This window comes from Leucoraja erinacea, chromosome 6 (genome assembly GCF_028641065.1).
Source record: "Leucoraja erinacea ecotype New England chromosome 6, Leri_hhj_1, whole genome shotgun sequence".
Classification (NCBI taxonomy): Eukaryota; Metazoa; Chordata; class Chondrichthyes; order Rajiformes; family Rajidae; genus Leucoraja; species Leucoraja erinaceus.
Genome location: NC_073382.1, coordinates 18,837,482 through 19,990,914, shown reverse-complemented (window position 1 = coordinate 19,990,914; position 1,153,433 = coordinate 18,837,482). Strand labels below are relative to the sequence as shown.

The 1,153,433-nt window shown below is 42.2% G+C and overlaps 1 protein-coding gene, 1 long non-coding RNA gene and 1 pseudogene across 4 annotated transcripts; 1 reads left to right on the top strand and 2 right to left on the bottom strand.

The window, feature by feature from the left end:
- Positions 1-218,104: 218,104 nt before the first annotated feature.
- Positions 218,105-218,218, bottom strand: LOC129698478 (U2 spliceosomal RNA; annotated as a pseudogene).
- A 156,021-nt stretch (positions 218,219-374,239) lies between these two features.
- LOC129697795 (uncharacterized) lies at positions 374,240-377,218 on the bottom strand. Its single transcript, XR_008723576.1, has 3 exons — positions 377,121-377,218; positions 375,585-375,752; positions 374,240-374,774 (listed from the first exon to the last, which is right to left on the bottom strand). It is a non-coding gene; the product is annotated as an uncharacterized LOC129697795 (long non-coding RNA).
- An 8,009-nt stretch (positions 377,219-385,227) lies between these two features.
- On the top strand, positions 385,228-1,141,945 carry LOC129697948 (protocadherin-9). Of its 3 annotated transcripts, XM_055636691.1 has the most exons (5): positions 385,228-389,681; positions 840,423-840,624; positions 846,887-846,931; positions 885,897-886,307; positions 886,542-887,708. In XM_055636691.1, the coding sequence occupies exons 1-5, from the start codon at positions 386,655-386,657 to the stop codon at positions 887,294-887,296; spliced, it is 4,440 nt and encodes a 1,479-aa protein (XP_055492666.1). In that variant the 5' UTR covers positions 385,228-386,654; the 3' UTR covers positions 887,297-887,708. The 3 variants fall into 3 exon arrangements, with proteins under 3 accessions (XP_055492666.1, XP_055492667.1, XP_055492669.1); XM_055636692.1 differs by lacking the exons at positions 846,887-846,931; positions 885,897-886,307; positions 886,542-887,708 and adding an exon at positions 1,137,636-1,141,945 and having other exon boundaries at positions 385,271-389,681; XM_055636694.1 differs by lacking the exons at positions 840,423-840,624; positions 846,887-846,931; positions 885,897-886,307; positions 886,542-887,708 and adding an exon at positions 393,447-394,671 and having other exon boundaries at positions 385,280-389,681.
- Positions 1,141,946-1,153,433: the final 11,488 nt, after the last annotated feature.

The following is a 1,153,433-nucleotide window of genomic DNA, read 5'->3' as shown; positions in this document are numbered from 1 at the left end:
TCACAGAAATCTAATTCAGTTCCTCCTCTGCACTGAAACAGCTCATTTCTGAATATGCAATAATTAAAACTATAGCCGATGATTCTGGTGGGTCTGAATCAGGGATAAGCATGAGGCAACGTTGCTTTAATTAGGCACATAAAACTGGAGTAACTCGGCAGCATCTCTCGAGAGAAGGAATGGGTGACGTTTCGGGTCGAGACCCTTCTTCAGCCTAGTTAGGGAAAAGGGAAATGAGAGTTCGGCAATGATGTCAAGAGATAAAGAGCAATGAAACAATTTATCTCTCTACATCATCGTCTATATTTCTCATTTCCCTTTCCCTAACTAATCTGAAGAAGGGTCTAGACCAGAAAGGCCACACATTCCTTCTCTCCTAGAAATGCTCCCTGCCCCGCTGAGTTACACCATCTTTTTGTGTCGATCTTCAGTTTTATACCGGTATCTGCAGTTATTTCCTACACGTTGCTTTAATTAGGTTTAGGCTTATTTTTATCGTGTACGGTAAAAAGCTTTGTTTTATCCCATCATAATGCTAAAATCAAGTCAAATATTAGGCCAAGTAAAGGGAAAAATACAAAGTGCAGAATACACTTTTCAGTATTGCAGTACACCAGTTCCAGAGACAAAGTCCAATGTCTGCAATGGGTTAGAGGTAAATCAGACTGTACCATAGCTTATGACAAACAAAAATGCTGGAGAAACTCAGCGGGTGAGGCAGCATCTATGGAGCGAAGGAAATAGGCAACGTTTTGGGTCGAAACTCTTCTTCAGTCTGAAGAAGGGTTTCAACCCAAAATGTTCCCTGTTTCCTTTTTGTCTACCTTCGATTTTCCAACATCTGCAGTTCCTTCTTAAACACTGTACCATAGCTTATAGAAGGACTGTTCAGAAGCCTAATCATGGAAGGGAAAATAACTATTTCTGAGTCTGGTGCTGTGTGCGTTCAAACTTTTGTATCTTCTGTCTGATGGGTACAAGGAGAAGAGGTATGGTTTTGGTGAAAAAAGTATTTAATGGTTGCTTTCCTGAGGCAGCATGAAGTGTAGATGCAGGCAGTGCCGGGGAGTCTGGGTTGTTTTTCAGATGATTGGACAAAGGCCAGAGATGAAAAGACAAAAAGCATGAGATGAGGAGATACAGATAGAAGGTGTGTGAAATGCAAAGACAGAGGTAGCACAAGATTAACAAGTTTCAGAAGTAGCACAGTGGTGGTCATGTTATAAGTGATAAGAGCAGATTTAGGCCATTTGGCCTATCAGGTCTACTCTGTCATTCAATCATGGCTGATCTATCTCTCCCATCTAACCTAATTTTCCTGCCTTCTCCCCGTAACCCCTGACTCCAGTACTAATCAAGAATCTATCTATCTCTGCCTTAAAAATATCCATTGACTTGGCCACCACAGCCTTCATGTGGTAAATAATTCCACAGTTTCACCACCCTCTGACTAATGGTGCTGCCACCTCAGAGCTCCAGTGACCCAAGGCTGATGCTGAAGTTGGTTGCAGTCTGTCTGGAATTTACATTTCTCTCTCTCGCTCACACACTCTATCTATCTATCTATCTATCTACCTGTCTGTCTGTCTGTCTATCTATCTATCTATCTATCTATCTATCTATCTATCTATCTATCTATCTATCTATCTATCTATCTATCTATCTATCTATCTATCTATCTATCTCTATCTATCTATCTATCTATCTATCTATCTATCTATCTATCTATCTATCTATCTATCTATCTATCTATCTATCTATCTATCTATCTATCTATCTATCTATCTATCTATCTATCTATCTATCTATCTATCTATCTATCTATCTATCTATCTATCTATCTATCTATCTATCTATCCCCCTTCCCAGTCCTTGGCCTTAGTATGGATACATTTCCAGCATGCTCTTTTTCATTCAAAAACCTAATTCTACTCAGGTATTTTTTTCTCAATATGCTGTAATGCATTCAAAGATCCCTACACCATTTGCACTTTAAGCTGTGTAACTATGTTTCATCTTTGTGTTTGATTTTGGGTGAAATGCTGAATGGATGATTAGACTGGAGTCCCACTACGACAATGTTTCCATTGGTTATATTTGCTCTAAGCTTAGAGAAAGCCTGACTAAGCATAATCATGAGTAAAGACAATGTCAATTTCAAAGTCATAATGTGACAGAAATCATCTGTGCCAAACAATAGATCTTACTCACTTTGTTGAGAAACACATTTAGTGTAAAAGTTAAAAAAAAATAATTAGATTAGAAATATACTCCTGATAGAGATCGAGATTATGTAAATGTCATTGTGCTTTCACTGTTTAATGTCCGCGTACACCAACATTTTATGATACAAACACCTATTCGTCACTGAAACCGGACAGTCTGACTGCAGACAGAAAAAAACATCAAAAGCACTCCCCTTTTCTGATGGCACTTGTCTGCATGTAGTATATATAATATACAAATTGGAGTATGATTTTTTCACCTTCAAATACCTTCTGAACCTCTTCAATGAATGACTCATCAAATGTTACTATATCATGCTATGTAAAAACATTTGCTTGAATGAACACCTATCCACTGATAAAGTTTTCAACCAAATCTGTTTTCCCATTGTTTTTGTTGTATTACAACATACACTGACAATTAAGGGTTCTGAGTGGGTTGGTCCATTTTTGTTTCAAATTCTTTGGGATTCAAATCAACACATTTGTCGTTACTAAGGCAGAATTCCAATCACATTGCATGGGCTTTATATTGCAAATTGAACTTCCGTTTAAAAATTCAGCTCCAGGGAAGTGCAGAACTGAATGTCAGAAATGGTGTTGAATGCGCATAACTATTTTTTAGGTTTGGAATCGATTGAAGCCAGGCAGATTCATTAGAATAGAACACAAGAACAGCCCACAATGTCCCAGCCAAACATGATGCCAAATTAAGAGAGTTCAAGAGTTCAAGAGAGTTTTATTGTCATGTGTCCCTGATAAGACAATGAAATTCTTGCTTTGCAAGAAGTTTTTAAAGTAGTCTCCTCTGCTTGAACGCGATCCATATCCCTCCATTCCCCACATATTAGCGTGCCTACCTAAACGCCTCTTCCTACTTCCTCCATATCTGTTTTCCACCTTCATTCCTGGCAGCAGATTCCAGGCAGCCACTGTGGAAAAATCTTGCTCTGCACATCTCCTTTAAACGTTCCCCCCCCCCCATTGTTGGCTGTGGAAGAGATGAAAATAAAGGGATATGAACACCGAAACTAGCATGGCAAATAAGGTGGGGGAGGGAAGGAGAAAGAGGGAATGCTAGATTAGGATCCAGGCAGCATGCTGGTAAACATGCTGCATCATCTCCAATTCTTCCACATCCTTTCTGTTTTGAACCAAAATCAAATGCACGAAATACTCAAAATGCAGTCTAGCTAGTTTTATAAAGCTGTAACATGACATAAGTTCATGTTCGTAAGTGATAGGAGAAGAATTGGGACATTCGGCCCATCAAGTCTACTCTACTATTCAATCATGGCTGAACCATCTCTCCCTCCTACCCCATTCTCCTGCCTTCTCCCCATAACCTCTGATACCCGTACTAATTAAGAATCCATCTATCTCTATCTTAAAAATATCCATTGACTTGGCCTTCACAGTGTTCTGTGGCAAAGAATTCCACAGATTTACCACCCTGTGACTAAAGTAAGGGTTCCCAACCTGGGGTAAATTTACCCCCGTGGGATAAATTTCCTCTCCCCATGGGGTAAATTTGTTGATTCTGGATTTGTACATATTTTTCTTCATTGTCTGACTGTGTTTGGTTCTGATATACCGGTATTTGTTCATCATTAGTTGAATAATAAGTGATAAATAAGTGAAATAACATTGTATGTGCTATTAAAGTTGCCTGGGGTAAATGGGATGCAAAAGGTTGAGAACATCTGGACTAAAGGGTCCTCCTAACTCCTAATTCTTGTACTCAATGCCCAATCAATGAAATCATAATGCTTCTTTAGTACTCTCCTTGTGTTACCTGTGCTTGTGCATTGTGGTTTCACTATGTCGTACACTATGTTCATAGTACATGGCCAATTGTGGTCATATCTGTTATGTCCATGTCCAATTGTGGCCATGGTATGATGTGTCCATGGGCCATTGCAGGTCATGTTTCTGTCATAGTGAAGTTCAGCAGTGACATGCTCTCCAGTGCAAATGAATGAAATTTATAATTCACCATGCGGAGCAGAGAAAGGAGATTGTCAGGATAGAGATCTAGTCATGGGAGTTGGATGTTTGCTGATTTCTGCCAGTGCAGTGAAATGTTTCCTGCATCAGACATGTGCACATCAGAACAAGGAAACTTAGTTTTCTGGACAACATTCCAAAACAGTTATGGGAATGGGAAGCACCCCCTCTAAGTATAACTATACGTGTTTGAATTTACAATGTGGCACCATTCAGTCAGAGAATTGGTGCAATCCACATCCCACCCAAAATGGCCAGTTTTCTTATCCTGTACGATTATAGCACAGATGGAGACCATTCAACACATCATATCGGCATAGCACTCTTCCAGAGCAACTCATTGGTTCTATCACCTCCCCACCCCAACCCTTTCTGTGTAATCTCGCACAATTTTTCTTTCCCAGATATTTTTAAATTCCCTTTGAATACCACAAACCTGACAAAAGAGTTGGCAACCTTGAAGTGTGTTTAGGCCTATGCTGCAGTTTAACTAAATAATGTATGGAGTTTGTACGCTCTCCCTATGACCTCGTGGGGTTTCTCCGGGTGCTTCAGTTTCCTCCCACATTCCAAAGACATGCAGGTTTTAGGTTAATTGGCTCCTGTAAATTGCTCCTAGTGTGCAGGATGTGAAAGTGTGATTCCATAGAACTAGTGTACGAATGATTGTTGGTCGGCGTAGACACAGTAGGCCAAAGGGCCTGTTTCCACATTGTATCTCTATTATCATAAATTATCACAATAGAATGTCCAGTTTGAATTTGTATCCAAGATTTTAAATCTTATGCTACCAGCTGCTCACGGCATAAAGCATTTAATAACCAAAGCTACTCGCAATCAAGGGATCTATTCAATCTAATAATGATGCCATTTTGTTTATTGGCAAATCTTACTTGCTCTCCCCTATCAGACAGTAATGGAAAGTATAATCTGTTTGTGTTGTGTCTGCATTAACCTTACTAACAAATATACCTGCAGTGAAGTCTGTTTGCTGATGTGATGCAGGAAGCATTAGCTGTAAGGTATATGCACCAAAGTCCCAAAAGCAGCAATCAGACAAGATAAGCTGATTCAGTGATATAGATTGAAAAGTAGACATTAGTCATGGAAACAGGGAAACCAAACTGGGGCCTACCTCAAAGTATTGCCATGGGAGTTCTCATATGATTGCTGGACAGGGACTCAATGTCTTACTTAGATGACAAGATTGTTCCAAACTGTCTGCCCTGATTTTGTGCTCATTTGCCAGTCTATTAAAATCACCAACAGCTCAGCTAACGCTAATAGTTTCATTACTACTCTCTCCATGCTAAAAAAACTTTTATTTCATATTCTGCCAGTCGACATATATATAAAATCAGTCAGTTGGAACATCAGGCATTTTAACAGATGGTGGGCAAAACATTTTCACCAATCCTGGAACACATCTCCAATTTTTTCCCTCAATTATCACATTGGTTCCTGAGCTCCCATTGAGACTTAGGAGCTGTGAGGTGATTAGAGGGAGCTGTGACATCTGTGCAACTGGTCTTAATTTTGGATGTAAAATAACAGAACTGCAAGAGGGCAAGGAAAATGATCTCACCTCAATGAGGGAGGCAGTGGTTTGTGCATCAACACTTGTACTGCCTTTGTTTGTAGATGGTTTGCTCAGCTTAATCTGCTCTAAGAGAAAGTCACCAGAGTTGTTGCAAATTGTTGCAAATAATATATTACCTCAAATTTCAATGTTTCCAACCTTATACAATCTCTGACACAAAATGTTAGCAACATGTATCTCTGACTGACTGTGTCACTTTTTTTTTTAATTTGGACAAGGGTGTTTGCAACCAAGGCAATTATAGCATTGAAATTTACAACACAGAAAAAGGTCATTTGGCTCATTTTGCCTGTGTCCGCCAATAATGGATGATCTGGGTTCATTCCAGCTCTGGGGCTTCAGCTCTCTATTTCACGAGGATTCACATGCCACTTCAGATGTTCAAATATGTTGAAGGTTTCTGCCTCCAACATCCTTTCAGTTCCAAAGCACAATCACACTCAGAGCAAAAATCCTTTCTTCAGTGATTCTCTATTCCTATCAATTAACAAACCCATGCCTCTTTTTTTACGGAAAAGGATTTATTTTGGTTTACCCCCGAACAACTTTTCTATAATTATATGTGCCTCAGTTAGATCCCTCCCCAGTCTTGTGCCTAAGTCAATCTTAGCCAATCTTTTCTTTTGGCATCCGTCTTGCGGCCCTGACAATGTACGCACTAGGTTGTCTTATGAGGAAAGGTAAAACATTCTGGGCTTATATCTACAGGTGATTCGAAGAGCGAGAGATATTTTCATAAAAACATATAAGATCTCCAGAGATCTGGAGACAGGGCAGCACAGTGGCACAGGGGTTTATAGAACCAGAGACCTGCTTTATAGAACTAGAGACCTGAGTTTGATCGTGACCACAGGTGCTGTCTGTGTGGAGTTTGCATGTTCTCCCTGTGAATGCATAAGTTTTCTCCAGGTTCTCCAAATTCAAAATTCGAAAGAGAACAGGTTAATTAGCTTCTGCAAATTAACCTTTGTGTGTAGTGTAGAAGTAGTGAACAGCTGATCACTGATCGGTGCAAATTTGGTGGGCCGAAGGGCCTGTTTCCACGCTGTATCTCTAAACTAAGCAAAATTAAACTATCTTGGCAGGGTGATGTGGAGAGGTTGTTTTCTCTTGTGGGAAAATCTAGCATTTTTTTTCTCTCAGAAGGGTACCCAAACTCTTCCTAAAAGGTTAATGGAAACAGTGACCAGAGTCTTTCAATATTTTTAAGATTATTGTTGGATGAAATGGGCAATGAAAAATGTGGAGTTGGTTATGGACAGATCAGCCAGGATCTTGTTGAATGGTGAAGCAGGTTTGGGGGGTTTGATCCAAATGCCTTTGTTTGTATACTTGTGCAAATCACTCCTCACTCTCGAGTGCTGTCACATCCTTCCTCTGGTGCGGTGATCAAAACTGTAAGAGGACTCCAATTGCTGCCTGGCTTTTTTTAAACTTTATTTTAGCAGTTATTAACATGACCTTCCTGTCCTTGCTGGCTTCAAAGCTAGTCACCAATTGATTGGTGGAGCAGGTACAAATTGACTTCCTTCTATTCCACTGCTCATATGATCCATTGCCATGGATTGATTTCAGAGAAGTAAATGTTGCCTATTAGTTGCCTTTGGCTCTCATATTATGTGGTTCATCATTATTTTATGGATAACTGCACACACCAGGTATACTGCATTTAAACTATACTAGACCAAGGGGGACCTGTTGGGTGGGGGAGGGGAGGGAGGGGGGGTAGAGTGGGAGGGGATGGGAGGGGGGAGAGAGAGAGTAGAGGGAATAGAGGAGGGGAGAGAGGAGGGGGAGAGAGAGAGAAGGGGGAGAGGGGGAGTGGGAGAGGGAGGGGAGGGTAGGGGGTTGGAGGAGGGGGAAGGTGTTGGAGGGGGGGCAGAGGGGGAGAGGGGGTAGGGGAGAGAGAAAGAGGAGGGGGGAGAGAGGGGGGCTAGTGGGGAAGGGGAAGGGAGGGGGAGAGAGAGTAGAGGGAGAGAGAGGTGGAGAGAGGAAGTGGATAGATAGGAAGGGGAGAGAGGGGGAGGGAGGAGAGGTGAAGGGGGGGAGAGGTGGAAGGGGGTAGAGGAGGAGGGGAGCCGGGCGAGTGAGGGGCTGCAAAAAGCGGAGGGAGCCCGGGGAGAGAGAGAGCGAGACCTAGTACAGGGACGACTCTCGGCATCTCTCGGGTTCTCTCGGGAAACCCGAGTTGAGGCAGATAGCAATGGAGGTGAGTGGGAGCGGGAAGGGGAGGAGGGGTGGAGGGGAAGCAGTTAGCAGCAGGGAGGAGCGGGTTGCAGCGGGCAAGAGCGGTTAGTAGCGGGGGGAGCGGGTATCAGCGGGGAGGAGCGGGTAGCAGTGGGATGGAGTGGGTGACTTTACTTGCTGCGCGTGGAACATAGCGCAGCAGGTCGTGAGGAGAAAGTCCTTGATTAGCAAGCTGGGAAGCTCGTGAGTGAGTGCTCGTGAGTGCCCGTGACCTCGGGTGACCTTGGAAGCACTCTGAAGCTCTCGGAAGCAGGGGGAGGGTGGTGACGTCATTCTTGGAAAACAGTGCCCAGCAGGCATCGCGTTGAAAACTGCGCAGCAGGCCACAAGGAGCAGAGCCATTGTGACGTCATCAGCTCGTTAACTTCAAAAAATATCTCAGATTGGTGAACAATTTTAGTAAAAAACTCGGGAAATAATGAATCAAATTTTCAGATGTGGCAATTTTTGAGATCACGAGGTAAATTTCTACCGGAATATGTGAAAATGTTACCGTTAGCGTGTCCGGTTATCGAGGAGTTGTGAATCACATATGAACACACACATACACACACACAAATAAATACATCTACACCCAAGATCAGAGTTTTATGTTATAATAGATGACATTGAGACTACAAAACATTGTTTGGTTTATAAAGATGTTAGTTTATAACTTTCATATCCTTACTAAGCTGGTGTATGTATAGAAACTGTTGTACACCTGAATCCAACTGCATTATTTAACTCTGTAATGTGATATCTTCTGTCACTGAAGGTTTCCATCACTTGAATTTTACACTTTGCCAGTGGCCATTTCATTAATCACATTCAAAACTCTGAAGATCATTTATTGAAGGTTCCATGTTTTTTTTTGCGTGCGAATATGAACAGAACTTAAGTAACACAACTCCCAACAGTCTGGGTGTCAAATCATTTACAGTGAAAACCTCACGAGATCCAGACAATGCCTATTTAAATATTTCTTTATTCTCCAGTTGATGAAGTATTCTAATAACGAGACTTGAAACTCCCTACAGAACACAGCATGTCAGACCTTAATTGAACTTATGCCTCATTAAGCATTGAATTTACCATTAAAATATCAAAATGATTACATGTTTTTTTTTTGTTTATCTCTCATAGTTCAGAAATGCAATATCTCTTATACGTAAGCAGATATAAATGCTTACACATTCTATTCCCCTTTTCAGTTTCGATAATCTTTTTAATGTCTGCTAATACCTAGTGACAAAGCTACGGAAGGAAGTGGCTTAGCTTCACGGGTCCTGCAAAATGAACAGGGAAATAACCAGCCCATGAATTCAAACACATCGCAGTTTGTGACTAAATGCTTGGGGACAAATGCTTAGCTATGTTTAAATGAACAAGAGGTAGGACTGAATGATAGGAAGCACTTGATAATATATTAATTAAATGGTGAACTTGCAGTTGACAATGTCAGTGACAAGAATATTGGCGTTTTTCTTCAAAGTCTACATCATTATTCAACAGATGATTGAAAAGCTGCTATTCCCATATACAGATGCCAATTTGTGCTCCGGGATATTTGTACTCCTGTCACCCGAGAAATCTATTTTTTCTCTTTTAAACTTAACTTTATATTCTATACACTGGCAGATATTATTCATAAATGGCACTAATGAGGTCTGAGCCACAATGGAGGGGCTGTAGAAATTAGACCATTAATAAATGGTGTAATATATGCCTTGGCAGTGACATGCCATTTTATGACAGCAATGGATTAGTTACCCCAGCCCATGCCTGGCATCCATGTAGATAGCCCGAAAGTATAATGAATAGCAGCAATTTAGCACAGGTTTTTTCAGCAATGGGACCACCTGCCTCGCACTGGCTCACACCTTGTTCTTCTAAAAGGGATACTGCATAATTTTTCAAAGCTTAAGTTAATGTGACGATCTTAGGCAGAAAGATTAGTGCTTGGTATTCTCTTTATCCAGCTCATGTGCAATTCCTGAGATGTGACCGTTCAGTTTGGAGCCAAAGCTTTACACCTTGCACAATTCAGATTTAAATGAGTAAAAAGGTAATTATTCAGAAAACAAACCAGTGGAGAGAAAAAAAATATTGAAATGTGTTGAACCATTATTCTTTCTTTCTTTCTTTCTCCCTTTCTCCCTTTCTCCCTTTCTCCCTTTCTCTCTTTCTCCCTTTCTCCCTTTCTCCCTTTCTCCCTTTTCTCCCTTTCTCCCTTTCTCTCTTTCTCTCTTTCTCTCTTTCTCTTTTTGGATTTTCTGTTTTTATCTCTTGTGCATTAATGGTAAATTTATGTTGCCTTCCTTATTATTATGGACCATATGGTGTTGTCTTTCTGTTAATTTTTTGCAAGTCCTGTTTTAATACTTAATAAAACTCTTGGTAGTTACTAAATTCTGATTTATTGCTACCACTGTAAACCTGGTATAACACTACTGCCACTGAGACCTCAATAATAAACATTCAATACTCAATAATATAAACATTCACTTGTTCCTTAAATTCATTGCCCTGTCTTTGTTCTAGATTGTGGAGTTACATGATTTACTCCTGGGAATTTACAACATTTAAAACTGTTGTCGGTGTTTGGCAAGAATCACTAATTGGTTCAAGTAAATCTAGATAAGTTATTTCTCTCTCACCACCCTCCCCTATCTCCTTAACCCTTCAGCCACACTGTCCTCTGCATTCCTTGAATTCTGATCTATAGCATATCCCTTCTTTTTAGCTCATCATTGACAGGCTAGGCTGTGAGATGTAGAATACCCCCTTATCCCTTTCTTTCCTGCAGTTTTCAAATGAACTTTTTGCCTTTGTCCAACCATTTAATCGCTTGCCCTAATCACATTTTATGCTGCTTGCTGTCCAACGGTGTTGTATTTATGTCCCTGAAAACTGCCTTAGGATGTTTTCTTTACATCAATGGTGCTGAGTAAAAGCCTGGTGTTGTTTTGAATCTCTTGCAAGAATCATTAGAGCTTAAAACAATATATGAACGCACACCGTAGACACCACTGCCTATAAATAACATTGACGGGTTTGAACATTCTGGCTTTTTATTTTCAATTTCCTCACCTTAAGGGAGGCACGGTGGTGCTGCGGTATTGCTGCCTAACAGTGCCAGAGACCCAAGTTTGATCCTGTCTATGGGTGTTGTCTGTACAGATGCTGTCTGCACATACGTTCTCCCCGTGACTGCATGGGTTTTCTCTGGGGGTTCCGGTTTCCTCCCTCACACAAAGACATATAGGCTTGTTGGTTAATTGGTTTGTTATAATTGTAAATTGTCCCTAGTCTGTGTAGGATAGCGTTCGTGTGCGGGGATCACATGTCGGTGTGGACTCGGCCAGCCAAAGGGCCCTTTTTCTGCACTGTATCTCAAAACTAAACTAAATCTGCTGTACTATTAAATTTGCTATTATGCTGGTTTCTGTTCCTTTTCCCAGGTGGATATTCTTGTTATGAAAGCCATTTCTAAGTTGTTACAGTGATATGGTCTTCATGGACAAGATCGACATTCATTGTCCATCCTCATTATTTTAGAGAAGATAGTGGTAAACTACATTTTTCCAGAATACAACACACTACATGCAATCACAATGCTCCTACTATGAATTGTAGGATACTAGCCCAGTAACTTTGAAGGAACCCCTGATATATTTCCAAGTAAGCGTGGCATGGAGCCCTAAGCAACTCAAGGGTGCTGGGTGACATGTTTCTTTGCACCCCTTGGTCTTCTATAAGGTGGAATTTAGGGGTTTGAGCGGGTGCTACTGGAGCACTGACAAGTGCCTCCAGTGGATACTGCTAACAGAAATCATGATGAATTGTGTTGGAAAGAATGGATATTTAGAATGGTGGGTCAGTTGCTGTCAGCTGACGATGTTGGGCATAATGCAGAGTTTATTGAATGTGATAGAGTGAGCGATGATGAATGTCAACAGGAAAGTCAGCCAGTGGAAGTTCCCCTTGTGGGACAGTCTAGGGCAGAATCTCAGAATATGTTTGCACCCATTTAAGTCTGAGTTAAGGAAGAAAGAGTTGTGAGTCTTTAGAGTTCCTTGCCTTAGAAAGCTGAAGCTTTGACTATACAAAGTTGAGATCGTTTTCAATCAGTAAGGGAATTAAGTTATGGGAAGAAGGTGGTGGAATAGCTTTAAAGAAAGTTAGATCAGCCATAATCTCTCTTGAATGGTGGAGAAAGCTTGAGCGGCCAAATGGCTGACCTGCTTCTATTTCTTAAGATCTTATTAACTCTAGACTGCCTATGTCGGCCCGAGCCTTGAATATAGTCAATTACTCAATTTCCAAACCTCTTAGATGTAGAGAATTCCAAAGATTCACGACCTTTTGAAAAAAAAAAATCCTCCTCATCATCTTAATAAGAAAACCCTGGTCATGAAAGTGTGCTCTAGATCTGGACAACTCTCAACCTCTACCCTGTTAACTTTCATCAAAATTCTTACATGTTTCAATAAGTTACAAAGGATACAAAGGACATTTATTACAAAGGACATTTATTATCACATACACCAATTGGTGTAGTAAAATTTGACTTGCCATGCAGCACACAGATAAAGATAAGACACAACATTAAAGATGTTAACAATAAACATAAAAACATCCCCCCACAATGGGAACCATTGTGGGGGGATGGCACAAAGGGAAGGCACAAAGTCCAGTCCCCATCCCCATGTCCACCCATAGTCGGGCCTATTGAGACCTCTGCAGTCGCCGCTACGGGGGCCGATGTTACAGGCCCTTCTTCGCCGGGTGATGGTGCTCCGGCATCGGGAGAACCCTCTCAGCGGCTTGGGATGCCTGGAACGGCTGCTTCCTTACCGGAGACCGCGGCTTCCGAAGCCAACAGGCCGCGCTGGACGGAGCTCCACCACTGGCGATCTCGGCGAGAGATCCCAGGCTCCCGATGTTAAGTTCAGCTGGCCGCTCCACAGACCCTCAGCAAAGTTCATCACATCTTCCAAACTCCACTGTCTATAGATCCAACCTTTTCTCACAAAGTAGTTCATCACAGCTCCTTTCTGTGACTCTTTCACATTATTTTGCCATTGCTAACTACAGTGTCCTTCAGAGTTGGAAGGCACAGGCTAGTTTGAAACTTTGCTTTAAAACCACTGCATTTTGAACCAACTCTTTGCTTTGATTTTTTTTCTGGAAGGCAAGGCTTGCATTCATGTTACATGCTTTGTCCATTGACCAAATCTAGTTGTGAATAATTTACATAATCGCATAATAATTGTTTGGGACATGTGGCTAATCAATCAACCACACTTGCGCCTGACAAACCGTTGGTCTTTTTATCCCGCTGAATCTTGCTTTGCTAAGCACAACTGAGCATTATCTGATCTTGATGAATTAAATTGGTAGCAAGCTTGGTGAATTTGTCCAAAAGCAATTGATTGACATTGATGGACAGCTGCAGGGAGAGAGATGAAAAGGAGTGCCCGGGCAGATTGTACGTGGAGATAGAGGGTTGATTTCCATCATTTTCTCCATCATGCTGTTGATGACATTTTGTCCACATTTGTACAGGACAGAGGCAGGCCTGATTTGAGCTGGGTGTATAAGGGAGCCAGGAATGACTGTGATTGAAATGTTCTCTCTGGAGAATCTGGTGTGTAAAAAGATAGGTCAGAGCAAACAAATGAGGGTGTCCATGACCTTAATGCATGGTCCCATCAGTCAATCTCTCCCTGTTGAAATCAATGCTACAACTGAGAATGACATATGGGCTGATGACTTTGCCCGATAGGAAAAGGTAATGTCTGCTTTTCTGCTTAAATTTGTTCAATACATTTAATAGTTTTTTTTTAAAGGCTTAAGCAAAAGTTAGCACATTGCTAGCAAAGTTGAAAATGATATTCAATTTGTTGCAATTACCCTTAATTGAATAGTGGTTCTGTTACATATATTGCAGCACTACTAATTACATTTAAGACACATCCGTTTACATGCTGAGGGACCTATGGTCTATTTTATTATTTTTAAATAGGAATGGATGGAGGCCATTCAACCCATCTAAAAATATGGGCCCGATTCTAAGATTGAGCTTTCACTGTTCACTGAAATTACTTGGAGAATCTTTAGGATTACTTATTTATATCCATATGGTTTTGTCAAGAGAGAGAGAAAATATGGTCATTGATATCTCCTTTCCTTTGGGATCACTATGCTTGAAAATTCAGTTGCACGTTGCTATTATTTAGACATAATGCAATTGAATTTCCACGAGGGAAGCACATCTGCATTCACCTTTCATTTTTCACGTACATTAAAAGTACAACTGATCATTCTCAGGTCGGGCTCTTGCAACAGCAGCACGATTTCTACATTCCCTATGGAAAGGTGGTTTTGGAATATTGCAAATAAATGTGGGGCATGTTGTCTTGTTGATGATGGTCACAAGGTATTCCTGGAGAAATGCAGTGTAGCCAACACAAGCCCAGATTGGGTAGCCGATAGTTACAGAAATGCATCCATAAACCACCGGCGAGCGGGCTGAATAGCCCACTCTTATTTTAAGATAATAAAATAGGTCTGAAGAAAGATCTCGACCCAAATGTCACATATAGATTTCTCCGTAGATGCTGCCTGACCCGCTGAGTTACTCTAGCATCTTGTGTCTATCTTCGATGTAAACCAGCATCTGCAGTTCCTTCCTACACATTTTGTCTGTCACTGTGAAATATTCTCAAGGTATGCCTACTTTGAAGAAGGCTGGAATAACTCAGCGGGTCATGCATAATTTTACTTGCAGCAAGGATGCCAACTAGTGTAGGAAGGAACTGCAGATGCTGGTTTCAAACCGAAGATAGTCACAAAAAGCTGGAGTAACTCAACGGGACAGGCAGCATCTATGGAGAAAAGGAATGGATGACTTTTCGGGTCGAGAAGGGTCTGAAGAAGGGTCTCGACCCGAAACGTCACCCATTCCATCTCTCCGGAGATGCTGCCTGTCCCGTTGAATTACTCCAGTGAATAAGATGCTTTTATGATAGAATGTTAAGAGGATTTGATGCAATGCTAATAGAGGTTAGGTGATTTTGTCATTTTGCGACTGTCTTTTTTGTGTTTCTTTGTTTTGGCTGTATGTGTATTTTGTTATGTCAATAAATGTTGAGTTAAAAAACGCCTCAAATGTTGAGTTAAAAAAAAAAGAATTACTCCAGCGTTTTGTGTCTATTTCCAACTCAAATTGTGACAGTTTCCTGAACATGGAAATATTCACTGTGACTACTGAGAACTCCTCAGCCTTGGGTTTGGATGAGACCTTTGTATAATTAATGTTACTCACAACCACTTTTTAAGCCATTTCATTCTGTAAGTTATAACTAACTGCACAACCTCATAAAACATTCCAGAATTAAAATACATTTATCTCTGTTCACTGTCCTTGTCCTTGAAGCCACCCATATATTTCCCAGTAAATCCTTCCCCAGTTAAGCCTTGTATGTCCCAATACCACTACAATGTAACTTCATATTTTGTACTATACCACTCTGCTAGAAGTATTTGAATTTGATACTTTCATGCAATGCAATTCGCAGCCAACATTGTCATTTGGAGAGAGAACTGATATCCAAAATAATCTTTATTTAAATGCTATTTCACTCCTGGATTTCAGAAAACAGATCACTGAATGGACAATCCCCTGGGGTTGCAAAATAATTACTCAGCATTTCATTACCCTGGCATATTATTTCTTATTACTTATCCCATCGATTAAAATATTCAGTACTAATGAAAGTAACCCAACTGGGTAGAGCTGACATAATTATCCTGTTAAGATATATGGACAAGTGATAGTTCTTATGTAAAGCATGTCTAATCTCTCTACCATTAGCTTAAATATTTTTTTAACAATGAATCCTACGTATTGTGACTGCAGGTATTGTTTTGCCATTAGCACAGTCAATTCTTAGCAGAAAAAGGTTTGCCAAGGTGAACTAATTGCACTCAGTAAGATCATACAGAATAATAAGCAAGCCATTTGGAGTAAGGAAGACATATAGGAAACACTGTTAATAATTAAAGGTAGACACAAAATGCTGGAGTAATGCAAAATGCTGAAGAAGGGTCTCGACCCGAAACGTCACCCGTTCCTTCTCTCCAGAAATGCTGCCTGTTCCGCTGAGTTACTCCAGCATTTTTGTGTCTACCTTCGATTTAAACCAGCATCTGCAGTTCCTTCCTGTGATCAAGGAAAGAGCGTTCACATTGCGGCCCTGTTACCACCAATCTTTTCGCCACTGGGCACAAGAAGTGCAAGAAGCACAAAAAGCACAAGACGCCATTGTATGCAGAGTCCGAGAACAATTTCTAATCTTGTGATGGGGACTCGATAAGAACTTATTTCCTACACTGTTAATAATTAAGCAGAAAGGAAGCCAAGTGATGGGTTTTGAAAAAAATGTTGACACTACTGGAGGGTCTAACCGCCCACTTAAATGGTGAAATTAAAGGATCTTGTTTCAAGTGTTCAGCTGTTCAAGGTCAAATACGTCATGGACCTGTGTGCACTGACTGTAGGCCTGGAACTTCCAGATTCATGGTGGGATGGGGATAGGGAATGGGAGGTGATTGGGAAAATGGAGGCGAGATCAAATGTGTTGGTTTAGTTCAAAGCTGCATTGGACTCAGCCATCCTGGGATTCCCTCTTAAAGCGGTAGGAACACCTGTAGGATCCTGTTTCATTGATCCTGCAACAGTGGCACAGCAGTAGAGTTGCTGCCTTATAGCGCCAGAGACCCGGGTTCAATCCTGACTATGGGTGCTTGTCTGTTCAGAGTTTGTATGTTTTCCCCTGCATAGGTTTTCGCCAGAATCTTCGGTTTCCTCCCACACTTCTAAGACGTACAGCTTTGTAGGCTATTTGGCTTGATATAATTGTAATTATAAAATTGTCCCTAGTGTGCATAGGAAAGTGCTCATGTGCGAGGATTATTGGTCACCTTGGACAGTGGGCCGAAGGGCCTGTTTCCACACAGTGTCTCTAAATTAAACTCAAACTAAACATTTGGTCTGATGCAAAGTCAAAAATGACAATGATTTCAATGGAGACGTTTGCCCACGGATTTAGAAGGCAAAAACGTAAGATACTTCATCATAATTATCTTGTTTTCATTTAATATTCATATATAATGCCCTTTTTTTATACATTTTGATTTACTTTTTTAACAAGTTTATTTTATTTACTTCAATGCGGGTGCATTTTAAATGTCCACGACTGCCAGGCACATGGAAAACTATTAGAAACTGACGTCAGTTTTGCTGAAGATATAAAGCCATCCCCAGTTTTGAATTCTATCAAACATATTTCAGGGATGTTTTGATGCCAGGTCTCACTGTACATAATCCTGTTGCTGTCTGGACCTCACCGTTGACCTTTATGTTGTAGAACTTTGTGTCGGTGTCTGTGAGAAGGTAAACATGGGAACAAGCAGTGATTCCCAGCAGGGTTCGAGATCTGAAATAAAGACAGGAGATGGTGGAAGCACTCTGCATGTCAGGCAGATCATCTGTGGAAAGAGATACAATCAACATCTCAGGTCCTGGCCCTTTTGCTCCTGTAGATCCCTTAGACGGCAGGACCGCTTGGTACGCGGACGTTGGAGTAAAGTGGCCAGTCCACATGCTTCCTGAGGAAGAATTTTCTGACATCAGTCTCAGTGGCTGAGAATACAGTTGCACCTGATGCTGTGTGGACCTGAGAAAGTACATCAATGTTCTCCATTTTGAAGCAAGCATAGAAAGCTTTAAGCACATCTGAACATGATGCATTGCTGTCACTTGATTTGCTACTTAGTTTCAATAGCAAGAAGTAATGGTGTGCAAGCTCCCTCTTAACTGCCAAACATCCATCTGATCCTCCAATTTAGACCAAAAGGGTCTCTTTCCTGTTTGCTTTTTGGGGGATTTGCCTTGACTTTCTATCTGACCTTGTATTGCCAACCTTGAATGTCCGAGATTTGGTAGATTGAGGATCTCCAAGTTCATTCAAGGCTTCTGGTTAAGGAATACCCAGATGATCAATTGGTTGCTACAACATGCAAACGATCTTGGTGGGAACACACTCACCCACACATTTCCTTATGACGTTGGTAACAACCATGATACTAAACTAAACATGGAATGGAATTAAACTAAAACTAAACATTTAGCCTGACGCAAAGTCAGAAATCATTCAGGTCGTGTTGCCGAATTCTTGAACATCACCAAGTCTTTACTCCCGGAGCTGTGTTGTTTAGTCACAACCTATATGCAAGTAAGAGGACATCCAGATGGAGCAATAGTCTTTGATGGTGGTGTAGCAGTGTTGGGATGTATTTGATCCTTTGGTGTCGCAGGACATGTTGGTGGTAGTTTGGGAATGATTTCTTCAAACTCGCCATGTTGAGCTTAGTTTAGTTTGGAGATACAGCATGGAAACAGGCCCTTCAGCTCACCGAGTCCCCGCACATTAACATTATCCTACGAGGCACACGAGGGACAATTTACAATTTTACCAAGCCGATTAACGTACAAACCTGTACGCCTTTGGATTGTGGAAGGAAGCAAAGCTCCAGGGGAAAATCCACGCAGGTCATGGGGAGAATGTACAAACTCCGTACAGACAAGCGCCCAAAGTCAGGATCGAACTTGGGTCACAGACGCTGTAAGGCAGCAACTCTACCGCTGCGCCACCTGGCTATAAAGTGGAATGCATTTCCAATGAGCACTTGACTTTTAAAAGTTAGGAGATATATTTTTGGAACAGCCATTGATAATATTACCGCACTGTCAATTCTGTGGTTTGGAAACCTATTGAGTTTCTTTTTCTATTTTTTATCGCAGTTAGGGGTCAATGCTTTCAGAGGGCGATACCACAGGCAGCCACTGGAGAATGCCAAGGAAAGTAATTGTCTCTAAAGCTCATTGCAAATAATACATCTAACAAATAAAAGGCTGACGGCTCACGTATCTTCCTGTGAAAGAGAAAGATTACACTCATGCCGCATGTTTTTAAAATATAAAGTAAATGGCAATTTTAAGCCATTAGAATGAAGTCACTGTTGCCATTCAAATATTAGTAATGTTTTACTGAGGTATATTCAATACACATGCATTGCCCACTAATTCCTCTATCTTTAATTTGCCAATGTTTCAGTACTAGTCATGACAAATCAATTCGTAAATGTTGTTCACCTCCAGGCAGATCTTATCATATCTCCTAAATGCTTTCAGTTTAGCAATGAATTTCAACACAGAATTACTCCATCAGAGAAAAAAATATGCTCAAAGGCAAAACATAGAACAAGTCAATGCAGTTTCTGGTCTATTGTGGAAGTGAAAGTAACTGCACTAGAGACAGCCGTCTTTACAGAATTCATTAATTCATTGCTGGGAGCCATCTTTATAAGACATTTTTTCTTACCACTTGCAATCATGCAGATGATAAGGCACAAGGCTAAGATCAGAGCTCATCTAAAACTGCTGTCATTGGAATAATAGATCCCCTCTGAAAACCTGGATACAAGCTGTAAACCAACTGTTCCAAAGCCTGAAAGTCCTTCAAGGAGTCTCATGCCCTTTCTAGATGATTAGGCCAATACTTAGTGGAAATTTGCAACTGTTTGCTGAATGTTTAGAAACTTGCAACCAGTTGAATAAGTGTAGGTCAAGGACGAAATAAGCATCAAATTTATTTCAATAATTGTCCAAGAGATGGAAATTCAAAAGCAGACATCACAAGGGTACTTGCTGAAGTTAAATTATTCATTTTATCCATTAGTCGGCTTTCAAATTATGCACAAAGCATGCATTGTTTCAATTGATGTGAATAACAATGAAGGAAAATGCAGATAAAGCAGTCAACTGGATGCACTTTTTGCATATGTCATGTTTTAGAAAAAGGAATGCTTTGAAAAATATTGTCCTTCATCCAATGCCTATAAACTTAAAAACAAGAATCAGAATAAGAAGCCGGCAGTAAAAAAAACTTAATGTGCAAAGATGAATGTAATAGAGGAACTCCAGGAAAACAGCCACATAGCTACAAAAGAGTTGCTAAAATAGAGGGGAAAATCTTTCCAAGTGAGAGTTAGTGGGGTAGTAAAAGTTTGCATGTTGTGTGGGCCTTGGGGTTCTTTTGAAAAGTTGAGCATTAGATATGGTCCTGTGCCTCTTTTGCAAGACTGGGGAATTAAATAGTCCAGAACGGCTGAAAGTCAGGCATAGGGTGGTGTTAAAGTCTCTTATTAAACATTTAGACATTGAAAGGGGTCAGATTCTGTGTGGAAATTTGGGGTGGTAGATGGTGTTCAGGCTCTAGGGTCTCAGGGGAACTGGATGGAATTTAGTTATAGCCAAAAGAAGATGAGTAAATGTGTAGAATTTTGTTCTAATTGACTTAAAAAAATCTAATTCTACATTAAAAACGGACTATCTGTTCTGAAACTTAAAATTATGCCTAATTTCTAACACATAATATCTTTGTACCCCCATAAAAACACACTACTGATTTTATGTCCTCAGTATTTGAATTTCATTGTTCAGCCGTTCATGACTTCATGGGAATCTGAGTGAGAGGTCAATGGCTCCTAAAGCATTTTCTGTCCATTAAAATTAATGATGGAAATTCCACTGAGGCTCATGAATATCTGTACCCATATGCATTCAAGGGAACAGAAATTTGTAAAATCTCCTCTAATATGCTGTCTCAAGATGCTGTGTGCAATTGAGCTGACTTTCTTTATTAAATTTTGCCCATGTTGAAGTTTCCATGCTTATACTCTGAGTGACACATTCAAATCTGGTGTGTGGCACAGTCAAACCTTGTCACCAGAGTTCTGTCACACGCCATTTAATTATTCAGTGGACATTTAACAGATGAACAGAAACTTTCATCTGTAATTAATAACTTGCCTTGCAATTTTTATATATTTTTTTTCCTGCAAGTTTCATATGCATGAAAGTGATGGATGTCATTGATGATGAATAAACCTCTTCTGTGATATGAATATCAAGTGCACCCAAGCCAGGTGCAGAGGCATATGTAAGAGATCAAGTTTGATCTTTGGAACAAGTACAGACATTGAATCTGAGACATTGAAGACAATGAGACATTGAATTTAATTTGTATGTAATAACTTGTATTTGTATAGCCCCTTAGTAAAATGTCCCATGGCATTTCCCATGTCCCATGGAGTTTTAAACAGCAAGAATATAGTAATTATCCTATTAGGATAAATTACAGTTTGGTATAGCAAACTCTTCTGCCCAAGACCACAAGAAATTGCAACATTATGGACTCAGCTTTATGCATTACACAAACTAACCTCCCCTCCATCGACTCCAATGTATACTTCTCATTGCCTTAGGAAAGCAGCCAACATGATCACGGACCACTCACACCCTGATTATTCTCTATTTTCCCTTTTCCATCAGGCAGAGAGTTCAAAATCTTAAAAGCACCACCTCTCATAAGTCAAGTATGTATTTCAGATGACCCGTTCTCCTGTGCAGTATAAATTACCTAGAAAGCATTCAAAACAAATGTTTTCACTATATTTCTGTACACATTATAATAATAAACCAATACCAAACCAAGATTTGACATTAGGACACATTTGACACATATTTTCTAGCCACAGAGAAGGAAGATATTCAGTCCATTGAGTCATTATCAGTACTCAAGAGTAGCCCCATCTGTCTCATCCCCCAATTTATTTATCTGTAACCTATTTGCTCTCACATGCCCATTAATGTCCCCAGATTCTCTCACCCACCTACACGAGGGGCAATTTTTCACAACAAACTAAGCTGCTAACATATCTGTGGAGTGTATGAGGAAATTGGATATTCTTGGGGAAACCCTTGCGACCTCTGGTTTCACTGGTTAAATTTCACTGGTTCGATAACTCGAATGCCCAAGAACGAAGGAGGCTGCAGAAATTGGTGGATATTCCTCAGTCCATCACAGATACTGACCTCCCCACTATTGAAGGGATCTGTAGGGAGTGCTGCTTTCAAACAGCAGTGAATACAATCAAATACCGACACCACCCTGGCATGCTTTGGTTTTGCTACTGCCATTGGTAAGAATGTACAGATGCCTGAGTATCATGACCTCCAGGTTCATACGATACGATACGATATGATACAATAGAATTTTATTTGTCCCAGGAGGGAAATTAATCTGCCAACAGTCATAAAACACACAAAATCAATGAAATATGAAATTAAAGTGCCGAGTGGAAAGGCTTTGGGGATGTGCAAAGATAAGAGGGGAGGGGGGTGGGGAGGTGGGGGGGAGGAGGGGTGGGGAAGGGCAGTCAGTCTTAAGGGCCTGTCCCACGAACATGTAACTGCATGCGGCAAGGGCGACCAAACCGGAAGTGGGGGCCACGCGGGGGGACGCGTGGAGGTCGAGTGATCCCCGTACAGGGCCGGTCCCACCAGCATGCAACTGCATGCGGCAAGCACGACCAAACCAGAAGCGGGGGCCGCACGGAGGTCGAGTGAGTGATGTGAAGTTCGAGTGAAGTCCGCGGGAAGTCCGCGTGTGATGTACACCACCAAGACGCTGCGCTCACAGTTTAAGGATAAGGGAGAAATCTTTTAGGACCGAGATGAGGAAAACGTTTTTCACACAGAGAGTGGTGAATCTCTGGAATTCTCTGCCGCAGAAGGTAGTTGAGGCCAGTTCATTTGTTATATTTAAGAGGGAGTTAGATGTGGCCCTTGTGGCTAAAGAGATCAGGGGGTATGGAGAGAAGGCAGGTACAGGATACTGAGTTGGATAATCAGCCATGATCATATTGAATGGCGGTGCAGGCTCGAAGGGCCGAATGGCCTACTCCTGCACCTATTTTCTATGTTTCTATGTTTCTATGTACGGAGTCAAGATGCTGTGTATGCTCGTCGAGGCGGTGCGTAAGGCCTCAATGCGTATGCGGGCCGGCAGGCCATTGCCGCACAAAAGTTTTGAACACTGTCAGTTCTCCGGAGCCCCGCGCAGTGTCCGGACCAGCTCCGCACAACTCCATACGGCTCCGGCGATTGAAGTGGGATCGGCCCCGTGAGGCTGTACGGCTCAAGCAACCACATTAGGTCACGCTTGTGGGACAGTCCCTTTAGTCTACCCATGACAGAAGGGGCAGAAGTTGTAAAGTTTGATAGCCACTGGGAAGAAGGATCTCCTGAGGCGTTCTGTCCTTCATGAATAGCTTTTTCCACTCACCAATCAGGCTCTTGAACCACACCACACACCACTAACCACAACCCTACCTCAGCAATCATCTACAATGATTTGGTTGCTCTGCGCACTTTGGTTTGCACTATTATGGAGGTTAATTAGTATTCGTGATCATTTGTTATATTATTGATTATTGTATATTTACTTCTTGTGTGTTGTGTTAATGTGCCTGTAAAGCTGGAATGGAATACTCTATTGTAACATGTGACAAGGCACAATTAAATTCTTTGCTTGCATATCCAGGGAATACAAATAGCTTCATCGACAGTGCTGATGCAGCAAGTAAAAATTTAATTATTCTATTCCCAGTGCATAGGACAATTAAACATTCTTTACTCTTGCGAAGCTTGAAAATTCCTCACAGACATCCCACATATTTCATCCTGGTGTTTTAAATTCTTGGAAAATCTGGATAGGGCTCTTTGCAGCAACTCCCCCAAATCCAATTCCATGCATTTGCCCAAAAAGAGTCAATTTCATGGAAGTCTGTAAAATATATATATATCTGTTGAGTACAACACTAATTTGCTAGCTGATCCTATCACAATTTTGTTAAATATATATTTCCATTCCTTGATATATATTTTCATTCATTGACATTGTAAATCATTTATATTATAACAATATTATTTATAAAATGTGGGTATTACTGTTACTATGATAGCAACACTTTTTTTCCTATTTGATAGTGAAAAAATAAAGCAAGAATTCTACATTCAGGAAAATTAAACATTTCCTAACCCACTGGGAGATAAACATTAATACACTCAAATTTATCCAGGTCCCATTTCATTAATTTTGTTGAAGTATATTCTCCTCAGATGTCCAATCCTATCAATCATTTTGCAATATTTTTCATTAGCCAGCTGTCTCAGCCATTCCTTCATCAAAGTGCAAGGTTTCACGTCAGTGCATGTATTAATACCTTTATCAAGTCAAAGGAATGTTGTTTATCTCCTGAGGCGCAATATACAGTATGTAATATTGGTTGTGAATAATAATTTCTACTTTAGGGCTGTGTGATAATTGCCCATTTAAGAGAAGGAAATAAAAAGGAAGAGGAGGAGCCCAAGGGCAGAGGGAGAGCTGAGAAGGGAAGGAGACAGCAAGGGCTACTGGAAATTGGAGAATTCAATGTTTATGCCGCTAGGGTGCAGACTGCCCAAGCGGAATATGAATATGTTTTGTCTTTCCTCCCCTTTTCCTGCTTTCTTCTCTCCCCCCCGCTTGTAATCAGTCTGAAGAAATTTCTCAACCTGAAATATCACATATCCATGTCTCCAGAGATGCTGCCTGACCTGCTAAGTTACTCTAGCAATTTGTTTCCTTCTGTGTATTAACCAGCATCTGTAGTTCTTTGTTTCCTCTCCTTGTGTTACCAGTGTACAAGTCAGTACGCCCTGGATTGGCTTTAACAAACATTAACAATTCACTGAATACAGATATTTTGCAAGGTTTTTCTACCCACCTTTGTAGATAATTATTTGAACTTAGTATTTATGAAACTCTACTCTCTGAAAACTGCAATAACAAATTATTTCAAACACGATCTAATCCCCTATCTTCTCAAACAGGTCAGGTTTTGGTTTTGCCAAAAGAGAATGAATGAAAATATAATGTAATTCCATGGCAGATCTCTCCACAAAGCATATCCAATTTAAGAAGCAATAGAAGCAAAATGGTAACATTCCCTCATTTTGTTTGAAATTCCATTAAAAGTATTGATGATCTTGTACCTCACATCAGCTCTCCTGACCAATTCTCATATTTCCTTACTGTACACGAATCCATTGATCTTGATCCTGAATAAATGTAACCACAAATACTATCTGCCTCTGAGCAACAAAATATTATTCATTGCAGTCCCAGTCAACCTCAACATGAAACCATGTTTAAGAAGGAACTGCAGATGCTGGAGAATCGAAGGTACACAAAAAAGCTGGAGAAACTCAGCGGGTGCAGCAGCATCTATGGAGCGAAGGAAATAGGCAACGTTTCGGGCCGAAACCCTTCTTCAGACCATGAAACCATGTTGTTCTGGGTTCCATCAGCAGGAGAAACATCCTCCCTACATTTATCATGGCAAGTCCATCTCAGAATCAGTCAGGCTTTGGAAAGTTCACCTCTCATTCATCCAAACTTCAATGAGTATGTACCCATTATGCCCAATTTTTCTTCATCAGACAAACCCTAATCAATCTTACTCACCTCTGCAATGCCTCGTGTCAGCTCAAGATATATGCTGGTGAAGCACCTCAACGAATGGATATGTGCACTGAGGAACTGTAAATGTGCAACTTGCTAACTTTCCTCCATTCAAATAAAAAACAGAAATTAATTATAGATTCTCTACAGTGGCAGAAGGCACAATTTGAGAAATAATCCAGGGCAATTCTATCCCAACGCATATGCACATTAGGCATTATATTTTAATCAGCTCATGTTTCAAAGAAGTCACCAAATTAACTTGCAGGAATCACGACATTCCATACTAACTTTTTTTTGCCAAGTTCAATGAACAATACAGATAGTGCAGGGAGCTAGGACAGTGTTATATGCAGCCCCTGACTTTGGAAAAAAACAGTCTTAATCCTTAATTACACCATGAGGTGTCCTGTTGATTTTATTTGGTTCTGCAATCACAATTCCAGTAAAATAACCATTAGTTGAAACTACTGGATGACAGATTGGTTTTAAAATACCAAGGAGCCTGTGGTAAGAAAGTTCAAATAGCAGATGTGCATACATATGCTGCTTAGAATAAAGAGAATTGGCATATAAGACTGCATTCTGAGCATTGTATGTAAGAATTGTTGCGATTCTGACGTGTGTACTGTGCATTATTAAGTATGCATGAATCATTTTGTAATAGCTAGTTAGAGTTTCTTTTTTAATTCTCTGGTCTTTATGCTAATGGGTGTAATTAAACTATTTCACCTCAGTGAATGACTGAGAGTAATGAGCCAGACAGCTGTAAAGTCTAACGTTCTTGAAGGTAGAAGTGGGTGAGTGAAATCATGGGTTTTACTTCGGAGTCACGTGAGTGACTACGTGAAGAACCCCGTACAGCCGCACTTGTGTCATTACGTCAGATGCATTGGTGCAGGTGACCGGTTGGAGCAGCAGGGCTTCTCCAGCGGTAAGTTTAAACTTCAGGTAAGTTTGTATTTCTTACCTGCTTTGTTTCCTTGCAGGAACCTCTTGTTCCCGAGGCTTCCTGCCGGATGTTTCGTGAGGACCGACGAGGGAATCAGCTATGGGCTGAGGGGAAACCCCGGTTCTCGCCGCATGGACTGGGGAATGTCGGGTTTCGCGAGGTCGGTCGCTGACGGGGTGGTCAGTGACTTTCAGGCGCACCGGGTGCCGGGAGGGTTTCCCTCCAATAGGCATGTATACGCTGGGGTTCCCGGGGAAGGGACCTCCAGTAGACCGGGAGCCAGGATGGTTTCCCTCCAATATAAATATAGATGCTGGGGTTCCCGGGTAGGGGAAATCCAGCAGTAATGCGGCTCTCAGACCACAGGGGTCCCCAGAATAGGGGTTAAATGGACCGCAACATTCAGCCCTGGTGCCGGAAGGGTTTTTTTCCCTCTGGTAATACATATGGATGCTGGGATTCCTGGGGAGGGGAAATCCAGCACCAATGCCGTGCCCAGACCGTAGAGGTCCCCAAGATATGGGGTAAACTGACCAAAATGGTCATCCCTGGTGCCGGGAGGGTTCCCTTCCGGTAATGAGAAAAATTTGGAGGTTGGCCAAGATGGAGCCCCTAATGGAGAGGAGGCTCCATCTAGATACACTCCTACAGCATGAGTTGTGTCAGCGCGGGACTATGAGAGAGGCCGCGCCAGCAACGCCTTGTAATAGGGCTGCTTAATGTATGGTGGCAGCACCTATAGAAGGGCTGCATAATGTCTCCATCATGGAGGAGGTGAGCTTACCGTGGCAATTTTGTTCTGACCCTGAAGTTGGAGGTATTGCAGAACAGCATACCCCAAGGCATGGAAGCTGATGCCGATCCCATGCCAGCTTTGGCCTGTTGGAGAGGCCATGCCAGCAGCGCTTTGTAGCAGGGCTGCTTAATGTCTCCCTCATGGAGGAGGAGAGCATGCTGGGTCAGTGTAAATCTGACACCGAGATTGAGGGCATAGCCATGGAGCATACCCCAAGGGATGTAGGGCAGGTGTCAGAGGTACCAATGCTGGCAGCAAGGTTGCCATCCCAACTCAATGCAGGGGATATTAGAGCCCGCAGAATCTTCTATTCAGGAAAGACCTATTCCACAGGCAAAACCTGGAGGACGAATCATAAGCTGTTGGACCAATTAGTCTTTCAAGGCAGGGTCAGAATTGTGGGAAGAGTTGGCTTGGGACATGTGAGAATTATCGGTAACTGGGCCAGAGTTGCCGTTCAGGGCAGACACGAAATGATGGCAGGCGTGGCCTGTTCATTATGAAAGAAGGGTGATCAAGCTGATTTCATAAGGTGTTTCCATTTACAGTGATTATCAGAGATGTTTGGAGGCATTGCTCTGATGAGGCAATTTAACAGTATGATGACAATAAATCATTCAAAGGACTAGAGTTCTAAAACACTTGTTATGTATTGTCTGGGTGATATTTTGATGCTGTATTTGGCTAAAATCCACTGTTTCCGTTTCAAGCTACGAGAAATTGTTCTCCTCTATCCAGTTAAAATTAAGTTGTTATCAAATGGATAGTTGGCCTGTGACTTCGCCCTAGGCAACAGATTGGAGTCAATAGAAACCTGGAACAGCCTTGTTGTTTTAAAGCAGCTTTCTATTCATTAGACTAATTGGCAATGTAATAGATGTGATGCAGCTGTGCAAGTGGGAGAAATGACAGCATGCTAAATGGCAATCTCTAAAGTGCAATGAAGGTCAATAATAACACACCTTTGCTATTACTAGCTAAAGCTACTAAAGTCACTATGATGGACAAACAGTATTCAGCATTGCTCCAGTATTTGATCAATAAATATGTAATTATATGCAGGAGTAGATACTGATTCCAGATCTCACTCCACCACGGCTGCTATAACAGCAGCAGCAAGGGTTAATTACGTTCCACTGGACCACATCCTAACGGCTGCAGCATGGTGAAACAAACAAATTTCCAAATATTTTATAATAACCCATTGCCAGACCAGGGGTATTTCTCAACTTTATTTTGCGTTCTGTTATAGGTTCCATCCGGATGAGAGATGTGACTATTATTATTATTTTATTTAACAGCATCAGCATTTTTAAATCTATATCATGACTGTATGCATTATGAATATTTTCCCTCATTTGTCAATGGAGCAGTTGTGGTTGTGTAGACTTGTTTCTCATGGCATGAGATCACAGAGCTTTGAAATCTTCACGTAGTCGCTCACGTGACTCCGAAGTAAAATAGTAAGATTAAACGAGAACTTGCCAGTTTGAAGTTTGATCTTATTTTATGAGGAGTTACGTGCCCTCCGCTCCCAACCCTCATAAAGGTCATCTGGTAGTTCTAGTCTTCTCTCATCTTACTATTATACTTCAGTCACTATTAACTGTGATTTCACACCGCTGCTTTGAAGATTGACGCACGTGCATCTGTACGGGGTTCTTCATGTAGTCCCTCATCGTAACTCCTCATAAAATAAAGATCAAACTTCAAACTGGTAAGCTCGTTTAATCTTACTATTTTAGCCCAGATATCCACCCATGGAATCCTATAAATCAGTGGGGATTGAAGATTGAATGAATCGTCATCCATAATGAGGGGTAATATTGCAATATGGAACACCCAGAGAGACAGTTCCTGTTGGTGAAGACGTGAGAGTCGCAAACAACAACGGTCACGTTAACGTCAAGACAGTTACCTCTATGGAAGATTCTTCTTCTGGTTTTACTGCGCTCTATCCTGCGTTCTAAAAGGACTGAAATACTTTTTTTTTGAAAATGATCTTCATATCATTTTCAGTCACCTAAAGCCCCTGTCCCACTTAGGAAACCTGAACGGAAACCTCTGGAGACCTTGCGCCCCACCCAAGGTTTATATGAGTCGCCAGAGGTTTCGGTCACTCGCCTGGAATGCCTCGACTGAAGCGTGAGCTGCATCTACTGACCAAAGATCCTGCAGGATCTTTGCTGCCGACGCGCGCACACACACACACACACACACACACACACACACACACACACACACACACACACACACACACACACACACACACACACACACACACACACACACACACACACACACACACACACACATCGCGAAGGTGGGGGCCAGGGACAGCGGAGGAGCGCTGTCTGCGCGATGAAGAGAAAGGTAAACAACCGCCACAGAGCACGGTAAGTCCTTTAGAGAGCGCGCGGGGGGAGAAGGGGAATGAAGGGAAGAGAAGGACAGAGAAGGACAGAGAAGGGGAGTGAGAAGGGGAATAGAAGGGGAGAGACGGGGAGAGAGAAGGGGGAGAGAAGGGGAGAGAAGGGGGGGGGGAAGAAGGAGTGGAGACATTTTTAAGAAGTTTAATAAAGTTAGCGGGCATTTTACCTTCCGGCGGATCTTCTAGGTCCTGAAAACCAAAGATCCTCTAGGATCTTTGCTGAAAACTCCAATGAGCTAATCAAAATGGCTGGTCAGTGAAGGAGATTGCCTTCGACTGCCTGCAAGTATTAGCAACCCCACTCCACTGGCTTCGACCAAAAGGCAACCTATTTTTAGTCGAGGCCGGTTTTGAATTTGTTGAAATAATCGCAGGAGCATAGAAGAAGCCTCGACTACGCATAAAGCACTTTCGACTATTAGGGAGAGTGACCAGAACCTCTGGGAACCTCATGGAAACCTTGGGTGGGGCGCAAGATCTCCTGAGGTTTCCATTCCAGGTGGGACAGGGGCATTAGTTTTATTTTAATGGAGCCGTTTGTCGAACAATTTAAACACAATAAACTCCAACATGTGGCAATTTAAGAATGAGCAGATGGTCTGCTCTGGAATAATTCAGATTCAGGAATATTTATTGGCCTCGACATTAGCGATGACTCACACAAACATAAGAAATGAGTGGACTGTTTGACCCCACAATCCAGCTGCACAGTTCAATGATACTGTCTAATCTTGGTCACATCTGCAACTGCACTTTAACCATTGACTCTATTAGGTTTCAGAAATCTAACAGAAATCTATCTGAAAACAGTCAATGATTTATCCTCTACCACTCTTTTGGGTAGAGAATCTCAAACATATGAGTGTACAGTTTCCTAACTGGTTGTATCATAATTGTTATGGCAATTCCAATGCTAAACATAGAAACATAGAAAATAGGTGCAGGAGTAGGCCATTCGGCCCTTCGAGCCTGCACCGCCATTCGATATGATCATGGCTGATCATCCAACTCAGTATCCCGTCCATGCCTTCTCTCCATACCCCCTGATCCCTTTAGCCACAAGGGCCACATCTAACTCCCTCTTAAATATAGCTAATGGACTGGCCTCAACTTCCTTCTGTGGCAGAGAATTCCACAGATTCACCACTCTTTGTGTAAAAAATGATTTTCTCATCTCGGTCCTAAAAGACTTCCCTCTTATCCTTAAACTGTGACCCCTAGTTCTGGACATCCCCAACATCGGGAATAATCTTCCTGCATCTAGCCTGTCCAACCCCTTAAGATTGATGAAGCCACAGAAAATAGAAACATAGCATTAGGTAGGAGTAGGCCATTCGGCCCTTAAGATTGATGATCAGCCTGATCATCCAACTCAGTATGGCGGCCTTTCTCCATACCCCCTGATCCCCTTCAAAAGGGTAACTCCCTCTTAAATATAGCCAAACGCGCTACCCTCTGTGGAAGGCAGCATCAGAGATTCACCACTCTGGTGTGGAAAGTGGCGGACTTTCCACACCATCAAAAGTGTATACATAACGCGCTGCCTCAGGAAGGCAGCATCTATTATGGAACCACCAGGAGCGCCGTATGATTGGCAGCCTCGACAACAGTCTGTCTGTTTTTCGTCTTTTTTTGGTTATTTTTAGTGTGTTTTAAAAGTTTGTGTAAATGTTCTCTGGTTTGTTTTATGTGAGGGGAAGGGGAGAGGTTGGGGGAAACTTTTTTACCAATCTCTTACCTTACCGGAGATGCGATTAGTTTTCGGGTCGTCTCTCCGGTCGCTCTGCAGCCTAACATCATGGAGCAGGAGGCCTCCTCGGGACTGACTTTGAGCCCCACCACAGGGTGTGGACTTACCATCGGGGCCAATCCCTTGCCTGGGATCGCTCCAACTGCAGCCTGCGGATTTTACCATCAAGGGCTCGCAGTCTCAGGAGAGACCGAGTCGGGAAGCTCCAACGATGCAGAGGTTTGACCAGCCCCAACCCGGGATCCAATTGCCGGTGTGGGGGAGCTAAGATTCCCCCTCGATGCAGGAGCTGATCGCCCAGTTGCAAAGGGCTCGACCGCCTACTATGGGAATAAGATCGTCCCATCAATGGAAGGCTCGAGGCCCCCGACCGCGGGAGAACAAAGAAGGGAAGAGATTGAACTTTCTTTCACCTTCCATCAATGTGAGGAATGTGGAGGTGTCACTGTGGTGGGTGTTAAATGTTAAAATATATTTTGTGTGTTCTGTGGCTTTTTATTAGTATGACTGACTTGGCAAATATAATTCCTCATATATTGCAAAATATACTTGGCTAATAAAGTATTATTGTATTGTATTGCATTGTATCTATTATAAAGGTTCCCCACATTCAGGCCATGTCCTCTTCTCACTGCTACTATGAGCAGTAGGTATAGAAGCCTGAAGTAGCACATTATCAGATTCAGCAACAGCAACAACTACCATTAACCATCGGGTTCTTTGGAAGAGGAGGGTCAAAGATCCACGACCCTCTCTTCATTGATGGGATGGTGGTGGAGAGAGTAAAACAACCACAGACTCCTGGGCGTGTATATCTCTGAAGAACTGTCCTGAGAGTTGACCCTAGCATATTGATGCAATCTTAGAGAAAACCCAGCAAAGTCTCTATTTCCTTAGAAGATTGAGGACATTTAGGATATCAATGAATAATCTGTTGAACTTCTACAGGTGTACTGTAGAGAACATATGGAATGGTTGCATCATAGTTTGATTAGGCAGCTCGAATGCCCAGGAATGAAGGAGATTGCAAAAAGTGATGAACATCACGGGTACTGACCTCTCAACAATCAAAGGGATAAACTGGAGTCGCTGACTCAAAAAGGCGGCCAGTATCATCAGAGACCCATACCACCGTTGCCATGCTCTCATTTCACTGCTGGCATCGGGAGGAAGCTTGAAAACTGTGACTTCCAGGTTCAGGAGCAGCTTCTTTCCTTCACCCATTAGGCTATTAAACACTGCAACCTCCAAATAAGCTCCAGACCACATTGACTTGGAGCGTTGTTTTTGTCGTTACATTATTATTATTAGTATTATTATTATTATTAGTATTATTATTATTATTATTATTAAACTATTATTATTATTAAACTTTATTTCGGACTCAAGGTCCAGACAAGGGACGACATTATATAAAATTAATTGCATATAAAAACACCATAAAATACATATAAAATCTTATTATATCACTTATAAAAGTATTATAAACTATATACAAAAAAAACACCACACAATTTAAAATCCAGAATAAAAAAAAAGAGAAGTCAAGTCAAGTCAAGTCAAGTTTATTTGTCACATACACATACGAGATGTGCAGTGAAATGAAAGTGGCAATGCTCGCGGACTTTTGAGCAAAAGGCAAACAACAAAATAACCAAACAAATTATAAACACAATCATAACACACATATTCTTTTACATAATAAATAATGGAAGGAAAAACGTCAGTAGAGTTAGTCCCTGGTGAGATAGGCATTTACAATCCGAATTGCCTCTGGGAAGAAACTCCTTCTCAGCCTCTCCGTTCTCACCGCATGGCAACGGAGGCGTTTGCCTGATCGTAGCAGCTGGAACAGTCCGTTGCAGGGGTGGAAGGGGTCTCCCATGATTTTATTTGCTCTGGAGTTGCACCTCCTGTTGTATAGTTCCTGCAGGGGGGCGAGTGAAGTTCCCATATTGCGTTCGGCCGAACGCACTAATCTCTGCAGAGCCTTCTTGTCCTTGGCAGAGCAATTCCCAAACCAGATGGTAATGTTCCCGTACAAGATGCTTTCCACCGCCGCTGCATAGAAGCACTGGAGGATCCTCGGAGACACTCTGAATTTCCTCAATTGCCTGAGGTGGTAAAGGCGCTGCCTTGTCTTACTCACGAGTGCTGAGGCGTGTGATGCACATGTCATATCCTCGGAGATGTGGACTCCCAGATATTTAAAACAATTCACCCTATCCACAGGATCCCCATTTATCCTCAATGGAGTGTACGTCCTCGGATGATGTGCCCTCCTAAAGTCCATGATCAGCTCCTTCGTTTTTTTGATGTTCAAGAGGAGGCTGTTATCCTGGCACCAGAGTGCTAGATCAGCCACCTCCTCCCGGTAGGCCTTCTCATCGTTGTCTGAGATCAGGCCCACCACCACAGTGTCATCAGCAAACTTAATTATTGAATTGGAGCTGAACCTAGCCACCTAGTCATGTGTGTACAGGGAGTACAATAGGGGGCTGAGGACGCAACCCTGGGGCGATCCTGTGCTCAGGGTGAGGGACTTCGATGTATTCCCTCCCATCTTGACTACCTGGGGCCTGGCGGTGAGAAAGTCCAGGACCCAGGCACACAGGGAGGTGTTGAGCCCCAATTCCATTAGCTTCCCGGCCAGTCTGGTGGGGACTATCGTGTTGAAGGCTGAACTGTAGTCTATGAACAGCATCCTCACGTAGCCCCCCTTCTGGCTGTCGAGATGGGAGAGAGCGGTGTGCAAGACCTGGGAGACCGCATCGTCCGTGGACCTGTTCGGACCATATGCGAACTGCAACGGGTCCATGTTCCGAGGGAGGAAGGTGCAGATGTGATTCTTCACCAGCCTCTCAAAGCATTTCATGACTACCGAGGTAAGGGCCACCGGACGGTAGTCATTCAGACAGGCTGGGGAGGCATTTTTTGGTACCGGTACAATGATGGATTTTTTGAAGCAGGCAGGGACCACGGACTTGTCCAGGGAGAGGTTGAATAATGTAGTGAGCACTGGAGCTAGCTGCGTAGCACAGGACTTGAGTACTCGCCCCGAGATGCCATCGGGGCCTGCAGCTTTTCTCGTGTTCACCCGTGTCAGAGCCCTCCTCACGTCGTGCTCGGACAGCGAGAATGTGTGCACATTCCTCCCTTCAGCTTCGGTAGCCAGCCCGCTGGCGGTATTGTCGATAGTCGGCAGATCTGGAGTGGTGTTGCCCCTCTCGAAACGAGCGTAAAAGGAGTTCAGGTCGTCAGCTAGGGAGGTGCCGGCACATGCGGATGAGGAAGGGGTGCTCCGGTAGTTGGTTACAATCCGTAACCCCTGCCACAGGCTTCTGGTGTCCTGCTGCTCCATCTGTAACTCCATCTTGTCCCTGTACCTTCTCTTTGCGTCCTTCACCGCCCTTTGCAATCGGTAGGACTCTGCCTTGTAGACGTCCATGTTTCCTGATGCCAGGCCCGAGTTGTAGGCAGCGGTGCGAGCATTCAGGGCCCTCTGACTGGTCGGACCAACGCTTTACGTCTCTCATCTCTACCGCTTCCCGAACTATCCCGATAGATCAGTGTCCTACAACGAGACAGCGATACCAGTGTCTCCACAACTGGGATTCGTAGCGTGTAGTGCAGAACCTTATGTCTGACAAGGCCATGATAATTACATTTTTCGAGTCATTTATCCTGCAAATGAATTTATACATATGATTTCTTAGGATAGCTTCTAAAGTACCGACTCCTGCAGCCACAAACGTGCTGCTCAGACGTAAATACTCAGGGTAGGCAGTCAGTCGGCTTTTTTTAAAAATCTTGCGCAGATTGTTCTCCCCTCCGTAAAAATAAAAAATAAAAATAAGTACCAATTCAATTTGCCCAAGGCTTCCAAATCTCCTTCATTTTGAATTACTGAATGGGTGGGGGGTGGGGGGTGACGGCAGGTGGCGAGATGGTGGGAAAAACGGGAGCACACCGGGGCAGGTGAATCAGTTGTCATCTTATTGAATGACAATACTTGTTCAAGGGTCTAATTGGGGGGAATTGAACAGTGTTGTCTAAAACCAGAGAGTCTGACTGTAAGGTGAGGATTTAAAGTTTTAGAGAGAATTTAAGGAAGAATACTTTTCATCCAGGGGATGATTGCAATGTGGAACACAATGCCTGAGATGGGCATGGAGACAGATACTCTCATAACATTTAAGAAGCTTCTGTTCAAGCACTTGAATCACCAATGCATAGGTTGTTATGAAACCAAGTTCTGGTTAATGGGGCTAGTGTGGATAGGATGATGCTCAGCATTAGCATGGTGGGCCGAATAACTTGTTTCTGTGCTGCATGACTCCATAACATTTAAGGATAAGGGGGAAATCTTTTAGGTCTGTGATGAGAAAAACATTTTTCACACAGAGAGTGGGGAATCTCTGGAATTCTCTGCCACAGAAGGTAGTTGCGGCCAGTTCATTGGCTATATTTAAGAAAGATGTGGCCTTTGTGGCTAAAGGGATCAGGGGGTATGGAGAGAAGGCAGGTACAGAATACTGAGTTGGATGATCAGCCATGATCATATTGAATGGCGGTGCAGGCTTGAAGGGCCGAATGGCCTACTCCTGCACCTATTTTCTATGTTTCTATGTTTCTAACATGAAATGTCAAATGATATAATTCCGATTGTCAAGCAGTCTCTATGTGTTTGAGATTAATATGGAGTAAAAATACAAAAAATGCCCCTTCCAGTAAACAAAACTATAATCAGACCTTTTCAAAATTTCTATGGCTCAATGTGGAAGAGCATTTCAATTTCTGCCCACAGCACAAATATAGGCTACACTTAAACACTTCAAAATCAACCCAATCAGATCGATATGCGAGATAGACAGCATGTCAAAAGGTGGGTCCGTTTTGGGATAGAAAATCAATCCATTGAGAACACTAAAATCCAGAAAGAGCTTTTTATAAATGTATGTCATAATCCATCTTGTCACAGTAGGATACCAAGTGCAGTACATTACAGCTTTGAACATAGTACGCGGAGACATAGGCACATTGCTTGGCTAATTCCCCAATACAAAACCATTATTTTAAGTGAGTTGCATCTTACCATGACAGGTGAAATGTTCCCTTGACTGACGGAGTTGTCACCCCCAAAACTGGTGTGATGCTTGAAGTCTGACATTATTAGTTTCGGAATCCAGAAACTAAAATATTGGAAGTGGAAGTTCTTTACCTGAATCTTAAATCAAACACCATTCATGAATGAAGACATTTGCAAACCCAATATTTTGTCAACTGTGGCATTGTATATTAGGAACAGCAGTGTTAATCAAGAGTTGAAAATTAGACGTTAACACAGGGAAATTGCTCCTCACTTAAATATTCTCAAATTACACATCCCAAAGAACATTAAAGTTTAGAAATGACTGCCGATGACATTAGCAGGACATTTAATGTGGCTTTACTAAGTGCTGTTTGTGTTTGCCTGGCTTCTCTAAGTCCTGTCTAATAGAGGATGTGTTAATCAGTTTATTTTATGTAGGTTAATACCTTGGTTAAAAAGCAGATATTGGGAATGCATTATGCTTTGGCATTAATATTAATAGCCTTAATGGGTCATTTAAAATGTTTTAATAAAAAACAAGCTATGCCAAGAAAACCGACCTGTATTAGAAATATCAAACTCCACCTCCCTCCACTAGAGTTCTACCCATAAAATAAACTTGCTCTTTTCTGCACTCCTTTCTACTCAATTATACTCTCTATTGGTCTCATTTCCACAAAGAACCTCATTCAAATCTTTCCACTATCCACTAGTTGTCAAAATCTGGTGATCAGAAGCTTCCTTCATGAATTTGAGGGGAGTGCACGAGATGGAGGCCTGTGTGTTGAGGGTCATTGTATATGCTAGTTGGCTAAGTGATGAGTTCTGGCTCCCACAGATGAAGCCATTGGTGAATGTTATCAAATAGAGCATCACGAGATGCAGGAGTACATGCTGAGGAACATTTTGAGGCTCAGCGCAGCCACTGCAAAAGCCTTGTGTGGAAGGTCCACAGTCTAGGGTCCTTTCACCACTGGACACTGAGAGGCTGTGCTCATTTAATTGGTGTATTGTCTAAGGAGTAAGCATGAGTGCTGTTGACGTATTGTGAGAGAATATATTTATTTAATGGCACAATGTATGTAGAGAGAGACATATTCCATAAGTAGAGCCAGGATGTTTAGGAACAAAAAATCTCTGAAATAGGCAGGCAAAAAGGCAAAATAAATTTACAAAAAAGGCACGAAAAAGGCATGTATTTCCACCACCAAAATATGGTTACAAATTAAAATTATAAAGGTATATTACATTATTGCCTGGTTGCACATAACTACTAGCATTTTTTTTTCAAATTATCTGGTGTTAAACTATGCCGTCTGTCAGACAAATATGCTTCAGTTGTGAAAAACCTATTTCTACCCTAGCTGAGGTCACTGGTGCATTCCTGAAACAAGCTACAAACTCTACATTCATGTTGATATCTTGTGCATTACAACTACCTTTGAGAAATTTAGCTATGTTTTGTACTTCTTCAAGATCTTTGTTAGCTAAAATCCCTCCCTCACATTTTCCTTGTATGTCTACATCACCAGGAACTTTAAGTACAAATTACAGCAAGTGAAGATGTAAACAACTGAGCAATAGTTGTGCTTTTTGGCTTCTCCAATGCTTCCGATGTCAAGAAATACTCCTTTGATGGTTGACCTGCCTCCAGTTTACCGATGACCATATTGGCAACATATATCCCCACAGCATAGGTTGTCTCATCTATTGAGATCCATATTTTGATGCATGCAACTTCATCTCTAATTTTCTGCACAACAATGTTGAAGTTGCTGTCAACATAATTTTTTTGTAATGATGACTCGCTCAGTATAGGTTCCTTTGTGTATTTCCCTAAAAAACCTCTGAGAGATTTGTTTTCCAATTTCCACAGTGGAATTCCAGCATCAATGAATGCTTCGCACAGATCACTGGAAAACTCAGATTTGCAATTGGAGACAGCAGTAAATGTTGTGAGGAGACAAGCTTGCATATTTCCTACCTTCAGTTTCTCTGCCGTCGACTTGTGTTTAGCTGTCTGTACAAGCAGGGCGACAAAATATTTCTTCTCATGATTCACTGCTTTCTCACATACTTTGCAAAATTGCACACAGTTGTCTGTAGAGAATATATCACTCCCGTACAGTCTCACCAAATCGTTCAGATTTTTACAAGGCGTTGACTTGACTTTAGGCATTTGACGATTGCCAGTGTAGATCCTACAGGAGCGGATGCAGGCCTCTACAGGCAGGCCAAGTACAAGCTGAGAAGAGGAATCAGAGCCACCAAGGAAAGGTACTCTGAGAAGTTGAGGAGTAAGTTCTCAGCAAATGACACGTCTTCAGTGTGGAAGGGCTTGTAAGAAATCACAAGCTACAAGAGGAAAACCCCCCGCTCCTTGGGCAATCGTCAGCTGACCAATGACCCGAATGAGTTCCACTGCAGGTTCTACAAACAGAAATTTAACCCTGGTACCCCACACCCCATCTCCAACCAACACTTCACACCTACTCACAGCTTGCCTCCAGTTTGAAAAGACTAGATCCTTCCCCACATACTCCGTCCCAATCACCACTTCACATCTACTTAAAGCATGACTCCAGCCTGCAAAGAATGGACCCTTTCCCACGCACCCCTCTCCAATCACCACTAAACACCCACTTACAGCTGGGTCTCGCCCTGGTGCCGTAAATTTTCTTGTAACGTTAAAATTGCAAAAAAAAGGCTGATTTAGGCACTCAATCGTGAAAAAGGCAATATCTTCCTGAAATCAGCAAAGGCATGAAAAGGCACATGGCATTTATGGCAAAATCCTGGCTCTAACAATAAGTATTCTTATGACTAAATATAGGCACAAAAAGCTGGTCAAAATCAGCATCTCTGGAGAGGAATGGCTGACATTTCGGGTCGACACCCATCTTCAGACATTTTGTGTTTTACGTCAGTTTAAACCAACATCTGCAGTTCCTTCCGACATATTTCTTATGATTAAAGTAGGTTTTGGAATGAAAACAAGAGGATGAATCCAACTACATTGGCTGGGGAATTCCACACTGAGATCCATCAAGTGATCTTCAGACCATCTACAGGTCATCTGCTGACATGAGCCAAAGGACTTCTTCAGGCTTTTTTGGGACAGGTCCGAGGTTTTGGTGTAGGCAACAGCATTCAGTAGTGTGGCTCCTCGGACAGGCACTGGGGCTGGTGGTTGGTGAGGGTGGTCAGTAATCAGGAAGTCCTTCTTGCAGAGAACAAGGAATCTGGCACCTGGAGGAAGGTTGTTGTGGAATTTGTGAAATTCTCTGCCTCAGAAGGCAGTGGTGGCCAATTCACTAGAGTTAGATAGAGCTCTTAGCACAAGAATGCTTAGCATTCAAAATAGAGTTAGATAGAGCTCTTAGGGCTAGTGCAATCAAGGGATATGGGCAGAAGGCAGGAACGGGGTACTGATTGTGGATGATCAGCCATGATCACATTGAATGGTGGTACTGGCTCGAAGGGCTAAATGGCCTACTCCTGTACCTATTTTCTATGTATCTTACTGTTAATATGATAGTATACTCAACTTGATTCAGATCTGTAATTCTGTTCTGATTTCTTCAGTTCCTGCATCAATGACAAATTTTCTGAAGGAGCTCTTTGCTTCATCTTTAATTTAAAGAGATGATTTCTAGTAAGAAGGCCATATAGATCGCAACACTGGAATTTATTTATCTGTTATTGCATTAATGGCTCTATGGCCTAGTCCTGCACCTCTATGTATCTATGTATCTATGGAGTAGGTTGGAATGAGAGTCATGAAGTCATACTGTCAAAGCTATACAGCATGTAAACATGCCTTTTGGCCGACTCTGTCCAAGCTGACCAAGTTGGGAACCTGTGCTTATCCTATTTTCCTGCATTTGGTTAATATACCCCTAAACCATTCCTATCTATCAATATGCCAAAGGCACGTTGAAAGTCATAATTGTAACTTCTTCTGCAGCTTCCTCTGGCAGCTCATTCCAGATATGGATTGAGTGAATATATTGTTCCTGAGTTCTCTCTTATATCTCTCCTTTCTCACCTTGAGTCAATGTCCTTCAGAATTAAGCCCCTGTCCCACTTAGGAAACCTGAACGGAAACCTATGGAGACTTTGCGCCCCACCCAAGGTTTCCGTGCGGTTCCCGGAGGTTCCCAGAGGTTTTTGTCAGTCCCCTACCTGCTTCCACTGCCTGCAACCTCCGGCAACCACCTGCAATCTCCGGGAACCGCACGGAAACCTTGGGTGGGGGGCAAAGTCTCCAGAGGTTTCCGTTCAGGTTTCCTAAGTGGGACAGGGGCATTAGAATCCTCTACCCTGGAAAAAATTAGTAAGCGTTCACTTTATTCCATGTCTTTCATCATTTTGTATACCTCAATAACGTCACCCCTCAGTCTCCGACTTTTCAAAGAAAATATATCCCAGCCTATTCAGCCTTTCCTTATAACTCAAGCTCATAAGTCCAGGTAACATGCTGGTGAATTTCTTCTGCACCATTTGTCACATTGATATCCTTCTTGTAGTTGAATGATCAAAACTGCACATAGTCCTCCAAGTGTGGTTTCATCAATAACATTTACAGTTACTAGGCTGTGGGCTCAAATTTAACTTTTGCGACCCATGTCTTGAAACTACATAAAATTTTGCACAGATTTGGTTAAAATATAATTGAGAAGGAAGTCGTAACTCGTCAGTGCCAAAGTTGCACATTAATTAATTAAATTAATTAGAAAATGAGATCGAAAAAGAACGCGCCATCTAGGGTCCAATGCCCATATTACACCATGGGGAGCCTAATTCAGTGCTGCGGTCAATTTAAACCATATATTATTATACCATATATATATCTATATTACTAAAAGTAAGATCTTGACCACTTCCTGTTTTTCTGTTTCATGATTTTTGAAAAAACGCTGCCACTAACGGCTGTGGTTTTTGGCCAGCTTACTCAGAGCTGCTGTGCAAGACAAGAGGATGTTTACATGGTAAATGGTAGGGAATTGAAGAATGTAGGAGAACAGAGGGATCTGGGAATAACTGTGCACAGTTCCCTGAACGTGGAATCTCATGTAGATAGGGTGGTAAAGAAAGCTTTTGGTGTGCTGGCCTTTATAAATCAGAGCATTGAGTATAGAAGTTGGGATGTAATGTTAAAATTGTACAAGGCATTGGTGAGGCCAATTCTGGAGTATGGTGTAGAATTTTGGTCGCCTAATTATAGGAAGGATGTCAACAAAATAGAGAGAGTGCAGAGGAGATTTACTAGAATGTTGTCTGGGTTTCAGCAACTAAGTTACAGAGAAAGGTTGAACAAGTTAGGGCTTTATTCTTTGGAATGCAGAAGGTTAAGGGGGGACTTGATAGAGGTTTTTAAAATGATGAGAGGGTTAGACAGAGTTGACGTGGAAAAGCTTTTCCCACTGAGAGTAGGGAAGATTCAAACAAGGGGACATGACATGAGAATTAAGGGACTGAAGTTTAGGGGTAACATGAGGGGGAACTTCTTTACTCAGAGAGTGGTGGCTGTGTGGAATGAGCTTCCAGTGAAGGTGGTGGAGGCAGGTTCGTTTTTATCATTTAAAAATAAATTTGGATAGTTATATGGATGGGAAGGGAATGGAGGGTTATGGTCTGAGCGCAGGTATATGGGACTAGGGGAGATTATGTGTTCGGCACGGACTAGAAGGGTCGAGATGGCCTGTTTCCGTGCTGTAATTGTTATATGGTTATATATGTTATATGTTTTCCCATCAATGAAACATAAAAGAGTTATTATTGTTTTAAAACTGTTGACATTCTCTCTGCTGCCCCTGCTGGTGGAAGGGGAGAGGGACAATAAAACCCGGAAGTGTTGTGCCTCAGTCAATCTCTGCCAGATGGAGGAAGTGAGAGGGTCACGTCTCTCAGTCTGAGCTGTGAATAACACTAAACACATGTCTACTAAACTGTGAGTGTGGTTTTACTGACCTTGAGTCCCCTTAATGTGGTTTGAAAATGAAAATGTGGTTGGTTAGCATTGTAAATTGTCGGCCGGGTGTAGGGTTGAAGTAAAAGCACTGCAAAAGGTTGTTTAGGGTTTTGGGTTGAAGTAAAACACTGCAAATGGTTGGTTGGAGCTTTGGGTTGAAGTAAAGCACTGCAAATGGTTGGGTGGGGTTTTGGGTTGAAGTAAAATCACTGCTAATGGTTGGTTGGGGTTTTGGGTTGAAGTAAAAGCACTGAAAATGGATGGTGGGGGTTTTGGGGTGAAGTAAAAGCACTGCAAATGGTTGGTGGTCTAAACGTGACAACTTCCTGTTTGCACTGTATATTGATTTTAGAGATAACGCTACCACTTACGGTTGTGATTTTTGGCCATCTTACTCGGTCCCCCTCCGCTCATCAGGTGCAGAGGATTCTTCCCATCAATGAAAAATACGTGTTATAAGTGATTTAAAAATGTTTAAAATCTCTCTCCTGTCAATCATGCCAGGAAGACCACACCTTTTCCAGGGGGAGCGATAAGGGTTTATAAAACCCGGAAGTGTGGATGTGGCTCAGTCTCAGTCCGTGGAGAGGTCACGACTCTCTCTGAGCTGTGAATCAAATGAACACACTGAATGTCTACTGAACTGTGAGTGTGGTGTTTGTGTGGTTTTATGGTGGTTTTATGGTGGTTTCACCCTGCTTGACATTGTATGAAACTGCACTTGAATTTGGTGGCCTTGCATCCTGCTTGAAATGGTAGGAAAATGGATTTGAATTTGGTGGCCTTGCACTCTGCTTGAAATGGAATTTCAAGGAATAGCCATGAGTCAACTGCCAGCCCACCAGCCGTGAGTGAGCTGCCAGCACATCTGTCTTGAGGGACTGAGCTGCCACCCCAAGAATCCATTTGGCCCACAATGTCCATACTAGCCCTCCGGAGACCATTCTCTTCAGCCCACAACACCCATACTGGCACTCCAGAAAGCCCCCGCCCCCCACACTGGCCACCAAAATTGTAGAGGTGGAATATCGCGTTGGGGGACCAGCCCAATGGGTCCCACTTAGTTGCCTTTCCTTATAACTCAAGCTCGTGTCCAGGTAACATGCTGGTGAATTTCTTCTGCACCATTTATAACTTAGTGACATTCTTCTTGTAGTTGACCGACGTGAATATGATTGTAATCGTATATAATTATGTATAATAATATTATATAAATATAATATAATTAATATAATTGTGAGTGTGTATTTTGAATGAGATTGCCGCAGAGGTCCAGCTCCTGAACCAACCTAATTAATGGGTGAGGGCAGTTCCTGTGGGTTCCCCCATTTACTGAACCCCACTGACTGCCAGTGTGCAGAGTGGGGGTCACGGCCATAGTGGGGCTGGGGCAGTGCGAGGCTGGGGGAAGGCTAAGGCATCTTCCACTGACAGGAAAATGTCTAACCCTAACCCTAACTCGCCCCCCTTCCAGAGCTGCCCATGGCTGAAGATGGAGCCGCTTTGGGACCAGCTGCGGGCTCCGTACATGTGACCCCAAAGCGCGTCCACCTCGGTCAGCATGCCCTTCTGGATCATCGCGGGGAGCAGCACTGCCCTGCACGCCGCCTGGGCCGCCTTCAGCACCCCCATAGCACCTGCTCCGCCAGTTCAACCGCCTGCTCACTGCAACACCGGCCTACCTCCACTCACAGCACCCACTGGCCGTCCGACCACTCCCAGCACCCACCGGCCGTCCGACCACTCTCAGCACCCACCCGCGGCCTGGCCCGATTGACCACTACTCTCAGCACTGGTTTCCTATCAAGGTCCATCTGGGAATTGAGAGGGTAGGGAAGAAAAAAAAGGGGGGGAATGAAGAGAGAAGAGTTGGAGTGGGAGAGAGATTGAAGAAGCCAGTTCAGGGAAGGAGCAATAAAGACAGGGGTAAAAAGGAAGGAATGGAATCATGGTGAGAGTAGTTGAAAAGCAGTGGGGCCAAGAGAAAGGAATGGGAAAGAGCATTTTTCTTACATCCATGTGGTGAAATGTGCCTTTGTGTGCTTGGACTCTCTGTGGCCATGTATGTGGGTGTGCTTAGCATGTGCATCCAAACCTGCTTATTTATTTGTCTTTGAACCTCTCAACTCTTGAACAAAGATTTCAATCTGTCAAGCTCATGTGATAGCTGATGTGGAATGGGCACATATGTTTAAAATAATTAGCTGTGCCCTACTCCTTGTATCGGGAGTGGAACCAGGTCAAACTCAATCTCAAGTGTCTGTCTTGAAAGAGAAGATAAATCCTCTTCACTTGCCTGGGTGAATGCAACAATACTCAAGAAGATCGACACCTAGAATGCTGAGTGGTGCAGCTAGTAGACTATCTGCCTCACAGTGCAGGAAACTGGGTTAAATCCTATCCTGTAAAATTTGTGCACTTTACCTGTGACTGCATGGGTTTCCCCAGGGTGCTCTGGTTACAACCAACGGCCCAATGATGTGCATGTTGCAGGTAAATTGTCTGCTGTAAGTTGGCCCTAATGTATAAGTAAATGTTAGCATCTTGGGGAAGATTGTGGGAATGTGGGGGAATAATAAAGAAATTAGTGAAGGGTTAGTGTATATGGCTATTCGATGGTTCATTATGACCAGGGGCTTGCTTCCATGCTATATAATTCCATGACTCTAGATCCACAAGGCTAAATCAGTCTTTCACCTTATATATTTAGTTTCTCAATCATTAGCTGACCAAGGTTGCAGTTTATATTAAATGCATAAAATGCATTACAGCAACTCACCAATGCTTTGTCATCGGCACCGTCCAAACACATGATCATACCCCATGGAAGGACAAGGGCAGAAGATGCATGGAAGCATCTCTGCATCTCTGCTGTTTCTTTATCATCACTAAGTCTAAATCCTGAAGATCATCCCTAACACCATGAAATACAGCAGCAATTCAAGATGACAACTCACCTCCACCTTCTCAAGGGCAATTATGAATTTCACAAACAGTATCGGCCTGGCTAGCAATGGTAATGTAAATGATTAAAGGGCATATACATGCAAGCGCATGCACACATGCACAAACACAGAAACATATTTGAAAATCAATTTAAAATGTTCCCCTTTTGTTTTCAATTTGTCCCTCAGGTCTATGAACCACAAATTCTGCCTGATATAAATTGTTGCTGCAATTGTTAGTGTCACTCAATTACAAATGTCCAACAATGCTTAAAACAAAGGTGCAAATGGGGACTTTTAAAAACAAATGTTCAAGTATCTGCCCTCTTTGAAAGGCTTACTGCAAAGGGATGCAATCACAGCCTGGCTCTTCCAAAGTATATTCAGCTTCAGCTAGCTTTCCTCGATAATACACATGAGAGCCACTCATCAGCTAGAGAAGGTTAACAACATGATATAGGGTTCCTCCTTTGAAATTGTTTATTTCACCATATGCAATCCTCAGTAAAGCTTTGTGATGTTTTATGGTTTATCACTATGTTTTCTTTCTTGATTGCTTTCTTGCCATAGTAATTAAGGGGTGTAATTATGCAGTATATGGTGTGTTTACTACAGAGCTCTTATTAAAATATCTCAGTGCCCTTATATTATTTTATTTGGCCTCAAGATTTTTTTAACCAGGCATATATGATGTCCTTAGGACCCAAGGTAGACGCAAAATGATGGTTAACTCAGCGGGACATGCAGCATCTCTGGAGAGAAGGAATGGGTGACATTTCAGGTCGAAACCCTTCTTCAGACAGATGTCAGAGGAATGGGCGGAACAGAGATAGAATGCAGTCGGAGATAGTAAGACTGGTGAGAGAACTGGGATGGCGGAGGGGATGGAGCGAGAGGGAAAGCAAGGGCTATTTGAAGTTAGAGAAGTCAATGTTCATACTGCTGGGGTGTAAGCTAGCCAAGCAAAATATGAAGTGCTGTTCCTCCAATTTGCACTGGGCCTTAGACAATAGAGGAGGCCCAGAACAGAAAGGTCAAATTGGGAATGGGAGGGGGAGTTAAAGTGCTGAGCAACCGGGAGATCAGGTAGGTTTAGGCGGACTCAGCGGAGGTGTTCAGCAAAACGATCGCCGAGCCTGCGCTTGGTCTCGCCGATGTACAGAAGTTGACACCTGGAACAGCGGATACAGTAGATGAGGTTGGAGAAGGTGCAAGTGAACCTCTGCCTCACCTGAAAAGATTGTTGGGGTCCGTGGATGGTGTCAAGAAGGAGGTAAAGGGACTTTATGTAAGTGGGTCATTAGGACCCATCGTAATTTGTTCATTGTTTCAACCAGAACACAATAGTTTTTCCTTCAGTGTGCTGTTCCTTCAGCCACCAAAGAAGGATGGAAATGCTAGTTACATCTTTCAGATTCTTCCTTTGTTCACCTAGAACAGTGCAATTCATCCAGCAACACCAGATTTTAGGGAACAACTGGTTAGAGGTCACAGAGTGACACAGTGGTGGAGCTGGTAAAACCACTGTTTCATAGCTCCAAAAGCCTGGGTTTGACCATGAGCCCGGCACTGGTTATGGGATTTGTACATTCTCCCTGTGACTGCATAGGTTTCCTCTGGATGCGCTGGTTTACTCCCACATGCCAAAGACGGTAGGTAGGTTAATTAGTCGCTGTAAATTGCCCCTGATGTGTAGGTGAGTGGTAGAATGTGGAGTGTTGGTGGGAATTTGGTGAGAGTAAGATGGATTGGTGTGGGATTAGTTAATAGACAATAGACAATAGGTGTAGAAGTAGGCCATTTGGCCCTTTGAGCTAGCACCGCCATTCACTATGATCATGGCTAATCATCCATATTCAGTACCCCGTTCCTGCCTTCTCACCATATCCCCTGACTCCGCTATCTTTAAGAGCTATCTTTAATTGAAGGGCAGTGTGGGTACAATGGGCTGAAAGGCCTGTTTCCAAACAGTATGCCTCTATGACTAATTGATAGAAACATAGAAACATAGAAAATAGGTGCAGGAGTAGGCCATTCGGCCCTTCAAGCCTGCACCGCCATTCAATATGATCATGGCTGATCATCCAACTCAGTATCCTGTACCTGCCTTCTCCCCATACCCCCTGATCCCTTTAGCCACAAGGGCCACATCTAACTCCCTCTTAAATATAGCCAATGATAGGTCACTTTTCTGATTGATCTAGACCTTGGGAATCTAATTTTCTCTTGTATATCTTGGGAAACAATCAAGTATGTCTGGCAAAGAGATATCTGCCCCTCTCATATATTGTAAGTTGATTAAGAAGGTTTTATAAACTTGTTTGGTAGTTTAGGGATTGTTTTATGTAGAAAGAGTGATACTCAGTGGAGTTTAGAAACATGAAACATAACATTCTGTAGAGTGTTGTGGAGTAGAAGCTAAGAGGGAGTCTACAACTAGATAGCCTGGTCTCAGAATGAGATATCATCCACTTAATATGGAGAAGAGAAGAAGTTATTTTCTCTCAGATCAGGCAGCAGTGTGGTGAGAGAAAAAGTCAAAGTTTCAGCTTTGTAAAATCACATTAGAACTCATTGTTTTAACTTTTGCTTCATAACCCTTTATATTATTTCCTTGATCTGATCTTTTCTTTCATGTCGCTGTCTGTACTGATTTTTCAATGTTTCTCATCAAGTGTACAAAAGAGATAAAGACCTCTCAATGGAATCATCTTACAACCTTGTGGTATGTCATATTGCTAATGACACTTCCATCACACGATAGGGGTGTGAAAGAAAACCAGAGAACTCGGGGGAAACCTGCAAGGTACATAGATGCCATTGAAGGACAGGATTGAACACATGTCTCTGGTGTTGTAAGGCAGCACAATGTTGTGAAGATCCCTTGTGAGAGACCAGCACTAATTGCTGAACAACTGTGCCATCATCTGTTATAAGGGCTATCTCAGAATTTAAAAGTAATTAAGAGTTCAATCTGAATGTCCAGCAATCTGAGAATGGTTAGAGAAATTGCATGTGTGTGGAACTTGTCCCTTTTACTATTCCTGGTGCACGGTTGCATCTGGTTGATGTTACACCATTCTGCATTTATCAGCAACAATTCAGTTCAGTTTAGTTTATTGTCACGTGTACCAAGCTACAGTATAAAGCTTCTGTTGCATGCTAACCAGTCAGCAACATTGCATTTCCTTTGCAAATTCAGGCTGTTTTTGTCGGACATTGCTCAGCAATGTATCCCACTTCTGACTGACCTGAAACATTAACTGTTCCTCTTTCCACTGATCCTGCCGAACCTGCTGAGTGTTTTCTGTATTTTCTGTTTTAGGCCATCATTGATTTATTGCCAAGCCAGTTTGAATTAGTGGGAATTACACAGGATCCTTTCACTATGCAGTACGTGTAAAGCTATGACCACTTTCTACTGAAGTTAAACCTTCAGTCAATATATGCCCTCCAAATCATTTTCTGTGAATTATTTTATTTTGCGTGATTCTTTTGGATATTTGGATATTTATCCTGAAAGACAATTTGCAAACTAATCCCCAAGATCTGTGACTTGGTCTGGAGCAGAAATGAAAGGAAAGAACAAATGTCCATTACACCTCTTCCCTTACAAATCAAAGATTTTCACTGTATCTTAGTACACATAACAATAATAAACCTAAACCTAAGCTAATTCACACGCATCTAAATCTCCCAAGCAAAACTGTGGTAATGTTAAGACATTTTTTTATCAAGTAATTGTCTGCACACTCAGAGAGTTTGTAACCTCTAATGAAGTTCACAACATGGTGTACAGACTGACAATCAAGGGATGATCGTTACAAATAAAATGTATGTCATTTTTTTTTCAGAGGTTTTTCATATTCTGAATATATCCATCGAAATATATGTTGTCCCCAAGTTATGGCAGGTTTTCTGCGACCTCTTTGGAGCCCAAATAGTTTACAAGTCGGAAATGCAGTCACAAACTGACTTCCCGTACAGCAGTAGGTGCCTGCAGCCTCACAGAAACCTGCATACCCAAACAGCCAGTCCCCCGAAAGCTCGATCATATGCATGGACTGCACATGTCAGCTGTATGTGCATTGCTGCAAATATAATTTAGGAGATTGTGCCAATATTGGGGATATTTCCACTTAATCCCCTTTGAGATAATAAAATCATAGTCATAGCGCTGTATAGCATGAAACCGGCCCTTTTGTCACCTGTCCATGCCAACCAGGTTGGCATATTGGGCTAATCCCACTTACCTGCATTTGGCCCGTAGCCCTATAAGCACTTCCAGTCTATAGCTTTGCAAATATTGTGTTTAAGTCATCTCCATAGCATTTTGTTTCAATATTTTGTATTCCATTGTGGAATGAATCTGAGATAAAGCAATTGCCCATGTTTGCTTTCTTGATATGGCCTAAATAACAGCCAGATATTTTATTCAAAAAAGAATAAGGTTAAAGTAGAGTGTCACGACCACATTGTTCATACTGAGACAAACTTCAGATCAAGTTCCACATCAAAACGTTACAAAAGCAACATTTGGTCAGATGATACAAATCTTAAAGTAGTCGTGACTAATAATAATCATGTCACATCTTGTGCATTCAGTCAAAAGGGACTAGGGGAATTGAAATCTCTCCCTTTGACATAATTGCTACAAGAGAAAAAATGTTTTCTTGTACACAAAATGGGATTGTGCCACTTTTCTTGACGTGTAAATTTTAATGGAAGGCAAATCGTCCACAGTAAAATGGGACTTTAATCACAGTGGTTATGCACTGGCATCGATCAACCTCATTGTTGGGAGAAACTGTGCAATTCTCACGGCCATTGTTATTCAACTCATCGGAAATAACAAGGACCATGAGGACTACTGGCAGTGACTACGTTTTTTCTTTGAAAATATATTAAATACAGAAATTCATACAGAAGTGGGTCATTCAGCCTCTCAAAGACAAATGATGTGACCACCCAGCAGGTCAGGCAGCACCTGTGTATAGTGAAGCAGTTTACATTTCCGTACAATATTCTTCATCAGAACTATGAAAGATGGAAAAGAAAATGCTGTCCTAGTTCTGCCAAAGATCCTAAGTTCTGAAACATATCACTTCCCACATGCGCTGCCTGACCAATGGGTGCTTGCACAATGTTCTCTTCTGATATTAGACTTCTGCACTTCTGCAGTTGTTCACTTTGCATTGGCTTCCCAGGCCCATTCTATAATTTCATGAAATTGTAGTGTGAGCCTCACCTATTTGCCCAAACACACCTCTTTCCCCTGATTGACTTAGTAATCCACAAAATTATCTCAGCTATGAATATACTGAACAACTCGACCATTTGTGGTGTCTGGGTAAAGAATTCTGAAGATCTACAACATTAGGGCATAAAGAAATGTCTCCTCCTCTTAGTCTTAACTGGTTAAACCCTTATTCGGAGACCACGTTCCCTCGGTCTTTACCCTCTGGCTAGAGAAAGCAGCTTCTCAGTACTTCCTGCCAATCCACTTCTGCATCTTAAATATCTCACTGAGATATCTTGCCAGTCTTCTAAGAACTGTTCATATCGACAGAATTCACACAATCCTTCTTCGTAACATGATCCCTTCCTCCCAGGAATCAATCTGGTTAATTACCACTGCAGTAACTACATGATGAATATGTTCTTCTTCAGTGTTCCTGGCCTCATAAATGTGAAATGGTAGAAAGTTCACTGTTTGAGTTGATTTGCAACTTTGCTATTTCTCATCAAGATTGAAAGTTAGGTTTTAAGTTTAGTTAACAGTTAGGAGGAGACTACAGTTTTTCTTTCTAACATCAATTTAATGCAAATAAAACATGGTTCAGGTATGGACTAACATATTGTAATTCAACTCACATTGTTGTTAACCATATCCTCAGATAACAAGCTTTTTTCTAACAGGGCAACATTCCCATTTTGACTTTGGGTAGCCTTGCGATGTACCTTAACTGAGGTTACAATGTGGTATCAATTAGTAATAAGACGGTACATATTAACAAAGTTCAGTGGGACCAGGGTCAGGTATTTCACATGGGACTCTTAAAGTTGAGTGAAAGACAAAACTCGCTTCATCTGTTCTAGTCTCCAACCACAGTCTGCCCATGCAATATACTAAAAAGTAATACCATTGTAATCTCTCCATCACTGCCAATTTTAATCCTCCTCACCCAAGTCACATACTTCTCTGGGTGTGACGCTACACCGGCTGTCTGCAGTCTCAACTGAATTAAATATCCCTAGGTGCAATTTATTTTTTTAAGTCAAGGAGCTCTCACCTGCATTCTGCATGGTATTTACTCTTCAATAGGCAAATAAAAGCAGACATTGATATTAATTAGATATTAGTTAACAACGGATGCAGAAAATTATTTGCTGAATTTCCTACAGTGTGAAGGTGCTGACATTTCAAAAGCTTTTTAGCTCACAGGCTCTGAAATCTTCCTGAACCGATCTCCTGTCTCCCTCACTTCCTCACCAACATCCCTCAACACCTTGCCCTTTGATTAACTTTCTGATCAGTGCCCTAATGATGTGCTTTGCTATCATCTCTTGTTTGATACACCCTCTTGTGAAATGCTTTGGGACTTTTTACCATTTTAAATGCACCATATAAATGCAAATTCTTGTGGATGCACATATATAATTTAGCAACACTACTCTGTCGTCAAGTAAATATAGACTTTGCTTTTAGTTAGACTGCATAAATGCCCGGCTTTTCAAACCTGAACACCGTGGTCCATTTTCCAAAGGAAGTATCCACTTGCGTAAATTCAAACCCCAGTCAATTTGATGGGCATACAGTACGTGCAGAGAGGTACATGTTGACTTTATTCTAATACACGTGAGTTTTAAATGCAGTTGTCATATGGCAAAGCATTTCCCTGATCATTGTTGCTTTGATTTGATATCCACTGGTGATTCGACTGCCTCTATTAATTTGTACGCATTTAGCTGTAGCCTACATTAATTCAGTATCAGCAAAGTGTTACACAGCCTTCGACTGGTTCCATCATGTTCCATTGTTTCTAATCTCATTTGTAAGCTGTACATCATCTGTTGTCTACTATGATACAGAAACACAGCCCAATATGATGGCTGGGCTTTGAAGTTAATCAGCACATTATAATCTGTGCGCTGTTACCTCATATATTCTGGAGGTGTCATCTTTCATTGAATTCTGCAGCAGGTCAATATTCAGCTATGTTGAAAGTAAATAATTAGAAAACCTTGCTTTTGTGGCCTGGTTTTGATAGGATAGTAGACTAAGTGGGACCAGTTGGGCCCCTTTCCCACAACACATTAATCCATCACTCACCCGATCCCCCATCGCAACCCGTTTCCACCACTCACCCGTTGCCCCAACGTAACCCGTCCCCCAATGCAATATTGCACCACTCACCCATAGCCCCCAACTGCACAGAGGCTGCTCAATTTGCCTTATTCACACTCCCTAATTTTATACGTAGAAAAACATTCAGTGTACCATAACTTTAAGAAAAATCCATTTGCACCTTCTAGAGCTAGGAGGGCTACAATCCCATTGTGATATCATGGGCAACATATGTAAATGAGATCCCATTGTGATTGGGCGACTGTGAGGTGCCATTGTGTCGTCATCATTGGGAGCTGGTAGAAAAATCTCAAACCAGAGTTACAGTTATTCGTCTCAAAGGTGTTTTTTAAAAACTTTAATCAGCAATAATTTGTGAAATATAGCATCAAATCTGTAGGAAACCTGATTATGGCATGGACGGGAAAAATGTGAGTAAAAATGTGGAAATTTTCAGCTCTACCGCGTGCCGTACTGACGTAGATACAAAAACAGACATACACAGGCACACACATACACACATACATACAAGATGAGACATTTATAATTATATAGATTCTCAGGCGCTTTACTGCATTTGAAATACATTCCAAAGTTGTCGCCATTGTGAAACACGGCCCAGTTTACAGACTGCAAGATCCCATTCACAGCAAAGCTGACCAGTCACTCAGATGAGGCACCTATATTGCCCAGGTCATCTGGACAATCTTTTACACATGTTTACAATGAGATGTTTTGGATCTATCGGAGAACTTGATCAAATGGGACATCAAGGACATAAGAATTTGGAAGAGGAGACAATCTTCTTGGCCCCACAAACCTTCGCCAGCATTTATCAAGATCATGGCTGATCTACCTCAGCATTTTCCTGCAGTATTCACAAATTCAAAATTCTTAATGGATTTGACAAGTTAGATGCAGGAAAAATTTCCCCAGTGTTGGTGGAATCCAGAACCTGGGGTTCCAGTGTAAGAATAAGGGGTAGGCCATTTAGGACTGAGACGAGGAAAAACTTTTTTCCCCAGAGAGTTGTGAATCTGTGGGATGTTCTGCCACAGAAGGCAGTGGAGGCCAATTCAGTGGATGTTTTCAAGAGAGAGTTAGATATAGTTCTCAAGACTAAAGGAATCAAAGGATATAGGGATAAAGCAGGAATGAGGTACTGATTTTGGATGATCAGCCATGATCATATCGAATGGCAGTGCTGTCTCGAAGGGCCGAATGGCTTACTCCTGCACTTATTTTTCTGTTTCTATGGTTCTAAATCCCCTCATGACCGCTATACCAAAAAACAACAATCCCAGTTTCTAAACTCTATCCACATAGCTAAAGTCTCTCATCCCTGGATCAATTTTGGCTAATATTGTTTGCAAAGCTTTCCAAAGCTTTCCTAAAGGAACAAGCTCTGGCCAAATCAGATTTTCATAAACTTTCATCATGATTTCTTTATTCATAACTGTGCATCTGCTGATAAATCCCAGGATGCCAGATGATTTATCACCATTTTCTCAACCTACCTCTCCACTTTCAACAAACAATAAACACATGCCTTCAGATCTCCCTGTTGTGCAGTCCTTTTAGAATTGTGCACCCAATTTCTGCTCTTTTCCCATTTTTACCAAATAAATGTAGCATTCATATTTCTCAGCATTATATTTCACCTGCCACCTATCCTCCAATTCTAGCAGCCTGTCTATATCTGCTTGAAGTAAATTGCATTCTATCTCACATCTCCAGATTTTGAGACATCAAGAGGCACATTTCATTTTGTGTGCGAGATGGATTTCTCCAGGTAGTTATGACTTGCCTTCACAACAGAGTGGCCCAAAATACTATTAATGGGACAATTAGATATGAAGCATGTTGTTATGGGTTTGTGGAGTCACATATGATCCAGCCCAGGTAAAACTCACAGATTTTCTCTTCTCTCCAACGAACGGCACAGATATGATTTTAGACTTAAAATAGTAGAGATACAGCATGGAAACAGGCCTTTTGGCCTAACAAGTCCATGCCTGTCAGTGATCACCCCGTACACGTACTATCCTGCACATTAGGGACAATTTACATTTTACAGAAGCCAATTAACCTACAAACCTGTAGGTCTTTGGAGTGTGGGAGGAAATCAGAGTACCTGGATAAAACTCATGCAGTCACATGGAGAACATGTTGACTCCAAACAGACAGCATTCGTAGTCAGGATCGAACCCGAGCCTCTGGTGCTGTAAGACAGCAACTCCACGGCTGCGCCACTGTGCCGCGCAAATCACATCAACCCAGTGGTTTTGCAATCACTTCTGGTGGCTTAATTTTTAAGTTCCAATTTATTTTACGGTCATAAGGCCATTAGGGCCTTATGGTGGGTAATCAAATTTCCAGGCTATGTGGTGAGGTATAAATATTTTGCTCGCAGTATTACCAAGGTCCAGCAGCTAAGATTTTGTATTCAAACTTGAACTCATAACCTCTTAACCCAAAAGCAAATGTGATACTTGATGAAGCACAGCTGATATATTTTAAAGTAGTAGGTTCTGAATAAATAGAGGCGGAAAATTCTGATAAAGCGCAAGTGCAAAATCTTTATATAATCTCTGCTCAAAAAGATGTTTGAGGGAGCTGAATTCTGAGTGTAGATGTGAGAGGTACAGGGAGGGGGAAATTGATCAGACATAAATTAAAAGAGAAGAGGGAAATCAACAGGAGGAAGGTGGTTAGAATGAAAGACTGAGAGAAATAGGTTTACATGAAAAGGAGATGATGAGGGGGTGGGGTTGCTGAGTGAGACATTGTGAGCAAGGGTTTGTGTTTATGTTCATGTCTGTGTGTGTGTGACATCTGAGTGTGTTTGAAAGCAGCTACATTTTGAATAGATGTATGTGTTTATGTTTGCTTGCATATTCACAGCTTTTGGCCATTTGTGGAATCATGTGTTTGAAGATCAGACTCTAAACCCAGCATAACATCTATGATATACCAAGTAAGCGATTATGTTTTCCTGCATGGTTCTGAAAATTGTACTATTTACAGGAGGTACTGTACCTCAAAGCATTGAAAAGATATCACATATGTAATGTCATAGAGTCATACAGTATAAAAACAAGATGCCCTTTGTCTCAACATGACCATGCTAACCAAGTGCCCATGTAAGCTGGCTCTATCTGCCCATATTTAACCCATATCTATCTAAACCTTTCCCATCAAAGTACCTGTCCAAATGTCCTTTAAGTATCGTTATTGTCCCTGCTTCAACCACTTTGTCTAGCAGTTGTTCTATGTATTTACCACCCTCTGGTCCAAACATGTTCACTTTGAAACATTTCCACATCCATTAGAAAGATAAAAGAACCAACATCAGCGACCTCTCCTGGGTTAAAATCCCAAGCATCCATTGTTTGATTACACTCAGCTGAACTCCATTGACTGGATCATGTCATGTGTGTGCATAGCACCAGACTCCTGAAATCAACAGTGTACTCTGAGCTCCATCACAAAAAAAGATGACCAGAAGGAATATGGAAATAATCCAAAGATTCACTCAAACTCTACTGAAAGCTTCCCAGTAAAAGTCCCTGCTGAGAATCCTTGGCCCATGGTCGCTCAAATGAAGAAGGAGCATTTAGAATGGCTCCAAGCACATGGAGTGCAAGCATGGGGTGCACACAGAAGCCCAGCATAAACAGAGCAAGGAGTGAGCCACCTCTCCTACCCAACCAGCCACTCTGTCAGGCAGCTCCTGCCTCACTTGCATTCGCACATTGGTCTGTTTGGTCCCCACAGCCCCACATCGCTGAATGGACGAGAGTCACCCTGGACCCTGATACAAGGAGGAAGATAGGGATATATTGCAGCAAATTCTGGTGTCCAATCTTATTGGACCTCCTTACCATTAAACTATTAACCTTGCACTGTCATGACTAGTCAATAACTGATGCTCAACAGCAATGCCATTTTAAAAGACATGCTGCACAAATATCTTTCACATCTCATCCCCAGTGGAAGCATGTTAGTCTTGACTCCAAGGGACTGTCTGACAAATAGATGTTGCACACATATATAATTGAACATCAGTCAAGGACACATACATTTGCGTAGACTGTGGCTTTGATTTATTACATGGACATATCTCCTCCATGTAGTGCAGGATTTACTATTAAAACCGATTGGATCTTATTGTAATGTCATTAACTTAATGTGACCCTTATGACCCTATAATTTTATTTTTGCATAATGCTTATCTATATCAAGTAATTTCAAAGGGAATTGTCTATGGGAAGAGAAATCAAAACTTATGTAAAACATGACATAAAATCCAATCATTTTCTTTACAAGTGAGATGTCACTTTGCAGAAAATATACTGTCAACCTAAAATATTTTTCTGCTTCATTAAGCACTCACTAAACCTTTTCCTTTAGAATGAATGACACTGACAAAATGTTTGGGTGAGTGCTTTGACTCTCATGAGATTTTAATTATCGGCTTTTAAGAGGGAAGGTGAAATGAGGTGAGGATTTAGAATGAAGGGCCTGTCCCACTTGGGCGACATTTTTGGCAACAGCCTGAAAAGAGGTTGTTGCGTTGTGGTCAGGTCGTGACGCGTGGTGACGCATGTAGTGACGTACGATGACGCGCGATGTCTCCCTGTCGCCCCTGGATTTTGGAATGTTCAAAATCTAGGGGCGACATCTGGGTGTCTCATCATGTTGTGCGCCCTGTCACACACTGAAGTATGCTGTCCTGCGGGTGACGCCCGGTTAAGGTTAGGGTTAGGGACCACAGATGGGCAGTAAAATATTCTTCCTTCAATGCATGGATTGTAAACATGCCAGCTTGATCACCAAACTCAGCGGACTTGGCATCTCCACCTCCCTCTGCAACTAGACACTGGATTTCCTCACCAACAGACCACAGTCTGTTAGGGTCAACAACTTCACCTCCTCCACTATAACACTGAACACAGGAGTGCCACAGGGCTGTGTGCTCAGCCCTCTCCTCTACTCCCTCGTCACCCATGACTGCATCCCTAAGAATGGCTCCAACGCCATCATTAAGTTTGCCGACGACACCACGGTGGTAGGACTGATCAGTGACAACGATGAGTCAGCCTACAGGGAGAAGGTCCAGCACCTGACAACCTGGTGTGCCAACAATAACCTCGTCCTCAACTCCAAGAAGACGAAGGAAATTATTGTCGACTTCAGGAAGATCAGAGGGGGCAGACATACCCCCATCCATATAAACGGGACTGAGGTGGAGCGCGTCTCCAACTACAAATTCCTCAGGGTACACATCTCGGAGGATCTGTCCTGGTCCCTCAACACCTCCAAGCTGATCAAAAAGGCGCTGCAGCGCCTTTACTTCCTGAGGAGGCTCAAGAAAGCTCACCTGCCCCCCCAGATCCTGACCAACTTTTACCGCTGTACCATGGAGAGTATCCTGACCACCTGCTTCATGGTATGGTACAGCAGTTGCACTGTAGCGGACAGGAAGGCACTACAACGGGTGGTGAAAACCGCGCAGTACATCATCGGTGCCCCGCTCCCTGCCATGGATGCCCTCCACCGAAAACGGTGTCTGAGACGGGCCGGGAAGATCATTAAAGACCCCTCCCACCCCAACCATGGACTGTTTGCCCTCCTCCCATCAGGGAGGCAGTACAGGAGCCTCAGGTCTCGTACTAGTAGGATGAGGAACAGCTTCTACAATAATACCATCACATTGCTGAACTCGGAGTCCCGCCGATAGATTTCTCCAGTCCCTCCATCCACATTGTTTGATTATTCTGTATTTTTATTTCTAGATTGCACTATTACTACGGACTGACGCTAAACTGCATTTCGTTGTACCCATACTTGTATTTGTGCAATGACATTAAAGTTGAATTGAATTGAATATATTAAAATTAATACAATAAAATTAATTGTGCAAATGAAAAGATGTCTGAGTCATTCCGTTTTATTTACAGATGTATTGGTCCGCTTCTGGATCCAATCACCGTCTCTAACTTTTCACAGGGATGGATTCAGTGAATGGAGGCTGGGGGGGAAAGGGGGGTGGGGGGGTTGGAGGATGGGAGAAGGGTGGAAGAGGGGGGAAGGGAGGTGAGGGGGGGGGGTGGGGGGGGGAGTGGGAAAGGGGGAGAAGAGTGGAGTGGGAGAAGGGGGAAAGAGGGGGGAAGGGAAGAAAGGAGGGAGTGGGGAGGGGGGAAGGGTGAGGAGGAGGATGGGGCAGGAGGGGGGAGGGGGTGGAAGAAGGAGGGATGGGGGCAGGAGAGGGGACGAGGGGGTGGAGGGAGTGGGGAGTTGAGTCAACACTCACTGAATCCATCCCTGTGAAAAGTTAGAGACGGTGATTGGATCTGGAAGTGGACCAATACATCTGTAAATAAAACTAAACTCAGACATCTTTTCATTTGCACAATTGATTTCATTGTATTAATTTTAATATATTAATGTTTAAAATCCATGCATTGAAGGAAGAACATTTCACAGCCCATCTGTGGTCGCTAACCCAAACTCTAACCCTAACCCTAACCCTAACCCTAACCCTAACCCTAACCCTAACCCTAACCCTAACCCTAACCCTAACCCTAACCATGACCCTAACCCTAACCGGGTGTCACCCGCAGGACAGCATACGTCAGCGTGTATGTTGTACAACTTGACGGTTTTATAGGCGTCAGTCACTGATGCTCGCAGTCGCCGAAAATGTTGCAAAGTGGGACAGGGCCTTGAATGGGGCAAATGCTACAGTTGCTTGCAATCAAAAATAAATTGCTGGAAACTCTCAGCTTCTGTGGAGAGGGTAATAAACTTGGATCTCAAATGGGCAGAATTGTTCTGGCAAAGATCAGATTGATTTAGTGACATGACTGTATATTAACGTATGATCAATTTAAACAGCAAGTCCTGCACTTTCACAAGGAAATATGTCCATGTAATAGATCCAAGCAACACCTCTCCTCCATCTTCTCTGCAATTTAAAATGTACCTGTTTTCTTTCTTTCTCAGTTCTTATTTAGGCCTTTGATCCAAAATGTTCACTGGCTCTCATTCCACAGATGCTTTCAGACCTGCAAATTCTAGTATTTATTTCTGTTTTCCAGCATATGTATTTTGTTTTGGCTTTTCATTTTACTCATCTGAACTTATCCATATAATGAAAGTGGGGAGCCTTTTGAATGAGCCTGCTCTACAGCAGGGCTACATGTGGTGTGAAGTTGAAAGCCCAGATGAAAACGGTACTTCAGCTTAGATCAGTCACGAATTCCATAAGATTCAGATGCACCAGTGTCTGGCATTTTTCAGGGCTGCAATGCAAAATGCCCCAATAAACAGCCATTGTTACTCAGTGCTTGTCAGTGGCTCTGTACAAATCAATGTGATCTAGCCCAATGTTTTCCAGTTCTGATGAATTGTTACTTATTGACTACTTTGTGGGCTAGGTGGTGAGGCTGTAGACAAGACTTGCATCTTTGAGCAAAGCAGACTATGCGAGAAGACGCAGAGGTTTTCATTTCACTCTCAAATATCCCTTTTAACCAGTCTTCCATCTCACTGCCAGTCAGAACATTAGCCAGATTGGAAAACAAGAGCGTGAAAAATGGCAGCCAGGGATCCATTGAGACCAAAAAAAGACAAAGTCCTGGAGTAGTCAGGCAGCATCTATGAAGAACATGGATAGGTGACCTTCTTCAGACTGAAGAAGGGTCCCGACCTGAAACATCACCTGTGCATGTTATCCAGGGATGCTGCCTGACTCACTGAGTTAACCCAGCACTTTGTGTCTTTTTTTGTAAACCAGCATCTGCTGTTCCTTGTTTTCATCTATTGAGAGCAATTCACACCAGCTGGGTGAAAGCTAAAATAAAGGTGAAAACTTATGTCTCTCACATGCTTATTGACAGCATGGAGATGGAAGGTGAATGTTGGCAGAATGAGGGAATTAAATTATGAGATCTGGGAATGTATTTTTTCCCTGTGAGTTGGCACGTTCAGAAAAATCAGAAGATAAATAGGATCCCCAGGGCAGACAAGCACTAGAATCCAGTTATCACATTGGTGATGAGCTTTATATTCCTGTTCAGCCTGAAGTAAGTGCATCAGTGAAGGATGAAGGAAAGCTACTTTGACCACAGAAACTCATCCAACCAATACATTAACATCCTCATTATGCCATATAATCGTATTTTGAATAACTCAAGAGCTTTTGCTTCTATTTTACATTCAATAGTTTATTCTAAACCTTTGACACTGTCTAAGTGAAGATATTTTCCCTGGTTTCCTTTTAGCTGTTTCTTTCTGATTTGCAGGTCTCACTGGCCTGCATCTCATGTTGCCCTTGAGAAGTTGATGGCCTTTTGTTGAACTGCTCAATAATTATTATTTAATATTCCTTTCTTTTGGGCCATTTTAGAAGGGAGTTCAGAGTCAACTACATTATTTGTTGTGAAGTTACCCGGAGACCAGATGGGATCAGGGAAACAGACCTCTTCCCCTGTAGAACATTAGGGAATAAGACAGTGTTTATTAAATAATAATCTCAATTCAGTTCATTTATTGTCATGTGTACCGAGGTACAATGAAAAGCTTTTGTTGCGAGCTAACCAGTCAGCAGAAAGACAATATATGATTACAATTGACCCATGACAGTGTATAGATACATGATAAGGGAATAACATTTAGTGTCTGTTGTTTTCTCTGTTCTGTTTCACTAATCTGTTATTTCACTGTCACTATTTTATAAATTCATTTTTTGAGGATGTGGGAGAGACCAGCAAGAAGAGCATTTATTACATATCATTAATTGTCACAGAGCGAAATGGAGATACAACACAGAAACAGATCCTTCTGCCCATCGGGTTCATGCTCACCATTTACGCTAATTTTAATCCCACTTCTTGTTCCCCTCATGTTCATACCAACTTCCCCCAGCTTTTACAATTCACTGAAAGGAACAATTTAGAGCAGCAAATTAACTTCCCAACTCACACACTTCCTTGGGAAATGGGAGGAAATTGGAGCTAAAACATTCACCATGCTATTTTAGAGGTCATTTAAAGTCAAGCACATTGCTAAAGGTATGGGGGCATATATAAAATAGATCCTATGAGGACAGCAGATTAGATTAGATTGGTTTATTGTCATATACACTTGATTGTGATGACATTCCCTGTTTGCATGAAGCTCATACAGTAAACAGTACACATGGTAAAGATCAATACTACAATAATGAATGCAAACTAGCAAAATGGTGCAAAATTGTAATGCAATCTGAACTTGTGCAAAACCATAAACTAAAGTGCAGTAATGAATGAGATATATGAATGCAATAACTGAATGAGATAGAGTTAAGAGTGAGAGTACATGGTGACACCTTTGGAAAGGGAATGTGAAAAAGGTGAATGGTTCTCATGCCTGATAGCAGTGGGAAAGAAGTTATTCTTAATTCTGGATGTCTGGGCCTTCAAGCTTCTGTACCTTCTCCCAGAAGTTAGAAGAGCGAAAATGGAATGACCAGGGTGTCAGGCATTCCTGATGATATTTGCAGTATCCCTGATGCAACATGCGGTGAAGTTGAGCTGGATAAACAAAAGCAATGAACCTGCAATAGAGCAGTTGCCATACCAGGCTGAGATGCATCCCTTCAGAATGCTTTCAATAGGGCATCTGTATAAGCTTAGAGAATCCTCATGGTCATGCCAAATCTTCTCAGGCACTAAAGTAATTTTGATTAGTACGGGCATAAGGGGATATGGGGAGAAGGCAGGAGAATGGAGTTGAGAGTGAACGATAGATCAGCCATGATTGAATGGCAGACTAGACTTGAAGGATCGAATGGCCTAATTCTGCTCCGAGAACTTATGAATTTATGAACATTAAATAAATACGCTGATGTGCTTTCATGATCACTGTGTGAGTGTGAAGTGACCAGGTAAGACAGCAGTTTACATGGATGTCAAGGAACTTGAAGATAACAACCATCTCCACAGCAACACATTTGATGAGGATAGCATTTGGGTCAAGATAAATCAAGTTTATTATCATATTCATAAGTACGGTAAGGTACAAAGTATAACGAAAGTCGTACTTGCAGTAGCAACACAAGCACAGAGACAATAATCATAAATTATACTTTAAGTACACAAGACAATTAAAAGAAAAAGACTATGAAAAAGAATACATTAGTGCAAAATGCAATTAGAAACAATTCCAAGGTAGGCTTGAGATAGTCCGTAGAGTTCCATTTGGAGGTTGGATTAAGGTTTTACAGGTCAGTTCAAGAACCTGATGGTAGCTGTTCTTAAACCTGGTGGTGTGGGACTTCAAGCGTGTGTACCTCCTGCCTGATGTTAGCCGTGAGAAGATAGTATGGGCCAAACGGTGGGAATTCTTGATGTTAGACGCTGCCTTCTTGAGGCAGTGCCTCATGTAGATGCTCTTGATATTGGGGAGGGCTGTGTCCATGATGGACTATGCTGTCCATCATTCTCTGCAGTCTCTTGCATTCCTGCACGGTAGAATTGCTGTACCAGGCCATGATACAACCAGTTAGGATACTTTCTAAAGTGCATCTGGAGAGGTTTGTGAGAGTATTTGGTGTCAAGCCGAATCTCTTTTAACCTATTCCAAAGTAAAGGCATTGGTGCGCCTTCTTATAAGGAATAGTAGAATGCGGCCATTCAGCCCATCAAGTCTACTACGCCATTCAACATGGCTGATCTATCTCTCCCTCCGAACGCCATTCTCCTTCCATACTCCCTATTCTTCTTCACAATTCCATCCATTTGCTGAAGCCAGGGCAAATTATTCAAGAGGCTAATGCGCAGGAATTTGAGTCTGCTTATTCTCTTAGATTAGATTAGATTAGATTAGATTAGATTAGATCCTTTATTTGTCATTCAGACCTTTCGGTCTGAACGAAATGTCGTTTGCCTGCAGCCATATATGTAGTAATAAACAACAAAACACACAATAAACACAAATTAACATCCACCACAATGAGTTCACCAGGCACCTCCTCACTGTGATGGAGGCAAAAATCTGAGGGTTACTGTCTCTTCCCTCCTCTTCTCCCTCTGCGCTGAGGCGATACCCCACCGGGCAATGGTAAGTCAGTCCCACGGCTCACCAAGCTCCGCGATCGGGCCAGTTCAAATTCCGCGGCCCGGGGTGGTCAAAGCTGCCGCCCTCCAGTCCAGCGGACGCAGCTGTTGCTGCGGGAGCTCCGGACAACAGGCACCAGCCTGTGACCTGCGAGCTCCCAATGATGTCGCCTGCTGGCCCGCAGCCGTGCCCCGGATTCAGGTCGCTGCCGCCAGAACGCCGCCTCAGCCACCGGAGCGCCGTTCCAGTCCCGAGCCGGGCCGCCCTCATGGGAGCACTGTTCCAGCCCCGAGCGCCCTCACAGGAGCGCCGAGTAGTGCCGCTGCCCGAACGCCGCCACAGCTCGAAGATGGCCAGCCTCACATTCGTGAGTACTGGCTGGCTCTGCCTCCGGAGCCTCGAGGTCGGTCGTAGGTTGGAGGCCGCCAGCTCCGCCATTAGGCCTCAGCGCAGATGGAGGTAGAGAAGGGGAATATGACAAGAAAGTCGCATTCCCCCGAAGGGAGAGACAGAAAGCCCTGTTTCAGCCCCCCACCCCCACACACGTAACATAACCTAATGATCAAAAATTTAACTAAACAAGACAAAAAAAACACCACAAAAAAGTAAAAACAGACGGACTGCAGGCGAGCCGCAGCCATTCAACAGTGCCGCCACTTCCGTGTTCTTCACCACCAACTCACCAATGACAACTGTCAAGTGGTCTCCTGACTTCCCCACTCTGAAGTCAATGATTTGTTCCTTAATTTTGTTGATAATGAGCGAGAGATTGTTTTTTTTAGTGCCTCTTCACCAGGTCATCTATCTCTCTCTGTATGTCCCCTCAACACCAGCACCCGTGATTTTAACAACAACAGGCTGTGTATACCTCCCCCCACCACTGTTTTTTTAGGTCAACAGCCAACTCTTTCATCTTGTTCATGTTAATAGCTAGGTTGGTGTACTGACACCATGATGCAAGTCAGCCTTTCCTATATCATATCTATTCATTGATGTTGATCCCGCTTGCAAGAGAGGTTATGACAGCAATTTCTTCCCCCTCTGGATTACTAAAGGGCCTATCCCATGAGCATGCAAGTCCATGCAGCAAGCGCGACCTAACATGGTCGCTTGAGCCATACGGCCTCGCGGGGCCGGTCCCACTTCGATTGCCGGAGCCGTATGGGGTTGGGCGGAGCTGGTCTTGACATCGGGCGGGGCTCCGAAAAACTGACCGTGTTGAAAAATTCCGCGCAGCAACGGCCTGCCGGCCCGCAGCCGCCTCGATGTCGTATGCACTGCCTCGACGGGCATGCGCAGCATCTTGACGCCGTACGCAGCATCATGATGCCGTACGCAGCGTCTTGATGCTGTACGTCACGCACGAACTTCCCGCGGACGTCGCTCGAACTTCACGTCACTCACTCGACCTCCGCACGGCCCCTGCTTCCGGTATGGTCATGCTCGCTGCATGCAGGCGCATGCTGGTGGGACCGGCCCTGTACGGGGATCACTCGACCTCCGCGCGGCCCCGGTTCCAGGTTGGACGCGCTTGCCGCATGCAGGTCACATGCTCGTGGGACAGGCCCTTAACCCGCTAATTTATTCACTCTGACAACACTACATGCCGTGACGCTAATATGTTTTATTTGAGATCGTATCTTACAAAACAAATGTAAATTCCACTGTTGCTGTCTTGGGAATTGAATTCCTGTCTTCACAATCAATCACTGAACATTGGGAAGCTGGACACATGCATTCTTTACTCCAAATATGAATAGGTGAGAATTAAACCAAGGTCAATTAAATCCAGCAGTGTTTCCAGTTGAGGACCACTGCAGTACTGATGGCATAATTTTGCCTTGCACATTTCAGAAATCACAATTCCAATCACATTGGCATAACAACCAAGAAAACACACCAATGCCTCTACTCTAGTTTAGTTTTGATATACAGCACGGAAATAGGCCCTTTGGCTCACCGAGTATGTGCCGACCAGGGTTTTCCGCACACTAACACTATCCTACACACACGAGGGACAAATTACAATTTTACCGAAGCAAATTAATCTACAAGCCTACACATCTTTGGAGTATGGGAGGAAACCTGAGCAACCAGAGAAAACCCATGCAGGTCAGGGAGAGAACATACAAACTCCATACAGACAGCACCTGTAGTCAGGACTGAACCCGAGTCTCTGACATTGTAAGGCAGCAACTCGACCGCTGTGCCACATTGGTGCCAGAAGACTAAAGGAATAGTAAGATTAAACGAGTACTTACCAGTACGAAGTTTGATCAGTATTTTATGAGGAGTTACGGTGAGGGATTAAGTGAAGACCCCAGCTCCAGTGCGCATGCGGCATACTTCGAAGCAGCGGTGTGAAATCACAGAATAGACACAATATTTGAAGTAAGATAGTAAAGATCACGAGACATCAGTTTACTAGTTTGATCTGTATAATGAGGGTGGGAGCGGCGGGCACTTAATCCCTCACCGTAACTCCTCATAAAATACTGATCAAACTTCGTACTGGTAAGTACTCGTTTAATCTTACTATTTTACTTCGGAGTCACGTGAGTGATTCCGTGAAGACTTCAAAGGTCTGTGATTTCAAACCGTGTAACAGTTTTTATTTCACTCACTGCCGAAGTTTATGAGGGAGGAAGTGTTATCGTAATCACCAGTTGATCTGCTTTCAAAAGAAACAGAAAGGTATTTGTTAACAATAACAACATAAAAGAGCTCCTCTGAGCTTAAATTAATATTGCAGTTTGTAATATTCTCCTGTAAAATTAAATCAGGTTTATCAACGGTTTATAATAAAAAATGTTCTGAACGCCGTTTCCTTGACCATTCTGTTGTATAGAAAATGTGGTCAACTGGAACGTCCATTCGTTCAGCCGCTGATACCAATGCTGCCCTAGTGGAATGGGATTAAATGTATTATTATCTATTCCGGCAGCTTTCAGTACCTGTTTGAGCCACCTGGAGTGGTTTGGCTCGTACCCCGTCTTGGGTTACTGTGGTTGATCCATAGGCTTTCATCTCCCTCTAAGATTGTGGGTTGTGTCTATATATAGTAGTAGATGGGTCACCACACTCAACCTGGACTCTGGTGGGTAGGCCCGGAATCCCACCAGTGAATAGGGCGTTCCTGGTCCATATAGCCATATAACGACTACAGCACGGAAAACACAGGCGATCTCGACCCTACTAGTTCGTGCCGAACCCATAATCTCGCGTAGTCCCATATACCTGCGAGTTAGATTTTACCAGACCTAAATATGAACGTGATGCGTCTGGGGTAATCACCATGTTATCCAGTCTAGTTTATGGAGTGACCGGAATCTAGAGCGTGTACGAGAGCCATAAGCATGAGCGTTTTTTAAAACATAGATTAAGCAAGCTGAGGGATCTGGCTGGTGCCATTCTCTGAGATATGTCAATATCACACCAATATCCCATACATGGGTATATACCTGGGTGTTTGGGGCTTATATCATAGTTGCCCTTCATAAGTTTACCTTCAGTGGATGGGATCCCATGCTCTGTTGACATGCTGTTTTAGATAAGCAGATAAGGCGCTCCATGCTGTATTTACGGCACTGTAACTTACTTTTTAGTCATGGTGTAGATGTTCCAGGAACTTCAATACGTCAGTGGTTGAATAGTTCGGGATGTTGTCCCTGCGTCGTGGCAGTATTTTACCCATGTTAACTTTTAGTGACTGTTCGCAGGGATGCCGACATGGTGGTAATGGTTCCTTTGGATAATCCCAGTCCCTGGTAAGGTCTATTCAAAACCTGCACCCAGGAGTTTGATGTTCCCCTGGCATGGGTGGCTTGTGCCTGATACTGGGTTGAGTCAGCAACCATGGTCCACTAGGGAAATCCATAGGTGACTCGCCCACCGTGTCGTAATGAACTGGGAACCATGGCTGTGTAGGCCGGTCGGGCACGATCAATATCTCGGAGACAGATCCCATCTGTATTGTAAAGTGCCCGTCTGATGAGGCAGAAGGGAGGAAGGCAAAGCAAAATTCCCCCTTCCAGCGTGTAGGCATCTATCGCTGCTGCCTCTAACCTGGTTCCTCAGTCACATACATAGGTTACTGGTGATTCCGTCTTGTGCAACCAATTGATATCTGGCTTTCAAATTGCTTAATAACTTTAGCAGATATTTTGGGTTTGACATCTATTCAATGTAATCATAAATTTTACCCCGTGACATGGTGTCTCCCACTGTGTTCTAGCTTCCTAGGACATAGGCAGCTGATAGTTAAAATGTCTTTTGACACACCATTGCCAGATTTGTTTGACCAATTTGTTGCACAATAATGATTATTATGTTCCCCATATGGTTGATATAAGCCACCACCATAGTATTATCAATCCGTAACCACATATGTACGTGCTGCATTTGAAATGGATATGCTTTTTAGCCCAATAGGCGATCACCAATCCCAAGAAGTTGATGCCCGGTATGTGTAGTAACGATGTTTGTGACTTGGTCCATCTGTTACCTGTGCTGGATATGGAGTTTAGTTGCTCCCCAGCCTAAAGTACTGGCATTGGTTTTTAAAATAACCAAGTTGGGATTGGTGATGATAATAGGGCTGAAGACTATGCCAAATATATGTCTGCCCACCACCTTAATTGTGATATAGCTTCAGTGGGTACATTCATGATTTGATTATAGTGACCCAAGTATCTTGGCGAAGTAACAGTCATATGGACGGAATTATTATTGAAGCCCAGATAATCCTTGGTAGTAACGCTTCAATTCTGGTTTATCTGGGCGTGGGATGAACCTCAGCTTAGGGAGCTGTTTCGTAGCTAGAACTGCTCCACAGCTAATTCCTTTGTTTCCCCTAATATGAGGATATCATCCAATATGTGCCATGATTATGCTTGTTTTCTTAATATTTTCATGGCCATTTATAATAGTTTAGGGCTGAGGTTTAGACCATATGAAATGCTATATGCTCCCATGGTTGCCCTAACCGGGATATCCATGATCCAGGTAAATATTTTTAGGTATCTATAATGATCCTAGTGTATGGGTATAAGATAGTTAGCATCTTCCATATCAATGCTCCTCATAGGTATCCTTGGGAGATCAGATGTCTGGCATTGACAAAACCCCGTCTCCATCTTAAAGTGGATATACTCAACAGATTTATTTAGTGATATTAGATCAATGATGATGCTACATTCACCATCTTTTATAGTTTTGGTGAATATATTCGATACAAATTCCAATGGTTCATTTTTACTCCCATGATCCGTTTAGTAATGAGCCTTTTTAGTTCAGCTTGCCTTCTCTCTTCTCTTTTCTTAGAGGGAGAAAATGCCCTTTGGGCGCATTGCTGAACTGGCGGTAATATGCCCAATTTGAATTCGTTTTTATCCTCTAATACTGTTGAGTATATTTTAGTTATTTGTGACAGCATCCCATGCTTTATCCACAAGTGTAAATGCCCCCCCCCCCATGCAGTTAGTAGAACACCCTTGTTTTAGTGTAAACTGGGAGGAACCAGACTACCTACCTCCATGCTTGTTGTTTTTCATGAAGGCGTAGTTTGCTGGTATGCTGGTGCTGTCGGTGGGGCGGCGCATCTTCCCACGGCTCGGCTCTGGGCCCCGTCTAAAAAGAACTATGGGGGATGTGAAGCGGTCACCAGGCTTTCACCAGTCCTTGTTTGATATCGCTGGTGGATGCCGAGGGGTGCTGCCAGCTGGGTGTTGGATGCGATGTCCTGCTCGTCCCATAGCCTGCCTTCATGAGGCGCACAGGTTTAGCTGCCTCTCTTCCCGCAGCAGCGGTTTGCATAGCCCCATATATTCGGGGTTGCGGGCAGGTCTATATGCACCATTGTTCAGTCGAGTGTCCCAAATATGGGAACATCTTAGGCGTCAGCACCCTGGTAGTGCAAAGGGATAGTCCTTATCCTGGGAGAATATAATCCGTGGAAAAGGCGAGCAAAGGTGGTAACATCTTGACCTTCTGTAGAATTCGCTGCTTGTCTGCGAGTCTACTAGACCCAGCTGCCTGCGGATTTGCCTCTGGAAAGGCCTGCTCCTGCAGGGCTTTTGTTGGGAAGATGGTCGCGTGGAGGAGCCATGTAGTGGCCCACGACACCCAGTAGCTCTTCCTGATCCTGCTCCCCTGGCATACTGCTGTTCTCGTCCGCCTGCCCAGCGCTTAAGCCAGCCCAGCCCTGGCCTCCTTAGCTAGCCTCTAAAAAGGGAGCAAAAGGGTGCGCTAAATTGGAGGAGGCATAGCTCAAACTCCGCTGTTGCATCAATCCCTCGACAAGGGAGATGGCTAGTGCAATAGCACTGGGGTAGGAGTCAGCTCCCTTGGCATTCAGCCAATGCCCCTTTTCTCCTGGAGGTAAATTTTCTTGCTGTCTTCAACCTGTGCCAGTTTTGGAGGAAGTTGGCTCCTGTGGAACCTGTAAATTGGTAAGATTTTCCCCTTACCTGCATGTAGAGGCTGCCTGCCGTTTTCCAGGCGGCATTGTGGCGGTTCCCGGGCGGCGATTCTCCTAGTCAGGAGTCTGCAGGGCTGCCGGTCGGGTTTTTAAATTTCCCGCCGGTCCGCTGCTGTTACCAAACAGCTGTTCAGCGGACCGGCATTAGCGCAGCTCCTTGCAGCGGTCCGCAGCGTTTGCGGTCCGGGTAGCGCCTTTTCCCCGTCCACTGTCGGCTCCACGCTGGAGTCGAAACGGGGCCGCTCACCATGCCTCACTTTGCTCCCCCTGGAGCAAAAAACACAAGGCCCGATTAAGGTAAGTACTTACCTTTCGTCCCTGGATGCGGGAGCTAGCCCGACTCCCGCTGGCCGCGTTCTGCACGCTGTGCGATTATGCCGCATGCGCACTGGAGCTGGGGTCTTCACGGAATCACTCACGTGACTCCGAAGTAAAATTCAGCACGTCTCCACAACTCTTACAACTTCCATAGATGCACCGTAGAGAGCATCCTATCAGAATGCAGCACAGCTTATTTTGGCAACAGTTTCCTCCAAGACCGCAAGAAATTGCAGAGTGTTGTAGATACAGCCCCGTCAATCATGCAAACCAGACTATCCCCCATCAACTCCATCTCCACTTCACACTGCCTTGGGAAAGCAGCCAACATAATGAAAGACCATTCACACCCTGGTCATTCACTCTTATCCCTTCTCCCATCAAGCTGTAAGCACAGTGGGTGGCACAGTGCTACAGTGGTAGAGTTGCTGCCTTAGAACACCAGAGACCCAGGTTCGATCACAACTATGGGTGCTGTGTATACAGGGTCTGAACATTCTCCCTGTGACCATGTAGGTTTTCTCTGTGTGCTCCGGTTTCCTCCCAAACACCAAAGACATGCAGGCTTGTAGATTAATTGGCTTCTATAAAATTGTAATTTGTCCCTCGTGTGTGTAGGATAGTGTTAGTGTGAGTCTAGTGTGAGCAGGATGGAACGAGTGCAGACCCAGTGGGCTGAAGGACCCGTTTCCATGCTGAATCTCGAAACTAAATAAAACTAAACTAAGCAAAAGAAACAAAAGCTTGAAAGCACAAACAGCTCTTCCCTGCTCTCATCAGACTTCTGAATAAACCTCTCATCGGCTGTCTATTTCGGATCTTAAATTTACAATGCTGCAGCCCATGCCTTTTTTTATCTGCAGTTTATATGCAGCTGTAATATTGTATTCTGTACTTCGTTTATTTTCCTTTTCTGCACTACCTGTTATACTTTGTATGGTTTGATTGTACTTATCTATAGTATGAGTTGCCTGGATAGCATGCAAACAAAGTACACATGTCAGTAAGTACACATGACAATAATAGGGCAATACTGATACCAATACCAGTACTGCACAGTATTTTTTAGTCAGAGGGTGGTAAATCTATGGATTTTACTTCGGAGTCGCGTGAGTGACTACGTGAAGAACCCGTCCAGCATGCATGTGCGTTCACGCACTGCAACAGCGACGAACGGGAGTACGGGCACTCCCGCTACAAGCTTGAAAGAACAGACCGTTAGGTAAGTACTTACCCACAGGTTCGAATTGACAACTGTTCTTCTTTGTGCACCAGATTGAAAGCTGGAAAGAGCAAAGCAGCACAGGGAAAAACCACCCCCATTCGACTCCGGGGAAGGAGCGTTCCGTCAGTGGGGGGGGGGGGGGGGGGGGGCGAGAGGCGGCACCTGGATACCGAGCCGAGCCCAGTCTGCTAGCGCTGCCTGACCAACAGCAGCGGACTGGAGGCAAATCAAGACTCGGACCGGCTGGTAATCCCTGCATACTCCGACAAGGAGACTCGCCACCCGAGAACGGTAGAGGCAGTTGCCTGAGCAAAGTTGGCGACCAATCACAGCGGGCTAGAGACAGACACACGGAAGACGGACAGGCCGGCTCATTCAGCAGAGCGGGCACTGCAAATTATCGCCCGAGAGCGAGAAAATGTCTGTTTTCAAGCCTTAGCGAAGGGTCATGGAGTAAAAACTCCAGCGAGACTTGCCTTGGGAGCTGGGGCAAGCTCGCCAAGGGAGCTCAAACACTCCTGCTCCAGTGCACTAACAGCACTGGCCATCGCATCTTCCTCATCAGAGGGGATTGTTGGCGACCAGGGCTGGGCTGGTCAAGAAGAGGGGTCACTGGCTGAACAACATCGGGAGTAGGCTTGAGGTACAGGACCAGGAAGAGCTGCTGGGTGTGAGATACCGCTACGTGGCTACCCCACGAGCGAGATGGCCGTTACAGCCTAATCTGGTGGCCACCTTACTACCTGTCCTTTAAAACCTCTCCAAGACAGGTTGTCATGAGGCGTTAGATTTTATCACGCCTCCCCAAAATTGCATTTGCTCAAAGTGCCTACCATTACGGGGGGTACATTGAGCAAGGCATTTAAAACATTGCAATATTGATACCCCTATCGTTGGCTATCCCTTTGCATGCTCATTCCAGAGGGGCAGGGTAGACTTGGCAAAACACCCTGACCCTACTGTACAATACAGTATGTCATCCACAACCTCTGGAAGGAAGTCATAAAACCTGCCCTCAACCTAAAAAATTCACAGGACTGTGAGAACGCCGACCTCAGAACCACAGATCCTGCTATCTGGCAAAGTTACCAAATCAAGCCTAAGAAATGCACGAAGTATCCAAAATATTCGGTCTCATGAGGGCAAGACCTGGAATGAGCAAACCACACAAAACCAGACAGCAGTGCCTCCATGCATCCACCAGTAGGCGTCTACTTCACTTACTGGTGAAAGCTTGGGGCCTGCATGCCATCCCCGCTAGTCTTTCAGGACAGGGCCCAGAGCGGGCCCCATGGAAAATGCACCACCCCCCAACAACACCACCCCGACAGACAAGGAACCAGAAACCAAAGGATGAACACCACCAAAACAACAGTGGAGGTAGGTGAGTCTGGTTTCCACCATCACACCAGTAATGAAACTATCACACTTGGTAGTTATATACCAAAATGTATTCAAGGATAAGTTGAATTTAAGGAAACTTGCCACCAATTCAGCATGCACCTCAAAGGAGGTTCACCCTCTCACTAAAAAGAGAACATGAGGGACAAGCTGAACTGGAGAAGTTACATACAAAGGGATCATAACGAAGTCTAAATATGAACCTTTGGAATTTGTGTTAAATTGACTAAAACCAAATAAAATGCTGAATGTCGCACCATCATTGACTTAACCACATTGAATACTTTCGTCAGGTATACACACGTTAATGGGAAACATTTGCAACTGCCAAACAATGGATTCCTAGGATACTTTATGGTAGGCATCGAATAATAGATGCATACTGTTCAATGCCCATCCATAAGGTCATCGAAGATACCTAAAAGTTACCTGGATGAGGTAACAATGGTAGCACAAATTATAGATTAATGGACTAATATGAGCCAAAATCGTTTCTAAGAAATTTAAATCAAACCTGACACTTAAGGAACATGTTGTCATGGCATATCTCGATGATATTAACAAATAGACAAAACCATGGAGTTAGCGAATTCAGTAGCATTAGCTACTAAAAACAAACTAAATGGTAACAACCAACTGACCATTCAACTAAGTGGCAAGATTAATTGGGAACAGTAACAGCATTATCAACTGCTTGGACCTCTGCATTAGAGCAAAGCTGCTAGCGGTTAATCAACATATCAATCATCACTTTGACTGACCCATGAAATTGCCTTTTTTCAGACCTATAATGATGGAAAGAGAACATCGGCGTATTACCAGTTCCATCATTTGTCAATAACCCATATCCAGAACAGGTGGACTAATCTAGTCATCACTACCACAGACACTGCACATAAAATCTAGTTGGAAATGTTGGGTGTGTTCTATGGGTTAAAAAGCATATTGTTCAAAAATGCACCATTTTGCATGTTCGTTTACAATTTGACATATCACAATGGTGGCCTATATTAACCACATGGGCGGAATAAAATCGATATCTTATGACAATTTGATCAATACAATCTGGTAATGGCGTGTCGACAAACATATTTTGCTATCAGCAACTTACCTACTAGGTAAGCTAAATACTGTAGCAGACTTGTTAAACCCCAAAGTATTTGCTGAAATTACAAAGCAATATGGAACACTAGATATCGATTTATTTGCATTCCGACTGAATCACCACGTACCGATATATGTCGCTTGGGAGCCAGACCTTGAGGCAGCAGCAATAGATACATTTCCACTGAGGGGGGGGGGGGGGGGGGGGGGGGGGGGGGGGGGGGGGGGGGGGGGCGGGGGGGGGGGGGGGGGGGGGGGAGGGGGGGGAGGGGGGGGGGGGGGAGGGAGGGGGGGAACTAATTTACTATTTTTTTTCCCCTTTTCTGCCTCATCAGTTAAGTACTACGCAAAATACAGATGAATTTTACTTCTAATGTTGGTAGTACCAACTGGTCTACACACCCATGGTTCACCAGTGGTCCTTGACAGGGTCATTGAAACCCATGACCATTTCCAGTGGACCAGTTTTCACTGATCCACCCTGTATCAGAAGGAAGTCACCTATGCCATGACATAATAAGCACTGGGTTGCAAATTCTAAAAAGACCTTCTGATGAACCTGGGACTGTCAAATAGGACTATGGGATGACGACAGCATCTCACCGACTTCCATATCTCTCCAGTATAAGAAAGTGGGAACATACTGCTCAAGAACAGAAACCTACTATCAACCACCATATCTATGTATCGGAGTTCCTGGCCAACCTTCACCACAATGAAGGTCTGAACTATAGCACTATCCAATGCACTACAAATGCACTGTCAGTCTATCTAAGACAGACACCAAGGGGAACAGGCCATAGGACCTCATCCACTGGTGGCCAAATTAAGAGAGGTACCTTCTTTTCAAAACCCTAGACCTAGTTATATCAAGATCTGGGATGTCAACATTGTGCTGACTTATCTAGGGATGGCCACCAGCCAGATCCTTACTCTGAAGACAGCTACCCTGTATACGGCCATGCTGATGGCTTAGACTCAGCGTAGGGTCCAGGCCTTATCCACTCAGACCGGACAACATGGTCATAACATCAGACCAAATAACATTCATCATTCATGAGCTGGTAAAACAGAGTAGACCAGGAACTTCTGGACGTATTATGGAATTCCGGGCGTACCCACCTGACCATCGTTATGTGTCATGACTCACCTTCTACAATATCAACACAATCTAAAATTCCCGAGGGAGACGACAAGCACAATGGGTCAGCCACTAGTAAGCCACTGGGTCAGGGTACCGAGCCAAACCGTCTCTAGATGGCTCAAACAGGTAGTGGGAGCTGCTGGAGTGGATACCGATATTACACATCTCACCCCACAAGAGCAGCATCCATGTCGGCGGCTAAACAGTATGGATGTGCCATTGGACCTACCCTGATAACAGCAGGATGGTCCATGGAAATAATTTTTTACATTCTACAACTAGCCATTATAAAACCTGTTTCAATTGCAGAGAGAATTTTAGACGCTGCAAAAAATATATAATTTAAGCCCGGGGGAGCGTTAATTTCTTTGTTATTATTGTCAAATAATACCATTGTTGTTTTGCAAACTGATTCATGTTTGATTACGATAACATACTTCCTCCCTTGGATGACTTCGGCAGCGAGTGAAGTATGGACTGTTACATGGTTTGAAATCACAGAGCTTTAGAATCTTCACGTAGTCACTCACGTGACTCCGAAGTAAAATAGTAAGATTAAACGAGAACTTACCAGTTCGAAATTTGATCTGTATTTTATGAGGAGTTACGATGAGGGGTTACGTGCCCGCCACTCCCACCCTCAATTATAGAGATCAACTGGTAACTTAGTTCACCTTATCTTTACTATGTTTATTTCAATTACTGTGTTGTTTTCTGTGACTCCACACAGCTGCTTTGAAGTATGTCGCACATGCATGCTGGGCGGGTTCTTCACGTAATCCCTCATCGTAACTCCTCATAAAATACAAATCAAACTTCGAACTGGTAAGTTCTCGTTTAATCTTACTAATTCATTGTCACAGAAGGCTGTGGAAGCCAAGTCAATGGATATTTTTAAGGTGGAGATTGACAGATACTTGATTAGTAAGAGTGTCAGGGGTTATGGGGAGAAGGCAGGAGAATGGGGTTGAGAGGAAAAGATAGATCAGCCATGATTGAATGGTGGAGTAGACTTCATGGGCCGAATAACATCATTCTGCTCCTATCACTTACGAACATGAACTATTATAGAGATCCACAGATTCAGTCACTAAAATAGAAGAGCTTACAATATGTGTAATGGTCCATTTGTGAAGATATATGATTGGGCCTATCCATTCTGATTGTGGGCAGAGAAAAGGTAGGTGAACAAATATATCATTACAATTCATTTTTTTAGCCAATTATTTCACTTTACAAACAAAAGGAGAATATGCTGTCCTAAAGTTTTAGCTGAAAATGCTTATGTGCATTAGGAGCTGGACTAGACCATCAATTATATTCCAGTTTGCACCTCCAACCATATCCCAGCACAATTTGTCTGCTCTTTGATAAGAAATGTTATCTGTTCCTCTTTCCACAGGTATGGCCTGACCTTCATTGTACCTGTACTTCACAGTACATGCTCATCTGATAATAAACTCAACTTGACCTGCATTTTCTGTTTATATATATTTTTTTAATTCTAGCATCTAACCATATAACCATATAACAATTACAGCACGGAAACAGGCCATCTCGGCCCTACAAGTCCGTGCCGAACAACGTTTTTTTCCCCCTTAGTCCCACCTGCCTGCACTCATACCATAACCCTCCATTCCCTTCTCATCCATATGCCTATCCAATTTATTTTTAAATGATACCAATGAACCTGCCGACACCACTTCCACTGGAAGCTCATTCCACACCGCTACCACACTCTGAGTAAAGAAATTCCCCCTCATAATACCCCTAAACTTCTGTCCCTTAATTCTGAAGTCATGTCCTCTTGTTTGAATCTTCCCTATTCTCAAAGGGAAAAGCTTGTCCACATCAACTCTGTCTATCCCTCTCATCATTTTAAAGACCTCTATCAAGTCCCCCCTTAACCTTCTGCGCTCCAGAGAATAAAGACCTAACTTATTCAACCTATCTCTGTAACTTAGTTGTTGAAACCTAGGCAACATTCTAGTAAATCTCCTCTGTACTCTCTCTATTTTGTTGACATCCTTCCTATAATTGGGCGACCAAAATTGTACACCATACTCCAGATTTGGTCTCACCAATGCCTTGTACAATTTTAACATTACATCCCAGCTTCTATACTCAATGCTCTGATTTATAAGGGCTAGCATACCAAAAGCTTTCTTTACCACCCACATCTATATGAGATTCCACCTTCAAGGAACAATGCACGGTTATACCCAGATCCCTCTGTTCAACTGTATTCTTCAATTCCCTACCATTCACCATGTACGTCCTATTTTGATTTGTCCTGCCAAGGTGTAGCACCTCACATTTATCAGCATTAAACTCCATCTGCCATCTTTCAGCCCATTTTTCCAAATGGCCTAAATCTGTAGACTTTGGAAATCCTCTTCATTATCCACAACACCCCATCATCTGCAGCTTCTTTTTTTTACATTTTCTATCCTATGTGTTTCCTTGATTCCTTTCATTACTCTTCTCTTTCAAACATGCTCACGGATTGAGCTTACTGGTTAAGACTTCCAATGCTTTACCCGCTATGGATGGCAAAACTTCTCCTTATCTCAGTCACATTAAAAACACCATTGCCTCATAGTGCCAGAGATTTGGGTTCAATCCTGACCTGTGTAGAGTTTGCACACAGTCTCCCTGTTTCTCCCTCTTCCTGTGCTCTGGTTCCCTTCCATATCCCAAAGATTTGAGTGTTGGTCAGTTAATTGGGTACTGTAAATTGCCTCTTGTAAGCAAATGAGTGGCTGAGTGGAAGCATATTATTAATATAAATGGCTGTGCCAATTCAATGGGCCAATGGGCCTGTTCCCATAACTGTACAACTTTATGAATGTGTGCAAGGACGGTCTTAACTCTCAGCAAGGTTCTTATTGCTCTTAATTGTGAGTGGAAGATCAGTAATGCTCATTTCCAGCAGTTGCAATATGTTTGTAAAGTATCCTATGCCTTCTGCATGGTTTCACTTGAGAACTTTATGGTATTATTTAATTCTCCACCCTTTGGAGAATTAAATAATAATAAAAACGAGCAGATGCTGGAAAGCTGAATTAAGGACAGAAAATGCTGGAAACACTTAGCATCACGACGAATCTGTGGAAATAGAAAATGTTGATGTTTTGCATTAGCAAACTATTCATCTGACAAGGGGTCTTTGTTCTGAAATGTAACTGTTTCTCCTTCAACCGATGCTATTGACTAACTGAATGGTTCCAGTATTCTCTGTTTACATTCCACTAGTAGCCGATTGATATGATGCAGAACAGAAAACTGCAACTTCAAACCCATCTATTTGAGAATCATTCCTCACTATACCAACAGCACATGTAATCTTTCATTCACTATTCATTTTCCTTTTGGGGAATAATCACTGAAAAGTATTGGATGAGAGACACAAAGAAACGAGTAAATAACTGTAATCCAATACAAAAGCTATCTCGGACTTAATATTTGCGATCGAGGAGCTTGAGCATTGGCTGTATTTGTAGTCTGAAATGAATGTTAACCACTGTCTTCAAGTCAATGCAATCACGAGGAGAACTTTTACAAGTCATAACTGAGAAAGACTTTGACTATTTTCCCTAAAAATGGAGACAACTTTTGAAGCCCAGTCACAAGGTGGAGTATTTTGTGACGTTATGGCGCTACCAGAAAGTCAGTTACTGTCTTTCCCTGGGGACTGGCTACATTCATGTGGAGTCTGCTGTTGCTTTTTTCTCTCTCTTTTGTTTCTGTGGTCCATTCAAGAGCACTGTTCAACCTTTCTCACAATATCCATTCCCAATCAATTCAGGATTGTCCATTTGGGAAGTTGCAACAAAGTCATACGTATATTCTTTAATTTGTTGACAAATTCATACTTTTTTGACATAGGTTACAACTGGAATATAGCCAAATATTTCCTCTGTTCTTCAAAGAACACCAAACATAATGTCATGAAATTTGCATTACATTTGATTCACATATACAAGATCTGGAATAGACAGAAATAATGGTATGTTAATCTCTGTTTGAACTAAATGGATGCGAAAAAAGGAGCAGTACTTCCTCTGAGCAGAGGTCTTTGGCCTGATGAATTCTCCACAGATGTCGCCTGATGAATTGAGTTCTTCCAACAAATGGTGGTGGTTTTTTGGTTTTCAGCTTTCCCATTTTCCACCTAGTTGGTGAGTGTCTTGGAGAAGGTAATGTTGAGCTGCTACGGTCTTTCTGGAACCATTCAGTACACAACTTCCTGATATAAATCCAGTTACATTGAAGGAATAATAATTTATTTCCAAGTCAGGATGATCTGTGGCAGTGATTTTGTTGGCAGAGTGACTGTTTTAGCAAGAGTCCAAAATGGCGGCGCACACAGTTGCAGCGGCTCGATGTCCTCCCGGTCAGTGCTTCGTGTTGTTTTGTGTTTTGTGTACTTACTGTTGGGTGAACGGCGCCTACGACCGGCAGGACCTTCTTAGGATCGGGGCCGGTAGCGAACGGGAGATTACCGCCGAGTTTGTCCGCTCATATGAGATCCCGGCGGACATAGCAAGGAGCCCCGACTCTCCGTGGATCACCATCCCCGCGGGGAGGAGGCGAAGACGGCGCAGAGACAGAAGGCAAAAGCGAGGCTGCAGGGCCGGCGCGCTAGCGAGGCTATGGAGGCAGCCAATGAAACCACCGCTCCCCAGCCTGTTCCTAACGAACGCCAGATCCCTCGCTAACAAGATGGATGAGCTGAGGCTACAGACTGCAGCAAACAACGTCGTGAAGGACAGCTGTATCCTGTTGATCACGGAGACCTGGCTTCATTCTTTCATTCCAGACTCTGCTATCGAGCTAGCAGGCTACACAGCACAGCATCATGATAGGACAAGAGACTCTGGTAAGAGCAGAGGTGAAGGGCTCTGTGTGTACGTGAATAACACCTGGTGTACAAACACAGTGATTGTGGATAGTCACTGCTCCCCAAACCTGGAGTATGTGACTGTTAAATGCAGGCCCATTTACCTCCCTAGAGAGTTTACTGTTGTCATGATAACTGCTGTGTACATACCACTGGATGCTAATGCTAACTTGGCTATTGGTCATTTGTATGGTAGCATTAGCAGCCAACAGAGCATATATCCTGACGGTGTTCACATCATAGCAGGGGACTTTAACCACGCGGACTTGAAGAAAATGCTGCCCAAATTCTACCAGCATGTTAAATGTGCTACAAGAGGAGCTAACACCCTGGACAAGGTCTACTCCAACATCAAGCTGGGCTACAGGGCTAGACCACTACTACACCTGGGCCAGTCTGACCATATGTCCCTGCTCTTAATTCCTGCATATGCCCCCCTCAGGAAAACCGCTCCTACTATTACAAAGACCATCAAAACCTGGCCTGATGGTGCTTCTCAGCAGCTGCAGGACTGTTTCGATAGGAGCAACTGGGAGGTGTTTGAACACCGGGACCTGGAGGTGTTCACAGACAGTGTACTGTGTTACATTAAAAACTGCATGGACACGGTCACAGTGGACAAACGCATCCGGGTCTACCCCAACCAGAAGCCCTGGATGACCCGGGAGGTCCAGCAGCTGCTGAAAGAGAGGAACACCGCTTTTAGGTCTGGCGACAGGGCTTTATACAGCACGGCCCGAGCTAACCTGAAGAGAGGCATCAGAGAGGCCAAATCAAATTACAGGAGGAAGATAGAGGACCACCTGGACAGTAACAACAGCAGGCAGGTGTGGCAGGGGGTCCAGTATCTCACCAACTATAAGACCAACCTTGGAGCTGTTGAAGGTGACGCCTCGCTGGCAGAGGAGCTGAACCACTTCTTTGCTCGCTTTGAAGTGGAGCCATCCGAGACAGCCACATCACAGCACATGGTCCACAGCAGCCTAACCCTCAAGATAGAGGAGCATGATGTGAGGCGCACTCTGCGGGCCATCAATCGAAGGAAGGCTACTGGACCTGACGGCGTCTCTGGACGCGTGTTGAAGGACTGCGCAGACCAGCTGGCTGGAGTCTTTACAAGGATTTTTAACCAGTCTCTGGCCCAGTCCACTGTCCCACCCTGTCTGAAGTCCTCCACCATAGTCCCCTTGCCCCAAAAAAACAACATCTCCAGCCTCAACGACTACCGGCCAGTCGCACTCACACCAGTGGTGATGAAGTGTTTTGAAAAACTGGTCCGGGGTCATATCACATCACTTCTGCCCCGAAGCTTTGACCCCCACCAGTTTGCGTACAGAGCAAATAGATCTACAGAGGACGCTGTAGCCACAGCTCTCCATGCTGCATTGTCTCACCTGGAGCAGCGGGGGAGCTATGTGCGGATGCTCTTTGTGGACTACAGCTCTGCTTTTAATACGATCCTTCCCCACAAACTGGTGGACAAACTGGGGGACCTGGGACTTCCACACTCCACCTGTACGTGGATAAATAGCTTCCTGTCGGGTCGCAGCCAGAGAGTCAGAGTGGGCCATCATACATCCACGGCCCTCAGCCTCAGTACCGGCTCTCCACAGGGCTGCGTACTGAGCCCCCTGCTCTACACCATCTACATGCATGACTGCACCCCCGCCCACCACAGCAACACCATTGTCAAATTTGCGGATGACACTACGGTGGTGGGACTCATCTCCGGGGGGGGACGAGTACGCCTACCGGGATGAGGTGGAGCAGCTGACAGTGTGGTGTGAAGAAAATAACCTGCTCTTCAACACCTTAAAGACAAAGGAATTAATAATAGACTTTAGGAAGAATAAAACGGACATGGTACCATTGACTATCAGAGGGGACTGTGTAGAGAGGGTGGCGGATTTCCGCTTCCTGGGAATCCATATTGAGGAGGACCTGACGTGGAGCGTGAACACCACTACGCTGCTGAAAAAGGTCCAGCAGAGACTGCACTTCCTGAGGGTGCTCAGGAAGAATAACATCTCTCAGAGACTGCTGCTGTCCTTTTATCGGTGCTCCATTGAGAGCATACTAACATACTGTGTATGCGTGTGGTACACCAGCTGCACAGCGGCTCAGAAGAAAGCGCTCCAGAGGGCCATTGACAATGCCCAGAGGATTGTCGGCTGCTCTCTCCTTACCTTGGAGGACTTACACAGTTCCCGCTGCACCAAAAAAACCAAGAATATCATAAAGGACATTTCCCACCCCGGACACTCCCTTTTTGAACTGTTGCCGTCAGGCAGACGGTACAGATCTACAAGGACAAGGACAAATAAACTAAAAAAACAGCTTTTACCCCACTGCTATAAAAGCACTAAATGTAGCCGCCAAGGAACACAGGGGCGATACAGACTAATGGACTGTGGTAACTGTGGAATCGACAGAAGGATGGAGGGTTGGGTGTGTATGCGTGCTTTGTTCGTGATATTTATTTAGTTGTTTATCTTTAATATTTTAAATTGTATGTATCGTTAGCTTTTAGAAATGTTTGAATGGTGCACTGACTGGCTGACATTTTAAATTTTGTTGTACATGGTTCATGTTACAATGACAATAAAGAAACAATATACTATATACTATATATACTATAGTTCTCAAATTGAATAAATGCAGTGCATGTTATAGAAGGCACAGTGTGGTGGAGGGAATTGATGTTTCAATCGATGAATGGGCTGCTTAATTATAAATGGTGTCAAGCTTCTTCAATGTTACCTTAGGTGGCCCTGTTTCAGACAAATTGAGAATAGTCTCTCAGGCTTCTGACTTGTGATTTGTAGAGGAAAAGCTTTGAGATGGCAGAAAGAATCTGTGCAGAACATCTTGCATCTAGCCTGCTCTTGTAGCAATAGTTTGTGGTTGTTCCATTTGAATCCTAATGCCCCTGTCCCCCTTAGGCGATGTTTTAAGGCGACTGCAGGCGACTAGGCTGTCGCCACATGGTCACCGGGGTGTCGCCGGTATGGCCGTGAGTAGCCTCCTCAAGTCGCCCAAAGAATCGTAGCGTTTTTCTGATCTCCGCTGGATTTTGAAATGTTTAAAACATTTCGGCGGCAGTCAGCAACATTAAGCTTGACGTCAATGAACATAGCTTAACTGCTCCTGACATAGGTGCTGTCGTAGGTTGTCGCCAGGATGACGTAGGTTGTCGCAGGTGCTGACTTCGGTGAATTTCATTGGCGACTACCTACTTCACCCTACGTCAACCGGCGACAGGTACCGGCGACTGAATTGTCTTACCTTATCATAGCTTGTCGCGGATGGACATAGGTTGTCGTAGACTGTGTGGTCGTAGGTGGTTGTCCTAATGGGTCGCCGGTTGTTGGTAGCTGACGTCGACTAGGTGGTAGGTTGGTGTAGACATTGTTGTAGACATTGTCGCAGGGGGGGTCCAGTCGACCTGCTACGACTGTGGCAATCGCCGGCAGTCACCAAAAAAATCGCCTAAGTGGGACAGGCTCATTAGTCATCAGTGGCATATGACACAAGGATGTGTGAACCTAAATGATGGTAATTCAAGTGAACAACTCCATAAACTCTTTAAAAAGAAAGCAAGGTTGCAGGTAAACAGAAACACCTTGTAGAGTTTACAATCAGATCAGCCATGACATTATATTTATAATATGTATGTTCACGTGAATGTTAGGAATAGGTGGTTAGATTCTGCCATTTTAGTTTTTTAATTGTTACATTAGTTTTATTCTGTTCTGCCAATTGCTCATTTGCTCTCCACCTGCCACCCGCAGAGGTAGGTCTAGTTGGACCTAAATTTAGGCTGTCACCCAAATATCCAGAGGCCAAACATTTATTAAACATTGAGTATAATGACACAGGAATATTGTGACAAATTCTGTTCAGTACAATGCAAGAATTAAGTCATATCCTGGAGAAGATTTTTATTTGAATGGTTCCAGGTTTAAGGAACTTCAATGATGTGGACCAACACAAAAAGAGATAATCATCTTCCTCAGAGCAAAGAAGATTAAAGGGAACCAGCAGAGATTTTCTAAACCCTGCTTTGAGTAAATAAGGTGAAAATGTTTCCATTGGTAAAAATAGTTAGTAGCAAGAGGTTATAGAACCAAAGTAATTAGCAAAAGTAACACTGGGGAGAGGAAAAATTGTCCAGTGCAATCTGCAGTGCACTGCCAGAAAAGCTGGACTGGGAGATCATGATAGTAAATCTTACTATAGAAATAAATATGAAGGGATAAATTTTGCAAGGCCATGGGTAGAGGATAGTTTCAAATGGATAGCTTCTTCAAAGTGAAACCAAGCACATGATGGACCACATGCCTTCCTGCTGCCCATCAGGATTCTACGAGACTGAGAGAATCCCAAAATGTCTGGAGCATTGCAATTGAACGTCTCGGAGTAATTCACATTTTCTTTGAAGCACAATTCCTGAAGGCAATAAATAAAATGAAAGCCCAATAGATTTATTGCCATCATTCAGCAGTTTGACACTTTTCTGGTTCTGGAGCTCACACAGTTTCAACCAATATATTTTGGTTGTGTCAAGTTCTGCCTGATAACCGTAATTTTTAATGGACTCTGTAAACCCTGTGGACTGGTTATGTGATAAATCTATTTCTTTAATTATGCCCCATAACAACAACAAAAAAAACAACTTGCAACTATAGAGCACCTTGAATGTTATGCAATATCCCCAGGAGCACTGGGAGGGAAGAAAACAGAAAGCTGAAAATGACAAGCCGGTTAGTTTTTAGTCTGTCATTAGGAAAAATGGTATATGTAAGTCAATAAAGCAGGTTATTTAGAAAAACATCAGGATAATCAGACAGTCAGCACAACTTTGTGAAAGTGGTTGCAGAGTCTTTGGATAGTTGTAATCTTTATATCTTGATAAGTAAATGGGTGAAAGGTTACCAGATGGTCAGAGATGCATAGTTTAAATACAGTCAGTGCAGCCTGAATCTTACTGAAGGGCAGAGCAGGCTGATGGGTCAAGTGGCTGATTCATGTTCAATTTCATTTATTTATTGTTCCGGTTACCAGGCAGAACTTGACACAAGTAAAAACAGAAGGTGCTGGAAACACTGTGGAAAAATCATCAAAGTTAATGTTTCAGGTAAACCAGTATATTCTATTTTTATTTGAGATTTCGAATATCTGCAGATTTTTTTCAAAATTTAACACAAGCAGTACAAGCATAAAGAATTGGTTGGAGGAATCCAGAGGGCAAGGCAACAATTGTGGAGGTCAATGGACAGGCAATATTTCAGTTCAGGATTGTTCTGCGAATATTAAGATTATGCTTAATGGGCAAAATAATTCAATATTAAGATTAGTGAGCAAAGGCAGGGTGGGTTTTAGGGACAGTCTTACAGGATGACAGAACAGTGATGATGTTTAGGGAAGAAATTCCAGAACCTAGGATGAAGAAAGTTGAAGACAAGGCACCAATAGTTAGTGAACTGGAATTATGGATGAACATGACTCCAGTACTGAGGAAGGGTTGACATCTGAGGAGCTTGCAGGTTATTGAAGATGGGAGTGAAAAACCCTCAGAGGGATATGGTAAATTCAACTTCAAAGTACTTTTATACCAAGAGGGCAATGGGAGATTGAGTTACTGGAAGTCAAAAGTTAATAATAATAATAATCTTATTTATATAGTACATTTTTAGTCAACTTGCATTGACCCCAAAGTGCTTGACATAATTACATTACATTTACACACAGGCAAAGGTAGGTGAAGTGTCTTGCCCCAAGGACACAACGACAGTATGCACTCCAAGCGGGATTCGAACTGGCTACCTTCCGGTCGCCAGCCGAACACTTAGCCCATTGCGCCATCTGTCGTCCCACATGGCTTGACGTCAACTAATGCAGAGTTGAAGTTGGGCATTCATTCAGGGGACTATTGGAAGAGTTGTAAATGAAGGTAAAAATGGAATGTAAGAGGTTGCATTATTGATTAACAAAGGGAGTTGTCCATCTGGTAATGGGTGTCAGACAATCAATATGACAAATGATGGGGCTGAGGGAGATCATTTTGAGGTACAGTGGTGTGGCTGGACCCAATATGTGGAAATTGATGTGTTTTGAGAAGACATTAATGTCTTCTCAAAAGGGAATATCTGAGAAATGGAAATTGTGGATAGACTGACGAAAATTTTCAGCGGTAACAGTACAGGAAAGGAAGGAGAAACAATTGTAAGAGACAGAGCAAAAACAACTGCTGGAAGAACTCATGGGTTCAGGGAGTATCTGTGGAGGGAAAAGGACAGACAATGTTTTCAGTCAGGACCCTTCTTCATACTGAAGAGGGGAGAATGTTGGTGAAGGGAGATGAGGGAACGGTGGTGGGGGCACAAGAGCTGGCACGTCATCGGTGAATCCAGGTTAGGAGAGGTTTGATTGCAGTCTCCTGAGTCTCTATTGTAGGAGATAGTCTGCTCATAATTGTTCAGATGAGAGTGAAACTGTTTTTACAAAGAATCCACGGTACGAAATGTTAACTCTATTACTCTTTCCACATGTACTATCTGACCTGCTGAGTGCAGCCAGTGATTTGTATTTAAGAATGGAACCAGACAAGTGCAATGCAGTTGAACATGTTAAGTGAAGAGCAATGTTGAAATATGAAGGCTTAAAACCAATGTTTTACTAAGAAACTAAAGTAATTTGCCTCAAGCTATATGTTTTGCTAATTATTTCACCAAATAAAATGATGAACAGAGTTATGAAGATTAAAATAATGGCAATAGAAAATTCAGCACCTGTGGGCAGGAAACAGGTTTATCCATCGGATCAATGTCCAAATTCAACAGTTCAATGGTAGAATGGTATTTTATTGCCACATGTACCTTGGTACAATAAAATTCCCTTTTTGCATTTAGTTACCATAAGTAAATATCCAACTATACATAACCATAATAATACTTAAGAATAAGAGTACAGGAATAATAGATGACACTGAGACAGTGCACAAGAGTCACCATGTTTCTGGTGCCACCTTGTATCCTTCAGGTTCAGAGTTGTTAAAAGCATAGTCTTATCTTGGCAATAAAGATCCATCATCCTGGCGGTGGCACAGGTTTGGAGTTGCTGGGTTAGTCTGGCCAGTCAATGTTGTTGATGTCTTCCACCACTGCTCTGCTGCAGTAATGCCGCTGCAGGCCACATCCAATCCATGTGTTCAGGCTCTTGGGAGCAGCAACTGATTCAATTGAGACCCAGGCTGCTTCAGGTTCTCCAGTGGCCCACTCCGCCCACACCTCAAATCAGACACATCAACCCACATCGCCTCATGCAGCCACCGTTCGGCCTCCACGCCCCAGGCTCATCCCATCGCTGACCTTGGAATAGCCAGAGCACCTCCTAGCGCAAGGAGTCTCCAGCCCACTCACCAGCACCGTTTCTTTCAGGAATTGCATATTTAACAGATTTTAACCAAGAACAGGAGCTGAGGGTGAATCTTCAATAATGTTGTAATAGTTAACCTGGAAAGTTCACAAAAAGCTTTTAAATTAAGATAAATATACCTGGCATACCAGTACTCAGTTCTGTAGATAATCCCAGGGAATGCAAGCCAGTATCTGTGGTTCTTTGTTTCTGAGTAAAACATTTTACTTGATTTAATTGCACCTAAATGCATTTAATTGTTTTCAAATGTGCATGAATGCTTTTCAATGCTTTATTTCTTATTTTATTGATAATCTTAATTTGAATATAATGCTTAGTTTTTATTTATTGCTTTTCTTCTGAATTCTTGCAAATATCAAAGGGACTCAACTAGATTGATGGATTTGACAGGACTCAGCATGGAGCCAAGTCTTCCACCAGCACACTCGGCTTCACGCCCCTTGTACTGGACTGCACAGTTAAACTCCCAGTGGATTATCATAGCTTCAAGCACTGGGGAAAAAAATAGATGGTTCAATTACAGGAGTGTATCCATCTTGTGCAATTGGAAGATCTGTCCTATGATTCTAAGGTTACAACCCGCTTGTAAACAATTTTCTTTACCTCTTTGATCACATAGGTTTTTCATTACTTTGATATATCTTGGATCAGATTTCATCAGATATTTCAGTGTAAATACAATTGTCTTACATTCTGCCTTTTTTCTTTGTTGTCTTCATGTTGTTTGACTTTATTAGTAGCAACATTTTTTATTAGTAGCAAAAATGTGGCAAAAAAATCATTATTTTTGGAATATATCTTGTAAGTTCCATTTCATTTCTCAAATGGTGATATGTAATTATTATCCTCGTCCAAATTCCAAAACATATTATTGCTCTTAGCAGCCTGAAATATATTTAAAACTTCCCTGAATTTTTCTTAAATCTCTCCACCCTGCATTCTCATAGCATCCTTCTCACAGTTCACAGTGCCACCCAGCTTTGTGTCATCATATTCTGTATCTTCTCTCTTTCTATTTTTTTCTTGTTTTCTCTCTTTATGTACAACTACTACGGACTGACGCAAAACTGCATTTCGTTGTACTGATGCTTGTATTTGTGCGATGACATTAAAGTTGAATTGAATTGAATTGAATTGAATCTGCAAATTTGCTAATGTTACTTGTAATCCCTTCATCTAAATCATTAATATATATTGTAAATAGCTGTGGTTCCAGCACCAAGTCTTGCGGTACCCCAATAGTCACTGCCTGCAATTCTGAAAGGGACCCGTTAATCCCTACTCTTTGATTCCTGTCTGCCAACCAGTTTTCTATCCAGGTCAGCACTCTACCCCCAATACCATGTGCCCTAATTTTGCCCACTATTCTCCTATGTGGGACCTTATCAAATGCTTTCTGAAAGTCTAGGTACACTACATCCAATGGCTCTCCCTTGTCCATTTTCCTAATTACATCCTCAAAAAAATCCAGAAGATTAGTCAAGCATGATTTCCCCTTCGTAAATCAATATCGACTCAGACCAATCCTGTTACTGCAATCCAAATGTGCAGCTATTTCATATTTTATGATTGACTCCAGCATCTTCCCCACCACCAATTTCTGGCTAACTGGTCTATAATTCCTTGGTTTCTCTCCCCCGTCTTTCTTAAAAAGTGGGATAACATTAGCTAACCCCCAATCCACAGGAACTGGTCCTGAATCTATAGAACATTGGAAAATGATCACCAATGCATCCATGATTTCTAGAGCCACTTCCTTGCGCACCCTGGGATGCAGACCATCAGGCACTGGGGATTTATCAGCCTTCAATCCCATCAGTCTACACAACACCATTTCCTGCCTAATGTCGATTTCCTTCAGTTCCTCTGTCACCCCAGATCCTCTGGCCACTAGTACATCGGGAAGGTTGTTTGTGTCCTGCTTAGTGAAGATGGACCCAAAGTACCTGTTCAACTCATCTGCCATTTCCTTGTTCCCCATAATAAATTCACCCATTTCAGTCTTCAAGGGTCAAACTTTGGTCTTAAAATGCTTTTTTCCTCTTCACATACCTAACCTACATACTGCCCCTTTATATTCTTGGCTAGCTTACCTTCGGACCTCATCTTTTCTCCCGCATTGTCTTTTTAGTTAAATTCTGTTGCTCTTTAAACGTTACTCAATCCTCTGGCTTCCCAATCATTTTTGTTATGTTGTACATCTTCTTATTTTTTTTTATACTGTCCCTGACTCCCCTTGGAATCATTCTTCCTCTTTGGAATGAACTGATCCTGCACCTTCTGTATTATTCCCAGAAATACCTGCCATTTTTGTCCCAGTCATTCCTGCTAGGGTTTCTTTCCAGTCAACTTTGACCAGCTCCTCCCTCATGGCTCCATAGTCCCCTTTGTTCAACTGCAATACTGCACCTCCCACTTTTCAAGAAAGGAGCTAGAAGAAAACGGGGAATTACAGAGCAGTTAGCCTGACTTCGGTGGTGGGAAAGATGTTGGAGTCAATTATTAAAGAGGTAATAATGGGGCATTTGGAAAGCAGTAAAAGGATTAGTCCAAGTCAACATGGATTTACGAAAAGGAAATCATGCTTGACTAATCTTCCGGAATTTTTTGAGGATGTGACAAGTAAAATGGATGATGGGGTGCCAGTGGATGTAGTGTATCTAGACTTTCAGAAAGCCTTTGATAAGGTCCCGCACGGGAGACTGGTGACTAAAATTAGAGCACATGGTATTGGGGGTAGGGTGTTGACATGGATAGAAAATTGGTTGACAGACCGGAAGCAAAGAGTAGGAGTGAACGGGTCATTTTCAGAATGGCAGGCAGTGGCTAGTGGAGTGCCGCAAGGCTCAGTGTTGGGGCCGCAACTGTTTACCATATATATTAATGATTTGGAAGAGGAAATTAGGAGCAACACTAGCAAGTTTGCGGATGACACAAAGCTGGGTGGCAGTGTGAACTGTGAAGAGGGTGTTAGGGGGTTGCAGGGTGACCTGGACAGGTTGAGTGAGTGGACAGATGCGTGGCAGATGCAGTATGATATAGATAAATGTGAGGTTATCCACTTTGGTGGCAAAAACAAGGGGGCAGATTATTATCTCAATGGGGTTAGGTTAGGTAAAGGTGAGGTGCAGCGAGACCTGGGCATCCTTGTACACCGGTCACTGAAAGTTGGCTTACAGGTACAGCAGGCAGTGAAGAAAGCTGGAAAGCTGATGGAATGTTGGCCTTCATAACAAGAGGATTTCAGTAAAGGAGTAAAGAGGTTCTTCTGCAGTTGTATAGGGCTCTGGTGAGACCACATCTGCAGTATTGTGTACAGTTTTGGTCTCCTAATTTGAGGAAGGACATCCTTGTGATTGAGGCAGTGCAGCGTAGGTTCACGAGATTAATGCCTGGGATGGCGGGACTGTCATATGAGGAAAGATTGAAAAGACTAGGCTTGTATTCACTGGAGTTTAGAAGGATGAGGGGGGATCTTATAGAAACATATAACATTATAAAAGGACTGGACAAGCTAGATGCAGGAAAAATGTTCCCAATGTTGGGCAAGTCCAGAACCAGGGGCCACAGTCTTAGAATAAAGGGGAGGTCATTTAAGATTGAGGTGAGAAAAAACGTTTTCACCCAGAGAATTGTGAATTTATGGAATTCCTTGCCACAGAGGGCAGTAGAGTCCAAGTCACTGGATGGATTTAAGAGAGAGTTAGATAGAGCTCTAGGGGCTAGTGGAGTCAAGGGATATGGGGAGAAGGCAGGCACAGGTTATTGATAGAGGATGATCAGCCATGATCACAATGAATGGCGGTGCTGGCCCGAAGGGCTGAATGGGCTCCTCCTGCACCTATTTTCTATTTTCTATGTTTCTATGTTAACCTGATTTTCCCAGTCTACCTGCATGTTGAAATCTCCCATAACAACCGTAGCATTACCTTTATGACATGCCAATAACTCTTGATTCAACTTGCACCCTATATCCAGGCTACTGTTTGGGGACCAGTAGATAAATCCCATTACCCTTACATTTCCATAGTTCTATACATACTGACTCCACATCTCCTGTTTCAATGTCACCCCTTGCAAGGGACTGAATTTAATTCCTCACCAACTGAGTTACCCCACCCCCATGCCCACCTGTCTGTCTTTTCGATAGGATGTATACCCTTGAATATTCAGTTCCCAGCCCTGGCCCTCTAGCAGCCATGTCTCTGTAATTCCCACTACATCAAACTTGCCAATTATTAACTGAGTATCAAGCTCGTCCACTTTATTTCTTATACTTCGCGCATTCATATTCAACACTTTGACCGGTATTCACCTTCCCTCTCACTCCCCCTTACTCTCTTACCCCTTCTTGAACTTTCCTTCCCATTAATTCGAGAATCTTTTGTAACTTTTCCTGTACTCACTTCCCCTTTAACTCCATCTTTATACTCCCAATTTGTCAATCCCCCCCCATTATTTAGTTTAAACCCATGCATGTATCCCTAGCAAACCTGCCTGCCAGTACGTTGGTCCCCCTCCAGATAAGGTCCCTTTTGTACTGGTCACCCCTACCACAGAAGAGATCCCAGTGGTCTATAAATCTAAATCCTTGCTCCCTGCACCAACCCCCCAACCACACATTCAGATCCCCTATCTCCCTGTTCATGTCCTCACTAGCACGAGGCACTGGAAGCAGTCCAGAGATAACCACCCTAGAAGTTCTGCTTTTCAGTCATCTTCCCAACTCTCTGAACTCATGTTAGAGAACCTCCTTCTTCTTCTTCCCAATGTCGTTTGTGCCCACGTGCACAACTACTGCCGTTTATTCACCTTCCCTCTCAGTGATGTTCTGCAGTCAGTCTGTGATATCTTTACTCGAGTTTCGGCTACCGCGATAGAATCTCCAGTCCATACCTCGGACAATGGAGTCACCCACCACTATAGCTCTGCCTGATTTCGGTCTCGCCGGTCGAGTCTCATCGCTTGGGTTGGAGCCACTGAGCTGTCCACCTGTCGGACTGGAAGTGTCATCTGCCCCGACAACTCCCAAAAGGGTGTACCTGTTTTCATTAGGTACAGCCACTGCGATCTCTTGCACTCCACGCTTAGACCTCGTTCTCACAGTTGCCCACCTTCGCTCTTCCTGTAGCCTTGGCGTGCCAACCTCACTGTAGCTCTTATCCACAAAACTCTCATTATTCCGGATGGCCCTGAGGTCATCCAGCAGCATCCAAGTGCTACAACACAATCCTTCAGGAGCTGAACCTGGACACACTTACCACAGTTGTAGCAGCCAGAGGCACCATCAGTGTCTCTGGCCTCCCACAACCTGCAAGCCTCACACTGAATCAGCTTACCTGTCATGTCTTCACCGCGTCCCGTCCTCTCCAACTTTTGGCGTAGTCTCCTCTCATCAACTTCCTTGCCAAAGACTCTCGAGCCAAAGTCTCGCACTTTTCCCACATGGCACTTCTGGCTGCTACTGCTCTCCCACCTTCACGGTAAAGGGGCTGTCCCACTGTACGAGCTAATTCTAGAGCTCTCCCGAGTTTAAAAAAAAAATCAACCTCGTGGTAAGAACATAGAATGTATGTAGCGGGTACGTCAGAGTTCGGGACGTCTCTTAGCGGCTCATAACGCTAACGGCAGGTACTCGGGAAACGCGGTACGCTCGTGAAGACTCGTGAAGATTTTTCAACATGTTGAAAAATGTCCACGAGAGCCCCGAGTACCTACGAGCAGCTATTACCATAATTCTTCGAGTTCGAATCAGGGGAAACTCGGGAAAACTCTTGAATTAGCTCGTACAGTGGGACAGCCCCTTAATGCTTGAATCTGACTTTTGGCGCGCTTTTTAAATTTACTTTCCCTCTGACTCACCGACTTCCAGCCAATCCTTTGTCTGGCTGCAGCTAAAATTACCGGTTGCATTACTGTGTATATCTACCATTTTAAAGTTGGTAACTGCTGTATTTTCATGTATCTGCTCATCATTCTTATTTCTAGACAAGATTTCTTGTCAAGATTCATTCCTTCATCAAGGTTATCACTTGGAGCATAAGTTAAGATCAGAGAGCCAAATAAAGTTGGCTATTTGTCCACTGAACATTCGGATTTTCTCTACAAATAAATGTGTCCACAAGTTCAGTGGACAAATCGCCAACTTTATTTGGCTCTCTGATCTTAACTTATGCTCCAAGTCTAAAAGTAAACTATCCTTGTTCTTCAATGTTAAGTATTGGCCACAAGTTATGGCAATGACGTGTGCATCAGGGTCGAGCACGAACCTTCCAATCAAGGTCCCAATCCAATTATCACTCTGTTCTTCTTTCATCTGGGCATGATGCAGCCCTCAGGACTCTGTTGAGTTCAATAATTCCAATTTCACATCAATTTGTTTCTTTTCTCTTGTGCCTCTCACCACCCGTATTTAAAGCCATATTTACCTTGACAACCTTGGTCCCCATCCTATTGCAGACAGTCCCTCTGTTCTCCCCACCTTTCCTTCTTCTGCAAATTAAAACACACTTGTTTTCTCACCTTACCTGTTCAAATGAATGATAATTGATCCGAAACACCAGCATCTTTGCAGATGCTGACAGATCTGCAGAGGGCTTTCTACATTTTCCATGGATTTGAGAACAAAACAAAATTGGAGAGTTCATGGCTGGCCATAAACATGGGATGTTTCGAGCAAAACTCAGAATACATTTGCATCTTGCATAGATGTGCCCATTATCTACATTCTGCACTATCTTTCCTATCTCTTTCACACTACCTACCGTATCGATGTATGATTGTACTTGTGTTTGATATGACATCGGGATAGCACACAAAATAAAGTTTTTCGCTGTATTCCAGTACACATGATAAACTGATGAGAGACACAAAAAGCTGAAGTAGCTTAGCAGCATTCCTGGAGAAAAGGAATAGATGACATTTTGGGTCGAGACCCTTCTTCAGACTGCGAGTCAGGGGAAAGAGAGAGAGATAGACAGTGATACAGAGAGATATAGAACAAATGAAAGATATGCAAGAACAACGATGATCAAAGAAAGGTGGAGCCCACAATGTTCAATTGTTGGCTGTGGGGTAGGTGAAAATTAGTTATGCAGACTGAAACTCAATGGGACGACAGTGAAACTGAGTCTGTTTGGCCTCACTGATAATGGAGGAGGCTCAGGACAGAAAGCTCAGTATGGGAATGGAAAGCGGAGTTAAAATGTTTGGCAACCGGGAGATCATGTTGGCCAAGGCAGATTGAGCGAAGATATTCAGCGAAACGATCGCCCAGTCTGCACTTGGTCTGACTGATATAAAGGAGTCCACACCTGAAACAAAGGATCCTGTAGATGAGGTTGGAAAAGATATGTGAACCTCTGCCTCACCTTAAAGGACTGTCGGGGTCCCTAGAAAAAGTCGAGGGAGGAGGTATATGGACAGGTGTTGCATCTCCTGTGGCTGATCCCAGAATACCAACATCATATAGTGTGTACATGACTGCACATGTGAATGAACCCATGATCCACATTTGCAATAAACATAACCATATCACCAAATGAAAGGTATTCAGGCAAATTTCAATCTCAGTCCCTGATCAGAATTAAATCCAATGATTGTGGTAGCAGAGAACTCTATTTCAACAGTAATCCAACTTCTATTTTCCACTGGGAAGGGGGTACTCAGCAGCCTAATGAGGGAGTTAAACATGATAGGCTCTGGTCCCGAAGGCTTTTGAATGTGGTTTGGACTCCTGACAGATTTTGAGTGGCAGTTCTGTCTAAATCCTGCTCTCCACACCTGGAACATCTGGCAGTGAAGAGCCGCCACTTGTACCCCCGGGGGAATTCACCTCCATCATCCTGACTGCGGTCTACATCCCACACAAGGCAGACGTCTGTCTAGCATTGGAGGAGCTGCATGCCGTGGTTAACAAACAACAGTCAGCATACCCCAAAGCCGTTACCACCATAGCTGGGAACATCAACAAAATCAACCTGAAAAAATCACTCCAAAACTACCACCAACATGTCGCCTACAGCACCAGAGGATTAAACACCCTTGACCACTGTTATACGACCATCAAGGATGCCTATCGCTCTATCGCTCGCCCTCACTTCGGGAAATCCAACCTTTCAGCGGTGCTGCTTTTTCCTGCATACAGGCAGCAACTGAAGAGTGCACCCCCAGAGATGAGAACTGCACAGAGCTGGTCTGGGGAAGCAGTGGAACAACTACGGGACTGCTTGGAATCAGGAGACCGGCCAATGTTCAAGGACTCTACAACAGACCTGAATGAATTTGCCACAGTCGTTACAGACTTCATAAGGAAATATATGGAGGACTGTGTTCCTATAAAAACCATCCGAGTGTTTCCTAACCAGAACGTCTGCATTCTTCAGATCCCGGCATTCAGGTCTGGTGACGCAGAGGTCTATAAGTCCAGATATACGACCTTGACAAGGCCATCAAAAAGACCAAAAGGGACTTCCGCTCAAAGCTGGAGGATGGGGTGATGTTCGGCAACTGTGGCAGGGCTTGAATGTCATCACTTCCTACGAGGCAAAATCAGGAGGCAGCTCAAGCGACTCCGAAGCATCATTCCCAGATGAGCTCAATCTGTTCTACACATGCTTTGATAGGGAGAACACTGAGCCCCCATACGCCCTGATGTTATTACAGTCACAATCACAGAGGGCGACGTCAGAAGATACTTCAGGGGGGTGAACCCTCGGAAAGAGTCTGTATCTGGTGATATACCCGGTCAAGGTCACATAACGTGTGCAGACCAATTCGGTGGAGCATTTGCGGACATTTTCAACCTCCCGTTATTGAGGTCTGGGGTTCCCACCTGCTTTAAGAGGGTATCAATAGGCTGCTTTTTTGGGGGGGGGGGGGAGGAGGACAGAGCTGGACTTCAGGCAGGGGCTGAATCAGGAGGGGGCCGGTGAATGGGGGGAGCATGTGTTGCAAAACCATCCGAGTGTTTCCTAACCAAGAAGCCGGGGGGGGGGGGGGGGGGGGTCCAGATATACGACCTTGACAAGGCCATCAAAAGACCAAAAGGGGGGGGGGTGGGGGGGGTGGGGACTGGGGGGTCATCCCCGGCCTCAGCTCAGCGATTCCAGCGGTCACCCCTCCCTCAATCCCCCACTCACCTTCCTCACTTCCCCTGGATCTCAAGGTTGCCGTAGTCGGTCTCGCAGTAAGAATTTTGTTGTTGTATCTGGGACACATGACAATAAAGCACTCTTAAGTCTCTTGACTGTTGGATGGATTTCGCAAATTTTAACTGCCAGGCTGTGTTAATAACCAACTGGCTTTCTCCACCCCTGCAGAGTAAAAATAAAACAAAGTAAAAAACAACACAAAGTTGCAGAGGTAACTTTGGAGAGGTTTTGTGATCTGATTGAAGCTTTACTATTGACTCAGAACAAATTCCCTAAATTTTCCCCAATATGGTGGCACAGTTGAGGCATGGTGGTCGGCGCGGTGGTGCAGAATTAGAGTTACTGCCTGACAGTGCCAGAGAATGAATGAATCAATCAATTAATTAATTAATTAACACATACAAGGAATTTGCCTTGGTGCTCCGCTCGCAAGAGTCGCGGGTTAAATCCTGAATCAGGTGCTATCAGTACTAGAGTTTGTATATTCTGCCTGTGACCACGTGCATTTTCTTTGAGAGCTCAGATTTCCTCCCACATTCCAAAGACGTACAGGTTTGTAGGTTAAATGGCTTTGGTAAGAATCGTAAATTGTTCCTAGTGTGTAGGATAGTGCTGGTGTATGGAGATTGCTGGTCGGCATGGCTTAGTGGGCCAAGGGGCCTGTTTCCACGCCGTATTTCTAAACTAAACTAAATTAAATCTAAACTAATACAGTGGCAATAGTACCTGTCATTCTCATCTCAGTGTATAGATGGGGCATATGTTTAACATTTTCTTCCAGAAGATAGCACCTCTGACAATGCATCACTCGCTTGGTACAACATTCGAATTATCAGCCTAGATTTACGCTCTCTCAAGTGGGATTTGAACCCTTAAATGTTCTCATTCAGAGCCAGCAAGTTGGGCTTGATTTAGTAGCAATAAAATTGATTTCAAACACTATAGTTGAACCAAAAATTGTCTCTTGTTCTCTCTCTGTAGTTAATGTGTCACCTGATAGAGATCACATTAACAAAAGAACCTTTTGTTAGATTGTGGATCATCATAACCTTTTATTTTTATCTAACACATATTGATGCATTTTTAAGCATGCGCACCAGAAAAGGAGATACAGATAGGAGAAGATAACATTTTGTTGATAGAAATGGAAACAACGCTGTTATAATTTTTGAACGTTTTCAGCAGAACTGCTTTTAGTTTAGCATTAGTTCTTGGCCGAAGGCAAAGTCTCCTTTATTCATGTTGTTTTACGGCAACCTGACTCTTTTAATTAGAACAACGCACCACAGAAACAGGCCCTTTTCCCCATTGAGTCCATCCTTTAATGTTGACCACTGTGTTTTCTGGTACATTCCCCACTTACAACCGAAATCTAAGATGACTGGCAGTCCCCAGATTAGTTTAGAGTAGTTTAGTTCATTGTCACATGTACCGAGATACAGTGAAAAGCTTTTGTTGCATGCTAACCAGTCAGCGGCAATACTATTCATGGCAATCGAGCCATCCACAGTTTACATCCACGTGATAAAGGAAATGACATTTAGTGGAAAATAAAGTGTAGTGAAGCCCAATTAATGATAGTCCAATGGTCTCCAATGAGGTAGATAGTAGCGCAGGACTGCTCTAGTTATTGATAGGATGGTTCAGTTGCCTGATAACAGCTGTAATGAAACTGTCCCTGAATCTGTAGGAGTGCATTTTCACACGTCTGGACCTCTTGCCTGCTGGAAGAGGAGAGAAGAGGATGTGACCGGGTGAGACTTGGCCTTGGTTATGCCGGTGGCCTTGCTGAAGAACCTCAAAGTATACATTGAGTAAATGGAAGGGAAGTTTGTTTGGCTGGGTTTGTATGGTCTGCGCTGTGAACACAATTCTTTATAATTTCTTGCAGTTTTGGCTGAGCTGTTCTCAAAGCAGTCCCATTCCGGAGGAACCCATTCGTACTCAGAACCTAAACAGCTGCGATGGGAGAGCAAGAAGGGGTGTCACATGGTTGCCGGATTCCCAAGTATGTATGTACTCTCCATAAATTGGAAGTTTATAACCTGGGGCAGACCTGAAGGCACAATGGGTCAGCTGGTAGAGCTGCTGTCACACAACCCTAGAGATTTAGGTTCAGTCCTGACCTCTGGTGCTGTCTGTATGGAATTTGCATGTTCTCCCTGTGACCCTGTGGGTTTCTTTCACATGCTCCATTTCTCTCAAACACCCCAAAGAGATATAGGACGCTGAGTAAATTGAACACTTGTGCCAAGGTGTGTAGGTGAGTGGTAGAAACTGGGAAAGGTTTAGTTTGGGTTTAGTTTAGAGATACAGTGCGGAAACAGGCCCCTCAGCACACCGTCCACACTGACCAGTGATCCCTGCACACTGACACTATCCTACACACATGCTAGGGACAATTTACAATTTTACCAAGCCAATCAACCCACAAACCTGCACATCTTTGGAGTGTGAGAGGAGACTGGAGGATCAAGAGAAAACCCATGAGGTCACAGGGAGAACGTACAAACTCCATACAGACAGCACCCGTAATCAGGATCGAACCCGGGTCCCTGGCGCTGTAAAGCAGAAACTCAACCGCTGCGCTAACGCGCAGGCCCAGGTCACGAGAACATGGGGAGAATAAAAAATGGATTTGGTGAAAGATCACCATCAATGGAATGGTTGGTGGTCAGCATTGATTCGTTGGGCTGAAGGACATGTTTCCATGCAGTGTGGCTTCATGACACTACAATGCCTATATGCACTGGAAGGACATCGGAGGTTAATTGAAAAATAGAGTTGGACAGGGAAACATTCAAGAGGAGAGACCTGAGGAGTGGGATGAAAATGAATAGTTTGTTCAAAGAAATAGGCAAGATAGGCTGCAAGCCCTCCTTCTGTTCTCTAGTACAGTGCAGCAGAAAACCTCTCGGCAAGTAAGCATAGAAGGCATTTCTGTCCAGCTTTGAAACTAACTTTGCAGAGACACTTAAGAATATAACCTAATATACATAATTCAACTGCACAAAATAATTGAGTTTGATCAATTATAGATGGCAGCTGGGAACTTATATATATTTACCATTCCTTCAGCGCGATTCTGCGACAAATCAATTATTAAAATAGATTGTATATATACAAACAAAGGAAAGAGCATTTGGTACCCGACTACTTACATTGAATATTAATTATTTAAAATGTATTCAACAGCTATCCCAAAGTCAGTGGGGTAAAAATTTGGCATGTGTCTTTGATAAAGACAGTAATGCAGATTACAGGTTGATTTATTGTCATGTACATCAGGGTGCAATGAAATTCCTTATTTACATTAAACTCATACAGCAAATAATACAGGTAAAATAATGATAAATGCAATCATAAATATAATAATAAGGGCAAAACAGCAAAATAGTGCAAGGATTGTATTGCAAATGGCGTGTAAAAGAATGTTAAAATTCTAAAAGCCCTGATGTGCTTTCTGGCTCACCACGTCATTTTGAAGGGACCAGGTTAGGTGCTGGTGATATGGATGCCGAGGAACTTGAAGCAGTTGGCCATCCCTGCAGCAGCTCTATTGATGAGGACAATGTTGTGTTCAAGCCCTCACCTACTTATGTCAACAACCAGCCAAATGCAGGTAAATTTGGCCACTGGGTTGGAACCATCTTATCCGCCACAGTATCCAAAAAATATGGGGCCACATTGTGTGACTTAACATCAGCACCATTGTACTCTTTAAAGAAAAGAGAGCTCATTTGCACTGTAAATATGCACAGTGATGTTTTTTTCCACTCAAATGCCTTTTGTGATTCATGTGTCTTGATAAACACACATTTACTTGTTTGCTATCGTATGCAAGCAAAGTCACATTCCATGCCCAAAAGCACAAGGGAGTTAGGTAGACAAATTGCTGAAAATATATAGTGTGACTCGAAATGCATATTAATTCTGGCCAGGCATAGCAATCTCAATGGTGATGAACATAGAATAAAGCAGCTTTTTGATACTCTGTAACTCACTGAATACGTATGATATGTTTTCACTACATACATAGTCTGTAAACAATTGCTGTTGCTACATAATAGAATTTCAGTTTGTGCTGTCTAAAATTGGATTTTACTTCATTGAAATGATGTCCACAGAAATTAATTTTGACAGTGGTTGCAAAGCTGAATGAAAAATGAATCATTTCTGCATAGTGCTTTTTTTAAAATGTATTCTGCATTTGAGAAGTTGGTGGTGAAGTGACTTTTTGAACCCATTGCAGTCTCATGAAGAATGAACCCACACAGAGTTGTGCATACGGCAGCAAAATTATGCAGATCCTTGGAATCTGAAAAACTAATTATTTCAGAAATACTTAGTATATCTGGCAGGGACTGTAGAGAGAATAATAGAGTTCATGTTTCTGGATATACTTTTTCCAAAAGGACACAAAGTGCTGGAGTAACTTAATGGGTCAGGCAGTGTTACTGGTGAACATGAATAGGTGACGTTTCAGGTCGGTACCCGAGACTTTCTCCAGTTCTGCTGAAGTGTCACTGACCTGAAACATGAACCTGTGTTATTTCCCTCTTTCTTCAGATGCAGCCAGAACTCAAAAGTATTAGGGGCAAGATGGTGACACAGCAATATTGCTGCCTTACAGCGCCCGAGACCCAGGTTCAATCCTGACTATGGGTGCTGTCTGTACAGAGTTTGTACACTCTCCCCGTGACCACAAGGGTTTTCTCCGGGTGCTCCGATTTACTCCCACACTCCAAAGACATACATGTTTGTAGGCTAATTGGCTTGGTATAATTGTAAATTGTCCCTGGTGTGTGTGGAATAGTGTTCATGTACGGGGATCGCTGGTCAGTGCGGACTCGGGGGGCCGAAGGGCCTGTTTCTTCGTTGTATCTTTAAACCAAACTAAACTACTTCAAAGCACATCCTGTTTTATCTGTTCTAGGATGTTTTTATCCATTAACAGTGAAGGGACAATTGTATCTCTGGTGTTTTCTAGATGCCACTTGACTTGGAGGCAAAGTTGGAGATATCTATGCTCCCATTCAGTACCGGCTCTCCGCAGGGCTGCGTACTGAGCCCCCTGCTCTACACCATCTACACGCATGACTGCACCCCCGCCCACCACAGCAACACCATTGTCAAATTTGCGGATGACACTACAGTGGTGGGACTCATCTCCGCGGGGGACGAGTACGCCTACCGGGATGAGGTGGAGCAGCTGACAGTGTGGTGCGAAGGAAATAACCTGCTCCTCAACACCTCAAAGACGAAGGAGGTAATAATAGACTTCAGGAAAAACAAAACGGACATGGTACCACTGACCATCAGAGGGGACTGTGTAGAGAGGGTGGCGGATTTCCGCTTCCTGGGAATCCACATTGAGGAGGACCTGACGTGGAGCGTGAACACCACTGCGCTGCTGAAAAAGGTCCAGCAGAGACTGCACTTCCTGAGGGTGCTCAGGAAGAACAACATCACTCAGAGGCTGCTGCTGTCCTTCTATCGGTGCTCCATTGAGAGCATACTAACATACTGTGTATGCGTGTGGTACACCAGCTGCACAGCGGCTCAGAGGAAAGCGCTCCAGAGGGCCATTGACAACGCCCAGAGGATTGTCGGCTGCCCTCTCCTTACCTTGGAGGACCTACACAGTTCCCGCTGCACCAAAAAAACCCAGAATATAATAAAGGACATCTCCCACCCCGGACACTCCCTGTTTGAACTGTTGCCGTCAGGCAGACGGTACAGATCCACAAGGACAAGGACAAATAGACTACAAAACAGTTTTTACCCCACTGCTATAAAAGCACTAAATGTGGCCGCCAAGGAACGCAGGGGCGATACAGACTAAGGGACTGTGGTAACGGTGAAATCGACAGAAGGATGGAGGGTTGGGTGTGTATGCGTGCTTTGTCTGTGATTTTTATTTATTTGCTTATCTTTATTATTTTACCGTGGATGTTTCGTTAGCTTTAGAAATGTTTGAATGCTGCACTGACTGGCTGACATTTTAAATTTTGTTGTACATGGCCCATGTTACAATGACAATAAAGAAACTATTCTATTCTATTCACCTGCAATGCCTCTCTGTCCAAGTGTCAGAGGTTGTGAATTGGAAGGTGCTATTATGACTCACCACAACAGATTCTTTATTCTTTTCAATGCATGTTCCAAGAGGAGCTATTGCATTCAAAAGTGTCATTGCAACAAATTATCTATATGAAATTTAATAGTGTCATCGAAAGGCAAGGGTAGAAAACAAGACTTTCTTACCATTGTTTATGTGACACCCATTATCACAACTCATCCCACTTAATCCAGTTGATTCACCCTCTATTCACATCAGTTTTATCCAGATTCTATCAATCCTCTACACATAAGGGACAATTTGCAATAACAAATTGACTAACCAATCCACACATCCTCGTTATTCAGTTAATGATTTGATTGCAAGGGTAATGGCAGGCAAGTTGGTACAAAGTGTCTCTTGCAGGATGTGGGAAGTCAGGGACACTGCTGGAGGGTGGCAAATGTTGGAGGGTGGCAAATGTTGTGTCTATATTCAAAAAGGGCTGCAGGGAAAATGTTGGGAACGATAGGCCAGCGAGTTTAACAACTGTAGTTGGAAAGTTACTAGAGAGTATTCTGAGACATAGGATATACAGGCATTTAGACAGACAAGGGTTAATTAGGGATAGTCAGCATGGTTTTGTACACCGGAGGTCGTGACTCACTAATCTGATTGAGTTTTTTGAAGACATGTCCAAAAACGTCAATGAGGGCAGAGCTGTAGATGTTGTATATATAGAATGCAGCAGAGCATTTGACAGTTCAGCATAATAGGCTGCACTGGAAGGTTAGATTGCATGGGAACCAAGGAGAGATGGCTGAATGGATAGAAAATTGGCTTCATGGAAGGAAGCAGAAGGTTATGGTGGAAGGTTGTGACTAGTGGTGTGTCTCAGGGTACGTTACTGGGCCCGTTAGTGATTGTAACTATGGAGAGGGACAGAACTGGACCTAGGGTTGAGATTTTTGATTGGAGAAAGGCTAACTTTGAGGAGATGCGAAAGGATTTAAAAGGAGTAAATTGGGACAGTTTGTTTTATGGGAAAGATGTGGAAGAGAAATGGAGTACATTTAGAGGTGAAATTTTAAGAGTACAGAATCTTTATGTCCCTGTTCGGTTGAAAGGAAATCGTAAAAATTGTAAAGAGCCATGGTTTTCAAGGGAAATTGAACACTTGGTTCGGAAAAAGAGGGAGATCTACAATAATTATAGGCAGAATGGAGTAAATGAGGTGTTTGAGGAGTATAAAGAATGTAAAAAGAATCTTAAGAAAGAAATTAGAAAAGTTAAAAGAAGATATGAGGTTGCTTTGGCAAGTAAGGTAAATGTAAATCCGAAGGGTTTCTACCGCTATATTAATAGCAAAAGGATAATGAGGGATAAAATTGGTCCATTAGAGAGTCAGAGTGGACAACTATCTGCAGAGCCAAAAGAGATGGGGGAGATATTGAACAGTTTATTTTCTTCGGTATTCACCAAGGAGAAGGATATTGAATTATGTGAGGTAAAGGAAACAAGTAGAGTAGCTATGGAAACTATGAGATTCAAAGAAGAGGAAGTACTGACACTTTTGAGAAATATAAAAGTGGATAAGTCTCCAGGTCCGGACAGGATATTCCCTAGGACATTGAGGGAAGTTAGTGTAGAAATAGCAGGGGCTATGGCAGAAATATTTCAAGTGTCATTAGAAACGGGAATAGTGCCGGGGGATTGGCGTACTGCGCATGTTGTTTCATTGTTTAAAAAGGGGTCTAAGAGTAAACCTAGCAATTATTGACCTGTTAGTTTGACGTCAGTGGTGGGCAAATTAATGGAAAAAATACTTAGAGATAATATAAATAAGCATCTGGATAAACAGGGTCTGATTAGGAACAGTCAACATGGATTTGTGCCTGGAAGGTCATGTTTGACTAATCTTCTTGAATTATTTGAAGATGTTACTCGGGAAATTGCTGAGGGTAAAGCAGTGGATGTTGTGTATATGGACTTCAGTAAGGCCTTAGACAAGTTTCCTCATGGAAGGTTGGTTAAGAATGTTCAATGGTTGGGTATTAATGGTGGAGTAGCAAGATGGATTCAACAGTGGCTGAATGGGAGATGCCAGAGAGTAATGGTGGATGGTTGTTTGTCAGGTTGGAGGCCAGTGACGAGTGGTGTGCCACAGAGATCTGTGTTGGGTCCACTGTTGTTTGTAATGTACATCAATGATCTGGATGATGGTGTGGTAAATTGGATTAGTAAGTATGCAGATGATACTAAGATAGGTGGGGTTGCGGGTAATGAAGTAGCGTTTCAAAGTCTACAGAGAGATTTATGCCAGTTGGAAGAGTGGGCTGAAAGATGGCAGATGCAGTTTAATGCTGATAAGTGTGAGGTGCTACATCTTGGCAGGACTAATCAAAATAGGACGTACATGGTAAATGGTAGGGAATTTATTATTGTAGGTGAACAGAGGGATCTGGGAATAACTGTGCACAGTTCCCTGAAAGTGGAATCTCATGTAGATAGGGTGGTAAAGAAAGCTTTTGGTGTGCTGGCCTTTATAAATCAGAGCATTGAGTATAGAAGTTGGGATGTAATGTTAAAATTGTACAAGGCATTGGTGAGGCCAATTCTGGAGTATGGTGTACAATTTTGGTTGCCTAATTATAGGAAGGATGTCAACAAAATAGAGAGAGTACAGAGGAGATTTACTAGAATGTTGCCTGGGTTTCAGCAACTAAGTTACAGGGAAAGGTTGAACAAGTTAGGGCTTTATTCTTTGGAGCGCAGAAGGTTAAGGGGGGACTTGATAGAGGTTTTTAAAATGATGAGAGGGATAGACAGAGTTGACGTGGAAAAGCTTTTCCTACTGAGAATAGGGAAGATTCAAACAAGGGGACATGACTTGAGAATTAAGGGACTGAAGTTTAGGGGTAACATGAGGGGGAACTTCTTTACTCAGAGAGTGGTAGCTGTGTGGAATGAGCTTCCAGTGAACGTGGTGGAGGCAGGTTTGTTTTTTATCATTTAAAAATAAATTGGATAGTTATATGGACGGGAAGGGAATGGAAGCTTATGGTCTGAGCGCAGCTATATGGGACTAGGGGAGAATACGTGTTCGGCACGGACTAGAAGGGTCGAGATGGCCTGTTTCCGTGCTGTAATTGTTATATGGTTATATGGTTATATGGTAATCTATATCACTGATTTGGATGAGAGTATACAGGGCAAGATTAGCAAGTTTGCAGATGATACAAAAGCGGGTGGTTTTGCACATAGTGAAGATGGTTCTGAAAAATTGCAGCAGGGTCTTGATCGATTGGCCAGGGGGTCTGAGGAATAGCTGATGGAATAGAATACAGAGACATGTGAGGTGTTGCGTTTTGGGAAGTCTAACATGGGCAGGACCTACACATTGAATGGTAGGGCTCTGAGAAGTGTTGTAGAACAGAGGGATCTACAGTGTAGGAGTGCATGTGCATGGTTCCTCAAAGGTGGAGGATAGGGTGGTCAAAAAGCACATTGGCCTTCATCAGAGTATTAAGTATAGAGGTTGAGAGGTCATGTTGTTGTTGTATAAATCATTGATGAGTCCGCATTTAGAATATTTTGTTAAGTTCTGGGCAGCATGTTATTGGAAAGATGTAGTCAAGCTGGAAAAGGGACAGAGAAAATTCATGAGGACGGTGCCAAGACTCGAGGGCCTGAGCTATAGGGAGATGTTGAGAAGACTAGGACTCTATTCCGTGGAGCGCAGGAGGATGAGGGGTCATCTTATAGAGGTGTATTAATTCATGAGAGGAATAAATCGGGTAGATTCACATAATCATTTGCCCAGAGTACGTGAATTGAAGTCAAGAGGACATAGGTTTAAGGTGAAGGGTAAAAGATTTAATAGGAATCTAAGGAGTAACCTTTTCACACAAAGGGTGGATGTATGGAACAAGCTGCCATGGGTGGTTGTTGAGGCTGGGCTATCCCAATATTTAAAAAACTGCTAGACAGGTACATGTTTGTAGGGATATGGACCGAGCTGTGAGGCAGCTGCTCAAATTGCTGCCCCACTGTGCTTCCCTTCATTTTTCTAAAAAACAATTGTTTTATAAAATATAAAAACTGAGTCTAAATGTTCCAATGCATTTTGCATCATTCATGCATTTACTCTGGCGTCTTAAATAAAGGATGGGCTCTTTAGCTCATTATACATTCACCAAGGGCTGCTTTTGCAGTCACAGTCCTGGGTGGCTCCATCAGGATGTGCCACTTTCCAGAGTTGTAATATCAATCACTGATTACCTGCTAATTGATATCTTTCCTGCACACTCATTGCCTGCAGACATGTCACAGAGTAGGAATAGAGGTCAATTTCACATTGTATGTTAAAAGAGCATTAAAGCACCGTTTGTTTTACCCTTCCATTCCCCTGCTTAAAGGTTAAAAGCAAGCGTGCTCTATGATCACATTTCTAAGCCATTATCTTAATTGTTGGCAGTTAAATGCTGTGTGGATTGATATTGCATCTCTCAGCCAAAATAGGAGCTTCAATGCCCAGTGGATTTGCAGTACATTCCGCTGAAATAAATAGCGTCAAGTCTGTTTTCCTTTGGCTGCCTTGTGGAGCAGCACACAGAGTTAATGTCACAGAGAATGTTTTCACTCTCATGCATGACTCCAGAAATTAGGAGACATGAAGCATAGATAGAAAATAAAAGCAGATGATCACATTTGGATGAAAAATCAGAAAGCAACATAGCAAATAGAGTGTTTATCAGATAAGGAGCTACAACATTGTATGTGCCCATAGGCCAGGTTGTTTTTCTAATGATAAAGTTCTAATCCAGCATGCAATCTATTGGTCCAGTGACCAAAGTGAATGATAGTGTTGGTAGCAAAAAATAAAAACAAATGTTGTAAAAAATGAACTGCTGAAGGAACTTAGTGTATCGAGGAGCATCTGTAGGGGGTAGGAAATTGTTGACATTTCGGGTCAGGATCATGCCACTGCTTCCCATGCTGACACAAATCACTGTCATCAGAAGATCTCCCTTTCACAGCCTCCTGGCTGATGGTGCCGCAACATAGCACTTTATGCTTCTTCCTTTGCAGATGCTGTTCGACCTGCTGAGTTCCTTCAGTCATCTGTTTTTGCTCCAGATTCCATCATCTGCAGTCTCTTGTGTCTCAAAAACAAATATTCTATCTGTCATCATGGACAAAGATGCAAAATTCCTCTTGGAAATAGAGGACAAAAGGCCCAGTGTGTATGAGGAGCCTAAATAAATGGACATTAATATTAATCAATACTATAAATTGAATGGAAATAAAAGCTGATAATTCCCAACAAACCTGATAAACTGAATCCATGAATTTTGAAAGAAAGTGGATAATGAGACAGTGAATGCATTGGTTATCATTTTCCAAAATTCCACTGATTGCACAATGGATTTAGAAATAAATGTTATTTCATAAATTAACAAAAGAGAAAATTATGAATTATATCCCAATTAGCCTGACATAATTAGCCTGACATAATTATCAAGGAAAATGTTGGAAAGTATTATTAAGGAAACAGCATTAGGTTTTTAGAAAATAATATTTTGGTGCAAGGATTAAGTGTAATATTTTTGAAAAATATAAAAGTGGATAAGTCTCCAGGTCCTGACAGGATATTCCCTAGGACATTGAGGGAAATTAGTGTAGAAATAGCTGGGGCTATGACAGAAATATTTCAAATGTCATTAGAAACGGGAATAGTCCCTGAGGATTGGCGTACTGCGCATGTTGTTCCATTGTTTAAAAAGTGTTCTAAGAATAAACCTAGCAATTATAGACCTGTTAGTTTGACTTCAGTGGTGGGAAAATTAATGGAAAGGATACTTAGAGATAATATATATAAGCATCTGGATGAACAGGGTCTGATTAGGAACAGTCAACATGGATTTGTGCCTGGAAGGTCATGTTTGACTAATCTTCTCGAATTTTTTGAAGAGGTTACTAGGGTAATTGACGAGGGTAAAGCAGTGGATGTTGTCTATATGGACTTTAGTAAGGCCTTTAACAAGGTTCCTCATGGAAGGTTGGTTAAAAAGGTTAAACTGTTGGGTATAAATGCCGGAATAGCAAGATGGATTCAACAGTGGCTGAAGGGAGAAGCCAGAGGGTAATGGTGGATGGTTGTTTGTCGGGTTGGAGGCAGGTGACTAGTGGGGTGCCTCAGGGATCTATGTTGGGTCCTTTGTTGTGTGTCATGTACATCAATGATCTGGATGAAGGTGTGGTAAATTGGATTAGCAAGTATGCAGATGATACCAAGATAGGGGGTGTTGTGGATAATGAAGAGGATTTCCAAAGTCTACAGAGTGATTTAGGCCATTTGGAAAAATGGGCTGAAAGATGGCAGATGGAGTTTAATGCTGATAAATGTGAGGTGCTACACCTTGGCAGGACAAATCAAAATAGGACGTACATGGTAAATGGTAGGGAATTGAAGAATACAGTTGAACAGAGGGATCTGGGAATAACCGTGCATAGTTCCTTGAAGGTGGAATCTCATATAGATAGGGTGGTAAAGAAAGCTTTTGGTATGCTAGCCTTTATAAATCAGAGCATTGAGTATAGAAGCTGGGATGTAATGTTAAAATTGTGCAAGTCATTGGTGAGACCAAATCTGGAGTATGGTGTACAATTTTGGTCGCCCAATTATAGGAAGGATGTCAACAAAATAGAGAGAGTACAGAGGAGATTTACTAGAATCTTGCCTGGGTTTCAACAACTAAGTTACAGAGAAAGGTTGAATAAGTTAGGTCTTTATTCTCTGGAGCGCAGAAGGTTAAGGGGGGACTTGATAGAGGTCTTTAAAATGATGAGAGGGATAGACAGAGTTGATGTGGACAAGCTTTTCCCCTTGAGAATAGGGAAGATTCAAACAAGAGGACATGACTTTAGAATTAAGGGACAGAAGTTTAGGGGTAACATGAGGGGGAACTTCTTTACTCAGAGGGTGGTAGCGGTGTGGAATGAGCTTCCAGTGGAAGTGGTGTCGGCAGGTTTATTGGTATCATTTAAAAATAAATTGGATAGGCATATGGATGAGAAGGGAATGGAGGGTTATGGTATGAGTGCAGGCAGGCAGGTGGGACTAAGGAAAAAAAAGTTGTTCGGCACGGACTTGTAGGGCCGAGATGGCCTGTTTCCGTGCTGTAATTGTTATATGGTTATATGGTTATATGGTTACAAGATTAAATATATCAATCCAATTATAAAAATCTAAAATGTTTGAGGAGTGATTATGCAGAATCAAATGGAGATGAAACATAATAATAAGGGTTTTGATGTTACCTTGACACGACTCCCTAATGGAATAACAGGTTATATTCTCAAAATAAGAGGCTGGCCTTTCAGAACATAGAGGAGAAAGAGCTGGATCACCCACAGGGTTGTATGTCTTTGTAATCTTCTGTCCAAGAGGCTTGCAGAGACCAAGTCTCTCAATCTGTATAAGATAGGAATGAATTGGTATTGAAGAAACCATTGGAAACGGAGCAGGAAAATGGCACTGTGGAAAAATCAACCATGGTCTTATTGAATGGCAAAGCAGGCATGAGAGGCAATGGCCTACTCCTATTTCTATTTCTCATGTAAACCTGCACAATACCTTTAGATAAAGTACAGGGATTTGCACTAGTGTTCTGGCCAATATTTATAACTCATTACATCACAGTTACAATTGAAAGTATTTTATTGACTGACCTACGTTGGGGATTAGCTCTCTGAAGGATCTAGTACGTTGTAAAAGGGACTATATAAGTTTAATTATGTTTCTTTTTCCCTTTTATTCATATGGATTCAATATCACAGCTAATTCCTGCAAGTGGGCTCTTGTGTAATATAATCTGGAGTGCAATTCTAACTACATCATATCTAGCAATAGGAGAGCATCACCTAAGAATGATAATGGAGGCCATTTATGCTCTGTGGAATGCTTGCAGTTTTAAATATACCATCATGTGTGTTCTTGCTTCAAGGAATGTGAATTGGGAAACAATTTATTGAGATGAGGCACAGCTTCAAATCAATAAACTGGATTATGTGACAAAATAAGAATAGTTTTCTTAGTGAAAATGGACAAATTCCAATTTCACTTATTTCCCCAGGCAAAAGCTTACTTTCATGTTAAGCTATTCCAAAGCTGGCTGCTCCAGAACCTGTGTTGCTAGCTGCTTAGGCAATCTCATCTACTCTGTTTGAGAGACAGCATTCTTTAAGCCTTGGAGGTCAAATGCTCAAGCTGTCAGCCTGTCAATCACCATGAGCCTTAGACTGAGCTAACTGCTGGAATTTGGACAAACAGCACAACTCACTGTTTAAATAACCTGAATGGCTGTCTACCGGCATTCAATGAAATCACTCCTTCTCGATCATCAAAGGTGCTTGTCAACAACCCAAAGAGTTCAGCTGATGGTGTTCCAACATGTATTTCCATTTTTCTAACCTACTATAATTTTCATACATTGCAATATTCAACTTAAAAACAAGTTCCATATTACAACATTATTCAACAAAACAAGTTGTAGTTGTGTATTTGGCTAGCTAATTCAAAATCAATGTTGGTATTTCTATAACTTTAAAATTTAGAAATCAGTCATGAGTACATTATATTAGGAATTATTTCCTTTCGAGTTCCATAAGATCAAAGGCTCATAGGAATGTGGTTTAATCTCACACAAAGATATCTCATGAAAAACTGGCACAGGCTTTGTGCAATTCTTTTGCAGACTCCATTATTCACAAAATGGTGAATTTAATATTGCATAGGCATTTAAAAACAGATTAGAAGTCTGTTCAGGCAAGGGACAAAGATTGTATTGTTTCAGTGATACAGTACCACACACTCCTGCTGAGATTTACTAGGTGAATGGATTGTTTAATATGGACCTACCATGATACCAAGTTATCTCCTTAAAACTATGAGTATTTCATAACATCAGATTTTAAAGTGATGACTTGCTGATGCTGTGGCATTTCAAATTATATTATAAATGGAGACAAAATACCTTGCAGTGTTCGGGGAATTCGCCAAAGATGGTGCAGCCTATTAATGTTTATCATTTTTCAAACTCTTGAAGCAATTCTATTAGTTATGCCTCTGTTTTTACATCACATTGCTACAACCCACTGTGTGTAATACATTACCTCCCTGATGGTTTGCTACATGTGGATTCTGTTTTGTATTCATGAAAGTCAGGGTAATATTTTAGGATTCACTGACTTGTGTATACTGTACATAGCGATGTATAACAGAATATGTGTGATTCTCTTACACATCGGTCAAATTCATTTTTTGTTTGTCATGATTTTGATAGGTAAAGATGATTTTTATTTTTAGCTTTTATTTCAATATTTATCAATTTGAATTTTGAAGTTAGCATGGCTGTCGGACAAACAATGAAAGCATTAATAGAATCACATATCAAAATATAAATAGCAAATATCCATAATTTAAATATATAAATGTTGCATGCTTTAAATAATGTTGGTTATTTGCAGTTAAGTTCCATCTGTAAGAATTTAAAAAAATCAAAAATATCAATAGTCAGCCTATTTCATTTTAGGAGGCTTGTTTTTACATTAATTAATTTTGATTATCAACAATGGAAATTGTTTTTTTGTTGATCCATCATTGTGAGGTGAAAGGGAAATTTATCAAAGGTTACCATTAAAATTCGTACTCGATGCCTAGTTATGCATCTAACCCGCCTTGTTTAGACAAAATAAAAATGACCCTTGCAATTTGCCAGATGGTTCTAAATATATAATTTAATTAATGTAACACATCAAAATAATTTACTAGTAGTCCTCAAAGCATGATCTATTTACTTAAATGTATTGTGGTTATTTAAGTATCCCTTAATGAAGAAAACTTTTCTCTTAGTTAATGCAGTTATGCCAGAATGTTCTGTAATTGAGAATAAGCAGAAAACATTGCGCAGAAACTCAACTTTGGTTGCAGTTCTAAATGAATGTGAGAGTATTCTCCTTTTATATTTTGTTCCCGTGCCTTCAGTAGAACCAAATGTCAGGAGACAATAATTAATATTTAATAATCCAGAAATGATATAATGTTCAAAGAGAGCATAAGAAAGTTTTGAGTTAATCACTTGCATTAATCTTCAGTTGCTCTGACACACATACCTGCCTTATCCTGCTTAACTCAGTAATATTTTGTTGTAATGATTTGTCAACATGCCACCCTGTCATACTGCTTGTGAAGTCCCTTGCTGTGACTGGGAATAGTTGGCTTCTTGCATCTTGTAATGTCCTGAGCCTCAACTATAATATAATATAATAAAATTTGATAATCATCTGCATCGGACTAATTCTGGTAAACTTAAGATATTATATTTTTGTGAAAACTATTATGTAATAAGTTATGATTAAGACACAAGGAACTGCAGATGCTGGAATCTTGAACTAAACACAAGGTGCTGTAGTAACACAGCGGGTCAGGCAGCATCCATGGAGGAAATGGATCGACAACGTTTCGAGTCAGGGCCCTTCTTCAGATTGACTGGAGTAGCGGGGCGAATGCTGGAAAATAGAGGTGGGGGCAGGACAAAGAGAATGCTTTGTGTGAAGTAGCAGTCAGTTCAATAGTAACTTTCAAAAAGGAATTGAATTGGCTCATAAATGAAAGTAAATTTGCTGTGCCATCAGAAAGGGCAAGGTTAATGGCATTAATTATGAGATCTCTCAAAAAGCTGTCATCGGCTCAATGGGTTGAATAGTCTCCTTCTGTGCAACTGGCTGCTGCTATTCTATGAAATGTCCCAATAATCTCTTTCAGCATATTATTTTGGTTTATTTTATTGCACATGTATTTTTGTGGACAACTATTAATGTAAGATGTGGAATATTGCAAAATGAATCAAAGTATTGAAGAAGGGTCCCGACCCAGAAGGTCACCTATCCATATTCTCCTAAGAAGATGCCTGATACGTGGAGATTTTCCAGCAGCTTGGGTCATGTTTGTAAACCAGCATCTGCTGTTCCTTGTGCCTGCTCTAGGAATTTTATTGATCATTAATTTCTTTGAATTTACAGAGAGAAGGAAAATTATTGTGTACAAGTTAATAGTTAAGTGATATAAAAGAAAATCAGTCTGAGGAAGGGTCTCGACCCGAAACGTCCATCAGTCTGAAGAAGGGTCTCGACCCGAAACATCATCCATTCCTTCTCTCCAGAGATGCTGCCTGTCCCGCTCAGTTACTCCAGCATTTTGTGTCTATCTTTGGTTTAAACCAGCATCAGCAGTTCCTTCCTACATAAAAGAAAATATGATTATTTTCTTTCAATACTGGGCTTGTTACACTTGGGGGGAAATAAGTGGGAATGCCTGCCAATCTTATTCACCTTTGAGTTGGTTGCAAGGATGAATAACGTGTTGGATGGAGTCTATGCTTCCCCTCGGAACTGCTGGCATTCAGCTGATTAAACTTCAGTAAGGCTTGGACTTTCGTGCAACTACTGGCAAATATGGAAGCTCAGTACTTACTGAGCAACAGATGGTGCTACATCTGTCACTCCCTCTGTTACTGGACTGCACATGGGCTTCAACAGTGGAGCATGAGCTAGCTAGGACATTTCAGCATGATGCTGGGGAAATCGTCACTGTGCCTCATCAGACATGACATTGAACATAATATCTCATTAGGTTTAGTGGGAATTCAAATTATCTTGAGTTGAAAGCAATGGGAAAGGTAAGGTTTTACTTTGTTGAATATTTTCAATATTCATAGTCATAGAGCCATACAGCACATAACCAGGCCGTTCAGCTCAATTCTTCCATGCTAATCATCATGCCCCACCCAAGCTAGTCCTATTGCCCACATTTGGTTGATATCCCACTGAACATTTCCAGTCGATGTATCTATTCAACTGTCTTCTAAATGTTGTTATTGCACCTGTCTCAACAACTTCATAGAGTCATAAAGTCATAGAGTGATACAATGTGGAAATAGGCCCTTTGCCCAAATTGCCCACACCGGCCAACATGTCCCAGCTACACTAGTCCCACCTGAATGATTGAAATGAATGAATGAATGAATGAATGAATGAATGAATGAATGAATGCATGATTGAATGCATGATTGAATGCATGAATGAATGAATGAATGTATGAATGAATGTATGTATGAGTGAATGTATGAATGAATGTATGAATGAATACTTTATTGTCACAGTGAAATTCTTTGCTTGCATACCCAAGGTATACAAAAGTCACCACATAAGGGCACTGACAAAGTTACAAAGTATTCACAGTAACCGTGCCAGGTCCCCCTTTGCTCTCCCCCTCCACATCCTCATCTGTTGGTCAGCACCCTCATTGACCACTGCACCGACCTCTTCACTAACGCTGCCGGGTCCTCTCTGTGGATGCCTCTGTGGCACCAACACAGGCTCCGCCGACCTAGGCTCCATCAGCCATGGTGGCTCTGGCTCCGCCAACTCCGCCGGCCGTGCACTCCGCAGCCCACCGGGAGGTGATTGCCACAGCGGCCCGCCCGTAGTCCATAGCCCTCCAAACCTGTCCTATGCATGTACCTGTCTAACTGTTTCATAAATTTTGGGATAGTCCCTTCCTCAACTACCTCCTCTGGCAGCTTGTTCCATACACCCACCACCCTGTGTATGTAAAAGTGCCCCTCAGATTCCTATTAATCTGACAGCCCATTCATTATTGTCATCACCATTTGTGTGAAAGCATTTCTCCTCGGCATCCTATTAAAACCTTCCCTTCTTACCTTAAACCTATGTCCTCTAATTCGTGATTACGCTACCCTGGGATTAAAAAAAAAATTGTGCATTCAATCTATCTATTCTCCCCATGATTTTATATGTAACTATAAGATCACTCTCAGCCACCTGACTTCAAGAAATGAAGTCCTAGCCTGCCCAACTTCTGCCTACAGCGCATGCCCTTGAGAGTTTGCAAAATCCTCATAAATATTTATATGTTTACTATAATTTGATTGCTTTCAAATGTCCCACAATGCCAGTGATACTTACAAGCTTCACAGATTTGCTAGGAGACAAAGCTTTGCGCAACATTTACTCACAAGCTGCTTTCTGAGTTCAGGCTCTCAGACTATGCCATCAATAGCCTGAGGGTGGTGGGTGTGAAGATTCAGTGCATTTGGCCTACATTAGTCCCAAGCAAGTTGGGGACCATGGGCAATATACAAGATCCATTGTCGATACTTCAAACTTCATACTATTCTGTTCTTCAGCTGGAACGGATGCAAAGACGATTGACAAGGATGTTGCCAGGACTCGAGGCCTACAGGGAGAAGTTGACCAGGTTAGGACATTATTTCTTGGACTGCAGGAGGATCCTATAGAGGTGTATAAGATCATAAGAGGCATAGATAGGGTAAATGCACGGAGTCTTTTACCCAGGTTATGATAATCAAGAACCATAGGACACAGGTTTAAGGTAAGGGGAGAATGATTTAATGGGGCAACTTGTTTACACAAAGGGTGGTAGGTATATGGAACATACTTCCAGAGGAGGTAGTTGAGCCAGGTACTATCAAAACATTAAAAAAATATTTGGATAGGTACATGGATGGGATAGATTTTGAAGGATATGGGCCCAACACAGGCAGGTGGGTCTAGTGCAGATGGGGCATGTTGGGCAGTGTGGGCAAGTTGAACCAAAGGGTCTGTTTATATGCTGTATAACTCAATGCCTCTAACTGTAAAACTCTGGTATATTCAGAGGTCATAAACTGGAAAATAGAACACAAGCATTTCCTAAGAGAAATTATGCCCTCTATTAATAAATTCACAGAGAGATACAATGTGGAAATAGGCCCTTTGTCCCAACAAATCTATGCTGACCATCAACCACCCATTTGACACTAATTTTGACCACACAAACCCATTTTATTATCCTACATTTCCATTTTCCCTAAACTCTTCCCAGATTCAACACATGTACGCGCTAGGGACAATTAACCTGCCAATACACACATATTTGGGATCTGGGCTGAAACTGAAGAACTTGGAAACTCATATGGTCACAAGAAGAACATGCAGACTGTGCCGCAAGTGCTGCTAATACGCTCACTGTGATAATAAAATAACAATTAACACTGCTTATTTCCAACCATTTAACCTTGTATTTTTGAATGGGAGTGGCTTGAACCAGTTAAGTTTAACCTGGCTAAATAAACAAATAACACAAATATTTAATAATTTGAAAGTTGCCAGTGTTTTGTTCTCTTTATACGCCAGAGTTAGCTAAACTACAACACAAGATTCAAAATTAATAGTTCTGTGTATCCAATTTGAAACTCAAATAAACTGCTAGTCTTTCAAGTGTAAAATCGAAATATGCTTCCTTCTTAGCATTTCAATTACTTGTGATACAGCAATCAGTCAAACAAGGTACGATATCAATAAATAAAGCCTCCTAAAACAATCATAGCATTCAGTAAAGGTTTATTGAAACACTCCAAGTGAATCATATTCTTAGCTGTGCTCATATCTGCATAATTGGAGGAAATAACTGTTAATGCTATTAAATCAGATTATTTAGAAGAGCCTTTAAGATGGAACTTTAATTTTTCATATTGCATTTAAAAATGCACTGTACTTAAAGTACTAAACTGCACAATGTTTTGTATAATTTAGTAACTTTGCTTTTGAACAAAAATGTTTCTGCATCATTTATGTTTGGCTACGCTCTAAGAGCCATTGCAACTCTGATGATGAATAATGCAAAATGTTTACAGGAATGGGCTTTTTACATTCCAGCCATGTGCTGCATTTTCTTCGGAATGTTTTATTTTGCTGCATAAAGCTCATGAGAAAATGTAGTATCCAGCAAAGAAAAAAACATCTTAAATCTCTGACTTCGCTAATAATTCAGGTTTCAGGTTATCTGTTGATGAGGTATTACTGGTGTCTATGCCAAAAAAAAAAGGAAGGACCCTTTCAGGGTTTTCAGTATAGCAGCCACTCCAAATTAATAAAGAACCAACGTTTTTTTCTCGGGTCTACTTTATGTATACTGAACATTAGCCCGATTTCCACTGTCAGCAGAAAAGGGCAATTATGCCTTGGCAATGCATTTCACAACCTTGCTATTTCTATCTTTTCAAACTGGTAGAAGTTTTTGACTGGCAAAGCTTGTTTTACCATCAGTGCATTTTGAAAAAAATCATTATCATTTAACCCACTGACCATCAGAGTAATATTTTAGGAACTGTTTTTATTTTTATTTCTAAAAAAGGAAATATTAAAATCGGGAATGCTGGTGTTCATTGCTCATCTTTAATGAACTCTTCACTAAGAAGATAGTCTAGAGTCAATTACATTGGTGAGTGCAGTCCCGAGAAACCAGATTGAGTAAGTATGGCAAATTTGTCAGTGAACCAGATCTTGGTTTATTATAACAATCTTGTACTTTCATGGTTGCCAGTACTGAGACTAACTTTTGATTTAAATTCTTCATTTAATTAATTAGTTGAATTTAAATTCCGCAACTGCCATTGTGGGATTTGAAGTCAGGTCCTGAATCAATGATCCAGAACTTTAGCTGCTGGTCCAGTAACTTAACCACTACCCTATGGCAGTATAGCATCTGCAACGTTGGATTAATAGACTGGAGACGTGGCCTGGTGATTTGAAAGCATATTTTAAATGTCATCAAGGATGTTAATTTATTTAATTAATGAGGACTAAAAAGTTGCTACTGATAGTCCCTTGTTCTGGACTTCCCCAACATTGGGAATAATCTTCCTGCATCTAGCCTGTCCAACCCCTTAAGAATTTTGTACGTTTCTATAAGATCCCTCCTCAATCTTCTAAATTCTAGCGAGTATAAGCCGAGTCTCTCCAGTCTTTCTTCATATGAAAGTCCTGCTATCCCAGGAATCAATCTGGTGAACCTTCTCTGTACTCCCTCTATGGCAAGAATACCTACCAACTCCCCAACCCTTCCTAATTCATCGACACAAGGAACAATTTAGAGCAGCTTTTTAAGCTAGCAAACTGCATCTCTGTGGCAAGAAAACAAAAAAAAAAACACAAAGGAAGTCTATATGATCACTGGGAGATTGCATAAACTCCAGAGATAGACAATAGGTGCAGGAGTAGGCCATTCTGCCCTTCGAGCCAGCACCGCCATTCAATGTGATCATGGCTGATCATCCCCAATCAGTACCCCGTTCCTGCCTTCTCCCCATATCCCGACTCCGCTATTTTTAAGAGCCCTATCTTGAAAGTATCCAGAGAACCTGCCTCCACTGCCCTCTGAGGCAGAGAATTCCAGACTCACCACTCTCTGTGAGGAAAAAGTGTTTCCTCATCTCCATTCTAAATGGCTTACCCCCTTATTCTTGTAGTTGGAGTTGTAGTTGCAGTCGGAGACTCCATTCTATCTCCTCCCCCCCCCACCCCCCCCCCCCCCAACCCCCCCATCCATCCCACCCCATCCCTCTACCCCGCTATCTCCCCCGCCAACGCCCCCCCCCCCCTCATCCCTCCCCCTTATCCCTCCTCCACCTCCCCCAATATCCCTCCTCCAACACCCCCCCAATCCCTCCAAACCCCCCCAATATCCCCCTCCTCCACCTCCCCCAATATCCCTCCTCCAACTCCCCCCAATATCCCTCCTCCACCTCCCCTATCCCTCCACCTTCCCCATCGCCCCCAACAACAACCATCAGACGCTTGACCACTAAACAACAACCTCCACTGAGGCCTAGCAGCTCCACATGCTCCGCCAGCCGCTGCATCCTCCCCTCCGCCAGCGGCATCCTCCCCTCCGCCAGCTCCACCTGCCCCGCCAACACGGCGGTTGTCCAGTGTCCAATGTAAGATTCAAAACTGAATTAATTGAGCTGTGAGGCAGCAGTTATACCTGCTGTACTATCTTTGATTGATCATTTCATTATTTTGTGGTGAAGCAGGTTCAACCTTCCTACAGTTTCGCTTGACACTGCATTTTAAACACCAAGGTGGCTCACAAAAGGAAGTCTGCCATCATTATTTGACCTGCCCTTTATGTGACTCCAGACACACAACAATGCAGTTGACTTTTAATAGCCCAACAAGACACAATCAATGGGAATAAATGTTGGCATTATTTTGAGCTTAAATGCATTGTCATGGTTTGTGGAGTTTGCATGCACTCTCTGTAGTGCGTTTCCCCTGGTTGATCCAATTTCCTCCCCCATCCCAAAGATGGGTAGGTCGATGGGATAATGGACTACTGCATATTATCCAAATTTAGGGGAGTGGTGGATATTTGGGGAAGAATAAGTTGTCGTGAAATAATTGGGAACATTGGACTGATGAGATTGCATCAAGACCAGCATAGAATCATGCTGTAAAAGGCTTCCTTCTTTGCAGTAAGGAAAGATGGCAGAGCAGACTTGATGGGTCAAATGGCCTAATTCTGCTCCTACATATTATACACATAAACCTATGAAAGACTTACATAGATGGTGGAAATAATACTGTTCAGTAGCTCTCTTCTGCTGATAACATTTCAATGTCCTTGCATTTTCAAAAAATCGCATCTTCTACAATTTAACTCATCTAGCTGAATTGGTGCACAGAAGATAATTCTTCAAAACAGCAGACAAAAACAGTAATAAAACAGCTAATGATAAATTAAAATTATTGTATATTAGGCAACTGTTTTTTATTTTGGTTTTAATACATCCATGGAATAATAACACTGCTGGTCAGGTCAACATTGATTGATTGATGAAGTTAAAGGCTTTGTTGAGGTCAAATATAAGGGCAAATTTAATGTGTAGGAAGAAACTGCAGATGCTGGTATAAACCGAAGATAGACACAAAAAGCTGAAGTAACTCACCAGGACAGGCAGCATCTCTGGAGAGAAGGAATGTGTGACGTTTCGGGTCGAGACCCTTCTTCAGACTGATTATTAGTCTGAAGAAGGGTCTTGACCCGAAACATCACCCATTCCTTCTCTCCAGTGATGCTGCCTATCCCAGTGAGTTACTCCAGCTTTTTTTGTATATCATCAGACCATATTTAATGGTTGGTGATGTTGCATGCATTTTTCTTGAAGTTGTCATGCACTGAGGACGTTGTAATTGGGTGTCTAGATAGATAGAAACCACTCTGAGATTACTATAGATAGAAATTCACCCCAGGTGGTATTTGTGATCTGAAATCTATTGCCTGAGATGGTGGGGACAAGTATGTTCAGAATATTTTGGAAGTATTTGAAGAAACATTTTAGGTACAAAAGGTTGTAGTCCAAGTGTTGTTAAATGACATTAGAATAGATGGGTACTTGATTGTTGGCATAAACATGATGAGCAGAGAGATAGCTGTTTCTGTGTTATCTGTTTTTATGACTGTATCATGACACTCAGAGAAAAAGATCCTTGATGAGGCGATCCTTGATGAGGTGATATATTTAAAGATCCTTGATGAGGCGATTCTGGGAGGCGATTCAGGTCTCTGAAGGCTCGCACCGGTAGACTAAAAAATAGTTTCTACCCATGTGCGATAAAAGAGCTTAATTCCAACAGAGAACACTGGGGAAGCAAAATGTAATTCCAAGAAATGCCGACAAATTATTTTTAATTCTTTTTAAATACTTATTTATTATTTTACTAATAAGTGTACATATGTGTCAATGGTTGTCGTGTTTGTATTTTTTTAACGGGAGGAGATGTAATGGAATTTCGTTGCACAGTATTGTGCAATGACAATAAACGTATTCATTCATCCATTCATTCATTCATGAGGTGCAAAATACTCATAGCGCCACGGAGTCATATAACATAGACATTTTCCTATCGGCCAGCCACATCCTCGCTAACCTTTTTGGCTAACTACATTCATACCACAGAGCGTTTGGGTTGGTAGTGAGAGCACAATGACCCATCTGTGAAATAATCTGTGTTCCCTCAATGACTTGATCAGTCACTTGACCAGAACCTACAGAGCTGGAGCAGCAAGTAGTCCTAGATCCCAAGAGACTGGCAAAGAAGAGGAAATCATTTTTGACCATCCCAATTGTCTTGAACTGAGTGGCCTGCTGAGTCATTACAGGGTGGGCCTAACATCACATATAGACCATGTACTGCAAGGAGACCAGACTTCCTTCATTAAAAGACAATGTTGTTAAGACAATTGTTTCATTGTCCCACTTTTTAACACCACTTTTAATCTAGATATAGCTGCTTAAATACATTTAAAGTCTCCAACAACTTTGTTGGGATTTTAACATGTTTTGGATCATTTCCCAGATCTTTAAATTACAATCCCAGTTGCAAACCACTAATCATAATGGTTTATAGTTTCCACTGAGAAGATTTAAGCTGCATGTGGGACGGTGAGCATTAGCTCTTCAACTGCGCATGGTCACAATTATCATACAAGCCAATGGCCATGGATTTCCCACTGTGCTCTAATGTAGGGCTCCTCAAATATACAATGTCCCAATGCTAATCGAGGAGAAATTGCTTGTTGAACTAAGTTAAACCTGCAGGTTCAACGACTTTGTTCATTTGTATAGAGTAGCAACAGTTACAAATAAGACCTCCAGTTATGACAATAAGATGCAAGTTGCAGGTATTTTAAGATTCAAGAGTGTTTTATTGTCATATGTCCCAGATAGAACAATTCAATACTTGCAGCAGCACAACAGAGTATGTAAACATAGTACACTGTAAGCACTATAATAAACAAGAGAGAAAAACACGTTCAGTGTGTGTACATATACACATACTCACGGATACGCGCACACACACACACACACACACCCACACACACACACACACACACACACGCACACACATATATACATAGATACATATATATACACACTCACAGGCACGCATATGTACATATAAAGTAATTTAGTTAATCTAAATGATTTTAATTAATATCGTTGTTTGCTGGCATATTAAATGTTTTTGTTTAATTTTTAATGTATTTTCTTACATTTTTTAAAGTATGTTTAATTTTATATCTTTTCAGAATGTCTGATGGTTTACAAATAGAGAAATTCACAAATGTTCATGCTTTTGGACTGCATAGAGAGCAGTCAAGTGTGAAGATATATTAATTTTCATTAATTGGTGATGATGGTGAGATTCTCTTTATAAATTTCCAGCTAAAGTTAGCTTCTTTAAATTATCCTCCTCTATCTTAAACATAGAAACAGAAAAATCCTTCAAGAAGAGAATTGCACACAGTGTTGTCTTATGAAATTTTATTTTTCTGGTAAATCTAGCCAATAGTTATGACAACACATTATTTTCTTTCTCACCACCATTAGATTTAAAGTCATTGGGCAAGGAAATGCCCTTCAGCTGAACTGGTCCAAGCTGGCCAAAATCCCAGCAAAGCAAGTCCCAATTTGTCAACATTTGACCCATAACCCTCTAAACATTTTCTATCAATGTACCTATCCAAATGTCTTTTAAATGGTGTTAAGAGTTGGCGGCGCGACTCACCCGTTGCTGCGGCCCCTACAGCCTGTCTGTCTTTTTTTTATTTTGTGTCTAGTTAAATGTAGTGTTGGTGTTTTTTAATACTGGTTTTAAATGCGTATATGTGGGGGGCGGAGGGGGGGTGAAGGGGGAAACTGTTTAAAATCTCTTCCCTGTCCGGGAGACCCGACCTTTTCCCTGTCGGGTCACCGTTGTTGTTGGGGCCTAGCACCATGGAGCGGCCTCCAACCTGAACGACCCGGGGGCTCGGGAGACTGCGGAGCTGCGGACTACTCACCATCGTGGGGCTGGCCAGCCTCGGAGTGTGGGGAGCGGTGGTGACTTGCTGCTGCGACTCGACTCCTGGGGCTCGGAGGCTCCAGCAATGCAGCCGCAGGTCCGGTGGACTGGGACATCGGGAGCTCGCGGGTCCGGGGGGAGAGACCGCCTCCCGGAGCTCCCGCAAGGCGACTTCTCCAGCCCGTGTCGCGGGGTTGGAACGACCCGGAGCGGGGACGTACATCGTCCGGCGCGGCTTCATGGCCGTGGGACATTACAGTGCCCGCCGGGGGCACCAACATTGTGACTTTTAGACCGGGAGCGGGGCCGTAAATCGCCCGGCACGGCCTAAAATGGCCGTGGGACTTATCATCGCCCGCCTGGGGCTTGGACATCGGGAGAGACATGGAGAACAGGGGAGAGAAAAGACTTTGCCTTCCATCACAGTGGGTTCACTGTGATGGATGTTTGTGTGAATTAAATTGTGGGTATGTCTGTAGGAAATTGTCTTTGTATGGCTGTGGAAACAGAATTTCATTTGAGCCTCACTGAGGCTCAAATGACAATAAATATTGTACAGGTGCACAACCTTTTATCCGAAAGCCTTGGGACCAGACACTTGTCGGATTTCGGACATTTTCGGATTTCAGAATGGAAGATTTTTAGCGTAGATTAGGTAGGTAGCGCGGGCGGCTTGAAAAGTCTGGAGCAGCTGCCTCCTCCCCGGAGACCGGGGAATCATTGCATAAATGTTAGTTTAGTTTGGAGGGATTGTAAATGGTGTGGTGTTTTGGGGAAACTTTTTCTGAGTCCCCAACTCTGGTCGGCGACTCCCAACCTCGCGGAGCTGGGGGCTCCGTGCGGCCGCGGGCGGCGCCGGTTATCTATCTAATCGGCAACTAAACCCCTGAGCTGCGCGGCTTCCAATCCAGCGACGCTCCGTTTTTTTGTGTTCGGCGGCCACAGCACGCGGATTTTTTCGCCAGCACCGGTAAGGCATTGCCCAGTTCTGGCTCCCAGCGCTGCGATGCCGCCGACTCCGGACATTCGCGGAGCTGGGGCGTCCCAATCGGGCCGCGCTGGATAAAAGCGTTCGCGCCAGGGGTAGAGTTAAAAATCTGAGCTACAACCCGCAGCCCCACCGGATCGCGCTGCGGAGCTACTGCACGGCGACCCGGTAAGGCATTGACCGCTTCCCGCCTCTCACGACCAGGTAGGGGACTAAGAATTCCTACCCCTTCACCCCCCTTTCACGTAAAAGCCCTCCAAACTAACTGACTAACATTTAAGCAATGATTTACAGATGTTTAAGCGTCTCCCGGTCTCCAGGGAGGAGGCAGCCGCTACAGTAGTACAGACCTGGGTTGACCGTGGGTCGTTTTGGGTCAAGTTTGGCGCTAAACGCGAGCTTTGGTGCGCAGACGACATCTGGAAAAAATGGCCGGTTTTCGGAGCTTTTCGGTTTCTGGAACACCGGATAAAAGGTTGTGCACCTGTATTGTATTGTTATTGTACCTGCCTCAACCACTTTCACTGGCAGCTCATGCCACATATGTGCCATGTTCCATGTGAAAAAATTGCACCTCAGGTTCCTTTAATTTTTTCCCCTCTCACTGTAAATCTGTACTCTTTTGCTGCTCTTTTGCTGATTCCCCAACTCTTGGAGAAAGGCTGTGTGCATTCATTCATGATTGTATATCTATCTATACACAACTAAAACTCTGAGCGTGCTCTTCCAATTTGCGCGTTTTTTCTATTTGCCGAGGATCCGCGCCGATAGTCCCGATACACCTCTGGGGCACGCAACAAGGAGCGGCAATATCGAGATACTGGGAAGGGAGAGTGGGGGAGGAGGAGATCGAGGGAGAAGAGAGCAAGGAGGGGAGAGTAGTTGAGGAAGGAGGGAGGGAGTGACTGAGGGTAGGAGAAAGGAGAGGTGATGGAGGGATTGTGGGAGGAGGGAAAATAGGGGGAGAGTAGGGGAGGGGGGTTAATGGGGGGGGGAGGCAGTGGGTAATAGAGGGAGAGGTGGGCAGTGGGGAGGTGAGGAGGGATAGTGGGTGGGGGATAGATGGAGGTGAGGAATGGGGGAGGTGGGGGATAGAGGGATAGTAGTGCGGGTAAGGAGGGGAGAGGAGTTATGGAGGGAAGGAGGGAGTGACTGAGTGTGGGGGGAAAGGAGAGGGAGAGAGAGGTGAGGGAGGGATTGGGGGAGGGGAGGAGAAGAAGGGAAAGAAGAGGGTGGGTGAAGAGGAGGGGGAGATAGTGCTAGGGATGAGGGTAAATGAGCTGCACCTGTGCAATCGGGGGCTATGGGTGAGTGGTGGAATATTGCATTGGGGGACCAAGCCTCCTGTGTGACAGGGACCCAACAGGTCCCACTTTGTCTTGTACTTACATAAGATCACCCCTCAGCCTCTTGTGTTCCAAACAATAAAGTCCTAGCTGCCCATCTTCTCCCTGTAGCTGATGCCTTTGAGTCCTGAACCAAGTGTGCTCACACCCATGTCTTGAACAACTGTAACATAACATCCCCACTTCTAAACTTGATTCCCTGATTCCCAGCCAGTGTGCAAAAGCCTTCTTCATCACCCTATCTATTTGCAATGCCACTTTACGGGGATAATGTGTCTGTACTCCTTCATCCCTCTGCTGTTCAATGCTCCTTAAAGGCCTTGTTTTCAATTTTTTCAGTGACTTGTCGGCACCTGTCATAGTCGCACAGGTCACTGAAAAATTTTTAAATGTTGAAAATCCAGCGGCGACCGGAAAAAGGTACAACTCTTTTGGCGACTACTCACGACCATACAGGCATCACCCCACGGCATGTCTGGTGCTTCCAGGCCGATCTGAGGCCTGGCTCGGAGGCCGCTGACGGTTGATGCTATTCCGGGGCATGCAAGAAGGGAGAGAAGCGGCAACCTCGAGATCCTGGGGAGTGAGAGTGGAGGAGGAGACGTGACAGAGAGAGAGGAGGGGAGTAGGGAGGGGAGAGGAATTATGGAAGGAAGGAGGGAGTGACTGCGGGTAGGGGAAAGGAGAGGTAATGGAGAGATTGTGGAGGGTAGGAGGAGAGGGAAAAGAAGAGGGATGTGGTGAGGAGGGAGAGTGGGGGGAGGAGGTTGAATAGAGGGAGAGGAGGGGGAGTAGAAGAGGAGGGAGTGGGGGAGGTGATGAGGGATAGTTGGGGGATAGGGGAAGATGAGGGGTGGGGGATAAAGGGATAGGAGGGGTAGGGAGGAGAGAGGTCATGGAGGGTGAAGGTAGTGGAAAGGAGAGGGAGAGAGAGGTGAGGGAGGAATTGGGGAAGGGGAGGAGGAGGAGGAGAGGTGAAAGGAGAGGGAGGGTGAAGTGGAGGGGGAGAGAGGGCTAGGGATGAGGGGAATAAGCTGCACCTGTGCAGTTGGGGGCTATGGGTGAGTGGTGGAATATTGCGTTGCGGGACCAAGCCTCCTGTGTGACAGGCACTCAATGGGTCCCACTTAGTCTAGTATATTACTAAAACTTTCATCTTGTTTGTATCTATCTATCTATCTATCTATCTATCTATCTATCTATCTATCTATCTATCTATCTATCTATCTATCTATCTATCTATCTATCTATCTATCTCTCTATCTATCTCTCTATCTCTCTATCTATCTATTACATGTGATCCCAGACCTATGCCAAAATGGTGCAATTTTCGTTCAGATTGATGTTATATTTCACAAGTTATTTCACATTTTTTAATTTTTTTAATCAATTTCCGTCTGTAGCTATGACTTCACAATGGGATTGTAACTCTACCAGCTACAAAGTTTCAATCACGGGACACTCAGCCCTGCAATGTTGCAATCCTCTTTTTAATATTCCTGGCAGCAAGTATATTCCTGGCAGCATGGAGGGAGGATGCATTTTTTTTTGAATATTTTAAAGTCACAGTATACTGAATTGTTTTTAAAGTTTAAAATGAGGGAGGGTGAATAAGGCGAAATGAGCAGCCCCAGCGCAGTTGGGGGCTATGAGTGAGTGGTGGAATATTGTGTTGGGGGAACAGGTTGCGTTGGGGGATCAGGCCACCCTTGGAGGGATATGGGTGAGTGGTGGAATATTGCATTGGGGGAATGGGTTGCGTTGGGTGACCAGGCCTCCCGTGTGACAGGGACCCAACGGATCATGATCTCCACCATATTTCCTATCATCTGCATTGCTGGATGAAAGGACTCGGGTCTTGGTACTTATTAACATGCTGAGTTACAGTTTCACTAATTCAAATATCATAACTCAGCATTTTAAAGGGATACCGGGACTTTAAGAGTGGTTTGTATGAACAAGTTCAAAGCTTTGCCATGTAAAGCCTGAAGTTAAACTTGAAGCTGAAAAAAAACCCACAAGCCACATATTGATCAGGCTACTTGTGAGCCATCTCTTTCAGATGCTGCAGGAAAACCCCAAGATTTCTTCTACACACAGTTCCAGACTGGTGTAGTATTCTGCCAGAGGCTGTGGAATCTCTGGTCTACAAAATAAATCCTGACACGTTTGCATGTTCAGTGATCAGAGGACATTTCAAGAGGTAAGGAATTACTTCCCCACTGGAGATTTTTTTGTGGAGCACAGCTATTAAAAATCACTTTAAAGAAGAAAAATAACGTACACCCACACGCACACATACATACACATATGCACACATACATATGCACATGCTCACTTATGCATACCACACACAAGCGCATACACACACACGCATACATACAAACACACACACGCACACAATTTATAACATATCTCTCTGGCGGCATTTGCTAATAACGTCTTAAAACTTATTATTCCAGGTTCTTTGTCATGCTAATGATTTTGCAGATTTCTTCCAGAAATGTCCATAGCAGAAAGATTAAAAATGTTGATTGTACTTGTATTAAGATTCCTCAGAAAAGTTAAGAAAATCACAAAGGAAGAGGTCAGATGTCAGATGGAGCAGGGAGACAAGAAAACCTATGACTGGACAATGAAGATAAACAACTTGTTTTTTATATTTCATCTCTCTCGTTTGCAATTTTGTTTTTCTTTCTTCAGTTGAAAACTTCTGTTAATTCCCTCTTTGTAGTTCTACTGTATTGCCCCAGTAAAGTCCCAAATGTGCTCTGTGACTTGTCATCTCCACTTTGTCAAGATGACTGTTTAAACCAATATTACCCAAATGTACTTTTTCCTCAGATTACAAATTGTCAAACTCCTGAGGATGGAATATATAGCCATTGACAAACATTTGGTGCCAGCTATTCATTTCAGGCACAGATGGCCATAGATTTTTTTTAAAGCTGTTTTTCCCCTAGAACTGATCAGTTCCCATTTTATTGCACCAGAGAATGCACATCTATGTCCTGGACCCAGCACATAGATGTATTCATGATCATGTACTCTTCGAAGTTCAGAGATTTGGCACGTCACCATATACTCTAACAAACTTCTCCAGATGCACTGCAGAAGTATCCTGTCTGGACATGCAGTGCCAGAGTTTAACATGTAAAAGACATTTGAACAAGAATAATAAAGTGTAGGAAGGAACTGCAGATGCTGCTTTACACTGAAGAAAGACACAAAATGCTGGAGTAAAGGGCCTGTCCCACTGTATGAGCTAATTCAAGAGTTCTCCCGAGTTTCCCCTGATTCAAACTCGGAAAATTATGGTAATAGCCACTCGTGGGTACTCGGGGCTCTCGTGGACATTTTTCGACGTTGAAAAATCTTCACGAGTCTTCATGAGCTTACCACGTTTCCCGAGTACTTGCCGTTAGCGTTACGAGCCGCTAAGAGATGCCCGAGCTCCGGCGTACCCGCTACGTACATTCTACATGCTTACCATGAGTTTGATTTTTTTTTTTTAACTCGGGAGAGCTCTTGAATTACCTCGTACAGTGGGACAGGCCCTTTACTCAGCGGGACAGGCAGTATCCCTGGATAGACGGAACGGGTGACGTTTCAGGTCGAGACCCTTCTTCAGACTGAGAGCCCGGGAAGAAGAATCACAGAGTTAAGGAAGGGTAAGGTGTAAGCTGCCCTAGTGGAAAATGGTGCTATTCCTCCAATTTATGCTGGGCCTCACTCTGACAGTGGAGGAAGCACAGGACAGAAATGTTGCCCAAGGTCTGTTAAGCGCAGACCTTACGCGACCTTTACAGGTGACTGCTGGCACCCGTGATAGGTCGCCAAAATTTTCAATATGTTGAAAATTCAGCAGCAACCAGAAAGACACAACTCTTTGGTGACCTCTCACGACCATAGGAGACCTCTCACGACCATACAGGCTGTAGAGGATCTCCTTCAACCTCCTTCGACTATGTTGAAGACGAGCTTCGATAGCTTCGGGAAAATTGGACACCGAACAGTGGAGAGTGAAGACAACCTCCTTCGATCTCCTTCGCCCTCCCTTCGACTATGTTGAAGACTATCTACGACTACCTTTGACTACCTTCGACTACCCTCGATTACTAGAATAGAATAGAATAGAATAGAATAGTTTCTTTATTGTCATTGTAACATGAACCATGTACAACAAAATTTAAAATGTCAGCCAGTCAGTGCAGCATTCAAACATTTCTAAAAGCTAACGATACATACAAGGTAAAATATTAAAGATAAACAACTAAATAAATATCACGAACAAAGCACGCATACACACCCAACCCTCCATCCTTCTGTCGATTTCACAGTTACCACAGTCCCTTAGTCTGTATCGCCCCTGCGTTCCTTGGCGGCTACATTTAGTGCTTTTATAGCAGTGGGGTAAAAACTGTTTTTTAGTCTATTTGTCCTTGTCCTTGTAGATCTGTACCGTCTGCCTGACGGCAACAGTTCAAACAGGGAGTGTCCGGGGTGGGAAATGTCCTTTATGATATTCTGGGTTTTTTTTGGTGCAGCGGGAACTGTGTAAGTCCTCCAAGGTAAGGAGAGGGCAGCCGACAATCCTCTGGGCGTTGTCAATGGCCCTCTGGAGCGCTTTCCTCTGAGCCGCTGTGCAGCTGGTGTACCACACGCATACACAGTATGTTAGTATGCTCTCAATGGAGCACCGATAAAAGGACAGCAGCAGTCTCTGAGTGATGTTATTCTTCCTGAGCACCCTCAGGAAGTGCAGTCTCTGCTGGACCTTTTTCAGCAGCGCAGTGGTGTTCACGCTCCACGTCAGGTCCTCCTCAATATGGATTCCCAGGAAGCGGAAATCCGCCACCCTCTCTACACAGTCCCCTCTGATAGTCAATGGTACCATGTCCGTTTTGTTCTTCCTAAAGTCTATTATTACTTCCTTTGTCTTTAAGGTGTTGAGGAGCAGGTTATTTTCTTCACACAACACTGTCAGCTGCTCCACCACATCCCGGTAGGCGTACTCGTCCCCCCCGGAGATGAGTCCCACCACCGTAGTGTCATCCGCAAATTTGACAATGGTGTTGCTGTGGTGGGCGGGGGTGCAGTCATGTGTGTAGATGGTGTAGAGCAGGGGGCTCAGTACGCAGCCCTGTGGAGAGCCGGTACTGAGGCTGAGGGCCGTGGATGTATGATGGCCCACTCTGACTCTCTGGCTGCGACCCGACAGGAAGCTATTTATCCACGTACAGGTGGAGTGTGGAAGTCCCAAGTCCCCCAGTTTGTCCACCAGTTTGTGGGGAAGGATGGTATTAAAAGCAGAGCTGTAGTCCACAAAGAGCATCCGCACGTAGCTCCCCCGCTGCTCCAGGTGAGACAGTGCAGCATGGAGAGCTGTGGCTACAGCGTCCTCTGTAGATCTATTTGCTCTGTACGCAAACTGGTGGGGGTCAAAGCTTCGGGGCAGAAGTGATGTGATATGACCCCGGACCAGTTTTTCAAAACACTTCATCACCACTGGTGTGAGTGCGACTGGCCGGTAGTCGTTGAGGCTGGAGATGTTGGTTTTTTTGGGCAAGGGGACTATGGTGGAGGACTTCAGACAGGGTGGGACAGTGGACTGGGCCAGAGACTGGTTAAAAATCCTTGTAAAGACTCCAGCCAGCTGGTCTGCGCAGTCCTTCAACACGCGTCCAGAGACGCCGTCAGGTCCAGTAGCCTTCCTTGGATTGATGGCCCGCAGAGTGCGCCTCACCTCATGCTCCTCTATCTTGAGGGTTAGGCTGCTGTGGACCATGTGCTGTGATGTGGCTGTCTCGGGTGGCTCCACTTCAAAGCGAGCAAAGAAGTGGTTCAGCTCCTCTGCCAGCGAGGAGTCACCTTCAACAGCTCCAAGGTTGGTCTTATAGTTGGTGAGATACTGGACCCCCTGCCACACCTGCCTGCTGTTATTACTGTCCAGGTGGTCCTCTATCTTCCTCCTGTAGTTTGATTTGGCCTCTCTGATGCCTCTCTTCAGGTTAGCTCGGGCCGTGCTGTATAAAGCCCTGTCGCCAGACCTAAAAGCGGTGTTCCTCTCTTTCAACAGCCGCTGGACCTCCCGGGTCATCCAGGGCTTCTGGTTGGGGTAGACCCGGATGCGTTTGTCCACTGTGACCGTGTCCATGCAGTTTTTAATGTAACACAGGTACTACGACCTACTTTGACTAAACCTACGAGTAAAACATTTTTTTTTTTACCATGGCGACCTTTTTTTACTCACGGGCATTTTTCAGCATGTTCAAAAATGCGGCATGACCTAGATGAGGCCTCGAGTACTCGGGGACTACTCTCGAGCATGAAGGAGAGTTACAAAGACCTCCTTGGACCATGCTGCAAGTATGAGTCGAGGGCAAACTCTTCTAAACTCACCAATTAGGTTGCCGCAGTGGAACAGCCCCTTAAATGGGACAGGCCCTTTAAAGTGTTCAGGACAGAAAGATCTCTGCATATTTCATTGTCAACTTCTCCCAGGTAACAATGATCTAATTTAAATGTTTACATCAGCATCTCCTTTGATCTCTTGCACTTCCTTCTCTGAGACTTCCTCTCCCTGACTCTCAGTCTCAAGAAGAGTATCGACACAAAACGTCACCCATTCCATCTATCCAGAGATGCTGCCTGTCCCGCTGATTTACACCAGCATTTTGTGTCTATCTTCAGTGTAAACCAGCACACTGCAGTTTCTTCCTAGAGAACCCTAATCTCACCTTGGCATGAGAATACTATGGATAACCTCTTGCACTACCATGGACTTGTTTACAAATTGTGGGTATTTTTCCAATAATATTTCATTTACGGGGTTTTTTTTTTTCAATGTCCTGTTGAATTTAAATTAGATAACATGCAAATTATGTACAATTCATGTATAATTTATACCATTGTCTGAATCTATTTGCCTGTGATGTTGCTGCAAGCAAGAAATTTCATTATCTATGTGCCTCACCATACTTGTGCATATAACAATAAACTGGACTTGACTAACGGGCAGAGGGCAAGAATGTTTGTATTAAGGGAAGGATAAAAAGGACAAGAAGGAAATTAAGTTAAGTGTTTACATTTGGTTACTTTTTAAAACCCCCAAAGGAAAAAATTCTGACACAAGGATGGTCGAAACATGCAAATGTTAATTGTTAGAGTCAACAAGGGTGTAACACGCCAATACATAAAAACTAATAAAAAACTAACACAGCTGGCCTGGGCAAACTGTGAAGAGTCGGACTAGGGTTTGTGCAACAGTATCGTGCTAAGCGTGATATGGAATGCACCATCTGGGGGAGTGAAGATCAATTTAATTGTGGCATTCAAAATAAAGTTGGATACATATCTGAAAAATAAATTGTAACGGGGGAGATAAAGTAGAAATGTAAACACATTAGACTGCAGTAAAAAAAGAAAAAATACCCAATGACAGCCTCCAAACTTGGCTGTGGCAATGAATTTCAGATTCACCATCCTCTGACTAATGAAATTCCTCCTTATCTCCTTTCTAAAGGTGCGTCCTTTTATTCTGAGGATCTGCCCTCTGGTTCTAGATTCTGCCACTAGTGGAAACATCCTCTCCGCTTCCAGTCTCTCCAGGCCTTTCACTATTTTCCACTCTATCCAGGCCTCTCACTATTTTAATCTTTCCCCTCTTATCTTATACCTATGCACAAGATTCTCTACCCTGGGGAAACAACTGTGACAATTCACTGCACTTCGATATTTTTCTCGTTGCAATACGAGTTGTACCTGTGTATGGCTTGATTGTGCTCAATATAGTAGGATTCGACTGGATAGTATGCAAACAAAGCTTGGAAGCACATGAAAGAAGTTTAGAAACACCACTCGGTGTGTGAAAAACAAACCTCTGAGGTTCTCATTCCCTTCACAACTCAAGCCAATGTCTTTTAGTTTTGGACTCCCCTACCCTGGAAAAAAGACTGCTGGGATGCATTGAGCAAATGTTGAGAAAAGTGAACGGTGAGCAGGCCCTCATCAGTTATTTTCCGAGGTAGACATAAATGCTGGAGAAACTCAGCGGGTGAGGCAGCATCTATGGAGCGAAGGAATAGGTGATGTTTCGGGTCGAGATCCTTCGTCTGAAAAAGGGTTTCGACCTGAAATGTCACCTATTCCTACGCTCAATAGATGCTGCCTCACCCGCTGAGTTTCTACATTTGATTTTTCAAGCATCTGCAGTTTTCTTAAGCAAGTTATTTTCCAGGATCGACTAAATGCACAGAGCAAATGGTTTAGTTATATTTTGGAAAGTTTAACAGACATTCATCATGCAAATGGAAGGAACATAAAATTAAGGACATCATTAAACCGGAAAGGGTGCAAAACAAAATGTATATGGATGCTACCATGTAATTGAGTTATAAGGATAGGCTGGATATGTTGGGTATTTATTCCCTGAGGCAGAGGAGGTGAGACTGACCTTAAAGACATTTAGAAAAAGACCACTTTCATCCCAGTGAAAGAAAAATGTTTTGTTAGTTTAGTTTATTGTCACGTGTACCGAGATACAGTGAAAAACTTTTGTTGCATGCTAACCAATCAGCATTAATGCAGAATGCCTGAATGACTACCATCCAGTGGTTCTTACTTCCACCATCATGAAGTACTTCGAGAGGCTGGTGATGGCACACATTAACTCCAGTCCTCCGGCCAGCCGAGATCCACAGCAGTTTGCTTACTGTTGCAAAAAACACCATTATTCTGGCACTGAACTCATCTCTGGGATGCCTGGATAACATGAACCTCAATTAAACTCCAATGTATCCACTATAGCTCTGCCTTCAAAGACACAGTCCCATTCAAACCCCATCCCATCTCCAAACTCCTTGACCTAGGAATCAGCATCTCTCTTTGAACCACTGAATGCTTGCTTTTCTAACTCACATACCACAATCAATGAAGATAGGTGACAACACCTCTTCCACAATAATTCACAACATCGGTGTCCCACAAGAATGCATTCTCAATCCCCTACCATACTCCCTACAATCTCACGGCTGTACTGCCAAATTTGGCTATAACTCCATCTACGAATTTGCAGATGACACCACTGTGGTGGGCCAAATCACGAACAATGTCAAGGCAGAGTACGGGAAAGAGATAGAGAACCTAGTTACATGGTGTCAGGACAATAACTTATCTTTCAATGATGAAGGAGTGAGTTATTAACTTTAGGAAGCATGCCCGAATCAGCAGTGCTTGGTACTGAGTGGAAATAGTAGAGAGCTTCAAGTTCCTTGGCGTTAATATAACACCTATTTTCTGTGTTTCTACGTTTCTAAATGATTTGTCATTTACCAACACATTGACGTGACAGCCATGAAAACAGTACTTCCTGATGAGACTGTGTCATTTTGGCATGTCTCCAACGACTCCTACAAACATCCACAGATGTATCATAAAAAGCATACGATCAGGTTGCATGACTGCTTGGTTTGGGAACAGCTCAGTCCAAGACTGAAGGAAATTGCAGACAGTAATGTAGAGGTAGCCCATTCCATCACATAAACCAGATCCCACCATTGACTATCTATACTGCACGCTGTCTTGGAAAAGCAACCACATAATCAAAGACATGACCTACCCCAGTCATTTTTCTTCTCCCTGCTCCTATCCGGCAGAAGGTACATAAGCTTGAAAGTGCGCACCTCCAAACTCAGGAACATTTTCTTCCCCTCTATTACCAGCCTTCTGAACCATCCTTCCATAGACTAGGGTACTGTCTGATTCAGCTCAACCCCATTGTAGGCATTAGACTTTGTCTGTGGAACTGAGTTGCCATGATGTTGAGAACTATAATCTGTACTCTGTATCTTCTACTTTGCCCTTCTTGAGTCTGACGATGTTCTTTATATATGGTATATTTGTTCTGTTTGGATAGTATGCAAAACAAAGCCTTTTATTGTACTTCAATCCACAAGATAATAATAATAATCCTAAACCTAAATCTAGAATAGTCACAGTCCTTTCCCTAGGGTAGGAGAGTTTTAAACCAGAGGGCATAGGCTTAAGATCAAAGGTAAAAGATTTAAACGGGTCCTGAGGGGCAAATTATTTTCATTCAGAGGGTGATGCATACAGTATATGGAAGAGACAGGTCGAAATATGGCTTTTAAAGATCACTGGTACGTCCACATGAATAAGAAACATTTGACAGGATATGGGCCGGATATAGGCAAGTGGGACTAGTTTAGTTTGACAATTCATTCAGTATAAATCTGTTGGGCCGAAGGGCCTGTTTCTGTGCTGCACAACTCCGAGACTCTAATTCCACAGATTACAATCTCAAATCTATAGGTGAGATGTTTTGTTTTATTTACTCATATTTTAAGTTCTGGCCATCATCGACAAGATCAACATTCATTTCCCATCCTAAATTGCCCGTGAGAAGATGAGAAACCATCTTCTTGAGCTGGTGCAGATCTTCTTGACAAGTTGCTCCTCTGGGGCTGTCAGACAGGATCATTCAGCATTTAGACCCAGTGATGATAAACGGCCAGCAATATATTTTCAACCCAGGAGGTGAAACCTGGAGGGGAACCTACAAGTGGGTGGTGTTCCAATGCATCTGCAATCCTTACTGACAGATATCACAAATAAGAGAGAATAAATTGGAGTGTTCTGGTTAAGCAACTGCTATGCATTTTGTAAATTGTTCACACTGCATTCACCGCTTACTGGTGCTGAAAGGAATGAGTGTTTAGATGGTAGACAAGGTATTAATCAAATGAGTTGTTTTGGCTTGGATGGTGTTGAGTTGCTGACATGTTACTGAAATTCTAACTGTGTTAGATGCAATAGAAATAGCAAAATAAAATGTTATTTATTTTATCTATTGATCCCAGATATATTTTGTCACATTTTCAAACTGCTCCAATTTTTCTTCTCCATCCGAGTTCTTAAGGTTTTTCCAGCTCCACTTGTTTTGCTGATCAGATCTTCCAACAGTTTCTCACAGCACTGTAATATACTTACTCTTTTTTTGCTCTCTCTGCATCATATTTCACAGATTGCCATTTTATCACCAATCAACTAACCCCAGAAATGTTCTGCTTTATCTACAATAGTCAAATAATGCAGATGCTGGACATCTGAAATAAAAGCAGAAACTGCTGGGAGGGATGTACCAGTCTAGCGAAGATATATTATCAAGTTATGAAGGTGGTTTTATGGAGGTGACCCTGCAGTTGCCAGTATTCCCATGCGTTTGCTACTCTTGCTCTTCTTGGTGGAAATAGTTGCAGTTTGGGAAGGTGTTATTGTAAATAGCTCGTTCTAAGCATCCCCCCAGTCAAGTTTCAGTCAATAAAATACTGTCAAGCACTTGCGCATCTAAATTTTATTTTGGAAAAACACAATAACAGTTCCCCACTACTATGCCTAACCACCGCGGGTTTGATCCTTATATCTGCTTGGCCAAGCCATTCTAGCCTCGTGCAAGCAGAGACACTCCAAACGGTCACACAGTCCCAAGCGTTCTCCCAGAAGATCGACACAGGACCTCGTGAGAGCTCCCTTTTATAGGTCCCCAAACCTTGAGGGGCCAAACCATATGGGGGTGGTCTCTTTACAGTCCAATAACAGATATCGAATAACACAGTACATGACTGACATTTTTCTAACCCAATAATACAGTAACTAATACAATGTATTCAAATGGAGCTTCTGGAAGGCAGCAAACATAGCAACATTTGCCCCGATATTCAAGAAATCCAGACAAGGCTCAACACTTAACCCAAACAACATCTAGCAAAGTAAAGCTTTGTAACAATATTTACACTGTGTATGTCTGGTTTGCATTCATCCAATCCATTTCATGTAATTTACACCTAATTGTAAGGATCTACAGATGTTCAATTCTTTCCCTACAACTCTTATCTCGGCTCCAGACAAGCTGGCACCATTCTGCAGCTTGTCCCATTTCTGCAGAAGGAACATTAAAATTGACCAAATGGCCTAACAGCACAGAACCCTTTACTCAGTTTTAGTGTCCTGGCATCTCCAATTTCGCCAGAATTAACATTCCTTCCTTTTATCATACATGATAAACCATCATTTATGATAACCAAACAATCAGATAATCATATAACCAGATATACATATGTGTGACTATTACATTCTCCATCTATTAACAACAACAAGATGATGATGTTTCTTGTCAGAATCTTATCAAGCTTCCCGAGTTTTCATGGGCATAGCTTCACACTTTCCATCTGATGAGTCTTCACCTCCCGAGTTTTCGTGGATGCAAATTCCCTCCATCCGTGTTGTTGCGCATTCTTCCATCCCTTTCCATAGTTGAACCTATAACTTATCATTCCTGAAAAACTTGGGACAAAGCAAGTTACCATTCATGAACATTCCACTGTAATTCAGTCTGTCAATACTATCCCGTTTCCATTTCACTATAACTACCTCTATTATATTCTGCTCTATAATATACTCTTTACTAACCTAGGATCAACACTAATCAGCCCTCTCCGTATTCACATAATGTTATATGTATATCTGATGATGGTTTCCCATAAATTTCAGCTGGGTTCAGTCCAGATTTCCCTGCAGGCGTGACTCTTATTTAAAGCAAACTATGAAAAATGTTTCAATTTAACCAAATTCAGTCTCAGCCTTCAATTTAATATTTTAAGTTTCAGGGTCCATCTCACCCTTCTCATTCCACAACTTTGTGGTTGATAATACAATTCCATTCCAATTCCTGTGGAAATCTCACAGCTGTTCAAATTTAATCAATCAATTTCCACATGTTGTCAATTTTATCAAAAGCCAATTAAGAATGCTGAATCTAGGGACAATTTATTTCCACCTTGATAATAGAAGCCGCTTTACTATTAACGGTTAAACAATTTAGATCCACCAGTCAAATACATCAACTCTGACATCTCAACACCCATTTCCTCATTTCTCCTTCTAATTCAATAGACGCCTCCTCCAGTATTTTGTCCTTAGTATGTTGGCTCGTCTCTCTGTCAATAGGGTTTTTTTTCTCATAACTAATTTCCTTTTACCACTAAGTAACTCTTTAGCATGCTAACTGGGGCTCTTAAATGGAAGTCTTGCTGTTCACAGTTCCTCTTTTTACTATCTCCAATCCCACTCTCATGTTCCCTGAATAATTCTTCTATGTTACCAGATCATCCCAAGTTCCATCCTTTCCTGATGTTCTCTGAATAATCCTTCCCATCTTTGGCTGCCTGTCTGGGGATGAGACAATAACAATACCCAATTAATAATCAAACTTTAAGTACTCCTAAGCCAAATTCTCACAAGTCAGTTCTAATTCTCAAACTTTCAGGTCCCACCAATTCATCACCATACAATTTAGAGACCAAATTCAAAATGTTATCAATTTATTTTGAATAACTATAATTTAGGCACAAAGTATGTGTGTTGCCCCAAATCACAGAAGAGTGTCTATTTGCAAATTCAAATTCAATTCAAATTAGAACTTGCCCCAATGGTCATCATTGGTTGTCTATATCTTTTAGCACAGGTTGGATGGTGTTACTTTCTCTGTCCTTCACTGGTGTCAAAAGCTAGATGATGTTAAAGTTGGGCACTAGGGTAGGTATCTTGTTCTTCTTCCTTGATGTTAGTTTCAAAGGAGTAGGGATACTGAGGAGCAGCCTTCTCTGTCTGTTGGCCTTCCCAGATGTGTCTTAAAGGGACAGGACAGTATCATTTCTTCATTGTTGTCAGTCTTTGTTTCTAGGGAGTTACTTTACCTGAGCTGTGTCTTCTGCCCATTCTCAAGGGTTCACATACACTTTACCGCACTCCCCAGATTGTAGGATGCTGTAGATTATACTATCCTGTAGGCACAACAACTTAGTAACATGTTAGTACAATAGCTCCTTTCCCGTACTTCCCGCACAATAAGTTTGTTTCTTCTCTCCCTAATGCCAGTTCAGTTTTCTATAGATCTTATTCTTCTGACACCAGCTACACTATGTTTCCCTTTTCATAATCCTACCTTGTAGTGAGGTTTCTCAATCCCAATTATATTCTTTGTGACTCTCTTCCTGGGATTCGGAAGCGGTGGTGTTTTTTTCTTTTTCTTATAATTTATTATTATTCTTGGGCCATGTGAGGATGCCCTCAGATTTCATACTTTGTATTAGCTGTCAGATCAGGGCTACTGGAATGGATTTGGCAGCCGGAATGTCCCTGCTTCCTGATCTTCTGGCCAGTGTCCTCTTCCTCTACCTTCGGGGTCCCAAGTGTCCCTGTAACCTTTAGGGATCCACTGACTTCTTAAACCCCGTGGCACTCTTCTTTGCCCCCTTCCTTCTAGATATTCCCTCACAGGGCAAGATCAGCCCCAATGTCCTGATTCCCCACAGTTGCAACATTGGCCAGGTCTAACAACTCTATACCTTCTCCAACCAAACTGAGGGAAAGTCGGCTCCCGGAATGGCATGTCTATCCACGCTTTAAATTCCTCCTCCTCCTTATCTTTCTTCGAAGTTACTTCCCGTTTCTGGATTTTTAGTACGAGTCTCTGGAAGGATTTAGCTGACATCGAACCAGATTGCATTGAAATGTAAACGTCTGTGGCCCGGGTATACTTTGCACCTACTGCGGGATCTAATTCTAAAGGCGGAGTAGGCAGCTTCCTACTACGGATGTTCCTTCAATCTTTCCCAACCATTATTCAATCATTTCAATTCAATTCAATTCAATTCAATTCAACTTTAATGTCATTGTACAAATACGAGTATGGGTACAACAAAATGCAGTTTAGCATCAGTCCATAGTATAGTGCAATATAGAAATAAAAATAAAAATACAGAATAATCAAACAATAATCGAACAATGTGGACGGAGAGACTGGAGAAGTCTATCGGCAGGACTCCGAGTTCAGCCATGTGATGGTATTATTGTAGAAGCTGTTCCTCATCCTACTGGTACGAGACCCGAGGCTCCTGTACCACCTCCCTGATGGGAGGAGGGCAAACAGTCCATGGTTGGGGTGGGAGGGGTCTTTAATGATCTTCCCGGCCCATCTCAGACACCGTTTTCGGTGGAGGACATCCATGGCAGGGAGTGCGGCACTGATGATGCACTGCGCGGTTTTCACCACCCGTTGTAGTGCCTTCCTGTCCGCTACGATGCAACTGCTGTACTATACCGTGAAGCAGGTGGTCAGGATGCTTTCGATGGTACAGCGGTAAAAGTTGGTCAGGATCTGGGGGGACAGGTAAGCTTTCTTGAGCCTCCTCAGGAAGTAAAGGCGCTGCTGCACCTTCTTGATCAGCTTGGAGGTGTTGAGGGACCAGGACAGATCGACTCAATCGCTCAATCGCTCTATTCAATTGTGCTCTCAACGTTCTAATCAGCTTGATAACAATCACTTCATTCAACTCTCAGCCTCTAAACAAAGAATTTGGTGGAGAGCTGCTAATAATGGATGGGGTGTGGTTTGAGCGGTGTTGAGGGCAAATGGAGTGAATGCAGGATGATTCCCTTCACCCCCACCTCTACCGGCCCCCAACAGTCGATCCCCTCCCCCGAATGCAGGACGCTCCTCCCCACTGGACCCTGCATGAAGCTGTCCCCCTCTGCCAGCTGCAGGACGCTCCTCCCCACTCCCACCGGTCACCGACTGCCCCCCTCCCCCCACTGATCTGATCCCCATTACCCCACTTGAAGCCGTTAATTTCCCCAGGCTGCAGGCTTCCCCCCCCCCCCCCCCCCCCCCCCCCCTCCGGCTGCCTATAGCCCCCTCCTGAATCCGCCCCCCTCTCCCGCTGCAGGATGCTCCATCCACCGACCCATCCCTGAAGTTGTCCCCATCCCCTGCTGCAGGATGCTCCCCGCTGGTCCCCGCATTAAACCAGTAGACAGTGGCAGTGGTAAGCCACGACAGCGATAGGCAGCAGCAGTGGCAGGCCATGGCTGCGCTCCAACCCCTCCCCACCGGCCCCCGACAGGCCCCGCCTGAAGCGTCCCCCCCCCCCCCCCCCCCCAGCTGCAGGACGCTCCCCCCTCCCCCACCAGCCCCCAACCCTGCCTGAAGCCGCGCCCCCTCCCCAAGCTGGAGGATGCTCCCCCCCCCCCACCGGCCTCCGACGGCCCCCCGCCTGAAGCCATCACCCTCCACCAGTTGCATAATGCAACAAGAGATGCAACAAGAGAAAATGGACTGAATATATGTCCTCTTTAACATTTAAATTGTTATATTTTAAGTTATTCACATTTTAAGCTTTAATAAATCCCTTTGCCACTTGACGTCGGGTGCACCTGCGTGTTCTACATCACAATGGGAACCCAACGGGTGGGAATGGCTGCACTGCCGGAGAGTTGCTAAGAAGGGATGGGGATGGGGGGGAGGGGTTGGGGGAAAAGGGCAATGGGCGTAGTGGGGGGGGGGGGGGGGGGGGGGAGGAAGGAGGATCAGGGGCGTCACAACGGGAACCCGTCAACCGCGCCTGCACAGTTGGGGGCTATGCGGGACGGGTGGAATATTGCGTTGGGGGACCAGGTCTCCCATGTGAGAATGGGACCCAACGGTTCCCACTTAGTCTAGTAGGGAATAAAGACATAGCGGACAAATCAAATATGTTTTTGCATCAGTCTTCATAATGGAAGACACCAGTAAAGTGCCTGAAATTCACGCGAGTGGGGGCAGATGTTAATGGAGTTGGTCTAAGTAAGGATAAGGTCCTTAGGAACCTGAAAGATCAGAAGTTGGATGTCATCTGGACCAGATGGACTACACCCCAGGGTTCTGAAAGAGGTAGCTTTTGATTGTGAAGGCATTAATTGTGTTCGATCAAGAATTATTAGATTCCGGAGAGGTCCCAGTGAACTGGAAAATTGTGCTAAAATGGAAAAACTATAGGCTGGCTAGCCTCATTTCAGAGGTTGGTAAGATTAAGATTAAGGAGTCCATTATTAAGGTTGAGATTTCTGAGTACTTCACATGATAAAATTTGCTGGACAACATAGTTTTGTGAAGGGGACATCTTGCCTGACAAATCTGCTGGAATTCTTTGAGGAAGTAAATAGCAGGATAGACAAAGGGGAATGTTCTTTTCTTGGATTTTCAGGCCTTAGATAAAGTGCTACTCATGAGGCTGCAAAACAGGATTGGAGCCCATGGTATTAGAAGGAAGATACTAACATGGATAGATGATTTTCTAAATGGCAGGGCAAAGAATGGGAATAAAAGAGGATTTTTCTGATTGACTGCTGGTGACAATTGGGGTTCTGCAGGGGTCAATGTTGGGTTCACCACTTTTCACTTTGTGTATTAATGATTTGGACAATGGAATTGATGGCTTGGTGGTTAAGTTTGTTGATGATACAAAGATAGGTGGAGAGGCATGTAGTGTAGAGGAAGCAGCAAGTTTACACAAGGAATTTGACAGATTGAGCGAATGGGCAAATAAGTGGCAGATGGAATACAGTGTAGTAAAGAGTGCAGTCGTGTACTTTGGTAGTGGGAATAAAGACGTTGACTATTTTCTAAATAATCTAAGAGAGGATTCAAAAATCAGATGTGGAAAGAGACTTGGTAGTGCAGTTGCAGTATTCCATGAAGGTTAATTTGCAGGTTGAATCAGTGGTAATGAAGGTGAATGTAATTTTAGAATTCATTTTGAGAGGACTAGAATATAGAAACATAGAAAATAGGTGCAGGAGTAGGCCATTCGGCCCTTCGAGCCTGCACCGCCATTCAATATGATCATGGCTGATCATCCAACTCAGTATCCTGTACCTGCCTTCTCTCCATACCCCCTGACCCCTTTAGCCACAAGGGCCACATCTAACTCCCTCTTAAATATAGCTATTAAATATAAAAACAGGAATGTAATGCTGAGGCTTTATAAGGCACAGGTCAGACCACATTTGAAGTATTGTGGGCAGGTTTGGTTCCTATATCTGAGGAGTGATGTGCTGGCATTGGAGAGGGACCAGAGGAGGTTTACAAGATAATTGGATTAACGTATGATGAGCATTTGATGGCACTAGGACTGTACTCAATGGAGTTTAGAAGGATGTGAGGATCTCCGAAATTTACCGTATAATGAAAGGCCTGGATGCTGTGGATGTGGAGAGGATGTTTTCACTATTGGAATATTCTAGGACTAGAGGGCACAACCTCAGAATAAAAGGAGATAAGGAGGAATTTATTTAGCCAGAGAGAGGCAAATCTGTGGAATCCATTGCCTCACACGGGTGCGGAGGACAAGCAGGTATTTTCCAAAGTGGAGATTGACAGGTACTTGATTAGTAAAGGTGTCAAAGGTTTTGGGGAAAGGCAAGAAAATGGGCTTGAGAGAGAAAGACAGTTCAGCCATGATTGAATGGCAGAGTAGACACAATGGGCTGAATGCCCTAATTCTGCTCCTATGACTTATGAATTTAGAACTTATGAACTCAATTTCAGAATTGTCCAGCGAAACCCCACTATGCTTAAGCTGGGAGAGATATCCGGTGTAAGATTTTGTGCATACAAGTTGGGAAATATGCTTCTATTGTCTATTGTCTATTGTCTTCTCTATTCCCGCACAAGCATTTTATTGCATATCATCTAACCTGGAAAATAACCCACAACAATTTATTTTAAACTGGCTTGCATCAATATCAAGAATATGATGCTAATTATAACTAATTTACGAATTGCTGTTCAAACTAAATTATTTGTGCACTCCTTTGGTTTCACCACAGGAGAACATGCAATTGCATAGTACATCTTTTCCCATCTTTCACAGATGCTATACACCGCAGACGTAAATATGTTAAAGATGCTTTAGAGCTGTTAATTAACTCAGACATAAGGAACATTATGTGGAAAGTAGTACTGGAGATGTTAACAGCTCAATATTTTGTTGTGTTTCAACAAAGGTTGTGGTCTATTCACTTAAAAATGATTAATGCATTAAAACAGCAGATGCCTGCATAAATACATTAAATAAACTGCAAATAAACTACCCATAGAGTTAAATAGTTGAAATGAATAACTTTCCAAGACTATCATTAATCCCAAAGACTCTTGGTTTTTAAAAATGGGGGAGGAGTTGATGGGAAAGAAAGAAGGAAAAGTGCATATGGCCTACAAAGACACAATGGGACAGAGGGCCTGTTTCCATGTTGTATGACTGAGTGACACAGGAGGAGGTCATTTGGCCCATCAGGTTTGTGCCCATGCCATGGAACAATCCCATTATTCCCATTCCCACCCCTCCATTAACTTCTCTGCACCCTTCAGCTTATTCATTCTCATACTATAGATGTCCATCACCTTTCCTTTCATTCTTTCTACTTTTACAAAGAAGGTGTTTATATCTTGGCATGCTGCAGGAGACTAAACAATTCTGGGGGAAACTGAAATGGTGATTCATAGCATGTGAAAAGTCTGCACAGCCAACACCCAAAGTCAGCATAGAACCTAGCTCCTAGATCTATGAAACAACAGCAATAACTCCTGTGCCACTGTATCATGAGAAAACCACTCTATCTATAATTAATTTATCTATTTGGCAATCTGAACGTTGATTAACCTGCAAAACTAACACCAAGGCATAATTACTGGAGACGCTTGCTCCAGTGACTGGGGTTTGATCCTGATCTCTGGTGCTCTCTGTGTGGAGTTTGCACATAGAGTCATAGGGTCATAGAGTGATACAGTGTGGAAACAGGCCCTTCGACCCCACTTGCTCACACCAGCCAACATGTCCCAGCCAACATGTCTGCGCTTGGTCCATATCCCTTCAAACTTGTCCTATCCATGTACCTATCTAACTGTTTCTTAATACATCCTGCCGCTATGTTGGTTTTGTCTGAGTACTCTGGTTGCCTTCTACAACCCGGCAGCATGAATGTTGATTTCTCTCATTTCAAATAACCCCAATATTCCTTCTCTCCACCCTCCCCCACCCCGGTTGTCCTACTAGTTCCACTGTTTGCAATCCCGTATCCCTTCATTATAATCTCTTCCCCAGCCAACAATGGGTCATTATGGGCTCCATCCTTCCTTGGTCATCATGTGACTGACCCTTATTTGTTCTGGCCTTTTCCTACCTCTAGCCCCCCCCCCCCCCCCCCCCCCCCCCCCCCCCCCCCCCCCCCCCCCCCCCCCCCCCCCCCCCCCCCCCCCCCCCCCCCCCCCCCCCCCACCCCCACCCCCCCCCCCCACGCTCTACTTCCCCCCAACCCCCCCGCCAATATAATTTCAGAGCTAAGGTTAGGATCATTTAACACCCACCAGTACCACAGGACCAGGCTTTTTGCTCCACCCCCCCCCCATCTCATCTGACTGAACATAATCCATATCCTTCCAGTCTTGTAGAAAGGTGCCCAAAAACCATTTAAATGCCACAATCAGCATCTCCATTTTATAACCTTTCCCTCTCACCTTTTGTAGCTATGCATTGGAATTTTGCCTTTTCTGCTTGTAAATATTGTGTAATTCCAATTGTTTCCATGTGAATTTGCTATCATGTCTCTAGTCTTTACTTGTTCGTAATAAATAAAAAAATAAATTTCGATTGTCTACTCATATTGCCTCCACCACACCCCTCATGTGTTGTATATACATCTCCCATCTCCATTAAAAACCTTTCCCCTCTCACCCCCTCAGTGTGTCACCTCCGACACTCTGGGAAAAAAACTACAATCCAAGTTTATCCCAAGTCTCCCCTCACCTGTAGCTGAAAACATCTAATCCAGGCATCATTGTGGTAAATCTGCACACACCTTTTCTAAAGCCTCCACATCCTTCCATTGGTTTCAGGTGAGGAGGGAAAGATACAATAGGAACCTGAGGGGTACCTTTATTTCAAAAAGGGTGGTGTGTGTATGGAATGAGCTGACAGCGGAGGTAGTTGAGGCAGGTACTACAGCAACGTTTGAGAAACATTTAGACAGGTACATAGATAGGATAGGTTTTGAGGGATATCGGCCGAATGTAGGCAAGTGGGATAAGAGTAGATGGGGCATGTTGGTCGGTGTAAGCAGGTGGCCTGAAGGATCTGTCTCCACACTGCATGACTCAACGACTCTTTGACTCGATGATGATAATGGGGTGACCAATACTCTCATGCAAACTGAACCCAATACTCCAAATAAATAATGCAGAATGTTTGTGTAACAAACAATTGGGCCCCAGCTCCAACTATCGGTGTATTTCAAAGGGAAATAACTGTTAGTCTCACTTTACTCTCAGTCTTTTATCATGTAGTCACAATTTATCATGACTGAGGTGTTCATTGCAAGAAGGTTGACTCTTTAATGTAATCGTTTGCCCATGAGCCTAAAGGATTAGTTTTACAGTTCATTGCAGTGAAGGATCACACTCATGCACTGGAGTATTATTCCTTACTCCATGTGACTGCTATTGCAGTCACTTATTCTGTGCCTGCATAACTCAACATAACACTACATTGAAGTGGCCCAGATGTGAGATTTTTGCAACTAGATTATGTCCAGCCATAAGTCCAAGCCCCATTGTGAGATGATGCTGTGACCGTCATAATGGAGTGGCCTACTTCTGCTCCATTTTCAGTGTCTAATAAAACCCCCAAAAGTGTCATCTCACTTGACGCCGAGAAGGCATTTGATACAGTAGTATGGGAATATTTATTCAATACACTTGAAAAATTTAAGATTGGTCCAAAATTCATTTCTTAGGTCAAACTGATATATCTTATTCCTTAGGCTTCTGTACTTACCAATAATCAGAGATCTTCTTTTTTCAGACTCTTTCGAGGTACGAGACAGGGCTGTCCCTTAAGTCCTTTACTCTTTAATATTGCTTTGGAACCTTTAGCCACCGCTATTAGGGAATCCCCTAATATTTTTGGTATTGTCCGTGGGAATAAGACACATAAGCTATCTCTTTATGCAGATGATCTGTTATTATTTATTTCTAACCCTGAGAAATCTATTCCGGCAATAGTAGCACTACTTAACCAATTTAGTAGTTTTTCTGGTTATAAACTAAATCTTAGTAAGAGTGAGCTTTTTCCAATAAATAATTTTGTTTCGAGTTATGGACAGTTTCCATTTAGATTGACTACTGAAAGTTTTACTTATTTAGGTATTAAGATCACCAAGAAACACAAGGATTTATTTAAAGCTAATTTTATGCCTTTAATTGACCATATTAAACATCAGTTTACTAAATGGTCACCAATGTCCTTATCCTTAATTGGCCGAATCAATGCTATTAAAATGTTCATTTTACCTAAATTTCTGTATTTATTTCAGACGATACCAATTTTTATTGCCAAATCTTTCTTTGATATTATAGACTCTAAAATCTCTTCATATATATGGCAGAACAAAAATCCCAGACTAGGTAAAGGATACCTACAGAAATCAAAAAAAGTTGGTGGCCTGGCATTGCCGAATCTTAGACTTTACTATTGGGCAATCAATGTTCGTTATTTAACATTTTGACAAAAGACTTAGAAGATACCCAATGCCCTGGATGGATGAACCTAAAACGTGATTCCTTACAAGGGCTGTCATTGGCATCTATTCTAGGGGCCTCGTTACCTTTTACAATTACGAGATTGAATAAATATACGCCAAACCCAATAATAAGACATACGTTCCGAATATGGTTTCAATTTCGTAAGTTTTTTGGACTAAATGATTTTATCTTATCGAGTCCTATCTTATCTAATTTTTTTATTCCAACCATCTAGTACTGATCAAGTTTTTTTATTATGGAAGAGGAAGGGATTAGTAGCCTTTCGTGATGTGTTTTTGGAAGATTGTTTTATGTCTTTCGAACAACTCTCCAATAAATATAACTTACCTGATTCACACTTTTTTAGATACTTACAAATTAGACATTTTTTGAAGGCTACCCCTTTTTCCGCTACCACATCAATCCGAAATTTTGGAAACAATTTTACATTTGAAGCCTTATCAGAAAGGATTAATAACAACTATTTATGAGTTGATTTTGAAATTACAAATAGATACATTTGATAACATCAAAAATGACTGGGAAAGAGAACTCCAAATTTCTTTATCTATAGAGAAATGGGAAAGGATTCTTCAACTAATTAATACATCTTCAATGTGTGCAAGACACACTTTGATACAATTCAAGGTGGCTCACAGAGCTCATATGTCAAAAGATAAATGAGCTTGTTTCTATGGTCATACAAATCCTACCTGTGATAGATGTAACTCTGAAGTGGCATCACTGACTCATATGTTTTGGTCCTGCCCTCTTTTTGGAAAAATATTGGAAAGACATTTTTTATACAATTTCTGTAGTCTTAGGTATAGATTTACAACCTCATCCTATTACTGCAATTTTTGGGCCACCAATGTTGGACACTATTCATTTGTCCCGATCCGCCCATCGTTTGATTGCTTTTACCACACTAATTGCCAGAAGATTTATTTTATTTAAATGGGAAGATTCCAATCCTCCGACCACACTACAGTGGTATTCTGAAACAATATCAAGTTTAAATTTAGAAAAAATCAGAAGCGATATTGTTGAACCCTTGGTTGACTTTGATAAGACCTGGGGAAAATTTATTGAACATTTTCATACAACATAAATTGCTCCCTTTTTAACCGTATATAAAAATGATTTTACTTCATGGAACGGACTTGATGACAAACAAACTTAAATTGTTGAATTTTTCTCAGTTCAGATTCGGTTTTTGCTCTTTCTTTATTTTTATTATTATTATTTTTTTAATTTAGTTTATTTTGTTTTTACATTCATATGTTTCCTTTTAAAGATTTAACTATATTTACATAGAGTCCGGGAGGTCTATATTCATTGTGTATTTTGATAGTCTTATATTAGGTTATACCTGTTATTAATATAATCCTGATCCCTATGTATTAATACCATTGTTATGTTTTTCACTATTCTTTTTGCTCTGTCTTTTTTTCTGTTTCATTTTGTTTTTGTTTTTTTGTTTTTTTAAGTCCAGCCATAAGTCCAAGCCCCATCGTGAGATGATGCTGTTACAATATTCACCAAGTTTCTCTTATCTTTAACATCTCCATTGTTTAAAGCCTAAGATCCAGTTTGCTCCTATTGATTTCCCCAGCTTCTGTGAGATATGTCTGTCTACATCCACATTATTGATTGTTATCATTCATTATAACGTTCTTTATCTTCTTTACTCAAGAGGAACTTGAGTTGCGTTTCATGGTTCAATATTATTATTTTTTCAAAAAATGTAATCACAATGGGATTGCAAATTATCTCCGCACTTGCAGGGATTGCTAAGCAGTCGGCAGGGTGCTTCGATAGTCAGCCCACCACCTGCAAACTTAATAGCAACTGAAGCCAATGCCGAGCTCACCAAACATGAGAGAAGACTGCATGTTTCCACTGGTAGGGAAATCTCAATAGGTGGACATGGTTACAAGAAGAAGAGGTAGTCATTTAACAATAAGTGGTGCAGGAACTTCTCACAAAGGGTGGAACATATCTCTGGAATTCTCTCTTCTAGAGGGTAGATCACTGAGGATAGTCAAAGAGTAAAAGTGGAAGCAGATGCATTTTTAAAAGATCGAGGAATGGAGGGCACAGAAAAGGAAGTAAGGCCTAGTCAAATCAGTGACCGTCATAATGGAGTGGCCTACCACTGCTCCATTTTCATATGTTCTTATATGGAGACTGCGTAAATGAATTTACTTGTGTCTGGGACCTGATTGGGTTTAGTTTAGTTTTGTTTAGTTTTTTAGTTTTGTTTAGTTTTGTTTAGTTTTGTTTAGTTTGTTCAGTTCTGTTTAGTTTAGTATTATCACATGTACCAAGGGACTGTGAAAAGATTTTTTGTTGCATGCTATCCAGTCAGGGTAGGAATCTGAAGGAATGGGGCTTGGTTCAGCTAGCAGTATTTGGTGGTCATACGAGGAAGCCTGTGTTTCTTTGCTGAGGCTGAGGACTACTGATCATTGTTTAGAGTTTGGAGTCTATAAATACAGCATGGAAGCAGGGCCCTCGTCCCCCTCGAGACCATGACGATCACCTGTTCACATTAGATCTATGTTATCACACATTTGCATCCAATTACCATACTTACCAGGGGCAATTTTACAAAGGCCAATTAATTTAAAAACCTGCACACCATTGGGATATGGGAGGAAACCCAAGCACCTGGAGGAAATCCACAAGGTCACAGGGAGAATATGCAAACACCACACAGACAGTCAGGATTGATCCTCAGTCTTTGGTGCTGTGAGGTGGGTGAGATGGTGGACTGGACTGGACAATTGGTAGATCGAGATGGTCAAGTCCACCAAGGGCTATAGGCTTTTTAGGTGAATGGCGGTCACATTACAGAGCCCTCAAAGAATAACTTAAAGGAAACGTGCAAGAAACAATTCCCAGTTAGGGCATTGGATTTATTCAAGGAGATTGTATGATTTGGTTCTAATGTACAAATGGTTGCCACATTTTGTACATTATACCGTTGTCATGTATGCCACTGACCTGTAGCACTCTTTGTGCTGCTCTGAAAGAGGGGGACAAAGTGCTGTACAAATGAAATTCTCCCTTGATTTTTGCCAACATAATCTTTCTGTCAATTTTACGGTCCATTATCATTTTCTCCCATTCTTTTTTATGAATCAGATTCAGAATCAGAATCAGAATCACACTTTATTCGCCAAGTATGTTTTGCAACATACGAGGAATTTCATTGGCCAGGTCAGTCATACAATTAAAAGTAACATATCACTCAAAACACATTTTAAAATGAAACATCCACCACAGTGACTCCTACACATTCCTCACTGTGATGGAAGGCAAAATAAAGTCCTTCCCTTAGCTCTTCCTCAGTCGTGGGCCTCGAGCCCCTGTTGACGGGACGACCTTGACTCCCGTAGCCAGCGGCGTTCGGGCCCTCCGCGTCTAGGCGATCAGCTCCCGCATCGGGGGGATGTCAGCTCCCCCATGCTGGACAATTGAACCATGTGTCAGGGCTGGTCGAACCTTCTGCGATGTTGGAGCTCCCGACTCGGCCTCACCCGAAGACTGTGAGCCCTTGATGGAAAGTCCACGATGGCCGTGGTGGGAGCGATCCCAGGCAAGGGATCAGCTCCGATGTGAAGTCCACGCCCCCCGGTGGGGTTCACGACAGTCCGAGGAGGCCTCCAGCTCCATCGATGGTAGGCCACAGAGCCCAGAGAATGTGCTCCGAAAATTGATCACATCTCCGGGGAGGTAAGAACCTGAAAAAATTTTCCCCCGATCCCCTTCCCCCTCCCCCACCTAAATCAAACCGAAGAACATTAAAACAAAAACTTTTAACAAACTAAAAAAATAAAAAAAAAGAGTTAAAAGACGAACAGACTGTTTTGGTCCTGGTTTCCATTTTTGAGCATTAGGATCAGTTTTGTTTTAAAGAAACCATAAAATGTCGGAAATACTCAGCAGGTCAAATGATGCTTAAAGAAAGGTAAACAGTTAAAGTATCAGGTGGAAGACCTAATCTTTTAACTTCAAAAAATTATATTTCTGTTTCTACACAAGCTGCCTGACCAGCTGAGTGTTTCTATCATTTCTATTGTTTATGTCAGATTTCCAATATCTGTATTTTGTTTTCTATTTTAATTTCTAGTGCTATTTCTCAATACCGAACACAATTGGTGCTCATTCATCCAGTTGATAATATTATGACATTCTCTGTAATTTATCTTTCCCCAGTGTCCCTTGTTGCTTGCCACCTAGAAAATGTGAATACCATCAAGATATTCATAAACATTGTTAATAATAGCAGCCTGAGCACAAGCCTGCATGCTTATGCTGATAAGTAACAGTAACATTTTGGAGAGATAAGGTGCTTGAATCAGGCTAGAAGCTTTAGGCTCTGTTTCAGTTTGCTTGTATTTTCAAAGGTTCAAAGGTTCAAAGGTCAGTTTATTGTCTCATGTACCAATTAATGTACAGTGAAATTTGTTATAAAGAGTGTGTTATGGATTTATTATACTCACAGACAACACGTACAGCATTGATGTGAAGGCTCACATTTCAATGTTGTGCTGTGTTATAGACAATAGAAAATAGACAATAGGTGCAGGAGTAGGCCATTCGGCCCTTCGAGCGAGCACCACCATTCAATGTGATCATGGCTGATCATCACCAATCAGAAACCCGTTCCTGCCTTCTCCACATATCACCACTATCTTCAGGAGCCTTATCTAGCTCTCATCTTGAAAGTATCCAGAGAAACGGCCTCCACAGGCAGGGAATTCCACAGACTAACAAATTTCTATGTGAAAAATTGTTTCCTCATCTCCGTTCTAAATGGCATATCCCTTATTCTTAAACTGTGGCCTCTGGCTCTGGACTCCCCCAACATCAGGAACATGTTTCCTGCCTCTAGCATGTCTAAACCCTTAATAATCTTATATGTTTCAATAAGATCTCCCTCTCATCCTTCTAAATTCCAGAGTATACAAGCCCAGCCACTCCATTCTCTCAGCATACGACAGTCCTTGTGAACATACGCTGCACTCCCTCAATACCAAAAATGTTCCTCCTCAAATTTGGAGACCAAAACTGCACACAATACTCCAGGTGTGGTCTCACTAGGGCCCTGTAAAACTGCAGATGGACCTCTTTGCTCCTATACTCAACTTCTCTTGTTATGAAGGCCAACGCCATTCGCTTTCTTCAATGCTTGCTGTACCTGCATGCTTTCTTTCATTGACTCGTGAACAAGGACCCCCAGATCCTGTTGTACTTCCCCTTTTCCGAACTTGACACCACTTAGATAATAATCTTCCTTCCTGTTTTTGCTACCAAAGTGGATAACCTCATATTCATCAACATTAAACTGTATCTGCCATGCATCTGCCCACTCACACAATCTGTCCAAGTCACCCTGCATTCTCATAGCATCCTCCTCTCAGTTCACACTGCCATCCAGCTTTGTGCCATCAGCAAATTTGCAAAAATCTATCCCCCTCATCTTAAACCTTTGTTCTCTGGTGAAAAAAATCCCTGTGCATTTACCCTATGTATTCCTCTCATTATTTTATACACCTCTATAAGATCACTCCTCATCCTCCTGTGCTACAAGGAATATAGTCGAAGCCTGCTCAATCTCTCCAGGTGATAAAAATAATCACCTCAATTCCTCGGCAGTCGTAATACAGAAAGGGACCATTTGACCATCTGTGTCAGTCAAAGAAATGCTACTTGTAACATTGTTACAAAACCTACCATCAGCGGCGCTACATATCTGCCACTGCCTGTGCGGGCGATTCCGGAGGCTTTGGTGGGGTGGGGGGTGGGGGGGGGGGATTAAAATGCAGGTTTGTATTGGCTGTCGGAGAGGGATTTCCTCAGGCTGCTAGCTGATGAAGAAAAATCGTTCGGGCTTCCGTTCCCGTTTTTTTATTTTAATTGCTGGACGATTTAATCGCTGTATTGAAGTAAAATACGACTTCTAATGCTTTCAATGCCTTCAATGCCTTCAACATCACGGATCGCAATATCAGGACAAAACAAAAGGCATGTCATTTATTTATCATATTATCTTGCTTATAGGTGTGGCTTTATTCTAAGCTTATGATGCGAAAATGTTATTTAGGCCCCATACGAATCGGCCGTGTCTTCCCTGCCGATAATGGGCTTAAAATTTATTGCAATGGCAACATTCCAATCAATCACATTCCAGAAACATCCACTCTCAAGATAATCAAATTCATTATTTTTTTGCTCAATCATGTCATAACAACATCTAAATCATCTATATTTTGTGTTATTGTCTATCCATGATCAATATTTTCATACTAAATATCCACAGTTTTAGTCAGAAGTATTGTGCAAAAAATAATGATGTTGATTATCTTAAGAGTGGATGTTTCTGGATTAATTTATGGGAATTAAACATTAAATTCCTTCCATTTGGCATATAAATTCATGACAAAGTGAGATTTAAAAATCATGTTATATTGTGAATTTTTGTGTGAATGGGATCAGTTTGTTATTTGTTATTTGGATACTTAGGCTATTTAAAATGTTTTGCCTTTTCTAAAGAAATGGATAGATGTTTAGATCTAGTAATTGAATTTAGATGAATTGATTTAACGAAACTGATGAATATAAAATTTTTGTTGGGTATTTACTATTTGCTTTAGTGTTTAACTTTATAAATTCTACCTTTTTTTCTAAAACTGCAAATAATAACTTGTTTCTGTTTATGCTGTTCAGTAATTCTTTTTTCTTTACATTTCAAACAGATGTCTCCGAAGAAGAAATGCAAAATTGTCAAACCAAATGCCCAGCAAAAGAGACTGATGTATACAGCATTCACTGAGATTATCCAAATTTGGACTACTCCAAATGTGATGATCTACAGGACATTCTTAATGGGAAAGTAGAAAGGCATGTCATGCGTGGTTTGAAGAGCAAAAACTTGTAGTTTACAATGCCAAAATTGAAAAGTTGAGGAAAAACAAGGTGTACAGAGTTGCTTATTGGTTACAATCTGAGAGGTATGATGATGCTACTGATTATGATATGCCAATGTACCAGCTAGCAACCGATCTTCTCCATAAAGACTTGGTCTTTTGCTAGAAATTGTAATTTATTTACCTATCTGTTACGGACTTACAGCATATTATACAATAATAATAAAGTTCTGATCTTGAGAATATCACATTTTTGAATTTTCAAGGCAGTCTGGGTGTTTATTACTATTTCCGTCACAACGGTCAACTTTGTAATTAGCTACAATTAGGCAACTAACTAATTATATGCTTTAATTTCAGGTCGCCCAAGTAAGATGTTTCATATTTGTTTCAGAATGCTTCAATCTATAATAACTAAAAATTACATTCAGTTCTCTTAATTTTTAAGAAAGTTATGGGCGTTTGACTGTTCTCGATCACAGCTTTTGTGTTAAGACAATGGAAAAGCAATAGGGAAGATGCTAATTTCCCAGTATGAAAATGACCATAACTTTTTAAATACTGAAGATATGAAAATGAATTGGGTTTCAAATTAAAGTTATTTTTATGCTTTATCTGATGGGATAAATTACTTGATTTTTAAACTTTCAAAATTTTGTAACATTCCTACTACTTGGTTTAATCTCACCTTCCTGGTGATAGCGCACATGCTCTTCAAGTACACTTCAAAATCCCTTGTCAGGGTTTCTGCCTGGTCCATTTTTTCAAGCAGTGAGTTCTAAATACTGATGTTTGTTCTGTCATCTTTCCACTATGTACCAATTATTTTCAATCTATGTCCCTCTGCTTTCTCTGACCTACTTGTAACGGAAAATAAGTTATTTATGTTTTCTTTTTCTGAACTGTACGTAATTTCTTCCACCTTCATGAGGTTTCCACGCAGCTCTCCAATCTTGAGCTAAAAAAATCAATATCTAGCAAAATCAATATAAATCTCAAGAGTCAATTCCAGTCAAGAATGTTTTGTCATTTGACCCTAAATGGAACAACAAAATTCTTAATTGCTGTAGCACATCATATATAAATCAGAGCATTGAGTATAGAAGTTGGGATGTAATGTTAAAATTGTACAAGACATTGGTGAGGCCAATTCTGGAATATGGTGTACAATTCTGGTTGCCAAATATAGGAAAGTTGTCAACAAAATAGAGAGAGTACAGAGGAGATTTATTAGAATGTTGCCTGGGTTTCAGCACCTAAGTTACAGAGAAAGGTTGAACAAAATAGGTCTTTATTCTTTGGAGCGCAGAAGGTTAAGGGGGGACGATAGAGGTCTTTAAAATTATGAGAGGGATAGACAGAGTTGACATGGATAAGCTTTTTCCATTGAGAGTAGGGAAGATTCAAACAAGAGAACATGATTTGAGAATAAAGGGTCAAAAGTTTCGGGACAACATGAGGGGGAACTTCTTTACTCAGAGAGCGGTAGCTGTTTGGAATGAACTTCCAGTAGAAGTGGTGGAGGCAGGTTCGGTTTTATCATTTAAAAATACATTGGATAGGTATATGGAAGGGATTAGGTGAGAGTAAGTGTTTGGCATGGACTAGAAGGGCCGAAATGGCCTGTTTCTGTGCTGTAATTGTTATATGGTTATATAATTATATATGTAAACATAGTAGTCTGTAAACTCCATAACAACAAAAAATAAGTTGTTAAAAAAAAGCAAAACAATGATACCACAAAGCCAAAGAGTAATTTAAAAGTGCCCCCCAAGTCTATGTAATTTGGAGCTCAGTTGGAGGTTGTAGTGTTTTGTAGCCTCTTGTTTGTTGGTCTCCTCTGAGGTGATCTCCCCCGCATCTTCATATCTATCCCAAAACATGATGACTAAATTTCTGTGTCGTACTCAAGCTGTACATACATTTCTTAAGGGATTCGCCAGGCTAGGTGCCGGGAAAATGTTCCTGATGTTGGGGGAGTCCAGAACCAGGGTTCACAGTTTAACAATAAGGGGTTGTCCATTTAGGACTGAGATGAGGAAAAACATTTTCACCCAGAGAGTTGTGAATCTACGGAATTAACTGGATATTTTTAAAAGAGAATTAGATTTAGATCTTGGGACTAACGGAATCAATGGATATGGGGAAAAAGCATAAACGGGGTACTGGTTTTTTTTTTTGTTTTTTTTTTGAAAATATTTTTTTATTGGAGATAGGTACATAACCTATTACATCATTACTGTCTTACATTTTTAAATTGATAATATTGTCAGTTATTATTACATTGTCTCCAATACTTTTTGCCTTTTTCTTCATTTTTTTAAAAAAACTAGATAGAACTAAAGAGATAGATGAAGTAAAGGAAGAAAAGAGAAAAAAAAAACAAAAACAAAACAAAAAAAAACAAAAAAAAAAAAAAAAAAAAGGGGAAAGGGATAGTTAAAGAAGAATGGAAAAATTTATTAAAATAAAAAACATCGTTCGAGATATGTTCGTACATTTCAGAGTGTAACATTTCATCCAATCTTTAGCCCGAGTGCTAGTCAGGTTCCTGTGCTGAACTATTCTGACCCTTTAAGTAATCAATAAAAGGAGACCATGTTCCAACGAATAATTCCTGTTTGTCCAACAGGGAAAATCTGATTCTTTCCACGTTTAAGGTCTCCGTCATTTCTATAATCTATAATCCACATTTTGCCTTTCCAAAATTTTAGAATTAATTTTTTCCTGTTATTAAACTATAATCAATAAAGTTTCTTTGTGTTATTCTAAATGTTTGATTTAAATGTTCCTGATGTTGGGGGAGTCCAGAACCAGGGTTCACAGTTTAACAATAAGGGGTTGGCCATTTAGGACTGAGATGAGGAAAAACATTTTCACCCAGAGAGTTGTGAATCTACGGAATTCTCTGCCACAGAAGGCAGTGGGGGCCAATTCACTGGATATTTTTAAAAGAGAATTAGATTTTGATCTTAGGACTAACGGAATCAATGGATATGGGGAAAAAGCATAAACGGGGTACTGGTTTTGGATGATCAGTCATGATCATATTGAATGATGGTGCTGGCTCGAAGGGCCAAATGGCCTACTCCTGCACCTAATTTCTATGTTTCTATGGTTCTATGTTTCTATGCAATCGGGATAGCTTTGCATAGAATTCGTATGACCTCCTTGTTCTCATATCATCAGGCTCAGCTAATAAACAGAGGCATTTTGTGTAAGAAGGAACTGCAGATGCTGGTTTATACCAAAGATAGACACAAAATGCTGGTGTAACTCAGCGGGTCAAACAGCATCCCTGGACAAAAAGTATGGATGACGTTTCGGGTCAAGAATGGGGTACTGATTTTGGATGAGGCATTCTCCCGAAAGGCATTCTGTCTGAAGGTAGTTGAGGCCAGTTCATTGGCTATATTTAAGAGGGAGTTAAATGTGGCCCTTGTGGCTAAGGGGATCAGGGGGTATGGAGAGAAGGCAGGTACAGGATACTGAGTTGGATGATCAGCCATGATCATATTGAATGGCGGTGCAGGCTTGAAAGGCCGAATGGTCTTTCCTGCACCTATTTTCTATGTTTCTATGTTTCCCTTCTTCTTATTCTTGCGTATGGCGTGCACAGCCTAAAGTAGTAGGACAACTTGTTCTATTTGATTTTATTTGATTGTGCACACCAGGTTGATTGCATTCGTCGAAACAGGGCAGACCACGTGAAGGTTGCAATCTCCCACCCCTGTGTTTCCCTTTATCCACTTGAACTACTGAACATGCTACTTTGAAATCACTGTGGGCATGCACTCTGAGAACTCTGTATCACCATTTAGTATCCTGCTATTTATCGATTTTTCCCTGGCCCTGTTGGCAACTGCAGTACCTCTCACTTCTCTGGATTAAATTCATTTTGTCACTTACCTGCCCAAATGACCAAACTGTTCAAATCCTCCTGAGGATGATACCTTTCCTCTCTCAGTCAGCCTCAGGGCCCATATTGACATGACCTGAAAATGTCTTTATCATCCCCCTACTTTGCAAGAGACTGAGTGCTGCGCTCTGCAGAATTTTGGTGAAATAACCTCTCAGTTACAAATCACCCATTTTACTTCGGAGTCACGTGAGTGACTACGTGAAGAACCCGTCCAGCACGCATGCGCGACATGAGCGTTCACGCAGTGCAACAGCGGCGAGCGGGAGTACGGGCACTCCAGCTACAAGCCTGAAGAAATGGACCGTTAGGTAAGTACTTACCCACAGGTTCGAGTTTACAAACTTTGCTCCACTTTGTTGCTCCAGGGGAACTGGAGACAGCAAAGCAGCACAGAGGGAAGCGGCCCCCGTTCGACTCCAGGGAAGGAGCGTTCCGTCAGTGGAGGGGGGAGAGGCGGCACCGGGACCGCACACGCTGCGGTCCACAGGCAGTGTACTGAGCCGATGCCCAGTCCGCTAACAGCTGCCTGACCAACCGCAGCGGACTGGAGGGAACTAAAAAACTGGCCGGTAACCCCTGCAGACTCGCCGCCCGAGAACCGCAGAAATGCCGCCCCAAAACGGCAGGCAGCCTCTAGCAGCAAAGCCAGCAACCAAACCTCGGGCTGGAGACAGACACGGAAGATGGAATCGGCACTTCAAACGAGAGCAAGTAAGTGTCTGTTCTCCAAGCCTAGAGTAAGGTCATGGAGCCAAAAACTCCAGCGAGACTTGCCTCAGGAGCAGGGGCAAGCTCGCCAAGAGAGCATAACACTCCCACTCCAGTGCACTACAGCACTGGCCATCTCCCTTATCGAGGGATCGATGGCGACCAGGGCTGTGCTGGTCAAGAAGAGGGGTCACTGGCTGAACAACATCAGGAGTATGCTTGAGGTACAGGATTAGGAAGAGCTGCTGGGTGTGGCCGCTATGTGGCTCCACCACTAGCGAGACGGCTTTTCAGTCTCAACTGACGGCCAGCTTACTACCTGGTCTTTTCCAAAAACCTCTCCAAGACAGGTAGTCATGAGGTGTTGGATTTCATCACGCCTCCCCTAAATTGCATTTACTCAAAGTGCCCACTATTATTGGGGAGTATATTGAGCATAGCTTTTTAAAACCCAAATATCTTAAATTGCATTTGATACCCCTGATGTCGGCTATCATTTTTGCATGCTCATTCCAGAGGGGCAGGGTAGTATGGCAAAACACCTGACCCTACTGCTCACAGTATGCTCTGCAACTTCTCGAAGGAAGTTATAAAACTTGCCCTCAACCTAAAAAATTCACAGGACTGTGAGAACGCCGACATCACAACCACAGATCCTGCTATCTGGCTAAGTTACCAAACCAAGCCTAAGAACGAAGTATCCAAAATATTCGGCATCAAGAGGGCAGGGCCTGGAATGAGCACCACACAAAACCAGACAGCAGTACCTCCACGCGTCCACCAGTAGGCGTCTACTTAATAGTACTGGTGAAAGCTCGGGGCCTGCATGCCAACCCCCATAAGCCCTTTCAGGCCAGGGTCCAGAGCAGGCCCCATGGAAAATGCGCCACCCCCCAACAACACCATCAACTTAAAAGATGCACACTATTCAGTACCCATTCATAAAATTTCGGAAATACCAATTTACCTGGATGGGGTAACTATGGCAGTATAAATTATTGACAATGGCTAATATGAGCCAAAACTGTTCCCAGATATTAAAACCAGCCCTGACACTATTAAGGAACAAAGGTACATAAAAATGCTGGAGAAACTCAGCGGGTGCAGCAGCATCTAAGGAGTGTAGGAAATAGGCGACGTTTCGGGCTGGAACCCTTCTTCAGACTGATGGGGGGTGGGGGGGAGAAGGAAGGAAAAAGGGAGGAGGAGGAGCCGGAGCGCGGGGGGATGAGAGCTCGAGGGTTAAGGAAGGGGAAGAGACAGCAAGGGCTAGCAAAATTGGGAGAATTCAACGTTCATGCCATCCGGACGCAAGCAACCCAGGCGGAATATGAGGTGCTGTTCCTCCAATATCCGTTGTTGCTCACTCTGGCAATGGAGGAGACCCAGGACAGAGAGGTCGGATTGGGAATGGGAGGGGGAGTTGAAGTGCTGAGCCACCGGGAGTTCAGGTAGGTTATTGCGGACTGAGCGGAGGTGTTCTGCGAAACGATCGCCCAACCTCCGCATAGTCTCCCCGATGTAAATCAGCTGACATCTAGAGCAGCGGATGCAGTAGATGAGGTTGGAGGAGATACAGGTGAACTTTTGTCGCACCTGGAACGTCTGCTTGGGTCCTTGAATGGAGTCGAGGGGGGAGGTGAAGGGACAGGTGTTGCATTTCTTGTGGTTGCAACGGAAAGTGCCCGGGGAGGGAGTGGTACGGGACGGAAGGGAAGAATTGACAAGGGAGTTGCGGAGGGAGCAGTCTTTGCGGAAGGCAGACATGGGGGGAGATGGGAAGATGTGGCGAGTGGTGGGGTCACGTTGGAGGTGGCGGAATTGGCGGAGGATTATGTGTTGTATTTGCCGGCTGGTGGGGTGAAAGGTGAGGACTAGGGGGACTCTGCCCTTGTTGCGAGTGCGGGGATGGGGAGAGAGAGCAGTGTTGCGCGGTATGGATGAGACCCTGGTGCAAGCCTCATCTATGGTGGTGGAGGGGAATCCCCATTCCCTGAAGAACGAGGACATTTCCGATGCCCTGGTGTGGAACGTCTCATCCTGGGAACAGATGCAGCGTAGGCAGAGGGATTGGGAGTAGGGGATGGAGTCTTTACAGGGGGCAGGGTGGGAAGACGTGTAGTCCAGATAGCCATGTGAGTCAGTTGGTTTGTAGTGTATGTCGGTCAGAAGTCTGTCCCCTGCGATGGAGATGGTGAGGTCAAGGAATGGTAGGGAAGTGTCGGAAATGGTCCAGGTGTATTGGAGTGCCGGATGGAAGTTGGTGGTGAAGTGGATGAAGTCAGTCAGTTGTGTGTGGGCATGTCTCTATGATATTAACGACAGACAAATCCATGGGAATAGCAAATCAACAGCATTAGCTACTATAACTTATTTAACCTGAGCCTGTCATACAATCCAGATAGATCTACATTGACACCATCCACAACTATTGACTATCTGCTATTTAATTAACTCTACCCACTCATCTATAACATTGCCATAAGGAGAGTCAGGATATGACACAACCTGTAACAATTAATGGTATCAATCAACCAACCATTCAACAGTGGCTAGAGTAATTGGGAGTTAGTAGCAGCATTACCAGCTACTTAACTTGAACCTTTCCATTAGAGCTAAGGTGCTAATGTTTAAACTAAATACCCATACCCAGAACATGGTGGCAAATGGACTAATCTTGAGTCATCATCACTATAGACACTGGGCGTAAAACCTAGTTGGAAATATTGAGTACGTTCTATTGGTAAAAGCATATTATTCAGTAGTGTACCATTTTGCATGTTCGTTTATAAATTAACGACATCACAGTGGTGGCATACACCAACCACTTGGGCAGAATAAATCAATATCATGTGACAATTTATTTAACAATTGGTAACCGTATGTCGTCAAACATATTCGACTATCAGCAAATTTACCTACTAGGTGATCTAAATACTGTAAACAGACATATTATACCAAAGTATTTTCTGAAATTACAAAGCAATATGGAACACCCGATATCGATTTCCCTGTATTTCAATTGAATCACGACGTACCGATGTATGTCGCATGAAACCAAACTTTGAGGCAGTGGCAATGGATACATTCCCGCTGAACTGGGGGGGGGGGGGAATCTAATCTCTATGTTCTCACCCCTTTTTTTCCTACCTCATCAGTCAGGTACTATGGCCTCATCAGTCGGGTACGCAAACCCACAGTCATGGTTCCCAGTGGTCCTCGACATGGTCATCAAAACCCTAATGATTTCCCAATAGCCCAGACCTATCAACTCACCCAGTTTCAGGCATAAGCCATCCATGCCACGATAAATTAAACTACTGGGTTGCAGATTTGAAAAGACCATTACTGGGCCTGGGTTGCAGAATTGGGAAGACCACTGCTGGGCCTGGATTGTCAAAATAGCACTATCGACACGATGATAGCATCCCATCGCCTATCCACTAGGGAACATACTTGGCGAACATCAAGAAGTGGGAAGATACTATTCAAATACAGGATTCAAACAGGTATCTAAACTCTCCTTTTCTTTACTATATTTATTTCAATTACTGTGTCTTTCTGTGATTCCACACCGCTGCTTTGAAGTATGTCGCGCACGCGTGCTGGACGGGTTTTTCATGTAATCCCTCATCACAACTCCTCATAAAATACAGATCAAACTTCAAACTGGTAAGTTCTCGTTTAATCTTACTATTATTCATTACCTAATTTACCACTCTGCCTAGGATTGCACACACTTTTACTCATTTGACCATTGATTTTAAATCTGGTTCCCCCTGTTATTGAGCATCTGCTGAGAGAAACTGGATAGAGAGACAGACTGAGGCCTGAATAGAATGGATGTGGAGAAAATGATTCCACTAGTGGGAGAGTCTAGTACCAGAGGTCACAGCCTCAGAATAAAAGTATGAGTAGGAATTTATTTAGTCAGAGGGTGGTGAATCTGTGGAATTCATTGCCAAGTCAATGGATATTTTTAAGGCAGAGTTAAATAGATTCTGGATTAGGTAGACATAAAATGCTGGAGTAACTCAGTGGGCCAGTCAGCATTTCTGGAGAGAAGGAATGGTTGATGTTTCGGGTCGAGACCCTTCTTCAGACTCAATCTGAAGAAGGGTCTCGACCCGAATCGCCACACATTCCTTCTTTCCACAGATGCTGCATGTCCCGCTGAGTTACTCCAGCTTATTGTGTCTATTTTCAGTTTAAACCAGCATCTGCAGTTCCTTCCTGCACATTAAATTTGGCCTTATCTTTGACCTCACCAAAGCCTTTAACTTCATTAATTGAGCAATAAATGGTGACCTGACCAGCAGTGTTCTTGATTAGTATGGGTGTCTTCCATGACTTTGACACTAGGTTATATTAATTACCAATGACTTATCAATTGAAAGAGCTGTTTTCTGAAAGAAAGAATTGCATTGTTGTAGTGACTTTCATACCTCCCTTTCAGGACATCCCGATGTACTTTTCCATTAAAGTGAAGTTCACTCCTTGTAAGAGAGAAAATATATCAACAATTTTCAAACAACAGGCTCCGATAAATAGCAATGTGATAAAGATCAAATGATCTGTTATTTAATGTTGAGTGAAGGGATTGAAATTGACCTGGACAGAACGCTCGTCTAAAACACTTCTTTATATTCACCCGAGCCTTCCTGTTCAACACCTCAAAACGTGTAATGCTCCCTCAGCACTGTAGTGCAATGTCAGTCTATGTCACACCAGTGAGTGAAACATTTTGGAAGAGAAGTTCAGCCTGACTGCACTTAAATTTCAGACTGAAGAAGGGTCTCGACTCGAAACATCACCTACTCCTTTTCTCCATAGATGCTGCCTCACCCGCTGAGTTTCTCCAGCATTATTTGTCTACTTTAGATTTTAGATGGTTGTTTAGTCGAGATGTACTTGCTAGCTGCACGTTCAAAATGGCTGTAATGTCTGCACCAAGTACAAAACATGCTGGAGATCAGATACAAGTCCATCTGACCTCTCACTCTCATCATGTTCACACCACTGAATTTGGTGGGATGGTGGAGGGAGTGGATGGACTGAGGGATGCTGTGTCATCATGATTTGCAATGTTCCAGAGCGTTCAGGAGCTGTGCACCCGCAACTTGTAAACACAACCCTGAGCATCCTGTTAGGGGTGAGGATGAGGTAGGACTGTGCTTGGCATTACCCAGCCCAGGGTAAATTGTGTAACATCTTCACATCCATTGAAAAGATTTACATAATGCAAGTCAGAACTTCAAAACCTTTATCTATCTTTCTGGTTACATCCTGCATGACCTCCAAAATTTGTCAAGCACGATGTCTCTTTCACTGAAGCATGTTGGCTCTGCATAATTGCATTACTATTTTCGATGTCATCTGGTACAATTTCTTTAATAATTGATTCCAGCATTGACTCGGTGACTAATGCCAGACTAACTGTTTTTTCAGCTCTCTGGAGTTTTTCTCCCCTTTTCTTGAATAGTGGTATTACATTTGTTGTCCAGCCCATTTGGACTTTACAAAAAACTTGCGAGTTTTGAAAGATCACAACCAATGCTTTCACTTCTCACAAAATCTTCAGATAAATTAGCTGAGAAGCACTGATAGTCTTTCATTTTGAATCACTTAATGCTTAATGCAATAACAATTTCAAACAAAGAATTACCCAATTATCCCTCACCTTCCATGGAGTAAAGCCCCCATCATATTGGCATATTTATGACCAGAAGCTAACTAGACTAAGCCCTTAATGATCACCCCTCCAGGTCACTAAGTACTTCATAGGAAGAATATATATTGCCAATTCCTCTTTCAATCTGGTTCAAGAGTGGAGCCTGCCCTTCCATACCCCATTTTAGGAGCATGCTCAGCCCAACTGCTTCAGAAGCTGAAATTGAATTTTCAAACTGCAACATCAGATCCATTCAGGATTGTGTATAAAATGAAACCTCTTTGGACTTTCAGAAAACTTCCAACTGTTACAAAATTCTAGAAAAGTTGCCCAACATCTAAAAACCAGTGAACAACTCAGAACAACAGTGGCGCAGGGGTAGATTTTCTTTCCTTACAGCACCAGAAACCCAGGTTCGATCCTGACTATGGATGATGTCTCTATGGAATTTGTATATTCTCCCTGTGGCCACATAGATCTTTCTGGGTGCTCCAATTTCCTGCCACACTCCAAAGACATGGAGCTTTGATAAATTGTCCCTATTGTGTAGGAGAGGGCTAGTGTTAGGAGTGATTGCTGATCGGCATGGTCTGGTAGGCTGAAAGACCTGTTCTTATGCTGTATCTCAAACATAGCAACTACCTCCTGCATCACAATGCATCTTGTCCTGTTTTTCTCTCCATCCTGGTGCATGGAAGAGACTTAATTGATCAAATGATCCTTTCTACCTCTGAATTTCATTTGCTTGCTAATTTTTATGAATTGTTTTACAGGTGATGAAGTAAGAGCACAATATTTTTATTATTGCCATTGAGGTAATCTGCAAAAATGTGCTGTAAGATTCATTTTAATTGTACCCACACCGCTGTGCCTTGCAATAGGACATTATCAATGTGCAATGGTGCTCTAGTGATGCAAATAAGTCACACTGCAACACTGGAGACATTCTATTAAATATTTTACCATTAATCTATTTTGCATAGTTGGTTCCACTCCAGGAAGTATAATTTGCTCATTCTAAGCTTCCCCCCAGTCTAGTTCCAGTCAATAATCACCGAGTCAAGCACTTGCACATCTAAACATTATTTTGACAAAACACAATTACAGTTCCCACTACTGTACCTAACCACCGCGGGTTCGATCCTCGTATCTGCCTGTTCAAGCCCTCTAGGCCTCGCTCAAACAGAGACACTCCAGAAGGTCACGCAGTCCTAAGCGCTCTCCAAGAAGATCGACACAGGACTTCGTGGCAGTGGACTTTTATAGGTCCCCGGACCTCAAGGGGCCGAACCACATGGGGGTGGTCCCTTTACAATCCAATTACAGATATCGATTAACCCCATACATGACAGACATTTCCCTAACCCAATAATACAGTGGCTAATACATTGTATTCAAACAGTGTTTCTCAAATGAAACGAGTATCGCAACATTTGCCCTGATATGCAAGAAAACCAGACAAGGCTCAATACTTAATCCAATCAACATTCAGCAAAGTAAAGTTTTGCAACATTATTTACAATGTGTATGTCTGGTTTGCATTCATCCAATCCATTCTATGCATTTTGCACCTAATTGTCAGGGTCTGCAGATGATCCCATTCTCTTCCTGCAGCTCTGATCTAGGCTCTAGACAAACTGGCACCACTGTCCAGCGTGTCCCATTTTTACAGAAAGCACTTTTAAATTGACCAAATGGCCTAGCAGCCCAGAAGTCAATTTTAGGGTCCTGGCCTCCTCAATTTGACCAGGATTAACATAAGTAGCATACAATATTATCCATGCACAGCCTAAAAACCCAATTCTTTAGCACAGTTTACAATGCCATTACCACCGTGCCATGCAATGACTAATACCCCTCAGGACACACAAGGAATGTACATTTTGATTAGTCTAATCTTGATACCATCTTTGGAGACTCAAGAAGCAGATGCTTTGAGGAATTAAATAGGGATTTGAAGAACCGTTAATTTACTAATTATTCTCAACCATAGAATTCCCTGAATGGAATAAATGCTGTAAGATGAGCTGCCAAATAATATTCAGCCTTACTTCTCATCTCGGTCTGGGCTGATGTGGTTCAGTATCTTACTCGGGGATCCTACTGCTTTACCTTCTGATATCAAAGCAGCAGCAAGAAAGAAAATATGAAAGCACATTTTCCCAGAAATTAAATTGTCGGCATATGCAATCTAAAATTGTTTTTCTCCCGAGTCAGACAGGATAACGTACACTTACATTTGGCTTCATATCACTTGTCAGAGACACCTAGAATGAGGTAATTGACTGTACAAAGCTGCTCCAGCTGCACTGCCGGGAACCTGGACAACATTATCATTATTTTATCTCCTCCTTCTATTCTTTAATTCCTCAAAGTATTTGCTCGTTAACTTCAAAACCATAGCGGTTGCCAGGACGAAGCAAGAAAGCGAAGTCAAAATCAAATGAACCATTATATAACTGAACGGCGGTGCAGGCTCAATAAACTGTTTGGCTTAATCCTGTTCTTATTCTTTATGTTTTATGTCCCTATTATCTTTCGACTTCTACCACTGTCTGTGGAGGTACTCCCAGAATCACAGTGTGGCTTTCGCCAATCCAGAGGTACAGCAAACATGATATTCAGAGCATACCAATTCCAGGAAAAATGCCATGAACAAAGGCAGTCTTTGTACATAGCCTTCATAGACCTGACAAATACTTTTGATTCGGTAGACCGCCAGGCTCTTTGGAGCACACCATCAAGGTACAGTTGTCATGACAAATACATCAGAATATTGTGTCTTCCTGATGGCATGTGCTCTGCGGCTCTGAGTCCGAGCCCTTCACTGTGGAAACGGGGGTCAAACAGGGATGCATCATCGCACTCACCCTGTTTGTCGTCTTCATTGCTGCCATACTTCACCTCATTGGTGAAGAGCTGCCACAGGGGATCACAAACCTCCACAGACGGTGGGCTCTTCAACATTAATAGGTTGAAGGCCAAGAGCAAAGTCAGTAACACCGCCATCATAGAGATTCTTTACGTGGACGACTGCACCATTGCAGCACACTCTGCCTCAAGACCTCCAGGGCATCCTGAATGCATTTCCCAAGGCATACAGAGGCATGGGTCTAGCCTTAAATATCAAGAAGACCCAGGTCCCACATCAACCTCCACCCAACCAGCAGTCTACCCAGCCCACTATAAAAGTGGACGACACCACTCTTGAAAACGTTGACCACTTCCCCAACCTTGACAGCATTCTTTCCTCAAAACCTGACATCGACTCTGAGGTCAACCATCGCCTGAGTTGTGCCAGACTCAGGAAAAGAGTCTTTGAAGACCGAGACCTAAAGGCTCAAACAAAACTGCTGGTCTACAGAGCCGTCATCCTCTCCACCTGGTTGTATGGAGCTGAGTCATGGACCACCTACAGCAGGCACCGGAGAGCCATGCAACAATACCATCAAAGATCCTTATGAATGATTCTGAGGATCAGCTGGGAGGACAAATGCACCAAACATCAGCATTTTGGAGGAAGTCAACATGAGAAGCATCACATCACCATCACAATAATGCAGCACCAACTTCGATGGACTGGCCATGTTATCCGCATGTCCTACACACATCTCCCTAACAAATCCTGTACTCCCAATTGAAGGAAGGTCGACGAGCCCCCAGTGGGCCGAAGAAAAGTTTCAAGGACAACATCAAGAACAGTCTGAAGAAATTCCACATCATATCTAGCAACTGGGAGAACATTGCACTGGACAGGCGCTCCTGGAGGAAATCCATGCAGGAAGGAGCTGCACATCATGAAATGGAACTACGCCGTGTCGCAGAGACAAAGCAACAGCACCGTAGGTGAGAGAGAAAGGGGATTGATGACTACCAACCAACGCCAGTCTCCACTTCCCACATTGCACCAAGATGTGTGGATTGCGGATTGGTCTCCACAGATATCTGCAGACCAACAAGTAGACGACCTTATGGGGAGGAGAGGACAGTCATACTCGTTTTGAATGACCGCCGATGATGATCTTCCTGCTCCCTCTAACACTCTCTGAACAAACTTATATGTTCTTATATGTCCTCACAGTCCCAACAAAAAATATCAACACCATCTCATCAATTATTTCAATCCAGTCCATCAGATAGGCTGTGAGTATTGTTGAAGATGTCTGCCACCATTCACTTTCCTCTCTTCTACCTCCTGTGAGATGGTACAGGATCTTGAAAGCTTGGACATCCAAAGTTAAGAACACCTTCCGAACTGCTATTTGACTCCTGAACCAATCACCTCTTTCACAAATCATATCTGGAGGTGCTACTATATATTCTTAAATTTACCTCATTTAGTTATTTCATTATTATCATTTTAAAATTGGGCAGCACAGTTACGCAGCGGCAGTCCTGGATTCAATCCTGAGTAAGAGTGTAGTCTGTATGGAGTTTGTAACTTTTCCCCATGACCTGTGTGGGTTTTCTCTGGGAGCTCGGGTTTCCACCCAGATTCCAAAGACATACAGGTTTGTCGGCTAATTGGCTTGGTAAAATTGCAAATTTTCCCTAGTGCTAGTGTGCAGGGATTGTTGGTCAGCGCGGACTCAGTGGGCTGAAGGGCCTGTTACCACGCAATATCTAAACTTAATATATTTTAGCGCTACAACTTGCACCGTTCTGCTGTTTTGCATGTGCTAGTGTAGTCATTGTTGTATTGGTCTTTACTGCTTATACTCTAGGTTTGATATGAACAAGGAATTTCATTGAAGCGTGGCGTCTAAGTCAGTAAACTAATGTGAACCTGAATCTGTTACAGCTGTTTCGTTCTGTGTGGATGCTGCCTGACTGTGTAGTGTTCCCAGCACTTTTGATATTTACGGGCATATACATTTTGAACCGTTATCCAATAGTTATTGTAAATTGTAACATATATTTGTTGGAGAAATCCATACTCGTGGGGAGCAACGCATTTATTAACCCACACAAATAATCCTTGTGATGCTAATGAGAGGCAGCCCTCTTGATTCACTCCAGCATTTCTAGTGAAGATTCTAGCACAACCTGGTGCATAGCGAGTTCAAGGATTTAGAGTGATTGAAGAAGATGGGGTGGCAATGTATTTTTTAGTCAAATTGTGGATAATATGGAGGGGAATCTGCCAGTAGTGGTGTTCTGTGGATCTGTTGCCACTGGTCCTTGGCAGTAGAGGTCACTAACTGGGGTGTAGCTGTCAATGTAGTCTTGGCAAGTAACTGCAATATGTTTTTAAAATGATTCAAATGCCATATGTGTCCATAGCAGGAGGGAGGGATCGTTTGGGTGGAAGACAGGATGCCAATCAATTGAGCTGGTTTATCCTGGACAGAGTTGATCTCCTTAAGTGATATTGAAATTCTACTTATTTTGGATGCAATGGATGCAACTCAAGAGAACACGTTATTTATTTTGCATACAAAATTCATTTTTATTTTGATACACTTCCCACCTGCATCTGTTTCTCATTTTTGACTGAGCTCTTTGGTTTTCGCCCTCAGATTCTACAGCTCTGATTACTTGGACTATCAGACAAACATTTTTTTCCCCACAGCACCTCAACATTCTTTTTTAAATTTTGCTCTCTCAACATCAGACTACCATTTCTTCACACATAAATACTGCAGGTCTAGGATATCTGAAATAAAGCTGGGCTGTAAGGCCACTTCCACTGCTGTATAACTCTCCGACTAGAGTTCACTTTTCAGTTCATCTATTTCTCAAATCCTTGAATTGAAAGGTGAACGGTTTCACTTTTCACAGATTCTACCTTCTGAACCTTCTGAATTTTGTAGTCGGCAGGGCAGTAATCTGCATATCGCCAACTTGGACAATTTAACATTTTTATCAAGCCAATTAACCTACAAACCTGTACGTCTTTGGAGTGTGGGAGGAAACGGAAGTTCTCGGAGAAAACCCACGCAGATCATGGGGAGAACGTAAATGTACAAACTCCATACAGACAGCACCCATAGTCGGGATCGAACCCGGGTCTCTGGCGCTGCATTTTGCTGTAAGGCAGTAACTCTACCGCTGTGCCACCGTGACTGCCCTTACTTCTTCAGTGTTTCCAGCATTTTCTACTATTGCTCCAACCTATCCATCCTTCTCTCTGTTCTACACCAGGTAACAAAAAAAATCCAATTGAAAGGCCGTGTCCACAACTCTATGGGAGAGCAAGGGGGTTCATCTTTGAATGTTTTTAACATAGGGTATGGCCAGACATTAATTTTACTGTCATATACCACCAAGCCAGAAACGTTATAAATCTGATTTCAGATATATTTTATTAAACCATCAATGTGCATTTGAAATTGTGACTGGTTCTCTCATCTAAAGCTGACCATTTTTCATTTGATTAGAGCATTTAATTATTTTAATATTTAAAATGTGTCAGGCATTGCAAGAACATTGATGAACAGCCAAGCTTGTCACTGCAGATTATTAATAACCACCAATTTTATTTCTGATATGCTAATGGCATAATTCAACAGTACATTTGTTTAAGTAACCCTCTGGGAATTGTAGAATAAAAATGTTGATTAAAGATACTGAGGAAAGCTAGATTGATATGTATTTGGATTTTTTTCCACAATATCAATTAATTGGTTCAGTTCTCATAACAAAATAAATGCAAGTGTAAGAATGAATTCTTGTGGACTTGAGCCATATTAGATTCTTGTGGACTGTTTATCCATTATAGAATGATATAGCACAGAAAAAGTAAATCATGAGATTCTCAGCTTTTCTCTTGGTTAATCTCCTCTCTGGATTCTATTGCAGAAACAGTGGCCATGGATTCAAAGCCAATTATATCACCACCCTTCAGGGATGTTTTTGACCTCATGGTTCTTTCAAGCATAGAAGAATGATATGTGCTACATTGGCGTGATGTTGGTTCTTTGAAATTCCAGATCTTCATCGCCCTGAAGATTACATATTTTGAAATATTTACCCATTTTCTTTTTTTTAATTATTATTCAATAAGTTTCAGACTGTAAAAAAGTCTGTTCCTCCCCCACACCTCGAATTATTGAGAATGTTTTTGAGCTGAGTTCTATTCTTAAGAATTGAACTCATTAATGAACAATTTAATTATTGGTAGTTCAAATTATTGGTAATTTAGGTGGTAATTTTTTAATGTTTACAGACGTTATCTGCACATTAAAATAAATATGTTTTCCCCTAGCACAGAGACAAATAGGAATCTTATTAATAAAGATGCGTAATTGAATACTTCAAAAAGTAGCAATCAGATTAAATAAAACCAGTTGCTTTCATGATGTAACATCATCTTGATGGGAGTAATATTAATCGGGCCGATTCACCATATAACATATGTAACTTTGGTTGCATACTTCAAGAATTATAACCCAAACCAACTATTTTCCACACCAATGAGACAAATGTTTCAGTGCAGAAGTGGACAGAACGAGATTGCTTGCTTGAGCCAAGCCACAACTATGCTGCAGGCCCTCGCTGGGTTTGTATTTTTGTTTAATTTGATTTACTAACTATTTTTCTCTATGTTAAGGAGAGATACCAAGACAAGCTTTAAAAATCTACTTAAGGATATATATATATAGCAGGTATATACTGGGCAGAGAAAGAAATCCAGTACCGCTGTGCCTATTATTTGTACCGGAGCTGCGGGTAACATTAAAATGATCAAGACTAAGCTGGTGAGTGTTTTTGCCTCCAGGTTTTCACCGGACCTAGACGACAAAACTTTATCTGTGTATCTTAAAGAAAAACTTGGCTGTGAGGTCACCTGTCAAAAGATTGACACTGTATACAGTAGATACTGTTCATTTAAAGTAACTGCGGAATGTAATGAGGTTGGCGAAATGTACAATCCGGAGCTCTGGCCAGAAGAGGCATTTGTCCGGCGCTGGTAAAGTAGGCAGCCTGAATAATTACAGGCCCATAGCTTTAGCCAGCATATTGTCAAAAGTTTTAGAAAGAGTTCTGCTGGATAGAATAAATGAGTTGGTTAACTCCACAGATAACCAGTTTGGTTTTAAAGCTAAACACGGCACTGACTTATGCATATATGCCCTAAAGGAAATTGTAAACAAATATAGGGGCAAAAACTCTTCAATCCTTATGTGCTTTATTGATGCTTCCAAAGCCTTTGATCGTGTTAATCACAGAAAGCTGGTTGTTAAAGAGGGGTGCTTTATGAGTCAAAGAGGGGTGCCTAAATACATTGTGAGAATGCTGGCCTACTGGTATGCCCATCAGACTATGCAAATAAAATGGGGCAATAGGGTCTCAGCCCCATTTGGGGTTAGCAATGGTGTTAGACAAGGGGGAATTTTGTCCCCATTCCTTTTTAATCTTTATATTGATGATCTGTCCAAGCAATTGAAAGACTGTAATACCGGGTCCATGATTGGTAATATTTTAGTGAACCATATTATGTATGCCGATGATCTTGTGGTCTTTAGTCCATCTAGTGCTGGTCTACAGCAGCTCCTTACTATATGTTCTGTGTGTGGTGTGGAACATGATATTACGTATAATGCTTGTAAGAGTGCTGTTAAGATCTGTAGAACCAAAGAGGATAAATGTCTAAAATGTCCTGACTTTAAATTGTCTAACAATAATCTTAATGTCTGTAATAAGGTAAAATATCTAGGGCATTTAATTACAAAACAAATGACAGATGATGAAGATATTTATAGGCAATGACGCATGCTGTATGTACAGGCGAATATTCTCCTGCGTAAGTTTGGTGCGTGCGCAGATGTGGTGAAGTTGGGTCCCATGTTCACACGGGAGGGTTGGTCCCCGATGCAATATTCCACCTCTTCACCAATTCCAATATTGGTGGCCAGGGGGGGGGGGGGGGGGGGGGGGGGGGGCTTTCTGGAGTGCTGATATGGGTTCTTGGGGTGGCAGCTCAGTCCCTCAAGCCTGATCTGCTGGCAGCTCACTCACGGCTGGTGGGCTGGCAGTTGACTCATGACTATTCCTTGAAATTCCATTTCAAGCAGGGTGCAAGTCCACCAAATTCAAATCCATGTTCCTACCATTTCAAGCAGGGTGCAAGTCCACCAAATTCAAATCCATGTTCCTACCATTTCAAGCAGGGTTCAAGGCCACCAAATTCATGTGCAGTTTCTTACCACTATGAGCAGGGTGCAAGGCCACCAAATTCAAGTGCAGTTTCATACCACTTCAAGCTGGATCCAAGGCCACCAAATACAAGTGCAGTTTCATACCATTTCATGCAGGGTGAAACCACCAAAAAACCACACAAAACACCAAACTCACAGTTCAGTAGACATTCAGTGTGTTCAGTTGATTTACAGCTCAGATAGAGTCATGATCTCTCCCTCCCCCTTCATGCAGAGACTGAGCCACACCCACACTTCCGGGTTTTATAACCCCTCCCCCTCCCACCGGAAAAGGCGTGGCTTTCAGGGCGTGATTGACAGGAGAGAGATTCTGAACATATTTTTTAAGCACTAATAACACTTTTATTTTTCATTGATGAGAAGAAGTCTCTGCACCTGCTCAGCGGAGGGGGGACTGAGTAAGATGGCCAAAAATCAGAGCCATAAGTGTAGCGTTTTATCTAAAATCAATATACAGTGCAAACAGGAAGTAAGTGCATTTGCAGTAGTGCCTTTCAACCTCAAGCCAAAGCACCCAAGCCACCATTTGCAGTAAGTAGTGCCTTTCAACTTCAAGCCAAAGCACCCAAGCCAGTAAAGCACCCAAGCCACCATTTGCAGTAAGTAATGCCTTTCAACTTCAAGCCAAAGCTCCCAAACAACCATTTGCAGGCAGTACCTTTTTACTTTAAACAAACCATATTTTCATTTTCAAATCACATTAAGGGTACTCACAGTTGTGTAGACATTTGTTCAGTGCCATTCAGAGCTCAGAGAGACGTGACCCTTGGCTTCATCCATCTTGCAGAGAGTGAGTGAGGCACACCACTTCCTTGTTTTATAGTCCCTCCCCCTCCCTCCAGCAGGTGCAGCAGAGAGAATGGTGATTTTTTTTAAACTTCAAGCCAAAGCTCCCAAGCCACCATTTGCAGTAAGTATTGCCTTTTGAACTTTAAATCAAATCTCCCAAGCCACCATTTGCTGTAAATAGTGCATTTCAACTTCAAGCCAAAGCACCCAAGCCACCATTTGCAGTAAGTAGTGCCTTTCAACCTCATGCCACCATTTGCAGTAAGTATTGCCTTTTGGACTTTAAATCAAAGCTCCCAAGCCACCATTTGCAGTAAGAAGTGCCTTTCAACCAAGCCAAATCACCCAATCCATCATTTGCAGTAAGTAGTGCCTTTCAACTTCAAGCCAAAGCACCCAAGCCACCATTTGCAGTAAGTAGTGCTTTTCAACTTCAAGCAAAGCACCCGAGCCAACATTTGCAGTAAGTAGTGTCTTTCAACCTCAATCCAAAGCACCCAAGCCACCATTTGCAGTAAGTAGTACCTTTCAACTTCAAGCAAAGCGCCCAAGTCACCATTTGCAGTAAGTAGTGCCTTTCAACATCAAGCCAAAGCACCCACCACCATTTGCAGTAAGTAGTGCCTTTCAACTTCATGCCACCATTTGCAGTAAGTAGTGCCTTTCAACCTCAAGCCAAAGCACCCAAACCACCATTTGCAGTAAGAAGTGCCTTTCAAATTCAAGCCAAATCACCCAATATCATTTGCAGTAAGTAGTGCCTTTCAACTTCAAGCCAAAGCACCCAAGCCACCATTTGCAGTAAGTAGTGCCTTTCAACTTCAAGCCAATGCACCCAAGCCACCATTTGCAGCCTTTGAACGTCAAGCCAAAGCACCCGCCACCATGTGCAGTAAGTAGTGCCTTTCAACTTCAAGCAAAACACCCAAAACAGCCATTTGCAGGCAGTGCCCTTTTACTTAAAAAAAAAACATATTTTCATTTTCAAACCACATTAAGGGTACTCACAGTTGTGTAGGCATTTGTTTAGTGTCATTCAGAGAGACGTGACCCTTGGCTCCATCCATCTTGCAGAGAGTGAGTGAGGCACACCACTTCCTGGTTTTATAGTCCCTCCACCTCCCTCCAGCAGGTGCAGCAGAGAGAATGGTGATTATTTTAAACTTCAAGCCAAAGCTCCCAAGCCACCATTTGCAGTATGTAGTGCATTTTGAACTTTCAACCAAAGCTCCCAAGCCACCATTTGCAATAAATAGTGCATTTCATCATCAAGCCATAGCACCCAAGCCACCATTTGCAGTGCCTTTCAACTTCATGCCACCATTTGCAGTAAGTAGTGCCTTTCAACTTCAAGCCAAAGGATCCAAACAACCATTTGCAAGCAGTGCCTTTTGAGTTCAAACAAACCATATTTTCATTTTCAAACTACATTAAGGGTACTCACAGTTGTGTAGACATTTGTTAAGTGTCATTCTGAGCTCAGAGAGACGTGACCCTTGGCTTCATCCATCTTGCAGAGAGTGAGTGTGGCACACCACTTCCTGGTTTTATAGTCCCTCCCCCTCCCTCCAGCAGAGGCAGCAGAGAGAATGGTGATTTAAAAAAAAACATTAATATCTCTCTGATTTGTCATCGATGGGAAAGATCCTCCGCACCCATAAGGAGGAGTGGGGCTCTGGGCGAGGTGGCCAAAAAGGACGGCCGTAGGTGGCAGCGTTCTGTCGGAAATCGCAGCACAGTATGCCAAATGCGGTCAAGATCAGAGATTTAGTAATATAGATTGCACACCACTTTAGACTCTGCACCTGTGGTCGAACTATGGAAAGACAAGTTTGCAGAGACTAAAGGTGTCATATAATGATGCCAGGAGAACACTGCTAAGGAAACCTAGATGGTGTAGTGCTAGTAACATGTTTGTGGTGCAGGAGTCAGTACTTTAGAAGCTATCCTAAGAAATCATATGTATAAATTTATTTGCAGGATAAATGACTCTAAAAATGTAATTATTGTGGCCTTGTCAAACATAAGGTTTAGCACTACACGCTACGAATCCCAGTTGTGAAGGCACTGGTATCGTTGTCTCGTTGTAGGACATTGATCATATGTTTATTCTGGATTTTAATTCATGTATTGTGGTTTTTTTTAATATATAATTTATGAAGCTTTTATAAGTGATATATTAAGATTATACATGTACTTTATGATATTTCTTAATAAGCAATGCCCTGATCATATTGAATGGTGGTGCAGGTTCGAAGGGCCAAATGGCCTACTCCTGCACCTATTTTCGATGTTTTTATGTTTCTATGCAATGCATTTTTATGTAATGTTGTCCCTTGCCTGGACCTTGAGTCCTAAATAAAGTTTATTATTATTATCATTATTATTATAATAACATGGACATAGACATGAAATGCTGGAGTAACTCGGTGGGCGCTGTTATTCCAGCAGTTTGTGTCCATCTTCGGTGTAAACCAGCATATGCAGTTCCTTCCTACAAATAACATGGGAATAGATTATCTTGCTTTATATATATTGGATAGTGAGACAATGGAGCAGGTATAATGCTAAACTCAGAGGTTATGTTTATCAAGATAGATCAAAAGGTTGGAGTTTGGTTCTCCAAAACTAATTGATCACTTACCATATAACCATATAACAATTACAGCACGGAAACAGGCCATCTCGGCCCTACAAGTCCGTGCTGAACAAATTTTTTTTTCCCCTTAGTCCCACCTGTCTGCACTCATACCATAACCCTCCATTCCCTTCTCATCCATATGCCTATCCAATTTATTTTTAAATGGTACCAATGAACCTGCCTCCACCACTTCCACTGGAAGCTCATTCCACACCGCTACCACTCTCTGAGTAAAGAAGTTCCCCCTCATATTACCCCTAAACTTCTGTCCCTTAATTCTGAAGTCATGTCCTCTTGTTTGAATCCTCCCTATTCTCAAAGGGAAAAGCTTGTCCACATCAACTCTGTCTATCCCTCTCATCATTTTAAAGACCTCTATCAAGTTCCCCCTCAACCTTCTGCGCTCCAGAGAATAAAGACCTAACTTATTCAACCTATCTCTGTAACTTAGTTGTTGAAACCCAGGCAACATCCTCTGTACTCTCTCTATTTTGTTGACATCCTTCCTATAATTGGGCGACCAAAATTGTACACCATACTCCAGATTTGGTCTCACCAATGCCTTGTACAATTTTAACATTACATCCCAGCTTCTATACCCAATGCTCTGATTTATAAAGGCTAGCATATCAAAAGCTTTCTTTACCACCATATCTATATGAGATTCCGCCTTCAAGGAACTATGCACGGTTATACCCAGATCCCTCTGTTCAACTGTATTCTTCAATTCACTACCATTTACCATGTACGTCCTATTTTGATTTGTCCTGCCAAGGTGTAGCACCTCACATTTATCAGAATTAAACTCCATCTGCCATCTTTCAGCCCATTTTTCCAAATGGCCTAAATCACTCTGTAGACTTTGGAAATCCTCTTCATTATCCACAACACCCCCTATCTTGGTATCATCTGCATACTTACTAATCCAATTTACCACACCTTCATCCAGATCATTGATGTACATGACAAACAACAAAAGACCCAACACAGATCCCTGAGGCACCCCACTAGTCACCTGCCTCCAACCCGATAAACAGCCATCCACCATTACCCTCTGGCTTCTCCCATTCAGCCACTGTTGAATCCATCTTGCTATTCCTGCATTTATACCCAACAGTTGAACCTTCTTAACCAACCTTCCATGAGGAACCTTGTCAAAGGCCTTACTGAAGTCCATATAGACAACATCCACTGCCTTACCCTCGTCAATTTCCCTAGTAACCTCTTCAAAAATTCAAGAAGATTAGTCAAACATGACCTTCCAGGCACAAATCCATATTGACTGTTCCTAATCAGACCCTGTTTATCTAGATGCTTATATATATTATCTCTAAGTATCTTTTCCATTAATTTGCCCACCACTGAAGTCAAACTAACAGGTCTATAATTGCTAGGTTTACTCTTAGAACCCTTTTTAAACAATGGAACAACATGCGCAGTACGCCAATCCTCGGGGACTATTCCCGTTTCTAATGACATTTGAAATGTTTCTGTCATAGCCACGGCTATTTCTACACTAACTTCCCTCAATGTCCTAGGGAATATCCTGTCAGGACCTGGAGACTTATCCACTTTTATATTTTTCAAAAGTGTCAGTACTTCTTTTACTTTGAACCTCATAGTATCCATAGCTACTCTACTAGTTTCCCTTACCTCACATAATTCAATATCCTTCTCCATGGTGAATACCGAAGAAAAAAAAATTATTTAATATCTCCCCCATCTCTTTTGGCTCTGCAGATAACTGTCCACTCTGTCTCTCCAATGGACCAATTTTATCCCTCGTTATCCTTTTGCTATTAATATAACTGTAGAAACCCTTTGGATTGACTTTCACCTTACTTGCCAAAGCAACCTCATATCTTCTTTTAGCTTTTCTAATTTCTTTCTTAAGATTCTTTTTACATTCCTTATACTCCTCAAGCACCTCATTTACTTCATGCTGCCTATAATTATTGTAGATCTCCCTCTTTTTCCGAACAAGATGTCCAATGGACTTTGAAATAGCTGGTCATGCAAATATAAAGAAGTTTTTATTTCATTTATGGAATATCATGGGAGTAAAATAATATTTCAATGGAATAAATTCAAGAGCAACTTCAATTCCCGGCAAATGATTGGAATGAAAAACAAGCCACTGGGAGATCTCAGCAGATCAGGCACCATGTGTGGAGGGAAATCAAAGAAGGGTCCCAATCTGAAAGGATGTCTGTTCTTTTTCCACCACAGGTGCTGCCTGATAGGTCAAAACTTATAATAGGTCAAAACTTCAGCATCTGGAGTCTCTTATGTGTAGAAGTGGTTGGATTGTTGATCTCTCTTCCACACAAATTAGAAGGGGAAGATGAATAAACAAGATGTATGATCAAATGGGATGGAAGCAGGCTGCTGCAAAATGTCAGCATTGACAGGTTGGGCTGAATGTGCTGATGTTATATTAGTTTAGTTTATTTTTGAGATACAGCGCGGAAACAGACCCTTTGGCCCACCGAGTCCACACCGATCAGCGATCCCCGTTCATTAACACTATTCTACTCACACACTAGGGACAATTTACAATTTACACTTATACCAGCCAATTAATCTACAAATCTGTACATCTTTAGAGTGAAGGTGGAAACTGAAAATCTCGGAGAAAACCCATGCAGTCACGGAGAGAACATACAAACTCCATACAGACAGCACCCGTAACAGCACCCAGAATCAAACCTAGGTCTCCGGCACTGCAAACGCTGTAAGGCAGCATCTCTACTGCTGTGCCATCGTGCCAGTCTGTATTGTATATTACATGCTCTGCATCCATATTATCCTCAGTAATGGGGTGGGAGATTGCAACCTTCACGTGGTCCGCCCTGTTTCGATGAATGCAATCAACCTGGCGTGCACAATCAAGTAAGATCAAATAGAACAAGTTGTCCTACAACTTTAGGCTGTGCGCGTCATACGCAAGAAGAAGAAGATCCTCTGTAATGTATCCCCAGATTCAAACTTAACCAATCGACTTTAAAGATAAAAGCAGAAAATAGCGGTAACACCCATTATGTCAGGCAATGCATTTGGAGAGAGACATTTCCCATTAAAAACCTTTGATCAGAATTGGATTTTCACTGGATTTCCACAATTACTTTAGGTTGTTAATGATTAACTGTCCAATATTTGCACGTCATTGCATTGATCAGAATCTATCATTTAGCGTCAAAAAAATCTCCGTCTTTCTCATTCTTACAATCTGTGTCTCTCCAACTGAAAGGTCTTAGGTAGAGCTGTATTTTTAGCTGGCCAAATAGTGACAACTGAGAGAAAAACTAAATTAGCCTTTCAAGAATATAATTTTTCATTACTCTTCTAAGCAGACCCAAAGAACATTGTATATTTTCATTGAAGAATTTTGTGGGGTTTATTTGGATATTCTCAGCAGAAACTGAATGCATGAAATGTACCAGTGAATATGTATCTGTCGGATTATATACTGTTGGATTGCGGCTGGAAATTATTAGACTCATTACGATAGCTGCCGTTGAACAGAAATTTTATTTTCCCTGGACCCTTCCTTCCATCTGCTGAGCTGCACAATATGTAGCAAATACAATTTACAATAAGCCACTGTTGCTTGTTCCTTTGTTGAGGGTCAGCAACAAAAGTAATGCATTCCTGCAGTGTGATTTGCAACAGCCTCTCACTTTGCCAACTTGGAAACTATAGACACATGTAAGATTAATCATTTGTCGTTCTCAATTCTTCCCATAGGCTCTGTGTTGGAATTTAATCCTTATAAATTGTTGTTTTGTGCACTAAATATGTATATACCTTCCAGAACTGGTGTAATTCTTGATACTTCATTGTACTCAGACACTGTGGCATGGTTGAGAGTTATTTCCATCAATAAACGGTGATCCGGTTATAGATTTATCACTGATTTATATTTGTATCTGCAGGCAATAATGCAAAGAAGGAATGCAAAGGAATGCAATGCAAAGCTTGGATGTCTAAGTTTTAGACGTTTAAAAAGCTGAATGCATAGGTTCAATCTATCCTCTCTTTTGCTTATGCATTGATTATGATAGGCTCACAAATGTTTTAACCACACATAATTTGGTCTTTGTGCCATGCCCGCTCACAAAAGTAAGAGTAACTCACAAGAGATGATTACTCTCCCAACCGAGTAGTGAGATACCATTACTGCTGTCAGTGGACAAGGGTATGCTCAGCGTGAACCGTTCACTGTTCTTTCTGAGGTAAAAATAATTTTGCATACCAGAAGTGAGTAGTCTCTCCACAGTGGTGCAGCTATAGAGTTGCTGCCTTACAGCATCAGAGACCCGTGTTCAATCCTGACTACGGAGGCTGTCCTTACGGAGTTTGTACGTTCTCCCTGTGACCGCGTGGGTTTACTCCAGGTGCTCTGGTTTCCTCACATATTCCAAAGATGTGCAGGTTTGTAGGTCAATTGGCTGTAAATTGTCCCTAGTCTGTAGGATGGGTGATTGCTGGTTGGTGTGGGCTCGGTGGATCAAAGGGTCTGATTCCATGATAGATCTCTAAAATACACTAAACACTAAAATACTGTCTGGCTGCAGGCAGCATTCCTGAATGAGCAGATCATGCATCCACAAGCATTAACAGACCCCATTCCTATAGCAACTAAGAATTGTCTCCTTCCTGCAGGTGCAGAGACAATTCCCATCACTCATACATCTCTTCAGATGACATGGTGGTGCAGTGGTAGAGTTGCTGCCTTATGCCCCTGTCCCACTTAGGAAACCTGAACAGAAACCTCTGGTGACCTTGCACCCCACCCAAGGTTTCCATGAGTCACCAGAGGTTTTGGTCACTCGCCTGAAATGCCTCGACTGAAGCGTGAGCTGCATCTACCGACCAAAGATATTACAGGATATTTGCTACCGACCACACACACACACACACACACACACACACACACACACACACACACACACACACACACACACACACACACACACACACACACACACACACACACACACACACACACACACACACACACACACACACACACACACACACACACACAAATACATCACAAAGGTGGGGGCCAGGGACAGTGCAGGAGCGCTGTCTGCTTGATGAAGAGGAAGGTAAACGGCTGCCACAGAGCACGGTAAGTCATTTAGAGAGCGCAGGAGGTAGGGAGAGAAGGGAAAAGAAGGGGAGAGAAGGACAGAGAAGGGGAGAAAGAAAGGGAAGAGAAGGGGAGAGATTGGGGGGGAGAAGGGAAGAGAGAAGGGGGAGAGAGAAAGGGGAAGAGAAGGGGGGAGAAGGGGGGAGAGAAGGGGAGAGAGGGGGAGAGGGGGGGGGAGAAGGGGGGAGAAAGAGAAGGAGGGGGGGAGAAGGAGTGGAGAGATTTTTAAGAAGTTTAATAAAGTTAGCGGGCATTTTACCTTCCGGCGGATCTTCTAGGTCCTGAAAACCAAAGATCCTCTAGGATATTTTCTGAAAACTCCAATGACCCAATCAAAATGTTCGGTCAGCGAAGGAGATTGCCTTCGACTGCCTGTAAGTAAATAGCAACCCCACTCCACTGGCTTCGACCAAACACAACCTATTTTTAGTCGAGGCCGGTTTTGAATTTGTTGAAATAATTGCAGGAACATAGAAGAACCCTCGACTATGCGGAAACCACTTTTGACTATTATAGAGAGTGACCAAAACCTCCGGGAACCTCACGGAATCCTTGGGTGGGGCGCAAGGTCTCCAGAGGTTTCCGTTCAGGTTTCCTAAGTGGGGCAGGGGCATTACAGCGTTTGCTGCACCGGAGACCTGGGTTAGATCCCGACTACGGTTGCTGTCAGTACGGAGTATGTACGTTCTCCCCGTGACAGCATGTCCAAGTTCTTCAGTTTCTTCCCACACTCCAAAGACCACACTCCAAAGACATAGGTAAATTGTAGGTTTGTACGTAAATTGACTTGGTATAAATGTAAATGGTCCGTTGTTTGTGTAGGATTGTGTTAATGTGCGGAGATCACTGGTCGGCGCGGACTCGGTGGGCCAAATGGTCTGGTTCTGCGCTGTATCTCTGAACCAATACTAAACTAAACTAAACTAAACTACGTGAGCAGAGTCCAGCTCTGAGACTCCAATGAGACTGAGACTCCAAGGAGAAGAGCAAACATAACAATGCCCAGACACTAGCTCAGCTCCACGTCCAGAGGTTGTGCAATCGGTCAGCCAGCAGATCATTGCACCATTGATCACCTGGAATGCAGGGTCGAGACATGCATATTAACCCCCCCCCCCCCCACACACACACAAAGAAGAACCAAACCACCTGCCATTACATCCACTCAAGCCCCATGTTTTTTCTGTACTTCACCTCAAGCTATCCTACACCTCACCTTAAATTAGCCCTTATTCAAAACAAAGTAAGAGCTCCTTGTGGATGATGGACATCAGTGCAGGCACCATGAAACAGAGTAACAGACTGTGAATAGAGAGAGAACATTGCATCCAGACCTAGGTACCCGGTCATGAAAAGGTTCATTCTACTGAAATATATTGTGATTTCTGTGATGTTATGTTTTAATTTTCCATAGTTATAACGTATTCCAAAGGCAATAGCACTGTTGCAAAACATTCTCATTTACTGCCAATGACATGCTTAATAGAGCAGAGATAAATGATACTGGTGTGGCATCTGGTGAAAACATTTTATCCTCTCCCATATCTTACCAAGGAACTGTTGTAAATGTGCCAAGACTAAATCTCACTTGCATCTACCCCTTGAGTGATACTTTCCTTTTAAATATTTTAGCAAATCACTAAACTGTGAAGTATTGAAAACTTGTCACAACTGCTCTATTGTGCTCGCAATTATTGCATCTGATTTTCAATGAGAAGCTGATGCTTCTGAATAATAATAATAATAATAATAATGTTGCGATCATTATTTATTTTTTACTTAGCCACCTCGGGTGGAAGGGCATCTATGCAACATTGAGAGAGGTGCGTGAGGGAGTTTCTTTCTGGATCACTGAACCTGCTCCATTTTCCTCCATTTACAGTGAATCACCCCTTATACAGGAAGATTGAAAGGGGGCATGATTGCCTGGGAGAACAATAGTGATCTGTGCAGGAGACTACATTGATCATATCCAATTGTGTGTTAACAGAAAACAGTCACACCACTATAAATACTTCAACAGTTGCACTTCATTGTGCACGTTGAAACTATTGGTTCAATCGCTTGAAATGACAAGGAGTCCCTAATGATTTATTATTACTGAGTCACTGTGCACTCACAGAATTGAAATGTTACCTTCACTCTGCATCACCAATCTGATCAATATATTATTGGGTATACTACTTGTAGTCACTGTAAGGCTAACTAAACACTGACAATGTAGGGTACAGAGAGTTGGAGAAATTCATCAGGTCAGGGAGTATCCATGGAAAGCATGGATAGATGACGTTTTGGGTCGGGACCCTTCCTCAGGCCAATAATATAGAACAATGCAAAGTTAGACAGATTTATGGAGATGTCACAGTCGTTAAAGCAAAGTGTTGTTCACCAGAACATTTGCCTCAAGCCACACATTCCCCGATCTTTAAAGTAATTCACTGAAGTGTTATAGTTGAATGTAAGGGATTATTTTGTGTCATCTAAACTCATGGCATATCATTAGTAAACAATATTGGTATTATGGATTGGAGAGTAGATTTGTCACTATCCACGATAATCTTAGGCCGGTTCAGTCAATGTTTTCCTTCTCCATTCTGCTTTGAGACAAGGCTGGTAATGTTCTGCTGGGACCTCTTTCAGTGACCTTTCTCAACCTCGTTCTCTATTAACTTGGTGCTGCTTTTCAGCCTTTGTAAATTACCCACAAGGTTCTAGATGTCCTTGCTAGTCTTTGTCTGGCACCAACTCAATCTCAAGCTGCCAAGGTGTACAGCAGACAACACACCATGATAAAGACTCTGCATCCACTAAATATCTTGCATGAAGATGACTTCAAAGTGGTGCAGGTACCCAAATTTCACATTCAATGGTTCTTGTACTTCGTTGGCTCACATTATAATGTTGCTCTGGAATTGTGATGAATCTGTGATTAGCTATAGGAAATTATGAAGGGCATAGATAGAGTAGATTAAGATTTTTTTTTCTCTGGCGCAGGTGTCTAACATGGGTTAGTTTAAAGTAAGGGGCAGGAGGTTTAGAAGGAGGTGGAAGAATTATTTTACCCGGAGGTTGGTTGGAATCTGGAATGCACTGCCAGAGGTGATAAGGAAGCAGGTGCTTTTACAACATTTTAAAAGTATTTGGACACGCACATGAATCACCAAGGCACAGAAAGTAAAGTATTCCCAGTTTATCTAATCCTTCCTCATAATTAAAAATGTCCAGTCCTTGCAGCATTATTGCAAATATTCAATACAGCCACTCCAGTGGAAGCACATTTATCTTGTAATGTGGTGACAAAATCTGCACTCGGTACTCAAATTGTGGTCTAACTAGAATTGTATATAGTTTTACCTTAACAAACATGTTCTTCTATTCAATGCCTCGCAGCTGTTTGGATGAACATGTTTTACTTTAATTCCTCACCAATCCTTTAGTAACTAATTACATTTATTTCCCCTAGCTATTGAACTTGCACATGTCAAAATCACTTGTCCAGAACCCTTATAATTGTACTCACCTTGTTTAAATCACCCTCATTCTTCCTTGTAAAAAAATAAATTATCCCAGTTAAGGTAGACATTTCACAAATCTTCTGCCCTGGCAAATATCCATTTAAATCTCCATTCACTCACTATCACTTCCTTCCTGTTGAATTGTACAAATTACTTTACGGCCAAACTAACCTTTAATAAAGGGAGGACATAAGTTTCCCACTCTTGTGCGCCTTTTCCTTACTAATGGCAACAAATATACCAGATTCCATTTAATCATAGAATAACATTTTCATGTGCTCTGATTAACTCAGGAACATCCTGAGGTGATATTTTTGGCACTTAAATATAAGGTATTTATTTTCTTAGTCAGCTGCTTGCTTCAATGAACACTTTCCACTATAGTTACTGAAAGTGTGAGCTATGATTTATTTCACATTGTATATTTTTTGACAGTACTGTAAATTAATGTCGTACAGAACATTTCTCAAAAGTATGTTTTTGATGTAAAATATGCCTAAATCTATGTTAATTAAACAGGAAAACTTGCTTTCAAGGCATTGGGATAAATAACAGTGCTCAGAATGCTCTCACCTCCGAGTCAAAAACTTGACAATCCTTTCAGACTCAATGCTGTTTGTAAAATGAAAATTTCAAGCACTTTTTTGCCCAATTGGCTGGAAAATGTAATCAATATAGCTCCATAAAATGATTCCTACCATAGAAAATGTGAAGAATAGAAGTATTGCATTTATTACTGCTAATCATAACAGTAGATTAACACTTAATGAGCTTTAATACTTCCATTAAAATGATGGTCAGAAAAAAATATACTGCAAACTAATTATTTGCGTTGTACCACTAGATGTTGCAAGACATTGTTATTCCTAACGCAAAAGAATTGCAGATTTTAAATGCAAAAAAATGTGGGATTTTTCAGTTAGAATTATTCAAAGATATAGGTACAGTCTGAAAAGTCACCTGACAGATACGTCCAAGACCCTTAAACGGCCCATCAATTAAATTAATGAGCAGGCCACTTGATTTAAAATGCGAACATGTCTCCAAGGGTGCAACAGTAGAGCAACTGACATAGCTGCACCCTCATAGCACGGGAGACCCTGGTTCAATCCTGACCATGGGTGTTTGCACATTCTCCTCGTGACCCTGTGGGTTTCCTCTAGGTGCTCCAGTTTCCTCCCACATCCCAAAGATGAGCAGGCTTGTGGGTTAATTGGACTCTGCAAATTACCCGTTATGTGTAGGGAGTGAATGAGAAAGTGGGATAACATAGAATTAACGTGAATGGATGATAATGGCCGGCATGAATTCCATGGACCGCAGGGCCTGCTTTCATGTGGTGTATTTTACAAAAAAGGGCAGAGCTGTTGCCATTTAATTCTACCTTTGAATATCACCACATGAGCAAAGTTATGCACATTACTTGAGCTGAGAATAGCCACTCATTTTGTTTGGTATTCAGAGACTGCTGCATCATTATTCAACAGGTGGTTTATTTCAGACTTGCCATGGTATAACTAGCAAGAGAGCAAACTCTGGAGCAATACTGTTGTCTAAATCTCAGGCATTCACCCACATTGAGTACATTCTCAGATATAGACTTTTAAGGAGCTTTGCCTGATATACAGACTTGGCTCGGCATTATAAAGAATCAGTTTATGCTAATATATTTTATATTGGGATTTGTTTCTCCCACATTTTGACAAATCTCAGCAATTTAATGTTTCCAGATCAATGAAGTAAAATGTTTGCGATTTAAGAGCATTTTCACGGTAACAGAGCACTCAAGGGAGCTATAATTAGTGCCTCTGTAGACACTCAAACAGGTATTTAATGGTTACATGACATCTTATGTGAACGCTGGTTGGCCATGATAGACAATACAGTATAGAAGCTGCTTTTTAAGAAGATTTTACCATTGAATAAGAGTTTCTCAAAGACTTACATCTATGCATCCTTCAATAAGTTTTTCCTTTGTTCTAACATGTTATTCCTGTTCAAAGTTAAACTGCAGTCTCCAATGATAGACATACAGTAAGTCCTATTGTAATCTTTGAAACTCAAATCATTGCTAAGGGAGCTTTAAAATACACATCTGTTTGATTTGTGCACTGAATTATTATTTTTTGTTTGTTGAGATACGCCATAATTTAGTTTTCTTTTTGACAACTATTGATATTGCAATGACAGGTAAGAGACTGAAAGTTCTCTGAGGGACTAAGATTGCCAGCTAGCCTGAAATGTGTGGTCAGCGACAAATTTCTCGTCAGATCATTGATTCATGTGGAGTTTGCTGGAGGATTCCAAAAATAATACTCCCTGTGGAGGAGTATGGAATCACAAACAGCAGTTGCTGGATACACATGCTTGACTCCTCAATTGTTTTCACCAGAAGTCCCTGGTCAATTCCACCGTTACAATGCAAAAATCCTGGCTAACACATCAACACAAGAGGTGTGTTTGTGTTTTGCATCATAAAGCCAAAGGATTTAGCTATTCAAGTACAAACAAAAAGAGTTCATATTGAATACAAAATTGATTTGAACTTTATTCACTTGCATGCTTTTATGACAATAGACTAATAAACTTTGATGAGAAATAAAGCACAAGCTGTTTGTAAATGTTAGAATGCTCGGAAATATACAGAACAATTGCTAATTGGACTGAATCCATTAATGTGCACAGAGAAGATGTTGTTATACTGCAAATACTGTCTTCTGAAATACCGCTAAATTAGTCCCAAGGACCATAGTGATCACAGTGTCATTGCTTTGTTAGAAGCTGCACATCCATCACAAGCTGAAGGAAACATCATAATTGCCATGTCCTTGGTGGACCATGCCCAACTATGTTGTTGGAGCTAAAATTAGTTCAGCAAAGCGTGGGAGCGGTGATCTTCAGTGTACATGAGCACCCCAACTCAATCCTTGGCTTTGCTGGAGCCACATGCCAAGAATGGACAGATTCCACTGCAAAATTCAGGATGATCAATGAGGAAAGGATCCTAACAATGTGTACCAGAATGCTGAAAAATCAAAGAAAGAAAGGACTGGATGGAAAATATTGATGATTGGTATAGATATCCAACAGATATTGTGATCAAAATCAACATCAAAATGCAACTCTGTAATATGTGTATCAGTGAGGACATCAGCAAATGCCAGGTGACGTCACTGCAAAATTTAATTATGATGCAGGGTTCTGACCTAAACATCACCTATCCATGAGCATGCAGAGATGCTAACTGACCTGTTGAGTTGCTCCAAAACTGTATGACTTTTTTGAAAAACGAAATCTGCTGTTCCTTGTGTCTATGTGGGACATTAGCGAATGTGTGCTTCATGTTTTCTTCCTTTGGCTGTTATATGATGGTCCTTCGCACAGTTGGTCCAATTCAGATGGAATAAAAACAAGGTATAATGCAAACTGTGTGATGTCATTTCATGGAGATCAGACATGGTGTGCAGTTCAGGCAACCTACTGGAAATGTCAGGTCCAATTTTGCAACTGATGAGCTTTCACCCAGGATTGATCTCTCATAGAACCTATTCTGGATAAGATTGATTATTGCACAATTAGTATTTAAAATAATGGCCTGATTGATCCAATTTCTAGATAAATGTATCTCATCATAAGTTACCATTTGACTGATGCCATAAGAGATCTATTGGTTCCTATTATAAAGTATATTAAAATTAATTTCAATTAACTGAACATGTAATTGCAGCATTCCAATGATGTTCTGACAGTTTGAAGTTAATGATTCAAAATGTCATTCCTCTAACTAACTTCCTTTAAAATATAACCTGCTTTTTCAGGAAAATCATCTTTCCAAAAATAATTTTGCTCTTCAATGTTTATTTTTGTTTTATTGTTACCAAGGTACCACTGGGCCTGGGTGTCCATCTGTTATTTATATTTCTCATCATATCATTCAACACACATCATGGTCATTCAATCTACTGAGTCTACACCAACTGTCAGAGCACTTCCCATCAATCCCATTATTATTTTCCAGTCATCTCTTTGCTTTCTCATACGCCCATCGTTCACTCTGATTCTACCCGACCCCTGACACTGAGCGTAATTGACAATTTTAAACTAGCATATCTTTGAGATGCGGGAAGGAAACCCACGTAGTCATAGGAAGCGCATGCAAACTCCACCTAAGCAGCACCCAAGTGCAGGATCAATATCTGAATCATTGGATCTGTGAAGCATCAGCTGTACCTGCAGTACTGCTTTGCCACGAGAAACCCTGCCTTGCAATGAGAATGATAACATTATTTAAACTAAAACACATTCAAACTTACATCTCATTGGTTCCTCCAACAGCTTAAGCTACAGTAATATACCACATGAAAAGGCTGCACAATAAACTGATAAAACCTGCTTCATCAAGTGCAAGTTCAAGTTCAAGTTCAAGTGAGTTTATTGTCATGTGTCCCTGATAGGACAATGACATTCTTGCTTTGCTTCAGCACAACAGAACATTACTGTGGTGCAGCTGGTAGCATTTGTCAGCAAAGAATCTCTCTTTAGCTTTCCATTTCTCTTTGGCCAAGAAACAGAATTAAATACTTAGGTCTAGAGTTTCATGTATAATGCTTAAATTAGCTTTCATTGGGCAGAATCAATCTGAATATTGATTAGCTGCAACTCACAGAAGAAGGATGCACATCAACACTACGTTAATTGCAACTAAAAAGGGGTTTTAGATTGAAGGGTTCTAGTGGGAGGAGAAATGGTATTGGTATTGTTATTGGTATTGGTGTATTATTGTCCCATATTCGAAGATGCAGTGAAAACTTTTGCTTGCCTTCCAGGCAAATCAGACAATTCTTGAGTAGTGTGAAAGAGAAAGGACACAATTTGGGGTCAAAAGGGATTTTGGCACATTAGCTTCATCAGTCAGAGTATTGAGTATAGAAGTTGGGATGTCATGTTGCAGTTATATAAGATGTTGATGAGGCCGCACTCAAGGTATAGTGCTCTGGGCACCATGTTATAAGGAAGATGTTGTTGAGTTGGAAAGGGTGTAGAGAAGATTCATGAGGACGGTGCCAAGACTCGAGGGCCTGGGATTTAGGGAGATGTTGAGAAGACTAGGACTCTATCCTTGGAGTGCAGGAGGATGATAGGTAATCTTATAGAGGTGTGCAAAATCATGAGAGGATTAGATCGGATAAACGCACAGTCTCTTGGCCAGAGCAGGGGAGTTGAGAACCAGAGGGCACAGTTTTAATGTGAGGCATGAAAGATTTAATAGGAACCTGATTGGTAACCTTTTCAAACAAAGGGTGGTGGGTATATGGAGCTGCCAGTGGAGCTAGTTAAGCAGGTACTATTATAATGTTTAATGAACATTTGGACAGGTATATGGATAGAACAGGTTCAGAGGGATATGGGCCAAATGCAGGCAGGTGGGACGCGTGTGTGGAACATGTTGGTCGGTGTGGACAAGTTGGGCCGATGTTTCCATACTGTATCACTCTATGACAATGCAAAACTTAGTGTTGGAGCTACAGAGAATAAAGGTAGAAAAAAGTGCAAGGGTCACCAAAAGTTAGTTTGGGAGATTGTGAATTCATCCTTAGCAGATGAGAGGTCCATTCAGTAGTTTAATAACAGCAGGGAAAATACCTCACCTGAATCTGATGTTACATGCTTTCAAACTTTTGTATCTTTTGCACGATGGGAAAGGGGAAAAGCGAGAATGAATGTGAATCAGACTCGATTTTATTGGTTGCTTTATCTAGGGATCATGAAGCGTAGATGTCGTTGATGGGGAGGAAGCTTGTTTGTGTGATGGACTCGGCTGAATTCACAACACTCTACAGTTTCTTGCAATCTTGAGCAGAGCAGTTAACAAACAAGCTGCAAAACATCCAGATATGGTACTTTCTATAGTGCATCTGTAGAAAGTTGTAAGAATCGTCTAACACATGCTAAATGTCCTTCGTCATATAACCATATAACCATATAACAATTACAGCACGGAAACAGGCCATCTCGGCCCTACATTCCATGCCGAACAAATTTTTTTCCCCTTAGTCCCACCTGCCTGCACTCGTACCATAACCCTCCATTCCCTTCTCATCCATATGCCTATCCAATTTATTTTTAAATGATACCAATGAACCTGCCTCCACCACTTCCACTGGGAGCTCATTCCACACCGCCACCACTCTCTGCGTAAAGAAGTTCCCCCTCATATTACCCCTAAACTTCTGTCCCTTAATTCTGAAGTCATGTCCTCTTGTTTGAATCTTCCCTATTCTCAAAGGGAAAAGCTTGTCCACATCAACTCTGTCTATCCCTCTCATCATTTTAAAGACCTCTATCAGGTCCCCCCTTAACCTTCTGCGCTCCAGAGAATAAAGACCTAACTTATTCAACCTATCTCTGTAACTTAGTTGTTGAAACCCAGGCAACATTCTAGTAAATCTCCTCTGTACTCTCTCTAATTTGTCGACATCCTTCCTATAATTTGGCGACCAAAATTGTACACCATACTCCAGATTTGGTCTCACCAATGCCTTGTACAATTTTAACATTACATTCCAGCTTCTATACTCAATGCTCTGATTTATAAAGGCTAGCATACCAAAAGCTTTCTTTACCACCCTATCTATATGAGATTCCACCTTCAAGGAACTATGCACGGTTATTCCCAGATCCCTCTGTTCAACTGTATTCTTCAATTCCCTACCATTTACCATGTACGTCCTATTTTGATTTGTCCTGCCAAGGTGTAGCACCTCACATTTATCAGCATTAAACTCCATCTGCCATCTTTCAGCCCATTTTTCCAAATGGCCTAAATCACTCTGTAGACTTTGGAAATCCTCTTCATTATCCACAACACCCCCTATCTTGGTATCATCTGCATACTTATTAATCCAATTTACCACACCTTCATCCAGATCATTGATGTACATGACAAACAACAAAGGACCCAACACAGATCCCTGAGGCACCCCACTAGTCACCTGCCTCCAACCCGATAAACAGCCATCCACCATTACCCTCTGGCTTCTCCCTTTCAGCCACTGTTGAATCCATCTTGCTATTCCTGCATTTATACCCAACAGTTGAACCTTCTTAACCAACCTTCCATGAGGAACCTTGTCAAAGGCCTTACTAAAGTCCATATAGACAACATCCACTGCTTTACCCTCGTCAATTTCCCTAGTAACCTCTTCAAAAAATTCAAGAAGATTAGTCAAACGTGACCTTCTAGGCACAAATCCATGTTGACTGTTCCTAATCAGACCCTGTTTATCTAGATGCTTATATATATTGTCTCTAAGTATCTTTTCCATTAATTTGCCCACCACGGAAGTCAAACTAACAGGTCTATAATTGCTAGGTTTACTCTTAGAACCCTTTTTAAACAATGGAACAACATGCGCAGTACGCCAATCCTCGGGGACTATTCCCGTTTCTAATGACATTTGAAATATATATATAGTCTTCTGAGAAGATAGAGACATTGATGTTCTTTCTTTGCCTTGGTGTCAATGTGGTTGAATCAGGCCAAATTGTTGGTGATATTTACAGCTAGGAATTTGATGTCCTCGGCCATTTCATACTTCAGCACAGACTGTGGCACGTACACCAGCCAGCTTCCTGACTAGCTCTTACATTTTGCTGACATTGAGGAAGATAACCTCGTTATCTTGACACCATACTAGTAAATTCTTTATCTCTTTCCTGTAATCCATCTCGTCGTTGTTTGAGATGGAGTGTCTTCGACAAATCTGCTAATGAAGTTGGAACAGAATTTGTCTGTACAGTTGTGCATAAAGAATATAGTAAGGGGCTGAGAATGCACCTTCATAAGTGAATTGGTCACCTCCATTCTATTCACGTGGTTGTTCTGGGCTTTGCATTGTCATACATTGAGACAAATGTTTCATGTTCCTCATTCATTAGCTGGAGTCCTGAACTATAAATGCACCACCATCCCTGGGCTACCTGAGACTGAAGGAAGCCACACACAAGTATCACTTGCAGTATTTTTGCATATTTTCCAAATTATCTACTTGAGATTCAGCGTGGGTTATTAAAAGGGAAACTGATATATTTCAACATCACAACTATCTCAATCAACAAAAACGTGTAATTAAATTAGTTATCAGTTTTGCACCTTCACATCAATATTTTACTTAATTACACAAAATGTTATGTCCAGATTCACATAATTATTTCGGAGATTGTAAATTTGCCATATGTACTGCAAATTTATAAGTGAAACCCCTCTCACCAGTTGGATTTGGATGTTCTGTTTGTTGTTCCAGTATTTCAGTTTTGCTACTTGCTGGGAAATTCCTGAATGAATACATCAGCAGTAGTTCAAATGCCTAGATAATTGTTCCCACTATATGTGTGTTATGGTGCCTTCTAGACCACATCAGCGTAATAACCTTTATCAAGTCAAGTTAAGTCTAGTTTATTGTCATATGTACAAGTATGGTGAGGTACAGATTCAATGAAAATCTTGCTAGAATCTGTTCATCGCGGTATCACCTTGGCTTTTCACCGTGTAAATTTCACTCAGACAGCGATCCCCCCACTTGTCCTGTCCCCCATCTGCAAAACGGGCTGGTGAAAGAAGCGATGTGTGTGTGTGTGTTCCACTTTGACAGTCGCCATTCTAGTTGCCAGTTTTTCAGGTGACTGCTGGCAACTTGACAATTGCCGGCAGTCGCCTAAGTATGACAGGCCCAGTAGGATTCGGTGCTGGGCCCATTGCTGTTTGTGATTTATATTCATGTTTTACACGAGAATGCGCAAGACATAATTAGTAAATTTGCAGATGACACAAAAGTAGATGGTATCATAGGCAGTGAGGGTTATAAAAAATTACAATAGGATCTTGATCAGCTAGGCAAATGGGCTGAAGAATGGCTAATAGGGTTAAATGCAGATAGGTGTGAGGTGTTGCATTTTGGGAGTCCAGAGCAGGACCTTCACAGTGAATGGAAGGGCCCTCAAGACTGTTGGTGAGACCGCATTGGGAGTATTGTGTTTGTTTTGGTCACCCTGCAACAGGAAGGATGTCATTCAGCAAGAAAGAGTGTTTGAAGAAGGGCTCTGACTCGAAACATGACCTATTCCATTTTTTCCAGAGATGCTGCCTGTATTTTGTGTCTATCAAGAGTTCTATACTCCAGTATTTTGTGTCTATCAAGAGTTCAGAGATGATTTACAAGGATGTTGCCAGGGCTCGAGGGTCTGAGCTACAAGTGGAAATCGGGAAAACTTACTTTATTATTTTGAGCGCAGGAGGATGAGGGGTGATCTTATTGAGGCGTATAAAATCATGAGGGGAATTAATAGTGAATGCACAAAGTCTTTTATCAGGGTAGGGGAATCAAGACCGAAAGGATATAGGTTTAAGGTGAGAGGAGAATGATCTTATCGGAACCTGAGAGGAAACATTATCACTCAGTGTGTTGTGGGCAAATGGAATGAGCTCCCAGCAGAGGTAGTTGAGGCAGGCACTGTAAAAACATTTAAAATATATTTTGACAGGTACATAGATAGGAAAGGTTTAGAGGGAAATGGGCCATATACATGCGAGGCACTAGTGTAGTATAGGCAATTTGGTTTGCATGGGGCAAGTTGAGCCAAAGGTGCTATTTATGGATGACTAAATTACTCTATGATTCTAAATGCCACTATCAATACTTCCCCAACCACCACCCCCAGCAGGGCGTTCCAGGCACTTACCATTCTCTGTGTAACAAAACTTGTCCCCCATGTAAATAAGGGGAAACCTTTTCACTCAGTGTGGTGGGCATATGGAACGATCTGCCAGAGAAGGTAGTTGAGGCAGGCATAATAACATATTTAAAAATATATTTGGACAGGTACATGGATAGAAAAGGTTTAGAGGGATATGGACCATGCATGGACAAAAGGAACTAGCTTAGATAGTGTACTTTGGTCAACATGGACAATATGGGCTGAGGAATCTGTTTATTGGCTGTATGACTATGACCATGACTTTAAAGCATTGCTCATGTTGTGTCAGGTTTCATGACCAGAATATTAAACTAATATGGAATCAACTGCAACAGCAATTCAGAACTAGCTCAGAATTCACCTGTTAATTCTTCAGTGAAAACTTCATCTTTCTTCATATACATAAGCATGTTTCCACCACTCCCAGGCATATTTTTTTTAAATTCTTCCTGCCTTTTACACTTCCATCACAGCACTGACCTATCCTTGTGGATGCTGATACTCATAATTAACTCAGGCGATGCGGAGAATTCTTCAAGAAGTTCAAACCTTTATTTGCAAATGAAGGCTGGAACACTCAAAGAGCAAATCACTTGAGAGTTCACCACAGACAAAGAGCTGTTTCGTTTTATGGCATGTTTAACTCTGTTTGTCCCACCCCCTGGTGCATTTCCATACCCAATCACTTGCAGACATTCCCTTATCGATAACCAATCACTTGCAAACATTCCCTTAGCAATAACCATATGAAAATGTTGAATAAATCTTCCCCAAGTCCTATCAAATTTAACCAATGTCACTCCTAATTTTTTTCTAAATTTAAACATGATATCGTTTCAGAGTACCAATAGAGTGCCGTCGGAGGATTAGGGTATTTTCCATTTAAATAAAATAGATCTTCTGGCATTTAATGTGGTAAAAGCAATCAGGTGATGGGCGGAGTGGGACAGATGAATAGAATCTAACATTGGTAGCCCAAAAATTGCAGTAATAGGATGAGGTTGTAAATCAATACCTAAAACTACAGAAATAGTATCAAAAATGTCTTTCCAATATTTTTCCAAAAGTGGGCAGGACCAAAACATATGGGTCAATGAGGACACTTCAGTGTTACATCTGTCACAGGTAGGATTTACATGACCATAAAAACAAGCTAACTTATCTTTTGACATACGAGCTCTGAACCACCTTGAATTGTATCAAAGCATGTCTTGCACACATTGAGAAAGTATTAACTAATTGAAGAATCCTCTCCCTTTTCTCTGTAGATAGAGAAATTTTGAGTTTTCTTTCCCAGTCATTCTTAATATTATCAAATGTATATATTTTTAAAATTTCAAAATCAACTCATAAATAGTCGTTATAAGCCCTTCTGATAAGAGTTCAAATGTAAATTTTTTCCAAGATTTCAATTTGATGTGGTAATGGAAAAAGGGGTATGTCTCAAACTAATAGCCCTCAAAAAATGTCTAATTTGTAAATATCTAAAGGTATGTGGGTTAGATAGATTATATGTATTGGAGAGCTGTTCAAAAGACATAAAACAACCATCCAAAAACAAATCACGAAAAGCTACTAATACCTTCCTCTTCCATAACAGAAAGGCTTGATCAGTAATAGAAATTTGGAAGAAAAAATTAGATATGATAGGACTCAATAAGATAAAATCATTCAATCCAAAAAACCTATGAAATTGAAAACATTTTCGGAGTGTATGTCTTATTATTGGGTTAGTCGTATATTTATTCAATCTCGTAATTGTAAAAGGTAACGAGGCCCCTAGAATAGAAGCCAATGATAGCCCTTGCATAGAACCAAGTTCAAAATTTATCCATCCTGGGCATTGGGTATCTTCTAAATCTTTTGTCCGAAACGTTAGATAGCGAGGATTAACTGCCCAGTAGTAGAGTTTAAGGTTTGGCAATGCCAAACCACCACCTTTTTTTGATTTCTGTAAGTATTTTTTACTTAGTCGGGAATTTTTATTCTGCCATATATATGAAGACATTTTTGAGTCATTAATATCAAAGAAAAAATTAGCAATAAAAATTGCCATTGTATGAAATAAATACAAAAATTTATGTAAGATAAACATTTTAATAGCGTTGATTCGGCCTATTAAAGATAAGGACATTGGTGACCATTTAGTGAACTGTTGTTTGATATGGTGATTTAGAGGCATAAAATTGGCTTTAAATAAATCCTTGTGTTTCTTGGGAATCTTAATGCGTAAATAAGTAAAACATGCGGTAGTCAATCTAAAAGGAAACTGTCCATAATTCGAAACTAGATTGTTTAATGGAAAAAGCTCACTCTTACTAAGATTTAGTTTATAACCTGAAAAACTACTAAATTGATTAAGTAGTGCTACTATTGCCGGAATAGATTTCTCAGGGTTAGAGATGAATAATAACAGATCATCTGCATAAAGAGATAGCTTATGTGTCTTATTCCCACGGACAATACCAAAAATATTAGGGGATTCCCTAATAGCAGTGGCCAAAGGTTCCAAAGCGATATTAAAGAGTAAAGGACTTAAAGGACAGCCCTGTCTAGTACCTCGAAAGAGCCTGAAAAAAAGGGATCTCTGATTATTGGTAAGTACAGAAGCCTGAGGTATATGATAAATTTTGGACCAATCTTAAATTTTTCAAGTGTATTGAGTAAGTTTTCCCAATCAACTGTATCAAATGCCTTCTCAGCATCAAGTGAAATGACACATTCTGAAGTTTTATTTGACACTGTATGGCGATGGCGATTGTCCCGCGGCCATTAAAGCCACGCCGGGTGGTGCGAGGTCGCACACCGGGTCTTGGTGTTAGAGCCCCCGGCGTGCGCTTGCAGAGTCCCGCGGCCATTCCAAGCCGCGCGGGGCGGTGATGTCAGGCCCCGCTCCAGGAGCTCTTCAACCCCGCAACTCGGGCAGGAGAAGTCGCCGTTGCGAGAGCCCTGAAAAGCGGTCTCCCTCCAGGGACCCGCGGGCTCCCGTTGCCGCCGTCCGCCAGACCCGCAGTTGCAGCCTCCGAATCTCCGGAGGTCGGGCCGCAGCAGCAGCAGCGCTCCAGCACCGCTCCACCCGCTCTGGACTTGGCCAGCTCCGCGACGGTGATGGTGAGTCGTCGGCACCAGAGTCCCCGGTCTTCTCCTATTGGAGGCCGCTCCTCGTTGCAGCCCCAACGACAATGGAGACCCCGACAAGAAAAAGTCGGGTCTCCCGTGCAGGGAGAGATTTAAAAGTTACCCCCTCCCTCCCACCCCACCCCCACCCCCCCACACACACACCCTAACAAAAAATAACAAAAACTACATAGAAACATAGACAAAAAATTATAAAAACGCGGACGGGCTGCAGAGGCCGCTGCTGACGAGAGTCGCGCCGCCTACCACTATGATATACATGAGGGAAAAAATACGATTCTTTGTCATTTGGGCGTAGGAATCTCCAGACTTCTAACATTCCAGAGTCAAGTAAAAAAGAATTGATAAAACTAGCTGATTTATTTGGAAGCACATGATCAGATGTAGATCTGTCCATCGAGGGGTTAACACAGCAGTTAAAATCTCCATCCATTATCAAAAGGTGTTCATTTAAATTAGGAAAGGATGCGATTAACTGTTTAAAAAACTCAGGGTGATCAATATTAGGTGCATAAACATTCACCTTAACAACTTTTTGGTTATGAAGAATACCTGTAATCATCAAAAATCTACCATATGGATCAGAAATTATTTCATAATGAACAAACAAAAATGAGGAGTCAATAAAAATAGAGACTCCTTTCACTTTAGCCTGTGAATTTGAATGCTGTCCTCTCCAAAACTTAAAAAAATGTTGATTGCCGTCTTTCCTCACATCAGTTTCCTGAACAAAGATAATCTGAGCATTTAGTCTACGAAGAACATCAACAAAATGTTTCCTCTTAATGGGATGGTTCAAACCATTCACATTCCATGAAAAAAGTTAATAATTTTATCCATATTGTTTGTAAAAATCATGTACAATGTAAATGGTTAATTTCTTAAAGCATAACAGTTCATGATACTGGAAGGAGAAGAATCTAAGGCGGAGCCAGAAGTGACAACATTTCAGACATTTTTGTAGTTCAAATTCTGCCCAGATAGAAATGGTTTAGCCTGCAGTCATAACATAGAATAAATAACAAACACTCAACAGAGTTTAAGTCCCAAAGTCATTGTCTCTTCCCTCCTTGATCTCCCTCTGCGCTGAGGCAATCTAAGCCTCCGATGTTGTGACCCCGCCGGGTGATGGTAGGTAAGTCCCGCGGCTGAATCCGTGCTCCGCCAACAGGCCGGTTCAAATTCTGCGGCCCGGGGCGGTCGAAGCTGCCGAAGCTGCCGTCCTCCAATCCAGCGGACGCAGCTGTAGTTGCGGGAGCTCCGGAAAACAGAACTCGAGCTCCCAATGATGTCGTCCACTTGCCCGTGGCCAAGCCCCCGAGGCTCCAAAGTCGGGTCGGAAGTTGGGTCGCACCCCAACCACAGCCCCGAAGTCGGCCAGCCTCGCGTTGGTAAGTCCTGGCTCTGTCTCCAGAGCCTCGAGGTCGGTCCCAGTTGGAGGCCGCCAGCTCCGCGATAGGCCTCAGCACAGACGGACATGGAGACGGGGGATACGGCAAGAAAGGTCGCATCCCCCCCCGAAGGAAGAGTCAAAAAACATGTTACACCCAGCTCCCCACACATACACAACTAAATAAACCGAAATAAACTGTAAAAATAGGACAGAAGAAAACAAAAAACAGAAAAGACAAACGGACTGCAGGCGAGCCGCAGCTGCAAGGCAGCGCCACCGCTAAAGCAAAGCAAGAATTTCATTGTCCTATCAGGGACACATGACAATGTGCACCCATTTCTACCACCATCTCATCTTCCTTTTCCCTTCCCCTCCTCCTGTCCCCTTTCACGTACATCCCTTCCTCTGGCCTCATAATTCACATTTCTTCTCTCCTTATCTCACAGCCTTTCATCTCTGGTTCTGTCCACCCATCTGACAATCAACCCTCCCTGATCTGTAACCACCTGTTCCTTGCCTTGCTTTGTCCTACCCCCAAGAGACCTTCTTCTATGTCATCCTAAAAATTGGTTGGCGCGTCGTGACGCGAACATGGCGTGTGGTTAGGCGTGGTTGCGTATGCAGTGATGCGCGGTAATGCGCGGCGCCCCAGGATTTTGGAATGCTCATAAACCTCGCGCACCACCTGCATGACGTATTCCTTGCGCACGCTGACGTACAGATGGTGCACGCTGACGTACAGATGGTGTACACTGACGTACTGACGGCGTATATATAACGTGTGGTGATGCATGGTTACGCACATAATGCACGAACATTGCCTATGCTAATTTATTATGCGGCACCGTGCATCAGCGTCCGTAACCATGCGTCGCTGCTCGCCGCCCATACGCCATTTGTGCGTCATTTGAGCCCCGCACCACGTGACCAACCAGATATAAAGCGCGTGTAGTTTTGAAATTTTTTCACTGGAAAAATCCTTGCCACAGAGATCGGACTAAGTACAAACAACATCGCAAATGGCTCCCAAACGAAGCAGGGCCCTCACGAGCACTTGACGCATGACTGTCATACTGCAAGACGATTTTCGCACAACAGTCTCGCGTCAGTCACTACTGGCCTGTCGCGTAAATGATGCGCAAATGACACACAAGTGGGACAGGCCCTTTAGTGTTCACATGGGAATACGTCAGAAAAGCCTACCATACAAGTTTGGTTCTTTTGCTCCTAACAGAAAATTCCAGACCTGGAATAAGCACTAGATCTGTTCATTGTAAAGTTCTGAAGAGTGTAGGCTTTGACTTTGAGAGAGATAATAATTATTGTTTTGAAAAGAGTACATGAAAATTTGTTTAAAATAAATATCTATGGTCAATTTAAAATTGCTGCCAAAATAAATTTCAACTTAATTACCTTACAGGAAAAGGTTAGAGGTCGTAGAATCTAGTGATATTGAAGATAGATTATTTAAAAATTCAAAGATTGGAGTCTTCGACCTTTCCACTCAAATAAAGCAGGAAAACTGCATGTAACTTGAGGGCAATCACCAAACCAAATCTACCTTATTAAAAAAAAGGTTTTTGATCCTCTCAGTATTCGGCGCCTGTGCCTTAAAAGTCAACTCTCATCTCTTTCTGTTGGACTGGTCTGTCAATTTATGGCTTATAGCTGTAACTTTAGGGTCTTCAGGAACCAAATTCAGCCCATGCCACTCAGCAGAGTGGAAATGCACAGTGAAAAGTATTTGATAAGCTGTTGGCTATTTTGCAATGCTTTTCGCACAAGATGTCCAGTTACGAGAATTTTCAGTTTTCTGTACATTTCCATTTCAGAATACTGATAAGAACAAGGTATTTTCAGCAGTATCATGATGAAAGTATTTAAGAAATCATAATTGTTTCAAAATTGGATACTGGAATAGTTATCATGTTATGCATTCCTAACAACCTATAGACAAAAGAATAAACTCAGCAGTCCTCAACAAATCTCCCCTAATGACAATTTATATTGATATAGCACATTTAAGAGACTAGGTTTCTCTGGATTGTTACCAAACAAACAAAACACAATGCTATATGTGAATATACTTAGGCTGGTGACAAGGGTTAGATAATAAGAAGTGATTTGAAGGAGGAGAGAGACGTAAAGAGGGAGAGAGATATTGTGAGGGAATTGCAGAGCAAGTGGTGGAAGTTGCCAGAGTAGAGCTTTTCAGGGCTGTCTATGAGAGGAAAATTGGAGGAAAATAAAGACGTCAAAGGGTTGGAGGTGGTTGCGGAGAGGAGGAGGAATGGGACTGCAGAAGGATTTGAAAATATTGTTGTGATTTTTGCAATCAAGGCATTGCTTCACCAGGAACAAATGGTTTAATGTGATTTGGTTCAAATTACCGAATCCATCAGCCTTGAGCTATTGCTAAAATTATGGCATGACCGCTCTGTGACCATATAAGTTTGCTCCGCTGTCCTCCTATATCCTAAAGACGTACAGATTTGTACGTTAATTGACCGCAGTAAATTGCCTGTATTGGCTTGGGAATGGATAAGAAAGTGGGATTCTTGGTTTCTTGGTTTCTAGGTCCTCCAAAATATTCCAAATGGAATTTAAACTGGAGGTGGTGAAGGGAGGGCTTAAGCCAGAAAGGGTTATTGGGATAAGGGATAAGGGATAACAGAACTAGTGTGAATTGGTTGGCATGGACTTGGTGGGCTGAAGGGCCTGTTTCCGTGCTGCATTTCTTAAATAAGCATGTTAGCCTTTCACTACCATGTTGCTGTCAACTGGTATCCCCATCACTGTTTGCCTCATCTCCAAGTTTGGCATTGATTACAAACATTGATACGTTAACTCTTTTTGGATATCTCTACAGTATATTCCTAATTTAAGATATGAAGATATAAAATAATCACCTTTTGTTTAGAATGGAATATTTCTGATCAAAGAGATTCATCATGACTCAGGCAGTTGTACACATTCCTAATTTAAGATATAAAGTTATAAAATACCCATTTTTTTAGAATGGAAGGTATTTTTATTCAAATAAATTCATTCAGACTCATCGGCATTTGTACATTCTGTTTTTTTTATGCAACACAAGATCGAGTGAAAAATATCATGATGCATTTTATAATCTGCATAATTTATTCATTGTTTCATTTTTAGTGTTCTATTGCACACAACAAGATCTTGTGTAAACCAAATGTTTAATCAGGAAATCTTAGAAATAGAAATCATTCAATTTACATGAAGAGTTTTATAAGTCACTGCTTGAAACTCCCTCTTGGGAGTCAGTAGGATGGGTTTTCTCCTGGAATAAGCTATTCATGAAACATTTTGTCACAATAGTGACATTAGGTAAATAGCTGTTTACTCAAGCATGTCGGACTTGGCACTTAGTCAATTGCAGGTAATGCCTCAGCTGACTGAAACAGTCTGTTTGAGTTTCAAAGTATAAGGAGACATTAACCAACTGTAACCAAAGACTACCAAGTCGAGGACCTTTCACAGAGAGGGTAATACCCAAGACTGTACAAATGAAGGTCCCAATCTATACCATGTATCCATGCAATAACTGGTCATTGATCTTTAACCTTTGACCTGATTAGACTTTTGTCATTGCCAGGGCTGCAAAGTGGAGGTCAACTTGTGCTAACCCAACTTTACATCAAGGACATAGATCCTTTGTAATATGCATAATTTGGATAATACCTCTGTGAAGAAATTTGACCATTGTCACTTCTGGTAAGTAAACATTATAGAATCATTTGCACATGAGAGCAAGAGGGGCATTCAGCAAGATAGCAGGTCCTTCAGCCCACTGAGATCACACCGACCATCATGCACCCCCATTTCCATCAATCCCATTTCTTCACATATCTCAGCAGTTCCGCCCAGATTATCCTCCAAGTACACACCAATGGCAATTTATACTGGCCAAATAATCCTACTGCCCCCCACGTACTTTCGACCTGGGATGAAAACGAACACATGGATATATATTATATTTATAAAAGTCTCATCTTGTCCTCTTCCGGTTTGCTTTTTTTAAATTTTGCGCAACAATGGTACCCACTAGCGCTACGATTTTTTACCAACTTAATCGCCATTCGCCTGCGCTGCAACTGCAATAAGTTTTGTTCCGATCGGTGGAATAGTACAAAAGTGATGAAGGTATAAAAATTGTAAAAAAACATGCTGTCAATCACCAGCGGCAAGGAGAATAAAGCTGAAGGGGCGGAGTGAGCAGAGTGTGTTGAGCAGTGTGCAGGGAATGAGCAGCATGCGGGGAGTGAGCGGCATGCGGGGAGTGATCAAAGAGTGGGGAGTGAGCAGCGTGCGGGGAGAGAGCACCGTGTGGGAAGTGAGCGGCATGTGGGCTGCTACTGAGGCGACATTCACAACGAACCGGGAGGTCCTGAGTGGAACCGGGAAACGTTGAGTGAAGACGGAGCCGGACCAGGAGCCACTGAGTGAGGCCAAAGGCTGAAGGTGCGAGGTGAGCAGAGTGCAAGGTGAGCAGAGTGTGCAAACTGCTTCTGCGGCGACCATCCCTCTGCACATCCCCCACACCCCCACCCACACACCCCCCCTTCCCCCCCACCCTCCTTCCCCCACACACACCCACACACCCCCCCCCACACCCCACACAACCCACCCCACCCCCCCAACGACCCCCGCCCCCACCCTCCCCACCCACCCCCCCCCCCCCCCCCCCCTCACCCCCCACCCCTCCCCCCCCCCCCCCCCCCTCCCCCCACACCCCACCCACCACCTGGGTGAGTGGTAGAATATTGCATTGGGGGAGCAGACCCAACAGTCTGCACTTAGTCTAGTAAGAAATAAAGACAAGAGGAGGCCATTTGCCCTTCCTGCCTGCTCTGCTAGTTATTACTGTCTTAACAGAAGGAGATAAGATCCACTTTTAAACAATGGATGTGACCATCCTTTGCCACCATTTTAATTGAGTGTTGATGTTGTTAGTGTGTATGTACTGAAGAATTGCAAAACATTTACAGTGCAGAAATAGGCCATTTGGTCCAACTGCTCCTTCACCATGGCCCACCTCCCCCCCATCAAATCCCAAATACAACCTCTGTTAATTTGGAGAGTCAGCATCGAGAGATAACTTTTATTCACATTGCGAAGAAAATTATGTAAAGCTAACTCATTCACTATTTATATACAATGGTCATACATCATCATTATGATGTGTTTTGATCAATTAAATAATGAGCAACTGTGTGTATTGGCAGAAGAGTCAGTATTGCTGCCTTAGCAGGGCAAAGAAGATCACCAAAGACAGCTCCCATCCTGCGTTTGGACTGTTCGACCTGCTGCCCTCTGGAAGGCGCTATAGGTGCATCAAATCCAGGACAAACAGACTCAGGAATAGCTGCTTCCCGAGAATTATATCTACCATAAATTCAAATCCACACATGCACTGACTACACCGCCCAACACGGACTTCCATCTGTATATATGTATATATGTATGTAGCGCCGTAGAATTTGTGCACCTATTCCCCCCCCCCCCCATCTCCCTTCTGTTTTTTTTTTCTGTTTCTTGTTTTTTGTGTAAAATTGTATGTATGCACTGAGTACGAGCAGCTTTCAGTTTCACTGTACATGTATAGTGACAATAAATGGCATATCTATATCTATATCTATTGAGCAAGCACATATTCATGCAAATTGACAGAAGATCTGCAGGGGTAGTTGAACACATTTTTGTTAAACTCAGAACATTGCTAAGATCAAGAATTAACTAACTTCAAAAGTGGTGGTGGCATTTTCAGTAGTATTATTTTGAAAATGCATTAGGTACTTGGACATATAACAGGTCTTTCAGCTAAGATAGACAACTAAATGCTGGAGTAACTCAGCGGGAGAGGCAGCTTCCCTGGAAAGAAGGAATGGGCGATGTTTTGGGTCGAGATCCTTCTTCAGACTGAGAGACAGGGGAAAGGGAAACGAGAGATATATATAGATGGTGATATCGAGAGGTATAGAGATGTAGAACAAAGAAAAGAAAGATATGCAAAAAAGTAATGATGATCAAGTAGCAGTGCATTGTTAGCTGTGGGCTAGGTGAAAATGAGTTACAGACAATGAAACTCACCAGGACGCCAGTGAAACTACTACAACGACTATGGTGGGCGAGGGACAGAGAGGGAGGCGATGCAATTACAGGAAGAAAAAAGTTTCTGGATATGTGACGAGTCGGTTGAAAGATCAGGCATGATCACACTGGGCTGAATAGCTCTTCGTATTGTGTACTTGGCACATTTGTACACTTAGACATTAATGTCAAACAGGCTAAAAACAGGCCCTTCGGCCCACCTATTCTGCACTGGCTATCAAACATCTATTTAAACATTCAACCTCTCACTAATCCTGTTTTATTTTCCCCTTTGTTCCCTAAATCCCCTCTCAGATTGTACCACTCACTTACACATTAAAGGGAATTTACAGCCGCCAATTAATTTACAACACACACATCTTTGGGAAGTGGAGGAAACCAGGCAATCCAGGGGGAAACTTGGAAAATGTGCAAACTCCACACAGGCAGCACCAGAATCAAATCCAGATTTCCAGACCTGTAAACCAGCAGATCACCTAACTGTGCCACTGTGCTACCTAGTCCTACATGACGGATGGCATGACAGAGGAACTTGGTGCACTAACTCAATACCCCTCAGATATTTTCATTGCTCTTACATCTGAGTCTGAAGGTTCCAAGTTGTCTCTGAGAATTAGTGCTCCATCATCCTCCATCATCCATCCAAAAATTGAAGTTTTAATTGCAATTCCCAAGCTGAAAAGGTACTGCAGTAGCATGAAGATACAATGATGGCTTTTAAGAGGCTCTTAGATGGGCACATGAATATGCAGGGAATGGAAGGATATGGATCAGATACAGGCAGATGAGATTAGTTTATCTTGGTTTCATGGTTGTGTTTCCCGATTCTTTGTTGACCTGTTCTATGTTCTATGTTCTATGCACTAATATTATTGGGCTTTCTTTATTACATTTTTTAAGATACTATTGAAAATGCCATTTTGGGTCAGTAGGTGATTTGCACCATCGTTGCATCTTTGCTATCTTGGCTCAAGAAAAAATATGTTACCTAACGATTTTCAGTTTGCTTTTCATAAGAATTTCCTCTGCACCGTTTTGCTGAAATGGTCCTACAATACGTGTGTGTACCTTATTGGCTGCAAAGCACTTTAGAAAGTTGTGATAGGGAAATGAGACATATGGTTATGCAAATAATTTCTTCCCCACCACCTCATCATATTATTCAATAACTGCCTGGTCAAAACAAAACACTAAGTGGAAACGTTGGTATATTTTGTGCAGCAAAGGATAAAGTTAAGAACACAAGGATGCAAAAACCGGCTATTTCATCCCTCATATATGCTCTGCCTATTTAATAGTGTCATGGCCGATTTTTTACCTCACATTCTTGCCTAACATCCCTTGATTCCATTATCATCCCAAATCTATTATTAATCATTTTTTGGATATTGTATTGTCCAGTTTATTGTGCTCTAGTGACATTTCTCAGAAACATTGCCTTCAATCAGCACCTAACTTTTGAAGTTTTAACCTTCGTGAAATCATGAACTGCCATTCTAGTCTAAATTGTATTGCTCCAGCTATATTCTGTCAATATTATTTCACATAAATCTGGATAAGATTACTAGTTAAAGAATAAGATGGAAAATGAGACATATGGTTATGCAAATAATTTCTTCCCCACCACCTCATCATATTATTCAATAACTGCCTGGTCAAAACAAAACACTAAGTGGAAACGTTGGTATATTTTGTGCAGCAAAGGATAAAGTTAAGAACACAAGGATGCAAAAACCGGCTATTTCATCCCTCATATATGCTCTGCCTATTTAATAGTGTCATGGCCGATTTTTTACCTCACATTCTTGCCTAACATCTCTTGATTCCATTATCATCCCAAAATCTATTATTAATCAGTGTTTTGGATATTGCATTCACAGATTGTCCAGTTTTCTGTGAAAACTCTAGTGACATTTCTCAGAAACATCCTTCAATCAGCACCTAACTTTTGAAGTTTTAACCTTCCTAAAATCATGAACTGCCAGAATAGTCTAAGTTGTATTGCAAATATCCAGCTATATTCTGTCAATATTATTTTCACATAAATCTGACAAGATTATAGTTGGTGTCAACATCAAGTCCATTGATTTCAAGATTTCAAATATTGATTCTGTTTCCTTGACGTTTCTCCTTAGTTTGATGTTACAATTTGTTATAATGCTATTTTTAAATCTAATCAGAATCTTTATCCAACATAATGCTCTGTCCCCATTTTATGTCTATCTGGCAAATTTTCTGTATAAGGCATTGAACATGATGCCTTTGACCCACGATGCCTGTACTGACCACAATGCCACTTTAAACTCCACTAGGTCTATATTCCTCAATTCTCATCCTGTGAAAAATTATATAAGAAGGATGATGAGGCTTTTGAAAGAGTGCAAAGAGAGAAAAATGAGTAGATGCCTGGAAAATACTCCCAGTGGAGGCAGATACAAAAGTTAAGATAACATCTTAATATCCTATTTCGGCAACAGAACTCCACAGACCTTGTCTTGCAATGCCATAGACTTGTTTTTTTAATTATGCTTTGCACCATTGTCTTGATTTTGTAGCCATTTTTTTAGTGTCTTGCAGAATTAATATATAAATTATGTATAATTTATATTTTGTATTTTGTCTGAATCTATGTGTCTGTGACGCTGCGGCAATCAAGATTTTCCTTGCACCTGTTCCTCAACATTATTGCGTCTCTGCAATAAATTCAACATGACTTAACTTCACTGGACTTTAAGGTGTTTCCAATCAGTGCTAAACTTAAACCAGTCTGCATAAAAGCAAAATGCCTTCTGGCCAGAGGTCAGGGATCCGCAGCAAACTTCATAGCTAGTAGTTTGAATCACTATGGAAAGAATCTAAGCAGATAGAAATTCACTTGAAAATTCTCACTGGCAAGTTAATTCTTGAAAAGCTTTGATAGGGCATTTACATACCTTTGTTAATATATAAATATACCTCTCTCCAGAGATGCCACCTGTCCCGTTGAGTTGCTCCAGCATTTTGTGTCTATCTTCGGCATAAACCAGTATCTGAAGTTCCTTCCTACACATTTCATCTGCCCTTCTCTCCAGAGATGCTGCCTGTCCTGCAGATTTCCTCATTTTGTATCTATCTTTGGCGTAAGCCAGTATTTACAGCTCCTTTCTGCACATTTATATACATTTTCTTGTTTCAGAAATGTAGACTATGCATAGAATCAGAAACTTAAAAGAGTATAAGTGCTAAGACCAAAGTAAACCCTTAATTATGTTACATGGCACGGTGGCGCAGCGGTGGAGTTGCTGCCTTACAGCACCCGAGCCCCGAGTTTGATCCTGACTGGCGCTGTCTCTATGGAGTTTGTACGTTTTTCCCTTGATCGCATATATTTTACTCGGCATCTCCGATTTCCTCCCACATTCCAAAGACATACAAGTTTGTAAACAGAAACTTGCCACAGAGGGTAGTTGAGGCCAGTTCATTGGCTATAGTTAAGAGGGAGTTAGATGTGGCCCTTGTGGATGAAGGGATCAGAGGGTATGGAGTGAAGGCAGGTACAGGATACTGAGTTGGATGATCAGTCAAGATCATATTGAATGGCGGTGCAGGCTCGAAGGGCCGAATAGCCTACTCCTGCACCTATTTTCTATGTTTCTATGTTTCTATGTAAAGGGTCTGTCCCACGAGCATGCGACTCCATACAGCAAGCGCGACCTAACGTGGTCGCTTGAGCCATACGGCCTCGTGGGGCAGGTCCCACTTCGATCGCCGGAGCCGTATGGAGTTGTATGGAGCTGGTCCTAACATCGCACGGGGCTCCAAAAAACTGACCATGTTCAAACATTCCGCGCGGCAACGGCCTGCCGGCCCGCACCCGCCTTGATGCCGTACGCACCGCCTCAACGGGCGTGCTCAGTGTCTCGATGCCATACGCAGCGTCTCGATGCCGTACGCAGCGTCTTGACGGCTAAAATCACGCGCGGACATCACTCAAACTTCACGCCCCCACTTCCGGTTTGGCCGCGCTTGCCGCATGCAGGTCGCATGCTTGTTGGACAGGTGCTTTAGTTAATTGGTTTTGGTAAAATTGTAAGTTGTCCTTAGTGTGTTGGATAGTGTTAATGTAAAGGGGTGACTGGTTGGAGCAGACTTGGTGGACTGAGGGGCATGTTTCCGCACTGTATCTCTCAAAAAGAAAGCATTAATAACTTGGTTCTCTTTGAAATAAATTATTTTGTTTTAACAATACTAATCCATCACCTTTCAATAACGCTGAAATACATGTACCCATTAATAAGAACAAATTTACAATTATAGAACTCATTTAAAAAAATTTCAGAAATCCCTGAGGATAAACCAGCTGATGAAATTATTTCAAAAATGTAGCCACATATAATATAATGAAACAAGATTGTCACTTTTTTACTCAGCAAGACATATTACGCCAGCACTGAAGTAATGATCAGTTTTAGTGATTATTTGAAAAATAAATCTTGGTCTGAACAATGGGGAGAACTTCTCTTCACCAGCATGAGTCATATGACAAGATCTTTTAATTAATGCGGTTTAATTACACAGCATTAATTTATCTTTTTCAACTGTGTTGTACTTCCTCAGAGTTGCACCAATGCTCAAGCAATGAGCAATGTCAATCTGGTTCAAATGTAAGAATGTTACCACACTATTCAGCATCCAATTCATTCCATAAAATTGATGAGGTAAAGAACATTGCATGCAGCACTTAGTTAAAACTACAACATTTTAGGGTGGTGAATCTGTGGAATTCTGCCACAAAAGGCTGTGGAGGCCGTCAGTGGATATTTTTAAGGCAGAGATAGATAGATTGTTGATTAGTACAGATATCAGAAGTTATGGGGAGAAGGCAGGGGAATTGGGTTAGGATGGAGAGATAGATCAGCCATGATTGAATGGTGGAGTAGACTTGATGGGCCAAATGGCCTAATTCTACTCCTATTCCTTATGACCTTATTAACTCAACACTGTAATCATATGAAGATATTTAGGCAGCTATGGAATAAGGGACCAGTCATTTATAACTGAAGTGCGTTAAACTTTCTTCTCTCAGAGGGTGATGACTCTTTGGAATTCTCTTCCATGGAGGCTGGTGGAGGCCAGATCCTCAGTTATATTTAAGATGGATAAATGTTTAAAAGATTGAGCAATAGAAGGTAATGGTAAAGTTGCATAGAAAAGGCTAGCATAAATCAGCCATTACCACATTGAATTGTGGGACAGGCTTAAGGGGCCGAGTGGCCTACTTCTGCTGCTATTCTCCTGTGTTCTCCTTGTGATTTTGTGAATACCTTAGATTTGGCAAAGCAAGTTCATCACATTAATATATAGTCATTAAAAGCAGAATTGTTACAAATATATTTATGCAGTTCTACTGAAAGAATTACCTTTTTTTAATTAATATAAATGTGGGATGCACAGGCACACTGGTTTATTCACAATATTATCAGCTGGATCTAGCATTTTGCATGCAGCCATGTTGGTGTTTGCTCCTGATGTCACCAGAAGTGTGACAGATCTGACAAAACTGCCCTGTTCATTTATCTCTGTGAGCAATAACACTTCTTGATATTTCGTCAGGCAACCTTAGGTTTTAGATGTTCAGAGCCATGAATTATGATATTTCCATAGCTGGGTCTCAATCTCCACTGTAAAAACACAGTGACGCTTTGACTATTACTTTATTCTTCAGGTGATCAAAAATAATATTTTTTGTCATAGTTCGCTGAAGTTAGTTAGTTACCTAATTGTAGATAATTACAAAGTTGACCGTTGTGACGGAAATAGTAATAAACACCCAGAGTGCCCTGAAAATTCAAAAATGTGATATTCTCAGGATCAGAACTTTAATATTATTGTAACGTTAAAACAAATAGTAAATACCCAACAGAAAATTCATATTCATCAATCATCAAATCACTTAAATTAATCTAAATTCAATTATTAGATCTACACATCTATCCCATTGTTAAAAGGCTTAAAATATAGCCAATTTAAAAAAAATAGACAATAACACAAAATATAGATGAATTAGATGTTCTTATGACATGATTGTGCAAAAATATAATGAATTTGGTTCTTTTGTGAGTAGATTGTGATAAATCGGAATGTGGCCGCTGCCATGATAAGCCCTGCAATATCGGCAGGTAAAGCAGGGCCAATTTCGGGGTCAAATAACATATTTTGAATTATCAGATTAAAATGAAACCACAACAAAATGCAAGGTAAGTTGGTAAATAGACTATATAACTTTAGTTTTGTCCTGATGTGGAAGTACTTGATGTTGATTTTGATCCGTGATGTTGAAGGCGTTAGAAGTCGCGTTTAACTGCAATCGTCCAGCAATTTAAAAAAACCTGGAACGGAAGCGCAAAACGAATTTTCTTTATCAACTTGTAAGTCCGAGCAAATACCTCTCTGACAACCAATACAAACCTGAATTTTAATCCTTCTCCCCTCCCCCACCCCTCTCCATACCCCCGGATCCCTTTAGCCACAAGGGCCACATCTAACTCCTTCTTAAATATAGCCAATTAACTGGCCTCAACTACCTTCTGTGGCAGAGAATTCCAGAGATTCACCACTCTCTGTGTGAAAAATATTTTCCTCATCCTGGTAAAAGATTTCCCCCTGATCCTCAAACTATGACCCCTTGTTCTGAGATATAACATATGACCTGTCCTGATCATTCAAGAAATAAGGGCCTTCAATAGTTTGAATTTCTAAACTCCGATTTGCCAGAATCAAAGTAGATGTTGTAGTGTTTATCAGCAATCAGTCCACGGATTAGTACAGTCTTCATTGAGTGCAATTAAATGAAAAGCAAGTTATTAAGATTAAAAAAAAAAATATGTCAAGCTCTCAGTTCTCTGATCAGAATCGAATCACACTAACACCTGATTGAAAGTTTATGTTCCAATTCATTGTAGATCCACCACTGATTTTCCATTTAAAATTCCCTTCATATCACATTTTCAACTAAAATTAGGAGTAAAAACCAGCAGGTAAAACGATGATTTTAATTTCCCCGCACAAGCATGCCTAAGTAGATACAGTTGGATCATTTCTTTGGAACTCATAACATTTCAGGGAAGCAAAACAAAAATCTGAAGTGTGTTGAGCACTTACCTGTGTAAATGTTCTCCAGTTTATTTATATGGGGGGAGGCGGTGGGGGTCGGGGGAAACTTTTTTTTCAGTTTCTTACCTTGCCGGAGATGCAATTATTTTCTGGAACGCATCTCCGGCACAGAGCCTCGATGGAGCTGGAGGCCTCTTCGGACTGACCTTGAGCCCCACCGCAGTCGTACACTAAACATCGGAATCGATCTGGGATTGCTCCAACCGTGGCCTGCGGACTTTACTCTCGCAAGCTCGCAGTCTCGGGAGAGACCGTGGATGTCGGGAGCTCCAATGATGCAGGATGTTCAACCAGCCCCGACGCAGGGTCCGATTGCCGGCGCAGGGGACCTGACATCCTCCCGATGCAGGAGCTGATCACCCCGATGCAGAGGGCAAAAACGCCGCCAGCTACGGGAGTCAAGAATGTCCCGTCAACAGAGGGCTCAATGCCCCCGACTGCGGGAGAGCTAAGGGAAGAGATTTGAACTTTTTTTCGCCTTCCATTACAGTGAGGAATGTGGAGGAGTTACAGTCATGGATGTTTATGTTAAAATGTGTTTTGTGTGTTTCGTTGCTTTTTATTTGTATGACTGACTTGGCAAATTAAATTCCTCGTATGTTGCAAAACATATTTAGCTAATAAAGTATTACTGGGATTGGGATTGATTGAGCACTTCTTTATAAGTGAATAAAATAGTAAGATTAAACGAGAACTTACCAGTTCGAAGTTTGATCTGTATTTTATGAGGAGTAACGTTGAGGGAATACATGAAGAGCCCGCTAGTACGCTTGCGTGTCATTCTTCAAAGCAGCGGAGTGAATCACAGATACCTGTAATGACTTAAGCATAGTAAGATTAGAGAAAAGATACCAGTCGTGTTTATGATCAAGGGTGGGAGCGGAGGGCATGTATTCCCTCAACGTTACTCCTCATAAAATACAGATCAAACTTCGAACTGGTAAGTTCTCGTTTAATCTTACTATTTTACTTCGGAGTCACGTGAGGGACTCCATGAAGATTTCAAAGCTCTGTGATTCATCGTCACGTCTGCCTTGGTTTTGGGGAGAATAGTGATAACATATTAAACATCAATATGATAAATATAAATAACCATAAAGTTAATAATAATTGATAGCCCCTGTTTTTTGGGGTAAATTATGGTATAGAAACTTAACAATGTTTCTGAAAAAATTCCAGTTTCCATTACTGGTTTGTTATAATCTTTAGAATGTTCTTTCCGATGGCCATCCTGCGGTCCTGAGGATTTTATCCATAGGAACCTCCAATTTAAATGCTGCCGACGTTGCTGCAGCCTGTTGGAGTGAGATTTTAACCCAGTTAGTGTTTACACCAAATTTGGTCAATACTATGTTAGCCATTTAGCTGGCCTGGCCTGTTATTCTTTAATGAGGCTGTCTGTAGTTGATGAAAAGTTCCTCTTCTGTGCCACTGATGGTCTTGGTTTGTTCCATGTATATTTGTAGATGTCTCACAACAGTCAATCATCTGTAGGGTAGGCTCTAAAAATGTTATGTTAAGGCCCGCTGACCCCTGTCTGTTTTGTTCCCTAATTCCTGAATATAGAAGTGTAAGTTGCGAGGTGAACTGGTCTAGTTATCCAGCCTTAATTAGGTAGGGACTGAATCCTTAGTGCCGTGACCTAAGCCATCAGCATGATAGTTTTGAAAAAATGTCAAAACCTGTAATGACAGCGCTGTGGCTGGAGCCCAGTTCTTTAACAACGTTAAGACGATGCTGATGTCCCATATTTGGGAATACTCGGTCTTTGGGGAATTCCCATAAAATTGTCCTCCATAAGCTGTTGTTCCGTTCTCTTGCCATAGGTAAGTAGATGGACCACTTCTGGCACAGTTGATGTCACTAATACTAAGCCCCCGTCGGTTAACAAAGCTGCCAAACAGGCTGGATGATGTATTATGGTTGCAACACATCTCCCATTAGTTTATGTATTTTAGACATTGTCTTTAGGTTGATTGTCTGTGGCCCGCTGTGATCATGTCCATTGCTCTGGCCGTCTGTCCCAGATGTAATAGCGGCGCTTTCAGACTCTACGATTTAAGCGATTTATATGTTCATGGCACGGGTGGTTTTCCCCATTCTTCATCGTCTGTTTAGGATGGTGCTGCATGGTTCTAATCTCATTCCCAGTACCGCCGAGAATCATGGTTGGGTAGGTCAGTGGGGTACTATTAAAAACACCCCTACTGATGAGGTTCCAAATTGTGTTGGCCAGATTGTTACATGATGTAGATTCCCTTTCACCCATGTGCTACCACAGTTGATATGTGCTACCACAGTAGTATTGTTAATTTATAATCTAATAACCTGTTTAACATATTCCAGAGCAACATGACTTTAGGCCATGAAAAACACCCAACATTTCCAGGTAGTTATGCCCAGTGTTAGTAATAATGATGCTTCCCGTGTATTCCATCTTCCTCCACAGCTGGAGATGGAATTGGTAACACACCATCCTAGTGCATAGCATGCATATGTAGGACCATAGACTGGTTGCTGACAATGATAGGATTGGAGCAATGCCCAATGTTATCTTTCCACCATTTAGTTCCAATATGGCTTCTGTATGGCTTCATCATTCTATCAAAATGATCACCATTAATTTTAAGAGCTCATATTTTGGCCCTCTGTTAATCTTTATAATGTAAGGGTTTGAATTATGTGGCTGGAAACCCATATTCCCAGTACCACCTGTTGCCAAAATTCTTGCTACCAGTCTGATGGATGGTTTATCCTCATGTCAATGATTTTGCTGTATGCCTTTATTAAGGTTGTAACCTCTGTTGGCAAAGTCACTGACATGAGGAACTGAGTTATTGGTGAACCCCAAATAATCCCTTTAGTTTGAAGGCTTTAATTTTGATTTAATTGGATGGATAATGAATCCTAGTTTCCAATAATTGTTAAGTGGCTGTTACCGTTTGTTCAGCCCGTCCTAAGTTCCCGCACAATTAGTATGTCATCCAAAGAAGCCATTACCATTGTGTGGCTGGTTGTTATATTTTGTAAATAACCTAGTGGCTAATGTAAACACATTAGGTAGTGCTCTATACTGCTAGAGCTGAGCCATCCAATTAGATAAAATAACGTCCGTGGTCACCTGTTATGGGTACTGAAAATAGTAAACATCCTTTGAATCAATGCTTGCCATTTTCGTTCTTAAAACGAATATACTTAACAATAGAAAAGGTTTCCGTTCTTAACGAATATATCGTATTATTCATTCTATTTCTCTATTTATTTATTTATTTATCTATCTATTTATCTATTTATTTATTTATTTATTTTTAATATATGGTCCCTAGATAAGGGACATATCAGATATTTAAACTGATAAAAACCCCAGATATTATGCTTGATCTTGGCCAAAAAGCCGAGATCTGATCTATGTTTGATGCGTCAAGCACCATATCCTATTTTGTTAGGAAGGGAATGCGTAGATAATAATTCTTCCCTTACAATGCAGCTAAAACCCCTCCGTTGCTGATGTCCAGTGTCTGTATCCCATATGACATATTTGGTAATTGGTGATTATGTCTGGATACGAGTAGATCGGCATCTGGTGTAGAAACATCAGCAAATACTATAGCCCAATATCCATTTGGTGTTCTCCTCCAAATTCCTCTCTCGATATATCAGCTGGACTAGAAAATTATGTGTTGTAAAATTCTATTGTGTATCCCTGGATACTGTTTAAGATACGAGTGTCAAAAATTATTTATTCGATGTCTTCTCGCACCAAACTCCTTGCTTCCTTCTGGTTTTACTGTTTTCATCTGGATCCCCGAGGCCGTGTGTTGTGGGTGTACACATCTTCAGAGACGTGAATTGGCCAAGATTGACTGGCAAGTAATTCTAAAAGGGTTGACGGTGGATATGCAATGGAAGGCATTTAAAGACTGCATGGATGAACTACAAAAAATGTTCATCCCAGTTTGGCAAAAGAATAAATCAGGGAAGGTAGTGCATCCATGGATAACAAGGGAAATCAGGGATAGTATCAAAGCAAAGGATGATGCGTACAAACTAGCCAGAAAAAGCAGCATACCGGAGGACTGGGAGAAATTCAGAGACAAGCAGAGGAGGACGAAGGGCTTAATTAGAAAAGGAAAAATGGATTATGAAAGAAAACTGGCAGTGAACATAAAATCTGACTGCAAAAGTTTTTATAGATATGTGAAAAGAAAGAGATTAGTTAAAACAAATGTAGGTCCCTTGCAGTCAGAAACAGGTGAGTTGATCATGGGGAACCAGGATATGGCGGACCAATTGAATAACTACTTTGGTTCCGTCTTCACTAAGGAAGACATAAATGATCTGCCGGAAATAGCAGGGGCCCGCGGGTCAAAGGAGGTGGAGGAATTGAGTGAAATCCAGGTTAGTCGGGAAGTGGTGTTGGGTAAATTGAATGGATTAAAGGCCGATAAATCCCCAGGGCCAGATAGGCTGCATCCCAGAGTACTTAAGGAAGTAGCTCCAGAAATAGTGGATGCATTAGTAATAATCTTTCAAAACTCCTTAGATTCTGGAGTAGTTCCAGAGGATTGGCGGGTAGCAAACGTAACCCCACTTTTTAAGAAGGGAGGGAGGGAGAGAGAAAACGGGGAATTACAGACCAGTTAGCCTAACATCGGTAGTGGGGAAACTGCTAGAGTCAGTTATTAAAGATGGGATAGCAGCACATTTAGAAAGTGGTGAAATCATTGGACAAAGTCAGCATGGATTTACGAAAGGTAAATCATGTCTGACGAGTCTTATAGAATTTTTCGAGGATGTAACTAGTAGCGTGGATAGGGGAGAACCAGTGGATGTGGTGTATCTGGACTTCCAGAAGGCTTTCGACAAGGTCCCACATAAGAGAATAGTATACAAACTTAAAGCACATGGCATTGAGGGTTCAGTATTGATGTGGATAGAGAACTGGCTGGCAAACAGGAAGCAAAGAGTAGGAGTAAACGGGTCCTTTTCACAATGGCAGGCAGTGACTAGTGGGGTACCGCAAGGCTCAGTACTGGGACCCCAGCTATTTACAATATATATTAATGATCTGGATGAGGGAATTGAAGGCAATATCTCCAAGTTTGCGGATGACACTAAGCTGGGGGGGGGCAGTGTTAGGTGAGTGAGGAGGATGCTAGGAGACTGCAAGGTGACTTGGATAGGCTGGGTGAGTGGGCAAATGTTTGGCAGATGCAGTTTAATGTGGATAAATGTGAGGTTATCCATTTTGGTGGCAAAAACAGGAAAGCAGATTATTATCTAAACGGTGGCCGATTGGGAAAGGGGGAGATGCAGCGAGACCTGGGTGTCATGGTACACCAGTCATTGAAGGTAGGCATGCAGGTGCAGCAGGTAGTAAAGAAAGCGAATGGTATGTTGGCTTTCATAGCAAGAGGATTTGAGTATAGGAGCAGGGAGGTTCTACTGCAGTTGTATAGGGTCTTGGTGAGACCACACCTGGAGTATTGCGTGCAGTTTTGGTCTCCAAATCTGAGGAAGGACATTATTGCCATAGAGGGAGTGCAGAGAAGGTTCACCAGACTGATTCCTGGGATGTCAGGACTGTCTTATGAAGAAAGACTGGATAGACTTGGTTTATACTCTCTAGAGTTTAGGAGATTGAGAGGGGATCTTATAGAAACTTACAAAATTCTTAAGGGGTTGGACAGGCTAGATGCAGGAAGATTGTTTCCGATGTTGGGGAAGTCCAGGACAAGGGGTCACAGCTTAAGGATAAGGGGGAAATCCTTTAAAACCGAGATGAGGAGAACTTTTTTCACACAGAGAGTGGTGAATCTCTGGAACTCTCTGCCACAGAGGGTAGTTGAGGCCAGTTCAATGGCTATATTTAAGAGGGAGTTAGATGTGGCCCTTGTGGCCAAGGGGATCAGAGGGTATGGAGAAAAGGCAGGTACGGGATACTGAGTTGGATGATCAGCCATGATCATATTAAATGGCGGTGCAGGCTCGAAGGGCCGAATGGCCTACTCCTGCACCTAATTTCTATGTTTCTATGTTTCTATAGGGGCGATACCTTTGAGGATGATGTTTGGACGTTTAGATGAGCTCCAATTTGGCTTCATTGTCCAACTCCTTGACCTTCTAGAACGGTCATCTCCAAATAAAGATATTGCTAGGAGGTTTCGGGTTTACACAGGCCCATGTCAATCCCGGTTGGATGTAACCAGATGCATAAATTGATTAGTTTAGTACTTTCAGGGATTTACAATCCCCAGTGGCAAGTGACCGCTATGGTGTCAGCTAATGTTTGCCCCTGCAGTAGAGAGAGAACATATGGTCTATGCTGGTTTCTAACCTGGTTTGTAGATCTTTCCCAGTTAGCTTTACTCACAGCTGTACTGTTGTTCCCCCTGAAACATAGACAGACATCCCATGTGACTTCCCAGATGGGAATGGAATTTGTCAGTAAATTTTTTGGACTGCTAAATCCTTCAGTCACAACATAAGTATTCCTGTATTTCTATCAGGAAAAGACCAATAATGCACTCTATGTACTTTGTGACTTAGAAAAAGCATCACCTCATTATTATAGCTCTTACATCTGTTTACCTGTCCAGGGTTTGCCCTAGACTTGACCCCAGCACTCTTCTGACAAAAGAGTCTACTGGAGGGAGAGAAGCATGATTATAGCCCTAAGAAAAGGTGCTGCTTCCTTCTCCCTAAGTCTGTCTTTTCCTCCAGCACTTCCCTATAATAGTGGAAGTGAGATACAGCCCTGTATAAGGTGCTGCTATGGGACTTACCCACTCGAGGATTTGCTCTTCTCTTTTTTGGACCTGCATCGCTGCAAACGCGGTATGTTCTCGCAGGTGCAGGTCCCGCAGTGTCTACGCGTCGCAGTGCTCACGGGCACTGAGTTCCCTGTAGTGCCGTTGGCCTGCGGTGCTCCAAAGCGCGGTGCAGTGCTCACGGCACTGAGCCGCCCGTCTACCGTTAGCCTGCGGTGCTCCAACGTGGTTCAGTCCTCTCGGGGAGCTGGCCGCTCGCAACCGCAGGTAAGGTGGTCTTAACGCGGTGCAGTGCTCCCCACTGTGCCGCTCCTTCCTTAATTGGGCCTGCAGTGCTCCAACGCGGTGCAAGTCCTCTCGGGGAACTGGCCGCTCGCGACGCAGGCGCAGCAGCTCCAACGCGTACCCGGTGCTCACGGGCACCGACCGCTCGCCGCTACCTCCAGTCTCTCAGCCCCACGGACCCATGCAGCGCTCCTTACCCTGTAGGTCCCTGGGCTGTTTTCCCGAGTCGTCAGACCGACGGCTCCGGAGTGCTCCACCGGCTGTCGGCGACCCGTACACCTGCTGGAGCTGAAGTCGCACCCGCTCCCGCCAAGGGAGACCGTCGTGCCACCGGCCGTTGCTGGCTGCCTGCTCCTACATAGCAGCTCTCCCCCGCCAGCTTTCCACAGCCTTCCTGGAAACAAAGGTAAGCAAAAAAGAAACAAAGCTTTCTTACCTACTGTTGCAGGTTTCCAAAACCTGCCGTTTGGGAGGAACGTCCTTCCTCCCCCAATGACTCGTTGCAATGCGTGTAGCGATAATGACACGCAAGCGTACTAGCGGGCTCTTCATGTAGTCACTCACGTGACTCCGAAGTAAAATAGGAGAATAAAAGTTGGGAAAGATGAGGAAGCATTTGTATTTCAACAAAACGGCTGGCGAGCACATAGACTCTTGCATATGGACTCCGTGGGATGTTCTGTACATACTGTACTTACTGGGGGATTGTGCTTATGTACAGGGATCACAAGGTTAATTCCCGGGATGGCGGGACTGTCATATGTTGATAGAATGGAGTGACTGGGTTTGTATGCACTGGAATTTAGGATGAGAGGGAATCTTATTGAAACATATGATTATTAAGGGATTGGACATGGCAGATACTGGAAACATGTTCCCAATGTTGGGGGAGTCTAGAACCAGGGTCCACAGTTTAAAAATAAGGGGTAGGCCCCTTTAGAACAGAGATGAGGAAAAACTTCTCTGCCTCAGACGGCAATGGAGGCCAATTATCTGGATGCTTTCAAGAGAGAGTTAGATAGAGCTCTTAGAGATAGCGGAGTCAAGTATATGGGGAGAACGTAGGAATGAGGTGCTGATTATGGATGATCAGCCATGATCACAGTGAATGGTGGTGCTGGCTCGAAGGGCTTAATGGTCTAGTCCTGCACCTATTGTCTATTGTCTATTGTCTTGCTGAGCTTTATGCAAAAAAAGTATTTCACTTTACCTGGTACACGTGACAATAAAGAAACCATTGAGAGAATGGTGAAGATAGAGAAGACATCTAAATGAGCACTTGAATTGTCAAGGCAAATAAGGCTGTGGGCCAATTGATTAATCCAATTGCAGGATAGTATATACGGGTACTTGACTGGCAGCATGGACATGGTGGGCTGAAGAAACTGTTCTGCACTGTATGACTCAAACATATAAATTCTATTTACTCCAACCTGGAGAAGAGGAATGCGCCAAGCAACATTGTGGTTTGTGTGACATGATTCTGAGCAGCGATGTTATGAAAGCTTCGAAAGGATTCTTCACTTTTAGATCAAACATCCTGACCTAAAAGAAAAGCTAGAGGTGTTTTTCAGTGAATGTGGAATGGTAGCATCGCAACAAAATCTACTAGCTACTGCAATAATGACAACTGACAGTGTGTTGAAATCATCATATCTCCTTTTCCACATTTACAGGAGGTGAAGAGTTAATAATGTCTTCAATAATGTCATTCAGTTTTGGTTGATACAGCTGCCAAGAAAATTAGTGGTGTTCCTTTGTCAAATGGCACTGACACACAAAGAATTACTGATATTACAAATAACATTGAATTCCAATTGATTGTGAAAGTGAAAATGTCAGACTGGTTTGCAATACAGTTAGATGGGTTTGACATTTGCTACACTGTGCTTCATGTTGTTTACAATTGTTATGCCCAGAACGGGCTCTTTAATGTCAGATGGGGCTTATCTTTTAAGATGAAATGACCATGCTCACTTTATGCTCACTCCTTACAAAGTATTCTTTGGTTTGTTTTATGTGGGGGGGGAGGGGGGGAGGGGATCGGGGGAAACTTTTTTTTCAGGTTCTTACCTTCCCGGAGATTAGATCAATTTTCGGATTATATTCTCTGGGTTCTACGGCCCACCATCGATGGAGCTGGAAGTTTTGCATGATTTCTAGGCAAATTATACCATACTCAGTAGGTAGTGCAAAAGAGAAAATAATAGTGCAGAAACTAAAGTTAAAGAGAAAACCCACATTTTAAAAATGCAAGAACAACCACAAAGTAGATTGGAAGATCAGGAATTCATGCTTGACTTATGAGAGGCCCATTCAAGAGTCACATAATAGTGGAAAATAAGCTATTCTTGATTTTTTGATACGTGCTTTCAATCTTTTGTATCTTCTGTCAACAGAAGAGATAATGACCAGGGTAAGAATGGTCCGTGATATGTTTTCAGCTCTCTTTCCACAGATGCTGCCTGACATGTTGACTTTTTCCAGTATTCTTTTTTTTTTTAATTCAGATTCCTAGCTTTTTTATTTTTATTAAGAATGGAGCAAGTAATTCCCTGGCATCAGTAATGTTGTGAAACACTATTGTAGAGTATGAGTATTTACTATAAATGGTTCCGACTTGAAATTCCATGTTTTTTTTTAGATGTCGTATTTGTAAACCCCTGAGCAATCAGATAACCAGGTAATAATGATGATTTAAATTATGTTGGACACCTTTTTGATTTGATGTAGAAGGATATGCAGCATGTCTTTTACAGAGATAAGCAAAACAGTATAACTTTAACTGAAAATTCAGAGGTTAACCAAGTATACAGTACCTCTATTATACAATCTCATCTCCAGAATATTGGCAAGCAGACAGCACTAGAGCCTGAAAACTGTCAAATAACTATAGATGGGTGTGAACTGGGATTTTCAGCACTATTCTCGCTGAGAAAAGAAGTTAATGTATTTTTAAATTACTTCTATTTGGGATTTAAGATTCAAATTATCTAGATGTTTAATGTCAACACACAGACTCGGAGAGAAAAGGAAGCCAAAGATGGAATAAGTCAGCTGTCAGATCAAGCATGATTGAAAGAGTGACAATGCATGTTACGTAATGAGGTCAGTACATCTGTTTTTACCAAAAAATAACATTCCTAACTATGCAATGAAATCTGAAACAAATGTCATTTCTGATCCAAAGTTTTGTATCAGATATTTTTACCTCACACACATTCCGATCTAATTACAATTTGTGCCATTCCTCTTTTTACAATAAAATAATTTATTAAATTATTAAAAATAATATTTAAATAAAACAAATCAGAACCCACCGCTATAATACAAGACAAACATATATACAAAATAATCTACTATACAACTATGTTACAATCCTTGTCAAGGATGCATTCAACCCCCCGTGGTGCCCAGAGGTCCCGAAAATCCCCCAGGGTGCCCGTGGACAGGGTGTAGTTCCTCTCTAACACCACCCGGGCGCGGACATGACCCCGGAAAAAGGGCAGGCAGGTGGCTCGGGCAGGGCCCTCTTCCGCCTGGCGCCGTGACTCACGGATGGACAGCTTGGCCAGGTCCAGGAGCAACCCAACCAGGACACCAGCTCTACCCTCTCCCCTATGCACAGGGTGTCCAAAGATGAGGATGGTGGGTGAGAAATGCAGCCAGAATGCGAGTAGCCACTTTAGATAATTGAACAGGAGCTGCAGCCTTACACACTCCATATACACATGTCACAGACTCTTCCAGCCCGCAAAAGTGGCAGGCAGCTGACAAGTCTGTGAACCGGAAGATAAACAGGTTGCAGAGGACTCCTCAGTGCAGTACCCTCTACCCCAGGTCCCCGATATAGAGGGGGAGAATCCCTGTGTAGAGAGACCCCCACCAGGGGCTCCCCTCGTGACTGGAAGGCAACACCGACCGCCATTTAGTGTCCGGATGGTGGACCAGAGGAAGTGCAGGGTATGGAAGAGAAGCCCGTAAGGACACGCCTCCATGCGTCTTGGAAGGAGGTGAGGGGTGTCGAGGAAAGGCGGCTCAAGTTGTTTGGGACCGGCTCCCTGGAAGGATTACGGCACGGGGGTTCGTTCAGCCGCAAGTACTCCACATGTTTGAGCCCCCCGGACACCCGGTGCGGCAGGCCAAGGGCCGGCTGCTCACACGCCCAGACCCTCGCTCTTCGCCAGTGGAGGGGGGGCCCGGTCGATGGCAACCAGTTTCCAGAATCTCAACAAGAAGCCGGGCATTCCTCGCAGGACGGCACGGCTGACGCCCACCATCGAGATCCACGGAACACCTTGAAGGCAGAGGCCCCATTTTGTGCCATTCCTTGGCATGAATGTAAAGGATTCCTTGCTTGGAGGTGGGAAAGGAAAATAATTTAGTCACAATCTCCTGACTTCAATATAATAAATAGGCCTGTATTCACCAGGGTTTCAAAAGCAACGATATGTGATCTCATTGAAAGAAAAATATTCTGACAAGGTGTCACAGGTTTGATGGAGTGAGGATGTTTTTGTGCATCTAAGTGCAGACAGTATGCATTACAGTCATCTTCGTCATTATTGCTCACATTATTACAGGATGATTTTAGTTATTAACCTTTCTTCAGTAGGAATGATGATAACTTGAAAAATTCAGAGAATATCTATATACCAGATTAAATGTAACTAGTCTGCTGTCCATTTTCTCCAAGATTCCTAACTAGTCTCTTCCAGTATGTGGTATCTACCAGCATCTACCTAGTAAAATCCCTTAAGGCGACCGGATCCACATGTTCTGGCATGTTTGCCCTCGACTCATACTCGCAGCATGGTCGACACGAGGTCATAGGAAGTCTGCGTAACTCTCCTTCATGCTCGAGAGTGGTCTCCGCGTACTTGAGGACTCAGCTAGGTCGCGGCATTTTTTCAATATGTTAAAAAATGCCCGCGAGTAAAAAAAGGTTGCCATGGAAAAAATCTATACTTTTTTTACTCGTAGGTTTAGTCATAGTAGGTTATGTTAGTCGTAGGTAATCGAGGGCAGTCTAAGGTAGTCAAAGGTAGTCATAGTTAGTCTTCATCATAGTCGAAGGGAGGTCGAAAGGAAGTCGAAGGGAAGTCAAAGGAGATCGAAGGAGGTCGTCTTCACTCTCCACTATTCGGTGTCCAATTTTCCCCAAGTTAGTCATAGCTCGTCGTAGCTCGTCAAAGCTGGTCTTCAACGTAGTCGAAGGAGGTCTTCTACATAGTTTTCAATATGTCATTTTTTTCAACTCTTCTAAACTAACCAAATAGCTCGCCCAAGTGGGACAGCCCCTTTAATCTGCTGACCAAGTCCCTCCCTAAATCAGCTAACTTGTGTCACCTAGTCTGCAACTCAGTCTCTCTCAGTCTGCTGACCAGACGCCCACAACTTATCAGCCTGCAGAAGGGTCTCCACATGACTTTGATAAGTCACCACAATTCTGTTTTGAATCTCCTCTGACCTGCTGCCTAGCCTCTTCCATGCTCCCGAGAATAAAATGGAATACTATTGCTGACACTACAAATCTGAAATAAAACAAGTGCTGAAAACATTTAACACATTAGACAGCCTCCGTTCTACCTGAAACAGCACAGTGGTGCCACTAGAGAGCCACTGCCCCACAGCATCAGAGAGTCATATTCAATCCTGACCCCTGAGTTACATGCTCCATATTTGCATACTCCTTTTATTCCTCTCGCATTTTCTGTCCTTTCCTAAAATCAGTAGATCATTATCTTTCACAATATATGATCATTTCCCCTGAATTAACTCTCAAGAAGCCCAACGCCATCTGTGACAAAGCAGCTGCATTCACCAGTAACTTATTCACACCCTGAGCATTAATTCACTCCACTCAGCCCACCCTCACTGTGTTGTGTACCGTTAGCAGCTCCTATGACAAAATGCTTTCCACAACACAAAAGACCCAGTATTTTCTGTTTATACTAGTATGTGATATCTCCTCAGGTCTACTAACTAACTTCAATTAGTGTGCTGACCAATCTTCTCCCCAAATCTGCTAATTTGTATGCCCTAGTCTGCAAGCCAATCTCCCCCAGTCTGCTGACCGAAATCAATATACTACAGATGTTGAAATAAAACGGAATGAAAACAGTTTGATGGTAATATTTGGCTGTTCAGGCAACAGCTATGAAGAGAGAAGCAGAATTAATGTTTCAACGGTTACTGAGAACATCCTAAAATGTTAACTGTGCTTTTATCTTCACAGATGCAACTTGACATGCTGAGTATTTTTACTGTTTTCTGATAGAAACATAGAAACATAGAAAATAGGTGCAGGAGTAGGCCCTTCGGCCCTTCGAGCCTGCACAGCCATTCAAATGATCATGGCTGATCATCCAACTCAGTATCCTGTACCTGCCAGTATCCTGTACCTACCTCTCAATACCCCCTGATCTCTTTAGCCACAAGGGCCACATCTATCTTCCTCTTAAATATATACAATGAACTGGCCTCAACTAACTTCTGTGGCAGAGAATTCCACAGATTCACCACTCTCTGTGTAAAAATGATTTTCTCATCTCGGTCCTAAATGACTTCCCCCTTATCCTTAAAATGTGACCCCTTGTTTTGGACTTTCCCAACATCGGGAATAATCTTCCTGCATCTAGCCTGTCCAACCCCTTAAGAATTTTGTAAGTTTCTATAAGATCCCCCCTCAATCTTCTAAATTCTAGCGAGTACAAGCCGAGTCTATCCAGTCTTTCTTCATATGAAAGTCCTGCTATCCCAGGAATCAGTCTGGTGAACCTTCTCTGTACTCCCTCTATGGCAAGAATGTCTTTCCTCAGATTAGGAGACCAAAACTGTACGCAATGCTCCAGGTGTGGTCTCACCAAGACCCTGTACAACTGCAGTAGAACCTCCCTGCTCTTATACTCAAATCAAATGATGTTATACCAAACCTGTAGTCTCTACCACCTAGCCATTTTAGCTAGGTATTATTCCTTGTTTCTACTTATAGCTGGATCAAGTAGCTGGAGCCTTTTTATTAACAGCACTGTGGAAGCATTTTCACCAGAAAAATGTCAGTGGTTTTCAAAAATGGCACACCACCACTTTCTTTAGGGAAATTGGAAATCTCTGGAGAAATTGGAGAGGCATGGTGGTGCAGTGGTTGAGTTAATGACTTACAGCGCTTGCAGCACAGGAGACATGCGTTTGATCCTAGCTGTGGGTGCTATCTGTACGGAGTTTTTATGTTCTCCCAGTGACCTGTGTGGGTTTTCTTTGAGATCTTCGTTTTCTTCCCACACTCCAAAGACGTATAGGTTTGTAGGTTAATTGGCTTGGTAGAGTGTAAATTGTCCCTAGTGTGTGCAGGATAGTGTAGGTGTGCGGGAGCCGCTTGTCATTGCGGACTCGGTGGGCCGAAGGGCCTGTTTCCGTGCTGTATGTCTAAACTAAAAAAAACTAAAAATCAGCAATCAATTCTGGCCTGACAACGTATGCTCACATCCCACAGAAGTATAGCATAATGGATCGCAGTTTGATAGAAAATTACTTGACTCTTAGTCATGATTAATTATTTGTTAAGTCGCTCTCTGAGATATATTCCACAAGTAATTTCGCTGGCACAGGATAGTTTAAGATTTTGTATGGAAAGCATTCAGACAACAAATCCGTCATCTGCTGCAGTGGAACCAACAGCAGCTCATGTGGATTCACAACATGCAGAGCCAGCTGCTTCAAATGAACCACAAGAAATCCAAATCAACCGATAAAATTGGTTAATTACTGATCATCCCAAAGTGCAAACATCAAGTAGTACGTGGTAGCCTTGCTTAATCCACTAGCTCAAAACTCTGCTAGAAGTGAATCATTTCCATCAAGCTTTCTTTCCATCACCATGAAGTTTGCATTATTTTCATATATATCACAATCAATTTTCTTCCCTGAAACCCCATCACTAAATTGAATATCATTTGCAAGTGGTGGCATGGAAGGAAATCATTCAGACATTGCTTCCTGTCAGTCAAGAAGGAGCTATTCAGTTTTATCCTTTCTTCCAACATTTTCCTGTCACAGATCTTCAAAGACTATTCCAAGGGGGTGGCAAGGTGGTACAGCAGTAGAGTTGCTGTCTTACAGTGCCAGAGACCCAGGTTCGACCCTGAGCCTAGAGTGCTGTCTGTACAGAGTTTGTACGGCCTCCCTGTGACCTGCGTCAGTTTTCTCCGGGTATTCCAGTTTCCTCCCACACTCCAAAGCCGCACAGGTTTGTAGGTTAATTGGCTTTGGAAAAATTGTAAATTAACCTTAGTGTGTGCGTAGGATAGTGTTAGTGTGTGGGGATTGCTGGCCGGCGTGGACTCGGTGGGCCAAAGGGCCTGTTTTCACGCTGTATTTTTTTTTAAAGTTACTTGGGGAATTTTATGATTTCCGAACAATGCGTGCAAGACTTAGAAACAACATATCTCAACGGCCAGAAAGGGCGTGAGCGGTTTTTAATGGCTCAATCTGATGTTAATAAAAAATGTCGTCATATTGAGCAAGTACTATGGATTCCAGTAGTGAAGATTTCTCCAGGATGACTTGCTCTTCTTTCTGCTAAGTTTCTGTTAGTATCTGCAATGATCACTTCTCATCCCATTCTTCGGTCTCCACATATTGATTCCACTCCATTCTGCTACTCTACAAAGCTCTTGAAATCACTCCCTGCCACTCTTCTACCTCCCTTTACACCTTCTATCATTTTTGCACACCACTTTCCAGTCAGCAGTCTTTTTTCTTACATTCCGATCTCCTCACATCAACCCCTCCAAACTCCAGATCATCACCACATCCTTCCATCCCCCTTCCCCCTGCAATCAACTCCCCCATCACCCATTTACTTTCCCCCCCACCACTTGCCATTATCTCCCTTAGACTCCAATCTTCCCACAGTCCATCCCATTATTTTCTTCTGATCATCTTCCCCATTAAACCTCCATCAGATAGCCCGTTGGAAATAAAGGCTAGGTGATGGAAATGGAAACCTTTTGATAAGTGTATTGTTCTGAGAACTTTTTAATAGGGTGAAGGCATTCTTAATATTCTGGTGGTAAAACAGCTCTTATTGTAGGTGATTACTTTTATGCCTGACACTGTTCAAGCAATGCTATTTTTTAAATCATGGTTTGCTCTGGGATACCAAATCCCTTAGAGATCCAGGCAGTAACTGAGGGGCAAGTAATGGAAATTGAATTTGTAATAAATACTCTGCACACAGACAGGGAGGCATTGAAATCTTTCAACTTAACATCTTTTAAAGGATTGGAATCAATTCAGTAAAACAGGTCTATTACTTGAATCAAAATTTGGGCCCTCCTTTGGCAAAATGGATTAATAAGAAAGCACTGGGGAAAGCAATAAATATTAATTTTGTTGTCACCTGTCATAATCTTCAGACGTTCCCAAACATTTTGAAGCAAATTAAATTTTTTTATGCATGAAGTAAAGTAAGAAATGCACCAAATAATTTACACACCGCACAATATGAAAGGTCGAATAAATAAGAATAAATAAGAATTGCATTGTGTTGCACCTTTCAGAACTTCATGATAACCAGCCATTTTGAGGCAATGATGAAGTCGCAATAAAATATAATTGAACTGTAAGCGACCATAAAAATCAATAGTCCAAAAAGATGATGACAGAAAAACAATTAAGCTAAATTTTGTTTTATAAATCAAATTCTTACTGATTGTCAAAAAAACTCTGTAACCTGTAAAGTCACCAAATACCTGTAGTCAGAGATCACTATCTTGTGATTAACCTGCAAATATTCCAACATTTTGCTGCTATTGCCGAATGTGTTGACAACCTGCCAGATAAATTCAGTCTTTAGGGAGACTCAGACACAGTGTGCAAGTTCTGCTTCAGAGATGTGCCTAAGCAACAAGCTGGGTCAAACCAACAAAGAAGATTGGTTTGTACTGGATTAACTGTTGTACTGGATTTTAGTTCAATCTATCTAAAGTGTGATGTGCTTCATGTATCTGTTCTTCATGTGTGCATCTTTATTCCATTGCCTGTGCATTTGCGTTTGCGGTTTCCTGTGTATTTCCTTCTCTGTGTGTCTATTTGTGTACATTTATGTTTGTGTCATTGCATGTGAGCAACATCTGCATGTGTATGTGTGTATGTTTGAATCTGGGCTTCTATTTATATATGTGTGTCACTTTCACTGATGGACTTACACCTCTGTTCTTGAATGCTCCTTGGTTTGAATCTTACATGCCAACATTTTTCTGGCTTTGTTGTGTTTCTGTGTGCATGTTCATGAGTACATGCCTGGAGGTTTTGATCATGCATGTCTGTGCGTGTGCAAGTGAAATTGGTGTTTACACAGAAAAGACTGCAAAATCTTTCAAAAATAGGACCTGGGTGGCAGTAATAAGAAAATGTAAATACTGCAGTTGCTAGTATTTTGAAATGAAAGTGGGTAACTCTGAAAAGACCTAAGCAGTATTTGTGGAAAGAGAAACAATGCCATTGAAAGATCCTGTATCTGTAATAATTATTTCTCTTTCCATAGATACTGCTTGGCCTGCTGACTGGTTAACCTTTGTTAATGTTTTTGTAGCACTGTCAAAATACTGAAGTGTCTTTTCGACCTCATTGAGTTACCTGCACTCATACTAAAGTGCAAATTGACATTCATTTTGTACAAACTACTGGATAGCAAAGGACAGTTCTGAATAAAGAAAATTTACTGTATGGTATCAAGCTGCCTTTCCAGATTCAAAGACAATTAACCAAGATTCTAAAGTTCTGCACCGTGTTGCAAAGGTAGTAATTCCTGTCATAATTGAAACACTTATTTTCCAGGTTTGGACCTGGCTAAACGATGAGCAGGAGCCTAAGAAATGTAAACGGGTACTTGCCTTTGTGTGAAGTGAATTATGACAGACTAATAACAAATGTTTCACAGGCAAAATGTTAAACATCTTGAATGGTGAGCCACATCTTTATCTTAGTATATCATTTCATTTTTTGTTTCTCTGTGCAAACTCATCCTTACTCAATGGACCTCAATATGACCTCATATTGTTGCAATTAAAAATAATCTCCTTGATTGAAAATGTGCCACTTGCCATTTGAATCCATGTTCTATCATCATTGTCATTGTGCTTTATCCAGATCTTGGAGTCAACAAAATTACCCATCGGATATCCCAAGGACAAATTGATGTAAAATCCGGTTTCACTATCAACAATTAAGCCTTGACCAAATGGCAGGAATTTCAAGATGTGAACCATGTCGCAAAACCGCTGAAAAAGCGTGGACAGGTGGTTAACGATTATCAGGTTCCATAGCCTGCAACATTTTGTTGTCTCCACTTATTGCCTGCCAGCCTCTATCATTATCTCCATTCTTCCACTGCACAGTCCCTCATCGGCTCTGACCTCCCCACCATCTTTCGCAGGAATCTTTCGCAGCCGCTGCCTCAAAAAGGCAGCTAACATCATCAAGGATCCACACCATCCTGGCCACGCACTCATCTCTCTGCTAGCATCGGGCAGAAGGTACAGGAGCCTGAAATCTGTTACATCCAGGTTCAGGAACAGCTACTTCCCCACAGCCATCAGGCTATTAAACTCGCCAACAAACAGACTCTGAACTGTAACAGCCTATTGCACTTTATCTGCTTATTTATTGTATGTGTATATTGAACTGAACTGTTCGGTATTTTTGCTTACAATATTCTGTTGTGCTGCAGCAAGCAAGAATTTCATTGTCCTATCTGGGACACATGACAATAAACTCTCTTGACTTGACTTGACTCTTCCCTTCCCCACCTGACTCCATCTGCCCCCGAACATCCACTACTTGCCAACTCCTGCCTCACCCTCCCCACATTTCCTCTTTATATACTGGCTATTTCCGCTCTACACTTTCAGTATTGAAGCAGGGTTGCCCAGAAATGTCGAGCCTCCCTCTGCCTCTGCCGATGGTGCCTGACCTGCTGAATTCCTCCAGCAGTTTAAACAGGTGGACACACCTGTTTTGATAGGGACTCAGAAACATGAATGAAAAATATTAAAATACATTTACCAGCAAAATAATGTTAAAGATGTTTAACCCATAACGTTAAAGCAACTAAAGCAATAAAATGCTGAACTGAACTAAAATATTGAGAAATTGTACATTAAATGAAATGCCTCTCGAGTCCATTGAGCTCTTAAACTGGCAGGGGTTATTCAAGCAGAAGCAGTGGGTTGGTGGGAATATTCTGCAAAGTTCTGTTCCTCTGCTGCCAGACTCCAGAGCAGTCAGGTTTAAGTCCCATGCACAAGTATGGTGAGGTACAGGAACAATGAAAATCTTGCTTATGGCAGCTTCATGGGCAACACCTGAAAACATAAATTATACATTGAAAAAATCTATAAAAGAGAGAATAAAAAGGCTGCAAAAAAAATAGACATTGGAGCAAAAGTCGACATCCATGTTCGTGCAAGAAGTGGGCTTTAGCATTCCATTATTAGTGTAGAGTTAGAGTTGTGCAGGCCAGTTATTGTAGGAAAGTAACTGTTCCTGATCTTGATGGTGTGGGACTTCAGGCTTCTGTACCTCCTGTCCGGCAACAGCAGCAAGAAGAGGTTTGTAGGTTAATTGATTTTGGTAAAATTGTAAATTGACCATAATGCGTAGGATAGTGCTAGTGTACGAGTTGATTGCTGCCCGGCAAAGATCCAGTGGGCCAACGGGCAGCGATCACCACTGTATCTCCAAACTAAACTAAAAGAGGACATGGTCCAGATTGTTGTCATGTTGAAGGTCGGGATTCAACCTGCTAAAGAACTGCCTTGGATTTCCATTAAGTTAGGGATCACGAGAAGGGGCAGCATTTCTGCACAGAACTCGTAGCAATTTACTGCAAATTCTGGGCCATTAAAACTCTTCCTTTTGTAGAACATAATCCTGTGTAGCAATTCCTTATTCCTACTCCTTTGGTTCTGACCCTTTTTATATGGCTGCAATATTGACGTGCTTTAAGTTGGTGACATTCTCAGCTTTGATATGTAGGTTCAGTGATAAATGCTCCAGTGATTTCAGCACATGTATTTGATTGATGGTGCAGTTCACTGCTGAGGGAGTGGTGACCTTTGGAAGGAGTTATTTTCCATTAGGAAGTCAAGCCAAGGGTACAGAAGAACCTGAGGTACTCTTTGCGGGAGAATAACGAGATATCTTCCTTTCAACTTGTCACATGTTATTCTCTCAATTCCTGTCACTGAATCACTTAAATAAATACGTAGCATTGCAGAATGGCATTGTGGTAGAGTTGCCGCCTCACAACACCATTGACCTGGTTTCAGTCCTGACTATGGGTCTGTCTGTGTACATTCTTCCTGTGATCGCATGGATTTTCTCTCAGTGCTCCAGTTTCTTCCAATATTTCAAAGATGTGCAGGCTGTAAGTTAATTGGCATCTGTAAATTGCCCTTAGTGTGTAGAATGCAAAAGTAGGGTAACATAGAACCAGTGCATGGATGATTGATATTGGTGGACACTCGGTGGGCCGAAGGGCCTGTTTCCTCGCCGTATCTCTAAACTAAACTAAACTAAACTAAACTTATTTGATAAGCCTAAGGCCAGTGCAGTTTGCACGCTAGGCATGCAGGGATTGTTAATGTGAATGGACAAACCTACTATCATGACCCCAACCCCGTTTAGTTTTCCCAAGAAATAATACGATAGTACAATTGTCCATGCTTCAGAACTTCCCAAGGATGTTACATAAATGCAAGATATTTCTGCAATCTGCTAGAGGAGCTAAGCAGATCACACATCATCTGTTGAGGGAAATGGACAGCCCTTCCATCTGGACTTATGAGTTTTAATGGAGGGTCTCGACCCAAAACATTCAATGTCCATTTCCCTCCACAATGTCCATTCCCCTCCATCGCTCTAACCACAGCCTGTGGACTTACCATCAAGGGCTCGCAGTCTCTGGAGAGACTAGTCGGGAGCCCCTAGGATGCAGAGGCTCGTCCAGCCCCGACGCGGGGTCCAATTGCCGGCGCGGGGAGAGTTAACATCCTCTGGATGCAGGAGCTGATTGTCCCGATGCGGAGGGCCCAACCGACGGCTACAGCAGTCAAGATCGGCCCGTCTACAGAAGGCTCAAGGCCCCAGACCAGGGAAGAGCATAGAAGGGAAGGGATTTGAACATTATTTCGCCTTCCATCACTGTGAGGAATGTGGAGGAGTCACTGTAGTGGATGTTTATGTTAAAATGTATTTTGTGTGTTAAAGTTAAAGTACCCTTTATTGTCATTCAGACTTTTTGTGCCTTGCAGCCATAACATAGAATAAAATAACACAACACACAATAAGCACAGATTTAACATCCACCACAGTGAGTCAACCAGGTCCTCCTCACTGTGATGGAAGGCAAAAGTCTTAAAGTCCTTATCTCTTCCCTCCTTGTTCTCCCTCTGCGTTGAGGCGATCCAGGCTTCTGATGTTATGACCCCACCGGGTGATGGAAAGTCCCGTGGCTGAATCCGAGCTCCGCGAATGGGCTGGTTCAAACTCCGCATCCCAGGGCGGACGAAGCTGCCGCCCTCCAATCCAGCGGCCGAAGATGTTGTTGCGGGAGCTCCGAAAAACAGGTCACCAACCTGGGACCTGTGAGCTCCTGATGATGTCGTCCACTGGGCCCGCAGCCGAGTCCATTGGTCCCGCGGATGAGCCTCCGTGGCTCCGAAGTAGTGTCGGAAGTTGGGTCGCCGCTGCCGCAACGCCACCACAGCCCCAAAGTCGGCCAGCCTCGCATTGGTAAGTCCTCGCTCTGCCTCCGGAGCCTCGAGGTCAGTCCCAGTTGGAGGCCGCCAGCTCCGCCATTAGGCCTCAGCGCAGACGGAAACAGGGGATACGAAGGAAGAGACTAAAACATGTTTCTCCCACCCACCCCCCACACATACCCAACTAAAATCAATTAAAATAAACTGAAACAGGACAAAAAGAAAACAGAAAAAAAGAAAAGGCAAACGGACTACAGGCGAGCCGCAGCTGCAGGGCAGCGCTGCCACTTCCAGATCCGTTGCTCTTCATTTGTGTGACTGACTTGGCAAATGAAATTCCTCGTATGTTGCAAAACATACTTGGCTAATAAAGTATTATTGTGATTGTGATTGCAATTTTGCTTGTTTTATGGGGGGTGTGGAGGGGAGGAGGATGGGAGAAACATTTTTTAATCTTTTACCTCGACGGAGGTGCGACTTTTTCCGTATCGCATCTCCGTCTGCACCTAACATCGTGACGTTGGCGGCCTCTTGCTGGGTCCGACATCTGGAGCTCCAACCGCGGGAGCCTGCGCACTTACATCGTGGAGATGGCGGTCCCTGTCGGGGATCGACCTCGGAACCTCCAACCGTGGGAGCCTGAGGACTTTAACATCATGGAGTGCGCCGTTCCTGGTTAGGGACCGACTTCAGGAGCTCCGAGCCGCAGGTGCATCGATCGCCCCCACTGCTGATGGTTCGACTCCCCCGACCACAGGAGAATAAAGAGGGAAGAAGATTAGACTTTATTGCCTTTCTTCACAGTGTGGAATGTGGGGAATCTGCTGTGGTGGATGTTTATGTTAACTTTTATGTAGTTGCGTGTCTTGTTGCTTTTTTTAGTATGGCTGTATGGTAATTTTCACTGTACCTTCACATGTGACAATAAACAGACCTTTGAAACCTTTGACCTTTGAAAATGGTTCCTGCCTAAATCTTTGGTTGCTGTCTAGTGCTGTGATTATATTTCCACATGGGTGTAAGATATAAAGTAAGAGGGAATTTCATATTGAGATGGACGAACATGTCAAACCTTCTCATAAAATGTTTAAAACAGGGGGGGGCTTTGATCTGACGGCATCTTATGTAAAGTGGTGCCCCCATATAATAGCACCACTTAGCATGTGTTCATGTTTCTGGGAGGTTCAAGCTTCACATAAGCAATTAGGTATCCATGGAATATATCCTTTATGCATGCACTGAGAAGCAAGTGATCCAGGTCAGTTCAGCGTTATCAGCTGACATGTGCAATTGCATTTTTCAAAGATAGTGAGTTGCCAATCTCAGCAGGTTTGCCAGCAGAGGATGAATTTCATCAGCACATATCACCAACAGGGAACTTCACAACAGGAGGACAGGTCAGTGAGGCAGGCAAGCTGACCTCCAAGCCCAATGTTCTCGCCTCGGCTTTGCTGAGTGTGATTCCTTTCTGGGAGCAGAGTCCATATGATGTGCCCTGAGGGCTGACAGGCTGTCAGGCGAGAGGTGATCAAGTATGCAACTTCCTGACGTTGCACTTCCAGGTCAAGCACTGTTTTTTTTCAAGTGTCAGGAATTCAGCATTTAACGTGGACCCCATGAAATTTCGGGAAGAAAGTCAAAGCACAGCATTTTATGAGCTTTGACATGCTGATCTTGGTACAGTTTAATTTTTAAGTTCTAATTTGACTGTGGATTTCTAATTACCAAGGATTAATGTTGGAGAAAGAATATTCCAGAGAGTATTCATCCGATGTGGAGGAGGAAGATGACATTGCACGGCAGGCTAGTTTGTGTTAAAGATGAATTATAATGGAAGGGAGAAGATTTTTGCCTTTGTTTAGAATATGCTCTTTCTTGGCATGCACCCATGGATGCAGTCTTCAGCTACGTATCAGACCAACCAAAAAGGACAAAACTTAGAGGGTTGGAGATGGATCAAAGAGGGCGAGTAACTTTCAGAAACAGGCCATTTGGCCCACTCAGTCGATTGTAGTGTCCTTGCTCCACTCAAGCCTCCATCTGCTTTCCTCATCTTGAATTTCCCATGGAACCATTTAGTAGTACTCAGAACCATGCAAATCTCTGCCTGATCTTAGAGCAATTCATTAAATCCACTCACCCACTCATTTCCCTGCAGCCTATTCTTTCTCACATGCCCATCAACTCTCACCTCTGATTCTCCAACCACCCACCTGCTATTTTCAGTGGGTAATTTTACTTCGGAGTCACGTGAGTGACTACGTGAAGAACCCACCAGGATGCATGCATGTCATATCGCTTCACGCACTGCGAAACGACAGGCGGGGTGGAGCGTTCCCCCACAGCGGTAAGTTTAAAACCGAGACCAGCAGGTAAGTGAATTACTCTGCGGTCGTTGTTTGTTTCCCGTACTGTTTCACAGGAAGGGGAAACTATGGACAAACCAAAGAAGTCTCCAAGGGCTGCATCTAAGCTGGCTGGGGACGACCGCGGAGTTGCGGGCAGCCAGCAGCGGCTGACGGCACCAGAATCACCGCTAGTGGGATCAGCTGTGCCCAACTTGGCCCCCGCGCCGGCCAGATCAACACCACGGCCGAGCGGGAAGGCAAAACGGACGACTATCAGAGCCGTTGACTCAGGCGAGTCCGACTTTGAGGAAATTCCGCGGGCGGCCAGCGACCGTGATCGCTGGAGCCGAATGGAGAGGCTTATGGAGCAGATGCTCCACCGTGACAGACTCCGGGAGATGGAGGCTAGTCACCATGGGACATATAAAACACCCATGGCAGCACCTTATCCAGGGCTGCACAGTGCATCTCCCTCAACAGAGGGAAGTACTGAGAGCCAATTCTGGGCTGGCCCTGAAGGGGGGTTTGCTGAACAGACAACCAGTGTGCAGGGGTGCAAGACGATGAAAATCTCCTGGAAATGGTGTCCAAGTTTGTACAGCCAGACCAGACTGGACAACAATTAGAACTAAAACTATCATTGACTTCCTATCATTCAAACAACTACAGGAACAGGCTGTAATGGACACCACTGCCAAATATCTGGCACCAGCAAATTGTGTATCCCTCAATGTTCCCGTGGTGAACAGTTGTATCTGGAAACACATTGGAGCGGGAGTCAGAAGCCAGGATGTAAAGCTTCAGAAAATCCTAAAATTGGTGACAGCGGGGATCACAGCATTTGCTCGCACAGTGGATGGGAAAGAGATGTCAGAACAATAGCAAGACGCACTGGCATTATTCGGCAATATGCAGTGTGAGATCAATAGTCTCAGGAAGAACGCCATCCGCCCAGCCTTAAACCGAAAGATTGCAGGGCTGTGCAAACCTGGAGATACTAAGCCACCAATATTACTATTTGGGGGCAACCTGTCAAAACAGGTAAAAGAACTCGATGAGGAGGCTAAAACCCTGGGGCTCATAAAGGCGGCAACAGGAAGGACCTCCTACACACAAAGACAGCACCCTTACTCACCCACCAGCAGAGCTAGACATACAGAAGCTGGTGAAAGCTCAAAGGCCAGGCACACAGGACAGCGGTCTTTTTTAGGCCATGGCCCAGACCGGCCTTCGTGGAAGATGCGCAAACCCCAAACCCAAACCCAGACTCCGGCGCATCAACCTCTACGGCGAATGGCAACCATGGAGGTAGGTGGGCCTGGTTCCTTCCAAAAAACAGAAAGTGTAAATAATACACAAATTGGTGGTAGATTACATTTTTTTTGGGAGGCATGGAGTGTAATAACTACTGACACTTATATCCTAAATAGTATTCAGGGATATATAATTGAATTTGTGCACAAAAACTATCCCCCAGTTCAGCATGTACCGAACCAAACGTTTGTGCTTTCACGACAAGAAAAACTGGAAGCGCATGCTGAACTGGTGAGACTTATACTAAGGGGGTTATTGAAAAAACCCAACACGATTCTCTGAAATTCATGTCAAACATCTTTACAAAAACCAAAAAAGATGGTGGTTGCCGCATCATCATAGATTTGACCAAATTGAATGCATTTGTGCAGTATATTCATTTCAAAATGGAAACCTTTGTTACTGCCAAACAATTGATTTCCAAAGGCTACTTCATGGCTTGCATCGATTTAAAATATGCTTACTATTCGGTGCCAATACGAACGGATCACAGACGTTATTTAAAAATTAACTGGATGGGGCAGTGCTGGCAGTATAGAGCTCTACCCAATGAATTAACATCCGCCCCCAGAATATTTACCAAAATCTTGAAACCAGCCCTAGCGTTTCTTCGGAAACAAAAACATATGGTCATGGCTTACCTAGATGACATATTAATTGTGGGGAATACTTTGGAATTAGCCAAACTAGCTGTATCAGCCACCAAACAATTGTTTGAGAAACTGGGGTTTATCATCTTTCCAGTTAAATCTAAGCTAACGCCTTCCACCACTATGGATTACTTGGGGTTCACAATTGAATCAGTTCACATGTTGGTGACTTTACCAAAGGACAAGGCTACAGTCTTAACGGAGGCCTGCAACAACCTCATTGACATCAGTGAACCATCTATTAGATTGGTAGCACGGGAAATTGGCAAAATTGTGGCTGCTTTTCCAGCAACACAGTTTGGACCTTTGTATTACCAAAATTTACAAAGGGCAAAGGTACAAGCACTCAAAATCAATACTGGTCATTTTGATAGGCCAATAAAGCTACCAATCAAAGCAATTACGGAATTACAATGGTGGAGGGATAACATTCGGCATTGTTCCAGCCCTATCATTGTCAGCAACTCTTCAGTGGTGCTACAAACTGATGCCAGTTCTCATGGTTGGGGTGCTACTAATTCCATCTCCAGCTGTGGAGATAGATGGAATGCACAGGAGGCATCATTACTTCAAACACTTGGCATAAACTACTTGGAAATGTTGGGTGCATTCTATGGTCTAAAATCATACTGTTCAGGAATGCATCACCAGCATGTTAGACTACAGATTGATAACACCACCGTGGTGGCACATATTAACTATATGGGTGGAATCAAATCGGTATCATGTGATAATCTGGCTAACACAATTTGGCAATGGTGTATTCAGAAAAATATTTGGATATCAGCTAGTTACCTACCAGGTAACCTCAATTCAGTGGCAGACACCAGGTCATGCAAATTCAATGACAACATCGAATGGATGTTGCACCACAAAGTGTTTGCTGATATTGTAGCATGGTACGGAACACCAGATATCGATCTATTTGCATCTCGGCTTAATCACCAGTTGCCAAACTATGTTTCTTGGGAACCAGACCCTGGGGCATCAGCGATGGATGCCTTTTCGCTGCATTGGGGGAAATTGTTTTTCTATGCATTCCCTCCTTTCTGCCTCATCAGTTGGGTATTACGCAAAATACAACAAGATTTGGCGTCTGGTATTTTGGTAGTGCCCGATTGACCTACTCAACCATGGTTCCCCGTGATTCACAATATGGTTTTAGAACCATGTATCACCGTTCTGAAACGACCAGACTTGTAGGTTCATCCCGTAATGGGGGAAAGCCATCCATGCCATAATAGGACAAATTTATTGATGTGTAGAATCTAAAGAAACCACTTCTGGACATGGGACTGATGGACCGAATGTTGAACATAATCTCAGCGGCTCACAGGCAGTCCACCAAGAAACAATATCTGGTCTACATCAGGAAGTGGGAAATATATTGTTTTAGAAACAACATCACTTACAGTACGACAAACATAACTTCTGTTCTGGAATTCCTGGCTAGCCTCCATTATGATGAGGGGCTCAGTTATATTGCCATTAACTGCGCCAGAAATGCCCTTACAGTAGGTATGTTACAAAACCTACCTGAATCGTGGCTGAGCATCTGCCCTACCCCGTGTGCGCGATTTTGGCGCTGTTTAGAGGGGGCGGGTTTAAAACGCGATTTTTACTAGGCTGTTCCAATCGAAAATGTTCAGCCTAGTAAATCATTAACGGAAAATCGCTGAAAGACCCCGTCGTAAAAGGTATTATTAGTTTTTATGGCCTTGTATAATATTTATAGTAGTTTAAAAATCACTCTCTCACTCCGCAACCTCTCGCAGCCCCAGGGTTTTATAAAGCAAACAATTAAAGGTATGTACCTTATTTTTACATTAAATGGGGCTTGTATATAACCCTGTATATAAAGTTTTCTATAGCGAGTAGTTCATTTTGGGCTCTTTATATCCCACAGTATTTTTCTGGGCACTTGAGGGCACAAATCCAGCGCAATGTGAACGTTCTAAACCAGCGCGTTCACAGGAACCCACTAGAAAGCCGATTTAAATTGACTTTAATTTACAGCAAATGAACACTAAATTCCTTCCATTTGGCCTATAAATTGATGTAAATGAGATTTAAAAATCATGTTTTATTGTGAATTATTTGTGAATATTATTTGGACACTTGGGCTATTTAAAAATGTTAATCATTTATTAAGAAATGGATAGATGTTTAGATCTAGTGATTGAAGTTTGAAATTAGCTACAATTGGGTAACTAACTAATTATATGCGTTAATTTCAGGTCATCCAAGTAAGATTATTTTATATTTGTTTCAGAATGCTTCAATCTATGATAACTGAAAATTTCATTCAGTTCTCTTAATTTTTAAGAAGGTTATGGGCCTTTGACTGTCCACGATCACAGCTTTTTTGTTATGTCCATAGAAAATCAATAGGGAACAAGATGCTAATTTCTGAGTATGAAAATGGCCATAACTTTTTTATTACTTGAGATATGAAAGTGAATTAGGTGTCAAATTAAACTTATTGTAATGCTTTATCTGATGGGATAAATTGCAGACTTGATTTTTTAAAATTCAAAATTTTGTAACATTGCTACTTACAGCGTATCTGTTGCAAGGATTAGAGGATCATTCTGTCGGGACTCACCCCCTGGTAACTAAACATATGAGGGGAATTTTTAATATTAATCCCCCAAGGACAAGGTACTCCCATATATGCGATGTGAGTGTTGTCCTCATGTTACTGAGGAATTGGTCTCCAGCAACAGCTCTGTCCCTGCAAAGACTAACACACAAAATAGTCATGCTGATGGCTTTGGTCTCAGCACAAAGAGTTCAGTCATTACATAAATTAAGGCTGGATAATATGATTTCTTCAATGAGAAATATAACTTTTTACATCCACGATTTAGTCAAACAGAACAGACCGGGATCGTCAGGCCTCAAAATAGAATTTAGAGCATACCCAATAGATGATCGTCTATGCATTATGAGACATTTATTATTATACATAGAGAACACCAAACAGCTCAGAGGCAATGAGATGGCATTACTAATCAACCACAAACAGTCCCATAATAGGGTATCGGTTCAAACAATTTTCAGAAGTCTGAAACAGGTTTTAACAACCGCTGGGGCGGATACTAACATATTCAAATCTCATTCCACCAGGGCTGCAGCTACATTGGCAGCAATGGAATTGAACGTACCTATGGACCAAATCCTGGGGACAGCAGTTTTGGCCCGAAACTTTGCCTATTTCCTTCGCTCCATAGATGCTGCTGCACCCGCTGAGTTTCTCCAGCTTTTTTGTGTACCTGGGGACAGCAGGATGGTCAAAGGAAAAAACGTTTCAACAATACTACAATAAACCAGTGGTTAAACCTGTGACATTTGCAGAATCAATTTTAAATTCTGTATCATGATTTACCCCATAAGACAGGGGCTATAATTTTGTTGTTAATAAATTCATCATGGTTTTTCAATGTCAGATTCATGTTTGAATATGTTAACACAATTTCCTCCCTTAGTCAATTAAGGCAGATGTGAGGCATGGACTCGTTTCCACGGCATGAAATCACAGAGTTTTGAAATCTTCACGTAGTCACTCACGTGACTCCGAAGTAAAATAGTAAGATTAAACGAGAACTTACCAGTTTGCAGTTTGATCTTTATTTTATGAGGAGTAACGTTGAGGGATAACGTGCCCTCCGCTCCCACCCCCGATCATAAAGTTCAACTGGTATCCTGTTCTCTAATCTTACTATGTTCAGTTCATTACTGTTATCTGTGATTTCACTCCGCTGCTTTAAAGAATGACACGCATGCGTCCTGGCGGGTTCTTCACGTAATCCTTCAACGTTACTCCTCATAAAATAAAGAATAAACTTCAAACTGGTAAATTCTCATTTAATCTTATTATTTATTGATAAACTCAAATTTCTTCAGGTTGTGAGAGGAAAACAGGGAACCCAGGAGAAACTCAAGCAGTCACAGGGAGAGCATGCAAACTCTATCCTGGCAGCATTGGTGGTCAGTATTGAACACAGATCAGTGGTACTGGCACTATCTGCTGTGCCATAATGTCTCTCCCCTCCCCATCCTCACCCTGACCTGTTCACCCTCTTGTTCAACGTACCTAGTCATAGGAGAGGAGGAAGTCAGTGGATATTTTTAAGGCAGAGAGAGAGAAATTCTTGATTAGAACAGGTGGCAAGGGTTATGGGGAGAAAGCAGGAAAATGGGATTAGGAGGCAGAGATCATAGAAACATAGAAACATAGAAATTAGGTGCAGGAGAAGGCCATTCAGCCCTTCGAGCCTGCACCGCCATTCAATATGATCATGGCTGATCTGCCATGATTGAATGGTGGAGACGACTTGAAGGGTCAAATGCCCTAATTCTACTCGTGAACTTATGAACTTGTGAACCTACAAATACACATATACAATTTTCCTCAACCATTCCACGGTCTTGCTACTCTTTGGTTTCATCTGAAGTTATTGTTGGCTTTCTTGATGATCAGCTTACGTTGATGGCCTTTCATTCTATATTTCCTCACATGTCAACACATTCTTCCTGCACTATCCCACCAGATACTTTCAAAGAAAAAGGACTTGTTTTCTAATTGCATTTATTTGCATGAATATCTTTGTTACACGTATTTTTGCATGAATGTCATTTTTCGTTCATTGGCTTGCAGATTTTATGTATAATTTATGGTTTTGTGTGTGGTCTGTATATATCCATTGCCACTTGTATCGACATACAGTGTAAAGCATCGATCCAATCAGATTATATAATATAATACGGAAATACATTCAAGTAAAACTCAAGTACAATAGGTAGAGCAAAGGGGGAAGATACAGAGTGGAAGGATATAGCTCTAAGCATTGTAATGGATCAGTTCCATAGACAAAGCTCAATGTCCGCAATTGGGTAGAGGTGAATTGGACAATACGCTTGTGACTTTAGAAGCATCAAATCTTGAACATCCTAAGGAATTCATGATTCTCAGGCAGCCATATACGTTAGGGGCAGAACTGAGAGGAGGAATGCAAGGATACTTCCTGAGAGGCAAGACTATCCCCTGCAGGCTTGATCAATAAAACATTCAAGCATTCTCAAGCACGTTCTATGAATTTTGAATCAGAACTTCAAATGCTTGTTCGAGGCAATACCTTATAATATTCCAATATCACTGCATGGCCCGGAGCTTTGCCCACAAGCATAAGCCTGGAGGGGTTCATCCAGGCATGGCCTGGGGCTAAATAAGTAGAAGATGGGTGGGGCTCCTTCTATACTACCTTTGCAGAAAGCAGGACCAAAATTACAGGCTCTGCCTAATCAACCCTCTGCCTACATTTCATATTTGCCCAGTGTAGTAATAGAGTTCAGTGTTTGTTGAAAGCATGAAGCATGTTCATAGAAGAAACCAAAAGACTGTCATCCCTGACACAATCTTCCACCCTTCAGATACACACTGGACCTGAAGACGCCATGCTGTTGTTAACTATCTTGGAACAGTTGGACTGTTTGGGTTGAGTGTGTGCTCTTGGAGATCTTCCTTTGCAGATGCTGTGCTCAAGCTTATCTTGCTGATGTGGCGGCTCCTAAGGGTCGTGCCATTATACTGCCGAACCCCTCGGCACAGGAGTGGTGCAGTCCAGAGGCGGTCCTTAGCCGGAGGGTTTAAAAGGCAGGGTTTGGGTGCCATCTTTTCCTGGTTTCATCTTCCCCTGAACCGGGAGGAATTAAAGTAAAGTGCTTCTCAAACTTCGGACTACTTGCCTCATTTTGAGACCCACGCACTACACTGTCCACATTACAATGATTGCTGAGTGGCTCAGCGGCATCACTGCCTCAAAGCTCCAGAGGTCTGGGTTCAATCCTGACCTTGGGTGCTGACTGTGTGGAATATACATGTTCTCTCAGTGACTGTGTGTATTTCCTCAGAGTGCTCAGATCTCTGCCTCTGTCCCATGGGTTGGTAAGTGAATTAGTCACTGTGAATTGTTCTGAGTGTGTAAGTCATAAGTAGACTTTAGGGCTAGGTGACGAGAATGTAGGGAAAATAAAAAAAACTGGGATTAATGTAGGAGTAATGTAAACAAGTGCTTCATGGTCGGCATAAACTCAAGGGGCTGATTAGTTTGTTTCCTGCTCTATCTCTCTGCGACTCACTGCACTAAATTGAATCAAATGGTCTGTGGTTATTAAATATTTGTCTGTCCAGCTTTCAGACGCAGCACTCTCGGAAGCTATGAATTTTCAGTGCATATTACAAGGAATTGTCCTTTGTTTAGTACTAGTCATGAAAGACAAATTATTTTCTCCACACTTAATCTCTGCTGGTTCTGATGAAGGGTCTTTGACGTGAATCATTAAATACGTTTCTTTTCCCACAGATGCTGCCTGACCCACTGTGTGTCTCTAGCATTTTCTGTTTTAAATTGTATGACATAGCAACTTCAACCAGACTGTCAATGTCAATGTATTTTCTCTCACCATTCACATACTTGGTCTTTTAGTGCATCCCAAAGAATAATAGCCGACCCCAACCCCCCAACAGAATGGCTGTGACATGCTAATTGAGATTCATACAGGCAAACAAATTGTAATAGACAATAGACAATAGACAATAGGTGCAGGAGTTGGCCATTTGGCCCTTCGAGCCAGCAAGGCCAATCAATGTGACCATGGCTGATCATCCCCAATCAGTACCCCGTTCCTGCTTTCTTCCCATATCCCCTAACTCTGTATATCTTTAAAAGCCTTATTTAGCTCTCTCTTGAAAATATCCAGAGAACCGGCCTTCACCGCCCTCTGAAGCAGAGAATTCCACAGACTCACAACTCTCTGTGTGAAAAAGTGTTTCCTCATCTCTGTCCTAAATGGCTTACCCCTTATTCTTAAACTGTGGCCCCTGGTTCTGGACTCCCCCAACATTGGGAACATGTTTCCTGCCTCTAGCGTATCCAAACCCTTAATAATCTTATATGTTTCAATACGATCCCCTCTCATCCCTCTAAACTCCATAGTATACAAGCCCAGCCACTCCATTCTCTCAGCATAAGACAGTCCCGCCATTCCGGGAATTAACCTTGTAAACCACTCCCTCAATAGCAAGTATGTCCTTCCTCAAATTAGGGGGCCAAAACTGCACACAGTACTCCAGGTGTAGTCTCACTAGGACCCTGTACAACTGCAAAAGGAGCTCTTTGCTCCTGTACTCAACTAACATAGAGGCCATGACAAAGCAAAGTTATTAGCGTTTTATTGCCTGTATGAATTATAACTGGCTATTTAAATGTATCCAAATACTCACTGTGAAAAGATAATCAAAGTATTCCAATATCGCATTGTAATTTTCACTATTTTTTGTTGCACGGGGCAGTGTTCTAGTGAGCTACAATAGAAAGGGATTTATTTTTCTTCTGGTGTTTCATGATATTTATAGCAGACTCTACCTCAGTCAATGGGATGGGCAAGCGGGCAATGGTATGTGACTGAGAGTGAACAAAATATTCAACTTACTAAGTTAGGTAAAGCAGTATAGATAGTGGACTAATGGCTAAAATTCTGGTCTATAAATTCCACCACAGAAACAATGGAATTTAAATGCAAATATATAAATAAATAAACACAAGTATTCAGAAATCCCAATGGTTCAGCAATTGTTTCAACCTTTGTTGATTTCTGTGCTCTCTTTCACACACCATGGATTTGGTTCCAACATTTCTTTAAACTAATTGATTCCGCAGTTTTATACTCTCTATGAAAAAATCAAGGCCCTGGATAACCACACTCCATTTACACTCACCTGGTTGCTTCTCCTTCTCCATTGAAACAAATCAGAGCCTACTTTCTCACGCTTCCTTTACTGGGTTCATTACTCTAAAGTGGAACATCTAAAAAAAATGATAAAAATGTGTCTGAATATCAATAGCACAACATGCAATAATCTAAAAAATCTACCAATCCATCATAGACAAAGTCATGACAGTATCTGATCATTGGTGTTTTCAAAAGAACAATTGGACAACTCTCTTTAAACTTACTGGATTCACTAGAAAATTGATTGCTCTACAGTGTAACTAAAGCAAAAAAATATTTGGTCAGAATCGCCAAAGGATAACATCCAATAATTTGGAAAATCTGCAAAACCTGTACCTCTTAAGTCGCAAGTGTTCCATTTTAATAGAGTTTGACTGTCTCTGTCATAATAATTTATAACTGTCATAACTCTGTCATAGATTGCCACAGAAACTAATCCAATCCATTAATCCCTTTCACAGAGGAAAATCTACCATCCTCACCCAGGTTTGTCCCTATGTGACTTTAGAACAATCACTCTGGTTGCCTCTTAATTGCCTCTTCAGCTCAGGAGCAAGAAGAGATGGGCAACAAATACATTTCCAATGAAATCTATGTCCAGTGCAAGGAAACATTGGAATAAAAACAATTTTCTCAGACCCAGCATCAATCCTAACCTCTAGTGGTGTCTATGTGATTCTTGTATATTCTCTCAATGACCATGTTGGTGTTCGCTTACATCCCAAAGAAGTACTGGTAAATTACTTGGCAATTGTTAGTTACTCCTAGTGTAGGTGGGTGACGGGAGAATCGCTGGGCATCGATTGGCGTATTCGAGGGAATAGATTATTGAGATATAAAGGGGACGATGGGGCTGAGGATAATTCTCCGTGAGTTGCTAGTAGAGCTGCTGCCTCACAGCAACAGAGATCCGGGTTCAATCCTGACCTCAAGTGCTGTCTGTGTGGAATTTGCACCTTCTCCTTGTGGCGGCATGGGTTTCCTCTGGATGCTCCTGTTTCCTACCACATCCCAAAGATATGCTAGTTTGGAGGTTAATTGGGATCTGTAAAAATACCCCAAATGTCCAGGTAGTGGTTGTGAAAGTGTGATAACAATGTGAATTGTGATCAATTGTCAGTGTGGACTCTGTAGGTTGAATGGCATGTTTCCATGCTATATCTCTAAACTAATCTAAACTAAACTAAAAGTTGGTATAGCCAATAAACCAAATGGCTTCCTTTACTTTAGAGATACAGCAGGAAAAAGGCCCTTCGGACCAGCAAGTCCACGCCAACCAGTGATCACACTAGCACTATCCTACACACATGGGACAATATACAATTTTTACCAAAGACAATTAACCTCTAAATCTGCACATATTTGGTACGTGGGAGGAAGCTGGAGCACCCGGAGATAACGCATGCAGTCACAGGGAGACCGTACAAACTCGGTAAATTGTAAAATATATGTCACCTGAGACATTTTTCCAGGAAAAATACAGTGAGGGTAGTTACATGCGAAGCTAATGCACAAAATCAGTCTCTGCTACTATAAATTGTAGTCAAAGGATGCCTTCCTTCAATGAGAAAATTCCAAGATCAACAGATAGAACAAGTTGGAAAATAAATTTGCCCACTTCTTCCATTTTGTCTAAATGCTTCATCAATGAACCTTAATGACTGACAACACATAAATTATAAGCTTCATCCTCTTTCTGTATTATGGATTTCAATTATCTTGCACATCGAGCATCTCCTTTGTATGTGTGGCTCTGTGGGTAGCCATCTTGACTCTGAATCAGTCAGCCCTGCTTTCTGGTAATGCGCATCCAGAATGACACTCCAAAGCAACATCAGGGGAGTGCTGCACTGTAGGAGGTGCTGAATTTCAAGTGACTCATTAAACTAAGACTCTGTCTGCTCCTTGGTGTGACTGTTTCAATATGCTGTGGCACTGCTTCAAGAAAGGGCAGAGGAGCTATCCTTAGCATCCTGGTCAATATTTTTCAGTGTCCTTGAAACACATTATCTGGTCGTTGTTGTATTTGCCGTGTGCAATTTGTTTGCTATGTGACCTAGAGTGCAATACTGCCTTGAAATAACTTTGGTACATCCTGAAAAACAAACTCAACTTTTTTTCAGCACAGTATGTACGTTCTAGAAAAGCAGGATTTTTTGATAGAAGGGGGAGGGTTGTCACAAGAGTTGGGCAGCATGGTAGCACAGCGGTAGAGTTGCTGCCTTACAGCGCCAGAGTCCCGGGTTCTCCCTGTGACCACGTGGGTTTTTCTAGGAGCTCCAGACTCTCCCCACACTCCAAAGACGTACACGTTTGAAGGATATTTGGCTAAGTATAATTGTAAATTGTCCATAGTGCGTGTAGGATCTCTGGACGGCACAAGACTCGGTTGGGTAGGAGGGTCTGTTTCCACACTGTATCTTTAAAACTAGAACTAAAACTAAAAGAACCAAAATAATGCTCTTAAAGCTGAAATGTCTAGAAACCAGAACATGCACCAAAAATGAATGAGGAAAAAGTGACATAAAACATAGAACAATACATCACAGGAACAGGCCCTTCAACCTACATTGTTGATGATAAACATGATGATATGGATCACATGCAAGCAGAGGAAATTAGTGTAACTTCACTAATTTCCTCTGCTTGCATGTGTTCCATATGCCTCCATCGTTGCATATTCAATTGCTTCCTGAAAAGTCTCTTGAACTCTATTATTGTATATGCTTCCACCACCATTCCTGACAGCAAGCTCCAGGCTCCCACCACATCTTACCTAAACATTCCCCTCCTGATCTTACAGCTAAGCCCTCTAGTATTTTGTTTTTCCACCGCAGGAAAAATGTTCTGCCTGCTTACTGACTTAAACTCTCTGAAAGCGAATGGTATGTTAGCATTCATAGCAAAAGGATATGAGTATAAGAGCAGGGAGGTTCTACTGCAGTTGTACAGGGTCTTGGTGAGACCACACCTGGAGTATTGCGTACAGTTTTGGTCTCCTAATCTGAGGAAAGACATTCTTGCCATAGAGGGAGTACAGAGAAGGTTCACCAGACTGATTCCTGGGATGGCAGGACTTTCATATGAAGAAAGACTGGATAGACTCGGCATGTACTCGCTAGAATTTAGAAGATTGAGGGGGGATCTTATAGAAACTTACAAAATTCTTAAGGGGTTAGACAGGCTAGATGCAGGAAGATTATTCCCGATGTTGGGGAAGTCCAGAACAAGGGGTCACAGTTTAAGGATAAGAGGGAGGTGTTTTAGGACCGAGATGAGAAAATCATTTTTTACACAGAGAGTGGTGAATCTGTGGAATTCTCTGCCACAGAGGCCAGTTCATTGGCTATATTTAAGAGGGAGTTAGATGTGGCCCTTGTGGCTAAAGGGATCAGGGGATATGGGGAGAAGGCAGGTATGGGATACTGAGTTGGATGATCAGCCATGATCATTTTGAATGGCAGTGCAGGCTCGAAGGGCCGAATGGCCTACTCCTGCACCTATTTTCTATGTTTCTATGTTTCTATGTTACCCTATCCATACCTCTCACAATTTTATGAACTTCTCTCAGAATTTCTTGAGACCGTGATATGAGTGTTATTCAAACTCGTATCAGGCAGCGAAATAAAAACAAAGCAGGACAACTGGCCATGCACCATGCAGATGGAAATTTTAAAGGGTATGAGTGACAATGGGTTGGTTAGTAAGTTTGCAGTTAACACCAAGGTTGCTGGGGTCATGGACTGTGAGCAAGGCTCTCAAGGTATGCAGTGGGGAACAGATCAGCTACAGACATAGGCAGAGTAATGGCACATGGAGTTTAATCTGAGCCAGTGTGGTGTTGCATTTTGGGAGATCAAATGTAAGGGAAAAATATACAATTAATGGCATGACCCTCAAGAGCATTGATATACAGAGGGATCTTGGGGACCAAGTCCATAGCTCCGTGAAAGTCACAAGACAAGATAGCGTGGTAAAGAAGGCACATTGTATGCTTGTCTTAATAGGCCTAGGTATTGAGTATAAGCGTCAGGATGTAATGATGCATTTTTATAGGACTTTGGTTAGGCCACAATTGGAATATTGTATGCAGTTCTAGTCACCCCATTACAGGTAGGAGGTAGAGGCTGAAGAGTTGAAGAAGAGGTTTACCACAATGTTGCATGGATTAGGGGTATTAGCTGCAGGGAGAGGTTAGACAGGCTTTGGTTGTTTTCAATTCAATTCAGTTCAATTCAATTCAATTGCTCTTTATTGTCATTCAAACATGCAAGTTTTCAACGAGATTTTGTTGCTGCAGTCATACCAGCAAAAAAAAGACCAAAACACACAATTAACACAATTCCACATAAACATCCATCACAGTGAATCTTCAAACACCTCCTCACTGTGATGGAAAGCAAGTCTTATCTCTTCCCTGTCCTTCGTTCTTCTCCCGCGGTCAGGCAGCCAAACCGCAACATCGAGGCGACCGGGGCTCCCAATGTTAAAGCCCCTTGCGGGCGATGGTAAATCCCACGACCGTTTAAGCAGCGCCGGGCGATGTAAGGCCCTGCTCCGGGCTGATTCAAACCCTCGATTCGGGCGGGAGGTTGCCGTTGCGGGAGCTCCGAAAATCGGTCTCAAACCAGGGACCTGCGAGCTCACAACTCCACCGTCCACAGGGCCCCTTTCTCTGGAACTTGGGAGGTTGCAGGGAAACCTGATATATAAAATTATGAGAGGCAAAGGATAGACAGAAACATTTTCCCAGCATGTAAAAATCAACTACTAGAGGGCATAAGTTTAAGGTGAGGGAAGCAGATGTGCAGGGCAAGCTTTTTACACAGAGGGTGGTGAATGCCTGTAGTGCACTGCCAGGGTTGGTGGTTAAGGTGTTTGGAGGGCTTTTGGATAGGCATGTAGATAAGTAGGGAATGGGGGGATATGAGTTATGTACAGGTAGATAAGAGATGGTCTTGGCATCATATTCACCACAGACATTGTGGGCCGAAGAGCCTATTCTTCTGCTGTATGTTCTGTGTTGAATGTTTTACAATTGCCTTATTCTCCCTCAAATTAGGACATTTAATGATCTCACAAGGACACCACAAGTAAGTGTATTGGGTATAAACTTCCATTACAATATATTTTGCACAATTTGAATAATAAACTGTAATTTTGCTTCATATTTACTTTCCTAATTTCCCTATGAGAGAGTAGGAGGCTATTTAGCCCGCGCTTGGTCCAATCCTTGAGTAATCCCATTCACCCACTTATTTTCACTGAAACTTACTCTCCACATATTGCCATCAATTCCTTCAGCCACCTGCATTAGATGGAATTTATAGTAGCCTTTAACCTCCCAGCTTGCACATTTTTAGAATGGGAAGGAAATTAAGCAAATGGAAGAAAACACATGTCATCACAAGTTCAACCTGCTGCACCACAGTGCTCCCAAAAGTGAACAGCAACCAGTGACTCAGAATAACAGCATCATGTGATATATTTTGATTACCTGAATTATGTGGATCCTTGAACAAGGAATGGCAACATTGTGAGATTATCAAAAGAACAATTATGGGGGTTTCAAGGACTTTCTGGATTCAACAGTGCATGCCTGATGACAATAATAAAAAAGCATTTTGTTGCCATGTGGGAAATGATTACAGGGAATTCACAAAGATGGAGTTACGGAAAAGAGGCATCAAAAGAGCAGGAGTTCAAAGCAAATCCTGAGAAGTCCGTCAGCTATTATGGTATGACATCTCTTGCTGCTGCAGAGAGTTTTCTGTTGACTAAAGAAACGGAAGATCAGAGATCAAACCTAAATTTTAGGTTCATTCTCTGAGGGGATTCTTACACAGGACTAATGGGATGATCAAAACTATACAGCAGCTTGTTCACTGTAACTTTAATTGTTCTTAGCCCTATTGTAGCCAGGTGTTACAGGGAGGTCAAGTGAGACAGTGAAGTTGACATAGATTAATTCAATATACAGCGGGAAGCCAGAAGGAGGATATTAGAATTGGAACAGGGTCTACTTGGGATAGCTTCTATAAAATATAAATAACGGCCCAGGGAAATATTAATTCATGGTGGATAATGCCAATGAATAATGGAACTGCAAGATTTTCCAAAAGAACTCAACACATTCCCATACACATTAACGCAAAATTAACAGTCTATTTCCAGGTAGAAAGCAACATTTCCACGATAATTATTTCCCAACACTCCATGGGATGCTTCAACTGGTTCTGCAACTGGTATTGCTTTCAGGTGCATATGAAGTTTTTCTATTTTGACACAGAATTCAATGGCAGCTTAACACATAGCTCAGAGTGTCATAGAGTTATACATCACAGAAACAGGCCCTTCAGCCTACTGAGTCCGAGCTAGCCATTAAACATAGATTTCCATTAACCGTACATCAATCCTTCACTCTCTCTACATTCCCATCAATTTCTCTGCAGATTCTACCACTCATGTACACATCATGTCCCACTTAGGAAACCTGAATGGAAACCTCTGGAGACTTTGCACCCCACCCAATGTTTCCGTGCAGTCCTCGGAGGTTGCAGATGGTTGCCGGAGGTTGCAAGTAGTGGAAGCAGGTAGGGAGACTGACAAAAACCTCCGGGAACCTCCAGGAACCGCACAAAAACCTTGGGTGGGGCCAAAGTCTCCAGAGGTTTCCGTTCAGGTTTCCTAAGTGGGACAGGGGCATAAGGGACAATTGATAGTGGCCAATTAACTCACCGATCCACATGTTTTGGAGATCTGGTAGGAAATCAAGGCACCTGGTGGAAACACACATAGTCACAGAGAGAATGCGCAAACTCCACATGGCCAAGGTTAGGATTGGTCGTGTTGGTCAAGGTCAAGGCAAGGTTAGGTCGCTGGTGCTGTGAGTCAGCAGCTTTATTAGCTATGCCAGCCTGACAACTCCGAGTGTGCAGAAAATGACAGGATTACTTTCTGGGGCTTCGTATCAGTCCAGATATGTGGAGGAGAGTTTGTGGTGATTCACTACAGGCCATGTATCCCAACTTCCTCTAATTTTCTTCCCCCTGCTTAATGTATTCCAGACACCTGTTCCCCAAACAAAAAGTTGCTTCCACAAAGGAGCTGTAAATCTGCATACCAAAGTGTTTGTTAAAGCTTAACTGAATATAATGAACACATAACAGCATGAAAAGTCATTGTGAAGCATCTCTCTGTTCTCAACGTCAATTTTTCTTAATCATTATTCTCAGTCACTCCTGTTACATGGTAACCCAGGTACAACAATCAGAATTGAAGACAGGTAAATAGGGGGCTCCGGAGGAGGGAGATGGCAGCCTTGCCAGCAGTCTGTTCGTTTTTTTCATCCTTTTTGTTATTTTCAGCGTTTGTTTAAAGTTTGTTTTAATGTTCTTCTGTTTGTTTTATGTGAGGGGAGGTGGGGGCGTCGGGGGAAACTTTTTTTTCTCAGGTTCTTACCTTCCCGGAGAGTTGATCAAGTTTCGGATCACATTCTCCGGGTTCTGCGGCCTACCATCACTGGAGCGGGAAGCCGCCTCAGACTGTTGTGAGCCCCACCGCTGGGTGCGGACTAACCATCGGAGTGGATCCCTTGCCTGGGATCGCTCCCACCGCGGCCTGCGGACTTACCATCAAGGACTCAGAGTCTCGGGAGATGCTACTCAGGAGCTCCAACACCGCAGAAGGTTCGTCCAGCTCCGACGCGAGGTTCGATCGCCCGGCGCGGGGGAGCTGACATCCCCGATGCGGGAGCTGAACACCTCGATGTGGAGGGCCCATACGCCGACGGCTATGGGACTCAAGACCGTCTCGTCAATGGGGGGCTCGAGGCCCCCGCCCAAGGAAGAACAAAAGGGAAGGACTTGAACTTTATTTTCGCCTTCCATTACAGTGAGGAATGTGTAGGAGTCACTGTGATGAATGTTTATGTTAAAATGTGTTTTTGAGTCTGTTGCTTTTTTTAAAATTGTATGACTGACCTGGCCAGTAAATTTAATTCACTACACCAATTGGTGCATGTGACAATAATTGATCCTTATAAACTGTATGTAAATTCACCTTGATCTTACTTTTGCATTAGCTAATCCTGACCCTGCAATCATTTTCTTATCCTGAAGAAGGTGCAAATCTACAATTTTGTCCCAAAAACTGACTCTTTCACCTCACTGATCCCTGCCATCTCATTTCATCATTCAGTTTTCACATTGACACTATGCCCAAGTAAGCATGTCACAGCCTCTACTTCCTCAGAAAACTAAGGAAGTTCAGCATTGTCCCCAATGACACTTTCTGTAGATATGCCATAGAAAGTAGCCTATCAGGATAAATCATAGCTTGGTGTGACAACTTACACTGCCTAAGACCCCAAGGAATTGCAGAGCATTGTGGATGCAGCTGAGTACATTACATAAACCAACCTCCCTTACCCCTCCTCCCTGAAATTGACTCTGTCTACACTTAATGCTGCCTCAGGAAAGAAGCCAACATAATCAAGGAGCGCTTACATACTACTCTCACTTCTCCAGTCGGGCAGAAGGTTGAAGTTATATATCACCACAATAGCTTCTTCTCCGCTGATATCAGCCTTGAACAGACTTCTTAGGATAAGGGTATTTGCCCAATCCCCCAATTCCATTAGTTGCAACCATTGTACTTTTTCTTTTAGTTTCACTTGTTGTTGTAGTGTAATATTAGATTCTGCATGGTTTGATTGTATTCATATATGAATAGTTTACCTGGATAGCAGGCAATACCAAATAAACATTACAAAGAGTACTGAATCTAATTCCGAAAAGGGTTATTTGCCTTAGAGAAGCCATGATCCCAAGTGTACATACTTCCCACACATGAGCTGGGATGACACTATGAACAGCATACAGTGAACCCAGACTGACTCTTGTTAGAAGACATTGTAGTCTGGCAGCTATCATGTCTTGATCACTCTGGCACCGCCTTCACACAGAGAGTGGTGAATCTCTGGAACTCTCTGCCACAGAGGGTAGTTGAGGCCAGTTCATTGGCTATATTTAAGAGGGAGTTAGATGTGGCCCTTGTGGCTAAGGGGATCAGGGGGTATGGAGAGAAGGCAGGTACGGGATACTGAGTTGGATGATCAGCCATGATCATATTGAATGGCGGTGCAGGCTCGAAGGGCCGAATGGCCTACTCCTGCACCTAATTTCTATGTTTCTATGTTTCAAGAACAGAGAGAAGCACGATATTGTTGCCTAATTCAGAATACCTGTCAGACATAGAGGGAGAGAGTTATAGAGATATACAGCCTGGAAACAGGCCATTCAACACATTTCGTCCACGTCAACCAGGTTGGCATACTGGGCTAGTCCCATTTGTCCACATTTGACTCATGCCCCTCTAAACCCTTCCTATCCAGATGTCTGCAGTTTGTAATTGTATCGGCTTCTAAAGCTTCTTCTGGCAGTTCATTCCAGATATGGCCTTCCCTCTGAGTGAAAAACTTGCCAGAGATTGTGTTTATGAAAGCGATCACCAAATATATGTTTGTTTTCATTAATGTGATTGACTGTTAACTGCTTCTTCAGTTCAGGACAGACGAGTGATAATAAATGTGTGCCACAGAAACATCCACACGCCAAGAAAAACATGAAAGAAGTAATTAGTTAGATTCAAATTCAAATTCCAAGTCAAGGATATGTCTGTTTCTCGATCATTAATTAAACCTAAACAATACCACGCAACCTCTTTTGAATCCTTGTTACAGATATAAACCCAGAAGAGATATATTCACTTTTTTTCCCCCAACATCTTCACGATTCCTACCAAATCTTTATCTTCAAATAGTTAACAACCAGAGGTAGAAACTTACATGCCCCTTCGCAGATTGATAATTCCACTTGTTAAAACAGACTCTCATTAAATTGAAGAAATGTTATCTTCCTTTCATTGTTGCCATTTTCTTGCAATTCTAATTCTACGGTCCCAATGCATTGTGAGGACTTGGTTATCTTTGAGACATACACTGAGATTACCACACCATGCAAACATGACAATATCATGTCAAAAACACAATGCATGGTTCTAAATACATCTGTTAATTAATTGTTTTGTTCCTTTGTGCCTAACTGGGTAACATTGCATAATTCTGGGTGTTTTATCCTTTGTAACTCTGCCGAACACATTCCCACAACATTTTAGCTCATAAAATATATAGGAGACAGGAACATGTAATTTCAGACCTCTTCCGTCACCTCTCTGCTGTATAATTCATAAACTGCTTTTAGGAAAGCTATAACACACAGGACAAGACAATGATGTCATTGCTCGAGACGATATTGCGGGAAGGATGGATAAGTGCTTACCTAATGACAATGGCAATGTGGACTTTCCAAAGTCAATTTCACTCATTAGAAACACAAGAGACTGGAAATGCTGGAACCTACATTGAAAAAACTGCTGAAGGAACTCACTGAACCAGGCAGCATCCACGGAGGAGAATGGACAGCTGGCATTTTGGGCAGCCAGGTGAACTATCTTGACCCGAAAAATCAACTGTCCATTTTCTACCGCAGATGCTGCCTGATCCACTGAGTTCCTCCAGCAACTTGTTTTTTTGCATCGATTTCACTCAAAGTTAGTACCTGTACAATAGTGCAGAGCAGAGTCAAACATAATCTGTGTTTGTGAGGTGGCACAGAGGCAGGATGGCAGTGTTGCTGCATCACAATCCTAACTGGATGCTGACTGTATAGAGTTTGCATATTCTTCTGGTGACCGCAAGGGTTTCTGGTTTCCTCCCACGTCCCAAAGACGTGCAGATTGGTATGTTAATTGTCCACTGAAAATGTTCCTTATTGCTTAAGCAAGTGGTAAAATCTGGGGGGAGTTGATTGCAATGCATAGAATGATTGAGTCATTGACCTATGCAGTATGGAAGCTACCCTTCACAGGGGGCACGGAATATTTTTGAAAGTGGGGGGGCTGAGCGATCACTGATCACCGGCCTCAGGGATACCTGGTGAGGGTATGGGATGGTGGCACAATTATTACTTGTTGTTGTTTCACGACCTCCAAAAACTGGGGGATAATACAGGCCATCCCCCAACTCAAAAAATGGAGGGGTATATCCCCCATCCCCCCTCCCCCGTGATCGATGCCAGTGCCTTCCACGGTATAGAAAATTTGACACAACATTTTTAATCTCTCTCTCTCCCTCTCTCTCTCTCCCTCTCTCTCTCTGTCTCTCTCTCTCTCTCTCTCTCTCTCTCTCTCTCTCTCTCTCTCTCTCTCTCTCTCTCACTCTCTCTCTCTCTCTCTCTCTCTCTCTCTCTCTCTCTCTCTCTCTCTCTCTCTCTCTCTCTGTCCCTCGGGGTCATCTCTCTCTCTCTCAAGGATCTCTCTCTCTCGGGGCTGACACTTTATCTCTCTCTCTCTCTCTCTCTGGGCCGACTCCCTCCCTCCCGCTCGGCGGCTAATCACAGCGCTTCGTTCACTGCCCTATATCTCGACTGTGAACCTGTTCTGTGATTGGCCGTTGAGCAGAGAGGAGGGAGGGTTTTGTGGGGGCAGTCAGTTTCCGCCACGGCTGGTCATGGTTTTGCCGTGCTTACTGTGCGCTTGTTCTGAGATTCTGGATGACGGAGGTCCTCAGAAGAAAAGAAAAATACGCCTGCGGGCCGGATAATTTTGGGTTATGAAGCATGTCTCACCAAAAATGTGGAGGCCCCCCCCCCTCGGTACCGCTGCCCATACTTCAGCCCATCTTGTCCATGTTGACCTAGTTGGCATTCTGGGCCAGTCCCATTTGTATGCAATTGGCCTAACCTTCGCTATTCATATATCTGTGCAAATGTATTTTCAATGTCATAATTGTATCCACCTATAGCTTCTACATTCTAAATGTGGGCTACCCGCTGAGTTAAAAAGGTAGCTCCTCTCTCCTTTCACCTTAAACCTCAGCTCTTTAAGGATGAAGGCTTAAAACATTTTTTTAAATAAACTTTATTTGAAATATAAAATAATACAAAACAAAATGCTGCAAAAAAATCTTTGCACTTTCTTAGTTAAAATGTAGGATTGATCATTGAATAGACTTATGGGCCTGTCCCACTTAGATGACTTTTAAGCGAGTGCAGGAGATTCTGCGCTCGCCACATGGTCGCCGCACGTTTGCTGACGGTCTCTGGTGAGTCTCCTACCTATATCGTCGCAAGGAGTTCCCACATTTTGGGAACTAGTCGGGGCTTCAGTATGGTCGCCTCAAATTTTTCAACATGGAGAAAATCGATAATCCTTTAGACGTAGTGGGACGCCATGTAGTTATGGCTAGTCAATGTAGTCGTAGGTAGTTTTAGTTTATCGCCTTTGCTGCCCGGTCATATTCATTCGCTCATTGGGGGAAACAAATGTAAGCAAGGATTTTCAGAACCAAGGACATCCGACCGGTAATGTTAAATGTCATCCGAACTTCACAGCTGTGTATCTCTGGATTGTTAAAAGTTGTCCCCACTCCTTCTCCCCCCTCTCCCTTCCCCTCTCCCCTTTCTCCCCCCCTCTCCCCCTTCCCCTCTCCCCTTCTCCCCTCCCCTTTCCCCTTCCCCTCCCTCCCCTTTCCCCTTCTCCCTCCCCTCTTTTAAAGGACTTACCGTACACTGTGCTAGCCGTCTTAAATACAGCGCCAACCTTCCTGTTCATCACGGTGTGCTTGTCTGTATCACCTTGTCTTTGTACCGTGTGAATTTCAGACAGTGCTCCCCCACTTGCCCTGGCCCCCGCCTTTATGATGTGTGTGTGTGAGTGTGTGTGTTCCACTCTGACAGTCGCTGTTCCAGTTACCGGTTTTTCAGGCGGTTGCCGGCAACTTGACAATCGCCGGCAATCCAGTGAAAAATCGCCGGTGAGACAGGCCCATTACCTGTTTTGGTGTCATATGACTCTAACATGGTTAATAGTCTCTTGCAGTTAGGCAATGATGTCATTTAAATACATCACAATAAGATTACATTAATTTTTTTCTATTAAATATTTCTTATGTAAAGCTATCAGAACCATTGTTTGATTGTATTGACTATTCTTTAAGGTTTATGCTAATTTTTAATTTTTTTAATTTCCTAAAAAGTTTTTTCATAGGATGTGGGTGTAACTGATTCATCACTGCCCTGATGTAGAGCAAACTTCTTGAAATGTTGCCATGCCTCAGGAAGATCTGGAATTTTATCTTAACTTTAATAAGGTAACGCCAATGGATTTCCACATCAGAATGTAATGCGTGACTTGGAGAGGAATTGAGAGGTGGCATGTGCCATTCTGTGATAGAGGTCAAAAGTTTGGAAAGTATAGATTTTAGACTTTAAGACGTTAGAGATACAGCGTGAAAACAGGTCCTTTCCACCCACCAAGTTCCTGCTGACCTGCGATAACCCCCATACACTAACACTATCCTACACATTAGGGACAATTTTCAATTGGATCAACGAGCATCTGAAGGAAACCCACACGGTCACAGGGAAATGTACAAACTCCGTACAGACAGAACCTGTAGTTATGATCAAAATCATGTTGTAAGGCAGCAACTCAACTGCTGTGCCACTGTGCCACCTCTGTATAGTTGAAGAAACCAAGACAAGTGGCTGCACTGTTTTTGGAGCAGAATTGCTTGTCTGCTTGTTTGTTGGCGTGACACATGTTCCAGTATTGCACCTGTAAGCCTAAGAAAAACTGGCCAGCAATTTAATATCATTCTATGTAGGCAGGTACTTTATCAAAGCAAACCACAGCCAAAACTGAACAATAGATCTAAAGTAACCAGATACAGCACCCTCTGTGATTTCATCTATCATAATATAAAGATCAATGACAACATTGCTTGGTGCTTCCATATGACCTAATCGTTTCCCTGGGTCCCATGAGGGTATGGTGCCTGTTTGCTGTGGAAAACGGTTCAGAGCTTTTCCCACCTCTCAACCACTACCGGTCGGTAACTGCTTCCACATTTCTCAAGCTGTGAAATTGGTTGGATTTTATTCTCAATTTCAGTCGGAATACTCAATTTCACCCTCTGACGCTACTTAACAAATGTCAGTTATGAACTGGAGTGATTGGGACAATCAATGGATTGGAAGGCTTCAGTCCTGTGTATTAGTCACCCATCCCCTGATGCTAAGACAATGAGTCATGTTCTGCTGTTTGCTGAGGATACATGTTTGAGCTTAGAAACACAAGGGCAAGAAGATAGTAACTGGAGCTGAGCTGCAAAGGTGAAAGTGTTTCCATCAGGTTTTTGAACAAGTTGAAACATGTACAGAGTTTTACGTTCTCCATGTGACCCTGTGGGTTTCTTCCAGGTGCTCCGGATTCCTCCTACTCTCTATACAGAGTTGTAAGTTAATTGGCTTCTGTGAAACAATATCATAAATTGTCCCTAATGTGTAGGATAGTGCAAGTGTATGTGATTGATCACTGGTCGGCGCGGACTCAATGGGCTGAGGGACCCGTTTCCACTCTGTATCTCAAAAGTCTAAAATTTGGGAGCGAGGTGAGGCAGGACAAAGCATGGCAGGTAATAGGTGGACACAGTTGAGAAAGATTTATGTTAGTCAGATGGTTGGAACAAAGGCCAGAGATTAAAGCAGAAGGTATGTGCCAGACTGATGAGTTACAAATTGTGAAGCCAGAGGAAGGAATGAGGGAGGAGGGGGGTGATGGAGCGGAGAAATAGTTGTGAGTGCAGGTGAGGCACAGGTGTGAGGAGGGAGGCAGGAGAATAAAAGGGGGGGGGGGGGGGGGGGATAAAGGGAATGGAGAGGGGAGGGGATTTTTAAAGGTTACCTAAAATTGGAGCATTCAATATTGAGACTGTTGGGTTGTAAGCTCCTTTTATTCATAAGTTCTTAAACAAAGATGCAAAACACTCAACCTACCTCAACAATAACACACAACAGTAGCATGGACTTATTTACCAATTGTTTTCAGTTTTAGTTATAGTTTTAGAGATATAGCGTGGAAACAAGTCCACGCGACCAATGAACACCCCATACACTAATTCTAACTAGGGACAATTCTACAGAAGTTAATTAACCTACATACCTGCATGTCTTTGGAATGTGGGAGGAAACTGGAGCACCTGGAGAAACTCCACACAGTCACAGGAAGAACAAACTCTGCACAGACAGCATTCATAGTCAGGTTAAACCTGGGTCTCTGGCGTTCTAAGGCAACAACTCTAGTACTGTCCCACTGTGCCACTCTCTGTTTTGTACTACTGCCTTGATTTTTATGGAAATTATGTGTCATTATGTATAATTTTACAATTGTGTATGCTATCTGAGAGTAATCATGCTTGACTAATCGTCTGGATTTTTTTGAGGATGTGACAAGTAAAATGGATGAAGGGGAGCCAGTGGATGTAGTGTATCTAGACTTTCTCTTGATAAGGTCCCGCACGGGACACTGGTGACTAAAATTAGAGCACATGGTATTGGGGGCAGGGTGTTAACATGCATAGAAAATTAGTTGGTAGACAGGAAGCTAAGAGTAGGAGTGAACAGGTCCTTTTCAGAATGGCAAGCAGTGGCGAGTGGAGTGCCACAAGGCTCGGTGTTGCAGCCACAACTGTTTACCATATATATTAATGATTTGGAAGAGGGAATTAGGAGCAACACTAGCAAGTTTGCGGATGACACAAAGCTGGGTGGCACTGTGAACTGTGAAGAGGATGTTAGGAGGTTGCAGGGTGACCTGGACAGGTTGAGTGAGTGGGCAGATGCGTGGCAGATGCAGTATAATATAGATAAATGTGAGGTTATCCACTTTGGCGGTCAAAATAAGGGGGCAGATTATTATCTCAATGGGGTTAGGTTAGGTATGGAGGAGGTGCAACTGGACCTGGGTGTCCTTGTACACCAGTCACTAAAAGTTGGTGTGCAGGTACAGCAGGCAGTGAAGAAAGCTAATGGAATGTTGGCCTTCATAATAAGAGGATTTCAGTAGAGGAGTAAAGAGGTTCTTCTGCAGTTGTATAGGGCTCTGGTAAAGATCACATCTGTAGTATTGTGTACAGTTTTGGTCTCCTAATTTGAGGAAGGACAACCTTGTGATTGAGGCAGTACAGCGTAGGTTCATGAGATTGATCCCTGGGATGGCGGGACTGTCATATGAGGAAAGATTGAAAAGACTAGGCTTGTATTCACTGGAGTTTAGAAGGATGAGGGGGTATCTTATAGAAACGTACAAAATTATAAAAGGACTGGACAAGCTAGATGCAGGAAAAATGTTCCCAATGTTGGGCAAGTCCAGAACCAGGGGCCACAGTCTTAGAATAAAGGGGATGCCATTTAAGACTGAGGTGAGAAAAAACGTTTTCATCCAGAGAGTTGTAAATTTGTGGAATTTACAGAGGGCAAATCACTGGATGGATTTAAGAGACAGTTTGATCGAGCTCTTGCGGCTAGTGGAAACAAGGGATATGGGGAGAAGGCAGGCACGGGTTATTGCTTGGGAATGATCAGCCATGATCACAATGAATGGCGGTGCTGGCCCAAAGGGCCAAATGGCCTCCTCCAGCACCTATTTTCTATGTTTCTATGTTTATGCCTGTGCTGCAACTGCAAGCAAGAATTTCATTCTATCTGTTCCTCAACGTACTTTTACATACGACAACCAGCTCAATTTGATCTAACATCTTCTTTACTCAGAATTCCAAAGCCAGCTTACACAAAGCTGACTTAAGGCTGTATACAGCAAGAAGTAGGGAAAGCAGTAGTACCATAGCCAAAGGCGACATTCCAAGAGCAGTTGGTTATGCCATGAATATTCAAAAGCCAAACAATTTAAGTTAATTCAAATAAATCTTTTGTGGTTTGATACACGTGCATGCAAGGCCATATCAGAGGGAACTTAACTTCATGACCACAATCACACCCTCTGCTAGACCAGGTAATGATAGCAGATTTCCTGCACTGAAGGACGTATGTTGCTTATTACCTGGAACATCATTATCAAAGATTTAAAATTCCATAGACACAGTGCAATTGTATCTTAGCTCTCTGAATGTTGTTCCATATTTTTGGTAACTAAATTGGTACCTCCCATTGTTCCTGAGTAAAACTGCCCCTCAGCACTCTGCAAGTAGCTTCACCAGTGGAGTTATTGTTATACAGTAACACTATATTCTGCATTCTGTTTATTTTGCCTTTTTCTCTACCTTATAAGGTTTGGAGGATTCTCAATTTCACTGTTCTCCGGTTGAGATTTTTCCTCATCCATGCCCTCATTAATTTTGATTCGGTTACCCCCACCTCACTTCCCCCTCCTGGTTCTTCACACCCTAATGAGAGGAAACCGCATTCATCCAATTACAGTTGGTGCAATTGACAATAGCTAATTAAACTATCATAGTGTCTAAATCCTCCAAAGGTCACTTCCTGAACCATAAAGCTGAATGTTGTAGCAAATTGTCCAGAGTTATAAGTGTATAAAAACACCTTCTAAAGATTAAATGTTGACCCATAAACTCAAGACCTTCAGAAGCAAGATATTCACTGCAATTTTACAAATCTCTCCTCTGATGCAGCAGTTGAAATGATTAGGATATAGAATTATGTGGCAGTGCATTATTATTCAATACCAATACTATGTCAATATTTAATAAGGTTAGAAAGTTGATATTGATATTGGTTTATTAATGTCACAGCGATACATGCTTTGCATGCTATCCAAGAGCATCAAATTATGAGTCTATCAGATAGAGCAAAAGAGAAAGCCAAGAGAATGTAGAATATGGTATTACAGTTGCACAGAAATTGCAAAAAAAAAGTTCAGTGTCTGCCACAATGTAGATTGGTGGATTGTGAATTCATCCTTAACATCTGAGTGTTCTGTTCAAGATGTTGCTACAAGCGGGTAAGAAGCTATACTTAAATCTGACAGTATGCACTTTCAAGGTTTAGGTATCTTCTGCCGAATGGGAGGGAGGAGAAGAGAAAATGCCGGTCCTTAAATGTTGGTTTGCCAAGGCAGCATAAAGTTTAGGAGGCGAGGAAGGGGGGGGGGGGGGGGGGGGGGGGGGGGTATTTTGTATGATGGACTGGGTTGTGTCCACGATTCTCTGCAATTTCCTCCGGTCTTGGGCAGATCAGTTGCCATACCATGGTAGGCACAAAATGCTGGAGTAACTCAGTGGGCAGGGAGCATCTCTGGCGAGCAGGAATGGATGACGTTTCGGATCAAAACCCTTCTTCAGACTGACTTTCCTTTCCTACACAGTTCTTTCCTACACATTTGCCATACCATTGTAGGTAAAGGATTTGGCACAAGCAGTGAAATGATATTGATCAGAATGATGCGGAGCTCAAATTTTAGGTGGGATGGAAACAAATGCTCATTCAGATGTACAATACCGTAATTGCAGCATATTGAAACTTCTGAAATTTAGTTTGTGTGACTTCAGTATCGCAGATTTATTGTAGGTTATTGAGGACAAGCTTTTAAAAATCAGGAGGCATAAACAGAAAAGTGATGTAGAATTTGCAATGGGTTTAGAATAAAGCATCAAGAAATTAACCAATCAATTACCAATTTAATGCATTTTTAGACATAACTTTTTCTTTCCCATTCCTTTTCTACATTTTGTCTAATTTCTTCACAGTTCTATTAGAAAACAAGCAAAGTTGTTTCAGTTAAGGACAGTAAATGTGAATTAAAATATGCAAGCAAATTGTTTAGGTTCTTTCAGTTGTTCTTGGTCATCAGAGGAAACACAAAGGTATTTATTTGTCCTTGGCAACTTGTATTAAATCCATAATACATTAGCAGTTATATTTTGGAAGAAGGATGGTGATATCATTCTATGAAAACAATTATAAAATTGTGCCAATGTCTGAGGATGTATTTCTACATCCATTGAGATTCTAAGAGTCAATGAGAATTCAAAAATTAGAAGTGCAATGTTTACATGCGCTCCCTGGGTTACGAACATTCAACTTATGAACACCCAGTTGATGCTGGCAAGCATTTGGGAGACCCGTGGGATGATTGCGGGGGGACTGGCTGCTGCAGAGTTGCAGGTATCTTCTGCCAAGTGGGCAGGGGGGTCACTTTCATGTACTTTCCCTCCTCAACCTCCAACCCAAGCCACATCACTCAAGGCCTAGGCCATGCTGAGCAGGCTCACCCACTCATCCACTGTCACTGAGGTCAGCTGGTAGCCACGCTACCCATGCCTGCGTACTCTCCCATCACAGCTATTTCTGTGATCCTCTTCCACACACTGTTCATGGTATTTCCAACAGAGGAACAGTTCAGGTTATGAACAATCCTCAGGAACGGAACCCAGTCATAATCTAGGGGCTGTCCATATTATGCCCCTGTCCCACTTAGGAAACCTGAACGGAAACCACTGGAAACTTTGCACCCCACCCAAGGTTTCCGTGCGGTTCCCGGAGGTTTTTGTCAGTCTCCCTACCTGCTTCCACTATCTGCAACCTCCAGCAACCACCTGCAACATCCAGGAACCGCACGGAAACCTTAGGTGGGGTGCAAAGTCTCCAGAGGTTTCCGTTCAGGTTTCCTAAATGGGACAGGGGCATAAATTTCCTGGAATTTAGAGGGTTGAAGTTCACAAGTATCAGGAGTAGAATTAGGCCATTCGGCCCATCGAGACCACTCCGTCTTTCAATCGTGGCTGATCTCTGCCTCCTAATCCCATTTTCCTGCCTCCTCGCCATAATCCTTGACACCTGTTCTAATAAAGAATTTGTCTACCTCTGCCTTAAATCTATCCACTGACATGGCCTCCACAGCCCTCTATGGCAATGAGTTCCACAGATTAACTACACTCTGACTAAAGAAGTTCCTCCTCACCTCCTTTCTAAAAGAGCTCTTTTTAATTCTGAGGCAATGACCTCTGGTCCCAGACTCTACCACCAGTGGAAACATCCTTTTCACATCCACTCTATCTATGTCTTTCATTATTCTGTAAGTTTCAATGAGCACCCCCTCAACCTTCTAAACTCCAGCGAGTAGAGGCCCAGTGCTGTCAAATGCTCATCATATGCTAACCCACACATTCCTGGAATCATTCATGTAAACCTCCTCTTGACCCTCTCCAGAGCTAGCGCATCCTTCCTTAGGTATGGGGCCCACATTTGCTCACAGCGTGCCAAATGCTGCCTGGCCAGCACATTATAGAGCCTGAGCATTACATCTCTGATTGTATTTGATGTACATTTTTACTAATAACTTGGAAACTTTCATCTAACCACCCCTTCACCTTCTAAAGTCCAGGGAGTATAGCCATATTTAAAACTACTTCCACTAGTAAGGAGAATCGTCCATGATTTTGAGGGGCAGTGGATTATCTAAACGTCAGAGTCGGACACTCAGGAATGAAAATTGTAAAAACTTCCACATATAAAATGTAGTCGAAATTTAGTATGAAATCAGAAATACCGGTAACACAACAGGCAGGAAAGAAAACAAAAGTTACGATCGAGACTACTCTTCACCAAATGGCAAGCGGCAATGGTTTAGTTGTTAATTTTAAAATTGGACTCTTTTTCTGTAACCACAAGTATCATAGGTAATAGGAAATCTAATGGGAAATTTTAAAGATATAGAGATAAGAAAATGAAGGTAGCCATTGTACCTTGAAATTTCAATTCTGGCACAAGTGGCTGAACAACCTATGCCTTCTTCATTGTGGTTTAATGTACTTTATTTGAAGTGAGAGAGCTAATTGTTTTAGAAACTCTCATTATCCTAATTGGGAATTTCTAGCGTAATTACATTACATTTGGGTAATAGAATAAAAAGACAATATTAAGTATTTCTTTTTGTCATTGTTGAATTTGGATCAATGCAATAATTAGTAACTAAAAATAACACATTAATAGGTTTTGTTCTAATGATGGGCTGTCATCATTGAACACTGTATTTTTCTTTATGCTCATGATTAGAATAGAGGATTTATAGGAACATTTTAATCACATGTACTTTAAATGACAGCCGCTGTTTATTTGCTCAGTTTGTTTCTGCAACTACCCAAGTGTAGACATTATTATTCTATAAAGTGGATATGCAATATTTTAATAGGTGGGATTAAATAGGTTTCAGATATAGAAATAGGCTATTTGGCCCTGCTAATTTGGTCCACTGTTCAGTGAGATCACAAGCTGTGTATTCCTCTACTCAAGTTACTTATTTTAGCTCCAGGTACCTTAATGCACCTGTTCAACAAAATATTCAGCCTTGGTAGTTCCAATTGGCCCCGTGATGAACGTCTTTTGAGGGATAGGATTCCTGATTGTTTATCTATATCGTTCACAAGTTCACAAGTTATAGGAGTAGAATTAGGCCATTCGGCCCATCAAGTCCACACATGTGATTCAATCATGCTTGATCTCTGCCTCCCAATCCCATTTTCCTGCCATCTCTCCATAACCCTTGACATATGTTCTAATCAATAATTTGTCTCTCTCTCTGCCTTAAAAATATCAACTGAGCATTCAAAATGAGTGCTTCGTAATTTTGTTTTGTATATGCTCCAGGGGTAATTTTAAGATTAAAAAAAAGGCATAGAACAGAGAACATAGAACAGAGAACATAGAACAGTACAGCCCTTCAGACCACGATGTCTGTGCCGAATATGATATCAAATTAAATTAATCCCTTCTGCCTGCACACAATCCTTATCCCTCCATTCCGTGCATATTCAAAGCCTCTGAAACACCACCAGAGGAAGGAGATTCACTGTATGTCACTATACAGTGGCTTGCAAAAGTTTTCATACCCCTTGAACTTTTCCACATTTTGTCACGTTACAACCACAAACATAAATGTATTTTATTGGGATTTTATGTGATAGACCAACACAAAGTGGTGCATAATTGTGAAGTGGAAGGAAAATGATACATGGTTTTCAAATTTTTTTACAAATAAAAAACTGAAAAGTGTGGCGCGCAAAAGTATTCAGCCCTCCTGAGTCAATACTTTGTAGAACCACCTTTCGCTGCAATTACAGCTGCAAGTCTTTGGGGGTATGTCTCTACCAGCTTTGCACATCTAGAGACTGAAATTTTTGCCCATTCTTCTTTGCAAAATAGCTCAAGCTCAGTCAGATTGGATGGAGAGCGTCTGTGAACATCAATTTTCAAGTCATGCCAGAGATTCTCAATTGGATTTAGGTCTGGTCTTTGACTGGGCCATTCTAACACATTAATATGCTTTGATCTAAACCATTCCATTGTAGCTCTGGCTGTATGTTTAGGGTCGTTGTCCTGCTGGAAGGTGAACCTCCGCTCCAGTCTCAAGTCTTTTGCAGACTCTAACAGGTTTTCTTCCAAGATTGCCCTGTATTTGGCTCCATCCATCTTCCCATCTACTTTGACCAGCTTCCCTGTCCCTGCTGAAGAAAATCATCCCCACAGCATGATGCTGCCACCACCATGTTTCACAGTGGGGATGGTGTGTTCAGGGTGATGTGCAGTGTTAGTTTTCCGCCACACATAGCGTTTTGCATTTAGGCCTAAAACTTCAATTTTGGTCTCATCTGACCAGAGCACCGTCCTCCACATGTTTGCTGTGTCCCCCACATGGCTTGTGGCAAACTACAAACAGGATTTCTTATGGCTTTTTTCAACAATGGCTTTCTTCTTGCCACTCTTCCATAAAGGCCTGATTTGTGGAGTGCACGACTAATAGTTGTCCTGTGGTCAGATTCTCCCACCTGAGCTGTGGATCTCTGCAGCTCCTCCAGAGTTACCATGGGCCTCTTGGCTGCTTCTCTGATCCATACTCTCCTTGCCCGGCCTGTCAGTTTAGGTGGACGGCCATGTCTTGGTAGGTTTGCAGTTGTGCCATACTCTTTCCATTTTCGGATGATGGATTGAACAGTGCTCCGTGAAATATTCAAAGCTTGGGATATTTTTTTATAACCTAACCCTGCTTTAAACTTCTCCACAACTTTATCCCTGACCTGTCTGGTGTGTTCCTTGGGCTTCATGATGCTGTTTGTTCGCTAATGTTCTCTAACAAACCTCTGAGGCCTTCACAGAACAGCTGTATTTATACTGAGATTAGATTATACACAAGTGGACTCTATTTACTAACTAGGTGACTTCTGAAGGCAATTGGTTGCACTGGATTTTATTTAGGGGTATCAGAGTAAAGGGGGCTGAATACCTTTGCACGCCACTTTTCAGTTTTTTATTTGTAAAAAAATTTGAAAACCATGTATCATTTTCCTTCCACTTCACAATTATGCGCCACTTTGTGTTGGTCTATCACATAAAATCCCAATAAAATACTTTTACGTTTGTGGTTGTAACGTGACAAAATGTGGAAACTTTCAAGGGATATGAATACTTTTGCAAGCCACTATATGTTCATTTAGATTTGCTGGTGATCTGATCATCTCAACCTAAAATGTATTTTGCCATCCAAAATTAAATTCCCAAAGACGCAGGATGTGATTTGAACTGTGGACTCTGGACTGTATCCTACAGACTAGGGACAATTTACAGGTCAATTAACGTACAAAACTGCACATTTTGGAATGTGGGAGGAAACCAGAGCCCCCAAGATAACCCACACAGTCACAGGGAGTATGAACAAGCTTCGTACAGACAACACCTGTGATCAGGATCTAACCTGGACCATAAGGCAGCAACTCTACCACTGTACCACTGTGCCTCCCTATTATTACCATCTAAGCATTGATAGTATAATGGTTAATCAACTGTGAATCAGTGCCAATTTCAAAAGCAGAACATTGCAGAATTCAGCTGCAAATCTGAAGAGAATACAAAAAAAGTCTCAGGTCAGGCAGTATCTGTAGAGGAAGTTAGAGTATTTATGCTTTGGGAAAAATGCCTATATATCAATCAAACATTAGGGGTATTTCAATATATAGAAGGGATCTGACATAAGGTATTGGTATATTATTGTCATGTGAACCAAGATACAGTGAAAAGATTAGTTCACAAGGTTTCCAGTCAAATCATACTATACATAAGTATGAGCATAGTATGGCATCAAGCCATGTATAGGTACGACAGAGAGCACAATAAGAAAAATACCAGAGTACAGATTATAGTATTACAGCATTATAGCAATACAGTTAGAGAAAAAGTACGGATAAAAAAAACGCACGGTCTGCAGTGAGGTAAGTTGGAAGATCGCGACGACTCTTCATGCAACTTATGGGAGGACCATTCAGTAGTCAGATAACAGCAAGGAAGTAGCTATTCCTGAGTCTGGTGTGCATACTTCAAGCTTGTGTATCTACTGCCTGATGAGAGAGGGGAAAAGAAGGAATGACCGCAGTGAAAATGGTACTTGATTATGTTGGCCCTCTTTCTTGAAGAGTAGATGGAGTCAATGAGTGGGAGGTTGGTGTAATGAACTTGGCTACATCCACAACTCTATGGAATTTCTAAGGTACACAAAATTGCTGGAGAAACTCAGCGGGTGCAGCAGCATCTATGGAGCGAAGGAAATAGGCGACGTTTCGGGCCAAAACCCTTCTTCAGACTGATGGAGGGTGAGGGGGAGAAGGAAGGATAAAGGGAGGAGGAGGAGCCCGAGGGCGGGGGATGTGAGGAGACAGCTCGAGGGTTAAGGAAGGGGAGGAGACAGCAAGGGCTAGCAAAATTGGGAGAATTCAACGTTCATGCCATCAGGACGCAAGCTACCCAGGCGGAATATGAGGTGCTGTTCTTCCAATTTCCGGTGTTGCTCACTCTGGCAATGGAGGAGACCCAGGACAGAGAGGTCGGATTGGGAACGGGAGGGGGAGTTGAAGTGCTGAGCCACCGGGAGTTCAGGTAGGTTATTGCGGACTGAGCGGAGGTTTTCGGCGAAACGATCGCCCAACCTCCGCATAGTCTCCCCGATGTAAATCAGCTGACATCTAGAGCAGCGGATGCAGTAGATGAGGTTGGAGGAGATACAGATGAACCTTTGTCGCACCTGGAACGACTGCTTGGGTCCTTGAATGGAGTCGAGGGGGGAGGTGAAGGGACAGGTGTTGCATTTCTTGCGGCTGCAACGGAAAGTGCCCGGGGAGGGGGTGGTACGGGAGGGAAGGGAAGAATTGACGAGGGAGTTGCGGAGGAGCAGTCTTTGTGGAAGGCAGACATGGGGGGAGATGGGAAGATGTGGCGAGTGGTGGGGTTATGTTGGAGGTGGCGGAAATGGCGGAGGATGATGTGTTGTATTTGCCGGCTGGTGGGGTGAAAGGTGAGGACCAGGGGGACTCTGCCCTTGTTGTGAGTGCGGGGATGGGGAGAGAGAGCAGTGTTGCGTGGTATGGATGAGACCCTGGTGTGAGCCTCATCTATGGTGGCGGAGGGGAATCCCCGTTCCCTGAAGAACGCGGACATTTCTGATGCCCTGGTGTGGAACGTCTCATCCTGGGAACAGATGCGGCGTAGGCGGAGGAATTGGGAGTAGGGGATGGAGTCTTTACAGGGGGCAGGGTGGGAAGACGTGTAGTCCAGATAGCCATGTGAGTCAGTTGGTTTGTAGTGTATGTCGGTCAGAAGTCTGTTCCCTGCGATGGAGATGGTGAGGTCAAGGAATGGTAGGGAAGTGTCGGAAATGGTCCAGGTGTATTGGAGTGCCGGATGGAAGTTGGTGGTGAAGTGGGTGAAGTCAGTCAGTTGTGTGTAGGTGCAGGAGGTGGCCCCAAAGCAGTCATCAATGTAACGGAGGTAGTGGTCGGGGATGGGGCCCTGGTACGTATTGAACAAGGATTGTTCAACGTACCCGACAAAGAGGCAGGCGTAGCTGGGGCCCATGCATGTGCCCATAGCTACGCCTTGTGTTTGGAAGAAATGGGAGGAGTCAAACGTAAAGTTGTTGAGGGTGAGGACCAACTACGCTAGGCGGAGGAGAGTGTCAGTGGTTGGGTATAGGTTGCTCCTCTTGTCGAGGAAGAACCGGAGGGCTTTGAGGCCATCCTGGTGGGGGATGGAGGTGTAGAGTGACTGGACATCCATGGTGAAGATGAGGGGGTGAGGGCCTAGAGAGTGGAATGCGTGGAGGCGGCGAAGAGTGGCTGAGGTGTCTAGAACATAGGTGGGAAGGGATTTGACCAAGGGCGATAGTATGGAGTCAAGGTATGTGGAGATGAGTTCGGTGGGGCAAGAACAATGAGACAAGAGACAATGGGTCTGCCGGGAGAGCCAGGGTTGTGGATTTTGGGGAGAAAGTAAAAACGGGCCGTGCGGGGCTGGGGAACGATGAGGTTGGAAGCTTGGTCAGGCAGGGCGTGGGAATTGATGAAGTCGGTGATGGTGCTAGATATGGTGGCCTGGTGCTCATCAGTGGGGTCATGGTCCAAGGGTAAGTAGGAAGAGGTGGCCTCTATGGAATTTCATGCAGTCTTCGGCAGAGATGTTGCCAAACCAACTTGTGATGCATTCTTCTAGGATATTTTCTGTGGTACATCTGAAGAAGTTGGTAAGAGCCATTGGAAACATGGGGAATTTGTTTAGTCTTTTGAACAAGTAGAGACCATAGCTTCAATGTGATTGGTTCAGGACAAATTGTTCAAGTTCCAGTTACATTTATTGTCACATGCACCAATTGGTACAGTGAGATTTTTAATTTATCTATTAATATTTTTATTAGAAGCAAACATGTTATGGTAAAGTATAGTTACATATTATAGTAAAAAACTTTTCATGAACATCAATCATACATTATTAAAATGATCAATTGTGGATTGATTCTGCTTCTAGTTTTTTTTTTATATATAGATAGAAAGAGAGAAAGAAAAAAAAATTACAAATGTCAAAAAAGAAAAAAAAGTGAAAGGAATTACTAATAATACGTAATTGGAGATAGGTTCGTAGATTATAAAGTATAACTTTTCATTTAATCCTGAGTTCAAGCTTCAGTTGGGTTTCCGTGCCGGGCCAATCTATCCCTTCAAATAGTTAATGAATGGGGACCATATTTTAACAACACAGTACAGTGAGATTTGAGTTACCATACAGCCATACGAATAAAAAAGAATACAATACACGAAAGAGCTTAACATATCCCCACACAGCGGAATCAACGTTTCCCACTGTGAGGGAAGGCAATGAAGTTCAGTCATCCTCCTCGTTAATGATATTTACACCAATAAGCTTGAAGCTCTCAGCCATCTCCAATTCAGCACTATTGATGCTGACTAAAGCATACACACAAAATCAATAACTAGCTCCTTCATCTTGCTGACATTAACGTAGGGGTTATTGTAGCCTCGCCAACAGTCTGTCTTTTTGTATTTTTTGTTATTTTTTGTGTGTTTTAAAAGTATATGTTAATGTCCTCTGGTTTGTTTCATGTGGGGGGTGGGGGAGTGGGTCGGAGGAAACTTTTTTCAATTTCTTACCTTGCCGGAGATGCGATTGTTTTTCAGATCGTATCTCGGGTCACATTCACATGGAGCTGGTGGCCTTGCTCAAGACTGACTTTGAGCCCCACCACAGGGCTGTGGATATACCATCGGAGCCTGTGATGACTTGCTCTGGGATCAACGTTCCAACTGCAGCCTGCAGATTTCAACTCGAGGAGCTCGCAGTCTCGGGTAGAGACTGATGTCGGGAAGCTCCAAAGTCGCAAGAGGTTCAATCAGCCCCGATGGTCCAATCGCCCAGCACGGAGGAGCTGAGATGCGGGAGCTTGACCGCCGGCTGCGGGAGCCAAGATCGCCCCGACAACAGAAGGTTTAAGTGCCCCGACCACGGGAGAACAAAGAAGGGAAGAAGATTGAACTCTTTTTCCCTTCCATCACAGTGGGGGAGTCGCTGTGTTGGATGTTCATGTTAAACATTTATTTGGGTGTCTTGTTGCTCTTTATTGGTATGACTGTATGGAAAATCAAATTCCTCGTATGTTGCAAAACATACTTGGCTAATAAATTACTATTATGATTAGGATTATGATCTTGTCATTGTTTGAAATCTGGCCCACTATGGTGGCATCATCTGCAAACTTGTAAATGGAGTTAGAGCAGACCATTGTGAGTGTAATAAGGGGCAGATCACAGATGTTGAGAATTTTTATGGAGGATGTTTTGTTTCCTCTTCTTACTGATTGTGTTGTGTGGGTCAGGAAGTTAAAGATCCAGTTGCAGAGGTGGGTACTGATCTCAAGGTTCTGGAGTTTCCATTCGAGTTTGTTGGGATGAAAATGTTGAAGGGGAGCAAGAGTCAATAAATAGGAATGGGTAGTTTTATTGGTAATGATATATTATTGTCACATGTACTGAGAGGGAGTGAACATTTTGTTTTCTTAAGTTCATAAGTTCTAGGAGCAGAATTAAGCCATTTGGTCCATCAAGTCTACTCTGCCATTCAATCATGGCTGATCTATCTTTCTACTCAACCCATTCTCCTGCCTTCTTCCCATAACCCCTGACACCCTTACAAATCAAAAATCTGTCAATCTCCATCTTATAAATATCCATTGATGGCCTTCACAGCCATCTGTGACAATGAATTCCACAGATTCACCACCCTCTGTTTAAATAAATCCCTCCACATCTCCTTTCGAAAGGTGCATGGCCTCTGGTCTTAGTGGAAACATCCATCTACATGTTCACTCACTCCAGGCATTGTACTATTCAATTTCATTGAGGTTCCCTCTCATCCATCTAAACTCCAGCGGATACAGGCCCAGGGCCTCCAAACGCTAATCATATGTTAACCCAATCATTCCTGGGATCTTTCTCATAAACCTCCCCTGGATCCTCTCCAACGCCAGCACATCCTTCCTCAGATAGGCGACCTAAAACTGCTCACAATACTCCAAATGCAGTCTGACCAGTGCCTCAGCATCACATCCCTGTTTTTGTATACTAGCTTTACACTGTTTTTGCACAAAGGTATGATCCTTCAGGTTATAGCATAACATCTAAAACAGGAAATTCAAGCATTTTCTAAATAACGCTCCATCATTCATAATGACAGATGGCCTATGACTCAGCTTTGATTTTAAATGGTCCTCTGTACTGCTGGTAAATAGTTAAACCAACCTTGATCAAATGTCTTTGCTGAAGTGATGGATGCATTCTTTCAATGCAACGCACTCCCAGAGCAGTGAGATTGAGACAGAGTTGGGTGCGATGACAGGCAAGGCATTAGTGTCAATTAAAGCACAATGGTGATAATTATGAGATGAGAGTTTAACTGGACATCGATTGATTTAACAAGTGGATAATAGCTATTATGAAGAGGATGGACCACTATTAAATAACTTGGATAATTATAAATCAATTCAATTTTTTAAAGGGATGATTTATTATTCCTCAAATATGAAGGTTTAATATGAAGAGAAACATTTTCAGCTCTTTAAAACTTGAATTCAACGATTATTAAATTAAAACAAAATATCACATTAGTAACTATACATATACACTGCCTTCAAAATAGTGAAAGACCATGTGGCCTGCAACTAAAATCACATTTTAAAAAAGGGAGGGAGAGGGAGAGGGAGAGGGAGAGGGAGGGAGTGGGAAAGAGAGCAAGGGGGAGAGGGTGGGTGTGAGAGAGAGCCAGAGAGGTGGAATGTGTGTGTGAGAGAGATCGAGGGAGTGTGTGTGAGAGAGGGAGAGGGAGTGTGTGTGAGAGAGGGAGAGGGAGAGGGAGAGGGAGAGGGAGAGGGAGAGGGAGAGGGAAAACGCTGGCCGTCGAACTATAATGTTTGCTTGATGTAATGTAACCTTTTGATATGCTGTATCATGCATTTTGCTGAATATAGTCCTTGGAAAATAAAATAAAAGAGGGAGAGATGGACAGACAGACAGAAGTGGACAGAGAGGGAGGGGGAGAAGGGGAAGGGGAGAGAGGAGGGAGGAGGGGAGAGAGAGAGAGAGAAGGGCAGAGAGATTTAAGGAAGGTATTTCAGATCTCAGACCCTTGACTGGCACTAGTGGACCAATTAGAGTGAACAGTAGAAGTCTAGTACTGTGTGTGCGCGCATATATCCATGAGAGGGTGGGAGGGCTAGAGGAGCTCACAGAAATTTAAAATTCAAAAATCTTTCCTTTCACTACAGAAAAGCCAGAAATCTCTTTCTCGAACAACTGGACAATTTTCAAAGAAATTCAGTGTCTTCATTTCTCTGGAACTCTGCCACAGAAGGTAGTTGAGGCCAGTTCATTGGCTATATTTAAGAGGGAGTTAGATGTGGCCCTTGTGGATAAAGGGATCAGGGGGTATGGAGAGAAGGCAGGTACAGGATACCGAGTTGGATGATCAGCCATGATCATATTGAATGGTGGTGCAGGCTCAAAGGGCCGAATGGCCTACTCCTGCACCTATTTTTTATGTTTCTATGTTAACAAGCATAGGTTAAGAATCTAAACTATGATCACAAATCTACTTTTAGATTTATTATTAAGGAAAGCCAACATAGATAATATTAAAAACAAATATGTCCACACATTAACTGGGCAGGATCAATCTTACAGTAAGAGTGGTAGTGTTACGAGGTAGAGAAAATTGTTCTGGCATAGTCCTTTCACCTCAACCAATCCCTCAGGTGGAATGTTTTTTATTCAATTCCAGGCTCTGCAGTAAAAGAAATGATGAATTACTCAGTTGCGATATAAAACATTGTCTAACAAATTTCTCGGCTGCTATTATGTGCCTGAGTGACACAGAGTAATCTCATAATCTAGTCTGGTTGTTACCTCAATCGATCCCTTATGACAATTGGGAATAGATTCAGAAATGGATCTACTCAATTTCATTTTGGAAACTGGAGCACTTGAAAGAAACCCACGAGGTAACAGTGAGAGCACACAAACTCCACACAGACAACATCAAAGGTCAGGTTTGAACTCAAGTTGCTGAAGCTGTGATTCAGGAACTCTATTAGCTATTCCTCTGTGATGCCTCCATGAAAGACACTTCATGAATTAATTTAATGTTAAGTAGTGCGTTCTTCACCTTCAAAGGAATAATTGGCAAACATTCAAGAATTGTATCCAATGTCTGAAATCTATATTTGTTTTTTATTTGGTTGTGGAGTGCTAACTTATCAGCACAGTGGCACAGTAGTATAGTCAATGTCTTACAATGCCAGAGACCAGGATTTGCTCCTAACTACAGGTGCTGTCTGTACATAATTTGTATGTTCTCCCTGTGACTGCAAGGGTTTTCTTCGGGTGCTCTGGTTTCCACCTACACTCCAAAGATGTACAGGTTTGTAGCTAAATGGCTTCTGTAAATTGTAAATTGTCCCTAGTGTGTAGGACAGTATAGTTTGATTCCTGGTCGGTGAGAGGGGTGAGCCAATGGACCCGTTTCAACGCTGTATCTCTAAAGCCTGAAGACGAAAAAAAAACCTTGATGTACCTAACCAACCATTGCAATAATTCCTTTCCCATTCAAATTCTTAATTCACAATATACAACTAAAAGGTTTAGCAGAACAGCAGAGTACCTGTGGCGATTTTGTTTAATAACCTCTTTCAGTGTGGCAAGTTGTAGAATCAGCAATTATGCACATTTGCTCATTAGGACATAATGATGCAGGAACAGCTGTACCTAATGAAGCAGTGTACCCAATAATTGCCATTTTGCTTGCACATAATTAATTGGGGCTCTCGCAGCTCAGCTGGTTGATAGGAGAGTTAGTCCTGGTAGGGAAGGCGTTTAACTTACTAAGGCAACCAGAAGGAACTGAACCTAGAAATTGGATCACATTGCACTTGCTTTTTGACTGCTATTTAGTCCAATTAAACCAGGATCATGCAGGAATAGCAGTGAATGTAAAATTATACAGGGTTGGTTCAGATTTTTTCCCAATATCACATACATGAAGAACGATGATAGTGTTTGCTTCACACTCATTTCCTCCTTTCCTTTACCAACAATAAAATGGAACAGAAAGCCACATTGAACAAACTCTGTGGAACAGTTACACCACGAGCACAAAGTTAATTTTAGTTAAATTTGGAGATACAATGTGGAAATAGGCCCTTCGGCCACCGAATCCACACCAACCAGTGATCCCTGCACAATAACAATAACCTACGCACACTAGGGACAATTTTACCAAACCAATTAACCTACAAACCTGTACATCTTTGGATTGTGGGAGGAAACCAGAGCACCCGGAAGAAAGCCCATGCAGGTCACGGGGAGAACATACAAACTCAATACAAAGAGCACCCATATTCAAGATGGAACCTGGGTCAATGCTCTGTAAGGCAGCAACGTGACCGCTGCACCAACATGCCACCCCAATAGGATTTTGGTACCTTTGCACTTCTTAAAAGATCACTATTCTCATGCTTGAGATCTGACTAGATATTTTCAAAAATCACCACAGGCAACTAAAAAACTGTTCAAAGAGTACAGAGTCAACAGCTAAAAGGGAGGCTCCATCTCCAGCATTAGGTTGCTGAGATATTCATGAATACCTCCACACCATCACCAGTGGCAGCACTGCATTTCTAACAATGTTGTTAAGGCAATGACAGACCGCTGAGTGTATAAGAGACTTTGCTACACAAGGCAAGGACATGCCTATCAGTGAAGACACTACTCTCATAGTCTTCAAAGTGTCCACATCCTAACTAAACCTCTCTGATGAACATTTCTTGATTAGCAAGGGCATCAAACATTACGGGGAAAAGGCAGGAGAATGAAATTGATCGAATGGCACAGCCGAATTAATGGGCCAAATGGCCTTATTCTGCTCCTATGACTTATGCTCGAATGTATTCATAGGTGTAGGTTATCTAAGACTGTCATTGCTGAGACACAGCATGACATTATTCATCACTGGTTCTCGAGTAAGGCATTGATAGTGTTGAGATGGATTGGGATTTGGCTGATTTCATACGTGACAGAGGTATGGGGATGTTATCTATATTACTAAAAGCCTGCTCTTGACCGGTTTTGGCCATCTGTGCTGCGATTTCTGAGAGAACACAGCCACCTACGGCCATCATTTGTGGCCACCTTGCTCAGAGCCCCCCTCCGCTGCATGTGTGCTGACGATTTTTTTTCCCGTTGATAAAAAATGACAGAGATATTAATGTTTTTACAAAATTCCCCATTCTCTCTGCTGCCCCCGCTGGCGGCAGGGGGGAGGGACTATAAAACCAGGAAGTGGTGTGCCTCACTCACTCTTCAAGATGGAGGAAGGCAGAGGGTAACGTTTCTCTGAGCTGTGAATAACACTGAACACATGTCTACTCAAATGTAAGTGCCATTAGTGGTCCTAAAATGCTTGCAGAATGTGTCTATTGGTTCTAAAGTTTGCAAAAAAAGGTGTCTATTGGTTCTAAAGCTTGCAAAAAATGTCTATTGGTTCTAAAGCTTGCAAAAAAGTGTGTCTATTGGTTCTTGCAAAAAAATGCTTGCTAAAGCTTGCAAAAAATGTCCATTGGTTCTAAAGCTTGCAAAAAAAAATGTCTATTGGTTCTAAATCTTGCAAAAAAATGGTTCTAAAGTTCTAAAGCTTGCAAAACATGTCTCTATTGTTTCTAAAGCTTGCAAAAAGTGTCTCTATTGGTTCTAAAGCTTGCAAAAAAAGTGTCTCCATTGGTTCTAAAGCTTGCAAAAAATGTCCATTGGTTCTAAAGCTTGCAAAAAAAATGTCCATTGGTTCCAATGCATCCAAAAAAATGGCCAATGGTTCTAAAACTTTGGAAAAAGTGGCTCTATTGGTTCTAAAGCTTGCAAAAAAAAATTCTATTGGTTCTAAAATGGTTCATACTAGCGCTCCAGAAAGCGCTCTCTCTCTCTCTCTGAGTCTTTCCTTTGAACATCACAGAGGACACTATCAATTGTTAATTTCTGTTTAGTCATAGATGACCTATTCTGAAAATTAGCAATATTTGATCCAATTGTCTCTCCAAATGGTGGCATGAAGTTGAAATGCACTACTTACTGCAAATGGTGGCTTGGGTGTGGCTTGGGCGTGGCTTGAAGTTGAAAGACACCACTTACAGCAAATGATGGCTTGGGTGTGATTTGAAGTTGAAATCTCTCTCTCTCTCTCCCCCCCCCCCCCCCCCGGTTGGTTGGCTTGGCTTAGGTGTGTCTTGAAATTGAAAAGCACTACTTACTGCAAATGGTGGCATGAAGTTGCAAGGCACCACTTCCTGCAAATGGTGGCTTGGTTGCTTTGGCTTGAAGTTGAAAGGCACTACTTACTGCAAATTATGGCTTGGGTGTGGCGAAGTTGAAAGACACCACTTACCGCAAATGGTGGCTTGGGTGTGGCTTGAAGTTGAAATATACCACTTACTGCAAATGGTGGCTTGGGTGTATTGAAGTTGAAAGGCACTACTTACTGCAAATGTGGCTTGGGTGTGGCTTGAAGTTGAAAGACACCACTTACCACAAATGGTGGCATGAAGTTGAAATGCACTACTTACTGCAAATGGTGGCTTGGGTGTGGCTTGGGCGTGGCTTGAAGTTGAAAGACACCACTTACAGCAAATGATGGCTTGGGTGTGATTTGAAGTTGAAAAGCACTACTTACTGCAAATGGTGGCTTGGGTGCTTTGGCTTGAAGTTAAAAGGCACTACTGTAAATGCACTTACTTCCTGTTTGCACTGTATATTGATTTTTGATAAAATGCTACTACTTACAGCTGTGATTTTTGGCCATCTTACTCGGTCCCCCTCCGCTGAGCAGGTGCAGTGAATTCTTCCCATCAATGAAAAATAAAAGTGTTACCAGTTTTTAAAAAAATGTTGAGAATCTCTCTCCTGTGGCTTTGGTGGCCTTATACCCTGCTTGAAATAGAATTTCAAGGATTAGCCGCGAGTCAACTACCAGCCCACCAGCCGTGAGTGAGTGAGTTGCCAGCACAACATGCTTGATTGACTGAGACGCCAGCCCAAGATTCAATTTGGCGCACAATTTGCATACTACCCTCTGGAAACCAGTCCCTTCAGCCCATAACACCCATACTAGCGCTACAGAAAGCCCCCCCCCCCCCAACTGGCCACCAATATTAGAATTGGTTGCGAGGTGGAATATTGCGTTGGATGACCAGCCCTCCTGTGTGATGCTGGGACCCAATGGGTCCCACTTAGTCTAGTTGAATCAGTGGTTCTTGATTTACAAGATTCCCTTGTCTTCTTTCTTACTTCTATTTTAACTTCCTCATGTAGGCTGGCTCCACCTTTAATGCAGGAATGCCAGGCAGGATGATCCAATGCCTATAGTTACCGTTGTGTGAAGGAATGTTGAAAAGCTTCAGGGATGTTTTAGGAGAGTCTGTAAAACTATTTTTCTGTCCACCACAAGATCGTTTGCCCTCAATCAGCATTCCATACAGTAGCTGCTTTGGCATTCTGTCACAGGCACACAAAATGTTGTGGGAAAATGCTCTGACTGTTCGGTCAATGGAGGTCAAGGCCATTTTGACCTTCAGCTCTGTGCCATTGGATCTGTGTAAAATGATTTGTCTTTGACATGCTCTCTAAATTTACTGTTGGTCACTGCAATAGAGAGGACTATATTCACAAATGAATATTCAGTTGATAATGAAATGCATAGATAGAGTGGATGTGGATGCAAGTTCATCGTTCAGGTAACTGGTCAAGCCAGTGGATGTTGTTAAGGCAGAGATAGACAAATTCTTGATTGGAATAGGTGTCAAGGATTATGGGGAGAAGGCAGGAAAATGGGATTATGAGACAGAGATCGGACCCGATTAAATGGCGAAGTAGACTCGATAGGCTGAATGGCCCAATTCTACTCCTATAACTTGTGAACTTGTGACTCCACATTGACTTTAATGAGGACCAGGTAGAATCTCAGCTGCCACCACTCTGCTGCCCATTAAGTTTCAATTAATAATCTCAACCTGTTTATGAACTGCAAGGTGTTCCACTCCTCAAGGTGCAGAACATTACAGTTCACTAGTAATTCCTCACAGGGAATGCCAAGGTAGCAGGATCCTTCATATTCTAGTTTGCAGCCAGCTGTCACTGCTGAAGGGGTGAGTCCCGAGAGACAAAGGCTACGTTTGAATTTAATAAAAAGAAAATACTGGAAAACACTCAGCTGGTCAGGCAGCACCTAGAGCAAGAGAAACAGTTTTTTGTTTTAAGTGTGCAACCCTTCATCTAGACTTTGAAAGAGAGAGGTGTAAGTTAGTCTGTAGTTAGACGGGACATCAGAGAGAGAAGTATCAAACAATGGGGATGTCTCAGAAAGAGTAATTCAAAATGTCTGAATGGGCCAGTTACCAGAACATTGAGCGTCTTTGTTCATGTCATATGTAGTCAATAGCAAGCTTGTTCGATCTGCTCGCCAGGCTGACATATACGAGTAGGATTGGGAAAACTGTGACAGTGTGATGTACAAAATGGAAAGTGGAAAATGCTGGGAAAATTCAATAGCTCGGGCAGCATTTGTAGAAAGGGAAACAGTTAACATTTCAGATGAGAGACCCTGTATCAGACCCGAGAGTCATACATCAGCCTGAAGAAGGGTCTCGACCCAAAACATTACCCATTCCTTCTCTCCAAAGATGCTGCCTGCCCCGCTCCAGCCTTTAGTGTCTATCTTTGTTTTAAACCAGCATCTGCTATTCCTTCCTAGTCATACAAGTTGATCTAGATAGTAGTAGTAAACGACGGGGGGGGGGGGGGGGGACAAGGGGGGGAACAAAGGTATTTCTAGGGCTATGGCAGGTGGGATCCAATTAAGCTACTATGAATGTGTAATTTATTTCTGGTTTGGGCATGGCAGGCTGGGACATGCTCAGCAGGCTAACTATACACAGAGGAAAAGTAAAATATAAGATAAGGAAAAGTAAAAACTGAAAAAAAATAAGGGTGGCACAGTGGTGCAGCGGCAGTGTTGCTGCCTTACAGCGCCAGAGACCCGGATTTAATCCAAACTGTGGTTGCTGATTGTACAGAATTTAGACGTTCTCCCTGTGAGTTTTCTCCAATGCTCCAGTTTCCTCACACATTGCGGAGATGCGTAGGTTAATTAGCTTCTGTAAATTGTCCCTAGTGTATAGGATAGAACTAGTGTACAGGTGATCACTGGTCGGCATGGACTCGATGGGCCGAAGGGCCTGTTTCCATGCTGTATCTGCAAACTAAATTAAAAAGATGGCAGGCAGAAATGTTTCTTATACAGACAGGGAGGGTTATTTCCAGTCAGAGAATTTAATATTGAGCCCAAAAGATTGCACCCTACCCAATTGGAAGATAAAGTGTGGTTCCTTTTGGTGGCAAAAGGCTGCATACAGAGAGCAGTATAGGATGCTGAATTAAAGTAACCGCATACTGACCATAGAGGTCAGTATGACCATAAACCATAGAAGTCAGAGGCATTCTTGCCATAGAGGGAGTACAGAGAAGGTTCACCAGACTGATTCCTGGGATGTCAGGACTTTCATATGAAGAAAGGCTAAATAGACTCGGCTTGAACTCGCTAGAATTTAGAAGATTGAGGGGGGATCTTATAGAAACTTACACAATTCTTAAGGGGTTGGACAGGCTAGATGCAGGAAGATTGTTCCCGATGTTGGGGAAGTCCAGAACAAGGGGTCACAGTTTAAGGATAAGGGGGAAATCTTTTAGGACCGAGATGAGGAAAACATTTTTCACACAGAGAGTGGTGAATCTCTGGAATCCTCTGCCACAGAAGGTAGTTGAGGCCAGTTCATTGGCTATATTTAAGAGGGAGTTAGATGTGGCCCTAGTGGCCAAAGGGATCAGGGGGTATGGAGAGAAGGCAGGTACAGGATACCGAGTTGGATGATCAGCCATGATCCTATTGAATGGTGCTGCAGGCTCGAAGGGCCGAATGGCCTACTCCTGCACCTATGACAGCTCAGGCCATTCCTGCAAAATTGCTCCAGCAAGCAATTGCCCAATCTGCATTTAGTTTCTGCAAAACACACAAGGCCTCACAGTGAACATTGAATGCAGTGCTATCTTTTCTTTCCTCAATATTCACATCCTTAATCTCCAATTGTAACAACTGAACTCAGATACAGAAACATGCTAGCACCTGGATTGAAGTAGGACAAGAAACACACTAATACCTGGACTAAAGTAAAACATGTCACTATATCCTGGACATGAGGTTCTGTCGCCCCTTTCAGTTCTGAAGAAACTAGCAATATGCATTTGGGGGTTCTGTTTTCATCTACTGCATGGTGAACAACCTTGCCAATCAAACACTGGTGGCCAAGGCTGGAGGAGGGTGTCTGGAGCCTGAGGGTCATAAGATGGAGCCTGTAGAGCAGCAGGTGTATTGGGAGGTAGGGAGATAGGAGCGGCAGGGAGGAGGAGAAAAATGAAGACCACTGAGGAGATGTCTCATCTCCACATCCACAACCTCACCTGCCATTGAGTCGAAGAAGTAACCATTGATATCACCTCCACCCCATAAAGGCACCTTTTTCATAATGCAGCTCGATAATATAATTCCCCAATGCATAGCACATCATAAACTACACACTGTAAGATACTACATATATAATAAGCCCGATGTGCCCAGATTATGCATAAAATAATTTCACATCCCAGGGTTCAGGGAAGCTGGAATGAAGGAAGGAACTGAGGAAAGAGTTAACAGTACTCTGAGGGGCAACCTTCTCACACAGAGTGGAGTGGGTATATGTAATGAGCTGCTAGAGGAGGTGGTTGAGGCAGATACCATGATGACATGTAAAATACATTAGGACAGGTACATGAACAGGAAAGGTTTAGAAAGATATAGGTGAAATGTGGGCAGTTGGGACTAGTGTAGATGGCGCACCTTGGTCGGCGTGGGGCAAGGTGGGCCGAATGAGCCATTTCAATGCTGTATGAATCTATGACTAAATTGGAATAATTTGGTGCAGGTCCTGGCTGCAAAGCCACATTCTGGGCATAGTTTGTAGGTAGAGAGCCCTCTCCTTTCACTTCCTGCATACTTTATTCATTGCAGTTGTCACAGCAAAGACATCAGCTCAGCTCCACAGTTCAAAAACTAGAAGTGTGATGTACCTATGGCCTTTTAACGTCTACATTTCATTTTAACAGCAGATTTTCCCAATGGTATATCTGCTCCAAGCCCAAACCATCATCATCCCTTGTCAACAACTATTAAAGGGTGAGAGGTAAAAAAAAAAGTTATAATATTCCCTGTGCTAAAAGGAGTGAAAACTAAAAGCAGGGAACTTGGGAAAGCAGAGACCTTGTCAGTATTCTCTACTCTTCCCAGATTCCAATGGCATAATAATTGTTGATTGTTGACATGTTTACATCTCAATTTCATGTCCATCTTTCTCCAAAACTCACAGCATTGCTCCAATTGTATGAATATGTAGCACCAGGAGGAATATCTGTTTCCTCTTTCAATGCTTTAGGAAGTGCAGAGTACTCAGTCAGAATCAAGTACTCCTTTATGAAAGACAGTATTCCATCAGCTGCATCGTTATAATAAATATTGGCATCCAAGGTCAAGGTCAACATTCATCAAATTGATGTTTCACAGTCATATTCTGACCTCTGAAATTTGCTGTTAGGCTGGGAATCTCACTTCAAAACAGATTGCCACTGTTCTATGTCCATTGCTGACCACATTTTAACCTTTTGTTTGGCAGTCCCTTGAGTGTCATACAGTGACCTCAGAGAGTCATAAAGATTTACAGCATGGAAACACCCCTTCAGCCCATCAACCATGCACCAACCATCTCTTATACTAACTTATAAAATTATAAAAGGAGTGGACAAGCTAGATGCAGGAGAAATGTTCCCAATGATGGGGAGAGTCCAGAACCAGGGGCCACAGTCCCAGAATAAAGGGGAGGCCATTTAAAACTGAGATGAGAAAAAAATGTTTTCACTCAGAGAGTTGTGAATTTGTGGAATTCTCTGCCACAGAAGGCAGTAGAGGATGATTCACTGGATGAATGCAAAAGAGAGTTAGATGGAGTTCTAGGGGCTCGTGGAATCAAGGGATATGGGGAGAAGGCAGGCACGGATTACTGATTGTGGATGATCAGCCATGATCACAATGAATGGCGGTGCTGGCTCAAAAGGCCAAATGGCCTCCTCCTGCACCTATTTACTATGTTTCTATGTTTCATCATCCACTCATTTATCCACTAAAGCAATTAACCTGATAACACACATATTTTGGATGTGGGAAGAAATAAGGGCTTGACGAGGAAACTCATGCAGCCACAGGGAGAACATACAGATTTCACCGACTGCATTGGATGTCAAGATTAAGCCCATGTCTCTGGCACGGTGAGGCAGCAGCTCTTCCAAATACACAGTGCGTCACCAGTATAATTACCCACCCATGTTGTAGCCATATGATGGTGACAGATCCATGTCCACCCAGTTTGGTATTTCTGGATCTTATGCTGTATGTAGACCTATATTTGCACTCGATGACAGAGGATGACAGAGGATGACAGAGGATGACAGAGGATGACAGAGGATGACAGAGGATGACAGAGGATGACAGAGGATGACAGAGGATGACAGAGGATGACAGAGGATGACCCTGCTAACTGTCTTCCCCCGTCACAGATTTGCGGAAAACCAAGCCACTGGGACAAACCCAAGACCACTAATGCCCCCCCCGTGTGGTCAACTATGGGCTGCCTGGAAGAAACCCTTGACAGCCAGCGTCTCTACTGAGGCTAAGACTAAGTGGCCAGGGCAAATCTGAGATGTCAGTGCTTTTTCCTGCCCGCGCTCAATGAGGGACTGTGTCCTCACACAAAGGTAAAAATTGAGCTGCCAAGATAAGCCTGATTCCTGCAGCACTGCCTACTCAAGCCCAAAGCCGAGCCACCAGGATAAACCCAAGACCACCAGCGCCTTCTCTCGAGGCAAGAGTTAACTACAGGGAGAAGATCACCATACCTTCTCTTTTGCGACCAGGACTGAGCTGCCGGGAGCAGCCCACAATTGCCCGTGCCACTTCACATGTTCCCTGAAGACAAGGACAGCAAACTCACTACAGATTTATTTAAATCTATGCCCATGTTCACTGTTCTCTCTTGTAGAGGGAGAAGGTTATTGCTGTTCACTCTGATTCAGCTCTCAAAATTTTATTCACCTTAATTAAATCTCTCCATCTCCACAATTCCAAGGCAAGCAATCCAGACAATACCTCCTCATGACTGTTATTCTCCAATTTTGACACAATATACATGATTAAAGCTTTAAAAATCCCAACTTTCACAAGATGTTTACATATTCTGATTCACATTCTTCCCCTTGAGGCAGAGATCACTTCCACTGAACATTTTGTACTTTATTTCTCAACTATTTACCGATTAATTACCTTGAATTCGACCTGGGCCGAATGGATTATCGGGCAGGCGGCTCAGTCACTCAAGTCTGGTGTGCTGGCAGCTCCTTCACTCATACAATACAATACAATATGGTTTATTTGTCACATTGCACATAAAGTGCAAGTGAAATGAATATGTCAGCAGCGGTACAATTATAAAGAACACACACAAAACACAATAAAAATTGAACATAAACATTCACCGCAGCCAGAAGCACCGCAGACCACAGGGCCGGCGGTCGAAGCTCCACTCCAGGGGTGATGGTAAGTCCCCACCGCGCCCACGGTAGAAGTTGGCCGCGGGCCGGCAGTGATGGCCTCTTCTTCCCCCGGGTCCCCCACAAGGGATCCTGGGCTGTGGACGCCGCGCCAGCTGGAACTGTGCAGACCACGCACGGCTTCAGGCTGCCCCGGACCAGCGAAACAGAGCGTTGCCCTCTGGCGAGCCCCAGCAAGGGCTCGCCCGCTTCACGCCGAGAGTCCACATTGCGCCCGCCACTGAAGCCCCGGACGCATCTCCGGGAAAGGCCACGCTGATCCTTGCTGTTAGGCCACGGGAGAGGCGACCTGGAAAAATTCGCCTCTCCATGGAGGAGGCGGCCAAAATAATTTCCCCCTCACCCCCCCACACAAAATACACAAAGAAACATTAAAAACATACTTTAAAACACACTAAAATTAAAAAGTTGAACTGGTGGGCCGGCAGTTGACTCACAGCTATTCCTTGAAATTCCATTTCAAGCAGGGTGTTAGGCCACCAAATTCAAGTGCAGTTTCCTACCACTTCAAGCAGGGTGCAAGGCCAACAAATTCAGGTGCAGTTTCCTACCACTTCAAGCAAGGTGCAAGGCCACCAAATTCAAGTGCAGATTCATGCCACTTCATGCATGGTGCAAGGCCACCAAATTCAAGTACAGTTTCATGCCAATTTATGCAGGGTGCAAGACCATCAAATTAAAGTGCAGTTTCATACCATTTCAAACAGGGTTCAAGGCCACCAAATTCAAGTGCAGTTTCATACCATTTCAAGCAGGGTGCAAGACCATCAAATTCAAATGCAATTTTGTGCCATTTCACGCAGGGTGCAAGCCCACAAAATTCAAGTGCGTTTTCATACCATTTCAAGCAAGGTGCAAGGCCACCAAATTCATATGCGGTTTCCTACAATTTCATACAGGCTGCATTGCCACCAAACTCAAGTGCAGTTTCCTACCATTTCAAGCAGGGTGCAAGGCCACCAAACTCATGCGGTTTCCTACCATTTCAAGCAGGGTGCAAGGCCACCAAAGACAGAGTGTTATGACTTCTTCTTTCCCCATCTGCCAGAGACTGAGCCACGCCCACACTTCTGGGTTTTATAGTCCCTCCCCCTCTCACCAGAAGGGGCGTGGTCTTCATGGCATGATTGACAGGAGAGAGAATCTGAACAGTTTTTAAACACTAATATCTCTTTTATTTTTCATCGATGGGAAAAATCCTCAGCACCTGGGAATCTGAGTAAGATACCCAAAAATCACAGCCATGCATGGTAGCCTTTTGTTGAAAATCAATATAGAGCGCAAACAGGAAGTGGTCAAGATTAGACTTTTAATTATATAGATAGAAGGCAACACCCTTTTCCAATAAGGTGAAGGCAACACCATTTTCCAATAAGGCAAAGGCAACCCCTTTTCAACAAGGCAAAGGCAATGCCACTTTTTAATAAGGCAAAGGCAACACCCTTTTTCAATAAAGCAAAGGCAATGTCCCTTTTTCAATAAGGCAAAGGCAATGCCCCCTTTTCAATAAGTCAAAGGCAACACCCCTTTCAATAAGAAAAGGGCAACACCCATTTTTAATGTCAACACCCCTTTTCAATAAAGCAACACCCCTTTTCAATAAGGCAACACCCCTTTTCAATAAGGCAACACCCCTTTTCAATGAGGCAAAGGCAACACACCCTTCCAATAAGGCAAAGTCAAAGGCAACACCACTTTCCAATGAGGCAAAGGCAACGCCCCTTTCCAATGAGGCAAAGGCAACACCCCTTCTTCTTCTTCTATATAGTGTTTTTTGGCGGTTGGCAAACAACTTTTTTGGTGCATTATCGCCACCAACTGGCATGGAGTGTGGATCAAACAACACCATAACATATTCTAATAACCTATATCCTTCCGAACAAATTGGTTCCCCTAAGAAAAAGCATCAGGATTTGATAGCACTTATTTGAACTCCCTTGCAAAATATCTACCAAATCAAATTGTACTCCTTCTTTTCTGAACTGCTCACTCATCCATTCTCTCTCCTCCTCATACCTCTCACAATGTACAATGACATGCTCTATCGTTTCCTCTTGCCCACAGTATTCACATCTGCCTGTATTATGCTTGCCCATTACAAAAAGTGTACTGTTCAGACCAGTGTGTCCAAATCTAATTCTTGAAATCACTGTCTCCTCTTCTCTGTTCTTTCCTGCACATCTCATCTCTCCCACGTTCCTCTGGACTCTGTAGAACCACCGTCCTTTCCGCTCTTCCTCCCATTGCTTTTGCCATCTTTCCTTCAGTCTTTGCTTAATAATGTCTTTGATTTCAGTTTTACCTATGTTAGTACTTGAATCAATCTTACTTCTTTTTGTTACCTCTTTTGCTACCTTATCTGCCATTTTGTTTCCTCTAATGCCAATGTATGCTGGTACCCATAAAAATATGACTGTAAGCCCCATCATTTGAATTCTGAATAGTGTTTGTTGTATTTCTATCAAAATGTCTCGTCTATTGTCTGAATGACTGTGCTGTAAAGTCTTTATTGCTAAACTTGAATCTGAACAGATAACTGTCCTTAAAGGCCTAGTATCCTCGACCCACTGTACTGCTAACAATATTGCAATCATTTCACCTGTGTATACGGAGACCTCATTATTGATCCTCTTCCCTACTTTGATGTGAAATTCTGGTACAATAAATGCTACTCCTACTTTATCTACTGAATATTTTGATGCATCTGTATAAATTTGGACAAAACTGTAGTATCTGTCAATGTATTCCTGTATGATGACTGAATTATACATATGCTGTTTATCCTTGTTTTTCTGTTCTAATATTGTAAAGTCTACTATTACATCTGGAAGTATCCAAGGTGGAATTGAAGGTAATGGAACCGTTGGAACCACATTTAATTGGGCTATGCTAATTTGTATTGCTCTCTGGGTCACTGTCCATCCAAAACTTTTTGTTTCCCTTCTCTCCTTTTCCCAGCATGGTTTGACAGTAACTTGTACTGGGTGTTCTTGACTGTGGCCCTGTAGGTTAATCCAGTAATTCAATGAAAGCTGTATCCTTCTCATCTCTAGAGGTATCTCCCCCATTTCAACCTGTAATGCTGCTGTTGGAGTTGTTTTTATTGCACCTGTACATATTCTCAATGCCCGGTATCGAATGTTGTCTATTTTCTTAAGAGAAGTACTTGATGCGGACCCATACACCACACAACCATAATCTAACACAGATCTAATTAACCCAGTGTATATAGCCTTCAAAGCTGTTCTATCTGCCCCCCAATCACATCCAACTAAACATCTCATTACATTAAGTATCTTCTTACATTTGTCCACTACTTTCTGAATATGAACCATCCATGTAATCCTCTCATCAAACCATAAACCTAAAAATGTTTAGCATTTTACTCTCTCCAATTCCTGATTATATAATTTTAGTTTTACCTCACTATCAATTTTCTTGCTAGTACAAAACATTATCTTTGTCTTTTCCACAGAAAATTTGAATCCCCATTTATATGACCACTCTTGTACCTTTATTATAGAAACATAGAAATTAGGTGCAGGAGTAGGCCATTCGGCCCTTCGAGCCTGCACCGCCATTCAATATGATCATGGCTGATCATCCAACTCAGTATCCCGTACCTGCCTTCTCTCCATACCCCATGATCCCCTTAGCCACAAGGGCCACATCTAACTCCCTCTTAAATATAGCCAATGAACTGGCCTCAACTACCCTCTGTGGCAGAGTGTTCCAGAGATCCACCACTCATTATAGCCCTCTGTAGTTTCTGCACAATAAACTTCACATTTCTCCCCCTTTTCCAGATTGCCCCATCATCCGCAAACAGTGAAACTCCCATTTCATTTACAATTTCTTCATATACATCATTTATCATTACTAAAAATAGTAAAGGACTTATTATGCTCCCTTGAAGTGTTCCATTTTCAATATGTAATATTCCTGAGTATTGATTTCCAACTCGTACTTGTATTGACCTCCCAAATAAAAAATCCTTAATCCATTTAAATATACGACCTTTAATCCCCAATTTACCTAGTTTCACTAATAACCCTTCTCCCCACATCATATCATATGCTTTCTCAATATCAAAAAATACAGCTACTACACTTTCTCTGTTAATTTGTGCTCTCCTAATTTCATGTTCTAAACATATAGCTGGATCCATGGTGTTTCTCCCCTTCCTGAAACCACTGGTAATTGGATAAATATCCTTTATTTTCTACATAATATGTTAACCTTTCATTTACCATTTTTTCCATTACTTTACATATGTTGGATGTTAACGCAATAGGCCTATAATTCCCTGGGTTTGTCAGATCTTTACCTGGTTTTCTTATTGGGATTACTACTGCCTCCTTCCAGCTTTGCAGTAATTTCCCACTCTCCCACACTTTATTATAAAATTCTAACAAAATATCCTTGGATGTTTCACTGAGATGGTTTAACATGGTGTAACAAATCTGATCTTTACCTGGTGCTGACATCTTGGTTTTTCTAAGAGCTCGATTGAATTCTGTCTTTGTGAATGGTTTGTTAAGAACATCGTTAGTGTCTTCCTCATATCGTATTAACTGTATATTCTCTGAAATAGTATTTTATTTTATTTTTCTTCCTTCTTCACTAACATTGTCTGAACTGTGAATTTTAGCAAAAGATTTTGCCAACATCTCTGCTTTCTCTTCATCTTTCACTGCTGTAATTTCACCGTCAGTTAGGATTGGATATTTGTATTCTCTTTTAATTCCTTTCATTCTCCTTATCATTCCCCAAACTTGACCTACTTTTGTCTCCCTTCCCACTGAGTTACAAAATGCCCTCCAAAATTCCCTCTTTGCATTTTTTATTAGTCTTCTTACACTTACTTGCAACCTTTTGTATTCAATAAGATTCTGAAAATTGTGATTTCTTTTCAAAATTTTAAAAGCTTTATTTCGACACTTAATTGCTTTGTCACACTCCTTAGTCCACCATGGTACACTCTTCTTGTTGGGCTTACCTCCTTTCTTTTTAATGGACTTCGTGGCAACACCCCTTTCCAATGAGGCAAAGGCAACACCCCTTTCCAATGAGGCAAAGGCAACACCCCTTTCCAATGAGGCAAAGGCAACACCACTTTTGCATTTTCAAACAAACACCACTTTTGCATTTTCAAACCAACATCACTTTTGCATTTTCAAACCAACACCACTTTTGCATTTTCAAACTACATTTTCAAACCACATTAAGGGCACTCACAGGTCCGTAAAACCACATGTTTAGTAGACATGTGTTCAGTGTTATTCACAGCTCAGACTGAGAATCGTGACCTCATTTTGCAGAGACTGAGGCATGCCTATACTTCTAGGTTTTATAGTCCCTCCCCCTCCCACTAGAAGGGGCATGGCCTTCATGGCATAATTGACAGGAGAGAAAATCTCAACATTTTTTAAATATTAATGTCTTTTATTTTTAATCGATGGGAAAAATCATCTTGTCCTGCGCAGCGGAGGGAGGCTCTCAGTAAGATTGCCAAAAATCACAGCCGTAAGTGGTAGCATTTTTTCTAAAATCAATATGCAGTGCAAACAGGAAGTGTTAAGATTTGAGTTTTAATTATATAAATATGATAGTTTAAGATGAGTGGGGAAACGTTTTCACACACTGGCTGGTAGGGGAATTGGTTAGGGCAGGTCAAATAAAATATTTAAAAGACATTTATGCAGGTACCTTGTTAAGAAAAGTTGAAAGGGATATTGTTCAAACAAAGCCAAAGCCATCAAAGCCAAAGGCATCTATACAAAATACACCGCGGGGCTTGTTTTCACAGAGGCCCAGGGAACCGTTGGTGAGAGGGGAGGAGTACCTGCACTGTAAGTATAAAATACACCGCGGGGCTTGTTTTCACAGAGGCCCAGGGAGCCGTTGGTGCGAGGGGAGGAGTACCTGCGATGTAACCAAATCGCCAATGTTCCAGAGAAGGAGTCTGGGGGAAGCCTCTGATTGGTTTACATTTTTACATTTCTGCCTTTAGGTTAAGGATTCTGGGAGTTAATGATTCTGGGAGTTAAGATTCAGATTCAGATTCAGATTCAATTTAATTGTCATTGTCAGTGTACAGTACAGAGACAACGAAATGCATTTAGCATCTCCCTTGAAGAGCGACATAGCAAACGATTTGAATTAAAAAAAATAATAAGTGTCCGGGGGGGGGGTGTTGATTGGCAGTCACCGAGGTACGTTGTTGAGTACAGTATTTATTAGTAAAGTTTAAAGAATAAAATTTTTGTGTTTTTTAATATTTAAGATAGTTAATTTTGAAGTAAGATATGTCAGTGGAGATTGGCCCCGTGGTTTGCTCAGCCTGCAACATGTGGGAGATCAGGGATATGGTCGGTGTCCCTGGTGACTACGTTTGCAGGAAGTGTGTACAGCTGCAGCTCCTGGCAGACCGCATTGAACGATTGGAACTGCGGCTGAATTCATACTGGAGCATCCACGATGCGGAGAAAGTCGTGGATAACACGTACAGCAAGTTGGTCACACCGCAGGTAAAAGGTAAGAGGACAGAAAGGGAATGGGTGGCCAATAGCCAACACAGCAGTAGGCAGGTAGTGCAGGAGTCCCCTGCGGTCATCTCTCTCCTAAACAGGTATACCATTTTGGATACTGTTGAGGGAGATTGCTCATCAGGGGAATGCAGCCAAGTTCATGGCACCATGGGTCGCTCTGCAGCACATGAGGGGGGGGGGGGGGGGGGGGGGGGGGGGGGGGGGGGGGAAAGAGTGGAAGGGCAATAGTAATAGGGGATTCAATTGTCAGGGGAATAGATAGGCATTTCTGCGGCCACAAACGAGACTCCAGGATGGTATGTTGCCTCCCTGGTGCAAGGGTCAGGGATGTCACTGAACGGCTGCAGAACATTCTGGAGGGGGAGGGTGAACAGCCAGTTGTCATGGTGCATATTGGCACAACGGTATAGGTAAAAAAAGGGATGAGGTCCTACAGGATGAATTTAGGGAGCTAGGAGATAAACTTAAAAGTAGGACCTCAAAGGTAATAATCTCTGGATTACTACCAGTACCACGGGCCAGTCAGAGCAGAAATAGGAGGATATTGCAGATAAATACGTGGCTTGAAAAATGGTGCAAGGGGGAGGGATTCAATGTTTTAGGGCATTGGAACCAGTTCTGGGGGAGGTGGGACCAGTACAAACAGGACGGTCTGCACCTGGGCTGGAATGGAACCAATGTCCTTCGGGGAGTGTTTGCTAGTGCTGTCGGGGAGGATTTAAACTAATGTGGCAGGGGGATGGGTATAAGAGAAGAGCGGCAGGGGGGGTGTAAAATGAGGGTAGAAGCAATAGGTAGCAAGGTGAAAAGTAAAAGTGGCAGGCAGACAAAACCAGGGCAAAAATCAAAAACGGCCACCTCAACATAATTGTATAAGGGGTAAGAGAGTTGTAAAAACAAGCCTGAAGCTTTGTGTCTCAATGCAAGGAGTATTCGTAATAAGGTGGATGAGTTGAATGTGCAGATAGCCATTAATGATTATGATATAATTGGGATCACGGAGACATGGCTCCAGGGTGACCAAAGCTGGGAGCTGAACATCCAGGGATATTCAATATTCAGGAGGGATAGAGAGAAAGGAAAAGGAGGTGGGGTAGCGTTGCTGGTTAGAGAGGAGATTAATACAATGGAATGGAAGGACATTAGTTTAGAGGATGTGGAATCGGTATGGGTAGAGCTGCGAAACACTAAGGGGCAGAAACGCTGGTGGGTGTTGTGTACAGGCCACCTAACAGTAGTAATGAAGTTGGAGATGGCATCAAACAGGAAATTAGAAATGCGTGCGACAAAGGCAAAACAGTTATAATGGGTGACTTCAATCTACATATAGATTGGGTGAATCAAATTGGCAGGGGTGCTGAGGAAGAGGATTTCTTGGAATGTATGCGGGATAGTTATCTAAATCAACATGTAGGGGAACCAACGAGAGAGCAGGCTATTTTAGACTGGGTATTGAGTAATGAGGAAGGGTTAGTTAGCAGTCTTGTTGTACGTGCCTCCTTGGGCAAGAGTGACCATAATATGGTTAAGTTCCTCATTACGATGGAGAGTGAAATTGTTAATTCATAAACAATGGTTCTGAGCTTTAAGAAAGGTAACTTTGAGGGTATGAGACGTGAATTGGCCAAGATTGACTGGCAATTAATTCTAAAAGGGTTGACGGTGGATATGCAATGGAAGACATTTAAAGACTGCATGGATGAATTACAAAAATTGTTCATCCCAGTTTGGCAAAAGAATAAATCAGGGAAGGTAGTGCATCCGTGGATAACAAGGGAAATCAGGGATAGTATCAAAGCGAAGGATGATGCGTACAAATTAGCCTGAAAAAGCAGCATACCAGAGGACTGGGAGAAATTCAGAGACCAGCAGAGGAGGACAAAGGGCTTAATTAGGAAAGGAAAAATGGATTATGAAAGAAAACTGGCAGGGAACATAAAAACTGACAGCAAACGTTTTTATAGATATGTGAAAAGAAAGAGATTAGTTAAAACAAATGTAGGTCCCTTGCAGTCAGAAACAGGTGAGTTGATCATGGGGAACAAGGATATGGCGGACCAATTGAATAACTACTTTGGTTCCGTCTTCACAAAGGAAGACATAAATAATCTGCCGGAAATAGCAGGGGACCGCGGGTCAAAGGAGTTGGAGGAATTGAGTGAAATCCAGGTTAGTCGGTAAGTGGTGTTGGGTAAATTGAATGGATTAAAGGCCGATAAATCCCCAGGGCCAGATAGGCTGCATCCCAGAGTACTTAAGGAAGTAGCTCCAGAAATAGTGGATGCATTAGTAATAATCTTTCAAAACTCGTTAGATTCTGGAGTAGTTCCAGAGAATTGGTGGGTAGCAAACGTAACCCCACTTTTAAAGAAGGGAGGGAGAGAGAAAACAGGGAATTACAGACCAGTTAGTCTAAAATTGGTAGTGGGGAAACTGCTAGAGTCAGTTATTAAAGATGGGATAGCAGAACATTTGGAAAGTGGTGAAATCATTGGATAAAGCCAGCATGGATTTACGAAAGGTAAATCATGTCTGACGAATCTTATAGAATTTTTTGAGAATGTAACTAGTAGCGTGGATAGGGGAGAACCAGTGGATGTGGTGTATCTGGACTTCCAGAAGGCTTTCGACAAGGTCCCACGTAAGAGATTAGTATACAAACTTAAAGCACACGGCATTGGGGGTTCAGTATTGATGTGGATAGAGAACTGGCTGGCAAACAGGAAGCAAAGAGTAGGAATAAAATGGTCCGTTTCACAATGGCAGGCAGTGACTAGTGGGGTACCGCAAGGCTCAGTGCTGGGACCCCAGCTATTTACAATATATATTAATGATCTGGATGAGGGAATTGAAGGCAATATCTCCAAGTTTGTGGATGACACTAAGCTGGGGGGCAGTGTTAGCTGTGAGGAGGACGCTAGGAGACTGTAAAGTGACTTGGATAGGCTGGGTGAGTGGGCAAATGTTTGGCAGATGCAGTATAATGTGGATAAATGTGAGGTTATCCATTTTGGTGGCAAAAACGGGAAAGCAGACTATTATATAAATGGTGGCCGATTGGGAAAGGGGGGGGATGCAGCGAGACCTGGGTGTCATGGTACACCAGTCATTGAAGGTAGGCATGCAGGTGCAGCAGGCAGTAAAGAAAGCGAATGGTATGTTGGCTTTCATAGCAAAAGGATTTGAGTATAGGAGCAGGGAGGTTCTACTGCAGTTGTACAGGGTCTTGGTGAGGCCACACCTGGAGTATTGCGTACAGTTTTGGTCTCCAAATCTGAGGAATGACATTATTGCCATAGAGGGGGTGCAGAGAAGGTTCACCAGACTGATTCCTGGGATGTCAGGACTGTCTTATGAAGAAAGACTGGATAGACTTGGTTTATACTCTCTAGAATTTAGAAGATTGAGAGGGGATCTTATAGAAACTTACAAAATTCTTAAGGGGTTGGACAGGCTAGATGCAGGAAGATTGTTCCCGATGTTGGGGAAGTCCAGGACAAGGGGTCACAGCTTAAGGATAAAGGGGGAAATCCTTTAAAACCGAGATGAGAACTTTTTTCACACAGAGAGTGGTGAATCTCTGGAACTCTTTGCCACAGAGGGTAGTTGAGGCCAGTTCATTGGCTATATTTAAGAGGGAGTTAGATGTGGCCCTTGTGGCTAAGGGGATCAGAGGGTATGGAGAGAAGGCAGGTACGGGATACTGAGTTGGATGATCAGCCATGATCATATTGAAGGGCCGAATGGCCTACTCCTGCACCTAATTTCTATGTTTCTATGTTTCTAGCTTTAATGAGCATATTAACTGGCATAAATGAGCTGAAGGGCCTGTTTCTGTGCTGTATGACTATGACTCTGTGACACTATGACCTGAACTGTTAACTCTGTGCAAATGCTAACTGGCCTGCGCAGTGTTTCAAGCACTTTCTTACTTTCCTTTCTCTTTGGTAATGTTAAATAAATACACAATATGGCTAATAAATATATCACATTGCACATATACATAATAATTATGCATGCCTACTGTCCTACAATTGTTTTATTTTTAAATAACTTCATAAAACAACAAGGATGTAGCAATGCGTTTGGCTTTAGATCAATGATTTAATTAGCACTAGAACAATGATAAATACTGATAGGGAAAAGTACAAAATTATACTGTTCTGATGAAGGGTCTTGAATGGGAAACATTATCTGTTTCTCTTTGCACAAATCAGTATTTCCAGCTACCTTTTATTATAAATGTAAGTACCAATTTGTTTGTACTTCATGATTCTGTCATGAGCTTCTGGATTAAAAAAAAAACATGTAGCCTGAGTGTTGAAGAATGCTGGAAGATAATCTCTTCACCCAGGGGAGGTAACAAAATGCCTTTCATGGCTTTTGAACATGCTAAGCAAAGTGTGCTCAAGCGTTATCAGTCCATTCCCAGTGGATGACAATACTGCAAAAATCCTGCCTGAAATTACATGCCTTATATTAATTCAACAGTTTTCCATAAAGAGTCACGAAGGATAAATCACAGTATTAGTATGTAGGAAAACCGCTGAGCAACTATCAAAGGTCACTGGAGCTAAAGAGAATATGATTTCAATTCATACTCGTGTTAACTAAACCTTGGATGTCATAATATTGCGTGTATCATCTGGTGCTGAAATTGATTTTAAAGTTAATCTTGAGATGGCAATCACACCAGGATGTATGATATTTATGATATGTTTAAATTTTCTCAGGAGGTTGATTTGTTCCACTCTCGAGCTGTCATTCTCAGTATCATCGATAAAACTCTGCACATTGTAACAATGAAGTGTTCTTGCCTCATAGTCTGATGTTGGTAGCTTTAGTCTGTGTAAATTAGACTTAGTTTTAATAGAGATTGTTGGATAAAAGTTGCCTTATGGAAGTGTATACGATCATGTGAGAAATAGATAGGGTAAATGCCCAGAGTCTTTTACCCAGAGCAGGAGAATCAAGAACCAGGTTTAAGATGAGGGGGGAGAGACCGAGGGCAACTTTTTTTAGACAAAGGTTGATAGTTATATGAAACAAGTTGCCAGAGTCGACAGTTAAAGGTAGGTCCTATCAAAATATTTAGAAAGCATTTGGACAGGTACGTGGATAGGAAAGGATCAGAAGGATATGGGCCAAGTGCAGGCAGGTGGGGTGAAGGACCTGCTTCCACACTGTATGACTAGGACACAGATGGATCCAGCTTTTAGGGAAACAAACTTTTTGTGCTTGATAAGATGGAAGTAGTAACCAAAGGTCCAGTCCCAAAACATCATCTTGCCATTTCCCTCCAACGATGCTGCTTGACCCCTTGAGTTCCTCCAGCAATCTTTTTTTAATCCTTTGGAACATAGCTGATGCTAGGAAAATGTCAGATGTACTAAGCCAAAATGCAAATGAAATTTCACAGGTCAATTTCTCAATGGAGTCATTTTATTGGAGATGATCAAACCATTTGAAAATCATTTAGGCCCATTTGTGCCTAAAAATAAACATTGAGGAATCCGCAATTTGGTTTCACTTTCCTCTCCCAATACATCCAACCCAAGCAAGTGTCCCTTCTGTAGTGCTTCCCTCCATTATTTTCAAAGTTTCTCTTATATTTTATACACATTTCACATCCACATGTTGAAGCCAGAAACGAATGGTGAAGAGCACACTAAGCTATCCTGGTGTAGAGACAGGTGTGAAGTTTTGTGCAGTGATTCTGATGAGGTACCTGGGCTTTGAGAGGTATAAATCATTGAGAGTGGTTGTCAGAGTTGTTTGCACAGAGGGACAATTAGGGGAGGCTTTCCCTTTGCATTCAATCCAGCCACAGGGAAGGTGGAGTAACGCATTGTCAAAAGACCTGACAGCTGTGTTAAAGGGGAGCACCTCAATGCACAAGCTGAGAGAGCTGATCATTCCAATCATCCTATGGCTTAATTAATTCTGATTTGTTTAATAAAAATCCTGTTGTTTTATTCTCCCATCCTGTTGTCTGTCATCTCCCTGAGTCTGGACATGCAATGTGGAAATAAACTTTGAAAAAATTTATTTGACCACATCTTTTCGTAAAAATTCTGACATATATGTCAGGTCTAATATGACCAAAGGTGCAAAAAATGTCTTCAGTTAACTTCCATTTAAATTTGGATTCAACAATAACAGACCTTTATCAATTATGATGATAGTTTCAACCCGACAAGTTTTAATAAATGTAACCACGGTTTGCTTCAGCTATTTTTAATTTATCTACATGCTTTAATAAAGAGTTTGATGCAGCTTCAAAATAATGATCCTGCCAATAGTTCCCAAGCAACAGGAAATAAAACTGTCACAGGGATCAAATTCAGAGAATTGCACATACACAAAAAAAACTGTCCTTCGATCATCCAAGTGGCCATTTATTTTATGACCTATTCCAGCGATAACAGAGCTGACCCTGAATCAAACCCTGGTTAACATGTGCACTGGGAATCTAGGTCATAGATTTTCAAAGTAATGGATCTGGCCTTCATTGCAAGAAGGATGAGGAACACAAGTAGAGAAATCTTGCTGCAAAAAGGAGTATCGAGTGCACCATCAGTATTTGTGTTTAAGGAGACAGAACACGAGATTGATTTTTATAAAGAGGAGGTCATCTTATGAAAGATGTTTGTGAGGTTTTGGCATGAACTAGTGGAGTTGAGAAGAATGGGGGACCATCTTATTGAAATGTATGACATTCTGAGAGGGTAATAAGGTTGATACGTCCTCTGGTGGGAGATCCAACAACTGAAAAACAAAGGATTCAAGGAAAACTCACTTAAATTGGATATGAAAAATACTTTGAATTATTATAATGCTTTATTTCAAAGAACAAAGTGGGCTGTGTTATTGAATTTGGGGAATTCAAGGATACTGAAATCAGATAAGAAAGTGGAATTTAAGCCGTCAATCAAATTTATTGTGATTAAAGATAATTTAATCTGTTATTTCTCCTCTTATTTCGAATGCTCTTATGTTCTGCAAATGATTCGTAAAACATTCATGAAGTTTGGATAGAACATTAACAGTGAATCTGGAGCCATGGGGAGTGTTATGGAGAAGAGGGATCTAGGATTATAGGCACATAGTCCCTTGTAAGTGGCATCACAAGTAGATAGGGTGGTCTTCTTCTTGCGTATTCTTGCGTATGGCATGCACAGACAAAAGTTGTATGTCATGGGTAGACATCCAGGCCAGGACACCATCAGTTACTGGGTGGATGGCTTTGATGCCACCAGGGAAAAGCCTCAGTGAGCAGTCATTGGGTGGGATGGTATGATCTGGATGTCCGCAGTCGCAAGCTGGGCTGTCAGTCATCCCCCACTTAAGCAGGTGATGGGCTGTTCTTGCATGGAGGGTGCGGATTCTGTTGAGGGTTAGCCATTGTTTGCGATGGAGATCAAATTGTTGGTGTTGGCATCTTTCCAGGCTCTGCGCCACACAGTCTTGGAGTCAAAGTCTTCCAGGAATTTGACTGAAGACCAGAAGGGTTTGTGGGACTTCAGGCGCATGTTGGGCAGATTGTTCAAGTCAGTATGGATGGGAAGGTCAGGGTTAGCCTCGATGGTGTATCAATCTTTCAACATCCTCTCCCTTCTGTGTATGCTGGGAGGGGGACTATGAGAGAGGACAGGGATCCACTGCAAAGGTGTTGACTTCATCGGCCCTATGATGAACCGCATTGCAGAGTTAAGGACAGTGTCAACTCGTTTGATGTGGCACCTATTCTCATCTCTCTCATCTTGACAGCCAGGGGGGGGGGGGGGGGGGGGGGGGGGGGCAGGGGGGCTATGTGAGGATGTTCATAGACTTCAGTTCAGCTTTCAACACGGTAGTCCCCACCAGACTGGCCGGGAAGCTGCTGGAATTGGGGCTCAAAACCCCCTGTGTGCCTGGGTCCTGGACTTTCTCACCACCAGGCCCCAGGTAGTCAAGATGGGAGGAAATACATCAAAGTCCCTCACCCTGAGCACAGGATCGCCCCAGGGTTGCGTTCTTAGCCCCCTACAGTACTCCCCATACACACATGACTGTGTGGCTAGGTTCAGCTCCAACTGAATAATCAAGTTTGCTGATGACACTGTGGTGGTGGGCCTGATCTCCGATAACAATGAGAAGGCCTACCGGGAGGAGGTGGCTGATCTAGCACTCTGGTGTCAGGACAACAGCTCCTCTTGAATATCAAAAAAACGAAGGAGCTGATCGTGGACTTTAGGAGGGCACATCATCCAAGGACGTACACACCATTGAAGATAAATGGGGAAACTGTGGATAGGGTGAGCTGCTTTAAATACCTGGAAGTCCACATCTCAGAGGATCTGACATGGATGTCACACACTGCAGCACTCGTGAGTAAGGCAAGGCAGCGCCTTTACCACCTCAGGCAATTGAGGAAATTCAGAGTGTCTCTGAGGATCCTCCAGTGCTTCTACTCAGTGGCTGTGGAAAGCATCTTGTCTGGAAATATCATGATTTGGTTTGTGAACTGCCCTGCCAAAGGAAAGAAGGCTCTGCAGAGAGTAGTACATTCAGCCGAACGCACTATGGGAACTACACTCGCTCCCCTGCAGGAACTATACATCAGAAGGTGCAACACCAGAGCCAACAAGATCATGGGAGACCCCTTCCACCCCAGCAATGGACTGTTCCAGCTGCTATGGTCAGGCAAACGCCTCCATTGCCATGCTGTGAAAACGGAGAGGATGAGAAGGAGTTTCTTCCCAGAGGCCATTAGGACTGTAAACTCCTATCTCACCAGGGACTAACTTTACTGTACCAATTTACTGTTGTGTGGTGTCTTTTTAAAATTGCTGTTTTTTTTCTTTTTTTCCTCCCACAAATATGTAATATGTGAATATGTGATTCCGTTCCATTCTGTTTTGTCATTATTTTTTTGCACAATCCGCAAGCATTGCCACTTTTCATTTCACTGCACATCTCGTATGTGTATTTGACGAATAAACTTGACTTGACTATTAGTCCAAGCTGTTGAGCAAAACACTGCTGTTAAGTAGACGAGGGCTAAGCGTGCGGTACAGAGGGTGTGTGCATTAGATCCCCAGCTGTCACGTGCAAGTTTCCTGATGATGTTGACCCTTGCTTTCAGTTTATTAGCCACCCACTTCAGGTGCTCACGAAAGGTGAGGGTGCGATCCAGGGTAACTCCGAGGTACTTGGGGAATTCTTCATTCTTCACCGGCTTACCAAAAAAAGAGCACTCGGAGCTTTGCATTGGTGAGTCGAATGCTGAGGTGAAAGTCATTGACTGTTGTCTTAGATGAGTTGGGGCAACGTCGCCAGAAGTTGAAGTACTCCTCCATCCCCTTCAAGTCTTGGGTTAGCACTCTGCTTATATCCTTAAGGGCAGCTCCCTGGTAGGGAAGGGCAAGGTCATCTGCATATGCAAATTACCTGGATGATGTAGTTGGCATGTCACTCACATAAATGTTGAACAGTAGGACAGAGCCCTGTGGGAGACCATCATTTAGGGTTGTGACAGAGCTGGTCTGGTTCCCAAGCAATACCCTAACTCTACGGTTGCTGAGGATGGAAGAGAGGACAAGCATGGTGGTATGGCACCTCAAGATTCTGGAAGCTTTCAGCAACAGACAATGTCTCCACACAGCGTCATAAGCTGATGGTCAAGAAGACTTTCAGTATATTGTCCTTCATCAGACAGAGTATTGAGTAGAGAAGTTACTATGTTATGTTACAGTTGTACAAGATGTTGGTGAGGCCACAGTTGGAGTATTGTGTTCAGTTTTTGTCAGCCTGCTATAGGAAATACTAGACTAAGTGAGACTATTGGGTCCCATGTTCACATGGGAGGGCTGGTCCCCCAACGCAATATTCCACCTCTCCACCTATTCCAATGTTGTGGCCAGTGGGTGGGGGGGCTTTCTGGAGAGCTAATATGGGTGTTGTGGACTGAAGGGACTGGTTTCCAGAGGGCTAGTATGGACACTGTGGGCCAAATGGATTCTTGGGCTGGCAGCTCAGTCACTCAGGCCTGGTGGGCTGGCAGCTCAGTCATGCAGACCTGGTGAGCTGACAGCTCAGTCACTCAGGCCTGGTGGGCTGGCAGCTCAGAAACTGCCAGAAATTCTGCCCAAAACAGGTGAAAGACTGTGTGAGAGAGAAAGGGGAGAGGGTGGAGAATCAATTTTAGAAATGTTTCATCTTTTTTTGCAGATCACAGCAATGAAGGTGAAAATTCTATCCTGGCGTGGATCTCACAGGGAGCAAATGAAGGGAGGGAGAAAAATACTCGGGTGAGGTTTAATATTTGCAGCGGGAATACTCACTGATGGGCTGAAGGGACCCCTGGGCTAGTACAGGGCTGATGGGCCGAAGGGGTTCTTTAAAAATTAATTTGAGTGAAATCTCCATGAAAGGACTTTTTGTGGACTTTTACTGGTCTGGCATGGGCCTTCTGGGCTAAAATGCTCCTCCTGGGCTTATACGGGCATTTTGGGCAATAGGGACTGGTTTCTCAGCTAATAGGAGCCTTGTGGGCTGAAATTAGTAATTTTAGGCAGGCCAAACAACTCATTTCACTTCATTTCCATTGCGATTGCACTTTCAAGCACGGGGTAGGCTCAATCCAAACATCTGATTGCATTTTTACTTCATTTCCATTGACATTGCACTTTCAAGCACAGGGCAGGCTCAAGTCAAACAGCTGATTGCATTTTCACTTCATTTCCATTGCCATTGCTGTATCAAGCACAGGGCAAGTTAAACAACTCATTTCATTTTCATTAAGTGCTAACAAATAATTTATTCAAGTACATTGCATACTCACTGTGTTCTGTAGCTTCCCAGCTCAGGCAGAGAGTCGTGACCTCTCCCTCGCCATCTTGCAGACAGACTGAGCCACACCCACACTTCTGGGTTTTATAGTCCCTCCCCCCTTCCACCAGAAGGGGCGTGGCCTTCATGGTAGTGATTGACAGGAGAGAGAATCTCAAATTTTTTAAACACTAATAAACCTTTTATTTTTCATCGATGGGAACAATCCTCGGGGCCTGCGCAGCTGAGGAGGACTCCGAGTAAGATGGCCAAAAAATCACAGCCATATGTGGCAGTGCTTTTTTCTAAAATCAAAGCACAGTGCAAACAGGTTAAGGTGGAACGATTACAAGGAAGATTTACGCGGATGAGCCAGGACTTGAGACCCTGAAATAGAGGGAGGTTCGGCAGGCTTAGACTTTATTCCTGGAAGTGCAGGAGAATGACGGATGGTCTTATTGAGGTCTGTGAGATCATGGTGGTCACAGAGTCATTCAGCATGGAAATAGGCCTTTCAATCCTACTCCACCCTGGTGACTACTTGAGTTTATCCCATCTGCTTGTGTCTGCCCAATATCCCTTTAAACCTTTCATATTCATGCATCTGTCCAAATTGTTTTTAAACATTGTAATTATTCGTGCCTTTACCACTTTCTCTGCAAAGTCATTCTACACATCCATTATGTGGTAAAACCTGCCCTTTCTGCCCATTTAAATCTTTCACCTCTCACCTTAAGCATATGGTCTCTAGTTTTAGATGCCCCTATCTTAGGAAAATGACTGTTGCCTTCCATCTTATCTGTGCCTCTCACGATTTTATAAACCTCTGTAAGGTCACACCTCTGCCTCCATCACTCCAGCCTATACCCCCAGTCTCTCCTTTTAATTCAAACTGTTCAATTCCAGCAGCATCCGTATGCTTAATCAATTTACTATCGATAGATATTTTATTTAGATTTCTCAATTAGTTTTAATATCAACTCTACTTAAACAATGAAAACAAAATATCTTGTCACAATGCCCCTTTCATATTGCAATCCCAAAGCATTGTAAAGTTAAATTTGACTTTAAACTCATATGACACCTCAAATTCAAAGATATTCAAACAAGCACCTCAAGAGAAATCTTATAGAGATGCACAAGATCATGAACTCTCACAGTCTTTTTCCAAGGGTAGAGGAATCTAAAACATAGGCTTAAAGTGAGGGGGGGGAGAGATTTAAGAGGAACTTCGGGGGGAAACTTTTTCACTCAGGAGATTGTCTGTATCTGAAATGAACTACCTGATTAAGCTATAGAAATTGATACGACTGCTAAGAGACATTTAAATGGATATATTGATAGGATATGTTTAGAGGGTTATGGGCCAAATGCAGGCAAATGGGCTAGCACAGTATGCCAACTAGGTCTGCATGGACAAGGGGCCTGTTTCTGTGCTCTATGACTTTCTGACTATGACTAGTGCAGTAATGTCCAACTGACTGGGACAATAGAGTCAAACCCAACCTTTAAAACTGAGGGTAGGTGGAACCTTAACATACAGTGGCACTTGGTTCCAAGCACAGAACACAAGATGGCCACCGGGATAAGGGCGATGTTGGCTCCACTTTTTCTCCACTTTTGCCCAGGGACTTGTGAATCGTTACTCGTTGGATACATCCATCCTGGTTCCCCAGATGAATCAGATGGTGGCTCAGGTTGTTAATATTGACCAAATGAAAGACACCTTAAAATGGGGGATCCCTGCATTTGTCAGAATTGCTTAACCTTTTAGACTAGAAATTTACAGGCTGTAGATGGCGACGACCAGTCTGAGCCTCAGATTGATATGCAGGATGGTAAAAGATCCAGGTGTTCTCCTCATTTCCCCTTAATTGATAATATGTATTCAAACTCTGTAAATAAACTTAAATGCATTGATATGATTGGGTTGCTGCAAAGGAACCGTAAATGATGTAAATAATGTTGCAAGACAGTTACCTTGCAAAGTTTTAAGTCTGGGCAGGATTGTTTTGAGTTCCAGGGTAAATGTTGCATTATTCATTTAGTTAGCTTCCTTCCAGAAGCATCTGCCAGAAACATTGTATGGAAGGCTTGGTAATTGGTTTGGGGAACTGTCAATAATGTATTGATGTAATTCATATGTTTCATTGGACTGCAACGGGACCACCCCTATGTAGTTTGGCCCCTCAAGGTTCGTGGACATATAAAAGGTAGCCACATTTTAGATCAACGTCGATCTTCTGGAGGAGTGCTTGGGACTGCATAACCTTTTGTAGTGTGTCTGCTTGCACGAGGCTGAAGGGCTTGGCCAGGCAGAGACAAGGATCGAACCCGCAGTGGTTTAGGTATCGTATAGGGGAGTTTACTGTTCAATCTAAAAATAAAGTTTAGTTGGTCCAGTGCTTTAGTCAGTATCTTTTACTGAACTAGTCTATGGGGGTTAAGCTTTAGAAGAGCGTATTTACAAGGTGACTATCAGGATGGAAGAACGGGAGAGGGGCCACACTTCTGCCAAGTACAAGAGCACGAAGAACTCCTCAGTCTGAAGGAGGGTCGCAACCCGAAACATCACCCATTTTTCCAGTGATGCTGCCTGTCCCACTGAGTCACCCCAGCTTTTTTTGTCCATCTTCGGTTTAAACCAGCATCTGCAGTTCCTTCCTACACACTAAGAACTCCTCACACCTGATGACCATATTTTTGCCAGTCATTGAGAGGGAGGAACCCTATAATGTATCTGTACACTGTGGACAGTCCATTGTATTAATTTTAAACTTTAGACTTTAGAGATACAGAGCGGCAACAGGCTCTTCTGCCAGCGATTACCCAGTACACTAACACTATCCTACACACTAGGGACAACTTACAGTTTTACTGAGCCAATTAACCTTCAAACCTGTAAGTCTTTGAGTTGTGGGCGGAAGCCAAAGAACCCGGAAGAAAACCACATGGTCAAAGGTAGAAAGTACAAACTCCATTCAGACAGCACCCATCGTCAGGATCAAACATGGGTCTCTGGTGGTGCAAGACAGCAGCTCTACCGCTACACCACTATGCCGCCCTTATATATGTATATCCAAAATATGTATAGTCTTTCCGCTGACTGGTTAGCACGCAACACAAAGTTTTTCACTGTAGTTTAGTATACGTAACAATAATCTAAACTAAACTAATCTAATTTTTTGTTTAATCTGACAGTACCTGTTCACTGCAGCCAATCTTTGTAACCAGAACAAAATACCACCACTGATAGCAAAAATTACCTGTTTTTGGGCCTTTCAATATGAGGAATGCTTCACTTCTTCACCACGCTCTCAATGATGGTGAGTCGTCACAGAAGAAAAGGGGGCAATTATTCACAGAACTGTGGCTCAGGCTGTCCACTCTAGGGAGGGTTCCCACACTGATCATGTCTCATGCAATCGCGCTGGAGTGAGGTAATGTTTTTGTTTTAGTAGTACTGTTTTCCAACTATGCTGCAGGTGATACGAGGGAGCGCATTTTCAAAGAAGAAAATTGGCTCCTATCAATTGCTTTTTGCTCATGCTAAATATTTTAAAATGAGCCCTGTGAATATTGGCGATGCAGTCAGTAAGGAACATTGTATTTTAAACTGATTACATCTGTAACAAGTGAATGATAGAACTTATCTTTTTTTTTAAACAAATGACTTTGGATTATTTGATTTTTAAATATTTAAATTCGATTAACTGTGAAAGATCAGGAACGTCAGCCTTGAGTGTTAAATTGCTGTTGAGCTCAATCTCAGGACTTAAATCATGTTGTCCTCCTTATTCGGTTTTATGTTTCCCTGGAGAATTTCATCTGTCCAGCCCGAATTGAATGGCAACTCATTCACCTGGAGCTGAGAGAAAAGCCCAGAGCAGATCACACAACTTATTAAACATTTAATAAGCAATGAGGAGTTATCAACCACTCAACTCACTTCAATATGAGGCTGCTGTTACAAAATCAGGAATCTGCACAACATTGAGCAAGCTGTGCAAGGGAAAGGCTAAAGGGGAATGGAGGTTTTATCAGTGATGACCTTAGGGGGAGCATTTGCACAAGCAACATTTAGCTGCATTTGTCACCAACAGATGAGAGAGTTGCAGAAAGTTCAACCAAACACCTGCTGCTTTCTGAGCTGCTCCCATAGAGAATATGACTTACCTTTAGCAGAGACTTGTATTCTAGTTGACTCCTTGCATTTCCAGCCCTTCAAATTGTTTTCAGACTTTAAAATTTAATCAAGGGATCACTTAATGGAAGCAGAGGAAGAACAACATCAGAAATGCATTTGACAAAGGGTAACAGATTTATATTTAATTATTTATAATTGCCCTCTATAGCTGCTTACAGACAGTGCGGTAGTCAGTCTTCTGAGTATCAAAACCACCAGTCAGGGAGGAACAAGGACATTTATTTGTCCTAGTGTAGTGTAAATGGCTTTCAAAATTACGTCTTGTTGATCTTGATGAAATTATCAGGGGAGGATCTGATGCCTGATGCTGCTAATTTATGATTGTGGGTCACCGTGGAGACTAATACTCCCACTCCCTGCTTTCAGACAGCACTTTATTTAAGCCATCTCCTAACCCTTAAAATGTTTATCAAACTGCTTGATGGCATGGAGTTTTGCTTTTAGGAGTACAGTTAACGACAGCTTCATTCTTTCAGTTAGGATGAGCAAACTAAAATAAAAATAGGCAGACAAATGTGTCTATCCAACATTTCAAAATCATTTATTAGAAAGCAAACCATTTAAAAAATATCCTCACGCTGTGTTTGTTTCTATTGCACAATTTCTCATAAAAATATTCTGCCCTTGACTTCATATTTTTAGAAGTTCAAGAAGGAACTTTAAACATTTTTTTCAAGGATGTAATTCCTTTGAGAAGAAAAATGAATGGGAATACAATCTCCAGCAGACAAATAAGAATACAATTAGTGCTGCAGTTAATTTCTTTTGAAGGCATAAGTTGGTTGCCTGAATATGAAATTGTTGCATCTTCTGTGGTCACTTAACACATTAAAATGAAATATGCTGTGCAATTTGGACTATTTAAATGTTTTAGGAGAAGGCCAATTCTCTATCCAGACGTCCCAAAATAATGAAGCACACAGTATAGCAATGTTACAAAATTTTCAGATTAAAAAATCAAGTCTGCAATTTATCCCATCAGATAAAGCATAAAAAGCACCTAATTCACTTTCATATGTTCAATATTAAAAAAGTTATGGCCATTTTCATACTCGGAAATTAACATCTTGTTCCCTATTGCTTTTCCATTGACTTAACTCAAAAGCTGCGATCGAGGACAGTCAAAAGCCCATAACTTCCTTAAAACATACTTTAACGAAGGGGGAGAAGCTGTTGCAAGGTTTGTCTGGGTTCAGGGAAAGGTAATTGGGGGGAAACTGTAATGCCCCTGTCCCACTTAGGCAATTATTTAGGCAACTACAGGCGACTAGGCTGTCACCACATGTGGTGTTGCCTGTATAGTCGAGAGTAGTCTCCTCAGTTGCCCAAAGAATTGTAGTGTTTTTCTGGTCGCCACTGGATTTTGAAATGTTCAAAACATTTCGGCGACAGTCGGCGACAGTTGGCTTGATGCCAATGAGCGTAGCTTGACTTCTCCTGACGTAGGTGCTGTCATAGGTTGTCGTCAGGATGACACAGGTTGTCGCCGGTGCTCACCGATGAACTCCTTTGCCGACTACCTACGTCACCAGGCGACAGGTACTGGTGACTGAATTTTCATACTTTATCATAGCTTGCCGCAGGTGGACGTAGGTTGTCATAGGTGTGGTCGTAGCTGGACGTCCTAATGGGTCGCCGGTTGGTGGAGGCCTGCCGTAGCTCGACGTCAGTCGCCGAAAAAATCGCCTAAGTGGGACAGGCCCATAAGGGAGCAGTTTTTGGGGGAGAAAGAAGAAGGGGAAGGCAGAAGTTGTAGAAGTTACCTAAACTATGAGAATTTATTTAGTAGTCGTAGTAACTTATACAAGCACCTCTCTTCCCCCTCCTACTCCCCTCCCTCAACAATCCTACCCTTCACTTCCTCCCCCATCACCCCCTTCCCCTTCACTTGGCTGACCTTGCACAGTGTGGCCCTCCAACAGCCAACAAAGGCGAATTTTTCCAGCATCCTGACCAATACTCCTCTCTTAATCAGTACCATGTAAACTATTGATCTGATCATTGTTTATAACCATATAACCATATAACGATTACAGCATGAAAACAGGCCATCTCGGCCCTTCAAGTCCATGCCGGCACTTATTTTCCCCTAGTCCCATCTACCTATAATGTGAGATTCCTGTGCACAAATTAGTTACATTACAACAGTGGCTTCACTTCCACATGTTAAGCATATTTCCAGTAACTGTGGTGAAGAAATTCAATGATTAAATGATTCATTTGATACTCTATTGTCACATGTACCTAGGTACAGCGAAATGCACAGGAATCTCACATAAACAGTAGTGGATTAAAGATTAGACCAATAGTTTACATGGCACTGATTGAGACGTGAGTACTGGCCAGGATGCTAGAGATTTGCCATTTTCTGCAGGGTGTGATGCTTGCAGGAAAAACAAAATCACTATTGGAGGGACATTCACAAAATATTCAACAGCTTCCCATATTTTGCATAGAACCCGGTAAAATCGTACAGAAGACTGTACTCCAAAGACGTACAGGTATGTATGTAAAAATTGTCCCTAGTGGGTGTAGGATAGTGTTAATATGCGGGGAATGCTGGTCAGCGCAGACCCGGTGGACTGAAGGGCCTGTTTCCGTGCTGTATCTCCAAACTAAACAGACCTCCCATAGGCATCAGACAAGAGTCGCCAGTCTGGCCCTATGAAGGTCAACTTACCCAATGCCTTTATCACAACACTATCACCAGTGTTTCCACTTTCAAGGAGTTATGCACTGTTACCCCAAGATCACTCTGCACATCAGTGTCCCTAAGGTCCCTCTCCAGTTGTTATATATGTCCTACCATAATTTAATTTCCCAAAGTGCATTACCTCACACTTATCTGCTTTCAATGTAATCTGCCACTGATCCACCTAACTTTCCATCTGATCTATGCCCAGCTGTATCCTTGGAGAACCTTTATTTTATTCCTCTAGGAACACATTGATACACTGAACACTGATACACTGGCTGTGTCATTTCAGAAGGCAGTTGTGAATCAACCACATTGTTTTGAGTCTGGAGTCATCCATATATCCTATTGGCATTCTGGCCAGACCACACCCTCCCCCACCGTTCCTTTTACAGAAGATGTATAGCACGCAATAAATGTTTTTCACTGCACCTTGGTACAAGTGACAATACACTCAACTGAACTGATATTTGTTCCAACTGAGACAATTTGAACAGATTATACTCCTAAGGGATGTGAAAGGTCCCAAGCACTTATTTCAAGACCATGTTATATTATATAATGTTTACTATTGCCTAGATGTTTCCTAATTTGATTTACCTTATCAGCTCCAGTTCCTTTCCCATTACTAGATCCAACAACAAATCCCCCACAATGAACACTTTATAAAATGGGTTAGAAAATAAATCACAGAAACTGTTAGAAAGGCAAAGAAGAAACATAGAAACATAGAAACATAGAAATTAGGTGCAGGAGTAGGCCATTCGGCCCTTCGAGCCTGCACCGCCATTTAATATGATCATGGCTGATCATCCAACTCAGTATCCCGTACCTGCCTTCTCTCCATACCCTCTGATCCCCTTGGCCACAAGGGCCACATCTAACTCCCTCTTAAATATAGCCAACGAACTGGCCTCAACTACCCTCTGTGGCAGAGAGTTCCAGAGATTCACCACTCTCTGTGTGTGAAAAAAGTTCTCCTCATCTCCTCAAACATGAAATTAGATGATCAGGAAACAGAAATCAAAACAGCAGTTTATAGATCAGACCATTAAATAGGACCATGAAATATCAGATGTGAAAGTACCACAGATGATGAATGGGAGGGGTTAAATCATTATTTTGCCTCAGTATTTACTTGGGAAGTAGAGGAGGTGGCATTATCATTGGATGATAAGTGAGTTATGAAATTAAAGCAAAGGGAGGGAGAGGAATCAACACTCTGGTCCACATGAAATGCAACATTTTAAAAAATCCAAGGAAAAGGTGGTAGATCTATCATGGCACGTATTTAATAATTCATTAAAAAAAAGGTGTAATGCCCGAGATGAACGGATAGTTAAAGTTATGCTAAAATATCAGAAGGGAGATAGAAAGTGTCAAGGGAATTGTAAACCTTATAAAGCATTTTATCCTTGGTGGTAAGAAAAATAATGGAATTTTAACTCAAGGACATATATAAAGAGGAAAAAAATAACAATGAATGATCAACGTTGATTTTAAAAAGTCAAATCTCACTTCATCGATTTGATTAAACTTTTTGCGGAGGCAACCGAAAGAATGGGCGATGGCAATGGAGGAGTAATTTATTTGTATTTTCACAAGGCCGTTGATAGAATTCTTCATAATAGTCCATTTAATATGGTTAGAGAATAAGACCAGGAAACCAGAAGCAGAATGGTACTCAGGTAGCTTCATGACATAAAACAGAAACTAGGAGTTTAGCTAATTGTACTGGGAAGAAATGGATAGTGCTAATCCTCTGAAGCTTAGAGTTTACATTAATGATTTCGACCCTGGAACTCAAAAATACAATTTTTAAATTTGTGAATGATATTAAATGAGGGAATCAGGTCAGTACTGAGAATCTCTTCAAATTATTGCAACAGAATATTAACACAGAAATGGCAAAAGGTTGGCAAATGAAGTTCATAACAGATCAATGTGACGTGGTAAATATTGTTAAGAAGAATAATAGTCTCACTTACTCTTTGCAGATATATACTCAAGATTTATTTCTGAAAGGAAAGAATTAAAGATGAGCAAATTTATGCTCAACCTGTGCCAGTTTTAGAACAGCTTCATATTATGAATTGAACAACAGGAAACAGTGCAGAGATGATTTACTATGTGATATCACAAATTGTGAAGACATGCATAGCAGGAATAGAGGAACACACACTTTCTTTTGAGCAGAGACGGCTGACAGGTGACCTAAGAGAGCTCTTTAACACAATGTAGTGCCGGAGTGGACGCTAGGAAAATGTTTCAACTTTAGTTGAAGAGCATCACTAAAGGCCATAAAACAGGCACCAAGAAATCTATTAGGGAATTCAGAAAAATCTTTACTACCCACCGAGTGGTATAAATATTGAACTGGTTCACACGGGGAGATTTAGATGAGAAGAGACCGGGACCTTGGCAACATGGACTTTTAGTATCAGTTTTAGTTTTAGTTTTAGAGGTACAGCGCGGATACAGGCCCTTCGGCACACTGAGTCTGCAACGCCCACCAATCCCCGCACATTAACACTATCCTACACACACTAGGGACAATTTTTTTTTAAAACGTTTAAACCAAGCCAATTAACTTCCTAGCCTGTTTGTCTTCAGAGTGTGGGATGAAACCAAAGATCTCGGAGAAAACCCATGTGGTCACGGGTAGAAAGTACAAACTCCGTACAGACTGCACCCATAGTCGGGATTGAACCAAAGTCGCTGGCGCTGTAAGACAGCAACTCTACCGCTGCGCCAGTGGGCTATTACTTGCAGTGAATGGCATGTCTCTATGCTCTAGAATCAATGTAACCTTAGATGTAACACAACAGATAGCACCCCAAACGTCCACCTCTCCATCAGTACTGTATTGAGTTATTCCGCTGACATTTTGGGCTCAGATTTCTGGAGAGGGTTTTGAACCTGCAAACTTCTGTTGAAGGACAAAATTGCTACCTAGTCATCCTCACTGTGGTTGTCTGGCCTCAACCTTGCTGAGGCTTGTCGACCGTTCTTATACCAAGATGCAGGGAAAAACGTTGTTTTGCATGCAATCCAATCAGATCAAATAATACTGTACATATATACAATTTGGTCAAACTCAAGTACAATAGATAGAGCAAAGGAGAAAATACAGTGCGGAATATACTGTAGATCTCAGCATTGTGGAACATCAGTTTAAGAGACAAATTCTAATGTCCACAATGAGGTAGAGCTGAATTTGGCAGTGCCTTAACTTATGGATGAACCATTCAGAAGTCTGATCACAGAGAGGATGAAACTTCCTGCTCATTGGGAGCAGGGAGAAGAAGGAATGACAAGGGTGGGACAAATCTTTGTTTATGTTGGCTGCTTTTCTGAGGCAGCGTGAAGATTAGATGGAGTTAACGGTGGAAAGTCAAGTCTGTGTGATGGACTGGACTACATGAGTTTGGAGATGAGTTTGGATGGGATTATGGTGTTGAAAGCAGAGCTATTGTTGATAAATAGGAGAACATAGAAGTCCTTGTTTTTTAGGTATTCCAGAAATGAGTTTAGGGCCAGGTAGATGGCGTCTGTTGAGGACCTGTTGCAATGGTTAGCAAACTGCGATGGACCAAGGCGAGCTGAGAGGCTGGAGTTAATGTGCGCCATTACCAGTCTCTCGAACAACTTCACGGTGTTGGCTGTCAAGGCCACTGGATGATAGTCATTTAGGCACACTACCTTACTTTTCTTTGGCAAAGGGATGATAGTGGTCTTCTTGAATTAGGTGGGGACCTCGTAATGCTGTAGTGAGAAGTTAAAGATGTCTGTGAATACCTTTGCCAGCTGATCTGCACAGGTCCTGAGGATACGGTCAGGGACTACATCCAGACCAAGGTCAGAATAGGGTACAGCAATTGTATTGGATGAGTGTTGATCTGGAAGAGCACACACCAAGTCGCCATGTGCCGGCATCATCCATCACAGACACTTCTCGTGATCTCCCCTCCACAGTCGCCAACTTGCACTGACCTCTTGCACTCTCTCCTGCCTTAAATCCACAAGCTAGATAAACCCATTGTTTCTGTCTGCTCCTGCTTCATCAACCCCTTGACTCTATCTTGTACCAGTCCCTTCCCACTGACTGGGGCACCTCACTCCATTTCAACAACTCTAATTCCTTGCCCCACACTGCTTCATCTTTACCATTGATATCCTGTCCCTTTACATCTCCGTTTCCCAGCATGATGCCTCAGGGCCCTTTCTGATTCTTCCCAGTACAAAGACCAAAACAGTTTCCCTCAACTAACACTCTCCTCCACCTGTTGGAATTTGCCCTCACCCTCAACAACCTTTCTTTGATTCCTTTCCAGTTCTTCAAGTGAAAGGTGTGGTTATTGGCATTCAAATGGGCCCTGGCTATGAAATTTTGTTAACCCTTGCTGTCTCCTCCCCTTCCTCAGCCCTCGGGCTGTCTCCTCCCATCCCTCAGCCCTCGGGCTCCTCCTCCTCCTTTTTCCTTCCTTCTCCCCGCCACCCCCATCAGTCTGAAGAAGGGTTTTGGCACGAAACTTTGCCTACTTCTTTCGCTCCATAGATGCTGCTGCACCCGCTGAGTTTCTCCAGCATTTTTGTGTACCTTTGATTTTCCAGCATCTGCAGTTCCTTCTTGAACACCTAGCTATGCCTGATCTTTAAGTGGCTATATTAAACGCTCTTTGTTCCAAGTACCCTGGCATCATCTCCCAACTCCATGCATGCATGAGGGCTGCCTCCTCCATTTGTGCAGAACTCATCAATTTGATCAACTTAAGAGTCTAGAGCACAGAAACAGGCCCATTAGTGCAACTCATCTATGCTGACCAAGATGCCCCATGTAAGCAACTCCCATTCACCTGTGATTAGACCATATCCATCCAAACTTTTCTATCTGTATACCATCAACTTCACTACCAACATCAACCCTTCCTGCAAATTCACAGATCATATCTGACAGCTCTCTCCCCTTTCTTGATCTTTCTGTCTCCATTTCAGGAGACAGATTATCCACTGATATTTACTACAAACCCACCGACACCTGCAGCTACCACGCCAACACCTCCTTTCACCCTATCTCATGCAAGAACAACATACCTTTCCCGCAGTTTCGATTCTTCTGCCACATCTGTTTTCAGGATAAGGATTTCCACCGCATGATATCTGAGACACCCTCTTCAGCTACCTCCTCCACTGCCAATGAGTCCACATGCAATCCAAAGAACAACATTTCATATTGCAGTTGTATAGCCTACAATGCAACCTTTTGAACACAGAATTCTCCAATTTCAGCAGAACAACCTCCCCATCCACCCTCATCTACCCAGCTTCTGCCTCCATGCACATTTCCTCCAATCCCCTGTCCCCATCATCAAGATCCATCTGATCATCACCCACCCATCCTACACTGGGACCCTTATATTTCCCTTATACACATCCCACATTCCTTTCTTAACAGATTCCAACATCTGCAGCCTTCTAGTTGAGTTTTAGACATACAGCATGGAAACAGATCATTCAGTATAGTGAGTACACACTGACCATTGATCACCCATTCACACTAGTTCCACTTTCATATCCACTCCCTACACATGAGAGGCAATTTACAGAGACCAAACCTTTTGTCTTCTGTACTTTTCATCTTCAACTTTGGTTAAGATCTCCACCCTTTGCTCCCCCGTCCGAATAACCTACCAATCAACCCCTCCTTATCAGGATCCACCTATCACTTGCTGGCTCTTGTCCCATCTCTAACCTGCACCTCTTTCAACCAGCTTTCTCCCCTTCACTTCCAGTTTGAAGAAGGATCCAAACCTAAAACATCATCTTCCCATTTCCTTCCACAGATGCTGCCTGACCCACAAGCAGTTGTTTTCTGCTCTGAATCAGCAAAGCCTGATGTGATAAATGGTGTTGTTTACTATGAGAACAGAAGTTAGCCATTCAACTATGTTGTGCCTGGTCTACCATTTTATTGAATGATGGCTGATATGTAGCTATATTCCTTTATCCACATGCATCCTTAACCAAAAAAATCAATCAAAATGGATGCAATGTACACAGAAATCATACACATAGGTAAGACTATTTTACAAATGATGGATAGGTTCCATCTGAAATGTATATCGTTGGCAAATTGGCAGCAAATTGTTTAGTTCTGGTTACTGTTAGATAAGCTTTATATCTTTTTCACAGAAGGGAGAGCTGCTGACATGACATTCCAAACAGATTAGTTTTTTGAAGATTTTCCAGCAAGTGCGTGTGCGTATTTCAGTATAGCTGTACAGCTCTAGCAATTCCAAAATGCCAGCTTGCTGATTGGTTACACATAGGGGCAGTGGGTGAAAAGTTGACGGTGTAAAGATTAAAAAGCTGCATTTCATGTTTTCGATCACTGCTGCTAAATAACTCCAGAACCAATCATGTTAGGAAATATTATTTCTTCCACCCTGTAGCTAATCTCTTCTCTTCCTGATTGAACACCATTGTGCCATTCTGCAGATTTAAGTCCGAGAAGGACATGACATTGTGACACAATTAATTTGTTCTATAAAATTCTGCACTGGCATTTTACTGAATATTTCAGTCATTTCATCGATGTGCAGGAAGAACAATTATTCTGTTTTGTATTGATGGAGCCTTGGCTATATAACATTGAACGGAGAGAATCATGCCTGCTGGCTGGGATAACAAGCAACTAATCGAACAGAGGGCTTCAAATTATGTTACAGAAAGCATGTAGAGAGCTCAAATACCTGGATCCTGAGATTAGATTTCTGCCTGTAATTCACTGATGGATGTTTTTTTAAATGAGTTGTTGCATTTTTCAAATTCTTTTGACAGCAGTCATTTTTATCAAAACTGTAGGTTAATGGCAAATGACACGTCACCTCCCAGAATAATGCACCATATGTAAGGTCTGAAAGATACCGGGGGGAAATGCATCTTGAAACATCACAGGCTGTTTTACAGACCAGGAAACCTGGGGTATCATGGAGTCATGGAGTGATATTGTGTGGAAACAGGCCCTTCAGTCCAAACTGCCCACACCAGCCAACAATGTCCCAGCTAAACTAGTCCCACTTGTCTGCGCTTGGTCCATATCCCTCCAAACCTGTTCTATCCATGTACCTGTCTAGCTGTTTCTTAAACGATGGGATATTCCCAGCTTCAACAAATACCTCTGGCAGCTTGTTCCATACACCCACCACACTTTGTGTGAAAAAATTACCCCTCGGATTCCTATTAAATCTTTTCCCCTTCATCTTGAACCTGTGTCCTCTGGTCCTCGATTCCCCTACTGGACAAGAGATTATGTATCTACCTGATCTATTCCTCTCATGATTTTGTACACCTCCATAAGATCCCTCCTCAACCTCCTGCTCTCCATGGAATAGAGACCCAGCCGACTCAACCTCTCCCAATAGCAACATCCTCATAAATCTTTTCTGTACTCTTTCAAGCTTGACAATATATTTCCTATAACATGGTGCCCAGAACTGATCCCACCAACATCTTATACAACTGCAACATGGCCTCCCAACTTCTATACTCAATACTCTGACTTATGAATGCCAAAGTGCCAAAAGCCTTTTTGACCACCTTATCTACTTATAACCATATAACCATTTACAGCACGGAAACAGGCCATCTCGACCCTTCTAGTCCGTGCCAAACATGTATTCTCCCCTAGTCCCATATACCTGCGTTCAGACCATAACCCTCCATTCCTTTCCCGTCCATATAACTATCCAATTTATTTTTAAATGATAAAAATGAACCTGCCTCCACCAACTTCACTGGAAGCTCATTCCACACAGCCACCACTCTCTGAGTAAAGAAGTTCCCCCTCATGTTACCCCTAAACTTCTGTCCCTTAATTCTCAAGTCATGTCCCCTTGTTTGAATCTTCCCTACTCTCAGTGGGAAAAGCTTATCCACATCAACTCTGTCTATCCCTCTCATCATTTTAAAGACCTCTATCAAGTCCCCCCTTAACCTTCTGCGCTCCAAAGAATAAAGCCCTAACTTGTTCAACCTTTCTCTGTAACTTAGTTGCTGAAACCCAGGCAACATTCTAGTAAATCTCCTCAGTACTCTCTCTATTTTGTTGACATCCTTCCTATAATTAGGTGACCAAAATTGTACACCCTACTCCAGAATTGATCTCACCAATGCCTTGTACAATTTTAACATTACATCCCAACTTCTATACTCAATGCTCTGTTTTATAAAGGCCAGCACACCAAAAGCTTTCTTTACCACCCTATCTACATGAGATTCCACTTTCAGGGAACTGTGCACAGTTATACCCAGATCCCTCTGTTCACCTGCATTCTTCAATTCCCTACCATTTACCATGTAAGTCCTATTTTGATTTGTCCTGCCAAGATGTAGCAACTCACACTTATCAGCATTAAACTCCATCTGCCATCTATCAGCCCACTCTTCCAACTGGCATAAATCTCTCTGTAGACTTTGAAAATCTACTTCATTATCCACAACCCCACCTATCTTAGTATCATTTGCATACTTACTAATCCAATTTACCACACCATCATCCAGATCATTGATGTACATGACAAACAACAGTGGACCCAACACAGATCCCTGTGGAACCCCACTAGTCACTGGCCTCCAACCTGACAAACAACCATCCACCATTACTCTCTGGAATCTCCCATTCAACCACTGTTGAATCCATCTTGCTACTCCACCATTAATACCCAACAATTGAACCTTCTTAACCAACCTTCCATGAGGAACCTTGTCAAAGGCCTTACTGAAGTCCATATATACAACATCCACTGCTTTACCCTCATCAATTTCCCGAGTAACCGCCTCAAAAAATTCAAGAAGATTAGTCAAACATGACCTTCCAGGCACAAATCCATGTTGACTGTTCCTAATCAGACCCTGTTTATCCAGATGCTAATATATATTATCTCTAAGTATCCTTTCCATTAATTTGCCCACCACTGACGTCAAACTAACAGGTCTATAATTGCTAGGTTTACTCTTAGACCCCTTTTTAAACAATGGAACAACATGTGCAGTACACCAATCCTCAGGCACTATTCCCGTTTATAATGACATTTGAAATATTGCGACTCAACTTGCGACTCAACCATCAAGGAACCATGCACCAATACTCCATTACACCTCCACAACACTACTTAGAGGACTGTCATTCAGCGTGTAGGTCCTGCCCTTATTCGACGTCACAAAATGCAACACCTCACATTTCTCTGTATTAAATTCCATCAACCATTCCTCCGCCCACCTGGCCAATCGATCCAGATCTTGCTGCAACTTTCACAATCATCTTCACTATCTGCAAAACCACTCACTTTTGTATCATCAGCAAACTTGCTAATCTTGTCCTATATGTTTTCGTACAAATCATTGATGTATATGACAAACCATAAAGGGCCTGTCCCACTTTGCTGTAATTTGCGCGCCATTTACGCGACCTACTAGCCTGTGGGTAGCGTGTGGGTAGCGTGTGGGTAGCGTGTGGGTAGCGTGTGGGTAGCACGTGGGTAGCGCGGGACGGATGCATGGATTGGTGTGGAGGAGTGCGGAGTGGCGTGGAGGAGTGTGGACTTCGTCCTGAACTAAATATTCGTGCGCTGCCGGCCTGTCGCGTAACTGACGGCCAAAGTGGCACAGGCCCACTCTCTGGTAACTTTTCAACTACAGATGTTAAGGCCACAGGCCTATAGTTCCCAGCATTTTCCATCAGCCCTTCTTGAAAAGAGGCACAACTTTTGCCACCCTCCAGTCTTCCGGCACCTCTCCTGTATTTAAGGACGTAAATTCAACCAGGGCTCCCACAATTTCATCTCTAGTTTCCTACAATGTCCGGAGATATCCGATCTGAACCTGGAGATGTGTCTACCTTCATACACAACAGTAACTCCAGTACTTCTCCAACGGTAACACTGACTGATCTCAAGACACTTCTGCCCCAAGTTCCTCCATCCTATTATCTTTCTCCTTGGTAAATACAGAAAAGAAATACTCATTGAGGACCTTGCCATCTCCTGTGGCTCCACACAAGGGTGACAGCTATGATTCCTGATTGGTCCCACTCTCTCACCCTTTTCCCCCTTATGTATTGATAAAATCTTTTAGTATTGGCCTTAATGCTACCCACCAGAGCTATCTCCTGGCCCCTTTTTTGCCCTTCTGATCTCCTTTTTCAGTTTACTCCTTAGATCCCGAAACACCTCCAGGGATGCACTTGATCTGTCCTATACATGTCCCATGCAGCCTTCTTGTTTTTGACCAATGCCTCAATTTCCATCGTCAGCCAAGCTTCCTTATATTTGCCTACTTTGCCCTTCACTCTAACGGTGACGTACATATCCTGAGCTTTCGTCAGAACACTTTTAAAAAGATCCCACTTGGCCGATGTTCCTCTCCCCTCAAATAACCTGCTCCAGTCAACTTGACCTGTGGTCACTGGTCCCAAAAGGCTCCTCTGCAAATACTTCATTATCGTGCCCTTCCCGTTTTCCCAATAGAAGATCCAGCATTTCCCTCTCATGTGTTGGGGCCTCTACACACTGCTTAAGGAAACTCTCCTGAACACTTTTGAGGAATTGCACCCCATTTAAACACTTCACACTATGATTTACCCGGTCTGTATTGGGAAAGTTAAAATCCATTACTACAATAAACCTATTTGATCTGCTGCTGTCTGCAATCTCCTGTCATATTTGTTCTTCTAATGTGTGATGCAGGGTGTGACTTCTAGGGTGTGATGCAGGAATGGACCTGGTATTGTGATCAACCATCATGGAACCATCACAATTCTAAATACAGACGGAGGTATATTATGCTTCATTATGCCATGTGCAATCCTAAACCGAAGGTCATGGCTACATGGAAAGAGCTGCCAGAGGAGATGGGAATTCATTTCACTGTGCCATCTGGCACACGTGACAATTAAATCTATCTTGTATCTTGTATCTTGTAGTAGAGCCGGGTACATTTACAGCATTTAAAATACATTTGGGCACTGGATGGATAGAAAAGGTTCAGAAGGATGTGGGCCAAACTCAGGCACATGTGTCTAACTCAGGAAGACACCTTGATCAGCAGAACCAGATGGGGGAAATGGCCATACGGAGGGAGAGAGGGATCTATCTCTCCCTCCTAACTTTATTCTCGTGCCTTCTCCCCAAACCTCTGACACCTGTACTAATCAAGAATATATCTATTTCTGCCTTAAAATATATCCACTGACTTGACCTCCACAGTCTTCTGTGGCAAAAAAATTCACAGATTCACCACCCTATGACTAAAGACATTTCTCCTCATCTCCTTCCTAAAAGAACGTCCTTTAATTCTGAGGCTATGACCTCTAGTCCTAGACTCTCCCACAAGTGGAAATATCATCTCCACAGCCACTTTATCCAAGCCTTTCGCTATTCTGTATGTTTCAATGAGGTCCCCCTTCATTCTTCTAAATTGCAGCGAGTACAGACCCAGTGCCGACAAACACTCATTATAGGTTAACCTACTCATTCCTGGGATCATTCTGGTAAACATCATCTGGCCCCTCTCCAGAGCCAGCACATCCTTCCTCATATATGGTGCCCAGAATTGCTCGCAATATTCCAAATGCGGACTTACCAGCGCCTTATAGAGCCTCAATAGGTGATATTTGGGGTCATGACTCTTCTTCAAATGGACCCTTCTGCGGTTCTTTGTTTCTATGTAGTTATTTAGAAACCTGGCTCCTTTGTGGAGGTAGCCAATTCTTTCACTGAATGGAAGTGTGAATCTGTCAAACCTATCACTATGTGCGTAAGAGTATATGGTCATCCTGCACAGAAAGTGATCCTTCGGTCCACCGCATTCAGTCTAACCATCAAGAACCTATCTATCTATACTAATGCTATTGATCCATTTTTCATAGTCTTCTATGTTTTGGCACAAAGCAGCTTAACTATCCAATGAACATTTCAGTCATTATCCCTTTCTGAGGTTTCTGAACTAATTTATTTTTATTCACTTCACAGCCTCTTAGACACAACAGGTTAAGTGTGGCATTTATGATCCACACAAGTATTACGTTGTGGAGTCATACTGCATGGAAACTGGTTATTGTACCTATCACATCTATGCCAACTAGTGAGGGACAAATCCAGTACTTAGCCTCTAGCCCTCTATGCCTAGGTAACCTAAGTGCCTGTCTAGACACTTCTTAAATGATGTCGGCAACAGAGCTTCTACCGGCCCCTGCTTCTTCCGGTTCCTTTCTTCCCCATATATTTCCAATTTGCTAAAGTAGCTGAACAAAAGTATTTCCGCTGGTGGAGGGATTTTTGAATATGGAATACATGATGATGTCAATAGGATTTTATTTGCAAAGCATATCTGGAATCCACAACTCTCTCTCTCCCTCTGCAAAGCTATCAAGGCTTGGAGTAGTCAATTAAAAGTATCAAAGTTGAACTGATTCTGACCAGAAGCACTAAAGGTGGGCAGATAGAGTTACAATGCCAATCCATCAAGAATGAATCAAAATGGGAAAGTGGATCAAAGGGCTTGTCTGACCTTAAAGGCAGTATAAAAACTGCATGAAAAAGTAGTAAACTGGAAATGATCCAGCTTATTTTCTGATTGCTTAGATAGCTGAATACTTTTGGCTACCTCAGCATTAATGCCTGACTTTACAGAGTGTCTTAGCGATTTGGAAGCAAGGTCCTGCTTTTCTTCCATTTTAATTTTACGTTTTTATTGCTTAATAATCAAATTGTTAGGAGGTTTCGAAGTGCCTACTTACTAACCAGCCACAAGGAGTAAGATGAACACAGGGCCTGAATTTCCTTTCCACATCACAATCTCACTGATTGTCCATTGAGCCCAGCATACTAACTAGCTCAAGGAACAGCACCTCATCTTCTGTATGGGCACGTTCAGCCATTGGGAATCAATATCAAGTTCAACAACTTCAGGTTGCCACTTTATTTCCCCATCCCATTCCCATTCTGAGCTGTCAATCTGTGGCAACATGCACTGTTGTAATGAGCCTCAGTATAGCTTGAGGAACAGCACGTTATCTTCTATCTGGGCATGCTGTAGCCTTCGAATTCAACAACTCCATGTCGCTCACTTTCTCTCTGTGGATTTGATCTAGCCAGTTCTAATGTAAATCATCCATCTGTGATATTGACTCAGTTTCCCTGTCTCCACAAGTTCAGCCTGACCCGCTGAGCGTTTCCTGCAGCATTGCATTTCACAGATTTTTCATGTAGATTTGCTCATGATCTTTTCCATTAAACTGTGCTTATCAAGCTATTCCTCTCCCATCTCCCCGCAAATTAACCCCAACTTATTTTCTCTCCTTCCAAATACTGATCAAGCATCCTCAAGCTGAAGCATTAACTGTTTCTCATTCCACAGATGCTGCCTGACAGGCTGTGTGTTTCAAGAGTCAAGAGTGTTTTATTGTCATATGACCAAAAAAACAATTATATTCTTACTTGCAGCAGCACAACAGAAATGTAAGCATAAAACTCAGTGGAAACTATAATAAGCAACAAAAATAAGTTCGATAAAAAAAACATTATCCGGTTTTATTTAAATTTCCAGCATTTTTTTTTGATTTTCACACATACCCACTTTCATGGTGTACTGGCAGAAGGGGTGTTATGTTCATGTACATTCCCAATCTGACGCTCCATCCATATAAGCCCATATAATGACCATCTGTTAACACATTTCCAATTACTCCCTTTTGCTGGCTAAGTGCAGGGTGGTTCATGCCTGAGCTTCAATCAAAGACTCAAACCATCTGCCTCTAACCTCCATATCCGGCACTGTAACAGGAGGTCAGATGCACCTGTACATGACCTCCAACATATTCCGTCCTTCCATGTTGCAGTGTCCAGGTGCAAGTGTCTCCCAAATACTGACTCACATTACATTACCAGCCTGCAGGCCCTTTAGAATCACCAGTTGATTGAGAACACAATCGAGCTCATGTGTCAATTTCTCTTCATTTTCGAGCCAAAGAATCAGATAATGACAGCATCTCGGTTTATGAAGTACATCAGTAGTTCCTAATTGAATGATATACATTAATTGCAGAAGAGATAAAAGTCATTTAGTAATGTACACTTGGAACAAGTAACACACATTAATATAAAGATTTATACACCATAATCACTAACTGCATTAAAATGATCGGTTCCTCAGTATGACATGCTGGATCATAAAGCTAAATGTTAGATGGGTGTGCAGCTAACCAAACCAAGAGATAATAAATACTGATAAGTAATGTAAAAATGTCAGTTTGGAGCAGGAATTGGCCCCTCGCACCCTCAAGCCTATTCTGCCATTCAATAAGATCATGGTTGAAATCTGTGGCCTTGAAAATATTCGAAGCTTCTGCGTCCAGTCTTTTGAGGAAGAGTGTTCCAAAGAATCCTGAATCTGATTAAGAAGACCACTATTCTTCTGAAGGGAGCCCTCATTTTAGATGTTCCTCCAAGATGAAGCATCCACATCGCATCATTCTTGTCAATACCCTTCTGGAATTTTTATCATGATCGAGAAATATAATGCACAACTGCTTCATCACCAAACTAGTATTGACTTTCCACTACTATGGTATCGTATAATTATTTATCGTGTAATTGTTTGTGCTAGTAATGCTGCACGTAAGAATTCCATTGTTCTGGCCCTGGTGCATATGACAATTAAACACTCTTGCCTCTTGACTCTCTTGATTTATCATGTAAGCATGCAGGTACAGCAGGCAATGAAGAAAGCGAATGGCATGTTGGCCTTTATAGCAAGAGGAGTTGAGTATAGGAACAAAGAGGTCCTTCTGCAGTTGTACAGGGCCCTAGTGAAACCACACCTGTGTGCAGTTTTGGTCTCCAAATTTGAGGAAGGATATTCTTGCTATTGAGGGAGGGCGGGATTGTCATATGCTGAGAGAATGGAGCGGCTGGACTTGTATACTCTGGAGTTTAGAAGGATGAGAGGCGACCTTATTGAAACATGTAAGGTTATTATGGGTTTGGACACGCTAGAGGCAGGAAACATGTTCCCGATGTTGGGGGAGTCCAGAACTAAGGACCACAGTTTAAGAATAAGGGGTAAGCCGTTTAGAACGGAGATGAGGAAACACTTCTTCACACAGAGAGTTGTGAGTCTGTGGAATTTTCTGCCTCAGAGGTTGATGGAGGCCGGTTCTCTGGAAACTTTCAAGAGAGAGCTAGATAGGGCTCTTGAAGATAGCGGAGTCAGGGGATATGGGAAGAAGGCAGCAACGGGGTACTGAATGTAGAAGATCAGCCATGATCACATTGAGGGGTGGTGCTGGCTTGAAGGGCCGTATGGCCTACACGTGCACCTATTGTCTATTGTCTATTAAGTAAGTAAGTTTATTGGCCAATTATTCCCATACAAGGAATTTGCCTTGGTGCTCCGCCCACAAGTAACAACATGGCATACAGTGACAGTTACGAATGACTCAGAAAACACTAAACATTAATAATAATAAAACATTAATGATAAAACACCATTGATCAAGCATGTGAACCAACAAAATACCAGATCAAAGGGAGGCTACAGATTTGTGGCTGTTGAGTAGAGCAACTACTCGTGGATAAAAACTGTTTTTATGTCTGGCTGTGGCAGCTTTGACAGTCCGGAGTTGCCTTCCAGAGGGAAGTGATTCAAAGAGTTTGTGGCCAGGGTGAGAGGGATCAGAGATGATCTTGCCCGCTCGCTACCTGGCCCTTGCAGTTCATCAATGGAGGTAAGGTTGCAGCCAATAATCTTCTCTGCTGATCGGACGATTCGCTGCAGCCTCCAGGTGTCGTGCTTGGTGGCTGAGCCAAACCAGACCATGATGGAGAAGGTGAGAACAAACTCTACGATGGCCGTGTAGACATCATTGCCTGTATCAGATTGTGCTTCATCAGCTGCTGTAGGAAGTACATCCTCTGTTGTGCTTTTTTTTTACTGAGGAGTCGATGGTCGCCCCCCACTTAAGGTCCTTGGAGATGATGGATGGTGAATGGGGTGAGGGGAGGGGGAGCTCTCCTAAAGTCTACAATCAATTCCACTGTCTTAAGAGCATTGAGCTCTAGGTTGTTGCTACGGCACCAGGACGCCAGCAGTGACACTTCTGTCTCTAGGCAGATTCCTCCTCATCCTGGATCAGTTCAATCAGGGTTGTGTCATCCGCAAACTTGAGAAGCTTGACAGAGGTGTCTGTGGAGGTGCAGTCGTTGGTGCAGAGAGAGTAGAGGAGAGGAGAGAGTACGCAGCCTTGCGGTGCTCCTATGCTGAGCGTTTGAGGGTTCGAGATGTGCTTTCCCAGCCTCACATGTCTGTCAGGAAGCTGGTGATCCACCGACAGAGGGGTTCAGGCACAGTCAACTCAGAAAGTTTGGAGTGTAGTAGCTCTGGCACAATGGTGTTGAATGCAGAGCTAAAATCAACAAACAGGATCCTCGCATAGGTCCCCTGGCGGTCTAGGTGCTGTAGGATGAAGTGCAGGCCCAGGTTGACTGCATCATCCACAGATCTATTGGCCCGATTTGCAAATTGAAGTTGGTCCAGCAGGGTGTTTGTGATATTTACTATCAACTAAATCTTGAAAAAGAACATGTCAAGGTGAACCAGGCAGAAATACCTCACATTCAGTGAGAAGGCTGTAGGATCAATGCCTACCTCACACAATGATTTGGTGCCCTCACTGTCATATTAAGTTGGTGCTGCACTGTTACAGATGCCATTTTCAGATGAGATATCATTGTGAGGCCGTAAATATCCTATAAAATCGGTGTAAAATACCCGATAGCATTACTTTCAATAAATGCAAGGGAATTATCCTCAGCATATTGGCCAATATTAATCTTTTAATCAAAGCAATTTGGGACATCTTTAGGAAAAAAGTTAAAATAGAATTACAAGACTTTCGCACTTTGTATCTGCACTTTCTCATTCTAGCTATATTTACAAGAAATTAACTATTTATAATTAGAAACACCTTACTGAGAGAGCATATCAACACATTATGGATTTCTATGCTTGATGCAGGCAGAATACTAAATTCACTGGAGGTGACAGTATAATGGTATTTTCTGAACTGACCTAGCTAATAGCTGGGTACACTTCCTTTATGTCCCCTAAGATTTATGCTATCCATAACTGGGCCCATTTGATTGAATAAGGTCGCCAACTTTCATTGAATAAATTTGTAAGTGCAAGCAGTTGTTTTCTCTCTACTCTATTCTAATTAATGTTAATGCCTTTAATTAACCTATATAAGTTGAATGGGGTTTTAAAATGAGAATTTAAAAAAAAGAATGTCATTAATATTTTTAATTTTTATATTAAAAAATATATTTATTTCAACTGTGTCTAAATGTCTCTGGCCATTTGTATATAGAAATTTGTAACTGTTTGGAAACAGTGCTAAAAGGCTATGATAACACAAGATGCCAGAAGATCATAGGCATGCCTAGGAATTGAGCCTTTTCCAACACCTGACCATTTTTGTGTTAGAAGTTACTGCAAATGCTGGTTTAAACCAAAGATAGACACAAAAAGCTGGAGTAACTCAGCGGGACAGGCAGCATCTCTGGAGAGAAGGAATGGGTGACAGTTTGGATCGTGACCCTTCCTCTGACTATTTGAAGCTCATGAATCCTCTTCCTTGAGGTGTGGCTACAGTGCTGATGCTAACAAGATTTTAGGATATTCCTGCCTTCCCAAAAGTGGAGGTGTTCACGACAAATTGGACAAGTGGACAAATTCAATTTAATTTAATTACAGAATTATGGAAATTTACTCAGACCAGATCGGCAAAGTGATGGAGTTTGGAAAGATAACCATGTCAGGACATACACAGTGAATGGCAGCCCCCTGAGAACTGTTAGTGAACAGAGAGATCTTGGGTACAAATAAATAACTCCCTGGAAGTGGCGACATAGGTGGGCAGAGTGACAAATAACACATGGTTTGCTTGCATTAAATAAAGGAGTTGGGACATTGTTACAAATCATTGGGCTTGACCTATAAGGAGTGACATGAATAGGCTGGAATGGTCTTTACTAAAATGAAGGAGACCGAGGATGATCATAATATTATTAGGGCAATCAACCAACCACCACCCCCCCCCCCCCCCCCCCCCCCCCCTCCCCCCCCCCCCCACGTCACCTGTATCCAACTATTGCTCGCTAGCTCTTGCCTACCCCTCCCCTTGCTACAGCTACTTTCCCTGGGCACTTCTGGCTGCTTGCCTTGTTTTGGCCACTGTGTGCATTTCTGTTTGCCACACAACAAGAAGGAAGTGATTGTACTAGAAAGAGTGCAGACAATATTCACCAGGATGATGCAGCCAAGTGCAAACAACATCCCCTAGGCCAAACATACTTGGCTTTTACATGTGTTTAAGAAGGAACTGCAGATGCTGGAAAAAGGGTCTGAAGAAGGGTTTCGGATTGAAACTTTGCCTATTTCCTTCGCTCCATAGATGCTGCTGCACCCGCTGAGTATCTGCAGCATTTTTGTGTACCTTGGCTTTTACATTCTCTCCTTATAACTGAACTGTTCCAATCCAGGCAACATTCACTGGGATGTTTTCCTTTGAGTGGAGGAGACTGAGGTGAGATCTACAAAATTATGAGGAGGATCTTCTTCTTTTCGAGTCCACATCACAAGATTAGAAATTGTTCAGCCATAGCTGAACGCACTTCTCGGCATCTGCATACAATGGCGTCTTGCGGTTCTTGTGCTTCTTGTGCATTGTGGTGGAAAGATTGGTGGAAACAGGGCAGCGACGGGAACACTCTTTCCTTGACCCCCATGAGGAGGATAAATAAGGTAGATATAAGAATCATTTTCCTCATGAGGAGGTGTGTCTAAGACAAGAGGACATAAGTTTGTGAGAGGTAGGAGATTAAGATGATGATATGAAGCAACTTATTTCATACAGGGACTAGTTGGAGTGCAGTATGTCGTTGCCTGGGGAGGTGTTGAAGGCAGGTACTCACAACACTTGAAAAGCATTTTAAGCACTTAGAAAACTATGGATCTAATGTGGGTACATTTTGTTGGTTAATATGATTACAATGGTTGGTATGGATGGGATGAAGAGACTATTACTACGTGCGCAACCTATAGTTCAAAACTGTATTTTGGGCACTCATTTGTTTTTGATTTTTTTACACAAACAAAATCTCAAAAACTTTATCTACTTTTAAAATATCTCACATCAACACACAGGAGCAGGCTGGCGATGAGATATACAGGTTTCAGGACCTGGCACATATTATAAATAACTATTCTTGTTATCAGTCAGATAAAGCAACTTTTGTATCATGCTGGGTCAAACACATGCTGAGAAATAGTTCAGCTTCAAGTAGTTCAAGAAAAGCACCAGGATGATAATGAGCTTGTATTACAGAACACCAGTGCAGGGACAGAATAATAAAGACATGGTACAGTGCAATCACATCAGTTGTAACTTTTCATATTCTTCATGTTTTCTTAAAACTTTGTAGACCAATCAGTCAGTTGTGTCAATGCTGTAGCAATGTTACAAAATGTTGAGATTTAAAAAATCAAGTCTTTAATTTATCCCATCAGATAAAGCATAAAAAGAAGTTTAATTTGACACCTAATTCACTTTCATATCTTCAGTATTAAAAAAGCTATGGCCATTTTCATACGCGGAAATTGGCATCTTGTTCCCTATTGCTTTTTCATTGACTTAACACAAAAGCTGTGATCAAGAACATTTAAAAGCCGATAACTTTCTTAAAATTTAAGAGAACTGAAAGACATTTTCAGTTAATGTAGATTGAAGCATTCTGAAACAAATATGAAACAATCTTACTTAGATGACTTGAAATTAAAGCATATAATAGTAAGATTAAACGAGAACTTACCAGTTTGAAGTTTGATCTGTATTTTATGAGGAGTTACGATGAGAGATTACGTGAAGAACCCGTTCAGCACGCATGCGCGGCATACTTCAAAGCAGGGGTGTGGAGTCACAGATAGACACAGTTATTGAAGTAAACATAGTAAAGATAAGGAGACATCAGTTTATGAATTTGACCCATATTATTGAGGGTGGAAGCGGAGGGCACGTAATCCCTCATCGTAACTCCTCATAAAATACAGATCAAACTTCAAACTGGTAAGCTCTCGTTTAATCTTACTATTTTACTTCGGAGTCACATGAGTGATTCCGTGAAGATTTCAAAGCTCTGTAATTTCAAACCGTGTAACAGTTATTACTACATCACTGCCGAAGTCTTTGAGGGAGGAAGTGTGTTATCGTAATCAACCAATGAATCTGTTTGTAGAAAAACACAATGGTATTTTTTAATAATAACAACAAAGAAACTCAATTGCTCCCCTGGGCTTAAATTAAATATTTGCAGTCTGTAAAATCTTTCCTGCAACTAAAACAGGTTTTGCCAACAGCTTATTATAAAATTTTCTGAACGGTCTTTCCTCCCACCATCCTGCTGCAGCCAGGATGTGGTCTATAGGCACATCCATTCTTATAGCCGTAGACGTGGATGCTGCCCTGGTGGAATGAAATTTGTACATGTTAGTTTTTATCCCAGTAGCTTTTAGCACCTGCTTGAGCCATCTCGAAATGGTTTGGCTCGTCACCCGACCATAAGGTTTTTTATGACTGACTCACAAGGCTTTTCATCTCCCTCGAATATTTTGGTTGTGTCTATGTAGGATAGTAGGGTCATGGCACATAACCGTGTTGCTGGCGGGCAAGCCCGGAATTCCACGACTGGATTAGGTGATCCTGGTCTGCTCTGTTTGATCATTCCCTGGATAATGACAGAGATCTGGACCGATTTTATGCCGTTCATATGGTTAATGTAGGCCACCACCATAGTATTTATCTATTTGTAACCGTACATGCAAGTGATGCATATTTGTGCATATGCTTTAAACCATAAAAGTCACCCATCTCTAGATAATTAATGCCCAGTGTAAGTGGTAATAATGACTCCGGGTTAGTCACACAGAGAGTGTGACTACCGGTTTTTTCACACAGAGAGTGGTGAGTCTCTGGAACTCTCTGCCGCAGAGGGTAGTCGAGGCCAGTTCATTGGCTATATTTAAGAGGGAGTTAGATGTGGCCCTTGTGGCTAAGGGGATCAGAGGGTATGGAGAGAAGGCAGGTACGGGATACTGAGTTGGATGATCAGCCATGATCATATTGAATGGCGGTGCAGGCTCAAAGGGCCGAATGGCCTACTCCTGCACCTAATTTCTATGTTTCTATGTTTCTATGTTTAGTCCATTTATTACCTGTGCTAGATATAGAGTTAGTTGCTCCCCAGCCTTGAGCACTGGCATCTGTTTGGATAACTAACATGGGGTTAGTGATGACAATAGGGCTGTAAACTATGCCAAACGTTTTTTGCCCACCACTATCGTTCTGATATTGCTTCAGTGGGTAACTTCATGACATGATCATAATGACATGTATGTTGTTTTTGGTGCAAAGGTCCGAATTATGTAGCCGGAAAATGCTGCTACCATTCTTCCAATTACTCTGTTACTTGTTGAGTAGTTGGTAGTTTGTTGACCATTAAATTGTTGCATGATTGTGCCAATTCAACTATTTTGCCTCTTGGCAATGTTACAGTCACGTAGACTGAATTAATTGTGAAGCCCAAGTAGTTCATGATTGTGGATGCTTAAACTTAGATTTATCTGGATGTAAGACAATCCCAGGGTTTCGAATAACTGTTTTGTAGCTGACACAGCTAACATAGTCAATTCCATGGTCTTGCCTACCATTTAAGACATCGCTTTAAACTGCTATAGCTGCCCCATCCAGGTAAATTTCAGGTATCTGCGATGATCCTTGTGAATGGTACTAAATAGTAAACATCTTTAAGATCAATGCTTGCCATGAAGTATCCTTTGGAATGTAGTTGTTTGGCAGTAACAACTGTTTCCATTATGAAATGTATATACTTATCAAACATATTTAGTGAAGTTAAGTCAATGATGATGCGACATCCACCATCTTGTTTGGGTTTAGTGAATATATTGCAAGGGTTCAGGTTTTCCCATGATACCCTTTGTAATTAGTCTCACCAGTTCAGCTTGTCCCTCTTGTTTCTTTAACGGAGAGGGGAAAATACCCTCTGGGGTGAATGTTGACCTGGTGGCATTTTTTCTAGTATGAATTGTACTTGTATCCACTAATGCCATTGAGTATATACTGATCACTCGTGATAGACTCCCATGTGTTAGTATTACTCTATATACTGGTTGGAACCAGACCCACCTACCTCCATGGTTATGGGTATTCTTCTGTTTCTTGCCGGTCCAACTAGTGTTGCACGTCGTCTGACGTGGCAGTGACGTTGGGGGGTGGCACATTTTCCATGGGGTCTGCTCTGGGCACTGGTCTAAAGAAGACTTTCAGTGATAGAATGCGGACCCTGAGCTTTCATCAGTCCCATATGTAGACGTCGACTGATGGACGCGATGGGGTGCTGCTGCTTATTGTTTTTGGTTTTGCTCGTCCTGGGGCCTGCCCTCATGAGACCGAAAGCTTGTTAAGGCCTCTCCATGTCCTTCATATGCTTTGTGAGGTTTTTGCCAGAGAGCAGTGGGTCTGGCTCAGTGGCTGGGGTTTTGCACAACCCTGCAAATTTAGGATTTTATGGCAGGTCTTATGATTTGTTTACGAAGGTTGTGGTCATCTCCATATTGGTCCACGGAACGAGCAGACAATGTGATGGCGGATGTCAGGAGCCTGAGGACCGCTGCAGTTTTAGCTCCTGGTTCCGAATGTTTGCCCCAACGTGCCCCCACTTTTGGCTGTTTACAGCCGGCACTTTAAGGGACTCACAGTTCTCTGGAGCTGTATACCTCATTGACCACCTCTCCTGTAGAGCCTTGAACGGCCTCCTGCACGTGGGGTTGCCACGTAGCGGTCCACCACACCTAGCAGCTCTTCCTGTTCCTGCACCCCTTGCATACTCCCGAGACCTTCAGCCATCGTCCCCTCTTCTTGACCAGCCCAGTCCTGGTCACCAAAGCTACCCTCGGGTAAGGAGGAAGCAATGGACAGTGCAGAAGGCACTGTGGAGGGAGTGCCTGAACTCCTCCCTGCGAGAGCACCCCACACGGAGTGCGTCTCGCTGGAGCTCCTGCTCCAGGAGCTGCTCCAGCGGCTCAGGCGGCTGTTTCTCCCCCGGGCGGGTGGAGAGACGTCCCCGTCCGACAAGTCAGAAGCCACCGGCCGGACGCCTCTTCCGTGGCTTTACTTCCAGCCCGCTGCTCAGGCGCTAGCGGGCTGGGCTCGGACGCGGTGTCGGGGAATAGCGGAGGCCGGGTAAGTGGTCCTACCGCCTTGTTGCTGCCCCCCCCCCCCCCCACTCTTCCGTGGCTTGGGGAACAGGTTTGTTCTAGAGCCTTTCTTCTCTGCCTGAAAGCAGAAGGCTCCTCCTGTGAAAGAAAAACCCAACCTCAGAGCTTACCTGACGGTCCGTTTCTTTCACCCCGTAGCAGGAGCGCCTGACTCCCCCGGAGTCCAAGGGGGGCCGCTTGTGTCTGGACTGGCACCGGCGCAGCAACCTGTCTGTGGACCGCAGCGTGTGCAGTCCTGGTGGCGTCTCTCCCCCTTCCGTGAACGGAACGCTCCTTGCCCGGAGTCCAACGGGGGCCGCTTGCGTCTGCTGCTTTGCTCCACCTGGAGCAACAAACAGACGCGAGTCACTGGTTAAACTGAAGGTAAGAACTTACCTAAAGCTTCCTCTTTCAGGTTTGTAGTGGAAGCGCCTGACTCCCGCCTGCCACTGTTGCCTGCTGAAACGTAATGCCGCGCATGCGTGCTGAGTGGGTTCTTCACGGAATCACTCACGTAACTCCGAAGTAAAATCTTTATTTTAGCAAATTGTATACCCTTGCTATGCCATTCTTAATATTATAAACTTCTACCTGGTCTCTCTGTAACCTTTGACAATCCAATAAAAAGAATCCCAGTCTAACCAATCTGTAGCTAATACCTCTAATCCAGGCATAATTTTGGTAAACCTCCTCTGCACCTTTTCCAAAGCCTCCATATCCTTCCTATAATGGGGCAACCCGAACTGTGTGTAATACTCCAGATGCAGCCAAAGTCTTATATAGCTGCATCATGACTTGCTGACTCTTATACCCAATGCCTCAACCTCTGAACGCAAGCAAACCAAATGCCTTCTTTACCATTCTATCTACTTGTGTTGCCAATTTCAGGGAGTAGTGAACTTCAATCTCAAAATCCTTTTGTACATCAATGCTGTTAAGGACCACTATTCATTATATATATTCCCCTTACGTTTGACCTCCCAAAGTGCAACTCCTCGCACTTGCTTGGAGTGGCAAGCTTTGGGAATTTTCTGCGAAATAGTGTGTTACTTTTGCAGGTGATGGGCATAGTGCCAGGGGTTCAGGGTACTGGTGTAATGGGCTATGGGGAGAATGCCGGAGAATGGGGTTAGGAGGGAGAGATAGATCAGCCACGATTGAATGGTGGAGTTGACTTGATGGGAAAATGGCACAATTCTGCTCCTATTACTTATGACCTTATGAGAAGAAAAAAATAAAGGATTAAGCTCAGATATTTCTTAAGACAATCTAAAGCTCCCACAAATTCCTGGGAATTTTCTGGCCCGTGACTTTTCAAAGTGAAGAATATGCATTCAGATGGTCTCAAGTTCCTCATGAGAAAGCAGTGGGGAGCACACAGAAACTCGTCTGTAAACAACAGAGCAGTGCACCACCTCAGAGATTGCACATCAACCCCATCAGTCAGCTCCTGCCCTATCCGTGGAAGAGCCTGTGGCTCTCACACCCGGTATCATCTGCCATCTCCGAATCCATGAAAAAAAAATAAATGTGAGTCAACCTTGGTCTTGAGGGAAGGAAGACAAAGAAGAAGAAGTAAGAGGAGAATGGGAAATAGAAGGAAAAGTAGAAAAGAAGAGAAGGAGAAGTGGAAAGAAAAGAAGGAAGGAAAAACATATGAGACAGGGAAGGAAAATAAAGGATGTGAAGAAGGAAGGGAGAGGTGGTGAAATAGAAGGAAAAAAAAACCAACATGACCTAAGTAAGTGCTTTGGAACATGATAACATATTTTAAGACTGAACAGTTACAAATCAAACTATGTATCTGACACAGAATCTACTTTACAGCAATTTTGTTGAAACTAAGAAGCTTTCCTAAATAAATAAAATATAGCGTAGGCTTCCACATGATATACATCTGCAAGAACAATTTCATGAAGCACTATATGATGCATTATAAAATCCAGCTTTATGGAACTGAGCATCTTCTCATAAAACAGACAGACATCTACAGTAAATGGGATTTCTAATCCACAAAACAGCAAGCGGAAAGCAAAAAAGGTCCTCCTTTACAGAAATGTTAGATTTTACACCTTAAATAAAAAAGGATTTGAAAAAGTGGATAAATCAGAATTGCCAAGCTTGCTTTATTTACAAAATGGTCCTGTTCAAGGTCATGGTCAGCTGACAGTTCATGTGGAGAATCAGATAACTGAAGTGAAAGCATCTGATTGTTGTAGATGTCCATGTCTTTACGCATCAAGAGAAATACATTTCTCCACAAACTATTCCACCAGCAACTATATGGATAAACATTGGTGTGGGTTTACTTAAATGTTACATCACATATAGAGGCCACTCGGTCTATCATTGCCTCTGCTAGATATCAATGTGAACTAGGAGTAAGCCAGATGCCCCTTCCCACACGCCCGACCATTCAATAAGATATGGATGATTGGTCACCTCCAACCACTTTCCAAAAATCTATTAATCTCTGTCCTGGATATACTCAACAAATATTGGATATACTCAACAAATGATGATTGGTGCTGTAGTTATTGAGATTGGGGCAAATGACCTGCACTTTTTTGAATAATTTTGTGTGTCCTTTTGTATTCATCCAAGGAGGCATAATGTGGCTTGGGTTAAGACTTCACCTGAAAGTGTTCATCCTGGTAATGCAGCACACTTGGCTTGGTTACTTCAATCAAATCTCCCATAAATTTCCAACAGAATCAAATGTGCTACCAAGTCAGCCTGTAGCTGCAACTTGGAGAGCACTTCTGTAAAAGGCTTTGCAGGCTTTTGTTGTAAATAGAATTGTAGACATAGAGATATACAGCACAGAAATGGCCCTTCGGTCCACTGAATCTGTGCCATTCATATACCATCCACTTACCCTAATTCCACATTAATTATGTCTTATTCTCCCCACATTCCCACAACTTTCCCCAGATTCAACCATTCACCAAAGCACTAGGGGCAATTTGATCAGTCTGAAGAAGGGTCCCAACCCGAAATGTAAGCTATCTATGTTCTCCAGAGATGCTGCCTAACCCGCTGAAATACTGCAGCACTTTGTGTCTTTTTTGTAAACTGGCATCTGCAGTTCCTGATTTCTACTCGGGGCAATTTATAGTGTTCAATTAAACTAACGACTTGCATGTTTTTTGGGATGTGGGAGGAAACTGGAGTGCCAGTGGAAACCCATTGACTCCACTCAGACAGAGGTTGGGGTTAAACATGGTTATTTTGTGCTGTGAGGTTAAATATGGTTATTTTGTGCTGTGAGGCAGTGGAGCTACAAGATTTGTCACTAAGCCACCCATCCATTATTGAATACAGATCATAATTGCCTCAAGTAACAATGACTTTGCATGTTAAATAACAATAAATGCATTAATATCTCACTTCAGAACCAGATAAAATAATATATATATATTTTTTTAATATTTTTATTTAAGTTACAGTAAGTTACAGTAGTAGTACAAGCCATTTGTATCTTATTACATTTATTGTACCCGTTCATTTTTTAAGCTTTAAAGAAAGATAGAAATAAAGAAAGTAAAGAAAGAGAGATAGTCATGTTAGTGTAAAAGAGTGATCAAAAAGAAAAAAAACCATTAAACAAAGAATTAGAGAAGAAAGTTAAGAAATAGGCCATAGATAAAATAACATCTTAAGTAACCAATGAGGATGCTAAAAAGAGGAAGAAATGAAACTGTGTTGTATTGATGACAGTGACAAAAACATGGGGCCCAGTGCACGCAGCTGGTAGATCTGCTGCCTCACAGTGGCGGAGACCCAGGTTCATTCCTGATCTCGGGTGCTATCTGTGTGGAGTTTGCATGTTCTCCCTGTAACGACATGGGTTTCCTTCGGGTGCTCCGGTTTTCTCCCACATCCCAGAGATATGTAGGTCGATTAGCTTCTGTAAATTGCCCCCTAGTGATTAAGGAATGGATGAGAAAGTGGGATAACAGCACTAGTGTCAACGAGTGATCAATGGTCAGCGTGGGCTCGGTGGGCCGAAGGGTATACTTCTGCGTTGTATCTTTAAAATAAATATACAAAATATTGAGCACTTTATTTTCTGTATTTTGACTTAGTTTTAATGGGCTTGTTTCCAGTTTTTCAGGAATATGATCGACCGCACTGGTTTTATGAGAAGTGTCTTTCGCATTTCAGGAAATCATCTTTGGGATGTGAGAGGAAACTGGAGCGGTCACAGGGAAAAGAGCAAACTCCACACGGACAGGTGAGGATTGAATACCTATCTCTGGCTCTTAAAGGCAGTGGGTCTACTAGCTACCCATCTGTTATTGAACATTGGTCTTGATTCCCTCATAAACATCTCAACCACACAATACAATCAATGTACTGTAGAAGCTTGCAGCATTAGGAGTTATTAATCTAATTTATAAACTTTCTGAGAACGCTAGTGAATTTCACTACCTGACATCCACGAGCAAATAAAATCTGCAGATATCTGCATCAATAACATGCTTTCTAAGGTGTGTCCACAGCAGTTCTCTCTTTAAGGATTGCATGTAATAAATGTTCTTGTGTGTACTGCACTCTTTGCTTTCATTAACACAAGCTTGGATTAATATTCCAGAGTTGTATTGTGAAACTGAAATTAAACTTGCATCAATTCACTACAAACTATGACTATCGGTGTAATGTATTTAAGGAGAGCTTATTTATTTTGAACATGTAAAAAACAGACCATAACAAACACTGACACATGATGGGCTGTCAAAATGTGGCCCTTGTTAACAAGGATAATAGCACTTGTTATGTACTTGCAAATACCACAGTAATTTCATTCAAGGGACAGATGTGTAATTAAATACGTAACTTCTGAAGCTCCAATCTGAGTTGTAATGCCCTGCTATTAGCAATTAGCTTTAGGAAAAGTATTTGCCACGGCATTGAAATGCATTGAATGGTAGAAAGTTATTGGGCTGAATCTCACTGGTCAAATATAATGCTTTAACTTGCTGTTGGTTGCAAGAACCCAATTTACATCAACACAAAGATAGGCGAAGTCTTGCTGCAGCTGCATGGGGCTTGGATGAGTCCATTCTGGGAGCCATCTTTTTATGGAGGTAAATACTTGCTTGGAGGTAGCTCAGTAGGTTGTCGTTTGATGTAGGCTTTTCGTAATGAGAAACAAATGAGCAGGTTGGCTCCATATTCAATGGAGTTTAGAAGGATGGTAGATGACCTTTGTGTAACATGTAAGATTCTGACAGGTACTTATTGAGAAGATGCTTTCCTTAATGAAGGAAGCTAGTGCAAAGGGTTTTGATTCAGAATGAGGGGTCACTCATTTAAGATGGAGATGAGGAAGAAATCTTATCTCAGAGGGTTGGAAGTATTTATCCCTGGCAGCTGTGAAGGCTGAATCATTGAACATAATCAATGCTGAGAGAGACTAATTTTAACCTACAGGGAAATAAAGGGTTATGGGGATCAGGTAGGTAACTGGAGTTGAGACTAAGATCAGAGCATGGCCATATTGAATGACAGAGCAGGCTTGATAGATCGATTTCTTCTGTTCTTACAGAATGGAAGAGTGCAGATCAGGAAGCAAAGGGGAAAATAAGTTTGCTTTTTAAAGTTATTTTACTTTAGTTTAAAGTTTTTATGTATGTTTTGGGAAGTTTTGTTAATGTTTTTAATATAAGACTTAATGTCAAGATTTTAATTTATTTTAATAATATACTGCAATTTCTTCCCCCTCTTTTTTGTCTTCTCTCTCCCTTTCTCTTGTTTTCCCCCTCTTCCTTTGTCTCTTTTTCCACTCGCACCCTCTCTCTCTTTCCGTCTCCTTTTTTTCTCTCATAGAAACATAGAAACATAGAAAATAGGTGCAGGAGTAGGCCATTCGGCTCTTCGAGCCTGCACCGCCATTCAATATAATCATGGCTGATCATCCAACTCAGTATCCCGTACCTGCCTTCTCTCCATACCCCCTGATCCCTTTAACCACAAGGGTCACATCTAACTCCCTCTTAAATATAACCAATGAACTGGCCTCAACTACCTTCTGTGGCAGAGAATTCCAGAGATTCACCACTCTCTGTGTGAAAAATGTTTTTCTCATCTCGATCCTAAAGTTGTTGGAGGAACTTCTCCAGAGTGGCAGGCTCCAGGATATGGACGATAGCCACAGTGGCATAGGTGTAAGTCCCTCAGCAGATTACCATAAAGGGCTGCTTGACGTTTCATCCTCCTCGGAAGAGGGTATTGAAGGGCTGCCTGTGTTAGATTCTGAACCAGAGATGGAGCCACATTCCCATATGGAGGACGAGGAAACCAAGTTGCTGGACATGGTGGGGCAATACTTTCAGCAAAGACAGACTGGCAAAGATCTAGAGGCTAGGATGGCTGCCAGCATTAAGTACATGTCTACACATCACCTGCAAGCCAATACCTTTGCTGAGGTGTTGGCAAGACATTTACCTCCGGGAACATAACAGGACAAGGTATTGAACCAAAAGAAAGTTCTAAAGTCCTATCAGTGGGATATTATCGGCCGCACTATTAGAAATAGACATGACACTAGTTCCCCAGGATGCACTGGCCTTATATGCAAACCTGGAACCTCCCTAACCACTGATATAGCATGTGGAGGTATTCATTACTTGCTCCTTAGTTCAGCATGTACTGAACTGAACGTCATTCAGACAAGGGAGCAACAAATTGAAGCATGATTAAACTACATACACACATTATAGATGTTATGGAGACATCCAATAAGAATCACAGAAACTCGTGTACTAAATATCCTTATCATAATCAGAGGTGGTGGCCACTTCATTTGGTCGTACTTATATTCTTTCAGATGGGAACTTTGTGTCAGCTTCTGTATTGATCCTAGGGTACTATCTGGCGAGCATCGTACCAAGATGGCTGGCTAGATTACCAATTAGATGTACCCACATATGTGTTAACTACAGGTCATCTGCGGTTCACTGCTAACACAGTTCACATGGCACTGACTTTGCTGGTAAATATGGTACAGCCTTAATGGAAACTGGCAGGGAACAAACTATCCATCAGACTGCTAGTAGATTGGCATAGGAACTGTGTGCCAGCCATATAATATCAGGCATTTTCCAATTACTGAACGCAGTCACGCGTCATTCAAACTTACTGGTTCTTTCTAGCAACATGGAGAGTTACCCATGTTACTATCTATATTAACCTATTCATTGTAGAATTGAAAGCACCTCTTCTACACCTAGGACTGACGGACCATAGGCGGAATTTTTTCAGCGGGTCACAGACAGTCCACTCATTCAACAGTATCCTCTAGAAATAGGAAGTACGTTCATAACTATTATCATCACCCACAGATATATGAACAGCCATCTGTTCTGGAATTCCTGGCAAGCCTCCATTACGATGAGAGGCTTTGTCATAGTACCACAATTGCGCCAGGAGTGCTCTGTCTACATACCTGTCGAACGTACAGAGCGGCATTCTGTGGGGACACACACACTGGTAACAAAACTCATTAGGGGCATGCTAAAATTAATCCCCAAGAACTAGGTACATTCATATATGGGATGCGAGTTTTGTACTGACCAAGTTAAGAAACTGGTCTCCAGCTACAGCTCTATCATTACAGAAACTGACTATGTAAACAGTCATGCTGATGGCCTTGGTCACGGCACAAAGAGTCCAGTCACTACAGAAACTAAGGCTGGACAACATGATGATTTCATCAGGGAATCAAACCTGTCACATTTATCATAGGGTCAAACGGAACAGACTGGGGTCAGCAGGCCTAAAAACAAAGTACAGAGCCTATGCGACAGATGGTCGTTGCTGTATTATATCTCATTTACTATCATACATGAAGTATGCTAGATCATCAGAGGAAGAAATGTCACGTTTATCAGCTACTAATAGCCACTCAAAACAGTGACAGTCCAGATCATCTCTAAATGGTTAAGCAAGTCCTAACAAAGGCTGGAGTGGACACTAAGGGAAACATTTAAATCTTACTCCATTAGGGCTGCAACTACATTGGCAGCTATAAAGTTGGACGTACCAATGTACAAAACCCTCAAGACAGTAGAATGGTCAACAGAGGAAACTATCCAATGACTTTATAACAAACCAGTTATTAAACCTGGAAGAATTGCAGAAACAATTTTAAGTCTGCATATAGAATTCACTGCACTATAGGGGCAATAATTGGATTTAATATTTTATAGTTGGGTTTCAATATCGTATTATGTTTAATGATGTTAACATCATTTCTTCCCACAACCAAGGCAGTTGTGAAGCATGGACTCTTTCCACGGCATGAGGTCACAGAGCTTTGAAATCTTCACGTAGTCACTCACATGACTCCGAAGTAAAATAGTAAGATTAAACGAGAACTTACCAGTTTGAAGTTTGATCTGTATTTTATGAGGAGGAACGTTGAGGGAATACGTGCCCTCCGCTCCCACCCTCTTATGATCATATCAAAAACTGGTATCTCTTTCATAATCTTACTATGTTAGGTCAATATTGGATATCTGTGACCTCACACCGCTGCTTTGAAGGATGACATGCATGCGTCGTAAGTGGGGTTCTTCACGTATTCCCTCAACGTTCCTCCTCATAAAATACAGATCAAACTTCAAACTGGTAAGTTCTCGTTTAATCTTACTATTTTCATTCCCAGAAGGGAGATGGTTTTGGGAGCTAGTTCAGCAGGATATGGCTTGCTTAGTTGCACGGTAAGCCTTTCACAGAAAAGTAAGCTTCTCCGCCTTTTAACAACACAGTAAGATAGATACTGCTGATCTCTAGAAATAAAAATAATAGTCATAAATAATAGTCATAATAAAAGTTCTATCCTTTGCATTTTGATTGTTGTTACAGACCTATGGAGGAAGTGAATTTCTTGGAGATGTTCTTTCTAAATCAAATCTATCTGGCATCTTACTTCCTTGCACAACTGATTCAATACAGTTGATCCACCTCCTCATATTGAAACTTCCTTCTCAATTCTTGTGCAGTGAATATATCACAGTCCTTTCATTTGGGTCAGGTCGGGGGGAGTTCCCCCCATCCACGGGTACCACATAATCCCATGCTACCTGCTCCATGGTAGGATAGTCGGCTACTAAACTGTATCTCCCACCTGGTTTGCTAGGAGAAGTGGGGGATGTGGACCTCCAGCAGGACCAAAAACAAGACCTATCAAAGGGTGGATGAGCTTCTGGCGAGCCAACAGCCATCAACACTTCAGTGGAAGTTGCAATAACTGTCGTATATAGCATTGTAAGGAATGATGATAAAGCACACACACCAAAATCTATACTTCCAGTGGTGGAAGTCCGCAGGAACTGGTAGGTCGGAGAACTGTGGTGTGTCCGTCACCGTTCCTGTTGAAAACCAGCACCACTGCATCGCTAATGTTTTCAACGATGATGATGGTGATTTCATTTGATAGGTGGAGGAGATGCCCCATTGATTTTTCTGTCCACTCAGGTCTCTTATGACCTATTTCACACACTTGCCACTACCCATGAATCTAGTCAAAGAAAGAGTCACCGAGAGAGATGGACAGCACAGAACACCAAGCCCACACTGACCATCAAATCTTTACACAAATCACATTTACATTCATGTTATATATACATATATATTCATGTGAATTATGCATTTTATTTTATAGTTCTGGGTATATATGATATAGATCAGTATATTAATGCTCATCTTGAAAGGTTATTCTCACCACATTCCCCCTAGATTCTACCACTCTTTTACCAGGGAGAACGATACACAATAGTCAACTTGGCTACAGACCACCATGCCTTAGTGATGTAGGAGGATAATGGAGCTCCTTTTGGGAAAGCCATGGAGTCATAGGGAGAATGTGCAAACTTTATATGACACCACTTGAGATTAGGATTGAATCCAAGTATCAGGCACAGCGAAGTAGTGGCACAACTTGTTGCGCGTTTGTGCTGTCCAACCGCCTGGTTTAATACTGAACCATTCTAGTGCAATTGGGATATCAAATGTAGACAGAGGTGAGGCAGGAAATGATCGAAACAGCTATAATCATATCGAAAGATGATTATATGGTTGAAAATTATGATTATATTTGCATAGATGATTATGAGAGCAGTCCTGGCTCTTGCTCTTCTTAACAATTGATGCAGCTCACTGTTTGTTATCCAGACTTGATCCCCTTTAAGTATTTTGTAAATTACATTTAAACTTATGTTATGATTGTATTTTTAAAAAAACACATCTCTGGCTATCACTTTAGTTAAACAAGAATATATATTGTTTTTGTGTAAATGCTTCACAGAGAAAAATATGGGTACAAGTGTTACATCTTAACCATTTCAGCATCAGCCACCTGATAGAATGCTGGTATCCTCTGATTATTTCTTGCCTTGTTTTCCTTAGGCAAGATACTGGAAATCAGACTTAAATTGGAGCTGGCACTGATGTCACAGTGGGTGAGAAAGAGAGGGAGAGAAGAGAATGAGACTACACAAGGCATTCATAGCATGATTGTATGTTAGAATTTGCAATCTATAGGAATAGGAGATGAGGTGGCATCCATCTCATATTGAACAGGAATTTAGAGAAGTTAGATTTTAATACGATATATAAACATAATATATTAATATGCATTATGCAATTTATTCTATAGTTCTGTGCACAGATGATATAGATCAATATATTAATAGTGATTTTGAAAGCTTGTCCCTGTGCCTTACAATTTTACTTTCATCATCACATAGCTTCCCATTCTCTGATTTTTAAATATATTTTTACTTGCTTACGTGCAGTTAAGTAATTGTAAGTAGGTAATAAAGTAAAATGCAGAAACTTGGCTCCTTTCCGAAATACTTACTTGATCGGTGCCATTTGTGCAGCGTCATGTGAAATGAACACTAAGCAAAATATGAATTGGGGACCTATATGCATTGTTAAAGAGAATGTGTTCAGTCAAATCAATCATGTTTGCTACATGTAATTGGGCTGTTGTAATTGCTGATGTTGTCTTGTCCATTGGTTGCATTTTATTATGTAACTAATGCAACATAGCATAAAGTTAGAAAATATGCTAAATCATATTATAGTAAACATACCATGACTGCCTTTGATGCAGTGATGACAATGGACGGAACTTACAATTGTAATGTGGTAATGTAACAAAGTGGTACTGGTCCAAAATGTCCAATTAAAGGGTCTGATGACAATGGTTTGGTTTGACAACCATGTTAAAATACATCGTGACAGCATTCTTAAACAATACTTCTGCCTTGTTCATTATTATATAATGCATTTCTGTTTGGTTATATTTTGTGTGATTGAGTTTCTGTCTGTGCAAAGCACTTTCTATCGTACTAATGTTAGCCAATAATAAAATTATGCCTCGCTTTATGTCAAAGCCAATCTTTCTCTATTGAAATCTTTGAAGAGTCGGTCCCTGGTGGCAGGCTGACACGGCACCTACACATGAAAACTTCATACACAAAAGCAATTTTGGTGAAGAAAAGTACTTACATACACATTTTGCTTCAGTGCTGTGAATTGGATCTTAATGCAATCTGTGTTAACGCTTTGCTTTCCTTTTCGTAGCTAGACCCGGAGAGAATGGAAGCGAGTAAAAGCTTCTATGCTTTCTGTAGTATTAGGAATTCCTGTACTTTATACAACCTCAAGCAAAGTATACCTGAAATTACAACAGCTTTATTTTTGAACATATTCACATATAAGGTTATCAATCCAACATTAACTGAATAATTATATCAAAAGGAGCTTTATGTAGATCAAGTTAAACCATGTTGGCTGTAACTGATGGTGTTGAGCTGTTTTCATTCAAGTAAATCTGGAATTTGTGTGAGAAAAAAGACACAAAGTGCTGGGGGAACGTAGTGGGCCAGGCAGCATCTCTGGAGAAGAAGAACATGGCTAAATGATGTTTTGGATTGGGACTCTTCTTCAGGCTGATTGTGGGTGGGGGAAAGCTGGAAGAGAGGTGGTGGCAGGACAAAACCTGGCATGTCATTAATGGAGCAGAGGTGAGGGGGGGGGAGATGGGGGGGGGGGGGGGGGGGGGGGGGGGGAGGTTGACCCATCATGAAAGGCCAGAGATCAAAAGACAAAAAGTGTGAGATAAAGGACAAATGAAATATGAATTGTGAAGCCAGAGGAAGGAGTATAGGTGAAAGGAGATGGGGGAAAAGGGGAAAAGGGGAGAAACGGGTGCAAATCTGGGCAGGGTACAGGGAAGAGAGGAGAGTAAAAAGGGCAGAGAGAAGGCTGAAGGGGGTTTGTAAGTTAGTGTCCTAAAACTGGAGAATTCAATGTTCGTACCATTAGGTTGTAGGCTACCCAGGCATTGGCTTTGTGTGTTCCTGTTGTAATTTTGCTTGCACTGGTAGAGAGATATCAAAGTAGCTGCTGTTCGACTCTAACATTAGGCTCTGCACTGTTCCATCCATCAGTCCTTCCTCCATTGGTAATCATGACGTCATTCGCCACAGCCTGAAATCTTGACTGCATTAAAATGTATGTCTTTGATCACCCTGATATCTAGGCATCACTAGCAAGACCTGCATTGATGACTATTCTTCATTTTCTTTCCCAAAAAATAACTTTATTTCTAATATACACAGTAAATACAAATGGGACACATCTTCCTCTATATACATTACACTGGAAGTTCAATACATTCTCTTACAAGGTGTGAAAGTCATTCATATTTCCCCCTTAAACAAAAGACCCATGATGTGTTTGAGAGCTTGTTACACAACACCCAGTTCCTCAAAGTGCAGTGATGGTAGGACTCTAGTGAGTAGTCCTTCAACACAAAAATTTTACAATGCTTCAGTGCATCCCTCACTATGTACTCCGGCACCTTGGAATATCCCAGTTGGCAGCATACACTTGCAGACAAGTTGAATTTATTGTTACAAGCACAAATACAATGATTTCTAAAAGGAAGTAGTTTTAAAAAAAATGTCCCTGGTTGTGCAAGGGGTGGACCATATTTTCCTATTGTCGAGGTAGGATTAGGATTGAAAAAGAACAAAGTGCTTGAGGAACTCGATGGATCAGGCAGCATTTGTGGGAATGTTCAGACTGAAGAAGGGTCCTAACCTGAAACGTCATCTGTCCATTCTCTCCAAAGATGTCGCCTGACCTGATGAGTTCTTCCAGCAATTTATATTTTGCTCAAGATTCCAGCATCTGCAATGTATGTAGAATTAAGATTGTGCAGGTTAGTTCACGAGCCAGGTAGTTTATCAGAAATAAGCTGTTCCTGAACCTAGTGGTGTGTGGGATTTCAGTCTACTCTACTTCCTGCCTAATGGTAACAGTGAGATGAGACTATGTCCCAATGGTGGGGATCCTTGATGATTTCTTAACACTGAAGACCAAGAGGTCTTTAAAGGTTTAGGATTGGTTAAAAAAAAAAGCAACAAAAGCCACAAAGGCAGTTAGAGTTTTTAAATTACAAGCAATATTAACGTTCATAAAATTATGAGGGGCATAGATAAAATAGATAATCACAGACTTTTTTCCCAGGGTAGTGGAGTCTAAAATTAGAAGGCAAAGTGAGAAGAAAAAAACTTAAAGGGGACCTGAAGGGCATGTTTATTTTTCCCCACAGAGGGTGTTGGGTACTTGAAGCAAGCTGCCAGAGGAAGTGGTAGAAGTGGATGCAATTACAACATTTCAGATCTGGTTGAAAAAATCTGCCCTCAGATCTCTTTCGAATTTCTCCTCAGCACCTTAAACCTATTAGACTGCCCTACCCGTGAAATAGACTCTTACTAAATTACTTGACCTTTACAGGCAACTGCCGGGCATAGGTAAAATACGTTGAAAATTCATCACAGACTCTTTGGAGACCTTCCCATAGGGTAGTGGAGATCTCCAAAGAGTCGTAAATTCACCAGAAGGCAAAGTGAGAAGAATTTCGGCATCCTATCATGGGTGCCGACAGTCGCCTGTAAAGGTCGCAAAAGTGGAAGAGGCCCTTAAGTACACAATGAGAACAAACCCCGCCTATACTGTCCAAGACATTTGGACAGTTATATAAACAGAAAATGTGTATATTTTGTGTAAATATCCTGTGGCATATGGGCCAAATGCAGGCAAATTGAATTAGCTTAGAGAAGGACCCTGTTCGGCATGGACAAGTTGGGCCAAAAGGCCTACTTCCATATTGTATAACTATGATTATAAATTTTTAGCAGATCTCTAATTTACATTGAACAGAGTAGCTTGCTAGAATATTTCAGACGGTAATTAATTGTTACCCACTCTGCCTTAGGTTAGGATTAATATATAAGCCAACTGAGTTCAAACAGTATATTTCCTCCTTTGGAAGAACTGGTGTACCAGAAGGGTTTTACAACAATTCATTGTCATCGTTACCGATACAGACTTCCTTTTCTTCCATTGACTTAGTTAATTGAATTTAAATTATCCACCTGCCTTGCTGGCAATGGGATTCTCGTAAAGACAAGCCCAGTTTCAGATCCGGTGACCTTGACAATAACCCCAACACTACACAATCCCTTCATTTCTTTGGACGGCCTGACAACACTGCCTGTCCAGTAATAATCCTGTGCAGCATCTTGGATTGTTTGTTGCATTGCAAAATGTAAATTGAAATGACTATTGTTGACGGGGGCTTCATCTCTGATGTGTTATTTACCTTGGGGTGTATCAGGCTTAGTCGTCTGATATCAGTTGGCAAAGGTTAATTGAACCAAGTCATACAAACAAAATTCAAACACCTAATTTAAAATTGCATATTCCTATCCCATTTTTATATTTCCTTTTTAAACCTTCCCTTCAAAATGTTAGTGACGTAAGCAAGCATTTGTGCCAATGCCTCGCTGTGGTGTAACAATGTTTCCACTAATAGGAAGGTACATTTGCCATGTTTACATTAGTAATTTTCATTGCATTATCCTGGAGTTCAGCATCCCTCAATGTGAGCCTTTTGTCAGACTTGCAGTCTGCTGCTGGCCGGAATGATGAAGAATAACAGTATAGGGAGCATAACAGGGACATCAAATAGACCTCAGTGAAAAGCAGGAGCACTGGATGCTCAGAATGTCAAACTTGCCAATTCACTTTCCCATTGGTTTCCAGAGGCAGAACTTTGTCTTATGGGCCTGTCCCACTTAGGCGATTTTCAGGCGACTGCCAGCAACTGGAACAGCGACTGTCAGAGTGGAACACACACACACATCGCTTCCTTCGCCAGCCTGTTATGCAGGCGGGGGACAGGGCAAGTGGGGGGAGCACTGTCTGAGTGAAATTCACACGGTGCAAAGCCAATGTGATACAGATACACACCGCGATGAACAGGAAGGTTGGCGCTGTAATTAAGACGGCTAAAGCACAGTGTACGGTAAGTCCTTTAAAGGGGGGGGGGGGGGGAGTGGGGGGAGAAAGGGGGAGAAGAAATGGAGACGACTTTTAAGAAGCCAGAGATACATGACTGTGAAGCTCGGCAGACATTAACATTTCCAGTCGGTTATCCTTGGTTCTGAAAACTACTGCTTACATTTTTTTTCCCCAATAAATGAGCCAATGAAATTCACCGGTCAGCACCTACAACCTACAAGAACCTTCGAACTCCTGGCAACCCAACTATGACACGAGAATTCTCCCTACTCTCCATGGCGGCTTCATTCTGGTCGCCGCAGCTTTTTCAACATGTTGAAAAATTCACGGCGACCATAATGAGGCCGCGACTAGTTCCCAGATTATGGGAACTCCTCATGATCATGAAGGCGACTCCCGGCAACCTCCCGCGAACTTGTGGCGACCACGTGGTGACTGCATAGTCTCCTGCAGTCGCCTAAAAAGTCGCCTAAGTGGGACAGGCCTATTACGGAGGAAATTCCTCATCACTTTGCCTGGAGAATTGCCTCTTAGATTTATAACAAGCAGATTATCTACGATCCCATTTACTGCAAGGAGGATTGCAGAAGTGTGAGCAAAGGGGAAAATATAATTTCATGTCTACTTAATTAAACAAAAAACATTTGTGATAAATTTTAGCTGGATGTAACTTATATTATAAAATTTTAAATAATATTCTTTATCTTCATTTACATTGTCAACTTCATTTTTAAAAGTGTTTAAACATCTCTGTGTGTCTGAAACAATGCAATTTCATTAAAACAAAGGGCACTGATCTTACAGCCAGCAGAGCAGTGACCGACAGAGACTGACAGGCATGGGGTCTCCTCAGTGCATCCTCAGAGGCTATGGTGCCTCTGAGTCCGTGCTGAAACTCTGGGAGCCAGACAGTCTGCCCTTTACGTCCACTACAGCTCTGTAGAGGGACTGTGGATATCAATTCCAGGCTGAGAGTGAGCCAGCAAACTCTGACCCGTTATTTCTCTTGGGATCCATCTTATTTTAAATCTGGAGAGAGCAATTCATGATGTAGAATGAAAATGGAATGTGCCTTAACAAATCACTAGATTGTTATCCTTGGTGCCACCTGCTGGGTTATGAATTTGAGGGCATAAGAATTAGATCAGAGATAGGCTTCAGTTGCGCTCTGCCAATCACCAAGGTCATATGTCATTTTTTAATCTCATCTTCATTTTTCTGTACCATTCTCACATTCCTTGTTTCCTTTGATATCTAGAAATCTACAGATTTCTATTTTGAATGGATTCCATGATGGGGAGTCCACAGGCCTCCAGCATAGAAATTCCAAAGATTCACCACCTTCTGAATGAAGGAAACTCTCGTCATCCCAATCGTAAATGACCTACCCTTTATTCTGGGACTGTGTCGCTGGTTCTTGACTCCTTTGCAAGGAGAACATCCTTCAGGATCCCCCTTGTCAAACTTGGTAGATATTTTGTATGTTTCAAAATATAAACACATAAAATTGTGATCAAAAGCTGGCTATTCGTCCACTCAAGCCTGTCCTGTCAATTTCAATTTGAACATGAATGGTCAGGCCAGGTCTCATCTCTTCTTTTGTGCCCTGCCTTCAATTTCTTAAACTTTACAAATGTAAATAACCCCTACTATCCTTCCTCCACAACCTGGCTTAGAGCCATTCAGAGATTCACCACCCTGTATGAGAAGAAATCCTACACTAAAATCCAACTAATTTGCAACAAAGCCAACATCCCATTGCATTCCTTACTTCCTGCTGCACCAGCCTGCTGACCTTTTTCAATTTATACACAAGAACGCCAAAATCTCTCTGTGCCTCAATCAGCTGAAATCGGTCTCCATGGACTTAATAGTCTACCTTTGGGCTTATTTGACCAAGGTTCATGACAGCACACGTTTCCACTCTGAACCCATTTGTCAGATTTTCACCTACTCATTCAACCAATCTACATCCTGTTGCACAATCCATCTTTCTGCTAATTTAATGAACATCTACTTATTTTCATTTCATCAGCAAATCTGAATATCTTATGCACTTATTCTCCAGGTTATTAAAATAAATTGTAAATAAGTGAGTGCCAGGCACTGATGCTTGGGACACTCCATAGGTACACTCTTTCAGCCTGAAAAAAATATATTTCTTCCAATTCTCTGTCTTCTATGTGATAATCAATCTTCAATTCATACATACACACTTCCCTCAATTGGAGTTCTTGTCTTGTGCATTGTCCTTATATGAGGCATCCTATCAAATGCACTCTGTCAATCCAAATACACTTCATCTACTGGTTCCCCTCTACCAACATTGCTTGCTTTATACTCAAATAACTTGAGAAAATAAAATTGCTTGTTCGTCTAAACTCTAGAAACAAATGTCCTAAACTATTCAAACTCTCCTCATACACCAATCCCTGTTTAAAAAAATGAGTTTCCTGAATCTTTGTGGGATCTTATTGCTTTTACTTGTTCTTCTTTTCTGCTATCAATTGATCTCAGTCTTATCCTCACTTTCATGAATTATTTTTCTGTTTTCCTTCTGGCCTTCTTCATCACTCCTGGTTTTCGGGCTACTTGTGTGTCACTAGAAATAGAACCGTGGCTAGTTCCAGGCAATGCTTAAAATGAACTGGCATGAAAAATATAATTGGACCAAAACCATGCTCAACCCTCACCTCCCTCTGCCTGCATATACTTCACATACCCAACCATCCAACCATTGATGCTTAGGTTCAGTCACTCCAGACATGCCTATCCAATGCAGGGCTGGGATGATGTTGGGGGAAGAGGCAACGCCAAGTAGCAAAGCCATAGCTGACTTACCATTGAGGGAATGCTCTGGAGTGCCCTGACTGCCTTTGACAAGTGTCATGTCCTTTGGGTACAGCCTACCATCCTGTCAAAGGCTATGAGGTTTTCCAATCTTTTTGTTGTATGTCTATTGCATTCAAACTCAATTAAAATTGTTGAAATCCATTAAAATATTTTAAATTAAAATGATTTATAACTAATAGAAAATAAATAACATTTATCAGAACAGTAAAAAATAATTTTAAATGTTTAAACAAAATAATTTAAAAAAGCGAATAATTGGATTTGCCATTATCTTCTTAATCTCTACATCACAAAATCATAATACAGAAAACAGGCCTTTGATTCAAAAAGTCCACATTTAACTCCAGCACACATCTATATAAAGCCCATTTCATTTCTTCTTCCTTCTTTCCAATCATTTTCCTCCCTATTCCAATGCGTATCTACACACTCAGGCAATTCACAGTAGTTAATTGACCCACCAAATCACACGCCATTGGGATATAGGAAGAAACTGCAGCACCCAATGAAAATTCTGTGATCACATTTAAAACATGCCTACCTCATGGAAGTAGCAACTGAGGTTAGGATCAAACTTCCTATTTGATGCACTTAAATAATAATGCCTCTCGGGATTTAGGATTACTGTCAAAATTAATAAAACAACATTTTCCACCAATGCCAAATGTTTCAACAAGTAATTCAATTGTGTATCCCATAATAACATAATCCTGACAGATTTTGAATTTATTCAATTTTGTTTGCAAACATTAACATTTAAGCATTACTAAATTGTCTCTTTTTAATTGATACTGGGGGAAGTATTAACTCTGCTTATGATTCCAAACAAACTCATCGGCTTTGGATCATACATTTACATTATACAGTGTGAAAAACCTGTATTCTCCATCTTTACTTTCGATTAGAAACACTGCACTTAATAAGTTTACCATCCTGGAGAAGCCCAATAGAGTATACGGTATTTTTGTTCCTGTAAAGAGCCACTGACAATCAGATTATATACCTAACAAATAGCTATGGTTCTGATGCAGGGAACACCATATCAAGTTGCCAAGATATTTCATGACTGCTGGTCACAGCCAGCAATAATCATACTGTTCACTGGCTCCGGATTTCAGAAGGGAGTTGATATTATTACTGGCCAGCATGACTTTAATCCATCCTGCTTTGTTTATAGAGAAGGTGCATTAGCGCTGCAGGGTTGCACTGACCAATATGTTCTGGATTCAGTCTGATCAAGGAAGTTTTGAATGCTAGGAGAGCTTCAAGGTTTTCCAAGGCTGAACAAAACACAACAAAAGGATTGTAGGAAGGAATACAGCACCGAAACAGGCCTTTTGGCCCACCAGGTTCCTGCCACCCATCAAGCACCTCTTTTCCCTGTCCCATTGAGTCAATGAGGTATACTGTGTGCACTTTTGCAATGGCCAATTAACCTACCAATTTGCACATCTTTGAGATGTGGAGGAAACTGGAGCAACTGAGAGGATCCTTCCTCCCCGTACCCTCCCAACTATATCCCTACCTCTGGCTTCACCTTTCAAGCATCTTCTCTTCTTATTTTACATTTTTTTGTCTCTTTTTATCTCTTGCCTTTGTCCATCCGTCTGCTAAATAAAACCCCTCTCACTTGTATCCACTTATCAGTTTCCAGGCTTTATCCTGCCCCCACCTCTTCATCTTTCTCCCCCCTAACGCAATCAATCTGAAGAAGGGTCCCGACCCTAAACGTCACCTATCCATGTTCAGCAGAGATGCTGCCTGACCTGTTGAGTTACTCCAGTATTTCATGTTCAACCCATATGATAACATGCAGAACCGGCTAATTCACACTATTTACACTCGAGGTCAAGACTTAATCTGTCTCTGGTAGAGTTATGCCCCTTTCCCACTTAGGAAACCTGAACAGAAACCTCTGGAGACTTTGCGCCCCACCCAAAGTTTCTGTGCAGTTCCCAGAGGTTGCAGGTGATTGTCGGGGGTTGCAGGTAATGGAAGCAGGTAGGGAGACTGACAAAAACCTCCGGGAACCGCACGGAAACCTTGGGTGGGGTGCAAAGTCTCCAGAGATGTCCGTTCAGGTTTCCTAAGTGGGACAGGGGCATAAAGAACCAGCTTTACTCAGTGCACTACCATGCTGCCACACCGTGCTTCCAACATATTAGATGGAGTGGAAATATTCAAGATATCAGCAGGAGCTGACATGGTATGGAAGCAGGAGCATCATCAGATAAACTTAGCAAAACCACAGTGGTCGAGAGCAATAGCAATTAATCCACTCCCTCTGAACCACAAAGACAACATTGGAGGTCAGGGCTGAATCTGGGCTGCTGGACCTGTTAAATTGCAGCTCTACTAGTGTAAATAGGTTCAATAATCTCCAGCGGTACAACGATGTTTGATCTGTGGAACATCCTGAGGTACAATCTTGTGTTGGCTCTGTGTCAGGTTGACAATATATGCTTCCATTGATTTATAAGGAAGTAGTGGCAGATTATTATATCATTCAAGGAATTTTTTCCTCCAACCACTATGATTGAAGACAGGGGTAAGGAGATAGTTTATTTACACATCCACGAGCTCTCCATGAGACATTCAATGCCGTCGAAAGATAAATTTTCAAAACACAGTTTATTGATGAATAACTCATTTAGCAGTGGATATTTGAATTACAGCAGCAGCAGTAATAGGTTCCAATGCCTTCAAAGCAGTAGTTCCAATAAGTAGGTTAATACTAGAATTTATTTTAGGAATCTTGACATCCTTCAAGTAAGGCCATTGTCTGAAGTCCTCATGTCTGGGTATATTTTGATGACAAACAGGCATGGTCTCATGTGTAAACACTTCAGATATTGTTATAAAATTGTCTTCATCCAGACTAGACATCTCCATACTTGTAATGTAATGACTAACGCACTCCTTCTCTTCATTCATGGTACGCAATAGAATCTTAACCTCTTCTCCTGTGATGTCCAGCCTTCTCATCAAGCTTTCTGTAGCCAAACTTCCGTGTTCCAAAAATGCATATGTTTGCAACACTGTTCTCATCTTGCTATTCCTTACCTGTACTGGTAAAATAGAGAAGATACAGGTTTTTACCCTGGCCCCAATATGAGCAGTTATCCGAGGTGAGGTGACAGCATCATTAGTAGCTGGCTTCTCCTTCTGTTCTATTTGCTCTGGCTTCTTCTTTACAGTGCAAAGTGCTTCAGGATGATCTTACTTGCACTTATCACAAGTTATAGGACTCTCACAGTCTTTAACCAGGTGTCCTTTTTACAAACATCCAAAACAGATTCCCTTCTCCTTTAAGAAATCCATCTTTTCTTTCTATTCCTTCTTCTTGAATCTTCGACTCCACCTTATGGTGTGATCAACTTCATCACAACAAACAAAATCCTCTTTGCTTGATAGTAGATACATCTCCTTTCATTCCACCTGTCGTATCCACAGGTATTATAGCGGTAGCAAAACTGCCTCCCTTAGGTCCTGATCTTCCTTTAGTTGTAGTAAAGGTAGAATCTTTGACAGTTGCAATTGGTTTATGTTCTTGAATACTTCTGTGGTGTGGATCTAACATGAACCGTACTTCCCTTTCCAAGAAATCCACCAGGTCTGGTAACATGGCTACTCGATTCTTAATTTCCATTATCTGGCCTGCTTTATCTCTCCACTTAAGTCTGAAGGGCTTAGAATGATGGCTCTAGTACTACTAACAAGATTCATCTCCTCCATGTGTTCGAGATTTTTAATCGAGTTGCAACAACCTCCAAGAAATATCGCAAACTCACTTAATGCCTCCACATCTTCTGACTTGATATCTTTCCAAGCAGAGGCCTTTTTCATATATGTGTTAGCAATCTTCTGTTCATTACTATAACGTTCTTGAAGTAACCTTCTTGCCTCTCGATAGCCTTGGCTTTCAGGCCTATTTTGACAACTTTCGACAAGTATCTTAGCAATTCCACTTCTGTAATACGCCAGAAATCGTAAGCGCTCTTTTTCATCAGTAATTTTAATTTCTAGTACTTCGTGAAACGTCATTATACAATAATACAATACAATACAATATTTATTGTCATTTGAACCTTAGTGAGGCTCAAACGAAACTCTGTTACTACAGCCATACAAACAAAAACGATTCCTACTAGACACATAACCAATTCACACAAACATCCATCACAGTGAACCTCCTCCTCATTGTGATGGAAGGCAAAGTCTTTTCTCTCCCTTGCTCTCCATTTTTCTCCTGATGTTGAAGCCTCATATGAAAGCTTCATACCGCAAAGAATCACCATCATATCTAGGAATTTCTATGGGTGGTAGGGTGGAAGAGAGATTTTGTTGAGCTATGAACTTATTGAATTCAGCTTGATTCTTCGCTAATTCAAAGAATTCACCTTGAGATCCTTGGCTTGGCGCAGACAGATGATAAACAGGTCTCTGATAATCATACTGGCTTGCTCGAGCCTATGTATCAGGCCTCAGAAAAGGGTACTGAGTTGATGGTTTGTTCCGAGACTCGACAGAAGCCCCATAAGTATTTGTTTCGGTCTAGCACCCAGTTGCCGAGATGAAGTTTTATCCGCACGCCACTGTTCCGATGGGTTCGTCACTGTTCCATCAAAGCCATGAAATCTGGTGGTCCTCGGTTGTAGAATTAATCCAACTGCTGTCTCACTTTGAGCAGTTCTTTTTCTTAAATAAGAGTTCTTCCCTTCAGATACTTTAGAGCCACCTCTTGAAGCTTGGCCCTCCAGTATCTCAATCTTCGTCCTGGCTTCTTCCAACTTCATATCCAGTTCCAACTGTTCCTTTTCTCTCTTTAACTGCCTTCTTCGTTCCTCAACCTCTCTGTTTGTCTGTTCTGCATGTGCCTCGACCTCTCTTCTGTTCTGTTTCGCACATGCCTCAACCTCTCCTCAACTTTTCCAACTGTTCTTCCCATAATTCAATCGCATGCTTTCTCGCCAAGGCGGCTGATCGTAGCATAAGAGCAGCCACAGTTGCTTCAGCTTCCATACTTTCAGAAAACATCCAAATATTTTCGAAGTATTGAAGTGACTTTGGTTCAGAAAGAATGTGTCTTAACTCAACTTCAAAACAAACCAAGGCCAGCACCTGGATCTCCAGTCACTTACTCGCCCTTGGCTGCCTTCCAAAAACTTAGCAGAACTTGCTTCTCCAGCCTCTTTTACCAGAGCCTGTAATTTAAAAAAAACACGACCTTTGTCGAACTTTCACAGCATCTCATTAAGAAGCTGTTGTACATTAAAGCATTCCAGCTTTCAAATTTACAGCATAATACAATAGCTGTTCTACTCACGATTTTGTGGTGAAGTTTTCAATCTTCAGATAAGTCATGTGGCTGGCCATTAACCTACCGGTCAGGTAGGCTCTAAATCTCTAAGTCAATCTCTGGCTGAGATCTATTTTCTTCAGTTCCTCTTCCTCGGAACCAGTCTTCAGCTTCTCTTCTGGAACTTATTCTTCTGGCAGTAATCTCTCTCCAGAGATCCAGCCCAATCTTCTGTCCCTCTTCTATGGGACCAATTCTTCTACCTCCTGTCTGTAAGGTAGCTTTCGACTGGATGTAGTGGCCGATTATTATATTGTTCAAGGGATATTTTTCTCTAGCCACTATGATTGAAGACAGGGGTAAGGAGATAGTTTCTTTACACATCCACGAGCTCTCCATGAGACATTCAATGCCGCCGAAAGATAAATCTTCAAAAAACAGTTTCTTGATTAATAGTTTCTTTATTGTCGTAGTAAAAACAGTGAGATATTCATCCAAACTTCTTCTTGTTTAAGTACATTTTGATCTTACTCATAGTCAAACTCATGCATGGCTGAAAGCTGTCACCTTCCCCATGTTCTTCAGAACTAAACTAAAACTACTCGCTCGTCGGCGTGAAAATCCCAGCCGTAAACACGCCACCAACTATGTAATAAATCCCAATTACAGGCAGACAAAATTTAAAGGTAACTGGTTATAGTTTATAACATACTGAGTTAAGCTAAATGGCTACTAGAGGAGGCAGAGAATGCATCATTACAAGCTACCCTTCACGTACATTTAAGAGTTAAGTCAACAGTCAAGAGTGTTTTATTGTCATGCTCAGATAGAACAATGAAATTCTTACTTGCTGCAGCACAACAGAATATGTAAACATAGTACTCTGTACACTATAATGAGAAAATAGTTCAGTCTATATACTGTATATATATCATAAGATCATGTGATAGGAGTAGAATTAGGCCACTCGACCCATCAAGTCCGCCATTCAACCATGACTGATCTATCTCTCCCTCCTAACCCAATTCTCCCCATAACCTCTGACACACGTACTAATCAAGATTCCATCTATTAATGCCTTAAATGTATCCACTGACTTTGCCTCCACAGCCTTCTGTGGCAAAGAATTCCACAGATTCACCACCCTCTGACTAAAGATATTCCTCCTCATCTCCCTCTTAAAAGAATCTATATACTTTTAAAATTCTGTGTGTGTGTGTGTGGGTGTACGGCAATTTGCATTTGAAACGTTTCTCCTTGAAAACAAGACGCAAAAGCAAGGAGATTTTTTAAATTTCGTTAGGGATTTAACTTAGGAATTCAGATATCCACTCATTAAATTTTGTCATTTATCTCTACACATTTTCAATAAAATTCTTCACAAAACTTACTGTTTTGTTTAAATCAGAGCGTTGCCCAGCTGCGGCAGCTGCGGACGTCACAATGCCCTTGTTCAGGTCCTATCTGGTGGCACAGCACCCCCCCCCCCCCCTGTCACAGGGTTCGACCTCTTGACATACCCCGATTCTGGGGCCCCTGCCCCCACTCTCGATTCAAGCAGATGCTGGCATCGCACCCTTTTCCCCCCCCCACTCAGTCCTGGACTAATTGTTCAACAATATTTTTAACATTTCACATGCAAATTGCCGTACACCCACACACTAAAGTCTAAAGTCCCGGCCCAAGTACACTCGCGCCACGCCTGCCCGCAGCTGGATTACTGTAACGCGCTCCCCGTTCTTCACCCGTCTCCAGTTGGTTCAGAATGCTGCTGCGCGCGCCCACGAAAGAGGGAGCCATATCGCCAATTCCCCCCCCCCCCCATTCTCAAAATGCTCTGCAGATCGGGAGGTCACCGGAGGTCACAGCAGCGGGTCACAGCCGTTGATCGTCTGCTGCCAGTGGCGCCTCTCGCAAGTCCTTTGATGCACAAAACCTTGCCAACCCACCCCCCTCTCTCTCTCTCTCAGATCCCACCTCACAGCTCACTCTCTCTCTGCCAGTCGCTCTCTCTCTCTCTCCCACCTCTCTCTCTCTCTCTCTCTCTCTCCCTCTCCTCTCCCTCTCTCTCTCCCCCCTGCCTTTCCCCCCCACCCTGTCCCCCCCCCCCCCCCCCCCCCCCCCTGCCTACGCCTTTATTCCTACTACCAAATGCATGATTCCACACTTTGCTACACTGTATTCCATCTGCCATTTCTCTGCCCACTCTCCCAACCTATCCAAGTCCTTCTGCAGAGCCCATGCTTTCTCTACACTACCTGCCCAACACTACCTGCTCCTCCACCTATTTATGTATCATCCGCAAACTTGGCCACAAAGCCTTCAATCCCCAATCCAAATCATTAATATACAATGTGAAGAGAAGCAGCCCCAACACCGAGCCCTGCGGAACTCCGCTAATCACTGGCAGCCAACCAGAAATAGCCCCCTTTATTGCCAGTCTCTGCCTTCTGCCATCTAGCCAACATGATATCCAGGCTAGTATCTGCACTTTGATACCATGGGCGCTCATCTTCCTTAGCAGCCTCCCATGTGGCACCTTATCAAAGGTGTGTGTATATATATATATATATATATATATACACACACACACAGGACACAGGCCTGAAACTGAGGAGAAAGAAACATGAGAATCCTATGAATATCTATCCTGCTGCTGGAGTGCGGTCTTAACACATAGGTTTTTCAACAGATAAAGAACAAGCATGGTATTCACTGAAGATTAGAACTCACACACAAGTGATAGCCTTTCCTAGATAAGGATTTAGCAGGCACGAATTTCTGACTTTATTTTGTGCACTTTCTCTCCTTCCGTTATGAGCTTGTGGTTCTAAGGTTGCTGATAAGTGGTACCTCAATTTGGCTGCAGCTCTTCATCTGTGAACCTAGATATTAAATGATTGCAAGCTATTCCGTCGCTGGGCAACAGAGAGTGCCATTTCTATGCTTACTTGACATATAATCATGGACATTTTCCAAATGAGTTTAGTTCTGGTTAGAAACTAGGAACAAAATCCTTGATTTTGCCTGCTGATTTCACAGACAGTGATGCCAATTACAGTGCAATGCTGTCATTTGGCTGCAATCGGATTGCTCAGCACAGTTGGATATGGTCACCTCATTGCTCACAGTATATGCCTTTTGCAAAGTAGCAAACTGTGCATTACCCCCAGAGCTATTTAACAATTAATTTTTAACAGCACTGCTTCGCCATATTTGAGGAATTTGATCTGAGAGCAATATGGCAATTGTTGCTACAGTTAACAAAATTCACCATGTGCATTATATTGATGCCAACACCATTTTAATGATGGTAACTTGTCAAAGAAGCCAGAACATATTTACACTTACTGAATTCCCCTGACACCGTCATTACATTCACTTGCATTATTGATCTCCCTGATGTTTCTTTAAACAAACGATTCCAGTTGCTTCAATTATTACAATAAATACAGTTTTTAATGATAACACAGTATTAGCCAGTGTGCTGGATGCATAGCTTAGAAAATACTTGATGGTATGGCAGGAATATATTCATAATAAACAATCTATTTAAATAGCAAAGTATAAACTATGGGAATTGCTCCTTATGAAAGTTGGGTAGTTGTTACGGTAGATTTGTACAGGTGTCAGCGGTTATGGGGAGAATGCAGGAGAATGGGGTTAGGAGGGAGAGATACATCAGCCATGATTGAATGGTGGAGTAGACTTGATGGGCCGAATGGCCTAATTCTACTCCTATCACTTATGGCCTTATGACCTTATGATCTTAAGAATGCAGTGAGTGCAGGAGAGGTACACACACATTACATGTGTAACATTGATCATTTTCAGCAGTGTGTTCGTCAGGGGAAACATCTCTTTGGCTGGGAAATACATTGTCACAAGAGCAGTATGATGATACATCAAAACATCACCAGCTTCCTTTGTATAAAAAACGTGCTGGAGAAACTCAGCAGGTCGGTCAGCATCTGCGAAGGAATGACAGGCAACATTTGGGTCGGGATTTTCAGATTGATTGTAGAAGGAAAGCTGGACGAAAGGTGGGTGGGGCAAAGCCTGGTATTCACTGAAATTTAGAAGGATGAGAGGGCATCTTAGAGAAACATGTAAAATTCTTAAAGGATTGGACAGGTGAGATGCAGGAGAAATGTTCCCGATGTTGGGGAAGTCCAGAACCGGGGGTCACAGTTTAAGAATAAGGGGTAGACCATTTAGGACTGAGATGAGAAAAAACTTTTTTCACCCAGAGAGTTGTGAATCTGTAGAATTCTCTTCCAGATGAAGTTCATTGTGTCACCAGAAACCTTTAAACATTTTTACTGTCCCCACTCTACCTATCTCTCGCAAGTTTAGTTTGTATTTTGTATTGTATTTTTCTTTATAGACAAGTAATCTTAAGGGGAGACACAAAATGCCGGAGTAACTCAGTGGGACAGGCAGCATCTCTGGAGAAGGAACGGGTAACGGGTAACCCTTCTTCAGACTGGTAATTTTAAGGGACTTGATTAATAATCTACAAAATGCCATATTCAATGTTGCCAGGAATTTGAAAACCAGCAACAGCAAAAGGTCTCATCAAAGCTAATACATTGTTCATGCATTTTAACTTTCTCACCAATATATTTTGAAGAAAAAAAGTCTGTCGTACAATTGGAAGAGGCATCAGTCGATTATGTGCTGCTACAGCCAAGCATGGTTATATGGCACATTTAAGTGCCAGGAATCCTCCTGAAATCACTACCCGAGGACCCACCTAGCTTTCTTCCTCCATGTGTTACCCCCCCACCCCCTTCCCACAATCAGAAGGGTCCCAACCTGAAATGTTACCTATCCATGGTCTCCAGAAATGTTGTCTGTAAGTATGTTGCAAAGCCTACCTGAAGATCGCTGAAAATCTGTCCCAGTCCGTGTGCGCAATTTTGGCGCCGCTTAGAGGGGGGTGGGTTTAAAACGCGATTTTCCCTAGGCTGTTCAAATCGAGGTTTTTCAGCCTAGTTAATTATTAACGAAAAATCGCTGGAAGATTCCGTAGCTGGAGCTATTTTTACTTTTAAGGGTTTTCTTTACTTGTTATAGTAGGTTAAAAATTAACCTCTAAACCCCCGACCGCCGACAACGGGCCGGATCTCATACAGGGGAAAACGGAAGGTAGGCTGTTTATTTTTACGTTAAAAAGGGCTTCTTAAGATCCCTTTATACAAAGTTTAATGTTGCGAGTAGCTAATTTGGGCTCCATTATATCCCGCAGTATTTTTCTGGGCATTTGAGAGCACAAATCTACCGCAATGTGAATGTTCTAAACCAGCGCGTTCATAGGATCCCACTAGAAAGCTGATTTAAATGGACTTTAATTTACAGCAATTGAACACTAAATTCCGTCCATTTGGCCTATAAATTAATGTCAATGAGATTTAAAAATCATGTTTTATTGTGAATTATTTGTGAATATTATTTGGACACTTGGGCTATTTAAAAATGTTAATCTTTTATTAAGAAATGGATAGATGTTTAGATCTAGTAATTGAAGTTTGAAATTAGCTACAATTGGGTAACTAACTAATTATATGCTTTAATTTCAGATCATCCAAGTAAGATTATTTTATGTGTGTTTAAGAGGGAACTGCAGATGCTGGAGAATCGAAGGTTACACAGAAAAGCTGGAGAAACTCAGCGGGTGCAGCAGCATCTATGGAGCGAAGGAAATAGGCAACGTTTCGGGCCGAAACCCTTCTTCAGACTGATCGGGGGTGGGGGTGGGTGGGGACAAGAAAGGGAAAAGGAGGAGTAGCCAGAAGGCTGGAGGGTGGGAGGAGACAGCAAGGGAGCTGAGGAAGTGGAGGAGACAGCAAGGACTAACAGAATTGGGAGAATTCGATGTTCATGCCCCCGGGATTATTTTATATTTGTTTCAGAATGCTTCAATCTACGATAACTGAACATTTCATTCAGTTCTCATAATTTTTAAGAAAGTTATGTGCTTTTGACTGTCCACGATCACAGCTTTTTTGTTATGTCCATAGAAAATCAATAGGGAACACAATGCTAATTTCCGAGTATGAAAATGGCCATAATTGTTTTAATACTTGAGATATGAAAGTGAATTAGGTGTCAAATTAAACTTCTTTTTATGCTTTATCTGATGGGATAAATTGCAGACTTGATTTTTTAAATCTCAAAATTTTGTAACATTGTTACTTGTTGACCCACTGAGTTATTCCAGCACTTTGTGAACCATGGACTCAATGTCTTTTCTCATCCTACCCTGTCCTTCCAGGTTATCAAAATTACGAGGTCAATATAAAGGATTTTAAGTAGCTGTGAGGTAAATTGAACATAAATAAAGAAATAAGAAATTGTTAAAGTTATTTACTTTTTCAAAGAATAAAACAGATAAGAGCAACAATACAAATAGTAAATTATCAAAAATAGCCTATTTCACTCCCCCCCCCCCCCTCCTGTTACTTTCCAGCTTCCTACTTCCCCCTACAATCAGTCTGAGGAAGCCTCTCAACCTGTTCTCCATAGATGCTGTCTGACATGCTGAGTTACTCCAGCATTTTTGTGTCCTTTTGCGTATTAACCAGCATCTGTAGTTCCTCGTTTTTGCATTCCAACAAAAACGTTGCTGTGATTTTGAAATCAATGGGTCATTGGATCTTGCACCATGCTTGATCCGAGCAAGACAGGGCTCCACCATTGAGCTCATGTGGAGACCCAGAGTTCTGAATATATTGGTGCATCTGGGACTTCTGCACTTCATGGGCATCCATAAAGGAACCAGGTTAAACCTTGGGAGTCACTGGCATTACAGAGCAAGACCTGGCCAAAGGTAAAATTAGCATCTCTGCAGCTCCAACCATGACTCCATAAAGTTTGGTTCCATTTTAACTACCCTGGGATGCCCTCATATCATTATACTGTTTTCTCAGGGCATCTGGGCATAATTATCGGTCTTGCTAAGAATGCCCAAAATTTAAAAAAGTTTTTTTTAAATATCAATAACAACTTTTTTAAATTTAAATATTAATGACAACTTCCGTGGTCAGACCTCAAGCTTCATTATAACAAACTAAGTTGATAAAACTGGAAAAAATCCACATTTAATTTTCTTCCTGAGCTGATATAACTCATTAATCTATAATAATAATAGTAAAATACTCAGCAAGATATCGTCAGAATTACGCTGAAAAATGTCCATTTAGTTAAGATCATACAGTGCTGCCACTCTGGAGCTGTTGCCTCACAGCTTCAGTGAGATTAATTCAATTGACCTTGGTTGCTATCTGAGTGTAATTTGTACATTCTCCCTGTGGTCACGGGGTTTTCCTCTGGGTCCTGCAGTTTTCTTCCACATCCCAGAGACATGCGAGTTGGTAGATTTAAATTGTCAGCTGTAAATTGGCCCTAGTGTATAAATGGGCAGTAAAATATGGGGGGAATTGATGTGCAAATGGGAGAATAAATTGAAATAATTGTAGGATTAGTGTAAAACGGGTGCTTAATGACTGGCAAGGACTCAGTAGGCCAAAGGGCTTGTTTCTGTGTTGTTTGACTTTATGACTCTATCACTCAATGACTCTCTTTCCTTCTGAGACAATGCAACTCTGCACATTCAAACTATGTAATGATTTTTGTCCAAGTGTGATGCTATCACTCTTGGAGTATGTTACCATTGTTGTTATGTTACTGACCTAGTTATCCGAAAGCCTGGATTTGGGACTGGGAGATGTGAGTTTGAAATCTTATTACGCTGTTTATGTAATTACAATCAAAATTAATTAAGATGTAATTTTAAGAAAAATTAACATTGCCCTATAAATAACCTTGAAACTGCCTGATTATGGTCCAAATCCCACCTAGTTCAAAAATCTAATTTGTAAATCCTGAACCACAAATCAGGCCAGATCATGATGGACTTGGTTTGCTCTGCTGATCACATCCACATTTTGCAGAGGTGCAATACTGAATAATTTGTGGCCTTGATCTCATGATCATCCAGTAAAGGGGAGCAGTGATCAATAGACAATAGTGCTTTATTTGTCACATATACAACTGCACAGTGATGTTCATTCTGCATATATTACACTTGCGGGCGCTGCCATCTTTGGCACCATTATTCAAAGTCCAAAGTCCGGTCGGCCCATCTGGCCATCATTGTGTTTCATGGACTTTGAAGGTGCTGGAAGCACTATCCGGGTTCATCCCCTGACAGGCCCCTGTTCCTCACATCCAATGTCTCCAGCTCCTACCCGGTTACACCGTCCAACAAGCCTTTGGGCACATTACCGGTCCTGCTGGCCGACAAGCCTTCGGACAGGCCCCAATCATGAAGCCCTGATGCCCTTGTTCTTCCAGCTGGTAGACGTTGTAGACTTGAAAAGTGCCTTGGTGAGTTGCTGCATTGCATCAAGTAGAGGTGCACAAACCACTGCTGATCCTATGCTGAATGATTGTGGATGAAATGTCTGACAAGGCTCTTTTTCAATCTGAAGAAGGGTCTGTAGATTAGCCCTTATTAATTCATGCCATTTATAACCTTCACCACACATACATGCGTGCCACCCTTTACATGGTATTATGGTACTACACAAAGACTCTCTCTCTCTCTCACTCGGGCACACTAGTTAGTAAGCCAGACGCAAGCAGCTGGCCGTTGAAATGTTCCAGTGTATTTGATGGAATAAAGTTGGATTTCACCATGAGTGTGATTTTATTATTGGGCCGCCGATAAACTTGGTGTCAGAAGTGGGATGAATTTTCCAAGGTAGTTTACCATGCCTAAGAATCGTTGAGAGCAGTCACGTCCATAGGTGCTGACATTTCGTTGATGGCAATGGTCTTAAACGGGTCTGGCTTAAGTCCGTTCTTGGTGAACACATGGCGCACATAAGTCACTTTGGTAGCGTCAGAGGGACGTTGTGAATGTGGTTAACATGGAGGATGCTTGGTCTAGTGGCATTTGCCAAAATTAGTTCTTAGCATCTAGGACAGAAAAAACTATGGCTTTACCCAGGTTGGCGGCGACTTCTTCCACTGACCCATTGGGTGGTGTGGCCATTGATGGCAGTATTTAAATCCTTAGGGTTGATGCAGATCCTTATTTCACATTTGTTCTTCTTGACTGCTGCAACCATGGTGGAGACCCAAGAGGAGAGGTCGTTGACAGGTGCTATTACACCCAGAGATTCCATTCAGTCTAATTCAGCTTTAACGCGGTCCTTCATTGCATGCGGGATTTTGTGCGGAGAATGGACGACAGGTATAACTTCCTTGTCGGTTACAATGCTGTATTCTGTGGGAAGCTTGCCCAGCTGATTGTCAAAAAGGTCTTTGTATTGTTCGAGTAGTTGTTGGGTAGGACTTTCAGAGGTCGACAGCTGATACACAGTTTTGCCGAAGAAAACTTATGGCATGCATCATTGCCCTTTTATGATACAGATGGCTTTGTGGTGTAACTGTACTCACTGGTTGCAATTCCCCCCCGAAATGCTGCAATCACTGGCCACTATCATCCACCGCGATTGGCCGGAGAAACAGCACCACCTGCCACAAGCTGTCCGCCAATTTTTCCCTGTCCGTGACGAACTGATTATTCAGGACGGCGTGATAATGAAAGGCCACAAGGCAGTCATCCCAAAGTCTCTTCACAGCAAGTAATTCGGCATTGTCCATGGGGGCCATCCCACTGCAGAAATAACCCTTCAACATACGAAAGGAATGATGTTCTGGCCAGACGTGGCTAACTACATTCTAGAGAAGGTTGCTGCCTGCCCGATCTGCAATAGCTTGACCCCGCACCAACAGAAACAACCACTCCTCCTGTACCCCATGCCGGACTTATCTTGGTCCACAGTAGCAGCCAACATTTTCGAGTGGCACGGCCAACAATACCTGTTTTTTGTTGATTCCTACTCAGGATGGTTTGAAATCGACCTGCTCAGTAGCCTGACCTCAGCCATTCAGAAACTAACTTGACACATCTCTATCCACGGAACCCCCCTAAAGTTACTCTCAGACAATGGACCTCAGTTCTCCAGTCAGCTCTTCGGGAATTTCGCAAAAATCTGGGACTTTCACCACATTACCAGTAGCCCCGAGTATTCGCAGTCCAATGGCCTGGCCGAGCGCATGGTAAAAAATGCAAAATAACTAATGGAACGCTCACGCAGGGCCGGCTCTGATGTTTATCTTGACTTACTCAACCTTCGGAACATCATCCGCGACCCTCTCCTGGGATCTGCAGCCAAACGGTTCATGACGCAGCGAACCCGTTCCACTCTGCCTATGGCCAAACAACTACTACAACCACAAGTTTGTGCGCCTCAGTTATCCAATCCCACCTCCGCCACCGCAACATACAAATAAAATACTACGATAAAACCAGCTCTCTGCTTCAACCACTCAACAAGGGATAGGTTGTCTGTTTGCAGTCACTCCGAGGTTACAACCGCCTCGGAATCATTCTGGGTTCCACCGCAGAACCACGCTCGTACTTGGTCAGTATTGACAACGGCATTTATCGGCGAACCTGCCAACAACTCCTTCCGGTTAATGAACCAGAACCAGCACCTCCACGTCCTTACCCGGACCAGCTTCCCTCACGCTCTGCAAATGCTGCTCCAGCGATTCCTCTGCCAGTGCCGGTGCCATCCCTGCCTTCCCCGGTGCCCAAACTTCACCGTCTTCTCCACGTTCACCCGATAAGGGACTTGCTTCCCCAGCGAAGGATGAGGTGTCTGCTGGAGGTTATTATCATACACGTGCAGGTCGTGTCAGTGGAATTCTCTGCCTCAGAGGGCGGTGGAGGCAGGTTCTCTGGATGCTTTCAAGAGAGGGCTCTTAAAAATAGCGGAGTCAGGGGATATGGGGAGAAGGCAGGAACGGGGTACTGATTGGGGATGATCAGCCATGATCACATTGAATGGTGTGGTGCTGGCTCGAAGGGCTGAATGGCCTACTCCTGCACCTATTGTCTATTGTCCATTGCAAGCCAAACCCGCTAATTGGAAAATTTACTGGCTATACCTGAACTGTGCATAACCTGTATAGTTTTATGTGCTCTCAAATGCAGTAAAATAATAAATGCCGCACCTTATACTGGTGTTTTCTATTTGCTCCACTAACACTATATATGCTTTACTTCTTTAAGAGGAGGGATGTCGATTAACCCTTATTAATTCATGCCATTTATAACCTTCAGCACACATATATGCGTGCCACCCTTTACATGGTATTACGGTACTACACAAAGACTCTCTCTCTCTCTCTCTCTCGGGCACACTAGGGCCACAAGCAGCTGGCTTAATGAAAGTTCCAGTGTGTTTGACGCAAGCATTTCTGGCATGTGGTGAAATTGTTCCTGATAAACAGTGTCTTGACCCATAACGTACTGATTCCATCTTCAGAGATGCTTCCTACCTGCTGATATGTGCATTATGGTCTACTTCGAGTGTACTAGCATCTTCAGTTCCTTCCTACATATGTGTATATGGTTACTCAAGTTCAATTTCTAGTTGTAGTTGGAATACAGCTGAGGGCAGGTAAAGTATAGACGTTGGGAGGTCATGTTGCAGTTGTACAAGACATTGGTGAGGCCACATTTGGAGTATAGTGTTCAGTTATGTTATAGGCTGGGATGAGAGATGCAGCACATTGCATTCCTGATTTTTGGTTAGCAATGCATAGGCCTGCAGTCAGGAACATATTAAACTTGTGCTCTTCAGCCAACCAATACTTATCCCCTGAAACTTCGACTAGCCATTCCCAAGAGCCCGCCCAATGCAGTGGACTCTTACCTATCCATTGATCTGAGTAATTAGAGATGGGGAAGAAATCTTGGTACAAAATGTTAACATTATTCCGAATATCTGGATCTGCTCAATTTAACAGGGTCTCTTTTGGGTAGTAAATAAATTATGATAAAGTACATGCTTCTTGCAAACTATTTAAAAACAAATCATTTTGTTTACTGCTGGCTTCTGTCTGGTTTATTTAATTCATTTTTGCAGTTTCACAGTGATCTGGTAGAAGCAAATTTCTTCTCCAATTTTGTTTTTTAGTGTTTGTATTTTGGCGAAGCGGTTTCATATTTGTTGATGCAGCATTTATGAAAACTTGCTCTGATTCACTGAACCTAATGATCTACTTGGAAAAACTGATGTAGTAAGCATTCCATCCTTTATATTGTGCGCACTGCAACCATTTCACTGAAAGGTCTATCAAAGGAGGCATAAACTCTCATGACAGCTTGTTTGGAAATTATCAGAATGTAGGATGAGTAGTGTCTTGACTACCGCTCATGATGGGTACTCATCCTATTTTTTTTAGATATTCCTAGTGAGTATGGATAAGGAAAACAGCCTTTGCCCTCAGACAACCGGAACTGTGGCAGCTGGAAATTGGCATCCATGCTGAGAAGTTGCTCTTCTAGCCACAGGCTCATTCTCCAAAGCTACCTGCATCCTTGCCCACACTCTCAAGGTTGTCAGCCAAAATATAGGCTACAAAGATTGCATTATATAACAGCACAAGGACAGAGAAAGGCAGATAGTAAAGAGATGTATAAGGGTGATTATTTGGTTTATATGCGCCCTATACGTATTTCCATTAATAAATTTGAAATGGAAAATTTACTAACAGATTATTTCAATTATTATCAATTATTTTTTTCCTGTGTGGACACTGTCTTGTTAACTAACGTCATATTTAAATGTATCACATGTAACTATGAGTCAGAAAGGTCAGAGGACACATGTTGCTGGGATGCAAAGGAATGGCGGACGAATAAAACAAAGCATTTATGTTCAGTGTCCTTGAAGCGTGTTTATTCCATTCAGATCCAGGCAAGGATATGACAGATACACGAATGCCGTGCTTGTCAATGAGATAGGAACAACAAGGTTTGGGACTTGTGCTCCATGAAGAAGTGGAGATGCATGAGGATGATGCATGATGAGGGCTATCTATGAAGTTGCCTCTTCCTTCCCGTCACATCCACCTCTTCACTCCTCTTCACTCCTCTGCCTCCTCTTCATTCCTCTGGTCCTCAGCTGCTCGCTAAGTGGAAAGTTGCAGTGAGTATTGCCTCACAACCACTGCAACAGACTGTCCCAAATGTCTGTAAGGCTCTTCCAGAGCACATTTTTTTTATTTGGCCAGTCGATATCCTCACTCTGCACAAGCAGAAGAGGGCAAATATTTACTCTGAATTGTCTCTGGAATCTAAACTTGCTTTCAATCCAATCTGAAGGATTGTTAGCAAATTGCATTGCTGGAGAAGATGGGTGATGTGTGCTGGAAGGAAAAAAGCCGACATGGGAAAGCTTTTAAGTGTAATACTTAATTGTACTCATAATGTTATTATTTTACGTTTGTAATTTATTAATAACTCTTACATAATTTATAAATTGCTTACAACGGTAATAAGTGATACAGACAATTCCACTTGTGTGAATACCCACAAACTAAATTGAAAACAAATATCCTGTCCTGAATACTATTTGTGCTCACTGCTGAGGGAGTATTAAAACAAGTTCATTTTATGATATCACAAAAAGAATTCATCCTCTGGCACTGATGTTCAACTTCATCGAGTCTGTGCAGTGTACTCCTTAGCTGAAAATCGGTTCCATTTAAGTAATTGACATGAATTTGAGAACCAGAGTAGAAATCAGAGTTTTGACTATTGGTGTTATTAGTCAAATGACATATCGGGCAAGGGAACCCACCAGCCAGGATTACCTTATATGCAATGTTCCCACATACCTTGGCTAATTTCATTGTAGATAGCCAAAGTTGCATGTTTCTGGCTATTACCTATATTAATTGCAACTCTAGTGAGTTAGGAGAGGGGGGGGGAGAGGGGGGGGGGGGAGGGGGGGGGGGGGAGGAGGAGGGGGGGGGGGGAGGGGGGAGAGGAGAGGGGAGGGGAGAGGGGGGGGGGAGGGGGAGAGGAGAGGAGGGAGGAGAGGAATTGGGGGGGGGGGAGAGAGAGAGTGAGAGAGTGCCTTTTTACTTCAACCCAAACCCAAACAACCATTTGCAGGCAGTGTTTTTTTACCTCTAACCATATTTTCATTTTCAAACCAAATTAAGGGTACTCACAATGCTGTAGACATTTGTCAGTGTCGTTCAAAGCTCTGATTGAGGCACACCACGTGCAGAGACTTATTGAGGCACACCACTTGCAGAGACTGATTGAGGCACACCATTTCCTGGTTTTATAGTCCCTTCCCCTGCCTCCAGCGGGGGCAGCAGAGGGAATGGGGAATTCTGTAAAAACATTAATATCTCTGTTATATTTCATCGACGGGAAAAATCCTCGGCACACATATGGCGGAGGGGGGCTCTGAGCGAGGTGGCCAAAAATGATGGCCGTAGGTTGCGGCGTTCTCTCAGAAATCGCAGCACAGAAAGCCAAAACCGGTCAAGAACAGAGTTTTAGTAATATATAGATATAACGATTAGCAAAATTCCCTGCTGTTATAACTGCAGAAATTTGAGATAACTGAGTGTATACTTGCCAAACATACATTCCTGCAATTTTCTGAAGAAACTGATTTTATACTGTGATGCATTTGCATAGGCAACATCAATCCCTCACCATGTTCAATGGTTGAGCATTTGTGGAACTGGAAGGGCATTCATTGTTGCCAGGCCCGTTAAGACATATAGGTCACAGGGAACATGGGAGAAGTGAGAGGGGTATGTTTGGGAGGTGTTTGTAGGTAGTTCACCAAACCTCCCCTTCCCCCAGCCCTCTCTTCCCTATGCCCCACCTGGATGCATACCAATTTCTCCCCTTCCCCTTCCCCCTCCCAATCCACGTATATTCGTTCCCCTGGCACCCCAATTCATACCTCTTCTATACTTATCCCTTAGCTTTTGTTTATTCATCTCTGGCTTTTCTCCAACAATGTGCCTATCAAAACAAGCCCTTACCTGTATCCACATATCACTCGCCAAGCTTTATCCTGCCCCTCCTTTCTTTTATCTCTCTCCCCCCCCCCCCGCAATCAGTCTGAATGTCACTTCTTCACATTCTCAAGAGATGATGCCTGATCTGCTAAAGTTGTTGATGTGTGATTGCATCGATATGCTGGACCCAGGACAGATCTTCAGAGATATGCATGCCCAGGAACTTGAAGCGTTGACTCTCTCACCGCCATCCTGTTGACAAAGATAGTTTTGTGGATCCTTGGCTTTACTCTCTTGAAGTTAACAATCAGCTCCTTGGCATTGCTGATGTTGAGAGCAAGATTGACTCATCAATGCCCATTATGACCCTCATATGGTCCTAATATCTTTCCCTCTGCAACCCTCCTCCACCACTACCAACCAGCAGTTTGCTGTAGTTTTGAGGGTTGGCTTATAGTTGACTTCTAAATGACGTCCTCAGCAGAAGCCCAATTTTTCTGTTCTGCTCAAATCAAAAGAGCCCGTCAGCAGTTTGAAAGAAAACAAGCTGGAGCCCCTGCTGGTGTTTTGACCACAGTTAACCACTCAGCAAATTGTCTGGTAACTCATCTCATGGCTTGAGGTGGGATTGCTGGACACAAATTAACTGCACCATTTTCTCACAAAGCAAAAATAACTTTTCAAAATGATTCCATTGAGGGGAGGTAGCAGTTCTTTTTTAACCTGGTTTACTTTCGGAGTACGAGATGAACATCTGGCTCCTGAACCTTCTGGCTCCTGTTCCAACATTGTTGCTGCTCTGTAACTCTCTTCCACCTGCCTAACAAAAAGAAAAGCTTGTATATTTAAGAAAGACAAATCTGTAGCATGTAAAGACAGAACTTCGGAGAAGACGCTTTGTAGGCAGAAACACTTGCTGTGAGTGCAGATATATGAACTTAGAATTGTCTGTTTGTTTTTGTCAGCCTGGTAATGCATTATTCTCTCCAGAAAATTTCCGTCTGATCATAACCTGAAAAAGGTGTAAATCTTGATAGTGCTACAGTTATGAAGTCAAAAATGTCAAAATCATATTTTTGCTTTTGATGCTCTCAAGCTTGTAGCTCAGATTGCTGACGGAACAATCCCATATCTTTAAAGTTGTTTACGGTGTACATAGCATCAGTCAGCAATTTCCTATCTCTTTTCTGTCTTACATCTTATTTCTGCAAGTTTGTGCAGAGTGATGGAACGGAATATAAATGCGTCTGTTAATTCTTCTCAATTGTTCACAGACCATTTCCTGATTATGACAATGTTTAGAATATTGTAGAATAAGCATCATAGACAAATGTGCAAATCTCTTCAGAAAATAATTATTACTGGTAAAACTTCACCAGCCCTCTGCCTTTTTTCTGTGGAGAGACAATGTCAGCAATTGCATATCCCGATTTATTAATGAGTTATTTATTTTTGGATTGAGACATTGCGTGGTCTGTCAGCATTTATTACCTATCCCTTATTAACCCATAAGTAACCAGATAGTTATATGTAGCCCAAGTTAGGTCACAGAACTTTGTATACATACACACTCACAAGCACACTAGGGGTGATTCACTATGGCCAGTTAATCCACCAACCCACATAGTCTATGGAATGTAGAGGGAAACAGAAGAACATGAAAGAAACCCACAAGATCACTAAGATAATGTACAAACTCCAAACGGACAGCTCCCGAGGTCAAGATTGAACTCGGGTCCCTGAAGTTCAATCTTGTAGCTGTATCACCCATTGGTGAATATGGAGTCATACATCAATCAGATAGGATAACACTAGCAGATTCCTTCTATGAAGGATATTGGTTTACTGGATGGGTTTTATAACAATCTGCTATTTATACAGTCACTGTTGCAGGGGAATAAATAGTGAGGGCTAATAACTACTAAATAGGGATGTGGATTACATAGAAACATAGAAAATAGGTGCAGGAGTAGGCCATTCGGCCCTTCGAGCCTGCACCGCCATTCAATATGATCATGGCTGATCATCCAACTCAGTATCCCGTACCTCTCCATACCCCCTGATCCCTCTAGCCACAAGGGCCATATCTAACCCCCTCTTAAATATAGCCAATGAACTGGCCTCAACTACATTCTATGGCAGAGAATTCCAGAATTCACCACTTTCTGTGTGAAAAATGTTTTTCTCATCTCAGTCCTAAAAGATTTCCCCTTTACCCTTAAACTGTGACCCCCTTGTTCTGGACTTCCCCAACATCAGGAATAATCTTCCTGCATCTAGCCTGTCCAACCAACCCCTTAAGAATTTTGTAGTTGGACAGGCTAGATGCAGGAAGATTATTCCCGATTGTGCTATTGTGGTGATGGGGAACCACAGAGAAAGCATAAAAGCAGAGACATTGAATGCAGCAGTGACGACACCCAAGTTTCAGGAACTTCATTATGTTATATTTAGTAATCAAGATCTAGTTTTACTGTTAATCCGGATTATGTGAAATCTTGTCAACTGGGAATATAAAAGTTGTACCAAAGTTGCACACAGGAGATCAGCTTTCACTGGTCTCCTGGTGAGCAACAGATTAAATAAATAGCCCGTTACCTCGAACACCACCTCCATGTTGCCTTTCCATTTGCACCTACAGTTACCATTATGGATTTATTCAATGACTTGAATTTTACATCTCTTGTCGCATGGCAACCAGAATCACTCCAGCTGGGAACTTGGACCTTCAGGGTGGCCACTGAGGTACACATGTTCCAAATACTAGTCTTAAATAGGGACCTAATAGCTACTGTGATGCATCAACCGTGCATCTCTATTGTGATGTCTGACACAGATATGTACCACTGCTTATTTTAATGTGGATAGATGCCAACAAACTGCCACTGTTCACAGCTGGCATCATATTTTTGGTAGTTATTTCAAGAGAGCTTAAGAGTTAGGCCTGTTTAATTTTGATAAAGTGCTATTCAACATTCTACTATAATCCAGGTGCTTCAGAAGTGCAAATCATATGTTGCAATGAGGTAAGTGAGAGAGCGACCTAGATTGTTTGGGAAAAGGAGATGAAAATGGCTTAATAAACTAGATTTCTACTCATCAAACAATTATGTTCATCATTCACATTCTCCCACATTCTCGAGACGTCACCCACCCTGGTCCTGCAAACAGTTACAACCCTACTATCCTCTGGGATATCCGTGCTTCTCATAAACACACGATGATCTTGTCTTAGGAATTCACTCTCCGCGTGATCGCTTGACACCAGTTCTTTAAGTTGCTCTTTAAAATATACGTCTTTGACCAAACTGTGTGAGTTGACTCTAAAGTTTATTTGGATATGTGAAGCTTGTAACAAAATGGTTGTTATAAATGATTCAAGAAATGGGGAAGATCACATCACAAACAACAAGGGCTCTATTGAAGTAATTGAGGAAGAACTTCAGAAGCTTTAATATACTGTGGGCCATGAACATATTATGCAGTTAGTTCATGTGACTAAGAATAATTTTTACCACAATGTGTTTATCAACATTGACATTTAACATTAGTTACCAGCAGACATTATATTGTATTTTTCACCTCCATAAAAGAATATACTGTATGTTAACACTGAAATACAACTAATGCAAATAATGCAACTTCTTGCTCAGAAGTTCCTTATCCGCTACTTTGAAAATTCTGTGCTCCTTCAGTTCTCGTCTTTATCTGTGCCTGATTTTACTAAGCCTAAGGTATTGCCTTTAGCTGTTTGAATCCCAAGCCTTGGAATTCCTTCCCCAAATATCTCTATATTTCCACTCCTCTCTCCTTTGAGCTCTTTCATAAAGCTTTTGGTAGTGTGTTTGAACATCTCTTTAAGCAGTACAATAAGATTTTATTTGATGATGTTTGTTTATTTTGCAGGAATTTATTAGCTTTTATTGTCCATCTCTTATTGCCATTGTTTGTTTGATGAATCTAAAACCACTGCAGTCCTCGTAATTGTGTCCCACAGTGCAGGTGGAGAGGGAGTTCCAAGATTTAGATCCAGTACTGATGAAGGAATAGCAATGATTTGTAGAAAGTCTAAACAACTGCAGATGCTGGTTAATACACAGATGGTCACAAAATCCGGGAGCAACTCATCTGGTCAATCAGCATCTCTGGAGAACAAGGATAGGTGAGGTTTTAGGTCGAGACCCTTCTTCGGACTTTGAAGTCCAATTGATTTCCAAGGTTCATTTTGGAGGGGGATGTGTTGGTCTGGTGTTCCCTACTCCGGTCCTCCTTGGCAACAATCACTGGCTTAGTAGTTGCTGTCAGTGGTTAATTAGTAATGGAACGATGGTACACTCAGTTCCCAGTGGCAGAGGGAATGAAAATTAAGGGTAGTGGAAAAGCGGTCAATCAAGCAGGCTGGTTTTTTTTTCTGGATTGTGTAGAACTTTATTACAGCTACACCCATCCACAATGCTTGCAGTTTATTACCTATATTAAAATCACAATGTAAATAACAGATGTTGCAATTTTAAATTAAGTGGAAAATTTGCATTTATATCTACAAAAAGTTAAAATGCAAAGAGTGCACCATCTGAGCAAGGTTTTGCTTTAGTACTACAGGTATAACATTAAAGCAGCAGAAACACTCGGCAGGTCAAGCAGCACCCTGGAAAGCGAAACATAGCTAATATTTCAAATCAAAGAACTTATGGCATTACTTATTTGGTGTGCCCGTTTTACTCCTTGAAGAAGTTTTGCTCTTCAAGCGGATTTTATTTGGCTGATTTATGTAATAACTTTCTGGTTCCTACTGCAAAATCTTCTGATGAAAGAAGTAACTTCAAAGGTCCATGTTTCACTACAGTCTATCCACATTTATTGCTTCATTTTGCATTGATAGCTTCCTTTGCAGTTATTACAGGAATACATCTACTGTACAAGCTTTAATAAAATGCTGTTAAATATCTAATGTTTATAGAAAACAACCTTGTGTGACTTAAAGTAAAGTTAACAAAGAAATGAGATTGACGGTTACATTCTACTGCATATATATTAAAAAGTACAGAAAATCACCCACAACTTGACGATTGAACGATATTGCAATGGGATTGTATTTTCACCCTTTTATATGCGAGACAGACAATCTACTGCAGATGCTGTGATCTTGATCATAAACAAAATGCTGAAGAGACCTTGCGGATCAGGCATCTGTGGAGGGAAAGGGACTGACAACGTTTTGGGTTGGGACACTTCTTCAGACTGATGAAGTTGATGGCAGAAAGTCGCTAAAGAGAGGCAACGATAGGGTGAAGCCTGGTAATCTTTATGAACTCAGAGTACTCCATTTCCTTTTTATCTCCTCCCTTTCCCTTCCTTCTCTTTCCTTATCTGACATTCTTTTGTCTCCATTTTTCCCTCAGCCTTTGTCACTGACTCCCCCCATCTACCAATCACCATCTGAACTATACGGTATATCACTTGCTAGGTTCTGCCCCACCATTACATCTGTTTTCCACTTTCATTCCTTTATTTCATCAGTCTGAAGAAGTGGCCTGACCTGAAATGCAGTCTGTCCATTCTGCTCAACAGATGCTGCCTGACCCACTGAGTTCCTCCAACACTTCTTTGCTGAATCTACTCCAAGCTCCGTCACAGTAAGGGATTGCCAGGTGGAGGGATAGAAAGATTTAAGGACTTTCTCAAAACCTCCTTGAAGATATGCAGCATTCATGGGAATCCCATACCCATGAATATTCAAAATGGAGAAGGAGCATTTGGGATAGTGTTGAGAACATTAGTTCATTTGGATGGACTATACAGAAGTCCAGCGTAAACAAGCACCAGCCACCCTTCTCACCAAGTATGTCCTGTGATACAATCTGTAGATCCCACATTAGCCTCATCATTGTCCTCAGAGCTCATGGTAGCAAGTCATCAAAAGAAGAAGAAGGTAGCCACAAAATTAACCTCATTTATTAGCTTCACAGCCAAAGCATACAGACTGTGGGTTCAAGTCTTTAGCAGTAATTTGAGCACAAGAATCTAACTTAAGATCAATTGCAGCTCTGAGTGAGAAATCTTGTCAGTGGTGCAGAATTCCAAATATGATACTGAAATATATTACTTCCAACTCTTTCAAATTCCTTGACATTATCTCAAAAACCAAAGCAAGAAGTTACTCTCACTATCCTGACCAATATTACTACTCAATTGTTGTCCCTAAAACCGATTACTCAATAATGATTCATTGCTATTTCTGTAAGATGAATGTGTAAAAATAGACTGCTGCATGGCTAACATTTGGAATTGTTGCATTGGCTGCATAGAGCTTTAGCATGTTGTGGAAAGACCCCAATTTTAGTCCAGTCAAGTTGAGTTTATTGCCATAATTGTTTATTAAAGTAATGAGAATATTAGAAATAGAAGCAGCAGTATGCCTCTTTGCCCCTCATACCTAAGCTGTCCTCAATAATCACATTGAATCTGTTCATTGACCTCATCTCCACTTTCCTACCTAGTCTCCATAACCATTGACTCACCTTTGTTTAGCTCAGGCATGAATACATCCTGGGTAGACACAAAATGCTGGAGTAACTCAGTGGGTGAGGCAGTCTCTGGAGAGAAGGAATTGGCAACGTTTCAGGTCGAGACCCTTCTTCAGACCGAAACGTCGCCCATTGATCAGTCTGAAGAAGGATCTCGACGAGAAACATCGCCCATCTTCAGTCTGAAGAAGGGTCTCGACTCGAAATATTGCCCATTCCTTTTCTCCAGAGATACTGCCTCACCCTCTGAGTTACTCCAGCATTTTGTGTCTACCTTCGATTTAAACCAGCATCTCCAGTTCTTTCTTACACATGAATATATCCAGTATCTCTGCTACATAGTTCTCTGGGTTTAGAGAATATCAAAGATTTAAAACCCTCTGTGAGAACAAATTCCTCCTCATCCCCAATTTAAATCAGTGACATATTATTTTAAAACAGTGTTTCCTTCATCATTCATGATTCCCTCAAAGGAGAGCTATTCCACACTTTTATCTTCCCTAGCCGTGGCTAGCCCCGTAGAGTAGGAGAAAGGCTCACCTAATGCCAACACAAAGATTTAGGGGACTCCTTCGAACGAAAGAATCCACATCCTTCAGGTGAAGAGGGCAGTGTACACTTTGAGTGCAACTGGACAGATGGAAAGGAAAGCGTACCTTGGATAAGTTGTTATTGATGAAAAGCCCCTCTAGATGGCAGTATTGACTAATGTAGAACCACGAGATTTTCTTACTTGAGAAGATCTCTGGAGAATTTTGTACTTGCCATATCTCAGTTTTAAAAAAAGTGATCAGAACGCATTAAAGTTTTGTTTTGCGCATTCTAAAGGGCGTCCTCGAAGCAATCCTGATTTCGATTGCATTTTCACGTTACTTGCCGAAGGGTTCGACTATAAGACTTCAGCGCTCTACCCCTGTGCGGCTAGAAATTGATGACCACATACTGTGTTTCTGCTTATTTCTATTAATGAGGTTATTTAGCATTGCCCTTATGGCCCGAAAACCGGTGATCGCAAAATAAGCCTCAACATTATTCAGAATTAACCTAAAACAGAATTCAACAAAGGTTCCAACTTTGTGTGTTTCAAATTCCGGGATTAAGATTTGTTGGGCGTGCAATTGGAAAGGCACTGTGTGTGGGGGATAATAGCGTTGAAGTTCAACTACCAATTCCGCACTAGTTGCTACGCCCCTAACCTTTGCTGCTCCATATCATGCGCCAGGAAGATTGAACAAGATGACAAGTGTTTTTCGGCAATTTGTCATTGTCTAGGCAAGTCGTGGAACCAGTCATTTCAGGTAAGCATGGCTTGATTCACCCTTCCCCTTCACTCTACGTCTACAATTGCGGTTAATGAGCGAAACATGCCGCACACCCAAAAGACGAGAGATACGGAAATAATTCTTACAACTACACCACTAACGCGTTAGTCCCATACAGAATGAAGCCAATTCCTGCAAAATTATCTCCGGTTGATTTTTAAATCTCCTGGGAATAATAAATTTACTATAAAAAAAGCTAGCAACAAATCTCCCCAATTACAGAACTTTTAATGTTTCAGTTTTTGCTGTGTAGTGCATTGATTGGTATCGCGCTTGTGCTTAAATCAAAACGCTGAAATGTGCGCTAAAGTAATGTTAACCGCTCGAACTGTGATTCCCCGATGTTTGAGTCATGACACTGTGCATTAGGAGCTACTCTAGTGTCTTTGATTAGGAGCGTGTAACACGTGGCCATATACCACTGGCACTGACGGTAAAGACGCAAGATATTTGTTTTGCCTATTCCCATCCCCATATTTGCCCCTCCTCCATAAAATGCAAACAAGTTAATGGCCTGTGTTTTAACACACGTCGACTTCCATCTCAGGTGGAGTGTATCATACTCAGCATTTGATCGCGTCTAAAGCGGAATTATTGTTTACATTTCCTTGTACATTTAATATCTCCGTATGGACACCTTGGTATCTGAAAGAACTGTACTGCGGATATTTTTGCCTCCTTAAACAAATTATTAAATACAACTTTTTTTTTTTTAAATGTCACCCGTTATGGAATAAATCCTAAACGTGGATAGAGGGCAGGGTTTATGAACCATGCGGTACTGGGTCCACTTGGGTCATGTTTGTGCGCATGTTTAAATAAAGGTTAACTCATGGTCACCCGAATGCACTTGATGGCAATCGCTCGGTTACGTGAATGTGCCTTTTCTACCAATACTCAATCGCAACTCTCTGATTCATGTGGTAATTGTATTCATGATGTTCCTTTTGCACTAACTGCATTTAAGTCAACCGACACATTTGCAGTTTGGTTAATTTAAAACTTAAAAGAAAAAAATCTAGATTTATTGAATAAAATGCCTATTTTAATCAATGATCACTTGTGTGGGTGTACGCGAATGGAGATGTCAGTTTGAAAGTCGGATATTATGTTTTTGATTCGGGAACATTCAATTAATGAAGCCAATGCAATACCTCAGATATTAAATTTAATTGGTGGCACATAAACGAGCCGTAAAGGGTGTCCCTTTCCCACAATCTATTAGCAGATCCTTTCAAGCGTTTGCTGAGTTTTCTCTTGGACATGTCGGTGTTATTTACTTTAAAACATCCCATTTCGTGAATGAGTTATCCATATGATATTCTCCATACTCAGGATAGATTATCCAGGGAAGGTAGAATGGATTTCTTTAAGACTGTTATTTGCTATCACCTGCTTGCTTGGTGTGCGTTCTGTAAGTATGCAATAAAAGCCTCTTTGGGGCTGGTGTTAGCTTGGCGCAGGTTGCTGCTTGGGACTGCTACATGACATCAGCTTTTTGGCTTATTAGGAATTCTGCTCGACTTTCAAGGCTGCGCTGTTGATCGACGGACGGTGGATCCAATGCCTGGGCTTCGCCGTCTTCCAGCTGACGGGAGGAGAGAAACCAATGGACATCGGGCCCAGAGGCGGGATCAAGAGAGCTTATACTCACTTCGGCTCATTGAGAGTTAGGGAGAAGATTTAGTGGAGAGACGTGTATGTGGGAGAGAGAGAGACAGAGATAGGGATCGGAGGCGACTCAGACAGACAGAAGGAGAAGATGCAAACTCCTGCCTCCTGCAACTTGCTCCATCCGTAGTTAATGTGCGTTGGCCTTTTAAGAGAACAGTCTGGAATTAAGCTGCAGAAGGTGAACAGCATTTAAGAAAACTGGGATTTAAAACGGAGAGGGTCAAGAAACGAATCTTCTGCATCTGGGTGTAGTGTTCGCAACTTCTGATGCAATGCAAACTGTCGCAACAGTGGGATAACTGCAAATATTTCAAGACTACGCCAGCGGTTTCGTGTCTTTTTTTAAAACAAGAATAAAGCCAAATGCTTATCCTCATGCGGCCGAGTCACACTAAGAAGATTCTGCAGGCTGCTTCTGCTGCTTGGCAGTTGCGTGCAACCTCCGACAGTTTTGTGCACTGTGCATTCTGAATACCGCACCGAGGAGAATATAGTGGTTAACCCTCTCTGCAGCAGTCTTCGCTAGCCGGTAAATAAATACGGTGAGGTGCGGGGGGGGAGGTGGTTAAAATAAACTTGTTTGCAAAAACCAATGGGGGAATCTCCTCGGAGGATAGATAGCACCCCTCCCAACATTGTGCATAATTGTGTAGGTCGGAAAAGGGTGGGTGGGAAAGGAGTCCGGGGGTTGTAAAAAGAAGCGGTGTGATCTGCCTTTGCATATTCGCGGGATTATGGACATGCGGGATTTTTACCTGTTTCTGGCGCTGGTTGCTCTCCTGACGGTGGACTCCGCTCTGGCTCAGGAGCTCGTCTACACCATTCAAGAGGAGCTGCCCGAGAATATCTTGCTGGGCAACATCCCCAGAGATCTCAACATCTCACGGCTAAATGCGGCCACGGGGTCGAGTGCCAATCTTATCTACAGGCTGGTGTCCAAGGCAGGCGAGGTCCCCCTGTTGCGGGTGTCCAGCAGCACCGGGGAGATCTTCACCACGGCCAACAGGGTGGACCGCGAGAAACTATGCGCCGGCACCTACACCGACACCGACTGCTTCTTCGAGGTGGAGGTGGTCATCTTGCCCAACGACCACTTCAGGCTGGTCAAGATCAAGGTGGTCGTGCGCGATGTCAACGACAACGCGCCCATGTTCCCGTCTCCTGTGATCAACATCTCCATCCCGGAGAACACTCTGGTCAACAGCCGCTTCCCGGTGCCTTCGGCCACCGACCCGGACACGGGTAGCAACGGGGTGCAGAGGTACCAGCTCTTGAACGGCCAGGGGGCTTACGGCTTGGACGTGGTGGAGAGCCCCGAGGGCGAGAAGTGGCCGCAGCTGATAGTCCAGCGCAGCCTGGACCGGGAGCAGAAAGACACCTACGTGATGAAGATCAAGGTTGAGGACGGGGGGAGCCCGCAGAAGTCTAGCACCGCTATCCTGCAAGTGACGGTGAGCGATGTGAACGACAACCGGCCGGTGTTTAAAGAGAGCCAGCTGGAGGTGCGCTTGCCCGAGAATGCGCCGCTGGGCACCTCTGTCATCCAGCTGCACGCCACCGACGCCGATGTGGGCTCCAACGCCCAGGTCCGCTATCTCTTCAGCCCGCAGGTCTCCGCCGCCGTCCGCAGGCACTTCGCCCTCAACAGCACGGCGGGTCTCATCACGGTGCAGCGAGCCTTGGACCGGGAAGAGACCTCCCTGCACAAGATGACCGTGCTGGCCACCGACGGCAGCTCCAGCCCGGCCAGGGCCACCGTCACCGTCAACGTTACCGATGTCAACGACAACCCCCCAACCATCGACATCCGCTATATCATCAGCCCCATCAACGGCACCGTCTACCTGTCCGAGAAAGATCCCGTCAACACCAAGATCGCCCTGATCACCGTGTCGGACAAGGACACCGACGTGAACGGGAGAGTGGTCTGCTACATTGAGAAAGAGGTGCCTTTCCATCTGAAGGCGGTATATGACAACCAGTACCTCCTGGAGACCTCTGCCTTATTGGACTATGAGAGCACAAGAGATTACAGCTTCAGGATTGTGGCATCGGACTCTGGTAAGCCCAGCCTGAATCAAAGTGCCCTGGTCAGAGTGCGCCTGGAAGATGAGAATGACAACCCTCCTGTATTCAACCAGCCTGTCATCGAGCTGTCTGTGGCCGAAAACAACCACCGTGGCCTCTACCTCACCACCATCAGTGCCACGGATGAGGATAGTGGCAAGAACGCCGAGATTGTCTATCAGCTGGGTCCCAATGCCTCCTCCTTTGACCTGGACCGCAAGACCGGGGTCCTGACCGCATCCAGGGTCTTCGACCGGGAGGAGCAGGAGCGCTACATTTTCACGGTGACCGCCAGAGACAGTGGCAACCCTCCCCTCCAAAGCCAAGCAGCCGTGATTGTCACCATCCTGGACGAGAACGACAACAATCCCAAATTCACGCACAACCACTTCCAGTTCTTTGTGTCCGAAAATTTGCCAAAGTACAGCACCGTAGGTGTAATCACGGTGACGGACGCAGATGCCGGGGAGAATGCAGAGGTGATGGCCTCTGTTGTTGGTGACAATGACAATTTTATCTTGCACCCAGTGAACGGAGTTATAAGATCCAACGTCTCCTTTGACAGGGAGCTGCAAAGCTCGTACACGTTCGAAGTCAAGGCAATAGATCGAGGTAGACCGGTCCGTACCTCCATTGCCAAAGTCACCATCAATGTCATAGATGTCAATGATAACAGTCCCGTTGTAATCTATCCACCTTCAAACACCTCATTCAAACTGGTCCCCCTCTCTGCCATCCCTGGTTCAGTGGTGGCAGAGGTATTTGCAGTAGATGTTGACACAGGAATGAACGCCGAACTCAAGTACAGCATCGTCAGTGGAAATACCAAGGGCTTGTTCAGAATTGATCCAGTGACTGGCAATATTACCCTGGAGGAGAAACCCGCTGTTGCAGACCAAGGTTTGCATCGATTGGTGGTAAACATTAGTGATTTAGGGTACCCTAAACCCTTGCACACCCTGGTCCTTGTCTACTTGTATGTGAATGACACCATAAGTAATGCTAGTTACATCAACGAACTCATAAGAAGAACGATGGAGACACCATTAGATAAGAACATCGGGGACAGTACCCAACCTTGGCAAAATGAAGATTATCTTACCATCATGATCGCCATAGTAGCGGGGGCAATGGTGGTGATTGTGGTCATATTTGTCACCGTGTTGGTGCGTTGCCGGCAGTCGAGGTTCAAAGCCACTCAAAGAAACAAACAGGGTGCAGAATGGATGTCCCCAAACCAAGAGAGTAAGCAAAACAAAAAGAAGAAAAGAAAGAAAAGAAAGTCTCCAAAGAATTCTCTTCTAAACTTTGTTACCATTGAAGAGTCCAAACCCGATGACCCTGCCCACGAACCCATCAATGGGACCATTACTCTTCCAGCTGAGCTGGAGGAGCAGACTATAGGAAGGTTTGACTGGAACACAACACCACCAACAACCTTTAAGCCGAGCAGCCCAGACCTTGCAAGGCATTACAAGTCAGGCTCACCACAGCCCTCTTTTCATCTAAAGCCGGACACTCCAGTTTCTGCAAAAAAGCATCATGTGATTCAGGAGCTCCCTTTGGACAACACCTTTGTTGGGGGGTGCGATACCTTGTCCAAGCGCTCTTCTACGAGCTCAGACCACTTCAGCGCGTCGGAGTGTAGTTCCCAAGGTGGCTTCAAGACAAAAGGCCCATTGCACACCAGACAGGTAACTGAAAGCTTTTATTGGTCTTTCAGCACTTGCATGATTCAATATCACAATTCCCTGGCACCATCCAGAGCAAAACTAAACTAGTAACTGCTCACTTGCAAGAGATGATTTCCCCACAAGTCTTTCTATTGAAGTAAGTTATCATTTGTGTCCAAGCAGCGGAAACAAAACAGTTATTTCCTTTTCATCCAAACTTTTTTTTTTTTTTGCCTGGGCTCATTTCTTATCCACTATTAAAGATATCCAAGGTGTTTTGGGGTTGCAGATAAACAAATTGGAGAGCAATGTGGATGGCCTGTAGATGGCACTGGAGCACTTTCTGCTAATCAGTGGCAAATTGCCAACTACAATCTCTGCAGTGGGGGAAGGTGAGGAGGAAGAGGTTGTTGCTTGCTGATTATTATACTGGAAAGGACCAGATAGTTGCAGTTTGATTGTTATGTTAAAATGCCCAGTATTCCACCCGTAATGTTGCTTTGTGGTGAACTGTAGTATGCAATTGATTTGTTAGGCGTAATGTGTGACATAGACAAGACACTATAGATAAATGCTGCTCGCCTGAAAACCCTATATAATTATCATGCAGAGTTCCAAATGGAAGGCTGATATTATTTGCTGAAGTCTGATGTCAAAAAAACCTTGCGAATATTTATGTTTCTATTTTCCAACTGTTTGATTATGAATGCAACAGTTGAGAGTCCACCAACCCTATATTCAGAGATGTATACATATACTATTGCTTTTTCTCTTCATGTTATTTTGCCTTTGGATTTGTGAATTGAATTATTTCAGAATTTGGGGAGAGGGGTACAAGAAACTTTTTTTTCAAAATTAGTACAATTATTTTTAATATAATAAAACTTGGATCGGGGGCCCAAATAAAATGGCAACACAATAAACAATTGCTGAGTACCTTTTAAGCATTGGCTATTGATAAGATTTACCAGAGTCTCTTTGAACACACAGACAAAGCATGCATTTTGAATCTTTGGTTTGAATTATACTGTGCATAGGATGTACAGCAGGCATGATATTTGAGTGAGAAGGAAGATAATGTACATGGGGTGAGTGTTGTATTTGTGGGTAGCATGTGCGAATATCACTACAGTCCAGAGCTTGGTACTTTCGCAGGCACCAATCCACTGAATTGTTTTCCAATGTTGACGAGTTTTATTTATCCATTCAGTTGAAGCAAATTCAGATTCTGCTGCTGCAAAACTCAGGATACTGCAGGGATTTTTCAGTTGTGCAATTAATGTCGGGCATTCTAAATATCAGAACTTCCTATTCTAGATTTCTGCCTATTTAATTCAGAACTCTGGGGGGAGAGGGGGGGTTCATACAAGTGGCTGTAGTTTTGAAGTTGATCAACAATACAAAAATCCAGTTTGCAACAGTATCAGGCTTTGAAAACATTCTGGTGCTCATTGGAGGTTAGTCACTATGTCACCACTAATAGTCTCCAAGGATATTGCAATGCTACCTGGCCTCTGGCCAGTAGTGAGATGGTAGGGGCTGCTAATTCCAAACTAGAGATGTGCTGATTTCCTGTTTCAGTATGCTATTATGAGAATTTTTTTTTTTAAGTATCTGATGTTTTTGGGAAGCTGGGTTGAAACCATTCACCAGGTACAACTTGGTCATCGCATTGCTGGTTATTGAATAGATTTTACACTAGTATCATAAAGAACACAGCTCACTTAAGATCACCTCATTGGTCCACTTTTTGTACAATCTTTGAAGAATGTTCTACAGATATAGGGTGATTTTTTACGAAAGGCCACTGGATCATTGATCCTCACCCACGTGACCGCAAAATCCAACTGGGGTACAAACGTCACTTCCAGTACATGTTATTGATGCTGAAGACGCGTACTTTCAAACCTCTTAAAAACCGCGAAAAGAGCTAGTTTTTGAGCTGTAAATAACTGTGCCAGTCGGGGTGACCACGAGGCACAGCTATCTTACTTTAGAGTCCAGAAGATAAAGAAAAACGAAGGTAAACACAAGAGCACTGAAGGGAAAATAACAGCAGAAGTTGTTGGCCGTGCAGATATAAAGATAGAAAATATCGGGATTTTATTGCGTTTGCTCACTGCATTTCATCAAAACATCAATAATGCCAGTTTTGATGAAATACAGTGAGCAAACGCGATAATTCCCGATATTTTCGATCTTTATATCTGCACGGCCACCAACTTCCGCTGTTATTTCCCTTTCAGCGCTCTCTTGCCTTTATCTTCGTTTTTCTTTATCTTCTGGGCTCTAAAGTAAGATAGCTGTGCCTCGCGGTCACCCCGACTGGCACAGTTATTTACAGCTCAAAAACTAGCCGTTTTCAGCATCAATAACATGTACTGGAAGTGACGTTTTGTACCCCAGTTAAATTTTGCAGTCACGTGGGTGAGGATCTATGATCCAGTGACCTTTTGTGAAATCACCCTATAGATGGTGCAATTTAATTCTCACATTTTCTTGCCATCCTAAAAATATTTATTGAATTCTGAAAAAGGTAATACCTAATTGAATGATTGCTTTAAATTAGTGATGAATACTACCATTTCTATTTGGGTGAGGGGGAAATATTTACAAAAATTGTGATGAAATAATACCTCGGGGTACTGACACAATAAGATGGTTTTAGCAGCACAGTGCAAATATTACACTTCCTGTTCGTTCATTAAAATAATATATTGGATTATATCGCAGTTTCTGGTTTAATTCCTAATTTAGAAGGATTATTTTTGATTACATTTTGCACCTACATCAAGTTCTTGGACAACTTGAATGTGGTAGCAGTACATTGTAAAATCACAGCAAGAATTTTTAATTAAATAATGTGCGTGTTGGACTCTGGGAACTAATTGGCCCTAATTTTCTTATCTCGCAGAAATATTCAGGTGAGTGCTAATTTGACAGGCTGCATGACGTTTTTTTTGTGTTGATGCATTTGAACGTGAAGTTCTAACATGTTAGCTATTTACAATGATGTTGTATAAATTTAGAATAGCAGACTTGGCCGCTTAATTGCTTTACACAGTCACAAACCTTGTTAGGATTATCTGTGCAGTTATGTGTGCCTAACAGATCCATAGAGCTGAGCCAGTGGACTCAGTTGGGAGTTAACTGGAGTCCTTCATTTCAAATGCAAAACTTCCATCAGTTTTAAGCCCGCTTAAATCTGACATTTTGTTCTGCTTCAACGAAAAATAATGTGTGTATTGTTTTCATAGAATTTTTGCTTCACAGAATCTATTACTTCATGTTTAATTCTGTCATCTACTTAACATTTTTGCTTAGACATTTAAACTTCCTGTAAACAAGTAAAAGAGAGTGAGGCACTGATAGTTGTGATGCATGGTGACACAACAAGGATAATGTTTTGCTTGCCAGCCAAATGTTCTACTGGTACATATTTAAAGGACATTAAGTAACCACTAATAACATTGCCAACACTTTTGGTGCAAATCTGTGTTAAAGTACCATTCCTTGGACTCTGATTAGTTTTACGAGGCAAGGTAACAGGAATCCAGTTTGTGCATTTCCAAAGGGTTCTCGGAGCAAACCTTGTAAATTTACTCACACTTTGGTTAAATCAGAGCATGCAACAGACAATGGATTGAGACTTTGGAATATCTGCTTCTTTTCATTTATTTATTTATTCATTATTATTTTTTTTTAAATTAGGTGAGCTTTGTTTTTATTGTTGAATGAGAAGTTAATTCTATAAATAGAGTAATATTGGGCTCTATTCTTTTCCAGAATCCTGCACAGTATTCCCAAAAGTATGAGATGGAAACATGTTATGGTTAAACCCTGAGCAAAGTCAGTTCTCAAAAGGGTTAAGATGCTTCTCATCCGACGCTTGCACATCCCGACATTCACCAAGTGCACACTTAAATTGTCGGAGAAATTTCTGGCCAATATGTTGGAGTGATTTATACATAAGCATAGTGCTCATGGTTATGCCTTGGCTGAAATTTGAACATTGCCTCCTTTAAGCAGGGATTTATACAGCAGAGGAAATAAAGTGAACAGTCTCTTGCATTTTAAACCGTGGAACATCTTTTGTAGCGGAAGTCCTTGAGACGATAACTTGATGCCTGATCCGTTTAAATTGTTACCAATGGGCTGTTGTCAAAGAGAGAATATGAGAATTTCGGTTTTCTGCCAAAATGTTTCTTTAAATTGCTGCATTTCGAGTGCAGGGTCAGAACAGAATCTATATTGCCATGACCTTAGCAAATGCAGTAAAATGTTCAGCATGGATTCACTTACAAAGTTGGCTGCGTTCCCACGTATGTTGAGACTAAAATCACCTGATAAGATTTCATTATCAGTCACAAAAATATTATGGTGCTAAATATTATGGGTGTCTTGTGACATACCAAGAAAATTTAGGCTACTAAAAATCTGCCCCTTGTTGAGGGAATTCATGTTATTCTGAGATTCCATCCCAATCGGACTCATGGAATTTGGAGATGAGATGAAAGAGTTAATGAAATTTATTGGAAGCATATCCATAGAGAAACTGAGCGATGAGGAAAGGCTTCTCCTGTTAAAGTAGCAGACTGCCGAAACTGCCCTCCAATCCTTGCCCTTGGGTATTTTGAGCTGGTCTTTTCCTTTAAGCCGGATCACTGAATGGCTGGAAAATACTTTGTGGAAAGCTTTATCAGTAACCAGACACCACACATTTTACTGCATCTGAAAGGACTGGTCTTCTGGGACTTGCTGAAAAGGGTCAGATAGTCATGTCAGTGCTGGAAGGGTGAATTTATAAATATTATAATACAGTATTCGCAGAGACAATGGTTTGAATCGCTATGTACACTTAAATATTTCCAGTTATTATACACTATTTATTTTGCTGTTTTTACCATTGTATTTAAAAAACTATATGCTGATATTGTGGTTGAAGATTATTGTACTAAATAAAGTAGAGCCTGATTATTAAATTTATTTTGTACCATTGTGTAATTTATAATTTTGTGTATGGTGATTTTTGTTTTGTCCCTGTTTATTCATTTATTTCTGTTGTCTCTTCCTGTAAGAGTTTTTTTCTGATTTCACCTAGATTAACAACCTAATATTTTTGTTTTTCACCCCAGTAAATGTACTCTATTTCAGTCTACATAGTTGCTCAGATTCCAAAAGTGAGTATAAAGTTTGTGCCCTGGTAATTCTTCAGTGCCTAGTTTAACACCTTTATATTTGTTATCCTTATTTAATTGCCCTTGCATCGTGACCTGAACTGGTTGTTTCAGTAAATTGACAACATTTTGGATTTTCTCAGGCTAGAAAAGAAGACATTTGTAGCACCTTTCGTTTCTCTCTTACAATGTCAGAAAGCATTTTTTTTAAATTACAAATTAATCACTTCTGAATTGTGGTCATTGTTATAGTGTCAGAAAGACGCTCTTGGTTTTAACATTGTGCTCTCAAGCATTGCAATCTAATCATGACATAATAATCCATTTAACAGCATACTAGAGGATTAAATGTTCATAATGATGTTTGGCTTGCCTCTGCTGGTGGCCTTCAGATTAATGCTGTACGATCTCTTGCCTACCCAAGAGAGAAGACTGCTTTTGTTTTGCAGCTCATCTAACAGACTGCATCTCCGATAGTGCATGGCTACACTGGGGTGTCAGCCCAACGGTTTGGGAGCATGCAACTTGAATTCAAACCTTCTGACTTGGAGGCAAGATCACTGACCCACAACATAAACCTAGCCAGGAAATAACACTTACAGGACTGAGCAGACCGTATGAGAGATCTGGACGGTCAGGCATTGGGGTTAACTACCATCCAAAGTCTTGTATAAATGCAATGAGATTCAAACATATTGCGATCTGATTTTACGTAGCTACATTAGAGACAAGTGTGTTTAATTGTCATATGGAACAATGACATTCTCACTTGCCAAAGATTTACAAGCCCATTAATGCAATAGCACAGCAAAGTAAAATATATTAATTGATAATGAAATAAATAAAGTTATACTGGGTAATCAAACCATAATAGTGCAAATTCAAATATGTTGTGCAACCAAATCAAAGTCCATAGCAGATCGTTGCTGAGGTAAGATTGTGGTTAGGGATGTGCCGTGTGGTTCATGAATTGCGATGGTTGCTTGCAAGAAGCTATTCTTGAAGGTGGAGGCCACGGTTTTCAGGCTCCTATAGCTGCCTGATGGTAACAGTACGATGATAGTGTGGTCAGGGTAGTGTGGGTCTTTAATTTAGCTGCCTTTTCGAGGCAGCACCTCCTGTAGATCCCATTGATGGTGGGGAGATCAATATCAGTGATGAATCACATATAGGCTGTATATTTTTTCAGCCATCTCTGTTTCTGGGCATTTTAGACACCAAACCAGGCTGTGATGCAACAAATTGGCATGTTTTCTACTGTACACATAGAAACTGGATAGAGTATTCAGTGACATAGTGAATTGCCTCAATCTTCCAGTAAAGCAGACACATTCGTGGTGAGAGAGAACTGCAGAAACATTGTAATGAACATTTAGGGAGGGGAACTAATGGAGAATGGTAAGGTGACTTGCAATACATTGACATGATTTTATGTCTTTATTGGTTATAAAATCAGCACATCCAAAATTGTTGTAGCCTCCCCATGTATAGCAGTTCTCTCTACAATACGTAGACTAAAACGTGCTAAATCACTTAAGCCCCTGTCCCACTTACGTGTCCTTGGCATGCTAATTACGCGACCTTGCGGTCGCCTTGAGGCACGACAGTCCCGCGAAGGTCGCGCGCGACTTCACGTGTCTGCACAACCGTCTGGTGCACGTGACGTCATTTGAAGATGGACACAAAATGCAGGAGTAACTCAGCGCGACCGGCAGCATCTCTGGGTGATGTTTCTGGTCGAGACGCTTCTTCAGTCTGAAAGAAGGGTCTTGACCCGAAACATCATCCATTCCATCTCTCCAGAGATGCTGCCGGTCCCGCTGAGTTACTCCTGCATTTTGTGCCAATCTTCAATTTTCTTGGCCCCGCTATGGGAGTAGAAGTGGGGGTGGATCTGTTGCTGTTGGAGGTGAGACGTTGCGTCACACCAGGGTCTTGGGCCTGTTCCACTTTGGCCGTCAGATACGCGACAGGCCGGTGGCGCGCGTAAATTTTGTTTGCGACAAAATTTCGGAGCACCGCGCGATATCGCACACAACTCCATACCCCTCCATGCTCCTCAGTGGGACCGGCCTCGCGCGGCCACACGACTCCACGATGCATAATTTGCGTGCCAGGGACACGTAAGTGAGACAGGGCCTTAATTGATCACGTTTAATGCAATGGATGCGTGCATCTTACAGGGTGAGAGCATTCAAGCCTTCCAATTCATATTCCCTTCTGCACAAACATATAGTACCCAGTTATGTTATATTCAAGAGCCCCCCAAGGGAGAAAATTGCTTAAAGTGTGAGATTTTGGACAAGGAACTCTCCTTGCTAACATTTGAATTTTAGAAATCCAAGTTGATTTGACTAAATTATATGCTGATAACTATTTTGCCTGTCATTCAAAGACAAAATCAGAAAGCGACATCTCTGGAGAACATGGAAAGGCGATGTTTCAGGTGTGACCGTCAGTCTGAAGAACGGTCCCGACCCCGAAACATGGCCTTATCCATATTCTCCAGAGATGCTGCCTGACCTGCTGAGTAACTCCGGCATGTTGCATCTTTTTTTGCAAACCATCATGTGCAGTTCCTTGTGCCAACTAAATGCATATTGGCTATTTTTGGTTTGCAAGGATAATCCAGATTCCAACATAATATTGCCAAACATCCATTTTTAGGATTTAACTGCACACCAGCTAAAATTGGGCATTGGATCATTATCATTGCTGCAGCCAAATAGAGATATTACATTTATGAAATTCCTAAATGTTTCACTGAAATTTAAATATGGGACATTTTTGCTATAATTGCTCTGAACAAATTACTCCTGGGTGTTGTCAGTAAATTTGCTGAAAACACTTGTACGAGGCAATTTGCAAGCAAATCTACTGGCAAGGCACAGCTGTAATAAAAGAGAGGGAGCACAAGCAAGTGGGATAGGGGTGTTTGCAGCTAACTGCAGCCAGGGTTGGGGGTTGTGAAACCACTGTTGCTGCTTTTGATCCTTTTTGTTATTTACGTGCCAAATTCACCTGTACTCAATCACTCAATCTTTAAACTGGCTCCAGATCCACCGTTAACATAATCTGAACAAGCCTGAGCTCTGATTTAAGGGAAGATATTTTTGACCCCAAGCAGGCATAGGTTCAATAGGCTATTCATTTGTAATTTATCTGTGTTTGCGGTTTAAAGACAGAATCGCATGTGTCTCCTTCTGAGGACTATTACAAATGCAACTAAGATATACATTTCTCTGGGAAAAAAACATAAACTGAAATAGATACAGTCTAAGCTGTTCCATCACAAGTCCAAGGACTGCATTTGGTATTCTTGGTTAAAAATAGATCGGTATCTCATTACATTGTGAGCTCCCATTGTCTTGGCTGCTATTTGAATCAAACCAGAGTTTTTTGTTTCAATTAATGAGAAGGAAGAGAATGTATTTATTTTGTTAACTTGAGACAGATCGGAAACCTAGTGTTATTTATCAGCAGGGGTGAGATGTCTCTCATCTGGTAATTTTTGTTAGTACTGTAGCATAGAAGCCACCACAGATGAATGAATCAGCTTCAGGCTCAGTGATGCACATTTGGGAACAACACACTTGTTGTTTACAGAACATTTGCCTGGGCATCTTGAGAGGTTGAAGAAATAGGGGTAAGGGTTATAATAAGATCTTTTTTTCCTGGTATCCAGGAAAGATTCAGTGGCAAAAACTGTACCGATTAAGTTGTTGGGAGATTGACATTGATGGGTTAGGTCAGGAATTGATTACTGGTTTATTGATAGAACTTCACTATATACACTGTTCGGTGAGTGCTCTGCCCCACTCATTCAGCAAAAAGGTCAACATTTAACTCTTGATGTGAAAGATTTTCAGCAAGATCTAATACTTGTAGATGGACGTCCAATATAGTTGTATCTTTGAACTATGGTTTATTGGACACTTGTTTCACACCATTGGGTATTGAGAGCCCAAATTCTAACTGGCAGGACATCCCTGACAGAAGATAGACACAAAATGCTCAAGTAACTCAGTGGGTCAGGCAGCATCTCTGGAGAAAGGAATAGTTGACATTTCAGGCCGAGACCCTTCTTCAGGCGGAGAAGTCCTTGATGGAAGCCAGGATGGGAATCTAGGTCAATAATAATATTGTGTTCCCAAAGTACAGAAGAATTCTTTCTCGATGTAGGAGTGGCCACTTTGTGCTGAAATGCAACACATTGCCATCAGAGCAGCCGGGATGTTGTTGTCAATGCTTTGTGATGTCTAATGCCCCTGTCCCACTTAGGAAACCTGAACGGAAACCTCTGGAGACTTTGCGCCCCACCCAAGGTGTTCGTGCAGTTCCCGAAGGTTTTTGTCAGTCTCCCTACCTGCTTCTACTCCCTGCAACCTCCGGCAACCACCTGCAACTTCCGGGAACCGCATGGAAACCTTGTTGGGGCGCAAAGTCTCCAGAGGTTTCCGTTCAGGTTTCCTAAGTGGGACAGGAGCATTAGGTATGAACCAGTGAGGATTGCAGCAGGGTGCAGGAGATGGCAGGGGTCTGTCATCTTATTGCATGATGATGACTGACTTTGTCCCTTGAAGAGCATAAGAATTACCTTTTCTAATATCCTGCTAGCTCCTCTGCATAATGTGCAGAGGAGAGAGTACAGATAAAGACCAAGCCTGTGTACCAGTGGGTAGGTGATGAGAGCTTTTCATCATGCAGGCAACAGCAGCTTAATTCATCCCTTGTCCAGACACCTCTTCATTCATTACCTTGCGTCTCAGCTGAGAGTCGCACAGTGGTCAGCTTTCAGTATCCATTTTAGTTACCTGCCAGCACAAGCAATATGTCACACTCTTCCCTCTCGCAAGTCCAGGAACTCATTAGGATGCCTCAGTTCACTTCACTAGTTCCAGACGTAAGTGCAGTCTTGTCGGAATGAGCATTTGGGGTCCCGACAGCCCGTTTGCATGACATCTGCTGGTTCAGTTTACTGCCAGGCTCTCAACTGTTCCGCGTCGAAAGACTGTGCAAAACCGTGTGCACTGAATTGAATACATGGTGTAAACTGTGTGTGGTGAATTAAAATGCCTGCTGTAAATGGTGCAGCTGTAATTAAAATGTGCGGCCCAAACCGTGTCCATAATTAACATGCGTGGTGCAACCACATGTAGTGAATTAAAATACATGATGTAAGTGGTGTGTAATGAATTAAAATTTATCATGTAAACAGCATGTAGTGAATTGTGTTGTGTTAATAGAACACGTTAGAAACATAGAAACATAGAAATTAGGTGCAGGAGTAGGCCATTCGGCCCTTCGAGCCTGCACCGCCATTCAATATGATCATGGCTGATCATCCAACTCGGATTATGGATTAAATGGACAGTGTAAATCGTGTGTGGTGATTGTGAGTGAATAACAACCATTTATGTTCTGCCGTTCAGTGCACTAAACATCATATTTTAATTCTCATGAGTGTTACAGTGTGAGTGACACACATTCACGTACAGACTGAGAGATTTATGGATGAATTTCAGAGTTTAAGGCCAAGAAAACAGCATATAACTGCAAGGGGAGTGATAAATGAAACTGGGAATGCACAAGAGGCCAGAATGGACCGTAGAGCTGGGGAAGGGAGCATCATGGAACATAATACATTTTAAACTGACATGGAGTCAGTGTGAGTCTGAAAGCTCTTGGGTGATGGGTGAACAGGACTCACGGTGAATTAGATATGGCACCAAGTTGCACATGGTTGAGTTCATGGAACATAAGAAATGGGAGGCCATGCATGGAACCATTAGATAATTCAATGAATTGCAGTAAACCATGTACACCCTTGTGAATTAAAATATGTAATGTAAATCATCTGCAGTGAATTAAAAGAACAGCATGTCATTAATCTGGAATTGATCAATGGGTGTGAGATTTTGTATCAATTTAAACCATGGTTTGATATGTCCTTTTCAACACTACTCAACATGTTTCTCTCCAGCAGGAATGCACTCTCTCAACACTACTCTGCCTATCAGACTGGTTGCACAGTGCAAATTCCAGAGTACAAATTGAACCCAGATGTAGAGATGATGATACACGCTGATCAATCCCTGTTGTTAGAGTAATAATAAACACATATTGAAAAGTTTAAAGATTGAAAAGGGACTGGAGCACTGGGAAGCCACATGGATTTTAAAGCCCTGAACAAAAAAATTAGACTTGAAGAAAAAAATAATTTGATTTAAGAAAGGGACAAAAGCACAAAGACAAAAGTTGATGCTTGTGTTGCTTGACAGGAATGTGAGAGGAATGTTTTGGTAATAACCTAACCAGGTTTTTAATTGATAGAATACGGATGGTAGTATAATGGTCTTAAATTTGAAAGGTGGAGATCAAAGGAGATCTTTTATACTTGCGAGACCATTTGATTTATTACGTTATGTGAGCAGTGGTGCATTTCACGTACAACATTTGCTACCATGAAAATGTTTCCACATCACAGTTCTAAAACAAACACATTCCCACATGGATTTCTTGTTTAGATTAGAGATACAGCACAGAAACAGGCCCTTCGGTATACGCTTACTGACTTCGCTCTGACCAGCGATCGCCTTATACTAGCACTATCCTACACACTAGGGACAATTTACAATTTTTACGGAAGCAAAATTAACCTACTCTTTGGAGTGTGGGAGGAAACCAGAGCACCCAGGGAAATCCCACACGATCACAGGGAGAATGTACAAACTCCATACAGCAGCACCCGTAGTCAGCATTGAACACGGGTCTCTGACGATGTAAGGTAACAGCTCTACTACTGCACCACCGTGCCGTCCTCGGTCTCAAAGGAAATGGCAATTTAATCTGAGTTAAACCTGATTGATTTTCCTTGGGATGATGAGAATTTATCTCCTGCACCTACATGTCAAAATCTTCTTTTGCAAAGTTAATCTTTCAGCTGCACCGTACTGAATATCATCAACAGTTCCTTAGTCACAAAGCAACCAATTTTTACTCACCTTATTCCCCCAATCTGTGCTGCTTTAAGAGTCAACACTCAAGCAGTATTGATTATCTTCAACAAGATTTCCGAAGACCGCACTAATGGAAAATCAATAATATTGCTATTCTTACTGAATTAGCAAAGTAGCACCTCTTTGCCTTTCATTATTTTGATCAGCTTGAAATTGCTGATCTATCATTCTTGGTATTCTGCACTCTGAATTCTTTGAGAATTCCAGGTGACATAACTTTTTGTTTTCAATAACAGATGCAACCTCACAGAGACTGTCATCTTCATAATAATTTTTTTTCATTTGTTCTTGAGCTAACAGGCTAGGTTCATCTGCAAATGTTAAGTTGGTGTTTCAACTTCTCATTTTGATTCCAATTCAGCCAATCTCATTGTGTGCATATCGCACAGTGTGGGGTAGCTTTGCTTCTCTTCCATGCATTGCTCTGTGTAATTTTTATTGGGCATTGAAATCAGTGATGTGAAAGTCTCATAAAAAGCAAGAATTTCCATTTCCAGCATTAACACGCACCAGCACTCGCATTTCACTGTGTAATTCTGTGCTGAAATTATGTTGTCGTCTCGGTCAAATATTTTGTATTCTGATGTTGTCACATTCAGAGGATTTTTCAATGTAAAACATGTGGGATCCTTGCAGGCAGTTCTACAGGGGACCCAGTGCAGTACAAGAATATGCTTCTAGCTTCTGGGAAGCGTTGGCCTTGAATGCAGTAACGGTGGTGAAGAATTTGGGTGAGGCTGTTCGCACAGAGCAGCAGTCGTAGACAGGAACATTCCCGTGAGGAATATTATTTTAGGGAGGACTCGGATCACTGGAGAGGGACTACAGTTTCGGGATTCCAGCCAGATTCGGTTGAAAATATATGTGGTCAGATTAGTAAATTTGCAGATGTCACACAAGTTGGTAGATTTCTGGATCATGAGGAAATATTTTGAAAGATGCAGAAGGATGTGGATAAGTTGGAAATTTGGACAGAGAAATAAAATGGATAAGTGTGATGTGATGCATTTTTGTGAAATTAAATATATACGAGGAAAACATTCAATAAATGGAATGACCTTGCTCATTGGGAAAGCTTTCAATGCAGGTAAGTCCCGTAATAGTTCTCCCTCCAGCTGTGGAATGAAAGTAAAGTAGCTGACATCTCCTCTTCTGGAGAATAGAGTTTGGGCGACCTCCCTTGTGAGCAGTGAGCACCTGAAATGTGGCTGGACAAAAGTTGCATCTGCAAAGCACGGTGCTATGGTGAGAAAGCTGAGAGTATACCTGCCTCTGCCCTCCATAGGCAATGCATCCTTGACACGTGTGAGGTTCCTATTGAGGTGTTAGGTGATCGTAGATCTCAGTGATGATAAATATTGCTGCACAATGTTGATATTTGAAGTAGCAACATTTCACGGCAATGAGAGCAAAAGCCGTTATTTGTGAATAAATAATAGGTGATCTTCGGACCAGCGAAGTTAAAGATCTTACCGCAGAGGAATTTGTGCAACTTACTACAATTTACAATGTTCAATGGAGCTGCACACTAGTGACAAACTATTTGAATAAAAAGCCATTCAGAAGGGAAAAGTGTGTGCAAAATTGCTTTACCCCGTTAACCCAATTTTCATCGGTGGTCACATGAATATTTCTGGTAGATACATGTTCCAGAAGTAATAGACCATGTAATTCTTCTAAGGAGTGCCAAATCTGAACAAAGGGAATGGTAACGGCAGAGTGTAGAAATATGTATGAATGTATTGGAGGTATAAGTATTCAAGCATCAAGAGAGTTTCATAGAAATAGAAACTTAGAAAATAGGTGCAGGAGGAGGCCATTCGGCCCTTCGAGCCAGCACCGCCATTCATTGTGATCATGGCTGATCGTCCCCAATCAATAACCCGTGCCTGTCTTCTCCCCATATCCCTTGATTCCACTAGCCCCTAGAGTTCTATCTAGCTCTCTCTTAAATCCATCCAGTGATTTGTCCTCCACTGCCCTCTGTGGCAGGGAATTCCACAAATTCACAACTCTCTGGGTGAAAAAGTTTTTTTCTCACCTCAGTCTTAAATGGCCTATCATTATTGTATATCCCAGAGAGAACAATGACAAGCTTACTGTGGTGGAAGGAACTGCAGATGCTGGTTTAAACCAAAGACAGATTAAAAAAAGCTGGAGTAACTCAGCGGGACAGGCAGCACCTCTGGAGAGAAGGAATGGGTGACGTTTCAGGTCGAGACCCTTCTTCTTACTTGCAGTAGCAGAACAGAGTATGTGAACATAACATACTTTAAACAATATAATAAACAAAAACAAATTCAGTGTGCGGGTAAAGGAGCATAGACAGAATAGAATAGAATAGAATAGTTTCTTTATTGTCATTGTAACATGAACCATGTACAACGAAATTGAAAAATGTCAGCCAGTCAGTGCACCATTCAAACATTTCTAAAAGCTAACGATACATACAAGATAAAATACTAAAAGATAAACAACTAAAATAAATATCACAAAAATAGCACGCATAAACACCCAACCCTCCATCCTTCTGTCGATTTCACAGTGTACCACAGTCCCTTAGTATGTCTCGCCCCTGCGTTCCTTGGCGGCTACATTTAGTGCTTTTATAGCAGTGGGGTAAAAACTGACAGGAGACAATTATTCTGAATTGTATTTGGATGGAAGGGAAGTGATTTCTAAACAAGCCCATTGAACCACTTTTGCGGTATCCTGAAACCAAATATGGTGAAGTCTTGATGATTATGCTCTCTCCTAATTCTTGGGTTAGCCTATAATCCCGTAACATACTGCATGGAATGAAAACAAGTAGATAAATGATAAATAGCGTTTAACAGGTTTTTTGGGGGGTTCAATGATAGTAGGTTTATTCCTGAATGCTAAGATTCTTTGAATCCAGCAGAGTTTCTCAGTCATGCAGAAAAAGCCAGCACTCTTTGCATCTGTCAAGTCCTTTCTCCTGCAATCCATCAATGTACATCAATCAATCATGTTCTGTTAATGACCTGATAGCAAAGGTTCTAGCCTTTGGAATGTGGTTCTCTGTCTTTCTAAAGTTTGGCAGAGAGTGGTTCTCAAGGGAGTGTATTCAGTTGCTCCTTGTTTGAAGCAGTGTACCTTAAAACAAGGGTCAAAGTAGTTAGTCTGAATTCCAGCCGTTAACATAAACAACAAGAGACATCACTCTGATGGATGGCAGGGTAGAACCTTTCAAATATACTGATGCAGGCATTCCACAGTAGGACCTATGTTTGTGAACAAGTACATAGGAAAACACGGGTCCCGGTTGGGAAATACCTATAAACCAGACCAACATGATTGACTCATGAATTGCTTTTAACAGACCAAATAGAAAAAAACACGTTCATACCACATTTGTAGTTGTAGGTGATCTTTATGGTAGGAAGGGATGCCATTGAAAAACTGGAAGAAAAGAGCTGTCCATTGAGTTTCAAATACTCACTTTTAGTGGATCTTTGTATTTAATTTGTATTTAATCCTTTATATTTAATTTAACCAAGGTCATGTTGTCCTGATCCAAATAATCGATTAATTGAGGAAGAAGGCAGTTCTACTTTTTAATCCATCAGTCTGAAGAAGAGTCTCAACCCGAAACATTATGTGTCCATTTCCTTCCACAGATGCTGCCTGACCTACTGAGCTTTTCCAGTGGTTTGGTTATTGCTCAGAATTCCAGCAGCTGCAGTCTCTTGTGCCCCTACTTCCTTTTTTCATTCTTCAACTTAAAATCATAGTCATACTGCACAGAAACTGTTCATTCGACCCTGCCTGCCCATGTCAACCAAGATGCTCCAAGATGTCCCACCTCTCTGCATTTGGCCCATATCTCTCTAAAACATTCCTGTCCATGTACCTGTCCAAATGTCTTTTAAATATTGTTATAGTATTTGGCCCAACTACCTCCTCTGGCAACTCGTTCCATTTACCCACTGTGTGAAATAAATTGTTCCGCAGGTTCCTGTTAAATATTTCCCCTGTCCCTTAAACCTATGCCCTCTGGTTCTTGAACTAACTTGAACGTGCTTAATCATTCCACGCTAGTCCTTTTGCTTTGATCTCACCCGTCTCCATCCTCCTCCAGCCAGCCCCAAGCCTGGGAACTGCAATCTTCTAATGCCTGCCTCTTATCCTCTTACCCTTTTGCCACACTTGGTCAGAACCATTTCCATAGGCAAGCTGTAAGAATTGCTACTTCTTTCTTCACAACTCTTACCACTTCTTCTCCTTTGGATACTAAAGCATTATTTCCTGATGTCTGATATGTACCAGTTAGGTACGTATGTGACAATTCCTGGGTACGTTTTGCAACAATATTTTAATGATTTTCTGTTTTATCTATTCAATTTACTGGACTTTTTTGTTCATAGGTTTAAAACTTAGAATCGAGCAGCAAAGGAAAAGGCCTTTCTGCCCACAATGTTGTGCCAAACATGATACTAACTTAAACCAATCGCATCAACCTGTATGTGATGTAAATCCATCTGTTTGCAGCATATGCATGTGCCTACAGTACCTAAAAGTATTTTAAATGTGAATATCATATCTGTTTCTACTGCACCTCTGGTAGCAAGTCCTAGGGACCCACCACACACAGTGTAAAAAAAATGACTTGCACATCACCTTTAAAATGTCCCCCTTTGACTATAATGCTATGCTCTCGAGTACTTGACATTTCCACCCTTATTGGAATTTAACACAATTCCTGGAGACATAGAAGAAGGTCATTTGACCCCTTGAGCATTTATCAGCTCTCAGAATAATTCCATCAGTCCCCTGTCTCCACTTCTTTGCTTGTAATTCATTCTCTCTCAGTTTCTATCAACTCTCCTAATTCTTTTGCCATATCATTTACAGTAGCTAATTAACCTACCAATCATCTCATTTAAAATTCTGCATTTTTACTAAAGGAAACAAAAATTAAGCAGGGACATGTTCATTCATCTTTCTAGGAAATCCTTAGTCTGATATCGGTAATTACATGAATTAATAATTAGCGATTATCTTTGTATTTTATTTGGTTAGTAGTGGAAGTAGGAAAGAGCAAAACATGTGTTTCTATCCAATATTTTTGTTGCGGGCTAATAATGCTCCCCTGTCAATTTTTGTGCCTGTGCGTTTGAGTATGTGCGTACATGAAAATAATTGTGAGTTTCAAGCTCAAATAACTTTAATCATTCGAGGAAAGTCAAAACAGAGCCACCATTGGTTTATACTTTTTAAAAAAAGCCTTTGCATTAACTTCTCCCAAATGTTATGACCCTGATCAACAGTGCAGAGATAAGGGACAATGATATTGCATCTTTACATAATTTAAAATATCATTGAATATGCAACTTAATTAGATTTTAAGATAAGAAGCACATGTCTAACATGAAGGAAGTTCGTAAGATCATAAGTGATGGGAGCAGAATTTGGCCATTTGGCCCATCAAGTCTACTCCGCCATTCAATCATGGCTGATCTATCTCTCCGTCCTAACCCCATTCTCTTGCCTTCTCCCCATAACCTCAGACACCTGTACTAATCAAGAATATATCTATCTCTGCCTTAAATATATCCACTGGCTTGGCCTCCACAGCCTTCTGTGGCAAAGGATTCCACAGATTCACCATCCTCTGACTAAAGAAATGTTCCAACCTACACAGGTCCTGTGTTTCTCTTTATCTCTGTAACCTCCTCCAGCCCTCCAAGATTTCAGCGCTCCACCATCACCAATGGATTTTTGGCATTGAACCACTGGCCGTGGGTGCCTTCTAAGGTGCTTCAACCTTAGTTACCGCATTTCACTCCTTCCGCCTCTCTTTCGGTCATGCTTAAAGCCTTCCTGATATCTCTTTCACATCTCTCAAAGTCAAATGTTTGATCAATAATACTCTTTGAAATGCCTTGAGGCATTTGCTGCCTTAAAGATACCCTTTAGGTATATTGTTGTTTGGACTGCGATGGAATCATTGCAACAATACGGTGTGTAGCTCTTGTTCAGAAGACATCATTTCAGATCACAATCTGAGCTTTTAATATAACACAAATACTATTACTGGATAAGATTTGAAAGCATTCCTCTGGGCTGTTCGGTTGATAACTTTAAATGATACATTCCAACTCATTTTAAGAAATACCGCTGAAGCTTCCTTTCCACAATATTGAAGCCATATCAATAATTCTCCCTTCTACACCTCATGCCATGTGTTGACCTAGTGGGAGAGTTGCTGAGGGGATAAGAGAAGATACAATTTTGAATGCAGTAATTTCTTCAATTTTCTTTTGCAGCAACATTGAATTTTGGAGTTCTTCACACCAGGCAGTCTTCAGCTAAATAGCATGATCACACTCCTGAAATAAATCGGGTTGCAGGGGTCTTGTTCTATGGACGGTTTCACCAGCCAGGGTTTTGTGATCTGATTGCTGTATTTTCTTGCAATTTTGTTTTCAAGATTTGGTCAAAGCTAGTTTGCTATGGGGTCCACATTAAAAGTTACAAATATTGATTCCAAAAAGAGAAAAGGACTCAAAGTGCCGGAGTAACTCAGCAGCTCAGGCAACATTTCTGGAGAACATGAAATAGGTGACGTTTCAGGTCGAGACCCTTCTTCAGTGATTGGGGGGGGGGGGGGGGGGGGGGGGGGGGGGGGGGGGGGGGATGAAAGGAGAGAGATAGGAGAAGCAGGACAAAGCATGGCAGGTAATAGGTGGGTGCATACGAGAGGGTTTATTGATAGGCAGGTGGTTGAAGCAAAGACCCAAGGTAAAAGTGGAAGGTGTGAGATAGGGTTCAAGAGTTGGGTATTGCGAAGCTAGAGAGAGGACAGTAGCACGAGGGGAAGGGGAGAAATTGGTGGGAATGTAGGTTGCGCACAGGGGAAGAGAGGAGAAGTTTGAAACAAAAAGTGGCAGTGTGGGGTAAAAAGGGGGAAAGGGCTGTGGAGGGGGGGAGCGGGGTTAGTAGTAGGTTAACTCAAATTAGAGAAATCAATGGGTTGTAAGCTACCCAAGCATAACATGAGGTGTTATTCCTCCAGTTTGCATGCAGTCCCACACTGGCAATTGTTTTTTCAAGAGAATTCTTCCTGTCCCTAATATGCCAAGTGTTATGGCAACAGTTCTGTGGTTCCTCTGCTATTGTTGCTGGACCGAAGGGTTATTGCTATACCCAGCAACTTGACCACTAAGTTGGACAGGAATATTTTATGCAATGAATTTTTATGGTCATTGGATAGGGAGGGAGATTTTGATCTCTCGCTTGTTTACAGGGTTAAATTCTTGATAATGGGGAAAATTTCCAGAATAATTTTAAAATTATACAATAGCATTTATGACTGATATAATTTTTAATTTAGTTCATCACGCAGAAAAGATTCACCAGGATGTTGCCTAGATTAGTGGACATTAGTACAAATTAGTACAGATGTCAGGGGTTATGGGGAGAAGGCAGGAGAATGGGGTTAAGAGGGAAAGTTAGATCAGCCATGATTGAATGGCGGAGGAGACATGATGGGTCAATTGGCCTAATTCTGATCCTCTCACATTAACTCATCAACGTTAGTTTTCGGGAGAGATTGGATAGACTGTATTTGTTTCCCCTCCAACGAAAGAGACCGAGAGGTGAGCTGATACATAATTATGCATAATTGTCTGAAGAAGGGTCCCGACCCGAAACATCACCCATCCTTTTTCCCCAGAGATGTTGTCTGACTCACTATATTATTCCAGCACTTTGTGTCTATAGACGGCTACAGACCTAATGTGGGCAAATAGATTAATGTAGATGGGCACAATGATTAGTGATGAGCTGAAGGACCTGTATCTGTGCTATATGACTCTTAAGACTGTATGAACACCAGCAGTTGAAACACCTCTGGGAATCTGATCCATTGCTAGATTTTCCATTGGAAATAAGCAATAGACAATAGTTGCAGGAGTCCCTTCTAACCAACACCGCCATTCAATGTGATCATGGCTGATCATCCACAATCAGTACCACGTTCCTGCCTTCTCCCCATATCCCCTGACACCCCTATCTTCAAGAGCCCTATCTAACTCCCTCTTGAAAGTTTCCAGAGAACCGGCTCTCTGAGGCAGAGAATTCCACAGACTCCCAACTCTCTGTGTCTGTCTAAATGATGCTGAAATAGATAGCGTTCATCATGAAACTGGCGATAACTTCTTCAAATCGCAGATTAAAGCACAAATCATAGTTTCTGTCACTTATTCCCTGATCACCCATTGAGTGTGCTGTTTTGCAGCTGCTTTCAGTGTAATCTTCTGAAGTTAATGAACTGATGGGAACCAGGCTATTTGCAAACTCTGCTTGCTGTTAGACGTAGAAAACATACCGCACCACTGCATGCAAAGCTCTCTCTGTTTGAAATAGGAACTTTTATGTACACTTGAGGGGATTGACAGAACTGTTGTTAATGTCTGTCTAAATGGATCCTTGCACTGAAAGGAAAGATGCACTGAGTACTCTACTGATGCTTTGTTGTCACATGTACAGAGATTGCCCAGAGTAGGTGAATCGAAGACCAGAGGACATAGATTTAAGGTGAAGGGGAAAAGATTTAATAGGAATCTGAGGGGTAACTTTTTTTGCACAAAGGGTGGTGGGTGTATGAAATAAGCTGCCAGAGGAGGTAATTGAGGCAGGGACTATCCCAATGTTTAAGAAACAGTTAGACAGGTACATGGATAGGCCAGGGTTTGGAGGAATATGGGCTATACACAGGCAAGTAGGACTTGTGTAGCTGGTACATGTTGGCCGGTATGGACAAGTTGTGCTGAAGGGCCTGTTTTCACGCTGTACTCTATGTACCTAGGTACAGTAAAGTACTTTGTTTTGCATACAACCCAGTAAAATCGCAGCCCTCACCACAACTGTCGTCATATTTTGGCGTCGACAAAGTTACAAAAGTTCACTGAAGAGTCCTATCTACAGTTTTCCCCTCACCCCTCCCGCACCTCAATAGGCCCCCCCATTTTTGGCACCCCATCCCTCCCTGCTGGGTCCCCCCTTTGTTCTTGGCAGCCCTCTTCACTTTCTGCCTTTCTTTGCTCTCCGATGGCTCTCTGATGGCCCTACTCGCTCTTCGACGGCCTACCGAACTCTCTGACGGTTCCCTCGCTCTCGATGGCCTGCCACGCTTTCTGGCCCACTTTGCTCCCGGTGGTTACTCGCGGGTCCCTTCTTGCTCTCGTAGTGCAGGCCCTATTGGCGCTGGTGGCACGGGGCTGGGTTCAGAGTCCACGGTGAGCGAGCGGGCCTACCAGGCTGTGTTCTTGGTGAGATATGGTGTGGGAGGAGCGAGGAGAGGACTGCTGCTACGAGCAGCGAAAGACAGTAAGTAGAATTGTTTGGCGAACTTTTGTAACTCTATCGCAGCCAAAACGTGGTGACAGTTGTGTACTGCCGAGGTGAGGTCTGTAATTTTACTGGTTTGTATGCAAACCAAAGCATTTTACTGTACCTAGCTACATAGTGTCATAGAGGAGTCTTACAGTGTGAAAACAGGCCCTTCGGCCCAACTTGTCTACACCGGCCAACATGTCCCAGCTACACTTGGCCCATCTGCCTGTGTTTGACCCATCTCCCTCCAAACCTGTACTATCCATGTACCAGTCTAAATGTTTCTTAGCCTGCCGGAGGGCTTGGCCCCGCTCACCAGGAACTGTTCAAAGAATGTGCAAAGCACAAATTGTGCTAAAGTCGTGCCTTAATTCTGAATAAAATCTAATTCCGAGGACTTGCGTATTTCCACTTACCAATTATTAGTAGAAAGGACCAATTTAGAAGTTGCTTGCCTGCATTAGTTTCTTTTTGTTAGCATGGCCTGTTCAAAAGAAAATCTGTAATGCATGTGGTTGAAGTGCAGGAAAGAAGCAGGAGCCTGATAATGACATAAGTAGAAAAAAGGGATATTTAAAACTTTTTCAAAGAGAAGATATTTTTTATGTTAAGATTAAAGCAGATTTAAAAATCACATCCTATTGTTAAAGTCAAATAAGCTTTGGCAGATGAAAATTTGAGTCAGGGTGATTCACTTTTGATTGACCAAATGACTGCTTTAATAAGAGGAAATTGAACATGAAATGTAGGGCAGTGCAGCGCTGATATACAGGAATAGTAGACAATGAACCATCTGATTCATAGAATGCTGTATTGTATGCTCATCTAGTGTGAAGGTGTTACATGCTGATCAAGTTGCAGATGAAGTACATTTACTTCTGATATGTAGAGAAATCCAATTTGTGAAGAGCTTAGAAAACAGTTTGAGAGGAATGAGAGTTGCATGTAAAGCAACAGCAAAATGTTTGTCTGAAACACCAACCCGGTAGATGGGGAAAATATCCATGTCATTCCAGAGACCAGACCCTTAGCTTTCATCTAGTTGCCCTAAACATATCAGGGCTGTCAATTTGGCAGAGGTTTTACCCATTTTCCTTCAAAAATAAACTTTATTCATACACATCTTTACATTCATAGTGTCGCCAAGTTGATACACTTGTTGTGTCATCGAAGCAACATATTCTATTTACAAAGCTCTCCTGTGGCCCTGTTTTCTTCAATGTTTTGTGGCTTATAGGAGATAAACATGAAAGATAAGGTAATGTTAAATGTCCGCTAAACTTTATTAAAAGTTGGCTGGCTTCTTAAAAGTGTCTCCGCTTCTTCTGCTCTCCTTCTATCCCCTTCTCTCCCCTTCTCAGTGCCCTCACCAATGAAGGCCAGCATACCGTATGCCGTCTTTACCACTCTATCTATGTGTGTTGCCACTTTCAGTGAATGATGGACTTGGACCACAAGATCCCTCTGCATATCAATGCTGTTAAGTGCCAATGTTTCAATAAGTTGGGAGCGTCAGAGATTTGAACCCACATCCTTATGACTGAGGGGCAACACAGCTGACAGATGGTCAAACTAGGATTTTCCTCATAAACCAATAGAAAACGTTGCAATTCAGCTAACATTGCTGAGTGGACTAATTTCCTCACTGCAATAAATGATTTTGATTGGAACAAATCTCACAGCTGATTAGCAAGTTGAAATGGCTCCAATGTCTATATGCAGAGATCCTAACTGATCTATAAGCACAACATTGTTGATACACCGAATATAGACACAAAGTGCTGGAGTAACTCAGCAGGCCAGGCAGCATCTATGGAGAAAGGAATGGGTGACATTTCATGTCTCGTCTCGACCCGATGCTGCCTGTCCTGTTGAGTTACTCCAGCATTTTGTGTCTATATTCGGTTTAAACCAAAATCTGCAGTTCCTTCCTAAACATTGGTTGTTCCTTTCCGAACAGCACTGAAAATAATTATTGAGTTAAATACTTTTTCATGGTACACAGATTTTAGGCTGTTAATGCAATAGCAAAAGCAAGAGATGATTAAAATATGAGTTTTCTACGATTGCTGAAATCTTGTAAAATTTGTGAATTTTTATTTTGCTGATAAACAGTTTATAAGGTCAGGACAAGCTGGTTTCAGCAGGCTACAGATTCTGTTTTTTTAAATTGAAATGTTCCTATCGTTTCAAGGAAGACTCTTCACATCAGTCATTTGCCTTACAAAATGGAGGCTATTCTATACACAAGCAGGCCAGACTTTCCTTGCTCTTGCTGCTGGATAAATACTACAGTGGCCATCCCCACACAATGTCTCTGGATATGTATGTATTGCTCAGCCTTCCACAGATTAAATGGCTTGCACAGTCTCTGGCTTGTACACAGGTACTCTGACAGCAACTCATGTTGATTCCTTCTCTTGAGGGTTTTTTTCCACAAAAAGGTCTGCACCAACCAGCGATCCCAGCACATTATCACTACCCTACACCCCACTAGGAACAATTTTTACATTTACCAAGTCAATTCACCTACAAACCTGTACGTCTTTGAAGTGTACATCAGGGAGAACGTACATGCTGAGTGTTTCCAGCGTGTTTTTAATGTTTTCTTTAAATTTACAGCATTCTGATTTCCTTTAAGATAAGTTATGGCATATATATAAACAGAGATTTGGTTTTCAGATATTGAACCCCATTTGTTTCAGCATTGTTCTGTCTGATCTTCTTTAACTGTTTACACAGTTAGAAGTCGTTGACACTTATTGTAAAGCCAATTGGAGGCTTTCAGCTGAAGCTTTGAGATAGTTTTTTTTTTTATTTTAACAAAAGTTATTTTTTTTAATTTTCTCTAATATGGCTTCCTGATTTATGGTCAAATCCATTGAAAGGCGTATGGTGATCTCTCTTCCCTCAAAGATAGACACAAAATGCTAGAGTAACTCAGCGGGACAGGCAGCATCTATAGATAAAAGGAATGGGTGATGTTTTGGGTCGAGACCCTTTTTCTGACTGAGCTTTTCCCATCCTTGTTCTTTTAGTGGTGAATGATATGGTTGGGCATAGAAGATAGAGAGACTAACCGCATTAAATGCAGATCGGCCTGGGGCTAATTGAATTATGGAGTAGGCCAAAGAGCCTGTTTCCATTCCAATGTTCTTGTAAGTATAGAGTGTTTATGTTGGAAGTAACTAGTCAGAATTCAAGACAGTCTTGACATTTTTGATAGAATTAAACAGCCTCTTGCGAACAAGAGATGCATTTTGTACAGTTTATACAAAGGATGAGTTAGGCTTTCAGTTTGCCTGACATTTTATTGGGACAATGCTTTAATTGTGATCTTTATAGAGTCATAGAATCATACAGCATGGAAACAAGCCCTTCGGCTCAATTTGCCCACACCGACCAACATGTCTATTCTACACCAGTCCCACCTGCCTGCGTTTGGCCTATATCCCTCTAAACCTGTCCTATCCTTGTATCTGTCTAAATGCTTCTCAAACATTGCAATAGTACCTGCCTCAACTACCTACCCTGGCATCATGTTCCATATACCCACCATTCTTTGGGTGAAAAAGCTACTCCTCAGGTTCCTATTAATTTTTTCTGCCCTCGCCTTAAACCCACGTCCTCTGGTTATAGGTTTCCCTGCTCTGGGCAAGAGACTCTGTGTCTACCTGATCTATTCCTCTCATGATTTTGTACACATCTATAAGATCACCACTTCTTCCTCCTGTACTCTAGGGAGAAGAGCCCTAGCCTGCTCAACCTGTCTGAAAAAGAATATTGGTGAGATTCCCTCAGAGTGTATCAACAGTTCTGTGGGGAAAGGAAGAAAGGCTAGCGATTATTTATTTTCTTACCTGTCTCTTTCAGAACATGCTGAGCTGCCTGACTGTCGATTAAGTGCTTTGAAGTAGAATTGCTGTTATAATGTAGCAAGGTCACAGTAATGTAATAATGTTGGTCCAGGAAGCACAGAAGCTTGCAGATGCTGGAATCATGAGCGAAAAAAAAAAAACTGCTGGAGGAATTCAGAAGATCAGGCTGCATTTGTGAAGGGAAACAGGCAGATGACAGGAGGGTCCTGACCCGAAACGTCATCTGTCCATTTCCTTCTACAGATTTGGTTTGTTGTTGGTCCAAGGATAGCTCATTGTGTCTGCTCTGCTCAGAGACGAGAACTTGGCCTCAACCTTTAAGCACTAGATCAATGACCCTGAAGATAATAGTGTTTAAAGTACTGTTCACATGAAATGAAACATTGTGACTTACAGTACTTTTCCATGCACCGTGGTTTAGACCCCAACATCTCCTTGGAGTGAAAAAAAACATTTCCTTGTCTGCTGATACCCTACCACCTCATGAGTAGATATCAGCTGGGGTACTTAGTCTATGTCAACTACCTGAGGGAATTATTTGTGATCTGTAGAGAGTAAAAGAATCCACAACCCATTGGAATGCTTTAGATGTTGATGAAACATCTTCTGTGGCGAATACAGTATTTTTAGTAATGCTAGGTAGACCTTGCTATTGAAAATTAAATAATTTGTTGATTTGCAGCTATGAGCTTGCTCCACGAACATCTGAAAATGGGAATATAACATTGATACATTACCAATTCAAGATCACTCTCTCAAAGAGCAAAAAATAAACTATTGAAGGGACTCAGCGGGTCAAGCAGTGTCGGTGGAAGGAAATGGGCAGACAACGATTTGGGTTGGGGACCCTTCTTCAGACTCTCTCATTGCTAGAATTCTCAATAACCAGCCAGATTTGGAGCTGTTTGTTTCAATGCTCATCATTGTATTCAGCATATTGTATTCAAGTGCTTACATCCAGCATTCGTTGGAAGCAAATTCATTACAAAGCAACTTTCGGAATGATGTTTATTTTCATAATTATAGGTTGCCATGGTGCCACACCAGAAAAGGAGAATGGTTCAAATTCTAAAATGAATCATACAAATAAATCCAATATGAATTATAATGAAGGCCACCATCTTAAAGTGCTGAATCCTCTTCTTGGTTAACTTAACAGAGCTGTTGAACATTATTGTAACAGTAATTGCATACACAAACAATTAATAATTTGGTTCAACGCCACTTTTTGTGTTACCAAACAAGGATTAACGGATAAACATGTTAATGACAAAACCACAGAAGACTCTAAGTTGTGCAGGATGGAAATGTTAGTTCAGTTTTCCTATTACAATGGGCTCAATCCTATTGCCTGTGATTTGTTTTTTTTCTGGCTACATTAAACAAATGTGATTGAAGACAGGCTGTTTCTAGCAATTTGGTGCATTTCCTTCTTATTCCTTTGTGTGATGGAATTGTGAACCCTATTTGTTTTTGTTTTTCATTTCAGAGTAAACAATTCCCTTTTCTGATTTGTATCCAAAAAATGTAATGAAGAGTGAATCATATAGTCCCCAATGTATTCCTTTATTTTGCCTGTACATGGGTGAGTTCCATCTCAACTCTACCTATTTGCCAGCATTGGAGGGCCTTAGTTCTAAGGACAGATTGGATAGACAGGAGTAACTCAGTGGGACAGGCAACATCTCTGGAGAGATGCCTCACTAAATTCCTTCTCTCCCGAGATGCTGTCTGTCCCGCTGAGTTACACCAGCATTTTATATCTATTTATTGGGTAGACTGGGCCTGTTCTTCTTGAAGCAAAGGAGGCTGAGTGGTGACCTGATGGTACATAACCTTTTTAAAGGCATCAGTAGGAAAGATTGAATCTTTTCTCAATGTTAAAAACAAAAGATCATATGTTTAAGGTGAGAGGGAGGAGGTTTAGTGGGGATTTGAGGGGATTGTACAGCCAACTGCATCTTTTTTGAGGTATAGTCACTTCCTAAAGTGCTTTGAAAGTGAAATGCAGAAAATCCACCAATTAATTTCCATGGAAAGTTTCAAAAACAACAACATTGTAAGATTCAAATTCGTTTCTGGTGATGTTAATTGGTCAGGAAGCAGACATTTTCTTTGGTTTCTGCACCCAAATTCGTATTTGGTCTTTTTAGATGCAAGCTAATTGACCTTATATTTTATTACATTGATCCCCAACTGCCCTCGTTTTATCCATTCACTTAATATCTTCAGATCTGCAAGACATATTGTGTTTTCGATGAGTGCAATATAATGTCACCATTTTGAACTGTTGTTGTGTTGGAAAATGACAGCCAATTTGAGGACATCAAGCTCTCAAAAAAAAACAAGTGATAATCACCAGGTAGTTTGTTTTGAAGAGGTCACTAGAGGGATATGAATTGTCTAGATTTCTAAAAATAATTCCTTTTGTCAAAGTAGATGTTGAGTTGTTTTCTCGCATGAGAAGTTTCAATGAGGAGGCATAATAACAAGATCGGGGGTGCTCATTTAAAACAGAGGTGTGTAAGAATTTATTTTCTCAGTCTGCTGAATTGTTGGAATTCTGAAGAAAAAAAACTCAGAGCATTGTGGAGGTATTTAAAAAGGAGGTAGATTTTTTTTTTTGAATGATCAGGGAACTGAAGATTACAAGGTACAAGTACATGAGGAGTTTATGCCCCTGCCCCACTTAGGAAACCTGAACGTAAACCTCTGGAGACTTTGCGCCCCACCCAAGGTTTCCTTGTGGTTCCCGGAGCTTTTTGTCAGTCTCCCTAGTGGTCGAAAGTGGTTTACGCTTCTTCTATGTTCGGGCGATTATTTCAAAAAATTCAAAACCAGCCGCCACTAAAAATAGGTTGCCGTTTTAAAAATCGGTAATTTTTTAGTCAAAGGCGGTTGCGATGCTAGTTGAAGGTGGTTGCCGGAGGTTGCAGGTAGTGGAAGGTAAGACCATTAGGTGGAGACACACAAATCTGTAGATAACTCCTGCTGAAGGTTCTTGGCCCATAACATCAATGATTCCTTTCCTTCCACAGTTGCAGCTCAGTAGCTTGCCCCAGCAGCTTGTTACTTCAGATTCAGATTCAGATTCAGATTCAATTTTAATTGTCATTGTCAGTGTACAGTACAGAGACAATGAAATGCATTTAGCATCTCCCTTGAAGAGCGACATAGCAAACGATTTGAATAAAAATCGGGGGTGGTGATTGGCAGTCACCGAGGTATCACCGAGTCACGGATGGTAGGAGGGTAAACAGTCCATGGTTGGGGTGAGAGCAGTCCTTGGTGATGCTGAGCGCCCTCCGCAGACAGCGCTTGCTTTGGACAGACTCAATGGAGGGGAGCGTGGAACCGGTGATGCGTTGGGCAATTTTCACCACTCTCTGCAATGCCTTCCGGTCGGAAACAGAGCAGTTGCCATACCATACTGTGATGCAGTTGGTAAGGATGCTCTCGATGGTGCAGCGGTAGAAGTTCACCAGGATCTGAGGAGACAGATGGACCTTCTTCAGTCTCCTCAGGAAGAAAAGACGCTGATGAGCCTTCTTGATCATAGTAGAGGTATTGTGGGTCCAAAGAGAGGTCATCGGAGATGTTGACTCCCAGGAACCTGAAGCTAGAAACACGTTCCACCTCCGTCCCGTTAATGTGGATGGGGGTGTGCGTGCCGCCTCTGGACTTCCTGAAGTCTACAATGAGCTCCTTGGTCTTCTTGGAGTTAAGGGCCAGGTTGTTGTCAGCGCACCATGCTGCTAAGTGCTGGACCTCCTCCCTGTAGGCCAGCTCATCGTTGTTGCTGATGAGGCCAATCACCGTTGTATCATCTGCATACTTGATGATGGTGTTAGTACCATGTACAGGTGTGCAGTCATAGGTGAAGAGGGAGTAGAGGAGGGGGCTCAGCACACAGCCCTGAGGAACGCCGGTGTTCAGGGTGAGGGTTGAAGAGGTGTGCTTGTCTAACCTCACAGACTGGGGTCTGTTGGTTAGAAAGTCCAGTATCCAGTTGCAGAGGGAGGGGTCGATGCCCAGGTTACCGAGTTTGGTGATCAGTTTTGATGGAATAATGGTGTTGAATGCTGAGCTGTAATCGATGAACAGCATTCTTACATAAGTGTCTCTGTTGTCAAGGTGGGAGAGGGCGGAGTGAAGTGCCGTTGAGATGGCATCCTCCGTACTCCTGTTCTTGCGGTAGGCAAACTGATAGGGATCCAGTGTGGGGGGTAGGCAGCTTTTGAGGTGTGCCAGGACCAGCCTCTCGAAGCACTTGGTGATGATGGGGTACTTAAGAGGAGGAGGCCGGGACAAGATCAAACGTGATTAAATTGAATCACCTGGCTGGGCAGGTTAAAGTGGTGGCTTACTCCTCTTTTATTTTCTTGCGTTTTTATGCAATAAGTACCAATGTTTCCACTAGTGGGAGAGTCTAGGACTAGAGGTCATAGCCTCAGAATTAAAGGACATTCCTTTAGGAAGATGAGAAGGAATTTATTTAGTCAGAGGGTGATGAATCTGTGAAATTCTTTGCCACAGAAGACTGTGGAGGCCAACAATGGATATTTTTAAGGCAGAGTTAGATAGATTCTTGATTAGTACGGGTGTCAGGGGTTATGAGGAAAAGGCAGGAGAATGGGGTCAGGAGGGAGAGATAGCTCAGCCATGATTGAATGGTGGAGTATGGGCCAAATGGCCTAATTTTGCTCCTATCACCTATGACCTTATGACCAATGGATCACTCAGAAGGCAGTGGCCAAATTATGTCACTTTTGGGAGTGCATTACTTCCTCCGCCCATATTCCCAAGTGGTTGACATTGCAGAACAAAGTTCCCACTCATATGAGTATGTATCTGTGTCAATGCATATAGTACAAATCACAAAGTGCTGGACTAACTCTGTGGGTCAGGCAGCATCTGTGGAGGAAGTAGGTGAGGCTCGGTCTAACGTTCCATCCAAAGGACATCAGCTTGGACAGTGCATCACCACAGCGCCAATCCAGATCTCATGCACAAGGCTGACGAGAAGGTCGTGGAGGAAATAGATCAACAACATTTTGGGTCATCAAGCAAAGGCTGCAGGTGAATCATAGCAACATAGAGCATAGAAACATGCCCTCCACCCACTGAGTTTGCACATACCACTAATACCCATTTACACAAATCCTGCATTCATCACTTTTTTTGTATTCTTCCCACATTTTACTCCCTGGTCACTTGCATACACTACATAACTCGTTTGTCTGGTCTCTCCTGTTATCAAAACAAAGCTATCAGTTACAAATGTAATGGAAGATGAAGCATAACATTTGCAGAACATTTGTAAAACATTTCTGCCGCTTTTTGTTTGCTCACCAGCAAGTGAGAATGGTAATTCCTACACCTTTGACATCCACATATGGAAGCGTTACAACCAAGTAATAAATGTACTTCAAGATGGCAGCATTTCAACAGAAACAGATTTGCCTCAGTACTGTCACAGTTTTAATCTAGATAATTGGTTAACAGATTGTACATAATGAGGTCATTTCTCTAGTGCTGCGTTCAGCTGGTACAGTGTGTGTGTGTTTCCATTTTCTGTAAAAACCGTTAACATATTAGCCTCCTGCCTCTGAATCAGAAGATTGTGATTGCATGACCTTCTCGTCAGCCTTGTGCATGAGATCTGGATTGGCGCTGTGGTGATGCACTATTCAAGCTGATGTCCTTTGTTAGACCGAGCCTCACCTACTCCTTCCACAGAGAGTTAGTTGGAGGGGAGGAGGGGGTGGGGGGTAGGGTTTTTGTTTATCCCTTCTGTCCTGGCCAGCGTTCACCCCTAAAGTGCCATCAGTAAACAAATTATGCTGTTTGCAGGTGGTACAAATTGTCTTTTTTCCAGCTGAGACTATGTTTCAGAAACACTTGCGTTAAGTGCAAAGCATTTTTCGGATCCCGTGAGACCCCAAAAGTTTCCATTCACATGGCATCTTTTAGTTTGGTTCTAAGTGGCTTGCAATTGTTTTTGGATGATTTTCCATGGATTCTCTGCTCAGGTTGCAGGAGCAGAGCAGAGGCCTTGGAGGGAATTGTCTCTCAGTGTATTCATCCTCTACATGAGCCTCGCTTGTGCCCACAGGGGCGGCATCAGCTGTTTCCATCAGAAGTGAGTGGTCATTAATTTCACCTGTATGCAAAAGAGACGGTTCCACCAATGTGGCTGTTCATGCTGTTCACACGGACCCACCCTGTCTCACCCTGAGCACCTACCTCTCTATCCCTCTCTTTCTTTGCGCTTCATCTTTGAGGGGTGGCACGGTGGTGCAGTGATAGAATTGCTGCCTTGCAGCACCAGAGACCAGGGTTCGCTGCTGACCACAGCTGATGTCTGTATGGAGTTTGTACGTTCTCTCCGTGACCTGCGTGGCTTTTCTCCGGTTGTTCCGGTTTCCTCCCACACTCCAAAGGCGTACAGGTTGTAGGCTAATTGGCTTTGGCAAAGTAGTAAATTGTCCTTTGTGTGTAGTGTAGTGTTCATGTGTGGGGATCACTGGTTGGCATGGACTCAGTGGGCTGAAGGGCCTGTTTCCGTGCTTTATCGCTAAACTAAACTAAATCTCAACCACTACCTGTGATAACAAGTGCCACATTCTCACCAATCTGTGTTAAGATTCACCTCAATTCTTTATGGATTTATTGGGTATTCCCTTTTGGGTGCCGCAGAATTGAAAACATCTCTCTCCAAACCTCAGCTTCATATTTTTGACAGAAGAATGGCTCAGTTGGTTAACTGTCTCTTGACATTTTCTAAGCTCTCAGGTCTTGTCTCATCATTGGCATCTGCTCTGATGTTGCTATCTGCTTGCAATGTACAGATGAGAACTGGAGCCACCTGCTACTTATTACATGTAAGATGAGGTAATGGAGTAAAATGGCAAACTGTGTCCTCAATAGCAATTTCTGTTTAGTTTATGAGCTAATTACTAGGTAAAAATGTCGGTGCGAAAAACCAGCTAGACTCAGAAATCAAGGTATTAGGAAGCATCAATGTCCACTTCCTTTGAATAACGGAGCGGGATTCAATAAAATAAAATGTAATTATATGATTTTGATTTTGAGATACAGTGTGGAAACAGGCTCTTCGGCCCACTGGACACTAGTTCTATGTTATCCTACTTTTACGTCGTACACACTAGGAACAGTTTACAGAAGCCAATTAGCCTGCAAACCTGCACGGCTTTGGAGTGTGGGAGGAAACTGGAGCACCCGGAGAAACCCCACACAGTTACAGGGTGAACGTACAAATTCTGTACAGGCAGCAGCCGTTGTCAGCTGGTGCTGTAAGGCAGCAACTCTACTACTGTGCCACAGTGCTATCCCAGACCAAGGAGCATTTAATCTAAAGGGATACCAGACAAGCAATCAAACAAATAATCCTGGTGTCTGATCTTGGTCCAGATGATCACACATTCCTGTGGCCTGCTGATTGGAGGGGAAGTGTAAGAAACAGTCTACAGCCATGTACAAGCTGCCGTCATAAGGTGAAATCTTTCACTGTTCCCTCACAAGGAGGAATCTTGGGTTGTGGGGGAAACAAGCCAAAACCAAGACTCTGCCCTTACTGTATTACTGTGACAAATCCTTTATATAATCAAGGGAGTGGAGAGTAGGAACTTTAAGTATCCTCTACGTAAAGAATGTGGTCGTTCATCTGTGTTGAAGTCTGTTTCTGATACTCAATTCCATTGAAGCAAAAGTAACTGAATTTCAGGTGGACTTCATTAAGTCTACATTACTGTAATTACGTTTTTAGCGAATGCAATCGAGAATGGATTTATAATGTTAGAAAGGCACAACATAGCTTCCAGTGTCACCGACCACAACAACTAGAACATTTTAATTCTGTTACAAAATGTTGGAAACACTCAGCAGGACTGTGCCCGATGAAGGGTCTTCAACCTGAAATGTTAGCTCTGTTTCTCTTCCCAAAGGTGCCGCCTAACCTGCTGAGTGTTTCCAGCATTTTCTGTTTTAATTTCAGACTTCCAGCATCCACAGTTTTTTTGTTTTTTTTCGATTGTCTTATTTTTGCAACAGGCTTACCCTGTGGTATGTGTCATATAATTTCTTCATGACATGTTGATACCAATCTTTTTGCTCAGGAAATCTTGCAACCATCTGTCTTTTATTCTCCTCTACATTTGACGTTGACCCAGGCATTTGTCTGCTGAGTGCTTGCTCATTCAGTTCTAGCGATAGAAGCGTCTTTGCTGCAGAAAGAATTGCTAAACCTCCCATAGTCCTGCAGTAAAGCAGCATGTGTACCACACCAGCCCAAATGCAGGCCAAATGTAAACATTGTGAAATTAATTGCTTTATTAAATTTTATTTAATATATAGTGCCTTCCATAATGTTTGGGACAAAGACCCATCATTTATTTATTTGCCGCTGTACTATACAATTTGAGATTTGTAATAGAAAAAAATCACATGTGGGTACAGTGCACATTGTCAGATTTTAATAAAGGCCATTTTTATATATTTTGGTTTCATCATGTAGAAATTACAGCAGTGTTTATGCATAGTCCCCTCATTTCAGGGCACCATAATGTTTGGGACACATCAATGTCGTGTAAATTAAAGTAGTCATGTTTAGTATTTTGGTGCATAACCTTTGCGTGCAATGATTGCCTGAAGTCTGCGATTCATGGACTTCACCAGTTGTTGGGTGTCTTCTCTGGTGATGCTCTGCCAGGCCTGTATTGCAGCCATCTTTTAATTATGCTTTTTTGGGGGCTAGTCCCCTTCAGTTTTCTCTTCAGCATATAAAAGGCATGCTCAATTGGGTTCAGATCGGGTGATTGACTTGGCCACTCAAGAATTGACCATTTTTTTGTTTTGAAAAACTCCTTTAGCAGTATGTTTCGGATCATTGTCTTGCTGTAGAATGAACCGCCGGCCAATGAGTTTCGAGACATTTGTTTGAACAAGCAGATAGAATGTGTCTATACACTTCAGAATTCATTTTGTTACTACCATCAGCAGTTGTATCATCAATGAAGATAAGTGAGCCAGTTCCATCAGTATCCATACATGCCCAGGCCATAACACCCCACCACCGTGTTTCACAGATGAGGTGGTACGCTTTGGATCTTGGGCAGTTCCTTCTCTCCTCCATACTTTGCTCTTGCCATCACTCTGATATAGGTTACTCTTTGTCTCATCTGTCCTCAAGACCTTTTTCCAGAACTGTAGTTGCTCTTTTAAGTACCTCTTGGTAAACTTGGTAAACCTGGCCATCCTATTTTTGCGGCTAACCAGTGGTTTGCATCTTGCAGTGTAGCCTCTGTATTTCTGTTCATGAAGCCTTCTGCGGACAGTGGTCATTGACAAATCCACACCCGACTCCTGAAGAGTGTTTCTGATGTGTTGGACAGGTGTTTGGGGAATATTCTTTATTATAGAGAGAATTCTTCTGTCATCAACTGCGGAGGTCTTGGCCTGCCAGTCCCTTTGCTATTAGTAAGCTCACCAGTGCTCCCTTTCTTCTTAATGATGATCCAAACCAGTGACGGAAATCGCTATCAAAATATGAAGGAGACCGGGGGGACACAATTTCTTGGCGGCCGCGCGCGAGGCTTTGAAGGCTTCTGCCGTGGGCTCTGTGAACGGTAATTACAGCTCAATCCAGCACTAAATGCAGCACAACTCTGCCTGTCTCACTGGGTTAACCTACAGCCCTTCCTGGACTGACGGGACACCAGTCCGGAGCAGTGGAACTAGCGCTGCTTCTCTGCGCTGGCTGTAAGCCTGGACCATATTTCCCTTAACTCCAGGCAGGGCTGTAGGTTAACCTGGCGGGACAGGCAGAGTTGAGCTGGGTTTAGCGCTGGCTGTGGGCCTGGGGGCTCCGCGCCCGTCTGACTCCCGACGTCTCTGGCCACCCCCGGGCGTGGGGGGACGGGCACTCGGGTGGGGACGAGGCGGTTCGGCAGCGATTGCAGCGCCGGAGAGCTGGCCGGGATCGATCCTGGCTGCGTATGAGGTGCAGGTCTGTGTCCAGGGCTGCTGTTGTGACCCTATGACCTAGGCACATCTCCTTCTTCCAATCACCGCGCTCTATCCTCAGACCCACCCCCCTACTTCCGCCTCTGACCGACACCTCCCTCCTCCAATCACGCTTAATCATCATGTCCCGCCCCCATTGCCTGCTGACTGACGTCTCTCTTGTCTAATCGGCGCCCTCGATAATCCGTCCCACCCCCACTGTCTTGCGGAAAGCGGAGATTTCACCACTTTTCATCCAGATTTTAAAATCCGGATCATAAAAAATGGGGGGGGATCGTCCCCCACCTCTCAAAACAGAGGGAAGACCTGGCCCCCCCTAGCCTCCCCTGGGATTTCCGCCACTGATCCAAACAGTTGATTTTGATAAGCCTAAGGTTTGGCTAATGTCTCTAACAGTTTTATTCTTGTTTCTCAGTCTCATAATGGCTTCTTTGACTTTCATTGGCACAACTTTGGTCCTCATGTTGATAAACAGCAATAAAAGTTTCCAAAGGTGAGGGAAAGACTGGAGGAAAGACTAGGTGCTGAGAGCTCTCTTATACCTGCATTAAGGAGGCATTTAAACAAACCTGTGCAATTACAAACACCTGTGAAGCTATGTGTCCCAAACATTATGGTGCCCTGAAATGGGGGGACTATGTATAAACACAGCTGTAATTTCTACATGGTGAAACCAAAATGTATAAAAATACCCTTTAATAAAATCTGACAATGTGCGCTTTGACCACATGTGATTTTTTAAATATTACAAATCTCAAATTGTGGAGTACAGAAACAAATAAATAAATGATGGGTCTTTGTCCCAAACATTATGGAGGGCACTGTACATCCTGTAAGAGTTTTTCTTCATTTTATTTGATATTAGGGCTTTTACGCTATCGATTTTAAGTATGTGACAGGGTTATTCCACCCACTATTGGACAGCCAGACAACAGAATGTTCTAAGCCTGCAGTGCCTTGTGTTTGTTTAAGCAGAAGAGCTTTAGGCATAAACCAGAGAGCCATCTGCTGAATTATTTATCCCGGCTCGTAGGCCGGTGCTGTTGTATCATTATTTAGGAAAGAATATTATATTGTTATTGATTGTAGCACTTGCTGTTACATTTCATTTGCCAGGCAGTGTGTGCATAGCATTTTGATGACTGCTGTAGCTCAGCGCTGTGATCAGAGATAAACTGAGGAGGAAGAAATGCGAACCTCCTGTATTTGAACATATGTCCGAAAACCTGTGAATCCATCGTCTCACAGAACTGGATAAAATACACAATTTTAAAAGCTAGTGGGCAAATCGGCAGACTGAAACAAGAACAAGGCAAAGCTACATAGATAGATACAATATCCTAAATTACCTACATGTGTTTTGTAACCTTCATCAACAAAACATTGTAGTTATAAACCACTTTGAACCAAGCTATCATGTCCTTTGCCAATAATTCTTATAATGGCAGGGCTGCTTAAATTAACAACTAATTACATTTAATTGGTGACATTTTAACATTAGAATTGTGGAGAGGCACTTTATGGACAAAGAATAAGAGGAAAAAAATGGACATCAAATCACAAGCTTTTAGGTCGGATGATCAAAAAGTTGGTTTAAAGGTCAGGATTTAAAGGGCATTTTAAAGGTAGAAAAGTAAAGAGGACAAAAACATAAGGGATGAAAATTGATTGTAATATATACACACATATATATATTTATATATACATATATATATATATAGTAAATGATCTGGATGAAAATGTAGATGGTGTAAGTTTGCAGATGACTCAAAGATTAGTGGAGTTGTGAATAGTGAAATAATTTGTCTTACAGCAGAATATAGATCAGTTGGAAATCACTAAAGATAGACACAATATTCTGTAGTATTCAATATTCAGTAGGGACAGGCAGCATCTCTGGATAAAAGGAATAGGTGATGTTTTTTAGATTAGATTAGATTAGATTTGTTTATTGTCATTCAGACCTTACAGTCTGAACAAAATTTTGTTTCCCTGCAGTCATACATATAATTAAAAAAATGACAAAAACACACAATCAACACAAATTTAACATCCACCACAGTGAGTTCACCAAACACCTCCTCACTGTGGTGGAAGGCAAAATCTTAAAGTCTCTGTCTCTTCCCTCTTTGTTCTCCCTCTGCGCCGAGGCGACGGCTCAAACTCTGCGGGTGGTCGCTGCCTCCGCCACAGCTCCAGGACCGGGTCGGGTCTCCGCTGCCACTGCTGCTGCTGCCGCCGCTACAGCTTCGGGGCCGAGTCGGGTCTCCGCTACCGCTGCTGCTGCCGCTGCCGCCGCCACAGCTCCAGGGCCGAGTCGGGTCTCCGCTGCCACTGCTGCTGCTGCCGCCGCTACAGCTTCGGGGCCGAGTCGGGTCTCCGCCGCTGCTGCTGCCGCCGCCACAGCTCCAGGACCGAGTCGGGTCTCCGCTGCCACTGCTGCTGCTGCCGCCGCTACAGCTTCGGGGCCGAGTCGGGTCTCCGCTGCTGCCGCCACAGCTCCAGGGCCGAGACTGCTGCTACTGCTGCTGCCGCCGCCACAGCTCCAGGGCCGAGTCAGGTCTCCGCTGCCACTGCTGCTGCTGCCGCCGCTACAGCTTCGGGGCCGAGTCGGGTCTCCGCTACCGCTGCTGCTACCGCTGCCGCCGCCACAGCTCCAGGGCCGAGTCGGGTCTCCGCTGCCACTGCTGCTGCTGCCGCCGCTACAGATTCGGGGCCGAGTCGGGTCTCCGCTACCGCTGCTGCTACCGCTGCCGCCGCCACAGCTCCAGGGCCGAGTCGGGTCTCCGCTGCCACTGCTGCTGCTGCCGCCGCTACAGCTTCGGGGCCAAGTCGGGTCTCCACCGCTGCTGCTGCCGCCGCCACAGCTCCAGGACCGAGTCGGGTCTCCGCCGCTGCTGCTGCTGCCGCCACGACAGCTTCGGGGCCGAGTCGGACCCCGAAGGGCTTACGGGCCGAGACCCTTCTTCCGGTTGAAAATCACGGTGGAGAAATGGCAGATGGAGTTTAATCTAGATAAATGCATTTTGTAATATCCAATATTGGAGGAAAATATATGGGAGGGTCCTTTTTAACATTGATGTGCAGAGGATTTGCGGGTACAAATTGATAGCTCTTTAAAAGTGGCAACAACAAATAGATAATGTGGTAAATCACTGACATCGGAAGGAGAATGGGGAGTGCAGGGGAGAGATAAGTCTTTGCCTTCCATCACAGCGAGGAGATGAGGAGATGCGCTGTGATGGATGTTTGTGTAAATTGTGTTGTGTCTTGGGGCTTTCTTGTGTGTATGACTGCAGAAACAACATTTCGTTTGAACCTCAATGGGGTTCAAATGACAAATAAATGGTATTGTATTGTATTGTAAAGAAAGTGTATGGCATGCTTGACTTCATAGGTCAAGACACTGAGTATACAAATCAGCAAGTCATTTTGCAGTCATACTGGGCCACACTTGGCATATTGTCTACAGTTCTGGTTGCCACATTATAGGAAGGATTTGGAGACTTTGAAGAGGGTGCAGAAGAGATTCACCAGGAACATTACCTGGATTTGAAGGTATAAACCATAAGAAGAGGTTGGAGAAATTTACATTGCTTTCTCAAGAGGATCAGAGCTTTGAGGGGTGACCTGATAAACGTGTATTAAAATATGTGAGGCATTGCTACCGTAGATAGTTAAATTTTTCCCCGGAGAGTGGAAAGGTAAATACATGCAGGCACAGGTGAGAGGGGGAAACTTTAAAAGAGATGAGCGAGGCTAGTTTTTTTTTATGCAGAGAGTGAAAAGTACCTGGAACGCACGGTGCAGGAAATTGGTAGATGCAGATACGATAGCAACATTTAAGAGGCATTTAAACAGTTAAATGAATAAGCATTAAATAGAGAGATATAGACTAAGTAGAGACAAATGGAATTAATGAGATTGGTGTGATAGTCAGCAGACATATTGGGCCAAGTAGCCTGTTCCTGCACTCTATGTTTTACGCTCCAGAAATTGGCAATTGAAAGCATGAACTCCAATTGTGGACTAGTGAACACTTTGATTTCATTGATCAACGCTTCATTGGCAAGGTCAGCATTTATTGCTCATGCAATTTACTGGGCCATTTTAGACCATTCTACATTGTTGTGCTTGAAGTCGCATTTAAACCAGTGTGGGTAAGATTGACAGACGTATCCTTACTGAAGGAAATTAGATGCATTTTATGACACTTACATGGCTCCATATTGTAAATGTACTTGGATTTATATTTCTCAGATTTGGAGAATTGCCATGAACGAAAGTTTAGATTATAGAAATTGAATGGGATGATGTTGCAGAGAGGTTTAAGTTTAGTTTTATTATCGTCATAATGTACTGAGGAACAGTGAAAGGCTTTGTTTTGCATGTTATCCAAAGAGATCAGATATACTATATATAAATGCAATCATCAAACTCAAGTACAATAGGATCGCTGGTCGGAGGAGGACTCAGTGGGCCGAAGGACCTGTTTCCATGCTGTATCTCTAAACTAAACTAAACCAAACAGGAGCCCCCTGGGGTCAGCTCATATCCAGGTGATGGACAAAGGAGACTTAATGCAAGTTATAACCTGAGTGGGGGAAAACATTCAGATCAATTCCAAATACTCAGAAGCAAGAACTGGTACATTTCCATTACTTTATAAAATGTTATACCAAGGGAGCAACAGAATATACAGAATTAACAAATCAAGGAGGCTCATTTCTGCACATTCATTGGCATTGCTGACTTCCTGCAAATTCAGTTGGATACAATCTAGTTGGATCGGACTTGCTTGGAGAAACTTAATTGGCTTAGGCTGCATTTAAAAATGGAACAAAGTGTGAGTGAAGGGCACATGGGAAAAACTGCCTTGTTTGTGTCTTCCTCCAAGATGATAGATTCCTTTGATAATCTGCACTCGCTGTGAAGCATTAAACAGAAGAGGAATCTAACAGTATGAAAGGAAAAGGGAGAGTAATTTGGGTTATTATAGGCTAGTACTGAGCAGAAATAAAAAACACTTTTTTGATAGGCATGCAACTGGGTTTTCTAAAGTAGACATTGGAAGATTGCAGAGGAAATCTCCAAATTGAGGTGCTGCTTATGCTTAACTCTACCTCATTCGATTATTCCGTCATTGCACGAGTATTTTTTTTTTTTGCATTACTCCAGATTGCATTACACCATTCAGCTCTTTTGTGTTTGTTGTCATATTTATTGCTGTACCTGTCATATCATGTATTTTGTGTACTCTGTGCGCTTCATGCAGACAAGGAATCTCCTTGCACCCAGTTTATATCACAGTAAATTAATCTGAATATTAATCTGAATGACTGCTGCACTTTTTAGAGAGGCATTACAAACATTTTATGCTCTAATAATTCTGCCACTTTTGATGTTGCCACTTGAATGCTTCCATTTCCTGGTCTTTTTTTTTTAACCAATTTAACTGTTTCCAGAAAGCTAGATAGTGTCTCACAGTAAATGAGGGAGAAGCACATAAAAATAATGTCTTTTAGGAAAGGAAGTAGCTGATCAAGTGACCCAGTATTCTTTATGGTAACTTGATATCATATATTTTGTCTTAATTTACTGGATGTAGGTTTTGTAGGTAATAATGTTCCTATTACCCTTGTGTGCATGTGTGGTGATCTGTTTGAACATCAGGGTTAGAAACATAGAAACATAGAAATTAGGTGCAGGAGTTGGCCATTCGGCCCTTCGAGCCTGCACCGCCATTCAATATGATCATGGCTGATCATCCAACTCAGTATCCCGTACCTGCCTTCTCTCCATACCCTCTGATTCCCTTAGCCACAAGGGCCACATCTAACTCCCTCTTAAATATAGCCAATGAACTGGCCTCGACTACCCTCTGCGGCAGAGAGTTCCAGAGACTCACCACTCTCTGTGTGAAAAAAGGTTGATCTAGGTTCTAGGTTCACCAGTCAGGGCATTGAGTATAGGACTTGGGACATTAGTTGCAGTTATACAAGACATTGGCAAGTCTGCGCATCAACTATTATGTACAGCTTTGGTTTCATCCTATAGAAAATACTTTATTAAGCTGCAAGGTAGACAAAAGTGCTGGAGAAACACAGCGGGTGCGGCAGCATCTATGGAGTGAAGGAAATAGGCAAAGTTTTGGCCCAAAACCCTTCTTTAGACGCTGCAATAAGTTCAAAGAAGATTGATGCGAATTTTGCCGGGACTCGATGGCCTGAGATGGAGGGAGAGGTTTGGTCGGCTAGGACAACATTTCTGGGAGCGTAGGAGACTGAGGAATGACCTTATGGAGGTGTATACATTCATGATGGCCACAGATAAGATGTATGTACACAATTTTTTTAGGAGAATATTGTGTTCAGTTTTGGTCACCGTGGTGCAGAAAGGAAGTCATTAAGCTGGAAAGAGTGCAGTGAAGATTTATGACAATATTGCCAGAACTCAAGGGCCTGAGCTATAGGGAAAGATTGGACAAGCTAGGACAAGCTAGGACTTTATTCCCTGGAACAGAGAAGCCCAAGGGTGTTCTAGCAGAGATGTATAAAATCATGAGAGGAATTGATTGAGTGAATTTACACGATCTTTTACCAGGTTTGGGGAAACAAGAACTAGGGGACATAGACTTAATGTAAGAAGGGAGCCCCCTTCTCGAGCCCCCATTTGCTGTGATAGTTCTTCAGTCACAGTCACAGAGCCCGGCGTCACAAAATCCTTCAGAGGGGTGAACCCTCGAAAAGCGCCTGGACGTGATGGTATACCCGGTCGTGTTCTAAAAACGTGTGTGCACCAACTGGCTGGAGTTTTTACGGACATTTTCAACCTCTCACTTCTGAGGTCTGAGGTTCCCACCTGCTTTAAAAGGGCATCAATAATACCGATGCCCAAGAAGAGCAAGGTGATGTGCCTCAATAACTATCGACCAGTGGCACTCCGCTCTGGACCACTTGGACAACAAAAACTCATATGTCAGGCTGTTATTCATTGATTACAGCTCGGCATTTAATACAATCATCCCCTCCAAGCTGGTTACCAAACTCGCAGAACTGGGTCTCTGCGCATCTCTCTGCAATTGGATCCTCGACTTCCTCATTTATAGACCACAGACTGTTCGATTTGGTGGAAAGGTGTCAGCCTCGATAACAATCAGCACAGGAGCACCTCAAGGCTGCGTGTTCAGCCCCCTGCTGTACTCACTCTATACTCATGACTGCCTAGCTGGTCATAGTGCAAACTCCATCATCAAGTTCGCTGATGACACCACTGTTGTGGGACGTATCACTGATGGGTTTAAGAAGGAACTGCAGATGCTGTAAAATCGAAGGTACACTAAAATGCTGGAGAAACTCAGCGGGTGCAGCAGCATCCATGGAGCGAAGGAAATAGGCAATGTTTCGGGGCACCCTTCTTTGGACTGATGGGGGGTGGGGGGAGGCGGGGAGAAGAAAGGAAAAAGGAGGAAGAGTAGTCCGAGGGCTGAGGGAGAACAAGAAAGGGGAGGACTGAATTGGGAGAATTCAATGTTCATGCCACCAGGATGCAGACTCCCCAAGCGGAATATGAGGTGCTGTTCCTCCAATTTCCGGTGTTGCTCACCCTGGCCGTGGAGGAGGCCCAGGACAGAGAGGTCGGATACGGAATGGGAGAGGGAGTTGAAGTGCTGAGGCACAGGGAGATCAGGTTGGTTAATGCGGACCGAGCGGAGGTGTTCGGCAAAACGATCGCCAAACCTGCGCTTGGTCTCACCAATGTATATCAGCTGACATCTAGAGCAGTGGATGCAATATATTAGGTTGGAGGAGATGCAGGTGAACCTCTGTCGCACCTGGAACGACTGCTTGGGTCCTTGAAAGGAGTCGAGGGGGGAGGTAAAGCGACAAGTGTAGCATCTCTTGCGGTTGCAAGGGAAAGTGCCCGGGGAAGGGGTGGTGCGGGAGGGAAGGGAAGAATTGACAAGGGAGTTTCGGAGGGAGCGGTCTTTGCGGAAGGCAGACAGGGGCGGGAATGGGAAGATGTGGCGAGTGGTGAGGTCACGTTGGAGGTGACGAAACTGATGGAGGACTATTTGTTGTCAACACCAGCAAAACCAAGGAACTGATTGTGGACTTTGGAAGAGGTAGAATGGGGACCCATTATCAATGGGTTGATGTTGGAAAGGGTCAAGAGCTTCAAATTCCTGGGCGTGCACATCTCTGAAGACCTCTCCTGGTCCGAGAACACTGATGCAATCAAAAAGAAAGCACATCAGCGCCTCTACTTCCTGAAAAGATTCCGGAGAGTCGGTGTGTCAAGGAGGACTCTCTCTAACTTCTACAGGTGCACAGTAGAGAGCATGCTGACCGGTTGCATCGTGGCTTGGTTCGGCAACCTGAGCGCCCAGGAGAAGAAAAGAATACAAAAAGTAGTAAACACTGCCCAGTCCATGATCGGCTCTGACCTCCCTACCATCGAGGGGATCTATCACAGTCGCTGCCTCAAAAAGGCTGGCAGCATCATCAAGGACCAACACCATCCTGGCCACACACTCATCTCCCCACTACCTTCAGGTAGAAGGTACAGGAACCCGAAGACTGCAAAATTCAGTATCAGAAACAGCTTCTTCCCCACAGCCATCAGGCTATTGAACTCAACTCAAACAAAGCTCTGAACATTAATAGCCCACTATCTGTGTATTTGCACTTCATCTGTTTTATTTATTCATGTGTGTATATATTTATACAATGGTATATGGACACACTGATCTGTTCCATATTCATGCCTTCTATAATTCTGTTGTGCTGAAGCAAAGCAAGAATTTCATTGTCCTATCTGGGACACATGACAATAAACTCTCTTGAATCTTGAAAGATTTAAAAGGGATTTGAGTGGAAACCTTTTCACTCAGAGAGTGGAGGGTATATAGAATGAGCTGCTAGAGCAGGTAGTGGAGGCAGGTGGAGTAACAACATTTAAAATACACTTGGACAGGTATATGAATATGAAAGGTTTAGAGAGATTTGTGCCAAATATTGACAAATGGGGCATTTTGGTCAGAATGGAGTTGGGTTGAAGAGCCTGTTTACATGCTGTATGACTATGAGTCTTAAAAATGTATTTTTGACCATTATTAACTAACTTTGGTATAGCGAAACACCAATGATGCATTGGCAACCAAGTAACATGATTTCCAACAATGATGGGACAGCAATTGACTTTTCCAACTTGAATAATGGACATTAACGACTTCCATTTACAGTGCCAGGATAACGATTAGCACATAGGAGTGTATGAAACCAGATTTGACAATGGGCCATGCGGAAAGTATTAGGATGGGTGAATGGAGAAGGAGATCAATGATAAAGGTATTGGAGACATCTCAACAAGAAAGATACATATAGGTTTGTGGTGGGAATCCACAAATTGAGGATCGAAGCATTTGAATATAAGGCTGCCCATAGTAAATGTGGAAAACTTTCTTTCAGGCTTTTTGGTGAGTTTACAGATATAGCATTGGAAACAGGCCCTTCGGCCCACCGAGTCCATGCCAACCATCGATCACCTGTATATTAGTTCTATGTTAATAATAATAATAAATGTTATTTGTGGTCGCCTTTCAAAAGTCTCAAGGACACCTTACAGAATTTAACAAGAGTAAAAAACATATAATCGGAGTAAAATAAATAATAATGGCATCACCAATACACAAATTAAAAACAGAATTCGATCCAAAAACAATAAAATCAAAACACAATGTGAAGATGTTATCCCAGTTTTGTATCCTAAACACTAGGGGCGAATGAAAGAAGCCAATCAACCTACAAACCTGCACGCCTTTGGAATGTGAGAGGAAACCGGATTTGATGCAGATGTTGGGATGCCCCTTTTCAACACAAATTTAGAACATAGAATATAATACACAGAAAAATACAGCACTGTACCAGGCCCTCCAACCCACAATGTCCGTGCCAAACAGGATGCCAAAATAAACTAATCTAATCTCGCTGCACATGATCCATAACCCTCTATTTCCCGCATATTTCCCACATACGGGGTTGGACAGGCTAGATGCAGGAAGATTGTTCCCGATATTGGGGAAGTCCAGGACAAGGGGTCACAGCTTAAGGATAAGGGGTAAATCCTTTAAAACCGAGATGAGAAGACCTTTTTTCACACAGAGAGTGGTGAATCTCTGGAACTCTCTGCCACAGAGGGTAGTTGAGGCCCGTTCATTGGCTATATTTAAGAGGGAGTTAGATGTGGCCCTTGTGGCTAAGGGGATCAGGGGGTATGGAGAGAAGGCAGGTACGGGGTACTGAGTTGGATGATCAGCGGTGCAGGCTCGAAGGGCCGAATGGCCTACTCCTGCACCTAATTTCTATGTTTCTATGTTTCTATATGCATGTGCTTATCTGAAAGTCTCTTAAATGCTACTATCATATCTGCCTCCATCACTTCTGCTGGTACCTCTTGCAGAGAGTAAATCATCTAACAGCTGTTAGATGATGTACATTTTCTGTGGAAATGTTCATTACTATTTGATTGACGTTTAATATATAAGACATTAAAAAAATTAAGACCCGCAAAGAAATAAGCCATATCAGAGCATATCATCATATTCGATGAAGTGACATTTTGAAAGGTTAGATCAGATTGGGCTTTCTAAATTGCAGCATAGTTGGTAGAAATAAGCAGCTAATATTTAGCCAACCTTCTTTTAATCAACCTTCTAAATTATATTACAGCCATTTCACTTAATCCTTCTGAGTGGTTAAAAACCAGAGGCAGCCTTTTAACTGGTTATGTTCATCATTTGCAACAGGGACTTTCCTTAAAGTACAACAATATTATGTTGCATTTATACAGTCCCTCTTCTGCACTAAAACAGAGGATTAACAAAAAGGAAGTTAACAACATTAGGAGAGTGATAAGGATAGAAGAAGTATAGAATAGATATCAGGATTCTCAGGAGCAATGAAGTACAGAAAGGACTTAGGGTGCCAGCCCATTGCTCCTTAAAAGTGACCACACAGGTAGTTAGAGTTGTAAAGAATGTGTATGAGTTGTAGCATTGCATACAAAAGTCGAAAAGTCATGGTGCAGCTGTGTAAAACCTTGGTTGGCCCACATTTGGAGTATGGTGGTCCATTTGTCACACTGTAGGAAGACTGGAAGCTATGGAGAGGGTGCAACAAAGGTTCACCAGGATGTTGCTTAGATTAGATAACTTGGATTGTTTACTCTGGACCATTGGAGGCTGCGGGGAGACTTGGTATACAACATTATGTGAGGCAGAGATAAGATAGACAGTCAGAGATTTAAAGCATAGCTTTAAATCGAGAGGGAACATTTTAAAGGAGATGTATGATAAAGGAGTTTTACACAGAGCGCCTGGAACCCGCTACCTATGGAAGTGGTAGAAGCAGACGTGATAGCTGTGTTTAAGAGGCATTTCGACAGGCATGCATACAGCCACTGTTCAGAGGTATATAGACCATGAATAGGGAGGTGGGATTAATCTAGATTGGCATCATCGTTGACATAGACATGGTGGGCAAAGGACTTGTTCTTGCACTGTACTGTTCTATATTGTATGAATGGAAGTTTGCTTGAAGATGTGGACTTTCGATGGGTATGTGCAGATGTGAACAAAATGAAAAGACATGACCATAGCATTCACTTTGTGCAAATCGCTCTGATGGATCGCAAGTTTGATCCACCACACTAAAGTTGCCAGGATTGTATTGTGCAGATGAGGATTATTCTCTAAGTTCTTACTGCAATAAGCACAAGAATAATCAGGAATAAGCACAAGGACATTTTGAAAACCAAAATTATCTTTTGATCCCATTGTTCAATTGAAAAATAAAGTATGATATTGGGAGGTGAGGCTGTTTGACTGAATTAAAATTTGGTCAGCCAGCCGGATGAAGAAAAAACTGGTGCATTTCCAGGAGAAGGTGGGTAACCATGTGGAATAGATCTACTCCCCAATCAATGCGCACTGGAGAATGGGGATCATGCGATGCCATCTCCAGGAGTATGTCTACTAAGATTTTCCGGGTATGCCTGACTCAAACTCAGCACATGACCTACTGAAATCCATTTGCAAATTAGCTTCTAACTGACGCTTGACAAAAATGCTCTTTGACAAAGGTTGGAACCCCCTGTTTTCCTCCCTCTTCCCATTATGTGGTGGTTAGTGGGTTAATTGGCTGCTGTAAATTGCTCCTGTGGTGTTGGTGAGTGGTGGAATCTGTGGAGAGTTGATGGGAATATGTTAAGAATGAAATGGCATTTGTGTGAGATTGGTGTGAATGGGTCACCACAGACTCGATGTGCCGAAGACTCTTTAGCTCAAAGTGTCTTATTGTGCTGTCTTATCTACATGACGTAAGGCACATTTCATGGTTGAACTATTTTCCCCTTTTTTCTATTTAACTCATTGCCAGAAACAATTTGCTCCTGCTATTTTCATGCAGAGGTTTGAGTGAATTCCTCACTTCGGAATGTTTAATTCCAATAATAGTTTACAGAAGAATCCAAATAGACAAACAGCATGAAGCCTTGATCTGATGTGCTGCGAGCTGCACTAGTTTCACAAGAGCTATCACTCAAACTTGTGTGCTCCTTATGCCCTGTGGTGTTCTTGTCAATGTAATCCCATTGGTTTACACCCTGTTCGACAACAGAATTGTGCCTGTTACCAGCTTGTATTTTACATTGATTGCAGACTGTTCTGGAAACTGTGAAACATTGGTTGCTCCCTTCCAAACCAATTGTGCCACGTTAGTGATCTGTTTCGATGATTAGAAAAGGAAACTGTGGCAGATTACGGGAAACCTTTAGCCACCATCAGCTGCTCTGTGTGCATTCTTGCTTAAATTCTCCAATTTTCTTCCAAGTAAATTTCCAATCTTGTTTACTGACTTTGCTTGAGAGATTCTACAGATGTGCTTTACATTTAGAAAGGATCTGATATTTGCTCTGTGGAGGATATCTGCCCTGCAAAATTAGGCTTTTTTTGTTTCAGAATCTTACACCCAAGTACAGTCAGATGCTCCAACTCTATCTGCCCTTAAATTCACAGCAATGATATGGGCCAATCGATATGATCAGCTTATTTATATTTATTTATATCTGCACTATTATTTTTGAGCTTTGAGTATCATTGATTTGCTCACCTACAAGTCATAATCCAGAACTAAGCATAGAATCCAATATGGTGGATCATTATTGGAGGTGGTATCTTCTGATGCAACTTCAGAGTGAGAACCAGTTTACTCACTCACCTTGACTTAACAAACACTGTACTCTCATGCATCACTTATCACAGAGCTGTTTGTGAGGTCCTGCTGTGTACAAATCGGCTGCCATATATTTGTAGGCTGTTTAGGAGACTAGAAAATAGACACACAATGATGTAGTAACTCAACGAGACAGGCAGCATCTCTGGAGAGAAGGAATGGGTGACGTTTCGGGTCAAGACCCTTCTTCAGACACTTCTTCTGAAGAAGGGTCTTGACCGAAACGTCATCCATTCCTTCTCTCCAGAGATGCTGCCTGTCCTGCAGAGTTACTCTGGCATTTTTTGTCTATCTTCAGATTAAACCAGCATCTGCAGTTACTTGCAACACAAGGATGCTAGAAGGACAGGCTGTGACATGTGCAATAGAAATACAAACTTGCTGTTCAGAACGCTGAGACATACAAGGTACTTTGCAACTAGAGCCGTACAGCGCAGAAATGGGCCATTGGGCTCACCACATCATTCTGACCGTTTTTGACCATCCCCACTAATCCTATTTGCCTGCATTAGAATTGCATCCATCTATGCCTCTTAAACATCTTAACGTATCTGATTGTATCACCTTCTCTGGCAGTGCATTCACCAGATACCAAATATTATTTGTATTTTTAAAAATCCCTAAAAACCCTCTTTAAATCTCCCACTCCTCCCCTTCAAACTGTAGTCTTTTGATTTTTATACCACAGCCATGTTTTACATTTTATTTTTCTTATGGGCTCATGATTAGTTCCATCCCAATGCTCCAACATCAATAGCACAGGCCACTTTGTCAAATACCCAAGCATAATCTTTTCTTCAATATTCTTTGCTCCTTCTTTAGGTCATAAACACTGACCTCTGTTCTCCTCCCCTGCACAATTAATGATGTTCTACGTCCATTATACGGGCACTGCCATTCTGTGTTTTGCAATATGTGATACTGTATATCTTCATCGGCATTTCACAGCTCACATCCTTGTCTTTATTACAACAACACAAAAGGAGGACACGGCCCGTTCAGTCCAGATCGGCATCTTGCAGAACAAAGCCATCAGTCCTATTGTGCCTTTTTCTTCTTTTTCCATGGCCTTGCACATATTTTATCTCACACCTGCCTGTTAAGTCCCTTGAGATTCCTTCAACATTTTCCTACTGTATGGTTTGATTTACAGCAGCCAATTAACCTTTGGGATGTGGGAGGTAACAGGACCACCCAGGGGATACTCAAATTGTCACTGGGAGAACATGCAAACTCCACAAAGACAGCACCCAAGGTTAAGATTGAACCCAAGTCCCTGAAGTTGTGAAGTAGCAGCACTACGTACAGCACCACTGTGTCACCCCCTTAAATAGATAAGTGCAAGGTGTTGGATTTTTGGAAGTCAAATCAGGGCAGGGCTTTCACAGTGAACTGCAGGTGCCCTGGGGAGTGTTGTCGAGCAGCGAGATCTAAGAGTACGTACATAGCTCCATGAAAGTGGCGTAAAGATAGAAAGGGTGATGAAGAAACTATTGGCATTCTGGGCATCATCTATGGGTCTATGACTCTTAACAGCTGCAGATAATGAACCAGCTGGCGAACAATATTTTATTTTTCTGGTTGGTGGAACTACTTGCAAAATAATCACTCTGGAGCCATGTTTATTAAATATTTCCACTTAGTTAGGCCAGGTTAATCAGACTGTTCCTGTAAGAGTGAAGTACAAGGTTGGCAGCATTAGGGAACCCTGGTTGATAAGACATATTGAGGCTCTGGTCAGATAAGAGCAACTGGGTACAGGAAGCAAATCCACTGAGTATAAGGGATGTAGAAGTACATTTCTGCCATTCTGTATGAGATTCTTTCAATATGTATGGTGCAAGGGAACAGAGGATGAGACAGATGTTCGGCAGCTGTGGCGGGGCCTTAATGCACTCACCTCCTACAAGGCAAAACCAGGAGGCAGCTCGAATGTCGGTGAAACGTCACTCCCTGACGAGCTCAATGCGTTTTACGCACGCTTTGATAGGGAGAATACTGATGTGCCTTCCCAAGCCCCCATTCGCTGTGATGGTATTTCAGTCTCAGTCACAGAGGCCGACGTCAGGAAATCCTTCAGAGGGGTGAACCCTCGAAAAGTATACCCGGTCGTGTTCTAAAAACCTGTGCGGATCAACTGGCTGGAGTTTTTACGGACATTTTCAACTTCTCACTTCTGAGGTCTGAGGTTCCCACCTGCTTTAAAAGGGCATCAATTATACCAGTGCACAAGAATAGTAAGGTGACGTGCCTCAATGACTATCGACCAGTGGCACTAACACCTGTGGTGACGAAGTGCTTTGAGAGGTTGATCATGGCGCAAATCAACTCCTACCTCAACAAGAACCTGGACCCACTGCAGTTCGTTTAAGGCCACAACAGATCAACGGTGGATGCAATCTCGCTGGCCCTCCACTCCGCTCTGGACCACTTGGACAACAAAAACTCATTTGTCAGACTGTTATTCATTGATTACAGCTCGGCATTTAATACAATCATCCCCTCCAAGCTGGTTACCAAACTCGCAGAACTGGTTCTCTGCGCATCCCTCTGCAATTGGATCCTCGACTTCCTCATTCACAGACTGTTCGTATTGGTGGAAATGTGTCAGCTTCGATAACAAGCAGCACGGGAGCACCTCAAGGCTGCGTGCTCAGCCCCCCTGCTGTACTCATGACTGCATAGCCGGTCATAGTGCAAACTCCATCATCAAGTTCGCTGATGACACCACTGTTGTGGGACGTATCACTGATGGGGATGAGTCAGAGTATAGAAGAGAGATCGACCAACTGACCAAATGGTGCCAGCGCAATAACCTGGCCCTCAACACCAGCAAAACCAAGGAACTGATTGTGGACTTTGGAAGGAGTAGGATGGGGACCCACAGTCCTGTTTATATCAACGGGTCGAAGGTTGAAAGGGTCAACAGCTTCAAATTCCTGGGCGTGCACACATCTATCGCCTCAGCGCAGAGGGAGAAGAGGAGGGAAGAGACAGTAACTCTAAGACCTTTGCCTCCATCACAGTGAGGAGGTGCTTGTTGAACTCACTGTGGTGGATGTTAATTTGTGTTTATTGTGTGTTGTTATTATTACATGTATGGCTGCAGGCAACAACATTTCGTTCAGACCGAAAGGTCTGAATGACAAATAAAGGATTCAATTCAATTCAATTCAATTCAATTCAATCTGAAGATCTTTCCTAGTCCGAGAAAACTGATGCAATTATTAAGAAAGCACATCAGTGCCTCTACTTCCTGAGAAGATTACGGAGAGTCGGTTTATCAAGGAGGACTCTCTCTAACTTCTCCAAGTGCACAGTAGAGAGCATGCTGACCAGTTGCATCATGGCTTGGTTCGGCAACTTGAGTGCCCTGGAGAAGAAAAGACTACAAAAGTAGTAAACACTGCCCAGTCCATCATCGGCTCTGACCTCCCTTCCATCGAGTGGATCTATCGCAGCCACTGCCTCAAAAAGGCTGGCAGTATCATCAAGGACCCACACCATCATGGCCACACACTCATCTCCCTGCTACCTTCAGGTAGAAGGTACACGAGCCTGAAGACTGCAATGACTAGGTTCAGGAATAGCTACTTCCCCACAGCCATCAGGCTATTAAACTTGGCTCGGCCAAAACAGGACATTAATAGCCCATTATCTGTTATTTTATTAATTGGAGGAAAGGCTGGCATGACAAGCACTTTAGAACATGGATGTGCACTCTGGGAAGTTGGTGTGAAACAACACATCCCCGATGGACATCCAAAAAGTGTTTAACTAAGCTTGAATAGCATCCAAACACATATGCACGTGAAAAAAATAACATGGCATTTTTAAATTCTTGCATACTGCCATGGTTTAGAGGGAAGGAACGAGAGTTCTAAGGAACTAATTTGTGGTAAGACTTTGGTTCCTTTGGTGGTGTGGGGGGTTGGCGTAGAGAATGGAAAATGCATCCATGGTTTGGACAGATGCTCTGAATTATTTAATTCAGTTATGTTTACTCTGGTATGTGCATTGAAGCAATGTTGATTGACAGGGAAAGGAATGCAAAGGATTAGGAATGCTATTGTGTGGAGAGGTTTGAGGAAAGACATCCTTGCTATTGAGGCAGTGTAGCATAGGTTCACGAGGTTAATCCCCGGGTTGGCGGGACTGTCATGATGAAAGATTGGAAAGACTGGGCTTGTATTCATTGGAATTTAGAAGGATGAGAGGTTATCTTATAGAAACATATAAAATTATATAAGGACTGGACAAGCTAAATGCAGGAAAAATGGTCCCAATGGGGGAGTCCAGAACCAGGGGCCACAGTCTAAGAATAAAGGGGAGGCCATTTAAAACTGAGATGAGAAAAAACTTTTTCACCTAGAGAGTTGTGAATTTGTGGAATTCTCTGCCACAGAAGGCAGTGGAGGCCAATTCACTGGATGAATTTAAAAGAGAGTGAGAGAGAGCTCCAGGGGCTAGCTCAAGGGATATGAGGAGAAGGCAGGCTTGGGTTACTGATTGTGGATGATCAGCCATGATTACAATGAATGACTGTGCTGGCTCGAAGGAGCAAATGGCCTCCTCTTGCACCTATTTTCTATGTTTCTATGTTTCAAATATGTTTTTCGTTGCATAGAAATCATTCTTGCAAATGAAGATCACGCTGTTGTTGTTTCATTGTCAATGCAATGACAACAAAACAGTTCCAGCATGTGACACATAAATAAATATGCTGTCTATTGGAATTGCAGTGCGTTCTGGCTCAAAGTCCTTGAAATATATAACAATGAATTCTGAATAGAGTCTTAGAGTGATACAGCATGAAAACAGGCTCTTCAGCCCAACTTGCCCATACCGGCCAACATGTCCCAGCTACACTAGTCCACCTGCCCACTAGTCCCATTATTCAGAAGATGACAATAACATATTTTATTATTTTGGGGACTTTGTAAGCAAAGTATTTTTGTTTGTGTCCATGAAAAGACACCTAATAGGAAATATTTAAAAGACGTGCCACTCATATCCAGATTTTCTAATGAATTACCTTTGAAACATTATCCTGTATCTACAGTGGACAGCTTTATAAAAGGTTGGTTTGACCACAATCAAAGAACTGTGCAGATTCTGGGTACCACACTTTGGGAGAGATGTGAAGACTTTGGAGAGGCTACAAAACAGATTCACTAAATGGGCTAAAGTATTTAAATTATGCAGAAAGTCTGGGGAAGCTAAGATTCTTCTCCTTGGAACAGAAACATTATTGAGGATTTCTGAGAGAGATACTTAAGATCATGAAGAATTTAAGTAGAGTAGATTAAGAGAAATGGCTTCTTTTGGGGGCAGTGTCAAAGGGATGACATAAAGGTAAATAGCAGAACAACTGCATGTAACATGAGCAAAACATTTACACATCAGTCAGTCAGTATCTGGTGTCGGTGAAGCCAAATTCAGTTGCAGTGCTCAAAAGAGAACTAAATATGTATCTGAAAGGAAATAATTTGTAGGCTGTGGGGACGATACACTGATGTAAGATTAGCTGGATTGCTTTTACATAGAGCCAGTATGGATTCAATGGGCTGAATAGCCTCCTTCCTCCCACAACCATTCTGTCAGTCTGTAACGCAAAAAGATAGGCAAATTACCCCAAATTTGCATTTGGTTACTTGTGCAACACCGTCAAAATATATCATGGCAACTAACTACTTATTTTTCCTTTGATCAGCTAATTTGAATAATGTAACGATAAGTAAATCACTCGTTATTAAAACAATATATTTCTTCCTGCCTATTTACAGGACTTGTAGCTATGCATCTCCAGGACTTGTAGCAATGCATTTACAGGACTTGTAGCAATGTCTGTCAATCCTAGCTAACAATACATTGATTTTGTCTAAACAAGTTGGATTGCAATTCACCTCACGGAACATGCAAAGGCCAAGGGGGGAAATGAGGCCAGTTTTCCCTAACAAACCAGCTTCCCCGTAAGTTTATGCTACAAGTTTATGTGGTGCAAAATTAATAGGAAAACAATTAACTTTATAAATAGCAGTGCTGTTGCTTTCAGATATAAGTAACCAGTCATAAATAATTTGCTGTTTCTTGGACCATTAAAAGGAAATTAACTGTGAGCAGAACAGGGACAGTGGTTGAAGATTTAACAACTGAGTGTTCTGTCTTCATTCATACTGCATTGTGCCAAGCGGGTATAATTAAAGGATCACAGCTGGAAAGATATTGCAGTGATATTGGGCTAAGAAAATCACTATTTTAAACAGAAGAATGCCCTTGCCTTTAAGGTTCAAATGTTAATAACCCAGGCAATATGTGGAACAACAGAATGAATTTTTATGAGGGCAAAGTGATTTTTGAAAATTACCATCTGCTATGGAAACTAACAAACAACCACTTCCAATAGTCAGTAAACAATTGTGTGTGTGTGTGTGTGTGCATGCATGTGTGGGTGTATGTGTGTGTGTGCATGTGTGGGTGTATGTGTGCGTGCGTGTGTGTGAAGATTAACTACCGGGCATTCAGGAACGGGTTTCTGGCCTTGCCATATTTATGCAACCTGATGCTGGAATAAATGTTCCCATTTCTTCCAGAACCAATTAAAGGGGAATTACATGCTCAAATGGAGAATTTTTCATATTATTCTTTTAGCTCCTGGGGAGAGCCACTAATGAACCATCACTGTGTTGATGGCTCTGTCAGGTCTGAACTGCCAGAAGCTGTGTATCTGTTGCAGGATGATAGAGTTTTGATTATTACAGATAATGTAAAAAATAACTGTGTTTACCAGACACAGGTAGCACAATGTGTGTGTCTTTGTGGCTTCTTGAATTTCTAAATGGATTTAAGCATCTTTTGCAGGAGAAGATAGTGCTGGTAGAAACAAGATAGTTACAGTTCCATCAAGATCACCTTGGTGCTGTTTGTAAATGTTTGCTAAACAGTGGGGCATGTGAACATAGATGAATTTGTAACCTGTAAACATGCAGTGCTTATGATTTTGGTCTTTATCACGTCTACCTAAGATCCAATCTGCTTTAAATGGCATGCAGAGAAATATAATGGAAACCAACAAAGCGTGTGGGATACAAAAAAATCAAAATTCAGTCAATAGGATAACTGCTTTCAGCTTCTGTGTAACTATCACGACTTTTGAATCGAATAAGTTTGTAACTATGGAGGTTTTAAAAACCAAAAATCTTAGATTAACAAACACACTTTAAATAGGTTGACATTCATTCGTTTACCAAATTGAGTATAGAATCATAGTTAAACAGCATGGTAACGGGACCTTTGGCCCAGCTCATCCATGCCAACCAAGATGTCCCAAGTACCCGCCTGCATCTGACACACGTCCCTCTATTATTTTTCCTATCCATGTACCTGTCCAATGCTTTTAAATCTATACCTATCTATCTTCTATATTATATATATGTTATATATTGTATATATATTTATATATATATATATATTATATATTACTTAACTAAAACTCTCATCTTGTCCTCTTGCGTTTTTTTACATTTGCGAAAAAACGGTACCCGATAGCACTGCCTTACTCACCGTTCTCCTGTGCTGCAAGTGCACCAAGTATTGTTCCGATCGGTGAAATGGTACAAAAGTTATGAAGGTTTAAAAATCGTACAGACCGCTCCTTCCGGCACCTGCTGTCATTCACCGGCGGAGAGGAGAATAAAGCTGAAGGAGCGGAGTGAGCAGAAGTGCGGGGAGAGCGGAGAAAACGAGTGCGAAGTGAGTGCGGAGTGAGCAGTGCGGAGAGAGCAGAAATGCGGAGTGAGCAGAGTGAAGCCGAAAGCTGAAGGAGCAGAGTGCGGAGTGCAGAAGTGCGGAGAGAGCAAGCTGCTTCTGCAGAAACCATCACAATGAGCCGGGAGCCGCTGCGTGAGGCTGAAGGTGCGGAGTGAGCAGAGTGTGAGCTGCGTTTGCAGTGACCACACCCCCCTCCCTCCCTGCCACCACCTCCCCTTTGGAATACTTGACTCCAGAAAACTGTGGAGGTAGAGTTGTAGAGCTATACAGCACGGTAACAGGCCCTTCCGCCCAACTCGTCCATTTTGACCAAATTGCGTTCCTGAGCTGGTCATTCAATATATAGTTAACATGTTAAATTTAACATTTAATAGATTTACGGTAAAGACTGACAGTTATTTTAACAACAGGGAAGTGGGCAAGAGGGGGAAAGCCACTCCATCTGCCAAACATTTATTTCACAACCGGAACGTTTACCAGCTTTTACCCCACCCCTTCCCGCTCACCTCTTTAGGCTGGCTATCTCCGCTCTATTCTTTAAGTCTAAATGAAAGATCTTGACCCAAAACACCAACTGTCGATTTCCCACCTGAGCTGCCTCCCTGGCCCACTGATTCCCTCCAGCAACTTGCTTTTTGTCCTGGATCATGTACTCTTCACCTCATTGTGTAATGATGTTCTATGTGTCTTCACCCTCTCAGCGATAATAACTTTGTCCTTATCTATCCGTTCTACCCTCTTCTCTGCAACTTAAAATAATTGTTTTTTTTCCCTCTTTCTCCCGGTTCTGATGAATGGCCTCGGGTCAGAGACATTGACTCCATTCCTCTTTCCACAGATACTCCCTGAATTTGCTGAGGGTTTCTGACAATTTGGTTTTTAGTTTAGCTTCTTCTGTGCCAATTTAATCTGCCGCTGATGTTAAAAACACACCTCTATTATATTAAGAGCACCTTGACTCTAATTGAAGCTCAAGTGCAATATTATGTGAGTACATAGTGTAGAGCAAACAGCTGTCTTTCAGATGCCCTGTGCTCCTTCATTGTGACATTTTTGCTCTCACCGTTTGGGTACGGATTAAGTGTACTGCTCATTGTGAATATATATATATATATATATGTGTCCTTCAAGTGTCTATGGCTCTTTGCTGAGAAAATAATATAATTATACCATTCACCAGCTAAAGAATAATTATAAATGATGATCCCGTTTGCACCAAACAATTACAAATGGTCATGGTAAAATGCATATGCAGATTAGATTTAAGATCATAAGTTTAATACGATTAGAGTGACTATTTTGACTCAATCATTTGTCAATTCTTCTCTGCATCCACTTGAATAATTCCAAAGCTGTCAACCTCCCAGACATTGCTTGTATTGGTCACCCTTTGCCTGACAGCATAATCAGCAGTCAACCATACATTTTCCTTCACTGGTGTGAACCTGCAGCCAACAAGGCTGTTGTCAAGAACAGGTTTGAAGTACTGCTGCTAAAATCTTAACCAGTACAGGACTGCATCCAGCAAGCATCCCACACAATCTTGCCTTCTGGTTCAGCAAGCCTTTAATGTTCAAATTTTAACATTGTCTTCAAAATCCTCCATGTTTCTCTGTCCCTGCCTGCCTGCCTGCCTGCCTGTCTGTCTGTCTGTCTGTCTGTCTGTCTGTCTGTCTGTCTGTCTGTCTGTCTGTCTGTCTGTCTGTCTGTCTGTCTGTCTGTCTGTCTCTGTCTGTCTCTCTTCTCTGTCTGTCTCTGTCTCTCCCTCTCTCTCTTTCTCTCACTGTCTCTCGAAACAATACTCCATTATATATGTTGCTCCAGATCCGGCTTCATAAGTTCATAAATCATGGGAGCAGAATTAGGCCATTCGGCTCATTTGGTGTACTCCGCCATTCAATCATGGCTGATTGATCTTTCCCTCTGAAGCCCATTCTCGTACCTTCTCCCCATAACCCTCGACACCCTTGCTATTCAAGAATTTATCAATCTCCGCCGTGAGAATACCCATTGACTTGGCCACCGCAATCCTCTGACAAAATAAAATACTCCTTATCTCCTTTCTAAAGGTACGCACTTTTATTCTGAGGCTGTGCCCTCTGGTTCTAGACTCTCCCACTTGGGAAACATCCTCTCCACATCCACTCTACGCAGACCTTTCACTACTCGGTAAGTTCCAATGACGTCTCAGCTCATCTTTCTAAACTCCAGCGAGTACAGGTCCAGTGCCGTCAAAAGCTCCTCGTACATTAATCCAATCATTCCCGGGATCATTCTCGTCAACCTCCTCTGGACCCTCTCCAATGTCAACACATCCTTCTGCGGATATGGGGCCCAAAACTACTCGCAATACTCAAACTAGTTATATATACATAACTAAAGCTCCGATCTTGTTATCTTCCGGTTGTGTGGTTATTCTATCTGCACAAAAACGTTATGCGATAACGCTACGATTTTTTGCCAGCTTACTCACCGTTCTCCTGGGATTGCACCAAGTTTTGTTCCAATCGGTGGTCTAAAGTAAACTTTAGCAAAGTTTAAAAATCTTAAAAACTGCGAGTGTGCAGACCGATCTCCTCTCCTGCCGTTCAGTGCCGCGTGGATTGGTCTTTTCTCCTGTCACTCGGTCCGCCCCTTCCTGCGCCATCGCGTCTTTACTAGAGCGGTGGATGGCTGGCGGAGGTTTCCAACCGGACACAATATTCGGAGGGATTGGAAACGGCCTGGCCCGGCACGGGAAATGTCGCCAAACAGAAAGCGTAGAATCTGATCTTGGCTGAGGAGAACGACCAGCGGCCAGCGGTCCAGCGACCGCTGTGAGTCCGCTCCAGCCCCTTCCCGTCTTGTCCCCCTCCCTGGCTCCTGCCCCCATCCCCCCCCTTCCCCCGTGATACCCCCCACAACCCCCGTATTTTCTCCAAGCTCCCTCCCCCTCCCCCCCCGCCCCAAGAACTCCCCCCCACACGCACACACGACCTCCCCCCCACCCCCCCCCTCACAATCCGCCTCCACCCCACACCCTCCTTCCCCACCCCACCCCCCCTCCCCAACACCCCCTCCCCCACACACACAACCCCCCCTTTCCCACACCCCCGCCCACACAACCCCTCCCACACACACCCCCTCCCCCACACTTCCCCCCTCCCCTACATACCCCCCCATCCCCCACACCTGTCAGCTGCGCCTGCACAGTAATACCTGCGTGTTCTACGTCACAATGAGAACCCAATGGGCAGGAATGGCTGCACCACCAGAGAGCCGCTAAGTGGATGGAGTGAGTGCGTGGGGATGGAAGGGCAAGAGGTGTAGTTGGGGGGCGAAGGGAGGAGGGGGGATCAGTGGTGTCACAACGGGAACCTGTCAGCTGTGCCTGTGCAGTAGGGGCTATGGAATAATACATTGGGGGAACGGGTTGTATTGGGGGAAAAAGGTGAGTGGTGGAATATTGCGTTGGGGAATGGGTTGCGTTGGGGGACCAGGCCTCCCATGTGACTGGGACCCAACAGGTCCCACTTAGTCTATTTTCTTATAAATCTGTGATTTTAGTTGATCCAGTATTGGTAACTGATGCTTTCAGTTGCTGAGGCTTTTGTCCTGAAGTCCCTCCCTCCATCTCTCCACCCCTCTAACTTAACAAAGAACAGCACAGCACCAGAACAAGCCCTTCAACCCACAATATCTGTGCCAAACATGATGCCAAAACCTTCTTTTGTCTACCTGCACATAATCTGTATGCCTTCTCTATGCCTCTACCCAGCATATACATATGTCTATCCGCATGGAGTCACATAAACGTCTTTAAGATCTTTATTAAATCTTGCCTTACCCGCCCTGATGACCAAACCTTCTGCTTGGTCCTATAACATCTAGATAAACAGGGTCTGATTAGGAACAGTCAACATGGATTTGTGCCGGGAAGGTCATGTTTGACTAATCTTCTTGAATTTTTTGAAGAGGTTACTAGGGAAATTGATGAGGGTAAAGCAGTGGATGTTGTCTATATGGACTTTAGTAAGGCCTTTGACAAGGTTCTTCATGGAAGGTTGGTTAAGAAGGTTCAACTGTTGGGTATAAATGCCAGAATAGCAAGATGGATTCAAGAGTGGCTGAATGGGAGAAGCCAGAGGGTAATGGTGGATGGCTGTTTGTCGGGTTGGAGGCAGGTGACTAGTGGGGTGCCTCAGGGATCTGTGTTGGGTCCTTTGTTGTTTGTCATGTACATCAATGGTCTGGATGAAGGGGTGGTAAATTGGATTAGTAAGTATGCAGATGATACCAAGATAGGGGGTGTTGTGGATATGAAGAGGATTTCCAAATTCTACAGAGTGATTTAGGCCATTTTGAAAAATGGGTTCAAAGATGGCAGATGGAGTTTAATGCTGATAAATGTGAGGTGCTACACCTTGGCAGGACAAATCAAAATAGGACGTACATGGTAAATGGTAGGGAATTGAAGAATACAGTTGAACAGAGGGATCTGGGTATAACCGTGCATAGTTCCTTGAAGGTGGAATCTCATATAGATAGGGTGGTAAAGAAAGTTTTTGGTATGCTAGCCTTTATAAATCAGAGCATTGAGTATAGAAGCTGGGATGTAATGTTAAAATTGTACAAGGTATTGGTGAGACCAAATCTGGAGTACGGTGTACAATTTTGGTTGCCTAATTATAGGAAGGATGTCAACAAAATAGAGAGAGTACAGAGGAGATTTACTAGAATGTTGCCTGGGTTTCAACAACTAAGTTACAGAGATAGGTTGAATAAGTTAGGTCTTTATTCTCTGGAGCGCAGAAGGTTAAGGGGAGACTTGATAGAGGTCTTTAAAATGATGAGAGGGATAGACAGAGTTGATGTGGACAAGCTTTTCCCTTTGAGAATAGGGAAGATTCAAACAAGAGGACAGGACTTCAGAATTAAGGGACAGAAGTTTAGGGGTAACATGAGGGGGAACTTCTTTACTCAGAGAGTGGTAACGGTGTGGAATGAGCTTTCCGTGGAAGTGGTGGTGGCAGGTTCGTTGGTATCATTTAAAAATAAATTGGATAGGCATATGGATGAGAAGGGAATGGAGGGTTATGGTATGAGTGCAGGCAGGTGGGACTAAGGGAAAAAAGTTGTTAGGCACGGACTTGTAGGGCCGAGATGGCCTGTTTCCGTGCTGTAATTGTTATATGGTTATATGGTTATAACATCTGCCATTCGATATGCTATACCTTGACTACCCCAATGTAATAATCTTCTGCTCAGCAGTGTTAGCCACAAGACACTTGTACTCCTCCATTAGAATCCAAAAGTTATCCTGTTGGTGCAGTAGGGAATTATCAGCTTTAGCAATCTGGTGCCGAAGATAGAATCCCTCTATGGCAGCTATGGAATTTAAATTAAGTTAATAATGTAGAAATTAAAAAAAAATAAAGTAGTTATTGTTGCACCTCACCACAAATTTCCTGAGTTTCACAAAAAAACCCATTTGCATTAATCTTTGAGAATTTTTTTCAAAATTGATGGTATTATATAAATTCAACCTTATTTTTTAATAGGGTTCTGAGTTTTATGGTGTCATCCAGCAATGAAACTGATCCTTCGGCCAACCATGTTAACAATCAGGAACCCATATGCATCATTTAAATGTCCCCATTTTCCTATCACTTCCCCCCCCAGATTCTTCCACTCGGAGCAAATTACAGCAGCCAATTAACCTACCAGCCCACACATCTGTAGAATATGGGACACGGGCCACTGATGCTGTGAGCAGTAACTCTCTGCTCACTGCTCACTGCAACAATGTGCTGCTTTATCTTTTACTTACCCTTTGCTGTCTCATAAATGTTCCTCACGCCGCATTCCAGCCTCGCTTCCTTTAAAGAATGAACTGATAAAATTGTTCCAGTCACTGCCAATCAATCAATCTTTTCACTGCAGGGATTATAGCTCCACTTCAGCGCTGCCCCTGGACTTCCCCTGTTTTACTTGCACATTGACAACTGACACCCAGTGAGATGTCTAACAAGTACACCCTGTTTTCAACATAGCGCCTCATCCTGTAATTTTACTGATTTAGTAAAATTAACCCTGCATTCTATTTGCTTACCGCTGGCCTGGAAGGTCTTAACTTTGTCATGTGCTGGATCTGTCTGAGTTGAAAGAACCTCTAATTCAAAGTAATCCGCAGCATAATTTTCCTTTTTTTTTCTGGACAATGTCAGAATCTTGCATCTGTTCATACTGATTTATTACTGACTACCTCAGCAATTTTCTTTTTGTTTCAGGGCAAGTGTTCGATGTCTAGAGAGAATGATGAGAAACAGTATAGATTAAATGGCACCGTCCTGCAGGGTGTGCAGAAACAAAGGGACCTGCATGTTTACGTGCATTAATCTTTGAAGAGGCAGGACCTGTTGGTAAAATGTGCAGGAAAGAACTGCAGATGCTGGTTTAAGTCGAAGATCGACACAAAATGCTGGAGTAACTCCGAGGGACAGGCAGCATCAGACATGACTCTGAAGAAGGGTCTCGACCCGAAATGTCACCCATTCCTTCTCTCCCGCTGAGTTACTCCAGCATTTTGCGTCTAGCTGTTGGTAAAAAATATGGGATCCTGGATTCATAAGCAGGAGCATAATGGCAGAGATCATGCTTAATACAGGTGCACAACCTTTTATCCGAAATTCCGGAAACCGAAAAGCTCCGAAAACCGGACATTTTTTCCAGGATGTCGTCTGCACACCAAAGCTCGCGTTTGGCGCCAAATAAACGACCCATGGTCAACCCAGGTCTGTACTACTGTAGCGGCTGTCTCCTCCCCGGAGACACTTAAACATCTGTAAATCATTGCTTAAATGTTAGTCAGTTAGTTTGGAGGGATTTTATGTGTGGGGGGGGGGGGGGGGGGGGGGGAGTTGGGAGTCGGCGGCCACAGCGCGCTCCGGAGCTTACTGCACGGCGACCCGGTAAGGCATCGCCCGCACCCCGCCTCTCCGACCAGGTAGGGGACTAAGAATTAAAGTTTTCCCCCTTCCCCCCCCCCCCCCCCCCCCCCCCCACCACATAAAATCCCTCCAAACTAACTGACTAACATTTAAGCAATGATTCCCCGGTCTCCGGGGAGGAGGCAGCTGCTCCAGACTTTTCAAGCCGCCTAATCTATGCTAAAAATCTTCCATTCCGAAATCCGAAAAATTCCGAAATCCGAGAAGTGTCTGGTCCCAAGGCTTTCGGATAAAAGGTTGTGTACCTGTATCTATAAAACTCTGGTCAGCTATAGCTAGGATATTGGATCCAATTCTGCCTGAGGAAGGGGGTTGAAGTCCTAGTGGGGGGGTGAGGAGAAGATTAATCACCATGGTTTCAGGGATGAGGGGTTTCATGTTCAATCTTAGGTTGTAGAAGCTGTAATTTGAGGCAAATGAGATTGAGAGGGATTTCATAGAGGGGCGGTGGAAATAGAGAGGGTAGGTAAGGAGAAGTTATCATTTGCAGGTAGTTCAAAATATGTCAACTGAGTCAAGATGATGGGCAAAAGACACAAGGGAGATGTGAGGAAGAACTTATTTATGTATAGAATTGTTATCATCAGTAATCTGCCACCTGTTAAGGTGCTGGGATACAAAAATAATTCATTAGGGCACAGTTGGTGCCTGACATTGCCAGAGACCCAAGTTCGATCCTGATTATGCATGCTGTTTTGTACGGAGTTTGTACGTTCTCTCCGTGACCTGCGCGCGTTTTCTCTGGGATCTCCAGTTTCCTCCCGCACTCCAAAGACATGCAGGTTAATTGGTTTGGTAAAGTTGTAAATTGTCCCCAGTGTGTGTAGGATAGTGTTCATGTTAGGAGTGAGGAACACTGTTACTGTACTGTATCTCTAAACGAAACGAAACTAAACACTGGAGGGAAAATGGCCATGGGATAAGAGTGGAGGAATAGGGCTAACTAGATCATTGTACCGTGAACCAGCAAGGATTTGATGGACAAAATGGCTTCCTGTGTTGTAATAATTCTGTGATTCAACCAAACCAGACCCCAGCAACGATCCTGCTCAGCTCAGTCTATACTGCAAATAGAAATAATTTACATAGAGATCTCTAGACAATTTAAACACTTAAAGGCCTTGATGCCCTGACCAGGACTTGCACTGTCTGCTGATCCCTACAATAATTGCATATCAAGATAGGCAATTAAGACAGGTATCTGTTTCAACAATTTTTTTTTTAAATTTAGAACAGTAAGGATGGGGTTTTCTCCTCCCCTCTTGCTGCTTTTAGCGTATGAGATTCTTAAAGACATGGTTTGTGAATCAATTCCAGATGGACTACTTGCTGCTCAAGATAGTACATCAAATAATATGCAGTTTTCCATCCTCTGACATATTGAAATGTTTCAAATGTGCTCATCACAATTAATTGCTTCTGCACTGTTGACATGCAGACATATTGAGGAGCTGAATGATGTAGCAATCTCATTATAAGTGGGAGGCTCACTCATTAATGCTCTGGTTGTCCTTATGACTTGTGACAATCAGTGATATTTGTGTCTTGGTGTGAAACCTTGTTTGTTTAGAAGAGCAGGAACCTGCGTTTTTACAGCACCCATCATGGGCTAACGGCGTCCCGGAATGCTTGACAGGCAACAAAATACTTTTGAACTCGTCTTCCCATTCCCACACTGGCCAGTTTGTCCTCGGCCTTCTCCACTGCCATGGCGAGACTAAATAAAAATGAGAAGAACAGCATCTCATATTCCATTTGGGTAGCTTACAGCCCAATGGCATGAATTTCCCAATTTTGATGTTGCACTCTCCCAATGCTCCCTTACCATTCCCACCAGTCCACCAGTCTCACTCCCTTTGTTTGCCATTTCCATCCCCTCCCATCATTAACTAGGCTCATGAGGGGAAAACCTTCACCCAGAGAGTTGTGAATCTGTGGAATTCTCAGCCACAGAAGGCAGTGGAGGCCAATTCACTGGATGTTTTCAAGAGAGAGTTAGATATAGCTCTTAGGGCTAATGAAATTAAGGGATATGGGGAGAAAGTAGGAACGGGGTACTGATTTTTTGATGATCAGCCATAATAACATTGAATATCATGGCTGGCTCAAGGGCCAAATGGTCTACTCCTGCACCTATTTTCTATATCTATGTTTCTACGTTTTATTACCCTCACTCAACTGGCTTTAGTTGGCCATCACCCACATAGATATCCACTTGAATCTTTTTTCTCATGGTTCATCTTTTGATGTGCCTGACATCCCTCTCTTATCTTGTTCCATTGATCATCCAACAACTTCTGACTCAACAACCACTATCTGATCCCCCTCCTCTCTTGGTTTGACTTGGTCTGTGGTCCAACAGCCTCTGTCTCACCCCCTCCCTCGCACAACCTAGGCCTACCTTGTCTCTATACTTTTAGTCCTGATGCAGGAAATGTTGACCAGCTCTGTCCCTTCACAGACGCTGCTCGACCTTCTGAGTTCCAGCAATTTATTTTATCCTCCAGAAACTATCTTCCACAGTTGCTTGTCTCCAATGTACTTTTGATCTGTTGATTTTTTGCAATGCAAAATCCAAATTGCATGCAGCAAACTACCATAAATGACAACATACTGAGCTAATACGAGGAAAGAAATTTAATCTAAAATTCAATCTCTGGAGAAAATTGATTCTACCTTGTGTGGGCTTTGAAAATTTGGGCTCTCTGTCTAGGACATCCATGAAAGCTGATGGACCTGTACATTAAAGTGGGAGCTGACACCGTGGCAGAACAAGTAGTGGTGCTGCCTCACAGCTCCAGAGTCCCTGACCTCCAGTGCTGTCTGTGTGGAGTTTGCATGTTCCCCCAGGGGCTGTGTCTGGTTAGGTTATTTCGCCTTTGTATATTGCCCTAACTGGAGGTGAGTTGCAGAGGAAAAGGGGACAGCGAGGAGCAAGTGGAAGAGATAGAACTTGGATATGTAAGCGAGGGGATGGGACTATTAGTAGTTCTCTGAGGGCCTGCATAGACAATGGGCTGCATAGTCTACTTTTTTTTCAGAAGGAAATCTGTAAATTTATCATCCAGCATGCAATGGATATTCTTACATCACTTACAGAAAATGAATTTGTATGTCATAGGCATGTGATTGTTAGAGGAAGTACCTTGTAGACTTTTTCCCATTGAAGGCCTGTTGGTTTGAGCATGACGCTTAGGGCCATGTATGCACCTGTAGATTGCTGCAAGTTCAGCATGCTGAGGTGCTGAGGAATTTCAAGGTCTTTCCTCTGCTGAGATACGCTGGCCTGCACACAGCGCCAAGTATCCTTACCCTTCTCTAGAATAGAATTCTCATTATTTTTTCTATATCACAAGTTGCTGATATCTGATCCATGGACATCTCCTATGGCCTTACCTCTTAGGTGGATGCAATGGTATCAATGCAGGAAGTAAGTAATAAGGTGGGTAATGTTCTCCATCCCGTCGGTGTGGTCATGACCAAACTAGAGTCATAGAGTTGTACACTCCATGAAAAAAAACGGATCGGAACTAAGTTTACTTTAGAGATACAGTGTGGAAACAGGCCTTTAGGCCCACCAAATCCAGGCCGACCAGTGATCCCTGCATACTAACACTATCCTACGCCACTAGGGTCAATTCACAATTACACCAAGCCAATTAACATACAGACCGGTCGGTACGTCTTTGAAGTGTGGGAGGAAACTGGAGATCCCGGAGAAAATCCACGCAGTCTCACGGGTAGAATGTACAAACTCCGTATAAACAAGTACCCTCAGTCAGGATCAAACCCGTGTCTCTGACGCTGCAATGGGCCTGTCCCACTTGCAGATATTTTAGGCAGCTGCCGGCGACTGTCATAGTCGTAGCAGGTCGCCGAAAAACCAGCGACAACATGCGTCATCCTGGCGACAACCTATGACAGCACCTACGTCAGGAGAATTCAAGCTATGCTCATTGGCGTCATACCCACTGTTGCCGAAAAATTTTCAACATGTTCAAAATTGAGCAGCGACCAGAAAGACGCAACGACCTTTTGCGCGACTGAGGAGACTACTCCCGGCGACCACCGGCGAACATTTGGCGACAAACTAGTCGGCTGTAGTTGCCTTAAAAAATCGCCTAAGTAGGACAGGCCCATTAGACAGCAATTCTCCCACTGCGGCATCGTGCCTCCCTGGAATTTTACAATTCCTTACAGGAATTCTATTTTGGGTGAAATGAAACTGCTCTAGCCACCAGGACACATGTGAATTCACAAACTATTGTGAATGCTAAGACTGCCATTGAATTAAAAAAAAAACTGCAGATGCTGGAAATCTGAATTAAAAACAAAAAAATGCTGGAAACACTCAACAGGCCAAGCTGCATTTCTGAAGCATAAAACAATTGCTCCCGATGTTGGGGAAGTCCAGGACAAGGGGTCACAGCTTAAGGATAAGGGGGAAATCCTTTAAAACCGAGATGAGAATAACTTTTTTCACACAGAGAGTGGTGAATCTCTGGAACTCTCTGCCACAGAGGGTAGTCGAGGCCAGTTCATTGGCTATATTTAAGAGGGAGTTAGATGTGGCCCTTGTGGCTAAGAGGATCATAGGGTATGGAGAGAAGGCAGGTATGGGATACTGAGTTGGATGATCAGCCATGATCATATTGAATGGCGGTGCAGGCTCGAAGGGCCGAATGGCCTACTCCTGCACCTAATTTCTGTGTTTCTATGTTTCTATTAATGTTAATGGTCTGGGACCTTTCATCTGACTTTGATTTAAAAACATAGAAACATGGAAAATAGGTGCAGGAGTAGGCCATTCGGCCCTTCCAACCAGCACTGCCATTCAATATGATCATGGTTGATTATCTTCAGTACTCCGTTCCTGCTTTCTCCCCATATCCCTTGATTCCGCTGGCCCTAAGAGCCATATCTAGCTCTCTTGAGAACATTTATTTTCTAACAACTAAAGTAACATGCAACATGCTTGAGTGCAACCACTCTCAGTATTCTTGTTAAATGTACTAAACACTACTGTATTTGGTTTCTTAAAATAATAATCTTCCAAAAAAAACAGACACTTAGTTGTAATTCGATATGTAATCACCACAGATTGGTGGTATTTTATGGAAATTCACTCAGCTTTGTACAAGTATTTGCATATTGTTACTGATTTTATCAGCTGCGAACTGCATTGCAGATATGAAACTTGGTTATTCAGCATTTCCTCCTTGATATTCTTATGTCTTTGAAGTTTCCACAGCCCTGTACCTTCACTGCTGAGGCCGTTTTTGCAGCTCATTAACTGTCTAAGATTCAGAAGCTGGCATAATTACAGGTACATCAAGAAGGGTTAGCTTTTGACCATGGAAGTGAAAATGTAGCTGACATATTTTATAACACGGCGAGTGAGGAATAAAGCTTTCTCCCTCATGATCCAAATTTGCCTGTCAACATATTTTACATCTCTGCAAAGAAAGTTTTGTACCTGTGAAAGAATCATTATTTCACAGACAAGGCCTGTTTTCCTTTGAGCATAAAAGATTAAGAGGTAGTCTAATTAAGTATTTAAGGCGATTAAAGGATTGCAAAGATAGACAGGAATTGTTTTCTCCAATGGACAGATCCAGAGCAAAGGTCATAACCTCAGAATTAGTGGCATTTTGGGGATGACATCAAAGGACAACTCTTTATTCAAAGGCTCTTTATATAAATCTGACCCTTAGTCAAATGCAAATTTTGACTGATGTATTTTGAAAACAAAATCATCAACATGTTAACATGTTCCCGATGTTGGGGGAGTCCAGTAACAGGGGCCACTGTTTACAAATAAGGGTTAAGCCATTTAGAACGGAGATGAGGAAACACTTTTTCACACAGAGTTGTGAGTCTGTGGAATTATCTGCCTCAGAAGGCGGTGGAGTCAGGTTCTCTGGATACTTTCAAGAGAGAGCTAGGTAGGGCTCTTAAAGATAGTGGAGTCAGGGGATATGGGGAGAAGGTAGGAACGGGGTACTGATTGTGGATGATCAGCCATGATCACATTGAATGGCGGTGCAGGCTCAAAGGGCCGAATGGCCTACTCTTGCACCAATTGCCTATTGTCCATTGTCTAAAATGCCTGAAATACTATGCAGACTTTGTGGAGAGAGAAAAGTGGGTCAAGATTTCATGCTGATGACCCATCATCTGAACTGGAAAACATAACATTCTTTTTGTGCAGGAAGGAACTGCAGATGCTGATTTAAACCAAACATAGACACAAAAAGCTGGAGTAACTCAGAGGGACAGGCAGCATCTCTGGAGAGAAGGAATGGGTGACGTTTTGGCTGTAATTGTTATATGGTTATATAATGGAGGGTTATGGTATGAGTGCAGGCAGGTGGGACTAAAGGAAATAATTGTTCGGCACGGACTTGTATGGCCGAGATGGCCTGTTTCCGTGCTGTAATTGTTATATGGTTAACCCTTCTTCAGACTTTCTTTTTCCCACCTACACAGTTCATGTGTGATCATACGTTCAAGTTCAAGTTGAATTTACTGCTGTATGCACAAGTACAGGAGGACACAGAAGAAATGAACATTTTGCTTGAGGCATCATCACAGGCACGGACTCAGACAAAACACAAATGCATAAATTATACATAAATTACACATAGAATTTCTAAATGAAGGACTGTAGAAAAACAAAATACTTTAGTACAAAAAACATATTTCCAGCATTCCCTTTTGTTTATTTTTTCAGCAACTACTGTGCCCTGTATCAAACAGATCCATTGTGTTATTTTATCGTTTTCTCTTGGCCTTAATTGCCGACACCACAACTAATTGATTCCTGGACAACTATGTTACATGCACTGCCCCACTCTTACCCCTCTCAGTAACCTTAAACGCAGTTTGTTTCTTGCTCTGATGAATTTGGCATATCTAGCTCTGATGAAGGTTTGTCGTCTTAAAATGTCAACTCGGTTTTTCTCCCCACAGATGCTTTCTGACATACTGCAAATTTACCACATTGTCTGTTTGTTTATATTTCAGATTTGAACATCTACATTTTTGTTTTGGTTTAGCTGGGAGAATTTGATTGGGAAATGTATTAATTTTTACAGAAGTTGAGATGGTGGTTCATAAGTTCTTTACATTTTCTGCAGGTTTCCCACATTGGGCCCCCATTATCGAAATGAAAGCAGCAAATATTTATATATATCAGATAATCCTATTGTTTGTGGCAGTTTGCTGTGTACAAATTGTCATCTATGTTTCTTAGATTATGCAGTAATCGGGGTCAGGAAGTACTGCCGTGGTCCATCTTGAAGGACAAATGTGCTGGAATAGCAATCTTACTTCAATGCCTCAGTTGCCTGAAAACGATTACATACCTGTTACTATGCTCTGAGCAGTTGTGGACTAAATATTGGAAGACAGACTTAATATGGATGGGTCTAATGGGCCAAATGGCCTGTTTCCATGTTGTATGACTCTATGGGTCTCTGTGACTAAAGCGGCAGACCAGTTGCTGGTAACTGAGATAAATAGAGATAGATAGATAGATAGAATCTTTATTTGCCACACGACCAGGGTTGGTGGTATTTGGGTTTGGTACATGATGGTACACTGCTTTAGTCACATTAACACTAATAACAACACAGATCACAGTAATAAAGTGCATCCATACCACATCACAAATCTCACCAACAATACATAGTGCTAAAGAACAGACAAAGACCGTAGACAAGACACTGTATACATCAAAAGTCCTTAATATTGACTGTTATTGGAGGGAATTGAGTGTTCTTATTGCTGAGGGGAAGAAACTGTTTTTAAAGCGGGTGGATTTTGTAGCAAGTGACCTGAGGCGCCTCCCTGAAGGGAGAGACTGGAAAAGGTGGTTTGCTGGATGGGAGGGGTCCGAGATGATCTTTATTGCCCGTTTTGAGGTACGTTGGAGGTAAATGGAATGGATTGAGGGGAGGGGGGAGTTGATGATCCTGGAGGCCTTGGAGACAATGCGCTGTAATCTGTGTAGTGAGTGACTGTCAGTGTTTCCGTACCAGACTGTGATTGAGGAGGTGATGATGCTTTCAATGATGGATTGATAAAAACGGACCAGGAGGTGTTTGTGGACTCTGAACTTTTTGAGCTGTCTGAGGAAGTATAGGCGTTGTTGTCCTTTCTTGATGATGTGGTCTGCGTTGATGTGCCATTTTAGATTATTGCAGATATAGGTGCCCAGAAACTTAAATGAGTTTGTGGAGGTTATGGGATATGGGAGTTGACATGGACCGGGGATTTGGGCTTTTGTTTGCGTCTGAAATCTATGATGATTACTAAGGTTTTTGAAGTATTAAGCTGGGGGTTGTTGTCTGTGCACCATTTGACGCTGTCCACTGTTTGATGGTATTGTGATTCGTTGTTGTCTGAGATGAGGCCAATTATTGTTGTGTCGTCTGCATATTTAAAAATGGTCAGGATGAGCGAGGTGGGCCAAAGGGTCCCCCTCTGTGCTGTATAACTAATTTCACACGATTGGGCAGGCATGCTGGAGAGAATGGAACAGAGGTAATATGTTGGGTCAGTCATCATTCATTGGAACCATGATTCAGATCAATGACCTTTAATTGGTCAATGAAACGTCGTAATCTGAAGCATTAATACTTTATTTCTCTTCAGAAGTGTTTATTGAGTATGCCCACGTATTTCTAATCTCCATTATCCATTGCAATTTGGATTTTTGTGTCTCCATTGCTGTGTGCAAATGTTCCCCTCCTTCATTGGCAAGACCATGTGTGATATTTTTATTTTTTGATGAAATTGTGGAACATTTTAGATTGATACACCATGTGAAAGACAACTTTTTTTACTCCTACTCCATAGCCAAACCAGTAAACTGCCAGTCTGGATGTATGAGACAATATCAGGTGCTAAAGAGCAATTTTACCAGCAGCAAGTAATGATGTGATTTTATAACAAGAACCTGTTCTCATTTTATTAATTATCTACTGTAAAACTTGATCCCTAAATCACGCTGCGTGGCTTGTTTGATATACCAGCATTTCTTTAATTTTCCTTTATATCTGTACACGGTTATATATGTTTAGAAATTGCAAGTTACTACTGAACAGTGAGGTTACAATTTGGTTGAATGGAATTTTACGCTGCAGATCATTCATATCTGTTGTGAATCTAAAAAGTTTGGAAGATAGCTTGTTTTTTGCTTTTCACAAGGTGCTAGAAAATAGAATGTAGATGAACTGACAGTTTCACAGGATGTATGGTGCAGAAATGGATGATTTAGCCCAACCAGTCCGTGTCACTACCTGTCTTCCATTTCCTCAGAAGTTTAAGGAGGTTCAGCATGTTGACGGGTACTCTATTGAGCTTTACACATGCACGGTGAAGAACATACTGACTGGTTGCATCACGGCCTGGTTCGGTAATTCGAATGCCTAAAAACAAGGGAGGCTGTAGAAACTGGTGGACACTGTCTGGTCCATCACGGATGGTGACCTCCCCAAGGGGCGCCAAACGATGGCTGTCTCGCCAATGGTCTTTCTCGTCTTTTTCCTTCTTTGTATTTTTCATCTGTTGTATGTTTTAGTTTATCTTTAGTTTTGTGTTATATAGGAGAGGGGGTTAGGAGGGAGTGATAGATTAGCCATGATTCAATGGCGGAGTAGACTTGATTGGCCGAATGGCCTAATTCTACTCCTACACTCATGGCCTTTTTTACAATTACTCCCCTTGCTGAGCTCATCAGTGGTCATGGGGCAGAAATGGAGACAGCATTATACTTCCAACACCCTCTCCCCATAATCCTAAAGTGCTGTGGCAGTTTGTGTTAACAAAACTCTTGTTTCCACATTTCTTTACAACATAGGAAGAAGTGTTTATGGCCAGTCTGTGCTAGCTCACAGAGTAATCTCATTCCCCACTCATTTTTCTTGTAACCTATTCTCTCCACATTTCCTTTGATTCTTCCTAAATTCTACTATTCACCTACACATGCAAGATAATATATACCAGTCAATTAACCTTCTAACTTGCACGTGGGCCGTGGGACGGAATCTGAATAAACTCCACGCGGACAGCACCAGAGGTCAGAATTGAGCATGGGTCAGTCAGCCACACAGGGAACACAGAGATAAGGCCAGGATTGCCCTGAAGTCCTTCCGATTTAATACAGACCCCGTGGTTTTATACCCAAAAAATCCTTCAGATTTATCACTGCGACCTTATTCCTAAAGGAATTAGGGAGATCTACACACTGCAGTTCTGAATGCATCTCAGGAGATTATAGCCTTTGAGAAACAAGAAATATAAAACTTGTGATTTGTAAACTATTGACAGTTCAATTTCACACTTTTTAAGCAAATATACATGCACTTTGAAACTGCTGAAAATAAACATCAATGCGGTTTTGTGTTAAAAGTGCATTGATTTTTGCCGGTGCACAGTGGATTCTTCAATGTGTCAGCTCCAAAAGATGGTTTGTGAACATAGAAATTAATTTCATCGCTACAAAACTTGGTGAGAGTAAGCCGCAGGGAGATAATCAAATCACCTCAGCTGAGCTTGTGCAGGAGCAGATTATAGATAGTGTGCGTAGAGAGAGGGAGAAGTTGTACAGTGTGTTTGTGGAATAAAGGAGAAGGTTGTAGATTATGTGTGTGGAGTGAGGGAGAAATTGTACAGGGTGTTTGTGGATTAAAGGTGTCCAGGGTGTGAGTGGATTGAAGCAGAGGGTGTGTGTACAGTGAGGAAGAGGTTGTCCAGGGTGTGTGCATGGTGTGACAGAAAGGTTGCAGAGGGTCTGTGTGGTGTGTGGGAAAGGTTGTATAGTGAATGGCTGAGGGAGGGAGTAAAGAGCATTGCTATAAGTCGAAAGATAAATCAGATGCAAGCTCTCAACTTTCTTCCGAAATAAATGCTCCAGAATCTCCTGCTTCTACCCGATAGAGCAGATGGTTCAATACTTGAACACTTCTCTGAAAGAGAGAACTGCTGAATAGGTTAGCACTCCCACAGGACTGCCTGGGTGAGTCAGTGAGGTTTCCCGCCTAAGCTGAATTGCTAAGTGAGGACTGCCTATCAGTTACATTGTGTAGGAAGGAACCGCAGATGCTGGTTTACACTGAAGATAGACACAGTGGGGCAGGCAGCATTTATGGATAGAAATAGAAGGAATGGGTGATGTTTCGGGTCAAGACGTACAAGTGATTGGAAGTACCCGTCCTTGTGCATTTCATCAGTTTGCTCTGGGTGTATTCAGACTGGGCAGAATTTTAATTTGCAGGGAAGCTTGGGAGGATCGATCTGGCAAAATTGCCAGCACAGCAGGAGTCTATCTCCAACACTTTATCTGTTGCTCGTTAGACCGCAGGCAAGAAAATTCTCTTGGATAAAGCAGATTGACAATTTGAATTGAATTGAATTGAATTGAATACATTTTAATAGCCAAGTGTGTACACATACAAGGAATTTGCCTTGGTGCTTTGCTTGCATGTAACAACATGATATACAGTAGACAATTACAAATAAAACATTATAATTTAAACATGTGAAGAATGAATTAAAATACAAGAGCACAAGGAGGCTACAGACTTTTGGCTGTTAAGTCGAGCTACTGCTCATGGAAAAAAAGCTGTTTTTATGACTGGCTGTGGCAGCTTTGACAGTCCGGAGTCACCTTCCAGATGCAAGTGCTTCAGAGTTTGTGGCCAGGGTGAGAGGGGTCAGAGATGATCTTACCCGCTCCCTTCCTGGCCCTTGCAGTTCGGCGATGGGGGGGGGAAGGTTGCAGCCAACAACCTTCTCAGCTGATCGAATGATGCACTGTAGTCTCAGGATGTCATGCTTTGTGGCTGAGCCAAACCAGACCATGATGGAGAAGGTGAGGACAGACTCTATGATGGCAGTATGAAACTGGACCATCATTGCCTGTGGCAGATTGTGTTTTCTCAGCTGCCGTAGGAAGTACATCCTCTGTTGGGCCTTTTTGACTGTGGAGTTGATAGTGGTCTCCCATTTAAGGTCCCTAAAGATGATGGTTCCAATGAACTTAAATTACTCCACAGATATGACTGTGGTGTTGTTGATGGTGAATGGGGTGAGGGGAGGGGGGGCTCTCCTAAAGTCTACAATCAATTGCACCGTCATAAGAGTTTTGAGCTCCAGGTTATTGCGATGACGCCAGTTGTGTCACTTCCTGTCTGTAGGCAGATTCCTCCCCATCCCGGACCAGTTCAGTCAGGGTGGTCTTGTCCGCAAACTTGAGAAGCTTGACAGAGGAGTCAGTGGAGGTGTAATCATTGGTGTAGAGAGAGTAAAGGAAAGGGGAGAGTACTCAGCCTCGCGGTGCTCCTATGCTGAGGGTTTCCTGGTCCGAGATGTTCTTTCCCAGTCTCACATGTTGCTTCCTGTCTGTCAGGAAGCTGGTGATCCACTGACAGAGGGGTTCAGGCACAGTCAACTCGGAAAGTTTGGAGTGTAGTAGCTCTGGCACAATGATGTTGAATGTAGAGCTAAAATCCACACACAAAATCCTTGCATAGGTCCCCTGGCAGTCTAGGTGCTGGAGGATGAAGTGCAGGCCTAGTTTGACTGCTTCATCCACTGATTTATTTAACCATATAACCATATAACAATTACAGCACGGAAACAGGCCATCTCGGCCCTACAAGTCCGTGCCGAACAAATTTTTTTTCCCCTTAGTCCCACCTGCCTGCACTCATACCATAACCCTCCATTCCCTTCTCATGCATATGCCTATCCAATTTATTTATAAATGATACCAATGAACCTGCCTCCACCACTTACACTGGAAGCTCATTCCACACCGCTACCACTCTCTGAGTAAAGAAGTTCCCCCTCATATTACCCCTAAACTTCTGTCCCTTAATTCTGAAGTCATGTCCTTTGTTTGAATCTTCCCTATTCTCAAAGGGAAAAGCTTGTCCACATCAACTCTGTCTATCCCTCTCATCATTTTAAATACCTCTATCAAGTCCCCCCTTAACCTTCTGCGCTCCAGAGAATAAAGACCTAACTTATTCAACCTATCTCTGTAACTTAGTTGTCGAAACCCAGGCAACATTCTAGTAAATCTCCTTTGTACTCTTTCTATTTTGTTGACATCCTTCCTATAATTGGGCGACCAAAATTGTACACCATACTCCAGATTTGGTCTCACCAATGCCTTGTACAATTTTAACATTACATCACAGCTTCTATACTCAATGCTCTGATTCATAAAGGCTAGTAATTTGCCTGGTATGCAAACTGCATGGGGTCCAGCAGGGGGTTTGTGATATTTTTCAGGTGGGCCAGCACAAGTCTCTTGAAAGAGTCTTCATGATTACAGAGGTCAGTGCGACAGGCTAGTAGTCATTAAGATCAGTAATCTTTGGCTTTTTGGGTACGGGAACAATAGTGGATACTTTGAAGCAGGCAGGGACTGTGCAGGTTTGCAGGGACCGATTGGAAAATGTCTGTGTGGACTGGTGCCTGTTGTTCAGCACAGAGCTTGAGGATAGAGGGGGAAACATTGTCGGTCATGGAGATTTCCGGCCTTTCTGTCTCCTGAATAGCTTTTCCACTTCCTATATTGCTATTGTTGGTGATGGAGAAGTGGCCAGATTGATGTTGGGCAGCAAGGAGGGGGTGGGAAGTGGGCGAGGGTCCAGTCTTTGCAGACTGGAGTCAGGCAGCAAGAGGGTGTGAAGTGGTGATTGAGGAGGAATGGGTGGGGATGGGTCCAATCTTTGCAGACTGGAGTCAGGCTGTAAGTAGGTGTGAAGTGGTGATTGGGGAGGAGTGAGTGGGGGGCTCGGATTCCTCTTCTCAGCTTGTACCTGGCCTGCCTGTAGAGGTCTTCATCCCCGGCCCAGTAGGCCTCATCTTTAGACTGGCGGAGCTGTCTGAGTTCTGCTGTAAACCAGGGCTTGTCATTGCTGAACCTTATCCGGATCCTAGTGGGAATGCAACTGTCCTCCCAAAAGCTGACATATGACGACACAGTGCCTGTACATTAATCGAGGCATGTGGTTGCTTCCCTGAACACATTCCAATCCGTGCAGTCAAAGCAGGACTGTAGGTTTTCATTGCCCTCGTTTGTCCACTTTTTCATTGTTCTGACCACAGGTTTAGCAGATTTTAGTTTCTGTCTGTAGGGCGGAATAAGTTGAAGAAAACAATGATCAGAGTCCAAGAGTCACACGGGGAACAGAGCGATATACATTCCTGATTGTAGTATAACAATGATCAAGTGTTCTCTCCCCCTGGTGGGGCAGGTAACATGATGTCTGTATTTTGGAAACTCTCCAAAAGGCTGAAGTTGGCCTGTTAAAATCCCCCATAACAATGACCATGTAGTCTGGGAAGTCACTCTCTACCCTAATTACCTGATCAGCGAGCTGCGTTTGCATCTCACGTTTGCAGGCTTGGGGGGGGGGGGGGGGGGGAATGTAAACTTCAGGGAGAATGAAAGAGGTAAATTCCCTCGGTGAATAAAAGGGTTTGCAATTTATTAAAAACTATTTCAAATTAGGAGAACAGTAGTTAGACAGTACTGTGATGTCGCTGCACCAGCCCTGGTTGGTAAAGAAGCATATTCCACCGCCTCTTGAGTTTCCCGCTGCCTCCACTTCGCAGTCCGCACTGTGTAGTTGAAGCTAGTTGTAGCACATTGTCCGGGGTTGACTCACACAGCCAGGTCTTGGTGAAACACAGGGCAGAGGCTCGAGAGAAGTTCTTGTTTGTTTGGCACAGGAGTTGCAGTTCGTCCACCTAGTTGTTGAGAGAACATAGATTTGTAAGGAATATACTCGGGAACGGTGTGTGTAATCCTCATCGCCGGAGTTGGGTGAGTGCTCCAGAGCGCTTCCCACGGGTCCTCGATGACCTTGAACACAGCCATAGCCCCGCCGACGAGTACGTCCAAATAATCCAGTGAGCCAGAGAAATCCAGAACAATGTTTGGAGGTACCGACTATCTGATGTAAATGAGTACCTCTGTCATGAAATTGATCTTTGTGGGATTTTCACAAAAGGAACAAACACAAACAAAACAGCAAGGAGCAGTACACCGTGACAGCCATCGTCGGCGCCACCTTTACAAGAGTCTCTTATTAATAGGTTTCCTCTGGACAATTTCCTCTTATTAATAGGTTAGTTACTGCAGTTTAATTGCTTGCATGATGGTATTTGAGGTCGTTCAAAGTCCTAGTGATTGGATCTTTTATTTTCTTGAATGATTTTTGGTGGAAATCAATTTTCATGTTATCCAAGGCTATTTTAGAAGGTGGGCTACCACACCAGTCAGATATTATTCTGCCCCAATACTGCCTTCCTTTCTTGTCAGAACTATTGGTTTGTCCCTCAGTGTCATGCTACCTCAAACACTTGCAGTCAGTTTGAAGACATTGGTTGTTGTATATAGTGCAGTGTACATTGTGAAAACCACTTCAGAGAAACATTAAGGTGGTTGCATATGTGGTATCAATATAAGACTCTCACCACTCCCTGATCTAAGGTCATAAGGTCATTAGGAATAGGAGAATTAGGCCATTCGACCCATCAAGTCTACTCCGGAATTCAATCATGGCTGATCTATCTCTTCCTCATAATCCCATTCTCCCTCCTTCTCCCCATAACCTCTGACGTACTAATCAAGAATCTATCTATCTCTGTCTTATAAATATCCACTAACTTTGTCTCCACAGCCTTCTGTGGCAAAGATTTCCACAGATTCACCATCCTCTGACTAAATAAATTTCTCCTCATCTCCTTCCCAAAAGAATGTCCTTTAATTCTGAGACCATGACCTCCAGTTCTAGACTCTCCCACTCTCCTTCACATATACTTATCAGAGGTCTAAAGGGCAAGATACAGAATCTTTGGGGAAACTTGTGTGATACATACTGTAGAATTCAAGGTAAGAAATTTAGATTCCATCCACAGTGGTTTTCCCAAGATTCAAAAGCCAACACAGAAAGCCATAGCATTAACGTACCACAGTAATATCTGTAGATACCATTGTCACAGAACTGTGCAGCTTTGAGGATTGCCCCTCTCTAGATTCTGAGCTTTTGTTGTAGAGAATTGAAGAGAAATGTGCCCATTCTTCTCCCCCGCAGAACCATGCAGGTCACCCTGGATACGTCAATCACCATCTTTTATAATCCCTGCCCACCGCAGCCCAGCAAGCACTCCTCACAAAAACAGCTCAGACTTGTATATTGTCGAACCAACAAATCAATAAGCATTAGGAGAGCATGTAGTCACTGAACACTGTTATGCGCACATGAATAATAGGACGATAATTAAAAGATATTCATCGAGAAATGAGTGGAGTTTCATTAGATTGACAATGGAAATAAATCAGTGCTCCTACTCTACCAGTTATTTGCATCGAAACATTCTCTCTCATTATTGAGGCAACTGGTGAGTCGAGCCAGGATTGATTTAGGTGAAGTGCTGAACACTGCCAGCAGTGGGAAGGGACTGACTGTCCTACTCCTGTTTCATAAGCAGCTGTCAGAGTAGTGTTATCCACTAGCAAATCAAATGGGGCATGAAATCTGCCATTTCCTTGCTTAGAAAGTGAGCAATATATTGGGGTTGGATGCACACTATTTTAGAAATGGCAGCGCCCTTTTGAAGTTAAATCTTTATGTATGGAGAGACTATAATGTGAATATGCAGCAATCTCGTGCATGATTTAAAAAAAATAACCTGACATCTTAAATTATCTCAAAAAAAGACATAATGTACTTGAGGAAATAAGCGGGTCAGGCAGCATCTCTGGAGAACATGGATATGTAATGTTTTGGGTTGGAACCCTTATTCAGATTGATTGAAGAAAGGTCCCGACCTGAAAAGTGGCCATATTCCATGTTCTCCAGAAATGTTGCATGACCTGCTGAGTTACTCTAGCACTTGGTGTTTTTGTTAGTAAAGCAGCATCTGCAGTTTCTCGCATCTTAATTTATCTCCCTTTCAAATTCCAGGTAGTTTGCTGTGGGTTATGATGTATGTGTTCTCCCAAATATATTTCTATGGATGTAGTGTGCTTCCTATTACCAGGTAATCCCAAAGCACTTGACACCTATATAGCAACAGTCACTGTTGTACTGCAGGAAATGCAGAAACAGGAATCTCCTACAGACAACAATGTTATAGCACAAAGGTACACAAAAATGCTGGAGAAACTCAGCGGGTGCAGCAGCATCTATGGAGCGAAGGAAATAGGTGACGTTTCGGGCCAAAACCCTTCTTCAGACCCGTTATAGCATAGATTGGTGGTGATATCAGCTACGGGAGAGAGGAATGGGGAAAACTTAGACCTAACATCAGAACCCAATATTTTGGGCTTGCCTTAACCCATCATCAGACAATAGAATGGGTATAGACACAAAAAGCTGGAGTAACTCAGCGGGACAGGCAGCATCTCTGGAGAGAAGGAAAGGGAGATGTTTTGGGTCAAGGCCTTTCTTCAGAACGTCACCCATTCCTTAGACTTAGACTTAGACTTAGACTTAGATCCTTTATTTGTCATTCAGACCTTTTGGTCTGAACGAAATGTCGTTGCCTGCAGCCATACATGTAATAATAAACAACAAAACACACAATAAACACAAATTAACATCCACCAGGCACCTCCTCACTGTGATGGAGGCAAAAATCTTAGGGTTACTGTCTCATCCCTCCTCTTCTCCCTCTGCGCTGAGGCGATACCCCATCGGGCGATGGTAAGTCAGTCCCGCGGCTCACCGAGCTCCGCAAACGGGCCGGTTCAAGGTCCGCGGCCCGGGGTGGTCGAAGCTGCCGCCCTCCAGTCCAGCGGACGCACCTGTACCGCTGGAGCTCCGGAAAACAGGCACCAGCCTGTGACCTGCGAGCTCCCGACGATACTGTCTACTGGCCCGCGGCCGAGCCCCGGATTCAGGTCACCGCCGCCAGAACGCCGCCTCAGCTACCAGAGCACCATCTCAGAGATGCTGCCTGTCCTACTGAGTTACTCCAGCTTTTTGTGTCGATCTTCGGTTTAAACCAGCATCTGCAGTTACTTCTTACACAATAGAATGGAGATGATGAGACGGAAGGAACTTGGTCCATCTGGGCAAGTTTGGCCAAAGGACCTGTTTCCACGCTGTATGACTCTGTCTCTGATATTCTTGAATAATACCTTCCATGCATTTTGTCAGACCTGCTCCTTAATTAACAAAGTGCAGAGAATCACATTGCGGTTCACTGCCACATCCAAGTTACACCATACTCCCTCAGTGCTGTACTGGAACATTGTGCTTAAGCCTCCGGAGTGGAGCTTGAACCTCTGAATTAGAGGTGAGATGCTCCCAGCTGGGTCACAGTGGCACCTGAATAAAAATCTACATTACTGGTTGTAGAATAGAACTTGAAACCACAACCTTCTAACTTCAAGCCAAAGTTGTTGGTGACAATGATAATTAGAGCTTGCCCCAAGGAAGCTGTGATTATTGTCAGCTTAGATATTGTAGCAGTAAAGCAAACTGCCTTAAAGGTTATACAGAACAAGACTGACTCACATTTTACGATTGTCAATTTAGCCATTTTTTCTTGATTTATTTGTTCCTTAAACAAAAACATCCACGTGAAAATATTACAAGACAACCTTTCTTTAACCTTTTCTCTTAAGACAAAACAATCCTTCATTTCCAAGTAGAAATATTTCTGCAAAACAGCATCTTCAGATGATTATTAGATTGCATTTCATTTCAGCACATTGAATGCTGCAGTTGACAAAAGGATACACAATTGTGATATATGTTTCTCTTCTGTAAACCTTGTTTTCGTGCACATTGTAATTGCTATATTTGTGTCGTCAACTAAGCAGTGAAGGTCATATCCCTCAGCTTTTTCTTTGCTCTAACTGCTCTGGCAATTTAGAAGCTGTGCTTCATAAATCCTGTTGCTTACCAATCTGTTTGAAGGGCCTTTCAAGCCTGCCTCTCCATTTTGTAATGTGAGAGATTGAGGGATGTGTGGAGCAATAAGGTTCAACATTTCTCCAGCAAGGGAAAGGGTTATGTCAACATACTATTTGGTGGCACCATGAAGGAGCAAAGGTGTCCATAAAACAGATCCGGATCAAGCACTGCCAGTTCAAAATTAAAGAAGACGGACACAAAATGCTGGAGCAACACAGTGGTTCAGGCAGCATCTCTGGAGAAAATAGATAGGTTCCGTTTCGGGTTGGGACCCTTGAAGCATTTTGGGTCTCTCTTTGGTATAAACCAACATTTGAGGTTCCTTTTTTAATTAAATTTAAGGAATTTGGAAAATCCGAATAAAGGGTCTGAACTGAAACATCGTCGATCCATGTCTTCCAGAGAGGCTGCTTGACCCGCAGAGTTACTCCAATACATTGTGTTTTATTTTGTAAACCAACATCTACAGTTTTATGTACTGTATCTATGCCAGAACAACGTTCTCTGAACCTGGACGTGGCTTCGAAGGATGAGTAGCCGAAGGGAAGCCAAATTACTGAACGGAAACAACGCCGATAAACCAAATAACCGAAAGGGCACAATGCCGAAAAGCCAACTAACCGAATGGATGCAACGCCTAAAAGCCAAATAACCGAAAGAGCGGGATGCCTAAAAGCCAACTCACCGAACAGACGCAAAGCCGAAAAGCCAAATAACCGACATGATGTCGCGGGGGGGGAGGGGGGCGGGACTTGTCAGCGATTGGTCCAGACCCCCGCGTCCATCACATCACTGGCCAGGGGAGACGGGAGGGTGGGGGTCATTTTCACACACAAGACCACCCGGGGCTGGAGGGTGACTGGGTGCTCTGAACCCGAGTACCAAGGCGTAAGCAGCCGAAGGAGCGCATCCCTCGGGACAGCCCCCACTCTCCCCCCCACGTACAGCGCTGTCCGGTCACGGCTGCCCTCCGCCTCATCCCCCCTGTGCGGCCGCACTGTGACGGGCTGTGGGTCGGCAGCACACGCCCACACGGGGCTGGGTGGAGCTGAGTTGGGAACAGTCTGGTCCCTCCGCCCACCCAGAGTCACTGACCGCGATGCATCACCACTGGACCACGACCCCCACACCAGGGTGATTCACCCCCCTTACCCCCGGAACCTGACCCACACACCGAGTGATTCACCACCCCCCCCCCCGGCCACAGGGGGTGAAGTGTAGTCACCATTGCGAAGGCGATCAATTTTCAAACAGCAAGCCTCTTAAGAACATTGTGATTATGACCAGATAATGAATTAATTCTTGGAACTTGGTGTATTAAACAGTTGAGGACCAATTAACATTCTGTTTGTGGAACCACTGTGTATCTGTCAGGAGCACAGATAGGAAATGTGTTCAGTCTATGGCAGAATAAATGGAATGGGGTGGAGAGCTAGATAATTGAGAGCAAGGTTGTTGTTCTAGCGCCATTCAATCAGACGATCTATCTTCCTCCTATGCTGTGACTCATCATTACTTGTAATGTGTCCATTGACAGTGGTGTTGTTGGCAAATTTAACGATGGAATTGGAACTGTGTCCTGCTAAACTGTCATGGGTATAGAGTGAGTAGAGCAGGGACTGAGTACACATCCTTGTGGTGCCCCTGTGCTGATGGTTATTGAGGTGGAAGTGTTGTTGCCAATTTATACTGATTGTGTTCTGTTGATGAAGAAGTTGAGGATCCAGTTGCAAAGGGATGCACTAAACTCCCTGAGCTTTGGAACAAGTTTGCAGGGGATGATGGTGTTGAATGCTGAGGTATAGTTTCTGAACAAAAGCCTGACTTATATGTTTATATCGTCCAAGTAGTCCAGTGTAGTGTGGAGAGCCAGCGAGATTGCATCCTTCATTAATTTATTGTGACGATTGGCAAATTGAAGTGGTTCCAGGTTCTTGCTAAGATAGGAGTTGATATGAGCCATTACCAACCTCTTGAAGTTATTGTGTAGGAAGGAACTGCAGATGCTGATTTATACCCAAGTTAGATGCAAAATGCTGGAGTGTCACCTTACTCTTCTTGGGCACTTGGGTATTATTGATGCCATTTTAACAAAGGTGGGAACCTCAGACCTCGGTAATGAGAGGCTGAAGATGTCTTAAAAAACTACAGTCAGTTGGTCCGCCCAGGTTTTGAGAACATTACTAGATATGCCAATAGGTCCAGATGTTTTACAACGGTTCGCCCTCCTGAAGTATCTTCTGACGTCAACCTTGATGACTGAGATTGAAATACCATTCGGGGCTATAGGGATCCGATGATATCAGCAGTGTTGCATCAATGTGCGTGTGGAAGCTGTAGCAAGTTAAAGACATCACAGTTCCTGTTCATGTCTGGTGCATATAACAAACAATCTCTCTTGAAAAGAGACTCAAAGATACTAATAGTCGTTAGGATGCGAGATTTAACCATTTCACCAGTGCACATAACGTTCGAGTCATTGATCACCAGAGCAGCTCGCATTCTATTTTCTACTGCTCTGCTCAAGCAGAATTCAGGAGAATTAAATACAATGTCTCTGAGGATTGTATTTTTTAAAAGAAACGAATCAATTCTTTATGAGAAGAGATTAACAGTGTTTTTAAAACACAATGAGGAATGGAAGTACTTGAAGACTGACTATTGCTCTGGGGTTTGTGGTTGCAGACGCCCGGGGGAACTAGATGGGATTGTCACATTGTGCTGATCAAGCTTCTGCCTGCTGACACATAGTAGTTTTCCACTCTGATGGACGTGGCCAGAACTCCCATGACAGCCTGGGGGTAATAATCATGGATTCAATTCTTCCAGCTTTACACACTGGAGAAATGTAGCCATTATATGAACTATTAATTTCATCCGCATGGCATTACCCAGCTGTTTTCGCTCTCATTCTCCCTCCCCTCCTCAACCGCCAAATTTTCCAGTGGTAATGTTAACAGGCTGAGTAACAGATTATGTAGCTGAAGCATGGTTTAAGCAATCATCTGATTAAGGACAATTTGTGAGCAGTGATGTTGGAAGGTTACAAAACTGAAGAGCAACTTTTATTTGTTCTGCCCCTATCTTTATTTCAGAAGAAAACTTTATTCAGGAAAAAATATATAAATATATAAAATATAAATATGTATTTTTAACTTTATATTGTAAAACAGCCATGTGTCATTACATTCATATTAGGTACACAAAAATGCTGGAGAAACTTCTTCAGACTGAAGAAGGGTTTCGGCCCGAAACGTTGCCTATTTCCTTCGCTCCATAGATGCTGCTGAACCCGCTGAGTTTCTCCAGCATTTAGTGTACCTTCGATTTTCCAGCATCTGCAGTTCCTTCTTAAACATTACATCCATAGAGTTGTGCAGTCAATACATTGATAATGTTATCAGAACGATAGTTTAGTTTAGTTTAGTTTAGTTTAGAGATACAGCGCGGAAACAGGCCCTTCAGCCCACTGAGTCCGCACCGCCCTATGATCCCCGCACATTAACACTATCCTACACACACTAGGGACAATTTACGCATACACCAAGCCAATTAACCTATATACCTCTACATCTTTGGAGTGTGGGAGGGAACTGAAGATCTCGGAGAAAACTCACGCAGTCACGGGGAAAACTTATAAACTCTGTACAGACAGCACCCATAGTCGGGATCAAATCTGGTTCTCCGGCACTGCAAGCGCTGTAAGGCAGCAACTCTACCGCTGCGCCACCATGGCCACCCATTTTTATACATTTGTAGTGTTGGTCCATTCTATTTACAAGGTACCATTGGCACTCATGTGGGGTCTCCAAGGACAATACACACTTAGAGAGTTTGAGAAGCTTTTGCACAGGACCCCCTCAGTGTTGAGTGGCGACAGGAACTTAGACTGCTGTTCTTCCCCATAGAATCATTAGGTTGGCTGCACTAAGCTCCACTCCATCCCTCACTCAACATGTATCCCTGTACCATATTGATGATCATCTTGCAGTGCTTAATATCTGTCTCCAAATGTCCCTGGGAGCAGCCGGTAGCTCAGAAACACATCTGTTACACATTTGTTTGAGATGAACATTGAAAAGGACCCTTGTATCCTTTTCCAGACCTTCTTTGCCATGCACAGTCCACAAAGATTTGGAAGACTTGGCTCATCCTCATCCCCGCTATCTCGAGGGCAGTGTCTGTGGAGGATGAGTTATTGACCTAGAAGGAAGGTTTATACCTTTTACTTGAAACAAGCTGAAGAGCATCTATCGATTTTAACATGATTTCCCCAATAAAGACGTCAGGTTTGTAGGTTAATTGGCTTGGTATAAATGTAAAATTGTCCCTTGTGTGTGTAGGATAGTATTAATGTGCGGGGATTGCCAGTCGGTGCAGATTCGGAGACCCAACAGCCCTGGAAATTGCACTGTTGGTTAATGGGCTAAAATAAATGTGGGTGAATGTTGGACTTTGGGGAAATCTATGTCGGATTAGTGTAAATGAGTGGTTGTGTTCAGCAGACTTATTGGGTTGAAGGGTCTCTTTCCCTGCTTTATCTTTCCCTTTTTATTATACTTACCCAAGTTCACTCTGTTGATAGTCAGGCTAATGCTGGATTATACTTTAAGGTTTCAAGGTCAGCGATTGTCACATGTACCAATTAAGGTACATTGAAATCCTAATTACCATACAGCCATTCTTTTAAAAAAATAGCAACAAGACACATAACTACATAAAAGTTAACATAAACATCCACCACAGTGGATTCCCTACATTCCTCACGGTAATGGAAGGCAATAAAGTCCAAACTTCTTCTTCTTTATTCTCCTGCGGTCGGGGAAGTCTAACCATCCGCAGTCAGGGCGATCAAAGCTCCTGCAGCTGGTGGTCGAAGTTCCCGTGTCGGGGTGATTGAAGCTCCCGTGTCGGGGGGATCGAAGCTCCCGCGATCGGGACGGTCGAAGCTCCTGCGGCTTGGAGTTCCCGGTCGGTCTCTGAGCAGAGACCGCTAGCTCCATGATGTTAAAGTCCACATGCCCCTGCGGTTGGAGCCCAGAGGTCGATCCCTGGCATAAGGACCGCGAGCTCCGTGATGGTAAGTCCACAGGTACCTGCGGCAGAGCTCGCGAAGTCAGTCTCCAGCAAAGGCCGACAATTCCTCGATGTTTGGCCACAGTGCAGACGGAGATACGATACGGAAAATAATTGCATTTGTGTCGAGGTAAGAAAGTCGAAAAAGTTTCTTAGAAACCACCCCCCCCCCACATAAAACAAGTTATGAACACTAAAAACATACATTTAACACATACGAACAAATAACAAAGAAGGAAGGTTGTTGGCAAGGCTCCACCCGGGTTCCCATTAGCTGTGAGATGTTAGTGGCGGAGGCAGTGGCGAACTGGGTCTAAAAATTTTGGTTGCCAGGAGACAAAGGAGGCCCACTTCATCAGGGGCCCACTTGATATAGGGAGCCCACTTCATCAGGGGCCCACTTGCCATCGGGCAAGCTGACACCCTGGCCAGTCCGCCACTGACTCCAGGAGTATCCTTGATATCAAAACCATAAACCTGTCTTAAACTGGCAAAGCAAATCCATTGCTTCTCTTTCTTCGGAATTCCCTCACCCTCCTCAGATGCTGACAGCTGTTCAGCCCCACTCCTGGTCCCAGCAGCCAGGCCTAACCCAGACCTCTCCCAGAAAACTCTTCAGGGCGGCACAGTGGCACAGCGGTAAGTTACTGCCTTACAACGCCAGACACCTGGATTTGATCCTAACTACATGTGCTGTCTATACGGAGTCTGTACGTTCTCCCTGTGACTGCGTGGGATTTCTCTGGGTGCTCCCGTTTCCTCCCACACTCCAAAAACCTGCAGGTTTGTCCATACCCTGTAAATTGTAAATTGTTCCTAGTGTGTAGGATAGTGCTACGTGTACGAGGTGATCTCTGGTCGGCCTGGACTCGGTGGGCCAAAGGGCATGTTTTCACACAGTATATCTCAAGTCTAAAGTGAACTACTGCAGAATACAAAGAGGTGGTGGGTATATTGATGTCTGTTTGTTATTAGTACCTGTACTGAGATGCATTGAAAAGAACAATATTTGCATGTCATCCAATCAAATCAGTATTATTCATGAATACAATCAAATCATAACAAGTCCAAAGAGAAGAACTACTAGAGTGCAGAACATAGTATTACAGGTTTATAGTGTCATAGTAACAGAGAAACTTGTGCACAATATTTAAGAGTCAAGAGTGTTTAATTGTCAGATGCACTGGAATGGGAACAATTAAATTCTTACTTGCTGCAGCTTTACATGCTCATTAAATGCAACAACAAAAAAATAAATAGACAATAAATTATCAGTTAAGCTAAGTAAATCAGACCATGATAGTGCAGGTCAAAAGTATGTAGTGCAAAATCTACAGTAGTTTGGTGCTGAGGTAGGGTTGTGCATTTGGTTCAAGGGCCTAATAGTTAATAGGAAGAGGTTGTTCTTAAACATGGAGATAGTGGTTCTCAGGCACCTGTATCTTCTTCCTGTTGGTAGACGTCAGGTGATAGTGCAGCTAAGGGTGTATATTTAAGATTTTCTAGACCAGCATTTGAATTGCCAAGAGAGAGATAGCTATTGACCAAGTTCTGATAAATGGGATCAGTTTTGATAGATACTTATGGTCGGCATGCACATGATGGGTTGAAGGGCCTATTTCTGTGCTATATGTGCCAATGACTGGCTACAGGAGAAGAAGCTTTTTGCTCAGCCACCACTCATCACTCAGCACACGCAGGACTCTCAATTTGGGCCTCTTTGAACACAGTATAAGCTGCAAACTTATGGACTTGTCCCACTTAGGCAACTTAGAAGACTATGCAGTTGCCACATGTTCGTGGGTGGTTGCTGGGGAGTCGTCTTCATGGTTGTGAGGAGTTCCCGCATTCTGGGAACAAGTCGCTGCCTCATTATGGTCACCGTAAATTTTTCAACATGTTGAAAAATTAACGGCGACTAGAATGAAGCCGCCATGGAGAGTAGCGAGAATTCTCGACCTGCAGGTGGGTCGCCAGGAGGTTCTAATGGGTTGCGAGGTCCTTGTAGGTTGTAGTCGGAGCTGACCGGTGAATTTCCTTGCCTAATTGAGGAAATAAAAGGTCAGCGGTAGTTTTCAGAACCAAGGATAACCGACCGGTAATGTTAAATGTCCGCCGAGCTTCACGGCTTGTGTATGTCTGGCTTCTTAAAAGTGGTCTCCATTCCTTCTCCTCCCCCCCCCTCTTTTAAAGGACTTACCGTACCCTGTAGCAGTCTTTTTACAGCGCCAACATTCCGGTTCATCGCGGTGTGCGTCTGTTTCACCTTGGCTGTGCACCGCAAATTTTTAAGACAGTGCTCTGCCCACTTGTCCTGTCCCCTGCGCAACGGGCTGGTGAAGGAAACGATGTGTTTGCGTGTGCGTTCCACTCTGACAGTCGCCATTTCAGTTGCCGGTTTTTCAGGCGACTGCTGCCAACTTGACAGTGGTCGGCAGTCCACTGAAAAATCACCTAAGTGGGACAGGCCCATTAGGTCTTTCATCTCCCACTCTCTCTTTAAACCCTTTTACCGAGGCAGGAGAAGACGGGACACTTTTCACTCACTGATTTTCAACACTTTCGCCTCTTTCCTATCAATTTATTTCCCTTGAGTTTTTTGTTGTTGTTTATTTACACATTGCAAAGTAAAGGAAACAAAAAAACATTTATTTCTGCAACCCCTGCCATGGTCTCTGGATGCCTGAAACACCGCACAAACTATGAAGCACTTGCGATGTGGGAAACATGACAGCCGGTTTATGCACTGCAAGTTCTAACAAACAGTAACGTGATAACCATCAGATGATTTGTTTTTTGGCACGTTGATTGTGTATTAGATAATGGACATCGTGGTTAATACTCCTGCTCTATTTTAATGATTGCAGATGTTGGGAATCTTTTTTTATATCCAAATAAAAGGGCAGGCAAGGCTTCTGCTTGATGCAACACTCCCTCAGCCTTACACTGAAGCAGCAATCAGGACCTTTATGCCCAAGCTCTGGAACCCATTGGAGAGCAGGTACACTGCCAATGGAGTATGGCTTACACTACCCACAACACCATGGCTGAAGCTCAGGTGGAGGTATGGGTAATTTCACTGAAATGAGGATCCTTGTTGATTGCCAGATATACTTGAAAAACATCAAGAAGCACCGACTTGCTTTGCATACGTTAGAGGTGACACTGAAATGTGAATAAAGGCATTTGAAAGCAAAGAGAGTGTAGTGTTTTGGATGAATTATCGTTCTGCTCGGATGAGCGTGTATTGTTGTTTATGCTGCTGCCTCTTAACCTGGGCTGGATTTCACCATCATTTGCCAGTGAAATGTTTTAAGCAATTCACTTGTGTGGCAAGTAGATAATAAAAGCCAAGATTAACATTTTCCACAGTCATACTTCATCGCCTGCTTCATGTGGTCACCAAGACTCCTGTGTACTTAGGTACAGTGAAATGCTTTGTTTTGCATACAACCCGATAAAATCATACAACAGAAATTCACAAGAGTCGCCACGTTTCTGGCGGCGATAAAGTTAGAAAATGTTCACCGAACAGTCCCATCTTCTGCCAGCTGCTGCACGTGGCAGCAGACAGCCCCACTACCAGGTCTCCACTTCATTCTCGCCCCCCCCCCCCCCCCCCCAACCAGGTTCCCCCTCCCCCATCGCTCTCAGCGACCAGTGATCCCGAACCTCGAATGTGACCTGTGATTAATTTTTATCTCTATAAAATGCAAATGTTTTCACACCTTTCCCAACTTAACTTATATAAGTCAGAACTTTATCATAATCATAGAACCCTCTCTGCCCACCTCGTCCAAGCTGACCCAGATATCTTTCGACATGAATCGCATTTGCCTGCATGAGGCGTGTATCCCTCTAGGCTTTTCCTATCCAAGTACCTGTTCCAATGCCTTTCAAGCATTGCAATTGTACCTGCCTCTGCCACCTCCTCTGGCAGCTTGTTCCAGATTGCGACATGTTTTGAGTGTGTGCCGTGGAGTGATCTTTGTTATGGTCACACAATGGTGTGCTGGTTGCTGATTGTAAGTGGGAGCTGAGTCTTGCAGGGTCAGCCGTCCATTGCATCCAACCCATGGCTTACAGTTTACCAGATTGCAGTTAATGTTTCTGATGGGAAGTGGAATGTCACTGTTTTTGGCTGCTTGGGTGTTCTCTCTGTGTTCAGATGCCAACCTCTTGTCCTTGGAGAATGGCAGATGGTGTTGTTATTGTTATAAGTGAGAGACCAGGGCTGCAGTGCTCAGTCAGCAAGGTAATGCATTTGGCAGTGATGAAGTTGCGTTTTACTGCTGAGGTACATTCTGGTACACACTGTGCTCAGCCCATTTCCAGATTTATTGCCACATTGTTAGTGTGCATCTAACGTGCATGATGTTGCAGAGTGACTGGACCTTGGCATATTTAAAGGGGCAGCAGGCGCTGTTTCCCTGCTGTATCTCTTTTTGTTATATCTTCCCTAGTTCACCCTGTGGATAGCCAGGCTAATAGCAGATTATGTTTCCCATTAACTGTGAGATGTTAGATGTCTAGCTGTAACCTTATGTTAAAACTGTAAACCTGTCTTAAACCAGCAAAGGAAGGTCCATTGCTTTTCTTCCTTCAGCAGTTGAATTGTCCTGAAGGTCCATCCTTAGTCATAGAATTGCATAGTGCAGGAACAGGCCCTCAGTCCATGCCGAATATTTTGCAACAATTACGAAGATAATTTCCAAAATGTTAGTGAGCTAGCACATGGAGTATTATGGTTAATTTTGGGAAGAATCCGTTAAAGCTGGAAAGAGTGCAGGGAGGATGTTACCTGCACTCAAGGGCCTGAGCTATAGGGTGAGATTGGATAGACTAAAACTTTATTTCTTGCAGAGCAGGAGGCGGTGGCGTGATCTTATAGAAGTGTATAAAATCATGGGCGGAAAAGATAGGGTGAACGTACAAAGTCTTTGTCTTCCGGTATGCGTATCAAGAACTTGAGGGCGTGGGTTTAATGTGAGATGAGAAAGATTAATAGGATCCTGAGGGGCATCTTTCGCATACAGAGGGTGGTGGGTTCATGGACCAAGCTGCAGAGGAAATGGTTGAGGCAGGTACAATTAAAAAATGTAATAGATATTTGGACAGGTACATGGAGAGGAATGGTGTTGAGTGATATGGGCCAAACGTGGGCAAATGGTTGGACCAGCTTTGATGGGGCATCTTGGTTGACATCGATGAATTGGGCCGAAAGGTTGTTTCCATGCTGTAAGACTATATAAATCTGTGACACCTGAGCATTTCAGTTGAATATAATGACTAGGGTACAGATAGATTGTGCCGATGAAGAACAAAAGTCAGCACCACAAATTAGTTAAGGCTTTTTGTTCGTAACTCAAAATGCCACAAAGCAGCATGTGCTTAATTGTTCTCTTTCCCCTCAATGCACACGTTCATGGGCCTGGCATTATCCTGTAAAATAGTCAGAGGGTTGTAGAGGGCTAGAGAGCATAAAATAGGCCCATATTCCTCCAAACCTTGGAGACACAAGAGATTGCAGATGGTGGAATTTTGAGCAATAAACAAACTGTTGGAGAACTCAGCAGTCCACAGCGGGGGTTCAGGCAGCATTGGTAGAGATAATTGGACAACACTTTAACAACCCTTCCAATCCATGTACCTGCCTAAATGTCTTTTAAGTGTTGTAATTGTATCCACCTCTCCCATTTCCTCTGGCAGCTCGGTTCCTTATACGCACTACTGATGCACTTTAGAAAGCATCATAGGGGATGCATCACAGCTTTTACTGATGCACTTTAGAAAGCGTAATAGGGGATGCATCACAGCTTTTTCTGGCAATAATTCTGCCCAAGGCAACAAGAAATTACAGAGAGTTGTGGGTGTAGCCCAGCTCATCGAAAAAAACAAGCCTCTTCATCATTGAACCCATCTATACTTCATACTGTCCAGGGAAAACACGCAACATAATCAAGGACCTTTTCCACTCTGGCCATTCCCTCTAATCCCCTCTCCCATCAGGCAGAAGCAAAGCACTTTAGCTTTAGAAAGACATGCATCAAGAATTGAAGCATCTAACATCTTCATATCTTTTTTTTTACACTATTTCCAATGTAATTACATCCTTCCTATCACAGAACAACCAGATCTGTACAAGGTATTTTCCAACTGTGGCTTTACGAATGTCTTGTACAGCTGAAACATGATGTCCAGACTCCTGCACTCAATATCTTGACCAAAGTAGACAACTGTGCAAAATGCCTTTTCACTGCCCTACCCGCCTTCTCAATAATGGTGAGACTCCTGCACTCAATATCTTGACCAAAGTAGACAACTGTGCAAAATGCCTTTTCACTGCCCTACCCGCCTTCTCAATAATGGTGAATATCAAATTGAGAAAATTGCAAAATAAATTGCTGAAATAGAAAGCTGTGAACTCAAAATAATTTTCTTTTTATTTATGAAAATCTTTGGTGAAGCCCCAGCAAGTCTTGGATCCAACTACATTCCGAAAATAGTATCAGTGTTTTCAGATAAAGATTATGATCAAGAGACCTCTGATTGGTGGCAGTGTTATCACATCACCATCAGAAAAGATGCATGATTAGGTTTTAATTGTGATAATGAATACCTCTTTGTGTGAAATTCCTTTGTTCGCTCTTTTAACAAGAGTTGTTAAATTGTGCTAATGTTTTCTTTTGTGACCTTTTCTCTGGCAGCCACGCTCTGTGCTATTAGATGTGTCTCAGTAGGCAGAGCTGTTGCTTCAGCGTTAAGGGTATTGTGAGTTCAAATCCCACTCAGCAAAAAAAAACACAGTGCAAATTCTAGCTTAAACCAGTCGCACTTGAGGAAGTGGTGCACTATTTGCGCACTCTGGCGCACTTGAGGAAAGGGCAGAACAGTGGCGCAGTGGTAGAGTTGCTGCCTTACAGAGCTTGCAGCGCCGGAGACCCGGGTTCGATCCCAACCACGGGTGCTGTCTGTATGGAGTTTGTACGCTCTACCCGTGACCCGCATGGGTTTTCTCTGAGATCTGTGGTTTCCTCCCACACTCCAAAGACATGGAAAAAAAGTAGGTGCAGGAGTAGGCCATTTGGCCCTTCGAGCCAGCACCGCTATTCAATATGATCACGGTTGATCATCTAAAGTCACTCAGTACCCCGTTCCTGCTTTTTCCACATATCCCTCGATTTATTTAGCCCTCAGAGCTAAATCGAACTCTCTCTTGGAAACATTCAGCGAATTGGCCTCCACTGCTTTTTGTGGCAGAGAATTCCATACATTCACAACTCTCTGGGTGAAAAAGTTTTTCCTCATCTCAGTCCAAAATGGCCTACCTCTTATTCTTAAACTGTGACCCCTGGTTCTGCACTCCCCCAACATCGGGAACATGTTTCCTGCACCTAGCCTGTCAAATCCTTTCAGAATTTTATATGTTTCGATAAGATTCCCTCTCATCCTTCTAATTTCCAGTGAATACAAGCCCAGTCGACCCATTCTTTCATCATTTGTCAGTCCCGCAATCCCGGGAATAACCTGGAAAACCTCCGCTGCACTCCCTCAATAGCCATAATGTTTTTCCTCAAATTAGGAGACCAAAATTGCACACAATACACCAGGTGAAGTCTTACCAGGGCCATGTACAACTGTAGTAGGACCTCTTTGCTCCTAAACTCAAATCCTCTCGTAATGAAGGCCAACATGTCATTGGCTTTCTTCACTGCCTGCTCTACCTGCATGCTTACTTTTAGTGACTGATGTACAAGTACACCCAGATCTCCTTGCACCTCCCCTTTTCCTAATCTGACACCATTCAGATAATAATCTGCCTTCCTGTTCTTGCCACAAAAGTGGATAACCTCACATTTATCCACATTATACTGCACCTGCCCACTCACCCAACTTATCAAAGTCACCCGACAGCCTCATAGCAGCTCACACTGCCACCCAGCTGTGTGTCATCCACAAACTTGGAGATGTCCCAAATAATTCCCTCGGCTAAATCGTGATTATATATTGTAAATAACTGTGATCCCGGCACTGAGCCTTGCGGCACCCCACTAGTCACTGCTTGCCTTTCTGAAAACGACCTGTTAATTCCTACTCTTTGCCTCCTGTCTGCCAACCAGATCTCTATCCATGTCAATACCCTACCCCCAATACCATGTGCTCTAATTTTGCACTCTAATCCCTTTTATGAGGCCTTTTCAAAGGCTTGTTTCAATGTCCAGATACACCACATCCACTGGCTCTCCCTTGTCCATTCTACTTGTACATCCTCAAAACATTCCAGAAGATTAGTCAAGCATGATTTCCCCTTCATAAATCTATACTGACTTTGACCAATCCTGTCACTGCTTTCCAAATGCACTGCTATAACATCTTTAACAATCGACTCAAGCATCTTCCCCACTACCAATGTAAGGCTAATTGGTCTATAATTCCCCATTTTCTCTCTCCCTCCTTTCTTAAAAAGTGGGGTTACATTGACTACCCTCCAGTCCACAGGAACTGATCCAGAGTCGAGAGAACATTGGAAAATGATCACCAATGCATCCACAATTTCTCAGGCCACCTCCTTGAGTTTTCCGGGAAACAGACCATCAGGCCTTGGGGATTTATCTGCCTTCAGTCCCAACAGTTTACGTAACACCATTTCCTGACTAATGTGGATTCCCTTCAATTCCTCCCTCCCACTAGTACTGGTCTCCTAGTATTATTGGGAGAATGTTTGTGTCTTCCTTTATAGGTTAATTGGCCTCAGAATATTGCCCCCGATGTGTAGGGTGGATGAGAATGTGGGATAATTAGTATGAATGGGCGATCAATGCTCAGCGTAGACAGAGTTGGCTCCAGGACCTCTTTCCATGCTCTATGTCTAAACAAAGCTAAAGTATGGGCACTTAGTGTCTTATGCAAATTTAACATAACCTGTAGGTCATGTTCAACTTTAGAAATAATGTGAGGATCGCAAAGGGGACACAAAGTATGGGGAATGGGAGTGATATAGAAACATAGAAAATAATTACAGGAGGAGGCCATTCGGCCCTTCGAGCCAGCACCGCCATTCTTTGCGATCATGGCTGATGGCTGTGAATGCTGGATTGATCCGATGGTCCAAATGGCCTCCACCTCTGCCGAGCAAATATGGGAAGAGTTTTATTAAGGAATGGTTTTAAGGTGTGAGTTGGACTGGAATAACTAGGGTGACCTCTTCAGAGCAAAGACATGTGAGAGGGGATCTGATGGATAAGATCAGGATGAGTTACGCCAGCATGGAGAGAGGATTGCCATTCTTTCAGCTGTTTGTTCAAGGAGATGGGACATGGATTTATAGTGAAGCACAAAAGCTTCAGGGAAAATGTGGACAGTTTCCTTGTATGAAATGGAACTTAACTGTGAAGGCGATTAAAGAGGTAGGTCTAAGTAGAAAGAGCAGAGGAATGAAAATTACTTTCTCTTCAAGGAGCTACCTTGGAACTAATAGGCGGACAATCCCTCTTTTCGTACCTGAGTAGTTTTCTCCTATTTTCATAATACTGGATGGTCCAATTTCACCTCTCCGTCTGAGATTGATACAACATTTCCTTGTACACAATTTCTCCTTTAATTTTTGCTTGATCTTCTGAAGTTGTTATATAGTTTTTACATACAAACAGTTTATTATCCACGAGTAGTTGCTCTACTCAACAGCCAAATATCTGTAGCCTCCCTTTGATCTGGTATTTTGTTGGTTCACATGCTGGTGTTTTATCATTAATGTCTTTTATTATTAATGTTTAGTGTTTTCTGAGTTATTCGTAACTGGCACTGTATGTCATGATGTTACTTGTGGGCACAGCACCAAGGCAAATTCCTTGTATGTGAATACTTGGCCAATAAACTTACTTACTTATATCATGGAAATCATGCCCCAGATTGATGGAGCAAATTAGTCGGTTAGATGGAAGCGCTGATTAATGCTGATAGGAAGAAATTTGATGAGATTTGCAAAGCCACATGTGCAAATAAAGAATATTGCACTGTATTACGTTCATTAAAGCAAAAATACACAAGCGTGGAAATGGCATAATTTATCAGCAATCAAGCCAGTGATTGATAAGTACCTGATTTGAGTAATGTATTTACTATAACCAGCATAAATAGATTCAGCAGCAAAAAGATACAGCTTGACAAGTGTTTCTTTGCAGCGTTGCTGGTTGTAAAGATTTTGCTCAGGGCTAAATCTTTTTTCTGTGCACCAACTAAGCTCAGCTGTTTTATTGCTGGTTCTGCTTTCACACCATAGTTTGGCAAACTTTTAAAATCCTGAGAAGTCACTTGTTTTTTTTAGAAAAGATTGACTTCTATTTCTGGAGTGCAATTCGCATATGTTTCCCCAACATGTAGAGGAACCAACGAGAGAGCAGGCTATTCTAGACTGGGTATTGAGTAACGAGGAAGGGTTAGTTAGCAGTCTTGTTGTGCGTGGCCCCTTGGGCAAGATTGACCATAATATGGTTGAGTTCTTCATTAGGATGGAGAGTAACATTGTTAATTTGGAAACAAGGGTCCTGAACTTAAAGAAAGGTGACTTTGAGGGTATGAGACGTGAATTGGCCAAGATAGACTGGCAAATGATTCTTAAATTCTTCTATCTATCTATCTATCTAAATTAGCAAGAAAAAAACAGCCTACCAGAGGATTGGGAGAAATTCAGAGTCCAGCAGAGGAGGACAAAAGGCTTAATTAGGTAATGGCAGGGAACATAAAAACTGACTGCAAAAAGTTTTTATAGATATGTGAAGAGGAAAACAAGTTAAAACAAATGTAGGTCAGAAACGGGCGAATTGATCATGGGGAACAAGGACATGGCAGACCAATTGAATAACTCCTTTGGTTCTGTCTTCACTAAGGAAAACATAAACAATCTGCCAGAAATAGCAAGGGACTGGGGGTTAAATGATATGGAGGAACTGAGTGAAATCCAGGTTAGCCGGGAAGTGGTGTTAGGTAAATTGAATGGATTAAAGGCCGATAAATCCCCAGGGCCAGATAAGTTGCATCCCAGAGTACTTAAGGAAGTAGCCCCAGAAATACTGGATGCATTAGTGATAATTTTTCAAAACTCTTTAGATTCTGGAGAAGTTCCTGAGGATTGGAGGGTAGCTAATGTAACCCCACTTTTTAAAAAGGGAGGGAGAGAGAAAATGGGGAATGACAGACCAGTTGGTCTAACATCGGTGGTGGGGAAAATTCTGGGGTCAGTTATTAAAGATGGGATAACAGCACATTTGGAAAGTGGTGAATTCATTGGATAAAGTCAGCATGGATTTATGAAAGGTAAATCATGTCTGACAAATCTTATAGAATTTTTCGAGGATGTAACTAGTAGTGGATAAGGGAGAACCAGTGGATATGTTATATCTGGACTTTCAGAAGGCTTTCGACAAGGTCCCACAAAAGAGATCAGTATACAAACTTAAAACACATGGTATTGGGGGTTCAGTATTGATGTGGATAGAGAACTGGCTGGCAGACAGGAAGCAAAGAGTAGGAGTAAATGGGTCCTTTTCAAAATGGCAGGCAGTGACTAGTGGGGTACCGCAAGGATCAGTGCTGGGACCCCAGCTATTTACAATATATATTAATGATCTGGATGAGGGAATTGAATGCAACATCTCCAAGTTTGCGGATGACATGAAGCTGGGGGGCAGTGTTAGCTGTGAGGAGGATGCTAGGAGGCTGCAAGGTGACTTGGATAGGTTGGGTAAGTGGGCAAATGCATGGCAGATGCAGTATAATGTGGATAAATGTGAGGTTATCCACTTTGGTGGCAAAAACAGGGAAGTAGACTTTTATCTGAATGGTTGCCAATTAGGAAAAGGGGAGATGCAACGAGACCTGGGTGTTATGGTACCACAGTCATTGAAAGTAGGAATGCAGGTGCAGCAGGCAATGAAGAAAGCAAATGGTATGTTAGCATTCATAGCAAAAGGATTTGAGTATAAGAGCAGGGAGGTTCTACTGCAGTTGTACAGAGTCTTGGTGAGACCACACCTGGAATATTGCGTACAGTTTTGTTCTCCTAATCTGAGGAAAGACATTCTTGCCATAGAGGGAGTACAGAGAAGATTCACCAGACTGATTCCTAGGATGGCAGGACTTTCATATGAAGAAAGACTGGATAGTCTTGGCTTGTACACGCTAGAATTTAGACGATTGAGGGGGATCTTATAGAAACCTACAAAATTCTTAAAGGGTTGGACAGGCTAGATGCAGGAAGATTGTTTCCGATGTTGGGGAAGTCCAGTTTATAACATATAACATATAACAATTACAGCACGGAAACAGGCCATCTCGACCCTTCTAGTCCGTGCCGAACACAATTTAAGGATAAGAGGGAAGTATTTTAGACCGAGATGAGAAAATCATTTTTTACACAGAGAGTGGTGAATCTGTGGAATTCTCTGCCACAGAAGGTAGTTGAGGCCAATTCATTGGCTATATTTAAAAGGGAGTTAGATGTGCCCCTTGTGGCTAAAGGGATCAGGGGGTATGGATAGAAGGCAGGGATGGGATACTGAGTTGGATGATCAGCCATGATCATATCGAATGGTGGTGCAGGCTCGAAGGGCCGAATGGCCTACTCCTGCACCTATTTTCTATGTTTCTATGTCTATGTTTCTATGTTTCAGACCACCTCGTAACGCACTTTGGAAGTCTGCTTGCTTTTGCACTGTAGGTAATGCGGCAGCCACTTTTTACACGGCAAGATCAGCTTTGCTCCTCTCTATTTTTTTGCCTTTAAAAACTGCGGGTCCATCAATGTCCATCAGGGCCACAATCCAATAATTCAAAAGCCGGAGAGAAGAGACTTGGAAATTGGGAGCAGGTTAAAAACGTGAAACAGAGGGAAAAACTGGGTTTCCCGGGAGAATAATTGGGATTTGGAATTCACTGTAGTGGAGAAAACAAGGTAAATCAATAACTGCACAAAGAGAATTAGATGGATGCTTACAGGAGTGGAATTTACCAGGTTATAAGAAAGAGCTGGGAATAAAATTGACAATGAATGGAGGGGACATATTTACAGTACCTTTTATCCCCTTTCCCCTTTTTATTCCCTTTTCCCCTTCCCTATTCCCTTCCACTGAAATCCCTCCCTCTAGCTTGACATTTCATCTCTTCTCTTCTTTCCTAATCTGACACCCTTTTGCTTCTTTTGCCCTTCTTGCTTTTGTCACCATAACCACCCATCTACCTATTATCGCCCCTCATCTTATGTGATACCTGCATCACTTGCCAGGCTTTGCACTGCCCTCGCCTCTCCTTTCCAACTTTCTCTTCCCTACTTCACTTAGTCTGAAGAAAGATCCCAACCTTAAATATTGTCTGTCCGTCTTCTTCTACCGATGTTGTCTGACCCACTGAGATTCCAGCACTTTGTTCTTTAGAAACATAGAAACATAGAAATTAGGTGCAGGATTAGGCCATTCGGCCCTTCGAGCCTGCACCGCCATTCAATATGATCATGGCTGATCATCCAACTCAGTATCCCTGTACCTGCCTTCTCTCCATACCCTCTGATCCCCTTAGCCACAAGGGCCACATCTAACTCCCTCTTAAATATAGCCAATGAACTGGCCTCGACTACCCTCTGTGGCAGAGAGTTCCAGAGATTCACCACTCACTGTGTGAAAAAAAGTTCTTCTCATCTCGGTTTTAAAGGATTTCCCCCTTATCCTTAAGCTGTTACCCCTTGTCCTGGACTTCCCCAACATCGGGAGCAATCTTCCTGCATCTAGCCTGTCAAACCCCTTAAGAATTTTGTAAGTTTCTATAAGATCCCCTCTCAATCTCCGAAATTCTAGAGAGTATAAACCAAGTCTATCCAGTCTTTCTTCATAAGACAGTCCTGACATCCCAGGAATCAGTCTGGTGAACCGTCTCTGCACTCCCTCTATGGCAATAATTTCCTTCCTCAGATTTGGAAACCAAAACTGTACGCAATACTCCAGGTGTGGTCTCACCAAGACCCTGTACAACTGCAGTAGAACCTCCCTGCAGTAGAACCTCCTATACTTAAATCCTTTTGCTATGAAAGCTAACATACCATTCGCTTTCTTCACTGCCTGCTGCACCTGCATGCCTACTTTCAATGACTGGTGTACCATGACACCCAGGTCTCGCTGCATCTCCCCTTTTCCTAGTCGGCCACCATTTAGATAATAGTCTGCTTTCCTGTTTTTGCCACCAAAATGGATAACCTCACATTTATCCACATTACACTGCATCTGCCAAACATTTGCCCACTCACCCAGCCTATCCAAGTCACCTTGCAGTCTCCTACCATCCTCCTCACAGCTAACACTGCCCCCCAGCTTAGTGTCATCCGCAAACTTGGAGATATTGCCTTCAATTCCCTCATCCAGATCATTAATATATATTATAAATAGCTGGGGTCCCAGCACTGAATAAGACTGACAGTGTTACTCAGCAAGGAAGCCAGCATGAGCTCAATAAGCATTGTGTGCAATAACAATTCCATTATTCTATGTACCGTCAACAAATCCTGACCTCTCTTGCACTCTCTTTGTTGTATTCAGCTGAACAAAAGGTATATCAAAATATATTTAAAGATACAAAAGGTATAACAAAAGGGATTTTTGTTTCAGTAAACTGTTGATTATATATTTTGAAACCGACCACGTAAACTGGTTGATTTTGATTGCAAAGTCGAACACCCATTGGCCTATCACATCTGCAGCAACATCTCAAATTTAAGGCAGTATTTCAGGGTTAGACTGACAAGCTTAAGTTCTTGTTTCAGTAGTTTTTGAAGCATTACACACACTAAGCTCAATTGCTGGTTTGTAATACTTTTCAATAAAAGTTTATTTTTGCAACACTATAAATTGCGTGGATGTCGTTTTCTGCAGAGACTGATAAAATGGCTTTTATGCTGGCAGAAGCAATAATATCATTTTGCATTTACGCTGGGCTACTACACATTGAGAGAAATAAAAGTGAGGACATCTTGATACAAAACTTGGTGTGATCAAGTGGAGATAACAAACCAGAAGCAGTCCTTAAGCTTGCTCTGCCAATCAATATGATTGTGACTGATCCTCTGTTTCAAAGTATGGCATCTCAACCCCACACACTGATTCACATATCCAGAAATCCATTCAATTTAGCATTGAATAGCCTCCACAGCCCTCTGGGCTGGAGAATTGCAAAGATGTTCCACCAGTGGGAGATTTAGATCTATCAGTCTGGCTGATGAAGAATAAGATTTAGAAGGAAGGGTGAAGAGATGGAGCAAAGTGAGATGTCAAAGGAGGCAAGAATGGGGATATAGGGCAATATGAGATCTAGTGATAAGGATCACTTTGCCAGTGGCTGTGTATGTTTTTCTGTACTGCAAAATTGACCACACTTCAAAACTGCTACACTGGCTAAAAGATCTGAGAGGAACATAAGATGCTATTATATAAATGCAAAATGTCCTAGAGCAGCATGATTTATAAACATTATCAGAAGCTCTTCTGAGCTTAAATTAGTGCATGCTTACCATTTTTTCTTCTTTTGAGCTTAAACATGTTTGTTTTCATGAGATACCTTCCCCACGCTTTTACAATTTCCCTTGCACATACATGCTTCTGACACTGGATTCATACTTTCCTTTATATTTTGAAAATCGTTTTTAACATGGTAAGTGTGCCAACTCAACAGAACTGGAGTACAGGGTGAGAGTGTGTCCAATAACTATTCTGGTTGGATGCTGGTGAGAATTGTTTAATCTGTGTTCACAGGTATCTGAGTTGGGCTCCATTTATTTTGTAAAGTCCTTGCTGTTAGAGTTAACAATTCCAATGTTACATTTCAATCCCAATGATCATTAGATGATTCCGATCAGTCTGAGGAAGGGTCTCGACCCGAAATGTCAATTATCCATGTTCTCCAGAGATGCTGCCTGACCTGCTGAGTTACTCCAGATATTTGTGTCCCTTTGTGTATTAACCAGCATCTGCAGTTCTTTATTTCTACATTCTTTGTTATTTTCTTTGGTTCCATAATCTGCAAGTTGCACAAAATTATATCCCTGTAAAAGACAGAGTGGGGTTACTGGGCAATTTCATAGATACATAGAAAATAGGTGCAGGAGTAGGCCATTCGGCCCTTCAAGTCTGCACCGCCATTCAATATGATCATGGCTGATCATCCAATTCACCACTGTTGGCCAAGACAGGTTCCTCATGATTGTAAAGGGCTTGTCCCACTTGGCGATTTTTTTCAGCGACTGCCAGCATCATTGACTGATGTATCAGGTCACCGGAAAATATGCGGCGTGAACTGGCGTGATGATGTTTGACGCGCGGTGTTTTTTCAAGTGTCCAACCATTGTTTTTGTTGTCGCTGGATTTTGAAATGATCAAAATCTTTTGGCGACACTGATATGACGCCGACAGTCACCAAAAAAATCGGCAAGTGGGACAGGTCAATCTGCTGATGTAGATTTGGAAGCAACATAATTTGTTATTGTCCTCCACTGATTGCAATCATCGTTGCAGCTTACTATATATTGAGAGAACTCGCTACAGTTTTTGTTATAAGATTAATTTCCTCCATTCTGTTTTGTGAGCATATTATCTCTGCCATAAAAATTATGGTTTATTATGAGACTGGGCACCTTGGATACACCAGCAAGGTTGTCAATAAACATTAAGTAACCATTGATATTTTTGTCTAACAATGTCTATTCATCTCAGCTTTGAATATTTCCACTGGATGATACACAACAACATTTTAACGGGGGAGTTTCAGATTACCACCTCTTTCTCCCCACTATAGAAACAATTTCTCTACATCTTCACAATTTTATCCTTGAATCATCTTAAACATCTCTATTATATCAGCACTTCATCATCGGTAAACAAGAGATCTTAGACTTGCAGTCTTATACTGTATGTTTTGTGACACGCTATAGTCATGACAGTATAATGGGACTTAATATGTGGATCATTAAGACCATAGGTTTCCTCTAGAGTTGTCTGTGATTTTGACATGCAAACACGTGGAGTTACGCAGATCTGCTTTTGGCATCCGAAGGTGTTAAATGCATGCTCATACATAAATTATGTGATTTTCATTGATACGCTGTAGTGAACAGGCTGCTTGCCCAGCAACACATGTGTGATGTTTGGTGGACTGTTTGGGGTGGGAGGGCCCATTGCTGCACAGCACAAAGGGAGATGTCTTGTATATAGTTAATTCTGTAGCCATTTTAAAGTTGGCTTGCTGCCAGCATTGAAGTAATGTAATAAAGATTTCTGTTGTACGTTGAAGACTCTCAAGTACTTGTGCAGACCTAGAAGACGAACACAAAAACATGTATCTATCTTCCTCTGATCTGCTCAGTCAGGACTCACTTGTGAGATGAACGTCCTAGTAAGTTAATGGATGTCTGCGCAGGTCAAAGAAGGAGCCGTACATAAGCTCCGTACAGAATCAAGCCGTACATAAGTATTGTAGGTAATGCAAAGAGAAAAATACCAGAGTGCAGAATATAGTTTTGCAGTGTTATAGAGAAACTATAAATATAAAAGTGTAAGAGCAGCAATGAGGTAGGTTGGGAGATGTAGTTGCAATCTTTGATTTACGAGAAAACTGTTTGGAAGTTGATAGCAACGGGGAATAAGCTGTTCCGCAGGGGGAAGAAGGAAGATCTTGAGCATAATTTCGCACAAATCCTGTATCCAATGAGACTGCCAGTCTACCGTTAACAATTTTTTTGAAAGGTTGATGAATTCCTACTTAGTCAGTTCATTGACTGAAAGGGGTTTACTGCTTCGTACCCACTGGGGCCTGCCTATTTAATTGCCCAATTATGAAGCCATTGTCAGATGCCTGCAGAAAGCTGTTGGTTGTTCATGTGGAAGTATGTTTGCACAGTGGCACTTGAGCATTTCACGTTGCAAACTAAACATGCTGTTTTGAAATTGGTTGAGAATATTGTTACATTTTTATGTAAAATATTAATGGAAATATCACACAGTGGAATTTTAAAAGTGTGTCACCATAAATGTTCAAAACTATTTGATCCATTTCTTTTGAATCAGTGTTTTGATCATTGAGGGGGCTTGACATTCCAGTAGAAATATTACAATTAGATTTGGTTTTTTTTAATGATTAATAGACTCAACCCAGAAGTAAAAAACACTTCTATGGGAGGAAGGGATAGACAATTCAAATAATTCAGTGTGGTATAATGGCGTAGCGGTGGAGCAACTGCCTTACTGCGCTAGGGACTCGGGTTCCAACCTGACCACGGGTGCTGTCTGTCCACAGTTTGTAAGTTCGCCAGTGATCTGCGTGGGTTTTCGCCAAGATCTTCTGTTTCCTCCCGCACTCCAAAGACGTACAGGTTTGCAGGTTAATTGGTAGTATAAAATGTAAATATTGTCCCTAGTGTGTATAGAATAGTGTGGCTGTGTTGGGATTGCTGGTCAGAGTTGACTCGATGGGCCGAAGGGCCTGTTTGCACACTGTATCTCTAAACAAAACTAAACTAAATGAGTAATAATGTTGGAAAATACTTCCACAAAATTTTACCAAAGCAAAGGACTAAATTTTTAGATACCGCTTGGCTGTGATGTCATCTGAAATGTCTGAAGGAGCAGGTGTAAGGAACACTAAAAAAACACAAATAGCTGTTGGAACTGAACAGGTTAAGCAGCAGCGGTGGAAGCATTTTAGGTTCATGAATCAGGATTGAGAGTGGAGAGGTAAGACAGCAGGTAAAAATGGTAAGAGGGAGTGGTGAGATGAGCTGGTAGGTGATGGAGGGGAATGATACATTGATGGAACCAGTTGAGGGAAAGGATTGGGGGAGTTTAGAGACAGTGGGCGATAGGTGGAAACAGGTAAGGAAATAGAAGGAAGAAGTGAGGTACAAAATCATGAGAGAAATAGATTGGGTAGATGCACAGTGTCTTGCTCAGAGTAGGGTGAAAGATTTAATAGGAACCTGAGGGGTAATCTTTTCATACAAAGGGTGGTGGGTGTGTGGAATGAGCAGCTGGAAGAGGTAGTTGAGGCAGGTACTATCGCAACGTTTTGAGAAACATTTAGACAAGTACATGAATAGGACAGATTTGGAGGGATATGAGCCAAACACTGGCAGATGGGACTAGTGTAAATGGGACATGGTGGTCGTTGTGGGCAAGTTGGGGTGAAGGGCCTGTTTCCATGTGACTCTATGAGTTAACTCTAAAGCCCCTGTCCCACACGTTTCCTTGGCACGCTAATTACACAACCTCGTGGTCGCATTGAGGCGTGACGGTCCCGCGAAGGTCGCGCGCAATTTCATGCGCCCGTACAGTCGTCTGGAGCGTGTGATGCCATTTGAAGATGGACGCAAATTGCAGGAGTAACTCATCGGGACAGGCAGCATCTCTGGAGAGAAGCAATGGGTGATGTTTTGGGTCGAGACTCTTCTTCAGTCTGAAAGGAGGGTCTTGACCCAAAAGGTCATTAATTCCTTCTCTCCAGAGATGCTGCCGGTCCCGCTGAGTTATGCCAGCATTTTGTGTCTGTCCTCAATTCTCTTGGCCCCGCTTTGGTAGTAGAAGTGGGGGTGGATTCGGACCGCAACGGCCGTGAACCCCAGGCCGAGTTCGATGATCGTTTGCCTGCTTCTGCTGCTGTTGGAGGTGAGACGTTGCATCGCGCCAGGGTCTTGGGCCTGTCCCACTTTGGCCATCTCTTATGCGACAGGCTGTTGGCGTTCAAAGATTTTGTTTGCTACAAAAATTTCGGAGCCCTGCGCGATGTCGCGCACAACTACATACCCCTCCGCGCTTCTCAGTGGGACTGGCGTAATTTGCGTGCCAAGGACATGTAAGTGGGACAGGCCCTGAAGAGTTTAAGCAAATTTCATAATGCTTTGCTTCAGCACAACAGAAATTCATTTAATAGGCTTGAATACAGAACAGATCACTTTCTGTGTCCATATACCCATTATATAAAAAAATGAAATGAAATGAAATGATTCAATTTATTGTCATTGTCAGTGTACAGTACAGAGACAACGAAATGCATTTTTAGCATCTTTAGCATCTCCCTTGAAAGGGAGACACAGGGCGTCGCGGTGTGCCCGAAATATATACACACATGAATAAATAAACAGATAAAGTGCAAATAAACAGATAATGGTCTATTAATGTTCAGAATTATGTTTGAGTTGAGTTTAATAGCCTGATGGCTGTGGGGAAGTAGCTATTTCTGAACCTGGACGTTGCAGTCTTCAGGCTCCTGTACCTACTACCTGAATGTAGCGGGGAGAAGAGTGTGTGGCCAGGATGGTGTGGGTCCTTGATGATGCTGCCAGCCTTTTTGAGGCAGCGACCGTGATAGATCCCCTCGATGGTAGGGAGGCCAGAGTCGATGATGGACTGGGCAGTGTTTACTACATTTTGTAGTCTTTTCCGCTCCTGGGCGCTCAAGCTGCCGAACCAAGCCACGATGCAACCGGGCAGCATGCTCTCTACTGTGCACCTGTAGAGGTTAGAGTCCTCCTTGACATACAGACTCTCCATAATCTTCTCAGGAAGCAGAGGCGCTGATGTGCTTTCTTTATAATTGCATCAGTGTTCTCGGACCAGGAGATTCCCTTGCAATTCAATTGAATGTTAAGTTACATATTTCCATATTAAATCCTTGATTACACTGTTGTTGGAAGCAATGTTTTTATATCTAAATATTTTTCTTTATTTTAAAACAACAGAAATGTTTCATGAAAAAATATGGCATTAAAACCCATTCGTTGTTGTGGACCATTGAGATGTTTTTTTTTTAAATATATATTTTATTAGAAGCAATTATACAAGAATAAAGCAATCGCCATGAGAGTTATACAATTTTCGTACAGCTTCATTGAGATGTTTTGAATCTCTTTGTTTCGTCATTAATCCTTGAACCAGTTAACTATTATTTTTCTTTTCTTTATATATTTTTTATTTTTATAGTCTACACCTGATTTATGATGTTTTCAAATATAAAAAAGTCATTTTACTTCCAAGTCTTTGCCATTGCACAGTCTACCTGGATTTAAATCTACAATGTTAACACCAGTCATCTTGTTCCTAGTTTCCATCAACACTCTCTCTGTGCTGAAAATTGGATTCCTCCTATCTCTTCTCAGCAACACTACCAAATCCAATTTTCAGTCGGCTAACTGCCAACACCTGAAGGGAGAACATAATGTCTCAGGTATGAATCTCCAGTCAGATCTTGGAGAAAGAAATTGCAGATGAATAGCATTTATAGAGCAAAGAAAATGGATGAGGGGGGCAGGGGGTTGTTAAACAAAAACAACATGCACAAGCGAAATGCATCTGCCACCTTCACCAGATGCCCAGTATTGGATATAATGAAAATTAAATTACTCTTCGGCAGTTCATTCCCATTAGAGTAATAAAAAGACACATAGAGCTATATGGCATGGAAACAGGCCCTTCGGTCTACTGAGCTCGGGCTATCACCACCCATTTACACAAATTCTTCCCTCATTCTCGTCAACTCCATCAGATTCTATCACCCGCCTACAAACAATTGATAATGGCCAATTAGCGTACCGACCTACACATGGTTGGGATGTGGGAGGAAACACACAAGATCACAGGAAAAATGTGCAAACTCCGTGCAAGCGGGATTGAACCCGGTCTCTGGTACTGTGAGATAGCAGTGCCACTGTGCCATCCCATTTGCATCTAACAATCTCAATTTCAAAAGTAGCATATCTTGAGTAGCTGCTACTTTATATTTTCAATATGCGCAACTGACAGGATGAAGCTACAAATCACATTTAACAAGTGTGTTAATCAAAAACAGGAGATGGTTGCATTATTGTTACAAAAGGCTGGGCTTTGCTGATACTCAAACTTTTCCACCCCTCAAACCCACCATATAGCCAATAGTGCCACAGTGACCTTGTGCACCAATACTTATTCTTCTATCAAAGCCATTTATTAATATATGTGGGGTCTTGTTTGTGCTCAATTTGGTTGGTGTGTTTCATGCATTTCATCAAAACGTGTACTCTGGTGTATACTTTAGGACATTCTAAGTTTATGCAAAGCATTAGATCGGGCCATTGATACAAAACATAAGACATAATAGAGTTAATCAAGTGAGATTGGATTCCCAGTTGGAAATCTTTTCTAGCTAGGAATGGACAGATATGCATCACAGTTCATCTCATTGGTTCCCACAAGTAAGGTCCTCACCACTCAACCTTGCAAAATCCCATGCAGTTGAGTGAACATGAGTGACACTTTTTACACCTTACTCCACAGGAACTTTCAAAAGTTGTAGCCTTCACGTTCATTGTTGTCTTACATGTGTCACGGCAGAGAGTTGGGCAGTGAAGTCTGAACCTCAGGTGAAGCCAAATGCATTAAATACCAGGACTGGATCCTCTGGCTCACTTCTTACAGTTCCAATATTTTGTGCAGCATGAAATACTCTCCCCACTGTCCATCCAAATACTACAATCCTCTGGGAGAGCATAGAGGAAGTTTGATGGGAAGTTAGGAAACATCTACAGAAAAAACGTTGGTATTGTTCTATCTGTAAAAGGTTTGACAGAATTACCCGGACATTGTAGGGTAACAACGTTGTTGACTTGTAGAACGAGGAACTGCAGTTGCTGGTTTACAAAAAATAATACAAAGTGTTGGAGTAAATCAGCAGGTCAGGCAGCATCTCTGGAAAATATGGGTAGGTGAGATTTCAGGTCGGGACCCTTCTTGGGTGGGGGAGGGGGTGTGGAAGACCTTTATAGAACATGGACCCACTGAGTTACTTGCCTAACTGAGTTACTCCAGCAGTTTCTGTCAAACTTTGTTGACATGTTTACCAGGTAAGCTGGGAATCCATACTCTTTTGTCTTCAGTAATTTTATTTGATTTTTCTATGGCCTAATCCTCCTGAAGGTTGCTTCAGCAATGAAATCATCTGCTTGCAGAAAATTAGGATCTTATTTGCAACATTAAAAGGAGGAGCAAGGTCTCGATGCAATTATTCTCAATCCTTTGTAATCCGTTCATAACGGGCTGATCTATGCAGAACGACTTTGCTCTGTTTGCAAAATGTCGATCATAAGATTCAGCATAAGAGTGAATGGACTGACTTGGAGTCACCAATTTGATCATTGCAAGCTCCTATGTACTAAAGTCATAGTGATCGCTAATAATAGTCTGTTATTTACTGATGTTGATTATGGAATAGACATTGACCTATCCATCAGTTTGTTAAACTGATGCCATGAATTGTTTTGCATCAGCTTATTATTTTATTCTGAAAGATAACATCTCCAACGATGCATCACTTTCTGAATAAGACATTGCAAGATCAGCCTAGATGCTTTTAAGTTGTGAATTCGGAGTGGGATTTGAACCTGCAACAACTCAGAGGTAAAACTCCAAAAGGATCCCACTACCGGCCACATCTTCCCATCTCCTCCCCTTTCTGCATTACACAGAGACCGTTCCCTTCACAGCTCCCTGGTCAACTCGTCCCTTCCCACCCTAACCATCCCCATCCCAGGTACTTTCCCCTGCAACCGCAGGAGAATGAATTGAATTGAGTTTAGTTGTCATTCAAAAAAAAAAAAATTGAACGAAGTGTCGTTACCATACAGTCATAACCATTAAAAGCAAACAAAACACACAATTACATAAATTTAACAAAAACATCCATCACAGTGAGTCTCCTCCAGTCACCTCCTCACTGTGATGGAAGGTAAAAAAAGTCATCTCTTCCTTGCTCCTTCTCCCATGGTCAGGCAGTCAAACTGTTGCATCAAGGCAATCGAGGCTCCCGATATTGAAGCCCCCGCCGGGCGATGGAAGATCCTGTGGCCGAGCTGCGCCAGGGTATGAAAGGTCCAGCGTACGGGCCGATTCAAGCCTTGCGATTCATGGTGGATGAAGCTGCTGTGGCCGAAGCCCCCAAACACAGAGCTACACACACGACTGCAGGTGTGGTCTCATATGTATAACTGCAGAGAGAGCCTTGCTCCTGTATTCAAATGCATATAATCTCGGTCTATACTATGCAGAAGTCTTGAGGAAGTCTCTTTACTTTTTCTTGCATGATGACATGCTGTCATCATCATACATATTTCAGGTTTATTTTTGTCATGTACATCAGTTTAATTTATACTCATGTCCATATTTTCCGACATAGCCAAGAAACATTGATCTTCAGAATTAATCTTTGAAGAAACCAACCTCCTGATCGTGGTTTGTGAAGTGAGATGAATCCCTTGTGGGGAATGTTACATCCTCGTCATATCTAATACTTAATGTTTGTTCTCATGTAATGCCAATCAGGCAAGCATTGTAGGCTGCACAGGCTGGTCCTTGGAAACTCTGCTTAACAGTGATAAACTACATCTGGTGATGTTTAATATGATCTGGACTCCAAGGGGAAAAACAAGAAAAAAGAACATTTATTACTACATGGGTTGGTCAGGATTGAAACTGAAATTTAATTTGACTGGGAATCGTATTTAGATCTTCTGCCGAATTAAATCCAAAAGAAACGGATATTTAATGTTGGAACATCAGGATTAGAGGGGATTCAGTTGAATACATCTGAGATTGAAATGGCAGTGTGTGATTAAGAGATTTTTTTTTGTTTGATTTTTTTATAATTGCTTGGTATTTAATTTAATACTGCACTTTGGTAACATTTGAAAATAACATGCCACTGACCTATTTTATAAATACAATTCCTGCCTGGATTTTAATAAGTTGCACTCTGTTGCTTAAAGTTTCTGCTCCTAATATCCTTCTCCACACTAATTAAATGTCACAATTTCTATCTATTTGAATTATTTGAATTTGCTTACTTCACATGTATGAGGCAGAAGATTTATATTTAACATATTTAATTAAGTGTTGATTTATTTAACTGGTTCATGGTTTGAATGGCAAAGTATAATTATTTTACATTTATCGATCCTACTGACATGTAGTGTCTTAAAATCCAAAGCCTTAAACTATGTGTGAAAGGGTGCTATTGAAAGACAGTTTCCTCACAAGGCTAAAATTAAACTTTAAGGTGCGAACAGGCTATTGTATAAGATTTTCTTTTTCTAGATTTTAATTCTCAGATTTTACTTGAAGGAGAGATTATATCTCCCTCTGTGTCCTCTTCCATTTCATTTTATTCCCTCATTTGTAAAATACCTGGAAGTCCTGCACAGGCTTGGAAAATACAAATAACTTATCAATGTCTGTGGGGGGATACTGATGCACTTTAAAAAAATCATAATTCTATTTCCTTTCCTCTGAGAGTTTCCAAAGTATATTTTGAGAGGTGATCAACAATATTTTTTAATGTAGAATGCCTGCCTCGCAGCACCAGTTACCCTAGTTCAATCCAAACCTAACGTGCTTTGTGTAGGAAGTTTGCATGTTCTTTTGCACGTGTTTTCTCCAAGTACTCTGGTTTCCTACCATATCACAACGACATGTAGTTCGGAAGGTTAATCAACCACTATACTACATTGCTCTAGTGTGGAGGTGAGTGGTGATAATTGGGCATAGTTCAAGAGTGTTTTTACTGTATTATCAAAAGTGTTTCATATTTTAGTGTTTTTTTTATTTTAGTTGATGAGAAAGGGTAATAATAATATTAATATTATGCAGGCTCTTTTGTATGTATGAATATCCACAAGTTTACTGTTTACAAACCATGCACGACCTGTGTCTGTTTCTATAAGGTTGCCTCTTAATTCTTCTAAACTACAATGGATTCCTTTACTGCTTGTGATAGACTCTTGATACGGGTTAATAAGGCTTTGATGAACCATATAAGGAGAATGACATCCAGATTGTTTCTGGTTATTATGGAGGGTTAGACTTAAACAAGAGACAGTCCAGAGAAGTTTCTTCATTCTGGGGATTAAGAGAACATGTTAAAAGAAGAAGAATTTCTTCTCTTGGACCATCCTGAAACTGTGGAGTTCTCTACCCCAGAGAGCTACCATTAACTATATTCAGAGAGCATGTTGGACACCGCACATCTTGAGGAAACGCAATTCCTCCTAATGGATAAATCAGACCAATTCATAACGAGTTGGTCTCCATTTGTCCTCTTTTTGGAATCATATGGTGCAACACAATCGTAAAAGCTAACTGTTTCAGGACTGGCCGAGGGATGGTCAAGATTATAAACAATGATCTCCTTACTTCTTTTCTTTATGTCTTATTCTCTTTTTCCTATTTTCTTTTCTTCAACTTTCTTCATTCATTCGTCTTATTTCTTTTTCTTCACACACTATATATCTCACGTCTTTCTATCCTTTACTATCTAATTTATTTTTCATATTCTTATTTTTCTTTATTATAACAAAACTGTATTCAGAGAGGAGAGTGGAGAATAGGGGAGACATCAGGTAGGAAGATGGAGGTGAAGCAAAGATCAGATCAGCCACAAACATATTGAAAGGCAAAGAGTGTCAAGTACTTTATGATCAATTCTTGCTCCTGTTCATTATATTACCATCTTTATAGCCACTGAAGTACTTTTGATCACTTTGTAATGAGGAAAAATGATCACATTTGTTCTTAATTTTCTGAGGAGAAACTACTTATAAGATGGTTTGTATTAATCGTATGTTGTTAGCACAATAAAAATCTTCAGGGCGAGTGTTTGGAACTGGATCACCTATTTAATTATTTTAAATGTCTCGGGATGTACCATTTTCTCATGTACAATAAATAAATGCAAACTGTTCTTATTGTTGTAGTGGCATTTGTACCCAGGCTCAGACACTGGCAAAGTGAACCACATGCAAATTAGGACATTTTAGAGTATATGCATCATGCTTTCTATGGAAGATAGACACAAAATGCTGGAGTAACTCAGCGGGTCAAGCAACATCTCTGGAGGTAGGAAAAGGCCAGAACAAATCGGGGCCAGCAACAGACGACCAAGGAAGGGTGGCGTCCATCATGGCCCATTGTCAGCTGGGGAAGGGGTAATAATGAAGCGATACACATGCGAACAGTGAAACTAGTAGAACGACTAGGATGAGGGAAGGGGGGAGAAAGACAGCCAGGGGTTACTTGAGATTTGAAATCTCCACTTCTTTTCAACATACTTTATCCTTTCTTTTTATTTATCTTGTGTCATTGGTAAAACCAGCATAAAGGTTCATTTATTAGAGGGGCAATATTGCCCATCGCTAATTGTCATTGAGTTGGAGAAGGTGAGCACCTGAGTGCTCACCTCCATCTTCTGATGATAGTATCTCCAGATTGCATTTGCTTGAGGATATATATTTCTTAGATCTGATGATGATCTTCAGAAAATTGTCAACACTTTATTGTCTTTTTCAGAGGTAGGAGCATACCTATTTATAAAAGAATGTTGCTATTGAGTGAGAAAGTTCATAGTCTTACTAATTAGGCAGTTCCAGGTAAAGTCTATGAAGTCGTGGACAGTCTGAGAGCTCTTTATTAATTGTGATGCTGCTTTCATTCTCTTTACAGGCTTCTTTCTGTTCTCTTATTGTCCATGAACTTTTGCTCTTTTAAGATCCTCAGTAATGAAAAATTTGCACAGATACAAGGACAGGAAATTGTATCATTTACATATATATAGCGTGCCTGTAAAATATATGTGGTTTCATTTGGTATTCTTCTCTTTTACCTGGTAACTGCTTCTATTATATTCAGATGCAGATAGCAAAGTAGGTTGAAGTAGGCTTTTTCTATTAGTTCTAATGCAGATTTTGTTGACTTCGCTCCATCTGTGTCAACATAGTGTAATTATTTTAAATCTTCCACAATTTAGTAGATTGAAATCCTTAAATCTGATCAGAAGTCAAAACTGTCCAAACACAATTTGTAATGATTTTGCATGGCCCTGCTCATGAAAAATACCGTTAAAAAACAAACAATCATCGTTTAAATATTTCACTTTGTTTTTTTTATCTTTTGTGTTGTTTCTTCTTTTCCAGTTGTATTGTTTGAGAAATCTATGAACTTAATTGCTTTTAATCAGGAGGAGGCATTGCCTGTAGGAATAAATTGTAGGGAAGTTATTCCATAGGGAATGGTAGGAATTGTGATGTTGATTGGAAAGTGATATCGATCTCTGTCTTGTTCATCACTGTGAATAAATACATCACATGGGTGAGTAAACCTCACTTGTTTTAAGAGCGTCTGGACCTGCTCTCCCAGTGAGACTGAATGCTCCCAGCACTTTATCTCAGATACAAGTTTCCTCTATTCACAAGAAGTTAAAAGCCCAATCCTGAAACTATATGTAATGAGCTCACGTTAGCTCAGGATCCATTAGCCAAGTAGTCTCAGAGAATGGAGGTCAAAACAAGAGATGTAGAAACAAAGAACTGTTGATGCTGGTTTACAAAAAGGACACAAAGCACTGGAGTGACTCAGCGGATCAGACAACTTGGCTGGAGAATAAGGATAGGTGACGTTTCGATCATGCCACTATCCATTTTCTCCAGAGATGTTGCCAGACCCATTGAGTTACTCCAGCATTTTGCGAACTTTTTTTGAAACAATGGACAGCACAGTGGCACAGCGGTAGAGTTGCCAGAGCGTTAGAGACCCGGGTTCGATCCAGACTAAAAGTGCAAACTGGGGAAAGAACCTTCAAATACCATAAGAATGGATCAGAATCTCTGGTCCTACTTGAGGACCTTTGGATTGTCAGTCCAGGCTATCTTTGTCTATCTGTCACCCATTAGCCACTGTCTTCCAACTCCATCCCTCCCTCACTTCCAACTGGCTTAATCTGCACATCATCTCCAGCCTCACCTGGTTCCACATATCACCTACCAACCCACTGCTTCACCGTTACCTCTCACCTCTTTAAATGGCTATCGCCCTTTTATAGTCTCAACATCAAAACATCTGCAAAACCTCTGCCATCAGAGATGCTGCTTCACTGGTTGAGTTCTTCCAGCAATTTGCTTGTTGCTCCACATTACAGTATCTGCTGTCTCTTGACTTTCCTCTGGACCACTAGTCTGTTAATTTAACCACTGCACCTGCTTTATTATTGGTTTTATTTCGGGGTCATCCCAGAATTCATTAATGTTTTAATCCAATAACCTTTGTCAAGAATTAACGATGTTGGTTATACAAGTGAAAGTAACCTTGCATTTCACAGTGTGTTAATAACGTATAATTAATAATATATGTTGTTTTACTTTTGAGGAAGGCAACTTAGCCCAAAGACTTTATGAGTTTGATGTCCCCAATTTGAGTGTCAATCTATTTCAGTGCTCTGAAGAGTTTCTCATGCAAATGGACCTTAAATACATTGATTTTCGCAGTGTCAGCTGTTCAGACAATTCATTTCGCTTAATGCATCTGTGTAATTTTTTAAAAACAATTAGAGAAGATAGTATAATTGGATTGAAAATATTGTGCTGAGTGAAACATTAACTACTAATAGATTCCATGAATCTTTTGTATCATTCTCTAAGCATTTTGGCTGGCAGTTCTACTCACCTTCAATGGAACTGGAGGAAATAATGCTTGATACTCATGCACATGTTTAATACTAAATACCGCAGACAATCATGTCAAAATTAAAATCAAAGAAACTGAAGATGTTAGAAATCTGAAATAAAAACATACAATGCTTTAAACCCTCAGCAGGCCAGGCAACATCTGTGGGGAGAGAAACAGAGTTATATTTCAGGTCGAAGACTCTCCGTCAGAATTAGATGATTATCTTAAGCACTTTATGATCATTTCCGCAGATCACTTTGGACATGTTTTCAGTCTCGGTTTTTAGCTGTAAATCATATCCCAACCATTGATCACCTTGACTCATTGTTTTTTTGTCCGTGCAAAGTGAAGGCAGACCTAAGCTTCCCTCTCCACCGATTATGAAATACATTTGGAAAGAAACACAAAGTGCTGAAGTAACACAATGGGTCAGGCAGCATCTCTGGAGCACATGGAAAGGTGATGTTTCGGGAAAGACATTTGGAAGGGGATAGGCTTCAATAGGCTGGGTTTAGCGGGATATGGGCTAAATGCAGGTAAATGGGTCCATCCCAGAATGCCAACTTAGTCAGCAAGGACATGGTGGACCGCAGGACCTGTTTCTGTGCTGCATAGCTCTATGACTCTATAACTTAACTATTAATCTCAAAAAAAGAAATCAGTAGCTTTGAGGAAACAGCTTAGGAAAATAGCTTTTGCACAAGGAGTGCATTGTTGGATAATTGCAGGGATAAAAGAAGAGCTCAGAAAGTGGGACTGGCTAGATAGGAACTGTAAAGGAGTTAAGTCTGACACACTGTAACTTTACTGAGTCTTTAATAAAGGAACATGTCAAACACGTCCCAGTACTGCCTGCATCTAGGAGCAAGGGGAAGATATCACAGTTATACTGAGATGACTGGGCGTGGTTAGTGGTATTGAGGTATCTACATTATAGGTTGCATGCATAAACCATCTACAGAACCAATACAGATTCAACAGGAAGACATCAATTCAAGTTGAGTTCATTGTCATGGTTTAGTTTAATTTATTGTCACATGTACCCAGGTACAGTAATAATAATAATAATAATACATTTTATTTTTGGGCACCTTTCAGACATCTTAAGGCCACCTTACAGAGATTAACAGAAATAAAAACATATAATCAGAATAAAATAAATAATAAAGACATCACAGAAACACAAATTAAAAACAGAATTCAGTCCAAAAACAAAAAATCAAAAACACAATGTGAAGAGTGAGCAGCGGCAGCTAAAACGCACCAAAGTCCACTCTCCCTTCACGACAGCCATCTTGGACAAAGACTAACAGGATTACCTTACAGACAAAAAATCATCCCCCCACAATGGATACCACTGTGGGGGAAGGCACAATGTCTAGTCCCCAACCCCAAGTTCACCCAAAGGCAGGCCTATTGAGGCCACCGCAATTGCCTCTACGGAGGCCCGATGTTCCTGGCCGTTCTCACCGGGTGGTCTTGCCCCGGCGTCGGGAGAATCCTCTCAGCGGCTCAGTGAAAGGCTTTTGTTGCGTGTGAGGTACAGATACAATGAAAAACTTGCTTGCAAGGACTCAGTAACTCCGTATCTCTGGAATGTCCCAGTAACCAAGAATTCAGTGTGGTTCATTCCATGTTGCTTCCTCTCCTATTACCTCTGACTAATATTTCCGCATCTCAATCCCAAGTGCTTGAATATTCGTTGTAATGTTTGCATCAGTAATGAACCAAAATCAAATCTACGGCGTGAGTTTGGGCTGACCGTGTCAATGTGCTGATAAATGTCTATCAGTTTAACAAATGCTTAATTCCAGTAATTGAATCGACATTTCTAGAATATGTTCAGCATTAATTTGAATTTATTCTGTGAAGCTGTATGGACCTACAGTGAAAGGAAAGACACATTCTAAGGGAACGGGACTCTCTTTTCTGTTTGCGGCAATCAAATGCCTTTCGAGGTTGTACTTTATGGCATCAGTTCTTGTAGAAATCATTTTGACACATAGGCTGCAAAGTGTTTATATAAGGAAGTCATTTGCAACCTATTCATGTCAAAAAGACATTTATACAAAGTAATAACATGAATTGGATTTAGGGATTAACAACTTGAAAATATGAATTCTAAGCAGTGCCATTCATTTCTCCCTTCAAGACAATGCAGCAACGTTGTCTGACAGTTTCCTTTGTAGCTGTGTGGCAGGAATAGCGCCTATATTCTGAATTGATTTGACTCTTCTCAATCCATCTGTGAAAAGCTGAATTTCAGCTCAAATAGCTGCAGCAGAACAATCCCAGATTATCAGTGCCGTCTTAATTCTAGAAAATAAATAAGCTGCCCTTTTTGTTGGATTGTTGTTACTTGCTGCTTTCACCAACCTGTGTTCTGATTTCCGAATCAGAACAGTTTAAAGAAGGGTCTTAACCCAAAACGTCAACTATTCCTTTTCTCCAGTGATGCTGTCTGACCCTCTGAGGTACTCCAGCTTTTTGTGCCTATCTTTGGTTTAGAATGATTTAGAATGAATGAAAGAAAGTTATGCAAAATAGTAACAATGATAAAGGAAATGGGTGAGACCGAAGAGCTGGTGTGATGAATGGGGGAGAGATGGAGTGAGAGGGAATGCAGGGGTTACTTGAAGTTAGTGAAATCAATATTCATACCCCTGAGTTAATCAAAGAGTTAATCAGTAAGTCATCAGAATGAACAGTCCCTGCGGAAGACAAAAAGAGGTGGAGATGGGAAGATGTGACTAGTGGTGGAATCCTGTTGGAGGTGGCGAAAATGTCGGAGGATTATGTGTTGTATGCCACGGTTGTTTGGGTGAAAGGTAACAACTAGGAGGACACTGTCCCTGTTGCGACTAGGAAGAGGGGGGGGGGGGGCAAGGGCGATGCTGCGGGGTACCGAGGAGACATGTGTGAGGGCCTCAGCTAGGATCAACAGGTACCTACCTGTATTGGTTCCCATTGTTAAGCTGAGACCCACTCGAGGAGCCCTTTAACAAAACAGGCCTTAAATACATTATGAAGCCTCAATCTGCAGAAGCAGACCAAGTATAACCTAAGCCACTCAAATTTAATCAAAAATTCCGGAAATTGCATTCTGAAGTGAATTACATGTGTTGTGTGATTGATACATGAGGAAAGTGGAAATGAAAATTGCTAATTTATTTTTGTGCAAATTGGCAAAAGACATGATGGTGTGATCTCATCTTTAGATGTGTGGGACTTCTTATCTCTATTCCTAACTTTAACATCAGACTTATCATGAAGCTTGGCTTCACAAAATTATGCCCAACAGTTTCCTAATTTACTTTATGCTCCCTTCAACTTTTATATTGTATGTTTTCCTTTAGAGAGTTGGTAATGAGTGCAGATGGGTATAACTCTTACTGATAACTAACAATACTCTGCCTCCCTTACTGTGCTGGTCAGCTGGTGAATTTTTAATACAGGCTTGCATTGCTCAGGAATGAGCTCAGCGGCCGTTTATCTCTTGTATCGAGGAATTATCTAATCCTCAGAGGGAACACTAGTGCATGTGTAGCAGGAACACTTGGTTAAACCATCACGGAGGTGAGCTTCACTTTAATGCCTCCCCCATAGGACAGCAGTTTCAATGCTGCAATGTTCAATCAGCAGCACACTGCTCCATTGGCTGATTCAGTGATATGTAACTTTATTTTGCATCAAATAATGCTATCAAATAAAATCAGGAAATTGGCTGTACAAATACTGAAGTGCAGATGTCATGCTGCGCTGTCGACTGCACTGCCCAACTGCTGGATTCCAACTTTCTGCCATTTCCCAACAGAGTTACTTGGGTAATGGCAGAAATCTGGAAGTGGTATCTGTGGAGGATTAGCCATGAGGCCACAGACAGCACAGAAACAGGCCATTCAGCACATTGAGTTCAAAACTATCGACTACCCATTCACACTTATTCCACATTAATCCCATTGTTCATTTCCCCCATATTCTCATCAACTCCTCCCTGATTCTACCACTCACACCGAGGGGAGGTTTAAAGTGGCCAAGCAACCTATCAATCTGCAAATCTTTGGGATGTGGGAGGAAACCAGAACCCAGGCTGTCACAAGCAGAACATGCAAACTCCCTAAAGGCAGCACCCAAGGCCAATGTTGAACCTGGGTCTCTGGAGCTATGAGGCAGCAATTCTACTTGTTGAATTGTGGTGCAGCCATTGACTTGACCTGGCATAGTTTAAATCATTCATGCCAACAGGGAGGAATGGCTCTGATGGACAAGGCACGTTTCAGATGTTTTTTATGTTATTTGGATGCATTCATTGTTAACAAATATTGTTACATTTTTTTCAAATGGTATAATTTTAATTTTAATTAAGGGGACGTTGAATTTTACTTTGATATGCAATCTGTGTATGGGATGGGTGAGGGTTAAGTTGCTGGCAAGAGATCAAGTGTAGGTTATGGGAAGTGCTTTTATGCTTTTATATCATTTCATAGGTGGTAAAGAGTACTGTTTGCAAATGTAAAGACATACTTAAATGTTGTGATTAAACTGTGTCCAATTTTACAGTGACCATTAGGAATTCAAAGCTTATCCCTAGCACCAAGATATTCTTCAGTCGTGATGTTCAAAAGAACGACTGGCCAAATCACAACATTTAAGAAACATTTAAGAAAGGTACATGGATAGGATAGATTTTGAGGGTTATGTGCCAAACGTTGGGAGACAGGACTAGTGTGGATGGGACATGTATGGGAAAGTTGGGCCGATGGGCTTGTTTCCACGTTGTATGACTATGTTGCTATGAAGTCGAAACTCTCTGGTCCGGCATCTTGGGGCTCTGCCCAGCTCCATATCACATAAGTTGCCCAGAGGAACGCCATATGCAAACATGTACTTAACCCCAAGGCTTGTCAGTTCATTCTGCATAAACCTAACCTCATTCTGCATAACCAGCAGCTGCAAGTATCAATTGAAGAGATTGCCTTGTCAGTTTCCAAGGCAAATCCCTTAAGTGGCCTCCAGCTGTGAATTCTTGTTTATATATGTTTTAACATGAATTCCATGAAAGGATTTTTATTCCGTATCTCAAGTTTTGGTAATACCAAAAGTGCTGCTGTTTCAAAATGTTAATATACCTGCTCAGAGTTTACAGCGGCTACTGCAAACTAATGGTGCTAGACCATGGGAGTTGCTGGACTACAGAATGATAGACTGGGGGATTTCAACCTATTTTATGAGGGAAGAAATTCTGGTAGACCTGTGTGATAGGAACATTATGCAATCCAAACTGGAAAACATAACACCCTTTCACACAAAGGGTGGTGGGTGTATGGAATAAGCTGCCAGAGGAAGTAGTTGAGGCAGGGACTATCCCAACATTTAAGAAACAGACAGGTACATGGATAGTACACAAAAATGCTGGAGAAACTCAGCGGGTGCAGCAGCATCTATGGAGCGAAAGAAATAGGCAACGTTTCGGGCCAAAACCCTTCTTCAGACTGGTATAAGGGTATGCCTACTTTGAAGGTATGCCTACTTTGAAGAAGTTCTCCTCCTTTCTCCGGAGACAGTTTCACAACCTCCTCTCTAACTGCCCCCCTTCTGTGGATCAGTCTGAAGAAGGGTTTCGGCCCGAAACGTTGCCTATTTCCTTCGCGCCATAGATGCTGCTGCACCCGCTGAGTTTCTCCAGCATTTTTGTGTACCTTCGACTTTCCAGCATCTGCAGTTCCTTCTTAAGCACAGGTACATGGATAGGACAGGTTTGGAGGGATATGGACCAAATTCAGGCAGGTGGGATTAGTGTCATGTTGCAGGTGGGACTAGTGGGACATGTTGGCCGGTGTGGGCAAGTTGGGCCTTGGAAACTGACAAGGCCTGTTTCCACACTGTATCACTCTATGACTCTATGATCCTGATGAAAAAGTTCAGATGCCTCACAGTTTGAATCTCAACCACAGGCACCATGTCCATAAGACTGAAGCCCCAGTAAGAAATCGACAGTGTGAAAATTGTATATCTTTATCTTTATTGTCATTTCCTGAGTATTCACATACCCAGAGGAAACAAAAAAACATTGCTCAACCATGTCCATTCAGTGTGCATTAAAAATAAATAGAAATAAAAATACATATATCATGAACAAATTTAACACTCTACTAAACATTCAACAGGCGTTCCGATTGGCAGCGGCACAACAGTGGCTCTGCTGCAGTGTGTCCAGGTTGGTGGTTGGTGCGCGATACTTTGGCAGGGGGCAAAGTCCGTTTAGCAGTCTTATAGCCTGCGGGAAGAAGCTGAGGAGCATCCTGCTGGTTTTGCAGCTAATGCTCCTGTACCTCTTCCCAGATGGCAGGATGGAGAATATGTGATGCGATGGGTGGTAGGGGTCTTTGATGATGGAGATGGCTCTGCTGATACATCTCTTCCTGTATATGTCCAGCAGGAAAGGGAGTGGAGCACCAATAATCCCGCTGGCGGTCTTCACAATCCTGTCTAGCTGGTGCCGTTCGTACGCCTTGCAGCTCCCGAACCAGGATGCCGTAGGTCAATGTGCTCTCGATTGTCCCGCTATAAAAAGTCTGTAGGTGTGTAGTGGGGAGACCTGCTTTACGTAGTCTTCGGAGAGGGTGTAGTCGCTGCTGGGCTCTCTTGACCAGTGCAGCCTGCTTAATATAATGCCTGTTACTTTCATCAAAGGGATAGTGTATTATGTTTTATATCATTAGGAGAATAATCCCTGTAATGTTAACTGAAATAAATGACACGTTCTTGATTGACTACTTCAGCTCTGCTCCACAGGATTCAGCTACTCAATAAATTGCCACTTTCGGGAACAGTTTGAATCCTTGTCAAGCTATTACACACCTGCACCAACTGTCAGGCTCAATCCTTAAAGCTCTTAAGCATTGGTAGTTTTTTAATAGGCTGCGCAATTGTTCTCACCTTCAAAAATATTGTATTATTTCATTAGACAAACACTTACAGAACCTCTATTTTATGCTTGCTTTGTTTTGCTCTAACATTTATTTTAAAAAAAATCTAAGTACATCTAATTATAAAATCGACCATCATCACTGAACAGTATCTCTTGCTCTATGTGTCTGTCAAATAAATCATGGCTGGGTTTCAATATTTGCTTTGAACTTCGCTCCTTGTAATGCAGAGCGTTGACGTATTTATGTAACACTTTTAACATTGGAAATGTGTCACTGGTTATTCCTAATGTACTCCTATCATCGAATAAAATTTCACACTTAGATGATTCCATAGGAAGAAATGCTTGGCTTCTCAAACCTACTCTGCTATTCAATAAGATCACAGCTGAACTAATATTGACCTTGACATTTTTTCCCAATCTCTTTCACATCACTTGACTGTTTGCCAGTCTCCACCTTGAATACATTCAATGGGCCCTTCTTCAGTTTTCTGTGGAAGAGATTTCCAAAGAGTTGATACCCCTGGAAAAATTCCTCCATATCTCCGTCATAAATGGGTGATTCCTCTTGAGACTATGTCCCCTAATTTTAGAGACCTCAGCTCATAAAAATATCCTCTCAGCATCCATACTGTAAATCCCCATCAGAATCTCACATGTTTTAATACAGTCACCTTCATTGTGTCAAAAACCAGCTCAATCCGTCCTATTCAATCCATTCATCTAGAATCAACATTGTGAACTTTCTCTCCATTCTCTCCAATGCGATTATATCCCCAGTAAATATGCAGAATGAAACTGTGCACGGTACTCAAGATGTGATCCCATCATTATCTTCATCAAAACTTCTCCACCTTTATGCTTCCAATAAAGACCCATTTCTGTTACCCTTTCTGATTACTTGCTCTACCTGCTTGTCACTTCTTTGCAAATTGTGAAATGGGGCACCAAGATTCCTTGGCTCCCCAAAGGTGAAGTGATTAAATTCAGGAATGATCATGAGGACAGAACCGGGGGAGGGGAGATTTCCCAAAACATTGCAGATTTGGAGGGGTTGTGGAAGAACATTGGAAGGATTGGAACATTGGGCTGAGAAAACTCAATTTGAACATTAATTAAGTGGGAGTCAACATGGGTTAGCAAGCATAAGATTGGTGTGGTGACTGGAATACTGAGGCAGTAAGTCAGGTATCACCTCATGTTTATGGGGGTAAATGTCATCTTAAATTTGTAATAAAAATTGTTACTAAGATCCAAGACTCAAAGGTTGGGGTCAAAATACTCCTTTGGTTGCCTGGGCTGAATATCCCATGTAAAAGGTGTATAGAAAAGATCCAAGATTCAAAATAAATGTTGGGGTAAAAATATTCCTTTGGTTGCCTGGGCTGAATATCCAATGTAAAAGGTGTATCAAAAATAGACACAAACTGTTGGAGTAACTCAGTGAGTCAAGCAGCATCTCTGGAGAAAAGGAATACGTGACGTTTCAGCTCGAGACCTGAAGGAAGAATGATCTTGACCTGAACCGTCACCTATTCCTTTGCACCAAAAATGCAGCGTGACCCGCAGAGTCATGCATTTTTCTTTGGTGTATCTTAGTGTATCTTCGGTATAAACCGGCATCTGCAATTCCTCCCTACGCATAAAAGGTTTATATTTTACTTCACTTTTTAAATCTGTTCCACAGCTGAACCTCAATTATTGCTCAGATGTTATCACATTTCATGTTAACATTGGCCTCCAAGAACTATCCTTCTCCTGTTGATATAGATTTGCAAATATGCTTGGTTGCCTGATTCTGATATGAAATAATTGATTGCCATCAGGTTTTGTTTGATGATGGTTTGAAATGTTTTGGGATGTTTACCTTCATTGGAGATGTAACATAAATGCAGGTTATAAAACAAAATACCTCAGATGCAGGAAATTAGAAATGAGAACAGAAAATGCTACAGTATTTCCGCAAAGGTAGACAAAAATGCTGGAGAAACTACCTTAGATTTTCCAGCATCTGCAATTCCCTCTTAAACAGTATTTCAGCAGATATGTTGTGTCGGTGGAGACAGAAACAGAATTAACGTTTCAGTTTGAAGATATTTCAATGTCGCTTGGCTAAATCCTGGAACCATTCAGATTTTTGGGATTAAAGAAAGTGGGTCACCAAGGAGTTAGGGATAAGAATAAATGCTGGCCCTGACTGTCATCCACACCCAAGAAATGAATAAACTAACTAGTTCTGAATTAAAAGTTATTGAGTCACAGGATAGAATGATTCAAAGATTCAATGACATACATTGGAACTGCAGAATGCTATTCATTTCTGGGAGATATAATTTTATAATTCAAAGCTTATATTGCCATTGATATAATATGATTTAATGAAAAAATATGAATCGATGCGTACATAATTTGTGAAATATGAGGGCATATTGATTTTAGATTCTGTGGTTACCTTTGTCTGATAACTGAGATTAGACTATGCTTTTATGATTTTTTTTTGTAGCGGTAAAATGTAAACAGAGAGAGAAAAAACCTTTCAACTGGTCAGGATCCCTAGATGTGGGGACTTTTTTGAAATTCGACTCCAACCTTTTAAGGAAATTGGGAAAAACTTTTACACTTAGAGTTGTTGAAAGTCTAACACTCTTCCACACCACAAATGACAATTGACATGAGAACTATTCATCTTAAACCTTTAAGACTCCTCGCACATTTTTATCCCTATTATATTTCAAGCATGGATTGATGGATTTATGTAAATCAAATAGTGTCAGAGGCTGTGGGCCAAAGATTCAGTCGCAGGACAGTGATCCCAATGAGTGAAGGAACAGAGTCCAGGGGACACTCCTGTCATATGCACCCTTTCCCTTCAAGTTCAGGGTATCCATAATCCTACCTCCACGATACATCCCTATGGACCACCATTTGCTCTATGACTTGTTTTCTATTTTCTCTCCAGTCGTATTTTGTATTAATATCTTGTATTTTTAGTTCAGTTTAGTTTCAAGATACAGTGCGGAAACAGGCCCTTCGGTCCATCGAGTCCGCGCCGACCAGCGATTACCACACATTAACACTTTCCTACACACTAGTGACAATTTCACATTTGTACCAAGCTAATCAACCTACAAGCATGTACATCTTTTTAGTGTGGGATGAAACTGGAGATCCCGGAGGAACCCCACGCAGGTCACGGGGAGAATGTACAAACTCTGTACAGACAGCACCCATAGTCAGGATCGAACCTGGGTCCTTGCCGCTGTCAGGCAGCAACTCTACCGCTGCGCCACCATGCCGCCCGTTTGCGTGGTCCTTTTTTAAAATAATTTTTACTGTCTTACAAAATTTAATGTGAAATTTCTGTACAATTTATGTTTATGTGCGTTGCCCAATTCCTACTGCAAGCAAATTTTCGGTCCACCTCTACGTCACCATACATGTGTGCATGACAATAAAGTCAACTTGACTCGTATTGCTTGAAATATAATGGGGAGTAAAGTGTCTAAGAAGTGTATGAGTCCAAGAGGTAGCCAATCTTACTTCTACATTCGCAATTCCTCATTGTGGTCATATTCTATCTTGTGTGAGAAAGTAGCTTGGGATGAATCACCTCAGCTACCATACTCTATTATAAGTTAGAGTGGGAGAGTTTTTGTTGTTTTTGTCTCCAAAGTTAAGGCACTGTCTGATGCATTGTATTAGGTAATGCACCATCATCCTTTAAAGAGGATCTTCATGATTGTTATTGTAAGACAGTCACATTCAGTAGTTCTGCTATTATGTGTGTTTCCAAGCCACGAATTAGATATAACATGATTGATGAATTAGACAATACTATTGTGCATTACATAGACGGAATTGGTTATAAAGTCATTTCCATTGGAAACTAGAGAACCACTTAAAAGTTACTTTGGAAATTGACAAGCCGATAAAGAACACTCTTGCAAAAAAAAAGTTTTGGTTTCATTGTGACACACTGCATTAATTAGACATCATTATGTCTTAAGAACATAGTCTGTCACTTTCACCACGTGTGAGCAAATTAAATTGATAAGCAGGATTAGGCCATTCAGCCCTTCGAGCCAGCACCACCATTCAAACGTGATCATGGCTGATCATCCACAATCAGTACCCCGTTCCTGCCTTCTCCCCATATCCCCTGACTCCGCTATCGTCAAGAGCCCTATCCAGCTCTCTCTTGAAAGTATCCAGAGAACCGGCCTCCATCCCCCTCTGAGGCAGAGAATTCCACAAACTCACAATTCTTAAACTGTGGCCCATGGTTCTGGAGTCTCCCAACATCGGGAACATTTGACACATGAAATCGTTCTCCATTAAACAATGTAACCGGCAGCATTACATATTTTTAGCTTACAGTACAAAATTAATCTTTTTTGCTATTAAAAAAGATCTCTATTTTTGAAAATCCCATTGCGAATCTTAAAGTACCATGCCCTTTGGCCCATTGACACAGTTGTTTTCCTAATGTGATTTTGTGCAAAATGAGGTATCTTAGGAAATCAACTATTGCATTATAGCAGAACTACCTGTATTTTAAGGGACTTTTTACAATACCCTGCAGCACTTATTAGCCATAGAAGTGATGCGGAGAGGTTTGCACAGCAAGATTCCGTAAATAACATTGGGATTATAAACAGATCGTTTACTTTGGTGTTCTCAAGGGAGAAATGTTGGCCAAGGCACCAGCAGTAAAGGGCCTGTCCCACTTGCATGGGATTGCGTGCGTTTGGTGCGACCAAACGGAAGTGGAGTTCATGCGAAGTTCGCGCTGTGACGTCATTTGCGTCATGCTTACCAATCAGCTGGGTGGGAGGTGGGCCGACTGAATTTGGGCGACGCACAGCATCGGGCGATGACGTCACCATGCAACACCACGTCAGGCGGTGAATTCATCACGCAACACCACGCGCTAGGCGTACGCCATCAAGATGCGGCGTACGACTGCAATGCGCCAGCGTGCCGACAGGCCGTTGGCGTGTGAGGATTTCGGCCACTGTCAGAATTTCGGAGCCCCGTGTGATGTCGGGACCAGCCCTGCACAACTCCGCGCTTCTAAGTGGGACCCGCCCCACGTGGCCATACGGTGCCCATACGCCTCAAACGACCACGTGTCAGGTAATTTGCGAGCCAAGGTTGCGTAAGTGGGACAGGCCCTTAACTCCTTGTTCTTCATCAAAAAAGTGCCAAATGTTATTTCACATCCACGTGAGAACAACTTAACAAATGCATGGGAAAGACGAGCAGAGAGAGATCTGGACCATTGATTTAGAGACACAAGTTCAAATCCCAGTATCCTGGCAGGGGTACTAAAAATATAACAAGGAATTATAACTGAAATTTAAACCATGTCCCTCTATTTATTTTTCCTCATCATTAAGTTCCATTAAATGCATCCATACTATTCACTTCTCACACTTCAGCCTCACCACTCTTTGAGCAAATAAGTTTCTTCAGGATCCCTTGTCGGATCCCTTGGTTATTAATTTTATAACCAGCCATGCTCATTGTCAACATTTTCAGTTTCAAAAACCCGACATAATTTTTGTGAAATATATATTGGGGCCTTTACAACTGCATTTCTCAAGCAAAGAGAGGGGCGGACACTGAATGAATAAATACAGAAAATATCCACCAGTGCTCCCTTTCCTCAAGCTCCAACTGACTGGCTGACATTTTATAATTTCGTTGTACATGCGCCATGTTACAATGACTCAATAACGAAACTATTCTTGTGTAAAATTTAAAAATTACTATTCTCTTCTATTCTATTCTATTCTATCCACCAGTGCTCCCTTTCCTCAAGCTCCAATGCGGTTAAATCCATAGACTGGGATTTGAACCTCAACCCCGGAATAATGCCAAACATCCTGGCTTTGCAGGGTTGCGTCTCAGAGCCACTCACCTTTAATTTAGCTGATTCTTGTTGCTCAGGATATCTCCTTCCACTTGGTATCCAGGCCTACAACTGACCTTCCTTTTATGTTGAGGATGACTGACTCTTTGAAGAATGGAGTGGCATACATGTTACGATGGGCGATCAGCTCCAGCTAATTACTTTTGAGCGGTTAATTCACAGTCTGTGTCAGTGCCGATTAATTAAAGGCTTGAGATTCACCTTTCTTTGAAGTTGGAAGAAGTAAGAGCTTCTCTGCAGGGTGAAATTATTTCTTAATTGATTTCACACTACAATCTTTCTTCCCATTTTCATAGTCTCTCCCTTTACCAGTTTGGCTTGGATTCAGATAACTAATTACAGGCAACTTGATATGGAATAGTATTTTTGGAGTTCATTGTGAAGCAGTATTTGCTCCCCGCTGTTGGAAGGTTTTTTTAAAAATTGATTTCTCAATGACCGCTGTGGGAAGTTAATAAGTCTGCAGCAGAACCTGCCAAGATAAGGAAAGTGCCATCCCCCTTGAAAGCACAGACCAGTGGTATCACACTTGTAATGGACTGCCATGGTGTACCTTGAAAGTGGTTGAAGAAGAGACAAATGCAAGTTTTTTACAGCATCTTAAGTGGACTCAGGAACATTCAAAGCACATTCTGGACAATGAAGATTACAACACATTTATCAAGTCCCTGTTAATGTTGGTCACTGGGATACCAAAGAACCATAGAGGTATACAGCACGGAAATAAGTCCTTCAGCCCAACTGACTCGCCCATGGCAACTAAACTGCTCACTGAACGAGTCCCATTTGTCTGCATTTGGCCCACATCCTTCTGCATCATTTCCTTGCATTCACCCCTCCAAATGTTTTTCACCATTGTAACTGAAAACATCTCCTCTACCACTTCCTCTGGCAGCTCATACCACATGCCAACCACCCTTTGTGTGGAAAAGCTGTCCTTAGATCACTTTTAAATCTTTTCCCACTCACCTTAAAAGACAGGGACCATTCACTTTATCTGAGCCCTTCTTATTTTATAAATCTCTATAATATTATCCCTCACCGTCCATTGCTCCTGGGGAAATAAAGTTCCAGCCTATCCAGCCGCTCCTTGTAACTCAAATCCTCAATTATCTCTAATTAACAAACCATTAGTTACCTGTCACGCATGGAATTTGTTTTGGAAACAGTACCTTAAGCTTGCTCCACTGTACAAAAGCATTTGATGTTATTCACAGGGGGTGAATTTGTAGCCAATTGTCTGTTTTTTTAAAAATCACATTGCTGTTTGTGTCTGCAATGCATAAAGGGGATGTCACATTCTCAACATCGCAACTATATCTACACTTCATTGCCATCTGAAATACAACACTTCCAGTGTACTAATACCTAACAAAAACTGCCCAATGGTCTCTCGGTGCTCTGCTGGAGTATGAGACTGGAATGCAAGACCAATTTTAACAGTTTAAGAACAAACTGCAGATGCTGGAAAAATCAAAGATAGACAAAAATGCTGGAGCAACTCAGTGGGTGAGGCAGCATCTATGGAGCGAAGGAATAGATTAATTTTCGGGTCGAGACCCTTCTTCAGTCTGAGATTTCCAACAGCCCTCAAATTGTATTTGATAGCAGCCCTCTGAAGTGTATTGTAAAATAAGGTAGTTGGTGTCTTGATTCAGAGATTGTGCAGAGATGTTGAATATATTGCTATTTAAAATAATATATATATTTCATTTCTCTTATCACCTGAGGCGGAAAGATTTGAAATAAATCTATTCCTTCTAAATACCTGCGTCACATAAGGGACCTTGACCAAAGTAATAGTGCGTGCATTTTTCATGAGGGTGACGTGTTAATTTTATGTTTTCATAGCCTAACTAAAAAGTCCTTAATGTAGAAAAGATTCATTGTATTTTATCAGATCTATTTCTCATATTACAAGAGGGAATAATATATTTCTAGCCGTGCATTATCACTGGCACTGGATCACAGCTCATGATAGTTATTTCATAAAGATGTACTGCATATTCTGCAGACATGAATTAATTGTCTGAAGCGGATCTTTCAGTGGTTTCATATGCATGAAATATGTAGTGGGTCTGAGGAATAGAGCTATCAAATTTTACTTCTTCTCGTTGTTACAAGGCTGGTTCATCTGTATAACCCACTGGTTTACATACAAATAAGGTGGCTCTGTTTTCCAAGCCTATCTGTGGAAGAATATCAATTTTACATTATATTAGTTTTGCAGCACGCACTCAATGAACTGTGGTGTATGAATCTATTAATGCCTTACAATTGAATGCTCAGTAGAAATAAAGAGAGTTAACTCTTAGCAGTCTGTCTCTCAGGACCACCAACATTGCTAGGATTTAAATGAGATTTAAAAGCAAATAAAGGAACTGCAAATGCTAAAAATCTGAAATAAAAACACAATGCAGGAAATACACAAAGGTAGACAAATATGATGGAGAAACTCAGCTGGTGAGGCAGCATCTATGGAGCGTAGGAATAGGTGAAGTTTCGGGTCGAGACCCTTCTTCAGTCTGAGATCTCCAACAGCACTTTGCCTTCAAATTTTATTTGGTAGTGGTCGTGTGAAGTGTATTATAACATAAGGTAGTTGGTGTCTGAAGAAGGGTTTCGGCCCGAAACATTGCCTATTTCCTTCGCTCCATAGATGCCGATGCACACACTGAGTTTCTCCAGCAATTTTGTCTACTGCAGGAAATACTCACCTGACCAGCCAGCATCAGTGAAGGAAAACCATGGTTAAAGTTTCAGGTTGATCATTAGGACAAGGGAAAATTGCGGTGCATTGGGGGTTTAAGTGGTTTGGACTATTGCTTTCAAGACATGGATTTAAATACTAACATGGCTGCAGTAATATTTAGTTCAAGTAATTAACTTAATCTGAAATGAAAATTTAGTGTCCATAATAATGATCATGTATCAGTTGGGTCGTTAATGCCCACTGGGAAGCAACATTAGTCATCTTTTCTACATATGGTTTCAAATCCACCAAAGTGGTTGACTCATAACTGTCCTCTGTAGTTTCCCAGTAGGTTCAACGTTTTAAGAATCATTAGGATTGCACAATAAACAATAGGCTGTCAATGACCTCCACATCCTACCAATTAATTTAAAAAAAAGTTTTGAGAAACAAAAGGTGAAACACAATGGAGATAAATAAAGGAAAAGTAGAAGTAGGAGAGATTAAATTATGCAGGAAACGTGGTGTGACATAGCACTCTTTTTTACCCTGTAACACAACACAACGGATAAGAGAGGAAACTAAACTGGAGAAAGAGAGAGGGAGAACAATGCACATGAGAGGAGAGAGAGGAAGAGCAACATTCTCTGGGGAATTAGAGAGTGAATGAATCTGGGGGGGGGGGGGGGGGGGGGGGGAGAGAGAGAGAGAGAGAGGCTAAAATTGGAAGATGGAGGGAGATAAGCAAAAGGGAGGAAGAGCTCATGGAGGAGCTAAGTAGCATTGTTGCTTTATGCAGAGAACAAAGATTTGACCTTTTGAGCTGAGCTTCATTAGCAAGGTATTTTTGTGAAATGTCAGAAATCATCTGTAAGCTTTCTAATGACAGGCCTTCAACCTGAAACAGTTTATCTTCATGGATGCCACCTGACATGCTGAATGTTTCCAGCATTTTGTGTTTGACTGAGATCAGTTACCTTTTATTGACACAGTGATGTGTTATGCACTTGCCTGTTAAGACATGTATATTAGTCAACTAAGCATGATGTGACCATAAATGTGATGCAAGTGATTCATTATCGGAAACACAAGGAACTGCAGATGCTGAAACCTTGAGCAAAACACAAAGTGCTGCATGGGCTGCGGAACTGGGGGGGGCTGCAGCCCCCCCACTTTTTTAGCACTGTTTCCCCCAGGAGTTAGCAGCCAACTCAGCGGAAGTACTTTAGTGACCGACACGAACGGTTCAGTGCCTGCAGGAAGCACCAACTCACCATGGTAGGGGCAGGCTGGCGGGCCGGTGAATGTGCAGGGGGGGTGGGGGGGGGGGGGGGGGGTGGAAGGAGGTCAAGGGGTCAGACTAATGGAGAACGCTGCTCACCAACCCAACTTTCCTGCTCCTATTTATATTGGAATCAAGAACAAAAAACACAGAGAGCTGCCATGTCAAACACTGGCTAACCCAGGATAGATTCCATGGTCAGCTCTGGTCTCACACCAGGAAGGATGTCAAGATGTCATAGGGGAAGCCAGAATGGGTGAGCAATGAAAGGTCTCAGTCATGTGTAGACTCTCGGGCTATTTACGTTGCAGGGGAGGGGAGTAAGAGACTGAGAGCATGTTCACAATCCTGTGGTGGAACAAACAAGGATACGTTGTTCCAAGAGACGTACTACATGGACTTCGGGTGGTCATACCAGAGGCAATCGGCATAGAATGGAGAGACAGCGCTTCAGGAGACCCTTCACAAAGAGGGCTGGGCCAAGCACTGAAGGGGAAGCCTTGTAAAAGTCTGGGAGGAAGGGCAAGGCAATAGGGGAGATAGACACAAAATGCTGGACTAACTCAGTAAGGCAGCATCTCTGGAGAAAATGAATGGGTGACATATCGTTTGGGATCGGGACCCTTCTTCAGAGATGCTGTCTGATCCAACTGAGTTACTCAAGCATTTTGTTTCTATTTTCAGTATAAACCAGTGTCTGCAGTTCCTTCATACACAAGGTAAAATGAGACCTAGGAGGGTGCTTGATCAAAGAGACGGGCTCGGCTCAATGGGCCAAATGGCCACCACCCACTGACTCCAGCAGCAATATTGGTGCCATCTCCACACCTCCCTGCAAGCCAACATCTCCAGCGCAACACAACCACTCTTGCCCAACAACACCCTCCCGCCCCCAACACCCCTCTCCCCCCCCCCCCCCCCCCCCCCCCACCCACTGCGTACCCCACCCACCCGCGGCGCTCTGCCCTCCCTCGGGTCATGGGGTACTACGTGTGCCACCCCGTCTCACTGACCCTGAGCCCCGCTCCCGGCGCAGTCCTGCCGTCACCCCATCCATCTACAGGCCTGGACACACAGCGATAAACGGAGTGGGTGCGGGTGCCCAGTAACCAGTACCTCAGTGACCTGTCGCACCAGATCCCCCCGGTAACCGGTTCCCCTGATACCTGGTACCCAGTGACCGGTGTCCCAGGTAGATGGGGGATACATCCTCCCATTTTTTGAGGTGGGGGATGGCCTGTATTATTATGATCAGTGACCAGTGATCCCTTCAGCCCCCCCCACTTTCAAAAACTCTCCGCGGCCCCTGTGCTGGTATAATGCAATGTATCAAGCAGCATATGTGGAGGGATAGCTGATGTTTCAAAAGGTTGTTAGCTACCTAAGCAGAGTATGAGGTGCTGTTCCAGAATCTGAGTTATTTGTTATTGTTACTTTGCAATTACTAATGCCCTTATTCTGGAACCCCAAGTGTTTCTCAGAGATTACTATACTTGATATTTGTATCACAGCAGCCTCAAAGGCCAGATTACAAAAGCTTGAAAGAACATACTGCAACAGATTCATGAACACCTTATTTCCTACTGTTATCAGACCTGGCAAATGTTGGTGATGAATTCCTGATCTTCCAATCTACCACCTTGTAGCCTTGCACTTTTTTATGTGCACTCTCTCTGGAGTTGTAACATTATATTGTGCAATCTGTTTATTTTTCTTTTGCACTACCTGATGTAGTCTCGTGCAATATAGTTTGTCTGGATAGCACGCAACATTTCGTTTATCACTGTATTGCAGTGCATATGACAATAACAAACCTATACCAATACCTCCAAATGCGGTTTCAGTGGAGTTTATTTAACATTTCACGTTGTTTTTACTGGTGAAGAATCATTACAGTAATATTTTTTATTCAAACACTGCATCAGAAATGTATCTGCGACCTCGTATGCAACAGACATTGATATTAATGAGGCTGATTATTGGGAAGGATGAATAATGAATAGACTATATTCTGGTACTATTTAGTGCTGACAACCAAAGATGAAGTTCCGCCCTCATTTATCTGTTTTTCTTTTATTTTGTTTTATGTTCTTTCTTTAATCCATAAAGTCAGTTACTCAACTCATCACAAAACAAAACATCATGTTACTAGGCCTTTGATGTCAGAAAGGTACTCTATCAATATTGATTTTTAAAGCACTGGTAAATGTCATGTGTTTGTGAAATGTGATTGAGTGTCATATAAGCAAATGTGCTTAAATATGGCAAACTATTGCAACAGAGGGCTGAAATTGGCCCTTGGTGTGTGTTCCAATTTGCCAATGAAACAATTCCTGTGTGTTGAATTGTGTTTCTGATATTTGGTTCCAATGGCTGTTCCACTTTGGTGACCCTCATCATCCCACCATCTCCAAGGCAGATGGTTGTAGGTTCATGCCTCACTTTGGAGACTCGAACACCTGATATTTGTTCATGCTCCAATGCTGAGTGGAGATAGTGTTGTATCTCTGGTGGGCTGGGTTTTCAGTTGAAGCCTGGCTCCACCACTAATAAAAAAAAGCCCACAGCTACAATGTTAACAAATGAACATCAGTAGGGGTATGGAGTGAGGGGGGAACTCTTAAAACTACTTGCATGGCTAACGGCTTGCGGGAGCCAGAGGGGAGAGATCGAGGTGACTCTGCTCGAGAGCGAATGGAGTTTAGCCAGTGCAACCAAAAGTTTCCCACACAGGCTGAATCAATTGGTCCCGCGACGCAATGTCCTAGATGATATTTATTATTCAACTGATAGCTAAACCAAAACAAAAAACATCACCATCTTTTAGCTGGTTGTGGGAGCTTGTTGCACATAAATTGGTTGCCAGGTTTCCTATATCATGACCATTGCCTAAATTTGAAAAGGTACTGAATTGACTGTCGAATGCTTTGGGTGATGTGGAGCTATTGGGGCACAACATAGAATATGTACCATAGAAAAGCACAGCACAGGGAAAGGCCCTTTGGCCCATAATGTCTGTGCCGGTTGTAATGCCAAGATAATCTAATCTCATCTGCCTACATATGATTCATACCCATCCTTCCCCAGCACATCCTAAAAGCCTCTTAAACACCACTATAGTGTCTGCCACCACCTCCAGCCCTCACATCTCCTTCCATGCACCCACCACCCTCTGTGTAAATAATTTGTCCTGCATATCTCCTTTAAACTTTGGTCTTCTCATCTTAAAACTGTGTTCTCTAGTCTATGACATTTCCACCCAAGGAAAAAGGGTTCTGACCGTCTATCTATGCCTTGAAACAGGTCTTTGGTGTCATACCCTGGTAACAAAGGTGAACATTTGCCCATCTTCTCCAGCTGGCAGCCTATTGTCTTGACAAACGGTCAGGAAGTTGTCTTGTCAACGTCTTGTCAAGTTCCCAGTATCATCCAATATTGGATTGCTCTCTGGACAATTATCACACCTACCTTTAAATAGTAAACTGACATTCATCACTTAAAACCATGATCCAGCTACTTGCAATGTTTATATTTTTTAAACTGCTTGTAAATCTGAAAGGGAAGTATGCTTTGGGGACAGGCAGATTTTGAACATTTCCTTGTGTTTGGAAAAGCAATCTGTTATTGATTTCGCTTTATGATGATAACTTTTCTCTTACGATGAGGTAGAAATGTCAACACAGAGGTTTGAGCATGAATTTCAGGCTGACATTCCAGCACAGGACTGAGGGACTGCTGTGCCTTTCGGGGTGCTGAATTTTTTCAACGAGAAGTTAATTTATAGCTCTGCCTGGCAATGGAGATGACAGTCAAGTCACCGGGATGAGGAAGAGTAAGGATCCATCCCCAGTGTGTTGGTCCATCTTTGCCCCATCATCAAAATAATTTAAGCAAATCACCTACCCTATATTACATTGTGGTTAATGGAATCCTCCTGTGCACAGCTTACTACTGCGTTTACATTTAGCACTTTGGGCACAAAGTTTAGAATCCAGACAGAGACAACAGCCTCTTGGCATTTAGCTGTTCAATCCATCTCAGTATCGGATATTACATCTGATAGAAACATAGAAACATAGAAATTAGGTGCAGGAGTAGGCCATTCGGCCCTTCGAGCCTGCACCGTCATTCAATATGATCATGGCTGATCATCCAACTCAGTATCCTGTACCTGCCTTCTCTCCATACCCTCTGATCCCCTTAGCCACAAGGGCCACATCTAACTCCCTCTTAAATATAGCCAATGAGCTGGCCTCGACTACCCTCCGCGGCAGAGAGTTCCAGAGATTCACCACTCTCTGTGTGAAAAAAGTTCTTCTCATCTCGGTTTTAAAGGATTTCCCCCTTATCCTTAAGCTGTGACCCCTTGTCCTGGACTTCCCCAACATCGGGAGCAATCTTCCTGCATCTAGCCTGTCCAACCCCTTAAGAATTTTGTAACTTTCTATAAGATCCCCTCTCAATCTCCTAAATTCTAGAGAGTAAAACCAAGTCTATCCAGTCTTTCTTCATAAGACAGTCCTGACATCCCAGGAATCAGTCTGGTGAACCTTCTCTGCACTCCCTCTATGGCAATAATGTCCTTACTCAGATTTGGAGACCAAAACTGTACGCAATACTCCAGGTGTGGTCTCACCAAGACCCTGTACAATTGCAGTAGAACATCCCTGCTCCTATACTCAAATCCTTTTGAATATGTTTACCAACATGTTCATTACATCTAGCTGTGTTTTTATTTATTTCGAATGGGCACTAATATTATCTCCATTAACTTGCCATGGTCTATGGCAAGTTAGAAAGTAAGGGGTGGTAAAGAAAGCTTTTGGTGTGCTGGCCTTTATAAATCAGAGCATTGAGTATAGAAGTTGGGATGTAATGTTAAAATTGTACAATGCATTGGTGAGGCCAATTCTGGAGTATGGTGTACAATTTTGGTCGCCAAATTATAGGAAAGATGTCAACAAAATAGAGAGAGTACAGAGGAGATTTACTAGAATGTTGCCTGGGTTTCAGCAACTATGTTACAGAGAAAGGTTGAACAAGTTAGGTCTTTATTCTTTGGAGCGCAGAAGGTTAAGGGGGGATTTGAGAGAGGTCTTTAAATTGATGAGAGGGATAGACAGAGTTGACGTGGATAATCTTTTTCCATTGAGAGTAGGGAAGATTCAAACAAGAGGACATGATTTGAGAATTAAGGAACAGATGTTCAGGGGTAACATGAGGGGGAACTTCTTTACTCAGAGAGTGGTAGCTGTGTGGAATGAGCTTCCAGTGGAAGTGGTGGAGGCAGGTTCGATTTTATTATTTAAAAAATAAATTGGATAGCTATATGGACGGGAAAGGAATGGAGGGTTATGGTCTGAGTGCAGGTAGATGGAACTAGGGGAGAATAAGTGTTCGGCTCAGACTAGAAGGGCCAAGATGGCCTGTTTCCGGGCTGTATTTGTTATATGGTTGTTATATATGGACCAAAATGTTTCTGACGAGATATAGCTAAACAGATCTAAAGAAAAGTCCCAACCCGAAATGTCATCTATTCACTTCTCCCCAGATGCTGCCTGGCCTGCAGAGGTTTTCCAGCACTTTGTTTTCTGGGAACTGATTATGTATATCAGCCGATAGTTTCTTATATATTCAGCAAATACCTGAGAGGTAATCCAATGGTATTGAATCAAGGTTTCAATCTACCCATGGTGGCAGACACGATATAGGATTTTAAGAGGCTTTTTAGATAGGCACATGGATATGCTAGGAAAGGAGGGGCATAGATCATATAGTCAAAGAGTCAGTCATACATTGTTGAAACAGTACCTTCCCAATGTACCTTCTCACTCAGAGTCAGGGACCCTATTCAGATGAATGGGTGAATGCTTCTAGTACCAGCCCTCACTGGTATAATGCTGGGGGATGGATATAAAAGGCATCTTGATCATCATCTGTTGCTGCCTCTGCTCTGCAGTGAATTCTGTAGCAGTGCAGTGGGTTTGATCTGCCCTGAACTTGGAACTTGGAGACAACCTTAGTGGCATGCAGCATGATATGGAGCTCTGGTCTAGAGGCCTTTTGCAATATGAATCATTCTTGGTTGGTTGTGCTAAATGTGTGATTTGATAATGAGTGTGCATGGTTCATGTTTCCAACCTTTGGCTCCAATGACTACGATGAAATTCTGGATTGGATGTTGTCTGCAAAGCCAGTTAGCAACTACACTGTGCAGATAGCACAAGAATGCAAGGATGAATTTCCATTGAATCTTGATGCACCGAATGAGGCCTTTCAGCCTTTTATAACCAGGACAGTTTGTGGCCCAATCTCACAGCTTGCTGCCCCATACCATCAAGTTACAATTACCCTCTGGGGATCCAAGGGAGCAGTTCCCTCCAAGGGGATCTCAACCCCCTTTGCAAACCAAAGTTCAGTGCCACCCAGCAGTATATGTTCAGTTCCTTTCCCTAAACTCAATTGCACTACTCCACTACCATTAATGTTGAAAATCTCAACAACCCTCTGTGTGGTAAAGATGCTAGATTATTCTCTTGTTCTCACTAATCATTTTAAATCATTGATGCTCGTCTCTGACTCGATTTGCCCGAGGAAACTTCTATCAAATCCCTTAATAATTTAGAGTACTTCAATTTGATTTCCTTCTTAATAATAGTTCAAACTAATGGTAGCATCTTAGAACCATAGGTGCAAAACATATTATCATTGGTAAAAAATAGTAGTTACAAAGGGAGAAACAAACCTCAAAGCTGCAATTTAGCACCAGTTTTTAAAATAAATAATAGTGTTTAGCTGATTTCTGGAAGTGTAAATCTTTGGGACAACAGGGACAACAAAACTTGAAATGGTATAATGTGATGGTCTTACAAAATAATCTGTTGAACAAGTTATAATATATGCATATTATTATACCTTTGATTATACCTTAAGATATATTTGCATAATTGTCTATTTTTATTGTAGGAGACAGGGACGTTTGTTTTTGCAGCTTGCTTTTTTCTCTCACTTAGTCTTCAAATCCTATAGGTCCACTCTGTAAATTTAGCATTTACTTATTTCCCCTGCACTTAAATATTCCACTCCTTACTTTAATGAACCCTGACCATTTTTATTTTTGTGTTTGAACTGGTGCCAATTCATTTATTCATTGAGGCTCTGTAAGGCACTAATACATTCATTCTACCCAGCATTTAATAAGAAATTGAATTAAAAATTGGCTTTTGCTGTGACATGCTTAGTACTGCCCTTCTGGAGTGTGAATTTTGAACCATTGGCCCTCTTAAGAACATGATGTGTCATCAATCTCCTCGTTATGTGACAAGGCCACTGATTCTTCCAATAGTACTCCAGGCAGTTGTTTAATAATTAATTTTTTCGTTGCTGAAGTACTCAATAAAGTGGATTGAAACATTTTATTCAAGGGCAGGATATTACATCTTCACCACTGGAAGAAAAAATGTATAATTCCCATGCAAAGGCAGGAACATAAATCAAAATGTAGTTGAATAAAAGTCTAATTCTGCAGTAATTATTATTTTTTTCTTCTGAGACGTGGAATATGTTTTAACGGCTCTTAAATTTATATTTTTTAATATGTGGCAATATCATTTCCATTTACTTCAACTGTGAAACATAATGCTGTCTACACTAATGTATTAAGTTTGATGTTCATAGATTATATTGTTATTGGTTAACTAAGTAACACCGTGTCTGTTCTGTGAAGGCATTAAATGTGATGCAAGGGCCGTTTTAGGTATTAATAGCAATGAAGAACTGGTCCAGATTGTCAAATCAAAAACATAGCAGCAATTCAATTGAAAATAAAATATTTTCACTTCTACGTCTGCCCTTGATACACAAAAATCTTTGTGAGGGTCAAGCAGGGTAGATACAAACCTAATGTTTCCTCTGGAGTCCAGAACTGGAGGTTACACTCTCAAAATGTATTGAGCAGAAGCCTCCTCATTCAAAAGGTAGTGAATCTTCAGAATATCTACCCCAGATGGACAGTAATGGGGGTGGATACTCTCATAACATTTAAGAATTGCCGAAATGAGGACTTGAATTGCTAAGTCATAGAATGTTACTAGTATAGATGGTTGGCATGGACATGGTGTGCCGAAGGACTTGTTTCTATGATGATGGCTCCATCAGAGTAGAGTTTCAGTTGCTGATTGCATTCAAAATGTAAGTAGGTAGATTTCTAGAAAGTAGAAGAGTTAGGGCCTATTCTGAATAAAAAAACAATAAAATGCTAGAAATTCTCAACGTCAGGCAGCATCTGGAAAAGGAGAAATGGGGTTAACATTTTAGATATGGAGCCCTCCATCTATTGTTATGATTAACCCTGTTTCTCTTCTTGCAGAGTGTTTCCAACATCATTTGTTTTTATTTCAGGTGTCTGGCATCTGTAGTTTAAAAAATATATATTTTTCTCTTCCTCAGTACTCTGATTTTTGTACATAAATCCTGGGATTGGGACTGAACCCGCAGCTTTTTGCTACAGCAAAGAAAACAGACAAATGTCTCTACTTTCACGGAAGACTATGGAAATTTGGCATGTCTACAAAGACTCTTGCCAGTTTGTACATATACACCTTAGAAAGCATCCTATCAGGATGCATCCCAACTTGGTTTGGCAACTGCTCTGCTCAAGGCTGCAAGTAACTGCAGAATTGTGGACATAGCTTAGTCCATTAGGCAAACCAGTCTCCACTCATCGATTCACTTCACACTCTCTCGGAAAAGCAGCCGGCATAATCGTGAATCACTTACACCTGCTTCTCACTACTCCTGCTGGGCAGAAGGTAGAAAAACGGAAAAGCAAGTATCATCAGATTCAGGAACAGCTTCTTCCCTACAAAACAGAGAATTCAAAATGTCAGGGTACAGTCCCGATCGCTTAACCCACATCTTTGTGGCCCTTGTACATTATGTTTATTTTTGATCTGCACTTTCCCTGTAGTTGTAACACTCTTTATTTCACTCTGGTATTTTTCTCTTTGCACGACCTATTGTTATTGACTATAGTATGCATGAGTGGAAGGCATGCAGAGGTTTTCATTGCATCTGACGATAATAAAAGAATGCCAATACTCGGTGATTTGAAGCAAGTGTGTTATGCACGGAGCCACAGCTGACAAGTGGGATGATAGTAGCCAATTAAAGTTCCTGGATGTGACAGCATCCACATAAACACCTATCATTGCCAGCATTTATTTGTTTGGAGCTGTGTTTAAAAATTGGAATAATCTCTGAAAATGTTTTTGGAGTCTCTATAATGTGCATAATATTGTGTACACTTCCAAGGTCAAATTAGCTTTCGTTTATAGATCAGCAGACATGTGAATTTGAAAAACATATTCTGAGATGTTTTGATACTTCACAAAAGGTGTGAGGTTTTCTTTCTGATTATGTGAACTTTGAGGCACAGACTTCAGTCCAGCACAAATGCTGCATTGCTTTCATTTTGACTTTGGTCCTCAGCAAACACAGGATCAGCCTTAGGCAACATCTGTGGAGGGAAGAAGACAGGCAATGTCATAAGGTCATAAGTGATAGGAGTAGAATTAGGCCATTTGGCCCATCAAGCCTACTCTGCCATTCAGTCATGACTGATCAATCTTTCCCTCTTAACCCCATTCTCCTGCCTTCTCTCCATAACCTGTGATCTGTACTAATCAAAAATCTATCTATTTCTGCCTTAAAAATATCCACTGACTTGGCCTTCACATCCTTCTCTGGCAAAGAATTCCACAGATTCACCACCCTCCGACTTAAGAAATTTCTCCTCATATGAATCGGCTGATTCAGAACTCCAAGCCGCTGAGAGTGTTCTTTCAGAAGCTGGAGCTCCATCATCCGGCAAGAGGGCCTGAAACATCGGGCCCCCGCTACGGTGACTGCGGAGGCCTCAAACAGGCCCCGACCACGGGTGAACACAGAGGAAGAGGACTGAACTTTTTATTGCCTTCCCTCACAGTAGAAAACGTTGATTCTCCTGTGGGGGGACATTCATGTTAAATTCTATAGTGTGTTGTGTGTTTCTTTTTATTTGTATGGATGTATGGCAACCCAAATTCTTCTATGTACAGCACTTTGGTTCAACGTGAGTTGATTTTAAATGTGCAATATAAATAAAAATTGAAATTGATTGATCTCCCTCCTAAAATAACGTTCTTTAATTCTGAGGCTATGACCTCTAGTCCTAGACTCTCCCACTCGTGGAAACATCCTCTCCACATCCACTCTATCCAAGCCTTTCACTATACTATATGTTTCAATGAGGCCCCCCCTCATTCTGCTAAACTCCAGCGGGTACAGGCCCAGTGCCGACAAATGCTCATCGTAGGTTCCTACTAATTCCTGCGATGATTCTTGTGAACCTTCTCTGGACCCTCTCCAGAGCCAGCACAACCTTCCTCAGATACGATGCCCATAATTGCTCGAATTTTTCCAAATGCGGTCTTACCTGTGCCTTATAGAGCCTCAGCATTACATCCCTGTTTTTGTATACAAACCGTCTTGAAATGAATGCTAGAATGAATGTGATGTGTTGTGACACTTCTTCAGTGATGGAACAATCAGGGTTAATAGACAATAGATAATAGGTGCAGGAGTAGGCCATTTGGCCCTTTGAGCCACACCGCCATTCAATGTGATCATGGCTGATCATCCAAAATCAGTACCCTGTTCCTGCTGTAAATTGCTCATTCTAAGCTTCTAGTTTCAGTCAAAAACCACTGAATCAAGCACTTGCGTAACTAATCTTTATTTTGACAAAACACAAATACAGTTCCAACTACACCACAGGTTCAATCTTCATATCTGCCTGATCAAGCCCTCTAGGCCTCGCTCAAACAGAAGTTCACGCAGTCCTAAGTGCTCTCCCAGAAGATCGACGCAGGACCTCGTGGTAGCAGACCTTTATAGCTGTTTAAGAAGGAACTGCAGATGCTGGACTTTTATAGGTCCCTGGATCTCGAGGGACCGAACCACATGGGGGTGGTCTCTTTACAATCCAATTACAGATATCGATTAACCCTATACATAACTGACATTTCCCTAACCCAATAATACAGTGGCTAATAGATTGTATTCAAACAGTTTTTCTCGGAGGAAGTGAATCTCGCAACATATACCCTGATATGCAAGAAAACTAGACAAGGCTTAATACCTCATCCAATCACCATTCAGCAAAGTAAAGCTTTGCAACATTATTTACAATTATTTACAAAGTGTATGTCTGGTTTGCATTCATCCAATCCATTCTATGCATTTTGCATCTAATTGTCAGGGTCTGCAGATGTTCCCATTCTCTTCCTGCGACTCAGATCTAGGTTCTAGACAAACTGGCACCACTCTGCAGCTTGTCCCATTTCTACAGAGAGCAGTTTTAAATTGACCAAATGGCCTAGCAGCCCTGAAGCCTTTACTCAATTTTAGAGTTCTGGCCTCTCCAATCTGGTCAGGATTAACACTGCCTTCTCCCCTTATCCCCATGACCGCTATCTTTAAGAGCACTATCTAGCTCTCTCTTGAAAGTATCCAGAGAATCGGCCTCCGCCACCCTCTGAGGCAGAGAATTCCACAGACTGACAACTCTTACCCCTTATTCTTAACCATTAATAAACTTTGTCCATTTGTCTACCTCCACAAATGCTACCTGACCTGCTGAGTTCCTCCAGCACATTGTTTTTTTGCTCAAGATACCAGCATCTGCACTCTCCCATGTCTCCATTTTACAGGCCCAGTATCTCTCCTTGCATGTCGGAAATTAATTGAATTATTTTTTGCTTTTATCACATTATAAATTGTGTCCTTGCTAATTTCCTTGCCTATCAAATATCTTAAAAATGTGCAAAGGGCCCGTCTGCATTGCCTTTGGAGAAAGAGAGTTCCAAATACTCGGAACTGTGGGAGAAAAATATTTACACCTCATGTCTTCCTTAAATAGCCTCCAATTTATAAACAACACCCTTCTTCGTGATATGATATTCAGTTACATTTATTGAAATTAATTTAAGCTATAACAAATGTTAAAAAGAATAGATAACATATGTTTAAAAAAAATAAATAAATAAAACCAGAAGCACTCAGTCTCCAACATGAAACATCAATTCAGTTTCTCACTCCACAGCTGCATGGTATTTGCAGCATCTTTTGGTTTTGTTCATATTTCTAACACCTGAAGTATTGTATTTTTTTTTGTTAATTCATTAAAAACCTAAATATATAATGATATAAACAAAAAGACCCTGAGCTTATCTTTTCAATGAAAGTGGATACCTGGTTCTGGTGAGTGGATTAGCCAGTCATGGATATTGTGGGGATGTAGGGAACGTAACCAGTCCTCATCTTGGTTATTACGCAGTGTTCCTGGATTTAATAGTGAGTCCAAGGTTGGAGCAGATGGCCAGTTGATTTCCAACACATTCCAGACATCCCTGCCCTAATGTAGGCTGCAGAAAACCACAAGTAGCTATCACGTGCACCGTAGCTTGCCATTGCCTCTCATTGAACTATCAGCAAGCTGTTTGGTGTGCCAGCAGTTCTTCCTCTTTATTACCTTTATTTTTGTCCGCCATCTAGCATCCTCTCATGGGCCACAATGACCTTCCAAATATTATGGTGCTCCATTTTCCCAACATTATGCACTGTTTTCAAACTTAGTAACTGAGTGAAAAAATTTAACCATGTAATCCTTCCACGGTTTGTCTAGAATTGCTTGAATTGAAAACAATGCAGTGCTGCTCTGAACCCTTTCAATTCATCTCCATCCAGGTCTGGAGGACTTATCCAACAACCTCAATGGACTAATCAAGTTTCATCTCACTACTATTTCATGGTGTGTTGTTGGCTTAATCTAATGATGTGCATTGAGGTCTTTAATCTGGGCTCACAAAGAATGAGGTCATTTGAAGACCATGGGAAGAGCAGTTGAATGTGTCCTCAACACATTAATATGCCTGGCTCTGACTAACTGACCGTGACTGTTGCCCAAGGGAGACTCCAAGGAGATGATGCAGTGAGAAAGTATGCAAGGGCATGGTCTGAGAAATGCATCCTTGTCTAGTTTACTTCTTTTCATATTGAAATTGATTATTAGGAAACCAGGACACTTAATCTGCTGTTACCCAACACTAGTATTTGCTAGAGCTGCTGAAGCGATCTGCTCTATATGCAAAGTAAATTGTAATTTAATAAAAGTCGCTGTTTTCTCAGGAAATGCCGGCAAGTGGCTGGCAGACATTACCATCTTCAGCAGAGAGGTTTAATTGTTTTCTATTTCTAATCATTGGTGCTGAGACGCTGGGCGAATGCATAATGCATTTTGCATGATTGCACTTCATTGGTTAATTTGAATATATTTGATGTCTGTGTCCGTCTAGGCAAGGATTTCATAATAATAAAAAAAGCTGGAGCCTCGGAGTTCACTTGCATGCAAAGCTAATCTCCTGGCTGCTCTGAAAAATCAATGCTTTTATCCAGTAAGCAAACCATAAGGTTGAAGAATACAATCTTTTGCCTGTACTGAGTTAACTGATCGCAGCTGGGGAGCATCAGTCGGAGGTGTTTACGTTGTCACTGCATTTGGTTTTAATACTCTGAGATTAGAGAAGGGACAAAAACAAATTGGCTGTGGATCCTGTTTCTGATCACTCCCTAAAGATCTCTGCCGGAGCTGTGTAAAGTTTCACTGAGCAAAAGATGGACTCGGATGCGAGACTCCAGAGGGTTGGCAGCTTGATGGCATGCATTCTCCCCCTGGCATGAGAGCTACGTGTAAGATTTACCAAAAACATGTCTGCAATTAAGAACTATTTCCCAAAGCACGATGCAGTTCCTGATTCAATGGTAGAAATGTATATTGTGTTCAAGCTTACTTTTGCTTTGCCTATTTCTAAGTATAACCAGTGCTGTTCATATTTAGCAGAGCGATGCAACAGTTCAATGGTTAAAATACTTGCTACATGACCCTGCGATCAGTGATCTGTATCACAGGACTGCCTAAGATTTCCCTAGCTTGTTTGCTTCACAGCACAAAACAGATTTTTACCAGTTTATTTCTTGGTTAAACACAGATGGGGTGCCCCATGTGAATGGAGTTTGTGTTCCCAGGAGATAAAAATCTGACACAGTCCACCTTGCCTCACAGTGTGGCCTGTGCCCTAACAGATTGCTGACAGTAGACAGGCTGACAGCAGTGGAGCTATTTGTGGAAAAATAAGGGAAAACATATGGGAAATGGGGGATGATAATAAATAGAGGGAACCAGTTGGAGTAAGTTGTGGACCACCTGCATCTGAAGCGTTTAGCAGCGTTTGTATCTCGGAACTGTTTGTCTTTTATGCTTGGGTACCCAAGCTAAATTTAGCCTTTTATTCATTGAGATCGCTGTGAATTGATGGGAGGTAACTTAGGAGTTTTGGATCACCCAGCTTTGTATATATTCTCTCTGGTGGCGTGCACAGAGTGAAAGGCTTAGAAGTTTAGCGCAGCGGTAGAGCTGTTGCCTCACAGTGCCAGAGACCTGGGTTCAATCCTGACTAGGGGTGTTGTCTTTGCGGAATTTGATGGAAGATGTGTTATGGGGCAAATGGTCGACCTCTGTTTCCGTCCCTTCAGCAAACAGGGTATTGAGAAAGAGCAAACTATCGCAGACTTTGTACATACGCAGAAAAACCTGAAAAATGCTGGTGAATGGTGATGTCGTGTGGCATCTGGCAATAGAAAAATGGGATAGTGTTCCCATCCAACGAGAGGGAAAGGTTAGAGAAACCTGCCATAGTTGTAGAAAGGAGACTTCTTCGGAAGCTGAGTCTGAGGCATTGGCCTGTCAATTCTCATGCAGGAAGGGCTACCATTGTAATCTGCCAACGGCTCATAAAGAGGAAGGATAGGGCATGAGTCAAGAGTGTTTTATTGCCATGTGTCCCAAAATGGAACAAGGAAATTCTTACTTGCAGCAGCACAACAGTACTCTGTAAAAAACATCAGAAACAAACACAACTCGACTATAATAACGTGTTTTGGATCATGAACTATGATAAACAAATAATAAGAGTGCAGTGGAAATTCACATCCGGGTAGGTTTTGTCAGAACTTGAAGATTGACGGTTGGAAGTAAGATATATCCTCAACCTCCACCCTTTGTAATTGTACAACATGACCAATTTTGGACAGTATGTCTAAGAATGCATGCTGGTCTTTCACCTAACTATTAACAGTGAAATCTATACTCCTGCTCACTTCAACTGGATTTTAAATGAAAGGTTAATTTACTCAACCAATATTTTAGAAAACTATATATTCCTGCCAATTATGTTAATTGAGTGTAGCTATCCTGTTGGGTTTTGACACAGTAGAACAGGATCTTTCCACCTTTTCACATGAGACACAGCAAATGTCAAATATCATCGGATAAACAATGAAATCTAATTTATTGTAATAAATGTTGTTGCTTCGCTTGGAAAGCAACACACCATATTTGAATCAGGATGTGTTAAAATCCCTGCAGAATAAGAATTGTAATGTTCTTTTTGCTGCTTGTGCCCTCCCATTGAAGACAAAGCCTCACAGTAAATAAAATTGCAGAAGGTTTGGGAAAACTGTTATCTAGAAAATAAATAACAAAGGAAGACATTATTATTTAAAACCCATAAACATGCTTTTAGCATTTAATCAACTGAGAAGATGGTATAGTTTGTGAAGAAAGAAAAAAAAAATCTTCATTGAAGTGTAAACTTTAATAATTCAGCCCCATCAGGAGATTGGTGGTGCTGGACTGGCAGTTTTCAGTTCAGTTCAGTTTAGTATATTGTCACAAGTATCGAGGTGCAGTGAAAAGCTTTGGTTGTGCACTACCCAGTCAGCGTAAAGGCAATACATGATTACAATCGAGCCATTTTACAGTGTGTAGATACATGATAAGCGAATAACGTATAGTGCAAGGTAAAGTCAGTAAGGTCCGATCAAAGATAGTCCAAGGGTCACCAATGAGGTAGATAGTAGTTCAGCACTGCTCTCTAGTTGTGATACGTTGATTCAGTTGCCTGATAATGGCTGGGAAAAAACTGTCACTGAATCTGGAGGTGTGCGCTTTCACATTTCTATATCTTTTGTCCGATGGGAGAGGGGAGAAGGGAGAGTGGCCAGGGAGCGACTTGTCCTTGATTATGCTGCTGGCCCTGCTGAGGCCGCGTGAGGTAGACATTGAGTCAAATGAAGGGAGGTAGGATTGCGTGATGGTCTGGGCTGTGTCCACAATTTGTTGCAATTTCTTGCGGCCTTGGATGGAACTGTTCCCCAACTAAGCTGTGATACATCCTGATTAAATGCTTTTCTATTGTGCATTTTTCAGCCTATTGGACGTTACTCATAATTGTTATCACAACCAATTTTTTATTCACTTTCTATTTTGATGTTACACAATAGGCTAAGCATATTTTGAATAAACAGGGCAAATTTAAAAAGGTGTGGGAGAAAATAAAACAGAGCATTTAAAGGGAGCATTGGAAACAGGGCCCCAAGCAGTTTTAAGGAGTGTAGAATGGTGTCCCTGTGAGTTTATAAGGAGCAAGAGATTGGGGCCCCTGTGAGAGTGTAAGGAGTATGGAAATGGGGCCTCACTGAGTTTAAAAGGAGCGTAGGAACGGGGTTTTGGTGTCTTTCTAAGGAACGTGGGATTTGGGCACTGTTGAATTTCTAAGGAGTGTTGAACGGGGCCCTTAAGGAATGGGAACAGGGTTTCAGTGAGTTTATTAGGAGCGGGGGAACGGTGTCTCGCTGAGTTTATAAGGAGTGCGGGAATGGGGTTCCAATAAGTTTATAAGGAGCATGGGAACGGGATCCTGGAGAGTTTACATAGATCATAGGAAAGATGGCCCAGTAATCCAGGGTCCAAACGTCTGGGATATCCAAGCAGTTAGATGGTGCATTATCGGAGTTTCACCATAACTGGCCATTACTATAGGGAACATTTTATGTCCAACACACAGGTTTTGGAAATATTGACCACAATATTGCACCATATTTGATTCGACTTGGTGATTTCTGACTAATTTCTTTTTCATAATCAAAATATACGTTGTTTCTTTTCCACACTTGCTTTTATGAGCGCATCAAAAGTAGGGGAATGTTATCAAGGGAACAGAGGGAATTTTCTCATACAGAAACTTACCTACTGAGTTATCTTGATTTGCAAGCTTAGAGTTATAATGAGTGTCTCTGAGGAAAATCAAGAGAGTCGCACGATTTGGAGTTACATCCATGAGAACATGGGAAGGGAATGGAGGGTTATGGTATGAGTGCAGGCAGGTGGGACTAAGGGGGAAAAAAAAAAAAAAAAAAAAAAAAAATTGTTCGACATGGACTTGTAGGGCCGAGATGGCCTGTTTCCGTGCTGTAATTGTTATATGGTTATATGTTATATGGTAGAACAGCCCAGAAGTTACATCTGAAATTGAGCTAGTTTACACTCTAAAGTGGTGCTCGTAGTCCCAAATTTCAAAAAAGTTGGTTGTTCATTTCCCTCTTCAGATGCTCCCTGACCCGCTGAGTTCCTCCAGAAATGTGTTTTTTTTCTCCCCATTACTTTCAATGTACTCATGAATGCAAGCATGGGGAAGTTAAAAAATATATATATTTTAATATTTGTGGGGTCATAACATCCTTCTAATAAACCAAAACAAACCTTCACAGGGATCAGTCTGTGCATTCCATTTATTACATGTAATCCTTCAGCAGGTTGACCAGATGTATATACAATAGCCCAGATGTAGATTCACCAGGGCCCTCTATAATTGGAGCAGTCAGTGTCTATTCTCTTACTCAAATTCTCTTTTAGTAAAGGCCAACATATCCTTCCTAATGACTCACTGTACCTACATGTCAACTTTCAGTGATTTATGTGCAATGACACCAAGAGCAAGTGTACTACAACATCTTTTATACTCTCACCATTTAGAAAATATGGTTGACAGTCTGTTTAAGTCAGCCTTAGAGTTTCAAATTAATATAGTCAAAAGCCTTGTAAGAATGTACTGCAAAAAATCACCGGAAAACTATTAAAATTATTCAGCTGTTAAATAATTAATAAAATATTGAAAGCACTTAAAATGATGGTAAACAGAGATATTTGGCCTACTTAATGCAAATTACCTGAAACATGCATCTTCTTCAGAAAATAAATAAAAGTACATGCTGAAAATCTAAATTTAAAGTATGAGCATTAGTCTTAGACTCATACTGTACAACATGGAAACAGGATGTTAAGCCCAATTCATCCATGCCAACCAAGATATCCATTTAAGCTAGTCCAATTTGCCTGTATTTGATCCATATCCCTCAAAAGATTTCCTATCCACGTACGAATCATCTGATGTCTTTTGAATGTTGTTGTAGTAGCTGTCACAACCACTTCCTCCGGCAGCTCATTCTATATATGTACCACCCTCTGTGTGGAAGGTTGCCCCTCAGGTTCATATTATCTGTTGCAAATATTCAATGACGAAGGCACAATCTGTGTAGAGAGAAATAGACTATGTTTCAAATCAATAACCCTTCATTAGAACAGGTCAGTTCTCATGAATGGTCAGCATCTTCACACATCCACTGTTTTTCTCATCACATATGTTGCCTGACCAACTGAGTATTGTCAATATTCTGGTTACATTTCAACTTCCTCGGAGATGTCCTGCTTTTGGAGTCAAGTTATTAGAGTGCAGCCAGAATGACTGAAGCAGGGGGAGGGGGGGCTTCAGGAAATTTGACGTCTGTTCAGCTGAGAGGATCTCAGACATAAGTTATGTTGTTAATCTGTCCAGAAGATTGCTCCAGGAGAGAGCAAGAAGGAGCACACTGGAGAAATCCCCAGTGAACAGGGTTCAATCCTGACCTCAGGTGTGAAAGGTGTGGAGTTTGCTTGTTCGCCCTGTGGCATTACAGGTATAGAGGATGGTGATGAAGCCTTTTGGCATTCTAGTCTTCATGAGTTAGGGAATTGAGCATAGAAGTTGTACAAGACGTTGATGAGATCACACTTGGAGTATTGTGTCCTGATTTGGTCACCAGCTATAGGAAAGATGCCGTGAAGATGGAACTAGTACAGAAGAAACTTGCAAGTGTTGTCAGGATTCGAGGGACTGAGTTATAGGGAGAGGTTTGCTCAGGATAGGAATTGAATCCTTGGTGCATGGGAGACTAATGGGTGATCTCACCGAGGTGTGTAAACAACAAAGGGATTAGATAGGGTGAATGTATACAGACTTTTCTCCGGATTGGAGAACCAAAAATTATAACTCATTGGTTTAATGTGAGAGAAGAAAGGTTTAAAGTGAACGTTAGGGGGATTTGTACATAGTGCAAAATACAAGACTAAGTGGAGGCTTGGTCCCCCAATGCAATATTCCACCACTCACCCATAGCCCCCAACTGAACAGGCGCAGCTCATTTCCCCTCATCCCTAGCACTCTCTCTCCCTCCTCTTCACACTCCCTCTTCTTTTCCCTCTCCTCCTCCCCTCCACAATCCCTCCCTCACCTCTCTCTCTCTCTCCTTTCCCCAACCCGTAGTCACTCCCTCCCTTCATAACTCATCTACCCTCCCTACACCTATCCCTCTATCCCCCACTCCATACCTCCTCCACTGCCCCCCTCATCTCCCTCGATTCCCCACTCACTACCTCCCCCACTCCCCCGTCATCTACTCCCCCCCTCCTCTCCCTCTCGGAGAAAAGACGGGGGAAGAGCCATGGGAGTGAGGGGGGTATCACGGGAGGGGGGCAGGAGCCAGCGAGGGGGACCAGAGGGGAAGGGGCTGGAGACGCGGGGTGTTGCGATGGCGGTGCGTTTGGGACTCACAATGGGCGATGGACGTTCTCGTCCGCCCGGATCAGATTCTCTGCTTTCCATTTGGCGACATCACCCGCGCCGTGGGGGGCCGCTTCCGGTCCCTCTGAAAATTGTGTCCGATTGGACACTTCCGCCGGCCATCCACAGCTCCAGTAAAGACGCGATGGTGCAGGAAGGGGCGGACTGTCCCGCGGAGTGACAGGACGAGACAAATCCTTTCGACGCTGACTGGCAGGGGAGGAGATCGATCTGCGCACGTGCGTTTTAAAACATTTTTAAACCTCGCTAACTTTTACAATATACCACCGATCAGAAATAAACTTGCTGCACTCACAGCACAGGAGAACAGTGGATGAGCTGGCAAAAAATCGTAGTGATATCGCGTAAAGTTTTTGCGCAAATAGAAAAACTGCACAAACCGGAAAAGCACAAGATCAGAGTTTTAGAGATAGATAGATAGATAGATAGATAGATAGATAGATAGATAGATAGATAGATAGATAGATAGATAGATAGATAGATAGATAGATAGATAGATAGATAGATAGATAGACAGATAGAAAGTTGCTGTATGGAACGCGCTGTCAGAGGAAGCAGTTGCGGCAGGTATTATATCAGCATTTAAAATACATTTGGACAGATACAGGGATAGGAAAAATGCTTGGAGGAATATGTGTTAAACATGGACTAATGGGACTAGTTTAGGTAGCCATTTTGATTGGCATGAACAAGTTGGACCAAATGGTCTCCAGCCGTGCACTGTTTCTCGTGCTTTGACACTTTCCTCCACATCCCAGAGACTTGCGGTTTGGCAGGTAGATTGGTCACAATAAATTGTCCCCAGTTGTACCACTTCTACCAGAGTGGGAGAATCTGAGGGGAATTGGGGGGAATAAAATGTGGTTAAAGTTGCATTAGTGTAAACAGATGGTTAATGTGGGCTGAAGGGCCTGTTCCATGCCATGTGACTCAATGCCCATCCCTCTCAAAAACGTGTGACCCTTTGCACCTAAGGATCTTTTCACTGGCATTCATACATTAAAAATGGACATAATTCATTGAAAGTAAGTGGAAAGCTACAAACAAACAAACCAGCATATCCACTGTAAATATAATATAAATGCTAATAAATCCAGCAATAAAATTTTCTCTATCTAAATAATGCTCAGAGAGTGAACCTTTCTTTATATGAGCAATTGAGGTGAATAACAGGGATACGATGAAGAAGCTTACAATGACGCAAAAAAAGGATATGCTGATGGGAAAAAATACTTGAGTAACTCAGCGGGTCAGGCAGCATCTCTAGGGAAAACGAATAGGTGACATTTCAGATCAGGATCCGTCTTCAGACTGATTGTGGTGCAGAGGGGCAGGGGGGGGAGGTGGGGGGGAAGCGGGGAAAACACATTGGAAGCACGAAGGAGCTAGATAAATCACGGCTGGCAACAGAGTGTACGAGTGAGGGTATTCATTCAACAAGTGAGCGAGTACCCTGACAGGATACATAGTTGTGAACAGTGAAGCCTGACCCGCTGAGTTAGTCCAGCATTTTGTGTCTATCTTTGGTATAAACTAACATCTGCAGTTCCTTGTTATGGCATACTGATGGGATTTGATTGATTCGAGACTCATTTGTTGCATGTGCGTGAACAGACCGGATGCAAGCATCATGTAACCATGAGGTCTAAATCTAGAGGGTTCAAACTGTTACCATTGTCCATGTGTGGAGAATGGAGCATGTTTAGGATGTTGCTCTGAAAGTAATGCAGAGGAGATTCACCAGGAGGTTGCCAGGATTGGAGATCTATAATTATGGGGAGAGACTTGATGGACAGGGTTAGTTTGCCTTGGAGCAAAAAAGACTGAGGGGCAACTGAGGATAATGAGAGGCATTGAAGGGGCAGATGGTCAGAATCTTTTTCCCATGGTGCACCATCTACACTCGTCCCACATGCCTGCACTTGGCCCACATCCCTCTAAACCTTTCCTAATCATATACCTATCCGAATGCCATTTAAATATTGTTATAATAATAACATTGAAAAGAAAACTTTAAACATTTAAATAGGAAAAACAGAACAATGTTTCCTGGTATAGCAGATTGAGAAATCTTTGGATGGGGGAGGTGTCATTAAAGTTGAAGATTGTTATATTTATTAGAAGCCATAGGTTCAACGTGAGAGAGGAAAAGTTTAATGAGAATCTGAGGGGATGGTTTCAAGCTGATCCTCCATATCTGATATCTCCTACAAAGTGTTCTCCACCTGAGGTGGTAGATCCTAAAGTACCAAAACACCTTCACGACCATTTGACAACTCGTTACTGTCATAGTTTGAACTACTATTGAATTTCTGTAATCATCGGGTGTATTTAGAAACATTGCAAGTAAACTTTAAAAAGCTAAAAGTGAAGTTACTAAAATTCATTAAAATATTATGGCTAAAGTAAAATAAAAAAACTTCCCCACACCATTTTACCCAAGCTGAATGCAAAGAATGGAGGGATATAGATCATTTGTAGGCAGTTAAGATTAGTTGATCTTGACTGTGTTCGGTACAGACATTGTGGGTCGAAGTGCCTGATCGTGCTCTATGTGTCTATATTGCAAGTTCTGAATGGAGAATAGATTACACTGAATGGTTCTCTTTGAGTGTATGAAGTACAATACAGCCCATTATTTCTTAAACTTACCTTCTTTACACACATACCTTGTGTTAAATCCATGTGGCTTTTATTTTTGTAGGAGCTGAACCCCTATTCCATCCACTGTCACCGTTACAGGCATTTTACAACACATGAATATGTCGAGGTGAACAAGACTGATTGATTTTTAAGTTTTCTTTCACATTTACATTATGTCCATCAAGGCCAGTGAGATTGGATGTACAGTATCCTCTTTTGTGGGACTTTCTGTGGGTTTTCTCCCAAGAGTGGAGACTCCAGAGAGAGGTTGTCACAAGCAACCGTAGCTGTGTGTAAGCTCTTCTTAATTACAATGCAATTATACCAAAATTTTGCAGAGCGGGTTCATGTGCACATACATGTAGTGCTGAATTTGCAAGCTGATTATACAGTATAAATTGAAACAAATAAATGACAACTTGCTAATTGTATTGGACACTTTTGCATTGCAGAATAATTCTGAGACAGCAATTTTCCTCTGTGGAGTAACAAACTATCGTTTCTTGTACAATTTTGGAATTTCTTTCCATATTTTCTCAGACTGTCACAGCAGGTAATATGGTTTGATTCAAAGATATTACAATATTTTATTTTTCCCACGAGAGAAAGTTATAATTTTTGAAAATAATTTATAAATTGCATACAGCTCTTATAGTTGCCATTCCCCTTCCATCCCCCCATCCCCACCCAACACCCCCCATTCCCCTTCCACCCCCTCATCTCCGCCCAACACCACCACCACTGTTTTAGCCAACATTTCAACAAAAGATTCCTGTATTTTCTCAGGGTTGAGGAGCCTGATGCTTGTGATCTCAATAAAGATGGTAATGATTGGGTATGGCACAATGTTACTGGGCGGCACTGTGGAACAGTTGTAGAATTGCTGCCTTACAGCACCAGAGACCCAGGTTCAATCCTGACTACGGGTGCTTCTCTGAACGGAGTTTGTACGTTGTCCATGTGACCTACGTGGGTTTTCTCTGAGATTTTTGGTTTCCTCCTACACTCCAAAGACGTAAAGGTTTGTAGGTTAAATGATTTGGTATAAATGTAAATTGTCCCTAGTGTGTGTCGGATAATGTTAATGCTCAGAGAAGAATGAGGGGGAACCTTATTGAAACATACAGAATAGTGAATAGAGTGGATGTGGAGAGGATGTTTCCATTAGTGGGAAATTCTAGATTCATAGAATCAAAGGATGTACTTTTATAAAAGAGATGAAGAGAAATGTATTTAGTCAGAGGGTGGAATTCTTTGCCACAGAAGACTAGAGGCCGAGTCAGTGGATATTTTTAAGGCAGAGATAGATAGATTCATGATTAATACAGGTGTTAGAGGTTATGGGGAGAAGGCAGGAGAATCGGGTTACGAAGGAGAGATGGATCAGCCATGATTGACTACGGAATAGACTTGATGGGCCAAATGGCCTAATTCTATTCATATTCTTTATGACAATGCATGGGTATCACTGGTTGGTGTGGACTCAGTGGGCCAAAAGGCCTGTTTTCGCGCTGTATCTCTAAACTAATCTAAACTGAACCAAACTGAGCTAAGCTTCTGTAACTCAATCCACCAATGTCAATTAAAGCGATTTTCAAAAGCAGAGGGCAAAACAGAGCCGGCTACAATATTGCACATATAATATATGTGTGTGCAAGAACAATTTTTTAGTCTCTAGTTTTCTATGCTTCTTTCTAACAACCTCTGCAGGCAGTGAGAAATTGCACATATGCAGGGACCGAAGATAAAAGTCTGATGCTCAGCCGTGGCAATGTTTACCCATTCAAGACTAACACAGTACCTAAATATTTGAACAAGGGAACGATTCTCCATATGCCGCATAACAAAACATGCTGCAAAAGATTCAGTTGGTTAACCAGCATTCGTAGAGAGATTTTCTCATCTTCAATCTGGTGTTTATGGAGAAGGGTGATCATTCTCTTCTTAGATCCTACCAACATTGTTTTCCATTTTAAATTTGCTTTATATGAGCAATATATCTATGCTTTGACTGCAATTTACTTAAATGACACTCAATCCCAGGTGTCTCCTTCATCATTCTAAAATGCTTTGTGAATGTGAGCACAATGCTCAATGTATTGGACTCTTTATTAAACCCATTAGAGTTAAAATTGACATATCCATTTTTTCAGAACAAATCTTTGAAACCTCTGACGTTTCCCACCTGAAAGGGGGGAAAGCAAGATAATGGAATACAATCATAGCATAAAGAAATATGCGAACGTGCTTCTCTAGAGATGAGTAAACATTTCAAAGAATTTTCATGCTCCTGGCTTCATAACTAGAGGCATTAGATAGAAAAGTGAGGAAGTTGTAACGAATCTTTAAAGATCATTGGTTTAGCCACGCTTTGTGTATTGTGTCCAATTTGGATCACCGCCCCAGAGGAAGGATGTGATTTAGTGGCAACAAAGGGAAAAATTATCTCCGGGAGGGATTACAAGAGGGACTTCAAGAGTCAAGAGTGTTTAATTGTCAAATCTATACATAACTAAAACTCTGATCGTGTTATCTTCTGGTTTGTGCGGCCTTTCTATTTGCGCAAAAACGGTTTGAGATAGCGCTACGATTTTTCACCAGTTCACTCACCGTTCTCCTGTGCTGCGAGTCCACCAAGTTTTGTTCCGATCTATCTATACATAACTAAAACTCTGATCTTGTTACCTTCTGGTTTGTGCTGTCTTTCTATTTGCGCAAAAACGGTTTGAGATAGCACTACGATTTTTCGCCAGTTCACTAACCGTTCTCCTTTGCTACGAGTCCACCAAGTTTCATTCCGATCGGTTGAATGTCGTAAAAATTAGCGAGGTTTAAAAACCGCGTGTGCGCAGATCAATTTCTTCTCCCGTCATTCAGCATCGCACGGATTAGTCTCTTCCCCTATCACTCACCAGAATGGTCCGCCCCCTTCCTGTACCATCGTGTCTTTACTGGAGCTGAGGATGGCCGGCGGAGTTTTCCAATTGGACACAATTTTCAGAGGGACCCGAAGCAGCCCAGCTCCCAAGCAGCCCAATGTGGGAAACTCGACCCAGTCAAGCCCAGCATGGGAAACCCAGCCCAGCATGGGAGACCCAGCCCAGTCCAGAGTCGGAGACCCAGGCCATCCCAGCCCAGAGTTGGAGGTGTCGCCAAATGGAAAGCAGAGACTCTGATCTCGGCAGAGGAGAACGACCAGCGACCAGCATCCGCTGTGAGTTCCCATCGCACCGCCAATTCCAGCCACAATTCCTTCTGGTCCACCCCACTGGCTCCTTCCCCCCCCTCCCCCTGATACCCCCCTCTCTGACCAACGATCCCCATACACTAGCACTATCTTACACACACTAGGGCCAATTTATATTTATATATAGCCAATTAAACTGCAAACCCGCATGTCTTTGGAGTGTGGGAGGAAACCGAAGATCTCAGAGAACGTAAAAAAACTCCCTATAGTCAGGATCGAACCCGGGTCTCAGGACAATTAGTAGCAATGTTACAAAATTTTGAGATTTAAAAAAATGAAGTCTTTAATTTATCCTATCAGATAAAGCATAAAAATAAGTTGAATTTGACATCTAATTCACTTTCATATCTTCAGTATTAAAAAAGTTATGGCCATTTTCATACTCGGAAATTGGCATCTTGTTCCCTATTGCTTTTTCATTGACTTAACACAAAAGCTGTGATCGAGAACATTTAAGCCGATAACTTTCTTAAAATTTAAGAGAACTGAAAGAAATGATCAGTTATTTTAGATTGAAGCATTCTGAAACAAATTTGAAACAATCTTACTTAGATGACTTGAAATTAAAGCATATAATTAGTTAATTACCTAATTGTAGCTAATTACAAAATTCAATCACTAGATCTAAACATCTATCCATTTCTTAAGAATAGATTAACATTTTTAAATAGCCTAAGTGTGCAAATAACATTCACACAATAATTCAGAATATAACATAATTTTTAAATCTCATTGTCATGAGTTTATAGGCCAAATGGAAGGAATTTAATGTTTAATACCTGTAAATTAATGGCCATTTAAATCAGCTTGCGAATGGGATTTTCTGGAACGGGACCATTTGGAACGTTCAGTTGTGATGAATTTAGTCCCCCATATCGGCAGCAAATTCACTGCCGGTTCATTTGGGGACTAAATCACTGTTTCGCAACTTAAAATGTGAATTAAATCCATCTTAAGAAACACTTTTATACATAAAATAAACTGCTTTCTTTTACCTGGTCCTCCATAAAATCCGTCCCCGTTTTCGGCAGTGACAGCTTCAGATGTTGATTTTAAAATCATTCCAGCGATTAACTTGTTGGGTGATTTTTTTTTAAAAACACACAGAATGGCCGTAGGAACGATTCTTTAGCAACATCTTGCACTCCAACAAATATAATTCAGGACCAGGTTGGGAAAAAAACCCGTTTTAACCCCGCCCCGCCCTCAAACGCGCCAAAATCGCGCACACGGCCAGTGGCAGAATTGCAGCGCCGCTGAAGGTAAGTTTTGTAACTTACCTACAGTTAGCCATCCTTTGAACAAATCCACTGTCTCTGTGTATAGACATAATGGATGAATATGAGGACAAAGCAGATGTGGGAGAAACTTATGAAGGATAACGATGTGTAGGTTCACAGGTTAACTGGTTGTTAACAATTACTGGGATAGTGGGTAAAATAGGTTACAGCGAAAACCACTGCTGAAATGGGATTGCTCCATGCATGGGTATGAACTCAACGGGCCAATTGGCCTTCTCTCGGATCATAGGAAAGCACAGATTATGGAAAAAGAAATTTGGGAGAATATTTGTGTAAACATTTTTAAGACCATTTGGGCTGAAGGACCCGTTCTTAAGAACATCTCTAGAAGATACATTGACTCGTACTCATCTTACAGAACATCAATGTGAAATTATTTTGCACAGTATGACACTTTCATGAGTGCATTTTAGCTGATGCCACCTTTTCCGGAGGTTGAGCCTAGATCTTCATGTGTGTTATGCATAGGCAGGGGACTATATAAGACAATACATAAGACTATATAACACACATTTATTATTATTATTTATTATTATTTATTTTATTTATTCCGAACAAGTAAAGACATTAAAGACATTAATAGTAACAAAATCGAAATTATCAAACAATTGGACATTACAATCAATATTTACAAGCAATGAAAAGAACAAAAAGCAAATTTCCAATGTCCAACTCTGTGTCTGTACAAGCTCGGAAAGGAGTGAGAAGAAGAATAACTTATTAAATCTCACCCGTTTTCCCCAACACTTCTACCATATTTAAAAATCAATTAATTAATAATAATAATACTACCCCAGGCAATTTCCCATAATATCTACAGACATATATATACATACAACTATTATACACATACAAACTTCATATATGACGTAACCAAACATAAGTAAACAATTGTAAAGCAATAGACAAACATTAACCCCGACTTGTCAACCATCCCCTCCATCCCGGTATCCCTTGAAAATTATTTTTTATATATCATTTTTAAATGATTCATGTTTGTACATTGCTTTAATTCCTCGTTCAATTTGTTCCACACTCCCACTCCACAAACCGAAATACAAAAGGTTTTTCTAGTCGTACGGACTCTTTGTTTCTTAAAATTTAATATTCCTCTTAAATTGTAACCCCCCACACGCTCGTTAAATAATTTTTGAATGTTTCCAGGTAAATTTTTATTTTTGGCCCTAGACATTATCTGAGCTGTTTTGAATGTAACCAAATCTTCTAATTTTAATAATTTTGACTCTAAAAATAATGGATTCGTATGACCCAGATACTTGGCATTATGTAGAATACGAATTGCTCTTTTTTGCATCATGGTTAATGAGTGTATCGAATTTTTATAGTTATTGCCCCAGACTTCTGCACAATAATTTAAGTAGGGTAAGATTAATGAACAATAAAGAATGCGGAGTGATTTATAATCCAGAGCCTGCTTGGACATTTGACATCAAGTATGAAAATGAGTAGTGTTGAATCACTTGGAGATCACTTTGAAGTCTTAAGAGTGACTGGCATCTTGTGCCTCTTTTGATTGTTAACCAATTGTAACTTTGAATTTACAACTTCAATCTGAATGTTAAATATTTATGAAAAATGCTTCATTGGACAGATTATGATTAGTTGTGAGATATCTTTGCTCTATTGATATTTAGTTTGGAATTGTCTATTATCCATTTCTGTCATCTTACTCTCAGTCTCAGCTTTCAGAAGGTATCTCCAGATACTTATTTAGATTCTGTCAAATGATGTTCCGTTCTGATGTTGAGAGTGGAAAAGATTGTGGAAAGTAATAGCTCTGAATGAAGGAGATTTGTGATTGAATCGACATGCATTTAGAAAATGGACGAATGAAACCTTTCATTTGATATGGATAAAATGTGTAAGAAAGAACTGCAGATGCTGGTTTAAATTGAAGGTAGACACAAAATATTGGAGTGACTCAGAGGGTGAGGCAGCATCTGATCCATTCCATGAATCAGGTTTCCTACCGGGGCAGGGTATTGGTCATTAACCAACTCGTTGCCTCCATGCTCTGGTACACGTTGACCACATTGGTCCCATCAGCCACCTTTGCTGGAATTATCCAGAAGAAGTTGGTGGACTTATTCTGGGGCAATGGAAAGCACTGGGTCTCTGCAGCGGTCCTGAGTCTCCCGATCGAGGAGGGCGGTCAGTCGCTGGTGTGCATTTGCACCAAGTTGGCAGCTCTCTGCCTCAGGACCTTGCAGAGATCCCTGTACTCAGGGCATCCTCCCAGGTGGCACGTGCTGGCGACGCACTTTTTCCAACGGTGCCGCTGCCTTCAAGGAGGTACGTGGATCCCGATGGTGGGCGCCAGCCGTGCCGTCCTGCTGGGGATGCCCGGCTTCTACAGGAACTTGTTGAGAGTCTGGAACCTGGTTGCCGTTTACCGGGCCCCCCGTCCGCCGGCGATGGCCTGGGCTTGAGAGCAGCCGGGACTTGCCCCACTCCACCGGGTGTCGGGGGGGCTCAAACGTGTGGAGTACTTGCGGTTGAGCAAACCCCCGCTCAGACGGAAATACTCGTCGGACTCAGGCGCCGTAATCCTTCCTGGGAGCCGGTCCCACACAACTTGAGCCGCCTTTCCTCGACACCCATCACCTCCCGCCAAGACGCAGGGAGGCGTGTCCTGTACGGGCTCCTCCTCCACACCCTGCACTTCCTCGCACTGGTCCTCCGTCCGGACACCAAGTGGCGGTCGGTGTTGCCTTCCCTTCGTGCGGTGTTGCCTTCCGAGTCCATTAACTACTGGTGGGGGTCCCTCTACGCAGAGATTCTCCTCCTCTACATTGGGGACCTGGGGTAGAGGGTACTGCACTGAGGAGTTCCCTGCAACCTGTTTCTCTCACGGTTCACAGACTCACCAGCCGTCTGCCACTTTTGCGGGCTGGAAGAGTCTGTGTACCACGTGTATATGGAGTGTGTGAGGCTGCAGCCACTGTTTCAATACCTAAAGGGGTGGACCTTTGCTTTCTAGCTGCATTTTTCACCCACCATCCTCATCTTTGGCCACCCTGTGCCTAGGGGAGAGGGTAGGGCTGAAGATGTCCTGGTAGAGTTGCTCTTGGGCCTGGCCAGGCTGGCCATCCACGAGTCACGGGACCAGGCGGAAGAGGGCTCTGCCCAAGCCAGCTGCCTGCCCCTTTTCCGGGGTTACGTCTGGGCCCGGATGGTACTAGAAAGGGACTACGCGTTGTCCACGGGCACCCTGGGGGATTTCCAGGACCGTTGGGTACCGAGGGGGGTTGAATGTATCCTGACAAGGATTGTAATGTTTGGTAATATATTTGTGTGGTCTTGTACTATGGTGGTGGGTTCTGTTTTGTTTTATTGTGCTGTAAATACTAGTTTAATATTTGAATAAATATTTTTGATTTAAGAAAAAAGAATCAGGTGAAAAATTGCTATTTGTTTTCTGTACTGAAAATAGAACTGAAAATGTTGAAAAACTCAGCAGGTCAGACAGCATCTCAGTCATAAACAGATACAGTAAAGAAAAAGATCCATTAACTACCCATTTACTCTAATGGTACTTTCATCCCATTTTTTAATTTCCCCACATTTTCATAAATTTCTCTCAGATTCTACCACTGACATAGACACTAGGGGCAACCTGCAGTGACTGATTAAACTTTCAAACTTCTGAAGAAGGGTCTCAACCCGAAATGTCACTTATTTCCATCGCTCCATAGATGCTGCCTCACCCACTGAGTTTCTCCAGCATTTTTGTCTACCTTCGATTTTTCCAGCATCTGCAGTTCTTTCTTAAACATTCAATCTCCACATGTTTGGGGTGTGGGAGAAACCCAGAGTACCCAGATGAAATAGGGTACCACATATTCATAAGGTGAACATGTAAACTCCACAAAGACAAGCATCTGAGGTTGTTTCCATCCGTGGAAGGGGAAACAGAATTACCGTTTCAGATCAAAGAACCTGCATCAGAACTGCAAATGTGAAAAAAAACAAGTAGTTTTAAGCTGTGCAGAGGGCGTTGAGAAGGGAAGAATAAATTTGAACACCCAGGCGCTTACAAAGAGAATATGTAGACTCCACACAGTCAGCATCAGAGGTCGGGATCGAATCCAGGTCACTGGAACTGTGAGGCAGCTGCTCTTCTAGCTGTGAAACAGCTGCTCTTCACACTGCCAGCCACAGGAGCTTAAAAATTGGAAGAGAAAAATAATCATATTTTTAAATGTAGACAGTTCACTCGAGTTTATGGAAGATTATAAGATGCCAAGATTTCATGATAAGAATTGACTAGTTTTCTTAATAACACCAAGTAATACGAGAATGGAGAAAGTAGAAGACCAGGTTTTTTGGGGGAAAATCTATCCAAATAAATATTTCCTTCACAAACTGAATAAAAATAACAATGATGTCATGAGAGATTGTGTTTAAATATGAAATGCTTAATTAAGTGCAATGTCTATTTACATAGGTGAAACAGAGTGTCAAAAATCAATGGAGCTAGAAAATATCTCTTGTGTTATTTCTTGTTCACTTTAACAAGTATGTAATTTTAATGGTTCAGTTGTTATTTATGTACAGTATAATCAGTACAAGCATAATTCTAACGTCACAGGAGAAACGTCTAATTGCTATAGCTTGTCTGGCCTTAGTTAAATGACAGCCAGTAACCTCCAAGAAGGGAATTTACAGTGTAAGACTTAGGAGATAAAAAGTGATGATTTTTAAATTGAAACAAACTGGGAAGATGGAAAAGCTGGCAAACGCCTCCGTTGCCATGCGGTGAGAACGGAGAGGTTGAGAAGTAATTTCTTCCCAGAGGCCATTCGGACTGTAAACGCCTATCTCACCAGGGATTAACTCTATTGAACGATTTTCCTTCCATTATTTATTATGTAAAAGAATATGTGTGTTATGATTGTGTTTATAATTTGATTGGTTGTTTGGTTGTCTGTCTTTTGCACAAAAGTCCGTGAGCATTGCCACTTTCATTTCACTGCACATCTTGTATGTGTATGTGACAAATAAACTTGACTTGACTTGACTTGACTTGAAGCTCATTAAATACCGAATTGTCACCATTGCTTAGACGACTAGCAGTAAAAAGAACAATTACAATGGACCAGAGCAATTTGGAATGGTATTTCCAATAATGAATTTAAGATTTGGAACAAAATAAATATGTTTTAAATGTTGCCGACTGAACAATAATTGGAAACTTGTGGAAGGTTTAAATGTTTGTCCTTTGCACCAAATAAGCTCCAGGAGAAACTAAAGTAAAATGTCACTTCTAAAAACGAGTTATTTGAGAGCAACCAATTGTTGGATAGATGATTGTTGATGGCAAAATCACTGTCTTTGTTCCAACATTTTACTGGTGCCCTCGACTATTGCACCTGGTTTGTCAAAAACAGCCATTATCACAAGCAGGAAAGTACTTTGTCCAATCTGAACCAATCACTTGCCAGTGTGATATAATACTGACACTTCCTTTTGATATGCAATCTATTCGCATTGAGTTGTAACAACTTAGCATGTGATTTATGAAGATGCGGGAGGATGTAATTTATATCCTGCCCTCGCAATGATTATAGAGTAGGTTCTGTACCATGTGCAAATAATCATGGGCCATTCTCTTGTATCAATAGCATCCTCCCAAGTGTTTCACTTCAGACTGAGTGCATGAATTGCTAACCAGAAGTTAAGTGAGGTCTGATTTAAATGTCCAGAAGGAAAGCATTTTGTTTCAAGGGAGTTTTATTAGTACTGTTGTCCTCAGCAATTTCAGTTTAATCTTTTGTATTTCTCAAGTGATCACGAGGCATGTTTAGCAATATCGGAACTTTATGAAAAGCTGGTTCCGTAATTCAATTAGGCTGTCACTGATCCATAACCGATCTCCTTGTTAGGCATTAGTTAAAACCCTAGTAATGAGTAGGAAGGAACTGCTGATGCTGGTTTAAACCGATGATAGACACAAAAAGTTGGAGTAACTCAGCAGAACAGGCAGCATCTCTGGAGAGAAGGAATGGGTGATGTTTCGGGTCGAGACCCTTCTTCAGACTGGTTAGGGATCAGGGAAAGAAGAGATATAGACGATGATGTGGAGAGATGAAGAACAATGACAAGAGTCAAGAGAGTCAATTTAATTGTCATTTGGACCCCTTGAGGTCCAAACAAAATGCCGTTTCTGCAGCCATACATTACAGACAAATAGACCCCAGACACAACATAATTTACATTTTACATAAACATCCATCACATTGCTGTGATGGAAGGCCAAAAAAACTTATCTCTCCACTGCACTCTCCCCCCCCCCCCCCCGATGACAGAGTCAAAGTCAAAGCCCCCGGCTGGCGATGGCGATTGTCCCGCGGCCATTAAAGCCACGCCGGGTGGTGCGAGGTCGCACACCGGGTCTTGATGTTGGAGCCCCCGGCGGGCGCTCGCAGAGTCCCGCGGCCATTCCAAGCCGCGCGGGGCAGTGATGTTAGGCCCCGCTCCAGGAGCTCTTCGACCCCGCAACTCGGGCGGGAGAAGTCGCCGTTGCAGGAGCCCTGAAAAGCGGTCTCCCTCCAGGGACCCGCGGGCTCCCGGTGCCGCCGTCCGCAGACCCGCAGTTGCAGCCTCCGAATCAGCAGCAGCAGCAGCACGCTCCACCACCGCTCCACCCGCTCTGGACTCGGCCAGCTCCGCGACGGTGAGGTGAGTCGGCACCAGAGTCCCCGGCTTCTTCTGTTGGAGGCCGCTCCTCATTGCAGCCCCAACGACAACGGAGACCCGACAAGAAAAGGTCGGGTCTCCAGTGCAGGGAGAGATTTAAAAGTTACCCCCTCCCTCCCACCCCACCCCCACCACCCTCACACACACACCCCAACAAAAATAACGAAACTACATATAAACATAGACAAAAAATAATAAAAACGCGGACGGGCTGCAGAGGCCGCTGCTGACGTGAGTCGCGCCGCCAATGACTAAAAGATATGCAAAAAAGTAATGATGATAAAGGAAATGTGCCATTGTTAGCTGTTTGTAGGGTAAAAACGAGAAGCTGGTGTGATTTGGGTGGGGAAGGGATAGAGAGAGAGGGAATACCGGGGCTACCTGGTGAGAGAAATCAATATTCATACCTCTGGGCTGTAATCTGCCCAAGCGAAATATGAGATGATGTTTCTCCAATTTGCATTTAAACTCACTCTGACAATGGAGGAGTCCTTGGACAGAAAAGTCTGTGTAGGAATGGGAAGGAACATTAAAGTGTCCGGCAAGAGGGAGATCAGGTTCAGGCAGGCTGAGCGACGGTTTTCCACTTAACGATCGCCCAGTCTACGTTTGATCTCGCTGATGCATAAGGGTTGGTGAGACCTAACGTAGACTCTTATACATCGGCACCTCAACCCAAAACATCACCCAAAACTCTAGTAATGCTCGCTGAACAAAACACCATCAACCATGTTTTCAGGGTTTTCAATTCAGCTTTATTGCAGTAAACACCTCAATTTCTGGAGAGAAGCAGATGGATCTCCTCAACCCATTTTCACATGAAACAAAAGGATTTTCATTGTACCTTTACCTGATCATACCAATGCATATGGTAATAAACTCAATTTTACTTCCTGAACATCACCTCTTCACAACCCAGTTCTCATTTGAAAGCTAGGGTTCTTCATTTTCCTCTACCTCACTAGGAAGATTCTCTCTCTGTATCTGTGTCTGGGTCTGTGTCTGTGTCTGTCTCTGTCTGTGTCTGTGTCTGTGTCTGTGTCTCTGTCTCTCTGTCTCTCTGTCTCTGTGTCTCTCTGTGTCTCTGTCTCTGTCTCTCTCTCTTTCTCTATGTGTCTGTCTCTGTCTCTCTTCTCTCTCTCTCTTCTGAAATCCTCTGATCAATTTCAACACTTCAAATGGAACTTTACAAAGTGTTGCTCCAACACTTACACACTCCCTGGACGCAGCCTGAAAGAGACATTGATCTTTGATCGATAGTACAGATTGAACAATAAGCTGCTTTTAAGCTTTTGATTTTCTCATGTAATTCATAAAAAATGGAGAGCTCAGTGACAGAACTGTCCATCCACCCTGCTTTCAATTATTGGTCACGATCATAGGTTCATACAAACAAGAAATGAGCCATTCATTCCATTGAGCCTGTGCCAACTCTTGAGAAGAACGAACCAAACGGTCCCATTACCCTGCTCAATATTTCACTACAATGTAGAACGATGTCCCATGTCCCTAGAAGTCTGTGTCAGCTCACAGGGAAGTCAATTCCTCTATATCCTATTCTCTCCACATTCCCATCAGTACTCCAATTCATCTACACTTGGGGCAATTTACCAGCAGTCAATTAATCTATTGGCCCCCACAACTCACAATGCGGGAGGAAACCAGAGCACCCAGAGGAAACCCACAAGGTCACAGATAAACGTGCAAACTCCACCCAGACAACTCCTGAGGTCACGATTAAACCCCGGTCGCTGGCACTGTGAGGCAGTAGCTCTACTAGCTGCGCTACTGTAGGATAACTGATGTTTTGTACATTAATTTGTTTGCTTAATTCTGTTAGCCTTTCAATGAATGATAAAGGCAGAAATTAAATGTCAGCTGTTAATCCCACTTCTACCAGCAGGTTTATCTGCAGCCCCAGATAACTATTAAACAGTGTAGTCCATTTGCTTATGGAAGGAAATATAGGCAAATCCTGTGTTATGGCTGTTTGGGTAATGGAAATTTCCCAGTAGAGAATTCACACAAAAAATTTATGCAAGAATCATGAGTGTTTAATTGTCATATGCACTGTGAACGGTAATTCTTATTTGCTACAGCTTTACTGTACATTAATTTAATGTTTCAGGTGGGCACCCTTTCTTCAGACTAATGGAGTACAGGTGGAGGTAGAGAGTGGTGAGAGAAAAGGTTTGGGTGGAAACTGGCAAGTGATAGGTAGATGAATGTGAGCTGGGCTTGATTGGTAAATGCGTTGGTGCAGGAGAGAATGGTAAAGATAGTAAACAAGGCCGGAAGTGATAAATGGAGAAGACAAAAGCGGTGCGGATGGTGGAATTGGACAAGGATGGAAGATGAAGAGTTCAGTATAGAATCAGGGAAGGGATGGTGGATGGATGGGACACAAGTGGAATATGAGATTCTGTTCTTTCAGTTTACATGAAGCCTTGCTCTTGAAGACAGAAAGGTCATTATGTGAATGGGAGTGGGATGGGCATTTAAGTTGACTGCAACTTAACTCCTGACATAAACGTACAATAGCTAAAATAAAACAATTCCTCCAGTTTGAGGACCTCGAAAAGATCATCCACACATTTATCTCCTCCCGCCTCGATTACTGTAACTCCCTCTATCCTGGCATCAGCTTATCTTCCCTGTCCCGCCTGCAACTGGTCCAAAATGCCGCAGCGAGACTCCGAGACAGCGAGATGGGGACCCGATAAAGGGACCACATCACCCCGATTCTGGCCTCTTGCCACTGGCTCCCTGTGCCGTTCCGAATAAATTTCAAGATCCTTCTTTATGTCTACAAAGCCCTTAATGGGCTTGCCCCCACCTACATCAAAAGTCTGCTTACCCACCACACCACCTCCAGGACCTGACTTGACTTGACTGTCTGTCAATCAATTTTCTGTCCATGTCAGTACTCTATCCCCAATACCATGTGCCCTAATTCTGCCCACTAATCTCCCATGTGGGACCTTATCAAATGCTTTCTGAAAATCCAGGTACACTACATCCACTGGCTTTCCCTTGTCCATTATCCTAGTTACATCCTCAAAAAATGTCAGAAGATTAGTCAAGCATGATTTCCCCTTCATAAATCCATGCTCTCTCAGACCGATCCTGTTACTGCTATCCAAATGTGCCGCTATTTCATCTTTTATAATTGACTCCAACATCTTCCCCACCACCGATGTCAGGCTAAATGGTCTATAATTCCCAGTGTTTTATTTCCCGCCTTTCTTAAAAAGGGGGATAACATTAGCAAATGATTGATAATTTACAACTGGCACCAAACAGTTCGGAGAAACTTTATTTTTGTGCAGTTAGCCAGACCATGGCCATGAAAAGCAAATTACAAAACACCCACACAAACAAACAAAGAATAACACTGACTGGGAACTCTGCTACCAATATGTGGAATGAGTTGTCTAATGCAAGAACTATATAAAAACAAGTCAGCTTACACTTAGGAACAGCAGTGGTGTACAAATACTTCTGAGTCCAGATCACAGAAGGGTCAGACAAATATGTATTGTGGAAGGTCATGATATATTTTCCTATTGGCCTTCACCATTACTGCGCAAGCAGACCCAGAATTTGTAATGCCTTGACTATTTCTATCATGCCAGCGAGCTTTAATAATCATCTTCTTAAATAAAAAAGAACTACAGATGCTGGTTCATAACAAAGATGGACACAAAATGCTGGAGTAACTCAACGGATCATGCAATATCAATGGAGAAAATGGATGTAACATTTTGAGTCGGATTCCTTCTTCAGACTGATTGGAGGGAGGAATTAGAAGCAAGAAATCACCAGGACAAATCAAAGCTGGCAACAGATTACCTCAGTCAGGGAGGTTTCCTGATCGGCCGATTATGAGCTTGGGATTGTGTGATCATGCGAGGGATATGTTGTTGCGAACTGTGGAACTAGTTAACTGACTTTTAGTTAGAAAGAAAGGGGGGGTCGAGGGGGGGGAGGGGGGGGGGGGGGGGGGGGGGGTGATACCTATGCAAAATACGAAGCTCTGTTCCTCCAATTTTTGTGTGGCCAATCGTGGAGGTCTCAGTATGGGGATGGGAAGGGTAGTTGAAATGGTTAGCAATTTGGAGATCCAGTAGCCGTGGCAGAACAAGTGCAAGAGTTCAGCAAAACGGTCTACACTTTGTCTCGCCAGTGTTCAGGAGAGCCAAAGCATAGACTCTGCGTACGTTTGTCAATACATTTACACTTGGTCCGCCAAGGCCTACTGGATCTCCTGATTGCTAACCATTTTAACTCTCCCTTTCGCGTTCCTATAATGACTTTTCCGGCCTGGCCTTCCCCTATTGCCAGAGTAAGGCCACATGCGAATATTGCTTGGGTAGCTTACAACCCAGCGGGATGGATGTTAAATTCTCTAACTTTAGGCAATAGAAACATAGAAACATAGAAATTAGGTGCAGGAGTAGGCCATTCGGCCCTTCGAGCCTGCACCACCATTTAATATGATCACGGCTGATCATCCAACTCAGTATCCCGTACCTGCCTTCTCTCCATACCCTCTGATCCCCAGCCACAAGGGCCACATCTAACTCCCTCTTAAATATAGCCAATGAACTGGCCTCAACTACCCTCTGTGGCAGAGAGTTCCAGAGATTCACCACTCTGTGTGTGAAAAAAGTTCTCCTCATCTCGGTTTTAAAGGATTTCCCCCTTATCCTTAAGCTGTGACCCCTTGTCCTGGACTTCCCCAACATCGGGAACAATCTTCCTGCATCTAGCCTGTCCAACCCCTTAAGAATTTTGTAAGTTTCTATAAGATCCCCTCTCAATCTCCTAAACTCTAGAGAGTATAAACCAAGTCTATCCAGTCATTCTTCAATGTCAAGAAACACTCCCCTCCTGATGACTTGATAAGCGCCAATCCATTAAAGAGATTGGAAGATCAGCTGACAAACAAGTATCATAGAAAAGCTTGTGACAGATACCTGTATTTCCAATGGCACCATCACTCTTGGACGGCCAACAGTTCTCATGGAGAGCTTACATATTTCAATCCAGTGAGGGATTTGTTTCCTGAATGGGTGACAGGGGTTTGGGGGGGGAAGGCAGGAGAATGGGGTTGGGAGGGAGAGATAGATCAGTCATGATTGAATGGCGGCTAGACATGATGAGCTGAATGGCCTAATTCTGTTCCTATCACTTATGAAGTTACAGTATGAATCTCTCTGCTTCTCCAACTCCTTTTAAGAATCGTTGAATCTCGCTACCTTGTCTAACCTTTGGTTGCTTCTCCAAACATTGTAGAAGCTCAATGTCAAATGCTTTTTTATAATGCTGTCATGAAAAATCTCAAATTGTAAATATTATAACTACGTTAAAGCTGCTGTCTAACAGGAAGTGTTTGATGCAGAATTGCTGCAATGCCTGATTCTGCCATGTATTCTGTTCAGGAATGGGACTGGTTCTTGGCCCCTTTCCTTAATACAGTGTTAGTGACTGGTCCAAGTTACTGTGGCTCAGACCCCTCACTGAATAAATGTGTGCCATTCTCCAGCTCCCAGCAACTCAGATTAAATAGATGTAGCTCAGTTTTATAACTGAAACCATTGAATAGAGGTTCTATTTTACCAAGTTCAACGAGAAGGAAACACAGCTGAAATCTAGCACAAAATTTGTTTTCATGACACTTGATCTCATCAATTTCCTGACACCGAGTTCTGTTGTGTTTTAACATTTTTTTAAACACTGTATCATGAGAAACTCGGTTATCAATTTCCCAATGCTTGGACCCAAAGTAAAATATGGCAGATTATGAAATAAAATGTTCTAATGAAAGGCCATCAACCTGACATTGTGGCTGTTTCTTCCTCCACTAATGCTGCCTGACCTGCTGAATATTTTCAGTATTTTGTTGTCCGTCTTCCATAACTTTGCAATCTCTAAGTCATACAAGGCACATTCATCGATTGGAAAAAAATACGTTCCAAAACTCACGAGCATTATTTTGAAAGGACAAATAAATTAAAAAATAATCTTTAGTTTGCGGCAACTAACCTCTTGCAACAAATTGCATTATTCATTAATCAGTAAAGAGCAATGAAAATGCTTCTCCTGATCAATGTAGCTCATTAAACAGCGGAAATTTGCTAATATTTACTAAGTATAAACCTTGGCATGATGAAAATCCAGTACCACAGTAATGTGGAGAAACTTTTGCAAGTGAATCACTAATATAATTTCCTAAAGATATTGCATTGATAAGTTAATTTTAATCTTGTCTTGTTGATTTTCCCACCTCTGCCCCCAATTAAGCATTCAAACTATTAACAAATAGCAGTTGCCATAGTTACTGTGGCTAATGTATCATCTGTGGACAGGAATTGTAGCAAGCAAGATTGAGCCTTTTCATTCTTTGCATAGAATTACAAGGTTCCATCAGGAGAATGAATAGAGTGACTAAGCATGTAGATTGTCGTATGACAATTTAAAATGACAAAACCAATGATTATTTCACCTACACATTGTTTTGATGTGAGTTTGGCTTTGTCAACTTTTTTTCTTTATCTTTTCACAGAAACATTAAAATCACACAGAAGTTACCACATGTTAGGAGATAATTGGCTTGTTGACAGTATAGAATTTTGTGTAAGAGTGAACTTGCTAGTGCCATCCTACACCTTCTCTGCATGACTGTTGTATTTTCTTTCTTTCAAATATGTGTCCAGTGCCTTTTTGCACAGAATATACAGTAGAATTTGGCTCCATTAGTGACACATTCCAGACCCCAACAACTCACTGCGTATGTAAGATTTTCCTCATGTCCCTCTTTGGTCTTTTGCCAATCATCTTAATTTTATGTGTCCTCCCTTACATTTGCTGCAGTGGGAACATTTTCACTCTCTCCATATACCCTTCCTGGTATTAAATCTCTTTCTCCGATCCTCTCATAATCACCCAAAAATTTAGGATGAGAGGGGGAAAAATTATTGGGAACGTAAGGAACAACTTTTTCACACAGAGGGTAGTGGGAATGTGGGTTGAGCTGCCAGAGGAAGTGGGTGATGTGCATACAATTGCAATGTTTAAAATACATTTATGTTGGTACATAGATAGGAAAGGTTTAGAGGGATATTGGCCAAAGACAGGCAAATAGGATTAGCTCACATAGGCAACTTGGTCAGCCTGGATGAGTTGATCCAAAGGGCCTGTTTACCTGCTGTATAACTCTATGACCTTTGTTCCAAGGAGAACAAGATCATCTTCTTCAATCCATTCACATAACTGAAGCCATCATTCATACAAGTCCGTAAAAACTCTGAAGTCTTTCTTAGAATGTTATACCCAGTCATGGCTGAACCAGTGTTTTAAAAAACGTCCACCCTGACTAGCTTGCTCTGTGCTCTATATATCAGTTTACAAAAAACTCAATATCCCACTATAATAAGAAATAAAGGGCAAGTTGCAGACCATTGAAAGTAGCTGCAGTAAACCTATCTGGGAATTAGGTCAGGCATTCATTCACTTAGAGTCATAGAGTGATACAGTGTGGAAACAGGCCCTTCAGCCCAACTTGCTCACACAGGCCAACAATGTCCCGCTACACTAGTCCCATTTTCCTGCGCTTGGTCCCTATCCCATCCAAACCTGTCCTATATGGATAACTGTCTAACTGTTTCTTAAACAATAGGATAGTCCCAGCCTCAACTACTTCCTCTGGCAGCTTGTTCCATGCACCCACCACCCTTTGTGTGAAAAAGTTACCCCTCGGATTCCAATTAAATCGTTTACCCATTCACCTTGAATTATGTCCACTGGTCATCTATTCCCTACTCTGGGCAAGTCACTCTGTGCATCTACCCGATCTATTCCTCTCATGATTTTGTACACCTCTATAAGATCCCTCCCTTATCTTCCTGCGCTCCATGGAATAGAGACCCAGCCTACTCAACCTCTCCCTATAGCTCACACCTTCTAGTCCTGGCAACATCCTCGTAAACCTTTTCTGAACCCTTTCAAGCTTGACAATATCTTTCCTATAACATGGTGCCCAGAACTGAACACATTATTCTAAATATGGTCTCACCAACGTCTTATACAACTGCAACATGACCTCCACACCTCTATACTTAGTATGACTGATGAAGCCCAAAGTGCCAAAAGCCTTTTGACCACTTTATCTACCTGTGACTTGACCTTCAAGGAACCATGCACCTGTATTCCTTGATCCCTCTACTCCACAACACTACCCAGAGGCCTACCATTTACTGTGTAGGTCCTGCCCTTGTTTGACGTCCCAAAATGCCACTCCTCACACTTTTCTGTATTAAATTCCATCAAACATTCCTCCGCCCACCTGGCCAATCAATCCAGATCCTGCTGCAATCTTTCACAACCATCTTCACTATCTGCAAAACTACTCACTTTTGTATCATCAGCAAACTTGTTAATCTTGCCCTGTATGTTCTCATCTAAATCATTGATGTAGATGACAAACAGTAACGGGCCCAGCACCGAATCCTGAGGCACACCGCTAGTCACAGGCCTCCAGTCTGAGAAGCAACCTTGCACCATCACCCTCTGCTTCTTTCCATGGAGCCAATTTGCTATCCATTCAGCTATCACTCTTTGGATCCCATGCGATCTAACTTTCCAGAGAAGCCAACAGCTCTGCCCTCATCGACCTTTTTGGTCACGTCTACAAAAAAATCAAACAGGTTTGTGTGTACCTCCCAGGTACAAAACCATGCTGACTATCCCTAATCAGGCTTTGCCCATCCAAATGCCAGTATAACTTATCCCTCAGAATACTCTCTAGTAACTTTCCAACTACAGATGTTAAGCTCACCGGACTATAGTTCCTAGCACTTTCCATGTGGCCCTTCTTGAAAAGAGGCACAATATTTGCCAACCTCCAGTCTCCCTGAACCTCTCCTGAATTAAGGACGACTCGTAAACTTCAACCAGGGCTCCCGCAATTTCCTCTCAATTTTCCCACAATGTCCTCGGATATATCTGATCTGGCCCTGGAGATTAGTCTACCTTCATACATGACAGCACCTTCGAGCACGTCTTCGATAGTAACACTGACTTCCATTGACTGCCCCAAGTTCCTCTGCCTACTCGGTAAATACAGAGCAGAAATACTAATTGAGGACCATCTCCTGTGGCTCCACATAGAAGTCACCACTATGATTCCTGAGAGGTCCCACTCTCTCTATCTAGTTACCCTTTTCCCCCTTATGTATTTATAAAATCTCTTGAGATTCTCCTTAATGCTACCCACCAGACCTATCTCCTGGCCCCTTTTGGCCCTTCTGATCTCCTTTTTCAGTTTACTCCTTATTTCCCGAAACTCATCCAGGGACGCACTTGATCCCGGCTTACTATACCTGTCCCATGCATCCTTCTTGTTTATGACCAACGCCTCAATTTTCCTCGTCAGCCAAGATTCCTTATGTTTGCTTGCTTTGCCCTTCACTCTAATGGGGACGTAATGGGCTTTTGTTAGCACACTTTTAAAAACATCCCACTTAGCCGATGTTTCTTTTCCCTCAAATAACCTGCACCAGTCAACATGAGCGAGGCCTTCTCTCATACCCTCCAAGTTGGCCTTACCCCAGTTGGGCATTTTATCATGTGGACCCTCTCTGTCCCGATCCATAACTATCCTAAACCTAATCGAACTGGTCCCAAAAGGCTCCTCCACAAACACTTCATTAACTTGCCCTTCCCAATTTCCCAACACTGGATCCAGTATTGCTCTCTCACATGTGGGGGCCTCTACATACTGCTTAAGGAAACTCTCCTGAACACTTTTGAGGTATGGCACCACATTTAAACCCTTCACATTATGATTTTCCCAGTCCCCTACTGCATCAACCTTATTTGACCTGCAGCTGTCTGCAATCTCCTGGCATATTTGTTCTTCTAATTCCCATTGACTATTCGGGAGTCTGTAGTACACCCCCAACAAGGTGACCATCCCTTTCTTGTTCCTCAGGTCCACCCATATAGCCTCACGAGATGAACCGTCCATAATGTCACCTCTGATATCTACTGTGACACCTTCCTTAACCAACAATGCAACCCCCCCCTCCTCTTTCTCCCACACCCCATCTCTCCTGAAGCTCCTGTACCCTGGAACATTGAGCTGCCAGTCCTGCCCCCTACCAGGTTTCAGTAATGGCTACAATGTCCCAATCGCTCATACCTATCCATGCCCTAAGCTCATCTGCTTATCTGTCAGGCCCCTTGCATTAAAATACATGCAGTTTAAACTAACTCTCCTTCCTCGCTCGCTGCCTTTCACCTGCCTATTCTGTTCACTAACTTCATTCAATAATCAATGCAGATGGTGCATTTGAAAGATTATTGTATCATCTGAATTTCCCGGCATGTTTATATACATTATTGGTAACCATCTGAGTGTCGGCAAAGATACTCAATTTGGTTAGGGGATCACGGAGCAGGTCCCCAAACCAAACCAAACCAAACCAAGTTGTTCTTTACCACAACATAATTGAGGCTTCGAGTGTATTTAGACAGGGAAGTCAATAGATACTGATATGTTAGATGGAACATAATGTGGAAAAATGTGAGGTCAAAGTAAAATGGAATAACAATTCATTTTGAAATAAAAATGGAAGAGCAGAGCTTTCTACATGGTAATTGACAAATGATTGTGTTCAAAGGGTCTTCATAGACAAATTATGTAAAGGTTTAGCAAGCAATAAAAAAGGTAAATGGCCTGTTGGCTTTTATTACAAGAAGATTTGATTCCAAGAGCAATGTAGTCTTATTACCATCAGCTATCTCTGACCCCTATTGTCTCTCTTCCCCCTACACCAGGAGCACAGTTGAAACACCCAAATTATGACTGACCTTCATATTCTTTCCTGACAGCATTGACAACCAATGCATCAGGAAGCAGAAAAAATGTTTACCCAAAAACATTGACAAATGGGATTAGCGTGGATTGGCAAAAATGTTTTCATGGAGATGATGTGCTGAAAGGCCTGTTTCTCTGCTGTCCGACTCCTTTGGACAGAATTATTAACAGGATTACCAGGTCTTTTGGTCAGAATACATATAGTGGGAAAATCTATCAAAAAACAACATTTGAATATGTAACAATTTTAAGGCAGAACCAGCTTAAGAATTTCCAAAGCAGTGAAAATTACAAAAGCAGTAATTATATTCATTAAAAAATAAACCTCGTTTTTGTGTCCTATGTGTGAAAAGGTAGGAATGAAAAGAATGAAACATTCTTTGCTTTCCACGAGCAATCTAAACATAATTCATTTTCCAACCAGAATTGTCCGAAGATCAGTTTCTTGTAGAATTGGTTAACAGGATCACAAGGATAGTAATTAGTCATTTCTCATGTGCTACTGATTACAGAAATAGAAATACAGCTACATGGTGTGAGAAACGATGCAGATGGTTTTCAGATTGCTGAAGAATTGGGACTATTTACAGTATGAGGGAGGTGGGACCTCAACAAGTCAGATAGCATGGACCTTAACAGGAAAATAATGAATTCCCTTACAGATAGATTTTGTAAGTGGTGTTGGGAATAGATTTTGGAAGGATAGGCAGGGAGAAAAAGAAGATAAGGTAACATTGCTAATCAAGAATGCAATTAAGGCATCGGTGTGGAATGATATTGTTCCAGGAGTACAGGATTTAGAGTCAGTTTGGCTTGAGTCATATTTTTGCTTTGTGAATGAAAGTGCAATTCAAAACTCCGCTATCATACAAAATGTAGAACCAAGGAACTGCAGATGGTGGTTTATACCAAAGATTGACACAAAATGCTGGAGTAACTCATCAGGTCAGGTAGCATTTCTGGAGAAAAAGGATGAGCGATGTTTCGGGTCAAGACTCTTCTTCAGCATCTGGATGACAGAGTTACAGTGGTTACAAACCTTCACTGCTGGTAACCACATACTATAATCTAGACAAGTATATCGCCAGACCCTCTGGGTTCTGGGCTAATGTGGGAATATCAGACTCTTACCCATGCAGGGTAGAAAGTACGTGAAGGGACGGGTGAGCATGTCATCGGTGAGGGGGTGCATTCCTTCGGCTAATTATGCTGAGCTTCTGCGATCAGTGAGAAGTGATCTTGTTCCATTTACATCTTCAGTCTTTTCCTCTGTCTACCTGGTAATTTCTTCCCCCAAACTCACATTAGAATGTCTATATTGGGACTCTAGTGCCAGGTTTATTCATTGTCTGCCACAATAACCACAACAGGGTAAGTAATGTAATGGTAGTTTACTAATTATCTTTGAACTTGAAACAACATCATAACTTACAAAAGATGGCTGCAGCCTTTCAGACTGTGAGTCTTGCGCAAGTCCCATGTCACCATCCTCTGACTGAACGGTGTTTCCTATCTACCGCGCACACGTGCAACCTTGACCGTCCCGGCCGGCAGGAATGACGGAACGCCTGCACGTAAGATACCGAAGCCCATGCGTGGGAGTCACCATTCGGAACGGTACACTCAGCTAAGTAAGCCAGTGTAATTTAAGCCTCAATGCTGGGCATGTTGACCAAGGAGAGGATGCCTGATTCTTCCAATATATCCGGAGGATTTTCTGGTGAAGGATTGGTGGTGTCTTATTATTACTTTGAGGTGCTTATTGTTAATACTATAAACTGTGAAACATACTGGACAACATGGATTAGTGCCACCTAAGAGGCCCTGAGTTACATGCCAGGTCTTATTCTGCAAATGTCTATTTCCTCATCGACCAAAGCATATGCTGGCTATGTTGCCATAAGGGCATATCCTTCATTGTTCCTATTCTCTATGTTTCTTGGTCTAAGTACTGAGATAACCACCAATACAAAGATTGTTTATTCAACTAATCATCCTAGCTATCCTTCCTCACTTCCAGTCACATAGAGGTTAAGCATAGTAACAGGCTGACCAAATCCATGCCAACCACCAAGCACTCATCTGATATTATTTTCGGGCTAATGCTGCAGTACTGAAGAAGTGCAGTGTTGTTGGAGGTGCTGTCGCTGAGACACCAAATCGAAACTCCTTCCACTGTTTGACCTGGGTCTAGAGAGTTTTGTAGAGATGCAGCACAAGAACAGGATGGCACGGTGGTGCAACGGTAGAGTTTCTGAGGTACGTTTGTTTGCCTTACAGCGCTTGCAACGCCAGAGACCCGGTTCGATCCCGACTACAGGTACTATCTGTATGGAGTTTGCACGTTCTCCTCGTGACCACATGGGTTTTCTCCGAGATCTTCGGTTTCCACCCACACTTCAAAGAAGTACAGATATGTAGGTAAATTGTCTTGGTAAATGTAAAAAAAGAGTGTGTAGGATAGTGTTCTTCTTGTCGAGTCCACATCATTAGCTTAGATATTGTTCAGCCCGAGCTTAACACATTTCTCGATATCTTCATTGTAGGCAGCGAGATCGGCAGCTGTGCATTGGTTTTCCAGTTGAGGACATTTCAGCAGGTGTTCCATTGTTTGTGGTTCAATACCACATTCACAGGTGACATCATTAGAGTTATATCTTCACTTGTTTAGAGACCTTGGCTCTGCGAACACCAGTTCTCAATCCTCAATCGATTGAGGCATTTCTATCTATTTTTTTTTTTTTCAATTCAATTCAACTTTAATGTCATTGTACAAATACGAGTATGGGTACAACGAAATGCAGTTTAGCGTCAGTCCGTAGTATAGTGCAATATAGAAATAAAATTAAAAATACAGAATAATCAAACAATAATCGAACAATGTGGACGGAGAGACTGGAGAAGTCTATCGGCAGGACTCCGAATTCAGCAATGTGATGGTATTATTGTAGAAGCTGTTCCTCATCCTACTGGTACGAGACCTGAGGCTCCTGTACCGCCTCCCTGATGGGAGGAGGGCAAACAGTCCATGGTTGGGGTGGGAGGGGTCTTTAATGATCTTCCCGGCCCGTCTCAGACACCGTTTTCGGTGGAGGGCATCCATGGCAGGGAGCGGGGCACGGATGATGTACTGCGCGGTTTTCACCACCCGTTGTAGTGCCTTCCTGTCCGCTACGGTACAACTGCTGTACCATACCGTGAAGCAGGTGGTCAGGATGCTTTCGATGGACCAGCGGTAAAACTTGCCCAACTTGCGGCCTCACCAGGTGGGAATTGGTCACTTGCCATTAGTCCCATAGTAGTTGAGGGTGGTAGAGTGGATATTCTATTATCCCATATGGAGACTTGTGCTTCACTTGTTGTAATGCCAGACTCAAGAGGAGCCAGACAGTTAAGAAATCTTTTCCTCGACTTTAGGCGGCTTAGAAATGGTGTCTGTCCAAACATTGGATGTTGTTCATTTGTTATTTACCGCTGGCGCTCCTTCATGCTGGCTCCTGCTCTTCTGATGTCTGGTGGGGGAACTATCAGGAGGTAGAGGCTTTCAGTACTTGTAGGCTTGAGACACCGCGTGACAAGTCGAACGTACACAAAAATGCTGGAGAAACTCAGCAGGTGCAACAGCATCTGTGGAGCGAAGGAAATAGGCAACATTTCGGGCCGAAACGTTGCCTATTTCCTTCGCCCCATAGATGCTGCTGCACCCGCTGAGTTTCTCCACCATTTTTGTGTACCTTCGATTTTCCAGCATCTGCAGTTCCTTCTTAAACACCGTATGATAAGTCTGCAGGAAGTATTGAGGGTTGGGTCCAGCTTCTTGGCATGAGTGGATCTTTCCCATACGGGGCATGTATACTCAGCAGTAGAATAGCAGAGGGCTAAGGCAGTGGAACGTAGGGTCTGTGGGCTAGCACCCTATCTTGTGTTGGTGAGCTTACTAACAACATTGCTGCGTGTGGTCACTTTTGCCTTTGTCTTCTCAATATGGGTCTTGAAGGTAAGACATCGGTCAAGGGTTACACCAAGGTAAGCCGGATGCTCACAGTGTTCCTATTTGTTCAGACCAGTTTACCTGAAGTTGTCTCTTGGCTTCTCGGTTTCCCAAGTGGAAGGTTCACACCTGTGTTTTAGATGGGTTTGCACGAAGTTGCTTCTCCTCATAATAAGGTGTTAGTTGATTGAGAGCATCGGTCAGCCTTTTGTCCACTACTGAAAAATCAGTATCTTGGGCAGAAACGCACACGTCATCAGCATGTGCAAAGCACCGAGTTCTGTTGCTTCTTGGTTGATCATTAGTGTAGATGTTGAAGAGTAAGGGAGCAAGAACGCTTCCTTGAGGGAGACCATTCTACAGCTTACACCATCTGCTTCGTTTGCCACCCAACTCCACAAAGAACATCTGTTCCCCAGCATAGACAATAGACAATAGGCGCAGGGGTAGGCCATTCGGCCTTTCGAGCCAGAACCGCCATTCAATGCGATCATGGCTGATCATCCCCAATCAGTACCCCATTCCTGCCTTCTCCCCATATCCCCTGACTCAGCTATTTTTAAGAGTCTGATCTAGCACTCTCTTGAAAGCATCCAGAGAACCTGCCTCCACCACCCTCTGAGGCAGAGAATTCCACAGACTCACCAATCTCTGTGAGAAAAAGTGTTTCCTCGTCTCCGTTCGAAATGGCTTACTCCTTATTCTTAAACTGTGGCCCTTGGTTCTGGACATCCCAACATCGGGAACATGTTTCCTGCCTGTAGTGTGTCCAAACCCTTAACAATCTTATATGTTTCAATGAGATATCCTCTCATCCTTCTAAACTCCAGAGTGTACAAGCCCAGCTGACTATGGGTGGACATGGGGATGGGGACTGGACTTTGTGCCTTCCCTCATAATGGGAATCATTGTGGGGGGATTTTTTTTATTTTTAAATTTCTTTATTACTGTTATGTTGTATTGTTTTTTTTATGTGCTGCAATGGCAATACGCATTTCACTACACCAATTGGTGTATGTGACTAATAAAGAGCCTTTGAACCTTTTGAAGTGGCTCGACTAGCTACACCACCACAGTGCCACCCACGGCACAAACAAGATGCCATGGTGTGGTTTAAAAAAAAGCAATCAAGTCCCAGAGTCTTCAACTGGAATCCTCCTAACTTCCCCCATGAGAATGGGCTGTAGACCCTTAACTGATCAACAACACTGGAACTGCTTGGGCCAGGAATGGGTCGAGCAACACCTTTATTATGCCTTTACTCTCACTTAGGATAGAGGATGCTATTAAATCATTTTGATTTTCAAGGTTGGCACACAGCACCTCACTCTATTATCCACAGGAGATTTAGTTGTTGAATTGATTATTTACGATGCCAATAAATCTTGTCTCTCCTTTCCTGCAAGAGCAGCTTGTTAACTCGTCAGTTTGTCGTACAGACATGTACGTCCCTGAGTTGGAATGCTTTGCTCAATGATGTGATGTACCGAGCTGCCCATTCTAGTTGAGGTGATGAAATTCAACTCATTCCTCTGCTTAACTCTAAGACAATCCTGGGATTTTAATATTAAACCACAGGAGATGCAAAGAGAGCTTCTTGGTATTGAAAACAAAATGTACCTTGGATTATAATGAACCTGGAAAGGTTCACCTCTGAGGAATAAGCACTCTGTTAATCTGCTGCTGACTGTCAGTCTAGATATCAGTTTATAAACATAGCATGCAAGCACCCAAGAGACAATTTTCCAATTGCTTTCCATGTTGAGATTGGAACTCCTGCGAGATTGAATGTGAGATCCATGCACTCCGGAATAATGCTCTTACACCAATGTGCTTGCAGAAGAAAGTGTGTTTATTTCGGCAAAGCTGCAGCTTGGCATGATTTCTAACTACCTGCGGAGTTTGCGATGATCTGGATTTCATAAGACTTGATTTTTGATCTGTTTTAATGCTATGCAAGTGGGAGTAAATTGATTATAATTATTTATAAGTGTGCATGGATTATTCTCTGCACCAGACCAAATCTTATTATTCTATGGATTAAAGACAATGATGAGGTTTCTTTGTGATTGATGTTCAATCAAGTTATCAATCGCCTCTTGTATTTTAACCATTTGTCAGCAACAGAATTGGTCAAGATTAGATATTAGGCGGTTTGAACTTAAAATTATTTCTCGAGACAACGTGGTAGAATTAATGAACGGGTAAGGAGTTTGGGGGAAGATTGCCCATTTGATCTGTGTGGTGTGTCAGGCTGCATCCATAACTCTGAAATTTCCTACTGGCAGAGCAGTTGCTATGGACTCCAATAATGAGGAAATGCTGAGCAAGTTGGGCCTGTAATCTGAAGTCTGGAAAGGTGACCTGTGATTTCAGTGACATATAAATTATTTTATGAAGGCTTGACATGGTAAATGTTGAGAAAATATTTCCCCCGTTTGAGGAATCTTATTCCCGCAAGAGGAGTGTAGAAATAGACTGCAGGTGTTGGTTTATACCAAACATTGGCACAAAGTGCTGGAGTAAATCATCCTTATTCTTCAGCGATGTCGCCTGACCTGCTGAGTTCAGGGGCTGTCCTATTTGGGCGACCTAATCTGCGAGTTCTGGCGAGTTTGCCCTCGACTCATACTCGCAGCATGGCCGACATGAGGTCGTAGGAGGTCTTTGTAACTCTCCTTCATGCTCAAGAGTAGTCCCCGTGTACTCGAGGCCTCAGCTAGGTTGTGGCGTATTTTTCAACATGTTGAAAAATGCCCGCGAGTAAAAAAAGTCACCAAGGAAACAATCAATACTTTTTTTACTCGTAGGTTTAGTCGTGGTAGGTCGGCATGTTAGTCGTAGGTAATCGAGGGTAGTCAAAGGAAGTCGTAGATAGTCTTCATCATGGTCAAAGGGAGGTCGAAGGGAGGTCGAAGGAGGTCGTCTTCATTCTCCACTATTCAGTGTCCAATTTTCCCGAAGTTAGTCGAAGCTAGTCTTCAACACAGTCGAAAGAGGTTGAAGGAAGTCTTCTAAATAGTCGAAGGAGGTCTTCAGCATGATATTTTTTCAAACTCTCCTAAACTCGCCGATTAGGTCGCCCAAGTGGGACAGCCCCTTTTCTCCAGCACTTTGTGTCTATCTAGCAAGACTAGTCTTAGGATAAGGTATCAGCCGTTTGAGAAAGAGATGCAAAATAATTGGTGGTTGCTAGGTCATTAGGTATATTCTCTGCTGGGGTAGCTGGAATTTTAAATGACAGGCAAATCTGGAGTTAGAGGAAGCAAACAAGAATATTGTATTGAATTCAAGACCAGATCAGCCATAATCCATTGTCTGCACGGATGACTCTGCTCCTACTTCCATTGATAAACGAACCCACATAGCCCAGAGAATGTATACCTTGACAACAAAATGAAAGTATGCTCAAAATGACCATGACTCAATTAATTAGAATTGAATACATGTTGCTTTTCACATACCTGAACAGCAATAGTTACAGTGCCACAATATCAGGTTTGTCTCTGGGATCACTGGATCTCTTTTTCCGTTTCTTTCTTCACACTTGCTTTATGGTGCAACATGCATGATGAGTGACGCGGTCTATATATAGAATCACCTTTTCAAGGATAGTACAACCGGGTGTTTGCAGTCAACTGAAGTTCATTCTGATGGCCAGAGTGATGCAGGACGAGAAAGTAGAAATATTGTAGACTGAATTAGTGCTGTTGTTTCAGAAAATGACCTCAGAATTTGCCTGTTAGAATCTAACAATAACATCTGCCAATGCATGGCTGATTCCATCGTGCCCTTCATAACAGTCTCCCTTAACTCAAAACTGATTAAAGCTGGCGGGAGCAATAAAAACAGCAAATAAAAAATGATGTTTCCATTATAAATCTGTCTCTGGATTACACACGGCAAGTTGTATCCTTGATTATTTAGAGTACTATTGTTATCACAACACATTTTAGCATTGTCAAAGCAGATCAAGCAAGATTTATCTGTAATTACGTACATCTTTTGAACTGTTATTGAGAACATCAATTAGAAATAGTAGCTGGAATTTCTAACACAGCGCTGCCTAGAGATTGCAGAATTAGACAGCGGCCCGATCTATTTAAGGTCAAAAGATCAATGTTGATTGGTCTAATATGACCTGTCTTCAAATTAACCATGCAATTACTCCATCATTAAAAATAAGGGCACAGAAACTCAACAATGGTAGTATGGATTTTGTTTTTATTTGTTCTATAATTGATTCAATGTGGAATATTGATTTCAAAATGCGATCAAGTCTGAAGTGCTGTGTGAAATTGAATTTAGGCATCTGGATTTGTATGGCTACATCTCTGTACAGAGAATGGCAGGATTATGGGGGTGATATTAGAGTTTAATATGCTGGTTGTTGTTTCTGCAAGATTAAAGTGTGAGTATGTACTGATGGGTATGACTGTAAACATTTGGCAGCTGGGAGCTGGGAGCTGAAGCCCTGTTGGGGCATAGGTAAGACTGAAATGTTTTCAAGTTGCTCACATTGAACCCAGCAATAAAATCACATTGATGATACAGATGCGTATGACACCCTGATGCAATTTGGGATGTTATATAGTGGCAGTCCGTATACAATTAATGACAGTGACCTTAGGAATATTGGTATTCTGATATATCTTATACTTTAATTTCAGAATTCACTGAAACTGATGACACAGGCGCATTGGGTACGGAATAAGATATGTGGCATGCTTGCATGCTTGCCTTCATAGGCCAAGGCTTTGAGTAGAAGAGTTGGGACGTCATATTGTAGCTGTATAAAATATTGGTTGAACCTCACCTAATGTACAGTTCTGGCTGCCACATTACAGGAAGGAGCTGCTTTAGAGAGAATGCCAAAGAGATGTACCGAGCTGTTACTTGGAATGGAGGGCTACAATTGCCATTGGAGATTGAATAGGCTGGGGTTGTTCTCACCAGAGCATAGGAGACTGAGGGGTATCCAGACAGAGGTTTGTGAGGAACATAGATAGGCAAGATGGTGTATTTTCTACAGGATATGAGGTAGTCTAGAATTAGAGGGTATAGGTTTAAGGTGAGAGAGGAGAAATTGAAAGGCGATCTGTGGGAAGTTGTTCATACAGAGGGTGGAGGTTAAATGGAATTATCTGCCAGAGGAGGTGGTAGAACCAGATACAATTACATAGTATCAAATGCATTTTTAAACCTGGATAGGAAATGAGTTGGGCGATATGGACCTAATGCAGGCAAATGGAATTAGCATTTATAGGCATCTTGGTCGGCATGAATAAGTTGGGGAGAAGGGCCTGTCTATGTGCTGTGCAGCACTATGACTCTCTGCCTCTATGGTCAAACAAAGAACATCATTCTCTTCAAATTGGGATGTTGACCCCATCAATCCTTTCACATATGATGTCTGCCTCTAATGCCACATACCCAATTGGTCATTGAAGAACAGGAGTTTGCATTTATCTCTGGCCCATTACCCCTGGGACCAATGTATCTCCACTAGCTGAAGCAACATGTCCTTTTGGGAACCCCAATATTGAGAGCTCTTGCCATCACTTTTTGTGTGAGACTTTGTGCACAAGGTCCATTAGGAATCCTTCCCTCATAGCTCCACTGGTATAAATCCAACACCGTATGGAGCATGCTTTTTTACCCACTTAACTGCTTTCGGCGAATTACTACAAAGAATACTGTTTAAGAAATATGAGTTAGAGCTGCAAACCATTAAATAACAAAATAGAATAGAACGACTTGTGTTAATATAATGCCCTTCATGACCTAGCAACCTCACAAAGTGTTGCAGCCAATAATGTCCTAGTGAAGCTTAACTCCTTATTTATAATATTGCAAGTGTTCAACAAGAAAGAGAGAAAAGTCAACTGAAATGTAAGATTGATCGATAACTTAAATAGGTAGAAAAAAGACTTGAAAGAAATAAGGAATAAAAACCAGATTGGATAGTATGATAGATTGTGCAGTAAGGGAGTAGACCAAGCCAGCTGATGACTGGTTGCTATATTAGAGTAAAGAGATTAAGGCAGTTGTCACTGTTTGCATAGTTTAAAGATTTTCATATAATTAATCACTGCAAATGTTTAAAAAGATATGGAAGTTTTGAAGAAGAAGCAGAAAATTAACTGCTGGCAAGACTATTGGGGGTATGTAGAAAGAAGAAAAAAAAAGTTTTTTTAATTTGCACTTTCTCTGCAGCTGTAATATTAAGTTCCACACACTGCTTATTCTCTCCTTTAAATTATTTGTTAAACTTGTACATGATTTAAATGTAAATCATGCACGTTATGATTTGCCTGTACAGCATACAGAACAAAGTTTTTCACATACAGAACAAAGTTTTTCACTATATTTCAGTACACATAACAATAATAAACCAATACCAATATTGGGATCAGCTGGAATGGTAGTAACTGAAATCCTTGCTGTGGAGATTGGAGGGCAGCCTCTTTAGCCTGGGTCTGATGTCTCCGTACTGACCAGAATCTCCTTTAAGCTATGAACTATAGGAATTGCTCGGGAATTTCTCCTAAAATTGGACTTCACAGAAGTTGGATCATACTTGAATTGCCTGTGAGCACCCAGAATTCATGTGGATCCAACAGCATGCTTGAACATGAACTTGGACCTTTTGGCCTCTATGCAACCTAAGTGCATCCAAGCAATTCAGGAATGTAAGAAGACCATGCCGTGTCTGACATCATCGGGAAATCTCGCTGAAACCTCTTTGTTCTTCATTCACACAACGTGGGGGGCAAGATGAACATTTATTTTCATCCCTTGTTGCACACGAGAAGATGGCAGTCAGTTGTTTTCCTGTTGGATTGCTTTGGGATTGTAGACATACAACCAAATGTTTGGACAACCCTTTCAAAGTCTAATGAAGAATTAACAATAAGCGTGTTCATCTGGGTATGGAGTCATATATAAGCCAGAGAGGATCGGAATGATAAATTTCTTTCCCTGAAGGGCAATAGTGAATTTAATTGGTCTTTTAGCAACAAAACCATTACTACTTCTAGCTTTATTTTAACTTAATTTCAGCAATTTTTAATAATTTATTGAGTTTGAATTTGCTGTGATGAGAACTTAAACTCAAGATCAATTGGTCTGGCTAAGAATGACCAATCCATTAAATTGAACGTTGAACTACATATCTTCGGTAGATTGCAGCTCCACATCTTTTACCATCTGAGATTGGCTTAATTGGGGCACGTTTTTCATGGAAATGTTACAGGAGAGAAGGAGGCCATTGAACACATGCTGGTTTCTAGTAGAACAGTCCCCGCTCATTCCTCAAAGTTGTGCAGATTATTCTCTTTCAAGTCTCTCTTTTGCAATTTATTAATTCTTTGAAAGGCTGTATTGATTATGAATCCACTAGTTCCAGAGGTTGTGAATTCCAGATCCCAACCATATCTTGAGTAAAATAGTTTTATCTCATATCCCCTTTTCCATGCATTTCAAATCCGCACCTTAAGACCCCCTCTAATATACAGCTGAACACCCTCTGTGCACTAATTGTAAATGTTAATCACACCTCCATATGTAGTTGTTCACTTATCCAAAACCTTGATGCCTCAAATAAGGCAACACAGAAAATGCCACAAATACTCAGCGTGTCAGATAGCATGTTGTTTAAGAAGGAACTGCAGATGCTGGAAAATCGAAGGTAATCAAAAGTGCTGGAGAAACTCAGCGGGTGCAGCAGCATCTATGGAGCGAAGGAATTAGGCAATGTTTCGGACCAAAACATTTCTTCAGACAGCATCCATGGAGCGGGAAACAGAGTCAATGTTTCTCGGGAATGTCCTGTTACCCTAATGTCTGGTAATCCTCTCTTCAATCCCAAAACTCTCTGATTTCTACCAGTTTATCTTTTGCTACAACATTATTACCACTCTGCTTGTTTGGTTTCCCACTGAGCGAAAGTTATGACTCACCAGTTGTTCAAAAGAAAGCACTCAACCTTTATGTATTTTTACAGAATGGCATGCGGGGTTGTCTTTTTCCACAAAGCGATCGTCCAACTAAACTAATGCTTTATATGGTGCAACATCAATTTGTTGTTCAACAATGTTCCCATGAAGCTTCTTGCAGCACTTATGCTCTGTTAAAGGTCAGTTAGAAACAGGCTGTTGTTGTTCTAGAATGATAGTTGATAATCATTCATTAACTAATTGTATGATTGGACATTTAAAGACACGGATTCTTTCACCTTGTCAGTTGCAAATTGTATAATCTTACTTGACCAATTTCCGGTGTACTAATATCATCCATCTTTCCTGACAATATCCAACTTTAACCCGTAAGAACACCACAAAACATGTTAAGACACGAGTGCTAGAGTAATTCAAATGGTTAGGCAGCATAAGTAGAGGGAATGAATAAGCATTTTTTCAGATTGGGACCTTTCTGCAAACTGTTTGCAGTAGGACAAAAGCTAGAAAAAAGGTTGGGGCAGCACAAAGCCTGGCAAGCGATAGACAGGTACAGGTAAGGGTGTTTACATTGGCAGATGGGTAGACAAAGACCATAGATGAAAAATATACTAAACAGTCAGATAAACGGAGCAGAGTTGTGAAATGTAATGCCAAAGACTCCCTTGTGATACAAACATGTTGTTTATTTCAGAATGACATTATCCATTCTTTGTCTCATTTTTATTTTTAAAAGGTCAGTGCAATCCTTCTTTGAAAGTGCTTCCTCATTCTCCTTTTTGACTTCCTATGTTGAGGGCTTTCTCCTAAACAAGGAGGTATATATACCACTCATTTTGTGAAACATAACCTAGATCTAAGTCTTTTTCTTTGAATAATCTGGGCCACACTCAATTTGTGTTCACGGATTTTATTGGGAAAGTGCGCAAAGGTTAAATGGACAATCAGACATTCATCGATTAAGTTATCATGGGGAGGAATTCAATTTATTACATTGTAAAGGACTGTTCGCACAATATGTTTGCAAAATGAATACAAGAAAATAATATCCATTTGCTGTTCGGATTCTCTACAAGAGATTGTTATATCAGCAATCCCATTGATGTTGTCAGTTTGAAAATCAGCAACAGTTTCAGCATGTAGGATATGTGTTTATAATTGTTGGGTTGGGAATCCCAGTGAAGCAGCAATGCCTTTAATCTGTCTTTTGCACAGCAGGGAACACATCTTACATGCATGGAAGGGGTACATTACAAGACATTAACGTTTTGCTGAAGGTCAGATACTGAGATCTTTTGCATTTATTCTTCGGATGAATGTGACCAGAACTTTTCTTCTGATGAAAGCAAAAAAAGTGGAAAATGAAAAAAAATGCTATAAATACTGTAGGTAAGGAAAAGTCAACAGTGAAATATGTTTTAGACTCATTCATGAACAGGAAACATTTAGTGGATTTATGGACAAAATGCAGTGAGGTGGGACTAGTGTAGATGGGATATCTTGGTCAGCATGGCCAAATTGGACCGAAGGTCTTGTTTCAACACTGTATGACTCAATGACGTCTGGATGACCTATCTGGTAGAATCCTTCAAGTGGGTCTCTTGTTGGTGCATATATTTCCCTGCAATTTTCCAACTAAAGTTACTGAAAGGGCTGGTTGACACATAACATCGTAATCAGAGCAGTATGTTCAAGCAAGCTTCGATTTCTGGGTTCAGAAGGCTTGCATATAATATCAAATTTTCATGATATTTATTTTATTTTAGTTGTTTATCTTTTAATATTTTATCTTGTATGTATCGTTAGCTTTTAGAAATGTTTGAATGGTGCACTGACTGGCTGACATTTTTAAATTTCATTGTACATGGTTCATGTTACAATGACAATAAAGAAACTATTCTATTCTATTCTATTCTATTCTATTCTATTCTATTCTATTCAAAGCATCCCAGTCCCTAATGAAAAAACCTCTCTGTGCCTAATGTTATTCTGTACACATAGTCATGGTTTATTTAATAATTATTATAGTTTTAATTTCAAATTAAAGTGATACTGCTACGTGATAGCTTTAATGACCTGGGATATTCCTATTCCACAAGTGACTATCTCAGCTGAACACACTGTATTATTTTGCACTATGTGCTTGTACTCCCGGTTTAACATGCGTCCAGAGATTATGGCTAATTTTGATCAGCACTAATAATCCTCAAATAGGTGGCTAATTCTATTTGGTAATTACTAACAAAACCGCTTCTGAGGGGGTAAAAATATATCAGAGCTGGACCTGCACACGGCTCAAATTGTAAACCACTTACGAAATATTACAATTAGTGGGGCGTCTGGGTTTCATTTATATGCAAATTCCGGATGGATACTGTAAGCAGCTTATTTAATCTTGAGGGGTTTTAATGGCCATGGATCCCAACAAAAAAGAGAGAGAGAGGGAGACCTGTGTTTCTGCCTCGTGACCGGCATCAGTCACGACAATAATTTTTTCCTGTCATCGGGGTTCATGCAAAGCAGCACACAGTGCCCTGTAGAAAGCACCAGTTTATGCACTGTTGGCATAGAAAACTGGTCTTTCTGTAGCTGGCGAAGTTACTGAAGTAAAACTGCATTCCATAAATTGGTGCCACCCTGCTGCTTGTGGCTTGGCAGGGGGCAACACGAAGAAATACAACACTGCTTGATATGCAAACAAAGACATTTTCTATGATGAACTGTTCCATGGCAAAAAAGAAACTCTGGTTAGAACAGACCGTCTGTTTTATACACTAGTTACAGGGTCCCGATTTACAATGATAAAGTGGGTGTTTTCCTGATGCGATCCCTGTATTTACCATGGTTTCTTGAGATTAAAAATGATCAGAAAAGACCTGACGTTTTATGTCCTGGCCACAACAAACATCACCAGGGGTGGAGATAAACACACCAGAGATCAAAAACAACATGGTTTGGAAAGCAAAGCTTTGTAATCCCCTTTATGTATGGCAGGCCATTTACTTGTATTTATTAATGAGGTACCTCAGTGATCCCTCCTGAAATAAACTAAAATAAGGAAAAGAAAGGCAGCTCACTATTAATCATTTATAATCTTGCAAGTGCTCTGTCGAAGATTGCACTGTCATGAGGGGTTCAATGTTGAAGTTTGACTGCTCTTCTTAAAATCTGGGAAATTGCCCAATTTAATGTATTCTTACCATCCATGGAGCAATATTTGGAAAGAGGTGACTAACACTGAATATGAGTGGCATGCAATGGGTACATTAATTGCGTCGTGAAACACGACTTAGGTAATCCATCAAGCGCCACAGAGGAGACTGTAGATGCTGCACTCTTGACTGAAACACACCCTGCTGGAGGAGTTCAGCCAGCCAAGCAACATCTGTGGAGGGACATGGGCACAGGAGACTATGTCAATTTCCCTCAAAGATGCTTCCAAACCATCTATGGGCTATGCAGATTTATTTCATGGCGTAATTTGGATTCGAATTGCCAAAGGATTCATTTTAGATGAGTCCGAGAACACTAACGCAATTATCAAAAAAGCTCATTAGTGCCTCTACTTCCTGAGAAGATTACGGAGAGTCGGTTTGTCAAGGAAGACTCTCTCTAACTTCTACAGGTGCACAGTGGGGAGCAATTTGAGCGACCTGGAGAGGAAAAGACTACAAAAAGTAGTAAACACTGCCCAGTCCATCATCGGCTCTGACCTTCCTTCCATCGAGGGGATTTATCGCAGTCGCTGCCTCAAAAAGGCTGGCAGTATCATCAAAGACCCACACCATCCTGGCCACACACTCATCTCCCTGGTAGAAGGTACAGGAGCCTGAAGACTGCAACAACCAGATTCAGGAATAGCTACTTCCCCACAGCCATCAGGCTATTAAACCTGGCTCGGACAAAACTCTGATTATTAATAACCACTTTCTGCTATTTGCACTTAATCAGTTTATTTATTCATGTGTGTATATATTTATATCATGGTATATGGACACATTTATCTGTTTTGTAATAAATGCCTACTATTTTCTATGTGCTTAAGCAAAGCAAGAATTTCATTGTCATATACAGGGACACATGACAATAAACTCACTTGAACTTAGATTTCCATTGGTTTAAAATGTGAGGATTCCATAAAAAAGGGGTGTTGGATAAATATCCTGTGGATTAATTTCCAGGGTTGCAGGGACGAAGCAGGAGTAATAGAAAGCTATTTATGGGAATCTCTGAATGTGTGATGGGCCAAATTGACTCCTCCTGTGTTGCATTATGCGCTTGAAGCCTATTAGTTTGATCTGTACATGTACCTGAATGAATCAGAAGTAATTTTGAAACAGTGGGAATTCCAGATAAATGTGCCTTGATGATCGGAATCCCCCCCTTTCAAAACAATAGCATTCCCCTCAATGGGGATGATATTAACCTTACCTCTGAGACCATAGAGCCATAGAGCCATAGAGGAAGTACAGAGAAGGTTCACCAGACTGATCCCTGGGATGGAAGGACTTTCATATGAAGAAAGACTGGGTAGGCTCGGCTTGTACTCGCTAGAATTTAGGAGATTGAGGGGGGATCTTATAGAAACTTACAAAATTCTTAAGGGATTGGACAGGCTAGGTGCAGGAAGATTATTTCCGATGTTGGGGAAGTCCAGAACAAGGGGTCACAGTTTAAGGATAAGGGGGAAGTCTTTTAGGACCGAGATGAGAAAATCATTTTTTACACAGAGAGTGGTGAATCTGTGGAATTCTCTGCCACAGAAGGTAGTTGAGGCCAGTTCATTGGCTATATTTAAGAGGGAATTAGATGTGGCCCTTGTGGCTAAAGAGATCAGGGGGTATGGAGAGAAGGCAGGTACAGGATACTGAGTTGGATGATCAGCCATGATCATATTAAATGGCGGTGCAGGCTCAAAGGGCCGAATGGCCTACTCCTGCACCTATTTTCTATGTTTCTATGTTTCAAACCCTATGGATTAAACGTGATTTTAGTTATACACCCCATCCAGTATTACTCACATAGTCTGAAATGGCAAGGATTCCCACCTTGTCAATTTCATTTTATGCCTTTTAAAATTAAAGCACTTCAGCATATGAGTCAGCATGAGGCTCATCTCCTGAGTGCACAAATAAAAGTACATCTGTGGTATTGCAGCTCAGTGGATCAGGTCGGTGTGATCTTGATTCTGATCGGGCTGTTTCCTGTTCATCCACTTCAGTGAAGGTCTTATTGGAGGCAAGACGTAGTGTTCCAGTAAGGAACACAACCTTGCTTGACCCCAGTCTTCTCAGGATTGGGTTTGTGATGGAATTGCAGCTTGCTTGTGTGGAATCGCCCCACACATGTAAATAGAGATGGCTTTTTGAGAGCACTAAAGCGTTAGTTCCTTACAGTCCCTCCCAGTTAATGGGTCAGAAGCTTTGGTGAGGTTAAGAAAGGCCATAAGCACAATGTGCTTGACCGCAAAAAATCTTTCAGATATATCCATTGTGGTGAAACCTGAAGATTGTTTAATTTAGACTAGCAAAGTTAAGCAGAGATTTAATGGAGGTATTCAGACTTATGAAAGGATTGAATAAGATCGAATAAGGACATTGTATTTCTTTAAGAAGGAGAATAGGCAGAGACATTGTCATGTGTTCCTTGTAATTGTTTGAACTCGGCATTAAAAGCAAAAGAGAGATAGAGATGTGTCGGAAGGAACTGCAGATGCTGGTTTAAACCAAACGGAAATTGGCGGAACAGCACCTCATATTTTGCTTGGGTGGCTTATAACCCAGCGGTATGAATATTGATTTCTCTAACTTGATGTAGCCCTTGCATCCCTCTCTTTCCGTCCCTCCCCCACCCTAGTCCTTGTACTAGATTCAATGTCGCCCCGGTGAGTTTCATTGTCTGTAACTCATTTTCACCGAGCTAACAAGAGCCTGTTTTCTTTATCATTGTTACTTTTTTTGCATTCCTTCCATTTGTTCTATATCTCTCTACATCACCATTTATATATCTTGTTACCATTTTCCCTGACTCTCAGTCTGATCTGTTCACTACCTGTACTTCGAATATTCTGTTATTTTGGATTTTCCAGTTTCCAGTTTCCTTTTATTTCCCTTCTCTTTCTCAGCATATACCCTCTGGACAAATGAGCTATAATCCAAGGAGTCATTGAATCACAAAGAGAGACAACAGTCTGAAGAAGAGTCTCGACCCTAAACATCATCTATTCCTTTTCTCCATAGATGCTGCCTGACCCGCTGGGTAACTCCAGCTTTTTGTGTCAATCTTAGATTGAGAGGCCCATTGGTTCTGCATGCTGTGGTCTCATTTGATCGTTTTTATGAATGAGTTACTCTACATGTCATGTATCAAAATATAATGCAGAGTTTCTAATCACTGCTCATTGGTAACACAATTTCTAGTGATAATGGTGAGGGTTCACAGACTTGGGTCAGACTGGTACAATGAAGTTAAGGGCCTGTACGAGGTAATTCAAGTGTTCTCCAGACTTCTCCCCTGATTCGTGCTCGTGTAATGTACATAGGGGGTACATAGGGGCTCGTACGAGTAAAAAGTACCAATTTTTTTCATCACAAGTATTTTTTTACTTGTGGACATTTCTCACAGTGTTTTAAAAAAACGTCACGAGTTTACCGGATTTCCCAAGTACCTATCGCTACTCGTACGAGCCGCTACATGACATCCACGAGCTCCTACATACCCGCTACGTACATTACATATGCTCAAATCTGGGGAGAACTCGGCAGAACTCTTGAATTACCTCATACAGTGGGACAGGCCCTTTAGCTCCTCTTTGTGGTGGCATTGTGTTTTAGGATTCAGGTAAGAGATCAGGGGGGATGAGAAGAAGATAAACAATACAGTTTAATGAAGGCTGGACTAAACAATGCATGCATAGATTTATTTAAGAAGGGCCTTCTACGTACACCTAACAGTATCTTCTGTGTAGGAAAGAACTGCAGATGCTGGTTTAAATCGAAGGTAGACACAAAATGCTGGAGTAACTCAGCGGGACAGGCAGCATTTCTGGAGAGAAGGAATGGGTGTTGTTTCTGATCGAGACACTTCTTCAGACTCAAATTCAGATTCTACAGTCTGTAGCTGGAAAAGCCAATAACAGTAAAATGGAAGCTTATATAAAGCAGTAAAGTGCTTCAAGCAATGACCTTTGCATGACTGTATTTCACAAATTATAGTTTATTGTTGCTTGAGCTTCCTCGAGCAAAAATCATGTGTTAGTTACAAAAGGCTCATATTTTATAGCAACTTTCAGTACCTCATCGTTTTCTAAAATGCTCTGCAGGCAATAAAGTGTAGTCTTCATTGTAACAGTGGAAATTATCATCCATTTTTTCATACAACAAAGGTCTCACAAACAGCAATGTTCCAGAGATAAATACTCACCAGGGAACATTCCTCTCCATTGCTTCAGAACCAAATTGTCAGGCACCACCCTGTAGGCAGGATCGCACCTGGGTCTCTGGTGCTCTAAGGAAGCAACTCTATCACTGTACTGCTATGTCGCCGATGCCGACAGGGTTGCATGTCCACTGCTTTGTTTTGGAGCGTCAGTCAAGATTTGGAGTGGGATTCACACTGAGCTACAAATAATACACTGTGTAACCTATTAGCATATGAACTGAAATGTTTACCCTGGTACTTGATTTAGTCAGGCCTCAGTTTGAAGATTAGTTGTATCACCCTCTCTGTTACTTAAATGCAGCAAATGCATGTGTTATATATATTAAATATTATTGTGCTTGGCAAGGATGTTTCTGATTTCTCACTTTATTTTCACACGGTGACTTCATGTATTACTGTTGTGGTTGAAACTGATTTTTATTGTCACACGTTTTCCTTGCAGAGACAAAATAAATGGTTTGCTGAGCCATTCTTTTCCTTTAACTCATGCTAGTCTCATTCTTCAAATATCTAATCTTTTCTCATTGCAAGGTGGCAGATCTCGAATATTAGAGAATGTGGCATTGCTAATGTAATTCTGAAAATAAAACAATAAATTATCAAGTTAAGTCAAGTCAAGAGAGTTTATTGTTATATGTCCCAGTTAGGACAATGAAATTCTTGCTTTGCATCAGCACAACGGCATATCACCTCTGTCAAAGTATTTCCATCGTTCATAGAAGGGAATAAATTTCATATATATATGGCCTCCAACAAACTGTTTCAACTGTTGCAGGTTTACTGCATGCTGTGTTCATGAGATTTATTGGTGTCCGCATGTTTCACATTGTTACCTTTTTGAATCCACCCCCTACAGCAATGTATTATTGATCAGCACTCTCCTTCCAAGTCATACCATCACTCTTGGATAGGGCCATGTCTCTATACTTTCTCTTGACTTATTCATTCAGTAGAAGATCCTTCCAGGGAGTCTGACAGATGCCCTAAAAGCTTCAATAGGCTTGAAAGTACCTGTGTTTGAGATTGATGGTATCAGTGAGCTAAGGCCAGTAACAGTCCTACAGCAGGCCAACAGGAGCTGTACGGCAGATGTTCCCAGCTAGGTTTGTCTCAAATTCCCCCATACACACTCAGCTAGATACTCAAGAACAGGATGGGCTGAGGGGTAAAAATGGAGTCCCTTTCCCCCCTTGCAGTCCGTCCCCCCCCCCCCCCCCCCCCCCCCCCCCTCTTGCAGAGTCCTATAGCAGAACACTGGTGTGCTGAGAGAGTCACATCTGACCCTTTGTGTTACTCCAGACAAGGCAGATGATAAAACTGTGGCACTTGAATAGGACACTAATCGATGGATAAAATAAATGATTTTATTATTGTAAAAAATATATTTGTGAGTATTATAAGTGTCTATAATTTAATGTGAAGATTTTGTTTTAAATTACTTGTAAACATTTAAATATTTTGTAATTGCCTTTAGAAACTCTTTGGGGGACTATGATGGTGATGAAATGTTCGCTAAAGGCCATCAGTAGTTCTGGGGTGGAGCACAGACACACTAACTGCGGTCTAGACCCTTGCTTGCCCCTTGGGGAGTGGGAATCAGCTGAGTTGAACATCTGTATCCAACACTGACCAGTTTATTGTGACGATGGACAATACAGGTGGCACATGGCCTGGGCCAATTAGTGCTCTTTAAGATGGTGGGATAAAGACATTAAATGTGTTTCCTCTCAATTGAAGATTGAAGAAGGGTCTCAACCCGAAATGTCACCCATTCCTTCTCTCCTGGGATGTACCTGTTCTGCTGAATTACTCCAGCTTTTTGTGTCTATCTTCAGTTTAAAATAGCATCTGCAGTTCCTTTCTACACATTACATGTTTCCTCTCATTATTCAACGGATGGTTGATCACAATTTCAGAATATAGACAAGGGGTGATTTCCTGAGCTGGCATAATATTGTGATCTATCATCCGTCATCTTAAATTTAAATTTAAATTCAATTATGAACAGATTTTTTGCATGTGGAATCTTATGTACCAAAGAGCTAAGGGCAACCAATGCATTACTTTCTGTCAATCAATATAGGTTTATACAGAAAAAAATGTGAATCTTGCTGTTTATGTCAGCATGGATCGCATTGACAATCACTGACAGATCATTAGAACTGTTGGCTGGTTTAGTGTGTTGCTCTGCTTTTTCTTGACTTCTGCATTGCCAAATTCAGCATAGAAGGATGGAACACACTTGACATCAAATATGGCTCTCGTCTGTCGCTTGTTTCTTGGTTTCTTGGTCCTCCAAAATATTCCAAATGGAATTTAAACTGGAGGTGGTGAAGGGAGGGCTTAAGCCAGAAAGGGTTATTGTGAAGAAAGAGCTACTTTAAATTTAGTTGCATCTGGTTGGGTAACTATAGTTGGGTGGAGATTATTCCATGCTTTAATTATGCGGGGGAAGAACAAATTGCTGTATACATCTGTCTTTGTAGCTGGGATCACAAATTGGATCGAATGCCCTCGTCTGCTTATTATTGAGTCCAGCTTCATTCTGTTATAGCCAGACCCAAAGCTTTAGTGAAGCTTAGTAAAGTGGGTAAAGCTTTAGTTTCTGTCACCTGAGGCCCAATGGCCTTTTTCAGCTTGTTCCACTTTGGGCAAGCCCCCAAAACAGCATGTTACCTGGCCACAAATGGCCATGGGCTAGTGTGAGCTGAAATTAGTTGTACTATAGAAAGTATCCTGACTAGTTGTGTTATGGCCTGCTACAGTAATTCCAAACACATGGACGAAGAAGACTGCAGAGAGTGGTGGGCTCAGCCCATCCAACATGGACACATCCCTTTCCTTCATTGAAAGCTTCTGCATTAGGCTCTATTACCAAGGATCCCCATCGTTTTCTCACTGCTACCATTGAGCAAGAGGTAAGAAGTCCCACACCACCAAATTCAGGAAGTGCTACTTTCATACAACTATCACCTTCCTATCACAATCCTATTCTTATCTCAATAACAGAATACTTTGACCAATGTCCTGCATTACCATAGGGTTGTTGTTTTTTTTTTAATCTAATTGAGTTTTTGCACTGATGACGTTTAATTTAGCAACATATTCTTTCTTTTGTGTATAATTTATGTATAATTTGTTTTCTTTTGATGGTTTGAGTCTGTGTGCCCATGCCGCTGCTGCTAGAAATTCATTGTAGCTGCATCTCATCATATTTGTACATATGATAATACACTCAACTTGACTATACAACAGATAGGTTCAGACACATGATAAAGCAAAGATAGATACAAAGTGCTGGAGTAACTCAGCAGGTCAGGCAGCATTATTGGGGAACAAGGATGGGTGATGTTTCTGAAGAAGGGTCCTGACCCGAAATATCACCCATCCTTTTTCTCCAGAGATGATGCCAGACCTGTTGTTACTCCAGCATGTTGTGTCTATCCTTGGTATAAACCAGTGTCTGCTTTGTTTCCACATGATAAACCAAGACTGAAATAAATTCCTACACTGAGAATCGTGCAGTGTTCCATGTGGAATAAATTTATGGTGGTATAAAAGCATCTCCTCTTTAAATAGATCAGGCATTTATAGCATTTATTGATTGTGCTATCTGTATCAATAAATGACCATCACTGTTCTAAGGCTTTACCTCAGGCAGAATGATGCATCAGGTAAATTTAAGAGGCTTTTAAATAGGCACATGCATATGCAGGGAAGGTAGAGGTATGGATTATTTGCAGGCAGATGAGATTTGTTTAGTTTGGCATCATGTTTTTCACAGAGATTGGGGCTAAACGACCTAATCCAGCTATACTTTTCTATATCCTATGTTCTAAATGTATTTGATACCATTGTGAATGTAGATTGGAAAGGACGACGTTAAAACCAACTCTTCCCCAACTTCACAGCACAACACACAACTGGATCCTCGATTCCCTTAATCAGTACGAATAGGCAACCACATCACCTTCTCACTGGCCATTAGCGTAGGGGAACCACTAGGCCGTACGCTCAGCCCCCTGCTCTGTTCACTCCATCCCCTTCTATACCTTTGAACCCAAGACAGTGTAGCCAGACACATCTTCAATGCTATCTTTAAATTAGGAGAATTAAATTGCCAGTCAACATGGATTCTTGGGTCACTACTATGGATTCCAATGGGCGACAGACGGCTGTGGAGGCCAAGTCAATGTATATTTTTAAGGCAGAGATTGATGGATGCTTGATTAGTATGGGTGCAGGGGTTATGGGGGGAAGGCAGGAGAATTGGGTTAAGAGGGAAAGAGTGATTAGCCATGATTGAATGGCGGAGTAGACTTGATTGGCCGAATGGCCTAATTCTGCTCCTATAACTTATGAACTTATGAGAACAGTTGTCAACACTGAACGCAGTACACTAGTTTGGAAGAAATGCAAATGAATCGCTACTGAACTTGGAAGACCTGATGAGATCCCTGGGAACGGAAGACATAAAATGACAGATATTGCATCGTATGTAGTCACATGGGAATCCAAAAGGCTGCAACATGCCCAGACAGACGATGAGATGCTGTTCCTTAAGATTATGTTGGGCCTCATTAGAAGAAAGGTATATTATATTTTTGTTAGTCCATGGCAAACTATAATTTGCTTGGTGTTGAGTATATGTTAAGAAGTCAATTGTATGTTTTAAGGCCTCTTTTCTTTTGTTTAAAGTTAACAATTAGGCTTATTTTTCTGTCTATTGCAAATATTAGTCTTCTGTAATGTGTAATGATTGGAATATAAGTGCCAAGCATTTGACATGTAATAGGTCACACATTTTTGGAGAGAGATGCAAAGGTCGCAAAAGATACCAATGAAGTTTTCCATCTTGATTTCCACTATCTGTTGTACTCGTACAAGGATCCTGTGCTTTCATCTGTTCGAGAGCTCGGGTTGTCAGGGTTACAACGTTTAAGAGATGAAGATAAATATTTTTGCTTAGAGGGCTTTATGCCTTTAGAATATTCTATATTAGAGACCTGTTGATTCTCAGTCATTCAGCATAGACAAGGCTCCCACTGATGGAGGATTCAGAGATGAAGAAAGTGAACATGAGGCATATTATCACCCATGACCTTAGCAGGTTCAATCGTATGTTTCTGTTAATTTCCTGTGCACTCTAACTGGGCCTTGTATGCAATCTTTGAAATCATTTAGGGGTCTTCAGTGGATGCAAAACTCTCTGAACACTTCCTTTCCATCATTGTCTCATTGAGGTCTCGCACAATAGATGGCAAAGTGCAAAAAAAAAAAAACCCAGCATGTCAGCGAGCAAAGGGATTGTAGATGTGTTTGGATGAGACTCAACATCGAGACTGAGGGTGCAGATGACCTGTATAAAGATCTATGGGAAAAGAGGTGAGGCAGGAGTTGGCAGGTAATAGGTGGAACCAGGTGAGGAGGTGGATGGTGGGAAGATGAAACCAGTGGCAGACTGGTTTGCATATTCTCCCTGTGACATTGTGAGATTCCAACGGACTTTTTGGTTTCCTTCTCTATCCTAACGACGTGCAGGTTGATGGCTTTATTAGCCACTGTAAATTGTCCCTCTTGTCGTGCAGTAGAACCCGGGGATAGTTGGTGGGGATGTGGGGAGAATAAGTAAAAAGATAGAATTTGTGTAAATGCGAGAGGGATTTGTGTAGAAATTGTGTAAATTGAGCGTGGGGTTGATATGTCTGCAAGGACTCAGTGGGCTGAAGGGTCTGTTTCTGTGCTATATGTTTCAATGCTATATGTCACCAAGAGTACTGTGGGGAACTATTCCTCTAATCAATATAAACAAACATACAATTTATTTTATTTGCTGTCAGCAGTAATTTTGGGTGTACTTACAACCCAGGAAGCTGGGGGGGGGGGGGGGGGGGGGGAGTAGGTGGTGATGGGGGGGGGGGGGGTAGGGGGGGGGGGGGGGGGGGGGGGGGGAATGCAGTACTGTGAAGATTGCTGCTGGAACCTGAGTTGTAATCATTGGGCTGTTTAATCTTCCTGCCACAAGCAAGGATTTACAGTAGTGACAATCTGTATTCATGAGGGAGTTTATTGAACTACTTGATGAATCCTTCCTTAAGATGAGGAGAGCCGCACACCGAAGGCAAGATTGGATTGGCACCTAATTAATAAGGTGAAAATCATGAATGCAGCGAAGGAGACAAAGCAAGTGGTGCGGGGATGGGGGTGGCTATATATGTCGTGATCGTAAATTTGTTGCTTTTCAGGTTGAAGTAGAACAGAACAGATAATAAAAAAGAGCATTAAGGGATTGGATTTCGATGGAGCAATCTCTGAGGGGATGACGAGAATGGGCTAGATGTTCCTAGGGCAGACATTAATCTGTCAAAGTGCAGACTGCCAATGATCGTTTGGGTACAGGACCATCGCTTGAAAATTTAATGGTGCCAAAGGCTTTGGTTGCGATGAAATTGGCGTTATACCAGAATAATGTCTTTCTTTCAAATGCTGAAACAAGGCAGAGAGCGTGCAGGCAAAGTACAAAGAAGGGAGAGTGCTAATGGAGAAGCAGCTGGGGGACTGCTGGATAGGGAAGGGTCTTGGTGAGGGTCATCTGTCAGTGGGTGGGCAAATGTATGCACTGGGAAAAACTGTCAGCAAATGAAACTGGTGTTTTTCCAGGGTGGTGGAGCCGGAATTACGTAAGAAATCAAGCTGAGTATTCCACAATAGGCACAATTTGGAATAACATTGGCTGGAATCATTTAAAAAAAATGAAATTAGGGGCAAGATGAGGCTGTTTGGCCCTTTTAAGTCTGTTCCACAAATCAGTGGTTCATGGCTGATCTACCAACACCATTGCCTTTCCTCAGTGAAGAAGTTTCTTCTCATTTCAGTCCTTAATGAATTACCCCTAGTTCTAGACTATCCAACTAACAAATCCAGCAGTCAAGCTGCAACCAGCTATCAAGCCCTATTAAATTTTATACATTTCAGTGAGATCTCCTATACACCCGAGGAAGTGGCCGTAGTCAATCCAGTACTATCTTGTATGGCACACGAGCCTTTCCAGGACAGTTAGGGAAACCTGTGTTTTATTCCGAAGATAGACACAAAAAGCTGGAGTAACTCAACGGAACAGGCAGCATCTCTGGAGACCCAAAATGTCACCCATTCCTTCTCTCCAGAGATGCTGCCTGTCCCACTGAATTACTCCAGTATTTTGTGTCTATCTTCGGATTAAACCAGTATCTGTAGTTCCTTCCTACACTGTGTTTTACTCTGACAAGGGCAAATGCATTGTTTGTTTAGGATTCCAAAACTGCACATAATATTCCAGATGTGGTCTCACCTGCATAACTGTAATAAATGGCTCTTTGTATAATTGTAGTAATTGACTTACTGACCAATTGAAGCTGGCATCCGTCTGTAGCATCACTGAATGTGAAATGATATCTCACTGTACCTTACACTCAATCACAACTCGTGTCCAAGGATGAATGTCAGCTTCAATTGGTCAGTTAGTCAAAGAGGGTCCTGGATAAAGATTTGACAGAGAAATTCCTATCTTCATTTCATTCTGGGAGAACAAAAGAAATTCAATGCTAATAGAAATGAAGGAATTCCATGGAAAAAGTTGTGTTTTTGAGAATGCAATTCAAGTTTAATGATACTATTAAACAAACAGCAAATTTTAGCTAGCGGGCTTAGTTCACTTGCAGTTCTAAATATAAAATTGTCGCATTGCTTCTAATCTAGCTCACCTGTTTGGGTTTGGCACAATTTTACTCATTCTAGGGAATGATATGTTTCTAAAGGCTGATTCAACAGTTCATTTGAGGGCAATTGATTCACTGTCTAAAGCCAACAAGTTCCTTCCTATTAGGTTCAAATATCTTTGCTCTCACAATCTTCCAGCTGTGCAGGCTATATTCAACAGCCCAATGTCTGGATTCAAAACTCCGCAACCCGGTAAGAGCACAGAGGCTGAGTTTAATCCGGGTGCCACAGTTCATAGCCAGGTACACCATGAACATCTGAACCACAGAATGTCATTGATGTGCTCTCAAAGTTCTCTGCAGAATTGGAATTGATTTGTGATTCGGTAAATCGGCTTGTGCGCGACATTGTTGCATATCCAAGGATATAAAATAGATGAACAAGGTGAAGTTCTCATGTTCTCATGTTGGTTCATCATCCCGAAATAGCTACCTATCAAAGCTCCATTTCTTATATGAGACTGAAGTGCATGGTAATAAAGTTAGTAGATTAGTATCCTGAAGGCTGAACTATAGATCAGGAGTCAGGATCATGGCTCATCTGGGTAGCTGGAGTATTGAATTTCAGATTGTTTTAATCTGGAATAAAAATAAAACTAAAGTAGTATGATGACCTGTGAAATATGTAGGTTGAAGTTCAAACGGATACCAGAGGAGCAAAGGTGGGTGACTGCGAGAAAGAGGAGTAAAAGTGGAGTGCAGGAGACCCCGGTGGCTGTACCTAATGAAAACAGGTCCACCCTCTTGGGAGCTGTTGGGGCAGACAACGCTTCCAGTCCGAGCGGCGGACAGGTCGATAGCTCCAATGCTAGCAATGAGACTTGACCGGCGAGACGGACATTGGGCAGAGCCATAGTGATGGGTGACTCCATTGTCCGAGGTGCGGACAGAAGATTCTGTGGCGGCAGGCGAGACTCGAGGATGGTCTGTTGCCTCCCTTGTGCCAGGGTTCATGATGTCTCGGACGGACTTCAGAACATCCTCGAGAGGGATGGTGAGCAGCCGGAAGTAGTTGTGCACATAGGCACAAACGACGTTGGGAAGAAGAGGAAGGAGGTTCTGCAATGTGAGATTGGAGAGTAAAGGGCCTGTCCCACTATGGCGACCTTATTGGCATGTATAGGAGACTCTGCGCTTGCCACAAGCTCTTAACATGGTCGACACATGGTCGTAGGTGGTCTCTGGTGAGTCTCCTACATGGTCGAGAGTAGTTCCCGCATAGTGGTTACTACTCGAGGCCTCAGTATAGTCGCGGAAACTGTTTCAACATGTTGAAAAATGGTGTGACATAGAATCAGGAGATGGAGAGTCAGTATGGATAGAACTGAGGAATTGTAAGGGTAAAAAGACCCTAATGGTATCTACAGGCCCCCAAATAGTAGCCTGGATATAGGGTGCGTTGAATCAAGAGGTAAAATTGGCACGTAGCAAAGGTAATGCTACATTGGTTATGGGAGATTTCAACATGCAGGTAGACTGGGAAAATCAGTTTGGTTTGGTGGAGTGGTGGAGTGCCTCCGAAATGGATTCTTAGAGCAGCTTGTACTGGAGCCTACCAGGGAGAAGGCAATTCTGGATTCAGTGTTGTGTAATGAACTGGATTTGATAAGGGAATTCAAGGTGAAGGAGCTACTTAAGCAATTTCTTTGGCTACTTGCCAGCACCCATCATAGTCGCAGCAGGTCGCCGAAAAATTTCAAAATGTTGAAAATCCAGTGGCGACCAGAAAAAGATACGACTCTTGAGGTGACTACTCATGACCATAGAGGCGTCAGTCACCCTGCGACATGTCAGGCAGTGACTAGTTGGGTATCGCAAGGCTCGGTGCTGGGACCACAGCTATTTACATTATATACTAATGATTTAGATGAAGGGATTAAAAGTAACATTAGCAAATTTGCAGATGAAACAAAGCTTGGTGGCAGTGTGAACTGTGAGGAGGATGCAGGGTGTCCTGGACAGGTTAGGTGAATGGGCAGATGCATGGCAGATTCAGTTTAATGTGGATAAATGTGAGGTTATCCACTTTGGTGGCAAGAACAGGAAGGCAGATTATTATCTGAATGGTGTCAAGTTAGGAAAAAGGGAAGTACATCGAGATCTGGGTGTTCTTGTACACCAGTCACTGAAAGTAAGCATGCAGGTACAGCAGGCATGTTAGCCTTCATAACAAGAGGAGTTGAGTATAGGAGCAAAGTGGTCCTTCTGCAGGGCCTGCAGGGCCCTGGTGAGACCACACCTGGAGTTTTGTGTGCAGTTTTGGTCTCCAAATTTGAGGAAGGACATTCTTGCTATTGAGGTAGTGCAGCGTTGGTTCACGAGGTTAATTCCCGGAATGGCGGGACTGTCATATGTTGAAAGAATAGAGCGACTGGGCTTGTATACTCTGGAATTCAGAAGGATGAGAGGGCAACTTATTGCAACATATAAGATTATTAGGGTTTGGACACGCTAGAGGCAGGAAACATGTTCCCGATGTTGGGGGAGTCCAGAACCAGGGGCCACAGTTTAAGAATAAGGGGTAAGCCATTTAGAACGCAGATGAGGAAACATTTTTTCACACAAGAGAGTTGTGAGTCTGTGGAATTCTCTGCTCAGAGTGCAATGGAGGCAGGTTCTCTGGATACTTTCAAGAGAGAGCTAGATAGGGCTCTTGAAGATAGCAGAATCAGGGGATATGGGGTGAAGGCAGGAACGGGGGTACTGATTATGGATGATCAGCCATGATCACATTGAATGACAGTGCTGGCTTGAAGGGCCGAATGGCCTACTCCTGCACCTGTTGTCTATTGTCTAAAACGACGATACAGCTCGCCTCTGGCAAGGAAATAAAATTGCAGTCCTTGCCTCAGCCTAGCCTTTGTATGAATCCAGTCCTGCAGGAATGTGACTGGCTCATAACTGCCCTTGCAAATAACCATATAATATAACCATATAACAATTACAGCACGGAAACAGGCCATCTCGGCCCTACAAGTCCATGCCGAACAAATTTTTTTTCCCCCTTAGTCCCACCTGCCTGCACTCATACCATAACCCTCCATTCCCTTCTTATCCATATGCCTATCCAATTTAGGCATATGGATGACTCAGCATTCTTCATAGTTCATGACTCATGAGGAATGGGTTTTAATTACTGTTCATGATCCACAGTCAGCCACTTACTATTCCAGCATCTGCAGTTCCTTGTGTCTCTACCATCAGTAACATTTACTTCTGTGAATGAGTCTACAATTCCTGTTAGTTCTGATCCACCCACCTGCTTAACCTCATTGATTATTCTTTAAACACAATAACTTCCTGACATTGCCTGGCCAGATTTAAACAGACTATTTACAGTCTATTTGTGTTACATTTACTTTAGTGTCTGGACTGACTTTTTCTCTGCTAAATAACACTTATCTTGGTCATCTCCTTTGAAGGCCTAATTTTCTTCAGTCTGGCACGATACTCAATCTTTCTCCAGCATTGTTCAGTTTCTTAGACTTTCTTCATACCCCTTCCAAAGCAATAAAGAAAGTATTGAAAGCACAGAATGAATGGGCAACAATCTGGAATCTAAACTGGCAGTGTTGCAAATCAATGTCAACTTTTCAAAATTCTAATTGTATTTTGGTCTATTTTTGTTTCTTTGATTTAAAAAATATAAGCAAGAAACACAAAGAAGAATAAGAATTGGCGACTCAAGAGACTGCTCGTAGTGGGCAGGCAGCCGCTGTGAAAGGACATGGGCAGACAACTTTATAGGTTGGGAGCCCTCATCAGTCCTGTGAGCTAGAGGGGAGATAGCTAGCAGAAAGAAGTGAGGGGATGGAATGGGGCAAGAGCTAGCCAGTGAAAAAATGGGGTTCCATGTGAGGAGGGAATTCATTGACAGATGAGTCAGATGTGGGAGAGAAGGATGGAAGTAGAAACCAAGGCTGAGGGTGATAAGTGAAGGAGGCAAAAGGGTGCTGATGGTGGATTCTGAAAAGAAAAGATAAAGGGTCGTGAAATGTAGATCAGAAGGATTGGTTGCACAGGGGAATGGGCAGGTGGGGGGGGGGGGTTTAAATGGGTGGGTGGAAGGGGGCGGAGAAAAATGGGTGGAAGGGGGGGAGAATAATGGGAGGGGGGAGAAGAAAAACAGGGGGTGGGGGGGGGGATGGGGATGGATGGGAAGGAGAAAAGAGGGTTCAGGAATTGAGATATACCTATACATGCTTTTATAACCAATTTATCATATTGGCAGATCCTGTTGGCATTGAAAATGTATTGGCAAAAATCAAGCAATTTAAGCTCCTTAATGATATTTGCTCTTGTTTTTTTTCTTGTTGCTTTATTTGGAAGGTTTCAATAATTATTTAATGTTTCCCATTAGATTGAATTTACTAAGTCTAATCATTTGAGTTGTCTGACTCATTTCCTTCTGCCGATAAGAGCTAATGGGTAGAAGTAGTTCTCTTCAGTGCCATCCATATATATTGCTGTGTGAAGATTTTGAAAGGCGCTTTCACCTACTTAATAGTTTATTTGTCCTTCCTCAAGTCCTGACCCCTCTATCATATTGCATGTCTCAAAAAGTTCAATGAGGTGAACACGTCAAGAGAAATTATTCAGAGGTTCATGGAGTTTAATCTGCTGTGATTCACTGCACATTAAATATGTTTAACATCATCATATCATCCATAGAAACATAGAAACATAGAAATTAGGTGCAGGAGTAGGCCATTCGGCCCTTCGAGCCTGCACCGCCATTCAATATGATCATGGCTGATCATCCAACTCAGTATCCCGTACCTGCCTTCTCTCCATACCCCCTGATCCCTTTAGCCACAAGGGCCACATCTAACTCCCTCTTATATATAGCCAATGAACTGTGGCCTCAACTACCCTCTGTGGCAGAGAGTTCCAGAGATTCACCACTGTGAATACACCATGATTTTGTTTAGAAATTTTCCCCTGCACTGTGAGTCTACACTACACAACAGAGACAAGAATAATTTTAATTAATTAAGAATTAATTTAATTAGAGATGTTTTAAATCTTCAACTTCCTCGGAGTCAATATCACCAACAACAACGCCTGGACTACCCATTCTGAAACAACAACCAAGAAAACACACCAACGCCTCTATTTCCTTAGAAGGCTTAGGAAGTTTGTCATGCCCCCTACAACTGTCACCAACCTCTACAGACGCACCATAGAAAGCATTTTATCAGGATGCATTACAGCTTGGTTTGGGAACAGCTTCATCCAAGACCACAAGAAATTGCAGCAAATTGTGGTTGTAGCCCAGACCATCATACAAACCAACTTCCCTTTTATTGACTCAATTTATACCTCACGCTGCCTCGGCAAGGCCAGCAGCACAATCAAGGACGAGTCACACCCTGACCACTCCCTCTTCTCCCCTCTCCCATCAGGCAAATGGTATAGAAGTGCGAAAACGCACATCACCCCATTTGGGCAACTGAAGCATCCTATCACAACCAGAGACTAATGCTGAACTACTATTTACCTCTTTGATGACCCTCAGACTATCCTTGATTGGACTTTGCTAGCTTTTCCTTGCACTAAACGTTATTCCCATATCATGTATACACTGTAATTAGCTCAATTATAATCATGTAATGTCTTTCTGCTGATTGGTTAGCACGCAACAAAGGCTTTTCACTGTACCTCGATACACATGACAATAAACTAATCTGAAACTGAATTTAGCAGCTTATTCGACACAGGCATTGTGGGGTGACAGGCCTGTTCTTGTGCTGTGTTGTTCTTTGTTCTGCCTTCTATGTTCCTGCATTTGAGCAGTTCCAGAGACCAAGGCTTGTGATCATATCACTGCATCAAAACTTGTTAAAGCTGATATTAATAACATACCCTGTTATGAGTCACCTTGCCGGCTGTGTTTTCCAAACAGTTGAACTTACTATTTGAGTCCTGTGGATCTGATTAAGTAAGAGGCTTGACTGCTTGTGACTGGCAACTAAATCTCAGATGGTTCATCCTGCAATTGCCTTGATGATGAACTTCTGACAGGATAGAAACTAACAAATCAAACAAATAAAAACTTAAATAAATTAAACATGTTCATGTCCAAAAACTGTTAAAATGCATATTAAAAAAAATAAAAGATCCACATTTAATCTATCACTCTAGATCATCACTCCTTTTAAGTGAACAGGGTCTGTTCCTGACACCATGTCTCCATGGGCAGGTGCATCGGGACCCTACTTAGGACATTAGTGCTTCACCCCTAATCTCAGTGCTGATGCACTGATACCTGACCTTCACTTTGTTCAGCTTCTTGCATTGGAGGTCACAGGAGTGGGAGCCACAAAAGTGCAATCCATTCAAACAAAATCTTCCTGTACATTACGGGAAGTTGTTACTTACTTTGGGGTCAAGATCTAATAATGGCCTTCAGTAAACAAAATAAATGTGTTTATTCCTTTCCTGGATGGTACTTTTGCAACTTTGTAGATGCGTATATGCACATTTGGAGAAAAACGAATCTTTGATTAGAGTCTAATTGTTAAGCGGAGCTGGATTGTTTGTGGCCAATGTGAAACACGGTCATATGAACACATCTAATAGCATGTGAAGGGGTTAGTATGAAAACAAATGTAGCTGATCTACCAAGAGGAACTCAGCTGAGTAAAGCTGTAAGACTGATGGGATGTTTAGTTGAAGTGGCATTTTGATTAGTACGGGTGTTCGGGGGTTTGGGGAGAAGGCAGGAGAATGGGTTTGAGAGGGAAGGATAGATCAGCCATGATTCAATGGCGGAGTAGACATGATGGACCGAGTGGCCTAATTCTGCTCCCAGAACATATGAAGTTATGAACTAGATTAAAAGGGCCATATATTGACATTGATTGTTTGGGCCCTCTATGGAGATTGTGCATAAATCTAAGCATTTAAGGAAGATTCATACAGGTTCATGGATCTTAGGGGAATAAAAAAAAGTAGATGATAAGAGTGAAGCCAACATCACCTGTGTCTGAGAAGTTCCAGAGAATGAGTCTTGTGAGCTTGTCAGGCAGTTGCAGAGAGATACAGCATGGAAGCAGGCCCGTCAACCTTTTAACTCAATGCCTACCATCAACCATCGCTTTTAAACTAATCTTATATTAATCCAATTTTTATAATCTCCCCACATAATCATTAAATTCCTCCCTGTGATTCCACCACTCACCTATACACTCGGGGGAATTTACAGCAGCAAATTATCCCAACCAGCCGGGTGGTGCCGCAAACTGCCTCGCAAACTGTCTGTCTCGTCCTTTTCATTCTTTGTTGTTATTTTAGTGTGTGTTAACTGTATGTTTTAATGTTCTTTAGCTTGGTTTTATGTGGGGGGGGGGGGGGGGGGGGGGGGGGGGGGGGGGGGGGGGTTGGGAGAAACTTTTTATAATCTCTTACCTCGACGGAGATGCAATTTGTTTTCCGTATGGTATCTCCGTTCGCACCGCGGCTTAACATTGAGGAGCTGGCGGCCTCTTGCTGGGGGTCGACTTTGGGAGCTCCAACGGCGAGAGCCTGCGACTGTAACATCTTGGAGCTCGCGGTCCCTTGATTAGGGATCGACTCTGGGAGCTCCAAGCTGCAGGAGCTATGACTGCCCCGATCGCGAGAGCTTCGATCTCCCCGACCTGGGGGTTTTGATCGCCAGCTGCAGGAGCTTCGATCGCCCCGACTGCGGATGGTTCGACTGCCCTGACCGCGAGAGAATAAAGAGTGAAGAAGATTAAACTTTATTGCCTTCCATCACAGTGAGGATTTTGGGGAATCCACTGTGGTGGAAGTTTATGTTAACTTGTATGTAGTTGTGTGTCTTGTTGCTTTTTCTAGTATGACTGTATGGTAAATCGCGATTCACTGTACCTTAATTGGTACACGTGGCAATAAAATACCTTTGAACCTTTGAACATTTGAAGTCCAGAATGTGGGAGGAAACTGGATCGTCCTGAAGAAACCTACGTAGTCAAGTCAAGAGTCAAGTCAAGAGAGTTTTATTCTGCAGCACAACAGAATATGTACACATAATACAGAATGGGAGATAAAAGTTCAGTGTGTCTATAGACCATAGACCATATATACACAATAAATAACCAGATAAAGTGCAATAGACTGGCATTGTTCAGAGCTTATTTGATGTTGTATTTAATAGCCTGATGGCTGTGGGGAAGAAGCTGTTCCTGAACCTGGATGTTACGGATTTCAGGCTCCTGTACCTTCTTCCCGATGGCAAGTGAGGGATGAGTGCGTGACCAGGATGGTGTGGGTCTTTGATGATGTTGGCAGCCTTTTTGAGGCACCAATCAGGATTGAACCCAATCTCTGGCACTCTGAGAAGCAGCTCTACTTGCTGCGCCATTATAAAACCTTCAACTATCGTCTATTGTTGGTATAGAACTTTATATTTACCAAGCAGTTGACCTTTAAGTTAAATATTCTTGCTCATTTTATCTTGTGCAAATAACAGGACCGTCTTACAGATGCTATCAATCAATATCATGCTGGGTGAACCTTCTATATTTACAAGGGATTAAAATATTAAAATATAATCCCCAGCAGACTACAAATGCACAACCATGACTTCTAATGTACTTTCTGCTGTTGTTGTGGGATTAAGAAAACAAATCTTCACCAATATGAATCAATCAATTACCGACTGTAGGATTTCTCCAATTTCTTTTTACCAATTTTCCACTTAAATTCCACCTCCCTATTCTGATCAGAAGGACACTCCAAATAACCTTTGATGTGTGTTTGACAAATCATTCCCAAGTATGTTCCAGTGTATTGCTAAAAATTAGGCAGATGTTTATACTGAGTTCTGCTTCTGAAACGAAAGAGATTAATAACTTAATCTACACAGAAAGCACGCATTCATCCTTCCTCACGCTTATGTTTTATTTAACCAGGCTTGAAAAAAACGGAATGTTTGTCGTCAATTATCAAAACCTTGATCCTGTACACAATCCAATTATTTTTTTAATTCACTGTTGTAGAAAATGCTTAAGCTTAGAAATGATTAATTAGTCTCTGAAGGCACTTGCTTATGAATATGACCAGAGCGCCAAGGGTTAAAATGTAAGGAGATGTCACATAAGGCACACTTGTAGACCTGGGCTAAAGAAGATTAAAGCATTATTACAGCGTTTGATTGGGGTGAAATGATAGGGCGGATGGAACATTTTTTTTCCTATCATGGGGCCCTCAAGGACACGCTCTGAGTTCCAATTTAGACCATTCAGTAAAGTGTTCAGGAATACACGTCTTTGTCTAAGATTGATGCATTGTGGAGCTCACCACAAAAACTAATGAATGCTAACTTCGTTAATAATTTTGATTTTTTTTGTTAGTAGCCATGTCGAATTGGATGAATGAATGAATGAATGAACACTTTATTGTCACATGTGACAAGTCACAGTTAAATTCTTTGCTTGGTATGCAAATAGCCACCACATAAGGGCACTGACAAAGTTACAAAGTATACACAGTCTCCATGCCAGAGCCCCCCCGCACATAGATAGGAATGAGATGCCTGAATATTCCCAAAGGTGGTGGTAAAAACAGTCTGGAGTTTGGTTGTTCTTTGCCCCTTCCTATCTTCGTGACAGTTTGAGTTTCCAGTGCTGTTTGTTAGCAGGTAATCTGTGAGGAAGATATCTTTGTTCATGGAAAGATATACTGTACAATTTCATAGACTTTACAAGGATGTCAAAATGAATAAGAAAATTTGTTATTCCTCATCCTTTCATTTGATGTTACCTAATTTCACATTTATCTCTTACCTAAATCCTACAATGTCTCACCCTTGTTTTGTTCATCGAAAACAGACTCATTCAGGAACATTCTCCTGTCATTTGTCACCCTACTATTCTTGGATACGTTATCTGTACATTCTCGTTTTTAGTTCCCATTATGATATGAATAGGTAAGATACTTGCTGAATGTTACTTCGGAGTCACGTGAGTGACTACATGAAGAACCCCGCCAGGACACATGCGTGTCATATCGCTACACGCATTGCAATGAGTCACAGCAGGTGGAACGACGTCCCCTTAGCGGCAGAATTTGAAAGTCGGGAACAGCAGGTAATGAGACTCTACGTTCCTTCCACTTACCTTACAGGTGGAGACATGGACCAGATCCATGAAGGCTGCGAAAAAGCTGGCGGGGGAGAACCGCAGAGTTGCAGGCAGCCAGCAGCAGCAGCCAATGGCACGCCAATCTCCCGTAATGGGAACAACTGTGCCCGACTTCGCTCCCGCACCGGCCATGGCCGGGGCATAGAGCAAAGCAAAAAACTAACAGAGTCGTTGACTCCAAAGAGTCCGACTCTGAATAGCCACGAGCGGCCAGTGCCCGTGAGCATTGGGGCCGGTTGGAGCGGCTTCAGGAGCAGCTGCGAGCGGCCAGTGCCCGTGAGCATTGGAGCCGGTTGGAGCGGCTGGGAGGGGGGAACAAAAGCAGCCTCGACGGCCAGTGCCCCTGAGCATTGGAGCCGGTTGGAGCGGCTGCAGGAACTGGAGCAGCCGCGAGCGGCCAGTGCCCGTGAACATTGGGGCCGGTTGGAGCGGCTTGAGGAGCAGGAGCAGCCGCGAGTGGCCAGTGCCCGAGAGCATTGGAGCCAGTTGGAGCAGCTGTTGGAGCAAATACTCCAAAGTGACAGTCTCTGGGAGATGGAGACTAGTCACAGTGGGCAGCTAGTAAGTCCTACAGCAGTACCTCTTGTAGGGCTGCACAATGTTTCTCCCTCATCAGAGGGGAGTACAGGGGGTCAATTCTGGGCTGACCCTGAAGAGGGGTGTGCAGAACATACCCCTAGTGTGCATGGGGTGCAAGAAAACCTATTGGATATGGTGTCCCAGTTTATTCAACCCGACCAAACTGGCCAAAACCTGGAACCTAAAATAGCTGCAAGTATCGACTACATGTCATTCAACCAGCTACAAGGACAGGCATTATTGGACACCACAGCAAGACACTTACCACCAGGGAACTGCAAATCACTGAATGTTCCCAGTGTCAACCAGTGAATTTGAAAACATGTCGGAGCCTCAATCAGAGTCAGGGACTTGAAACTACAGAACGTTCTGAAAGTCCTAACAGGGGGAATTACGGTTTTCGCCCACACAATAAACGAAAAAGACATGACACAAGATCACCAGGATGCACTGGCTTTATTTTACAACTACCAATACGAGTAAACAGCATTAGGAAGAGTGTCATCCAACCGGCTTTAGACCCTAATTTGCAGGCCTATGCCAACCCGGAACCTCAAACCACCAATATTACTATTTGGAGGCAACTTATCAAAACAGGTAAAAGAACTTGACGAAGAGGGTAAGACCCTGGGGCTCATTAAAGCAACGTCTAAAAACTACTTCGGCCAGAAACAGCACCTCTACGCACCACCAGTTGGCCAAGACGAACTGGTGAAAGCACAAAGGCCAGGAACACTCAACATCGGTCTTTTTTAGGCCCAGACCGGCCTTCCTGGGGAATGCGCTAAGCCTCAACACCGACCCAACTACAGAGTCAGACACCGGCGCCTCAATGTCCACGGAGGATGCGGGGAAAAAAGTAACAAACCTACCAATAGTAACCATGGAGGTAGGTGGGTCTGGTTCCTTATGAGGTTGGTGGGAGATTACAATTCTATCTGGATGCATGGAATAAATTAACTACCGACACTTATATTTTCAGAAGTATAGGGTTATACCATAGAATTTATACAAAAACATAACCCTCATAACATACAGCATGTACCGAATTTATACTAAAACATAACCCTCATAACATACAGCATTTATACATAAACATAACGTACAGCATGTACCGAACCGAATGTTCGTGCTTACAGGCAAAGAAAAATCAAAAGCGCATGCTGAACTACAGTGGCTTTATAAAAAAGGAGTAATGGAGGAAACCCAACACGAATCACAGGAATTTGTGTCCAAAATCTTCATCATAAACAAGATGGTGGTTGCGGCATCATCATAAATTTGACTAATTTGAATATTTTCATACATTATATTCATTACTGGATCGAAACCTTTTTTAATGCTATGCAATTGATTTCCTAAGGTTACTACATGGCAAGCATCAATTTAAAAGATGCTTACCATACAGTACCCATTAGAGGTGACCACAGATGTTATTTAACACAATGGATCATCTGGGGTTCACCCTTAACTCAGTTCACATGTCAGTGACTTTGCCGAAAGAAAAGGTTACAGCCTTAATGGAGGCTTGCAGCAAAATCATTGACATCACAAAACCATCCATCAGACTGGTAGCAAGAATAATTGGCATAATAGTAGCTGCGTTTCCAGTCACACAAATCGGACCTTTACATTATAAAAAATTACAGAGGGCTAAAATATGAGCACTCAAAAATAATGGTGGTCATTTTGACAGACCAATGAAGCTACCAACAAAGACCATAATGGAACTAAAATGGTGGAAAGAAAACATTAGGCATTGTTCCAATCCAAACATTATCAGCAACCCATCTATGGTACTACAAACTGATGCCAGTGCACTTGGTTGGGGTGCTACCAATTCCATCTCCAGCTGTGGGGGAGATGGAATGCACAGGAGGCATCATTATTACAAACACTGGGCATAACCTACCTGGGAATGTTAAAGTGCATTCCATGGCCTTAAGTCATATTGTTCTGGGTAATATCACCAGCAAGTTAGACTACAAATTGACAACACCACCGTGGTAGCATATATCAACCATATGTGTGGAAACAAATCGACATCATGTGGCAATCTGGCCAACACAATTTGGCAATAATGTATCCAGAGAGATATTTGGATATCAGCTACCTACTTACCAGTTAAACTAAATTTAATGGCAGACAACAGGTCACGCAAATTCAATGAAAACACTGAATGGATGTTGGATAAAAATGTATTTGCTGAAATTACAGCACGGTATGGAACACCAGATATCGACCTATTCGCATCCAGGTTCACACCAGTTATCGAATTATGTTCATGGGAACCAGAACCTGGGGCAGCGGCAACAGATGCATTTTCGCTGCATTGGGGGATATTGTTTATTTATGCATTCCCTCATTTCTGCCTCATCAGTCGGGTATTAAGGAAAATACAGCAAGACTCCGCGTCTGGTATTTTGATAGTACCCGATTGGCCTACTCAACCATGGGTCCCGGAGATACTCAACATGGTATTGGAACCATGCATCACCATCCATCATAGACTTAATTTACTGGTTCATCCTGCAACAAGGGGAAGTTACCCATGTCATAATTATATAAACCTATTAATTTGTAGAGTTTGAAAGCACCTCTACTACACCTGGGACTGACGGACCGAACAGTGGATATTATTTCAGCGGCCCAGAGACAGTCCACCCAAAAAACAGTACTTGGTGTCATCAAGAAATGGGAAAAGTACTGTCACAACAATAACATCACCCACAGATCTATGAACATCCCGTCTGTTCTGGAATTCCTGGCAAGCCTCCATTACGATGAGAGGCTCAGTCATAGTGCCATCAATTGCGCCAGAAGTGCTCTGTCAACATACCTGTGGCAAGGAACAGAGCGGCATTCTGTTGGGACACACCCTGGTAACCAAACTCATGAGGGGCATTTTTAATGTTAATCCCCCAAGAACCAGGTACTCCCAAATATGGGATGTGAGCATTGTACTGACCATGTTAAGAAACTGGTCTCCAGCTACAGCTCTGTCCCTACAGAAACTGACTATGAAAACAGTCATGCTGATGGACTTGGTCACGGCACAAAGGGTCCAGTCGCTACAGAAACTAAGACTATTTCATCTGGAAATTTAACTTTTACATCAGTGAATTGGTCAAACAGAACAGACAGGGGTCAGCAGGCCTAAAAACAGAATTCAGGGCCTACCCGACAGATGATCATCTCTGTATTGGAACACACTTACTATTATATATGGAGTATACTAAGATCATCAGAGGCAAAGAAATGTCACTTTTAATCAGCTACAAACAGCCACTCAAAAAAGTGACAGTCCAGACCATCTCTAGATGGCTAAAACAGGTCCTAATAAAGGCTGGAGCAGACACTAGCATTTTTTAAATCTCACTCCACCAGGGCTGCAGCTACATCGGCAGCTATGAAGTTGGATGTTGCTATGGACCAAATCCTGAAGACAGCAGGAAGGTCAACGGAGAAAACTTTCCAACAATTTTATAACAAACCAGTCATTGAACCTGGAACAATTACAGAAACAATTTTAAGTTCTGTAATATAATTTTACCCCATAAATAGGGGCTATAATTTGGTGTTAATATATTTATTTATTTCAATATTGTATTGATGTCTAATGATGTTAACACTATTCTCCCCATAATCAAGGCAGATATGATGCATGGACTCGTTTCCACGGCATGAAATCGCAGAGCTTTAAAATCTTCACATAGTCACTCACGTGACTCCGAAGTAGAATAGTAAGATTAAACGAGAACTTACCAGTTTGAATTTTGATCGTTATTTTATGAGGAGTAATGTTGAGGGATTACGTGCCCTCCGGTCCCACCCTTGATCATATACTCAATTGGTATCTCTTCTCTAATCTTACTATGTTTAGTCATTACAGTTATCTGTGATTTCACACCGCTGCTTTGAAGAATGACACGCATGCGTCCTGGTGGGGTTCTTCACGTAATCCCTCAACGTTACTCCTCATAAAATAACGATCAAACTTCAAACTGGTAAGTTCTCGTTTAATCTTACTATTTCTTTAATCTTCTAAGAAAGAGGCACTGGTGTGCCTTCTTAATGGTTACATCAATGTGCTGGGCCCAGGACTGACTCTGAGAGCCATGGAAGGCACGGTGGCGCAGTGGTAGAGTTGCTGCCTATTACCCCTGTCCCACTTAGGAAACCTGAACGGAAACCTCTGGAGACTTTGCGCCCCATCCAAGGTTTCCGTGCAGTTTCCGGAGGTTGCAGGTAGTGGAATCAGGTAGGGAGACAGACAACAACCTCCGGGAATCTCCAGTAACTGCACGGAAACCATGGGTGGGGCACAAAGTCTCCAGAGGTTTCCGTTCAGGTTTCCTAAGTGGGACAGGGGCATTACAGCGCTTGCAGCACCGGAGACCTGGGTTCGCTCCTGACTTTGGGTGCTGTCTGATGGAGTTTGTACGTTCTCCCCATGGCTGCGTGGGTCTTCTCCAAGATCTTTGGTTTCCTCCAACACTCCAAAGACATACAGGTATGTAGGTTAATTGACTTGTTATATGTGTAAATTGTCCCAAGTGTGTGTAGGATAATGTTAATGTGCAGGGATCGCTGGTCGGTGTGGACTTGGTGGGCCAAAGGGCCTGTTTCCACTCTGTATCTCTAAACTAAACTAAACTAAATTAAACTAAGAACCACCAGGAATTTGAAGTTGCCAACCTTCTCCACCATCGTTCAATTAATGAAAACTGGATCGTGGTTTACGACTTCCCCTTTCTGAAGTCATTGATTAGTTCCTTGGTCTTGTTGATGTTGAACGAGAGGTTATTATTATGGGAACACTCAACCAATGATATTTCTCTCGTACACTGACTCATAACCACCCATGATTTGGCCAACCACAGTGGTGTAATTGGCAAATTTAGAGATGACATTGCAGCTGTGCATAGCAACAGTCATGGGTTTAAAGAGAGTAGAGCAAACTCTAACTAATCCATACATTTTCCAACTCTGAATTGATTTTGAAACTCAATGGGGACATCTTGACTATCAGTGGGAGGTCATATGTATTCTGTCCTGCTCCAAATTTGAAGGCTACTTCCATAAGTTGAGTACAACAAACCTTTTGGGAGAATGAAGCTTGCCTTAACACTGATGCAGATAAAAGTAAGATGGTGATTCTGTTGCCATGACATTTTGCCTCGGTTCATGCTTTACTCTTCCGACTGTGCCTTCTAGTTCATGCCTCAAAGGGTCTGGACAGCTCCTGAATGTGTAACAAAAACACAATTCTGGAAGTGTTCAGTGAATCGATCAGCATGTGTGAGGCCAAGTTGTAAATCAATATGTTGGGTCATGTGCCTGCATCAGGATTAAGAGGAGACAAGAAAGTTTGCCAATATATAGTGATATGAACTGGGGTGGGATAGAGGCTGATAAGTGATAAGTGGAATGAGGTGAAGAGGGGATGATGTATCCTCAAGTGAACTACAGACAGTTCAGCCTGACTTGATCATGGTGATATACATTTTCTTCTGATATTTCGCTGGTGTTCTGCACCTTTAACTCATCATTACTTGGCAAAATGGAGACAAGAAAGTTTCCAGCTCATCTGGTGTTAATTTTGGAGATGTCCTACTGACTTAGAAATTACATTTCATATTCTTACCTTACATTTGCTCCCAGGGGTAATACCTTGCGATAATGAAGTGGCATACCTGTGTGCAGTCAAGATGATTCGATTCATTACACAGCTGAATATGGAAAGTGAAAATTTTCAGGCAGAGATTTTGATTATAACACATCTAAAGATCCCTATTTGATTTTTGTTTCAGTATGTGTAGTCAGAGGGAAAACCTGATCGCTTTTTGATGTAACTGATGAAATGAATTCCAAATATGTTAACTTATCATTCTCATCGTGTTTTATAAAGAAGGTTATTTAAACTGCACTCTACGGCTGATCCTACAAGTTATCTCTTGTCCATTTCACTGGGATAGCCCACTCTAACACCCAACAAGTATTAGACCACGACTTCTCTTTGATACCTTTTAGAAATTACTTGTTTACATGTTTGGTTGAGACAGTATTAAAGCAACATAATTATTCAAAGCATTGTCTTAACAAAATTCAATATTTATGCTACATTGTTAAGCAAGGTCCTCACACCCAATTGAAGGCAGACCATAATACAAATGATAGGCTACTCAGTTTGTTTCTGAACAGCACTTTATTCAAACTTCCCTTGCTTGGATCCTACCAAAGCTGTGATATTTGTGCTATCTGAAGAAGCATTATGGACACAAAGTATTAGTCTAAATTTTTTATTTTCCTTTGGATATAACTCACATATGTGACTTACAACATGCGTAAAGGCCCTCCGGCTCACCTGTGCCCATTTAGAGTAATCCCATTTTTGTGTTATTTTCCCCACATTCTCACCAATTCTACCATGCTTATGGCAAGCAGTGAATGTTAGTAGTAACGAGGGAAAGTTGGAAAGAAGTAAAGGTGTAAGGTTTGTATGGGGGATATTCTAGAGCTGAGGGCTGTTGCATGGCTGCCAACACAACAAGTACATGTATCAGGTGGAGGGAGTTTAGAACGGGAGAAGGACGGATAACTTCAGAAGCAGGAGGAAGTTACAGGGATAGTGAAGGGTGAGACTATGAATGGATTTAAAAACAAGGATGTATATTGATATTGGGTTATCGTTGCAACTTGGACCATGATATTGTGAAAAACTTTTTATTAACTCAACTTCAGGCCAATGTAGGTTAGTGATCATAGGGATGTCATGTGACCAGAACACGATACCAATTAGGAGACGGGCAACAATGTTTTGGATGAGCTAAGGTTTGAATGTAATGGAATTTGGGAAGTTAAAGGATGATTATGGAAATCTTGAAACACAAGATCAGGTTCTCGTGGTCCATTGGTGAAAGATCAAAGGCGTTTGACATCTGGAGATAGGAATCTATTCTTAGTCTCGTTCTCCTGATACATTTAAATGTCTGCAACTATATATACTCCGCTTCCAATATCTGGCTCCAATGGAGTGTATTTGTAAACTAAATACAGTGTGTGCCCTCAACCCTTAGTGGTATGATTGTGTATTGGCTAAATTACTGAATCAACATCCAAAGATCTGGGCTATTGATCCAGATGCATAACTTCAAAGTCACGACGGTGGTGTACAAATAAAATTAAATAAATCTGGAATGTAAAATAAAGCTAGCTCAGTTATGAAATGACTGCATTTGCATAACCTTATCTGAATCCATGATATCCTTCATGGAACAAAATCCCACAGCCTTACCATGTGTTAGTTTAGTTTTAGTTTTGTTTACTAGAGTCACATGTACTGAGGTATAAAGAAAAGATTTTGTTTGCATGCTATGCAGCAAAGAAAAGACTATACATGATTACAGTCAAATTATCCAAAGTGTACAGATAAAAGACAAAGGGTACAGCATTTTGTGTTAGATAAAGTCCAAAAAATACTGATTAGATAGTTCAGAGGTTTACAATGGGGTAGTTGGGAGGTCAGGTCCACACTCTAGCTGATGAGAGGACCGTTGAGTTGCCTGATAACAGTTGGGAAGAAGCTGTCCGTGAATCTGGAGCTATGCAATTTCAAACGTATCTCTTGCTTGATGAAAGAGGGGAGAAGAGGGAGTAACTGGGGTGAGACTGGTCCTTGATTATTGTGGTTGCCTTTCCAAGACAGCATGAAATGTAAATGGAGTTGATATCTGCCCTACATGTGGCTTCAAATCCATCTATGTGATTGAATATTAACAGCCACCTGAGTTCAGGGACATTTAGGGATGTGCATTAAAGAGGCCATCCTTGATTCATGAATGAATAAATGTAAAAATAAATACCTTTTCTTTGGTGCAAACTATGGGTAAATATATTACACCGACAGAACAGGCTACCTTTTCTTCTTCTGTCATGAGAATGGAATGGTTTTCATTTTATCAAAGTGAATTTATGAAAGATAAAATAATCACAAAAGGGAAGTACAAGCAAAAAAATAAATATATTTGAAGTCAGCCTTTCTTAACCTATCAATAATTTGTCTTTTGTGGAATATATATTTCTTATGCTGTGGTTTTGAAAAGTAGTTTATTAATGGAGACCAGTGATTCAACATCAAATCATTTTTGGTGAAGTCTCTAATCCCCTGCTGTTTTACTTTTATTACTGTGTTTGGCATTTTCACTTAAATTTACCCTGACTGCTGTAATTTTTGTTCGAAAATGTTTTGCTTTCACATCTGAAAATTGAGAGCAGCACAAAATCTGGAATGGTAAACGACTCACAACTCGGAATAGTCACATTTATAAATATTTCGCTCTGACTTTCCACAATTGTAAAGTGCTTTTTCTCTTGTTAACTGCTACTTCTGAATTGGATGCAGTCAAATCCCATATATCTGATTCCTTGCCTTCACAAAAGATCAGATATGTAATAAGGGGAGCTGGGGAGGGGGGTTGCAGAAATATTTTTAAGATGATCACATAATCACTAGTTTGTGAAAGTTTTCATTTAGAGATACAGTTTTCAGAGATACAGTGTGGAACCAGGCTCTTCGGCCCACCGAGTCCACACCAACCATCGATCACCTCTACATTGGTTCTATGTTATCCTACTTTTGCATCCTACACATTAGGGACAATTTACAGAACCCACAAACCTGTGCATCTTTGGCATGTGAGAGGAGAAACTGGAGCAGCTTGAGATAATCCATGCGGTCATGGGTAGAACATACAAATACTACAAAGACAGCACCCATAGCTAGGATCGAACTGGCGTCTGGTAGTGAGACAGCAGCGCTGCCACTGTGCCGCCATCATTGCCATCACTGGTACAATCATGGACTATCTTGAGAACGGTCGAATATAGATACTTAGTGCAGACATGTTACACCCATTTTCCTGTTTTGTAATATATTAACCCTTGTACTTTGCTGAAATATTTGGGAGTGTAATTTTGGGTCAAGCCATTGCATGGGGAGAATAATTATTCTGGCCTTGTTTCTTAATTGACATAGCCTGTAAGGATTTAACTAGTCCCAATGTTAAGTTGTGTTTCAATGTAATACCTTTTACAGTAAAAACAAAGTGCTAGAGTAATTCAGCCAGTTAGGCGACATCTATGGAAGGAATGGACAGGCAACGTTTTGGGTTAGGGCCCTTTTTCAGACTGACTCAATATATCGTCTATCCATTTCACTCCACAGATGCAGCCAGACCTGTTGTGTTACTCCAGCACAATGCTTTTTGCTCAGCATTCCAGCATCTGCTGTCTTTTGTGTCTTCACCCGACACAGTAGTCTGGTTTTCTAGGTGCAGAACTGGATATAGTGTTATAATCTTACAGCATTTTTTCAGAAGATTGGGACATTACTGGATTTCTTGCAAGACCACATGAAAAAAGGAAAAGGTAGCAAGCATTCTTAGAAGTAAAAATAAGATGAATAACATAGTATTTAAATTAATTTTGTTGATTTAATTAGGTTTGACAATTTTGACAATGTTCTCAATCCTGAAACCTAACATTTCTGGCATTTTGCAGAACTACCCCAAGTTGCTTGGAGAGATATGAGGAGTTAAAAAGCTGCATTGTGCTGGGTCAGAAGATTTTTGATTCAGGTCTCACTCTGGAGACTGATGGCGAGGGAGGGTGACATGGACTAGCTGGGTGTTAATCTGAGTATGTTTATGCTCTATCAGATGAAAGTACATTGGGTGATTAAAAAAAAAAAACTGTAAAAACTGGTGTCAGAGGTTATGGGGATAAGGCAGGAGAATGGGGTTAGGAGGAAGAGATGGATTAGCCATGTTGAATGGCGGAGTAGACTTGATGGGACGAATGGCCTAATTCTGCACCTATCACTTATGATCTTATGATAATTGTTGACTGTTATACACCTGGGAACAAGGAATTTGCTATATTAATGCATGTTTTCTTTTGCCCAAATGATCCTAAACTCAAATGAATTCTGGAAGTGCTTTGCATTATATTTTATTTTTTACTGTAGTTTTAGCCAAGTAGTTCTCCAATAATCAGTCAAAATGCACTTTTTGGTGTTTTTCATGCTGTAATAATAGATGCAAGAGGTTACAAGAGGAAGTCTTTCAGCCACTCGCGAGTGTTCCACAATTGATTGAGATCATGCCTTGTCTATAATCAAAAGATTGAGCCAAAATGATTAAAGCCTCACTCTAACAACCCAAGTCGGGTCCACATTAATTGGATGACATTTCTCAGGTTGTAAGCACACAGATGCTTGGGGAATAATGAAAAACAAATATCAGAAAGCTGCATTTGGGATATTGCAATTTATATTTAACTATCTCATACAGTGCATTTTATGGAGAAATTAACTTGCTTTATTGGATGCAATGCCTTTAGTTTCTGTTTCCGCTGTGGTTGGAATAGACTCTTATTTTTCGACTATGTTGACTATGTTTGGTATCCAGCAGACTATTTGCAATTAATCATATGCTCTGTTCTATCAACAACTTAGTCATTGATGTGGTCTTGGTGATAAATATCTGCTCTTAGATTGAAGGAACTGTGCAATGCATCTGCTTCCCATGCTCCCCCTAAACCTGAGTTTTCAAATCTAATCAAAAAAACCATGAGAACAGAAGGAGACCTTTCAGCGCTTCAGCCTATCAATCATCCGGTGGGATGACAGCTCACCTGAAACCTCACAGGATACTCTATATCCTTGAAAACCTTTGGCTAACAACAACCCATTAATCTTGGAGTTGCATTATTAGTTTAGCATCAATGTCCTGTTTTTACCAGTATTTGCGTTTTCCCTATTTTTTCTTACTTTAGTTTCATACTTTAGAGATACAACAGAGGCTGTTTGGCCCACTGAGTCCGCGCCGATCAGCGATCATCCCGCACACTAACACTATCCTACACATACGAGGGACAGTTTACAATTTCACTGTCAATTAGCCGACAAATCCTTACGTCTTTTTGGAGTGTTGGAGGAAACCGGAGCGCCCGGAGAATTCCCATGCGTTCACAGAGAGAAGGTACAAACTCCTGGATGTACCCCTGAAAACTTGGTTGTGGATTTTAGATTTTCTTCACTGATCAATAGGAGTTGTTTCTCTCCATTCAATGTACTTAACATGTACAACCTGAGAAATGTCATCCAATTAATGTGGACTTAACATCCAGAAATATATCACCAATCTTTTAAATGCCATGGACTTCACCAACGTTTTTTGTTATCCCTCCTCATAATTTAACTTTGGAATCCAGGAATCATTCCGATAACCCCTAGCTGCATTCCCTTCAAGACAAAAACATCATTCCCCTGTGCATTGTACCTCACACTGCTCATCCAATGATTTGCATTGATGTAGCACAACTCCTGATTCCATGCTGTATGCTGTTTGACTTTATAACTTCCACATACTGTCTATCCTCATTATTACGGACCTCTTTATAATGGATTTTGGTTATAACGGATGGAGCGTCTCCACAGTAATCAGACCACTGTCTCTTTAAGAACACTGGCTGCTAGTTACACTGCGGGAGGCCATCGGAATTGACAAGCAATTACTTTGATGACACTTGTGCAATGCTACACCACCAAGTATTTTTAGCTTGAAGGAACAAAATAGAGTTATAGCTGTTGGAAAGAACTTTGCATTTGAAAACAACTTGTTGTTCCACGGAGTGACCACTGGGTGTTTGGAGGGAATCCCGTACTTGGTTATAGCGGACAATCAGCAATTATGAACACCATTCCCCCTCCACCACCTATGGTCCATTATAACATGGGTTAACTGTACTTAAACTCCAGTATTCCATGAGCTTTTTTTTTGTAGTAATTTGTTGCAATTGTCGATGTTAGTCAGCACAGTCGAGTGAAAGCTTGTGGCTTTCTATTCCTTCTTCTAAAGGGCCTGTCCCACGAGCATGCGACTCCATGCGGCAAGAGTGAACTAACGTGGTTGCTTGAGCCGTATGGCCTCGCGGGGCCGGTCCCACTTCGATCGCCGGAGCCGTATGGAGTTGTGCGGAGCTGGTCCCGAAAAACTGACCATGTTCAAAAATTCCGCGCGGTACCTGCCTGCCGGCCCGCAGCCGCCTCAACGCCGTACGCACCGCATCGACGGACATACGCAGCGTCTCGACGCCGTACATCATAGCGAACTTCCCGCGGACTTCACTCGAACTTCACGTCACTCACTCGACCATCGTCCGACTCCCGCTTCTGTTTTGGTCGCGCTTGCCGCATGCGGTCGCATGCTGGTGGGACCGGCCCTGTACGGCGATCACTCGACCTCCTGGAAGTTATTAATCAGTGCAATTGATAGCTGCAGCCCCAACATAAATGCAACGAGAGATACACTGCCAATCTGAGTCCCTGCCCATCATTATTGCTCTCTCTCTCTCTCTCTCTCTCTCTCTTCTGCTGCTGTGCAACTTTGCTAACCAGTTCGATAACAGGCTTATGAGGGACTATTAAAAAATACCTTCTGAAATCCAGTACAAATACAATACATTGACAATCCCCTCATCACCTGTTCATATGATCTGTTATATTCATCGTGCTGTCACAAATGTGTGAATACTTTCTCCGTACGTTGGCTGCAGGCATCCTTTCATTGGAAATTTTAATCACTTCTGGCATGGTGGACAGGACAAGAGCTTCCATAATTCAGTCAGAGAAGCTATGAGGTGGCTAACAGAAAAAGCAATCAAGTAACCCACTGATGCAGTTTATGGTGTGAGTGTGGTTAAAGAACTCTGTGGGGAAGTGCAGAGGTTAGACAATTTACCGTATCCTGTGTGGTTCTGAAATTTTTTCTCTCAAAGATTCCCAATATGTAAGATTATAAGTGGCATAGATAGGGTCGATTGTCAAAATACTTTTTTTCCTATGAGAGGGGTTACTGAGGTAAGTGGGCATAGATTTAGCGTGAGAGGAAAGAGATTTAGAGCAGATTTTAGGTGGCAAATTTCATGAGGTGAGTGCTTTCTGGAACACACAGCCAGAGAAGGTGGAAGGAGATATAATTTCTATATTTAAGAGGCATTTAAACAGATGGAAAGATAAATTCAGGCAAATTAGATTAATGTGGATGAGCAAAAGGTTGGCATGGACGTAATGGGCTGAAAGTATTTCTGTACTATACGTCTCTATGACTCTAAAATAACAAAAGATAACATCATGTCCTCACTAAATAAAAACTCTCCTTAATTTACACAATTTAAAGATAGAGAAAGAAACAGAAGATTGCCAAAAAAACAACTTGTACAGTCATAATGACACAATCCATATCTTGGGAGGGTTCACAGTGACCAGAAATGAACTAGTGTAGCCATACTCCAGAGGAGCACTGATATATTGCACAGATTGATGTATCTTTATCCTTCATCTGTGCTCTGTGGACGGCTTGATTGTGTTCATGTATAGTCTTTTGTTTGACTTTCTAGCAGGCAAATAAAAGTTGTTTTACTGTACCTCAGTACACGTGACAATAATAAACAAAAATGAACTAATATACACAACACAGCTTACAAGAGCACATCAGAGGCTAGGAATCCTGTGGTGAGTAACTCACATGCTAAATCCACCAACTAAAAGGATCAAGCCCAGTGTGCGAGGGAATACTCTCCACTTGATTAGATTAATGCAGCTACAGCAATACTCAAAAAGCCCAACACCATACAGGGCCATGTCCGCTTAATGGGCGTCCAATCCACAACCATTCTCTTACTCCACCACTGACGCACAGTGGCTGCAGTTTGCACCATCCATGGGATACTCAACAGAAGCTCACCAAGACTCCTCAGGCAGCACCTTTCAAATCCACAACCTCTACCAGCCTGAAGTAAAACAGCAGCAAAAGCATGGGAACACCACCACCGCACACCAAACCACAACACCATCCCGACCCACCAAGCTATGCACCATCCTGACTTGGAAATATATCACCATTCCTTCATTCAAGGGGTCAAAATCCTGCAACTCCCTCTTGAACAGCATCCTGAAGGACTATAGTCTGTAGTGGTTCAAGTCAGATCATCACCACCTTCTCAGGGGTAATTGAGGTTGGGCATTTAAACACTGACTCAGCCTGCGAAGCCCACATCCTTTGAATGAATAAAAGAATACATATATTAAACTTATTATTATCCAAGCAACAACCTTCCCTTTTGCCAACACCTTTCAATATAAAAATAAATTGGGTCAGAAATGGAGGATTGCATCCCAGTAGACCTAATGGGAAGTATTTTACGATTAATAGCTACAGTTATAGTGAGGTAGACCCTTCTAATATAATATTGGTTGGGTTTGGTTGGAAATAATCTTTTAGAAATTGTTCAAAATGCAGGAGAAATACAATGGGTCAGACAGCATCTGTGGAGGGAAATGGACAGACTACATTTTGGGTCAGCACCGTTCTTCAGACTGACCTGCTGAGTTTCAAAATTCGAGCATCTCCAATCCCCTGTATCTCCATTTTAGAAGTTAAACGTCTGAAAATTCAGTTGCTCTGCATTTTGCGTGGTGCTCGGGATATCTTCAGTTGTTAGTACATCGGGGGGGAGCAATTTGATATTAGTTTAATCTTCCTTTCTACGCTTGGATGCGTGTAGACAAAGCAAATAAATCTTGATGTTGATGCTCAAAATAACATAGTCGGTGGAACAGAATTGAAGTGAATGTTACAAATCTATTTTGTTATAAATTGATTATCATTTTCCTCACTGCTGGGTTTTAAGCTGGAGAAAGCATTTTTATAGGATCGTGGGTCAGCAGTCCATTTTTAAACCAGTGGCTCTGTGTGCAGAAGCCAGAAAGATATAGGAATGCTGATGGATTGGGTAAACAACTCACAGTCTGAACCTTTTTTATTAGGCTCCAGGCTTTCTTGATGATCTTTGCTCCTCGGCTTAAAATTGACTTATTCAACATTTCAGATTTATTTTTCAGCCGGTTGTACATTTATCTGATCAGAACCTGATTTATTTCTGAATGAAATTAAAGCATTTTCAGTTGGATGCACCTTGCAGCGATGGAGGTGTCTCTCCTCCCACACAAACTCCACGCTTGGCATAATTAGTCGTACAGATGAACAATGAACCCCCTGCCTTCACAACCCCTTCCAGTACAAGACTTCGACAGGGAATGGAACAAACATCTCAAATATAACACAGTGATTTCTTGCTTGATTTACATGCACAAATATTAGCATAATATTCAGGTTTTCATATTTCTAAGTCCACATAAGTAAATATTTGATTGGTAATCATTTAATCTAGAGAAAGGATGATGTCATGAATGAGCGGTGGAAAGTTGAATTAGGAAATACATTGATTTGTTGAGCCTCCACTTAAAACAATTCTGTAAAATGCACATTCGGGAGATATTTAAATATAATGAGGTTTGTTCTTTTGTGAGCCTACTTAACATCTTGTTAGTGCACCAAGGGTGCTGTGCACCTTAAATTAATTCACGTCACTGCCTTGAAGCCAGGAGGAACGATTGATGTGCAATATTGGAAAGTAACTGTTATTATATTGTTGTCTTTTCAAGATAAAGCAGGGAACTGAAACTAATAATTATCAGTCTGACCACATAAAAGTATTGGGGATGAGCATTCAGCATTTTGGTTCAGAGGATGGAAAGAAGCCATTTGGCCTGATCGTTCTTCCCATTTCTTTCATAAACTTCCTTTTCAACAGTGAATCATTTCCTTTTGAACAATGTTATATCTGTGCCTTCTGCCTGATGGTACCAGCGAGAAGAGGGCATGGCCCTGATGTAGGGGATCCTTAATGATAGATGCTGCCTTCTTGTAGCAGCACCGCGTGTAGATGCTTACAATGGTGCGGAGGTCTATGCACATAGTGGACTGAGTCTATCACTCTCTGCCGCCTCTTACATTGGAAGTGCCATACCAAGCGATCTGCAACTGGCCAGGATACATTCTATTGTACATTTGTAGAAGTTAGAAGTTTAATTAACTGGACACAGAAGTGCCTTTTTTATTATGCCTTTGTGAGCCATAAGGCCAATCTTCTCCTGTTGCCTTACAGTTAAGGAAGACCAAGAGGAATGACATTCCTCAATGCATTCTGGCAGAGTACATTATTTTCACTAAGTTGTTGCCAACCTGACCACTGTTTACAAATTTCTCAGTGTTTGAGAAGGAACTGCAGATGTTGGAAAATCGAAGGTTGACAAAAATGCTGGAGAAACTCAGCGGGTGAGGCAGCATCTATGGAGTGAAGGAAATAGTCAACGTTTCGGGTTGAGACCCTTCTTCAGACCAAATTTCTCATTGGTTATTTGGCTTATCGGGGAGATAGTTCAAATATCTCAACTACACCTGAATCACTGGCCAATAAAAGTATTAATTGACTTTCATGGAAATAGTATACACCAGCTCTCAAGTTTAGAGCTTTGAACTCTTGGACCCAAAATTTAGCATTCAGAAGAATGAAGGGTGACCTTCTTGAAGAATATGTTCCTTAGGGAGCAGGTCGGGGCAGATGTTGAGATGTTTCTACGAGTGGGGAAACTCTCAAATGAGGGGACATAGTCACATGATAAGGTGGTGATCATTTAAAACTGAAGTGCATAAGGCAGCAAATGCAAAACTGGTAGAGCTGCTGCCTCACACTGCCAGAGACCTGGGTTTGATCCTGACCTCAGGTGTTGTCTGTGTGTGGTTTGCATGTTCTCCTGTGATCGCATGGGTTTCCTTTGAGCATTCCGGTTTCTTCCCACATCCCAAAGATGTGCGGGTTGGCACGTTAATTGACCTCTGTGTGTAGGGAGTGGAAACAAGAGTAGGATAGCATAGAACTAATGTGAATTGGTGATCGATGGTCGGCATATACTCGATGGTCTGTTGCCATGTTGTATCTCTAAACTAAACTAAACTCCCACAAGATTTTACCACTCATCTCCTCTGTAGGACCAATTTACATTTGTCAATTATCAATGCACTTGTCTTTGGCTTGTGAGAGAATGGCAGAGTGCTGCTTCCTTGTCTGAAGAAGGACCCCAACTCAAAATGTTGCCAATTCTTATCCTCAGGAGATGCTGACTGACCCACTGAGTTACTCAAGCACTTTGTGCTCTATGCAAGTTTCCAGCATTTGCGGTTCTTGTGTCAACATGTCAGATGGCAGGGCAGGCTTGAGTGGCCAATTGGCCGACTGATCCTCTTATAATTCTCACGTTCCTATGCAAGTAATAGTGACTTATTTTATCCAATTCTTGCCTTATTTATAGAGTCAAAGAGTCACAGAGTGATACAGTGTGGAAACAGGCCCTTCGACCCAACTTACCCACACTGGCCAACATGTTCTAACTACACTAGTCCCACCTGCCTGTGCTCGGTCCATTTCCCTCAAAACCTGTCCTATCTTCTTTTCTTAATTTCTAATTTCTTCAATTATTGACTTGCCTCGGGAAGGGCTCAGCAATTTACTCAAATCAAGGGACAGTTAGAAATGGGCAATGAATGATGGTCTTGCTTATAAAACCCACGTACCTCAAATGATACAAAGAAAATGGAGGTAAAAGCTTTGAGGGAAATATCTTGTGAATCAACAAGTAAAATCAGGCGAATAGGAAATATAATGGGCCTTGAATGGTTCATTCCATTTAGACACTGTCCAATCTCTGGTGTAGTTGGACACTTTTTAGCTATATTTTAAAATATATCCCAATGCCTAAGGCTAGAACATTTGATCAAAGCCATTGCTGCAGCTTTTTATTTTACTCTCTGCTCTCTTTCTTATACAGCATGCAACTCCTAGCCATTCACCCTTGCTGAATGGTTTCTGACAGCTTCCTTAAATTCGCTTGAATTGCTGAACCTAATTGATTTCAGTGAAAGGTTTGCCATTGGTGCTCTTGATGGAACCTTCCACAGCCTTGCCTTGTAGCTGTCTTCTGCTTCATCTGTTCCCAGCTGAGATTCTCTTCTCTATTCATTTCAGAGAATTATCGGTAATGAAATTCAGACACAATGCACCCATCTAATCCATTCCTTTGCTGTGTTTTTCTGTAACCTTGCCTCTGCTTGAGATGCTGTTTTGATGGGAGCTACATTGGAATTATATGGAACAGGGGATTCAGCCCAACTGCTGTGTGTGAGTGTTTAGCCTCACAGCAGTTTCCCGAAACCCTTCCCCCTCCCTAACATTGCCAGTTCAAGTCAAGTGAAGTCGAGTTTATTTTCATATGCACAGGAATGTGAGGTACAAGTTTAGTTTAGTTTAGAGATACAGCGTGGAAACTGACCCTTCAGTCCACCGAGTCCACGCTGACAATCGATCACCCATACACTAGTTCTATGCTATCCCATCATATGCACTAGGAGCAATTTACAGAAGTCAATTAACCTACAAACATGCACATCTTTAGAATGTGGGAGGAAACCGGAGCACTCGATGAAAACCCACAGGAAGAACTTACAAACTCCGCACAGACAGCACCAGTGGTCAGGGTCAAACCCGGGTCCCTGGCGCTGTGAGGCAGCAGCTTTATCGCTGTTCCACTGACCTGCCTCTCCAATTAACATTTTGCTTGCAGCAGGCATGTACTCAGAGAACACACAAAATACATAAATGAAACAGTGAACAGAAAAAGGCTGTGCAGAACAGTAGTACATTAGTGCAAAACACAATTAGCAAACAGGTCCATGTTGGTGCAAGAGGAGGTCTGTATTGTTCTGTTGCCAGTGTTAGTAGGTGTTGCTCTTTAACCTACTCCTTGTATTTTTCACGACAAGCTATGCGTTCTTGATAGACGCAAAAAGCTGGTGTAACTCAGCGGGTCAGATTGCATCTCTGGAGAAGAGGAATGGGCACCCATGTTCTCTTTCATCATGCTTAATTCTACAATAATGGCAGAAATTCAATGCATAAAACAAGGCCATTATATCCGTAGACCCATTGGGTCTAGAAATAGATTTTAACTTAATCCCTTGGTCCCCTTGGTCCTCAGTCTTGCAGATTGCGACTCTTCAAATGTTCATCCAGGTCGTTTTTAACTATGCTGGGAGTTTCTGACTCCACCACCCTTCAGGCAGTGTGTTCAAGTTCCCATTGCATGTTGAATGAAAATATTTTTTCACAGCTATCTTCTAATTCTCTTACATAAACCTACACTCCTAGTTAACGTTCCCTGCTAATGCAATGAGATTGTTACTGTCCCTCTAATCCAGGTCACTCGTTGTTTTATGTGCTCAATTTTCCCTCGGTCTTCTTTGTTCCAAAGAAACAGCTGACACCATCTGTTACGCAATTCAAAGCCATGTCTACAAAATCCCTCCTTCCAACGAAGGTTCTCCAGCTCCTGGAATGTCTTCCTAGGTATCTTCTGCACCCTCTCCAGTCCTCTCACATCTTTCCTGGCCAGAAATGTGCACATTATTCTCAGCTGTATGGGCCTCAACAATTCACGGCAGTGGGTAACACCTCTATTTTCAAAGGAGTGACAGCCAAGTAGCAAATACACTCAGGCAACTTCAGACTGACAACTTTGGCAATGTCTCTACTGATCATGCTACAAATCTGACTGAGTTCCTGCTATATACGCCTACCTGTGCAATAATGCACTTCCAAATGCATCCATCAGAAGAAAGACATCTGCCAAGACATAAAACAAAATACTATCAATGGTAGAGATCTGAAATTTTGGAAATGCTCAATGTGTCAGACAGCATCTCAAGCTTAATACAATCCTTCCTATAATGTGGTGACCAAAACTGTACACAATACAAAAGTTAAGTCTGGCGAACGATTTGTGTAGCTGTAACATAACATCCCAACTACCATACTCAATACCTCAATCAATGAAGACAATCATTCCATATACCTTCTTCACCACTATTATCTATTCTGTGGCAGGGAATAATGTACAGTGTACATCAAGGTCCCTCAATAACACTCCCCAGTGCCCTGCTATTCACTGTGTATATTGCCCTGGTTTAACTTCCCAAATGACGCACTTCACACTTTGCCAAGTTAAATTCCTTCAGCCATATCCTTAGATTTTCATGAAATGCTGGAGTAACTCAGCAGGTCAGGCAGCATCTGTGGAGAATATGGATAGGCGCCACTTTGGGTTGGGACTTTTCTGTATTTTCTTGTGTCTCCTCAGATCTTCAGTTCTAAATCCACTGGCATATTTAGGAATATTATAAAGAGTTGAAATTTAGAAGTTCAAGGTTATAGAATGTAGGTCAGCTAAAGTAATATTGGATGGGAGTCATGTCTCAAGGAGAAAGATTCTGTAGAATGGGCCTAAATCCTGTGAAGAATAAGATCTGGTCTGTATAATTTTGAATGTTTTAACTGGGTAGATGCTGAGAGAGTGTCTCGTTTGATGGGAAAAACAAAAACTAGCAGGTATGATCTCAGGATAACAGGCAGCCTATATGATTGAGATGGAGATGGGTTTTGATCCTTTGGAGTTCACTATCCCAGAGTAGATGCCAAGTCATTGAATATATTCAAGGCTGGAATGGATGTTCCAGGGAAATCAAGGATTCTGCAGAACCAACAGTAAAATGTTGAGTCCAACATTTGGCTCAAGTGTGATCTTGAATAGCATTCAAGATGTAGAGAAGGCGACTTGCAAGTTTGTTTTGTACCACTGCACATAATCATGAAACAAACTGAAATTAAACCAGAATATTACTTTCTTTGAAATACAGAATCAGAACTAGGAGATAGTGCTCAAATCACAGAAGGATTTAGCAAAACACCTTTGATTTGGCATGTTGGGTACTTAGTGTGTGTACCAAACTTATAGATGGACTATATAAGAAGCTGAAGAAGGGTCTCGACCTATTCCTTTGCTCCATAGATGCTGCCTCACCCACTGAGTTTCTCCAGCATTTTTGTCGACCTTCGATTTTTCCAGCATCTGCAGTTCTTTCTTAAACATTATAGATAGACTATTGACAGCATAATTGTATGGATATATCTGTTAGATGATGTGAGAATTTTACGATCTGTTAATCTAAACAATCAAACTGAATCATTTATCCTCCTTCAACTGTAATTACTTTGTGAACTTTAGAATAAAGCCCTAGGCTCTGTGAAGTTTTATATCTCAATGTACAGTGACATTTAATATAGTCTCCCTGACCTGTGGCTGAGATTATTAGTCATCAGTGTGACACCTGTCTGTACAGATAGAAAGACTGCACTGCACTGTCTGACTCACACTTGTCAAATGACATCTTCTGCTGGCTCCTTGGTTTGTTGACAGTGGTGTGGCTTATTTGCATAATACATAATATCTCTGGCGTCGAATGATTGAACCCGACAATGAAATCACAGAATCTCAATGGAGTTATTTTGTTGTGGAAGTAGATATCACATAATTAATTATATAGATCAAAGGTATAATAATTTAAAAAATTCTAGAGTGGGAAGCTAATTATCAATGTATTAACGCACCAAACATTTTCTACTGAAAGGTATGTGAATATTAATGTCTATTAAAATTGTTCTGAACTCTATCAAATTGCTGTAAAGTCTGTATGGAGTTTGTCCAGTCTCCTTGTGACCATGGGTTTCCCTCGACTGCTCCAGTCTCCTTAGACATCCCAAAGATGTACAGTTTACTTCCTACACAGACCTTTCCGTCCTTGGTATCCTCCATTGTCAGAGTGAGGCTAAACGCAAATTGGAGGAACAGCATCTCATATTTCACTTGGGCAACCTTACTTAGATGACTTGAAATTAAAGCATATAATTAGTTAGTTACCTAATTGTAGCTAATTACAAAATTCAATTACTAGATCTAAACATCTATCCATTTCTTAAGAATAGATTAACATTTTTAAATAGCCTAAGTGTCCAAATAACATTCACACAAGAATTTACAATATAACATAATTTTTAAATCTCATTGTCATGGGTTTATAGGCCAAATGGAAGAAATTTAATGTTTAATACCTGTAAATGAATGGCCATTTAAATCAACTTGCGAGTGGGTTTTTCTGGAACGCGATCAATTGGAATGTTGCGGTTGCAGTGGATTTAAATCCGTATAGGCAACAAAAATATTGCCAGTTCGTGTGGGGAAAAAAATCACCGTTTCGCAACTTAAAGTGTGAATTAAAGGCATCTTAAGAAATACTTTTATACATAAAAATAAACAACTTTCTTTTACCCATCCCATACATAAAATCCGTCCCCGTTGTCGGCACTGACAGCTTCAGAAGCTGATTTCAAAATTACTCCAATGATTAACTTGTCGGGCGTATTTTACTAAAAAAGACACAGAACGGCCGTCGGAACAATTCTTCAGCAAAAGCTTGCACTCCAACAAAATATAATCCAGGACAAGGTAGGAGAAAACCATGTTTTAACCCCGCCCCCGCCCCCCCCAAACGCGCCAAAATCTGCACATGGCCAGTGGCAGAACTGCAGCGCCACTGAAGGTAAGTATTGTAACATACTGAGGTGATAGAATCTGAGTGGAGCTAATGGGATAAAATGGAGAGAGTAAAGTGGGTTAGGGTACAGTTAGTGTAAAAAAATGAATACGTAATAATTGTCCTAGACAAGGTGGGCTGACGGTTCTGTTTCTCTGAAGATCGACACAGAAAGCTGGAGTAACTCAGCGGGTCAGACAGCATCTATGGAGAAAAGGAATAGGTGACGTTTCGTGTTGAGACCCTTCTTCGGACTCTGTTGCCTCTCCTTGTGATTCAATGACTCCGTGGATTATAGCTCTTGTCCAGAGGGTTTATGCTGAGGAAGATGAAAGGGGGCGATAGAGAAGGAAAATAAAAGGAAACTGGATTTATGAACTACACCTGGAGCAAATGCAAAATAAAAGAATGTTGGAAATAGTGAACAGATCAACCAGCACCTCTGGAGGTAGAATAAATGAGCTAACATTATAAATGGATATTTGGCATCAGAAGTGGCCAGTTCTGACACAAGCTGGAAAGACTGATTATCCTGCAATTGCTGAATTCAATGTGACATACTAAGGGTGGTTCAATGTACCCAGAAAAAAAGTGACCTCATTTCTTTACTGCCTTCCCTTTACCTGACTGGTGTACCATCCATGTAACCGGGTTTCCCGTTTTTGCAGTCCACATTAAACTGCATCTGTCAAACATTTTGCCCACTCACCCAGCCTATCCAAGTCACCTTGCAGTCTCCTAGCATCCTCCTCACACCTAACACTGCCCCCCAGCTTAGTGTCATCCGCAAACTTGGAGATATTGCCTTCAATTCCCTCATCCAGATCATTAATATATATTGTAAATAGCTGGGGTCCCAGTACTGAGCCTTGCGGTACCCCACTAGTCACTGCCTGCCATTGTGAAAAGGACCCGTTTACTCCTACTCTTTGCTTCCTGTTTCTCCAGCCAGTTCTCTATCCACATCAATACTGAACCCCCAATGCCATGTGCTTTAAGTTTGTATACTAATCTCTTATGTGGGACCTTGTCTGATACCCCCAATGGTTCTCCCCATGTGCTAGTTACATTGTCGAAAAAACTAATTCTGGGATGAAGGATCAGAATTCGAAAAATTAAATTAAATTTATAAATCCATTGACTTTTCCAGTGCACTGTTGACACAATCTTTTAAGATTGAAATGCAATGGGGGAAAAGAGTGGTGGAATGTTAATGATGGGAATCTTCATCTTATAGCTGGCTTAAACCCAATGGACAGAACAACCTCATTTTGTACTATATCAATCCAACAATGTAGACATTTATAGCAAATCATTTTCAAATAACCAAAGAATTTCCTTCTGACGCATGAAAATGGGTTGAGTATTGGGACATGATTTATTTTGAGTAATGATGTGAGATTGAAATATTCAATGAGAGCCAGATGGATAATCCTTCCTGCTAGTGTGCCGTTGCCCAAGGTGAAATTCATCACCATAAGCTTCTGAACTGTAAGGATATTTATATCATCCTTCGAGGATGATGTCATATGACTAGGGTGGGAAACATTGCCATACCGGAAATTTCCTGTCCTCATGAGTAAAAAAGGATAATTGATGATAATTAGCTTGCATTTGTCATAGTGATCTCATGCCAGCTTTGGCTCAGTAAGTAACCTTCCTGCCTTTGCAATACTAAGTTGTGCCTCAAATCTCACTTCAAAGTACAAAATGTCCAGACTGATTCTACAGGGCAGTGCTGAGCAAACGCCGTGCATTCAAAAGTGCAATCTTTAAGATTAAAATAAAACTCCATATTCTTTCTCAGATGTGAAAGATTCTATGGCATGAAATAGAGAGAAATTTCTCCCTCCTATCCTGGTCAATATTTATCCCTCACTCAGCATTACATATCAACATCTTGTTCATCATTCTATTGCTTGTGGCAGCTAGCTGTGTGAAAATTGTCTCCTATGTTTCTTGTGGACAACTGCAATCAGGTTTAACTCAATTTGATTCATCTTGAAAGGACAAATACACTGGAAAAGCAATCCATACCTCTGTGCTTTGATTGCCTTAAATCTATTCCATTCTTCTTGGTCCATTGTTCTGAACAGATGTTATTATTGCACTCTTGTTGTTTTTGTTTTTTGTGTGTACGTATGTGTGCGTGTGTGTGTAAATATATACTATATACACACATATATATACTAGACCAAGAGGGACCCATTGGGTCTCATCGGGTCCCGTCCCCTCAAAGTGCAGTTGTGGGGGGGGGAGGGGGCAGCCTGCGGCGTCAAACACACACTAACCACCCCCCACACACAAACCACCCCGCTTGATATTATATTAATATTATTCATTGGCTCCTTTAACCCATCCCCACTCTATCCACTGACACATAGCCCCCACCTTGCAGGTGCTTCTAGAGAGGGAGGGGGGGGATAGAGAGAGAGGGCAGAGAGAGAGAGGGCAGAGACAGAGAGAGAGAGGGGCAGAGGGAGTGGGGCAGAGCAAGAGAGAGGGGGGAGGGGGAGAGGGGGGGGGGGGAGAGGGGGGGGGGGAGAGGGAAGGGGAGAGAGAGGAGGGAGGAGGGGGAAGAGGAGGAGGGAGGAGGGAGGAGGAGGAGGAGGAGGAGGGGGGGGGGAGAGGAGGGGGGGGAAGAGAGAAGGTGGGGGGGGGAGGGGGGAGAGGAGGATGAGGGGGGAGGGGGGGGGGTGGGAGAGGGGCTAACGTGCATCGTGCGCCAACCTCGGAAACGCTCAGAATGTTCTCGAAATGCGTGCATCGTGCTCTCTCAGCAGCTCTCAGGAATTCTCGGGGAGCCCGAGCCGAGGCGTTAGCATTCATCGACCTCGGAAGCGCTCGGATAGTCTCAGGAAAGCCGAGCCGGGGCGCTCTGAAGCTCTCGGAAGCAACTTCGGAAGCCCTCGGGATCTGCAGAACAGAGCCCACTTGCTCGTTCTTTCTGTGTCTTTTGAAGAACTGGAGGGGGAGGGTGCTGACGCCACTCACTGCGCGTGGAACATGGGGCAGCAGGCCGCGAGGAGCAGAGCCATTGTGATGTCATCAGCTCGTTAGCTTTAAAACATATCTCAGATTTGTGAACAATTTTAATAAAAAACTCAAGGAATAATGAATCAGATTTTCAAATGAGGTGATTTTCGAGGTCATGAGGTAAATCTCTATCGGAATATGTAAAAATTTCACCGTTAGCCCATCGTGTTTTCGAGGAGATGTGAATCACAGAAAACCCCACAAATACACACAAATACATCCACATCCAAGATCAGAATTTTACAAGTATATAGATATAAATATGATCTATATATATGTGTATTTGTGAGTATGTCTATATATACACACTGTACTTTTTCTTCTCTCTTTTATTATATTGTTGGCCGTAAACTATGTTCACATATTCTATTGTGCTGCTGCAAGTAAGAATTTCATTGTTCTATCTGGGACATATGACAATAAAACACTCTTGACTCTTGAGATGTGGACCAAAAGACTGGGAGATGGATGGGCACCCACTGGTCTACATGAGTGGGTTGGGGTGAATGGCTAGTTTCGATGCTGTATGACTCCATTGCTCTTTGTGTCTAAGTCAACAGACCAAGTGCTGGTGTGTGCCACGATGGTCTGGCTGGATGAGATAGGCTGACTGGCCTCTTTCTGATCTGTACGACCATGAATCTATGACTCCATGACTATGTTAAAGGAACAAATTATTGCTAAATGGTTTCTAAGGATCTTGGTTGACATCCCTCCCTCATGTCCCATCACCTGAACATGATGTGACAATGAACTATTCATTGAATTAATTAATTTATTAATTGTTTGAGTAAAGCAATTATATGATAGAGAAGCAGGGATAGGCTACTCCACCCATGAAGCAGCTCTGCCATTCAACAAGGTCATGGCTCTTTAGACTGAAACCTTGGTTTCATAATAGAAACATAGAAAAATTGGTGCAGGAGTAGGCCATTCGGCCCTTCGAGCCTGCACCGCCATTCAATATGATCATGGCTGATCATCCAACTCAGTATCCTGTACCTGTCATCTTGCCATACCCCCTGATTCCTTTAGCCACAAGGGCCACATCTAACTCCCTCTTAAATATAGCCAATGAACTGCCCTCAACTACATTCTGTGGCAGTGAATTCCACAGATTCACCACTCTCTGTGTGAAAAATGTTTTTCTCATCTCGGTCCTAAAAGATTTCCCCCTTATCCTTCAACTGTGACCCCCCGTGTTCTGGACTTCCCCAACATCGGGAACAATCTTCCTGCACCTAGCCTGTCCAACCCCTTAAGATTTTGGAAGTTTCTATAAGATCCCCCCTCAATCTTCTAAACTCTAGCGAGTACAAGCCGAGTCTATCCAATCTTACTTCATATGAAAGTCCTGACATCCAAGGGATCAGTCTGGTGAACCTTCTCTGTACTCCCTCTATGGCAAGAATGTCTTTCCTCAGATTAGGAGACCAAAACGGTACACAATACTCCAGGTGTGGTCTCACCATGACACTGTACAACTGCAGTAGAACCTCCCTGCCCCTATACTCAAATCCTTTTGCTATGAATGCTAACATACCATTCGCTTTCTTCACTGCCTGCTGCACCTGCATGCCTACTTTCAATGACTGGTGTACCATGACAATCTGGTCTTGTTGCATCTCCCCTTTTCCTAATTGGCCACCATTCAGATAATAGTCTACTTTCCGGTTTTATGCCACCAAAGTGGATAACCTCACATTTATCCACATTATACTGCATCTGCCATGCATTTGCCCACTCACCCAGCCTATCTAAGTCACCTTGCAGCCTCCTAGCATCCTCCTCACAGCTAACACTGCCTCCCAGCTTTGTGTCATCTGCAAACTTGGAGATGTTGCATTCAATTCCCTCGTCCAAATCAATAATATACATTGTAAATAGCTGGGGTCCCAGCACTGAGCCTTGCGGTACCCCACTAGTCACTGCCTGCCATTGTGAAAAGGACCCGTTTACTCCTACTCTTTGCTTCCTGTCTGCCAGCCAGTTCTCTATCCACATCAATACTGAACCCCCAATACCGTGTGTTTTAAGTTTGCATACTAATCTCTTATGTGGGAACTTATCAAAAGCCTTCTGAAAGTCCAGATATAACACATCCACTGGTTCTCCCTTATCCACTCTACTAGTTACATCCTCGAAAAATTCTGATGCTAAGCTTTCCAAAAAACCAAGGCAACTTAAAGGAGTTGAGTGTCGACACAAAGAACTGTGGATGCTGATTTACCAAAAAAAGCCACAAAGTGCTGGAGTAACTCAGTGGGCCTGGCTGGAGCATCTCTGGAGGATAGAGATGGGCAACATTTTGGATGGAGACCCTTCTTAATTGAGTGGTGGAAAGTGCTTGAAGGCTGATAATATCTCTCCTGTTTCCATGTCCCTATTCCATTTGTGCTCTTACCCATGTTTTGGGCAAGTGAGTAATGCCCCTGTCCCACTTAGGAAACCTGAACGGAAACCTCTGTAGACTTTGTGCCCCACCCAAGGTTTCCGTGTGGTTCCCGGAGGTATTTGTCAGTCTCCCTACCTGCTTCCACTACCTGCAAACTCCGTCAACCACCTGCAACCTCCGGAATTAATGGAACAAACTTGAATTGATTTTGTTTTCTTGCCTCTCGACATCATCTTCACCTTCATTTACTGCAAAGCTTCACAATACAAACATATCCAAATTCAGACAAGCTCCCAAAGTCCCAAAATTGTCGGATTGGCAGCTTTTATTTAGGATGCACTCATGATTAAAATACCTCTTCTAAACCTTACACTGCCAAAAAATGCTTGATCCATGTTTGAAAATACTATAAGTAACATGATTTCTACCTCAATTGCTAATATCTTTTGCAGTTGTAATCTTTTGTTTAGAAAGAGCTAGATGAGGATATTTTATTGACAGTCCTCTTGGTTATGTCAGTTTGTTCCTCCAGATTCATTCTTTGGTGACATAATAGTTTGGTTAATTGGCCACCGTAGATTTCCCTCAGTGTGTTGGTTAGTGGGAGGATCTGAGGAAATTATGGGGAATGCAGAGACGACAAGAAGGGATAGTGTAGGATTACTATAAATTAGTACTTAATGTTCAGCAAAGCTTGGTGGGCCAAAGGGCCTGTTTTCTTGCTACGTGCCTCTAGGGCTTCACAACGACACTCGTTTTATATTAGGACCATAATAATTGTTTCTAAACTGCATTCACAATGCTTTACTCTTAACCCAGAGTTGTGAGTTCATATCTAACACAGCAGCTGAGTAATTTAAATTCCAGTAATTAATACATTCAGAATTGAATATTGAATCAGTAATGGTGAATATAAAACTACTGGACTGTTGTAAAAACATAATGGTTCCCCAATGTCCTGTTGGAAAGGAAATCTGCTATTCCCGTCCGGTCTCAATGAGTCCAGTCCCACAACATAGTTTCCCTGTTAATGGTCAATTAGGGATGGACAATTAATGTCTACATTGCCTGTGATATCCAAATTTTGTGAATGGATAATATTTTGGATGTGTGTTTTACACAGATGAACACCTCTGGTATTATAATAAGAGGTATTTCAGATATCTAGCTTGAATTATCCCACAGCCTATTTACAGTGGCATCATGATGAGTATCAGTGATAGTATCAATGAAAAGCCAGAACCAGAAAAGGTGTCTGATGCCATGTTATCATTTACTGTTGTAGATACCTTCTCACCATCAGCATATTAATTGGTCCTAATATACCTCAATTTTTTTGGGGGTGTTGACCTGTACTATGTTTTACTCAATATGAAAGTAACTTGACCCACAAATGTAAATGTTACATAACTGGATATTTATTGATCTAGTTAATAATGAATCGAGTTAATGTTTCCGCAAGTAAAGTGCAGGCGCGTTAGCTCAGTATCAATTGCTGGTAAACTTACTTCCTAATTTCTAATTCTACATGTCCCTGTGTGGATAGTTGCTTATGCAGTTGAACTGGTAGTGATCTCTTCAGTGGCTGCACACAATAAGTGACATTCAACTTCTTTGAAGGTAGACAAAAATGCTGGAGAATCTCAACGGGTGCGGCAGCATCAATGGAACGAAGGAAATAGGCAACGTTTCGGGCCAAAATCCTTCTTCAGACTGATGTAGGGTGGGGGGAGGGCGGGGAGAAGAAAGAAGAAAGGAAGAGGAGGAGCCAGAGGGCTGAGGGAGAGCTGAGAAGGGGAGGGTACAGTGAGGGCTACCTGAAATTGGAGGTCAATGTTGATGCCGCTGGGGTGTAAACTGCCCAAGCGGAATATGAGATGCTGCTCCTCCAATTTCCGGTGGTCCTCACTCTGGCCATGGAGGAGGCTCAAGACAGAAAAGTCGGATTCGGAATGGGAGGGGGAGTTGAAGTGCTGAGCCATTGGGAGATCAGGTTGGTTATTGTGGACCAAACAGAGGTGTTGGACGAAGAGATCGCCAAGCTTAAACTTGGTCTCACCGATGTAGATCAGCTGACATCTAGAGCAGCGGATGCAATAGATGAGGTTGGAGGAGGTGTAGGTGAACCTCTATCGCACCTGGAATGACTGCTTGGGTCTTTGGCAGGAGTCAAGGGGGGAGGTAAAGCGACAAGAGTATCATTTCTTGCGGTTGCAAGGGAAAGTGCCCGGGGAGTGGGTGGTACGGGTGGGAAGGGACGAATTGACCAAGGAGTTACGGAGGGAGCGGCCATTGCAGAAAGCAGACAGGGGAGGAGATGGGAAGATGTGGCGAGTGGTGGGGTCACGTTGGAGGTGGCGAAAATGATGGAAGATTATTTGTTGTATGTGACGGCTGGTGGGGTGGAAGGTGAGGACTAGGGGGACTCTGCCCTTGTTACCAGTGGGGGGATGGGGAGAGAGAGCAGTGTTACGGGGTGTGAATGAAACCCTGGTGAGAGCCTCATCAATAGTAGGGGAGGGGAACCCCCGTTACCTGAAGAATGAGGACATCTCCGATGCCCTGGTGTGGAACACCTCATCCTGGGAGCAGATGCGGCATTGAAGGAGGAATTGGGAGATGGAGTCCTTACAGGAAGCAGGGTGGGAAGAAGTGTAGTCTAGATAGTCATGGGAGTCAGTGGGTTTATAGTGGATGTCGGTCAGAAGTCTATCACCTGCGATGGAGATAGTGAGAAGAAATGGTAGGGAGGTGTTGGAAATGATCCAGGAGTATTTGAGTGCCGGATGGAAGTTAGTGGTGAAATGGATGAAATCAGTGAGTTGTGTGTGGGTGCAGGAGGTAGCACCAATGCAGTTGAACTCCTTTGAAAGTTGTTCTGCACAGAAAATGGACTGATAAAAGTAAACCATTAATAGCTGATAGATATTGGAGGAGCCATACATGCATTGAATTGCAGTTAAACAAGAGCTCACTTTTTCTCACTTTTCTTAGTCAGGGCATTGGGTATAAGAGTCAGGAAGTAGTGATACAGCTCCATAAGGCTTTAATTAGGCCACATTTGGAGTGCTGTGTGCAGTTCTGGTCACCCATTAAAGGAAGGATGTGGAGGCTTTGTACAATGTGCAGAAGAGGTTTACCAGAATCTGCCTGGATTATGGGGTAGACAAAATACTGGAGTAACTCAGCAAGACAGGCAGCATCTCTGGAGAGAAGGAATGGGTGACGTTTCGGGTCGAGATCCTTCTTCAGACTAGGGTTAGGGGGTATTTCTTTGAGCGCAGGAGGATGAGGGGAGATCTTATAGAGGTGTATACAATTATGAGAGGAATAAATCGGGTAGATGCACAGAATCTTCTTGCTCAGAGTAGGGGAATCAAGGACCAGAGGACATAGGTTCAAGGTGAAGTGGGAAACGATTTAATAGGAATCTGAGGGATAACTTTTTCACACAAAGATTGGCGGGTGTATGGAACAAGCTGCCAATTGAGGCTGGGGCTATCCCAACAATTAAGAAACAGTTAGACAGGTACATGGATAGGACAAGTTTGGGGGGATATGGACCAAGTGCAGGCAGGTGGGACTAGTGTAGCTGGGACATGTTGGCCGGTTTTGTCAAGTTGGGCCAAACGGCCTGTTTCCGCACTGTATCACTCTATGACTCTATAGATTGTTTCCTCTGCAACTGGAGGATGCGGAGAGACTTGATAGAAGTATGATGAGAGGCATGGATAGGGGAGACAGTCAAGGTAAATAAAGCTAAGCAATATGAACACTAGCAAACAGTAATAAGCTTTTTTTTTTCCACTGATGGAGAAAGATTTTCTCTCTTGCAGATTTGCTTCCAATCACGTCTGTTTGGTCTAAGTCTTGCATTTTTTATCCTTTCACCTCCACAATCCCCTTCCATGCATCAAGTAAAATAATTAATAATTTAATGTTTGCTAAGTGAAGTTAAAAACCATGCATCCATTGTACTCACTCATTTCAAATACTTGTTTCTGTCATCAAACATGTACTCGTGTTTCAGTTCATTGATATCTTTCTTTGCATCTTTCCACATATTTCATCAGATATCAAATTGCATAAATAAAACACTTTACTGAACTGGTTTTATCTTTGAAAAGTAGCAAACATGCATATTTTTTTAAAGACATCCAGGCTTCAAATAGGTTAATCTCTACTATTTCTTCTTTATGATATTTTCCAGTTGTAAAAATGAATCAAACAAGAAATGGAATTTTAAAAGGGTTTCTTCAACATTTCTCTGAACACTTCTGAAAAATGAGGAAGTTAATTTGCTCATTTAACATGAATTCTCTTGTAACACCATTAGACAGAGATTGTTTTTGTGAAAGAATGAATCTCACTTGCAAGCTTTCTTTCCATATGAATAACCTTGTGATTTTAGGCTGTAAAGACCTGATATTGTAACATAATCCAATGACCAAATAAAAATACTTGTAGTTGGTTAGGAAACAAGCTCGAGAGATTTAAAGGATGGAATTCGTGAATTTAGTGTCTGAGAATCTGAGGGCATAGATAGATTCAATCTCTTCAATCAAGAGATTGAATCTTCAAGAGATTAAAGGCACAATCTCTCAGTTTTCATTCATTCCATTCTACCTACACATCCTCCAACCAGATCAGTTACAATCCTTCACCTCCTTCCAGCCAGCACCACTTTTGTTCAATGTCATTCAGTTTCTCTTCGTCTCTAGCCTATTGCAGAGATTCCATTTGTTCTCTTCATCCCTCCCCCTATTCTACAACTTAAAAAATGATTGATTTCTAAAATGTCCTTGATGTGATAAAAGGCCATTGCCCTGAAAAGGTAATTCTCACTCATAAGGTCATAGGAGCAGAATTAGGCCATTCTGCCCATCAGGTCTGCTCCACCATTCAATCATGGCTGATCTACCCCCCTCCTAACCCCAATACTCCTGCCGTTTTCCCATAACCCCTGACACCTGTACTAATCAAGAATCTATCCATCTGTGCCTTGAAAATATCCATTGACTTGGACTCCACAATTTTCTGTGGCAAAGAATTGCATAGATTCACCACCCTCTGACTAAATAAATTCTTCCTCATCACCTTCCAAAAGGAAGACTCTCCCATTAGTGGAGACATCCTCTCCATATCCACTCTATCCTTCTCCACAGATGCTGAGCAGTTTTTTTCATTTTCTTATTTTGTTATTGATTTCCAGCATCTGCAGTTGTGTTTTTTTTTGTTATTGATGATTTAGTCTATGAGTTAAAGAGCTTTTCTGATTGTTGAACAGCTGTTATTATAATGCATGCTAGCCACCATTACAAATGATCTTAGCTCAATCAATATTCATTTTTATTTACAATGACACAGTTGGTCATAGGCTTTGATACATGGGACTGAATTTCCTTAACTTAACAGGATCTACTATAAAGCTGAGGCATACTAGCTTGCAAGATGGGGGAGGTGGGTTTCATGTTGCGGGATGGTGTCAGAAAGAGACTGTAGTCCGAGGAAGTGTGACTTGGAGGCAAAAATTGGGTAACAAGGAATTAACAGTTGCCACCAACAAACTGGAGTTGTAGGTGTTTTACCAGAAACCATGGAGTCATACAACATGGAAGCAGGCCCTTCGGTCCAACTCATGGAGACACAAATATCTTCTGTCTCCTAATGACTCAAATAGCTCTGCAAGCCAACACTTTGGTAAATACGGTTGTTGGAATGTTTGAGTATGAGTCAGGAGGCATCTCCTCCATGTAACATGATCGTGATTGATTAAGTGACGAAAGAGGGGGTGGAACATGGTGAAAAACACTGGTAATAGGCCGTGAGATTTCACATCCAAGGTGGATGTGAAATCTCACCTGCCTGTTTCAGTGACAGACACCCGCCGCCAGTAAATGAAGACACCCCCATCTGTCTCCCCTTCCTCTCCCTCGACTCCTCCACCTTTCCCTCCCAACTCCAGTCCCGTCCCGACCCCCTGGGAAACTGAAGGGAGCAACAATTAACTGCTGCCTTCCCGCTGAGTTAAAGAGAGTTAAAGAGTTGCGCCCAAGTTTAAATTTCCAACGTGTGTTTCAGAGTAAATCAAAAACTGTCTGAATCAGCAAGTTAGACACAAAATGCTGGAGTAACTCAGCGGGCCAAGCAGCATCTCTGGAGAAAAGGAATAGATTCCATTTTTGGTCGGGACCCTTCTTCGGGATGATTGTAGGGGGGAACTGGAAGCAAGAAAAGACCGGGACAAATCAGGGCCAACAACAGATGACCTCAGCAGAGTAGTTTGAAGAAGGGTCCCGATCCCAAACCTTGGACACCTAACCCTTTCCTCCAGAGAGGGGGGGGGGGGGGGGGGGGGGGGCAGGAGGGGGGGTGGGCGGGGGGGGAGAGAGAGAGTGTAAGTTACCTAAAATTAAATAATTCAATGTTCATAGTGAACACGGACACAAAATGTTGGTGTAACTCAGCAGGTAAGTCAGATCTGGGAAGAAAAACATAAAAAGCTGGAGTAAGTCAGCGTGTCAGGCAGCATCTCTGGAGAAAAAGTATGGGTGGCGATTCGAATCGGAACCCTTCTTCAGACATCCTAATCGGAATTGAGTCTGAAGATGTGTCTCGTCCCGAAACATCACCTATTTTTCTCCAGAGATGCTGCTTGACTCGCTGAGTTACTCCAGCTTTTTGTGTCTGTCTTCGTTTTAAACCATCATGTGCAGTTCACTCCTTTACACGGGTCTCTGGAGAACATTGATTGGTAGTGTTCCGGACCCTGCTTTGGAAAGGCATCGATCGCTGGTCAGCGAGGACTCCGAGCTATATCTCTCTAAGAAGTACATGTGAAAAAATTTTCACGGACCATAAAAATGTGGGTCCTTTCAGTAAAGTCCCTTTTAAAGATTATAGTTATTTTCTTGAATCTCATTAACATAACTCATGAATAAGTTGATGTCCATATGCGGATGCAAATCTCTATTTTTTAAATTCAATCCCAGAGAAGACAATTTTTACTCACCTTCTGTCCCCTCTGTCCATCTTCTGGATTCACCGTTCGCAGGAGTTCCCACGGTACACGCAAGAGTCAGTACGGATATCGCACTGGCCACTACGTGCATATAATGTTGCAATGTTCAACCACAATTGTACAAGTCACTCTTGGAGGAATTCAAGCTTGTTTGAATTTTCTCCCGAGTCACCAAGTTACACGAGTACCTGCCGTTAGCGCCACGGTGGTCCACGAATGCTGTGTGGTTATCGCAAGAGGTTCCCACGATGTTCAACTTTGGTTAACTCTTGCGTCAAGTCGCCCCGTGAAAAAGGGGTTTAAGAGCATTAGTCAGTAATAGCAGGTGGGTCGGAAGAAGATGTGAATAAGCAAAGACAAATTATCGTCCGATTTCTATTCCTCCATCTTCGGCAGATGTGTCTTCAGGATTCTGTAAATTCCTCTATAAACATTTCTACGCTCCGCCATCCTTTAAGCTGTGCTTGTAAGCCTGTTTGTGACTAAGCTTTTGATTACTTACCCTACTCTCTCTTCCTGACATTTGGTGGCAGATTTTGTTTGATAATGCTTTTGTGAAGTTCCTTGGACATATATTCTGCGACTACTGATATTTTTTTAAAGAGATGTAATGATACCAAGCAATATGCTTGAAGTTCTGACAGTAAAATAAACAGTCATTTGATGGGGTTTTTTGTTTGAAACTCACAATATTGCAGTCTTGAAAGAAATCTATAAATATTTCTAAATGCTAGTAAATTTTCTCATATGTTTTTCTTCAAAATTGCAAGCTCACCCTCAGCACTTTTTGAAAGCAATTTTTATGCTTTTACGTGATCATGAAAATCGTTGTTTGTCTGAATACCAGGTTGTGATGTATTGGACATAAGCACCTAATCAACCTTAGCAGGAATTGATCCACATGTCACGGGGGACCTATATGGTCCGTGAATTGGAAAACAGATTTTCAACATCTTAATCTTGAATCTTAATGTGGAAATGCCCATTTGTTAGTATTTTCTAATCATGATATCAGAAGGTCATGATGTCTCACACGGGCATTTGGATGTGAAAGTGCCATGAGGAAAACTGTTTAAACCACTTTTTTAGTGCAAAGGAAGGAAATAAACATATTATAAGCTAATATTATTTGAACGTTGCATACATTACCCAGGAATGATAGGAGAATTAAAACCATTCCATGTTACAGAAGCATTTAATGAAGCCAAACATTAAATTTAACATGGTTAATTAGGACAGTTTGGAGGCAAAAAAAAAACAGAGGCTAAGAGGGCATGTGCAATAAAACTCCAATCATCTAATATCCGACTATTCAGAAATCGCAGTGATTCATCATTTGGCTTCCAGGTGATGTTACCTGCACTAGCACTCCCATAACATTCATCTGTTCCTCATTTTACATACTACCCTTAAACTGACCAGGCCCCCCTATTTCCATGTTCCTTTTAAAGTTGATGGGTTCACTGGAGAATTTATTGGAAAAAAGTCATGAAATTATGAATTTATGAGAATTTATGAAAATACGACAAATTAGTGTGTTGGGCATTAACAGTGAATAACATCCAATAATCCAAGACTCATGAATTATTAGAGTGTGACTGTAATCGGGCAGGAAACTATTTGAATCGAAGGGACTGTGGTAGTGTTGGCATTGTTCTCAGATGTTTCTGGAATTTATGCCTCACATCACAGACATAGTGCAGAAAACGTTACGCTGACACATCAGTGTATTACTGAGAGAATGCTGCACTTCTTTGGATGAGCCTTTGAGTTGAAGAATAAACTATTACCAGGGTACTTGAGATAACTCTTCAGGAACATGTTGGCTGAAAGATAAGATCACGCGTGGCCTTCATAGCAGGACCATAGATCTTTTATTTCAAACTGTATGCTCCATTGCATTTGCACAATTACCTGTATTTTCCAGAGGTGTTGCCGCTCATGTATTTTTTTGGGTCTCACCAGAAATCAGGGAATCATACAACATGGAAATAGGCCCTTCTGCCCATCTCAACCATGCTGACCAAGATGCCCCATGTAAACTGATCAAATTTGCTTACATTTGACCCATATCCTATTAAATCTTGTGTAAGAAGAAACTGCAGATGCTGGTTTAAACCGATGATAGATAGAAAAAGCTGGAATAGCTCAGCGGGTCAGGCAGCATCTCTGGAGGGAAGGAATGGGTGATGTTTCAGGTCCAGAGATGCGGCCTGTCCCGCTGAGTTACTTCAGCTTTTTGTGTCTATCTTCTCTTATTAAATCTTTCCTCTCTCACTTTAATTCAATACCCTCCAATGATTCCAGGTGTAGCTTCAACAATGAATTTTTTAACCATATTATTGCTATATTTAATTATTTGACTGATATCGCAAATCGAAAGCCTACTTCACCACCCGATTAAGCTGTGATGACACTTTCAGTGAACTAGGTTTTGTTCCCCAGGGTCTCTCTGCTCTACAATACTCATCGAGGCCCTATCGTCCAAGAGCACACTTGATCTCAGCGACCTATACAAGACCCATGCCTTCTTTTTATTGACAATAGTCTCAGTTTTTCTCTTCATCCAGGGTTCCTTTCTCCCATCTGCCTTGCCCTTCACTCTAACAGGAACATGCATAACTTGCACTCGAAACAGGGGTCCCGACCTGAAAAATTCCCTGTCCATTCCCTCCATAGATACTGCCTGACTTGTTAAGTTACTCAAGCACTTTGTGATTTTCTCAATATTCCAGCATCTACAGCTCCAAATGCCTGCATTAACTTTCATTGGCATGGAATTCATGGTGGTATAACTAGGCACCAAATGAGAGGTAAAGATAATACAACTATTTAGGTGGTATTTGTAGTCCTTACAGCAATGAGAAAATGGAATTGAAGTTGTTCATTATTTAACACCTTGAACCTCTTTAAAATGGAGAGGAAAAATAAATGTTTTCTATGGGCACTTAGTCCAGAACATGGTATGGTTACATAATTGACTTTGTTTCCATCGTTGAATGCTGTGCAAGTGTGAGTATTTTCCCTTATTGAATGCGTATTTGTAATGTGAGCTTTTATTTCTCATAGAATTAAATTATATTGAATTAAATTGCACATTTTTTCAACTTAGCCTCTACAATTACAAAATCCATTTCAATGCTTAGTGTTGACACAGTAATAGCAGATGGTGGAATCTTCAGTGAAGATTGGAGGAACTCAGCGGGTCAGACAAAGTCTGAAGAAGAGTCTCGACCTGAAACTTCATCTGTCCATTTTTATCCACAGTTGCTGCCCGAACCACTGATTTCTGAATTCCTGTCCCCAGCACCGAGCCCTGGAGAACATTTATTAAGGAATCAAATCCTAAATGGTTCCTTTTCTAAATCAGAAGGCCCTCCACAATGTGTTAATTTGTTGGATATTGCAACAGGCTCCCACTATGAAGACGGAGTGCTGGAAAGTAATTAAATGTGAATCGTCCCCGTGTTTCAGCTTCAGAATGGACATTGGCTATTGTAAGCACGGACATTAATCTCAGACTGCATCTGGAGGAAATGATTCATTGATTATTTACTTCATGCCAGTGTGCCCCATACTAGGAAGCTGTTCAGTCCATGAAATTGACACCCAGAGCAATGCCATCAATCCCAACCTCCCACTTATTGCCCTGTAACATATTCTCTCCCTTATTTTCCTTGCTCCCTCCAGATTCTACCTGTCCCCTACATACTAAGGGAAACTTACATCAGCTAATTAACGTCCCAGCTTGCATGACTACTGCCCAAATGTCCTTTGATGGCTAATATTCTTATATAATTGTTCAACAGAAATAGAAATGGAATTATATAATTGTGAAACAGAAATAGAAATTGTTTTTATGAAAAAGGAGAGATGATGAAATCAAAATACAAACAATATAGATGCCCTGTGATGTTATACTTTTATTGGCTTGCAGTTCTATCAGGGGAATTATCGTGAAATCCAAAGATGCTTAGGACTGATTTTTCTTTCAATTTTTAAGTGATTGTACTTTTAAAATCCGAAGGATTGCACTATTCTTTATTTCCAAAGAGAACAAATTGCGAGCTCTAGCTTTTAAACTCTCGAAGTACTTTCAGAAATATCTATTAGTGCAGATTGCCCTCACAGATACTTTGCATTTGCGATAAAATTTCCATCCATGCTGCTTGAAAAGAGATTCATTCAACTGCATCATCTGAAGGAAAAGCTGAGGAAACAGAACAATCTAAAAGAGGAGAGGAAATAAATTTCTGCATTACGTGTTGTGGCAATTACATTGCTACCTGCCTGGCTGGTCCTTGATACTATTTCATATGCCAGCCATAATTTAATCCCCAGCTCTCAAAGTGCTGTGTCCAAATCCAACTCAGGACCCTTAAAACCAGTAATCTAGGCAAAGTGCAAAATAAATGTGCTGGAGGAACTCAGCCACTCATACAACATCTCCAGTCGCTTGTGTCTGCAGCTTAATGTAAGACACGAGTGTAGAACAGAGGGAGTGTTGAGTGGTTTTGTTTCTTAAACCTTCATCATTACTGGCCTTTTTAGAACCAATTTTGGCTATAGAGTACAGATTTACTGACCTTCACCTCCGGCTGGTCTGTGGACACCACTCCTGGGCCACACAACTTCCCTGTCTGTTTTCAGGCAAGGCTGCAGACACCACCACCGGCCCACACTACTTTCCCTGACTGTTTCCACGCCAACCTGCCAACGCCACCCCCGGCCTACACCACATCCAAGCCAGACCTACTGCCACCACTTCCAGTCCACATCATTTCCTCAGTCGTTTACCGGCCGCGCCTGCCACTGCCACCACCACCACCACCACCACCACCACCGGTGACACTTACCTGCACTCTGGACACCTGCGGGCCGCAATCAAAGACTTCACCGATCCTCACCCCACTGATCGCCAGCAGGTCGAGGCTGTCAACTCCCCTGGATTCCAGTTACAGACTGAGAGGCTGAAGAATGGTCAGAACCCGAAACATCACCTATTGATGATCCCCAGAGATGCTGCCTGACTTGCTGAGTTACTTCAGCACTTTGTGTCCTTTTGTGTATTAACCAGTATCTGCCATTCTTTATTTCTACTACATATACAATGATAATCTACTACTCGGTAATCCCTTAGTAGGTTATAGCGGACAATTGGCAATAATGGGTACAATTCCCTCTCAACCCCCATCGCCTGTTACAATGAGGGCTTTCTCTACACATATGTTACACGTAAAAATTCTAAAAGAAATAAAACAAGGCATCAGTGCAAAACACAATTAGAAAAAGAAACAAGTCCATGGTCATACAATTGTGGTGGTCTTTAGTATTCCGTTGCAGAGGGACACTGCCCACCTACATTCGGGGTGAGATGCCAATTAACTAGCAATCAGTAAGCACCTGCAGAGAACTCACACAGTCACAAGGAAGGCGTGCAAACAGCACCGACACCACCAGAAGTCAGGACTAAACACGGATTGCTGGAGCTCAAAAATAGCACCATTAATTTCTACACGGAGCCTGATAAATGGGTTGTGTCTTGAAATGTTAACATTCTCTTGCAGCGGATGCTGTCTGATCTAATGAATGAGCAGCATTTTCTGCTTTTTTTATTTCTACAAACGGAATGTCCGTTAATTATCACATCACTTTGTGGGATCTTGCAGTGTCCACATTAACTTCCCCATTTCCAATGCTATCACTGTGACCACATTACAAATGTACAATATTACCTTTAATTTACTTCGGGTCTTTGTCATCCAAAACCAAGATGCTGGATTTTTTTTTTTCCAAAACCAGTTGAGAATTTGCAGCAGCCTTTGTTTTCATGTGGAACTTTGTAAATTGCAAGGTTTACTTTTCTAAATGTTTAGTATATGACATGATTTTGGCTTGCTCTCAGTTTCTGTCACAGATGCTGAATTGCAATGGCCACATTGCATTGCAGTCATAAAACATGCTTGAGAAATTTAACTAAAACCCCAGTGTTTCACCTTGGATTATTGTGGTACAGAAGCGGAAATTTGCTGGCAATTTTCTGGCCTTTAAACCCTTTCACCAATTTATAAGCAACTGAATTTATCACAGGATAACTTTGCCAACAATTTTAAAGGGATAATACACATGAACTGATAAGCAACATGCCTTAGCTCCAAATGTCAGACTTGGACAAAACCACAGGTAATTGGCAATTATTTTAACAATTGCCAAAATATGCCTTTCTCCATAACTAACATCAGTATACAAAGACCTGAGCAGTTAAATATAACAGTATAAATTGATTTTTGGCCAAATCAAGTTGGAGGGAACCATTTAGTATTGTCCTGGTGTTTTTTCACATTAAGATATATTTTCAGAGGGGTTGAAATGTTTCTCTAGTCAATCCTCACATTTTAAGAATGACAACTTTTTAAAAATGTATTCACTCAAAATGTATCCAGTCATTTAAAAGCAAAAAAAAACAACCCACCTTTGCTGGAAATCTGTACTGTAGCAGCTAGTCTTGAAGCTGCATGCTTGAGTTCACTGCTGAACCCCAGTAATACCAGGGGAAGGTCTGGACTAAAGCGGAGCGTGACAAAGAGAAAACTAAATGGTCAGTGAGATGAAGGAGTCTGCTAAATCAGGATAGTAGTTAGTGAAAAATGAAAGATAGATCTGGAACAAATGTAAATGGGATGGATGAATAAATGGATGAAATTACCACCAGAGATAGGAAAATAATTTTGTATGCTAGAAATAAGAAATGAGAATTGCTGCTTATCTGAAATTGAAGAAGTTACATTATAAAGGTACATTTGGGATTGCTTGATTTTTTTCTATGAATAAAATCATTTGGGATTCATTCTGGAACAAGGTTTTTTTGCTCCAATTTAAAATGAGAACTGTATAATTCAGTGTTCCTCCAGGAAAATTGCCAATTATACATTTGTTGGCTTTTGGGGGAAATTGCTGGTGTGTAGGCTAATCATATGCGGCAGCAATGTTTCATGTTTGAAATGGAAATGAGTGTTGGAGAACCGGCATTAATGCCAGATGAGCTACTTTAAGAGGGGTCATTTCAAGCTGATGAGTATAAAATTACAAGAAGCGTTATAGGAAGAATCCATATCCCTGCACCAACAGGGGCAAATACCAAGGGGCATTGATTTAAAGTTATTAGTAGAATGATCGGAGCAATATTTAAGGGTGATCTGGTCTGGAACTCACTGTGTGAATGGATTGGAATGGATATCTTCATTACTTTAACAGAAGTTCAGTTCAGACCCGAGTGGGGCTGCCATCGAGAATGGCTGCTCTGCCTGCAGCTGTTTGTCCTTTCACACTGTTTTTTTAGTGTGTTAAAAGTTTTTGTTTTGGGGGGGAGGGGGAAACTGTATTTCTCAGTCCCTACCTGGTCGGAGATGCAACTTTTCTCCGAACCGCATCTTCGCCCCTTCCTCGCGGCCTACCAACGGGACTGGAACGGCGTTTCCTGCCGGGTCCGGCCGGAACCTCAGCTTCGGTGGCTGCACAGCGCGGAAGCACCATCGAAGAGCGGGTGATGCCTTACCCGGGTTGCCGTGTGGTAAGCTCCGGAGTGCTGAGACTGCCGACTCCAACATCTGTTCTTCCCACGCCGGAGCTTCATCATCCGGCGAGAGGGTCTGAAACATTGGGCCGTCGTCGGGCGACTGCAGAGGCCACAATAGGCCCGACCATGGGTGAACAAGAGGAAGAGGTCTGGACTTTGCTGCCTTCCCTCACAGTGGGAACCATTGTGGGGGATGTTTTTATGTTTTATGTTAAATTCTTTAATATTGTGTTTTATTTTTATTGGTGTGCTGCAAATGGCAACTCAAATTTCACTACACCATTTGGTGTATGTGACAATAAATGTCCTTCAGTTCAGAGATATAGCATGGAAAAAGACCCTTTGACCCACCAAGTCTGCACCACCATCAATTGCCCTTTCAGACTAGTTTGATGTTATCCCACTTTCTTAGCATTCCCTTACACACTGGGGGCAATTTTATCGAGGCAAATTAACCCACAAACCCGCACATTGTGGGATGTGACAGGAAGCCTGAGCACTAGAGGAAAGCTACATAGTTACAGGGAGAAAGATGAAAACTTCACACAGATAGCACCCGAGGTCAGGATCGAACCTGGTTCTCTAGGATTTGCGCTAGTTCCCCCTTATAACTTTGATGCTTGCCTGAAAAGTTTTAATGTTCCAGGCTATGGTCTGAGTATGGTAACATGGGATAGTTTAGGTAGCTCTTGTGCAAATGGGATAGACATAATGGGCTGAATGGCCTTCTTCTCTGTCATACATTTTCAATAATTTTATGTTCCTCCAGGGGCCTGGTATTGTATATCTGCTGGTCTCAGGGGAAATTGGTGATACATGGGCTAATCATAAAGAGCAGCCAAGTTTCATTTTTGATCTAGAAATACCATATAATAGGGGATTTTTGGCCACCCTGTATTCAACACCCCAACCTTGTGCCTTGTTATTGTTCTCCCTTTACCACTTTAAATTACTTGCTCGTACATGTCTAAGCTCAAAGATATGTCATAGTGATTCTAATGAAGTCTATTGCTGGGCATGTGAATTTTTCATAGCATGTCCATTTAAATACCTTTCAGATTTGCTTCATGGCTGTGGAAAGCAATTGCATCAACATTATGCCAGAGTGAATGATGGTAATGGGGAGAACAATTTGAACTGATGACTTAAGAGTGTCACACAAGACAGATATTGGCACAACACTGGGATGCGTGTGTGCTTTATGACTGCATATTGACATTGTTGCTCTGATGTTAAGATCAAATCCAATGAGCAGACTGTGAGGATAACACATTTTGAATGGTTTGCATTCATTCCTGACAGCAGAGAGTGGAAATATCTGTCCTGGGACTTTGCAAAACAAGATTATTCAGTCACCAAGATCATTGCAGTATCTGATTGTTATTATTGAGGCACTTCTACCTGAATTTCGGGACTTCCTTGGGTATCGCTGTGGAGCTCATAGTTCACAGCACTACTTTCAAACTAAGTTGGCATTGGTTTCTTCTGATTAACTTCCATAGGCTGCCCTGCCCTCCTGTGCTGCTCTAGAGGTATCTTGTGAATTCCACCAAAGCAGTGGGATCCTTTGCTGGCTTCCCACCTCCAGGATTGGAACCTCTCCTATTTCAACATGGACCAAGTGTACAGCCCCACACAATGAGAGGAAGACTTTGGACCTTGAGAGAAAGATAAAGTGGGGATGTTCGTACGGGTTGCGTGGCCATCATTTTAATCGACTTTTATATTTTAGCTTTTTAAACGTAAGGAAAATATGTAATAGTTTAAAAAATATTTTTAATTATTCAGGCAGCTTGTGCAGTGCACAGTGTTTGTGAATGACAAAGAATGTCAAAGCCTCAGGGGCAGGACTTTGCCGGCTGTCGGAGCCATTGTCTGAGAGCAGTAGTCAATCTGTGCTGAGACGGTCATTATGGGCTTGGGTCCCAGTGAACTGCTGGGAATAGGGCTCCTAACAGGGTTTACACCAAGTCCCACTGGAACAGACCACTTGGCCTGTGGCAGGTGGCCAGTGATATCCTGGAGGCGGATGATTACCCCTATTATGAAATTACATTGAAGTAATTATTTCCATTTGCAATCATGAACAAAATGACAGGGTGCAAACAAGCAACCATAGGTTTAAAATATTGCTTCTTTCTGAGCCAAGAAATTACTGCCTCCTGTCCAAAATGAAATTTTAAAAAGTTTACAATTAAACATAATTTCATGAGCTCTGGATATTTGCTAATCTGTTTATAGCAATTGTCTTGGTTCTGAAATGCAGCCAGTTTGAATGTAGCAATCTCCTGCCAAACAGCACTGTGATAATGATGATGACAATCATTGCTTTAGTGATAAGGATTGAGAAATAAAAATTGAGCAGGAACCCAAGTAGAACTCCTAGGCGCACATACCGATGAATGTTGGATGATTGAAACAGTTGAGCTACATCCTTTGGTTGCAATTGGCAATTCTCCTAGAGAAGAACTGTTGGATTGAAGGATGAATTCTGAATTTCTACTGACATAAAGAATAAATTCCACCAGAAGGGAACTAAATAAAAGTGGGGGGAAAACATTTGGAACTCACCCTGAGCTCTCTACTGACTCATACAGTGTATGGTCAAGCCCTTTTCAGTGCAGAGTAGAAGATTTCAAGATAATGGAATCACTCTGCTTTGGGCACTTGTTTTAATTAGCTGTCTGTCCCCATTTCAGCAAGAGACCTGCAGGACCCTTGGGCACGTTCTTCTAGGCATAATTTCTTCACAAGTGGTGGAGCAAAATTAACACATGCTACATGAGCCCAATATTAAATGAGCTTATTCATGTTTTGGAATATCACATCTGATGGAGCAATGAATGTTCCGAAAATGAGGCAATGGGGTTGGTAAGCCTTTTGTCAAGCAAGGCTTCTCATGTGAAGTAGTGCCTAACGACTTTGGGGCCATTCTGTACAGTTAGATAATGGTGAGATTATGAGGCTTGACCGAGCACAAAGGTGTCACCGCATCTAAATAAATGTCTGCAAAGCCCAAAAGTAATGACAAAACCAATATACCATGGAATATACAAAGTTGAAATAATAGACAAAGTGCTGGAAATGTTGAACAGGTCAGGCAGCATCTGTGAGGAGTTAATGCTTCAGAAGTAGACACGGTGGCATTTCAAAAGCAATACCCAAGGTTAATTTTCTGGGATAAGAGGGTTGTCATATCTTACGCAGCTAAATAAATTAGACAGTATTCTTTGGAGTTTAGAAGAATGTGGTGTGTTCTTACAGAAACATATAAGATTATGAAGGGGCTTGATAGAGTTTGTATGTTGAAATGTTTCCAGTTGTTTTTATTTTATACTCAATAAACCACCACCATTTAAAATCCAGGCTTTCATTAAAGACACTGCATGATGGTATAGTAACAGAATATTCCAGAAACACTCAGCAGGTCAGGCAGCATCTGTGGAAAAAAAAACCGCCAATGTGCAGAAGCGGGGGAAGAGGAGATGGAAGAGGCAGGCAAGGAGCAGTAAAGGGAACTTTACTTCAGAATGGTGAAATGGGCAGGGATGGGAAGGTCTGTTGATGATAGAAACTCGAAGAGTTTGTGTGTGCTTTGTTGCAGTTTGTATGTGAAATAATGCAAGACCATTAATGTGATATGAGCACGCAGATATAGTTTGTGACAAATTGGTTCAAAGACATAATTGACAGAAATTTATTGAATCAATTTGTCATCAAGTCAGCTGACAGGTAGTGATCCTTTTATGTTGAACGCATCTAATCAGCTTGTTCATCCCTGTTTGATGGAAGGCATCTCATATAATACTTCACAACATGGTATTTTTAGTATCTAATTTATCAACTGATCAATCAGCATATGTATTAAATTAAAAAAGAACAAGTGACAAAGGATTATTTTGACAAAACAGACTTCAAGGTTTCAAGGTTAGTTTATTGTCACATTTACCAATTTCAGGTACAGTTAAATTCGAAATTGTTACAATGGAAGACTTTGAACATTGTTGTGATTTAGCAGCTTTGCCCTTTTCAAAAGAACTGGTTGATGTTCAATTGAAATGCCACATTGACAAAAGCTGATCACATTTTACAGGTATCAAGATTGTTTTTGACCATGTAGCAAATACATGGACTTAAATGTGATTTAAAGTAATATATCAAGCCAATTCATTTTGGAAATGGTACTTAGTTAATGCTGTTATAAATATTTGTCATGGTTATGTAATGTTAGTGTGTCTTCAGTTGTTAAAGCTTCCATTTATATAATACCTTTATCATATTGTGAGTATCTTAAGTTGTTTCACACGAGCATTGTTAAACAAGCAGAGTCAAGCCAAACAAAAAGATATTGGGGCAGATGACTAAAAAAGATATTGGGGCAGATGACAATAATTTGGTGAAAACTTACATTTTAAGAATAAAAGAGAAATGGGGATTATGAGAGGTTTAGTTTAGTTTAGAGATACAGTACGGAAACAGGCCCTTCGGCCCACCGAGCCCGCGCCGACCAACCATCCCGCATATTAACATTATCCTACACACACTGGGGACAATTTTACACATACATCAAGCCGATTAACATACAAACCTGTACGCCTTTGGAGCATGGGAGGAAACTGAAGATCTCAGAGAAACCCCACACAGGTCATGGGGAGAACGTACAAACTCCATACAGACAGCACCCGTTATCTGGATCAAACCCGGGTCTTCGGCGCTGCAAGCACTGTAAGGCAGCAACTCTACCGCTGTGCCACCATACTGGTGTGGAAACAAAGTTAGAGCTTATCGCCTTAGCAGCAGAAAGGATATCCATCAAGCAGTGAACTTTGCCCTTGTAATGTCTCCTACCCCATAACCTCCTGAGACTGCAGGTTCTTCTGAATCACTGATTTTAATTGTTCTACTATTGGTATCTTCAGTTGCCAAGATCCTCAGCACTGAATTCCCTACCTAAATTCATCTCTCATGCATTCCTTTATTAATTGTCTTCATGTGAAGATTTAATGTTGTTGGACATTCCTTCCAAATATGGGAATATGTTGTTCAGAGATGTCATCTTGAGCTGAGGGAGGAAAGATAAACCACTTGATATTGACTGAGGCAACATTTTATCATTGGGTCTAACTTATATTCTTTGAGACGTTGGTTATAATGTGACCTGAGTGAGCATTCAGCAAACCAAAGAAAGCTTAATTTACCAATTTTTAATGCTCTGCAGGGGATATGGTGATAAAACAATTGTTGCCACAGTTCCCATCATGTAACAGTGCATAGATATGATGTTGTTGTGCAGCATTAAGGTCCATCATCAAAAAATACTTCTTTGTTTAGCAACATACCGTTTAATTTAACCAATAGTGGAAAGCAGTTTAATGATGCCAAATAAATGCAAATCTGTAGAGTTAAAACTAATCTTGGTTTTCCTCAAATGCTAACAATATGTCTCATCTTGCTTGCGAAAAGCATTGATGAATTGTGATAAAGTAGACCTACTTTTCTTGTTTGTGAATAATTTAGGATTTTTCTGAACATTGTCCTTGTATTTTTCTCAGTAAGAAAGTTATGCCTGACAGTCATTTTTAGCACATCTGGGTTGATAATAGAGATCCAAGGGCATCCTAATGACCTTGATGCTAATTTATTATACACCTGTATAGTGTAAACTTTCAGTTTTTGCAAAAGAGCTACTCTTCAACATTTTAAAATCTAAGTAAACCCTTGAAAGCTTCAATGGCATATCGAACTAAACAACTTAATGTAGGCAGACAAAAAAAGCTGGAGAAACTCAGCAGGTGAGGCAGATTCTATAGAGCGAAGGAATAGGCGACGTTTCGGGACGACCCGAAAAGTCGCCTATTCCTTCACTCCATAGATGCTGCCTCACCCGCTGAGTTTCTCCAGCTTTTTTGTCTACCTTCAATTTTTCCAGCATCTGCAGTTCTTAAACTTGATGTAGGCCATCAGCTCTGCTCTGCCACTGAAGACTTTTTTCTTCTTTTTTAGTTTTATTTTGAAGAAGCAGAGAAAGCTCTTCAATTCAGTATGACAAATTATCATTTTTTATAAATTGGCACTAAAATCTGCTCAGTACAGCAAGAACTGGATAATATTTGTTAATTGGTATAAGATGTCAAGATTATGTAATGTACTCATCTGATAAATTAAGGGTATTTATGTAGTTGCTTTTTCTCAGCACTTTCGCATATGTGGCAAGGCTGGCATTTGTAACCCATTCTTTGTTGCCCTGAACTCAATGGTTTAAGGTGAGAGGGGAATGATGTATCGATCACATGCAGGCAGAGGAGATTAGTTTAAACTGCCATGTTCAGCCTGGGCTTGGTAGACCAAAGGGCCTGTTCCGGTGCTGTTCTATGTTCTACGTATGATAATACTGTTTGAAAGTCTTCAATTTGTCTTTCATGAACTAGATCTGTAATTTAAATAGAAATAATCCATAGCATTGAGAAACGTCATTCCTGACAATAGATCTATCGTGGTGGTTATCTATCTATCTATGTATGGTGTTCTCCAACTTGGGGTTGAGTGGTGCCATCTTCTTCATGATGTCCTGCCACTCTCTTCTGTCCTCAGCTAGCCGGCTAGCTCTAACCAGAGAGTTGATGTTCTTTTTGCTGCAGGTACAGAAAAATGCTGGAGAAACTCAGCGGGTGCAGCAGCATCTATGGAGCGAAGGAAATAGGCAACGTTTCGGGCCGAAACCCTTCTTCAGACTGATAGGGGGTGGTGGGGAGAAGGAAGGAAAAAGGAGGAGGAGGAGCCCGAGGGCTGAGGGATGGGAGGAGACAGCCCGAGGCTATTTGAACATTGAATTCTCCCAATTTTGTTAGCCCTTGCTGTCTCCTCCCCTTCCTCAGCCCTCGGGCTGTCTCCTCCCATCCCCCAGCCCTCGGGCTCGTCATCCTCCTTTTTCCTTCCTTCTCCCCGCCACCCCCTATCAATCTGAAAAAGGATTTCGGCCCGAAACGTTGCCTATTTCCTTCGCTCCATAGATGCTGCTGCACCCGCTGAGTTTCTCCAGCATTTTTGTGTACCTTTGATTTTCCAGCATCTGCGGTTCCTTCTTGAATTCTTTTTGCTGCAGTCTCCTTTCAGGCAGTCACTCCATCTTTTTTGTGGTCTTCCTCTTGGGCAGTTTCCATGGACACGTGCCTCAAATGCTAGTTTGGGAAAGCGTGATGGTGGCATTCGCTGGATATGTTCGAAGTAACATAGTCTTTTGGTTGTAATTCTGTCCAGAATGGTTAATTCCATTCCAAGGATTGCACGTATGGAGGTGTTCCAGATCCTGTTGAGACGTGACACTACTATTATTTTGCGAAGGCACATCATTTCAAATGTTGAATGTCTGTTTTCATCTTCCGTCTTTAGTGTCCATGTTTCCGCTCCATACAGCAGTATTGAGAGCACGTACTTTATAGAGCTCGATCTTAGCGCTGCTTCGGATGTCTTTGGCGCTCCATATCTTTTGGAGTTTCTGAACATTCCCAGCAGCTTTCCCAATGTGTCATTTTACTTCTTCTGATATATATATCAAAAATATTTTCAAACTTGAAGTACAAAGCTTTCTTTTAAATGTACTGTATCTCCTTCAATAACCTAACATTATAGTGGGTTATACAGTTTAAGGTACTTCCTTGGTCTAAAAATAAATCTTTGATTTTCTTTATTTGATCTGCTCATAGCTATACCTTTAATTAAATTATTTTGTTTTGGACTCACTAGCTAGTGGAAGCACATTCACCCTAACTAGTCCCTTCATCGTTTGATAAATTTGTATCTTTTTTTCTTATCCTAATCCTGGCATTGAAAAATAAAACCACCTTTCCCATCTTTTTTGATAATTGCTCTGTTTCATTTCTGATAAAATCTTTTAAGATCTCTTTTTACATCTACTACAATGCTCCAATATCTCTTTTGTAGATTCCTAACTAATGGTGCACACCTTTCCAAGTTTGGTTTCAGCATTTCTCTATATCAATATGATTTTATCTCATTGTTCATATCCTATTTATTTGCAAGTCCATTCAAATTTTTCATATGTAATCTTTGTGGTGTTATGCACCAGTAATTTGTCTTCAGAATTTATGTATTTCCTGTTAATTCCACTTAATTCTTTGTTACGTGAGCCTTACACCAACATGAATACTTTGCCCATCTCTGCCTTCCGATTCACTCTGCGATGATATATTCCTTCTTGATGCCTTACTCCAATTTAAAACACTGAATGTGGAAGTAGCACCAAATTTGTACAAAGAAATGTTTCTCTTTCATCATCATCACTGAAATATTATTGCCAGTTTTAGGTACGTTGGCATATTTGCTCTCAGCAGACCCATATGTGTGACAGTACATGCAATTAATGGCTGATATGCTCACAGGAGTTTATTGCTTGCAACCAAAAATGAAATTCTCCTCATTCTAAGTCTATGTGAATTGAGACGGACTATGTTTGCAGCACAGATTACAGTGGAGCATTCTTACTTCTACCATTCTGCAGAGATTTTCTCCAGACTCAACCCACTGACTTACTCAGCTTTTTGGGTCTATCTTTGCTTTAAACCAGCATTTGCAGTTCCTTCCTACACACAGAGATTTCTTAATCTCTTACTCTCAGTTTGTAAGGGATGCAGATGCTGAAACTTTAATAACAATCAAAATGCTGAAGGAAGTTTGTGGGTCAAGCAGTATATTTGGAGGGAAATGGACAGAACACATTTCAGATCGGGACCCTTCTGCAGACAGATGGAGTGAAGGAAAGTGGTGGGACCAATGTTGATAAGTGATAGGTGGATCCAGGTAAGGAAGGAGTTGATCGGCAGATGAGTCACGTGGGGAAAAGAAGGGTGGAGATAGTAAGCAAGGTTAGACATGATAAGTGGAGAAAGCAAAGGAACCAAATGATGAAATCTGATCAGAAAATAAGTTCAGGAGTGAATTGTAGAAACAGAGGAAGGACTGGTGGGGTCAGTTCATTGATCTATATCCATCTTTCCATTATTGATACATATTTCCATAGCTATGCCTTTGATATTTATCTCTATTGTTGCCACTGATACATTTGAAGGTATTGGTCATTGCGATGCAGATGAATACTTGTCTTTTCTATCTATTTCTTATGAAAGAATTCAATAAAGTTGAAGGAAATTGTAAGATTCCATATTGGCTATTTTTATTAACACAGTTAGATGTTTTATGATCTCATCCCTTGGCAAATATTCTAATATACATCCCACTATTAATGTTAAACACAAGAGATTTCTGGATGATTTCCATTTCTCGAAGGCATATTTGTTGTTTTTTATTGCTCTTAAGATGAAATAATATGTAAACATAAAAATATTATATAACCATATAACCATATAACACTTACAGCACGGAAACAGGCCATCTCGGCCCTACAAGTCCATGCCGAACAAATTTTTTTCCCCTTAGTCCCACCTGCCTGCACTCGTACCATAACCCTCCATTCCCTTCTCATCCATATGCCTATCCAATTTATTTTTAAATGATACCAATGAACCTGCCTCCACCACTTCCACTGGGAGCTCATTCCACACCGCCACCACTCTCTGCGTAAAGAAGTTCCCCCTCATATTACCCCTAAACTTCTGTCCCTTAATTTTGAAGTCATATCCTCTTGTTTGAATCTTCCCTATTCTCAAAGGGAAAAGCTTGTCCACATCAACTCGGTCTATCCCTCTCATCATTTTAAAGACCTCTATCAGGTCCCCCCTTAACCTTCTGCGCTCCAGAGAATAAAGACCTAAATATATTTTTATAAATATATTTAATAAACTGTTCTGAAGTGTACATTTGAACTTGACACAAGAAAGTAGAAGCAGCAGTAGACCACCAAGCCCCATTAGCTTGGCTGGCCTTTCAATGTGTTCATTGATCACAAATCCTCTTCTGTGCCAATTCCCCATTACCCTCAATTCCTTTACTTTGTTTCAATCTATCTCCACCTTCAATGTATATCATGATCTGACCTCCACCATCTTCAGATGAAAAACATTCCAGAGGGTCACTACCGTTTAAGAGAATACATTTCTACGCACCTCAGTTTTAAATGACTGGCCCCTTATGAGGGAATGATAGTCCAAATACACAAAATTATGTTGGTCTATTATTCTTACAGGTACCAAGATACAATGAACACTTTATTTTGCATGCTATCCAGTATAATCATCCATTCATGAGTACAATCAGACCATATGTGAGTACAATAGCCAGTGCAAAAACAGAATGGAAACGGAGAGCAGAATATAATGCTATAGATGCGGAGAGAGTTCACAAAGGTTCAATGCACAGAGTAGAAGAATCAAGAATCCAAGGACATAGGTTTAAGGTGAGAGGTGGATAATTTGAAACCTGAGTGGCAATTTTATTTTTCACACTGAAGGTAATGGGTACATGGAATGGGTGCCAGAGGAGGTAGTTGAGGCAGGTATTATAACAACATTGAAAAGACATTTGGACAGGAACAAGGATAGGAAAGATTTCAAGGGATATGGGCCAAATGCGGGGAGGTGGGACTAACATAACGGGTCGGCTTGGGCAAATTCGGCCAAAGGCCTTGTTTCCGTGCTGTATGACTCTAGGACTTTAAGACTCAATTATAAAATGAGCAAGGGCTGCATCAAGGTAGATTGGCAGATCAGGTATACATTCCTGAGTTTTAAAGTCCACCATTCAAGTCGGATAACAATGGGAAGAAGCTATTCTTGAATCTGGTGCAATGCGCTTTCAAGCTTGCTTGCCCATGCTCTGTTTGTGTGCTTTCCACATCAATAAAAATGGATTGTACTTATGCAATGCAGAAACAATCACAGAAAATACTGGAAATACTCATTGGGTCAGGCAGCATCTGTGAAGGAGAAAAACCGAGTTAACTTCTCTGGGCAATGACCATTTTAATTTGCAAAGTGTAAGAGTTGAAGAAAAATAGATTGCACACCAAAGATAGATTGCACACCAAAGTTGATCATCACTATTGGAGTCATCTATTTAATGGAAACATTAAGGCAAATAAATAAAGGAAGTCAAATAAAAGGGTATAGAGGAACTATGCGCTGCAGAACACAACAGTTCTTGGAAATCTGAAATACTATAACATAAAAATGTTATTGGGATATTTTAAAGAGTGACTGGTTTATAAATTGCTGTTTTTCTAACAGCTATTTACTTCAAACTTTGATTGCAGTTGATAAAACTGCAAACATTGCAACTTGTAAAATAGAGATGACACTTTAGAAAACCTCAGGATCTCTCCATTAAAGACACATGTCAAAATCCGAGCTTGCTGTTAACGTTGTTACAAAAGACGTTTATATTTTTGCCGTAATTACATTAGCTAGCTTCAGCCTTCAGAGGCTGTGAAACTTTTCCAGTTTTTCCCAGAGCCCTTTTACACATATCAGATAGAGAATGTTGGAACCCAGCATTCGTACCCAGTGGTATGAATACTGATTTCTCTAATTTCAAGTAATCCTTGCATTCCCTCTCTCTCCGTCCCTCCCCCAACCCTAGACATGCTGCTAGTTTCATTGTCATCCTGCTAGCTTCACTGTTCATATCTATATTGTGGGCTCCACATTTACTTTGTCATCTGATTTGTTCTGTACCTTTTCATAAATCTAGTTCCCCTCCCCCCCGACTCTCAGGCTGAAAAAAGGTCTCAACCCAATACCGCCTCTTTTTTTTCTACAAAGATGCTGCCTGACCCGCTGAGTTACACCAGCATTTTGTGTCTGCCTTCAAAGAATGTTGGAGATTAGGTTGGGGGTGGGGGGGAATTTTACCCATGATTGTGTTTAATGGAGTAGAGGGTTTAATAGCTTATTCATTCTCCTATCCCTTATGCTCCATATTCTTAAAATGTAAAGAGAGAGCTGGAAGTGGCACAGAGCCAAATATAAAGGTAATAATTAGAAACCAAACAGTACTGTAACCAATTATTCACAAGCTGTCTTGACTTCTTATGCAGCATGTGACATAATTCATTTGCAGTTCTATTGGACCTGGAGGATCATAAGAAGCAGGGTTAGTTAATTTTACAGTAAAATACATACTCACTTAGCTGAGTGATGAGGCCTTCAAGTGCTTGACTAAGTGAATCATTGAACTAATGGCTGGTCTTGCAACAACTAAATTGGTATTCTTAGACAGAGTGTTAACAATAAAGTCCCAATGAATATTTGCAGTACATGCACAGCTTTTTTTATAATATTTGAAAATTATAGAACCATAGGGTAAAATGGGTACCAGATTTATGGGGTGGAACTGAATAAATCTAAGTGACTTCTTGGACTGATGAGAGAGTACTGATGTTAATATTACATATCCCTTCTCACAACCGATATTTGAAATGTGGTAATTATTTTTATGGAGGGGACAAGCATCCTTCAAGGTCAAAAATAGCAGAGGGTTATTGAACAGTCTGGGAAATGAAAGATAAATGTTTGGTGGGAACACAGACGTATTCTCAACTCTTCCTCGACTATCACATATGATCATCAGTCTGAAGAATAGTCCCGACCCATTCGTATCTCTCCACAGATGCTGCCTGAGCTGCAGAGTTCTTCCAGCACTTGTTCCTTGGAAAGTGATAGTAATATAATAAAGTAATATCATAAGATCTATTATATTAAACAGGAAAATGTGGCATCGGTTTCATGTTTCCCTAAAATATGGCACTATCAGCAATGCAGCGCTCTCATGGTACAAAATAACTCTCAGGAGAGTGACTCTGGAGCAAGAGCACTGAGCCAAGCTCAAATAAATAACATGAGCATCTTCCCAACCTGATACATATATAAAAATATTTTTCACAAAGCATAATGACTTCAGTGATTAATGCTATTATCACCTGCCCATTAATACAAGATTATCATGTTTAGATACATTTAATACAATCTTGAGGTCATTGACCTAATTAAATCATATTTACTCATTTGTGTATATTTTTCTTTTCATTTGAAGAAATTTAAGTCCACGCATCAAATTAAATTATAAATTAATTCATCTGGCAATCATCTCTCATTTTGGAAGCCAACAATATAAAAAACACAAGAAAATGGGAACAGGAGTCGGCCATTTAGTCCCTCAAGCCTGCCCCGCCATACAACATGATTATGTCTGATCTACGCTGGTCTTAACTCTTCTTCTGTGCCATGTTCCCATAGCCCTCAATTCCTTGATCTTTCAAATAGTTATCGATCTTCACACTAACCATATATAATAGCCTGACCTCCACCACCCTCTGGGGCAAACAATTCCTGTGATCCACTATGCTCTGTGGGGAAAAAGAGAAGCCTTTCCACCTCCTTAAATGTTTTTTTCCCAGTCTACCTCACTATTGGTCATAGATGCTGAAGAAAAGATGAGCAAGTAGAATGTTAAGATTGCGAACTAATTAGCTATCCATTTCTTTCCTATTAAAATTGAAGGGCAATTGCTGTGATGATTTAGCTTAGAATGGCACATCGGGTTCACAAATAGCAAATGCACTGGCAGAGGAATGTTTGCCGAAAAAAAAGAAACAAATCACAATACTCTCAGAGAATGATTATGTTTTATACCCAGGTGGGGCATGAGGAGAGAGTGGAATTGGTTTTGAGATGGAGAATTACTCATATTGAACGATGAAGCATCGTTGTCGGGCCAGATAGCCTTCATTTGCTCCTTTTCCCTATGCTTTAGTGTTTTAATGTTGTTCTAGAAAAACACTAAAATATAGTTTTATGTTTCAACGTTCACTAGAATACTAAAACATAAGTGTCTTAGTATAATCTTTCCAATCCCATACAAACATAGAAGGCTTTTTCATAAAGCATAATGACTTCAGTGATTCATGCTACCAATGCCATGCACAATAATACAGGATTATCCACTTTAGAGAAATTTAATACAATCTTGAGGATGCTGATCTAGCCAAATCATATTTACTTCTTTGTGTATTTTTCTTTTCATATGAAAAGAAGAAGCTTGGCATGTGGAAGGCCTGATAGATGATTTTCATCAGCTGAACTTTTCCCTCAGAGGTTGTGGAACATTTTTGTTGAAGTTCAAATTAATATGCTGCACATACTCAGCAGGTCAAGCAGCATCTGTGGAGAGAGGAAAACAAAGTTAAAGATTCACTTAAGGAAGGGGTTTTTTCATCAGAACTATTTGTTTGTAGAAATTATGTTTGCCCGTGGAGAGAATAAAATGGGATACAAATGGCTTATTAAGGCTAAGAAATGGGAACATGTATTAGATTTTTGTTTTGGAAAGGCGTTTGCAGTGTGTTCAAGGCCAGGATGTCCAAACCAACTTCTGCCTGTAGTTCCCCCAGGATCTATTCTATGGGCATGGCTTTTCCTAAAATACAGACGTTAACGGACATAGCACAAAGAACATAGAAAAGTACAGCATTGGAACAGGCCCTTCGGCCCACAATGTCTGTACCGAAAAGACGTTGAGAAACCAATCTCATCTGCATGCGTATGATAAATATCCCTCCAATAGTATGACAGCATTAGATAGGGAGAATAGACAGGGAGTGCTCCCTTTATAAGATAGATCAAGGCCTTAGGGGCAGGGAATTTATGGATTTTATTTTTGTTTTGCATAGAGCACGAATTACTATCTGGAGCTCACTAGAAGAGTGGTGTAAATAGTATAAATCAATGTTTTCAATAGGAACAAACATTTGAAAATAAGTTTCTGAAAGAACTGCAGATGCTGGTAAAATCGAAGGTAAACACAAAATGCTGGAGTAACTCTGCGAGCGAGGCAGCATTTATGGAGAGAAGGAATTGGCGAAGTTTCAGGTCGAGACTTCCCAGACCAATGTCGGGGGAGGGGGCAGGACAGAGAAAGAATGTAGGCGGAGGCAGTAAGACTAGTGGGAGAACTGGGAAGGGGGAGGGGGTGGAGAGAGAAAGCAAGGGCTACCTGAAGTTAGAGTAGTCAATGTTCATACCGCTGGGGTGTAAACTACCCAAGCAAAATATGAGGTGCTGTTCCTCCAATTTGAAAAGTTTGTAGGGAAAAGGAAGAGCATTTATCTACAAGCACGATGGTCTGGAAAAATCTGGCGTAGATTTGATGGAGTAATTATTCTCCTCTGCTGTAATAGTTCTACAGTCCGTAGGGTGGGAGAAACAAAATGCTTTTGATTAATGAAATCTTGGCAATAAAAGATGCAACATATCCTGTGCGTTTGCAATGGTGGTATGTTGTGAATATATGTAGGTTCTCCAGATGTACTGCGTGTGTTCTTTACACGGAAAACAACTTTCAATGGCAAACAACTGCAGGCACTTTGCAGACTCCTGTTTGCACCCTCTCTTACATGGTAAACAGCTGTTGATGGCTGAACCTCTTGTTCCTCAGTCCGCTGTATCATAAACAGCTGGAGGCAGTTCATGAGTTTCTGTCGCCGATGCCTCTTATGAGAAACAAGGGAAAAAAGTCATTTGCTGCTGTAGTGTACTTGTTATATAAGACATGTCGAGCAGATCACAACTCCTGGACTCCGCTGTCATTTTGACAGGATTTGAATACACTAATACACACAGGATAATCCCAGAGGTATTGCATTGGGAGTGCTGGAGAGAAGCACAACTTTCTGTTCACGACACTCATCCTAAGTACATACTGGAGGGATAATTTTTACTGCTATCTTGAGCCGCAACAACTTCCACTTATATAGCACCTTTAACAGTACGAAAACATGTCAAGACATTTCACAAGTGTGGTATCAAAAAAAAATAATAACTATCTGTCTAATGAGATATTAATAGAGCTGGCATAAGACTTCATGGTGTCACTAGTCGAGGTGTTGCCTCACAGATCCAGAGACCCAGGTTCATTCCCGTGCTTAGGTGCTGTCTGTGTGGAGTTTGCACATTTTTGTTTCTCTGTGACTACATAGATCTCCTATACTTTCCTCCCACATTTCAAAGATGTATGTAATGGTATCTTAATTGGACACTGTAAATTGCCCCTAGAGTGTTGGCAATTTAAAATAATCTGCGTGCAATTGATGAGATTAAGACAAAAAAAATTATTAATGTAAAATCATTTAAAAATGTGTGTTTAATGTTTGGTGGAGACTCAGTAGGCTGAAGGGTTTGTGTATAACATCGCACCAAGACACTGCAAAATAGGTTTTAAGGGACATTAAAGGAGCCAAAAGATTACTGCAGAGGTTCAGAGAGGAAATTTCAAAGGCTGGGCATTAGCAGCTGAAGGCAGAGCTGAAAATGATAGTGTTTAAAATCAGGGACAATCAGATGAACACAAACAATTGGCGGGTCAGAGAGGGACAAGGCAGTCAATGGTTTGAAGACAAGGAATATGAGTTTCAAATCAAGGCATGATTTTGGAGGTTGCGATCCAGGTCAACTGCACAATGTTCACAGATGATACAACCGTACAGTCAGGACAAGGGCAATAGAGTTCTCGATGCACTCAGGTTTGCAGAGTAAAACAAACTCCTTGGTATGATTAAATCTAGAGATAACAGAAGCCTGGGTGAGGTACGGCAGGGAAAGAGCTGAGCGATTATGAAGATGGTGACATTTAGTGTTGACACGGATGTGCGGTCAAAAACTTAATTTGGCCTCAGACTCAGATATGACTTAATGGCTGTAAGCAGCCTCGATCACTTTCAGGCAGCTGCCAGGGAGAGCGATAAAGTCAACATTGAGGGAATGGAATTTGTCGAGCGAATGTTTATCTAAAATGCTCCTGCATTTCCCCGAGGTCAGGTTGGTTTGCATGCAGCTGCAAACATTCATGTCGATGCTCAGGCAAGGAAATTGTAACTAAGAAAAAAAGACTTGATAAAGCCGTGTAATTTCTGGCAAAATGCCATCGGGAAAAAAAATACTTAAGGCAGACGGATGCTGCCAAGTAGGCCAGAGAGTTTGATGGACAGCAACTTGCCTTGCAGTGGCCCAGAAGCATCTAATTAGCTACTCAGAGAATTCACACATGATTTAGGTGTTGTCCAATCAAAACAATGCCCATTTGCTTTTATCACCGTGACAGCAGAAATTAGCATGTATGCCTCAATGCATTCAAGTGAACTTATATCTGTGAGCATCAGTCAGGGTGCAGTTATTTTTATTGTATAACACATTTGGCCCTGTGCATGGGTGTTTGTGTGCGTGTTGTAGCCTATTCATTCAGCTTGTCTATATTCCCTTGAAGCCTTTGTGTATCCACATCACTACTTACATTCCTGCTTAGTTTCATATCATCAGAAAACTTAGAAATATTACTATTTGGCCCTTCAGCCAATTAATTAAAATAGATGATGAATAGTCCAGGCTCGCTCGATAATGCTTCACTTATTTTTTCCCTGCCTAACTGAGGAGAATCTCTTTATTCCCACTTGTTGTTTTCTATCTGTTAACCAACTCTCAATCTATACTACTATATTACCACCAATTTCATGTGCTCTAGCTTTGTTTACCATTTTCCTGGGAGAGCCTTGCCAAAGCCTTCTTAAAATCCAAGAACAACCAGTTGTTCTCCCTTTTCTACTCTGTAGGATATAATCTTCAAGTCCAATAGATTAGTCAAACATGATTTCCCTTTTATAAATCTATGTTACCTTTCCCAATCCTATCGTTGTTTTCTAAGTATCTTGATGCCACATCGATTGTCTCCGTTCAAGCTTGTTCTGAACTACCTGTGTTAAGTTAATATGTCAGTTATTCCCTGTTTTCTCTCTCCAAGATTAAAAGTATTTCGAAAAATAATAACCAGAACATCCATTATATCCACAGCCACGTCATTCAAAACTCTAGATCACCAAGTTATTGGGATGTAGCAGTTCACAGGTTACACCATGGGAAAGCCATGATTGCACAACAGAGGCGATTAGCCAGTTTTGATGAGAGACTGGACAGCCAGGGTTTGGTTTCCTTGGAGTGGAGGATTTTGAGAGAGACCTGATAGAGGTAGACAAATAATGAGAGGAATAGAAAGGGTGAAAGGTGAGACATTTTCCACATATTTCTTTACTCAGAGAGTGGTAGCGGTGTGGTATGAGCTTCCAGTGGAAGTGGTGGCGGCAGGTTCGTTGGTATCATTTAAAAATAAATTGGATAGGCATATGGATGAGAAGGGAATGGAGGGTTATGGTATGAGTGCAGGCAGGTGGGACTAAGGGAAAAAAGTTGTTCAGCACGGACTTGCAGGGCCGAGATGGCCTGTTTCTGTGCTGTAATTGTTATATGGTTATATGGTTATATGGTTATATCAGAGACATCTAAAACAATAAAAATAGAGGGGATAGGTTTAAAGTGAGCGGTAAGATTATTGGTGATGAGAGGAAATTTGTTTTCAGCTAAAGAGATGGTTGCAATCTGGAATGCACTGCCTGAGTTTAGAGCAATATAGGCCAACTGTGGGCAAATGGGGTTAGCTTAGATGGGGCACTTTGGTTGGCATGGTCAAGTTGGGCTAAATGGCTTGTTTCTCTGCTGTTTAACGATGAGAAAGATATGCGTAGCTAAGTCCTTTCAGAACATTTAGCAAGTATTTGGGCCTGTGCAGCAAATTATGGACCAAGTGCTTGTAAATAGGATTAGTATATATGTATACCTGATGGTTGACATGGGGACAGTGGGCCAAGGCTTTCAATTAAACCTTTTCCCTCTCTTCTTAAATATATGTTCTCTGGTTTTTGATTACTCTACCTGGGGTAAAAGACTATGTGCATTCACCTCCTGATTTTATGCACCTCCATGAGATCACCCTTCAGATTCCTGCGCTCTCAGGAATAAATATCTAGCCTGCCAAATCTCTCCCGATAGCTCAGGCCTTATTTCTGGCAACATCCTCATAAATTTACTCTGCACTCATTCCAGCTCAATGACATCCTTCCTATAACAGGATGACTAAAACTCAAAACAATACTCCAACTGTGGCCTCACCAACATCTATACAACTAAATCACTACCAAAAATGTGAGATAACGAACAAAAAATTGCTTATGCTTGATTTATATGAGAAAAAAAAACCCTAAATAAACAATGCGTGAAAGATACAACAGATTTTGCCAATTTTCATCAGGGGTTGGTGTTGGGGGAAATGGTGATATGGAAGTTTTTCCAGTAATACAACCCCTTCACGAGGCAGGGATATACTATATTTATTTTCTGCCTGCCTTTAATTTGTTTTATTTCATTTCTAACTTCTAATTCCAGCTTTGTTTTTCACCTTCCTCGTATTGGTATTTGTATTGTCTTATTATGATCATGAAAAACACAATATAGTATAAAAAAACCTTGATGCTTTTCTCAGGCTCCCACTTCCCTGACACCTTTGTTTAAACCCTCGTCACAACACAGTAGCAAACCCTCATCCCACTCCATGAGTAGTCATTGTCAGAGAACATCGGGGGAATGGAACAATGACACAGCTTGTAGAAACAAGGAAATGCAGATGCTATTTTACAACTGCCAGTAGCACTGCTTCCTCATAGCTCTGATGACCTGGGTTCGATCCTGACCCCGGGTGCTGTCTGTACATGGCCGTACAGTGACCACGTGGTTTTCTTACTGGTGCTTTAGTCTCCTCCTACATTGCAACAAAGTGCTGGTTGCAAGACTAGAATTGGCCACTGTAAATTGCCCCTATTGGGTCGGTGATGATAGAATCTGGGGAGAGTTGATGGCAATGTAGACAGAATTGAGTGTAGGGTAAATTTGTAGAGGAATGAGATTGCTCTGTGAGCTGGCAGAAACTCATTGGGCTGAATGGTCATCTCCTATCTGGTGGGGAAGTAGGATTTGCAGTGTTAGAGGTTTGCAATTTGAAATGCCATCCTGACACGACTGCAAGATGCACATCATATCCCTGTAAAATGTGACATTGTCCGAAAATCCAGGAAAATCCCGTTGAATAATCAGACTGCTGAATAGGAATGAATTATTTATCTGCAGAGGATGTATTCTGTTGCAAGGTATCCAATGATTGAGGGCTGCTGCAGCAGGAGAAAGGTAATATGAGAGGCTTAAAGGTTGCAATTACACCACAGAATCCAGCAAATCCTTGTAGTTGAGGAAAGGTTCAGAATGCGGTGAGCAGCTCCTGTTTTTCAAGACTGGCATGTCATTCCCTTAAAGATAGCAGGAGGGAAAGAACATTACAAATTGACTGTCTCCTTGGAACACAACTACATACGTATTAAAGCCTTGTTAAACTGGACAAGTGTTGTACATGGTGAGCAGGGTGAGAAAAGTCATCAAGGGGCGACACTGGCAAGAATTGACCAGTTTGAGTTTTGTTTCATTCCATTCATCTACTTCCTTTCATCTGCTGCACATAATCCTTCCCTAGTCATGCTACCAGCTGGTAAAAACCAAGGGATATTACAGAGCGTTTTAAGAAAAAGCTGCAAGGGTATTAAATCACACCAATTAAAAGGAACCGTTAAGGTAGCAGCCCTGAAATATTTCACCTGTGCTGCAATTGATGGGAAATTCCTTCAGTGAACATATGAAATTTATGAACTGTGTTCACTTATGCTCAGTATTTTCCTGGAGCTATTAATTGTCCTGCCACTTTAAGGAGTCTCAGACAGATACAGGCGCCACAGAACCAATCTGTCAACAAGAATGCTGACATATCATGCTCATATTCGACCTTGAGAAACAGGACAAATAGGTTCGGGGACAAAGAACAACAGAAGTTTGAGATACAGCGTATTGCTGAAACTCCAGTGAAATTGATAAATGGTTAACAAGTACACCAGCAGAGGGATCTGAATAAGTTGACTGTTAGCGTGCAGTAATGAGTTTCTCATCAGAATGCAATTTGTTGGCAATCAGGAGCCCCTCAGTAACCCTCTGTGGAAGGTTTCCTTCCAGTGGTTTAATTCACATCATGGCTCTGGCAGTAGCAATTGCAAGGACGGCCGTTAATCACTTTGCTGGATCTCTGCACCTGTATTCAACCTTCTTGCAGTCAGCAAGCACTGGTGTCTGGGTCAGATTATTCATTATCCGATAACAGATGCAAGCAGTCACCTTGCTGTACCTTCTTGCCCAGTCAAAGATCATCATTCAGAATGTAGTGGGTCTATTCTAATATTTCATAATACTAGTTTATTTCGTAACTTCAGGAAATCTCATAGTGAGCATTTAGAGCCTCTGATCCTCTTAAAAACACAGTGCCCTGGGATGTCTTGGATCTACATATAAATAGGATTGGCGAGAACAGGCCCTTCAACCCACTGGGTCCGCACCGACCAACGATCCTCGCATATTAATACTCTCCTACACACACTAGGGACAATTTTCAAATTTACCAAGCCAATTTATCTACATACCTGTACGTCTTTTGAGTGTGGGATGAAACAGAAGATCTCGGAGAAAACCCACGCAGGTCATGGGGAAAACGTACAAACTCCATACAGATAGCACCCGTAGTTGGGATCGAACCCGGGTCTCCGGCGCTGCAAGCGTTGTAAGGCAGCAGCTCTACCGCTGCGTCACCGTGCCACACTTAATTGGATAAGTTGGACAAACTTGGATTGTTTTCTCTGGGACATCGGAGATTAAGGGGAGACCTTATAGAAGTTTATTAAATTATGAGAGGCATAGATGGGGTAGACATTCAGAACCTTTATCCCTGGGTAGAAATATCCAACATTAGAGGGCATAACTGTAAGGAGAGAAGGGGAAAACGCAATAGAGATTTGTGGGGGCCTGGAACTCACTGTCGGGTGGTGGTGGAGGCAGATATGATTGTGGTATATAAGTGGCTTTTAGATGGGCACATGGAAGTGCAGGGAATAGAGGGATATGGATCATCTATAGGCAGATGAGATCGGTTTAAGGGCATTATTTTTGGCACAAAACATGCTGGGTCAAAGGCCCTGATCCTTTGCTGCACTGGCCTTTTTTTCCCTTTGATAAAGTGGACAAATATGATGCCAGTTGCAAGATGATAATATCTGGGATATAAAGAAATAACCAAATTTGTAAACAAGTTCATTTTCAGTATCATAATAAAATGTCCAGGAGACCTACAGGATGGAAGCAGGCCCTTCAGCCCACTGACTCACTACCAACCATCAAGCATCCTGTAACACTATTCCCATGTTATTCTCCCTTCCTTCCTACCAACTCCCCCAGATTCTACTGCTCGCCCACACATAAGGAGTAATTATCACCAGCCATTTAACCAACCAACCCACACATCTTTGGGATGTGGAAGGAAACCAGAACCGACAGGGAAAACATCACGCAATTCCAGAGGGTACCACACAGAAAGCACCAGAGGTTAGGATTGAAATTTGGGTTCCTGGAGAATTGAGGCAGCAGCTCTACCAGCTGCACCACTGTGGCATGTGGAAAGAAAAATGTAACACGGCAATAAAGAACATAGGAATAGGCAAAGTCCAGTTACTCTTTTCATTCTATTCTAGCATACAATTAGATCAATGCTGATAGAGCATGGAAACAGGCCCACCAAGTCCACGCTGCCTATCAATCACCCATTCTCACACGAGTTCTATGTTATCCCACTTTCTCATCCAATCTGTTGATTGGAACGGCACTCTATACAGTGGAGGATGTGTTTGCCAATTTAATTGGCTGGAAACAGTAGCCATTACCTGGTCTGATGCCTTTAAACTACAGCAAATAGTTAATAGCTAGCATTTATATGATAATATAACTACCATTCCACTATTAACCTTTATTTGATTGCATATTTACTTTGGCCCAGAACATTAAATGTAATTGTAATTCAAGCCACACAAAGCAGAAGTGCATGATTTTCTGTGCCCCAGAAAAATGCTGGGAGATGGAGCCTTTGGGAAAAAGTTCAGGACTGGTGAAGTAGCCAAGTAAGACTGTTAAACGGATGTGCACCGGTCCAAAACTTTAGTTTGGTTTGTGGTGCTGTGTTAGCTGGTTTAATGTATGTTGAGTCAGTGTTTGATTGAAGCTTCACCCACCATCAGTGACAATCAATTCATTTTCACGTTCCACCATATGTCTAGTGTAATCATGTCCTTGAGTGCTTCCTATGATTGGCTTGCTAAATGAGCAATTGGCAACAGTTTGTGAGTGTTGAGTGCCCATAAGGCAACTGGTGGCTTTATTGGTGCATACTAATATGATTCATGTGCAACGATTCTGCCAGTAACTCTAAACAAGAATCTAATCATTATGGAGTTGCCACTTTTGTTTGCCAAGAATGTATGGGTCATCACCTGGTGAGTTTGGCAAGAAATGTTGGTTTCACACAGTCCCAACGATTCCACCAGAACCCCTCAAAATTTGAAAACAAATTCAGTTTTCTTTTCTACAACCTATATTTTGCCTATACAATATCAGGTGATAAATATGCCCGAGATTGTTTCAGTGGCTATGGGTAATTGTCGAAGAGCTCACCATCTTTTTAGTATCTTCCAATCCAAGCTTTATTCCTTTTGTGAGTAAAAGAGCTGTAATTTGTTCAATCTTGCCAATGAAGCCAATGAAATTTGAAAGTTAGGCACTGCATCTGTCAGTGAGTAAAACTGGCATATTTGAAACAATGACTACAAGTTGATTTCCTTAGCATTGAGAGCTTATTAACGGGGAAATGCTGGAGCAGCAAACAGATTCAGCGCTCAAAATTCCCACTGATTTTCCAACTTTTGCAATCTGGCCCAGCCAGATAGTGTCCCAAAGCAAAGCAGACATTTTCCAATCGTACCATAGTTTTTGCTTCTTCCTCTCTTCTGTCCTGGTGTCTGAGTGAGTGTATAAGACAAGTGAGAGCACAAATGCCATTGGCTGGAATTTTATGGCAGCTGCCACAGTGGCATTATATTATATTTTATATTTTCTCACAACACAGAAGGACGTCATCTAGACCACCTAGTTTAGTTTAGTTTAGTTGTGAGGTACAGCTTTGAAACGGGCTCTGCGGCCCCACCAACTCCACGCCAACCAGGAATCCCCACAAACTATGCTTTCCCTCTGGAATTAAAGCCCTTAACAATATTTATTGACAATGTATATCTGTTCATTGTGTTGATAGTTAGTTGTCCAAATGCAAGATTTAAAAAAAACCCAGCTATTATAGAAAGCTTGGCTTACTGTTCTATTTGGGGAGAGAACTGTCTATTTTACTATTTCAGCATATGAAAGGTCAAGCATACAGTGCTGCTGCTCAAGTGATGCCTGGTTTAATGATCACAGGGGTCTTAACACTCCCAGAAATATTCCTCTCATCTCCGATAAGCAGCAGATGTTAGGCCAAACACCTGCAGAGGGAGAGGAAAGCAACAGGACACTCAAATGACTTGACTTCCTTCCTTCATTTAACTCTGCACTGAAACTGTTCTATGAAGATAAGGTTTTACAAATGTCAATGAGAAAAGTAGCCCAAAGGGCCACTGCTCTCACAGGCACTGTAAACATTGCAGTCTGGTTTTATCCCTGCTGAAAAAAGCTCATGTTGTGATTGTCGAGGCCAGACAGGGCTTGTCAACAAGAGGCACATTAGGCGGGATGTCTTTTTGTGGACTACCTGCGGAAACTCTACCAGTAAATTGCTCGTGCATTATTAAAATGCAGAGACAGGGACTGGGGAGAAGGCAGGCATGGGTTACTGATTGTGGATGATCAGCCATGATCGCAATGAATGGTGGTGCTGGCTCGAAGGGCCAAATGGCCTCCTCCTGCACTATTTTCCACGTTTTTGTGTTTCTATATCTTTTGGATGATTAGATGAATTAAAAAGGATTACAAAAGAGATACTAGGGTATAGAGATTGAAGTCAATGGATCGAAGCTTTAGGATCTATTGTATGCCTGACACCGGATTGTGCATTCAGCACTTAAAACAAAGGAAAGATTTATACTCTTCAATCCCACCAATAGAAGTTCAGAACAAATTTCCTCAACTCTGGTTCCAATGTATAGGCAATGACAGGAAGAACACTTTCATTCAAAGGGCAGTGTAATCTGGAACTCTCACCACCAGTCACAATTGCCAAATGGTAATTTCAACACTCAAATTTTGGAATGCTCCTTTTGGACAGCGGTGGTAATGTTAAGGGAAATGGACCAAGTTGAGTTGGAATACAGATTGCCACTGGACTGATTGAAAGCCAGAACAAGTCTGAGGACTGGATGATCTTTTTGTTTTTGTTCTTAATTGAAAAAAAAGTGAAAATGCATATCAGAATCATAATTGCAAAACTAAGTGTTAATTTGACATTGAGAACAGTACAACACAAGAATAGATCATTCAGCCTACAACTTATGTGCTGAACATGATGCTAAAAGTAAATTAATCCCTTTTTCCTTCAAGTGATCTATATCCCACCTTCTTCTTAAATTCCATTATCTTATCTCCTTCCATTACCAACAGTGGTTATTGAAGTGCGTTCCAAGCACTCTCTATCACTTTCTATGCAAAAACAATTGTCCTAATCATCTCCTTTAAACTCTCCCTGTCTGACCTTTTATTCATACACTCTGGTTTTGACATTTGAAACATAGAAACATAGAAAATAGGTACAGGAGTAGGCCATTCGGCCCTTCGAACCAGAACCACCATTCAATATGATCATGGCTGATCATCAAAAAATCAGTACCCCGTTTCTACTTTCTCCCATATCCCTTGATTCCGTTAGCCTAAGAGCTATATCTAACTCTCTCTTGAAAACATCCAGTGAATTGGCCTCTGCTGCCTTCTGTGGTGCTCTGGGAAGATATTCTGACTATACCCTATTGCTCTCACAATTTTCATAAACTCCTATCAGGTCTCCTCACAACCTCCAACGCTCCAAAGAAAACGATCCAAGTTTGTACAAAATCTCTTTATAACTAATGCTCTCTAATCCAAGCAGCATCCTGACCAACCTCTTTCACACTCTTCAAAGCCTAAATAACAATAAATAAAAATTGTGTGGAATTTACATTTTACTCTCACACTGTAAGGCCAGTTTCAATGTGTACAGTCTGATAATTTGCAGGCTCAGTTGGCTGTGAGATGCACTAAACATTGATGTGACTCTGGTGAAAAAAAATAAAGGAAGCGTTTCAGAAAAGGTGCCTGAATGTATGAGAAGAGATGAAGGTTCAGTAAAGTTCAATCTGAGGGATTTTATTCCAAAAGAAGTGTAATCTCAATGTGGAAATGCTCTAGGAATCAACTAAGCAGGGAACAAATGGAAATCTAGACATTGTGACAGATGGGATCACTTTCAAAGCTAAAAGTGTTTCTTTGCAGTTTGCTAAAATAGAATTCTTCATCTCCTACATATGGATGAATGAAGTGTCAGTGTAAACGGTGAAATACACTAACTCCTCGAAAGAAGCAGAGTTTTAAGTCGAGCCTTTATCACCAAGAATCTCCCCAGAGGTAGCTTTCAAATCACAGCATAGAATTGGCATGTAAGCTGCAGAATCAGTGTTTGGACATACAGTATCCAAGAATTAAGAGGGTTTAATTGTCATATGCGCCAGTAGTGGAACAATGCAATTCTTACCCGTCACTTTGCAGGGACATTAACGCAATGATATATCTAATAAATAAACAGTAAACAGTAATAAATGGCGCAGTATTAGTTGCTGGCTTTCAGCGACAGAGACTCAGGTGCTTGACTGTACGGAGTTTGTACATTCTCCCCGTGACTTGCGTGGGTTTTCTAGAGAAACATGGCAGTACTTCCAAAGATGGTGCTCTCATAGTGTTGCTCAAAGGGTGTTCCAGGATTAAAAACCAACAACAAAAGAATGAGGACATATTTTGAAGCGTACAATGGGAAAGAAACCAAAGGAGTGGTGTCCCCACCATTTGATGCCATTGTCCTTCTTGGTGCTCAACTTCACGGGTCAGGACCTTCTGTCACAGTAGCCTAGGTAGGTAAAGGCAGCATATTTGTAGATCGTCATGGGTGCACCGGTAATGGAGTAAATTTTTAAATTAATGTTTAGATGAGTGGATGCGGTAGCAATTAAACTAGTTACTCTGACCTAGATGTGGGTTGGACTTTCTAGGAGTTGTTGGAGCAGTACTCAGCCTGGGAAGCAGAGGGTATTCCATCTCACTCCTGACTTGTGTGCAAAGGCTGTTGGATGTCAGGTTGGTTTCTTGACAGTGATTTTACATTCATTTATTTTTTTAATGTTAAAACCAACCGGCTTACACAGCTATATTTACAGAGGATCTTCTTTGGCCTCCCAAAACATTTTGCAACTAATGCGGTCTTTTTGACGTGTAGTGACTCATGCCATGCTGTGCGCCCATTCTCTTCACACCAAGTTCCCGTAAACATCAATGTGATAATAACACTTCTCTTGTTTCAGTCCCATGTTCCACAATGAAACTCCACCATGAAATACTTTAGCGTCTCAAAAAGATAACAGCATATAAACATGCCCGTCAGCACATCTAAAACTCACTGACTATTGCGTAAGCATTTTTACGCCAATTTTACACGAAGCCCATATTATTCTTCCCACATTCCCATCAATTGTCCCCAGATTATACCACTCATCTACACACCAGTGGCAATTTACTGCAATCAATTAACCTACCAACCCACAAGACTTTGGGCTGTGGGTGAAAACCAGAGATAACCTATGTGGGCACAGGGGGAATGTGCTAACTCCATTCAGACAACGCTAACGATAAGGATTGGACCTGCATTACTGGAGCTGTTGGACAATACCTCTCTATTGCATTATTTTTCCATTTGGGAATGCAAGTGGCTCCTCAATTTAGTATCAGATCAAAGGCATGAACTCCAAAATGCTCTGTCATCTCAGTATGGCACTTGCACAGCCTGAGTTATTACCTTCGCTTCTACTCAGAGTGAGAGTCCCATCATGAACACTGAATGATTGGTAACACATAAACATTGATGACTTAATATTCCTCTGATGGGACTGGAAGTCTTTGATAATTTTAGATGTGAGTTTATAAGGCTGAAGCAGAAAATGGTCAAGTAGCCCAGAGGCAAACAAATTAATTGCTTTAGGAAGACAATAAAGAATCCTGAGTATAAGGCAAACAGCCTGGATCACAAATGTCAATGACCCTTTAAGCCAAATAGAAACAAGATTGTGTTAATTGGCACGTTTAACATCTGATATTGAAAGCAATTTCAAATTTGCAAAATACATCCACTCATGACAGCAAGAAGTTAGTGTAGAAAGAGTCTTCCCTGATCTCAGGAAACGCCGTGTACTGAATTATTTGAACTCATTTCCTCACTCACAGTCAGTTAACCTATTAATTTTACATTCAGGTTGGCTCAATGGGATTGATCTTGAGATACTGAGCTAATAAGCAACATAAAAATGGTCGTAATGAGGACATTAAAACTTAAATAAAGTGAAAATGTACAGGAGATGATTTTGAAATGCTTAAACTACTTAAAAAAAAGATGAATGGAACCTGGCAGAAGCTGCTGGTTTATGAGATTGCTGAGCAGTTCATTGCAATCATCTGCACCACTAGATTGCTTTGCTGTGTTACAATATCGATAGTAGGAAGACAGAGCATTCAATTAAAATGAACTCATATCCTCAGGATTGTCTGGTGGTTTATGGCCAAGGATATCATTTTGTAGTCTTCTTGCAATGACAGCAAGTATCACAGTTCATTTGCAAACCAAGATCCCACATTGAATACAACCCCCTCAATGTTTTTGCTCAAGGGATGGTTATTGGTTCCAGATGCCAGGGGAACTAGCATGCCTGTCACCAATTTGTGGAATGCATTCATTTGACTTCAGTGTGAGATGGGAGATAGGGACATGACTTAAGCCCCTGTTCCACTTTGGCGACCTCCACTGGGACCTCTGGCGAGTTTGCCCGCAACCCATCGTCGCGACAAGATTGCCACGAGGTCGTAGGAGGTCTTTGTCACTTTCCTTCATGGTCGAGAGAGGTCTCCGCGTAGTCGAGGCTTAAGTTAGGTCGCGGCGTATTTTTCAAGATGTTAAAAAATGACTAAAAATAGATCGGCGTGGGAAAAATCTATATTTTTTTAGTCGTAGGTCTATTTGAAGTCGGTCGCAGTAGGTCGCGATGCTAGTCGTAGGTAGTCGAAGGTGGCCGAAAGTAGTCGAAGGTAATAGCTCCGGGGTGAAAAAAGAGGTCAGTAGAAAAAAAGGTAATTTAAACAGCAGAACGTCACCTCTTTCACTCCAAGGCATGTTCATTCGTAGCTGGAGAGTTTTTTTGGAGAGGAGACTTGTGTTTTAGAGATGGCACCAAAAAGGCAGCAGCGCAGGGGGAGGGCACAACCCTAAAAAAAAACATGCCATGCAGGTGTTGCCCACCCAGAGGGAGGAGTGGCAGGAGGTGATGCCACAGGAGGTGATAGTGCAGGAGGAGGTAGCCCTGCATGAGAGACCCCTGGAGGAGGAGACCAGGGTGGTAGCATATGTCCCCACCACCACCCCATCCTTCACTGCCTCATTTAAAGGCAGCAAAGCAGCTCTTTCTCCTTTGTCTGACACAGCATCAGAGGCAGGTGCCCCATTGATGGTGAGGGAGGGCTGGAGGAAGGTTATGCCCTACACCTTCACCAGGCAGCAGGAGGGGGACCTTGAGGAATGGTTCCAGCAGAATGCCATCCTGTGCGATAAGGAAAATGAGGGGTACAGGGACAGGGACAAGAATGGCATGCTTGCCATCCACTGCCCCACATGTGTGCTTAAAGTTCCCATCTTTTGTCAAACCCCAGTGCCACTCTCTTCCAGTCATCTGTTGTACTGGGACAGTCCATCACATCATCTACATTCACCCATTGAGACATCTTCTTCTGCTTCCTCTTCACGCTTGCTCTTCCCCTTCTGCCTTTCTTAAAAGACTGCTGAATCAAAAGGGCTACTGCAAACAGCAGTATTTTTACTAACATTCTCCAAACTAGTTCCTTCCTTGCTTGCATGGTACAGAATTATTTAAAAAACCTTGGAGGCATTTTTTAGTGAGAAAAAAAATGTAGACATGAGATCATTTTATCAGGAGATCATTTGAACTGTAGACACTCGTCACTGGTCGTTGTTGGTTTTCGGTGTGGTCCTCTGAGGTGTAAGGGGGTCGTGCTCATTCATGGACCAATTTGCCAGAGACCATCCTCGAGTAAAATGTACATGGTCGAAGCCAATCTTCAACATAGTCGAAGGAGATCTTCTTTATAGTCGAGGGAGGTCTTCAATATAGTTGTAGGAGGTCGTACACATAGTCGAAGAAGGTCATAGGAGGTCATAGGACACCACAACCTTGATTTTGATTTAGTCGCTTAAGGTCATCTAAGGTCACGGTGGAGGTTGCCCGAGTGGGAAAGAGGCTTAAGTCTCTCTTCTAAATTATGGCTCCTCTACAGACAGAGTACCCCCTGCTTTCTGCGCCTCCAAAATAGTCAGCCATGTCATGTGTCTGGAACAGAGCCAGAACAAAGTGGGCTTTTGAATGAGGACCTGTAATTGCTAACACTGAGCCAATCGAGGCGTGGAATTTTGACCTTGGATTGCAGATAATTTAAAGTACACATAAACAGGCCATTTAATCCAAAAGCGCAATGCTGCTCTGTACATTCAATTGGGGCCATCTCCAACCCATCTCATGTCCTAGGTCAGCCAGTACTTTTCCCCTTCCTCCTTAACAGGCTGTTCCATTCATGGGCCGTTGGCATTCATCACAACATTACCCCGGAATATTTTATTCTACATTCCAACCAAATACTATTGCTTCATTATTTAATTACTCAATGTTAGATGTGGGAAAACCTCATTGTTAATGTCAATTAGCTTTCCACCTTGAAGGAGAAAAATCACCATCTTCCTTGCTTCGCTGCCTTTGAATCTCTAGCTCAGTTTAGACAACAATGTTTAGCGATTTGAAATAAAACCAGAAAATATCTTGAACAGGTTAGGCAGCACCTGCAGAAGAAGAAACATTTCAGGTCCAGGTCTCTTTTTCAGAGCCAAAAAGATGTTGATTTCTAAATTGTGCAGTAAAAGCTGAGATAATCAGGTGAGTAAAATTGTACAACTGCAATGAAATACTTACAGTAGGTTGGACATACCTCAAGTAGCAAGCAAAAGCAACTGCTTTCAAAATCATTTTTGCTCTTGAACATCTTGCTGCGCAATGCTTGCAGGCTGCCACATGCATGGTACTGATGATACATGGTCTCAATCTTAAACATCAATCATCCATCTCCCATCACAGATGCTACCTGATCCATTGAGATTTCTCCCTCAGTTTGTTCATTGCGCCAGAGTCCAGCATCTGCTGTCTCTCGTGACTCCATTTAACATTTTTAGCTGACCACCCACCTAGCGTCAAGAAAATCTTATAGGGAGAGAGCTGCATCCTTTAATCTGAAGTACTGTTTTCCAACTTACTCTAATTCTAATGCTGTATGAAATATTAAAGCTCTCACTCAAATACAAATTAACCCTTTTCTTCAGAAGTGAGTTGAGGGAAATGAAGCTTTGGGTTGAACATCAGTTATTCTTGTAATACAAATCAAGGAAAGATTTGAATTGCTCTTGCTGTTTTGTGGCCTCAGAGCATCACAAAACACCTTACAGTCAGTGAAACACTTTTTGAAGCAGAATCAAGAAACAATGCTTCCCATTACATGGCTGTTATCTTTAATAAGAATACAGTAAAATTGCAGCAGAAGCTTTTGTCCCGGATGTAAATAGTATAAATATCAGTTGTCTTATTTATGGACTTGTGACTTTAAAATAAACTTAAGTTTAATATTTTCACTTCCCATGGTGTAAAATTGCATTTGACACACCCAACAGGCTACAAAACTGTTTATACTTGACCATCTGTCGTTATTACCATGGATATTTAATAAAAGTTCTGTTATGTAAAAGGACCATAAAAGGTCATCACAATTTTCTTTGGATATCGAAAAAGCATTTTATTTTTCCATTGGTCTGCAAAGTCTGTATGTCAAACATAATAAAGCTTAATAATTCCCATTCTCTGTGGAATTGTTTCACCATGCTGTTGGTGCCAGTCAATTGCCAGGTGAATGTGTTGTTACTGTAACTATTATGATTGATTGTTGTATGTCTTGTTTGCACAAGCCTATATTTAATGTCAGGTGTTGTGCATTTGACTGACAACTATTGATCCCTCAGCTTTCCCCAATGCCTAGGATAGTTTAATAGCAAATCACAGTGTGAAGGGATGGTTAATGCCCCCCTTCACACAATCTTTTACTATTAAATTAATTTATTGCCACTGCACCATATCCTCTCCTGGCTTCTGAAGCCTGGCTTCTTGTACATAATAGTGAATCTGTGGAATTCTCTGCCTCAGAAGGCAGTGGAGGCCAATTCTCTGAAGGCTTTCAAGAGAGAGTTAGATAGATCTCTTAAAGATAGAGGTATGAAGGGATATGGTGAGAAGGCAGGAATGGAGTACTGATTGTGGATCAGCCATGATCACAGTGAATGACGGTGCTGGCTCAAAAGGCTGAATGGCCTAAACCTGCACCTATTGCCTATAGTCTGTTGTCTATAACAAATGCCAGCTCAAAACTGTATCACAGGAATATATTTATTTTATTACATTTTTGTGAATTTTATAATTTCGAGTATTATGTGCAGTTCTGGTCGCCCCATAACAGGAAAGATATGGAGGCTTTGGACATGGTGCAGGGGAGGTATACCAGAATGCTGCCTGGATTAGAGGGTTTCAGCTAAAGGGAGAGGTTGCATAGACTTGATTTGTTTTCTCTGGAGCATCAGAGAATGAAGGGAGACTTGACATTAGTATATAAAATTATGAAAGGCCCTTCGGACTGTAGACAGTCAGAACAAATGTCCGACTCTACTGGGGATAGCGAAAAGGGGATAGAGGGAAAGTTTAATGGAGATGTGTGGGGCAAGAGGTGGGGGCCTATAACACATTGCCATGGGTGGTGGTGGAAGCAGATACGAAAGTGGTGTTCAAGAAGCTTTTAGATAGACGCATGGCAGTGCAGGGAATAGAGGGATATAGATCATATATAGGCAGATGAGGCAAATTTAACTTGGCATCATGTTCAGCATAAACTATGTGCGCTGAAGGGCCCGTTCCTGTGCGGTACTGTTCTATGTTCTCTATGAGCTATAATTTAGCTGATCCAGTGTATTTATTTTAAATCGTTGTGACGGATAGGTATTTTTTTCTCAAACTAGTTTGTGGAAAATTTAGCAGTGATTTTGGTTATTTTATCTGTTGGTATCAGATGTGGGAAAGTTGATCAGGGATCAGTCATTGAGCTCCAGTATGTAAACAAGGCAAAAATTTGCATTCATTTGGAGGCCTTGTTTGGAAGTCACTATTGCCTCAGTGACTGATGTGTTCTGGAGCATTGGCCTTGCACTCATCAAGCATCGAACAGAAAGACCTGCTCCCGCCCTGAGGGGTCAACGATTTAACCCTGAAAAACATAAATTATTTCACATACTAGGTGCAATCTCTCAATAAATCCTAACAACATTGATCGCAATCATGACATTTTCGATCACCTTCGATATATCAGACCAGCTTTTGTGAGCCAAAAGGAAATAACGTTTGAAGTTCAAGATTTCAAACCTATGCCCTTAAACATATGCTCTTTTGAATTTCACCTCCTTATGTAATTTGGAAACATGGCCTGAAGGCCTCCAAACACACTGAAGCATCTACGTTCTATTATGGTTCATGAGATTTATATGATTATGCAAACAAATTTTAGCAGCTACTTGAAGTTTAACCTGATGAAGTGTGTCTCGGTGCTAATTCCTGATTGCACCTTAAGTGAAATTCCATCTCGTGGCCTTTAAGGGAGCTTTGAAATGTCAACTATTTAATCATGTCCTCATGGTCAAATACATTGGCGATCGCCATCTAGTTTACAAGACAGCCTTCGTTTGCTAATAACTGCTAGTAAATTTGTCTTTTTCTCATGTTCATCCATCACTGTAATGCTTCCTTCCACTGGTGCACACAAGTGTATGAGCTTGCATGTTGAATACTGATAGGAGGTGGCCAGTTAAAAGAATCCCAGAACAGCACGATAGCTTCTACTGTGGTCCTTCTGGTAAAATATAATCATGCAATAGCGAAACATAATGCAATAGCAAGGAGAGACATTAGCTTGGATGCTGTAGAATCGGTATGGGTAATACTGCGAAATAGCTAAGGGCAGAAAACGCTTGTTGGAGTGGTATACAGACCGCCAAACAGCAGTAGGGAGGTTGGGGATAGCATCAAGCAGGAAATTAGAGATGTGTGTAGTAAACGTACAGTGGTTATCATGGGTGACTTTAATCTACATATAGATTGAGCCAACCAAATTGGTAACAGTGCTGAGGAGGAGGATTTCCTGGAATATATATTGGATGGCTTTTTAAACCAATATGTAGAGGAACTGACTAGAGGGCAGCCCATTCTAGACTGGGTATTGTGTAATGAGGAAGGATTAAGGGCCTGTCCCACTTTGCAATTTTGCCGGCGTCATATCAGTGTCGTCAAAAGATTTTGAACATTTCAAAATCCAGCAGCGATAAAAAAGTAGTTGCGACACTTGAAAAAAACACCACGCGTCATATGTCATCATGCCGCGTCACCGCCGCATCATACATCACGCCGCATATTTATCGGTGACATGATATGTCAGTCATTGATGCCGCAGTTGCTGATAAAATCGCCAAGTGGACAGGCCGTTTACTTAGCGATCTTGTTGTGCAAGGCCCCTTGGGCAACAGTGACCATAATGTAGAAACAGTGGTTTCTGCATTAGGTTGGAGAATGACATGGTTAATTCTGAGACTAGGGTCCTGAACTTGAATAAAGGAGACTTTGAAGGTATGAGACAGAAATTGGCTAGGATAGACTGGCAAATTATACTTAAAAGGTTGACAGTGGAGATGCAATGGGGAAGATTTAAAGACTGCATGGATGAACTCCAGCAATTGTTCATCCCAGTCAGGTGAAAAAATAAAACTGGGAAGGCGGCTCAACCATGGCTGATGAGGGACGTCAAGGATAGTGTTAAAGCCAAGAAAGAGGCATATAAATTGGCCAGAAGAAGCGGCAATCCAGAGGACTGGGAGAAATGTAGAACTCAACAGAGGAGGACAAAGGAGTTAATTATGAAGCGGAAAAAAGAGCATGAAAGAAAGCTTGCGGGGAATATAAAAACTGACTGTAAAGGTTTCTATAAATGTGTAAAAAGGAAAACATTAGTGAAGACAAATGTTGGTCCCTTAAGGGCCTGTCCCACCAGCATGCGATTGCATGCGTCTAGCCCGACCAAAGGGTGTCGCTTGAGGCGTACGGCCTAGCTGGGCCGGCCCCACTTTGATCGGCGGAGGCGTATGGAGTTGTGCGGGTCTGGTCCCGACATCGCGTGGGGCTCCAAAAATCCACGGCCTGTAGGCCCACAACTGTATTGAGGCCTACGCAATGTCTCCGCGGGCATATGCACGTCTCGACGCCGTACGGCTAGCGCGTGGCATTGCGCGATGACATCACTGCCCGGCGTGCTGTTGCACGATGACGTCACCGCCCGACGCCGTGCTGTGCGACGTTTTGGGTCGAGACCCTTCTTCAGACTGATCTGTCTGATCTGAAGAAGGGTCTTGACCCAAAACCTCGCCCATTCCTTCTCTCCAGAGATGCTGCCTCACCCGCTGAGTTACTCCAGCATTTTGTGTCTACCTTCGATTTAAACCAGCATCTACACATGTGAATCTGTGGAATTCTCTGCTACAGAAGGCAGTGGAGGCCAATTCACTGAATGTTTTCAAGAGGTAGTTAGATTTAAGGTTCAGGGTCTTTTATTGTCATGTACCAATTAAAGTACAGCGATATTCGATTTACCATACAGCCATACTAAAAAGAGAAACAAGAAACACAACTACACTGTGATGGAATGCAATAAAGCCCAATCTTCTTTCCTCTTTATTCTTCCGCGGTCGGGGCAATCGACGAACCGCAGTCGGGACGATCAAAGCTCCCACAGCCGGCAGTCGAAGTCCCTGCGTCGGGGCGGTCAAAGCTCCTGCAGTCTGGATCTCCCGAAATCGGTCTCGAACCAGGGACTGCTAGCTCCACGATGTTAAATTCCGCAGGCTCCCACGGTTGGATGATCCGAGGTCTATCCCCACCAGGTTAGAGCTCCTGAAGTCAATCTCCAGCTGCTCGACGGGGATACGATACGGAAAAAATTACTAAAGAACACAAAAACTTACATTTAACACATGCTAGAAACATCAAAGAAGGAATGGACGAGACAGACTGTTGGCGAGGCAGCCATTGCTGGCGCCACCTGGTGGAAAGGCTATGGGAATCAAGGCATATGGGGGAAAAGTCAGAATGGGGTACTGATTTTGGATGATCAGCCATGATCATATTGCTGGCTCGAAGGGCTAAAATGGCCTACTCCTACCCCTGCACCTATTTTCTATGTTTCTATTTGTGTAACAAAGACCCCCTTTCTATTCAGTAGCTGTGAGTGAAACATCCAGAAGTATTAGAGCTAATACAAATCATTTATTCTTTAATTTATTTTGTAAAAAAATTGATATGTTGTAAGACTGATCCAAGAATAAAATGTGTCAGCTGGTTGAACTGTGGAAGAATATGCCGGCATCTTTGCATTCCTGATGACTAAGCTGTCACATTTCTACTTGCTTACTGCAGCCACAGGTATACCCCAGGCCTGAGGGAATAACATCATCAAGTAATTAATTGCCATCTTTGCTACTTAGTTGTGTGGGTTTGTTTTGAGCATTGGAATCAATTTTGATTTTTTATTCTCTTTCTCCCAGTTCCTCAGAGCTATTAATTCCTCACTCAATTATTTTTTAAAAAACGACAGTTTGAAGGAGGTAACCATTCTCATATCCTGTGTCCTGTAAAGTCAGTCAGGCAGATTATAAAATAGTTGGCATGTCAGGCGTTGATGGAGATAGAACAGGACCAATCAATTCACTTCATAATTACCTTAACCTGTTACCCCTTGTGTGTGCAATGTCTAATCAAAAACAATCCAATCCTGCCTGGAGTTTCATTTAATGAAAATCGAATATATTCCACTGTGAAAAGAACTGACACCAATCATTTCTTTGCCTTCCATCTAGAAGAAGTCACTTACTTTATTTTTAATTCATTTAGATCATAATATTGCCACTATCTATTAATTTCTTGGTGTTCCTAATTTTCGTCTTGACTCAAATTGTTATAGACCTCACTTTGGGAGGAGAATTTATCTCCGACTGACAGCATGGATAACTTCTAATTTTTGACATGAGACTTTTTTCATTTGTGTTTACACTGGAAGAACCTGGTTGTCAATGAATTTCATTTGAATAAGAAATCTACAGGTTAGTAATCAACTGTTAGCCAGGAGCAGTGGTATTGCCACTAACTGTGCATCTCTTCCGGTGGAAGGAATTATTAGAAGGAAAAACCGCAGAGAATCAGTGGTGTGGTATTTTGGAAAATGGGATTAATGGGAACGTTCTGAGCGGGTGGGCTGAATGGCCTGCTTCAGTGCTGTTAGGAAACTTGGAAAGTTATGTCCTGTGTCTCCACTCCATTGCAGTAATTTGACTGGACAGTAATGGTTCATTCTACAGTATTTGAAGAAGTGGAGGGAATATTCAATATTGTTATTTCATTATGCAAAGCATTTGCCTATAAACAGTCCTCCTACACAAACCTACCTGTGAACCCATCTGGGAAATATCCTGGAGTGAAGTGCGGCATTATGAAGCTCCCCTTCTGTAATTCACTTTTAGATCATCTCATCAGTTTCCGTGACAGACCTTATATATTCAAAGGTTCCCCGGGTCTGTGGCCTATTCTCAGTTCTTATCCTCTGCTTCAGAACAAGCTGTCTGACTATTGATCACCTGTCCCAGTATTAGGGGTACTCCTGACAATTATAGGTCCTATAGTCATAGACTCATTGAGTCCTACAGGATGAAAGCAGACCCTCAGGCACAACTTGCCTATGCTGACCAAGATGTGCCATCTGCACTAGTCCTATCTGCCCACAACAACCACCGCGGGTGGTGCTTTGATGGCAGCCTCGCCTACAGCCTGTCTGTCCTTTTGTCTTTTTTTTTGTTATTTTTAGTGTGTTTATAAAGTACTAGACTTGATAGAGAACTGGTTGGCAGACAGAAAGCAAAAAGTAGGAATTAACGGGTCCTTTTCAGCATGACAGGCAGTGACTAGTGGGGTGCTGCAAGGCTCAGTGTTGCGACCGGATCAGATTTGCAGATCTTTTACAGATGATAATACAAAGCATTGCAATTCTGTTAAACCTGCCACCTTCCTATCAGAGATATTGCCTTGGTCCTAACCATACATACCTACATCACTCAACTTCAAACTAACTTGTCTTTTAGTTTAGTTTTAGTTTAGTTTATTGTCATATGTACCGAGGTACAGTGAAAATCTTTTTTTGTTGCCTGCTATCCAGTCAACGGAAAGACTATACATGATTACAATTAAGCCATCCACAGTGTACAGTTACAGGATAAAAGGAATAACGCTCAGTGTAAGATGAAGTCAGATTAAAGATAGTCCAAGGGTCTTCAATGTGGTAGACAGTAGCTCAGCTCTCCAGTTGGTGATGATGCCTGACAACTGTTGGGAAGAAGCTAGCTCTGAACCTGGAGGCCCTGATAAAGGATCTCCAACTGAAACATTAGGTGTTTCTTTCCTGATGTGCTGCCTGACCGTATATAATAAATAATATCTATCCAGACGACTGCTTTATTTTAAAACATGAAGAAATTGGCTGCTGAGAGTGAACTGAGCGAGCAAGAGAATTGAAGTCACTTCTATGAATTTCCTCTCAATGCACATTAAAGGCAATAGGTCTCAAAATAATTGGATAGCACTGTGAGGAAGATAAAATTCCACTTTTAATGAACAATCAGCCACTTTCTCACTGTAAGTAATGAACTGCCATGTGACTTTGAAATGTGCAATTTCTGAGAATGTCTTTGCTTCCCAGATATTTAATCAGTCAAAAAATGACAGGTGCCAATAACTCATTAACAGATTAATTTTATGCCCTTCAAATTATGTCAGGTGCAAAATGCATAATTTTTAAAAAAAAACACACGTATTTATTTTCTAAGATAAAGCAGCTCATTGGTTTAAAAATAATGGGAACCATTTTTAATTACATCAAACTTGTGACTGAATCTTAAAACCACAGCACCCATGGAATCAGATGATTATATGGAATTCTCCTGAAAGAGACCTTTTTTTTTTACTGAGAGAGCAATCAATATGATTTATTCAGGGCCATATCTAAAGCTCAAAATTAGCAACGCCAACCCATCTCACAGACACCTGTGCAACTCAGCAAATGTGTGCCTGAAGATTTCTCGGGATAATGTACTCCTGCTCAGTTGCATAACAAAATGGAAGACTTGGTTTTGCTGTCTCGGTGATAGCTTCGGTGCAATTATTAATAAATATCATCTGATGTTCATCATGTTAATCATTATCTGATGTTCATCATGTTCCCTTCTCCTCACATGACAAGACACTTATGCATTGAAATTGGATTTTTTCTTGGTTTTGGTTGCGGTAAAACATGAAGCAAGTCAGGATCACGCAAATTGTGGGTGAGTTTGGCTGCAAACATGTGTGTGTGCTGTTACAGTGGTTTCCACCCAGAAGGAAGCATTGAGTCATGCCTGGCTTGCCCCAATGGGAGCACTGCTAATTACAACTGCTGCCACTTTAGCATGCAGCAATCATGGAAGGTGCCAGCCCTTAAAGGTATACTTCAATGCATGCTGCTGATGTTTTGGTAGATAGAGAGGCAGGAGAGAACATGCAAGGAGCACCAAGGTTTGTCTGAGAGATATATTAAAATGTTAGCGTGAAATACATTTTAGAGCTGGCAACACGGGTTGCAGATAAGGTGGATGGAGGGAGAGTCCAATGGAGCAATGTTGGAAAAAGTGTCATGACATCATCAAGGACTTCAGGTATTGAAATATTGCTCTTCAATGTGGATAGTTAAGTAAAACATGCACACCAATATGCAAGTATGCACACACACACATGTGTGCCCACACCCCCACGCAAGCATGCGCACACACTCATGGACATACGTACACCCATATGCAAGCATGCACTCATGAGTATGCACAAACACACATGCAAGGTATCACACATGAAAATGCACACTCGCCCTGTGCAAGCATGTACAAATGCATGGGCACACACACACATACACACACACACACACACACACACACACACACACACACACACACACACACACACACACACACACACCACACACACACACACACACACACACACACACACACACACACACACACACACACATCTCCAGAATAGTTATCCCACTACCACCACTATCCCAAGATTGACGACAAACATATAATAGTTCCTTCATTAAATCAGAACCTAGTGTGGTGACTTACGACTTAGACAGCCGGACAAAACCTCTTGAGCATAGTGCTCTACCACCAAGGATAATACTAAATGTCAGAAGGAAATAATGAGGTATACTGTTTAATAAATTTGCCATATAGCACACTTTACAATTTTGAGCATAGTCTCAGTGTTTTGGGAGGTTTGTGTGCAGCCTCTTGTAGGATTTTGGAACCGCATTATTGTAAATAGCTCGTTCTAAGCTCCCCCAGTCTAGTGTCAGTCAATAAAATACTGAATCAAGCACAAGAGCAATTAAACTTTATTTTGGATAACACAAATTCCCCTATATCATACCTAACAACCATGGGTTTGATCCTTGTATTTGCTTGGCCAAGCCCTTCTAGCCTCGTGCAAGCAGAGACACTCCAAAAGGTCACGCAGCCCCAAGCGCTCTTCCAGAAGATCGACAAAGGACCTCGGGGGGGGGGGGGGGGGGGGCTGCCCTTTATAGGTCCCTGAACCTTGAGGGGCTGAACTACACAGAGGTGGTCTCTGTACAGTCCAATAACACATATCGTTTACAACAGTACATGATTGACAGTTCCCCAGCCCAATAACATAGTAACTAATACATTGTATCTGGGAAGGCTTCAAGAAGGAAGCTAAACTAGATGAATAATGCAACTTGTGCCTTGGGATTCAGGCAACCCAGGCAAGGTTTAACATTTCAGCCAATCAACAACTAACAAAGTAAGGCTTTGCAGAATTATTTACATAGAAACATAGAACATAGAAAATAGGTGCAGGAGTAGGCCATTCGGCCCTTCAAGCCTGCACCGCCATTCAATATGATCATGGCTGAACATCCAACTCAGTATCCTGTACCTGCCTTATCTCCATACCCCCTGACCCCTTTAGCCACAAGGGCCACATCTAACTCCCTCTTAAATATAGCCAACGAACTGGCCTCAACTACCTTCTGTGGCAGAGAATTCCAGAGATTCACCACTCAATGTGTGAAAAATGTTTTCCTCATCTTGGTACTAAAAGATTTCCCCCTTATCCTTAAACTGTGACCCCTTGTTCTGGACTTCCCCAACATCGGGAACAATCTTCCTGCATCTAGCCTGTCCAACCCTTTAAGAATTTTGTAAGTTTCTATAAGATCCCCCCTCAATCTTCTAAATTCTAGCGAGTACAAACCAAGTCTATCCTGTCTTTCTTCATATGAAAGTCCTGACATCCCAGGAATCAGTCTGGTGAACCTTCTCTGTACTCCCTCTATGGCAAGAATGTCTTTCCTCAGATTAGGAGACCAAAACTGTACGCAATAGTCCAGGTGTTGTCTCACCAAGACCCTGTACAACTGCAGTAGAACCTCCCTGCTCCTATACTCAAATCCTTTTGCTATGAATGCTAACATACCATTCGCCTTCTTCACTGCTTGCTGCACCTGCATGCCTACTTTTAATGACTGGTGTACCATGACACCCAGGTCTCGTTGCATCTCTCCCTTTCCAAATCGGCCACCCTTCAGATAATAGTCTACTTCCCTGTTTTTGCCACTAAAGTGGATAACCTCACATTTATTCACATTATACTGCATCTGCCATGCATTTGCCCACTCACCCAGCCTATCTAAGTCACCTTGCAGCCTCCTAGCATCCTCCTCACAGCTAACACTGCCCCCCAGCTTCGTGTCATCTGCAAACTTGGAGATGTTGCATTCAATTCCCTCGTCCAAATCATTAATATATAATGTAAATAGCTGGGGTCCCAGCACTGAGCCTTGCGGTACCCCACTAGTCACTGCCCGCCATTGTGAAAAGGACCCATTTACTCCTACTCTTTGCTTCCTGTCTGCCAGCCAGTTCTCTATCCACATCAATACTGAACCCCGAATACCGTGTGCTTTAAGTTTGTATACTAATCTCTTATGTGGGACCTCGTCGAAAGCCTTCTGGAAGTCCAGATACACCACATCCACTGGTTCTCCCTTATCCACTGTACTAGTTACATCCTCGAAAAATTCTATAACATTCGCCAGACATGATTTACCTTTCATAAATCCATGCTGACTTTGTCCAATGATTTCACCACTTTCCAAATGTGCTGCTACCCCATCTTTAATAACTTATTCTAGCAAGTTTCCCCACTACCGACGTTAGAATAACTGCTGTAATTCCCCTTTTTCTCTCTCCCTCCCTTTTTAAAAAGTGGGGTTACATTAGCTACCCTCCAATCCTCAGGAACTACTCCAGAATCTAAAGAGTTTTGAAAAATTATCACTAATGCATCCACTATTTCTGGGGCTACTTCCTTAAGTATTCTGGGATGTGGCCTATCTGGCCCTGGGGATTTATCGGCCTTTAATCCATTCAATTTACCTAACACCACTTCTCAGCTAACCTGGATTTCACTCAGTTCCTCCATCTCATTTGACCCCCGGTCCCCTGCTATTTCTGGCAGATTATTTATGTCTTCCTTAGTGAAGACAGAACCAAAGTAGATATTCAATTGGTCTGCCATGTCCTTGTTCCCCATGATCAATTCACCTGTTTCTGACTGCAAGGGACCAACATTTGTTTTAACTAATCTTTTTCTCTTCACATATCTATAAAAGCTTTTGCAGTCAATTTTTATGTTCCCTGCCAGTTTTCTTTCATAATCTATTTTCCCTTTCCTAATTAAGCCCTTTGTCCTCCTCTGCTGGACTCTGAATTTCTCCAAGTCCTCTGGTAGGCTGCTTTTTCTGGCTAATTTGTACGCTTCATCTTGTGTTTTGATACTATCCCTGATTTCTCTTGTTATCCACGGATGCACTACCTTCCCTGATTTATTTTTTTGCCAAACTGGGATGAACATTTGTTGTTGTTCATCCATGCAGTCTTTAAATGCCTTCCATTGCATATCCACCGTCAACCCATTAAGAATCAATTGCCAGTCTATCTTGGCCAATTCACGTCTCATACCCTCAAAGTTACCTTTCTTTAAATTCAGGACCCTTGTTTCTGACTTAACAATGTCACTCTCCATCCTAATGGAGAACTCACCCATATTATGGTCACTTTTGCGCAAGGGGCCACGCACAACAAGACTGCTAACTAACCCTTCCTCATTACTCAATACCCAATCTAGAATAGCCTGCTCTCTCGTTGGTTCCTCTACATGTTGGTTTAGAAACCTATCCCGCATACATTCCAAGAAATCCACTTCTTCAGAACCAATTTGATTCACCCAATCTATGTGTAGATTGAAGTCACCCATTATAACTGTTTTACCTTTGTTGCACGCATTTCTAATTTCCTGTTTGATGCCATCCCCAACTCCACTACTACTGTTAGGTGGCCTGTACACAACTCCCACTAGAGTTTTCTGCCCCTTAGTGTTTCGCAGCTCTACCCATATCGATTTCACATCCTCCAAGCTAATGTCCTTCCTTTCTATTGCGTTAATCTGCTCTCTAACCAGCAACGCTACCCCACCTCCTTTCCCTTTCTGTCTATCCCTCCTGAATATTGAATATCCCTGGATGTTCAGCTCCCAGCCTTGGTCACCCTAGAGCCATGTCTCCGTGATCCCAACTATATCATAGTCATTAATAGTTATCTGCACATTCAACTCATCTACCTTATTACGAATGCTCCTTGCATTGAGACACAAAGCCTTCAGGCTTGTTTTTACAACACTCTTACCTCTTATACTATTATGTTGAAAAGTGTCCCTTTTTGATTTTTGCCCTGGATTTGTCTGCCTGCCCACATTTCACCTTGCTACCTATTGCTTCTACCCTCATTTTACACCCCTCTGTCTCTACGCTCACACATTTAAGAAACCCTTTCCCTTTAACTCCACCCTCAACTATCCCATTCAACACCTTACCCCCCTTATTCAGTTCAGTTTAAAACCACCCGTGTAGCAGTGGCAAACCTGCTTGCCAGAATGCTGGTCCCCCACCTGCTAAGATGCAATCCGTCCCTTTTGTACAGTACCCCCTTACCCCAAAACAGATCCCAGTGATCTAAGAATCTAAATCCCTGCCCCATGCACCAGTTCCTCAGTCACACATTCAGGTCCTGTATCTCCCTGTTCCTGCTCTCGCCAGCACGAGGAACTGGAAGCAAACTGGAGATAACAACCCTGGAGGTCCTGCTTTTCAGCATTTTTCTGAGCTCTCTAAAGTCACGCTGCAGAATATATATACTTGGTTTACATTGATCCAATTAGCTCTATGCATTTCACACTTCATTGTAAGAATTCTGCAGATGTCCCATTCTTTCTCTGCAGCACTTATCTTGGCCACAGACATATTGGCACCATTCTGCAGCTTGTCTCAGTTCTGCAGCGGCACATTTAACTTGACCAAAATGGCCTAGTAGCACATAAGCCCTTACTCAATTTTAATGCCATGGCTGCCCCAATTTCGCCAGGATTAACATTGTGCCATGCCCGATTGTGAGCTGTAGCTCTTGAAATGCCATCTAAATTCACAAATTAATGTGGCACTTTCCATTTATTTTTGTGATTTGAACAATATCTATCGCCGTTTGTGTAATGCCTGGGAAAAAAATAAGTGGATGTATTAGTGTGAGACCTCAGCAGAGCATTTGAGTACACGTGTTGTTCACTATTAGTTGTACAATGGTCTGGTGAGATCACAAATAGAGTATTGTGAACAGTTTTGGGCTCCTTACCTAACAAAGGGTGTAACTGATTGAGGATTCACCTGTTTCCTGAGTTGGCAAGATTGTTATTTGAGAAGAGGTTTAAGCAGATTATTCTACTGGTGCAAAAAACAACCAACTGGAGAACTTATCCGGTCAAACTCAGTCTGTGGGGAGAAAGGAATTGTCAACATTTCAGATCGAAATTCTGCATCAGGATTGAGAGTGGAGAGAGATATAGCTAGCATGATAGGTAGACCAAGGGTTGAAGGATGATAGGAATATGAAGTCAAGTGGAAGAAAGGTGGGTGGAATTGGGAGACAGAGGCAGGTGGGTAATGGATGGAAGCAGACAATGGAAAACAAAGGCAGGCAAAGGTGGAAGCAACTACTGGACATTGAGAAGCAGGGACACAAAGGCAGCTAGAGTTTATTGAGTGAGGAAGGTGATAATGCGAACCATTGAGGGAGAGATGAAGGGTAGATGGAATCAGGTAGAGAAGGGGAGCAGGATTATTTTACTGTGTTGCCTAAAGTTTAGATGAATGAGTGATAATCTCTTTGAGACTAATACAATTAAATCAGGGCTCAACGGAGTGGTTGCAGGGAGGACATTTCTCCTGGTTGATGAGTCTCGCACCAGTGGTCACAATCTGACAAGAAGGTACCCTGTTTAGGACTGGGCTGAGGAGAAATATCTTCACTTTGAGGGTGTGAATCTCTGGAATTTTCTATGATCGAAGATTCATACAGCCAAATCTTTGACGATTCAAAACAAGATTGATAGATTTCCACATGTTAAAGAAATCAAGGGATATGTGTATTGTCAGGGACTGGAGTATCAAGAAGTTAAACTGTGATCTTTATAAATGGCTGGGTTGGCTTGAAGGGTTAATTAACCAACTCCTGTTCCTAATTCTTAACAGCCCATGTCCTATTTTGCAATTTCATCCAAAAATGATCACCAATGTGATTCAACCCAATTTTGGCTAAAAACAACAGCATTTGGCCATTCATTTTTTAGACATTTAAAAGTTATTTATGTTTTTATTATTGCAAGAGGTCAGTTCTAAAGAATGTTCCCTTTGTAGAATGTCTGCTGTGGAAGCATGGCTGATGATTGTTATTTATCATGATGCACATCGGCATGCCAGTAAGCTTCAATGTCTTCTATTTGTTAGATGTGCCTTCACAGGCAATGCTCCCATTCTCATCTCCATGCAGGGTCCTATTTGGTCCTATGGATGTGTTCATTCGGGGAGGTTGGTATAATCAGTTCAAAAGGACATGAAGCACGTGTCAAACTGACTCTAGAAAGCCATCCCTGACAGTTTGAACGCAAGTGATTGCTTTTCTTATGTCGTGTCCTCTCTCGCTTGATTCCCTGATGTCCTATGACAGACTTGCTGAGCCAAAGCCTTAATCAATTCTCAGCAGAACAGTGACAAATGCCGCTATGTCAGATGCAATATGGACCAGGCTGAATAAAACAAGCCAAAGCCTGAGGCACTGGAAAACAAGTAGCACTTAGCAGTACCAGAAAAACGTGGTCTGATTAAGTGAGTTTTTTTTAAAGTTTTTCTCACCGCACACATGTACTGAATAAATCCTGATGAATATTCTGCTGAACAATTGATACTATCAGTAATCCATGTGCTAATTAACTCAATACATTTAAAAACATTTTGGTAAATGAATTATTTTGAGATTAGGTTAATCACAAAACTAGTTTCCGGCTTATTATTGGCAAAGTATTCGTCATTTGTTCTTCCTTGTATTTCAACTATTGGGCTATTTGCCTGAAATGATGTATTTACTGGTGTAATTTTTAAGCTACATGACCTCAACAGCTCCAGAGAACTGATAACATTTGAAATATGAATAATTGAATAGTACCCAAGGCTCTTCACACTCGCAAACCCTGAAGCAGTTGTCACCCATAGATTTTAGGTTAATTATTGTTTAAGAATTCAATTATTACCTTTATTTCTCCTGAGGGTATAAATGATTGAATATATTTTTTTGTTCCTATTTGGTTTGACAGCGATTAGTATAATTCATTGACCTCTAATGTGCCACGGGGTGAGGAGAAGAGATGTGCATGGAGTGTGATTAATTCCAGTGTTTTAGTTTATACACCATATTGCACTGAACTAAGAGATGATCCAGAGTGAAGTTAAGGGAGGAGGCAACACTGTGGGAGAAAAAACTAGGTGACACAATCCCATTATAGAATAGAATCTTTATTTGCCACGCAACCAGGGTTGGTGGTATTTGGGTTCGGTACATGATGGTACACTGCTTTAGTCACATTAACACAAATAACAACACAGATCATAGTAATAAAGTGCATCCATATGTTAAATAAAGTAAAAATGGAATATTGCTTAAGATCCATTGTCAGATCTTATCCCATTCTTTGTAAAAACATTGCCAAATATTGCTGTAAATCTCTTAGGAAAGTACTTTTTCTTAGGAAATTGGCATGCCGCTCATTTAAGAATGCATTAAACAGAAGGGGTAGCATAATAGACTTTTGAGCTTACTTCAAAATCAAACCTGTTCTTCTATCTCAACTTCACCACCAGTATCTCTTTGTTTCAATTCCCTCAGAATATTAATTGTTCCATCAATTTTTAGTTTTGAATTTATACAAAGGTTGTGAATTCATCGATTCCCATTCACCTTTCTCCTCAGAGCTGCTGATTTACTTTTTAGATATCATGGTTCCAAATGTTAAGTCTCTTAATATTCTCCAAGAAAACACATTTTATGCTGCCCATTATGAGTTTTGTAAGCTCCAATAAACTTCTCATTTTTCATTAACACCAGGCAAAATAAAAAAATAATTACTAGTCTACTCAATATCGCAACATCCCAGAAGTTGAATGAAATAACACTGCATTTCTTGCAAGACATGCATGTCTTTGCTTTGATGAAAACATACCTGGTTTGTCCACATAAATACGATGGGTGTCCTATGGCTAAATGTGTCACTTTATCACCCAAAGCAGATCCATCATCATCAGAATGCAGCCACACTTTGAAAACATGCTTTGCTTTATCTGGATGGATGCAGTACCAATAGCATTCAAGAAGTTTAACACTATGCAGAATAAAGTAGCCGAGTTGATTGGTATCCAATTCACCATCCAGAACAGTAATTAACTACATTAAAGGGAATGTCCCAATTGGGCGTCATTTGCGTGTCACGCAGATGGCGCACAAAGATTTTGTACGTCCCAAAATACTGTGGCGCTGCGAGCGGCCGCGTTCACTGCCTACATCACGACACACCATGCGCGCATCTTGTGCGCATCATGATGCGCGCATCGTGCGTCGTGACGCGTAAATGATGTTGCATAAATTACGCGCAAATTACGCCCAAGTGGGACAGGCCCTTAATGGTGCACAGTAGCTATAATGTGAATCATTTACAAAATTTCATACTGTTGTTCACCTAGGCTAGATTGTTGCAACTTCAATTCTACGACCAATGTTTTCCTCCAAGTCACACACCACCAAACTTGCAAATACATTGCCATTCCTTCAAAGATGAATACTAGATATCCAGACACCATTGTCAGGGAATTTACACCAAAAGGATTTTAGCAGTTGAAGAAGGTGACTCACTGGCACCTTCTCACAGTAACTTATAAATGTGCAATAAATGCCAGCCACACCAGCAACATGCCTATTCAATAAAAACACATTTAAAAGATGCCCATAAGTTGCGTGGAATCCTTGAGATGTGATCTCGCAGCCAACATTATTCTGAAACCCACAGGACTGCCTAAGAAGAAGATGCAATAGTGTTGAATGACTCATTCTAACTCCACTGTTCTATTATAAACCAAACATAACATTTTTTTTAATTTATGTTGTTGCATTAAGAAGGTAATTATCTGTTATTCGTGCATAATGTTTTATGAATACCAACAATGTTTGGTGACTTGCCTTTTTGGAAACTGTTTAGGATTCAAGGAAATTCAATTTTCTCATATTGAAAAGAATTTAAGATAAATGTTTGCAATGTGAGAAAAAAATGATTCAATATTGGTAAGGACTAAGTGAGTGGAAGGGAAGGAAATGAAGAATTTCTTATGCATCTACTTTGAGAGATAATATTTCACCTGAAGATAGATTTGAACGCAAATTTTAATTTTGGTGTGCGCATTAGAAAGCTAAGTTGAGTGGAAGATAGTTTGATTGTCAGAATGTGACAAAGAGACAAGTATGGTGGAATATACATTTGAGGTCACAAACAGGTGTTTATGGTTAAACTCGTGTCAAGCACGTTTGAAACAGTATTTTTAATGATAAAGTTCTTTGTATTTAAAACATTGGTAGTTTTAACAATAGGGTAAAACATTATTTTTCAATGTATTTGTTCATGGGATATGGATGTCACAGGCAAGGCCCATACTAACTGCCCTCCTATCTTCATCCCAGAACTGAGAAGGATATTAGGAGTCACACACTTTGGCAGGTATGGTGTCAGATCCAGACTGGCTAAAGGATATGACTTCAGTATTCCTGCACTGAAGAGCACCAGTGAGCCTCATGGGTTTTTTTACAACATTCCACTACTTTAATGCATTTTTATTTAAATTCCATATTTTTTTATTCAATTGCTTGAATTTCAATTCCTCAGTTGTTCTGGTTGGATTGAAACTCATCTTGCTAGAATAATGGTTAAGAATGATGTCTGTTATATTAGCAATTTCTATGTGACCATCCATGTTTTCATGTTCTTTATTGCTTCAGCTGAGATGGGAGAACATTAAGCGTTCAGCTCTACATTTCTATGTACATAGAAAAAAAATAGTGGTCCATGGTAAATTAATCCCCTTTGCTGGGCAAACTTAACTGGGCAGTCTCTTTTAAATGTCATGGAAACATCTCCAGCAAAGTGTTGATTGTGATCTGAGCTAGTCAGCCTACAGTGTGTCCAGAAATGGTGCATGTATGGTATCAGAGCAAACTGGATTGTATGATTCTGTTACCAGCTAGAGTTGGTTTGAGTTGGATTGCTTTGCACATTGGAGCTCGCCTGAGTGAAATTGTTTGGGTAAAACACAGCTTAATGAGCACAGTCGGAGTGACGGGGATTGATTTTTGTCCATAAGGTTTACTCTTTTTTCTTAGTAGTTTGATGTTGTTTTTGCTGTACAATAGACTCTTTACTTGGAGTTGTACATCTCGTCTCTACCCAAACTCTTTAATTGTCGCCTTACAGCCAAACGACGGTCAGAAATGTTTACAATTCAAATGTAAGATGGTTGCAAATTACTATGGTGCAGTAAAGGAAATCAGGCATTCCAATATTCCAGCTGCCATAATAGGATCTGAACTCATACTTCGGGATTTGTTTAAGAAGGAACTGCAGATACTGGAAAATCGAATGTAGACAAAAGTGCTGGAGAAACTCAGCGGGTGCAGCAGCATCTATGGAGCGAAGGAAATAGGCAATATTTTGGGCTGAAAACCTTCTTCAGACTGATTAAGGGTTTCGGCCTGAAACGTTGCCTATTTCCTTCACTCCATAGATACTGCTGCACCCGCTGAGTTTCTCCAGCACTTTTGTCATACTTCGGGATCAAAGGTCTTGGTGTCAGAATGCTACGTTTGTAACTTGATAGCACTCTATCGTATTGCTACTGGTTGAGAAGAGTTTGAGATATTTTAAGTATTTGGAACTCTATTGATATTGGTAGAGCAGTAAAATGTTTCTGTCCATCATCTACTCAGTTTTCAATGGAAATTATTTCAAACATTACCTTCATTCATAATATTTGCACGTATACTAATATATGTCACCATTCAAGAAGCAAGATATATATCATTCCACTTATTTACATGATATCCGCATGACAACATTATTTTATTGTTCATGTACTTCCATAAAAAAAAAAAGTCCAACCGATTTTAAGCTTGGGTTCCAATGTTCAGTAGTGGGGGATCCTTACATTTTGGCCTCTCCCCATTGGGTCTTTGCTTTCATTGTGCTAAGATTTCGTTCATACCCTTTCATGGATGTTAGAATGTACCAATTTACAATTTGTGGTTAGCTCTTTGTAACTCTTTGTATTGGAAAGCCAGCAATTTTCAGAAAGCCTTTACAGAGCTGTTATCTCTCAGTACCGGCTGAAGTTATTTCAGTGGAACAACGCCAATTCTGGGAGGTCAGAGTAATGTACCTAATTTATTTAAAGCTTTCAGTTTCAATTCGATGTTACTATTTTTCAACTTTTTTTTTCCATCAGCATTTACAACGTGTTTCTTATGTCCTGCTAATTTTTGAGGACTTTTAACAGTTACTATCTAATTTAGACTTAATCATACTAGTCCTACTCAGTTCAGTTGAGCACACTTTTACAACAGTCAATGGTTCAAACTCGGCTTTGCTTGGCAAGTATTTTTTTTAAACAGTCATTTTGACCATTCGTTCCTCATTATTAAATGCTGTTGGGTGTTTGGCATGGATAACAAACAGTAAGCTATCATTAATATATTTTTGTTTATTTACCAAGTTTTGTCAATGCAGAAGGTTGGGAAGCTTGAGAAGAGGGTGGGATTTGACGGGATGTTTGATTCAATTTCAGTTTAGTAACTGAATCACAATATCATCATGCCTGACTAATAAATGACTTGTTATTATTAATGATGAGTCAAAATGCCTAAATAGAAATGTGCACATGATATACTTCTTTCCCAATTGTAAACTAGTTATATTTACAGGGCAATGACAATCTTATGTAACCTTCAAACAGCTGCAGGAGCTTCTGATTATATTTGTTACTGACAGACAATGTTTCTGGAAGCACAACACTTAAGCAAGAGAGACAAGAGTCAAGAGTGTTTTATTGTCATATGTCCCGCATGGGACAATTAAATTCTTACTTGCTGCAGCACAACAGAATATGTGAATATGCAAACATAATACATAATGGGGAAGAGAGAAAAAAAGAAAAAGTTCTATAAATAACAAATATAGTGGAATAATAATATAGTCTTTTGCAGTTCAGAGCTCAGAGCTTATTCGTTGTTGTGTTTAATAGCCTGATGGCTGTTGGGAAGAACCTGTTCCTGAACCTGGACATTAAAGTTTTCAGGCTCCTGTACCTTCTTCCTGATGGCAATGGTGAGATGAGTGTGTGGCCAGGATGGTGTGGGTCCTTGATGATTTGGCTGCCTTTTTGAGGCAGCGACTACAATAGATGCTAATAATGCTATCATCAAAAGAAGCTCAAACTGACGGGTTTGTTGCCCAGTTTCATGAACAAGAATATATAATTAATGGCCCATTGATCCATTAGCACAATTTAAATTTTGGTCTGAGAAAAAAGGTACGCAGTGCGTACCACGCAGCCACCTCCATCGTGAAATGCTTGAAGTTTATAAGATCCACATTGGTTTGGTTTGAAGCTCTGTGATCCCAATCCTTGGACCAATTAATTTGCGGAGATCAAACAATTGTGTTCTACAGCCATCTGCTGTCCGCATAGTCGCACAATAAGATGGTTTCAAAATTGTTCAAAGTCAAGCCTGTTCTTTTATTTATTAATTCTCTTCGCTCTATCTTTCTGCAGTTTATTACTCAAATCATTTGTATTTTATGAAGATTGGTGAGGATATGCTGTCATGTTAGAGGGCAGAATTGTTCAGAAAATGTGCACTCCTTTTCACTTTGCTATGTTGCTATGGTTGGGGGTGAGCACTTCCTTCAGACCCGATTAGGATTCATGCATCACTTTTACTTCATCCTTTAAAAGACCTTCGACTACACGTGTAGCGTCTGACAGGTCTGACATTTTGTCAGACATCAGATATTTCCACTTGATAGATGGAAGTTTAATTCCGAGCAAGTGTGGTTTTGGAGAGTTTGAATGCTGATGCTTTTCTCGGTTCCGAGTTGGCTGCCATTAGGCAAAATAAACCTCGGAACCTGAGATGTTATTCAACAAATTGCTGCTTGCATAGCTTCTAGGAAAAAACCTCCATTAAATGACTCCTGGGTCAGCTCTTCATATCCAAGAAGATGAACCATCACTTGGTGTTGCAAATCATAGTAATTCCCCTGTCCAGAAGGCTGTAGATGGTCATCACTGAATACATCCAAGGAATCATAGGATCATAGAGCATTTATTAATGTAGTTCAGCGCATTGACCGCATGTTAGTAGCAAGTACCAGAATTCTATCAGTCAGTTTCTTGCAGTCTTGCAAATTCTTCTCTCTTATGCCCATCCAATTTGCTCTAGGAACCCATGACGATTCTTTTTTTAACCATGATTTCACATCATTGCTGCTTCCTGAGTAAAATATTTTTTTCTTGCATCCCTCTTTGAACAAATTGGATATTATAATTCTGTGTCCTAGAGTCATGGAGTCATGCAGCACAGAAACAGTTGCTTTGGCCCATTATGTTCATGCTGACCATCAAGTACCCACCTGTACTAATCCTATTGACCAGTACTCGGTCCATGGCGATTTAAGTATCTTGTTATTGGCATCCGTCCATCCGCGAGAGAAAATGATGCGGCTTTGATGTTATCCTGCTCTGAGAGGGGATTGTTTAGATCCTCTAGTTCAGTAATTATCTGTGAATGAAAGGCATTGACAGAGTGGATGTGGAAAGAATGTTTCCACTGGGGGGAGAGTCCAGGACCAAAGGTCATAGCCTCAGAATTAAAGGGTGCTCTTTAAAAAAGGTGGTGAGGAGGAACTTCTTTAGTAAGAGTGTAGTTAATCTGTGAACTCATTGCCACAGAGGGTTGTAGATGCCAAGTCAGTGGATGTTTTTAAGGCAGAGATAGACAAGTTCTTGATTAGAAGATACACAAAATTGCTGGAGAAACTCAGCGGGTGCAGCAGCATCTATGGAGCGAAGGAAATTGGCGACGTTTCGGGCCGAAACCCTTCTTCAGACTGATCAGTCTAAAGAAGCATTTCGGCCCGAAACGTCGCCTATTTCCTTCGCTCCATAGATGCTGCTGCACCCGCTGAGTTTCACCAGCAATTTTGTGTTACCTTCGATCTTCCAGCATCTGCAGTTCCTTCTTGAACAAGTTCTTGATTAGAATGGGTGTCAAGGGTTATGGGGAGAAAGCAGGAAAATGGGATTTAGTGGCAGAGTTCAGCCTTGATTGGATGGCTGAGTTGATTCAATGGGCCAAGTGGCCTAATTCTACTCCTATAGTATAACTTGTGAACTTGTGAATGGAAACAAGTCACCTCTCTCTCGTTTGTCATAATGTTCTTCACCTCCATCAACTCCACTCAGAATCTTCTTCATTTGAAGGAGAACAGCTCCAGCTCATCTAGTTGAGCCTTGTAGCTGAAATCCCTCTTGCCTGGAACCATTCAAAGCCGAAATGGATGGATACTTGGAGACCCAGGAGTACTCAGAATTGGATTCAGTCAGAAAGTGGAACTTTTCTTTCGTATCAGACATGATCTCATTGAATGAATGAGCAGGCTCAAGGCACTGTATAACTCATCCTTCTTTTAACTGTGTATGTCACTGAAGTGACTTCCAGCAATTTCAAATATTTGCTCTCTCTAATGCACCAAACAATTTGGTGCTTGGAAAGTTATTTCCTTTCAGTTGATGTGGAAGTTACAAAATTGATTTTCACTTCTCGTGAGATTAAAGCAGGGAATCAAAAACCCGTTTCTTTAATTCTTTACATTTCAAGGAACAAATCAGATAAAGGAACTTGAATCTTTTGAAGCAATCTTTCTTGCAGACTGTCTGCGACTGTCCTCAGAGAATTAACTGCCTAACTCTGATCATCTAGGAATAATTAAGGACACTTGCTGAGCTCATTATTATTCTTTATCAGTGATCAAACCACCTTCCAGTTATGGAAGAAGAACATTAGAATATTAGAAATAAAAATAAATGCCATTGCTATTCAAATACTTTGGCTGCACAATTGATTGTTAATGACTGGAGGATGGTATTCGAATGGAGTGAAATATGTTTCTCCATATCAAAAACACAACAAAGTGCCAGAGGAACTCAGATAGCATCTGTGAAGGGAATGGAAAGGTGACCATTTGGTTTAGGAACATTCTTCAGGCTGAGTGGCGTAGTGGGGGAGAAAGTAGGGGAAAAAAAGAGATAGGGATGGGGAAAGCATGATAAATAAGAGATGGTGTGCTAGTGATTGGTGGATGGGTGAAAAGGAGACAAAAGGGTGTCAGATAAGGAGGGGTGAAACGTAAAGCCAGAGTTAGTGAAAAGGGAAATGAAAGCGGGGTGGGGGATAAAAGGAAAATATTGAATTTGAGCATGGGAGATTAGTGTACAGAGAAATGGAAAGGAGCAGTGTGACTGAGGTGGTGGGAGATGATGAGATAAATATATGCACACCAGAGGGGGGTTTCATCTGTAGGCAGCTACTTTTTCTTTCTCTCTATTCTTTCTACCTCGTTCTCTTCTGATTCTTCTCACCATTTCCCCTCCTCACTTTGTTTGGAATTATTGCTTTTATAGGGAGTAGGCTGACAAGGTTCAGGAGGCCAAACCAATATCAGCTAACTGGACCCAACTGTTACTAATGATGCTGGCCATTGACCTCTCCTTGCCTGTCAGCCAGTGATAGGGATCAGAACGACATCCAAGGAAGGAGGCACTGTCGCAACAGGTTCGGCAAAAAACTGAGTGGGGTTAATGGGAACAATATGAAACATCAAGTAAGGATCAGGTTGCAGAGAGTGAGAAGCAATTCTTTAACATGTTTTTAATCCCTTACCAACTCCTCTATATCTATTCAAGATGCAGATATAAAGAAAACGTGGCAATTGATCTGAAATCGGGGATTACGTAGAAGGAGGATGTGGGACCAGAGCACCCATGGGAAACCCACGTAGTTACAGAGAGAACAGTAAACCTCGCACAGAGCACCGGAAGTCAGAATTGAACCCATAACATCAAAGGCAAGAGGCAGCAGGCCAACCTGTTGACCACTGTCCTACCCTGATCTAAAATAAATACACAAAATTCTGTAAATACTCAACCAATCAGACAATCTGTGCAGGGAGAGGAAGGGTTACTGGCTGGGACTTTTCATCAGAACAAGGAAATGTTAGGGAAAGAAAACATGGCTTAAATTGCAGATAAGATGGGAGGTTGGGGGAAACAAAGAGAATGACTGTGATAGATTGGAGATGAGGAGAAACTGAGTGACACGGTTAGGCTGGCAAAGGTTTGTTAATTGTATCTAACCTGTCGGGACAAAAAACGTGAATGCAAGAAGATAACAGAGGAAAGAGGAAAAAAAGCAATAGCTGGAATTGTGAGAGATAACACAGAACAGTTGCTGGAAATTTGAAATAGAACAGCATGCTGTAAATATGCAGCAAGTCAGGCAGCATCTGTGGGGAGAGATACACTGACCTTAAAAAAGATAGGATAAAACTGGCAGATTCTGATGTTAATTCAATTGAGATGTTGTCAGAAAACAAGCAAGGGAATTTACAAATCAAAGTTGTGTAGGTTTGTAAACACAGAGGTGATGGGAGGGTGTACTAGATGCAGGCATCTTAGTTGCTTAAATGTAATCAGTCCAAAACCATCAGCCAGCCTCCACCTCTCTTTTCCAACTTTCTCCCCTACTACAATCAATCTGAAGAAAGTCCCGACCCGAAACATTGTCAGTCCATTTCCCATCATCGGAGGAACTGAACACCTGTCCTGCTCAGTTCCTCCGACACTGTGTTTTGCTCAAGATTCCAGCATCTGCAGTTCCTTTTATCTCCTTTTCATTCAGATCTTCAGAAAGAGCCTAACAGATCATTAAATCAAGAGATAGCAGCAGTTCAGGAAGAAGGGAAGGCCATCAGCTATTAATCTATCTTAGTTGTCCAAAAGAAGGTCATACTGAGTCATTTCAGCGACCAGTTGAGAGCTATTTACATTGCATTATTGCCCTCTGCCATTGACCCAATCGCTCTCGACTAGATCCCACAAAAGCCAACACTTGATGCCCTGGACCTCCACCCATCTTTGGAAGAGATCAAGAAGGCCATCAGTCAAACCAGCACAGGCAAGGCATCAGGCATGGACGGAATATCTATTGAACTCTACAAGTCAGCAGGTCCTGAGACACTAGACGCCTTCCATGACTTCTTGTCCAGCATCTGGGAGAGAGAAAGTATGCCTCAACTGCCTAACCAATAAGGTCGCAGAAACAAGCTTGCCAGAGTCTCAGTGTGGTTTCAGACCAGGTCTCAGTACTGCTGATATAATCTTCACGGTGAGACAGATACAGGAAAAATGCATCGAGCAGAAGATGGACCTCTACGCAGTCTTCATCGACTTGACAAAGGCCTTTGACATGGTCAACCAGGAGGCTCTGTGGTTGATACTTCACAAGCTCGGCTGCCCAAGAAAGTTCATCCAGATCATCCGCCTCTTCCATGATGGCATGACAGGAACAGTTCTGGTCAACTGCACAACTTCTGCACCTTTCGACATCTCCAATGGAGTGAAGCAAGGTTGCATTCTGTTCCCTGTACTCTTCAACCTCTTCTTCGGGCCACGTCCTGACTCACACACTCCAGGACCTTGACCATGGCGTGTACCTGAAGTACCGTCTGGACAGATCTCTCTTTGACCTTCGACGACTGAACGCCAAAACCAAGATGCACGAACGGCTCATTCTCAAAGCCCTTTTTGCGGATGAGTGCGCCCTCATGGCTTACAAGCAGTCTGACCTCCAGCTCATTGTGACCAACTTTGCGGAAGGAGCACAGGCTTTTGGTCTCACAATCAGCCTCAGCTAAACGGAAGTCATCCACCAGCTGGCTCCAGACTCTGCACACCGCCCCCAAGTGTGCACATTGACAGCACACAGCTGCAAGCCATTGACTCCTTCAAATACTTGTGATGGCTCCCTGGACACGGAAATCTCAACGAGAATCAGCAAAGCCAGTCAAGCACTTGGATGACTGTGTACACGAGTGTTGAACCACCACAACATCAAGCTGTCAACTAAACTCAAAGTCTAGAAAGCAGTTGTGCTTCCCAGCCTGCTCTATGGCTGTGAAACGTGGATCTAGTAAAGGAATCACATCCGTCAACTTGAGAAGTTCCATATGCACTTGTTACGGTCCATCATGGGCATTCGCTGGCAGGACAAAGTGCCCAACCTAGAAGTATTGGACAGATCCAGCTTCACAAGCATCGAGGCAATGATCATCAAAGCACAGCTTCGATGGACTGGGCACGTCATCAGGATGGATGAAACTCGCATGCCTCGACAGGTCTTCTACGGCGTGCTCTCCCAGGGACAAATGAACCGTGGGCGTCCCAGGAAGAGGTACAAAGATTGCGTCAAGGACCATCTCCACTATTGTGTTCTTACGCCCAAGCAACTGGAAGCCTGCGCCAGCGACAGAACACGCTGGCGCGCAGCAGTGCGAACAGCAGCCAGCAGCTTCGAGGGGCGCCACCTACAGTGACTTACCAAAGCCAGGCAGAGGAGGAAGGCTGCTGCCCAGAACCCGCCAGCGATGACCTTCATCTGCCCCCACTGCCCTCGAGTGTGCGGTTCATGAATTGGACCCGTGAGCCATATCAGAACCCACCAGATATATACTTGGTGCCACCCTTGAAGAATCCTAACAAACAAAGTATCTTGGCATCAAATTGCAGAATGATCTGCGTTGGAATGGTCAGACTCATCATGCAATGGTGGAAGCAACAGGTGTCCTAAATTTTCTGAGGAGCAACTTTCATCATTGTTCAACTTCTGTCAAGGGGAAGCTATACTTCACCCTCGTTAGACCTCATTTGGACTACGCAATTGCAGCATGGGACCCATAGACAAATAAAAACATTTCTTCCATCGAACGTGTCCAAAGACAGGCAGCTCGATTTGTTACTAACACCTTGGAGAGAGAAGCGAGTGTCACCAAACTTCTGAATTCTCTGGGGTAGAACCCTCTCCAAGACAGACGTGAAGCTTACCGTTTGACCTGTTTTTACAAAATGTTAAATGGTCAGCTCGACATAGATTACAAGACCTATACCAAACCCAAACCAATTAGGAGCAGACAAGGGCATTCGATCCGATTTGTGATCCCAGCTACAAAGACAGATGTATACAGCAATTTGTTCTTCCCCCACACAATTAAAGTATGGAATAATCTCCACCCAACTATAGTTACCCAACCAGATGCAACTAAATTTAAAGTAGCTCTTTCTTCTCAATAACCCTTTCTGGCTTAAGCCCTCCCTTCACCACCTCCAGTTTAAATTCCATTTGGAATATTTTGGAGGACCAAGAAACCAAGAACCAAGAACCAAGAGATTGCACAACCCGCCATCGTTGTTACCGATGAGCCACCACCATTAATTAAGTAATACAGACGCAATAATAGGACAACCTCGTATGGGGTCACATATAAGCCATGTCAGGCTGGGTAAGGAAGGCAGGTGTCTTTCTGCAAAGGACACAGTGAACCAGCTGGGCTTTTATAACAATCCAGCAATTTCCTGGTCATCATTACTAACGCTAGCTTTTTATTAATCAGCCTAATTAAAATTGTCAGCTGCCATGGTGAGACTTAAATGAGTGTCTCTGGGCTATCATTATTGTCATTTGCATTGTTTATTCAGTAAATTAACTGCTATGCTCCCAAGCACCCTGTTGACTACACTGGCTCAAGTTCCTGGTTCCACTCTACCAGCAAGCTTTTAAAATCAATCAATTTGACAATTATGTAGGTGCAAAGTGGATACTGATCAATTTTCGTTCACCCTTTTCAGTTGACAGTGTTTCACTGAAGAAGCCTGTGGCTTAATGGACATAATCCGGAGAGGTGAAATAATAACCCTGAAAATGTGAGTTTCAAATCACTTCTTGAATACTGAATTAGCTTATTCACCATCAGTGCTATTGAAAAGGCCAACTGGCTCACTAATTTAATCATGCGGAATAATTGTGTCTCCCGTATTGGTCTGGTGTACATGTGCTGAAGCAAAATACTGCAGATGCTGGAAATCAGAAATAAATATTGAAGTCCTCAGCAGGTGAGAGAACATCTACAGAGGAATAATTGGCATTAATATTTCAGGTTGATGACATTTCATTACAAATGGTTCACCAGCAACAGTGGTATTGGACTGGACATTTTGCAACCAGTCCAATGTGGTTGAAATTCGAGGCCATTGCTCCAGAGAACACAATCCAAATTGTGCAAACTTTTCCTTATAGCTAATATTTCTAATCTTGGTAACGGTCAACAAAATGAGCATTTAAAAAAAATTCCAGATATACTTGAGCCTTTCAATTTAAATTTTTCAATTGCCATGCTGGGATTTGAACTCGTCAAAAGATCAATAGTTTAGATCTATGATTGCCAACCCAGTAACACAACGAGGATATTACAATATGCATATTAAGGAATTGCTGCATGGTCTGATGACCTATGTTAGCCCGGAATTTATAATATCATTTTTTTTAAAATGTCAAATATATGAATTGTAATTAAAATGATGGCCAATGCGAGGCCATTTGCATTGGTTGGGGAACCAAGTCATGAGGGCATAGGTTAAATATTGGACAGGCTTTCATGAGTGAAGTGAGGTTTCATTCGGTACATGCAAGAAATAGCAAAAGTATGAAAATCTGCCCAACTAGATGATGAGTCAATTTTTAATATTAAACCAAAGATTGATAGATTTCCATTAAACTGAGGGCATTAGAAAAACACTGGCTACCTAGAATTTGGTCAAAGATTAGCCATTATCTAATTGAACATCAGGTGGGGCTAAGTGGTCTCCTCCAGCACATATCCTAAAATTAATGGGATTTCAAAGCGTTATTGACTGGTAATACCTTGAACGTGGAATCATATTCTAGTCCTGACATCCTGCTGCATAGCTCATTTTCTCACTTAATATCTTTATTGCCGGAAAGCCTAACAATTGCAAAAAATGATCCTTGGCGGGCATAGAATAAGTGGCATCTCACCAAAGAGCAACAGGTGAAAATCAGAAATGACAGATGCCTAGACTTTGCTGGCACTTTGTCAGACGACAAATATCGATTGGGTTTATTGTGTTTTGTTTTTGTGGAGGTATGGAGAGCTACAGATTTTATAGCATCCTGTATCATTTGGACATCAGTGTCATTACCCTGGCAGCTGATCTGTAACTAGGTAGGCAGTCGCAGTCAACCATTGAGTCGGTATTGTCAAGCATAGTTAGGGGAGATTTGTCAGACTGCTTTCGGGAAACGTTTTTCACTAAAGATTTACTGATGTTAGAGATTTTGTCATGTCGATGCACTCAATGTATTCCAAAATGAGCTAATTATTTTGTTTTGAGGAAAGATTGAGCAAAATGCACCTCTATGCCCCGAAGCTTGGAATGATGAGAGGTAATTGCAATCTCTGAAAGAGATTTCTAAGATTCATGTCAGGACGGCATTTTCCTCTGGATAGTTAGCCAAATTGTTAGGCCAGGCACTGTTTGGAACTGAAGTAAAAGTAAAGATAAATTTATTTGAATAAGAGACATTTTTGGAATCCTCTAGCCTAAAAAACTATGGATATTCAACCACTGATTATATTCAAAGCTGAGCAAATTAGATATTTGGACACATAGAGACATCGTGATATTTGGGAATTGGACGGAACAATGGACAAGAGGAAAAAGATCAACCAATTCCTGCTAACGTCAAGTAATGGCAGAGCAGATACGAGAGGCCAAATGGCTTACTCATGCTCCTATTTCTTATGGTACTATTTAATTCTATTCTGAAGATATTGGGGTTGTCAAAGTGTGCCATTTGTGTCTGACTTCACAGAGTTGGATAGTTAGCAACCTCAAAAATATCTTCTGAAGTCGAACATTATATTTCACTTCTGAAGAAAATTGCTGATCGGACCTGATGTCTGAAAAACAGTTTCATTACATCTAAAATTGGACTTAACTGGAAGCCCCGTGAAACCTGTGACATGAATTCAATGTAATAAATAATTCAGGCACCAAAGCCTCAGAAGGTGCTCTTTATCCAAGATTAAAGTAAATCATCAAGAAGGAACTACAGATGCTGGAAAATCGATGCAGGGTGGGGGGCACTTTCCCTTGCAACCGCAAGAGATGCTACACGTGTCGCTTGACCTCCCCCCTCGACTCCATTCAAGGACCCAAGCAGGTCCGACAGAGGTTCACCTGCACCTCCTCCAACCTCATCTATTGCATCCACTGCTCTAGATGTCAGCTGATCTACATCGATGAGACCAAGGCTTGGCGATCGTTTCGCCGAACACCTCCGCTCGGCCTGCATTAACCAACCTGATCTCCCAGTGGCTCAGCACTTCAACTCCCCCTCCCATTCCGAATCCGACCTTTCTCTCCTGGGCCTCCTCCATTGTCAGAATATTCCGCTTGGGCAATCTGCACCCCAGTGGCCTGAACATTGACTTCTTCAATTCCCGGTAGCCCTTGCTGTCCCCTCCCCCCCTTCTCAGCTCTTCCTCAGCCCTCTTCCTTTCTTCTTCCCACCCCTCCCACCTTGCATCAGTCTGAAGAAGGGTTTTGGCCCAAAACATTGCCTATTTCCTTCACTCCATAGATGCTGCCGCATCCGCTGAGTTTCTCCAGCATTTTTGTCTACATTAAAGTAAATCACATCATGGCCCAATTTATGTTGAGAGTCGAGTACAGGAGAAAGTCAAGTCTTCAGTTTTCATTTTAAATCAAAATATAGAATATTCACTCTTAGAAAAAGTAATGGGCCTATCCCACTTCGGCGACTCTTTAGACGACTGCCAGGGACTAGTTTTAATGGAATTCACCTACAACACCTGCGTCAACCTACGACAGCAACAATTGTCACCACTGTCGCTGAAAAATGTTCAACATATTGAAAATTCTTGCGGCAGTCACCTGTAGTCGCCCAAAAAATCACCTAAGTGGGACGGGCCAATTAAGGTTGCAGAGTTAAAAAGTCAAGATTATTTTTTTAAAGTGTCGCTTGATCTTCTATTTCAAGTCCTATTTCTCATTCAATCTTCGACCTTATGTAATTTATTGCCTACAAATCTATTAATCTTAATTTTGAACATACCTGATAAGTAGGTGTGCACAGCCGTGCATGGGAGAGCATTCCAAAGATTCACAGGATTTGTATTGAAGAAATGTCTTCTCATATACCCTTTTACCTATACTTTTTCTGTAGCTGCAACGCTATATGCTGCAGAAGAGCAGTCTAAAGAAGGGTCCCAACCTGAAACATCACCCATCCATGTTCTCTAGGGATGCCGCCTATTCTGCTGAGTTACACCAGTATTTTGTGTGTTTCACTGTAAACCAGCATTTGTAGTTCCTTGTTACAAAATTCTGCACTCTTTTCTCTTTTGCACTACTTGTTATACACACGTATGATATGATTGTACTCATGTATGATCTGCCTGGATAGCACACAAAACAAAGTATGTCTGTTTTACAGTGACAATAATAATAAACCAATAATTGGCATTATAGTTGACATGGACATGATTGGCTGAAGTGCCTGTTCCTATGCTCTGCTGTTCTATATTCCCTGCTCTATGTACTGGATATCATAAAATAAGGCTGATAGATTGCAGTATTGAGGAAATGCTATGCTGCTTGAAGTCCTGTTTTTTTGTGTGAATTTTAAATTGAGGCTCCATCAGTACTTTTAGCTGCCTGTAAAAGATCTTGTGAAACTACTTCGAAGAAATGTGGGGTGGCACAGTGGTGCCCAGGAGGTGTTTCTGTCAAACAGTGGCAGAAACATAGCTTTGATCCTGACTTTGCTAACGATTGGTATGGAGTTTTTATGCTTTCTCTGTGACCACATGGGCATCCTCCTCTGGTTTTCTCCCACATCCCAAAGGCATTCTTTAGGTTATCTGGCAACTGCAAACTTCCTTTAGTGCAGATGGATGGCAGAAGACTCGGGGAATAAATTGATGTGTGAGGGAGAATAGATATGGTGGAATAATATCAATGTAATGAGCTGAGGGCTGGCTGGTGTAAACTTGGAATGAATGGCTGAATGGCCTTCTATGCCTTATGGAAATATAAAAATTGGATGGTTCGTGTGATATGCTGGCAGGTAACTATCCGCTATCAACATCACTTAACCAGTGTGTGATTTGGCTGCTGGTTACCTTGGTAAAAACAATGAATACATTGGAGTGCATCATGGCAATGTAAAGAGAGATGAGCAAATTGAAGTCTTCAGTCATATTGATGCTCGAGTTTTGATTTGGCCATCTCAGTATTGCAAGTTATTGGTGACATCCGTGCAGATGGTGATTTACAAAAAAAGACATAGAATGCTCGAGTAACTTATCAGATCAGACAGCATCTTTGGACGCCATGGATAAGCAATGTTTCTGGTCGGGATCCTTCTACAGACTGATTGTAGGAGGGGGCTGTAAAGCTGAAGTGAGGCATTGGTGGGACAAGGCCAGGCTAGTGATATGTGGATGCAGGTGAAAGAGGGAGAGGTGTGATTGGCAGATTGTTGGACAAAGGCCAGAGATAAAAAGAAGAAATGTTAAGCCAGAGGAAAGGACACAGATGGAAGAGAACAGGGGAAGGGGAATGACAGGCCAGATAGGGGGAGAAACGGGTGCACATCCAGGTGTAGCACTGGGAAGAGAAGGGAGGAAAGTGGTGGCGAAAGGGGTGGGTTGGTAAGTCATTGTACCGCTTCACAGGACCTAGTGAAGCAGGCACTCTGTTACTATCAGCGGTATGCATTTATAACGTGGAAAGGAATTATATCAGTATAGATTCTCTGATTACTGCAGAGAAAATGAATCCATTTGGCAAAGCCCAAGTCTTTGTTATTTTTAAATCAGTCAGGTGTAATGTAGCAGATGTAATTTCTCCTTAATCATTGGTGCTCTTGACGACATTACCAGTGTGTGAAAGGCTGTTTCTTTATTAACAATTAAAATCATTGTGCAAACACTGTACGCAACCTATGCCTGTGTTTCGTACTCAACGTCAAACAAGCAGCAAACCGAACTACACATTAATTAATATGCCTCTGCTGGGCATCAAGGTTTCATTGTATCATGCCCCCCCCCCCCCCCCCCGGATAGCTACTGGAACAACTCAGCTCTGTGTGTTTGAGTGACTGCAACATGTTTTCCATGGAGGGGTCGGAGTTCTGATCTTCACTTGCCTTATGATCTCACCTCACAGTGGTTTGACATCACAAGGTGGACGACTGTGGTGCATATGATAAGACAAATATATTTTTTGTTCCAATTTTGATTTTCTTTCGTGTATTTTCCATGACAGCCTTCGTACAGCTGCTTGGCACCCTGACAATTCTTTAAAGATAAATTTCCTTAATTTAGTACGTTTTTGCAGTTCTTCCTGTTTGCCACTCACATTAAATACAAGACAGATTTAGTCACCAAAATAGTGTGAGGAAGGGCCTCGGCACGAAGCGTTACCCATTATTTCTATCCAGAGATGCCGCCTGTCCTGCTGAATTACTGATGTGTCTATTTTTGATGTAAGCCAGCATCTGCAGTTCCTTCCTACACATAGGACAGTACAGTTTGTCACAGGATCCTAACGTCCTGCAATATGGAAACAGGCCCTAAAACTTTGTTAACACACCCCGCTCTCCATTTCTTGTTTAACTTCACCTCCGCTAGATCTTGTCACATTCCTCCTCCTTTGTTCCATTGATCCTGCAACTCTCTCCATAGAGCCCGCTTAAATTCCTGAATTTAGTTTAGTTTAGTTTAGTTTAGGGATACAGCATGGAAACGGGCCTTTCGGCCCACCGTTTTCGCACAGATCAGCGATCCCTGCACATTAACACTATCCTACACACACCAGGAACAATTTACATTTATACCATGCCAATTAACCTACAAACCTGTACGTCTTTGGAGTGTGGGGGGAAAGTGGAGAAAACCCACATGGTCTGGGGAGAACGTACAAACCTCGTACAGCCAGCACCCATAGCCGGGATTGAACACGGGTCTCCAGCACTGAGGGGGCATCAACTCTATCGCTGCGCCACCATACTGCCATATTCTACTTGTTTCACACATTTTTTCTTTTTACTATCTGCCGAAGGTTCTATAAGTTATGAAGCCTCCATTCAAGTCACTTTAAGGCAACAATTCTGAATGCTTAAATTATGGCTTGAAGGTGAGGAACAGAAGATGCTCATCAAGTTCAACCCTCCACTTACTGCAGACATGGCTGATCTGTAATCTAAGTCCATATGTTACCTCTTATCCCCATAATATCCCCATATTACCATCAATAACGTGCAGATTCTGCCACTCTCTCACACAATCAATTTGGAAATAGGCCCTTCGGCCCACCATGTCTGTTCTGACCATCCATTTACAGTAATCAGACTATTTTCCCCCACATTACCATCAACTACCCCCAGATTATGTCACTGACTTACACGCTCAACTTACAGTGGCCAGTTAACCTAACAACCAGCACATCTTTAGGACGTGGGAGGAATGGAGCACCCAGGGGGAACCAATGCGGTCACAGAGAGAAGCATAAACACTGCCAAAGATGAGGATTGAACCCAAGTCTCTGGCATTGTGAGGGAGTAGCTCTACAAACTGTGCCACTGAAATATTTTATAAAGCAAGTCATCATCTACAGAATAAAGTTCCAATTCACTATTACCTCTTGTGTCAATATGTCAAAGTATATGCTAGCTTCACTACTTAAAGGTGTACCTCTAATTTTGATGCTATATTTGATCCTTGAACTTCCAAATAAGAAATAATTCTTGCAAGCAAGAATATCAGTTCCTTGTAATAGGCTGACAGCTTCAATCCAAATGCTGGTTACCCATCTAAAGTCGAGGGTATGCAATCCTGATTTGTGCAACCTCTCCTTGGAATCTTTGCACTTGGAGTCTTGTTATTATCCTCAAGTAAAGTCAAGATGAGTTCATTTTCATTATTGTTGTTGAAGAAAACCTCCTTTATTTGGTTTGAAGATAGACACAAAATGCTAGAGTAACTTAGCGGGACAGGCAGCATCTCTATGTTGAAGGAATGGGTGATGTTTCGGGCCAAGACCCTTCTTCAGACTGAAAGTCACGGGAAACAAGAGATATAGTCGATGATGTAGAGCGATATAGAACCAATGAATTAAAGATATGCAAAAAAGTAACAATGATAGAGGAAACAGACCATTGTTAGCTGTTTGGTTGGTGAGAACGAGAAGCTGCCGTGACTTGGGTGGGGGAGGGATGGGGAGAGAGGGAAAGCAGGGGTTACTTGAAATTAGAGAAATAAATATTCATACCCCTGCTTTATAAGCTGCCCAAACAAAATATGTGATGCCGTTCCTCCAATTTGTGTTTAGCCTCACTCTGAAAATGGAGGAGGCCTAGGAGAGAAAAGGTCAGTTTGGGAATGGGAAGAGGAATTAGAGTGTTAAGCAACCTTTGTTTTGTTGTTTCTCAATGGAATTGCTCTGTGTTATTTACCAGTGGCTACCACTAGGCAGTGTGAGGATTGGTTGGGCTGCAGGCTCTGTTCTTTAATGAGCAAAACACAGTGCTCGAATGAACTCAGCTGGTCAGGCTCCTTCTCAAATTGCAGATTAAAACAAACCACATTATGATCACTTCGTCCAAGCGGTTCCTTTACATTGAGTTCTCTTTATCAAATTTGGTTCATTGGACAACACTAAATCCAGAATTGCCTTTTCTCTGGTCAGCTCCATTACAAGCTGCTCTAGGAATCCATCTCAGAGGCACTCTACAAACTCTCTTTCTTGGGGTCCAGAACCAACCTGATTTTCCCAATCTACCTGCATATTGAAATCCCCCATCACCACAATGGCATTGCCTTTGTTACATGATGGTTTTAACTCCTGTTGCAACTACATACTACATCCGGGCTACTATTTGGGGGTCTGTAGATAACACCAATTAGTGTCTTACTGCCTCTACAGTTCCTCAACTCAATCCACAGTGACTCTACCTCGTCAGTCCCTATGTCTTCCCTCGCAAGGGACTGAATTCCATTCCTCACCAGACGAGCTACCCCTCCTTCCTCTACCCACCTGCCTGTCCTTTCTATAGGATGTATATATAACCCTCAATATTAAGTCTTGGAAAGGGATCCTTCTTCAGACCAGAGCTCTTCTTCAGGTCCGGAGCCAAAACTGCATCTGACCTTTCCCTCCACAGATGTTGCCTGATCCGTTGAGTTCCTCCAGCACTTTGTGTTTTGCTCAAGATTCTAGCATCTGTAGTTTATCTGTTCTTAGATGGTTGTGTCTAGTTGGGTGTGAGGTATTTATATTATCCCAGTTGAGGGATATGCCTTTGGAATTTAGGTGGGCTATATGGGCACCACTGATTGGCGTTGTGAGCTGTTAAAGCAGCATGTAATGTTTTATTTATTTGTTGAAAGCAAACTGGCAGGGTTACATGAGAGAAAAATGCACTGTGAAAATGGGCACTTACAGTAAGTATGCCAAACAATGCTTGAACGAGCACACATCGGCCTTCTATTTATTTGTTGTGGAGAAATAAGTCTTCTGCGTCCTTGCACAATTTGCAAGCAAGGATTACAGAAGTAATTTCCGCTGCGTGACCAGGACACTTTATCAATAAGTAAAATGAAAATGGCTGCCGACTTTAACCCTTGACCCACTACATAATGAGGGTGACTCGCATTCCGGGCCTGGGGTATTGCAGATGTAAGAAGGATGAAGGAAAGCAATCACTTTATTTAAGTTCCATAGACTATTTGAATTCAGCGAGGAGGCAAATGGGAAGATAAGTTGCATGAGGTTTTCTGCAGAGCTGCAGCTGTCTGTCTGATTTTATTTTCCCATATAACCATATAACCATATTTGCCAAAAACATCAGACTTAAAAGAAAGATAGACAAAAATGCTGGAGAAACTCGGCGGGTGAAGCAGCATCTATGGAACGAAGGAAATAGGCAACGTTTCAGGCCGAAACCCTTCTTCAGACTTAAAAGAAAGGCCAGTTGGCCTGTTATGCCTATGCAGATTTGTAGCTTAATTGCCTGTGTAAAACTGCCCCTAATGTGCATGGTGTGGATGACAAAGTGGGATAACATAGAACTAGTGTGAATGGGTGATAAATGGCTGGTGAGGTGAGCCGAAATGCATGTTTCAATGCTGTATCTCTTAAAACTCCCTTAGTTCCACAATAAGATGTCGGAGTGGTGCTCAACCCTCTGAATTACAACCCGAAGATCTGTTTAGAGGTAACCCCCCACTCAGTCATAGTACATTACAGCAGTAACTGTATTATACTGAGAATACTGTAGAAAATCATACCTGGTTCCTTACTGACTCCAACAATGGTTAAGATTCAGCAAAATGGCTGTTGATGGAACACTGTGGACATTGCATTATACTCTAATTGAGCAATACACTGTCCTCCATTTGTGCAAAAGCTTTAAAGATGGTGAACTATTTGTGGCTTTAATGCCATTTGATGGCCATGAGTCAGAAACATTGCCAGCCTTTTGATATTGAACTGAAGCATGGATATTTCGGTGAATGGTACATTATTCTGCCTCTGTCTAAACAACCTGACTATTGTTGAAATAGAAAAGTACTGAAATCATTTTAGATTGCTTGAGGCTCAAGTTTGTACATGAACATTTAGTAGACAATTTGACTTCTCATTTTGCCCCATTTTTCTTCAGATTCATGTGCTGTTAGCAGGCTCAACAATGGTACCCAGCTGGGAAAATAACACAGGTCACCAGGCTTTGAATTTCGGTCTGGGCAGTGAGTTGACCCAACAGTAGGACTGGCCAGTTCAAAAACTAGCTGATAAAGAAAGTATGTAGGAAGGAACTGCTGATGCTGGTTTAAACTCAAGAAACTGGAGTAACTCAGCAGGAAGGCGAGAAGGAATGGGCTTTGATTCAAGACCCTTCTTCAGACTGGACTGAAATTGTTAAAATTTATATTAATTCAGGAAGGAAGCAACATTCCCAGACCTATGATGAGGTACTGTTCTTCAAGTTATATGGGGCCTTCTTGAATCAGCATGAGGATGGAGACACAGTGAGACATTAAAATGACAGATAACAGGAAGCTCAGGGGCACTTCTGCCAATAGAGTGGAGGTTTTTCACAAAGCAGTCCATTTGAACTATTTCAGATAACTTGCTTTTTTCGGTTTGCTTTTGTGTGAGCCAGTTCTGCAGTAAGGTTTACCCCTCTGCAATATCAACACATCTCTTCTGTCACCACAGATACTGTCTGATCTGTTGGGCATTTCCAGCATTCTTCTTGAAGTTAAAGTTTTCAGCAACCTGCAATTCATAGCTTTAATGTGACCCTTTGACCCTCTTGTCACTCTCACTCTCTCTCACTCTCAAATTGCCCTCATTCACCAGCACCATAAACAACAGACGTCACATGGAAGCCATGGTCTCACCCTACCAGAGATATTCAACACTAAATCTTGGTACAATGTTGATCGTTTAGTCCTTGATGTCATTTTGAACATGAATCAAATTTCCTGTCTGTTCAGAAGAAGGTTGAAAAGGCACAGTTCAAAGACAAATAGGACATTCCACTGCTACTCACTTGAAAAACAATGCATAATTTGTAACTTGCAGTTTATTGTATGCTGCATACATTGAAATGACCACAACCACTGAATGTAATTCTTTGTGAAGTTTCTTAAATCCTTTCCGAGGCTTTGGTTTCATCAGTGTGCTTTGGCAGTTAAAAGTGATAAAAGAATGGGACCTGTATACATCATCATAGAATGCAACTGACCGAAAACAATAGATTTGTTTGGATTGGTGGGTTTGGTTTAGTTTAGTTTAGTTTAGTTTAGTTTAGTTTAGTTTAGTTTAGTTTAGAGATACAGTGCGGAAACAGGCCCTTCGGTCCACCGGTTCCGCGCCGACCAGTGATCCCCGCATATTAACACTCTCTTACTCACTGGGGACAATTGTCACATTTACCAAGTTAACTTGTCTACATACCTGTACGTCTTTGGAGTGTGGGAGGAAACTGAAGATTTCTGTACAGTCATACAAACTCCGTACAGACATCACCCTTAGTCGGGATCGAACCCTGGTCTCCGGCGCTGCATGCGCTGTGAGGCAGCAGCTCTACCGTTGGGCCACTGTGCGGCCTTGGTCACCATAAATTGCCCAAGTGAGTTGAAAGTTGTAGAAACTGGGGAGACTTGATAGAAATGCAGGAAGGATGAAAATGGGATTAGCAAAGGGTTAAGGTAAATGGATGATTCATAGTTGGCATAGACTTGGTGGGCTGAAGGCCCCTTTTCAAGAGCGAGTTAGATTTAGCTCTTATGGCTAAAGGCATCAAAGGATGTGGGGAAAAAGCAGGAATGGGGTACAGATTTTTGATGATCTGCCATGATCATATTGAATGGTGGTGCTGGCTCGAAGGGTCGAATGGCTTACTCGTGCACCTATTGTTCTATGTTTCTATGCCAATGACTTTTAGGACCTGTTGGTTAAAGTGCATATTGTCAGATTTTATTAAAGGCCATTTTTATACATTTTGGTTTCACCATGTAGAAATCACAGCAGTGTTTATACATAGTCCCCTTCATTTCAGGGCACCCTAATCTTTGGGACACATGGCTTCACAGGCATTTATAATTGCTTAGGTGTGTTTAATGACCTCCTTAATGCAGGCATAAGAGAGCTCTCAGCGCCTAGTCTTTCCTCCAGTCTTTCCATCACCTTTGGAAACTGTTATTGCTGTTTATCAACATGAGGACCAATGTTGTGCCAGTAAAAGTCAAATAAGCCATTATGAGTGAGAAATGACCCAGTCAAACCTCAGACTTACCAAAATCAGCTGGAACATCATTAAGAAGAAAGAGAGCACTGGTGAGCTTATTAATCTCAAAGGGACTGGCAGGCCAAGGAAAACTTCCACAGCTGATGACAGAAGAATTCTCTCTATTATAAAGAAAAATCCCCAAACACGAGTCCGACAGATCAGAAATGCTCTTCAGGAGTCAGGTGTGGATTTGGCAATGACCACTCACTGCAGAAGACTTCATGGACAGAAATACAGAGGCTGCACTGCAAGATGCAAACCACTGGTTAGCTACAATAATAGGATGGCCAGGTTACAGTTTGCCAATAAGTACTTAAATGAGTAACCAAAGTTCTGGAAAAAGGTCTTGTGGACAGATGAGACACAGATTAACTTATATCAGAGTGATGGAAAGAGCAAAGTATGGAGGAGAGAAGGAACTGCCCGAGATCCAAAGCATTCCACCTCATCTGTGATACACAGTGGCGGGAGTGTTATGGCCTGGGCATATATGTCTGCTGAAGGTACTGGCTCACGTATCTTCATTGATGATACAACTGCTGATGGTAGTAGCATAATGAATTCTGAAGTGTACAGACACATCCTATCTGCTCAAGTTCAAACAAATGCCTCAAAACTCATTGGCTGGTGGTTCATCCTGCAGCAAGACAATGATCCCAAACATACTGCTAAAGCAACAAAGGAGTTTTTCAAAGCTACAAAATGGTCAATTCTTGAGTGGCCAAGTCAATCACCCGATCTGAACCCAATTGAGCATGACTTTTATATGCTGAAGAGAAAACTGAAGGGGACTAGCCCCCAAAACAAGCATAAGCTAAAGATGGCTGCAATGCAGGCCTGGCAGAGCTTCACCAGAGAAGACACCCAACAACTGGTGATGTACATGAATCACAGACTTCAACCAGTCATTGCATGCAAAGGATATGCACCAAAATACTAAACATGACTAGTCTCATTACATGACATTGCTGTATCCCAAACATTATGATGCCCCGAAATTTTGGTCGCCAAACTACAGGCAAGATGTCAACAAATTAGAGAGAGTACAGAGGAGATTTATTAGAATGTTGCCTGGGTTTCAGCACCTAAGTTACAGAGAAAGGTTGAGCAAGATAGGTCTTTATTCTTTGGAGCGCAGAAGGTTAAGGGGGGGACTTGATAGAGGTCTTTAAAATTATGAGAGGGATAGACAGAGTTGACATGGATAAGCTTTTCCCATTGAGAGTAGGGAAGATTCAAACAAGAGGACATGATTTGAGAATTACGGGACAAATATTTAGGGGTAACATGATGGGGAACTTCTTTACTCAGAGAGTGGTAGCTGTGTGGAATGAGTTTCCAGTGAAAGTGGTGGAGGCAGGTTCGATTTTATCATTTAAATATAAATTGGATAGGTATATGGACGGGAAAGGAATGATTGCACGTAGATGGGACTAGGTGAGAATAAGTGTTTGGCATGGACAAGAAGGGCCGAGATGGCCTGTTTCCGTGCTGTAACTGTTATATGGTTATATGGTTATAAATGGGAAGACTATGTATAAACACTGCTGTAATTTCTACATGGTGAAACCAAAATATATAAAAATTGCTTTTATTAAAATCTGATAATGTGCCCATGTTATTTTTTTTTTTCTATTATAAATCTCAAATTGTGGAGTACAGAGGCAAATAAATAATTGATGGGTCTTTGTCCCAAACATTATGGAGGGAACTTTATACATCTGTGTATTACTTACACTGACAATTTACACTACATGCATTAGAGTGTTGAAGCAATATGCGTATATTACAATATTAGGAAGTGGGAGAGAGAGAAAAAAACTATTTAGTTTAAGTTATCATTTTCAATATTCAGATTTAGTGTAATATCTGTTACTTAATGATGATTGCAAAGTACCCTGGGTCAATTTAGTGTTATTGAGTCATAAGGTAAAGATAGAGGCACTTTGCCCTGCAATGGCCATGCTGACCTGTTTGCCCATGTACATATTTTAGCCTGCATTTGCACAGTATTTTCCATGCTCTCTCTATTTAACTGTTTGCCTGGTTAACTGTAGTAATAGTATCTGATTCCACCATCTCCTCTGTTAAAATATGCCACATCATTTCAAGTAGTCATGGGTGTCTGAATGGTTGAATCATAATGGGCAGAAGGAAAGAATAATGGGAGTTCCACATATTGAGGGTTTGACTTTATAATTGTCTTGCTCCTTTAGTTCATTCGGACACATTATCATCCCATGCAAAATTGTGTTTTACTGCTTAGTTTATCTCCTGATTTAAATTTCTTTTCAACCAGTGCTATCTTTTTGCCTGAAGGGACTGCTTCGGAACAAATTAGTAATGGATTCCCTGACGTTCCTCGAAGTAATGAAAATGTTAGCACTATAATTTGTGGGTACTAAAGAGCTGGAGGTACTTCAATATGCAACAGAGTATTTAACTTTTGTCAAGTGTTCCACGACCCTAGCCTCTCCACACAATTAATCAAAGCACAATCTCTGTTCAATCTACTTCCACGTGTGCTAAAGCCTTGGAGCTTGAGGATAATATTGTTTTTTTTTTAAATGTGCGTTATTATTTATTAATATCACAGTTTGGGAATTTGCGTTTGGTTGTTCTTGGTACAACTTGAGTAAAATATTCAGGTTCATTTATGTCAAGAGAGACACGAGTGAAAATATACCCGAAAAGAACACCAGAGGCATTAAAATCAAATTCGATTAAAATGTAATTCTTTGATTCATGGGCATATTTTCCAAAATGGTTGAATAATGATGGTGTACAGTTAGATTATTTTATGGTACTGAACTAGTAATCCATGAGCATTGACTAATGATTCAGAGATCGAGAGTTCAAATCCAATCCATTTAGTTAAATGAACAAATAGATAGCTAGTTTTAGTTTTTGGTGACAAAAGAACCTATCCAATTCATGAATGTGCTTTATAGGAAGAAATCTGCTGTTCCTATCTAATTTGCCTCTATGTAACTCTTGGCCACAAAAGTCTCTTTTGGTCTCAGGCATTCCCTGATAACTTGTTTCCACTCTGGTTTTCTGATCTCAACTGCCACTTCAGAATAGGAATCACGGACAATCCCACTGGTGCCTGATGCGGATCGGAAGGTGATGTCCTCTTTCCACTGATTATACGGTGCCTCTGCGTGTTTCCTATATATGGAGTCAAAGGTTGAGGGCCATAGATTCATGAGGGTAAAGGATGATGTTGGATTCCTGAAGTTGGAGATTAGACTGGGCAGAGTTAGTTCATGATAGATATTTGATCTCAGTTCCTTGGCCAAGCGCCCATTGATCAGGATGGTATTGAGCTCTGATATGGTTCTCATTGCAGATTAATAAAAGTTTGGTAGAGACACAAAAGACTGCAGATGCCTGACATTGGACCAAAAAGGGATGATTCTTTCAGTCACTCATTAAAGGGGGTTTGTGTGCCAATTTAAGTTTGTTTATTATTAAAAGGGCTTGTGAAACTACATATATACATACATTTACACACAAGCAAATGTTATAATTTCTGGTGGATGGTGGTGAGGAATTTGACCATGCGTTCTAGACTGAATGCTGAACAGAAATCTTCGTGCACCCCCAACCTCTAAGATAGAGGATAGAAGGCATAAGACCCATTTGAGAGATCTGAGCAGAGAAATATAGGCTGACACTCCAGTTCAGTACTGAGGGAGTGCCACAGTACTGGAGACACAATCTTTTACGTAAGACATTAAAGCAAGGCAAGGCAGCCGTTTAATGCTTATCATAATTCATAAGACTTTAGAGATACAGTGCGGAAACAGGCCCTTTGGCCCACCGAGTCTGCAAGGACCAGCGATCACCCTGCAAACTAACAACATTCTGCACACCAGGGGCAATTTATAATTTTACCAAAGCCAATTAACCTACAAACCTGTATGTCTTGGAGTGTGGGAGGAAACTGGAGCACGTGTTGAAAACCCACATGGGCACAGAGAGAACGTACAAATTCCATACAGAGAACACCCATAAGGGCCTGTCCCACTTGGGCGACCTAATCCGCGAGTCCAGAAGAGTGCCTTTGACCTTCAAGCTCGAGGACACTCGCATGGAAAACCTCGAGCTGGATCGGCCGGCCATGTTGAAACCAGGGCCAGGGACAATGGAGGAGCGCTGTCTGCGCGATGAAAACGGCTTCCACAGAATACCATAAGTCCTTTAGAGAACGCGGGGGGAGGGGGAGAGAGAAGGGGAGAGAAGGAGACAGAAGGGGATGAGAAGGAGAGGAGAAGGGGGGAGGGGGAGAGAAGGAGACAGAAGGGGATGAGAAGGAGAGGAGAAGGGGGGGAGAAGGGGAGGAGAAGGAGTGGAGACACTTTTAAGAAGTATAATAATGTTAGCGGGCATTTTACCTACCGGTCGTGAAACTTCAATGAGCCAATCAAAATGGTCGGTTAGCGACGGAGATGGCCTACGGCTGCCCTCGAGTGCCTGTATGTAAATAGCGACGCCTCTCTACTGCATTACAAGTGAAAAACACCCATGCCGACCAAATTTTTCTCACGGAACATTTTTCAATATGCTGAAAATGTTTCCGCAACCTAACTGTGGCCGGGAGTGGCGGGAATGCATTGATTTTCAGTGGGGAGAATTTGGGATGAGATGTTTAGAACAAAGGGAATGTCTGTGAAAAGCTAAATGAAGGCAGTTACTAATACGTTAAGAGTCAAGAGTGTTTTATTGTCATATGTCCCAGATGGGACAATGAAATTCTTAACGCCCTGTCCCAAGGTACGAGTTCATTCCAAGAGCTCTCCCGAGTTTTAAAAAAATCAAACTCGTGGTAAGCACGGAGAATGGACATAGCGAGTCAGAGCTCGGGATGTCTCTTAGCGGCTCGTAACGCAAACGGCATGTACTCGGGAAGACTCTCTAATGGCAGGTCAGCACGGGAAGACTCGTGAAGATTTTTCAACATGTTGAAAAATGGCCATGAGAGCCCCGAGTACCGACGAGTGGCCATTACCGTAAATCTCCGAGTTCGAATCAGAGCAAACTCGGGAGAACTATTTGAATGAACTTGTACCGTGGGACAGGGTTATTACTTGCTGCAGCACAACAGAATATGTGAGCGTCTTGGTCCACATATAATATGTTGTTAATAGTAAGGTTGTGGGATGTGCTGAGAAGGCAGACTCCTACAAATAGAATAAAAACAATACTGGGCCAAACTGAAAATGCAAAATACTGATGAAAATTAAGCAGGTCAGGCAGCATCTGTGGAAAGAGAAACAGTTATTGTTCAACAGGAAAAGGAACAGGAAAAGGACAACAATTTGCATAATAAAAGCATTTGTAGTTTCTCTCATGACCTTAGGATGTTTAGTAATGCTTTGCATCCAATGACACATGTTTGATTTGGCAATCATTGTTCAGTAGAAAATGTCGCAGCCAGTTCACTCACAGCAAGTTTTTTTAATTCCGCAGGTGCTGCCTGAACAACTGAGTTTATCTACCATTTTCTGTTATTTATTCCATTATAAATAATCCAAAATAGTACGGTAATATATTACTGCAAGTCATAAGGTCATAATGAATAGAGATAGAATTAGGCCATTTGGCCCATCAAGTCTATGCCATTCAATCATGGCTGATCTATCTCCCCCTCCTAACCCCATTTTCCTGCTTTCTTCCCATAACTTTTGACACCTGTACTAATCAAGAATCTCTATCTCTGCCTTAAAAATATCCACTGACTTGGCCTCCACAGCCGCCTGGGGTAAAGAATTCTACTGATCTTTCCTTCTTTCCATGTTCAGATCCACAGTCAGCCTGTCAACAAACAACTGAGCAGCACAGTTTTACTTATCGTGTGGAAGTCCGTGGCAGGCTGGCCTTATTTTGCACAGTAGGATTTACTGGGCATGGATTGAAAGTGAAGCAAAATATTTTGTCACTGTTTATAAACATTAGTTTACTCATAAGTATATGTTTTTAGCGAAGTAACAGGGAGATGATTCATTGAACACATTGCAATGCTTTTACAGGTAGATACACAACAAACTGCACTTCTACATTGTTGTTTACCCATCTGAAGATCTAGATTACACGAGCAACTAATGGGCCCTGAGCTGATTAAACATCTTCATCCTTTCGAAATGAAATTCATTCAAGCTTTCAAACATGAATTTCAACCATATGATTTCATTGCTCAAATCAAGGATTGAAATGATTTTTGGTGATATCATTTGCATCTTTTATTTTTATTATTTTTATTTATTACAGTAAAGGCCATTGTATTTCAAACAAATATGTATTCTGGACAGCACTGGTGAAATATTATCTATTTATTTATTATTAGAAGTAAGTACAATAATATGGTACCATAGGTACCTAGTATATATTGGCATGTTACAATTCATGTACAGCTTATTCTTATTTTTATTTTAACATAATAGAAAAGAAATAGAATGAAGAGATAGAGATAATAGAAAAGAAATAGAGACGTGTGTGATATCAGAAAGTGAGAAAAGGGAAATGAGAAAATAAATAAAAGGAAGAGAAAAGAAGCAGAGATAGTAAGCAGAAGAATAAAGGAGAGATAGCTATTTGTTATTCTTGACCACCATTCACCCAGTCTGAAACGGATCGTTTCTAAGTTTGTGTTGCACCATATGCTTCTAAGAAGTCGACAAATGGAGACCAAATCCTTTGGAATTGGTCTACTTTGTTTGTTAGGACAAAACTTATACTGATACTGACTTATAATTATACTGACATTTTGGAAAAATACATCGATACCAACGCTTAAAATGTGGATTTCAAACATGTTGGAAACCTTACATCTTGAAGAAATTATGAATATCTTGAGTGAAAGTGAAACTGTTTAAATTGACTTTGGCAATGGAATGGCTGAAAACAGCACTCATCAAGACAGAAGGATACAAAATGCTGGAGTAACTCTATGGGTCAGGCAGCATCTCTGGAGAACATGGATGGATGACGATTTGGGTCGGGATCCTTCTTCAGACCCAAAAAGGTGTCTCTTTTTGTTCTCCAGAGATCCTGCCTGGCCTGCTGAGTTACTCCAGCACTTCATGTCCTTTTGTGTCAACCAGCATCTGCAGTTCTTTGTATCCACTTATTCAGGCAAGACAGGTGTCGGGATTATTGGTTTTACAGCTCTGCTTATATTCCTCACCACTCTCTGTTGCAGTGGGACAAATGCAAGCAATGCCCAAGACAAATTACACTCAGTCACATAAATCTTCTGGTAATTAACTCTTGTTAAAATAATTTCTCCTTACTCGACGTTTTTGTTAAAAAAATGTATTAGAGACAGCTGTGTTAATTCAATTGAAGGTTAAGGAATAGTAACGGCACTGAAACATTCTCATCACTAGGGTCTTAATATTTGTCCACACATGTTTTTAGTGAAACAGCTTCTGTGTTGTGGGCACCTGGATATTATTTTGTTCTGATTATTATCCCAGGCATGAATGCCATCTTGAGCATAGATTTATGATATGCAGCAATTGAGACACTCATGCAATATGCCATGACATAGAAAATCATTTATTAGACAAAGCTGATAAAGGGCTCAATTATAAAGGGCTCAATTATTACCACTGAATAACATTAGACTCATTGAATTAAACAGTTAGTGAAGAAATTTGAGAACAGATTATACTATAAAATACAGAGCTTAAATGTCAAAATATTAGAAGGAAATATACGATGAATGTGAAATATTGCAGTGAAATGATGGACTGTAGCATATGACTGCATTTTGGATAAGGTACTGTATTCCTTTTTCAAAGGTCTGGATAAATGATTTGGGGAAATTTCATCTTGTATGCAGCTCTTTGATAATGTCCATTAAAATTGTACTTGTCACTAATGAGACCCAGCTCTACTTGATTCTCCCCCCCCAATTCTTGGATTGGTTTGCTTGTAATACTGAAATTCTGCTGTTGACTTCTACCTGACGCCATGCCTCATTAACCCCTGTGCTGCTGGCCTACATTGCCTTCTGCAGAAGCACCACCCACAAGTTCATTCAAATTCCTCATTGTCATCCTACCCCTATAACCTCTCCCATCCCTAAAACTCTTGAAGTTCTTTGCTCTCTCCCAATTCTCACCTCCTGATTATCCCAAAATTTTGTTACTCCACTATTAGAAACCATGGCTTAAATTCTAGAATTCCTAATCCAGTCAACTCCAAAGTGCCGGAGTAAGTCAGTGGATTAGACAGCATTCCTGGAGAACGGACAGGTGACATTTCGAGTCGGCAACCCTCCTTCACTTACTTTAGCCTGAAGGAACGTCCTTTCTTTAGTCTGAAAAAGAGTCCCGACCCGAAACATCAATGTCCTCCAGAGATGCTACCTGACTCGTACAATTAGTCTAGCGCTTTGCATAGTTTTTAGTAAACCAGCATCTGCGATTCCCTGTGTCTACATCTAACCATCTCCATCTCTTGTTTCTGCTTGACTATATAAGGTTGTCAATTTGTCATTTATTTCACTTTTCAAGATTTGATGGCAACTGACTTAAAAGGCTTGTTTGTCACAACAACAGACCACCAAGGATGCAGGTATATCGATCATAAGATTTATTAAGAAAGTTGCATCTAGCGTAAAAGAAGCAACACTTAACAAATAAAATAGACACAAATTGCTGAAGTAACTCAGCTGGACAGGGAGCTTCTCTGGATAGAAGGAATGGGTGACGTTTCAGGTCGAGACCCTTCTTCAGACTGAGCTTAACAAATACTTAACAAAGATGTTTGTCATAGTCTGTTCTTACGAACCTCAGAGCGACTGTGGTGATATCTCTCTTCTTCCTGCTGTGCCCTGATGAATGCAAATACTTTTCCTTCTGTACATGCTTGCTCGTTCTTTCTGACCTTGTAATTTTATGTGCTTTCCCTCTTTATTCTTACATGCCAACAAATGGTCTCCTGAGCCATATCATCCCTGGCCATTCAAAATACATTTTATGTTTTATTCATTACGAGCCCTACTTCTTATCATCAGTCTATGCATCCTCTGAGACTGAGCTGCTTTGAGTGGAATCCTCAAACTAATTGTCTTGCGTTCTTGTGTAAAATATCTGTTGCTACAGTCGAACATATTTAAACCCCTCCTTTGTTCTCTCTATCTCTTAATCACTGTTATGGCCCTAGTTTACTAATTCTGAGTGCAATAATTTGTTTGTGTGTTCCTGGCGGATTTAATATACTTATGCTATCCCAGGCATGTTGTCATTTTCAACATAACTCCACATTCTAAATTAGTGCTCTGACCTTTACAGTGTTCAAGTTTTAAACAGAATCCTGTTTCATTACATTTTTTTATAGTTGGCAATGTTTTTTATTTAACTAGCTGACCATCTTACTTTGCTTCTCGAACTTGTGCCATGTTAATACATAGTATTTGCTTTAACAAGTTAAAGTACAATACTGAAGGGCCTGTCCCACGAGCATGCGACTGCATGCGGCAAGCACGACCAAACCAGAAGCGGGGGCCGCGCGGAGGTCGAGTGTGAGACATGAAGTTCGAGCGAAGTCCGCGGGAAGTACGCGCGCGACGTACGGTGCTGAGGCGGCTGCGGGCCAGCAGGCCGTAGCCGCGTGGAATTTTTGAACACGGTCAGTTTTTCGGAGCCCCGTGCGATATCGGGACCAGCTCCGCACAACTCCATACGGCTCCGGGGATCGAAGTGGGACCGGCCCCGCGAGGCCGTACGGCTCAAGCACCACATTAGGTCGCGCTTGCCGCATGGAGTCGCATGCTCGTGGGACAGGCCCTTAAGACACCTCAGCAAGACTTTAAACTAGACATACGTTTAAAAAATTTCACAATGTGTTTAAGCTACTTCTTGCAAGCTGGCTGTTAATCCTATCTCTTTGATCAAATCATTTAGCCTAATATCGCCTTATGCTGCTAAGTGTCATATATTGTTTGATCGTAATCCAGCAAAATGCCTTGGGACATTTTATCACATTATGTATGCTACATAAATGCACATTGTCTTTGCTATAACAGCTGCCTCATTTTCATTCCGTTTTCTATATCAAAACACCAATTTCATGTTCTTGATGTATTAATAGATGGAATGAGCTGGAAGTGATTGCAGTAATTTCCAGGCATATTACAGAAATTGCATGTCAGTGCCACAGAAACATGTCACTAACTGTTGCAGGAGACCGCAAAAATAGAGGCCCATTCCAAAGACCAGCACGATGTGTGCAAAACCCCCGCTTTGTTCCCAGTCACTGACTCTGATACGGTTTGAGTCATCAGTGTAATTGTGTTCATTCACAGAATAACTAGTAGTGCTGCATTTGGAATGACACAGGAATAGAATGATCGCTGAACTGTGGACTGTTTGTATGAAACTATTTATATGAAAGTAAATTGATGGCATCTGAACATGCATTAATGTTAATTCATAATATTCCATGATTTGTTCTAAAAATGTTGACGAACATTCTAGGCTTATATCATTCAGAATTTGTTATTAATTAAGTATACTTAGAAATATGGGTGAGACAATACGTGCAGCCCTTTGGCAGGGTGAAAATGTTGCTTGGATTTTCTAATTAAATATCCAGCTCACATTGTACAGCCCACAAAATGCATGACTGCAGAATGGGATGTAATCATCATAAACCAGTCTACCGCTCCATAAACCAGAGTCCATCTTTACGCCATCTCTTAGTTAAAGATAGATTTTGCACATTACTTTGAAAACATTGAATGGATTGAGAAATAATGAAAATATACCTGGGTGGAAGAAAGAGAACATTTCCATAACCATTTACAAAATGTTCCTCAGGCAGTTTGGGATAGTTGTGGTTGTAATGTCAAAGAACAGGGCAGCCAATTTGAGCAGTGCAAGCTCTACAAACAGCAAGGATATACAAATGTCAAATAAAGAACAGGGTATCGGAAAATTATGACATACTTTAGACTTTAGAGATATAATGCGGAAACAGGCTCTTCAGCTTACTAAATCCGTGTCGACTAGCCACCACCCTGCACGCTACCACTATCCTACACACAAGGGACAATTTGCAATCTTACCACAGACAATTAACTTACAAGCCTGTATGTCTTTGGAGTGTGGGAGGAAACCAGAGCACCCAGAGAAACCCCACTCAGTCACAGGGGGAACTTACAAACTCTGTTCGACAGCACCTGTAGTCAGAATTGAAACCAGGTCTCTGGCGCAATACGGCAGCAACCTTACCGCTGCATCACTCTGCCACCTCACGTATGGTCGGCAGAATGTTAAAAAGTGTGTAGGATAAAACAATACAGTCAGAACCTTTTTCTCAGCATGGACATAGAGAACATACTGTATCTTTAGGGTGATGGGGAAAGGTTTAGAGAAGAAGTGCAGGGATTTTTTTTTTACACTATTTTGTTCTGCACTGCCAGGGATGGAGGAGGGGCAGATAAAATAGTGGTGTTTGAGGAACATTGATATGCAGCAAATGAAGAGAAATGGATCATGTGCAGGCAAATGAGATCAGTTCAACTTGGCATCATGTTCGGCACACACTGTTCCTCTGGTGTACCGTTCTATGAGGGTAGACATTTGCACTCTCTTTCTCAACTGGCAGTACTGTTATGGGGTGGGTATTGGCTTCCAAAATGCAGTTCATTTAGCAAAATTGGGACTGAATTTCTAAAGTGGAGAATTATTTACTGCCAATGTTGCATGTGTGTGACTGAGAATGCGTTGCTATTCTATGGAATTCATTATCTATACTGTTAGACAATGCTGTACCATAATAAAAGAAGTATTAGTTCCACTCTTCTTTTGGCCAATGTAATCTTCATGGACATCGCAACCATAGTTGCTAAAAAAAATAATAACGTTTAGTGTTCTGACTCCAGATACATGCTGGAGATTTTCAGAAGGTGTTGTCACTTATATAACAATATAGCCATGTCATTGAGTTATGCAGCAGAGAAACAGACTCTTTGTCCCAGCAATGCTGAGATGACCATTAAGCAGCCATTTTCACAAATCCTACACTGATCCCATTTTATGCTTCCCACATTCCCATCATCTCCCTCCAGATTCTACCACTCAATCAATCACTCAATCAATCAACCTTTATTGTCATCTTGCAAAGCAACAGTTGTACAGTGCAAAATGAGAAGACGTTTACCAGGAAATACCAGAGCATCGCAAATAAACTTAAACATCTCACACATAAATAAAAACAATGAAAACAATCCAGTCCCTGATAAAAACAATGCTAATAGTTAAAAAGTGCAGGTAAAAACAGCAACATTAAAAATACAATTAAAAACCGTCATAAGTTGGATGAAATACAAGTAAAAATTTCTATGTTTCTATAAATTGTCCAGGACAGCTGATTGTCAGTGCAAAAAGCAACACACTCACCAACACACCAAGAGCAATTTACTGCAGCTAATTAACATATCACCCAGCACCTCTTGGGGATGTGGGATGAATCCAGAGCACCCGAGGGAAACCCATATACATTAGCTCTTGGAAGAATGTGCATAGTCCACATAGACAGCAACCAAGGGCAGGACTGAAGCCATGTGGCTGGAGCTGTGAGGTAGCAACTCTACCAGCTGCATAACCGTGTTCTACAAGTCCAATGCATAATAGATCTCTCAGCATATTTCATGGACACAGGAAGTCCCACTATACTTTGCAGCAAGTATAAAATCATGTGAGGAATAAATCGGGTAGATGCACAGAATCTCTTGCCCAGAGTGGGGGAACCAGAGCACATAGGTTCAAGGTGAAGGGGAAAAGATTTAATAAGAATCTGAGATGTAACTTTTTCACACAAAGGGTGGTGGGTGTATGGTACAAGCTGCCAGAGGATGTACTTGAGGCTGGGACTATCCCAACATTCAAGAAACAGTCGGACAGGTAAAGGATAGGAAAGGTTTGTGGGGGATATGGACCAAGCGCAGGCAGGTGGGACTAGTGTAGCTGGGACATATTGGCCGGTGTGGGCAAGCTGGGCCGAAGGCCTGTTTCCACACTGTATCACCAAAGTGAAGTAAGTTCCGAAGTGCAGTCTCTGTCCCAATGAAGGAAACATGCCAGTCAATTTGTGCATAACAAGCTTCCATAAAACCAAAATGCTTATAACCCAATAATCTGTTTTTATCTTGCTGGTTGAATAGTAAATATTGGCCAGGAAATTGGATTGGCAAGAAGATAGATGCTATCTATGTTTCTCGGATTTTCTCCCCTGTTCTCCTTCAAAATAGAGCCATGGGTTTAATTAAGTGTACACGAGACAGTCTCATCCAACAGACAGCATTCCTGACAGTGCAGGACTCCTTCTATGCTGCCCCTTGGTTGTCAGCACAGATTTGGGGGTTAATAGAAACATAGCAAATAGGTGCAGGAGTAGGCCATTTGGCACTTCGAGCCTGCACCACCATTCAATATGATCATGACTGATCATCCAACTCAGTAACCTGTACCTGCCTTCTCTCCATACCCCCTGATCCCCTTTGCCACAAGGGCCACACCTAACTCCCTCTTAAATATAGCCAATGAACTGGCCTCAACTACCTTCTGTGGCAGAGAATTCCAGAGACTCACCACTCTCTGTGTGAAAAATGTTTTTCCCATCTCGGTCTTAAAGACTTTCCCCTTATCCATAAACTGTGACCCCTTGTTCTGGACTTCCCCAACATCGGGAACAATCTTCCTGCATCTAGCCTGTTCAACCCCTTAAGAATTTTGTAAGTTTCTAAAGATCCCCCCTCAATCTAGACAGAGTTAGACAGAGTTGATGTGGATAAGCTTTTCCCATTGAGAGTAGGGAAGATTCAAACAAGAGGACATGACTTCAGAATTAAGGGACAGAAGTTTAGGGGTAACATGAGGGGGAACTTCTTTACTCATAGAGTGGTCGCTGTGTGGAATGAGCTTCCAGTGGAAGTGGTGGAGGCAGGTTCGATTTTATAATATCCCCCTCCCCCTCCTCTCTCCCTCCTCCCTGAACCCCCCTCTAATTTCCTTCCCTCCATAGATGCTGCTGCACCCGCTGCTTCACCCGCTGAGTTTCCCCAGCACTTTTGTCTACCCAGATTAATTACTTAAGCAGACTTCTGATAATATAAATCACATAGTAGGCAGATCTTCTACTAACAAGCACTACAATTGGTTAGTACCAATCTACATATTTCCTTGTAGAAACAAAATGAAGCATTGATACATGGTGGCTAAATAATACAGTAGCCAAAATACTTATAACACATATGGGGACATATAGCTGATTACACAAAATCTCCGTATCGAAGGGATGGCCTGCTGACCCATCCGGCGCGCGTGGCCACCGTGGGCCACGGCAGAGAAGGAACCGGGTGCGATAGTAAAGGTTGGTTCTGCTGGTGTGGTGTTAGGCTTTTGCAGATGGCGCAGACCTCAGTTTTTTCACATAGGTACTTGGTCATACCAGGCCAGTAAAACATGCTCTGCGCACGTTGTAAGGTTGCCTCTACACCGGGGACCCCTTGTGGAGGGCATCGTAATACTTGTCCCGGAGAATGGCTGGGACAACTGCTTTGTGACCTTGATTATAATCCTTCCTGTAACACCAGTTCGTTACAAACTAGGTAGTATGGGCGGATCGCGAGCTGGGTTCTGTGTTGGTTATCCCGCCAGCCACGCCGGATGACTGCAGACAGCAATTGTAAAGTCGCATCTTCAGACGTGTGCTTTGCCAGGCTGCTTAGGCATTCAGTGGGAACATACGATACCTTCATTACTGAGAACTGGTCCTGTTCAGAGGGCTGTTTTTCACTGGTTTTGCGTGGGGTCCTTGATAGCGTGCCAGCTATGTACATGTCCTTGCCCTTTTTGTAGACTATGTTGATATCGAAATGCTGTAGCTGCTTCATCATCCGTTGCAGGCGAGCCAGAGCGGCGTGGATGGGTTTGTTCAAGATAGTGACCAGCAACTGGTGGTCTGTTTCCACAGTCACAGAGTTCCTAAAATTAAAGTCTTTGAATTTTGTGCAGTCGAAAACCACTGCAAATAACTCGTTTTTAATTTGGGAGTAATGTTGTTCAGTGTCGGTCAGTGTGCGGGAGGCATATGCAACAGGCTTGTAGTCACCATTGGTGGTGGTCTGTAGGCAGGCCGCCCCAAGTCCGTACGGGGACGCACCACATGTGGCTGTCACTGGCAACTCTAAAGCGAAGTAGGCGAGGGTGGGTACGCTGGCCAGCTACAACTTGAGGATGTCAAAAGCTCTTTGGTGCTGTGGATACCAGGACCATTCAGTGTCTTTGTGTCAGTTCCCCGGCGGCGGGGGGGGGGGGGGGGGGGGGGGGGGGGGGGTCAGATATATCGCTGGGGTTGGGAATAAATTTCCCCAGGTAGTTGACCATTCCAAGGAATCTTTGTAAACTCATAACGTCAGTAGGAATCGGCATTTCGTTGATGGCAGGAGTGTTTGATGGGACCGATCTGAGGCCATCACTAGTGCAGACATGGTAACTTCCGTGACCCGAAACTTACATTTCAGGGGATTCAGCTGAATGTCTTTGGCACAGTCCAGCACCCTCTTCAGATTGGCGTTATGCTCAGCCAAGTCGTGTCTGTAAATGAAAATGTAATTAACAATGATGGCGCATGGATACGCCGCAAACAGTTGCTCCATTGTGTGCTGGAAAACCTCGCTGGCAGAGTTGATGCCAAAGGGCATTCTCAGGAACTTGTAACGGCCGAATGGGGTGCTGAATGTAGTAAGGTTGAACGAGTCTGGGTCAGGTGGTATCTGCCAAAACGAGCTTTTGGCATGAAGAACGGTGAACACAGATGCGTTGCCCATTTGAGCACCAACTTCCTCCGCCGTTCGCATAGGGTAGTGTGGGCGTTTGATTGCTGTGTTTTGGTCCTTGGGGTTGATGCAGATATGGATTTCTTCCTTGTTTTTTTTTTCCGTTGCAACCACCATAGTGGAAACCCAGTCAGATGGATCAGTAACTGTAGCTATGACCCACAGGGACACCATCCGCTGGAGCTCATTGTGTAGTCTGTCGCGCATGGCATGTGGAAAACGGTGTGAGGCTCTGACCACAGTAGTGATTTTGGGATCAACTGCGATGATTTTAGGGGCAGCTTACCAAGCTCATCGTTAAACAATTCTTTATATTGTGAGAGTATCTGTTGAGTGGGGCCCTCGGCGAGAAAGAGTTGATGGACAGCAGGGCCAAAGTAGACTAGGCCCAGATCGTGGTACTTTATTCACTGGAGCGCAGAAGGTTAAGAGGGGACTTGATAGAGGTCTTTAAAATGATGAGAGGGATAGACAGAGTTCATGTGGATCAGCTTTTCCCTTTGAGAATAGTGAAGACTCAAACAAGAGGACATGACTTCAGAATTAAGGGACAGAAGTTTAGGGGTAACATGAGGGGAGACTTCTTTACTCAGAGAGTGGTAGCGGTGTGGAATGAGCTTACAGTGGAAGTGGTGGAGGCAGGTTCATTGGTATCATTTAAAAATAAATTGGATATGCATATGGATGAGTAGGGAATGGAGGGTTATGGTATGAGTGCAGGCAGATGGGACTAAGGGAAAAAAGTTGTTTGCACGGACTTGTAGGGCCGAGATGGCCTGTTTCCGTGCTGTAATTGTTATATGGTTATAGTTATATGGTATTGATACCAAGCAGAGTTGCAGAATCCCCTCGGATGATAAAAAAAGTTAGGGGTATGAGGCTGCGAGTCTATGATGCAGTTCAAATCAGTTTATCCAAGCGGGTGCAGAACCTCATCCCCATAGGCCCGTAACATGGCCAAAGCCATTTCAACATGCTCAGCATTGCGTATTATTTTAAATTCAGATAAAGAAATGGCATTACACTTCGCTCCGGTATCAACTTAGCGATCGCAGTGTTGTTATTAACAATCATGGTGACTTCAGGGTCGAGTTGCTTATTAGAGGAAGGGAGGAGGGAATGCAGACAGGAAGCATAGAGTAGGAGTAAACGGGTCCTTTTCACAATGGCAGGCAGTGACTAGTGGGGTACCGCAAGGCTCAGTTCTGGGACCCCAGCTATTTATGATATATATTAATGATTTGGACGAGGGAATTGAATGCAACATCACCAAGTTTGCGGATGACATGAAGCTGGGGGGCAGTGTTAGCTGTGAGCAGGATGCTAGGAGGCTGCAAGGTGACTTGGATAGGCTGGGTGAGTGGGAAAATGCATGGCAGATGCAGTATAATGTGGATAAATGTTAGGTTATCCACTTTGGTGGCAAAAACAGGAATGTAGATTATTATCTGAATGGTGGCCGATTAGGAAAAGGGGACATGCAACGGGACCTGGGTGTCATGGTACACCAGTCATTAAAAGTAGGCATGCAGGTGCAGCAGGCAGTGAAGAAGGCGAATGGTATGTTAGCATGCATAGCAAAAGGATTTGAGTATAGGAGCAGGGAGGTTCTACTGCAGTTGTACAGGGTCTTGGTGAGACCATACTTGGAGTATTGCGTACAGTTTTTTTGTCTCCTAATCTATGGAAAGACATTCTTGTCATTGAGGGAGTATAGAGAAGGTTCACCAGACTGATTCCTGGGATGTCAGGACTTTCATATGAGGAAAGACTGGATAGATTTGGTTTGTACTCGCTAGAATTTAGAAGATTGAGGGGGGATCTTATAGAAACTTACAAAATTCTTAAGCGGTTGGACAGTCTAGATGCAGGAAGATTGTTCCCGATGTTGGGAAAGTCCAGAACAAGGGGTCACATTTTAAGGATAAAGGGGAAATCTTTTAGGACCGAGATGAGGAAAACATTTTTCACACAGAGAGTGGTGAATCTCTGGAATTCTCTCCCGCAGAAGGTAGTTGAGGCCAGTTCAATGACTATGTTTAAGAGGGAGTTAGATGTGGTCCTTGTGGCTAAAGGGATCAGGGGGTATGGAGAGAAGGCAGGTACAGAATACTGAGTTGGATGATCAGCCATGATCATATTGAATTGCGGTGCAGGCTCGAAGGGACAAATGGCCTACTCCTGCACCTATTTTCTATGTTTCTATGTTTCTATGAATGTCTGAACTGTTATCTTGGCTTTCAGAGAGGAGATTGGGGGATGGCACATGCAGCTCTTGGTTTTTGTTAGCAGTAGGTTCGTATTTTAGCAGGTGCACATTGATCCTTGTGACGGTTCGAGTTTCACCGGAACGGCAACATTTTATATTTGGTTAAATTTCTTACAGTAGTTGTAAATTTTACCATAAGCAACGCAGAATTCCCGGCCTGGAACATGAGAATTGTTACAATTAGGGCACCGAGCAGTAGACCATTGGTGCTGCCATGGAAGGGAAGGTTGTGAAGGCTTGTAATGATAGGAGGTATCAGCAAGGTTGACACTATACTGGGGGCACTGCCAAGAGGTTACAGACCTTGAGTAAGATGCCGTTATCTCAGTGATCTGACAGGCATGTTCAGCTTGATTTACAGTCAGTTCAATGTTACGAAGCACTTTGTCACTGAGCATGCCTCCATTGAGTTTGTCGCAGATCAGGTCATCGCATGAATTCTCAAATCGTCAGCCTGCAGCCATGTGCTTTAAGTCGCACAAAAAACAGTCAATGGGTTTGTCCTGCTGTTGGAAACGAGCAAAAAACTTGGTGCTTTTGATTATAGAATTCGAAGGGAGATCGCACAGCTGTCTGAACTTTACAAGTAGTACAGCAGGATCATCAATCTTTTCTGCAGGCACCAGGACCAGATTGAACAGCAGGCGCAAAAGTAAAACGATCCGCTAAAAAGTAAAAAGTAAAAAGGTTTAAGAGGACGGAAGCACGTTGCGGATTGTTGCGATGGACGATACGAATGTAGTGGGTGTAGTCGCACTCAAAAGGGCGCCATCGTTTGGCGATATCTGTCAAAGGACTTGGACGGCGAGACAAATTTACCATGATGGAGATAACAAGCACATAAAACAAGTTGGAAAGAAATCAAACCCGATAAACCTAAACTGGGGTGGGTAAGAAACTACCCCTTGACACCATGTAATGAGCTGAGTCATACGTACGTCAAGGTGCAACACATGTTTATTAAAGTTCACTCACAGCATTCATCTGCAAGGTATTACAGTAAACTAGCAGCTACTCAGACTAGTTACTTATGCATAGTAGGTGGAGCTTCTAATAACAAGAACTAGTCAGAAGAATTAGTAAGAAGTAACCAATCTACCGATTTCTGTCATTAGAAGTATTAGAAACAGCCATCTGAAGCTAAACTGCCCAACATGGATACCTGTTCAATTTCTAAACCAATTCCAAAGCAATAACTTTGATCTGTAGCGATCCTTGGAGATTGCTTCCATGAAGACCACTTTCAATGAACACAAGAGGAGACACAAAGCAAAAAATTATAATTGCTTGCCATCCAAAATCAAACAAATAACCAGCAGGTAGCGATCTACGAAAAAACCTCTGGGAAACCGCACGGAAACCCTGGGCTTTGGCCCCGCCAAGGTTTCGTGCGGTTCCCGGAGAGGTGGTTGCCGTTCCAGTTTCCTAGAGTGGGAACCGCACGGGGCTGTGGTGCAAAGTCGCAAGAGGTTTCCGTTCAGGTTTCCTAAGTGGGACAGGGGCATAACAAGGTTAAATGGTAACTGTTTCTCTAACCACAGATACTGCCTGACCGAGTAGGTATTTCCAGCATCTTCTGTTGTTAGTGGGTGTGGAATTTCAATGTTAAATCTGTATTGTATTGCACATTGGCACAGCAACAGCATTTCTAAACTGTGTGCCACAGAAGCTTAGTCTGATACACTGCCAGGGATAATCTCACTATTTGAGGAAAAGTTCCTATTTCCTGTGGCACCCAACCGTGCCATCAGCGTGTTGCATTCCGAATGAAACGACTTTGGATATGTGCTGGTAAAGTTTGACAAAGTGCAGCTCTTGATCTTGGCAGCGCTGTTGAGGGGTGGTGCCATAGACCCACTGCATATTGTAGTGTGAATGGCACTGTGTGATACGCATATTTATTGAGATACAGGCACACAATGTGCAATAGATGTGAAATTTTTTATGAGGTTTTTTTCTGCCAGAGTTCCATTTGCAGTGAAAAATATAACTATCTTTAATAAACTATAGTGAATGGAAAACATAGTCGCCAATTTGCATAAATTATTTTGCACCGGCAAAATTTTGGGGATGATTTAAAAAATTTAGTATGTTCAGGTATGCTACTGAGTAAAGGGCAAGTCACAGCCTGTATTATCTGCAGAGGTCAGTACTGTAATTGTGGACTTTAACAATTGCCTAATAGTCACAAAACTCTCGCAAGAACAAATAAACCGCAGCAATCAACCCCAGAGGTTCACCATTGGGTGGAGGCATTTTATTGTGTAGTTTTGTTTGTTGAACATTGCCAGGTATGTAGAATATTTTGGTAATGAGTCACTTTATTCATGGGTCACAGAACAAAGCTGCCCATTTGTCCCATCAAGCCAATGACCGCTCCATGTAAGGCTTACCTATGCAGAACATAGGGTCTATGCTTGCTCTGAAGACAGGTCCAACTACCGTACCAAGGCATATCTGGTGAATGTTACACCATCACTGCTGCCATCTTTTGCAGAGGTGAAAGCATGCCCTGTCTCCACTGCTAAGTTACCATAAAAGATGCCATGTCATTGTTTTGAAAAAAATGAATGGATGTTCTCCGTGGAATCCTGAGTAATATTCATCCCTTAACTAATAACTATCTCGCATTCACCACATTGTTATTTGAGGGAGCGGCTGGCTTTAAAATAACTGCTGTTCGAATTGCACTTCAAAATTATTTATTTCTGCTAATTTCTTTGGTATTTCCTAGAAGTGAAATGAAATTCAAGAACAAATGCGTTTTTTCCCCCAATACATTAATGAAAGGGAAAACAGCTTTCTGACATTATAAGATTTCATTTTAACATTTAAAGTTCTTGTTTCTCCAAATTTTAAATTGATGGCTTTAAGTAAACTACAACCATGCAGAATATTTTGGCTGTTTGTAACCCAATTGATCAGTAAGTAGTTCTGCTATAAGCCGATAAATGTGTTCATAAGAAATTATATGTTATAGAAAATCATGTTATAAAGGCAATTATATCAATGGGGAAAAGGGGTTTAGAGACTGGAGAGTTTCAGCTTGCAACAACAAGGTTATTATTCCCTAGGTTTTTTTAAACTAATGATCTTTTCAATAAAAATAAATTTATTTTTGTTACTGCAAACTAAACATATTAAAGATTGCATGTTACATTATTTAATCGAGTATCATTGCACAAGTGTCAGTAGGAGCGATTGCTTGTCAATTTCGATGACTACCTGCAGTTGAAGTAGCAGCTGTGTTAAGAGACAATAGTGGCTGATTACTGCAGGGAGGTTACAACAAAATAATAGGTTTTATTCACCTACACTTTAAATCCAAGGCAGTTTTTTTCTCTCTGCTTGTTAATTTCCAGAGTAACGTTTAGCAGTGCTCTATTTCCCAATTGAAATTGGGTTATAACCAATTTGGCCAGAGCAAAAGAAATAGCGTTCCCCAATTCATCACTCGTGTTATATACAATTCATGTTTAGTTTATATATACAGCATGGAAATAGGGCCTTTGGCCCATTGGGTCCACACCAACTATCGATCACCTGTTCTTGCTAGATCTATGTCATCCCACTTTTTCATCCACTCCCTACACACCAAGGATAATTTTTCAGAGACCAATTAAATTACAAACCCACACGTCTTTGGAATATGGCAGGAAACCAGAGTACCTGGAGTCAAACCATGTGGTCACGGGGAGAACGAGCAGACTCCACACAGACAGCAACCGAAGTCAGGATTGAACCTAGGTCTCTGAAGGTGTGAGGTAGCAGCTCTACCACTGCGCCACAGTGCTACCCTTATGGAGACATGCATTATTGGAGAATTACTTGTATTTGGTATCAATTGGCTTTCGTACTGGGCAGTCTGAAAATGGTGCATGTGAGTGATTAGAGCGCAACAACTGGCCAACACATTGGTATGAAGAAGGAAACACAAAATCTAAAGGTTAGAGGCAGTCCTTTCAGTGGCAAAGTTATAGAAGAGGGTGGTGGAAATTTAGAAACTGCACTACAAATGGTAACTGATAACAGGTAAATTATAAACCTGAGATTGCTAGATCTTTGTTCATGATAGATGTTGAGGGTTATGGGATCGAGGATGAATGTCAGAGATTGTCATGCAGTGTAGAGATTGTCAGAGCTTGTCATGCAGTGTAGAAACTGGACTATTGGCTCATCGGGTCCATACTAACCATATTACACCCTTTTACATTAATGACATTTTTTTCCCTCCACATTTCTTCAATTTTCCCCCAAATCTTAACTAATAGCCTTATGATTTTCCAAATCCACACATCTTTAGGATGTTGGGAGTACCATTTTCCAGAGGGAACTCCTGTGATTACAGTGAGAATGTGTAATCTCCCCACAGAAAGCACCCGAGGTCAAGATTGAATCAGGACGTTGGTGCCAGCTGCAATTACAAAGTAGCAGGATTGGCTTCACAAGCTAAATTGCTTATTTCTCCTGCTACATTTTGACAGTAACCTTTGACATGTATAAAGCCAATGGCTTGTTGACTTCCATTAAATACTCACCTCTCACTCCCTTCCACAACGCAATAATTTAATGTCGCAGGCTGTTGTGAAACACTGAAGACCTAAATTCTAATGAACGGTTGGAACGTCCAAACCGCATTTACCAAGAGTTTAATGTTTATAGTCAATTCTTATTTTCCCTTATTAAATAGAGTAGTTCTCTCTCACATTGTAAATTACTGACATCTAAAAAAAGATAGCACTGCTCTTTGTAATAGGCCTAAGTTATTTTACCTCAGTAGAATTAAACTTGTTTACCAATCACTGAAGCTTGAATAGAATGATGACTAAGAACAAATGAGATAAGATGAAAATAGAAATGGAGCATCTGAAGCTATTTGGATTTCTGAAATCCTTAAAATGTAGAGCTATTTTCACAAAGTGCCGGTAGAGGATTTTGCTTGCAGTAATTTTGAGACTCTGGGATCAGTTCCAGGAAAAAAGGGCAATAGTCTTCTATTTATCTGTTCAGTGCTGGTAAAAAAAAAAGGCTAAATTGCTTAACATCTTCTGCTGGGACTCAGATCAGCATATTTGATATTGTGCCTTCATTTATTTTTAATTTTATCCTCCTATTAATGATTTTAACAGGAGGATACTATTCAAGTTATTTTTACTAATAAAATAACTAATTCCATATGTGCAGTATACTATAAGACCTATCTGTTGTACTCTATTCTGCAATTTGGATGCAGTCCAATTATACCTCAGTTTGCTTTGAGAATCACTATGTAAATCTGTAAGATTGCTTAATTTGGCCTATATCCAGTTTCTGCTGTGTCTGCTGTCATAATCTGTCAGCATATGTTTCCCCTTCATTCTTACATATCAGTGTTTGATCACATATCAGCAAGAAATGTGCTATTTTGTTCATTTCAGAGGGGGAAAAAATGAAGGAATAGGGGCAGTCCTGGGCATTCATTCCCTCGAGTCTGCTACATCAATGAATAAGATCACCGTTCATCCTCAACATGGTCCTCCTAACCACCTAATCTCTAATTCCTTGTTTCCTCTGGAATGAAAACATCTACCAATCTCAGTCTTGAAAATACTCTGGTGTTGAGCATTCAGCATTCTGGTACAGAGTACTATAAATCTCCAATATTCCACTGCAGTGTTGCACATTGTGGGTGGGAAGGTGAGTTTTCAGTGTGAGGCGGGCTGGTCAGAACGCATCCTTTGCCGGTTCTACATTAGAACCTCGATTGATCACTTTGTGTCTGTCAATGCGTTTGATGCAGGGCAGGGACATAATTTTGGGCTCGCAGCAGTTGATCATATGGCGAACAAAAGTCTAATTTACTCAGTGTAAGAAAGAACTACGGATGCTGATTTAAATTGCAGATAGACACAAAATGCTCGAGTAGCTCAGCGAGACAAGGCCCTGGGGAGAAGGAATGAGTGATGTTTGGGGTCAACGGGCTGAAGAAGGGTCTCGACCCGAAAAGTCACCCATTACTTCTTTCCGGAGACGCTGCCTGTCCCGCTGAGTTACTCCAGCATTTTGTGTCTAACTTCAATTTACCCATTATTGTGCTGGAAAAAGAACAAGAAAAAGAGAACAAAAGAAAGTTGCAATGGATTCTCCAGGCAGGTATTTTCACTCGAAGTGCAGTATATGGAGGACAGCTACACATAAATAACGTGATTCAATTCAATTTCAGTCAACAGGCATGATTGACAATGAAATTACCTAATCTTGTGTATACTGTCTTTCAATTGCCCCGTCAATATATGCAGTTGTTTTGTTTTTAATCTTTTCGACAAGGAAGAACATTTTCTAACTTGTTACTTTGTAGCAGTATGCATTCTCGGATCAAAAACCCAAAGTTCTATTTTTTTTAATTAACTATAGTTCTGAAAGCCATACTTTTCCCCAAACAAAGTCACAAGATATCATCGCAATCAGGTTCTTAGAAGCCACGAGAAGCAACTAACTTCTATAGCTTCTAATTTGCTCTTACGTTAAACAACAGAAAAATACTATCTCACAACCTTCTATTGTATATATGGTCAATCTTTAACACCTCTCTAAAATGTTCGCGCCGAGCATTGACACATTTAGAGAGTAACATCACTGTAAATCCTAGCCAAAACACCATCCATCTGTCTGAGCTTAAAAATGACCAGAAATTCAACTGTGTATTTCTGTGGCTTCATGAGCAGGTCAGGTGCTGGGTATCTTGGGTCAAGTGACTTTCAGCCTCACATCCCAATTCAAGGCACATCGGGAATGCTATGGAATTCTCTCCACTCTTCTAGATGAGCGTTGCATCTACAGCACTTGATAATGCTGATGCCATCCAGGATAAAGCTCTCTGGATGATTGGAATATCATCCACCACTGGTACAGTTAAACTTTATTCCCTTCACCACTAGTGTATCTGAACATCCATTCCCTCCACCCCTGGAGTGCAGTGGCTACAGTGCAAAATACACCTTAGTTTCTCACTCAGGCTGTTCTGTCACCACTTTCCTAATCCTCGAACATCAGGAACGACAGGGCAGCAAGCATATGGGAATCCCACCCCTAGAAAGTTGCCCTCCATGTCCTGACATTACAAATGTATCATGGGTCCTACATCATTCATTACAAGGTCTAAATCTTGCTGCTGTCTTCACTGTGGGAGGACTACAGGTACAATATGTAGCTTGGCTTCATTTAACGAAGGGTAAAGATGGAGATAGACAATAAATGTGCAAGAAGGAACTGCAGATGCTGGCTTAAACTAAAGACAGGATAATAAATGTTGTCCTTACCATAGAAACCCACATCCACAGTGATGTTCACATTTTGTGAATGGCTAAAATAAAATATTAATGAGTGGTGCATTCTGCTCCAATTGTAATGCGTGGTGGCATTTCCACTTAAGTAGGGTCTCATTTTTAATTGACTGCCTCTTGCAGTTCAACTGAACTCAGTTACTTCCCATGAAGAATCATGTTTCAGTGAATGTTTTGGAATATATTTAAATTTCACTGCAAATACTCAGCTGGTGCCCTTTCTTTGCCCATTGGGACTGCTGCTGAATTTTGAATATTTGAACAAATTAATTACAGATTCCCTCCCCTTTCTCCGTCTTCCTTATAACTGTGGCAAAATATAATACTTTCTGGGATAGTGGAGAGATAAAATTGCTTTGAAGCACAGTGCAGGATTTCACATTTCATGCATTCATGTGAATTGATGATAGGATATGCACCATCGGAAGAGGGCTTGGGATTTCTGTGGTGCTTGGTGCCAAGTTTCCACAAAACAGTTATATCGAGGTCTTCAGTGGTGTCGTCTCATAATATTTTTTTATCTGAATTTGACACTTGGGAGGAAAGGGAATTGAGTGGTGCAGTGGGATTTAAACACACAGCAATCCTTGGTCCAAACTGAATGATTTGCTGATCCATAGGGAAAGATAGAGGGAATGGGACTAATTCATTCATTCATCATCATTGAAAACATTAGCGACGCAGTGGTGCTGGTTTCCAACAGGAATGGTGACAGACGCACCACACATCTCTGTCCTCCAGTTCCTGCAGACTTCTGCCGCTGGAAGTATAGGATTTTGGTTTATGTGCTTCATCATTATTCCTTACAATGCTATGTACGACAATGATCACAATTTTTACTGAAGTGTGGATGGCCGTGGGCTCGTTAGAAGCTCATCCGCCCCTTTGACAGGCCTTGTTTTTGGTCCTGCTGGGGGTCCACAGCCCCCTCCTCACCTGGCAAACCAGATGGGGAAGACGGTTTAATCACCGACTATCTAACCATGGAGCAGGTAATACGTGATTACATGAAATTGCTTTTTTATGACCAGGCATAGGCTCCATGGGTGGAATGGCTTCTCTTTGTAGCTGACTGTTCTATAATTCTGCAGATTCAGAGAAACGGATACTTTAGTTGGAGTCAACAAACATCACACTTGGGGACCTGGTGGTGGAGAACAGAGACAGGGCTGTTTGTTGACTTTACTTCCAAAATTAAACACAGGCATAGACAGCAGAGGTAAAACAAAAATGTGATAATGTTAGAAATCTGTAAAAAAAAAAGCAAAAGGTACAGCACAAACTCAACAGTTCAAGCACCATTTGTGGAGAGAGAAAAGCTTTGACTTTCCACCAGAGTTAATGTGTAACCAACTTCTCCGAGTTTTTCCTCTCTCCCTCCCTACTCAGTCTTAAGAAAAGACTTGACCTGAAATGTCACCTATCAATGGTCTCCAGGGATATATACAATGTGCTGGAGTAACTCAGCGGGCCAGGTAACTCTGGAGAAAAAGGATGGGTGACATTTCTTCTTCAGACTTCTCCAGGGATGCTGCTTGAGTTACTCCACCACTTTGTGCCTTCTCCACATGTCACATGATCTGTTGAATATTTACAGCATTTACTGTTTTTTTGAACTACAACAATAATATCTATGTGATTCATGTATACAATTAACCAAGTAGCTTGAAAATGTGATCAGAGATCTGACCATATTTATCCATTCATCTGAGCTGTTTAACAGTAGAACATTTATCACAACCCCGATTATCTTCTGAACTCAGATTGTACTACCATTGTTAATGACTTTAATAATATTCTAAATAACAAGCCGAATTTAAATTCTGGATTGGTAGTCTCCAAATGTAACCATCAGGATATTACTGCATCCTGCATGTGTGATTTTTGGTTCTGTACTGTGTAGCCAAATGGAACATCTACATTGGGTGTGAAATTGTCATCTTCCAAGAGTATCATCTGTAATTTTTAAGTTATCTCAAATCTACATGTTTTATTGGGGCACAGCAAAGATCATGTGATCTACTATCTTAGTTACTGGTGACAACACTTACTTAGTTTCATGCATGATTCGATGTGGAAACACCAGTAGAATTTCTGAGCCATGTGTCCCTAACCAAAGAAAGACTACGTTTTTGAGATTCAGAGTGGAAACAGGCCTTTTGGCCCACCAGCAATTACCCTGGTCACTAACACAATTCTACACACTAGGAACAATTTTACAACTTACCAAAGTCAATTAACCTACAAACCTGTAGACTTTACATTGTGTGGAGGAAACCGCAGCACCCGGAGAAAGCTCACACGGTCACAGGAAGAATGTACAAACTCCGAATCGCCATCACCTGTGGTCAGGATTGAATCCTAGTCTCTGGAGTTGTGAGGTAGCAACTCTACCCCTGTGCCACTGTGCCACCCCAGACACTGGTACGAAATTTCAGTGAAGGTTTCCATGTCAATAAACTGGATGGATACACAAAAGGAATCTGGGGTCACACCTAACAAGGGAGTGATTCTATTAAATTTCTAGCTGGAATAGGAAGAAAAGGGAGACATTATGATCTCTGCCACAATGTAGATTTTAATAGATTTAAAATACTTTGCCAGCTTTTCACCAGTTTTTCCTCCCACAATGATTTCTTACTGAACTGGTGGTATAAAGTAAAGTATTTCCTTTATAATGTAAAATATTTCATGAAAGGCTCATCAAATTTCATGACATTCTTCCCCCTCGCCGCCCCCCCTCCCCCCAGGGAATGACAGTGTTCATTTTGATATCTGCATGCTGAGAACCATCTACTGAGTATCAATGAGAAGTCTTGCAATTGTTTCACAAAGTCAATCAACCTTTAAAAATATGTCGCTAATTTACACTAATTTACTGAAATCCTTTCTGTATAACATTTCTTGTTCCTCTGAATTATTTTTAATATAAATTCAGATCAATGTATTACAGGAGAGGTTTGTAAAACTGTGACCTTAACCCGAACAGGTTTGTCGAATTCTGATTAATTTATTTAATTCCATCAATTCTTTCCAAACCTCTTGGGGAAAAGAATGTCTGTAGTGTTGCTGATGTCTCTGGGAAACTGAAATCTATCCTCACAACTCCTGCAGCTTACATCTCACAAAAAAAGTCTGATTGTACATTGCAAAGAAGTGTTGCTTTTATCTTATCATTGAGCTTGAAGCTATTTGGAATTTCAAATTTTGGCAAATCCAGTAATTAATCCAGCAGTGTACTGATATTATCCCTTTCAATAAGGAGAGATGCGCTTTGGAGATCGATGGATAGTTAGCTGATTGTTAGCATTCTCCCCACCTTCTCCTCTCCCCCTTCCTGTCCCCCTCCACCCTCTCTCCCTCTCCCCCCCTCTCCCCCCCCCCCCCTCTCCTCCCTCTCTCCCTCCCTCACTCTCTCTCTCTCTCTCTCTCTCTCCTCTCTCTCTGCCCCCTCTCTCTCTGCCCCCTCCTTCTCTGCCCCCTCTCTCTCTGCCCCCTCACTCTCTAGACATGCCTGCGAGGTGGGGGCTATGCGTCAGTGGATAGGGCGGGGATGGGGTGAAAGGAGCCTATGACTAATTCTATTACATTCTGGTCTGCTACTCTCTACATTAAGCCTTTGAAATCAGTAGCATCAATTGTTTTTGATTGTTTTCTTGACATTCCATTCTATTTTCCATGTAGATTCATTCAAAAGATTCATCATGTCCAACGATTCATTATAACCATAAGTAATACCATAGGATATGAGGAACAAATCTCATCCGGTCAATGTCATCATTTATGCTACACTTGAGCATCCTCCTGTGTTTCCTCATCAAGATCTATCGATGTAATCCTCTATTCACTTCTTCCCAGAACATATCCAGTCTCTTTGCATCAAAATGCTCACTTCAACTACTGCTTTTGGGAGCAAGTTTCCCATTTGCAGCATTTTCTAAATGAAAATGTTTCTTCCAAATTTCCTACTGGACTCCTTGGTGATAATTTTACATTGATCGCCTCCGGTAATTATTCTCTACCACATAAGTAGAAACATTGCTTCTGCACTCACTTTGTAAAAATGCCTCATGATTTTAAATTCCTGCATTCGATCAGTCCAGAAACCCAGTTTATTTGCGCTTTCTTGAGACTAAACATCCTCACATTACGGATATCATCTTTCTGAATTTTCTCTGCGCTGTCAAATATCTTTGTCTTTATAATATGATGACTAGAAGGGTATGTAGTTGAATTGTTCAGTTAAAATGTTTTACAAGTGATTGGAATTAGCAATGCATTGCAGAGTTAGCAACTTCAGCTAACAGATGTTAACTGTGGGAAATTGCTCTCTCAGGTGTGGTTAGTTAGTTTTGTACAGATGTAATTATCTTATCTGAGAGCCATTCTACTGCTCCTGGTGAGACATGATCTCTTGCAGTTCCTGTGTTTAAGTGAGCATTGGACAGTTGTTTGTAACATGGAGGATCGTTTAGAATTTCATCAAACTCACAGTAGCTCGATTCACCATCTTCTATTTGGATATCAGACAAGGTGCGTTCATCCATTACTCTAAGAGTTATTTTGAAGGATTCTGCCTGAAAATCAGTTGCAACAGTCCACAGATGTAACAGATTAAATCATGCCCCACTCAGAATTCTTGGACTCATGCTGTTAGGCCACATGTTCTATAGTTGAGGTTCGAAACATTAGTATCAGCAGGAAGAATTATTGTGTTTTCTTTTTAAATCACACTATTGGTTGTTACTCTTAGTTATAGAAACCACAACAGTATTTGAGGATAAGCAGGGAAGAGTTTGCTTGCCATTATGATAATGTACCATCAAAGTGCTCCTAGATTTTGGCTTCTGATCTCCAAAGCAAAGCAAATTTTGAAGTCATTCATTCCATGTTCCCTCCGTGAATCTAAAACTATCCATTAAATCGCACTATCTACCAACAAAACTGAGACATTGATGGACCTTGCACTGTTGATTTAAGATTAGGTGTGCTGAATGAAATAAATGTTCAGTGATTCTGAGGTATTGTTTGGTGAGCTTCATTTAAGTGTCTACACTAAGATAGGAGGTGACATCATGTCCACAACACAGAAGTAGATTAAGTATTCAGAGTTTCACCTCACATTTCTGCTTTATACCAGTAAGTACATCCATTTAATGTGCACACTGAGTTAAAAACATGTAGTTTGAGTAAGTTGCTGCAATGTATGACACATGCAGTATAATGTGGATAAATGTGAGGTTAAGAACAGGAAAGTAGACTATTATCTGAATGGTGGCCGATTAGGAAAAGGGGAGATGCAACGAGACCTGGGTGTCATGGTACGCCAGTCATTGAAAGTGGGCATGCAGGTGCAGCAGGCAGTGAAGAAAGCGAATGGTATGTTAGCATTCATAGCAAAAGGATTTGAGTATAGGAGCAGGGAGCTTCTACTGCAGTTGGCGAGACCACACCAGGAGTATTGTGTACAGTTTTGGTCTCCTAATCTGAGGAAAGACATTCTTGCCATAGAGGGGGTACAGAGAATGTTCACCAGACTGATTCCTGGGATGTCAGGACTTTCATATGAAGAAAGACTGGATAGACTCGGTTTGTACTCGCTAGAATTTAGAAGATTGAGGGGGGATCTTATAGAAACTTACAAAATTCTTAAGGGGTTTGACAGGCTAGATGCAGGAAGATTGATCCCGATGTTGGGGAATTCCAGAACAAGGGGCCACAGTTTAAGGATAAGGTGGAAGTCTTTTAGGACCGAGATGAGAAAAACATTTTTCACACAGAGAGTGGTGAATCTGTGGAATTCTATGCCACAGAAGGTAGTTGAGGCCAGTTCATTGGGTATATTTAAGAGGGAGTTAGATGTGGACCTTGTGGCTAAAGGGGTCAGGGGGTATGGAGAGAAGGCAGGTACAGGATACTGAGATGGATGATCAGCCATGAATCAGCCTCCAAAGGTATGCAGCCTCATGGGTGCAGCCTCGAAGGGCCGAATGGCCTACTCCTGCACCTATTTTCTATGTTTCTATGAACAGGCTAATTAACCTAATTGGTTTTACTCTTAAGATACAGTATGCAAACAGGACCTTTTATCCCACCAAGTGCACGCTGACCATCAATCACCCACTCACATTAATTAAGTGTTATCCTACTTTCTCATTCACTCCCTACACACTTGGGACAATTTTACAAATTTTGATTAACCTACAAACCAGCAAGTCTTTGGGATGTTGGGTGAAAGCGGAGCACCCAGAGGAAACCCACAAAGTCAATGATAGAACTCACCAACTCCACATAGGCAGCACCCAAAGTCAGGATTGAACTTTAGTCTCTAATGCTGTAAAGAAGCAGCTCTACCAACTACACCACTGTGTCGCCTTTAAATTGCTTTGCAAAAATCACATTCTTACCGCATCTAATCTAGAGGATCCAATCTCTGTTTTCCTTTCTACCAAGTGGCTTTTGCTAGCTTTCCGTAAATCTCTGTTGTTCCCCCTCTAGTAAGTGGCCAGCAGCGTTCTGAACTCTCAGGTAAAGAAACATAGTTAATGAACTGGTTTTCATTCCCACCTGTGGTTGTCTTTGGTTATAAGGAAATGGTTCATTGTACAGAACAGAAAATGTGTTTTTTTTAATATATAAAATAAATAAAGGTGTGATACTTTTAGGCATCAACATATCCAAGTAAGTTTTCCCTTGAGTGGTTAGAATCAGTAGATTTTCCACACCAGAGGCTAATTTGACGTGCTGTTTACCACGTCACTCTCTGAGTGCGAAGCGATCTCCTGAGAGATGGGAGGTGCAGGTGTGATAAATATTACATTAGGGAGTTGCTTGAGGTTTATACCTTTGGGGGAGCTATACTCTTTTGACATTAATCTGCAGCTTGTTAGAAAATCCAAACAATTAAAAGCTTCAAAGAAACATCACTAATAACTGCAGGGCCATTTGCCCACACTCTTGATCTCGAGTCTTGATGTAGTAAATGCCTACTATGTTCTGTGTGCTGAAGCAAAGCAAGGATTGCATTGTCCTATCAGGGACACATGACAATACACTCACTTGAACTTGAACTTGTCTTGAACTTGATCATGAACACCAAGGCATGAGTTCAAATCCCATCACATGTTCCTTTCTGTTTGCCTCATTGGGACTTGGGGCTCGAGGCCTCAAGTTAATTAGGCAAGAAGAGGTCTGACAATTCTCCTGAACAATGATTTTCCTTTGTTTATATATTTTTCTCCTTCCCTTCCCTTTCTGCACCAAAATTCATACATTTTGTTCTGGTAGCACATCTGAACACTTCTCAAACCATTAAACAGGAAATATCTGAATTTTCTTTTATTTATTCATGTGGATGTCTTGGGTTTTTGCCAGCATTAATTCCCTATCCTTAATTGTCCCTGAACTGGGGATTCACTGAGGATATGAAAATCATAAAATACTTCAGATGTTGTAAACCTAACAAAACCAGAAAATACTGGAAACACTCAACTGATCAGGCAACATAAAATGAACTGAACTGAGCATCTACTGATTCAGAAATAGACATGGGAACCTGTACGGAACTCCTCAATTTTATAGTGTACACTACCAACTTTCACGCCACTCTCATATTCATGTGGACCATTTTTGACACTTCTCTCCCTCTCCTGCGTTCACCTCAGGAGACAAACTGCCCACTGACATTTACTGTGGGTTTACATTCTCTGTTTCTGCCGCATCTGCTCTCAAGATGAGTTTTTTTTCATTTCAGGACTTCTGAAATGTCTTCCTTTTTCAAGAAATGAGGTTTCCCCACAAGTGTGGTTGATGTGGCCCTCTCTCGCGTTTCTTTTGATTTTGGGACTTCTGCTCATTGACCTCCAGAGAGAACAGAGGTAGAGAAAATAGAAACTGCAAATGCTGGTATCTTGCACACAAAAAACTAGAGGAACTCTGTGGGTCAAGCAGCATCTGTGGAGGAAAAGGACAGACAACAATTCGAGTAAGGACGGTTCTTCAGTTGAGTGCAGAGCCCTGGAGAAGAAGTGTTTGAGGAAGTGGCCTGACCCAAAATGTTGTCTGTCCACTCCCTCCACAGATGCTGCCTCTAACAAAGAGATAGCATTCCCCTAGTTTGCATCCTTCATATCAGTAGCCTCCACACCCAGCACATCCTTCACCATTTTCTACAGCTGCATCGAGACCTGACCACCAGCCACAACCGCTGCTCTCCACCCCTTTCCGTCTGGTAACCTGCCTGAAGGCTCGTCGGATGGAGTAACCAGGAGGGGGCTGGAGACGTCGGATGTGGGGAGCGTGTAGGAGGGTGAACCGGGATAATGCCTCCAGGAGCTTCATGGTCAATTGCAGGGGGTGACCCCAGGACACAAAGATGGCCCAAAGGGCCAACTGCACTTTGGACTTTAAATCATGGCGCCAAAAACGGCGGCACCCACATGTGTAATATATGCAAAAGGAATTTTCCTTTGCGGTTGCATTTGTGACAAAGGAAGCACTATTGAACTATAGTGCAGGGACAACTCCCTTCATGACTCCTTGGTACGCAAAACCATCATCACCCACCCGTCCCTGTCACTTTCCCCAAAATCCACCGGAGGTTCAACACAAGTTGTAACCCCTGCTCGCTCATGCCAATCCAGGAATCTAACCAGTCCTTCCTGTTGAAGGAATGACTCATGTACACCTCCTCCAAACTCATCAACTTAATTTGGTGCTCACAATGTGGCCTCATCTACATTGGTGAGACCAAGTGCAGACCTGGTGACCAATTTACAAAACACCTGTGCATTGTCTATAATCGTAATCTTATGCTCCCAGTTGCATGCCATTTCATTTCCTCTTCCCATTCCCACATCGATCTGTCTATCTCGGCCTTCTCCAATGCAAACTCGATGAGCAACACCTCTATTCCTTCTATAGCCTACAACCCAATAGTGTAAACATTAAATTTTCAAACATTCTTCCCTCTTGTCTGTACCCTCTCTCTCTCCCCCCTCTGATCCTCCCTCAGTCCTTCCGTTGTTGAACAGAGACCTTCAAGTACAGGTACATAATTCCCTGAAAATACCAATAGAGATAGAAAGGATGAAGGAGGCAAATGGCATGGCTGCCTTCATCAGCTGTGATGCTGAGTATAAGACATGTGATGTCATATTGCAGTTGTACAAACATTGGTAAGGGTGCACATGGAGTATGTTGTGTAATTTTGTTCACCATATTATCAGATGGACTTGTTTAAGCTGGAGAGGGTGCACATAGGATCCCGCTGCTTGGATTAGAGGGCATGAGTTATCAGGTGAGATTGAGGAGGCTATTTATTTTGTTCCTGGAGCAAAGGAGGTTGAGATGTGATATGAGATTAGGATGCATAGAGAGAGTAGATACACATAGGTTTAAGGTAAGAATAAGGGGACTTTGGAGGTATTCCGTGGGCGCTGGTCACCGCGTGGGGTTGAGAGTATTGTGAATAATTATTGTATTCTTGTACTATAATGACACAATATAATGTAAGTTCGTTTTGTGTATGACTTGATCTGTTGTATTATTTGATGTGTTGAATAAAGTCTTTGGAAAAAAACAAAAAGGTAAGAATAAGGAGATTTAAAGGAGATTTGAGGGGTAAAGTTTTCACACAAAGAGTAGTTGGTATCTGGAATGCGCTACCAGAGGAGGTGGTAGAAGCAGGAACTTGAACTGGACAGGTACTTGAATGAGCAGGGTATAGAGGGATATGGAATTAATAAGTAGCATTCGTATGAATTTCATAAAGTGATCTGAAGTGCCTATTTCTGTGTTGTACAACTCAGTGATTCTCTAACCACACACTCATACACAATCACCTACTACATAAACAAGTGCAGACATACAGATTTAATGATAATGAAATATAAATTGTGGTGAAAAAAATATGGTTATCAAAACATTAAAATACAACAATATTACTTAAAATTTTGGGATTATTCAAAGCAGTAATCCAATTGCCGATTGTGTCTCAAGCTATGTTATTATGCTTTCATCGCAACTGAACCCTGTATTAGGAGTGCATTCATGTGCCAAATATTAATTTCAGCAGCATATCTTCTTGCATAGTTCAGTCTTTGATAGTTTTGGAAGGTGAAATCATGAAATTAGATCCGAAGAGTTATAATTTGCAAATGGTTTTGAATGATTAGCTATGTAATTTGGCATGGTGGCCAATTTGGAATCCCTGGAAGGAATTTCTACCCAAATCAACATATGAAGCATAACAAAAAGTGCTGGAGTAACTCAGCAAGTCAGGAAGCATCTCTAGAAAACATGAATAGGTTGATGTCTTAGGTCAGGACACTTCTTCAGTAATTAATGTTATATAATGAGATTCACTCCAGTTACTACTGATGTTTCTAAGTGTTGGAAGGAATGAAAATGACAAAGTCCTTCATCTGTACCACGATGGAGAAACAGGTGATGCACGGTTGAAAAGCTTGCGTACTCATGAACTTAAAAAAGGTTCCCATTTATGCTCTTCCCCTGAACTTCCTTGTGGCAATAATTTTCACTTTCTAACAATACTGAGGATAAAGACATTTATCCTGAACTGCTTATTACACATGTAAGCACTGCATACAAATACTACACACATGCACAACCTCACATATCTATGGGCATTCTTCATGTGTATATTATACATTCGCAGAGGAGGGGGAGGGGGCTAGAAAATAGGAGGAGCCGACGGGGGACCTTTGTAACTTTGTTAGCACCATATGTGGTGACTAATACAGGATATGCAAGCATATGTGGTGACTAATACAGGATATGCAAGCACCTTATGTGGTGACTAATACAGGATATGCAAGCACCGTATGCGGTGACTAATACAGGATATGCAAGCACCTTATGTGGTGACTAATACAGGATATGCAAGCACCTTATGCGGTGACTAATACAGGATATGCAAGCACCTTATGTGGTGACTAATACTGGATATGCAAGCACATTATGCGATGACTAATAATGGGTATGTCAGCACCGTATGTGGTGACTAATAATGAGTATGCAAGCAAAGAATGCCACTGTCCTTGACACATGTGACAAAGTATTCCATTCCATTCCTTGTACATGGACAACAGCTCATGAGCATATGACATAATATTCTATATGCATATACATACACACCAAGTATAAACACAAGCATACATATGTAATGATAATAATAGATAATTTGGGAAAAAGAATACAGTGTAAAGAATATTGTCTTGCGTTGGAGGACCCTTTTTGTCACAAGGATCATTCCGTAATTCACTGCTGGTGCTGGTGCATGAAGTGGCAGAGCTGTATTTGTTGCATCACACTCCTGTTCCATCACATGTGGATGAGAAAGGGTTGGATGTTGTAAATTGCTCATTCTAAGCTTCCCCCCAGTCTAGCTTCAGTCAAAAACCACTGAACCAAGCACTTGATCAACTAATCTTTATTTTAACAAAACACAATTACAGTTCCCACCACTCTACCTAACCAACGAGAGTTTGATCCTCGTATCTGCCCGTTCAAGCCCTCTAGGCCTCGCTCAAACAGAGACACCCCAGAAGGTCACGCAGTCCTAAATGCTTTCCCTGAAGATCGACGCAGGACCTCGTGGTAGCGGACTTTTTTAGGTCCATATTGGCAGCGGACTTTTATAGGTCCCGGGACCTTGAGGGGCCGAACCACATGAGGGTGCTCTCTTTACAATCCAATTACAGATATCGATTAACCCCGTACATAACAGACATTTCCCTAACCCAATAACATAGCATCCAATGCATTGTATAAGAAAGAAAGCTCTAGAAGGAAGCTGACAAGAACAAACATCGAAACATGTGCCCTGAGAATCAAGCAATTTCTCCAAGGCTCAACATTTCAACCAATCATCAATTAACAGGATGACCGTCTTGCAACATTATTTATACTATTTACAATGCATTTGCAGCGATCCAATAGAAATGATGCATTTAAGGTTAGTTTGCAAAACCGCTATACATGTTATCAATTTAAGAGAAACAGGGAGAACACCTGGACCCCTCACCATCCTGCATATCAGTCTGAGCCTAGACTGGCTGGCGCCAATCAAAGCCTGTAAAGTTTAGTTGACAAGGGTTAAGCAATTCTGACAAGTGCAAGGATCCTCCATTTTGTGGTGTATTTAATTTAGCCAATATTAACAATGTCAGCAAGGGATTTCTGGTTCCATAGTTTATTTTGTAAAACATAGGATGCATTCTCTCAGAGATTTAGGTGATCGGAGTGATGAAGAGACCAGATTCTTAGATGCATATGGATTTACAAAAGATGCAACTGTATAAAATACACTTGGCACAAAACAGGATAACAGTATCATTGAGTTCATTCCAAGAGCCTGATGAGACACCAGATTTAGATCAGTTTTAAAAGACAGCAGCTGTGAAATTCTAATGTTCTTATGGGGCATAATGGAGTGGTGGTCAGTCAAATTGCACTAATCGAAGCCAGGCTGAGAATGTGCTAAATTGGTAGGTATATTGAATGGTGGATCTGTTTAATTGCAGTAGTTTATAAATTCACAACCACCAACACCATTTACTGATGGAAGTATGAAACGTGAGATTTGAGGAGAACTGCGACCAAAACCGACTCACACTTTATTGTCAACAAGACACCACTGGCTACTGGCCAATCTCGTGTGATTTACAACGCATGGTTCCTCACATCTGGCTAACCTAAAGAAAATATATTAAGTATAGGTCACAATGCACGAGCTTGGGGACTAACAAAAGAAGTGCACCATCTAGACTTAACTACAAATTCAATAATTTCAGATGATTAAAAATCCATCTTTTCACATTTCCAGCATATTCACACTTTAAATTTGAGATTTTATTCATGTTTTCTAATTGAAACTTCCCCAAGACTCTTCATTTACACCTTTTCCACCAATCCTATCACCACTTATCATTCAATAACTCCTGATTTCCACACTATCTTTCTTAATTCTCTCACCCCTTTCCCCTTTTTAGCGTAACAACTGCTCATCAGCTCTGATGAAAATTCATCAACTTGAAATGTAAACAGTTTCAGTGTTCATAGATGCATCCTGACCTATTGTTCATTTCAGCATTTTCTGATTTATTTTATATTTCCAACATCTGCTGTATATTATATGTTTGTGAAATAATTATGCTCATCTTTATAGAAGGAAATATGGGCTGATGGCTTGAGGAAAAGGTTTTAACAGGGTGGGTTAAAATCAGCCAGCATCGATCTAGAAGAGTGAGGGTCCGATTGAGGGCAGATAGTGTTCACACGGAAGATGTGGAGAGAACATCTTCTCTTATGGGAAACATTTAAATTAGGTGGTCAATGTTTAAAAATAAATGTCGCCCATTGAAATCAGAGCAAAAGCAAAGTTGGTTTTCTCAAAGGCTCTGAGTCTTTGGAATTCTCCTTCCCCGAGGAAGGTGGGAGCAGAGCTTTTGAATAGTGTTAAGGCAGAAATATTTGATAAGCATGGAAGTGACAGATCATTTTGGGTAGATAGAGATGTGAAGTGTGTCAACCATAACTTATTGAATAGAAGATGCCCAAGTACCGTAATCTATATGTTAGTTATGTATTAGATCCATAAACATGGAAAACGATCCTTTGGCCCAACACGTCCATACCGACCTTCACTCACCCCATTTGCCTGCATTTGACCCGTATCCCTTGAAACCCTTCCGAGCTTCAGTGTATGAATGTTATTTTGTTGGCATTAGCCATTTCCTCCAGGTTTAGTACCTACTTTTAAGGTGTAACACAGCTCAACTTTCATCCACTGCCCCAAACCTTCTGCTAACTGTTGAGCTGCCTGCTTATTTTGTTTACCTAGCTTTCGAGATCAGAGTGGTGCTGGGAAAATCAGGATGTATTGCCCATCCTGGCCTGGAACCGAGTGACTTACTGAGAAATTTAAGAGTGACACTGGGGAAGGTTGTTGATGAACAACAAACCAGTAATTTTGTTGTTGACTTGTTGGCGGGCAGCTGATTGATGAGGTTCAACACATCTATCACAACCATAGTGGCTGGTATATAATGATCAGACCCTACCCCTCCCTGTTACCTCTTCCTCACATGCACTGTATACCTCCTGTCCAATTCTAAGCACTGGAGAGAGAACTTAAGAACACACAGAAGAGGATTCTGTCATCCAGTCCTTTGTGATTGCTTCCCCTTACAGAAAGATCACTGTCAATCCTTTACCTCACATCCATTATCCTGCCCAATCCCAGAAATCCATGCAATTTACCCTGGAAGATAAACTAAAGAGGATTTTACGAATAGAAAATAGAAAATACAGGAGCAACAAATTAATTGCTTCAAAAATATATTTCCAACGTTACCTGACCTTTGAAGGGAAATGTGTGAAGTGAACGTGTGAATGACTCATCTGTTGCTGATGTCCATTATTGGACATATTTAAAAGACTGAAATCTCCTGCAATCTGTAAGAGGCAATGCTTCACTCTGTCACTCATGAATGAGCAGGGAATGCATTTGACCCCATGAATGTCAGCTATTACTGGAATATGGCAAGGACCATCACTAGGACCAAAAATTATTATTCATTAAAATTCTTCATGATAATGAATTCAAAATAACTCTAAATACATTAACTGATAATCGTACATGATCAAGATAATTTTCTGATCAAAGCAAACCTTCTATTTCTATGCAGTAACTGGTATGGGGGGGGGGGGAACTGTTCCTTGAATGAGGTTCTTTTTATAATTATTGTCCAATTAAGTACTAATCCACTAATTTCAGTAAGTGGTTTATGATGGGTGTAATTTTACCCTGTAGAGCTAATTATCTCTGTGGGCTTCCAATTAATGCATTTAATTATTTAATACTTATTTCATTGAGCTCTACATTTGGAATGCTACACTTTATCGTCCATAATATATTTAGATTGAGTTTGAGTTTGGTTTGTGCATCTTTCCAGCGCTGGTACTGGTGGGTGTGTCTATGAATTAGCTCTCTTAACTGCAGACCTGAGTAGTCTCTTGAGAGCCCACATTGTTCAGTGGCAATGCTTGTTAGCTGCGGTCTTAAGATGTCCCAAGGGCCTCTGAGACTCACTGCGCAGCTGGGCTCAGATGTTTGTGGGTGATGTGTCAGGTCTCATATCGCTCGATGCAGAAGAGATGGTAGGTTGGTCTCTTCAGGATCTGGAGCATATGTTCACTCCAATCAAGCCACATATGTTATTTTACACTGGCCCTGCCTGTTATGGTTAAGGAAAGGGCTTTTCAATCAGCTTGGTACATTCAGCATTTCAAACTGTAATCTGCAGTAACAGAATCTACACCTTTAAACCTAATCAGTTTCCTTGCAACTATTTTTCTCCTTTTTATTACCTTTTTGATAACTTGAGCTAAAACAACGTTAAATTCACAGCCCTAGGTTTTCCCCAGACTTGAGGCATAATGATCAGGTAGAGACTGTAGCTGATTGTCTGTGTCATTATTTAAACTAACATGATCATTTCTGGGCAGATTTTGGACCTTATGATCAGGATCATGGTTGGAAAGGAGAACTTTCAGCCTTGAGTGTGTTCTGTTTTTCAGTGTGATCATAGCAGATCTGAGATCACAGAAATATCTGTGATCTAATGACCCTTGCTCCATATCTCTAAACGTTTTTTAGTGAATAACCTATGGTCTCAGCTTTTAAATGATCAGTTGATGAAGCATCCATTCCCATGCACAGAACGTACTTCTGCCAGTGTCAAATCAACCTGGAATAGGTGCAGAGAAGATTTACAAGAAATTTGCCAGGACTTGAGGGGTTAAGCTATAGGGAGAGGTTGATCAGGCTAGGACTATTCCTTGGAGCATAGTAGGATGAGGGGAGATCTTATAGCGGAAATAGATAGGGCAAATGCACAGAGCCTTTTAACCAGAGTAGGGAAATCAAGAACCAAAGGTGAGACGGGGATGATTTAATAGGAGCGTGAGGGACAACATTTTCACACTGGGGGTGGAGGGCATATGGAATAAGCTGGCAGAGGATATATTTGACACAGGTACTGTCATGACTTTTAAAACACATTTGGACAGGTACATGGTTTAGAGGGATTTGGGCAAAACATAGGCAGGTGGGTCAAGTCAAGTGTAGATTGGGCATCTTGGTTGCAATGGGCGAGTTAGGGTGAAGGGCCTATTTCCATGCTGTATGACTATTCATGGGTTAATTATAAGTGTTCTGACCTTCAATCCCCATTTGGGGAAAATAATGTATAATACTGTATGCTCTAGTTTACATACCACTCCCATTGACCAAGAAATGTGCCAGTACATTCAAACTTCTTGTTATTATAAATATTGAACCATCTTGGATTGAATTGCCTGTGCATAAAATCCTGCAACATTATTTTGTTATTTTTTACATCTCTTTGAACTTCCCTTAATTGCTGGATGGGCAGTCCAAATTCAGAACCAAAGAGAATATCGGTATGAACCAATGTGACAAGAGCGCAATGAACATCAGCACAGATAAAATGGGCTGAAGGCCTTGTTACATTATGTCTTCTCACAAAGCATCACCGTATAAAATGTACTGCCTTGAATTTTATATGCGTGAAGTGCTTTGCCTGTTGTAACTGCATAGAATTTGGCGAGCTGGGTATGTAAATAAGGCCAGGGCATGCTCTTTAATTTGCATAGCTTTTAACTCTCACTGTGAATTACTGCTATTCATTTGCAAGTTGGTCGTTTTAATTCAGCATCCCAAACTGTCACGTTATATGGTCAATTTGTGGAAGAAAGTATCTCAGCACATCCCACCAAGTAAGGATTAAAATCAAATGGATTGTGTACATGAGTCAGCATTGACGGTTGTTTAGTGATACATGCTAGTAAACTATATGTAGGAATTGGGAGGGGGAGGGTTTTTCCTTTTCACGCGATGACAGTTTTGAAATTCATGATATTTTTGTGTATGGTTTTTAGAATGGTGATAGCAAAATTGTTTGTAAGGGTATTGTTAAATTAATAAATGCATTGAGATACAGTGCATATGCATCCAAAGATGCAAAGGTTCATTTGCAAGATAATACATTAATCATGGAGGCATTTTGACTTATTATGTTCAACAGTCTGTGAAATTGTTTCATTATTTGAGAAGCAGGCACACTCCGGTAGGATCACAATGCAAAAGCTCACACAGTTGTAAAAGAAAACAGCATGCTCCATGCTTAAAGAAGCATTATGTTTGTCACAATAATCAAGAACGTGCTGAAAATAAAATAAGATATCATAATGTGCGGAGTGGCCCGTAGAATGTAAACCCAACCAATGCAGAAAGAATTGCCTTGCAAGTGCAGTGTGTGGGGGATGTTTCGACAGTGATGCAAACCAAGTGGTATTTATTTTCCCACCAATATAAAACTTTCTATTCAAGTTCTATTTAATTCTAAAGGCCGAACATCAGGTGTGTGGGGCAGGGTGTGTGAGTGGATGTGTGGGTTCCATCACCAGGGGTAGGTAACCCCTTGGTGTTAACATTAGTTTATGTGTCCCTCCGAGCTATTTCATCCCCTGTGAGTAAAGTGACCAATTTGTTTTGTGCAGTCCATTTTGTTGTAGAGCAATAACTATCATTTTTACATTTGGATGTTCAAGCTTTTGGGGCACTTGGGGAAATGTGCAGGAGTTTAAATGTATCTCCTTTTGTAGTGGTGATAATACCATAAATAATATGATTAAACAATTGTGTATGTCAGCATCTACAACCTCTTTTTATACTAATTTATACTGATTATTGGGGTAGGTCAGGCCTGTATTTCTGTTTACCTGTACCTGTATTTGAACTGCAAATCGCATCATTACGATATCTTGTTGTGTCTAACCATGAGCATCGACAAGACGTAAAAAGTTGTATTGCAAATATTATTTTCATTTGGATCTATTTTTTGAAGCATGGGTGATATCTGTGCAATTTATTTGATACATACAATGCTGTAAATTCACAGTAAGTCAAGCAACATCCACGGAGATATAAACATTCAGAGTGTCAGGCCATTACAACAGAATCATTGTGAAGCAAGGTTCTCGATATGAAACAACTCTCTTTCTTTCCCCAGAGATGCTGCTTGATCTGCCAAGAATTTTCCAAATGCCGATATCTATTTTTGTGTTTTCATGAATCATACCATATTGCTTTAGTGTTTGCGTCCGACTGAAGTGGGGCAGGAAATAAATATAATGGTCTAGAGAGTGCAGGCTCAGGGACCCTGCCCAGAATTATCACCTGTTGACCATCCCTTTTCCTCCCCAAATGCTGCTTGACCCACTGAGATCCTGCACCATTTTTTTTTTCTTCCTCCAGTTTCCAGCATCTACCATTGATCTTGTGTCATCCTTCTGGTTAATCCATGGCCTCACGTATGTGGTCCAGCTGTGGAAGGCCAGTCTCACTGGTAGTTGAATAACAGGTGAACCCTTGTGGAAACCCAGGCTTAGATAACTCAATTCACATTGATAGAGGCAAAGCAAAGGGTGGAACGATGCCTTGTGTTAAAGCTGTCATTGATTTCAGAAGTTTTTAAATGTCCCTGATATTTTGAAATGTTTAAAAAATAATTAACACCAAAGAAAATAATTTCAAAAAGTAATTAAATTCAGTGAACTAACCCATGAGCGCTAAGAAATGTAAACTAAAGCAAAATAATCTTTGTAAGAACTACGTTCTGTCCCTGTGTCTCTTAAATCATGGTCTGATTTTCCTCTTGAAATTTGGATCCTGGCCATAATTTTCCAATCGATTCTCCTAATTTCTACTACTCACCCTTGCACAAGGGGCATTTTACAGTGGCTGATTATCCTACCACCCTGCATATCTTTAAGATGTGCAAGGAAATTGAAGCATCGAAAGAAAACTCACAAGGTCACTGGGAGAATGGATAAACTCCTCACTGAGAAGACCCAAGGTCCAGGTTGAACATATATTGCTAATTTAGTGAGGAAGCTGCTCTACCAATCGTGCTACTGTATGCCATTATTGTGGTAGACCCTGCAAGTTGTACCGTGGCCAAAACATTGAAATCTGCACTGTTGCAATGGTTATGGGTGCTGCTGAATATCCTCTCTCCAAAGACTTGCTGCAAGGAAACCTACATACACAGTGTGTGATTATTTCCAAGAATCCACATCACCCCACCTCCGTGGCGATTTCACGGATTTCCCCGCATACTATTCATCTCCTAAAAACCTTTGTGGACATGTGTGCACACTCTTCTCCCACCTAACAGCTTGGAGGAAAGTGTGGAATGAAACCACCATCTGGAATAAATATCGAGTCTCCAACAACTTTCCTTGGTTTTTAATTTTTTGCAAAAATAACATCGTAGGCTTTAAAATCTGATCCAAACCATATTTAGCTCCTCCGACACTTGACGCACAATTAGTGTTAGGAGTTCTGCAGAATGTACTTGTGGCAACTTCAGTCTAACTGGAGACCATCTGCCCTCTAATCACGTTTGATTGTGAAAATACTGAGGTATATTCCCATTCCTGCACTACATTAGATTGGTTAAATGAGATTTACAATTGTTACCCATGCGAAAGTAGAACTCAACACTGTTCATCATTGTATTGATAGTACATTTTTCAACTTATCATTGTGGCTAATGCTTTGTACAAAAGCAGTAGAGGAAAAACCAAAGGTATTGATGAAAACTGGAACAGGCACAAAAGCTTTGTTTGCAAGGACTGTCACTTTGTGGAACAGGCTGCCACCTAGTGTAACAATTGTTAACTCAGCCGTAAGTAATAAAAGAGAAATTCAATCAATTGATAATTTGGTTGAAGTAAGGTCAGAGGGAGGTAAAGAGGTGGCAACTGATCCAAAACCATGAGCTGGGGTGGTGAGTCGAACTGAATGGCAAGATTTTGCAGATGTTGGAAACATGAAATAAAAACTGAAAATTACATGAACATTCAGCTGGTTGGTACAATCTGAGGTGAAAATTAATGTTTCAGTTAGGTCTTTGTAGACGATTGAGGTGCCATGTGTTTTATCCACTCCAAGCACAACCCTTTTCACATTAAAAATAATAGTTAAGGTAGAAATATGCTTATATGACTAATACCATGTACAATCACAATATTCGCAAATTTAAAGTATTTCTCATCATATTTATGTTGATTAGATGTGATGCAAAACCAATTATAATCACATTGTTATTTGTATTGAGTTATTATCATATTTTGGGATGGACTCACAAATAAGACTGACAAAGCAGGCTGAGAGGTAAACCTGTCATTTCTAGCCAGGATTAAGGAAGGATTGGATGCAGGAATACAATGGAAAATTGAATTACTGTGCCTTCCAGTTCATCAGAAAGGTAATGTTAATTATGAATAATTGGAAGTATTGCACTGCCTGGCACATTATACTATTGTTTGAGCCATGTAACATTATTGCTCCTGTCATTTGATCTGATGGACAAGTACCAATGACTTTAATTTACATGGAATCATTACTGAGGAGGACCAAAAATCACCAGAAAGGGTCATAAATTAAAATGGTTAATTTGTAGTGGATTTTCAATCAAGTGGACAACCTCTAACCGGGTGTAAGTAGTTGTGGCACAAGGTTAGACAGACTGTTGTCTTCATTAATCAATTTCTGGGTTTCTGAGAATAATCACATAAAAGTAATAAATTGAAGAGGTAAAAGTAATAAATATTCAGCCTAGTTGCAACGGATCACTTTCATGCTCATCTCCCCATACATTGGTTTTCTCGATGTTTGGAAGGCCTTTGGTTTTCTTACTGAAACGTACTGAAGGTTGTAGCATCCACTGTTCTCAGAACAGGAGTGAGAAGAATATTGTTGCAGAAGACTCTGAGGGGCAGGATTTATTCTCACTTTCAAAGCCTGCGACTGATTAGGATAAGTCAGCATGTTTTGTGCAGGCAGAGGTAACAGGCTGCAAATCTCACAAATCAGATTGCGATATTTGTGGAGGTGACTAGGAAAATTGATGAGGCCAGAGCAGTAGGCATGGTTTACATGGACTTTAGCAAAGGTTTTCGTCAAGGTCCTACATAGTAGACAGGTCCAGAAAGTTAAGGTACGAGGAATCCAAGACGTAGTGATAGATTGGATCCAAAATTAATTTAGTGAAAGGAAGTAGAGGATTGTCAATGGTTGTTTTTTTTCTGATTGCAAGTCTGTAACTAGTGCTTGATCCTTTATTGTTTGTAATACACATATAACTTACTCGGATAAGAATGTAGGAGGTATGAGTAGAAGGTTTGCAGATAACATGAAAATTGATGGAGCCATACAGAATGAAGAATGTTGTCCAATACTTGTCCAGTGGGACAAGTGTCAGCTGTAGCAGACACAATTTAATCCAAACTAATGTGATGTAATACACTCTGAGAAGTTTAATTCAGGTAGCACATATGGAGTCAATGGCAGAGCTCTGGGAATATTGAAAACAGTGAGGGACCTTGGAACGTAAGTCCATAGTTCCCTGGAAGTAATGACATAGATGGATTGGGTAGTGAAGACAAAGCATTTGGTATACTTGCCTTCAGTGTCTGAGGCATGGAAGTGTCGGGACATACTGTTGCACAAAACGTTGATTAGCCCACAATTAGGATACTGTGTACAATCACATAAGATATTGTGTGGTCATCAGACTGCAGGAAGGATGCGGTAGCAATAGAGAGGGTGCAGAAAAGATTCACCAGGTTGCTGCCTGGAATGGAGGGCTGTAGTTCCAAGGACAAATTGGATAAGCAAGGTTGAGGGGTATCCTTCCAGAGATTCATAAACTTTTTTTTTGTTTTTTTTTGTTTATTTTATTAGAAGTTAATACAGTACAAAACAAAACAGTGGTACCTAATTTTAGGTGCCAACTATGTCATAACATAATACATTCTATGTACAACCTCTAGTTTTATGTTTTTGAAAAGGAAGTGAAAAGAACCAGAAAAAATAGAGAGAAGAAAAAGAGGAAAAATAGATAGTAGAAAATAGAAAAACATGAAGTGTGTATATAAGAAAAGAAAAATAGAAAGTAGAAATAGGAGAAAAAGACCCATAAAAAAGAAATTTTCAAATCTTTGTTCGGAGATGTAAATCTATCCACGACCTGACCTGAAATCAGTAATCTTTACAGTACTGCTGCATCACATGATTCCAAAAAGTCGATGAAAGGGGCCCAACTCCTTAAGAATTGGTCATATTTATCTATTAGGCGGAGTCTCATTTCTTCAAGGTGTGCTATGTCCATCATATTCCTAATCCACATTTTAATAGTTGGTATAGCTGTATTTTTCCAAAATTTAAGTATCAATTTCTTTCCAATTATTAACCCATAATTAAAGAATACTTTTTGGTCTTTATTTAAATTGATATCTTCTGCTATTATTCCAAATATAATCCATTCCGTATTAGGTTCTATTCTTGACTTGAAGAGCTTTGTAAATATATCAAATATATTGCTCCAAAATTTATTCAACTTTGTACATCCTACAAATGAATGTGTTATATTGGCGTTATATTGGGAGAGATTCATAAACTTATGAGGGATATGGCTAGGATGGGTCATCAGAATTATTTTTTCTGGTACAGGGGAATCTAGCACAAGATGTTACTGCTTTAAGGTGAAAAGGGAGAAATGTAAAGGTGACCTGAGAGTTAATTATTTCACACTGAGGTTTGGGAATACCTGGAATGAGCTGGTAGTGGAGATACTGGCAGAGGAGGTACTGGAGGCAGATACAATTACAATGTTTAAAATACGCTAGGGTAAGTATAAACCAAAAATGGACAGTGGGAAACGGTCAAACATGAACAAATGGGATTAGAGTAAATCATCATCATGGTCACCAAGGATGAGATTCTTAGATGCGCCCATTCCTGTGCTGTAGGTTTCTACATGTCCATGATGTTAAAATAATTTCCAAGGTTCATCAGGTCATAAGTGATAGAAACAGAATTAGGCCATTCAGCCCATCAAGTCTACTCTGCCATTCAATCATGGCTGATCTATTTCTCCTTCATAACCCCATTTTCCTGCCTTCTCCCCATAACCCCTGACACCCGTACTAATCAAGAATCTATCTATCTCCTACTGAAAAATATCCATTGACGTGGCCCCCACAGCCTTCTGTGGCAAATAATTCCACAGATTCACCAACCTCTGACTAAAGAAATTCCTCATCATCTCCTTCCTAAAGGAATGTCCTTTGATTCTGAGGCTGACCTCTAGTTCTAGTTTCTCCCACTAGTGGAAACATAATCTCCACATCCACTCTATCCAAGTCTTTCACTGTTCGGTACATTTCATATTTCTAAACTCCAGTGTGTAGAGGCCCAGTCCTGCCAAACTCTCATGATATGTTAACCCACTCATTCATGGGATCATTGTTATAAACTTCATCTGGACCCTCTACAGATCCAGCACATCCTTCCTAAGATACAGCGGCCAATATTGCTCACAATACACCAAATGCGGCCTGACCAGCACCTTATCGAGCCTCAGCATTACATCCCTGTGTTTGTATTCTAACCCTCTTGAAATAAATGCTAGCATTGCATTTGCTTTCTTTACTACCGATTCAACTTGCAGATTAACTTTTTGGGAATCCTGCAATACATTTCCCAGCAAAGACATTTCTCCATCCTCGCATCTCCTCCTCGCTGTGATGGAAGGCAAAAAAAATATCTCTCCCCTGCACTCCCCATTCCCCTCCCGATGTCAGAGTCAAAGCCCCCGGCGGGCGATGGCAATTGTCCTGCGGCCATTAACGCCGCGCCGGGTGATGCAAGGCCGCGCTCTGGGTTTTGTTGTTGGAGCCTCCAGCGGGCGCTAGCAAAGTCCCGCAGCCGTTGAAGCCACGCCGGGCGATGACGTAAGGCCCCGCTCCAGGCACTCCTCGACCCCGCGACTCGGGCAGGAGAAGTTGCCGTTGCGGAAGCCCCGAAAAGCGGTCTCCCAGCAGGGACCTGCGGGCTCCCGATATTACTGTCTGCCAGACCTGTGGTAAGCCTCCGAATCTCCGGGGGTGGGGTCACAGCAGCGCGCCACCACAGCTCCACCCGCTCCGAACTCGGCCAGCTCCATGATGGTGAGTAGGTCCGCAGCTCCGCGACTGGGGCCCCAAGTTGTTCCTGCTGGAGGCCGCTCCACGTTGCAGCCCCAATGACAACGGAGACCCGACAGGGAAAAGGTCAGGTTCTCCGTGCAGGGGAAAGATTTTAAAAGTTTCCACCCCGCCCCCCACAAACACACACACACATACCCCATCAAAAAATAAATAAAAACTACATTAAAACGGGACAAAAAATAACAAAAAGACAGACGGACTGCAGAGTCCGCTGCGACGTGAGTCGCGCCGCCCACCGGAGTTATAGATCAACAAAGGAATTTTTGTCTTTTCAATAAAGCGCAATTTCAAATATATTCAGGATATCTCAGAAAGGGTCTGGTGATCGCATTTGGAAGCACCAAGCCTCTTTCCGATCTCCTGATCACCTTTCATGTGGCATTACAGTTTATTTACAATCGGTAAACTACTGGAGAATACAGTTTGTAATAAATTACAACTTCATTTGTTAGTTTTGCAGTTGTTTTTAGTGGACAATAACCATAATCAGTACATTTTTTAAATTTGTTTGTGAGATCTGGATAGTGTTGGCACAGCATGTATTTCCTCTCATCATTTCCATCTATAAGATGGTGATGAGGAATTTTCTTGAATTGCTCCTGCTGGTGCACCCACAACAATATTGGGAATAGTGTCTCAGAAAGTAGAGAGATGATGAAGGAAGGGCAATATACTTCCAAGTCTAAATGGTGGATGAATGGTGGTTTACAGATTTTACAGATGGTGGTGTTCTTAACTTAACAGGGCAATGCAGATCAGAAAACATGGTTGATGGTGAACTAAATGCAAGGTAGGACATGAGCGACAGAGTTTTAGATGATCTTAGACAAACAAACTATCTCCCGGAGTGTGCAGAAGTAAATCTTGCAGAGCCGCAGCGTGTTCTGGTAGCTAAAACTGGCAAGAATCCATTACTCATGGCCAAGTGGTTGAAAACAATTATTGTTGGCTTCTGCAACTATTGAAACTATTTTATGTTCCTTTAATCCTATTCCATGCTGTTTTTCAGGAGACCCCAGTGAGCTTCACCGTAGGAAACAATTAAATTAATATACTCAACTGAAAATCCCAGGTTACTCAGCTCTCGAACATGACTCCATCTGCTAATATGAACCCAGTTGACTCACACTGTCAGAACCCAAGGGAAATGCAGGGGTAGAGGAGGACAGTCAGCTATTTAAATCCATGAAGACATTCAGTTGGAACTGATCAACATCTCTAACTAACGGCATTGGCTTTGTAACCCACACTATACTTGTTCAATGAGAAATCCTTGTCGGGTTGAAGGGAGCTCTAAGGTACCCAAGAGTAAGGAAAGTTTAATTATCATATGCACCAGAAACAGAAGGATTAAATGCATACCTGATGCAGCTTTACGGGCATATAAACACAACAACTAACAAATAAATAAACAATATACAATAGTACAATAAATTATCAGTAATAGAGATAACCAGATCAGAATAAGCCCAAGTATATAATATAACCAATTTTAAAAAGTCCATAGTAGCTCATCGCCAGGGTAAGGTTGTGGTTAGGGTTGTGTCATGTGGTTCAAAAGTCTGATGGTTGATGAGAAGAAGCTGTTTTTAAACTTGAACATAACAGTCATCAAGCCCCTGACCTTCTTCCCAATGGTAGCAGCGAGACGGGAGTGCAGCCAGTGTAATGATATTTGTTGTCTGCTTGAGGCAGTGCTTTCTATAGATCTCTTCAATGGTGAATACATAAATACTCATGTCCACTACTATTTGCAGCCTCCTTTGTTCTTGGGCATTCAAGTTACTGAACCAGGCTATGGAGCATCCACTCAGTATGGTTTCCACTGTACAGCTGTAGAGCTTAGATAAAGTATTTGGCGAAATGCTGAATCTCCTCGGACTAGGAAGATGGTTTACAAACCTGATACCATTGAACTTGTCAGCATTCACTGATAATGTATTGATTTTATTTCATTGTATGGCAATGATTGGAATAATTCCCCTCATTAAGAGCTGAATCCTGCCATGGATCATTGCATCATGTGGAGCTGCTCTATGATGTCTAGTGATTAGCTTTCTTTACGAGCGTAAGTAAAATCTCACTTGGAAATGACAAGCTTCAGGCAAAATAAAAGAACGTAGCAACCAGATAGAGATAGCTACTGCTTTCTCTTAATTGAGTTTGGGAAGAAAAGACTTTGAGTTGTTCTGAAAAGTTGGCATACAACCTGGAGCCTGAAATTCATTAAATGCATTTTGATTAAGTTAACGCTGGAGCAAAAATACAGGAAGGGGAATTCCATTTCACTTAGTTTGCTCAAGTTGGGGGATGTAATAACATACTGAATTCTGATTCTGACTTCAAGGGATCAAATTTCCAAAGTTAAGTTTTAAAAATGTATATGAATAAGTTCATATTTAACGTATACAATCAAGAATTAATTTCCTTCCCCCATCCCCGCTCACTTGAGGTTTATAGTTTCCAGTTGTTTAAAATATTTAAAGTTCTCTTAACTGTTCAGTGAAGGGTCCAGCAAGTAAACCTTGTACTGTAACCTCAACATTTTAGCATGATCAGCCTGTATAATGGCACATTTGGCTGTTCAATTGTTGCTGAATTTCTAACATTGTTTTGGTCAGTTCTGATTCAAACGGAAACAGACTGTCGGAGGTGTAGTGAGTAGGTGGAAAGAAACATGTAGTTAGGGTTTTCTACTGTCCTTAGTGTGGGGCAGGCTTGATGAACCATCTGGTACATTGCAGCCTGTCAACTCTGCCTTCACATAATATGATACTCAATGACTCAGTCTCTGGCAACTGGTACCGTGTATTCAGTCAATAATGCAGAGAGAGGGCCAGGGAGCTACCTTTTACCACGGTCTGGTGGGGAGGACTGATGGAGTTGAAACTAGCTGCTAACATGGTAGGGCCACCTGTCCACAGATAGGACAGATGATACCAAATTCTCTTGGAGTGGTTTGCATTAAATTCTCCTTTCACTTGGGAAAGGTTTCAACAGGCTAATTCAATTCAGCTCGCTCAAGGTATAGCCTGATGGACAGAATTGGTGGTTTTAATTGACCGTTGTAGATAACTCCTAGTGTGTGGGCAAAGGATAGAATTTGGCAGGCACTTGAGGGGAATGTGGATACAATACAATGGAATTAGTGCAACATTAGAGTAAAACATGGTGATCAACACTAGGTCGATGGGGTGAAGGGCCCACTTCTGTGCTGTATCTCTCTGACTCTCTGATGCCTTGAGACTTTTTCTGGGAAGCCACCAATTTATGAGCTCCTGCCACGATGGCTGATTGCACTTGGTTAAGTTTCCGATGTTAAACAAAAGGCATGCTGACTGAACAAAAAGCTCACAACTAGTACAGGGTGATAGGGAGGAGGGAAGTGGGGAGGGGAGAAGGGAACAAAGGGGATTGATGGGCTTGAGACAAAATAAGTTGCAGGGATGCAGGGTCGAGGAGATGGACTTTTAGGATTATTGTATTGGGAGTTGGTCTGAACTTATAGGGCTGAATGGGCACCTTCTGTGTCATGAGAAGAAATGAGCTATATGCTCTGCAGTTGGAATGAGGAAAAGAGGGAGGTTTGGGGTATAGATACCAAGATGGGTTTATATCAAAATGCCTTTTTGCAATTTTCCAATACTCAGACACCATCCATGAAACTTTATATATTTGGACTATTCTGGGATCAATGTATGATTACTGGAAATAGAACATAGAAAATAGATGCAGGAATAGGCCATTCGGCCCTTCGAGCCAGCACCACCATTCAATATAATCATGGCGGATTATCCAAAATCAGTACCCCATTCCTGCTTTCTCCCCATATCCCTTGAGCTATATCTAACTGTCTCTTATATCCAGTGAATATAAGAATATATCCAGTGAATTGGCCTCCATGGATAATGTCCACAATAATGAATGCATAATTGTCAGCATGGATTTCATGGGCCAAAGGGCTTATTTCCATGCTGCCTCTATGACTATGGATGTTATACCTACCCTCATCCATAGAAATACCCAAATAGACAAGTTGTGCCAGCCTCAGTAATGGTCGTTGTTGTCACATAGCTGCTAATTCTATCAACCTTGAGCAAGTTGGATTGAAAATTTCCATTGAAACATTTGTAAAGCAATGGCAAATTAAATGCAGTGCAACAGCTCCTCCTAGAGAGGTTAGTATTATCTGTTCCAACTGTGGATGGGTGGCACTCCTCTGTTAGCAGCTGTTCCAATGCCATCATCAGTCCTGGTGAGCTCCTTCCCGCTGCTTAGTGGCTGCATTAGACGTAATTGCGTTAGTGCAAAGAAGCTGAAGAAGTTTGTAGTTTTAATGGAAAATAGTCAAATCATCTTCCTCAGACTTGTTAATTTACAAAGAGCTTGCTTTGACAAGGGCTTGCCTTTTGTATCAGAACCGGAGCAGGTTTGGTTAATAAAATGAAAAGGCTGTTATCTTTAGAATTCTAACACTTCCTGGATTAATCCCCCATTCAGGGATTTGGTGATAATGAGGTGAGGTCATACTGAGCAAGTCACAACACGCTCAGATGCCATCTTCAGACAACATGTATGGAAAATTCCACGCAATCAACAGAAGGCTAAAAATAGCTTTCAGCATGTTTGTTATTATTGCAGGCTATTAACATAATACTTGCAAGCCTCATTCCAATGAACCCCATTAAATCCCATTCTGTGGGGGGACTAATAAATCAAATAGATGAGGGTAGGAATAACAGCCAAAGTCATAGAGAAATATAGCACGGAAATAGGCCCTTTGGCCCATCATGTCTGTGCTGAAAACCATACATCAATTTACAGTAGTCATACATTGTTCCCAGAATAGTCAAAATATATAAGATTTTGTGGATGGTGTCTGAGGAGTGGAAAATTGCTCAAAGACATGTTGAGATAAACCGGCATGAACAAATATTACAAGTTTGGCCAGGACCAGGAATAAAAAAGACTGTTTCAACAGTACTTTATATTTTGTATGGTATAGAGGGAAGACACTCAGCCCATGCTGGCTCTCAGAGAAGTCATATCTAAATCCCATTTGCAACAATTATTTCCTGGTAATCAGTTTTACCTCATCTGCTCAGTAACTCATCCCCAGTCTCCCTCCACCTGTCTTCCACCTTCCTACTCCAGGGAAAATGTACGGCGGCCAATTAACCTTCAAACCAGCATGTTTTTATGATGTGGGATGAGACCAGAGTACCCAGGGCAGTCACAGGGAGAATGTATAAACTCCATACAGAAAGCATCCGAGGTCAGGATTGAGTCAGGAAGCAGCTACACTGATATTGTGGAACAGACATTTTTATTCTAGCTGATGCTGTTTCTTAACATTGGTTGGAACTGTAAATTTAATTTCTCAGAATCTTTTTGTGCAACCGTGAATAGGATTTGCCCTCCAAGCAAACACTTAATCTGATTAGTCACAAAGTTGTTAACAGTTTGAAGAAATTATCATTGCAAATAGCAAATGGTATTTGATGTTGAATGTTCTGCGGTCAGACAGTTGTGTACGGGTTTTTACATGAATATCATCATTTTCTCTCTAAAAGGGGTTAGAATTTAATCATTCATTGGACTGTATTTTATTGGTTTAAAATACCTTGGGAGTTTGTTACTTTTAAGACTGGACATGTGGTCAAAACCAATCTAAGACTTCAATCCTGTTTTTCATAATTTCTTCTCCGTTATCCTATGGCTTTTCTCTCAAGCTTACAACCCTTAGAATAAACCATGCATGGGATCAAAGTATTGTTGTGACACCGAAAGAGACTATTCATCTGATTAAACTATTGCCAGTTTTTAATGGAGTAATCTTTTCCTTGTGGCCCTGCAAATTATTCTCTCATTCATTGGCATTGACATGGAATGATAGCTCTGTTACTTTCTTCACAGATATTGCCTGATCTGGTCAATATACTCAACATTTCCAGCATCTGCAATCTGTTTTATTAATCATTTCATTCTCTGCTGCTTTTTCTATTCCCTGCTCCTGTTGATTTTTGTTTCCATTATCTCTTTTGGCAGTGAATTCCAGAATATAATTCCAGATTTTGGACTCCAGAATTCCAGGATGTTTTTCTTCATATCCCCCTGGCACTATTGGGTCATTAATTTAAACTTGCTTCTGCTGGTTCTTAAAACTTTTGTCACCAGAACAAATTCCATCAGTTTACCATTTGTCGTGTTAAATAAATAAAAATGGGGATGCTGGAATCTGAAACAATATTTAAAGGAGATGTGCGGGGCAAGTCTTGCCTAGAACTTACTGCCATGAGTAGTGGTGGAGGCAGACAAGATATTGGCGTTTAACTGCGATTTAGATAGGCACATGGATATGCATTGAATGGAAGAATATAGATTATGTATGAGATTAGTTTATCTTGGCATTATGTTTGGCACAGATATTGTAGGCCAAAGGGCCTGTTCCTGTGATGTACACTTTTATGTGTTGTACTTTTTTAATGTATAACATTGTATACCTCCATCAAATCTCCTGTCAAACCTCTTTGGCCCAAAGAGAAAAATTCCAGATTCCCCCATACAATGTTATGGCTGAAAGCACAATTCCAAGAAATAACCCAGTAAATCTTTCCACACTCTCTCCAGGACCTTCTCATACTTCCTAAAGTTCAATGCCCATGATCCAATTTTGACTCAACCTTTGCTTAAACTAGAGGCTGGAGTTTGGAATAGATTGAATATTTTTGGTCATAAGCAGAGAATGTTGGGGAGACTCGGCATATATCAAGACCACTAATCTATCGGATTCTGATTAATTGCTATGTAATTCAATTTTTTTTATTTATATTTTGACTGCTATTTTCCTTTTTCTTAAAAAGTGTGTTCTTGCTATTTCCCTCTTTGCCACTGTGAATAATCAGTGTAAAAATCCTGCAGTCATCAAACCATTTCCATTATTAATCCATGGGTCTGATAATCAACCAGTGAACTTCAAAATGGCAAGAATGCATCAAACATAGATTTCAACTGCAGGCACATAGTTTATGGGAATGAAAGAGTTGCCTCCTGTGAGTTCAAGGTTGTATCTTTATCTTGAGATTCAGATGAGTGACTAGGAAGCCCTCCAACTCCCTGTGAGGCTCATGAACTTGTTTAAACCGACAACCAGATGATAGTATGAGGACTCCATCGCTTTTGTTTTACTACTGGAACTATGTGAAATAAAATTATCCACTCATTTACAGAGAAATGGGCAACATGTGAAATTTTAGAGTAAGGGGCTCAGGAGCCTAGATGGTATATCTTGCTCTCGTGGGAAAGCAAAAGAGAGAAAATCGAGGTAGTGATCACACACAAAGATCTCCACCCTATTAACTACATTTTTTTTCACTTCCGTAACCATTTGCTTTGCTGTTCTGATCCTTGCATAGGAATTATTATATTAACTTCTATTGTGGATGAGGCTCGCAACAGGGTCTCCTCTATATCCCACAGCTCCGCTCTTACTCCGCATCCCGCCCACTCGTAACAAGGACAGAGTCCCTCTTGTCCTCACCTTCCACCCCATCGGTCGTCGCATACAACATATAATCCTCCGACATTTTCGCAACCTCCAACGGGATCCCACCACTGGCCACATCTTCCCATCTCCTCCCCTTTCTGCTTTTGGCAGAGACCATTCCCTCCATAACTCCCTGGTCAATTGGTCCTTACCTACCAAAACCACCACCTCCCCAGGTACTTACCCTTGCAACCGCAGGAAATGCTACACTTGTCGCTTTATCTTCCCCCTCGACCATCCATGGACCCAATCAGTCTTTCCAGATGAGGCAGAGGTTCACCTGCACCTCCTCCAACCTCATCTATTGCATCCGCTGTTCCAGCTGTCAACTTCTCTACATTGGCGAGACCAAGCGCAGGCTCGGAGAACGCTTCACCCAACACCTCCGCTCAGTTCGTACTAACCAACCCGATCTCCCAGTGGTTACTCAGCACTTCAACTCCCCCTCCCATTCCCAATCTGACCTTTCTGTCCTGGGCCTTCTCCATTGCCAGAGTCGGGCCCAGCGCAAATTGGAGGAACAGCACCTCATATTTTGCTTAGGTAGTTTACACCCCAGCGGTATGAAAATTGACCTATAATTTTAGATAGCCCTTGGTTTCTCCCTCCTTCCCCTCCCCCTTCCCAGCTCTCCCACATAGCCTACTGTCTCCGCCTCTTCCTTTCCTTTTCCCGCCCCCCTCCACCGCCATCAGTCTGAAGAAGGTTCTTGATCCGAAATGTCGCTTATTCCTTCTCTCCATAGATGCTGCCTCACCCGCTGAGTTTCTCCAGCATTTTCTGTCTACCTTCGATTTTTCCAGCATCTGCAGTTCTTTCTTAAGGGGCTGTCCAACTTGGGCGACCTAATCCGCGAGTTTGCCCTCGACTCGTACTCGCAGCATGGTCGACACAAGGTCGTGGGAGGTCTTTGTAAATCTCCTTCGTGCTCGAGAGTAGTCCCCTCGTAGTCTCAAGACCTCAGCTAGGTTGCGACGTATTTTCCAACATATCGAAAAATGCCCGCAAGTATAAAAAGGGCGCCATGGAAAAAATAGATACTTTTTTTACTCGTAGGTTTAGTCGTAGGAGGTCTTAGTAGGTCATCCAGTTAGTCGTAGGTAGTGAAGATAGTCGAAGGTAGTCTTCATCATAATCGGAGGAGATCGAAGGAGGTCATCTTCACTCTCCACTATTCGGTGTCCAATTTTCCCAAAGTTAGTCGTAGCTAGTCGAAGCTAGTCTTCAACATAGTCGAAGGAGGTCTTCAACATGACATTTTTTCAAACGCTCCTAATCTCTTCTAAACTCGCCAATTAGGTCGCCCAAGTGGGACAGCCCCTTTAAACATTTTTTGTCAACCTTGCATAGGGAGAGTTACTTTCGGATTTGACACCTTCCGAGCTATGAGCTTGGCAAAGCTGCGCTATTTGGGACCTCTCAATGCCGCTCCTATCAAGGCACCTGCCAGTTCATCTTTAGCACAGGATTCCAACAAGCAAGACTGCCGAAAAAATCTTCAGTTATATTTGTATTATTTTCCTGAATCTCTGGTGGGTAAGGGCCTCATATGATGCACGTGTTTAGCGCAACAGGGAAGAATGGAATAGAATTTCATGGCATGGGTGTCCTAAGGGAATGATGAAAGATGAGGAAGGTCTCTCTATTGGTTGCTTTCTTTGCAACGGGTTAACAAAAGAAGTGTTGAGTGTTTGAAAAACCCTGATTCTCTGCAGCGGCAGATGCTGCCAGCAGGATTTCCATTGCTGAATGGTTTCCCTGCTGTAGTGCAAAAGTAATGCTCAAACAGTGCGATACAGCACAGGGAAGGCAGTGCTGTGAAGGAGACTGCTGAATGAGGAAAATTCTGATTTAACCAGGTGCATGAGGATGCTCTATCACTGGGCACTTAATTATTTGGCTTAATGAATTATTGCCCTTCTTTTACAATATCCTGAGGTTTGACAGATTAAACTACCAAAATGGACAAAAAGGTGCATGTGAAAATATATAATCAGTTGTCCTCTTCAATGCTACCACATGATGAGATATCTACATTATTCCAAATGTTAGCTTCTTGGAAATGTTCTTGTTCGTAATTTTTCCTGTGATATCACAATTTTTTTGCACGCTGGGACCTAAACCTCTGCTGCTCTATTCCTTTGCTAAATATGTTGAAACATACCTTTTCAATGATGCTTTTATATTACTTGAGTAGGGAGTCCAATACTTGCTGGCAGACTTCAGGAAATGACTATGCTCTGTTTTTGAGTCCACATGGGGTTGAACAGTGAGGCCCAATCTCCCTCATATTCCTACACTGCTTGAGGGAGTTGGCACTCAGATCATGCATGAGTCATGCTTGGTGCGGTATCCAAGATCATACTGATTTCAATGGTAATTCTAAGCATGAGGATCATGAAGCAAAGCTGTTTGTTTTATTTTTAGTTCCTGATAAATGCTTAAAAGGGCCTGCCCCATTTGGGTGTCATTTCCACATCATTTACGTGGCAGGCTGGTAGTGACCGCCGCGCAAAAATCGTCTAGCAGTACGACAGTCGCGCGCCAAGTGCTCTTGAGGGCCCTGCTTCTTTTGGGAACTATTTGCGATGTCATTCATACATAGTCCAATCTCCGTGGCAAGGATTTTCCCAGCGAAAAATTTTCAAATCTATGCGTTCTTTACACTTGGATGGTCACGTGGTGCGGCGCTCAAATGACGCGTAAATGGCACGCCGACGGCATACGGGCGGCGCGTGGTTACGGACGTTGACGCATGGTGATGCATAATAAATTAGCATAGTCAATGTTCGTGCGCCACCATGCATAACCATGCGTCACCACGCGCTACACGTACGTTACCGTACGCCATCAGTACATCAGCGTGAGCAAGGGATATGTCACGCAGGTGGCGCGCGAGGCTTTTGAGCATTCCAAAATCCTGGGGCGACACGCACGCGTCACGACGTGCCAACCAATATTTAGGATGTTGCGTAAATGACGTGCAAATGATGCCCAAGTGGGACAGGCCCTTAACATGCAAGCGTACATCACAGAAATAGATGGACACAGGCATTATATCAAGTGCCTATATAGTGTAACAGGAAAGAATTAGTCATGAATAAGAATTGGATAGGAAAGGTTTAGATAGATCTGGACCAAATGCGGACAGGTGTGACTAGTGTAGCTGGGACTTCTTGGTCGGCATGGGCAAGTTGGGCCGAAAGGTATTTTTCCATGCTGTGTGAATCTATGACTCCATGTCATGCTGAACTCTTACTTTTTTTTTCACTTCAATTTTAATTTCAGGACAATTAAGCACTTAAAATAAATGACAGCTATGACAGAAACCAAAACCCACCTCACAGACCTGGTTTCCATGAGGAAGGTTTTGGGGTGGGATGGACCTGACCTTGCCACTCGACTCAAGGTTGCAGAGAACGGCAAGGACCAGCCCTTGACATCTGGTCCAAATGGGGCCTCATAGAGTGATTCTGCCAATACAATCTGCCAGTATAATCTGGCCCAATATTTCCTTCTGCAGACAAGAGGAACTGCAGATGCTGGTTTACACAAAAATGACACAAACTGCTGGATTAACAGCGGGACAGGCCGCTTCTCTGGAGAACATGGATAAGTGATGTTTCGAGTCAGGAGACTTTTTCAGATTTGTTTCTGGGACACATTTCTGTGATTTAGAACTGCATGCTAGAACGTTCAACAAGGTCTGAAAAAGGGACCCAACCTGAAACGTCACCTATCCATGTTCTCCAGAGATGATGTCTGACTGCTGGGTTACTCCAGCTCTTTGTGACTAGGATGTAATTCTGTGCAATAAATGTGAAATACATTTTGACATTTTTGCATCAAAATGGATTTTAAATATCAGAAAAGTGTGCAAAATAAGAATTGCATATAAATGAAAATATAAATATAAACTATTATAATATACAATATATATTTATATCTGTTTGTTTCTGGAAGAACTAATTGAAAAAGTTTGTTTAGTTCCCAGGTCACAATGTGATAGGGCACCTTCAAGTTTCTAATGGTGATACCCATTTGCGACAACAGGAGTTAGTTGAAGATACATTTAAGAGTCTTTTGAACAGGTATATGAATAGGATGGTTTTAGAGGGATATGGGCCAAACACAGGTAAATGGGACCTGCTCATGTAGACACCTATGTCGGAATAAACAAGTTGGGCCAAAGTGCCTGCTTCCATACTGTATAACTGTGACTCTCTGATTCAGTCTGTATCATGGTGGAATTGTTATGTTGGAAGTGTCTGCTTAAATCTAGTCACATCGCCTCTATTCGGATCCTCTCCTTTAGTTTTCCTTTTGGGTGCTTAATGGTGACATGGAAATCTCGAGTGATAAAGGGAGAGTGCATGGAAACGGATTCATCCACCATTCAAGTCCCGATTAATCATTGTCTCCCCACATTTATACTAATCCTACAGTAATCCCAAAATATAACTCGCCTAACATTTTACTAAGGTCTTCTCTCCCGTCCCTGATTCTCCCACTTTCCTTCATCCCAGGAGCAAATTAAAGTGACCAATTACTATATCATCCTGCAGGTCATTGGGATGTAGGAGGAAACCCAAGCCTTCCCTTCGCTGCAAGCTCCCCGTCTAAATCTCCACACCTTTATTTCCAATTGTCTGTAGCTTTGCACTAAGGATATGAAGCCGGTGTTGTAAAAATCCATTTGATTTTGTTCAATTGCTGCCTTTCCTCTTTGAAATTTTGCAATTGCTACAGACCCCAAATTACTCCCGTCAATCAACATCAGCAAACACTTTGCAAATGCAACAACAAAGATTGCAAAGGCAGCTACCAACGCTAAAAATATACTGACCATTTATATCATGTCCTTAATTAGAGCCACAGTCTCATTGGCTCTTAAACTCAAATTAAGCTTGATCGCAAAAAATACTTTGAGCAAAAATCAATATTCAGTCTGAAGAGAAACGTTTCTGGCTGACACTCCCTTACATTTAAGGTTCTGTTACGGATTATTGTTGAGCCTTATCGATGGAAGCATGATGCTCTGAAACCTGCTGGAAAAGCCAGCATTGTTCATTAGGCTTGGGGAAGGTCAAGTGTTCAAATGCAGCCTTGCAGATGCCTTTGTTGACTCTGGCAGAAACACAAAGACAGAGACTGAATGGGCTACTGAAAAAAATAGAATGATAGCCTTGCACATCTGTGGTGTTTTTCCTGACCTTGTCAAGTCCCAAACCACCTCACGGCCAATATAGTACTTCAGAAAAGTGGCCCCTAACATTAACCATCAAATTCTGATGCCAGACTGCAGGCTACAGTATCCAAAACAAGGCAGTGTGTTTGTGGACAGAAAACCCTTCTGTGGGCATACAGGGAATGCAGATGCTGTAACCTAGAGCAAAAATACAAACTTTTGGAGAACCTCAACAGGTTGAGAAGCATCTGTGGAGGAGAGAGAGGGTCGACATTTTAGGCCAAGACCCTGCATTGATTCTCTATGTGGGGTTATGAATTTCAGTGATATTGATTAAAAAGTCACCCTGGTTAAGTGAACAAACAAAATAAAATCAATAATAAAAGAATAAAAACAATAATAAATCAATAATGAAAAATAACAAAGCAAATCCTAATAAATTCTAACAAGGACTGCACAGTGGCACCTGAGACCTTGGTTCGATTCTGACTTCCGGTGCTGTCTGTGTGAAGTTTGCAGACTCTCCCCGTGACAGCAAGGGATTTTCCTCCCACATCCCAAAGATGTGAAGGTTTGTAGATTAATTGGACTGTAAAATTGCTCCTAATGTATAGGGTGTGGATGAAGAAGTGGGATAACAGAACGTGAACTCATTAGCTGAAGGGCTTGTTTCCATGCTGTATCTCTAAACAAGACAATACAAAGTCACCTCAGAGACACAAGGAACTACAGGTCAAATATTGAGCAAAACACCAAGTGCTGGAGGAACTCAGTGGGTCACATATAATTTGTAGAGGTAAGGGGGAGGCAAACTTTCTGGTCAAGACCCTTCTTTAGACATTGTAGTAGGGGAATGAAAGCTGGAAATAGAGGTGGAAGTGGGACTAAGCATGGCAAGTGATGGGTGGATACAGGTGAGGAGGGTTTGATTGGCAGATGAATGGGCAAGTGACAAAGGCTAGTGTTGAAAATAAGACAAAGGGTTGTCAAATAAAGAGAGAAGAGTAGTGAAATGTAAAGCTAGAGGGCGGTGGAACTGGACTGGTGGGGTGGACGGGGACGTGGACAGGGGGAAAGAATGAGGGAAGGGGGACCTCATTGAAACATACAGAATAGTGAATGGCTTGGATGTGGAGAGGATGTTTTCACTAGTGGGGGAGACTCTATGACTGGAGGTCAAAGCCTCAGAATTAAAGGATGTTCTTTTAGGAAGGAGATGAGGAGAGATTTTGTTAGTCGGAGGGTGGTGAATCTGTGGAATTATTTGCTACAGAAGGTTGTTAATGCCAAATCAGTGGATATATTTAAGGCAGAGATAGATAGTTTTTTAATTAGTACAGGTGTCAGTGGTGATGGGAATAAGGGAGGAAAATGGGGTTAGGAGGGAAAGATAAATCAGCCATGATGGAATGGCGGAGAAGACTTGGTGGGCCGGATGGCCTAATTATACTCCTATCACTTATGACCTTATGACGTGTGATCACATGTGTGAACCCTAGGTCAAGATTGAATGTCTGTGACATTGAGGCACTCCCTGCGTCACCCATTACCTTCACTCTCCGAAGCAATTGTGAGCTGAAGTGTTGGAGCTCTTTTTTTATTCAAAACACTATCAAGTACTTGAGGGCATAGATTTAAGATGAAAGAGGGAAAGTTTATGAAGATTTGGAAGGCAAGTATTTTAAACAGATGATGGTAGGTGGCTAGAACATGCTGCCAGAGGAGGTGGTAGAAGCAGTTACAGCGGCAACATTTAAGGGGCAGTTAGATAGGCACATGTGCAAGCAAGAAACGGAGGGATGTCGATCACGTACAGGCAAATGTGATTAGTGGAATTAGCAACATGGTCAGCGCAAATACGATAGGCCAAAGAGTCTGTTCCTGTGCTGAACTGTTCTGTGTTCTAATTTCCTATTCTGAATGCATTCAGTAATCCAGTGTTGAACGAGAGGCAGTTCACTGCCCAGTAAGCCTGATGCAACTCCTTTCATTGGAAGACTCTTGCAACTGATAGACAGAAACAATTTGAATCCTATTTAAACTTAGACTCAGGAGGTGAATATGTGGAGTCTAATCCAGTCCTTTTCCCCCCAGAAAATAACTAGTTACTTGCTTGAAAATAGAAAAAAAGGCAATTCCAAAAAAAGCATGATATGAATGTTGATGATTAATTACAACATTTTCCAGTCATATTCTATTTGATACAGACTTCCTTTTTATAACATACACAAAAGACATGCTGTTTATTGAAGACCATCTATTTTTACAAAAGAACGAAGGATTGGCAACCACAGAGTAAAATTTGAACTGTCAGATCTCCTTCTCTCTCTCAGTGCCAAGATTTTATTTTATTGACTTGCATCTCCATAATGAGATGAAAAGCTGCGCTCTCTCCGACTGGCAACACACTTGAATAAGAATTAAGGGAATCTATGTTACATGAGCAACTCGCAGTGATCAGCATTGGCTGCTTTTCCGGCAGCTTGAACAGAACATGGAAAAGCTAGTGTGGTGACTTGAATACAGACGATGGATGCTTTCATATCACCAAAGGCCAAGTCTGTCAAACACACTCTGTTAGACACTGTAGCTGTGCAACGCTGTCTGCACTAACAAAGCATGGAGAAGACCCTTCTGTTGGGATATGACTATCAGTCAAACCATTACCAAAAGCTTGTAAATGCGTTAAAAGAAAATCAATAGAATGTGGAGGAATAAGGCATCTTTTTGTTTCAGACTCTGAATGCCGTTTTATTTTTACTGCATTTGGGAATTTAGGGAACAGGAAAGGCCATGCAACCTATCAAGCCTCTCCTGCGTTCAATGAAATTATGTCATAATTAATAAAATTAATAATTTTTAACCAGTCCATAAACTTTGCAATTAACTATCATGCAATTAAAGTCAAAGTAAAATGTATTCTGTCACATGCACCCAAAGATGTATATAGAGATATAGAGAGAGCCAGCGCAGTAACAGGCCCTTTAGTGGACTGAGTCTGTGCAGACCATCAACTACCCCTTTACCTTAATCCTATGTTTATCTCATATTTTATTCTCTCCACATTCTTTTTTTTGTAAGGACTTGGTAAAATCGTCATAGGAACATAGAAACATAGAAAATAGGTGCAGGAATATGCCATTCTGCCCTCTGAGCCAGCACCACCATTCATTATGATCATGGTTTGATCATCCAAAATCAGTACCCCGTTCCTGCTTTCTCCCCATATCCCTTGATTCCGTTATCCCCAAGAGCTCTATCTAACTCTCCCTTGTTATTTCCACCCCGGACACTCCCTGTTTGAACTGTTGCCGTCAGGCAGACGGTACAGATCTACAAGGACAAGGACAAATAGACTAAAAAACAATTTTTACCCCACTGCTATAAAAGCACTAAATGTAGCCGCCAAGGAACGCAGGGGCGATACAGACTAAGGGACTGTGGTAACTGTGGAATCGACAGAAGGATGGAGGGTTGGGTGTGTATGCGTGCTTTGTCTGTGATATTTATTTAGTTGTTTATCTTTAATATTTTACCTTGTATGTATCGTTAGCTTTTAGAAATGTTTGAATGCTGCACTGACTGGCTGACATTTTAAATTTTGTTGTACATGGTTCATGTTACAATGACAATAAAGAAACTATTCTATTCTATTCTATTCTATTCTATTCTATTGAATACGTCCAGCGAATTGGCCTCCACTGCCTTCTGTGGCAGATAATTCCACATTGCTTGACTTTTCATTCAGAGGCAGGCCAAATAAGTTGGAGACATTAATTCAAAACGATACCTGCCGGCAGGAGAACTTTAATTTAGTGAATTGGAATAAGAAGCCAGTTTTAACAATAGAATAAATGATTGAATGGATGAATTGATTAATTAATTAATTATTTGGCTTTATTGTCACATGTGACAAGTCACAGTGAAATCGGTTTGCTTACATACCCAAGGTATGCAATAGTCACCACATAAAGGGCACTGACAAAGTCCACCTTTGTTATCCCCCCCCTCCCCCTCCCCCATCCCCCTCTTCCTGGCGGTCGCCCATCGCCATCGAAGAATTGGTCCTCCATTGTTCTGTTCCATAGTGATTAAGACTTAGTTTTCTTATGTACATCAACAAATGTTAAGGGCCCATCCACTGGCAGACAGGATGGGGTTGACTTTTTTGATGAATGGTGTTGGCAGGAGTGAAGTTTATAAGGCCATGAAGTGAACATTCCTGCAGTAACTCTGGGACTACAGTAAAACAGATAGTCCAACACCTTCAAAACTTTGGAGTTGCTGAACTGGTCTCATCTTTAACTCTTCAGTGAAATCCTGCCTTGTTTTTGCTCATGCTTTGTGTTTTAATAGCATGGAGAGATAACATATAAATGAGTGTGGATCCAAATGTGTAAACATTGTTTTTTGTTTTCCTTTAATTAACTGTGCAGATTCATGGATTTCAGTCTTGCCTTACAATCAGTAACAAAATTCAGCAGTTTTCACTGATATAGAATATCACTCTCATTGACAAACCAACACACTTCTAATTCATCAATTTTAAATATTTACTATGTTCGAGGGATCAACAACTGAACCTCCACAACTCTTGCAGAATAGGGATTTCCTCTCCTTTAAAGAAAGACAGCAGTAATGGAATTAAGCAGCATCCCCAAAATGCCACTCAGTTTAAGGGCACTCAGTAATCATTGCATTGGTTTATTATTGTAACTTGCACTGAGATCAAATGAAAAATTCTGCTTTGTGTGCTATCCTGGTAAATCATACCACAATCAAACCATCCACGGGTACTTTCTTTTTCTTTTAGGAAGGAGATGAGGAGAAATGTCTTTAGTCAGAGCGTGGTGAATCTGTGGAATTCTTTGCCACAGAAGGCTGTGGAGGCCAAGTCAATGGATATTTTTAAGGCAGAGATGGATATATTCTTGATTAGTACAGGTGTCAGAGGTGATGAGGAGAAGGCAGGAGAGTGGGATTAGGGGGGAGAGATAGTTCAGCCATGATTGAATGGCGGAGTAGACCGATGAGCCGAGTGGCCCAATTCTACTCCAGTTCCTTATGACTAGAGCTAATGCAGAAAGAGAATGGAAACCGAGTGCAGATATAGTGTCACAGCCAAAGAGAAATTACAGATGAAAAAAAAAATACAGCTGTAACTAGGTAGATTGCTGACATCCGCTTAATTAATTCAAAGAACAGCATCACTAGCTTTGCCAAGTAAACTCCATCTAACAACCTTTTGAACAGACAGTTTCCAATTCCAGCTAAAAAATGTGGCCTCAAGTCATTTCTGCAAAAAAAAGTTTAATTTTAGAGTTAATTCTCCTTCTTTTGGGGAAACTTTTTATCACCTTCTTTCAAGTCTTGTAACCATCTTAAACATCTCTGTCTGATTACCCTGAATCTTTTATATTCACTGGTAGCCAATTCACTGCAAGATTTTCACAATTTAACCATACAGCAGCAACCTCATTCACAGAATGTATGAATATCAGTCCCCTCCATTTAGAGTGCTGCCCTGAAGAGGTAGTTATGAATATTTTATGTTTTGGGGGTTTACAACTCTTATTACAGAGTATCCATCCAGGGCATTTTCAAATGATGTATATATCCTTCCATATCAGCTGCATATTTTTAAGTTTAATTTAGTTTAGAGATACAGCACGGAAACAGGCCCTTCGGCCAACCGAGTCCATGCCAACCAGCGATCCCCATACACTAACACTATCCTACACCCACTAGGGACAATTTACAATTTTGTCAAGCCAATTAGCCTACACACCTGTATGTCTTTGGAGTGTCGGAGGAAACCGGAGCTCCTGGTAAAAACCCACGCAGATCACAGGAAAATGTCCATACTCCATACAGACAGCACCCATAGTCAGGATTGAATCCTAGTCTCTGGCGATGTAAGGCAGCAATATTACCATTGGCTACCGTGCTGCCATATGGCTTTCATATCCATTTGAACAAACTCCCATCAGAACTTCCCAAACCCATAACATTGTGGGTTCCCCTCATTGCAGCTTCCCTTTAAAGGTTCCCTTGCAAGTTACACACCGTCCTGATTTGGACATTTGTCATTGTTCCTTTGCTGTGACTGAATGCATATCCTGAACCCACCTCTCCAATGGCACTGTGGGAGATTCTTTCACCAGAAGAACTGTAGTGGTTCAAAAAGGCAGTTCACCTACCCAAAGAGCAATAGGGATGGGCAGTGGCTTGGCCTTGCCATTGCAAAATAAAAAGAGCACAGAGAATGAATAGATAAGATGTGGGAAGGTCAGCAAATATGGAATGGCATAGATCTGATTTGAAATTAATTCCCCCTTCTGGCATCTCCCCACTTCAGTAAGTCTGTTTTAACTTGTAATATTGAACTGGCTGCGCTCTGTACTCTGTGTCATGTTTATAAGTTATAGGAGCAGAATGAGGCCATTTGGCCTATCACATCAACTCCACAATTCAATCATGGCTGATCTATCTTTCTCAACCCCGTTTCCCTGACACCTGTACTAATCAAGAATCTTTCAATCTCCGCCTTAAAAATACCCATTGACTTCGCTTTTGAGATTTGGTCTCTGGAATTGCAAATAATCTACAATATGGTACATAAAAATACTGGATAAACTCAGCAGATGAGGCAGCATCTACGGAGCGAAGGAATAGATGTTTCATAGATGCTGCCTCACCCTTCTGAGTTTCTCCAGCATTTTTACAATCCTTCGATTTTTCCAGCATCTGCAGTTCCTTCTTGTACAATATAATGCATGCAGTTTTCTCCAGCCTACTGAATATTTTACTTGTCTTTAACTCTTCAGTAAAATCTTGCCTTATTTTTGCTCATGCAGTGTTCTAATAGCATAGAGAGATAACATATAAATGAGTGTGGATCCAAATGTGCAAACAGTTTGACATTTTGTTTTCCTTTAATTATCAGTGCGATATCATGGATTGCAGTCTTGCCTTGCATTTAGTAACAAAAGTCAGCAGTTTTTCACTGAGATTGAACCAGCACGTTGCATAACAAGTAAAAGGCCAGCTTCTTAGTAGATGTCTAGTCAAATGGGGAATCTTTGTTAATATGGAACATCTGATCTTTACCTAAGCCTTACTCACGCAGAGAGGTAACAGCCACCGTATCACCAGTATGCAGAACAAGAGTCATCTAATTAATAGCAGCTTGTGCTATAATTTACATTTTGAGAGTAAGAGAGTTGAGTTAATGCAGATGCACGCTGTGCCTAAAGTGCATTGAAGCACGGTTCACATGCAGATTTATCTTTTTCTTCCTTTGAATATCTTTGTCCAGGTATCTGCTTCCATTCTTCCCACATCTGTCGTGCTGGGAGGCTTTAGTGTGTTTTTGCCATAAATCAATCGATTCTTTAGCACAACTTATGTTTTATTTGGTTCTCGTGTTATGAAGACGCAAGCAGTGTGAAGGCCCACTCTCCATAAACATGAGCAGAGAGAAGATGTCAGGGCATTAATGTGATTATTCCATGAGCTGAAGATCTCAGGTTGAATCCGGACTGTTCCTGTAGATGAATGACTGATCTTTAGTTGTCTACTTGACATCCTTTGATGGCGACTTATCGACCGGACCTCCCAACCAATTGCGCTGCAAGGAACAATGCAGACTAATTTTAAAAAAGGAGAGAATATATAAATAAATAAATCCAAGACCGATTTGTAAATTCATCACTTTGCACCATATAATCACCGTTATAGTGTGGGAAATACAACAGCCAATTTCTGCACAGCATGCTCCCACAAGCAGCAATTAAATAACAGGCCAGCATTCCAGCATTTACTCCAGCATTTTGTGTCTGGACTCATCCTCTGTCTTGTTGCTAGATGAGTTGTAAATATGTGTGAAAGTTCCTAAATGTATCACATAACTACATTGTGGAATTCTCTGTCACAGAAGGCAGTGGAGGCCAATTCACTGGATGTTTTCAAGAGCGAGTTAGACAATAGACAATAGACAATAGGTGCAGGCGTAGGCCATTTGGCCCTTCGAGCCAGTTCAATTCAATGTGATCATGGCTGATCATCCCCAATCAGTACCCCGTTCCTGCCTTCTCCCCATATCCCCTGACTGCTATTTTTAAGAGCCCTATCTAACTCTCTCTTGAAAGCATCCAGAGAACCTGCCTCCACCGCCCTCTGAGGCAGAGAATTCCACAGACTCACCACTCTCTGTGAGAAAAAGTGTTTCGTCGTTAAATATAGATCTTAGGGCTAACAGAATAAAGGGATAGCTCGAAGGGCTGAATGGTCTACTCCTGCACCTTATTTACTATGCTTCTATTAAACTACAAATCTGGTACAGGGTTATGACTGCTCGCATTGTGTACATCCCATAAAGGAGATGTACGGGGCAAGTTTTTTACACAGAGAATTGCGGCTGCTGGAATGCGTTGTCAGGGATGTTTTAATGGGATAACATTAGCTATCCTCCAATCCACAGGAACTGATCCTGAATCTATTGAACATTGGAAAATGATCACCAATGCGTCCACTATTTAGAGAGCCACCTCCCTGAGGACCTTGGGATGCAGACCATCAGGTCCAGGGGATTTTCTTTTTTGCCTTTTCTCTGGTCGGCTCCATTACAAGCTGTTTCATCCTCCAGTTTGGAGCAGTAGTCCCTTTTGGCCTTTTTGATGGCCTTACCAAGGTCGTATCTGGACTTCATGTAGGCCACTGTATCATTGGAAGTGAACACCCTGTGTCTGGACTTGAGTGGAGTGCGGATCTCAAAGTTCATCCAAGGTTTCTGGTTGGGAAACACTCGGAAGGTTTTTGTAGGGATGCAGTCCTCCACACATTTCTTTAGAAGTCTGTAACGACTGCGGCGTATTCGTCCAAGTTCGTTGCCGATTCCTTGAACATTGCCCAGTCTACAGACTCCAAACAGTCCTGGAGTTCTTCCTTTGGAGCCCCTGCCCCCCCCCCCCCCCCCCCCCCCCCCCCCCCCGACCAGCTCTGTACTGTCCTCTCTTCTGGGGGTGCGCTCTTTAATTGCTGTCTGTAGGCAGGAAGAAGCAACATTGCGGTATGGTCAGATTTACCGAAGTGAGAGCGAGGGATAGAACGATAGGCATTCTTGATGGTGGTGTAGCAGTGGTCAAGGGTGTTAGGTCCTCTGGTGCAGCAGGAGACATGTTGATGGAAGTTAGGGAGTGATTTCTTTAGGTTTGCCTTATTGAAGTCCCCAGCAATGGTGGTAAATGCCTCGGGGTAAGACGTCTGGTGTTTGTTGACCACGGCGTGCAGCTCCTCCAGTGCCAGACGGACGTCTGCCTGGGGTGGGATGTAGACCGCAGTCAGGATAATGGAGGTGAATTCCCTTGGGAGGTAGAAGGGACGGCACTTCACCGCCAGATGTTCGAGGTGTGGAGAGCAGGAGTTGGACAGGACTGCCATGTCTGAACACCACGCAGAGTTGACCATGAGGCAGACGCCCCCTCCTCTCCCTTTCCCAGATGCCAGGGTACGGTCCATGCGGTGGATGGAGAACCCTTCAGGCTGGACCGCTGAGTCTGGGGAGCTGGGGGTGAGCCATGTCTCTGTGAAACAGAACACAGAGCATTCCCACAGCTCCCTTTGATAAAGCAGCCTTGCCCTTAAGTCCTCCACTTTGTTTTCAAGGGACTGTACATTGGCCAGTAGGATAGTAGGGAGAGGGGGTGAAGTCCCCTGCGCTTCATTCTGACCTGGAGTCCTGCCCGTCGGCCACGTTTCCGGACACAATGGAGGCTTCCCCTTTGTTTCCAGGTACTGTACTTACTGTACCTGCTGTTTCTGCGGACCTGCGCTGGAACGGGGATTCCCTCACAGACGGCAGCTCCAGCTCTGCAACGAACGGGGGTTCCCTCAAAGTCGGCAGCTCCAGCTCCCGTTGTTCCTGGAAGATCCAGGGTCAGGCAGCATCCCTGGAGAATAGGTGACGTTTCAACTCAAAATCCTTCTTCAGACAGAAAGATAGATGGGCGAGGGGGAGGGATAACTGGAGGCGAGAAAAGGGCAGAACAAAACAGATGACACAATGGAGGATTACTTACTCCTACTCCTTATTGGAATCTTTTTCGGATCGCAGGCAAGCCACTGTTTTCAGACTTCTTGGTAGCCAAGAATGATCGGGCTGTTGTTGCTTTGTTAGGGAACTGAGAAAAGTGCAATGCTGAACAAAGGGTTCCAGGTCACTGAAGCAGTGTTTGCAGGCAACCTAGTTATTTGATTCAGAAAGAAAGGCGACTAATTCAGCCATTTACTTGAACTCAGCTGGAACCAGGGCTGTTGCCAGGGCATTTATCCTCCCGGTGACCTGACTACATGTGTTATGTGACCAGATTTTACAGTAAAGTCAGCAGCCAAGAGTTTAAATGTGTGGGGTGCACCTTTCCCCAGCTCAGGATAACCCAAACCTCTTTGCTCTGCGGGTTTAACTCTGATCTTCGAGGTATGTGGCAGCTTCATTTTACCCAGCAAGATCCCACATACAATGTGACAATGACTACTAGACAACCATCTTCAGGCACAGGTGCCAAAATTAAATAGATTCAATTTCAACACTGTGGTGTTCGCATTGTTGCAATGATCAAGTCACGTATTTAGTACATGAAACCAGGGACCGGTTTTATGGGGCATAGAATCAAGTGGATCATCGTAGCGTTTTTTTTAACTAGGGCAGGATAGTCTAAAACTAGAGGGCATAAGGCAAAACGGGAATTTTTTTAAAGAGACCTGAAAAGAATAAATGTTTCACACAGTGTGTGGTGGGTATATGGAACAAGCTGCCAGAGAAGGAGGTAGAGGCGGGAATAATTACAATGTTCAAAAGACATTTGATAGTTACACAGGCAAATGGAACTAGCTCATGTCAACGTGGATGAGTTGGGTGATGGGCCTGTTTCTGTGCTGTATAACTCAATCATTCAACAACTAAGTGAATAATGCCAGCCCAGAGACTGGGAAGGGCCAGCTTGTTCTTCTTAGAAATGGCATTGCAGGATAGTTTGCAACCTCAAATGATAGATTAAATCTTACTTCAACATCTCCTGTAAAATATGGCATCTCCAGCTCTGAACCACTTTCACAGTACCACAGGTGAAAGCCTGGGTTGTGTGTAAGGGTTTCTGTCTGAAACCAGAACCCAGACCCAGAATCATGACCCAGAAACAAATGTCATGCACATTGAGACTCAAAACTCAAAATAACTGGTAACTGTGATAAAAAAATAGTCAGAAAACATGTTGTTTTAGATACGATTTTGTTTACTCTTAAAGGTACTGTCATAAATATTTAAAAAACAAAATGAAAGAGGAAGTATTATGCAGGCACAATGCTGTTTTTTTTGTTGTCATTTCTATGTTATTATTCTGTGGAAGTCATTGAGTGACAGCTAACTGTGTTTTAATGTTATTTTTACTTTAGCTTTAATGCAGACAGTATCATGTCTGTAAGGAGGAAGATTATCATTAATTATATAATGAGCTGCTATAAATTCAGTGTTGGTTATTTTGGCTATAATCTAGCAGTTAACAAACTTCAGTGAAAATAAAATAAAGCAACATATAAAAAGTTAGTGGACAAAAATGTTGGAGAAACTCAGCGGGTGAGGCAACATCTAAAAGGAATAGGCAGCGTTTCGGGTCGAGACCCTTCAGTTATCACTTAATAGATTGTTTCATGTGATGCATTCCTGCAGGGAAGCTTTCATCTAATACAGCATATGTAGAACATTCGTGATGAATTCATGTTTTCCTTCATACCACTAAAACAAAGCAACACAAAACAGCTTAATTAATTCCCAGCATTAGGGAGTTTTAAGTGCACTATTACTGTGGTCTGTCTCCAGTAATAGTTCATTCATGTTCTGCTCCAGAAGGATTTTCCCTCTCTCTTTCATTGAGTGAACAGATACTGATTTTTGGATCTTACCGCACATTCAGAGGATTTGCAATAATGTGGATACCAATTTCCACTGAGGACCATCAAGCACATATGTTCACGCATTCTCACAGTGGGCGGAATCAAATACAACTTGCGGGTTTAACTTATGATGTTATTTATCTAGTTTAGTTTAGTTTGGAGATACAGCGCGGAAGCAGGCCCTTTGGCCCACCGGATCCACGCCGACCAGTGATCCCCGCACATTAACACTATCCTACACCTACTAGGGACAATTTTTATATTTACCAAGCTAATTAATGTTCAGACCTGTACAGCTTTGGAGTGTGGGAGGAAACCGAAGATCTCGGAGAAAACTCACGCAGGTCACGGCGAGAACGTACAAACTCCGTACAGACAGTATCCGCAGTCGGGATCGAACCTGGGTCTCCGATGCTGCAGGCAGCAACTCTACCGCTGCGCCACCGTGACCGTTTGGAAGAATGGGAGTTGATTTTATTGAGGCATGGAATTATTGACAGGTAGACGCAAGGAATTGCAGTTGTTGGATTTTTTTTTAAATACACAAATTGCTGGAGTAACTCTGTGGGTCAGGCAGCATCTCTGAAGAACATGGATAAGTTCCTTTTGGATTTGTGGTTTTGGGTTGGGTCCCTTCTTCAGATGACATCAAACTCTCAGCCCTCAATTAGTAAAGAGGAAAAGCTAAAAGAGATGGCAGTGGGACAAGGTGATGTGGATATGGGAGAGGGTTTTAATGGCAGATGGTTGAACAAAGGCCAAAGATGAAAGGTCAAAGGCTGTGAGATAAACAGTTCATGGGAGAAGAAGTGTGAAATATGAAGTCAGTCAAAGGGATATGGGTGGATGGAGACATGCACCTGTGGAGGGAATGGACAGGCAACATTTTGGGTCGGGACCCTTCTTTAGATGCCAACATGCTGCCTGACCTGCTGAGTTTCTCCAGCTCATGATTCCAGCCTCTGCAATTCCTTTGTCTCAATCTCATTTCCCTGCTCTTTCCTATTGCCTTGGAAATTAAGCCTTTGACTGTTTTCATTAATTCAATTTTATCCACTTCTCTTAACCCAAGAGGGCCTATTTCCCAAAGTTCTCTAGAGAAACTCAGAAAAAAAAACTTGTAAGAGGAGCAGAGAGTTTAGTTCCTCACGCATACTTCATTTGGTCATGGCTAATGTTACATCTCAGCAGCAATGTGCGTTCCTGAAATGTCAGGATGTGATTCTCAGGTCTCTGCTGCCATTGGGAGCAACAGGCCTGCTGGCATGATACGGCCACATATGTGCGTGCCCTGGATTCAATTGTGGAGTTCAGAGAATCTCCAGCAACCAAAGATCAATGTCAATTTCTCACCTCTGGAGTGGGTGCAAGATCCTTCTGCAATTGCTGTGACAAAGCAGTCTGCAGTCTTTTTAAGCCACCCCTGCAGCATGGCAACAACAGCAATGGGCGTTGTAATTTCAGGAGAGCCCCGAGATTATTTTCAACATGTGTAACATTAAATGCACTAAAGATTGGTTTGTTTCAATAAGATTCCCAGTCTGAGGTTATTTCCACTGCAGGGGGTGAACACTGCTCCCCAGCAAGGGTGATTTCATCTCTTTTGGGGAGACATGTCCAGAAACATCAGTGTCATTCGGAAGAATTGTAAAGCTTCCTTTGTTCTGCTGTACACATGGGTACTTTGGAAATGACAGCTCCAGGAAGCTTCGAACTGAAGCCTGTCATTTTAAATCTACGTCGGAGAGCAGGAGGTAGTTTGCAATCTTTTTTTTTCTTCCTTCGTGTACGAGCAACGTGCAAAGGGGAAGCGGGCTATTTGGGCCTTGTTTGACAAGGTGAAGAAACCTGCCTGTGTGCTATGATGTTTCCTGTGCTTCGGGTGGGTCAGTTGCAGAACAAGGTGCATTGATTACCTCTCTGTCGCATTCTACTCTCAGCCCTCAATTAATCCGAAACTGACACTTTGCATCTTGCTGGTGTTTTTGATCGGGAAGTGCTGAGTGCAGCCAGTGAGTGAGAAATTGTTACTTTGAAATGTCAGAGTGTCTGAATGATATTTAGCAGTGATGATGTGCAGGGTACTGACACTGTGATGGTACTGACTGGTGCTGACAGTGCTGAAAAAAAATCAAGCACTCAATCTCTCCCTCAGCTAAGCACAATGATGCTTTGTTCAGCTATCCGTTTGTTCCAATTGATAAACAAGCTAAGATTTGGAATCCAGTCTTGGCATTGATCATCACATTAGTGCATACTCATTGTGCCGCTTAATACTTTGAAAGTCACTGCACTTTGCCTGTGTCGTGTGTGGCCAGTTTTATTTTCAGCTGGTTTTATTTGGGCTCTCTTTGTCTAGCCACCCTGGTTTACTTGTTGGTGGGTGGAACTAATTCAAATTACATTGAAATAAAGATAATTGAGTCCCCAGTTGTTGCTGTAGATTATATTAGTGAATCTGGACAGGATTGAACAACTCAGTTGGATTTTAAATGTATGAATTATGTCTAAAGCACTACGTATTTATATTTTACTGCAAGTTTTTTAAAGTGTGTTCATAGAGTGTTAGTGTCACAGTCAACACTGGCATATATTAGTCCATCTCTAAGTGCCCCTGATACACGAGGCAGTTGAAAAATAACGATACCAACAGCTGCAGGAGACATTAGTGAGAACACACCTGGAATATTACAAGGATACGAGGATACAAAGGACATTTATTATCACATACACCAATTGGGGAAGGCACAAAGTCTAGTCCCCATCCCCATGTCCACCCATAGTTGGGCCTATTGAGGCCTTCCGCAGTCGCCGCTACGGGGGCCGATGTTACAGGCCCTTCTTCGCCGGGTGATGGTGCTCCGGCGTCGGGAGAATCCTCTCAACATCTTGGGATGCCTGGAACGGCCGCTTCCTTACCGGAGGCCGCGGCATCCGAAGCCAACAAGCCGCGCTGGACGGAGTTCCACTACTGGCGATCTCGGCGAGAGATCCCAGGCTCCCGATGTTAAGGCCAGCGCCGCCGCCCGCGGCTGGCCGCTCCACAGTTCCGCAGCACCGCGATGTTCACCTGCGGTCTCAGCATTCCAGAGCTCCAGAGCGGCGACCCGGGCAAGGCATCGCCTGCTCCGCGATAGAGCTCCAGCGCTGCGCCACCACCGAAGCCGAGGTTCTTGGCGGTCCCCTCAGGAAACGCCGCTCCAGGCCCGCTGGTAGGCCGCGAGGATGGGTCGACGGTGCTGCCCGGAGAAAAGCCGCCTCTCTGACCCCACATAAAAAAGGCTTGAACTCCGAAAACAAAAACTCAACAAACTAAAAATTTAAAAAAGATGAAAAAACGGACAGCTGCAGGCTGGGCAGCCATACCCGTACAGGATGGTACAGTTCTAGCTATACTATAGGAAGGATGTGATTGAGAAAGACAGAGTGCAGAAAAGATGAATAAAGATGTTGTTTGGACTGCAGGGCTTGACTGGATCAGCTGGGATTGTTTTCCCATGACTGAAGGAAGCTGAGGGGGTGACCTTATTGAGGTTTATGAAACCATGAAGGGCATATAATACACTGGCTGGTCACAACCTTTACCCCAGGATGGAGGTCTAAAACTAGTGGGCATTGATTTAAGGTGAGAGGGGACCTGAGAGGCAGGTTTTCCTATGCATAGTTTGGTGGATATATGAAAGGAGCTGCCAGAGGAAGTAGTGGAGGCGGATATAATCACACATTTTAAAATGCATTTAATCAGGTATGGATAGGAAAGGTTTAGAATGATATGGGCCAAACACATGCAAATGAGACTCTCAGGAAGGCAGCTTGGTCGGCATGGGCAAGTTGGGCTGAAGGATCTGCTTCCGTGCAATATAACCCCATGACTGTGACTATATCAGTGGGTCTTAAATCACATATAAACTAGACCGTAGGTGGTGGAAGGTTTCCTTCCCTGAAGAACAGCAGAAAACAGATGGGTTTTAACAACAGTCCAATCATTTCATGGTCACCATTATGAGAAATGTTTGTTTTAACACGTTTAGTTTAGTTTAGTTTAGTTATTCAGCATTGAAACAGGCCCTTCGGCCCACTGTTTTCGCCAACCACTTTGTTTTAGTTTAGTTTAGAGATACAGCAAGGAAACTAGGCCCTTCAGCCCAACGAGTCTGTGCTGACCAGTGATCACCCATACACTAGTTCTATCCCAAACACTCAGGACTAGGTGCATGTTCTCACTATGTTATCCCACTTTCTCATCCTCCCTACATGCTGGAAAGTTCAGCAGGTCAGGCAGCATCTATGGAAAGAGAAACAGAGTTACCTAAGACCATGCATTAGAACTTCCTAACTTGTTATTTCCCAGCATTTTATTTTCAGATTTCCAGATTTTTTGTTTCATCCTTTGTATTGCAAACTTGCTTTTAATTGCATGACTTTAAATGCATGAGATTCAAACTCACATCTCTGTATATAATGCTCCATAACCCAAGCTGTTAATTCCGTAACAGGAATGCTACACTATTGTTAGGCTGGCTCAAGTCTGATTATATCAGGATCAAGTTGTGCCTCATTGTTGGTCAATGCTGCACAGTTTTGCCAATTGTGCTGGCCCTGCAAACTATTCAAAGTTTACTCATTATTTTGCCTACCCAGTCATGGGTCTGCAGGTATTAAGTAGCAATGTCACAAAATTTGGGGATTTAAAAAATCAAGTCTGCAATTTATCCCATCAGATAAAGCATAAAAAGAAGTTTAATTTGATACCCAATTCAATTTCATATCTTCAGTATTAAAAAAGTTATGGCCATTTTCATACCCGGAAATTAGCATCTTGTTCCCTATTGCTTTTCCATTGACTTAACTCAAAAGCTGTGATCGAGGACCGTCAAAAGTCCATAACTTTCTTAAAAATTAAGAGAACTGAATGAAATGTTCAGTTATTATAGATAAAGTTAAACGCTTAAACAAATAGTAAATACCCAACAAGAAATCCATATTCATCAGTTTCAACAAATCAATTTAATCAATTAAATTCATCTAAATTCAATTACTAGAACTAAACATCTATCCATTTATTAAGAAAAGGTTAACATTTTAAATAGCCTGTGTCCAAATAACATTCACACAAGAATTCACAATGTAACATGATTTCAAAATCTCACTGTCTTGAATTTATAAGCCAAATGGAAGGAATTTAATGTTTAATTCCCATAAATTAATCCAGAAACATCACTCAAAATATAATCAAAATTATTGTTTTTTGTACAATACATGTGACTCAAACTGCTGTGAATATTTAGTTTAAAAATAATGATCATGGAGAGAGAATAACATAAAATATAGACAATTTAGACGGCTTATGACATGATTGTCCAAAATAAATGAGCATTTTAATCATCTTGCGAGTGGGTGATTCTGGAACGCAATCGATTGGAACGTTGCATTTGCGGTGAATTTTAACCACATATCGACAGGAAAGACATGGCCGATTCATATGGGGCCCAAATCACATTTACGCAATGTAAAATTAGATTAAAGCCATCCCAAGAAGCAAGATTATATATAAAATAAATGACTTACCCTTTGTTTTGTCCCATTCTTACGACCCATCATGTTGTAGGCGTTGAGGGCATTAGAAGTCGCTTTTTATTTTAATCCAATTATTAAATTATCCAGCGAATTAAAAAATAAATAAACCGGGAACGGAAGTCCGATCGATTTCTCTTCATCAGCTAGCAGCCTGAGGAAATCTGCCTCTGACAGGCAGTACAAAACTGCATTTTAATCCCTCCCTCAAAGGCGCTAGAGTCGCGCGCACGGCCAGTGGCAGAACTGCAGCGTTGCTGAAGATACGTTTTGTAACATCTCTACATTAAGGTGTCAGTTGCTTGATTTTATGTACAATACATATTCAGCTCTAATTTTGAAATCCTTAGTCAGCGGGATTGAATGTTTGGTGGGATGTGAGGGAAGTTTTAATTTATTACAGAATTGCGGTTTACCAAAAGAAAATTAATGCTTTGGTTCAGTTTTTAAACATTTTGCAGTAATTTTAAGTTGGGTTAATTATAGGTTGAGGCCAACTTAATAAGACCTGGTTTTCAGATGAATTGGTAGAAATACACCTGCTTATGTCTTTGAGATACGTCACAGAGTGAACGTAATGGACAAGGAAAGCAAAATATAGAATACAGGGTTGGGTTACCCTGGGCCCCGCTGACAGCCCCCGTCCCACCTACACAGACTCACTTTGTATGGATACACAGGACTGATGCAATTATAAAGAAAGCACATCAGCGCCACTACTTCCAGAGAAGATTACGGAGATTTAGTATGTCAGAGAGGATTCGCAAACTTCTGTGGGTGTACAGTAGAGAGCATCACAACCTGGTTCTGCAACTTGAATGCCCAGGAGTGAAGAAGACTGCAAAAAATTGTGAACACTGCCCACTCAATCACCGGCTTTGACCTCCCCACCATCGAAGGGATTTACCAGAAACACTCTCAAAAAGGCAGCCAGCATAATCAGAGACCCACGCCATCCTGGCCACACACTCATTTCACCCCCACCATTGGGAAGAAGGTACAGGTGCCTGAAAACTGTAATGTCCAGGTTCAGGAACATTTTCTTCTCTACAGCCATTTGGCTATTAAACACTATAACCTCAAACAAGCTCAATAATAGACTATTATTACTATATTATTGGGAGTATTTTGTATGATCTATATATATGATATATGATTTGTGAGTATGTGTATATATATACACACACTACTTTTTTTTCTCTCTCGTTTATTATTTGTTTACAGTGCACAATGTTTACATATTCTGCTCTGCTGCTGCAAGTAAGATTTTTTTTGTTCTATCTGGGACATATGATAACAAAACACTCTTGACTGCTGTAGCAGACCATCCAACCTCCACCCATCCAAGTGACTTAGCAAAGTCTGAGTGACAAGGTGCAATCTCCTCCTGAACATTTCGGCAGCATTTGAGAACCCACCAAGCCTCTTGAATGCTTTCTAAATGTCTTTGATGGCCAAGAAACATTTACAAAAAATTTGAATCATTTTTGAAAAACATGATATTACCAAAAATAAACATATTAAAATGGTAACTTGATTAAAATAAAAGCAAATGTATCATCTGCAATTCACCACTGACAAGGCCAGCATTCATATCTTTAATTTGACCTTAAGCAGATGATGATGAGGCACCTTTTTGAATAGCTGCAGTCTTTCTGATGAAGGTGTTAAGCAGGAATTTCAATATTTAGACAGTGAGCTAACTTGAAGAGATAGCAAATTGCAATGTTTAAACGCAAATTCCCTTTCTATTGTAAAACCATGATTGATTCTAAATGGACTGACTTAAGTTCTTTCAAATCTTATGCCTTTGGATCACATGGTCATAGAAACATAGAAACATAGAAAATAGGTGGAGGAGTAGGCCATTCGGCCCTGCGAGCCTGCACCGCCATTCAATATGATCATGGCTGATCATCCAACTCAGTATCCAGTCATGATTCACATCCGTACAGATCCTTAACTTTTGTTTTTCTCTTCCCATCTTACCTAGAATCAAAACATCAACAATAAATCTTAGCAACCTTTGTCAGCTAGTTCTGGACAAATATAACATGGAAATAGGTCCTACGGCCCACCAAATCCACACCAACCCATCAACCACCCATTTACACTAATCCCTCGCAAATCTCATTTCTTTAATTTTTTTCCACAGTCCTATTAACTCCCCCCAGATTTTGCCCCTCACCTGCACACTTATGGCAATTTACAGTGGCCAATTAACCTACCAACCTTATGGGAATGGGGGAGGAAAGCTATATGATCACGGGGAGAATACACAAACTCCACGCAGACATCACCCAAGATCCAGATTAAACCTGGATCTCCGCTGTTGCGAGACGGCGTCTCTGCTAGCCTGCCTCTGTTCTTGGAGCTAGTTATTTGCTGAAGTTCGATCTCTTACCTCAACACATTGTAATCTTGGCAGTGAGCAAGAATCTTAATTTTAATTCATTCTCTGGAACAGGGGCAAAGTTTATTGACAAACCTAATTGCATTCTGAGTATTGTACCTTCATCTCAAAGGCAGAGTCAACTACATTGGAAGGTCTGAAGTCACATACAGGCCAGTTTAGGTAATGTTTGCTGATATCTTTCCCTGACAGACATTAGTTTGGAAATGATCCCTCCAGATTTCTCTGCTTGTCTCTGTCACTCATTCACTCACTCTGATTGCTTTGTCTCTCTCTCTCCCTGCCTCCTTGTACATCTGTCAAACCCTTTCTTTCTCAGTAAAACAGCTAATATTACCACAGAGATTCAGGATTTGAAATTACTGTGGGTTTATAATTTCCTCAGACAATGTCACGAGGCTGTTGCTTTATGAAAGGTTTGCCTTAGGTAGGTAATGCAAATTGATTTCTTTTCACACTAGAAATTTAAGTTGTACAGCAGATGTGTGTCGTCCAGACCTGTGAGTCACACTAAATGGCAGCAATAATCCTCAGAAAACGATGATACCGCTTAACCAGATTTCTGGGCAGGTCTTAATGACAGACTGTGTTAACCTAATCATTATCTTTTTTACTGCTGGCGTCTGAAACAATGCAGAACTGCCATTTAGTGCCCAATGTTCAGCAGTTTTTCTACCTATCTTTAGAGTCTGAAATGAATGTGAATAACTGTTGTGGGGCCTTTGTTGCTCATGAAGTACATTAACACGCAACCAACATTCACTTTGTGTTCAAAGGGGAGCTCTAATTATAACAACAGCTTCACCCTAACAATAAAATTATTCTTGATGTAACAGCCACTTACAGCCTTGCCTGCTGACAAACTAAACATTAAATGATTTCTCATTTTCCCATTACCAGGCTCCTTATTTTTCTCTGAGCTTAGGTTGCGTTTAAGTATAGCACATTAAAAACAAATTTTATTTTTAATCAAGCGAGGGATATTTCTACTCACCCTCCTCCCTCCAGAGCACACGGGGAAGTAGGAGGGACAAAGAAACAGAGCCGTATTATTGTCATGAAATGTTAAATGTTGTTACCGGTTATTGTAAATTTACTCCAATAGCTCCATCTGCAGTTTACGGACAGGCTGTGTTGCCATCAGAAGATTACATGCATAGACACACACTCACAAACACACACACTCACTCGCACACACACAAACGCATTCATTTACACACACATTCATCTGAACACTCACTCACACGCATACACATGCAGATATACACTGCTCATGTTAAATGTGAGCTCCAATATTACATAAAATAGTCTGGAGATTGAAAATTTGGCGATGTCAGATTTTATACGCTCTGAATTTACTCATCTGCAAGCCTTGAAGTTGACAGCACATTGAAGAAAAGTATTAAGTGTGTCTGAGGGGCAACATTCAAGCATAATAAACACTCCAGTCAGCTGTTTAAACAAGCACACAGCAAATTACATTTCAGTTTATGAGAGTGCTTTTTTATTGTGTAGATTGATTTATCAAGGGTCTATCCTCCTTTAAAAACACTGCGCAGCGTTAGTTCAGTATGTTACATTTCCTCTGCAGATATGGTGCAAAATATTTCATGTTGCGATAGCCTGAGTTCCTGGAAATCTTCTGCTGTTGCATTTTTCCACCATGTGTTTGAGCGATGTTTGACTCTGGCTTAATAGTGATATTATGCAGCAGCTCCAAGCCAAATCCAAGACAGAAGTGTTAGAATATCTGTGGTTGATGGATTCCAGCAAATGAAGAAGTGCAGAAACCAGGCACTCATTCAATCAATCAATACATGAAATCATCCAAAGCTTTGCTGTCCATGCCTTAACTGGCATTAAGATCCATTCAGCCTGGTAACCCAAACTGGCTCCTGGTGCAGAAGATGTTCCATTCTAACATTGTTACCTTTGTGTCAAATAACCATTCCATGACCACCGTTAGAAGCTCCAAACTACTGAGTACCTTGAACAGAAATTCTAACATTACTTTTAGAAGGGCAGGTTAAGTATGGGCTGTGTGCAGGCCCTGGACTCTGTGCAGTCCCTGGGTTGTGTAGTGCCCTGGACTGTGTATTGTTTCTGGATTGTGTATTTCTCTGGACTGTATACAATCCCTGGAATGTTTCATCAGCCATCTACTTTGTCTCTGCCTTCTGGGTTGCAAAAGGCAGGTGATGTAGTCAGTGACAAGATAACCCACACGGAGGATGTCACTGGTTGTCTAACCACTGCCCACAGGTGAAGACATTGCGCCCATTGTATAATTTGCGTAGATATACTGTATCAGTATTCTGCATTTAATGCTTCATACCCAGGCCACTGCTGACATTCCATGCACTTTCTCCCTGGCCTCTTGAATATTCCCCATTTCATCTCTCCACCACAACAGTTTTACCTTCAGCTGGCTGGACCCTATACTCTGGATATCCTCCCCCAAACCAACCTTCCTTCCCCATCTATCTTTAAAACAATTTTCAATATCTTTCTCGTTGACTAAATGTTAATCAGCAGTCTTAACATTGCATTTAGTGTCAATCTTTGTTTAGTAACTGTCCTGTGAAGCTCCCCGGGACCAGTTACTAAAAGTGCAATACAAACAATATTTACTATTCAAAGTATTCCATTCAAGGTATTTGCTATTCAAGGTAAAAACATTCCATGATAACTGAATGCGGGACGAGAAAGGGGTCGATGATGGTGATTATTTGCAAGTAATGCTATACCATATTTTCCACTTAGTTAGCTTTACCTGCCTAGAACGCAGTAAAAACATCTAAATATTTCTGCTCCGTAAAAAAAATATTCCACAGGAAATCAAATGACACCAATGCCAGTCTCCTCTTTATAGATCTGCAAATAGCAAAACAATAAAAAAGCATGACTATTGATTTTGTATCTTCGTGATTTTGTTTTGTATGACGATGGAAAGATGTGGAATCAATCCTCCAAGCCCCAAGGGAGACAATAGAAACATAGAAACATAGAAATTAGGTGCAGGAGTAGGCCATTCGGCCCTTCGAGCCTGCACCGCCATTCAATATGATCATGGCTGATCATCCAACTCAGTATCCCGTACCTGCCTTCTCTCCATACCCTCTGGTCCCCTTGGCCACAAGGGCCACATCTAATTCCCTCTTAAATATAGCCAATGAAGTGGCCTCGACTACCCTCTGCGGCAGAGAGTTCCAGAGATTCACCACTATCTGTGTGAAAAAAGTTCTTCTCATCTCGGTTTTAAAGGATTTCCCCCTTATCCTTAAGCTGTGACCCCTTGTCCTGGACTTCCCCAACATCGGGAGCAATCTTCCTGCATCTAGCCTGTCCAACCCCTTAAGAATTTTGTAAGTTTCTATAAGAATGCAGAATAATTAGCTGTATCCTGTTTTTCTCTGCCTTCCACTACACAAAACTAGGTGACCAACCTTCATATTTGCCCATGAATGAAAAATTAGTTCCCTGGGAAAAATCAAAAGAAAACTTGTTTAGGGAAAGCAATGTATTCACATTTCTTATGTTTTCTCTTTTATTGATTGTAAAGAGTTAGAAATGGTTGAAATGGAAGACCACTGACTGTTTCACTGGGTCAGCCATTTGGAGTCTTATTATGAAAGGCTTCTTCAGAAACGTGACTAACTGAATTTGACAACACCAGGCTATGGAGGTAGAATGAAAAACAAATAGATTAGATCAGAAGGACAGATGTTTGAACCAACTAGAGAGGTTTTGAAGCATTTACAGAACAAGGCTCAAATGGGGACCAAAGAAGATTAAGGAGGGATTGAAGAAAGAAGAGATAGAAAAGAAATATGCGTGAATGGTGGCCTTTGTGGTTAAAGGGTTCAGGGGGTATGGAGAGAAAGCAGCTACAGGATACTGAGTTGGATGATCAGCCATGATCATATTGAATGGCGGTGCAGGCTCAAAGGGCGGAATGGCCTACTCTTGCATCTATTTTCTATGTTTCTATGAATTTGATCAAGAAATGAAATTTAAAATAAATAAAAGGAGACGAAGGCTGCCTTGTGAAATAAGTCATGAGACAAAATTTGTAGTAAGTTAATGTGTTTTTGACACTTTTGTAAAGTATCAAAGTGTGGCATAAGAACAAATGGCTGCCATTCAGCCCCTTGAGCTAGTCTTTCCCATCAGTCCAGTTAGGGTTGATCTGCTTTCCAGTCCCATTTATTCACCAAAAGATAAGACGCAAATTGCAAATTTACAGATAAGACGCAAAATGCTGGTGTAACTTGGTGCGTCAGGCAGCATCTCTGGAAAACATGGATACACAAATGTTTTGGTTCAGGAGCCCAAACATTGTCTCTCTATGTCTTCCAGAAATGCTGCTTCTGGAACACTAGCACCTTGTGTCTTTTTTGTCAATCAGCATCTGAAGTTCCTTGTGTCCCCATTGACCCACCTCCCTGCACAGGCGAGGGAAAGGAGGGGACTTTGAGGGATAGGAGGCTGAGCCAGTGACAATACAGGCCAATTTATCTTCACAGGGTTGCCCCACAATGATGCTGGTGGGTAATTGTACAAATTCTGCCTGGTGGAGGGAGATTTATCCTCAGCTTAACCCACTATAGCTGAAATATAGTAACAAGGAAACATTGAGCTAAGTGTTCCAAGTTTTAGTTAATGGGAACCAATAATAAAAAATCACAAGACATAGCTTTAGTTGTACAGTGCGGTTAACAAGAGCACAGTTCATGTTATAGGAGCCGAATTAGGCCATTCGGCCCATCAGGTCTACTCCACCATTCAGTCAAGGCTGATCTATCCTTCCCTCTCAACCCCATTCTCCTGCCATAGTCTACCCATAACCCCTGACATTTATACTAATCAAGAATATCTCTTTCGGTGCTCCGGTTTCCTCCAACATTCCAAAGTCGTGCAGGTTTGGCTCCTGTAAATGGTCCCTAGTGTGTAGGATAGAACTAGTGTACGGGTTATTGTTAGTCTGTACGGACTCGGTGGACCGAAATGTCTGTTTCCATGGTGTATCTCTAAACTACACTAAACAATCATCCCTCACTCAATTAGCTGAACATGTATGCATTGGGATCCAGTGAGTTGTTTGGGTTGAAGCAGCCTCACACTATATTGGGGCTTTTAGTGAAGGCATTTGTAAATCAGGAGATGTTCGCTGGGTGTTGAGTCACCAAATCACTTCAGCACAGTGTGGGAGAAGGAATAATAAAGTTCAACAGGAAAGCATTCCATTAGTCTCCATAAATTGGGAAACTTGTCAAAGCCCCCACAAAGCCGGTTTTTGGCCTCACATTGAGAGTAGTCATAACAGGCATCATTAAGCAAGTGACTAGCATTACCACATTGCCAGCCAGCCTCCTCCTCCCATTGCTGGGAGTAATGCAACAAATATGTCTGTCTCTAGCAATGGGAGGTTGCCCTCCGGCATTTGGGTGGCCTGATTGCCGAGCTTGAATCACTTCGCTGGTCATAAAAAACACAGCTGAGGTTGGAACTCTTGATCGTGAACTGGAGCTGACTCAGCAGAGCTGTCAGATGGTAACTGTGGGCCACAGAACTATTTTACGCTGTATTAGGTTTCCAATGTTCTTGCATCTCACAGATCTGGCTGCTGTAATACACCACATGATATCAGGGAAGGCACCAAATCAGCTGCTCAGGCTGCAGTGCATTTGGTCTGCTGGCTGTCATTTGATTAAACTGTTTGTGCTGTTCATAACCTTGTGATAGATTGGATTTATTCTGCATCACCCAGGATTTTAATACCAAGTTTGATTAGTTTAGTTTATTTAAAAAATACAACACGGAAACGGACCCTTCGACCCACTGAGTCCGCACTGATCCCCGCACATTAACACTATCCTACACACACTAGGGACACTTTACACATACATCAAGTCAATTAACCTACATACCTAGTGTTTAAGAAGGAACTGCAGATGCTGGAAATGCCTAAACACTTTGTGAACCTACATACCTATACGTCTTTGGAGTGTGGGAAAAAAAACGAAGACCTCTGTGAAAACCCATGTGGTCAAGGGAAGTATGTACAAACTCCATACAGACAGCATCCATATTCGGGATCGAACCCGGGTCTCCGGCGCTATGTGAGGCAGCAACTCTACCACTGCGCAACCATGGCTGATCCTCAGAGATTTTGTTTTAATATTTAAAAAAAAACCTGAAATCTGAGGTTGAAACTTTGCCCTCTTCACAAAAAGGGTTAGTTAATACTTTGATTCAATTAAAATTCCGTAGAAATGCTTCAGTTATAAAGACCTCCCAGCACAATTTCAATCCACTTGAAAACTAAATGCTTCAGGGCTCTATTCATGCGTCAGTGGCTGTGTGCTTGTCTGGTGTTAGCTATTACCCATACGAGTTCCTAGGTTCCATCTCTGCTGCTGATCTCCATTGGAATAGCAGTGAGACAAAGCTGCCAACATGAGGTTTATTGTCAACACTGAAATTTTATGATGCGGAAGAGCAAAATGCTTCACTCTCTTTTGAAAATCTATGAGCTGTGCATAATTTTTGAAGAGCTCATCATCCAATTAAGTGACAACATTTTTCTGTGGTAGGAACCGTCATTATTTGGAGTGTTAAATGATAATCCTTTAGCATAACTCATGTTAGACTCGACTTCTGAAATCTAATTCCATTGAGTAAAAATAATTTATTTCAGAGAAGAGTTAAACATAGAAACATAGAAAATATGTGCAGGAGTAGGCCATTCAGCCCTTCGAGCCTGCACCGCCATTCAATATGATCATGGCTGATCATCCAACTCAGTATCCTGTACCTGCCTTCTCTCCATACCCCCTGATCCCTTTAGCCACAGGGCCACATCTAACTCCATCTTAAACATAGCCAATGAACTGGCCTCAACTACCTTCTGTGGCAGAGAATTCCAGAGATTCACCACTCTCTGTGTGAAAAATGTTTTCCTCATCAAGATTTCCCCCTTATCCTAAAAGATTTCCCCCTTATCCTTAAACTGTAACCCCTTGTTCTGGACTTCCCCAACATCGGGAACAATCTTCCTGCCTCTAGCCTGTCTAACCCCTTAAGAATGAGTTCTGGAACTATTGTTTCCTACATATGCTTTCAATGCACATAAGCAGAGACAAATTTGGGATATATGTTGGAGTTTCCTAGGCCATAATGATCTCAAGGTAGAAATGTCTGCACCAATCCCAAATATCAACTGAAGCCAAACATTGTACTTCTCCAATTCAATCATGCCCAGATTAAAGGTCTCAATTAGAAATGTCAACTGTCCATTTCCTGTCACAGATGCTACCCGACATGCTGATTTCCTCAGCAATTTGTTTATTTTGCTCTAGATTCCAGGATCTGCAATCTCTTGTGTTTTTTTCAAATTCGACCAGCTTTGACACTCCCCAGTTTAACCCTCTCCACTATTAATGCTCAAGACCTCACTTGAGTACCTCTTGAGCTGTGGAATTGGTTCTCTAAATCTTTCTACCTTTAAATAGCTCCCTTAAAAGTTAGCACACTAATCGAGGTTTTGCTTACCCCTCATAATTTCTCCGCATGAGGCTTAAGTAAGTAAGTAAGTTTATTGGCCAAGTATTCACATACAAGGAATTTGCATTGGTGCTCCACCCCCAAGTAACAACATGGCATACAGTGACAGTTACGAATGACTCAGAAAACACTAACCATTAATAATAATAAGACATTAATAATAAAACACCATTGATCAAGGATGTGAACCAGATACCAGATCAAAGGGAGGCTATAGATTTTTGGCTGTTGAGTAGAGCAACTATTTGTGGATAAAAACTGTTTTTATGTCTGGCTGTGGCAACCTTGATAATCCGGAGTCGCCTTCTAGAGGGAAGTGATTCAAAGAGTTTGTAGCCAGGGTGAGAGGGGTCAGAGATGATCTTGCCTGCTCGCTTCCTGGCCCTTGCAGTGTACAGTTCACCAATGGAGGGAAGGTTGCAGCCAATAATCTTTTCTGCTGATCGGACGATTCGCTGCAGCCTCCAGGTGTCGTGCTTGGTGGCCGAGCCAAACCAGACCATGATGGAGAAGGTGAGAACAGACTTTACGATGGCCGTGTAGAATTGGACCATCATTGCCTGTGGCAAATTGTGCTTCCTCAGCTGCCGCAGGAAATACATCCTCTGTTGTGCCTTTTTGACTGTGTCAGGTTTTTACAATGTGGAATGAGGCCTTTGCTTGATTGTAGTTCTGTTCATAAGGATTAAAAGGCATTTAGACAGACACGTGAACAGACAGGGAATGGACGGATATAGAACATGTTCAAGCAGATAAGATTCATTAAAATTGGCAAAATGATGGAACAAAGGGCCTGTTCTTGTGCTGTTTTGTTCTATGTTCAAGTTAAATCTTGTGTGATAATAGTTGAGTGCTATATTTTTAAAGGAGCATGCTCTTGTGTTGCATTATCTTTTGCACGCAGTTATAAGGTCATAAGGAATAGGAGTAGAATTAAGCCATTTGGCCCATCAGGTCTACATCTTGCCTTCTCCCCATAACCTCTGAAACCCGTATTAATCAATAATCTATCTATCTCTGCCTTAAACAACTCTCTATCTGATTTTTCACAAGTGCAAATGGAATCCAGCTTGAATTGTGCCTATAGTTAAAGGTTTTCATTTTGATATTCAGATTGGAAGAAAACGGATATCCTTGCAAATAAAATGTGCTTTTCATGCATTAAAATGTTTACTCCTCTCATAACCAGTGACTGACACACATTGCATTGTTGCCTCGTTCTTTGTTCACTACCCATGGACCTGATGCCTTTAAAAGTAATATTTTCAGTGGGCGTGTAGTGGGAAATATTGGTCAGAAAATGATTGGTCAGAAAATGTCAAACATCCACTTCATACATACTTAGCTATTTGGATTATTTCCCTGGAGGTGACCAGGATTTAATTTTCCATGTGCAATTTGCATTGTGTAATTTACTCCACCTGGTTTTCATAACAATGTGATGAATTTTGTTAGACAAGATTACTGAAACCAGCCGAACGCAAAGATATTCGGATTTAAGGGACTGAAGTCCTGATTCATGAAGGGAAGGTAAATCAATCGCCTGCCTGACACTAGACTTCAGAACACGCAACCCGAGATTCATAGATTGGGTGTGGAAAAGATTCATGGATGTTCTCAAAGTCTACTTGAGAAAGGGCAACATCTCCACTGATGTCTTAGAATTACTGGCCCTTGATTATTTAAAGTAAGAATGGATCATTCTGGGTGATTGTGAGACCTTCACGTTGTAGGAGCCCAGTTGTACGAATCAAAGAGCAAACCAGCTCACAACTGCCTGTCCACCTATCTCTTCAGGCATGCCCTGGCCTATGGGGGACACCATTTGTAGCTCATTCAATGGTCTTATTAGGCATATCATAACCAACAGAACCAGAGTAGAAGCAAGTCCACAGTTACTGAAAAAAAAAAATGATTACTGCAGAGAAACAAATCTCCCGAAATATCAGCTACATTAAATGTAAATATAGTAATTGTCACATATTTATTTAGAAAGAAAACATTGTAAATTAGATTTCTGAGCAGAAATATGACTGAATTATCTTCAAGTTCTAAAGCTCTAAGAGAAAAGCCAGTGTCCATTTTGGCCATTATCCCTCTTCCAAAAACGTCATTTTCATTTTTTTGTGAGTCTACCTCATTATTTATTTGTGGCCAGATATTCATTAGTAAGTGTTTGATAGGGCTGAGAAGGTTAACGATTTGGCTGGAGTGGATGCAGTGTGTTGGTGGGAGTTTCAGAGTGAAAGAGTGGGCCCTGAGACTAAGGAAATACAGTATGTCTCCATGTCAAACCTCCACTTTATACATACATTATTTACAATGTTCTTTTAGGAAGGAGAGGAGGAGGAAATTCTTTAGTCAGATGGTGATAAATCTGTGGAGTTATTTGCCACAGAAGTCTGTGGAGGGCAAGTCAGTGGATATTTTTAAGGCAGAGATAGATAGTTTCTTGATTAGTACAGGTGTCAGAGGTTATGGGGAGAAGGCGGGAGGTGGGGTTCGGAGGGAGAGATAGATCAGTCATGATTGAATGGTGAAGTAGACTTGATGAGCCGAATGGCTTAATTCAAGTCAAGTCAAGTCAAGTGAGTTATAGGACAATGGAATTCAGAACAGAAAATAGTAGGCATTGACTACAAAACAGATCAGTGTGTCCATATACCATTATATAAATATATACACACATGAATAAATAAACTGATCAAGTGCAAATAACAGATAATGGTTATTAATGTTCAGAGTTTTGTCCGAGCTAGGTTTAATAACTTGATGGCTGTGGGGAAATAGCTATTCCTGAACCTGGTCGTTGCAGTCTTAAGGCTCCTGTACCTTCTACCTGAAGGTAGTAGGGAGATGAGTGTGTGGCCAGGATGGTGTGGGTCTTTGATGATACTGCCAGCCTTTTTGAGGCAGCGACTGCAATAAATCCCCTTGATGGAAGGAAGTTCAGAGCCGATGATGGACTGGGCAGTGTTTACTACTTTTTGTACTCCTTTCACTCTACTCCTATCACTTATCACTCTTAATTATCAACCTTAGTGGGAGTGGCGGCGCCTAACGGCAGCGGCTCGACTACAGTCGTCTGTCTTTTTTTATTTTTGTCTTGTTAAATGCATGTCTTGAGTTAGTTTTTATTTATTTTTTTTAGCTGTGTATATGTGGGGGGTGCTGTGGGGGAAACCGTTTTAAATCTCTTCCCTGTGTGGGGACCCGACTATTCCCTGTCGGGTCTCGGATGTCGTTGGGCCTAACATCATGGAGCTGGCGGCGACCTCCAGCCGGGACTAACCTGGGGGCTCCAGTTGCAGAGCCTGCGGAACTGAGATCGCGGAGCTGGCCAACTTCGGAGCGGGAAGAGCTGTGGTGGAGTGCTGCTGCGACCCGACTTTGGAGTTCGGAGGCACCGGCCACAGACCCGGTGGATGGGAACATCGGGAGCTCGCAGGTCCCTGGTGGGAGACCGTTTTTCCGAGCTCCGCAATGGCGACTTCTCCCGCTGGAACCGTGGGTTTAAGGACATGGAGCCGGGGCCTAACATCGCCCGGCGTGGCTTAAACGGCCTCAGGACTTACCATCTCCCGCCGGGGGCTTTAACATCGGAGCCCCAGTTCGCCTCGACACTGCAGTTGGACTGCTGGACCACGGGAGAAGGAACAAAGGGAAGAGATAAAGACTTTGCCTTCCATCACAGTGAGGAGATGTTGGAGACTCACTGTGATGGATGTTTATGTAAACTGTGTTAAGTGTGGATCGTGGATTGTTTTGTAATGTAAAAAAACTGTAGAAATTATATTTCGTTCAAACCTAGGTTTGAATGACAATAAATAGCATTCTATTCTATTCTATTCTATTCTATTAATTCTACTATCACTTATGACCATTAGCAACTTCCACTGATGCACTACAGAAGGAATGCCATCAGGATTCATCACAGCTTGGTTTAGCAACTGCTCAGCCCAAGACCACAAAAAATTGCAGAGAGTTGTGGATGCAGCTCAGTCAATCACGTAAACCAGCCTCCCCACATCAACTTAATTCACAGTTCATGCTGTATCATGAAAGTAGCCAATACAATCGAGGAGTTTTTACACCCTGGCCATTTCCTCCTTTCCCTTCTCCCATTGGGTAGAAGATACAAAAGCCACCTGCTGTTTGCTTCCTGACCATATAAAATACTGACCCTGCCACCTGATCCGCCATTGTAACCTCACTGAAAATACTAGTGCCAAAAGGTCATTATTAGTTTATCATTGTAACATACCAAGATACAGTCAAAAACCTTGTTATCCAACCAAATCATGTTATACATGGAGTAGTCAAGTCACACGGAAGTACAGCAGGCGATAGAAAAATAAAAATACCCGAATGGAGAACGTGGTGGGCGGTGTTTGCAGTGTGAGGGTAATATAATTGCCTCAGGATGCGTCACGGCTTGGTTTGGGGACAGTTCCATCCAGGACCGTAAGAAATTGCAGCAAATTGTGGACACAGCCCAGGCCATCACACAAACCAACCTCTCTGAAGAAGCGTCTCGAGCCGAAACGTCACTCCAGCTTTTTGTGTCTACCTTCCCTTCTATTGATTCAATTTATACCTCACTTTGCCTCGGCAGGGCCAGCAGCATAATCAAGGACGAGTCGCACCCTGGCCACTCTCTCTTCTCCCCTCTCCCATCAGGCAGAATGTAGAGAAGTGTGAAAATGCACACCACCAGATTCAGGAAATGTTTCTTCCCAGCAGTAATCAGGCAACTGAATCATCTTACGATAACCAGAGAGCAGTACTCAACTACTATCTACCACTGATGTCACTCGGGCTATCCTTGACCGGACTTTGTTGACTTTACTTTGCTCAAAACGTTATTCCCTTATCTTGTATCTATGCACTGTAAATGGATTGATTGCAATCGTGTTTTGTCTTTCTGCTGACTGGTTAGCACGCAACAAAAAGCTTTTCACTGTACCTCGGTACACATGACAATAAACTAAACTGAAACTGATAATTGCATTGCAGGAGATTTGAATGGGGAGGGGTGGTCTGGTCCCAAAGGATGAAAGCAAGTAATTTACTTACCTGCCAAGCATCCCAGTATGGTGCTCAACTGGAAAGAGCGACACCAGGCACTTCCCACCAGCATAAGATGATGTAAATTCCCCTACAATGCTCCAGAAGGGAAGCAGCATGGTGAAATCTGGATCAAAGCAGAAACTATAGTTTCTACTGTTTGTGGCAGTTTTACCTTAGATTAAGATCTTTCAGCCACAAAGGTACTGTTGTCAGGGAAAAGTAACCTGTTCAGTCACTGGATCCTGAGAGGATTAACTCCCAGGATAATCATGGATGTTCAGCTCATGGCATTGAAGAACAGAGAGAAAGGGAAGTCTACCCTTGTGTATACTGTTAAACTAAGACTATTGTAATCTCTCAAACTGAAATAGAACTATTTCTCTATGGAATAAAGAATTCTTTTTTTTGTCCGTCATTTGCTACAAATCCCTCGTCAGGAGTTCTACAAAGGCAGTGGTAATTCACTCACGTACATATTGTAAATGTAGAGTTGGGGGGGGAGCACAACAACTGTTTGCATTGGATGGCTACATTCAATTAACCTGCATGAAAGTAGAAAAGCACACGTGATGTGAATAAGTAAATGATGAGATGAGTGTTTTGAGCTAGAATGAAATAAATTTGCAGCCAAAATCACATGCAGTGCCCTGTCTATGAATACATTTGGCATCAGCAATGTCAGCCCCCTTTTGTTTGTGCAAGGATACAAATGTGGATTAAATGTTGAGGTGCATTAGTCTGGAACAAAGAAGAGCAGGGGAATTATCCACTGTATTCTAGCCAAAATCTATCCCTCAACCAATATGATTTGAGAACATAAGTACATAGGAAATAAGATAAGAAGCACTTACCCCTCGAGCAACTCCACCACTCAGTAAGATCATGGCTCATCTGATCTTGGCCATCTAATTTCCTGCCTATTCCCTGTAATACATGTCAGCCCTAAGGAGCAAAATCTTATTATAGTAATAACCATTTGCTGTGTGGTTGCTGAGGTGAAAGGTGAGATGAAGAATAAGGACCAAAGGACCTGTTTCCATGCTGTGTGGCTCTTTGACTATATTCTACCATGAAATATGCCTCTTTTGCAAATGCGAGTCCTGCGCACAGTCACCTCAGAAATTGAGTCATTGAGAGTCATGCGCGGAAACAGGCCTTCAGCTCAATTTGCCTATGCCGATCAACATGCCCCATCTACACCAGTCCCATCTACCTGTGTTTGGCCCATATCCCTCTAAACTTATCCTATCTACATAGCTTCTCTGGTAGTTCCTTCTACATGCCCACTATCCTTTTTGTAAAAATGTTACCCCTCAGGTTCCTATTAAATCATTAAATCATTCTCCCCTCATCTTAAACCTACGGTTCGCGATTCCCCTACCTTGGACAAAAGACTGTGCATTTACCCGATCTATACCTCCCATGATTTTGTACACCCCTCACCCCTCACCCACTTGCGCTTCAAGGAATAAACTCCTCGCCTGCTCAACCTTTCCCTATTGCTTAGGCCCTTGAGTCAACGAATATTTGTAAAATATATTAAAACAATTATATGTTTATTCCATTGACTGAAAAGTAGTTTCTCTCCAACTTGCTGTAAATTAGTAGAGCAACTAAACCATACGGAATTTCCTATTATAATTTGGAGTTTTGCATTAATCAGCATCTTCAGACTTGAGAACCAAGTACAATAAGTAATTAAGAAAGCTAACAGAAGATTATCATTTATTGCAAAAGGAATTGAATTCAAAAATTAATGAGGTTATGCCTCAGTTATATACCTGTACATAGGCCTTTGGTGAAACCTTATGTGCAGTGTTGTGTACGGTAGGCATCTCCTTAATTAAAGGATAAAGTTAATGTTTTGGTAGCACTATATAATATATTTAATAGATAATGTCTGGAATGGGCAGGTTGTCTTATCAGGTAGCATGGACAGACTTGGCTTGTATCCATTACAAGTTTGAAGCGAGGATTTGATGGAAACATATGAGAACATGGAAAGTCATGACAGGATGAATGCAGAGAGAAGATTTCCTCGTGTGGGAAAATTGTAAACTATAGGTCGATGTTTAAAAAATAAGACAGAGACAAGGGAATTGTTTTTCTCTCAGACTGAGAGTATTTTTGGAAATCTTTTCAAAAAAAGGGCAGTGGAAGCAGATGCTTTGAGTCTGTTTAAGACAGAAGTACAGAGATTCTCGACAAACAATATATTGAAAGGTTACCACAGGCAACAGGAAGATGTAGTTGAGGTTACAATGTGTTCAGCCTTGATGTTATGAAATGGTGGGATGGACTTTAATCTGCATGACCTAGTGGATTCAGTAGGACCTAGCCCACTGAATCCACATGGACCAGCGATCTCCGCACATTAACACTATCTTAACACACTAGCGACAATATTTTTTTACATTTATACCAAGCCAATTAACCTATAAACCTGCACATCTTTGGAGTGTGGGAGGAAGCTAAAGATCTTAAAAAAACCCATGCAGGTCACGGGGAGACCATACAAGCTCCGTACAGACAAGCACCCATAGTCAGGATCAAACCCGTGTATTTGGAACTGTAAGGTAGTAGCTTTATTGCTGCACCACCATGCTGCCCAAATTTATTTGGATTCGTAGATAAATCAACGGATACAGATTCTTCAGCCCATTGAGTCTGCACAGGCACCCATTTACTCTAATCCTACATTAATCCCACATCCACTCAACTCTTAACAGATTCTATCGCTCACCAATACACTCAGGGAAATTTACACTGGCCAAATAACCTACTGACCTACTCATCATTAGGATGTGGTAGGGAACTGGAGCATCCAGGGGAAACCCGCGTAGTCACAGGCAGAATGTGCAAACCCCACACAGACAGCATCCAAGGTCAGGATTGAACCTGGGTCTTGCGCGCAAGGAGATACCATCTCCACTAATGTTTATATGAACAGTCACAGTTTGATGCTCAATCTATCGCAGACTGCTTTGCCGAGATCTTCATTTGTGTTGGAGGATACATTTCTCCATCATTAATACAACATTTATCGTGGTAAACAGAATCTAAATCACTGTAGGCAAAAAGAAGCAGTAATTCAGCTCCTGTTAGCGACCATAAATGTAGCACATTAAGACCTAATTTAAATAAACCTCACATTACTAACAGTATCATTTATTGATGATTAACTCCTGTAGATGCCAACGGGCTGTACAGCTGAATTCACATCTGCCAAGTGACACGGTGATGCCTTCCTCCCACTGCTCAGCACCTCTTTACGTATGTTACAAATGTCTTCTTAAAAAGAAAAGATGGGTGGGCGTAGGGGGCAATGGAAAGAAAGCATCAATGAACCAAAATATAGTGCACACACACAGCAGGCACACAGTTTTATTGTCTTTGATTCCCCGATTGAAACAATACATTCTTTTTCCTCTGTTTCATTTGTGAATTTAAAATCAAAAGTGCAGATGAAGTCAGCTCAAAAGGCAGGGGAGGTGAATGAGAACAGAGCTGGTGATTTTGCCACTCCGTGGCTGACTGACCACCCAAGTATGGCAGTTTCACCAGATTAATTTGGAAGCCACTGTACCCAGACAACAAGTTAACTGTTAACAGTTGGCATAAAGGAGCAAATCAGACACATGAAGCTCTACCAGTAACAACATCGCGCTCCAGCTTCTACTCTTGTGTGTGAATGTTGTGCATTTAACAGATGCCCACAACAGCAGTTTCATCAGAATTGGAGCGTAACTGTCAGTGATTTGCAGGGTTTATTTAGAGTTGAGTTGACACCAACCAGATGTAGCACTGTTCCAAAAGTTGACTGCAATATGGTGGAAGTTGCTACAAGCAAACCCAAGGTGTTAACACATGAAACACTTGCTTCAGATTCATTTTCTCTTATTTCAACACAGATGATAATCTGTTAATATCAAGTGGATTAATCATGCTTTCAGGCCAGAGTGTAACTTAATCCAAATTGATGGAAAGCCAGTGATTTATTCAAGTTCATAATTGAGCAAGGAAGTATGAATGTTTAAGAAGGAACTGCAGATGCTGGAAAATCGAAGGTACACAAAAATGCTGGAGAAACTCAGCGGGTGCAGCAGCATCTAGGAGCGAAGGAAATAGGCAATGTTTTGGGCCGAAACCCTTCTTCAGACTGATGGGGGGGTGGGGCGGGGAGAAGAAAGGAAAAAGGAGGAGGCGGAGCCCGAGGGCTGAGGGAGAGATAGGAAGGGGAGGACAGCAAGGGCTAACAAAATCGGGAGAATTCAATGTTCATGCCACCAGGATGCAGACTCCCCAAGCGGAATATGAGGTGCTGTTCTATGAAAGTTCTAAGGATGCACATGTAAGGCTTAGCATCTGGGACACTCTATTGTGGCTTTCAGGGATGCATAGATGTGAGGTGTGGAAGATTGAAAGGAAAGAAGGCTGAGATGAGGAAGCTCTCCTCAAATGTTTAACTCGTTGGTTATGTGAAAGAAGGGAAAAATACCTTAATCACTCTGCAGTTTATTGCCAAAACTTTAATCTCAGGAATAAAGTTAGGATATGTGAGAATCACTCAGCAGGTCAGGCAACAACTGTGGAAAGAGAAACTAAGTTAACGTTTCAGATCAAACATCCTTCTTCACAACTGATGAAGGGTCATGTTCCTGAATGTTAACACACTTTTTCATTCCAGGTGCCGTCAAACCTGCTGAGCATTTTATCAATTTTCCAGTTTTACTGCAGATTTCCAGCATCAGTTTTATTTATTTTCCTGAATCATTGTTTAACTCTGTCATTCTTTTCCTTAATCTCCCCTCTTTATTTGATGATTGCCATGTTGTTATTTGAAGGAACTTCTTTTCCTCAATCTGCTTGCATCCTTATCATAGTGATTACAGCTCGACGCCCACTTCACCAATGGCACAGCTTTTGGGAAAGATGCTACTTCAGGCTCATTTATTTCTGTGTAATATTAATGCTGGAATCAAAGGCTTCCTTTGCCACAGACTGGTTAGACCAGGACACTCAATGTCACAGCGAAAGGTTGAGTTGAAAGCCACGAGTCATTTAAGGGAAACAGGATTGGTTTGATTTTGATTTATTGCTTTGAGTAATTATTTTTTAGATTTCAGGTTAGCTAAAATTTAGTGTTCATCCAATACTGCACCTGATCCATCCAGTGCAGGGCCATTTAAAATCACCGTTAAGAGTCAATCACAATGCTGGAATGGTCTGTGAGTCAAAGCAGTAATGGATGGAAGGTTTCCTGCCTTATCAGGCATGAGTGAACAAAACAGGTTATTTTTAGCACTAATTCAGTAGCTGAAGTATATCATTCACAATCACAATAATACTTTGTTAGCCAAACATGTTTTGCAACATACGAGGAATTTCATTTGCCAAGTTAGTCATAGAAACAAAAACGGAATAAACGGAACACACAAAACACATTTTAACATAAACATCCATCACAGAGACTCCTCCACATTCTTCTCTGTGATGGAAGGCGAAAAAAGTTCAATCTCTTCCCTTTGCTCTCCTGTGGTCGGGGGCCTCAAGCCCACTGTTGACGTGATGATCTTGACTCCTGTAGCCTGTGGCGGGCCCTCCACATCGAGGCGATCTGCTCATGCGTCGGGGGAGTGTCAGCTCCCCCGCGCTGGGTGATCAAACCTCACATCGGGGCTGGTCGAGCTCCCGGAATCCACGGCCTCTCCGGAGACTGCGAGCTCCTGATGTAAAGACCGCAGATCCCAGACAAGCGATCGACTCCGCTGTAAGTCCGCTCCCCGCGGTGGGGCCCAAGGTCAGTCTGAGGAGGTCTCCAGCTCCATCGATGTTAGGCCGCAGAACGACCAGAGAATGCGATCCAAAAATTAATCGCATCTCCAGCAAGGTAAGAAACTGAAAAAAAAAAAAAGTTTCCCACTCCCCCCCCCTCCCCGGGCCACATATAACAAACTGGAGAACATTTACACAAACTTTTAACGCACACTAACAAATTTTAAAAAGACAAAAAAACAGACTGTTGGCGGGGCTGCCAATCGTACGGGGCCCCTGGTGGTAGATGACAGACGTGGCTTCCTTTATATAATCCCGATTTGGTGTGACTCATTGAATCAGCACTAATGCTGATGTGACAGAGAAAGGAATGGAGGGAAATGTTAATAAATCGGCACTTGAGAGGAAGAGAGGAATTAAATTACAACAATATTTATTTCTATAAATGCAGCCTTTTTTCATCTACTCTGACCAGGACAACAAATGGTCAGTGAGAAACAGGATATTAAGTGGCAAAGCTTGTGCGGGAATAATCTATTGTGCTGCCTATTTTAAGTTGATCTTAGCTGACATGTACAGCATGTACATTTACCAAACCACCACAAACCAATTAAGCCAAATTCCTGTTTTTCAGCAGATCCATCAGTCACAAGGGACAAAGTCCATTGGACGTTTTCCACGCAGCTCAGTGCCTGCTACAGAAAATAAAAATAGATGTGGATTATGTTCCCTGTACATTTAGAAGGCACGTTGCTTGTGAAGCTCCCTGGATGGGTTAGAGTTTGAGGATACATTAGGGCCTGGTGTTGTAGCAGAAAGTTGTATCGTTTCCAGTTCAGCTCCTGCTACTTTTCTCACCAGGAGCAAAGCCACCAGACTCTTAATTGGCCCCAGTGCCCTTCGTTAGGATGTGAGGATGGTAGTCATCAATTCTTGTTTTTGATCCCTATTCAGCAATCCTGACTAAGCGGAGGCTGGGCGATCGTTTCGCCGAACACCTCCGCTCGGACCTACCTGACTCAGTAGTCGGTGGCTCAGCACTTCAACTCCCCCTCCCATTCCCTGTCCGACCTCTCGGTCCTGGGTCTCCTCCATGGCCAGAGTGAGCAACACCGGAAATTGGAGGAACAGCACCTCATATTCTGCTTGGAGAGTCTGCATCCTGCAGGCATGAACATTGAATTCTCCCAATTTTGTTAGCCCTTGCTGCCTCCTCCCCCTCCTCAGCCCTCGGGCTGTCTCCTCCCATCCCTCAGCCCTCAGGCTCTTCCTCCTCCTTTTTCCTTCCTTCTTACATTTTCCTTCCTTCCTTACATTTGTGGTTATTGAATGAAGGGGTGGCAGGGGAAGGGGGGGGGGGGGGGTTCTTAGATTTGAACTTGAATACCTTGACTGATAAGCAATATGCAGTGATATTGCATTCCACTTCGAAAACTTTTAATTTGATTCAAAGTCAATGAAACCTCAGAACACAGCTGGTGCTATGTTGTACAATTAGCACCATAGATCACTGATGCACTTCCAGGCAATTCCTTCACAGCCAAACAGTATGCCAACAACATTGTCATATGCGTAGGTACTAGAGAAGAATGACCATTTGGGATTAATTACTAACCCCAATGAAATATTCAGCAATAGTCGGCAGAGTACATGGTTAAAGTAATGGCTGAACAAGTCCCATATTATCTGCCCATGATACTTCCCCCTGATGCTTTGTTCCATGACCTATGTGTCATATCTGCCAATTGAGCACAAAGATTGGAACGTCATGTACATCTGTACAGAATGGTGAGAGCTTACTTGGAATATTATGTGAAGATCCAATAGCCCTTTTAAAGGGCTGATGTCATTAAGCTTGAAAAGACGCAACAAATATTCACACTATGGATCAAACAAGATAGTTATAGGGAGTTAGTTGCAGTTGTATAAGGCATCATGAGGCCGCATTTATAGTATTGCAATCAGTTGTGGGCACCATGTTATAGGAAAGATGTTGTCAAGCTGGAAATGGTACAGAGAAGATTTACGAGGATGTTACCGCAACTAGAGGGTCTGAGCTATAGGGAGAGGTTGAGTAGGTTGACTCTATTCCTTGGAGTGCAGGAGATTGAGGGGTGATCTTATAGAGGTGTATATAAAATTATGAGAGGAATAGATTGGGCCAATGCACAGAGTCTCTTGCCCAGAGTATGTGAATCAAGGACATAGATTTAAGGTGAAGGGGAACAGATTGAATAAGAATTTTGAGGGTTAACTTTTTCACACAAAGGGTGGTGAGTGCATGGAATGAGCTGCCTGAGGAGGTAGCTGAGGCAGGGACTATCCCAACGTTTAAGATATAGTGATATAGGTAAATGGATAGGACAGGTTTGGAGTGCTATGGGCCAAAGGAATGGATAGATTGGAACGGAGGTGATGTTTCCACTAGTGGGAGTAGGACTAGAGGTCATGGCCACAGAATTAAAGAATGTTTCTTTAGGAAGGAGATGAGGAGGAATTTCTTGATTCAGAGGGTGGTGAATCTGTGGAATTCTTGGCCACAGAAGGTTGTGGAGGCCAAGTCTATGGATATTTTTAAGGCAGATTCTTGATTAGTATTGCTGCCAGGGGTTATGGGGAGAAGGCAGGAGAATGGGATTAAGAGGGAGAGATAGATCTGCTATGATTGAATGACGGAGTAGACTTGATGGGCCAAATGGCCTAATGCTGCTCTTATAACTTATGACCTTATGAACTTGGGCAGGTGGGATGAGTGTAGCTGGGACACATTAGCCGGTTTGGGCAAGCTGGGCCGAAGTGCCTGTTTCCACACTGTTTGACTATGACTCTATGAGAGATTTAATAGAATGGGGCTTTACCTGAGCACAGGAGGTGAGGTGAACTTATAGAGGTTATAAAATCAGAGGAGGAACTTTTTTACGCCGAGTGTGGTGGGTATGTGGAACAAGCTGTGAGAGGATGTGAAAGAGGTGGGTACAACATTTAAAGGACAGGTTTGGACAGGTTCACGGATAGGAAATATTTAAAGAAATATTGGCTAAACACAGTCAAATGGGACTAGTTCAGATGTTAGTTTGGTCAGCATGGATATGTTATGATGAAGAGCCTATTTCCATGTTATATAATTATATCACTTTATAACTTGAATATGGATGATTGGGCAAGATTTGAGGGGCTTCCATCAATCTTAATTTAGCTTTGTGGTTGTGATGTTTTGTTTTAATCAGCAAGTAGTTATTTGTGAAATTGCTGAGAAATCTTGTATTTTTTGTGATATCAGCGGAAGCTCTGGCCTGAAGCTGGAAGTGCATTTCAATATTTTGATCAGTGGTCTGAAGGCTTCCTTCATGCGAGCCTAACTTGAGATTGTTTGTCCATTCTGATCTAGCATGTGAGTTTAAAAGAATGAAACAGTGTACTAACACTCCACTGTAAGCAGCCCAGCTGCAGTTTGGAACCATGTGAAAATAATGGGTTCAGGACTAACGTGGGCAAAGTTGGTTTACAAATAATTACCAGAGTTTATTAGCAATCTAGGGAATGTGGAAGGGTGGGAATGGGAATGTTGAGAATGGGAATACATTGTTTTGTATTGCACCAATACTACCCAGGAAACAGGAATGCTTCAACAAAATGTCACGGTGACTTGTTAGGATGATTACACTTGGTGCGGGAGAGGTGGAAGTTTACCATTGAATGAAATAATTTATCAGGAATTTTGAAAAGGACCTTTCCTACTGCTGCTTCAAGCTGGTTTCTGAATGCACTATGGCAGTAAATCAATGAGACGTTACACTCAATGAGCGTTATTGGAAAATAAAGATCCTGCTACTTCTGATTGTTTGCTGGATTTATAGAAGAATGGAGTACATTTTCATCAGTTTCCTATCACCGAGGCTCAATGAGGTGGTCTCTGCATCTTAGTAACATGTTTAGAATTCAAAAATATATATCCCCACCAACCCATTCTATATTGGTGTGTCTTATCAAAGTTCAAAGTAAACTTTATTGTCAATTCAATTATGCAACAGTAGTTACACAGAGGATCGAAATTACGTTTCCCCATACTCCAAATGTGCAAGTAATAATAAAAACGCAGACAGACAACATACCAATAAAAATAGACAATAGACATACATTATTTAAAATATTAAAATATGCACAGTATGCCAAAATGTAGCAAAAACTTTGAGGTATTTTAAAAAGGGTGCAACAATGAAAGGTGCAATATAGAAAAAGTGCAAATTCCGTACTGGAGACATTGAGCCAAAGTTATTTTCACAGTTTGTTTGTCTTTGTTTGGGTACTGTTCATGTAATTTTCTTAAGTGTGTTGAGTAGTCAGTTATTGTGTTGAGCTTTGCTGTTAAACTACAGAGCAGATAGATTCTTGGGATTCAATATCCTGGGTGATTCAGGACAGCGTTGATTATATAGAACAGTCAGCATCAATGAGTGCAATCTGTTGTGAATAGATGTTAATTCGTTTTTATCTATTTGTGGACTAGAGACAGGACCTTTAGTGGACAACACTTGGCTTGAATGAATTATATTAATCAGAATTAGATCAGCCAATCCCTGTGAACTGGATAACGTTGTCAGCATGTCTGTAACCTCAGTAGGCAGGGCAGCTAAAACAGTCCTTCTCTCCAGAGATGATTCCAGTCCCGCTGAGTTACTCCAGCATTTTGTGTCTGTCTTTGGGGTAAACACCATCCTACACCATTTCATCAAAAATGATTTTGATTCGCTGTACTATTGTTTGCAAGAAACCAATTTAATCACTGCCATAAAGTCATAGAGTCATACCACACAGAAATGGGGCCTTTGGCCGAACCCATCCATGCTGACCAAGATGCTCAACACCAATGTAAAAACAAGGAACTGCAGATGCTGGTTTACATAAAGGGGCATCCTGGCCATTTCCTTTTCTCTCATCTACCTTCTGGGAGAAGATAAAGGAGTCTGAATACTCAGATTTCCATTGCCATTGCTATTGTTTCACCATTGCTATTGGATTCCTGAACCAATTGGCTCTTTCAATCCCCTTCCCAAAGTGTTGCCATCTATTCTTACTCTTAACTTTACCTCATTTGGTTATTTAATTTTTATACTTTTTTTTGCACTACTTCAGTTTGCACTACAATCTTTGTAGCATTCTGCTGTTTTAAACTGGGCACTTTATGAGTGTCAAGAGAGAGTCAATTTAACTCTCTATATTAATAAAGTTATATTAATATTATATTAATAAATATTAATAAAGTTATATTAATGAACGTACACTTCTGGAGGCTTTGTTTACATTGCTCATATCGTGGTCCACAATGAATTCTATCTTGCGCAAGTAGTAGTGTTTCAAGCTCTATCCAAATAATGCAAGCTATCAGATCTCTGGTGGTAAAGCTATGGTGAGGTAAAACACTGTTCTATAGTACTGGGGGTGTTATCAGCAAACCATTGGTCAAACTGTGACAGGAGCTGAACATTACGCTCATGAAATCAGAGAGCTGCAATTGAGGCGTTAAATATATGATTCATAACTACCCTGCGGCGTAGCTCCAAGTGATTTATAATGTTCCTAAAATTCTGTTGGCATCCAGCCGGAATTGTGGAGCATGGTGAGCAGTTTCCTCAAAGTTCCCATGCAAACAGGTTAACTCCCCTCAGCCTGTCTCTCTGCGCATTCACCAAGCTGAAGATATCAGAAGTGGGAGATCAGGGGAATGTCTGCCATTGACATAGGATAACTAAATTAATTTAGTTTAGTTTAGAGATACACCGCGGAAACAGGCCCTTCGGCCCACTGAATCTGCACACCGACCAGCGATCCCTGCACATTAGCACTACTTTACACACACTAGGGACAATTTACAATTTTACTAAACCAATTAACCTACAAACCTGTACGTCTTTGGAGTGTTGGCTGGACACCGAAGATCTCTGAGAAAATCCATGCAGGTCACGGGGAGAACATACAAACTCCACACAGACAGCACCCATTATCAGGATCAAACCCGGGACTCTGGCGTTGTATGGGCTGTAAAGCAGCAACTCTACTGCTGCACCACTGTGCCGCCATCAGTCAAAAACATTTTTATCCTATGGTAATTTTGTTAAGGCAGTGTCTTGAGATCAGATTCCACAACCATATACATAATTCTCTACAACCTCTAAATATATAAATAATTGAATATAAGTCTTCACTTATACAGTAGTTAACAATTCCTATATTCAAAGCTTTAGGTACACAATGTGAGCATTCTTGCAAGTAAAGTTTTATGGTTCTAGATAGGTAATTAAATGTTTGTGGTGCCGGGATTATGGCAGATGCCCAAGTGTTTATAAAACGTCTCCCAGATTATGTTCACTCTGCGAATGATCCTGGAATTGTGGTAACATTAGAAGGAAGTCCAGGGATGTAGCAAGAATGAGAACTTGACTGGCAATTTATTTACATTATCCACTGTTAGTGATCTGAAGTCAAGAACAAGTAGAGTCTCTACTGGGGGAGATTAGCTTCAATGACTGGACATCCAGAGACGTGTAAAACATTACTAAACATCTGATGAGATTATAGGTTGGATAGCTATTAATTTAATGTATACTTCAGTTAATTGTAAAGCTGATGCAGGCAATTTGGCTCACTGCAAATTGTGAAAAGGTTTGTTGGTTCCAAACTCAAAAGCTTTTAGTTGGGATCAAAAAAAAGACACAAAGTGCCTCAGCGGGTCAGGCAGAACATTACCCTGTGGAGAACATGGATAGGGAATTCATAGAATTGGATTGGGACCCCTCTTCCTGTGTCTACATAGTACTAGAGGGCCATACCACTACCCTTATCCACTTCAATCTCACCTCCTCTGAATGTGCAGCCATCTGCTCCGTAGAAATCAGTAAGAATCATTAGAGACATGCTGAATTTCCTTATAGATAACATGCAAGCAGATGTGCAGTTTAAAGCCAAAGGGCATGTTCCTGTGTGGTACTGATCAATATTTCATTAGACCACAGTACATGTAACAGGCTGAATCTGCAGTGCATGCACATTGCAAATAGATACATCTCCCAAGTATTTCTGGCACCAGATTGAATGTAGAAGAACAAGAGCTGGATTCTTGATAGAGTGGATGTGGAGAGGATGGTTCCTTTTATGGACAATCTTGAACACGGGTCACTGTTTTAAAATAAGGAGTCACACATTTAAGAGGAGATGAGGCACATGTTTTGTGTCTCAGAAGATCATGAGTCTTTGGAACTCTCTCAAAGGGTGGGAGAGTAGATTCTTTGAACAATTTTAAGGCAGTGGGAAATAAATTGTTGATAAGCAGTAGCAGTGAGTGATTACAATGGATAGAAATGAATGTCGAGTTGAAGTTGTAATCAGACCAGCTATGATCTTATTGAATGGCAGAACAGGCTTGAAACTGCTGCTACTACACATTCACAAGTTCCGATGTTTGGATGATTAACACAGTTTGTTGCCAGAGTTCTGTGGCATTTCCATTAGAATCAACTTGCATTATAAGGCTAGATTTACTTGGAGGTTGATCCTTTTTTATACCTAATAGTTAAAGTTCTGTTTTTATTCAACATAAAACTGTGCAGAATGCAAATGTGACCACATCTGGAGGACTGTATGCAGTTTGGTCTCTTTCTCTAGGACAGGACATGTTTCTTTTGGAAACAGTACGGCAAAGGGAATCTGGAGGTCAAGTTGATGCAGGAGGTAAGATTGTGTGGGCTGGATCTACACTCTTTGTGGTTGAGACAAGAGAGGGCTTTTGACATAGTGGGTACTGTGTGGATGTTTTCCCTGAAGGGAAATCTAGAACCAGTGGGCAAAATCGCAGGGGAGGAAAATGTCTATTTTCCAATTTATTACATCTATCAGAGGCCTATTGAGATTTGAATTCACAGAATATATTCAGAGCTGAGGTAGAAGGATTTTGTATGATGCGGGGAATCGAGTGTTCTGGGGATCAATAATGTAATCCATTGATCAGATCAACCATCGAAGAGCAATGCTGACTCTATTGTCTTCTCCTGCTTCTATTTCACATATACATCTGTAAAGAATGTGAGCTTGCAGTTGTTTTTTCCCCCCATTCGTTTAAAGGCATTGTGGTTCGGAAATCAGACCTTTCAAAAGCTGTAAGCACAGATCAAATTGGTTATTTGTCTGAATGCCTGAATAAGTTCCATTTTGGTTAAGTGTTCTGCTCAAGGAAGGGAATCCGGCAGTCACTCAGCAAAAGATGCCTCTCTGATGAGAACTCAGTGCATATTCCTTGCTTGGAGAGGCAGTGGGAAGCTGACCAGAGAGGCTGGTGCCTTAAGGAATGTGTTTTGTTTTCTGAATTCCTTCCTTTGAAAGCAATAATATTGCAGAGGGCTAACAAAGCAGCAGTTGGTGAGAATTTAAAACAAAATGCTAGAGCTATTTTCTAACAAGGAGAGTCATTGTCCCATTCATTAGTGGCTGAATGTCTTGACACTAATGAATCAGTCTCATTATGGGCGCCTTCAGTTTCACTTCACAAAATTGCTAAGCCTGGCTGGAATGTTATGGAATAAATTGGAAGTAGGATTCCACCAGCAAACTTTATCGCCACTTTTGTATCAAATTATCGTCTTTGGAGATTCATCCTCCCGTCATGTGTAATGTTTGCACTTCAACTACCAAGTCAAAAAATCCAGCCTTGTTCTAAACTGATGCAAAGTGCAGGATGAAGCAAAGATTTGGTGTGCAAACAGCAATGTGAGAGAAACAGGGCATTCAATGCAAATTTTTACTAGCAAATATTTTCCCTACTTATTCCACGTGTAGATAATGTCTCAATATCTGACACGTGCCATGTTTCATAGTAAAGACGATGCTTGGTCTTTTTGGGTCATTGGTTGCCCTTACAATGCCCCCTGAAGCTTGTAAAGCAGCAGGAATCCAGTTTTAAATATCAACAAATGCTGTACTATTTTCCCTTTAGGTCCAATATGTGATTGAGAGCTAATGTGAGTGTGATAAAGGTTATACCCTGTGAACAAGGCTGTTGTCATTCTGCAGTGTGGCATAGGCGGCCTTAGATCATGATATAGTTGAGAAACGTTAAAAGAAGAATAAAAACAGATGTTGTAAATACTCACCAGGCATAGGGGACTGAACCCAATGCTTTGGGGAAGTGGTTATAGCAACATTTCATAGAAACATATAAATTAGGTGCAGGAGTAGGCCATTCGGCCCTTCGAGCCTGCACCGCCATTCAATATGATCATGGCTGATCATCCAACTCAGTATCCCGTACCTGCCTTCTCTCCATACCCCCTGATCCCCTTAGCCACAAGGGCCACATCTAACTCCCTCTTAAATATAGCCAGGCCTCAACTACCCTCTGTGGCAGAGAGTTCCAGAGGTGTGAAAAAAGATCTCTGGATTTCCCCCCTTATCCTTATGATCCCTTGTTGGACTTCCCCAACATCGGGGAAGTGCCTGTCCAACCCCTTAAGAATTTTGTAAGTTTCTATAATATCCCCTCTCAATCTCCTAAATTCTAGAGAGTATAAACCAATGTTTCTAAAACATTTAGAAAGTTAATTTTGAACGAGCATGCAGGTGATGGAGTGTTATAGACCGTATGCAGGCAAATGTGTAGTTGAAATTGGCATTATAGTCGACACAGACATGATGGGCTGAAGGGCCAGTTCTATCTTCCATATTTAATGGGAAACAATCTCCTGTTTATTGAAAGGGCAACCACACTTGGTCAGGTAATACACATCACAGGTTTCCTGACCAGACACCTGGACGGCCAGCAGTGGATGAGATTGCCCCATCGGACTCCATGAGAAGCCCACCAGAGACAATTGACGCCAGGGAAAGGAGATGGAAGATACTGTCGCTGATCTAAAGTAATGTCAGGACTGGAAACTAGGTTACTCTGTGTACTCTGTGTTATTGGTTTAATATTGTCATATGCACAGGGACACAGTGAAAAACGTTGTTTGTGTGCTATCCTTACATGAGTGCAATGAAGCCATATGCACGTACAACAGCAGTGCGAAGAGAAAAATGCCATCATGCAGAATATACGACACGATACGATAAAACTTTATTCATCCCCGGAGAGAAATTGGTCTGCTGACAGTCACAACAGACAAGTTACATAAAAACTTGAAATTAAGGTGAAAACAGCGACTGCTGGCTGACTGACGTTTGAAAGCGCCTTCAACTGAACAAACAAACATAGACTTACCCCTGGGAAGAGGATTCTAAACTAGAGTGTTACAGTTACAGAGAAAGTGCAGATAAGAAAAATGCAAAGACTGCGGTGAGGTAGACTGGGAGATTGGGCCTACACTTTAGCAACACTGTTAAGTAGTCTGATAACAATGGGGAAGAAGCTACTCCTGAATATGGAAGTGTGCGCTTTCAAGCTTTTGTATTTTCTTTTGACAGCAGAAGGGAGAATGACCCATATGGAAATGGTCCTTGATTATGGTAGCTGCTTTTCCAAGGTAGCGTGGTGTAGATGGAGTTGGTGGGGGAAAACTGGTTTGTTTAATGTATGGGGTGGCATCTACAATGTTCTCAAATTTCTTACAGTCTTGGGCAGAGCTGTTGACAGACCAAACTATGAGCATCCAGATAGGATGCTTACTATGGTGCCAATGTTGAGGTAGGTAAGAGACATGCCAAACATCTTCAGTCTTCTGACAAAGTAGAGACGTTGGTCTGCTTTATTTGTGGGTATGTCACAGAATTGTTCCTGATCCCTTGTAATGGATTCGCAAGTTTGGAAAGGGTGTAGTGAAAATCATGTCACATTTTCGATTTGCAGCTTATTAGCAGAGAGGCATAGGAGGGAAGCTGATCATTCTTCAAAAAGCAGCAAAGAGTGATGAAAGTTAAAGAAAGTGCCAGCATTTGTCTTGCAGTTTTAATTTCTTAGGTAGAGAACTCCGATAAATTACAATCCTTCACACTCAAGATCAAAATCATTTACATTTTACCACACAGTTCACTGTGTTTACAAATACACATACTCACATACATACTCACACACACCCACACACACACACACACCCACACACACACACACATAAATGCACATAAAAAACAAACAATAATAGTGCAATAATAACAATAATAGTCTATGTAGTTCATTGTTAATGTAGTTCATTGTTGTACATTGTGCTACAATTAATTTAAACGTACTTAATTCTCCTTTAAATGTTGTGGTTTATTGCTTACAATGCCCAGAATCTCAAGTGAGAGCACAGTGTTAAAAAATGTGCAAAGCTGTAAGAGTTAGATCAGTCAGATCTGCAACCCTCTCTTTCTCTCCATCTTTCTCCATCTCTGTCATGGTGATCTGAAAATGTTCATTCTTTGATCAAGTTTCTGATCACCCTTTTTTTTAAACTTCTCCTCCTGTGACACATTTTCAAGTTGTTTGATTCCACTCCGGAGAAGAGCATTTGAATGTTCTGCTATGTTAAAAAAAATGCTACATAAGCCCCTATTGTTGTTGTTGATGATATAAATAAATGAATCTATGGTAGTTGACAAGGCTGTTTTTGTTCAGTAGGTCAGTTCCAGGAAAGAGCATTTGCTCTGAAATTAATAAGGTTTTGAGGCAAATGTTATGGTATGTAAGAATCATACAAAATCATGGGAGCAGACCATCAGTCCTCTCATGCTTGCTCCACCAATTAACTGGATCATGGCTGATTTAATATTTGTCTTGGCTTCACTATATATGTCTGAGCCTGAAACTCTTCACTTTGCTGCTGTCTATGCCTGTCTCCTTTAACTTTGAATATACTAGATGATCTGATCTACACAGATTAGATTAGATTAGATTCAACTTTATTGTCACTGCACATAGTACAAGTACAGGTACAATGGAAAGCAGTTTTGCATCTAACCAGAGTGCAAAGTAGTAGTGTTGATTAAGACAATATATACAAATGAGGATATATTGGTGTATGTACATAGGCATATATACATAAACAGATAGTTGTTAAGGTGCAAAAGATTGACATGTGCTATATTCTGTTGAATAAGAGCTTAACTATACATTATATAAACTATGAATAATACTGATGGGGGGGGGGGGGGGGGGGGGGGGGGCTAGCACCGGGCCTGTGAGTTCAGCAGGGTAATGGTGTTGGGGAAGAAGCTGTTCCTTAAACCCCTTTCTCACGGGGCGACTTGACGCAAGAGTTAACCAGAGTTGAACATCGTGGGAACCTCTTGCGATAACCGTACCGCATTCGTGGACCACCGTGGCGCTAACGGCAGGTACTCGTGTAACTTGGTGACTCGGGAGAAAATTCAAACAAGCTTGAATTTCTCCAAGAGTGACTTGTACACTTGTGGTTGAACATTGCAACATTATATGCACGTAGTGGCCAGTGCGATATCCGTACTGACTCTTGCGTGTACCGTGGGAACTCCTGCGAACGGTGAACCCGGAAGCTGGACAGAGGGGACAGAAGGTGAGTAAAAATTGTCTTCTGTGGGATTGAATTTAAAAAAATAAAGATTTGCATCCGCATATGGACATCAACTTATTCATCAGTTATGTTAATGAGATTCAAGAAAATAACTATAATCTTTAAAAGGGACTTTACTGAAAGGTCCCGCATTTTTATGGTCCGTGAGAAATTTTTCACATGTACTTCTTTGAGAGATACAGCTCGGAGTCCTCGCCGACCAGCGATCGATTCCTTTCCGAAGCAGGATCCGGAACGCTACCAATCAATGTTCTCCAGAGACCCGTGTAAAGGAGTGAACTGCACATGCTGGTTTAAAACGAAGACAGACACAAAAAGCTGGATTAACTCAGCGAGTCAAGCAGCATCTCTGGAGAAAAATAGGTGATGTTTCGGGACGAGACACATCTTCAGACTCAATTCCAATTAGGATGTCTGAAGAAGGGTTCCGATTCAAATCACCACCTATTCTTTTTCTCCAGAGATGCTGCCTGACACGCTGACTTACTCCAGCTTTTTATGTTTTTCTTCCCAGATTTGACTTACCTGCTGAGTTACATCAACATTTTGTGTCCTTTTGTGCGTATTAACCAGCATCTGCAGTTCCTTTAGACATTACCTAACCAGATTTTAGAGATATAGCGCGGAAACAGGCCCTTCGGCCCACCGAGTCCACGCCGACCACCTATTCTTATACACTCCAGGGACAATTTTACAATGTTACCGAAGCCGATTAACTTACAAACCTGTAATCTCTGGAGTGTGAGAGGAAACCGGTGCACCCATGGTCAGGATCGAACCCCGGTCTCTGGGGCTGTGAGGCAGCAACCCAACACTGTGCCGCATGTAGTCAGATTTAATAAATTGCTGGTGTTGCTTCCAAAGACAGAGGCACTTATAATATTAGATCAGAATTGCATCTTTCCGCTAATAGAGTCAATTATTAGTCAATTAATAATATAATCAATTATTGTTGGTGACATTTCACCTACGAATATCAGACTATTTTCGCAGAGGTAAAGGCCTTCAATAGGGCCAATTAGGCATAGCAATAAGTATGAACATTTTTAAACATTTTTTCCGACTATTTTGTCAAATGCAAATACAGGGAGAATGATCAAAGTGCTCACATGGCTCACTCTGTTAGAAAGCGTTCTGAGTTTAAATGTTCCGTGTATTCCTTCTTATTACCTGGAGCGCAGAAGGTTAAGGGGGAACTTGATAGAGGTCTTTAAAATGATGAGAGGGATAGACAGAGTTGATGTGGACAAGCTTTTCCCTTTGAGAATAGGGAAGATTCAAACAAAAGGACATGACTTCAGAATTAAAGGACAGAAGTTTAGGGGTAACATGAGGGGGAACTTCTTTACTCAGAGAGTGGTAGCGGTGTGGAATGAGCTTCCAGTGGAAGTGGTGGCGGCAGGTTCGTTGGTATCATTTAAAAAGAAATTGGATTGGCATATGGATGAGAAGGGAATGGAGGGTTATGGTATGAGTGCAGGCAGGTGGGACTAAGGGAAAAAAGTTGTTCGGCACGGACTTGTAGGGCCGAGATGGCCTGTTTCCATGCTGTAATTGTTATATGGTTATATGGTTAAAGTATAAATTTTTGTGTGGCCAGGGGTGCGATTGAGAACAGCTGGGAAAGGGCGGAGGGGACGTCACGAATAACAGCGTTTCCCTGGCCATATTATGGCCCATTCCCCAACCTTTACATTAATCAAGCTCTGTCTAACTCCGCCTTCACACCATCCCCCTGTGACATGGGTTAGTCATCGCTGGGCGGGCTGTGGGCCGAATGGCCTGCCAACAGGAGTCAGAGACTTGACACTGAGATCCATTGTGCAGGAAGGAACTGCGGATGCTGGGTTTTACCGAAGATAGACACAAACGCCACCTGTTCATTTTCTCCAGAGATGTTGCCTGACCCATTGAGTTACTCCAACATTTTGTGTCTGTGTTCACTATGAACAGTGAATTATTTAATTTTAGGTAACTTACACTCTCTCTCTCTCCCTCGCCCACCCCCGCCCCCCCCCCCCCCCCCCCCCCCCCCCCCCCCCCCCCCCCCCCCCCCCCATGCAGTAAATGTCAGTTAACCAGTCCAAGGTTTGCAACGATGGTTCCCTCTTGGGATCACACTATCCCTAGCCAACAATTGGCCTAACAGGGAACCAAATGTAGACATAAAGTGCTGGAGTGACTCAGTGGGTCAGGCAGCATCTCTGGAGGAAACGGTTTGGCGACATTTCGGGTCGGGACCCCTCTTCAAAATACCCTGCTGAGGTCACCTGTTGTTGGCCCTGATTTGTCCCGGTCTTTTCTTGCTTCCAGTTCCCCCCTACAATCATCCCGAAGAAGGGTCCTGACCAAAAATGGAATCTATTCCTTTTCTCCAGAGATGCTGCTTGGCCCGCTGAGTTACTCCAGCATTTTGTGTCTAACTTGCTGATTCAGACAGTTTTTGATTATCAAGGATTCTGCGCTGACTCTTTACTCTGAAACACACGTTGGAAATTTAAACTTGGGCGCAACTAACATCGTCTTACTACCGTGGGAACTCTTTAACTCAGCGGGCAGGCAGCAGTTAATTGTTGCTCCCTTCAGTTTCCCAGGGGGTCGGGACGGGACTGGAGTTGGGAGGGAAAGATGGGGAGTCGAGGGAGAGGAGGGGGAGACAGATGGGGGTGTCTTCATTTACTGGCGGCGGGTGTCTGTCACTGAAACAGGCAGGTGAGATTTCACATCCACCTTGTGTGTGCCTCTCTCTCTCTCCCTCCCTCCCTCTCACACAGGCTGAGAGACTCTGCCTCTGTGAGTGTACGTCTCTTTCTCCCCCTCTCCTACACACAGTAAGACCGAGATACTGTGCTCAGTCCATCTGTGTCTCCCACATACACAGTAAAACTCTGCTTTGTGTGTGTATATACGTCTCCCCTCATTTCTCTCTCTCCCCCCCCCCCCTCTCTTTCTTCCCCCTCCCCCCCTCTCCCCTCTTTCCCCCTCCCCCACCTCTCTCTTTCTCTCCCCCTCCCCCACCTCTCTCTTTCTCCCCCCACAAACAATAAGACCGATGTATTCTGCTTAGTCTCTCTTCGCATCCACACACACAGATAGACCAAGGTCATGGGCGCTCTTTCTCTTCCGCCAGTCACCCTGAATTACATCACTCTGCCTCTGTGCCTCTCTCTCTGTCTCTCTCCCCCTCTCTCCTAAGTAATGTGGCATCTTCCTGCAGTAAAGTCACGGCATTAGTACAGACATGTCTCCAAATGAGCCAATTCAACCAAGGGAGGATATTTATAGTGTTTGTAAAAAAAAAGTGACATCATTTGTGCCACGTGATGATTTAATTACACTTGACAGTTTACAATGTTCATTCAAGATTTAACGGGAAAGCTCGGGAGACGGACAAGTCCGCCTCCCTAATGGGAGGAAGCCAAACAGTCCATGGTTGGGGTGTGAGGGGTCCTTAATGATTTTGCCAGCCCGTCTCAGACACCGTGTGCGGTGAAGGACAGCCATGGCAGGGAGAGGGGCACCGATGATGGGATGGGAGGTTTTCACCACCCGTTGCAGTGCCTTCCTGTCAACTATGTAAACTGAAGATTTCCAAAGTTGCACAGCCTTTTGAGAGGGGAAATTCATTCTCTGTCTTGAATGGGTGGTCCCTTAGTCAGAGAATATGCCTCTAGATTTTAGTTTCACCCAGCAAGGGAAACATGCTCTCTCCACCTAACCTGTTGAACTTCCTCAGAATCTTGTATATTTCAGGATCAGCGCTTATTACTTGAAATTTCAGTGGATAGCTGTTCAACTCACTCAATGTTGCCTCAAAGATGACAACCCCTCCATTCCAGCAATGAACCCAGTGAACCTTTTCTGAACTGATCTTATGCAAACATGTCCCTCCCGAAAATTGATCTAAACTGTACATTACACTTCAGAGCAAAAATAAAACAATTTGCTGGAGGAATTCATTGGGGCGATCAGCATCTGTGGAGGAAAAATAATTATCGATGTTTCAGGTTGGGACCTGCATCAGGACTTTCCCAAAATGTTGACAATTCCTTTACCCCCATAGATGCTGCTCAACCTGCTGACTTCTTCAAGCAGTTTATTTTTAGCGCCAGACTGCAATCTCTTGGGTCGACATTTTACTGCTCCACTACAAAGTATCTTCAAGGCACGATGACTTTGGAAAAGTTTTCCTCCTCACTTCGACAGGAACTGTGTCTCCATAATACTATAGATGTAGTCTTCCACTACTCTGCGCAGTCTAACAAGACTTTACTACTTTTATATTACGACCACTTTAGAATAGAAAACAACAATCCATTTGCTTTCCACATTGCTTGCTGCCAAAATGAACTCTAGTTTACTATAGTGGTGTTTAACCGAATGGGATGTTTTTTGTGCACTTAAGCTGCCACAGATAGCGTTGTGTCACAAAAAAGAGGTGCATTTTCACAACATCCTCCATAACCTCAGAGCATTTCATTGTACTTTACCACTACATAAATGAACTGAAAAAATACTCTGTGGAGAAAACAAGGCAGCCAATTTGTGCACAGCCACTTCCCTTAAAATTAGCTACTGGAAAGTGGGTATAAAACTATGGATGCTTGAAAACTGAAATAAAAACTGAAAATACTTGCAAGTCAGGCAGTATATGTGCAAAGTGAAACAGAGTTAATGTTTCAGAATTAGATTTTCCTCTGAATTGTGGCAGTTCTGAAGTTCTTTCCAGAAATTGTGCGTGACCTGCTGAGTGTTTTCAGCATTATCTTTTTTCTTTATTTATGATTCAAGCCTGGGGATCTGCTTTAGGAGTGTTGGTTGGCAGAAAGAAATATTAACTAGGACATTAGGGAGAACTCTTCTTTGAAATAGAACCGCACGATCTTTCACGATTCACTCGAGTGAACAGACAGGGCCTCGGCTTAATACCTCATCCAAGAGGCAGTAATAAAGCTGGCACGGAACTCACTCAGTGCTGAAATGTCAGCTAGACTTTTGTGTGGAAATGTAGCCCTGGATTTAGTCCACTAACTTTCGGCTGGGAGCAATTAATTAGGGCCACAGTCAAACTAACTTCAAATGTAATAAGATCATAAGTGATAGGAACAGAATTTGGCCTTTCAGCCCATCAAGTCTACTCCGCCATTCAATCATGGCTGATCTATCTCTCCATCCTAACCCCATTCCCCTGCCTTCTCCCCAATACCTCTGACACCGTACTAATCAATAATATATCTATCTCTGTCTTAAATATATCCACTGACTTAGCCTCCACAGTCTTTTGTGGCAGAATTCCACAAGCTTCCACAATGTCAAGCTTCCAAACAACAATGTCCCCACTAGCCAACATCTCCACAATTAGTACTGAACTGCAGGTTTTTTAAATAGCTGAACATGGATTTCCAAGACACAATGTGATTTACAGCTGCCATTATGTCTTGTTCTTGTTGGCTGACAAGAATGAAATTTAATCCCCATTAGGGAGGGCATAGTGGCACAGGTAGTCGTGTTACAGTCTCACAGTCCCTGAGACCCAGGTTCAATTCCAATGCAGTCTGTGTGGATTTTGAATGTTCTCCCTGTGCTCTGCCCCCCCCTCCCACCCCGCATCTCAAAGATGTGCTACTTGTTGTGTCAATTGGCCACTGTAAATTGCCCTTAGTGTGTGAGTGAATTGAATAATCTGGAATGAGTTGATGGGAATGTGGGGAGCATAAAGTGGAATTAGTGTAGGATTTGTGTCACTGAAAGGCCTGTTTTCATGCTGTATTTATTATTCTATGAATGACCCTATGGCACTTGTTCAGATCCGATCAGATTTAGATTCAATTTTAATTGTCATTGTCAGTGTACAGTACAGAGACAACAAAATGCATTTAGCATCTCCCTTGAAGAGCGACATATCAAACGATTTGAATAAATAATAATAAGTGTCCGGTGGGGGGGGGGTGGTGATTGGCAGTCACCGAGGTACGTTGTTGAGTAGAGTGACAGCCGCCGGAAAGAAGCTGTTCCTCGACCTGCTGGTTCGGCAACGGAGAGACCTGTAGTGCCTCCCGGATGGTAGGAGGGTAAACAGTCCATGGTTGGGGTGAGAGCAGTCCTTGGCGATGCTGAGCACCCTCCGCAGACAGCGCTTGCTTTGGACACAAGGAACTGCTGATGCTGGGATCTTGAACAAAACACAAAGAGCTGGAGGAACTCAGCAAGTCAGGCAGCATCCGTGGAGGGAATGGACAAGCAATCTTACCGGTCCGGACCTTTAGAAAGGTTGCGACCCGAAACATCATCTGTCCTTTCCCTCCATAGATGCTGCCTGACCTGTTGCGTTCCGCCAGCACTTAGTGTTCTGAGGTATGGCTCTTGTGCAAGCGGTAAATGGCCATACATGGATTAGAGTTGAAAATTCTACCAATGGAGTTCCCTTTAATTAAGAAGCCATGATTAAACATCTAACCATACCTGTAGGTTTCTTCGTAAATGTCTTTTTTCTCCTAAATGATTGCTTGTTTTAGAGGAGAATCAATAGTAAGTTGCCCTTTATTCTGAAGTAAACGGGGCAAAGGATTAACTCAGGATAGTATCTCCGAATGTGGGGGTGGGAATGAAGCAAAGAAGAGCATTAACGCCCATGTTCTTTGCTCTTCTTTCTAGTCTCAGAGGCGCGTTACATTTCACCTCCCCGATGGCTCCCAGGAAAGCTGCAGTGATAGTGGTCTAGGAGACCATGAGCCGGTAAATGGTGGCCCGCTGATCTCACACCCTCTCCCTCTGGTTCAGCCGCAGGACGAGTTCTACGAGCAGGCTTCCCCAGACAAGAGGACCGAGGCCGATGGGAATTCTGACCCGAATTCTAGTAAGTGACCGCTTCTTCGTCTTCCAGACATTAGTGCTGTGCAATCGAAACCTCACTCAGCTAGAAGCTGCATTAACCTTTTCCTTAGTGCTCAGTTCTTCCCCTGCCAGAGGCTAAGAGGTCATTGTGTCCATTCTCTATTTTGAAAGTGGTTCTCGGGTTAATGTGGAGCTACTGGTCAGATTACTTACAGCAATGTTTCTGAGCCTCTCCTTCCACAGTGCAAAGGAAAACTTGCAGCTTAATTGCCTCTGAGGAGGCTTCATTTTAACAGTGTATAAACTAGGATGTATATGATCTACACAATGTCATTTTCTCCAAAATGGTGCAATTCCAAGCTATGTGTGCTCTTGGGATTCAGCAGGGTTGGATTTAGGACTGTTGGTAGGAAGTGGTTAATGAGGGAGATGGTCAAGCTGACTTCCTTTTCCCCATTGATTTTCTCCAATGACCTCCAATTCACATCACTAGAGACTAGGAACTGTGCAAGTTTAAAAATTGTGCAAATTCTACCATCCTTGCAAATGGTACTTTGGTGAAGCAGCAGAAATAGATGCTGTGGCTATATATCTTGGAACGGACCACTGATATTTGGATGCCAATTTCCATTCACTGCGATATGTTGATATCATTGGTTGTTGAATGGGTTTCCTTACACCGCAATGTTTATTTTGTGCGTGAATTGTAACCTGATCTTCTGTGATCTTGTCTGTTGCAACAGTTTATGAACATTTATCAGACTTAGTCATGAGTGAGATGTTTACAAACCCTTTTTGTGTGGCATTTTAAATTTGTTTATGACTAGCATATAAGTCATTGCTTTTGTAAAATCTAGTTGGTTGCCTGCTGTTCTTTAATTCCAAATGTCTGCATAATTTGAATATTTATCAAACTTCAATGCTTTACATTGTGGTATATTAATGGAACCAACATTTACATTAGTGGGACAGATTGCAAGCTGGAAAAGTGTGCAGATTAATTAGCTTCTGGTCTTGCTTTCTAATTTATGAAATAATAATTCTAAACTCTCCCAGAGCCATGGAGTCATACAGTACAGAAACAAGCCCTTTGGCCCAAATTTCCTCTGGCGACAAGGTGATCTATCTACACTAGTCCAACCTACCTGCATTTGGCCAATATCCCTCCAACCTTTCCTATTCATGTACCTATCCAAATGTTTTTAAAATGTTGTTATAGTATCTGCCTCAACTACCTCCTCTGGCAGCTCATTCCACATACCCACTGCATTATGTGTGAAAGAGTTGCCCTTCAGTTTCCATTAAATCTTTCCCTTCTCACCTTAAACCTACTATGTCCACTTGTTTATGATTTCCCCTAATTTGGGTTAAAAAACTCTTGTTTGTTTATCCTATCTATTCCCCTCATGATCTAATACACCAATATAAGATCTCCCCTCATCCTCCGGCGCTCCAAGGAATAAAGTCCTAACCTGTCCAACTTCTCCCTCGAGATGCTTGATGAAGTAAGAGTGAAGATAATGGATTTCACCAGAGCGGACATAATGGATTTGGCAAATTGATGTTATGGTATTTAGATTGACCAGAAGTAATAGTTCTGTGATGGTTCTGATTTGCCTTTGGGGAAGAGAAGGTGCTTGCTGACTTCCAGCAGATGTGCTTACTGCCTGCTCAGCACAACTTATTAAAAATTTCAATGTTGAGATCCTGATGGATAAGAGACTGGCTCATTTATCAGCTTTACTCCAGCATACAAGAAATGAAAATAGGAACACCTATAGGTCATTTGGCCTATCATGCCTGCTCTATCATTCAATATGATCATGGACAATCTATGCTGGCCTCCACTTCTCTTCCTCGTCAGTTCCTCATAACCCTCAATTCCAAAGTCTTTAAATTATTTAGCTGCCTCCACCTTACCTATATCTAATGATCTCACCTCCGCCATCTTCAATAGCAGAGAATTCCAGAGATTATTGATTTCCCGTTGCACCTCAATTTTAAAAGACCGGGACTTTTTTTTTGCAGCTACGCCCCATTGTCCATGACTCTCCCACTCGTGAAAACATCTCAACACTTACCCTGTAAAACCCCCTTTGGACCTTAATTTTGAATAAGGTCACCTCTGATTCTTCTAAAATCTAGCCTCTCATGATAAGACAACTCTCGCATCTTCACAATTAACCTGGTGAATCTCCAATGAACTGCTTCCAATGCTCTGTATCCTTTTTTTAGGTAAAGGCCAAAACTATTTTGTTACTGTACAGCTGTAACAAAAACCTCCCTATTACTAAACTCCAGCCCCTTCGCAATGAGGGCCAAAATGAGGGGAAAAGAGGAAGTACAACGGGATCTGGGGGTCCTTGTACATCAGTCTATGAAAGTAAGCATGCAGGTACAGCAGGCAGTGAAGACAGCGAATGGCATGTTGGCCTTTATAACAAGAGGAATCGAATATATGAGCAAAGAGGTCCTTCTGCAGTTGTACAGAGCACTGGCGAGACCACACCTGGGGTATTGTGTGCAGTTTTGGTCCCCTAATTTGAGAAAGGACATTCTTGCTATTGAGGGAGTGCAGCGTAGGTTTACAAGGTTAATTCCCAGGATGGCCGGACTGTCATCTGCTGAGAGAATGGAGCAACTGGGCTTGTACACTCTGGAGTTTAGAAGGATGAGAGGGAATCTCATTGAAACATATAAGATTGTTAAGGGCTTGGACACGCTAGAGGCAGGAAACATGTTCCCGATGTTGAAGGAATCCAGAACCAGGGGCCACAGTTTAAGAATAAGGAGTAAGCCATTTAGAACAGAGACGAGGAAACACTTTTTCTCACAGAGAGTGGTGAGTCTGTGGAATTCTCTGCCTCAGAGGGCGGTGGAGGTAGGTTTTCTGGATGTTTTCAAGAGAGAGCTAGATAGGGCTCTAAAAAATAGCCCTGTCAGAGTCAGGGGATATGGGGAGAAGGCAGGAACGGGGTACTGATTGGGGATGATCAGCCATGATCACATTGAATGGCGGTGCTGGCTCAAATGGCTTACTCCTGCACCTATTGTCTATTGTCTATGTCATCTGCCTTCTTAATCTATTTTTTTGACCTGCCTGCTAACCTTCTGTGATTCATGCACAAGAATAATGAACTTCAATCATTTGCAGTCTTGTTTCATCTAGATGATAATCTTGCTCCTGATTGTTGATGAGGTTTGAGTAGTGCCTTGAGATGGGGAGGCATATGTGCTGCATTAAAAATTCCACACAGTCGAGGAGCCGAAAGGAAACCAAAGAGGACTCATGTTATAAACCTTGTGTGTATGAGCTGCCATGTCAAAATATGTTTACGTCTGGCATATCCCTGAAAGTAACCTCGGGTGTATGTGCTTTGCATCATCCTAATACTGAAGGAAAGTAACACAAGCACATGTTAGAGAAAAACAGTTTGCTCAGAGAAGCCAAAAAATTGGGAGTGGGTATGCTGCAAATGTGAGTGAGTAATGCTGAATTTCATTAATAGTACAGGTGCACAACCTTTTATACGAAGTTCCAAATAACGAAAAGCTCCCAATAGCGGACATTTTTTCGGTCCTTGAAGAAAGGTCCTTGAAGACGTTCACCGAGGGCGGCCCGCAGAGGTGACAGCGGGACCTCCGGTCGGTCCTCGAAGAAGGGGGAACTAAATCCCCATTCATAAAAGAGATGAGGGTATATTGCGCGGGAGGAGTTAATAATTGCCAATCTGCTGCTGCCTGCCCGCTGAGTTAAAAAGTTCCCATGGTAGACTCACGATACACAGTGTATCATGAGTCTTGCGTGGGAACTTTTTAACTCAGCGGGCAGGTAGCAGCAGATTGTCGCTCCCTTCAGTTTCACCCCACCTACACCCCTCTGCTTCCCGGCTATGTGTGTGACCCTTTCCCTCCCCTCTCCAACTCCCTGCCCATTGCACCGGCGCGGGGGCTTTGCACTGTCTTCACGTCGGCGATGCCAGCAGGTCAGTGCCAGTCACTGGAGACATCAGGACCAACGGGACACCGGCCCCCAGGCCCACTGCAAGCACGGAGATCCCAGAGACCCACAGCCAGCAGCAGCCCAGCCCCATTCCAACTCCAGAGGAAAACTGCAAACTGGCCAGAGACGTCAGGACCACCAGAACCCGCTCCCCGATCGGCCGCTACGGCGACAAGTGGCAGTTCGCCCACAGCCCGAGCTGCGCCCCCTCATTGGGATACTGACCCCCAGGCCCACTGCAAGCACGGAGATCCCAGATCAGCAACTCCAGCCCAGCCCCGTTCCAACTCCAGAGGAACACGCTCCCCGTAGGGGCAGAAGCTGATGGTGTGCAAGGTACGTCTCGGTCTTGGGGTGGCGGATGAGGGGGCGCAGCTCGGGCTGTGGGCGAACTGCCACTTGTCGCCATAGCGGCCCATCGGGCAGTGGATTCCTCTGGAGTTGGCGGGGGAGGGGGGTATTGTGCTGTTTGATCGCCACCTGCTATCCCAGGGACAGGGAGACATATCGGCTTTTGAGACTGGTGGGCAAACACTTCAAAAGTTCTGCCCACACAGTCAGTACACCTCTCCTACACTGCATTTCATACAAACATTTATTCTGCAAGAAAAAACTACATTGAAGACTCAAACCCGCGACCGAGTAACTGCCGGGATCGAGGCGCAAACTCGCGACCTAAGGGCCGCCTAAGGGCATGTAGCCCCGCTAGAGTGACATGAGTGCGAGAGGTGATTCAATGCTGCGGTCACATTTACAAATGCAGGAATTCATTCAACACTCTGCATTTCATACAAACATTCATTCTGCAAGAAAAAACTACATTGAAGACTCAAACACGCGACCGAGTAACTGCCAGGATCGAGGCGCAAACTCGTGACCTTGCGGATATGAGCCGAGCACTCTACCACTGAGCCAGCCGTTAAAATCTACGCTAAAAATCATCCATTCCGAAGGCCGAAAAATTCCGAATTACGAAAAGTGTCTGGTCCCAAGGCTTTCGGATAAGGTTGTGCACCTGTGTTATCTTTAAAATGTCTCCTTTTGGTCATATTTTCACTGCTTTTCTTTGATAGCAAGAATAACATATAATTTATAAAGCAAGGGAAGAAAACATTGGATGAAAACCAGAAGTCCAAAAAAAATAGCTTCAGGGGCTACAGTCTTAGAATAAAGGGGAGGTCATTGAAGACTGAGGTGAGAAAAAACTTTTCACCCAGAGAGTTGTGAATTTATGGAATTCCCTGCCACAGAGGGCAGTGGAGGCCAAGTCACTGAATGGATTTAAGAGAGAGTTAGATGGAGCTCTAGGGGCTAGTGGAGTCAAGGGATATGGGGAGAAGGCAGGCACGGGCTATTGATAGGGGATGATCAACCATGATCACAATGAATGGTGGTGCTGGCTCAAAGGGCCGAATGGCCTCCTCCTGCACACATATTTTCTGTATTTCTATGTTTCTATGCAGATGTTGGCACGTAAAGTTGTCAATTATTTGCACAGGCAGTGTGGATAGGGTAGGAACCAGATGGGGAGGGAGTATGGACAGATGGAACTACATGCAGGGAGGGGCAAGATAAAAGTGAACAAAAGGGAGAAAAAAAGATGGATGGGTGAGTGTGGGTGGGAGGAGAATTCTGGCGGTGTGGGTTAGCTGAATTAGAAAATTCAACGTTGAAACAATTGGATTGTAGGCTGGATTACTGGTACATGCAAAGCAATCACATCAGCACCATTCCCTCAATTGCCTGCACACCCACAACTAATTATGTCTTACACATGCTGAATAATACCTTTTGGAGGGTTAGGAAAATACAGAATAACAAAGCAAGAGCATAAATCCAAATTGTTGGACATTCTGAAGATCAGCTGCAAGTGGTAACAGGTTTGAGAACTGGGTCTAGAATCAGATGACAGCTGCCTATGGGAGATGTGAGTGGAGAGACTGATTCAAATGCATCTTATGCCTATGGTGATGTTGTATGGTCTTTGAATGTTGTTGATTGATTAAACACATGAGATTTGAAATTACCCTTAATGATGTTGTTATAGCGACAATTAACCTGGTTCTTTTGAATTTATCTCTTATTTTAATGGAAGTGTTAGCATACTTGAACTAAATTGTTTGAGCTTCCCATTAATATAATGAAGGGAGGACTCCATACCAGCCACTTATGATAAGTAATTGACACTAATTTACAGACTGAATAGATTCTTGCCATGTTTCTGTTTGACCCTGGCATAGGGTGATACCCTGAAGTATTAAAACTGTTTTCTGTCTTACAGTGTACATGTCTTCATCAACTAATATAATGTACAGAGTCTCAACAGGTACCTGTAATACATTTGTAAGATGATTTGTTTTGATGTACAGAATATGAACTAAGTAAACCTTGGAGATTTCGAACAGCTAAAATAAGCACCTTTAGAAGCTTCTGAGATTTTATTGAGATTTCACTGGTTGGCTGGGGAAAGAAAACCATATTTGGGAACGTTTGGAACAGAAATTTATTGTAAAGATCCAACTCATTTACATGTTACATTTCCTGTATCCGGGTAATGCCAATATATTGTGCCTCTGTTTCTGATACTTGGTGGAAATGCTTAATGTTTTCTGTGAAGAGTCCTCTTATGTGACCTAGGATTGCACACTTCCTTCCCACTGTATCAAAGATTATTGTTTGGAGTGGAAAGCAAGATACAGGTGTGAATTGACCGCTGCCATTTCTAGGGGGTCAATTATTGATTATGGATGGAACTCATGGCACGTAAAGAATCTTTACTACCGCCCATCAAATTTTACTTGGTCAGATTCACTTCAGGAAGACTCACAAAAGCAGCCAGCACAATCAATTTTGTTAGTCCTTGCTGTGTCCTCCCCTTCCTCAGCCCTCCTGCTGTCTCCTCCCAGCTTTTTTGTGTACCTTCGATTTTCCAGCATCTGCAGTTCCTTCTTAAACAGCATAATCAAGGACCATTCTGACCCTGGACATTCGCTCTTTCCTCTCTTCCATCGGGCAGAAGATATAAAAGCTTGAAAGCAGTTGCCACCAGATTCAAGAACTGCTTATTGCCCACTGTTATCATTCTCTTAAATGCCCTCTCTTAAGCTAAGGATCTTTCCTATCTACTTTGCTGCGACTCGTGCATTATTGTTTTATCTGCTCCTTCTCTGTAGCTGGAACTCTATTTTCTCAATTCTGTTTCATTTCTCTTTTTGCACTACCTGACGTAATCGTGTAAGTTATGATTTGCCTGGACAACAAGCAAAACACATTTTCACTGCATCTCGGTACAGGTCACAATAATAAAGTCATAGCAATACCAATACCATTAGCAACTTCATTCAAACTATTCCAGTATAATGTTCTGGCTTCAACCTGATAGCAAAAGTGTTGTGGTCCAGCTGGTTATCTTCACTTCTGAGCTTTGCGGGTTCAAGTCCTACTTAATGTGCTTAATCATAAAATCTAGGTTGAGACTGTCTGATGTGCTTAATTTTGGATGATTTTTCTTTTTCTCAAAGCTCCTCAGGTAGGTTTAAAAAAAAATCCCTTGTCCTCTATTTTGAAGGAGAATAGATACATTATCCCCAGCATGCTTTCAAATATTTTTATCCCTCCAATCACATTATTATGAAAGACTGAGATAGAAATGTACTCACTGTTTTATGCGCCGAGCTCATGATGTATGTTCATTGCACTAATTTTGAACTCTGCTTCTGAAATTTGGTTGCCTAGACTATAAATCTGAGATTAACGTGAACATTGTGCATTTAGCACGTAAAACCGAGAACAAATGTGTCCTCCAATCTGGCACTTATCGCACAGGATTGTTGCTTCAGTGGTTGTAAAATATCTTGAGCCGTCCTGCAAGGCAATGAAATGATACGTGGGAGAAATAGTTTATTTTGTCAAACATTCCCCTCCCAGATCCCAACTCTCCTTGTGGCCTCTGAATGGGATGATCCTATTGCTGTCAATAAATGGTGAGCTATAATTTCTTGCGGACTTGTATGCATAGGCCACATGGATAGGCAGCCTACACCTAAGACTGGAAAGAATACTTCTGTCCCATTGATGATATGCTAACCAACAGCATCTCCTGATATGTGACATCTCATGTATTATACTGGTGCTTTCTAATGAGGGTGAGGTTTTTATAGAATTTATTTAGTTGCTCCTTTGGACAGTAAGATTAACACATTCTGTGAACTTCCTTGCAACCTATTAGCTACAGATTGAATATTGATTGATATCACACCAAAGGCTTTTGTTAAATTACCTGTTGAAAACTGTACAACTGCTGTGGTAATACTTGTATTCCCATGCTTGGCTTCACTTTCAGATTTGGTTTATAGCTCCATGGAGATTACCTTAATCACAAACCAGCAGTATCCATGCAATTCCAATCAAGACCATACAGGTTGAGTGCACCCTCCTAAGGTCAATGCTTGAAAGCAGCCGAGGTAGTTGTGTTAACTCGTGAGGCTGATGCACACATTGTAGTCTGGCAAAAGTGTGTTAAGTAGTTGCTATGATCCATGACTGTTTGGCCAAAAAATATAATCTACAAATGCAACAGTCGCTGAATTGGCACTATGCCAAGGGAGACGGGGGCTTAGTAAAACGTAGATGGATTCATGGTCAGTTTGAGGGTTGTATAGGGATGAGGATGAATGGATTTGACTGGAGAATGGAATAGAGATGTTCCAGATGCATTAGATAGACACAAAAAGCTTGAGTAACTCAGCGGGACAGACAGTAGCTCTGGAGAAAAGGAATAGGTAATGTTTCGGGGAAACCTTTTATGTTAAATTACCTGGCCTGAAATGTCACCTATTCTCCTTTTCTCTGAAGATGCAGTCTGACTCACTGAATTTCTCCAGCAATTTTGTGTCCATCTTCATTTTAAACCAACATCTGCAGTTCCTTCCTTCGCATCACACTTACAGCATTTGGCGGTGGGGGGAGTGGGAGATGGAATTGGATGTGGCAAGAAGTAGTTGGAAGCTTTAATCACAAATCAGCAATTATTTGAGGGCTCAAATAATTAATACTTGGTGCCTGGAAATTAGTGAGTGGGTGTGGGAGATTATTGAACAAGAGTTACCATCAAGGAGGTGGAGGAGATGGGAGACAGCAGAAACCTAATGGAAATAGGAATATATTACAGTGATCTGCCTCTCTTGAGTTCCAGGGCCTGAGTGGAGAGACTCTCTTTAAATTGGAAAGCTGCAAGCAAGGAGTGTTATGAAAACACATCTGGGTTATCCAAAGAATGGTGCACTTTGGAAACTCTTAAATACATTTCTCTGGGTCAAAATCACTGACAGCCGCAGAAATTTGTTGACCTGCAGTAACTTGTTCACAGCAGGCACTGTTCGGTTGAATTTCTGGCTGGAGTGGATTAATTTGACCTGGAAGATACACACAAGAAGCTGGGAGTAACTCAGCAGGACAGGCAGCATCCCTGGAGAGAAGGAATGGATGATGTTTCGGGTCGAGACCCTTCTTTAGTTCCTTCTTACATAACTCAACCTGGAGATCATTATACTTACATTGAACTCTTGGGGAAATGTTTTTTTGTGTGCATGGGGTTGAGCAAAAGCAATGTTCCTACTTTGAATTTCTAGGCCTGTGTAATTCCTTGTTGGGTGGGAGATTCATACACGTATTAGAATCACCCCAGACATATTAATGGATTGGATACCTCCATTCTGTCTTATACACAAAATGGCTGAGAGCTTATGATGGGCAATAGATATTTAATGATGTCTATAAAGCTAACTGGTTTCATAATTCGAGTATAACCCTTGAATCACAGATTCTGAAATTAGCCAATTTCACCTACATGGACCATTATAATCAACAGGCTTAACTAACAATACCCTGGAATCTCCAGAAGTTACAAAGAAGCCTAGAGGTAGTGGACCACAGACCAATTACCAAATTGGTAAATGGGTTAATGTAGATAGGGGATAGTTGACAAGGATATGGTGGACCAAGGACTTATTTCTGTGGTTTAGGACCTTAACTTGTGGGCCAGACCAATTCTTTTCCATGCCTCTTTTAAAATTAATTGAATTATGGTAAATGGGACCAAAGTGCTCTCCCATTGACATTTCAGTCACTTGCACTATCTACTGTAGTTCTCAAAGACAAGTTTGAGTGTTGTGCTCTCTCTAAGAAGGCCCTCTACATATTGATTAAGGACGTTTTCTTGAACACAGTTAATTGGAAACTAGGTATCTCACAATGGGTCCTCGGGAATATACAAACCATTACTGACAACCTGCCCAGAGAATTGGAAACTCCTGTTGATAAGCAATTCCTGTTAAGCAAATTGTAGTCACTGGAGTTTAGAAGGATCAGGGGGATCTTATAGAAACATATAAAATTATAAAAGGACTGGACAAGCTAAATGCAGGAAAAATGTTCCCAATGTTGGGCGAGTTCAGAACCAGGGGCCACAGTCTTAGAATTAAAGGGGAGGTCATTTAAGACTGAGATGAGAAAAAAGATTTTCACCCAGAGAGTTGTGAATTTATGGAATTCCCTGCTACAGAGGGCAGTGGAGGGCAAGTCACTGGATGGATTTAAGAGAGAGTTAGATAGAGCTCTAGGGGCTAGTGGAGTCAAGGGACATGGGGGAGAAGGCAGGCACGGGTTATTGATAGTGGACGATCAGCCATGATCACAATGAATGGCGGTGCTGGCTCGAAGGGCCTGAATGGCCTCCTCCTGCACCTATTTTCTATGTTTCTATGTTTCCTGCCTTGGATGGGTTGATCCGAACCAACACCTGCAACAGTGCATTCACACTTTTCAACATTTGAATAGATGGTTTGAATAGGTGGTGTGCCAATATGGCTCGGAATCAACACTTGAAAGATTCCTGGGTTTGTAAACACAAACTGGCTTCAAAAAGACAAGATGTAATTTTTGCATTGGTTCAAACCCACATCAAATCAGCATGTACTGGATCAAGATGGCAAGCACAACACACTTAACTGTTGCAACTGATCCATGGCCAAAGTCTAACATTTATTCCATGCAAACATTCCACGTCTCTGATCTCAGAGATGTCGAAAGGATGAGTGGGAACATGTAGAAAAACAGAGAGATACAGCCTGAAAATACGCCTGTAGGTCCTTCAGCTGACTGAGTGCATGCCGACCAACAACTACCCATTCGTACTAACCCTAAATTAATCCCATTTAATTCTCCTCATTTTCCCCATCAATTCTCCTGACCGTAAGGGCATTTAATCTCCCTCCTCACATGTCTTTGGAATGCGAAAGAAAACTGAAGTAACCGGGTAAAATCCACATGGCCATAGGGTGAATGTGCAAACTCCACACGGACAGCACCAGATGTCATTGAACCTTGGTCACAGGCGTTCTGACATGGCAAAGGTTCCAACTGTGCTACAGTGCCATCCAAATATGTCCAGTCCAGGCGAACAAACTAGGTCATGTCCAAATTTTGATGATTTGTAGCTTTGATGATATTGGCCTGAGATTATGCGATTGTGTCAGGAGAATATTCAGTCTATTAAAAACATGTCAGCTCATAGAATAACGATCCCAGAGTTAAACTCATCATTTGAACAGGGTCCATAATTTGTCTGAAATTCATCATATTTTATAAAGGATGATAAGACTGGACTGAGTTCGCTTCACCATTCAATTGGAACACAGCGGGTTTGTATGTAAACTGTATGTAGACCTTGTTTCTACAACCATGTTTACTCTTGTCCGACAAAATCCTATCATAGAAATCATAAAATATTTACAGCCGGAGAAGGAGACCACTCGGCATATCAATAAGGAGCTAATCAGCCAAATCCCACCTTCTACAGTTGGTCTTTATTCCTCTATACCACGTACACCTCCAGGCACTGTTTAATTGTGGGGAGGGTTTTTGCTTCTACTCCACTTTCAGACAGTGAGTTCCAAAATCTCACCACCCTAGAGTCAAAATAATTTGTTCATCTCCTCACTTAAACTTCCTATCAATGACTTACAATCTATGTCCTTTGAATTTGTTTTTATTTACTCTGTTCGGGCCCTTCACAATTCACTCTTGACATTGACGTCTTCAATTATCATTCAATTTCAATTGTGTTTTGTTTTGACGTTGAGGAGAAGTGAATGCGAAGATTGGAAAGTTGCACTGTATGACAGAAGGAAGTTTTTAAATTCTGGGATTTGCAGGATGAACAGTGTAGGTTAAGATCAAATGATTCAAGTGGCAACAGGTTCTCCCATGATTTGAAGGTCCAAATGCCTTGTTTATGCCTTAAAATATATCCTTTAATTCTGTGAAAGCTTTTATGCACAGCCTGAAAATTCAGCATAGGTGTGCTCAACATGCTGTGTTGTAATACTTGGACTTTCTATAGGATTAATTTGTAGACAAGTGTATATTACCCACAACCTACACACATATGGCCACAGCAATCTTTAAAATCCAACTACCTACGTTTGGGGGAAAAAAAAAACAAATACTGAAACAATCCAAGTAGTTTTTCATCTCTCTCTCAAATTAAGCAAGCAAATGCCTTCATCTTGTCACATTCATTGCCAAATAAAAGCATCAAAATGTCACGATAACCCATAAAGGTCTTGCAGCTAGGTGAGATATTTCACGGACGTTTTGCTTTCAGTGATTTTGCCTCCTGTAATGAGATCAGCATGTTTTGGCATGCCATTTATGCTCTCCTCCCTAGCGTTTCATAATCTCTTTCATATTTCTTTATGAAAATTGCACAGTGAGTTACTCTGTTTGATAGGTTATTTGTGATTACTGCTTTGGCAAGGTCCTTTTAAGTAAGTGGAGCAGAGGACTAACATTAATAATTTTAATGGAATTCTTTTGACCTGCTGAGTCGAAGTATTTGAATTTCAGTCCCCAGTTTGTTCCACTTCTTTTAGTATGCTAACTGTGTGAATTTGTTCCAGTTGGGGAAAGAGTTTGCTTTGAATGCTTGTCTTTTTATTTAATAGTACAAGATTAGGTTCTGCACTATTGTTGAACTATGTTGAACAATAGTAGGTTCTGCACTATTGTTGAACTATGCAAGCCCCTGGCCACCATCTCATTCAGTTTCTTCTTCACTTTGCAAAATGGAATGGATTTTAATTAAATGATTCACCTCCAATGGATCTGGGAATGTTCTGCTCATGAAAAGAGTAACCTATTTCAGAAGCAGAGGGATCGATAAACAGTTTCTGTGCATTTAACATGATTATTTTAAAGATAAGCGTGGAGTGCTGGAAATTCAACCTGGAATAAACAGCAGGAAGTTTGCAACTTCCTACTTCCTTGAGGCAAAAGCATGCAACTCGCTTATCGAAACATCTAGATCTTGTTCTTGACAGTTCTTGATGTCTCTGCAAAGTCCACAACCTAGAAGCAGGAATGGTTTACAGAAACGAAAGAGGCAATTTGGTCCGACAAGGCAATATCACCTCTATTTAAAAGCATCCAGTTGGTCCCTTTACCCCAGACTCCCCTTGGGCCTACAAACGCTTGCCTTTCACGGGCCCAGAGTTAGAACGCAGAACAGTACAGCACATGACCAGGCTCTTCGGCCCACAATATCTGTGCCGATAAAGATGCCAAGTTAAATTAATCTCCTCTGCCTGCAAGTGATTCCCATCCCTCCATTCTATGCATATCCATGTGCCTATATGGTTCTTAAAGACCATTATCATATCTCCTTCCACCACCCCTCCTGGCAGCGAATTCAGGGGTTTATCACTAACTGTATTTTTTTTTAATTGCCCCGCACATCTCCTTTAAACCTTCCCCCTCTGACCTTAAAACTCTGCTCTTCAATCTTTAAAAAAGTTTTGACTGTCTACCCTATTTATGCCTCAGGCTTGTATCAGGTCTCGCCTAAATCTCCAATCTAAAGAAAACAGTCCAAGCTTTTCAAAGTTGATAGGAGGTTTCCCCAGCCTATACAGCATTATGGGTGGTCACGGACTAGATCGGCTAAATAATACACGTTCATGTTTTCAGCAAAAGTAAATGTGTAACTGTTCTCAAGTCTTTAATGCACAAAGTGCTATTCATCCAATGTAAATATTTTATTTTACTGCAAAGCATTGTGTTGAAAAAAACGTCTTTATATCCAAGGCTCTTTTCTCCCTGTCCACCTCTTGCTCCAAAAGCTACTTTTGTGAACCAATTTCATTATATCAGTGACAAACGGTAAACACTGCAGATGAATCCACCCCATCTCCTTCTGCATATATTTTGATTCATCACTGTATGTCTCCTTGAAGCATTTAATTGGGTAAATTTGGCTCTCACTGTGAACTCGGTTTGTTCCCAGATGAACTTAATGTTTGGCCGGAATGGTTATATGTGCCAGCAGGTGTCTGTCTTACAACTACCCATTTCAGGACATTTGCTGGATTACTATATGGTCTATATTACTATATGGTCTGCAGTCCCTGTCAGGTTTTATACTGTCAGCCAGAGGTTGTGGAGCTCATTGCTAAATTTAGTGCAGTGACCTGCGCAATTGATGCACCCATACTTGGTTCCGAAGGGACTGAGATTTGTTTTACAGAGGTCGCGCATTCATCAGTAACACACTGTGCAGGTGTCAAGTGACTTCATGGAGCTTTCTGATGGAGATGATTATAAGGAAGCATTGCCCCGCACTGCTCTAACACAGCTCCGAGCTTCCTGTTGAAATGGGTTTAATATAAACTGGATAAATGCTTTAGTACCTGGTATGTACAAAATCATGAGAGGAATAGATCAGGTAGATGCACAGATTCTCTTGCCCAGAGTACTGGAATCGAGGACCAGAAGACATGGGTTCAAGCTGAAGGTAAAAAGATCTAATAGAAATCTGAGGGGTAACTTTTTCACACAAAGGGTGGTGGGTGTATGGAACAAGCTGCCAGAGGGGGTAGTTGAGGCTGGGACTATCCCATAGTTTCATAAACAGTTAGACAGGTACATGGATAGGACAGATTTGGAGGGATATAGACCAAGCGCAGGCAAGTGGGACTAGTGTAGCTGGGACATTGTTGGCTGGTGTGGGCAAGTTGGGCCGAAGGGTTTGTTTCCACACTATATCACTCTATGACTCTATGTGCTGTTGGTACAAAAGGCAGTGGGAAGCGGAATGAATATACAGGTATGTTGGACAGGACCGTACCGGGGTTGAAGATCTGTAGTAAAACTCCTGACATTCGCAAAATAAGCAACAGCTTGTTCCAGACTTCTGCACTGATACACAGTAATGGGGCTGTCCCACTTGGGCGACCTAATCCCCAAGTTCAGGCGAGTTTGCTCTCGACTCATACTCGCAACATGGTCGACACGAGGTCGTAGGCGGGCTTTGTAACTCTCCTTCATGCTCGAGAGTAGTCCCCGTGTACTCGAGGCCTCACCTAGGTCGCGGCGTATTTTTCAACATGTTGAAAAATGCCCGAGAGTAAAAAAAGGTCGCCATGGAAAAAAAATAGATACTTTTTTTACTTGTAGATTTAGTCGAAGTAGGTCATGGTAGATCGTAGTAGGTCGGCAAGGTAATCGAGGGTAGTCGAAGGTAGTCGTACATAGTCTTCATCGTAGTCGAAGGGAGGTCGAAGGAGGTCGTCTTCACTCTCCACTATTCGGTGTCCAATTTTCCCAAAGTTAGTCGTAGCTAGTCGTAGCTAGTCGTAGGATTTTGAAGCTAGTCTTATTCATAGTCGAAGGAGGTCTTCTACATAGTTGAAGGAGGTCTTCAATATGACATTTTTTCAAACTCTCCTAAACTCTTCTAAACTCGCCAATTAGGTCACCCAAGTGGGACAGCCCCTTAACATAGAGATAAGTAATGTGGGCTTTAATGTGGGCTTCTTACTTGTAAAAACGTTATCAAATGCAACTTAAGGCAATTTTGTTTCAGTTCATTTTAATTATATCAGAACATAGTAGCTTGTTAAACAGAGGATGTAGGCCTGCCCCATCATTCAATACGATTGTAGTAGACATCATTAATTTAAATTAGTGAAATCCGTTTGAAACAAATTTATTCTTTTAAAAATAATTTTGAAGTATTAAAAGTTTTTGGATGTCTCTGATCATTGGGCTCATTTGGAAACAGTGAGTGAGGAAGCCTTTCACAACTGTTAGAAGGTTATCAGAGCTGCAGTTTCTTGTACTTAATGTTGGCCATGATTAATTCCACAGCATGTGGTTGGACATTAGGACCGCAAAGATGAAAATTTAAGCATGGGATTTAAAGAGAGGGTCAAGCCTGGTCTAAAGTAATCCATCTGGTTACAGAGAAACATAGAAAATAGGTGCAGGAGGAGGCCATTTGGCCCTTTGAGCCAGCACCGCCATTCATTGTGATCATGGCTGATCATCCCCAATCAATAACCCGTGCCTGCCTTCTCCCCATATCCCTTGATTCCACTAGCCCCTAGAGCTCGTTGGAAGAGCTAGGTTGTTGTTGGAAGAGCATTAAATTCATTGGTGAATTAAAAAAAATAATACAAGTTTGCAGACGAGGTGTCAATTCCATTGCTCTGAAACACTTGTCCTTTATTCCACTTTATGGCACTATTTTGGGCTGAATAACAGAAGAACGTGGGAAGTAGTTTGTATCTGGCAATAGAGCAACTCAGGCAATGTTGATCTGTTCAGTTGGAACAACTTCTACACTCCCAACAGAGCAGCATACTATATAGATAGATCTTGCATTTTGTGTTCCTGCTTATGACTCTTCTTATCGAGCCCACATCACAAGATTAGAACATTTTCATCCAGAGCCGAACACACTTCTTGGCTTCTGCATACAATGGCATCTTGCGTTTCTTGCGCTTCTTGTGCTTCTTGCGCGTAGTGGTGGAAAGATTTGTGGAAACATGGTTGTGACATGATCGCTCTTTCCCTGACCCCTGCTAATGACTAATTTCCACTAATATGTTCATGAGTGTACTGGCACACCCATAGTCCTATTTTGGCAACAAAAGACCATGGACATCCATTTGCTTTAACATGAGCTTGTTTGTTAATTGTGTATATTTGCACCAATGTTTTTTTCTGCACGTTCTTTTTGTTTTCGTCTTTTTGTAGAATTTGCGTGTAATTTATGCATATTTTATGTTTCATGTTGTCTGGGCCTACGTGCCTGTGATGCTATTGCAAGCAAATGTTTCTCTGTACCTCTCCTGACTTGTGCATATAGCTATGAATTCAACTTCACTTAACTCAACTTTAAGCTGTTCAAATGGAAATGGCGAAGTTCTGTCAGTTTTATTGATTTCATATAACAGGGAATAAGGTTTAATATGCTTCGATGCAGACCCAGACAGGTCAGGTCTGTGTGCTTTAGATGAACACCTGCTTCTGGTGCAACCAGGAAATCCACGTACTTCATTAAAAACAGGTGTTGAACTAATCTGAACTCTCTGTAATAATCAGAATCCAGGCACCCACAGTATTTCTGATTAGCCCAATGCTTTCTTCCATGGATTCAATTAAATTATCCATCAGTGCATTTTCCTCATCTTGGCAAAGGTTCAAAGACCAAAGGCTCTTTTTCGTGTCTCATTTGTTTTGGTCATATTAATATTAGTGTTATTGCACCTTTCACATCTAATGGCAATATATCTCCTACTTAGTGAACTGGTCCTTCAGCTCACCCGAAATGCGATAAATCAGATAATTTTATGTAGAATAGGGAGTGCTTTTTAATGAGACAAATGTTACAGGTAAAACCTCACAGATCAGCATCAGTCAAAGGCCTTGGAACGGTTTTAATTGTCACTATTATTCAATACATTTATAAACTACTTAAATAGATCTAATGAGTTTTAAATGCAACATATTTTAAAAAAAACACAATAACATAGCAACTTAAAACAATCAACATAGCAAATTAAATTGTCAAAAGAACATCAAACTACTAAAAAATAAAGACATTAAAGAAAAATAAATAAATTACTCACCACACTTTATTGCAAAGTTGGTGGTATCAGTTTAATGAACAGGATCAATGATTGCACCCAAAGCTCCTTGGTTTAAATTTGTGGGTCAGGTGGTTTGCATTCGCTAGTCTGATGTTGTATGCGAGTCTAGCCATGTTCCAGAATGAGCGGAGGTCAGTTGTGTTGGCGTCTGATCATTAGCGCGTCATAAAAAGTATTCACACATCATGGCCTAGCTGATACCACCAACTTGGCAATTCATGAGAATGCAGGAACTGCAAAGAGTGTTGAATTCAACTGGGTACAGCCATTATGGGTACAGCCCTCGCCATCATTAAAAATATCCTCATCAAATGCTGCTGAAAAAAGTTGACATCTATCATAAGGATCCTTGCCATGCAGCCCATGCCCTCGTCCTGCTGTTACCATCAGGCAGGAGTTACAGAAGCATGAAGTTCCACACTGCCAGGTTCAGGAACAGCTACTTTCCTACGACAATCATGTTCTTGAATCAACCTGTACATCCTTAATCCTACCTCCCAAAGGGAACAATACGGACCACTTCTTGCATCACCGTGGACTTGTTTAGTTTATTTTTTGTATTGCGTTTTGCACTAATGTCTTGATTTTTGCAGACTTCTTACTTATAAAAGTATTGAAAAAATACTTATAAAAGTATTGAAAAATATGCTGAAAAATTTGTGACGTTCATAATGAGGCCGCGACTAGTTCTCAGAATGCGGGAACTCCTCACGACCATGAAGGCGTCGACCCAGCAACCATCTGTGAACATGTGGTGACGGCATAGTCTCCTGCAGTCGCCAAAATAGTCGCCTAAGTGGGACAGGCCCATTACACTCCCAGGTGTAGTAAAAGATCCTTAAAAGATAGGGAGGAGCAGCAAACTTTTCAGCTGGGAGAAACTGCTCAACCAGCATTTCTAAAACTGAATTACTTAATTATATTTTTTCTGTTTGTGGGATGTTTCTTGCCACAATTTGCCTGTGTGCTTCTTAGTTCACTGATGTTCTTTGTTGTTGTTTGGCACACTGGGATGCCCTGAGTTGGTGGAAGTCACCTTCAAAGTCCAAATCTTCATTTCCATTTCTGTAAATGTTAAATTGGAATGCTGCATTTTTCAGAAGTCTCATGATTGCCGTGTTGATGCATTTATTTACATCTCCGCATTTTTTCCCCTTAGGTCTCCTCGGGCTATGTATATCATATGATAAAACAAGCGGTCATGGGAGCTGACTCATTGCAACATTTTGACACCACTTTGAACCAACCCCTCAGATTTGAATGGCTGAGTTTTCCAGTCTTCATGGGAGGTTCAATTTGACTTCTGGCAATACCCACACCTGAGGAGCAGGGAAGTAACTGGTTTCCTCAGTTGTGGAATAATATTCATTTCTAATACATGTGGAAATCTTGGACATTGCCTGGCTCAATTCCTGATGCCAGTCGACAAGTACATAGGTAGACAGGACGCAGCAGTAGGACATCAGAGATCCAGGTTTGATCCTAATTGTAGGAGCTGTCTGTACGAAGTTTGAACGTTCTTCCCGTGATCTGCCTGGCTTTTCGCTGGGTCCTCTAGTTTCCTTGCACACTCCAAAGACATACAGGTTTGTAAGCTAATTGGCTAGGTAAAATTATAAATTGTCCCTAGTGTGTATGATAGTGTAAATATGCGGGGATTGCTGGTTGGCATGCACTCGGTGGGCAGAAGGACCTGTTTCCGCACTGAATTTTTAATTTAAACAAAACTAAACTGCACATGCTGAAATCTTGAGCAAACCACAAACTGTTGGGTCAAGCAGCATCTGTGAAGGAAGGTCCTGACCTTCCACAGATGCTGCCTGGCCTGTTGAGTTCCTTCAACTCTTTATGTTTTGAGCAAGTTCAAATAAGTTTGTTTTAATTTCTCATTTATAGTTCTTAGAACCCTGAGTAGATATTGGATTAGAGAAAATAGAAAAATTAAATGAGAACTTACCGTTTGAAGTTTGATCTTTTTTTTATGAGAAGTTGAAGTGAGGGATTACGTGAAGAGCCCGCCAGCCCGCATTCGCGTCAATCTTCAGAGCAACTGTATGAAGCCACAGACCAGTTGTACGGATTTAAACTATAGAAAAATTATCGACCCTAGACCTACCGGTTGATCTTTATGAGAATCAGGGTTGGGAGTGGAGGGCACGTAATCCCTCACTTCAACTTCTCATAAAATAAAGATCAAACTTCAAACAGTAAGTTCTCGTTTAATCTTTCTATTTTATATCGAAGTCACGTGAGTGACTATGTGAAGACTTCAAAGCTCTGTGGTTTCATGTGGTAACCCAATCTGTGTGTGAAACACTTAAACAGATAAACCATAAATGGTAGAAAACATGGGTTATTAATACCATGATGCTAACTTGCATACATGGCCATCACTCTTAATCGGACCACAGTCCCAATTGGCTTTGAGTTAGACAATAACTCATGTAACAATGTTCTGATTTATATCTGCAAATATCCAGACATCTTCAACCAAATTTTATAACATCTGAAAATGCACTATGTAAGCCTCCTGCTGTATGATGAAAAGGAAATATCCATTCTATTGCCTGCTAATGAGTCATCAGCAATCTCTTGTGAGACTATTAAATAACAATGAAGAAACTATCCTTCATCTCATAGGTACTAGCAAGCTCAATGTACCTGTATACATAATAACACTCCCAATCGTCAATCTGGTGAGTATGCTGTCAACTGCAAATGTACGCAACCATGCCGTAATGCTTTATGAGATCATTCCCATAACAAGCTACCCTCATGTCAGTTATGACCCAGAGACCGAGGCAGAGATTGAGGAAAGACTGTGTTCTTTGTGCTGAAATCAGTTGCTAAAAGCATAATCACCTTAAAAGATACTACTCCCATTAGGAATACAGTAGATGAATATCTGCATTATAATTTACTGATATACACTGCACACTACGATGAGTGTAGGCTTTTAGAGTGGTCACATAAAAGACACCTTGCATAATGTTAGTGAACAGCGGGTGAATAACCAATCATTTATTGTCCCATTTATGGGACTATAGAGAATGACAAAGCAGCACAAGCAGCGTCAATTGTGCTATCACATAAATGCTTCTCTAAGGCCAAACTGAAAGCAACAGAAACCTCTGTTACTTCCGTTTAAAAGTAACTCGCATATCTAGTTCACAAACTTCCCATACAATCGTGCAGAGCTAGCTGCTCGAGAAAAAGGCTGCACCAGCCATCACTCGTGATTTCGAGTAAATAGGAGCTTCTTCAGCCACCTTACCATGGCCTGAATGAATATGCAAAGTTGGCACTATTAAATTTCAAGTTGCCTCATCCTTAAAATCGTAAGAGGCATCTACTGATAAACCCCTAAGTCTTATCAGCTGCAAATTTTGCATGTCATCTAAAAAGTCAATGACACAATGCCCTTTGATCTGTGCAGGGCAGCATTAGTTTCCACCACTGGCTTTGTTATCAAAACACCAGATATCTGTGGCTCTTGTGTATAGATATGGCAAAGTATGCATCTTCAAGATCAATTCTCTGAATCGGCTAAATTGCTGAAAGCCAATCATCCATCTCAAACTGGATAACCAAACACATGATCAGATTAGCTAAATCCTAACCTGATTTGGCATTCTCCACGTTTCTGCAATCTTGAGAAATATCAGAAATATACCCCTCTTGTTCTTGGGCAAACTACTCATCCTCTGTGAGCTGTCACTGATTCCACTTGGAATCACCGTTCCTCTATAGACCATACGGACGGATATTTTTGGCTTCTCGTGCCGTGGAGGATGCATTATCTAGTTATTCATTCATTTCGCTGATAACATACAATCAGAACCTTATGAATAGAGCTGAAACACAGTATCCACTTGATGTGCGAATACGTGTTCCCTATCAACTCTTGACTATTAGAGTCACCACGAATCCTCAGCGTTCTTCCTCAGAGTGGAAATTAGCATAATGCAAGCCTGAACCAGGAATTGCTTCGCAGTCACACAAAAATGCTGGAGAAACTCAGCGGGTGCAGCAGCATCTATGGATCGAAGGAAATAGGCAACGTTTCGGGCTGAAACCCTTCTTCGCATGCCTCTTACTGAAACCAACCTTCTGAGTCGCCAATGTGCGCAACACAATCTCTTCGACCAGCCACTCAATCAGGAATACTGGTATTGAGAGCCTACAGATTATTATATATACATTTTTGATTCACAACATGAACCTGCAGATCAGATAAAAATACTAGATGCAAGACCAGCTTCTTGCTGGTAGCTACCTATCCCAGAGAGGATGGCAATGATGTTTCCAATAAACTAGCAACTCCACTAACTGAGCAGAAATGTGTGTTGAGGGAGACTTCAACTACTTCACTCTACTGAGCAGCCCGATAACCTCAATCACAGATGTTGAGGCAGTGCTTCCCTGGTCAATATGATCCATATGGCCAGCCAGTTCCAAGATGGTCTACCCTGAACCAGGGTAACCAAGTTATTCCTACTTGGAACTTACAGAGGTTACTATGCAATGCACTCTGCCAATGTCTCTGCATCAACCTGATCTTCTCCACAGATAATGAAAAGATACTAGACAGCCTATGCTGCCATTAAACCCAAACCTGGGGCGACAGACTGCTCCATTTCAGAGTTTTACGGAGGTTAATAAAGAGACCTTACCTGCCAGCGTCTCTGAACCTGGGTCGACCTGCTTGTTGGAACTTCAGCGGAGTTCCATTTGCAGACCCTGTCTGACCACAACTTCAGCCCCACGCTTGCCAACAGCTTGTTTCCGGAGCTCAAAACCGATATTGCTGTGCAAGGCACGCCTGCCAGCATTCCTGAGCTGAATGGGACAGACTACTTCTTCGACCTACAGGCCTTGCTGGAGCTTTATTGTGCAGCCCACGCTACAAGTTTAATTCCCAGCCTGGTTAGACAGGCTGCTTCTTTGGCCAGCTGCTCCTATAGTGGGACTCACTGGATAGGTCACACCTGCCATCACTGCAACAAGGTTCAACAAACTGTTCTTGCGAGGCCAGTATCCTGCTCCTTGAATACAGGGTGGAAGTCCGCAGGAATACTGGAGCTTTACCCACATAGAATGGTACTCCACACCCGCAGCCGATTTAAATTTCCCCAGCAAGTCTTAAACTTGTTACATAAGTTATTTCTGAAGATATACTATGCAGGCTGCATGTTACTGCCATTTCGAGAATTATCTCATGCCTTAAAGCATTTTGCGAAGGCAATAGCCCTAACTGGGTATAACAGAGAAGTGATAATGCAATTCCCTGCATTTCCGAGAGGTGAGCCCATCTACTGACTTGCAAAAGCCGAAATGACTCCAGAGTGGTTTTTGAACCTGCTGGTATAATTTTGCTGCCTGCATATCATCACTGGGATATCCCAACTGATGAAATTGGCATATGGAAACATCCAAAAGTCTGGCAGTTATCTGGACTGACATATTTCTCGGATAATTCTAGCCAGATCTTTCTCCAGTGAGTCATCTCTTCTGAGCGGGAAATATCCCCAAAGGGATGGCAAATGGATGTGACAGAATTTAGGAGATTGTAGCTCCTATCGTATAAGATTGACAAATGCAGGAAGAGTTCCCATTTTATCCAGGACCACAGCCATTAGGGGGAAATCCTTTCGAGATGAGAGGACTTTTTCGATGTTCTTCTTGATATCCACATAGTGGCCAGTTCACATATGTATGGAATTTCCAAGGCACTACCCCTACTGAATTCTGATCGGGAAATTATGGCGGTCATCGAACCGAACTACCCGTGCCAGGTATGTTTCAACCCTGTGCCAGGTATGGCTTCCCTTCTACTGAGTGGAAGATATTATAGCGCAACCCTGAATCAGGTGTTGCTGCCACAGGCATCTGACTAACACAGCCTGTAAATGTTTCCTGAGCTAGGAGCACATATCCTTCCCCTTTTATTTATTCATCCATTTATTTTACTTTATATATTTGTATGTTTGTTTATTCATTTTAAATTGTACTTTCCAGATAGGTTGCGCCTGCTAGTGACTCCGAGAACTCGCTCTCTTCTGGAGCCTCAACGGAGTATTATAGGGATGGAAATAGAGCGCAACCCTGAACCAGGTGTTGCCTCCTCAGGCCTCTGCCCCCCATATGTCCTGGTCGAGCCGGCATCGCATAATCGGAGTTGCCTCTCTCCGATACTTCCCTCATCAGAGTGGGAGGAATACTGCAACCCTGAGGCTGATGTTGCAAGCCAGTTCATCCTGTAGTAGCTTGCCCATCCCCGAGGGAACAGCAAATTTTTAGGCAAGAGCAGTTAGCTCTTCCTATGATGCATACCATGCATTAAATCATGGGATTCAGATATGCTGTTATCATCCCCATAATCGGAGTCAGCTCTGTAAAATTCTCTGATACTCCCCTCATCAGAGTGGGAGGAATACTGCAACCCTGAGCCAGGTGTTGCCACAGGCATTTGGCTGGAACCGCCTGTTAATGCCTCCGATGCACGGAGCATTTTAAACGCTAGCTCCCACGGAGCCTCCACAACATTCAGCTGTCCCGGCCGCATCAGCCGTTGCTATTTTAGAGAATGAGCTCCCGCAGCTCCACAGCTTTCCGCTATCTCAGCCGTAGAATTTGTCTATTTTTGGAACGTGAGCTCCCGCGGCTCCATAGCATTCAGCTCTGCCGCTATTTTAATCCCGCCTCCATTGCGGCAGCTGCACAATCTGTGCCAGCTTCTCCGGGCCCACTGCCCCTGTTTTCCTGAAATAATTTTTTCTCTTACCCGCGCCATGCGTCGACGTATTGACTAGCATGCGGGCTGGCGGGCTCTTCACGTATATATTGATATAAAATCAATTTGTGCCCTTGGTTTTTGTGTTGATAGCTCATGTCATGTGTTTCAACCATGTGCTGTACTGTTTGCATACCAGTCCTCATGGAATCCCACCCATTATTTTCACTATTTACCAAATTACTGATGGCATTTGACTATGAGACTTTGCACATTCTGCGTGGAGTTTTCATGTGAATATTCTCCACGTGAATATGTGAATTTCCTCCCGATGCTCTGGTTTCTTCTCACATCCCAAACACTTGAAAATTGGTTGGTTGAGTGACTAATGTAGATTGTCCCTAATGTGAGTTGTAAAATCTGGTGGAATTGATGAGAATGTGGGGGAAATAAAAATAAAATGGGATTTAACATAGGATAAGTGTAACTAAGTGGTCGATGGACAGCACGGTGGGCCGAAGGACCTGTTTCATATTATCAGTCCATCACTCTATGATTCAATGGCATCATCAAAAACCATAGGACGTTTTATTAGTTTAACTGCAGGAATTGAATCAAAAGCCAAATCTTTATGATCTGTGTTATTACTACACTGTTTTAACATAGAGTATCTCATGCAGAAAATGAAAGTGACTAAAGGCAAGATTGATGATTAAATTTCACTTCATATTTAATAATGTAGTCAGTGGTTCAACTGAGCTCTATTTGAATAAAAATGTTCACCAACTTAGGCAAAGGCAGGATAGGCACCTCCTGTTTATCCCTTTCTCAGTCCGGGTTCACAGTTCTTAAAAACTGCCCAATCACTGCTCCGTGGTTATAGTTTTGAAAGCTTGAACGGTTCAGTTCACTGCCCTCCCTTGCCATTCTCTCTCTATTACTGCTGTGCGCTCAGCAAGCTTACCCCCTGTAAATAAACCACTGTAGGAACTCAGTAACTCAAGGAGGATCCCAACCCGAAACATCACCTACCTATTCGCTCCAGGGATGCTGCCTGACCCACTGAGTGACTCCAACATTTTGTGTCTATCTTTGGAATAAGCCAGCATCTGCAGTTCCTTTTCATTACATAAGGATGAGAGGGATATGGGCAAACGCAGGCAAATGGGACCATCTCAGATTGATATCTTGGTTGGCTTGGATGAGTTGGGTTGAAGGTCTTGCTTTCGTGCTGTGTGGTTCCATGATGTTTATAATTTCTTGTTATTAATTAAATGTCAATGTGGAATTTGTCTGAGTTTAACAGTGGATGAAGACAAAATGTTTCCCAACCCAATTCTGGCACATTTTATTGTGGTCTTAAGGCATTTAGGACAAAGACAAGGTTGAATTTCTTCACTTGGAGGGTGGTGAACTTTAAAAAATCTCTACGTGAGGTTGTTACCAAATATATTAAAGAAGGAGGTAGATAGATTTCTAGACACAAAAGGGATCAGGGTGAATAGTGAGGGTGGGTAAACAGATTTGGGATGAAGGATAAGCCATGGTTATATTGAATAGTGGGTCAGTCATGACAATTTTCATGCTCCTATTTGTCTGTATTTATCTCTAAATATTTGATATGGTACAAAACATTACATGCTGACTTTACCACGCCCAAACCTTTCACTCTGAACTAGACGGGTATATGGAATAAGCTGCCAGAGGAGTTAGTTGAGGCAGGTGCAATAACAATGTTTTGAAAGGCACATGGACTGGTACATGGATTGGAAAAGTTTAGTGGGATATGGGCCAAAGGCATGGATGTGTGGCTGAAGGGTTTGTTTCCGTGCTGTATGTTTCTATGACTGTGAATGGGAATGTTGCCATGAGAAACGGACAACACCAGAACCAGTTCGCTGGTTTGCTACTCTGTAACTCTTGCATACAATATGCATGGTTGACATTTCTTCCAGTGGTCTGACAGACACTGGTCTCAGAGTGATGCATCTGCATAGGAACATTTCTCTCGGGATTCTATGCAGTCTTCATCTGGTGATAAAAAGATTTTCTGTGTTTCTTATTGGCACTGGCATTGGACAAAAGTTATTTATTGAAAACTTAATTGTGAATTCAGCAGTGTGATCAAGTCACGACGTCCCATGTGTTTGTGATGTTTTCTGCATGCAGAGTGTCTACCGTGTGTATTCTTTACTTTCAGTGGTAGTCAGTCACAAGCTGTGTGGCACAGTGACACTCACAAAGTAGGGGTCTGCACAGCTGCAGTCAGGAGACATTGTCCATTTGAAACTATCTATCCTTCATGTACGTTTGAATCCATTTGCTGCAATCAAATCTCAACACTGTGGAGCACTGACATGATCATTCTATTGAAGTTGCCAGCATGCTAACAATACACAATAGCCCAGCAAGATGTCAATAGAATTCTTCCAACTTAAAAGCTACAGGGAACTATTCAACGAGGGTGCAATTAGTTCAAATGATATAGATTATATTTTTCAATAACTGTTATCTGAGCAATATTGACTTGACATGAGAGAGTGATCACTTGCAGTGTAGGAAACATACATTTGATTTACTTGTGTACAGGATGTGGCCTGAGTGAAAAGCTATCATCTATTGCCTATCATTAATTGCCTTTAGATAACCCCCAGTCCTTTTGGTGAAGGTGTTCCCACAATATTGATGGGGAGGAGGTCCCAGGATTAATATTCAGCAAGATGAAGAAATGGTAAGAAATGTCAAGGTGTGACTTGGAGAGGCAGTGTCCCCATGCACCTTGTCCTCATTAGTGGTGGAGGTCATGTTTTTGATTGGTGTTGTCGAAGAAAACTTAGAGAGTTGCCACAGTGAGTATAGAACATCCATAGGAGAGATTAAGGTGCTAATCCAGTAGGCTGTTTTGTCCTGGATGGTATTGAGTTTTTGTGTTGTTAATCTGTGTTCATCCTGTATTTTATTTGTATGAAGGTCATATCTTAACTGTCATCTGCATATGTTTTATAATGTAATTTCATCTAACATGTTGTGGTCTTTCAAAGGAAAGTGATAAGATAGAAGGCACTTACCATCTCACCATATTAAAATCTAACAATATATTGAACAACCAGAAGCTAATAACAGTAAAAGCCAATGGCCAATATGATTCATAAATGGGACAAGAACATCTGTCATTATTTTGTTATTGAAAGCCTGTCTGTGAGTAATTTTTTTGCCCCAGGTTACAGTGAGTTTAAAGGATTTGTGTCTTAGAAGAAAAATTGAAAGCAGCTCCAAGGTCAGAAAAGTATAAAGGGTTGTTGAAGGTATTGTTGCTCTAGCTTTATTAAATATTGAACAGTGCGCGGGCATAACCATGTATCAGTGCATGTGGAAAAGATATCTTGAACAAATATGAAATTAACACAAGAAAGATTAGTTGTTATATCGGTCAGGACCAGTCCAACATTGGTTTAATGATGATCTCCACAGATTAATACAATATCAAGGGTAAACAGCCGTTATTGATTGGTAATGCAGACATACAGGACATTCCTGGGTTACAGGTGTTCAATTTACAGACCCCACGACATATGAACAAGCTCAGATCATATAATTCAATTTAAAAGACCAACTTATTACATACTGCACATGCATTCCTAGGAAGAGCACAGCTAGTTCGCTCTTTATCTCCACTTGCAGTAATTGTTCTTTCTTATCAGCCTTATGTGGTTTTAATGTCATTCATTGCAAAACTGAGGACATGTGGTTAACATTTTTTAATATATTTTCAGACTTGAAAATATATGGACTTTCATAAAAGCAAACGTTTTTTGTTTACCCCAGGACAGCTTGTAAAATATACTTGCTGATTTAAAATATATTGTTTTGATTTATTTTAACTGATTTTCAAGAGTTTCTTTGATTTGTTCCAATTTCCGACAGTGAACGTTGGTTATGTGGATGCAGGATTGGCATATTCTTCAAAATAAACTTCAAAGGGTGGATTTTTTTACGCACCCATTTGGGCTCAAACCAAAGGGTTCACCTTAATAATGGAAAATACTGGCCATGTTCAGCAGGTCAGGCGGTATCTGGGGTGGGAGAATCAAAGCAAACGCTTCAGGGTAATGACCCTTCATCAGAATTGGAGATTGTTGGAAGTCAATAGCAGAAAAAAAGGAAGGACAAAAGAAAATAGGTTCATGATAAGGTGGTGGCAGAATGGCAAAGGGGACAATCATGAAAAACAAATGGTATTATAATTGGACAAGAAATACAAAGGACGAGGTTCTATTATTCCCTTTTCACTTAATCCAGAAGTAGGATTGTGAAATGGGAATAATAGAACCTTGACCAGCATTCGACCATTGAGTGTTAAGAGTATGGAATATTGCAGCTTTATGAAACTTTGGTCAGGCTGCTTTATGAAAGGCTGCATGTGTATTTTGGTCAGGCTGCATGTGTATTGTGGTCAGGCTGCATGTGGTATTGTGTGCAGATTTGTTCACCCCGTTACAAAAAAATATGTGGCTTTGAAGAAGGTGCAGAAGAGGTTTACAAGGATGCTGACAGGAGCAGAATATATGAGCTATAAGAAGAGGTTGGACAAACTATGATTGTTTTATCTTGACCCCGGTAGACGGATGGGAGACCTTATAGCGTAGAGGTGTACAAACTGATGAGATGCATTGATTTGTTTAGTTTAGATTGGAGGTACATAGTGGAAACAGGCCCTTCGGCCTACCGAGTCCACACTGACCAGCGATCCCCTGCACATTAACACACATAATCTACGCTTATACCAAGCCAATTTAACCTACATACCTATACGTCTTTGGTATATGGGAGAAAACTGAAGATCTCGGAGAAAGCCCATGCAATCACGGGGGGAAACATACAAACTCCATACAGACAGCACCTGTAGTCCGGATCGAACCCGGATCTCCGGCATTGTAAGGCAGCAACTCTACCGCTGTGCCACCATGATGGCGTAAATAGATAGGGATGCCATTCAGAACCCTCTTTCCAGGGTGGAAATGTCAAAGACTAGAGAACATAGCTTTAAAATCAGAGGAAGAAAGTTTAAAGGAAATGTGTGGGCAAGATTTTGTGCATAGAGAATGGTTGGTGCTTGTAACATGCTGTCAGGGCTGGTGGTGGAAGGAGATATAATCGTGGCATTTAAATGGCTATGAGATACGCACGTGAATATGCAGGAATGGCGGGATATAGAACAAATGCAGGTAGAGGAGACATAATGCTCATGATGTCCATCCACATTTTGAGAGCAAGTGCTCTCATGTTATTGTACAAAATCAATCTAATTTCTTCTTGTGCCATTTCTACTCACAGGTAGCACTGTAGTTGTAAGAATTAGTCTCTACCAGCTGTCAGGGGAAACTATTGAGGGTTTCTGTCATGTGTTCCTTCACCAAAGCAGGGGTTTTATATTTAGATACACACTTATAAACATCTCTGCATGATTTACTTTATCTCCCTCTCAGCGAGAGAAAATATCAGTGCTGAGATTACAGTGGCTGAATGAGGAGATTGAACAGAACCCAAAGGCTACATGGAATTGTTTTAAAGGAAGCAAAAGCAATGAAGCTTATCTACAGTTGAGTGAAGCAGAAGTTGTTCATGTGTTGAGAGAAATAGCTGCATGCCCAATACACTTTACATTCAGCGGGAGTCAATTTAACTTAAGTCAGCAAGTGCTGCAGGGTGGGTTAATAAAAGATATAAGGTTGATTCCCAGCCTTGGGCTTCACAAAAAAATTATATTTTCAGAGTCAAAGTCCTACTTTCAAATCCTGACCTTTCTTTGTATATTTTCGAAAAAATGGAATGAGAAGTCCATTGCTGACTTGCCACGCAAAGGCAAAAAATAGGTTTTGTTCCTAAGTGAGTTTCCCACATTGGCTGAGAAATATTTTCACAGAGGGAGGCCATTTATCCCATTGTACCTGTGCTAGCTCATTGAAGGAGTTTGCCAGTTGGTCTCATGCTCTTTCTGAATCATATTGAATCAGTTTCCACTGACCCTTCAGGCTGTTTGTTCCATTTGCAGCTTGCAGAATGAATTATCTCACTCTCTCTTCCTCTGACCATCTTGGGGTAAAGCTTTTTATCATAAGATCATAAGTAATACGAGCAGAATTAGGCCATCAAGTTCAATCCATCATTTAGTCATGGCTGGTCTATCTCTCCCTCCTAACCCCGTTCTCCTGCCTTCTCCCCATAACCCCTGACACCCGTACTAATCAAGAGTCTATCTATCTCTGCTTTAAAAATATCCAATGATTTGCCTCCACAGCCTTCTGTGGCAAAGCGTTCCACAGATTCACCACCTTCTAACTAGAGAAATTCCTTCTCGTGTCATTTGGCACCATGGTACACTATACCTCAGTACACGTGACAATAATAATAACTAAACCAACCTTCTTGGGCACATGGTCCAAACTACTCAAGGTGTGAACAGCTCTATTTGTTCTTCTCTCCAGAGATGCCGCCTGTCCTGATGAGTACTCCAGCATTTTGTGTCTATTTGTCTTTAATCTGCTTTAATCTTTTTTGTAAACTTCCTTTAAACCTTTATGGACCAAGACGACTATGAAGTGCAGGAACATATTCATGGGACATCTTTATCATTTCCTTTCTCCTTTCTTTTAACCCAGTCGCATGTTACTGATGTTGATTTTTGTCAGAAACATAATATGTTCCCAAATAATTATCAGCTGAGTCCGTAAGTAGAGCAATAGATGACATGTTTAAGGCAAGCTCAGGAAGCCAAAGTTATTCTGATATTGGCAAGGTCAACAGTACAAGCCTGCTAGCCAAGTATTATCTCGATGACTACTATTTGAGTGCCTGTTATCAAGACATATTTGAAGGGTTCACAGGTCACAATAGTATCCAGCGTGCACTTGAAAGCATTGAGGTCACAGCTGACTTATCAACTGGGATATTTTGAAGAGATCAATGAATGAAGCTTATCAGGAAAATAAAATAGGACCTGAATACTTGCAAAATATTTTTCTCAGTTTCATGAGTAAGAATTTCAAAGAAATTAGCAGCTTGTGATCTCACTAAAATAGCAAGCAGAACATGCTGGCTATTTAAAAAAAGATGATTTTGAATGTAAGGCAGAGTGTTGAGCATTGACCAATGGGGTTTTGGAAGGATCATTCTTGCTCTCCGCACGTGGTGTCACAAGTTGAGATGAGAGCGAGAAAGAATGCTTCAGATCACTGCAAAATGTTCATTAATGTCTCTAAGCTCCCTTCTCAGGAGTATGGCTTAAGAGAGGGCTTAGAGGCATGTAAAGAGATTTGGACACATTGATTTTATGAGAACTGAATGCACCCTATTGTACCTGTTTGTGAAGAGGTTACAGCAAATATGGAAAATTAACAGTATTTGTTTGTGGATCTAGAAGATAATAAATTGATGCAAATAATTTTGATATGTATTGCTCACTATAAGATCGCATTGATAACACCACATGCTTTCTCACCCTCAAATGCAACTGACATATAGAATAAGCCTTAACCAGAAAGGTTCCAATCTTTGGAATCTAAGACATGGTGTACATCTTTAAAAACAGAACTTGTTTTTGTTCGAGAGGAACATATTAAAAGGCACATGATACAAGCTATTGAAACCATGAGAGATGTGATTGAAGCATATGGCTGCAGGATATTTAAGTTAGCCTTTGATGACAGAACCCCCGAGTATGAATGCATGCGTAACAGTCTTTGAGTGAAGGAAGAGAGAAGTTTTATTTTTCCAGAATATGGAATGTGTGGCATATTCTTTAGACAGAAATAACTGATGCTATTTTGAGTAATTTATTTTTTTTAAAGGGAGAACGTGATAAATATTTTTTTAATAATCCTATTGAAGGGCTTGCTGGAAGTAGATTATTAATATTCTATGTAATTAAAGTGTTCATCAATCTTAATTTAAGGATAAACAAGTTAAAAGATAGAACTGATTAGAGTTCAGAGGTTGGGTTCCAAAATAACATTATTTAATTTAAAAAAATAAACTTTATTCAGAATAGAAATGTTTACAAAATAAAACCCTGCAAAACTCTCCCTATATTTTCAGTGTCAATGCATTCAATAGTGTCATACTCAGTAGTGTTTGCATCTATCTTTAATCTGTTTTATCTGTTTTGGTAATGTGATGTTGGGCATGTGAATGCCAGGTCTTGTCTAGCATAGCATCATCAACTCAGTTCACTCTAAGATGCCCCATGAAATGGCCTTGCAAGCTAATCAGCTGAAGGGCAGTGAGGGATGGGAAATAAATGTTGAAGTACCTACTTCCTGAAAAATCAACAAATTAAAAAAGAAATCTGTGAGAAGGAATCGGATTTAGAATTTATTTTTGAATTTATAGTTGACTACCTTACAATGGTTCCTTGATGTTTTCGACTCTGCAAATATGTGAAGACGTTTGGGAAGATAGACACAAAAGCTGGAGTAACTCAGCAGGTCAGGCAGCCTCTCTGGAGAAAAGAAATAGGTGCAGTTTTGGGCCAAGACCCTTCTTCAGACTGGGAGAGTCAAGGGAAAGGGAAAATAGATATAGAGGGTAAATAGAACGAATGAATGAAAGATATGCAAAAATCAATGATGATCAAAGAGGATGGAGCTCACAATGGTCCATTGGTGGCTGAAGGGTAGGTGATAATGAGTTATACAGACTGAAACTCAGCAGGACAACAGTGAAATTAGTACAACGACTAAGTTGGGGGAGAGGCGGAGAGAGAGAAGATGCAAGGGTTGCTTGAAGTTGGAGAAAACAATATTCATACCACTGGGTTGTAAGATGCCCAAGCGAAATATGAGGTGCTGTTTCTCCATTTTATGTTTGGCCTCTGACAATGGAGGAGGCCCAGGACAGAGAGATTAGTATGAGATTGGGAAGGGGAATTAAAGTGTTTGTCAACCGGGATATTGTGTAGACCCAGGCGGACAGAGCGAAGGTGTCCAGCGAAACAATTGTCTAGTCTGCCCTTGGTCTCGCCGATATAGAGGAACTGGAACAGCGGATACAGTAGATGCGGTTGGAGGAGGTGCAAGTGAACCTCTGCCTCACCTGAAAGAACTTTCGGAGTCCCTGGACAGAGATGAGGGAGGAGGTATAGGGACAGGTGTTGCATCTTTTGTGGTTGCAGGGGATTTCATTACCTGAACTTTAACTTCAGTGCACAATGCTCCAGTTTGGTGCAATGCTGTGAGTTTTCGCCATTTGCATTTGGGTGGACTAATCTCGCAAGAGCTCGGAGAAATTGTGTGAGGAGGAGTTCCTACAGAGGCTACGCTCTTTTGGAACACCTTGAAGTGATGCAGTACTATTGTGTCAAGAAGGAAAATCAACGACCAGTCAACATTTAAAAAGAAAGCATTGGAATTTTGGAGGAAGGAAAGAGCACATGAATAGTCAAAGTAGCCACAGAGTGGATGATTACTGCTTTTGTAACCACCCCCACACATAGGTGCATTAAATAGATTGCTTGCTGAAACTGATGAAACAATGCTGCCAAATTTATTGATTCCCTATGGAAAATTAAAGGTGTTTAGACGGCTCATTAAATAAATAATGAAGCTTTTATAGAAATTGTCTATTGACCAATATCCTGCAAATGAGTGATTAAATTCCACATGAAAAGCAGCACACTGAGGCTTCAGAAATCTCATTAAAGTGAAGGATGGCGCTGCTAAGGTTTATCCACTCGAGATTACACCCACGTGTTAATTCATTGAAAAGGATGCTTGGTAACCTAAACAAAACCAGGCAATAAATAACTGGCTGCGGTTGCTTTGCTACTGAAATACTTGAATATTTTCTTGCGAATGTAGAACAGAAAAGACCAGTGGGTGGGGAATGTTCTTGAAGACCACCAAGGTAGCAAAAGATGCAAGTATTTAAAGCTTCAGTGTTGACCCACCTTTATCATTCCACAGATTCCAACTGTTTTTTTAAAGCAGTTGCTAGTTTACAAAAATGTTAAAAGTAAAGTTAATGAGCTTACTGCGGTTAAAGCATTTGTCTAGCAGTTTGGTGCCACTGATTATATTCTGTTCAAGTCTCCTCCTACATGAGAACTGTTCCCTCTCTCCTATGGGTTTATTAGTTTGCAGCTTTCTTCTTTTCTCCCCACAATTTTTTCTTGTGGGAATGAGTTCCACATTTCCACCACTCTCTGTTTCTCCAGAATTATTTTCAGAATTTACAAATGATGACCTTACACTGATGCCCTTAAATCTTGAATCACCCATATGTGTGAAAACATTTAATTTAAAGTCTCTAATGGTCTAGGAATTCTTAAATGCAGTGTTTCAGGTTGATGCAATACAACAAATGTCAGTTTGGGAGGGGATCAAAGGTTGGGTGAGGTGAGTGAAGAGTGGTACAGAAGAGGGCTAAGAAGGTGATGAGAAGGTAGGATAAATGACTGAGGGAGGAATGGAACAATGAGATGTAACCAGGTAGAAATTAGACAGGGCTTGTGATGTTAAGAATGATAAAGATTATTGGATGTATCCAATCCTTGGTGGGGTGTTGGTGAGATGTTTGGTGGGTGATCATTATTAATAGAGGTAGAAACTTACTTAACCGCTGATTTTTTACACCCTAGTGAAGGGAAGAGTGGTGAATCTCTGGAACTCCCTGCCACAGAAGGTAGTTGAGGCCAGTTCATTGGCTATATTTAAGAGGCAGTTAGATGTGGCCCTTGTGGCTAAAGGGATCAGGGGGTATGGAGAGAGGGCAGGTACAGGATACTGAGTTGGATGATCAGCCATGATCATATTGAATGGTGGTGCAGGCTTGAAGGACCGAATGGTCTACTCCTGCACCTATTTTCTATGTTTCTATGTTACCCCTTCATCTACCCTGTCAGTTCCTGTAATAATTTGTATGTTCACCTCCTATTCTTACAAACGCAAGAGAATATGGCCTGGTCCACAATTTCTTGTCAAAATACATTAAACCTGGTTAATTTTAAACAGCCAAGAACATCAAAGCAGATTGAAGTGAGAGACTTTATATTATAGGGGCGGCATGGTGGCACAAGGGTAGAGTTGCTGCCTTACAGCTCTTGCAAAGACCTGGGTTCGATTCCGACTGCGGGTGCTGTTCGTATGGAGTTTGTGTGTTCTCCCTGTGACCGCGTGGGTTTTCTCCGAGATCTTCGGTTTCCTCCCACTCTCCAAAGACATACAGGTTTGTAGGTTAATTGGCTTGGTACAAGTGTAAATTGTCCCTGGTGTGTGTAGGGTAGTGTTAATGTGCGAGGATCACTTGTTGGTGTGGACTCGGTGGGCTGAAGTGCCTGTTTCCGAGCCGTATCTCTAAACTAAACGAAAACTAAATTTAAATCCATTAATTTACTAATTATCAATAATACCATCGGCTGCACAAGCCTTTGCGTTTCTAAGGGGGTTTGTACCCTTACAGCCAAGTAAACTTGTATTTGTGACAACAGACATTTAAAGGATGTATCATGCACATTAATATTCTTTTGCAAATTTGAAGTCACTCTTGAAACACAGCATATAAATGCAATTCACTAGGCAAAGGTTTTTCTGACAGTGGCGTTACGGAAGCAGATAAACAACTAATCAAAGTGCCAAAAATAATGTAGATCAATGACATTCTAAGCACATAAATGCGCACCAAAAATGACACTGGAATCAGTCCAGAAACACAGCAATATTTGATGACCTAAAATCCAACTTTACCATGGGAGCAAACCTCTGCAAATGGAAGCTGACAAGGCCAATTTAGCTGAAGACTAACAAAAGGGAAAGAATTGCAGATCCTGCATTCAGCCACAGTAAATACTGCATGCCACAAATTAAGACATAAAACAAACCTGCAGATTTTCAGACCAAGTTCACCACAATAATAACTTGTAATGCACATCTAAAACAGTAAAACAGTGCACAATCAATATTTTAAATATCTTCAACTCTGTGACTATCTGAAAAAATACACAAAAGACTATCATAACATGCCCCAGACTCATTGGATGAAGCCATGAAGACAAATGCTGAATCAGCATACTTATACAACATTATTTTAAATATAGAAATACCTACAACCAATGGTATTAGTAGAGACTGGGAACAAGAACTGGTTATACAAATTTCAAAAGAGAGCTGGGATAAACACTTACTATATGTGCATAAATGCTCGATCAACGTACGACATACTCTAATTCAATACAAAACATTACATAGACTATATTATTCAAAAACTAAAATAAATAAATGTTTCCCCAATGTCTCACCCATTTGTGATAAATGTCAGTCACAAGAAGCTACCATAGCGCACTATTTTTTGTTTTTTGTATAAAAATCCCAAAATTCTGGAACAAAATATTTGAAATCTTCACAAAATTATTTAAAATAAAACTTGTACCAAAAGCAGAATGGATCATTTTTGGAATATCGGAAGGTAACCCCGAATTAAACGTGTTTCAAAAGAACTTACTTAATTACGGGCTAATAATGGGAAAAAAGCTTATACTCAAATTTTGGAAAAATGCTCCAATACCAACAATAAAAATATGGATTTCAAACATGTTCGAAACACTACACTTGGAAGAGATGAGACTCCTCCTAGTAGGCAAAGCAGACCACGTCCAAAAGACGTGGTCTGCATTTATGGAACTATTACAAGTATAAGGTGCAATAGTAATTTAAAATATAAATGGTACCAGGATCTGGTAACGGGGGGTATAAAATAAAGTTAAAAAAAAAAATACGGTTGGTATATCCTTGTTTGCGGAGTTTTGTGTTACAATAGAGCGATTGTTTTTCCTTTTTTTCTTTTCTTTCTAGGGTCTAATTTCCTTTCTTTACTTCCTCTCTAACTTCTTCTCTAAGGGACTTTCTTTTCCCAACTCTTTCCTGCACCTTCACGATTCTTGCACACTTTCCTTACTTTTTTTATTTCTATCTTTTTTAAAGCTCGAAAAACGAAGTGGTACAACAAATATATTAAGATATATGTGATGTGTATTATTGCAATTTACTGTACTTCTAATAAACATAAAATAAAATTAAAAAAAAAAAACATTGCAAGGCATTCCAGTTGGACATAAATTGAACTGCACTGCATAAAATAAAAAGATGAATAACCTAAAATGTGGTAAAAAATCTTCTCTTTTGAACAAAATCAGAAAATGCTGGAAACTCTACAGGTCAGGAAGCATTTGTACAAAATCAATATTTCTGGTTATTGATCTTTCACCAGAACCATAAAGCAAAAGAGAGAGTGAGGACAAATTTATGGGAGGGAATTCTGTAACATCTAGGCTCGCCAGCTGAAGGCAACATGTGCAGTGCGGATCAGGCAGCGACCATGAACACAAGAGTGCAGATATTTGGAAGAGTGGGTGGAGATAAGAGGAATGATGAGGCCACAAGGGGAATTTAAGATAAGATAATGCTGCCAGGATAATGAGTCCCTGCAATACCTATATATTATAACTTCTGCGAGGTCACAAGAAAGAACACCACAAATAAAAGGACCAGCGGAGAATTCACATGTTTGAGAATACACAGCAGGTTTAAATGGAATGCCACACCACTAGGACAACGGAGATTCATGAAAGAATGGTGGTTGAAAACGGATAATCCAAAACATTGAAAACCCTACAATGCAAGCACAGATATTTAAAAAAGAAGCTGTGTGTTTGTAACACAGAATGTCAGGAATTAGTTTCAAGTAAAGAAAGAGCAGAATTGTTGGAGGTGGGGGGAAAATGAGTGATTGCGATGAGTGGTTACCCAGAGACAGTTTCTGTGGGAGTGCCCCTCACCCCCCATGGACTGTCTCCCTCGGATGGTCACGACATACAGCTTATTTATTTATTTTACTTTTCTTTTTCATCGGTGGGAGCTGCATACTAAATCTCGTTGCACTGACGTGCAATGACAATAAAATATATTATTATTATTATTATCATTATTATTATTATTATTATTATTATATGAATGCAGTCTAATCTTGCTACTGAAGTGTGTTTTAATGCTACTTGGGCATAGGATATAATCTTTTCAGTGGAACGTTTTGTTCAGTGCGGAACAATCAAGGATGACCTCGGGTCATCGGGTCTGTAGTTGATTGAAAATTAAAAATCTACAAATGTTGGAAATTATGTGCAGGTTGGCTAACACAATGGTACAGCTGGTAAAACTGCTACTATACAGCTCCAGAGACATGGGTTCAATCCTTACCTGGAGTGCTACCTCTGTGGAGTTTTCACATTCTCCCTGTGACTATTCTGGGTGCTTCTGCTTCCTCCCACAATGTAAAGACGTGCTGATTAGTAAATTAATTGGTCGCTGTATATTATCATTGGAGTTTAAGTAAAGGGAAGAATCTGGAGGGAATTTGTTGAGAATGTGGGGGAAATAAAATGTGAGTGGATGTTTGCTGATCGGTACAGACTTAATGGGCCTGGTTCTGTGTTGTATGACACTATGAATCTGAAGCAGAAAGTGTTGAAAGTCTCAGATGGTTGGGCAGCACCTGTGGAGAGCGAAACAGCTCTAACGCTTCAAGTCAGAGACCATTTGTCACAACTGGAAAAATTAACTATTGTGCTTTTCTCCACACACAAACTGGCATTAAATCCCAGCATCCTTGAAGTATGTTTTACCATTGAACAGTCCTTTTGTTTTATTTATATTGCACCTTTGCAAATCAAAAGAAGCTGTAGGCCAGAGTTGGTGAGCCTGTATCCAAGTTTGAAACTGAAAATGCTGGAAATTGCTTTGACTGATTGGTACTGATTGTGTATGATCAGCCATGATCACATTGAATGGCGGTGCTGGCTCGAATGGTCGAATGGCCTACTCCATTGTCTATTGTTTATTGTCTATTGTCTATTGCTTGTTATCGTGTTTCAACAGTGAGACTGGTAAGGAGATACGTGTTAAAACTTGATCTTTGATGTAGCTTTCAAGGGAGTGAGAGGAGTAGAGGGTCCAGAAAGGGAATGTTGGATCTTTGGAACTAAATAACAAAAAAGCATGGTCACCAAAAGTGGATTGGTTAAATCTCCGAAGAATCAGAATGTTAGATGTGGAATATTGCGGAGATAGGGTCAAAAAGTTAGGAAGCATAGAAACAAGCCCTTCAGCTCATTGTGTCCATGCCAAACTCCACTAACCTGATTTGCCCGCATGGGGATCATACCCTGAATTATTGGTCTCTGTCTAAATGCTTCTTGTAGACAGTAATTGCATCTGATTTTAAAGAGTTTTAGCCTGGAGCAGATTACATGGATAGAGGCGACAAGGATCCTGGAGGAATTTGAAAACAAGGATGAGAATATTCAAGATGTAGCTGTGATTAATTGTGAATCAATGAATGTCTGTGGGCACAGGCTGTGGGTGGACAAAACTTGGTTCAAACTAGAACAGTAAAATGTGATTGATTCCCTGCTTATTGTACCTTGATTTGTAGTCATTCAATTTTGGATCAATCCTGCTTGCAAAGGTCAAACCCATAAGTATGCTATGGAACAGATGTTTTAATAAGAACTTCATAATTGTTCCCCTTGTTAAGGCAGAATATATTACTAAATATTTGCAACTGGTTAATTCTTCTGACAGCAATAAATTCCACACGAGTAATTTCCTATCACATTATTTAACCTACTAATATATATTTTCTATTTCTTTCTCCCTTTTATATGTATCTACATTCCTCCTTCTATGACAGGCAGCACTATGGTGCAGTTGATGGAGCTGCTGCCTCATGGCACCAGAGAACCAGGTTTACTCCTGCTCTTGGGTGCTGCCTGAGTGGAGTTTGTCTTATCCTGCAGACATGTGTGTTTGTAGGTTATTTGACCTCTGTAAATTACCCCTCGTGTGCATGCCGGAAGTGGGTGGAAAAATGGATCTAACATAGAACTAGCGTGATCAGGTGATCGATGATCAGTGTGGACTCAGTGGGCCGAAGGTCCTCCTTCTCTGCTGTATCTCAAAATTAAATTAAACTTAACTCTCTGTTATTCGCCTCAACCATTCTTTGTGAGAACCACTTCCAATTCTCTCTTCGGGAAAAGATGATCGTCTTCTATTCCAGTCTGAACCAATTAGTGAATAATTGTGCATAAGCTGTTTTCATGGCCACTTTCTAGATTTCTATAATGGTTGTAGGAAATCATTGCTCAATAGAAGCAATTCTTTCTGCTCTCTCTAAACACATTGCAATGACCATTCCACGTAGCACCGTTAATCTATTGTCATAGTCTGGCAGTTTGATCACCGAGTTTAGGTTGAATACTCTGTTAAGTTACTGGTGATAATGTGGCTGACACATGATGTAGCTGGTGCGAAGGCAATGACTGCGACACTGGTTCAGAACGCCTACTCCTGTAAGTGATTAATTTGTCACATACCCTCACTGTAACCCTGCACTGACATTTTCACCTTGGAATGGGTAAGTGCTTCAGGGTCCTGGCAGACTTGGTGGACACAGGACCTGTGCTGCAAGAACTCTATGACTCTACATTAATTCCCACCCTCATTTTTAAATGCTTCCCTGGTCTCTCCTTTCACATTTTGTTACTCCTTCAGTCCATCGGTAAGTTTTCAGCTGCCAAAGTCAGCAGCTCTAGAATTCCCTCCACAAAACCTGCCATCTATCTTCCACCTTGATGTAATCATATAAAGCCTATCTCCTTAAGAATGGCGAGAGAATGTAGATTTGTATCATCTGCAATTTACAAAACTGAGGAATGATCTTATTGAAACATACGATCCCTGGGGGCACCATGGGGTTCATATCACCCTGTTTCCACTGGTGGGATAATCTCAAGCACAGGGAAATAGTTGCATGATAAGGACATGCTATTAAAAATTTGAAGTGCATAGGCTGGTAACTCTCCAGAATTCCCTATCTCAGCAGATTGTACTGCAAATTATTGGGGCATTTAAGGAGAAATTGGATGCTATGGAACAGAAGAGGAGATGTGGTCTGGGGTTGATTGTATTGAACAGCAAGGCAGACCTGAAGGGCCGAGTGGCCTATGTTGTTCTTATTTTCTTCTCCCCTTTTGGTTGGGCTTTCCAGCACCTACCACAATATCCTTTCCTGAGGTGCAAAGTAATTTTTTGTTTGATACCGCTCTTGTGAACCACCTTGGGACAATTTTATTATATAAATAGCACAATGTAAATGGAGTATTTTGTTGTGGAAGAAAAAAACAATTACAATAATGTTGAAATAAGGAACTGCAGATGCTGGTTTACACAAAAGGACACAAAGTACTGGACTAACTCAGCGGATCAGGTAACATCTCTAGAGAACATGAATGGATTGTATTTCGGGTCAGGACCTTTCTTCAGTCACCTTCTTCAGGTCTGAAGAAAGATTCCGACCCAAAATATCACCTATCCATATTCTTCAGAGAGGCCCCCTGTGCTGCTGACTTACTCCAGCACTTTGTTTCCCTTACAGTATTATTGGCTGTTTATTGGAGCATTTTGATACAGTAAATATCACATATCAGATATGGACAAAGCTTTCCTCAATTGGTCAACCGTTGAGTGAAGGAGTTGGCTGAGCAGGAGCTCTTTATGATTGTGCTCTTTCTCAGCTGTTTCTCGGGAGCCAGCAACACTGACACATCCTCATTACAGTGTATATCCAACATCAACAAAGCAATTTACGCAAGCTCAAATAAGATCCAAAGCTTCGGAAAGTCTAAGCTAAGTACCTACAATCGGTGTGATTTTTAATGGCTTTTCAAGTGAATAGGACAGCCTTGAAAATGACAACATTGTAAACATTTTGGGATTTGTGATGAAGTCAGCTTAGACACAAGGGATTGTACACCTTAAAAAAAAAAAATGCTGGTTGATGCTGGAAATCGGAAATAAAAACAACATTTTGGAAATACTCAGCTGGTTAGGCATCATCTGTGGTCCAGGTCCAATCTGTGGTCCAGTGATTCAGGTCCAATCACTTTGTCAGAACTGACAAAGAATCTTTGACTAAAATGTTAACTCTTTCTCTTTCCATAGTTGCTACCTGACCTGCTGAATTACTATTGAGAGAGAGTGCAGCATAGGTTCACAAGGTTAATTCCCGGGATGGCGGGACTGTCATATGCTGAGAGAATGGAGTGGCTGGGCTTGTATACTCTGGATGAGAGGAGATCTTATTGAAACATATAAGATTATTAACGGTTTGGACAACTAGAGGCTGGAAACATGTTCCTGATGTTGGGGGAGTGCAGAACCAGGGGCCACAGTTTAAGAATATGTTTATTGTTTATTTATCTTCCTGAGGAGACTGAAGAAGGTCCATCTGTCTCCTCAGATCCTGGTGAACTTCTACCGCTGCACCATCGAGAGCATCCTTACCAACTGCATCACAGTATGGTATGGCAACTGCTCTGTCTCCGACCGGAAGGCATTGCAGAGGGTGGTGAAAATTGCCCAACGCATCACCGGTTCCTCGCTCCCCTCCATTGAGTCTGTCCAAAGCAAGCGCTGTCTGCGGAGGGCGCTCAGCATCGCCAAGGACTACTCTCACCCCAACCATGGACTGTTTACCCTCCTACCATCCGAGAGGCGCTACAGGTCTCTCCGTTGCCGAACCAGCAGGTCGAGGAACAGCTTCTTTCCGGCGGCTGTCACTCTACTCAACAACGTACCTCGGTGAATGCCAATCACCACCCCCCCCCCACGGACACTTATTATTATTTATTCAAATCGTTTGCTATGTCGCTCTTCCAGGGAGATGCTAAATGCATTTCGTTGTCTCTGTACTGTACACTGACAATGACAATTAAAATTGAATTGAATCTGAATCTGAAGAATAAGGGGTAAACCATTTAGAACGGAGGTGAGGAAACACTTTTTCACACAGAGAGTTGCGAGTCTGTGGAATTCTCTGCCTCAGAGGGCGGTGGAGGCTGGTTCTCTGGATACTTTCAAGAGAGAGCTAGATAGGGCTCTTGAAGATAGCTGAGTCAGGGGATATGGGGAGAAGGCAGGAACGGGGTACTGATTGTGGGTGATCAGCCATGATCACACTGAATGGCGGTGCTGGCTTGAAGGGCCGAATGGCCTACTCTTGCACCTATTGTCTATTGTCTATCTTTTCAGCATTTTCTGTTTTTCTTTCGGATTTCCAGTAGCTACAGTTTGCTTGAGATTTTCTTTTCAGGTTTAGAAACCTTCCTGCTACTGTTAATGTTCCCATCCTGAAGTCAAGGAACTATGGAATTATATAGTATAGCCCAACTCATTCACGCTGACCAAATTACCCAAACAAGCAAGATCAGGCAGGATCTGTGGAAAAATAAATGCCATGTTAATGTTACAGGTGGAAAAATACCAGGTCTGTCAAAAACAGGAAAGGCAAGTTATCTGAAAATGTAGAAATTATTATTTAATCCTGAGATTGCAACATGCCTCAATAGAGATAAGATGCTGTTCCACAAAACTATGTTAACTGACCTTATTTTGGATTACTGTATAGAATAATATATAATTACCTCTGCAGATGGTAATGATCCAATGCAACAATTTTAATCAATCCCGATCATTTTGCTGTCTCCTCATTTCATCAAGGTGCTGTGTGGCATAACGTCTAATCTGTTTCTTTACACATCAGGGAACAATGTACTCTCTTCCTGACATGCCACAGGAGGAGAAAACTAAGCGCGATTTAATGCCCAATCAATGATTATCACAAAATAAGCTCTCCATCTCAATTATTATCTCTGACACTTGTACATTGTCACCTGGCACTTGTTCAAATGAGGATGATTAGAGTTTATACAGTGAAAATGGTTTTATTAACAAGCACCTTGGGAGGTTTTACAGAGTTAAAGAAGTTGTGTGAGTGCTAGTTGTTGGCATTTTACTGTGAATTGTTGTATACCTGATATTGTTTGGACAGGTGACAAATTGTTGTTGACTATAATGATATGAATACTACTTTGGGTTATTATTATCTGTTTTCAGCTGGAGTCTAAATTTGAACATAGTCTGAATAGAGAGATGCATATTTCCTTTCCCAATTACATATAACCATAATGTGCTTGGAAGACATAAAATGCAGGAGTAACTCAGCAGGTCAGGCAGCATCTTTGGAGAGAAGGGATGAGTGACATTTCGGGTCGAGACCCTTCTTCAGTCTCAAGAAGGATCTCGAACTGTAACGTCGTCCATTCCTTCTCTCCAGCGATGCTGCCTGGCCCGCTGAGTTACTGCAGCATTTTGTGTCTACCTTCGATTTAAACCAGCATCTGCAGTTCTTTCCTACATATGTAGCTTGGAAGATGTGGATTCATATAAAGGTCACCACTATTCATAAAAATGCCCATAATCTGATGTTCAGCAAAAGTCAATTGGCAATGCCATTCAGAAGCCACAAGGTTGACAGGTGTGGAAAATGAAAGCAGTGATCTTCAGGCAATCAAATCAATGATGCGTAATGAATGCAGGTGCACTCATTGATAATTAGTATGTTAACTTCCAAAGGAAAGCAACTTGACCTTTGCAAATGACTTTTCTTTCCACTCCGCACAGGCGGAAAACTGACGAAAATGGTGTTCAAAGTAACCAAGCGGCAGAAGCCTGCATTCTCCATGTGGGCTACATGCATGCTTATGAAACAGTTCACAAAATTACAAAGATTGGTCCGGGCCACAAAATCCAAAACGCCCGCTAGTGAGGGTCAACAACGTGGCTGCAACCTTACCGCTGCCAGAGTCAACAAAGTTTCCAAACTAGGCCGAGCAGTCAAGGACTGTCGAAAGCGTATCAGTGACTTACGACTTGGTGCCCGGAGGAAAGGCGCTTTTAACAAAAAGAGAGGGGCAGTCCAGCACAAAGATGTGGCAAAAGAGAAAGTCCTAACATGGGAGGAAGAGAAGGTGACCCCGATAGTCCACCTTGTGGAACATGGACCTGATGCGTCCTGTAACTCCAGTGACTCTGGTGAGTGTGCATTGTTTTGTCAAACCCATCATTGCTTGCCTCAGTCTTGTCTATTAACATTAAGCATGCATTGCAATGTTTACATAAGCAAACCTTCAAAACATACACATAAATGGTTTTGCTCTATAATTGATTGCAAGCTTTCTTGCAACCAAAGCTCTGTTGCAATCTAGTTCTTCAGTTTATGAATCGCCCATCAGCGGCTAAACACACATTGTTTTTTTATCTCCCCAGATGAGTATTGCACTTCAGAACGAAGACCAGAGCAGCATCAGATCACTGTGGTATTGGAAGAGAAGGTTTCTGCCCAGAAACAAGGACATGGAATGGTGAATCAAGGTACAGAGACTGAAGAGGTTCCACAAGGTTCATGTGAGGAATGTAGAGAAGACTCTGCAGATGGACAATGGAAAGCAGCCCGTTACATGAAAGTGCCTTCCTCAGAGCAGTCTAGGCAGCAAGGGACATATCAGCCAGAGGCAATGAGACCTGCCCCTTCCGCTGTCCCACCAAATTCCCATAACACTCCCGAAGGGGATCTGTGCCCCATATGCCGCAGGTTAGACGCCCTGGTGAGCACTGTGCAGCGTGGCTTCAACCATATGCACAGAGACATAAATGCATTGCAGAATGCCTCGCAGTATCGCGGGGCCCGGCTGTCCCAGAATGTCATGTCTTTGGTGGGTGCAATGCACACACTGGTGAGGCTGCATCACTTCTCTGCCTTGCCCCGGCGGGATGTGGCTATTCAGACCTCCATTGTACTGACAGAACAGTGCCAGGGGGAGAATGTTGGGGCAGCATCTAATGACCTCCTAACAACCTCCACCGAGACTGTGGTGACATCCTCTGATAATGTCCAGACAGCTAATAACACAGCTGCACCTGGAGACACAGTAGTTGAAATATCACTTGATCCTAATGGTGACTCTGATGAGAGTATGTCCATTGAGGAATCATCGCTAAACTCCTCAGATAATGACTGGTAAAATCATCAGAGTGAAAACCGATCTACACATGTTGTTGTGACTATAAATACTTCATCTTTCTTACTGTACAGTTAGATTTAAGGTTACAGATTTTCAACTTGTCCGTTCCAGGGATTATACAATAGCGTAAAATGATGTGTGCAAGCATTTTTCACGGGTTTTGAATTAGGATTAGCCTCTTAAGTAATAAATAAATTGCCTTTTATCATGCAGTTAATCTAAACATTGTCTTTGCTTATCTTTGTTGTTTGGAGTTCTTTATAAATGTATTCCACTTCCATAATTATTAATGTAGTTTGATATATTTAAAAAAAAAAACATGTTATTCATCTTGTGTTGTGTTGTCTGTTGTGGTTTTGCTGTTGGGAGGGAGAGGTTTTGTTCTCTTGTTTTACATCTTTACCCACGTGCTGTGGAATAAACATTGTGTATCAATCATTCTTTGTCTTGTGCCTACTTTTCATGCCCATGGTGTTTCCATTCTGTCTCAGTTTCACCCAAGCCCCAACTTGCAGTGCAGCCAGAGTTCTCCAGAATGCTTCATCTCATGTAGTTTTGTTTCACCCTCTGCTACATGCCTCATTCACATTGTCACCAAGGCATGAAGCTCAGATCACACCATGATAGAGACATGTTGCTATCCACGGTCATATATTTTTTTTTACACAAAGCAAGTTTGAAAAATATCCTTTTTCTATACAATACAGTGACAAGCCAGCATGGCTTCTGTAAGGCAATTCAAAATGATTGTGTATTTGCTAGATAAATATCTCTTAAATTTGTCTGTACAAATCTGTCTTTCTACAGAACTGCGGGTGGTACGATGTTTAAAGCTTCCCTAAATAGATGTATTGCCCCAGTTACAATGTGGCTATTGTGTTAGAGTAATGAGACTTTGCATGTGATTCAAAATTGAGACTGACTGTGCATTTGGCCCAGACCTTTGATTCCACACATGAGCTGCAGCAGTACGGATAAAAGTGCAACAATTTTGTAAAGCACCTAACCTTTCCATTCCAAAAACTTGGCAATTAGATGTTTACATCAGTCCAGTACAGGTGTCTGAATTTGGAATAGAAATCACCTTCTATTATGTACTCGACACGCATGCTATGTAGTAGTATGGTACTTTGCCTCTGAATCTTGGCTCCATTGAACAGACAACATATTTTTTGTGCCTCCGTATTACCGAGCATGACAGAAAGATGGCAGTAAAGGTATCCATGGGTGATTCCAGAAGCACCAGGGGAAAACAAAATCAGCATGTTGCACTTTGGACAAGAAAAGACTGAGGGAGTTCTAATTGACATTTGTGAGAAAATGAAAAATGTTGATGGTACAAGATGCACTATAGTTCTTTGCTAACAATATCAGCTCCTAAACCCATTATCTCTAGCACCAAGAAACAGGAGTGTAGCAGGCACCCCCTGTAAGCTTCATTCTAAATAACACACAATTTTGTTATTCTTTCATCTTCAGTGGACCCAGCTCCTCATACTACTGATATATATATATATATATATATATAGTACACTGGGAGCCCCTTCACCAGAAGAACTGCAAAGGTTAGAAGCCACCTTCCCCTTGCCGGCTCCATGAGCAATTAGGAATGGGTAATAAGGGATGGGATCGATAATTAGGGATGTGCAATTAAGGATGGATATACTTGTCAGTGCACTCATATAGTAAAGTAATATAGGAAATTGCCAGAGTTTGGGGTTTAAATAAAGAATTGATTGCCAATAAATCCAGTTAATTGGAGACACTTTTTTCACTCATTGTAGTTAGATGCAGCAGCAATGAAATAAGGAACAGTACGACTGACTAGCAGAATGATAAATGTGGATAATTGGATGAGGATGAAAGGAATAGGTTTACAGTTTTTGAGGGTGGATTTTGGCTCGTATGGAATAGAAACATTGACTTGAATCACAAGCATTTACAACATTGAAGAGTCCATTCAGCCTATTGTGTCTGTTGTCCATAAAAACAAGTACTATTGGTTTAATATCCTCACAGTTTACAGGCCTTTATGAACTAGTTGATCGTGCAACTATGCTCTCTTTTTCATCCTAGTTTTTTTTTTCACACAGAGAGTGGTGAATCTCTGGAACTCTCTGCCATAGAGGGTAGTTGAGGCCAGTTCATTGGCTATATTTAAGAGGGAGTTAGATGTGGCCTTTGTGGCTAAGGGGATCAGGGGGTATGGAGAGAAGGCAGGTACGGGATACTGAGTTGGATGATCAGCCATGATCATATTGAATGGCAGTGCAGGCTCAAAGGGCCTAATGGCCTACTCCTGCACCTAATTTCTATGTTTCTATGTTTCTATTCTCTTTAATTCTATAAAAGTACAAAACATCAAATTCCAGCAATGGATCAATGCACCTAATAGAACCACTGCCTTGCAGCACCAACAATCCAGGTTCAATCTTGACCTTGGGAGCCGAATGTGTGATATTGGTCACATTCTCTTGTGACCAATAGAGCTTCGCCAGAATTCTCCAGTTTCTCCCACATCCCAAAGACATGTGGTTCGGTAAATTGCCCCTAATATTAAGTGGGTGATAGAGTCTTCGGGGGAGTTGAGGAGAACTTGGGGAGAATAAGGTGGAATGAGTGAAAATCAATGCTTGATGAAAGCACAGATTCAAGAGGCTATATTCTGTGTAATATGATTTAACAGCTCCAAACTGCAGGCATTGTTACTTGCATTATGAAAGGACACAATTGTTAAAAGATCCTTCATACGTAGAGAACATCACACATAGAATAGTGCAGTGCAGGAACAGGCCTTTCAGCCCACAATGTCTGTGCCAACTATGATACCAATCTCCTCTGTCTACAGATGGTCCATGTCCCTCCATTCCCTGCATATTGATCTGTCCATCAAAAAGTCTCTTAAACTTTTATCGTACCTGCATCCTCCACCACCCCTGCCACTGTGTTCCAGGGACTCACAACTCTTTCTGTAATAGTATTATTCCCTGCATATTCTCTTTAAACTTTTTCCTTCGGAACTTAAAGTTCTGCCCTCTAGTTGTTGACATTCGCACACTGACAAAAAGGATCTGAAACTCTACCTTATCCATGCCATTCATAAGATTCAGATTCAGATTCAGATTCAATTTTAATTGTCATTGTCAGTGTACAGTACAGAAACAACAAAATGCATTTAGCATCTCCCTGGAAGAGCGACATAGCAAATGATTTGAATAAATAATAATAAGTGTCCGGGGGGGGTGGTGATTGGTAATCACCGAGGTACGTTGTTGAGTAGAGTGACAGCCGCCGGGAAGAAGCTGTTCCTCGACCTGCTGGTTCGGCAACGGAGAGACCTGTAGCGCCTCCCGGATGGTAGGAGGGTAAACAGTCCATGGTTGGGGTGAGAGCAGTCCTTGGCGATGCTGAGCGCCCTCCGCAGACAACGCTTGCTTTGGACAGACTCAATGGAGGGGAGCGAGGAACCTGTGATGCGTTGGGCAATTTTCACCACCCTCTGCAATGCCTTCCGGTCGGAGACAGAGCAGTTGCCATACCATACTGTGATGCAGTTGGTAAGGATGCTCTCGATGGTGCAGCGGTAGAAGTTCACCAGGATCTGAGGAGACAGATGGACCTTCTTCAGTCTCCTCAGGAAGAAGAGACGCTGGTGAGCCTTCTTGACCAGAGTTGAGGTATTGTGGGTCCAAGAGAGGTCATCGGAGATGTTGACTCCCAGGAACCTGAAGCTAGAAACACGTTCCACCTCCGTCCCGTTAATGTGGATGGGGGTGTGCGTGCCGCCTCTGGACTTCCTGAAGTCTACAATGAGCTCCTTGGTCTTCTTGGAGTTAAGGGCCAGGTTGTTGTCAGCGCACCATGCTGCTAAGTGCTGGACCTCCTCCCTGTAGGCCAACTCATCGTTGTTGCTGATGAGGCCAATCACCGTTGTATTTTATAATTTTATTTTTTTATTATTTTATTATTATTATTATTATTATTATTTTATAAACCGCTGTCAGGTATCTCTTCAGCCTCCAACGCACCAACGAAAACAATCCGTTTGTCCAAACCTTTCAAAAAAACTAATACTAATACCCTCTAGTCCAGGCAGGACCCTGGTAAACCACTTCTGCACACCTTTCAAACTCTCTACATCTTTCCTGTAATGGGTTGACCAGGACTGTGCATAATATTCCAAATGTGGCCAAACCAATGTTGTATAAAGCTGCAACACTACTCCCTGGCCCTTATACTCAATGCCCCAACCAATGAAGGCAAGCATACTATAATCCTTTTTTGGTTCAACTAATTTTGAATGAGAATATGTTGTTCCATAATAATTGGTTGATGTGTGAGGTTTATAGACTGTTGCAATATTTAACATGGGTGTACAATTCTGCCTGATGCTGAATATTCAGAAATCAACCATCAATTACCTTCCCCTTTTACAGAATGTGGCAAAGCCAACATTTATTGTCCATCCTAAATTGTAATTACAATTGTCCACCAGATAGCAATATATATTCTCAAATCCTAGTTATATCTAAAGTTTTCTTAGGTTGGTCTTTAGGGGATGTTTGGTGCTCAGACTAAGATTGAAAGTGAAACACACTCATTTGGAACTTTGTTCTAGATTGCCATATATATTGTACTCCATTTCAGATTGGTTCCATAGACTTAGACAGAAGCAAACTTGAGAAATGTAATGTTATCCAGCACCTGCCTGTTGCATGCGTAATAGGTGAATAGATGATGTTTATGGTTGAGACCCTTCTTAAACGTCAACTATTCCTTTTCTCCAGAGATGCTGTCTGACCCGCTGAGTTACTCCAGCTTTTTGTATCTATCTTTGGTTTAAACCAGCATCTGCAGTTCCTTCCTACACAGGATATTTTAACTTCAGGGTTTTGCAAAAATATCTAATTGAATAGTTGATGCCTTTGGAGGTAACATGTGTTTTGATAACAATCCTCTCTGTGACATATTTAAGCATGAACAAGTGAAATGTCACAGCAATATTAAATAGTGCAGAATGCTCAAAGTATGAGGCATCAGAATGACCCAGGCCTTGACCCTACCATGGTCTATTCATGCAGCAATGCTTAATGCTTTTTTGGGTGGTAATTGCTACTTTTATCTCAGAATTCCCTGATTTGGAACAATGGACATTCAAAAATAATTATATTAACGTTAATCCTAACCTTGGGTGCAATCTGTGTGAAGTTTGTATGTTCTTCCCGTGACTGCATGGGTTTCCTGCATTACGCAAAATAGTGGTGGTTAGTGTCTGTAAATTGTCCACTGTAAATGTTTCCTTTTGTGTGGATGACTGGTAGAATCTGGATGAAGTTAATGAAAATGTGGGGAGAATTAAAAAAAGTAATGAATGTAGGATTAGCTTACATGGAAGATAGGCACAAGAAGAAGCTGGAGTGACTCAGCGGGACAGGCAGCATCTCTGGAGGGAAGGAATGGGTGACGTTTTGGATCGAGACCCTTCTTCAGACTGGTTAGGGATGAGGGAAACGAGAGATATAAACGGTGATGTGGAGAGATAAAGAACAATGAATGAATGATATGCAAAACGGTAACAATGATAAAGGAAACTGGCTTGTTTGTAGTGTGAAGCTAGTGAGACTTGGGTGCGGGAAGGAATAGAGAAAGAGGGAATGCCGGAGCTACCTGAAGTGAGATAAATCAATATTCATACCACTGGGCTCCAATTTGTGTTTAGCCTCACTCTGACAATGGAGTAGACCGAGGGCAGAAAGGTCTGTGTAGGAATGGGAAGGAGAATTAAAGTGTCCGGCAACCGGGACATCAGGTTGGTTCAGGCGGGCTGAGTGAAGGTGTTCAACGAGACGATCGCCCAGTCTGTGTTTGGTCCCGCCGATGTATAAAAGTCCACATCTTGAACGATGGATACAGTAGATGAGGTTGGAGGAGGTGCAAGTGAACTTCTGAAAGGACTGTCAGGGTCCCTGGACAGAGTCGAGGGAGGAGGATTCGCGACAGGTGTTGCATTTTTTGCGGCTGCAGGGGAAGGTACCTGGGAAGGGGGTGGTTTAGGTGGGAAAGGATGAGTTAATCAAGGAGCTGCGGAGGGAACGGTATCTGCGGAAGGCGGAAAAGGGTGGAGGTGGGAAAATGTGGCTAGTGGTGGGATCCCGTTGGAGGTGGCGGAAATTTCGGAGGATTATGTGTTGTATGCGACGGCTGATGGGGTGGAAGATAAGGACTAGGGAGACTCTGTCTCTGTTGTGACTAGGGGGAGAAAGGGTGGAGCTACATGGGTGGTTTGATGGGTGGTTTAATGAACATGGGTGGTTTTATTACGAAACAAGGCCAAACTGTATCTTGGTTCCTTCTGTGCTCTCGAATTTTACTCGGTATTCTGTTGTTGAGCATTCTGAGAAATGAGAATGTCACCCGGCATTAGTATTTGGAGAACTTACTCAAAAGTACAGTTCATAAGCAGGATGTGCTCTTACAATCCTGAAAATGTCACAAGTACTTTCCACAAGTGACCGTTCTGTTTCCATGGAAACACTTAATCCCTCCAAGTTTTCAGGGAAGATCACACATATACATCACTTTTCCTTCCATTTTTGATATGAAATCAATATGTAACAATTCTACTGAAAGTCCTGAAGCAACTAAGCATCCCAATTAATTGCTGATATTATCCAGGTCTCACTGCCAAATTCGGAATTTGTTGTATCATCCTATATCTGAGTTTAAAAGCATATCATAATCTTCAGATTTTACACAGCCAGAAATTTAACACATCTGCACCAATTAAGCAGATCAATGCTGGCATGACCTGACACATTTGTAAATTACTCGTTGTAAGTTTCACCCCAGTCGAGTTTCAGTCAAAAATCACTGAGTCAAGCACTTGCACATCTAAACTTTATTTTGTCAAAACACAATTACAGTTCCCACTTCTGCACCTAACCACCATGGGTTTGAACCTGATCAGACCCTCTTGGCCTCGCTCAAACAGAGACACTACAGAAGGTCACGCAGTCGCAAGCGCTCTCCCAGAAGATTGACACAGGACGTCGTCGCAGCGGACTTTTATAGTTTCCCGGACCTCGAGGGGCCAAACCACGTGGGGGTGGTCTCTTTACAATCCAATTACAGATATCGATTAACCCCATACATGACAGACATTTCCCTAACCCAATAATACAGTGGCTAATACATTGTACTCAAACAGTGTTTCTCAGAGGAAACAATCATTGCAACATTTGCCCTGATATGCGAGAAAACCAGACAAGGCTCAATACCTCATCCAATCAACATTCAGTAAAGTAAAGCTTTGCAACATTATTTACAAATATTTACAAAGTGTATGCCTGGTTTGCATTCATCCAATCCATTCTATGCATTTTGCACCTAACTGTCAGGTTCTGCAGGTGTACCCATTCTCTTCCTGCAGCTCAGATCTTAGCTCTAGACAGACTGGCACCATTCTGCAGCTTGTCCCATTTCTACAGAGAGCATTTGTAAATTGACCAAATGGCCTAGCAGCCCTGAAGCCTTTACTCGATTTAGGGTCCTGACCTCCCCAATTTGATCAGGATTGACACATTCAATTCAACATTTCGTATCTCTTTAATCTTGATGTCCGGCAGCATATCACTTACTTTGTTGCAGAGTCAGGGTTGCTGCAGAGTGAGTGGAGGGCAGCACGAAGAAGGCTCTGAAGAAGAGTCTCGACCCAAAACGTCACCCATTCCTTCTCTCCATAGATGCTGCCTGCTCTGCTGAGTTACTCCAGCTTTTTGTGTCTATCTTCATGTAGGACTTTCTTTATTTGTTATTCAGGGAATATTCACGTGCCTGGAATTATCTACTTAGGGATTATCCTGAGTAAAAATGTTTCAGCTTATTCAAACCAAACTTTGTGTAGAATGGGAAAAGAGGCCTTCAAGGTGCCTGATCTTTTGTAGCAGTGGCTGAATAAAGCCGGCACCTAGACCTTTGCACATAATGAGTCCAATCATCCTGGATCTAGCCCACTGTTCAAACCTGCTTATGGATGCAGAAGACCAGCTGTTGACATTCCATACTTCAATCAGTCCCATCTGGTTCCGTACTTCGAGCAGGCCTCGGGCGTTAGGTCCCAGAACACACAGGCAGTCTTGAATGGTTTATTCAGTCAAAAGCCTTTGGATATTTTTACAGCATGTGTAGTTATTCAGGGAACCAAAGGAAATGGGGTTAGTGTAGCACTGAGGTGAAAGACCAGCCGTGGTGTTATTGATTGGGAGAACAGGCACTGGGAGCCGAAAAAGCCTCCTCCTGCTCCTAATTCTTACATTGTTCTTTTGGCTGAATATTCTCAAAGATGAGACCATCACCTAGTTTTTAATTTGAAGAATCTTCTCTAAATCTGAGATTAATTCGTGAAACAAGGTGACTCCTAAAAACTGAGAGATGGTCCATATATGTGCTTTCTGCTGGATCAATGATTGCTCAAATTGAAGGAGTATTGAGGTGGAACTGAGAACTATAAATCTATATTGTAGGAGCATGCAGAGGCAACATGCAAATACTGAAGGGAGAGTGCAACATCTGAAGCTACTCACTCACCACCCCGTCCTGCATCACCTAACCCACCTGAGCAGAGCCTCTGATGAGACCAGAGATCTGGGGTGAGAGAAAATCATCCTCTGGTGGAGGAACTGCCCAAAATAAAGAGACGCATCGTAAAAATGGCCCATCAGCCCACCGAGTCTGCGCCGACCGATGATCCTCGTGCACTAGCGCTATCCCACACTCCAGGGGCAATTTACAATTTTTACCAAATCCAATTAACTTACAAACCAGTCCATGGGTGGGTGGGTGGGAGGAAACCGGAGCACCCGGAAAAAAAACCCAAGCACTCACGGGGAGAACGTGTAAACTCCATACAGACAGCACCCGTAATCAGGATCGGACCCGGGTCTCTGGTGCTGCAAGGGAGCAACGCTACCTCTGCACCACCGTGCTGCCCCTCATCTTCAAAATTCTTACCCTTGTTTTAACTCCCTCCAAAACCTTGCCCCTAACTGCTACATTGTGGTGTTTGTGCTCTTGTGTCTTTCTGCATATAGAACATCGAACAGTATAGGACAGGAACAGGCCCTTTGGCCCAGAATGTCCGTGCCGACACGTTGCCAAGCAAAACTAATGTCCTCTGCGTGCACATGATCCATATTCATCTGAATCTTTCTCTGACTCTGTCACAGATGGGCCTGATTGGGAAGATGAGTGAGCAGTTTGGGATGCTGTCAGGGTGAAGGTAATTACAAGATTTAGCGGGCATGTTTCATTTAACGTTACATGACAGTTGTACGCCAACGATCACATAATTTTGTCAGAAGGGGCCTGACAAGGAGTAACAGCACCAGCCTGTGTAGGGTTTACAGAAATCAAAAGGGATAAGGCCAGACTCTGGGTGCAAAAATACAATTAACAAAACAAGTGTAGGATAGTGCAAGAGGTGATCTGTAGTGTTCTGTTAGAAGTAGAATTAAGATTGTGCAGGTTGATTCAACACCTTGATGGTCATAGGAAAGTAGTTGTTCCTAAACCTGGTGTTGAGGGACTGCAGTCTTTTGTTCTTCCTGCCCAGTGGTGGCAGCAAGAAAAGGGCATGACCTGGATCATGGGGATCCTTCTGCAGGTCTTTCTTGAGGCAGCATCTAAGGTAGATGCTTCTGATAGTGGGGGGTGCTGTGCCTGTGATGAACTGGGCTGAGTATATCACTCTCTGCAGTCTCTTACGTTTTAGAGTTTTAGATTCTTAGAGTATTTTGGATACAACAAAGGAACAGGCCCCTTGGCACACTGAGTCCACTCTGACCATCAATCACCCATTCACTCTAGTTCTATGTGATTCCACTTTCTCAGCCACTCTCTATACATTAGGGAAAATTTTCAGAGTCCAATTAACCTACAAACATGTGCGTACTAGTGATGTGGGGGAAAACTGGAGCCCCCAGAGAAAATGCACGCTCTCACAGAGAGAACGTGCAAACTCCACACATAGAGAGCACCAGAGGTCAGGATCAAACCTGGATATCTGGTGCTGTGAGGCAGCCACTCTGCAAGTTGCATCACTGTGCATCCCCCATGTCCTTCGGTACTGCAGAACGAGGTCAAGATGCAACCAGTCAGGATACGTTCTACAGTGTACCTGCAACAGTTAGAGTATTCGGTCACATGCCCAATTTAAAAAACGTTACCAAGTCAGCTTTTCTGAAGTCCAGTGAAGAATCAATACATCATTTTTTGATACCATTCAATGTCAATTATCTGCACGTAATTTAATCATGCTAATGGAAGAAGGTCTAATTGAAACCGGTGACATTTGTGCTCACCAAATTCTGACTGAAATTTTTTGTTTTTGTTTAAAACACTATTGCAGAGATCAAACAGTCTTGGGATGACATTTTTGTAGAATATCTTTATTAGTTGTTCAAACATTGGAGGGCTCATCTAGGGAGGCTATTTGGGTGGAATTGAGAAGTGGGAAAGGTGTAGCAACACTTATAGGGGTGTATTATAGACCGCCAAACAGGGAACGAGAATTGGAAGAGCAAATATGTAAGGAGATAGCAGAGATTAGTAGTAAGCACAAGGTAGTGATTGTGGGAGATTTCAACTTCCCACACATAAACTGGGAAACACATTCTGTAAATGGGCTGGATGGGTTGGAGTTTGTAAAATGTGTGCAGGATAGTTTTTTGCAGCAATACATAGAGGTACCTACTAGAGGAGGGGTAGTGCTGGACCTCCTGTTAGGAAATGAGACTGGACAGGTGGCGGAGGTATGCGTTGGGGAGCACTTCGGGTCCAGTGATCACAATACCATTAGTTTCAATATAACTATGGAGAGGGTCAGAACTGGACCTAGGGTTGAGATTTTTGATTGGAGAAAGGCTAACTTTGATGCGATGCGAGATGATTTAAAAGGAGTGAACTGGGACATTTTGTTTTATGGGAAAGATGTAGAAGAGAAATGGAGGACATTTAAAGGGGAAATTTTAAGAGTACAGAATCTTTATGTTCCTGTTCGGTTGAAAGGAAACAGTAAAAATTGGAAAGAGCCCTGGTTTTCAAGGGAAATTGGACATCTTGTTCGGAAAAAGAGGGAGATCTACAATAATTATAGGCAGCATGAAGTAAATGAGGTGCTTGAGGAGTATAAGGAATGTAAAAAGAATCTTAAGAAAGAAATTAGAAAAGCTAAAAGAAGATATGAGGTTGCTTTGGCAAGTAAGGTGAAAGTAAATCCAAAGGGTTTCTACAGCTATATTAATAGCAAAAGGATAAGGAGGGATAAAATTGGTCCATTGGAGAGACAGAGTGGACAGCTATCTGCAGAGCCAAAAGAGATGGGGGAGATATTGAACAATTTTTTTTCTTCGGTATTCACCAAGGAGAAGGATATTGAATTATGTGAGGTAAGGGAAACTAGTAGAGTAGCTATGGATACTATGAGGTTCAAAGTAAAAGAAGTACTGACACTTTTGAAAAATATAAAAGTGGATAAGTCTCCAGGTCCTGACAGGATATTCCCTAGGACATTGAGGGAAGTTAGTGTAGAAATAGCCGGGGCTATGACAGAAATATTTCAAATGTCATTAGAAACGGGAATAGTCCCCGAGGATTGGCGTACTGCGCATGTTGTTCCATTGTTTAAAAAGGGGTCTAAGAGTAAACCTAGCAATTATAGACCTGTTAGTTTGACTTCAGTGGTGGGCAAATTAATGGAAAAGATACTTAGAGACAATATATATAAGCATCTAGATAAACAGGGTCTGATTAGGAACAGTCAACATGGATTTGTGCCTGGAAGGTCATGTTTGACTAATCTTCTTGAATTTTTTGAAGAGGTTACTAGGGAAATTGACGAGGGTAAAGCAGTGGATGTTGTCTATATGGACTTTAGTAAGGCCTTTGACAAGGTTCCTCATGGAAGGTTGGTTAAGAAGGTTCAACTGTTGGGTATAAATGCAGGAATAGCAAGATGGATTCAACAGTGGCTGAATGGGAGAAGCCAGAGGGTAATGGTGGATGGCTGTTTATCGGGTTGGAGGCAGGTGAATAGTGGGGTGCCTCAGGGATCTGTGTTGGGTCCTTTGTTGTTTGTCATGTACATCAATGATCTGGATGAAGGTGTGGTAAATTGGATTAGTAAGTATGCAGATGATACCAAGATAGGGGGTGTTGTGGATAATGAAGAGGATTTTCAAAGTCTACAGAGTGATTTAGGCCATTTGGAAAAATGGGCTGAAAGATGGCAGATGGAGTTTAATGCTGATAAATGTGAGGTGCTACACCTTGGCAGGACAAATCAAAATAGGACGTACATGGTAAATGGTAGGGAATTGAAGAATACAGTTGAACAGAGGGATCTCGGTATAACCGTGCATAGTTCCTTGAAGGTGGAATCTCATATAGATAGGGTGGTAAAGAAAGCTTTTGGTATGCTAGCCTTTATAAATCAGAGCATTGAGTATAGAAGCTGGGATGTAATGTTAAAATTGTACAAGGCATTGGTGAGACCAAATCTGGAGTATGGTGTACAATTTTGGTCGCCAAATTATAGGAAGGATGTCAACAAAATAGAGAGAGTACAGAGGAGATTTACTAGAATGTTGCCTGGGTTTCAACAACTAAGTTACAGAGATAGGTTGAATAAGTTAGGTCTTTATTCTCTGGAGCGCAGAAGGTTAAGGGGGGACCTGATAGAGGTCTTTAAAATGATGAGAGGGATAGACAGAGTTGATGTGGACAAGCTTTTCCCTTTGAGAATAGGGAAGATTCAAACAAGAGGACATGACTTCAGAAATAAGGGACAGAAGTTTAGGGGTAATATGAGGGGGAACTTCTTTACGCAGAGAGTGGTGGCGGTGTGGAATGAGCTCCCAGTGGAAGTGGTGGAGGCAGGTTCATTGGTATCATTTAAAAATAAATTGGATAGGCATATGGATGAGAAGGGAATGGAGGGTTATGGTACGAGTGCAGGCAGGTGGGACTAAGGGGAAAACAATTTGTTCGGCATGGACTTGTAGGGCCGAGATGGCCTGTTTCCGTGCTGTAATAATTGTTATATGGTTAAACGTAACTCAAAATGTCTGGTCCTCTATCTTTTAATGGCACATGGTTTCTACACAATGTCTTTCCCCTCCATCCTCCTGAACTGCAACAATGAAACTCAATGTAAACTCGCGGGCTGGAATAGAAACATATAACAGCCACCTGTACTCAACAATTCCACATCTTGACTCTGCAGAACAAAACTGAAATCCAAACAGAAAATAGTGGAAATGCATAGCAGGTCAGGCAGCATCTGTGGAGGGAAAAATAAATTTAATGTTTTAGATTGACAACCTTTGGTCCAATTTAAAGATGAAACAAATGTATAGTTACAAAACTGTGAACGGCAATGGGAAGGGGACAGATGGGGTCAGCTAGGTCCTGGTCCAATATTAGCATGATTCTGAATAACTATTATTTTCTTTTGGTTTTGTTCTCTCACCTTTCTATGCATCCTGACCCAAACACTTATACTTATTATTGCCTGACCTGGGTGGTGTTCTACTCTCGAAGGTTGTGCAGTTTAGATCTTTGGGGTTATTTGAAGAGGAAACAGTTACATTTTTGAAAATTTCATGGCATTAAGATCTATGTGTTAACTGGCAACAAAGTGGAATTGAGGCCTGAGTAGATAAGCCATGATAGTGTTGAATGGTGGGGCAAAGTGAGGAGTTTTAGTGTTGTTGCCACTTGAATATTTCCAGCATCTTCAGATTTACTATGTTTGTTTTGATGTGATTTCCTCATTCCTTTGCTTATTAATGCACCACTTCTGAATTGATGCATTTCACACATGTTATATTTGTCACGTGTCACTATCACACAGATGTAATTAGACTGTCACAGGTCCTCCCTCGAAATAGGATTTTGTGACAGTGAACACTGTAGTTTGCAGTAGAGGAAAGGTTGTGTGAACAGATAATCCCGATAAGCAAGCACTTCTTGCGCAGGCCAATTCATTTGCTCCATTCACAGTGCAGTGGGCAGGCTTGGCAAAGTTTCCAGATCCTACAGAGCTATTAACATGCAATGAAGTCCTTTTTGAAATGTTGCCATGGTTGTGGTATAGGATAGGCGGTGGCTTATTTGTTTAAAGCAAACATAAACAGCACTGTGATGCGCAGATAGTTTCTTTAAGGAAAAAGCAAAAAATAAATAAAAAATGCTGGAAACACTCGGGCAACATCTATGGAAAGGGAAACAAGTTAGCATTTCAGATCCATGCCTTCATCAAACAGGGCATCCCAGGGGAATCCTGGAAGTAGTGCAACTTTTCTGCAAGTGAGGATGCTCAGTAAAACATTTTTCACCTGAGTAAGAAGCAATCTACAGTTCTTAAACTCACCATTTTGTAAATAAGGAACATGTAATGTCAGCACCGAAGCCGTTTGTTGCAGGTCGCTACATTACAACAGGGATCCATTCCTGTGAATCGTTTTTAACCCAAACATTTTGCAAGTTGGAAATGTGGCCACTTGACAATATGCTTAACTAAAAATGTGTAGGAAAGAACTGCAGATGCTGGTTTAAATAGAAGGTAGGCACAAAATGCTGGAGTAACTCAGCAGGACAGGCAGCATCTCTGGAGAGAAGAAATGCGTGACGCTTCGGGTCGAGACCCTTCTTCAGACCTTTTTTTGTACTGGGAGGTTTTTTTTTTGAACTGGAAGGTCTGTTTAACTAAACTTAACTAAAAACATAGATCCACCAAGGGCAAGACAGCTGAATCAGGGCATTTAGCACAACCCTTCAGATATTGCCATTAAACTGATTTCTTGCACAGCAGAAGATGCTTGTAACCCTGCAGAAGCCAACTTTTCCATCCCTTTACTATTCTGAATGCTTGCTTGTATGAACAAGTTGTACATAAGTCAGGCATTCGTAACCCGGGGAGGATCTATATTTTTAAGATCCACTAGATACAACATGTTTTTTATGGTAGCAGAGTTGGCTGAAGAGATGGAAAGTTGGGATGCAACTTTGGTGTTTTAAAATAGTCATAGTCATAGAGTGTGGAAACAGGCCCTTCACCAAATTTGCTCATGCCAACCAGCATGTGCCATCTACACTAGTCCCACCTGACCCATATCCCTATTGAACCTATTCCATCCATGTACCAGTCTAAATGTTTCTTACACGTTGTGATAGTACCTTACTCAACTCCCTCCTCCATCAGCTTGTTCCATTCACGTACCATCCTTTGTGTAAGAAAAGTTGCTCTTCAGGTTCCTAGTACATTTTTATCCTCTCACCTTAAACCTATGTCCTCTGATTCGCGATTCCCCTACTGTAGGTGAAAAACTCTGTATGTTTACCCTATCCCTCATGGACTTGTACATTGTGATAAGATCACGCCTCATCGTCTTGCATTCCAGGGAATAAAGTCCTAGCCTGCTCAATCTCTCCCTATAGCTCCGGCTTATGTCCTGTCAACATCCTTGTAAAGGTAGACAAAAGTACTGGAGAAACTCAGCGGGTGCAGCAGCATCTATGGAGCGAAGGAAATAGGCAACGTTTCGGGCTGAAACCCTTCTCCAGTCTGAAGGAGGGTTTTGGCCTGAAACGTTGCCTATTTCCTTCGCTCCATAGATGCTGCTGCACCCGCTGAGTTTCTCCAGCACTTTTGTCTACCTTTGATTTTCCAGCATCTGCAGTTCCTTCTTAAACATCCTCGTAAATCTTTTCTGGACCCATTCCTGCTTAACAACATCTTTCCTATAACAGGGTGATCAAAACTGAACACAATGCTCTAAATGTGGCCTCACCAATGTTTTGTACAACTGTAACATGACCTCCCAACTTCCATACTCAATACTCTGACTGATAACCAGTCTTAACTACCATATCTACTTGTGATGACACATTTTCAAGAAACTATGTATCTGCATTCCTAGATCCCTCTGCTCTACAAGTAAACCTAGATCCCTCTTCTCAATGAAAGTCAATGAAATTCAACCAAGAAAAGTAGAATCAATGCACATCGATACTTATTATTGCCAAATGAGTTAGATTCACACCATATGCATACTAAGGACAAAAGATGCCTCTAATTACATTGCAACCTATATTAGAGCCAGACTAATCCTCCATTCATACAATAGTGAGAAATGATCAGAGGTTCCGTTGATATTCATTGAAATTCATGATTCAGTGGAATTCATCTGCTGCAATTTAAGGGCCTGTACTACTTGCCGATTTTTTCGGCAACTGCTGAAATCGTTGATTGACGTATCAGGTCATCGCAAAATATGCGGGGTGACGCAACATATTGACCTATGACGCGCGGTGTTTTTTCAAGTGTCGCAACATTTTTTTGTTGCCGCTGGATTTTTAAAATGTTCAAAATATTTTGGTGACACTTATATGACGCCAGCAGTCGCCGAAAAATTCGCAAAGTGTGACAGGCCCTTTACAGCATTTGAGATTGCAGCAGAACATATTAGGGGGAAAGTAATTCCTGTAGTCATTTGGCCTGCAATCCTTGTGACATTAGCCTGCAGGTTTTAAAACAGCAGCATTAGTATGTTGCTGTTTGGGAGTAATTCTGCTTTGTTTTGTCTCTTCAGATAATTAGAAAAGAAACACTAGCATTTATAAAGATCCTTCCACACACTTGGGTCAATTTACTAGGAACAACGGAAGCAAACTCACTGTCACTATGATAATTTGACATCCACCAAATCCGCACAGACAGCAGTATGAAAATTGCCATTCAGTCTATATCAGTGATGTTTACTGGATGATTAAAATTCACCAGGACTCTGCAGAGAACTCACTTGCTCCTTTTCAGCATGGTGACCCAGGCGATCTTTCGCAGCCACCTCTGAGAGCAGATGTGGCTTTTATTTAACATTTCGGTGAGCTCTGCCAACGGGACTACAACTTTTGTAAAACAAGCACCAAACCAAATCAAAACCTGGAAGCATTACAAACATGGCTTGGTATTAAGTCACAACATTTTGGAACACTTTGGATTTTAAGCAGTTGCCCCATTTTAAAAAAGATATACAGACAAAGCAAGGTTTGTGCTAAGATCTTGGCTGAGTTTCATTTTCCCACATTGAAATAGTCATCCAGATTGGGTTTGGAAATCTCAACACGCAATACGATTTTTGTTTTGTTTGAAAATCGCTCCCTTCATATAAAAAAAGATAAGTAAAAGTGAATGGGTAATTATGTTGCAACCTTTTTCTATTCCAACATCAACTTAGTCGACTCCTTCAATCATGTCTGATCTATCTCTCCCTCCTAACCCCGTTGTCCCCATAACACTTGACATCCCAAGGGTTTGGGCCTATTTTCAGACTGATTGTAGTGAGGGTGGGGGAGGGGGGGGGGGGGAAGCTGGAAGGGAGGTGGGCAGACGACAAAGTCTGGCAAGTGATAGGTAGATGCAAGTGAAAGAAGGTGGAGGCAAAGGGGAAAGAGAGAAATGGGTACCCATCCATGGGGCACAGGGAAGAGAGGAGGAAAAGAGGAAAGAGTGTTAGATTAGTTACCTAAAACTGGGGTGTTCTATCCTTGTGACCAATTGTAGACAAGGCGAGGTTTTCAACGAACCCTTGTATTCAGTCTGCCAAGGCCTGCTGGATCACCCGGGTATTCATTATTCTAACTCCCCTTCCCATTCCCCAACTAAACTCTTTGTGCTGGGCTTCATACATTGCCAGAGTTAGGCCATGTGTAAACTGGAGGAACAGCACCTCATATTCTGCTTGGGTAGCTTACAACTCAGTAGTATAAACATTGAATTCCTCAGTTTTAGGTTAACCCATTTTTCCTCCCTATCTTCCATGTGCCCCACCTGGATGTGCACACATTTATACCTTTCCCTTTCCCCCCCATCCATTCCACCTACATTATTTTTAATGGCATCACCAGTATCCACCTATCACTTGCCAGACTTTATGCCACCCCACTTCTCTACCAGTATTCTATCCCCCCGACTGCTACCAGTCTCGACCCGAAACATCAACTGCCCGACCCGCTGAGTTCCTCAATTTTTTCACCATTTTAACAAGGAGCAGCCCCCTCCCCCATCTCTTCTTCAAACAGGGAACCTCAGTAATGGCACCACTGGGTCCTGCTGCCCTTCCCCCTATTCCGACCATGAGACATCTCCTAACCCCTACCCCTAAAGAGCCCCTCTACCCTCAAAACACCCATCATCCTCCCACAGTGCCACCCCGAGTCTTCCTCCATCCTTTCTGCCCTCTAAACCTTGCTCTGACCCCAGCCCCTGTTGGGTTTCACTATCCCCACAGACTTCCCTCTTTCTGATGCAGAATGGTCATTCCTCAACAGAGGCCTTACCTTTATACCCCTACACCCATAACTCAAAGAGTCCCATGCCACTTCCTCGCAGTTACCCCAGTGGTGACTCCAGCGTAGACAAAGGTTCACATGCACCTCCTCTATTCTCACTTCTACATGCGCATTCCTGATATGGCCTTCAGTACGTTGGCGAGACCAAGCATAGTTTGGCGACTGTTTCGCCGAACACTTGCGCTCGGTCCTCCAAGGCCGACTGGATCTCCTGGTTGCGAACAATTTCAACTCCCATTACCATTCCTATACTGACCTTTCTTTCCTGACCTTCCACCATTGTCATGCAAGCTGGAGAAACTGCACATCATATTCTGCTTGGCTGGCTTACAACCCAATAGAATGAAGATTGAATTACCCAATTTTCAGTAACTACCAACAGTCACCGCTCCTCCTTCTTCCCCCACCCCACATTGTATTCCTCCCCTCTCTCCCTTGTGCCCCACTTGGATAAATAAAGTGTAGAAACAAGGAACTGCAGAGGCAGATTTACAAAATAAAATCACAAAGTACTGGAGCAACTGAACGGGTCAGGCATCATCTCTGTTGAAAAATTCAGTTCTAAAATGACCTCCCTAGAAATACTTCTTACTATTATTCTCATCCTTCAGGCAGATTTTATCTTGGCATTGTGTTCAGCTCAGACATTATGAGTCAAAGGGCATGTTCCTATGCTGTACTGTTCTATGTTCTATGTTCAACGTCTTTGATCAGATTGAGCCTAATGTGGAAATTATTGATTTTGATTATCAAAACATGCATGATACATGCTTTGATTTTCTAGTAAGCAGGAGTTGCTGTAAAAAAATGATATTCTTGATTAAAAATAAAATGCTCATCAGAACAAAAGAAAACATTCAGTTCACGCACAACTCTTTACTGATCACCCCACAAGTCTTGTGGTAAGCTTCACAATTACAATTCAGCGAGCAATTATGGAGCTTTGAATTATTTCCAATTAAAGGCTTGACTGAGTGGATATTTCAGAATCCCTTTCTTTGGATATTTACTGAACATAGCAAGTAATATCCACAGATTAAACCCATTTCCAGATGATAAGAACATATGTTGAAACCGTGTTATTCATTTGAACTGCTAAAGACCGCATCAGTTTTCTTCTTAGAGTTTCAAGAATGTTTATTTGTCATGTGCATCGGATGTGAAGCGGAATGATGAAAGTTTAACCTGCTACAGCTTGACAGGCACATTAGATGCAACAAAGAGGAAATAATTGTACAATAAATTATCCGTTTATATGCAGCAACATCTATCTATCTATATATTACTAAAACTATCATCTTGTTTGTTTCTATGTCTGTCTGTGTGTTTATGTTCCTGTGTGTCGGTGATGTCCCGAATTACGCCAAAACAGTACACGATAGCGCTACAATTTTTGGACCACTTTATTCACCATTGTCCTGTGGTGTGTTTTATCAAAGTTTCGTTCACTAAGAATGTTATATTATGTGTTATTCACATTTTTAACTTTACAAAATCCAGAGAAAAAAATCACTTGAATTTACAGTTGCAGTGACAGTTAGCAGCTATGATGTTACAATGGGATCTCATTTATATAAACTGCTCATGAACAGTGCTCCACCCGACAATGACATCACAATGGGATCTCATTTACATAAACAGCCCATCAACAGTGTTCCACCCAGTGCAATGAAAGATTTGTTATATTGTTGTAAGGAGAGGGAGGATGAGAAATGTTATATAGACATTGCATTTATTAGGGGAGTGCGATACGGGAGAGGTGAGAAGTGGGGGAGCAGGGAGACGAGGGGGACAGGGAGGGGAGATGGGTTATGGAGGGGGGAGGATTACTGAAGGTAGGGGAAAGGACAGGGAGGGAGAGGTGAAGAAGGGAGTGGAGGAGGGGAGGAGGAGAGGGGCGAGAAAAGGGATGGTTAAGAGATGGGGGAGGTAGTCTATGAACCGCGCCTGCGGAGTTGGGGGCTATGGATGAATGGTGGAATATTACATTGGGGGAACGGCTGAGTGGTGGACTATTGCGTTGGGGGAATGGGACCCAATGGGTCACGGGTGTAGGGAGAGGAGAGGGATTATGGAAGGAGGGAGGGACTGAGGGTAGGGAGTGACTGAGGGTAGGGGAAAGGAGAAGGAGGGAGAGGTGAGGAAGTGGAGGAGGAGAGGGGAGAGAAGAGGGTGGGTGAAGAGACTGAGGTGGGAGTGTTGGGGATGAGGGGAAATGAATTGCACCTGCGTAGTTGGGGGCTATGGGTGAGTGGTGAAACATTGCATTGGGGAATGGATTGCGTTGGGGGAATGGGTGTGGTGGAAACAGGTTGCGTTGGGGGAACAGGTGTGTGGTGCAATATTGCATTGGGGAAACGGGACCCAACTTGGTCTAGTATATATTACTAAAACTCTCATCTTGTTTGTTTCTATGTCTGTCTGTGTGTTTATGTGCCTGTGATAGTACATGATAGCACTACAATTTTTGGACCACCTTACTGACCTTTGGCCTGTGATGTGTTTTATCAAGGTTTTGTTCAGATTGATGTTATATCTTGCAAGTTATTTACATTTTTAACTTTACAAAATCCAGTTTGAGAAAGAATCACTTGAAGTGCAGTGGCAATTAGCAGCTATGACATCACAATAGGATCTCATTTACATAAATTACCCATCAACAGTGTTCCACCCAGTGCAATGAGAGATTTGTTAAATTGTTGTAAGGAGAGGGAGGGAGGATGAGAAATGTTATATAGACATTGTGTTTATTGGGGGAGTGTGATAGGGGCGCGGTGAGGAGTGGGTAGCAGGGAGATAGAGGGAGAAGAGGGGAGTAGGGATTGGAGAGGGGTTATGGAGGGAGGGAGTGACTGAGGGTAGGGGAAAGGAGAGGGAGGGAGGGAGAGGAGAGGTGTGAAAAGAGGGAGGGTGAAGAGGAGGGTGAGGAAGTGTATGAGCCGTGCTTGCACTGTTGGGGACTATGGGTGAGTGGTGGAATATTGCGTTGGGGGAACGGGTTGTGTTGAGGAAAGGGGTGAATGGTGGAAACAGGTTGTGTTGGGGAAAGGGGGAAGTGGTGGAATATTGCGTTAGGAGAACGGGGTCCCACGGGTCAGGGGGGTAGGGAGGGGAGAGGGGCTATGGAGGGAGAGTGGGAGTGACTGAGGTAAGGGGAAAGGAGAGGGAGGGAGAAGTGAGGGAGGGAGAGGGTGGAGGAAGGGAGGAGGAGAGGGGAGAGAAGGGTGGATGAAGAGGAGGGGGAGAGAGTGTTGGGGGATGAGGAGAAATGAGCTTCACTGCGCAGTTGGGGGTTATGGGTGAGTGATGGAATATATGGCGTTGGGGGAATGGGTTGCAGGTTGCATTGGGGGAATGGGTGAGTGGAGCAATATTGCATTGGGGGAACGTGGCCCAATGGGTCCTACTTGGTCTAGTTATACAATAAATTCCAAGTAAACTAGAACATGATGGTGCAAAAAGAAAAGTAAGTGGAGCAGCCATAACAGTCTGTGGTAGTTCTGTGCTGAGGTGAGGTTGTGGCTAGGGTTGTGCAGAGTGGTTCTTGTGTTTGATAGGAAGAAGCTGTGTTTGAACTTGGAGTTCATGGTTCTTAGGCTTCTATATCTAGAGGTCATATCTGGACATGACTTTGGATAGCATGGCTTAGATGCTACAATCTGAGTCATCAGTAGTCTGTGGGTCTCCTGGTTCATCCAAGGTTTCTGGTTGTGGAATACTGGGATGGATTTGTTAGAAACACAATCTTCTATATATTTCCTTACGAAGTCAGTAACAACTGTGGCATATTTGTTCAGGTACATGGCTGTCCCTGAACATCACCCAGTCTATTCAGTCCAAACAGTTGCAGAGTCGCTCTTCAGCTTCCCCCGACCAACACTGTACAAGTATCTTCAGCGAAACTGCACTCTTCACTCGATGTCTATATATAGGAAGAAGGAGCTCAGCCAGGCAGCCCAATTTTCCAAAGTGTGGACAAAAGTTGAATAATGTCTTATCCAGTTGTTATGTCCAATGTTACTATCCCTGAAATACAATTCTCCCCCTCACTTCTGGAATAAAATGCTGTACATCCCTCACTTCAAGAAGATGGCTGAGCACCATCTTCTACGGGCAATTAGGAATGAGCAAAAAATGTTGGCTTTGCCATGGATGCTAAAATTGCAAGAGGAAATAAATCAAGACAAATATTTCCCAGTGATGGTTTCTTTTCTCTCATATTTTAAATTATCTATTGACTTTACAGTTTAAATGCTGCTTAATAAATAGAATGCTAAAATTGATACTCTCTCTTGTATCTTGCTGCGTGGGCTAGATTTAACCACTGGCTATGCCGTCAGACTCTGCCAGCTATTTACTCTGGATGATAAGCCATCCTCAGTTGAACTCAGACCACTATTTTGAACAATTACGTTGGAAACACCCATGCAGCTTGTCAAAAGTTTTGGAAGAAATATTCAAGTTGCATTGACATATTTTGTGGATTAACTCTAGGTGATTGCATTTGATATAGTCCAGTTATCAATTACAAAAGATGATTTGTTTTTATTAATTGGAGCATTATTTTAAACTTTCCCTATTCATGAAACTTTGGGGACTGGAGTGGTTATGGGGTAATCAGACTCACATGAATAGATTCAGAAAGCAAAATACTGCAACTGGTGGAAATCTGAAATTTAAACAGAAAATCACTCAGCAGGTCAGGCTGCATCTGTGGAGAGAGGAATTGTGTGATGTTGTAGCTAAACTAGGAAAAGTGAGAACTAAACATGGTTAAAGTTACAGGGAAAGGTCAGTAGGATGGATATTATCAAAGGAAAGGTCTATGCTGGGGCAGGAGTGCAGGATTGAATTGAATTGAATACATTTTATTAGCCAAATATGTATACATACAAGGAATTTGCCTTGGTACTTTGCTCGCAAATAACAACACGATATACAGTAGACAATTAAAAATAAAACATTATAATTTAAACATGTGAAGAATTAAATAAAATACCAGAGCACAAGGAGGGCAACAGAATTTTGGCTGTTGAGTAGAGCTACTGCTCATGGGGGAAAAAACTGTTTTTATGTGTAGCTGTGGCAGCTTTGACGGTCCAGAGTCGCCTTCCAGAGGGAAGTTGAAGGTTGAACCAGTTAGGGCTTTATTCTTTGGAGCGCAGAAGGTTAAGGGGGGACTTGATAGAGGTTTTTTAAAATGATGAGAGGGATAGACAGAGTTGACGTGGAAAAGCTTTTCCCACCGAGAGTAGGGAAGATTCAAACAAGGGGACATGACATGAGAATTAAGGGACTGAAGTTTAGGGGTAACATGAGGGGGAACTTCTTTACTCAGAGACTGGTAGCTGTGTGGAATGAGCTTCCAGTGAAGGTGGTGGAGGCAGGTTCGTTTTTATCATTTAAAAATAAATTGGATAGTTATATGGATGGGAAGGGAATGGAGGGTTATGGTCTGAGCGCAGGTATATGGGACTAGGGGAGATTATGTGTTCGGCACGGACTAGAAGGGTCGAGATGGCCTGTTTCCGTGCTGTAATTGTTATATAGTTATATGGTTATATATGGTTATATGGAAGTGCTTCAAAGAGTTTGTGGCTAGGGTGAGAGGGGTCAGAGGTGATCTTACCCGCTCGCTTCCTGGCCCTTGCAGTGTACAGTTCATTGATGGGGGGAAGGTTACAGGCAATAACCTTCTCAACTAATGATGCATTGCAGCCTCCGGATGTCATGCTTGGTGGCTGAGCCAAACCAGACCATGATGGAGAAGGTGAGGATAGACTCTATGATAGCAGTATAAAACTGGACAATCATTGCATGTGGCAGATTCTGTTTTCTCAGCTGCCACAGGAAGTACATTCTCTGTTGGGTCTTTTTGACTGTGGAGTCGATGGTGGCCTCCCATTTAAGGTCCCTAAAGATGATGGTTCCAAGGAACTTAAGTGACTCCACAGATGTGACAGTGGTGTTGTTGATGGCGAGTGGGGGGAGGGGAGGGGGAGTTCCCAAAGTCTATAATCAATTCCACCGTCTTAAGAGCATTGAGCTCCAGATTGTTGCAATGGCACCAGGAGGCCAGTTGTGTCACTTCCTGTCTGCAGGCAGATTCCTCCCCATCCTGGATCAGTCCAATCAGGGTTGTGTCATCCGCAAACTTGAGAAGCTTGATTGAGGAGTCTGTGGAGGAGCAGTCGTTGGTGTGTGAAGGTGTTTACACCGAAGATAGACACAAATGCTGGGGTAACAGCGGGACAGGCAGCATCCATGGAGCGAAGAAGTGGGTGACGCTTCGGGTCGAGACCCTTCTTCAGGCTTTTTTTTTGTACTGGGAGGTCTTTTTTTTTTTAACTGGAAGGTCTGTTTAACCAAACTTAACTAAAAACATATATCCACCAACGGCAAGACAATTGAATCAGGGCATTTAACACAACCCTTCAGATATTGACAATAAACTGATTTCTTGCACAGCAGAACATGCTTGCAGCCCTGCAGAAGCCAACTTTTCCATTTCTTTACTCCTCCGAATTCTTGTTTGTATGGACAAGTGGCACATAAGTCATGCATTTATACCCCGGGGAGAATCTATATTTGTAAGATCCGCTAGATACAACACTTTTTTTTGTGGTAGCTGAGTTGGCTGAAGAGATGGAAAATTTGGATGCAACTTTGGTGTTCTAAAATAATCATAGTCATAGTCCGAAGAAGAGTTTCGGCCCGAAACATTGCCTATTTCCTTCGCTCCATAGATGCTGCTGCACCCGCTGAGTTTCTCCAGTACTTTTGTCTAACTTCGATTTTCAAGCATCTGCAGTTCCTTCTTAAACATAGTCATAGAGTGTGGAAACAGGCCCTTCAGCCAAACCTGCCCACGCCAACCAGCATGCGCCATCTACACTAGTCCCACCTGACCCATATCCCTCTTAAACCTATTCCATCCATGTGCCAGTCATCAGAGAGGTCTGTGGAGGTGCAGTCATTGGTGTAGAGAGAGTAAAGGAGAGGGGAGAGTACGCAGCTTTGCGGTGCTCCTATGCTGAGGGTCTGTGGGTCCGAGATGACCTTTCCCAGTCTCACATGCTGCTTCCTGTCTGTCAGGAAGTTGATGATCCACTGGCAGAGGGGTTCAGGCACAGTCAACTGGTAGAGTTTGGATTGTAGTAGCTCTGGCACAATGGTGTTGAATGCAGAGCTAAAATCAACAAACAAAATCCTTGCATAGGTCCCCAGGCAGTCTAGGTGTTGGAGGAGGAATTGCAGGTCTGGGTTGACTGCGTCATTCACTGATCTATTTGCCTCGAATGCATATTGCAGAGGGTCCTGCAGGGGGTTTGTGATATTTTTCAGGTGGGCCAGCGCCAGTCCAGGGGTCTTCATAATTACAGAGGTCAGTGCGACAGGCCTGTAGTCATTACGAACATTAATCCTTGGCTTTTTGGGTATGGGAACATTAGTGGAGACTTTGAAGCAGGCAGGGTTGCAGGGACTGGTTGAAAATGTCTGTGTAGACTGGTACCAGCTGTTCAGCATACAGCTTAAGGGTAGAGGGGGAAACATTGTCCGGTCCTGGAGATTTCCAGTTTTTCTGTCTCCTTAATAGCTTTTCCACCTCCTCAATTGCTATTGTTATTGATGGAGAAGTGGCCAGACTGATGTTGGGCAGCAAGGAGGGGGTGGGTAGTGGACGAGAGCCCAGTCTTTGCAGACTGGAGTCAGGCTGTAAGTGGGTGTGAAGTGGTAATTGGGGAGGAGTGGGTGAGGGAGGGAGGGAGGGGGTAATAGACATTTCTCATGCGGGTTCAACTGTATAGTTTACATGGTCTTTATTGTAGAGATCCAAAGGATGTTATACAGAAAGTTATAAGCGATAATAATCAATCAATCAATCAATCAATCAATCAATCAATCAATCAACCAACCAACCTTTATTGTCATCTTGCAAGCAACAGTTGTACAGTGCAAAATGAAAAAACGTTTCCCAGGGAATACCGGAGCATCGCACATGAAATTTAAAACATTTCACACATAATAACACTAAAAACAATCCAGTCCCTAATGGAACAGTATAAACAGTTAAAAGCAGGTAAAACAACAACGTTAAAATACAGTAAAACCAATCATAAAAATGACCGGGGCAGCTGATTTGAGTGGCCAGTGCCAGTTATTAAAGTGTCCGTGCCAGCCGCAGAATCAAGTGACTGTGAGTACAGAGTGACTGTTTAGCAGCCTCACAGCCTGTGGCAGGAAGCTGTTTATCAGTCTTGTAGTCCAGGCTTTGATGCTGCGATATCTCTTGCCTGATGGCAGATCCAGGTGTATGTGGAGGGGGTGCAGTTTGTCCTTAGCAATTCTCTGAGCTTTTTTCAGACAGCGGCTCTGGAACAGTTCTTGTACCGAGGGTAGGGAGACGCCAATGATCCTCTCTGCTCCCCTCACTACCCTCTGCAGAGCCTTCCTGTCCGAGCAGTTGCAGGTGGAGTACCATGTATTTATGCAGTACGTGAGTACAGACTCCACCGTACCCCTGTAGAAAGTCCTGAGGATGTTGGTGGGGAGTGAGGCCTGTTTTAGTTTCCTCAGGTAGTGTAGAATCAGGCCATTCAGCCCATTAAGTCTACTCCGCCATTCAATCATGGCTGATCTATCTCTCCCTCCTAACACTATTTTCCTGCCTTCTCCCCATAGCCTCTGACTCCTGTACTAAACAAGAATCTATCTATCTCTGCCTTAAAAATATCCACTGACTTGGCCTCTACAGCTTTCTGTGGCAAAGAATTCCACAGATTCACTACCCTCTGAGTAAATAAATGTATCTGCATCTCCTTCCAAAAAGAACGGCCTTTCATTCTCCATCCTAGGCTCTCCCACTAGTGGAAACATCTTCTCCACATCCACTCAATCCAAGCCTTTCACTCTTCTATATGTTTTTAATGAGGCCCTCCCCTCATTCTTCTAAGCTCCAGGGAATACTGGTCTGGTGCCGACAAATGCTCATCATATGTTAACCTACTCATTCCTGGGATAATTCTTCTAAATCTCCTCTGGATCCTCTTCTGAGCCAACACATCCTTCCTCAGATATGGTGCCCAAAATTGCTCACAATATTCCAAATGTAGCCTTACCAGCAACTTATAGACCCTCAACATTACATTGCTGTTTTTTTGTATACTAGCCCTCTTGAAGTAAATGCTAGCATTGAGCTTACTACCAATTCAACTTGCAGATTAACTTTTTAGGAATCCTGCACCAGCACTCCCAAGTCCCTTTGCACCTCCGATTTCTGGATTCTCTCCCCATTTGGAAAATAGTCTATGCCTTTATTCCTGCTATCTAAATGCATGACTCCATACTTTGCTACACTCTATTCCATCTTCTCTGCCCACTCTCCCAACCTGTTCACGTCCTTCTGCAGAGTTCCTGCTTTCTCTACACTACCTGCCCTTCCACCTATTTTCGTATCATCCACACACTTGGCCACACCGACCAACATGGCCCATCTATGCTGTTCCCACCTGGCTGCATTTGGCCCCTATCCTTCTAAACCCATCCTATCAATGAATAGAGAGGTTAATTGCATAAGAAAGACACAAATTCCTGGCGTGACTCAGCGTGTCTGGCAGCATCCCTGGAGGTTGGGTAAGTGACATTTCAGGACAGGACCCTTCTTCAGACTGACCTTCTTCAGACATTTCTTCAGTTAAGTCTGAAGAAGGATTCCGACCCAAAACGTAGTCTATCCATGTTACCCAGGGATGCTGCCTGACTCGCTGAGTTACTCCAGCATTTTGTGTCTTACCTTGATAAACCACCATCTGCAGTTCCTTGGTCCTAAAAGTGAATAGCGTATTCAGTTTAACAATGTTTCCCAAATGCCTCCAGTTCTTCTGTTATCAAATTCAAATTAGATGGAATGTTCACCTTTCCAGGAAGGTGAAGTGTTGTTCCTCAAGCTTGCTTTTGGACTCACTGTGATTGTGCAGAAGGCCACAGACCAATAGGTCAGAACAGGAGATGAATGTGGCAAGCAACGGAAAGCTCGGAGTCGCCCCCACGTAATGAGCACGAGTCCTCCACAAATGCCTAGTCTGAGTTTGCTCTCTCCAATGGAGGGAGACGACATTGTGTTTTCAAGTAGGATTTTGTTGTGTCATGGGTATCCAAGTGAAATATTTAACATAGCTTGGTAATGATTAATACCAGATAAAACCATTTGGCATTGTGAGAAAATTACTAAATGCATTTCTCGTGTTAAAACTTTTGAAATCTCAGCTGTGTTCCTGTACTTTATGTTTTGAACACTGAATTCAATGGTCTTAGCCCAACAGCATTTTCCCTATCCTTGTGGACAATGGAATTGGCTCTCATTGTCTGCAGGAGTAATGTTAATAGTTGCTGCACAATTTATAAAATTGCTGCATGATTTGCAACTGGATCAGTTATTTTTCAATTTTAGTGATGGGACCCTGATGGCACTATTTTCAATTTGTTTGTGATTTTTGATATATTGGTGCAACATGTTACTATGGAAGGTAACAGTCACAGTCGGTACCGCCTGAGTTATCTGATTGATTTGGGAATGCGGTTGTGATGAGAAGCTTGGCGTAAGTTTAGCACCACCAATCTCAATCTCCCTCACCCCTCACCACCTTCTGCTTCACCCCTCGTATCAAGTCCATGAAAGCCAAGCCAGAAGATTGTATGCTCTCACCGTTCACTATTTAAAAAATCATCTCTTACAAAGATAAACTACCGTAGATTGAAGATCCAATCAGCCCAACTACAGCAATCTAAACCCAACAAGGCTCCAAGTACCCATGCTTTTCTCCATGCCTGATCAGACCTGACCATCATTGTGTGTTGAACAGTCTTGGGCATACAATTCACATGTGGTGATGCTGGGTGAGATGTTCTTAATATGGTGTAGATATTTCTGACCTGAATCCAAACATTTGTTTGACCCTAATATATGATTAGGCCCGTTCAGGCAACCAATCTTGAATGTTATGTTTGGCATCATCTGCAGAGTTATTTTGTATTTTTATATGTGACAAATATCTGAAGGAAACGTACTTCATTCAAATTTGGTCTTCTCATTTAAAATCTTTGAAACATATTTAAAATGATTTTGTGTTCATCTGTTTTGAGGTCAGAAATGTAGTCTTATTGTTTTTGTTCTGTTGGCAGACACTGTTGTGAAAGCCTTTTTATTTTTCTGATAACGTGGAAATATACAAAGCAGCAACTTTTGGTGATTAAGATTCTAGGTAGGGGTGTTATTGCTCAAAACATGGTTTTAGTAATAACATGTAATATTGAAATATTTGCTTTCAACTGGTCTCAGTTTTTTGACATGGTATTTAATTAGCATGCAATTGTTTAATATTGAAAACTGTGCTACTTCAATATCTGTGTATATATCGCCTCTTACATGTTATCTTGTCACTTAATTAGATGGGCTGACTCTTTAATATGATCGAGTGAATTTTTATTAGGTAATATATTAAAACGCAATGTAATGTAATAATGTCAGACATTAATATGAAGGCAGCTCTATGCTAAAGTCTTTAGTCAGTTCAAACTAGTGTAGGTTGCAGAAAGACTAAAAGCTAATTTTTTTCAAAGTGTAAAGGTAATTATGTGCGAATCAAACAATGTGTTCTTCAGCAATATATTTCAGCACATTAAAAATGACAAATTTACAGCTGAAGGAAATAGAAGTTGAGGATAAGTTTGGATGGTTTGATTTAGTTTGGTTTAGAGATACAGTGTGGAAACAGGCCCTTCGGCTCACCGAATCTGCGCTAACCAGCGATCCCCACACACTAATAATAATAATAATGGATGGGATTTATATAGCGCCTTTCTAGATACTCAAGACGCTTTACATCGCATTATTCATTCACTCCTCAGTCACACTCGGTGGTGGTGAGCTACTTCTGTAGCCACAGCTGCCCTGGGGCAGACTGACGGAAGCGTGGCTGCTAATCTGCGCCTACGGCCCCTCCAACCACCACCAATCACTCACACACATTCACACACATTCACACTCAGGCAAAGGTGGGTGAAGTGTCTTGCCCAAGGACACAACGACAGTATGCACTCCAAGCGGGATTCGAACCGGCTACCTTCCGGTCACCAACCGAACACTTAGCCCATTGCGCCATCTGTCATCCCTAACACTAACACTATCCTACACACACTGGTGATAAATTACAATTTTACTTAACCAATTAGCCATCAAACCTGTAGGGCTTTGTTACGTGAGAGGAAACCGGAATTCCAGTTCACGAGGTGAATGTACAAACGCCATATAGACAGAACCCCTAGTCAGGATGGAACCCGGGTCTCTGACGCTGTAAGGCAGAAACTCTACTGCTGCACCACCGTGCCACCCCAAGGCCAATAAGTACCAAGTCAGCTGATTCACAGTACGAAACGTACTAGTATCAATGATCTCTGTTACATCAAGTTACATTGAGTCTGCACCATAGAGGAAGGTATTTAGGATTTGGGCTTTGGAGGTTTTTTTTGTTTTTTTTTTAAATTTTATTTTTATTAGCAGTACAGTAAATCACATTAATGCATCGCATATATCTTATTACATTATGTTGTACCACTTCATTATTTGAGCTTTAAAAAAGATAGAAATAAAAGAAGTAAGGAAAGTAAGCAAGAATCGTGAAGGTGCAGGAAAGTGTTGGGAGAAGAGAACCCCTTAGGGATAGAATTAGAGAAGGAAGCAAAGAAAAGAAATAAGACCCTAGAAAGAAAAGAATAAAAAAAAGAAGTGGAAAACTTCGCTCTATTGTAACACAAAATCCGCAAAAATGGATATGGCAACTTTGTTTTTAATAAAATTTCATTTTATACCCCCCATTACCAGGTCCTGGTAGCCTTTATGTTTTAACTTATTATTGCACCTTATGCTTGTAATAGTTCCATAAATGCAGACCACGTCTTTTGGAAGTGATCTGCTTTGCCTGCAACCAGGTGGAGTCTCATCTCTTCCAAGTGTACGGTTTCGAACATGTTTGAAATCCACATTCTTAGATGTTGGTATTGGAGCATGGTCCTTTTCCAAAATGTATCTTATAAGCTTTTTTCCCACTTAAACTACCCCATAATTAAGTAAGTTCTACTTTGGTGTAGCCCGGTTTTGTTTTAAATAATTTTGTGAAGATTTCAATATTTGTTTCCAGAATTTTTGGATTTTTATACAGAAAACAAAAGAGTGCGCTAGTTAGCTTCTTGTGACTGACATTTATCACAAATGGGTGAGACATTGGGGAAAAGTTTATTTATTTTAGTTTTTGAATAATACAGTCTATGTAATGTTTTATATTGGATTAGAGTATGCCGTACGTTGATCGAGCATTTATGCACATATAATAAGTGTTGATCCCAGCTCTATTTTGAAATTTTTATAGCTAGTTCTTGTTCCCAGTCTCTTCTAATATTATCTGTTGTAGGTATTTCTATATTCAATATAATATTATATAAGTATGATATTAGATTTGCTGATTCAGCCTTTATCTTCATGGCTTCATCTAATAAGTCTGGGGGCATATTATAATTGTCTTTTGTATATTTTTTCAGATATACAGAGATACAGTAGAGATACAGTGTGGAAACAGGCCCTTCGGCTCACCGAGTCTGCGCTAACCAGCGATTCCCACACACTAATAATAATAATAATGGATGGGATTTATCTAGCGCCTTTCTAGATACTTAAGGCGCTTTACATCGCATTATTCATTTACTCCTCAGTCACACTCGGTGGTGGTGAGCTACTTCTGTAGCCATAGCTGCCCTGGGGCAGACTGACGGAAGCGTGGCTGCTAATCTGCGCCTACAGCCCCTCCGACCACCACCAATCACTCACACACATTCACACGCAGGCAAAGGTGGGTGAAGTGTCTTGCCCAAGGACACAACGACAGTATGCACTCCAAGCGGGATTCGATCCAGCTACCTTCCGGTCGCCAGCCGAACACTTAGCCCATTGTGCCATCTGTCATCCCTAACACTAACACTATCCGACACACACTAGGGATAAATTACAATTTTACTTAACCAATTAGCCTACAAACCTGTAGGTCTTTGTTACGTGAGAGGAAACCGGAATTCCAGTTCACGAGGTGAATGTACAAACTCCATATAGACAGAACCCCTAGTCAGGATGGAACCCGGGTCTCTGACGCTGTAAGGCAGAAACTCTACTGCTGCGCCACCGTGCCACCCCAAGGCCAATAAGTACCAAGTCAGCTGATTCACAGTACAAAACGTACTAGTATCAATGATCTCTGTTACATCAAGTTACATTGAGTCTGCACCATAGAGGAAGGTATTTAGGATTTAGGCTTTGGAGGTTTTATAACCCACATATTTGATCTTGGTTCTTAACTCCACTGTCGACCAAAGTTCAAATTCAAATATGAATACATTCAATAAGTCCACCCCCATCATTCCCTGGGATAGAGAACTCCAAACATTCCTCTACAGGAAGAAATTCCTCATTATCTCATTAACCTGCAACCAACTGCTCCATAGCTTGTTGAAATACTTCACTGGCAGAGCTTATGCCAAAAGGCATGCAAAGAAATCTGTAATGCCCAAACAGTGTGCTGAAGGTGGTTAACTTGGAGGAGATGTGTTCCAGCAAAATCTGCCAGAATGAACTCCTGGCATCTAGAACAGTGAATACTGTTGCCTCAGCCATCTGCGCTGCAATCTCGTCCACAGTGCGCATGGGATAGTGAGGTCATTTTTAAGTCCTTAGGAGTGATACAAATCTGTATTTCGTCCTTATTCTTCTTCGTTGCCACAACCATGGTGGAACCCCAATCCGAGGGGTCAGCGACGGGAGCAATCACACCTAGAGATACCATTCTGTTGAGTTCACTTTGAACATGGTCCTGCATCGCATGGGGAATCTTGGGAGCTGGATGGACAACTGAAACTACCTCAGGGTTAATGGTAATTGTATACTTAACAGGCAACCTGCCCGGCTTGTCATCAAACAAAGTTGTGTATTGTGTCAGGATTTGTTGCCTAAAGTCACCGGTTGTGGTCGGATGACAAACAGAAAGACTGAAAGAGATAAGTCCCAGGTCGTGACATGCGTTGGCACCCAGCAGAGATGGAACTTCTGAACCTTGTCTAAACTTCCATCGATGCAAGTATGTAACTCTTTATTTAACGAGACCACAATTATATGCCATATTCCAGTTGTGATCACACAATTGCAGGACTTCCTTATTTTCTTGTCCAATTCTCCTGCTGCAAATCCCATTGAAATATTCCCATGGTGGCAGCCCCAGAAAATGTTGAATAGGAATTAGATAGATACCATTTTTGGTGGATAAGGTATAGTATAGTAGTATATCTTTATTGACATTTTCCTGAGTACTCACATACCCAGAGGAAACAAAAAAACGTTGCTCAACCAGTGTCCATTCAGTGTGCAGTAAAAAATAAATAGAAATAAAAATACATATATCCTGAACAAATTAAACACTCTACTCTCTACTAAACATCAACAGGCGTTCCGATCGGCAGCGGCACGACAGTGGCTCTGCTGCAGTGTGTCCAGGTTGATGGTTGGTGCGCGATACTTTGGCAGGGGGCAAAGTCCGTTTATCTGTCTTATAGCCTGCGGGAAGAAGCTGAGGAGCATCCTGCTGGTTTTGCAGCTAATGCTCCTGTACCTCTTCCCAGATGGCAGGATGGAGAATATGTGATGCGATGGGTGGTAGGGGTCTTTGATGATGGAGATGGCTCTGCTGATTCCTGTATATGTCCAGCAGGAAAGGGAGTGGAGCACCAATAATCCTGCTGGCGGTGGTGGAAATACAGTTTGACCCACATGTGGTATTTGTGAGAATACGCCCACTTTATCACCGCTTTGGGCTTTGAGAAGTATTTGTCAGTTTTACTTTACTCAAGGAAGAAGCATCATTGAAAGACTGCCCTGACCTTGGCTATTTTTTAGTAGAATTAACTTGCACTTCTTAAAGTTTATTGGGAGACCAAACCTACAAGATAGGGATATAAGATAAATCCAATTGTATAAATGTTGTGAAGAAATCAGGAAGACCATCCTTACCAATAATGTAACATTAGCTTCCATAAGGAATAGTCCAAGCAGCGAATGCGGATCTGTAAAGGGAAATAATTTACAAGGAAGAGATGATTAGAAGGGTGTGCTGGTGTAGGTCAGGTGGTGGGATGGACCTTTTTGAATGGCAGAGTATAGACAGGGACGCCAACATCTGCTTCTAGGCTTTCTGTTCTTAAAGGGGCTGTCCCACTGCGGCGACCTAATCTGCGAGTTTAGAAGAGTTTGCCCTTGACTCACACTCGCAGCATGGTCGACACGTGGTCCTAGGTGGTCCTATGAGGTCACTGGAACTCTCCTTCATGCTTGGGGGAAGTTCCCGCATACTTGCGGACTCAGCTAGGACACGGAAAAATTTTCAGCATGTTGAGTAAAATTTGGTCGGCATGGTTCCTTTTAACTCGTAGTGCAGTGGAGTGCAGTCGCTATTTAGTTACAGGCAGTCGAGGGCAGCTGTCAATCTCCTTAAGCTGACCATGCATTTTGATTGGCTCATTGGATATTTTCAGGACAAAGGAAAACCGACCAGTTAAAATGCCCACTCTTTTCCTCTTAAAAGCAGTGTCCGTGCTTTGTATGTTTAGAGATGCCATACTATCAGGCCATTATACAGCATCAACATGTCAGTGAACTGTGGCCTTCACTGTGAGAATCATAATTGACTTTGTAATATGGGCGAGCAGGGAAATAATGAGTTGGGATGTTAAAGCCAGTTGTTTTCAAGGGTCATTGGTAATCAGTGACTTCAATGTGTAAATGGAAAACTGGCAGTAGAGGCTGAGACATAATGTCTACAGCCCAAATGAATCTGTCTCTACCAAAGGCATTAAGAAGAAAGAGCTTTCATTTGTGTCACAAAACCAGGGTTGACAACACACAAGCAAAGCAATTTAGAAAATATGAAGGTAGACAAAAATGCTGGAGAAACTCAGCGGGTGAGGCAGCATCTATGAAGCGAAGGAATAGGTGATGTTTCGGGTCGAGACCCTTCTTCAGGAAAATATGAAGTACTTTTGAAAGGCTATCACTATTGCAATGTAGGTGATGGGACAATTAATTTCACTGGAGATATGACTTTGTCTTTCACTGTCATTTAAGATTATTGCAGCCCTTGGCTCTACATTCTCTTTAACATGAGCATCAGTACATTCAGGCAAACTGCTGGCTCACCTCCTTCCAGGAAGGGTTTGCGTTGAGATGTTTAACTCCTTGCTCAGCCAAACCTTCAACTGGACTATTGTCATATCCCACGTACTATGGTTCCGAATTCTTGCTACCCATCCCTTAACAACCATGCCAGTCCCATGAGCAGATCTGTCTATCTTTATAGCATGGCAATAATGGAGTCAATGTTTACCTCTCAAGATCAATAATGAAGTCCACTGCCAACTATCATCAGTACTCCACCAAAACCTTATTCTCTTATGGAGGAGTTAGGCTGAAAGGCCTATTTCCGCGCTGTATAACTCTAACTCTATTTTGGTAATGCTAGATCAGTGTGTTGCTCCTTAGTCCATTAGCAGGATCCTATACTTGGTTTCAATAAGGCTCTGCAGTGTTGCTGCTCACCAGTACAAATAATAGAAGCAGAGCTACCATCATTTGCTAAAGGTAGTATAAGTGCTCCCCGAATTACGTAAGGGTTACATCTCGAGGACACTTGTGTAAGTCGTAAAAGCAAGTGCTTCTGCACCCACGTACATTTACTATTCAACATGGAGATTGCGTGGGTGCCGTGGCGCGAAAAGCATGTGGGAGCTCTAACGTGGAGACCATGTGGGAGCTCCGATGTGGAGACCACATTAGAGATCCAACACGGAGATAACATGGGAACTCCGGCGTGAAGGCCATGTGGGAGCTCCCACGTGGAGACCACATGGGACACTGATGCGAAAACCATGTGGCGCTTTGACATGGAGACCACGTGGGAGCAATGTTGAGAACAGCTGACAGGCTTGCGGAAATGGCCACATGCAACAGCAGTAGCGTACGGCTACCAGGACTACTGAGATGCGCAACTCAGAAATAGAACAGTGGGCTTAAAGCATTGCTCATGTTATTGTGAGTTTATGTAAGTTGCATATTACATAAGCTGGGAGTGCCTGTACTTCTCAACAAATGGCTGCCACAACATTGTATCGAAAATCATACCACATAGTACACTCAATTCTTCAGGAGATCATTACATTTATATAAACAGAATGCCTTAAAGTATAAAACATTGAATTAAATGTGTATTTAGTATGCTGCAAATGTCATCTGGCTGCTTGAGTATCATTAAAATATACAACACGGAATAAAGCTCTTTGGCCCAACTTGTCCATGCTGATCAAACTGCCTACCTGAGCAAATCCCATTGCCCGTGTTCAATCCACTTAACTCTAAATCTTTCTTATCCATGTACCTGCCTAAATGTCTTTTAAATGTTGTACTTGTTCCCACCTCTGACACCTCCTCTGGCACCTCTTTCTACAAATCCACTCCCTCTAAGTAAAAAGGTTGCCCTTTAAATGTTTCCCCTCTCATCTTAAATGTATGCACTCTATTTCCAGATCCTCACCTGGGTGAAAGATTGTGACCATCTCCCTTATCTATGTCTATTGTAATTTTTTTAGAGGTCTCTAAGGTCACCCATCGGCCTCCCATGGTTCAAGGGAAAAAATCCCCAGCCAATCCATTCTCTCCTTAGAACTCCAATACAAGCAACATTCTTGTGAGATATTTTCTCCACCCTTTCCAGTTTAGTGATTACATCTGTCCTAAAACTGGGCAATCAGAACTGCAGGGTTAGTACTTGTACATGATCACTTAATGTAACAAAAACAATATATACAGTGTCATATGTGGGACAGAAGCTTAACTCACATGCCAACTGTAAGTGTAGCTGAAACAATACTAATCGAGGTCTTCGGCAAGAAATTTTAATGGGATTGCTCCAGAATAATGGACAGGAAAGGCAGTCTTTCACTGAAGACGTTCAATAAAATGAAGAGATTACTACATATATTATCATAGAACTGAAGTAATTCTGTCTGACTGACAGGTTTTGAGTGATATGGCATGTGTTGAATTTCAATGCAGTTAAAATAAATCAAGTACAGCAGAATTTAAGTAGCTTTTGACTATTAAAATTATGCTAGTTTCCTGTTTAGCAATGACCCAGCATCAATTAGTTATAATTGGACTACTTCATTTCCTATGTGTATCTACTTGTGTAGATCAATAATTTATTTATACGATTCCAAGCCATCTGGTGCCTCTTCATGTGCTTACACTCTGAACTCCAAATGCACATATAGCACACTCACATATTCAATCACTCTTTCACTTGCTCCCCTTCCTCCCTCATTCACAGACACATGTACACACAGTAAATCTGTTGTTATTTCTCAACCAAGAATATTATTGATCATCTCTTTGGTTTCTACATTTTTTCCCAGTAAGAATGATCTTTCTGACTGTGCTAACTGTTTTGTCTGCACACGCTCTCCTTTAAAATAATGATTAATTTATAAATAGCAGCCATTTAGAAACATTTCAGAAAATATTCTCATCGCAGTAACTTACATTCATATGCCATCATTAAATTCATTTAATGCCAAAATGTGCTCCATTGTCAATCAAAGCTAAATAATACCACAAGCAATTATTTCCTTAAAACTGTTACTAAAAGTTCTGGTATTATGACATGTTGTTATTCTCAAAGGAATCTAACCTTACTTTATAAAATTACTACTGCCAACAGTTAAAGATAATCTGTTTATTTATAAACAATGAAATTGCTCTTAGGTGCTATCATGAACAATACCTTCATAGAGATGAGATAATTAAGGCCATCTACTTGGCGCAGAAGTGCCCTGTCTTTGATTATCAGAATTCCAGAGATGTTTCCTGTTTGTACCAGTCAGTTTTCCAGAGAGTGGCAGAGTCTGAAGAAGGGTCTCGACCCGAAACTTCACCTTTTCCTTCTATCCAGAGATGCTGCCTATCCCACTGCGATACTCTGGCATTTTGTGTCTATTTCCAGAGCGTGGATTTGCTTTAAAGTAGCCATTGAATAGACCACCTCATGAAGTGTCAGAATCTTCCACTAATTAGGTTATTCATATTTCCCATTAAGAGGCAAAGATAATTTTTCCAGAGGTTAAAAATAGAAAATGGCAGAAGAACTCAGTTGGTCAGGCCACGTCTTTGGAGAGGGAAACAATGTCAAGGTTTTCGATTGATGATCTATCAACCATTCAAGAGTCTAAAAAAAGGGTCTCAACCTGAAACGACCACCAACCTTTCCTTCTCTCCAGAGATGATGCCTGTCCAGCTGAGTCAATCCATCATTTTGTGTCTATCTTCGGTGTAAACCAGCATCTTCAGTTCCTTCCTACATAAGAATTTACCTCCCCAAGAACATGCTCCCTGGTCTGTTGACTATTTCCAGCATTTAGAAATATATTTTAGACAATAGACAATAGACAATAGGTGCAGGAGTAGGCCATTCTGCCCTTCGAGCCAGCACCGCCATTCAATGTGATCATGACTGATCATCCCCTCCCCATATCCACTGACTCTGCTATTTTTAAGAGCCCTATCTAGCTCTCTCTTGAAAGCATCCAGAGAACCTGCCTCCACCTCCCTCTGAGGCAGAGAATTCCACAGACACACCACTCTCCGTGAGAAAAAGTGTTTCCTTGTCTGTTCTAAATGGCTTACTCCTTATTCTTAAACTGTGGCCCCTGGTTCTGGACTCCCCCAATATCAGTAACATGTTTCCTGCCTCTAGCGTGTCCAAACCCTTAACAATCTTATATGTTCAATGAGAATCCCTCTCATCCTTCTAAACTCCAGAGTGTACAAGCCCAGCTGCTCCATTCTCTCAGCATATGACAGTCCCGCCATCAAGAGAATTAACCTTGGAAACCTACGCTGCACTCCCTTAATAGCTAGAATGTCCTTCCTCAAATTAGGGGACCAAAACTGTACATAATACTCCAGGTGTGGTCTCACTAGGGCTCTGTACAACTGCAGAAGGACCTCTTTGCTCCTATATTCAATTCCTCTTGTTATAAAGGCCAACATGCCATTCGCTTTCTTCACTGCCTGCTGTACCTGCATGCCTACTTTCAATGACTGGTGTACCATGACACCCAGGTCTCGCTGCATCTCCCCTTTTCCTAGTCGGCCACCTTACTTTCATAGGTTACACAAAAAGCTGGAGAAACTCAGCGGGTGCAGCAGCATCTATGGAGCGAAGGAAATAGGCAACGTTTCGGGCCGAAACCCTTCTTCAGACTGATCGGGGCCGGGGGTGGGTGGGGACAAGAAAGGAAAAAGGAGGAGGAGCCCGAAGGCTGGGGGATGGGAGGAGACAGCAGGGTGACTGAGGAAGGGGAGGAGACAGCAAGGACTAACAAAATTGGGAGAATTCGATGTTCATGCCCCCGGGGTGCAGACTCCCCAAACGGAATATGAGGTGCTGTTCCTCCAATTTCCGGTGCTGCTCGCTGTGGCCATGGAGGAGACCCAGGACAGAGAGGTCGGAGGCGGAGTGGGAGGGGGAGTTGAAGTGCTGAGCCACCGGGAGGTCAGCTTGGTTATTGCGGACCGAGCGGAGGTGTTCGGCGAAACGATCGCCCAACCTCCGCTTGGTCTCACCGATATAGATCTGCTGACATCTAGAGCAGCGGACGCAATAGATGAGGTTTGAAGAGATGCAGGTAAACCTCTGTCGCACCTGGAACCATTGCTTGGGTCCTTGAACGGAGTCGATGGGGGAGGTAAAGGGACAAGTGTTGCATCTCTTGCGGTTGCAAGGGAAAGTGCCCGGGGAGGGGGTGGACCGAGAGGGAAGGGAAGAATTGACAAGGGAGTTATGGAGGGAGCGGTCTTTGCGGAAGGCAGATATGGGGGGAGATGGGAAGATGTGGCGAGTTGTGGGGTCACGTTGGAGGTGGCGAAACTGACGGAGGATTACTTTTTGTATGTGACGGCTGGTGGGGTGAAAGGTGAGGACTAGGGGGACTCGGCCCTTGTTGCGAGTGCGGGGATGGGGAGAGAGAGCAGTGTTGCGGGGTATGGAAGAGACCCTGGTGCAAGCCTCATTTATGGTGGAGGAGGGGAACCCCCGTTCCCTGAATAGTGAGGACATTTCAGATGTCCTGGTGTGGAACGCCTCATCCGTGGAGCAGATGCGGCGTAGACGGAGGAATTGGGAGTAGGGGATGGAGTCCTTACAGGAAGCAGGGTGGGAAGAAGTGTAGTCCAGATAGCCATGGGAGTCAGTGGGTTTATAGTGTATGTCGGTTAGAAGTCTATCACCTGCAATGGAGGTCAAGGAATGGTAGGGAAGTGTCGGAGATGGTCCAGGTGTATTTGAGTGCCGGATGGAAGTTAGTGGTGAAGTGGATGAAGTCAGTCAGTTGTGTGCGGGTGCAGGAGGTGGCACCAAAGCAGTCGTCGATGTAGCGGAGGTAGAGGTCGGGGATGGGGCCCTGGTATGTATTGAACAAGGATTGCTCGACGTAACCTACAAATAGGCAGGCATAGCTGGGGCCCATGCGTGTGCCCATAGCTACGCCTTGTATTTGGAGGAAGTGGGAGGTGTCGAACGTGAAGTTATTGAGGGTAAGGACCAGCTCTGCTAGGCGGAGGAGGGTGTCAGTGGCTGGGTATGGGTTGCTTCTCTGGTCGAGGAAGAACCGGAGGGCTGTGAGACCATCGTGGTGGGGGATGGAGGTGTATAGTGATTGGACGTCCATGGTGAAGATGAGGGGGTGAGGGCCTGGAGAATTGAATGCGCGGAGACGACGGAGAGTGTCTGAGGTGTCTTGAACATAGGTAGGGAGGGATTTAACCAAGGGTGATAGGATGGAGTCAAGGTATTTGGAAATGAGTTCGGTGGGGCACGAACAGGCGGAGACAATGGGTCTTCCGGGACAATCAGGTTTGTGGATTTTAGGGAGAAGGTAAAATCGGGCTGTGCGGGGCTGGGGAACGATGAGGTTGGAGGCTCGGTCGGGTAGGGCATTGGAGTGGATGAAGTTGGTGATGGTGCTGGAGATGGTGGCCTGGTGCTCGTCAGTGGGGTCATGGTCCAGGGGTAAGTAGGAGGAGGTGTCCGATAGTTGGCGCGTGGCCTCAGCTTTGTAGAGATCGGCGCGCCAGACTACCACGGCACCTCCCTTGTCAGCGGGTTTGATAACCAAATCTGGGTTGTTGCGGAGTGAGTCGATGGCAGAACGTTCATGTGGTGAGAGATTGGAGTGAGACAGGGGAGTGGAGAAGTTGAGGCGGTTGATGTCGCGACGGCAGTTATTGATAAAAAGTTCTAAAGCCGGAAATTGGCCACGAGGGGGGTTCCACGAGGAGGGGGTGCGTTGGAGACGGGAAAAGGGGTCATCAGTGGGGGGCGAGGACTCCTTCCCATGGAAGAAAGCTGTGAGGCGGAGGCGACGGTAAAAGCGCTCCAAGTCGTGGTGTGCGCGGAATTCATTGAGGTGGGGACGGAGGGGGACAAAGGTAAGACCTCTGTTGAGGACGGACCGTTCGGTGTTGGAGAGGGGGAGGTCGGGGGGGATGGTGAACACTCGACAGGGATGGGGGTTGGGGCCGGAGGCTATACTTTCATAGATGAACAAGGACCCCCAGATCCCATTGTACTTCCCCTTTTACCAACTTGACGCCATTTAGATAGGAGTATGCCTTCCTGATTTTGTTAACATAGTGGATAACCTCACATTTATCCGCATTAAACTTCATCTGCCATGCATCTGCCCACACCCCAACCTGTCCAAGTCACCCTGCATTCTCCTAGCATCGTCCTCATAGTTCACACTGCCACCCAGCTTTGTGTCATCTGCAAATTTGCTAATGTTACTTAGGTTTTCAGCATCTGCAGATTTTTGCTTTTCAATTTTCCAGCAGAGTCATTTGTGTTTGAAGGGTCAGCAAATGTTAACAGGCTTACTGACTGCATGGATTTGTTTGTCTAATGAAGGCTAGGAAAAGTTGGCACCAACTTGTCTGTGTAAGCAAGTAAGTAGTAAGTAAGTAAGTTTTATTTATATAGCACGTTTTAAGTCAACTCACATTGACACCAAAGTGCTTTACATAAAATAGCTAATAAGTTTCCATACAAACCATAGAAAAAGGTTAACATAAAAATAAAGAAAATGGACACAACAAGTTATAGAGTTCAATACAAACGTCCCCCACTGTCGAATCAAAAAAATTCACTGTGGGGAAAGGCACCAGAAAGTTAAGTCCTCTTCCTCTGAAACACCCGAGGTCGGGGCCCATTTGTGGCCTTGCAGCCAGTCTGATGATTTTCAGGGCCCTCTTGCTGAGAAAGATGGAACTCCGGCGTCGGGTGAAACAATTCCTCAAGCGGCTTGTAGGGGTGTCTGTGGGAGTGGTACATATTGTGAGGAGATGGGAACTGAGGACTTCTCTGATATAAAAGGACACAAAGTGTGGGAGTAACTCAGTGGGTCACACAGCATCTTTAGAGAACATGGAAAAGGTGATGTTTTGGGTTGGGTCCCTTCTTCAGACTGTTGGGAAGGGAGGAGAAAGTTGGAAGAGGAAAGGCCAGGCAAAGTGTGACAGGGAATAGGTGGCAAGGGTGGGGGTGGGTTTGGTTGGAACAAAGGCTAGAGATAAAAGCAGGAGGTGTGAGACTGGGATAGCAGAGTTGCAAATTGTGAAGAAGACAAATTAATGTAGGAGCAGTTGGGGGGGTTGGGGGGGGGGAGGGAGGGAGAAATGTGCAAGTTCAGCTGGGGCACATGGGAGCAGGAAGACAGCGGGGTGTTGAAAGAGAAAGGGGAGAGGAATAGGGGAGAGGGCTGGGTTGTTGTTAGAGGTTACCTAAACTCATAGTATTCAACTAGAATAAGTTGGACCCATTGGGTCCCAGCATCACATGGGAGGGCTGGTCCCCTAACGCAATATTCCACCTCTCCACCAATTACTATATTGGTGGCCAGTGGAGGGGGCAGGGGGGCTTTCTGGAGCGCTAGTATGGGTGTTGTGGGCTGAATGGACTGGTTTCCTGAGGGCTAGTATGGACATTGTGGGCCAAATGGATTATTGGGCAGGCAGCTCAGTCACTCAAGCCTGTTGTGCTGGCATCTCACTCACTCATGGCTGGTGGGCTGGCAGTTGACTCACGGCTATTCCTTGAAATTCCATTTCAAGCAGGGTGCAGGGCCACCAAATTCAAGTGCAGTTTCTTACCACTTCAAGCAGGGTGCAAGGCCACCGAATTCAAGTACAATTTATTTCGTAAATATGGTTTCCCCATCTTGGATGTCTTCAAATGGGAAACCTAATTTTGATGTAGAGCAGATGCGGCAGAGAATTCAAACAAACATTTACAACCAACGGTATGAACATTGAATTCTCCAATTTTAGGTAAAAATTCCCCCCTCGTATTTCTCCCCTGTGCCACCCCTTTCACCCCCTCCGCCCCCCAATCCCTTGTGCCTCAGTTGGACATGCCAATTTATCTCCTCCCCTTTCATGGAAAACCCTTTTATTGCAGTTCCTCGTATCTACTGAGATAGGTTGGGGTTGGATGTTTTATGGCCCCTTGCAAGAAATTCCTTCATGTTTAATTCAATGAATTCTCCTGTTCAGGCTGGAACCTTGTTCAAACGCAATTTCATCTTCAAATACGATTTTGGTTGTACAATAAAATTGTACAATCGTATCTCTTGAGGAACCAAGTTTGCTTTCCATATGTATTGGACTATTGAGTGTCTCTTCCCATGAATATTGTTCTAAATAATCAGTATTTTCCCCCTACATCTATGTCCAAATCCTTTGCCTTTGATAAAGTCAGGTCACATAATGTTCTGAAAGTATAATGAAAGATTCATCTCCAAACAAAATAAAGATGAAGTACAAGATTGGTTTTCAATAACCAATTACAGAACGTTAAGTTTTCGCAAAAAGACAGAAATCTACAATCAGCCCATGTCAGTCAATCATCTTCAATGCCATTTTTAAATTATGTTGTTATTATCTTGCCAAAGATGATCAGATACCCGGGAAAGGGCACATAGGCCAGTTTAGTTCAGTTGTAAGGGGAAGAATGAAAAAAAATTAGCTGCGCAAAGAAAACATTTTGACAGGCTGGTGGTGGGAAGCGAGCAGTCAAAACGTGATCAGCTGGAAGGACAGTTTCACAGCAGAAATCAGCCGCTAAGTGTATGCAGAGTGTGGGGAAGTGACTGTAAAGCAATCTGGAGCTTCTTTTATAAAACGCCATCGAAAATAAACTGGCCATGGCAGCCGCTGGTCATTGCTGCTTGGATTAGTTACTGAGGCATGCCAGATGACCAGTTTGAAAGCGGGTCTTGGGGGTGCCAAGCAGTTCTATTGAACTGAGCCGGTTTTGAGGAAAAAACAGCTCCCATATCAGTTTGGACTTTGTCATGTTTGTTGTCATCCTGTGCCTGCTAGTGCCTGGAGGAGCATCAGCTGCTTTCCTTGGCATTTGGCCATGCAGACTTACAAATCCTGGCTCTCCATCTTCTGTCCTTGAGAACACCAACCCATGTCTACATCCTGAAGCATAACACGGCTTAGACGCACTGTCCCTCTCTGATCTCCATTCATGTGCAGCACCACCAATTTAATATCCCCATTCTTGTGTCGCTGTCTCTGCAACTTTCTCCAGCCACAGAATCATTTAAGTCATCTGCACTCCATTAGTTCTGACCATTTGCATCATCCTCAATTTTCTTCTTCCCTCCATTGACAACCCTGCCTTCACACCAGCACTTTGTGAATTTTGAAGTTTTTGTCCTTGAATTTCTTAAGCAATACCACAGAATATATAACAATCCCTTGGCTGCTTATTTTTAAACTGCCCACTTTCCTCGATAAGATATAGGTTTAGCGGGGGCTGCATTATCACCCAGAACTATGGGGTGTCTCCAGAGGTGGCTTGAACGTGTGACCATCTGAGTTTGAGTGAAGGCTATCACCCACAAAAGCATGGTTGATGCGCAATAGTCCCACATATTATACAATATCTCTGCCAGAATATGTACTTTAACGGCTTGTATTCGCTAGAATTTAGAAGATTGAGGGGGGATCTTATAGAAACGTGCAAAATTCTTAAGCGGTTGGACAGGCTAGATGCAGGAAGATTGTTCCCGATGTTGGGGAAGTCCAGAACAAGGGGTCACAGTTTAAGGATAAGGGGGAACTCTTTTAGGACCGAGATGAGAAAAACATTTTTCACACAGAGAGTGGTGAGTCTCTGGAATTCTCTGCCACAGAAGGTAGTTGAGGCCAGTTCATTGGCTATATTTAAGAGGGAGTTAGATGTGGCCCTTGTGACTAAGGGGATCAGGGGGTATGGAGAGAAGGCAGGTACAGGATACCGAGTTGAATGATCAGCCATGATCATATTGAATGGCGGTGCAGGCTCGAAGGGCCGAATGTCCTACTCCTGCACCTATTTTCTATGTTTCCATTAACCCCAAAATCTGTGCTGCCAACCAAGAGGCAGCGTCAAAGGAGTCCTGCATGGTCAGGAATGCTGTCTGTTGGATGAGACTGTCTTAGGTACACTTAATTAAACCCATGGCTCTATTTTGAAGGAGAATGGGGGAGAAAATCCGAGAAACATAGATAGCTTCTATCTTCTTGCCAATCCAATTTCCTGGCCAATATTTGGTGCAGGCTCGAAGAGCCGAATGGCCTACTCCTGCACCTATTTTCTATGTTTCTATGTAACCATCCAAACCCCTTCATGAATCATGTTTTTTTTCCTTCCAATACCCCCCATCCCCCCAAATAAAACTACAATCGGTCTGAAGACGGGTCCTGACCCAAAGCTTCACCTTTTCATTTTCTCCAGTGATGCTCTCTGATCCATTGAGTAACTGTAGCGTTTTGTGTCTATTCCCCATGATTCAAACTTGCTAATCATCAAAGTTTATTAAGAAATCCCACAGAATACTTAATGGTGCTGCGGATGTTTAGATTTAATCTGCCTGGTTTTTGCCCTCCTGCTTGATTCATCCATAAAGAAGCCAATAATTAACAGAATTTATTAATTCAATAATAACAATGATTAATTTAATGATTAATTTAATAATTAATAAAAATAACAATAATTAAAATCTGAATTTTCCCAATCTCTTCCGGCTCCCAATCTCTCCTGCTTCCATCAAACCCACAGCACGTTCTTGCACCCCTGCATTTTATAAAGTCACAAATTATGAAATGATACATCAGCTTCTTGAATAGCATCTGACTAAATAAAAAGGCACACTAGTCTTGTTTCTGACATTTCCAAGGCATTTTATTTGAGTCGAAGGGGTCACATACAGCTCCAATCTCTGCAAATTTCAAAACATGACTAATTACTGAATGTTCAATGTAAATATTATTTGTTTCAAAAGGCTGCAGCTGGAAATCTCTTCTTTTATAATTTAATATATAATTTGAATATTTGAATTTTCTTTGTTCAGAGATTGACAGGCACACATTTGTAAAGGCAGAGACCAGGTCTTGAGAAACGTTTCTGCCCAGAATGAAATATGCAGTTATTAAGACTTGTTAAAGATGTGGAGATTTGTGAAATAGATATGTCATGCATTCCTGTTGATAAATACAGTAAGAACATTAAATAGTGATTTTGGCATCAATCCCATAAATGTTTGTGATGTAAAGGTACACTTCTAAAACTAGTATAAAAACTACAAGCTTTAGCAGCTTGTTTCATCATCAATATGACACTGTTAAGCTGATAAGAACGACCAAACATAGATCATTGCCAATCTTTCAGACGGCACTGAGATTTACAACCCATTGAAATGATGAGTGTTGAGGTAGTTGTGCAGAGAGTAACTTCAGTTCTCTTGAGATGAATGTGAACATTTTCACCTTTTATTAATCTGTGTGTTTTTCCCCACGACTTAAACATTTTTAAACATTGCTCAATGAAATAACTTGCATTTGTGTCTTAGTTTTTATCACCCTTCATCTTATGCACTCCCTTAGAATTAGATAGTTATAGAGTTCTAAAGTTATAGAGGCACAAAGCATGGAAATACGTTCTTGGGCTCATCAAGTCTACACTGACAATCTCACTGTACCATAATTGGTACATGTGACAATAAACCGACCTTGATACTTTGAAACAATCAATAATCACATTTAAAAAAAATTCTTCCCACATTGTCATTAACTCCACCCAGATTCTGATTACATAGAAACAGAATATTTATAGCATGCGTAGGCCATTCGGTCATTCAGGTTTGTTGATCATGGCTACGTCTCTACCTAAATACCATGCTCTTGCTTTCTTCTCCTTCTCCTTGCTGCCTTTTGTGTCTGGGAACATTTAATGAAGTCTGGTTATATTCTGATTACATTCTCAACTAAAGGTTCAAATTTCAAAGGTTCAAATGTATTTGTCACATGCACCATAAGGCGCAGTGAAATGAATATACCATGCAGCGTTACAATTAAAAAAGGATATAATACACAACAGGAGAGCTCCCCCTCCCCTCACCCCACTCACCATCAACAACACCACAGTCATATCTATGGCATCTTTTAAGTTCCTGGGAACAATCATCTCCAAGGACCTTAAGTGGGGGGCGACCATCGACTCCACAGTCAAAAAGGCACAACAAAGGATGTACTTCCTACGGCAGCTGAGGAAGCACAATCTGCCACAGGCAATGATGGTTCAATTCTACACGGCCATCGTACAGTCTGTTCTCACCTTCTCCATCGTGGTCTGGTTTGGCTCAGCCACCAAGCACGACACCCGGAGGCTGCAGCGAATCGTACAATCAGCAGAGATGGTTATTAGCTGCAACCTTCCCTCCATTGATGAACTGTACACTGCAAGGCCCAGATCATCTCTGACCACTCTCACCCTGGCCACAAACTCTTTGCATCACTTCCCTCTGGAAGACGACTTCCATATAACCATATAACCATATAACAATTACAGCACGGAAACAGGCCATCTTGACCCTTCTAGTCCGTGCCGAACACATAATCTCCCCTAGTCCCATATACCTGCGCTCAGACCATAACCCTCCATTCCCTTCCCATCCATATAACTATCCAATTTATTTTTAAATGATAAAAACGAACCTGCCTCCACCACCTTCACTGGAAGCTCATTCCACACAGCTACCACTCTCTGAGTAAAGAAGTTCCCCTTCATGTTACCCCTAAACTTCAGTCCCTTAATTCTCATGTCATGTCCCCTTGTTTGAATCTTCCCTACTCTCAGTGGGAAAAGCTTTTCCACGTCAACTCTGTCTATCCCTCTCATCATTTAAAAAACCTCTATCAAGTCCCCCCTTAACCTTCTGCGCTCCAAAGAATAAAGCCCTAACTTGTTCAACCTTTCTCTGTAACTTAGTTGCTGAAACCCAGGCAACATTCTAGTAAATCTCCTCTGTACTCTCTATATTTTGTTGACATCCTTTCTATAATTAGGCGACGAAAATTGTACACCATACTCCAGAATTGGCCTCACCAATGCCTTGTACAATTTTAACATTACATCCCAACTTCTATACTCAATGCTCTGATTTATAAAGGCCAGCACACCACAAGCTTTCTTTACCACCCTATCTACGTGAGATTCCACTTTCAGGGAACTGTGCACAGTTATTCCCAGATCCCTCTGTTCACCTACATTCTTCAATTCCCTACCATTTACCATGTACGTCCTATTTTGATTTGTCCTGCCAAGATGTAGCACCTCACACTTATCAGCATTAAACTCCATCTGCCATCTTTCAGCCCACTCTTCCAACTGGCATAAATCTCTCTGTAGACTTTGAAACTCTACTTCATTACCCGCAACCCCACCTATCTTAGTATCATCTGCATACTTACTAATCCAATTTACCACACCATCATCCAGATCATTGATGTACATGACAAACAACAGTGGACCCAACACAGATCCCTGTGGCACCCCACTAGTCACTGGCCTCCAACCTGACAAACAACCATCCACCATTACTCTCTGGCATCTCCCATTCAGCCACTGTTGAATCCATCTTGCTACTCCACCATTAATACCCAACCATTGAACCTTCTTAACCAACCGTCCATGAGGAACCTTGTCAAAGGCCTTACTGAAGTCCATATACACAACATCCACTGCTTTACCCTCATCAATTTCCAGAGTAACATCTTCAAAAAATTCAAGAAGATTAGTTAAGCATGACCTTCCAGGCACAAATCCATGTTGAGGATTTGACTTTGACTTCGGATTGTCAAAGCTGCCACAGCCAGACATAAAAACAGTTTTTATCCACGAGTTATTGAACGAGTTATAGAACTGTATGCTCTACTCAACAGCCAAAAATCTGTAGACTCCCTTTGATCTGTTATAGAAATTAGGTGCAGGTATAGGCCATTCGGCCCTTCGAGCCTGCACCGCCATTCAATATGATCATGGCTGATCATCCAACTCAGTATCCTGTACCTGCCTTCTCTCCATACCCTCTGATCCCCTTAGCCACAAGGTCCACATCTAACTCCCTCTTATACATAGCCAATGAACTGGCCTCGACTACCCTCTGTGGCAGAGAGTTCCAGAGATTCACCACTCTGTGTGTGAAAAAAGTTCTTCTCATCTCGGTTTTAAAGGATTTTGCCCTTATCCTTAAGCTGTGACCCCTTGTCCTGGACTTCCCCAACATCGGGAGCAATCTTCCTGCATCTAGTCTGTCCAACCCCTTAAGAATTTTGTAAGTTTCTATAAGATCCCCTCTCAATCTCCTAAATTCTAGAGAGTATAAACCAAGTCTATCCAGTCTTTCTTCATAAGACAGTCCTGACATCCCAGGAATCAGTCTGGTGAACCTTCTCTGCACTCCCTCTATGGCAATAATGTCCTTCCTCAGATTTGGAGACCAAAACTGTACGCAATACTCCAGGTGTGGTCTCACCAAGACCCTGTCCAACTGCAGTAGAACCTCCCTGCTCCTATACTCAAATCCTCTTGCTATGAAAGCCAACATACCATTCTCTTTCTTTACTGCCTGCTGCACCTGCATGCCTACCTTCAATGACTGGTGTACCATGACACCCAGGTCTCGCTGCATCTCCCCCTTTCCCAATCGGCCACCAAAATGGATAACCTCACATTTATCCACTTTATACAGCATCTGCCAAACATTTGCCCACTCACCCAGCCTATCCAAGTCACCTTGCAGTCTCCTAGCATCCTCCTCACAGCTAACACTGCCCCCTCATCCGCAAACTTGGATATATTGCCTTCAATTCCCTCATCCAGATCATTAATATATATTATATTGTTGGTTCACATCCTTGATCAATGGTGTTTTATCATTAATGTTTTGTTATTATTAATGTTTAGTGTTTTCTGAGTCATTCGTGATTGTCACTGTTTGTCATGTTGTTACTTGTGGGCGGAGCACCAAGGCAAGTTCCTTGTATGTGAATCCTGAAGAGGGTTTCGGCCCGAAACGTTGCCTATTTCCTTCGCTCCATAGATGCTGCTGCACCCGCTGAGTTTCTCCAGCATTTTTGTGTATCTTCCTTGTATGTGAATACTTGGCCAATAAACCTACTTACTTACATAATTCAACGCAGACATCCACCACAGCATCCTTCACTGTGGTGGAAGGCAATACAGTTCAGTCAGTCCTCCTCCTCCCTTGTTCACCCATGATCGGGACCCTGACCCACCGTAGTCGCCGCTGTGGATGGCCCGATGTTCAAGCCCTCTGGTCAAGATGGTCGTAACGCCAACTTTTGGACACATCAAGGACACCCTGCGGGCTGGAGCTTCCAAATCAGCCACCCCCTTACCGGAGACCAAGGCTTTAAGATGTTGTAGGCTGCAGGCCGGCGTTCGGAGCTCTTCTCCGGGGACCTCCGGCAAGGGATCGCCCGCTCCGCGATGGAAAGTCCGCTTCACGCCTGCCGCCAGAAGTTCCACAGTCCGATGCTCCAAGATGTTGTAGGCCGCAGGCCAGCAATCGGTGTGCTTCTCCGGCAATCCCCGGCAAGGGGTCCGCTCCGTGAAGCTAACTAGAAAGCTGGCCAGATAATCGTGCATTAAAAGTGCAACTTGCGACTGGAATTAAAATTACCTTAATTAAATAAACCTTAAATCATATAGCCGGTGACAACCAAACCTTATTGAATTGTTCACCCAGATTGTTAATACCCTTCCGGGACTGAAATCTGCCACTCTCACTCTGACTGGATATACCTGAATCCAGACATATCACGAGTTGGCCGATTTTTAATTCCCTTCTGAAGTGACTGAGTATGACCAATAGATGGTGATCTTCACAGTGATACCTGCATCCTGTGGGGCCAGACCCTAACCAACTGCTGGTTGAAGCCCAGCCTGGGCGAGAGAAGGTAGTTACATTGCTAGTTGGTTTGCCAACAATGATTTATTTGATTCCTCCTTGGATATGAAGGAATTTTCCACTTCATCCATCAGGATTTAATAGAAGAAACAGGCACTGGACAATATCTTGCAACTTGAATTATTATGTGTCTTCTGCTCAACACTAAGAAGGATGTGATTGCATTGGAAAGTGTGCAGAGGAAATTCACCAGTATGCTGCCTGACTTGGAGGACATTAATAATGAGGAGAGATTGGATAGGCTGGGCTTGTTTTCCTTGGATTGTGGGAGGCCAAGGGGTGATCTGATAGAAATATATAAAATTATGAGGGGCAATAGATACAAGTAGATACAAGGGATCATTTTTGTTATAATAGTGGTATGCAAAATAAGAGGACATAGGATTAAGATGAGATGCAGGAATTTTAAAAGTGAATTGAAGGTTGAGTTTTTTTTTTAACATAGTGAGTGGTTGATATTTGGAACATTCTCCCAGAGGAGGTGTTGGAGTCAGATGCAATGTGTGTTTATGTTTAGTTTAGTTATGAGATCCAGCATGGAAACAGGCTCCTCAGCCCACTGACTGTGCGCTGAACAGCGATCACCCGTGCACAAATTCTATAATATACACTAGGGACATTTTTTACAGAAGCCAATTAACCTACAAACCTGTAGCATACAGACTTCGGACAGACAGCATCCATAGTCAGGATCTAACTTGGGTGTCTGGCACAGTAAGGCAGCTGCAACCACCGTGACGTCGTTTTTGAAATTGGATGTAATGGTTCTCAGGCTCTTTTTGCTGGAGGTCGTATATGGACTTGTTGTATGACTTTAGATCACCACAACCTTGTCCTCAGAAGCGCGTGGGCCTTCTGGCTCAACCTCTGATACTTTAATAGAAAGGTACAGTCCTAAGGTGGGAAAATGGTATTACTGTGGATGGATTAAAAAAAGGTTTGCATGGACATGGTTTTGTGAAGGGCCCACCTCTGTACTGTACACTTTGTCTCTAGGACTCTAATAATTATGTTGACGAAAGGGCATAGGAAACAGCTTATAATCCCAATAGAAAGGCTTACTCCAAGTGAAAATCACATCTCCTTGGGCTCATTGTGTAACTTTCCAGTCCTGTGGTTAATTTATCTGAAGACTGTGGCTACCAGTGAGGTGGAAAATGTCACCTCCAATGTCTATGAATTAAATGGCATAAAATAATTGAAGCTTGTGAAAATATTACCACTTGAATTATTTATTGAAGATAAATGTTTGTCAAAAGAATATGAGCTTCACCAGCCATCTGACAATATACCTCATGCAATCTTACATTTTCCTATCTAATGTAAACTGCCTACCCTTAGGCAGGGCACCTGTTGCCCAAATGGTCTAGTGGATTGCAAGTAGCAATCTCTCATCAGCCATGTGAAAATGATAAACGAGGAAAAAGAGTGTGCGATGTATTAAGGAGATCAGATATTTAAAGTGGATGGATCACCAGGTTTCATTAATAAAAAAGCAAGAAAGGAGATAATCTAGGTTTGAGCTAATGGGTTCCTGTCTGCATGGGCTACAAGTGCTCTGCTGGAAGATTGAAAAATTACTAAAGTAGTTTTTCATTTTAAAACGAGAGATAGAATAGATTGAGCAATGGCAGGCCAGATGATTGATAGAAGGCAAATTCTGAGAGACAACTTTGAGAGCCGCACAGGTTAGTCAAGAACCGCCAGCAGGGATTGCTGAGGGAAAGTTGTCAATGACTGAGTACATTAGATTTTTAGGGAGGCAATGTGAGTTGAGGAGACCAATTTACTTAATGTGGTTTACGTGGACATACTTTGGTGGCGGTAAATGCCTTTGCGACAACTTGAATTTGCAAAGTGTAAATTATAAAAGTAACGACCAACAAAAGCAGATGAGAGGATAAAATCATGAAAAGAGATTAAAGGGCCAATTTGGTTTTGCATCATCATAAGAAAATGAAAGCAGGAGTACACCATTCAGTCCCTTATGCCAGCTCTGCCATTCAAGAAGATAACCCTGATCTTCTGCTTTCCGTCACTTCCCTGCACCAACCCTATATCCATTATTTCTTGGAAAATGTAACAAACTGTATTAAATGCACTTGGCAACTGATCCTCTGCAGCCGTCCAGATAAATAATGCCAAAGATTTACAGACTCTTGTCTCCAAATATCTTGTTAATGCACATGTTTACTTTATATGTTTCACTGACATCAATCGTAAAACATTTTTAGATTGCAAGTCTAATGGGCCTGTCCCACCTATGCGACTTTTTAGGCGACTGCAGGAGACTATGCAGTCGCCACATGGTCGCCACATGTTCGCGGGTGGTTACCGGGGAGTCGCCTTCATGGTCGTGAGCAGTTCCCGCATTCTGGGAACTAGTCGCGGACTCATTATGGTCGCAATGTTGAAAAATTAGCAGCGACTAGAATGAAGCCGCAATGGAGGGTAGCGCGAATTCTCGTGCCATAGGTGGGTCGCCAGGAGGTCCTAGTGGGTTACCAGGAAGTTGAAGGTTCTCGTAGGTTGTAGCCAGTGCTGACCGGTGAATTTCATTGGCTCATTAGGAAAAAAAACGTAAGCAGTAGTTTCCAGAACCAAGGATAACCAACCGGTAATGTTAAATGTCCGCCGAGCTTCACAGCCGTGTAATTCTGGCTTCTTAAAGGTTGTTTCCACTCCTTCTCTCCCCTTCATGTATTCATGCATATTCATGTATATGTTATTGAGTTGGTGTTGTATATAAGCAGGGAATGTTGGGTAATAAATCTCTCTCTTGTGATCCAGGCAACCTGTGTGTAAGTTGTTATTCATTCTGCCGTCCAGAATATAACAAAATTAGCGACGAGGATGGGATAGAGTCCGTGAACTCATCCATTAAATACAGTGCAGGACTGTTTTGCAACATGCAGTATTGTTTAACATTTTAAATAGTAAATAAGGACTTGTGTCGCAGTTGTTTGCGAGCTGGACACGATAGGCCGCAGATCCTTCTTTGCTAGGGACTGGAGTTTAAAACAGCAACTGTACAAATCGGCGAGAGTTTGTCAGGCTATCTCTATGTTGTGTCTACGTGGCAAGATGTTGTCCTTTGGATTGTATAACATTTTAGACTGAGGTTTTTTTTTGTCAAGCTCCTTAAGCTGAATAGCCTTTGTACAGCTTTGTTTTAGGTGAATTGTTACACCAGAACAGTCAGGAAATCGGGGTCTTTCAACAGACATTTTTTAAAAAAGAGAACAACACGATGGCAGTGTCCACGGGCTACATCAGAAACCTTGGCACCTTTGACAAGAGTAGAGAGCGGTTCAGCTCCTATATGGAGAGAGCGAACATGTTTTTCATGGCAAACAACATAATGGAGATTAGTGGGGAAGGAGAGATAGTGACTGAAACAATTAAAGCCGTTTGGGAACGCATGAAAGCAATTCTGCTCACGGAGATCGGTCCTGAAATGTACGGCACACTCGTGAATCTCCTTGCGCCCTTAAAGGCAAAAGACGTGCCATTCAATGACATTATGAAGAAGTTGGAGGGGCACTTCAACCCAAAGCCTCTGGAAATTGCAGAAAGCTATAAATTTGGCACTAGAAACCAGAAGCAGAATGAAACAATCAATAAGTACATTGTTGCCCTTAAAACCTAAGTTTGCGCTGTAACTTTGGAACCTTTCTCGGAGGTGCACTACGTGACTGATTTGTTTGTTGGTCTAGTGGATGAACAAATTCAGCCCAAACTCATGAACACTCCAGATCTTACATTCGAGAAAGCATGCAAGATTGCTACCACAATGGAGATGGCATCAAAGAATGTGCACGAGTTTCGTCCACCATGGACTCCAGTGGCCCTTTACGGTCACAAGGCAGTGTCTATGGCCAAACCAAGAGGCGCTAAACCAAAACCAAAGTATGGCAGGGAGTCAAGTTCAGCCAGTTGTTATCATTGCATCGGTAATCATTCATCCCAATTTTGTCAGTTCAAAATGGCCAAGTGCTGTAACTGCCAGAAGAAAGGACACATCGCCTCAGCATGTCGGGCCAAGCTTAAATCAGGAAACCAACAACCTGCAGGAAACAAGCGGCAACACCAGAGAGGAGTTCATAACTTGTAGATGAACCCAGATGGAATTGAACTTGGGTTGTACACCATTTATGCAACCAACGTCGATAAGCCTGCAACCAGCCAAGGCAAGAAATTTCTAACTAAACTATTGCTTAATTAGCAGTTAATCAATATGTGTATTGACATGGCAGCAAATCGTTCGGTCATGAGCTAAGACCTGGACGAAACAAAGTTCCCGCAGATACCATTGTTTGAGAATAAGGTCAAACTGCGAATCTACTCGGACGGAGTTTTGGAGACATGTGCATAAATGAACTGTAAAGTTCAGCATAATTCAGTCAATAACACTGCCCATCATAGTAGCCAGCCACAGAAATAAACCTTGGAAATGATTAGCTGAGTAAAATAGAATTAGACTGGAAGAACATTTTCAGCATCGATTTGTCCAAATCATGTATTGAGAACGTCATAAGCAAACATGCAACATTTTTGCCGACATTTACACGGGAATAACAGGGTACTCTGCACACATTTAGCTTAAGTAAGATGTGAAACCTGTGTATTGTCGACCTAGACCTGTACCATATGCACTAAAGCAACAAGTGGAGGAAGAACATGACAGGTTAGAGCGGAATGAAGTACTCGTGAAGACAGACCAGAGTAACTGGGCAACGCCAATTGTGGCCGTACCCAAGGCCGACAAACTGTTCGATGACTTCAAAGTCACAATCAACCAAGCCGTTGATGACGAACAATATCTGTTACCAACCTTATATCTGTTACCAAGATCTGTACCCAGAACCTACCGGAGCAAGAGTCTTCACTAAACTGGATTTGTCTCACGCTTACGCCCAACTCAATGTCGACAAGGAAAGTCGGCAGTACTTGACTATCAACACACATACGGGCTTGTATTAGAAACATAGAAAAATAGAAAATAGGTGCAGGAGTAGGCCATTCGGCCCTTCGAGCCTGCACCACCATTCAATATGCTCATGGCTGATCATCCAACTCAGTATCCTGTACCTGCCTTCTCTCCATACCCCCTGACCCCTTTAGCCACAAGGGCCACATCAAACTCCCTCTTAAATATAGCCAATGAACTGGCCTCAACTACCTTCTGTGGCAGAGAATTCCACAGATTCACCACTCTCTGTGTAAAAAATGATTTTCTCATCTCGGTCCTAAAAGGCTTCCTTCTTATCCTTAAACTGTGACCCCTAGTTCTGGACTTCCCCAACATCGGGAATAATCTTTCTGCATCTAGCCTGTCCAACCCCTTAAGAATTTTGTAAGTTTCTTTTTTTTTTAATATTTTATTTTATTAGAAGTAAGTACAGTCATATGGCACCAAAGTGCCTAATATATATTTTCATAATACATTTTATGTACAACTTCTTTTTTTTTTGTTACATTGAAAAAAGATGAGAATAAGAAAAAGAAGTTAGATAGTAAAGGATAGAAAGATGTGAAATATATAGTGTGTGAAGAAAGAGAACGAGTAAAATAATTTTGTAAGTTTCTATAAGATCCCCCCTCAATCTTCTAAATTCTAGTGTGTACAAGCCGAGTCTATCCAGTCTTTCTTCATATGAAAGTCCTGCCATCCCAGGAATCAGTCTGGTGAACCTTCTCTGTACTCCTTCTCTGTATTCATATACAAAGCTGCCTTATGGTGTGAAATCTTCCCCGAAAATGTTCCAGTCTCTCATGGACAAAATGTTACAAGGCATTCCGCACTGTGTGTGCAGCCAGGATGACCTACTGATATTCACAGAGGGCATGGTAGAACATCTGGAAATCCTCAAGCAAGTTCTCACACGACTGAACTGCCACAATGTCAAACTGCGACAAAGTATATGTGCATTTGCGCAGTCAGAGGTGGTCTACCTTGGACTCAAAGTAGACGCCAACGGACTTCGCCCTGTGAAGGCGAAAGTGGAAGCAATAGTGAATGATCCAAAACCCAACAATGTGTCAGAGCTACGATCATTCCTTGGGATGATGCAGTTCTATGCACGATTCCTTCCAGATTTAGCAACTGTGCTAATGCCACTACATCATCTGCTACAAAAAGATGTGAAATGGATGTGGGGAAAGGAACAACAACGTGCATATGACATCTGCAAGGAAAACTTGACAAGTAACAAACTCCTTGTTCACTACCATACAACACGTGAGATGAAACTTGCTTGTGATGCTTCAAGTTATGGTGTAGGTGCAGTGATCTCCCACGTAATGAATGAAGGACAGGAAAAGCCTATTGCTTTTGCATCCCGCACCCTATCACTGAGTGAATGCAATTATGCAAAGATAGAAAAGGAAGCACACAGCATCGCGTTTGATATCAAGAAATTCCATCAGTTTCTTGTCGGCAGACCATTCACCCTAGTGACTGATCACAAGCCGCTACTACTGATACTTGGTCCCAAGTCAGCTATACCTTGCACGGCAGCATCAAGGACCACAGTGGTCTTTTCAAAACATCTCCAGTAACTTAACAACTGCCACAAAGAACTTTATTTTGAAAGAAATAACATGTTCATACAGATTGCCTCCATGTCTTGAGGTGTAATGGCATCACTGAAGTTTTGACAGAATAATTATCACCTGTACTGCAGCTGAAATCCCTCTTCTGTGCCTTGTCCCAATCTTGCATTTGTCGAAAACTTTTACAAGTTCAGAGACAAAGCTTTTATTATCTTGGTGGGGTTTATGCCATCATGACATTTACATCAATGTCTGAAGCTGCTCACAGAAGGATTCCAACAAGAACATTGATGGACAGTTGACAAGACACACACACGTTGCCTCAACGTGTACTTGCTGTTATAAAATAGACACAGTGAAAGGTTAAACTAAAATAATCCACAGAAGCTTTTTTACCTGTTTAACCATTTTGAGACTGCAAATTATATTCCCTTATAAGCTAGAATTTCTTTTCCAGGTTATGTGAAATATTAGGCCCACCAAGGACCAGATCAAAAGACAAGTCCGCGCTACCTTTGAATTGAAAATAAATCTCAAACAGAGAGAGCATGAAACATTGAATCATACATCACAGAAAGAATTGAGAAGGGAATGTAGGTATAGTGGTTAAGGTGCCAGACTGGCAGCTAGAATTATTGACCATAGTTCAAATCCCACCATTATTCTGGATTTTATTTTTGTTTAAACTACTAGTGTCAGGCACAAAATCCTTCAAGGGAGGAAATTTATCATCTATGTCTTCTCTGACCTACATGTTACTCTTAACTACTTCAGTTGAGAAGAATATGAGATACACAAATGTCCATAAAGAAACATAGAAACATAGAAACATAGAAAATAGGTGCAGGATTAGGCCATTCGGCCCTTCGAGCCTGCACCGCCATTCAATATGATCATGGCTGATCATCCAACTCAGTATCCTGTACCTGCCTTCTCTCCATTCCCCTGATCCCTTTAGCCACAAGGGCCACATCTAACTCCCTCTTAAATATAGCCAATGAACTGGCCTCAACTACCTTCTGTGGCAGAGAATTCCAGAGATTCACCACTCTCTGTGTGAAAATCTTTTTTCTCATCACGGTCCTAAAAGATTTCCCCCTTAATCCTTAAACTGTGACCCCTTGTTCTGGATATCTTGTGAATGAAGAAATGAAAAGATTTTGGACTGCACTGCTCGTTCTATGATTTGTCTTTCTCACTAAATATAACGCAAATAGAAAAAAAACAGTTGCATAATGGTGAATAAACGCTAGCATTGTAGAATGCTGAACCAAATATAAATGGAGTATTATCAGTTTGTAGAATGATAAGTACTTGGGTTTTATTTTGTGATCATGACCAATGAAGTATGTACAGATTAGAAGGATCAGATGCTGAAGGATTTTGGCCTTTAACCAAAATAAGGATTGCTGAAAATGTTCACAAGGTCATGCATTGTATACGTGCAGATAAGCACGATTTATGTTTTGGGTCGAGGACTCTTCTTCAGAACTGGAAAAGAGAGAACGTGTGTTTTAAGTGAAGGAGTGGGGGATGAGCGGAGAAGAAAGGGGGAATGTCCACGAAAGAGTGCAGAACAAGGTAGACAAGAAAACAATTACTTCAAAAAATGGAATATAGAATAGAATGGTACAAGAACAAAAAGTCATATCCATGACACGCCAAAAGGATTCACCCAAAAATTGTTAAATTCACTATGAACTAAGATTTGTAAAGTATCTAACTGTAAGCTAAGGTGCTGTTACTTAAGTAAAGAGAGTCAAGAGTGTTTTACTGTCATGTGTCCCAGATACAACAACAAAATTCTTACTTTGCTTGGGCATCTTTTCATCAATAAGAGATGCAACAACAGAAAAGGCAGCGTAATGCATGAATGTATGGAACTGGCTGCCAGAGGAGGTAGTTGAGGCAGGGACTATCCCAACATTTAGGAAACAGTTAGACAAGTACATGGATAGGACAGGTTTGGTGGGATATGGACCAAATGCTGGCAGGTGAGACTAGTGTTGCTGGGACATGTTGGCCGGTGTGGGGAAGTTGTGTCGAAGGGCCTGTTCCCACACTGTATCACTCTATCACTCTATGACTCTAAGTGTGAAAGGTGACTGGAAACACAGATTCACCTTACATGGAGTTTTTTCTGCAAAGTGGTTGCCCAATCTGCATTTGGTTTCTTCTATGTAGAGGGGATCACATTGTGAGCTATGAATACAGTGTATTGAAATCTCTACTATGGTTCTGATCTGCGCATTTGGTCAGAATGAGGCAGATCCTGATTGAGTATTTTAAATGATGCTTCAGTAATGTAGTGTCTTTTTAAAGATTAAACTGCAATTATATCACAGCACAAATCCATCAACCCAGGGATTAAGTTGTCTTTTTTGCTGCATAACATTGGACGTAGCTGGAGCTGTTGGAAAGTGTGAAAATCATGGATATGGTCAGGTAGAAGGAAGGAAATGGTGATCTTTGGACCAAAGCTGATTTAATGGGACCTGTTGCCATGCTTTATGACTATTAATATTTATAACATTGATTTTTAATTAAAAAAATTATATTAATACAATATTGCTGTGTGTAGATGCATTCAACCCCCCGTGATGCCCAGCGGTCTCGGAAATCCCCCAGGGTGCCCATGGACAGTGCGTAGTCCCTCTGTAACACCACCCAGGCATGGACGTAACCACGGAAAAGGGGTAGGTAGCTTGCTCGGGCAGGGCCCTCTTCCACCTGGCGCCGTGACTCGCGGATGGCCAGCTTGGCCAGGCCCAGGAGCAACCCAACCAGGACATCTTCGTCCCTACACTCTCCCCTATGCACAGGGTGTCCATAGATGAGGATGGTGGGTGAAAAATGCAACCAGAAGGCAAGGAGCAGCCCCTTTAGGTAATGGAACAGGGCTGCAGCATCACACACTCCATATACACGTCGTACACAGAATCTTCCAGCTCAATAAAGTGGCAGACGGCTGGCGAGTCTGTGAACCGCGAGAGAAACAGCTTGCAGGGGACTCATCGGTGCAGTACCCTCCATCCCAGTTCTTCGATGTAGAGTGGGAGAATCTCTACGTAGAGGGACCTCCACCAGGGGCCCCCCTCGTGATCGGAAGGCAACACCGACCGCCACAGTGTCCAGACGGTGGTAACCAGCCTTATTTTTAATCAAAAATATTTATTCAAATATTAAAATACTATTGACAATACAATAAAACAAAAACAGAATCCACCACCATAATGCGACAAACAAATATACTAAGTAAGTTACTAAACAACTATATTGTAATCCTTGTCCAGGATATATTCAACCCCCTCAGTGCCCAGCAGTCACAAAACCCCCCCAGGGTGACCATGGACAGGACCTAGTCCCTCTCCAGTACCAACCAGGCATGGACATAACCACGGAAAAGGGGCAGGCAGCTTGCTCGGGCAGAGCCCTCTTCCACCTGACGCTGTGACTCGCGGTTGGACAGCTTGGCCAGGCCCAGGAGCAACCCAACCAGGCCACCTTCGGCCCTACCCTCTTCCCTACACACAGGGTGTCCAAAGATGAGGATGGTGGGTGGAAAATGCAGCCAAAAGGCAAGGAGCAGCCCCTTTAGGTTTTCGAACAGTGGCTGCAGCCTCACACACTCCATGTACACGTGGTACACAGACTCTACCAGCCTGAAAAAGTGGCAGGCGGCTGGCGAGTCTGTGAACCACGAGAGAAACAGGTTGCAGAGGACTCCTCAGTGCAGTACCCTCTACCCCGGGTCTTCGATGTAGAGGGGGAGAATCCTTGCATAGAGGGGCCTCCACCGGGCCCCCCCGCGTGACCGGAAGGCAACTCCGACCACCACAAGTGGTAACCAGCTTGGAGAGGATGATGGTATTGAACGCCGAGCTGTAGTCCATAACGTAAGTGTTGACGTAAGTGTTTTTATGGTCCAAGTGATCCAGTGGGGATTGGAAAGCCAGTGAGATTGCATCCTCCATTGACCTGTTGTGACGGTAGGCGAACTGTAGTGGGTCGAGGTTCTTGTTGAGGTAGGAGTTGAGAAGCACCATATCCAACCTTTCAAAGCACTTCATCACCACGGACGTTAGTGCCACTGGTCGATAGTCATTGAGTGCTTTGGAAGATATCAAGTTCACAGAACACAGGAGAACAAGCAAAAATGCATTTAGACTAGTCAAGTGTTGAGATAAATGTGGTTGAGTATTTCTGCAGTAGATGAGCTGAAATAGTGGGAGAATTGGGAGACGCAAAAGGCATAGAAATTGACAATCATAATCATGTTGATGTCATGGAATTGTGGTTCAAAGGTGTCCTTAGATCTGATTGACTTTGCAATAGGTGTGAAGGTCAGAAAAGGAATGAGTGGCTGATCATCTGCATTTGCAACAGGATTACAGACGACAGCTTTGGCTGTGCCATTATTTGTTCGGGTTGCATGTTTCCTCCTGGAGAAGTGAATGCTGGCAGTGAAGTCTGGCAAGTTAGGAATGGTGAAGAGGTAAAGCTAGTTATAGAGTCATAGTCATACATTCTTACAGAGTGGAAACGTGGCCTTCAGCACAACTTTCCCACACTAGCCAACATGTCCCATCTACACTAGTCCCACCTGCCTGCATTTGGACCATATCCCTCTAAACCCATCCTATCCATGTACCTGTCTAAATGTGGGGGATCTTATAGAAACTTACAAATTTTTTAAAGGGTTGGACAGGCTAGATGCAGGAAGATTGTTCCCGATGTTGGGGAAGTCCAGAAAAAGGGGTCACAGTTTAAGGATAATGGGGAAATATTTTAGGACTGAGATGTGAAAAACATTTTTTACACGGAGAGTGGTGAATCTCTGGAATTCTCTGCAAAAGAATGTAGTTGAGGCCAGTTCATTGGCTATATTTAAGAGGGAGTTAGATGTGGCCCTTGTGGCTAAAGGGATCAGGGGGTATGGAAAGAAAGCAGGTACAGGATACTGAGTTGGATGATCAGCCATGATCATATTGAATGGCGGTGCAGGCTCGAAGAGCCGAATGGCCTACTCCTGCAGCTATTTTCTATGTTTCTATGTTTCTATGTTTCTTAAACGTTCCGACATTACGTGCCTCAAGTACCTCTTCCGGTAGCTCATACCATGCACCTTCCACCCTTTGCATGAAAATGTTTACCCTCGGGTTCCTATTAAATCTTTCTCCTCTCCCCTTAAACCTATCTCCTCTGGTTCTCGATTCCCCTACTCTGGGCAAGGGACTCTATGTGTCTACCATATCTACTCCTCTCATGATTTTGTACTTGATTCCTCTTCCTGTTAATGTACAGCCATTGCCATATTTTTTATTGTGCTGCTTGGTGACTTCAAATTACAATACCTTCACGTTTGCTGTTATTTTGAATTTGAATTTGAATTTGAATACCTTTATTGTCATTCAGACCTTACGGTCTGAACAAAATTTCGTGCCTGCAGTCATACATACAATCATACAATAATAAACAACAATAAACACAAATTAACATCCGCCACAGTGTATCCTCCAAGCACCTCCTCACTGTGATGGAGGCAAAAATCTTAGGGTTACTGTCTCTGGGCAATGGCATAAACAGTCCCGCGGCTTACCGAACCCCGCAAACGGGCCGGCTCAAACACCGCGGCCTGGGGTGGTCGAAGCTGCCGCCCTCCAGTCCAGCCGACGTGGCCGCTGGCCCGCGGCTGAACCCAGGACTCAGGTCACCGCCGCCAGAACGTCGTCCCAGCCACCGGAGCACTGTTCCAGCCCCGAGCCGGATCGCCCTCACGTGAGTGCCGTTCCTCCCTCGAGCTGGGCCACTCCGACGGGAGTGCCGTTCCACCTCGATCTGGGCCACTCTGACGGGAGTGCCGTTCCACCTCGGGCTGGGCCACTCCGACGGGAGTGCCGTTCCACCTCGGGCTGGGCCGCTCCAACGGGAGCGCCACAGCCCCTCACGGGAGAGTCTCAGCCCCTCGCCAGGCCGCCCTCACAAGAGCGTCACAGCCCCTCACGGGAGCGCAGTTCCAGCCCGAGCTGGGCCGCCTTCACGGGAGCGAGCCCAGGGTGAGTCCAGTCAGGCTGCCTCTGGAGCCTCGAGGTCGCCAGCTCCGCCATTAGGCCTCAGCGCAGACGGAGGCAGAGAAGGGGGATACGACAAAAAAGTTGCATTCCCCCGAAGGGAGAGACAGCAAGCCCCGTTTCAACCCCCCCCCCACATAAACACAACCTAAAAACCAAAAACGTAACTAGACAAAACAAAAAAAAACAACACAAAAAAGTAAAGACAAACGGACTGCAGGCGAGCCGCAGCCGTTCACCAGCGCCGCCACTTCCGGAAATTTGAATAATTGCTGTGAAACTTGAAAATAAATGCCCTACGTTCTCAGAATAATGTACTTTCTGTATTTCTGTTTGCTATTGGTACAGTAAGTACCATGATATTAACTTACTGTGCGCAATTTCCCACTTGACTGAGGGGAATCAAACTAAACAAGGCATTTTATTGCTTAAGTTATGTCCATGAAAAGGCAATTTCTAATTATAACTACATATTAACATGTGTAACAAGACTTGAGGTCAATGTGAATCTCCAGCCAAATGCTGAACCAGGCACCATAAACGTTCTCTGAAGTGATGATCATACGCAACAAAAAAGCTGGTCTTTGTTTTGTCTGTACACTTGTTAATGATCAAATACATTTTTCTTGTGATTCAAGCATATACTTAGAAGCCATGCCTCCAGCTTATGCCTATTTTCACAGCAACTTGTGACAGATCTGCTGATAACCATGGGTATTGGCAACGTGACAAAGAAATGGCGTTTGCACAACATGGTTTTATAAAACAAAGCTTGGATTTATGTACGATCCTCACATCAAATGCATGTGGTCTATAACATAAGGACACAGGAGACTGCAGAAACTGGAATATCGAGTATAATGCCTCACCAACAGTCTGTCTCGTCCCTTCCTTCTTTGTTGATTTATAATATGGATTAAATGTATGTTTTAGTGTTCTTTAGCTTGTTTTATGGGGGGGAGTTGGGGGATACTTTTTTAAATCTCTTACCTCGACGGAGATGCGACTTTTCTCGTATCGTATCTCCATCCACACTGTGGCCTAACGTTGCGGAGTTGACGGCCTCTTGCTGGGGACCGACTTCGGGAGCTCCAACCGTGGGAGCCCGCGGACTTAACATTGTGGAGCTGGCGGTCTCTTTTGGGGATCGATCTCGGAGCTACAACTGCAGGAGCCTGCGGACTTTAACATTGTGGACTTTGCGTCCCTGGTTTGGGACTCACTTCGGGAGCTCCAGGCCGCAAGAGCTTTGACCGCCCCGATCACGGGAGCTTTGATCACCCCGACTTGGGGGCTTTGATCGCTGGCTGCGGAAGCTTCGATCATCCTGATTGCGGGTGGTTCGATTTCCCCAACCGTGGGAGGGTAAAGAGGGAAGAAGAATAGACTTTATTGCCTGTGAGGAATGTTGGAAATCCGCTATGGTGGATGTTTATGTGATCTTTTATGTAGTTGTGTGTCTTGTTGCTTTTTTTTTGTATGGCTGTATGGTAAATCGAGTTTCACTGTACCTTAATTGGTACACATGACAATAAACGGCCCTTTAGAACCTTTAATAAAAAAAACTGCTGGAGTAACTCAGTGGGTCAGGACCACCAGGGAGAAGCCTGAGAGAAACGAGGAGTGCTGTAGGAATCACAGAGGGAGATTAGTGAGTGAGGGTCTTCTTCAATGTATAGCAATACATTGTGGAGCATTCTCCTCCATGGTTGAACCAATTCAAGCATAATGTTTGATTTAAAAACAGACAAGATGAACAAACATAGATAAAGAGGCGTATGGAATGCTTGCCTTCATCGGTAGGGAATTGAGTGTGTTATGTTGCATCATTACGATGCCCTCTAGTTTTACCTACCTCTGGCAGCATGGCACGGGTGGCATGAGCAGCATGGTGGCGCAGTGGTAGGGTTGCTGCCTTACAGTGTATGCAGCGCTGGAGATCCGGTTTTGGTTTGATCCCGACTACGGGTGCTGTCTGTACGGAGTTTGTACGTTCTCCCCATGGCCTGTGTGGGTTCTCTCCGAGATCTTCAGTTTCTTCCCACATTCCAAAGACCTACATGTTTGTAGGTTAATTGGCAATTGTCCCTAGTATGCGTAGGATAGTGTTAATATGCAGGGATCGCTGGTCAGTGCGGACCCGGTGGGCTGAAGGGCCTGCTTCCACGCTGCATCTCTAAACTAAACTAAATTAAAAACTAATCACAAGGAGATTTCTTGCAGTCTACCCTATCTATACACCTCATAATTTGATATACATCAATCTTGTTCTGCCTTAGCCTCATATGTTACAGAAAAAACAGAGGATCCTCTGGTTATGGATCCTCACAAGAGAGGAAACATCCTCTCCACCTGTACGCTGCCAAGACTCCTCATGAATGTATATGCTTCTGTTGAGTTTCCTCTTTCTTTTCTAAACTTCATGGGATACAAACTTATCGCATAAAGCCTTTCCTCAGAAGATAACCTGGCCATTATGTTAGCATTCATAGCAAAAGGATTTGCGTATAGGAGCAGGAAGGTTCTACTGCAGTTGTACAGGGTCTTGGTAGGACCACACCTGAAGTATTGCGTACAGTTTTGGTCTCCTAATCTGAGGAAAGACATTCTTGCCATAGAGGGAGTACTGAGACAGTTCAACAGACTGATTCCTGGGATGGCTGGACTTTCATATGAAGAAAGACTGGGTAGACTCAGCTTGTACTCGCTAGAATTTAGATGATTGAGGGGGGATCTTATAGAAACTTACAAGATTCTTAAGTGGTTGGACAGGCTAGATGCAGGAAGATTGTTCCCGATGTTGGGGAAGTCCAGAACAAGGGGTCGCAGTCTAAGAATAAGGGGGGTCTTTTAGGACCAAGATGAGAAAAACATTTTTCACACAGAGAGTGGTTTCACACATTGAGGCCAGTTCATTGGCTGTATTTAAGAAGGAGTTAGATGTGGCCCTTGTGGCTAAGGGGATCAGGGGGTATGGAGAGAAGGCAGGTACGGGATACTGAGTTGGATGATCAGCTATGATCATATTGAATGGTGGTGCTGGCTCGAAGGGCCGAATGGCCTACTCCTGCACCTAATTTCTATGTTCTATGTATGAATTGTGACAAGGAATATAGGTGGGAGGGGAAAAATAGGTGTGAGTTCAGGTGGACATAGGGAAGAGCGAGAAAGTGGTGAGGGAGAAGGGGGGGGAGGGTTGCTGCATGTGGCCCTGCTCTGGCAAAGGAGGAGGGCCAGGGCAGAAAGGTCAGTATGGGAATGGGAAGGGGAGTTGAAATAGTTAGGGACCGGAAGATCCAGTAGGCCCTCGTGGACCGAGTGCAAGTGTTCGGTGAAATGATCGTCTAGTCTACACACGGGCATGCCAATGTAAAGGAGGCCATATCGGGACCACCAAATGCAATGTTAGAGGAGGTGCTCGTGAGCTTCTGTCTCACCTGGAAGCACTACTGGATGTGAGGGAGAAGGTAAAGGGATAGGTGTTGTAGGAAAAAGTACCTGGGGAGAGGGTGGTTTGGGTGGGATGGGATGAGTGAACTGATGAATTGCAGAGGGAGCGGCCACTGTGGAAGGTGGAAAGGGGTTGGAAAGATGTGGCTGGTGGGGGGCGGTGGGATGGAAATCACGTTAAAGGTGACAGAAATGTCAAAGAATGGTGTATTGAATACGAAGGATGGTGGGGTGAAAAACTATGACCAGAAGAAATCTATCCTTGTTGCATCTGGAGGGGCTGGGAGTGAGAGCAGAACTACAGGATGCTGAGGAGACGTGGTGGAGGATCCAAAAGCTATGCTTACCAATTAAAGGGAACCTCTTGGACCTGTACATCAAGACCTGCTGGATCTCCTGGTTGCTAACCATCTTAATTTTCCTTCCCATTCCCATACTAGATAATATGATAGTAACATGATAATCATTAATTTCATGATTAGGTATAGATATGGCTATAAGGCAATTTATCTGCTTTTCATCAAACTAATGTAGTTGAATTTCCCTTTATGGAGAATATAACCATCCATTTATAAAGGTGGCTCCTATGACGGTCCAACTAACCTACAGGAGTGTGCTAAACTGGTATCCTAGACATATTCATGTTTTTGGTAAAGACCTGAATTCGGAACACACTGACTCAAAGGCAAGCAAATTATCACAGGCTCCAACATTCAAGTTCATACACTGATCACCGGGGGTTCAGGTATGGCAGGTCCTGAATATTGATAGATATGAAATGTACTGGATGCTTGCTGTCAGATTTATAGTTTTAACATCAGAGGAAAAGCTGTAGCAAGCAGATTGAGTCAGAGGCTACATACAAGAGATATCAGGCAAAGTATTGATTAAACACAGCAGTGCTGCGGATAATAACATGAAGTCAGGCATTTCTCAGATGAAGGAGAGATATAATCAGGGCTTCCTGATCTTGCTTTACTCAGTTCTGCCTGCTCCCAAGAAGTTTGCATCTCCCTTCTCTGTCACTCCACTCTGCATTCTTCACTCTATTTTGATACCTCAGAGGAATATTAATAACAAAATGAATGAACTTAACAAAAGAAAACTTTGCTAATGCGTAAAACCATTTGGTGCTTCTGAGATGTCAAGAACAAATGGTTATAGATTTTTCAGTCAAAGTTGAAGTCAGCTTTTCAATTATGTTCTTTATAAAATAGCCGCCTTCTGCCTTCAATGAAATAAAACAGTTTATTATCCACTGACCCCTGGTTCAAGGAAAAAATTGTCTGCCAATAATTTATAAAATCACGTGCTTTTATTGATCGTGGTGAGGTTTTTTTTCTGAAGACTAAACAATTTAATTCCTATTATGGGCTTAACAATGTTGTGTTCAACAGTAATGTTTTTGATCTTTAGTGTTCAACAATAAGCCCTTTAAAAGGCCTGAATTTGTTGTGTTTTCTGAATGCCTTTGGTTAAATTCTGAAACCTAAGTAAGATAAGTTCAACTATTGCTGAAAAAAAGCACAAAATTGTCAGGCCAGATTTCTTCTCTTCAATGACACGGTGTTGGAGCTGCTGCCTCACAGTGCCAGAGACCCAAGTTTGATTCTGAACTCGGCTGTTACTTGTGCAGAGTTGCATGTTCTCCCTGTGACTGCATGGGTTCTTCCGGGTGCTCGGATTTCCTCCCACATTCCAAATATGTACAGGTTTTCAGGTTAATTGGCTTCTACAAATTGCCTCGAGTATGTCGGGAGTGGATGGGAAAGTAGATAACACAGAACTAGTTAGAAAGGTTGGTGTGGACAGGATGAGCTGAATAGCCTGGTTCCATGCTGTATCTGTGAAAAAATAGGCCTGGGAAGAATAGGGCAATGAGATACTAGGCAGCAATTCATTAGCAAGACTAATAGACAATAGCTACTTGGTCTTTATTGTAAGATTGCTGCAGTTTTTTGAAATAGAGATCAAATCTTACAATTATATAGGGGTATTGGTGAAGCACAGCTTTGCTCCCTTATTTAAGAAAGGATAGACGAACATTGGAGAACATTACAGAATAGATTAATTGGAATAATTCCCAGGATTTAAAGAGACGGTATTTAAAGATTTATTTCTAAAAGATCAAGGACCACTGTTATGGGGAACTAATATAGGAGGTGAGGCCTAGAACAAGCCAGCTATGATCATATGCAAATATGGGTCAGACTTGAGGAGCAGAGTGGACTGTTGCATCTCCAATTTACTTGTGTAAGAAGGAGCTGTAGATGCTGGTTTTAACCGAAGATACTGTAGATACAAAAATCTGGGTTAACTGAGTGACGTCACCCATTCCTTCTCTCCAGAATGCTGCCTGTCCCACTCAGTTACTCCAGCTATTTGTGTCCAATTTACTTGTGTTCTTCTGTGACCTTCTCAAGCCTGCACTGTTGTGCAGTATTAACTACAGACCTCAACTGCACTGTTTTGCTCATTGGCAGATATCTATCTAGCTCAGCCTTGCGTGCACTTTCACTGTGCATGGTGCAGATAATTCCAAACATTCACAGCCCTCTGAGAGACTAAATTCCTCTTCATTCTAGTCTGGCCTATTGCCCTGAGGCCATGCTCCTGATCTCTGACTACCCCAACTGGGAAACAATACTCACACCATCTTAATACAAACTAATGGACATGCTGGTAAACTGAATCAAAGCAAAAATAGCTGCAGGTAATGTTCAGCAATTCTAGCTGTATCTATGGAGAGATAAATAGTTGTTGACCTTTTTCAGAGTCTAGTTATTTGATATAATCACCATCAATTATTTTACCTCCAAAGAGGTCAGTTCACTCACCCTTTCTTGTCAGAAGGGGTGAGCGGACTGACCTCAAAATTTGAATATAGGAGCAGGGAGGTTCTACTGCAGTTGTACAGGGTCTTGGTGAGACCACACTTGGAGTATTGCGTACAGTTTTGGTCTCCAAATCTGAGGAAAGACATTCTTGCCGTAGAGGGAGTACAAAGAAGGTTCACCAGACTGATTCCTGGGATGTCAGGACTTTCATATGAAGGAAGACTGGATAGACTCGGCTTGTACTCGCTAGTATTTAGAAGATTGAGGGGGGATCTTATAGAAACTTACAAAATTCTTAAGGGGTTAGACAGGCTAGATGCAGGAAGATTGTTCCTGATGTTGGGGAAGTCCAGGACAAGGGGTCACAGTTTAAGGATAACCATATAACCATATAACCATATAACAATTACAGCACGGAAACAGGCCATCTCGGCCCTACAAGTCCATGCCGAACAATTTTTTTTCCCCTTAGTCCCACCTGCCTGCACTCGTACCATAACCCTCCATTCCCTTCTCATCCATATGCCTATCCAATTTATTTTTAAATGATACCAATGAACCTGCCTCCACCACTTCCACTGGGAGCTCATTCCACACCGCCACCACTCTCTGCGTAAAGAAGTTCCCCCTCATATTACCCCTAAACTTCTGTCCCTTAATTCTGAAGTCATGTCCCCTTGTTTGAATCTTCCCTATTCTCAAAGGGAAAAGCTTGTCCACATCAACTCTGTCTATCCCTCTCATCATTTTAAAGACCTCTATCAGGTCCCCCCTTAACCTTCTGCGCTCCAGAGAATAAAGACCTAACTTATTCAACCTATCTCTGTAACTTAGTTGTTGAAACCCAGGCAACATTCTAGTAAATGTCCTCTGTACTCTCTCTATTTTGTTGACATCCTTCCTATAATTTGGCGACCAAAATTGTACACCATACTCGAGATTTGGTCTCACCAATGCCTTGTACAATTTTAACATTACATCCCAGCTTCTATACTCAATGCTCTGATTTATAAAGGCTAGCATACCAAAAGCTTTCTTTACCACCCTATCTATATGAGATTCCACCTTCAAGGAACTATGCACGGTTATACCCAAATCCCTCTGTTCAACTGTATTCTTCAATTCCCTACCATTTACCATGTACGTCCTATTTTGATTTGTCCTGCCAAGGTGTAGCACCTCACATTTATCAGCATTAAACTCCATCTGCCATCTTTCAGCCCATTTTTCCAAATGGCCTAAATCACTCTGTAGACTTTGGAAATCCTCTTCATTATCCACAACACCCCCTATCTTAGTATCATCTGCATACTTACTAATCCAATTTACCACACCTTCATCCAGATCATTGATGTACATGACAAACAACAAAGGACCCAACACAGATCCCTGAGGCACCCCACTAGTCACCTGCCTCCAACCCGATAAACAGCCATCCACCATTACCCTCTGGCTTCTCCCATTCAGCCACTGTTGAATCCATCTTGCTATTCCTGCATTTATACCCAACAGTTGAACCTTCTTAACCAACCTTCCATGAGGAACCTTTTCAAAGGCCTTACTAAAGTCCATATAGACAACATCCACTGCTTTACCCTCGTCAATTTCCCTAGTAACCTCTTCAAAAAATTCAAGAAGATTAGTCAAACATGACCTTCCAGGCACAAATCCATGTTGACTGTTCCTAATCAGACCCTGTTTATCTAGATGCTTATATATATTGTCTCTAAGTATCTTTTCCATTAATTTGCCCACCACTGAAGTCAAACTAACAGGTCTATAATTGCTAGGTTTACTCTTAGAACCCTTTTTAAACAATGGAACAACATGCGCAGTACGCCAATCCTCGGGGACTATTCCCGTTTCTAATGACATTTGAAATATTTCTGTCATAGCCCCGGCTATTTCTACACTAACTTCCCTCAATGTCCTAGGGAATATCCTGTCAGGACCTGGAGACTTATCCACTTTTATATTTTTCAAAAGTGTCAGTACTTCTTTTACTTTGAACCTCATAGTATCCATAGCTACTCTACTAGTTTCCCTTACCTCACATAATTCAATATCCTTCTCCTTGGTGAATACCGAAGAAAAAAAATTGTTCAATATCTCCCCCATCTCTTTTGGCTCTGCAGATAGCTGTCCACTCTGTCTCTCCAATGGACCAATTTTATCCCTTGTTATCCTTTTGCTATTAATATAGCTGTAGAAACCCTTTGGATTGACTTTCACCTTACTTGCCAAAGCAACCTCATATCTTCTTTTAGCTTTTCTAATTTCTTTCTTAAGATTCTTTTTACATTCCTTATACTCCTCAAGCACCTCATTTACTTCATGCTGCCTATAATTATTGTAGATCTCCCTCTTTTTCCGAACAAGATGTCCAATTTCCCTTGAAAACCAGGGCTCTTTCCAATTTTTACTGTTTCCTTTCAACCGAACAGGAACATAAAGATTCTGTACTCTTAAAATTTCCCCTTTAAATGTCCTCCATTTCTCTTCTACATCTTTCCCATAAAACAAAATGTCCCAGTTCACTCCTTTTAAATCATCTTGCATCGCATCAAAGTTAGCCTTTCTCCAATCAAAAATCTCAACCCTAGGTCCAGTTCTGACCCTCTCCATAATTATCTTGAAACTAATGGTATTGTGATCACTGGACCCGAAGTGCTCCCCAACGCATACCTCCGCCACCTGTCCCATCTCATTTCCTAACAGGAGGTCCAGCACTGCCCCTCCTCTAGTAGGTACCTCTATGTATTGCTGCAAAAAACTATCCTGCACACATTTTACAAACTCCAACCCATCCAGCCCATTTACAGAATGTGTTTCCCAGTCTATGTGTGGAAAGTTGAAATCTCCCACAATCACTACCTTGTGCTTACTACTAATATCTGCTATCTCCTTACATATTTGCTCTTCCAATTCTCGTTCCCCGTTTGGCGGTCTATAATACACCCCTATAAGAGTTGCTGCACCTTTCCCACTTCTCAATTCCACCCAAATAGCCTCCCTAGATGAGCCCTCCAATCTATCCTGCCAAAGCACTGCTGTAATATCTTCCCTGACTAGCAATGCAACACCTCCACCTCTTGCCCCTCCAATTCTATCACACCTGAAGCAGCGAAATCCTGGAATATTTAGTTTCCAATCACAGCCCTCCTGCAGCCACGTTTCACTGATCGCCACAACATCATACTTCCAGGTGTCTATCCAGACTCTAAGCTCATCAACCTTTCTTACAATGCTCCTAGCATTAAAATATGCACATTTAAGAAAACCCCCGTCTCTTATTCTCTGTTTATTTCCTTTTTTTTCTTTCTCCTCTTGTGTCCGAGTGCTTCCCATTTCTGCTTCCTGCCTCCCATTCTGTCTACTACCTTTCGCTATTTGAGTCCCTCGCCCCAACCATTCTAGTTTAAAGTCTCCCCAGCTGCCTTTGCAAATTTCCCCGCTAGGATATTGGTCCCCCTCGGGTTCAAGTGCAACCCATCCTTGCTGTACAGGTCCCACCTTCCCCAAAAGAAGTCCCAATGATCCAGGAACTTGAATCCCTGCCCTCTGCACCAGTCTTTCAGCCACGCATTTATCCTCCACCTCGCTCCATTCCTACTCTCACTGTCGCGTGGCACAGGCAGTAATCCTGATATGGTTATATGGATAAAGGGGAAATCCTTTAGGACCGAGATGAGAAAAACATTTTTCACACGGAGAGCAGTGGATCTCTGGAACTCTCTGCCACAGAAGGTAGTTGAGGCCAGTTCATTGGCTATATTTAAGAGGGAGTTAGATGTGGCCCTTGTGGCTAAAGGGATCAGGGGGTATGGAGAGAAGGCAGGTACAGGATACTGAGTTGGACGATCAGCCATGATCATATTGAATGGCGGTGCAGGCTCAAAGGTCCGAATGGCCTACTCCTGCACCTATTTTCTATGTTTCTATGTTTCTAAAACATCTTGTCTTGCACGGCGTCAATGTAGAAAACTTTACATGAAGACAAAGTAAATCAAGAATGAAGAGTGATTAATTGTCATCTGTACCGAAAACGGAACAATGAAATTCTTACTCGCAGCTGCATAAGAAACATAGATATAAACAAATAAAATAGGTGCAGGAGGAGGCTATTTAGCCCTTCGAGCCAGCACCGCCATTTATTGTAATCATGGCTGATCTTCCACAATCAGTAACCCATGCCTGACTTCCCCCCATATCCCTTCATTCCGCTAGCCCTTAGAGCTCTAATCATCGCGTGAATTTGCCTCTACTGCCTTGTGGCAGAGATTCACAACTCTCTGGGTGAAAAAGTTTTTTCTCATCTCAGTTTTAAATGGCCTCTCCTTTATTATTAGGCTGTGTGTTATGGTTTGTTGCACTTAAAACAGATGAAAACACAATAAAATTAGAAATAAAGTAGTAAAATCTTTATTTCGCCAGGCGGGTGTGGTAGTAACTCTTACAGTATGTAGATACAGACTATACAGAGCAACTCTATCCCCACACAAAGGGGTAATGTTTAATCAGATATAGTTATACCCCAATAATCAGCGATTCAGTAATACTTTATCTCACAGAGCATTGTACAACCTCTGGCTTGTCAATATTGTCAGGTTCTTCCGAGGAAGCTATTTTTTATCAGATTCAAGCACTCTTGTTATTTGACCTTGTTGATCTATTGTTTAAGTACATTGCAATCTGCAGAGAAGAGGGAAAGAACCGTTGTCTGCACATTCCTCTGATTGTTTATATTATAGAGCAAAAACATCGAGTGTTATGGTGCTGTTGCCTTGCGAGTGTATTGGGAGAAAGGTGAAAAGCCTTTTTGCTTCTAATTCTCCTGCTGAATCCATTTTGTAATGGTTTAAATATTTTAAACTTCCTCATGTGGCCCCTGGTTCTGGACTCCCCCAACATTGAGAACAATTTTCCTGCATCTAGCTTGTCCAGTCCTTTTATAATTTTATATGCTTCAATAAGATCCCCTCTTATCCTTTTAAATTCCAGTGAATATTAGCCCAGTCTTTCCAATCTTTCCTCATACGCCAGTCCCGCCATCCCGGGGATTAACCTCGTGAACCTACGCTGCACTGCCACAAAATCAAGGATGTCCTTCCTCAAATTAGGTGTCCAAAACTGCACACAATACTCCAGATGTGGTCTCACCAGTGCCCTGTACAACTGAGAAGGACCTCTTTAATCCTATACTCAAATCCTCTCGTTATGAAGGCCAACATGTCATTAGCTTTTTTCACAGCCTGCTGTACCTGCATGTTTTCTTTCAGTGACTGGTGTACAAGGACACCCAGGTCTCATTGCACTTCCCTTTTTCCTAATCTGACACCATTGAGATAATAATCTGCCTCCTTGTTCTTGCCGCCAAAGTGAATAACCTCACATTTATCTACATTATACGGCATTTGCCATGCATCTGCCCACTCATTCAAACTGTCCAAGTCACCCTGCAAACTCCTAGCATCCTATTCGCAGTTCACATTGCCACCAAGCTTTGTGTCATCTGCAAATTTGCTAGTGTTACTTTTAACTCCATCACCTAAATCATTAATATATATTGTAAATAAATGCGGCCCCAGCACTGAGCTTGTGGCACTCCACTCGCCACTGCCTGCCATTCTGACAGGGACCCGTTTATCTGTTTCCTGTCTGCCAACCAATTCTCTATCCATGTCAATACCCTAGCCCCAATACCATGTGCTCTAATTTTCCCACTAATCTCCTGTGTGGGACCTTTCTGAAAGTCGAGATACATTACATCCACTGGCTCTCCTTCATCCATTTTATTTGTCACATCCTCAAAGAATTCCAGAAGATTAGTCAAGCAGGATTTCTCCTTCATGCTGTCTTAGACCAATCCTTTTACAGCTATCCAAATGCGCCGTTATTACATATTTAATAATAAATTAATCCAGCATCTTTCTCACCACGGATGCCAGGTAAACAGGTCTATAATTCCCCGTTTTCTCTCTTGCTCCTTTCTTGAAAAGTGGGATAACATTAGCTACCCTCCAATCCACAGGAACTGATCCTGAATCTATTGAACATTGGAAAATGATCACCAATGCGTCCACAATTTCTAGAGTCACCTTCTTGAGTAACCATATAACCATATAACCATATAACAATTACAGCACGGAAACAGGCCATCTCGGCCCTACAAGTCCGTGCCGAACCTGGGATGCAGACCATCAGGCCCTGGGGATTGAACAGCCTTCCAATACTATTTCTCGCCGAAAATAAATTTCTTTCAGTTCCTCCGTCTCACTACTAGATCCTTTGTCCACTAGTACATCTGGGAGATTGCTTGTGTCTTCCATAGTGAAGACATTTCCTTGTCCCCCATAATAATTTCACCTGTTTCTGTCTTCAAGGGACCCATATGTGTTGTTACTAATATTTTTCTCAACGTGCCTAAAGAAACTTTTACTATCCTTCTTTATATTCTTGACTAGCTTACCATCGTACCTCATCTTTTCACCCCGTATTGCCCTTTTGTATGACCTTCTGTTGTCCTTTGACAGTTTCCCAATCCTCTGGCTTCCCGCTACTCTTTGTTATGTTATACACTTTTCTTTTAGTTTTCTTCCGTCCCTAACTTCCTTTGTCAGCCACAGTTGCCTCTTACTCCCCTGAGAAGCTTTTTTACCCCTTTGGAACAATCTGGACTCACAGAAAACACAGAGCAAAAAATAGTTCAATAATTAAAAAAAAATACAAAACTAGTACAAAACAAAAGCTCAAAGTCCCTAGAGCAGCCAAGGGAATTTATAATTTGTACTTTTGTCTGTGTTTGTAGTTTTCAAGAGGCTGTTGGGAAGATACTGTCCCTGAACCTGGATGTCACAGTTTTCAGACTCCTGTACCTTCTTCCTGATGGCATGTGTGAATAGAGAGCATAGCCAGGTTGGTGTGGGTCCTTGATGCTGCCAACTGCCTTTTTCAGGTAGCCCCTCCTATAAATCCTTTTGGTGGTGGGGAGGTCAGTACCTGTGATGGACCTATGATTTCTTCAGTAATATCTCAGAAGATCTCTTGTGGTTTGTACTTCATAGAAAGAGAAGTATGCAGAAAAGCAGATATTTTGCTTTGTTTTCCATACTCCCTGAGTAAATGTTTGCCATGTTCCTGCAACGCAGGTATAATATGCATAGTGTTGCAAAGAAATGAAATGGGTTATGAAGAAAGCTTCTTCTTCATTCCAAAGATATAAAGTTATGTTCCAAAATATTTGTGTCTAGTGATCAGTTTTAGTTCTATATCCATTAATAGTTTGGAACTCAAAGAACAAAGGACAAAGGGACAAAGGACATTTATTGTCCCATACACCAATTGGTGAAGTGAAATTTGAGTTACCATGCAGTACACAAATAAGATAAACACAACACTTTAGAATTTAACATAAAGCATAAAAAACATCCCCCCACAGCAGAATCAACATTTCCCACTGTGAGGGAAGGCACCAAAGTTCAGTCCTCTTCCTCTGTTCACCTGTGGGTCGCTGCTATTGAGGCCTCCGTGGTCGCTGCTATGGCGACCTCGATGTTTCAGGCCCAACTCTCAGTGGCCCGGAGCCTCCGAATCGGCCGCTTCTTGATGTAAAATTACTTGATGTAAAATCAACTCATGAAGTAATTTCATAATATTTCATAATATTTGTTAAAAAGGAATTCTGCATTATATGACTGCACACTCATGATTTCCTCACATATTTATAAAACTGCAAGATGTTAGGATGTAACAGATTTGAGAGATTACAATCTCAAAGGATGTACTCCCTGGTTAAACAATACTAAAGCCTATGTGTGAATGTTTTATACCTTTCTCAAAAAATGCGTGCTGACAAATCAAATTTATACCTGCTCCATCCGAGAGCTTTACAAACTCTGAGATATAGCTGCCAATAACTGCTCTCAGTCCTGCTTGCCCATCAGCATTGTTTTGCTCCTTCAAGGTATAAAATGAAATTTATGTTTATTGTGAATTGTTCAATTACCCCACTCTACATTCACAACCTAAGTAAGATTCAGGAATAGGTCTTCCCCGCTATTATCGGACTACTAAACAGCCTCTTCCCCGCTTTTATCGGATCTCCCAACCTGCCTCTTTGTGAACATTGCACTTTAAAATAAAATTGCACTTTTTCTGTAACAGTTACTTTAGAACACTGCAACATTATATTCTGCATTCTGATATTTTTCTCTTTGCACTATCTGTTGTACTTGGGTTTAGCTTGATTCAACTTGTATGATTTGACACACACAGAAGATTTTTCACTGTATGTCGGTACACGTGACATTCGTAAACTAACACCTAAATATTTACATGAACCTTGGTCTCTTGAGCGCATATCCTTCCTTATAAATATTTACTGAGAACAATGAAGAATTGTCATCATGAAATGTTTAGTCTGTTTCTCTCTCCATTGATACTATTTAAGATGTGAGGAGTTGAGAAGAAGATAGGGGGCAGGGAGACCTAAAAGAAACAGAACAAGGTGAGATGCTGAAGAATAACTACCTTCCGGTCTGCGATATGCTTTCTTTTAAACCTCTATCCAAATCCTTCAAACTTCTGACTCATCATAAGTCATCACCCTGGATAGACTCTGGGGATATGAAAATGTTACAAGTGATGAGGCAATTTCCTACATTGCATTATTCTCCAATTCAGTAGTTAGAGATATCATTACTTTCTATCAAGCCATAAAGCCTTAAAAAAAATTAATGATTTTATATATTCACCGTGCAGCAGCCTCTCCATTTGAAGCAGGTCTAATGGTTTGAGACTCAGATATAGTGATAGCAATTCCATGGTTCAAAGAGATATTCTGATTAATAATTCAACAATGGATGGAGTCAATGATACTCACCTCCCATTGCATCTAAACCCATTCACTTGCAAATGTCAATGGTCAAAACAAGGAATAGAAGAACACCATGTGGCTCCTCAAGCTTCCTTTACCATTTTGCACAATATTGGTGGCTCTGGTCCTGGTCCTGGTCTATGAACTCTTTCCCGATCGTTCAAACCATGGATTTGCCACAAGTTTTAAAATGTTTCTATTTGAGCCTTGAAAATATTTCTTGACTCGGCATCCACAGCTTTCTGGAAGTATGGAATTCAGAATGATTCACAATTACTCCTGCATTTAGGTTTAAGTTGCCGACATCTTATGCTGAGACGATGCCACAATGAACTGCTATCTCCACAGGAAATAAATATTTAAGAAAGAATGGAAAGAGAAAGCAGTGGACCCCAGGCCAGTGAGCCTTTCAGTTATTATCGAGAATGCATTATTACAAAAGAAGTACCAAGAAGATTTTAATATGATTAGGCAATCAACATGGCTTATGAAAAGGAAATTGTATGTGCAAATGCATGAGAGTTCTTAAAAAAAAAAGGACAGGATGTGTAATAGGGAACTAATTACTAGTTTTTTATACATCTTTCATGAGTAACATTCTCTCAGCTTGAAGCCCATCAAACCCCTTCGGAATGATATATGCCTCAAAGAGGTCACCCTCATTCTGCCAAACTTCAGAGTAGTAACCCTTTTGCTCAATCTCTTCAAAAGAACCCACACATCCCAGAAGGGAAGACACACAAAAATGCTGGAGAAACTCAGCAGGTGCAGCAGCATCTATAGAGCGAAGGTAATAGGCAACGTTTTGGGCCGAAACCCTTCTTCAGAAGGGAATCTAATGAACCTTCTCTGCACTGCCTTCAAGACAGCTATGCTATTCTTTGAACAAGACAAAAACCTTCAAAGCCCTGATGAAAACAGTTGCAGCAAACTTCCCTACTTTTATACTCTATCTGCTATGAAATAAAAACCAAGGGAGTTAAGATTATAGAAAAAGGGCAGGAATGTGGATGAGGAATGTTGGATCAGTCATGATGCTACTGAATGGTGGACCAGCCTTGAGGGGCTGAATTCGGGACAACCATTCTTACATTTTATGTTAAGTATCCACAGGTATTAATCCTGTCTTTTGAACCGTGGCCAGCACAATGGTACAGCGATAGAGTTGCTGCCTTATGCCCTTGTCCCACTTAGGAAACCTGAACGGAAACCTCTGGAGACTTTGCGCCCCACCCAAGGTCTCCGTGTGGTTCCCAGAGGTTTTTGTCAGTCTCCCTACCTGCTTCCACTACCTGCAACCTCTGGTAACCACCTGCAACCTCCGGGAACCGCACGGAAACCTTGGGTGGGGTGCAACGTCTCCAGAGGTTTCCATTCAGGTTTCCTAAGTGGGACAGGGGCATTATGGTGCCAGATACCCGGGTTCGATCCTGACAGCGAGTGCTGTCTGTACATTCTCCCTGTGAGCGTGTGGGTTTTCTCCGGATGCTCCAGTTTCCATCCACATTCTAAAGAGGTGCCGATTTGTAAGGTTATTTGGCTTCTGTAAATTGTCCATGGTGTGTAGGATTGAACTAGTGTACGAATGACCGTTGGTCGGTGTGGATTCAGTGGGCTGAAGGGCCTGTTTCCACGCTGTATCTCTCAATGTAAAACTAAAAACTCATATAAATTTACAAATACAATTTCCCTTTCATAAACCCATATTGACTGCCTAATCATGTTAAAATGTCTTGTTACTCCTTTTGTAATAGTGCATTCTCTCTCTCCTTTCATAAACTTGTATTCCCTGTGCAAATAACAGCTCACTGGTGGTCTTGCACTTGTCAATTGTTGGAGAGCCGCTCTTCAATTTGATAAAGTTGCATGCCAGCACACAAACAGGGTCTCTCGCCAGCTACTTACCTATTCTCTCATGTAAAAGGTGTCTCATTTATTACATTACAGAATATGCCAGGCAGCAAAGGGGTCACCATGAGTTTAACAAAATTAGCCGCAATCCTTCTGTGCCTATGATATGTGTGACATTGGCAACATGGCCATCAGCAGGTAGTCTTCCTGTGGCTATTGCTCGGAATTGTAACTGCAACTGCAACTGGAGGGAAGATTTAATCCCTTTCTTTGTTAAACGAGGCAGGGAATTGTGAAGATGTTATAGTTGTCAGGAGAGTATAATTTGTTGAGAGTGTGAGAGCAGCTAAGCACTTGGAAGCCTGCATTGCACAGCAGTGGGCTGCGTAGTCAAACTGGCCTCACAATGCCCACAGTAGCCTTAGTGTGACAATTTGTGGATGATTTAATTTTAAATGTTTCCATTAATTCACAACCGTAAGATCCAAGTCAAAGAATGCTCCCATCGCCTGCTGGTCCAATCAGGGGAATAATTGCTAGTTGGTCTACCTGCCTGTTGTCTACTGCAGTTCACCAACTGGCTAATAGGATGTCAAGTAAAAATGAAGCTGGGGGCTAACTGTGCCGGTCTTTTATTGAGAAACTCAACTTGGGTACTGAACTAGCAGTTTCTATCCCAAAGGCAGAAAAATCAAGAAAACAAGTTAAAAAAGCACACCCTGATAACTTGTCCATTATGTGTTATAGATATTGAAATAAGAATTTCATTCTGGTTTCAATTTATTGTTTTTTGACTGTGATGAGAAATGCTCCATAACCAGCCTGTGATTTGGCCTGTGCTCACTGTTCCTTTTCACATTCATATTGGATTCTTCACTTGCAGGTGTGATAGCTGGTCAGTTGTAAAAGCAATAAAAGCAAAAGGCAAGATTGCTTTGTCGTTTTGTCAATGCAGTTAGTCTGGGGCCCACTGCCTGTTCAAAGGGGGATTCCTTCTTGTAAGGCACTCATTTAAAATTAGCATTGTTAACTTAACTCTAGCCACCTATTCTACATTCTTCTTTGGGGACTAAGTTTGGTCTGTTTTGGATAATGGGTCTGGCACTGGGACAATGTACTGTACTAAAGATGCTATATGAGAGCAAGTTCTTTACTTCAGTTTATTATTATAACAATAGAGCCAAATTGGTGACTGCTGCAGAAGTCTCAATACAACACAGAGGCCACTTTATAAACGTTAAAGTCTATTTTAAATTGGAACAAAAAACAGTACTCAAATGTACTCAAATTGCCTTAGAATAAAGGGGAGCACATTTAAGATTGAGGTGAGAAAAAACTTTTTCTCCCAGAGAGTTGTGACTTTATGGAATTCCCTGCCACAGAGGGCAGTGGAGGCCAAGTCACTGGTTGGATTTAAGAGAGAGTTAGATAGAGCTTTAGGGGTTAGTGGAGTCAAGGGATATGGGGAGAAGGCAAGCACGGGTTATTGATGGGGGATGATCAGCCATGATCACAATGAATGGCGGTGATGGCTCAAAGGGCCGTATGGCCTCCTCCTGCACCTACTTTCTATGTTTCTATGTTTCTATGTCCTGTTTCAGGCTCTCTCTCAGTTTTCTGAACTCCCCAACAAATTTCCTGGAGGGATAGGAGGAAAATGGCCGTTCCTGAATCAAAAGAGTAGATTTTCATTAAAAGAACATGTCCAATGCAAGAAGAATGGCCATTTATAATCCCACCTGTTCCTTGTCCAACCTCTGCTAGCAACCTCTGCTAGGGCGGGCGGCATGGTGGCACAGCAGTAGAGTTGCTACTTTACAGCACCTGGCTTGGTGGGTGCCTTGGGTGGACCGAATGGCCTCCTCCTGCACCTATTTTCTATGTTTCTATGTACCTATGGAGGCGCCACCGGGACCTGCAGAACAGAGTGCACTTGCTTGTTCTTTCTGTGTCTTTTGAAGAATCGGGGGGGGGGGGGGGGGGGGGGGGGGGGAGGCGGGGAGCTGACGTCACTCCTGGAAAACAGTGCCCAGCAGGCAGCGTGTTGAAAACTATGCAGCTGGCCACGAGGAGCAAAGGCATGGTGAAGTAATTCAGCTGGCTTCAGCACATTAGATTTTAAAAAGATGTCAGATTGGTTAACAATTTTAGTAAAAATGTCGGAAAATAGTGAATCAAATTTTCAGATGAGGGGATATTTGAAATCATGAGGTAAATCTCTATCGGAATATGTAAACATTTCATTGTTACCGCGTTGGTTTTTCAAGGAGATGTGAATCAAAGAAAAAGTTCAAGCTTGAAAGCAAGCATCCGCACAAGCGAACATCCAGAGTTTTTACTGGATGTTTAAGTATACAAACTTAAAGCACACGGCATTGGGGGTTCAGTATTGATGTGGATAGAGAACTGGCTGGCAAACCGGAAGCAAAGAGTAGGAGTAAACGGGTCCTTTTCACAATGGCAGGCAGAGACTAGTGGGGTACCGCAAGGCTCAGTGCTGGAACCCCAGCTATTTACAATATATATTAATGATCTGGATGAGGGAATTGAAGGCAATATCTCCAAGTTTGCGGATGACACTAAGCTGGGGGCAGTGTTAGCTGTGAGGAGGATGATAGGAGACTGCAAGGTGACTTGGATAGGCTGGGTGAGTGGGCAAATGTTTGGCAGATGCAGTATAATGTGGATAAATGTGAGGTTATTCATTTTGGTGGCAAAAACAGGAAAGCAGACTATTATCTAAATGGTAGCCGACTAGGAAAAGGGGAGATGCAGCGAGACCTGGGTGTCATGGTACACCAGTCATTGAAAGTAGGCATGCAGGTGCAGCAGGCAGTGAAGAAAGCGAATGGTATGTTAGCTTTCACAGCAAAAGGATTTGAATATAGGAGCAGGGAGGTTCTACTGCAGTTGTACAGGGTCTTGGTGAGACCACACCTGGAGTATTGCGTACAGTTTTGGTCTCCAAATCTGTGGAAGGACATTATTGCCATAGAGGGAGTGCAGAGAAGGTTCACCAGACTGATTCTTGGGATGTCAGGACTGTCTTATGAAGAAAGACTGGATAGACTTGGTTTATACTCTCTAGAATTTAGGAGATTGAGAGGGGATCTTATAGAAACTTACAAAATTCTTAAGGGGTTAGACAGGCTAGATGCAGGAAGATTGCTCCCGGTGTTGGGGAAGTCCAGGACAAGGGGTCACAGCTTAAGGATAAGGGGGAAATCCTTTAAAACCGAGATGAGAAGAACTTTTTTCACACAGAGAGTGGAGAATCTCTGGAACTCTCTGCCACAGAGGGTAGTTGAGGCCAGTTCATTGGCTATATTTAAGAGGGAGTTAGATGTGGCCCTGGTGGCTAAGGGGATCAGAGGGTATGGAGAGAAGGCAGGTACGGGATACTGAGTTGGATGATCAGCCATGATCATATTGAATGGCGGTGCAGGCTCGAAGGGCCGAATGGCCTACTCCTGCACCTAATTTTTATGTTTCTATGTTTTATAAGTTATACTAGACCAAGGGGGACCCGTCAGGTCCCGTCCCCTCAACTCGCAGTTACGGGGGGGGGGGGGGGGGGGGGTTGCTGCGTCGTCACAAACAGACTACTACCACCCCCACACACATAGGGGGGGAGGGCGTGGGAGAGGGGAGGGGGTGACGGGAGTAGGGGGAGAGAGAGGAGGAGGAGAGTGGGGGGGGGGGGAGAGAGAGGGGGGGTGAGAGTGGGAATTGGAAGTGGGGGAGTGGGGGGAGATGGAGGGGAGAGGATGAGGGGAGAGGTCGAGGGGAGGGAGGGAACAGGGGGAAGGGGGGGGGGGAGATGGAGAGAGGGCAGAGGGGGGGGAGTGGGCAGAGGTGGTGGAGAGAAAGGTGGAGAGAGGAAGGGGGGGGAGAGAAGGGGGAGTGGGGCAGAGTAGGGGAAGATAGGGGGAGATGGAGGTGAGGGGGGAGGGGAAAAAGGTAAGGTAGGGGGAGGGCAGAGGGGTGGGGGGTATAGATAGAGGAGGAGAGGGGGGGGCAAAGGGAGGGGGAGGGAGGTGGCGGGGAGGGAAGTGGGGGAGGGGGGGGGCTGGAGGGGGGGCAGAGGGAGGGAGGAGGAGGAGGAGGGGGGAGAGGAGGAAGGGAGTGAGGAGGGGGGAGCATAACTGGCTGCCCATTAAAAGTCTGCGCAGCTTGTCGCGAGCAGCAAAGACATTGTGACGTCAGCAGCTGGCCAGCGGCGATATGTGAACAGTCAGTTTGATGAATAATTTTAGTGAAAATATTGGGAAATAACCGAATTTACAGAGGAGTGGATTTCTAAAATAAATCGCTACTGAAATATGGAAATATTTCCACGTTTAGGCATCTGGTTTTCGAGCAGATATGTTTCAAAGGCAAAATTTCACACACACACACACACACACACACATATATTCACATGCACTGACACACATATGCACACAGACACACACACACGCACACACACACACACACCCACATACACACAGTATATGATGATATGACTGGATTGCCAGTTCAGAAATTACTGGGAATATTAAAACGTATGTTGTACACATTCATCGATAATCGCAGGGATATTTGCATCGGAAAATATGTTTCGAAAAAGAACATAGACATTTTTAAAAGGGAAAAACATAAAACATCTTCTATGCTAAAAAGCATAATACTTTAGCAGAGTTCATATTTTATATTTACTAGCAGCCACTTAGCCCATTGAGTCCTTGCCAACAATCCCATCTCTCTCACTAATGTTCCCTCTGATCTATGGTCCTACCAGTTGCAGATTCCAGACTGCTGGCCAATTAACATGTCAAACTACATGTCTTGGGAATTTTGCAGGAAACCAGAGCACCAAGACTAAACCCACACGGCCGTATGGAGAACATGCAAACTCCACCCAGACAACAGCAGGACCAGAATTGATCCTGGCTCACAGCAGCTCAATTATGCAGCAGTTGTACCTCTATGCTGCTCCAGTTTAACAGTAGTAAACTTCCACCTTTAACATGGTAAAATCATCTCAGGAGACACTGAATGTTATTTTTGTTAGAATGCGAGCATTGGCAACCTCAAAATTAAGGTCAGTCCTTAAGGCTTACATTAGGGTTCTGTTCCCGAGAGCTATTCATAAACCAATTTCTCTGTGTCAGAAACTTCAATTTTGTTACCACTCCACAATATTCATTTCATTAAACATTCAACTCAACTATATCCATAATTAAACTAATGGAACATATATTCTATCCAGTCATTCATGAATACCATGAAACATTTTATTATTGATATTTCTACCTTGAAGTATACTTTAAAAATGTATGGGCGAATACCCATGCGGTCACAGGTCGAATGTACAAACTCTGTATAGACAGCACCATTGTCAAGATCAAACACGAGTTATCTGGCAGTATAAGGCAGCAACTCTACCGCTGCACCACTGTGTTGCACTCTGCACCACTGTGCTTCCCTATTGTGGTATATCACAGTGGTGATATCACTCTGATAAGAGGCCCTTTGGCATAACTTGCCCACACCAGCCAACATATCCCAGCTGCACTCGAGCCACCTCCCTACATTTCATCTATATCCTTCCAAACCTGTCCTATTGAAGTAGAATGGATAAGGGTGAGCTGGTGGATGTGGTGCATTTGAACTATCATAAAGCCTTTGACAAGGTCCCATACAAGAGATTAGTGTGCAAAATTAGAGCACATGGTATTGAGGATAAGGTGTTGTCATGGATAGAGAACTGGTTGGCAGACAGGAAGCAAAGAGTAGGAATTAATGGGTCCTTTTCAGAATGGCAGGCAGTGACTAGTGGGGTGGCGCAAGGCTCGGTGCTGGGACCCCAATTATTTACAATATATTTTAACGATTTAGATGATGTGACGTCTCCATGTTTGTGGATGGCACAAAGCTGGGTGGCAGTGTGAGCTGCGATGAGGATGCTTTGAGGCTGCAGGGTGACTTGGATAGGTTGGGTGAGTGGGCAGATGCATGGCAGATGCAGTATAACATGGATAAATGTGAGGTTATCCACATTGGTGGCAAGAACAGGAAGGCAGATCATTATCTGAATGGTGCCAGATTAGGAAAAGGTGAGGTGCAACGAGACCTGGGTGTCGTCACTGACATCAATCATTGAAAGTAAGCATGCAGGTACAGCAGGTAGTGAAGAAAGCTAATGGCACGTTGGCCTTCATTGCAAGAAGATTTGAGTATAGGAGCAAGGTGGTCCTACTGAAGTTGTACAGGGCCCTGGTGAGACTGCACCTGGAATATTGTCTGCAATTTTGGTCTCCTGGAAGGACATTATTGCTATTGAGGGAGTACTGCATAGGTACACCAGGTTGATTCTCAGGATTATGAGAGCATGTATAGGGCTCTGGTAAGACCACATCTGGAGTATTGCGTAGTTTTGGTCTCCTAATTTGAAGAAGGACATCATTGTGATTGAGGCAGTGCAGCGTAGGTTCACGAGATTGATCTCTGGGATGGCGGGACTGTCATATGAGGAAAGATTGAAAAGAATAGGCTTGTATTCACTGAAGTTTAGAAGGATGAGGGGGATCTTATAGAAACATATAAAATTATAAAAGGACTGAACAAGCTAGATGCCGGAAAAATGTTCCCAATGTTGGGGGAGTCTAGAACCAGAGGCCACAGTCTTAGAATAAAGGGGAGGCCATTTAAGACTGAGGTGAGAAAAAAACTTTTTCACCCAGAGAGTTGTGAATTTGTGGGATTTCCTGCCACAGAGGGCAGTGGAGGCCAAATCACTGGATGGATTTAAGAGAGAGTTAGATACTCTAGGGGCTAGTGGAATCAAGGGATATGGGGAGAAGGCAGGCACGGGTTATTGATTGGGGACGATCAGTCATGATCGCAATGAATGGCGGCGCTGGCTCGAAGGGCCGAATGGCCTCCTTCTGCACCTATTTTCTATTTTCTCTGTTTCTATGTTAATATATGATGAAATAATGTGTCGACTGGGCCTGTATTCACTGGAATTTAGAGCATGAGATGGGATCTTATAGAAACATATAAAATTCTTAACGGATTGGACAGGCTAAATGCAGGAAAAATGTTACCGATGTAGGGCAGTCCAGAACCAGGGATCACAATTTAAGAATAAGGGGTCGGCCATTTAGGACTGAGATGAGGAAAAACCTCTTCACCCAGAGAGTTGTGAATATGTGGAATTCTCTGCCACAGAAGGCAGTGGAGGCCAATTCACTGGATGTTTTCAAGAGATAGATTTAGCAAATAGGGCTAAAGGAATCTAGGGATATGGGGAAAAAGCAGGAACAGGGAACCAATTTTAGATGATTAACCATTATCATATTGAATGGCGATGCTGGCTCGAAGGGCTGAATGGCCTACTCCTGCACCTATTTTTCTATGATTCTCTGTTTTCTATCCATGTACCTGTCTAACTGTTTCTTAAATGCTGTGACAGTCACAGTCTCAACTACCTCCTCTGGCAGCTTGTTCCATATACCCACCACCAATATATGAAAAAGTAACCTCTCAGGTTCATATTAAATCTTTCCCCCTTCACCTTAAACCTATGTCGTCTGATCGTCGATTCACCTACTCTGGGCAAGTGACTTTGTGCATCTGCCCGATCGCACTCCAGGGTATACAGTCCCTGCCTACTCAACCCTATAGCTCAGACCCTCTACAGAAACAATATAAAAGAAAATGGGAAACAAGGTAGGGTGAAGAAAGGTGAGTTGAGACTGGTGTAGAGCATTAGCATATTCCGTGAGAAATGATAGCCTGATTCTGCACTGCAAATCACCATGGACTGATTCAACCAATGCTTTTGTCTTCTCGAGGAGGAAGATCTCTGACCGATGGATGGAGATGAAAATAAAATTCCGTGGAACATTTAGCTACATGTAGAATCGGTGTTAGAGGGAGTTTAGAGAGCTCAAATGTAATTGGATTTAACAATTAATGCTAAACAATGAGGATTTAAATGCAAAAGAGTTAAATAAGACATTGATGAGATGCTTGAAATTAAAAAAAAACACTTGAGTATGTAAGCAAAGGTGACAAGCTCTACATTTTGCAAATTGTTTTAGCTGCGGATTTAAGAGACATAATCTTTACGTTTAACTTGTAAGCCATTCTTTACCACAATTCAGCCCAGGCAGAAAGATCAACATTTGCATAAATACAATTGTTTTTGTATTATTTGCAATATGATGCTTTTGAGAGGTTGTTAGGAAAGAAGCAAGCTAACTGCATGCTGAAATCTCAGAAAGAATTCTGTTGACGTTTGCAGGGACTGTCTGATATAATTATCATGAATTAGTACCAAATTATTATACACTGACAATGTTTCACCAGCGCCTGTTTTCCCTTAATAAATTTCTTAATTGTATCAATGAAAGATGAAACAGAAGCTGAGGAAATGTTGTCAGTGCATAATAACTTACCACTAATTTGTGATAATTATATTGTACGTATATAGTTCCTGTGAAATCTGCTGTATGCAGTAACAGTTTGAGGTGTGAAAAATGTTGTGTAAATCATTTGTTTTCACCAGTTTTGTTCTTCACTTTGTTAAATATACAGGCCACTATCTCCCAGATGGTTTTCTGTCCTTTTTACAATAACATTTAGCGTCCTTTCACATGGCACCTTTAACAGAACAAATCATCTCATGACATCTCTTAAGTGCATCACCAAAGTAAATTTAGATTTGTGTTTATAATTGTCACGTGTACCGAGATACAGTGAAAGTCCAATCAGATGAGGAAATATTATACTATATGTGAATACAATCAAGTCAAACTCAAGTAATATAAGTAGAGCAAAGGGGAAGGTACAGAGTGAAGAATATTGTTCTCAACATTTTAAAGCATCATGGATCAATTGACAAATACCAATGTCCACAATGGGGTAGGCATAAACAGTAGCTTATGTCCTAGCTTATGTAATAACAAAAAGTCAATGTACACATTTGGAATGGTCTAAGCATGGTCAAAAAAGGAGGTATTAAAAAGTATTTTGAAAATAGAGGAGAGCAGAGAAACAAGAAGGTTTCACAAGAGAATCACAGGGCATAGGATATTGCAGGCTGAATAGTAAAGCAATACCAATAGGGAGTAAAATTGGCTCCAAAAGCAGAAGAATGCAAGGATCTGAGAGATTTATAAAAGGCTTCAGGCGACAGGAATCATGAGATTTTGGAAGGATTTTAAAAGAAAGATTTGGAATAAAATTTGTAATTTCACAAATTTAAAATCCCCAATAACAATTAAAACTTGATGGGAAGGAGATTCCACACTTGGCCTGGTTAATTTTCAGCAGCAACAAATGATAAAAAATGTTTGCTGTACCTGTATCTCATCTTACTTGTGTAGGAAAGAACTGCAGATGCTGGTTTAAATCGAAGCCTCACTCAGTGGGTGAGGCAGCATCTCTGGAGAGAAGGACACCAAATGCTGGAGTAACTCAGTGGGTCAGGCAGCATCTCTGGAGAAAAGGACACAAAATGCTGGAGTAACTCAGCGGGTCAGGCAGCATCTCTGGAGAGAAGGACACAAATTGCTGGAGAATATCTGACGAATCTGAAGAATGCTGCACAAAATCTGAAGAAGGGTCTTGACCCGAAACAGAGTGGGAAGAAGGGTCTCGACCCAAAACCATTCCTTCTCTACAGAGCTGCTGCCTGACCTGCTGAGTTACTCCAGCATTTTGTGTCTCACCTTATATGACAATAAATTCAACAGAAACAGGCCCTTCAGCCCACCATGTCTATGCCAACCACCAAGTATATCTTTACAAATGGCACTTACCTACATTAATTCCATATCCCTCTATGCGCTGCTCATTCAGGCACATGTCCTCAGGCACATTACCTCTTAAATGTTGTAATTGGTTCTGATTTTATCATCATCACCGGCAGATCAACCCAAATACCAGCAACTTTGTGTGAATAGTTAACCCATGAACCTCTTCTTTTTCACTTTAAGTCTATGCCTCCCAGTTTTAGACATCCCTTCCATGGGAAAAACACATTGCCTACCCTATCTATATATCTCATAGTTTTTGACTATCCTTCATTTGTCACATCTCACACTCTTTGGCTCCAGGGTAAATAGACCAAGCCTATTCAATCTCTCCCAATAACTTGAGCCTTCCAAACCAGGTAACAGATTATTATTTTTTCTCTAGACCCCAAGTAACTCAATTACATTCTTCCTATAGTGTGGTGACCAGAACAGCGCACAATACTCAAAGTGTGGCCTAACCAAGATTTATAGATTTGACAGTAATTAACATTTGAATGTTATTAAAAGGATAATTGAACTTGAAGTGACTTGATTTTCTGTGGCAAGCTCAATTTATATCAGTGGCTTTGTTACCAGCATCTTGCTTATGAGCTGTAAGGTTGTGGGTTCAAATCCAATTTTAAAGACACATGCCTTGGATTGGTGCTTTAGTGCTGTGGTAGGCGAGTGCTGATGTATTGGAGGTCTGGGTTTATCTCTTCAATGAGACATTAGACCAAGGCATTTCTGCCCTCTACTGTTAGGGTGATAGATTCTGGTTTGAAGAAGAACAAGGGAGTTATTACCAGTTGCCAAAAAATATAGCCCAAAAAAATAGAAAGTCAGATCATATTACAATGCTGTTCGTCAAAGTTTGACGGGCATTTGTCGACCACTGCTTTAACCTACTTTAGAACAGATGCCATTTCAATAGTACTCCAAGAGCTGAACAGCACTTTGAAACCTAAAGGCTAAAAATAAATGGTATTATTTTTTTATCAAACAGTGGTACTTTATTGTCACTTTAGATAGTGCATTGTGAATTGTTCAGCACTGATTTGAGACATTGTGAAGAATATTCAGAGGTAGGCCTTCAAAAGAGTATTGGAAAGATTGAGAGATTGTTTGATTGATTGAAAGGTTGAAAGAAACAGCATGGACATAGGCCCTTCATCGACTATCGATCATTCGTTCCCACTAGTTCTATGTTACCCCACATTTGCATACATTCCCTACACACTGGGGGAAATTTACAGAGGCCAATTAACCTATAAGCCCACATGTCTTTGGGATGTGGGAGAAAACCAGAGCACCCAAAGGAAACCCATACAATCACAGTGTGAAAGTGCAACCTTCACACAAACTGCATCCAAAGTCATGATCAAATGCAGGTCTCTGGCACTGTGATGCCTTATTTTTATACTAGGGTAAAGAACAGTTTTTGAGATTGTCGGCCCCTATCATGAGGCCCACGCCCGATATGGATGGAGAGCTGGTAACACAGTCCATCTTCGGGAGATAGATCGATGGATTTTAAAAATAACTTTATACATCACAGAATCGTGCTACTCAGAAACAGGCCCTTCAGCCTGTTCATCTCTGTGCAGACCTTCATTGTTCCTATTTATATAAATCCTATTTACCAGCACTTGGACAATAATTTTCCATGACTTGGAAATTAAAGTGCTCCTCCATATGCTTATTAAATGTTGTGAGTATCTCTGCATCCACTACCTTCTTGTGCGGTGTCTTCTACTTTGTAGCCACCCTCCTTTTGACCTACTGATTGAATGGTGGGCGGAAGATAGAATAAACTTGCTCCTGATTCTTATGCTTTGTATTCTTTTTCCTTCCCTACCAGCAATTAATGAGCACTTTGGAATAGTTGCCTTGCTCTTGGATAGGTGCTCCAAAATGGCCAATACCAAATCAGCAGCCTGATATTTCTCAATGTCTTCCAATTTGGAATAAATGGCCATTGACTTCCCTCCCAAACTCAATCTTTCCCCCATTATCTCAGAGTTTTGACATTTTCACCCAGATAGGCTGCCCGATGATATGGCAGGCATTTGACTTTATAATTTGAAGCAAAGTAGTAGGTCCCCCCTTGGTCATGACTGACCATGGGTGATGCATCCTGGTCGGATGCAAGCCTGGGCGATGTGGTATGGATGACAGGCTGTTGCCCATGCAGCACGTCCCCCCTCTCCACGTCGCTGATCGATCCAAAGGAACAGCAGGGCCGTTACAGTTTGGCACCAGCGCCATCGCAGGAGCTGCCAGAGCGAGGTTGTAGACAACACCAAACTGCTTTAGGGGCTCCAACTGTGGATTTTCTTGAGATTTACTCCTGGAGCCTTTTCCATGACTGGATATGGCCACAAGGCAGTGGAGGTTTTAAATCAGAGTTTTCCCTCTCCTAGATGGACTGCATTCCCAGGCTGACGAGCCATCTGCCCGAGACTCATGGGGGCGAGAGCGTCTACCTTCCCGTGCAGGTCTATAGCACCTGCCCACTGTCCACAGAAGCAAAGTCACCTGCTGTGAAATAGTCAACACAGAACCTAGCATATAATCAACGTTTCCAGCTGCAATTGAACTCAACTTGTTTGCATTGTTCGAAAAATTTACGAATAATAATTGCCTGTAAGCTTAGCAGCCCACTGAGGTTTTGCACGGTCTGATTTTCTTTTCACTAAAATATGAATACATATGAGTGCATAAGTAAATCCTTTTTGCTTCACATTTATTGCTAAGGATGATTTCATTATTCTGGTGGGCTTTCGCAGCGTGACTGTGGGCAATAAGATCCACAAAAATAAAAGCCACAGATGCATTATTATTAAATAGCTCTGGGAGCCCATTTATGTAGACTTGGTTGTTTAACTGCATGTGGCTGAATGAAATCTGACAGCTGCGTAGTGAAACATTCACATATTTCAACCACAAAGGCGTCTGTGCCTTTTCAGAATAGTGTTTGCTTGCAATAAGAAGTAGTTTAGCAGTGCTGTTAAAGCTGACAACATGATCAGAGACACTTATTGATAGTTCCTTGGTGACTTCTCTGACAACATCGGGAATCACGATTGCTGTTCCTTTTCCTGAAATTAGCAGAGAAATATGAATGGAATAATTGTCCATGTGTTGTTATCTCGGTACGAATTCTCAACTCGTGATAGATGTTCTTTACTTCCAACTCAGCCAGAAGATGCAAATCATAATCTGAATCCGAAGAAGGGTCCCAACGTGAAATGTTGTCTGTCCATTCCCTCCACTGATGCTGAGTTCCTCCAGCACTGATTTTTTGCCCAAGATGTGATTTGTCACTTGACATTTGGCACGTATTCCCATTTGGGCATGCAGTTCTCACTGAACAGACAACAAAAGCAGTAATAAATCATTAATGGAATTAGTTAGCAGGTCGAGCATTCAAACAGTGAAATGGGATACAAATCCGTGCTTTTTTATGTTGAAAGGAGCCTAAATGGCACACCATTTTCTTAGGAATATAGAAGAATTAGAGTTAATTAATTAGAACATTTATGATGGGAATGAAAAGCAATGCAGAAGCAAAACACCTTGAATTTTATCAGAAATATGATAAGTTCCATGTGTTATATAAAATGAAACAATCCCTAATGCGATGTTATTACATCTTCTAATCATCTGGGAATATGAGATATCAAATCTCCACAATACAGACAACCTACTGGTGTTCATTAAAGCCAGAATCATTCCTCAAATGTTAGATAACAACTCATTTTTAAAAAGCCTGCCAAATTTGTTTCACCAAAGCTTCTTTGATCTGACCTTGTAAGATTAATTGGCTGTGTGAATTCAAATATGAGAGAGAGACTGGACTTGCATTTTATAGTCCTTTATTTATTTTCTGCAAGTTCTGACTATTTGTCGATTAAGGAATTATTTAGGGCATCTTTATTGTGATGAGAGCAAATCTTACAGTTGTATGCAAAAAACTAAAAAGTTAGTAAACTGAATTGCAACAACACAGAACTGTGGAGATATGTACAGTGCATACAGTGGGCCACAGGCCCAAATTGTCATTGTCAGTAGTTAATGAGCCTTCAACATCCACCTTCCTCTTTCCCATTACCAAGTCTTTCTATATCACTGTCCCTTGTTTGTTTGTTCAGCTTCTCCTCAGACCCCCATCTCAGCTCTTCACCCTATGAAGGAATGAGTTCCACATTCTCACTGCTTTGAGTAAAGAACCACACATTTAATTTTATAGAATCATAGTAAATTATGCTTTATGTTTAGTTTAACTTAGCTATACAGTGCGGAAACAGGCCCTTCAGCCCACCAATTCCGTGCCGACCACCGATCCCCGCACATCAACACTGTCCTACACACACTAAATGAAAATTGATGATTCAATTTATTGTCATTGTCAGTGTACAGTACAGAGACAACGAAATGCATTTTTAGCATCTCCCTTGAAAGGGAGACACAGGGCGTCGCGGTGTGCCCGCGCCTGCCGCCGTAATTACATTCCATTACAGGCAAAGGTGGGTGAAGTGTCTTGCCCAAGGACACAACGACAGTATGCACTCCAAGCGGGATTTGAACCGGCTACCTTCCGGTCGCCAGCCGAACTCTTAGCCCATTGATCTATCTGTCGCCACTAGGGACAATTTACAATTTTTACCGAAGCCAATTAACCTACAAACCTATACGTCTTTTGTGTATGGGAGGAAACCGGAGCACCTGGAGAAAACCCACGCAGGTCACGGGGAGCATGTACAATTTCTGTGTAGACAGCACCCATAGTCAGGATCGAACCTGGATCTCTGGCGCTGTAAGGCAGCAACTCTACTGATGCGCCACCGTGCCATCCCATAAGGAGTGCATTCATTTCATTGAATATATACTGACCAATACATCGGTCTGTAGAAGGGTCTCGACCCGAAATATCATCCATTCCTGCGCTTCATAGATGCTGCCTCACCCGCTGAGTTCCTCCAGCATTTTTGTCTACCTTCGATTGTTCCAGCATCTGCAGTTCCTTCTTAAACAATACATTAGTTAATCTCACTTTCCAGCTTTCAATTAGATAAACTCACTTTCCAGCTTAAAGAACACATCCAGATCCATTTTAAATAAGATTAAAATGTCTGCCTTCATCATAATCTTAGGCACTGTAGTTCAGAACCCCACCATCCCATGAGTGAGATCATTTATTTGTCAACTTTGTCCACATTCTTTGCTGATTATCTTATTTCATCGCTCCCAGTACTTTGTTCTCATTTTGTTCAACAATTTGTCCAACTCAGTTAAATTTTCCCCGAGTCTGATAGTATTTCCACATAACTAGAATTAACTCGCCCTGGCAATCTTGTTATTGCCCTTTTCTTCCTTTTCTACGACCATCATATTCTTCCTGTAAGAGTAGTGACTACTTTGTAATTAAGGTTCCTTGCATTGGGAAATTTGTGTGAATATTTGTCCTGGTCCATCAACAATGACTACAGCCTAGAAAACACACCAATACATCTCATTCCAAGAGAAAAGTACATTCAGCAAGTCCCAAATGGGTCTTACTAATTTCTACAAATGCATCAAAGAAAGCATCTTATCCAAATGCATCACAGCGTAGTATGACAAATGCTTGCCCCAAGGCTACAAGAAATTGTAGGACGTTAAGGATGCAGCCCAGTCCATCATGTCAAGCAGCATTCCTCCACTGACTCCATCTATACCACACCCCGCTTTGGGAAAGCAGCCAACACTTATTTGTGGATTTTAACTCTGCATTCAACACTCAGCTGCCACACTCCAAACTCTCCCAGTTGACTGTGCCTGAACCACTCTAAAAAATGGATCGCCAACTTCCTGACAGACAGGAAGCAGCATGTGAAGCTGGGAAAGCAAATCTTGGACCCGCTGACCCTCAGCATAGGAGCACCACAAGGCTGCGTACTCCCCCCTCTCCTTTACTCTCTCTACACCAATGACTGCACCTCCACAGACTCCTCTGTCAACCTTCTCCAGTTTGCGGATGACACAACCCTTGATTGGACTGATCCAGGATGGGGAGGAATCTGCCTACAGACAGGAAGTGGCACAGCTGGCGTCCTGGTGCCATCACAACAACCTGGAGCTCAATGCTCCTGAATTGATTGTAGACTTTAGGAGAGCTCCCCCTCCCCTCCCCTCCCCTCACTCATCATCAACAACACCACAGTCACATCTGTGGAGTCATTTAAATTCCTTGAAACCATCATCTCCAGCGGCCTTAAATGAGAGGCCACCATTGACTCCACAGTCAAAAAGGACCAACAGTGGATGTACTTGCTGTGGCAGCTGAGAAAACACAATCTGCCACAGGTAATGATGGTCCAGTTTTATTCTGCCATCATAGAGTCTGTCCTCACCTTCTCCATCATGGTCTGGCTTGGCTCAGCCACCAAGCATGACATCCGATCACAGGGAGAATGTACAGATTCTGTACAGACTCTAATAGACAGCATGCATGGTCAGGATCAAACTCAGGTCTCTGGCACCGTAAGGCAGCAACTCTACTGCTGTGCTACTATGCCGCCCCTTTTTGTATATGGCTATTTGAAACCAATGCCGAGATTTAACAATGTGTATTCCATTGGCTACAAAGCACCACTGGTAATGAAAAACTGATACCTTATCATACTTGTGCATATGCCAATAAACTTGAGCTGATTTGCCCCACACCCAGCATAATGGGGAGTCGGACAGCTTCCCGCTACCACATAGCCTGCTGGCTAACTTTTCATTGTCATCGAGTCATACAGAGATACAGTATGGAAATAGACCAATCCGCCCATCTAGTCACCACTGACCATCAACCACACATTTACACTAATCCTACATTAATCCTTTTTTTCCCATTCTCCCCACATTCTCTTTAACTTCCTGCACTCATTTCCCAGATTCCCTCTCCCATCGGGCAAATGGAAAAGTGTGTAAATGCACACCTCTTGAATCAGAGACAGTTTCTTCCCAGCTGTTATCAGGCAACAGAACCATCCTACCACAACCAGAGAGTATCTACCTCATTGGTAAACGTTGGACAATCTTTGATCGTACTTTACTGGCTTTAACTTGCACTAAACTTGTTCTCCCTTATCATGTATCTGTACGCTGTGAATGGCTTGATTGTAATCGTGTATTGTCTTTCTGCTGACTGGTTAGTGTGTAACAAAAGCTTTTCACTGTACCGTGACAATAAACTAAACTGAATTTGAATCACAGCTGCTCATCTACATACTAGGGGCAATTTACAGATGTCATTAAACATACAGTATCACTTGGTGCCTTTTTGGAAGAGGAAATCTAAGCACCCAGGAGGGCACACATATGGACAGAGGGCAAAGTGCAAGCACCATGCAGACCACGCCTGAGGTCATCATTGAATCCAGGTCTCTGGCTGACAGAATTTTCTCATACTCAGCACTTACCTGATTGGAATTCCAACAATTGCTGACGTATACGAAGACTGGCAGTTTTGATGAATGTACACAGCAAGGGGGCAACACAGCCAATAGAGCCACTGCCCAGCAGAGTCATTGAGCTGGGTTCAATCCTGACCTTTGGGAATGTCCATGTGGAGTTTGCACGTTCTCCCTCTTTCTGGTTGTCTCCACATTGGTAGGTTAGTTGGGCGGCGTAAGTTAGTGTGTTGGTGGGTAGTAGAAACTGCGGGCGGGACCAGGTGGGGGGTTGACACAAACGTGTGGAGTATGAATAAAGTAGTATTTGCGTACTTTCTGGTCTGCATGGGTTTGGTTGGCCAAAGGTAATGTTTCTACGCGGTATGATTCCATGACTCAAACCAGCTTCGGCTGGGTTGTGCCTTCAGATCTCCCTAGGGTGAAATGCATTATGGCTTTGTGACAAATCTCTCTAGAAAGCAATTTGCCATCCAGCTTTGGAGGGGAAATGAAGCCAAATAAATAAATAATTCAGGCAGGGACTTGCAGACACTCAGATCAAATGGTAGTGTATCGCCCACCTCCCTATTAGTGTATTTGTACCATCTGTACCTTACGCAACGTTTGAAAATCCCTGGTGGTATCAGGAAAGGGCACCATCCTAGTTCAGCTTAAATATTAATTAGGTACACTCATGCATGCCCCAATGAATCTGTACAAGGCCTTGAGGATAATTTTCCCTCCGCAAAATTGTGTTTGTCTAGCATCACATTAAAATAAAACTGTTCCACAGTCTCCATGGAAACAAATCAAATAGATAACAGAATATATAACGTACGTCCTTGGGAAAAGATATTTCAGAAGAAATGTGCGTGAGGACATTAGTCGTTCTAGGCCCCCTTACTTATTTGTTGCTTAATTGCATGGAGATTAGTGAATTGAAATGGCCACGTGGTCCAAACACTGCAACCTCCTTCACAGTACAGTTTTTCGCTCTTTGGAGCCTCTGTCTTCCCTGCACACTGTTCTACATAGAGGGAAAGAAACAACAAGGACGGATCGTCCAGTGACCCTGACGTAACCTGTCAACAAAATTATTATTTCGGACAGTTTACACAGATTTTAATTATTACATGGATGACATAGTGGAGCAGCTAGTCAAACCGCTGCCTCACAGTTCCAAACACTCAGGTTCAATCTTGACCTCTGGTACTTTCTGTGTGGAGTCTGCACGATCGCCTTGTGACCCTGTGGCCTTTCCTCCTACATTTCAAAGAGGTGTGGGTTGGTAGGTTATTTGGCCAGTGTAAATTACCCCTGTTGAGCAGGTGATTGGCAGAATCTGGGGAATGGGTGGTTAGGTAATTGTTGAGAATATGGGAGAATGAAAAACATGGCTAAAGCAGAATAACTGTAAGTGGGCCGAAGGCCCTGTTCCTGTGCTGTATCTCTCTACAATTATAAGTTTTGGACAGTTCTATGAGAAAACTAAAATAAATCTGACCTGGAGTTTTATTAAGGATGTAACAAACTGCACAAATAAGGGGAAAATTCATGGATGTGTATATTTGGTTATTTCAAAGGCATTTGATAAGGTATAGTACTAAAAAAAAATGTTCTTACATAAAATAGGGAGTCACAAGACAAAATTGGCAATTAAAGGGAGATAATAGATCGATAACTCAGACTTAATCGAGAAGTTACAAGTTCACAAGTTACAGGAGTAGCTGTAATGCAGGCCATTTGGCCCATTGAGTCTACTCTGTCATTCAATCATGACTGATCTCTGCCTCCTAATCCCATTTTCCTCCCTTCTCCCCATAACCCTTGACACCCATTCTAATCAAGAATGTGTGTATCTCTGCCTTAAAAAATATCCACTGATGGCCTCCACAGCCCTCTGTGGCAATGAGTTCCACAGATTAACCGCCCTCTGACTAAAGAAGTTCCTCCTCTCCTCCTTTCTAAAAGAGCGCCCTTTAATTCTGAGGCTATGACCTCTGATCCTAGATTCTCCCACCAGCAGAATCATCCTTTCCACATCCACTCTATCTATACCTTTCATTATTCTATGTTTCAATGGTGTTCCTCCTTAAACTTCTAAACTCCAGCGAGTAGAGGCCCAGTGCTGTCAAGGGCTCATCATATGCTAATCCACTCATTCCTGGAATCATTCTTGTAAAACTCCCCTGGACCCTCTCCAGAGCTAGCACATCCTTTCTCAGATATGGGCCCCACATTTGCTCACAAGTTTAATAAGTTTGGGTTTTCCGATGAAAAAAGGGATAGGTGCGAAGATGAGCTGCGAGGAGGATACAGAGGTTCCAAAGATGAGTTAACCCAATGTACAAAAAGATGCCAGATAGAATTTAAGGTGAAAATTTGAGGCTGCGTACTTTGGCCGGAAGAATAGGGAAATAGAATAGTTTTGTTTTCAAATGAGGTAAAGTAGAGGTGTTATACAAGACATTGGTAAAGCCATATTTGGAGTAGTGTGTTCAATTCCGGTCACCCTGCACTCGGAAAGAAATCGATGGGTATATGGAATGAGCTGCCTGGGGAAATGGTTAAGCCAGGAACAATAATGGCATTTAAAGGACATTTTGGCGGGTACATTGATAGTAACGGTGTTGAAGTATATGAGACAAACATGGGAATATGGAACTATCTTAGTTGGAACAACTTAGTCACTGCAGAATGATTGGGTCGATGGGTCTGTTTACATGTGGTGTGACTCTACAACTCTTTGTTGATGTATAGAGAAGTTGCAATACTGATAAACTTGTCCAGGAGATGTATGAATATCAACATCAATTGAGAAGTTCATTCCTTTTGCATGTAGGATGGAGTACAAAATTAGCGATGTCTTCGTAAGATTTTATAGAGCTTTGCTAAGACCTATTTGGAGCACCTTGAGAAATTTGGGTTTCTTCCCCAGAGAAAGAAAGCCACTTCTCGGGTCTGGCAGGTATGAGGTCACTAGCTTGATTTCTGGGATTAGAGGGGCTGTTTTACCATGAAAGCTCTCTATTCATTTACCTTTAGAATAATTAGATTATGTCACTAACATGTACAAGATTCTCACAATGCAAAAAGACAAACTGCTGGAGAAGTTCTGTGGATGAGGCAGCATCTGTGGAGATAGGGAGTGATTGACCTTGTGGGTCGACAATCGCTTACCTCCATAAATGCCTCCTCACCAGTTGAGTCCCAAGGCAGTTTGTTCAAAGTACAGCATCTGCAGTCTCTTGTGTCTCTGAAGTGCTAAATAGAGTTTGACACCAAATTAATCCACACCATCCTGTCCTTTTCACTCCAACCGTTGGGAAGAAGGTCTAGGGATCTGAAATCTACGACCTCCGGGTTCAAGAACAGCTTCGTCCCAACAAGCATCGGGCTCTGAACATGACAAAACACTAAACTATGAATCATCTTATTTGCACTGAGGACTTTTGGCCTTTAGCACTAGCATTGGCATTTTTCTTTTCTTTTTTGTGTGGTTTATTATGTTATTTATGAGTACTGTGTTTAGAGGTCTGTTATGCGGCTGCAAGAACGAATTGTATTGTTTCGTTGTCAATGCATATGACAATTAAACACTCGTGACCTGACTCTTGACTTATTACAAGGTAGATGGCAGGGACCAGATCACCGAGCATACTCTTAGAATAAATATTAGGCCTTAGACTGAGATAGGCCTCATCTGGACTGAGATGAGAATTATATTTTTGCAGTAGGTTTGTAAATCTCAGGAATGTGGGTGTGGTCGCTCAATAACTGAGTATATCTCAGTGAATAGATTAGAAAACAAACTGCTTAAGGAAACTAACAGGTCGGGCAGCATCTGTGGAAGGAAATGGATACCAGTTTCCCCCAAAGATATTGCCTGACCCACAGTTTGTCTCTTAATTTGTTTCATGCTCTAGATTTCAGCATTCATATCTCCTGTAAGGTCAGATGAAGTGTCCGCTTAAAATGAATTAATGAAAATGGAGACTGAATGACAAAATGTAACAAAGAGGACTAGTCATGATCTTATTGAATAGCAGAGCAAGTTCAGAAAGGGCCCGATGACCCATTCCTGCATTTATTTTATTCTGAACATTTTCCTATGTTATGAAATAAGTCTATGTACTGTTCACCCCCCACTCCATGTGCCTACCTACGTATGTTGGTTGTTAATTAGTTAAAGCCGTAACTTAACTTTCAAATATCTCACTTTTGCTTTTAAGTGCCTTTGTAACCCGGTGGATAAGTTTAGCACATGCATCCAAGTACCAATTTATTTCTCTTGCATGTGTCACTGAAATATATATGTGGTACTTAAATGTAAATGTAAAGAACCTTGACATTGTAAAATGATAATTCAATATATAGATTAGTGATGCAGAATACCAGATAGACATCAAATTAAAGATTTCTCATCCCTGGAATACTATACGTTAAACAGTATATGAAGGACGTGTTTTGATATCCTAACTGGAAATGTTTTAGGAGTGTGAACAAAAAAATTGGTACTTAGATGTCGGAATGCAAATATCTATTCCATAATGATGACAGCAAATGTAATTGAAAGATTTGCATTTATATGGTAGGGGCAGCTTTCACAACATCAGAGAACATTTTATAGCATTTGAAGTGTTAGCACAGAGGAAACATATCAGATAATGTTCGCAGTGCAGTCTCCTGCAAAGAGTAAAATGATAATGACCAGATAATCTCTTTTATTTTGGGAATCGCTGATCGATAGATAAAGATGCCCAGCGACAGAGGGAACAGTTGCCCTGCTCTCTGAGATTGTTCCTTAGGATTTCCATATCCATCCGAGAAGGCAGATAATTTATGGAGTACTCTAAAAGATGTGGGGAGAAGGAGGACATATGGCCCGATGAACGTCATCCCCTTTCCGACATTAGATCTGTTGTATTGTATATCTTTTTATTGTCATTTTCCTGAGTACTCACATACCCAGAGGAAACAAAAAAAACGTTGCTCAACCAGTGTCCATTCAGTGTGCAGTAAAAATAAATAGAAATAAAAATACATATATCATGAACAAATTAACACTCTACTCTCTACTAAACATCAAGGCATTCCGATCGGCAGCGGCACGACAGTGGCTCTGCTGCAGAATGTCCAGGTTGAGTGTCCAGGTGCGCGATACTTTGGCAATACTTTGGCAGGGGGCAAAGTCCGTTTATCAGTCTTATAGCCTGCGGGAAGAAGCTGAGGAGCATCCTGCTGGTTTTGCAGCTAATGCTCCTGTACCTCTTCCCAGATGGCAGGATGGAGAATATGTGATGCGATGGGTGGTAGGGGTCTTTGATGATGGAGATGGCTCTGCTGATACATCTCTTCCTGTATATGTCCAGCAGGAAAGGGAGTGGAGCACTAATAATCCTGCTGGCGGTCTTCACAATCCTGTCTAGTTGGTGCCGTTCGTACGCCTTGCAGCTCCCGAACCAGGAAATGATGTCGCAGGTTAATGTGCTCTCGATTTTCCCCTTATAAAAAGTTTGTAGGTGTGTAGTGGGGAGACCTGCTTTACGTAGGCTTCGGAGAGGGTGTAGTCGCTGCTGGGCTCTCTTGACCAGTGCTGTGGTGTTGGTCGTGGACGTCAGGTCATCTGACAGGTGGAGTCCTAGGAACTTCATGCTGCTGACCCTTTCCACATCAGCTCCATCGATGTGCAGAGGTGTATGGTGTTGTTTTCCCGCCCTCCTGAAGTCAACCACCATCTCCATAGTTTTTCCCACGTTGAGAATGAGGTTGTGGGATTTGCACCATCCTGTGAGCAGCTCCACCTCCATCCTGTACGCCGACTCATCATTGTCACTGATGAGACCCACCACTTTTGTGTCATCAGCGAACTTGTTGATGAAGTTGTTGTTGAGTCTAGCAGTACAGTCGTGTGTAAGCAGACTAAACAGCAGGGGGCTTAGGACACAGCCTTGGGGCGAGCTAGTGCTCATGGCTATGGTTTTTGATGTCCTACTGCCCACCCTGACTGTCTGCTGCCGTTGTGATAGAAAGTTCAGGACCCAGTTACATGTGCCAGCATCAACCCCCAATAGCTCCAACTTCTCCACCAGCAGCGGCGGAATGATTGTATTGAAAGCAGAGCTAAAGTCTATGAAGAGGATCCTGGCATAAGTATTTTTTTCCGATCAGGGTGTGAAAGTACGAGGTTCAATGTTGTTGAGACTGCATCCTCTGTGGATCGGTTGGCTCTGTAGGCGAACTGCAGTGGGTCTAGGTCGGCAGGTAGACTATTTTTGATATGCTGCATAACCAGTCGCTCAAAACACTTAATTACTGTGAGTGTTAGAGCCACTGGTCGAAAATCATTATGGCAGGCTGGGTTTGGTTTCTTCGGGACAGGGACGATGGTGGCACTCTTAAGACAGTTGGGCACTACTGCCTGGCTGATTGAGATGTTAAAAATGTCTGTGAAGACATCTTTCAGTTGCTCGGCGCAGTCTCTTAAAACGCATCCAGGAATGTTGTCCGGCCCTGCAGCTTTGCGTGGGTTGATGCTGGCAAAGGCCTTTTTAACTCCGGCTGCGGACAGCCTGAGCGACTGGTCACTGGGAGATGGCAGTAGTGCACGTGTCTGGGCGCTGTTTTTAACCTCAAACCGTGCATAGAACTCGTTCAGTTCATCTGGTAGAGAGGGGTCATTTTGGCATATCCGCAGCGGGGGAGGCTTGTAGTCAGTGATGGTATGAAATCCCTGCCACAAGCGACGTGTGTCTTTGTCATTTGCGAAGTGGCTATTAAGTTTTTGTCCATACAGCCTCTTCGCTTCCCTGAACCCCCGGGATAGGTTACTCCTTGCCAGTTTGTATGCTGCGTTGTCCCCAGATTTGAATGCAGCATTCCGGATTCTCAGTAGGGAACACACTTCCCCAGTTAGCCAAGGTTTCTGATTGGCACGCCTCCTGACGGTTTTTACCACCGTTACATCATCAATGCATTTATTGATGTATCCGATGACGGATTCTGTGTATTCTTGGAGGTTGATGCCACTGTCATCTGTTGCTGCCTCTCTGAAAATGGCCCACTGTGTGGTTTCAAAACAGTCTTGTAGTGCTGCGGTAGCTCCCTGTGGCCATGTTCTGACTTCTTTGACCGTTGGCCTGTCCTGTTTCACCCTGGGTCTGTATGCAGGTGTGAGCATAACCGCTAGGTGGTCAGAGTTGCCGATATGGGGGAGGGGGGCTGCTTTATATGCATCTTTAATGTTGGTGTACACCAGATCTAGTTTGTTCTTTCCCCTGGTTGCAATGTTCACATGCTGGTAGAATTTAGGCAGAACAGATGTAAGACTTGCCTGGTTGAAATCCCCAGCTGCCATGAAGAAAGCATCTGGATGTTCCCTCTGCTGCTCACTGATGTTGTTGTAGAGCTCTGTCATAGCATCCTTCACGTCCGCGCTCGGTGGTACATAGACGGCCGTAATGAAGACTGCCGTTAGCTCCCTGGGTAAGTAGAAGGGTCGGCATTTCACAGTCATTAGCTCCACGTGGGGTGAGCAGTAAGTGGAAATCACCACAGCATCCCGGCACCATGATCTGTTCACATACACAGCCAGTCCCCCTCCTCTTGCCTTACCAGCTAGCGAAGCTACTCTATCAGCTCTGTATAGCATAAGTCCCTAGAACTGGATCGCAGCATCTGTGATGTTCTGATTCAGCCAGATCTCTGTTAGGACGTAGACACAGCAGTTCTTCACGCTTCGTTGGGAGGCTCTCTGCGCTCTGAGGTAGTCCATCTTGTTGTCGAGGGAGCGGACATTTGCCAACATGACTGTAGGCAATGCCGGTTTGTGAGGGTTCGCGTTTAGCCAAGCGCAGGTCATGGCTTTTCAAGTCCATATCCAAGTCCTATTTAACTGTGATGAGGATTTTGCCTCCATCATCTTTTTACACAGTAAGTTACTGACCCCTAACATATTCTGTATCCTACCAGTTACTAAACACTTTGCCCCCTGATTTTTGATCTCTCTGCTGAGAAAACTAGGTCTTTGCTATCTACTCCCTATCTCAACCTTTTGGTCTCCTAATCTGAGGAAAGACATTCTTGCCATAGAGGGAGTACAGAGAAGGTTGACCAGACGGATTCCTGGGATGTCAGGACTTTCATATGACGAAAGACTGGATAGACTCGGCTTGTGCTCGCTAGAATTTAGAAGATTGGGGGGGGGGGGGATCTTATAGAAACTTACAAAATTCTTAAGTGGTTGGACAGGCTAGATGCAGGAAGATTGTTCCCGATGTTGGGGAAGTCCAGGACAAGGGGTCACAGTTTAAGGATAAGGGGGAAATCCTTTAAAACCGAGATGAGAAGAACTTTTTTCACACAGAGAGTGGTGAATCTCTGGAACTCTCTGCCACAGAGGGTAGTTGAGGCCAGGTCATTGGCTATTTAAGAGGGAGTTAGATGTGGCCCTTGTGGCTAAAGGGATCAGGGGGTATGGAGAGAAGGCAGGTACAGGCTACTGAGTTGGATGATCAGCCATGATCATATTAAATGGCGGTGTAGGCTCAAAGGGCCGAATGGCCTACTCCTGCACCTCGTTTCTATGTTTCTATGTTTCGATGTAACCACTCTCATACACATTAATTGAGTATTTCCTCAGTCTTCTTGATTCTAAAGCAAAGAACCCTAGTTTCCTGGGGGCATGAACATTGAATTCTCCCAATTTTGTTAGTCCTTGCTGTCTCCTCCCCTTCCTCAGCCCTCCTGCTGTCTCCTCCCATCCCCCAGCCTTCAGACTCCTCCTCCTTTTTCCTTTCTTCTCCCCGCCCCCCCCACCTCCGATCAGTCTGAAGAAGGGTTTCGGCCTGAAACGTTGCCTTTTTCCTTCCCTCCATAGATGCTGCTGCACCCGCTGAGTTTCTCCAGCTTTTTTGTGAACCCCAGTTTATTCATCTTTTTTGTTATTATTACAATTTTCCCCTCCTGGTAACACACATAAATTATAATACACAGAAATTAAGCATCCTGTTTTACTCTCACCAGATACCTTATAATTTTATACACGACAAATAAATCTCCTCTCAGTCTCTTCTCGCCCAGAAAGAATACTCCTAGTTCATCCATCTTTCCTCATGTTTATTCTTATTCCAGTCCCGGCAATATCTTTGTAAATCTCCTCTGCATCCATGGACAATATGTGGATAGGAAGATTGTGGAGGGATATGGGCCGAATGCAGGCAAATGAGACTAGCTCATGAAATCCCCATGGTCAGCATGGACAAATTGGACTGAAGGATCTGTTTCTGTGTTGTATAAATCTATGACTCTGAGCTCTCCAGTGCATTTAGTTTTCCTTTTGCAATGGAGTGAAACCGGAATTGTATTTCAACCTGGTGTCAAGTTTGTTTATAGATTGCTGTAACATAACTTGCTCATTTTAATCCTTCTATACCTCGGCTAACGGATGAAAGTCACCTGGATGACATTTCAATCACTTTATGATCTGCTCTGCTACCTTTAATGATATATGGACATAACCTCCAATGCTCTTTGTCATTCCATACCACTCAACACATTCCCATATATAGTATATTTCCGTTTGTAACTTCCCAAGTGCAAAACCTTACACATTTCTACATTTAACTCCGTTTGCCAAGCATTTTCCAAACTCACCGCCCCTCTGTATTACCCTGCTGTCTAAAGCTTTCCTCCTCATGTTCAATTACTCAGCCAGTTTTGTGTTATCTGTGAATTTCTTCAATTCAGTAAACTCTTATTTTTATAGACATCTTTATAACTGATTTTGGTTATAGCGGATGGATCTACTGATATTCACCGCCAGGCTGGGCTGCCGCGACCCCCACAGCCCACACTGCCTCTTTGGCCGCTTCCAGGACTGGTTGCCGACACCAGCCCTGGCCCGTCCTGGCTCCGCAACCATTTCTGGCCTAAAACCCTCATGTTTACGGACCTCTTTATAACTGATTGGTTATAGCAGATGGACCTACCGATATTCACCGTCAGGCCGGGCTGCCAACGCCACCCCCGGCCCACACCACCTCCCCAGCCACTTCCAGGCCAGACTGGCTGGTCACACAGCTTCCTCAGCTGCTTCCAGTCCATTCTCAACGCCATCACTTCCACCTGCACTCCGACTGCCCGCGAGCTGCGCCCAATGACTCCGACGATCCTCGCCCCAACCCCAACGTCTGCAGGCTGCGGCCGTCGACTCACCAGGATTCCAAGCCCAGTTCCAGACTGAGAGTCTGAAGAAGGGTCTCAACTAGAAACATCACCTATTCAAGTTCGAGAGAGAGATACCGCCTGACCTGCTGAGTTACATCAGCACTTTGTGTTTTGTAGCATGTTAACCAGCATCTGCAGCTCTCTGTTTTTTCAACTTATACAATGATACTCCATTTCTTGGTAATCCCTTACTCAGTTAGAGCGGACAATCGGCAGTAACAAACACCATTATCTCCCCCCATGGTCCGTTACAATGAGTGTGTACTGTATGCCCCTTTAAATCATGAATACATATCATAAAAAAACAAGGAACTGAGGACTGACCCACATGGATCCTATTTACAATCCAAATTAAGTGTGGGCAGTGTTGTAAAATGAATAATGTCCAGAACAAGGGGTCACAGTTTAAGGATAATGGGGAAATCTTTTAGGACCGAGATGAGGAAAACGTTTTTCACACAGAGAGTGGTGAATCTCTGGAATTCTCTGGCCGCAGAAGGTAGTTGAGGTCAGTTCATTGGCTATATTTAAGAGGGAGTTAGATGTGGCCCTTGTGGCTAAAGGGATCAGGAGGTATGGAGAGAAGGCAGGAACAGGATACTGAGTTAGATGATCAGCCATGATCATATTGAATGGTGGTGCAGGCTCGAAGGGCCAAATGGCCTACTCCTGCACCTATGTTCTATGTTTCTATGTTTCTATGAATAAATTTCCTCTCTAAGAACACTCTGTGCATTAGCTCTTTACAGTTCTGAGCGTGCCCAGTAATTTGGGTATGGTGAGAAATCATCCACTGTGAGAGTGGCAATGTACAGCAGTACGTCTGATCAATCACACAAATCAAGAGCTTAATCATCACACTGCACAGGAAGCACAAGTTTAATATCTCTTTTGAATAATACCAGCTCCAGTGGTGCAGAATTCTATCAGCACTTTATGGAGAGCATCAAACTATATTCTTACCGTTAAATCTCTCTCTCTCCCTCTCTCTCATGGATTCAGAGAGTCAAACAATATAGTAACATGCCCTTAGATCTACCAAGTCCATGTTGATCATTCGACATACATTTGCATTAATCCAATTTTATTATCCACACAATACCAGCAACCACAGATTCTACCAGTAGGTCTTTGGGATGTGGAAGGAAAGCAGAACACACAGAAGAAACTCACAAGGCAAACGTGCAAACTCTCAGCAGACAATACTTGAGGTCAGGATTGAATCCAGATCACTGGAACTATGATAGTGCAGCTCGACTACCTGCGTCACCTATCCATGTTCCCCAGAGCTGCTGGCTGATCTGCTGGGTTGCTCCAGCACTTTGTTCCTTTTTTGTAAACTGGAGTTCCTTGTGTTTCCAGTTCATTTTGCTGAACTCGGCCATTTCTCTTTTAACTATGACAAGGAGGCGATTCTGGCAACTTGAACGTAACGAAGTGCCCGCCTGTCAGCTCAGAATGAACACATCGCAGAACTGGAGAAAAAGTACAAACACATTGCTTTTGGTCGGGCAAGTGATGGCACAGTGTCACAGTCGCTGCCTTGCAATGTCAGAGACCCAGGATCGATCCTGACCATGCATGCTGTCTGTTCAGAGTTTGTACGTTCTCCCTGTGACCACATGAGTTTTCTCCGGGTGCTCCAGCTTCCTCCCACATCCCAAAGACGTGCAGGTTTGTAGGCTAATTGGCTTCTCTAAACTGCCCCTGGTGTGTCAGATAGAATTAGTGCATTAATGATCGTTGTTCGACACAGACTCAGTGAGCCAAAGGATCTGTTCCCACTCTGTATCTCTGAACTAAACTAAACTAAAGTATATCAAGCAACCATTGGTTGTATGTTGTGTGGTGTATGTTGTATGTTGTACTTGGTGTATGTTGAAGGTTTTTGCAGGCAGAATTCTTTGATCTGAGTAGGAAAATGTTGGTACTATTGCCTGCCTGTTGTCCTTTTCTCTGGCATCTGGAAGCATGGGTACAAGTACACAAGCCAAAATAATGATCTCTTTGTGGTTCAGCTTCTCCTGGTTGGGTACATCTGCTTTCCCAAGGTCAAATTTTCTTCCCTTCATGCTGAAATACAAAATTAACAGAGTCCCTTTTCACTAATCAGAGATACATCTAACCCTGAATGAACCAAATTGTTTTATACCCATACTAACCAGGCCAGGAATTTATTTGTGTGCTTCATGCCGTGGCTCGATTAAGTAGAGCGTGTAACATCGCCCTGTTTGCCAAGTGGTCAAGTTATTTATTGGGTTATGGTGTTCCTTCCACATTTAGCTTCCCACAGCTGAAGATTGATAGGTTAAAGGGCAGAGTTAGAGTCACCAGTGTTGCCAATTAACAAACAAAGGCTGCATTTGATGAGAGCAGTATGCCCGGCAGACACTTACTTATTTATGCACTTTCACGGGATGCAGATATCTTGGACAATACCTGCATTCATCATTCATCTCAAATTGCCCACAGATAAGAGTCAGCCATGGTGATTGGTCTGGGGTCTCACACAGACCAGACGGTGCAAGGATAGCAGATGTTCGTGAAGCAAATAGGTTTTCATCATTCTTTGAATTCATGATTCATTTAATCGCCTGAATTTAAATTTCCCAGCTACCATGGTGACTTTCAAACTGGTGAAGATCAGTGGACACTGGCACCTTCTGTAACTATGCCTTCAGGTGGTTTAGTACTGGCTTGGTCGATCGCAGTGAGGACCAACAGAGGTAGGTAGGTAGGTAGGTAGATAGATCGATAGATAGATAAGGCAGAGATCCTAAGCAGTGGCAGGAAGAATGTGCAAACTTCTTACAAATAGTATTGTTGGATTTGTGAGGCAGTACTACTAACTGCTGTGTCACCGTGACAGGCAAATGCTTTAGACAAAAGACCATAGACAAGAGGTGCAGGAGTAGGCCATAAGGCCCTTCAAGCCAGCACCCCCATTCAATGTGATCATGGCTGATCATCCACAATCAGTACCCCTTTCCTGCCTTCTTCCCATATCCCCTGACTCTGCTATCTTCAAGAGCCCTATCTAGCTCTCTCTTGAAAGTTTCCAGAGTACCGGCCTCCACCACCCTCTGAGGCAGAGAATTCTGCAGACTCACAACTCTCTGTGGGAAACTTTAGATGTTCTGAAAGATTTTTCTAAAGTGTAAGTAATTCTTTCTTCCCACAGTTGGTCAACAGCTCCAGTTATGAGCCAAGAGTTGGGATTCACAGAACTCGTAAAGTCTGGCATTAGTCATGATTAGTACAGGTGTCAGAGGTTATGGGAAGAAGGCAGGAGAATGGGATTAGGAGAGGTAGATCAGCCATGATCGAATGGCAGAATATTCTTGATGGGCCAAATGGCCTAATTCTACTCCTCTTATGACCTTATGAACAGAGATACAACTTTCTGCATTGTGGTAGGCTGCCTTTACTGCCTTCATTTCTGTCAGTTATAATGGTTTGATGCATTCTGATCAAAATCACTTACTCCACTATGCATGCACCTAAGTTTATTTACAACTACTCCTCATGCCCATGAATTGTTCACTATTACTCCCATGCCAGTTGAGCTATCTTTACTCCTGTTTAAGCAAAACCTTGATTTTAACATCTCCCAATTGCTTATGAATCCAGTCTTAACCTTCTAACGTCTGTAATATCCTCCAGCATTGCACCTCCACTTCAAGCACCTTGTCTATTCCTGATATTAATTATGTCACCAATAACACTGGTCAGCTTCACTCACTTAAAATCTAACGGGTAAGCACGTGAGTATTTGATAAAGAGTGGTATTGGAAGGAGAGGAAGCTGTTCTCATCCCCCATGCAAGCACAAATGTCCCTCAAGGGAAATTGTGCAAAGCATTCAATGAAAAATGTTCCTGAAATAGGATGGGAAAACTTTGGACACTTCCAAACACTAATGCTGTTAACAATAGCACTAAAATCGCATTAACAGCAATCATGCACAAATTTGTTATTTCAAATGCTGGTGCAAGAGATTAATTAACAACACTAATTAAATTTGTACTCGTGAATCGCCACATGTGTTTTTGCCACATTCAGGTGTTATTACCAGTGTTTATTGAAATAGGCATCCTGGAGTTCTGGCCTGGAAGGAGATGGGCAAATCCAGTGATGATTTCTGGTCCTCTTTCCATTAAATATTGCTTGTTGTATTATGAGTGGACAGAGAGAAAATCAAAACTTTTGGAAACTCCAGAACAGGTTTTCCAAAAAAATATTTCCTCCTTCCTCCAGTGAAGAGAATATTGTTGTTCTAGTTCTCCAACCAATCTGTCTTCCTGATTAAATGTTATCTTTGTATGCATCTTGTCACCTTCTCCTAGCTACCATTGGTCTATTATACATTTTCCTTGAACTTCGTCCCTTTTGATCTCTTGTTTTGACACCTTACCCATCCTTATCTCTGTCTCCCTCTCCCCTGACTCTCAATCTGAAGAAGGGTCTTGATCTAAAACGTCACCCATTCCTTCTTTCCGGAGATGCTGCCTGTCCCTCTGAGTTACTCCAGAATTTTGTGTCTATCTTTGGTGTAAACCAGCATTTGCAGTTCCCACCTACACAACAGTTGGGCGATCTAATTGTGAGCTTCGGAACTATGACACAGAGAGCAATAGGCAGAAAAAAATCCTCATACAATAACTGAAAGAGATAGTATGCTGAGCAGGTGGGACTCCGCTTCGGAGATTTATTTCATTTGATTAATCTCATTTTAGAAGTCCACTGCACCGTACGAACAGGAGAGGACTAATTTCTACCATACGGTTTTCACTTACTGATTTTCAGATCTAAGGGGCTTAAATATAAAGTGATGGCAAATAAATGGAACATGAAATTAAAAATAGATTTATTCCGAGAATAGGTGTTTAGAATATGCAAGTTGTTGGCAGATAGAGAGATTGTGAGGAATAGTGCAAGTATACCTGTTCATACAAAAGGAAGTTTGTTAAGAAACATAGGGACGAAACGAGAGAAACATAGGGAGAAAGTATAAAAATATATTGATAGTGTGAATGGAGTAAAAACGATTATAGGCATCAAAGAGATCATCAGTGACATTATCCGATTTCTGAGCAATAAATTCTGCCTCGTTTTATCGTTTAATTGATTTTTGAACAACGTAATGAGTTTTGACGGTGTTGTGCTTTTATTAGGCTGCACTGTTAATTATCACAGGGAATGTGAGTGTCTTCAATGTGTGAGGACCACATCATCAAATTCATCGTGGTCTATTATATAAAGGATGATTCCATCCCAGGTTATTTAAGTAATAATATTGTTATATGTGCCAGACATAATTACAAAGTTGACAGGTCAGAGGATTAAAAATAGAATATTACAAACCGATCATTGTTATAAGAGCAAAAATAGATTGTAAATTGATTATGAGAAATAATTTGGGTTGAAAGCCTGAGGAAGGAAGCAAGTTATTTTGAATCAGTCATAGAGGATCTTTATCCATGCATCCCATTAGCTGTGTCCCAATGGACAGCACTTACCTCTCAAAAAGAAAACTAGATACAAAAGATAAAGAGGTTCTGAGTTCAAATCCTCCTCCAGGCATTAAACATAAAGGTCCAGCATATTACAAAGGGAGAGTTATACTATCACTGGGCTGATTAAGGATGAAGTATTAAAATCAAAGCTATGTTTGCTATCATTATATCAAAGTGCAATGCTTATGAATGTGACCAGAGCTCTTAAAGATGTACAGGCCATCCTCGAGTTACAATCATCCAATCTCTCATAAACTCTAAATATGAACTATCCCCCACAATATTATTAATTTCAAATTTCCGACATACATCTGTATTCGTTCCAACATGCGGCAGAACTAGTTTCCTTTGGTTATTGTTCATTTCTATCAGTCATACGTGCTTTTTGATGTCTTTCATCATATTACCGTGGAAACGTTATTTCCATATTGTGTGATTTTTGTGCATCTTTCCACATGAACAAATTCGACCTAGAAAATCAGAACCTGTTTGTTACCTGAGGGTGGCATGTGTGAGGATTGATCCAAAGGCCTTTGATAAGGTTCCTCAGAGACAAATGAAGAGGTCAAAGAGTCCAGTGTCAGGGAGAAAGTAATAGAATGGATTATCTTCCGAAGGACATACAGCAGTGAATGTGCACAAAGACCAATTGTTGACAGTGGGAGGAGGTGGACAGTGATGTTTTATAGAATCAGTGTTGGCACTGTTGCTACTTACAAATTCCACCCAATGGTAGGTGTATGGAACAAGCTGCCAGAGGAGATAGTTGAGGCTGGAAGAAACAGTTGGACAGGTACATGGATAGGACAGGTTGGAGGAATATGCACTAAGCACAGGCAGGTAGAACTAGTGTAGCTGGGACATGTTGGCCGGTGTGGGAAAGTTGGGCTGTTTCCATAATGTATCATTCTATGTCTCTCTGACTCTAAGCACAAAAATATGTCCAAAAGACATATTGAGGGGAGGGTAGATGGGTAGATGGAGCTGGTGGTCAGTCATTTGACTACAGCAAACTTCAGGAAGACATGAAGAACTTGCACAGTGGGGAGACCAGTCATATAAATCACAGGCAGGAATGTAACATCTGCATCTTGGAATGGAAGGAATGTGGAACTCACTCCCACAGGGAGGGGTTGGGGTAAATAATATGGGCACATTTAAGGAAGGAGAGGCAAGCCTGAGTGTGAGAAGAGAAAGAGGATGTCAGACTGATGTATGTAGACGAAAAAAGGCAGGATGGGGCTGGAGGAGACGGATAAATGTTTGCCTAGTCACGGCAGGGCCAAATGATTTGTTTCTGTTCCATAAGCCCTCTGTAAACTTTGGGAGAATTATTTCTGGTGTTCTGGACAATATCTATTCCTTGAAGAACTGCAGAACAGTGATTTCTGTTCGGCATCACACTGCTATTTTAGAAGGAGTTATCGTTACGCTATTTCAACAGTGACAACACTCTAAAAGCACTTTGGTGGCTATAAAATGCTTTGTGATGTCCAGAAAGAAATGTGAAGGTTGGTGTATTAGTGCATGTTTTCTCTTTGCTTCTCTCTGGAGATTTGCAGCATTTCTGGATATTCCAGATCCAGGGCAAGATAGGTATAAAAAGGAAAGGTCGGTGATGGGATGGTGAGCAAGAGAATTACATTTCCAAAGGAAAATATTATCTTGTATTACACAGTAAAGATTTATGATGAGCACTCTGGCCTCCAAATGACTTCCTTAAGTCTCAGCTAGGCAGCTGAGAAAGGGTGGGAGAATCTGAAGTAAACTGCATTAAGATGACCTGGCAGAGAGAACTAGGCTGACTTTCTAAAGCTGTTAACATTAAGCACTGCACCAATAATGGCTGGTTATGACATAAGAACACATCTGACCATAGTAAAAAAAAAAAGGATTCACTGATGTTCATTGGAGCAGGAAAACTAGCATCTTTACTCAGTCTGGCCTACTTAGTAGTAATAGATGCAAGCTATGTTATTGTCACATCTACCTAAATACAGTAAAATGCATGGTTTTGCATACAATGCAGTAGAATCATACTATACATAAGCACAATCATCTCATCCCTTCAGTCCAAGGGTAATAGTTGATGGTCTTACCAATGATATTGACAGCTCTGGAATGAATTTGAAACCCCATGAACAGTGGCCTGCGAATAGATTGTTCCTTTGGCTAGCCCCTGCAGATCAGGGATTTGAACAAGGTCCAAGGGAAATTGTTTAATACACATCAATATGGGTCAATGATTAGTTGTGAATTCATAGATTCATGCAGCGCCAAAAAGGCCCTTCAGCTTACCGTTTCCATGCCAACCCAAAATACATTCTATCTTTGTTCCGCCCCCTCCCCTGACATCGGTCTGAAGAAGGGTCTCAACCCGAAACGTCGCCCATTCCTTATCTCCAGAGATGCTGCCTCACCCGCTGAGTTATTCCAGCATTTTGGGTCTGCCAACCATCAAGTGCCTGTTACGCTAATCCCATTGTTCAATTCTCTCCACTTTCCCATCATGACAGCTCCCCAACCACCAAGATCCTCGAGTAGTGAATTTGTGTAATTTATTGCCACAGATGGCTGTGAAGATGCCAAGTCTTTCGATATTTTTAAAGCGGAGGTTCTTGATTAGTAAGGTTCTTGAATACGGTGAGAAGGCCAGAGAAAATGGGGTTGAGAAGGTAAGATACATCAGCCATGATTGAATGGCAGAGTAGACCTGATGGGTAGAATGGCCTGGTTCCGTTCCAGTGACCTATGAACATAAATTCGAGCACCCATCAATGCAAGAGGTACGATCGACTGCAATCAACCTACAGACCCACATGTTTTGGGATGTTGCAGGAAACCAAAACTCCTTGATTAACCCTCATGGTCATGGGGAGTATAAGGTGACTCTACAAATCCCTCATTTCCCAGCTTCTGCCAATATGAGGAATGAGCCATAATTCTTTATTATTGTTAGCAGAGTAGAAGACCTCCAGTCTGAATACCTGTGGCCAAAAACAAATTGCAATCTAGATCTCATGAATCAATCAACTTCAAGAAAAAAAATCTATATCTAGTAATTTAGCAAATAAATATACACAATCTTTTAAAAGTATAATTATACCTTCAAAGCATTGATTTACTTATGAGACATAGCACATCACAACATACAAAAATATTTTTAAAATTACAACAATTTTCCACCACCTCTATAAAATCTGAAGGTATACAATTGCAATACCTGAAGAATTTGGACTGGAGACTTGTGTAGTTATTGGAGACATTGTTCCTTTGTTTCAAATTCCCATGTGGCTTTTCTCAAGGTGTAAGTGGAACGAATGCAAGGTGTTTCTTTGCTATTTCGAGAGCCACTGAAGACCATAGGTGATACATTTGCTGCATGTAAGTGTCTGATCTTTAAGTCCTTTGTGATTTTTCTCTTGGATCCCATTACCCGACACACAGAAAGATTGGAAGATTCTGTTCTGAGAGTATACAAGGAGAAATGATATGTCAGTGAAGGTCATCAGGCTGTCAGGTTGTAGGATGAAGGGTAACGCAGAGAGGAACTCATTCTGAATCTTATTCCTGCATTTAAGCAACTTACAATGATGGATGTTGAATTATGTGCTGCAGTGCTACCGGGAAATTTTGCCTTTTAAAGAAATTTTGCATTCATGATGTGCCAGTGGGAAGAATTTCCAAGTCAAGTGACAAGCTTTTATAAATTACCTTGCAATGCTTCTCCGATAAACCTGATGCAGTACAGTGGGTTCTTGGACTCAGGTCCCACACTAAGCTCTGCACTAATCACCGTTTTACGGGTGAATCATTGTGCTAACCTTGCCATAAATGTGGACTGCTGGATTATTGCACAGCTCCAGTAGATGATCGGAGCAGTCTGAACTATAATCAGCAGGACAGCACCAATCAGTATGGCAAGTCGCCCTGGCCACTCCTTCTCCCTTCTTCTATCAGGCAAAAGGTATATAGGTGCGAAAACACACACCTCTAGATTAAGGGACAGTTTCTTCCCAGCTGTAGTCAGACAACTGGATCATCCTACCACAACCAGAGAGCAGCGCTGAACTATTATCTACCTGTTTGGTGACCCTCAGACTATCCTTTGTTGGATATACCTTACACTAAACATTATTCCCTTAATATGTATCTATTCACTGTAAATACAGTAGCTCGATTGTAAGCATGTATTGTCCTTCCACTGACTGGATAGCACGCAACAAAAGCTTTTAACTGCACCTCGATTCTTGCTGTTGAGGGAGTGCAGCGTAGGTTTACAAGGTTAATTCCCGGGATGGCGGGACTGTCATATGCTGAGAGAATGGAGCGGCTAGGCTTGTATACTCTGGTGTTTAGAAGGATGAGAGGGAATCTTATAGAAACATATAAGGTTATTAAGGATTTGGACACTCTAGAGGCAGGAAACATGTTCCCGATAATGGGGGAGTCCAGAACCAAGGGCCACAGTTTAAGAATAAGGGGTAAGACATTTAGAACGGAGATGAGGAAACATTTTTTCACACAAAGAGTTGTGAGTGTGGAATTCTCTGCCTCAGAGGGTGGTGGAGGCCGGTTCCCTGGATAATTTCAGGGGAGAGCTAGATAGGGCTCTTAAAGATAGCGTAGTCGGGGGATATGGGGAGAAGGCAGGAACGGGGTACTGATTGGGGATGATCCGCCATGATCACATTGAAGGGCTGAACGGCCTACTCCGGCACCTTTTGTCTATTGTCGATTGTCTATTGTTATAGTAAACTAAACTGTAACTGTAGTCAATGCACTTTCCTTCGAAGTAAGCTCTGTTGGGATGGATTTCAATCTGAAGAATTTTACCCAAAAGCGAGATGGTGTGAAGACTGATTAATTCCCTAAATAAATTCTAATTTGTGTTTGTATTTTTTGGATGGATTTCAGTTGACTATTTTTATTGGGTGTTATACAAGAGAATTAGAAAGGGAGTAGACAATCTGGCTCGTGAGGTTTGTGCCATCATTGGTTTCTCCCTGATTTAGGATGAGATACTACAGTGTCAGAGGGAGATACATCAACGATACAGGATTCAGATCCATGACCTTTCATCCAAATTGTTTGTATTGTCTGCAGCTTGGATCAGCATGTGTTGCTAAGTTATAGAAGAAATCAAGACAGGAAATGACATGACTAAAGAGCATTGACCTACAGAGGGATCTTGGCCACAAGTCTATAGCTTTGTGAAAATGGCAACACAGGCAGATAGGGTGGTGAGAAGATGTTCAGGACGCTTGCCTTTATTGGTTAAGGCGTTGAAAAGCAAAGTTGGCAAGTCATACAGCAGCTGTATGATAGTTTAGTTAGACTACATTTGGAATATTGTGTGCAGTTCTGGTCAGTTCATAAGGATATGGAAGCTTTGGAGAGGGTACAGACGAGATTTACCAGGATGTTACCTGGATTAAAAAGTCTAAGCTACATGGAGAAATTGGACATTCCTGGATTGTTTTCTCAGGAGTGTCAGAGAAGGAAAGATGATCTAATATATAAAGTTATGAGAAAATTAGATGGGGTATTTAGTGAGAGTTTTTTTTTCCCTGGGTGGAAATATCAAAATAGTACAGGGGATATATTTACTGTGAGGGGCGGCAAAGTTTAAGGGAAATTACGTTATTTTGTAACGTAATAAATTACGTTATAAATGAAAGCAAGACATGTTATTTGCACAGAGTGGTAGATATCTGCAATGCACTGTCAGGGGAATAAGCAGAAGCAGATATGATTCTACAGAGGCATTTAGACCGGCATATGAACAGGCAGGGATGGAGAAATACATACCATGTGCAGGGAAATGGGCCTTTTCATAGCGGAAAATATCTCCAAGAAATGTCCATTGCATTGTAGCATGAGGTGAGTTGTAGACACAGGGAAGAACAGGAAGGCAGATAGATTATTACCTGAATGGTGTCAAGTTAGGAAAAGGGGAAGTACAACGAGATCTGGGTGTCCTTGTACATCAGTCACTGAAAGTAAGCATGCAGGTGCAGCAGGCAGTGAAGACATTTAATGGCATGTTGGCCTTCACAGCAAGAAGAGTTGAGTATAGGAGCAAAGAGGTTCTTCTGCAGTTGTACAAGGCCCTGGTGAGACCACACCTGGAGTATTGTGTGCAGTTTTGGTCTCCATATTTGAGTAAGGACATTCTTGCTATTGAGGGAGTAGGTTCACGAGGTTAATTCCCGGGATGGCTGGACTGTCATATGTTGAAAGAATGGAGCAACTGGGCTTGTGTACACTGAAATTTAGAAGGATGAGAGGGAATCTTATTGAAACAAATAAGATTATTAAGGGATTGGACACGCGAGAGGCAGGAAACATGTTCCTGATGTTAAGGGAGTGCAGAACCAGGGGCCACAGTTTACGAATAAGGGGTAGGCCATTTAGATCGTAGATGGGGGAAAACGTTTTCACCCAGAGAGTTGTGAATCTGTGTAATTCTCTGCCTCAGAAGGCAGTGGAAGCCAATCTCCAGATGCTTTAAAGAGAGAGTTAGATAAAGCTCTTAAAGATAGCAGAGTCAAGAGATATGAGGAGAAGCAAGAACAGGGCAATGATTGTGGATGATCAGCCATGATCACATTGAATGGCGGTGCTGGCTCAAAGGGCCAAATGGTTTACTCCTGCACCTATTGTCTATTGTCTATTTGAACAGCAGATGCTGGTTTATAAAACAAGACTCAAAGTACTGGAACAACTCCTCACATCATACGGCATCTCTGGCGAACATGGAAAGGCAGTGTTTCAGGTTGAGACGTTTCTTCAGAATGATTTTGGTGGTGTGTGTGGGGGAAAAAACTGAAAGAGAGGTGGGGGCAGGACATGTCTGGCAAGTGGTAGGTGGATACAATTGAGGGGGGTGTTTGATTTGCAGATGGTTGAGCAAAATTAGAGTATGTCTATTGTTTGATCTGGGTTAGTGCAGTCTCTGAGAGTAGGGATTTAATACACAATTTTAGTTTACTTTAGTTTAGAGATACAGCGCAGAAACAGGCCCTTCGGCCCACCGGTTCCACGCCGACCAGCGATCCTTGCACATTAACACTATCCTACACTCACTAAGGACAATTTTTACATTTACCAAGCCAATTAATCTACAAACTTGTACGAGTTTGGAGTGTGGAAGGAAACCGAAAATCTCGGAGAAAACCCACTCAGGTCCCGGACAGAAAGTACAAACCCCGTACAGACAACACCCGTGGTCGGGATCGTACCCAGGACTCCGGCCCTGCATTCGGTGTAAGGCAGCAACTCTACCGCTGCGCCACCGTGACATGCATGTTCCAGGGTTAGTTGAATCAGGAACAGAACATAGGTGATGTGACCACTCTGACACAAAATAGTAGGTTTAAACACCACGGTGAGTTGGACATAGGCGTGGGATTATAGAAACTCTAATGGTGCGCGGGTTATAGCCTGATTGCATGAGAGTGGTGACAAGCATATGACAAAATTCAGCAATAAAACACACTTCATAGAACCATCCACATATCTCTGAAATTCATTCCATAAATTGTGTTATTTTTCTGAACAAATTCCATTTCATCCACATCATAAAGACTCCTTAGTGACAGTGGCAGGGTGATATCAACACAAGCCACTTGTGGGGGCCGGGGGATTGTGGGGGCGGGTGGGGGGTTGTGTGGGTTGGGGGGGGGGGGGGGGGGGAAGGGTTTTTGTGGGGGCGGGGGATTGTGGGGCAGCGGGGTTTGTGGGGGAGGGGGAGTTATGGGGGGGGGGGTTGTGGTGGAGGGGGGTGTGTGTGGATATGTGCGTAGCGGGGGTGGGTGTCTGTGGGAGGATGTGGGTGGGGGGGCTTGTGGGGGGGGAGGGGTGTGTGGTGGATAGTGGTGTGTGGTGGTGGAGGGGTGTGTTGTGGGGGGAGGGGGTGTGTGGGGGGGGGGGGGGGGGTGTGGGGGGGAGAGGGGGTGTGGGGGGGGGGGGATATGAGCTCGGAGAAAAGACAGGGGAAGAGTCATGGCATCGCTGGTCTTCTCCACCGGGATCAGGTTCTCCGCTTTCCATTTGACGACATCGGCGACATCTCTGACTCGAGGCTGAGCTTGGTCTCCGACTCAGGGCCAGGTCTCCGACGCGGGTCTGCTGCTTGGGGCTGGGCTGCTGCTTGGGGCTGGTCTGCTGCTTGGGGCTGGGCTGCTGCTTGGGGCTGGGCTGCTGCTTGGGGCTGGGCTGCTGCTTTTGCTGCTTGGGGCTAGTCTGCTGCTGGGGCTGTGCTGCTGCTTGGGGTTGGGCTGCTGCTTGGGGTTGGGCTGCTGCTTGGGGCTGGGCTGCTGCTTGGGGCTGGTCTGCTGCTTGGGGCTGGGCTGCTGCTTGGGGCTGGGCTGCTGCTTGGGGCGTGGCGGGGCTGCTTTGGGTCCCACCGAAAGTCCGGTTGGAAACCTCCGCCGGCCACCCTCAGCTCCAGTAAAGACGCAATGGCGCAGGAAGGGGTGGACCATCCCAGGGAGTGACAGGGGAAGACACTAATCCAAGCGGCGCTGACAGGCAGGAGAATAGATCGATCTGCGCATGCATGGTCATTAAGATTTTTCAACCTCGCTAACTTTTAGGACATTCAACCGATCAGAACGAAACTTGGTGCACTCGCAGCACAGGAGAACAGTGAGTGAGCTGGCGAAAAATCGTAGCGCTATCGCGAACCGTTTTTGCGCAAATAGAAAGACCACCAAACCGGAAGATAACAAGATCAGTTATGTATAGATAGATAGATATAGAGATAATACGTTATTGGGTTACAGGGGAAATAGAGGAGGAATGGGACTGATGGGATTGCTCTGTAGTAAGCCAGACAGATTGGAGTGGCCACCCTCTCTGTTATAATAAGCATACTACGAGACCCACAAGAACACACACGGTCACAAATGCACACATACATGGCCATGTATGCACACGTGCACACACTTGCACACATACGCACAATCACATACACATAAAGACACAATTAAAGATTTAAACATATCCTGACACTTTCTGGTCTTGTCCTTTGCATGAATTATGCATTTTAGGGTCTCCAACAATTAATTAGTTTCCTTTGAGTTAGTTAGAAAATATTTGTGGCTGTTCTTTCTGGGAGAACTGATTCTCACAAAGTATACTTTAAAGTAAAGTTAGATCAATTTTAATTGGTTTGCCTGTCCACCCTTTAGGTTGACAGATGCCGTCTGATCAATGTATAATGTTATGTGTTTGGTACTTTATTGCAGATCAGTGACACTGAATACTGCAAATGTTTGGAAAGGCACAATATATCACAGAGAAACTAATAAAACGGATTAGCTCACGTTATTGCCGAAACTTCAAAGTGACTTTTTAAAAGGAATAATTCATAGTGCTCACTAATACCAAATCCCCAAGTTTAGCCATCAATGTGCCATTTCAAACGGTAAATGCAGCTAAGATCTCTTAAAATGTCAATTCTTTCTCCCCATAGGAAAAATAAAAGCAAACCTACATTATGTTGCATCTAATCTCCTCCCTCAGGAGGTCCCATAATGGTCCAATGAATCACTTCAGAAATGCAGTGACCTTTGCTTAGGATGGTGGACATTATTAAACAAGAGTTCTGATTCCTATCTTCAAGTATATGCCACTGCTAAAAGAATAGGGCAACTTGGATGAAGGGAAAATGGTAAAGGACCATAAGTGGACTGGAGATTATACTATCTACATAGTAGTGTAGAAGGTCTTGATGCATAAGGTCATAAGTGATAGGAGTAGAATTAGGCCATTCGGCCCATCAAGTCTACTCCACCATTCAATCATGGCTAATCTATCTCTCCCTCCCTCCTAACCCCATTCTCCTGCCTTCTCCCCATAACCTCTGACACCTGTACTAATCATGACTAATGCTTGACTTTATGAGTACTGTGAATCCCAACTCTAGGCTCAAAACTGGAGCTTTTTGACCAACAGTGGGAAGAAAGCCAATCAGTGGGATAGCAGCACATTTGGAAAGTGGTGAAATCATTGGACAAAGTCAGCATGGATTTACGAAAGATAAATCATGTCTGACGAATCTTATAGAATTTTTCAAGGATGTAACTAGTAGCGTGGATAGGGGAGAACCAGTGGATGTGGTGTATCTGGACTTCCAGAAGGCTTTCGACAAGGTCCCACATAAGAGATTAGTATACAAACTTAAAGCACAAGGCATTGGGGGTTCAGTATTGATGTGGATAGAGAACTGGCTGGCAAACAGGAAGCAAAGAGTAGGAGTAAACGGGTCCTTTTCACAATGGCAGGCAGTGACTAGTGGGGTACCGCAAGGCTCAGTGCTGGGACCCCAGCTATTTACAATATATATTAATGATCTGGATGAGGGAATTGAAGGCAATAGCTCCAGGTTTGCGGATGACACTAAGCTGGGGGGCAGTGTTAGCTGTGAGGAGGATGCTAGGAGACTGCAAGGTGACTTGGATAGGCTGGGTGAGTGGGCAAATGTTTGGCAGATGCAGTATAATGTGGATAAATGTGAGGTTATCCATTTTGGTGGCAAAAACGGGAAAGAAGACTATTATCTAAATGGTGGCCGATTGAGAAAAGGGAGATGCAGCGAGACCTGGGTGTCATGGTACACCAGTCATTGAAAGTAGGCATGGAGGTGTAGCAGGCAGTGAAGAAAGCGAATGGTATGTTCGCTTTCACAGCAAAAGGATTTGAGTATAGGAGCAGGGAGGTTCTACTGCAGTTGTACAGGGTCTTGGTGAGAGCACACCTGGAGTATTGTGTACAGTTTTGGTCTCCAAATCTGAGGAAGGACATTATTGCCATAGAGGGAGTGCAGAGACGGTTCACTAGACTGATTCCTGGGATGTCAGGACTGTCTTATGAAGAAAAGACTGGATAGACTTGGTTTATACTCTCTAGAATTTAGAAGATTGAGAGGGGATCTTATAGAAACTTACAAAATTCTTAAGGGGTTGGACAGGCTAGATGCAGGAAGATTGTGTCCCGATGTTAGGGAAGTCCAGGACAAGGGGTCACAGCTTAAGGATAAGGGGGAAATCCTTTAAAACCGAGATGAGAAGAACTTTTTTCACACAGAGAGTGGTGAATCTCTGGAACTCTCTGCCACAGAGGGTAGTTGAGGCCAATTCATTGGCTATATTTAAGAGGGAGTTAGATGTGGCCCTTGTGGCTAAGGGGATCAGGGGGTATGGAGAGGAGGCAGGTACGGGATACTGAGTTGGATGATCAGCCATGATCATATTGAATGGCGGTGCAGGCTCGAAGGGCCGAATGGCCTACTCCTGCACCTAATTGCTATGTTTCTATGTTTCTATGAAAGCATTACTTACACTTTAAAAGAATCTTTCTGAACATCTAAAGCATTTGCATGGCATGGTGACACAGCAGTTAATGCTACTGCCTCACAAATCCAACAATACTATTTTTAAGGAGTTTGCACATTTTTCCTGCCACTGCTTAGGATCTCCCAGGTGCTCCAATATCCTCCAACATCCCATAGATGTTCTGACTGGTAGATCAATTGATTGCTCCAAGAGTCAGCAGGTGGAGAGTTGAGCGGCAGTTTAGAATAGGTCACAGGAAAAGAGTAGGGGACAGGATTACACAAAGAGATGGCATAGTCTTGATGGTCTGAATGGCTTACTTCTATGTCATGAGAAATACACGATATCAATTGTGGAAATAACTTCTACGGTATCAGGGGAGACAGTGTTCCATTGTAGCATTGAAAAGTGAGCAGGATAAATATATAAAAATATATTCAATAAATTTAAGGGGCTATGGGTAAGAGGATGGTTGGGATGGGTAGCAATTAGAAGTGGTTGAATTGGTCTTGCATAGAGCTAGCACACCCTCGATGGGCAATTGGGCGTGAAGGGCCAAGAGGCCTACTCATACTCTTATTTTCTTGTGTGCTTATGGCATGTTATTTCAATTGCCTCACTCTGCCACTGATGACTTAAGTTACAGCCTTTTTTATATGATCTTTGCACATTTAGTAAAGGGCTAGGGAAATCATTTAAAATGTGAAAATTGATTAGCAGACAAGGTCGATAATGAAGATAGACAAAAAATGCTGGAGTAACTCAGCAGGCCAGGCAACATCTCTGGAGAAAAGAAATAGGTGACGTTTCGGGGCAAGACCCTTCTTCAGACTGAGCGTCAGGGGAAAGGGCCGGTCAAATTGCACTAAATGGGTTATTTTGTTTACAGCACCACTATTAAGCATATTATCGAAAATTATGGCTGGTTAGCTCTACTTTGGTAGCTACCTACTGATGAGGTATAGAAGATAACACAGGGGTGGCACAGTGGCAGAGTTGCTGCTTTACAGTGCCAGAGACATGGGTTTGATCCTGATTAAAGGTGCTGTCTGTATGGAATTTGTACATTCTCCCTGTGCCCATGTGGGAGACACTAGGGTCAAATTTGGATGATCCGACTTCCTCCCATATACCAAAGACGTGCAAGATTTTAGGTTAAATGGCTTCTGTAAATTTGTCCATCACGTGTAGGATAGAACTAGAATATGAGTGATCGCTGGTCGGCGTGGATTCCACGCTGTATCTCTAAAAATAAACTAAAACTGAAAATAGAGTCATGGAGTTATACGGCACAGAAATAAGCCCAGTGGCTCAACTTGTCCCTGCAGCCTACGTTGCCTAGCTGAGCTAATCCTATTTGTCTGCAATTGACTCATATCACTTTGGCAGAAACAGTTAGATTAGAGTCTGGAATCATAAAAACACAAAGTTGTGAAAAATTGAAATGATTTAGAAAGAAGCAGTGGGATAATGGGGAAGGTAAACGAGTGAGAAGGAATCATGAAATAAATACCGAGAAAAACAATTGGAGAGTCGGATGGAAAGTAAAGTTGAAGATTTTTGACATTTAAAAAATATTTGACATTTTACTAGATGGATGATTGAGGTTCTGGTGATTAATTGGTTCTCTTTCTGGGCTGTTGAGGCTGATTGCTATTTCATTTACAATGATCTTTATTAAATCATACTTATAATGTTCAATTCTAACCTAAGCTTCTTGTGGTGAGTTTATAGTAGTTAAAATACAAATCAAGCAAGTTGCTAAAAATAGGAAGGTAATTTGCGTAACTTGGAAGATGTCATTTAGGCGAGAATGGACTGGATTATATGTGTAAAAAGCATTGGGTAAACCACATCTGGAGCATTGCAAACTGTTTTAGTTACCACATCTTTGAAAGCGCATATTTGTCTTCAATAAATGAAAGCATTGGTTTACCAGAAAAATGTTTGGACCTCAGAATTTAACAGAGAGAATCCACAGGCTGGAATTGTAAACCACAGAATTTTGATTAAGGGATGATTTAGTTGAATCTTTTACAATATTAGTAGAGGACAGATGTGGAATCTATGAACCAGGACACAATGTGAAGGTTAGTGTCAGGCCATTTAAGAGTGATATACAAACAGGACATACAGAAATCATTTAGTAGATCTGGAAGCATCTGTGGAAAGAGAAACAGAGTTAATGTTCCAGGTCAGATGCTGCCTAACCTGCTTAGTTTTACCAACTTTGTCTGTTTTCGGATTTCCGGCATTTGCAGTTTTTATTTGGCTTACATGAGTGAAGTTGAGAAAAAATTCTACACTCAAAGATGATGGAGATGTGGAACTCTCTGCTGCAAAAAATAGTAATTGGTGTGCCTGAGATTGACGTATTTTTGTTAATCAAAGTCGTCGAGATAGAAGTGCATTGTGTGATGTCAGAGATCATCCTTTATCTCATTGAATGGTGAAACAAGCTCAAGGGATGGTATGGCCTCCTCCTAATTTTACAATAGACAATAGACAATAGGTGCAGGAGTAGGCCATTTGGCCCTTCGAGCTAGCACCGCCATTTAATGTGATCATGGCTGATCATCCCCAATCAGCACCTTGTTCCTGCCTTCTCCCCATATCCCCTGACTCTGACAGGGCTATTTTTAAGAGCCGTATCTAGCTCTCTCTTGAAAGCATCCAGAGAACCTGCCTCCACCGCCCTCTGAGGCAGAGAATTCCACAGACTCACCACTCTCTGTGAGAAAAAGTGTTTCCTTGTCTCCGTTCGAAATGGCTTACTCCTTATTCTTAAACTGTGGCCCCTGGTTCTGGACTCCCCCAACATCGGAAACATGTTTCCTGCCTCTAGCGTGTCCAAGCCCTTAACAATCTTATTTGTTTCAATGAGATCCCCTCTCATCCTACTATTACTCCATTGTTTCAACATCAGCTGATTCCTGAGAACCAAAGCCTCCCTATGCTGAACTTTTCAACTTTTCTAGTTACTGCGCGAAAACAGGCCCTTCTGCCCACTGTGTCTACGCCGACCAGCGATCATACACTATCCTACACACGAGAGACAATTTTACAATTTTTACTGAAGCCAATTAACCAACAAACCTGTATATCTTTGGAGTGGGGGAGGAAACTGGTGCACCCGGAGAATACCAACAGGGAGTGTGTAAAACTCTGTATGGACAGCGCCCATATTCAGGGTCAAACCTGGGTCTCTGACGCTGTAAGGTAGCAACTCTACCCTTGTGCCACTATGGTGCCCCTGTTGTGCCACTGTGTCACAACAGGGGTGCCAACTTGCAGGATTAATTAATCGGATTGATCTGCGGGATGACAGGTTTGCCATAGGAGGAGAGATTCTATTTGGCTCTATTAGTTTAGATGAGAATCCATCTCATAGAAATTCAGTTGGAAGAGATCTCGTTGAAATTTAAAAATTCCTCTGGGCTCAATAGGTTAGATGCAGTGGTATTTAAATTGAATTGAATTACATTAAATTGAAAGATACATCATGGAAACAGGCCCTTCAGCTTAATGACTCCATGCCAACCATCAATCACTTGTTCACACTAGTCCTATGCTATCCAATTTCTGTATCCACTCCTTACACACGGTGGGCAATTTTACAGAGATGGGTTAACCTATTAACCCACATGTTTTATGGATGTGGGAGGAATTCAGAACACCTGGAGGAAGCCCACATGGTCACAGGGAGAATAACTCAACACTACAGCATCTAAAGTCAGGATGTGAGGCAACAGCTCTACCAGCTGCTTCCACTGTGAGCTTTCTCTTGGCTTAAACCAGGGATCATCCCTCAGGATAAGAGGTAGGTAATTTAGTACTGAGATGAAGAGACATTTCTTCAACTAGAGGTGGTGAATCATTGGAATCCTCCATCATCAAAGGCTGTATAACCTAAGTCACTGAATTCATTCCACGCAAAGATCTATGGATTTCAGCAAAATCGTACTGTGGTAGAAAACTAGCCCTGTTCTTGATGCAAGATAGAGCAGACTTGAAGGGCCAAATAGCCTGCCCCCACTGCTATTCCTTATGTTCGTATAATGTATCCTTTAATAGCAGTAAGCTCGAACATGGTTTGCCAGGTATTAAATAGACAGCGAGTCAGTAAGTCATTGACTGGATTCTAGCTATAAAATAAATTTGAAATAAAACATTCCAGAAGAAATTCTTTACTTAATCTTCTAAGCCCACTGATTTTATACAGCAGACGACAAAATAAATGTACTTTGTGTAGACGTTTGCACAGATCACTAGACAGATAGAGCATCTCCTTGTGAAGCATCATTACCTCAGTTAACTGTGTTAGATGTGAATTATTGGAGACATTTCTCTCATCTCCACACTCCTAAGGGCACATAACTATTGTTTAAAATCAAATGATGTAAATTAAGGTATTAAAAACTATCATGATTAATTCCCCAATTAAGAAAAATAATCATAAATTAATCACACTATTCACTGCAATATGAAACAATAGAGCACCAATGTTCTTGAGTGGCACAAGAATAAATGCTTTGCCTTCATAATTCTTAATATTAAATACTTCCTCTATGGTCTCACCCCTTCCAATCACCCCTCCAGTCCTACGATTGTGCCCGTTAACTGTGATTAATTAACAGCACCGGTCCAAACAAAAAGGACCGCTTGTTGAGGCAGACCTTTGCTGAGGCTACTTGCAGTGTACATGCAGCAGACTCCTGCCTTGTGCTGTGGTGTGCAACTTTAGCCGAATGCTGCGCGATCAATTAAGAAGCCTTTTTAGGACTTGAATTTAATTGCAGTGAGGAGGAGACAAAGGTGCTCTCCCCTGTGTGCAGTGTGACATTTGGAAAATGAGCTTTCCTCCTACACATTAACATTTCCAGTTTCTGATAGCATCAAATTGAAGCACACATTGTTTTGTGGGGTACCAAGAGTACCACCCCACAAAGTAAAGTTGCTGTCATTTAATATGAAGAAAGCTAGAAGAGAATCTCAATTTCACCTGTTTTTTAAATATTATTGTTATGTCTCTTACTTCCTACTTGTAACTTTTTTATTGTGTAAGAAGGAACTGTAGATGCTGGTTTACATCAAAGATAGACACAAAATGCTGGAGTAACTCAGCGGGTCAGGCAGCATCTCTGGAGAAAAAGAATAGGTGACACTTTGGGCGGAGGAATAAGGGTCTCCACCTGAAACTTCACCTATTAATTATTTCCAGAGATGCTGCCTGACCTGCGGAGTTACTCCAGCATTTTGTGTCTATCTTCTGTTTAATTTTTTAATTGCCTGGCTTTTGGGAAGAAGCCATCTTACGATTAAGGGAAGGGGCCTTCGTAAACAGATGATGAAAGAACAAATCTTTCCACATACCTCGACTTTATCCTATCCCCCCTGGTTAAATCTTCCACATACCTCGACTCCATCCTATCCCCCCTGGTTAAATCCCTCCCTACCTAAGTTCAAGAAACCTCACACGCTCTTCATCGCCTCCAGGACTTCCATTTTCTAGGCCCCCATTCCCTCATCTTCACCATGGATGTCCCGTCACTCTACACCTCCATCCCCCACCAAGGGGGTCTCAAAGCCCTCCGTTTCTTCCTCGACCGGAGAACCAACCAATTCCCGTCTACTGATACTCTCCTCCGTCTAGCGGAGCTGGTCCTTACCCTTCATAACTTTTCTTTTGACTGCTCCCATGTCCTCCAAATACAAGGCGTAGCTATGGGCACGCGCATGGGGCCTAGCTATGCCTGCCTCTTCGTAGGGTACGTCGAACAATCTTTGTTCGAGACGTACCATGGCCCTATCCCCGAACTCTACCTCTGCTACATCGACGACTGCATTGGTGCCACCTCCTGCACCCACACATAACTGACTGACTTCATCCATTTCACCACTAACTTCCATCCTGCACTCAAATACACCTGGACCATTTCCGGCATTTCCCTACCATTTCTTGACGTCACTATCGCCATCGCAGGTGATAGAATACTGACTGACATCCAATATAAACCCACTGACTCCCATGGCTATCTGGACTACACTTCTTCCCACCCTGCTTCCTGTAAGGACTCCATCCCCTACTCTCAATTCTTCCGTCTACGCCGCATCTGCACCCAGGATGAGGTGTTCTACACAGGGCATCGGAGATGTCTTCATTCCTCATGGAATGGGGGTCCCCCTCTTCTACTATAGATGAGGCTCTCACCAGGGTCTCTTCTATACCCCATGACTCTGCTCTCACTCCCCATCCCCCCCACTCGTAACAAGGGCAGAGTCCCCCTTGTCCTCACCTTCCACCCTACCAGCTGTCACACACAACAAATAATCATCCGATATTTTAAGCCACCTACAACGTGATCCCACCACTTGCCACATCTTCCCATATCCTCCCCGTCTGCTCTCCGCAGAGACCGCTCCCTCCGTAACTCCCTGGTCAATTCGTCCCTTCCCACCCTTCCCACCCCCTCTCCTGGCACTTTCCCTTGCAACCGCAAGAAATGCTACACTTGTCGCTTTACCTCCCCCCTTGACTCCATTCAAGGACCCAAGCAGTCTTTCCAGGTGCGACAGAGGTTCACCTGCACCTCCTCCAACCTCATCTATTGCATCCGCTGCTCTAGATGTCAGCTGCTCTACATCGGTGAGACCAAGTGTAGGCTTGGTGACCGCTTCGCCCAACACCTCCACTCGGTTTGCAATAACCAACCTGATCTCCCGGAAGCTCAGCACTTCAACTACCCCTCCATTCTGAATCTGACCTTTCTGTCCTGGGCCTCTTCCATGGCCAGAGTGATGACCATCGTAAATTGGAGGAGAAGCACCTCATATTTTGCTTGGGCAGTTTACACCCAAGTGGTATGAACATCGACTTCTCTAATTTCAGGTCGTCCTTACTTTCTCCTCCCCTTCTTAGCTCTCCATCAGCCCTCTGGCTCCACCTCTTCCTTTCTTCCGCCCGCCCCCACCCTCACATCAGTCCGAAGAAGGGTTTCGACCAATAACGTTGCCTATTTCCGTCGCTCCATAGATGCTGCCTCACCCACTGAGCATCTCCAGCATTTTTGTCTACCTTTGATGATCTGTGGTTTTCATTTTGCTAATGGCCCCTCCACTAATTCTGACACTAATAGGGTTCTGTAAGGAATTGTTTTGTTGTGATTTACTATCAGAGGCAGTTACTAATCCTATTGAAAAGACTGCAAGAATTTCAGACTTAAATAGACAGAAACTCCCATGGAACCTGCTGACCTGATACCTGAATTCCCTGATTGCATTCCTGGCATATGAAACTCTGTGCAGAAGGATATGTTTTTCACATTCTCCTGTCCCTTGAATGTCTTTTGTTGAGCAGACTGGTCTATTCTTGTATAAAACAGGTTCACCAGGATGAAAATTATTCCTTCATCATCTGTACTGTAGGCAGTGCTCAACAAATGTTCCAAAATTTGATGGCAAAATATAATCAGGAACCAAGAATCGTTATTCCTTGTATTTTCAGTTACATATTCTTCAGCATTTGTATAGCTTTCCTAAAATAATTTTGAGCAATTGGCTGAATGGACGAATCTCTTTACTTTGATCGTATGGCATTGAGAACAACTATGTCATGAGTATCCCTTAAAACTTTTGCTAGTAGGTTTACAGTAATACCTTAGCACTCTAGATTGCTTCCTCAACATAAAAGCATGAGAAATTGAAGCTGGAGTAGGCCATTCAGCCCCTCTTGCCAGCCCCATCATTCAAGAGGGTCATAGCTAATCTTTGCCCTTCGCTGCATTTCCTGCACTATGCCTGCTTTGCTAACTCCATCTCATTTTCTCTTACAATAGCCTATATCCTTATTAGAGCCTCTTACTGTAGATGTTCAGCCATGATCATATTGAATGTGATGATCAGCCATGATCATATTGAATGTGATGATCAGTCATGATCATATTGAATGGCGGTGCAGGCCTGTAGGGCCGAATAGCCTACTCCTGCACCTATTTTCTATGTTTCTATGTTCCAACAAAACATGCCAGCATGACCAGATGGTCACTAAAACCTGCTTTATCATTCAATGTCAATGCAATACATTCCTTGCCAGTCAAAACCCACTCACTACCACTGAACCATTGAATATTAGGTACCAGCAATGTCTTTCACATTAGGTACCAGAAATCAATAAGCTTTCACATCCGCTCCTCCCATTCATGCTTCGATTTTCACTGCTGAAACATGGAGGGAATAAGTATTTACACAGTTACTAGGTTGTCCAAAGATCTACCCATCTCACTAATAAAATAGTAAGATTAAACGAGAACTTACCAGTTTGAAGTTTGATCTGTATTTTATGAGGAATTACGATGAGGGATTACGTGAAGAACCCGTTCAGCACGCATGCGACGCATACTTCAAAGCAGCGGTGTGGAATCACAGATAGACACAGTTATTGAAGTAAACATAGTAAAGATAAGGAGACATCAGTTTATGAATTTGACCCATATTATTGAGGGTGGGAGCGGAGGGCACGTAATCCCTCATCGTAACTCCTCATAAAACACAGATCAAACTTCAAACTGGTAAGTTCTCGTTTAATCTTACTATTTTACTTTGGAGTCACGTGAGTGATTCCGTGAAGATTTCAAAGCTCTGTGATTTCAAACCGTGTAAGTTATTACTACATCACTGCCGAAGTCTTTGAGGGAGGAAATGTGTTATCGTAATCAACCAATGAATCTGTTTGTAGAAAAACACAATAGTATTTTTTAACAATAACAACAAAGAAATTAAATTGTTCCCCTGGGCTTAAATTACATATTTGCAGTCTGTAAAATCTTTCCTGCAAATAAAACAGGTTTTGCCAACGGCTTATTATAAAATTTCTGAACGGTCTTTCCCCCCACTATCCTGCTGTAGCCAGGATGTGGTTTATAGGCACGTCCATTCTTTTAGCCGTCGACGTGGATGCTGCCCTGGTGGAATGAACTTTGTACATGTTAGTTTTTATCCCAGCAGCTTTTAGCACCTGCTTGAGCCATCTCGGAATGGCTTGTCACCCGACCATAAGGTTTTTTATGACTGACCCACAAGGCTTTTCATCTCCCTCGAATATTTTGGTTGTGTCTATGTAGGATAATAGGGTCATGGCACATAACCGTGTTTCTGGCGGGTAAACCCGGATTTCCACGGAATTCCGGATTAGGTCTTCCTGGTCTGCTCTGTTTGATCATTCCCTGGATAACGACAGAGATCTGGTCTGGAGCTGTGAGCATGGTGTCCAGTCACAAAAGGTGTAGTGACTGGACCCTGTGTGCAGATACAAGTGCCATCAACATGAGTGTTTTGAGCATACATGGTTTCAGGTTGAGGGATCTGGCTGGTGGGCATCCCCTGAGGTATGTCAGGACCACACTGACATCCCATATATGGGTGTAACTTGGTTTAGGGGGTTAGAGTTGTAAATACCCTTCATTAGTTTGACCACCAGCTGGTGGGACCCCATGGCCTGTTGTCCTGGAGCTGGCTTTAAATAGACAGGCAGGGCAATTCTAGCTGTGTTGATGGCTCTGTAGCTGAAGTCCTTCATCGTGGTGAAGGTTCGCCAGGAATTCCAGTACGTTGGTAACTGTAGCGGTTGAGTAGGTGGTCCCTGTATCCAAGCAGTACTTCTCCCATTTTTTGATGCTGGACAAGTGCTGTTTTTTAGTGGATGTTCAGCGGGATGCTGACATTGTGTTGATGGTTTGTTATGATAATCCCAGTCCCAGAAGTGGTTTGTGCAGCATCTGCAACCCAGGAGTTTGATTTTCTCATGGCACGGGTGGCTTGTGCCCAACACTGGGTGTTAATAACTCTGGGTCACTGGGGAATACCATCGGAGTTCCAACAACCATGTCATGGAGTATTGGGAACCATGGCTGTGTAGGCCAGTCGGGTACTATCAAAATACCTGAAGCAGAGTCCATTTGTACTGTGCATAGCCCCCGACTGATGAGGCAGAAGGGAGGAAATGAATAGAAGAAAAATGTCCCCAATCCAGCGCGAATGCATCTACCGCTGCTGCCTCAGGGTCTGGTTCCCAAGCGACATACATAGGTACCTGGTGATTTAGTCTAGATGCAAATAAATCGATATCTAGCGTGCCATATTGCTTGATAACCTTTGTGAAAAATATATATTTTTGGGGTTTTAACATCCATTCGATGTTGTCATTAAATGTACGTGATCTGGTGTGCCACTGTATTTAGCTTACCTGGTAGGTAAGTTACTGACAGCCAAATATGTCTTTGGACACACCATTGCCAAATTGTATTGACCAACTTGTCGCATGATACCGATTTTATGCCGCCCATATGGTTAATGTATGCCACCACCGTAGTATTATCTATTTATAACCGTACATGCAAGTGATGCATATTTATGCATATGCTTTTAAACCATAAAAAGTCACCCAAACATCTCTAGATAATTAATGCCCAGTGTAAGTGGTAACGATGATTCTTGGTTAGTCCATCTACTACTTGTGCTGGATATAGAGTTAGTTGCTCCCCAGTCTTGAGCACTGGCATCTGTTTGGATAACTGATGTAGGGTTAGTGATGGTAAGAGGCTGAAACTATGTCAAACGTTTTTTGCCCACCACTGTAGTTTTGATATACTTCAGTGGGTAACTTCATGAAATGATCATAATGACCTGTATGTCGTTTTTGGTACAAAGGTCTGAATTATGTAGCTGGAAATGCTGCTACCATTATCCCAATTACTCTGTTACTTGTCGAGTCATTGGTAGTTTGTTGACCATTAAATTGTTGTACGATTGTGCCAATTCAACTATGTTGTCTCTTGGCAATGTTACAGTCACGTAGACTGAATTAATTGTGACGCCCAAGTAGTCCATGATAGAGGATGGCTTCAACTTAGATTTATCTGGATGTAAGACAACCCCAGGGTTTCGAATAACTGTTTGGTAGCTGAACAGCTAACATAGTCAAATTCATGGTCTTGCCTACCATTTAGGATATCATCAAGATATGCCATGACAATATGTTTTTGTCTTCTGAATATTGCCAGAGCTGGTTTTAGTGTCTGAGTGACACTCTTGGGCTGATGTGAGCCCATTGGGTAACGCTTTAAACTGCTATTGCTGCCCCATCCAGTTAAATTTCAGGTATCTGCGATGATCCTTGTGAATGGTACTAAATGGTAAACATCTTTAAGATGAATGCTTGCCATGAAGTATCCTTTGGAATTTAATTGTTTAGCAGTAAGAACCGGTTCCATTTTGAAATGTATATACTTAACAAAAAATATTTAGTGAAGTTAAGCCAATGATGATGGGACATCCGCCATATTTTTAGGGTTTAGTGAATATATTTGATACGAATTGCAAGGGTTCAGATTTCCCCATGATACCCTTTGTAATTATTCTCACCAGTTCAGCTTGTCCCTCTTGTTCCTTTAACGGAGAGAGGAAAAATACCCTCTGGGGTGAATGTTGACCTGGTGGCAATTTTTCTAGTATGAATTGTATTCACTAATGCCATTGAGTATATACTGATCACTCGTGATAGACTCCCATGTGTTAGTACGCTCTATATACTGGTAGGAACCAGACACACCTACCTCCATGGTTATGGGTATTCTTCTGTTCCCTGCCGGTCCAACGAGTGTTGCACGTCGTCTGACGTGGCGGTGACGTTGGGGGGGTGGCACATTTTCCATGGGGTCCGCTCTGGGCCCTGGTCTAAATAAGACTTTCAGTGATAGATGCGGACCCCGAGCTTTCATCAGTCCGATATGGTAGACGTTGACTGATGGATGCGATGGGGTGCTGCTGCGTAGGAATGACTGTTTTTGGTTACTCGTCCCGGCCCTGCCCTCATGAGCCGAAAGTTTTGTAAAACCTCTTGCATGTGCTTCATATGCTTTGTGAGGTTTTTGCCACAGAGCAGTGGGTCTGGCTCAGTGGCTGGGGTCTTATGACTTGTTTACGAAGGTTGTGGTCATCTCCGTATTTGTCCATGGAACAAGGAAAAAAAACTGATGTGATGGCTGTCGTCAAGCTTTTAACAGCCTCCTGCACATGGGGTTTCCACGTAGCTGTCCACCACACCTAGCAGCTCTTCCTGTTCCTGCACCCCTTGCATACTCCCGAGATTTTCAGCCATTGCCCCTGTTCTTGACCAGCCCATCCTGGTCACCAAAGCTATCCTCTGGAAAGGAGGAAGCAATGGACAGTGCACAAGGCACTGTGGAGGGAGAGCCTGACCCCCTCTGTGAGAGCGCCCCTCCTGGGGTGCACCTCACTGGAGCTCCTACTCCAAGAGCCGCTCCATGCGGCTCAGGCGGCTGTCTCTTCCCCGCCTGGGTGGAGAGACGTCCCCGTCCGATAAGTCGGAGCCACCGGCTGGAATGCCTCTTCCTTGGCTTTTACATCCAGCCCGCTGCTCAGGCGCTAGCGGGGCTGGGCTCGGTCACGGTGTCGGGGAAGCGGACCGCCCGGTAAGCGTTCCTACCGCCTTGTTGCTGCCCCCCGCAAGATGAAACGCTCCTCCGTGGAGTCGAGCGAGGGGGGGCAGGTCTGTGCAGGCGGCTGTCTTTCCTCCCGTGCAGGTGGAAAGACGTCCCGTCCGATAAGTCTGAGCCACCGGCCGGACACCTCCGTGGCGTTACTTCCAGCCCGTTGCTGAGGCGCTAACGGGGCTGGGCTCGGCGCGGTGTTGGGATAGCGGAGCGCCGGGTAAGCGGTCCTACCGCCTTGTTGCTGCCCTGCGATGGAAACGTTCCTCCGTGGAGTCAAGCGGGGACAGGTCTGTTCCGTTGCTGCCCCCCCCCCCCCCCCCCAGATGAACGCTCCTCCGTGGAGTCGAGTGGGGGACAGGTTTGTTGCAGAGCCTTTCTTCTCTGCCGGACAGCAGAAGGCTCCCTGTGAAGGAAACCAACGTCAGCTTACCTGACGGTCTGTTCTCCAGTCTCCCGCTGTACCGCTGTTGCGCTGCTGGACGTAATGCCACGCATGTGTGCTGAACGGGTTCTTCACGGAATCATTCACGTGACTCCGAATTAAAATTACGTGTATTTACAGCCCTTTGGAGAAGGAAACTCCAAAGATTTACCACACTTTGAGCTAAAAACTTTTTTGCCATCTTCTCTGACTTGACTCACCTATCCATAATGTGGGAAACAACAATTCCTCATGCTAGACTCAAGAAAACATCTTCTCAGCACCTCTCTACCTTGGAATATTTGTTCTATTTTCAAAGTGATTACGTTAATTCTCCCTAGACTTTAGGTATATTCTGCTCACTCGTAAGTTTCAGTTTTAATTGTCTTGGTGGAACTACCAGATAGCTGTGAAGCCAACCACAAGTATGGGAGACGACTTGAACTGTGACAAAAAATTTAGATACATTTCATATCAATGGCCTTGTCTGCCATGACAGTACCTTCTAATGATAAATATATATATATATATATGAGATTCTCTAAAAATTATCTTCCTACAGCAGTTTTTATTGAATGTTTACCTGTTTCAATGTTGCCATCAACCTCATGCATAATCCATTCTGTCATGCCTCATCAGGATTGATTATGGCGCCTACATATTGTAAAACACCTTGCTGCGGTTTGCAAGTTGAGAATTCCTTTTGTGTGGAATGTGCTCAGCTGATGTTACAGTGTTGATTGTGCTTCTGCTGGTAGCAGTTTCTCTCCTCAAATGGAAATTTGTGGGCATGAATCCAAATATAAATATTTAGCTACATAAGGTAGGGTGACACTTCAGTGTTGTGCCAAGAGGTTGCTACAGTGGCAGAGTTTACAGTTTTAGAATATGTTATACTGAGGTATTGTCTAGAATACATTATGTTAAGTTTCACAAAAATATTAAGAAGAAGGACAGGATATCTGTCACTGGTTTCCAATAAAATATTTATCCTTGACAAACACAAATAAAAAGCAATTATCTATTCACATTATATTGCTGTTTTTTGGAATATGACAGTATGTTAATTCATTGAATTTCTTCCTGCCTTCCTACAATGCTACCGTGGCCACAGTTCAAAAGTACTTCATTGCATTGGGAGACAGTGAAAGGGTGCTATCTAAATGCAAATCTTGCTTTCTTTATGGAACATATCCCACAACGGTTTCACCAATAGAAACTCAACTATAAGTGGGACTATGTTAATTGAGGTCTTCTCAAAGGAGCAAAGAAGGTGGAGAGGAGATTGATGGAGGTGAATACAAGATCACAAAGGTTTTTGATTGAGTAAAAAAGTAAAAATCTTCCCAATAGCATTTGGTTCGAGGATCAGCAGGCAATTGATTGAAAGTTTGGGGCTAAATATATTTAAAAGCGAGTGTGAGGGAAACCTTTCTTACACACAATGGTGATCACCTGTGTGGGTGGTTGCAACAGAATCAGTTAATGTTTTCTGTAATAAATTGGATAAGCTCTCGAGAGGGCAAAAGTTGCAAGGTGACTGGGCATGAGTAGTGGAAGGAGATTGCTCCACAACAAGATTACAAAAACACGATCGCCTGAATGGTCTTTTTTTGCATGGTAATGATACAACATATGAATCGTGTTTTGGATGAATCGTGAATGAATTGGCATGGGGGGACCGCCGTGGGGGAGGGGGAGAACAAAGGGGGACCAAACGGATACTTTGTAACTGTAAGCACCCTTTGGGTATGCAAGCAAAGATTTTCACTGTGACTTATCATTTACATAGAAACATAGAAACATAGAAAATAGGTGCAGGAGAAGGCCATTCGGCCCTTCGAATTAGCACCGCCATTAATTGTGATCATGGCTGATCGTCCCCCATCAATAACCCGTGCCTGCCTTCTCCCCATATCCCTTTACTCCACTAGCCCCTAGAGCTCTATCTAACTCTCTCTTAAATCCATCCAGTGACTTGGCCTCCACTGCCCTCTGTGGCAGGGAATTCCATAAATTCACAACTCTCTGGGTGAAAAAGTTTTTTCTCACCTCAGTCTTAAATGACCTCCCCTTTATTCGAAGACTGTGGCCCCTGGTTCTGGGCTCGCACACCATTGGGAACAGTTTTCCTGCATCTAGCTTGTCCAGTCTTTTTATAATTTTATATGTTTCTATAAGATTTCTTCTCATCCTTCCAAACTCCAGTGAATACAAGCCTAGTCTTTTCAATCTTTCCTCCTATGACTGTTCTGCCATCCCAGGGATCAATCTCGTGAATCTATGCTGCACTGCCTCAATCACATTTGTGATAATAAAGCATTCATTCATTCATTCATTTATTCATGAATGTCTGATTATTTTGCTCCTTTCCACTAGTCTATTCTCTACCTGCAGTGAACAGACTAACAGTAGCTGGAGACCATGGTTTTGTTTGCCTCTTGGTCAAAGGTCAGGAGCATAGATTGGGCAATACCAGATCAACCTAACAATTGTCAAGAGAAGCCAAGGCAGCTATATTATTTTCTCCTTATTATCGTATTTTATAGCCACTTTGGAGGAAGGAATACTGGCCAGAAATAAAGTATTATCCCATTTATGGTCGCTTTTCCAAAGTTGAAGCTAATGTGAGTAACCTGCTTTGAATGAATTGAACCTATAACCATGGACCACTCCCTCGGTGCTTTAGAGTTAACACAGGGTGTTTGCCTTCTGCTAACCATTGCAGTGGGGGAGAAAGTAGCAACTGACTTGTGCTCAGCAAGATACAACATTCAGTACTCTTTTCCAATGATTGACCTTAAATTAACTTATTTGGTGCATGATCTCAGTGTTGGAGGTTAGGTTGTCATGGAAGGCTTGCATGCCATGGGGAGATTATACATTTGGATTCCAGGATGCACCTGATAAGCTATTGTATCACAGTCTTAGTCTTAGAATAAAGGGGAGGTCATTTAATACTGAGGTGAGAAAAAACGTTTTCTCCCAGAGAGTTGTGAATTTATGGAATTCCCTGCCACAGAGGGCAGTGGAGGCCAAATCACTGGATGGATTTAAGAGAGAGTTAGATAGAGCTCTGGGGGCTAGTGGAGTCCAGGGATATGGGGAGAAGGCACGGGTTATTGATAGGGGACGATCAGCCATGATCACAATGAATGGCGGTGCTGGCTCGAAGGGCCGAATGGCATCCTCCTGCACCTATTTTCTATGTTTCCTATAACTCGTTGTAAAGATATGGTATTGTTTAGAACCAACCATTCCTGCCTTGTAGTTTATAATATTGTCATATTCATTGATGCAGTATGTAATAGGGTTGCTGAAGATATGCTATGGAGAGGGCAGTCTTGGTCGAGCACAATCAGTTTGAGAGCGATGAAGGAGATATCCTTCTGAAGCTGGATTGAATCCTCCCTCTCAGGTATATCTGTTTAGTTCAATTTAAAGGTACAACATGGAAACAGGCCCTTCGGCCCACCAAGTCCACATCGACCAGCGATTCCCGCACCCTAATGCTATCCTACACACACTGGGGACAATTTACAAATTTACCAAGCCAATCAACCTGCAAACCTGAATGTCTTTGTAGGAACTGGGGAACACGCTAACTCCATGCAGACAGCACCCGTAATCAAGAACAAACCCAGGTCTCTGGCACTGTAAAGTAGCAATTCTGCTGTGCCACTAAATCTTTTGAGGATACAGAAGATCTGCAGCCCCTGGAGCGAGTACAGGGCAGTGGGATTAGTTTAGGATTACACTAGCAAAAGGCCAGCTCAATCACCACGAGTTCACTCTTTCTCGCTGGGTTTTGACACTGTTTTGGCCCATATATAACTCACTGCCGATTGGTGTGCTCCCACTCCGGCGACAGTAAATTACCATTTTTATATCACAGGCATGAGTGCCCATGAATCAATGAGCAATGCCAATCTGCTGGGTAATGAAAATCCATCTCACAGCAGCTTGCTATTCGATAACCAACATTCAGATCACACGTACTGTAAGCTGCCGTGCAGAGTGGAGTGTTTAAAGCAATTTAAGCATAAATGTCATCACGGGGGAAGTTATGAAGCAGAAATATCACTAAGGGTTGTAGCTATATACTGTAACTGGGTGCCTGTGTTACGTCCAATTGACTGATTAGATGACAAAACCAGGGAGTAGAAATGGCGAATGCAATTTCTTTATTCATTCACGGGAGATGGGTGTTGCTGGCATAGTCGGTATTTATTGCCTGTAAACAGAATGATTTGCTGTCATTTGGCCAGTTAAAAGCAAGTCACTTTGCCGCAGTTTGGAATCACATACGAAAACCAGATAAGAAAGGCAATTTGTTTTACTCCGGAAGAAAGGTGATGATGTTTTTAACCTTTTCAAACAATTCAATGTTAATGGTTTCCATTACTGATAGCAGCATTTAACTAAAAATGTATGCACTTGGTACAATGCTGCAGTGGTGGTTTCTTAGATTAAGAGCTAGTCTTCTGGACCATTGATCCAGACTCATGAGTTCGAATCCCACTGCAGAAGCTGGAAAATTGAAATTCAAGCAATTAACTAAATATAGATTTTTTTTTAAATGGATCACCATTTTAGGTTTTTGTTAAATATCGAATTCGTTCAGGAAGTCTGCCATTCTTACCTGCTCTCGTTTCTATGTGACTCCAGACCCACCGTTGTGGTTGAGATTTAAATCATAGATAGGACAGATAATCTTATTCCCATGTCGGGGGTGTCAAAAACAAGAGGGTGTTGTTTTAAAATAAAAAGGAGGACATTTAAAGGGGATCTGGTGAAGGTATTTTTACACAGAGAATAATTATGTTGCCAGAAGACGTGGTTATCCCCATTATTCTAAACATTATTCCCTTATCGAGTATCTATACACTGTAAATGGAGATTGTAATCAATTATTATCTTTCTTTTTTTTAAATTATATTTTTTATTAGAAGTAAAGTACATAATACAATACATGAATAACATATTGCATTCCATGTACAACTTATTTTAAATTTGATAGTAAAAGAGGTGAGAAAAGCCAGAAATAGAGAGAGAGAGAATATCATATAAAGTAGTGATATTGTTAATTTGTGAAATAGTGAAAAATGAACGAGCCCATAGAGCTGTGTAGCCCGAAAGAGGAGACAGGAAAGCAAGAAGGTGAGATGTAAGCAAAGAAAAGAATAGAGAAGCAAAAAAAAACGGGAAAAAAAGAGATTGAAAGTGATATGCCTGCTTCGTATCTTTACCCCCCCCTCACCTGGTTCCATGTGCTTGTAATAAGTCGATAAAGGGAGACCAAATCCTCAAGAATGGGTCTGATTTGCCTGATAGGACGAATCTCATATCTTCAAGATGTAGCATTTCCGTCATATTTGAAATCCACATTTTGAGCGTTGGTGTGGGTGCATTTTTCTAGAATTTAAGTATACGTTTTTTTGCGGTTATTAAGCCATTATTAGAAACGGGAATAGTCCCTGAGGATTGGCGTACTGCGCATGTTGTTCCATTGTTTAAAAAGGGTTCCAAGAGTAAACCTAGCAATTAGAGACCTGTTAGTTTGACTTCAGTGGTGGGCAAAGTAATGGAAAAGATACTTAGAGATAATATATATAAGCATCTGGATAAACAGGGTCTGATTAGGAACAGTCAACATGGATTTGTGCCTGGAAGGTCATGTTTGACTAATCTTCTTGAATTTTTTGAAGAGGTTACTAGGGAAATTGACGAGGGTAAAGCAGGGAATGTTGTCTATATGGACTTTAGTAAGGCCTTTGACAAGGTTCCTCATGGAAGGTTGGTTAAGAAGGTTCAACTGTTGGGTATAAATGCAGGAGTAGCAAGATGGATTCAACAGTGGCTGAATGGGAGATGCCAGAGGGTAATGGTGGATGGCTGTTTGTCGGGTTGGAGGCAGGTGACTAGTGGGGTGCCTCAGGGATCTGTGTTGGGTCTTTGTTGTTTGTCATGTACATCAATGATCTGGATGAAGGTGTGGTAAATTGGATTAGTAAGTATGCAGATTATACCAAGATAGGGGGTGTTGTGGATAATGAAGAGGATTTCCAAAGTCTACAGAGTGATTTAGGCCATTTGGAAAAATGGGCTGAAAGATGACAGATGGAGTTTAATGCTGATAAATGTGAGGTGCTACACCTTAGCAGGACAAATCAAAATAGGACGTACATGGAAAATGGTAGGGAATTGAAGAATACAGTTGAACAGAGGGATCTGGGAATAACCATGCATAGTTCCTTGAAGGTGGAATCTCGTATAGATAGGGTGGTAAAGAAAGCTTTTGGTATGCTAGCCTTTATAAATCAGAGCATTGGGTATAGAAGCTGGGATGTAATGTTAAAATTGTACAAGGCATTGGTGAGACCAAATCTGGAGTATGGTGTACAATTTTGGCCGCCCAATTATAGGAAGGATGTCAACAAAATAGAGAGAGTACAGAGGAGATTTACTAGAATGTTGCCTGGGTTTCAACAACTAAGTTACAGAGAAAGGTTGAATAAGTTAGGTCTTTATTCTCTGTAGTGCAGAAGGTTAAGGGGGGACTTGATAGAGGTCTTTAAAATGATGAGAGGGATAGACAGAGTTGATGTGGGTTAGAACCCTTGGAGAATTTAAAGAGGGTCTTTGCAGAATACTGTTTTTTTTTGCCTGGGTTTTTTTTATTCTCTGTACTTGCAGAAGAATTAAGGGGGGAAGTTTAGGGTTCTTTACAGTGCAGAACTTAAACGAGATGGAGGTGGAATTAGACATGAGAGTGGTGATGTGGACAAGCTTTTCCCTTTGAGAAGGGGGGACTTGAGGGGATGAGAGGGGTAGACAGAGTTGATGTGGACATTCTTTTCCCTTTGAGAATAGGGAAGATTCAAACAAGAGGACATGACTTTAGAATTAAGGGACGGAAGTTTAGGGGTAACACGAGGGGGAACTTCTTTAGTCAGAGAGTGGTAGCTGTGTGGAATGAGCTTCCAGTGGAAGTGGTGGAGGCAGGTTCGATGGTATCATTTAAAAATAAATTGGATAGGCATATGGATGAGAAGGGAATGGAGGGTTATGGTATGAATGCAGGCAGGTGGGACTAAGGGAAAATAATTGTTCGGCACGGACTTGTAGGGCTGAGACGGCCTGTTTCCGTGCTGTAATTGTTATATTTTATATGTTATATGTTATATGTTATATATTAAGGAGACATTTTTGAAACAAAGTTAGCTTACATTTATTGTCTTTCTGTTTACTGGTTAGTACGCGACAAAAAGCTTTTCACTGTATCTTGGTACACGTGACAATAAACTAAACTGAAATTTAGTACAGGTGTCAGAGGTTATGGGTAGAAGGCAGGAGAATGGGGTTAGGAGGGACAGATAGATCAGCCATGATTGAATGGCAGAGTAGACTTGATGGGCCGAATGGCCTAATTCTGCTCCTATCACATGATCTTATGAAACTGGTGGAATCAAGTATAATTGCATAATTTAAGAAGCATTAACATACACAATTAAATTAGCAAAGACAAGGTGGACTGATGAGTTTGTTTCAATTCTAAATCGCTAGAATACTGTCTTTGGAATAACATCCATGCCTTTTAAAATAAACACTAAGATTGATGGACTGATTGAAAGAATACAAGTTAAAGGGTGAGCGGTAGAATATGAGCAGGTATCTGTGAAACTGTGAGCTATAGGTAAGTACAAACCAGGCAAGAATGCTTCTATTCCTGTGTTAATATTAAGGAAGAAGCTTGTTATTAACTGACTTCTTGCCTTTAATCTCAGACTGAAATGAGATAAATATATCATTATAATATAAATTGCACACAAGAATCTTAGTAGCGCACTGGCATGCTATTTTATAATCTATCTCAATTGCACAGTTTACATCTATTTAATGAATGCACCAGTTAAACTCTCTTTTAAAACAGTTCTGGCAGATTAATAGACACTCACATTCAGAAGCAAAATCTGCTAGTTTTTCCCTACAAATAATAAGGTGCATTTCAAGGACAACTGAGCATGTGAAATCATCATTTAAGGGATTTACATAAGTCATAATCTGTTATTAAATGATCATGGCACTTGTCTAGAGGGGTCAAGGAAAGAACGTTCATGTTGAGGCCCTGTTTCCACCAATCTTTCCACCACCACGCACTAGAAGCGACAAGACAGACACCAATGTATGCAGATGCCGAGAAGTGTGTTCAGCTCTGGCTGAACAACTTCTAATTTTGTGTGTGGACTCGATAAGAAGAAGACTTGTCTAGAAATTCCAATGCATAAGGATGATGGAGGTAGTTTGGTGTTTATATGACTGCTTTATGATTTGATGACAATAAAGGCTTGAAGATGAAGGGGGTCCAGGCATGAGAACTAAGGCAAACCTTTTACTTATCCGCAGGTGTCCCAGGTTAGCAGTGCAATTTTAAAATCCTGTTCTCCCATCACACGCGGAACAATGTGTAGGAAGGAACTGCAGATGCTGGTTTAAACCAAAAATAGACACAAGCTGGAGTAACTCAGCGGGACAGGCAGCATCTCTGGAGAGAAGGAATGGGTGACGTTTCGGGTCGAGGCCCTTCTTCAGACTGGTCAGGGATAAGGGAAACGTAGAGAGATAATGAAAGAAAGCTATGCAAAAAAAAAAACGATGATAAAGGAAACAGGCCATTGTTAGCTGTTAGATGAAAACGTGAAGCTAGTGTGACTTGGGTGGGGGAGGAATAGGGAGAGAGGGAATGCTGGGGCTACCTGAATACATCGGCGAGACCAAACGTAGACTGGGCGATCGTTTCGTTGAACACCTTAGCTCAGTCCACTTGAACCTACCTGATCTCCCAGTTGCTAAACACTTCTTCCCATTTCCATTCTTCTTCCCATTCCTACACACATCTTTCTGTCCTACCTCTCCTCCATTGTCAGTTTGAGGCTAAATGCAAGTTGGAAGCACAGCATCTCATATTTCGCTTGGGCAGTTTACAGCCCAGTGGTATGAATATTGATCTCTCAGCTAGCCCCGTCATTCCCTCTCACTCTATTCCTCCACCACCTAAGTCACACTACTTTCTCATTTTCACCGAACAAACAGCTAACAATAACCGGTTTCCTTTATCATTGTTCATTTTGTGCCTATCTTTCATTCATTGTTCTTTATCTCTCTACATCATCACCTACATCTCTCGTTTCCCTTATCCCTAACCTATCTGATGAAGGGTCTCGACCCGAAACGTCACCCATTCCTTCTCTCCAGAGATGCTGCCTGTCCTGTTGAGTTACTCCAGTTTTTTTGTGTCTGCATGGGGGACAATATCAGCATATGTGTAATAGTATCACAGCATGGATAAAGGTCCTTCAGTCCACGGAGTCTATGCTGACCATCAACCACCCCTTTACCCTAATCCATCACTCATTTTATTTTATTCTCTCCACATTACCATCATCCTCCCAAATGCATAAGTTCTAGGAGCAGAGTTTGGCCATTTGGTCCATCAGGTCTACTCCAGTATTCAAAATCGTGGCTGATCTATCTTCCCCTCTCAACCCCATTCTTCTGCCTTCTCCCCTTAACCCCTGTCACAGTTACTAATCAAGATTCTGTCAATCTCTGCCTTAAAAAAATATCCATTAACTTTGGACACACTAGAGGCAGGAAACATGTTCCCGATGTTGGGGGAGTCCAGAACCAGGGGCCACAGTTTAAGAATAAGGAGTAAGCCATTTCGAACGGAGACGAGGAAACACTTTTTCTCACAGAGAGGGGTGAGTCTGTGGAATTCTCTGCCTCAGAGGGAGGTGGAGGCAGGTTCTCTGGATGCTTTCAAGAGAGAGCTAGATAGGGCTCTTAAAAATAGTGGAGTCAGGGGATATGGGGAGAAGGCAGGATCGGGGTACTGATTTGGGATGATCAGCCATGATCACATTGAATGGCGGTGCTGGCTCGAAGGGCCAAATGGCCTACTCCTGCACCTATTGTCTATTGTCTATTGCCTCCACAGCTCTCTGTGGCAAGGATTGCCATAGATTTACCACCCACTGACAACAGAAATTCCTCCTCATCTTTCTAAAGGTACATCCTCTTATTCTAAGGCTATGGCCTCTGTTCCTAGACTCTCCCACAAATGGATACCTTCACTAATGGATACCATCTTCACCCTCTGCACATTCACTCTATTCAGGCCTTTCACTATTCGATACATTTCCACCCCCTACCACTCTCTTACAAACTCTCTTACAAACTTGGGCCAATTTATAGTGGACAATTATTCTATCAAGCTGCACATCTTTAGAAGTAAGAGGAAATTGCTGTACCCGGAGGAAACCCATGTGGTTACAGAGAGACTGTGTAAATTCAACTTAGACAACACGCTGTATGACTCTATAGCACTATAATCTGAGTAGCAAACTGTTCTCTCATAAAGGGTCCGTCCCACGAGCTTGTGACTGCATGCGGCAAGCGCGACCTAACGTGGTCGCTTGAGCCGTACGGCCTCGCGGGGCCGGTCCCACTTCGAACGCCGGAGCTGTATGGAGTTGTGCGGAGCTGGTCCCGACATCGCGCGGGGCTCCGAAAAACTGACACTGTTCAAAAATTCCGCGCGGCAACAGCCTGCAGGCCCACAGCCACATTAACGCTGTACGCACCGCCTCGACGGGCATACACACCAAACCGACGCCATATGCACCGTCTCAACGCCGTATGCAGCGTCTTGACACAGTACGCCTAGCGCGAACTTCCCGTGGACTTTGCTCGAACTTCACGTTAACTCGTACGGGATCACTCGACCTCCGCGCGGCCCCCACTTCAGGTTTCGTCGCGCTCGCTGCATGCAGTCGCATGCTAGTGGGACAGGCCCTCTACGGGGATCACTCGACCTCTGCGCGGCCCCCGCTTCCGGTTTGGTCGCGCTTGCTGCATGCAGTCGTATGCTCATGGGACAGGCCCTTAATGGTTCGGTAAGACCTTTTTGTCACCCAGTTTTATTCCACCGGGGAGGTTTTACTTTCCACTACCTGCAACCTCCAGCAACCACCTTCAACTAGCGTCGCAACCGGCTTCGACTAAAAAACGGCAACCTATTTTTAGTCGCGGCCGGTTTTGAATTTTTTAAAATAATCTCTGGAACACAGAAGAAAAGGAAACCACTTTCGACCATTAGGGAGACTGACAAAAACCTCTGGGAACCGCAAGGAAACGTTGGGTGGGGCGCAAAGTCTCCAGAGGTTTCCGTTCAGATTTCCTAAGTGGGATAGGGGCATAAGGAAAATTATGGATTTTCTTGGGATCCAGGGAGTCATGGGAAATTTGTCTAAATCAGACCCAACCCAGACACTGTAATTTCTATTCAGCTTCCTAGACAACAATAATCTATCAAACAAAGTCACATTGACTATTATTTTCTGAAAGATTACTTGAAAACAACATGAAAACATGTAAGATTGACACATAAATCTGGGTTGGAGGTGATATGAATTTTGACCATCTCCTTCCATGTACTGCTTCGTTATGTGGATTGGAATGCGCGCAAATCCTTACTCCCTCGTTTGTGCACTGTTTCAGGAGGTGCAATCAGCATGATTTGATTAGGGATAAAGATTAATCTAATAATGCCTTGTCATTGATCACAGCAGTACAAACAATGGCTGTCCATGGCACTCAATAGACAAGGTTCAGAGACAGAGAGGAATTCTGATCAAAAGGATTATTGTTAATCTTCCAAGTACAGGGCTGTGGGGATTTGGGCAGCTTTGTTAATGTTTATGTGAAGGCTAGAAGGTGCAGAGAGGGTAAGTATTAATTCTTAATGTGTCGTAGTACGAGAATAGCTCAGTCCCTGCGGAATAGCCTGGCTCACTGAAAATCAGATATTAGCAGATTATAGTCTCATCCTTACTCCTCCCAGGGAATAGAGATAAACACAGTCAGTTTGCAGATGGAAAGGCTACAAGAAGAAAAGCTGATGTTACAAAATTAAATGTCTGTTCCAAGGACGTTCAAATGTCAGTTTGATTGAAAGCACCACAACAAGAATTGGTGTGTGAGGAATAGCTTTTTAAAATTGTGTTCATTGTTTCTTTTGTCAAATTCATACAATCCAAATGAGTAGACTGTTCTATTGTTCCCAGCTAAAGGTAGAGTTACGTAGCAGTTAAAAGGTGCAGAGGTCTGAAGGACCAGAAACATGAGTTTAAATCTCACCCTGGCAAATACAAAGTAAAAATTCCACTTACTTAATAAATTAACGATGGTAACATTGAAATTAAATATTGAAAACAAAAACATGTTTCACCAACGTCGAGAAAGAAATTGATTCCCTTTATCCTGTCTGGCCTACATTTAACACCAGGCCTGTCTCTTATTCACCTCTGAGATATAACCATATAACAATTACAGCACGGAAACATGCCATCTCGGCCCTACAAGTCCATGCCGAACAACTTTTTTTTCCCTTAGTCCCACCTGCCTGCACTCATACCATAACCCTCCATTCCCTTCTCATCCATATGCCTATCCAATTTATTTTTAAATGATACCAATGAACCTGCCTCCACCACTTCCACTGGAAACTCGTTCCACACCACTACCACTCTCTGAGTAAAGAAGTTCCCCCTCATATTACCCCTAAACTTCTGTCCTGGTGAGGCACTCCAATTAAAGTAACTAAATAAATGACCAATCAAAAGCTAGTGGCTGTAATGATAAAAGTGTAGACATAAGGAACTGCAATTGCTGGTTTACCAAAAATGACACAATGTGCCGGAGTAACTGAACGGGTCAGGCATCATCTCTTGAGAACACAGATAGGTGACGCTTCAGGTCAGGACCCTTCTTCAGGCTGATTGTATTGGGGGGGGGGGGAGAAAGCTGGAAGAGACATGGGGGTGAGAGAAAGCCTGGCAAGTGATTGGTGGATACAGGTGAGGGAGGGGGGGCGGATTGCCAGGTGGTTGGACAAGGGCCAGAGGTGAAAAGACTGAAGGCTGGAGATGAAAAGACAAAATGTTTGAGGTAAGGATAGAAGAGGTGTGAAATGTGAAGCCACAGAAAGAAATGCAGGTGGAAGGGATGGTGGGGGTGGGGGGAGAGGGGGAGGGTAAAGGGAAGGATCCAGGGAAGGATCCAGATTGAGTGCAAGGAAGAGAGGGAAAACACAGCAGGAGGGGGTTATTTACCTAAAATACGATAATTAACTGTTCATACTGTTGGATTGTAAGCTAACCGAGTGGAATAAACGATGCCAGTTTGTAAGTGGTATACATTTACCTCTTAGAATATTGTAAAATCTGATCTGGTCCACTCTTGATCTCGAGCTGTTGGCTCTTTCAGGCCTGGTCTTTATGTGACTGCAGACCCAGCAGTCTGTTTGGTTGCTGAACGCTTCTTATGTTTTTGAGTGATTAGAGATCCCAGCAGTATCCAAATTCAGGGAAACAAATTAATTCCGTGAAATAAATAAAAAAGCTGAAAGAGGTTAAGGTCTATTTTTAGTCCTATATCAAGTAGGACAAAGAAAACATTGCATGCGCATGCTAATTCCTCCACATTTTGTACATTAAATGCATTCCTCAATTGATTCAATTTTTTTTTCTCTGTTGATTTGGAAAGGAGTCAGTTATTTAGCTGTTGAACCAAGTGATGCAGTATGTGGCAGAAAGCTTCTGTTTTAACCGTAAGGCATCTGAACGCAAGTGTTCCATTTGCTCTATTATGCTCTCCTGCTAATGTTCCTCTAGAGGCTACTAAGCAAACGGGAAAATGTTGCAACTGAAATTCATTTCTTATTATGACATATTTTTCTCCAAGTCCCGCCATACTTCACAGGCAACTAAAAATACGAACGTGAGTTTTAAGTGTGGAATCAGCACAATACGCCAAATCTATGGGGGAAAGCAGCATGTTTTCAATCAAATAGTTGATTTTGAAATGTTGTCAAAGTCGTTAAGGAAGGAAGTTTGGATCTGATGGAGCGTTTGTCAATTTGTCTGGACGTCTTTGTTCAAGCAACACTGTCAGTAAGGATGGTGAATATGGATTTAGTGTTGAATTTGAAAAGGGAATTGGGTAAATATCCGTGACAGGGATAAAATATTGTAAGAAAGTACCAAGAATGAAGCTGTTGGCTCCCCCAAATGGCTTGCATAAGCATAATCAGTATCATTCTGACCTCCGCCATTACATAATATTATCTTTGCTTTTATTTTTTATTTGTTTTATGGGATCTAGGCGTGACTGGCCAAACCAGCACGTTGCATGCTCCCCCTACCTCAAGCCGTGAGTTGTCATTGCTTGAATTTGACGACTTGCTGCCTCATTTTGAGGGGGAGGTTAGAGATACCCATCATATTGTGGGTTTGGAGCCATGTGCTGAGTAGGTGTTGAAAGCAGATTTCTTGACTTTGAAGGGCATTAATTAACCAGGTGGATTTTTACATTGCCGGATAGTGATTATCATCATTAAAGATCCAATCCATGCAATCCAACAGATAATTTCAAGTTTCCTGTCAGTTCAGTTGGGTCTTGAATTCCTGCCTCAGAAGGGTGTATGAAGTAGGGGCAGCAGTTGGCCATCCATCCCTTTGAGGCTACTCCTCCATTCACCAGAAGCATGGTCGATCTACTATACCAGTGTCATTTTCCAGCACTCTGCATGAACTGAGTTCCTAGTCCTGTGCCTACTGCACCTAAAAGGATTACGACTGCACAAACAGAAAGGAATGCTATTCAATATTATGAGGTACCAAGAGAAAAGGATGGAACCAATGTCAAAATGAGGGTATTGAAATACACTGGGCTTTATGGAATCCAAGGAGGCACGTGAATATACAGTAGATCTGGAACCTTGAGCAAATCAAGAACATAATTCATTTTCATCCCCCTTCTCCTACTGTTTCCATTATTGGTCACCTTTGTGCTGCTGCTTCCAACCTCTGGAGTCTTTGTCTCCACCTTTGCCACCCCCTCACTCCATCTGATCTATCTGCTCTTTTGTTTTCTCTAGGTCTGCTTCTACCTATCACCCACCTGTCTCTGTCTACCAATTCCACCCTCGCCTTCCCCCGCCTGGGTCCATCGGCCCATCATCCCTCACCCTCCTTGATCCATCTATTGCCCCTGGCTCAGCTTCCCCTTACCCCCACCTCTCCAGCTATCTGGAGAACTGGCTAACTTCCCTCTGCATGCTCAGTACTGATGGAGGGTCACATCCTGAAACCTCAACCTTTCTCGACCCGCTGAGTTCCTCCAGCTCTTTGTTTTTGGCATAAAGTCCTGTCATGTCTGGCGTTATTGGCTTCCTTCATGGGATGAGGGCTTGCATTAATCATCTATGCTTTTCCCTAATTAGACTTTCACCTCCAGGTGGAAATTTTATTTTGTGAATTATTTTCAAGATGAAGAATACATTCCTCTGAGGCTTTCATCGATTAGGTCGCAATCAAAGTGATAACCAATGTTTAATGGCCAGTTTTATGATTTAACTTTTACAGTCATGCATCCGACAATGCAGCCATGACAGACTTTTAAATTGAGTACTGAATGTCCTACATTAAACATTTATATTAAAGACACATCCATCCCACCGTTATCAAACTAAAGAATGGTCCTCAAATATGTTTGAGTGTAGTCCTGATCTTCCAACCTACCTCATTGCGCATCTTGCACCTTTTTATTATTTTCATTTTCCCTGTAACTGTAACACCATATTATTGTAGGCTTAGATTTATTATTGTCATGTACCACAATACAGTGTAAAGCTTTGTCTTGCATGTTATCTAATCAGATAATACTGTACATAAAAACAATCGTCAAACTCAAGTACAATAGGTAGAGCAAAGGGGAAGATGCAAATTGCAGAATGTCATTTTCAGCATTATAGTGCATCAGTTCCACAGACAAGGTTATGTATCCGCAATGGGATAAAGGCGAATTGGATAATACCCTATCTTATGGAAGGACCATTGGAAGAAAGAAGCTGTTCCTGAGTCTGGTGGTGCATGCTTTCAAGCTTCTGTACCTTCTGTCAGACGGGAGCAGGTAGAAGGAATGACCAGGATAGGTCAAGTTTTTGATTAGGTTGGCTGCGTTTCCAAGGCAGCGTGAAAAGTAAATGGAGTAATTGGTGGGAGATCTGGTCAATGTAATCGACTGAGCTACATCTACAACTCCCTGCAATTTCTTGTGGTCTTGGGCATAGCTATTCCCAATCCAAGCTGTAATGTAGTATGCTTTCTATGGTGCATGCGTAGAAGTTCCAAAGTCTCATTGGAGACATGCCAGAGAAATGCTCTAACATTATATTCTGCAATCTGCTATTTTTTCTCTTTGCACTACCTGTTTAATTTGTGTATGGCTTAATTGTACACATGTACAGTATGCTATGACTGGATAGCACACACATTAAGTGTCTCACTAGTTCTCACTAAATCAATAACCCCACTCTCACCATCGACAGCACCACTGTCACCCCATCTCCACAGGCCCGCAACCTTGGCGTGATCTTTGATTCCACCCTCTCCCTTGAGCCTCACATCCGCCATGTCATTAAAACCTCCTTCTTTCATCTCCGCAACATCGCCAAACTCAGACCCACTCTCACACCTCCCGCTGCTGAAAGACTCATCCATGCCTTCATCTCCTCCCGACTGGGCTACTGTAACTCACTTCTCCTTGGCATCAACTCCACCTACATCAACCGACTCCAACTGGTCCAGAACGCAGCAGCCCGACTCATCACCCACACCTAATCCTGGCATCACATCACTCCAGTCCTCAAACAACTTCACTGGCTTCCCATCTCCCACCGGATCAACTACAAAATCCTGATCCTCACCTACAAAGCCCTCCACCATCTGGCCCCCCCATATCTCACTGACCTCCTCTCCCACTACCAACCCTCATGGTCCCTAAGATCCACATCAGCCGGCCTCCTCTCCATCCACGTCCAACGTCCGCAGTTTTGGGGACAGAGCGTTCTCCAGGGCAGCTCCCAGGCTCTGGAACTCCCTCCCCCAACTGATTCCACAATTCTCTTCACCTCTGCCTATCCTTAGCCCCACGCCCCCCTCCCTTTTCATCTGTGCATTAATTGCCTCATATTGTGTTTTTTTTTATTGAATTCTGTCTTTGTGTACTCGTCATGTCTCTGCTATTTATTTCATTCCCCTTGCATGTTTTTCCTCTACCTGCTAAATTTTTGTAAGGTGTCCTTGAGACTCTTGAAAGGCGCCCATAAATAAAATGTATTATTATTATTATTATTATTATTATTATTATTATTATTATTATTATTATTATTATATCTCAGTACACACGACAACAATAAATCAATACCAAAATAATTATCAATAAGTGAGTAAAATCAAGCCATACACAGCCTGTGAGAAAAATGCCAAATTTCATTGGGGAAGTAATGGTATGCTATTTTGGCCAGAGCATTAATGTGGTTGGACAACAGTGTGTTACATCATTTTGGACTTGGTGCTCAATCCATAGACCCCAGCCACCTGCACCATCACAAACTAGATATGGAAGATCTACCTTGATGGCCCTTAAAACTCTTAAGTCTGCAAGATCCCAATTACAGCAAGGTTGCAGGCAGTTTTGTGCAGTCATTTTGGCCGTAGAAGGCAGGCTTTGCCAGGATGTAAGGTGAGGGACAAAGAATTGCCTTCTGTGAAAGCAATCAAAGATGGTAAATACCTTTGATGATTTGAGACTCGTAAAAATTAAAGTTATTATTATTTTTTTTTAATTTTAATAGATTACTAAAACATCAACTAGTAATAATCAAAAATATTAAATTACAACCAAATTGAAAGATTGTACCATTCCCTCTGCTCCTATTCTCCATTTGAGGTGTGGGTGCACCCATGATGCTTTTTGGAAGGGTGATAAAGGAAATTGACCCAGTGTCGGTGAAGGAACTGTGATACATTTCTAAGTCAGGATGATGTGTTGTGATGGTGAAGACCCTATGCATTTGTTAACCTTGTCCTTCTAGCTGATCGAGGTCATGGATTTGAAAGGTGCTGCCAGAGTAGTCAAGCTTGACCTGGCTGAGGATCTGGTAGATGGTTCCCCAGTACAGTCCGAAGTCTAGCAACAAGCCTTGGACTCAAAGAGAGTGCATGTAACTCCAGGACCTCTGTTTAGATGGCTGAATACTGTAAGAGTCATTGGAGACATGCCAGAGACATGCTGTAACATCACATTCTGCACTCTGTTATTTTTTTTCTTGTATGGGTTGATTGTACTCATGTACAATTTGCCTTTGGAACTGCTCCCCATAATTTTGGAGTGATATATAATTACAAGCTGGTGTCTTTGTACAATCCGAATTGCAGCCCACATTTGGATCAAGTGCCTATCTATTAGCAAGGCAAAATAGAGGTGAGAATGAATTCTCATTCTGTGTGCTGCTGCTTTACTGCATTATTCGTTGACACCGACACCTTTCATGAAATTATTGACATGTTTCAAACTTGTCACTCTTCAACTTTCTTTGACCTTTCTAAGCAGGCTTTTCACAGCATGTGATGAGTTGTGTTAATGTGCTCGTAGCTCTTTGAATACATTGTAAGTGCATTGCATAATAAAAACCACATTGTGTTACTACTGCAAGAAGAAATCTGAATGACTGGCTTATGGCATTCACCCATATTATATATGGCTATTCATTTTTGATAAATGCACGGTAAGCCTTTTGAGGTCTTTTTTCCAAGGAAGACTAAAATAAATCAAGGTTATTTCCCACATTTCGCAGCATGATCACAAAAATAATACAAAAGAAAATTAACAATAGGTGACTATTTAATTTTCCATTCAGACCCCCCAGACTTTGAATGCAACATAACTTTTGCAATGCTGTCCGAGGAACTTGAAATTGAGTTATTGTGACACATATTTAAGAGTCACAGAGGGGATCTAATACTTGCCAGAATCAGAAACAAAAATTAAAGATACTTTAGACAGTGCAATTGCAACACAAATAGGAATGGGATTGCATAAAATCTTACCAGTAAATGTCGTATTTTCTAAATGGTGAATAGTCGTTATTGAATATATGAAAGGTAAAACATTGCATGTTGAATCGTGTCTCACAGTGATCCATGGACATAGTGTTTAGTGCAGAAAAGTGTTAAATATAGTGGCAGTCTGGGAACAGATACTTTGCAATATTGTCAGACCCTGTTCCATCAAGGAGAGTACTGTTTGCTCATAGATACCTCTGAAAAGCTGTCATTACACAGCGAATCCCTGTGCCTAGATTGTTGCTCGTCACTTGTTCTTGAGTAAGAAGATGTCATCTATTCTGCAGTTTTGTGATGTGCACAGTGGTGGCTGATTAGACGGATCTGGGCTTGTAACTTCCTACCACACAGATGCTAAAGGTATAGGAATGCAGTAGCATCAGTGGTTCTCGATTTTCTCTTTGCTTCTGCCATTTTAGCTTATTTAAATCAGTGCCACCTTTTACATGGGCATACCCAAAAATGCTTGTTGTTCCTAATGATGTGTCAATGGTGAAATACTTCAGGGATTTTCCAGGAGAATCTTTGAATCCATTTCTTCTGCCAACCACACAATCGTTTGTTCTCATTCAACCCTCCATACAACAGCTACTGCTAGGGTTGGTGTAAATGCATGGTTGATTGTCAGCATAGACTTGGTGGGCCAAAGGGCCAGTTTCCATGTTGTATTTCTCTGTGACGCCGTGACATAGTGGAAGTAAAGTGCATAAGATAAACTGACACAAATCTTGCAGCTACAATGAACGAGACTGTCATGAAAATGTACAATTCCACATCAAAAGCCCCTGGCAACTGAAGGCAATGGAGAATTGATGTAAACCAGGGATACACAGTATCTGAACTGGTGAACTTTAGAGAGGTGGGGAGATTACAACCTGGAAGAGATTATAATGATAGGGAGATTGTAACATCATGAAGGGATTTGAAAACAGCGAAGGGAATTTTCAGAACTAAAGGGAAAAGTACACGATTCTACCTTGTGGCCAAAACGATAACGACAACACATCTACATTTATGCACTAGTTTGTAAACAGCAGTGCCTCAGCAAGTCACTAAGTCACCTTAGTTGGGTATTTGAACATAAGGTTTCACTTTGTGAAGGTCACCAATACTCAAAATGGTTATGATCTATTATCTCATATTTTTGATAAGAAGAGAAATCCACGTAACACAATAGAATAAAATTAGGATCAGATTACTTTGGCGTCACACACACACACACTAACCACCTCCCACACACACTAACCCCCCCTTGATATTATATTAATATGCAGAGAAAAAGGGGCAGAGAGGGAGGGGGGCATAGAGGGATGCCCCCCCTACCCCCCCCTCTCCCTCCCCTCTCCTTCTCCCCCTCTCTCTCCCCCTCTCTCTCCCCCTCTCTCCTCCCCCCTCTGACCCCCCCCCTCTCTGCTCCCCCCTTCTCCACCCCCTCTCTCCCCTCCTTCCACGTCTCCTTTCGCCCGCTTCCCCTTCACCCACTCTCTCTTTCTCTGCCTCGGGGAGGGGGTAGAGAGGGAGGGGGAGGGGGTAGAGTCAGCACCAACCCAGGTCGTAGAGTAGGCCTCCCCACCAGGCGCCGGGCCGGAGTTAGGCTGCAGTCGGCGTGGACCACAGCGAGGCCTAGATCAATCTGAGCACAGTGAAATACAGCATAGGGCCAGCCAATCGTGGCTTCCGCGAGTATAAGCCCACTCACCAGCGTGACAGATGATCAGGCGGGGGAGACGGAGAGGAGGTCATCCCCTGTGACGGCCGCCACGGCTATGTCTGCGACTGCGCTGCAATAACGACCGCCGCCGCCATGTTGTAGAACTTGAAGGAGCCCAGCGGAGAGCACAGCATGACTTGATCACGTGTTCAATGACTTGTATCCAGAGTGGGGGGGGGGGAGGACGGTTGGGCCACGTAACTTGCAGCTCATGGCTGCGCGTTGAAAACTCTGCGCAGTATGCTGCAAGGAGCAAAGGCATTGTGACATCATCCAGCTCGCTTCAGCACGTTAGATTTTAAAAATATGTCAGATTTTTACTAAAAAAAATGTCAGTAAAAAATTCGAGAAATAGTGAATCACATTTTCAGATGAGGGGATATTAGAAATCGGATATGTAAACATTTCACCGCTACCGTGTCGGGCTTTCGAGGAGGTGTGAATCACATATGAAAACACACACCCACACACACACACACACACACACACACACACACACACACACACACACACACACACACACACACACACACACACACACACACACACACACCCACCCACATCCACATCCAAGATCAGAATTTTAATAGTTGTATGATAAAATAATTATTGCACAAAGTGTGTAGAGAGAAACAAAATTAGTTATAATAGAAAATGACATTTCTGTTTTACAATAAATCAGCTCACGGACAGATCTCACAAATGTAATCTTATGAATGTGAACCCTTATGTAACCTTGGGACTGCCGGTATTATCATAATATGCCTTCTAATCTCTTAATACAGTATTTGAGTTTCAGTAATAAAATGTTAGTAAATGTTAAATAATTGAATTCCTTAATTCTTATTTCCACGAATGGTGTGTCAAGAACATTACCTCAAAACATCACAGGAAACACAGCAAGAAAGGAGGTTGCATATATAACCATATAACAATTACAGCACGGAAACAGGCCATCTCAGCCCTACAAGTCCGTGCCGAACAACTTGTTTTCCCTTAGTCCCACCTGCCTGCACTCATACCATAACCCTCCATTCCCTTCTCATCCATATGCCTATATAATTTCTTTATGCAAAGCAATTCTTCCAAATTATATCTGTGTGCATCATTGCACAATCTTTTTTCTAAGACCCTGTGCTAATACCTTGGTATGCGATGTCTTGTCATAATAATTTATCAGGATCAGGTATTTGAATATGGTCATTAAAATTAATTGTGTTACTTACACTGAGAACACCCTCTTATCATTATATATATATTTTGTGGAAAAGACAATTCTAGAATTGAAATAAATCAGCTGCTGTACAGTTTTTGTCTCTGAACAAAAGATTTACAAATTGGTCCAATGAGATAATTGTGCAGAAAATTATGTTCATATTAGTATTAGAAAAATACCCACAAATACCTTGACTTCACCATTATATATTAATTTACATATTTTTTATTTAAAAATCATACTGACATAATTGTTTCAGAATGACATAAAATTGCCAGGAGAGTATGAAGGCATACAAGACTGCAGATGATGGAATCTGGAGCAAAAATCAAACTGATACAGGAACTCTGCACATTGATCAACATCTTTAAGGAAAAAGCAATCATTGGCATCCCATTGCAGGGTCTCGACCGGAAATGTCAACAATTCCTTTCTGTCCACAGATGCTGTCGGACACACCAAGTTCCTCCAACAGCTTGTTTTTTGCCTGGATTCTATATCGTGCCACAGACTACCACGTATTCTCACCCTCCTGCTCCAGCCCCATGGTATCACCGGCCTTTTAAGGCCATGAAGCTCCCAGAATCTTCAAGTGCTCAGGTGCAGTGATCGCCCCAGAATTAGTGGCCAAGTCACGGACTCTGTTTCCTAAAAGCCCCCCACCTCTAGCACTGCCCAGAGGGCAACATTGTACATTTAAAAAAAAGATAATTAACAAAAATAAATTAAAAATTAAAATTAAAAATAAAAACAAAAATGAATATAACAAACAGGTTATAATGTATTAAAACATAAAAATAAAGTGAAAGTACAATGTAATTAAGAAAAAAATTATACAAACAAATCCAGCTAAGTTTACTTTTTAATGAAGGTTGGAAACCCTATTTAATTGAATGTGATTGTGTTCAACAATATATCTGGGCCCTAACCTCAACATGTCACAGAGCGATCCTGGATTCAGTGCTAAGTCAGATGCATCAGAATTGTCCAGCTGCACATTCCACATTTTAGAGCTGCATTGTATTGATACAGAGGTCTAGGCTGTGTGGATGCATACAGCAGGTAGAGCCTGTGCATCTCTGTGGACCCTCAACATGATGCAGCCCAATGAGTGCAACATAGTGATTCCTGCTGTGTTTGTAATCTGATTTATTATTGAAGGAAGTTATGCCTTAAAAATTGGCATTCGTATAGCACCTCGCATACCTTTTTGTTAAATATATTGCTTGAGTAGTAAATGGAATAAAGAAGGTTCTGATATCATTTAGTTATGATTGGTTTGATTGGCAGAGTATTCTCTGGGGTTGAATGATCCAATTGCCCTATATATAAAGTGAATTAATAAAGAAATGTCAATATTTTAGAGCAATAATTAGTTATTGCATATTTGAAGGTCATTGAATTTTGTGCACAGCCCTAACCCTCATTTTCATTAAAAGACATCATATTCCCACCATCAGCATTTGTTTTGAGCTTTGCCAATTACCATAAATTAACATAATGTAATAATTTAATTAGAAAGAAAAGCTTGTCTTCTTATGAAACCTTTTATGTTCCTTTCAAAACAACCTGAAGCATTTTAAAGTAAATGAAATAAGCCACTATTACTGTATATCCTGAAAATATGGCGACCAATTTGTGTCCAACAGGTTCTCACAAATGCCAGATTATAACGTTGTTAACATTATCTATGTTATAGTCTTGAGTCAGTGAATGGTCTTGGCAACAAGAAAATCTCGTAACATGCTGGAATGATTCAGCGAATTCAGCGGCCGCATCTTGGGAGAAAATGTACAGTTGACGTTTTGGGTCAGGACCTGTACTAGCTGGAGTTTAGAAGAATGAGGGGGGGACCTCATTGAAACTTACCGAATAGTAAAAGGCTTAGAAAGAGTGGATGTGGATAGGATGTTTCCACCAGTGGGAGAGTCTAGGACTGGAGGTCATAGCCTCAGAATTAAAGAACATTACTTTAGCAAGGAGATGAGGAGGAATCTATTTAGTCAGAGAGTGGCAAATCTGTGGAATTATTTGACAGAGGCCAAGTCAATGGATATTTTTAAGGCAGAGATAGATTCTTGTTTAGTATGGGCATCAGGGGTTATGGGGAGAAGGCAGGAGAATGGGGTTAGGAGGGAGAGATAGATCAGCCATGATTAAGTAGACTTGATGGGCCGAATGGCCTAATTATGCTTCTATCACTTATGAAACCAAAACGTTACCTATTCATTTTCCCCAGAGATGCTGTCTGACCTACTGTATTACTCCAGCATTTTGTAGATATCTTTGGTATAAACCAGTATTTGCAGTTCCTTTTTATTATGAAAATCCCTTCCTATTCTTTGAAAGTGACCATAAAAAAGTGAACAAAGCTTTGGTTTCACATTTCATTTGTAAGATGGTGCTCCCAGTGGAACTTCTCCTACTCAATATTGCACTGAGGAATCAGCACATTCTTGATTTTCATTCCCAATCCATAATTCTTTAGCTCAACCGTGAGTTCAAAACTACTCATTAGAAAGGAAAAATCTCAATAAAAAATAAACAAAGAACTTAATGTGCCAGACGGCATCTGTCGAGGGAAATGGATGTTTCAGGTCAAGACCATCCATCAAGACTGAAACAGTAGAGGTGATGTATCTAGTATATGGAAGTGGGGGTAGGGGTGGAATAGGAGCTACCAAGTGGTAGGGGGATACAGGTGAGTAGGGGGTGATTATAGATATCTGTCAGGTAGGAAGAAAAGGGTGGGAATAGCAGGAGGCTGGAAGGTGATAAGTTGAGAATGCAGTGCAGATTCTAGAATCCAATGGGAAGGGAAGTTGAAGAATGGAACTGATTGAGGAGTGATGGTCAATGGGAATAATAGAAAAAGAGGGGGTTGAGCAATGAAAGAAGTATGGTATCCAGTGGGAAGAGTATGTTTGGGGAAAGTGTAGTGGCCATTTGGCTTGTTTTGCATGTCATTGATGATGGCATGTGCCTTTGAATTTTAGACTACCCGTTATATTGTGGGTGGGATTTATGACATGTTTTAGGGCGTGTTTTGAGTTATGTATCTTGCGCAGAAGCTTAGGAGTTAGTGTAGTTTGGAGACAAGATGGAGAAGGTTAACCCTTTGACCATGTGAGGTCTAAAGGAGATCATGCGAGGAGCCAAGGAGATAATGCGAAGTGTTACGGAGACACAAGGACTTTTCTAATGTTTTAAGTAATAAGCTGGAGTTTGATGAAGATAATAGTAACGTCGGAAGAAATTTAGAAGTATCTCACTGTCTTCCATCAACAATAAAGCATTTATTCATCTAAAGACTGTGTTTTGAAGTCATATCTGTGAAGAATGGTGAATCTGTGGAATTCTCTGCCACACAAGGCCAGTTCATTGGCTATATTTAAGAGGGAGTTAGATGTGGCCCTTGTGGCTAAAGGGATCAGGGGGTATGGAGATAAGGCAGGTACAGGAGTGTCCAAGAAGGAACTGCAGATGCTGGAAGATCGAAGGTACACAAAAATGCTGGAGAAACACAGCGGGTGCAGCAGCATCAATGGAGCGAAGGAAATAGGTGATGTTTCGGGCCGAAACCCTTCTTCAGACTGATGCAGGTACAGGATACTGAGTTGGATGATCAGCCATGATCATATTGAATGGCGGTGCAGGCTCGAAGGGCCGAATGGCCTACTCCTGCACCTAATTTCTATGTTTCTAAGAAGCTCTGACGGTCTCTATGAGTGAGCTCACATGCGTTTTGAAGACATTCCCCTTATCCATGCTCATCCATTTAGCGGCTAGAGGGTTAATTTCTCGAACAATTTGAAAATCTGCCACTATAGAGAGTGCATGGAGTTAAGGTGGGGAGCAGAGGGTATGAGAGAGGACCAGGGTAGACGGGGATGAGTGAAGGGATCAGAGCAGTAGCAGGTTATTGAAATTGGAAAATTCCATGTTCATGCTATTTGGTTATAGAATACCAGGAGGAATATGAGATGTGTAATTCTTCTAGTTTGTGTTTGGCTGTGATCGCCTAATCTGCATTTCTGTGACCTTTCATGGCACTAAAGCATTATAATGTTTTCTCATCTACTTCCTGGTGGTCACTCCATGTTCAGAAATCAAAGGGCTAACGGTGAAGCTGGGAACTCTTCAAAGACTGATTCCACTAAACTGTTCGCATCCAATCCACTCACGCCATGGAAGCTCAAATTGTGATTGACCCTTAACCACTTTAGTGAAAGAATGCAGCTTTAGCTACATCCAGATAGTTAACCCCATCCAGGACAGGTATATCTGCTTTGAAAGAGTGTATTCTGTTGGATTTGTTATCCAAGTTCTCCAAGTACCTTGCGTCTGAGTGTATTCATCAATTTAAAAAGATGCATCTTACAGAAACAAAACAATACTCTTTACATTAAAGCACTACAAAGCCCAATAAACATGGACAACTTAAGACTGAGATGAGGAAAAACTTCTTCACCCAGAGAGTTGTGAATCTGTGGAATTCTCTGCCACAGAAGGCAATGGAGGCCAATTTACTGGATGTTTTCAAGAGAGAGTTAGATTTAGCTCTTGGGGCTAAACGAATCAAGGGATATGGGTAAAAAGCAGGAACGGGGTACTGATTTTAGCTGATCAGCCATGATCATATTGAATTGTGGTGCTGGCTCAAAGGGCCGAATGGCCTACTCCTGCACCTATTTTTTTACGTTTCCCATGTTTTGTAACTGCAGTTTAAGCCAGGAATAATAGCGAAGGAAGGATTTTAATGCTAATTTATGGTAAGTTTGAAATAAATTAGAAGAGAAATCCCTTTTCATAGGAAGTTAAAAATAAGTCATGCAAGATTTGATTTAATCAGCTTTATTTCACAATCTAAGACCATAATATAACCATATAACCATATAACAATTACAGCACGGAAACAGGCCATCTCGGCCCTACAAGTCCGTGCCGAACAATTATTTTCCCTCAGTCCCACCTGCCTGTGCTCATACCATAACACTCCATTCCCTTCTCATCCATATGCCTATCCAATTTATTTTTAAATGATACCGACGAACCTGCCTCCACCACTTCCACTGGAAGCTCATTCCACACAGCTACCACTCTCTGAGTAAAGAAGTTCCCCCTCATATTACCCCTAAACTTCTGTCCCTTAATTCTGAAGTCATATCCTCTTATAACTACCTATTAAAATAAAGAACATAAACATGACTACTTCAGAATGTTTTGTAAAGACCAATAAAAATAGAAGAATTGAAATAATATGGAAATCCACCAAATGAATGTTTGTGGAATGCTTTCATAGTGCAAAGGTGCCAATGATAATGGAGAATAGTATGGATGTATAAATATAGAATATATATTTGTAGTGTTGCTTTTAAAGTGCCTGTAAAGCTGCTGCAGGTGAGGATTTCATTGCTTCAGTCCCAGTGCATTTGACAATTAAGTACTCTTGACTTTTGAAATGCGATAAATACCATTTTCAAAATATTCAATCCAGGAGCGATTTATCTTCCTTCCTCCTCTTGGCCCACGGCTCAAATCAACTTGCAATTCGATTCATTGTAAAGGTAGCTAAAAGCAGGAAAGAAAGGTTTGTGAGTCTTGTTCCTATAGCAGTTAATGTATTGCACCAGCAGTTCTAGCCGTGCCTGTGTCAACTCTTTATTTTAATCAGGCAAGATGAGAATAAATAAAAGGTGCAGGAAGAAACTGCAGAAACTGGTTTGCATCAGAGATAGACACAAAATGCTGGAGTAACTCAGCAGGACTGGCAGCATTTCTGGAGAGAAGGAATGGGTGACGATTCAGGTCGAGACCCTTCCTCAGGCTGAGAGTCAGGGGAAAGGGAGTCCAGAGATATGGAGGGGGTAAGGTGTGAAAACGACAGATCATAGCAAATTATGATAAGGAAATGTAGAATGGTCCATTGTTAGCTGAGGGGAAAGTGACAAGGAAGCATACAATCAGTAAAATGAGAATAAATCCAGCTACTAAAAGTGCATGTGAAGGGGCAATGTGTCAAACAGAAACAGGGGATGTCAAACACACAGTGCATTTGCCATTCAAAGAGACCTTGTGCAAGCTCAAAGGAGACTGAAAGCATTATTGATAAGACCTGAATATCAATGAAAGGATCATTCACTCTGCTTTCCTGAGATTTGTGGGAAAAGTCAATGGAATATACTTGTCAAAAGTTTTACAAGGTACTTAGTTAAATCCAGAGTACGATGATGCAGACATTCTGTCAGTCTGTTGCAAAAGACAAGGAGGCCATAACCTTAAATTTAGACCCAGATCATGGAACCAACAATACTAAGAACAAATTATTCACAAAGGGGAGTGAAGGAGATAGAATTCTCAATCTAAAGGAGTATTGAGGATGGGGATGAATTAAAAATTTAGAATTGAGATTACTAGTCCCTTACTTGGAATCTCTGAATCTCAGGGCACCATGTCATAGGAAACATTTTTTTTCACACAAAGGGTGATGGGTGTATGGAACAAGCTTGAAAGGGAATAGAGAAGATTTACGGGGATTTTGCCAGGACCAGAGCGTGTGAGCTATAGGGAGAGGCTGAGAATTCTGGGTCTCTATTCCTTGGAACGCAGGAAGATGAGATGTAATCTTGTAGAGGTGTACAAAATCATGAGAAGAATAGATCCGGTAGATGCACAGTCTCTTACCTAGAGGAGGGGAATTGAGGACCAGATGACATAGGTTCAAGGTGAAAGGGAAAAATATTTAAAAGGAATCTGAAGGGTAACATTTTCCCACAAAGGATGGCGGGTGGATGGAACAAGCTGCCAGATGAGGTAGTTATGGCTGGGACTATCCCAACATTTAAGAAATGTCGTTACCTGCAGCCATACATACAATAATAAACAACAGAACAGACAGTAAACACAAATTAACATCCACCACAGTGAGTCCACCAAACACCTCCTCACTGTGATGGAGGCAAAAATCTTAGGGCTGCTGTCTCTTCCCTCCTCCTCTCCCTCTGCGCTGAAGCGATACCTCACCGGGCGATGGTAAGTCAGTCCCGCGGCTCACCGAGCTCCGCGAACGGGCCGGTTCAAACTCCACAGCCCGGGGGTGGTCGAAGCTGCCGCCCTCCAGTCCAGCGGACGCAGCTGTTGACGATGTCGTCCACTGGCCCGCGGCCAAACCCCGGACCAAGGCCGCCGCTGCCAGAACGCCGTCTCAGCCACCGGAGCACCGTTCCAGCCCCAAGCCGGGTCGCCCTCACGTGAGTGCCGTTTCACCCTCGAGCCAGGCCGCCCTCACGGGAGCGCCGTTACCCTCGAACCAGGCCGCCCTCACGGGAGCATCTCAGCCCCTCACAGGAACGCCGTTACTCTCGAACTGGGCCGCCCTCACGGGAGCGCCGTTAGCTTCGATCCAGGCCGCCCTCACGGGAGCGCAGTTACCCTCGATCCAGGCCGCCCTCACGGGAGCGTCTCAGCCCCTCACGGGAGCGCTGTTCCAGCCCCGAGCCGGGCCGCCCTCACGGGAGTGAGCTCAGGGCGAGTCCTGACAGGCTCTGCCTCCGGAGCCTCAAGGTCGCCAGCTCCGCCATTAGGCCTCAGCACAGACGGAGGCAGAGAAGGGGGATACGACAAGAAAGTCGCATTCCCCCGAAGGGAGAGACTGAAAGCCCTGCCACATAACACAAACCTAAAAACCAAAAACTTACCTAAACAAGACGAAAAAAACCCACAAAAAAGTAAAAACAAACGGACTGCAGGCGAGCCGCAGCCGTTCACCAGCGCCGCTAATACCATCTACCTAATCTCACTCCCCCAATCCCTCTCTCACAACTCTGCAAACCCTTCCAATTCAAGTATTTATCCAGCTCTCTTTTGAATGTGACAATTAAAAAAAATTGCCTCCAATATTACCCCAAAATTAAATCTAGACCCTGGCCACTTGGTCCGTAAAAACATGTCCCAATAACCTTTTGCCAATTACCATCACTTTCTATCCGCTAGTTTTTGAATATACTTTATTACCATCAGAACAATTTATCCGTGGATTTTAGCAGAATGAGAAGTGATCTTGTTAAAATACACAAAATTCGGAAGGGGTTTAACAATGGGGATGTCAGGGATGATTGATTTTTCCCTTGATGGGGTGAATAGATGTTGAGGTCACAGTCTCAATACAAGGGAATTGGCCTGGCAGGACAACAACGTGATGACATCTGTTCACTTGGGTGCAGGTTGATCTTTGGAATTCTTTACTGGAGAGGACTGTTATCGATTGTATCATGAATTGTCTTTCTGCTGACTGGTTAGCATGCAACAAAAGCTTTTCACTGTACCTCGGTACATGTGACAATAAACTAAACTAACTAACTAACCATAATGATTTGAGTACAATAAGAAGGAAAGTAAGAGGCTTTTGTATATTAAGGGTATCAAGGGGAAGAGGGTTAATACATACAGGTGGCTTTGGGTGGAAGGTCAACCATGATCTTATTGAATGGCGGAGCAGGCATGAAAGGGCAAATCGTCTATAATGCCTATTTCTTATGAATTCAGAGGTAAGATATATTTGCTATGATGTAACCGTTGATAGAAGAAGCTTGAATGGTCAGCTCTCTTGTTATTCTCCGAGACAAGTTCTAGTTTTCCCTGAAGACTCCACAATTGTCTAATTAATCCAAAAAAGGATTCTTCAATTGTTGATTAAACACTGCTTCAGAGAGAGCAAACACTGAGTTTCTTCTTGGTGAAAATCAACCATGTGAGGAAGCTGCTCAATACATTCAGTACTGCACACTGAAGATAAAGTGGTAACATTTGGGGTTACTCAGATATTTACCATAACTGGGTAGACTTCAAGTCATGCCTTCCAGGAAAACAATATTGTACACTGGCATGTTAAACATGCAATTTGAGAGGGAGAAGGTTAAATCAGAAGTATCTGTGTTGCAGTTAAACAAAGGGGACTATGAAGGCATGAGAGAGGAGCAGGCAAAGGTCGCCTGGAAAAGGATCCTAGCAGGAATGGCGGTGAAACAGTAATGGCAGGAATTTCTAGGCATAATCCAGAAGATGCAGGATAATTTCATTCCAAAGAGGAAGAAAGATTCGAAGGGGAGTAAGAGGCAACTGTGGCTGACAAGAGAAGTTAGGGATGGAATAAAACAAAAAGAAAAGGTGTATAACATAGCAAAGAGTAGCAGGAAGCCAGAGGATTGGGAAACTTTCAAAGGACAACAGAAGGTAGCATAAAGGGCAATACGGGGTGAAAAGATGAAGTACGAGGGTAAGCTGACCAAGAATATAAGGACGGATAGTAAAAGCTTCTTTCGGTATGTTAAGAAAAAAAGATTAGTAAACACAAATGTGGGAGACTTGAAGGCAGAAACAGGTGGAATTATTATGGGGAACAAGGAAATGGCAGCAGAGTTGAACAGGTACTTTGATTCTGTCTTCGTTAAGGAAGACAAAAACAATCTCCCAGATGTACTAGAGGACAGAGGATTCAGGGAGACAGAGGAACTGAAAGAAATTTTGCATTAGGCGAGAAATAGTATTGGCTAGACTGATGGGACTGAAGGCTGATACTGTAAATTCCCTGGGCCTGATGGTCTGCAACCCAGGGTGCTCAAGGAGGTGGCTTTAGAAAACGTGGATGCATTGGTGATCATTTTGCAATGTTCTATAGATTCAGGATCCGTTCCTGTGCATTGGAGGGTAGCTAATGTTATCCCACTTTTCAAGAATGGAGCGAGAGAGAAAATGGGGAATTGTAGACCTGATATTAGTGGTGGGGAAGATGCTGGGGTCAATTATTAAAGAAGTATTTATGACGCATTTGGATTGCAGTAAAAGGATTGGTCCAAGTCAGCATGGATTTATGAAGGGGAATTCCTGCTTGACTAATCATCTGGAATTTTTTGAGGATGTGCCAAGTACAATGGATGAAGGAGAACCCTTTGTGTATCTAGACTTTCAGAAAGCCTTTGATAAGGTCCCACAAAGGAGATTAGTGGGCAAAATTAGAGCACATGGTATTGGGGGTAGGCTATTGACATGGATAGAGAATTGGTTGGCAGATAGGAAACAAAGAGTTGGAATAAACGGGTCCCTGTCAGAATGGCAAGCAGTGGCGAGTGGAGTGCCGCAAGGGTCGGTGCTTACGCCGTAACTATTTACAATATATATTAACGATTTAGATGATGGGATTAAAAGTAACGCTAGCAAATTTGCAAATGATACCAAGCTGGGTGGCAGTGTGAACTGCGAAGAGGATGCTAGGAGGCTGCAGGATGACTTGAACAGGTTCAGTTAGTGGACAGATGCATGGCAGATGCAGCAAAATGAGATAGTGTGAGGTTATCCACTTTGGTGGCAAGAACAAGGAGGCAGATTATTATCTCAGTGGTGTCAGATTAGGAAAAAGGGAAGGGCAACGAGACCTGGGTATCCTTGTACACCAGTCACTGAAAGTAAACATGCAGGTGGTGGAGAAAGCTAATGGTATGTTGGCTTTCATAACGAGAGGATTTGAGTATAGGAGTAAAGAGGTCCTTCTGCAGTTGTACAGGGCCCTGGTGAAACCACATCTGGAGTATTGTGCGCAGTTTTGGTCTCCTAATTTGAGGAAGGACATCCTTGCTATTGTGGCATGCAGCGTAGGTTCACGACGTTAATCCCCAGAATGGCGGGACTGTCATATGAGGAAAGATTGGAAATACTGGGCTTGTATTCACTGGAATTTAGTAGGACGAGAAGGGATCTTATAGAAACATATAAAATTATAAAAGGAATGGACAAGCTAGATGCAGGAAAAATGTTCCCAATGATGGGGGAGTCCAGAACCAGGGGCCACAGTCAAGAGTAAAGGGGAGGCCATTTAAAACTGCAATGAGGAATTTATTTTTCACCCAGAGAGTTGTGAATTTGTGGAATTCTCTGTATGGCAGTAGAGGCCAATTCACTGGATGAATTTGAAAGAGAGTTAGATAGAGCTTTAGGGACCAGCGGAATCAAGGGATATAGGGAAAAGCCAGGCACGTGTTACTGATTGTGGATGAGCAGCCATAATCACAATGAATGGTGGTGCAAGGTCGAAGGGCCAAATGGCCTCCTCCTGCACCTATTTTCAATGTTTCTATATTTCTATATAAAACAAAAAGCATGGATGTAGCATTTTTTAATTTGCAGCCTGCAGGTCTTCATACAGTTGGCAAGTGGCAAATGCCTGTTAGTCAATGGTGCATTAAAGATTTTTTAGTATTTCTAGCTACTAAATTTTACCGTGGATGTAAACTGGAAAGCAGTTTTGCTACCCAGACAGCAACTAAGGAGAAAGCATCTTTGTGAATATTTCTCCATCTCATATTTTATAGAATCACAGAATTGTTATAGTACAGTAGGGACCCATTTGCCCCATCGAGTCAATATTAGTGCTTTTAAAGCAAACAATACTGTATCTCATTCCCTATAAACCTGAAAATCATTCTCTCCCAAGTGCCTTGCCAATCCCTTTAGAAAAACTCCTCTTGATTCTGTCCCCTTCAGTCCTATATGCCGTGTTTCAGCTGATAACCGCTCTCTACATAACAAACATGTTTTCTTCGCACCATCTTTTGCCCCATATTTTAATCTTTGTCACTCTCGCCCTTCCAAGCTTTGGTTAATGGGAACACTTTCTCTCTTTTACCTTACCTAAGCTTATCGTAGATTTGGACACCTCCATCAAATCTTTAAACCATTAATTTTAGACTAAGATGACAAACCCACCAAGATTTCTCTTGAGCTTTCACATCCAGCATTAATGTGATGAGCTAAATGGCCAATTTTCTTTGATTCATAGTTATCTGCATTTCTTATGATTTGGGGGAACAATTACTTCTTTGGATATATTATACAGGGAGATTATTTTGCAAACACACTCCAATTTGCATCCCTACATTTATCTTCCCTCTTAATAAACATTATTTATTTTTAGATCAATAAATCTTTCATGACTCTTTACCCTTTGCCTAGGCCGCTCACCTTCCTCATGGAAGTAGCAGAAGATTCAATCTTAAATACTCGGCTCTCCTTCCTACATCTTCTTCCCGCTAACGTACCTAAGATCTACAACCATCTGTTTTACTGCTTGGTCTCCAGAGGTGGAAGCCGCTCATTGTGAGAATATAACCACCTTCCAAAAGGTGTGAGGTGCCTGCAAGAACTAATAAACTTAAGTGAATTGTATGTAAAATTAATAATGCATGAAGCCATCTGTCATGCAGGCAAAGGTGATTATTGCTCACACATGGATCACCTCCAGATGAGTAGTAATTTTAATCAATGCTATAAGAATATTAACACCTTCTGAACTTCATCACTCTCAGCTAATTTTACAAGGTATAGCTTTCTGCTTGTTACTCGGTCTTAATTTTTGTCTTCCGACTGTTGTTGAGCCATTTTGGGTGCTTTACAAAAAATAATAGAAATACTCAGAGAACAAGATGCAGGGTCTCTTCTTGAAATATCAACAGTTCCTTTTCCCCCTACAGATTCTGCTCAACCCTTAGTCTTCCAACAGTTTTGGGGTTTTTTTGTTGCAAATACTGGGCAGGCAGCATCTTAGAAGAAACCCAATGCATGACATTGATCCAAACGTTTATTCTGTTTTTTTTCTGACTTAAGGGAGGTGCACATTCATAATGGGAATGTGCAATTCACAGTGAGGGAATTTAAACCCTTAAAAACTTCCCAAGCCTTGCTCTTAAACCAACCTCATGTGCAAATAAATGGACCATTCAGCTTTCTTTCTAAGGGGTTTTAAATAGTAAGATTAAACGAGAACTTACCAGTTCGAAGTTTGATTGTTATTTTATGAGGAGTACATTGAGGGAATACGTGAAGAACCCCGCCAGGACGCATGTGTGTCATTCTTCAAAGCAGCAGTGTGAAATCACAGATAACTGTAATGACTGAACATAGTAAGATTAGAGAAGAAAATACCAGTTGAGTATATGATCAAGGGTGGGAGCAGAGGGCACGTATTCCCTCAACGTACTCCTCATAAAATAATGATCAAACTTCGAACTGGTAAGTTCTCGTTTAACCGTACTATTTTACTTTGGAGTCACGTGAGTAACTACGTGAAGATTTCAAAGCACTGTGATTGCATGCCGTGGAAACGAGTCCATGCATCACATCTGCCTTAATTGACTGTGGGAGGAATTGAGTTAACATGTTTAGACATGAATCCAACATTGAAATCCATGATAAATTGTTAACAACAAATTATAACCCCTATTTATGGGGTGAAATTATATTACAGAACTTAAAATTGGCTCTGCAAGTTCCAGTTTAACAACTGGTTTGTGGTAGAATAGTTGGAACATTTTCCCCTGATCCATCCTGCTGTCTCGAGGATTTGGTTCATTGGTACATCCAACCCCATAGCTGCCAATGTAGTTGCAGCCCTGGTGGAATACGATTTAAATATGGTAGTATCCACCCCGGCTGTTGTTAACGCCTGTTTCAGCCGTCTGTAAATAGTTTGAACCGACACTTTTTTGTGGGTTTGTTTGTGGCTGATTAGTAGTGCCATCTCATAGCCTCAGATGTTTTTGGTGTTCTACATATAGAACAATAATTGTCTTATTATACAGAGATGATATCTGTAGGGTAATCGCTAAATTCTATTTTGAGGCCTGATGATCCCAGTCTGTTCTGTTTCACTAATTCGTAATATGGAACGTCATATAGTCCAGCCTTAACTTATGTACGACTGTACCCTTAGTGCCGTGACCAAAGCCATCAGCATGACTGTTTTGTGCGTCAGTCTTTGCAGGGACAGAGCTGTTGCTGGAGACCAATTCCTTAGCAACGTTAGGGCAATACTCGTATCCCATTTAGAGAGTACCTGGTTCTTGGGTGATTGATATTAAAAATTCCCCTCATAAGTTTGGTTACCAGGGGTGAGTCTCAACAAAATGACGCTCTGATCCTCGCCATAGATATGTTGAAAGAGCACTTCTAGCGCAGTTAATGGCACTGTAACTGAGCCCCTCATCATAATGGAGGCCTGCCAGGAATTCGAGAACAGACGTTATGTTCATCAAACTGTGTAGTTTCTGTGACAATATATCTCCCATTTCCTGATGTATACCAGATATAGTTTTTTGGTGGACTGTCTGTGGCCCGCTGAGATAATTTTTAATGTTCGGTCCGCCAGTCCCAGTTGCAGTAGAGGTTTCTTTAGACTCTACAAATTGATAGGTTTGTTGTTTTTGACATGGATGGGTTCCCCTGTTACGGGATGAACCAATAATCTGGTTGTTTCAGGATGGTGATACATGGTTAAACCCCATGTTGAGTATCACAGGGAACCATGGTTAAATAGGCCAATCAGCATTACCAATTAACAGACGCTGAGTCTTGTTGTATTTTTCGTAATACCCGACTTGCATAGAAGGAGAGAATGCATAGATAATCAATTGCCCCCTCAATGCAGTGAAAAGCATCTGTCCCTGCTGTCCCAGGGTCTGGTTCCCAAGAAACGCAGTTTGGTAACTGGTGATTAAGTCTTATTTTATTGAATTCGCGTGATCTGATGTCTGTCACTAAATTTTGGATTACCTGGTGATAACGATGCCTCCTGTGCCTTCATCTACCTCCACAGATGGAGATGGAAATTGGTAGTACCCCAACCAAGCGCACTGGCATCAGTTTGTAGCACCACTAAGGGTTTGCTGATAACGATAGGGTTGGAACAATGCCGAATGTTATCCCTCCACCATTTTAATTCCATAAGCTTTGATTGGTGGCTTATTGGTCTGTCGAAATGACCAGTATTAACTTTGAGTGTTTGTATTTTGCCCTTTTTTGGTAATACAAAGGTCCAAATTGTGTGGCTGGAAAGGCAGACACTATATGCCAATTATACTTGCTACCAATCTGATAGACGGTTCACTGATGTCAGTGGGGTTGTTGCAGACCTCAGTTAAGACTGTAGCCTTGTCCTTTGGTAAAGTCACCAACATGTGAGCTGTCAATAGTGAACCCCTAATAATCCATTATGTTGGTAGGCGTTAGTTTAGATTTAACTGGATGGATGATAACCCCAGTTTTCACCCAATTGTATAGTGGCTGTTACAGCTAGTTAGGCCAACTCCAAAGTTATGCCCACAATTAGTATGATCATATGATTATGTATTTGGTAGAGCTCTATACTGCCAGAGCTGCCCCATCCAGTTGAATTTTTTAAAATAACATTTGTGATCAGTCCGTGTAGGCACTGAATAGTGAGCATCTTTTAGGTTGATGCTAGCCATGGAGTAGCCTTTGGAAATCAGTCCTTTAGCAGTTACCAGTTACCATGGTGTTTAATCTGGCCAGTGCGGGAGCTAAGTCGCGCACAGCTGTTCCCTTACGGGTGATTCCTGTGCCGCCTGCCATTGTTTGCACAGCTCTCCATGTTTCCCCACCTGTGAAACAGTATGGGGAGAATAAAGACCGCATTTTCACTTACCTGCAGGTCCAGGTTTAAACTGTCGCTACGGGGGAACGTCGTTCCACCCCGCTTCCTGCCGTTTTGACTTGTCAAAGTCGACGGCCCCATTCTGAATAGTCTTCCGCCCGGCCGTGGTATTCTGGCCGGCACGGGACCAAACGTCGACACAGCTGATCCCACTTACGGGGCTTGTGCCTTCAGCTGCTGCTGGCTCCCACAACTTCGCGGTCCTCCCCAGCCAGCTTCACTTGCAGCACTTGTGGACACTATTTTGTCCAGCTTCCCCCTCCTGTGTAAAAACAGCGCGGGGACAAACACTACCGCAGAATAAGTCACTTACCTGCAGGTCGCGGTTTCAAACTTACCGCTGCGGGGGAACGCTCCACCCCGCCTGTCGTTTCGCAAGCATGAAAGCGATATGACACGCATGCGTCCTGGCGGGGATCTTCACTTAGTCACTCACGTGACTCCGAAGTAAAATTAGATATCCATTTTTGACTGCAGTGAAACTTTAATAATCCATAATCTGACACTATAGAAAACCCAATGGTTTGGCATTTGGCTCACTAGATCACACTTGGTGAGTTCTGTTTATTCAGGACAGAACAATATTGTGTGTTCAGTAAACCTTCATTGTTACAGACCTCCTTATTAAGTCCAGTACAGAACGCCACAGGAGATCCTTTTTTCCTGTGGCTATCAAACTGTACAATTCCTCCGCCTTCTGTCTTGGGGTAGACTGACTAGCCTCCCCCCTCTCCCCCCCCCCCCCCCTCCCCCCCCTCCCCCCCCCCCCTCCCCCCCCCCCCCCCCCCCCTCCTCCTCCTCCCCCCCCCCCCCCCCCCCCCCCCCCCCCCTTCTCCTCCCCCCCCTCCTTCCCCCCTCCCCCCCCCCCCCCCCCCCCCCCCCCAGCCCCACTCCCCAAACTTTGCACATTCCCAATCCTTTCCACTCGTCACAGTGGCACAGCTGTGGAGTTGCTGACTTACAGTGCCAAAGACCCAGGTTCGATCTTGACTACGGTTGTTGTCTGTACAGAGTTTGTAAATTTTCCTGGTGACCTGCGTGGGTTATCCCCGGGTGTCCCGGTCTCCTCCCACACTCCAAAGACATACAGGTCTGTAGGGTTAATTGGCTCAGTCAAATTGTAAATTATCCTCATTGTCCCTCATGTGTAGAATAGTGTTAGTGTACGTGGATCACTGGTTGGCGTGGACTCGGTGGACTGAAGGGCCTGTTTCTGCACTGTATCTTTAAACTAAACGAAACTAAATAAACTGAACTACTCCATCAGAATGAAGCACGATCCCGATCCAAAATGCTGTCTGTCCATTCCCTCCACACATGCTACCTAGCCTGCTGAGTTCCTCCGGCAATTTGTTTTTTTCTGCTCTACCGAGAAATACCTAGGCGGTGATAAAGGAGTAAATAAACCCTTCATTCACTGTTCCAGATTTCACGACCTCTGGTTATGTTTCAACGTCTGAAAACCCTACGAAAGCTAATTAGAGAGCTCCTGACACCAGGTGATTATTAATAAATCGTTTGTTGCTAATGAGGCTCCAATTTCGGTGTCAACATGGCACGTCCCTAAAGGTACTAAGTTCAAGAAGAATATTCCACCTTTAAATTCATTAATATGTCATGTTTATTGCCTGTTGAATAAATACCAAACATTAAACATCTCAGCATTTATGAATGTAGCCGACACCAAGTCGTTTTTTTTGGTTTTAATCAATGCAAGATTTTACTAAAAACTAAAGTCTACCTGGAAAATCTGTTCCCTAACTGATAAAATAAATACCACCCATGCAGAATACACACCATCTGGTAATTTTGGTTTAAGAATGGTATAACTAACCTTCAAACATTTATAGAAGACACTGACTATCCCATTTGTCAAAGTGATCTGCAAGTGATCTTAAGGGGTTGGACAGGCTAGATGTAGGAAGATTGTTCCCAATGTTGGGGAAGTCCAGAACAAGGGGTCACAGTTTAAGGATAAGGGGGAAATCTTTTAGGACCGATATGAGAAAAACATTTTTCACACAGAGAGTGGTGAATCTGTGCAATTCTCTGCCACGGAAGGTAGTTGAGGCCAGTTCATTGGCTATATTTAAGAGGGAGTTAGATGTGGCCCTTGTGGCTAAAGGGATCAGGGGGTATGGAGAGGAGGCAGGTACAGGATACTGAGTTGGATGATCAGCCATGATCATATTGAATGGTGGTGCAGGCTCGAAGGGCTGAATGGCCTACTCCTGCACCTATTTTCTATGTTTCTATGTTACAAGTCACTTCTGTGAAGATGCAGAAAAAGGACGTAAAAAATAAAAAATATAGGAGTTAGACAATGGATGAAAAGTAGGTTGCTAATGGTTACACTGCGCTGCAGATAGTATGATTGTCATGCAGCTCCAGTGACTCTGAGTTTGATGCTGACCTCCAATGCTGTGTATGTGGAGCTTGCATGTTTCTCATGTGACCACATTGGTTTACCCAGGATGCTCCTGTTTTGGTCTCCATCCCATTGATGTGCCGGTTAATAGATTAATTGGCTCTTGTGAATTACTCTAGCTTTTATGGCAAGTGGGAACTTTGGGGTGAGGTGTTGCTACTGGGAAAGAATAGCTTAATGGAAAATGTAGGAGGCCCTGAAAGCTGTCATGAACTTGATGGAGTGAATGGTTCCTTCTATGTCCAGAGAACATATGAAATACAAAAATGTCAAATAAATAATTCAACAATACCTGTACAAGTCTGTGATCACTGCTCATCCTGAGTTTGTTATTTGTATATTGTACAGACTGGAAGACGTACATCATGACTAAAGTTGTTCTTTAATATAAAAAATACCTGATTTTGTCAAACACCAATAAACATCTAAATGGCAATATCTAAATGGTGGCCGATTGGGAAAGGGGGAGATGCAGCGAGGCCTGGGTGTCATGGTACACCAGTCATTGAAGGTAGGCATGCAGGTGCAGCAGGCAGTAAAGAAAGCGAATGGTATGTTGGCTTTCATAGCAAAAGGATTTGAGTATAGGAGCAGAGAGGTTCTACTGCAGTTTTACAGGGTCTTGGTGAGACCACACCTGGAGTATTGCGTACAGTTTTGGTCTCCAAATCTGAGGAAGGACATTATTGCCATAGAGGGAGTGCAGAGAAGGTTCAACAGACTGATTCCTGGGATGTCAGGACTGTCTTATGAAGAAGGACTGGATAGACTTGGTTTATACTCTCTAGAATTTAGGAGATTGAGAGGGGATCTTATAGAAACTTACAAAATTCTTAAGGGGTTGGACAGGCTAGATGCAGGAAGATTGTTCCCGATGTTGGGGAAGTCCAGGACAAGGGGTCACAACTTAAGGATAAGGGGGAAATCCTTTAAAACCGAGATGCGGAGAACTTTTTTCACACAGAGACTGGTGAATCTCTGGAACGCTCTGCCACAGAGGGTAGTTGAGGCCAGTTCATTGGCTATATTTCAGAGGGAGTTAGATGTGGCCTTGTGGCCAAGGGGATCAGAGGGTATGGAGAGAAGGCAGGTACGGGATACTGAGTTGGATGATCAGCCATGATTATATTGAATGGCGGTGCAGGGTCGAAGGGCCGAATGGCCTACTCCTGCACCTAATTTCTATGTTTCTCTGTTTCTATGTAACATGAAACAGCCATCCAGGTTATGCAGGAATGATAGAGTTATACTACGGCCCAACTTATTCATGCCAAACAAGTAGCTTAATCAAATTTGTCCATCTTCTCTGCGCCTGTCCCATATTAACAATTTAATAGAGTGTACACAAAAATGCTGAAGAAACTCAGCGGGTGCAGCAGCATCTATGGAGCGAAGGAAATGGGCAACGTTTCGGGCCGAAACCCTTCTTCAGAGTTTAATAGAGTGTTCGGAAGGGGTTGGAGAGGAATGGTGCCCGTTATTGCCAATTGTCCAATATAACAGAGTAAGGTATTATCATTGTCTAGTCAAGTCAAGTCAAGTCAAGTTTATTTGTCACATAAACATACAAGATGTGCAGTGAAATGAAAGTGGCAATGCTCGCGGACTTTTGTGCAAAAGACAAACAACCCAACAACCAAACAAACTATAAACACAATCATAACACACATATTCTTTTACATAATAAATAATGGAAGGAAAAACCTTCAGTAGAGTTAGTCCCTGGTGAGATAGGCGTTTACAGTCCGAATGGCATCTGGGAAGAAACTCCTTCTCAGCCTCTCCGTTCTCGGAGGCGTTTGCCTGACCGTGGCAGCTGGAACAGTCTGTTGCAGGGGTGGAAGGGGTCTCTCATGATATTGTTGGCTCTGGAGTTGCACCTCCTGATGTATAGTTCCTGCAGGGGGGCAAGTGAAGTTCCCATAGTGTGTTCGGCCGAACGCACTACTCTCTGCAGAGCCTCCTTGTCCTTGGCAGAGCAATTCCCAAACCAGATGGTAATGTTCCCGGACAAGATGCTTTCCACCGCCGCTGCGTAGAAGCACTGGAGGATCCTCGTCTGTAGTTGAAACAAAGAACTGCAGATAATGATTAATACACAAAAGGACACAAAGTGTTGGAGTAACTCAGTGAGTCAGGCAGGATCTCCAGATAACATGGATAGGTGACGTCAGAACCTTTCTTCAGACCGATTCAGTCTGCTGAGTTATTCCAGAACTTTGTGACATTTCACCTTAAACTTAGGCACCGATGCCATTGGTCTACACCAGCAAGCCCTTCTTCACCAGCTGCCACACCGTCCGATTGACAAAGCTGTTGTTGCAGCTCACGTTGTAACCCCTAGCCGTCAGCTTTTCTTTCAGGCCATGGCCAACGCCAAGATGCACTCAGTCACCGTGGGGCTCCCTCCTCTCTCACCTGCTGCCGCATCTACCTGCAGCACCTCATATTCCGTTTGGGGAGTCTGCATCCTGGGGGCATGAACATCGAATTCTCCCAATTTTGTTAGTCCTTGCTGTCTCCTCCCCTTCCTCTGTCCCCCTGCTGTCTCCTCCCATCCCCCAGCCTTCGGGCTCCTCCTCCTTTTTCCTTTCTTGTCCCCGCCCACCCCTGCCCCCGATCAGTCTGAAGAAGGGTTTCGGCCCGAAACGTTGCCTATTTCCTTCGCTCCATAGATGCTGCTGCACCCGCTGAGTTTCTCCAGCTTTTTTGTGTAACCTTCTACCTGCTAGCCATTGCTTTGCCCGCTTCCCGCTCGACTGCTTTCCACTTCTCCTCCCATTTTTGTCCACTCAGCCACTCCCTGCTCCTCCTCCTTCTCCCCCGTGGCTGCCAACATCTTCCAAGGTGGAGTATGTTGATGACTCCAGGAATGAAGAAGAAGGAGGCAGCGGCGGATACCGCTTGCCCTAAATACCATGTAATCTAACCTTCCAGACCAGCCCACCATGCAATACCTTGTCAAAGACCTTTCTAAAGTCCGTGTAGACAACATCTACTACTTGCTCTCTTCAATCTTCAAAACACTCTATTAAATTGTTGATATGGGACAGGCACAGAGAAGAGGGACAAATTTGCAGCTCTCCATCACTTCTTGAGGGAGAATAATGGTGGAAATATATACTGCTTTTACCAAAAACATGCAGATTCCTTAAATGACGAAGACAAAAAGCGTTATCTTGTAGATGCTCCACTGCATCATACCTCCTATTTCATGCCCATCTCTCTCCTCACCTCTCTAGACTCCTATAACAGTGGAATGAGTGGAGGAAAAATTAATCACACAACCCATTTTACTGCATGTAATACCGTGAGCCTATGGCACAGTAAACATTTGCATCATTAGAGCCTCAAAAAATCATTCAATTGATTCACACTGCCTATTCTTCTAGGCAATTAAGAATTTCTAAGTTGTTTTATTTTGTTGTTCGATGTTGGAATATATATCGACGAGGACATCAAGATTAATGCTCCTGGTCTTTGAAATATTGCAATGAGACCTTTTATATCCAACTGTTTGACCAAACAGACCTTGGTCTCATCCAAATGATGGCACTCCTCTAAAACATTGCATATGCCAACCTCAATTTTTCTGTTCATGTTTCTTGAAATTAGAACTTACTGACTGAGAGCCACCCGATGATCAACAGCCAAAAATAAGTCAGAATGAAACTGTCAAGATCGAAGGATTGCTGTAATTATGGAAGCTGATTGGCAAAAGTGATTTTGCAGACTCGTTCTGTAGGCTGAATAGTTCAAAATTCTGCTTAGAAATAAGTAGCATTGTGATTAGGAGCAAAGTGATGCTGAAAATATTATTGGCAATGAACTCTGCTTGTTAGCAGTGATATGTGCTGTTGCAAAGAGCACTGCTAAGGTCAATATTGGATTCTTACAAATGGAACAGTGAAATGCTCAACTAATAGGCACTTGTTCATTGCAATCCACAAAATGTTCCTTTATAGTACCATAAATAGGTTAAGCTGTATTTCAATGGAATTGAAACAGAGTTCAAATGGCTTACCTTTATTCCCACAGTCCCACAATGTTGATACAGAGGCTTAAGGTGGGGAGAGGCTTTATAAGGTGGTGGTCAGGCCGCATTTGGATTATTGTGAGAAATTTGAGGCACCATATCTGAGGAAAGATGTGCTAGCTCTGGCGAGGGTCCAGAGGAGGTTTACAAGAATGATCCCAGGAATGAGTAGGTTACATTTGATGAGCGTTTGACAGCACTGGGCCTGTACTCGCTGGAGTTTAAAAGAATGAGGGGGGACCTTATTGAAACGTACAGAATAATGAAAGGCTTGGATAGAGTGGATGTGGAGAAGATGTTTCCACTAGTGGGAGAATCTACGACTAGAGGTCATGGCCTCAGACTTAAAGTATGTTCTTTTCGGAAAGAGCTGAGGAGGAATTTCTTTAGTTGCAAAATCCAGAAACATTCAACCATTTACAAATACCTCCCAATAGTTGGCTTCCCAATTTAATTCATATACCAGCAGCTGCCGGAACTGCTGCCTCACAGCTCCAAAGACCCAGGTTTGATCCCGACTCTCACTGCTGTATGTATGTAGTTTGCACATCTTCACCATGATGATGTGTGCTTCTTCTGGGTGCTCCAGTTTCCTTCTACATCCTAAAACCCCTGTCTCACGGTGCGAGTTGACCCACGAGGTACCCCGAGTTTAAAACAAATTTAATTTGTGGTAATCACGTACAATTAACGTAGCGGGAACGTCGGAACTAGTGGACGCAACTTAGCGACTCGTGGCGCTAACGGCAGGTACCCGTGAAACTTGATAACTCATGTTTAAACTTGATTAATGCATGTTTAAAGTTTTCCACGAGTAAAATGTACTGTTGAAGTTAAAAATTGAAACATTTAAACTCGTTGTAAGAACTTGGTGGCCCTTGATTTAAACTTAGTGACTCTTGAGTCTACCGTGTTAACTCGTGGGCACTCTGAACTCGGCAGCTGGACAGAGAAAAAATTAGAGCAGTTAAGATTAAAAGCAGTTTACTCTGTTCCAGAAAAGAGCTCATTGTAATCATAATAGTCGCGTTATTTGTGATGAAAAATCTCAAGATTTATTTGTAAAATAACTTTTAGAGTATTATTTTGTTTTTAACTTTGCATATCAGGATTATAAGCAACAGCAACAATCTACATCACCTGGTGACAACCTACGTTAACCTGGCGACAACTATGACAGCGCCTACATCAGGAGAATTCAAACTACACGCATTAGCGTCAAACCCACTGTCACCGACTGTCTCCGAAAAATTTTCAGCATGTTGAAAATCCAGCGGCGACCAGAGAGATGCTATTACCCCTGTCCCACTTAGGAAACCTGAACGGAAACTTTGCGCCCCACCCAAGGTTTCCGTGTGGTTCCCGGAGATTGCAGGTGGTTGCCGGAGGTTGCAGGTAGTGGAAGCAGGTAGGGAGACTGACACAAACCTCCGGGAACCTCCGGGAACCGCACGGAAACCTTGGGTGGGGTGCAAAGTGTCCAGAGGTTTCCGTTCAGATTTTCCTAAGTGGGACGGGCATAAGACTCTTTGTGCGACTGAGGAGACTACTAATACACCCCGGCAACCATGTGGCGACAGCCTTGTTGTCTGTAGTCACCTAAATAATAACCTAAGTGGGACAGGCCCTTAAGGGAATACCATTTAGTGCAAATTAAAGCCAGTAAAGTCCGATTAAAGATAGTCTGATCGTAGTTCAGCACTGCTCTCTGGTTGCGGTAGGGTGGTTCAGTTGCCTGTTAACAGCTGGGAAGAATCTGTCCCTGAATCTGTAAGTGTGCATTTTCACACTCCTATACCTTTTTGCCCGATGGGAGAGGGGAGAAGAGGGAGTGTCCAGCGTGCGACTCATCCTTGATAATGCTGTTGGCCTTGCCGAGGCAGCGTGAGGTATAAATGGGGTCAATGGATGGGAGGTTGGTTGGTCATGACTTATGCAGAATTCCAATCCTCCAGGATCTCCACTGCTGCTAATAACTGGAATATAATCAGCTCTAAACATGGAATGTACAGTTTATGCAATCCTGAGCAAAATACCCCAAACATCACAAACCTGGAAAATGTATTTCTTGGTATTTTGATACATTTACTTTGGATACATTGGTGATCTGCAAAAATCAAAGGACAAGTTTTAGGTGCAGATGCATTGCGAACAGACAACAAAAATTGATTCCTTTCATTCGCACGCTGTGCCAATGTAGTCTGTTATTATTCAATGATTACAAAATCATAGCATTCGGAGCAATAATTTTCTGCATTTGAATGAGTGACGGCGAATACCTGATACACCCAGTAGAACAAGGGTCAATGTGATGAGGCAATTAATCGGTGAATCATTTTAAAATAGAGATATATATATATATATTTCCTTTGGCTTTATAGGCTTGCAAGGCACGGCACTATGATGTAATCTTATTCTGTTAAAGCAAAACAGCAGCTCACAGCAAAAGTGCAACCGTTTCAAGTGATGAGAAAAATATTGAAAGCTGTAGTACGGCGTTCTGTTCGGTAACACAAACCCACGACATAATCATGCTGGGTTAAGGTCATAAGTTATAGGAGCAGAATTAGGCTGTTTGGCCTATTGAGTCCACTCTGCCATTCAATCATGGCTGGTCTACAGTATATCTTCCACCTAACCCCCATTCTCCTGCCTTCTCTCCATAACCCCTTACACCCATACTAATCAAGAATGTATCTGTCTCTGCCTCAAAAATATCCATTGACTTAGCCTCCACACTTTACTGTGGCAAAGAATTCCACAGATTCACCGCCATCTGACTAAAGCCGACTTACCAGACTTGAAGGTTCTGCACTCAGCTGGCTCCGTTCCTACCTTTCCAACCAATCCCACTTCATCTCTCTCCATAACCACACCTCTGCTACAGCCACTGTCACTCAAGGCATTCCCCAAGGCTCTGTTCTCGGTCCCCTCCTCTTCATCATCTACATCCTCCCCCTTGGTCATATACTCCGTCACTTCAAACTGGACTTCCATTGCTATGCTCATGACACCCAGATCTATCTCAGCACCAAGTCCCCCCACCACCCCCCCCCCTCTCTCCCATATCAACTCCTGCCTGTCAGCCATCAAATCTTGGATGCAACTCAACTTCCTTAAATTAAACAGTAACAAAACAGAATTTCTCCTCATTGGCTCCAAATCAACACTTACCAAAATTAACAACCCCTCTCTCACTATTGACGGCACCGCTGTCTCCCCATCTCCTCAGGCCCGCAACCTTGGCGTGATCTTTGACTCAACCCTCTCCCTTGAGCCTCACATTCCCCATGTTGTCAAAACATCATTTTTTCACCTCCGCAACATTGCCAAAATCAGACCCTCTCTCACACCCCCCGCTGCTGAAAGACTCATCCATGCCTTCATCTCCTCCCAACTGGACTACTGTAACTCTCTTCTCTTTGGCATTAATTCCAGCAACATCAACCGACTCCAACTGGTCCAGAATACAGCCGCCCGACTCATTACCCACACCAAATCCTGGCACCACATCACCCCAGTCCTCAAAGAACTTCACTGGCTTCCCATTTCCCACCGGATCATCTACAAACTCCTGGTCCTCACCTACAAAGCCCTCAACCACTTGCCCCCCCTTATCTCACTGACCTCCTCTCCCCCTACCAACCCTCACGGTCCCTCAGATCCATTTCAGCAGGTCTCCTCTCCATTCTGAAATCCAACCTCTGCACTTTTGGAGACAGAGCCTTCTCCAGGGCAGCTCCCAGGCTCTGGAACTCCCTCCCACAATTGATCTGAACTTCTGAGTCCCTCACCATCTTCCAGTCCCGCATCAAGACCCATCTCTTCACCTCTGCATACCCTTAGTCCCATGTCCCCTCCCCTTTGCATCTCTGTCTTACTGCTCTATTTTGTTTTGTTCTTGACTCACCATGTAAAGCGACTTTGAGTCCTTGAAAAGCGCTATACAAATAAAATGAATTATTATTATTATTATTAAAGAAATTGCTCCTCATCTCCTTCCTAAAGGAACGTCCTTAATTCTCAGGCTATGACCTCTAGTCCTGGACTCTCCCACTAGTAGTTTGCATTGAATCATATGAACTAGCTGTTCAGATGGATGGCATTCAACCCATCCTGTTGATGCTAGCCACTTGAGAGAGAGAGAGAGAGAGAGAGCTGTTTCGGCTAATCCCAGCTCTCGATCCATAGATCTGGAGTTTCAGTCACATCAAGTTCTAAGCTTGTTCTTTTAATTGTGGTGAGGAGTACTTTACTGTCCTCTCAGACACTCATTTGCATTCCACCCACTATGTATTTAGAGTGCATTTTTTACTATCACACATGTTCCCAAAGCACTTTATGGCTGAGTACTTCTGAAATGTACTTGCAGTTGCTGTTTCATTTTGGTAATGTAAGCAGAGAAACTAGCACATTACTCCCCATTATGTTCAATAGTTTGAGAAAAATCAACATTTTTAATGTCACTATTCTTTTTGGGGATTTTAGATAATTAATCATTCACTTTAGTCACATCTCCTCCTGACTGACATTGGTTTCTTTACTTTTCTCCTATCCACTATGGAAAAAGGGTCCCAGACTTGAAATGTTAACCGTTTCTCTTTCAACAGATATGCTTGACTTGTTGAGTATTTACTGATTTTATTTCAGATTTATTTATTCCCACTCATGTTTACCATGAACCATATCCGCTTTTATATTTTTATACCCCCCTACGACAAATTCATCCATTTATCTTTTCCTCCCATTCCTCAGCCTGTTAAAATTGTGAGCTATTCATGGTTCTGTTCAAAGTTAATTGATCTGATGAAGCCATGGGAAAGATTCCCTGCTGCCCAGTGCGTTCGCTAACACTGTTGTCTCTTTCAACCTTGGGACCTGCTGACAGATTAGATTTGAAACCCCCCATCCCCAGGCGCAAACACCTATCAAAGCTACTACTTAAACAATTCAAATTACTTTGAACTTATCAGAGACATGGAATTATACAGCACAGAAACTGTCCCTGCAGCCGACTGATTCACACCTTGCACTCGTCCTATATTAATCTATTTTGTTTTATTCCCCACACATTCTTATTAACTTTCCCCAGATTCTACCACACACCTTCATATTTAGGCACAATTTTCCGTAGTTGCCTCTATCTCCAGGAGCCGATTATCTCCAGTAGCTGATGTTTCTCACTGAGATCCTCTAGCAGATTGATGCTCAAGATTTCAGCATCTGCAGTCTCTTGTGTTTGTGTCTATCTACTTCTGCTCCAATAGACTTGGCTCGTCTTTACTCGACTGGAGTCGGCTCGGCTCTGCTCCACTCGGTTCTGCACAGCTCGGGTAAAGTCCTGAAAACCTACTTGCATTTCTCATTTTCCCAGTTCTCATGAAGGGTTGCAGGTTGCAATGGCTATTTCTCTTTCCACATGCGCTCCCCAATTTACTGAATTTTTCCCGCATTATGTTGTGGTTTAGTTTAAGATTTCCAGCACATGCAGTATTTTTGTTGATTTTTCACTGCCTTCACTCTATTGGTATCTGGCCTGCAGTGAAAATTGCTGAGGTTAATTCCGGCCAAATTGGAGCTGCCAGGCCACTAAAATTGAGTAAAGGCTTCTGGGCTGTTATGCCATTTGGCCAATTTAAATGTGCCTTCTGCAGAAATGGGACAAGCTGCAGAATTGTCCCAGCTTGTCTGGAGCCTAGATAAGAGTTGGAGGGAAAGAATGGGATATCTGCAGATTCTTACAATTAGGTGTAAATTGCATGAAACAGATTTGGTGAATGCAAACCAGACATACACATGGTAAATATTGTTGCAAAGCTTTACTTTGCTAAATGTTGATTGGGTTAAGTGTTGAGCCTTGTCTGGGTTTCCTGAACATCTGGGAAAATGTTGCTATATTTGCTTCCATCCAGAAGCTCCATTTGAATGCATTGTATTAGGTACTGTATTATTGGGTTATGGAAATGTCTATCATGTACTGTGTTAATCGATATCTGTTATTGGACTGTAAAGCGACCACCCCCATATGGTTCGGCCCCTCAAAGTTTAGGGACCTATAAAAGGTCCCACAAGGTCCTGTGTTGATCTTGCTTGGGACTGCATGACCTTTTGGAGTGTCTCTGCTTGCACAAGGCTAGAAGGGCTTGGCCAAGCAGATACAAGGAACAAACCCGCAGTGATTAGGCATAGTAGAGGGGAACTGTTATTGTGTTTTTCCAAATTAAAGTTTAGATGCGCAAGTGCTTGACTCAGTATTTTATTGACTGAAACTAGACTGGGGGGAAGCTTAGAACGAGCTGTTTACAAGGTGTGACTGTCATTTTTACTTTATTTTGCTGTTCCTGGGTTCATGCTGTTCTTTTTAAATTCTTGCAATATTAGTTCTGGTTGTTCTATAATTGTCCCTCTGTGTGGTAGATAAGTGTTCTTTTTAAGCCCATGGTCCCAGGATCATGTTCAGAACTGGTTGTCTCTCATTTACCTCAGAACAGTTACTTTCACTTTTGATGCCTTGTGCCTTTCCAATCATCTTCATTGTTTTATTTCTCACCAATACAATGTGTTTTCATTTCAGCAATCCTTTTGCTCTGATTGGCAATTGGCAATAGTATTCTTTTCAAGTTCCAATTAACCTTTGGAAAGGCTCAGCAGGTGAGGCAACACCTGTGGGCACAAGAATAGAGGAAGGAAGTTTGATGGTGATTGCTTACTGACAGACAATTTAGCATTTCAGTAGCCAGGGAGAAAAAAACCCAAAAAGGTCTGTTGTCACTTGTCGCTTTATCTAGAGGTTCACCTGCACCTTCTCTACATCGGCGAGACCAGGCGCAGGCTCGGCGATCGCTTCGCCCAACACCTCCCCTCAGCTCGTATTAACCAACCTGATCTCCCGGTTGCCCAGCACTTCAACTCCCCCTCCCATTCCCAATCTGGCCTTTCTGTACTGCACCTCCTCCATTACCAGAGTGAGGCCCGGGAGAAATTGGAGGAACAGCACCTCATATTTCACTTGGGTAGTTTGCACCTCAGCGGTATGAACACTGACTTCTCTAATTTTAGATAGACCTTGCTTTCTCCCTCCTACCCCTCTCCCTCCCAAGCTCTCCCACATAGCCTACTGTCTCTGCCTTTCTTTTTCCTGCACCCCCCCCCCCGACCTCAGTCTGAAGGGTCTCGACCCGAAACGTCGCCTATTCCTTCTCTCCATAGATGCTGCCTCACCCGCTGAGTTTCTCCAGCATTTTTTGTCTGCCTGTTATTGGGTGTAAATTAAGAGATTAAGTTACATAAGGGATGACAGTGCAAAGGAATGGGTATGAGTAATTATAAAATCTATTCTAGTCCTTCATTCAATTAATTATACAGGATCATTCTGTGCACAATATAAATGATTGCTGCTTTCTTTATTGCCATACCCAAGTTATAGATTTGTTCAGAATGACATATACTTTAGAGTGGGAACACACATAGTGTTCTTAAAAGGGAAATATAACATGGCATTGCAGTAGAAAGGAAAAAACAAAGTTCATAAATTCATGTTATAGGAGCAGAATTATTTTAATATTCGGCGATTCTGCCTATCAAGATCTTAGATCTTAGATCCGTCCAGCATAGAGCCTTCGGCGCACAATGTTTGTGCCAAAACATGATGCTAAGTTAAACAGATCTTATCTGTCTATACATAAAGGCTGTAATATTCTTGGCCAGAGGTCCAAGAATTACTCCATGAGCTGAAGATGTCTTAGTGTTATCCCATGGGCTGACAATGAGTTTTATTGGTATAGTGTAGACAGGGAGAGGGAGATCAAAGCTGGCAACACTATTGGTATAAAATCGCCAAATTGCTGAGCATCAAAAGAAGCCGTTTGATATCAGGCCTTTCTGGATCATATTGGGCGACTTTCATCACTCACATTCTCATGTTCCTTCCCCAGACTCCTCCATATTATTCTCTCTCAGCTGCCAACACAATTCCCATTTGAAGACCCTGATTGATAATGGATGCAAATAATGAGTTCCAGATTATGTAGGAAGGAACTGCAGATGGTGGTTTAAACCGAAGATAGACACAAAAAAGTGGAGTAACTCAGCGAGGCAGGCAGCACCTCTGGAGAGAAGGAATGGGTGATGTTCCAGTCTGAAGAAAGGTCTTGACCCGAAACATCACCCATTCCTTCTCTCCAGAGATGCTGCCTGTCCAGCTGAGTTACTCCAGATTTTTGTGTCTATCTTGAGTTCCAGTTTATAATATACTGTCTGAAGAAAACATTTTTGTTAAATCCCCTTTATATGTTTTTCCTGCCATTTTAAAATTGTGCCACCGAACCTGCTTATGAGACCAACTTCTCTACATTTACTTCCTTTCAAAACCCACCTTGACTTTGTCCACCTCTATCAAATTTGCTCTCGACTTTCTTTGTGCTAAAGAGAACAACCCCATCGACTCCAGTCTAGTTTGAATTACTAAGATTCATCGTTCCTGGAACCGTGCTAGGAAATCTCTTCTGCATTGTCTCTTGGAGCTCCGCATCTGCTCCAAATGTGCTCTGTTTGTAAAGTAGGCTTAATGGAATAACCTAATCTGTAGTATCTCCAGTATTTTACTTCCTTTATGTTATTTAGCTGACTCTTGATACCAAGATTTATTATTTGTACCATTAAACTGTTTGTACTTTCTGGGATAGATTTTGAAATTGTCAAGTTTAAATATAAAAATGCTGCATTCTGTATAACAACAGCTCAGATTAATTTGCATTGAATTGCAGTGACCTGCTATTGAGGTGGCAAATGCACAGTTGTCCAATACAATTATGTCTCCTTCAATACATAAAATACTTTTATTCTGTATCTGTAGCTTGTCTGCAATCCTTACAGATCACAACGCATGAGGCAAGTGAATTTTGGCTGACTGCCAGCTTCCCATCATCAACTGTGGTTGGTCCTAATGGATATCTTGTGGTCTGACTATTAGGCATTTGTCAACACAGACACTCCTGTTGACATAAGGGCCTGTCCCACCAGCATGCGCCTGCATGCGGCGAGCTCGACCTAACGTGGTCGCTTGAGCCGTACGGCTTTGCGGGGCCGGTCCCACTTCGATCGCCGGAGCCGTATGGAGTTGTGTGGGGCTGGTCCCAACATCGCGCGGGGCTCCAAAAAACTGACACTGTCAAAAAATCCCCTGTTGCAACGGTCTGTCGGCCCGCAGCCGCATTGAGGCCGTACGCAGCCCCATTGACGCAGCGTCTGGACGCCGTACGCAACGTCTTGATGGCGTACGCCTAGCGCGTGGCGTTGCGCGATGACGTCACCGCCCGGCATGCCATTGCGTGATATCGTAACCACCCGGCGCCGTGTGACGTCCAAATTCAGTTGGCCCGCCTCCTGCCCAGCTGATTGGTGAGTGTGATGTCGGGGCCAGCCCCGCACAACTCCAGACGGCTTTTTCAGTTGGAAGTGAGACCGACCCCGCGAGGCCGTACGCCTCAAGCGACCACGTTTGGTCGCGCTCGCCACATTCAATCGCATGCTGGTGGGACAGGCCCTTAACGACATGGGGGGGGGTAACATTTATTTAATGCCTCAGGCCACCAGAACCATTTGTTATTTCCTGCTAGTTTGATAAACAGTACAAATGGATTGTGGCTAATCTTTGGCTAATGTCTTTAGGGCAGAGTTAGGGCTGACATGTCAGTGAACTGGGGGTTTTGGATATGTTTATCAGACACTTACAACCAGAAGGAGGCCATTCAGCCCATCTAGTCTCTGCTTGTTTTTAGATCAGTCCCATTACTCCATTTATCTTCTTGTAATCTGTTCCCTCGCACCTTCTCCCCCTTTCCTCAATCCCAAACCAATTCTCCTGTGCCCACTAATATTTTGGGTAATTTACAGTGACCAGCCAACCAACATCTATGAAAATCTGTACACATCATGACAAGGGGGTGATTAGTAAAAAATAAAGTATCCATGGTAGTGCAATAAATTGTTTGGAATGTTCCATAAGATTAGGCTTGTGCAGGTTGATTCAAAGAAGTAGCTGTCTATGAACATTGTGCGACTTTGTAGGAAAGTAGCTGTCCAAGAAATTAGTGTTGTTGAACTTCAGGGCCCTGTATCTCATGCCCGAAGGTAGCAGTGATATGAGAGCATGACCCAGATAGCAGGGATCCTTAATGATAGATGCCACCTTCTTCAGGCAGAGCATTTGTGTAGATATTTCTGATGGAGGGATGGACTGTCCTTATGATGGACCCAGCTTTTGTATCATAACACAAGGAAGACCATTCAGCCAATTAGGTCCATGACAGCTCCAGGCAGAGCAATCCCATCAGTTCCATTCCCTTTCTGTTCTGCAATTTATTCTCTCTCAGGTGCCCATCAACTCTCCTTTGTTTAGGCAAACAAAAGGGTAAGGAATCTATCTACCTGCCTTAGTTGAGTCTCCACCTCTCCTGAGTTGAAAATTCCAAATATTCACTACTTTCCAGGTGAAGAAATATCTCTTCTCTCTGAATGACTGAATCCTTAATTTGAGACTCTGACCCCGGTTTGAGACGCCTCTGCCAAAATGTTGTACATTTCAATGAAATCACTTTTCATTCTTCTAGACTCAAGAGGCTATAAGCCCTGTCAGATGGATGAAAAATAAATATTTGCTTTCATGATGCGTCTTCATGAAATTTCAAAGTGTTTTACTTACAGCCAACGATGGTACTTCTGAGAAGCAGAAAACATGGCAAATAATTCCTCAACATTAACTACCACAAGCAATGTGTAAATTACAAGAAATCTCTTACTTAACTATTTAATCTCTTATGAGAATATAGACTGAACACTAGACAGAAATGTCTTAATCTTTGATATACAACCTAGGGAGCAGACAGTGCCCTGACTTACCATCCTTTTAGAAAGGCAGCATTTGGAATGATGAAGATAGATACAAAATGCTGGAGAAACTCAATGGGTCAGGCAGCATCTCTGGAGAAAAGGAATAGGTGACGATTTGGGTCGAGACCCTTCATCAGACTGAAAGTCAGGGAGGGGGAAAAGTAGAGCTGTGGGAAGGTACAGAACAAAGCAGAGCCTGCATCGATGACTCAGGAAAGAAAGGTGGAGCCCACAACAATCCATTGTTGGCTGGGGACAAGGTGATAATGAAGGGATACAAGCAGTGAAATTAGCAAGAGGACTAGGGTGGGGTAAGGATGGAGAGAGAGAGGGAATGCAAAGGTTACTTGAAGTAAGATAAATCATATTTCATGCTGCTGGGCTGCTAGCTGCCTAAGCAAAATATGAGGTACTGTTCCTCCAATTTGTGTGTGGCCTCAATCTGACAGTGGAGAAGGCCCGGACAGAAAGTTCAGTATGGGAGTGGGAAGGAGAGTTAAAATGTTTGGCAACTGGGAGATCGCATAGGCGTATTTGTAATTAGACATTGGCAAAGCTGGCCGAGTCATTGCCTCACAGTGCCAGAGGCCTAGGTTCTGACCTGACCTTGATGTGGAGTTTGCACATTTTCCTGTGACCATGTGGGCTTCTACCAGGTGCTCAGGCTTCCTCTCACATCCCAAAAACGTGTGGGTTGCAAGATTAATTAGCCACTGTAAATTGTGCGTCGGTCAGTGGTAGAATCTGGGGGATTTAATGATAATGTTGGGAGAATTAAAAATAGGATTAATATAAATGGGTGGGTGATGTTTGATGTGGTCTCAGTGAGCCCAAACATCTGTTTCCATCCTGTATCTTTCTAAGACTCTAAGCCAGCAGTGTGGCACTCAGTCATTTTTTGACAGGGAATGCAAGTGTAGTGAATCTGGAGTGAGAGTTGAACCAAAATCGTCTGATAGCTGATACTACCTGCTAAGTTCCATCATGCTTATGCATTGACCATAAGGCCAACATTAGGTGGAATAGTATTTATGCTACTTTTTCACTTCAAACAATTTGTAATAATACAGAGAATAAAACATTGTAAAATATTCAAAAAATATTTTTGAGAGCAGTTACCAATGGTGGAGCTAATGCTACTTATCCTGGTAAAAATCTATAATGTTCCTAGTTCCCCTGTGAATTAATTAAAGACTTAAACTTTTCCTGAATCATACAACATGCCTCCACCCACAACTGAGAAGATGTCATTGCATTTGAGAGAGAATTTAGAATTTCCCGACAGTGCTTAAACTTGTATCATTGCACAGGTCTCTCTGTACATTGACCTTGCAATGTACCTTCATCTAAATCCCAGAGTATTTCTTATTCCACATAACACCAACATGACATTTCTGTGCCTTACATCTGTATCACCTGACTAATCCGAATCTCTCCAATTAATCATGAATTCAAGAGTTACAGTATCTGCTGTGTACTCAGAGTGCTGGTGAATTCAGACTGAATGAGGCAAATATTAATGTTGTCCCTCAACAGCCATGAGGGAGTAGCTTTCACCCATCAGCCCAAGATCCAGTTAAAGTCTCCCATGGGTGAAGGTACATTGCTTCAACTATCTTTTCTTGTCCTAGTTTTAAAATATCTTCCTAAATCTACCATGAGCCAGCTTTTCCTGAAAAACTCCAACATTTATGGGCATTTCCCTAAAAATATGTCAGTAGGTTTTGGACACATTAGTGTGCATGATTCTTCTGAGAGGTCACAGCAGATGTGGCAAGGCAAATTTCCACCCTGACTTGCCAGCATTTCGTAGCTAAATTTTCTTTTTCGGATGGATCCAATGTCGAGTAGTAATTGAGATGCACAACATCAGTAGAGGTGTGATGGTGTTTTAACAGCCATAATTGAGTTAAACAAATCCTTGGGGAAATTCTCGTGATGACGGCAATGTGTGTGCTGGCAGACAAGGGTGACTTTGTAATTATATCCTCGGGCTTGAAAAGTTGTTGTCCTTCTGAGCTGTCAAGTGCTTAATTTAATATTTTGTTAATAAAATTGCAGCAGGGTTGCAGAGTCTGATACCGAGTGGAGATCTGCTGTGATTCAAACAGCTACAGTGAGAAAACAAAAACAAAAATGAATGAGTGACATTTTGCGAAAGAAAAGATTCATTGGGCACTGCTCTAGTAAATTAATATAGCTGGCTTATTTATAGGTCTTGAATTTTTCATGTTAGCCAATAAAATCTGATGAAACACCCATGAAAGCAGACCTGGGAGATCACTTTTTATTATTTTTGATCGATAAACATGGCACAGCAATAAATGTCACCCATGTAGTCTTTACATTTTCATTTGATCTACTTTAGGAATCCTGCCAATGGCTTTCAAATGCTCAAAAGGAGGACCCGGTGTGGGGAGACCGATGTAAGGGTAGGGGGAGGGGGGCAGGGGGGGGGGGGGGGGGGGGGGGGGGGGGGTAGAACAAAGGACGACTTGGAGCAGGATACTTTGTAACTTGGTGGGCACCTTTTATGTGACGACACTTTGCATACCTTGGGCATGCAAAACAAATAATTTCACTGTGACATGTCACATGTGACAATAAAATATTCATTCATTCATTGATTCAATCATTCATTCAGATACAACTGGCCAAACCACTTGTGTGTGGGATGTGCTTGTCCCTGGTATTACTTGTATCTGGTATCACTTGTGACTGGTATTACCATTGGTATTCATTTGTTATTATGCCAAGTACCACATACCATGATTTGCCAAATAGCGCTGGATAGTATTTGCTTGAAGAGCATTTGCCTCCATCCCTGGTCTTTCTCATTGTGGGTAGTACCTTCTCAATTGTGGGTGGAGGCACGTCTATGATTCAGAGAAAGTTTTATATGTTATTTCATTCACGGCAGAACTTTGCAAAAAGTTGGAACTTTCCCAGGATAAATTGTCATTGGCTCCAAAATTGATGGATGCTTCTAACCAGCTTGCATAGCTACAGTACGAATGCAGCTGATCTGGATGAATTTCTGGTCAGTGGTGACACCAAGGCTGATATTAATGCCATTGACTGTCAAAAGGAGGTGAATATACAATAGGTGCAGGAGTAGGCCATTTGGCCCTTCAAGCCAGCACCGCCATTCAATGTGATCATGGCTGATCATCCACAATCAGTACCCCGTTCCTGCCTTCTTCCCATATCCCCTGACTCCGCTATAGACTCTCGCTTGTTGGAGTTAGCTATTTCCTGGCACTTTTGTGACACACATGTTAAATATAGTGTCATAAATTCATAGGGCCATACAGCATGGAAATAGACCTGACTGCTCAATATGTCCATGCTGACCAAGTTGACATTCTTGGCTGGTCCCATTTGCTTGCATTGGTCCATGTCCCTCTAAATCCTTACTCGCCATATACCTATCCAAATGTATTTTGATAGTTGGAGATGTATCCACTGCTATACCATCCTCTGGCAGATCATTTCAGATAGGGACTACTTAAGAGTGAGAAAGTTGCTTCAGAAGTACCTCTTAAATATCTTCCCTTGCCTATTATCATATTTTCCATTTATTAGCCCATGAGGCAGGAATTGTTTTCTATGGTGCTTGTACTATTTTAAGAGGATTTGATAATATGTTAAAAAAATCTAGACAAAGTGACACCAAAAAATGGCTAAGTATTCTTAGCCATTTTTTTTTGTGTCACTTTGTCTAGATTTTTTTACCCAACTGTCATGATAGCAACATAATAGCAACAAAAGAATGCAGAATTTTAAGTGCAAGTCACATTCGCATCAACACAATTTTTTGCTACTTTTAAAGACAACTTGCCTGAAGTTGGCATCTGCTTTAAAACTAGCCACAATCTCTGAGTATATTAATCGCCAGTAGGAATCCCTGTGAATTACGCCTTATCGTTGATTCAATGTCATGCCCATAAACCCTTTCAATTGAATGTCTTTCTGACAGCTTGGTCCTTTTTCACATTTTGCCTACTCTAAAACACACTTAAAATTAAGCCAGATTGTTTGGTAGTCCAGGAATGTTTCGGAACTGATTTTTACTTTATTTACAAGGATATTAGCTACAACACCCCCAATCTAATTACAAAATAGTTTCAGAAATGTAGTATCAGCTTACTTGGAGATGGACAGAGACTGTGACCCATTTGTGTGTAAACCAATTAAAGTAATTAATCTTCACCATGTTAACATTTGCTTACATCAAGGAATACTTTTAAGACAAAGTATTTCAAAGCTGCTATGTTGCAAAGGGCTCTCTGATCTGGCTCATGAAAATTTTGATTTGATTTGATAATATGTTAATTGCAGTTGATCAAAAACTGGAAAAAAGTAAGGCTCTTGGCTCGGGAATTGCCAATCATTACCAGGTCGGAAATACTTCCCCAATGTATCTGCATTATTTACATATGGTAATTAATCCAACTCTACTTGTGGATCCAACCCTACCCTAATAGCTGCAATGTTGAGCTGAGTCACCTCTGACAATGGGCTGCATTGGCAGAGGTAAAAATATTGAATTTGAGTATTGAGATGTACAACAAAACAACAGGTCCTTCGGCCAGTCACGCCTTCGTTGATCGTTGCACCTACCAATGCTCATCTCATTTGCCCATGTCAAGTTGGTATCCTTCCGTGCCGACATAAATTCCCGGAGAGGTGCCTCTTAAATGTTGTGATTTTATTTCCCTGCACCATTTCCGCTAGAATCATTCCACATATTCACCACTCTCTGTGTGATACCATTTCCCCTCTGACCATTACTAAGTCTCCTCCCTCTCACATTAAACTTATGTCTTCCTGCTGTTGATAACCCTACCATGGGGAAAAAAACACTTTCATTATTTACATGATCTATTCCTTCTCAGAATCTTCCATTTTTTCAGGTCACCTCTCAAGCTCTTCATGCCAGGGAATGCAAGCCAAATCCATCCAATCTCTCTATGTAACTTAAGTCCTCCACTCCAGGAAACACTCTAGTGAATCTCCCATACACTCTCCAGCCAAATGAGTTTGTGTAACTGCAGTAATAGGATGAAAACTCAGAGTCATTGAATTATGTAGCCTTTTGTCACTGAGCCCGCATCAACCTTCAACCTTCTTTTCTGACATCCTCATACATTTCCACCAACTCTCCAAGATACTACGACTCACTCACACATTTGGGGCAATTTACAGTGGCCAAGTAGCTAACCGACCCACACATATTTGGGACGTGGGAGGAAACTGGTAGCATCTGGAGGAAACTTGTGCAGTCACAGGAAAAATGTGCACAGACTGCACAGGAGGTTGGGATTGAATCCGGATTACTGGATCTATGACATAACGAGTCTACGAGTTTTGCTGAACACATGATTATGAGTTCAAGCAAACAATTACAAAATAGTAATGTGCTATAAATCTGATTTAAAAAGCCTGGAAAATATGCACCACAGATATATACAAAACAGGGAACAGAAACAGGCCTTTCAATTCCTTGTACCAGCTCTATAATTTAATATGCACTGCTTCCAGTGCATTTAGTATCTTTCCTTAAATATGGTGAGCAATACTGTAGCTAATGTAGCTATATAAAAAAAGCCTATTATTTTTTATATTCCTCCAATGTACGAACAAAACCGGCATGATAGCATTCCGAATAAGTTGTTATACCCATTTACTACCCTTTCTCGATAATGCAGGAGGACTCTTAGATTTCCTGCTTATCAAAGGTTCATAATTTTTCACCTCTTTTGTTTTTTTTTTATTTTTCTGTAAAAATTTACAATTTTCTCACATTATACCTACTGCTTATTTCCATGAGAACTACTCCTCCCACATTCTAGGTTGGCCACTGCAAATTGGCCCCAGTGTGTAGTGACTGGTGGAATGTGGGGGGATTTCATGGGCATGTAGGCATAATTTGAATTCTGATGTAGAATTAGTGTAACATTTGTACTTGGCTGGCCTGGACTTGAGCGGCGAAGAGCTTGCTTCTGTGATGTGTGACTTTATGATTTTAATTGATGATGTGAAGCGGCAGATAGATTCTTGACAGGCATAGAAACATAGAACCATAGAAATTAGGTGCAGGAGTAGGCCATTCAGCCCTTCGAGCCTGCACCGCCATTCAATATGATCATGGCTGATCATCCAACTCAGTATCCTGTACCTGCCTTCTCTCCATACCCCCTGATCCCTTTAGCCACAAGGGCCACATCTAACTCCCTCTTAAATATAGCCAATGAACTGGCCTCAAATATCTTCTGCGGCAGAGAATTCCAGAGATTCACCACTCTCTGTGTGAAAAATGTTTTTCTCATCTCGGTCCAAAAAGTTTTCCCCCTTATCCTTAAACTGTGACTCCTTGTTCTGGACTTCCCCAACATCGGGAACAATCTTCCTGCATCTAGCCTGTCCAACCCCTTAAGAATGTTGTAAGTTTCTATAAGATCCCCCCTCAATCGTCTAAATTCTAGCGAGTACAAGCCGAGTCTATCCAGTCTTTTCTTCATATGAAAGTCCTGACATCCCAGGAATCTGTCTGGTGAACCTTCTCTGTATTCCCTCTATGGCAAGAATGTATTTCCTCAGATTAGGAGACCAAAACTGTATGCAATACTCCAGGTGTGGTCTCACCAAGACCCTGTACAACTGCAGTAGAACCTCCCGCTCCTATATAACCATATAACCATATAACAATTACAGCACGGAAACAGGCCATCTCGACCCTTCTAGTCCGTGCCGAACACATAATCTGCCCTAGTCCCATATACCTGCGCTCAGACCATAACCCTCCATTCCCTTCCCGTCCATATAACTATCCAATTTATTTTAAAATGATAAAAACAAACCTGCCTCCACCACCTTCACTGGAAGCTCATTCCACACAGCTACCACTCTCTGAGTAAAGAAGTTCCCCCTCATGTTACCCCTAAACTTCAGTCCCTTAATTCTCAAGTCATGTCCCCTTGTTTGAATCTTCCCTACTCAGTGGGAAAAGCTTTTCCACGTCAACTCTGTCTATCCCTCTCATCATTTTAAAAACCTCTATCAAGTCCCCCCCTTAACCTTCTGCGCTCCAAAGAATAAAGCCCTAACTTGTTCAACCTTGTTCAACCTATACTCAAATCCTTTTGCTATGAATGCTAACATACCATTCACTTTCTTCACTGCCTGCTGCACCTGCATGCCTACTTTCAATGATTGGTGTACCATGACACCCAGGTCTCATTGCATCTCCCCTTTTCCTAATCGGCCACCATTCAGATAATAGTATACTTTCTTGTTTTTGCCACCAAAGTGGATAACCTCACATTTATCCACATTATACTGCATCTGCCATGCATTTGCCCACTCACCTAGCCTATCCAAGTCACCATGCAGTCTCCTAGCATCCTTCTCACAGCTAATGTTGCCCCCCAGCTTCATGTCATCTGCAAACTTGGAGATGTTGCATTCAATTCCCTCATCCAAATCATTAATATATATTGTAAATAGCTGAGCCCACTGAGCCTTGCAGTACCCCACTAGTCACTGCCTGCCATTGTTAAAAGGACCCGTTTACTCCTACTCTTTGCCGTTTACTCCTACTCTTTGAGCATGGGAGTGAAGAGTTATCATGGGTAGATGGAAAGGTTTAGTTGAGCACGCTTTTACATCAGTTATGTTCTTATTATTTTGCAGGACAGACTCGAGTGACCCTTGTCCTTGTGGAGGCTGTTAAAACACAAACACGTTGGTACTTCTGACTCGCATTCGAGCAAACATTAATGAACAACTTTTTACCAGATATTAATTAACAACTTTTTTGTATTAAAGCAATCTGATAATTTCTGACTTTCTAGATTTTATTTAATTTCTTAAATTTCCCATATACTCAGATTTCCCATATACCCTTTTGGGATTCAGACTCCTGTTTCTGGATCAATAACCCAGAATTCTGCAAACCAGTCCAGTAACTTTAAAAAACTCTAATTGTACCCACTTTAAAGTTGTTGTACTGTAGTTACATGTTGCTTAGCATGTTGCAAGTAAGTTAGAATGGATGCATCAGAAATAAATGAACTTTCAATCCTGGATCATAACATTTATTTTACAAGTTCCTTTACAACGTAAATAATATTTGAGACATTTCAAAGTATGTGGCGTTTTCACATTTTCTTTCCCTCTCACCTTCCTTTCACAAATCTTTGTGTTGCATGTAATTTAGGTTTTAAATTAAAACTTAAGCAAATCTGCATGTAATTTAAGTTTTATTCTAGCTCAGTGTGTGAAATTGGTTTAATTTTCACTATGTAAGACTTATGGATCCTTCCAAAACTTGGAATTAGGCTTCATAATGCACATGCATGCCTCAAATAAGAAGCACCGTGGAAGATGTTTTTGCAAATAGGAGGTGTCAATTATCCAACTTTAGATTTCACTGAAGCATGGCTAAATTGTTTCTTCTGTTTGGAATTTGTTTCCCTGGACAAAGGGCAAATGTTTTCCGATCACTGCCATTCCCAGTCATAAGGTATGTGACTCCCCTATGCATCCCGGCCCCATCACCATCCCTGGGCCTCACCCCCCAAAATAGTAGTCCACCTGTAATCCGGGGTCTCGACCAGACACATCAGCGATTCCTTCTATCCAGAGATGCCGCCTGTCCCGCTGAGTTAATCCAGCATTTTGTGTCTGTACTAGTTCACCTAATGGGAACTTATTGGATGGTGGTAAAGCCCACCCTCACACACCAAGGAAAAGCACAGTGCCAGCCTCCCTGCTCTTTTAATGCTGAAAAGCACCCACATATCCAAGGATGGCACATGTAAAGATTGAAGCCTAACTTTCATATGTCTGTGTTGTGCAGAAATTAAATTTATTTTCCATAGATTGCAGTAAACTATTCATCCTGTCCTTCACAAAATTAGTTCAGCATTTTGTACAAGGCCCCAAAGTAAAAGGGTTTCCAAAGATACAAGTGGCAAATGTTTTGATGATCTCAATCCATTTCCCAGTTGATCAAAATCCATATTTGCTTTAGATTAATAATTAACTGTAAACAGTCTGTAAACCAAATTTGTGAGACTTGCAGAAGCCATGCTGAGAAATGCTGAGATGATTCATGCTTCAAGGGTTGAAGTGAGATGCTAACTTCTAACGTGGCCCAGCAAAATCATTAATTTTCAAACTTTTTTTTGGCAATAAGAGGAAAATTATACTACTTGTTTTACCTGACATGTAATGACCAAAGTTCACTGCAGTTTAGAAAATGCACAACAATTAAAGACATTTATTAAAACCGCACCTTCCAAACTACAAGGAGTCAGGCTGTCTGACCCACTGAGATACTCCAGCACTTCATGTCTTTTTTTTGTAAACTAGTATCTACAGTTCCTTATATCTCCATTAACTTCCCGTAATTTTCCAACAAACCCCGTACACAAGTGGTAATTTCTGGTAGCCAATTTTTTTCACCAGTCCAGCATGTCTTTTAGTCTTGAATGTGGGGACAAAGTTTCAAGGTAAAGGGCTGGTCATTGTAAACTGAAGTGCAAAGAAATGTCTTCTTATTGAGAGTGCTGAATCTTTGGAATTATCTATTCCAGCGCTTGTAGACATTAGATTCTTGTAAGTATTTAAAGTGGAGCAAGATAAATTATTGAAACATCAGGGATTGAGGGCTGTGAGAAAATAACACAGGAGTTCATACCGTGATTGCACTGATCGGTGGTGGCCAATATTTGCTCCTTTTTTCTTGTGTTCTTGTGTGGGATGAAACCAGAGCACCCAAGGCAAGCCCATGAGGTCACAGGAAGAATAAGCAAACTTCACATACACAAGCACCAGATGTCAGGATCAAACTCGGGTTGCTGGAAGTGGAAGGCAACAGCTTCACTGTTGTGCCACTGTGTTAAATGTGGCATGAATCTTCCCCTTGCTAATAATGCCATGGAGCGATACAGCAGCCTGGTAGCAGATATTCCTCAGATCGTAAAATCTCATCTAAATATTACATCCCCTCAAGCACAGCCTGATAAATCATCACTCCTTAGTAACTTACAGATAGATTTATAATGAAGGGCCATAATGTCTCTATGCATCAGTATTACTTTCATCCACTTGGAATCACACAAAATAACTGTGCCAAACAATTTAGGTGCAAGAGGGAAAAACAGTTTATAGATGTCTCATTACTTTTCAGGTTTAATTTGAGGAGAATTAAAGTTAAGAATAATTGACAGAATTCTTACTTGCTTTTAACGTTGTGTTTTGCACTAATGTCTTTTTGTTTTGCAGTCTTTTTTTTCTTTTTGCGGTCTTGCAGAAGTACTGTATGTGTAATTTATGGATAATTTATGTTTGGCTGGGTTAATGTTCCTGCAACACTTCTGCAAACAAGGTTTTCATTATACCTGGACCACACCATACTTGTGCATCTGACAAACTCAACTTGACTTGACTTTCCAAGTTAGCAGTTACAAAGAGGTTACATCTGTTTGAAGCATAGTTATACCCTTTATCCTGGAACTATAACCATATAACCATATAACAATTACAGCACGGAAACAGGCCATCTCGGCCCTACAAGTCCGTGCCGAACAAATGTTTTTTCCCCTTAGTCCCACCTGCCTGCACTCATACCATAACCCTCCATTCCCTTCTCATCCATATACCTATCCAATTTATTTTAAATGATACCAATGAACCTGCCTCCACCACTTCCACTGGAAGCTCATTCCACACCGCTACCACTCTCTGAGTAAAGAAGTTCCCCCTCATATTACCCCTAAACTTCTGTCCCTTAATTCTGAAGTCATGTCCTCTTGTTTGAATCTTCCCTATTCTCAAAGGGAAAAGCTTGTCCACATCAACTCTGTCTATCCTTCTCATCATTTTAAAGACCTGTATCAGGTCCCCCCTTAACCTTCTGCGCTCCAGAGAATAAAGACCTAACTTATTCAACCTATCTCTGTAACTTAGTTGTTGAAACCCAGGCAACATTCTAGTAAATCTCCTCTGTACTCTCTCTATTTTATATACACTGTGGATTGCTTGATTGTAGTCATGTGTGGCATTGTCGTTGACTGGATAGCACACAACAAAAAGCTTTTCACCGTACCTTACTACATGTGACAATAATAACTGAGCTAAACTAAATTGCCATACCAAGCTGAGAATCATCCTGCAAGATCACTTTTTATTGTTTATCTGTATAACTTAAGGAGGGAAAAGGCAGGAAAGATTCTACTGTGTTGCTCTTGGGCTGCAGATCCTGAGTGGAAATCTGCGCACAAGGAACTGCAGATGCAGGTTCAACAACAATGATACAAAGTACTGAATAGTTCACCAAAAATGATACAAAGCAAGTTCACCAAAAATTATACAAAGTACTGATAGAACCTGAAGAAAGTTTTTATGCATTGTCAAAGCCCATGCACAAATATAAATCCTTAACCAGTGAAATTAATGTTGAATGTCAGATGGTCATCTTTCCAACACTTTTATTCCAGATGAGCAACACTCCTTCCAAATTCCATTGGTAGATCGGCTTTGCTAGCAGTCATGTCTTTTGTCATTGTAAACATGGTCCTTCTGTATTTTTATCTCTCCCAGATTTAACATTTCCTATCCCCATCTCTGGTGAAGGTTTATTCGCCTGAAACATTGACCTTGTTCTGCTCTCATGACCTACTGAGCATTTCCAACATTTATTTCAGTTTTTTGGCATGTACAATATTGTGCTTTTGAACCAGAGGGTATCCCAGGTGCAGTAATAGTCCCACATATCCCCAAACTATGACAGATATGTACACTGTAGTGGTATGAAATTATCACTACAGACGCTAACTCTTAGTATTTACTAAATTGGAGGAGCAGAGAGTTTGAGAAATCATAAAAGGTCAATGACAAGTGCAGAACAATAATTAGAAAGCTAATTACATTTTCATATTGATTCTGCAATATGCTGAATTGTAATGATATACAAATTCCTTTAAATTGAACATTTTTAATTTCATTTGGAAACCGTTTAAAATCTCTTCCCTGTACGGGAGACCCGACCTTTTCCCTGTCGGGTCTCCGTTGTCGTTGGGGCCTAGCACCGTGGAGCGGCCTCAAACCTGAACGACCTGGGGGCTCGGGAGACTGCGGAGCTGCGGACTACTCACCATCGTGGGGCTGGCCAGCCTCGGAGCATGGGGAGCAGCGGTGACTCGCTGCTGCGACTCGACTCCTGGGGCTCAGAGGCTCCAGCAACGCAGCCGCAGGTCCGGTGGAATGTCGGGGTATCGGGAGCTCGCGGGTCCGGTTGAGGAGACCGCATCCCGGAGCTCCCGCAACGCGACTTCTCCAGCCCGTGTCGCGGGGTTGGAACGACCCGGAGCGGGGTCGTACATCGCCCGGCGCGGCTTCATGGCCGTGGGACTTTACAGCACCCACTGGGGGCTCCAAAACTGTGACTTTTAGACCGGGAGCGGGGCCGTAAATCGCCCGGCATGGCCTAAAATGGCCATGGGACTTATCATCGCCCGCCTGGGGCTTGGACATCGGGAGAGACATGGAGAACAGGGGAGAGAAAAGACTTTGCCTTCCATCACAGTGCGTTCACTGTGATGGATGTTTGTGTGAATTAAATTGTGTGTATGTCTGTAGGAAATTGTCTTTGTTTGGATGGCTGTGGAAACGGAATTTCGTTCGAGCCTCAATGAGGCTCAAATGACAATAAATATTGTATTGTATTGTGTTCAAAGTAACATTAGCAAATTTGCAGATGACACAAAGCTGAGTGGCAGTGGGAACTGTTTGGAGGGTGCTATGAGAATGCAGGGTGATTTGGACAGGTTGGGTGAGTGGGAAGATGCATGGCAAATGCAGTTTAATGTGGATAAATGTGAGGTTATCCACTTTTGTAGCAAAAACAGGAAGGCAGATTATTATCTAAATGGTGTCAAGTTGGGAAAAGTGGAAGTACAATGGGATCTGGGGGTTCTTGTTCACCAGTCAATAAAAGTAAGCATGCAGGTACAGCAGGCAGTGAAGAAAGCGAATGGCATGTTGACCTTCATAACAAGAGGAGTTGAGTTTAGGAGCAAAGAGGTCCTTCTGCAGTTGTGCAGGGCCCTAATGAGAACACACCTGGAGTATTGTGTGCAGTTCCCCTAATTTGAGGAAGGACATTCTTGCTATTGAGGGACTGCAGCGTATGTTTACAATGTTAATTCCCGGGATGGCGGGACTGTCATATGCTGAGAGAATGGAGCAGCTGGGCTTGTATATTCTGGAATTTAGATGGATGAGAGGGGATCTTATTGAAACATATAAGATTATTAAGGGTTTGGACACGCTAGAGCTAGGAAACATGTTCCCGATTTTGGGGGAGTCCAGAACCAGGGGCCACAGTTGAAGAATAAGGGGTAAGCCATTTAGAACCGAGATTAGGAAACACTTATTCACATAGGCGGTGGAGGCCGGTCCTCTGGATACTTTCAAGAGAGAGCTAGATAGGGCTCTTAAAGATAGTGGAGTCAGGGGATATGGGAAGAAGGCAAGAATAGGATACTGATTGGGGATGATCAGCCATGATCACATTGAATGGCGGTGCTGGCTCGAAGTGCTGAATGGCCTACTTCTGCACCTTCTGTCTATTGTCTATTGCCTGTCAATGGCCCATTACTGCAGCCTGTGCTGTCTACAAAATGCACTGCAGTTACACACCCAGGCTACAGTATGTCAAAAATACCTGCCAAACCTGTGACCTCTACCTCAAAGAAAGATGGTGGCAGGAAAGTGGCAGAACACCACTATTTGTAGAAAGACGGAACTGCAAATGCTGGCCAATACACATAAGTACACGTGCTGTAGTACCTCAGCAGGTCGGAAATCTCTGGAGAACATGGATTGGTTAATTTTGGGTCTTGACTCAAGTCATCTACCATGTTCTCTCGAGATGCTGCCTGACCTGCTGAGTTACTCCACCACTTTGTGTCCTTTTGGCCACAATTTGAAGGTTCCCATGGATTCATATGCCATCCTGTTTGGAAATGGATTCTAATTAATTTCATTGTGTCTACATTTTTGAAAGCCTTTCCACACATCATCTTCAACAGATTGACTGATGCGATTCAAGAAGACAATTCACATGCGCCTACGCAAGTGCATCTCAGGATGGACAATAATTGCTTTGGTGCAATGCATTCTGCAGAACTATGCCTGTGCACTGGGTTGCAAAAGAAAGGATTTTTCAGGAAGTGAGATGCATGTGCATCTAACCTCTTGCTCAGTCCCTACACTCATTGCCAAGTCTCAGGTTGTTCTGTAACTTCAGGTACGGTAATGTACATAACCATAGATGGGCATGTAATGGGATTGAGAACTTCAAACCTTAATTTAAAAAGGAGATTTAGCTAAATTTGATGTATTTCATTAATTTCGAAGTACAGCTCACTTAGTTTAGTTTTAGTTTTATAGGCCTTTCTCACGGGGCGACTTGACGCAAGATGTAACCAGAGTGAAGTGGTCGTGGTCTAGCACGATATCACACGATATAACGGGGTGGTAGACAAAGAGTTCCCACGGTACTCGGCATTTCTGTTATTTGTGCGAGTGACTTGTCCGTCTCCCGAGCTTTCCCGTTAAATCTTGAATGAACATTGTAACTGTCAAGTGTAATTAAATCATCACGTGGCACAAATGATGTCACTTTTTTTTTCACACACTATAAATATCCTCCCTTGGTTGAATTGGCTCATTTGGAGACATGCCGTGACTTTACTGCAGGAAGATGCCACATTACTTAGGAGAGAGGGGGAGAGAGATAGAGAGAGAGGCACAGAGGCAGTGTGATGTACTTCGGGGTACTGGCGGAAGAGAAAGAGCGCACATGACCTTGGTCTATCTGTGTGTGTGGGAGCGAAGAGACTAAGCAGAATACGTCGGTCTTGTGTGTGGGGGGAGAAAGAGAGAGGTGGGGGAGGGGGAGAAAGAAAGGGTGGGGGGGAGAGAGAGAAATGAGGGGAGACGTATATACACACACAAAGCAGAGTTTTACTGTGTATGTGGGAGACACAGATGGACTGAGCACAGTACCTCGGTCTTACTGTGTGTGGGAGAGGGGGAGAAAGAGACGTACACTCACAGAGGCAGAGTCTCTCAGCCTGTGTGAGAGGGACGGAGGGAGAGAGAGACAGGCACACAGAAGGTGGATGTGAAATCTCACCTGCCTGTTTCAGTGCCAGACACCCGCCGCCAGTAAATGAAGACACCCCCATCTGTCTCCCCCTCCTCTCCCTCGACTCCCCCACCTTTCCCTCCCAACTCCAGTCCCGTCCAGACCCCCTGGGAAACTGAAGGGAGCAACAATTAACTGCTGCCTGCCCGCTGAGTTATAGAGTTCCCACGGTAGTAAGACGATGTTAGTTGCGCCCAAGTTTAAATTTTCAACGTGTGTTTCAGAGTAAAGAGTCAGCGCAGAATCCTTGATAATCAAAAACTGTCTGAATCAGCAAGTTAGACACAAAATGCTGGAGTAACTCAGCGGGCCAAGCAGCATCTCTCGAGAAAAGGAATAGATTCCATTTTTGGTCGGGACCCTTCTTCGGGATGATTGTAGGGGGGAACTGGAAGCAAGAAAAGACCGGGACAAATCAGGGCCAACAACAGATGACCTCAGCAGGGTATTTTGAAGAGGGGTCCCGACCCGAAATGTCGCCTAACCCTTTCCTCCAGAGATGCTGCCTGACCCACTGAGTCACTCCAGTACTTTATGTCTATATTTGGTTTCCTGATAGGCCAATTGTTGGCTAGGGATAGTGTGATCCCAAGAGGGAACCATCGTTGCAAACCTTGGACTGGTTAACCAACATTTACTGCATGGAGGGAGAGGGGGGGGGGGGGGGGGGGGGGGGGGGGGGGGGGGGGGGGAGAGAGAGAGAGTGTAAGTTACCTAAAATTAAATAATTAAATGTTCATAGTGAACACAGACACAAAATGTTGGAGTAACTCAATGGGTCAGGCAACATCTCTGGAGAAAATGAACAGGTGGCGTTTGTGTCTATCTTCGGTAAAACCCAGCATCCGCAGTTCCTTCCTGCACAATGGATCTCAGCGTCAAGTCCCTGACTCCCGTTGGCAGGCCATTCGGCCCACAGCCTGCCCAGCGATGACTAACCCATGTCACAGGGGGATGGTGTGAAGGCGGAGTTAGACAGAGCTTGATTAATATTACAGTTGGGGAATGGGCCATAATATGGCCATGGAAACGCTGTTATTCATGATGCCCCCTCCGCCCTTTCCCAGCTGTTCTCAATCGCACCCCTGGCCACACAAAAATTTATACTTTAAGAAGGAATACACGGAACATTTAAACTCAGAACGCTTCTAACAGAGTGAGCCATGTGAGCACTTTGATCATTCTCCCTGTATTTGCATTTGACAAAATAGTCGGAAAAAAATGTTTAAAAGTGTTCATACCTTTTGCTATGCCTAATTGGCCCTTACCTCTGTGAAAATAGTCTGATATTCGTAGGTGAAATGTCACCAACAATAATTGATTCTATTATTAATTGACTAATAATTGACTCTATTAGCGGAAAGATGCAATTCTGATCTAATATTATAAGTGCCTCTGTCTTTGGAAGCAACACCAGCAATTTATTAAATCTGACTACATGCGGCACAGTGGTAGAGTTGCTGCCTCACAGCCCCAGAGACCGGGGTTCGATCCTGACCATGGGTGCACCGGTTTCCTCTCACACTCCAGAGATTACAGGTTTGTAAGTTAATCGGCTTCGGTAACATTGTAAAATTGTCCCTGGAGTGTATAAGAATAGGTGGTCGGCGCGGACTCGGTTGGCCGAAGGGCCTGTTTCCGCGCTATATCTCTAAAATCTGAAGTTAGGTAATGTCTAAAGGAACTGCAGATGCTGGTTAATATGCACAAAAGGACACAAAATGTTGGTGTAACTCAGCAGGTAAGTCAGATCTAGGAAGAAAAACATAAAAAGCCGGAGTAAGTCAGCGGGTCAGGCAGCATCTCTGGAGAAAAAGAATAGGTGGTGATTCGAATCGGAACCCTTCTTCAGACATCCTAATCGGAATTGAGTCTGAAGATGTGTCTCATCCCGAAACATCACCTATTTTTCTCCAGAGATGCTGCTTGACTCGCTGAGTTACTCCAGCTTTTTGTGTCTGTCTTCGTTTTAAACCAGCATGTGCAGTTCACTCCTTTACACGGGTCTCTGGAGAACATTGATTGGTAGCGTTCCGGACCCTGCTTCGGAAAGGCATCGATCGCTGGTCAGCGAGGACTCCGAGCTGTATCTCTCAAAGAAGTGCATGTGAAAAATTTCTCACGGACCATAAAAATGCGGGACCTTTCAGTAAAGTCCCTTTTAAAGATTATAGTTATTTTCTTGAATCTCATTAACATAACTCATGAATAAGTTGATGTCCATATGCGGATGCAAATCTTTATTTTTTAAATTCAATCCCAGAGAAGACAATTTTTACTCACCTTCTGTCCCCTCTGTCCAGCTTCCGGGTTCATCGTTCGCAGGAGTTCCCACGGTACACGCAAGAGTCAGTACGGATATCGCACGGATATCGCACTGGCCACTACGTGCATATAATGTTGCAATGTTCAACCACAAGTGTACAAGTCACTCTTGGAGAAAATCAAGCTTGTTTGAATTTTCTCCCGAGTCACCAAGTTACACGAGTACCTGCCGTTAGCGCCATGGTGATCCACGGTGGTCCACGGATGCTGTACGGTTATCGCAAGAGGTTCCCACGATGTTCAACTCTTGCGTCAAGTCACCCCGTGAGAAAGGGGTTTAAGAGATATAGCGTTCAAACATACCCTACTGCCCACCAAGTCTGTGCCGACCAACAACCACCCGTACATTATTTCTATTGTACACACTATTTTACAGAAGCCAATTAACCTACAAACCTGCACGTCTTTGGAATGTGGGAGGAAACCGGAGCACCCGGTGAAAACCCATGCGATCATAGGGAGACTGAGCAAACTCCTTACAGACAGCACCCATAGTCAGGATCGAACCCGGGTCTCTGGCGATGTAAAGCATCAACTCTACTGCTGCGCCAATATGCCCTGTATATCTCGTATGCATGAAACAAGGCACGGACAGGAATCATTACCAACCGGCCACTCAATGCAAGTGACATCTCAGAAATTCTGAGCTCAAAAGCAATTTAGCCAGTGTCACCAATCCATCAAGTGTGCACTTTGATGTTGCCTGCAGACATAAACCCCACTTATTGGTCAGCTCCACCTCAGTGAATATAGATGAAATTTGCAGCAAAAATTGAACTTATCTTATGATTGACACATCACGTTCTCAGCCGACAAACATACATGCAGTGGAGCTTTCTATTTTGACTTGTCTGTCATTTCTGAATAAAGCAACTCCAGTTTATAATGCACACACAGAGGCTTTGCAAACAGGATGGTAATGACACTTACCATGAATTTCAGGTATACAATAGACAAAGAATGGAAATAAAACAAGTAATTAAATATACATGGGAGAGAAAGTGACACTGTCCTATTGTTGGGCCTCAGGAGTAGTCCAACTACATGCACTTCATTAACTCGTCCCACTAATTGAATGGTCCTGCTGATTGTAATGTTGGGTTCCCACCAATGTTTCAAAAGGATGAACAGCTTAAGCAGATTGCAATGGAAAACACCAAAGTTATCTAAATGCATCCATTATATATCAATGTTCCTTTCACTCCTTGTTGTTAATACACCATTAAATAACATTGAATAATTGATAGTGTAATAGGCTTAATTAATTGGGGCCCTAGTCCAGAGAACCATTATTTAAGCATAGTAGTTCCAGGATTGTCCAACAACAGAGGAAACAAAATGGCAGATAAGGTAGCAAAAGAGGTAACAAAAAGAAGTAAGATTGATTTAAGTATTAACATAGGTAAAACTGAAATCAAAGACATTATTAAGCAAAGACTGAAGGAAAGAGGAAAGATGGCAAAAGCAATGGGAGGAAGAGCGGAAAGGACGGTGGTTCTACAGAGTCCAGAGGAAAGTGGGAGAAATGAGATGTGCAGGAAAAAACAGAAAAGAGGAGACAGCAATTTCAAGAATTAGATTTGGACGCACTGGTCTGAACAGTACACTTTTTATAATAGGCAAGCATAATACAGGCAGATGTGAATACTGTGGGCAAGAAGAGACAATAGAGCATGTAATTGTACATTGTGAGAGGTATGAGGAGGAGAGAGGACGGATGAGTGATAAGTTCAGAAAAGAAAGAGTACAATTTGATTTGATAGATATTTTGCAAGGGAGTTCATATAAGTGCTATCAAATCCTGTTGCTTTTTCTTAGGGTAACTAATTTGTTCAGAAGGATATAGCTTATTAGTATATGTAATGGTGTTGTTTGAGCCACACTCCATGCCAGTTGGTGGCGGTAATGCACCAAAAAAGTTGTTTGCCAACCGCCAAAAAACACTACATAGAAGAAGATTGTCCAACAAATTATGTTCCTGCAATGTTGTGGTCTAATTTCCCCAGAAATGCGTCATTAAAGATATTTAACATCAGTAGGGGTGGTCTCAATATTGATTCTAATTCCCATGAAATCTCACTGGTTCATGTCAAACAAGAGCAACCATCACCCTAACTTCTTAAATTGATGAATAAGTTCTGCCCCTTTCAGCAGAACGAAGAGTGGGAAGGACGTAATATGCACTCTGGTTGGGGGACTTCAATGCCTAAATTCAAGTGTGGCTTAGCCTTAGTGGACCCGATGGCTGGTAGTTTAGCCTCACTGCGGAGTAAGTACATCAAAAACTTAGGTTGAGGATGCAGTAGAGTTGCCAACTGACTTCTGCAAATACTTATTAACAGATGAAAAATTCAGAGCTGTATGTGTCAGTAAAACACTTTTTTTCCTAAATTGTCCAGCGCTTCCAAGCCAAATTTGGAAATACCACTGCAAATTTGGCGGTAGTTTCTCGATTTGATACAGTGCCGTCCACATTAACAAAACTGGATTTGATACTGTACCTTCCACATTATTCCAGTGGTATCAAACAAAATTTGGAGATAATAAGGCCAGTAGTCAAAAGCTTGGTTAGAGATTTAAGGAGCTTTTTTTTCCTTGTGGCAAAGAATAGAATAGTTTCTTTATTGTCATTGTAACATGAACCATGTACAACAAAATTAAAAAATGTCAGCCAGTCAGTGCACCATTCAAACATTTCTAAAAGCTAACGATACATACAAGATAAAATATTAAAAGATAAACAAATAAAATAAATATCATGAAAATAGCACGCATAAACACCCAACCCTCCATCCTTCTGTCGATTTCACAGTGTACCACAGTCCCTTAGTATGTATCGCCCCTGCGTTCCTTGGCGGCTACATTTAGTGCTTTTATAGCAGTGGGGTAAAAACTGTTTTTAAGTCTGTTTGTCCTTGTCCTTGTAGATCTGTACCGTCTGCCTGACGGCAACAGTTCAAACAGGGAGTGTCCGGGGTGGGAAATGTCCTTTATAATACTCTGGGATTTTTTGATGCAGCGGGAACTGTGTAAGTCCTCCAAGGTAAGGAGAGGGCAGCCGACAATCCTCTGGGCGTTGTCAATGGCCCTCTGGAGCGCTTTCCTCTGAGCCGCTGTGCAGCTGGTGTACCATACACATACACAGTATGTTGGGATGCTCTCAATGGAGCACCGATAAAAGGACAGCAGCAGTCTCTGATTGATGTTATTCTTCCTGAGCACCCTCAGGAAGTGCAGTCTCTGCTGGACCTTTTTCAGCAGCGCAGTGGTGTTCACGCTCCACATCAGGTCCTCCTCAATATGGATTCCCAGGAAGCGGTAATCCGCCACCCTCTCCACACAGTCCCCTCTGATAATCAATGGTACCATGTCCGTTTTATTCTTCCTAAAGTCTATTATTATTTCCTTTGTCTTTAAGGTGTTGAGGAGCAGGTTAGACATTTGGAGGTGGAATTCCATGATCAAGGGCTGGAGGCAGAACACATGGTTGCCATTGCTGGCGCAAACTCCAGAGAAAAATGTAGAGGCATTAAAAATAAAATTTGCCTTTTTTATTCCATTTGAAGATTTTCTTATAATTAGTTGGAAAAACATTGGAGTTGGAGATAAGAAGTTGTTTTGCTGAGAGGGCAAGTGATTGGCTGGAAGTTATGAGATGGACTCTTGGGAATATATCCCATTGGAGCTGGGAAGCCTCGGGTGAAGTGGAAGGAGCTGATATTTATGCGGCTGCAGTTTACAATTTATTCTGTTAACTCATTTTGATAATTAATGTTACCCCTTGGATTTGGTGACTGTTGGCTGCTCCAATAGTGACATTAGATCTCTCCCCAGTTTCTGTTAATGCGCGCATAAGTTTATACACATGATTTAAAGCACTTAGCGGAAAATTTCACTTGCACAGACGATGTTTGTGGAATTCACAACCACTGGCAATTGTTAGAAGAGTCTACAAATTCTTCAACTAGTTATTTGAATACAATAAATAGTGAAGAATGTGTTGGTCAGTCAGGAGAATGGACTATGTGATTCATGTGGAGAAATATACTATAACACCATTTACAGGACAAATGGCCTGTTACTGTGTTGCAACATTCATTGATTCAATATAATACGAGAGAAGAAATATGGCTCTACTCTTCCAGTATGATATGCTTTTGGACTAGTTAATATACGACTCTGTTGCTGCTTTGTAGCTGGATTCATTAAACCATCGATTTACAAGGTGGACACAAAATAAGTGCGTTATAATCTGGATAATCTCATCAAAAGCACTGGAAAAGAACGAATAAGGTTGTCTGAACAGGATTTTATGCACATTCAAAAACCATTGGACAAATGCATTTCTGTTACCTGCCTTTGTGCCCTATTCAAACAGCACAGCAGATAGCGCCTTTATTCCATGCAAGGAAATCATACATAATGAATTCTTGGTAATGAGATTGTAGTTGAAGATAATTAATAAATGTATTGACTGCATTTGACTTGACAGAAAACATGAGTAGAATTGATGTACTTCTGTTGTAACCAGGAGGGTATTTAGAGTCATGAACTATTTAACAATGAACACTGCTCAGTGAATACAGATTTAATACAAGCCGAATAAACTCATGAATTTTGAAGTGCATCTCATTTTGAAAAGGTGCTTTTAAAAATTTCTGTCATTGTTATTTCCATTAACCTTTAACACTCAAGATGTGGATAGGGGGCGCCGTCCTATATGGGTATGGCTACCCAGCCTGCAGCTGTCCATTTTTCCCTTTTTTTATTTTTAGTTAGTTGAGTTTTTGTTTTTCGGAGCTCTAATCTTATTATGTGGGGGTGGGGGTGGGGGGGGTGTGAGGGAAAGGCGGAAATTGCTTTTCCTAGACCCTACCTGGTCAGAGAGGCGGCTTTTCTCCGGGCAGCATCTTCGACCCGTCCTCACGGCCTACCAGCGGGCCTGGAGCGGCGTTTCCTGAGGGGACCGGCCAGGACCTCGGCTTCGGCGGCGGCACAGCGCTGGAGCGCTATCACGGAGCGGAGCGGGCGATGCCTTGCCTGGGTCGCCGCACTGGAGCTCCGGTGAGCTGAGACTGCCGATGAAACATCGCGGAGCTGCGGGACTGTGGAGCAGCCAGACGCAGGCGGCGGCGCTGAACTTTATATTGGGAGCCTGTTATCTCTCGGCGAGATCGCCATTGGTGGAGCCCCATCCAGCGCGGCCTGTCGGCTTCGGAAGCCACAGTTTCCGGTAAAGAAGCGGCTGTTCCAGGTATCCCATGCCGCTGAGAGGATTCTCCCAACACCCGAGCACCATCACCCGGTGAGAACGGCCTGGAACATCGGGCCTCCTTAGCGTTGACTGCGGAGGCCTCAATAGGCCTGACTATGGGTGGACATGGGGATGGGGACTGGACTTTGTGCCTTCCCTCATAATGGGAATCATTGTGGGGGGATGTTTTTTATGTTTAAATTTCTTTATTACTGTTATGTTGGGGGTTTTTTTAATGTGCTGCAATGGCAATCTGCATTTCACTACACCAATTGGTGAATGTGACTAATAAAGAACCTTTGAACCTTTGAACAGTGCAGGCAATCCAATTAAGATTATTGGTCATGTAAATTGCTAGTTTCTAAGCTTCCCCCCAGTCTAGTTCCAGTAAAAACACTGAATCAAGCACTTGAAACAACCACATTTTATTTTAACACAAGCGCATTACAGTTCAACTACTGTACATATCCCACCGCGGGTTCGATCCTCGTATCTGCCTGTTCAAGCCCTCTAGGCCTCGCTCAAACAGACTCCAGAAGTTCATGCAGTCCCAAGCACTCTCCCAGAAGATTGACGCTGGACCTCGTGGTAGTGGACCTCGAGGGGCTGAACCATATGGGGGTGGTCTCTTAATAATCCAATTACAGATATCGATTAACCCCATACATAACAGACATTTCCCTAATCCAATAATACAGCAGGTCAATACATTGTATTCAAACCGGACTTCACAAGGAAGCCAATTTAGAACCATTTATCCAGATCTGCCAGAAACCCAGACAAGGCTCAATACCTCATCCAATCAACACTCGGCAAAACAGAACTCTGAAATAGCCATCCAATCAATCCTGTGCATTTTGCAGGATCTTATTCTTATTCTTTTCTTGCAAATTGTATCTAGGCTCTAGACACACTGGCACTACTCTGCAGCTTGTCCCAGCTCTACAGAGAGCAATTCCAAATAGACCAAATCTCTCAGCAGCCCTGAAGCTTTTTACCCCACTTTGAAGTGCTAACCTCTCCAATTTAGCCAGGATTAACAGTCACATTCAGATCACAATCAACTGGGAAGAAAATAAAGATAAGTGGGGCTTTATTCGGATAGCATATGGAAAACATCTGTGCTTTGCGTATCACACAACGCTGTCCTTGAATGAACAATCACTCTTTCTGAAAACCCTGCCTGTCCTGTAACAGTTCTGCACTCTATTTTTAACCTCTTTCCTATCTCCATTTTCAATCACCCCTTCACTGACAAACGCGCCTTTCGATATCAGGGCACCAAGCAATAGGATTTTCTTTCTAAACATTTATGTTTTTTTTATCTCTTTGACATATTTCACTGAAGTTTATCTCTTTGACCATTCTTTAGCTCATCTCTCTGGATGCATCTCTGAATATCTGGCACTGTCATCCACAACAGATCTATTGCCCAACCAACATATCTGGATTATTGCAGTTGGGGGTGGGTAGAGTATGGGGGACGCCAGTAAGATACAGCACAAATAATATCCAATGGCACTGTTCAAAGCACTCAAATATTGAGTAATAGGTACCCACATGATTCAGAGTTAAAACATACAGACACCATCTTTACTTGTTTACAAGAGAGGATTGTTAATAACAGGATCACTTTATTCTACGGGTGCTGTCTGTTCGGAGTTTGTACATTTTCCCTGTGATCCCGTGGGTTTTCTCTGGCTGCTGTGGTTTCTTCCCATGTTCCAAAGAAGTGCAGGTTTAAAGTTAATTGGCTTCTGTAAATTGTCCCTAGTGAGGATGGAACTGGTATACAGGTGATGGCTGGTCAGCGTGGTCTCAGTGAGCCAAAGAGCCTGTTTTGATGCTGTATCTCTGAACTAAACTAAACTAAACTCAACTAAACGGTTAATATTCCATTAACTGAGATAGCCATTGGAAATGTGTGAAATGCATTCAGATTCGTATTTAGTTCCCGTAAAAATTACCCTATATTTAATTTAGAATTTGATTAGGCCTGTGATGGGGATTTTATTTCTGTTGCAACTTTCACAATTTGACCATATTCCAAGGCCCTGTTTTCAGTTCAGTTTGGTTTATTGTCACCCGTACCGAAAAGCTTTTTGTTGTGTGCTAACCAGTCAGCAGAAAGACAATATATGATTACAATTGATCCATTTACAGTGTGTAGATACATGGTAAGGGAATAATGTTTTGTGCAAGTTAAAGCCAGCAAAGTCCGATCAAGTATAGTCTGAGGGTCATCAAAGAGGTAGATAGTAGATAAGCACTGCTCTCTGGTTGGGGTAGGACGATTCAGTTGCCTGATAACAGCTGGGAAGAAACTGTCCCTAAATCTGGAGGTGTGTGTTTTCACACTTTTCTGCCGTTTGCCTGATGGGAGAGGGGAGAAGAGGTAGTTTTTATAGCCAATGCAGTATTAAAATGTGTCACCACTGTTACAAGCAGCTAGCAGTTTGCCCACAGTTTAGTGTTATGAAGGGAAACATGACATAGATCAGATAATCATATTTTATGTTGTCAAGAGAAAATTGGCCAGGATCCCAGGGGCAAACCTCCTGCTTATCTTCCACGTTGTGCCGTGGGATCTTTACCTGAGAGAGTAGGCAGTGACTCAGTTTTATATCCTGTACAAAAGATAGCATCAAAATGTAGACCCATCCCCAGTACTATATCTTGTCTTGAACTCGCAACCCTTCGATGGCACAGTGGAGCAGTGGTAGAGTTACTACCACACAGTACCAGAGACCCGAGTTCAATCCTGACAAAGATTGCTGTCTGTAAGGAGTTTGCATGTTCTACATGTGACAGCGTATGTTTTCTGCAGGTGCCCCAATTTCTTCCTACACTCCAAGGTTTGTAGGTTAATTGGCTTCGATAAAATTGTAAATTGTCCCAAGTATGTAGGATAGTGGCAGTGTACGGGGGTGATCGTTGGTTGGCATGAATTCATTGGGTCCGAATGGCCTGTTTCCGCTCTGTATCTTTAAAGTCTAAAGTCTATTGATCATGTTGCCAACTGCAGCAGAGCTGCCGCTTGCATTTTTTAACTTGCGTGGGGGAGTGCCAGTCCTGCTTGATTGCACCTTCAAAAGCATGATGTTTTATCATTCCATAGAATGCGGCAGACATAATTGATTGGAAGGCATCACAGAGGAAATTAGTTAAAATTCTATTCACTTAACGGAATGGTTCCCTCGGGAGGAAGAAACTTAGATCAAATGCACTTAGGCAACACTGAATAACATTTTCAGGATGAATAGAAAAGATATGTGACATTAATAAATGAAAAGAACAATAGTTACTGGTAATGTTTGGTGAAACCAAAATGGCTCTGGGCCAGTGTATATTAAACTTGTGGTCAATCATTGCCTATTTTATAAAAGGGGTTGGCAAGAATGTCTCCTGGGTTATTTATCAGAAATGACATTATTTGTATCTGTAGATTGCTATTTAAACACTGTTAGTGCTGTTTGCCACCATCAAAAGTTGACATGTGCAAATTAGACCAAAGCTGTGTCTGCATTGATTATGAAGAGCTTCTTCCTTGACTACCCAGAAACTGGGAGATCAAGAGAGGTTGATTTTTGTTTTAAATTCCCCTAATCTTCACCAGCCAATGTACAAAACTGAATATGAAGGGATTACATTGGCTTTGATGGATCTTGCAAGCTTTCCAACCACAGTTTTGGCTTCAATATATTAAGCAGCAGCGATATTGATTGGACTGCTGATAAATCCTTCCATTGCTACAGCCCTGCTTACTTCTACAACAACATAAATAGGCCCTCTGGAAAACATGTACAGCAAACAAATTGTACTCTGATTACAAGAACATTAAAACAGCAGGGTGGATGATGGGTCTGTGCTCATTCACCAATCAATACCATTTGACCTTTCCCTGTCAATGATTGATTTGTTCTTCAAATCGTTAAAAAGGTGGATTGGCCTCCCCGGTTAGAGAGAGTTGTTTTACAGCATCGTTATAAGTTAGTATTGATTATTACCCTGTTCTTTGCCATAATTATGATTTAATGGATAGATCAATTGGAAGAATTCATTAACCCAATTCAGGAGATTGCGCCCTGGCATTAAGCTGCGGTCAGAGGCAGATTCCAGCATTATAGATCATTACAGGAAGGGATAAGGGAGAGGGAAAAGCATTTACCATCAGCATTAATGTGTTGGTCATCAGCTTGCTTAGTGGTTGCAGTCATCGCCTGTTTAAACAGATGCCTGGAAATTGAGTTCATCATTTTTTTGATAGGTTAAAGGGACACCAGTAAAATTTGCCTTCTGAATATTAGGCTTGTGTTGGTATGGCATCGGGGTTTACCGAGACCCAGCTTCTGCCCCTCCTTTCCCTCATTGGGGCCCTAGTTCTGTGCTCCCTTTCCCTCATTGAGACCCCCTGTTTCTACACTCCTGTTATCTCACTGGGTCCCTCAATTTTTGTGCTCCCCTTTCCTTCACTAGGACTCTGATTTTAGTTTAGTTTAGTTTAGAGATACAGCATGGAAACAAGCCCTTCAGCCCAACGAGATGGCACCGACCAGCGGTCCCCGCATATTAACACTATCTTACACACACTAGGGATAATTTTACATTTTTTATCCCAAGCAAATTAACCTACAAATTTGAATGCTTCTCTCCAGAGATGCTGCCTGTCCCTCTGAGTTACTCCAACATTTTGTGTCTATGTTCTATTTAAACCAGCATCTGCAGTTCCTTCCAACACAACCTACAAACCTGTACGTCTTTGGATTTCTGCGCTCTCCTTCCCTCACAGGAGCCCTGGTTTCCACAAACCCCTGAAGCTCACCTTATTCTATGCTCCTTTAAAACCTACTGTAATATATACATACCATATTATTTTAATATATCAAAACATTAAAACATATTGATAGTCCAGAAAATCTATTAGTCCACCATTGTTCAAAGCACGCCAGATTAAAATAGTTTGTTTGTACTTGTAACACAGAACAGTAAATTTGGAACAAAAAAAACACAGTTGGCTGATTATCATCCATTTTGATGGGGTAAAGGTTTACCTGTGAGGTTCTTAATAGCAGGTGGCAGCCGAGACAATATCTGTTATGTCATTATTGATGGAATCAGTGGGAATCTGGATATACTTAAAGGAGCTCCGGTCATTAGATCGACATAGAAGCCACAGAAAAGACCATGGTGGAGTTGTGGGAATTATATAAAGCCTTGAGATTGTAGCTGGAACATTATATGCAATATTGGCCTCCATACTGAGAATAAGTTTAGTTTAGTTTAGCTTAGTATATTATTGTCATGTACTCTGATAGAGAGGAACACTTTTTTTCTTCTATCCAATCAAAGCATACCAGACATGAGTATAACCATACACAAATAATAAAGTCAAAGAATTGTAGTGGATTATCATAGATCGTCTTTGAGGATCTGTTAGGAGACTACAAGGTGACTTGGGATGCTAGGAGGCTGCAAGGTGACTTGGATAGGCTGGGTGAGTGGGCAAATGTTTGGCAGATGCAGTATAATGTGGATAAATGTGAGGTTATCCATTTTGGTGGCAAAAACAGGAAAGCAGACTATTATCTAAATGGTGGCCGATTAGGAAAAGGGGAGATGCAGCGAGACCTGGGTGTCATGGTACACCAGTCATTGAAAGTAGGCATGCAGGTGCAGCAGGCAGTGAAGAAAGCGAATGGTATGTTAGCTTTCATTGCAAAAGGATTTGAGTATAGGAGCAGGGAGGTTCTACTCCAGTTGTACAGGGTCTTGGTGAGACCACACCTGGAGTATTGCATACAGTTTTGGTCTCCAAATCTGAGGAAGGACATTATTGCCATAGAGGGAGTACAGAGAAGGTTCACCAGACTGATTCCTGGGATGTCGGGACTGTCTTATGAAGAAAGACTGGATAGACATGGTTTATACTCTCTAGAAATTAGGAGATTGAGGGGGGATCTTATAGAAACTTACAAAATTCTTAAGGGGTTGGACAGGCTAGATGCAGGAAGATTGTTCCCGATGTTGGGGAAGTCCAGGACAAGGGGTTACAGCTTAAGGATAAGGGGGAAATCCTTTAAAACCGAGATGAGAAAAACATTTTTCACACAGAGAGTGGTGAATCTCTGGAACTCTCTGCCACAGAGGGTAGTTGAGGCCAGTTCATTGGCCCTTGTGGCTAAGGGGATCAGGGGGTATAGAGAGAAGGCAGGTATGGGATACTGAGTTGGATGATCAGCCATGATCATATTGAATGGCGGTGTAGGCTCGAAGGGCCGAATGGCCTACTCCTGCACCTAATTTCTATGTTTCTATGTCTTCTGGGACAGCACGGATAAAGGTCGCCATACTCTGCTGCCATCTTGTATCGATCAAGTCTCAAGTCTCTGCAAATATCAAGTCTGATCTACGGTGGAATAAATAATCCTTTGCCCCGTCCTGGGATGGTTGGTTTTCCATTTGAAGTGAGAATGAGCGGACTGGGCCTGTGTTTTCTTGAGCTGAGAGGAATTGGAGGTGATCTCATTGATACTTAAGAAGTTTCAGAGTGCTGGTTACGGGGAGGTTGTTCCCCTGGTTGAGTTATCATGGTCCTAGAATCATAAACCACTACACTCTTCTCATTCAATTTTGCAGGTTATGATATACAGGATGATATCGTTAGATTCACATCCAACACCAGTAAAGTGTCAGCTGCCAGCATGGGATCTCAACCAGAAGAGTTGGCAGGTGTGATTTCATCAAGGATCGGTTACTCATATGATTTTAGCCACTACAATCTTTAATCACCCACATGGGTTTTATGCAAGATTTATGCAAAATAAAATCCTGGGTACATGCTCCAGACTGTGCAATGGAATTTTATTTCACCCCCAGTTTAGGGTAATTTAGTTCACTTTAGAAATGTAGTGCATGCTCTCTAGTGCTCATGAATCATGAAGGCTAGAAGATTGAACTATTTGCTTGAAGTCACAGAGGTGGCCAAGAGTCTGACACAACTGCAGAAAGCATGCGCCAATGGCATTATTACACATTTCTGTTAAAGAACAGTTAGCCACTTAAAAGATAAAATGTCAGTCACAGTTTTATTAAATCTTGAGACTAAAGCTTTAGGGTGTCATAAAATAACAATTTATCTTTCTGACAGTGACTTTGAAATAATATTTCAGGTGTTAGTCACCCACTATCTCTGTTAGGGAACAATGCATGAACTTTAAATGTGAATAACATATTTAATTTACGTCAGTGTTAATCTCTATCAATAATGTATGATAATGCTTTGCTAAAATTAACATGGAATGGTATATGTAAAATATTTGTGAGTATTTCTAATCTTTAAAAGGAAGGTTGAAAATTTGGCTAAGTGGTTACCAATGGCAACAGTGATGAATGATTAATTTATTGATACTTTTTAAAGGGTGGCCATGGATAATAGTATAAAGGCCAGTACAAACAACTCGAGTATTATATAGGAAAAGAAAATGTTGGAAGCACTCTGCATATCCAGCAGCACCTCTGACAAGAGAGACGGCATTTGACAGTTCAGGTCCAAACCCCTTCACCAGGACTGCGAAGGATCTGATGCATGGTCCTCAACCTGAAACGTTAATTCTGTTATTCTCTCTCCACAGATGCTGCCTGGCTTGCTGAATTTTTACAATATCTCTGGTTTTATGTGTTGGTGGGAACAGCAGATGCTGGTTTATACTGAAGCTACACACAATGTGCTGGAGAAACTCAGTGGGCCAGGCAGCATCTCTAGAGAAAAGGGTTGGGTGATGTTTCGGGTTGTGACTCTTCTTCAGACAATTTTCTCTTTTTTTTTGTCAGATTTCCAGCAGTGACTGTTTTGATTTTCATCTCTGTTTCTTATGGCACATGGTTGTATACATGGGCGGAAATCCCGGGGTGGGGGCAGGAGGGACATGGCCCCCCCCCCCCCCCCCATGTTTTGAGATGTGGGGGACAATCCCCCCCATGTTTTGAGTTCCGGATTTTGAAATTTGGTGTGAAGAAAATTTATTTAAAATCTCAACTTTCCGCGAGACAGTGGGTTTGGTACTGATGTTCGAGGGCGCCGATTGGACGAGAGAGACCTCGGTCAGCAGGCAGTGGGGGGGGGGGGGGGGGGGGGGGGGGGACCATGATGATTCAGCACGATGATTGGAGGAGGGAGGTGTCGGTCAGTGGCAGAAGTAGGGGGGTGGGACTGAGGATAGAGCACGATGATTGGAGGAGGGAGACGTCCTGGTGGAGGAAAGATCATAGAGCGAACCTTGAATCGGCCCGTTCGCGGCAAAGCTCCGCTCTACGATCTTTGGTTCGCAGGGCCTTTCATCGCCCAGCGCGGCGATGTAAAGTGGCAAACTTTAAAATTAGACTGAGGGATGATACCATGAAACACATTTTCAACGAGAAGTTGGAAGAGCCTGGCAGTAGGAACAGTCCAATAAGCCTCTTGTGTAGGAAAGAACTGCAGTTGCTAGTTTAAATCGACGATAGACACACAATAGACACAAAAGCCGGAGTTATTGTCAATTACAAGGTAATGCTACACTGTGGTAAGTAAGTAAATAAAATAAAAGCTTGACGAAGGGTTTCGACCCGAAACGTCACCCATTCCTTGTCTTCAATAAACCTCTTGTCGGGCAAAGATGCCTAGAGACGTAGAGCCATGGTTAGCTTGTGGATTAGTCATGGTCTAACTAAATGAATCTAACTAAATGATATCTAAAAACCTGAGGAGGGCTTTTTTTTTAAACATTCATTAGGATGCAGCATTCACTGCAAAAGTCAGCATTTAGAGCCCATCCTTAATTACTCTGGAATTGGATGATTTTCTAGACCGTTTCCAAGGCAACTCTGAATCAACAACATTGCTGTGGGTCCAGGGTCCCATATTGGTTAAACTGGAAATATCCAATAAGACATGGTGACTTGGTCGAGGTTTTACAAAAAAACACTGTACTTTCATGCCCATCATCAATTTAACTAGTTTTTATTCCAGTTATCTGTTTATTTTATGTGTCTCAAGATCATTAATAGAGGTTATGTGATTACGACAATGGAACAGAATTGCTTGAAACATTCACAGGTCAGGTAGCATAATTGGAGAGAAAAGTGATAGCGTTTCAGGGTAAACGTACATCAGAACAATATGATTTTTTTTGCAGGAGCTGCTGTATACTTCTATCATTTTCTGTTTTATTTCAGATTTTCAACAACTGCAATGCTTGTTGCTAATCCCATCCATATCTTACTCTTCATACCATATCCCTTTTGTGCAACAATTCTACCGCAGAACTTTGTAAATGAATAGCCCTGATGATAGCATGTTCTTGTATACTGGGAGACTGATGCTCGCTCCAAATACATACTGAAGGCAGCCAGAGGGTGATGCTTTTTGCTAGATTTGCACTTTGCTGTGAAATATTTTGCTTCTCCGTGAGACCAGAAGACCCAGTAGTATTTGTCTTTCTTGTTGTCTTTCTTTTGTCTTCCCAAAGAAACAAACTGGGAGGCTTTGATGTGTGACTGATAAAGCTTTATTTTGATCGTTAGATGGATAGATACATTGATAGGCAACACCGGAGAAATAAAAGTAAACACAAACAGCTCTGACGCACAACTGTAGTAATCACCATTACTACATAGTGGCATTACCTTGTAATTGACAGCAGTAGTCAGTAGAATTATTAGGTAATTGGAATGGAACTGTCAAATCAGTGCTGCTAATTATGAAGATAATGGGAGGGGACTATTTAAGCACCACTTTTCTGTTCTGTTCCAAGAGTTGCAGTGATCTTTTGTGTTGTACACTGGTGACCAGCTCCCCTCCACACAACCTCCAGTCGATGGAGTGTGACGTGTGCTGTCCTCACATAGGGGACTTTTGATCAAAGCCTTCAACTGGAAACTGACAGCTTAGCTGGGCTGAAATATGCCCCCACTGCCATTTGTGGTTTCGAGGTGACAGGATTTAATCTGGTGAAAGGACAATAGAATGAAATCAAAGTCTGCTCCAGGAGGGAGGGAGAGAGGCACAGCATGCATCTCCAACACATATGATCACTCCCAGCAAATCATTCCAGTGTACTGAATGAGTCCAATGGTTAGATGAGTGTCACTGCACTGTGAGGTACAGGCTGATCAGTATGGCAAAGTTTGGAGACTCCTAAATAGAGGTAGGGCTATTTTAACAACATTATAGGCCCCCAGGCAAAGCAGTGCACTGGGGCCCCTACACTTCCAGTTTCTTTATGCCGAATCAAATATACCGAATCAAATATGCCGTCATGCACTTGCGATGTTCTCCTCCGTTTTCATGTTCTACAATAACATTCTACAATACATAGATTAGCATGGGGCCCCTATGCCCGTGGGGCCCAGGGCAACTGCCTAGTGTGCCCATGCGTTAAGACGGCCCTGCATAGAGAGGCTAAATGTAAAGTGCTTCAGCCACCAAGCAGGATACACACTGAGCCACAAATGAGCCCAGTACTGGCTTTGACTCAAACATCAACTGCACATCAGTAAACAATAAATCCTAGTCTGAAGAAAGATTTCGACCCGAAATGTCACCCTTTCCTTCTCTCCAGAGATGCTGCCTGTCACACTGAGTTACCGGTACTCCAGCTTTTTGTGTCTGTCAACAGTAAACACGGGTATCCTTGCAAGATTTGCTCTCTGTAGATTGTTCCTTATATGCAAAATTGGGCGGATTGTTCTATAATGCACCAATCTAGTTCAGTAATTTAAAAAAAATCTTCTGCTCTCAATGGCATAATTACCTGTGTGATTATAGCCATAAGAATGCACTAATGGGTTACCAACCATAGGGGTGGCACAGTGGCACCGCGGTAGAGTTGCTACCTTACAGCGCCAGAGACTTGGGTTCAATTCTAACCATGGGTGATGTCTGTATGAAGTTTGTATGTTCTCCCTGTGACCGCGTGGGTTTTCACCAGGTGCTTCCGTTTCCTGGGCCTGATTCTCTAAACTAAAGAAAATGCCCAGGCTAATTTCCTAATGGGTGTTATTTGATCCATAAATGAATGTCAGCATGACCTGATTCATCGAAAAAACACTTTTATGTGTTATCTGCACAACATTTATGCGCACAAATGGGGATCTGATTTCTTGCCGTCAACATCACACTTGAGTGATAGTCAAGTGGCAGTTTTGTCACATACTCAGAGTCATGAGTGCTTAATTGTTACATGCTCTGGGACAGGAATAATGATATTCATACAGGCACATTAAAACAAAAGCACAACAAATAAATATATAATATACAGTAATAGAATAAATTATCCGTTTTATCAGGTAACCTGACCATAATAGTGCAAGCTATAGTATGTAATACAACCCTATATACAGTCCATAATATGTTACTGCAGGATTGTGCAGGGTGGTTCAAGTGAGAAGCAGCCAGAAGGAATTACCATGTGTTTCACTATAGAAGCTTCATAAAGTGTCTAAACTTGTAAAGGTTAAGCATAAAAGTCTTCCTTTCACATCTCCTCAGCTGAGACTGGTTGTGAAAGAAAGTCTTTGTATGCTGAAAAATTGTGCAATATTATCTTGTTATGTTAAAGTGCAAACAAATCCAGAACATCGCTGACAATCGATGGGGAAGGACAGCACCTAAGTATAAATGATAGTGAAGGAGAGAAAAAAGGTAGCCTCAATGTGATCTATAAAGTGGAATGGGGAAAGACAGAAACAAGGATATAAATTACCAAGTGGAATAGGTAAAAAAACTACTGACAGCTTTTGAATCAGAGTGTGGGATGTAGAAATGGGTGAATATAACCTCCAGAAAGGCAATGAGGACATTATCCATCATTCTGTCATGTTGCACAAATCAATAGAAATTGTGCTGTCCCAAATAATTCACAGGCAAATTTTGTAAAGAGTTTGTTTCTCTCCCTTGTGATCTTCACATGTTGTATCTTGATAAGAGGCAACAATGCTAGGCAGGCGCATAGGAAACCCGGGTCCCAGCTGTCCCTGTATTTCAGTCAATGGTGAGCACATTCTCCAGTCTTATGCCATTATGGTGCCCAGACATCATAATGAGCCAAGGCAGTTTTTCATCAATACACATGAGATGGGCACAACTGGGCTTCCACAGCCATGTTAAGACTGTTAGTTTTGGAAACTGTCCATGAATAAGAAACATAGCCATGATCACATTGAATGGTGGTGCTGGCTCGAAGGGCCAAATGGCCTACTCCTGCACCTATTGTCTATTGTCTATAGGTGGTCAAAAAATTCTCTGCCATAATCAGTCATTTAAATCAGAATCATCCTTATTATAACTATAAACCTCCGATGTCCCAGTTTGTGTGTGTGTGTGTGTGTGTGTGTGTGTGTGCTCCGAGGCCGGCCAGCCCCACGTGTGTGTGTGTGTGTGTGTGTGTGTGTGTGTGTGTGTGTGTGTGTGTGTGTGTGTGTGTAAAAAAAAACACCAACACTACATTTAACTAGACAAAAAATAAAAAATGTGTGTGTGTGTGTGTGTGTGTGTGTGTGTGTGTGTGTGTGTGTGTGTGTGTGTGTGTGTGTGTGTGTGTGTGTGTGTGTGTGTGTGTATTTATTTGTTCGTGTGCAATCACATCGTCTCGAAAAAACGACGCTCTAATGGTAACATATTCTGGTAGAGATTTATCCCGTGAAGTCAAAAACACCTTATCTGAAAACTTCATGCATTATTTCTCGAGTTATTAATCAAAATGTTCAAAAAGCTGAAGACTTGGATAAAAATAACAGCTTTTTCCCTGTGCTTACAACTGTGATGTTACAATGGGATTGTAGCCCTGCTTGCAACATTGTTGCTATCCATGCACACTGTCCTGATAGCCCTAGCAAGTGCAAATGCATTTTTTTTTAAGTTAAAGCACTGAGTTCTGTTAGTCCCTGCAGTGCAAATACATTTGAGGTGGATAAGGCAAAATGAGCAACCCCTGGGCAGTTGTCGGCTATAGGTGAGTGGTGGAATATTGCGTTTGGGGAAAGGGTTGCATTGGGAGACAAGGCCTCCCGTGGGGGCTATGGATGAGTGATGGAATATTGCGTTGGGGAATGGGTTGCGTTGGGGGACCAGGCCTTCCTGTGTGACAGGGACCCTAATGGGTCCCACTTGGTCTAGTAGAATTATAAAACTGCATCATACAGTCATAAAGTTATACAGCATTGTAACAGGGCCTTCAGCCCAACTGCTGATTAAGTTGCCTACCTGAGCTACACCCATTTTCCTGCAATTGGTCCACATCCCTCTAAGCGTTTCCTATCTATGCACCTGTCTAAATATTTTTTACGTTGTAATGCTACCCACCTCTACCACTTCCTGAGGCAGCTCATCTACACGCCCACCACTCCCTGCATGAGTAAGTTGCCCATCAGGTCCCCTTGAAATTTCTCATCTTAGAACCATGTCTTCTGGCTTTAGAGACTGCCACTCCGGGGGAGGGGGAAAAAATGGTGACATTTGCATTATCTATACCTCTCATGATCTTATGTACCACTGTAAGGTCATCATTAACCTCCAATGCTCCAGGGATTTAAACAACAGCCTATCCAGTCTCTCCTTATAACTCAAGCCCTCCCATCTCCAGTTTATTCTGAGGTCTTTCTAACCTAATGACATCCTTCCTTTAGCTGGGCGACCGGAACTGTACACATTAGGCCAAGTGTGGCCTCACCACGTCTTGTACAGCTTCTACTATGAGATACCTTTGTCGAGTTGGTCAATCCTTTCAAAGAACCATGAGTCAAAATGAAGATTTCTATTCCACATCTACTTGTTAAAGAGCACGAATATTCAGGAGGAAATTACTTCTGTTTATTGTATAGCACGGAATTATAGAATGCACAACTATTGCTAAATGTTTGAGTTGCACCTTTTGCTGGTATTATTTCTCATGGGGGAAAAAATGCTCACAAATGCAGAAAATTCACCATCCTTACAGAGAAGAAATTCTGATGTACCTCAACTTTAAAAGACTCACTCCTTGTTTTGCAGCTATGTCCCTTTGTTCATGAATCTCCCACTCAAGAAAACATCGCAACATTTACCTTTTCACACCCGCTTAGGATCTTCGATAAATGAATAATGTCATCCGTCATTTTTTTAGTCTCCAAGGAAAACAAACAACTAATGTCCAACCTAACTCGGCCGGACAATCATCTCATCCATAATGTAATAGGATGATGATCTTTCATCAGATGTCATCTACCCGAATTTAACTTTGAGTCTCTCCATAGACGCTGCCTGACCTGCTAATTATTTTTGGCATTTCAATTTCAAATATTACAATTCTGAAGTCTGGGGTTTTCCAAAAATTGGGATTGCTGACGGTGCAGCACTCTCTCAGAAACACAATAGGGTGTCAACGTGCTCAGGGTCGCTGGGGGGGATTTGACCACAGAACGAACCAAGGTTTGTGTGTTTTATCCACCGAGCAAATAAGAACAGATAAACATTGGCAGAAAAGTTCTGGTATTTGGACTGAGTTGGGCATAATTTACTTTAGAATGTGAGGCAAAGGGAGCATATTTGTTATTAATCAGTGCTGAAATGATTGAGAAAGTTTATACATGTCACAGGCAGAATGTGGTGTGCTTGATATCAAATTGAATGCAGAGAACCACTGAAGAAATGTAAAATAATCACAAGGAGGATTAGGTTAACTGGAACTCTAGCAGTCTTATATAAATAGTCATTAAAGATAGCAAGCAGATACATTATGATAGATAATTTATGTCCCTCAGATTTTAAGATAAAATCCGTGCAGTTTATTCCAATCGTAGTGTTAAAACATTTTTTTATATAAACCAATCGACCACAGGCAATTTGTAAGTAACTAACAACAAAGACAGCTGCAATGATTGGAAAAAATAGCTGAATAAATGCCTGTGATAGAAGCAGGGAAAGGGGGATCTTCCTCCCGTTCGGACGAGCTGGCAGTGTGGACAAACCAAGCACTTATCACATATCCTTCTTGATTAATACGAGTGTCAGGGGTTATGGGGAGAAGGCAGTAGTGTGGGGTTAGGAGGGAGAGATAGATGAGCTATGATTGAATGGTGGAGTAGACTTGATGGGCCAAATGACCCAATTATGCTCCTATCACATGACCTTATGATATACTGAATTCACTCCAAGTGCAGGAGAAGCATTGGTTGGAGCGTTTCTTCAGTCATGTCTCTGCGAAGAGAGACCTGATGCCTTATCATTTCGCTCTGCAATTATTGCATTCCACATCACAGCCTCCAATTATGTTCATAAGTTCATAAATGATAGGAGCAGAATTAGGCCATTTAGCCCATCAAGATGACTCCATCATTCAATCATGGCTGATCTATCCCTGCAATAAATTGCTGTTTGACTGGCTGGAAATTGGAACATCAAACAATCTGCTGAAAAAAAAAACTCAACAGATCAAGCGACATTTGTGGGGGAAAAGGAATCGTTGATGTTTTGGTTCCTGATGCAGGGTTTCAATCCATAACATTGACAATACAGCGATCTCTTAAAAGAAGCAAGGAAGGGAATTGAAATGCTGTGATTCTCATTTGGTTGCCTCATTACAGGAAAGATGTGGAGGCTTTGGAGAGGGTGTAGAGGAGGTTTACCAGAATGTTACCTGGATTTGAGGGTTTCGGATCGAGTGAGAGATTGGACAGACTGATTGTTTTCTCTAGAATGTTGGAGGTTGAGGGGAGATTTGCGAGAAGTACATACAATTGTGAGAGGCATAGATAGAGTAGGCAGTCAGAACCTTTTACTCAAGTGGGAAAGCCCAACATTAGAGGGTATAACCATAAGGTGTGAAGGGAAAATTTTAATGGAGATGTGAGAGCATGTTTTTTACACAGAGAGCAGTATGGGCCTGCAACACATTGGCAGGGGTGGTGGTGGAGGCAGATGTAATGATGGTGTTTATGATGCCTTTAGATAGGCACTTGGAAGTGCAGGGAACAGAAGGATATAGATTATGTACAGGCAGATGAGATCAGTTTAATTTGGCATCATGTTTGGCACAAACATTGCGGGCCAAAGGGCCCACCCTGCGCTGTATGCAGGATGGGCCCTTTATGTTCTATTTGTACCAATCCAATTTGTCTATGTTCTATTTGTACCAATCCTCTTTGGCTGCTCTCATGATTCTCGTGGGCAGGAAGGCTGGGGTGTTCTAGATGTTGGCATGGTTTGTCCTATGGTACTTGTAAAAGTCTGGTCCGCTGGGCATTTCTCAGTATTTTCCTATTAACACCACATTACACAGTTTAATGTACTGGTATCTGAAAGCATTAACCCATTTCTACTCATCCTATTACATACATTTCCTTTGTTCTAAATTTCTACACATTCCTCTCCTGCTGAAAACAAACTTGTTTCGCTGTCTATCCCAGTAATAGTGAAATATCACATTCACTTTCTTTTTCCACAGGTGCTGCATGACCTGCTGAGTTTTTCCAGCATTTTCTGGTTTTATTATAGATGTGGAGTCACAATTTACAAAAATAAAAAGGGTAGAATAACAGTTTATCCACGAGGAGATTGGGCCCTCCAGGGTTGTTTCTTCAGTTATTATCAGTTAGAATTCATCCTTAATTCATTGGTCGCAAGTTGTGAATTACAGGATGTTCATGCACATCTTTTTTATCAGAACAGCAGCTGTAACAGCAGTATGACGTGTGACTTTACCTGTAGCAAGCTGTCTCACTTTTTGACAGCCAAATACTATTTACAGTTTGACAATCTCATTATAAACTGAAAATTTCAGTCATGTTTGCTTTATCACGTTTTGTGATCTCTAGATTTGCACATTTCCATTTGCTCACTGTGTAGTCTGAGTCATAGTCCTAGAATCATTGAGCTATACACACAGACTCAGACCATCAACCCATCTGGTCATGTTAACCGAGTTGCCATTCCGGGCTAGTCCCATTTTCCCACATTTGGCTCATGTCCCTCTTAACCCATCCTATCCCTATATATGAATATTAAACCCATTACCCACTGTCAGTAATGTTCAGTCTCATGATTTGGATCATGATGGGGTTTTTTGCATGCCTCATTTTTGGAAAAAAATGAAGTATCGGTGATGAAGCCAATTACATTGTGAATTTCTTCATTATCCCTCGTGTGTGACAGAGTTGAACACTATTGAGAGTTTGAGAAAGAGGCCTGAACGATTGATGCTGCTACCTATGATTTGTTTTTAATGTGACACCCAGGAAAAATAATTTCCGTGTCCCTAGGGATATGAACATACTTTATCGATCCTTAGTCTGAATACATCAAAATTAAAATGTTTTAAATTAATTTCTGGAAGTCACCACTTTGCTTTCCAAGGGATTAGATAAACGCCATGCCATCATTTTTTTCCTTATTGGCAAATATATTTTGCGCTTTGACTTTATTATGTACAAATCACATTTAAACATTAGGTGAGGTGTACAAAAACATTACTGAGAAAGATTGGCAAAGATTTTTTATCCATAATCCAAATTGATCCGTACTTTGAAAAGTGTTTGGTCACTCGGAATTAGAAATATGGTGTCTTAAGATCTGTTTGGGAAATCTCCTATAGATTGAAGATCTTGCACTGTATGGAGTTATTTCTAAAAGGGTGAAGAATCTATATTCATTTACATGGCTGATGTCCAGTTTTTGGAAGCTGTTTAAATGTTAATGTCAATCTGAAGTAAAGGGTGTAAAATACCAAATGTGCAGCTCCTGTTTTAATGAAAAATGAAATAAGAAACTTGCACCAGTATGCCCTGTCAGTTAACAATGTTCAAAAATTTAAGCCAGGTCATTGGCTGCCTAGTGATTTCAATTAGTTCCAGGTGCTTCTAAGGCATCAATATGCCTGGTTTGAGAAACAACTTGCCGGTGGTCATCTTCTAAATGCTGTGCAGAGTAGATCAATAAAGTTGTCTTGGGACCACAAGAAGAAGAGAAATTAAGAAATGTTTGCCTCCTCCAATGTGTAGAGCATGAAATAGTATTTGTTTGGAGCAGGGTCCTCATCTCTGTTTATCATGCAGTGAATAGATTTACAATCGACCAGGAGCTGGAAGTTAAACAATTTAACTTGTGTCCGATTAGAAGTTTTTGGACATTTTAAATTGCGTGGGGCCCATCAAAATGCAAGTTTGAGCATGCAGAACGAAGAGGAGAGGTGAAATACTAACATAACATGCTGACAATATTCAGGAGGTCAGGCAGAATCTATGGAGTGGAGTGGAGAACAGAATAGAAAAGTGAGATGCATCAGTAGAATAACACTTTTACAATAACAATTTTGTCTTAGCACTGTTCAACAAAGCAAACTCAGAGGTAACAGCTAAATGTAATATTGGTGGGAAGTGGTAGAAATAGCCTCATATTTGCAATTGGAATTGATATTTACTATAATGGAATATGTGACTGCAACCAAATGTCAAGAGTCTGTGAGGCACTCAATGAATTCTCCCTTAGATATTGTACAATCTCGAGTATAGTATGAGAGGTCACCCACATAACTATTTAATTCAAAGCTTGATGGATTTTGCACAACAGGTGAGATCATACCAAAAAACAAATTGCAATCAGCAGGCAAAAAGATAATCTTATATTTATACATTTCCTGCCTCTCCTTCGGTACTGAATGCACTCAGTTTAAGCTTGATTGGAAAGCAGTCTTTCAACAGCTACAAAAGGCTGGTCCATTGCAGATTGTGCCAAAGCTTACTGAGCAGAAAGCTTCACGGGATTAATTGCAATACTACATGAGATGGGAGATTCACAAGTATGATTGCAATCTTCCTGCTTTCCACTCGAGAGTTGCAATGTTTCACCTATTTTGAGTGTACTAATAATTCCCAATGACTTTCTCTCAAAAGAACGAGGAAAGGTCAGTGGATGAAGCCGAGTCAGGAATCTAGACGTTATGCAGTGTTATTGTAACTATCTCAAGGACACTGTTTTGAGCATGTGCAACAGCTAGTACAAAACACTAAAGCCGAGGCAGTATGTTACATTTGTATTAAACTGTAATATATGTGTTTAATTATTAACATAGGAAGCTAATTCTTGCTATTGAAGGAGTGCAGTGTAGGTTTACAAGGTTAATTCCTGGGATGGCGGGACTGTCATATGCTGAGAGAATGGAGCAGCTGGGCTTGTACACTCTGGAGTTTAGAAGGATGAGGGGGAATCTCATTGAAACAAATAAGATTGTTAAGGGTTTGGACACGCTAGAGGCAGGAAACATGTTCCCGATGTTGGGGGAGTCCAGAACCAGGGGCTACAGTTTAAGAATAAAAGCCCTGTCTCACGGTAGGAGCTGACCAACGAGGTACCCCGAGTGAAGGACTCGTGGTTGTGTATGAGATCCCAAGTGTATGATCAAGAGTTTAACCAAGTTCCCACGGGTATGACAAGTTTGCCGTTTTCTGCGATGTTCCAAGTTCGTCTCCTGAGTTACTAAGTTCCTCTCCCGAGTTACTCTTGAGTAATTACCAGGGTAGTGGGAGATGGTGGCGGAAATATTGAATGGAACACAAGCCTTGCTGTACTGTAGACCCTGCAGAAACCTGATGGGTATGAGAGGTTTAGAGGGATAGAGGCCAAATGTGAGACGAGGTCATCCCTCAGCCTCCTGCACTGCAAAGAAAAAAAACCTCAAACCTATCCACCTTCTTCGTGCAACCCAAGCCATCCAGGAAGGACCTAGCTTGGCATGAACAAGTTGGACCGAGGGGGCAGCAAATTTGTTGCGAAATTCGATTTAATAACAACCGCAAGATTTTAAACGGGAAGCTTGTGCATTTGGACTTACCCGAGAGCTTGTGAAATGAAACGGAAAATGCGATGGATAAAGTTGCATGTTAAAAACTGCAAGTTGTTAGAGAGTCGCCCGAAGCAAGAGGTGGGCAGCACTGGAGCAGTGATACCCAAAGCGTTTATTTCTACTTTAGTGCCAGCATAGTTCACAACACGCGAGGATTATGTGTGTCATGTATTCGTGTGAATGAAGCGTGTTGGTTGGCGGGCAGTGTGTAAGGCAAGCAAGATGGATAACAATACCATGGGACAAACTGGAGTCATACATAAACAATAAAGAACAGGACTCGAGAATAGAAAACTGACCACTAACCAAAGCTTCGGCGGTTGCCATGTGCATGAGCGTATCGAATGGAGCCCTCCACTGAAATGGTTTTAAAACCATTATGTCTATCTCTGCTGATAAATCAGACTCGGTCAGCTTCATACCTCTCCATTGTACCGGCTTCCTGAAGCCTGAGTAAGAAGCGGCCGTCCCTCGACTGGGTCGAGTCCCCACACCGGGCTCTCCTGTAGTGTTGAAGCGTGTGGGAAGGAAGTGCAGATGCTTAAACCAACGAGGAGAGAGTAAAAGCCGGAGTAACTCAGCGGGACAGACAGCATCTCTGGAGAAAAAGACAAGAAGGGTCTCGACCCAAAACATCACGCATTCCTTCTCTCCAGAGCTGCCGCCTGGCCCGCTGAGTTACTCCATCTTATGTTGTCTATCTGCGACTTTGGTACTCTGCAGATTAATAAACAAAAACAAAGTTTCAACTTACCCACAGGGAATCGTCGTACACAAATGAAGGCTGTAAATTGGGTTGAAGAATATCATTCTTCAACCCAATTTAGGGATATCAAGGCCCAATTACTAACCCTGCAGGACAAAAGACCATCACCAACACTGATTGGAAGATGTAATATATCTTTGACAAACTTTCTGGAAACGTTATCCAAACTTGGCGACATGTTTTGCCAAACCTCGTCCAAGATTAAAGGATAAAATAGATATATCACAAACTCTTTAGCAAGCTTAGCTAACTCATTAGGTTTAAGCCTGGTCTTGTCTAACCAGATGGCTAATTACACTGGGCTCTCGCTAAATCTTCCGATCCGGTCAATCCTCGCACCCAGATATTCTTCAAAAGATCCCGCTCTATGAACGCTAATGCTGCCTGCCCGCTGAGTTAAAGAGTTCCCACGGTAGACTCACGATACACTAAGGTAAACGCACGGGCCACTACGTTCTTACAACGAGTTAAAATGTTTAAATTCTTAACCACAAGAGTAAATTTGACTCGTGGAAAACTTTAAACATTTTTTTCAAGAGCTGACAAGTTTCACAGGTACCTGCCGTTAGCGCCACGAGTCTCTAAGTTGCGTCCACGAGTTCTGATGTTACAGCTACATTAATCGTACGTTACCGCATTATTACCACGAGTTTTAACTCGGGGTACCTCGTGTGTCAACTCGCACCGTGAGACAGGGGTTTAAGGAGTAAACCATTTAGAACGGAGACCAGGAAACACTTTTTCTCACAGAGAGTGGTGAGTCTGTGGAATTCTCTGCCTCGGAGGGCGGTGGAGGTGGGTTCTCTGGATGCTTTCAAGAGAGAGCTAGGTAGGGCTCTTAAAAATAGCGGAGTCAGGGGATATGGGGAGAAGGCAGGAACGGGGTACTGATTGGGGATGATCAGCCATGATCACATTGAATGGTGGTGCTGGCTCGAAGGGCCGAATGGACTACTCCTACACTGTCTATTGTCTATGGTCTAAATCAATGGATCCGTGCTGTTGCATTAGAATATATAAAAGTAATGAAAGCAGTATACAAAAGCTGAGAAGTGGGCTTTCGCTGACATTGGAGAAACTAGTGAAAGAAAGCTGCTACAAAGATTTCATAGAGATACAAAATTTCACGGTTGGTTTACTTAAGGTTAGGAGGGAAATACTTTCCTGTTAGCAGATGGTTCAAGGATCAAGAACACACATTTAAAGTCTTGGGCAAAAGGCGTTAGGGGGATGTAATGGTAAAACCATCATGCAGCATGGAGCTAAGTGCCTGATAGGACGTGTAATCAAAGCCGATTAGAAATGTTTAAAAAAAGTTGTGGATACGTATGTGAGAAAGAAGTGGAAGACACATTGGGGCAGCCACTAGACCTGTTCATAGATAGAGTGTCATGCAACATGGAAGCAGGCCCTTCGACCCAACTTTCCATGCCAACCAAGCTGCCCCATCTACACCGGTCCCACCTGCCTCACAATTGACTCACAATCGCAGAGATTGCATTCAATCCTGACCTGTGAATCTTTGTGATGGAACTTTGCACATTCTCCCTGTGACTGCATAGGTTTGCCCCTATGCTGCAACTGATAAATGAGGGTTGTGTCAGAAGTGCGGTCTTTGAGATATTGCACACAGACCCAGTTTATTTTTTCTCAAGTGGCCATTCATAATTCCATGGAACCAAGTCCATCAGCCAACAAGACATAGGAGCAGAATTAGGCCATTTGGCCCATCGAGTCTACTTCAACATTCAATCATGGCTGATATATTTTTCCCTTGCAACCCCATTCGCCTGCCTTCTCCCCGTAACCTTTGAAGCCTTGATTACATAGATAATCAAGTATCTATAAATAGTAAGATTAAACGAGAACTTACCAGTTCGAAGTTTGATCGTTATTTTATGAGGAGTACGTTGCGGGAATACGTGAAGAACCCCGCCAGGATACATGCGTGTCATTCTTCAAAGCAGCGGTGTGAAATCACAGATAACTGTAATGACTGAACATAGTAAGATTAGAGAAGAAAATACCAGTTGAGTATATGATCAAGGGTGGGAGCGGAGGGCACGTATTCCCTCAACGACTGTACCCTTAGTGCCATGACCAAAGCCATCAGCATGACCGTTTTGTGCGTCAGTCTTTGCAGGGACAGAGCTGTTGCTGGAGACCAATTCCTTAGCAACGTTAGGGCAATACTCATATCCCATTTAGAGAGTACCTGGTTCTTGGGGGATAGATATTAAAAATTCCCCTCATAAGTTTGGTTACCAGGGGTGAGTCCCAACAGAATGACGCTCTGATCCTCGCCATAGATATGTTGATAGGGCACTTCTGGCGCAGTTAATGGCAATGTAACTGAGCCCCTCATCATAATGGAGGCCTGCCAGGAATTCGAGAACAGACGTTATGTTCATCAAACTGTAGGTGATGTTGTTTCTGTGACAATATATCTCCCATTTCCTGATGTATACCAGATATAGTTTTTGGTGGACTGTCTGTGGCCCGCTGAGATAATGTTCAATGTTCGGTCCGCCAGTCCCAGTTGCAGCAGAGGTTTCTTTAGACTCTACAAATTGATAGGTTTGTTGTTTTTGACATAGATGGGTTCCCCTGTTACGGGATGAACCAATAATTTGGTTGTTTCAGGATGGTGATGCATGGTTAAACCCCATGTTGACTATCACAGGGAACCATGGTTAAGTAGGCCAATCGGCACTACCAATTAACAGACGCTGAGTCTTGTTGTATTTTTCGTAATACCCGACTGATGATGCAGAAAAGGAGAGAATGCATAGATAAACAATTGCCCCCTCAATGCAGTGAAAAGCATCTGTCCCTGCTGTCCCAGGGTCTGGTTCCCAAGAAACACAGTTTGGTAACTGGTGATTAAGTCTTATTTTATTGAATTTGCGTGACCTGATGTTTGTCACTGAATTTTGGGGTACCTGGTAGATAAGTAGCTGATATTCCAATATTTTTCTGGATACACCATTACCAAATTGTATTAGTCAGATTGTCACTCTGTAGTCTAACACGCTGGTGATTTATCCCAGAGCAGTATGTCTTTAGGTCATAGAACGCATCCCACAATTCCAGGTAGTTTATGCCCAGTGTCTGTGATAATGATGCCTCCTGTGCCTTTCATCTACCTCCACAGATGGAGATGGAAATTGGTAGTACCCCAACCAAGCGCACTGGCATCAGTTTGTAGCACCACTAAGGGTTTGCTGATAACGATAGGGTTGGAACAATGCCGAATGTTATCCCTCCACCATTTTAATTCCATAAGCTTTGATTGGTGGCTTATTGGTCTGTCGAAATGACCAGTATTAACTTTGAGTGTTTGTATTTTGCCCTTTGTAGATTTTTGGTAATACAAAGGTCCAAATTGTGTGGCTGGAAAGGCAGACACTATATGCCAATTATACTTGCTACCAATCTGATAGACGGTTCACTGATGTCAGTGGGGTTGTTGCAAGCCTCAGTTAAAGACTGTAGCCTTGTCCTTTGGTAAAGTCACCGACATGTGAGCTGTTAATAGTAAACCCCAAATAATCCATTATGTTGGTAGGCGTTAGTTTAGATTTAACTGGATGGATGATAACCCCAGTTTTCACCCAATTGTATGGTGGCTGTTACAGCTAGTTAGGCCAACTCCAAAGTTATGCCCACAATTAGTATGATCATATGATTATGTATTTGGTAGAGCTCTATACTGCCAGGGCTGCCCCATCCAGTTGAATTTATTAAAATAACGTTTGTGATCAGTCCGTGTAGGCACTGAATAGTAAGCATCTTTTAGGTCGATGCTAGCCATGGAGTAGCCTTTGGAAATCAGTCCTTTAGCAGTTACCAGTTCCCATTTTGTACTGAATATATAGTACAATGTAATCCAGCCAATCGTGTTGGGTTTACCCATTACCCTTTTTGTTGGTCAATTCAATGGTATATCCCTGGATACTGCTTAGGATATAAGTGTCTGTAGTTAATATACACCATGTATCCAAAATAGTGTAATCCCCCACCAATGTGTGTATTATCCACTCTTCCTATAATTTGTAAGGGACCAGACCCACCTACCTCCATTGTTACCAGTGGAAGTTTGCTTCTTCTGTGTGGTCTTTGTGGAAGTTGAGGCGCAGGTGTCTGGGTTTGTTTTTGGGTTGGGGGTTTGCGCATCTTCCAGAAAGGCCGGTCTGGGCTATGGTCTAAAAGACCGCTGTCCTGTATAGCTGGCCTTTGAGCTTTAACCAGCTTCCTTGTTCTGCTGGTGGGTGCATAAGGGCTGTCTTTGGCTGTAGGAGATCCTTAATGTTGTCGCCTTTATGAGCCCCAGGGCTTTCCTAAGTCCTGCTCCGACATGTTTCCAGATGCTATTTCCACGACTGGAACATTCAGGGATGGAAAATTAACATTCAGAAATAGATAGATTCCTGATTAGTATAGATGTCAGAGGTTATCGGAAAAAGGCAGGAGAATGGGGTTTGGAGGGTAAGATAGATCAGCCATGATTGAATGGCAGAGTAGACTTGATGGACCGAATGACATAATTCTGCTCCTATCACTTACGATCTTATAACTCTGTCTTTTATTATCCGGTAGGTTATAATGAGACCCCCCCCCCCATATCCTCCTGATCTCAGCAAGTACATGCCGAGAGCCTTCAAATGTTCTTCATATGTTAACCCAATCATCTCCGGGATCATTCTGGTCACAGTTCACAAGAAGAGCAGCGGAAGAGTACATTTCATCTGTCAATATTCATCCCACACAAGTGGACAGTTGAAGTGATAGTAGAATAAATGCTCAGTAGGTTGGTTGGGAGTACAGTTACAATAACATGCAAGTGATAGATGTACACAATACAATGATTTGCATTCTAACTAGATGCTCTTGCCTTGATCAAAATGTGTAATAACCATATAACCATATAACCATAACCATATAACAATTACAGCACGGAAACAGGCCATCTCGGCCCTACAAGTCCGTGCCGAACAACTTTTTTCCCTTAGTCCCACCTGCCTGCACTCATATCATAACCCTCCATTCCCTTCTCATCCATATGCCTATCCAATTTATTTTTAAATGATACCAACGAACCTGCCGCCACCACTTCCACTGGAAGCTCATTCCACACCGCCACCACTCTCTGAGTAAAGAAGTTCCCCCTCATGTTACCCCTAAACTTCAGTCCCTTAATTCTCAAGTCATGTCCCCTTGTTTACATCTTCCCTACTCTCAGTGGGAAAAGCTTTTCCACGTCAACTCTGTCTATCCCTCTCATCATTTTAAAGACCTCTATATCGTCCCCCCTTAACCTTCTGCGCTCCAGAGAATAAAGACCTAACTTATTCAACCTATCTCTGTAACTTAGTTGTTGAAACCCAGGCAACATTCTAGTAAATCTCCTCTGTACTCTCTCTATTTTGTTGACATCCTTCCTATAATTGGGCGACCAAAATTGTACACCATACTCCAGATTTGGTCTCACCAATGCCTTGTACAATTTTAACATTACATCCCAGCTTCTATACTCAATGGTCTGATTTATAAAGGCTAGCATACCAAAAGCTTTCTTTACCACCCTATCTGTATGAGATTCCACCTTCAAGGAACTATGCACGGTTATTCCCAGATCCCTCTGTTCAACTGTATTCTTCAATTCCCTACCATTTATCATGTACGCCCTATTTTGCTTTGTCCTTCCAAGGTGTAGCACCTCACATTTATCAGCATTAAACTCCATCTGCCATCTTTCAGCCCATTTTTCCAAATGGCCTAAATCACTGTAGACTTTGGAAATCCTCTTCATTATCCACAAACACCCCCTATTTTGGTATCATCTGCATACTTACTAATCCAATTCACCACACCTTCGTCCAGATCATTGATGTACATGACAGACAACAAAGGACCCAACACAGATCCCTGAGGCACCCCACTAGTCACCTGCCTCCAACCCGACAAACAGCTATCCACCATTACCCTCTAGCTTCACCCATTCAGCCACTGTTGAATCCATCTTTCTATTCCTGCATTTATACCCAACAGTTTAACCTTCTTAACCAACCTTCCATGAGGAACCTTGTCAAAGGCCTTACTAAAGTCCATATAGACAACATCCACTGCTTTACCCTCGTCAATTTCCCTAGTAACCTCTTCAAAGAATTCAAGAAGATTAGTCAAACATGACCTTCCAGGCACAAATCCATGTTGACTGTTCCTAATCAGACCCTGTTTATCCAGATGCTTATATATATTATCTCTAAGTATCTTTTCCATTACACAGTATGTAAACTCCTGGCCTGTCTTTGACAGGAGCGAGCATTACATTCTGTGTCCCTGGATGGCTGGAGGAGCGTGAGCAGCAATGTTACAAGTCATTTGGCAGCCCTGATGAACATGCTTTGCTTAATTGTCAGGAAGGCCGATCAATTCAGTTTATCATCAAATAAATAATTTCTGCATTTCTTTATTCATTCCCTGACCTCACGAGGGGAGCGATCCCTTGGGGGAAAAGTACAGAGCGTTAGGCATTTTATTTATTGCAAGTAAAGCAATTACTGAGAGTGGATGTAAGACTAATGCATTTAAAGTAGCATGATTCTGTGATCCTAATGAAGGCATCTAAAATTAAAGGCACATTTAGGGCAGGAGGAAGTTGTTCAGCCCATCAAGAGTGGACTATCCTTTTGAAACATCAATCGTAGACTGGTTCCATTGTCGAGCGCCCCCATTTTTCCTGTTTAGGAAATAGTTTAGTTTAATTTGGAGGTATAGCGGGGAAACAGGTCCTTCAGCTCACTGAGTGTGCCAACCAACAATCACCCACACACTAGTTCTATCTTACACACTAGGGACAATTTGCAGGTCAAGTAACTTATAAACCCTTCACATCTTTGGAGTGTGTGAGGAAGCCTTAGCATGCAGAGAAAACCCACGCAGTCACAGGGAGAACGTACAAACTCTGTATAGATAGCCCTCGTCATCGGGATTGAACCTGGGTCACTGGTGCCTCAAGGCAGCAACTCGACTGCTGTGACACTGTGTCATACAAAAGTAAACCGGAAGAGAGAGGGATGTCACGTGGATGTACTAGCATTTGTTTGGTCCTTCCGACAGTGGTCATTTTTGGATTTAATCAGAACAGGGATTTAAAGGGGACACAAACACGAGGACATAGCTACAAAATAAGGGACTGGTCGTTTATAACTGAGGTGTGCAGAAATGTCTTTTTCCAGAGGATAGTGAGTGTTATGGTCTCTCTGCCTCTGCGATGGTGGTCTCCAGATCATTAGGTCTATTTAAGGTGGAGATAAATAAATGCTTGAAAGATTGAGGCATTGAGGGTTATGGGGAACTGGCAGAGAAGAGGAGTTGAGGGCAGCATAGATCAACCATGATCATATGAATGGTGGGGCAGGCTTGAGGAGCTTGGTGACCTACTCCTCCTCCTGCTCTTGTGGGTTTTTGTGACATGTTCACTGACTATTCTCTGCACTTTCAAAGACAGGGATTGAGTAGTGCTTTAGAAACACTATTTAAGGCTTGTACTCGGTTACAGGACTTCACTTGCTGTACTTGCAGTAACGTAGCCCGGAGCTCTCCAAAATTTACTTTCAAAGACAGCCTCCTAATTTCACGCTCGATGCTGGCTGAATGTCCCTTCGGCGAAGCTGAGTTTGTGGTCCTTATGAGGACATGGTCAAGGGGGATCAGGTTTTTGATGGGTGAAGTAGCTAACTGTGCTCCAGGGAAGTTTCCTTAAAGCCACCTGAGCTCAACCTTGAGGAGGAATCAATCACTTACTGGAATGTATTTGGGAAGAGATACCTTATACATTCACTTACTGAAATGCATCCGGAAAGGGAGAGGGAGATGAGAGATGGGGGCAGCAAGTAAATGTGTGTCTTAAGAAAATAATGCAAATGATCACAGGAGACATAGTGACTGCAGATGCTATATTCTTTTGTGCTGGTGGGACTCAGTAGACTGCGTGGCATCTGTTTTGAATGGCTGGTGAAGAAGCGCCCTGATCCGAATCAGTTGGGGCACACTTTAAAGATGCTGCCTGGCCTGCTGAATTCCTCCAGCACTTTGCTTTTTTTAGTGCATATGATCACTGTCTTTTCCAAACAAATTTTGCATTATGAAGTCTTACAACGTAGAAACAAGTCTTTCAGCCAATGCAAATAAGAAAATCATCATTTGACACAAGTCTTGTTCTTTCTAATTATGAATTTCCTCATCTCCAACTATTAACGCTGCGCTTTTCACCAGCTAAAGTTCTGGTTTCAGTTGGATGTTTTTGCACACCACATAGAAACATAGAAAATAGGTGCTGGAGAAGGCCATTCAGCCCTTCGAGTCAGCACCGCCATTCAATAAGATCATGGCTGATCATCCAGAATCAGTACACCGTTCCCGCTTTCTCCTCATATCCCATGATTCCATTAGCCCTAAGAGCTATTATATCCAACTCTCTCCTGAATACATCCAGTGAATTGGCCTCCACTGCCGTCTGTGGCAGAGAATTCCACAGATTTCACAACTCTCTGGGTGAAGACGTTTTTCCTCATCTCAGTCCTAACTGGCCTACCCCTTATTCTTAAACTGTGACCCCTGGTTTCTGGACTCCCCCAACATTGGGAACATTTTTCCTACATCTAGCCTGTCCAATCCCTTAATAATTTTATATGTTCTATAAGCTCTCCTCTCATCCTTCTAAATTCCAGTGAATATAAGCCCAGTCAATCCATTCTTTCATCATATGTCAGTCCCGCCATCCCAGGAATTAACCTGGTGAATCTACACAACACTCCCTCAATAGCAAGAATGAACATCCCTCATTGAACTGATTCATAACTCAAGCACCTGATCCTGACCTTTGATGTTGTGTGCAGTGTTTCTTTTCTCCCAAACTATATATTGGTTTATTACTTGACCACTGTAGATCACTGCTAGTGTTTTGATGACATGGGAATCAAGGGTAATTTATAGTAATATAAGGGGAGAATAGCGGGTTGAGTGATAAGTGGTGGAACGGGAATGCTCTGAGAGCTGGCATAGCTTTGATGGGCTGAACAGTCTTCTGTGTCCTAAAGAATTATAAGAAGACAGTGATTCATTCCTACCTCCCTATGTTAACCCAGTGGTCAACCCAATTATGTTGCATGGTTGTGATTAACCCAATTATGTTGCCCAATATGGCTTTTGCATATTTCAGCCAATCGCATATCCATTGACTTGCCTCCACACTTTAACTGATAATTAAAATATTATGTAGGATCTAGGGAGATGATCTAGAAATGGGAAATGTCAATTTTGGATCTTTCAATCTTGAAATAGGAAGTTTCCCCTGTTGATTTAAAGGGTCCATGTAAGACATTCCTATTATAAACAATAGTCCAAGGTTTCTCTTGAAGGAAACACAATAAAGGTTTCTTCTAGGTAAAGATGAAGAAAATAATTTTTAACAACAATAAATGAAAAGATCCTTTATCATTTCACCTGAAGAGTATTGGCTCAAGGTTTTAAGGTGATTTATTTCAATATCACCATTTATTTTCAACAGAAGTGTACCCTGTGTTGGAAAAAAAAACACAAACCCAATTCCAGATCCCAGATATTACATATGCTCATCCCTTCCTTATTTGCTGAACACCCACTTAGAATTTGTAGTGTACACTCCAGTTTAAAAAAAAAACACTTATCTGAAAGGACTTATTTTCCCTGACTGTTAAAACATAGAAAAATAGGTGCAGTTGTAGGCAATTTGGCCCTGCAAGCCAGCACGGCCATTCAATATGATCATGGCTGATCATCTAAAATCAGCACCCCATTCCTGCTTTCTTGCCTATATCCCTTGATTCCTTTAGCCCTTAGAGCTAAATCTAACTATCTCGAAAACATCCAGTGAATTGGCCTGCACTGCCTTCTGTTGCAGAGAATTCCACAGATTCACAACTCGGTGAAGATTTTTTTCCTCATCTCAGTCCTAAATGGCCTGCCCCTTATTCTTAAACTTTGAGCCCTGGTTGTGGACTCCCTCAACATCAGCATTTTCTTTCCTACATCTAGCCTCTCCAAACTTTAAGAATTGTATATGTTTCTATAAGATTCCCTCTCATCCTTCTAAATTCCAGTGAATACAAGCCCAGTCGATCCATTCTTTCATCATGTCACCCAGTTGACCGATTCTTTCGTCACATAAAGATAAAATGTGAAGCAGTAAATCTTGTGGAGTAGTTTTTGCTGATCACTCAATGATTGATGATATTGCCTGTTAGTAATACAATGTGAATGAAGTACCTGACAGCTCAAAAAGTAGACCATCAAGAAATAGCGCTTTAGTTCAACTGTTGTATGAACAAAACTATATTTAAACATGACACACTGATGTCCTCTACCACTAAGAAAATAATTGTTTCTATTCACTAATACATGGTCAGCTAGGTAAAGCATGCAGTTGTTACTTAACCACCATGTCTATCCGTTCAGAGCCCAGACCACTTAAGACAAGAACTTTGAAAATATCTCTCTGCTTCGGAGTAAGCAAAAGATTATGTGAAAATTAATAAGGGTATGATTAATACACGGACTGTTACAGGGAATAACATTGTTAACCCCAACGTAATCCTCAATTACTTATGCAAAATCCTATTACAGAAAAGAAAGTAAATAGTCTCTGGTCATTAGCAAATCCACACGAACATATTAATCTCAGATTAAAAATAAGAATAAATTAGTCCATATTTATAAGATAACCTACAGACCTGCAGTCAGTTTCAAAGAGACAAGGCATTGCAATTTAACTCGTAATTGGCCATCAGGAGACACAAGGAACTGCAAATGCTGGAATTTTGCATTGAACACTAAGTGCTGGAGTAAATCAGAGGGTCAGGCAACATCTCTGGAAGACATGGATAGGCCGATCTGATGCTGCCTCTCCCGCTGTGTTAGTTCAACACTTTGTGTTCTCGTAATTGACCAAGTTGTCTTTCTTGATGAAAGGTACACAAAAATGCTGGAGAAACTCAGCGGGTGCAGCAGCATCTATGGAGCGAAGGAAATAGGCGATGTTTCGGGCCAAAACCCTTCTTCAGACTCTCTTGATGATATTGTTTTGACTTCTGATTATTCCTCAAAACAGACAATGTCGTAATTTCCTATTCTGCAAGAATTATGGCTGAATTTGCTTCTTGATCCCTTTTCAATTAGCAGCAACTATCACATGCAAGGACAAATTTCATTCAGACTGAAAGGTCTGAATGACAATAAAGGAAATTCAAATGCTTGATATTTCATTGTCATCCTGTTAGAAACACTTAAATGGCATAGCTAAGATTTACTTTCCCATTTTTGTAAGAATCATTAGTCCCACATATCACAGGGCCAGATTTTCACAATTTTTATTTTAGAGATATACAGTAGCCTGGAAACAGGCCTTTTGTGCCACTGAGTCCACATTAACCACCATCTCCCATTTACGCTAGTTCTATGTTATCCTACTTTCACATCCGCTTCATACATACTGGGGACAATTTACAGAGGGCAATTAACCTACAAGTCTGCATGTCTTTGGGATGTGGGAGGAAACTCAAGCTCTTGGAGGAAACCCACATGGTCACAGGGCGAACATGCAAATTCTGCACACATAGCACCCGAGATTTGGATCAAACCTGGTTCTCTGGCATTGTGAGGCAGCAGGATTACCAGATGTGCCATCGTACCACCCTAAAGTGGCTCCCTAACTAAGTTTGTTCATATTCATAGCCTCAACAATTCATGACCTCAACAGATAAATGTTGAAAATGACCCTTCCGTTATTTAAAATATTATCAAGAATAATCTGACGCAAAGGAGGTCATTCATCCATGCGTGTTCCAACAAGAACAATCCTATCTACTCCATCCCACAACTCTTTCCCTAAAGTCTTGGTATTATTGCTTTCAAATGCCCACCTCACTCTCTCTGTTACTATTTTCACCCAACCTTACTGGCAATGAGCTGTAGATGGTATTAACCTTCTTGATAAGGATGTTTTCTCTCACATTCCTTTTGTATATATTGCTCAACATTTTAAATCTGTTCCCCTGTTCCTTGAACCATCTGCTAGTGTGAACAACTCCCCTCACTTTGCCGTCATCATGACCTTCTACAGATATGTCAAATCCCCTCACAAATTTCCAAGGTGAGAGAACAACCCCGACTTCTACTGCAGACAGAAGGGACCACAGCTGCTGGAGTCTGGAGCCTAAAACAAACTGCTGCAGTCTGAGTAAGGGTTTTGACCCAAAACATCTCCTACCCATTCACTCCACAGAAGCTGCTTGACCTGCTGAGTTACTCCAGCACTTTGTGTTTTGTGGCAAAAACTCAATGTGTCAGGCAGCACCTGTGAAGGAAAATGGACTGTTGATGTTTATATTCAGTCCATACAAAAGCTCTCAACCCGAAACGTTGACTGTCCATTTCGGTCCACAAATATTGCCTGACTCATGGAGTTCCTCCGCTGGTATTTTGCTCTTGGCGCTCCTGTCTAACGTTGCTAAAGTCCTTCATCTCCAAAAACAAGCTTGTAAAATGTTATTGTATCCTCTCTGGGAACTCTAAAGAATGAAGATAAAATGCAAACTCTCTCTCTAATATCTTTCAATGTAATATTTGCTACCATTCAGTCACTCAGATCTGAAGAAATAAACTATTATTTTGACTTCAGAATTTTTATCAAGCACAGTGGATATAAAATTCCCTTGGTGTTATACTTATAATTAGCACGTTCACCAGTGAGATGTCAGGTGTTTATGAATGAAAGGATTAAGCAGAGTTAATGAGAGATATAGTACAGTAACGAGCCCTTTTGCCAACTGTGTACATGCTGACCATCATTTATACTAATCCTACCTTAATGTCAATTTTGATTCTCCCTGCATTATCATCAGCTCCTCCTAGATTCTACCATGCCCCTAAAGGTAGTTCACCAATTAACTTATGCGTCTATGGGATGTGAGAGGAAACTGATGCACCTGGAGCAAACCCACATGGTCACAGGGAGAACGTGTAAACTCCACACAGAGAGAGCACTGGGTGACAGGATTAAACCCAGGTTGCAGTTGCAAGTTAGTAGCTCTACTAGTGGTGCTAGCATGCTGTCTGTTCCTGTTTGTTTTAATTAAAGCAGAATGGGTCTGCGATTCACCCAGTCAGCCTGACCTTGGTTCAATCATTAGTTTGCACACTACATGCAAATGTAAAACATTACTTGGTCCCATGTCATTAATGCACAATTCTCTTTCATTCTGCTGTTTTTCAGGTGATGTTCCTCTTGGTCCCAGAGGTTTAGCCGAAGCAACAGAAATGTGCACTCAAGAATGCTTGGTCCTCGGGCACTCAGACAACTGTTGGATGCCTCCTGGTCTTGGTTCCTACCAGCAGCTCAAATCACCCCTCTCCACATTTGGATCGCAGAAGGAATGGATCAAGAAGGATAAGTTGGTAAATGGTCACGCGCTTTCAAGGACCTGGAAAGAAGATGGCAACAGAGGGCAGTTCAATGACAGGAAGCTGATCGGTTATGGTGACGGGCAATATACCAGTGGGAATCCAATGACAGATATTCCTCTAGCGAGCCTGAAGTCTTACAAACAGGCACCATCATCCCTGGAGACAGCTAAAGAACATCAACTATGAAGAGTACTTTCCCATTCTCTAGCTATTAACTCATATCGGCCTGGTTGTAGGCTATAGTGGTAGAATATGCTAATCCTATGTGTCTGAATTCTGTGTTACGGGTAGGACTTTAGACCACTGTTGCAGCAAGTACTTGAAGTCGTCTGTGTTTTAGGAACCTTGGAGTTTGATAATTCTGTAGTCTACTCGATGTAAACTCACATCCAAAAAGGACAGAGCTAAACTTTGCGATGGAGTAACTGGGCCTGGTCACCCCACCGGAACTGCATCTCAGACAGAAACAAACGGTGGGCCTATTCGCGACCTTGGAGGCACTGAAAAACCAATATGAAACAAGCGAAGCAGAAATTGTGGAGGAAAATAAAATGCTGCTTTTAATTGAGACCGATTGCTGCTGATGTATGTAATGAGAAAGGAAAAAAAAAATCAAAATGGGAGCAAGATCAATCACAACCACAAACTGGACAATCCAACTTTAAGTGATCCAAGCGAACATTAAAAGTGTTTGTAAATAGGAAAAACTCATCAGTAAACCCTATTTTATGAAACTATATTCTCCCCAAACTGTAGCAAAAGACTGTGGTTTCCCTCCGCAACCCCCTCCCCTCACATCTCTTTGTCTGCATCCTCTTTGGGGTTTCTTTTAAGCTTCATGTAGCTGAATTCCTGGTGAAAGTGGTTGAGTGTTTGTAATCCGTCCAACAGCACTGCTTCCACGCTCACAGAATGTTTTAATGTGTTGTGCCTTCATTATGTACTAGAACATAATACTAGTTGTCATAGGGGTCGACTAAGACTCTAATTTCTAGCTCTCTGTATATTTGTTCTATGCCTGGCAGGTACCAGCAACGTTTAGTTCAGAATGAGGAAATCTTCAATGTAGCTTTTAACAGCATGTTTAAGCAAATGAGAATCAATGCTTCGTTTTCTTTTTGATTTTAAAATTCAGCAGTCTGGGCATGGTAAGCCAATTTAACAATTTGATAGATAGCATGTTTTTTGCAGAAATGGATGATTTGCTTTCAAACACATTCCAATAGAGGTACACTGAGCGAAAACAAGTGAAATAGCAACCAAAAAAAAAAGAAAAACTAAATAAAAAAAGTGGCAACCAAAAAAAAATAATCTCACATCAGTGCTCATTTTAGAAACATTGCTGTCCCTGTTTTTTGGGATTCATTTCCGAACATTCCTAGAATGATGTAAAATCATGAATGGGGAAGCAGGGAGCGTACATAATTAAAAGTTGCATTTGATTTAAACTGGATAGTACAAGATCAACGAGAGACTGCTTTGTAACATGACTCAGTAATCCATTTATACCTGTTATTTATATCTATTGTTATTTATTTTGATACATATAGCGTACTTTTTGAAGTTTTTATATAGAGAAAATTGAAGGCCGTCATTGAGTGCAATGGGTCAATACATAAATTTGACACAAGGATCATATATTAATTACAAAGATTATTTTAAGGTGACATATTTTACCAATGGAATTTACAAAATATAAAGCATTACAAATACAGGAGTATTTAGTACGCTGTATATATTACAATTGAATAACATTTTCACTGATGTATTTAAAATTTCCCATTACTTCAATCTTATAGTTGTTGATTTTCCTGAGAGATTTTATTTCTGTGTACTACTGTTCAACAAATAACATCTTTAATGTAACCATACAAAGGAATAATTGAAGAATATTTTTAAACTTAGGATACTTGTCAGGTAAAATACATTTTTTCTTAGAACATGTGTTGATAAAATATCCACGGAATATAAGTCACATGTAACTGAACATTAGGGTTCAACTCTGAGGGTGTTTCTGATACTGAGCTTTGAAAAGTTAGCATGTTAATATGAAGTTGACAATGGATTTATGTGAAAAACAGTGTAAAAAGGTTTGCTGCAGCTTTAACTGTCATATGCTGAAAACATTTTTGAAACCCTTTGTGATTCAATGCAAATGCAAAACAATCGCATTTTTGAAAGTGCCGTTCACAACCTCAGTTTATTCAATTGCCAACACCATTCCCCACTCCAAATCTCTTTCCAACCAATGATTTTTTTATTGAAGTCCAGTTATTGTCACAATGTAGACAAAGGTAAAATCCAACCTTTACACAGCCATGTGTGGATAGCCATTGACTGTCTTTTTGTTCAAATTGACATTGGGTTGAGGAATGAAATGCTGGACAGAGTGCCAAGGAGAGCCAAGGATCCTCCGAGGACATTGAGTCATTGCTGTGGATACTTCTGTGATGACCAAAGCAGCTGCTAAATGGCCTGATCTCTGTGCGGGTTTGGTGATTGGACAAGTTTCTGATGGCCTGCATTACTACCTATCATCGAGATTGAGGGCATAACAACGTATCCATGTGTATGTGCTGGGTGCATATGTACCAGAATAGGGCTTTAGCCCACAACCTTCTGGGTTAAAACAAATAACTAGGTGGATGAAGCTGAAATCTGATGCTTGCTGGCCTCCACAGGTAGAATTTTATCCTTCAGATAAGTCAAGCTGTTTGTTTTTGAAGACCTACAACATGTTTTTAATCTATTCATTGCCTCAGGTGAAGTTCCTTGAAACGATGTGCATTCTTTCACCACAGTTCGAGGGCATTTTTCTGCAGAAACTTGGCTCTGTCATATCGGATGGTTGGCATTTAAGTTTTCACTTGTCATTTGTTTTAATTGAAATCAATTGGTTTGAATTTCAAGAATAGAGGTCTATACATCTATTCAACTAATAGACATGCATCTAATTATAAAATGCCCGGTTTAGCATACATAACCGAGGATGAATTTGAAACATTGACTCTTCCCTACAGCTTCCCACATCCTTCGTATGGAGGCTAAAACGGAGGGAGATTGTCACAATAAATCATCTGATGTCCTGCTCCTCCAAGGTTTTTGGAAGGGTTTCGGGAGTTGGTGGCAAGAACAGGAGAAAGAAGTAGGCCGAAAGGCCTGGTGCAATTTGAAGATGCAAGATCGACAGAGAGTATAAGATGCATTTGTGGTTCTTTTTTTTGCACACTACTGCAAAATCTCAGGAGTGTACTCCTGTGTCGATCCACAGTAGAGTCCAGCAGAGGGGGAGCAATATTTGGCTTTAAATAAACTAAATAATAATGATTTTAAAAAGCCAAAAAAAAACCTTTGAATGGGAAAATACTTTAACTTTGGGTGTGCATCCCTACTGGTCATCTGTATGCAATGAAGGAAAAGTCCTGTAAGACAGGATTGTGATACCATATATAAATATATATATATAAATATATATACACTATTTAAATATGCATTTACTTACATGCTGAGCACTAGAAGAGAATCCAAGAGTCACTTATTTGTGCTTGTGCATAGCACGGAAAGATTGTCCATGTTTTCAGTTTTGACAGTCAACGTATTATACTTTCTGTAAGCAGTTCATGTGTCTTTGATTTTGTTGAAATGTTATGACGTGGGTCATGGCTGACCTGTTTAGTCACAGTAAAGTCCGTCAGTTTGCAAGAAGTGTTTAGATGACGATGGCAAAATATATGACAGTTACCCTTGTTACCGCATTGTTGGTTCAGCGTCATTAACAGTTATTCTGCTCTGCAATAAGTGTTTGGCATTCTGTAGTGTGCTGTGTAAATTCACCACTAGAACTGAATCCGAGTACAATGGTTCACATTAAACCTTGTTATTCTTCAAGTTTCTGGTAGTCTGGCTATTAATCATCTACTCCTGAGACCTTTAACATCACGGACTATTTGTTTATTGCCGTGATGAACAACAGACTTCTCGTTGTTTTGTTCCAAAATGGTTGGTTACCCATCTTAGACATAAACTGTTGACAAGGAAAACAAGAAAGGATGTTCTGAGAAACTTTTCAGGTTAAGTTAATAAAAAATCTCGCAATGAGAAAAGTGTATCATCTAGCCTATATTCTGATATTAAAATCAACTAGGATATTGCAATGTGCAAATTAATAAATATGACCACTCATTACATAGAAGGGCAACTTTAGTTGACCACATACTTAAGTCCATCCACTCGCATTATCCCTTCAGGTCAAATTCCAGGTCAATTATTCAAAGATTTAACTTTTTCAAAGAGTAACATGTAACATTAACCTTGGATTCACCACCCACTGGATTCACCACCCACTGGATTTCAAGCAAGAATGTTACCGGTTATATAAAGGTGAGTCTCATGGTGCTAAGTGGTCCCTATGGACAGAACTATATCCTTAGGGGAATTCACTCTCTTGCTTCTGGTGACTGCTGATCCTTTATTGTCTATTTCACAGCTTGGGTGAACTCCCTTGAAAGGATGTATTAAATGTGCTGTTAAAGAAGGAACTGCCGATGCTGGAAAATTGAACGTACACAAAAAAGCTGGAGAAACTCAGCGGGTGCAGCAGCATCTACGGAGCGAAGGAGATAGGCAACGTTTCGGGCCGAAACCCTTCTTCAGACATGCTGTTGCTACAGTTGAAAGAGACCACCTTTCTGTCACTTGGCTGTTATTCATTCTTGAAGTCAACATGTAATCCCCATGTAACACTCATATCAGCATTCAGATTTACACTTTTCAATTGGCTAGAGAAATCAACATTTTAAGACTATGACATTAACATTTCTGATTCTGTCTTATTCAACTGGATTAGGAAAACGCAAAGCAAATGTTTGAAAAGGCTAAAGTATGAGGGGGCAAAAATAATGATCTTGAAACAAATGAAGAAGCAGATGAGAAAGAAAAAATCATGTTGGATGTGTTATTTTATTTTTTTTCTACATGATTTAAATGCTCTTATAAGCATTCAACAAATATTGAGCAACGCATTCAACAAGGTTCCACATGGTAGGCTGCTAAGGGAGGTTAGTTTGCATGGAATCCAAGGAGAAATAGCTGAATGGATAGAAGATTGGCTTCATGGAAGGAAGCAGAGGATGATGGTGGTAGGTAGCTTCTCGGACTGGAGGCCTGTGACTAGTGGTGCACCTTGGGTTCGCTGCTGGGCCCGTTACTGTTTGTCATCTATATCTATGATTTGGATGAGAACATGCATGGCAAGATTAGCAAGTTTGCAGATGAAACGGAAGTGGATGGGCTTGCAGATAGTGAAGATGGTTGAGAAAAATTGCAGCAGGATCTTGGCCAATTGGCCAGGTGGGCCGAGGAATGGTTGATGGAATTTAATACAGATAAATGTCAGGTGTTGCATTTTAGGACGTCTAACATGAACAGGACATACACAGTGATTGGTAGGGCTCTGGGGAGTGTTGCAGAGCAGAGGGATCTAGGAGTGCAGATGCATGGTTCCTTGAAGGTGGAGTCACAGGTAGATAGGGTGATCAAAAAGGTGTTTGGCACATTGGCCTTTATCAGTCAGAGTATTGAGTATAGAAGTTGGGAGGTCATGTTGCAGTTGTATAAGACATTTGTGAGGCCACATGTAGAGTATTGCAGTCAGTTCTGAGCACCATGTTATAGGAAAGCTGCTGTTAAGCTGGAAAGCAATGAAAATTGCTTTCATTGCATTCCAATGAAAGCAAACCTGGCAAAGCCTTACAAAGCTTGTAGGATTTTGCCAGGGCTAGAAAACCCTCTAGCCCTGGCAAAGCCCTACAAGGATGTTGCCAGGGCTAGAGGGTCTGAGCTATAGGGAGAGGTTGCGTAATCATAGAAATATAGAAAATAGGTACAGGAGTAGGCCATTCGGCCTTCTGAGCCAACACCGACATTTAAAATGATCATGGCTGATCATCCAAATCAGTACCCCATTCCTGATTTCTTCCCATTTTCCTTGATTCCGTTAGTCCAAGAGCTATATCTAACCTTCTTGAATACATCAGTTGGATGGGTCTCTAATTCTTGGAGCGCAGGAGGATGAGGGGTGATCATATTAAGGTGCATAAAATCAGCAGAGGAATAGATTGCGTAGATGTCCAGAGTGTCTTGCCCAGAGTAGGTAAATCGAGGACAAGAGCACCTATGTTAAAGGTGAAAGGAAAAGATTTAATGGGAATCTGAGGGGTAACTTTTTCACACAAAGAATATTAGGTGAAACAAGCTGCCAGAGGAGGTAGTTGAAGCAGGGACTATCCAAACATTTAAGAAACAGTTAAACAATTACATGGATAGGACAGGTTAGGAGAGATATGGACCAAACACGACCAGGTGGGACTAGTGTAGCTGGGACATGTTGGCTGGTGTGGGCAAGTTGGACTGAAGGGGCTGTTTCCACATTGCATCACTCTATGACTCTATAACATGGAACTGGAGTTTTCGTTGTGAAATTATTGTTGGTATTCTGAGGATATGTCTACTTTAAAATCACAGTGTAGAGGCTCATATAAAACCAACTGTGCCATGTTTTAAGCCTGGCCAGGTTTAATTCTCTATCCTCTGTAGTCACCGTTTAATCAACTATTTAAAAGAGATACGAATGTGCTTTTCAAAAACATTATAGATGTTCATACAAATGGTAGTTCTTCATAATCAAGTTTTAAAGAAGTTGCAATGGAGAGATGATCTCTATCAACAGAAGCCAAAAGAATGGCACACAAATACAACAATTAATCAGGTACAGTTCTTTGAGATGCATTCTTGTACACTATAAAGAAGAGATTTTGACAATTTGTTTTATTAATTAGGTACACTGTGAAATCAAAGTAACTATGACACATAAGTTAGCTATTCAGTCCAGAGGAATGATGTCAAATCCCACCAGCTCCCTTCTTTCTCCACAGCTGTGGATTTTTTTTTGTCTCTTACATTCCACTAATTTCCTTTGATATTTTTGCCTTTGCCAAGATGCTGAGCCATAATTTGCAACAGGCAATTACATACCAGCACTTATTTTGCAAGATATGGGAGGAAATTTCAGAACTTTCAGAAGGCTTTAGACAAGGTCCCACATAAGAGATTAGTATACAAACTTACAGCACATGGCATTGGGGGTTCAGTATTGATATGGATAGAGAACTGGTTGGCAAACAGGAAGCAAAGAGTAGGAGTAAACGGGTCCTTTTCACAATGGCAGGCAGTGACTAGTGACGTACCGCAAGGCTCAGTTCTGGGACCCCAGCTATTTATGATATATATTAATGATTTGGATGAGGGAATTGAATGCAACATCTCCAAGTTGGCAGATGACACGAAGCTGGGGGGCAGTGTTAGCTGTGTGAAGGATGCTAGGAGGCTGCAAGGTGACTTGGATAGGCTGGGGGTGAGTGGGCAAATGCATGGCAGATGCAGTATAATGTGGATAAATGTGAGGTTATCCACTTTGGTGGCAAAAACAGGAAAGTACATTACTATCTGAATGGTGGCCGATTAGGAAAGGGGGAGATGCAACGAGACCTGGGTGTCATGGTACATCAGTCATTAAAAGTAGGCATGCAGGTGCAGCAGGCAGTGAAAAAGGCGAATGGTATGTTAGCATTCATAGCAAAATAATTTGAGTATAGGAACAGGGAGGTTCTACTGCAGTTGTACAGGGTCTTGGTGAGACCACACCTGGAGTATTGAGTACAGTTTTGGTCTCATAATCTGAGGAAAGACATTCTTGCCATATATGGAGTACAGAAGAGGTTCACCAGACTGATTCCTGGGATGTCAGGACTTTCATATGAAGAAAGACTGGATAGACTTGGTTTGTACTCGCTAGAATTTAGAAGATTGAGGAGGGACCTTATAGAAACTTACAAAATTTTTAAGGGGTTGGACAGGTTAGATGCAGGAAGATTGTTCCCGATGTTGGGGAAGTCCAGAACAAGGGGTCACAGTTTAAGGATAAGGGGGAACTCTTTTAGGACCGAGATGAGGAAAACATTTTTCACACAGAGTGGTGAATCTCTGGAATTCTCTCCTACAGAAGGTAGTTGAGGCCAGTCCATTGGCTATATTTAAGAGGGAGTTAGATGTGGTCCTTGTGGCTAAAGGGATCAGGGGCTATGGAGAGAAGGCAGGTACGGGGATACTGAGTTGGATGATCAGCCATGATCATATTGAATGGCGGTGCAGGCTCGAAGGGCCGAATGGCCTACTCCTGCACCTATTTTCTATGTTTCTATGTTTCTATGAAATGAGAACATTCTTCAGAAACCCACATGGTCATATTGCGCCTGAGGTCAGGATGAGAGCATATACCTTGAACAGCGAGGCAGCAGGGCTGACGTACACACCATAATACCACACTTAGCTTATCTTTGCAAAATTACAAAGCAGACAACGAAAATAGACAAACTTAATCTAGCTCCTTAATCAGCATCTGTGGATGGAAATACACTGATGACATTGCGGGTGGAGACCCTTCTTCAGACACATCCCAATTCCTTCCACTGATGCTGCTTTGCCTACTAAATTCCTCCAGCAGTTTGATTTTTTGCTCTGGATTCCAGTATCTGCAATTTCTTGTGTCTTGATCTCACTCCAATGAAAGCAAACGTCAATGTTATCAATGCACATACTACATTCATGTTTATCGTAGGGGTAGACAAAAGTCTGTTCTGCTTAAATCTACAATAAATAACCTCAAGAGTTCAGAGGGCAAGCTGTCCTAAATGTCCTGACCTGCATGGAAATAAGTCACCAGTTTGAGAATGTATTTTGAAGACAGTCATGATGGAACTTCAGCCAAAGCTTCTCATTGACCCCACGTCTCTTTTCCAGCTTTCTCCTTCATCACAGACCAAAAAACTTGTCTATACATTCCCTGCTGCCTGACCCGTTGAGTTCATCCAACACTTTGTTTTGTGCTCAGTGTTAATTGTTTGTGGGAATTAAATGAAAATTGGGAAGGTTGAGTTAAATTTAAATGGAACCGAGTTAGTCCAACCTGGATTGCTGCGATCAATCTTGGTTTCTATTTTATGGAACAATATATATATATATATATATATATATATATATATATATATATATATATAATGGACAATGTAAGATGATTTACTGAGATGAAACAAGAAGTGTGAGGTTATGTCCATCAAGAGAGAATAGCCTGGAGTCTTTTTCATGTTAACAAAATGGAAGGATAGTCTGGTAGGTTTATTTATAAATTCTGAAATAATTGATAGGGAATAAAAATAAAATAAAAGTAAAAGCAAATAAAATAAAACCGGGTGGCACAGTGGTGGAGCAGTAGAGCTTACAGCGTCCGCGACCCAGGTTCAATCCTGACTATGGGCGCTTGTTTTTACGCAGTTTGTACATTACCCCCATGAATTGCATTTTCACTGAGATCTTCGATTTTGGCCCACACTTCAAAGACGTACAGGTTTGTAGGCTAATTGGATTGGTATAAATGTAAAATTGTCCCTGGTAATGTTTATGTGCAGGGATCGCTGGTCGGTGGCCGAAGGGCCTGGTTCCATGCTGTATCTCTAAAACCAAAATGATCCCATAAGCCTTCAAAAAATATCTTTCAGTAATGTCATATCCAATCCTTTTCCTCAATTCTTTCTTGCACAATCCCTATAACCCCCGATTCAGAATTCCTAGCCCTCTACATTATAGAATTCCAAGGACTGACGATTTATTCTCAAGGACTGAGATTTGTCTCATCTCAAGGTAAGGCTTACTTCTTACTTTGAGACTATGATCCTGATCCAAAACTCTCCAGGAACTCCAGGGTGAGCAATGAGCTTCCCCGCATCCCCTATGTCGAAGCCTCCGAAAATCAAATTACTTTCTATTCGTCTCAACCTCTCTGAGTATTGGCCAAGTTTAACCAATCCCACATTGAAGAACAATCTCGCATCCTTGAAAATAATCACAGAATCTATGTTTGATACTTTTATGAAATTATTGCAGATATTTGGGAGGCACACAAAAGGATTTGAATTCAGTGAATTTCAACTGACTCAAAAAGAGAGCTGATGAAGATTCAACCCCTTAACCTGGCATGGTTTTGACTACCTGTTCTACTTTAAAACATTTTTTTAGAGCTGCAACGTGGAAACGGGCCGTTCGGTCCACCGATCCACGCCGACCAGCGACCCCAGTGCATTAACGCTATCCTACACACACTAGGGACAATTTTACATTTATACCAAGCCAATTAACCTACAAACCTATACATCTTTGTAGTCTTTGGACTATTGAAACATATAAGATTATTAAAGGTTTGGACACCCTAGAGGCAGAAAACATGTCCCCGATGTTGGGGGAGTCCAGAACCAGGGTTCACCGTTTCAGAATAAGGAGTAAGCCATTTAGAATGGAGACGAGGAAACACTTTTTCTCACAGAGACTGGTGAGTCTGTGGAATTCTGTGGCTCAGAGGGTGGTGGAGGCAGGTTCTCTGGATGCTTTCAAGAGAGAGCTAGATAGGGCTCTTAAAAATAGCGGAGTCAGTGTATATGCGGAGAAGGCAGGAACGGGATACTGATTTGGGATGATCAGCCATGATCACATTGAATGGCATTGCTGACTCGAAGGGCTAAATGGCCTACTCCTGCATCTATTGTCTATTGTCTATTGACAGAGTTGTTCAGGCACAGCCAACTTGGAAAGTTTGGAGTGTAGTAGCTCTGGCACAATGATGTTGAATGCAGAGCTAAAATCAACAAACAAAATCCTCACATAGGTCACCTGGCGGTCTAGGTGCTGGAGGATGAAGTGCAGGCCCATCCTCATTCTCCCCATCCCCCTTCTCATTATACGTTCTCCCCATGACCTGCATTTGTTTTCTCTGATATCTTCGGTTTCCTCCCACTCTCCAAAGGCATACAGGTTTGTAGGCTAATTGGCTTCGTATAAAAATGTAATTGGTTAATGTGCGGGGATAGTGTTAACATGTGGCGATCTCTAATCATCGTGGACTCATTGAGCCGAAGGGCCTGTTTCTGCGCTATATCTCTAAGCTAAGTGCTATTCAATATCTGCACCGGTTTCTAAGGTCTGAGAGCCTTTGTGGAAGGAAGATTAGGTGCTGTGGAAATTTTTTAAACTCATTTTTCAGGATCTGGGCTTCAATGGCAAAGCCTAAATTTCTTCCTCGCCCTAATTGCCCTTGAGAATTGCCTGGTTGTTGTGTTTCTGGTGAAGGTGCTCCCACAGTGCTGTTATGTAGTGAGTTCCACGATTTTGACCCAGAGATGATGAAGTAAGTACATGTTTTCAAATCAGGATGTTATGCAGCATGGAGCATTTTGGAAGTTGCTGTCAGATTTGCCTGGCAGGTAACTGCAGTAGGTTTTGCAGAAGATATGCATTGTAGCTATTGTGCATTAGCTGTGAAGGAAATAATTGTTTTGGGTGGTTCACGGGGGTTCCAATCAAGTGGCAGCATTGTCGTGGCTGTTGTCGAGTTTCTGGAGAATTCATGCAGCTCTCAACAGGAACTAGAACACACAGAGAGAGGGTCTGCAATCAACAACATCAACAAAATGAATTGTTCAGTGATTGGAAGTGACATTCCTTGGAATCATTGGTGAATTGACTCCTGGACAGTCATGAGTTTGAGCTCATTGCAAGGAGAGAAAAGCAAGGATATTCTAGTATTGGTTTAAACTTAAGGTGGCTGTGATCTCTCAAGCAGAACTGAAGTAATTTCACTTTTGTATCCTGGGGAGGACCTGCAACAATCTTTAGTTGTATTTCATTTTTTAGTTTTAGTTTCAAAGATACAGCGCAGTGAAAAGGCCCTTCAGCCCACCGAGTCCACACCAACCCGCGATCCCCGCTCGTTAAAACTATCCTACACGCACGAGGGACGATTTTTACCTGTGCATCGTTGGAGTGTGACCTGACGCAGGTCACAAGGAAAAGGTACGAATTCCATACAGATAGCAGCCTTGGTCAAGATTGAACACGGGTATCCAGGGCTGTAAAGGAGTAGCTCAACCGCCACGTCACCGCGACACCCCTTGTTGCGTACAAAAAAAAATCCCTAGTTGGAACTTCTGCATGAATAATTCTAATCACATTACCAAGCCATTAGAAATGTGGACGAGTGCAGCTCCTATTCCACAAAATTACTATATAAGTGCGAGCTGTGTTTGCCATGTGTGCTGTGTGGCAATCATTGATGCCGTGCCTTTTCCCTAGTAGTAGGTCTGGCTCGCCCGCTGCAGAGCCAGGGAAAAGGTCCACAAGCCACGGGGTCTTGCTCTGCTCATCCCCGAGGGCTGGAGAGGAGGGTAATGAGATTCAAGATAGTGGAACCAAGATAGTGGAAACAAGGGCCAGTAAATGGAACCGGGGTCTTGCCTCACACACCCTCAAAGTGCTCTTGATGCTGAAGTCGGCTGGGGGAGGCGTCCCTGAGGCATTAAGTCTGAACGAGGTGGCTGGATGAGGCCATGGATGACGGTTCATTGGCCGATGCGCGGATCCAGATTGAAGTGACAGCAGAGGTGGCTGCTGGAGGCCCTGCAGCAGCCTGGGTCTCGACTAGAATGAGTGCCTCCCCAAGAGACCAAGCATGAGGAACGGATTCTACCTGCAGCGGCAGGGAGAGGCAGAGTAGCTGTGGATGACACCAATGGCCTTGCTTGGTGCAATTCCGAGTTTGGACAGCAGGGCTTTATGGCCAGATTAAGGGTCTGCATTTACAGTTTTACAACTTAAACTTGGAAATGGCAAAACCTGACAACTCTTGTATATTGCCTCAATTTGTTATTCCTATACACTAGTACTTAATCTAAGATTGTGCTCATGTGTAGTAATACTTACTGACCTGTATGCAAAATAACATTTCACTGCACCTCGGTACATGTGACAATAAAGTACCAATGAACCAGAACCAGAAATCCATGATCTCATGTCTCCATCTCTTGGTACCTGCAACATTGCAACTTATAAGGTGCAGTTTGGCACTGGAAATAAAGTGGGTGCAATTACAGCAAAGTAATATCAGTCTGCTAAAATTGCCATGCAAAGGTTAATGTTAATTCAAATCATAGTTATCTTTCTCACTACCTTAAAAATATCCAGGGTCAGAGAAATCTCTAGACACTCATCTTAAGCGGGTTTTATAATTTACTGGCTAATACCTGACAAGTGAAAAAAAAAAATGTTCAGCTCTGAAACTGTTCATTAGTCAGAGCAAAGTGCTGGATATTGTGCATCATTTACTCCGAGCCATAAACAAGTGCTGAGTTTTCAAAGCTAAATGTTATTTTTCCTCTCATAAACTCTTCTTGAGGGCTCATTTTAAAACAAATGCATCTCATAAAAAGAGCCAGCAACAAAAAATACGAGTACTTTTGGTGGCACAGCGGCACAGCAGTAGAGTTGCTGCCTTACAGTGCCAGAGATCCAGATACAATCCTGATCTCAAGTACTGTTTGTACAGAGTTTGTATTCTCCCTGTGACCACGTGAATTTTCTTCAGGTGCTCAGGTTTCCTTCCACACACCAAATACATACAGGTTTGTAGGTTAATTTGCTTTGGTAAAATTGTAAATTGTCCCAAGTATGTGTAGGATAGTGCTAGTGTACGGGGGCGATCGCTGGTTGACACAGACTCAGTGGGCCGAAGGGCCTGTTTCCATGTTATTTATATGAAGTGTCCCATTGAAACCTATCCATTTGCAGAAAGAGATGGCAACTACTTTTTGTGACTATAGAAGAGGCATTTGGTGGGCTTGCACACGTTCATTTTTTATAATTTTTCAATACTGCCCATGCACTGTAAGAGAATTCCCAGCTAGCTGATGAGGCTGGCAGGTGAAGTTTCATTTTGATTGGGCTGATGGCAATGAAGGAAACTATTTGAGACACGATCCACAACTCACAATGCAGGTGCACCTTAATGAAGAGGGCAATAATTACAGATGATTGTGTTCAGTCATTTGTCAGCTGCAATCAGTTTCCATCTGATTCAACTCTGCTAACCTATGCGAAGAAATGAGCTCCAGTTGAACTTTTGAATTTTCTTGTTTCTAGCTCTTTTTGTGAGATGCCTTTGTTTTAAAATTAGCCATCAAGAAGGCTTTAATCTGAACTCTGGTTTCATCATGGATTGCTGATGTTTTAGCAAGTTGGCAGTTGCCCTTTATATCTTGTTGAAGAGTAATTAATTATCTGCCGACTCATCTGGTTCTGTACGTCCTCTGGCTTCCCATGATGTGTTGTGCAAAGGCAGAGATCCACTTAAAGGCAGATGGCTGGTGCTACAATTGCTGTTGATGTCTCCTTAATAACGTTCTCTTGCAACTTGACAGCATGACCTGTTGACTATCCAAAGTTGGCTGCTCCAAGCGATTCTTGTTGGTGCCAACTTCAGGTTCTCAATCAAGAAAAATAGGAAAGACACAAAGTGCTGGAGTAGCTCAACTTTGAAGGGGCTCAACTTGTAACGTCACCGATCCATGTTCTCCAGAGATGCCGCTTGACCTATTGAAATACCTCAGGTCTTTATGACTTTCCTTGATAAGCCAGCATCAGCAGGTCCTTGTTTCTACAATTTAAAAAAATGTTTTGGAATCATTGTAATTCGCTCTCTGAGAAAACTGTGGAAGTTGAGTTATTGAACATGTTCAAGATAGATGGATTTTCAGTTTGTTGATGAGTTGAGGATTTAAGGAGCAGACAATAAATATCGTAGAGTCAAAGAGTTATACAGCATGGAAACAGGTTCTGCAGCTCAACTCAACTCACACATGCCAGCAACGTTTTCTATCTGAGCTAATCCAATTAGCCTGTGTTTGTCCCATTTCCCTATAAACTCTCAACCATTTCAATCCATGCTTGTCGAAATACCTTGTAAATGATACAATCGTATCTGCCTCTCCAGCTTCCTCTGGCAGCTCGTTCCATATACACATTATCCTTTGTGTGACAAAGTCATACCCCAGGTTCCTTACAATTATTTTTCTCCTCACCCTAAAACTATGGCCTCTAGCATTAGGCCCTCTTACATTCTGCTCATCCCATCAAGCAGGTCTGATTATTGGAGAATGAAAGCACTGTGAGAACATCCTTCCTAATCAACTTTCAGATGCAGCGTGCACAATTGTTCATCACATGGATCACACGAATCAACAGCTGATAACCCCCTCAGTTCTTCAAAAAAGATGGATGCATTATCCAGCACCATTACTGTATAAGATCAAGAGAGGAATAGATTGGGTATATGCACAGAGACTCTTGCCCAGAGCAGGGAATTGAGAACCGGAGGACCATAAGTTTAAAGTGAGGGGGGAAAGATTTAATAGGAGCCTAAGGGGTAACTTTTTCACACAAAGGGTGGTGGGTGAATGGAACGAGCTGTTGGAGGAGGAAGGTACTATCGCAATATTTAAGAAACATTTCGACAGGTATATGGGTAGGACTGATTTAGAGGGATGTGGGCAAAATGTAGGCGGTTGGGACTAGTGTAGATGGAGCATGTTTGTTGGTGTGGACAAATTGTCGGAAGGGCCTGTGATTATGACTCTGTGACTTGTGTGTTCCATGGATGGAACCAAACTCTTTG

Excerpts from the sequence above, each read along its gene's own strand:
- LOC129697948 (XM_055636691.1), top strand. The coding sequence starts at position 386,655 with ATGGACATGCGGGATTTTTACCTGTTTCTGGCGCTGGTTGCTCTCCTG. Across the intron at positions 846,932-885,896 it reads AATGTACAGAGTCTCAACAG|GCGGAAAACTGACGAAAATG; the intron begins GTACCTGTAATA and ends CACTCCGCACAG. Across the intron at positions 886,308-886,541 it reads CTGTAACTCCAGTGACTCTG|ATGAGTATTGCACTTCAGAA; the intron begins GTGAGTGTGCAT and ends TTATCTCCCCAG.